This window comes from Mirounga angustirostris, unplaced genomic scaffold, assembly GCF_029215605.1.
Source record: "Mirounga angustirostris isolate CCGP_5_RB_7025 unplaced genomic scaffold, mMirAng1.0.hap1 SCAF_9, whole genome shotgun sequence".
In the NCBI taxonomy this organism is placed as follows: Eukaryota; Metazoa; Chordata; class Mammalia; order Carnivora; family Phocidae; genus Mirounga; species Mirounga angustirostris.
In genome coordinates this window covers 95,894,992-96,993,034 of record NW_026991717.1, presented here as the reverse complement: position 1 = coordinate 96,993,034, position 1,098,043 = coordinate 95,894,992, and the positions used below count along the sequence as shown (strand labels likewise).

General features: G+C 40.4%; 21 protein-coding genes, 4 long non-coding RNA genes, 1 other non-coding gene and 2 pseudogenes across 94 annotated transcripts; 17 read left to right on the top strand and 11 right to left on the bottom strand.

The window, feature by feature from the left end:
• Positions 1-3,332: 3,332 nt before the first annotated feature.
• Positions 3,333-73,021, top strand: PYGL (glycogen phosphorylase L). Of its 10 annotated transcripts, none has more exons than XM_064571041.1 (23): positions 3,358-3,703; positions 9,310-9,411; positions 11,913-11,991; positions 15,104-15,207; positions 22,170-22,301; positions 26,066-26,177; positions 26,646-26,728; positions 28,845-28,988; positions 29,218-29,310; positions 29,992-30,138; positions 30,474-30,637; positions 31,055-31,214; positions 31,726-31,827; positions 31,975-32,122; positions 32,221-32,279; positions 32,390-32,531; positions 33,975-34,182; positions 41,665-41,799; positions 42,492-42,558; positions 44,301-44,473; positions 66,612-66,708; positions 67,159-67,332; positions 68,108-73,020. In XM_064571041.1, exons 1-21 carry the CDS (start codon positions 3,461-3,463, stop codon positions 66,616-66,618), a joined length of 2,604 nt encoding a protein of 867 aa, XP_064427111.1. In that variant the 5' UTR covers positions 3,358-3,460; the 3' UTR covers positions 66,619-66,708; positions 67,159-67,332; positions 68,108-73,020. The 10 variants fall into 10 exon arrangements, with proteins under 10 accessions (XP_045756788.1, XP_064427113.1, XP_064427107.1 ...); XM_064571038.1 differs by having other exon boundaries at positions 66,609-66,708; XM_064571037.1 differs by lacking the exon at positions 66,612-66,708 and having other exon boundaries at positions 3,357-3,703; positions 68,108-73,019.
• On the bottom strand, positions 45,155-66,289 carry ABHD12B (abhydrolase domain containing 12B). The gene is made up of 13 exons (XM_064569709.1): positions 66,276-66,289; positions 66,038-66,165; positions 65,048-65,150; positions 63,176-63,295; positions 61,179-61,209; positions 58,410-58,455; positions 58,176-58,305; positions 57,707-57,744; positions 55,556-55,635; positions 47,241-47,323; positions 46,041-46,119; positions 45,304-45,422; positions 45,155-45,182 (listed from the first exon to the last, which is right to left on the bottom strand). The coding sequence occupies exons 1-13, from the start codon at positions 66,287-66,289 to the stop codon at positions 45,155-45,157; spliced, it is 999 nt and encodes a 332-aa protein (XP_064425779.1).
• Positions 73,022-104,043: 31,022 nt separating the features above from the next.
• On the top strand, positions 104,044-201,809 carry NIN (ninein). 7 transcript variants are annotated; one of them, XM_045900826.3, is made up of 31 exons: positions 104,044-104,202; positions 104,685-104,738; positions 113,277-113,480; positions 123,591-123,672; positions 135,230-135,390; positions 147,858-147,897; positions 149,225-149,415; positions 153,457-153,603; positions 154,071-154,238; positions 154,716-154,852; positions 155,163-155,303; positions 155,553-155,727; positions 158,203-158,313; positions 158,704-158,793; positions 162,200-162,338; positions 164,149-164,270; positions 165,809-166,314; positions 167,149-169,290; positions 170,585-170,710; positions 170,819-170,888; positions 172,412-172,627; positions 176,210-176,323; positions 179,053-179,175; positions 180,451-180,564; positions 181,338-181,484; positions 183,140-183,319; positions 185,240-185,389; positions 187,522-187,623; positions 191,687-191,887; positions 195,467-195,580; positions 197,797-201,809. In XM_045900826.3, the coding sequence occupies exons 3-31, from the start codon at positions 113,298-113,300 to the stop codon at positions 198,004-198,006; spliced, it is 6,402 nt and encodes a 2,133-aa protein (XP_045756782.1). In that variant the 5' UTR covers positions 104,044-104,202; positions 104,685-104,738; positions 113,277-113,297; the 3' UTR covers positions 198,007-201,809. The 7 variants fall into 7 exon arrangements, with proteins under 7 accessions (XP_045756782.1, XP_045756781.1, XP_045756785.1 ...); XM_045900825.3 differs by having other exon boundaries at positions 187,519-187,623; XM_045900829.3 differs by lacking the exons at positions 195,467-195,580; positions 197,797-201,809 and adding an exon at positions 193,690-195,382.
• On the top strand, positions 116,481-120,606 carry LOC135361613 (uncharacterized). Its single transcript, XR_010405169.1, has 2 exons — positions 116,481-117,262; positions 117,478-120,606. It is a non-coding gene; the product is annotated as an uncharacterized LOC135361613 (long non-coding RNA).
• A 29,428-nt stretch (positions 201,810-231,237) lies between the features above and the next one.
• SAV1 (salvador family WW domain containing protein 1) lies at positions 231,238-257,528 on the top strand. 2 transcript variants are annotated; one of them, XM_045900824.3, is made up of 5 exons: positions 231,323-231,809; positions 234,418-234,861; positions 245,572-245,842; positions 249,176-249,319; positions 256,137-257,528. In XM_045900824.3, exons 1-5 carry the CDS (start codon positions 231,716-231,718, stop codon positions 256,336-256,338), a joined length of 1,155 nt encoding a protein of 384 aa, XP_045756780.1. In that variant the 5' UTR covers positions 231,323-231,715; the 3' UTR covers positions 256,339-257,528. The 2 variants fall into 2 exon arrangements, with proteins under 2 accessions (XP_064427096.1, XP_045756780.1); XM_064571026.1 differs by lacking the exon at positions 249,176-249,319 and having other exon boundaries at positions 231,238-231,809.
• Positions 257,529-257,636: 108 nt separating this feature from the next.
• ATL1 (atlastin GTPase 1) lies at positions 257,637-339,685 on the bottom strand. 2 transcript variants are annotated; one of them, XM_054513701.2, is made up of 15 exons: positions 339,464-339,685; positions 324,929-325,100; positions 294,708-294,955; positions 292,419-292,553; positions 291,888-291,992; positions 289,645-289,695; positions 287,042-287,098; positions 272,017-272,109; positions 270,798-270,936; positions 266,049-266,176; positions 264,909-264,965; positions 263,969-264,040; positions 262,087-262,518; positions 260,823-260,837; positions 257,637-258,904 (listed from the first exon to the last, which is right to left on the bottom strand). In XM_054513701.2, the coding sequence occupies exons 2-15, from the start codon at positions 324,960-324,962 to the stop codon at positions 258,794-258,796; spliced, it is 1,677 nt and encodes a 558-aa protein (XP_054369676.2). In that variant the 5' UTR covers positions 324,963-325,100; positions 339,464-339,685; the 3' UTR covers positions 257,637-258,793. The 2 variants fall into 2 exon arrangements, with proteins under 2 accessions (XP_054369676.2, XP_045756779.2); XM_045900823.3 differs by lacking the exon at positions 260,823-260,837 and having other exon boundaries at positions 257,643-258,904.
• Positions 339,686-339,740: 55 nt separating this feature from the next.
• Positions 339,741-450,133, top strand: MAP4K5 (mitogen-activated protein kinase kinase kinase kinase 5). Of its 5 annotated transcripts, none has more exons than XM_054513698.2 (32): positions 339,741-339,878; positions 340,133-340,349; positions 364,255-364,312; positions 387,566-387,656; positions 388,092-388,156; positions 392,043-392,098; positions 398,187-398,234; positions 398,323-398,365; positions 399,355-399,427; positions 403,719-403,850; positions 405,932-405,994; positions 407,699-407,780; positions 408,702-408,818; positions 414,346-414,424; positions 419,738-419,796; positions 420,788-420,855; positions 422,097-422,139; positions 422,773-422,983; positions 423,867-423,964; positions 424,159-424,200; positions 425,058-425,142; positions 428,337-428,416; positions 428,715-428,775; positions 431,624-431,738; positions 432,106-432,164; positions 434,514-434,617; positions 435,205-435,382; positions 438,600-438,668; positions 441,660-441,752; positions 444,797-444,867; positions 447,074-447,129; positions 448,501-450,133. In XM_054513698.2, the coding sequence occupies exons 2-32, from the start codon at positions 340,242-340,244 to the stop codon at positions 448,586-448,588; spliced, it is 2,595 nt and encodes an 864-aa protein (XP_054369673.1). In that variant the 5' UTR covers positions 339,741-339,878; positions 340,133-340,241; the 3' UTR covers positions 448,589-450,133. The 5 variants fall into 5 exon arrangements, with proteins under 5 accessions (XP_054369673.1, XP_054369674.1, XP_045756776.1 ...); XM_054513699.2 differs by having other exon boundaries at positions 339,744-339,882; positions 422,773-422,926; XM_045900820.3 differs by having other exon boundaries at positions 339,744-339,882.
• A 9,541-nt stretch (positions 450,134-459,674) lies between these two features.
• LOC135361612 (small ribosomal subunit protein uS17-like) lies at positions 459,675-467,814 on the bottom strand (annotated as a pseudogene).
• On the top strand, positions 461,798-523,203 carry CDKL1 (cyclin dependent kinase like 1). 6 transcript variants are annotated; one of them, XM_064571028.1, is made up of 11 exons: positions 461,798-462,548; positions 464,587-464,695; positions 470,007-470,291; positions 497,467-497,588; positions 508,546-508,618; positions 511,022-511,112; positions 511,715-511,915; positions 514,560-514,642; positions 517,457-517,513; positions 518,895-519,050; positions 520,681-523,203. In XM_064571028.1, the coding sequence occupies exons 3-11, from the start codon at positions 470,121-470,123 to the stop codon at positions 520,786-520,788; spliced, it is 1,062 nt and encodes a 353-aa protein (XP_064427098.1). In that variant the 5' UTR covers positions 461,798-462,548; positions 464,587-464,695; positions 470,007-470,120; the 3' UTR covers positions 520,789-523,203. The 6 variants fall into 6 exon arrangements, with proteins under 6 accessions (XP_064427098.1, XP_064427097.1, XP_064427099.1 ...); XM_064571027.1 differs by lacking the exon at positions 461,798-462,548 and adding an exon at positions 463,033-463,966; XM_064571029.1 differs by lacking the exon at positions 461,798-462,548 and having other exon boundaries at positions 464,561-464,695.
• Positions 523,204-524,209: 1,006 nt separating this feature from the next.
• DMAC2L (distal membrane arm assembly component 2 like) lies at positions 524,210-534,744 on the bottom strand. 4 transcript variants are annotated; one of them, XM_045900813.3, is made up of 5 exons: positions 534,650-534,744; positions 527,901-528,012; positions 526,789-526,997; positions 526,032-526,203; positions 524,210-524,416 (listed from the first exon to the last, which is right to left on the bottom strand). In XM_045900813.3, exons 2-5 carry the CDS (start codon positions 528,005-528,007, stop codon positions 524,302-524,304), a joined length of 603 nt encoding a protein of 200 aa, XP_045756769.1. In that variant the 5' UTR covers positions 528,008-528,012; positions 534,650-534,744; the 3' UTR covers positions 524,210-524,301. The 4 variants fall into 4 exon arrangements, with proteins under 4 accessions (XP_045756769.1, XP_045756770.1, XP_045756771.1 ...); XM_045900814.3 differs by lacking the exon at positions 534,650-534,744 and adding an exon at positions 534,042-534,636; XM_045900815.3 differs by lacking the exon at positions 534,650-534,744 and adding an exon at positions 534,142-534,636.
• A 122-nt stretch (positions 534,745-534,866) lies between these two features.
• Positions 534,867-579,314, top strand: L2HGDH (L-2-hydroxyglutarate dehydrogenase). Of its 3 annotated transcripts, XM_064571024.1 has the most exons (11): positions 534,895-535,029; positions 537,308-537,434; positions 539,939-540,054; positions 540,761-540,912; positions 547,406-547,537; positions 554,980-555,142; positions 557,043-557,077; positions 563,886-564,053; positions 564,983-565,140; positions 566,460-566,591; positions 577,229-579,314. In XM_064571024.1, the coding sequence occupies exons 6-11, from the start codon at positions 554,986-554,988 to the stop codon at positions 577,422-577,424; spliced, it is 846 nt and encodes a 281-aa protein (XP_064427094.1). In that variant the 5' UTR covers positions 534,895-535,029; positions 537,308-537,434; positions 539,939-540,054; positions 540,761-540,912; positions 547,406-547,537; positions 554,980-554,985; the 3' UTR covers positions 577,425-579,314. The 3 variants fall into 3 exon arrangements, with proteins under 3 accessions (XP_045756767.1, XP_064427095.1, XP_064427094.1); XM_045900811.3 differs by lacking the exon at positions 537,308-537,434 and having other exon boundaries at positions 534,867-535,029; XM_064571025.1 differs by lacking the exons at positions 537,308-537,434; positions 539,939-540,054; positions 540,761-540,912 and having other exon boundaries at positions 534,891-535,029.
• Positions 579,315-584,684: 5,370 nt separating this feature from the next.
• Positions 584,685-673,723, top strand: SOS2 (SOS Ras/Rho guanine nucleotide exchange factor 2). Of its 6 annotated transcripts, none has more exons than XM_045900802.3 (23): positions 584,685-584,915; positions 606,662-606,787; positions 609,278-609,409; positions 610,689-610,853; positions 614,532-614,735; positions 617,551-617,694; positions 621,985-622,095; positions 628,386-628,484; positions 639,031-639,158; positions 639,661-640,316; positions 640,708-640,789; positions 643,414-643,536; positions 645,210-645,328; positions 647,683-647,905; positions 650,840-650,959; positions 651,329-651,491; positions 655,569-655,686; positions 656,694-656,866; positions 659,587-659,703; positions 661,179-661,440; positions 661,944-661,985; positions 671,036-671,148; positions 671,997-673,723. In XM_045900802.3, exons 1-23 carry the CDS (start codon positions 584,829-584,831, stop codon positions 672,504-672,506), a joined length of 4,017 nt encoding a protein of 1,338 aa, XP_045756758.1. In that variant the 5' UTR covers positions 584,685-584,828; the 3' UTR covers positions 672,507-673,723. The 6 variants fall into 6 exon arrangements, with proteins under 6 accessions (XP_045756758.1, XP_054369669.1, XP_045756760.1 ...); XM_045900803.3 differs by having other exon boundaries at positions 584,686-584,915; positions 645,210-645,313; XM_054513694.2 differs by lacking the exon at positions 609,278-609,409.
• Positions 673,724-673,875: 152 nt separating this feature from the next.
• On the top strand, positions 673,876-769,722 carry VCPKMT (valosin containing protein lysine methyltransferase). 14 transcript variants are annotated; one of them, XM_064571016.1, is made up of 8 exons: positions 673,876-674,625; positions 674,723-674,833; positions 675,002-675,074; positions 675,899-676,018; positions 677,076-677,180; positions 760,749-760,854; positions 763,861-763,901; positions 766,462-769,722. In XM_064571016.1, exons 1-6 carry the CDS (start codon positions 674,210-674,212, stop codon positions 760,773-760,775), a joined length of 852 nt encoding a protein of 283 aa, XP_064427086.1. In that variant the 5' UTR covers positions 673,876-674,209; the 3' UTR covers positions 760,776-760,854; positions 763,861-763,901; positions 766,462-769,722. The 14 variants fall into 14 exon arrangements, with proteins under 14 accessions (XP_064427086.1, XP_064427088.1, XP_064427089.1 ...); XM_064571018.1 differs by lacking the exons at positions 760,749-760,854; positions 763,861-763,901; positions 766,462-769,722 and adding exons at positions 704,253-704,629; positions 710,749-710,881; XM_064571019.1 differs by lacking the exons at positions 760,749-760,854; positions 763,861-763,901; positions 766,462-769,722 and adding exons at positions 679,578-679,630; positions 710,749-710,853.
• Positions 769,723-778,524: 8,802 nt separating this feature from the next.
• LOC123861570 (zinc finger FYVE domain-containing protein 1-like) lies at positions 778,525-780,885 on the top strand (annotated as a pseudogene). Its single transcript, XR_006795058.3, has one exon. The product of XR_006795058.3 is annotated as a zinc finger FYVE domain-containing protein 1-like (transcript).
• Positions 780,886-795,802: 14,917 nt separating this feature from the next.
• LOC123862433 (uncharacterized) lies at positions 795,803-821,632 on the bottom strand. 2 transcript variants are annotated; one of them, XR_010405167.1, is made up of 4 exons: positions 819,385-821,632; positions 816,024-816,290; positions 797,141-797,481; positions 795,803-796,083 (listed from the first exon to the last, which is right to left on the bottom strand). It is a non-coding gene; the product is annotated as an uncharacterized LOC123862433 (long non-coding RNA). The 2 variants fall into 2 exon arrangements; XR_010405166.1 differs by lacking the exon at positions 795,803-796,083 and having other exon boundaries at positions 796,373-797,481.
• Positions 808,000-817,837, top strand: LOC135361611 (uncharacterized). Its single transcript, XR_010405168.1, has 4 exons — positions 808,000-808,275; positions 816,277-816,403; positions 817,216-817,335; positions 817,485-817,837. It is a non-coding gene; the product is annotated as an uncharacterized LOC135361611 (long non-coding RNA).
• Positions 821,633-856,745: 35,113 nt separating the features above from the next.
• ARF6 (ADP ribosylation factor 6) lies at positions 856,746-858,995 on the bottom strand. Of its 2 annotated transcripts, none has more exons than XM_045870950.3 (2): positions 858,712-858,995; positions 856,746-858,257 (listed from the first exon to the last, which is right to left on the bottom strand). In XM_045870950.3, the coding sequence occupies exon 2, from the start codon at positions 857,770-857,772 to the stop codon at positions 857,245-857,247; it is 528 nt and encodes a 175-aa protein (XP_045726906.1). In that variant the 5' UTR covers positions 857,773-858,257; positions 858,712-858,995; the 3' UTR covers positions 856,746-857,244. The 2 variants fall into 2 exon arrangements, with proteins under 2 accessions (XP_045726906.1, XP_045726905.1); XM_045870949.3 differs by lacking the exon at positions 858,712-858,995 and adding an exon at positions 858,358-858,503.
• A 35,313-nt stretch (positions 858,996-894,308) lies between these two features.
• NEMF (nuclear export mediator factor) lies at positions 894,309-948,642 on the top strand. Of its 8 annotated transcripts, none has more exons than XM_045900797.3 (33): positions 894,309-894,468; positions 895,300-895,368; positions 895,510-895,612; positions 898,537-898,662; positions 904,244-904,392; positions 905,858-905,925; positions 906,441-906,527; positions 908,104-908,177; positions 909,315-909,385; positions 909,464-909,539; positions 909,923-909,985; positions 912,077-912,154; positions 912,298-912,506; positions 912,977-913,168; positions 913,469-913,532; positions 915,885-915,973; positions 922,957-923,060; positions 924,417-924,479; positions 929,190-929,302; positions 931,171-931,228; positions 931,693-931,751; positions 931,841-931,961; positions 933,088-933,367; positions 934,095-934,137; positions 934,286-934,335; positions 935,903-936,056; positions 937,656-937,733; positions 938,304-938,501; positions 939,789-939,824; positions 940,672-940,772; positions 940,867-940,910; positions 940,994-941,073; positions 941,271-941,395. In XM_045900797.3, the coding sequence occupies exons 1-33, from the start codon at positions 894,410-894,412 to the stop codon at positions 941,313-941,315; spliced, it is 3,204 nt and encodes a 1,067-aa protein (XP_045756753.1). In that variant the 5' UTR covers positions 894,309-894,409; the 3' UTR covers positions 941,316-941,395. The 8 variants fall into 8 exon arrangements, 7 of the variants coding, with proteins under 7 accessions (XP_045756753.1, XP_064427073.1, XP_064427075.1 ...); XM_064571003.1 differs by having other exon boundaries at positions 941,274-941,330; XM_064571005.1 differs by lacking the exon at positions 941,271-941,395 and adding an exon at positions 947,445-948,642 and having other exon boundaries at positions 894,310-894,468.
• KLHDC2 (kelch domain containing 2) lies at positions 942,617-953,263 on the bottom strand. 3 transcript variants are annotated; one of them, XM_045900801.2, is made up of 14 exons: positions 952,677-952,815; positions 951,391-951,442; positions 950,529-950,608; positions 948,695-948,812; positions 946,719-946,834; positions 946,322-946,403; positions 946,084-946,167; positions 945,471-945,551; positions 945,337-945,395; positions 944,819-944,928; positions 944,383-944,455; positions 943,306-943,393; positions 943,155-943,207; positions 942,617-942,926 (listed from the first exon to the last, which is right to left on the bottom strand). In XM_045900801.2, the coding sequence occupies exons 3-14, from the start codon at positions 950,543-950,545 to the stop codon at positions 942,803-942,805; spliced, it is 1,005 nt and encodes a 334-aa protein (XP_045756757.1). In that variant the 5' UTR covers positions 950,546-950,608; positions 951,391-951,442; positions 952,677-952,815; the 3' UTR covers positions 942,617-942,802. The 3 variants fall into 3 exon arrangements, 2 of the variants coding, with proteins under 2 accessions (XP_045756757.1, XP_045756755.1); XR_010405165.1 differs by lacking the exon at positions 951,391-951,442 and having other exon boundaries at positions 943,306-943,778; positions 952,677-953,263; XM_045900799.3 differs by lacking the exon at positions 951,391-951,442 and having other exon boundaries at positions 952,677-953,195.
• Positions 953,264-957,048: 3,785 nt separating this feature from the next.
• KLHDC1 (kelch domain containing 1) lies at positions 957,049-1,007,659 on the bottom strand. Of its 2 annotated transcripts, XM_045900793.3 has the most exons (13): positions 1,007,543-1,007,659; positions 993,839-993,909; positions 993,250-993,367; positions 992,700-992,818; positions 985,826-985,904; positions 984,239-984,322; positions 980,383-980,466; positions 979,848-979,906; positions 974,698-974,810; positions 973,003-973,075; positions 968,236-968,320; positions 966,517-966,569; positions 957,051-958,681 (listed from the first exon to the last, which is right to left on the bottom strand). In XM_045900793.3, exons 1-13 carry the CDS (start codon positions 1,007,636-1,007,638, stop codon positions 958,495-958,497), a joined length of 1,221 nt encoding a protein of 406 aa, XP_045756749.1. In that variant the 5' UTR covers positions 1,007,639-1,007,659; the 3' UTR covers positions 957,051-958,494. The 2 variants fall into 2 exon arrangements, with proteins under 2 accessions (XP_064427078.1, XP_045756749.1); XM_064571008.1 differs by lacking the exons at positions 966,517-966,569; positions 968,236-968,320 and having other exon boundaries at positions 957,049-958,681.
• Positions 1,007,660-1,014,633: 6,974 nt separating this feature from the next.
• Positions 1,014,634-1,042,856, top strand: POLE2 (DNA polymerase epsilon 2, accessory subunit). 4 transcript variants are annotated; one of them, XM_045900792.3, is made up of 19 exons: positions 1,014,634-1,014,756; positions 1,017,880-1,017,980; positions 1,019,345-1,019,420; positions 1,021,799-1,021,876; positions 1,022,011-1,022,104; positions 1,025,981-1,026,055; positions 1,027,905-1,027,988; positions 1,028,598-1,028,654; positions 1,029,536-1,029,584; positions 1,030,221-1,030,293; positions 1,031,047-1,031,219; positions 1,032,511-1,032,600; positions 1,032,776-1,032,830; positions 1,033,615-1,033,671; positions 1,033,758-1,033,835; positions 1,035,950-1,036,058; positions 1,037,103-1,037,279; positions 1,038,481-1,038,548; positions 1,042,669-1,042,856. In XM_045900792.3, exons 1-19 carry the CDS (start codon positions 1,014,689-1,014,691, stop codon positions 1,042,685-1,042,687), a joined length of 1,581 nt encoding a protein of 526 aa, XP_045756748.1. In that variant the 5' UTR covers positions 1,014,634-1,014,688; the 3' UTR covers positions 1,042,688-1,042,856. The 4 variants fall into 4 exon arrangements, with proteins under 4 accessions (XP_045756748.1, XP_045756747.1, XP_064427068.1 ...); XM_045900791.3 differs by having other exon boundaries at positions 1,033,612-1,033,671; XM_064570999.1 differs by lacking the exon at positions 1,014,634-1,014,756 and adding an exon at positions 1,018,453-1,018,496 and having other exon boundaries at positions 1,033,612-1,033,671.
• On the top strand, positions 1,039,067-1,039,231 carry LOC123862731 (U1 spliceosomal RNA). Its single transcript, XR_006795404.1, has one exon. It is a non-coding gene; the product is annotated as a U1 spliceosomal RNA (small nuclear RNA).
• A 4,313-nt stretch (positions 1,042,857-1,047,169) lies between the features above and the next one.
• On the bottom strand, positions 1,047,170-1,049,169 carry LOC135361610 (uncharacterized). The gene is made up of 2 exons (XR_010405164.1): positions 1,049,038-1,049,169; positions 1,047,170-1,048,723 (listed from the first exon to the last, which is right to left on the bottom strand). It is a non-coding gene; the product is annotated as an uncharacterized LOC135361610 (long non-coding RNA).
• On the top strand, positions 1,048,172-1,055,041 carry DNAAF2 (dynein axonemal assembly factor 2). The gene is made up of 3 exons (XM_045900789.3): positions 1,048,172-1,050,010; positions 1,053,037-1,053,180; positions 1,054,211-1,055,041. The coding sequence occupies exons 1-3, from the start codon at positions 1,048,172-1,048,174 to the stop codon at positions 1,054,715-1,054,717; spliced, it is 2,490 nt and encodes an 829-aa protein (XP_045756745.1). The 3' UTR covers positions 1,054,718-1,055,041.
• Positions 1,055,042-1,056,659: 1,618 nt separating this feature from the next.
• Positions 1,056,660-1,059,269, bottom strand: MGAT2 (alpha-1,6-mannosyl-glycoprotein 2-beta-N-acetylglucosaminyltransferase). Its single transcript, XM_045900790.3, has one exon. The coding sequence runs from the start codon at positions 1,058,732-1,058,734 to the stop codon at positions 1,057,394-1,057,396; it is 1,341 nt and encodes a 446-aa protein (XP_045756746.1). The 5' UTR covers positions 1,058,735-1,059,269; the 3' UTR covers positions 1,056,660-1,057,393.
• A 10-nt stretch (positions 1,059,270-1,059,279) lies between these two features.
• RPL36AL (ribosomal protein L36a like) lies at positions 1,059,280-1,060,594 on the top strand. The gene is made up of 2 exons (XM_045901979.3): positions 1,059,280-1,059,425; positions 1,060,160-1,060,594. Exon 2 carries the CDS (start codon positions 1,060,177-1,060,179, stop codon positions 1,060,495-1,060,497), a length of 321 nt encoding a protein of 106 aa, XP_045757935.1. The 5' UTR covers positions 1,059,280-1,059,425; positions 1,060,160-1,060,176; the 3' UTR covers positions 1,060,498-1,060,594.
• A 696-nt stretch (positions 1,060,595-1,061,290) lies between these two features.
• On the bottom strand, positions 1,061,291-1,074,127 carry LRR1 (leucine rich repeat protein 1). Of its 4 annotated transcripts, none has more exons than XM_064571002.1 (4): positions 1,073,751-1,074,127; positions 1,069,015-1,069,113; positions 1,067,038-1,067,759; positions 1,061,294-1,063,929 (listed from the first exon to the last, which is right to left on the bottom strand). In XM_064571002.1, the coding sequence occupies exons 2-4, from the start codon at positions 1,069,075-1,069,077 to the stop codon at positions 1,063,689-1,063,691; spliced, it is 1,026 nt and encodes a 341-aa protein (XP_064427072.1). In that variant the 5' UTR covers positions 1,069,078-1,069,113; positions 1,073,751-1,074,127; the 3' UTR covers positions 1,061,294-1,063,688. The 4 variants fall into 4 exon arrangements, with proteins under 4 accessions (XP_045756744.1, XP_064427072.1, XP_064427071.1 ...); XM_064571001.1 differs by having other exon boundaries at positions 1,061,295-1,063,235; positions 1,073,605-1,074,126; XM_045900787.3 differs by having other exon boundaries at positions 1,061,299-1,063,929; positions 1,073,605-1,074,124.
• Positions 1,074,128-1,080,585: 6,458 nt separating this feature from the next.
• RPS29 (ribosomal protein S29) lies at positions 1,080,586-1,082,394 on the top strand. The gene is made up of 3 exons (XM_045900786.3): positions 1,080,586-1,080,747; positions 1,080,980-1,081,079; positions 1,082,265-1,082,394. The coding sequence occupies exons 1-3, from the start codon at positions 1,080,686-1,080,688 to the stop codon at positions 1,082,271-1,082,273; spliced, it is 171 nt and encodes a 56-aa protein (XP_045756742.1). The 5' UTR covers positions 1,080,586-1,080,685; the 3' UTR covers positions 1,082,274-1,082,394.
• Positions 1,082,395-1,098,043: the final 15,649 nt, after the last annotated feature.

Sequence of the window (1,098,043 nt, the reverse complement as noted above, 5' to 3'; positions counted from 1 at the left end):
ACTCAGGCTACTTGGGGTTTCTGTAGCCTCCCCAGAATAGCAGGCTCCAGGCTCCTGGCTGCAAGACCAGCGACATCGCTATTCCCCCCACAACTGTTATGTCATCTTCTCACTCCTGCCCCAGTCTCCTCATCCCCTTGGCCCTTACTCTTCATGCTTCTCCCAAATGTCAGCAGTCCCAAACCAGGAAGGCTCACGTCTTAGAGATTCTAAGCACAAGTGCTAGAGCGGCTCCTCAAGGGAGATGGGGAAAAAGTAAACTCCCAGGAGAACATTAAAATATTGCCTAACATTTCAAAACCTAATCCCCAACCCAAGGTTCACATCTTAAGAATGTTTCTAACATATCCTAGTATCTCTCCAGGCATAACTTTTTTGAGCTTTGCCATCTTGTGGAGTGAATAGGACAGAGAGTTTCAGTCTTATTTTGCAGAACTCGAAATTGAGGCACTAATTCTCCAGTCTCAGCATATTCCACACCAGGCATATTAAAACCGTCAGTGATTTGATGGACAGGAAGAGATGGTTGTTAAATATTTCTGGCTTTTTGGGAACTCCCACTGGACCACACCTAATGAGTTAAACTACCGTATTAATGAGCAAATCAAATATGACAGGACCTGAAAGTCATCACTCACTTGCTTCAAGATAAGCCAAATATATTCAGGTACCAAGTGAATGGTCACAGTCATGGCCAATTACAGAGATGGCAATTCAGTCAGCCGTGCCATCTACAGATTCTAAGGGCACTCAATAGTATAATAAATCTAGGCTCTCAGTCATTTTACTAAATATTTAAAACAGCAGAGTCTAGGTAGTCACCTTGCTTGACAGACTCATACATTAAATATACTGAGTGGAATGTACTTAAATACGCTTATTGAACATAAATCTCAGCTCACTTTTCACACTGCCGATCTCCAGAGCACAAGTGACCCGATGCGGGGCCACTTTGGACATCTGACATTTCCCTGGATTTCAAAACTGATTAGAAGTAGGTCAAAAGGCCAGGGGATAGTACGGAACAAACCAAGCAGGTAGGGTAAATAGGTCAGCTGAGGTGTCAGAATTCAGGCTTTACAAAACAGATCCCAGATTCCCTCTTCTGTTTCAGAAGAGGGAAAACAACATGCAGAGATCTGAAAACCTCTTCAGCCCCTTCCTTACGTGATCTTGAGCAAGCTACGTACCCTTCTCTAAGCCTCGGTTTCCTCATCTGTCAAATGGGAAGAAGATTACAACTTGCCCACAGAGCTGGTGAGCAGATTGAATGAGGGAATGCATACGAAGCACCCAGCCAGAGCCCTCAGGAAATTCTCATTGTGGTTTTGATGAATCCGAAAATGGTATGCCAACACAAGAAGCTCTACCTTAAAACACAGTGACTGTTAACCTATGTTTAACCTATGTTTATCTATGTTTATCTTTGTTGACCTATGTTTATCTTTCTGTGGTGGCTACCAGAATGGGGCTCAGAGACCTCCAACTGCAGGGAGCATAAGTGACCAAGCGCCCCAGATATCCTTGCTGCCCGCGTGCGGAGGCCACGCCTCCAGGCTGTGCTCCCACCGATGACTCAGAGAGCGTGGGGTCACCTCTGACAGTTGCCTGGCTCCAGAACATCCCGCTGGGCTTGCTGGTTCTTCCTAGGACTGCAGGGCAGCCTGGGACGCCCCCTTCCCATTCGTCCCTCCCTCCCTTGCCTCACAGTCTGATGCTCTCCCAGGCTAACTTGGCTCCTTCTCTGTTTTCTCTCCCTCAGGAATTTGCCCTGATAAAAATCTTTGCACGTTTAATCATGTCTTAGCATCTGCTTCTCCGAAGACCTGGACTAACACACTTTCCCGAGGTTCTCTTCTGGCAATGGGCAACTTAGACTTGTCCTGGGAGGTCTGGACAGTATGTTCAGCTCTTCCTAAGCACCGTTTCATCACAGCGCCCACCGGGGAGCAGTAGTTGGGAACCGGGAATAACACAAGTCTTTGTTGGCTAGGCTGGCAATTCTGGCAACAGACTGTTTCTAATAGATTCTTTTTTTTTTTAATAGTATTTTTTTTTAAGATTTTATTTATTTGACAGACACAGCGAGAGCAGGAACACAAGCAGGGGGAGAGGGAGAGGGAGAAGCAGGCTTCCTGCTGAGCAGGGAGCCCGATGCGGGGCTCGATCCCAGGACCCTGAGATCATGACCTGAGCCGAAGGCAGACGCTTTAACAACTGAGCCGCCCAGGTGCCCCTCTAATACATTCTAGTAGATTAATACTCCCCTTTATTGAAGAAGAAAAAGCCTCTGACACCCTAAAATACCACGCGTTTGCCTTGGCCAAGGCTTAAACACACACACACACACCACCACCAAAGCTGAGGTGACCATGCAAAGATCAGTCTGTACTGCAGATTAACACAGACTGCTTTGTTTTCTGTAAACAAGGCAACTGGCTCCGTGAGTTATCCCTTCATTTCCCACACACATGCCTTCTCTTTTCTCCCTACTCCACCCCACCTTCCTTTAAAAAGGTAATGCAAACAAGAGGCCTAACAGGAGAGCTCCCGGCGCCTAATCAGCCCAAAGACCCAACTCAGGACTGGCTGATCCTCAGGCACCGGTCTGGACGTCTGAGCAGTAGGGTGCTTTTGACGGGGCAAACTGCGGATGGGTCGGAGGACTCGAGAAACCCGAATCTCTGAGTCTCTGAAAAATAACTGAAAGCAAGGGAGGCACCTGGGATCTCTTTCCGAGGCCTGGGGTCCCGGGCGGGGCAGTGCCAAGGACGGACGAGGAGGACGGGACAGCGGAAGTAAGAGCGTGCTGCTCCCTTCAGATGCTTATGTTGGAACGCGTTCCAGGTGAGAAGTAACAATAACGACAGAGCAAGCAAACGTCTTCCAAACAAAGTTTGCCCACACGTGCTTCCACACACAGGCAGCCTCCGAGTATCGGAGCATCTCGGTGGGCTGACAGGACAGTGCGGCGCCTGGGATTCGCAGATCCGGAAGCGGGCCGCCGAGCGCCTGCGTGACGGGCCGTCGGTGCCCCCTCGGGCGGCCCGGAAGGGGGCCTCGGGCCCCGCTCCGCCCCAGCCGGCCGCGGCGGGCGCGCAGACTCGGGCCGCCGAGCGCCTGCGTGACGGGCCGTCGGTGCCCCCTCGGGCGGCCCGGAAGGGGGCCTCGGGCCCCGCTCCGCCCCAGCCGGCCGCGGCGGGCGCGCAGACTCGGGCCGCCGGGGGTCCCGCGCGCGCCCCGCCCCCCGCCTCAGCGGCCGCCGAGCCCAGGGCGGGCCAGGCCCTCCCCCCACCCCCCGGCCGGCGAGCTGCAGCCCGGGCGGCGCCGCGCCCAGGGGCGGACCGCCAACTTTGCTCCGACTCAAAAGCAGCGGCGCGCGGGGCGGAGCCGCTCCGCCCCTGCCCTGCCTCCGGCGCCTGGGCCGCTAGTCCAGCTCGCCGCCGCCGCCGCCGCCGCCATGGCCAAGCCGCTGACGGACCAGGAGAAGCGGCGGCAGATCAGCATCCGCGGCATCGTGGGCGTGGAGAACGTGGCCGAGCTCAAGAAGGGCTTCAACCGGCACCTGCACTTCACGCTGATCAAGGACCGCAACGTGGCCACCCCCCGCGACTACTTCTTCGCGCTGGCGCACACGGTGCGCGACCACCTGGTGGGGCGCTGGATCCGCACGCAGCAGCACTACTACGAGAAGTGCCCCAAGGTACCGGCCGGGCGGGAGGTGGTGGCCCTCCGCCCCGCGTCCTTGCCCCCCGCGCTCCCCGCGGGGAAGTGGCCCCGAAGTTCGGGCTGGACGTGTCGGGGCGGGGGTGGGCCGCCCAGGGGACTGCACGGCACCACTCCGCCAACCCCAGCCCCACCCGAGCCGCCGAGCGCTGGGCTCCTGCGGCCGCCTGGGGAGCGGACGCCCGGGCCTCTCTTGTCTGTCCGCTTATTTCACAAACTCTGGAGCAGCTACATCGGCATTTCATAGGAGGTAGTGGGCGCCTCCTGTGTGTATGCCGGGCACAGTTCTAGGCCAGTCGGCCCCGAGCAAAACCGACGAAAGCCCTGCTTGGCTGAGTTTAATGTTTAGGGAAGGGAGACAAACACAGACGCCGTCAAATGGTAGTAAGAGCAGGGACTCGGGGGCGGGGGGTGGAGAGGAGGCAGAAAAGAAGAGTCTAAGGAAGGTGCCTCACTGCCCCTAGATCCTTTGGAGGGGTTGGCCTGGGGGATGCGTGGATGACCCCGGCTTCTCGTGGGGTCTGAGGTGAGGTGGAGAGAGAGGGGCAGAGGCCCCCCACCCCCCCCACAGTCAGAGCTCCGCCCGGTCACTCCCACCAGTTCCGATGAGTAGGGTGTGGAGCTGGGGCACTTCCTTGTTTCCTGCGGGAGGGAGGCCGAGGGCCAGGACAGGCTCTGACTCTAAGACCTACCCCAGAAGCTGCTGAGGAAGGCTGTGCACTGACCACCCCTCTCCACTACGCAGGGGCTGGAACTCAAGGTTCCTTAGGGAGCTTTGGGGCGCACAGAGGGACACTATTTCCACCTGGCCAATCTGGGGAGGTGGGGGTGGGGGGATTTGGAAAGGACCTGGCAGGGAGAAGTATTGCGTTGTGCAGAGCGAGGTGGGTGTGAGTATGTATTGAGAGAGGAAAGTGGAAAAACTGGCTGGGGGCATATTAGAAAAGGTGAAAGATATACCCAGGAGGCAGTGGGAAATGCATATAAACATCTATTAGGAATATTTTTAATATGTAAAAACATGGCGGGGGGAAGACTAGTCCAAACAACCCATGAGCAAAAGAAAGTAAATTCCTGTAGTAAGAAACTGCGGCTGTTACAAAGCTCTCAAATGCTTTTGCACCGCAGAGGCCTAGGCCTCTACCCAAAGGTAGCAACTGCTAAAATATAATCTTAGAAAACACTGGGTGTATACTTAAATTTACTGTATCTTTTTTATTTGCATAGAAGGGACTGCACCTCCCATTAATAATTTAAGTTTTTAAACTGGAGAGTGAGACGATGCGCCATATTTTAGAACGACACACACACACAGGAGAGTGGGACGATGCGCCATATTTTAGAACGACACACACACACACACACACACACACACCCCTCCATAGCCTTTAGCACCTTGTGTGTTTCTCCTCCCGTGGCTTATCTGGTATTTTATTGTTCTCCTGTGCTCTGGCAAGTTTCTCATTGGACACACACACACACACACACACCCCTCCATAGCCTTTAGCACCTTGTGTGTTTCCCCTCCCGTGGCTTATCTGGTATTTTATTGTTCTCCTGTGCTCTGGCAAGTTTCTCATTGGACAGCACTTTCCTACCTGAGTGCTGGTATAAACCAGGTATTCTGATGGTGATAGGATGGGGATACCACAGCGAACAAGATTCATTCCGAGTCTTAATTATTTCCGCTGTGACAGTTGTTCCCCTAAACAGAAGGTCCCTGCCCTCATTAGAACACAGAATGGAGCCAGTAAGTGTGTCCAAGCTCTCCTCCCGTCTCCTCTGCTGTCTGGTAACTGTACAGATGAATCCCAGATTTGGGATTCCTTTTCAGACTCCATTCCTACATGTCTGAGTGCTCAGTGAACATACCTAGATCTCTTCCTATTTCCTCAAACTCATATCATCATCCCTCTGAACCCTGGCTTACCTTCTGTTTGTAATTGTAATGGCATTGCCATCCTGACAGTCACCCAGACACAAAACTTGAGTCTCACCTTTGATTTCCTCCCGTATCCCCCATTCAGCAGCTTGCCAAATTCTGTTGATTCCTGTGGGTTCTCGTGAAATTACCCACTCTTCTGCATTCTCCGTTTTCTGCGCTGGAGGCCCAGGCTGCTGGTGTAGGAAGTAGACCTCTATGTGGTTACCTTGCTCCCCGCAAGTGATAAAGCTGGGAGCGTGCAGCTGAGTATGGCTAGCCATTGTGTTTCATTTGGCCAGCAAGACACCTTTAAGCAGTTAAATTTTCAGTGCCCTCAAGCAGGACACATACATCCCAGTTCTTGGCTCAGGACTCCTCATTGTTTCATGTGACTCCCATTACACATTTATTTTTCTCTGCCTGGCTCCTGAAGCCATTTGGGTATGGAATCCCATCTCATTCTGTGTGTTGTAGTCCAATTAAGCTTCCCAAAGCAACACATCTTGCCCTGTGTTCAGATATCATGGCACCCACTGCCTGTCACAGTCATGCATTTAAGGCCTTCTCAGCCAGGTGAACCTATGCCTCATATCTGTCCTATCTCCCATTACCCTCCTGGGCTCACCTTGCTCTCCCACCAAACTGATCTGCTGTCCCTGTCCAGGTCCATGTCCTGTCCCACTTCTGGGCCTCTGCCCACAATGCACCTGTCACTTGGGATGCCCTCCCCCACCTCCATGTGTCTCCATGCTCAACTCTTGCCTGTCCTGCACCTATCCATAGGTCTTCCCAGAAGTACGGGGCCTCTGATTGACACTGGGACTAAAAATAACATTATTTTTAAATACTGGTTATTGTTATGTCTTCTTTATCTTTATAGGCCTTTTGAAAATGTCCACTTTATGTAAAAGATACATAAAATATCAGTAATAGTAGTGCATGTACATAATTTATAAGATGTGTTGGAGATGTTCAAAAATTTTACTACCAGGAGTATGTTTTAAGTGTTTAGAGACCGCTGACTAAGAGGATGGGGTAGATCGGGCGCCTGGGTGGCTCAGTTGGTTAAGCAACTGCCTTCGGCTCAGGTCATGATCCTGGAGTCCCAGGATCGAGTCCCGCATCGGGCTCCCTGCTCAGTGAGAAGCCTGCTTCTCCCTGTGACCCTCCCCCCTCTCATATACTCTCTCTCATTCTCGCTCTCTCAAATAAATAAATAAATCTTTAAAAAAAAAAAAAAAAAGAGGATGGGGTAGATCAATTTTTCAAGGTCTTGTATATCCCCAAACATGAGGTAAGGTTTCCCCCCAAAAAATTATTTAAGTGAAAATAGGAAATCACCTTAAATTCATGTACTTGTAAAGTCTGTCATGTAATGAGGGGCTTTTTCAATTACTTTATTTTAAGCAACAACATTTTTTTAGGAAGATCTTGAAATGTCCTAAAATGTCTGAAGTCCATGCTAATTTGGAATCATTAGAAGGGAAGCAAAGAGGGGCGGGCAGCTGGGCGGCTCAGTCATTTAAGTGTCCCACTCTTGATTTCTGCTCAGGTTGTGATCTCAGAGTCCTGAGGTCGAGCCCCCCCCCCCTTGATGTGGGGCTCGGTGCTCGGCGGGGAGTCTGCTTGTCCCTCTCCCCATCCCAACCCTCCCCCCCTTGCTGGCTCTCTTTCTACCTCTCTAAAATAAATAAATAAATAAATAAATAAATAAATAAATAAATAAATAAATAAAATCTTTTTTAAAAAAGGAAAACAAATTTAACACATGTAGTCATCTGGGGTGTGAACTCACAATTGCAAGTGTTGCATATATATACTATATTTACAAACAAGCTTTTTATGGATCACTAAAACATAAAAAGCAATATATGGTGGTTTTATTATCGAGATCATGAATACACAGAGAAGAATGGAAAAAACTGCCCTGATGTTATGCAAGTGTGGCTTGTGGCTTTCCTGTATTGCAGTAGCCTTGTATACAAGGGTACATCCATTGAGGGGGAGGGGGGCCATGCACCTCTTTGGCTTGTTTCTGCCTCAGAAAAGATACCTTTTCCCTTTCTCAGACAGAGGCAGCTAATAAGCTGATGAGGGCCCTAATGACAGCATTATAGATATTCAAACACCTTGGATAAAAATAATGAGGATATGCTCTGGAAAACCATGTTATATGACCCACTAAGATATGGATGTTGACAATCCATGGGAACACTTAGAATTCAGTTGTTTCATAAGATGAAAGTGGGAAAAAGTGAAATTTCCAAGTTGACATTTTCATATAATATTTTAAATATATATGTGTAACTAATGAGTTAAATATTATAATAAGCATTTTTGATATTGAGCTATAGTCTTTTTATATTTTGGGTTTGACCAAATACTTTTCTTTTGGGTTCTCACTATTGGATAATGAAGGAATCCCTAAAATTTTTTTTTGTTTTTGCTTTTTATAACATTGACAATTTTTATTGTCCATAGCATTGTAATACTGGATAACATCTTTTTAAAAAATATATATATTTTTTTATGTTAATCACCATATATTACATCAGTTTTTGATGTAGTGTTCCATGATTCATTGTTTGCGTATATCACCCAGTGCTCCATTCAATATGTGCCCTCTTTAATACCCATCACCAGGCTAACCTATCCCCCCACAACCCTCCCCTCTTAAAACCCTCAGTTTGTTTCTCAGAGTCCATAGTCTCTCAGATTTTCCCTTCCTACTATCTTCTTTTTTTTTTTTTTTTTTTAACATATAATGTATTATTTGTTTCAGAGGTACAGGTCTGAAGTGACTTTATATTGATGCATTTATAGATATTTGTTTCATGTTTGGCGGAAAAGAAAAGGGGAAGCATTATGGAAAGTAAGGTATTGTAAAAGGGGATGATGAAGTTACTCACTGATCTTCCTTATTTTTTTTTTAAGTTAGTAAACTTAGCTTGTATTTTGAAAGGTTTTAGGCAACTCTGACCTTGGCACCTTTCATTTTCATCTCAAATAGTATTTACCTGGCTTTATGTCAAAGGCGAACAGTTGCTGAGTTGATAGAGAAATTTCCCATTTCATCAAGAACAAACACCAATAAACCTGAAGTAGTCTTTTGTTATTGCCAGACCACAGCGTTTCTAGAATCATTTTATTCTAAAATAATTAACTGTACTATTACTTGCAGTAATCAGACACACTGGCTATGTTCTGGCCACTGTGTGTGTCTTGAAGGAGTTAATCTTTACATTTTCTAGATGAATTGAGATGATCACAGTCAAACCCACCTGACTAATCATATAAATATGTTAAAATGAGTGATGAGCTATGGCAATCTGACTTCTGTTTGTCCAAACATATGCTTAATTCATGAGGCTCATGAACGAGAAGGAAAACACACACACAAAACATTGAATCTAATTAGTTGGATGAGTTTGCTTTTTTTCTCCCTGGGCATAAAAACTACTTTGCCAAAAAATAGGGTATAAAATGGTTTTTCTCAAAGCCATTTGTCAGTATTGCTTGTATTTATTTAGCCTTTCATCCATCTTTAGGAGTCTCTGTCTTAGTCTCGCCTGTTTGTTTCTTATTGGTGACCTTTTGTGTTTTTATGTTGACAAGGAACACTGGCCTTCCAGCATTAACATGACCTTTCTTTGTTTCAGAGGGTTTATTACCTCTCTTTGGAATTTTACATGGGCCGAACATTACAGAACACCATGATCAACCTTGGCCTGCAAAATGCCTGTGACGAGGCCATTTACCAGGTACGTTGTCTCCGTATTTCTTTCATTCTCTCCCCTTAAATTTCAAGTTCAATTCAGGAACCTTGGGAATGTAGCACCAAAAAAAAAAAAAAAAAAGTGAAAAATTGCTTCTCTAGCTATGGTCATTACAATTAGAAATATAAACTAGTGGAGATCTCTGGTTTAAGAGAGACAAAGTTAGAGAACTGGTTTTGCCTCATGAGAATTTTCTTCTGTAATCAGTTTTTGACAGCATTCCCCAGCAAATTACATGTTAGGAATTAGTATCTAAACAAACCTTTTAAAGGCACCTGAGCCCCTGCTCTCAGAGTCACAAGTTCTACTTTGAACTCCTACCTACTTTTTTTTTTTTTTTAAGAACTTATTTTTAAGTAATCTCTACACCCAACGTGAGGCTCGAACTCACAACCCCTAGATCAAGAGTCACACACTGCACCAACTGAGCCAGCCAAGCCCCCCTCCTCTCTAGTTTTAAAAATGATCCAAGTTTGACTATTATTCATGTGTCAAGGCAACATGCATAAATAATAAGTTTTTGAAATTACATTGACATACTTTATTTACTGCTTAATGAGATGTAAAATACACTTCCTCCTTAAATGAGGAACTCGAGGTCTTAAACTTAATATGCTAATTTGTTTTTACGGAATGGAACGTATTTAACTGTTTCTCCCCTGAGCTTCAGGATCTCCATGCCAAAAAACAAATAGTTCTTAATCCTTTTCATGTGACAGAAAGGGGGCATGTGTATTTGCAAAGATACATTCTAAATGAGAGACCATCCAAACTGCTCCTTTTCCTTGGCATCGGATTGTCCTGTGTGACCAGCTACTGTGGCCAACGGCTGGTTTCCTTCGTGGCGGTTAGGGTTTAGGTATTTTCTATGAAAGAATCATTGCAGCTCCCCTCTGTTTCCCTTTTCTTTGCCTCCCCTGATAGCAGGTGAAAATAATATACCTCCCCTGGCCTGGGGTGGGTGAAGTAACCTATGTCAACCTCCTCAAGGTTTACAGCCTACTTGAGACGTCCATGTTTAGAACTGAAAAAATCCTGAGTGTTAGCATTAGCACTGAAGGGTTTCCAAAGTGGCCTCTTCTTTACTTTACTGTTATTTGTTCACAGCTACTCGATTTACATATTGGTGTGCTATTACCTAAGTTGCTTCACCGTTGTGTTGTTGGCTTGCACAAGGACCCCGGTAAACTCTAGTTACCGGGGAGCACATTTGAAAGCCCCTCCAAAAATAAACAGAGGCGAAGCTATTTCTGAACTCTCAGGAGATTTAGTTGTCAAGACTTGTGTGAAAAAGCCACGTTTGGTGTAAGGGCAGGGAACCCAAGAAGGTGGCTCATGGAAACTGGGGCATCAACTTCAAGCGTGGTTCTAATTTACATATATGTTTGTAAATGTGTAAATTATCTTCCCATTTTAAATAATGTCTAATTTAATGGATTGCCTCACTTTCAGATAAGAATACCGTCCTTTTCACAACAAACCATTGTTAGCCATCCATGGGCTAGATTACTATCAAGTCAACATAGGAGAGGTCATTTAATTTATCTAGCCATCAGTTTTCTCATTGTAAGATGAGCAGCCCAAAGGGATCTCCAGGACCGCACAGCCCTGACATGAGTCCACGCTAGTGCTAACCAGCCTCTAGCTGTGGGAGCCAAACACTCGGGGGCAGAGAGCTGGCTGGCCATCAATTCCATCCATCACCAAGGTCACAGATGTTCATTGACCTCCCGTAGTCTCTTACCCACCTCAGAAAGAAGTAGAGGATTTTTGCCCTCGTCCAGCTAGCCCTCAGGGCTGTTTCCCCGGACTGCAGTCTGGTCCCAGGTCTCATGGGCAGTGACTCAGTAAGTGGTTTTGGGTTAACAGTTATTGACCCTAGTGAGTAAATATGTTGCGGTCATGAAAAGATGAACTTTAGTCTATCCCAGGAAGTCTGACCTCATACTTGTTGATAGTGTTCAAAATCCTTCAGCCCGGTTAGTGTCAGCGTGGTGCTGGACCATTCCTGAGGGTTTACCCCTACAGCACAAAAAATAATAATAATAATAATTTTAAGAAATAGTAATAGCTGACACTTATTGAGAAATATCTGTTCAGGGTAATTCTAAATGCTTTGTTTGTATAAGCTCGTTTAATTCATAACAGCCCTAAATCAGGCAGATACTATTATCCTCATTTTTTTAAATAAGAGAGGAGAAGCATAGAGAGATTTACGTTGCCCAGAGTCCGAGAGCTAAGAAGTAACAGAGCCAGTAATGGCCCTTTGGAGCCCACGCTCCTTCCCACGCTGCTGCTGGGCCATCTCGTATGGTTTGCATCTGCAGTCACCAGCATTTGCAGGGGGCTTCTGCTGTCAGAACACTCTGTGAAGGAGCTGACAGAGGACCCTGGATGCCTGACCGAGGGACTAAGGAAAGGACTGTGCTTCCTGAAATGGCCTGCATTTGTGCCTGCATCCAGTGTTGCTTTCCTTTCATCTCCAGCTTGGACTGGATATGGAAGAGCTGGAAGAAATGGAGGAGGATGCCGGGCTTGGCAATGGGGGTCTTGGCAGGCTGGCCGGTAAGTGACATCATGAGTGTGTTATGTGTTGTCTGGCCAGGTGACGGCTTCTCAGATGCCGTGCGTGACCATGCTTGGGAGAGCCAGACAGGCTCTCCAGGAGGAGTACAAGGTGTGACCTGGCTTACAGATGTCTTTGTCTTTGGGTTTGCACTGTGGTTTGGTCAGTTCTACACAAAGAGCAGAGAAGGGAACTTGAACCAAAGAGACGTTGCTTAAAACCCTGGGAGACATTGCTTAAAAACCCCAAAGTTAACCGGCTCCTTCCTGTGCACTTCAGGGTTTCCAAAGTGGCCCCTTTCCTTCACTGTTGTTTGTCTACAGCTGCTCATTTCACATACTTGTGAGGTGTGACCTGAGTTGTTTCACCATTGTGTTGTTGTCTTGTCTGCTTTCTTATTGACCGGTAGGCATTGATCCACTTATTATATTATTGGTATGATTTGGTTCATTAATATCTTTTTTTGTATGAATACAATTCCAGTGCTTTATCCAGTAAATGATTTTTCCAACAAATGTAAAGGAAAACATTAAAAAGATAATACCAACTTCATTAAATTAAAAATACGCTTCCCTGTGACCAAGCAATTCTACTTCCTGATATTTACCCTAAAGATACACTCAACATGTGCACAAGGAGGCATGTTAAAAAATTATTACAGTACTGTCTGTTAAGGCAAAATATTAGAAATAACCAAATGTCCCTTGATCTGAGAATAGGTAAATAAGTACTGGAACATGTATGCTGCAGAAAAATATGCAGTAAAAGAATAAAAACAATAAAATTGATCTATGTACTTTTATATAGACCTCTAAGGGGGAAGAAAAAAAAGGCAAGTGGCATTAAAAACAACACAGTGTGATACTATTTATGTTTTTTAAAAACTAAATATTTTCTGTAAGTATATGTGTAATTCCATAGGGGAAAAAGTCTGGAATTTGAAATACTAAAGTGCTCCCTCTGATCTTCCCTAGAGAGGAGTGCAGAGCTGGGGGTGCTCACCCTGTCTGTAATGTTGTAATGTTTTTTACAATGAGGATATATTACTTGTGAAAGTTATTTTTTATTTTAATTCCAGTATAATGAACATACAGTGTACTTGTGAAATTTACATTGAATAATAAAAATGTACCACCATGCATGTCTTCATTAGATTGCACTCTATGAAAAATAATCTCTTTCTTCTTTTTCAAAAATGATTCCAATATCTCTTAATTTTACACACACTTTCACGTTACTGGAAATCCGTTTGTGTGTGTTTCATGGTATTTACTCCTTACACTAGTGGCAGTGTGCATTAACATTGCTATCAGTATTAGAGATACTTACTACCTTGTAAAGTCAACCATTGGGCAATTTAGTAGGCTTTCCACGAGGCTGTAAGAAGACCAGCAGAACCAGTGGCATACACATCTAAGAATGACAACCAGCCTGCCTTTCATTTCTGTAAAGCCCCAGGCCTATTTGTTGGCTGGGTTAACCCCACTCTGTGCCTGATATTAATGACCTTGCTCCTTCAGTTGGCTGATAAGTGCAGAGAGTGAAGTGGTGAACGAGGCTGAGTGATTCTCATGAGATGGCCTCATCTCTGCCTGACTGAAAAGGCTGAGACCCCATTCTGGTCAGGCTCTAAGAATAATTTGATCAAGACCCAGGAAAGGACAAATGGCCACAGCTCTGAGAGAGCAGGAACTGGAGCAGTCAGGCCACATGAGCATCGGGACTGGAAGACCACTGTGAGATTCCAGTAACTTGAAGGCATTGGCCATTGGCCTTTGTGGATCCTCTGTTTTAGAGCCCCACTGTGAACCTAACTTAGCCCATTTCTGTTTGGTCTACAAATGTTCTTTTCAGTTTTAGATCCAATTTACATTTCCTCATTCTCTGTATATTTCTCAGTTCAGATTCCTGAGAGGGACAATCAGATTGGTGTAACCCTTCAGATAGCATCTGGTCACAACATAGATCCCTGCCCAGCTTTTTTTAATTTTTTTTTTTAAGATTTTATCTGTTTGAGAGAGAGAGATAATGAGTGAGAGAGAAAGAGAAGGAGCAGAGGGAGGGGCAGAGGGAGAGGGAGAAGCAGACTCCCCACTGATCAGGGAGCCTGATGTGGGGCTCAATCCCAGGACCCTGGGATCATGACCTGAGCCAAAGGCAGATGCACAACCATCTGAGCCACCCACGCACCCCTTCCCAGCCTTTTGATTGGCTGCTCTGGATCAGGGGCTCTGTCATTAATGCTCTTGGCTACAAGTAACAGAAAATCTAGCAAAAATTGGTTCAACCGACAAGGACGTGTGTTATCACTGACTAAACAAGGACTCCAGAATTTCAGCCATTCCAAGATTAGTTTATTCAACAGCATGACTCTGGGTCTGTGTGGTTCTTTGGGCTTTCCTCCCATGGAAAAAAAGATGGCGGGAGCAAGGAAATCTTTCACTGTACCTAGCAGACTTCCTAGTACCTCTCATTAGATCGTAGGTCATTGCGTGCTCATGCCGAAACCAATCACTGGTGAAGGAAATAGAATTACTATGATTGGCTTAGAAGCTTAGACCAAAGCAAGATTTGTTTCCTGGCCCAGCCTCCCTGAAGCATATGGCCCCCTGATATCTGAACAACATTGGAATTCCATTGGCCAGAAAGAGAGTCTGCCACAGGTGTCCAGCTAGTTGGTTAGGTGGTCACATGTAAATGTAAATTATCCTCTCCTGGGGCCATCTTTCAAGCAGGGGGCCATAGAGACAGCTTCCCTGAGAAAGGGCAATGTGAGTGATGGGCACAATAATGGATATATCTAAGGCAGGCCAGCTTCCTTATCTGTTCTCAAATGAAATGCCAACATGTACACAGTGTTACTCCTAGATGGCAAGATAGTAAATGCTGTTTATTTTCTTCTGTGTTCATTTTTGTATTTTCTGACTTTTCTATAATACTCATTTTATAATTTTAAAATGTTATTTTAAAATAATACCCACTGCACAGCTGTCTCTGCTTTAAAATACAAATGTGGTTTTTCAGAGAAAAAATGTTTTGTGGCTGCCATCTTTTTTAAAGAAGGATGAAATTTGGACTAACCTTGATGACTCTGCATTTACTTTAATTTAGCCTGCTTCTTGGATTCCATGGCAACCCTGGGACTTGCAGCCTATGGATATGGCATCCGATACGAATATGGAATCTTCAATCAGAAGATCCGAGATGGATGGCAGGTATGTGAGCCATCTTTCAAAATTTTGTTATTAAAATACTTCTCCTTCATAGTACGCTGGGTGATTTATAATTTACAGACATTTAACATAGAGCTTTTCTAATATCTCTGGCATTTAATTGCCATCACTGAAAACTCTCAGTCTTCCCCCTTTGGGAAGTGAGTTCCCTAAGAGCAGAGAGCCTGCCAGTATCATTCAGCACCAGATCCATAAGCACCTCACATAGTGCCTGACTCATGAGAATACTCTGAAAATATTCACCACTGACCCCTGACTGTGGACTACCTCCAATGTGTGACATCTGTTCTCTGCAGCACGCACAATGGAGGAGCACATCTTTTGACTGATGATCCTCACCTGTAACTCTTGACAGCAGGAAGCATGCTGCTATTTTATAGGCGGGAAAACTGAGACTCTTGAGAAGTGGAGTTACTTCAGATCACACTGCTCGCAAACATGGATCTATATCCCCAGATTTCCAGGCCCATGTTCAGTATTCTTGCCTCCACTCAGTCCTACCCTCCTTAATATCCTTATCTTATAAGACATGTAAATTCCCTGTTCTCATTTTTTTATAAGATGCAAGCAGGCAGTCTTGTAATGATTATGTCAAATAAATCTGGCACATATTTAATATGTATAATTATAGTGTTCCACAGAAATTTGCACAATAGTAATCAGACCACACAAATAACTCTCATGTGATTTTTATATAACCAAACTGGATTCTTAGGTATTCGTTTCTTTTTTTTTTTATTTTTTTTATTATTATGTTATGTTAATCACCATACATTACATCATTAGTTTTTGATGTAGTGTTCCAATTCATTATTTGCATATAACACCCAGTGCTCCATGCAGAACGTGCCCTCTTTAATACCCATCACCAGGCTAACCCTTCCTCCCACCCACCTCCCCTCTAGAACCCTCAGTGTGTTTTTCAGAGTCCATCATCTCTCATGGTTCATCTCCCCCTCCGATTTCCCCCCTTCATTCTTGTCTTTGGTCATTCTTTGAGCCTACAATCAGCCCTAGTGGGGATAGTCTTCCCTGATGCTAAGTGTGATTTAGACTTTCTCTCTCCCTATCTTTTTCCCCTACATACACATCATTGACAAAATGATACTGGATTCGATTTCCAAAAGGGCCACATTCTCTGAGCCCCTCCCACACTTCCATGAGTCAGTCTGAGAGGGCAGAGTGCTCAGGATTGGTTGAGGGGACCTAGACTGGAGCTAATTCCAAGGGAGAGGAAGGATGAGAATAAGTTTAGTGTCAACACCATTCTCCTTCCCCTCCAGTATTTTGACACTCTGAGCCACGGAAGAAGGAACTAAAAGGTTTGATGTGATAAGAGAATGTGCCAAGGAAAAAGTCTCAGAAGGAGAATACTGGGTGCATATTGAAAGACAAACTTCCAATTTTGTTAAGGACCAGTGGATCTTAGGTATCCCTAGATAAATTAGAAGGCAGCATTGTGTAGAAAAAAAACATGTAGGCCCTAATTGAGATCTGATTTCTAATTTGAGGCCTACTTGCAACTCGTTACCCCTATGAGGTGTGTTGTTTTGATTAGGTTACCTGACCTCTCTGAGCCTCAGTTTTCCCATCTGCTCAATGGAGATACCAGCTTCATGAAACCATTGTGAATATATGTAAAATGTCTGGCACACAGATAGGCACTCAGTAAAATGTTAATTTTGCCTAAGAAAAGAGGATAATCTAATAAATAGTGGTATTATTTAATATCGATATAGTTATTAATATATTTTTTATTAATTTTAGTAAAATGGGAACTTGTTTATGTTAGTTGAGAAAAGGAGATTATGGAATCATATGGATGGTGTGACCTATCCAAAAGAAGCCAAAAAGATAAAGTAGTAGGAAAAAAAATACATCAAAGCTTCAAAAGTCATTATCTCTGGGAGATACGATTACAGGTGACTTCTACTATCTTATATTTGCTCTTCCACATGACTCATATTCCATAAGAAATGTGTATGTTATAATCATGGAAGTTATAAAAACAAAATAATGGGTTCCCTTCCTCAATGAAGTAACCTAGAGTTTCACTGTTAGAAACCTAGGTTAGCAGGCATTTCCAGGACGACCAACATTTTGACACCATCTGACCAAGCAATACACGGTATCCATTCCCAGTCTTTGAAAGTATCCTGTGTGGTACTCATTATACCCCCAACTGTTTAAGGGTTTCCTTTCTTATCTCTTTACTGTTCTGTGAAAAATTTAAAAGAAATTCAGCAAATCCATCTCAAAAAATTTTTTTTCAAGTGCATTTTCCCCAGAATTTAATGAAAGTTCACTCTTTTAAAATCATACCTGCTCTCTTTGCTACTGTTCAGCAGCCTTTATTCCAGGAAACCGTCCCTTTCTCTCCTATCAGACCCAGGAAGTATATTTTTCTAGTGGTCGTAAAAAAGAGAAACTACATGACTTTCACTTGTCTCCAAAGCTGACCTCACTGGCCATCATCACTACTCTCACTATGACTTGAAACTGAGTCAGAAAAACTCATCATTTTCTTTACTATATCCATTGTTTACTGGGATGGGATTTTAACATCATACCATTAAAAAAGAAACTATTTCCATAAAAAACAAAGTATCTTCCAGGAAAGCAGCATGCCTCTTGGGGGAAGGGCATGCCCCACACACATCAGATACCTCATTGCTGAAGAAAATGGCACAAGCTGGGAAGATTTTTTTTTTTTTTTTAAGTAGACTCCACACCCAACGTGGGGCTTGAACTCATGACCCCAAGGTCAAGAGTTGCCCTTTTCACCAACTGAGCCAGCCAGGCACCCCCAAGCTGGGAAGATTTTTAAAGGTTAATGGACCTGTAGGTTTTGAAGTCTCTCTTCAAGAAAGATTTACAATAATAAAGTGTTCATTGTAAACCATTGAAAATAATTTTATTGCCAAAATTCTTGATTTAACAAAATTCTTGAACTCTAATGAGATTCGGTGAAACTTTATCAGTAGTAGTGTTCTATGAAAACAATTGGCCCCTGGGAAGAAGGACAGAAAGACAGTTGCGACAGCCCTGCATTAAAGTTTAATAGTCACATGTGTCTCAGAGTTGAATCAAACAGTATCTCCTCGAACGCTTCTCTCTCTTAGAACCTGTGCTAAGCCCGCTGTAATTAGTCATGCACAACTCGCGTTGCCCAGCAAGCTTCTCGTTACCGCTGTTGAATTCGTGGGACTCCCCAGATACGGTTTTCAGTTATTTGTACCATCAGAAGGCAATGTTGGTTTGCTCGCAAGTTTTTTGTGTCCTGTGTATCCCACAGTTGACGGCGAGAACATTTCTTAGAATTCAGTCACTAACAGAGCTCCCTGAGCTAATCTCTGCTCCGTGCTGGCTGGAGGACAGATGCCATTGAGTAATTCCTCTGGGGTGGTCCCCCCTCGCCTGACTGGCACCTGGCTCCTCACTCCACAGACCGACGCTTGCTTTGTCTCAGTTCTCTTTCATCTGGGACATTCAGATCCAGCAGCCCACTTGGACATAAATGAAAGCTCTTCTCCCATCTTGCCTCCACCCTTCACACAGCTCCACATGTTAGTGCCTTCAGGGATGACTGGCTACACGGAAATCTAAATTGACAGACCAGTTTGTTGAGTCATTGGACAAAAGCAAGGTAGAGAAGACGTTTATCACCATCCCGCAGCTTCTGTGGATTTAGTGAGGGTGGTGGGGGCAGTTCTCTTTACTCCTCTGATCTGCTCGGACCGGCTTGTGATGATGAAATGTTTTTCAATTTACCTGAAAATCAAGCTTTGTGAAATTGAGGGAATTATTGTCTGATTCCTTGCCAAATCAGGAAGAGACTCAAAATAAAGAACGGCAAGCTAGGAGTTCTGTCTTCCTACCGAACTTGTTACTCCAGTCAAGTCGAAATCAGCCATTATTTGGCAGGGAAAAATTAGAGCAACATTTAATAGCATTAGGAGTAATCTGCTGACTGGTGCCTTGTCACTTTGCATGTCCTCGAAAGAGCAAATGCAGCCTCTGACTTGCGTAGGTGTGGGCCGATGGTGGCAAGCCCAGAGTTAGCAGAAAAATACATATTTGTCAGCTCTCCTGTACACATGGTTTTTGAGAGGAAAGCTACTTCTGCCTCCATGTCCCATTTCGTGTCATATCTTCAGGTGTGTTTTACAATAGTCCCGAGTGCTGAAATGAGGTGTTTCCTATTACAGGAAGCAATGTTCACAACTGACCAGTATTTAAACCCCCACCTGCCCTTGCCTAAGAGCTGCAGAAAGTGTTTTGTAAGTCAGGATGTTTGGATCCTCTGTGGATATTCTCATTTATTTGTGTGGAGTTTCTAGTTATTAACACAAGCTAGTGGACTCTGACTTCGCTAAAGCTTAACAGCTAATGAAATTCAGCCTTTTCCGTGTTTAGTTTGTATTTTATTTTTTGTTCTCTTTCTGACTAGATTAGCAGAAGTCTAAATTTTGAGTTGCATTTACTGACTTCGTATCACCATGTATAGCCCCTGGGGACATGTTAAAAATGCAGAATTTCAGGGGTGCCTGGGTGGCTCAGTCGTTAAGCGTCTGCCTTCGGCTCAGGTCATGATCCCAGGGTCCTGGGATCGAGCCCCGCATCGGGCTCCCTGCTCCGCGGGAAGCCTCCTTCTCCCTCTCCCAGTCCCCCTGCTTGTGTTCCCTCTCTCACTGTGTGTGTCTCTCTGTCAAATAAATAAATAAAATCTTTAAAAAAAAAGGCAGAATTTCAGACCTCTCCCCAGACTGCCTGAGAATCTGCATTTTAACAAGGTTGGATCAGCTGACTAGCTCAAACTTGGCTCCAGCCTCCGCTAGGCTTTACCCTGCCTCTGATGCATCCTCTTGCCTCCGCATCTCTCTAACTCCTGGATCTACTATTTACAGGTGTTGTTGCTATGAGTCCCCTTTTCATTCACCACTATGCTGGTACTTGGTGTTAATGGGTAGCTCACTGGCTTTCTTGACATAAAGTCATGATCAGTGTTTGAATAAATAAATGCATGTGTATTTCCTTGTCTGTCTGTTGACATCAGTGTTTTGTCTGATATCTCAAAAGACAGTAGCTGTGTTTCCTTGTTTCCACACTATGCCTGGGGCCGGCACTGAATTCATATTTAGGTGGTGGTCATGAAACATCCAGCAGTGTGTCATAATTCATGAACAAATTCTTCTTAAACTAAAGCTAACTTTTCTCAGAGGGGAAGGTGAGAAATCAAATAAGTAAAATAACCAGATTTGGGGTAATTTCTTTGACAAGAGTACTTTGTCCTAAAAGCCCTTACCCCTCCTTTCTTGTCAAAACACAATTGCATTTTTTAATATAGGTGTAATATTTTAAAGCTTTCACTAATAATGTCCTTACTTTAAAAATACATCCCCCCTCTCCAATGTGTTTTTTGTTGGTTTTGTTTTGGCATGTTTGTTTATTGCAAACCAAAATCCATTTGATGTCCAGAATACCCTAAATACAAATTATGATCTTAAAATTTTTATAAGAAATATGTGGTTATAAATTAACGTAAATACCTGGGAAAATATTGAAATTGTCAATAAATAAATTCATTACATCTTAGTGCATATTATTTTCAACATGAACCATAATTAATAGTTCATTATCAGATCAAAATTATTAAAGGGATTAAATTAAACAAAGACTACAAAATGTAATAGTGTCTTGTATCTATACTGACATCAGCTTTATTAAGAGAGCTGTTGAGGCACTTGGGTGGCTCAGTCAGTTGAGCCAGGGTCCTGGGATGGAGCCCCATGTCAGGCTCCCTGCTAAGTGGGAAGCCTACTTCTCCCTCTCCAGCTCCCCCTGCTTGTGCTCTCAGTCTCTCTCTCTCTCTTTTTCTCTCTCTCTGTCAAATAAATGAATAAAATCTTTTTAAAAAGAGAGCTTTCTATGAGTGGTATTTCTTTTTTTTTTTAAACAGATCTCAATTTTATTTTTATTATTTTTTATTTTTTATATATTTTTTAAAGATATTATTTATTTATTTGACAGAGAGACACAGCGAGAGAGGGAACACAAGCAGGGGGAGTGGGAGAGGGAGAAGCAGGCTCCCCGCTGAGCAGGGAGCCCGATGCGGGGCTCGATCCTAGGACCCTGGGACCATGACCTGAGCCGAAGGCAGACGCTTAACGACTGAGCCACCCAGGCGCCCCTATGAGTGGTATTTCTTAACTGGTCTGTGTGTTCTAGGCAAAAGAATCTTGACAGAAACCATCATGTAGGAGCCTTCAGGTCCAGTTACCCAACTATAAACATCCCTGGATGGCCTCTCTCTGTCCCTCAAGCTGGACAATTGTATTCACAGATGTTAAGACACAGACACCCAGAACCCACCCATAGAACCCACACACCTAAGGTCAAAATTCAGCTGTGCCATTTACTATCTATGTGACTTTGAGCAAGTTACAATTTCCTCATCTTTAAAAAGGGAAAAATCATAGTTCCATCCTACAGGGTTATGCTATGAGAATTAAATGCAGTAATATGTATTGACAGGTATGATTGTTGTTGGTTTAGGTTGTAATACTCTAACAAAGGTGAACTAAGTTTGACAGAATCAATAATCTTTCTTACCAAAACAGTATTCTTGCATTGATTTAGTCAAAGATATTTTGATTCGAGGGGCGCCTGGGTGGCTCAGTCGTTAAGTGTCTGCCTTCGGCTCAGGTCGTGATGCCAGGGTCCTGGGATGGAGCCCCGCATCGGGCTCCCTGCTCGGCAGGGGGCCTGCTTCTCCCTCTTCCTCTCCCCCTGCTTGTGTCCCTGCTCTCACTATCTCTCTCTGTCAAATAAAGAAATAAAATCTTAAAAAAAAAAAGATATTTTGATTTGATATAATTTGATTTGAGATAATGGAAGGTCCACATCTCCTGAAAAATAAATTCTCAGCCGTGTCCTTTTCGTAGGTAGAGGAGGCAGATGATTGGCTCAGACATGGAAACCCCTGGGAGAAGGCCCGGCCTGAGTTCATGCTGCCCGTGCACTTCTATGGAAAAGTAGAGCACACCGACACTGGGACCAGATGGACCGACACCCAGGTATTCAGAGTGTCCTCATGCTGAGTACTTTGTATACTATAGCGCAGTGAATACATAGCATAGAGGATGATGTGTATATGACATTGAGGATAGTACATTATGTATTGAATAATAGAGTATGTTTTTATCAATAAATCTGTTCCTTCTCTTAGTGAACCCACTCTTTGGAGACAAGGGAGCTGAGACCAAGAGACAAGTGACTTCCCCAAGGTCAAGTGACTTATCAGTCATTTTGCAATCAGCTTTTTCAGAGATTAATCAGTTCTGTAATTCTAGTGTGCTTTGCTCTCCAGTTTTGTATAAAGTTTTTGATACCAAGATTAAATAAATTTAAATGTCCTTTCTTACTGCACTGCCATAGATACATTTACTTGGGACTTACCAGGGGTAAATGTATTAAAGCTAAAGTATTTATTGAAAGGATTGCCAAAAATTGTATTCGTTGCAAAGTCAAGAAAAATAATACAAAATATTACAAACCATATTTTTATTTTGTGCAAAATCACTTCTAGAGAAATCATGCTGGTGTCAATCCAAGTGGACTTAATTCATGACTAGGTATTTATCCTGCCACTAGATTTGAGCATTACCTTGTTGCTGACCAATTCATTTCTAAGCACCCCCAGTGATGCTTTGTGCTCTGCTGTCTTCTTACTTCCTGATTAATAACCCCTATTAATTACTAGACTGCATTGTCCAATCTTTGGAGGCTCTACTTGAGATATTTGCTTAATAAATATAATCTCAGGCTGGGAAGGATATGTCACCAGCCAGTCTTTAAAAGCTTAAAGGAAATGGTAAAGAGCAAGTTAATACTTTTAGTTGGCAAAATTGTGAGTGAAATTCAGTACTGTAATGCTAAATTCATTTGGTTTGTGGATTATTCCCCATGAATAAATGCTTTATTTTAGAAGAATCAAGACCCATTTTATAGTTGACTTTTTAAACTGATAATTTATTCTGCTAATCCATGTAGAGCTCTTCACAGTTCAGAAAAATACGACTATTTAAAAATGATTTTTCTATCTGAAGATGAATTTATTCAACATAGGAAATAGCAGATTAGAAGCTAAAATAGGTCATGATAGTATAATAGTATAAGGAATAAACTAATACTGTAATTTCAAGATAAGTTTCTCTTTCTGTTTTTCTAAATTTGGTTAAACAATAGAACACGATCTGACTTTTCCTTCAGACACCTGTTCCCTGCTAAGGTTTCTCTCCCAGTGCCTGCACCCAAGACCACACATCTAGTTCTTACTCTCCTGCTTGGCCAGACCCCTATCTGTGCTGCGTTTGTGTGGACACAATTCTCTTACTTGCATTCAGCAGAGTCCCGACCTTCTTCCACCTCTTGGATGAGCTTTTCTGCCAGGGTCTTGTCCTCTGATTCCACACACACTGTCAGCTTCTCGCAGGTACTCTAGGTAGTCGATCTCCCACTGTGCACGTTCGACCCTCAGGGCTAGGTTAGTCCGGTGCTCTTATATTCACTTGTGTAGGTCTGGCATCTTCCCAGCATAGCGGGTATGTTTTTTGAGAACTCTCGGAAGTCTTGAATGTATGCCCTCCTTGCTTGGGTATATTTTTCCAGTCCTTGCTTCAGTCAGAAAATAAATGCTCAAATTATTGCACGTTATTTAAATTAGCCAAGTAATATAAATACCTATCATTCACTGAAGAAGATTTTTAAAATACAAATCATCATAAGGGGGATAATAAAAATCACCTGTAATCCTTTAGTTCAAAGTACCACTGATTTGTTAGTGTATCAGTTTTTAAAATTTTTCCCATGCATTTCATCATACATATATAAATATATATTTTAAAATGTGATTTTACTATACTGTTTTGTAACATTTTCACTTGCTAACACACTGTGAACAATTTCAATACTAATTAATAGATAGCTATATGATAATTTTAATGATACAGAATTCCATTGCATTGATATCCTATTATTTATTCTATTAGACTCTTTTTGATGGACATTTATGGACTTTTCAACAATGCTGAAAAAAAATCTTTGTATTAAAAAAACACAATCTGAGTTGCAGTTGGTTACAAATACAGTTAGGAGAGCTGCAAACAAATCAATCATTAATATGCCCAAAGAATTCACATATGTATTTGGCATTAAACTAGTGAGTATTTGGTGTAGGTTTTAGTGTCTAAAACTTCCAGTGACTTCTGAGCTATTTAAATGTAGGCAGTTTACACAATCAATCCTGGAAATATTCTGTTTACACTAGGTCCAACTGTTGAGCTACCTTGTATTTACAGAGCACCCCTAAACATTTTCATAATATATCCAGAAATTCATTTAGAAACAGTATATTTTTCTGTGCCCACAAAGGCAATGTCACAGGGCAGATGGAATACAAGGTGAGCTGCCCCAAGCCGTGCAGCACTTTATGGATTTCTGGAAGCCATTGCCCAAGTCAGGCCCAGGTCTGTAGCTGGTGAGGTCAGAGAGCATGAGGACAGGCATGGTGTGCACATGCTGTGGGCAACTTCCAATAAACCGAGCAATCCATTTCACCCGTGTGTCAGCTCAGGTCCTCTGGAGAACAGACACCAGAGAGAATTAGAAGTGCAAGTGCCATAGTGGGGCAATGCCTGTGAATGACAGAAGGGAGTGGGGAGAGGAGGAGGCATGGCACCTATGAAGAGAAAGGGGGAAAGAAAGAGGATCCTCAGTAAGAGCCTCAGTGGGCCTTATAACTCAGAGCAAGCAGCCAGGCTGATGGGGCCCGAGGTTAAAGATTGCTCATGAGACAAGTCCTAGCTCTCAAGATCTCACCACAATGGAAGCATCCCTAAGAAAACAAACCTCAGCTCGGCTGGGCTCGATCTCCCAGGTGGTAAGTTGTGCCTGAAGTTCTCTAAAGAGACATCCGAGCTTTGTGCTTCCCCAGCTGCCTCAATTACACTTCAAGGGTCAGAAGGACAAATCATGTTTGAACCCAGACTCACCCCCACTCTGTAAACACCTTTTCCTGATGGATCACAACGTGCTTTAAAAATCTCCAGAGACTTCTATTTTCTAGTAAAGGTATTTAAAGAAGGGTGATTTATTACTTCGAGGTCGTGGTCTTCATGGAAGCGTGACTGAGTATATATGATTGACTGATACAGGCTATAATGCTTCGTTCATTCATAATTCAGCAGACCACATTAAAGAGATTTGTGTAGGTTTCAACCCTACCACTGACTGTGACTGTGGGTAAGTCACTTCTCTCTCAGCCTCATTCCTTTCATGTCCAAAATGAGTGGATTGCACGAAATGATCTCTAGCATCCTCCAGTACAATCAGTCTGTCATTCCCCTTCCTTAGAGCTTGACTGATGAGGCAGGGAATAGAAGTGAGTCTTTTCCCACATAAATTTTAAATTCACATGCAACGCAGTTATCTTCCTGTTCTCTGTTTCAGTGACTGTCACAGACTGAGTTAGATTTTCCAAAGCTCACCTCTTACACCCATCTCAGCTAATTATCAGCTGATTTGTAAGCCCACTAAAATAACTCTTCTTCATGCAACTTTGAAAAATCTTGCATAGCATTTTCAATATCATCCATAATCTATCTTCATATATTTCCATTCCATTAATTTTGATCCGTATTTGAAATCAGAATCACTGAATTACCTACACTAAACTTACGCTGATTATTATTTTGTAATCCCTTGCTGTGTCCCGGCCCACTGTTCAGCCCACGTCACCACACATGGGAAACTGAGCAGCTGCTTCGGTTTAATCCCACAGGTGGTCCTGGCCCTGCCATATGACACCCCAGTGCCTGGGTATATGAATAACACCGTCAACACCATGCGCCTCTGGTCCGCGCGGGCGCCGAATGACTTTAACCTCAGAGACTGTGAGTACAGCCTGGGCTCTCATGAATGTGCGTGTGTGTTTAATCTTTTTGATCTCAGAGGCAACCAGATCAGCACCAGCTCTAAAAGAGGGCACAAAACAAGGATCTTGGGGACTGGGACATGAATGGTTTCTGTGTGTGTCAGTGTGTGTGCATGTAATCTTTCTGATCGCTAGTTAGTATCGCTAGTTGAGAGAAAAGCTTTGAGTTTCTGATCAGAGCTCTCCAGTGAGCAGCCATTGTATGGAGCATGCGCGGAGGACATTTTAAAAGCAGTCCTGCAGTCTGGCCCTCTTAGACTCTCATGCGAATCACAGCATGGAGGGTTGTGGAAATCCTTTTGGATTTTCAGGAGTTGTAGGAATCCCTACATCCACGTGGTACACAGCAAGCATCAGGTGAGGTCAAGGGGCTTCGATAACAGTGGCTGGCTTATCTATTTATTCATTTTTCTAACCTTCCCCTCAGTTAACGTTGGAGACTACATTCAGGCTGTGCTGGACCGAAATCTGGCCGAGAACATCTCCCGGGTCCTCTATCCCAATGATAATGTGAGTGGTCGAGCTTGCTTTCTCAGTGGAAACAGAAGCAGTCTATTTCAGAAGCACTTTTCCATAGCCCATAAAGCACATCTCCAATATTGATTTTTTTTTCTTAAATGCACTATAATCTCCATATCTCTTCCTGAATTGTCTAGATTTCCCCTGCCACCCAAGTAAGGAAAACAAATTTGTACAATACATGAAGTCAGAATTGGTATTTTGCCCTTGACTAGTGACCTCACAACCAATTAGGAGGTTATGTCTGTACATTTCAAAACAAAACCTGGATATAAAAGATGAAGTGAAGCACTGGTAAAATACTACTTCCTTTCCAAATGGAAGTTTCTTCCACAGAGGCAGAAGACCCTGGAGGTTTCCTGCCTGGCCTCTTCCCCTCGCTGACAGGCTCTTCCCAGCCTTCTACGCTCAGGCTCAGTGGGGTCTGGACCTCAGAGCACACCCAGGAGCAAACGCTTGTTTCTTATGCCACTTATTCATCTCTTGAAATTTTTTCTCCTGGGTGATTATTCCCAATTTTACACTAAAAATAGCTTAGCTAAAATTAAAAAAAAAAAAATTTTTAACTTGGAACTGCATCACAGATGACCACTGTGGATTCTTAGTTGGTTTAAATATACTTAGCTCTATCTTATATGTGGGTAAAATTATTTTCTTGAAGCTGTAATGATTACTCTTTTAATAATAAGTCTCAGAAACAACCAGATTGGTACTCGGCTGTTTGCTACAGCATTTTCAGAAACTTAATGGTATATGTGATTTTTTTCCTTTGAGAGAGACATTGTGACTTCAGTACATGTCAGAAAAATCTCTGACCCAAAAGCAAAAAGTCGTTTTGTTTCGTGGTAAGTTAAAGTAAGAATCCCTCCAAGCACTGCCTAGCCAAACCCAGCCTGCAGAATTATTTAACTGGAAAGGGCTTGAAATTAATCCTCCCTATCTTCAGTAAGGACCAAACCTAACTTTACTTGGAAATAGCCATCTACGGCAATTCATAGGGGACACAGAGTTAGCATGGGGTGCAAAGTTAACTAAATTCATTGAGTAAAAGGTAGCTGTCAGGGTCATGCCTGTTTTTAAGTACGAGTTGATAAATCATTTTTGTACTGTAATTACAAAAGCAAACTCATTCACTGTCGCCAACTTGGCCATAGCCCTCCTCCAGACATGAGTCCCTCTTCCAGGAATCTTGCAACTGTCGTCCCTCTGCAGCTAGTTATTTTTTTTCTTTGCTTAAAGCTCTTTAAAGTCTTCTGATCATCTATAAGAAAAGTGCAGAATCTCAGATGTGCTCCTTAAGTTCCTCAGTGGTACGGTCTTGAGTTCTCAGATGCATCCTCCATGATCTTGCCTGCAGGACTGTTTGCTCTAATCTTTCTCACCTTCAAGGGAAGGCTCTTGCAGCTTCCTTCCTGGCAGAATTGATATCCACTGCCTGGGTTCTGAAATTTGGTTGGGAGAAGAAGGCCTAGAGTCTCAACAATTCAGCACATAAACTTTCACTTAAACCCCTTCCCCCCATTTTCAGTACAGAGTGGTACCCCTGCTTTCGACTCTCCATGCCTCTCTCCAGCCCAGAGGCCCCTGTGTTACCATCTCCAGAGAATACACATCGGGCTTCTGCCTGCGTTGGGGAAAGAGATTGCTCAGCTCGGGGGGGCTGGGGGTGAAGTCTGACGCCAGCTACTGCTTAGGCTCATGGCTGACCTTTTACCATATCTTCTCCCCTACTTCCAAGGGCACCAGTGCTGCCAAGTCCTGAGCCTTTAGGGGCTTTGGGGCATAAATTTAATTGCTTTTTGGCTCTTCTCTTCTATTCAGTTTTCCTGGGTCTTCTGGCCCAATTACCACTCACCCATCTATTTTTCAGCTTCAAAAAGGTTGTTGCTATTGTCTTGTCTCCCATTCCCTTTATCCTGTATGCCTTCTTTAAATCCCTTTACACTTCAGGAAGGAGCAAAGCCTGATGCTTGGCCTTCAACCTGCCCTCTTCCTCCAGATGTCCTATGAGCTTCCATCTTAAAGTTCTCTGGGCAGGAGATCTCTGGCATATTTTGGCCACGCCTCACAGTGTGAACCACTCTCACTCCGTCTCTCTGGCTTGAAGTTTTTTGAAGGGAAGGAGCTGAGATTGAAGCAGGAGTACTTTGTGGTGGCTGCTACCTTGCAAGATGTCATCCGACGTTTCAAAGCCTCCAAGTTCGGCTCCACGGATAGTGCCAAAACTGCGTTCGATGCCTTTCCAGACCAGGCAAGTGTTCTGTCTGCGAACACGGACAGAGACAATGAGGGATCAGGACTTCCTATCAGATTTACTCCCCTTTCTCAGTACTAAAAAAGTTGAGTAGGTGCGGTAGGCTTAAAGCGCCTCACCGAGGGTGGGCATTCTGTTCGGTGCTTTGTGCAGACGTACATGAGGGTAAGGAAGCCAGACTGCGGGCCATCCATCACCCGCCCGCTGATGCCTTTTCCCCGTACAGGTTGCCATCCAGCTGAATGACACACACCCCGCACTCGCCATCCCTGAGCTGATGAGGATTTTTGTGGATATTGAAAAACTGCCCTGGTCCAAGGTCTGGATAGTTTGGCTTCCTTTTCCTTTAATTAATAGTATATCTGTGGTTCAGAGATTTTGCCAAAAGCTCCTTTTACAGTTTTTCAAAATAAGTTACTGTTGCTCACTTCCAATGGTTAAAGGTGAAGTCTGCCTGGTGCTAACATTTCTCTGTCCTTACAGCTTTACAGGGAGGAAGACTAATAAGTAAATACATTCCTAATGGGACGCAGCTCAGTAGCTCAGACTTACACTGTGATTGCCATTTTTGTGTCGAAAAGGATTCTAAATTAAATTCTCCAACCTCAGAACACAGCTAATTATGTGTCTCCACCAGTCTGCAAATCAGTATTTTAAACGTACTGTGTACTTTTCTCAGAACATTACTTGTTTGTATTGCTCAGATTTTGCTTTTAATAAACGGCATGTTAGGATAGTAGAGAAGACTTATCAGTATGTTGTCTTCAGTTTTCTCAGACAGTTTTACAAATGGCTGCTTCCCCCCACCACCCCAGAAAAAAACCATATTCCCATTCTCTGGATGATTTGGACCCTGGTGGAATTGAGTGTGTCTAACTGTGTCTGACTATTGCAGACCGGCAGGAGCCGAGGGAATGTTTGGTCTTGTGGGATTGGGTGTGCACCCGCAGGGCAGCCTTCTTGCAGAGGGAAGCAGCTAACTCCTCTCCCCTTCCCTCAGGCCTGGGAGATCACCCAGAAGACCTTTGCATACACCAACCACACGGTGCTCCCAGAGGCTCTGGAGCGCTGGTCCGTAGAGCTGGTGGAAAATTTGCTTCCTCGACATTTGCAAATCATTTATGAGATAAATCAGAAGCATTTAGATGTAAGTCATTTTGAGAGATTCCCACCCCTTTTGAGAATGAGGTCTTGAGATGTTAAGGGTGGCTGCAGTGTTCCCTCCCACCAAACTGGAGGCCCAGACATCTTCCAGTCATAGATACATCAAAAGTATTCAAGACTGGGTGGGGCTCTGTTAAAGACGCTTTTTTGAAAACACTAAAATGGAGGATGGCATCTCCCCAGGGCGGACCCAGCCCCTCTGTGTGGCAGTGAAGTTCCATATTTGCTCCATTAGAGATTTTGCTGGGGAAGTGAATGACATTATCTTAACGCTTAAAACCTGAGTTGCCAGCAAGGCCTTTCTCTTCCCTTGGCTAGAGAATTGCGGCCTTGTTTCCTAAAGATGTCGACCGTCTGAGAAGAATGTCTCTGATTGAAGAGGAAGGAGGCAAAAGGATCAACATGGCCCATCTCTGCATTGTGGGCTCCCATGCTGTGAATGGCGTGGCTAAAATTCACTCTGACATTGTGAAGACCCAAGTGTGAGTCTCCATTCCTGTGGTGGTGGGTCCAACGTTGCTCTGTTAATGCACTGATGCTAGTAAATGCAGGGATGCATTTTGGGATGAAGAAGGGCCCTGTCAAAATGTGCAAAAGTATTTTCTTCTATACAAAGTAACCTTTTCAAAAAGAAAATGCCTTCCTCTCTGAACCATCCTACTTCTAGATGTAGGAGCCAAAAAAAAAAAAAAAAACCTATTCTACTGAAAATCTGGTATATATGTCAGTGCCAGGAAATCATATGGAGGTGACTTGATTTGGAATTTTTCTTATAATTATGTTGAATTGCAAATGGATCTCGATTTAGAATGACAGCAGTAGCGCTGCCAGCCCCCCCCCCACCACCACCACCACCTTTAATCTCTCTAAGCCTACACTTGGCTTCTGGAATGTAACAGGATCCTGCTCTTTCAAATTCAGCGATGTGTCTCTTCCGACTCCAGATTCAAGGACTTCAGTGAGCTAGAACCAGACAAATTTCAGAATAAAACCAATGGGATCACTCCAAGGCGCTGGCTCTTAGTCTGCAACCCAGGGCTGGCAGAGTTAATAGCGGAGGTAAGGGGGAAGTCAGGGGAGGCCTGACTGCAAGGCTAGAGGTGGACGAGTGCCCTTATAATCCGAGAATCCAGTCCAGCCCTCAGCGGGTGACGTGTGCTGTCCCACAAAGCTCCGTGCTTGATTGAATTCTTTGCTCTAGCCTGCTTGAAATTCTTAATTTTTTAAACAAGGGGTCCACAGATTCCATAGCTGGCTGCCAGTACTCCTGTGGCCCACAGATGGAAGATGGTGGCCCTATTTAGTAAGGGAAGGTGATAAAAATAACTAGTAGAACCTGGGTTCTGTGTTAACCCTTGTAGGTAGGTCTCCTGTTTTTAACACTTACTGCCACTGAAACTACAGCTAAGATACCAGCAGAGGGTTCTTCCCAGCCAGCATTTCCAGGCTCTTCTGTGAGGCGCGCTAGTCAGCTGTCCTGATGTAGGCACCCGCCACAGACTGACAGAAACTGCGCAGGTGGGCTGGATTGCCGTCCCTGACTAACATCACCTCTTCTTTAAACTGAAAGAAAATCGGGGAAGACTACGTGAAAAACTTGAGCCAGCTGACGAAGCTGCAGGGCTTCCTGGACGATGACGTCTTCCTCCGAGAAATCGCCAACGTGAAGCAGGTGCGGCTTCCCGGTGTGGACTCCTTCGGCGGCACTAGTTCTGAGGGTTTATGAAGCTCCCCCCCGCCCCCCACCATTTTTAAAAACAGACCAGCTGCTGATGCTTCCGAGTCAAAAGGGCTCCGGCACGGCGCACTGTCTCCACAGGAGAACAAGCTCAAGTTTTCCCAGTTCCTGGAGAAGGAGTACAAAGTGAAGATCAACCCCTCCTCCATGTTCGACGTGCACGTGAAGCGCATCCACGAGTACAAGCGGCAGCTCCTGAACTGCCTGCACGTGGTCACCATGTACAACCGTGAGTCACCGCGCGGCGGCCGCGCCCCTGGAGGCGGGAGCCTCGCCACCCCAGCCCGCACCCGCCCTCCATTCCACCCACTCCTAAATCTTTTTCAGGCATTAAGAAGGACCCCAGGAAGTTATTCGTGCCCAGAACAGTCATAATCGGTGGCAAAGTAAGCTCATTCTATTCACTGGGGATGCGGGGGTCCAGAAATGGCAAGAGTGCCATTTCTCCACTTCATCACGGCTGCCTGCCACCGTGTGTTTGCCGTTCTTCCCCAAGGCTGCCCCAGGATATCACATGGCCAAAATGATCATAAAGCTCATCACCTCAGTGGCAGATGTGGTGAACAATGACCCTGTGGTTGGAAGCAAGTTGAAAGTCATCTTCTTGGAGAACTACAGAGTGTCTCTTGCTGAAAAAGGTAGTATCCTCATCCCAAATCATGCACAGCCAGGGCAAATTCTCCGGAAAGTTTACATGGTAGGGAAAAATGAGGTAGCTAGGTTCTGGGGGGTCAGTAACTTAGAATAGAAAGTGTCACTCTTGGGCAAAATTAGGGCCTAGGCTGAGTCTTGGCGATGATCCAGATGACGATGAGATTGCTGTCCCGGGAGTCAGTATCACCGATTACCTTTGCAAGTGCATTTTCCTGCCAGCTAGCTAGCCAGAGTTGGGTGCTGCAGGAGGTGGCCCTGAAGTTTGGGCAAAGTGCAGACCGGGCTCTACAAAGGAAAGGAAAAGAAAGGGTCTTCCATTCCCAGCTCCAGTTTTGCAACAGAACACCAATTCCCCAGGCCCCGATATTCCTCTGGTCACTTCGTGGAATGAAGAAGGGCTGTCATTTGTTCATGTGGCAACAGGGAATGAGGACAGATGTCAGGCTGCCAAGCATGAGGCTTAGATGTGCTTAGACTGATCACGCATGGAGTTCCCACGTGGGGACAGTTAGACTGGCAAAAAGCCAACATCCCTTTCTCTACTGCTCTCTTTGCTTATTTGCATCATGTGCTTACAAAGCACCGTCCACATGCAGATGCCAACTGTGCATTCACCCCAGTCCCAAATTGAAAACAGACCTTTCTCTTTTTGAGGTATTTTTGGGTCCTCTGATGTTACTCTTTAAGACTGTATGCAGAAAGAGAAGAGCCAGGTTCCTACCGATGCAAATGAAGAGATACCTAATCCACAAATAAGCCTTCAAAGTAAAACAGAGAATTGGTTCTGACCTTTGAAGTCAAAGAGGGAGAAGGAGTGGCAGCACTAATTTGTGTGTAAATTAGGCTGAAAGGTCAGAGGCTTGGTGTCTAGCCCCAGGCACACCTCAGGTGCACCCGGTGCAATTCTCTGCCATATAAGCGGGAGGGAGGGAGGAGGTGGAAAGTGGAAGGAATGCAGAGGATCCAATTTCCTCAGATTATAAAGGAAGAGTCAGGAGAGACTGAATTTTAAAGATCAAGAAAGAGAAGTTTCAATCTATTTTATAAAGTTATCAAGCAAAAGAAATAAAAACAAAACCATAACAAAAATTGGAAGGAAGAGCAGGAAGAAGAGAAATATAGTGTCAGCTTTTATAGCAGAGCGTAACAGGTGCTCTCTGGAGTTTACAGACCAAGGAAGAGTAGTATGAGCATATACTTATTTAGCGCTGTGGCCATCACCACCCAGATAGCACATCAAAAATGGACAAAAGCAGTTGCCTGAGTCAAGGGGAAGAGTGAGATCCATCCTTCCATACCATATGAATGTTTACCTTGATGTACATGGACTACTTTAATGATCAGAACAGGCCCGCTAGATAAATACTCAGATACAATAGGAGATCTAGAGAGACGGAATCACTGATGTTAATGTACCTTCCTTGCAGTCATTCCAGCTACAGATCTGTCGGAGCAGATCTCCACTGCAGGCACTGAAGCCTCAGGGACAGGCAATATGAAATTCATGCTGAATGGGGCCCTGACCATCGGGACCATGGATGGAGCCAATGTGGAAATGGCAGAGGAAGCTGGGGAAGAGAACCTGTTCATCTTTGGCATGAGAGTAGATGATGTGGCCGCTTTGGACAAGAAAGGGTAAGGGAGCAGCTCCTCCTTATTGGGCAGGTGCTCCACCCCACCCCCAGAAGGGTGCCTGCCCACCCAGGTATCCCACTGAGTCGGGGTCATGTGAAATGCGGCCACACAACATCTCCCATGCGCCTGGGCAGCCTCCTCACAGCTTAGTTTTATTAAACCCAGCAAGTGAACGTGAAAGGGACTTGGGCACAGGTGCATGAGGTCCTTGCTATTTGTTATCTGCTGGTGTAGTTGGTTACATTAGTTTCAGGTGTACAATATAGTAATTCAACAATTCAGTACATCACCCGGTGCTCATCATGGCAAGTGCACGCCTTAATCCCCATCACCTGTTTAACCCATTCCCCCACCCTCAACCCATCTCCCCTCTGGTAACTGTAAGTTTGTTCCCTGGAGTTAAGAGTCTAATTTTTTGGCTTTTCTCTTTTTTTCTTCATTTATTTGTTTTGTTTCCTTAAGTTTTATACATAAGTGAAATCATATGGTATTTGTCTTTCTCTGACTCACTTATTTCACTTAGCATTATATTCTCTAGATCCATCCATGTTGCAAAGGGCAAGATTTCATTCTTTTTATGGCTGAGTAATATTCCATTATATGTGTATACCACTTCTTTATCCATTCAGCTATCAGCACTTGGGCTGCTTCCATAATTTGGCTATTGTAAATAATGCTGCAATAAACATAGGGGTGTATGTATCCCTTTGAGTTAGGGTTTTTGTATTCTTGGGTAAATACGCAGTGGTAGAATTATATGGTAGTTCTATTTTCAACTTTTGAGGAACCTCCATACTGTTTTCCATAGTGTCTGCACCAGTTTGCATTCCCTCCAGCAGTGCACGAGGGTTCCTTTTCTCTGCATCCTTGCCAACACTTGTTGTTTCTTACATTTTTTATTTTAGCCATTCTGACAGGTGTGAGGTGATATCTCATTGTGGTTTTAATTTGCATTTCCCTGATGATGAGTGATGTTGAGCATCTTTTCATGTTTCTATCAGCCATCTGGATGTCTTCTTTGGAGAAATGTCTCTTCATGTCTTCTTCCCATATTTAATTGGATTATTTGTCTTTTGGTGTTGAGTTATATAGGTCTTTATATATTTTCAATACTAACTTTCATTTTGCAGGTATCTTCTCCCATCCAGTAGGTTGTTTTTTAGTTTTGTTGATAGTTTCCTTTGCTTTGCAGAAGCTTTTTATTTTGATGTAGTCCCAAAAGTTTATTTTTGTTTTGTTGCTCCTGCCTCAGGAGACATAAACAGAAGAATGTTGCTATGGCACATGTCAGAGAAATGACTGCCTGTGCTCTCTTCTAGGACTTTTATTGTGTCAGGTTCACCTTTAGGTCTTTAATCTATTTTGAGTTTATTTTTGTGTATGGTGTAAGAAAGTGGGCCAGTTTCATTCTTTTGCTTGTAGCTGACCAGTTTTCCCAGTACCATTTGTTGAAGAGATTTTTTTTCCTGTTGACTATTCTTGCATCCTTTGTCTAAGATTAATTGACCAGATAATCGTGATCTATGTGTCCGTTTTGTGCCAGTACCATACTGTTTTTGCTTACTGCAGCTATATAGTATATCTTGAAATGTGATACCTCCAGGTTTTTCTTCTTTTTCAAGATTGCTTTGGCTATTCAGAGTCGTTTCTGGTTTCACACAAATTTTAGGATTATTGTTCTAGTTCTGTGAAAAATGCTGTTGATATTTTGATAGGGATTGCATTAAATGTGTAGGTTGCTTTGGATAGTATGGACATTTTAACAATATTTGTTCTTCAGATCCATATACATGGAATGTCTTTCCATTTCTTCGTGTCATCTTCAATTTCTTTAATCAGTGTTTTATAGTTTTTGGAGTACAGGTCTTTCACCTCCTTGGTTAAGTTTATTCCTAGGTATTTTATTATTTTTGATGCAACTGTAATTGGAATTCTTAATTTCTTGTTCTGCTGCTTCATTATTAGTATAAAATGCAAATTTATATATGTTTATTTTTGTATCCCATGATCTTAAGAGATTTGTCAGTTCTAGTAGTTTTTTGGTGGAGTCTTTAGCGTTTTCTATATGTAGTATGATGTCATCTGGAAATAGTGAGTTTTACTTCTTCCTTACCGATTTGGATGACTTTTATTTTTGTAGTTGTTGTTGTCTGCTTGCTGTGACTAGGACTTCCAGTACTATGTTGAATAAAAAGGGTGAGAGTGGACATTCTTATCTTGTTCCTGACCTTAGGGGAAGATCTCTCAGTTTTTTACCATTGAGTATGATGTAAGCTATTAGTTTTTCATATATGGCTTCCATTATGTAGAGGCATGTTCCCTCTAAACCTACTTTTTTGAGTGTTTTTATCATGAATGGTTGGTGTACTTTGTCAAATGCTTTTTCTACATCTATTGAAGTGACCATCTGGTTCTTATCCTTTCTCTTGTTGATGTGATGTATCACATTGATTGATTTATGAATATTCAGCCACCCTTGCCTCCCAGGAATAAATCCCACTTGATTTCGTGAATGATTTTTTTTAATGTAGTGTTGGACTCGTTTTGCTAATATTTTGTTGAGGATTTTTGCATCTATGTTCATTAGAGATATTGGCCTGTAGTTCTCTTTTTTTTTTGTAGTGTCTTCATCTGGTTTTGGTATCAGGGTAATGCTGGTCTCCTAGAATTAATTTGGAGGCTTTCCTTCCTCTTTTTTAAATGTTTGGCAGAATTTACCTGTGAAGGCATCTGGTCCTGAACTTTTGTTTGTTGGGAGTCTTTTGATTACTCATTGAATTTTATTACTGGTAATTGGTCTGTTCAAACTTTCTATTTCTTTCTGATTCAGTTTTAGGAGTTTCTAGGTTTCTAGGAATTTATCCATTTCTTCTAGGTTGTCCGATTTGTTGCTATATAATTTTTCATAATATTCTCATAATCCTTTGTATTTCTGTGGTGTCTATCGTTACTTCTCTTCTTTCATTCATTTCTGGTTTTGTTTGAGTCGTCTTTTTTTTTTTATGAGTCTGAATAAAGGTTTATCAATTTTGTTGATGTTTTCAAAGAACCAACTCCTGGTTTCATTGATCTGTTCTATTGGGGTTTTTTAGTTTCTATGTTGTTTATTTCTGCTCTAATCTTGATTATGTCCTTCCTTCTACAGGTTTTGGGTCTTGCTTGTGCTTCTTTTTCTAGCTTCTTTAGGTGTAAGGCTAGGTTGTTTATTTGAGATTTTTCTTGCTTCTTGAGATAGGCCTGTATTGATTTAAACTTCCTTCTTAGAACAGCTTTTGCTGCACCCCAAAGATTTTGGACCACTCTCTATTTTCATTTTCATTTGCCTCTATGTATTTTTTTATTTTCTCTTTGATTTCTTGGTTGACCCATTCATTGTTTAGTAGCATGTTATTTAACCTCCATGTATTGGTGCTCTTTCTAGATTTTTTTCTTGTGGTTGATTTCTAGTTTCAAAACATTGTGGTTGGAAAATATTCACGGTATGACTTTAACCTTTTTGAATTTATTGAGACTTATTTTGTGGCCTAACATGTGATCTAGAGAATGTTCCACATGCACTTGAACAAAATGTGTATTCTGCTGTTTTAGGAGGGAATGTTCTGAATATATCTGTTAGATCCATCTGATCCAATGTTTCACACAAAGCCACTATTTCCTTGTTGATTTTCTGTGTGGATGATCTATCGATTGATCTAAGTGGGGGGTTATAGTCCCCTACTATTATTGGATTACTACCGATTACTTCCTTTGTTTGTTAATAGCTGCTTTATGAATTTGGGTGCTCCCATGTTGAGTGTATAAATATTTAGAATTGTTATATCTTCTCTGGATTGTTCCGTTGATTATATAGCCTCTTTGTCTCTTTTTACAGACTTTGTTTTAAAGTCCATTTTGTCCAATATCAGTACTGCCACCTGCCTTTCTTTTTACTTCCATTTGCATGATAAATGCTTTTCCATCTCTTGACTTTCTTTTTTTTTTTTTAAGATTTTATTTCTTTCTTTGAAAAAGAGAGAGAACATGAGCCGGGGGGGTGGGGGGTGGAGAGAGAGAAGCAGGCTCCCCCCTGAGCAGGGAGCTGGACATGGGGCTTGATCCCAGGACCCTGAGACCATGACCTGAGCCCAAGGCAAACACTTAAGTGACTGAACCACCCAGACACCTCTCCATTTCACTTTCAATCTGCATATGTCTTTATGTCCAAAGTATGTCTCTTGTAGGTAGCATATAGATAAGTCTTACTTTTTTATCCATTCCATCACCCTGTGTCTTTTGATTTGAACATTTAGTCCATTTACATTCAAAATAATTATTGATAGGTATGTACATATTGCCATTTTGCTGCTTGTTTTATGGTTGTTTTTATAGTTCTTCTCTGTTCCTTGTTCTCTTCTCTCATGGTTTGCTGGCTTTCTTTAGTGATACATTGGATTCCTTTTTCTTTATTTTTGCATATCTATTACTGGTTTTTGATTCATGGTTATCATTAGGTTTGTATATAACATCTTAAGCATATAGCAGTCTCTATTAGGTTGATGGTCGCTTAAGTTTGAAACCATTCTTTACTCCACCCCCCACCCCACATTTTAGGCATATGATATCATACTTTATTTACATCCTTTCATTTTGTGGATCCCTTGACTGATTTTTTTTTTTTAAGATTTTATTTATTTGAGAGCGAGAGAGAGCATGAGCAGGGGAGAGGGGCAGAGGGAGAGGGAGAAACAGGCTCCCCACTGAGCAGAGAGCCCGACACGGAGCTCAATCCTAGGACCCCAGGATCATGATCTGAGCCAAAGGCAGATGCTTAACCAACTGAGCCACGCAGGTGGCCCCCCTTGACTAATTTTTATAGATATACTTATTTTCACTGCTTTTGCGCTTCCTACTTTTCTTACTCCTACTTATGATCTTTTCTTTCCACTTGAAGAATCCTTTTTAACATTTTTTTTAAGATTTTATTTATTTATTTATTTGAGAGAGAGAGAGAGAGAGAGAGAGAGAGAGAAACAGCATGAGAGAGGAGAGGGTCAGAGGGAGAAGCAGGCTCCCCGCTGAGCTGGGAGCCCGATGGGGGGCTCAATACCAGGACCCTGGGACCATGACCTGAGCTGAAGGCAGATGCTTAATGACTGAGCCACCCAGGCACCCCCTTTTTAACATTTCTTGTGGTCACGAATTTAGTGGTCACGAATTCCTTTAACTTTTGTTTGTCTGGAAAAACTCTCTCTCCTTCTATAATGAATAACAGAGTATTCTTGGCTGCATGTTTTTTCCTTCAGCACTTTGAATATATCATGCCACTCCCTTCTGGCCTGCAAAATCAGTGAAAAATCAGCTCACGGCCTTATGGGGTTTCCCTTGTATATAACTGTTTTCTTTTCTCTTGCTGCATTTAAAATTCTCTCTTTATCACTACTTTTTGCCATTTTAATTCCGTGTGTCTTGCAGTGGACCTCCTTATATTGATTTTGTTGGGGGCTCTCTGTGAATCCTAGATCTGGATTTCTATTTCCTTTACCAGATTTGGGAAGTTTTCAGCTATTATTTCTTCAAAAAAAATTTCTGCCTCCTTTTCTTACTCTTCTCCTTCTGGGATCCCTATAATATGAATGTTATTACACTTGGTGGTGGTGCTGAATTCCCTAAGTCTATTTTCATTTTTTATTACTATATTTTCTCTCTCCTGCTCAACACAATTACTTTACATTACTCCGTCCTCTAGGTAGCTAATCCTGTCTTCTGCTTCTTCTAGTCTATTATTTATTCTATCTAGTGTATTTTTAATTTCATTTATTAAGTTCTTCATCTCTGGTTCATTTTTATGTTTTCTCTCCATTTGTTAAGGATCTCATTGAAGTCCTGCACACTTTTCTCTTAATCACTCTTAAGACCATTACTGTAAAATCTCTATCAGGCATATTACTTATCTGCATTTTATTTAGGGCTCTTGCTGTGATTTTGTCCTGTCCTTTCATTTGGGACATTTCCTCTGTCCCTCATTTTGCCTAACTTTCTGTGTCTGTTTCTATGTGTTGGGAAAGTCGGCTAAGTCTCCCGCTCTTGAAAGTAGTGGCCTCATGAAGAAGAGTCCGGGAGTGCCCTGCAGTGCAGTGTGCCCTGTTCACCAGAACCTCGTGCTTCAGGGCTGTCCTCTATGCATATTGCACACACCCTGCTATTGTAGCTGAGCCCCTTTTTCCTTCAATCCAGTTGTCTGCAGTGGCTCTCTTTGCCTGTTGGAGGCACAGTTTGGTCCTTGTGTTGTTAGTGAGCCAGGCTGGGGCCACCTCGGGCTTGAGCAGAGTCGGACCAGGCATTGGCCAGAGCTGCAGTGACACCAGAGTGGGACTCTGTCCTCCCCTGAGAAGCTTTCATGGGCGGGCAGTGCTTGGAGGCAGACCAGCTGTCTGCGCTCAGCCCGCTGCTGGGGCTGCGGTCTGATTGTTGCGTGTGGTTGTCTTCTCCCCTCCCCAGGGCAGGAGTCACTTCGGAGTGGGGCTGGCCCGTGTGGGGGCTGCTTGCACACAGCTAGGCTCGCGGCCCCACTTCGGATGGGCTCCGGCCAAGAGCGCATTGTAGGGGGCAGGAGCCCAGGAGAACTCGGGGGCAGGGTGGGCAGTGCCAGCGAGGTTTGCCCAGGTCGCTGTGGGAGGGGGCCTGGAGCAGAGGCCTGACTGGCAGGGCAGATCTGCAGAGGAAGCTGGGGGCTGGGCGCACTGTTAGCAAGTCAGGCGGCCAGTGCTCCCACACCACTGTTCCCACAGGGGTCCGGGTGGCTAGGCTGGGGGGCAGGGAAGGGAAATAGTGCCCAGCAGCTCCTCTGTTCCTGGAGAAGTCGCCTGAAGATCCCGATCCCTGTCCCTCTAGCATATGCTCTGAGTTAGTAAACAAATCTCCCTCCAGTGTACCCCAGGTGTTTTTCTATACTGTATCTCGGGCTGCTTGCTGTGCTGTCCCTTTAAGGGCAGGGACTCGGCTTCCTGTAGCTGTCCCCACTCTCCCAGAGCCAAGCCTGCTGATTTTTAAAGTCCCAGGTGGTAAGCCCCACTGATGGTAAAAACTCACAAAATTCAGCCCCTCTGGCTTTCAAAGCCAAATGTTCTGGGGATTCATCTTCCCCATGTGGGCTCCCCAGTGTAAGAGTCTGTTTCTCTACCCTCTTCATGCCCACAGCATCCCTCCCTCCTGAGGACAGTCCCATGGGTCCATTTAACTCCCAACCACGTCTCCGTTCTTCCCACCCTCTTTGATGTGACTTCTTCTCCACATTTAGCTATGGAAAGTTTGTTCTGTCCGTCTTCAGGTTGTTGTCTCGGTTATTTACACCTCTGTGGGTGTTATCTAGCTGTATCTGTGGGACAAGGGGAGCTTAGGGTCCTCCTACTCTGCCATTTTCCCTGGAAGTCACCTGTCTAGTGTAATGTTAATCACACACACTAACGGAACCTTTTTCTTATCACCCCCACTCTCACCCCACAGGTATGAGGCAAAAGAATATTACGAGGCACTTCCAGAGCTGAAGCTGGCCATTGACCAAATTGACAATGGCTTCTTCTCTCCCAAGCAGCCCGACCTCTTCAAAGACTTAGTCAACATGCTATTTTATAACGACAGGTGAGTTCCCACAAGACGATCGTGCTATTTGGGCCATGAAAAGGGGACAAGAACATCTAAACCAACTACAACACATCTGTGTAATTAGCATAGATCTATGATCTGAAAAGCTAACCTACACTTGAAAAATTAGATATTCTCTACTAACTATGCAGGAAGGTTTAAGAATAAGACCCACAGATCTGGGATTCTTTTTCTCTTTCCACTGGTATACCCAAGTTTTCAGATAACATCCATATGCTGACATTCTTACATGTGGGAAGAACCAATATAAAGGTTGAGAGCTGGTTAAAATTCTTGTGAATAGAAATGTAAGTTTGGTAAACCAGCCATGCCTGGTGTTATGCTAAAGAGAATTTGTCAAGGGGGTGGTGCACCTGGGTGGCTCAGTCGGTTAAGCATCCAACTCTTGGTTTTGGTTCAGGTCATGGTCTCAGGGTCATGAAATTAAGCCTCACATCTGGCTCCCCCCTCAGCGTAGAGCCTGCTTGTATTCTCTCCCTTTCCCTCTCCCTTCCCCTCTGCCCCTCCCCCTGCTCATGTGTGTGTGCTCTCTCTCTCTCTCTCTCTCTCCCCCAAATAAATAAATCTTTAAAAAAAAAGCAAAAGATAATTTTAAGTGGAATCTTAGCACACATATTTTAATGAAGATTTTTCTTGTTTTGTTTTTCCCTTCCAATCACAAAAAACAGGTTTAAAGTCTTTGCAGACTATGAAGCCTATGTCAAGTGTCAAGAAAAAGCCAGCCAGCTGTACATGGTGAGTACACTGCCAAGACCTATAAAAGAAACCAGTTTACTATGGTTAATTAAAATTTTTATTTCTTTTTATTAAATCTAAATAACAGGGCCCCATTGATCAATCCAAAAAGAGAAATGAGGCAACTATCTAGGATATTCAGACCTTATCTTCTAATAGAAGCATATCCAGTCCCCCAAAAATGTATAGGCCAGAGTAAATTAAAGTTAATGGCCATTAGCAAGGAGGGGCAGTACTCAAATTAAGCTGAGTGGCTCACTACCTGCCTCCAAGAACTCAAAGTTCAAAGTTCAAAACTCAAAGACAAAAGAAAATGGTCAACGCTAGCTCTTTCCTCTTGATCTCCACTTGTATTTGTGTGTAGAATGGCTAAGAGGAAAAGAAATATAAATAGAGCAGGAAAGGAAAATATGACAAGGGCAAGGACAAATGTGAATGCCAGTTTTGCACAATGGGTCTCTTTTGCTAATGTTATGGCCCAAATCCAAAGATGCCCGTCTCAAAGCCCAGCATTTGGTTCAATCTTTCTTGTTCATTAGTGCTAATTGCAGTTTTTACTCATAACAATTATCGTATTTTTGGGCTTAGAAGCATGTTGGGAAGTCTATTCATTATCCATTTAAATAGTTAAAGAAAGTGAAGAAAAGGAAGCTTTTATTTTCCTCTTATTTAGCAAGTTTTCAACGTCCGAATAAACAAATTTTAGACTCTGTGTTGCAGTACCTTATGGAATAATCATAGTTTTGGCTTTTCTTTTAAGTGTTTATAATGCATTGCTGATGGCTTTGAGTAATGTTCTGGTCTTTTTCTTTTTTTTAAGATTTATTTAATTTTTTGAGTGAGAGAGAGCAGGGGCGGGGGGGTGGGGCAGAGGGAGAGGGGGAAGAGAAACTGAAGCAGACTCCAAGGAGCTGAGCGCAGAGCCAGATGCAGGGCTCGATCTCCCAACCCTGAGATCATGACTGAGCCAAAACCAAGAGTCAGACACTTAACCGACTATGCCATCCAGGTTCTCGTGTTCTGGTCATTTTTAATGAACTTTTAGAGTTCTTTATAAAATCATGAGGGTATAAAATAAATAGCTTCTTACATTATTTTACATAAAAATTATAAAGTTTGTACAGAATATATTTTATTAAGGATAAGGCCTTACTTGATCCTGTTTTGAAACCCCAATAGAGTATTTGGGATTCAGTGTAAATCAACTGGGGCATCTACCTTCAGAAAGAACAAGAAAGGAGAAGTAGGTCAATAAATTGTCCCATTACATTGTTGCCCTGCACAGCAGCTAACATTCTAGAGTAGTGTTTTTCAAACTATGATCTAAGCCACAGGTTAAATCTCTTCACACGGCATCTAGCAGACAATGAACGTTAGTCCCTTGCTTCCCCTCTAATTTAAAGGGCTGTGAAATAAAAAATAAAGCATGGGAAATATGGCTTGCATGCCAAAATATTGTAACCATAGCAACAATTACCAATTAGGGAATTTACATCCATGGTTTCTCTTAAAATGAAAAATACTCTTTTTTTTCGTTCTTAAGAGAAATATACTCTAAACAGGAGAAAAGCATCATCTGCCCTATCTAGCTCTCAGCTGTGAAACAAATGTATTTGATTCACTACAACTTACTCCTGTCATTTTTCCCCTTCAAATGTGCTTGGATATGCTTGGCCTAGCATTTGTCATAAAGCTCGATGGGCACTCAGGCCATGGGCCATATATATGTGTGTTCTTTACAGAATCCAAAGGCCTGGAACACAATGGTACTCAAAAATATAGCTGCTGCAGGGAAATTCTCTAGTGACCGAACAATTAAGGAATATGCCAGGGACATCTGGAACATGGAGCCTTCAGATCTCAAGATTTCCCTATCCAGTGAATCTAGCAATGGGGTGAACAAAGCCAATGGAAAGTAAGTTGTAAAATGTCTCTAGAAAAAAAAATAACTTCTTACTGGATTTAAAAACTTTCACAACATTCTGTGATTTTGTTTTGTTTTGTTAGCTAATAATCTAGTTAAGAATTCCTGGGAATTAGGAGGGAAAGGGTATGACTGTATTAGGGCTAAAAATAAAGTGCCAATTTACAAGGGCTACATGAGTGCCAAAACTTGTTATTTGATGGCCGATTGAGTAGCATGCTAGGACTTTCTCCAGGGCTATTCAAAAAGCTAGAAAATACTGGGAACTTTTTAATGCCATTTAAATTAACTAAACTAAAACACAAATTACTTAACTACATTAGAGTACCTTTCTTATACTGTTAAGTCCCAACCAAAGACCACCTTATTCACAGATATCCCCAGCATGTTTGGTAACCACACATTTTTAGATGGGATCCAAATTTTACCCAATTCTGAGACTCTACAATGAGGTTTCAGTTTGTTCCACAAAGTAGACTATGACAAGCTAAATGACAACTTTCAATAATGCCCAACATCCCTGCTTTCCCTTACTAAAATGGCAAGTGAATTGTAGAAATGTCAGTGACTTCAGCTCATCCCAGCAGCCCAGTACGATTTTACATGAAAAATATGCATCATGGGTGGTGTCTGGACCAAGTCTTCACTGCAGATTTCTGTTACTCTCAGACCTCATGCCCACTGCTCGCTCAGGAAATCTCTGCAAAAAAAAGGACCTAGGTCAGCTCACATGCTTTTTCCACTTCCCAGTCTAAGTAAGCCAGAGCAGCCCTAATTGCCTTTAAGAGAAGGATAATCACATTTAGCAAAGCAACTCTTACCTCACAGTGTTTATTAGTGTAGGGCTTCTACAGAGGAAGTTGTGTTGGAAACCAGGAGGAAAGGTCACCATCTTGACCCTCTCTTTGTTCCTATACGCATTGCGTGCAATTTCATAGAGCTGTGCGGGACAGAAAGACCGAGACTCAAAGGCTGACCATCAAAGGTGGTGTTTTTCTAGTTTAATTTTCCTAAACGGTACACAAACAGTCAACTTGGGGAGTGAGTCCCATTAAGTCAGAGATAAGGGACTCCCCACCACCCATTCCCAACCCCCCCGGTGTTGGCTGCCTCTACAACTAAGGAACTAAAAACTGCACAGCTAACACAGAACGCTGACAGAACCTCATCCTTCTCCTGCCAACACCCTCCCTGCAAGGGATGGATGGACCCACTGTATTTGTCTGAAAGAAAACCAACTGCATCCCATTTTTGGAGCTGCTCTGGGAGCGACTACATGGAGATTCCCCCAGCAGCCTGGGATCTTCTCTATACTTGCAGATCCACACGTACACTTGCCGACGAGGAACCAGGATCCACCACAAACACTCATTCGGGCTACACAGCATAGTACACTGATGCATACTGTGTACACCAGGCAGCATGGCTATTTGGGGACGTAGAGAACCCTTATAACGTCAGAGACCCTCCTGTAGGCTCTAATCTCAAAGTCTGGCTAGACGAGAAATTGGTGATGGAAGTATGGTATGTTTCAGTCAGCACTGAGCTCTTAGTTTACCTTTTTTCCAAACTCCAAAGGCACCGTGCTGTCGTCCTCACCGTGTATGATGAGAAGGGCAGAAGACAGGAATTTAACACTAGGGACAAGTAGAAGAAAAGCATTCAGTTCAAAAATTATATGTTGGGATTTCTCTTCTTCTAAGTTAAAGCTTTAGCAAAACATGAGATTTGCCTCAAAATACAAGATCTCTCTGCCCTTCCTTCCCAGGAATGACAACTTCATATGTAATAAACTTCATATAGTCACTGTTTTCCCTTCCAGGCAAGATTCTCTCTCTTCTGTTTACTCACACAATTTAATTAGGTATTTAATTAATTTATCTCTGTATGATTTTTTTTAAATAATTAAGAAAAAATACTGAATTTGTACAGTTAAAAGAACCTTATCTTTTCCCTTATTCTACCTTATTTCATAATATCTGGGATATTTTAACTAAAAGACTATATAAAAAAAAAACAACTCAAAATTCAAAAATAACAAGAACTACCACAGGACTAAAGAGAACTCTTTGTAGCAATGTATTTACTTTTCCCCATAAATGTATAGATGGACACACGATTAAGAGGTTTAATCAGCTTCCTGGTCAACCTCCTAGCTTGGTAATTCAGAGAGGCTACAGCATGAAGAAGACTTGTTCCTTATTCTAATAACTTTCTCAAACAATACTTCCTAAATTCTGATACCCATCCACCCCGTCACAATGACTCACTGTTGCTCCTGAGAAGGTTAGATCCCTCAAGTGTGTCGACATAAAGTACTGATAACATCCGCCCATTGGAGGAACTCTTAAATTCTCCAGCTGCGAGAGGCTAACTTGCCAAATTCTGATCATTGGACTTGCTGTTGGGTCAATAGGCTGAATGGTGGGTGGGTTTTGGTTACATGGGGAATAAGGCCTAGAAGTCAGGGATCCCCAAGGAGAACATTAGGCTAGACCTTCTCAGAGCACCTTTAAAAGATCCTGTAAACCCTAAGTCTACAACTCCCTTTATGACTTCAGAGAAAGTATTGAATTAGTGAAGTTTTCAAATTAGACATGAGGAAAATATCAAACAATAAAAATTTGTGGACACATTACCTCAAAGTTTGGTACCCATCTAAGAATTCTCATCTACCCGTTCAGCATGTCACATGATAGTTACCCTCCAGAATGGCATAGATAGAGTAATAATGGACATCTTTTCATCATTAGCTTACTTTTCATCATTAGGGAAGACTATTTTGTCTTTTCTCAGGGCATCCATAAGCGCACGTAAAAATGCTGGAAGTTTCCGGTAAATCTATTTTTTAAAAAAGAAAAAAAAAATTAAAACATGGCCTATATCTATGTCATTTGTTATGTTTTCCTACATGAACTATACTAATGTAGAGAGTAGCAACTTTCTACATATAATAAACTTTTTTAAGAACAAATCTCATGATTTTAAAAGTAAGTCATGTCATTGTAGGGAAATTGGAAAATACAAAAAGGAAGAAAGAAAAGGTGGTATATATATACAATGGAATATTACTCAGCCATACACACACACACACACACCACCTCTTCTTCATTCATTCATCAGTTGATGGACATCTGGGCTCTTTCCATATTTTGGCATCAAATTTTTGACTAATCAGAATATTCTGTTCAGTGACTAGACCAGTTAATTATGTTCACTGTAGAAGCAATTTTTAGATTATGCATATCACTGCTCCTTTACACAAGTGTGAAGAAAAAGAGTTTGGTGCTATTTGTATTTTAAAGAAAGATAGGAAGCAAAAACAACAAAATGTTAACAGTGATTATCTCTGGGTGGTGGGGATTATGTGTGATTTATTTCTTCTTTCATCCTTTTTGCACCACCTTGGCCTTTGAGGTCCCACAGAATCTGGCTGTTGCCTGTCTGTCCTCTCACTGAGCCCAGCCCTGTCCACCCTGCTGCCTTCTCCTGGAACACATCAGGCTCAAACCTACTTCGGAGCCCTCGCCTTTCTTTTCTCTCAGCTCAAGACCTCCAGATTTTCCCATGACAGCTTCTTGTCATGCAAGTCTCAGCTCAGATGATAGCTCTTCGAGGAAGCTTTCCCTACCGACCCCCCCAACACCCGACAGTCACTCCCTATCACACACAGCACTTCTCACTCCTGAAAATCAGCTTATCGTGTACTCATCTCCTGCCTGTCTTCCCAGGAAGTATATATACTTCACAGGAAGTCAGGCCACAACTTTTTTATTCCCTGTAGTATTCCTAGAACCTAGGAAAGTTCCCAGTACCTAACAGACACTTGAATAAAGACTTAACTAAAGATGGAATGGATCTCCTGTGCAAATATCCCTGACATACACTATTAGCTATTATCTGTCATGTTCATCTTAGTGTGACTTAAATTTCATTCGGATTTTATTCCTTGGAATAGATTTGCTAAGAGAAAAGACCAGGAAAGTATTATATGTATTCCTCCGTTGTGCCTGAGAGGGGAGTGGGGAGGAAAGTGCTACATAATAAATGGGACATTGCCAAAGGAAGGAATTGGGTACAGCACAGGTAGGCTGGGGCCAGTTTAGAAAGAAAAGAATTCTATTCGTTGTAGAAGCAGTTTTTAGGTTATACGTATCACTGCCCCTTTATGATATGGAGAAATTAGAGTCAGCTGCTACAATACTTCATTTGTTGTAGTCTTCCACTATGAACTGTAGTAATACAGAGAATAGTATCTTTCTAAATAGAATGAACTTAAAAATTTGTTTTCCTGCTTTCAAAAAGTAGTTCATGTCACTGTAGGGAAATTAGCACAGAATAGGGAGGCTGGGTCCAGGAAAGACAAATGTCCGCTTCACAATTTTGGCATAGGCCTACTGTTTCCAGGATGCTTTCATGTTTTCATGGGAGTTTGTCTGGCTTGCATTTTTTGCATGGTCTCATGGCAGATGATTTGCATTCAGGTGCAGTCTGGAGATCCTAATACTGCCTCTCCTGCCCCTTTTCCTTTTTCCTTCTCTTACCCATAACTAAGGGCAAGATTCCTTGTTTTGTTTTCTTTTGTCTTTGTCTCCTGATTCTGCCACCCCTGGAATCAGGGCTCCTCTGAAGAAAATTCAATAAGAGAAGCCCTTCAGCAATTCATCTCAAATTCCAAAGGAGTAAGAAGAAAGCAGGCCCAAGTCAATCTACCCCCATTATTCCTCATCAGCCAGAGGTGCCCCTTGAGACTCAGAGGTCATACCATCCCCTCCAGCCCAGACCACAGCGATGGGCTCCTAATTGGTCTTCCTGCCTCCTCTCTTCTGGAATGCCATCAAATAAGTACTCCTTAAAGACTAGTTATGTGAAATGTACTGTCACAAAGCTTCCATAGTACCACACAAGCTACTTAAAAACAAAGTAAGAAACTCCCATCCTGGCTGCAAGCCCATCCACATCTGGCCACAGTCTTTCATTCCAAAGGCTGCACACCTCCAATCCATCTGCCTAGAGTTAGAAGATGTAGGATTGAGTCCCATTTCCTCTTCTTATAGGGTGTGTGACAATTGGGCAAGCCTCTGAGCCGCCATTCCCCTCAGCTCTAAGTGGAGGCAATGATGCCAAACTCAGAGAGTTGTTACGAGGATTTAAAAGGATGATGAGTGTGCAAGATCTTTCATGGAAGCCTTGTATGACTCTCAGGTATTTTATAGCACATAGTTGCCCCACTCCAGCCATGTGCCTTGGCTCACACTGTGCCTCCTCTCTGTTTCCTAACTGCTCTCCCTTACCTTCAAGAAAGGAGCTTAGATCCTATCTCTGTAAGTCTTCACTGACCATACCTATGCACAAGACCTTTCTCTTCCCTGAATTCTTCCTACCCTGAAATTACTGTTCTGGGTCCTACCCTAGCACTTACCTTAGTCTGCTTAGCAATAGAAAAAGTGGGAAAAGGGAACATGTATTTGTTGAGTCCCCGCTAGCTGCTGGGTACTTTGCAATGATTATCTTAATCTAATCTTTTCAACAACCCTAGGCAGTAGGCAGTATCAACCCCATTATTTAAAAATGGGAAAACTCAGAGAAGGGAAATAGTATTCTAAGATCATAAGTGGTTAGTGGCAGAAGCCAAATTTGAACCCAAATCTGTCTGGCTCCATAGCCCATGCTCTTTTTTCCACTGTGTCATGCTACCTTCCTATTTTGAGTAATGAAATTGATTCCAAAGTGACTTAATGGAAATCCCTGCCATTACTTTATATCCACCATTAATTTCCTATCTCTTCAACTGGACAGGAAGCTTCTTGAGAGTAAGGACCCATGCCTTTCACTATATTTGTATGTCTCACACCACCTACACTTCCTTATTTAACAGGAACGTTCAGGGTTATGGCACTCCACTGGTAATAAAAAGAGTTAATGGCCATTCAGTGCTTACTCTGTCCCAGGCGCTATTATAGATGCTTTTCATATACTAATATATTTAGTTATCACAGTAATCTGGAATAGATTATTTATTACCCCCATTTTATAGATGAGGCGATTAGAGCATTAAAAGCAATTAATCTGAGGTTATACAGCTGATAAGTGACAGCCCTGGAAATCAAACCCAGGAAGTCTGACACCAGAGCTATGGTTCTTAAAGACAGGGTGATAATACAGGACTCCTCTACTTCTAAACCATAAAGGTACCTATTAAACTGAGATTTCATGACATTTTAAATTAAATTCCAAACTTAAAAATACTGGAAGATTCCCCACTTTTAATAATAGAAGAATCATTACAAACCAAACCTTTTGCCCAAGACAACTAGAAAAGCTGGAAAAAATATATATGTGTGTATATATATATATATGTATATATATATATATTTTTTTTTTTTTTGGAAAAAAATATTTTAAAAACCTTTCTATGAAGGTGTCAGAGACTTGCCAAGGCATCTTGAATGGTCTAGATCCCCGAGAGAAAGGAATGTCAGAGAGGTGAAAGTGACATTCGAGGCCACTTTCGCCTTGAGACACAACTTGCAAGTCAGGAGAAAGCAAAAAGTAGAAGCAAAGGAACACAAATAGAAACAGATGACACAAATAGAAAAAAAAAAAGAAAGTAGATTTAAACCTAAATATATCATAATTTCATTAAGTTAAATAGACTACTGCAATTAATAGAGAAAGCTTGTTGGAAACGAAAACAAAACCCTACTATATGCTGCTGACAAGAGATATGCATTAAATACAAGAATTCAGAAAAGTTTAGAGTCAAAGGATAGAAAATTATATATTATGCAAACACTATTCAAAACAAAGATATATTAATATCAGGCACAAAGCTGACTTTAAGTCAAGAAGCATTTTTAATCAAAAGATATTTCATAATGAAAAAAGGATCAATTTACATGGAAGATATAAAATTACATTATTATTCAATGTATGCTTTACACATGTATAACATATGCTCAAAAAAGCTAAAGCAAAAATTGACAGAACTAGGATAGAAATAAACAACTCCACAATCATGGCAAGGTATTTTAATACTCGTCCCTGCGTAACTGATAAAACAACCAGTCAAAAAATCAGTGCAAATATAGAAGAATTGAACAGCATGATTAACAATCTTTACCTAATTGATATATATAAGAACACTGCACCAAAAACAGAACATATTCATTCCAACATATGCCAAAATTGACCATATGTTGGGACATAAAGCAAGTCTGAACAAATTTAAAAAACTGAAATCATACAGAGAGAAATCTCAGATCATGGTAGAATTAAGCTAGAAGTCAATAGCAAACATAAATCCCCAAATGTATAGAAATTACAAAATACAATTTTAAATAACCCATAGGTCGAAGAAGTCATAATATTATAAAATATTTTGAACTAAATGATCATTAAAATGCATTTGAAAACTTGTGTGATCCATCTGAAGAGTGGCTTCTGTAGAGTATGCCTTTGTGCATAAATTAGAAAAGAGGAAATACTGAAAATAAATTACCCAAGTACCATCTCTAGAAATTTTTTAAATAATAAGTTGAATCTAAAGCAAATAGAAGAAAGGGAATAATAAAGGTAAGAACAGATAATAAAACAGAAAGCATTCAATATAGATAATCAACAAAGTCTGAGTTGGTTCTCTGAAGAGACTAATAAAATTAATTCTTGCTGTAAATGTTGGCTGTCCCCCTTCTCCTTAGCTTTGGACAACAGAAGCCATTGCCGTCAAAGTTATGTCACCCTCCCTCAAACTATTCTCTAACCCTGCAGATGGCAGAAACAACCACCACCCCCCTACAGTTGACTCAAAGCTTAGTCCCATGTGGATTAGGCCAAAGCTACACTTCACCAGAAGTCACATCTTGTTCTGCTCTTTCCCCATCCCTATCCTACAACCCTCCTTCAAATGACCTTGCAGGTTTTGCCTTTAGAGCACTCTCTCAGTAAATCACGCACATCAAGTCCTTGCCATGGGCTCTGCTTATAGGAGAACCTGACCTAGGGGCGCCTGGGTGGCTCAGTCGTTAGGCGTCTGCCTTCGGCTCGGGTCGTGGTCCCAGGGTCCTGGGATCGAGCCCCGCATCGGGCTCCCTGCTCGGCGGGAAGCCTGCTTCTCCCTCTCCCACTCCCCCTGCTTGTGTTCCCTCTCTCGCTGTGCCTCTCTCTCTGTCAAATAAATAAATAAAATCTTTAAAAAAAAAAAAAAGAGGGAACCTGACCTAAAACTAAAATTAAGAAAACCTTAATCAATCAATCAAAATAAACTTATAAATACCATGTTCATAAATTGGAAGATTCAATATTAAAAAGGTATCAATTTCCCCAAATTATACATAGACCTAATGCAATTCCAATCAAAATCCTGGGAAATTTTTTATAGAAATTGATGAGTATATACCAAAATATACATCAAAATACAAAAGATCAAGAATAGTCAAGACAAATCTTGAATAAGAAGAACAAAGCTGAAGAACTTACACAGACAGATATAAAAACATTATAAAGCTACAGTAATTAGGGGCGCCTGGGTGGCTCAGTCGGTTGAGCATCTGACTCTTGATTTCAGCTCAGGTTGTGATCTCTGGGTAGTGAGATGGAACCCCGCTTTGGGCTGCACACTAAGTGTGGAGCCTACTTGGGATTCTCTCTCTCTCTCTCTCTGGCTCCCTCTCCCTCTGCCCCTCCCTCCATTCAGCCTCAATGTCTCTTTTAAAAAAAAAAGCTATAGTAATTAGGAGATGCAGTATTCATATGAGAATGGACAGATAGATAAGGGAACGAAATGGGAATCTACTAACAGACCCATATACATTAAGCCCTGATATATTCAAATAGCACTGCAGAATTGGTAGGGAAGGTTTGTTTAGTAAATGGTACTAGACCAAAACTGCATATCCATATGGACTTCTACTTCCTACATACAAAAATCCATACCTGTAGGTTATAGCTCTAAATGTAAAAGATAAAACAATTTCTATAAGATAGCATAGAAGGGTATCTTCATAATCTTTGGTACCCAGAGTTTTATTAAACAGGACACTTTTCTTAAAAATATTAACCATGAAAAAATAATTGATAAACTGGCCCACATTAAATCTAGGACTATTTCTTCATCATAAGATATCATTAAGGGAGTAAAAGGCAAAATGAGAGAATATACTTGCAATACAAACAGTTTTCCAATGACTCATCCTATGAAAAACTACAAATAAAAAAGACAAAAGCATGAACAAGTATCTCACAAGAGATATCTAAATGACTAATAAACATGAAAAAAATGCCCAGCTTCATTAGTCATAAGGGAAATACAAATTGAAACCACAATGAGATCCATACGAGGGTAAGGATGTGAAGCAATTGGAACTCTCATACACAATAGGTGGGAGAGTAAAATGGTTAAATCACTTTGGAAAACTGTTAGGCACTCTAATCACTAAAGCTAAACATATGCATATCTTACTATGCAGCAGTTCCATTCCTAGGGTACACTCACTCCGGTGAAATATGTACCATGTTTGCAGGATACATGTTCAAGAGCATTCATAACAGCAGTGTTATTAATTACCCCAAATGGAAAGCAACTCAAATGTCCATAAACAATAGGTCAATAAATTGTTGTATATTTATACAATGAAATACTATATAGCAATGAAAATGATCAAACTACAACTATACCTCTTGTGTAAAATCCCACAAATACATGTTGGTTGAAAAACATAGAATATATCCTATATAATTCTACTAATTATATAAAGTTCAAAAACAAAATTATATTGCTTAGAGATGCACACATAGATGGTAACACTATAAAGGAAAGCATGGATATGATTACCATAAAACTCAGTCTAAGGATTACATCTAAGGTGAGGCTTATTGAATTGGGAAGTGACATGCAGGAGACTTCTAGGGGGCTAGTGATGCTAATTTCTGGACTTAAATGTTAGTTACATGGATGTGCAGTTCATAATTATTAAGTCATATATTTTCCTATTATGTTAAATTTCAAAATTAGAACAAAAGTACATGGATTGTACCTGATTTATTCCTACAAGTTAGTGAATTTATTAGTAATTAGAGTAATACAATAGATGCTCAATTAGTGGCTATCTTAAAATGAATACTTAATTGTCTAAAACCAATTGAAAGTGTTTCATTATCTCAAATTACTCAGCACTCAGTATTTTCTATTGTTGAGGGGATTTCTGTACTGAGATGGAGTTTATAGTATGGCATTATTCTAGATTATGTGGTTCTGTGAATTAGCTGTCCTGGGAAGTGATGAGCTACCTTCTCCTGAAATAGTTAAGCAAATTCAGAAAGTTTTGTGATGATTTGTTATTTAAAAAAAAAAAGATTCTCAAAGTAGGCAGTTGTATTAAAGTACCCTTAAAATACCTTCTAACGTTAATCAACAATTTAAAATTTTGGGTCGTGTATCCCCTCTGAGAATCCTATCTCTTTCTCTGGTTCACTGGCTAACATTTATATGATGGTATGTCTATAAGCAGTTGAGCATTAGGCATGGGATGAAATTATGATAATCTACACAACAGATAAAAAAAACTAGATCTTGTTGCCCAATTCTTTAAACTTTATCTTCTTGGAAAGATTGTGTTCTCTACTTGGGATACTGTGTAAAACCCTTTGGCAGCTTCCTTGAATTCTCTAAAGCCTTTTTTTTATCATAAAATAATGATAAATATATGGCTTATAATCATAGGGTTAAAAAGGATGTATGAGAGGCATGTTTTCACTTTAAAAGGGAAAAATAATAAACTAAATCAAGTCTATTTTTAAAAGTACATGATAAAAGTTACAGTTAAAGGAAGAGGGGGGAAAAAAGCTCTGGCTCTTAATAAGCCACTATCTCAACCTATTAGAAGAAATAAAAGAACTACAAAATCCAAAAGCCATCGTGCCCTTCTTCAATAGCAACTGGCTAATGACCTGTCTCAGGTTAGAATAACTTAGAAACATACAATACTGGTTAAGAAAAGGAAAACGGTTAATAAGCATAAGTGTGTGGAAACAGCCTACACTTTCACATCTTATGAAGATGATTCAGAGACTCACCTTTAACAAGGGATAATTAATACTTGCAACCCATATGTTGGTAAATGGAGACTCCAGGATAATAGCGTCAACTGGGAATCCTTGAAAATAATAAAAAAGAAATAACTCGGCTATCATATTTAAATACTACCTTTCCTAAATAAGGAGTCCTCAAGGTCCTGTACATGAACTACCTGAACCAAAGTTATTTGTGAAGCTTTTTAATAATGCAAATTCCTGGACTCCACACTAGACTTGAATCAGTCAGAATCTCAGGGGCGGGGGGGAGTGCATTTTTTTTTTTTTAAGATTTTATTTATTTATTTGAGAGAGAGAGAGCACATGAGAGAGGGGAGGGTCAGAGGGAGAAGCAGACCCCCTGCTGAGCAAGGAGCCCGATATGGGACTCGATCCCGGGACTCCAGGATCATGACCTGAGCCGAAGGCAGTTGCTTAACCAACTGAGCCACCCAGGCGCCCGGGGGAGTGCATTTTTAATGGGCACCCCCACCCCAAGAGATTTCTATGCACATGATTGGAAATAGATCAACAAAGATCTAGATATTGGCATTATTCTATATGGACTTTAAAATAACTTGTAAATAATCAATTGTACTATAGTAAAATACTTGTTAAAATTTTAATATTTAATAAAATTTGATATTATGTAGTGAACTGTGTAATATGTCAAAAGAAAATATTTAAACTAAAGCACAAGGAGAAAAATGTCTGGAAAACTCAGGAAACAACATTGGAGACATACAGGACATGGGAACAGACCTAAAAAAAATACATATAATTATAGTCCTGGGGGAGAGAAGATGAAAAATGGGGTAGGCACAATATTTGAAGATAAATGACCAATTTTCCAAGATGCATGAATATCAAGCTAGAGTTATTATGGTACTATGAACCCCAAGCAGGATAACTACTAAGAAAGCCACACCTAGGAAAATCACAGTAAAAATGCTGAAAAACAAAGACAAAAAGAAAATCTCAAAAATAGCCAGAAGAAAAAGTAATTATCTTCAAAGGAGCAGCAGGACGACTGGAAGCTGACTTCCCAATGGAACAGTGAAAGCCAGAACAAAATGAACAACGTCTTCAAAGTGTTGAAAGAAAATAACTACCAACCAAGAATTCTATGCCCAATGAAAATATCCTTCAAAAATGAAGGTAAAATAAAGATATTTTCAGGCCAAAACTGAGGGAATTCTTCACCACAGATAGGCAGAACAAATATCCCAAATGGAAGCACAGAAATGCAAGAAGTAATAAAAAGCAAAGAAAAGGGTAAATCTAGATATTGACTTTATAATACAAGAGCAATAATGTTTTATGGAGTATATAATATAGAGAAAATTAAAATACATGATAGCAAGAGTTCAAAGTCAGGGATGTAAATGGAATTAAAGTGTCCTAAGGTCAATGCATTATCCAAGAAGTGAAGTACTCATTTATGTGGGAATTTAGGTCAAATAATACTTGTCAACACTGTGCAGAAAGTGTGCAGAGAGAGCTGTGAGAGCTTAGAGGAGCAAGAAATAATGTCTGCTTTATTTCCATAATTAATTAAGACTGTGGATAGCATGTGACTTGCTTTAACATGTTCACATAACTCACCCTGACCAGTATTGACAAGCTTAAGATACAACTCAAGAGATGACAAGCTTTTCATGTACATCGCTATCACCTTGTCCTATTCACAGAGATGCTAATTCATGAAAACAGCTAGGATCCAGGAAACCTGTGTTTATAACAAGCACCTCTAGGGAACCTGAGACAGGCAACGCTCAGAACACTTTGGGAAACACGGACATAAATGTCATGGAAGACGGGCGGCTGAAAGCAAGTCCTGCTTGTTACTTCATAAAGGATGTTTTCCTCTGCCATAATCCAAATTACTCCGCAGGAACATTTACTTCACGAGAAGGGCTTTTTCAAGGGGAATTTTAACTCTTCCTGAGTATTTATTGTTAACTTCGTGGCCTTGAAAGGCAACTGTTGTTTTATATTAAATAGAAAAAAGAAAGTTTATTACACGATCAGAGGCTGTCTGAGGTCAGGGGGCCTTAGGTCTCTCTGTGTTCAGAGTGTGATCAACGGTCCGCAGGCTCTCTTTACTTCCCCACCGCGAGCCAAGACATGCCACACGGAGGCATTTTACAGTACCTTTCTCTTCTAGTGCTTTTGCAGCATTTGTTGCAACTCTGTAAAGCAATGAAAATTAGTACATATGTAAAGCAGGGACTTAACAGGTAAACAGTACAAAATGCAACATCTGATAGGAGCATCTAATGAAAGCGCTGGGGCCCTCTGGTAGGACCAGAAGTACAACTTTGCATAGGACTTCAAGGGGTTCCACTGGCCCCAAATCAAGAATCCTTTCCTTTAATACTCTCAAGGAGTATTGGAATGGGCTTCAGTGTCCTAGATAACCACAGAGCTACACCCTCACCCTCCCTTGCATTACGACCGGCTCGCTGAGATGGCACCGGCTCTAACCACGTGTGGGATGTGAGGGAAACCAGAGCTCCGCCTCCTAGCTCAGTGTTCCCTCCTCCGCGCATCACTGCCTCTGATGACACTAAAGCCCCAAGCGCTACCCTCCCCCAAGAAGCCATCTTCAGACTCCACTTACCCTGTACCCAGAGAGTGGCCCCAGAGACACACAGGCGTGGTGCCACTTCTCGCCTTGGTCCACTCATAGACACAAACAGCATCTGTGGTCAGCCCCTCCTCCGTGGGCTCACCCGTGGAGTCCCCGTACCCTGGTGGTAAGGAAAGGCGGGCACAGCATCACTATCTCCAAAATGAGGGCCATCAAGAGCCCTCCTGCTTACTGAAAAGTCTTTACCTACTGCTCTTAACATACCTCTGTAGTCCACAGACAGAACATGAAAGCCACCATCGCTCAGCACCTAGATGACAAAGGAGAGGTTATCTTCTTAATTGTAAACCGAAAAGGTGGTGTAACCTCCTCAACACTTGCATAATCCTCATTGTGATGGTTTCCTACGCAGGGAATAGATGGAATCTGCTGTTTGACCTCAAACACGAGAAGGTCAGACTCAAGGGGAAAGAAGGGAGGCAGGAGGCAGAGCAGGTCAGAGAGCCTGGCCACACCCGGGCTCTGCCCCTGGCTGTGTGACCTTGAGCCTCCCAACATCTGACTATGTAAACAGGATTCTGAAAAGTGAAAAACAATAGTAGCACCTTCAGGACTGTTGGAAGGTGACATGAGATGAAAGTACTGAAGTACCTTGGTACAAAGTCAATGTCCATTTTAAGAATTCCCTTGAGAACAGAAGGTCTACACAGAGTTGTAGTAGAGGTAGTCAAATAATGGGAAGATATTTATACTAAATGTGGACAATAAAGAGTTAATATCAATCAAAAAGAGATCACTCAATTATATGAAACCACTGCCACGCCCCATGTGGATAAATAAGGAAGGAATACGACAGCATCATTTCAAACCAAGTGAATTACAATGACAGACGAAGAGAGAAAAGGGGACAAAAATGCACTGTGCAGATACCTTTAAAACTTTATTTAATCCTCACAATAGTCCCTAAAGGTAGGTATTATCCCCGTTTTATAGATAAAGAAATTGAGTCCTGAGGGTTTAAGTAACTCATTCGTGGTCACCCAGATAGCTAGAGGGAGAACCAAGACTCACCCGTGGGTCTGTTCCTGTCTGAACACCGCACTCCCCCTGCCACAGCACGGACGTGGGGAGCTGAGTCTCACCAGAAATCTTTCGATACAAATTCAACTAATACTGAGGAACTAAAGGAAACTTTTTAATATCTATTTAAACGACACTGCCTCCAAAACAGTGATCCAGGACACAGAGTAGTTAAGCACCCCGGGAGGTGGGAATGTCTGTGCGTCGTTTGTGGTGCTGTGGACAGAAGGACCACTTGGTGAAACAACCCGAGAACAGATCTGACTCCTAAGAATTTATCTCTAGGGAAAAAGTCCAAAAAAAGAATAAACTCAATGCTTCAGGTTTTCTCTAGCAACATTATTGAAATTATTTTGGGGGTGGGGGGACTTGTATCTAGCAACAGTGGAATAGTTAAACAATTGTCTACAAATATAATGGAGAAGGATCACCTTTTAAATCTGTAACTATGGTAACTACGGAAAACCATGGAAGAATGTTTACAACATAGTATGTACATAACATAGCATTAAGTAAAAGAACAACAACATAAAATTACATATAGATATAATCATAATCACATAAAAACTTAAATAAAGACGACAAGGTGGGATTGCAAATTAATGAAAACAGCTGTATTGGACGACTGAAGTGATGAATAAATGGAATGAACGAGAAACAGAGAGGATGTGGAGGAAGAAAGGAAAGAAGAAGGGGAGGAAGGACAACGTAATAGCAAAGACTTAGTTTTTAAGGGAAATCACCCCTCCAAAGAAGAGAACAAAGGCCTGAGGAAGTCCGGTCAGGCTGGGAGATGATGACTATGGCACGACGTATCCAGAATCTGCCTGGAGGAAGAAGCCTTATCATACCTGCCCTTCCCATGCCAACTACCACAAGGATGACCTGGCTCCTTTTCACACCTACACCTATGATTCTTTTCCTTTCTGTGCACACAGGGGCTATAATTCAGCTTTGCCGAGGGTGGGAGAGGAAAAAAACAAAACAAAAACGCATGTTCTCATGGACATCAGCCTCACCACCATCCCACGTAGGAAGTGCAGAGAGTGAGGTGCAGGGTGGAAAGCAAACCTAAAAATTAATAGACATTATCATCCCAGGCAGAACAGCATCCAGCCCACCACCCACCAGAGTCGGCTCCGAGAAGGCCGTGAGGAAAGGGAGGAGCCGACTGGAGAGGGGCTTCCTGTCTGAACAAGGGAGGGAGGACGAAGGAGGTGCTGGCCCTCCTGGGCCTGGCAGGGTGCGGGGCCCCACTCAGGCTGTTACACCAGGGAAGGGCTCTGAGGTGGGAGCTGGTCTGTGGGAGGCGACAGCAGGTCCTGTGGTCAAAAATTGGACAAGCAGCCTGGTCACCTGAGGGAGAGATTACCAAGCTGGGGTGTGGGAGAAGACAGACAGCTGCCCTACCAGCTGTGAGTCAGCCGCGGCTGCATCTCCCGTCCACGCAGGGGCCGCCCCAACAAACTGCAGTCCTGTAGCAGGCTGGCGAGAGGGGAGTGTGGCCGCCATCCCACACGCAAAACCTTCTGTGGGGCTGAAGCCAGAGCCTGAAGGACTCTAACAGCAGGCGTTCTACGTATTTATCCTCTACCACAAGAAAAGGCTGTTTCTCACGGGAGTGACCTTCACATTTAATATACCCTCACAGCCTTTCCCCCCCAGCCCTCAGAAAAAGCGGATAAAGAGGGTCTTGAGCTCCACCTGGTGATGAAGGCGATGTATTTATGAAAATGTTTTGGGAGTCAGGCATGTTCGCTTCTGTTTTGAAGCCCTGTGGTCACTGCAGGAAGAGAAATCCACGTGTGAGACTTCGAGTCCCAGACGCCAAACCCACCCTTGGGAGCTCTCAGTAGATACCCATGCTGAGGGCTGAGGAAGATCTAGGGCTATAGCCCAGAAGAGAAAAAACAGAGACATAAAACTGGTACCTTGAGGCCCCTTCAGACATACCTTTACTAGCTCAAGTCTGTGAGGAGCTGCCCTGTGGAAGAGGTTAAAACAAAGAGCAAGAATTAGGAATGACAATGACAAATTCAATAAAAATCACTATCATGCTTCTAGCATCTGATCTCATGGCTTTGTTTTTCAGGTCAGAGAAATAAATAACTGGGAGAAAGGGAAATGGTTTTTGGTGTCATAGCCCGCTTGGATGTGTCAGGGGGAGTGCTGGATGGCTCCCCACTGCTCTTGCATTCCTCTGCATGAGCCCTGGATGCCCAGATGGTTAGTGCTTCTCAACAGAGGCATGTGATGAATTACTGATAATCCACCTCCTCTCACTGCTACACAGCAAAACTAATTTCTAAGAATACTTTTAGAAGCTAAAGGAAAATCAGCTCCAGAAAGTGGTTTTTCAGAACAAAGGATGATACAGTCATGTTCACTAAACCAAGACCTGCCTGTACCTGGTTCACTGTGCCATTAACTACAAGATGAAGTGAGGGAGACTCACAGCACTGGAGGTACAAGAAAGGCTTTTTCCCAAAATAACCATATCATCTACTCTCTATTAACCATGCTAATAAAGGAGAGACAAGGATGATTGAAAAGGCAGAGGATTCTTTTGAAAACCATTTGAATTTTGTCTTAGAGCCAAGTGTCTTAAGCTTTAGTGGGTCATGAAGCCCTTCGAACATATGATGAAAGCTATGGACCCATTTCCCAGATAAATGTATCCACACTTGACATTTTTAGTACAATTTTGGGAGGAGGTTCATGGACCCTCTGGGGTTTCTCTGGCTCCCAAGTCTGGAAGCATTGTCCTCAACAAGGCTCCTGTAACCTCCCATTTGGCCTCCTTTTGGCTCAATACTGCTGATAGCCAGCTAAGAGTTTTGGCAGGGGACAGGAGGAAGCTGGGGCTGACCCCAGAGCCAGTAAATCTGGGGTCATAGCAGATTCACAAAGGGGGACAGACATGAATGGGTGGGCCGAATGATCCTTTAAATACATACACTGTAACACCATGCCCAAGTTTGCACAATCAGAACAATGTTCAACAATGTTGAAAAAGGTTGAATTTCATGGGGAATCTCCATCATTGTCACTCTAAAATGGACACCTTCAGAAAGCCCCTAGTGCAAAGGCAAGCCTTGAGAAAGTCATCAACACAGAAAAAGACAGTGAGAAAAAGAGACATAGGCAAGGGAGCCAAGGGGCAGATTCCAGAGCTCGTCACTTAGTTTGCAACGTCCCTCCAGACACAGAGCTGGATCCGTGGGTCCCTGAGGCACAGCGCCCCTTCCCCAGCCCAAAACGCTGCAGTCTCAGCTGATGATCATCACCCACCCTAACGACAGGCCTGCTGGGAAGCCCTGGCAGCACATCAAAGGGGCTCAGGACTTCAGGGAGGCATTCTTTGTGGCAAAGCACGGTTGGACAACAGAGAGTGGGCTGAGGCATCCGGTTTCTAGAGTAGAATCACTCAGATGGTCCCCAGTAAGGACGGTCAGACTTCCAGATGATCTCTCATAGGGAGTCCATACATTTGATTAGTAGGACTCATGCTAAATCAAGGAATCCCCACGTACTTCTGTGAGAGGACCACCGATAAGGAAATTGCTCTTCCTTCTCCCCATATCTCAGGCCTGTCCCCTTTCCCGTCATCCATGGGCTCAGTTCAGCATTTCAGGCACTCTTTGGGAGTAAAGGAACCACTGACTTCTTGGAAATCAATAACCAAATTTTGGAAGTTAGTCTCCCTTTCAGTTAAAGATCGACATGAGTCTACATACAGAATATATAGATTTTTTTTTAAGAGAAGCCTATTGCCGGAACACCCTCAAATTTCAACAAAGGAAAAAAATATATATGTGAAGGCACACTTACAGAGTCGAAAACTCTGGAAAGCTCTGCCTTTCCTTCCCCCGCCCCCGCCCCCCACCCCAGGCTGAAAGGCTCCCTCTCTTTTTAAACAACAACAAAAAAATCCAAGCGAAGGCACTGACCTGTGTTCTGCGCTGCCGTGAAGATAAACAATAATTGGGTTGCCGTCATGAAGGGCTGCTTCATACCAGCCATGGTCCTTCTCCTTAGCATCTTCCCCCCGGCAGCTGGGAACCGTGTGCCTGAAGAGCAAGGAAACATTTTAACAAACGTACAGAGAGAATTCACTTTCCTTGCCAAAGTCTGAAACCCTCCTCAGGTCAAAGATGTATATTTATAGGTTTATATATGTATAAATATCCATTACATATTTATATGTATGTGTGTATATGTGTGTGTATATATATATATATAAATTTCTATCTGAGTAATATATGCACATGGTAAAAATTAAAGTATAATACCACAAACATCTTACAGTGACAAGCACTACTTCTCTACCCCCCTCCCCCATGCACAGAAACAATCCCTTTTAACCACTGACTGTTCTAGTCCTTCTGACTCCTACATCCACTAATCTTCCAGGACTGCAATTCTTAGGTGCAGTCCATTGAAATGCAGTCCGTTGGATGGAAACAAGTAAAAGGCAATAGGTATTTGCCACCTGCTATTGGTTTAGCTGAAGAAACAAATTGAAAGAATTTAAAGAGAGAGCAGTTTAGATGGGAGAAAAGAACTTAAATATGAAACTAAGCTATTCTACTCAAGAAACCAGTGACCTTGTGGAGTTAAACACCTGCCCAAGCTCCAGTCCCTCCACCTGTTAAACCAGTGAGTGAGCCCTGAAGATACAAACACTTCCATATGACATGTCACAAGGAGACTTGGAGAACTGGCCACGTAATAATAAATCTTCAGGCTTCTCAACGCTTTAGGGGCAGAAAGTCTGACATCAAAGCCCAGGGCCTCTGGACTGAGAGGACTGGCATCCTTGCCAGCTAGATAAGCCAGGGCAAGAGCAACGAATAAAAAGATTTTCAAATTCCAACACTGTTAGCTGAATTGTACTGTGCAGATTAGGAAGAAGTTATGTGAACTCATATTGGTTCCTAAACATTCTATGATCACATATTTAAAGTCAGGGAGAGGAAATATAAAACAGGACACTGGGAAATTGGCAGCCAAGAACAAGAAGTAGAACCAAACAGAAAAAAATGTTGACAGTAGCATAGCAAAAAAGACAATAGCTCACGATTTTGACAATTGACTGTCTTTTCTGTGCTGTACCAAGCACTGTGCTAAGCAATGAAAACCCACTAACGAACGAAAGAAAGGAAGGAAGGAAGCAAGAAAGGAAAGGAAAGAAAAGAAAAAAAAGGGGACGCCTGGGTGGCTCAGTCAGTTAAGCATCTGCCTCTGGCTCAGGTCATGATCTCTGGGTCCTGGGATCGAGTCCCATATCGGGCTCCCTGCTCAGCGAGGAGTCTGCTTCTCCTTCTGCCCCTCCCCCCCTCGTGTTCTCTCTCTCTCTCTCTCTCTCTCTCTCTCACTCTCTCTCTCTCTCAAATGAATGGATAAAATCTTTAAAAAAAATTTTTTTAAAGAATGCCCACCAACAAAGTCACCTACAAAAGTTATAGTCTTATAGAGAAGACAAACATTAACCAAATAATCGCACAAACATTGATTTAACTACAGTGGGGGAAATGCCATAAAGGACAAGCACAGGTTGCCACCTGTGCCTCAAATGGGAGCTGAGGAAGGGCTTCTCTGAAAATTACCGCGGTACCATTGGCAACTGAGACCCTAAAGACGAGCAGGCAGGTAGTTAGGCGAGAGGAAGGGGCAGAGACCAAGACCTACAAGTGTTGCAGACAGAGCCTGTCCTGCGAGAGCGTGACTTGCGGTGCCAGGAGGCTGGCCGTTCTGCAATAGTGCAGGAAGGCTGGTGTGCAACACGGCAGAAGAGTCCCAGTGTCCATCAGTGCACTCACCAGATTCCCAGAATCACCCCAGGTTCAACTCTGATATACAAGTTCACCGTGTGAGGGATCTTTAACTCCGGTTTCTTTAAATCCACAAGAAATGGTGCTTTGACTAGAAAGTAGAATTAATTATCAATGCCCAGAGTCAAATTCCATGTCTTTTAATCACAATCAAAAAAAGTAATTAGTCTCCTGGTTAACATGGTTTCTAAGTTGCAAGCTTCCACACTAAATTCCCAGCGAAGTATTTTATTTTATAAACAAGGACCAGCCCACAGGAAAGTTGCCAAAACAAAAACCCCTAAAGCTAGATTTTAAAATAGCACTGGTGTGACAGGTCATCATAGGGTTTTGTTCAGTCCTTATCCTTGTCTCAAGCTAAAAACAAAGGAGACCACTACCATAAAAAGGTAAGAGGGTCTAGAAGAAAGTAATGAGTATTCTGCTACCTACGTCAAGCATTACTTTTTCCACTAAATAAAACCTAGTAATTAGCCATAAACCATGAAGTGGTCAGAATCAACAAACCCCTGGGGACAAGCCAGTGAGAGCATGACCTGTGTGCTAGGACTGTGTGTTACATTGACTAACAGCACTCAGTAGAAAAAGCGTGGGAGAACAGATCCCTCACATCAGCCTCTCCCCAACCCCAGCTCCCCATTTTCTCTCTTTCAAGGGATATAGGTAAAAAGAAAAAGCAAAAGAGTAGAGAATACACCAAGCAATAAGCTACCCCTATTAACAGCTAATTCAAAGACTGAGCTCCTGAACTGAAACCCCACCCACAAGGCCATGTTTTTCTCTCCATCCCCCCAACAGTCTTTAGGGATTCGCACTAGACCGCAAAGCCTCTGTTAAATGGGTTTCAGACCATTGAAGTCTAGCCACAATTTTATAGCCGACGTGCCTTTTTCATTGTCACATGGGCAGCTTTAAGGGCAGTGAGTTCTTTCTTTGGGAAAATATATATTGGCAAATTCATGATAGATATATACTTACAAAAATTTAAAAATATTAGCATATTCATCAGAGGAGGAAAAATGTGTTCTTTTAATGGTTTACTAGTAAAGCTGTTGTACAGAGAGGCAATTTTTCTTCCGAGTGTTGAACAGGAATGTGGAAAAGATCTGCAAGATATAATGAAACAAGCAAGGCATTCAAAATCACTCCAAGTTTTGTCATTTGTTTTTTCTCTTAGCATCCAAATAAAATTTCAGAGACTAACACAGGGAATTACAGGTAACTTGGCATTTAAGCAAAATGCTTTCCAGAATTGTATGCCATTAGCACAGATCAGGACTGGGCACTAAGGGAGAAGAGGAGAGGAAAGCAATAAATCAGGCCCCCAACTAGCTGCTGAGAAAGCCCTGGTATGGCAGAACAGGAGTTGGGGGGACATGAATGCACCGGAGTCAAGCCTGTTTCCTCAAGTGCATCCCCACAGAAGACCAAGGCTGGACCCCAAAGTCATCAGGAAACAGGATTCAGACTATTTAACACTTGTCATGGTTTTTTTTTTTTATCACATCACAATTTAGTGCTGTATGTTTTAACTATTATTGGTCTAAAGCAGTGAATGAAAAACCATCAGATCCCCACTCTTCTGGCTGGGTGTTAGGAAGAAATGAGCCAATGAAAGAAAAATCCCCACTTCTGACGTGACATCCCTGGTAAGAGGGACTATGAGGAGCAGGGTGGGGAGCGAGGGGAGTACCTGGAGGTTGTTGCTATATCAGGGCTGGGGCCTGGTCAGGGACACAGCAACCAGGCACATCTTGTTTATTCTACTATTTGTTCCCTGTGACACAACAACCCGAACCAGGAGCCATCAGCAGATGAGTTACAACTTGCCCATGAGGGATCACTAATGCCACCTCTGTCTCTAGCCACATCTCTTATGAGAGTTGAATGTCTCCTACCTTGGAGAAACGAGGGACACAGGAAGTCAGTGTCACCACTTCCTGCTCCCGGTTTTTCTCTACCTCATCCATTAAATAAAATCCCTTCCCCTGTTTTGAGCTGTCCATGTGAAGACTGCTCAGTATAGTCGGATCATGAGTCTGGGGGACTGGAAAGCATGTTGGATGAACGGTCTCCCCCTGCCCTGATTTCTCTGCTAGACCAGAGCATTTTCGAAGATAGCTGTTATCACTGGTACTTCGCAAATGAGGAGACTGAAAGTTTAAGTAACCTGCCCCATGCCACAGAGTCAATGAATGACCAAGTCACGTGTACCCAGGTCTGTCTGACCCCAGAGTTCTATGAAGATCTCCAATGAGCTGTCAACGATCCTGGTGAGTGCAACTTGCCATCCATGCAGGCAAAAATGAACCCCAGGAACAAGACTGGCTTCTGGCAAGATTCAGCCCTTAGAGAAAGTTGTTTCAGGATCCCCCTTCTCCCCTTCTGCACCCTTGGCCCTTCTTAGGGTCCCTTCTTCCTCCCGTGTTCTTCTTCCTTCCTGCTCCTGTAGTCTCAGGAGCCTTCCGACTCTAAAAGTCATCAAAGAGAGACCTCTAAAAAATTCTCCCTCAAGTGTTAATACTAAAAAATCAGAGTGCTTATATGTTTGGAAGAGGCATGAAGGGAGAAGATAATGAGTCTCTGATGAATTCTGCAGGGAATGGAAAAGAGATGTGGGCTAAGGGTAATGGGTAGCTCTCCAATACATCAGACATAGGCAACTGCCTACACACAAAATTAGCAAGGAATAAATGAAAATGATTTTTTTCATAATAGTTTAAAATAGCCTGCATGAAGGTGGTAGGAAGGAGAGGACATTGTTGCTCTGATTTTAGAGATAAGAAATCAAAACCCAGAGAAGCCACTTTGAGACCCAGATCAAGCCCAGATGGGCAGAACTGAACACAGTCTGAATTCTTATGCTTCCTTCCAGTTGGCTGGCTCAGGCTTTCTTTCTCCTGACTCTGAACTCACGCTACCCCGCCTGTTAGCCTCCCGCTAAGTTATCTTTTGAAGGTAGCAGTGTGCTTGGGAAGCAGAGGTGGTAGAGGGAAATATGTTTCTGTTTTTAAAGAATAATTCATACAGGACCCTTCTCTCAAATAGCTCAAGGCACTTCTGTGAGAAGCACTGCGGGAAGAGAACAGAGTGACCAGATCCCTCGGAGCATCAATAATGCACAGCAGCTTCTTTTAACTAGGGGTTGTCAATTTGACTTCCCCTAGATCAGCAGAGGATCAAAAGTCACCAGTGGTTAATAGACCTTATTCGAGTGGAGGATGCAATTTCAGCCCAGTCCCTGCCAATGGCCAGCCACATCAAACAGCCACCTTGATGTCTTGGTGTTCTTTCACCTGCTCTTTGATCAGCCGCCGCTCTACCTGCACAGCATCCCGCAGGGGCCACAGAACTAACTGGAACATTCTTACCTTGGAACCTAAGTGGCTCCAGGGCCAATCATTCATGTTCATGCTCAGAGGCACCAGCTTTGGGAAGCCCAGCTCTAACCCATATGGCAAGACAGCTATTCCAAATACTAAGACACACCACACATCCATCCTAGGCGCCCATTCATTTGGCCAACATGTATTGATCACCGAGCACCTAAATTACATCTATGTTCTCCTCCCTTCTTTCCTCCCCACCAAATCCTCCCCTTCCTTCACATCCACTCAAGTGTTCCTTCTTTGTTAAAGCCTCTCTATACAGATCTTCCACAGTGACCTTTCCTGTCTTTTCACCCCTCCCACTCATTATAATCGGGCCTCGGTTTGACCCTTAATTGTTCTCTGGGGGTTTTCCCACTATTCGTCCTGGTTTCCCACTGAGAAGAACCACATGGCATCTAGTGCACTCTGTCTAGCACAGGACTGAGCACTGAAAGCAAAGTGCATTTGTTTCTTGAGGGAGAAGGAAGCAGTGCTTATTGGCAGCTTTGGGGAAGAGGGGAAGGGCTTCATATTCTCTTTTGAATTATAATTGAAAATTAATTGTGAGCTCCACAAGAGTAGGGCTTTGTGCCCAGGCCTAAACTAGTACCTGAAAGGTAGGCGATGACCAGTACTGTGGAAAGAATGAGTCAGTTTATCAGCCTGCTCATGGGGGTTTCCTTAACACTATCCAGAAATGTAAAGACTTGGGGTGAATGGGGAGCAATGAAGAGGTAAGAAGCCCACTGGCTTCCCCCAGCTGCTTTCCCGAGCACATTTTCCATGTTTCTAGTTCAAAGAAAACCAGTGGCGAGTGAAGATTGGCACTCCCAGGCCCATCTATCTTAAGTAGCAACGACAGCAGATGAAATTTTTGCAAAATAAACAAATAGATCCCCAGGCATTAAAAAATAATCACTGAAAACATGTTTTGATGAATTGTTCTCCTTGAGTCACACAACACATCACCATAGATCCCTGCTACAGCTCCAGACGCACAGGCAGCCCTCTGTGGATGTTTGCGGTTCGAAGCTAACTTGGTTCCAAGAAACAAAAGGATTCAGGATCCTGGATCTCGGTCTGTGCTTCCGCCTCAGCGTGTCTTAAATTAGAGCAGTAATTCTTGGTTCAGATGAAGAAATGTGCTTGTATTTTATTCTTTCAGGAAGCATCTCTTGAGACGTATTTTTTAGTAATTAGTAAGGCAAGTAAGAGAGGGTCCCCAACTCCCCACGTCCCACTCCATTATCAACAAAGCGGGTTGTTCTCTAAAAGCATGAAGTGCAGCTTTGTTTCTCTGCCAAATAAATGTTAAATATCAGCTATCAACTCTAGAGAGAGCACAAAAGATAAAGGCAGAACATGTCAGCTTCCCCAGAACAACCATATCCGAGGAGGTAAGGCCCAGGAATGTGCGGTTGAAAAGTGCGGTCAATCAGGATATTCTGACTCTCGTTCAGATCCAACACAGAAGGGGGGTGTGGGTCTACACTGCTGGGCCAGGCGAAAACTGCTCTCTGCTCTTTGCCCTGAGCTACAGAAGGAATAGAAGAGAGAAGACGGGGTTTTGTCTTCATCACTCCAACATTCCAAAGTGAAGTCTCCTGTGTCTGGCTGGGACTCTTGGATATTTTGTACTCAGCGAGAAACAAAACAAAGGAATATAAAGAAGAAAGGTGAACAAAAGTGCCAACACCTTCCCACCCCAACAAAACAAGATACCTGAGTCTTCTGAGTCCAGGGTCTCTAACCAATACCTGGCTTCAACGCAAATGAGACTGGCAATATATTGCTGGTCAGTTCAGGTAGTTTAACATTACCATTTAAGCCAAGGATTTAAAATAGGAGCCAGAGGGGTCCCTGGGTGGCTCAGTTGGTTAGGTGTCTGACTCTTGATTTCCACTCAGGTCTTGATCTCAGGGTCATGAGTTCAAGCCCAGGGTTGGGTGAGGAGTCTACTTTAAAAAGAAAAAAAAGAAGAAGAAGAAAATTTAAAAACCCTCTGATATAGACATTTCAGAGTTAAAGGATATAAAAACTTGGCACCCGTATGGTTTCAATGCACTATACATTTTTTAGCATTATGGAGGGATGTTCTTTAAATACATCCAAGAGAGTTTACCCTGGGGTAGCTGGCCTTGGGATCCTTTTCCACCTACACAGATAGGCCTTTGACCTAAGAGGATGCCATCTAATAAAGAGTACAAGGTAGATTAGTATTATTGGTCTTTAAAATCCATCCTGAATTTTAGTAAAATGGTGAAGGCAGGTAAGAGCTTGGTATAGGAACCTGAGACATCTTTCTGGAAATCTCTATTTTAGAAGCCCCAAGGGGATGCAAGTTCCTGAAAGATCAAACCCGAGAAGCAGAGGCTCGCTGGCCGGGGTAGGCGCCGAGGCTAAGGATAACGCGGTCCAAAGGGCTCGCAGAGCTTTGGGGGCCTCCGAAGTGCCCCGCCCGGACCACCGTGGGGCGCCTGATGCGCCCTGCCCTCCCCCGGGGTTCGGGGCGGGGTGGCGGGGGGAACGACAGGGCGCTGGGCCTCGGGCCACGAGCACTCACCGCAGGTTCCGCACCACCATGTCCCACCAGGATGCCACACAGTCCTGCGCGTCCATCTCCATCCCGCGCAGTGTGGCGAACAGCCACCGGGGAGCCGCGGCCGGGAGACCGAGCCGCCCCCGCGGACGCCCGGCCCGCCCTCCTCCCCCGCGCGGGGCCCTGCGGGCGGCGGGCTGCACCCGGGCTTCGGCGCCCCGCCACCAGCCCCCCACATCTGTGCGGGAGGAGCCAGTTTCCCACGCTTGTGGCTAGCTGCGCACGATTTTCCTTTCTACTTGATTCTATACCTGTGTGTTTGTGTGTGCGCGCCCCGCGTGATGAACTGAAATAGATTTCTCACTGTGCTAGAAATAAAACAGAAGTCTGGTATGACAGCCTCAGAAGATCTGCATGAGGAATATAAGCTTTCCTCTACTTTGACCGTCTTTTTTTTTCTTTGTCCTTTCTATTTTTCCCTTTTTCTGAAGCTTATCCATCTCCAGCACCCACCCTCCCTCCCCCTCTCTCTCTTTCTGCCCCCGCCCCCCGCCGTTGAGTAATGGTTTATCCGTCCACAGGGTTATGAACTACACAATTAACACCAAAATTAACACCTTTTTGGCATTTGGTTTATTTAGCAACATCTAACAGAAACCCCCCTTGTATCAAGAAGCTCACACCTTGAAAGGTTTGGCCTGGATACAGGCTTACATAATGCATCCTCACCCAGGGGAGCCACACAGCAGAGTATGAGGGCAGAGGCGGAAGGAAGGAATGAGGTCTCCGTCAGATACAATTTGATGCCAGCATCCAGACTTTATCTTGGAGGCAAGTGCAACCTCTCCAAGAGGGAATAATGTGGTTTTTTGTGGTGCGAGTGCTCTGGATCAATGGGGAGGAGGGAGGACAGCCAAGCCACAGAAAGTGCCTAGGGACCCACCTGCTTGGGGCTGGTAGGCCAGTCTGGAGAAGAGCACCCACACCTTTCAAGGAAGGGCAGTTCTCTTCAAGGACCAGGCCATTTCCCAAAACTAGTCAGACAAGGGTGAATCTCATTCACTGCCTCTTGTAATCATTCTGGGGATGTCAATTTTCTGATTCATATCAAGATAGAAGAGGAATCACATCTGAAGGACACAAGGGAACTGAGCCTGCCTGATGAGCCAGCAGCAGGTGGGTTTTCTCAGGGCCACACCCTGCATGATGAGGAAGGTTAAGGTACTCAAGCTGATACAAGATTCCACCCAGGAGGTGTTCACAAGATGGGTCTGGAATCCCATAGAACTTGTTTAGGGAAGCTCCGGAAGAGACCCTGGGCCATGCCCTGTGGAGATGAAGTGATCGGAGCTGGGGAGCAGTGGGGGAGGACTAAGCAGCAGCTGCATTTGGTCCCAGATTCTATCCCCACTTGTTTATTCAGGTGGGTAGAATCAAACATTCAAACGAAATGTTTGAAATGCTCAGCAAAATCTCTGAAGTTGGAAATCACGATGCCCCCCCCCTTTTTTTTTAAAGACTCTATATTCGGGCACCTGGGTGGCTCAGTTGGTTAAGCGTCTGCCTTCAGCTCAGGTCATGATCTCAGGGTCCTGGGATGAGCCCCGAATCAGGCTCCCTGCTCAGTGGGGAGTCTGTTTCTCCCTCTCCTTCTGCCTCTCCCACTGCTTGTGCTCTCTCTCAAATGAATAAATAAAATCTTAAAAAATAATAATAATAAAATAAAAGACTATAAATTAGGAACTCTCTGAGAAAGCTTTCCCCAACATTAATAGCCCTTTTTCAAATAGCACATCCTAGAAATCAGAGAGCAGTCTCTGATTTGATTTGGCAGAATCTAGAACACAAACGATTCATTCATTTACTCAGCATCTATTTACTGAGCAACTTTTAAGGTGCCAACTACCATGTTGGGTACAAAGCAGGATCCCAGGGTCCTGGGATCCAGCCCCGCATCGGGCTCCCTGCTCAGAGGGGAGTCTGCTTCTCCCTCTCCCACTCCCCCTGCCTGTGTTCCCTCTCTTGCTGCCTCTCTCTCTGTCAAATAAATAAATAAAATCTTTAAAAAAAAAAAAAAAAGAAATTCATCTCTTCTCCTCCTTCCCCCAAACCTGCCCTGTCTTGAAGAACAGCTCATCACACACCAGGTTTCCCAAGCCACAAATTTGGGATTCACCCTGGATTCTTCTGCTTCCCTTAAGCGTAGAATTCCCTCTAGATAGAATGAAGATTATTCCTTGTTATAATATTCATTCATTTAACAAATACTGAGCTCATTTTAGATAGTATCTGGCTTGGGAAGCTTACACTTTAATCGCAAAGACAGGACCCACACCAAAGAAAAGCTGAATAACAACCTGGAGCTCTATCACTAGGTAATAAATAAATATGCATCACAGATAATATTGTGGGGCAGGCTCAGGGAGCAACATCTTTGTGGGCTGAAGAGGTCAGGCAAGGAGTCTGGAAATGCTGTTCTGTTGCTTGGAAACAGCTTTCGTAATGGGAGGTAATTTAAAATGGCCATCCAAAAGGCCTCGGAGGATGTTAAAACTGGAAGAAATATAAACAGTCATTTGCCAATACTCTCATTTTACACAGAGGAAACTGAGACACCCCCCAGAGACCAAATGATAGATGTTAAGCTGCATTCATTCAGTATTTATTGAGTGCCCACTGCATGCAGAGGTGCAGGCCAGGCTGCTACAGTCATGCAAGACAGCAGGCTAGGGGAGAGTGATTCTCAAAGGACACATGGTATCTGGCGAGAAACTAAGCTGTGTCAAAGCAGGGACAGCAGCGTGGTGGGACCCACTGGTGGTTGTAAACTGGGTTACAAGTCCTTCCACTTACCCTGGAAAATACAAGAATTAAAATAGTTAATCACAGGTTGGTTATTTCTGCTTGGTTGAGTCATCAGGGTGGAAGAATCCACCACCACCCACAGTGCCCGGTCAACCCATCAGCCCGGTAGGAGATTCTGAAGCAATCTCTACAGTGTCCACTCAAGGGAAGGCGACGCGGCCTGAATTTTTGTGAAGTACAAACACCACGGCTTGGCATTCGGACAACACAGACAGCGTTGGGCGAGAGTCTCACCAGCAGGGATTTTTTTTTTTTTTTTAACTTCTACTTGAGTTATTTTTAAAATGTCCCTCTAACAGATTCAGAGGAGGGCACTTCCATAACCACAGCCCAACCTTAGGGAAACAATGACATGGGGTTTTCGCTCCCAAGGAAGCCTAACAGGAAAAGCTAAACGATGAGGTGAAACTGTATTCATCTTCCTGAAAATGAAGGCACACTCCTGGAGAAATTGTGGAAGACAGGAAAAAATGTCACAGCTGTAGATAGGATAAACAGGAACTGGCTTTGCAACCCCAGGAGAGCAGAGATTTCCAATTCTGGGCTTTCTGGATGCCTGACAGGAGTTTGAAGTCATCTATTTCTCATTGTTTGTACAATCTCCAAAGTCGGTCCTGAAAGGAGCCTCATTTCCTTAGTTCCCCTGTTCATGCCCCGAGCGTCCGTGTGCTCCCAGCGCAGCTTGAAATTAGAGTACTTTTTCATCTTTGCCTTTAGTTTTTAAACCACCTGGAGAGACCCCACGAGACCCGATGGGCCTGCGCGCTGGACTGCCCTGTGGAGGGATGTCAGGTAGCCTAAGGCGGGGCTTCATTATCCTCGCCCGCCCGGCCTTCGCATGCACGGAACAACCTGTCCCTAGAGAGGACTTTTGAAATAATAATATGTAGTATGAGATGAGATCATAGATATGAAAGCTCTTCTTTGAAGTTAAAAAAATTTTTCAGCCTGCAAATGCATAGTATTGAGATTATTTATTAATGAATGTATGCAATACTGTCTTTGTCCGGCTCCTCGGTGTATTTGCATGCATTCATTTAAAAATACAATCATCAGCATTATGGCTTACAGACTAACGTAGAAGTTTAATGACTGATAAATACTAATACATACACAGATGTACAGAGGAGCCATAGGGCCCATCTCTTCTATTTCGTTACCAACCAAAAGGAATTAAAAATTGACATCACAGGAGACTCTCTCCCTTTCCCATTGTGTGAGAGACAAAGGAATGCTGGGGGTGGGGGGGGCGCGCGGGGCAGGGGATGCTCTTCACTCCTCTGCCTGCTAAGTGTCAAAAAGGATAGCAACTCCCAAAGGAGCCCTCCCAACCCAGCAGTCCACAAATTACTTAGCAAACAGCAGCCCCGGAGAGGTGAGTGTTGAATAGCACTGTGAGGTGACCTGCTAAGGCATTTTTAAACAGAGGGGCTATGGGGCATTTTAAACAGAGGGGCTATAGGGTTTAGCATACGATCCTGTAGTCTTACAATATACGAATCAGGAATCCTCACCGTGTCAAGTTGGGAACAGCATGGGGATCCCCAGCACCTAGCGTAACGCCTGGCACAAAGCAGGTGCTCGGTAAGTCTTTTGCAAGATGAATCAATAACTGGAAAACTTGAATCTGTTCAGCAGCCAGTCCAGCACCACAAAATCCCAACGTCCCCATCACCATGCATTTTCTAGAGGCCCCTCTGGCATTCTCTGATTCACACCTGTAAAATTCTGAACTGCACAATGATGGGAAAATAGAACCCAAGACAGGCAAAAGTGCTAGAAGGCCTAGTGGCCTATTGTGGGTGCACTGCCTTATTCTTACTTTCCCCACCCAGCGCCACGTTGCAAGCTTAGTACGGCCGCCGTGCCCTCCATAAAGGTGGGGTCCCGCTCCACTCTGCCTTTGACCCATCTGAGGATTTGACACGCACCCCTTCTCCTGTGCAACCCCACTCAACAAGCATTTTTACAAATCCGACCGCACATGTTATGCCATGCCAGGCATTGTGGAGAAGAGCAGAAATTATACGGTATGGCTCCTGATCTCAAGAGCTAAGATGATGGTTAGGGAAACTCTGCATTATTCTTTATTTATTCTAAAAGCGTTTATTGAGCATATGCACTAAGTACTGTTCTGAGTGCTGGGGATTCAATGTTAACCAAAGCAAAGACCTTCCCTGCTCTAATGGTGCTGACATTCTAGAGGGCGCAGACAAATACTCATCATACAAATAAGCACATAATACAAATTCAGCTAAGTGCTATTAAAATGAAATCAGGTCATGGAGAGACTATTTTATCTGAGATCTTAATAACAAGACTTGAGAACAGAGTTCCAGCCAGAGAGAAGAACAAGTTCAACATCACCCAGGTGGGCATACAAACTTGATATGTTCGGTAATACAGGCTATCCGTTCCATGCCCTTCACAGCTTCCCTTTGGGAGCAGACATGGGTTTGGGTGTAAGAGAATTTACCTTCGGGAAGCTACAGCATCCTATGTGGGCACGAAATTTGACTAGATCTGTTTGATTACTTTGGAGGAGGTAAAGCCCACGTCTTCTCCCTCAGAGCTATTTTTGGATTGAGCAGCGAAAAATCGGTAAGACCCACAGACAAGCACTCGGGAACCACAGAAGGTTGCAGGTGGCAGGTGACTTTGGGAAGTGAGTGACACTAGGGCTGCCCCTGCAGTATAGAAAGAATCTGCGATGAGTGTTAGGATCAAGTGGCCATCTCCTCCAGGCAGGTGATGTTTCTGCGAGAGGGAGCAATCCGTTGATCTATTCAGGATGGAAGGCATTTTCCAAATTCCATCCAGGACAACATGATATTCTGTGTGGCTCCCAGTTTCTATGAAGCAAGAAGCAACTGGAATAGACTACACGGATGGGCAAGAAACAGGAAGAATTGGTGTTTAGTACAAACCCACAGAGGCAGACTGGTTCACATCAAGATGGGGATCCTGTCGGCTCACTAAAGACAAAGGTAGCAGGTGAGCACAAGGAGGTTGTACTTTGGTGTGTATTTGTTTGAGCCATTTTTCAGAAATTATCTCACATCAGAGACTTTTTGTGCAAACTTTCGATCATCCTGAATATAGGATTTTTATTGAACGGTCTAAAATATAATGTAATGCACATCAGTGAATAAGTCATGTGGTTTCTCTGCAAGGGGGTAGCATTAGTAAGACTTACATTGATAGTATAATCATAACCCCTCCCTCTAAGGATTAAATTTTAAATGTATCCACCCAGCAAAGGCAGGATGAATTGAAAAAAATAAAAAAGGTGATATAATGATGTCTTCTAAAACGAAAGACTTATTAAAATCTCACCTGGGTCATACAGCTCTCACTAACAAGCTTAAGCATTGCTTTAATTCTGTGTGATTTATTGTCATGGGAGTTAATGGACTGGTGGGGCAGGGGGGATCCACCATTTATTTGTGAAGCAGAAAACTGTGTTGTGATTTTCAGATCAGACACAGGGAGGCAGCAGTGAGCCAATGAGGAGCATAAACAATGGTAACCGCTTGGAGGCCGAAAGTTAGCCCGCTAGCTGTTTAAAATCATTTATAACCCGGGGCTCTTGGGTAGCTAAGTCATTGGGCGTCTGCCTTCGGCTGCGGTCGTGATCCCAATATCCTGGGATCGAGCCCCGCATCGGGCTCCCTGCTCGCTCGGCAGCAGAGCCTGCTTCTCCCTCTCTGTCAAATAAACAAGATCTTAAAAAATAAGTAAAAAATAAAATAAAATCATTTATAACCCCAACAGAAACTATTTAAAAGACTTTAAAATTAAACATTAGAAGAATTTTCTGTTCTAGCATGTTTTCTGCTCCCCGTTAGTGCTTACTTTCCTTACTTCCCGAATGTTTTTGCTTTTCCTACTGACGGTTTTCTTTTTCTTACGAATTTTTATTTTGGCACACCCAACGTGGGGCTCGAACTCACAACCTGAGACCAAAAGTTGCCTGCTGTACTTCTGAGCGAGCCAGCCAGGCGCTGCGATCCTTTTCTTTTCTAACCCACGTGGGAGTTGGAGCATTTTAAAGCTGACAACGGTCGCTCTGACTAGTCCAAGGTGAAGCCCGGGAGCGGGTCAAGGTGTTCCCACCCCACAGAAAGCCAGCCAGCTCCTCCTTGGCGGGCACGAGGTGACCAGGACCGCCTCTGGGGGGGGACCCTCTGTGGACTGCCCCGACAACACTGTTAGAGCAAATTGGTTTCCAAGGGCTCCTTTCCTTTAAACCCTCTTCCTCCCCAAAGAGGAAGATTGGTCTCAGCCCTGCCTGTCTGAAAACTGTGTGGCCACTGCAGGCTGGGCATTCCGGGAACAAAGGTACCACAGCCAATCCATCTTTCACCCGCAAGCGAGGGTGAGAGAGAGGGAGAGAGACGCCTGGAAGCAAAGGATGGGGTGCTGGCTGAGGGCAGGCTGGTCCACCCCGAGCGGGTGTTGGCAATGACGCCCCAGCCAGGGAGGGTCTGGGCCCGCCCCGCGGCCCCAGAAGCGCCCGCAAGGAGCACCCCGGGCCGCCCCGCTTGCTGCGCCTCGCAAGAGGCCATTGTTCAGCCGGCAGGCCGGGTTTTAGTTTAGACGCGGCCGGGGCTGCCCTCCCGGCTCCGGGCTTTCCGCTCGCCGAGCTGGGCTTCGGCCGGCCTCCGCCCCGGCGCTCGGGGCCTCCCCTCGCCCGCGCCTGCCCGCAGCGGGGGCACGAGGGACGGGGCTGTCAGGGAAGGTGGCACCGGGGCCGACGTCCCTCCTCCCGCGCGGCTGCCAGGTCCCCGCGCCCAGCCCAGCCCGGAAGCCGCGAGCCTTCCCTCGTGCCACCGCGGGCCTCCGACCCAGGCCTTTCGAACTTGAACCCTGGCGGCCCCGGCGTAGGCTGCCTGACCGCACAGGGCGGCCCGAAATGCGGGGCCTCCCGACCGCGCTCTGAGCGAGGGCCGTTGCTCCCGGGGTCACCGCGAGGGGGCGCGCAGCCGAAAGTCAGCACCGCAGACCACCTCTGATGGAAAGGGCTCCTGGTACGTGTCATATTTCAAATCGTTTCTTCCTTCCGCTATTAAAAAAAAAGAAAGTGTGGTAAGCATTTCCATCCATTTTGTCTCTCTGGACAAATCCAGGCGTAATTTTACATTTCTGATTTTTTGAGCATGGCTGTAGCCCTACTGAACACAACTGCAAGCCTCCCTGGGTGTGTTTTTAAATCTGCACAGAAGCAGAGATTGCCATGGGGAATAGGCCGTTTGGGGTTTTTGTTTGTTTTTACTTTCTACCCTTCTGCATTGTTTCACCTTTTCCCAAGAAACATGAATTATCTTGTCATGTTTGAAAAGGAAAGAATGAGGACAGCTCTGACTAAAGTCAGGGTCATCGCCACTCTGGATATGCCCTCCACCAGGGCTCACACAGCAGGTTTTTCTCTTCTGTTCTTAAAACTATGCTTCAATTCTTGCTCTCTCTGTTGTAGTCTCCTTTGCTAAAAGAGTATTAAGTGACTATCCTGTCTTTGGATGTCTATTTCCTGAGGAGCAGGCTGAGGGCTTCCTAGTCGCCCTGCGACCTGTGCACCCCCCTCCCCCCACACACTGCAGGTTTTTCCTCTTTTTCAGAAGCCTGATGCTATCAGGCCCAAGAATTGGCCAGGGAAGTGCTCACTACAGACAGGACCTCTCAGAAAAACGGTCAGGTAAGTCCACGCTGTATACGATACTTGGAAAAGCAAATTGTCAGGAGAGTAAGAGAGAACTGGCTCCTCTTTGTTTTAACACTTTGTCCTTTGATTTGCCTTCTCTCTTTAATCTGAACATTCAGCCTCTCAACACCCACCCTGTGCAGTTCCTGGGTTACAAAGGGAGGGAGCCACATCCCGCACCCAGAGGACCACACATTCTGTGCGGGATGCAGTTAAGTGATGAGTTGGTGGGGGCCACAGAGCCCAGAGCCTCGCCCAGCCCAGCCAGCCCAGGTCCCAGAAGGTTCTCAGGAGGAGGAGATGCCTGAGCCGAGTCTGAAAGGACGGTTGGCCAAGCAGAAAACGTGAGAAAGTCCATTCCTCATGAGGCAAACATTAAATAATAACAGGGTCCCTCTGTCGTTGAGCTTCTCTATACATCATGCCCCCCCCCCCCATTCTGAACACTTTGCGTGTGTTTCTCACAACCCTGTGGGGCAAGCGCTCTTATGGCTCCATTTTAAAGCTGAGGTCCCTAAGGCACGGAGGATGGAGTGATTTTTTTCAAGGTCACACACGTAATGAGCGGTGCAGCCAGGATTTGAACTGAGGCAGTCTGGCTCCAGAGCCCTTGCTCTAACCCCCAATTATCCTCCAGTTTGGGTGACTCCAGAAGTGAGAGGTGACTGGAACAGAGTTGCAGGAGCTGGGTGGAAAGGTGGGCAGAAGCCACAGGATGCTAAGGAACCCAAATTTTATACTGAAGATGGGGAGAGGATTGGAAACAATGGAGTGTTGTATCAGATTTGGGTTTTAGAGACATCTGTGCTTCTGGAAGGATGGGTGAGGCAAAGTTAGGGGAGGAGCGAGGTGGCTGTGAGCCATCTAATGGACAAGTGAGGTGGTCAAGCCAGGTGGAGAAGGTAGGTGAATCTGAGCTCTACTGAGGAGACAAGGCCTGATACTCGGCACCCAGTTTAGGGGATGGGATGGGGGGGTTCGGCTCAGGTATGCTGGGCAGAGGGCAATAATAAAATCAGGCTTCAAAGGGAGGGGGAAGCCAATCAGGGGCCTGTGGAGATTCCATGCAGACAGAGGACCCTAATTAGGTCAGTGGCAGCAGGAACAGAAAAGAGGAGGCAAGTGCCGGAGATCATTTTAAAGCAGGCATTCTTAACCTGGAAAGAACTCAAGGGGTTTGTAATCTTGTAGGGGAGAAACATTATATCTTTATTTTTACCTTTCTCTTACTAAAATGTATCATATTCTCTGATGATTAATATAAAAACCCTACTGTAGCAACATTAGCAATATTTATGGCTCTATTATCAATAGAAATCACAGATTTTTCACTTCACATTTCAGTGTATCTCTGAGTATCGTTTGTGTTCATCACTACTTTAAAATAATGGTAATTAGACCTGACATTGGATCTGAGTATTTAATACTATATTAGTGCATTATTACATGTATTACTATATCAAAACTTTTTATAATTTCATAAACCATATTTCCAAAAAATATTTCCTTTGTGATCCTTTGTATTGTATTTTATGCTCTAAAAAGCATTATTATTTCTTTTTTTTAGATTTTATTTATTTGACAGAGAGAACACAAGCAGGGGGAGTGGGAGAGGGAGAAGCAGGTTTCCCACTGAGCAGGGAGCCCAATGCGGGACTCAATTCCAGGACCCCAGGATCATGACCCAAGCTGAAGGCAGACGCTTAACAACTGAGCCACCCAGGCGCCCCTAAAAATCATTATTCTTGAAGCAATCCAAAGTCTTCACCATGCTGCCGAGAGGTTTAATGATTCAAAAAAAAAAAAAAATTAAGAACACCTGACTGAGGGATGCCTGGGTGGCTCAGTTGGTTAAGCGTCTGCCTTCGGCTCAGGTCGTGATCCTGGGGTCCTGGGATTAAGCCCCGCATCAGGCTCCCTGCTCAGCGGGGAGTCTGCTTCTCCCTCTCTCTCTGCTGATCCCCCTCCCCCGGCTTGTGCTCTCTCTTTCTCTCTGTCAAATAGATAAATAAAATATTTTTTTAAAAAAAGAACACCTGACTGAAAAGTAAGATAAGTCATGCTTGTTAATGGTTGGTGATGAGAAGCAAGAGAGAAGGAGGTAAGCAAGGAAGCTCCAAGAGTACCTGGGTGACTGATGGTGGCACCTTCCACCATGGAGAACACAGAGAGAGGAGAGGTTTGGGGAGGATGGGGAGGAGGATCTTCATTTGTGAAGATGGTAGGTATGAGAAGCAGTTAGAGCTTTCCCGTGGAAAGCTGGAAACGTGGCTACAAAGTTCAGGATCGACCGCAGGAATAGAAATCTCACTGCAGAGTCAAGCAGAGACTTGTCACAGAATCAACAGGCATATCCAGGAAGAGCGTGGGAGATGGGGAGACAAGCAGCCGGAGCCTGGGGGACACTGGTAGGTACTTAAGGGAACCTGGGAAGGAGAGGGAGTGGCAAAAGAAACCGAGATCAAGTGGTCAGAGGGGAAGGACGTGAACCAGGAAAACTGGCCGTGGGGGCCAGGACCGAAAGGATGCAGGGGAGAGTGGTGAAGACATTGGCAGAGGCAGCTGAGTGGCCCCCTGAGATGAGGACCAGTGGCCAGAGGCCAGCAGTGACAACTCTAGGGAACGGTTCCCAAAAGCTGCAAGAAACCAGATCTCAATGCAGTGAGGAATGAGGAAGCAGAGGCCCATATATAGGAGCTTCTCTTCAAAACATTTAATGGAGAGAGAGGGCAAGAGTCAGGAAGCTTCTAAAACAGAGGACGGCAGGGAGGTGGGTGGGCAGAGTCAGGGGATGACACTTTTGAGCGTGCTTGTGGTGTGACAGGGGAGAGCCAGTGGAGAGCCATCCAAAGGTGGGGACAGAGGGGCTGGAAGAGGTGGGTGAGTAGGGTCAGGGGCCAGAGGCCATCAGGGCACACGGGGAGGGAACGAGTAGGGCCATCTGGTCCTCTTCCAGGACAGAAAATGTTAAGCATAACAGAACACACAGCTCAGTGTGGACGAGGTGAGAAGGAAAAGCGAAGCATTCCCTCATTCCTGTTTCCTCCTGGTAGAAGTGGGTCCAGGGCTTGTGGGCCTGAAATGCATGCAGTTTGGGAGGAGGGCCTATTTAGGAAAAAACACACAATTTACAAAATCAAAATTAGGGACAAAATGGATATTATTTAGAATGAGAAAAGAAGTCACACAAATTACATCACAAACCCTGTAAAATTCAGAATATAATCTGATTTCTATTCGTTGACTGGCAGGTCTCTACAATACTTTATCTGCCCCTACATATATGGCTATAGACTCTGATGATCTCAAAATGAAAATAATTCTGTAATATATTCTAAAGAGAGAGTAGAAGAATTCAATATTTCCTCTCATGTGCTTGCTTGAAATTTATTTTTTAATATCGTTGGGTGGGATGCATAAAGCTTGCCACCTCACACACACGCTTGCTGTTCGTAGTACTGCTATGGGGTTCTGGTCTGCAAATGCAGGAATTACAATTTTCTCTAACGTGATTCCCATTCAAAAAGAAAAAAGAAGTATAATGTGTGTCTTAGCTTGGGCTGCTAAAACAAAATACCCTAGATGGGGGGCTTAAACAACAGACATTTACTTCTCCCAGATCTGGAGGCCGGGAAGTCTGAGACCAGGTGCCTGCCGGGTCGGGTTCTGGTGAGAGCCCTCCCTGGCTTGCAGAGGCTATGCTCACACAGCAAAGAGAAAAACAGCAAGCTCTCTGGTCTCTTCTTATAAGGCCGCTAACTCCGTCATAAGGACCCCATCCTCATGACCTCATCTAAACTGAATTACCTCCTGAAGGCCCCATCTCCAAATACCATCCCATTGGGTGTTAGGGCTTCAACGTCTAAATGGGGGCGGGGCATTCAATCCATCAAAATACATTAATAATTATTAATGTTGCATTATCTAGTATGTTCCTGATTTCTGTTCTGACTATGCCCTGAGAACCAAATCCTCTACTTGTAATTTTATACATCAGAGGATTATAAGAACTTTCCAGCTTTCCAGAAGACCAGCTTCTGGCTCTGTACCTTTCAAACCTTGTTTTCCCCTTAACCCCCATGCGTCTGCTGTCAGCCTGCATGGGACACATTCTCTTCACCATGTCCCACCCTGTACCCACGGCGCAGTGGGTGGTAGGAGGCCTGGGAGCTGCCTCCAGCCGGGATGGCCGGCAGCAACTGAAATTGATGTGGAAGTGACCCAAACACATAGATGTTCCCCACTAAACTCAAACTAAATGTGTCTCCAACTTTACTTCATTAGCTGACTCCCCAAATGCCCACAGCCACCTCAATGCCACCTAACACAGCGGCGTCTTAACCAGTGCAATTAAAATATCTTACTTTAAATATATATATATATGGTGAGCGCTGTGAAGTGTGCAAGACTGATGAATCACAGACCTGTACCTCCGAAGCAAATAATACATTATATGTTAAAAAAAAAAAAAAGAAGAAGAAGATAGGAGGAGGGGAAGAATGAAGGGGGGGAATCGGAGGGGGAGATGAACCATAAGAGACGATGGACTCTGAAAAACAAACCAAGGGTTCTAGAGGGGAGGGGGGTGGGAGGATGGGTTAGCCTGGTGATGGGTATTAAAGAGGGCGCATTCTGCATGGAGCACTGGGTGTTATACACAAACAATGAATCATGGAACACTACATCTAAAACTAATGATGTAATGTATGGGAATTAACATATAATAATATATATATATATCTTACTTTTACAAACTTGATAAAAGCTCCACATGAACACATTGCTAGGGCCTCTCTCAGGGCCTGGGAAGTGAGTGACTTCACCCAGCAAGGAGCTTTCCCTTCAAGGCGATTCTATGTCTGCCTAGAGGGCACGGGCTGTGAAGGGGAGGGTGGGAGCCAGGATGAGACAGCTATTTAAACTAGCTGACAATTGTGTAGTGCCTACCAGGGGAAATGTTACTTGTGTATTAAGTCATTTAATCCTCTTAACGACGCTGTGATGTTGGTACTGTGAAAATCTTCACTTTACAGATAGGGAAACTGAGTAATAAAGATATTAGTCAACTTGCCCGGGGTCACACATGTAGTAAGTGCCAGACCTGGGATTTGAACCCAGGCAGTCTGGCTCATACTTGTACCCAGTACAGGAAGCAGTCTCTCCATAGCACAGCTCACAACCTCCATGCCCTCTAGGACTCTGCAGTCCCGCCTATAACTTTCTGACAGTATATATTTTACTAATTTGCCTATTTGCTGTCCCTTGCTACTAAAATATAAACTCTCTGAGCGCAGAACTGTGTATTTTGCTTACTGCTGTCTCCCTGCACCTGGAATAGTGCTTAGCCCAGGGTAGGTGTATAGTAAATATTTTCTGTTTATCATAAATTCTTTAGCATTCTCCTAAACTTTTTTTTAAAGATTTTATTTATTTATCTGAGATAGAGAGAATATGGAGGGGGAGGGGTGGGACAGAGGGAGAGGGAGAAGCAGACTCCCTGCTGAGCAGGGAGCCTGCCATTGGGCTCATTCCCAGGACCCAGAGATCATGACCTGAGCTGAAGGCAGACGTGTGTACCAACTGAGTCACCCAGGCGCCCCTGTTCTTCTAAACTCTTTAAGAAGTAATCTATTTGAAAAAAAAAAAAAAAGAAGAAGAAGTAATCTATTTGGAAAACTGCAAAAGAAAGTGAAAATAAGAGGAAATACCCCCCAAAATGGGGAAATTTTGGCTCACATGAAATCGAGGGGAGAAAATGAACTTTATTATATATTTTGAATATATACATAATATATGCAATACGGTTCTGTCCTAAGTGTTTGTGATTCATGTTATCTAGTCCCATGTGTCTCAGATCAGGTTAGTTATACAGGGAACCAACTAGGAGTGATCAGATTGTCTTGAATTTCAGATGCTTTTGAGTGCCCAGTTGAGGTTTGAAATTCAAAATTTATATTAACACCTGACTGCATGATTATGTGTTACGTGATTTTCTCCAGTAATACTCAGGGGCCAAAGAAAACAGATGGATGGATCCAAAGTTGAGGATTTGTTGACTGGGTGTGCCATTAAGTCAAAAGAGTAAAGAGATTGTATCTGATGATAATAATGTCCTTAAAACCAAGAGGGCTGGGGGCTGTTAGTTGGGGAAACTGAAGGCCAGATGCCTTGAAGATGGGGGGCACCTGTTAAGCAGCTAACTCTATATTTTGGCTCAGGTGATGATCTCAGGGTCCTGGGGTTGAGCCCCATGTCGGGCTCCATGCTCAGTGGGGAATCTGCTTCAGGATTCTCTCTCTCCCTTTGCCCCTCTCCCTTCTCACTGGCTCTCTCAAATAAATAAATAAATCTTAAAAAAAAGACTGAAGATGGGAGGGATGGTGGCGTAGGGGAGGAAGGGTATAGGGTTGAGGTCTGACTAGAATTTCAAAGTTTAAGATGTCAGAGGTGAAACAGTTCTAGGTGAAGACAAGGTCTTGTAACAGGATAGGAGATATTGATGACAAGTGAATAGAGCTCTCAGATGACTCATAGGATATGAGAAAATTTGATATTATGTGGGTTAGACACTAATGTATAAGTTTATCAGCTTGAGCCATGATTTTGTAAACTGTAAAGCCAGCCTTAAATATCACCTTCTCCAATGCTCCACTTTTGATTGACAATACTTTATTTATAATAATTCTAAAATAATGATCCTCCCCAAATTAACAAACCAGGATACTAGCATCATCTCAATTCGGTAGGCTCATAAAATTGGAGCTGTTTTGCTTGTTTGGAGGATTAATTCTGTTCCTTTGCAGATAAACACACATGAAAGAAGTGTTATTTCATAGCTCCAGATTAAGTCCCTTTTAAGATGATACTGAAGAATCCATATTTTATTTGGTGTTACACACATTAAAAAAGATCTGTAGTCTCCAGAAGTCTTCACATTCCAAGGTTATGAGACCCTCAATAAATGCATAAATACAATGTTAAACAGTGGTAGGATGGATAAAAGCACTTATATCTCCCAGATACCCTGTCCACGAAGTGCTCCAGTTACCAATATAACCAGCTGATTTTCAGAGAAACAAAAAACTTTACTAGGTATTCGCCAGTGGCTTTTAACAAAGATAATAGAAGCTTGAAATTGGATGTAATATCCAGTGAGGAGTAAGATTTCCACTTCTTTCACTGTCAGGTGCAGCTGGGGATAGGCAAAGAAATGTTTTGTTTGTTTTTTCAGATTTTTTTCATCCAGTACTTAGCGTGAAACATTAAAGAACGATATCAGAAATCCCAGATCAACTGTAGCCAGTCAGGAAATTGATTTCACTTTAAGGGTATTCATAATAACAGAACCGACCTGTATGTTCATTAAATTCACCTAAAATGATAAGAAGTCTCACAGAAGTCTTTCAAAGTGGAGGTTTTGTAAAAAGCCTTTCCACTCTGCACACTTTCTAACCAGGGAGTAACTAGACAATTTCTCTTCTCCCTGCTCTGGAGGAAAGATCGACAGGCACCTGGGTCATGTAGAAGTTAGAAGTGAAGGAATCCATGTGCCAGATCTTGCATGTGAAGTAATTTTTAGATATTTTATGGAGCTAGGGAAACAATTTTGCCCTTTCCCTTTTTCCCCTACTGAGTTTTCCATATTCCAAGACAGATGGGGCACATGTAACAAAACCAACCAAATGCAGAGAATGCAATCTGGGATATTAAAAATAAAATCTTTTCCAAATCTTCACAGGCTCCTTTAAAAACACTTCTACCCAAGTGCTAAAGCAGCTAACAGAGGTGTCTAAAAATGGAAAGAAGAGGTGCCCCAAGGGTTCTTTCTTCAAAACCAGGCAGCATTAATATTTACTTCTCAGAAAGGGGCTCTATACACAATCAGCAAGTATGACCAAATTTAGTCATATGTGGATTGAAGATGATTATGTCCCAGAGAGCTCTCCACTAAGAATCTTTAAATATGAAATTGTTGAATCTAATCCAGAAATAAGGCAAACGGGCAAATGTCATCAATACCCAGGTATAATGTTAATATTTCAAAGGACTCCAAATAAACATTCAGTACCATTATATTATTCAAAGAAATCAGTAAAGAGAATATGGTTAGCTAGATTTTGACATTGCATTGTTTGCCCTTACTAACTATAAACTCTTTATTATAGACATGTTGTAGTTTATATTTTACATTTTCATAGTATTTAAATTTTATATTTTCATAGTATTTAAATGTAGGAACCTATCAATCATGGCTCCTGGGTTTTTAATTTTCTATGTAAAACTAATTTATTCTGAACCGCATGTAATTTCAGATTTTCTAGGAGTAGATTAACCTCACAAAATTATGTTCAAATATCACTATTCCATTGCCATCATCCAAAGAATACATCAATATTCAATTAAATTTAAATACAATTAATTTTTTCTCCTTTTTTCCACTGGGGCATATAAGTAAATTGTTTGAAATGTATTACTGATGGAAATTAAATGTAAATTACTTATTTCTTAGGTTCTGGAACCTCTGTGCACTGGGAACTTATCGAGGTATTGGGGATATAGCCATGAACAAAGCGAACAAGGCCCAGTCAGGCTAATGGGGGAAACTGGCAACAGCCCTGTAAATAAGCAAATGAATGAATAAGACCATTTTAGGTAGTGATGAGTACTGTGAAGGAAAGGAAATCTGCTAATGGTATAGAGGGTAATGAGACAGGGTGAGGGGCAGCGAACAGGGTGGTTGGCAAATTGGAGGCAGGGATGCTTAGGTCACTGGAGGGCAAGGAGTCAGCAAGGCAAAGAGCTGGGGACCCTGGGGTTGGGGGAGGGGAAGAGGGGCATTTTAGGCAAAGGGAACTAGCGAATGCAGGGAGGAGCTTGGTGTGTTCATATGACAGAAGTGTGGCCAGTGGGGCTGGACTTGGCAGGGAGAGTAGTGAGAGATGAGATCCAGGTGTTAGAGCCAACTTTCGTAGTAAAGCTTTGGAGTTTATTCTAAGAGTGAGAAGAAGCCATAGGAACTGACTGCATTCTTTTAAAGATCAATGTCTCCTGTGAGGCAAACGGATGGGACAGGGCAAGAATGGAAACAGGGAGACCAGCTGGACTGACGTGGGAGTCTAGGAGAGCCACATGGTGGCCCCAAGTAGGCTGCTGGCAGTGGCTTTAGTAGGGACAGTGAGATGTGTTCAAATTCGCAACGTATTTTAGAGACACAACCTAAAGGACTGGCTGGTAGTTAACTGCATTTTCCCAAACTAAGTTCTCTCTCTTGAGCAACATTTCCAAAGCTTTTCTGAAACAATTTTATGTCCAAGCTCCTTGCCCTCACCTCCCTACTCATATGCATATATATGTACACCTTTCAGGCCTCAGGAAAATGTCCCCCCAACCCTCTTAAGTCACAGTTGGAACTAATGGCTTATCTAGCCTTCCTTCCAATGCATCAAGTGCATTTGAGCTGCTTTCCTGTCTGCAGATCCCAGAAATGATGCTCCAGACAGCTCTCCTAGGTCCTGTCACCTTACCATCCATACCCTCCTACAGACTCCTAGAGAAATTTCCACACAGTCATTTCGTATTTGTGCATGACTTTTCATATGCCCGAGACTTCTGCCCTCTCCGGGGGTTGTCCTAGAAGCTACAGCAGCCTCGGTAACATTAGCAAGGCCCAGCTCAATGCTGGGTTCTTCACAAGCCTCAGTTACTTCACAGAGGACAGAACCCTAAGCAGTGCTGTCTAACAGTTAGGAAAACCAGGACGTAGACATGTTTGCAAATTGTCTACGTTGCAAACAAATTGTCTATTGTTGCAAACAATATCCAGCTGGGTTTTCAGTCAGGTGAAGCTGCACTGGGCTCTTAACCTCTTGCTTCTCCAAGAACTCGGTTAAGCATCACAGTTAGAACACAACTCTAAGGGCGCCTGGGTGGCTCAGTCGGCTGAGCATCCGACTCTTGGTTTGGGTTCAGGTCATGATCTCAGGGTCATGGGATCGAGCCCGGGTCAGGCTCTGCGCTCAGCAGGGAGTCTGCTTGTCACTCTCCCTCTGCTTGCTCACTCTCTGAATGAATGAATGAATGGATGAATGAATGAAATCTTAAAAAAAAAAAAAAAAAAAGACCACAACTCTGGAGCCAGATTGCCTGAAATCGAATCTGAGTGTCACCACATTTTAGTTGCCTGACTTTGGACGAGTCACTTAACCTCTCTCTGTGCCTCTGTTTGTTCATCTATAAAGAAGACATGATAATAGTTGCCTCAGAAGGTGGGGAGTAAGGGAGAGGGAGCTACTGTATATAAAGTGCTTAGGATGGCACCTGGCATAGAACAAGTGCTGTGTAAGTGTTAGCTATCACCCTCAGCATTCTCCTGTCCCACACACCGAGGCATCACCCTCATTTCTTATTTGTGCATCAAAAATTCAGCACTTTGATTATGAAGTCAGTACCCAGCCCCCTAGGAAGGTGTGTAGGTGGATGTGGTTAGGAGAGAGCACAGTGGGGTCATTACAGAAAAGCTCGGTGGGGCAAAGTGATGAGGTGAGCTCAGAGATACTAGAGAGACACTTAATAAGTTGTGATTAATTTACTCTGAATAATGCATCGATGTGAAGACATTTTTACAGCATTCTTCAGATTAAGTTACCTACCATCCTGAGGCTCCTCTCACTGAACAGGAAGTTTGTGGAGTGGGCAGGGGGAGTTTATCTTTTGCAGTAACTCAGAGTTGAGCTTCTGCATCTCAAGCTCTTGCCTTCACTTCATTGTTTCACTATAGCTTTTGGGATGTTTGGCAGTCAAAGTAAACCAGATTTATCTGTGGTCACAACACATTTCAGCAGCTTAGAATTATGAACTTTACTTCATGTTCATGCTAAAAGTCCCCCATGGGGGCGCCTGGGTGGCTCAGTCGTTAAGCATCTGCCTTCGGCTCAGGTCATGGTCTCAGGGTCCTGGAATCGAGCCCTGCATCGGGCTCCCTGCTCAGCGGGAAGCCTGCTTCTCCCTCTCCCACTCCCCCTGCTTGTGTTCCCTCTCTCACTGTGTCTCTCTCTGTCAAATAAATAAATAAAATCTTTAAAAAAAATAAAAAATAAAAATAAAAGTCCCCCATGGAAGGGACAAGAAGGTCTTACTGAGGAACCAGATTGGCAGAGGCCCCATCTGAACAGGCTTCCTTGATCATAGGGGCAGGGGAGAAGGAGCATGACAAACCACATGGGGCTCTTGAAGCTTAATATTGCTCACATTTCTGGAAATGACCCATCATATTGCTCATATTTCTTTTGTCAAAGCAAGCCATATGGCCATGTCTGGGCTTAAAAGGGAGAACATGTATAATTTTTCTACAGGGAAGTGCCCCCAAATACTTGGACAACTTACCACAAAGAGTTAACTGAAAGTTAACAGAAAACCCCTCTAAAAGCAGCTTAAACAATTAAGGGGTTATTTTCTTACACAACAAGAAGTTTGGAGGTAGATCAAGTCTCAAGTTGATAAATCCAGTAGCTCAAAGATGTCTTCAGGGACCCACTTTGTTGCCATCTTTCTACTTTACCATCCTTAGGATATCAGCAGTATCTCTCTTTGTGGTCACAAAACAGCTGTAGCAGTGTCGGCCGTCACATGCAGACAAGGAACACCCAGAGAAGAATGATAGTGTTTCCTTCCACTAGTCTCAGAGGATTGAGCAAATCTGTCCCAGAACCACCAGCTTACCTCGGGTCCTGTTGGCTAGAACTAAGCCACATGGCCATGACTCAGCCAGTCATGAGCAAAAGGAAAGACCACTTCCTGGGATACGAAAAGGCCTATTTTCCCTTTGCACAAACAACTCTGATTTCTATAAGAAATATGCCACTGAACATAAGAAATCAAGAAAACAGGTAACCCAGTTTTACCAATTATGGTAAGCTCCTTTATTCTGGGTTTAAATAAAGAGGGACAATTCTTTTATGAAAAGCCAGCATTTGTGCTTACATAATTATTCACAGTCAAATAACTATGGGCAAATAAAGCAAGCAAAACAGGCATCTAATAGGGAAGGATCATTTACCTAACGGGCAGGGAAATAAGAAACTACTTTGGACTGATATGACATTCATCTCAAAAGAGTTGACCAAAAGAATTCACCACTCCCTTCTTTGTGGCCACCCTGGACTACAGCTTTAATGTTCTTTCTTCATCATTCACCCACTACACTTTATTGCCTTTATCTGTATACCTGCCTCCAACTGCAAAACGGTGAGCTCTTTGAAAGATGTGGCCTGTTTCATCTGTTTATTCCTGTGCATGCTAAAAATAATAATGGGTAACATCATTTGATTGCCCACTGTGTACCAGAGCCCATTCTAAGTTCTAAATGAATTGATTCTTGTAATACAACTGTCCCATGAGGCATGTGCTGTTATCTATGCTTAATACCTAAAGAGTTGGGAGGGTCAAAAGGTTAAGTCATTTGACCAAATGTACACAACTATTAAATGATAGAGTTGAATTTCAAATGAAGGTGGCCTAGTTGGGTTATGCATGGTACATTTGCCCCCAAAACAGGTGAAGCTAATCTGCTTTAATATACAATATGAAGGTGTGAGAGAACAAGAGTGAAGGACAAGAGATATTATCTTTTATTTACATGTAGAATCTGAAGTCAAGTATGATAGACTTAAATTCTCTGAAGGTAGAGATCATGTATGTTTCCCTTGCTCAGTATGGAGTCTCTATCTCCTAGTATACTTCCTGGCACACAGTAGGTCCTCATGTGTTCCTGGAAGTGGGGGAGGGAGAACAGGAGGGACTGAGGGAGGAAAGAAAAGAGGGAAGGAGGAAGGAAGGGAGAATGAATTGAATAAACACAGTTAATGTCCTCTTTCTCTTGCTCCTTATATTTTCTACCTTCTTTTCCTGTATTATTTCTATGGGCAATTTCGTGTCTAAAATTTACAACATCTTACCTAAGATAGAAGGAAGTGTTAGTTTCTCTAAGTATCAAGGGTTTTCAAAAAGAGAAGAGTTTAAATGTAACGTTGTTGCAGAGTAGGGAGGATTCTCTGTGCCCTATAATTCATTTGGCTTTTGAAACAATGTGTCTTATATAAAGTTGATTTTTCCTCAAACAGAAACATTTTTTAAGAATTTGTGGACTTGTGCTTTTTCTTCTAATTGTGTGCCGCTTGAAATGTCAATACAGTACATGGACATATTGATTTTTTTTTTTAAATCAATGCAAGGCCATAAACAAATGAACAGTAATAATTAAGGAAATGGCCACTGTCAGTTGATGGAAATATTACTGTAGAAGTCCCTCCACCAGCAACATGTTTCAGTAGACAAGTAATAGGTTGAGAACACTAAAACACCATGTTTCTTCTTTATTTTAGCCCCAGCATCATCGGTGTCTGCTTCCATAGAATGCTCCAAACAGACACACAAAGTTAATACATTAGACTTAATCGTTAGACCATATAGACCGCCACTCTGGTTTTAATCAGCAAAGTAAAATCCTGGTGAAACTGAATCATTACACTGTGGTCACAAGTGAATTTTAAGTGTTCTTATTCTTAAAGAGTGTCCACATTTCTACTGTTGATTTTGTTGTTCTGATTCCTATCCAGAGAGCTAATTTTAAAAAGTGTTTCTGTGGTCTAACCTTGAACTAGAACTTCATGAGTCCCTGAATATCCCAATTTTCCCCAATATTCCATTTTTTCCTTTGTTCTTTATTCTCAGATGATTTTCAGATTTCATTCAAATTTCTTTGAGTTATTAGGGATTTTTTTTCAGATGTCTCATCCAATTTCAATATATCAAAAAATGAACTCACTGATTTCTCTCCCCCATCTGTCTTTCTCTCCTCCTAGGTTCTGTCTCTTGGTTGATGGCACCATCATTCACTCTTTGATCCAAACCAACATTTAGCCACTTTTGATGGCTCTTGTTTTTCCACTTACATACAGTTAGTTGATAAGTCCATTCACTCAACCTCTAGATCCATCCTTCCCTTTTCATTCCCATGCCCTAAGTCAGTCCCTCATCATCCTTGCCCAAAATATTGCAGTACCCCTCCCGCCCCCCAAAACTGGCTTCCATTGTGTATCTCTTATCCCACCAACCCATCTTCTATATTTCCATTCAATTATATTCTAAAAGAGAGATGTATCACGTTTCTTCCCTGCTCAGAAACCTACAATGGCTCATTATTGCCAATTTTTAAAAAGTCCAAACTCTTTAATAACATTCAAGACTTGGGGCACCTGGGTGGCTCAGTCCATTAAGTGTCTGCCTTCAGCTCAGGTCATGATCCAGAGTCCTGGGATTGAGCTCCACATTGGGCTCCTTGCTCAGTGGGAGCCTTCTCCTCCCTCTGCCTTCCACTTCCCCTGCTTGTGCTCTCTCTCTGTCAAATAAATAAATAAAATCTTTTAAAAAATAACATTCAAGACTCATCTTTAGTTACTCCCAGCCTACCTTAGCAGTCCCATTTCCTATCACTCCCCATCATTACCTTCCTTAGCGCTGCACATACATGTGTTCTCCTCAGACTTATTGTGACATTCCTCAGTTCTATCTACCTGGCAAAATCCAAATTACCCTTCAAGGCCTAGTTCAAATACCCTCCTTGGTATCCAGGTGGAGTTAGTCAATCCTTCTTTGCTCTCATACCATTTTGTTTCTATTCTTATTATGCCCCTGTCTTAGGTCAGGTTCCCAAATATAGACCCTGAGAGGAGGATTTGTAGGAAAGTGTTTTCTTTCTTTCTTTCTTTCTTTCTTTCTTTCTTTCTTTCTTTCTTTCTTTCTTTCTTTCTTTCTTTCTTCCTTCCTTCCTTCCTTCCTTTCTTTTTAAAAATATTTTATTTATTTATTTGTCAGAGGGAGAGAGAGAGTGTGAGCACAAGCAGGGTGAGCTGCAGGCAGAGGAAGATGCAGGCTCCCCACTGAGCAGGGAGCCCGATGTGGGGCTCGATCCCAGGATCCTGGGATCATGACTTGAGCTGAAGGCAGATGCTTAACTGACTGAGCCACCCAGGCGCCCCAGGGAAGTGTTTCCTTAAGGAAATATTCCCAGAAGAGATTGGCCAGTGAATGAAAGAAGGAGACAGGCAAGAGAAAGGGACTGAGCAAGGGTGGCTTTAGACAAAGTTGCAGAGGGAGTGGCTCAGCCTCATTCAGTAGAGAAAGCCTGGACATTAATTTATGCCCTGCTCTATGGCAAGGGGGCTGGGCCTTCCTACCCCTACACCGAGCAGTCACTAGCAAGGAGCTCAGCTCCCAAGCACTTGCTGCTCTCTGAATATGTTCGCAGTACTCAAGGGCAGCCGCTCAAGGAGTCATAGGTGCAAGCCATTGGAAGCAAAAGTATGTCAGAGTTGATGGAGGCCGGGAATGGTAAAAAGGGATCCCCAGGCATTTGGGAGGAGGCAGGTAGTGTCAGCTACACTCCTCAGTATACTCGGCCTTGTTTCCACCTAAACACCTCCAGCCCCCGGACGGTGAATTACTTGGGAGGAAAGGCCCCTTCTTAGTCATCCTTATGTCCCTACAGCAGGGAAGATATTACTTCACACCTGGAAAGTGCTTAAATAGCATTTACTGGTCTGAATTGAATACTCGTTTTGTAGGTCTTTTGCAACATTTTGCTGCTACTAATCATATTCCTGGGATTTTTTTTTCCCCCTAGCTGGTTTTAGCTCAATAATAAAAGATAGGGCTTCTGGAGTCTCAAAACTTAAGGTTCAACTTTTCACCTTGCACTTTTCTTCCCAGGGCAACAATTTGCTCAGCATATCTCTTCCTAAATTCCAAGACAGGCTGCTTGCTCTGTTCAGTCAAGACTGCCAACCCAAGAAACATTTTCAAAAGATCACAGTCAACGTCATTGCCAGAAGAAGAAGTTCTTGGCACATAAAGGACCTGGTTCAATATGAGATGCCAGATGGTGATTTCAACTTCAGCTAAATTCCTGCTGAAAAAAGTGTTTGAACTGCAGATGAGAAAAGCTTCTATGACAAATTTCCAAGTGTGAGAAGCTTCAGAGGGAAATGGCAAGTGTCGATGCACCCCTCCCCCCCAAACACATGCACACACCGTAGAACTACTACCTGCATCTGGTAATTAAGATTCTGACAAAGATGTCTCTGCTTTTTAAGAAGACTGAACCCTGATTTGATTTTTACCAATATTAAAGTGTATTAACTGAGTCCATTAAAATACTATTTGATTACATGTAGTGTTTTTCAAAGGATGTGTCCCCTTAGCATCTGCTGTAAGCTTTTTTAGTATCTGGAGGTAGTTCTCATTCCTCTCTACCAATAACTCCATTATTAAGCCAATTAATAATCAGCATGTCTCCCCTCCCTAACTTTCTTTCTTTTTTTTTTTTTCCTCCCTAACTACTTTCAAATTACAGGGAATATACATGAAGTATAAATTGATGGTGCTCTGCCTGGACACTCTTTTTTTTTTTTTTTAAGATTTTATTTATTTGGCAGAGAGAGACACAGCGAGAGAGGGAACACAAGCAGGGGGAGTGGGAGAGGGAGAAGCAGGCTTCCCGCCAAGCAGGGAGCCCGATGCGGGGCTCGATCCCAGGACCCTGGGATCATGACCTGAGCCGAAGGCAGACGCTTAACGACTGAGCCACCCAGGTGCCCCTAATTTTTTTTTTTAAGATTTTATTTATTTGACAGAGAGAGACACAGAGAGAGAGGGAACACAAGCAGGAGGAGTGGGAGAGGGAGAAGCAGGCTTCCTGCTGAGCACGGAGCCCAATGCAGGGCTCGATCCCAGGACCCCGGGATCATGACCCGAGCCGAAGGCAGACGCTTAACGACTGAGCCACCCAGGCGCCCCATGCCTGGACACTCTTGTGTCCCTGACTTCCTTTCTCCTTCCAGGAGACTGAAAGCCCAGCTCCCCTGATTCCAGTCAGAGCACATTCTGAGATGTGGTTTATGCTCCAGAGCTCCATTCAAGATTCAGCTGAGGTTGAGACTTTGCCTGAAAGTGTACTCTTGGCTGATTCCTTCTCTTCTGCTTTCCCTATCTTATTCCTCCCTCCCCATCCTTCTCCTCCACCACACACCCTTACAGAATTGAGGAGCATCTCTTTAACAACATTCTTGCACCCAAATCCTTATTTCAGGGTCTGCTTCTGGGGAAATGACTTAAAATTCTGTGCAATGGAAAAATTCAAGGCATTTCATGCTGATAGAGAGAAGGGCTATTGTTTCTGGGGCAAGAAATGTAGGCATACCTACTTTATCAATCAAGATTTAGAAGGAAATAGTGGATAAACTCAAATTAGGTATTTGGAGAATAGTTAATAAAAGGGCTGATTATAAAGGGGTGGGCTGGGTGCAGAGAAACAAGGAGAATACCTGCCTGGAAACTGATAACAGGGGGTGCCATTACCAACCCTAACGGGCTCCACTGGAAAGCAGAGAACTGGTGATAACGTTGCATGGAGAGGGCTGTGTGACAGAAGCTGTGATCTTGAGGGATGCAGCCAGCCTAGGGGACCCTACAGGGAGCAAGCTGGCCAAAAAAATACCGCAATCTCATGCTCCTTCATTCCTCCCATCTTTTACCAGTGATCCCATCAGCTGAACCTAATGGGAAGCCAGGTGCAAAAAAGCCCCTTCGTGTAGCACATCTAAGCTGGCCTCTAAGGGCATATAGGGCAGGTGGAGAAGGGCAGAGAGGGCACCCCGAGGGACAAACAGAAGCTATCTGGCATAACTACCTACCTTTTCTCTCTCTCTCTCTCTCTCTCTCTCTCTCTCTCACACACACACAGTTTGTCCTGTTCTTGATTTCGACCTGTGACAGACACATATAAATAGGCACTGATTTTTCTCCCTGCTGATCTTGTTTCTTTTTATCTTATTTATACTTCAGAGGACCCAGAGATAAGGCTGCATGATACATACAGACTATCAATCATCATACAGACTATCAATAATCAAGAATCAGACAAAATACATTTTTATTAAAGTCTGAGTATGGTATCTGGGCATCTCAACAGTAGCCCCCAAACCTCAGCCTCTAAGATGGCATTTTTTGTAGATTGAAATATGACTACAGAGCTCACTACCATAAAATTTATCATCTCTTTGACCCCAGTATTTTGATGTAAAGAGCTCTAATTTATATCCCTAGAGAACCATGCCCATTTTCTCCCAATTGAAAACAAAATACAAATCAAAGATTTATGTTGTTTTTTGTAATGATGTGCCTAATTGCTTTCTCATCAATCCAGGTGCAAAGATGCCCTCATTATTCGGTTTACTCCCAGATGTCCTCATTATTGGAAGCAACACTCTCTTTCTATTGGTCTCATTTTCTGTTTTTGAAATGGTCATTTTCCCCACAAGCAGCTTTGGCTTGGTTCAGAATATAAAGCACTGCAAAATGTGCAGATTGAAGACAAAGGGTCACTCAGTTATTTGAAGGTCTTTGAGATTAATCATAGAAAGCAACATCCTGGTCCTCGGGATGCTGGCAGGAGCTGATGTGGGTGAGATGAAAGACAAGATGGAGAAGTACCACTTCCACATATCCCTGGAGGACAGGCAATGCTCAGCAGTGCCTTCTGGGCCTCTAGCCCTCTCTCTCCTGGGTGCCCTGCAGGCTCAGATACAGCTGAGCAGAAAACAGGTAGGTCGTGGGGCACGCATTAGCAAATGGCCTACAAGGCTGCTCTTTCTAAGTACTAAAATAGTATAGGGGTGCCTGGGTGGCTCAGTCATCAAGCAGTCTGCCCGGGGTCCTGGGATCGAGCCCTGCATCGGGCTCCCTGCTCCGTGGGAAGCCTGCTTCTCCCCCTCCCCGCCCCCACTTGTGCTCCCTCTCTCTGTGAAATAAATAAAATCTTTAAATAAATAAATAGTATATATTGGGCTATTTTCTTCTGAAATTTTATTTTTAAGATATTTGTGGGGGGGTCCAAAGGTTTTAGAGGGTGGTGATTTTTTTTTTTTAAGATTTTATTTATTTGACAGAGAGAGACACAGAGAGAGAGGGAACACAAGCAGGCGGAGTGGGAAAGGGAGAAGCAGGCTCTCTGCCGAGCAGGGAGCCCGATGCGGGGCTCGATCCCAGGACCCTGGGATCATGACCTGAGCCGAAGGCGGACGCTTAACGACTGAGCCACCCAGGCACCCCTAGAGGGTGGTGATTTAAAAAATATATATATATATCTCTAAACACCATGCTTCATTTTGAGGCAGCTGTTTGCATCACCCATGCAAACACACCATGCAAGGGGAATGGGAGGGTGGCCGGGCTCTGTGTAGGCATCTGATGCAGTCAGTAGGAGATCCTGGTGAGCAAGGCACCCAACCCTCCCAAACCCAGGTTCCTTGTGACAACAAGGAATGAGGTTATGAAGCTAGAATCCTCTTCTTGTTCTAACATTGCTCTGTGAGCTATAGTAGCCACTGGCCGCATATGGCTAGTCTGAACTGAGATGAGCATCACCAGATTGCCAAGATTCGGGACAAACGCAATGTAAGTTATATCATTAAAAATTTTTATATTGATTGTGTGTTGAAATGATAATAATTTGAGGTATATTAGGTTAAATGAAATATAAAAATTTTACTAATTTACTATTTAAATTGTGGCTACTAGAAATTACGGAATTATACATGTGGCTTATATTACATTTCTATGGACAGAATGGGTTTTTTGATTGATTGAACTATTTAAAAATGTATGTTTCTGAGTTCCCATTTCTTCTGGATGCACATCAAATTCTAGAAAACTTAAAGAAGTCTTGCTTGGGAAAAAATATTACCGCATTTTCCATTCAAGGATCTTTTTTTAAAAAAAGGTAAAAATTGCATGTCATGTAAGTGTTGAAGAGAGTGTGAGGAGAAAGAACAGCAATGTTCCTTAAACTAGAATTTCATTTTCTTCTACTTTGAGTGAAGCTGGAGTGTCAGTCTTTAGTTTTTAGAGCAGTAGAACATTTCCAGATTGCAGACACATGAAAATAGATGCTTCCCAAAGTGAAGAGCAGCCCTCCTCCCCTGCCACGCACACACATGCAACATTTCTTCTCCATGTGAGTGCCAAGTATTTGGAAAGCACCTAAATGCTCAGTTCATGAGCTCCAGGAGGCACATGTTCAATAACCACTTCCTGCTGTGCATTAACTGCTGGGTCAAATAAAGAACAGTAGACAGAGACAGGGTATCAAAATATGCCCCAGGACTGATGATCTGGGCAGAAAGGGCAGCACAGGGAAGATTCAGAGCCACATGAGAGCAGAGTGGAAGGAGGGTATGTTGTTTGGGGACACTGAGCCAACATCTGTCTGCAGGGATCAAGTAAGGCCTTGCCTATCAGGAAGGAGATCTAGGACCTGACATGAAAGAAGATGGGCTGAGTGATCTAACGGAAGCCATGTTTTAGGGGACTCATCCTCTCTTCCCTGTCATGCTATATGTGTCCGGCAACTGGAGGACCTGATTAGAATCCAGTGCTACCCAGGGGCACCTGGGATCGAGCTCAGCAGGGAGTCTGCCTCTCCCTCTGCCCTTCCCCCTGCTTATGCTTTATCTCTCTCTCAGATAAATGAATAAAATCTTAAACAAACAAACAAAAAGAATCCAGTGCTACCTCACATCATTTCCTTACTGTCTCCGGTGCATGTTTTTTGCTTCCCCCAGGGAGAATGATACAGTCAAAGGCAAGAGCCAAGGTTGATGTTTCTTTTGAATATCTCATGATTTCCAGGACAGTTGTAGGCACAGAGTAGGTAACTCAATGCTTACTTTAAAAATAATAATAATGATGAATTAAATTGTGCTAAATCCCTGTGTCCTCTTCTTTCATATATTTCATGAGGGAAAATGGAGAATCCTAATTCCTAATTAGGGTTCTTCAGGGGCAAAAGTATAGATCAATTTGCCTTCTATTTCCTGTCCCCTTTCTGTGTTTATCTCCTTTCTTCCCAGCATCTTCCTGGGTTCTTACCACCATCATTTTGTCACTGAAACTTTCTCCTAGCCTTTGACTTACGCATCTGGACGGAACCCAAATTTCCCCCTTCCTCCTTTCATCACTCATTAGCTTAGGTTCTTGGGGAGAGTATGATGTCCCTTCTACCCAGACAGTCCCTGGCTTGGACTAGAAATGATGATCTGCTTTAACCATTTAGCCCTCCCTGATGCAGCTCTGTAACTTACCTGAAGATTGTTCTGATCAGTTCACATGGACAGAGAAATAAGAAAGTCATTTATTGAAGTGTAGAAGGAGCTGTGAGTTACTATAGAGTGACAAAAACATTTTTGTTTTGTTTTTGTTTTTTAAAGATTTTATTAATTTATTTGACAGTGAGAGAGAGCACAAACGGGGGAGCAGCAGAGGGAGAGGGAGAAGCAGGCTCCTTGCAGAGCAGGGAGCCCGACGCGGAACTCTATCCCAGGACCCTGGGACCATGACCTGAGCCAAAGGCAGGCGCGTAACTGACTGAGCCACCCAGGTGCCACTGTTTTGCTTTGTTTTTAACTGTATGGTGACTAAGAAATAATTTATACCCGACTGTGACTTTAGGAAAGGGTAGACTGAGTTTGGTTAGAACTATAGGCTTTCCTTGCCCAGAAAAGAAATATAACTCTGTAGATCCCAAGGAAATTAACAAAGCCTGAATTTTCTCTCTCCTTTTTTTAAAAAAAAAAATTCACTTTTGTTGTCCTGACTTTAAACTAATCATTACAAAGTTACTTCAAGAAGAAACAAAGAATAACTTTCTCTTCCCTGGATTATTCTTTGGTTAACTTTTTAGAGCTTTTAGCCACCTGAGAAAACCAATCCAATACTGAAAAATGTTGCCAAAAGCCACTCAAAGACCTCACCTACCCTAATACTTTAAGGATCCTGAGTCCCCGAACAAGGCTCTTTATAAATTGAGAGTTAATATCAGAGGCAGACAAACTGCAACAGATAAAAGGGAAATGTGGTTTGTAAAGGCTGGGTAAATGTCTACGTCTCTTTTCATTTTTTTCCATCTATTGCATAGGAGCCTGGCTACTTTTTTTTGCTATCTTCATTTTTGTTTAACAGAGAAAAGCTCAAGTGTTAGGTTCTAAGGTAAGTCCCTGCTTTTTTCCAGTGACTCTAGACTGGACTAAGATTAACCTTTCACCCCGTGTAACCTAAACTGCAGGCACATGGTATTAAATTATCTGCCTTGGTAAGACTGTCCTTGCAAGGCTACACCACAAAGTAGCCATGCTCCACACTCACCCCTCCTTTGTAGCAAGGCTGGGGGTTGGATGTCATTGCAGGTTTCTAGTCCCAGCATTAACTCCACCCCACTCACCCCTCTCAAGAAAGAGTATCTTGTGTTTCTCAAACCAAACAACCCCCACCAATTCTGACCTTTCTCCACAGGGAGTGAATGCCACCTCCAGCATCCCCTGACTCCCAAGAATCACCATTTTGAATTAATGAGCAATCCCAACCTTAAGGATTCTTGCAGGTAAAAGGGATGCTTGGAGAGAGAACCAGTAGGATGAGGCTCCCATGGCAGAGATTAAGTGAAACAAGGAAACATCCCTTCATTCTTACCTTCTAAGACTGTTGGCTATTTTCCTCCCCAGTGAACATTCTTCTCTATAAGATGACACCTATGTAAGTATTCTGGTCACAAGTTAGCTATTCACTTAACAGTTTGTCTGTGTGTTGTGTAATTACTACTGGGTGGAACCGTGCATAAAGTAGATGAATGTGTGTGTGTGCACAAGGGTATTAAAAAGGGGGGGGAGGGGGAGCATGTGTTGAAAGAAGAGAACTCGGGGGGCGCCTGGGTGGCTCAGTTGGTTAAGCGACTGCCTTCGGCTCAGGTCATGATCCTGGAGTTCCTGGATCGAGTCCCACATCGGGCTCCCTGCTCAGCAGAGGGTCTGCTTCTCCCTCTGACCCTCCCCCCTCTCATGTACTCTCTCTCATTCTCGCTCTCTCAAATAAATAAATAAAATCTTTAAAAAAAAAAAAAAGAAGAGAACTCGGTTCTAAAATAAGACTGATATGCTTTAAAAACAAACTTTTAATTTGGGGACAACTGTAGATGCACATTAAGTTTTAAGAAATAGTACAGAGAGATCCCTTATAGACCTTTTACCCCATGGTAATATTTTGAATAACTGTAGTATAATATCACAACCAGGAAACAGACATTAATACAGTCCTAGGGCCTTATTCACATGTCACCACTTTTGTGTGTACTCATCTGTGTACTTAGTTTGGTGCAATTTTGTCACGTATGTAATCTGCTTTTGAATCTCAGCTGTGCTAGGTACTAGCTGTGTGACCCTGAACAAGCTCCCTAGCTTCTCTGAGGCCCAGTTTCCTCATCTGCAAAATGGGTATAATGTCTGTCTCCTAAAGGTGGTGCGAGGATTAGGTAAAATCATTTCTGCTAATTTTGCAGCACACTGGATTCTCAATAGATGCTAGTTTCCTTCCTATCACTTGTTCTTTCAGTAGCGAGGGAATATGCTCCAGTTTCTTGCTGAAATAACCAGACTTGTGGGTTACAATAAATCAGGCAGCTCCTCTTCAAGGCCAACACATTTAACCCTGCAGTTCAAAGAAAACACAGTGGATGTCACCTGCCCACAGCTGCTGCCTGTAGGCCTGGACTTGGGATCCTGTTTGTATCCAGATCAGAAGTGTAGAGATGGGGGGGGGGGGCCGAGTGAAAAAGGAGAGACTCGGGGGAAGCTGTGGAGTAGGGGTAGGAGGTGGTAGAAGGTGGTAAATACTGAACAATCGTTGGCTGGAGAGCTACCAATTCCAAGGATTTTCCATCCGGTGTGCCTAGAGACCGCGGGTTGGATGTACCCGCGGAAAGCTGATAGCGGGTGGGAGCCTTTGAGGACATGGTGGGCAGGTGCGGAGGCCAGTCTAGACCTGGTAGGAGGATCACACTCCTTCCAGAGTTCAGTCTAGAGCTCTTTTGTCTACTGCAGCCCCCTTCCAATGACAGCCAAGGAGCGCTCAAGGGGGAAGAAATCCAGGATCGCCTGGGAGGCACCTGAATCCCCAGCTTAAGGTCCGCTGGCTGGAGGCAGAGGCCTTTCCTCCCGGGTGTCCTAGACGAAGCCGAGGGTGAGCGGGCGGGTTTGGAAGGAGAGGCTAGAGGACAGGGGGGTCGAGGGGTGAACGCACTAGCCCCTGCTTGGTGGCGACCTCGAGGCGCCGACCTCCTCTACCTGCGCCCCGCCAACCCTGGCGTTTCCAAGTTCAAATCTCCGAAGCGACCGCCCCAGCGTCGTGCAGCAGCCAAGCCGGGACCGCGCTCCGTGTTCCCGCGACCCGAGCAGTCCCCGGGAGCCGGGGCGCAGTCGGCGTCTGGGTGGGGGTCGGGGGGCGGACCCCGCGAGGGCCGGGACACCGCTCGGCGCTCCTCCCTCGGCTGCCCCCAGCGCCGCGGGCCGCGGAGGAGGAGCCGCGCCGGGGCCGGCGTCGCCCTGGCTCCTCCTCCCGCGCGGGCCAGGCCCTTCCTCCCCGGCGTCCAAAGCTCCGGGTGGCCGCGGCCGAGCCGGGAGCTGAGCGCGCTGGGCGCGGCCGTCCCGCTGCCGCCGCCTCCGAGCCCTGAGTGCGCCCGCGGCCATGGTCCCCGCGGCGGCGCCGGGCGCTTGAGCCCCGGAACGCGGTAAGCGAGGAGCCCGCTCCCGGGGACCCCCGCCCCGCGGCCTGGGGGTGCGCGGAGGCCTCGCGCCGCCCCCGCGCCGTCGGCAGGGCCCTGCGCGCCCAGGGCGGGCCCCGCACCGGGACCGGCTGGGGCTTCCCCTTCGGGGCCCGGGGCCAGGGCAGGAGCTGTCCCCGCGCGCGGGGCGCTCCCGGGGGACGAGGCGGGGAGGGGGCGGCCTCGCGGGCGGGAGGAGGGGCCGGCCGTGGCGGCGCGAGCTGCGCTGCCGGGGTGGGTGGGGGGCGGGCCGGCGGGCGGGGAGGATGCGCGCCGCAGCCCCGGAGAGCCGCGCTTTGTACGAGCTGGCTCCTTACATATGGAAATGACGCTCGCGCGGGTCCCCAGTCGCGTCCTTCTGAAGGACGCCCGCCCGGAACCGCGGCGCCGGCTGCGAAGTATTGTCCCGCTTCGTGAGCCCTAACAAAGCGTCCTCCTTCGCTTTGCAGGGCCCTGGAGGCAGGCGGCCGGCGGTGCGGGCGCAACGGAGAGGCCGCCAGAAGGTAGGCGAGGACGGCGGGGGCCGAGACGGCGTGCCGCCTGGTGACACAATGGGGTGTCTGAGGTTTCTGGCGGTGCGACGGGCAGGCGGGTCGGAGACGCACCTGCATCACAGGTTGCCGGGGACCGGGGCGGCGCGCCCGCCCTCCCGCCGCGCCTCCGCCTCCCCGCGCGGCCGCGCAGCGGGTCTGGGCGCCTCGGCCGCCCGTGCGGTCCCAGCCCGCGGCCGCCGGCTCAAAGCCGCTACTGTGTGCAGACCCAGGAGCGGACTTGAGTCCCGGAGGGAGCAGAAAGGGTGGTGGTTCTGTTGCCTTGTGCCACCCAGGCAGCCTTGTGATTGAGCAGCTGAGGAGAAACCTGTCTGGGGAAACCCGAGGTGATAAGCCTGGACTCTGAGCAGCGGAGAGCTGTTTGGGGCCCTGAAGGGGGGCGGGGGGCGGCATCTTAGAAGGCGTGTGGGAGAAGCGCATATAGAAAGACTTTGCCAGTGCAATGACTAAGAACTAAGGGGAAAAGGACCAAATGACATGCGGTTATTGCCTGAAAACCTTGATCGCCAGACCAGCGGAATGGGAGTGTGGAGTGCTGCGGGAGAAGCTTCCAGGGTTCCCAGGGCTGGGCTTCTGCGACTACCAAACCGGTCCCTGACAAAAGGACAAAGCTGATGGAAACACTTTACTGCGGAAAGCTCTGTCTGTGAAGTTGAGAGAGAGGGAAAGAAAGAGGCGTTTTCCTAACTCCAGCCCCGACAAACCCGGGTCGAGGTGCACGTACAATGGGGGGTGGAAAGATTGCCCTACCATGTACCTTGCTTCGACAACTTAGCTATTAAGAGATCCTGTGCCTTCTTAACAGGGACAGAGGAATTCCTGAGATGGACTTGCCATACAACTTAACTCTGAATTTATGAAATCAAAACAGATTGCCTAGTTGTCTTTTGTGACTGACATGGTAGCTAGAATCCCGATAAAGTCTATCCCAGCATATGGGCTGAGCTCCTGAGACCATGGAAGATTTCTCAGTGCGGCTCCCTTAAATACGTTGACAAAAATTTGTGCCTGCTTGTTTCCAGAGGCTTGACATTCTACAAGGAAATGTATTTTTCCTGTGTCAGCTTAATTTTATCTTGAATCTTCTGGTGGATGACCTGAAATATTGGCAGATCTTGCTCTGGAGTTGAGGGGCGGGTTGTGAAGATTTCCAGACTGTGTGTAAAAGTAACATCACAGGCTGGCTGAACAACCAGTTTGTTGTCTCTTCAGCTGTTGTCAGTGTTCTTAGGGAGGTGAAGTGAACTCCTGGGGAGTTCATTTGCAGGTTTATTTTCACCTGTTCTCTGGCGATTCCACAGGGGAAAGCATTCTGAACTGCAGTAGAGTTAAAGGGAAGGACTTACAGATGTTCCAAATGGGTTGGGCGTCAATAAAGATATTGCCAGGGCAGAAGGCTTTACGGGGCAAAGGAAAGGAAGCTATCAGAAGCACAGACTTCGCATTAAAATGTCAGGGATCAGTCATTTTAATAGGCATTTGCTCAGAATGACCTGGTGTCTGTCTTCGTCTTTTTTCATTTTCGGTATGTGATGACCCTTGATATCAAAAGATGTTAACTGTCACAGAGGGGGAGAATAGGGCCCCAGTGAATTCTGAACAGCCAACCTTAATTTAATAGGCAATATTCTTATCATAAGTCAGATGTTAAAATAAATTGTTTTAAATGTCACTGCAAATGACTTTCTAAACTAACATTACACCAATCTTGATGCTTCCATTTTATGTTGATAATGAAAATACATTTTATTAGTCTTACATTGATAAAGGGTTGACAAGTTAGCCGGATTCAAGCAGCCTAAAGCCTTTTCAGGAGGTTTATTTTTATAGATGCCAATTCATCTGTAAGCCAATAAATTAAGTGGTTTGAATTCTGGCTATTGAGCTTACATCTGTTGGGCAGGAGCTTGTGGAGAGACTGAGGCTTGCAAAAAGATGTTTTTATCTTATTTACAAATGGAATGGAATTTTATCAAGATTATGGGGAATATGCAAGTGAGCAACTTTTTTGAAATTTATATCAGCAGTTAATATTTGTTGCAGTTTATATCAGCAGTTAATCATTTATTCAAGTTTTGGATGGAACAGTTACAAAGTATTTATGTTCTAACGTTCACATAAAAAAGTTGGGAAAATATCGTTTATAGATGTGAGAAGAGAAGTTCTTCCCCAGGGGACTGTGCTCATAGATGCACGCATTCTGAATTAATTCCAGTAAATATGGCTCAAGAAGTGAAAGTTGTTATAAGCAGTCTCTTTTAAGAGAGTAACGAACATGTAGCTCTGTTTTCTGCTTCTGTCATTTTACTTAGCTGATTACAGGTTATTGAATCTATAATGTGCTAGGCTAATGATTTTGTTCCTCCAGCTACCTTGAGTTAACTACTTGATTGGTAATCCCCCTCACTGTTAGGTTTAACAAAAGCTTGGGTTTGGCACATCATTCAGGATAGAAAAACACTAAAACTGTTTTTAATGTTTTAGAATAAATGCTAGCAGGATGTCCTTAGTTAAATTCAGTTTATTTTATGTTTTTTTTTTAAAGATTTTATTTATTTGACAGAGACACAGCGAGAGAGAGAACACAAGCAGGGGGATTGGGAGAGGGAGAAGTAGGCTTCCTGCAGAGCAGGGAGCCCGATATGGGGCTCGATCCCAGGACCCTGGGATCATGACCTGAGCTGAAGGCAGACGCTTAACGACTGAGCCACCCAGGTGCCCCTTAAATTCCGTTTAATAGTGTAGTTAACAAAGGTTGTTATTTTCTTTCAAATTTATGTAATGTGACTTTTGTTTCTGTGCAGTGGCATTTAACTTTTGTGTTACATCTTTATGCCATGGTTTTATTCTTGGTGATACCCTGGTACTTATGGTATCCAGCTAGAAGTGAGGTCCTGTCTGAACCGAGAGGAGGCTACCTGATAGGAGTCATTTTGATGACCAGCAGTGGTTTCTGGCAGAAATATCCTATATAGATATGTAAATAGAGACAGTTGCTTTTTTTGTTAAGCTTTTGCTGAACTTGAATTTATTCTTGTCACTATTTCGTTTTATCTGGAAATGGATCCAAAATGTTAAGATGCGAAATCTTTGCAATTAGAGTGTCTGCAAAAAAAAAAAAAGAGAGAGCGAAGAAGAGGAAACATTTTAATTTGATCATTGGCATTATGAGGCTCTGACTTGCCAAACGGTGAAAGCTAAAGGCGTGAATGAAAAGCGTTCCCAGAGCAGGGTTTCTCCATGTTCACCGCTTTAGTTATAAAGTAACTAAATTAGTCACTTGGTGGTCACTGCCTGGTCTGTGGACCCCCAACAGCTATGTCTGAGCACAAACCTAAAAGCATCTATTATGATACCCAGGGAAAGCGGCTGAGCCGAGAGGGGCATCCAGACATTCCACATAGCTGTTCAGCTGCTGGACCATCTGGAGGGAAATAAAAGGCCTGGGCTAGGGGCTCCAGGCATTGTGCTCATTTATTATTTGGTTTTTCCCTTGCCAGACTTTGTCTCTTTTTCACTCCCTCTGGCCCAGAACAGACGTCCCCTTTGGCTGGGGTGCCATTCTTACAAGCTCCTTTCTGTACCTTGGCTGCCGGAAAGTTCAGAAGTTCACGCATCCGCTTCATGGTGGCCTGATGTTGGGGACTTCATTATTCCAGCTGTACCTCCAGTTACGTCTTTTCCAGTCCCAGTGGGCACCGATTTCATCAGCCGGGGTTGCCGAGCGGCACGCAGTAGCACAGATCTGTAATGGACATCCCCGTCGGGGTCTATGCATGTTGGCAGCCTTGTTTTGAGTTATTTGGAAGGAAAACGCTCCAGATAGTTCTCATTAGGGGCGCTTATTGGGTGGTAAATGTTTTGATAAATGGCTGTGTGCATTTGCCTCTTATTTAGCCATCCCTAGTTAGAACTCCAAAATATTGCCCACCCTGGCCCTTCTATTCCAAAGGAATTGGGAAGGCTTCTGTCCATGTGATTGGGAAGGTAGATGGCGAAGAGAGGCCCTGGCTTGTGGTAGGCTTCATAAAGCTGGAATTGTGCTTTGTGATTTGAAGGAGGGCTTGTCACTCAAAACCCAACTTTTCTTCATCTCTGAGGAAGATTTCTGTCACTGGTAGGTGTCCGTTAGGCTTTAACTCTGGGAAGCATTGATGGCACAGATTAGACATACTTAAATATTTTGAGGGAGTAATTTAACAGTGATCAATGTCTGGACTATGCCCACTGTTGAAGATACAGGACTCTTCCCGATCATTTTTATTTAAAAAAAATTATTTCTTCCTTGCCCTAAATCCCAACGCTGCTTTGGAAAAAAGAGAATGCTTATTCTATGTATCTCTAGTGCCTTATAGGCTCTAATTAGTCAGTAAATGGATTAGAGAGGTAGGGAGGAAGAAGCCCCCCCCTTACCCCCCCCCATCCAATTGGGAGGAGTTTGTGGCCATCAGGTTTTCGTGGTGGTTTCTGGTACTGTTTAGCTGATTAACACATGAAGGTGGAGATAAGGGATTTGTCTTGATGTTTCAGTGGTCCCATTCATGTGTTCTGTGTGCATGCATAGGACTGAGAGATAGTATCATTCAGAGTCAGACCAGAGTTCAGATCTCAGCTCCACCCCCATCTTAGCACTGTATCCTTGGACAAGTTGCTTAGTTTTACCAAGCCCCAGTTTCTTCATCTTAAATGGGAATATGATGGTCTACTTTAAAGAATTAGAGGGATTAAATGAGCTCATTTATGTAAAGTACTCAGCATAGGCCAGACTTCTAGTAGATGCTCAGAAGTTTAAAAAAAAAAAAAAATTCTTCTTAACTCCCAATTATATTTCAGCCTTTCTGCTTTTGTTTGATGTTAAATTTATCAGTAATCTGCCTTTAAAGATGGAGGTAGCACTGAACCTTACCCGCTGCTGTTAACCATTTAGTAATATAATATTGTTTATATACATAACCCCTGCCCTGTGCATTCTTGCTGTCTCTAAGGCATTCCACAGCTCCCGCTCTGCTTCTTTGAAGGCAGATTTCTGGCTGGTTGACGTGTGAGTTACCTTTCTTCAGTTTACCCCTCCTTGGTCAGTCACTCCTATTTTCCTGGTTGTTTTTTCAGTACCCCTCTTGTATCAACTTTCTCTGGGACTCTCCTGTCACTTGCTTGCCATCTTTAATCCCTAGGACAGCCCTTCCAGATGGGTATTATTATCCCCATTTTATAAACAAAGGGACTTGGGAAAGTGTTTTAGTACAGAATCCCCTCCTAAGTCACATCCTATAACCGCCCCCCCAAACAAAACAAAACAAAACAAAAACAAAAACCCAAATGCAGCTGAAGTTTATGAATCCATTGGCTTAGTTACTAACTCCTTAATCAAACTCCAGACAGTTCTGGATGCTACAGTTTGGGAGTGGGTTCTGGCTTTTAATTCTGTTAGTTACAGCTAAGACTGAAAATGCCTTTGAAAAAAGGGTTGGATGGGGGAAGGAGAGGTGTGCTTGTGGAAGAAATAGGCATTTCAAAGACTTCATGTGCTCATTATATCACTCTCATCCAGGGGAAGTTTCCACTCAAGGGATCTCCCTACACTAAGTCAGTCCACGGTGTTTACTCAGTCTCTGGTGTGAGGAACAGACTGTATGTACTATGCATTTGGGGGAGGATAGAAAAGAAATGAGTTGTGGACCTTGTCCTTAAGGAAATTTCTGCCAAGTGGGGGGAAAAATTCTTGCACATGAAATTACTCATGAACATTTGGGGGATAATATCAACCAGTAAAAATGCATTCTGTGCCAAACGAGGACTGACAACTTGTCACCATATGCAACATCATTTGGATGTTTCTGTATGCTCATTTGTTCCTCAGAGTTGGGGCTGTTTTTCCCTTCAGTCAAAAGAATGTTTCCCGAAGCACAGTGTCTTGGGAAAGAGGGAGATGAAATAAAGAGATTTAAAAAAGGAACGACCGCTGTGAAATGAAAGAGATTTGATTTAGCAAAAATCCAGTGACCTCCCAAAGAGCAGGGCATGATAGCTTATCAAATTCACAGCTGTGGATGAGATCAGGACTTCGCAGTACATTATGAGTTTTATGCCCCTCTTTCATTGGTCTAAATGCACCAATCCCCATGCCTTAAAAATAATTAAAAAAAGAGGAAATGTTAGAATTCTTTCACTGTTGAGTTTTTTTTTTTTAAATATGCAAAATCAAGTGAAAGCAGAATAGCCTGCCTTTTATGAAGTTGGTCAGATTATAGCCCCGGGTACTGCAGAGCTATGGCGGCCCCAGAAAATCCCAGAGCCCCTGGGCATTCTCAGCTCTTAGCCGACAGCAAACTGGCCGGCTCTAAGTGAATCTCATGAGCCAGCCATTGGCCTTGTCAAAATCCCTAACTTTTGTGGCTTTACTTAACACCTTGGTGTTTCTTTTCTGATGCTCTGGTGTTTATATAGCACTCTCAACTTATTTTGAAAACATTTGCATGGTGATTAGTTAACCCAACAGACCAACCCTGGGAAGGCAGCCAGAGCGGGCAACACCTTAGTAATAGAAAAGCTGATAATTAGGAGAAGGCCCCCCTGCCCCCCACACACCCAGACCAGGAGCCTGGACCTAAATGGTGCCACTTTGCTTTAATGAGTGACCCCAGTAAAAACTGATCAGTGGTCGAGCTGTTTGAATCCACCTTGAGTCCACCTAGTTCTGCTGAAACTCTTGGGATGGTCATGGCTCTGTTTGAGCTTGTGGTGTTTGGACAGTTGTCTGTAGGAAGAAAGCACCGCCTAGAGCAGCACTGATGGGTCACGGGAACCTCTCTCATTTTCAGTTCTGGCCACTTTCAACACCTGAACTTGGATGTTGCCCGTGTTTCCCATCTGCTCTATGAACATCACCTCTAAGAGAGTTCTCTTACTCAAGGCTTTTGTTAGTTAAAGGTGCTGCTTTTAAAACTAGACCGGTGATTGCCAGAGGCTGGGGGAGGGGGCAGTGCGAAATGGCTCCATGGTGGGTGTAGTTTCAGTCACACAAGATGAACAAATTCCAGAGATCTGCTGTACGACAATCCACATACAGTGAAGACGACTGTCCTGCACACTTAGAATTTTAATAAATTTTTGTTAGATTTCATGTTATGTCTTTTTTATTGTAGTAAAAAACGTATTGGCAAGATAAATATATTTTTGAAAGTGCTGCTTTTTATAGTCAAGGGGCTGGTTCTGAGAGCCTTGATTCACATGGGCTGAGGTCACCGTCTCGAGGGTGTATGTTGTGTTTGGCTTCCATTGCATCATGGTGAAGGTAGCTTTCGACGAGCACGTTTCAGGCTTTCATTGGAAGCCCCACCACATTAAAGATGAATTATTGTGCAAGCAACCCCCCTCCGATTTCACTCATAATATATGAGGTACCCAGAATTTCATGATGTATATTTGTAGCAGAAGTGATTCTGAGTTAATCGGGAGCCCACGTTTTTACTGATCCCATGGAAGGTGAAGAAACGGAAGGCCTGGGGTTGGAAGGGTGGAAGACAGATTAAGCAGGTGTACAGACGTGAGGTGGTCTGGATGAGGGAGGCTCCCTGAGACTCTGTACGATTCATGTGGTCTGCGGCTCCTCTGAACCTCACGGTCTGAAAGCTTGGAGTAGTGTTTTCCCCTTTCCCCTTTCTCTAGGTAACGAGGCATTACCTAGAACTCCTGGCGACTACAGCGGCGCTTCAGGGAATACTCTTCCCGCCACACCTCATGTAATTGCACCAATGAAGTTAATTGCACTGCTTTTTGAGGAACTTGTGCAAAAGGCATTGTGTCTCCTGTAAACAGGGAGGTGGTTTTGTATCAGACCCATTCATCCAGTGCCTCTTGCTGCAAGCCCCGGGCTGACTGCGATGGGGGGCATCTAGGCATCTAAATAGCCCAGGGGTGGAGTGCAACATCTGGGCAGGTGGTCCCGAGCCCGCCGACCTGTGTGGAAGCTCAGGCCCCGCAGCCTGCAGGTGCTACCAGTTAGTTTGAAAGGACTGTGTCCGAAGTGGCCTTTCACCTTCTGTAAGTCCAGGGCCAGATGAGCTGATAGAGAATTGCTTTCAGTCTTGAGTTTGAGACTGGCTGCCTGCCCGAGGACCAGGCAGGAGAGGAGACTCCCTCATTCTGGTAACAATACCCCCGCGTGACCCGACCTGTGGCTGTGGCCCTGGTGGGAGTGGCCATGGGAGCTGGCTGGCCCGGGCTGGCTCCTGGAGAACCCCACAGTCTTGCTGGGGGAGGGGAAGGGGGCGGGGTGCAGCATCTCTCCTGCGAACCCCGCAATCTTTCTGGGGGGAGGGATAGGAGGGAGCAGGGTGCAGCATCGCCTCTCCTGCCAGCCTCCACCGAGGTCCCGATGGGCCAGCACCAGGGGCCAGGGCACACAGAGCATTCCTGAGAGGTGGGCGAGGGCAGGGGTAGGACTCCTGGGGCTGCCACAACCCCCCCCCTTGTCTCTGTCCCACCCAGGTGAGCGCCGTGGGCTATGGGATGGATGAGGTGGAGCAGGACCAGCATGAGGCCCGACTCAAGGAGCTGTTTGACAGTTTTGACACCACGGGCACTGGGTCCCTGGGACAGGAGGAACTCACCGACCTTTGCCACATGCTGAGCTTGGAGGAGGTGGCCCCGGTGCTCCAGGAGACGCTGCTTCAGGATAACCTCTTGGGCAGGGTAAGGTCTGGGGAAGAAGCAGGGTGGCGGGAAGTGGGTGCGGCTTTGGTCAGAGGCTGGGGGGGGGGGCGGGTAGGGGCAGAGCATGCGTGTTGCAACTTGCTTCTCACATCCTGGCTGTGTGTGCCCCTAGCTATTAACCTGATGAACAGAAAGAGAAAATGTAATGGGTGGGACCCAACAGTGTGGTTTGCTTGGGTTGTAGAGGACCTGCTTGGGTTTGTGCTCTGGAATATAGATGTACCCGGAGCATCTTAGATGAAGGGAGAAAAAGAGGCAATAAGAGCATGTTTTCCAGCTCTTGTTCATGGTGGATCATTTTATGGACTCTGCATTCATCATTGGGGCAGAGGGAGGGGACCGAGATTTCCCTGGAAGAGAAGGAAAACACAGTAAGAAAATTGCCACTCACAGGACGAACAGATTGCTGTTATGACTTTTACTTCCAATAAAGCTATTTCTTGTGCAGATTGCTTCTCGGGTGAAGTTTTAATTAAACCTTTCACCTAGGAAATAAGACAGGAGGGTAAGTAAATACACTGCAGGTTCATTTAAAACCCAGCACGACTTCCTTCCAGCAGCGATATGCATGTGTGCTGATGGTAACTTCTGCATTTGACAACAAATAGTCATGTTGTCCCCACAAATCAAGTCACAGAAATGAGTACAGGGTGAGAAAGGGCCTTTTTAACTCCTGCTATTAGTGGGAAGGATGTTCGATCTGTCTCGACCACCTATTGCCTTCAGTCCTCATAATTCTAATTAAGAGCATAATTTGTATGGCTTTGAGTTGAGTCTTACTGTTGATTGTTAGAATGGATGAGAGGAAAAAATGGGCAGTGCTTTATGGGCTCTGTTGTCACTGATGACACTTTGTAGACATTTGTTCTTATCATGTAGCGCAAACTGAGGAAGGAGTTGTGAAATCCAACTTTATTCCAGTGACTGAATTTCCTTTTCTTCATTTCATTTTCACTGTCTCTTAGTTGATAAGTTGGGTAAGTGACCTCAGAGACAGTACGATGGATTGGCTGGCTGTGACACAAGACAGACGGGAGCAGCGATCATTCTGAAATTAATGTACAAAGGATGCTATTCTCAGGGGCTTGGCGCTATGAATGTCATGTCTAACAGGGCTCACACTTAAAAAAACAAATGTGAGGTGTTTTACAAAACTGGAACCATTCTTGGTCACTCTGAGAAGGGGGGATTAAGCTGCTTGTGAGGACATGGGGTCTCTAAAAAATGCTGAAAATCTTGCTTCGGAAGCCATAGAGATGGGAGGTTTGAGGATGAAATCATTTGCTCATCATGTAATGCACTCAAATGTGTGTTCATTCTGTCTCGGTCTCGGACACCTTGAGCAGTCAAGGGAGTCTTGAGTTTCCCACTGTGGTCCTGGGGGATCTCAGCCTTTTGGGATATAAGGGTAGTACCAAGAGTGGATCTGTTTCAGGGCTGATGAAAGCCTGAGAAGACCTGACACAAACTAAGGCTTCCCGTGAGACGTCTCCGAGTCAGCGTAAATACACAACCCTCTGCTGCTGACAGATTGCGCCTTGGCAGCGCATTCACCGTTCGCTCTCCAGATGTTGCCCATCTTTGCCCCCCGTTCGGCAAACTAAAGCAGGGGAACAGTTATCGATTGATTTGTTAACGACTTGACACCATCAGCCTGCTTTTTACGTTTGCTATTTGCCTATGAATAATGAATACCTAAGTGGTCTATAGCCTGATATTTACTTAGTGAGCCAGTGATAAAAGTTAAATAGATGTATGCATATTGATTTCATGTGGGACGTCCCTGGTGACTGTCTTGAGAGCAGGGTTGGCATGAATTAATGCACTACTGTTCGATTTGCATTTTTTATGAAACTGAGTTATTCTCCTCAGATGATCACATAAACTTGGCCATATGTTGTTAAGATACTCTACATGGTCTATAATTTTAAATTACAAGGAAAAAAATTCCTTAGAATTCACTGAAGAATTCTAAGTGCTAACACCTTCTTGATCGTGAGTTGTAAAATTATACGTTGTTTTCAATGCCAGTCATCTTTCTTCTCTTTAGAGGGTATTTATAGAAAAACTTATAAGGGTTGGCAGTTTGGTTTCATAAACAAGGAGAAAGAATAGTAGCATGACAGATCTCAATATATTCAACTATTCAGTAATTCAATAAATACGTATTGTAGGGATCCTGCGTGTCAGACTTTCTGCTAGTCTGTGGTATGGGTGCCACTTACATATGTTTATCATAGACTAAGGTTTTCCATTAAATTTGCTTTTGGGTACGGTAGTATCCAACAGCTTCCTGGATATTTAGGTTTAAATTTATCTTTAAATTTTAATGAGTATAGTTTCTAAATGAAACAAAACTTCCAAGTTTACCTTTATTGGAATTGGGCTGAATTAATCATTTTTTCTTGAAAAAGAAATAAGAAAAAAGCATTGCCCTCCTCAATAAGAATATGAATATTTTCTGTTTATTTTTTATTTCAAATCCATGTGTAATAACTTCCTGGTTTTTTTTTTTTTTAAAGCCTAATATTTCTTTTGACAGTTGTTAAAGAAAGTAACTGAAATTGACTTGCCATTTTCATGCATTTTACTCCTAGGCCATTTACCCCCAAATTATGTTTCAATTCATCTATCTGATCTTGCTTTATAACTTGAAGTTGTATTCCCCTGAGCGTGGTGCTATTTAAGTATTTGAAATGCCTGAGGATTGTGGATCACTGATTTGAAAGAAGCAAGACATTGCTGGTGGGTGTTTCTTGCTACATTATCAAAAGAGCTCCATGTATCAGTTAAGCATGTATCCATGTATCCATGTATCAGTTAAGCACCTGTCAGGTGGGTGGGAGCCCAAGGCTAGGGCCAGGGACTCCTGAAGACACAGAAGTACTTTTATTCTGGTCAGGTAATGTGCCTAGCAGCTGAACAGCCTTTTTTTTTTTTTTTTTTTTTTTTTTAAGATTTTACTTATTTATTTGAGAGAGAGAGCATAAGTGGGAGAGCATGAGCTGGGGAGGGGGTAGCAGAGGGAGAGGGAGAAGCAGATTCCCTGCTGAGCATGGAGCCCGACGCGGGGCTCAATCCCAGGACCCCGAGATCACAACCCCAGCTGAAGGCACACAACCGACTGAGGCACCCAGGTGCCCCCACAGTCCTGAGAGCAAATACTACAAACATATAAGAAAGTAGAACAGCATTAGCTCTTTTTTTGAACCAAGTTTTCATCCAAACAATTGATGCTGGTCATAGGTGCTTCCTGTTTTTTGTCTTTTATTTTTCATCTTTATTATTATTTTTTTAAATTCAAGTTAGTTAACATATAATGTATTATTAGCTTCAGGGTAGAGTTTAGGATTCGTCAGTTGCATATAACACCCAGTGCTCATTACATCAAGTGCCCTCCTTAATGCCCATCACCCAGTTACCCCATCCCCCCACCCACTTCCCCTCCTGCAACCCTCAGTTTGTTCCCTATAGTTAAGAGTCTCTTATGGTTTGCCTCTCTGTTATTTTATTTTTCCTTCCCTTCCCCTACGTTCATCTGCTTTGTTTCTTAAATGTGTCTTTTATTTTTCTATTTTTTATTTTTTAAAGAATTTATTTACTCATTTGAGAGAGACAGAGCATGAGCAGGGGAGAGAGGCAGAGGCAGAGGGAGAAGCAGACTCCCTGCTGAGCTGGGTGCCTGACGTGGGGCTCAATCCCAGGACCCTGGGATCACCACCTGAGCTGAAGTCAGACGCTTAACCATCTGAGCCACCCAGGTGCCCCTTAAATGTGCCTTTTAAATTATATGTTGTCATATGCTTCTGTCTTTTATTAGAAATCAGAACATAAATATGATGGTCTACCTTGGCTTTATTGAAGCTGTCATATCAGTTTTAAAAATGTGTTTTTCTTTACTTAAGGAATATAGCAACTTTGAGACCTAACAGCCCCCTGAGATTCTAAGGAGTTTCCTTGCTGTACTCTCTGGTAGGAATCTGGATGCTGAGGTACTCCATGTCCTTGGTACTCTTCAGAATCAGAACAAGCCCCCTGGTAGCAGAACCCACAGTTGGCTTCCGAAGAATCCCATAGGTGTGTGGACTTTGGTCATCAAAGGCACTTTGAAATTTTTAGTGTTAATATCTGATAGCTTTACAAATATAATTTAGCTCACTTTTTCCACCTTTCATTTCAAAGTGCTTGGGGGTTCTCTTATAAATATCATGATTAATTTCATATGATGGATTTGCTTATTTGTTTCCAGTTCATTAAAAGCTTTTAGGATTTCTTTCTCTTATATATATTTTAACCATTTGAAAGGTAAATCAGAAATACAGAAGTACCTTCTGGTCATGATTATCTGGACTTGTTCTCCGTGTGCAAAATTATGCATGATCATCAAGTAGTGTCTATTTATAACTACCCTGTGTTCATGCTCCTGTTTCATATTATTGATCTGAGGCTTTTTAAATGCATTGGAGGAAATGGTGGCAACATTTCTCATTGCATCTCTTATTAAATGTCTGGAAGCTGCCGTATCTCACTGTTTAACCACTATAGTTTAACCTGATATGGTGAGGTGTATTGTCTGATTCCCATTTGGTCCTGTGACTCTGTAAACCATCACACCCTTCCATTACAACAGTCTCCATTGGGGTTAACTTGAACTCCTAAGGGTCTTTGGTTCCCAATTATAGACAAGAAGACATTCTGATTAAGAGTCTGCAAGACTTGCTTCTACTCTGTATTAATGCTTCGTTGTCAAACTCATTGCAAAATTAACTTCGGTTTTGCATGCTGCGACCTCGAGCCTCTCGGAGCTATTGAGTCTTATGGGAAGCCAGGGCGAGGGGAGGGCTGTTGGGAAGATCAGGCAGCTCTCAATGAGAGGTGGGAACAGGTGCAGAAAGGCTGTTCTCTCCTACCTGCTTTATTTCAGTAATGACTGCCTCTTTCTCCGGAGAAAGTATGGTCCAGAATGCCGATTTGATTTCTGCAGTATTCTGCTGATACTCTTAAGAGTAGCTTCTTGGGACAGAGGGGACTTAAAGTTCTTTAGTGTCCATCACAGATTTTAGACTTCAGTGTTCATCTGTATGACAAAGAAACCTTGGAACCCAGAACTTGGGAAAGCACATTGGCCTGTCCAAGGTCAGGCAACTCATTTCAAGCAGCAGCCGGATAGGAACCCAGATTCTCCATCCCTGAATTTGAATGCATGTCTTCACAGCCTCCTCAGACTCCAGATGTAGGCAAGAAAGAATCTCATTCTCCACCCCCACCCCCATCACCACTACCACCACTTAAAGACAGTATAGGATTAGAGCAGAGTCATTGAAGTCAGCCCCGGATTCGAGTACTGGTTCTTGCGATTTTTAGCCCTATGGGCATGTTACCTTGTAATAGTCTGAGCCTCAAGTTCCTCATCTGTATAATGGGAAAAATAATACCCTCCTTACAAGATTGTGATGAGAGTTGAATTAGATTGTGTGTGTCAAAGACTTACTGTAGAGCCAGGCACGCAGTTAACTACCATGTTCTAGGTCTGCCTGTCCTCCCTCCGTCCCTTACATACCCAGAATGGGTCTTTGATAAATAGTGCCTTCCCAGTAATGATTTCCTGAGGAAGCTCCTAGGCGTGGAGAATGGATTTGCTAGAAATTCTCTTGTGTGACCGTGGTTTGCATCTGTTTCCATTTGTAGGCAGGGCCCCTTGGATCCTCTTGGAGTACGACTTCATACACTTGCTCTAGGCTTGGACTCCCCTTTTCAAATGAGCTTTGCCTCTCTTCACGTTGTCTGCAGTAGATGACTGCGGTAACCTGAATGTGTTACTTAGAATCAGACATTTCACAACGATGTCTTTCATTATGAAACTGTGTCTCTTTATCTGTATTCTTTCTCTTTTGCATAATGCTGTACACATCATTTTCCTGCACAGTGACCTTCTGAAGAGTCTCGATTTTCTCTCCCCATTGCAGCTAGCACTTCATGTTTGGAGTGTTCTTTCATCGATTTCCCTTTGTATTAGGAGATACGAACCTCCTTGGTGTGATGATAGTTACATGGGCCTTTGTCTCGTTTAATAAGATCACTTAGCTGAACACTTGGCTTGAGCCTCTCATCCTGGGGCTGTTTGAAGTGCTGCCTGCACACATGTGGAAACTGTATGTATTTGATCTCCATGATTGCACGAGACAATTTTATGCAACGTTAAGTTCCTTATTCTACTTCCTGTTACAGGGGGGTTTTTTGTGTGTGGTTTGAAGTAACGTTTGTTTCTTATGCGGTGCTTACTTTCTTTTTTTCGGAAAGGCAAATTGTGTTTCTAAAAAAGCATCCGAATGAAATTTGGAGAGGAAAAATGATGAGGTAAATTTCTATTAGATGGGGGTGACACATGACAAAAAAAATCAGACTTGACTGGTCTTCCCGTTAATTTAGCTCAAATGCCATGTGTGTTTTTAGTCAGGTAATTTTCCCGTTGCTGCAAACTGCCCTTTGCGGCATACAAGATAGAGGAATGCTTGTAAATGAATGGCAGCAATTATTATTCAAATGAGGGGGTACCAACCGGGAGAAGCACAGCTTGGAGGCTTGCTACCGCGTGAGATTTAATTGCTTTGTATATTTGTGAAGATTTCTAAATTTTAACATAATGCAATAGTAAAGCTCCTTTGGAGGAGAAAAATGGTACATCGAAATTCCAGTTACTGAACTTAGTGAGCCCACTGATGCACATTTCTTCACAATAGAGGGCATTTATTAACGTTTTGGTTCTGGGATGTGCCCTAAGGGGCTTTTCCACCACATCAGTATTCATGAGCATTGTTAGAAAGTAGCAGTTACCTGCCTCTATTAGAGAACCATCTTCTTGGAAGATGCGGAATTTACTGTTATTTAAAGTGGAGGGTCCAGTGTCTATATGCCCTTGCAGGAGGAAAAACAAAGATCAGTTTAAGACTTAGGACTGCTCCAGTTGTTTTGATCAGCTTGCCATGTTTTCATTTTTTGGATTTTTAGGTGTGTGTGTGTGTGTGTGAGTGTAAAAGACGTCCATCAGATAGACGTTGTTGGATTATGAAGAAGTTAATCATGTCTAGTCTTTTATAGACCCTTTTTCTTTTAAAAAAAAATGCAGCTGATTTAGTAGGTCCATTTTGGAAATGGTGCAGCCCTGTCTGTGAATATCTTAGCGAAGCCATATGTCCCGAAACTGTCCCACCCCCTTGTTTTTGTGTGTCTCAGAGCACTCACCAGATTCTACCTTACAGGTGCTAAGCAGCTTTCCTCTCTTCTTCCCCTTCTGCCCTCCCACAGTCAAGATTCTCTTCCTCATCTTGGAAATTGAATGGGATTAACATCCAGAGTATAGGTACCTTGGTCATTTTTCAGGGTGAGTGAGATTGAGGTACATAGACTCCTGGGCTACCTTCATGGCTAATACTTGCTGAATTGAACTATGTCAGGACTGGATTCAGAAGGGCTCTTTCTGATAACCTCTGTCAAAGCTTAGGCCTTTAGAAGACCCAGCAGAGACCCACCAGTGAAGTGTAGAGAATTTGAAGTTCTCAAGGCGAGTACCTCCCTTTTGAAATGCGAGCCTCCTTCTGTTCAACTCACAACTGGCAAGGAGAGACAAAGGTTTCATTCAGGTCACTCCATCAATATCCTACGGGAGGAGAACCCCCCCCCCCCCCCCCCCGAGCCGAGCTCCCTAAACACAGCATGCTGGACCCGTTTCTCTGATGTTGGGCAACTGTCCAGATCCCGGTGGGGAGGCAAGATCCTGGCTGTCACTCCCACCACCTGGCTGTCCTGGTTACTCTTGCTTTGCTTGAAAAATGTGTCCATTTCTCTGTAAAAGTTGAGGAAACAGTCATGCCATATACCTATTGGTAGTCACTAGCCTCTACCTATCGGTAATTAAGTATACCAAGTGGTATTAACTTCCACTTGCTGAGTACCTGATAAGTCCCTGGAAGTTCTAGACACCTTATGTAACTCTCGTTGTGATTTCCTGCTGCCGTTGTGTGGGAGGTGTTGTTATAAATAACATGAAATACATGCGGTGCGTTCACACAGTAGGTGCCTGGGCTCCCCGTGCTGTTTCTGGAATATGCACTCCGTGGCAGCCCGATCTCTATCACTCTTGTTCACTAGGGTAGTGCCTGGCCCATGGCAGCTGTCCGATAAATATTTGTTGAACGGATCATAAGAATTGTTAGAGGTCCCCATTTTTACACACGAGCAAACTGAAGCTCAGAGAGGAGAAGTTTAGTAGTTGAGCTACAGCAGGAAGTCAGTGGCTGAGGCAGGGCCGGAACCTGGACCCGGCTGGCTCCAGCGCAGAGTCTGTGCTCCTCACCCTCCTACTGCTCGCCCTCAGGGGAAGGAATGAGTCTAGTAGGCAGTGGTAAATGCCTGGCAAGTGTCCCGGGATGGGAGAGCCCTTGGATATGTGCTGTTTGTGGACTGGCTGCTTGGGAAGATGGCCTTGCCCCTGGAATCAGGAGCCAGGATGCCACAGTGCCTGAAGCCCACACTCAGACTTTGGGCCGGCAGCAGGGCCTGGCCCTCTTCCCTCCTGCAGGCTCCTCGGTCATTTGTCCCTTGCAGTCTCTCAACCTTTCATTGATTGTCGGGCCCTGGCTCTCTAGCAGATGCTCTGCCTCCCTTGACAGACTGATTTTTTTTTTAAGTGGGAGAGGAGGAGGGGAGGGACAGAGGGAGAAGGAGAAAGAGAATCCCAAGCAGACTACCTGCTGAGCGCAGAGCCCGACATGGGGCTCAATCTCAGGACCCTGAGATCATGACCTGAGCTGAAACCAAGAGTCAGACGCCCAACCCACTGAGCCACACCCAGGCGCCCCTGCCTTGACAGGTTTCTGCTCTGGATCCATAGAGTATACTGCTTTTTTTTGTCTATACTCTCTAAAGGAACATGCTTTTAGAAAGTAATTTTAAGTGATCAAAATGGATGTGGTAGAAAAAGCACATATACTTTGGGAGACTATGGTAAATTGCAAGCATATACAATTTTATGTCATAGGAACCTCAGTGTACTCCTCTCCTTTGCATCAGTTTGCATGGATGAGACAAATGCTTTCTTTTCTCCATTGCTTAGATAACGAATGAGGTTTGCTGCTTTTCCTAATATAATTTGGCAGTGGTTTTTATGTGTCACCTATATTCAAACTGCTAGGCAGTGTTTCGTAATGATGCCCAACGAGACCTGTAGTGGTGCAAATACCAAATTGACTGACATTGTATTTACATATGGGCTTCTGCATAAATAGGTGCCCTGTTATCAAACTAGAGTTTTGGCAAGAATACCATCTTTCCCTTCTGCCCCATGGTGAAGTCACACAAATTTAAGTTATAGGAGAATAAACTTGGCCATAAAGAAAACCATTTTACCCCTTCAACCAAAGCAATATCCCCATTCTGAGTTGTTACTTGAATAAAACTCATGTTCTTTCATCCTTCTATCAAGGTCATTGTGTGTTTAAGAATTCAAGAGAATGCTTCCCAAGGTTCTTTTATTCTTTGTGTTTATGATTGATTTCTTTTTTGTTTATAGAATCACAGGGGCCTTGGGAGATAAATATTAGGTACCTGCCTCAGGCAAGACTATATTCGAGTCATCCTCAAATGGTCGCACATTCTCTTCTAGAATGTCTTAAGAGATGAAAGCATCTTTGGGACATTGTTACAATGGATCATTTACTTGGGAAGTTTTTCCTAATATCTCACCTAACCTCTTTCTCTTGTGGTCTTGTTCAGAAGAATAAAAGGAGTTGAGTTCAAAACATCTCTTTTTTTCTGAATTTATAAAGAGTGTTTTGCTCTATAGCTTTCCCCCTCAGGGTTGAATAAATATTGATATTAATGTTAGTGTTTATGACACTGGGGTGTCAAAAATGATCAGTGCACTTTCCCTTCAGTGCTTTAGAGAAATGAAGAAAAGGGAACAAAAGCAGGTTATGACTCACTTCAAGGCTGCCAGGATGCTACCAAGTGGTTGTGGCACCTTGAAAATGGATTTACTTCATTACGGCTATGGAAACTATTTTGAATTTATTTTTCGTGGTTTATTTTTAGGTGCATTTTGACCAATTTAAAGAAGCATTAATACTTATCTTGTCTAGAACTCTGTCAAATGAAGAGCACTTTCAAGAACCAGGTAAGGGCACTCACTAACTTTTCTTCTCTACATTCCTCTTTAAAAATTGTCCAGGGAAGAATTCAGGGACCTTGAAGCATGTCTGTGAAAGCTTTGGGTGTCTGTCTGCCTTTTACAGATTGAACAGTTATTTTCAGTGACTTGTCTTTTGATATTATCCTAAAAGCCTTGCAGCTGTTGAACACTAAAATGAGTCTTCCCTGCCACAACAGTGTATTATGGAAGAAATAATTGGATTGTTCCTAGGCAATATGTCCGATCATGCACCAGTAACTCATTCCTGGAATGAGCAGAGTGAAGGTGGATGGTACTTCCTTCGTCCTACTTCCTGTGTATGGGGAAGGATCTGAGTCGGGGGTGGAGGGTGGGTATTTTGCCTGAAAGAAGAGTGGTCAGTCTAGAGATAATCTTACTTAGTCCTGGTAGGTGGATAAGACATTATCGCATTTTATTATAATTGATAATATATATCTCAAGGGATAGTTCTTGAGGACCATGTTGTTCATTTTTGTATTTTCAGTGTTGAGGGGAATGCTTCACACATCGTAAATATTCAACGAATGTTAAAAAACAAAGAATATTACACTTCACTGATTTTTTTTTAAAAGCACTGTAGATTATAAGACATCATTGTTTTATGTATCTCTGAAAAGAAAATTTTTTTTTGCCAGTTATAATAGTAAAATGCCATTGATCGTAAGACTTATCCTAATGTCAGAGTGTTCAAATCTTGGTGGGGGGGGGGGGTGTCTGCGTGTGTGTTTATGTGTTTGTGTGTGTGTCTGTCATCGGATCAATGAAATACGATAAATACTTAAAGGAGAGTCTAAACAGGGCTGAAATTTGTATTATAATACAGTCCCGTTTTATCAAATCATTGGTTCTCAGATTTGGGTTAGGGGTTGGCTATAAAGGAGCATGAGGGGATTTTTGGGGTGATGAAACTGTTTCATATCTTGATTGTGGTGGTAGTTACAAATATTGTTTTTCCAACCCATAGAATTGTGCACTAAAAGTGAAATTCTGTGTGAATTACACCTCAATAAACCTGATTTTTTAAAAAGATAACAAAAAATAGTCCAGTTTTTGAGATTGAGGAGAAATCATTAACATTTTGTCACTACAAAGACTCATTCAATGTGACCTATTTAGATAAAGCACAGATGGGAACTCATTTCTTCACTGGTGATCTAGTTCTTCATTGTACCTTCTGGAATGCTTAAGATTTGTGTCATGTGTATGAACATTGCGTTTAGCAGTATTTTGGATTCCAGATTGAGTCGCCCCTTTCTGCCTGTTGTCACCACCCCTAAGAAGGTTATCTTCAACTCTGAGGCTTGCCAGCGCTCTCTAGAAGCCCACAGTGAGCCTGTGGGGGAGGTTATTGCCTTCTGGAGACTTTCCAGACTCCTAATAGAATTACTACAGACGACCACTGCTGGAACATGGGCTTCTGTTCTTACGAGGTCTCACATTTTGTTGGTATTTTTATTTATTTAAGGTTGTCTTTCATCTTGATAACAATAGCCCGAGATCTAGGGACCCTGAGTAGAGCTATGGTGCCATCTCCACATTTTAGTTAATAAGAGCCTCCGTAACCTAAGAATTCAGTTTGTTGCTCTTCTATGTGTTGATCATGTGCTTTTATGTGGGTTTGGAATGGGCAGTCCTGCCACCACTCCACGTGATCTCTTTGCTGCCCTTTCTTCAAAACCTGTATGATCACTTGCCAGAAAAGGGTCATGCTAAATGCACCGATTTATGGTGACCACAGATGTGAAGGGTACCTCCTAGAGTTGCTCAGTGTTGGGATCTAAATAATAGGATGAGGAGGTAGACAAAGGCTGGCTGAGCTTTGTCATAGCCGATTTATGAATTTATGATTTACAGATCTAGCTCCGGATGGTGGGTTCAGAGTTCTCTGTGTGCCTCACTGCAGTGCAGGTTGAGACCATAATTTCGACAAGTCTTCCAGGACAACACACAGAAGGGATTTTATCATGGTGCTGTGTGCTCCGTCTTTTGGGTAGGCTGCTGCAGACCTTCGTGAGAGAGCTGCCCCAGATCAGGGGAATGAAGCAGCAGAGTACCTATCGACAGCATTTTACACAGCACTTGTGGGCCCTCCCTAATGTTTGGCCTGCAGGGTAAAAGCTAGGATTGAGCCAGCACCTTAAAGAGTGTTCTATCTCTTAGGAGCCAGTGAGTCAGCCCTGCCTCCCACAGTCCCTGCTTTGTTCCTGAGCATCTCTGCTTTTTCTGTCTCTGGCCCAACTCGCTCTGGCCCCTCCAGTTGTTCCTGGGGATCATGCAGTTCTTTCCACGGCAACATTCTCTCACCCACTCGAAAATGCGATTCATCCCCCACGGGCTGACTGGCTTGGCCTGGTAAGCAAGCAACAGAGAAAGAAGGTTCAGGACTCAAACGCGGTATCCAGAGTCCGCCTGAGGTCACTCCCTTCTTCCCCTTTATGAAGATGACTGTCCCCTAAATCCTAGACCATACCTTCGGAGGGCTGGAGAGAATGCTGGCGTTTTCCCCATGAGCACACCGAGGCCCGAAGAGACACGTGGCTTAATTGAAGTCTCACACGTGGTGGCAGAGGAGGATGCTGCCGCTGTGTCACTGGGGGGCTCCTCCTCTAGAGGAAGCTCTGGCTTAAGAATGTCAACCCCCAGGGGCACCTGGGTGGCTCAGTCGGTTAAGCGGCTGCCTTTGGCTCAGGTCATGATCCCAGGGTCCTGGGATCGAGTCCCGCATCGGGCTCCCTGCTCGACGGGAAGCCTGCTTCTCCCTCTCCCACTCCCCCTGCTTGTGTTCCCTCTCTCGCTGTCTCTCTCTGTCAAATAAATAAATAAAATCTTAAAAAAAAAAAAATTTGATAAAAAAAAAAGGAATGTCAACCCCCAGATGTATGAGCTGGGGGCACACACCCAGTCCTCAGTCAGTGCGGCCTGGCCACAGAGATTCTGACAGTTGGCCAGAGTCAGCAGGAAGGAGTGAAAAGAGCAAGTTTCACCTGATCATTAGTGACAGGAATGCCTATGTCTGCAGCCTTCTTTGGCTTTTCAGTACTTAGTTCATCCTGTACCATAAGGGCCAGACCTGTGGTATTTTTGTCTTGTCTTTTGAAATCAATGGACCAACTAGACTTTGAGAGGGAAGATTGCCCTTAAGCAATGGAAGGTGACGGAAAGAACAGGGCGACAGTGCACAGTCTTTGAAACAGAATGGGTCACAAATGGATATTTTATAACACCTAAGATTTTTATCGGTTAAAAATACCTGACGCTGTACCAGAGTATAATAGAGAAAGCCCAGCTTGATCTGGTGGGAAAGGCCCTCAAGCCAACAGGGATAAAATACTGGCTCTGCCTCTCTAATTGGGTGGCCTCCTACGTCACCTCCTCTGTGGTCTTCGGTCACCTCATATGTGAAAGAGGTTGTACTGGAAAATACTTAAAATCTGTTCAGCTCCAAGAGTCAGTCGTGTCATCTCTGAATATCTAAATGACCTCTAAATTCATGAAAAAGACTAGCTTTGTGTTTCTGTCAGACTCTCCCTAACCTAAATTGACACTGGGAAGTTCTGCTTGCTAAGGACAAATGCCTAGTGGACTTCATGCTTTCATATTCCTCTAATAAAAGACAGTTATATGTAAATAAACAAAAACAGGGCGCCTGGGTGGCTCAGTTGGTTAAGCGACTGCCTTCGGCTCAGGTCATGATCCTGGAGTCCCGGGATCGAGTCCCGCATCGGGCTCCCTGCTCGGCAGGGAGTCTGCTTCTCCCTCTGGCCCTCCCCCGTCTCATGTGCTCTCTCTCATTCTCTCTGTCTCAAATAAATAAATAAAATCTTTAAAAAAATAAAATAAAAAGATAAACAAAAACAAAGCTGTATTAGAATTTGGGACGAGGGGTGCCCGGTGGCTCAGTCGGTTAAGTGTCCCAGTCTTGGTTTCAGCTCAGGTCATGATCTCAGGGTGGTGAGATTGAGCCCCACATCAGGCTCTGGGCTGGGCATGGAGTCTGCTTAAGATTTTTTTCTCTCCCTCTCCCCGCCTCCTCTCTCTTTCTCTCCCTCTAAAAAAAAAAAGAAAGAAAAAAAAAATTTGAGAGGAGATGGAATTAAATCATTATTTCCATAGACTTGGGTTCTGCCGTTTATAATTTCTCTGAGGTAGTTTCTTTATTTTTAAAATTAATGTGATTTTCATACTAGATGATTTTCAACATCCATTCTACTCTGATAATTTATGATTCTAAGACTCTTAGGGAAGAGTTTCTCCCCTAAAAACAGCAACAACAACAAAATGAAAAATGCTGGTATTGAGATAGGGACAGGAAAATGGATTGGGGATGTAGGGAATTGTTTTTAAATTCCTAACTGATTGACATCAGTGACATAATTCCTTCATATCTACATGCACAATTTAATTTTTAAATTATTTTCCTAGAATAAGAGAGGGACAAAAAGTTAATTAGAGAGGGACAAAAAGTTAATTATTGCTTATTTATTCAATTTGCTCTGCTTTAGATTATAGGATTTTTGTAATGGAAATGCCACCATGGGCCTGAGCTATATGGTATCAACATACTGTCTGGATCTGTTCTCCAGAGATTTTGTCCTTGTTTGATGTATTTTGCATTCGATTTCTGTTCAGTAGTAGGTGTTAGCATAATACTGGAAGCCCTTTCTTTCCCTGATATGGTTAGTGTAAAAATCTTCCCTTTGTTTACCCGGTGAGGGAAAACGGAGATCTGCAAAAGCCAAATCATTAGGAAAATAAGACTATGGGTGGTTTTGGTACAGATGACTGTTTTTGGGGTTTTTTTTTTTTTTTTTTAAGATAATATTCCTAATTCCAAGAGCTACCCTAATTTAATTATTTTTCTTATATTTTGAAGAAGCTATAAATATAATAAACAGATATCTTTTCATTCACTCACCAGGTTTGCAGGGAAGCAGGTCTTATGAGCAGGTATCGGGCTAAAGATGGGTGTTTGCCACTAGATTCAGAGGCCTTGGGCCAGGCACCGAGGTCTGGCTGAGGGCCCTGTTTTTAGGAGATCTACACACAAATGGCCCAAGAGTTGTGTTCTGTTGTGCTCTCTCTGGTTGAGTCAAGTAAGTAAGAACTTGGTTCCCTGTTCCCTTGTTGTCTATGAGGACCAGAACAGTGAGGACCAGAACATCTTTCCAAAAGTGAAAAGCAAAATAAAACCACCACCACCACCATCAAAAAAGGAGTGGAGTCACTTCCTGAGGTCAGGGGGAATTGGAAACACTCACACCCACTGCGGGTCACATAAAATGATAGGACCGTCCTGGGATTATATGGAACAATGAACAAGCACCAGAAACTATAAAAATTCCTTTGGCTAATCAATGCAGCTCTCAGATTTTATGCTATGGAAATATTTATGGATGTGCACAAAGATGTGTGTATAAGGATAGTAGAAATTTGAAATAGTGGAAAAATATATATCAAGCATAAATATTTGATAATGTATAGTTAGGCAAATTGTGATGTATCTGTAATCAAAGAATAAATAGCGGTTCAAATGTGCTGTAGAAGAATGCTAATGATGATTTTACTAAGAATACTTAATGATGATTTTGCATGTGCTTCATTTTTACTAAAGGGCAGAAGGCATTCTTCTAAAAACTACATGTGCTGTGCAAAAAAACAAAATACTTGTGCAAAAGACCAAAATACTCCTGTGAACAAAACCGTTGGCCCAGGAGTTGTGCCAGTGTTGTAAGTTTATGTCAACTTCAGAGTCTGAGAAGGTTTCCAAAGCAGGGACGTGAAAAGGAGAGTTAGGGAGTCTTAGCGTCCCTCCCATATCAGGTAAAGGGGAAGGAGGTGACAATGAAGAGAAAATTTGGGTAAGAATGACACAGAGGTGGCTCCAGTTCCTGAGATGACAGACTGGATCACAACATTATGCGTTTGCCGCTGATCTTACCCATTACAAAAAAATGAGGTCAAGGAAGTTTGCTGCAGGTTTGGGAGCTGTGGAGTCTCTGACTTTGCTCCCCTGGCCCAGCCCACTGGCTCCAGGCCACTGTTGGCCCCACAGAAGTCTGGGGCGGCAGGGGGGGGAGCCCCATGGGGTGTGTCTCAAGCTTCTAGGCCAGGAGCTACCAGACAGAACAGCATCCTTGTCCCACTGAGCTCCTGTCGTTTTCCCTTCCAGAAAAGTAGGCTAAGCTTTCATGACATTAAGTACTCCTGATCTTGATGAGGACTGAGGGTTCCAGTCCAGGTCTGTTTGAATCAAAGCCCAGGCAGGCTCTTTCCATGAAGCTCTGCTGCCCTAGAAAGCATTACAGCCCAGCTGGGTTGGTAATTGTACATGTAAAATGCTTTTAGAAAAATAGGACCATGATCATTATGAAATCAGGAGCTATCAACAGTATGGGGGGCACTGAATTCATAGAAGAAAAGGTTCCATGAAAGTGGTACCAAGCCAGTTACTTGAGAGAAATACGTTTTGAGTTGAACCTGGAACTACGGGGAGGATTCACTTAAGTGAAATGTGAATTCTCTGCCTTCTTCCCCCAAAATGGCTCAGGATGCATGGCCTTCCAACAGGGATCAGCAGGCTGACACCCCTAGGAGGAGGCTGGGGAGACAGTCCTATCATCGTTAACAACTCAAAGCGTTTTTCTGTGGATCTTCAACGGCTTTAGGGCTCCACAGACCAGCTAGTCAGACCACTAGGTCCTGGGCTGGCCACACGCATCCACCATCCCAGGCACCCTGGTGGGGGGCAAACCTTCCCCTCCGAACTTTCCTCCCAGGCAAGGTTAGTCAGAGCCACCCCATTAGCTTTGTGCCCCGAAGCACCTGTGTGCTCCAGCAAGCACCATCAACTCAGATTGGTGAGAACTGGCTGTGGCGACCACTCCTGAAATTCTGCCACCGCATTCACTGAAAGCCCCGGATGAGCCCCCGTGTCTTGTGTGTGGATTCCAGGACAGAGGGGTAGCTGCGGAGCGGGGTGCTAGTGGCCAGGGCGCAGCCGCCCCAGCAAGGGCCGTGTGTGCACAGAGGTGTGGGGTGAGGACCCTGCTGGCTGATGACCTCCCCCGGAGGCACAGGGCACACGGGGAGGCGGAAGGAACGTCCGAAGGCTTCCCTGATGTCTTCATGTTGTTCATTCTCTCTTGGACCCTCTTCTCCCCTGCCCTCCTTGGGACATCCCCCTCCTCACCCCTTTCTTCTTTCTACCGCTCCAGCTCATCTCTGCCCTCTTCCTTGGACCCCCCACTACACTTTGCCCCCACTTCTGGTCCCCTCCCCCATCTGTTCCTCTTGCTCCCCACCCTCCATAAGCCTCTAGGTCCCTGCCCATCTTCTCCTTCCCACCCCCTCTCTCCCCACCTGTGTCTGTCCATGTCTGTCTCCCTCTTTCTCCCCCCTCCCCCACCTCTCTCTCTCTCGCTCGCTCGCTCTCTCTCTCGCGCTCTCGGTCTTCCTTTAATTCTTTCTCTTCCCTTTTCTCTTACTTAGTATCAGGTATGGGGTTGCACTCTGTGTCATGCCCGTGTAATGGTGTTATAGGAGGTGGGGAGGTGGGGATGCGCCACGGGGCTGGAGGGTGTTCATTTGCTGCCTGACTGCCCTTTCCCAGGGAAGCTTCTTGCGTCTGCTCGTCCCGAGGTTTGCAATGTGCTTCGTTTTTGACTCCTTATTTTTAAATGAGTTTCAGGAATCCCATGTGCTCAGCAGAAATGTAATACGGAGGGCCTCAGACCGGAGTTACCCTGTGCTGAGGGCCTTTGGCTTTGGAAGGGGCTGGTGTCCCTGGGAATGATTGTCCGGGCTAACTGAATGGGTCAGGAAGGGAAGGAGAAAGCAAGGGTCCATATAAGCAGTTTCAGAATAAGAATATCAGCACCAAAAAGACAGAGCTTTGTTCTTCATCCTGGAAATAGCCTCAGGTCAGTTTTGGGCATAGGGAGGTTTAAATCAAAAAGTGATAAAATATCCACAGACTATGTGCTCTGTACTGTTCAGCAAGAGTTGAGGCAGGGAGCGAGTCGAGAGTGGGATGGGTGGGTGAGTGTCTGTGGTTTTGCCTGCCTGCAGCTGGCTTATCCCCTGAGTGGTCATTCTCACTGACTCTGCATTTCAGTTTTATTTTTATTATAAGTACAAGACTCTGGTCACAAGACATGCATATGCATGGTGGTTCATCCTGATTCTGGAAGGTGGACATTATTACAGGTCTGGAGTTTCTCTCCTTGGGACAGATGGGATATGGAGTAAAGAATGTGGTGTCTGAGCATCCAGATTTTGTTTCATTTCTAAGACTGGGAGAAATAGTATTTCTTTTGTCTTTTGAACTCCCCGTGTAGATGCCCCCCACCTCCGCAGCTGCTCTGTAGAGACGATTAGTTGCTTCTGTATTTCTCTAGCATTCTTTAGGGGAGTGAATCAAGATATTTCTGTTGTCCCCTACTCACAACACCCAGATCATCTAGACTAAGTCACATAGGACTGCTTCAACGCCACTTTATTAGGATTGGTGCGTTTCACGATAAATTCTCCAAGGATGGTGCATTCAATACTCCTCTAGGCAGTCTGGGCTTGTCTTCTTTCCTTCAAAGCCCATTTTTATTTTTGTCAAATAGGAGAAATAAAAAATTGAAAGAAGCGAAAATGACTCCGAAGCTTGGCAGTCCAAGTAGAGTCGTAAATAAATTTTCAAGGAAACAAAACACGGAAAGTTTGGCAGTCCCTTATATATCGTTTGTGTCACTGGCATGTCATATCCCTTCTTGGAGCACTTGATTGGAGCAGTCGCTTAGGCTTAGGCTATAGGACATAAACAATTTCATTTCTGAATCAGGCAACACCGTATTATCTGGCATAGGTAAAACCATTCCATGATGAAACCCTGAGATGTGTAAGTTACCTCTGGATACACTCATAAAGGACATAAACTTTGCCCCTGGGCTGCAGTTTTGTGAGTCTCTGTTGGACGTGGTAAGGATGGGGTAGAGCATTCTTTAATTTAGGGGTGTAAGAGTGTCTTAAAATTTATTTGGTGGGCTGCTGCTGTGGCCTTTTAAAGGCCTGGTTGCGATTGGTAAAGAAAATCATAGTTTTCAAATGTTTAACACATTGATGACTGTGGACCACGGATGTTCTCTCTGGACGTCCTTCGCTTATCATGTAAGCACAGTGATGCTCATGCTCTAAATAGAGATGTGAGTATGTAGTCAAAGAAGTGACTGTTGATAATTGGTTCGATTAGTCTAATTCTTTATTGGTCACAGAGACGCTTTGGGAAATTCATTATGAGGTCACATTAATACCCCATTCTTCCTTTGTGTGTGCTAATATCTTATCCCCCCAAAAGAGTACACAGTATAACAGATTTCTCTAGAAATTGACTTTGTGATGTAGTTACATTCTATTAAAGATGCTAATAACTTAAAGTTTGCTCAAAATTACTTATAATAATAAACTATGAAATAAATATTTAAAACAATTGTTGGCAATGCAAAAATAAGTAAAATAAACCTAAACCTCGCAAGGTCCCTAATGGCTCACAATCTATTACCTTCCGTCCCTTATCCAAATCCAGGACTGCTCCCTGCTTGGCATGAGGCATTTAGTGGTAAATAACGGAGGAGTCATTTTCCCCACAGGTGGGTTCTGGAGTAACTCTCAGGAGTCGTTTTAAGCGGGTCACTCTGTCCCACCAGTCTTTTCCTCTGTAAAAGCGCAGGACGCGGTGAGAGCAACTTTGTCACTCCCATCCCCAGACCACGACCGATCTCACACCGGGGAAATGTCATGTTCCTTTTCTGACATCCTAAGTTTTTCTTTTCATCTTTTCCGCCCCTGCCCCCATTGTCATGAATGTTATATCTTGTTGTCTGCCAGTAAGATATAAGAATGTGTAATAAATTAAGGATGGTTCTGCATTGCCTCTTACCTGACCAGCATCTGGGGGTCTCAGCTGCCAAACATAGCTCGAGTGTCTGGGCTGCTCCTGAATACTCACAGGCTGACCCACTCTCTCCTGATGAAAGGTACCTTCAAACATGCATGTGATTTTCAATATAAATTGTGAATGCTTAAAGCCTCCCTGTAAGAGAATCGCTCAACCGAATAAGATGACTTGGCTGGGACTTTTAAGAAGCTGGATATAAATATCGCTAGAAATTATAGAGCAGGCATAAATACTTCACTCCGAGCTTTGCTGAGCATTTTCAGGATGCTTCTGACCACATCTGTGAAATCTGAGCTTATACGGGAGGAAGGGCGGGGGGGGGGGGGTGGCGCAGGGAAGGGCGGCGTTAGTCAGACGGCATCCCCCGTCCTCCCAGGGAAACGACAGCATGATGGCTAACCCCGAACGTGGTTTCCGTGGTGGTGGAGGAAGGGTTTCACTCTGCCAGTTCTTCTCTCATCAGCCACCCTCGTTTTGATGATGGGTGTCCACACCTCATCTGAAAATCTCCATGTCTGAGTTCAGACACATCTTGTGAAGACTGTCACGTTCAAACAGAACAAGCATTATGTTCTCTAGGGACGCTGTGCTTTTGTGGATGATAAGAACCGAAATCAAAGCATTGCCAATCTTTTGTATTTTAATAGAATATCTTACTCTCCTAATTCTGTGCAAGGTGCTAAAAAACCTATCTGTGTCTAAGATGACGTTGGTATGGAGTGAAGTATTTATTCTATTGCTTTCAAGCTACCCATTGTAGAGAAAGGTTAGTGTGCGGTGGCGGAGGCCGTGGCCCTTGTACCTGAGACGTGTTACACCAGAATGCTGAGGTCCTTCTTTAAGGTCAAGAAACGACTCTCGCCTTACGCACGTTCCTTTTTACTTTGTGCAACACCGAAGCTCATGAAGAGGAAAAAAAAACACACAACGTACCGTTTTCCTTTATGCAGTTTTGCATTTGCTGTTTTTTCCCCCAGCTTTTAATTTTATAATGAGAGCTTGATGCCAGGTTTCATGTAAGCGATGAGCTGTCCTTCATTTATTAGGATCCACTGTGTCAGTTTCTTTGTTCTGTCACCCTGCTTGTCTGACGGAGCAGAAGGTGGGATGGTTCACAAAGGAGTCACTGAGGTACAGGAGGGCTGTGTGAATGCTAACGGTGCGGGTGTGGTGTTCAGTTTAGCATTATTCTCCAAGACTTCCTCCAACGTGTCTCCCTGTCAGGACGATCTCCCCCTCTCCCTTTTCCCCTCTCTGCAAGACACCAGCTTCATAAACAGAAGACCAAATAGGACAGCTGGCTTTAGCCTGATCTTAGTTCTGTCCTCGTCTTGCCGCCATCGCATCTCTCGCGTGGGATGCAGGGATGTGCTCGGGGTGCTGTCAGTCATTCCGAATGAGAAGCTGTGCTCTGCGCCTGACCTGGCGGCTCAGATCCACCCACGTCCAGCACAACTGGCCAACGGTGGTGGTTTATTCTGGGGCTGGTATAAGAGGCTGCGTCTGACAGCTGTGAGTGTCAGCTAAAGGGCTGAGTCTGTCATGTAATGTGGCCTCAACTCTTGTCTCCTTGCCTAGACTGCTCGCTAGAAGCTCAGCCCAAATATGTTAAAGGTGGCAAGCGTTATGGACGAAGGTCCTTGCCTGAGTTTCAAGAATCCGTGGAAGAGTTTGCCGAGATTGAGCCCCTAGAGGAAGAAGCTCGGCCCTCACACAGCCCAGCCGGTGACCGCCACGAGGTAAGGAATGGAACAGGCAGCGCCCTCCCGGGCCAGAGGTGTGGAGACCCCCACACGCCCCCACGGTGGTGGCGTGGGGACAGGAGAACTGGGGGGGGGGGGTCATGGCTTCTCTCTCTTGCCAATCTTAGTACTTGCCCTTCGGGTGTATAGATATGGCCAGTTTGTCTATGGTTTGAATGTTTTCATCTCTGTTTCCGCTTCTGGAGAGCTGACATTTCTGTGCCAGCCTAATGTTTATATATTTTACAATTCAGTTACTTTCACGTCATCTGGGGTCTGCCACTTCCGGCACTTCCTGGGAATATGTCTCTCCTCATGGCACCGCCATTTTTAGTTGTGTAAAAAGCTGCCCCCTGCCCCCCCCCGGCGCCCCGAAATCCATAAACCAGCGTCCGTGGCAGGTGCAAGAGGAAGGTGGCACGCGTAGGCATCTTGAGAGCCGTGCCTTGTCTTTCGTGGCAGCATAAAGCAGCTTTCAGACTTGGTTCTTGTGGCCTCAGCAGTCGCCATGGCTCTCCTTTGTGGGTGCGTGGCACCCGGGCCTGCCTGGCCTCCAGCAGCCCGCTTCGCCTGCTTTGCTCATCTCCCTGCTTTTCCTTGTGCACGTCGCCGTAATCTACCAGCAAAGGAGAAGCAGTAACATTTTCTTTATTCTTCCCTCACGGCTCATTTACCAGCATGCCATTTATAGAACATGGTCGAGAATGCCGTGCTGAGCAAGCTCTAAATATTTCTTGCAAATCCCAGCTCAGACTGGGGGTGCACATATTTCAGATATTAACACCAGCTGGGAAAGAGACAAAGTGCCTCAGCTTTCTCAAAGTGGTCTGTCGATTGGGGGTTGATGGAGGTGTGTGTGCACGCGCATGTGTTCATTGCTAACACCCATGTTCAGCTCCTTAAAGCCCACAGGAAGCTTGCTCCAATAAGGTCCCCAGCAGTCAGACATCTAGCATCTTCAGCCTTGCAGAACGCCCACAAACCCAAAGGTAACTGAAAAGAGCGCAGGTGCTAAGCAGAAATGAAACCAGCCATAATACTGCAATCTAGAAGACATAGGACTGGTCTGCCGATCCCAAGAAGTTCCCATCGTTGTTTTAAAGATAAGGAGTCCCTGGGGGCACGTGGCTGGCTCAGTTGGTTCAACATCTGCCTTCAGCTCAGGTCATGATCTCAAGGTCCTGGGATCGAGCCCCACATGGGGCTCCCTGCTCTGCAGGAGAGTCTGCTTCTCCCTCTCCCTCTGCCCCTGCTAGTGCTTTCTCTCTTGCTCACTCTCTTTCTCTCAAATAAATAAAATCTTTACAGGAAAAAAAAAAAATAAGGACTACTTGTCCTCACACCAGAAGTGAAGGAACAGTGGCAGACATGTGAGCGAGAAGAGAGGAAGAAAAGCAGGCAGAGAAGAAAGATAGAAACCCCCCCAAAACAGTGTAAGAGTGTCGTGGGTGAGAGGTGACAGCTGAAGACAGAAAGACCATGAGAAGCAAAGAAGAGAAGTTACTGCCTGGGACGTCACAGCACAGGGCTGGTCAGTCTGGAAGCAGAGGCTACTTCTCTTCTTGGGTTCAGTCAGTTGCAGACCCTTTCTGGGGTCCCTGTGAAGATTTAGATCGGGCCCTTTCCCCAGGAAAACACATGTGCTTACGTGCACAAAAATTTTGCATATCCAATTTCAGAGATGCGAGTAATTTTCCTACTTTAGTTATTGCTGTGTCCATATTTACCTTGCTGTCAGGACGGGTCTCATTTTATCACATAAAGTCTGTTTTATAGCCCTGAGTAGTGTGGAATGTATCTGAGACACTTCTCTATGGGGGAAAAAATGGTTAAAATATTTCTCAACACTTCAGGGGGTAAGCTTTTGTTATGTGGGAAACACTTTTAAGTCTAGTATTTCCTTTCTCCAAGTACTTTCAGTACCCAGGGCATTATTATTTGGTGCTAAGAAATAAAGTGATTACTTACTTTTTGATAAGATAGTTTCTAGTTACTGCCTGGGGGGTACCCAGAAAGTTCTTGGGCAGAGCTGATTTTGTTGCTGGCAGCTTATTTCTTATATCCTTGTTTTATCTACTGACTTCCAGTGAGATTTACTGTTTAAAAGTGAGACTTTGGGCTCATGTATAGGTAAAGATAAGAGTTGAGGCCTGAGTTTGGGCAAAATCCTGCTGCTGTGTCTTAGTAAAAGGGTACGTTGGGAGACCCCATTTCACACACGCTCACCCCACCTTGTACTACCACTTCCCTTACTCCTCCAGAACCTCGTAGGTGAGACCTTCTGACACTGTATATAGAAGCTTTAGTGCTCAAGGGCCCCTCTCAATAGAACAGCAAATAGAGGCCCAGAAGGGCCCTTTCTCCCCATGTCTGTTCTCCAGGAGGACCCCTACTGACCCGACTTTGTGAGTCTGTATATCCTGCCCCCAAAAGCCTTACAGGGGCACTGGATCACCCCCTTTTACCCTTTTTAAAATTGCTGAAGGTAGACTCAAGCCGAAGGTCATCCAGATGCTTTCTTGCCTAAAAATGAAGTGTTTTGTGAGCTGAATTGAGCCAGTCAGTTCTCAAAGCGATTCATCACTTTAAAACATCAAGAGCTGCACGTGTGACGTGTTTGAAGTTCCTCTTGTCAACGAAGGGCCCATCCAGGCTTTGTGTCGCAGCCACGTCCGTACGTCACACTCACTGCCTTCACGGATACGTGCAGTCCAGTGCCATCGTTTCCCTGGGATGTCGCTCTTACGGCACACTGTTGTGTCAGGATAGCATTCCTGTTTCCTGGCCGCTTCCACAGGAGCCTCAGCAATTTAGGGCCTCGTGGGCCAGCAGAACTCATGCTCTGGGCAGCTCGAGCTTGCACCAGAAGTACCCTTGTCTCTTGGGAGTGCCCGCTAATCTTCCTTATTCTAGAGTGGCCCCCACTCGGGCACTGAGGGGAGGAGAATGTTCTTAATAACCTGTGGGGTTTATTTAGTCTTAACTTATAAGCATTTGAGAATCTGTCAGGAGTTCTTTACTCTTCCCTTGGCTCCCTTTTTTTCCCTTTAGATTGCCTGGGGTCCTTTTGTCTCCTGCCCTTGGCTGTTAAAAATTTATTTCTTGGGTGTATTTGTTACCAGTGGCTCATACTTCATGTCCGTGTCACTGGGCAATATTGAAGGAGGGAGCAGGGAGGGCTGTCTCCTGACGTGAATAATTCACAAGGAGTCATCAGCTGGGGAGCCGGGGATGGGCCTTCTTGGTTTTGACTGTGGGTTTCCTTCGACTCCTGGGTGCTGGCTCAGGGAAAGGTGAGAATCCTAGCTCGTCTTTAGACTGCAGTCTAGTCTCTGCTGCTCTCAGACACGCCTGATTTTCCCTCAAGTGACTTGCTGGTTTTTTGATGAAGGTGAAAGGACCTGAACTTGTGATCGAAAGTTACATGGAGTAGAGAAGCCCATCTGTTGCTACCCAGCAGGAGACCAATTTTTGCCCTAGGATGAATCTGTTATTTTATTTATCTGAGCATGTGGAGAGGGATGGGCAACGGAATGGAATGGTGTCACAAACACCCCTGAAAACTGTCCCCGGCGTGGCTTGCTTCCTTCTAAGAACTCCTCCTATAGGGATAAGTGAGCAGACAGTCATCGGAAGGGATAGAACAGGAACTCCCCCCACCTCCCTTCCTTCTAGGGTTGTTCCACAATAGGGAAGTTGCTATGGATTGACAGTTCATTCCTCAGCTCCTGGATTAGTGGCTCACAACATTTTTTCTGCATCCTTATTTGGGAGGCCTTCTCCCATATGTACGACCAGAATTATAGGTAATACTCTGTAGATGTACTTCTTTGTAACTCCAGCCCTGCCTCCCATCCAAGAAGACATAGACATGCAGACAGATGAGAGTGATGCCATTATAAAGGTTGCTTTCAAGCAACTAAATTTATTTTTAATGTAAGTCCCATGGGAAGCTTCCGGCTTGCTTCGTTACCTGGAATCCCTCTCGTGACCACTCCTGGTCCACCACCAGGATGTGGTGCCTTGGGTAAGAATGCACATGGTTGCTATGTGGTACCTAATGCTCTACCACCTTGGCCTCATCCTCTGAATGGAATATATGACTGTAAACCTTGTTAGGAGGGGCTTTTGATGTTTCAGTTCATATATGTTGAACTAATAAAAATTGTACACATTTTAATCTTCTCAGTTCAGCTTTATTCCAGCAATTTAATTCTTTCCTGTTTTATGCCAGTGATTTGATTCTTTCCTGCTGAAACAGAAAATCTCCAACCTAGCTATTAAGAATGCCTCCCCTACCATGTCTGGTTCACAAGGCCCTGAAAAGCCATCACATGGGGAAAGACCTATAATCCTAAATTTTCAGCACTAAAATGTGTATTTCAGAATTTCATCTGGAAACCCTGAAGCAGAATGTGCTAATTCACAAGTGACAAGTAGTTTCCACCATCAGGCTGATATATGCGTTCACCTTCCAATTTAGTGTGTTTATCTGGCAAATGGATTCTCTTGGGAGTCTGACCTCTCAGGTGGCATTGAAAGGAAAGTGGTTGATTTTTCTTTTTTTTATGGGATCATTATCACTCAAGGCGGTTCGGTTGGACATTCAATTCTGAAAATCCAGACCAACAAAGGGCACATTCTTGATTGCAGCATAAGGTGTGATTAATGCGACCGTTTTCATGGCTGTTTTTGCTTTACTTGGTTAAGAAACAGAAGTGAGATTTTAGGTTCCAAAGAGTACTTTTTTTTTTTTTTTCTTTTTATATGCACACCTGCAGCAGCTACTGAACTGACCTTGAATTTTAATTTTGTGCTTTCTTCTCAGGATAGGTGGAAGTAGGGAGAAACAAAACTAATGCCCAGTTCCAGTCTGTTCCTCAGACCTTGTGGGCGAGGTGGTTCCGTGACTATAAAGCAGGGCCACTTTGCTTTCTGCCCTCGTTGAAAACAGGGGACACCTTGTTAACTGTTTTCCTCCACAGGGAATAAAGCAGGTCTAGTAAGATTAGTATCGAGAGCAGGAGGCTTTAAACAATGATTTCTCCCACTATAGACAATCGTCGTGTAAGCCAAAACCAGGCAGTTTAAGTGAGGGCCTGAGAGAAAAGTGGAAGCCAGTTGCTTCATGTGCTCAACAATGGATGGGCAATCACGGCTTTGTGTCGGGACTGTGTGGGGAGGAAGGGGTGTGGGGGGGTGGGGTTTAAGAACTAAAAACGAACAAACCAACCCCCCAAACTGGCTTTACTACCCTACGGAAAATTAGACTTTGCCAAGCACTGGGAAACTGACTTCTGGTCCCCTTAACGTTCATTTTCATGTAGGCCTAACTTCACAGTTAACCTTCGTGAATTCCTCGTTTATACTGTATGGAGGAAATATTTGATGCTGGAGCAAGCTTCTTAATAATGGAGCGAAGTTCTGCCAAGACTTTTGTAGCTGAAATGTACCTATTCCTCCCATTAGATTTTCTTGTTCTAGTCTTTGGCAAAGTAAGTGGTCTCATTCCTGATGCCATTTACTTCCATCAAACGACGTGACATCATCAGGATAGCTTTTCTTATTAATGGAATTTCAGCATTTCCCTTTCTTTTTCTTAAATCTATTAGACCCTTTGGCCATTCCCAGAGATGAAACGCTCATTCAAGATATGATTATAGACCACTTGAAAGTGATGTAAAGAAGTCCCTTCAAAGCTAATACAGTATCTCTCATTCAAACGCAGACCGCAGCTTTCCAACTTTGAGGCTTTGCTGTCCTGGGTAAGCCTTCCTGACTTGATCCTGGAGGGAATGCCCTTGGCGTCCAGCCCGCCCCATCCCCCCCCCCCAAGTCCTTCCAGGTCAACAATTTCCAGTAATTATTCTCTAACTAGAAAATAAAAGAGACAACAAATAAAAACATTAACTAGTTAATTTTAATGATAAGAGTAACATTTTCCAACTATACCATTAGGTATATTTTCCAAATGGAAAAGCGGTATTCACTATCCACCAAGAGCAGCTCTGATGAGTAAGATCTGGTGAGCAGATATATTTTAAAAATCCCTTTCTTTAGGGACTTTAGAATCCAGTGAACCGAGAGCACTCCCCAGCCTTGGTATGAGAGGAGACTTTAAGGCTCAAACGCTTTTAAATTCAGCATTTCTTCACACTGGCAGTCCCAGAGGCGTTTTGGCAATGTAGCAGGACTCATCTAAATGCGTGTGCCGCTAAAAATCCTACATTAACTCCTGTTGTCCCCAGGACTTACTTGTAGCTTTTAATTGCTTTTATTTTTTAATTGCTTTTAAAGATAAAGGAACTGATGGGCTTTCTGGTCATGACAGACCTGCAGCGGAGCAGCTTGTCTCTGGGTTCGGAGCGGAGAGACCGGGAGCTGGGCGGTCAGGCCTTCATTGCCTGGCGTGCCTTCAAAGGCAGGGTGGTAGGAACGAACTGAAGTCCCAGGAGGTGTGTCCCTGCGGAAACAGGGGCCCTGCTGGGCGTACTGGGCTCCCGGTACCTGGCTCAGAGCAAGGGCTTTATAGATATTTAGGACTATTAGTTAAATATGCCATAGATGCCGTATTTTTAGAAGTCCTCAAGTTTTGGCTATAGGCACTCTTCTAAACTGATTTCTGTGTGTGTTTTTCCAGAGACTTCCTGGGCTTAGCTAAGTACACTGCTCTCATCAAATGGACACTACAACTCTGTTTGGGGAGCTTTGTTATCCCAGTAGATTTCCTTCCTCCTCCTCTGGGCTTGCAAAGCTCTCCCCTTTCAAAAGAAGAAGAAGAAGAAAACAAAACAAAACAAAACACGTGCTTAAGGCTGCTGAGATCAGTTCAGCCACCTCTGCTGGGAAAGAATAACCCCGTGTGTGCCCCCATAATCGTTTTAATTAGCCATACATTCTGCAGGGCGCGAGATCTGTGTTGGAGCAGATGACTGGTGGGGCCTGGGACTGGGCTATTGTGGGCGCGGGCCGCGCCGGGCCCAGGCTCGGGGCTGGAAGCCTGGGCTGCAAGAGGCTCAGGCCTATCTGCTCTGCAGGCCAGCAAAGCAGGAGGCCCTCCCGAGAAAGCGTTCTGAAAGCAGTTTCGCTGGTGTGGCCCACGTGTGCGGGGCACCCTGGCCCAGCCATAGGACAGCTAGAGCGCCAGCCACAGTTGCCAGTGTGACGTGGAGAGGCACAGCCCACGGAGTGGGTGCGGGGCTCCCTTTGTCTGCCCGAGGGGGGCTGGGGGCTGCCTTTGGTAGCAGCCATTTTGGGGCCAGGCAACCTCTGACCCTCTCCGCTCCGGCTGCTCTCAGTGGGGCTGTGGGCCAGCACGCTGGTCATGCTGATACGGAAGCACGGGCTGCCCCTGCCGGCTGCGGCCACCCACAGGGCACTGCCGCCCATGGGGAGGGTGCCCAGGGAGGCCCTGCCCCTAAGTTGAATCAGAAATTGATTGCTTCATCACAACAACCATGTTCAAAGCCGTAGCTTCTACAGAGTCTCTTTTGGGTTTGTTCCTAAAGCTGACGTTGGTCTATCTGCTGTTTCTTTTCTCTGCCCTTGTCCTAGTTTTGGACACCCAAATAATAGGAGCAGTAATAGTAATACCGATTTACTTAACAGACACTTAGCTCTTAATTTGTAGCAGGCACTATTTTAAGTGCGTTCCAAATATTAGCACACCTTTGTAGGCAGGCATTTTGAGATAATCGAGGCAGGCGGGGAGTTAAGCAACGAGTCCAAGGTTGAACAGCAAGGAAGTGGTGGAGCTGAAACTGAACTGGGGGGGGCGGGGTCCAGCTCTGGAGCCCAGATCCTTACCACATCATTGTTGTGGCTGAACTAATAACAGCAGCTAACACTTCTAAGTGCCAGGCATATGCCTGCACGTTCTTGGGCCTGTGGCCCAAGCCGGGTACCCCAGGGGTCACAGAGCGCCAGAGCCAGACTTAACCCCGTCTCTCCGCTCAGCCCTTGTGCTTACGCCCTCTGCCCTTTTGCCTCCAGGGGCGGAGTAATTGAAGTCCCACAGAATGATTTGAAAACATTTATTAATACCATTTCTCCAGTGCGAGGTGATGGAACCCTTTTTCGTGAATTAGTCTCGAGAACACATGCCAGCCATTGTCCCTCCTTTCTTCCCCGACTTTTCCAAAGGTTTTTGAGATTACCTCCCTTCTGATGCTCATGGCTGATCTGTGCTCAGAGACCACCTGCCTTGCCAGGCTTTCACTGCACTGGGTAAACCAACAGCAATGAAAAGACCTTGTTCCAGAATGATGCCTTCTTTTATTGGTGCTATTCTAGTAGGCCAATGATCTAATTCCCCCAGCCTTCCAACCTGACATCCCCCTCCTGCTGCCCCTGAGCTATGAATGAACTGAATCTCTCCCCTACCCACTCAACCCTCGAAATTGCAACTTAATAACAAACATTCAGCCACCCTGTGCTTACCTCCCCCTTATTAAAGGGACGGACCCTTGGTGGAGAGTGGGGAGGGGCGCAGCACATTTCTGGGCAGCAAACCCCATCTCCAACTGAAGCGGTCTTGGAATGAAACTACAGCCATTCAGCCTAAGTTTGCTGCTTCTAGAAGGCTGGTCCTAGCTGGATCTAGGTTTCTTACACAGGGCCACGGGAGAAATTGTGCGTGACTGTCACCCTAGCGATTTTTTAACAAGTTCTCCCTTACCCGCCACCGTGTGCCCAAAGTAGTTTGTGTGAGATTGTATAAGCTGCCTGAGCTGCCCGGGCTTCAGAAGGCGGGGCTGAACCTGATGCCACCCGGTTAAGCTACCTCCAGGGTGTCCTGGTCTCAGGCCCCCATTCGGGTCTCCGACCAGTGTCCCTGATCTTGCCGCACTCCGCTAAGCTCAGGAGGCACCAGCAGGAACCGTACCTGGGCCTCCTGCGAGGCCTCCTCTGTCCCAGGTCACAGGGCAGGACGAGGCCGCAGACATCACAGACATAGGAAATTCATTTGGTGAGGATTTGAGGGCAGGTGGGTAAAAGAAATAGCAAGGTCGGACCTGTTCCTATTGCATGAACGTCTAGAATAGCAAAGGAAATATAATCGTTTGCCACATTCCCTCAACCAAATGAACCAATTTTGATTATGTCTGTTTCCTTCCAGTCTTTGTCTTATTGTATAAATATTTTTGCCAGCGGCAGTCATAGTATAGAGAGCATTTTTGTTACGGTCTTTCATTTAACATTTCATATTTTTCCGTCTCCTACATGGTTTTATAATTATAGTTTTAATGACTACATTATGATGTATAATTGTAGTTTGTGCCCCATTGTTGAGGGTTTTAAATTGTTTTCTGTACTCTTACAAAGAGTGCTAAATGTACCTATCTATGCATATGCCTTTTTCCTTTGACTTTACTATCATTAGAAATCATATGAAATTACTGGGTCGAAGAGTATGAACGTTTTTATGGCTTTCAAACATGAAGCAATTTTCTTTACTAAAAGGGTAATGTCCATCCACATTGCTACCAGTAACATTTTAACAGGCCTATTTTAAATCATAACCTTGATGGTAATAGGACTCCTGTCTTAAATACTGCTAATTTAATGGGAACAAAGTGATTCCTTGGTTTTAATTTATACTTCTTTGCTGTTGAAATGAGTCTTTCCCCATATTTGTTTAATTGTGTTGCCTTTTATGTGAATTGTCTGTCTGTATTCTTTGCATATCTGCTGGACTTGGCATTTTTCTTACAAATTTATATGAATAACTGATACTTTCCCAGGGCCACCAATTTAACGCCTTAAGTTTAAACATGGTAATAAAAATAAAATCTAGCAAAATAAATTTAATAGGTACTACATAAACACATGAAATAAGGTTTTATAGTGCTTATTATGTGCTAAGCACAATTCTAAGCATTCTGCCCAACTCTGTGAAATATGTACTATTATATTCCCATTTTGTAGATGGAGAAACTGAGGCAAAAGCAATTCATAAATGTGTCCAGGCCAAATTCAGTAGATAAGGCAGTCTGGCTCCCATGTCCCCACACTCTTATTAATTAGGAGGAAGAATCAGGGAAGGAGGGCAGCAGGGAATACTGTCCTGAGAAGTGAAGCAGATACAAGCGTCCAGTCCCATAGACTCATAAAATATTTGAAACAGTATACTGGAGCCTCTTGCACCTCTGAACTAATTGCTCACTATTTTAAAGTGAATTGAGAGGTGAGCAAATGTAAGAAACAAACCTTTCTGTCACTGTACGCACCTCATTATGTTAGGAGTTGTTACCAAGGGTTTTTTGAAGGTGTGTGTTTGCATTTTTCCATCTGTTTATCCTAGTGGGGGCTCCCTTTCTTGTTTGGGTCCAGTGATGATGCATATTCTCCTGTTACTTTTCCTGTCCATTTGTGCTGTTAAAAAATTGTCCCCTTCTCATGATTTTAGTAGGTTTTATTTTGAACGGTGGTTCTTAGATCATAGAAACCCATTTTATTTGTTTTAGGTGGATTTAAGGGATTCCATTTTAGGGTGCTTCCAACTTATATGCTGAATAATAAATTTTCACAATGTGGGGTGCCAAAGTAGTATAAGAATTTAAATCTTCGCTCTGTGGGTGAGGAAATAGATATGCTGGGACAGACAGGCAGGCTGCTTTTATTAGTGGGGCTTTATTGATTTAAATCATTTCATATGACAACGGTTGAATTCTGCCCAGAACCAATAGTGTAAGAAAAACTGTACATTGGGCTGCTTACCCACTGCTCCTTCCGTACCCCCACCGTGCCTCATACATCCACCAGGTTGGCACTGTGTCTTTATGAGGAAATGTGGACTGCTAAAATTGTAATCACAGACAAGCAAAAATCACACTGTCCCCTAATTCTGTTTCCATAACTACCATGTGTATTAGCGACTTGCGGTTGCAATCTGAAGGAGTCGTAGTGAACTTCTGCATTTCAAGTCACGGCAAGAATGACCCATCTCAGCATCGTCAGTTTGGAGTTTCAGTATAGTGTGGCAGAACTGGGGAAACTCTCTGGTGCTAGCTTCAGTCTCTTTCTAAGTAAAATATGGAACTGTGAAACCCTGGGAGATCGCTGTCCTTTAGTTAATTGGAGAGGACCAGCATAGGTGAGTATGGGGAGGAAGGAAGTAGATGACTTCAACTCGTCTCGGCTTGAATGATATACCGAAAGTCAGCATTCAAGCTAAGGATTTTGGGTGGCGCACTGTTTGCCATGAGAGATCCAAGCTCTTGGAGACGAGTTCATCAGGTGTATTTTCCTGTTGTGTTTCTTTAGAATCCCAAGAAATCAGATCGTCTTGTGTAGTTCAGCCATCACAGAGAAAGGGCTGGGTATTTGTTATCAAAGGCAGCTTCATTCATCAGGTTGGATCTCTGCTGAGACAGCAGCCAGCTTTCAAAAGGGGGGCTACCCCGTTTCTCAACAGGGTTTCCTGCGATGGTTGTAGACCCTCCCAACAGGAGTGATTAGGCGGCTCGCTGGCCAGCCAAAGGCCACCGCGAACCTACTCGTTGCCACTGACCGGAAGTAGACCTGTGCTGTGCTTGGCCGGTGGAGCAAGGGCTGGAGTTGTTCTGATTTGTGCCCTTGGCTGGGTGCTCTTGTGCAGTACACGGATTACAAATGTGTACTGTGACTTGAAAAAGACCCAGTAGTAACAGCACAATGGGCAAGATGGTCCAGTTCAGGTAATTTTCACGGCTTCTAATGCAATTTACCGGTAACATATATTTTATTTAACTTGAGCTTTCTAGCCTACCTGTTTTGGGTTGTATCTCTGTCTCCTTCCTCACTGTGTCACAGACACACTAGGCTCATTCTTGCCTCTGTGCTTCGGCAAACAGTGGCTTCTCCTTCCTTTTCACATGGCTCTCTCCAGCTCACCCTTCAGGCCTCAGTTTAGATGTTGCTTCTTTCAGGAAGTCTACCCTGATCTCCCGAGTCTGGAGGGTCCCATTTAGGTACCCTCATTAACATTTTGAAAACTTGCCCATCGTAACACTTAATATGCTACAATATTGTACTTTCTGTGTTCTTGTGTGCATGTCTTCATTAGCATATAAACTTCTCAAGGCAAGAAATGTGTTCTGTTCATAGTCGTATTCTGAAGATGTACCATAATACCTCGCACCCACTACACATTGAAGAACAAATTCATAAATGCATGGTATGAATTTTTGTTGGTTGATGGATTCTGAATATTTGCTTTGGCTTTGTTTTATTGGCTGTGATAGGCTTTGCTGTTGAATGAGTCAATTTGCAAATGCAAAAGGCAAATCCCTAGTGAAATAGTGCAGCCGGCTCTGTGGTGTTTCTTGAGTCTCTTGATTGGCTGGTTGACTCAGGAGAGCCCACCTGGAGGGTTCTGAGTCATGTGACTCACCCAGGTGATGATTTCAGAGCCAGGGAGTGTTCTGATCTTGGAAAGACTTAATATGTACTAACATACACTAATCTTCTCTTGCCTTCCCTAGCACTGGAAGACACAACGCAGTGAGGAGTATGAAGCAGAAGGTAGGAACTGAGTGTGTGTCGGGCTCTGCTGGTCGCAGGGCACTCAGACTCCACACCCCCTTCCCTGCAGCTCTCAACCTTCTTCCCAACAGCCTCGCTTGCTGGAGGCCAGCTAAGAAGTAACCCTGAGAACAACAGCCATAAAAAATACTCATTCCCAGGGGAAAGTTCATAGTTTTAAAACCCTAGCATTTAACCTCATGCAAGGTATGGCAACTAAGATGTGGAATTTTACGTATGGGTCAGTTACTCTTAAACAAACTTTGAAATTAATCTATGAGCAGTCCTAAACTAAATAGAGACCTATTAAAATGCACCCATTGACAAGTTTCAGATGGATTGAAGAAGCCACAGAACATGTTGAACTTCTGGAGCCAGCAGATGGCACTGTGGTTCAGCTGCCAGAACCTTCTCCCACTTCAGGCTACCCTGGCGAAACTTCACTTAAGAGTAATTACTGTGTGTTCTCTAGGTCTCTAACCTGGAAAGACACAGCAGTAATGAGCTTAATTTCTTCAATAAATAGTAAGGGTAGCACTAAATGTACTTCTCAGCCTCCTAAGGTTCTTCCAGGCACAGAAAATTGTGCCAGTAATTATCTCATGATTGAGTAATGACTTTAGAAATGTCTAACATGTAAGTGAAAAATTTACCTTGAAGTGAGAACTTTGAATAGAGGCTAAATACATTTTGATTTTTAAATAAGTCTGATCCTTAAGCGTTCAAATAAAACCTATCCTTAATGTTAAATGATTAGTAACGTGCAATTTACAACCATTTATTCTTTCAAGTGGGTTTGTCTGTAGGGCAGAATATTTGAAGGTGTAAAGATTTGGAAACAGGATAATCCTGAGACTTTTATGATTATGTTATGATACTTATCATGAAATCATTTCCTTCTCAGTAAAAGCACTTCTACTGCTTCAACTAGAAAGAGCGGCAATAGTGACGTCTGGTAGCTATAGTTGGGGCAGGGCATAGAAATCTCTCTGGACTGGCTCTCAACTAGCTTTCTCCCCCAGTCACACCGAAGCCTTAAGCCTGTGCTTGCTTTCAGTTGGAATAAAACAAACCTAGAACCTTGGTATGCCTGCGCAGGAGGTGTTTCTTGCATGGTGTAGAAAAAAAGGTGCCTCTTCACTCTAGTTGCAGCCCAAGAACCTGTGGTTCTATTTCATGTGAACTGCAGACTCAAATCAAAATGGAATCTGCATTGATAGTCTCTTTCCTGTAATATTGACTTTCAAAAAGCATAATTTTCTTTGAGGATAGGCTCTCTCTCTTTGCAATTCCTTTGTGCATAGCACAATAGATGTTTTTATTTCAGGTCAGTTAAGATTTTGGAACCCAGACGACTTGAATGCCTCACAGAGTGGGTCTTCTGCTCCCCAAGACTGGATAGAAGAGAAACTGCAGGAGGTTTGTGAAGACTTGGGGATCACCCGTGATGGTCACCTGAACCGAAAGAAGCTGGTCTCCATCTGTGAGCAGTATGGTCTGCAGAATGTTGATGGAGAGGTAAGTCTTGCCTCATATTTTTATTCAGAAATAATCATGATAATGTCTAGACTGGCCACAGGCTAGGAAGAGCCATATTTTGGCTTCCTGCCGCATGTTACAGAGACTCCAGTCTCTTTTTTCTCTAGGAAGTAAGCCATGAAGATTCTTCCTGGAGAAGCTCATGTTGTGTTATGGAAAACAAACAAAAAACAAAAAAATCCCTGACAATAGCTGACGCCCACTGAGCCCCTTGCTGTGCTAAGCATGTTACCCCACGTCATTATCAGCCATGACCTCAGTGCAGCCACGATGGCAGATACATTTGTAGAAGTGGCTTCCACAGAGCAAATGTGGGAAAGACCCGGAGGACAGATTACGCAGGCAGCTGAGGAGATTGGAACTGGGCGAGTATTTCAAAGGCCAGGCTGATGAGTTTAGGTTTTTGGAGCAAAGATCTCATTATCAACCACAGAATGAGTAATATGTAGGACAGACTTCGATACTGAGGATGGTCTGAGCTGCTTTTGTGGGGTATATTGGTGTTGGGACAGCCTGTGGCTAGGGGCCCAGCCAGGAGCCATCACAATATTCTGGTCATGAGGAAATGAAAAAGGGGAGGTTGGTGGTTTTGAAGATATACAGAAGAATCTTGAAGGAGCCCCCAAAAGACTCCTGCTTGATAAGATTCTGAGCTTTGCCTTTTCTGAAGAATTAAGAGGGGAACTGGCAGGACTGGGTGCATGAATAGCCGTGAAACGTGAGAATATAAATAATTCTAAGATTTGTCTTTCAAAGAGCTGAAAATAAGGAGGGACTCAGAGGTTAGGGCTGCAGTTGTAGTTGGGGGAATCTTTGATTATAATGATATTTGAAACCATATTGTCTGCTTGCTCAGGGGCTATGGGGTATTATTTTCCTAAACCAGATATTTACCATCAAAAGCTACCAAGTAGCCGAATTTGCAGAAAAGCTTTTCCCCTCCTTCTCCCTAGAATATGTGACTGTTCTGTACCTTTTGACTGTCTTTTTAATGGCTCAGTGGTCATTTATTTTTCAGTGTTGCTTGTTGAGTCATGAAATTAAATTCATCCTAAATTATAAACCAGTGCAGTATGCAGAACCTTGGGTGGTTTTGCCGAGAAATACTGCACACACTTGGATTATTTATCTAAGAGCAATTCTTGGAATAAACTGTAGCCATTTGCGGAGTGTTGCATTTTCTTCTGTGGTGGAGTTTCGAAAGCCCAGGAAAAAAGTAGCACATTTAGTTATTTTCCTCGATCCAAGGATGAGTAAAAGATTGCTCATTGAATACAGCTTTTACTTAATGTTTCCCCCTGCCAAAAAAAATCATGAAATACTATAGTACTTCATACTGCTGGCTCTAGACCACAGAGGAGCTGAAAGTTCAAGATGATCTCATCACCCTGTAACTTGGGATCATAGGATTTCATGGCCGAAAGCAATTTTAGATTTTTAGACCCCTCATTTTATAGATAAAAAAGGGATGTCCCTGCTGCTTGTTGCCATTACCATGAAGGGGAACTAGATTCCCTGTCTCATGTACCCTGCTTTCCAGAAGCAAGGACAACTGTAGGGCGGGGATGGCAAACTATCGCCCTAGATGCCAAATATGGCCCAAAGTTTTGGGGGTTTTGGTTTTTTTCCTTTGGCCTGCCCAATGTTTAAAACTTGAACTTTTGCTACACTTTTTTTTTTTTTTTTTTAAATCAGGAGATTTTTCTAAGAACCAGAATATTTGACTCCATTGTGCGAGCAGTGAGAGGTGGCCGGCGAGCTCCTTTGGACAGGGCATGCACTCACGTGCTCAGTTCCCTGCTTTAAATGGCGCCACTCTGTGATGTCTCAAGACCACCCGGCCTTATTAATCTACGTTGCCTTCCTGGCTTCTCTGGGTATTTGGGTCTGTTAACCCTAGTCTGGTGCGTCATTTCCCAGCTAACACACTGGGAGATCAACCATCCGAGACCCGGCTGGTGTGTCATGAGGAGTAAGAATGTCCTCTGGGTTCTAGATTTGGCTCCTGCACAGGGCTCATTGCCCATTTGCCTTGCATTCTGTTCAGCCCAACCCTGCCTTCTGAATCCACAGCCGTCTCTTCGCCACTTGCCCGCTCCCCTGTGTACAATTACTGGCAGGACTCACTTGCTCCGCTACTTTGAACAGATGAGGTGATGGGTTTTTTTAGGCAGTCTGGAAGCTGTGCGTCGACTTGGCCAAGGTCACAAGTCCCCAAGCAGTGTGGAGCTAAGGTTAGAGCTGAAATAATGCTTGTTAACTTCGGTCAGTGCACCTGGATTTACTGTGACTTCTGGCTTGGTGGTCCTGAAAGCCTAGTCCTCCAAGAAAGTGGTCTTCTGGTTGGTAAGAGCGAGACAGAAATGCTAAGCGATCTTAGTAACCCCAGAATCTCACCCCAAACACCTTTCCATTGGTTTTACCATTTAATTCTCTATTAAGAACTGTTCTTCTTCCAAAGATTTCCACTCTTTAGAATGGTTTTTTAAAAAAAAAAAAAAAGAATGGTTTCTTGTTTCGGAGACCTCTCCAGAGGAAGTGGTATTTAAAAAAAGGATAGAGACAGATGTTCCCTATTGGATGTGAATTGGAAAGAAGCATTTGAAATAAATGCCTCAGGCACTTCCATGAAGAATAAAATAAACAGTTATGAGACGACAAACCCTAGCAATAGTCCAGACTTATGAAATGAATCGTCAAAATTTAAAGATGTGTCACAAAGAGGCCTTTGTTAGAATGGACCCAGTTGCAGACTCTACTGCCTCATGAGTAATTTTGCTGCTTAATCAGTTTCCTTGCCCCTCAACAACATGCACGTCACCTGAGAGCTTGTCAGAGATGCAGAATATCAGACCCCCTATATCAGAGTCTGCATTTTAACAAGATCCTCAGGTGATTTGTACAATGGAGGAGTTTCTGTATAGAAAAACCTTAGCCCCACCCCAGAGTAAAGAGGAATCCAACTGCCAGGAAAAAGGAGATCATTGCCTTTTCTCCCTGTTTTGTGGTGTCAGTGACTCATATGCTGCTTTATTCATCCCTTTATATTCCTCTGTTGAGCTAGGGGACAAACCACCTCCTAGGCAAGCCTCTGGAAGGGACTATAATCCAGTTTCTCCTTCCCCAGTTACGTGATGAGGACTACTTATTGTTAGAGGGTACAAAATAGCCAGGCAAAATTCCCTTCTCTTTACATCTCTGGGATCCTTCCATTGGACGCACACAAAATCTGTCTTATCTGATCTTCATTTCTCCTGTGCTGAAGCATTAAAACAAATAAAAACCCAAAACATACAATGTTGTTCCAAGTAGTGCTCTTAATCCCAAGTCCTGGGTTTCAGACCCAAACTCTTAGATAATTGCAATCTGTCCCAGACTAAATTCTGCTGTTCTAACATACCAATTTCAAAAAATCAGCATAAGCAAAATATCATGTAGTCACCACAATATAATGGCTTAATGTCTGTCCAGACTTTTTAAATTTTTTTTAAGAGAGGTAGGGGAGGGGCAGAGGGAGAGAGAGAATCTTAAGCAGGTTCCATGCCCAGTGTGGAGCCTGACACGGGGCTCCATCTCATGACCCTGTGAGATCATGACCGGAGCTGAAATCAGGAGTCGGACACTTAACCGACTCTGCCACTCAGGTGTCCCCAGTCCAAACTTATTTCCATTATTACAACACTGGGAAGCTATACCTTTATCTTTTTAAAGTAAATTTTTAGTCCATAGAATAATCTATAGCAATATTAAAGATTACCCATTTTAGGAGTATGAATAAGAGAAAAAACAGTTGATTGCTAAATTGCATAAGATTATGAAAATGGACGTTTACTTTGTGGAGGAGGAAGGACGTATTACTGAAAAGGAAAATAAATTCAGTGAAATGAGAATAAAGGGACATGTTCTATTTCTGGAGCCTTAGGGTCAACAGTGGTGCCAATTTCTACTGGCCACAGATGTACTTTGGGCCTTGTGTTATTTTGAGGGAAATACTGAAAGTAAGTGGTTACTATTTTCTAGATGCTTGAGGAAGTCTTCCATAATCTTGATCCTGACGGTACAATGAGTGTAGAAGATTTTTTCTATGGCTTGTTCAAAAATGGAAAATCCCTCACACCATCAGCATCTACTCCCTATAGACAGTTGAAAAGGCACCTCTCCATGCAGGTAAGAAATAAATCGGAAGTGATTTCTCCGTGAGTAGAAGTTAAAACCCATTTGAATAGTTTGTAATGAACTAACCTGTTGTCTGAGGAAGAAGAAGGAGAAAGAGAGAAGCAAAAAAAGAAGAAAGACTAAACCACTGGGAAGGAGAAGTTGGGTTTGAAAAATGACCATAAATTACAGAGTGGGAAGCCACTAATTATGCCCCTTAATGTTAGCTGTGGGTCAGAGAAACCTGGTGTTAAGTAGAGACACATCTATGTCAAGGGACTTGCTACCAGATCAACTGTTTTTGATAAGTTTTACATTCTTGACTCACTTGGGAAAGAAAGATCAAAGGGGCTGCATGACTTGTTTTTCTAGTAGCGTTAGAGAGCCATCTCTTCTGCTCATTGTGGTCAAGACTGTCCAGTTTGGGTCAACGTCTGGTTGAAATGCCTGACCTGGCTCAAGTCTCTTTCTTCTTTCAGTCCTTCGATGAGAGTGGCCGACGCACCACAACCCCATCAGTGATGACAAGTACCATTGGCTTTCGGGTCTTCTCCTGCCTGGATGACGGGATGGGCTACGCATCCGTGGAGAAAATACTTGACTCCTGGCAGGAAGAGGGCATTGAGAACAGCCAGGAGATCCTGAAGGTATGGCAGCTAACGTGGGAGAAAAAGGACAAATTGGGCAAGGGCTGAAAAATTCCAGTGCTTTTGAAACTGATTTGATTTCTCCTTAATGATTCTTCTTTTCACAAGATCTCAGGGATAAGAGGTAACTTTTCTTACCCCGTTTGACCAGGAGTCTGTTGCTAACTACTTTCCATGTTTTTAACTCCTAAACTATTGACAAGTGCAGTGCTCTTAACTGATCTCTGGTTGGTAAAGATTAGAGTCACATATTGTATTTATTTACAGTGGCAGATAGTATTTTTTTAAACATGCAAATAAGTACGTTGTTTCCTCAGAGAGATCTTAGATTGAATATTGTCCCTAAGCAGTCACTGAAGAAATGTAATCATCCGGCTTCTTGACTATACATCCACTTCTCTGAGTTTGTATACCCTTCACTGCTTCCACTTTAGAGGACAGAACTTATAATGGTCTTTAACTTGTTCTGATTTCTAGGCCTTGGATTTCAGCCTTGATGGAAATGTCAACCTGACAGAACTGACACTGGCTCTTGAAAATGAACTTCTGGTCACCAAAAATGGCATTCACCAGGCGGCTCTGGCCAGCTTTAAGGCTGAGATCCGACATTTGCTGTGAGTTGGGTAGAAGGTTCACCGGCCCTGTTCCCTTTCCCACTTGTGCGACAAGTCCTTTAGATGCCTGTGACGCATTCTGTAGGCAGATGTGGCTTGTCTCCTAGCATCTCACCTCTGTGAAAACGAGGTAACGCTTAGATTTGCATTAGGCTTTTGAAGGGAGCCATGGAAATGTCTTTCTGTTTTGGAGGGGTTCTGGTTGTCTTGGTTTGGGTTTTGTACTGAAGCAAGCCAGATGAGAGCTTTTCTGGGTCTCCTTGTTGCTTAGAGACAGTTTCCCTTGAACTCTGTCTATTTCTCATTCTAGGGAGCGGGTTGATCAAGTGATCAGAGAAAAAGAGAAGCTACGGTCAGATCTGGACAAGGCTGAGAAGCTCAAGTCTCTCATGGCTTCAGAGGTGGATGATCACCATGCGGCCATAGAGCGGCGGAATGAGTACAACCTCAGGTGTGACTGGTAGGGCCACGTCCCTCCCTCCCACCACCCTGGCCCCTCTCGGTGGGGGTCAGCCTGCCTGCCTGGTTGGCCACACCCGGCTGGAGGGCCGTAGGTGTGGTCAAGCCTAAAGGAAAGCGGGACATATTAGGTCCTTCAAGGAGCTTCCCATCTCTGTGACTTTCTGTTTCCATTTTTGATGGATCTGCATTGGACCTCTGAGGGACTTGATGGCAGCTCATTGGCCTTCCTTTCTCACAGGAAACTGGATGAAGAGTACAAGGAACGGATAGCGGCTTTAAAGAATGAACTCCGGAAGGAGAGAGAACAGATCCTGCAGCAGGTGGGCAAGCAGCGTTTGGAACTTGAGCAGGAAATCGAAAAGGCAAAAACAGAAGAGAACTACATCAGGGACCGCCTTGCTCTCTCTTTAAAGGTAATCCTCCTATTAGGTCTCTGGCCTGTGTCCCTGCTGGGGATACTGCCTGGAAAACTAGGGCTCCATTAAGAGGATGGTCTGCACAGGGCTCAGTCCCAGGATTCCTGGAAGTTTGCCTTGCTGAGTCATGACCCAGACATGGCCGAGCCCCTGCTGGGATCCAGATTTCAGGGGTAGCCAGGTTTCTGGTTTGCTGACAGTGCTGATTAGTGGATCTTGTTCTTCTTCCCCCCCAAGTTGCACTGAGTCCTTAGGGCTGTTGGACACCTGGTCGAGGCCCTCTCCGTTCCCTGTCTCCCACCCCAGGTCAGAGCAGGTGGCATTATCTCCTGCCACACAGAGCTCAGCAGCTTTGTTTCTTTGCTTCCAAATATGTCTTTTGCCTTACACATCCTCCTCTCCTTTCCTGTGTCTCAGGAGAGGAAGCGATCTTTCTCTTCATTGGACTGTGGTACAGTGTAGCAGGGTAGCCTAGAGATAAAGGGGGTCTGTTGTGGACTCAGTCTGCCTAGTTCCATTCTGGATACCATACTGGAACACCTTGATCACGTTATCCCAGCCTGTTTCCTTGTGTAGAAAGGAGCGTATTTAAATATGTGGATTAAATGAGATGCTGCATATGCAGTGTTTGGAAGGTAATAAATATACAAAGAATATTAACTGTTGTTCCGAAACTCCACACATGAAAAACTGAGCGAATTCTCCCACCCTCACCATCAAATTGCTTCCTTTTCGGAATTTTCTCCGTAATCTACATCATGACCATGTGCTGTCACAGAAGCTAAAATCCTCAGTCGTCCTCACTCATCGGTCTCTCAGACCTGCCGATGCGCTGAAAGGTCTCTCAGATTTATCCCCTTCATCTCCGTCTGCAACCTCTGCAGAGGTTCGGAATTCATCAGAATTTCTCAGCTGACCTGTGTGTATCTTTTCTTCCATCTCCCCACCGTCCCTATGACCCCCAGAGTTACCTTACTGAAGAACTGACTGAAGAACACGCTGTTACGCTTCGTTAAAGTGCAGCATGGTAGCACCGAAGGCCCCTGGAACGGAGCCTGGCCTCCTGCTTTTCCAACTGCAGGTCCCACCAGTAGCCTCCCGCCCCCCAGCCATGGCCCTGACCCGACCGCAACTGCCCTCAGCTCTCTTGGTTCCTCAGCGGGTCTTTAGGCTCCTTCACTGCTTTCTCCAACACGGCAGACCACAGGACTCTTTCATTCCCATGATGCTTGCTTTTTTCTTGCCAGAAGAGAAGGCATCACAGATGACCGTATCTACATCTGTCTCCCTCCCCACAGTCCAGATTGTGTTTTCCCTGTGGTCAGCAACAGAATCTGATTGGTTAGTTTCCACAGCACCAGCACAGGCCTGATACGCAGAGATTGCTCCTAACTGTTTTGACATCTAAATTTAGACATACTTTGAAAGATTAGAGTTTTAGAACTGGCATTTTGGGAGAAGGTGGGGTTTTTTTTTGTTGTTTTTTTTAAAGAAAAAAACTCTTCAAACACATTCTTTTTTTATTCCATATTGCTATGTGAGGGTGTGAACTAGAATGTATTAAAAATATACTGGCTTTATATTCTTTTGGCAAAATATACTTTGAAAATAATGTTCTTCCAATTAGCCTTTAACACTGGAACAGAACATACGTCTAAATGCACGTCTGTGAGGTTTAATTTATTTTTTTAAGCAAATGTGGGTAGAAATCTAACAAGTATTATATATACAGGAAAAAAACATCTTTTGTGGACTTCAGTTAATGTGTTATTTTATTATAATATAAACATACAAGTTATGAAAAACCTTTATGTGCAGCTTTTATAGTATCAATAAAATTGATTTTCATTATTCTACTTTTTATACTTTTCTGAGTTCTTTTGCTATCAGATGAACAAGGTTTCCTGCCACCAATTTTGACAATATATTGAGAATGTTTTTCATGTCATTAAATATTATATTGCAATGCTATCCAGTAGAAATACAGTGCAAGCCATATATGTAACTTCACATTTTCAAATGGCTGCATAAAGTGAAACAGGTGAATTTAATTCTGAATTTTATTTAATCCAGTATCTCTAAAACATTATTTTGACACATAATCAATATACAAAAATTATTATTGAGCCATTTTACATTTTTGCCTTCTCAAAATCTGGTGTTTTATATACTTAGAGTACATCTCAGTTTGTGCTATACACATATTTCAAGTGCTCACTACCCACATGTGACTGCTAGTTGCTGCCATATTAGCATCATTCTGTAGGATCAAAGAAAGAGGAGGCAGACTTTTGGGTTATAAGATAAATATCAATTTTTTTATATTTACTTTTGTCCTCTCTAATCTACTGAAACTTTGAAGATGAACAAATTCTCTCAATCTAGGGCACGAATTTATGCATCCTATAAAAAGATACAACAGTTTGCTTATTTTTAGTTCAGTGTCCATTTAATTTCCCCAAATTTCTTCAGGAAAACAGTCGTCTAGAAAATGAGCTTCTGGAAAATGCAGAGAAGTTGGCAGAGTATGAGAATCTGACAAACAAACTCCAGCGAAATTTGGAAAACGTGTTAGCAGAAAAGGTAAATCTGTTTAAATTTGATCTCCTGACACGCAGCCCAAAGTGTAGTTTACTCAAAAGAGTAGAAGCAATGCCACCAAGGAAATGTCTATGAGGGAAGTATTTAGATGGTTCAAGGAGGCCGTCGGTTTGGCAGGGATGTAATTTCAGAGCTTGGATACGAAGGAAACATTGCCTGGCACTGAGAAGTGATCCCTGCCTTAGTTGAACACATCACTCTAGTATGTTCTTCCCATCATCCAGTTGGTAATGTTCTGCTTAAATGTCACATTCCTTTCATACTCAAGAGACCATACTCTGCGTGAACACCAGAAAGTGGGGCCTTTGGTGGGTTAAAGGTCTAAGAGGGACACTTGGGGAAAATGAAAACTATGTCCTTTTCCTCTTCTAGTTTGGTGACCTTGATCCCAGCAGTGCTGAATTCTTTCTGCAAGAAGAGAGGCTGACGCAGATGAGAAATGAATATGAGCAGCAGTGCAGGGTGAGTGACTAAAGAGAACCTAATACGTGGAAGAGGGCCTGGGTTCAAATCCCACTTCACCATTTACTAGTGACCATAAGCAAGTCACTTAATAATCTGTGGGTGCCTCAGTTCCTCATCTGTAAGATTGGTAAACATAAGGGTACCCTCTCAGTAGGTTGTTGAGAAGAGTCAATGAGTGAATATTTGTAAAGTGCTTAGAACAGAGCCTGGAACATTAGTAAGCACTTAACCCAAATGTTAGGTGTTATTATCTAGTATCCCCAAAATATTAGGGAATCAGGCAAACTGCATTTAAGTCTGCCTTATCTAGGTCAGAAATTGCTAGTGCTTAGAGGAGAATATAGTTTTATTCCAAGTGGAGAAATATGTGGTCATGTTGATGCCTTAATCAAACACTGCAGACCTAATCTGATGTAATTTGCTTTTGTCCTGTGGTTTTTGGGGTTTTTTTCTGAATACATTCCTTATTTTATTCACAAAATGCAAATAAAGCAAAACCACTCAAGTCTTTAGCCAGTAAATCATCACAGATTCCTACCAGAACTGGCACAAAAACAGACATATAGACCAATGGGAACAGAATAGAGAGCCCAGATATGGACCCTCAACTTTATGGTCAAATAATCTTCAACAAAGCAGGAAAAAATATGCAATGGAAAAAGGACAGTCTCTTCAGTAAATGGTCCTGGGAAAATTGGACAGCCTCAGGCAGAAGAATGAAACCGGACCATTTCCTTATACCATACACAAAGATAAACTCAAAATGGATGAAAAACCTCAATGTGAGACAGGAATCCATCAAAATCCTAGAGAACATAGGGAATAACCTTTCGACATTGGCCAGAGCAACTTCTTTCATGACACGTCTCCAAAGGCAAGGGAAACAAAAGCGAAAATGAACTTTTGGAACTTCATCAAGATAAAAAGCTTCTGCACAGCAAAGGAAACAGTCAACAAAACAAAGAGGCAACCCACAGAATGGGAGAAGATCTTTGCAAATGACACTACAAAGGGCTGGTATCCAAGATCTATAAAGAACTTCTGAAACTCAACACCCAAAAAAAACAAATAATCAAGTCCAAAAAATGGGCAGAAGACGTGAACAGACACTTCTCCATAGAAGACATACAAATGGCTAACAGACACATGAAAAAAGTGTTCATCATCCTTAGCCATCAGGGAAATTCAAATCAAAACCACATTGAGATACCACCTTACACCAGTTAGAATGGCAAAAATTGACAAGGCAAGAAACAACAAATGTTGGAGAGGTTGTGGAGAAAGGGGAACCCTCTTACACTGTTGGTGGGAATGCAAGTTGGTACAGCCATTTTGGAAAACAGTAGAGGTTCCTCAAAAAATTAATAATAGAGCCACCCTATGACCCAGCAATTGCACTACTGGGTATTTACCCCAAAGACACAGATGTAGTGAAAAGAGGGGGCACCTGCACCCCAATGTTCATAGCAGCAACGTCCACATAGCCAAACAGTGGAAAGAGCCAAGATGCCCTTCAACAGATGAATGGATAAAGAAGATGTGGTCCATATAGACAATGGAATATCACTCAGTCATCAGAAAGGATGAATACCCAACTTTTGCATCAACATGGATGGGACTGGAGGAGATTATGCTAAGTGAAATAAGTCAAGCAGAGAAAGTCAATTATCATATGTTTGGAACATAAGGAATAACACAGAGAAGGAAGGGAAAAATGAAGGGGGCGGAAATCGGAGGGGGAGACAAACCATGAGAGACTATGGACTCTGAGAAACAAACTGAGGGTTTTAATGCGGGGAGGGGGGTGTGGGGATGGGTTAGCCCGGTGTTGGGTATTAAGGAGGGCATGTAGTGCACGGAGCACTGGGTATTTTACGTGAACAATGAATCATGGAACACTACATCAAAAATTAATGATGTACTATATGGTGACTAACATAACATTAAAAAAAAAAAAAAATCCCTACCAGAAAAGACAAAAACATCCTTATAAATAATAGCAATCTTTGATTTTTTTTTTTTAAAGTAACTCTCCTAAGTTTAGGAATTTGGGATTTTTTTTCCTTAAATCACAAACACTTACTGATTTTAACAAGGGAAAATATAACAGTTCTAACTACTTTAGATGAAAATTGTACTCGTCCAGAAATGAGGAAAATAATCACTTCCTTATGAGGTTGCTTATAGCCTGCCTTCCCAGGAAATACACGTGCACATTTTGAGAAAAGAAATGAAACAATGCCACTTTTACAATTAAGGTTTGGTTCTTGGCTCTAATCACGTAGAGGTGTTTTCCTTATAGATCTTTAAAGTTATGATTTCTTTAGTAAAATCTGTCCTCTCTCTCCCCAAATTCCCCAAATCCCCCAAATCCATTCAGTGTTCTTTTTAAAAATAGATTTATATACCATTCACCCATACAATTCACCCATTTAATGGGTATAGTTCAGTATCTTTTAGTATATTCACAGAATTGTACAATGATTACCATAATCGAGGTTAGAACATTTTCATCACCCCAAAAAGAAACTCCCGTTCCACTTAGCTGTAATCACTCCCTAGGCAACTAATAATATACTTTTTGTCTCTGTAGATTTGCCTATTCTTTACATTTCACATAAACAGAATCATACAACATGTGGTCCTTTGCCACTGGCCTCCTTCACTTACTGTAACGTTTTCATTGTTCATCCATGTTGTAGCATGTATCAGCACTTCTTTTAATTGCTGCGTTATATTCTCTTGTATGGTTATACCGCATTTATCCATTCACTAGTTGATGAACACTGGGCTTAGTCTGTTATGAATAATGCTGCTATGAACATCTGTGTGCAGGTTTTTGTGTGGATAGGTTTTCATTTCTCTTGGGTATATATCTAGGAGGGGAATTGCTGGGTTATAAGATTACTGCGTGTTTAACCTTTGGAGGAACCGCCAAACTTTTCCCAAGGGGTTTGTACCGTTTTACACTCCCGCCAATGTGAGAGTTCCAGTTTCTGCACATCCTTGCCAACAGTTCTTGCTGTGTCTTTTGGAGTCGAGCCATCCCTAGGGGTTATGAAGTGGTGGGTGTTTTATTTGCATTTCCCTGATGACGAAAGATTTTGAGTATCTCTTCAAGTGCTTTTCAGCATATCTCTTTTGGAGAAAGGTCTATTTGAAATCCTTTGCCTATTTTTAAATGGATTGTCTTTTTATTATTGAGTTGTAATAGTTCCTTATAGATTCTAGTTACAAGTCCCTTATCAGACCACATAATTTGCAAAAACTATTCTGCCACTCTGTGGGTTGTCTTCTTACCTTCATGATACTCTTCGAAACAAAAGTTTTTAGTTTGGTGATGTTGTTTACTTTTTCTTTTGCTGCTTGTGCTATAAGACTGGTGTTGGTTTTTAAATTCGAGGTATTACAAGACCAAGTGGATGAACTCCAGTCTGAGCTGGAAGAATTTCGCACACAAGGCAAAGTGTTGAGACTTCCCTTGAAGAACTCACTGTCAGAAGAACTTGATGTTAACACGGGTTGCATCGAGCCTGACCAGAGTAAGCCATTCCGACATCATCTTTTCAGAGGCTGTGCCTTTGGTTTTTACTGTTAGGGACATGTTTGAATGTAAAATTGCACAACTTTGGCAACCAACAAAAACTAAACAGAAAAACCCTGGCAATATTTTCTTGAGCTATTTCACTTGTGGTCTGTTTTTTCATTTGTCTTTAAAGTCTTTCTGAAAATATTTCTGATTTTTATGTGTACCAGCAAAGGAATGGAAAAATCAAACCACAAGGATATTTGCTTTGTTTAAAAAAAAAAACAAAAAAACTGTCCTCAAGTCTGAGAATCTAAGGCCTTGGGAGTGTAAGAATTCAGGCACTGAGCTCTTGAATCCTCCCTTTCTTAAGGAGTGCCTCACGGGGATGGTGATGGTTTGGGAGACCAGGGCAACCAGAAACCAGGATTCAGTTTTCTCACGCCGGCTTTGTTAAATATCAGCATTGTCTCTGTAAAACAACAAATAAATAAGTGTTGGTTGACTGCGCCTTTGAGGAGGATTTTGGGTGGCGAGGTGGAAAGGCAGAGTTGTCTGGCAGCCCTGCTCCATGCGTTATTAGCTCTTTTCCTCCCTCCTGCTATTCTGCCTCTTTCCTCCCTGTCCTGAGTTTGAATTTCAGAAGGGGCTCATAATAAATTCTTCTGTTATAGTCTTCTCCACTGCTACAGAAGTACAGTCCTTACAAGGTTTGTTTATTACTCTTCGTATCTATTCATTGTAGAATAAATAAGGGATTGGGGAGGGGACTGGGTGAAGACCTTTCCTGTGGTTCTAAGTACGCGGTCGGTAGCCTTACTGTAGTGTGAGGATGGAGCCCAACGGATCGTATGATGCATCTCAGAAGCTTTTCTGGAACTTTTTCTGTAGTGTTGGGCATCCTCCTCATAGGTGTGTGAAGCTGTGCCATCTTGGGTTTGCTTACACCCCAAGTATCTCTTCTCAGTTGGGGATATGCCAACTGAAAAGAAAGAATAGATGAAAAGAAACTCCAAGGCAAGACTGTCAATCCGAGATGCCAGACAGGCCCTTTCTCCCATCTGCCTATGGGCCCCCACAGGAAAAACGTTTTTGAGTCCCCTGCCTTCGGAGATTTCCACACAGTATTAGACATCATCACTTTGTCTGTGTACTGGCTCAGCCTCCAATTTATGCTTCACATTTCAGTGTTCTTCTCAGTTGCCATGATGGGCAGTTGTGGAAGTGAACCCATATGTATGAGTTGAGAATTTTTCTCCCAAACTGCCCATATCTAGGTTCCTAACCAATGCCCTATTTTTTAAAATTTTAGCTGATAATTTAAAATGGGGTTCCACTTGCACTATAGGAAATCAATATTATAATACTCAATCTTCTGTAACTGAGTGGTGGGTTTGAGATCTTGACCCATGAAGGTAATGCCTCCGGGCATCTTCTGCCACGCTGCCCTCTGCTAGTTTGTCTGATGGATAGAAGGCTGGTTGGTTTCACCAAGTTACCTCAGTCCACAGCATTTTCGTTTAGAAGGTCACCTTTGAACAGTTTCCACCCCTACCCCTACCCACCTACTCTTCAAAAAGATGGATTCTATTAAGGTTTGGCACAGAGTCTGCACATGAAACAGTCTTACCGTACTGCCTGTTCACCTTCATTTTTAATACTTGAAAACAAGAAACCTCTTGGCTTCTATGGTTTCCTAGTAGATCTCATTAGTGGTAATTTAGGCTGAAAATTTTTCCTTAGTTTAACTGGATGTCCCTCCTCAGATGCCAGTTGTGTTATTGAAAGAACCTGCCGCAGGGTCAACAGATCCCATGTGTTTTCAGGGCTTGGTTCTGAAGAATGCAATCCATTGAATATGAGCATCGAGGCGGAGCTGGTCATTGAACAGATGAAAGAACAACATCACAGGGACTTATGTCGCTTGAGACTGGAGCTTGAAGAAAAAGTAAGTCCTTCTTATCCTGTTCTCTCATTTCTTTGAGCTCTGACAAGCTTTTGCATGTAGGACATTCTTAATTCTTTTTACTCATAGATAATCACCTTCTATGCATTTCCTCTTGTGTCTGGAGGCTACCAAAAACCCCCTTCCTCATGATGGTTTCGTAGGCTGAGCATGAGGCCTTTTCCTCCTAGGAGAGAATTTCTCCAGAATGTATTCTCTTCAGCCCTAGCAAGCATGAAACTTGAAGGCCAATACATTATTTCCAACTGGTCCCAAAACATCTTAATAAAACCAAAAAAGCCCTTTGATATAGCTAGCATTAGGTACAAGTTCTGAATCTTCACCTCCAAAACCCTCCACGATGTTGCTTCGACTTATATTTTTAGTCTTTTCTTTTACCTTCTCTTGTCAAACCAGTAGTTGGCTGTTCTTCGTCAAACTGTCCTCTTTTGTTCGTGCTATTACATGCTATGTGATTTCTTTCTATCTCTTGAAACTCTCCTTCCCTTTCAGAGTTTATATCAAATGCTACCTCTTGCATGAACCCATTCCTGAACACCCTTGACCAAATGTGATATTTTTCCCTCTTTGGATCTCCAGGTTACATCATAGCTCTCTGTTTTCTATACCTTTTATATTTTTCAGTCTGCCTTGTGGTATACTTGTTTGTACTTGTCAAAACCACGTCTAGGGTGGTTTCTCCTGGATGGCAGGACTGTATCTTACCCAATATCGTGTCCCCACAAAGCCCACAGAATGCCTATGATAGGTGTTCAAGAAATATTTGAATTTAATTAGTTTAAGACCCTACATCTACAGTTGGACAGGATGCCTGGGAAGACAAATGGTACCTATGTGAAAGTCTACTCATTTTTATCGGAGTTGTTCAGAAACTAATAAAATTTGGGGCACCTGGGTGGCTCAGTTGGCTGAGCGTTGGACTCTTGATTTCGGCTCAGGTCATGATCCCAGGGTCATAGGATGGAGCCCTGCATTAGACTCCCCACTCAGTGCGGAGTCTGCTTGAGATTCTCTCCTTCTGCTCCCTGCCCCTCGCCCTGCTCGTGTGCATGTGTGCACTCTCGCTCTCAAATAAATAAATAAATAACATCTTTAAAAAATAATAAAATTCGGGGTGCCTGGGTGGCTCAGTTGGTTAAGCGACTGCCTTCGGCTCAGGTCATGATCCTGGAGTCCCTGGATCGAGTCCCGCATCGGGCTCCCTGCTCGGCAGGGAGTCTGCTTCTCCCTCTGACCCTCCTCCCTCTCATGCTCTCTGTCTCTCATTCTCTCTCTCGCAAATAAATAAAATCTTAAAAAAATATATATATATAAAAAATAATAAAATTCAACGGAGTTAAAAAGGAAAGCAAACTATGCTTGACTCAAATATATCTTATTTAACATGTTTTAAAGTTGTTAAAATGGGAAAACTGAAGAATGTCTCATGTCTCATAGGCAAAAAGTAGCTTACAGCCCTGATCACCTTTCCACGGCCTTGAGTTGAGTAACATTATGGTGGTTTTGCTTTCTGACCCTAGGTGCACCGTTATGAAAAGCAGCTAGATGAAACCAAGGTTGCCTGTGAAAAGGAGCAAGAGAACATGAAGCAAAAGTATGAGAATGAAGTACATGTCTTAGAAAAACAAATAAGTGACCTTAAAAATGAAATTACAGAACTTCAGGGCCAGACTGGGGTGCTCAAGGAGGCACAGCATACAACTATCTGCAGACACGAGGATGAGAAAAAAGAACTGCAAAAGAAGTGGGATGAGGAAAAGACTCACCTGCAGGAGAAGCTGAGGTTGGAACATGAGTTGGAACTCAAGGCTAGCCTAGAGCAGGCAGAGGAAAGCTTTAACCGAGAGAGAGAAGGACTCATTCAAAATGGTGCCTGGACAGAAGAGAAAGTGAGAGGCTTGACTCAGGAACTAGAACAGTTTCACCAGGAGCAGCTTAAAAGCCTGATGGAGAAGCACACTCTTGAGAAAGAGGAGTTGCGAAAAGAGCTCTTGGAAAAACACCAAAGGGAACTTCAAGAGGGAAGGTAAGAAAATAGGGGAAATGGAGAAACCCAGGGCACTATACCTTGGGGGCACCAGAAGTTCCAGTCAGTTAAGGAGACTTTGACTAGACTCTAGCTTCTCAGCCCATTTACCCACAGACATAAGCCTACCCTGGGGTTATTGGAACTGTTTTGTTTTTTTCAAAGACCGTATTTCTTGTATCAACAAGTATCCTTTCAGGTTCCAGATAAGAATAATTATTGTGTCCGAGAAACGCTATTTGTAAGCTAAATTCTGGGTAAAGTTCTATTCCTCCCCAAAGCGTGAAATGCCGCTTTGTGCTTACCTTCCTCACGTGAAATCTCAGGTACATTTGAGGGCTTTGATGCTTCATTTTATGATTAACTGGGTGCTGCTTTATTAAATAAGAAGGAAAAATGTAATGATTATGTTAATAGGTATGGTTTATAGGACTACTGTCCTTGCAATGTATACTTAATTAAAATGAAGGAATTTTATATATTTCCCAAGTTAGGGATTAGGTTAATATGCGTTTGATCATTGATGTAAAATCAGCTTACATTTTCCATAAACAAACACATCCCAGGAGTATGCCAAAGAAGTTGGTTTCCAAATTTTCCCTCTAAGTGCAGAGAGAGGTAAGTCTTATAAATTAATTATGGCTGCCAGTCCTAGCTCTCAGAAATGAGATCCTGTCTTTGTAGAAATCAATTACGTAGGAATAAGTGAGGGCCGTTTTTAGAAAGCGTTTAGATTGTGTGCCTGGCAACTTCTTCTGTGCATGGGGAACTGTTTTTTGTTTGCTTCTCGAATTGGTGGCAGTTTCAGTAATGCTGTATGTTGACTACATTTAGGGAAAAAATGGAAACTGAGTGTACTAGAAGAACCTGTCAGATAGAAGCCCAGTGTCAGGCTGATTGTCAGAAAGTCACTGAGAGGTGTGAAAATGCCCTGCGAAGCCTGGAGGGGCACTACCACCACGAGCTGAAGGAGCTCCTGGAACAGCAGCTTGAAGAGAGATCCCAGTGGGAGTTTGAGAAGGACGAGCTCACCCAGGAGTGTGCAGAAGCCCAGGAGCAGCTGAAAGAGACTCTCCAAAGAGAGAAAGCCACTTCTCTGGTCCTGACCCAGGAGAGAGAGATGCTGGAGAAAACCTACAAAGAACATTTGAATAGTATGGTTGTTGAAAGAGAGCAGCTACTCAAAGACCTGGAAGATCTAAGAAATGTGTCAGAAAGTCAGCAAAGCCTACTGTCCGACCAGATCCTTGAGCTGAAGAGCAGTCGTGAAAGGGAGCTGAGGGACGGCGAGCAGGTCCTGGGCCGGGCAGGTGCCTCGGGGCATCTGGCCGGCCAGCCGCTGGAGAAGCTAGCAATGGAACGGGACCGGGAGGAGCAGGAGATGGTGTCCGGGCTGCAGGCCATGGAGAGTGTCCACAGAGTGACCTGTGAGAAAGCAGACCAAGAGAGGGCTGAGATGAGCACAGACATCTCCAGGCTTCAGAACAAAATTAAGGAAATGCAGGAGGCATCTCCTCCGTCCAGGAGAGAGAATGGCTGCCAGACGGCAGGAGGGGAGGCGGTGGAAGGCAGTGGAGCCATGTCCCTGCTCCAGCAAGGAAAGCAGCTGTTGGAAGAGAATGGAGATGTCCTCTTAAGCCTGCAGAGAGCTCATGAGCGAGCAGTGAAGGAAAATGTGAAAATGGCCACGGAAATTTCGAGATTGCAACAGAAGCTGCAAAAATTAGAGCCGGGCTCGGTAATGTCTTCTTGTTTTGATGAGCCAGCTACTGGGCTATTTGGAAATTCTGTGGAACAAACAGAGCCCTTTTTGTTGCCACATCAAATGAAACAAGTAGAAGGTGTAAGCCCACCTTGCGTCCTCAGTGACCTACCGGACGATGAGGCCCCGGATTTGGGCAGTCCAGGGACGGGCTCTGCTCAGAGACGGGCGGTCAAAATGGAGGAGTCTGAAGCATCAATGGAGAGTTTTTCCGAGCTCGAAAATAGCGAAGAGACCAGGACTGAGACCTGGGACCTGAAGAATCAGATTTGTCAGCTTAAGGGACAGCTAACGATCCTGCGTGCAGACTGCAGTCGAGCTTCTGAAAAGAAACGGGACCTCCTTTTTGACGTCGCCGTGCTGAAAAAGAAACTGAAGATGCTTGAGAGAATCCCCGAGGCTTCCCCCAAGTATAAACTGCTGTATGAAGATGCCAGCAGGGAAAATGACTGTCTCCAGGAGGAGCTGCGAGTGATGGAGACGCGCTACGACGAAGCCCTCGAAAGTAACACAGAGCTCACTTCGGAAGTTTTCAAACTGCAGCACGAGCTAAAGAAAGCGGAAGAGGCGACGGAAACGTTCTTCAGCCTGGAAGAGAGTTACGGTGAAGTCAAGAGAGAAAACGAGGAGCTGCATGTTCTGGTTTTGAGACTTGAGGGTGAGCTGGAGAAGCTGCAGGCCAGAGCGGCGCTCCAGCGTGACTGCTGCTTATGGGAAGCCCGCTTGGCTAAGCTGGAAGTCCCGCCCGATGGGAAGGTGCCCGAACCCCACCAGACGCTGGAAGAGTGTGTGCCCGAGGTGAGGGACGTACACCGTATCCTAGAAGAACATTATCAAGACCACCAGTACCTCGAGCAGGAGAATACACAGCTTCTGGAAAGAGTACAGGCATGTGAGATTGCCTGGCTACACAGACGAGTCCGGACACATGGAGAACAGCCCCGAGTACAGAACCAGGTTTTACCGGAGGAAGAAGACACTGCCCTCCTAGGCCTTCAAGACAGACACCTTGCGCGTCAGGCCACGATAGCAGAGTTAGAACTGGAGAAAAAAAAGCTGCAAGAGCTGACCAGGAAGTTGAGGGAGAGAGTCGCCGCTTTAGTTAAGCAAAAAGGTGTACCTTGTCAAGGAGAGAACGAGGAGGAGCTGAAGGCAATGATGCACGACTTGCAAATCACGTGCAGTGAGATGCAACAGAAAGTTGAACTTCTGAGGTAACGTATATGCCTTCTGAGCTCCCTGGACTCCCAAGAGCACCTCACCACATCTAACTCCCACTGCTTGCTCTGCCTGGAGAAACTAACCTGTTAGCCTTCGAGAAGAGAGCGCTACTGTAGACTTCTTTCTGCTTCTGTGTCGCATTAACAAATAGAATAACCTGGCCTAGGAGGCATTCCCTTCCTCTATGGGAGATAAATGTCGTTCGTTGGGGGTGTCATAATGGAGAGAGTGTGCCATTTAACCATGTGCATCATCAGTGTATGTCAAGTCTTTAACTCTTTCTCTAGCGTTTCATTTGGATCGATAGTTGTTTTGGTTTTGGTTTTGGTTTTTGCTCAATGTTAGTTATTTTCTTCATGTGATGGAACGTGTTCTTTGAGAATGCCGTTTGTTTATTATTAACTCACTTGGTAGATGAGAACCCTTATCCTGTACTAATGTAGGAAAAATGTCATGCTTTGTGGCTTACAGTTTTTCCCTCATAGCACTTGAAGTACATGGCTCATACTCTCTGTAAACAATGGAAATTCATCTTAGAACATAGAATTTTATTGAAGAGCTATTAGAGTCTTATAAATGTGCTCGAAATAAAGATAAAAAATGAAACTAATTTGAACATTGCTCACTTGACTTTATATGAGTGCAATTGTCTTCTAGCAAATTTGGTTTAAAAAAAAACTTGTAAAATATTACATGTTTCTGAAATATCTTGATAGGAAACAAAGTAATTCTAGATGTAGTTTTTCCTCTTCAGACCATTTTTAGTTCTAAAAATCAGAATGTAATGAGCCGAAAAAAAATCACAAAGTAAACATGAATGTACATATTTCAGTGTGGTCCTTTGACTTATGTACTGAATTCTCTTTCTCTAGGAACCCTGAGGCCTGTAACTAAAGCTATACAGCTTAGTATTAGGCTTATGCTTATCCGGCGCCCAGAGCAAGTAGGACTTGAGACTGAGATAAATGAAGTTATTTGCTCAAAGCTGTATGGTTGCCGCTGAAAAAAATTAGCAACCATGGTGGGCAGAGTCTCAATTCCTGTCTCTGTGCTCAAGTGTTTTAGCCACACTTCCCTAACGTCTTTTTGTGAAATTCTTAACTTCCCAAAAGAAATGAGTCAATATGTCATAGCTTGACTTCCATTACTAAGAGTCTACTAATTTTGACTTCTCTTTTTAATGGGCATGGACTGCTTGTTTTATTGGAAGTTACTAGAAAGCATTTTCCAAAGATGCCAGATGACTGCCTTGTTATAACTTTTTTTTTTTTAATCTCTGTAATTCAGATATGAATCTGAGAAGCTTCAAGAAGAAAATTCTATTTTGAGAAATGAAATTACTACTTTAAATGAAGATGATAGCATTTCTAACCTGAAATTAGGGAAATTAAATGGGTCACAGGAAGAAATGTGGTAAGACATATACTTACATTTTCTTCAGGCATTTTTGCAAGGACTAAAACTGTTTTTCTTCAACTTTTAAAGCCTAACTCTTAGGTTATATTTTCACTGTCCCTTTAGGCAAAAAATAGAAACTGTAAAACAGGAAAAAGCTGCAGTTCAGAAGATGGTTGAAAATTTAAAGAAACAGGTAAGGAGATACTTAGTATTTCCCAGTGTTTCTTGATTCTGAAGTTTTCTTTGTTTGTAATTTATAGCATATGCTACTAGAGTAACATGTAGCTAATGACAGTAAAGTTGTAAATCTGGAGTTTCAGAATGGAAACTCACCCCATGCTGACTCTAAACTAGGTTTCTGTTTTTTGGTGAATATTATAATATATATACTACTTCTAGATTTTGAGGGCTTAATACAAGCTTTATAATCAGTGGGAATGGGGAGATGGTACCTCTGAAACGATCTGTGAAATACTAGCTCTATCCCTCACATTCTTTCAAGTAATCCTTCCTCTTTTATCACCGTGATTGAAACCAGAAAGTTAAGGACGCAGTTTCACAGATCTAGAGTAATGTTTCATCAGTCTATCTTTGCATAGAATTGCAGTGTATTCAGATAGCTTGTGCTGTGTGTAATCTCACAACATGCAATTGTGCAGGGAAAGTCCATTTAAGAATCTGTCTGAAATAGCCGAAAGACAAGGACATCCTGGGTAAAGAGCATTTTCAGGACTTAAAACAGACAAGGTCCTAACATCCAAAATATATTCTGTACTGTTACAAATAAATGGCAAAACACCAGTTGAAAAACAGATAATTGGTTTGAGTAGTCAAGGAAAGGAAAAAACAAATACAACGTATAAAAAGATAGCCTAATTAGGGAAGTGCAAATTAATTTTCCTTTTTTCATCTTTCAGATTAGCAAAAATTAAAGATACCATCTCTTCTTTAAAAAGGGGTGAAGAAATGAATGTACTCATACATTTTTGGTAGGAGTATAAGTTGGTAGCACTGTGAGGAAGATACTTTGGGGATATCTATCAAAACAGTGATGTGTATGCAGACCTCCTAACCCAGCAGCCCCACTTCTAAGAAAATGATCCTAAATATAAAATGCTGCCATGTATAAATGAATTTTTCAAAAGGTTGTTGTGTTTCTTCATAATGAAAAGAATGATAAACTTATATGTCTGTCAGTGTGAGAATGGATAAATACATTATGGAATGTCTTAACACATAGAATATGCTATAACCACTAAAAAATACAGCATGTGGTGGTTTCCGAATACACTGACTTAGAAAGATGATAAAAGTCTGTGAGATATAATTATAAGTGGGAAAAGCAGGCTGTCCAAACATCTGAAATGATTCAAATTTTTGTTTTAAAGAGGAGAAAAACCTCTATGTGCATATGAGTTTTGTATATACGTAGAAACCAATCTGGAGGGATACAGACCCAGCTGTGAACAGTGGCTGCCCCCGTGGAGTTAGACTGAACCAAGGGTCTGTCACTTCTCCATACATTTCCCAATTGATGGAGTTTGTAGTAATGAGTGCTGTATTAGTTCTATTAGTAAGGGGGTGTGTGTGTGTACATGTACATATCTATGTATAAAACCTTATCTACGGAGGGGGAAGAACCAGTTAGTCTCTGTTATCTGTTTTTTAGTAGAAGTAGGGTAACTTGTTTGTAAAACTTATTTCAATTTTAATTAGATTGCAGAATTAAAAACCAAAAACCAAGAGTTGGATTTGGAAAATACAGAACTTAGCCAAAAGAACTCTCAAAATGAGAAAGAACTGCAAGAACTTAATCAACGTCTAGCAGAAATGCTGGGCCAGAAGGAGGAAGAGCTGGGACCCAGTGCATTTGAGAAATGGAAACAAGGAGCGTCTCATCGGAAAGAAGAACTGGAACAATGTAGAGTGCAGGTATGGAGGAGAGCCACCCTACAGCCTTAGGGGAGGAAATCCCAAGAAATAAAGTAATGCTGGTATTAAATTTCTTACATACAAAGTTTTAATAATTAAAACAGTGTGGTACCGGCAAATGAATAGGCAAATAGATACATGGAATAGAAGATCTGGGATTAGAGGGCGCCTGGGTGGCTCAGTTGGTTAAGCAACTGCCTTTGGCTCAGGTCATGATCCTGGAGTCCCGGGATCGAGTCCCGCATCGGGCTCCCTGCTCGGCGGGGAGTCTGCTTCTCCCTCTGACCCTCCACCCTCTCATGCTCTCTCTCTATCATTCTCTCTCTCTCAATAAATAAATAAATAATCTTAAACCTTTAAAAAAAATTAAAAAAAAAAAGAAGGTCTAGGATTAGACTCCAGCACAGATGGAAACTTAGTGTATAACAAAGGTACCTTCTCAAATCACTGGGGTAAAGATGGATTTTTTTTGTTTTTTTAATAAATGGTTCCTGGACAACTCAGTAGACATTTGGGAACAGATAAAATGAGATGCATATCTTGTACTGTACATAAGGATAAACTCTAATTGGATTAGGAGTCTAAATATAAGAAACAAAACTACATAAGTACTAGAAGAAAACATGGATGAATTTGTCTTTAACCTTAGTGTAGAGAAAAGCTGTCCAACTGTGACTCATAAACCAGAAGCAAAAAATAAATTTTTTTCATGGCAAAAAAAATACCACAAAGCCAAAAGATAATTCACAAACTGGGAGAAAAATATTCACATCACATACCACAGAGAGTAGGGCTAATATCCCTATTATGTAAAGAGCTCTTAAAAGTCCATGGATTTGGGCGCCTGGGTGGCTCAGTTGGTTAAGCGACTGCCTTCGGCTCAGGTCATGATCCTGGAGTCCCTGGATCGAGTCCCGCATCGGGCTTCCTACTTGGCAGGGAGTCTGCTTCGTCCTCTGATCCTATCCCCTCTCAGGTGTTCTCTCTCTCTCATTCTCTCTCTCTCAAATAAATAAAATCTTAAAAAAAAAAAAAATCCATGGATTTGGGGCACCTGGGTGGCTCAGTCGGTTCAGTGCCTTCAGCTCAGGTTATGATCCCAGGGTTCTGGGATCAAGCCCCGCATCAGGCTCCCTGCTCAGCGGGGAGTCTGCTTCTCCCTCTGCTTCTGCCTCCTTTTCCCTGTCCCTCCTGCTCCCTCTGCTTATGCTCTCTCTCTCTCTCCCCCCAGTCAAATAAATAAATAAAATCTTAAAAAGAAAAAAGATGCAAAATTATTTTTTTTAAAAAATCCCTGGACTTAGGACCAAAATCTGATAGCAAACTGGGAAAAACACATGAATAAATAACTCACCAAAAAAAAAAAAAAAAAAAAAGCTAAAAATGTCCCTCAAGCCTGTGGGAAAAAATACCCCAAACTGGGGCACCTGGGTGGCTCAGTTGGTTAAAGCATCTGCCTTCAGCTCAGGTCATGATCTCAGGGTCCTGGGATCAAGCCCCATGTCGGGCTCCCTGCTCAGTGGGGAGTCTGCTTCTCCCTCTGCCCACCCCCTGCTCATGCATGTGCGCTCTTTCTCTCAATCAAATAACTAAATAAAATCTTTAAGAAAAATGCCCCAAATCACTCATAATTAGAAAACTGCAAATAAAAACAACACTGATACATCTTTTCTCAACTATGAGATTGGAAACAATTTAAAAATAGGACTTTCTGTTGGCAAGGCTTTGGGGAAGCAGGCACTTTTATACATTGCTGGTGGGGGTGTAAACTGAGGTTATCCTTCTGGAGGGAGATTTGCCAATTCTTCAACAGAATTACAGATGGGCTTACCATTTGTCCCAGCAATACCATTTCTAGGGATTTACCCTAAAAGTACACCTCCAACAATGTGAATATTCATAACACACAGAGCTTGGAAACAACCTAAATGTTCATATGTAGGAGAATGGTTGGATAAATGTGGTGGATACAGTCACACCGTATAGTAGTAGTATGCAGCTATAAAAGGAAAGAAGGAAAGGAGAGAAGGAAAGATAGAGAGACCTCTACCGATATGAAATTATTTCCAGGACATACTGTTAAGTAAAAAAGAAAAGCACAAAAGTGTATAGGATGCCTCTGTTCATGTAAGAGAGACAAGGACGTGAAAAAAATACACATATACTTGCGCATTTGTGTGAAAGAAACCCAAGAATGATGAACCAGAAACTAAAGATATGGTTACCTACAGTGGGTAGGTGGGAAAGGGATGGAAGAGAGGAATGGGAATGGTGTCAAAGGGAAGAAGGAAGGGAGTATATCTTTTCACATAGCTCTGACTTGTAGAATCATAGCAGTGTTTTCCATACTCTTCACATACCCCAAAATAAACACAATTATAATCGATCAAGATGGCAGGGTATACCAACATGGAATGCAAACACTAAGAATTGAACCTAACTATTATAAATGGATAACGTAATTACAGTGGGGAAGAAAAGAATTAAGTCATTTGGAAATTATTATCTGACTCCATACTGTAGGTCTAAAGATAGAAAGAAGTATATACAAATGCTGTAATAATCTAGTCCGTAAATGTGTTTCTCATGGGGCTAAGTTAGTAATTCTGAAACTCTGTATATTAGAATTGAATAAATAAGTAAATAGATTACAGGCAACAGAACTGAATCTCTCACTGCTGGAGAAGGAAGCTTCAAGTAGGAAAATGAGGAAACTAAAAGGAACCTTCTGGTGTTGGACTGGAATTTGAGGCATTAGTATAAACTCATGTTTCTTAATATATATACACATTGATAGAGGTAGAGATGTGTGTATATGGATGGAGTGCCCAAATCTTGGTTTCTAAACACCATTCTCCTATAGAAGAAACCAGGGCTCCTTGGAAAAATTATTGATTCCAGGCCTGGAGCAGGGAAAATTCAGGATGAGCCCAGATCACCTCATGGTGCCAGAAAGAAAAAAAGTGTTAAAAAAAGATGGGCACATGAAAAGGACACAGAGCCCCACCTGAAGGAGCTCCTAATGGCCAAAGCTGGAATGGTTTGACCAACAAAATAAATAATTCTAGTATAGCATAAGATAAATATAAAATGAAATAAATATGTATGGGCACATCCTGATATTAAAAATTGATTAAATAAATGGGGGAGAAATAACAGCTCTTCCTCACAGAATTCCAATTAATGAATGTAGAAAGAAAGAAGGAAATAGAAAGTCATCATCAGGCAAACACGAGGGTAATAACTGTCGTAGACAAAATCCACTGATAGAAACTAAAGTAAAAAGAAGTTTCAGGAGGAACACGATTTTCATGGTCTCAAACTATCTCCCCCAAGAGAAAGTAACTTTGCAATGGAGAAACCTGCAAAACCCACCTGAGAAATCATGTTCCTACCGTTTGGGTGCACAGTCTTTCAAAAGATAGCTTTGGTTCGTTTCACCGAGGATAATGGTCATAAAACAGCGTGTTACTGAATTGGGGCTAGGGTTTCCTGACTTACTGCTGCCTTTTGTGGATCTAGTAAGTTTCCCCAGGCTACGTGAAGATGTCTGTGACTTGACTTTCTAATTTTTCTACTTAGTCCTCTACTTTAGTGTCTTCTCTGGAGGCAGAACTATCTGAAGTTAAAATACAGACTCATATTGTGGAACAGGAAAACCTCCTTCTCAAAGATGAACTGGAGAAAATGAAACAGGTAAGACTGTGCTGCTTGGAGTGGGCGTCAGGGGGGAGGCTCATAGAACAATATGGTACCTGATGGTCTGGCTTTTCTAACCACCAAATGTCCTTTATACAGACTCCTGTCAACTAGCTTATTGCTCTTAAAACTGAGGGTTTGCAGGACAGGCCCACTTATAGGACTCCTATTGCTAATTCTCTAAATGCTGTTCTAGTTGTGTAACTTACATATGTTGTAGACTGAAATTCTATTACTATAAATCAGTCACAACCATTTCAGTTTAAGAAATTTGTTGTTCTGCTTTCTTCTGGCCAGGTGATAAATATGTGTCTAAAAAGAAAGTGACTTTCTTGCTTGTAACTTTAATAACTATTCATCTAGATTTGTGAGACACAATTCTTAGAACAAGTTTGAGGCTTCTACCCTGGCTAGAGAGTAAATTCTAGAACGTTATCAGGGATGCAGTCTCACTTATGAATTTGACTTTAAGAAGCCTATTTCAAAGTTTCAAACAAAGACTTAATTTTAAATATAAAAGAGGGTTCACCTTAAGGTTATATCCTGAACGTTGTCCTATTTTATTCTTTATTCTGAACTTTTCAGTGGGTACAGGATTTGAGCAATCCTGATTTATGAATAGAATTTAGTTCTGTTTTTTTTTAATTTGCTTCACCAAAGGTTTACTTTGGTATTATGACATCCTTAGATTATAAAATTCTCTCGCTTGTATCTGTTCAGCCTATGAGCATAAAGGTGTCCTCTGAATGCTGAAATATTGAGTCTCTACCACTGAGTTTTATGTTTGTGTTGGTCTGTAGTTGACTCCTATAAGTCTTGATTTCCTAATAGGATTGTAAGACTTCCGGGGAATTTGTGTCCCTTGTAATGCCTAGTGATTGGTACCTGATAGGAGCTTTATAAGAACCTTTTCAAGTCAGATGCTGCTTTGCAAAGTGTATCTCTTCTGCCATAACAGAAACTGTCTGCCGTTATCAACATTCCAGAAGTTAAAACTCATAGGGCCTTTCTGTTGGTGCATAAGTATTCCAAAGCTGTTATTACCAAGTTCATCCTAATTACCATGGGAATACTTTTCTCCTTTACCTTTTGAAAATCCGTTGTTCAGTCTTTAAGATGTTTAATGATGGAGTCCAGATCCACAGCATGAGAAGTGCGTGTTTTGTGACTTCACTAAGCTAAGCATCAGAAGGAAAGGAGTGCGTTGGGGAGTAAAATAGCATGAGGAGGACATCATTTGGTACATTTTTATTGTGTATTTTTTACAGAGGTGTTGTTTATAAATAGTGAAGTGGAAGAATGGTGAGCCCTGTCTGCTTTTGCTAGAAGTTGTATCATGGCACCTGGACTCTTTGGGATTACAACAGTGGGGTAGTATCAGCCCATTGTTGCTGCCCTACAGCTTGGACCTAGGAAGTATGTGCTGCTGTAGAACCCATACAAGTAAAAAGTACTTTGTGAATGAGAAATTCTCTGTTGCACAGAAAAGGAACACAAGTAGCATCAGCAGAAGTCTCATGCCAGTCTCTACACCCAAAATGGTACCAGGCTTTGTGAGGGTCTGGGGATGAGGAGCAAGGTAGTGAGCAAAGGAGACAGGTCCTTTAGTAAACCAAAGCCCAGCTACTTTAAAATATGTTTTCCTACGTTCTTCTGACTTTAGATTTGTAAGGTATGCTGGATTTGTTGTCAGTTGAAGATTCAACCCTTAGAATCTATTTTGTCGTATTACCCCTAAAGCTAAATGTGAAAGAACGTAAGGTATGAAGTAGAAAGATGGCCATAAAATCATAATGAATAATAATTGAATATGTGAAAGCCAAGTGAAACAGAGGGAAATTAAAAATGTAGGAACTATGGGAAGGGTAAAGAAGTATAAGAAACAATCAGTCTCTTTAGAGCAGTCGTTGGGGGAGGTGGGAATTACTCCCCCACCCTGGGACATTTAGCAATGTCTAGGGCCATTTTTGGTTTTCACAAGTGGTGTGTGGGAAGGGGAGTGCAACAGCCATCTAATAGGTAAAGCAGAGATGCTGCTAACCATCCTCCAGTGCGCAGGACAGCCCCCCAAAACGAAGAATTATCTGGCCCAGAATGTCAATCCTAGTTAGGCAGATGCTGAAACGGAACAGAAACTGTCTTTGGTTTGTCTTGATTCCAGTAGAGAGGAGGAAGCCTGTGTGTCCACATTTAACATTTTCCTAAGCAAGTCAGTTTTGGCCTCTTGCAAAGGGAAGGGCACATGGAACAAATTGAAAAACACTGATTGTTTTAGCTTGAAAACTTGCCCTTGTATTGATTCACAGTACTTGTTGGTTCATGCCAATTCTATAGTCTTGACTGAGATTTCTGAAAAAGATTTTTGTCTCGTTAAAAAAGCCTGAGGAAAATGTATTGTGCTGTATCGTACACAAGTTAAATTGATGACAGAATGGCAGTATGTTACTTATTTTACCCTGAAGGTAAAACAGAAAGCGAGGACCATTATGTAACGTGTCTGTCTACGTGAATCCCTCTGGGCAGACGTTTTGGCAGTCAATTGGAGAATGGAGAGAATGTAGCAGGGAACATTTTGTTAAATTTAATTTTAGTCCCCTAGAGTTTATATGTCCCCTGAAATATCTATGTAGATAAGGAAATAGCAGCAACCATGAAAATGCCCTGTTTATAAATACCTCTTTATAAATACAGCCATGAGATGTGATGGGATTGTTTATCTCTTACAGCTGCACAGATGTCCTGATCTCTCCGACTTCCAGCAAAAACTTTCTAGTGTTCTAAGCTACAATGAAAAACTGCTCAAAGAAAAGGAAGCTCTGAGTGAAGAATTAAATAGCTGTGTGGATAAGGTAGTAAACATAAGACTTTTTAACCATTATTGTATAGTGTATACCGTAATGAGCATTTCTCTGTACAGTGGCATCTGGGCCTCCCATTTTAGCCTAATTGTTCCAAGCCTACTGTCCTAGTAGAACAACATTTCAGCTGGCCTTATGTGATCTAAGCATTCCGGAGGTCATGATTTTGACAGGAGTGTACGTTGGTTAATAATTATTATATACAGTAATATGTAGTTTATCTCATTTTAATATATAACCATGTTACTTAATGTATATTATTTAAACATTTATTTATTATTGAGAGAGAGCACGAGCAGAGGCAGGGGACAGAGGGAAAGAGGGGGAGAGAGAGAACCTTAAGTAGGCTCCACACCCAACCTGGGGCTCGATCTCACAACCCTGAGATCATGACCTGAGCCAAAATCAAGAGTCAGACCCTTAACTGACTGAGTCACCCAGGCTCCCCTTAATGTATATCATTAAATATATCACTATTAACATATAATACAACTATGGTTGCTTTTAATAATCTGAGACCTATTACATAGGCACTTTTTTTCTGTTTTCCCTAGCAAAGCCCCAAACACTGCTTTTGTCCCACCTGCCTTGATAGGTATTCCGTATTTTCCTATTATGGTACTCTCTTGAGACTGGGGAAGGAGGAAGGTTACGGGGAGGGGAGAGGCAGAGAGAGAATCCCAAGCAGGCTCCATGCCCAGCGCAGAGCCCAACTCGGGGCTCAACCTCACAACCCTGAGATCATGACCTGAGCTGAAATCAAGAGTCAGACACCCAACCGGCTGAGGCACCAAGGGGCCCCTTGAGATTTCTAATTGCCTTCCAGCCTACCATTTCTCACCCACAGTGAGGCAATGAGAGAGAAAAATGGAAATTGCCAAAAAGAAGAGATTCCTCAAAATTAAAGGTAGAAAGGGAGTCCGGAAAACATCTTCCTTTTTTTTTTTTTCTTTTAAAGATTTTATTTATTTATTTGACAGAGACACAGGGAGAGAGGGAACACAAGCGGGGGAGTGGGAGAGGGAGAAGCAGGCTTGCCGTGGAGCAGGGGCTCGATCCCAGGACCCCAGGATCATGAGCTGAGCCGAAGGCAGATGCTTAACAACTGAGCCACCCCCCAGGAAAACACCTTTCTTTTACCTTGCCCTGCTCCCCCATGTAAACAGTTGGTGCTTGGTCTTTTCAGCATATATAGAGGTATAGAAATTTTGAGGCTAGATATGTGTTGAAAAATGCCCCATTCCCTCTTTTCTTTTCCTGAAACAGTTGGCAAAATCAAGTCTCTTAGAGCACAGAATTGCCACTATGAAGCAAGAACAGAAGTCTTGGGAACACCAGAGGGAAACCTTAAAGTCCCAACTCACGGCTTCACAGGACAAGGTATGTGGCCAATTCTTGTTTCATCTGCCTAGTTAATATTTTCCTGGATATTCCAACAGAACTCCCAGTAGAAAGAATATTCCGGGTGGAATTGGCTAAGAGGGCTCAGAATGATTCAACTTGACTAAGACCTGTCACATGCTTATAGTATGATGAAATAATTTGAACAGTTCCCTCAAAGCTCATTATTAGAATTATGAGATTATCTCATCATTATGAGATTACTTATGAAAGCTGGAGAATAATGTGTAGAAAGGACTGCTTGTTTCTCATTTAGAAAAAGGGTTCCTAAGGCAGATTCATGCCCTGTTAAAGATCTCTATCAACCTTACTTTTATACATTTAAATTATTTTTAATTAAAATATATACTAGATGTTAGCATGGAGTAGGGTTCTGACAGCTATATATATTCATTTTTAAGAAGTCCTTTACAAACCAACACCACTGGCTAAAACACAATTTCTACAAAATTCAGTAAAGCCATCTTCTGTCATGCCATTTGGTTCTCATTGGTTCTGTAAGACACCACTTGCTAATATACCAGATGACTGTATCAGCAAGACCCTGTTCCACGTCACTGACCTAAATACAATGTCCTGTAAATATACGTAATACCTGGGGTTTCCACTGAGCTACTCAAAAGAGCTGTATATAATTAAATAGAAACAGAAGAGACCTTGGAATTCTCTTATCTTAGCTCATTCACTCCTGGACAGGCTTTGGTGAGACTGTGAGGATCTGTGTCAAGTGTAAGATTGTTCTCATGATGCAGGTTCAGAGTTTAGAAGACACCCTGCAGAATGTAAACTTGCAAATGTCGCTGATTAAATCTGACCTACAAGTGACGCAGCAGGAAAAGGAGGCTTTAAAACAAGAAGTGATGTCTTTATATAAACAACTTCAGAATGCTGGTGACAAGGTAATTTCTTTTTTATTGAGGTATAAGATGCACAGATTTTAAGTCTATAGCTTACAGATGTATGTGTGTGTTTACATAAATGAGCAACCTAGGGGTTAGGAGCTCCGACCCCCTGCACAGTCAAAAATCCACATATAACTTCTGACTCCCCCAAAACTTACCTATTAATCATTAAGACTACTGTTGACTGGAAGCCTTACCAATAATATAAACAGTTAATTAACACACATTTTGTATATTGTGTTCTTATTGTATACTGTATTCTTACAATAAAGCTAAAATCATAAGAGAAAATACATTTACAATACTGTACTGTATTTATCAAAAAATTTGCATATGAGTGGACCTGTGCAGTTCAAACCTGTGTTGTTCAAAAGTCAGCAGTATATTTTACATACCTGTGTATGTATGTGCATATGTTTATATTTGTGTAAACACCTCCTAGCTCAAAATATAGACCACTTCCAGCACCCAGCAGACTCTCTGGTCTCCCCTCCAGTTGATAACCACAAGGGAACCACTTCTCTACTGTCTGCCACCGTAGGTTAGGGATGCTTGTTTCTGAACTTCATATAAATGGAACCACAGTGACAAGGTTATTTTTTGTATTGTGCAAGACAGAGGACCATGCTGAGTTAGCAAAACTAAAACATTTCGGTATTGTATAAAGTGTGTCTCATTTTAATATATCAAAGTGCTGCTTCACCTGTGTGCATAGAAATGAAAAATGGTATTAAAGATGTCAGCCTTGTGGAGATGTTAAGATTTTGTCCTACAGTAAAAGTAGGACAGTTATTTTAATCCAGTTATTTTATATCTTTTTATTTTTATTTATATATATATATATATATATTTTTTTTTTTTTTTTTAAAGTAGGCTCCACACCCAGTGTGGGGCTCGAACTCATGACCCTGAGACTAAGAGTCTCATGCTGTCCCCACTGAGCCATCCGGATGCCTCCTTTTTATTTATTTATTTTTTTAAAGGAAAACAGTTGTTTCCATTTTTTAAAATTACTTCTGGGCTGACATTTTCCTCAAAATGAGATTGTAACTTTTTTTTCTTTTTCATGTTTTGGCTTAAAAAGCAAAAGCCCTACCTACTTGTTACTTTTTTTTAAAGCATTTTCCAGGGTCCAAAAAATCACTTTGGTAACTAAAAGCATATTCTGAAGTTCAGGCCTCAATTATATGGACAGTATGTGCTTTGGATTCTAAAAAAGGATCTGATTGCAAATGTGAAAAGAGTTTAGCTTGTGAAAGCTTTCAAGTTAGCAGTGTATTTTGAAGTTCCCTTTGTGTCCTCTGTTAACCAAAAGAATAGTTATCTGGGGCCAAAGGGTTAACTTCACAAAGATTAAGCAATTTTTAAGGCCACCAATCTCTATGCACTTGGGTTCTATATAGAATCTGGACTTGCCCTACAGTCATCTTTGCTATTAGACTTGCTGGGGCTATTTTGCCAAAATAGATTTAGATTTTCATTCTAAACAGAATTTCCAAAATATTGTTTTTATATCTGTGTATACCACAGACATTCACTCCTCCATTAGAAGACATGAAGAATAAGAGGTGCTTACTAAGAATTATTGTCATTGAGTAAATACACTCAAATCAGCTTGTTTTTAAGGCTTAACTCTGCCCTTTGCTGTTAAGAACTGGGGCCCAGAAATAGCCACCCATCCATCAGGATTCCCTACGCAGCAGCACTGGCTGACTTGGGACAAGATGGATCATCTGATAAAGGAGGAACAGGAGCTACTTCGGCAGGAGAACGAGAGACTCCAAACCGTGGTGCGGAACACCAAAGCGGAACTCACGCACTCCCAGGAGAAGGTAAACTGAAAAGCTGCAGATGGTGGTGTAGGATTGAAAATACTTAGTTTGAGGGCGCCTGGGTGGCCCAGTCGGTTAAGCAACTGCCTTCAGCTCAGGTCATGATCCTGGAGTCCCGGGATCGAGTCCCGCATCGGGCTCCCTGCTCGGCGGGGAGCCTGCGTCTCCCTCTGACCCTCCCCCCGTCATGTACTCTCTCTCTCATTCTTGCTCTCTCAAATAAATAAATCTTAAAAAGAATTCTCTTTAAAAAAAAAAAAGAAAGAAAAGAAAATACTTAGTTTGATAGGAAGATGAGAGTTTGACATGATTGAAACTGTTCTAGGGTATGGATCTGAGTATTCTGCTATGGCAGACTTATTTTAGAATGTATAATTCATCATTTACTAGCAAGTAATTTTACCCTGGTATGTTTATATAATATTTTTCATTCTGTATAATCAGTTCAATATTAAAATCAGTGATTTTAATCCTCCTATCCAGAATAGCCTCATGGAAATTATGTTAACTATATATTCTCCACTCAAATGGACTAGCTGCCAAGACTGGTAGTACAAAAATGGCAAAATTAGACTCACATCTTGTTGGGCTAACTCCTTGTAAGAGAAAAGGTACCCCTTTTTATTTATTTATTTATTTATTTATTTAAAGATTTTGTTTATTTGAGAGAGAGAATGAGAGAGAGAGAGCATGAGAAGGGGGAGGGTCAGAGGGAGAAGCAGACTCCCTGCTGAGCAGGGAGCCCGATGTGGGACTCGATCCCGGGACTCCAGGATCATGACCTGAGCCGAAGGCAGTCGCTTAACCGACTGAGCCACCCAGGCGCCCAAAGGTACCCCTTTTTAAAGACTCAGCATTTCAAGGTGAGAATGGTCTCTAAAGAGGATCTTTTCCAACCACTAAATGGATGTTTATATTCTTTACTTCTGCTAAGTAGCTGACCAACTATGATGAACCTATGCTTAAACACTTCTTTTAAGGAAGAACTCTCTGAAGAGCCACAGATAGTCATTTAGAACAGCTGCTCTATGTCAGAAACTCTGCTCTCACTGAAGGTGCAGACTCGACCAAGACAGACATGGTAGCTGTACTCATGGAACTTGGTTGATATAAATGCATTGTTTCAGGTGTGAACAGTCCAGTACAAAGTGGATGGGACCATCACCTCATTGACTCCTAAGAGTTATGCTCCTATCAGAGAGAAAATGCCTAGGACTACATCTGTTTTCTTGACAGCCACGCCACACTGTTGACTCCCAGCTGATTGGTAGATCCAGAGGTCCCCTCTTCTCAGTCTGATCCTTACAGTCATTGGATTTTTAGACCCATACAGACTAAAAATAGATTTACCTCGAAGGATCTTTTGAAATCCAAAAAAGTAGAGTTCAAGAATTGGCAGACTTGGGGCACCTGGGTGGCTCAGTCGGTTAAGCGGCTGCCTTCGGCTCGGGTCATGATCTCGGGGTCCTGGGATCGAGCCCACATCGGGGCTCCCTGCTCAGCCAGGAGTCTGCTTCTTGCTCTCTCTCTCAAATAAATAGAATCTTAAAAAAAGTGTTTTTAATACAACAAAACCTGGGGTGCCTGGGTGGCTCAATCATTAAGCGTCTACCTTCGGCTCAGGTCATGATTCCAGGGTCCTCAGATCGAGCCCTGCATCGGGCTCCCTGCTCGGCAGGAAGCCTGCTTCTCCCTCTCTCTCTGCTTCTCCCTCTCCCATTCTCCCTGCTTGTGTTCCCTCTCTCGCTGTCTCTGTCAAAAAATAAATAAAATCTTAAAGAAAAAAAAAAGAATTAAAAAAAAAAATACAACAAAACCCAAGTGCTGAAAAAAAAAACAACTTTCCTTATGTTCATTTTTTTTCTTTCTTGCTAGATGACTATATTAACATTTCTTCCTCTCACGTCTGTTCTTGTTAAGGTCCGTCAGCTGGAATCCAACCTTCTTCCCCCCAAGCACCAAAAACATCTAAACCCATCAGGTACTATGAAGCCCACAGAGCAAGAGAAGATGAGCTTGAAGAGAGAGTGTGAACAGTTTCAAAAGGAACGATCTCCTACTAATAAGAAGGTGAGTTTTAAGAGTTTATACCATGTGTCTGTTTCTTTACTATGATGTGTCCCTATGTGTATGTTTTTTTCCCTGCATGCTTCCAACAAAATGATTGATTACAGTGGTATATTTTGGTTCTTCCATCTATCTATACTTTCGTAATCTTATCAAATAGTATCATAGTTCTTTTTGATTCAGGGATGGTTGAAAAGGAGCAGTTAACTTTAAGTATTCATAATGAAGATGCTTAATCTTCAGTAGTATTATAGCCCTTTTAAGTTAGTAAAATCTATTTTTAAATGTATATATCCTGAATATTAGAAACATCTTAATATGGTCTGTGTTAGCTACCTATTGCTGTGTAACAAAACAACAAACATTTGTTGTCTCACAGTTTCTGTGGGTGGGGCATTCAGAAGCAGCTTAGCTGAGTGCTTCTGGCTGAGGGGCTCATGAGGCTGCAGTCCACACATCAGCTGGGACTGCATTTATCTGAAGGTTTCACTGCTACTGAAGGATCCACTTCTAAGTTCAGGAATGCAACTGTTAGGAGGAGGCTTCTATTCCTTGCTGGCTGATTACAGAGACCTCAGCTCCTCACTGCCTGGGCCTTCTCTCAGATCATGGCAGTGAGTGATAGGAGAGAGATCCCAAAAGCTGTGGTGCCTTTTATAAGCTGTCCTGGAAGTGACACACCATCATTTCTGCTATCTTCTGTTGGTCACACAGACTAACCCTGGTACAGGAAAACTCCACAACACTGTAAACCCCAAGAGGTGGAGATCAGTAGGGACCATCTTGGAGACTGGCTACCACGTGGTTAAACCGTAGCATCACTCAGTTTGCTTTCTGTACTTTGTTCCATGAAGTAAGAGTTCTAAGACCAGTGTTACCCTGGGAGTTCTGGTTGTTAATTTGTTTTCTTTCTTTTTTCTTCTAAACTAAAACTCAGAGTTTTCACTGTTATCTTCCTCTTCTGAAAATTATGGTTTATGTAAAAATCTGGGAAGAATGATGAACAATCAATTACTTCTGTTATAAAAACTGTATGAAATGGGGCGCCTGGGTGGCTCAGTCGTTAAGCGTCTGCCTTCGGCTCAGGTCATGATCGTAGGGTTCTGTGATCGAGCCCCGCATCGGGCTCCCTGCTCGGCGGGAACCCTGCTTCTCCCTCTCCCACTCCCACTGCTTGTGTTCCCTCTCTCGCTGTGTCTCTCTCTGTCAAATAAATAAATAAAATCTTAAAATAAAAAAACTGTATGAAAATGTTAAGTTTGTGAAAGTTATCATGACCATAGGCAGTAAGAAGACTGGTTTGTGCTCTAACGGGGAAACACCATTCAGTTTTAGGTATATAAACTTTTCAGAAAGATAAAGGGTTTCATCCAGCTGCTAAGGGAAAAGTCTAATGATAGTTTTAACCTGAAAAGCTTACACTTCTCTTTAACAATTTTTGTTCCTCTCCTCAGCTCTTTTTGATAGAAACCAAAATCAGGATTCTACAAGTGTCATATATTTTCTACTTAGCAATATTCTGAATTCCAGGGTCATGTAGCTCATTACATTCCTCCTATAATAGAGAATTCTAAAAATGGATACTCACAAAATCTTCAAATTTCATCTTTAAAATTGAGAAAGTTCTCCAACTCAGGTTTTATTTACTCTCAGTTTTAAGCCTTTAAACTTTGCCTTAAGACAGTGTTTTTCCCACTGCAGATCCATAGTAGAGGATCATGAAATTGATTTAGTGAAATATCAGCCTTTTTTATTAATAAGATATGCTAGAAGATATCAGAGTCCATGGCTCATGGTAAGGATAAATTTCATTTCATGAAAGTTCTCTTTCAGTGATATGTACTTATAATTGGTTATGTGTGTGGACTATGTCCTGGATATATTTCTTAAGTGAGCAACACTGAAGTTTGAAAGCCAGGTGCCTTCTGGAATCTGTTCCACGGAAGCAATGGTGATTAAAAACTATCCTACTTAAATGTAATCAGTGCACTGAATTATATTGTTTTCCTTCAATGAGTGAACTCTGCTTTCTTCCAAGGGTTAAGATTTCTGACTAGCATAAATTTGTCAAAATAAAGCAGAGCAACTCAAGTGTGTTTCGTTTTTTTAAAGGGAATTTTTTTGTTTTTTAGCAGGTCAGTCAGATGAATTCCCTTGAAAGAGAATTAGAAACGATTCATTTGGAAAATGAAGGCCTGAAAAAGAAACAAGTAAAACTGGATGAGCAGCTAATGGAGGTAAGTTTTTAAGCAACTGGCCTTAGCTATGAAGAATATTTTAATCCATGAATGTGCCATTTGTTGGGAGAGACTAGCATAGCATTGAATTCCTATTATGAAGAAAAGTGAAAAAGTATGCTGCCAAGCTGAATTCTTTGGTCTGTCTTACCAAGTTTGATAGACGTTGTTGCTCATTACATAGTCACAGGAATTCATACTGCTTCAGAGAGGAAGGAATCATGTTGACTATTCTAAAATGCAAGGACCCATACCTCCACAAATTCAGGTGGCAGGGACTCTGTCTGATCTTGGCCAAGAGACCCAGAGCTCCCCCACCACCGCTGAGGTTGTAACAGTTTCCTGACACCTTCCCTATTGTAGTGTTTTACAGATGGGTTGCTAACAACCTCTTTAGTTAGGAAATCCGTGCAGGGAATTTGGGAGCATTAGCATTTAGAAGTTTAATCTTCCAGGGCTGTCACTGTTCATTACTACATTTGTAACTCAGCACTGCCTTGTGAGAGGTACATCTGTTAAATATAAAAATGGAGTTGTAAAACTTGTCAGCTTGGACACTGAGTTTCCAGTCTACTAGACTGCTTTCTGAATACTAAAGACAATGATAGGATATAAAACAACTTACGTACAAATCCTCCTTAACAATACAAATTTCACTGAGATACTTTGCTTGGGGTAGATGAAAATGTCACGTGGTGAACTGTAAAATTTATTTAAGGTAGAGAGGCATGGGTAGAAAACATCTTTTTGTGCTCTTAAAAAGTCGTGTGTAAACAAATATTTTAGAGCCAGAATTATAGGATGAGAGAGATTAAATAGATGGTTTTTAAATGTGAAATATGGGCAGATATGTCACACTGACATTTAAATGACCGCTGAGGTTTCTGCCAATTTTATGTTCTCTGATTTATCCACTAATAGGGAGATTAAACTATAAATAGTGAAATTCCAAACCCTTTTTTTCTTTCTCTGACAGCACATAATAAATGTGTTCCAAAGCTTGAGCTGCACGCTGTGTTTAGATGTAGAGATGCTTTCTGATGAAATAATTGTATACTGTGATGAATAAGATATCTGAAGCTAAGCTCCACATGTCTCATACCAAATTGAAAAGTAACAGGGTATACTTAGTCACTGGTAGATCTTCCCCAAATGTTCTGCCAGCAGGCCCATCCATCTCCCACCTGCTCTAGCCGGCCTCAGAAACCTCTCTCTCTTCCTAACCCCACTTCACATGTTTAACTATCATAAGCAATTTCCCTTCATTATTTTTCTCCTTGATCTAGTAGTAAATATTTGCTAATGGATGAAGTAAACGGATGTTCATGGTACTAGAGCTGAATAACTAAAGGAAAGACTTGAATTTTCCATCGGAACACTGAAAAGAACATCTCATACACTATTCTAATGAAACTTTCTTTAGGCAATAAGACAGCTATTAACTCTGTACAGACCGATACAAATTGGATTCTTCAGCAGCTTTATTAAAATGTAATTCATATACCATATAGCTCACCTATTTAAAGTATATACTTCGATGACTTTGTTATATTAATTTTTTAAATGGTGGTAAATATATGCAGAACAAAATTTGCCATTTTAAAATTCAGTGGCATTAATTACATTCACAGTGTTCTACAACCCTCACCGCTACTTCCAAAACATTTGCATCACCCCAAAGACTCTAACCATTAAACGATAACTCCCTATCCCACCAGCCCTACAAAGTGGGTTTTTATTTATGTTCTGACATCTATAGATGAGGCCACTTTGGGGCGCATACAGTGGTTTTCACACCATTTTTTGTGTGCACCTCACCTGAGGGATAGGTACATTCCTCTGACTTGGCAGGGATTCTCATTGGGTTTGGGTGAGGGGCAGGCGGCAGGGGGAGGAGATGTTCCAACATCAGAATCTTTGGGATCAAGGATTTTAAGAAAAGCTCTCTAGGCGATTCTAATCTGATGTATGTCCTCCCTTGTGGGAAGGAGTTTCTCCTCATCCTTCTATGTCAGTTTAAAAGTCACTGATCTAGGGGCCCCTGGCTGGCTCAGTTGTTGGAGCGTGTGACTCTTGATCTTAGTGTTATGAGTTTGAGCCCTGTGTTGAGTGTAGAGATTACTTAAAAATAAAATCTTCAAAGAAAAAAAAAAAAAAGTCACAGCTAATACAATATGTACCCATAGCCTAGGGCAATTAAATTCTTCCTTTTCCTAGTCTAGTGATTTGAGATCTTTAATTCCTACTCCAGGGCTTTTTCAACGACATGAGGCAATGTTCTCTAAATAACTGAATTTGAAGGTTCAAGAAAAGTGTTACAATCTGCATCAGCAGTTCTCAAGTCAGCCTAGCCAACAGTTCCAACACTTGAGCAACAAAATTGCCATTTGGAGATGCAGAATATAAACTATGAAAGTATTTAGTATCAGGTCCATCCAGACTAGACCTGGAATGTTCTAAATAATTCTGTTGGGACAGGTGGAGGTAAAGGTGGTAAGTTCACAAACTAGCCAAATCACAGTAGGTGAGGAAGCAGTTGCAGGATGAGAGCTATGAGACATTTTAAGGTCTGTAAAATTGGTATACAGAGAAATGTAAATGTTGTCCTTTATAAGTCCTTCCTGACTAGAGCACACATGTTCAGGTATATAATATACCCAGTTTTAACTGTTCTCTTTTTATAACTCATACTTTTCTTCCTCTTTTTATGACTCCTGTAATTTTCTTTTGTTTTTGTTTTGTCTGTGGCTAACCTGCACCTAGAACTCTGTGGTTGGAACTAGCAGAGAAGGGTGCAGTTCTCTGCCTGAGCTAGTGTGTGAAGGTAGAACATTCTCTTTCAATGCATTTCATAGCATGGAGATATCTCATTAGACTCCTTGTTCACGTAATCATTTTTACTGACTCTAACAGTTAGTAAATACGTAAGAGCCAATATTCATTTTACTTTAACTATGGAATATGTCTCTGTTTCCATGTACACCAGGATTTTCCTCAGTATTTAAAGACCTAGATGAAGAAAATCATCCTGCTGATATAAAATCATGGGATCATAATTCTCCCTATTTTTTAGTCCTGAAAATAAAATGGTGGGTTTCTGAATCTACAATTAGAAAATTTCAAAATGGGTAATCTCCCACCTCAGAAATTTAGATTTAAGGAAATGGATAGTGGCTCTGAAGTTTCATGACATTTAATTATAGTTGTGTCGTGGAGGGCCTTTTTCCCTTCTCACAAGCCTGGAGGAGCTGTTTCTTGAGTCTGGTACTTGAGTCTGGTCATGTTCATTGCATGCCTTCTGCGGGGTCCTCTGTCTGCTGAATGTGTCGACAGATGTGGAGTGGCATGCCTCACTGGCCAAATGCAGTGTGTTCTCCTTCTCCTTTTTCCTCTCCCCAGCTTTGGCATGTGATACACATATCATTTCCTCATTGCCTTGAACAACTATTTCTGTTCCATATACTTCAATTCCCGGGGATTCTAGGATATCACCCTTTGTCCCAGAATTGCTTATCTTATAGTGCTATTTAAGAGTTGAACATTGGTAAACTGAAATAGGGTAAAAGAATTTTAGATATGAGATTCTTTGTCTATCCTGGAAAATATATAGTCCTTGAACATTTGCTTTTAAGAATCTTTATGAATGGTAAGTAAAGTGGCAAAACCCTAAAGCATAACCACTTTCTCCCCTTTGCTTACTCCAACCCTGTCTGCATTTTGTTTGTTTAACGAGGCGTAATTAAATGTTCTAGTATAAGGAGACAATGAAGTAGAATTTAGACACATTATATATAGCGTGTACCTCATGCCCTTACAGTCACTCAAGAGTGAGGAAGTACAGTGTTTTAAGTCGAAAACTAATTATATTATCTCCTAAGGAAAATGACGCTTCCCAATGACTTACTTCTACTCAAGTCATGTACTGTCCTGTTTTCAAGTTATCAGGGGGTCTGAGAGGCCACTAATGAATCCATCGGCTTCATTCACTCTGCTTGACACTTTCAAGAGTAGCTCTGTGCTGCCAAGCACTGCAGCTGACCCGGGCTTTGCCTTTGTCGTCCAGAAGCAGCACCTGAGGTCCACTGTGATGCTTAGCCCATCCCCTCATGCTTGGGATCTCCAGCTGCGCCAGCAGCAAGCCTGCCCGATGGTGCCCAGGGAGCAGTTTCTGCAGCTTCAACACCAGCTGTTGCAGGCTGAGAGGACAAACCAGTGCCTGCAGGAGGAACTTGAAAACAGGACCTCCGAAACCAACACACCGCAGGTATGAGGCTCTTTCTTCCCTGCTGGTTAATTCAGCTCACCTCACCTCATTTGGCCTGTTTATGGGAAAGTTATACCCGTTCAAAGGTGGGGATAAAGAACCTAAATCTCTGTCAGAGAGCACCATCTTACCTGTATGACAAATCCACAGAACTGCAGTGTTACTTGGGGGTTTTGTTTGGGTTTTTTTGCAGTGATGCTCTTGCACTCTCAGCTTTGAAGCTGGGGAATGAAGTGTTCTGGGTCTCCTTTGCACATTCGTAGTTGATGAAGTCTCAGGATCGCTTGAGCGTAGTGTACAAGTGACCTAACGTTTTTTGACTTCACATTTGTCTGATGCCAAAAATATTACAGAATTCAAGTACAACTCTAGGATATGCATTACTAACAAAGCAACCTGGGTTTTCCTGTACTAGAGGGGTACAGTCTGCTGAGTTCCATAGAATTCACAAGTGGGGACTTTAAACAACTAATAGAGTGTGTAGTCAGTGACTTGAGTTGATGTATTTCATTTAACTTAATTTTTAAGAATGATCAAGTTTGAAAACCTCTTCTTAAGGAAATAAACATCTTTTCCCTTTTCCTTTGAATTAGCCTTATCCTAGCGCACTACAGACACAATCTGATACAAGCTGGGTTTCCAAATAGTTCTCTTGAGACTTCTGAAAAAGCTTGACTAGGAATGAAGCACTTCATGCTTTTTGCTTGCCCAATTTGTTTATTCAGAACTAGGAATAAAATAAAAATATTCCTTAGTTTGTATAATTCTAAATTCAATCTGGTTTGGATGCTTTTCTTCTGTTGTCTCTCAGTTGACTTTTCATAAGGAATTTCCCCACCTCCTTCTCTGTAATTGTCTCAAATTAGCACTATAATTATACCCTGGAGCAGTTCTGTCTTCCCCTTCTAGTAGTAGATATCTGTGCTTTGTCATGATATGCTTCTGTCAGCTAATCTTTTGAACAAAACCTTAAAATTATTTTGTCTTCTGTGCTTTAAAAATTCACGTTTTTGGAAGTTGCTGCTATTCCACTTCAGTTTCCAAATAGTAAAATTGTGTTGGTGGGGTGTTGAACAGATGCTCCAACAATTCATTACAGAACTGAATTATAAAACCTTGACCTCAGTTTTTGTTTTCTTAAGATTTTATTTCTCAACAGAGAGAGAGCCAGCGAGAGAGGGAACACAAGCAGGGGGAGTGGGAGAGGGAGAAGCAGGCTCCCCGCCAAGCAGGGAGCCCGATGTCGGGCTCATGACCTGAGCTGAAGGCAGACGCTTAACAACTGAGCCACCCAGGCGCCCTTGACCTCAGTTTTTAACAGACATTTTAAACCAAAGGATTAGGCGAAGATTTTATCTATTGCTTTCTCATACACACAGTTTTCAAAGCATGCTCTTCTACCCTACCTGCCAGTGTTTAAAAACAATATCCTTTTACTCCGATTACTTCAGGATTAGATAGACAAAAACTGTTAAGATTTTTGTACTAAAGAAAAAAAATTTCTCCAGTTGGATGGCAGAGTGGACTGCTTATTGCTGTCACTAGAATGCCACTGCAGACTCTCCTATTTCTGGTAACTGAGCTGCCATTAATTTTAAAACGACAGAATATTGTTAGAATCTGCATGTTGCCTCTGTGTGTGGAGTGATGTGATGTCTTCTGCCTGTGTGTTGCTTTGCTTGCATATGTAGTGTTCGTGTGCTTTTAAAAATTGTTTGCATTATAAATGTGTGAATTTAGACTCCTCCCAAAACATAATCTTGACATCAGGGTGAAGTGTACCACTTGCCTTCTTTCTCTAGGCCTTGCTACCGGAGCAGCGAGCAGTGCATGCAGATTCCTACAGAAGGATTGGGCACCTGTGAAAACTGGGCTGCTATTGATGGCATTTCTTACCATGGCAGATACTCAGATGCACACACCCATACACCCCGTGCACACACACACACAGAGACATAAGCTGAAAAATGTTTTGGAATCAAGTGCTCTTTTAAATCATTATTATTATTGCCTTTGCAGTATTATGTCTCTTATTTATTAATGTAGAAATGACAGATTTTGTGAATCAAATTCACAAATTTCAGCTTGTTTTGAATCGTTTTATTTATACCATTTAAAGAGTGTGGACTTGAGATTCTTAAAAGGATGTATTCTATATATTTTCTCATTCCATATGCTGTAACTATTTTTAACAAGAGGTACTACTTTTATATATGGAATTGGAAGAAAATTTGGGTTATTTATACTGTTTTGTATAAGATGTATAATGCTTTTTTGACAGGAAAAAGGAAAATTTTGACAATAAAATAAATTTTAAATATATGACTGCCTTTGTTTTTCCTCTTTTGCCATGTTCCATGTTCTTCGACTTATCTGTTATGGTTTTGTTTTGTTTTGTTTTGTTTTGCTTTTTTTCAGGCAAGTAGAAATCAGGCATTTTCCATTTACGTTTGAACTTTGAAAAAGCCATTATATCTTTTAAAATATAGTATTTTTTTTAAAGCTAGATGTTCTCAAGGCCTGATTTCTTGAGGTTTACTTTCTGCATTAGACTTATACATACTACAATTTTTGACTTCAAATTGGTCACATGGTTTAGTTGCTTATATTTGAATAAATGCTGTTATTTTATCCAAACAAATGTTGGCTTTCCACCCATGTTTGGTCATTCTGCATGCTTTTAAGAGGAGTTATATCATCAGCCACTAACACCTGAGTTTTGAAGAACCTTTTAAAATCTGAAATTCTGTATGTGAACATTTTAGTGGCCTGCCGAGAGAGGCCGTTGGTTGCACTCTAAGTCTCTGTGTCCTTGGGCTCTCCAGACCCCACGGAATTCCTTCATCCATCACTGTTGTGTGAGGAGAGGAGGGGCAGCCGGGGGTCTTCTTCTGCCCTATTATTTTATCTAGGAGTCGTGTGTGGAAAGAGAATTATTAATTTTAAATCTTTTATGATAAACCCATCCTCAATGCAGATGTTTGCTTCACACTGACAAGTCAAAATGGGAAACAGATGACTACAGTAACTGGCAGGAAGAGGCTGATTGTTATGAGGAAAGGAACACTAACAAACACCCTCACATCACAGTAACCAGCCATTTCACACAGGAGAAATGGACCTGCACATTGCAAGCTGATTGGAAATGTTAGGTGATCCTGAATAAACACAGTTTTGTTTTATTCTTGAGAGACCCACAGTATGGCAAAGGCCCCAGTCACAGATGGAAGGTTGATAACCATAGTTTAATTTACTTTGGATACCCATCTTACTAGAGGAGATGCACACAGGTACTAAATTATGGGTTTTAAGAATATGGCTTTATCTCAGGGGAAAATGGTAACACAGGTAAGATTTTTTTTTTTTAATCTTTGATTCCTTCTCTGATAGGATTTCTTTTCTAACGTGCAACCCATGCAATGTTCAGAACCCCCATTTCTCCAGAAATCCACCCTTCCAGTTACAAAGGCAAACATTTCCTGTCCTTTCTTTAGGCATCTTGTGGGGAAAAATAAATTACTAGTGTTTTTAGTATGGCATGATTTTCCAATGATAATACCCTTTTTTTCCTCCTTTCAGGGAAACCAGGAGCAACTAGTGACCGTCATGGAGGAACGAATGATGGAAGTTGAACAGAAATTGAAACTGGTGAAAAGGCTTCTTCAGGATAAAGTGAATCAGCTCAAAGAACAAGTGAGCCTCCCGGGTCACCTCTACCCACCCACCTCACATTCCACTTTTAACTCCAGTTTTCCATTCCTTTATCGCCATTAACTTGTTCACTTCTGTTGTCAAATAAAGGCAAATGCTACTACAGATGTACAGCAGAATTTAGGATTCACTCTCCCCCATACCACTCCAGAAGTATGAATTCTGTATTCTCTACATTATTTTCCCAAAGCTCTTTTAAGGCAGGTTGGTCCACAATTTCAAAAATGTACGTTTGCTAACAGAGACTGACACGGACCTAACGAATTAATTCCTAACAAAGTTCAGCAGCTCAAATTTAATGTTTGTAGATTTTTTTTATTTGCCCAAGACAGGAAATATTCTATGGAAATAAACAGAAAATTTATGTTGGTAAAAAACTGGAAGATAAATGGAACTTTAGCTTTCCTGTTTGCAACAGCTATGATGACCTCAAAAAGTACTTATGGCTATAACCAGACCCCAAAATGCTGTGCTCTGAATTAGAATAGGGACCCAGAATTCCAGGACCACTATGGAGACTGACCCTTTTCACCTGCTGGTGGCAGGTGTGGCCTGTGTTTAGAAAGTATTTGTGTAACCACTGATGACATGCAAAAAAGGACTACTTTATAGAACGTGTTGTAGTGCTTTGGAAACTGAGATGAAGAACTGAGGGGCGGGGGCAGAAACTGTCCAACCTGGTTTTCTAGATACATAAAAAGAAGAATCATCCCAAAAGAAGGTCTTAATGCAGCGGTAGACTGGAACTTTCCTTTGCCCAATGTCTTAATCACAAAATGGAAAGAAAGTCTTACACAATACACATTTATTCAATCCTTTAATCATTCCCTTATTCAAAACATAGCTACTGTGTGCCAAGTCCTGTTCTAAGCACTAGAGATACAGCAGCGAACAAAACAAAATCCTGCTCATGTGGACTGTAATTCACTTACAAGGTATCGATCATTTGGCAAGGTAGTAATTTCAAAAATAAAGAAAATGGAGTCCACTTCAGCAGAGGAGAACGTAGAGAAGAAATACTTGATCCAACTCAGGAGTTTAAAGCAAGTTTCCTGAAGGCCTCTTAAACCAAGTACTGATGCTGAGTAAGATTTGAACAGATGAAGAAATGTGAGAAGGACATTGTAGGCTATGGGAACATCATGTAGTTATGACAACATATGGGGTGTGGACATCTACAAACATTTTGGCATTAACAGTTCATACGGTCCTGAAAGAAGCGGAAGAAACTAGAGCAATAAGGAGGAGTGGGCAGTAGAGAGCCCTTAGTGCTGAGCTATGGAGTTTGAATTTCATTCTGTAGGTGATGAAGAGCCATCAAAGTGTTTTTTAAAAGTGAAGAAAGAAGGGGGAGAGAGAGAGATGAAAAGTTGTCTTAGGACAGTTTAATAGAGTAGGCGAGTATGTTACACCAGCCAGTCATCTAGGTCCTGGGCTTCAGTGTCACCATCTTTATCATTGCCTTTTGAAATGCTAATAAATTAGCTAAGCTTCAGTTCATTATTCCCTAAAAACTCTGTACTTTCAGATGCCCTGGTTAAAACTGGGTGTAAAATGAGGTGTAACGAGAAAAGGGGGATTGGAATACATTAATAGGAACTATAATAAAATTATCCCAGGGCTGCTGACCAATTTTCCCAGCCCAACCTAGACTATATCTTCTAATCCTAAAAATTAAAATATATCTTCTAGACAAGCTCTACTATGCAAAAGGGGAAGAGTTAAGGAAAAGTAACTGCCCAAATCTTACCTTTGTTGTATACAATACATGGACCAAATTTTAAAATAAACAGTAGGTTATAGCTATGAATGTTCTTAACAAGTGCTTGAGCTTCCCAGAGTTAAAGTTCATACTCTATACCTCAGAAACTATAAAAGTATTTTGATATATTTTTAGAGAATGAAAAAGTAATACCTAATTTATTTAGGTGGAAAAAGACTTGAATTTTTGAGCCTTCAAATATTAATATGTTCTTTTTGTTAGTGACTTCTACAAGCAGCATGCAAAGAAACAGCTTGGAATAAGTGGATTTGCTCTACTTGCATCCCTGATGCCAGGTCTGATGTTAAACCTGTGTTGTAAAATAGAAGAATATAATTGATAGACGTCATTTGCCTTTATGAACAACTGTCCTAATGTCACACCTTTAAACTTAATTACAGAAATGGAGTCAAGATGTTTCTGGTTCTGTTTCTAGCTCTACAAGAATACTAAAGCAGATGCAATGGTGAAGGATTTGTATGTTGAAAATGCCCAGTTGTTGAAAGCTCTGGAAATGACTGAACAGCGCCAAAAAACAGCGGAGAAGAAAAATTACCTCCTAGAAGAGAAGATTGCCAGCCTCAGTAACATAGTCAGGAATCTGGCACCAGCACCACTGACTTCTACACCTCCCTTGAGGTCATAGCCAAGCCAAAGGATACACTCATATTTGTGCACTTTACTGAAATGGATGGAACATTTCAGTAAGTTCTCTCAACCATTTGTTGTTTAAACCTTTAATGGTTTAAAGTTAAGCTCAACCTAAAACTGCCAGCAACAGAACTGGTCTCCATTCATTATAATTAGTTCTTCCAAAGAGACTAAATTATTCCCAAGCTTTGAATTTTTAAAAAATATCCTAATAGCCACCAAAAAGGTAGATATATGAACACGATGCAAGAGTCTTAAAACCCCAGTTTTGAATGAGTTTTTTTTAAATATTATATATAAAGCTATGTGTAAATGCCAGATATTTAAAGTTTGAGATCTGATTAGCCTACTGTTTTGACCTTTATTTAAAAAACAAATGTATGTCTTCTTACACCTTCAAATATGGAAAAGTCATTCTGTTTCTAATACTTTTGGTTCTTTGGTAACAGACCCTGGGCTCAATAACCACAGAGGTCAGAAAAGCCAGAGTCCATAGTACTCTACCTTTTAACAGCTATGACAGTATTACCACCCTTGATGTATTCTAGATGTACAACTGATTTATTCAACTGCACTGTTAACTAATGTTAAAACTGTACTTTAAACATTTTTTTTCCTCCTTAGAAGTTTCATTCGGGGAGCTTACCTTCTAAAAAATGGATAAAGCCACGTTCTTAAAAGCATTTGAACTATAGGGAAAGCATTGAACAAATCACTTTGGAGTAAACAGCTACTCTTAGAAGAGAGATAAGCAAACCATGGGGGTTTCTCTCTCAAGTCTTGGAGTTCATGAACTTACGTTTAGGGTTGCTTCAAGCACTCAGGGAACAATACTTTGAATGGTCTTCCTGAAACACTGTAGGGCCTCTTTAAGAATCTGAAATGCATAAACCATGTGACCTTATTTGTCTTATATTTAGAGCTGTTCTGTGATTTTTATTTCGATATTTTTGGTGAATTTACTCTTCTGAAAAGCCTTGATTTTAGAGCTAAAAACTTATGGAAGAGTTATTTGCTTAACATAGGTTAAAATTTCCATGCTTCCTATTCTTCTAACACTTCAAATCTGATCATAAGAATTTCTTACTCTGAGGGTACCTGGGTGGCTCAGCTGGTTAGGCGTCTGCCTTCTGCTTGGGTCATGATCCCAGGGTCCTGGAATCGAGTCCCGCATCGGGCTCCCTGCTCAGCAGGGAGTCTGCTTCTTCCTCTGACCCTCCCCCCTCTCGTGCTCTCTCTCTCTGAAATAAAATCTTTAATTTCTTACTCGGATGAGGACTGGCATGCCATCTGAGGTAAAAAAGTGCCAAGGAGCTCTTACAGGTCTAGCTGTCTTACAGGTATAGCTGTTTCCATTCAGTTCTCAAGACCAGAACTTTATAGAGCAGTCAACGTTTTTACGATGGGTAAATATTTTCCCCCAAATCAAAGCTTTGCTTCTCAGCCTACTTCAGCCAGCCAGCCAGCCATTGGTGGAGGACTTATGTTTAGGACACTGACAAAGCTCATTCTAGTGACCTACTTGTTTTTGTGGAACAGCAATTAGATAAGAAAAATTCACTCTGATGTATTCCTGGAAGGCCAAACCCATCGATTTACAAGACCGGTAACAGCAAAATCACGCACTGCTTTATGGGCAGGGACAAAAGATTCACGAAAACTGCCTAAGAAGTCATATGATGTTTAAAAATCTCAACAAAATAATTTGCATCAAGCAACTTTCAGGTTCCTCGTGGCCTAACCATCTGTTGGTCCCACCTGACAAGCTAGGGCCAACACAGAAATCCTTACTCCAAGAGCTCTGACAAGGTATGGCCGTTTGTGGTACTGGAATTCAAACTCATGAAACAAACCTTTTCAGGTCTGGATAGCTCTTACTATCAGAAAGTCCTGATTTCTCCCTGGAAAAATAATTAATTTTAATCCTTTCCTGTAATTACCCTTCAAAACATGTCACATCTGCTATCATGCCTTCCCTAATCTTTCATCCCAGTGCAAACATTACTAGTCAACCCAAGTACTTGTATGGCATTGGCTTTAACAGAGAATGTTTTTCACTTAAAACTGTGGATAGACCTAGGGGACTAAGGTCATAAATAAACTATGCATCTGTGGTGTATTTATGTGATATGCTTCAAGTTACTCAAGGTTATTACTATCAAAATTGAACACCAAGCAGATTTCTCAAATAACTGGCTTTAGCATGTGATCACATGTGTTGTAATTTTTGTTGTTTTTTACATTACGAAAAGTGTAGGTTAATTTCTCATAAATCTATATTTATGTGTATATAAAATGCTGTATAATGAATGTAAATATGACTTTCTGGAAAGTTTTAGACTACATTTAGAATCCCTTTATCCAAAATCAAAATGCTGCTCAAATGATTAATTGAATCAACATCTAGGTGCTTTATTTCTTGTTTTACTGCACTTATAAAAGGGAAAAAGATTAACATGAAGTTACCTTAAATTTATACATTTGTGCAGCAGTTTATTTTTGTAGCCTAGAGTGGGAATTTAACTGGCAATTTATAATAGCATTTACAGCTTTTAAAAAATCTTTTAAAGAGATTAAATTTGAACTTAAATGTTTAGGTTTTGCTTTCAGACTTTATAATAGCACTCTTAAAAATCACTAGTTATGTATTCTTTTATAGGCATTTAGCTACTTGTTTGTTAAAAGCACTGGTTAAACTTTCTTTGGCTTTCTTAAGAGTTATTTAAATTAGTCTGAGAAGATGGGATATTCATTTCAAGGAAAGAGTCAAGTTTGCCTTTGTGATAATATGTTACGCTAAGACAAAGAAAGTGTGGATCACAAAACCTGCGTTATTCTATTTTGCTTTCTTCTGCTCTTTAGAAGCCTGAACTCTTAAGCTCAAATTGTGAAGGGAGAAAAGTAGAGGGGGTGGGGTAGAACTGATCACAGTATTTTATTTATTTTTCTAAAACCTGGATTTTAAAACTATTTTAAATGTGAATCCTTCCCAGAGGCTTCAAATACATTGCTTATATATTTAATCTTGAGCATATTTTACATAAATAGATTACAAAATCATAAGCTTTCACAATATAGAAGGAGCTCTTACAGGTCTAGTGTTTCAATAATGTACAAATACCCAGGACAGGTATTATTATGAAGAACGTTTTTCTTTAAGAATGAATAAAAAGTCCACTTTATGGTGGACTTTAACATGTGGGAATGAATTTATTTTTTTCATTTCTTTTTTTTCCTGAGGGAAGGAAAAGAGAAATATGTTGCTATTGTCAGCATCTTAAAGGTATTCCCTATCAAGGCAAGGCTAAGTGCTTTGTCATAGTATTAAGCAAGTCTTGTTTTGAATGGATTACCTGTAATGGCTCATTGGAATGATATACAAGTAATGCCAAAAGCCAAGTCAAAGCCTAATAACCAAAGCATTCCATATTTAAAACTTATTTATCATATCATATTTGGACCTATTTGAACATCTCAACACTCTAAAAAAGAAAACTATTATGGCATATGGATAGCTGTTTATTAAAATTAGCCTTTTATTGCTCAGCTTTTTTGAATGATTTGAATTAACTTTATTCTTGTGGGAAGACATTTTCACACCATGATTTAAGGGAACACTAGTTTTGTGGGGAAAAAAAACCAAAACCCTGAGTTCATCAAAAGCCATCTATAAGATTCTTTTGAGATAAAAATTAATCTGTATGTGTTGATATCAACTTTGTATATTTCATCTTAGCCATTCTCTCTTAAAGGTTTTAATGTGAGCTTAAAATGTAAATAAAGAATTTTGTAAACATGGCTCTTGTTTTCTATATATCCTGAACTTTTATACAGTGTCAGTACGTTCATCATTGGTCTTTAGAGTAAAAGCATCAAAATACTGCACTAAACACATTCTACAAATGCAGAAGCTCTGCATCCACCCCAGACCTAATAAATCATATTCTTCATATTCTGCATTTTAAGAAAATTCCCAAGTGATTTGTATGTGATTTAGAGCACTGGGACTCCATTTCTGTCACAGAATTGAAGACTTTTACACCAGCAAGTTTGGGGTCCCTGTATCCTGTAGTGGTTCGTAATTTACCTCCAGAATCCTGACTCAACCTCAGGTGAGGCCCTACCTGGGATTTTGGGTGCTTTGGAGATGACTTTGTTTCACTTTCCCATCTTTATGGGTGACTCAGACTTAGTTGAGCTGTTTGTGAATGATGCGATATATACAAGTATAGACATAAATGTCAGCCTGAAAATACATTAAGTCACTATGCTGAATACTGAAATGTAGAATGGAAATGGTGGCCAAACTAGACCCATCTCACAAGCCTTGTTTAATTACTTTCAAAGCTTTTATATCAGCCTTACACTGCCTTTAGGAGGCAAGAGCTATAATTATCCCCATTTTACAGGTGAGTAAACTGAAACTTAGCAAAATTGTGACTTAAGTCCACACAGCCAGCTAAAAAGGGCACTCAGGATTTAAGACCCTGATTTGTCTGTATTAATATGTTGCAGCACTTTATCAGTTTCTACTTCCATCAACAACATATGTGTTGACTGAATACCTACCATGCATACTATAAAGAAAAATGTAAATCATTCCTGGTTTTCTGTTTATGATTGGGTTGGGGTAGAGTAGTAAGATTTATGCACAAAAAAATTAGAAAAAATATCCATACAGAAGATGATTAAGTTTTGTTGAAGGATTCAGTACTATGGGCATTAGGATAAGGAAGATTAGCATCTTCAGGTATTTTAATGTAGAATGAGGAAGGTTCTTCACCTACTATGTTAAATATAATTGTGTATGTACTTCATTGAGATTAGTGTAACCTGTTTTGTAGTCTCTTATTCATCTTGCATGCAAAAAGTCATATTTTCCCTCTGATACTAATTTGATGTCCATTTTCCCATAATAATGGTTAGGTTTTATCCAAAGGATCAGAATTTTGACCTAAAGTATATAAATTATCTATAATCTATTGATTAAAATGTTAATTTAATCTAGATAAAATATGTTGTAAGTCACAAAATTGGTTGTTACTCACTGTTGGTTTTGCCTCATTTGCAGATCAGGAAAAATGACTGATTTAAACGTCTTTTAAAAAAAATTAAAATTCCACAAAGGCGAACTGTAAAACTGAATCAGCAAAATGTCAGCTAAAGAGTAGGCAACCAGGATGCCTGGCTGGCTCAGTCAGTAGAGCATTGACTCTTCATCTCAGGGTCATGAGTTCAAGCCACACACTGGGTATAGAGCTTACTTAAGGAAAAAAAAAAAAGGCAACCATGTAAAATAAAGCTAGATACCCTTATGTTAAAATATTTAATTTTAGGGGCGCCTGGGTGGCTCAGTCATTAAGAGTCTGCCTTCAGCTCACGTCATGATCCCAGGGTCCTGGGATCGAGCCCCGCATTGGGCTCCAGCCCCGCATTGGGCTCCCTGCTCAGCGGGAAGCCTGCTTCTCCCTCTCCCACTCCCCCTGCTTGTGTTCCTTCTCTCACTCTGTCTCTCTCTGTCAAATAAAATCTTTTAAAAAAATATTTAATTTTAAACAATTGCATGAGATATGCTTTACTAGTTACAGCAAAGTAAAAATCTAACAGTCCTTAGAGCCAAAATGAGCATTCACTATTTTTCTTTCCTGTTAGGAATTTTATCTGTCTTCAAGATCTCAAGCAATACATAAGCACCAACCCAGTCCCAGGCACTAAGATGTTATCCACTGGAGTGGTGGGCGGTGGGAGGCATGGGGTGGCTGGGGGATAGATACTGGCGAGGGTATGTGCTATGGTGAGCGCTGTGAATTGTGTAAGACTGTTGAATCACAGACCTGTACCTCTGAAACAATACATTATATGTTAAAAAAAGAAGATTGTAGGAAGGGAAAAATGAAGGGGGGGAAACGAACCATGAGAGACTATGGACTCTGAGAAATAAACTGAGGGTTTTAGAGGGGAGGGGTGTGGGAGGATGGGTTAGCCTGATGATGGGTATTAAAGAGGGCACGTATTGAATGGAGCACTGGGTGTTATACGCAAACAATCATGGAACACTACATCAAAAACTGATGTATGGTGATCAACATAAAAAATATATAATTTTTTTAAAAGATGTTATCCAGTATTACAATGCTATGGACAATAAACATTGTCAATGTTATAAAAAGCAAAAAAAAAAAAAAAAAACCTGTGGAAATGTCCTAGATTAAAGGAGACTAAAGAGACTTGACAACTAAATGCAATTAACTACTCGTAGGTTGGAATTCTATATTGGAGAGGCCAACTGGATATGGATGGTACAGTAGAATATAGCCTTATATCAATTTTAAATTTAATGAAGTTGTTAATTAGTATGTTTATGTAAGGCTATATTCTAAGGAAATACACACTGAAGTTGTTTTTAGGGATAAAGAACCATAATGTATGCAACTTACAAATGATTCAGAAACACAAAATTATACACACAAGGACTCAGAGAGTAATGAAGTAATTGTGTGAAATATTTAAAATCTTGGGAGGGGCACCTGGGTGGCTCAGTTGAGCATCCAACTTTTGATTTTGGCTCAGGTTGTGATTTCAGGGTTGTGGGATTGAGCCCCATGTTGGGCTCTGCACTCAGTGCAGAGTCTGCTTGTCCCTCTCCCTCTGCTCCTCCCCCACTCCCTCTCAAGCTGTCTCTCTCTCTCACATAAATAAATGGATATATTTTTTTTAAATAGGGGAACGGTATGCAAGTATTTGTAATATTCTTTTAACCTTCTTTAAGTTTGCAATTATTTCCAAATAAAACATTTCTATCTACAACATATAGATAGAAATTTACTAAATGTGGTAGTAGGCACTTAACTTCAACTTTCCTTACCCTCATGGCAACTCTGAAGCGTAGATGGTATTCCAATGGGAGAGAAGAGGAAACTGACTAGAAACCACGTATGGCAGCCTATCCATATGCCTATGGTCTATTATGTAAATTTTGGTAGAATCAGATATTTTTCCTATTTCCCTGGAAATATAGAAAATGGGAAAACATGGGAGAGATGGAGGCATTTGGCAGAAGAAGTAAAAGCCAGAAGAAGCGACAAGGGGGTCCATAGGGTACAAGAGAAGCTGTTCAGGAAAATAATCCCCCCTCCAAACACAAAACGACAGTCCTTAAAGCAAGACATAAAGGTCAGTAGGAGCTCAGGATTAACAGTGCACCCTCTTCTATCTCTTCATTTGTTAGCATGCAAGTATTTATTTTTCCTGAGGTAGAAAACACACTTTATCCATGCCTACAAATGATTGTACTCTCCTACCCTCTGGAGAATGTGACTCAAAGAGGAACTTGTGGCAAGTTAAAGTAAAAGGGGATTTACTATAAGAAATCATATTTGTTTCACGGAACCGAAGGGCAGAAAATACAGACAGACTTCATGAGGTATCAAATCAAAGACCTTTGGTGCTCTCCCCTACCCCCCGGCCCCCCTCTCTATCCTTAGCTATCTCTCATCACGTGGTCTCTTGTTTTTTGTTCCTCCCTCTGCACCTGTTTGGGGGGGGGGGGCAGCAGCAGTGTTTTCCTATCCTCTCCGGTTCAAATGCTAGAGGTCAACAATTACTAAAAGCTGGTTGGATTATGGAAAGACCCTTGCCGGGTCAATCAACTATGGACAGCAAGGGTCAGGGTCTTGGGGTATGGTACAAGCTGCAGAGGTTACCACATGAGACAAAATACTCTCATAGATAAGGGGTTATGATGGATAGTGAGGGAAATTTGGGCTTAAGATGTGTAGACAGTGGATAAAAATGACTTCAAGGGTAGGATTTTTTTTTTTTAAGATTTTATTTATTTATTTGACAGAGAGAGACACAGCAAGAGAGGGAACATAAGCAGGGGGAGTGGGAGAGGGAGAAGCAGACTCCCCGCAGAGCAGGGAGCCCAATGCGGGACTCGATCCCAGGACCGCGGGATCATGACCTGAGCCGAAGGCAGTCGCTTAACCAACTGAGCCACCCAGGCGCCCCAAGGGTAGGATTTCAAAGAGATTTTTCTGTTTACTCACACTTTTATGGAAACCTATTCAAAGATAAGTGCCATTTTAAAATGCCACCTGGTGACAAAAGTAGTTGCTCACTATTGCTCGTGTTATTCCTATCTTCTGTCCTTGTTCCCTGCCCCCAGGTCTTTGTCCTGATTCCTACATTTTCTCCAGATACCACATTCAGAGCTTCGTCAGGGTGTCCATCCAAGTCACAGTGGGTATAATAAATACCACCTACCATAACCAACGTAAGCAGTGCAATCCGGTAGCAATGTATTAAAAATATTGACAGGGAAAGGCAAAAGTTAAAGGTCTTTTTAAAAATATAATTACAGAAGATTTAAATTTTGCATTAAGACCATGCATAAAAGAAATTCTATTGAAGTTTGTCAAGATATTATCCTTTACTCTCAAAATCTGGTGTAGGAGCCCCTCCTATGTGCTTGCATAAGCACCCTGTGTATTTTCAGGTGAAGCTGGTACCACTCTGTGTAATTGCCTACTGACTTGTCTCATCTCCATTAGACTTTTAAGATATTCCCAGTTCCCAACCCAATGAAAAAAAATTGGTGCCCAATTAACACTCATCACATGGATGGAAAAGCGTATACGTTTTTTAGTTTTTCATCCTGTAAAGGCACTGACCTCACAGGAGAGTATATATGCCAATTGTCTTATGTATATGATTTAATGGTGCTCTTCTCAGTCTTTAGTGTTTATTAAAGGGCCAAAATTTTAAGAATATATTAGTAAGAAGTTGCAGAAAATTTTCCAAATAATTTAAGGAAAAATAACCTTTTAGCAGGATAAAATCAAGTGCTATATTCCAGCAGTTGAAAGAATACATTTCCTTTCCAGGCCCATAAATCACAATCTAGTAACTGACAAAAAGTAGTAAAAGTTCATGACATTTACTTAGATTAATGGATTGTAAGACAGTATAACAAGATAAAGACCACTTTTTCTAAAGAAACAGGCAAAATTCTAGTGAATTCTTTTTGACAGAGATGCTGGGCTTAAATTATCTCACATAATGTTACATTGCTTAATCTTTGCTATTCAACAAATTGCAGCATTCTCATTTTTCTGGTAAAAGCAAAAACTGAAAAGTTGGTTCTGTTTGCATGCAATGGGGTCAGGCTTTGCCTCAAGGTTTGTGCCTGGATGTGATTTAAATGTCTTCCTGCAATTAACTGTCACCCACCTGATTGAACCTAACAATCCCATGATGCAAGAAAAGTGTCTTCCCACCCACTTCTTTATTTCTATTCTTCTGCTCATTAGTACTTTAAAATGAAGGTAGGCAAGGACCAGGGCCACTTCAGAACAATTCATTAAAATTGTCTCCCAAAATGAAAAATAACTGCATCTTCTTAAATTCAAAGATGATACATATTTTAAGAGAATATTCCAACACAAGATAGAATTTTTATTTTTTAATGGAACTCATTCTTACAATTAGCTTCCCTATAACCTCCACTCACCAGGCTTAATTCCACATTTTGAAGCTAAACAAAAATCAATCTAATTATACTCCTACACAGCAGTAGCTTCTCCCAATGATAACTATCACATCTCTACTATGTCTTCTCTCTATACATTTACAATTCCTTTTGGTGCTTCTAGTATGATTTGGTTTCTATTAATGTCTCCTTCCCATTTTACTCTTCTGCAGTTTGTCAATTAGCTCAATTCCTATAATTTAGTGATTTCCTTTCTTCTAAAAAATGTATTTAAAAAATTTTTTTTGTACTTAAAAAAAATAATATTCCAAAAAAAAATTTTTTTAGGGGCACCTGGGTAGCTCAGTTAAGCATCTGCCTTGGCTCAGGTCATGATCCCAGGGTCCTGGGATCAAGCCCTGCATCGGGATCCCTGCTCAGGGAGGAGTCTGCTCCTATGTCTCCTTCTGTGTGCGTGATCTCTCTCTCTCTCTCTCTCAAATAAATAAATCTTAAAAAACATTTTAAAGCACTATAAAGTAAAAATTACCCCAAATCTTAAAACCCAGTAGGAGCCACTGTTAATATTTTGGTGAAATCTCTTCCAGACACAATTTTATGCTTACATATGTACACATATGCACACATGCACAGTTACACAATTTTATGTAGAGGACAGCATATGCATACATGTGTATACACATATACACACACATATATATGGTGTGCTCCATAATTCTCCTATGTAACAAATGTCACATTATTTTCCTTAACTAGTGTAAGTCTAACTTCAAACTCCTCAGTCTGTCAGTGACTGGTCTTATATTGGATGGTCCTCCTCCTTTTTAAGATTGTACAGGAATCCCATCTACTAACCTTTAGGCTACTACCCTCCATTACCCCCCATTTATTACAGAATTTAACACCTGGATCATTACCTTGTTGATAACGATTCCTTTCATTATTCTTGGTGACTTCAATTTCCATACAAAGGACAAGAGTCTAAGGGAGGTAAAGAGTTTAGGCAGCAATTCTGTTGAGAAGTTGGCTGTGAAAGGAAGGAGAGAGAGTAGGAGGTAGATAAGGCCCACAGAGAAGCCCTGTTTTAAGATAGGAGCTACTTGGGGCACCTGGATGTCTGTCATTATGTGTCTGTCCTGGGATTGAGCCCTGTATCAGGCTCCCTGCTCGGCAGGAAGCCTGCTTCTCCCTCTCCCACTCCCCCTGCTCTCTCTCTCACTTGTGTGTGTGTGTGTGTGTGTCTCTCTCTGTCAAATAAATAAAATAAAAAGATAGGAGATACTTAAGTATCAAACTTGAGTCTAATGGAAATCAGACAAGTAAGTGAGAGTAGAAAAGGAGGGAATAACTTAAATTGGTCATGATAAAAGCACAAAAAGGAAAGGGGTTTGAAGGTATGTCCAGGGTAGAGGTTTAGGGAAGAAGCACAGAATGTAAGCTAGGTGAAGAGAGCAGTGGGGACAGGAGTTGGATGTGGGTAAATAGTTGACATATGTTGAAAAGTAGTAGAGTCAGTGTTTGGGGGTAAAGATTTTTTTGAAGGGAGGGTGCTAAAATAGATGAGTGGAAAGGTACAAAATGATGGTCAAGGAGTGGGATGTTAAAAGAATTTCTGAGGTAGCACACATAAGGGTCATAAAGTGGGGAGAAGAAAAGATCAAGAGAAATGAAGAGATCAAGGACCTGAAAGGCCAAGATTTGGGATTGCTTTCTGGTCAGATGTCTGTTCCCATCATTTCACGAAAACTGCACTTGCCAAGGTCACTAGGAACCTCTTCAAGTTGCCCCATTCCCACTGCACTTGACATAACCTCCAAACGTAGTCCTTCTAAAACAAAACTGTAGGCCACACTAAAACAAAATTAAACATCACACTCTTGTTTAAAGTCTTCCAGTGTCTCCCCATATCCTCAAGCTCAAGTCCCCATTCTTTAACATGGCTTACGTCCTTCACACTCAGAACCTAACTTCCCACCCTTGCTCACTGTCCCCCATGCCCCACAATTCAGCCATACTAAACTTTGGCCAACTTCCCAAAGGACAAGGCTGTCTCTTGCTGTGCTGTGTCTGTGTATTGAGTAGGGAGAGAAAGGCAGAACAAACAGTTGCCTCTAATTAACCATTCTTGCCTCTTCTTTAAAGTATGGATATTGAAATTAAACCATGCATGGAATTACCCAAATTTAAGACTACATTCCCTAGCCTCTTCTGTAGCTGGGTATGGCCATATGACAAGGTTTTGGTCACTGATACGTAAGAAGTCTGAGAAGATGTCTGAAAGGGATGAGATATACCTTTCTTTGTGCCTTCTTTGTTCCTACTATCTGGAGTAAAGACGATGACTAAAGATCTAGCAGCTATTTTGGACCACGAAAGTGAGGGCCTCATCCTACAGATTGAAGAGCAGATTGCTGGAAAGGGCTGATATTGCTAATAAAATCGTGTAGTTGTCATTCCATTCCAGCAATGGAATATTATTCAGCCACAAAAAAAGAAGGAAATCTTGCCATTTGTGACACTATGGATTGACCTTGAGGGCACTATGCTAGGTGAAATAAGTCAGAGAAAGACAAATGCCATAAGATTTCATTTATATGTGGAATCTAAAAACCAAAAAAACCAAGCTCATAGATACAAAGAACAGATTAGTGGTTTCCAGAGAAAGGGGGTGGGGAGGAGGACAAAATGGAAACAGGGGGTCAAAAGGTACAAACTTCCAGTGATAAAATATTTAACTCACGGGAATGCCATTACAGCATGGTGACTATAATTGATAATACAGCATTGCATATTTGAAATTTGCTAAGAGTAGATCTTAAAAGTTCTCATCACAAAAAAGCAAAATTTGTAACTATGTATGGTGACAGACATTAACTGGACTTATAATGAAGATCAATTCAAATGAATACAAATAATGAATTGTTATGTTGTACACCTAAAACTAATATGATGTTATGTCAATTTTACTTCAATAAAAAATAAACTATTGAAGATCCCAAAAAAGTTTTGTTTATGTGGGTTATATTAATTCATATTAAACATATTGGAAATTAAGACAGAAATTTATAAAAAATCCCTCTGGACATCTTTACATAAAAGGAATAAACTTTTAATTTGTTTAAACCATTGTTAATTTAGATTTTGTTGTCACATGCAGCCAAACCTAATCCCAGTGGAGACCAGGAAGTGGCTGGATATTGGGATGGCATGATGTGGTCTTGACCTTCTAACTTAAACCTAGAGAAGATGTAAGATGCATGCCAATCTGGTGTAGATGGAGAAGACCAAGAAGGGTAGACTTAAATTCCATAGTAGCTTTCCTAGAGAGAACAGGGCTAATTTTATTTTAAATTAAAGGTGATCTATCTACTAAGGAAGGATAAAAGTGGAATCCTGAGAAAGAAAAAAGCAGCAGGCTGCACTGTTGGAATCTCATTAAGTGCAGCAGTTTTATTTTTACATGGACATCCAATGTGACAGTCTCTAGATTCTACTTTTCAAGTAGTACTAACTTGGCTGTGCTTTGACCCTAAAATAAGATTGTCCTAGTTTCATTGAACAAAAGGCAGAACTAGATAATCACACATATGGTATTAGAGGGTTAGACTTCTGGCACTACTACTCTAACATTTGCAGTGAATACATGAAATTAGGGTCTTCAGAAGAGCAGCCATGAGGTCTTTGTCCACAGATAGCAGTATCGTCGGACATAGACACAAGGCAGTGTTTTACAGATTTTCTCACCTACATAGGGACAGTCACTCACAATGAGGATGTAAAATGAAGAGGAGTCCCAAATAGGTAGTAGAATAAATTGAAAGAGCATCTTTGAAGATTCCCTTTGAAAGATCACTTAAGCTTTTTCTTATTTTCTAAGAATACAAAGTCTATCAAAAATAACTAGTGGAAACACAATAGTCCAAAAATTGCAGGACGTAGCAAAAGCAGTTCTAAAAAGGAACTTTATAACAATACAGGTCTCCTTAGAGAAACAAGAAAAATCTCAAATAAACAATCTAACCAGGGGCCCCTGGGTGGCTCAGTCAATTAAGCATCTGCCTTTGGCTCAGGTCCTGATCTCTGGGTCCTGGGATCGAGCCCTACATAGGGCTTCCTGCTCAGTTGGGACTCTGCTTCTTTCTCTTTCTCTCTCTCCCTCTGCCCCTCCCCACCACTCATTCTCTCTCTCTCAAATAAAATCTTTAAAAAAAAATCTAACCTTATACTGAAAGGAACTAGAAAAGAAGAACAAAGTCCAAAGTTAGTAGAAAGAAGAAAATAATAAAGATCTCAGAGGAAATAAATGAGAATAAAGAAATAAAAACAATAGAAAACATTAATGAAACCAGGTGTGGGTTGTTTGAAAAAATAAACAAAACTGATAAACCTTTAGCCAGACTCAAGAAAAAGAGATGGAGGACCTAAATAAATAAAATCAGAAATAGGGGCGCCTGGGTGGCTCAGTTGGTTGGGCGACTGCCTTCGGCTCAGGTCATGATCCCAGGGTCCTGGGATCGAGTCCCGCATTGGGCTCCCTGCTCTGCGGGGAGCCTGCTTCTCCCTCTCCCACTCCCCCTGCTTGTGTTCCCTCTCTCGCTGTGTCTCTCTCTGTCAAATAAATAAATACAATCTTAAAATAAATAAATAAATAAATAAATAAATAAATAAATAAATAAAATAAAATCAGAAATACACAAGAAGGAACAACAAACACCACAGAAATACAAAGGATAAGAAACTACTACAGGGCGCCTGGGTGGCTCAGTCGTTAAGCGTCTGCCTTCGGCTCAGGTCATGATCCCAGGGTCCTGGGATCGAGTCCCACATCGGGCTCCCTGCTTGGTGGGAAGCCTGCTTCTCCCTCTCCCACTCCCCCTGCTTGTGTTCCTGCTCTCGCTATCTCTCTCTCTGTCAAATAAATAAATAAAAATCTTTAAAAATAAAAAATTAAAAAAATAAAATAAAATATAGCAATAAAAAAAAAAAAAAAGAAACTACTACAAAAAATTATAGGAAAACAAATTAGACAACCTAGAAGAAATGGATAAATCCCAGAAATATACAATCTTCCAAAACTGAATCAGGAAGAAATAGAAAATATGAATAAACCAGTTATTAGTAATGAAACTGAATTGATAATTGAAACTCTCCCATCAAACAAAAATCCAGGACCAGATGGATTTACAGGCAAATTCTACCACACATTTAAAGAAAATCAATTATCTATTCTTCTTAAACTATTACAAAAAATAGAAGAGGAAGAAAAACTTCCAAATACATTCTATGAGGCCAGCATTACCCTGATACCAAAATCAGACAAAGATAATCACTTCCCCCCAAAAAAACTACAGGGCAATATTCATGATGAACATAGATGCACAAATCCTCAAAAACATTAACAAACAGAATCCAACAATACATTAAAAGGATCATTCACCACGATCAAATGGGGTTTATTCCAGGGATACAGATATAATTCAGTATCAGCAAACCAATCAAAGTAGTACACCACATTAACAAAATGAAGGATAAAAAATTATGTATGATCAACTCAAATGATGCAGAAAAAGCATTTGACAAAATTCAACATCTGTTCATGATTAAAAAAAAAACCTCTCAACAAAGTGGGTTTAAAGAGAACATACCTCAACATGATAAAGGCCATATAAGACAAACTCACAGTAACATCATACTCAATGGTGAAAAATTGAGAGCTTTCCCTTCAAGGTCAAGAACAAGACAAGGATGTCCTCTCTCACCACTTTTATTCAACATAGTGCTGGAAGTCCTAGCCACAGCAATCAGACAAGAAAAAGAAATAAAAGGCATCCAAATTGGTGAAAAAGAAGTAAAACTTTCACTATTTACAGATGACATAATACTGTACACTAAAAACCCTAGAGACTCCACCAAAGAACTTTTAGAAGTAACAAATGAATTCAGTAAAATTTCAGGATACAAAATTAATATACAGGAGTCTGTTGCATTTCTATACACTAATAATGAAGTAGCAGAAAGAGAAGTTAAGAAAACAGTTTCACTGACAATTGTGCCAAAAATAATAAAATACCTAAAAATAAACTTAACCAAGGAGGTAAAAGACCTCTGAAGACTATAAAACCCTGATGAAAGAAATTGAAGATGACACAGACAAATGGAAAGATATTCCATGCTTATGGATGAAGAACAAATATTGTTAAAATGCCCATACTACTCAAAGCAATCTACAGATTCAATATAATCCCTATCAGAATACCAATAGCATTTTTCACAGAACTAGAACTAATAATCCTGAAATTTATACGGAACTACAAAAGACCCTCAATAGCCAAAGCAATCTTGAAAAAGAACAAAACTGGAGGTCTCACAATCCCAGATTTCAAGATACACTGAAAAAGCTATAATAATCAAAACAATATGGTATTGGCACAAAAAGAGATGCAGAAATAAATGGAACAGAGTAGAGAGTCCAGAAATAAACCCATGATTTTATGGTCAATTAATCTATGCCAAAGGAGACAAGAATATACAATGAGGAAAAGACAGTCTCTTCAATAAATAGTGCTGAGAAAACAGGACAGCCACATGCAAAAGAATGAAACGGGACCACTTTCATACACCATACACAAAAAGAAACTCAAGATGGATCAAAGACCTAAATGTAAGACTTAAATCATAAAAGTCCTAGAAGAAAACATATGCAGTAATCTCTTTGACATCGGCCTTCTCATTTTTCTAGATATATCTCCCGAGGCAAAGGAAACAAAAGTGAAAATAAACTACTGGGACTACACCAAAATTAAAAACTTTTGCACAGTGAAGGAAACTCTCAACAAAACTGAAGGGCAACCCACTGAATGGGAGAAGGTATTTGCAAATGATTTATCCTGTAAAGGGTTAATATCCAAACTATGTAAAGAACTTAAACAACTCAACACAAAAAAAAACCCCCAAATAATCCAATTAAAAATAGGCAGAGGACCTGAATAGACATATTTCCAAAGAAGACATACAGATGGCAAACAGACATACGAAAAGATGCTCAACATCACTAATCATCAGGGAAATGCAAACCAAAACCACAATGAGAGCGGTGCCTGGGTGGCATGTCAGTTAGGTGTCTGACTTGGTTTCAGCTCAGGTCATGATCTCATGGGTTGTGGGACACATCTGGCTCTGTGCTCACCAGGGAGTCTACTTGAAAGGCTCTCTCCCTCTGTCCCTCCTCCTGCTTGCTCTTTCTCTCTCTCAAAATAAATGAATCTTAAAAAAAAACAACAACAACAATGAAATATCACCTTATATCTGTCAGAATGGCTGGTATCAAAAAGACAAGAAATAACAAGTATTGGTGAAGATGTGGAGAAAAAGTAATCCTTGTGCACTGTTGTTGAGAATGTAAATTGATACAGCCACTGTGAAAAACAGTATGGAGTTTCCTCAAAAAATTAAAAACAGAAATACCATATGATCCAGTAATTCCACTACTGGCTTTTGCCTAAAGAAAACAAAAACACTAATTCAAAAAGATATATGCATCCCTATGTTTACTGCAGCATTATTTACAATAGCCAAGATACGGAAGCAACCCAAGTGCCCATCCATAGATGAATAAATATGTAGTATTATATACACAATAGAATAGTACTCAGCCATAAAAAAGAATGAGATCTTGTCATTTGCAAAAACATGCATGGACCTTGAGGGCATTATGTTAAGTGAAATAAGTCAGACAGAGAAAAATACCATATGATTTCACTTATATGTGGAATCTCAAAAATAAACCAAAAAAAGCAGAAATAGATCCATAAATACAGAGAACAAACTGGTGGTTTCCAAAGGGGAGGGGAGAGGACATGGGCAAAAGGGGGTGAAGGGGAGTGGGAAGTACAGGTTTCCAGTTAAAAAAAAAAAAGTGGATTTTCATTTCCTTCCTCTCCCCTGTTCAACATTTCCCACCTCCCCAGAGCCACTTTATTGGCTGAGAGATTGTCCACTGAAATCTATAAATGAGACAAGAATGCTCTGTTTTTCTTTAGGACACTTTCTCCCAGCTATGACACCACAGATCTCAGCTCATCACTACTAACTGACCAAGAGGCCAATCCCAAGTAGGAGACTTTAATTAAAACCAGACTAGTCACTCCTTGTTATAATAGTCATCTACTTAATTCCTGGCCATCCCCTTACTGACGTGGTCCATGGTCTTCCTCTCTCTACTTCTTCTATCGCCATTCTTAGCACTTTTTAAATCACATAGTTGGTATATCCAAGTCATGTGGCCTCATCTTTTCCTCTATCCCACCTTCTCATCACAAATAATTTCACCATATCTTAAATTTTTATTTCAAGTATCCAACTATTTGAATATCTATCTTTCCTCTTCTTTACTTTTAAAAGTCCTTTCCTCTATCCACTGGTCCTACCACTCTTTCAATTGACCATCACGAATCCCTACACCTACCTCATGTTCTCATTTATCTCTTTACCCAGCTTATATTCCATGATCCATCACCATAATCACTCCCTTGAAAACGCAGTTTGCTTGAACCTATCTACTTTCATTATACCCAGCTGGAACAACCCAAACCCTGGTTAAACCCAAGTCTCCCCCTATTCTGTTCTGGCAATTATACCAGAACAAGTGAAAGTGACTGGAGAAAAACAAATGGCTGCGCCACTTAGTCTCACTTTAAATTTACCAACACCAATATCAAGTGAGCCTTCAGCATTGCTTAGCAATTCCATTGCATTTCTTTAGAAATTTGATTTCCTATTATCTAAGAAAATGGTTTTCACATGTTCTCCCTATTCAAATCTCCAATACTCCCATTCATCTTTCTTACTCTCAACAAAAGCTTAATTCTCTGAGAAATTGAAAGGAATCTTAAGAAAACTACCTCATTTACCCATCACCAATTCTACCCAGCTCCCTGCATCTCTACCAGTAATTTTACAATGAATTAACTGTCCCTGTTCCCCAGGCCAACATCTTTGTGAACTGGATCTTGTCCCCTCTCACCTTCTCGAGGATGTTTTCCTGCAATTATTCTTTCTCTCTTATATACCCAGGTATCTTTTCTCTGTTGTTCCCATAAGTATCTCTCCCTTTCTCCATGATTCTTCTAAGGTCCCTGGGAAAAAAGTGAGCAATTTCATTCACAATTTCTCTTACTATTCAATTTATTTTGTCTTGGAAGGCCAGGAATAGCTATTAGATCTACATTTATTTTAGGATTCCACACAATTCTACCTTTTTTTTTTTTCCTCTAGTACAAAGATTTCTCTTCGTTGGCAGAGAAGAGAGAAGCAAAATAGGCATATGACACTATCATTTGCACATCTCCCCTTCAGGTGCCTGATTTCTCAGATCATAAATTTTTAAGGAATTCTCTGATTGTATTTAGCATATTTGCAAGTCCAAGTTCATTTTAAAAATTCTTGGTACTACTGGAGTGCCTGGGTGGCTCATTCGGTTGAGCATCTGACTCTTGATCTCAGTTCAGGTCTTGATCTTGGGGTCATTAATTTAAGTACCTCATTGGGCTCCCCACTGAGGGTGGAGCCTACTTTAAAAAATTCTTTATACATTATTAAGGCCTATGTGACATTTGTATATTCTTACTTGATTATAGTCCTATCTTTTCATCTTTTGTATAATTTTTTTGATTATGAGCTCAAGGAAAATCTCTCTCTTCTACCATTCAAAATTTAAATAGTTCTTCTCTTACCTTCTTTGAAAGTATTTGCATTTGTACTTTCAGATTTTGAGAGTTTGAGGCTCTTTTTTATTCCTCTTTCCCTCCAAGATTTCATGCCATATAACACTACTCTTTGGTGAAATAGACTTTTTACAGTCTTGGCAATATATTTGACCATGTCTAATTTTTCTCTCCTTAACTATTAGAATTCTCCAACATCAGTTTTCCTGTTCCGTCACTGGCTTTTGCCAACAATTCCTCTTTATTGCTTGGAATTAAGTACAGAGTAGCAATCCTCCTACTTGTTGTTTCTGTCTTCTTGGTAATTTTAACCATTGGTGAACATTTTTTTTGGTCATCTAACATGGACCAAATACTATCACTGTCATTACATTGTTTTTATTTTCAGAGGACATTGTGACATAAATATATATTTTTTTCAGATGAAGAAATGGAGATTCAAAGAAATAAAGTAACAAGTAATATTTTACTTATTTGATCTTGTATTATATACAATATATTATTCTAGAAGCTAGAAATACAAACAAAACACAAAATCCTTGGGATTTTTAATATTGTAGCAAAGAGAAAATCTGGCAGAAGACAGCTTCACAAAACCTGAATGTACTGAAAGTAGAAGGTGGGTGGTCCAGACAGTAATATTGGAATATATCAGAAGACTTCATGTTACCTGACAAAATGGATGTCTACTATAAATTTGATGACTGGACTTTATAAGGAACACAAACTAAGGGCACACTGGAGAGAGCAATATGGAGTTTAGAGTATCAGAAAATTTCACCACAGTAAGAACAAAGTTAGGAATTTCTCATCCAGCTTCTTACTATAAGAAGCTATATAGGTACAATTAGTTGTAGGAACGTGGTTTAGAGCATTAAGTCAGAAAATTCTAGGATGGAGAAAAATCTGAATTTAAATTCCTGGGATCGAGCCCCGCATCGGGCTCCCTGCTCCGCGGGAAGCCTGCTTCTCCCTCTCCCACTCCCCCTGCTTGTGTTCCCTCTCTCACTGTCTCTCTCTCTGTCAAATAAATAAAATCTTTAAAAAAAAAGAAAAAGAAAAAGACAGTCTCTTCAACAAATGGTGCTGGGAAACCTGGGCAGCCACATGCAAAAGAATGAAACGGGACCACTTTCTCACACCATAAACAAAAATAAACTTAAAATGGATCAAGGACCTAAACGTGAGACTTGAAACCACAAAAATCCTAGAAGAGAGCACAGGCAGTAATTTCTCTGACACTGGCTGGATCAACATCCTTCTAGATCAATCTCCTTAGGCAAGTCAAACAAAAGCAAAAGTATACTATTTAGACTACATCAAAGTGTGAAGCTTCTACACCGCAAAGGAAATAATCAACAAAAAAGACAACCTACTGAATGAGAGAAGATATTTGCAAATGCAGTATCCAATAAGGAGTTAGCATCCAAAATATAGAAATCAGTTATACAATTCAACACCAAAAAATAATCCAATTAAAACATGGGCAGAAGACATGTATAGACATTTCTCTAAAGACAACATACACACGGCCAAGACACATGGAAAGATGCTCAACATTACTCATCGTTGGGGAAATGCAAATCAAAAGGACAATGAGATATCACCTCACACCTGTCAGAATGGCTAAAATAAAAAATGTAAATAACAACAAGTATTGGCAAGGATGTGGAGAAAAAGGAACCTAGTTAGTGGGAATGCAAACTGGTATAGCCACTGTGGAAAGCAGTATGGAGGTTTCTCAAAAAATTAAAAATAGAATTACCATATGATCCAGTAATTCCACTACTGGGTATTTATTTACCCAAAGAATACAAAAAACACTAATTTGAGAAGATATATGCACACAGATGTTTACTGCTGTTTATTTACAATAAACAAAATATGGAAGCAACCAAAGTGTCCATCAATAGATGAATGGATAAAGATGTGCTACATACATATATATTATAATGGAATGGTCCTCAGCCATAATAAAGAACGAAATCTTCCCATTTGCAACAACAGGGATGGATCTAGAGGGTATAATACTTAGGCAAAAAAGTCAAAGACAAATACCATATGACCTCATTCATATGTGGAATTTAAGAAGCAAAACAAATTAAAAAAGAGAAAACCATAAAAACAGACTCTTAAATATAGAGAAAAAACTGGTGGTTACCAGCGGGGAGATGGGTGGGGGAATGGGCAAAATAGGTGAAGGTTAAGAATACACTTATCATGATGAGCACTGAGTAATGTACAGAATTGTTGAATCACTATATTGTACATATGAATCTTCTATAATACTATATGTTAATTACACTGTAATTAAAAATTTAAATGGAGACATTTAAAAAATTAAAACTGTAACTATCATATCTGGCCATTCCACTTCAAGGTATTTATCTGAAGAAAATGAAAACACTAGGTCAAAAAGATATCTGCACCCCCATGTTCCCTGCATAATAGCCAAGACATGAAGCAACCTAAAGTGTCCATCAAGGGATGAATGGATAAAGAAAATGTGTTGTGTGTATATGTATCATGGACTATTATTCAGCCAAAAAAACAGGAGAAAATCTTGCCATTTGTGACAACATGGATAGATGTTGAAGGCACTATGCTAAGTGAAATAAGTCAAATAAAGACATACCATATGGTCTCATTTTATGTGGAATCTAAAAAAAAAAAAAAGAACTACACTAAACTCATGGAAACAGAGTAGATTGGTGGTTGCCTGGGGTGTATGGTGGGGGTGGAGGAAATGGGTGAAGGTGGTCAAAGTGTACACATTTCCAGTTATAAGATGAACACATGGGGCGCCTGGGTGGCTCAGCCGTTAAGCGTCTGCCTTCGGCTCAGGTCATGATCCCAGGGTCCTGGGATCGAGCCCCACATCGGGCTCCCTGCTCTGCGGGAAGCCTGCTTCTCTCTCTCCCACTCCCCCTGCTTGTGTTCCCTCTCTCACTGTGTCTCTCTCTGTCAAATAAATAAATAAATAAAATCTTTAAAAAAAAAAAAAAAAAAATAATAAGATGAACACATTATGGGGATGTAATGCACACCATGGTGACTATAGTTAACAATACTGTGCTGTATATTTGAAAATCGCTAAATGAATAAGCCTTAAGAGTTCTCACCTTCCCTCCCCACACACACTGTAACTACATAAGGTGATGGATGTGTTAACTAAAATTATGTTAATCATTTCAAAATATACTCAAATATCAAATCATCAAGTTGTACACCTTAAACTTACAAAGTTACATGTCAAGTATCCCTCAATAAAGTCGGGGGGGGGGAGAATGATAGGCAGACAAACTATAGTTATTCAGACTTTGATATCTGGACAGTCTCTTGAAAATGAAGGAAGTGAGCCTACAATTTTAAGAACAATAACTGACTACATTTGTTGTCAATGGCCAAATTTAAGCTTTCAAGAGAAAGTTCTGAAAAAACTTGTACCTGCCATGGTGACTTTGATAGCTTCCCAATACTTAAAGACTTCTGGGTTAAATCAGTGGTGATCTTTATGAATATGATTTTAAGGTATTATATAATGATATGTATCAGAATGAGAAGACGTGCACAACTTGGTAACCAATATTTGACCAATGCATGAGGTTATAAAATCTTGCCAAGGAGTGCCTGGGTGGTTCAGTTAAGCATCTGACTCTTGATTTTGGCTCAGGTCATGATCTCAGGGTGGTGAGACTGAGTGTGGAGCCAGCTTAAGATTGTCTCTCTCCCTCTCTTCCTCTGCCCCCACACTGCCCACCCCCACTGCCGCCACCCAGCTCATGCAGTGTGCATTCACACTCTCTCTAAAAAAAAAAAAAAAAAAAAAATCTTGCCAAGATAAAAGATCCAAAGTTCAGGACAGACAGTATATATTAATGTAGGAGGGCCCAAAAAAGTTCATTGGTTTCTGATTCCACATTGCAACTTACTTTTGAGAAACTACTATTTGTTGAATGTGGTTTAATATCAGTGATTAATATCCACAATTATCTGAAAAAGATATTAAAATACTCCCTCCCTTTCCAACTACTTAATATGTGAGGCCAGGCGTTCTTCACATAACTTCAACCAAAACAATGCATACATACAACAGATTGAATGCAGAAATAGATGAGATAATTCAGCTATTGTGTATTAATCCAGACTTTAAAGAGATTTATTTTTTATTTTGTTTATTTTTTTAAGTAGGCTCCATGCCCAGTGTGGGGCTTGAACTCATGACCCTGAGATCAAGAGTTGCATGCTCTACTGACTGAGCCAGCCAGGCACCCTTAAAGAGATTTCTTTATAGCTCTTCTCACCGAATATTTTTGTTTTGGAAATATGGTCATTTTTTCACAAAAATATGTTATTTGTGTTAACATAAATGGCCTTATTATAAAATAATACTTTAAAATTTTTCTCAATTTCAATTCTAACATGGTCATTAATATTGATAAATATAATCCATATAAGCAAAATTTCTTTGAGGTCTTCAATAATTCTTAAGAGTTCAAAGTAGTCCTGATACCAAAAAGTTTGAGAACGATTACCATACTTTATTTATAGTTAGCCTGCAGACAAATGTAATTTTGTCAACCTTGGTGCTATTTGATCCCTTTCTCACCAATGAATACATATTTCTGATATCATAAACCATTGGTTTTAAATCCATATCTCACTCATTTTTCCAGAACCAGAGAAAAAGATCTATTACATAAAGAGGAACACAAGTAAAGATGACAACAATTTTTTTTTCATCAGAAAGAATGCAAGCAATCTATTGGAATAACATCTATATAGTACTAAAAGAAGAAAAAGGGGTGCCTGGGTGGCTCAGTCAGTTAAGCGTCTGCCTTCGGCTCAGGTCATGATCCCAGAGCCCAGAGTTGGGCTCTCTGCTCAGTGGGGAGCCTGCTTCACCCTATTCTCCTGGCCCGCTATCTCTGTTTCTCTCTCAAGTAAATAAATAAAATCTTAAAAAAAAAAAAAAAGAAAAAGAAAAGAATATAAAGAAGAATCTAGCCCAGAATTCCTTACCCAATGAAAAAACAAAAACAAAAAATTGTTTAAAAATGTCAAAAGGCCTTCTCAGACATAAACAAGCTGTAATGTTGTCTCAACAGTAGACCTACACTACTAGAGATATTAAAGGAAAACTTTTACATAGGTAAAGGAATTACACCAATTGGAAATCTGGATCTAAACAACAGCAACAAAAAGTGTAGAGTACTAGAAAGTCTAACTACATGGGCCAATGTATTATTTTTCTCTTGCTGCTGTAACAAATTACCACAAATTTAGGGGCTTAAACAATTTAGTTCTGAAAGTCAGAAGTATAACACAGGTCCTATTGGGCTGTGATTAAAATATTGTCAGCACTTCACTCCTTTCTGTATCCTCTAAGAAAATCCATTTCTTTACCCTCTCTAGCTTCTAGAGATCACCTATATTTTTTGGCTCATGGCCCTTGTCATCTTCAAAGCAAGTAATGTTGAATTTCTCTGACCCTTTTTCCATAGCTGCAGATCCCTCTGAATACAGCTGGGAAAAGTCTTCTGCTATTAAGGGCCCATATGATTAAATTGGATCCACCCAAACAATCCAGGGTACTCTCCCCATCTCAATACCCTTAACCTAATCATGTCTGCAGAGTCCTTTTTGCCATGTAAAGTAACATACTCACAAATTCTGGGGATTAGGATATGGACATCTTTGGGGTTCTCTTTGCCTACCACAAATGTAGAAGACGTAAGCACTATCAGCAAACTTGAACTGACATTCATAGAACATTCTACCCAACAGCAGCAGCATACACATATTTTTCAAGTGCACATGAGACATTTACCAATGTGTAATTTTTGGGGTGTAAAACAACTCTCAACACATTTAAACAGATTTAAGTCATATGAAGTAAATTCTATTTTAAAGGGCTTTTACTAAGTATGATAAACTTGCAAACTCAACAATAAATAAACCCACTCAAAATTGACAAAGATTTGAACAGGCACCAAATAAGATAAGAATGGCAAATAGGCATATGAAAAAAATGTCAACATCATTAGTTATTAGAGAAAGGCTAATTAAGATCACTGGGAGATATCACTACATACCTATGAGAATGGCTAACAAAAAATGAACAGAACAACTGTGTGTGAGGATGAGGAGTAGCTTGAACTTTCACAAACACTGATGGTGAGACTGTAAAATGCTACAACTACTCTGGAAAACAGTTTGGTAGTTTCTTACAAAGCTAAAAATGTATCTATCACATTACCCAGACACTGATTTCCTAGGTATTTAACCAAGAGAAATGAAAGCACATGTTCACATAAAGGCATGTACATGAATGTTCACAGCAGCTTTTTTTATAATGGCCCCAAACTGAAAACAACCCAAATGTCCATCAATAGATAAATGACTGAAGAAATTGTGGTTATGTTCAAACCAAAAACTACTAATCCAATGAAAAGGAATAAATTCATCTAATGACATGGATGAATCTCAAAATATTTGAATTAAAGAAACCAGAGAATAAAGAGTACATACTGTGTAACTTCATTTATACAAACTTCAAGCACCTGAAATCTCATCTATAGTAACATAAAACAGATTAGGTGGGAGGTTTTGGAAAGGAGCAGAAAGGGGAGATACAAAAGGGGACAAGGAGACTTTTTGGGGTGATGGATATCTTCATTATCTTAATTATGGTGATGGTTTCTCAGGTTTTATATGTGTCAAAACTTACCATACTTAAACACGTGCATTTTACTGTATGTCAATTTAGCTCAAAGCAATTAAGAAAAAAAATAAAGGGGTAATAATAGAAACGTGTTAGAACACAGGTGGCTAAAGAATGAGGAAGAATGTGTTAATCATTATCTACATCCAGGTGTCTGCATATTAATCTGTGTAATATGATGTTTCTATTTCTTTCCTTTAATTTTTTCCCATTGCTTCTCTCATTTGGTAACAAAATAGTATAATGGGTCTGCTAAGTTTGTCCTTTTAGCATGAGATATTAGGGATTCTTGATATATTTATTCCTACTACTGGCTTTCCTTTTTTTCTTAACTCCAAAACACATGATATGATACTTACCTAACTTCAGAGGGCTCAAAGTAAAACTTATACACTTCTTTAAAAAAAATTCAGGTCAAATTTTTCTTCAGTAACTTCTTACTCTATTGAAATTCATCAATATTGTTAATAAACACTTTTGTGGATCTATCGGGGTCTGGAGACTTTGTGAGATGAAAAGAGAGGCAGAGAATATATTCTGTACCCTAGAAAAGTTTATAGACCATTTATATCAAAAAGAACATGAACGTAAACAAGTGGAGATTAAAGAGACACTCTCACACAATGTGATAGGAAATTCAGTGATCAAAACCTTGAAACTATTTGCAAACTGTTTGCATTAGTTTCTTATTGACAAATTACCACAAATTTAGTGGCGGAAAACAAAATAAATTTATTACTCAGAAGTTCAAAATCCATCTCACTGGGCTAAAGTCCAAGTGTCTGCGCGGCTGGTTCCTTCTGGAAGCTCTGAGGGGGGAATTAATTTCCTTTGCTTTTTCAGCTTATGGACGACGCTAACCTACGTTCCTTAGCTCATAGCTCTTACATCACTCCAAGCTCTTGCTTCCATCGTTATATCGCCTTCTACTCTTATGAGGACCCTTGTGATTACATTGGGCCCACCTGGAAAATCCAAGCTACTTCCCCCATCTCAAGATCCTTAACTCAATCACAACTGCAAAGTCCCTTTTACCATGTTAATGTATTCACAGGTTCTAGGGATTAGGATGTGGACATCTTTGGGGTGCCATTATCTAGCCTACTACACTCTGACCCAGAGATTCTACTTCTAAAAGTTTAATCCAAAGAAATGTGTGCAGGGATTCAACTATAAGGATGTTCACCTGAGAAACCAATCAATGACTTGATGTAGAAGAATTTCTCCATATCTTTAACAAAAGCTATACTGCTTGTCCTTTATTTGGGCTGTCCAGCCATGGATCCTCATAGCATACTCAGTAGTGTCTGGAGTTCAAATATTAGTTATTAATACTACTATTAGAATCGAATAAGGTTTGGGATTTAGATGGGAGCAGTTTTTATGTGACGGATGATGTGTGTATGGGGTAAGAGAAATGAAGACAGTAAAGAAAGTAGCTTGAAATTCCTTCTTCCCCCCATTCTCAGCCATTGTAAACTCAAGTAAGAAATATCCTCAATGTTGTCACTGGAAAAATCATTGATACTATAATTAAGAAAATTCTCTTTGTTGCCAGATATGATCATTCAGTTCTATTAATTATCATGTATAAGATAATCAGTCCCTGGCATCAAGTCTATATGTGCTCTAAATTTGGAGGAGACTATTATGGAAATTCCAAGCATCAATTTGTTTAGAGGCCTAATAATACTGTGAATTTAACAATGCAATACATTAGAGAAACACAGTATTTGAATGTCACTACTGTGTGAACAGAACTTCTCAATAGAAGTTAATGGAATTCAGAGGCCTTTTTGTAATACATTAATTATAAGGAAGAAATGTAGTATTTTTATGCCCTTTATTTATACTACCCTTTCCTCTTCCTCTTCTACTGATTTCCGAGACATTCCCTTCACCCTTTTTCGATGGCTCATAGTTCATTCTTGCCAGATTCCATGTCTTCTAACATGCTGCCTTCACATTCCTTAACTTTCTCAATTCCATCTTTTCCACTTTACTCCAACTACTGGCTAATGTTTCCAACTGGTAACTTATCATTCAAAACTCATAAAATTCCCCTCTGACTACAACCTTCTGTTCATGCCCTCCTATTTCCTCACTCCACTGAATCTGCTCTTTGTCTACATTGTTATTTCTAGTGCCTCAATCCTGATCAGTATGAGGGAAACAGCATCACCAGCCAAAGGCAAAGGATCCTGATATTTATTTATTTATTTATTTATTTATTTATTTATTTATTTATTTAATTTTATTTATTTGACAGAGAGATAGAGAGCACAAGTAGGCAGAGAGGCAGGCAGAGGGAGAAGGGGAAGCAGACTCTCCACTGAGCAGGGAGCCCGATGCGGGGCTTGATCCCAGGACTCCGGGATCATGACCTGAGCCGAAGGCAGCCGCTTAACCGACTGAGCCACCCAGGTGCCCCAGGATCCTGATATTTAATGTCCTGTTTAGACCTGTCTTGACTAAATGAATCTGGATTAAGTTTTTAAAGATACTAAGCTCTTTAAAGTAAAAAATTTTAAAGATGTATTAATATAAGAAAATGCAAGACAAATTAAAAAATTAAAAAATTTGACAAATCTTGGTTTGTTGGATTTCATCCTCAAGTAGGTCCTTTTCAGAAGGGCCATGCTGCTGTATTCCCACAAGTTTTTCATATTTCATTGCCTTTCTTTTTCTTCTGAAACTTCAGCTTTTATCATCTTAATTTGTTCCAAATTGTACATGTTTCTTAAATTACATCTTTTCCTAGGTACTTCCTCCTAGAGTTCTCTTAATTCCAATTCCAATCTGGATTGAGTTCCAGTTGTCCAATTGTGATACATAGACTTAAATTTATTACTCTCCTGGGTTAGAGTCACTATTTCTTTAATCCTTGTTTTTCTCTTTTTGTTTTGCTTGTTCTTTGTGTGTGTGAGTTTATTCTCCCATTTTGTTAGAACACACTTTCTGGTAACTTAATAGAATAGGATATATGGGAAATACACTTTCTGAGTTCCTTCATGCCCCAACATGTCTTTACTCTCCTTTTGCTTTCTAGTGACTCTTTGGGTGGATATGGAATTGTAAACTAAAACTGATTTTCCTTCATTTATTTGAAGGCATTGTTCCATTGTTTTATAGCAATCTTTGTTGATGATGAAAAATCTGATGCTAGTTTGATTCTCATTCCTTTATAATTGAAGTTCCCACAAGACATGAAATAAAATAGAGCATTTGAGGCAGGAAGACTGAACAGGCCCCACAGTAGGCCCCAGGCTGGAGTAAGAGAAGGCAGTATTAAAAGACTAGTGAAATCCCCAATAGCTACTGAAGACAGATGAATATTTTGTTTCAATTTCTATTTGGGACTTCTGGACATCATCTTTATAGGAGGACTCTGTATCAGCATGGAGTAGCTACAGCAAAAGAGAAATAGTGGTATGGCTTATTTAGGCAGATGGAGTAGAGATGTATCCCTTGGCTCCCATGTAGTGAGGAAAGGATGAAGGTGTTTCCACATTAGGTACATGTCAATAGCCACCCTCCCCCCCCACCCCCCAATGACAGCCCTGGGCAAATTTGTAATGACTTCTCAAAAAAAAAACTTACTGCAGGCCAAGTAAAAGTTGTTAATTACAAAGAACAGTTAAAAAATAAAACTGAAAGTGGCTGAATATAAGACCCAATTTTGGAAGAAAATTTGCTAGGGCTAGAGAGGCAAAGATACAGAAAGGCCTAGAGGACATAAAACTGAAGTCAAAGGCTACCATTGTCAAGCTACGAAACTCATTTTGGCTACCTGGCAAGGTTTCAGAGGACCTCTAAATCTAGGCAATAACAGTATATAGGAAGAATAGCTAAACTTAGGGACAGAGCTTGACTCTTTTTGATCAGACTTACTATACTAAAACTCTACATTATTGGGGGGGGTACTCATCAGACACTAAGAATTTGGGAACCCAACTAGTTGCTAATATTAAGCATTTATATTTTCAGAACTGTGTAAACATCACATATCCTTATCCTTCATAGGGAATTCCTAAAGCTTCTGCCTCCAAAGGGTAAAAACAAAAGTTGGGAGGCTTGAAGAGCCCTAGATCCTTACAGTTATTACTTCCTCCTGATTCGGATTTCGCTTATCTTGTTATATGACCAAGAACAGTGGGTTAGAGAATAGATGCTCCTCTCCCTTTTCTTTTTTTTGAAGAAGCTCCGTATGTAGGTCTTACGTCCATTTGGTCCTTTCTTGAACAATCCTTTATCACATAGTTCACCCTTTCAAATTACACACTTCTTACAAGGGCAAGTAAAAATAGCATAAGAACCTTGGGTTTCTTTGAATGTAGTGAACAGTCATGCAATTTTATTTTTATGCTAATGATTTTATATAATGCTGACATTGTAACTTTTACTTTTTTAGTGAAAACAACAATATAAATATTTTTGAAGATGAGAAGTCACTTATATACCCACTGTCCTACTAGGGCAACTGTTTTAATTTTTGTATATTTCCTCCTGCCTATGTGGCACAAAACTATAGGGCTGAAAGACCCTTTGAAAATCAACTAGTCCAATTCCTTCATTTTCAGATGAGAAAACTAAGACTCACAGAGCTATGAGGTTAGCCCAGAATCACACCTTACCACCTTCTTTAAAAGAAATTTTAATCCTAAAGAAAAAAAAATTAATCCTAAATTAATAAAAAATAGTTGTTAAGACATGAGTAACTCCCTAATTTATCTTCTGCACGGAGAAAGCAACTGCAAGGGGGAAATATCTCTATTATGCAATATAGTATTAGTCTTATCAAAAGCATTATCTGGAGAATTATAGCTGCAAAGTCTGGATTCTTTAATAAAAGCTCCCAGAAGTCCAGGAACTTCTAGAAAACAGATGTGAATTCAAAGCCTCTGGATTTAAGGATTTGTATTCAAATTTACATAACGCTATGCATTTGGCTACTGCTGAGACTGTCTGCAGATTGTGGATTCTGGAATGTACCCTTCTTGATAAGATAGCAAATTATAACTCTTATAAAAGAGCACCTAATTGAGTCTTTCTCTGTGCTATAATTCAAAGAATTGAAATAGCATTGAAAAGGGGAGTACTTAGTAGGGAACGTGGACGGCTTTGCCCAAAACAACTGTGTTAGAAAGAGTCTGGACTCACATTAGTGGGATTTTTACTATGCCACAGCATAAAAAGGCGCAACATGGGAACAGAAAACTCCAGTTCTGAGACTAGTCTGACTCTACCACTAACCAGGAATATAATCTGAGGCAAAACACTTATTTTTTCCAGTTTTGTTCCCACATGCATAAAATGAGGTGAGCCTAGTTGGTTTCAGAATTCTTTTCTAGCTATAAGATTCTGATTCCTTCTCCCATGTATGTAAAAGCTAGCCTGTATTTCAGTCTTTGGGAAAACCCCAGGTGTTGAGAGCTGGCTTTATTAACAAAGTCCTAATAAACTTTCGTTCTCTTATCCTTCTGACGTAAGCCCTGGGCAGAAATCTGACACTTTGAGTGCCTCGTTCCCTCCTTCATCTCCTGCCTCCATACCATCTATAACAAAACCCCATTGTCTCCTCATTTGTTTCATCACTCCTTCTTCATCCACATGACCAATACTGCAGTCCCAGGCCTTCTTATCTGAGCCAGGAACAAGTCTCTGCTTCTCTCGTGTTCTTCTCAGTGTATAATTTGCTATTCTATTGAGCTCTCTGTTCTGTTCTATCATTAAGATTTACATACCTACAGGAGTGATCCTTGATTTCTCTCTTTCTCTCACACTTCATATTCAATCTGTCAGCAAATCCTGTTGGTTCTGTCTCTAAGATATGTCCAAAATATGAGCGCTTCTCATCCTCTCTACTGCTATTACCCTGGTCCAAGCCAGCAATAGCTTCTGATTGATCTTCCTACTTTCACCCCTGTTCTCTATCAATCTATTATCAACACAGCATCCAAAGCAATCTTATTACAACATTGTTAGATCACGTCACTCCCCTGCTCAAAGTGAAATTCTTTGCAATGACTTACAAGGCCCTCGATGCTCTAGCCATTGTTACCTAACTTATTTCCCACTATGCTCCTCCTCTGCTCCAGCTACATAGACTTTCTTCCCATTCCTCCAATTTGCCAAGTAACTCCAATATCTCCTTCTCAAGAGCCTTCTCCAGGGATTCCGTTACACTGCCTAAAATCGCAGACCCTCATTTTCTTGTTTTATTTTCACCTCCACAGTTATTACTATGTAACACAGTATGGTTTACTTATTTTCCTTCTTTATTGTTTCTCTTCCCCATGAGAGTAGGGATTCTTGTCCGTTTTGTTTATTGCTATATTCAATGCATCTAGAACAGTGCTAGCATAGTGGATGCTCAATAAGGATTTGTTGGTTATTGAATTGTGAGAAACTCTGTACCAAGGGAACATAACAGCATATAAAGATGGAGACAGACACTAAACGTCTTATTGGTTTGTTCATGGCAAAACAAAATTTGATCATCCTCCTAATCTTATGTAGTAAAAAAAGTTATTGCCTTTTAATTGTTTTACATCTCTTTTAAGATGTTTTCGATCTCAGGGAAAGCATTCTCCATTATCAAAGCCTTAATCTGTTCAGTACGGAATGGATCCCCTTATTTTCCAAATGTTATTGTGTACATTTGGCAGCTCCTCTAAGTTATACAGAAGAAACTAAGCTCTGTTTTAAATTTAAAATTTCAGGTCTTGACCTTTAATGCTCAAAATCCTAAAAAATTCTAAGATTGTAATATTAAATTCCAAGTATATTCAATGTAACAATGAGAGGGATGATGAGATATTATGCTAACATCAAATTTATCGAAGAGGTAGTATAAACTCCATTTTGCGTTTTCCCTCTGTTTTTCCTTTATCAGAGAGACACACCCTGGCATACAGAAGATGATTGATCAGTGATTTCTGGACAGATTAGTGTTTTCAAGAAAAAGAGGCATCTTGAATTTTTTGTCACCGCACTAGCCTGGGGGTTGTGGCCTTTCAACTCTATTCGCATTCTGCGTTATCAGGGACCTGAATTTACCAGCCCAAGAAACTCCGGCAGGGACGTCCTCACACAAGTATGACGACAAGAACGCTTCTCCGGGAGGCGTCGCCCGCTCCCTCAAGGTCCCGGGGAAACATCTGTGGGTAGAAGGGGCTCCACGGCAAGAGCGCGCGACGGCTTCCCGCGCTCAGTCGGGCGGACTTGGTCCTTGTCTCCCGACCGCAAGACCCGCTTCTCCTCCGAGGAGGCAGAGGGGCCCGCCCGTTAGCTGACAGCGCCGCCCGGCGTCCCGCAGCCCGAGCCGCGCCCCGGAGCTGGGGTGGGGGAAGGGCGGCGGCGCTGGCGCTGCGTCGAGTTTCCCAGAATTCCCAGCGGCCGCGGGGAAAGTTTACGGGACGTAGGCGGCGGCGGCGGTAGCGGTTACCAGGCGGCCCTCAACGGACCATGGCCCTGGCCGGGCGTTTCTGGCCTCTGCTCACGGAGTTCTCGGGCAGCATCGCGGAGCGAGCAGATTTCCAGGAAGGAACTGACAAGTGACTGAGTTGTGGCCGGCGCGCTTAGCGCCCCGAACATGCGGCAGTCCCTGCGGGCGACCCCGGGCTGCGGAGAGGCGGCGGCGGCGGCGGCGGCGGCTCGGGAGGGAAGGAGGCGGAGGCGCCGGCGGAGGTGGCGGCGGGGCCGGCCATCGCCCTTCGCGGAGCCCTAAGGAGGCTGCTTGACGCGGCCTGGGGCCTCGTCGACAAGGATGCTGTCCCGAAAGAAAACCAAGAACGAAGTGTCCAAGCCCGCCGAGGTGCAGGGGAAGTACGTGAAGAAAGAGACGTCGCCTCTGCTGCGGAGTGAGTGTCGGGCGGGGCGCACCCACACCTGGCCCGAGCGGCAGCCGGGAGCCTCGCGGGCGCCCGACGCGGCTCCCTGCGGCTTCTCTTTCCTGTTGGTCTCCGTGAAATACTATTTTCTAAAACTGTGTTGTGCCTGAAGTGGTGGTCATTGTTTGAAAGCCGATAAAGTGTAAGAAGTTTAGATTAGTCCTTCCCCCGTGGGCCTCCCTGAAAATAACAAACTTTCCCGTTCCCCTCCAGGGCGGAGTGTTGTTTCGTTTTGATTACTAGAAGAGGTTCTTTGGGAACGCTTAAATTGCTGATTCCCTGATGCTACAGGGGTGAAAGTGATTAGACTGGGGCACACTTTTTCCTCTTCTAGATACCTCGAGATAAGCCTTGTGTTTGCAAACATTTCGGGTGTCACTCGTCCGTGCAGGAAGTTGTGCGAACTCGGGCAGAATTCCTTAGCCCTTTTGCCTGTTGTAGACATGAGGAGGTGACAGTTAATCGTCGCTGTTGTAGCCGCTATCCAAAGCCTCATCATCAGTCTTAGATCTTAGAGAAGCCAAAATCATGTGTGTTTGGGTATTTAAGTGAGGATTGCTTCAAATACCACCTTCCCTCCCCGAGTCCAAAAAAAAGGCGAAGTACGCAAAAATTTCTATCGTACTTTAGGAGAAATTGCCAAAAAGTTTTTTTTTTTTGAACTTTAATAGTTTGTGTTTCTCTCTGCCTCCCCGCCACACTTTTCAGTTTAAGCATTTGACTCTGCTTTTTCAGCTGTATCTTTTGAATTTTAAATTCTTGCTTGTGTGTTCAAAACATCTGCGAGATAAGGAACTAATATTTTGATATTCATACTGCATGGTGGGCACTTCGTGTAAGTGTCCTTCTTGGAAGCTCCTACAAATCTTGTGACTTAAGCATTACCTCATTCTGTAATTGGGAAAGCTGTTCATAGAGGTTCCTAGTATTTACCCAGGATCACACAGAAAGGTGTGGAGAGCATGTTTTTTAAATAATAACCACATCATTAGCCTTAGAGATTTATCCTTGTATTTGCAGTGCTTTCTTATAGAACAACAAAATAGATGAATGGGTACATCAGTAACCAGAAAATTGATTTTTATTTATTTTTTTTAAAGTTCATTTATTTAAGTTATCTCGACACCCAGCATGGGGCTCTAACTCACAACCCTGAGATGAAGAGCAGCTCATTCCTCCCACTGATCCAACTTGGCACCCCTGAAAATTGATTTCTTTTTTTTTTTTTTAAGATTTATTTACTTATTCGAGAGAGAGAGAAACTGAAGGGGGGAGGGGCTAAGAGAGAGGGGGAGAGAGTGCAGCGGACTCTGCTGAGCTCAGACAGGGGACTTGATCTCACCACCCTGGGATCACGACCTGAGGCTGAACTCCAGTCAGAGGTTTAACTGACTGAGCCACCCAGGCACCCCATGTTAGCCATACTTTAAAGCAAGTTTATTTGGATATTAACTTCTGTCTAGAGTTAGCTTCTGAAGCTTATTAATATCAGTGCTGTCTAATATTGTTTACTTAATAAATGAATAAAACAGTTTCCAAATCTAGTTTTTTTTCATGTTATAAAGTCATTTGCTTTGTAACCTGACATGTCTAAGCCACTTAAGTTCTGTATTTAGAAGTACTATATCCTGAAGGCCATTGTTCTACTCTTATCTTCTGTTTTGAATTATAATTGTGTGTTCTTAAGGGAGCCATAGTTTCGGGCTTGGCATTTTTAAAAAAATATTTATTTATTTGACAGAGAGAGAGAGAGAACACAAGCAGGAGGAGGGGCAGAAAGAGAGGGAGAAGCAGACCTCCCGCTGAGCAGGGAGCCTGATGTGGTGCTGAATCCCAGGACCCTGGGATCATGACCTGAGCTGAAGGCAGATACTTAACCAACCGAGCCACCCAGGCGCCCCAGGCTTGGCATTTTTGAACTGATTGAACATTTGTATGCCTCTTTGAAATGAGATCTTTTTATTTTTTAGTTTTCATAGCTAAATTTTTTACTTTCCAACTTTTGATTACTGTACTAGTATTACGTAATTCTGAGAGGAAACCAGATTATTTTAAAGTCTTTTGAAAGGAATCCACTTTTACATGTTTGGGAATAGCATTATGTTCTGTTTTATTTTTGAAATTGTGTTTGCTTGTAAAAGGATTTTTGGGTATTTTGAAAATGAAGTGAAATCAACAAACAGAATAATCTTAAATTATGTTGGTGATGTGTATCTATTTGTTAGGTTGTTTCTTATTTTTACACATTTATTCATGAGTATTTCATTAACCGTAATTAAGCTTACTGACATTTCATCATGTTATGTATGGTGGTATGCAGAATACGTTTGATTCTGACTAAATGTACACATACCACATTCATACAAATTATAAATTCATTTGAGTGGGAAAATACTAATTAAATTAGCCTTAATTTTAAAATACCCAAGTACTATCTTAAATCAGAATTTTAAATTGTGTTTGCTTAAGTCCATTGAAATTTTGCATTTGGGGGTAATAGATGTAAATGAACAAATTTTGAAAAGTGTAATTATTACTAACTGAAGTAGTCATTTTACTCTGTTTTATTTTATTGTAGATCTCATGCCTTCATTTATTCGGCATGGTCCCACAATTCCAAGACGAACTGATATCTGTCTGCCAGACTCAAGTCCTAATGCCTTTTCAGCATCTGGAGATGGAATAGTTTCCAGAAACCAGAGTTTCCTAAGAACTCCAATTCAAAGAACACCTCATGAAATAATGAGAAGAGAAAGCAACAGATTATCTGCACCTTCTTATCTCGCCCGGAGTCTAGCAGATGTCCCTAGAGAGTATGGCTCTTCTCAGTCATTTTTAACAGAAGTTAATTTTGCTGTTGAAAATGGAGACTCTGGTTCCCGATATTATTATTCAGATAATTATTTTGATGGTCAGAGAAGGCGCCCACTTGGAGATCGTGCACATGAAGACTATAGATACTATGAATACAACCACGATCTCTTCCAAAGAATGCCACAGAATCAGGGGAGACATGCTTCAGGTAACTTAAAATTATAAATCCTACATTAGTTTAGATTTATTAACAATTAAAAAGATGCTCTTTTCTGGATTTTCTTGGGAACCCAACAGACACTACCAGAAAAATACTTTTCCATTTTGCCAGTTTTCTTAAGCCAGCTTGCAAATAATTCGTAATCTATGCTGAGTGAAAGAATTTTGTGCCCATTTATTTTATTAACTCATTTTATAAAAATTTAGTACTTACCTGAAGGCTATCTAGACTATTTTATTTTATTTTTTTTAAAGATTTTTTTTTTTAAATTTTTATTTATTTGAGACAGAGAGAATGAGAGACAGAGAGCATGAGAGGGAGGAGGGTCAGAGGGAGAAGCAGACTCCCTGCCAAGCAGGGAGCCTGATGTGGGACTCGATCTCAGGACTCCAGGATCATGACCTGAGCCGAAGGCAGTCGCTTAACCAACTGAGCCACCCAGGCGCCCGGCTATCTAGACTGTTAACACTATGAACCTTGAAAACCTAGAGAATTTAATGTCTACAGTTGGATTGAATCTAGGTTTAGGTTTGATAGAATGGGAAGGTTAGAGTTTCAAAGAACCTGGTCTTAAACCTGAGAAAGGAAAGGTGAATAGGAAGAATTGGGCACAGTAAAGGATACCTTGGGCAACTGCATCATTCCTTAGCTACAGCCTGCACTGTTTCTCCTAGCAAAACTGTTTTCCTAGGCCAATAATTATTTCCCAGGTTGGTCACAAAGACTTACTGTCAAATGGTTAATTGTGTGTTGTCTGTCCTTTTGTTCTTTTAGGAATAAAAATACTAGCCATATAATTTTTTAAAATTTGTTTTCCATATTTGCTAACTTGGGAATACTTGTACAAGGAGCAGAAGAGATAGGAAAAATGCACAGTTCTACTTTATTCCCAGAGTACTGGATTACACTAGATAAACTGAAGCAAGCTGAAAATTAAAGTTTTTTATCTAATTGTTTTTTTCCTGGTAAGTTGCAGGCTTTAAATCTTGGCAGGATAAAAATAAATCCATGAGACATTTACTTTTTAACCTATGAAACTTCAAACAAAGTAACTTGAAAACAGCGCATGGGTGGCTCAGTCTGTTAAAGTGTCTGACTCTTGATTTCGGCTCAGGTCATGATCTCAGGGTCATGAAATCGAGCCTGGCATCGGGCTCCATGCTGGGTGTGGAACCTGCTTAAGATTGTCTCTCTCTCTCTCCCTCCTGTCTCTCTCAAAACAACAACAAACAAACAGTTTGGAGCAGGAATGTAGAAAACATTCATTTAGTATTTTGGGGGGTGAGGGGCGGAGTAAGAGGGAGAGAGAGAATCTTATGCGGGCTCCATGCCTGTCGTGTCCCGATGTAGGGCTTGATCTTACAACCCTGAGATCATGACCTGAGCTGAAAACCAGAGCCAGATGCTTAACTGACTGAGCCACCCAGGCGCCCTTATTCATGTAGTATTAATCATTTATGTGTCTAGCATTTTCTCTGACCTTCTTGGTATCTGCTCTCTGATATCTTATTTGGGGAACAAAACCAGTATATGCACAGTAATCACAGAACAGTTGTTATACTCTGTGGTACTGACAGTAAGTGCAGTAGGGAGTTGGAAGAGAGAGAAGAATGATTATTAACACTTAAAGAACGATTCATGGAAGAGGTAGAACTTGAACTGTACTTTGAGCTTGGACTTTAGTTTAATGGGGCAGAAGAAAGGCATTTTAGACGAAAAATTTGGAATAGCCCTGCTGAAAACAGAGTGCACTTGTAAATCCAAGGAACTATGTAGTTCTACTAACTGGAAGAAAGAAGATGTGAGGTAGAAAGGAGATCTGTGGTCCAATAACAAGCTGAAGGATTTAAATTTTAATCAAACAAACAAATTTAAATCAAACAGAAGCCATTGCAGATTTCAAAGACAAGTCATTTTTATGAAAGCAGTGTTTAAAGATTACTAGTTGTACTCAGGATAGAGTGCTGGAGAAAAGATGACTGCAGGTACCAGGGGTATTGGAGAGGAAAGGCAAGTCTGTGATGCTTTTAAGGGAAAAATGAGACTTAATTATGGGTTTAGGAGAAGTAAATCCCTGGAGTTTTGAAAACTGAGGAATAATGGAGAATAGTTGGTAAAAGCTTATTTTGTGAAAGCTGACATTGGAATTTCATTGGGACATCGAAGAGGAGAGGTTTTCTAGGCATATAGAAATGAGCATGGATGAGTGTCTTTGTTTTTAAGATTTTGGTGGTTTTTTTTTTTTTTTTAAGTAATCTCCACCCAGCGTGGGGCTGGAACTCACAATGTGGGGATTAAGAGTCGCCTGCTCCACTGATTGAGCCAGCCAGGCACCCCAGTGCCTTTTTTTTTTTTTAAAAGATTTTATTTATTTATTTATTTGAGAGAGAGAGCGCACGCGCATGAGAAGGGGGAGGGTCAGAGGGAGAAGCAGACTCCCTGCCGAGCAGGGAGTCCGATGCGGGACTCGATCCCGCGACTCCAGGATCATGACCTGAGCCGAAGGCAGTGGCTTAACCAAGTGAGCCACCCAGGCGCCCCATGCCTTTTTGTTTTTAAAGAATGTATAGGTTAAAGGATTAGACAGTTGCATACTTTGGTGTTTATTTTGGCTGTTTCTAATATCATAAGTTTTAAACCTCAGAAATGATTTGTTACCCAAACAAAATAGTAAGTTTTAAAAAATAAATCATTTTTTAGAGTAATAGCTGCTTACTGTAGAAAATTTGCAAAAAGCAGAAAAGTTAAGGGAAAGTGCTCATCAGGCCAGAGATTCGTTGTATTTCAGTTATTTCCTTCATCTTTTCCTATGGTATTCTTTTTTTTTTTTTTTAACATTGTTGTGATTATATTCTGTACAGTTTTATATCCCTGCTTTTTACTTGAATAAATTTCTTAATGTTATATACTATTTATGGGTAGTTTCATTGACTTCATAATCTTCCATTTGGTGAATGTTTGGAGGTTATTATTTTAAATGTTAATGAGGACCTGACTTGGGCTGCAAACATTTAGAAAGGGGAGAAGTGGGACTCATCTGCATTGATGGGACTTGGCCACAAATGGGATATGAGAGATAGGGAAAAGAGAAGATTCAGATAGGATTAGCATAGATGGTTGACTAAGTGAATGAATCCAGAGATTTCAAGTCTGGAGTCTTAAGACAGTTTTGGTGGCTGAGAGGTAGCAGGAATAAAAGCTTAAAACAGTTTGTTTACCATAAATACAGATTGTTCTTCGCACTTACTTTTATCATGTGTATTTATATTGCAAACATCACTGAGAACTCATGACACTTTTCTTCCTAAATGAAAGTATGAAGAATTAATAATGCCATGTTAAAATATTGTTTTAAAATTCTGATTCACAGAGTGTCATTGAGGAAATACTGCAAGAACTAAATTTCTACTGATCCTCTCTTAGTGGCAGTCTGACATAGTTTTTATAAGTTTAATGACAGATTTCAAAATAACTTTCCAATCATGAACTAGGGATAAATAAAATACAAATTAATTGGATACTTTTTCAAACTGAGGAGTCATTTTTAAAAAAGATTTGCATTTATTAGAGTGATAATGTGCTTGAGAAATTTCACTTAATAGCATTAATTTATATCAGGGCAATAAGATTTAATGTTTTACCTTTTAGAGAAAAACAGTGCTTTTTTGAAGGAGTCTGTTAAGTGTCAGGGAAGGATTAATAACCAATTACTAACCAAGCAGAAAAGCCTAACAGCTGTCTTTTCCAGAAGGAAAAAATCTGAATATGAAACAATAGCTGGAAGTTTCTTGAATTCATCTTGAAAAGACTTGAAACCATGTTTTCGAGATTAATGCTGAAGAGAATTCAAGGAATTAGAGTGAATGGAAAGGAGAAAGTAAGTTTGTGGGAGGGTAAAGATGTGCTATAGACAGATTTATTTTCACAACCTTTAAATTTTGATTGTTGTTACTAAGTTGGTAAACATTAAGATAAGGAAGAAAATAGTTTGGTAATGACTTAATGCAAGTAGTATATCCTGCCAGTTACTTAGACCTTCAGTAAATACCTTATCTTAAGGGTTAACTTTATTTTATTGTATTTGGCAGAAGCCAAAAACAGGTTGTATAGTATCTCAGGGGGTTTCAGGGCTTAGCAAGTTCTAGGTTTAGCGGTGAAATCTGACCGTTAACATTTGGCCAGTGTACTGGGCAGGCACCTACCCTATGGGCCAAAGGAAGGAATTTAGCTGTTAACAGGAAGTCTTCAGTTGGAGTACTAAAGGCAGAATGAATTCCTTTGTTTTTCATTTAAATAATTTGGTTCTATACAGTTTTAAGTAACAGACTTTTAAAACTTATTTTTAAAGATGACTAAAGAAGTCAGGTTACCAAAATCAAACTGAAAAGTGTCAGCCTTTACAAAAAAACACTGAAATAATGTTTACTCCAAGAAATGCATAAATATTTAGTGAACCCAGAATCATCTTTGAGAAGTGGTTAATAATCTTTAGGGCCACAACTTTATTTGTAATTATTTTGCAGAGGAGGAGAAAAGGTAGATCTCTTTAGATCTCTTTATCAACATCTTAATTGTAACTTGGGCTATGGCATTTAGTGTTCATTACCCTGAAGCTTGTGGACCTTCATTAGAGTTCCAGATTCCATTTTATTCTCTGTAGCCACTACAAAATTAGTAAACCAGAATTTTCAAACTTTGTCTGTAAGGGCAGGTTTCACAGATATCTGCCGGGTTGTATGAGATTAAATTCTTTGGAGACATACCTAGTAAAGTCTTGGTGGAGAGACAAAATAATACTTTTATCCTTGTGTTTGGGTAATAATGTATTTAGTTTATGAATGTATTACTTTATATACATGGAAGGTGTTTGCACAATTCAATCCCTTCAAATTGAAGTTATTCTGAGGATTATGAGTGCCACTCATTCTTTTCTAAAATACACAAAAACTAAAATTTTTTCCTTGTATCTCCAGAAACAAGTTCTTATTTTTCCACTGATTGAATTCAAAATTGGTAGCTTGTTTTTTCTTTTATTATCAGCAGTCATACTTTTCTTTGAAGAATTACAGTTGATCTTTTGTTTGTTGATTACTTTGTTAGTAATAAATTTTTCATTTGTATACCATTCTCTGGCTTTGGAAATAACTTACTTGAACCTTTGTTTTCTCATCTGTAAATTGGTAGTGATTCTATTACCTATAGAGCTATTTTGAATATGAAATAATAAATTTGGAAAAGGGTCAGGGACAGAGGAGACACTCATAATTGTTAGTGTTCATGCCTTTTATAAGAGTGTTTTGTGCTCTTCTATGCTTTTTCCAGATTTGACATGTTTGGCTATTGAAGTTTCAACTTCCTGGCTGAACTTAGAGCAGAGGTCTCATGTGTTAGAGCTTAACATAGCTTTTTTTTCCTCCCTGTCTTCTGGACCTATTTTATTACTAGGAATGTTTTGTTTTAAATCTGATTTTTAGTCTTTTTGTATTGTACATTCTTCTCTCAATAGGTTTTATAAAATTATCCCAAATAGTTTGAAAAAAATTAGTGCACATGGCACTTTCAGAAAGTACAGGTGGAGTGTATCATGAAAAGGTTAGGAATCATGGTTTTAGATGGCACTGGTAAAGCTGATGAGCCTGTTTGGAACTTTGAGGACATCTTGGCCCCCTTATCAAATTGTTGAGGTTTAATTAAAAAAAAATATGAATTTTTACAGAGGGGTCTTTGTGTTTCCTCTAAATGTGAATTTCACATTTTATCATAGTTTAAATCTGGTGTTTGGTACCTAATGTTGTTTAAATGTAGAGGTGTATGTGTTTCTAGATTTAGGCAAGTTCAGTATATGGAAATTTGGATTTTCCAAGCAGATGAATAAAATTGTCACAACTTTGATCTCTAAGCTTATACAGTTTTTATTACTTTATTATTATTTTTTACTATAAGAGTTTTTGTTTTTAAAAATGTTTGTATTTAGAAATCTGTTTATGTATTTCCAGGGGGACCTCTGTTGGGCCAAAAAGTTTTCATTTTTATGAATAACTCAGTATGAGTACAGTGAATTGACTCTAATTTTTTTAAATTGCTATCCTTGGTTATGGCCAGTAATACAACATTTTTAATGATGGAAGTATGAGAAAATATAAAGCCATTGCATGCTTTAAAATGTGATTTTAAAGTCATTTGCTATGTGCATGTCTTTAGACATTGCCTTATTTCTTTTTTGTTTAAACATTTTTTCTTTAAGTACAGAAATTGCTTAAGCTACACTTATTAAATAAACCTTCAGTTGCAGTTTGACAGAAACCAAGGTCCATTTCACCAAAAGGCTTGTTAGCTTTGTTTTGTTCTGTAGTTCCCATATGTTTTAGAAATATATGCCTTTCTTCTCAAAGGATACTGTGACTGTGTTTATTTTCTTTCTTGCATTTCTCTTTTTGCCAAAATAGTTCATAGATGCTGTTGTATACATTCTGCTGCATCAGTTCCAGAGGCACATAATGACTAATTTCTCTTTTTGATCCTAAAATTAATGATGGGATCAGATGTCAGTACAGTTCATTCATCATGAAGTTCTCCATCGGCCTTTTCCCTGTTGATTTGACAGCCATTAATGATCATTGGCTAGATCCAGTATTTCATTAGGTTTTGCAAATGGCGATACCCTAATTCTGTCATTTCTTCTCGATTAGTTGGAATTCTATAATAACTGTCTCATCAATTATTTGGTTGCTATTCATATAAGAAAGGATAAATACTAAATCTTTCCCTTTATTTACTAGTTTTTAGAATAATGAATTGGCACCCTAGATACCTCCAAAGGTAAACTGAGTTTTTATTTTTAGTATCTGTGAACTCAAGAATTTTTTATTAACTCCCAAGTTTTATTTGGATTTTGCCAGTTTTTTCATTAATGTCAGTTTTCTGTTCCAGGATCCAATCAGAGTACCACACTGCACGCAGTTGTCATTTCTCCTTAGTGTCCTTTGTCTGTGACAGTTGCCTCGTCTTTTCTTGTTTTTCATGACCTTGATAGTTTTGAGGAATACTTGCTAGATATTTTGTGAACTGTCCTTCAATTTAGATTTTGTCTCATGTCTTTCTCATGATTAGATGGGGCTTTTGGTTTTTGGAAAGAATAAGCACAGAGGTGAAGTATCCTCATCATGTCAAATATAGGGAGATACTTGTATATGTATATGACATTATTGGTGATATTAACGATCATACTTGGTTAAGATTTGCCAGGTTTCTCCATTGTAACGAACACTGCATGTTTGTTCTTCCAGTTTTTGTCTTCATCTTTCTTTCTTTCCTGAGCACAGCTTTTATCTCTGTTGCCTTACCATCTTTTGGATTCTTGCTTTTCTTTGTGGTCTTTTAGAGAATTGATTGCTTCCTTTTTTCTCTTAATTAATGGGAGAATTTAGTTGCATTTTTTTTCTGCTTTGGGACATTTTTCCGAATGTTCTTTTTAATAAATTTGTACCTTTTTTTTTTTTTTTTGCAAAACTAATTTTTCTTATAGATTGATGTTGTGCTATTCTTATTATACATATTAAGCAAATTGAGTTTTCCTTTACCAGTTATTTGAAATCACCTCCTACATTGCTGGAGAGGGTGGAGGATTGTGGAGGGACAAGGAGAAATTACCAGGGTAGTGTTTTGGGCTAACTAGTTTTTCGCAGTGCTCTGTTCTTATCTCCACTTCTTTACTGTTCTTGCTCTGACATGCTTTTGGCAGTTCTCACATGTATATTGAATTAAATGAAGTTTTTATCAAGATGATTGTACATCAACAAGGAAAAACTCATGCAGAGCTCAATCTGTGTCATTAATCTATGAAAATAAACTAAATCTTGGAGTTTGGGGTGATTAGTTATACACAATTACTATTCTTCTGTGAGAATAAAACGATGCAGCCAGGGTATTCTTTCCTCCCCCCCCAATAACAAACAGTAAACTTAAGGTTTTTTTTTTTAAGGTACAGAGTTCTGTGAATTTTGATATAGATAGATAGATAACAAGCAGTAAACTTAGGGTTTTTTTTTAAGGTACAGAGTTCTGTGAATTTTGAGATAGATAGATAGATAGATAACAAACAGTAAAGTTAGGGTTTTTTTTTAAGGTACAGAGTTCTGTGAATTTTGATATAGATAGATCGATCGATCAATCGATCTATGTAATGCCAACACAATCAGTTTATAGAACATTTCAGTCACCCCTAAAAATTACCTCATTGCTGTTCCTTTGTGTAGTTAGTGTTCTTTGGTCTGTGACAGTTGCTTGGTCTTTTCACCGCACCCCTAATTCCTGGCAACCACAATTTTCTGTCCTAGTAGTTTTGCCTTTGCAATAATTTCATATGAATGGAATCATACAATGTACAGACATTTGAGGCTGGCTCCTTTCACTCTCTGTAATGCCTCTGAGATTTATCCATGTTGTTGCATGTATCAATAATTAGTTCCTTTTTACTGTAGATTCCGCTGTATGATTGTACTGGTTTACTCATTCTCTTGAAGGACATGTGGGTTGTTTCCATTTTCAACACTATAAACATCCCCATACAGGTTTTTGTGTGAAGAAGCATTTTCATTTGTTTAGGTTAAATATTTGGGAATAGAATTGCTGCATCATATGGAAAACATATTTAACTTGATAAGACCTTGCTGAAGTGTTTTCCAGAGTGGCTGAAGTATTTTGCATTTCCACCAGCAGTGTATGAGAGTTTCAGTTGCTTCACATCCTCATCACAACTTATGTTGTCAGATTTTTTTTTCCTTTTTTTTGGCCATTCTCAAAGATGTGTATTGTCCTTTCATTGTGGTTTTAATTTGTAGGGTTTTTTTAAATTAGCACTGTCCGTGATGGTTAATATGATTTGAGCATTTTTTATCTGCTCATTTACCATCTATATATCTTCTTTGAAGTGCCTGTTCAAATCTTTTGCCCATTTAAAATATTTTCCTAGTGTTTTGAGAGTTCTTTATGAATTCTAGATTAAAATCCTTTGTCTAGGGCGCCTGGGTGGCTCAGATGGTTAAGCATCTGCCTTCGGCTCAGGTCATGATCCTGGAGTCCCGGGATCGAGTCCCACATCGGGCTCCCTGCTCATCAGGGAGTCTGCTTCTCCCTCTGACCCTCCTCCCTCTCCTGCTCTCTCTCATTCTCTCTCTCTCAAATAAAATCTTTAAAAAAAAAAAAATCCTTTGTCTAATTTGTGACTTGTAAATATTTTCTCCCAGTCTGTAGCTTGATTTTCTTTCTATTAACAATGTCTTTCATAGAGCAAACATTTTTAATTATGATAAAGTCCAATTTACCAATATTTTTGTTTCATGGATTACACTTTCAGCATCATGATTAAGAACTCTATCTAATGAAAGGTCACGAAAATTTATCCTCCTTTTTCTTTTAAAAGATTTATAGTTTTTATGTTTTACATTTAGATATATGATCCATCTTAAGTTCATTTTTATAAAAGAAGGTAGAAGGTATAGATTGTGATTAATTTTCTTGCATATGGATTCCAGTTGTTCCAACGTCATTTGTTGAAAACTACCCTTTCTCAATCAAATTGCCTTTTTACCTTTGTTAAAAATCAATTGATTGTGTATGTGTAGGTATATTTTGGATTCTTTGTTCCATTGATCTGTCTGTCCTTTTGCCAATATCATACTGTCTTGATTACTCTATAGTAAGTCTTAAAAATCACATAGTATGAGGGGCACCTGGCTGGCTCAGTTGGTAGACCATGTGACTCTTGATCTTGGGGTCATGAGTTCATGCCCCACGTTTGGCATAGAGATTACTTAAGAAAAAAAGAAATCAGGTAGCATGAATCCTCCAACTTTATTCTTATTTTTAAAAATGTTTTTGGCTTCTCTAGTTCTTTTGCCTTTCCATATACATTTTAGAGCCTGTTTCTGTCTGTATCTACAAAACTCCTGCTGGAATTTTGATTGGAATTATCTTAAACTTAAAGGTCATTTCAGGAAGAGTTGTCATCTTAACTATGTTGAGTCTTCCAATCCATTAACATGGTAGGTTGTCTTTCAATTCTTTCATCAGTGTTTTGTAGTTTTCAGTGTACAGATTCTGCACATAATTTGTTGTCTGTATTCTGTTTTACTTATATGTAAGTATTTGATTTTTTGGAGCTATAATAAGTGGTATAATTTGTTTCCAGTTGTTGTTAATATACAGGTACTTAATTGACTTTTGTATGTTGACCTTACATGTTGCTACTTTGATACATTTATTTAATGGTTCTAGGGCACAGCTAGATTATATTTAAGATATTATAAACTGGACACAGTTTTACAAGTTTATTTTTGCTGTTTTAGTTGAAATGTCAAATCTTAAATCTTAAATGTGGTGAAATTTTATTTTCTTCACTTTTCTTTTAAGCAGTATACATGTTTAGTAGCTTTGCTAATAGTTAAATGTTTGTATAGCCTGGTGATAGATGCATCAACCAAAACTAATTCTGAAGAGGGAGTCTTGTTCCTCCTTCTTTTTGTAATTAAATTTTAGTTATACTGGCTAGTTTTATGAAAATTCTTATAATTATAAAATTATGAATTTTAACAGAAGAGTATAATTAGGATAGTTAATTTTGTGACTGTTTCTCCAGATGTCATATTTTTTAGCTTTGAATAATTGTTCTATTCCTTCTTTTTCTCTCTTCCTCCTCAGGTATTGGGAGAGTTGCTGCTACATCTTTAGGAAATTTAACTAACCATGGTTCTGAAGATTTACCTCTTCCTCCTGGCTGGTCTGTGGACTGGACAATGAGAGGGAGAAAATACTATATAGATCACAACACAAATACAACTCATTGGAGCCATCCTCTTGAGCGAGAAGGACTTCCTCCAGGATGGGAGCGAGTTGAGTCATCAGAATTTGGAACCTATTATGTAGATCACACAAATAAGAAGGCTCAATATAGGCATCCCTGTGCTCCTAGGTATAGTATCAATTTTATTTTCAACTTTTAGTTTTGAGATTGTCTAATGTTAGATTTTGAGCTCATATTTTCATCAAAGAGAAAGGCATCCTGAAGTTTGATATTTGAAAGCTTATGACATTTTTCTTTGGATTTATGTTTAGTAGTGATTTTAATAATTAAAAAAAAACTTTGGGGCACCTGGGGGGCTCAGTCATTAAGCATCTGCCTTCGGCTCAGGTCATGATCCCAGGGTCCTGGGATCGAGCCCCGCATCGGGCTCCGTGCTCAGCAGGAAGCCTGCTTCTCCCTTTCCCACTCCCCCTGCTTGTGTTCCCTCTCTCGCTGTGTCTCTCTCTGTCAAATAAATAAAATCTTAAAAAAAAAAAATTAGGGGCACCTGGATGGCTCAGTCGTTAAGCGTCTGCCTTCAGCTCAGGTCATGATCCCAGGGTCCTGGGATCGAGCCCCGCATCGGGCTCCCTGCTTGGCGGGAAGCCTGCTTCTCCCTCTCCCACTCCCCCTGCTTGTGTTCCCTCTCTCACTGTGTCTCTCTCTATCAAATAAATAAAATCTTTAAAAAAAAAAAAATTAAAAAAAACTTTGTAAAACAACCTCAAAAAACATAATCAGTATTCGTATGATCAGATTCTGCTTTAATATACCAAAATGTTTTTATTGTAGATACCCAGAAATTGAAATAATTAAAACATCTCTCTTTCCATTTAAAATTCTATAAATAATACAGACCTCCCTCCTAATATGTCATAATATACTTCTGAATTATAGCATCTTGCTGTTTTATTCAGTTTCTGACTATGTTCTGTTTCTTACTGTGAAAGAGAAAATTGGAACTGTACAAAACATCCCAGATCTGTTTAATAAATGTAGCCAGTGATCCTTTGGGCTTATCAGTAGGTCTCATGTGACCAAACTTTTAGCCCTGTGAATATTGTAGCCAGTTGTCATATGTAGCTATTGAGCACTTGAAAGGTGATTAATCCAAATTGCGGTGTGCTGTATATAAATGTAAAATTCACACACACTGTATTTCAAAGTACATTTAAAAAAAACTAGTACTAGCTTAGTCATGAAATAGCAAATAAATTCCTGTTAACTACCTCTGAGCCATAAAATTTAAAATGGGTAGAGTATCATCAGCACGTTGATAGGTGTTCCTTGTATCATCTAGCATAATACAATCTTTGGTTATAGCAGAGTTCTGCATTTTTTAGAACCATTAAAATTGTTATGAAAATATACTTTAATATTATACCCTAGAAAACTAAGCTTTATCATTATTTTATCATTTTACATATTTGGATTTATTAATTCAGTTTGGAAAAGTTTCTTTTCCCAGCGATTCCATTTAGTGGCCCTCAGTCAGTGTTTATTGAACAACTGAAATTGTCATCACTTCAAAAGAACCAAACCAACTGCTCTGCCTGTGTTGGGCTCTGGTCCCTTTGCCTACTCTCTAAACCATTTCAGGCAAGCTGCTGGCCTCCCTAGCCTCCATTTTCAGGCCCCCTCCTACCTGATCACGATTCCCACCAAGGGCAGGGATGAGTGGAACTCCCAGCACCCAACACACAGGCACATAGTGGGAATGCAGCCAGATGTTTGTTGACTAAGAATGATGGAAAATGCAAAAAGGAAAAAAAAGAACCAAACATGATGACAGATTGCTATCACCAGGTGGCAGAAGACTCCGTGGTCCACACAACCAGATTTGAGAGTATATTGAGCTGACTTTTCTGTTTATCATCAGTAACCTTACATTATTATAGAATTGTTATAGTTTACAAGGCATTTTCACAATTTGCTTCTCTTAGCAGCTCTGTAGACATTAAACCAGAGAGAACAAACACCTTTCTTAAGCTCGCATCGATAGTATTAATAACTATTTTTTATTGTCTCTATTATGCTAATCTTTATACAGAACACTTGACTTACTAGCTCATTTATTTACTGTTGAGAACAATCATCTTTGGTATGAATTTATTCCAATTTTACAAATAAGAAGGCTGAAGCTTAGAGAAGTAAAGCAGTTTTGCCCACATTCATATAACTCATGAGGTGGCCAAACTAAGGTTAACTCTCAGGCATATGAGACTTCAAAGCCTCAGTTCTTTCCCACCCCCCAATTGTGCTATCAAAGGATATTTCACTTTGTACCTACTTTGTACCTACTTATGAAAGAAGAGATAAATATAAAATTGCAGTGCCATTTGGACTTTGATCTTTAAATTGTTAATCACAGTCTAACAATTATCTTAATCCTAGGTTAGTATTGCAGTGACCTTTTCTGATGTACACATAAATATTGATGTGTGGAGCAGGCTCTTCCAGTTTTGTCTCCTATTCTGGAATAGATCACTTTGGCCTCCCAAATTTCAGTCTTTAGGCTTCAAGTGGTTCAGTGCTTTTTCCTTAGCATTTTCCCATATAACAACTGCCTCTCCACCTTGCTGTTCTCTCTGTCCCACCAGTTAGGCCATTAGAACTAATTAAAAGCATGGTCTGTTTTTTCTTTTTGTTTTAAGTCTCTGTGATTTAAAATGGTTCTAATCAACTCTAACTCCCATATGTTCTCATAATTTGGTAAAAGCAGAATGGTTATTGTGGAAATTGAAGCGCAGTTCTCATTCCCACTGTACTGCATATTCCAAATCCTCTTTTCAGCCTAACGGAGGAAGAAAGTATCCATTCTCATTTTGAGAGAAACTATCAGCCTTTCCAATATAAATTTACAGCTAATTACTAGTTATTACTGAAAATTATTACTTTTAGTTTTAAGCCTTGGTATAAAGGTTGTAATTTAGCTCCAAATTTTTTATAGCTTCCTTTCGGGTTCCTTGAAAAGAATAAATACCAGACAGAAGAAATCTCTTAAAAATATGTAAGGATTTTGGGCACCTGTGTGGCTCAATTGGTTAAGTGTCTGACTTCGGCTCAGGTCATGATCTCCGGGTCCTGGGATTGAACCCCACTTTGGGCTCCGTGCTCAGCGGGGAGTCTGCTTATCCTTCTCCCTCTGCCCCTCCTCCCACTTGTTCTCTCTCTCTCTCTCAAATAAATAAAAATCCTTAAAAAATTATATGTAAAGATTTAGCTTAGGTTTATATCCATCACTAATGACTACTAATTTCCAAGAGAAGGTGGATTTTACTTTACCTTATGGTGTGGTAAGGAAAAAAAAAAAAAGTCAGACTTCTGTTTTTTTAGGTGGTAGAAGGAATTCAGTTTGGGCAAGAGGCACATTGAAAAACATTTAAATATTATTTGTTCTTTACAATTTCTTATTTAGATTTAGAGCCTTTATCCTGATGAATGTTGATTCTTTTTTCTTAGCGTACCTCGGTATGACCAACCCCCTCCTGTCACATATCAGCCACAGCAAACCGAAAGAAATCAGTCCCTTCTGGTACCTGCAAATCCATATCATACTGCAGAAATTCCTGACTGGCTTCAGGTGTATGCTCGAGCCCCTGTGAAGTAAGTGAATTTATAGCATAGTTTTGTTGAGGGGTGAGTGGAACTGGAATGGAGTCTCTGGGCTACTTAACCCACACAGCGCTATGTTTTTTCTCTTAATAATATCGGGCTTCTAAATAATATTTTACTTGAGGAAGGGCTATCAACAGCTTATAAAGTTTAAAAATCATTGACTAGAAATGTGAGTTCTGCCAACATTTGTTGATTCTTCACTTTCTTTGTATGCAGACCTGTGTTATATTATACTAGGGATACAATAAGAAGCTTATGTTCTCCTAGGGGAGATTAACTTGTAAATAAGTGGTACATACTGTGTGATAAAAGTAAGGACCCAGGGAAGTCCTAGGTACGAGGATGAAGAAGCAGCAGGACAGAGGGGTGTTGAGGAAATAATACAGGTAATGGTTGCAAGTTCTGGGATGAGATGATTTGAGTTCACGGATACTTTTTAGCTGTGTAACCCCATGCAGAGTGCTTAACTTAGTTTTGTCTTCTGTAAATTGGGGATAGGAATAGTGCCTACTCTTAGGGTTAAGAATTCAATAAAATAGTGCATCTAAAGTATTTTTAATCACAATACCTTGTACATTAAGAGAGCTTAGTAAAGATGATGATGATGATGATGATTGGAGGCAGAGGTATAAAATAGTGGTCAAGATCCCTCAGGAAGAAACTGAGTCTCATTTCTGGCTCCACCATCTACATATTGAATGACCTTGAACAAGTCACTGAACTTAGATCTAAGTTTTTTTTCCCTCTACTGAGCTATGGGGGTAAGTGATCATGCATTTTAAAGGACATGGCACAGTGGCTGCCTTGCATAAGCACTTAATATAGCTTCTTATTATTTGAGTGGAGCAAGGAAAGCTGCTGAAGAAGAAAATACGTGGGCTAGTTTTTAAAGATGCCTGTGAATTTGCCAGGCTCATTGAGGATATTTATTGGGTGCCACAGTAGGCACTATTCTTGAAATAGAATCGTGAATAAATGAAATCTGTCTCAAAGAGCTTCTGTCTTCTGGAAAAACAGAAGTAGATATTCAGATCAATAACCCAACATGATAAGGATTAGTAACACTGGTATATTAAAAGTGCCATGATTTCCGAAAAGGGAGTTTTTTTTTTTTTTTTAAAGATTTTATTTATTTATTTGAGAGAGAGAATGAGATAGAGAGCGAGCATGAGACAGGGGAGGGTCAGAGGGAGAAGCAGACTCCCTGCCGAGCAGGGAGCCCGATGCGGGACTCGATCCTGGGACTCCAGGATCATGACCTGAGCCGAAGGCAGTCGCTTAACCAACTGAGCCACCCAGGCGCCCGGGAGTTTTGTTTTTTTTTTTAAGATTTTATTTATTTGACAGAGACAGCAAGAGAGGGAACACAAGCAAGGGGGGGTTGGAGAGGGAGAAGCAGGCTTCCTGCCGAGCAGGAAGCCCGATGCGGGGCTCAATCCCAGGACCCTGGGATCATGACCTGAGCCGAAGGCAGACTCTTAACAGCTGAACCACCCAGGCACCCCAGAAAAGGGAGTTTTTGAAAGCAAATAGTTATTGATTATCCATTGCTTCCTGTGTATCTTATGATGTGAAACTTTTACATATGTTATCTCATGTAATCTTTCCAAAAACCATTTTACAGGTTAAAAAAATGGAGACTTTATCTTTGCTAAGATCATACAACTATTAAGTGGTGGATTTCGAACCTTTATCTCTAGTTTCAAGGATCATGCTCTTAATTTTTGTCATTATTAACTTATTTAATAAGTACTATATATACTGAGCAGCTATTAAATTCTTGTTAAACTTTGCTAGGCATTTCATATATGAGTACATGTACTTTTAACAACAACTCTGTAAGGTAACATTTAGTTCCTGGTTTTTGTAGCCTTACTCTTTTGTATTTCAGAAACCAAAATTAACAGCATAAAATAGCCCAAAGAAGAGTTTTAGATAGTTTAAGATGATTGGACAGTGAATTTGGGAAAAAAATTAAATCTTTGATATTCAAATAAAAGGAATGTAAAACCTTTCATATATACTTTTTTGAAATAGTAACTCTTTTCCATAATTTTAAAGGATGATCATTGAAATAAAATTTGCAAGGAATTAAGCCAAATCTGATCTAAATTTTTACCATAATATGTATTTACCAACTGTGTTGGGTGGGGGCTCATGCATGCATGTATGTATGCCTTTAGCCTAGGGATTTTAGAAGTTATTTTTTTGGCTTAGAGCCATTTGTTTTTATTGGCTTCTTTTCGGGCTTTTAATTTGAATAGTTTGTTACCTCAAGGATAAGTCTCATAATTATTTATGATTCTGCTCATTTAGGCCAGATTAACATTCTTATAAAGTTATTGGTCATTTACTATGAAATATTAATTTTTGACCAGCATAAACATTCTTCTCAGTCTGCAGATTCACAGTTTTTAATCTATGGCCTGATGTGGAGACAAAACCATCTTCCAGGGTTCTAGTCCTAACGCATTGGTTCTTTTTTTCCAAGTCAAATGTAAACCTTGATAATGTGATTTTTAAAAAGATTTTAATTATAGATATTATTTTGCAAGATATAAACCTTGCTTTTCAAAAGTTTCATTTTAGTTTACTTGAAATTAGGTACACATTTATCCATAGATGTTTAGCTTGATTTGGTGTCTAACCTACTGCAGTTTCTTTATCTGATCCTACCCATACACTATAGGAATAGAGTAAGGAATGATGGCAGATGGACTTTTCTTCCCTTTTTCCCTCTCTTCTTTCACTCTTGTTACCACTTGACCAACCAGTATGTATAGCCTTTGTTCGTATGCTGATCTTATGCCATATATGTGTATTTATATTTTCCTTAAGTCTGGAAGAATATATGCCCAACTGTTAAATTTTCTTATTTCTGGGAGTTGATAAGATTGAGGAGGGTTATTCTTTCTACTTTATAGTCATTATTAGAGAGAAATAACATAAAAAGCTTCCCTTTTTTGGGAAAAAAGATCATACTGAAATGGAATTCCTTGCTGTTTATGAAAAGAAACAGACTCCCAAAGATTATAGCCCTTTCAACTCTGGTTCTGTGGGCTAGCTTTAAAACTTTAGGAAATGAGCAACTTAGTTATTTTTCCAAATAGGTCAGGACTCTCAGAATGAGCCATACTGAAACAAGAGAGCAGGTACTTTTTTACTGCTTAAAAACTTAAAATGAGAGTTCTTTACTGCTTAAAAACTTAAAATGAGAGGTTTAGGAACCTGTTGCTAAAATTTTTAGTTGGTCCAAAATTTTTGTCTCTACATAAGATGGAAATGGTTGATATGTAGTCAACAAAGGATGAGCTGTTATCTATGAAGTAGATAATGAAGAATCATTTAACAAAAGGAGAGGTTTTTTAGTCAAAAAACTAGCATGTTTTTCCTTTTGCTAAACAATTGCCCATCTTCTAACTTCCTGAAGTTTTAAAATTCTATCTCTAGCAGCAACTCACCAAAACAATTTTTGCATATACTTCCAAACTTGACTTAGTTTATATTCTAAATTTTTATTTATGAATTTAACTAAAGTTATGTTTCTGAAGCTGCTCACCAAAGTCTGTAATGCGTCCTACAACTGTAATCAAGCTGAACTACAGAATAAATGATAAGGTTAGTATAGAACAGGAAAAAGACCATCAGGAACATACGTACTTTCCATTATTCCTCACCACCCCCCCCCCCAACACCAGTGCCCAACAGTACCGTGGCATGGATCGTATTTTATTCCTCTGCCTTGGCAGTCCTGCAGTGTCACCGTCGCCCCAGCTCTGGGTGAAGGCAGAAAGGAAGAGTAGGCACACCCTAGGAGGGCAGGCCCAGGGAAGGGACTTAGGCTGCATTGTGATCCCTGGAGCTGGAAATAGCAGCACTTTTGGCTCCTTAAGCATCCACTGGAGTGTGAACACATTTTTTGCAGGATTACAGCAGTTGATGTTTGTATACATGGGTTACTTATAAGTAGAATACTGCCCCAGGAAAAACAGCTGAAGTGATACAATAAGCATAGGCTGCTGAAGTAGTTTACAGCCTATTTTCTGAATGATTTACTTGTGTGTGTATATATGTAATATATATATATATATGTGTGTGTGTGTGTGTATATATATATATATTTTAAAGATTTTATTTATTAGAGTGTGCACGTGAGCACACGCGTGGGGGATGGAGAGGGAGAAGCAGACTCGACTCCCTGCTGAGCAGGGATCTCAGGCAACCTTGAGATCATGAAGGCAGATGCTTGACCGAATGAGCCACCCAGGCGCCCCACCTGTATATATATATTTTTAAAGATTTCTTTATTTGAGAGAGTGAGCACATGGTGGGAGGAGCAGAGGGAGAGGGAGACCAGCAGACTCCCCACTGAGCGGGCAGCCCAATGTAGGGGCTCAACCCCGGGACCCCGAGATCATGACCTGAGCCCAAATCAAGAATCTGATGACGCTTAACCAACTGAGCCATCCAGGCACCCCTACCTGTATGTTTAAACCATTAAGTGACTAAAAATTAAACCTGGGGAATCAGATGATTTGTCTAGTTAAGAAGAAAAGAATGGGAATTTTATATTTTTTCCTAAGAAACAACAAAACAGTGTATTGGGAAGTATTACATGAGAAGGGAAGTAATTCCCATAGAAACAGCAGGGGGCAAGATTTTGGAATGCAAATGGGTGCCTTGCATACTTTTCTCATCTGTGCTTTTCTAGAGCACTTTTTCTTCTTCCCAAAGGATTTTCTGTAAGTATTCTGATTGTTGCTTCTACCCTTAATCCTATTTTTGATGCTAAATGCTGTGATTGGGAAGTCAGGAAATTGCCTGAAGCTTTTTTTCTTTTTCCTTTTTTTTTTTTTTTAAGATTTTATTTATTTATTTGATAGAGACATAGTGAGAGAGGGAACACAAGCAGAGGGAGTAGGAGAGGAAGAAGCAGGCTTCCCCGTGGAGCAGGGAGCCAGATGTGGGGCTTGATCCCAGGACCCTGGGATCACGACCTGAGCTGAAGGCAGACGCTTGACTGAGCCACCCAGGCGCCCCTTCTTTTTCCTTTTTTAAAAACTTGAATGCTTATACAGAATGATGTTCATATCTTAAAACAAGTATGATATTTACCAATTTAGTCTTCTCCCTTTTTACTTGCTAGAAAGTACACATGATAAATTAGCTTTAATGTTCTTATAATTCAACTGGCATTCAGAATTTAAGCATTTTGAATCAGTAGACATTGCTGAAATGCCCGTTAGCTATGGAATTCTGACTCTAGAGGGTTAAGATTTTTTGACAGAAATTATGAATTTGTTTCAAACAAATAAGATCCTAAGCTACATGAATAGCAGAGGTTCTAGGAAACACAACTGTTACTTCATAGAGGCTCATTGAGTATTTCTTATGGTATCTCTCTAATTTATGTTGGAGTTTCCCACTAAAGAGAATATAAAGCTTTCTACCAAGTATACCTATTAATAGATTTGCAGTACTCAAGTAATTAAGTAGGTAAATTTGGGATCCAACAAGATATGTTTCTCTTGTGGTTCTTCATATTGTACTCCTGGTATTCCTGGTTACACGTACCCAAGTTGTACAGAAATATAAGTCAATGTGCCAAGCACAGTCTGTGACTCATACTGACTGCTCATTATTTGTTTATTGTTTCTCGTTTTAAAAAACCTTTTAAAAATATATATTAGAGAATCCTTTTGGAATAAGATGTTAAATGAATTACCAAACAAAGGATCATTGGGTAGGAAATATTATAAATGACTATTAAAAATAAATTTACTAGAATTTACAAAGCTTCTGATTATATCTGTTCTGTAATATGATTTGAGAAGTGTAACTTCACTATCATACAGGTATATGACCTGCTGTAGTTCAAGTTCTTTGTCTAATCTCAACATTCAAAACTATTACTCTGAAGTAGTTTGGTCCATAACACCGCCTTTCTCATTTTTTGGTCACTAAACAGTTTTGCAAGAAATATATGGCCTCTTTAGGTTGTTTCTTGATCTGTAAGATGGGGAAATTGGATCAGAGTGATGTCTTCAGGTCTTTCAGTTCAGAGTGTAAATTAAATTACTGTTTTTGTTGCATACTTCCCTGTCAGTATGGGATCAACTTACCATTGCAGGAGTACTAAAAGGCCTTCTGAGATATATGTAAATACAAGCTAACATGAGTCCTTCTCCACATACTTCTACAGTATACTTACTCTCATTTTGAAAGTAACTTATTCTTCCCTTTCTGCCTGATTTTGTTTTGTTTTAATCAACCTCAGGAAAAGAGCCCACGAATGATGGTTCCTCTTCATTCCTCTTTTAGTTCCTTGTTTGCTGTAGTGAACAGCATTCCTCAGAAAGTTCTGTCAACACTAATAACACAAGTGACTTTGCCCATTTTTATGTATTGTCTTTGGGCATAATATGGTCTAAAGCATTCTTAAGTTCCTGACAATTAAACTTTAGGTGAACTTATGAATAGCGTAGAATATGTATTCTTCTGAAATTATAGAACCACAGTGGTTTGAAATCTGTGTTCATTGTTGTCTAATGTTAATAGTAGAATAATTGATAAAGAAATTGGTATTTTTTAACTTAAATTGAAATGAAGTAGCATCAGCAGTTTTCTCCTCCCCCTAAAAAAATAGTATATTTAAGTAAGTTAACAACTGAGTTATTTTTAATTAAAGCTTATGGTTTGTTTAGATGTAATAAAGTTGATCTTTATAAAAATAGATCAGTTTGTTGCTGTAAATACATATTTATGTATGTGTTGTGAACATATGCATGATTATGTTTTAAAACAGATATGACCACATTCTGAAGTGGGAACTCTTCCAGCTGGCTGACCTGGATACATACCAGGGAATGCTAAAGTTGCTTTTCATGAAAGAACTGGAACAGATTGTTAAAATGTATGAAGCCTACAGACAGGCTCTTCTCACAGAGTTGGAAAACCGCAAGCAGAGACAGCAGTGGTATGCTCAGCAACATGGCAAGAATTTTTAAGTTAATTTTTTAAAAATAAAATTTAAGTTTTGTAAGGGCTTTAAAGTATTTTCACAGATTAGAAAAACTGCAAACAAGTACTTTGGTTAATAAAGGCAGCTTTTTGGAAATTAAAAATTCTAATTTTACATGTATTTTGTTATTAAAAATATTTTGAGAAAAAAATGATTATTATTTTAAGAGCCGACACAGCAAACACTTCTAAATGCTATATATTAGAAACTGCTTTGAATATTCTCAGTGAAGACAAATGCAGCAAGAAATGTCTCATTATAACCAGATATTAAATAGGAATGATCACTTGGTAAACTTGGACAGTAGCAATATCTTTCTTTAAAAAACAGAACCTATGCAGTATTTAAAAAAAAAGATGTGTACTGCTTTAATATGGAATATTATCTGGAATCAGTTAGTTTAAATATTACCATTGTGCAGTTCAAAACACAGAATGGGATTTGGGACCTTAATTGTGATAAATGTATATATATATAATATATAGGGTTCCCTCCCAAAACGTAAAGAACCCTTTTGAAACATGTTGAGAACATATTTTTTGGTATGAAAGGGTAAAGGGCCTGTAATTTTTTAGGAATAAATGTAGGCATAAGGTCTTAGCCTGTATGGGAGAGGTGTATACAGCACTCAAAAGTTGCTATCACTTCCTTACTTTTGACCAGGGCTCTTAAAGCATTTAGTACCATGGCTCTGAGACAGTGGTGGGTCCCCGACAGTATGTAGCACACTGCCATCCCCACAGACTGGGTTGAGCTGCCAAAAATGACAATCAGGGATTCATTAAGAAATCTTGGTCATTAAATTGATTTTACACATTTTTATCTTCTAAGGATTTGTCATAGAACTTTAAAACCTACCATTTCCCTCCCAGATTTTTTCCTTTTAATAGTTAAGACATTGTTCATAATTAGTACAGTACATTTGATTACAGAAAAATTTATGGCATTTTTAGCCTATAGATCTCTAGAATTCTGTGAATTTCAATATTAATTGAAGTAGCTCTTCAGTTACATTTACATGTGTTGTAAATATGTAAATATATTTTTAGTTTAGGTAATCTTCCAAAATACAAAGCACTCCAAGTTAGTTATCCGTGAGTTTGAATTGATAAAATGTTGAAAATGTTAAATGTTTGATTTTATATAACAAGCTTATTAAATATATTTTTGTGGAAACTAAATGTGTCATGTTTGAATCCATGTTTTTTACATAGTGTTATAAATATTTGATTTTTCCATTCAGAAGGTCCAAAAAGCAAAGGAAGCAGTATATAATGAAAGGGATATTGAAAAAATGAAAATAAGCTGGTAGAATTTTATTAATTGGCAAAGTTATTTTTCAGAACATGTAATCAAACTTTTCTAAGATGTAGGCTTATATGTCTTAGGAACTCTCATATAGTCTTCTATCTTAATCATTCTTTCCTGTTACTCATTATTTTGTATTACTGTTTAATTTAAACATGGCTAAGCCATTTCTAAGGAAGTTAGAAATTACTATTTTAGAGCTCCCAGATTATAGAATCACTGATTTAAAAGAACTGAAAGGTACCTAAAAAAGGGATTAGCATACATTTCTTAAAGTGGAAACTCAGATTTGTAATGGTTGTCAGCACTGAAGAAAATGCATTTTTAATTTTAAAAAGAGAGATAAACCTTTATCATTCTGTATCAGTACCTCCCAAACATTTCCAAATTCAGTATTTGTTTTTAATATTAGGAACCAGAGTAAACTTTAATAATAGGTCACATGTTAAAAGAATAAACCTATGAAGAATACATTTCTTTGTGTACCAAATGAAAAAATATACAATGCAGTGAAACTCAAGTACATATACAAAGTGATTTTTTGTGCATTTTTGATCAAGAAGTTTATATTCTATATTAAATCATAATATAAAAGAAGCAGTATTTAGTTTTTGATAAAGCAACTGAAAAGCTCTCAAGTGTCTTTAAAAATAAAAGCTCATGGTATATATAAGATGATACAGATTGAATCAAGCCTGTTGAGTTGTTATGCTATGCTTAAATGGATGACTATGTGAAATAATTTAAAAATTCTGTAGAAATTAAATGAGCATATCCAAACAAGGAGTAATATTACTACATGGTTTAATTATAACCCAGTAGTAGAATTTAGTAAATTCAAGCAGAACATGTGTACTGTCATCATAAATAGACAAACACTTTAAATTATAACAGCATATTTGAAGACAAAACTAAGAAACTGTACATGTTAACAAAAATGATATAACCATGCATACATACATCTGCTTATTAAACACTGAAGTAAAAGAACTAAACCATTTTGAAATTTTCAGAGGAGCTTGGTATTTTACTTTGTCCTCACAGAAGCACTTTGAATGTTTGCATGGAGACATAAAACTGAATATTTAACTGACAATTAATTGGTCATGCACCTGTACTTCTAAAAATTTGGATTAAATTTTCTTCTTTTCTGATTGTTCAGTAGATTCTGACTTTGGCGCAGGAAAAGCTTGATGATACAGATGTCTGTGGGTTGCTGCTGCACTGTAAAGCTTGTATAAAGCCTAGAAAGACAAGAATCAAGATTATAATCACAGATGTAAAATTCTTCCTTTTTAGTGTAATTAGTTTATGTACTATATAATTAGCATGCTAAATGTGGAATCTTTATGTCATTAGTCTAAGATATAAATTAATAACTAATAATCTTAGAACTCAAAAATACTTTAGCTTGTCCACTGTATGTTTTTGCTTTTGTGGATTGATCTTTGTGGTGGTAAATGGTTTATTCTCAGACTGCATTTCCTTGGACTTTGCACACCTTTTGGAGCAGGGCTTCCTAAACACTGTGCCCCAGGGGTGTGCTGAGAACTCATATCGTGAATATTACCAGTTTTGGAGGAATTATAGGATCTCATAACTTCTGACTGCCAATAGCTGTTTTATTATACGCAGCTAGGCCACTTGCTGTCCGGGCTTCCTTACAGGTTTTTCAGAATGGAACCATTTTTTTCCCCATTATTTCTGGATGTGGTCATGCCAGTAAGTACATATGTTGCCCCTCCCCTTGCCACACTGGGATCCTTCATTTAAACATTCTCTTCCCTCCCTTGTTTCCATTATTTGATTTATATCTTATGAAACATTTTTCAGAAGCATTACCTCAGAAAGCCTTTTCTCATAAAGCTCTGGTTGTTCTTTGTGTCTACAGTGTTTGAATCATAGCAATTTTTACATACTGCTTTACATAAGTGTCCATGAATATTTTTGTCCTTTTTCCCCCCTCAGTAAATGTCTAAGGTTCATTCCCTCTTCTGATTTTCATATATTGAACCCTCAGTTAAAACCAACTTTTCTGATGTAATTCTGGAGTCTGTGAAGAGTCTGAATATTTTTAAAAGCTTAATATCCTTTAAATAGTAACCAATGCCCAGGAAATTCCATTAATTTTTATCTTTTTGAAGTCTCGATAGCTGTTTTCTTAAGTCTAAATAATGCCATCAGTTCTGTGAATGCACATTGGTGTAAATTGGTATTGTCCTAGATCTATCATAATCCTAACGTTCAACTTAGAAATTTACTTTTTTAATGAATTTGTTTTACTGAATTTTACATAAAATACTTCTCTATTGCTTGTATTAAATGTATCATTGGTATTGATTAGACTAGGACACACTCCAGTTATATGTAACAGCAGAAACTGAGGAAAGAATGATGTGCTATCTCAGTGGTTGTTCCAGATCAGTTTTGCTTCCTGAAGATAATGACCAGAATAACTCTACAGAGATAATTTTTCTTATGTAACAAAGGATTCTTTCCTGCAAGCCCCGGTTCTTACCTCAGAGTTTTGCCCATGTGCAATAGGAGAAATGAACACCAATTTACAGGTCGGTCTGAGGAATGCTAAGAAAGTTACACTTTATACTGGCCTGGAACCTGCTCAGAGTGGTAAAGGTAACTGTCACTCAAAAGCCCGCGTTAAAAAACATCTAAAGGTTGTAGCTCCATTTCAATACTCTCTAGTTGTTAGGTTTCCTCAAGATGCATAACTTTTTATTTCACTATGCAGTAGAGCAAAATGCACAATGTTGGAACTTAAGAATTTTAGAATTTTTTACACATTCAGGAAATAAAACAGGATACTCTTGATAATCAACTCTTATGTTTCATATGCAGATCAAATCACATAAAATGTCTGGAATAAATACAGTATTTTAAAACCATGTTAAAAATTCACAGTTAAAATTGTGAATCTTAGAAGAACACAGGAGCAGGTGTCACCAAAGATTTTTTTAAATTTAAATTCAATTGACATACAGTGTATTCGTAGTTTCAGAGGTAGAGTTTAGTGATTCATCCGTTGTATATAACACCCAGTGCTCAGTCCATCACCAAAGACTTTAATCCATGAATGCCTAGTTGGTTTATAAAATACCATAATTTTTATAAATATATAGCTCTCAATTAAAAATTTTAACTTACCTCATTTGTACTTCCCTGTGGCAAAGGCAGTTTAAAAGGGAAAAAAGAAAAGTATATATCCTGCTTCATTAATAGCATTATGATAATTCAACTTCGTTTATAGTATTTCTGAGCATTTAAGAACAAATACTCCTACAGGTTTTTTCAGTTCAGATTACACGTTTTATCTGAATCTTTCGAAGAACCCAATTGTATATTCCCCAGAGGCTTCAGCATCATATTCTAGGAAGGCTTTGGGATTTACCTCAAATAGCCCCTCTTTAGTCTTCTAAGGTTGAGGAGGTGTTTGAGACAGTGGCCCAGAGGATTCAGTTTTTAATTCATTTTTTACCCACAGTACTACCATTAGTTTATCTTAACTAGATTCTTTAAAGGCACATGGTAAATTCATTAGTTAAAATTCCATTTTAAAGAGTATATGTAAGTATAAATGCTGGGAGAATTGTAGCTATTACATGCTACCTGCAGAACATAAGTTCAAAAGTCTTAACTCTAAAAGTTTATGAAGAATCTCAATTTTAGCCTCACTAAATGCCCCTAAATTTTCATGAGGTAACTGAAGACACTTCCAGAATGACAGAGTGAGTTCATGATCGTTCTAGGTGTGTTTATAATTGTCTTCCCTACCCACCCATCATCAATTATTTGAACAGTGGACCACAGTGACCCTGACTCTAGGCTATGGTTAATTGAAACATAAAGGACAACTGACCCATGAGCAGCTGATCCAGAGGCTGACCTGGACTCATGCTGTGGCCCGGTACAAATGCCTAGTTCAGATAGAGACAATCTGAAGTAATCAGATCTTTCTTTTGCTTTTTAGGAGTTTATACTAAAAGAGATAGTGATACAACAACTTAGGATAGTGGTTCACATACACAGCCAACGCGAATCAAATGTTAGGTTGTAAGTACGAAATAATCTTCACACATAAACAAGTCACAATCCGCTCAATAAAAACTCAGCTGTGCTTTCTCACACTTCTTTTTAACAGCTTTAACTTTTAGGATAAATAAAAGTAAAAAAACAAAACTGCCTAATCCACGGATATTTGAAGACACTGAAATGTTAACTGGAAACCAGTTACATAGGACTTCACATATTGTATTACAGTTAGTTGTTTGTGTCTGGCCATCTTGACAGATTCTAAAGCTCTTGAAGACTAGGGCCCGAGTCAGGTTCACCTGTTTAGTTCTAACACCTAACATTGTGTCTGATACATAGTGTGCTACAATTAGCTGAAGAGGATTAAAAGTATTCTTACCTGGTCCCACAAGGCTGCAGCCACCTGGTCTATTACAGCTCCCAGCTCTCGGTATTCCCCAGAGTAGCGGATGTATGCCCAGGTGCACAAGGTGATAAGAGTCAGTCCCATTATCATATTGCATAGGCTAGCTATAATGTCCAAACCAATGAATCCAGTCACACCAGCAATCACGTAAGTGATAAAGATGACAACAAACAGTGTGGCTGGGGTACGAGCTGCATGGAAGATATTTTTGCTATCATTGTGCTTGATATACTGGATGTAAAGTTCATCTATTTCACTCTCCAACTGTTGCAGGTAACGCCGGCTAAATTCCTCCCCACCCATCTTCTTCACCCCTCGGAATAGCTTCACAGATTCTTCCTTAAGCGCCAGATGTTTGGCCTGTAGATCATTAGGTGCCAGAAATGGTTTGTCACCACCACAAATCTGTGTCAATAGAGAAGTGCTGTTTATGCAATGCAGAGTAAAATTAGCAACTGTATCACAATCTTCCACTTAGCTAGCTGAATTTGTTAGAACACAATAATCAAAAGGAATTTACATATATGTTTTGTCAGTCCACATCTTTGCACACTCCATATCACGCATGAGTGTAAGTGGGACCAGTATTTTATAGATGACTTATGTAAAGCCATTCTTAATTTTTTTTTTTTGACCTGGGAAAGAATATCCAAGACTTAATCCAAGTTCCTCAAGATGAAAAGGCATGATTCACAGAATGAACCCCAAATCAAATAAACTACTTGTATATATACAAGTTCCTCTGGGAAATTTATTCTAACTCCACTGGAGTCTTTTTGGCCAATGAGGTTTAACTTAATAGCAATGTTATAAAACTCGAAAGTAAAATTAGGAAAAACATGTTCTTTGGCAGTTTCACTGATTTTGTTTGAATGGAGCCCTTTCACAGTATTTCCTTCAATAGACTAAATGGGAGAATATTCAATGTTCTTGGACTACATTTTCAGTTTTTTCAAAAGTTACAAGGGAAATCTCAGTTACCCATATCTTTCACTTTTGTTATTTGATATTTAACTATATAAAGCATACTCTCATTCTAGTTACCCTTTACTTATGTTGTGAACCATTCCTTATACTGTATTTCCCTTGACTCTTGAAATTCCATCAATTTTGGATGTAATTTATATAACATGATTTTCAGGGGGAAAACCTATCATATTAGTAGATATGTACAATAATTATTAGATTAGCATCCTAATTCAGAACGTTAAAAAGAGGAAATGCAGTATATAGAAATACTGGCCCTTGAAGTTTAATTTCTTTTTTTCCCTAATGGGTTTTTTGGTTTTGTTTTCTGTTTTTCAGAGAGAGTGTGTGTGCTGGAGGGGGGAGCGGAGGGCCAGAGGGAGAAAGAGAGAATCCTAAGCAGATTCTAAAGCTCTTGACCTGAGCCCAAACCAAGAGTCGGATGCTTAATCAACTGAGCCACCCAGGCGCCCTAACGGGTTTTTAGAGTTAAGATAAAAATACTGAAATTGTTGCATGAAGGGAGGTGTAGTGGAGAGGGTAGCACATGTTATTTTAGTCACCAGAGCTTATAAATAGTGGGAAGATGTGGGGAAGGAAGGAAGGAGGGAGGGAGGGAAGGAAGGAAAAGAAAGAAAAAGAAAGGGAAAAGAAAAAATACATCTCTAATGTAAAGAGAACACATTTATGTTTTAAATTGTGCATACATAGTGTTCCTTTCCTAAAAAATATTTTAGGTATACAATAAATAGAAATGTGATATATAAAGGCTGAGAAAGAATAAGTCAAAGCCACTTCTTTGCATGTGTAGACAGTGTAACTTGGAAGAAAAAAAGAATGAGCTCATGGAAGAAATACTGATTTTATTTAAATATTATTTAATTCTTACCTCTTCCATCTTTTTGTTGTATGTATCCTTGGCAGTTGCCACGGCCGCTAAATTGTTAGCCTCTGCTGTGGCCTTTGGACAAAGTACAAAATGGAATTCATATTTATTAAACCTTCACAGGCAATTCTCATTTCTGAGTATCATGTGCAAGAAATGTACAAGAACACAAGGTCATGAAATAATTTGAAAGTATTCAAGTATTTCCACTACATTTTAAAAAATTCATAAAATTAAAATTTCAAAATACATGTAAGTTTATTCGGTAAGCCATAGTTATAAAAATGAATTTCCATTTGGAAGATTTTTTCCTCTTAAAAAATATTTTTAAGTCTCTCACCAAACGTGGGGGGAAAATCTATAAACCCAAACATATGGGAAATAATACACAGTACATTTTGTATGTATTAATATATATACAAACATGTCTTAAGTTTAAGGACTGATACTGATAGAACAATGTATCACTGGTAACAAAAAGGAATGATTAAGAATTTAATTTTTTTAGATAGGTAAGGAAAAAGCTAGTTTCTCCTGTCTTAAAATGTTTAGTTGTAGAGACCACTTGTTTTAAAACCTGAACCTGCTTTTCTACTTGTTACATGTGTGACCCTAAGCCACAGTATGAGTCTGTTTTCTAAACCAATTTTGTACAAAGAGAATGAAAGCTTTGGTATACAGTGCTTATATGTCAGCACAAGTGAAGCTCCTCTATGTGTACATGAACCTGGTTAGCTGAACACACAAACAGTAGTTAACAGAAAAATAATCTTCCAATAAATCATTCCAATATTTTTATTTGCTGATTTCTGACTGCCAGATTGGAGCATATCTCTAGCTTAGCATAGCATAAAGCTAAGGAAAGCTTAGCTTTAGTGACAAGTATGTTTTAAAACGTCATGCCTCCTGATTAGTAAATACCTGTAACATGAAAAAAAAATACCTGTAACATGGATTTGGGATGTGGTAATTCTTCACCTTGGTAGATCTTTATATAAGCCTTAAAAAAAAGGAAAGAAAAAGAGAGACTCAGGTTCAAGTAATTCCATTCCATATTTCTCCAATTCTGTTAAATTGTTTTCTAAGCTAAGGTCTTGACAGTTTGGGGAACCATTACCTTTCTCATTTTAATTCCCCCTTTCTTAGTTCTGTTCCTTTTTCGTGAAGTGCCCTTTTCACACAACTCCTCTTGCCAACCCTACCCTTCTTAAAGGCTTAACTCCCTGCCACCTCCTCTAAAACTTTCTCACATCCTTCTGCTAGGAGTAACCTTTCTTTTTCAGTTACTCACGGGCATTTGTACCTGCTGATGTCATAAGCCTTATGGAAGAGATTTCTGTAAGGGTCCTTAATCTCCTGCTAAATGCTAAGCTCTTCCATAGTGTTAGGCACAGTAAGAATTCAAATTTTAGGTAGATAAATAACATCTCATTTATTGCAAAGAGTGATGAAGATAATCACACAGGAGGTATGTGAGAGGATTTTAAGTAACAAAAATGTGAATTTTAAAAATTGGTATTTTAGTCCTTGGAGCATCAATCCACAAATGAGATTGGTAACTGAAATTCCCCCACTGTATGTGGTTGGTTTAAAAAAAAAAAGTGTAGTATTCGGTGCTACCTAAGGTAAACAAGTAAATGCAAATTTAAAATAATTCCACTTCAAATCGGCCCTCGGTGCAGAGACAGAAATTGCGGAAGAATTTTCTCCAATAGGAAGGCAAAGTATAGCCCCTTTGAGAACATCTTCAGAATGAAGGTAAAATTCTGTATACCTCATGACTGAAGACTACTACGTGTTATGGACCTCGAGCAACACCTTCTCCCCCAACAAACAAATAGACTTTACCAACTCTTAGATACATTCATACTTCAAAATATATTTCTCTCAAGATAGTTATCTCTTAAGAGTTTTCTTTAAAATTTTAATTTCAGAAAGCAAGCTCCTCTTGGGAGTCTAATGATTTTTTTATTTTTATAGATTCCTCATAACTTTGCTCCCATATTATAGAGTCTATAATTTTTTTGTTTGTTTCAAGTAGGAACTGCATTCTAAAACAATGCTCTAGAAATGAGAGTGATACCTTGAAGTACTCCACCAGACCTCGGCAGGTGATTTTGTTCCCATTGATCTCTTTAATATCTAGGCTCTCAGGACTAAGTAGCCAAGGAATGAGTATTTTCAAGTTTTTGATGAATTCATCATCTATTTCTACAAGTAAAACACATTCATCATTATTTTAAAAATCCAATCCAGTCCTCCATGCCATACAATAAAACATCCTTTGATTTCCTCCATTTCTTCCCCAGTGATAAAGCCTTCCCTCACTTTCCCATCATCTAAACAACTCCTGCAGCTGGCCCACTTTTCTCGGGTTGGTGATCCTCCTTGCCTAAACTTCTACTGCTAGTCTTTACTTCATTACATATTTACTTATCCTCCACCCATAAAATAGCTTTCTTGATGTTAAATGTTAAATATTTTATACCCTATTCACATAACCATTTAAGTATTCCGATGTACTTAAGTTTGTTGGTGGTTTTCTAAATGGGGAAAAGGCCAGATATTTACTGGTTTATAGGATATATTCCCTCCAGAAAATGTTATGCTAAAATTGCTGTTTTTAGTGTACCCACCTTATGAAAAGTATATAGAACTGGGTAAGGTGTGATAACTAGAACTCAAGTTCAGAAGGATAGTGCCGGTGATGCCACCTCTGCTGGTGAAACTCACCAGTACAAATTAACATGGCAAGAGGCGGCCATGGAGGCAAATCAGAGGATGCCTGAGTTGTTCACCTATCATGTTTAGGACATTTGATTACACATTCCCATGTTCTAGCATTAGGCTTAAGCTTAACCTTACATATTTAGCAAAGTAACACAGAAAATACATCTTCAGAGAAGTCTTTTGAACAGTGATAATTTCTGAAATCATTAGTTCAAAAGATACAGAAAAACACAACCTACATAAAAAGCAAGATATGTCCAGAGATTCGATATCTTAAGTAAATGTAGTAACTGCCTATAATTTTTTTCTTTTTTTCCTTTTTTTTGTTATGTTATGTTAATCACCATACATTACATCATTAGTTAACTGCCTATAATTTTTTAAAAATCTGAATTTCAGCAGAGTCACTGAGTTTTCAGGCTTCGGGACTGGTGATTTCTGAGGTCTTAAGAATAAAGATTCAAATTATGTGATTGTGTTTGCATTTTCCTTGTTTGCTATTACAACCCCACTATACACTGAAATACCAATTTACATAAGAATTCATGTTTCTCTTCTCTTGCTTGCTGCTTTTATGAGATGTACGAGCATAATGTTGGAAACCCTTCAGACTTATTTTACTTCATGTTTTGTACACCTCAGAAATTTTAGTGCCCATCTTTTATGAGTACTTGTAGAGGAGTTTATTTAAATGTATTTGCTGTTTGCATTGTACCAATTTTTACTGAAAATTTTTCTTTGTATTGTATTTTGATTTATTCAAAGTTATCTATTCAAATTTCTCATTGTGGTTTGTTTTCTAGTTAGCAATATGCACTAATACTACTGGTGTTTGTATTATGTTACCACATTCCGTGTTGTGTTTTGCTGCTTGCTGTGCATCTGTATTCACTGACACTAATAGGTTTCTTTTTTGCTATATGACTTTATGGGTTTTTTTTTAGCATTTGTAGAATATTATTATATATCTAGAATGTATGAATTCTTCCTGAATTTCTGTATAAAACAAAAACCTTTCTCATTATAAAACGACTTTAAAATCACTTCCAACACACGTATTTAAATTCCACCCTCCCATTCCCTTATTGGAATGGAACTGGAATGGAATAAGATACACCTGTGTATCTAACACACCAGCAAGTGTGGTAATTATCATTAACGTAACCAGCATATAACCACATATTTGGATTAAAATGTGTTCTGAAGGTGGCATGAGCCACAGTCTTTGTTCTCACTGAGACTGCCAATTTTGGATTCAGAAAGTACGAACCAAATATTCACAACATACACAGGTGGTGAACTCTTGCTAACAATATTAGTTCAGCACAGTAAACACATGACCCAGAACATCTGCGGACCAGATCAATTTACAGAGGTGCACTAACTAGCCCTGGCCCACTGCAAGAATTCAAATAAACGTGTGGGTAGATGATGATTCGGGATGATGTTGTGTTTCCATCATTTCTTCAAATAATTTTTGCCACAAGAGTAAAACTTTGCTAGGAATTCAGGGGCTGGGCCAAAGTGGTTAATCTGTCACAATCACTGGGGACATGATAACATTCTTTATAAGAACTCTGCAGGGCAGATGCACTGGTTTAGCACTGCTGTATAAAGCAACCAAGAAGATATTTTCTCAGGATTACCTTCATCAGAAACACCTTTTTAAAAATCATCACCTTGCAATGGTGTTTGGCTATGCTTCCCGAAGTCTAACTGAAGCTGCTAAGGAAGTATCTCCACAATTTATGATGTGGTTACTGGTCATTCTACATGTGGTACTATAACAGAGAGCAACCTCAAAAAGAAAGGTAACTCTTTGTTAGTTAAAAGATTCACTAAGCCAAAAGAGGTATTCACTGGGCACTTAGAAAGAACTGGTTGAATGTAGCATGAATGAACCTGATCCTTTTGATTTCCTATGTGGGATGTCATTAAATCAATAGTTGATTTGAATCATAGTATCATAAGTTTCATATAATATGAAACATGGTAAGACAATTTCAATAATGTGAAGGACCATGAACAATATAGTAATTATAACAATTATTACTATTGGTAGTGAGCTAGAAAGTTATTTCTACAAGTCTGTGAAAGAGTATGTGAGAATTATCATCAAAGAACAATTTTTGCACAACTGTTTATTCAGAGACATTTCTTCCCTAGAGGAAGAAAGTTATTCAGATGCCAACCCTCTGGAAAACAGGACAGCCAGTGGACAAGACATCCTGGATAGAAACCACATCAACTTATAAGATTCAAAATGGGATGGAAAAACAATGTGGACAGCTGACTTTCAAAACTGCCCAAGGAGAAACTGAGACTAAGTAGAACATTTTGGCAAACACAGAGATACAGCAGGAGTCCTATAAAGCCTCATCAAAATGCAACTTTGATGGGCACCTGAAGCTGCTTTTCATTTCTTTTTCTCTCAGGCTAACCACTTTGGTAAACTCATAATTTTGGGGTGCCTGTAAAGCAGTTGTGTGGGTTAATATATGTTTAGACATGTGAGTAAAATTTGATGGGAAACAAATCCATTAAAAAATGCAGTTATATATCTGTGTGATTTGTCTTAAATTCTCTCCCTGAGCTCTTCCACTGCACAATGTGTCAGTTAATTTAAGAACTGTAGCTGTATACTACAAGAACAGAACAGCCAGAGTACTCTTTTGTCCCAATAAAGGACTGTTGTTGAAGGCCTGCCCCTCCCCGGCCTGGTTACGACTCCCCAACTCCAGAGAAGAAAGAGGGGCCTTGTGGGAGCCCTCTCTTTATGTCATTTACTCAAAACACACCGAAGGCATTAGGTAAATACACAGTATCAAGAGGTCTGTGCTCATTGGTGGGCTGGAATTCATAAGTGATAGTGAAATGAAAGAATCCTGCCGTTCATGCATTAATATGTACCTACTGCTATCTGTTCTGTTTATATAAAGATCATTTAAAACATGGAAGAAATAATGCTGATGATTGAGATACTTGGGATTCTATTTATGATACTGTCATAGTTGAATAGAGGGCATCTGAGTATAAATGCCATGGATACAGGGGGAAAAATAGGTTTGCTTTTCAAAGCTGCCAGTTCCATAAAGGTGGATAGATGTTACGTTGTTCTTTTTTAAGAGGAATGTTAAGGCCCTTTGCGAAGAGCTGTGCTGGAAAGCTTGTTACGGCACCGCCTCATCAACCCTGGCACAATGCAGAATGACAACAGTAAGTTAAATGTGGGAGCTCAGTGGCGCGGGTACTCACTGCCAGGCTTATAAGTAAAAAAAGTCAGAAATGTCTTTGGACTACTTTGTATTAATTACAAAGCAAATATCTAAAGACCTGGTGATTATTTATGAGGAAATACTCACTTCTGTTTCTTCAGACCCCTACGTCCACCCCATCCCATCCCTTTTTCTAACAAGTTGGGTTGCTTTGGAATCTTAAAATGTGAGTAATGCCTCTGTTTGACAAGCAAACACTATTATTATACTATTAGTATACATTATTTCAAAAACACTCTAGTGCTTTTGGGTTTTTCAGAAACTGGTCCTCATTCAGAAGATTTCATTTTTAGTGAAGCTTTTAATAATTTATAATTAAATTCTTCAGTAGCTTTTTTAAAGAACTTGAGTTCAGAACTATGCAATGTTTCTTTCGATCTCTAGTTATATAACTTATAACAATAATTATATAACATAGCATTTGAATAATATAGACATCTGTTTTTCTCCTCTAATGTAAGTAAGGAAAATTTAACAGGAAGACATTAAGGAGCATTTCTCAATGCACAGAGGTGAGCAGGAACCTCTGTGAAAAGGGGAGAGTCACTGCCTCCCAGGTGAACACAGGATTTTGCCTATTTTCTCCGTGTATGTATTCAGTACCCATAGAATCCTACAGTTCATCAAGGGGTTGTGCTCCAGCACCAGCCCAGGACTCCCAGTTATCTTGACAATTTTTAACCATTAGCCTCACATAAGTGGATAACCTAAATTAGCAGCTGTAAGCTCAGTAGATAAAATGACAATTTTATAACCAGGATAAGTAATGTAAACATATTCATTAAAAGACAAAATAAATAAAATCTTAAAAAAAAAAAAAGACAAACCTTTCAGTTTTCCATCAAAGTTTGGATTGGTAGCTACTTTTAAGCCAGGATGAGGTAGCAGAAAACAGGAGATTTTGGTGAAACAGGAATGGATGTGTTTTCGAACATTCTGTAGTTCTTCGTGCTGGTTCCCTGAGACCTGCAGCAAATCATTCTAAAGTTTAAACTACTTTCATCATAAACTGAACTCCAAAAGAATTCTGTGACATCTTCTATTTGCTGTGTCTGTCTGGTCCCACAATGATAAAAATGACATGATAGGACTGGTACTAAAGAAAAAATAGTGTTGGGTGAACGGCCATATCTAAGTATAGCATACATATGGCATTATTTTTAGAATTAACAAATGTTTACTCTTATGCTAACTCAGATGGGCCTTCCCATTTTTTTAGTACAAATTAATGGGGTTTTATTCTAGCTAGTTCTTACAAATTCCACTTTTAATTCAAGTACTCATAGGAAACATGAATAGATCATAAGATATTCCTACCTTCTTTTCAGGAGATACTCGACAGCCTCTTGTCACCTGGTAGGTATACATTTAAATTCTAGAAAGGCATCTGAATAATTGGGTATTTATAAGCTAAATTGTCCCCATTTTTTCAAATGTATTTCACAGTTAGTTAATAGTACAACTACCCTAAAAGTAATTATAAACCTAAAAAGATAAGCTGGGATCCTGATTATCAAGAAACCTTACTTAATCTTGATTTAAAAATTTTTCTCAATATTTATTTGTTGTGATATCTGTCCATTGTAAACAATTCATCCAATATTAAACTATCCTGACATCGAAAATGGAGAATCCTCTAATTTCACTTCTGTGAACTATTAGCAAAATGTTCTAAGACTGACTTTGGGGATTTCAAAATGAGATATTTCTGTTAAATTGACTTTTAAACCTCTACTAAAACATGACTCCAGATTTTTGTACTGTCAGCCTTGAATGGACTTAATTATTCAAATTAACAGGTTTATCACCAGGAATAAATCACTGTTTTGTAAATACCTACAAAAGAATTATCTGTATCATAATTATTGATGATATTTAAAACTGTAACTCTGAAAGTATCGTATTAAATACCAGTCTTTGTGCGTAGAGACACTAGAAGGGTCACATAAGAATATATCTAATAAGTATCCATTCCGCAAGTCATTGCAACAAAAGTAATTCTATTCACTACTGGTGAAATTTCATGCACCTGAATATCTAACAAACCTTGAGGCGTTTCTCCAAGAATTTGGAGCCACCGTCAGCTCCGTATGAAAACTCGTATGGGAAACTCCAATCCCGAACAAGAAAGATCAGACTCTAAGAAACAGTAAGAAGAAAGGATTGATAAGGGGACTCTAAATGGCCTCCCTGGGCCTTATGTGGAAACCAATTAAACACTGTTATCATCATTTGGATGGAGTTCTACACCACACTGGAGAATTATAAAAGCAAACATGAAACCTTTGAAAGTTTCTGAGCAATCTCTTCCCTATGAGATCATCCTTCCTGTTCCCATAAGTGAAAAGAGAAAGCTGCCCCCAAACTCACTGTAGTCACACAGAGCCATTAAGCCTGTCTGAGGGCACCTCGTCTCTTATCTCTTGGTGGCGTGCATTCACCTTGGCAATTTGGGGACAACTTCTTATGAAGACTCAAGTTTTATCATCTCTTTAAATATTTTTCCTTTATTACATTTGTCCCATTCTCTTCTTCAGAGGCTCTCAGTATACATACACGGTATGCAGGCGGGTAGGAATCCAGGTTTTATGGGGCCCAAAGCTTATAAAATCTGTTGGGGGGAGGGCTCAATAGGAAAAAGAATACATAATTGGGCTTGAAAGTGAACATTTATTTAGAATGAGAAAGATAACAAATTACAAATTAATAAAAAGCTGACGAATATGCAAACACATAAATCCAGAAAAAAAAAAACTAACACATCTTTGTAATAATTTTTTTCCTACTGTTTTTGGCTGCAAATGATTTGATCACTTCATCGTATGATGATTTCAAAATACTCTGATAGAAAGCTAATTCAATCTGTCCTCTAACAAGGCCACATTCTTTATCATAAAAAATTATTATTATTTTTTAAAGATTTTATTTATTTGACAGAGACACAGCGAGAGAGGGAATATAAGCAGGGGGAGGGGTAGAGAGAGAGGGAGAAGCAGACCTTCCTCCGCTGAGCAGGGAGCCCAACGCGGGAGTCCATCCCAGGACCCTGGGATTATGACCTGAGCCAAAGGCAGACGCTGAATGACTGAGCCACCCAGGCGCCCATAAAAAATATTATTGATAGTTTAGAAATGTTTCCATTTCAAAACTTATTTGTAATACCATGTACATTTTTAGTTTCCTCATCTGTCAAGTACGGATATTAATGGAACCCACCTCACAGGACTACTAAGTGACATATGTATAAGGCATCTCTGGAAGGGTGCCTGCACATAGTGCTGTGTTAGCGATCTGATTTTTAATTTAATGGCCACATATTTTAGCAAATGGATAGACCATAGTTTATTTTGCCATTATCCTAGATGTTTTCCAGTTTTTCTATTATTCTAAGAAATGCATTGATAAACATCCTTGAAGCTGAATATTTGTTCACATGCAGAAGGACTGGATTTTATCAGGGACTGCGTTTCCAAAATTAGAACAATCATTAGAATTATTTGGGAAGCTTTTAAAAGTATAGAATTCTTGGGCCCCACCCCAGACCTCTTGAAACCAAAGTAATAGTAGTTTTCCTTTAAGTGCTTATTATATGCCAACCACAGTGCCAGGAATTATACACATGATATTTTATGCATTCCTGAAACAGCCAAGAGACAGGTTACAATTTATGATTCTTTTCAGAAGAGATCATCTAAAAAGCCCCGCCACCTGACATTAAGGACTTGGCCAAAGGCACAAAGAGATGGAACAGCTCTGGGCTGTTTAACCCCGGGCTACTTCAAAACCCCTGCAGCACTGGCTCAACAGGAGCATCAAACATGCACCGTAGTTTACAGTCTGATGTCTGCTAAAAGCATGCTTTTTAAAAAAAAACATTATTGGGGCGCCTGGGTGGCTCAGTTGGTTAAGCGACTGCCTTCGGCTCAGGTCATGATCCTGGAGTCCCGGGATCGAGTCCCGCATCGGGCTCCCTGCTCGGCGGGGAGTCTGCTTCTCCCTCTGACCCTCCTCCCTCTCATTCTCTCTCTCTCAAATAAATAAATAAAATCTTTAAAAAAATAAAAAAAATAAAAAATAAAATAAAAAAAACATTATTTATTTTAGAGAGAATGAAAGAGAGAGAGAAAGCACGAGTGGAAGGGCAGAGGAAGAGGGAGAAAGATTCCCAAGCAGACTCTGCTGAGCATGGAGCCAGATGTGGGGCTTGATCTCAGGACCCTGAGATCACGACCTGAGCTAAAACCAAGAGTTGAACACTTAACCGACTGCGCCACCCAGGCGCCCCTAAAAGCATGCTTGCATTTATTTATTTATTATTTATTTATTTATTTATCTATTTATTTATTTGATTTTATTTATTTGACAGAGACACAGCGAGAGAGGGAACACAAGCAGGGGGAGTGGGAGAGGGAGAAGCAGGCTTCCCGCCGAGCAGGGAGCCCGATGTGGGGCTCAATCCCAGAAACTTGGGATCATGACCTGAGCCGAAGGCAGATGCTTAATGACTGAGCCACACAGGCGCCCCTAAAAGCATGCTTTTATATAATTAAGAGATACTTCAAATTTTAGTTTCTGAAAAAATGTAGGAAATTGAGGAAAAAACCAGTAGTTTTTATGAAATTAGCTATCTTCAAATGATCTAAAAGTTTTATACCTTCTGAGCTTCTAACTGAATCTTTATTTTAGTCTTACTTATTAAAATGTGTTGATATGCCTTTTTAAAAAAGATTTTGTTTATTTATTTGAGAGAGAGAGCATGAGGTAGGAGAGCAGAAGGAGAGAAGCAGACTCAGCACTGAGTGGGCAGCCCAATGTGGGGCTCAAACCCGGGACTCTGAAATCATGACCTGAGCCAAAGTCAGACACCCAACTGATTGAACCACCCAGGCGCTTTTGTTGATATGTCTCTTAATTCTCTTTTAATCTCTAGGTTCTTCCTCCATTTCTTCTTTTCCCTTACAGTTTATCTATTAAAGAACCTAGGACTTTGACCTGTAAAGATTCCTATAACCCGGACCTTGCTGACTGCATATTCACAGGCAGTTCAACATGCTCTTCTGTCCTCTGGATTTTCTGCAAATTGGCAGCTGGGTACAGAACCTTGATTTCAGGTCATATTTTTTTGGTGGAGTGCTCTTCTATCAGGAGGCACACAGTTTATGATTCTCTCTCCTTTGGTGAAATTATGTCATCTTTGCTTATCTGAAGTTCATTTGTCAGTAGCTTTCTCATTAAAGGCTCATAAAAACAATATTCTTTGCATCCTTACATGTTGATAAGTTTGTGACCAGTTATAACAGTTGTGACTTTCTATTTGAAAGTCAGTTTTGCTGAATATAAAATCCTTGGCTCACGTCTTCTCTCCTGAAACCAGGGGCACTTCTGGGTTTGCACTACGGATTTTTAAAATTTATTTTATTTTATTTATTTATTTAGTGTGTGTGTGTGTGTGTGTGTATTTTCTGGGGAAAGGAGAGATTCTTTTGGAGAGGAGAGTTTAAAAATACCGCTGGGGCACGTGGCTGGCTCAGTCAGTACAGCATGTGACTCGATCTCGGGGGGCTGTGAGTTCGAGCCCCACTTCAGGTGTAGACATTACTTAAAAATAAAATCTTAAAAAAAAAAAATCCCTATCCACTATCTTAAACAGTCCACTGCCTTTAAAAGATGCCCATTTTTGTCAAAATGAAACATAATAATTTTATAATTCAGAACATTTCTAGCTAAAATATATTATTTTGAAAACAGAGATTAGCTAGGAAGCAATTTTTGAAAAATAGAGGTTCATGAACCAGGATAAATGAAACCAAGTACGTGGATTTGGCTATATTTTGCATTTTTCTTGGAGAATTTTAGTTTCATTTGGTGATTTTCACTGGGCATCTTCCGACTTAGGGAGATATAATAAGATATATTAAGGACCATGTGTAGCATAGGATCAAACATGAAATCTTATTTTCTGAAATCAGTAATCTATATTCTAGCTATCCATCTATCTACAGTATCAAATTCCCAAGTTCTCTGCTTAATGCTCCCATCCAGAGATGTGCTGGTAAACTTGCTCTCCCAGAACAACAAAATGCCCTGATTTTGTAGCATTTGACCATTTCTGTGGTGTAAATATGCCATCATGGCTGATTTCAAGCTACTAGCAATTTAATAGTTGGCTTATATAATTCCTGACCAGTTACTAATTAGTTCTCATGAACTGGTAGAAGCCAGCTATAGCACACCCACCGGCCCCATCCCCTCCCAAGATAATTTGCTTTATATTTAAAATGTATGGAATTCTATGAATCTCAGTCCTTATGTCAAAGTCATCAGTTTTTCCACAATGCTGAATCTTGATTTGTTCATACATTCGGGTAGAGATAAAAAAAGATATAAATTATCCTAATTTGTTCAGATAAAAATATTTGAAGTCATAAATACTTTTTTTTTTTTTTAAAGATTTTATTTATTTATTTGAGACAGAGAGAATGGGAGACAGAGAGCACATGAGAGGGGGTAGGGTCAGAGGCAGAAGCAGGCTCCCTGCCGAGCAGGGAGCCTGATGCGGGACTCGATCCAGGGACTCCAGGATCATGACCTGAGCCGAAGGCAGTCGCTTAACCGACTGAGCCACCCAGGCGCCCCATAAATACTTTTTTTAATGAATTAATTCCAGTCAGCAAATGGGGCAAATAATGGGACCTATGCTGTGCATATCCCACCAACGATCACATATATTTTTCTTAGTCATCAAAAACATTATAACCTTTGTTAACTTCCCTTTGGGGGCTATATCCTCCAGGAAATTATTCAAAAGGATGTTATAGCACTACGATGAGTGACAGTGAAAAACTGAGAAAAAATCCAAATGCTCAACAGCAGGAAAATGGTTACTCAATTTATGGCATATTAATATGATAACATATTAATAGCTATTAATATTACAAATACATGGAATATATAAATACATGTGTTGATTATGTCAGGATAAAAACTTATATGAAATAATGTTATTAGCAATATAATGCTAAATTTATGAGCACCTCCATTACAAATATGTGAAAAAAACTCCCAAACTCCCAGGAATAGACTAACTGTTCTAGAGCCTTAGAGCCAGTAAATGACTGAGCTGGTTTTTAACCACTTAATCAATCTATTTCAGTTCTAATTTCAGTTTCAGATAACAACTAAACACAGTTTAGAACTTGTTTTAAACCCATCTAACTAAGTACAACTCCAATCAACAGCCCACTGAACGTCAACCGATCAGTGACAGCCTCATACTTTAAAAGTCAGTTAAGTAGTGCAAGATTCACTCCAGAAAATTCACTAAGGCTGATGTCAACCCATTTCTCACCTCTATAGCCAGCAAAAAACATACTTCTGGGGGCGCCTGGGTGGCTCAGTTGGTTAAGCGACTGCCTTCGGCTCAGGTCATGATCCTGGAGACCCAGAATCGAGTCCCGCATCGGGCTCCCTGCTCGGCAGGGAGTCTGCTTCTCCCTCTGACCCTCCCCCCTCTCATGCTCTCTCTCTCAAATAAATAAATAAAATCTTAAAAAAAAAATACTTCTGTATTCAACAACAAAAATTTTAAAATCAACATCAACCCATTCCTGCCTCTGTAAACCACATAACTTCAAAACAAATTCCTAAACCTTATATATAATTGTTAGTTTGCTTTGCTCAGTGAGACTAAGCCTCACCAGCATATCTCTTGTACTTAATAAAGTAATAAATTCAGTTTTGGTTTTTGTATTAGATATTGAGTGATGGTCTCATCCTTTGACAGTTCTGGAAGTCCCTCACTTCGCAGCAGTCACCTCAGACTAAGGTGAATTCTCCTTGTCCCTTGTTCCAAAATCCCATTTGTCCTTCAAATTTATTTCCAGTTGAATGTGCCTCAACAATTATCTGATTTAAGTTCTGATTTGTTTCATTGAGCTTTTGTCACTGATTCATTTATCCTAGGATTTTTGTTATAAAGACCCAATAGGTCTTCCTATAAGGTCATCAGTTCTAAGTCTTTGTATAGGACAATTCATCCTTTAGTTTTGGAAGCGTACTCATTTGATAAGTAATTAGACCTAATTTTTGTATAAGGTTATTAGAACTTTTGGTTTGGAGGTATACCATTCAGTAAATATTTTTGCTATTAGCCTCTTTATGCTTTTGCTGCTTGCTTTGCCTTCTTTTGCTCGACAATTCATACAAAGTGTCGTCTCATGTATTTTTCCTTTGTCTTGAATTGTCTTGTGTTGCTGAAAGTATAGGGAAGTGGTCCAGAAAGAACAGATAAAGGCATAAATTTAGTAAGTCTCCAGACCAATCAAGATGCCCCAAAGACTAATGATTGGAGGCCTGTTAAACTGGCAACAAATTTACACAAAAGTAATTAGTCAAACTTAGCCTTGGAAGCCCTACAAAACTTTTAAGGGGACACTCAATCCTGTCAATTTGTGAGTCACTGTGCTTAGTCCATAACACAGGATCAATGACTATTAGATTATTGATTATACAGCACTGTCCTGAACTCTGCTCGCTTGAGGAACCAAGCTATTTTTCAGAGCACACACTTTTGACCAACTTGTTACAGGCTTGTATATATCAAAGCTGGACCCTCCTGCTGGAAAAATGTCTGCTTTCTATTTGTATTGCACTATAATCCTAATTATTGCACTTAGAAGAATAAATGACGTTTTCAAAAAAAATCAGAATAACAGTGGTCATTATGGTGATCTTTGTACATGTCAAAATAAATAACTAATACAGTTAAGGGGAGCTCTATAAAAATTAAGAGATATAATATCAAACACTCATTAGTTAGCTTCTTTAATTAGTAAACTGTGACCTCAAAACAAAAGGCTGAATCTAAGATCGCATCTCTCAATTTGACTCTCTTACCTTCTGAGATACCTTGTATCTCTTTCAGTTTTATCTTCACCACTCACTTCACCCCTTCAATCCCTTCTGCTCCTTCCCCTGACCCCCTAAATGATTTCCGCAGGACTTTTTGCAGAAAGGGACTGGCCACGTTGCCCCAAACAACATCAAATTGCTAAACCGGAAGGCTCTATAAAAGCTGAATTTAAACCCTGGTCTAGAGTTGAGTTTCAAGGAATTTCTTTAACCCAAGAACACAGAAATTCGCTGCATAATTTAGGATTTTGTTAGATACTTACTGACCTGAATTATCAGTCCTGTTCCAACTAGTTCACTTAATTGTTAGTCCCTCAGATGGGAAAAAAAATGGTTAAGAGCAGTAGGGTAAAAAAAGACCAGGAGAACATTTAAACAACCCAGCTCTTCAAAATAATAATAATAATAATAATAATAATAATAATAATAATAAATTAAAACATTTTAATAGTCTTTAGAAGGCAAGAAAAATAGACAAAACACCACATAAGGCCATTTCAGAAGACTTTCTCTTAGAGATTAATGAGCCAAAGATTCAAAGTTGTAGACAAAATAAAGATCAATTATAGGAAATGTTATAAATAGACTTTAGGAATTTTCAAACAATCTTCTGGGGATCTAGCTAAAGTAAATGGAACCTGTCTTCTCTTTTTTAAATGGGCTCAAACATAAAATACAGGAATCAGAAGAAAAAAGCTTGAATGAAAAATCGTCGATTTAAAAATCTCCAATATATAGGTGACTTTTCAGAGGGGCTTGAATACTCAGCAAAGTAGAAATCAAAACAAATCTGTGGCCCTCCAGGTAAAAAAAGACCAAAATATCCTCTATTCTCTAGGAATCAGGAACCTACCCATAGCGACACCTATAGACATAGCAAGCAAAAAATCCACTTGAAGAACCAATGTCCTTTATGGGCTAAAAATACCAACAATGTGTATGACTCTAAAGAGACTGAAGGGAGGACGCCTGGGTGGCTCAGTTGGTTAAGCATCTGCCTTCGCCTCAAGGTCATGATCCCAGGGTGTTGGAATCAAGTCCTTGCATCGGGCTCCTTGCTCAGGAGGGAGACTGCTTCTTCCTCTGCCTGCCGCTCCCCCTGCTTTGCTCTCTCTCTCTCTGACAAATAAATAAAATCTTTAAAAAAAGAGACTGAAGAATCTCTTTGAGCAAAAATCACCAAGGACATAAGCAGAAAAGTTGGAGAAGAATCTAAAGGAGTCCAGATTAATACCTTCCAAATTACATAAATCTTTTTTTACATATATTAAAAAATTAGGCCAGAGCAGGTATTAAATTACAACATGCACACATCAGTGACTCATCGCCTTTTGCAGCCTATCTCCTGAGCCAGTAGCCAAGGCTTATCCTCTTGCCTCAGAGCAGTTCAGTCTTGTCTAACTACTTGAAGCATCTTCAGACTCTGTACTAGGATCACCTTTAAATCTGATGGTACCATATACAATCTCTATTGCTAACCGAAAACATCTAACGTTTTTCCGTTAGTCTTAACTAACGAAATATGTTATTTTATTCTTTTTGTATCACCGCCCAGCAACTAATACTTTTTTTTTTAGATTTTTTTTATTTGACAGAGAGAGACACAGCGAGAGAGGGAACACAAGCAGGGGTAGTGGGAGAGGGAGAAGCAGGCTTCCCTTGGAGCAGGGAGCCTGATGTGGGGCTCGATCCCAGGACCCTGGGATCATGACCTGAGCCGAAGGCAGACGCCTAACAACTGAGCCACCCAGGTACCCCCCTCCTTTTTTTTTTAAGTAGCTCCACACCCAGCGGGGAGTGCAATGCCGGGCTTGAACTTACAACCCTGAGATCAAGACCTGAGCTGAGCTGAGTCAGATGCTTAACCACTGAGCCACCCAGGTGTCCCTAACAACTAATACTTCCAATTCAGAAACTACTATGCTTACCCACTGAAAGAGAATTTCATGATTGTGTTTTTGCAGTTCAAGAAGGGGCCATGCCCAGTACAAATATTTTGGACTCTCACACCAACTTATGACTTAATACTGTTTATGGATCTTATCTTAAAAATGTAAAGAGGTAATACTAGGATGGATATGTAATAGCTATACCAGATCTTGAATCCAGGTCTTTCAATTTCAAGTCCAATGGATTTACTTATATGCAAACTATATACAATCCCAAATAGGTATATGACAGCATAATTAGCAAACATTAATTGAACATCTGCTGTATAAACTTAGGTGTACTAGACTAAAAAAAGCAAACTACAAAGCTCCTGCTCTTAAGGTATTTATAATTTAGTGAGATGGGATGTGCACATTCAAATCTAAGACTACAAGATATAGCTGAGTAAGTGCCTAGGATTAGGGGGAGGAAGAGAAGCACTGAAGAGTGGTGGAGTGCCGGGGTGTTGAGCCTGTGGCCTACCTATGAACGTAGGTTGATGAGCAGCTCTGCAATTTAAAGAGATTACGTGACCAGGGACAAGTTTGTCAACTACTCTGTGCCTTAGTGTTTCCTCATCAGTTAAAAAAGAGAAAGAGTAAAGAAGGAACATTATTATTTATTTTTATATAACTATAGTGAGTGTCATTTGAATAATGTAAGAAACATACTTAGAACAGTGCCTGGCACAAATAATGTAAGAAACATACTTAGAACAGTGCCTGGCACAAATAAATGCTCAATAAATTATTCTTGTTATACAAGTCTTCTAGACATTTCAGGTACCTAAATGTGGACATTGGGAGAATCCTGCTGTATACCACTGATCTGCTTCTACGTGGCCAGATGAATATTTATTCTGATTCGTACAGCTTTCGGATCACCCAAATTACTCTCTGGACAGAACATGGGATAAGGTAGCTTTCTCAGACAGTTGTCCTTTTTCTCAGCCCCACCCATCGTATCTTTTCCTTTAATTTACAGCCCAACCAGGCAAACAACAGCCTTTCATTTTCTCAGTGAAGTCATGTATTTCTCTGGTATGACTTGGTAGTTACAGTCATCATAGATTTTTGACCAAGAATATTTTACTTTAAAGTGGTTGAAATCACTATCAAAGAATTTATTCTGTAGATGAACATTTTTAAATCATAGGAATAAAGGATCCTTAAATATAATTAAGTAAACCAGAGTAAAATAATTCCCAATTTTCCATATGTAGGCCCAATCTGAATGAGAAATTGTGAGAAACAGGAGGTTTATCCTAATACAACAATATATTATTATATGCCTCCTCTATTGTTATTTTCTACCAATCTTCAGTTTAACCATAACACTGGCGTGGACTGAGCTGCTCACTAATAATTACATCTCCACCAAAAGAAACATGAAAAGTTGAGTTTCATCTTATCTCACAAAGAGGATTCAAATCTTTTTCTCCCCCAGCTTCACTGAAATACAATTGACATACCACATTGTGTATGTTTAAGGTCTACACCATGATGATGACATACATATACATTGTGAAACGGTTACCACAATAAGGTTAGCTAACATATCCATCACCTCACATACTTATCATTTGTGTGTGTGGGTGTGGGTGTAGTGAGTCAAATCTGTTTCTAAGGCCTAGGGTGTTTGGAGGGCCTTTAAGCATATGAAAATGGTTCATAAAAATGCTATGGGAGAAAACTGGGATGAGTTAATTAATCCAGAAGGTGAAGTACTTAACACTAAGGAGGTGAAAGAGCAGAGAATAAATGTAAGTATACCTAAAATATGTGCTGAGGAATGAAATAAATCTTCTAAGAAAAGAGAATTAAAGTTTGTGTGCAGGAAGGTTTTTTTAGGGTTTAATCCTTCTTGTCTTCCTATTACAGGTAAAACTTGTTACTAAGCTCTTGTACATACAAATGTACATACAAATGCACATAGACACAGCATCCCATTTCTCTGTTACCAGAAGCTCCCCTCCCATAGATGCCCTCTGCCAGGGTGTGCCCAGCGGCTAATTCAGTCCTCAAATGTTACGTCTTGCTCTGGGTTCTACTTCCCGAGTGTGCTAAATACAGGCTCACAAGGAGCAGTTGTTAAAGTTTGAGGAATTTCACAAGTCAGTTGACATCACGGTTGCAGCTTGAAATCAGCCATGGTAAACGTATTTGTACCTCAGAAATCAGTAAATGCTTTCAAATCAGGACCACCTCCTCCCTCCTCGCCAGCCAGCTGTAAACATTTATCAGCACACCACTGGCTAAACTTTACACTTCAGTACTGCTTTTAAACTGAATTCACTTCCCTTTTAGTTCTCTTCTTAAAAAGTTTTTAGTAATACAACAGATACTTTGTTAGCTTGATATAAATTGGCTTTTGATACAAGAATCAAATTAATCTGTTAATTTAGCTATTCACTTCATTGACTAACTGCCCTCCCTTTTCCTGCCTGTGATAGATCTTGTTCATTATTTACAATTTCACCGCTTCAGAGGTAAGAATTCTTCTATTTTAAGTTTGTTAAATTTAGTTTTGAGTACAAATTATTATTTTTTAAATTTCATTACCTCTCATCTTAGTCTCTCAGGCAATGTTTAAAATTTCTTCTCCACACTTTATCCAAATAAATAAAGCTGTTGTCTTCTGAGATAGAGGAAGAGGTTAGAAGTGATGACCTCTCAAAACAGCTTGTGAATTAACTGAACTTTGATTTAAAAGTTATTTTATATTTGAACTTTTTCTCTTGAGACTTTTTCTAATTTAAATGTGAATTATTCTGTAGGCAGTAAGCTCATTAACATTGCTCTTAACGATGTTTTTAAAAAAAATGTGAATTAGGGCGCCTGAGTGGCTCAGTCGGTTAAGCGTCCTGGGATCGAGCCCTGCATCGGGCTCCCTGCTCAGTGGAGAGTCTGCTTCTCCCTCTGCACTCCATCCCATCCCGCCCCCTCCCCACTCCTGCACACTCGCTCGATATCTCTCTCACAAAAATAAACAAAATCTTAAAAAAAAAGGTAAAATAAAAAATGTGAATTATCTGCTGATATCTTAAACATTCTGAAATCTGAATACATTAGCATATTACCTTTTAATTTCATGATGTATAGAATTTGGTTGCATTTTAAATATTATTAAATATCTTTGGAAGCCACTTTTGTTATTTAATGACATTCTCATTTCAATTTCAGATACTTTGATTTACAGGTGCCAACTTGTTTAGGAGTCATTGACTCATTCAGTCAAAACTTTTTTTCAGGATGCCTGGGTGGCTCAGTCGGTTAGGTGGCTGCCTTCAGCTTAGGTCATGATCCCAGGGTCCTGGGATTGAGCCCCGCACCGGGCTCCTTGCTGGGATTGAGCCCCGCATCGGGCTCCTTGCTATGTGGGGAGCCTGCTTCTCCCTCTGCCTACTGTTCCTCCTGCTTGTGCTCTCTCTGACAAATAAATAAAAAACAAAACAAAACCAAAAACTTTTTCTCACTGACATTTCAAAATGCCACCAGTTTGCCAACAAGTGATAATCTCTTAAAGTTTTTTTCTATTGTTTGTTCTCAATTCATTATTATTATTATTATTTTACCAAAAGCAGTACCTCTCCCTGTGTCTCCCTCCCTTTTCTTTCTTTCTTTCTTTCTTTCTTTCTTTCTTTCTTTCTTTCTTTCTTTCTTTCTTTCTTTCTTTCTTTCTTTCTTTCTTTCTTTCTTTCTTTCTCTCTCTCTCTCTTTCTTTCTTTCATCTACCTATCTATCTACCTACCTACCTACCTACCTACCTACCTACCTAATCAAAGCATGGGTTAGTCTCTTTTCTTCTGGCAAAGTGTAAGAAGCAGTAACATTTGCTGGTAAGACTTAAAAATCCTTTCCAGAATTTACAATGGAGTTCCCAGTCAGCCAATGGATCTGGAGAGTAACAAGTTCAGAGAAGAGAAAAATCAAAGCTGACAGCCCAATTACTATATAATACTCCAACTATCAACCTAACAAATTATTATTTTTTAAAGGTAACAGTCTAGGGGTGCCTGGGTGGCTTAGTTGTTAAGCGTCTGCCTTCAGCTCAGGTCATAATCCCAGGGTCCTGGGATCGAGCCCCGCATCAGGCTCCCTGCTCAGTGGAGACCCTGCTTCTCCCTCTCCCTCTGCTGCTCCTCCTGCTTGTGCTCTCTCTCTCTGTGTCAAATAAATAAATAAAAGCTTTAAAAAAAAAAATAAAGGTAACAGAGTCTAGTAGGTAAGAAGATTGTAAGCAGGGACTGGTTTTATTCTACCTGGACTCCTCTGCCCACCCCCTTCCCTAGACCTCATGGAAAGATCCACACTCCTTCACTCAAAGCATACCATCGTCTCTCCCTGCAAAGGCCCCTTTCTTGCTTTATCCTATTTTTCCCAGATCCCCACTCCCATTCAACTGTCTGCTCTCAATCATACTCACTCTAATATGTATTATTTTTGTGTATATAGAGCATTTTAAGTAATCATAAATTACTGTGTTCTAAATCTCAAACTTTTTTCCTACTTAATTCAGTATGGATTTTAACACTCTATTCATGCTACTCTGTAGATTATGGGTTCATTGCCTTTGGATGTTGCAAAATATTCCAGAATGTGCTTCTCACCATATTTATGTACCCATTCTTCTAGTGATGGACACCTCTGCTGCCTCCCACTTCTTGCTACTACTACTCTATCAATGCTACAGTGAATATCCTTACACATTTTCCCTGCTTCACAGAATCACTGCTCCAATCCGCACTTTCACCAACAGGCTTGAGTGCTCCCCCTTACCCAAATCCTAGCTATCATTTGGTATTATACCCCTGTTCAACTTTTTGCCTATGAGTGTAAAATGGTATCTTGTTGTTTTAATTTTTATCTGATTATCAATGAGACTTGACATCCTTTCAAAAATGTGTTAGCCATTCAGGTTTCCTTTCTGTGAATTGTCTATATGTCCTTTGCCTATTTTTTCTTTATTCAGTTTAACATTTTTGAATGGTTTTGTTTTGTTTTTAAGACTTTATTTTCCTAGTGCAGTTTTAGATTTACAATAAAATTGAAAGGAAGGTACAGAAATCTGCCATGTATACCACCTGCCCCTACACATGCATAGCCTCCCCCATTCCAACATCACTTACCAGAATGGTTATAAGGCACAGCAAAAGCTAGATGAGTACCAGAGACAGGATATTGGGTGGGGGCAAGTTTTTTGGAGGTCTTTCTTTCTTTCCTTCCTTTTCCTCCCTCCCTTTCTTTCTTTCTTCTTTTTTTCTTTTTCATTCATTCATTCATTCTTGGTTTTATTTACTCTAAGACTTCGCTTCAGTCCCTCTGATAAGCCTAGGCTGAAGCTGTCATGCTTCAGGTAAGCAGTCATTGGTGTTTAAATCTGTACCTCCTCCAGGTTTTCAAGGCTCTTTGACTTAATTATAATCTCCTGGTTCTTGATATATAAAGAGGGCTGAGGCAGAGGGAGCATTAATGGGCCAAATAATCACTTATACCACTCAATACAAGCTCAGATATTGCCCTGACATTATCCTGCTGTTCCAAGCAGAGGCTGAGCTGGTTGCTATTCTGATACCTAGTGCAATGAAGCAAGTGATGGTTCACACAGGTCAATGTGTAAGAAAGAAAAAAGTGGGGTGCCTCGCTGGCTCAGTTGGAAGAGCATGGGATTCTTTTGGGGTCTTCAGTTTGGACCCCACATGGGTCCAAACTATTATTTATTTATTTAAATAAATAAAGCAAGAGAAAGAAAGAAAGAAAGAGGGAAAGAGAGAGAGAAAGAGAAAGAGAAAAAGAAAAAAAGCACCTCCAAAAAACTTGCTCCAACCCAATATCCTGTCTCTGGTACTCATTTAGCTTTTGCTGTGTCTTGTAACTCCCATTTTCCCAGGAATCTTGTTTGTTTTTAACTTTTATGTTTGACAAATTCATCAATTTTTTTTTTTTTTTTTTTTAGTTTTTGTGACATCTCTAGGGTTGGATTCAGGGGAGAAAAGATATTCTTGTAGGAACCAAAATATCTAATTCATCTTTTCATTTTCCCAGTTTGTTAAATTTTTATTTCCCTATTTTAATCTCCTACTTGCATCAAATAGCATTAACAAAGTTATCAAAGTACTTGTTGAATGAAATAAAAAAGGAAGAAATGTGACCCTCTCAATTAATTAATATACCTTGTTATACTCTTCAGAAAAATTTAATAAGAATTTACCATCATTTTACCCTCCACTCACCTGAAATGGTTTCAGGAATATTTCCTCCATTGCCAGTCTGCCATACTCAGTGAAAAGCTAGATGGAAAATCACACACACACACACACATACACACACACACACACACCACAGAGAAAACTTCAGTATCAGCAAAGTTCTACTTCTGTGCTTTCTTCCATTCTTTTTTTTCCTCGCCAAGACATAATACTATATTATTAAGGTTACAATAATCATTTTAAGGAACTAAGTATTAGATAAAGCAGAACTACAGTAATTTTTAAAATTTATTTTCTTATTTAAATTCAATTAATTAACATATAATGTATTATTGGTTTCAGAGGTAGAGGTCAGTGATTCATCAGTCTTACATAACACCCAGTGCTCATTACATCATGTGCTCTCCTTAATGTTGATCACCCAGTTACCCCATCCTCCCCAACCCCCTCCCCTCCAGCAGAACTACGGTAATTTTTAAATAAAAAATTAAGGACATAAAGTACATGTTAAAAATAAAGTTTCCACTTCAGGCTAATACCTTTATATCAAGAATGTAGGACAGTTTTTTGTAGGGAAGATGGGGGAGAAAGTAACATGGTAAATAACCTTTCAAAGCAGAACTCGCACATATAGACCAGAGAGCCATAAACTATGTTGGACATATTTACAAAAGTTGTTGCCTGAGGAAATTTAACAGCACAATGGACTGAATTACTAACAAAGGCATAAAGGCATCTGGCTTAAAAATACAATCAGATATACCACCTTCTCTTCTTTCTAATTGCTCCCAATTGAGAGGAACCATATCAGTTTTTGTGTTGCCAGAAATGTAAGGTTTTAGAGAACAAAGACCTGAGCGGGTGACTGTGATTAGGCCTCTGATGAGCGTTTCATCCAGCCCAGCCCAGTGGGTTTCCCCAGCTGTACACAGGAAATGCCACTTCATCCACAAGATTAATAAGCCACAGCAGCTTCTCAGAGCTGGGGCGGAACTGACACAGAGGATTCCCACCTCTTGCCCCTTTAGGATAGCTCCCATAGCACCACCCTGCCTCTCTTGCAGAACCATCTAGGAAGCCAAGGGTAATTCCCAATATCATGTCTAAAAGGCAGCTGGTCGAGGGATTAGACACTCACATTAGAATCATCTACTAACATAACTGGAATTCACAATCTCTTCTGAGGAGGCTGAGGTGTTGTCATTTACAGGAAAAATTTTAAATGGTCTCAGAAAAACATTACTTACTCAATCTCAAAGTCCAAAATCAGCCGTCTTAAGAAATCCCTAAGCTGGTATTGAACAGTGCCATACCATTAGCTTGGAAAATAACTGGCTAGGTTATGACACAGGCCTGAAGAAGTAAATCGTACTTATTATAAGAAACAATTATTCAGCGTATTGCCTATTTGTCATAAATGCCGTGTGATGTACTAGAAATATATTTGGGAATAATGCTGGATGTGAACTCCAAATGCTATTTCCAACATCACAGCTTACCCTGCTTTATTATCCTTTGTTGTCTGGTAAATTTGTACATGGCTCTTATTGCCAAGATAGATTATATATTTAAAGCAAAATTTTCTATAAAATATGCAGAAGGAAACTATCAGAGAAACAACAGGTTTTGCTATGTAGCCAAAATAACATGCACTGAAAGACAGCAGAGAGTGTTACAGAGATGTGAACTATCTTAAGGAAATATCTAATCTTTTACTTATTTGAGATTTAAGTGCTGCTTGGAGACTGGAAGGAGCACTGAGCCCTGGAGATACCCAGATTTCTAGTCCCACTTTACCACTAATTAGCCATATGAGTTTAGGCAAGTCATTTACTACTTTCAGCCAAATTTACCCCATCCGTAAAATATGAAGGATAAATTAGGTGTCACTCTTCCAGATCTAAAACAGAATTTTATGAATTATCATCAGGTAGCCCCTCCTAGTTTTTAGGTATAAAGTAGTCCATAGGAAAAAAAGTCTGGCATTCAACTGATATCATACCAACAATTATTAAATCTCTGACCATAAGACTTCAACTTCAGGTTTTTTTCTCTGCATTTTTGCTGTAATAATACTCTGAGGGCAGCATATAGAACAGAAAGGTTTTTAAAACGTATTATTAAAGTATAGCTGACATACAGTGTTATAATATTAGTTTCAGGTGTACAGCATAGTGACTTGATAACTCTATACATTATGCTATGCTCACCATGGTAAGTGTGATTACCATCTGTCACCATACAACATTATTACAGTATTAATGACTATATTCCCTATGGTGTACTTTTCACCTCCATGAGCTATTTATTTTATAACTAGATCAACTTTACATTTTGGGTCATTTTTAAACCAAAGATTCTTTTCTCTACTCTAATCTGCCATATATATTCACATATATAGGGCCGATAGCAAGTAGCTTTATAGTAACAAAGAAATTTGAAAACTGAATTAGAAAGAACATAACTATACAGGCTGAAACAAGAAACCTGGAAATAGGACAACCTCTATTTGATTATGTTTCTAAATCTTTCTGAATTAAGTTTTCCAAGTAGAAGAAGGCCCAACAAAACCCATACATCCTCAAAAGATGACCAGATATGTAAAAAAAGAGTATACATATTGTTACCTGGAGGTGCTGAAGATCATCCTCCTGGACATTCTGGGATAAGTTATATACCTTGATTAAGAAATGAAGTTAAAATGAGAAAATAATTAGCATCCGCTGAAGCACTTTTATTTTTGTAAATATCAATGTTCACAAAATCAAACTCTCTTAAGCGTATGCTTAAATAATGGTATTTCTAAGACCTTGAGAGAGTAGTAAAGAAAGCTTGAAAGACAACAGACAATGTACAATGATCACAAAATTGTTTCAGAAATACCACAGCCACCTGCTCTGGAGACAGAATATTAAAATTATTCATGAACCTAACTAAACAATTGGTCAATAAAGTAATCATTCTTACAAGCATACCAAAATAATAGCAATCTAGATCTGAATAACCCATATATAAAATTTTGTCTTAAAAATTATGTTGACCTTTTCACAACTGATTAATTTGTTAAGGCTATAGATAGTTCTATCACATTGAAGTTAGGTTCCAAATATCAGGCTCACATCTTTATACATACGCATTACTGCTCCATGAACAGATCACAGCACTAAGATGACATTCTTTTTTTTTTTTTTGAGGGGTAACTTCAAAAAAAAGTGAAGGATGCTTATATGTTTATGTATTGACACAAACAACATACTTTGTGTACTTATTTAAATAACAGATTGTTTCTCAGATAATAAAAAGTCATTACTAGGGACTTATATTTTTCAGTGAAAATATTCAATGTCTTCACATAAAATATAAATAATAAATATTAAAAGGCAAAGTCAATCTTGTTTTAATTGGCTTGCTTATACTGCTGATTTTGAAGAAATTAGATTTTAAGTCAGTATTTTAAAGGCTCATCCATCGAAGAAGTCTATTTTTAAAAGTTAGTCAAACACAGGTTATAATCCTTACTTTCATTTTAAAGCTTTTTGTAAAAAACATTCAGTCTTCCTTCTACCCACCCTCTCATTGTCCTAACCACACATGATGCCCTGGTTGCTGGTTCACTTGCTTCATTCTCTGCTCACCTATAATTCCAGCCTTGACTTATTTATCCCAACCACTTTGCCTTCCCTACCTTTTAAACTATCTTACCTCTCTTTAACCATCTGTTTCTTGGTCACTATTTCTTCTTGCTCTTTCTAATGAATAGAAAATATCTAAAAACTGTCTAAAATCTTTCATGGTATATGTTCTATGACTATAATAAAACTCTCCAAGGACTTGCAGGACAATTTGTAAAGCCTACGATAACTTCAAAAACAATACTTTAAAAAGACAAAGAAAGAAAAAAGGAAGGGAAGATAAAATTTTTAAAAAGATTTTTATTTATTTTTTATTTATCTATTTATTTATTTATTTAGAGAGCACAGGAGCAGGGGTTTGGGAAGAGGGAGAGAGAGAATACCAAGCAGACCCTGCACTAAGCACAGGGCCCAACGTGGGGCTTGATCTCAGGACTCTGAGATCATGACCTGAGCCATAATCAGGAGTAGGAGGCTCAACCGACTGAGCCACCCAGGCGCCACAAAGATAAAAATTTTTGTAAGACATTTACTTATCTAAATGTCTATTAAGTATTTTTAAAAGTTGGGAAAGCATCTTAAAAAAAAAAAAAAAAAAAGCCCGTCTGGGTGTCTTAGTTGGTTAAGCATCCGACTCTTGATTTTGGCTCAGGTCATGAGATTGAGCCTCGCATCAGGCTCCCTGCTCATGGAGCCTGCTTGGGATTCTCTCTCTCCCTCTTCCTTTGCCCCTCCCCTCCTAGACACCCCCCCACCCCACATCACACACCCTCTCACTCTCTCTCTCTCTCTCTCTAAAAAAGAAAAAAAAAGCTGGGAAAACATATGTTTTTATACTTAGAAATATTTCTACTGGCTATGTAAAAAAAAAAATCGCATTTATAAATCTTGTTTCAGTAAATGTAACTTATAATAGGTAGTTTCAATGTATCTATCTGCATACATCATAAGACAGTATTATTGAGTTTACTGTAGGCTTTAAACAGAAAATATTATCAATAAGATAATACAAATTTTTCTGACTATAGACAGTTTGAAAACTGAACAGAAATTAGGTAACAGTAACCAAAACAATTCTATTCTTACAGAAATCATAAGAACTTGTATGCTAATTGAGCCAAATAACATATTTACCGTTTCTGCTGTTTGTCTTACTACCACATGTATGTAGGGACACATATATTTATAAGTTTTAGTTAAAGAAACAGCCATCAAAATGGATTTATTTTATTCCATACCTGTATTGAGCTGATCATTGTGCTAAGCGCAAATACTGTAGCTGAATCTCTCAGAGTTGACTGACTATCGAATGTTCCCTGAGTATCCATCAATAGCACTGCAACCTACAGACAAGTAGAGTACATCATTGATACTTTATAGAACAGATGCAGTATTAGGGGTACTACAAATTGAACACCACAGCAAACCATTATCAGTGAATACTTAATAGGTATATTTTTATATGTTATGATTGCCGCAGAAACTAAAAATATTAGCTGAATACTACAGTGATCAATTTTCATTGGTAACCCAACATAACAGAAACAGTACTGAAACAAAGTGTAGATGTTAGTTTGCTGATCGATCTGCTGTTCTACTGTCCCTATGATTTTGCCACCTTGATCAACAGAAAGGGAAACAGGAATGTGCAATAGGATGCTACCCACTTCCCTTTTAAATTAGTTTTCAAAAGATTATTTTTGAGGATCCTGAAAAGTGGTAACTCTTGCAAGTGAAACTCAATTTTCTTTATGAAGTTTGCATCATACCTTCTTGCCATCAGGTTTATTGATAAGGAAGACTTCACTCCATATTTGGATTCCTGTGGTCTCTCGTTCAGACCCACCTCTCCATGAAAAACCAGTCAATGGTTCATTGTAATCTCCAACCCAGTCGACTGATTCCTATAAATTAAGAAAGTCTGTGATATGGGAACTGGCTATGTGGTATAGTTTTTTCCACACATCAATTCTGGTTTGTATCTCTCTCCAACTATAGTCAAAAGGAAACAACATATTCGTATCTACTGTATTGATACAATTACTTTATCTAAAATATTATTACAAAGGAGCACTATCTGCTACATTTTATTCTAGGTCCTGGGAATGCAAAGATATCACTCCAGGGCCGCCTGGTGGTTCAGTCGTTAAGCATCTGCCTTCTGCTAGGGTCACGATCCCAGGGTCCTGAGATCGAGCCCCGCATCGGGCTCCCTGCTCCACGGGAGGCCTTCTTCTCCCTCTCCCACCCCCCCCTGCTTATGTTCCCTCTTTGCTGTGTCTCTCTCTGTCAAATAAATAAAATCTTAAAAAAAAAAAAAAAAGATACCATTCTAGACCAGAGAAAACTCACAACCTAATAAAAAAAAAAGACAGACATGCTAACAAACCATTATGTTGCCATGTATAGTAGGCACAAACAGAAGCATCGGAAAAGAAATAACTCTTGGTCAGGTAAAACTTAATAGGAGAGGTGGTGTTTGTGCTAAAATGTGAAGGATGTTTGGGAATTCTCCAGGAGCGCAAACTTGGGGAGGGCATTCTAGAAGCAAAGAAATATAGATAAGAGAGAGGATATTATGTCAGGATATACACAATAATAACATATACAAACACTTTGGTATTGGGGGAGGAGGGAGTGAAAAGCAAGAGGAGAGGCACCTAGTAGTGTTGCAGAAAAACAAAAACATAAGAAATCTGTTACACTTTAATCTGGCAAGTGCTATTTAACACAAGCAACATGACAAGTGTTATTGAGCATTTAATTTTAATATTTATCACAGTTAAAACTATGAATATGCCTAAAACTGTATAATCTCAAAGAATGGAAACTAATTTTGTTCACTTAATTTTCCCACCCATGTTAAGTAGCATACTAATGGTGATATGCTAGGAACATAGAATGGCAAGAGCTCTGTTTGGTTTTAAAGCCTAAAGTATTTTGGTAGTTCTATTCTTTATTTGTTTGAACTGAAGCTAGAGATAGAAGATATTAAAGTTAAATTTACAAAACTATTCAAAAAAAACCTAACTATAAAAGATCAATCCCAAATGGATAATTATGGTATAAACATAACACAGTAGTGTGTCCATTTGGCCTCCACATCCATATTTGCAACAGAATTGCTATGGGTAAAAGGGTAGGAAAAAAAAAATACTGGTATGTTCTCCATTCCCAACCTTCTGTTCCTCGACTCTGTTATCCTTCTGCTCTTGGTTTATCCTAAGTCCCTTAAAGTTTCATGTCTGTGCCACACTGTTGTCTCAAATGTTATGACACTGTTGGTTGCTTCTGGGGGTGGGGTAAGATGAGAATCAAGTGGGAAAAGATAAGAGAGAACTTTCTGGGGTAACAGCAAGATATACTTGATAGAATTTGGGCCCATGTAGGCATATGCATTTTCAAAAAATAATAATAATAAGCAAATGTACACTTAAGATTTGTGCATGTAACTGTAATGTAAATTTTAAAACAAAACAACTAAGTACTGAAATATATGATAATGATATAGGTAGAAATATTTCTGAGGAAGTGTGCCAATGTCAGCAATTTACTTTGAAATGAATAAAAAAATCAGATGCAGTGATGGGTGTAAAGAGGGAAGAATAGCTGAAGACACATGTGATAATGCAAGAATATTAATGTTAATGGTAAAATCTAGGTAGTTAGGTCTTCACTGTAAAATTCTTTTAACTTTGCTTATGCTTGAAATTTGCCATAATAAATGTTGGGGAGAAAATTATTATAATAAAAAAGTTACAATAAAAGTTATTTGACACATTTTAAACACTCTAACATAAAGTTTATAATCATATCACTATGCTGTGTCTCTTTCTAAAAGAATTAAAAAAATAAGTTATATTCTAAGGGACATGTGGCAAAGTGGCCCCCCAAAAAAGTGGCCTATAGAGTTTGGTGCCCAAAGCACTGAAGTTGGAATGGCTCTATACCACAGTGTATGTAATAATGGAACTGGAAATACTGAGCACTACTAAATAAAAACACAAAGTGACAAAAGCACAGAAACAAGAAAACATTTTAAAGCACTTTTTACATACCTGGTTGTACATGAATCTCAACATGAAGTCCATCAGGAATGATTTTCCTTTTCTAAATGCTCCAGCAACAGATACAGCAACAACCTCCTTGTCCCTGACAGCCTCTGAGAGAAGGATCCGATTTAGTGCAGTTTCATCTAACTCAAAGGAATGGTCATCTTTGACAATGAGGACTTGGACTGGTCCTGCCTTTTTCACCGGCTCCTCCTCTTCTGAGCTCCATTCATATGTCTTTTCTGAAAATCCACCTGTTGAATAAAATAGCAATTTATTTAGCTAATCATCTCAAAATACCAAGAAATGTACAGGTACCTCTCAATTCTCAAATATCTGAAACAGGGGCATAATGGAATTATAAATGCTCATTTTAATGACATCTATTAGTATCATTAAATGTCTCCGAAACACTTATGTCTCAGAAAGACTCATATCTCGTCTTTCTGATTATGTGACCAAATCAAACAGAATTTTATTCTCAAGATAGCCCCAAGTCAGGGCAGAGATCTGTTTGCAGAGTGAGAAAGAAAATCAAAGCGAAGGATTCTACTTTTAGAGCACAGGAATAAAATGACTTTAGTTCATACTTTCTTCATCCCCTAGAAATAAGTTTAGTTATTCACATAAAGGATCCTTGCAACATTTTTTAAAACTGAACATACATGGGAGGAAATACATACAGGGACTCAGAATTACATATTTTTGAAATTGGAATAAATTTCTACAGCACCTAGTTCAGCTCCCTTCATTACATGCATGCCATCTACAAAATCCTAGGTTCTTAAATGTCTAAAATTATACCTCATAGCAATGGAATTTACAGATAATTAAATTGGATAGGGCCAGATTACAGACATCCTTCAAATCCATAACAAAGAGGTCTAGACATAATTCAATTTTAAAAAAGTTATTTGGTGGGAAGATCTTACACAAAAGCTATGGGACCCTGGGAAATTACCAAATCTCTCAACTCCTCATTTGTAAAATGTAAACTACTAATAGTACCTATTAATAGGGTTGTTGTAAAGATTAAGGGAGCTACTATATGTGAAGTGCTGAAATCAGTGCTTGGCACATAGTAAACTCATAAAAGATTAGCTATCATCACCATCATCACCATCACTACCTTGGGATTATAGACTGAGCTAAGTATTCCTAGAAGAAGTTTCTGCCTATTTTCCAGAAATGTGTGTGTGTGTGTGTATGTAAAGAATTATCATATAATGATAAAGGGTTAAAACCAAAATATAAAGAACTGACACAACTAAATAGCAAAAAAACCCAAACAATCTAATTAAAAATCTGAATTTTTAATTATCTGAATTAATTATCTGAATTATCTGAATGGACCTTTTTCTACAGAAAACATGCAAATGGCCAACAGACACATGAAAAGGTGCTCAATATCATTAATCATCAAAAAATGCAAATCAAAACCAAATAGATATCACCTCACACCTGTTAGAATGGCCATTATCAAAAAGAGAAGAAACAAGTGCTAGTTAGGACATAGAGAAAAAGGAATCCTTGTGCACTGTTGGTGAAAACGTAAATTGGTGAAACCACTGTGGAAAACAGTATGGAAAAAATGAAAAATAAAATTACTATGTGATCCAGCAATTCCACTTCTGGGTATTCATCTGAAGAAAATGAAAAGACTAACTCAAAAAGATATATGCACCCCTATGTTCATTATAGCATTATTTACAATAGCCAAGATATGGAAACAACCTAAGAACAATCTAAGCGTCCACTGATGAATGAAGGGATAGAGAAATTAGTGTGTGTGTGTGTACGTGCATATATGCATGCATGTACACAACCACACACACACACACACATCTACATACACAATGGACTATTACTCAGCCATAAAAAAATAATGAAATCTTGCCATTCGTGACAACCATAGATGGACCTCAAGTGCATTGTGCTAGAGAGAAAGACAAATACTGCCTGGTCTCTTATATGTGGAATTAAAAAAACAAAAACAAAACAAGTTTATAGGTACAGAGAACAGCTGCTGGTGCCAGAACTGGGGGGCTGAGGGTGGAGAAATAGGTAAAGAGGGTCAAAAGGTAAAAACAATAATATAGACAAAGAAATCTTGTTCTCTTGTTAAGTCATTTTGAAACTGATGCTTAGTTTCTTCATATGTAAGATGGAAAGAAGTTTTCCATTTAATTGTCAGAAATGTCAGTTTTGACAGAGGTCAACTTTTAGAATTAATCCTTAATATTTAAGAATTTTAGAACCCTAGACTGTGGCATTTGTGGTGTATTACAAAATAACTTTAGTGTGTCAAGTGGCACATTCTTATATCTACCGCCTTTGTAATGTCCTCCCACTTTGACTCTGGGGTCAGCCATGTGATTCGCTTTAGCAGACATGACACAGCAAAGGCTTCTTAGAAAAGCCCTTGTGTTTTTCCATTTTGCTCTTTCACTTCTGCCATTCACCATGTGAATATTCCCAAACTAGTCTGCTGCAGGATGAGAGACACTTGGAGCAAAGGCAAACAGCCCAGTCCCAAACAAGCCCCACAGCAAACCAACCCCAAGCCATGTGAGGGAGCTCAGCCAAGACCAACAGTTGCCTAACAACTATTTCAACATGTGTGATCACTAAATGCCTATTGTTCTATGCCCTTGAGGTTTGTGGTTATTATGCAGCAGAACAGACAATAAACTACTGGTACAGCCTACAACCCCTTCCTTTAGAAGAAAGCACTGTGTAGTGGTTAAAAATAGAAGGCTCTGGAACCAGACCGCTGAGATTTGAATAAAGGCTTTCCCATGTTTAAGCTGAGTAACCCTCAGCGGGTTGTTTAACCTCTCTGTGTCTACCTCGTAAGGTTGTTGTGAATTAGTATATTCAAGTAACACACTTAGAACAGTGGCTGGTACATCATAAATGCTGTTAGTATTATTATAGATTTAGGAAACAAAAGCCAAAGATGTAACCGACCTTGCCCAAGAAAAGGATATAGAATTTCTGTATCAGGCAATCTACCATGGATGCTTTCTTGTGTTACTATTTATTTATTCCTTTTAATATTCCAGCATGGTATTCGTTATTATCTGTATTTCTGACACATGAGGAAATTGAGAATTGGGTTAAGTAACTTTTCCAAGAGCAGGCCCACTAGTAAGCGATAGATCCGAGTTCACATAGTTAGTAACTGTCAACTTGAGGTTAGATCCCAGGTATCTAAACTTTCATCCCAGGCCTTTCTACTATAACATTCTCTCTCTTTAGGGAAATCAAATAACTCTTGGACACCACATAAATGGGCTCATTTGCTTTGTGTCAAAAGAACAGAAAGTCAAAACATACACCAATTAATTCTTCAGATCAGATATATGACCTAGCCTCAAATCAACCCTTAATAGTATTAATTTTGAACAAAGTGGGCTCTTAAATAACCTTTCATTTAAATCTTTGAAAATATATTTAAATAGACATTCTCTATTATGTTTGTAGGCATACCTTGGAGATACTGCGGATTCAGTTCCAGACCACCCCCATAAAGCAAGTCATGAGTTTTTTTGGTTTCCCAGGGCCTATAAAAGTTATATTTATATGACACCATAGTCTATTAAGTGTGCAATAGCATTATGTCCAAAAAACCCCCCCAAATATATATCTTAACTTAAAACTACTTTATTGCTAAAAAATGCTAATCATCGTCTGAGCTTTCAGCAAGTTGTAATCTTTTTGCTGGAGGGTATTGCCTCAATGCTGATGGCTGCTGACTATCAGGGTGATGGGTGCTAAAGTCTGGGGTGACTGTGGCAACTCCCTAAAATAAGACAGCAATGAAATTTTCTGCATTGATTGACTCTTCCTTTTGTGAATGGTTTCTCTGTAGCATGCTTGCTGTTTGACAGCATTTTACCCACATAGAACTTCTTTTAAAATTGGAGTCAATTCTCTCAAACCCTCCTGCTGCTTTACCAACTCAGTTTATGTCATGTTCTAAATCCTCTGTTGTCATTTCCACAGTCTTCACAGCATCTGCATCAGGGGTTGATTCCACCTTGAGAAGGCACTTTCTTTGCTCATCTGTAAGAAGCAACTCCTCACTCATTCAAGTTTTATCCTGAGGTTGCAGCAACTCAGTCCCATCTTCAGGCTCCACTTCTAAATTCTAGTTCTCTTGCTCTTTGCACCACATCAGCAGTTACTTCCTCCACTGAAGCCTTGAACCCCTCACAGTCATCAAACTCAGAAGTTTGAAATATTGCAACAATTACTAAAATGTGACACAGGCACAAAGGGAGCAAATGCTGTTGGAAAAAGTGTCTACAGACTTGCTTAACACAGGGTTGCCACAGACCTTCAATTTGTTAAAAATACAGTATCTGTGAAGTGCAATAAAACAAAGTGCAATAAAATGAGGTATGCCTGTACTTAATAAGAAGTTTTATAACTAGAGAAAAACAAGGCAATCATATTTCTTGGCATAATTTTAAATGGTCTTCAGATTAATTTATATATATATACATACATACACCTATATATAATTGTACCACATTGATAACTATGTCTCTCTCTATATATTGCTGTTCATCTTTAAGATAGTACTATTGTAGGGCGCCTGGGTGGCTCAGTCATTAAGCGTCTGCCTTCGGCTCAGGCCATGATCCTGCGGTCCTGGGATCGAGTCCCACATCAGGCTCCCTGCTCAGCAGGAAGCCTGCCTCTCCCTCTCCCACTCCCCCTGCTTGTGTTCCTGCTCTAGCTATCTCTCTCTCTGTCAAATAAATAAATAAAATCTTTAAAAAAAAAAAAAAAGATAGTACTATTGTAATATTGCAAATCTAACATACAATTTCAGTTTTTCGTTAGTGGAGACAGACATATACGAATACTTTCTGAACAACAGTACAAAGCATCTGGAGACAAGAGGACCATTGCCTATAGCCATGAATCAGAGTTGTTCTCTCAGCAAAGTTAAGAAAAATTGATTTTATATCCAAAGGATGACACCTTCCATATTGCCTTATCTCAATGCTGGAGTCAGAGAGTCTTTAAGTCCCAGCTTCACAACTTACACATATATGAAGTTGTGGAAATGATTTAACCTCCCAATGGCTCACTATTATCTATCTGAAAAATGAGCTTAAGGATGGTACCTATATCAGAGAGGCTTTGTGACAATTAAATAGTGTAAATGAAAACCAAAGAGCCTGACAATTAGTACATGCTTAATAATGACCTCCACTAATAGTATTACTTATAATACTATTATTATTAATAGTGACTTCTATTAATACTATCATTTATTATTATCCATTCATATTTGATTCCAGTACTACCTGCCAACCTAATTTTAGCCTCAGCACAAAGGCCCTTTGTTGAGGATGGCAAATATACATTTTCTTTGACAAAGCTCTTTGCCTGTCATGTAGTTAGGATCTGATTACACAACTGATGTGAATCAGAGACCTGGGTTAAACAATATTTTGGACAGAAAAACATCTTCAGAGCTGAAAACTATATCACAACTTTCTACAGACTGAAATAATTCTCTAAGATCATTTGCATCAAACTACATATATGTAACAGGCACTCTAAATGGAATTTCTGGGTTGTACTGTTTTTAAATATTCAACATTTCAGCATGATGCAATTTTGTTAAGTGGTTGTACCAATTTATCACTCCCTACCCACTCCTCTCAATTTCTTAGACATCCTATTGATTCACATCCTTTCAACACTTGGTTTTGTCTGACTTCTTAATTTTTGTCAGTTGCACAGGTATAAAATAAGTGAGTGGTATCTCATCATGGTTTTGATATACATTTCTCTAAATGCTAATGAGGTGAACATGCCTTTTGCTCATTTTCTGTTAAGTGTGTCTTTTTTTCACTGATTTACAGTGGTTCTTTATATATTTTGAATGCTAGTCCTTTGTTAGTTATATGTATGGCAAAAATCTCCTAGTTTAGAGATTACCTGTTCAATTTCCTTAAGCTATTATTGATGAACAGTCATTCTTATTTTCAATGTAATAGATTTTATTAATAATTTATTTTATGATTAGCACTTTATATATCATGTTTAAGAAATTATTCCTTATACAAGATATAAATACATTCATATACATTCCTCTAGTTTTTAAGTTTTGCTTTTGATATTTAAGTTCTTAATCCACAAGAAGTCGTTATTTGTGTAAGATGTGAGATAGGAATCCAATTTGATTTTTTCTATGAGTAATTAAGTTTTCAGAACTTATCAAAGCCTCCTTTCCTCAAGTAGTCTGCCATGTGATTTTTGTCATAAATAAGAGTTATACACATGCATACATAATATATGCATAAATATATATAAATATATACATTTATACACATATATGTACACACATATAATGACTTTGCTTCTGATCTCTCGATTCTGACCCATTCAATAATTTGTCTACATTAGCACTGATAGTATACTATCTTAATCAAAACAATTTTTTTCTGTAAGATTTTATTTTAGAGAGAGAAAGCACGGAGCAGCAGGAGAGGGAGAAAGAGTCTCAAACAGACTCCATGCGGAGCGCTGAGCCCAGCATGGAGCTTGATATCATAATCCTGAGATCACGACCCTGAGATCACAAACTCAGCCAAAACCAAGAATCGGACGCTTAACCAACTGTGCCACCCAGGTGCCCCTCAAACAGCTTTATAAAAAGTCATTTTATATAGTATGATCATATTCCTCTATTATCAGTCTTGGTGATTTTGACCCTTTCCATACAAATACTGGAATCAATATGTTAGTTGAATTTTTTGAAGTTACATTAAATTTATGGATCAATTTGGAGGGAATCAATTTTGTTAAATTGTCTTCCAACCCATAAACATGAGATATCTCTCTTAATCCCCTTCAAAAAAGTTTTTATAATTTGGGGTGCTGGGAAAATAGGTTTGTTACATTTATTGCTAGGTACATTAGATTTTATTGCTAATTATAACTGGTTTCATTGTTGTGTTTTTAATCATGTTTTATAGCTGTCGCTTGGTTAAAGAAATGTAACTGACTTTAATAGATTAGTCTCATATTGAAACATTTGTTAAACTACTATTCCCTACAAATTCTGAGTAGATACTTTTGGATTTTATTAATGTAGAAACAGAAATAATTTTTATAAATAATGAAGTTTTATTTCTACCTTTTTAATCCTTATGTATTTCTTTTCCCTTTCATGTATCATTGGACATTCAATACAATGTTGAATAGCAAAGGTAATACTGGACACAACTTCTGATTTTAGTGAGCATAACTTCCTGATTTTAATGGGACTGCTTCCAATATTTGAGTTCATATTTGTTATAGTTTGGTTTGCTTTGGTAGATAACTTTATCTTATTAAGGAACTTCTCTACTGGTTTACTATGAGTTTTCAAAAATCATAAATGGAAAATGAATTTTATCAAATGTCTTTTTTGTATCTGTTGAGATGATCACCTGGTTTTCCACCTCTACTCTGTTAATGTAGTGAGTAATATATCTTTACATTTTTGCATAAACCTAGTATTTTCAGGGTATAATATCTTATTTTTATACTATTGATGCAGTTTGGTAAAGTCTTGTTTAGGAATTGTGCATCTATATTCACCAATGAATTGAGTCTTCTCATTTTGTCTTTGGCTAGTTTAATATTCAGTTACATTACTTTATAAAAGTAATTAGCAGTGCTTTCCTTTCTATCTTCAAAAAGAGTTTGTAACAAAAAATTAGGGTGAACGGTTCTTTGAAATTTTGATAGATCTTGCCTACAAAACCATCTGGGCCTGCTGTTTTCTTTGTGAGATGATTTTTAACTGTTACCTCAATTTCATTAATACTTATGATGTAATAGTTACATTAGTACAAATAAAGTTTTGTATTTCTTCTTCAGAAATTTTTTGGTACATTTTATCTTTCAGAATTTTTCTCTATTGTCTAAAATTTCAGACAGAAAGTAAGTAAAGATGTATAACATTTAAACAGTATCATTAGCCAACCTGACCAAGTTGACATCTACTAACTGCAAAACCATACATTCTTTTAAAGTTCGTATGGGATATTCACCAAATAGACCATGTACTGGTTCATATATCAGATCTCAGCACATTTCAAATTTTTAAAATACTGCAAAAAATATGTTCTCTGACAATGGAGAAATTAACTAAAAATCAATAGCAAGTATATATTTAGACAATTCTTAGTATTTTGAATTTAAGCAGTAAATTTATAAATAACCAATGGATAAAAGAAAATATAATGGAAATTAGAAAATACTGTAAACTAAATAATCTAATGAATCTGATCCATTCATCAGCAACACTATACACTATCTTCATCAAAATAGCTTTTTGAAAAGTCATTACATATAGTAGGGGAAACCTGTATCCTATCTTCTAATTATTATCAGTTGTGGCTATTTTGACTCTTTCTGTATAAATGTTAGAATCAGTAGGTTGGAGTGTAGTATCTTATTTATACAGAAATAGTGAAAATATGACATAACAGAAACTTGCTTAGAGGAAATTTACACCTTGAAATGTATTTAGTAGAAAAGATGTCTGAAAATGCATAATCTAATATTCATCTTAAGTGAGAAAAAGAATAACATTAAATGCAAAGAAAAGAAAAAGTAGGAAGTAATAAAGATGTCAGAAACCAATGAACTGGAAATAGAGATCAACAAGAATGATTTAATAATCTAAGACTAATGAAAGAAAATAAGAGAAAAAAGTCACAAATCACCAGTTTCAGATATGAAAAAGGGGTATCACTACAGATCCTACAAATATTTAAAAGATAATATGAGGAGAATGACATCAACATCATGGTGACATGAGTCCTTTCTTTTTCCTCTCCTCTTTGATTTACAACTAATTGGACATCTATAACAAAAAAAAAAAAAAAGGAAAGAAAGAAAGGGCCTTTCCACAGCTTACTAGGACACCCAAGAGAACCACACATCTGTGCACCAAAAAGTGGGTGGACTGGACCACAAAGGAGGCTGCAGGGAGAGGGAAGAGGCAATGGTGTCTAGGGCTGTAGAGCCTCCAGCCTCAAGTAGAGTAGCTGGGGCCAGGCACAAGCCTTTAAAGAGGTGGAGGGTAAAGGCAGTGAGTGGGGGTCTGCCAAGCTGGTTCTGCATTCCACCACCAGAGGGACCTTTCCTCTCTCTGAGGTAAGACTGCAGTGAATGGGTGGAGGGAAAGGAAAGAGAAGTAGAACAAGGAAAATGTCTCCTGTTGTCTGTTTCAGGGTTCTGGCAAAAGAACCACCCAGGGACCTCTGGGACCCCACCTCCTCCGTTCAAGGAGTCCCTACTGGGCTGGCCTCCAGCTTATGGGCACACCCAAAATCCCAAGTGTTATGTACCTCCCCCAACTCTAACGCCACCCACTCTCCGCGCCCCACCCCCCAGCCAGCTTTACATATATGTAAATATAAAAAAGCTCCAGTAAGGGAAACCAAAAATTTGTGCTATAGTGCCACCTTCTGGAAAACAAAGGAAGACTCCTAATTACCAAACCTTTTGAAATCTAAGAATCCAAGCAAACAAAACCTTGCCTAAATAAGAGAGGTATTTGTAACTTCAAATGTGGTAGCAGAGGCAGTTTTCATCAAACAGCAGGAAAAAGTCATGGTAATATGGTATTATAGGAAGAAAATGACAATTTTTCCAGCAACCAAACCCAAAGATATGGAATACTGTGATCTGATAAAGAATTCAAAATTGCTGTTACAGAGGTGCCTACAGGAGGCTCAGTCGGTTAAGTGTCCAACTCTTGGTTTCAGCTCAGGTCATGATCTCATGGGTCGGATCAAGCCCTGAATCCAGCCCTGCAAAGGGGTCCATGCTCAGAGAGGAGCCGGCTTGAAGATTCTCTCCCTCTGCCCCTCCCCCATCTCGTGCTTGCTCTCTCTCTCTCAAATAAAATAAATAAATCTCTTTTAAAAATTGCTGTTATGGGGGCACCTGGGTGGCTCAGTCGTTAAGCGTCTGCCTTCGGCTCAGGTCATGATCCTAGGGTCCTGGGGTGGAGCCCCGCATCGGGCTCCCTGCTCGGCGGGAAGCCTGCTTCTCCCTCTCCCACTCCCCCTGCTTGTGTTGCCTCTCTCACTGTGTCTCTCTGTCAAATAAATAAATTAAAAAAAAAAAATCTAAAAAAAAATTGCTGTTATGAAGAAATTCAATGAGCTACAAGAAAACTCAGAAAGGCAATATAATGATCTCAGAAATAAAATTAATGAACAGGGGCACCTGGGTGGCTTAGTCGGTTAAAGCGTCTGCCTTCAGCTCAGGACATGATCTCAGGGTCCTGGGATAGAGGCCTGCTTTGGGCTCCCTGCTTGGCAAAGAGTCTGCTTCTCCCTCTCACTCTCTCTCTGTGTTCTCCCTCTCTCTCCAAAAAATAAATAAAATCTTTGAAAAAAAATTAATGAACAGAAGGAGTACTTTACCAAAGAGACTGAAATTCTTTTTTTTTTTAAAGATTTTTTCATTTATTCATTCGAGACACAGAGATACAGAAAGAGAGAGAGAGCATGAGCAGGGGGAGAAGCAGGCCCCCCCTCTGAGCAGGGAGCCCGATGCCGGGATCATGACCCCAGCCAAAGGCAGACGCTTAACCATCTGAGCCACCCAGGCGCCCCAAGAGACTGAAATTCTTAAAAAAAAAACAAAAAAAAAAAACAGCAATTCTGGAGCTGGTGAACTCAGTAAATGAAATGAAGAATGAGTTAGAATGCACTGGAAATAGAGATCAGATGGAAGAGAGAATTAACAAGCTAGAAGATAGGAATCTAGAAGTGACTCAGGTAGGGTGCCTGGCTGGCTCAGTTGGTAGAGCAGGAGACTCTTAATCTTGGGGGTCATGAGTTCAAGTCCCACATTGGGTGTAGAGCTTGGTAATGAAATCAGCATAAAAAATTTTTTGACATCGGGCGCCTGGGTGGCTCAGTTGGTTAAGCAACTGCCTTCGGCTCAGGTCATGATCCTGGAGTCCCGGGATCGAGTCCCGCATCAGGCTCCCTGCTCAGCGAGGAGCCTGCTCCTCCCTCTGACCCTCCCCCCTCTCATGTACTCTCTCTCATTCTCGCTCTCTCAAATAAATAAATAAATCTTAAAAAAAAAATTTTTTTTTACATCAAAAATAAGAGGAAGAGTAAAGGGATGGAACTTCTATAGGTGAATGAAGATAAATTGCTATGAGCTGAGAAAAGACTTCCTTATCTATGAAATGTTTTATGTAAACCTCATGGTAAGCACATAGCAAAATGTAAAGCAGTGATATGAAACATAAAAAAACAGGAGACTGAGTAGAGCACCATGGAAAACCACCAACTTATAAAGGTAGACAGAAACAGAAGGAAGAAGAAACAGTGGAGAGAAAAACAACCAGAAGGCAAAAGATAAAATAGCCATAGTAAATCCTTGTATATCTATAATGTAAATGAATTGAACTCACCAAATAAAAGGCACAAAATGGCTAGATGGATTAAAAAACAAAAACAACAACAAAATAAGACCCAACTATATGCTGCCTACAGGAGATTCCTTTCAGCTCTAAAGACACACCCCAGCTCAAAGTGAAAGAATAGTAGATGCTATTCCAAGCAAATGGAAACAAAAAGAAGGTGGGAATAGCCATGCTTACATCAGACAAAAAGACTTCAAGTCCAAAAAGGTTAACAAGAGACAAAGAAGGTCAGTATATAATGATAAAAAGGACAGTATATCAGATCATAAATATATATGTTCCCAAGAGCCAAGCACCAAAACATATTAAGCAAATAGTTACAGATCTTTTTTTTTTAAGTCTTTTTTTTTTTTTTAAGATTTTATTTATTTATTTATTTGAGACAGAGAGCATGAGAGGGAGGAGGGTCAGAGGGAGAAGCAGACTCCCTGCCGAGCAGGGAGCCCGATGTGGGACTCGATCCCAGGTCTCCAGGATCATGACCTGAGCCGAAGGCAGTCGCTTAACCAACTGAGCCACCCAGGCGCCCAATAGTTACAGATCTTAAGGAGAAATAGATAACAATAAGATCATTGTAGGGGACTTCAATATTCCACTATCAGCAATGGATAGATCATCCAGACAGAAAAACAAGAGCAGATATTGAAATAGAACACACTTTAGAACAAAAGGACTCAATAAACATATATAGAACATTTCATCCAACAGCAGCAGAATACACACTTTTTTTTTTTAATATTTTATTTATTTGAGAGAGAGAGAATGAGAGAGAGCAAGCACATGAGAGGGGGGAGGGTCAGAGGGAGAAGCAGACTCCCCGCCAAGCAGGGAGCCCGATGCAGGACTCGATCCAGGGACTCCAGGATCATGACCTGAGCCGAAGGCAGTCGCTTAACCAACTGAACCACCCAGGTGCCCGCAGAATACACACTCTTTTCAAATGCACACGGTACATTCTCCAAGACAACTCATATGATAGGTCACAAAACAAATCTTAGCAAGTTTAAGAACACTGAAATGATGACAACTATTTTCTCTGACCACAATGGTATGAAACTAGAAATCAACAAGAGGAAAATGAGAAGATTGACAAATATGTGGAAACTAAACAGCACACTTCTAAGTAAAACATTGGGTCAAAGAAGAAAACAAAAAGGAAATAAAGTAGGAGAATGTGTTTGGCATGTCTGAGGAACAGGAAGGAGTATGGTATGGATGGAACAGGTTGGGAAGGTGGTAAGGGGACAGACCAACAGACTAAGACAAGCACAGATCTGTAAGGATCTCTAAAAGAGTGAATATTGGGGGTGAGAGAAAGAAAAAAGACTTCAGTAGATGTTTGTATATGATTATCCTTTCCTAGTCTACCTTTGTGTACTAGGTGTGAATGAGACAGATAACTCCAAACTTTTAGTTTATATCCTTAAGACTTTGGAGAGCTACATATGGACTTAATGAAGAAAAGGGAAATTATAGGGGCGCCTGGGTGGCTCAGTGGGTTAAGCATCTGCCTCTGGCTCAGGTTATGGTCCCAGGGTCCTGGGATAGAGCAGGGAGCCTGCTTCTCCCTCTCCCTCTGCTGCTCCCCGCTCTCTCGCTCTCTCTCTGTCAAATAAATAAATAAAATCTTAAAAAAAAGGGGAGGGGGAAATTATATAATGTAATATAAGTATGCTCTAAAATAAAACAAATATCTGAATCATGACTATAAAATAATGAAATGGTTTATGGGAAGAAGTCTCACTACAGTGTAGGCAAAAAGGAATATTAGGTATTCCTTTTTGATAAGAAATCTTTTAAAAACACAGAAATAATTTTTTATTAAATGGAATGAATAAAAAATAGAATGAATCTGTTAAATGTTTATAAATATATAGACATTAGTTTGCATTTCATCTAAAGTTAAGAAAGGCTTCTTATCTGAAACCTATCATAACTATCAATCTAATATTTATGCTAATAAATACTGACATATAAAAATAGGCATTTAGATAAGCTACAACCCAGATATCTACCAACTGATAAATGGATAAACAAAATACGGTATATCCATACAATGAAATATTATTTAACAATAAAAAGAAATGCAGAATCAATATATGCTACAACATGGATGAATGTTGAAAACACAATGTTAAAGAAGCCAGTCAGAAAAGATCACATACTGTACGATTCCATTTATATGAAACTCCCCAAATAGGCAAATCTATAGAAACAGAAAGTAGATGAGTGGTTGACTAGGACCGGAGAGTGGGAGGGGTTTAGGAGGTGATGTCTAGGTGGTGCACGTTTTCTTTTGGGGGCTAATGAAATGTTCTAAAATTGGGTGATGAATGCATAACTATGAATACGCTAAAAGCCTCTGAGCTGTACACTTTAAATGGCTGAACTGTATAGTATATAATTATAGCTCAATAACACTGTTAAAAAACTATTTAGAAAAAGTTCAGTTTCTATAAAAAAGGTCAAAATTGAAAACACAGACTAAAAATATCTGGAGAACAGAGACTGTCTTACTCATGTTTATGCTTCTTGAAAATACTTATAAGAAGCTCACACAGTAGGTACCCAATAAATATTTACATTAATTTAATATAAAATAACTGAAAAAGTTTTGAGATGCGCAGTATTATTGAGAACAAATCTTACGTGCTTGATTCATTGTTCATAACTATATTTCACCTAAGCAATTAACAAAAATCCTTGGAATGCTTTCCAAGTTTTTTTAGCACCAGATTTCTACCCTCTTATATATGTTTTGCTAAATTAAACTTAGTTTCAATTCCCTGAGCACTATGCACATTTTTAAAAGGGGAAGAAGCAGAAAACAGGTTAGAAGCAAACTAGACAGGAATTAGCATTTTACTATGGATGATACAAATGTATGGCTCACAAGGATAGAACCAAAAAATAATATTGTTTCACCTTTTTACCTACTGGATCTTATATTCAGTAAAGAGACTTCTGGCACTTTTCCCTTCTTTGTGGTATTCTACATCACTGGAAGCTGGCCACCCAGCTATGAATTTATATATGTTGAAAAGGAATCTTCAAAAACTTTAAATATGGAGAAGAATCATTTTAACATACTAGAAATGCTATGGGCATGTATTTCTAATTTTCTTAATTGTAAACTTTGAAAAAAATTTATACTTCGTCTTTCCAGCAAAAATTAAACCTCACAGTAAATGCACACACATATATGGAATTTTTGGTAAAGTTAAGCTTTTTTCATTTTGCTTCCCTTATACAGTATTTTTTAAATAATCAATTTCCATTTAATTTTAATTTTACTATAAAGTCATTTTCTGTGTTTCAGCATAATAAATTATTTAATCAGTAAAAAAAAAATTAAACCTTACAAGAAAATGAACTATGAGTACATTTGAGCCATTATAGAGAGAAGACATGACACCTAGGAAACTGTTTCTTGGCAACTGAAATTAAAAGGATATATTATATTTTCTTAAACTATTGTATCTCTTTTGAACAAAAAAACTTGAAGAATGACTGAAAACATTTGTCTGAATGACTGAGAATGACATCCAACATCACAACAAAAGGGAGTTTATACAGAAAGGGACAAAATGAGTTGGGGAAACAAAACAAAATATTAACTCATTAAAATGAATATCTTAAGAGTGAGCAAGAACAGAGAGATATGAGCTACAATGAGATTAATATACACAGCAGACTTCAGAGCACTACTATGCAGACTCTCAGATTGTTCTGCTGTTAGTAATACCTTTGAGGAGAGGATTACAAGGAATAATGCAGGTCCTACAACTTCAGAGTCTTGGAAGGAATAAGTAAGTCATTTAACAGGCTGTTTATTTATATTAAATACAAAAGCATTCCATAAACTATTCAATGGATGACTCTAGAAGAACAATGCCATCATGATCAAGACACTGTGTGTGTGTGCATATATATATATACAGCAAAAATTAAACCCCATGTATGTAAATATATACACACACATATATATTTCATATATGTTCATATATATGTGAAAAGGCCTAAACAGAGAGATATGTAACTGATAAAAAGAAGAAATACTAATGGTTTATAGACATAGAGGGAAAAGTTCGGTCTTGCTAGTAACTGGAGAAATGCTAATTAAAGGAGATAAACTTTTTAGCTATCATAACTTACAAAGATTAAAAAATATATACACTTGACCCTTGAACAAAATGGGGGGTTGGGGGTGCCAAAAATCCACATATAACTTTTGACTCTCCAAAAAATTAACTACTAATAGCCTACTATTGGCCAGAAGCCTTACCAATAATAATAGCAGTTGATTAACACATATTTTGTATGCCATAGGTATTATATACTCTATTCTTCCAATAAAGTTAGAGAAAAGGTAACATAATTAAGAAAATCAGAAGGAAGAAAAAATACATTTACAGTACTATTATAAAAAAAAAACTTCAGGGCCCCTGGGTGGCTCAGTCGGTTAAGCACCTGACTCTTGATTTTGGCTCCAGTCATGATCTTAGGGTCATGGGACTGAGCCCTGCTTGAGTCTGCTTAAGATTCTCTCCCTCTCTCCCTACCCCTCCCCCCACTTGTACATGCACACACTCTGATAAATCTTAAAAAAAAAAAAAAATGCATATAAGTATTACCAGCACATTTCAAACCCATGTTGTTTGAAGGCAAACTGTATACTTAGAGTTGGAAACATTCAAAAACATTTAAAAATAAATATACCCTTTAATAAAACAATTCCATTTCCAAGAATTTATACTAAGGAAATTATTGGGACTGTGCATATGTATTTATCTGCAAAAGAGTTCATTATAACATTATTTATAGAGTGACAAACTGGACACAATCTAAATGCCTAACTGTAGGATACTGTAAATAAATTATGTCACAGCTACATTATGCAAAATATGGAGCCATTTGAAATCATGTTATAGAAAAACACCTAATCATAAGAATGTAAGAAAATATGTTGACATATTTTAAGAAAAAAGGCAGATGGGAAGTATCATTCCCATTAAGGAAAACAAATACACATGCATTTATAGTCACTGAAAAAAGTCAATTTCAGAAGTATTTGGTTTCTAAGCAATTGTCTGGTCCTTTAATCATCTTTGAGTCAGCTATTTGGAAACTGTTGGTTTCCCTTTCTGCTGAACATTGTCATGCTCAGGTCTATCTCTACTATTCTAAGCTCTTCTCCATACTGCAGGGACTGGAAGGGTGAGAACTATAGAACTACAATTCTTATAATCCCTTCTTAGCAGAGTTCTGATTTAGATTTTGTCCGTGAAAGGCACTCATGACTTCTGGAAGAGACAGGAAGTAAGAAACTTCTATTGTCTTCTAATAGAATGGATAGATAGGAGAGCAGATAGCACCCATGAGGCTTGCAGCACATGCCAAAGGTACGGAATTTTATGAATTCATGGACAGTGGCTAACATCTTGTCCAGATAGTCAGGTACTTCAAAGAAGTATGTGTCTGGACCTTTGGAATGGGCACAGAGTATAAGTATATTCAGTTCCATTTGAATATTCACTGCAGAGGAAGTGCTAAAAAATCAGATGGATAAGATGACTCATTTTGTGGATATCAGTTAGCCTCCTACTCCAGCCACTTCTGCTCAGTACACCCACAAACTAAATCAGCAAAAGAAATATGAAGCAACTAGGGGTGCCTGGGTGGCACAGTTGGCTAAGCATCTGCCTTTGGCTTAGGTCATGATCCTGGGGTCCTGGAATTGAGCCCCGTGTCAGGCACCCTGCTCAGCAGGGAGCCTGCTTCTCCCTCCCCCTGACCAGCGCTCTCACTCGCACTCTCTCGCTCTCTCAAATGAATAAATTAAAAAAAAAATCTTTAAAAAAAAGAAAGAAATATGAAGCATCTATATTAATGTCAAACAAAACAGACTTTGGAGCAAAAAACATTACTCAAGATAAAGAGGCTCACTACGCAGAAATAAAAGGCTCAGTTCATTGGGAAGATGTAACAAGTCCACATTTGTGTGCATCTAACAACATAGCTCAAAAGTTCATAAGAGCTTGACAGAAGACCAGGGGGAAATTGACAAATCCACCGACATCTTTTAAAATCTCTACCAGGGGGCACCTGGGTGGCTCAGTCGTTAAGCATCTGCCTTCCGCTGAGGCCATGATCCCAGGGTTCTGGGATCGAGCCCCGCATCGATTTTCCCTCTCCCACTCCCCCTGCTTGTGTTCCCTCTCTCGCTGTGTCTCTCTCTGTCAAATAAATAAATAAAATCTTTAAAAAAAAATAAAATAAAATCTCTACCAGAATTTTAAAGTATCTATCAGATATCAGTATCTGGTAGATCAAACAGTCCAGAAATCAGAGTATGGAAAACATGAACAGTGCATTTAGTAAGCTTGAGCTATAGAGAATTGCTGAATCACTACATTGTACACCTGAAACTAATATAACACTATATGTCAACAATAGTGGAATTAAAATTTAAAAAGTGATTTGACAGCAAGTGCAAACTTTAAGTACTTTATATTAATTTATTTGTCTTTAAAATAAACCCATTCATTATTCATTCTTTTTTTAAAAAAAAATAAGCTTGGGCCAGCAAATATATATAGCACACTGTATCAAAAATTAGAAAACAAAATGCTTTTCAGGCTTTTGTGGAATATTTATATTAATATATACTAGGACATAAAGCAAGTTTCAACAAAGTTCACAGCATGGGTATTCTATAAACATGAACCACCCAATACTGTAGCAACTAACTGCATGTGGCTGTTTAAATTAAATTAATTAAAATTAAATAAAAGTAAATACTTGGTCCTCATCCTCACTAGCCATACTTCAGCTGCTCAAAAGACATATATAGTTAGTGATTACCATATTGGACAGTATAGATATGGAACACTTTTATGACCATAGAAGGTGGTCTGCTATATAATATTGACTAGAGAAAGATAAAGTATGAAATCAGTAGCAAAAATTTAGAAAAATCCATACTTTCTTTTTTTTTTAAGATTTTATTTTTACATAATCTCTATACTGAATGTGGGGCTTGAACTCACAACCCTGATGTCAAGAGTTGCATGGTCCACTGACTAAGCCAGCCAGGCACCCTGAAAAATCCGTATTTTCTATATATTCATGAATAAAGGAACAAATCAGTGTAGACATTTAAATACTTGAAACTAAATGAGAAATAATCTACTACATATCAACATATATAGGATACAGCAAAATTGGCATTTATAGAAAACCTATAGCCCTAAATACATATATTAGAAAAAGAAGACAACCTGAAAATTAATGAGCTCAGTATCCAACTTTTTAAGTTAAAAAGAGAATACAGAATGAAACCAAAGAAAATACAAAAAGGAAATAATACTGATTAAATAAAATATAAAAGAAAGAAAAAAGGAGGGATTAAACAATTAAAAATATAACAAGGAAAACACAAATAAAATTAAGTAGAGAAAATAACAAAAAAATTAAGAACAACCTTATGCCAAGTTGATGAAATGGAGAGATTCCAAGAAAAATACAAATTACTAAAACTGACTCAAGAAGAAATAGAAATATTTAATTGTTCCAAAATCAATATTGAAGTTGAATCAATAGTTCAAAATCTTACTATAAAGAAAACAGCAGGTCCAGGTAGTTTAATAGACTCATTTTCCCAAACTGGATCAGTCTAATCTTATATATTCCTTACTGAGCTTATCCCAGGAAGGCAAGATTACTTCAACACAGAAGATATTTTATTTTACTTATTTTTTTTTAAAAGATTTTACTTATTTATTTGAGAGAGAGAAAGAAAAAGCAGAGGGGAGAGGGAGAAGCAGACTCCCCACTGAGCAGGGAGCCCAACACCCGGCTCAGTTCCAGGACCCCGGGATCATGACCTGAGCTGAAGGCAGACACCCAACCAACTGAGCCACCCAGGCACCCCAACACAGAAGATATTTTAATGTAATTAAACATATGAACAAATTAAAGAATAAGAACCAAATGATTATTTCAATAAATACAGAAAAAGCATTTATTATAATTCCACATCCAGTGATGACTTTTTTTTTTTTAAGATTTTATTTATTTATTTGACACAGAGAGAGATAGCGAGAGCAGGAACACAAGCAGGGGGAATGGGAGAGGGAGAAGCAGGCTTCTTGCCGAGCAGGGAGCCCGATGTGGGACTCGATCCCAGGACCCTGGGATTATGACCTGAGCCGAAGGCAGACGCTTAACGACTGAGACACCCAGGTGCCCTCCAGTGATGACTTTTAAAAAGACTTTTATTTAGGAATAAAGGAGAACATTCTTAATCTAACTAAGATAAGAAAAAGACTTAAAAGATAAAGATTAAAAAGGAATGAATAAAGCTGTCATTTTTGCAGGTGATATGCTTCCTTATGTAGAAAATTCTATAGAATCAAAAGGCAGTTTATTAGAATTAATAAGAGAGTTTTGTAAGGTTGCTAGATATAAGGTAAATATGTAAAATTCAACTGTATTTTTAGGTGCTATTAACAGCCAATAAAAAATATAACAGGGAAAAAAATCATAGCAACAAAAAAATATAAGGAACATAAGAATAAATCTAACAAAGGCCAGTCCTTCAAGGAAGGTCTTTAAACTATTGAAAGACATCAAGAAGCAAAATCTAAACAAATGAAAGAATATACCATGTACATGAATAGGGATATTCAGTACAGTAAAAATCTTGACTCTAATTAAATTAATCAATAAATACAATTTTTTAAAAGATTTTATTTATTTGAGAAACAGAGAAAGCACGAGTTGGGGGAGGGGCAGAGGAGAGGCAGAGAGAATCCCAAGCAGACTCCCTGCTGATTGTGGAGCCCAACACAGGGCCTGATCCCAAGACCCTAAGATCATGACCTGAGCCAAAGTCAGGCACTTAACTGACTGAGCCACACAAGCACTCCTTAACTGAATACAATTTTAATTAAAAAAAAAATCCCAACTGGGCTTTCCAAAGAACTTGAAAACCTCATTCTAAAATTTTATACAGAAGCATAAAGCCAAGAATAAAGAATAGTTCAAAACATCCTTAAATAAGATCACAATAACAATCTGTTGTACCATATATGAAGACACTATGAAACTACAATAACTAAAATAATGTGTTACTGACACAGGGATAGACAGATAAATAGCACTGCAACATAATAAGAAACCCAGAAACTGACCCACTCATATCCAGGAATAATATCTGACAATACAGTCTGGAGATCAATGGGAAAAAAGGTGGATTATTCAATAATGGGCCTGGGACCCTTGGTTATCCATATGGAAAAAAATTCAGAGATTCTACATCACACTATCCATAAAAATAAAATCTAAGTGGTTCTAGAGCTTAAAATGAAGTTGGGAAGACTGCAGAGTAGGAAACACCAGGAGAATAATTACACTGACAGAATCTATCTGATACAACTATTGGAACTCTGGAATTTATTGAAGGCTTACAACTTCCAGGGGAAGGCTTGAATGGTAAAAAATTGCAGTTAATTTAAGTCAATTCCAACTCTTAACTCAGCAGCAAGTACTGATCCTTCACCCCTCAGCCCTATGGCAGGCAATTACACACATGTTCCCACAGCAGCTTACATACATCTTGCAGAAGTCAGGGTAGGCAATGAGGAACCTGTCCTCCAAAAAGTGGGGATCTGTGTTCCTATCACTGATTACTGCTTCTTATCACAAAGGTGCAGACACAGAGGTGGACAGTTGTTGTATTCTCCCCCATTGTTGACTGCCCCTTCCTTCTAGGGAAGTGACTTCCAGGAGATTTAAAGGGCCAGTACCTTTTTTTTCCCCCTTCTTCAGTTTTCACCTTTTTCTCTTTTCGGAGTCAGACATTTAAGATTAGAGTATTCGAAAGCAACTACATATACAGGGAAAATCAGAAACTCGCCACACATGCCCAGGGAAAGGCCCAGGCTAAAAAAAGACCTGAGAAGACCTTAAGTTTACATCTTAGGCTGATCCTCGGCATAGACATCCTATAGCTATTAAAACAGAAACAAACCCAAAAATCCCCAAACCCAGAAAACACTGGGGAAGGAGGAGAATCTGACTTTCTTATTTCTTATTACATTATTAGATTCAAATGTCCAGTCTTCAATAACAAAAATCACAAGGCATACGAAGAAATAGGAAGATATGACCCATTCAAAGGAAAAAAATAAATCAACAGAAACTGTCCCAGAGAAAGACCAGATGGTGAACCTACTAAACAAACACCTTATTAAAATGACTGTCTTAAAGATGCTCAAAGAGCTAAAAGAAAATGCAGAGAAAGTCAAGAAAACAATGACTGAACAAAATGGAAATATTAATAAAGAAATAGGAGACCTAAAAGAAAGCAAAAAGAAATTCTAGAGCTGAAAAGTGCAGTAACTAAATTGAAAAGCTCACAATAGAGATTCATAGGGATATTTGAGCAGACAGAGGAAAGAATCAGCAGCTGAAGATAGGGCAATCGAAATCATTGGGGCTGCAGAAAAGAAAAAAGTTTGAAGAAAAGCGAACAGAGCCTAATGACCTGTGGGACACCATCAAGCGGACTAACATACGCATTGTAAGAGTACCAGAAGGAGAAGAGAGAGAAAGGGGTAAAGAGATTTTTTGAAGAAACAATGCCCTAAACTTCCCAAACTTGATAAAAGACATGAGTACAAACATTTAAGGCTCAACTAACTCCAAGCAGAATAAACTTAAAGAGACCCACACTGAGACACATTATAACCAAATTGTTGAAAGACAAAGACAGAAGTTTGAAAGCAACTGACATCACATGCAAAGAATCCTCAAGATTATCAGCAGATTTCTCATAAGAAACTTTGGAGGCCAGAATACAGTGAGAGGGCTGATATATTAAAAACGCTTTAAAAGAAAAAAAAACCTGTCAACAAAGAATCTTATGTTTGGCAAAACTGTCTTTCAAAAGTGAGAGAGAAATTAAGGCATTCTCAAATAAACAAAAGCTGAGGAAGTTGATTACCACTAGATTTGCCCTGTAAGAAATGCTAAAGAGAGTCCTGGAGATTGAAATGAAAGCACACTGGACAGTAATTCAAAACCATCTGAAGAAATAAAAATCTCAATAAAGGTAAATACATGGGCAATTATGAAAGCTAGTATTATTAGAACATTTTGTAACTCCTTTGTTTTCTACATGATTAAAAGACCAATATATTACCAAAAAAACCCCCAATTATTAGTCTAAAAACTAGTGTTATTATAACTTTTGTCTGTAGTTTCACATTTTGTTTTCTACATAATTTAAGGGACTAACGCATTTTTTATTAAAGTATAGTTGATACACAATGTTACATTAATTTCAGGTGTACAATATGATTCCACAAGTGTATACATTAGGCTATGCTCACCACGAGTGTAGCTACCATCAGTCACTATAGAACCTTATTACAATACCATCAATTATATTCCCTATACCGCACCTTTATCCCCATGACTTATTCATTCCATAACTAGAAGCCTGTATCACCCCCTCCCCTTTACCCATTTTGCTCATCTTCCCAACCCTCCTTTTCCCTCTGGCAACCATCAGTTTGTTCTTTGTATTTATAGGACTGTTTCAGCTACTTATTCATTTGTTTTGTTTCTTAGATTTCACATATAAGTGAAATCATATGGTATTTGTCTTTCTGTCCGACTTATTTCATTTAGCATAATATCTTCTAGGTCCATTCATGCTGTCCAAATGGCAAGATCGCAGCTTTTTATGGCTAAATAATATTTCAATGTGTGGAATATTATCACACACACATACACACACACATACATATGGAATTCGTGTTTTCATTTTCTTTGGGTAAATACCCAGTAGTGGAATGCCTGGATCATACTGTATTTCTATTTTTAATTTTTTGAGGAACCTCCATACTGTTTTCCATAGTGGCTGCACTAATTTACATTCCCACCAACTGTGTGTGAGGGTTCCTTTTTCTCCACATTTTTGCCAACACTTGCTATTTCTTGTCTTTTTTATTCTAATCCTTCTGAAAAGTGTAAGGTAAGATCTCATTGTGGTTTTGATTTGCATTTCCTAATGATTAGTGATTTAAGCATCTTTTCATGTGTCTGTGGCCATCTGTAGGTCTTATTTGGTATTTTTAAAATGTATTTTTTAAAAAAAACTATTAGTTTATGTTTTTGTACACATAGTGTATAAAGTTGTAACTGTGACATCAGTAACTAAAGGGGTACAAATGGAGCTATAAAGGAGCAGAGTTTTGTATGTTATTGAAGTTAAACTGATATAATTTCAAATTAGAATGCTATAACTTTAGGATATTAAATGTAATCCTTATGGTAGTTCTAGAATGTTTTAGTTCAGGCTGCTATAACAAAACACCATAGACTGGGTAGTTTATAAGTGTTTTTTTTTTTAAGATTTTATTTATTAGAGAGAGAGAGAATAAGTGGGGGGAGGAGCAGAGGGAGAGGGAGAAGCAGACTCCCTGCTGAGCTCAATCCCCAGACTCCAGGATCATGACCTGCGCCGAAGGCAGACGCTTAACCGACTGAGCCCCCCAGGCACCCCTGGACTGGGTAGTTTATAAACAGTGAAATTTAGTTCTTGGTTCTGGAAGCTAGAGGACCAAGATCAGGTTGCCAGCATGGTCAGGTGAGTACCTTCTTCCAAGTTGTAGACTCCTCATTGTATCCTGGCATGGTGGAAGGGGCTAGGGATCTCTGTGGGGCCTCTTTTAAGAAAGCATGATTAATCCCATTCATCTCATTCACAGGGTTCCACTCTCATGACCTAAGCCATCTTCCAATGACCCCACTTCCTAATACTATCACACTGGATATTAGGACTTTAACATATGAATTTTGGAGGGTACCAACATTCAGACCATAGCATATACTATACACAAGAAATAAATGACAAGGGAATTAAAATGTTACACTACAAAAAAAGTCAACTAAACACATAGGGACAGTAATCAGGAAATGAGGGACAAGAAAGCTAAAAGGCACATAGAAAAAACCACAATGAGATACCATTTTCACATCTATTATAATACCGAGTGTGAGCAAGGATGTGAAATGAACAAAATACTTTGTGGAAAAATGCATAATCTAGATTCCATTTTATATTAGGTTCTTAAAAATGTATATTTGATATACACATGTTAAAAATGATCAGGAAATGATAAACATCAAATTTATGAAAGTATTTATCTTTGGCGGGGAGTAAGGAAAGGATGCCATTAAGGAAGGACACATAAGTAGTGTCAAATACTGATAAAGTTTTATTTCTTCAGTTGGGAGGGGGCATACAGATTCTCATTATCATTCTCTTCAAAAGTGAACATCTGTGTTTTATATTGTTCATTTGTACACAGATATTTTTCTTTTCTTTTTTTTTTTTTTAAGATTTTATTTATTTATTTGACAGAGAGACAGCGAGAGAGGGAACACAAGCAGAGGCAGTGGAAGAGGGAGAAGCAGGCTTCCCCCAGAGCAGGGAGCCCGATGGGGGCTCAATCCCAGAACCCTGGGATCATGACCTTCGCGCTTAACGACTGAGCCAACAAGGCGCCCCCACACACAGATATTTTTCATAAAACTTTATAAAAAGAGGAAGAGCCTCTAAATTCAAAAACACTCCAACATTTTTTTATGACTAAAATGATCTCACAGTAGATCATTTTCCTGATGATCACAGGTTCTATTTAGAGTCTAGTCACTGGTTCTAAAGATAATAAAAGCTGCAGAGTTTGAAACTGAGCAAATATATAACCCAGGAGTCATCAAGACAAGGTGTAAGAAGATACAAAGTATAAAAAATATATAGGTACAGGAAAAATGTATCTGAAAAAAAGATGTAGGGAAGGCAAATTAAATTAGTGAAATGGGATGGGAGAGTCTGTAGGGAAGGTACATGTATGACTCAGTAGAAATTTTATTTTGTTTTAGGAGGAATAGATATATACAGAATGAGCCAAGTAAAAAGGGACAAATGGTCTCCTTTCAAGAAAAATAGAATACAGCCAATTGGCGAAGAAAGAGCAGGAAGTAACTATACTATACTCAAGATCGCTTTTAATCTTACCTCAAAAAACAAAAACAGAAACCTAAAAATTAATATTTGATCAATGCCTTTTCAACAAATAGACACTCCTTACACTTACCTAAGCTAAGATAGTTGTTTTTTTTTTAAATAAGGGCAGAAAAAGCTGACATACAAATATTATTTTTCAAAAGCAACATTGCACTGACAGTTTCTGTTACACTGTAGAAAACCCAAATTCCCATGTGGACTCCCAAGTTTTAAGCAATTGTAATTAAAAAAACAAATTAAAAAGGATGCACTTCTGTTTTGTTTCTGGTAGTACTTAAACTCTAAGCCCAATCTTGAAAGAATGCTTTCTGGGCTACTGTCTCTGATAGTCATCTGAATCCTTTATTTTTCACACTAGTACATTCTTTGCCCTTTTTTCTAGTCCAAAGCGACCAAGTTTATAGAGCATTGATTTCTTATACCAGCTTAAGCCTAAATAGGCTTGTTGCGGGACCTTTTTGGCATATTATTTTAGTTCCTTGTCTTCATCACATGGGCTGGGGAAGCAAACAACCCTAAATTTAAATCTTGGATCTATAACTTATATAAATTATGGGACCTCTGGCACATTTCCTCATGCTGAATCTCGGATTCCTTATATATTAAAATGCAAATAATAATGTCTGCCTCTGAAGAATGGACTTTTAAATGCTTAAATTTATTTAAACTTCTGGTTCAGGGGTGCCTGAGTGGCTCAGTTGGTTAAGTGGCTGCCTTCGGCTCAGGTCATGATCCCAGGGTCCTGGGATCAGAGCCCTGCAACGGCATGGGCTCCCTGCTCAGCAGGGAGTCTGTTTCTTCCTCTCCCTCTGCCCCTCCCCTCACTCATGCTCTCTCTCACTCACTTTCTCTCTCTCAAATAAATAAAATCTTCAAAAAAATAAAAAATAAACTTCTGGTTTGGTGCAGATTTAGGTACCGGTGTTGGAATTCTCAGTTCTACTCACAGACCTGCTTTTCAGTTGTATCTCCGGGTATGATCCTCAACCACCACCCCCAATTCTGGGTATTAGTAGAGATGCTTCTCTGCTTTGTAGTTTCCATGGCCCTATTAGAACCTAACAGGTCTCTGACTATTCAGATAAAAATATTAGCTGTGATATGGTCCTACAGAATTCTTATCCGAATTTTAGGTTTCCTGTACAGATTTTGCAAATCTCTCTTGCCCTTTTCTTGGAAATCACTGTATTTTCCAATTCTGGATAGTCTACCTTTGAACTCCACTCACTGCTTTCTAACTTGTCTGAAAAGTATTTAGCTAGATGACAAGGTTAGTTCACTGTCTTTTTTTTTACAAGCTATCACCTGAGTTTTTTCTCATCACAGACCTCTGGCTTCTACAAGAGCCTGTTTTCCTTCTACCTTCATACCATGCCCCATTATCATATAAAACATTCCACAGTATTGAGGTGCCTGGGTGGCTCAGTCAGTCAGAAGCCTCTGCCTTCGGCTCAGGTCATGATCTCAGGGTTCTGGGATAGAGCCCCATGTCAGGCTCCCTGCTCAGCGGGGAGTCTGCTTCTCCCTCTGCCCTTCCCACTGCTTGTGCGCGCACATGCTCTCTCTCTCAAATAAATAAAATCTTTTTAAAAAATTCCACAGTATTATGTTATAGAAAATAAATTAGAAGACAACCCTAGGTTCTAATTTCAGTCCTCTTACTAAATATATGATTTTTGCCAAATTATTTAACCTACCTGAGAGTCAGTTTTTTTTTTTTTTATTTACAAAAGACTATGTCCAGCCAACTAAAGAAGCTACAGATCAAATGCAATAATGCAGGTGACTGTGCCTTGAAAACTGTAGTTCTATACAATTTGCAGAAGGTATTATCAATTCAGTAAAGAGGCAGTATAGCATAGTGGTGAAGATAAAAGAATCTGAAGTCAAACTGCCAGAGTTGGAATCCTGTCTCTATCATTTACCTTGGATATATATAATGAGGATTATAATACCTACGTCATATGATAATAGCTCAATGACATTAGCTATTCTTGTTATTATTAAATGCCTACTATGTTAGGTATTACACTAGGTGCTAGTAATAAAATGGAATCAGGACAGACATGGCTAACATCTTCATCAAAAACCTCTATTTCCTACTCTATATGCTACGTTTTTCTAAGTCATTTACGTATTTATGTCATATATACTTTATAGCAAAGAAAAATCAGAGTAGTAAAGCATTTCCATAGAGCATCAAGACTCCACAATTCCAATATTTCTTTCCTGTGAAAATATCCAGTGAACACATAGTGACTTTAGTATTTCTTTTCCTAATTCATCACTTGAGTTGAAACTCTTGATGACTTCTGGGTAAACTGTCTGGGACATGTTCCCATCAAATATAAATAATCCAATGCTTGTCAATCACCTAAAATGCTAATTAAAAGGCAGATTCCTAGACCCCATTTCAGACCTACTGACTGAAAAGCTCTGAGTGATTTGCAGCAACATGGATGGAGCTAGAGTGTATTATGCTAAGTGAAATAAATCAGAGAAAGAGAAATACCAAATGATTTCACTTATATGTGGAATTTAAGAAACAAAACAAATGAGCAAAGGGAAAAAAGAGAGAGAGAGAGACAAAACAAGAAACAGACTCTTAACTATAGAGAAGAAACTGATGGTTACTAGAGGGGAGATGGGTGGGAGGATGGGTTAAATAGGTGATGGGGATTAAGGAGTGTACTTACCATGATGAGCACCCGGTGTTGTATGGAAGTGTTGAATCACTATATTGTACACCTGAAACTAATATTACACTAACTGGAATTAAAATAAAAACTTACAAAAAAATAAAAATAAATAAAATAAAAATAATTTTTAAAAAAGCCCCAGCTGGAAGATGTGGGAATGTGCATTTCTAATAAGTTCCCAATGTGATTTTTATGCAAATCCCATTTGAGAACCACATTCCCGAGACAAAAAAAACCCCAAAACCTCCACTATATAAGAAATCTGTACCCAAAGAAATACTGAAGAATAATGATCCAAAGCTTCACTAAAGAGAAAAATTTTAATCCTTAGAATAAATTTTCATATGCATGTCTTTTAACAGGGTTGAGTCAACAATGCACAGAGATCAAGACCAAAACTGACTTGAACATACACACCTTAACTGTGAGTATTCAAGAAATTCCTACTCTGGAGGCCAAGGAAAAGGGTGGTGGTAAGAGGACACTGAGAAAGCTTACTCATAATTTCATAAGAAGCAAAGAAAAAGGTGTTACTGCAATAGTCACACTTACTAAAACTGGGGTTTTGTAATCTCAGAAAATGCAACCACCTTCTCTTAAATTCAGACAACTAAAGACAGACCTCCTTGCGCCAACTCCCCCACTTACCACAAATCTTGGATAATGCCTCAAATGTAAACCTTGCCTAGTGGGAGTGAAGTTGGTCCTGTGACCAGAGAGGCAACGAGAAATACGGTTTTTTGATAAAAGTCAGCCAAAAACAACCAATTAAAATATAAATTTATACCTGTTGGTCTGAAGGACAGTTATAGAAGAGATCTCATTGAGACACATAAGACAATCAAGGAGCTCCAAACTCCTAGTGGATGTAAACTTTCCAAAATAACAAAATATTTACCCACCAAGGACCTAAGATCGGCTCTGGCTCAGATAATAAAACGCCCTGAAAGGCTTTCGTTCCTAAGATGGTAGTGGGGCTAGCACTGTGACTGGAAGAAAACGGGAGCCCAAGGCAGAAAAAGACGCCCAATCTGCCCACACTCTCCGTCCTGAACCAAGTCTGGAGCAGCAGAGCGGGCGGGGTTGCGATTTCTCCTGCATCACTGCGTTCTCTCTTCTCCGCCTGCGTGAGCGCCGCCCACCCACTCGCCGCGTGAACCCACTGGGCCTAGCCTCTCCTCCCCCCTCCCCTCGGCCTGGTGCTGAATCATGAGTCCAGTATCTCCAAAAGGTAAAACCAAAGAACAATGCCACCCTCAGGGCTGGCCTGAGTGGGGTACCAGGTTGGGGTGAAGCAGCGGCTGCAAACCACAACTTTGCTTCCCTTCTTCCCAAATTCCCCACCCAAGCCCCAAATTGAAACAAGTACTGTAGCGCTGGGGGACTCCCAAGCGGGCGCCCCTTCTCCTGGGTTGCTCAGGTCCGCAACGCTCCCACCGGGCCCGGCGTGCTCTGCCTCATTGTTCCAGCATGCCGCCCGCTCGGGAGCCCGCGCCCTGCCAGGCGGAAGGGCTCACAGCTCCCGCGGAAGGGGGTGGAGGTTAGGGATCCTCACCCCCTCGCCCCCCACCCCTCTCGGCCGGGTTAACAACAGCCCCTGCCTACTCTCATCGCCTTCCTGCCAACCGATCGCTAAAGCGGAACCAACGAGTCCCCGGGAGGCTACCGGCGGGTGCTGTCCAAATGCTGCGAGGAGGCGGACTGGGGGAGGAGGGCGGGGGAGAAGCAGGGGGCTTCGGCCTGCAAGAAGCTGGCAGCCCTCTCCCACAGCGCGATTCCGGCTACCCCGGTACCACTCGGCCATGCTTTCTCCCGCCCTACAGGGAGCAGCTCGGTTGTGGCCCGTCTCCCAGCCCTGGACTCCGCCACCGATAAGCCCTTGGCCCTCTTGTCCCCAGAAGCAGAAGGCTAGTCCCCATGCAGGCTGCAGAAGGCACCATATGCTACTCACCCCAACTGTTTCTGTCCCTGCGGTTCTTGGCCATGGTGGTCTGGGGACTGGTGGCGGTGAGGCGCTGTCACTGCGCTGGCTCTTCTCCCGGGCCGCAGGTTGCTGGCGGTGGGAGGCTCTGTGCCCGCCGCTGGGCGCAGTTCGCTCAGGCTCTGAGGATGTTGCTGTGGCGCTGGTGGGAAGAAGTGGGGAGGAGAAGGGAGGAGAAAGCGGATGAACCAAGCTCAGCATCACAAGCCTGAGTTCACACAAATACCAGCGTCACACCCTCTCTACCTCGGCCCACCCCCAGAGCATGAAGACAGGGACAGACGATGTACTGCAACATTTTCAATGGAAAACACACATACAAATAAATAGCACCCCCTCACACACACTCTCAAAGAATTTAACAGCATTAGCCAGTCACAGAAATACACAAACCAATATACTGCATTATTCTCGATGTTCAAATACCTGTTTCCTATAAGAGTTACACATTAGTACAAATATGCAGGCAACATTTATATAGCCAAAGAAATTAAAATAATCTGCATTTATCTACCAGGCACCATTTCCCCCCATTTTAAGAGCAAGGTCATGCTGGTAAAGAGGGTATCAATGCATTTTTGTACCTGTATACTGAACAGGCCTGCCTTTTAAAATTAGGACAGCAAAATTTAGATCAAGATAAATGAAAGCTGGAGATTCATCATAGTATGTCAGTAACTCAATATCTAGTGGGCAAAATTTCCCACTAGATTTGCAGAGAAAAACTCTGGAATTATATTGCCAAATATTTTAAGTAAAATCATACCACATGGTCTGGGGGAGCCTTGGCAGCCACAAAGGTTGCAGACCTTTTGAATTTTGAATAGAAAGCAAAAGGCAATAAACACTTAAAAAAATATTCTCAACCTCTCCCTTTCCACTGATTTCTTCCTCTCTGCCTGCAAACTCAGTTTTCAGTATTCTAGAAACAGTCCTTTCAGGCTACTTGACCCTCAGGATACCATTATCCCATTCCTCACACAGTTTTCTCCTGCGTTCAGTTGTTGCCCACACTCTACAGATCAGTTTTGCCTACAAGATTACTGCTATCCTCTTAATTACCAAATCTTTGGTCTCTGCTTATTCTTCATCATAAGCAACTCTTCACTCTATGTTTACTCAATGTAATTTGCTATCATGGCTTCAGACAAGACCTCCATCCTGATAATTCCCAAATCTATGCCTCTAGTCTTAAAATCTCTCAAAGAGAGAAAATCATCATACTAGAACCAAATTTATAACTGCCTGAGGTCATCTTCACTTTGTTTTTCTACTGACACTTCAAAATCAACATTTCAAAACCAAACTATCTCACCCACCACTGCCTAATCTTATGCATTCCATATTTCAGTTAATGGTTCTAGTGATCTCAGAGCTGTGAACACTGTAAACCAAGTTTACATTACAGTTTCAATAGAGTTGCATTCCCCAAACACTAATGAAACAACATAGGAAGACAGTTATTATCTCAACCCTATACCTACAAACTAAATTCATAGACTAAAAAGAAGTGTGTTCTGCTTTTCTTGTATATCTTAACTATAATTCTCAGCTCACATTCTAGCCCGATAATCCCTTTCAGTGAATCTCATTAAAAAGAATAGATTCCACACATACACACAGACACATGCACAGACAGACACACAAAGTTGTATAATTCAATATATTCTTTTTTTTCATATATGGGTCCTTACAATATATATTCTTAACTGAAAAATACATTAAAAAAAAACTCTTTTCTTTGTAATTAATAAGTAATCTGTGGGCTAATACTTGAGACTGTGACTATCTTGGCCAAGAACTTCACCCAATGGTTTTAGTATCCATTGATACCCTTGCCTGAATCAAGTTTATATTAATGATTTTTAAATGGTGATTTTTAAATAATTATATCATTTCTTTTACATTTCACAGTTAGCAGCTGACATTCCCTCTCCCATCTTTGTTGAGAACCACATAGATTCATGAAATCTAAAGCAAAAAAAAAAAAATTATTGCATTATTTATCATCATTATTCTTTCTAATCCTCAAATTGCCCTAAATTTGGCCAATGGGAACCCCTTCAAGTTAACACCTATGTGATCAGTTCCTTATTTTCTGGCATAAGAAAATGTTTCAAGTTTCCCTTGTATTTTCCCTGCCTCAGAACTAGAATTAGCCAATTTCTCCAAGAAGTTCTGGCTCCTTTCAGTGAAAAAAGAAACTTAGAAACCAAGATCTGGGTGCTAGTTGTGCTCATTGCTAGCAGAAGTTTCACTGTTTCTAGACTCTGACAGTAGACATTGTTAGAACATATTTATTTTGGGGGGCACCCGGGTGGCTCAGTCAGTTAATCATCTGACTCTTGTCTTAAACTCAGGTCATCTTGTCTTAAACTTAGGTCATGCTTTCAGGGTCATGTGAGCAAGCCCTGTGTTGGGCTCCATGCTGGGTGTGGAGAGTGCTCAAGATTCTCTCTCTCTCTCTGTCTCTCCCCTCAATTCTAAAAATATTTATTTATTTATTTTTAAAACCATAAGTTTAATCTACTCCAAATAAATACCTCCAACCATATGAAAATACATATATACAGGATTATTTATTACAACATTTTATGTAATTGCAAAAAACTGGAAACAATATATGAGAGTGGGTGAATATACTATATCTACACAATGAAATACTATGCTGCTGTAATAAAGAATAAAGAAGATCTCTATGAATGGATACAGACTGATTTCCAGAATACACTATTAAATGGAAGGGGGAAAAGTGAAAATGCTTTACCCATCCTGTAAGAAAGAAAAGGATATGAAAGAACAAAGGTATCTGCTCTTCTATGCAAAAGAAATACAAGAAAAATAAACCAGAAGCTAGTGAGATCAGTTACCTACAGGAGATGGATGGGAATAGGATGGAAGTAATGGGAGAATGGGAACAGGGTAGTAGGGGGTGAGGAAGATTGATCCTCCTTAAGTATAGCCTTTTTATATAGCTCTGTTTCTTAGAGCCATGGTAATGTTTCACATTCTCCAAAATAAATAAATAATTGAAATCAACCAGGTTATGGGTGTAGAGAGAGTTCTCAAAATGGAATTACAAACAAAAAAAAGTGAATCTAACTGAATTACAGGTGAGTAACATAACTACACTGAGGGTGTAGGAAGAACTAATCTGAAAAACTTCAGAAAACAGTATTTTGACTATATGCTATAAGACTAAAGACAAAAACTATACACAAGTATCATACTCTAGTTCACTTAAAAACATTTTTTGAGCATAGTTGATACACAATGTTAATTTCAGGTGTACAACATACTTCAGATTTTTTTTCTTCTAGGACATATGTGGGCTAACAATTCTGAAATTACTTAATATATGCACTAGGATTGGACAAATATATGGTACATAATCAGAGCCAGATTTCTTGCTTTTTAAGATAAAGTTATAACAAGGAAAGGAGGAAGGATAGAATGAACCCTGTGGTGTTGAGTCAATCTGAAGTATCAGTATGATAGAGTAAAAATACAAATAACTCAACTTTTAAAAATGGGCAAAGGATCTATTAGACATTTCTCCATAGAAGACATACAAATGGCCAATAAACACATGAAAAGATGATTAATATCTTTAGTCACTAGGAAAATGCAAATCAAAACCACAATGAGGGCCACATGGGTGGCACAGTCGGTTAAGCATCCAACTCTTTTGATATCAGCTCAGGTCTTGATCTCAGGGTCATGAGTTCAAGCCTCACATTGGGGTCCATGCTGGGAGTGGAGGCTACTTAAAAAAAAAAAAAACAAACCCACAATGAAATGCTACCTCTTACCTACTAGGATGAAAAAGACAATGAGTGTTGGTGAGGATGTGGATAAATTGGCATACCCATACACTGCTGGTGAGGATATAAAATGGTGTAGCCACTTTGGAAAGCAGTCTGGCAGCTTCTTGAAAAGTTAAACATTGAGTTATCATATGGCCAGCAATTCCACTCATATATACCCAAAAGCAATGAAAACATATGTTATATGAAAACATGTGTACAGGAATGTTCATAATAGCATGATTCAAAGGAGTCAAAAGGTGGAAATAACCTAAATGCCAAATAACTGATGAATGGATAAACAAAACTGTGTATCTACACAATGGAATATTTGGCCATAAAAAGGAATAAAGTACTGATATATGCTACACCACGGATCTTGAAAATATTATGCTAACTGAAAGAAGCCAATCACAAAGACCACATATTGTATGATTCCATTTATATTAAATGTACAGTATTGGCAAATCTATAAAGACAGAAAGTAGATCAAAGTTTGCCTAGGGCTAGGGAGGGTGGAAGGGAGGTTGAAGAGAAACCCTCAGTTTCTGCTTTTGAGTACAGGTTTCTTTTGGGGGCAATTAAAATTTTTTAAATGTTTGAAATCAATTCTGTACAACTCTGTGGATATATGAAAAATGACTGAATTATACAATTTAAATTGGTGAATTATATGGCATGATAATTACATAGCAATAGGCTACTTTTAAAAAGTCAAGGTCAAGTTTATTTTAAATCAGAAAAAAAGAAGGAAAGGTATTTGTACATTAGTACTCTAGATCTCCTCTCATCCTGACCCCACTGGAATGTTACTTCATAAATTGTTCCCTCCATATCCTCAATGCTTTTTTTCCCCCACTGGTTCCTTCACGCTCATTTCCCCCCATCCTAAAAAAAAGGCTCTCTCAATCTTGTCATTTACAACAACATGGATGGACTTAGAGGGTGCTAAGTGAAATAAGTCTGACAGAGAAAGACAAATACCGTATGATTTCACTCATATGTGGAATTTAAGAAAAAACAGATGAACAAACAAAGAAGACAAAACCAGAATCAAATACAGAGAACAACTGGTGGTTCCCAGAGGGGAGGTGAGTGGGGGATAGGTAAAATAAATAAAGGGAATTAAGAGCACACTTGACTTGTTGAGCACAGAGAAATGCACAGAACTGCTGAATCATTATATTGTACACCTGAAACTAATATAAAAGTATGTGTTATTACACTTCAGTAAAAAAAAAAGAAAGAATAAAATGTAACCTCCTTAAGAAAGAAAAGGGCTCTCTCAATCACAAGTTTCTCCATAGTTGATGCTACAACTCGTTCCTTCCCTATAATAGCTTAACGCAAAAGGGCAATTACTGTCATATAATTTTTTGAAGATGGGTTGGTTTTGTGGTGATTAATTCAGCAGCTCAATATCATCATTGACCATATTAGTCAGGACATAGATTTGGCTGCTGTAAAAAATTACAGTGGCTTAAGACAGATATTCATTTCTCTCTCATGACATAATCTGAACATAAACCCTCCAGGGCTAATAATGGTGGCTTTGAAATATCAAGGAACGTAAGCTTGGACTTCCATGGTATAATCCAAGATGGCTGCTTGGGCATTTGCATCCTCATTCCAGTCAAATAGAAGGGAAGAAAGGAAAGAAGGGCATATATCTATTCTAAGGGTACAACTCAGAAGTGGCACATTTCACCTCTACTCAAATTCTATTGACCAGTACATGTCCCACCTATTTGATATATTATGTGTATGTGTATCCAACTAAAATTTAAGAAATCTCATATTAAAGAAAGAAGGGAGGGCACCTGGCTGGCTCAGTTGGAAGAGCATGATCTTAATCTTGGGGTCGTTGAGCCCCATGTTGGATGTAGAGATTACTGAAAAAAAAATTTTTTTTTAAAAGAAGGGAAATGGATTTTAGAGAATACCAGCAGCCTTTGCCACAAGGACCAAGGTTGCATTTTACCATCCTTAGTGTGTGGACTTATTTTGTAATGTGGGCTCCTATCATGGTGCCAAAATGGCATCTGCCATTCCAGTCACCAGAAGCAGTTAGCCATGCCTAGAAACAAAAAAGGCATGTCTGTGCCTTGTGTACCTTGTTAAAAGCAAGGAAAACCTTCCAGAAGCACTCCCACGGACTTTACCTATGTGTTATTATCTAGAATTGTCTAGCCCTCTAGTAAGAGAAAAGAGGCTAGGCCAATCAAGATTTATCCCCTAGCATTGGGGAGAGTCTCAGTCTCATCTGATGGACACAGACACTCAGAAAAGGTCAACAAAATTGTGGTTCTGATAAGGAAAGAGAAGACAGTTTTTGAGCACAAGGCCCAGGTGATAATCACAGCTTTCATTTTCCCCTTATCCTCCACTGGTATCTCCTCTGATGGGGTGACCCAAAACTTACTTCCACGTGTCCAAGTCCTTAGTGGCCTTATCTTTACTGGGTTGCTGCAGTTTCGTATTGTTCAGTAATAATTAGACACGTGAATACCAAGAGGTATCTTAGTACATACTGGGGTCTCAGACATAGTCCTTCTTGTTTACTTTGTGGAGCAATAACCAATTCCCCTTGGTAATGAGGACCAATCACCCCAATCGGTACAATGTTCCCCTCTCTAACTGTTGCCTCAATGGTTCGAAGGCCTATATGGACCAGGTGACAGTTTCAGTTTCCTATTTAATGAAATTGTGACTGTGTTATCTGGGGATAGTATTTGTCCCTTAGGCCTTCAAATCCACCAATCCTATTTAATGAAATTGTGACTGTGTTATCTGGGGATAGTATTTGTCCCTTAGGCCTTCAAATCCACCAAGCCCAATGTTTTAAAGACAAAGTTGTAGAGACAAAAATTCTTCAAGTGAGTTGTTAGGAATAGAAGAGCCACCACTCCACCCCTTGGTTCCTAGGCCCACACATTCTGTATGTGGGGTAGATAGCAACATATATTGGCTATTGGGTTAAGTCCTATCTCATATCCTTACTGGGTTATCTCCCAGCCAGCATCATAACTGATCCTTCTGCAGGCCTTTCCTCCATTCCCTCAAACTAGCTGCTTCTGAGTGATGGGTTTGAGGTAAGATCAGTTAATTCCATGGTCATGATTTCATTGCTATATTTTCCTCAAAGTAAAATGAATTTCTTGCTTAAATTTAATGTTATAATACATGATGATGAAATAAGGCATTCTATAAATCCATGAATTGTGGTACTAGTAAAACAAAACAAAAAACAACTTTCCAGGCAGGGAACATAAACCCATACTGGAATATATACCTATTTTCTAAGGATGAATCCCTCTTCTCTCCATAACGGAAGGAATCTAGTATAATAAACTGCCACCAAGTGGTTGACTGGTCTGTATAGGAAATACTACCATACTGGGGCCCGGGCAATAGCCCTGTTATAAGCAGGTTAAACACTCCATAGTGGCAGTAACTATTATCCTTGGCGAGTAGAAGTCCATGCTGCTGAATCCATATTTGGCTTCTATTCCTTTTGTACATGAGCCCATTGAACTAGCATCAGGGTCATTAGGTAGAGGCTGACATCCGTAGGACAGACCATCTTGTAAACCTGATTATTGGAATGAATGCCCTCTTGTGGGCAGTTATGTGGTTCACAGATATTTTCACATTCTGGGTCCATTTTGAGAATCTATCTGTATTACCTCTCCCACTGACTTCCTTGTCTCAGATATTCTTCAAGTTACTGGTCCACCTGCTGGCCACTTTACATAAAGATAGATCTATACCTCAGGCCGTCTCTCCTTCCTAATGAAGAGGATAATCAGATGTTCTATTCAGTGTTATGCCCATGGGGAGAATTGCTCTTCATCTCTATTTTTCAAAACCACCTCATTACGGGTAGGGCCATAATTCAGAGGCTATATGCTTCCAGTTGGTGTTAGTATATCATGCAGACCATTAATAAACCAGGCGCAAGCTTTTCCTTCCTTTGCTAAATGAGCATGAGCCCATAGAAAAGGTTAAAAAAAAAAAAAAGGTGGCAAAGAAGTAGGGGCAGGTACAGAGGAAGTCTGTCCATGCAATTTATACATGCCTTCCATATCAGCTCAGGTCACCCCAGTATATGTCTTTCCATTTGACAATGAAATTCTGCTGCCCATGTTCAATTTATGATGCAGTAAATTAGATAACACCCAGTTCCTAAAGAGCAATTCACATCACACAGTCACTTAGTATCCCACAGTCAGGTGTTTAGTTTCTGCCAAGGCCTGGTAGCAAGCCAAGAGTTACCTTTCAAATGGAGAATAGTTGTCAGGAGATGAGGGCATATTCTTATTCCAAAACCCTATCAGTGCAGCTTGCGCCAATAACCTGGACCATCTGTAGGGCATTCTGTTTTTCCAAGTCATATGAAAAACTGGCAGTGATATAGTTTACATGGTAAATGGGTCAGAGAGCAGCACATGCAGTATATGGCTCCAAGATCCAAACAGGCCAACCAAGCATTGTGTATTGTTCTTTAAGGTGGGCAATGCAAGGTGGGGCACAGTAACTCCACTGATTGTTAGAAATTTCCCTATTGCACAGGTCTCTGAACTGGGTTTATTTCTCATCCTCTGATAGAAAGGTTTTTTTAAGGTGTCTAGGGCAGTTGCTACTTCCTGTCCACCTATCCGGTTTGCACCACGTCATCAAGGTAATAGAGTAACAGGATGTTCTATTGGATATCGAGAAAACAAAGGTCCCTCTGGAATGATACCATATTATAACTCAAGTGTTTACAAAGGCCTGAGGTAAGACTATGACCAGTCATGTGAAGGCTAACTGCTTCTGATTTTTTTTTTTTAAAGATTTTATTTTATTTATTTGAGAGAGAGAACACTAGCAGGGGCAGAGGGAGAGGGAGAAACTGAAATCTACGTTCTAGGTTTCAAGTCAATAGCTACATTCTAGGTGCCAAGGGCCATGATGATTTGCTCTAGTAAAGACTCCACTTGTAGAAATACAACTATGAGGCTTCTCCCTCAATTAAGGGGCTCCAGGTTTGTGAACTGGTTACAATTTAAGAATTGCGTGATATGTATTGAATCGCCATTACAGTGACTTGAGTTACATTTCTGCTCGTCAGACCTAGAACTTTTCTGCTTACATATGTCAAGTAGTACTTAAGTGGACTGTTGGTTTCTTTCATTCCTAGACATTGATGATCATACAGAACCAAAAAGATCCTTACAGTCAAACACCCTGATGATCACTTCCTCCTGAGGGTTATCATGGTAACTGCGCTGAACATGTCTTTGACAGTTAAGTCCCACCTGGCCTCTACCAGGATCTCAATATTCCCACTGAAATCATGGATCCTTATTTCACTGTGGCATCTCCATTATCATTTCCAACCAATTAGGACAGCCACCAAAGAATTTTTCAAGGATATCTGTGGCCCTTTACTCAATGCCTTGATAAAGGTAAATTTTATGGGCCGTTATAGGGATGGTATGGATAGAGCATTACTAAGCAGGATGTACATAATAGGGCAAGTCCACCATTCCCATCTCCCTGAATCTTCAGATTCCTTCCTCTACAGTATGCCCTGGAAGTTCTGGCATTTCAACATATAGTCTACCAGCTTCGAATAACCAATTCAGAAAGACCACCAGCCACTCAAGTCAACCTGAATCACAGGTAAGTATTTGGCAAGATCCTGTTAATTCCTTCAGTGCGTAAGTTTTCTCCTCAAGAACTGGTCTTGTCCTTCTCCATCAGGGCTATGCTGAAATCTCTCTCTTTTTAAAAGTTTTTATTTAAATTCCAGTTAGTTAACACACGGTGTAATATTAGTTTCAGGTGTACAATATAGTAATTCATCACTTCCATACAAACCTGGTGCTCATTACAAGTGTTGCATTCCTTAATGCCCATCACCTATTTGAAATGTAACTCTTACTCAAAGTTCTCAGCCTCATTTTTATCTACCCAAATGCCCCCATTCCCTGTTGCAGGGTCCCAATACTTCTCTACCAGGGATCTTACCTTAGCATAACAGATCTAGGTCTCACATTTAATTAATGTTGCAACTTGATAGCCTTTACTATTCGGCCATGGGCTTGATTATCAGCCATTATCTTCTCTGCAGCTATTGAGAAATGTTTCTTCAAAGCTGTCAAAGAAGCTTTTTGATTCTCTACTCATGCCTTAAGTTTGGAATTCAGGCCATTTGTCTTTTTTCCCATTTATTCTCTCAGAGGCAATCAGAGCAAATGACACCATGATTTTAGTAATCATCACTATCAAAGCAGCTAAGTGCAAGAGACTGGTCTTCCAGTGCTGCGCCCTCCATCACACTCCATCTCTTGCCACTACCGATGGTTATTTCAGTAATTGTGATGCCATTGTTTCATTTTCTGTGGCAAGAAGTTTATACAGGTAATCATCAGATTATGTGAGTAATACCATCCCACAAAGCAAGGGTTTCTTTTCTGAGGCTTCTTCCAATTCCTGTAACTATCAATCAGGGTTCTGATAAGAGAGATACAGCACAGAAAGAGAATCTAATGAAAGGACTATTTATAAAAATGAGGACAGGGTTAAAGGAACCAATAAGGGAGAGTGAAACACCGTGAGACCAGCAACAGCGGAATGCCGTTATCATACTCATCCTAAAGGGGCAAGGAAAAAGAGAGCTAGTTAGAATCCTCTAAGAGCAATACAGCTGTAGGACAGGGCCACAGCCAGGCAAGGTAGTCTCTTCTGTACATTAGGGCTTCTCAGAACACTAGTTTATATGAGGTGTGAGCAAACTTCAAGCAACCCTTCTGAATGTTATACTTATTATACTGTGAGGAAATCAACAAGAAACAACATATGATTATTTATAACTTACATTTTTTTCTTAGCTACTGAATTTGCAGACAGGACCAAATTGTGAACTGAATACAAGAACACTGCTACCAGTCCTCATTAAAACCTAAAATCCACCCTGGGAGTCAAGATTCATAAAAAAAGCATTTTAACATATCAGATGATCATTTCAAGCTGGATAAAAATGGAATGTGCATTGCCTTCCTCAAGTATTCTTTTTCTATTTTTTAAAATTTTATTTATTCATATATTTTTAAAGATTTTATTTTTAAGTAATTGCTACCCTCAAGTAGGGCTCAAGCCTACAACCCTGAGATCAAGTCACAAGTTCCACCAACAGAGCCAGTCAGGCACCCCTAATTCTTCTTTTTAAAATTCCCATCATAATGACCTGATACTGATTCTGAATGAGATACATGTTCTATTGCTGTCCAGGGCAAAACAGAATTTTTCTATACTTGGAAAATATGGTTCTTCAATATACAACTGACCCGAACTAATAACAAAGAATAGCTGAACTATTTGAAAACCTAAATCATAACTGTGGCAGATGTCTTCCAAAATTTAATTAATTTATATCTAACAAATCTATGGAGCAATAAACTCAATTACACAGAGTTACATTTCGCAACAAGTTTATGCTGGAAGGTTCATCAGGAGATTATATAGGTTAAGCCTATATGTTCCATACACAAAAATTATTGTCCTCATGCTCTGTTCTGTCACACTTGAGAGTTTTAATTAGGCTTTCTGTCTTGGATAGTAAGTTGTGAAGCTTACTAACTTCTACCTAGAAGTTAAAAAATGTTAAGTCCCCAATTTTTTTTTAATTCAACGTTGGCTAAAGTTGAAACCAGAAGCCACTGATCATAATTAGCATTTTACTAAAGAACTTTGATAGAACGGAAAACACTACAAAGCACAGAGCAAACCATTATAGGTTGTTATGTAGATAAGAGTAAAACCTGGAAGATGTTTACATGTCAGATATTATGAAGACACAATGAATATATGATATTGAGGCTGGGATGAAGGGCCTATCAAGCTATATCTATTCTTATTCCATACCTTGTTATAATATTGGGTAGTTTGTAAGAAACTCTCCTGTTAGCTACAATTTTTTAATTATTATTTTTATTATTATATTACTTTTACTTAGTAATATAATAATACAAAATTTTATTTATTTAGTAATATTTACTACTATTATTAAGATTTTTAAAAAAGATTTTATTTATTTATTTGAGAGAGAGAGTGAGAGCAAGCACAGAGGGAGAGCGAGCACAGAGGGAGAGGGAGAAGCAGACTCCCTACTGAGCAAAGAGGCCCTTTGGGGCTGATCCCAGGACCCTGAGATCTTGACCTGAGCCAAAGGCAGATGCTTAACCGAGTAAGCCACCCAGGTGCCCCACATTATTTTTTTTTTTAAGATTTTATTTATTTATTTGACAGAGAGAGACACAGCGAGAGAGGGAACACAAGCAGGGGGAGTGGAAGAGGAAGAAGCAGGCTTCCCATAGAGCAGGGAGCCAGATGCAGGGCTCGATCCCAGAGCCCTGGGATCATGACCCAAGCTGAAGGCAGACACTTAACGACTGAGCCATCCAAGTGCCCCACCACATTTTTTCTTTATTATTGAAACTATGTGCTTAATTGTTTACGATGTAAAACTAAATTTATGTACCATATGTTTATTTTATGGAAATTGAACTTGAATTTCTCTACCAACCGTATAATATTTAACCCACCAGCTATGAATTCACTGATCTTATTTAAATGAACTCAACCAGTATTTTGAAATCCTTAAGATTCGTTTGGAGTTGGGGGCGCCTGGGTGGCTCAGTTGGTTAAGCGACTGCCTTTGGCTCAGGTCATGATCCTGGAGTCCCTGCATCGAGTCCCTGCATCGAGTCCCTGCATCGAGTCCCTGCATCGGGCTCCCTGCTCGGCAGGGAGTCTGCTTCTCCCTCTGACCCTCCCCCCTCTCATGGGCTCTCTCTCAAATAAATAAATAAAATCTTTAAAAAAAAAAAAGATTCTTTTGGAGTTGGAATAAAGCAAATGTTTTCCTCTTTGCATCAATTGTGGTACAAGTAATGATTATAACAGACACATTTTTTAACCACCACATAGAATTTCAATTTTTTCCATGCTATTCACCTCTGGGTTGATGGTCAAAGCATATGGATCTGCCATTGCTGGCAACATAAAAGTATCTGCACTCCAGAGTCTTGTTGAAGCCTATGACCTCAAACTTTTTATTGCCCAATTCATATCAAACATTGTGTTTCAAGAATAACATGCTTGAAGGATTATCAGACATTTATCCTTGTTCCAAACTGGGAATTCAGAGTTTTCACTTTATGAAGGCTCATGAGGTAAACTTTTCTAAAGTCTTCAGATCAGGACAAGATGTGCCTCTCTTGATCAACTGCTTCATTGTGATCTCAAAAACACTATAAAACTCTCTGGCCAATTGGCTGTATTGTTTGGTATCCTATTTTCCCTCTCTTTAACAGCATACCTATTTCTTCGTTTACTTATTTCTATTTTGTGGTATAGTATGTATTTTCTGTATGCTGCCTCAAATTCTCTGGAATAATGCAAGTATAAATAAGTAAGAATAAATTTCAGACTAGAGAAAGGATCAATGCTTATAGGGTCAAAGGAAGAAAAAAAGAATCTATGACAGTAAACAAGTACTAGGATACCAATAGAACATTTGAAAAGATTTTGAGTCATTGAAGCCAAAAGTATGTGCCCACCAAAACAAGTGCCAAGAAGCTTTGAAAGAAGGAACTGTTCTTCAACAATTTTTTCATGCAGCAAACACATAGGCTTTGTCCATACAGCATGTAAGTCTGAGCTTACTTATGTTCCCTAAATAAGTGCCCTTTGTGCATGAAGCACAAGAAAATACATATATTCCTTGTCCTGTTAAGGTGTAAATTTAATTTCTACATTATACAATTAATTACAATGATCACCAACAAGGAGTGTATTGCCCAAGAACAGAACTGAATTGAATGTTCAAAACCACAAGCCAACATCTGCAACGTGCTCTTTTGTGATTTTTCAGTTACTAAATGCATTGGCTGAGTGTTATCTGGCTTTTCTGCTCAAAACCTCTACTGAACTCCAGAAATATCTTTGCCAGTATACATAAATCTGGCAACTTTATTTCTACCTTCAGAACAGGACTGGAACTGAAACTGCAAAATAGTTTGTGAAACATCAGCCAAATTACTTCCTCGAACTCCTGTTCTATATTCTGTGCACTGCGAATTATTTTACAACCTCTTCTGTTTGATAACCCTCTTCATAATCCTGTAAAGTGCCTTATCAACACTTTCCGAGGTGTCAGATGCAAAACCTTATTCTCTTCAAGCTGCAGATAACGATACTGAGATATTGCCAAATAATGGTGTCTTGCCCCAGACACATACTGAGAAGGTCCTAGATCCAGAATCACGTTGTGGTCTCTGCTCTTGTTTTAGCTTCTGCAGAACTCCGGATCTCATTCAAGGAGCAATCCCCGCGGTGACGCACCGCGTGTGCCCAACAGGGATAAAGGCCACTAAGACTTAGAAATGTGGAAAAACCCAGTGGAAGACAGGTCGTGCAGGTGTGTAGGGAAGCCTCAAACTGGTACCACTGGGAATGATTTGCAAAACAGGAAGGTGCAGTAGGGTGTGCCGCGCCTTCGTTGACCCGGCACTCCCCCACCTCCTTCCCTGGCGCCCCACGGCCAGGTTACTTCTGGCCCAGTGCCCTCAGCGTACCTTTTCCGTGTTGAACTGGAAAGGCTGCCCTCGTGCCCACCCTTCTCCCTCTACCCGTCACCCTCCAAATTTACCTGACGGAGCTGGGGGGCGGTTTACCGGAGGCCCGTCGGTTCACGAACGCCCAGGGGCGTCCGTAATCTCAGTGGGTAGCACAGCCTGGGCCCCGAAAGGACGCGCCCGGCCAGGGGGCGCGGTGGCCTGGCGGCCGGGAGGGTGTCGTGTCCCGACCAGGCCTCAGGGCGGCACTCTGGTCCCGCGGCCGGCGCGCTGGGGCGGGCCGCTGGGCGCCGACCCACGCTGGCCGGGAACGTTTCACCCGGTGACGCAGCCCCGGGTGGGGGACGTGGTGCGGCGGCGGCGGCGGCGGCGGCGACGGTACGCGCCTCCGCCGCCGCGAGAGGACGTGCGGTGCGGCGGGAGGCGGCGGCGCAAGACCTGGAGTGGCCGGCGGGTGCCGGGAAGCGGGACGCGGGCGCCGGCGCGGAAGTAGGTGCGGGACTCCGCGCTCAACAAAGAGCCGGGCCGCCCCCCTCGGGTACCGAGCCGGCCCCAGGCCCCCGGCGGCCGGGGAGACCGGCCGGGCTGTTCGCGGGCGGTCAGGAGGGGGAAGGGCCGCGCCCGGGACGGGACTGCGGGGCGCCGTGGACCCTCCCAGGCCCGCCTGTCCGCGGCTCCCGGCGGGGCGGAAGGGAAGGGGCTGGGCCGCTCCGGGTTGTAGCCTTTGCTCGTCCCTCGTGCAGGCGGAGCTGCGGGCAGAGGCTCCATGTTGGGAAGCGGCGCCGCTCGTCCTCGTTAGCGGGAATCGGGGCGCCGCGGGCAGAGCCAGCGGGGGCCGGGCCCTGAGCGAAGATGGAGGCCCCGCTGCGGCCTGCCGCGGACATCCTGAGGCGGAACCCGCAGCAGGACTACGAGCTCGTCCAGAGGGTCGGCAGCGGCACCTACGGGGACGTCTATAAGGTGAGGCAGGCCGGGCCCGGCCCCGAGCCGGGCTGCTTTCCTGCGGTCGGCTGGCTCCCGGGAATAGGGCCACTTTCTGGCCAAGTATGAGACGTGGGGAGGATGCCTTTATTGTTGCATCTTGGGGATGAAGCGGACGGCTTCTTTTTTTACTCAGCTCAGAGCACCCTGTCTGTATTCATTGCTTGCTCTGATCGCCACCAACACGTAAAACTAACCACACCGTTGCAAATCACTGTTGTACTTTTTTTGTGTGGCATAAAGGCTTTTCACGTTTATTTGTGGTATCCAGGGGATTTCGAATCCCCTAGCACATGAGGATGTGCTGGGCTTAGCGTGGAAAAATGCTTCATGAAAGACCGTAGATGAGAAAGAATATTGACGTTAGGCATTTGCATTTAGAGAAAAAAATTAAGTGGTTGAGCTTGATTTAAAAAGTCATATGAAACCAGGTCTGTCAATTTTAACTGTAATCAGTGTAATACTAATCAAAATGATGTGTGCACAAACATCCTATGTAGAATTCTGCTTTTCCTGGCAGATGTTTCATCATTTGTACTTGGTTGATTTTTTTTTCCCCTACTTTAGCAGTTCCTCTCTCAGGGATTTAGAACATTCCATGATCAAGAGGGGATAAGAGCTGTTGTGTTTTTAATTGTGTTCTTTCGCATTATTTGAGACAAACGGGAGGGTAAGGTACTGTTAATTTGGGATTAAAGAAGAGTTATAGAGAAGCAAACTGAATTCCCTAAATCCATTGAGTTCTTGAAGGATTAAAAGGAAAGAGATTGTTTCAGATTGCTTTATGCTTTTTGTTTTCTATTTCAAAAGGAGCGTTAATGGAATTCATATGGCTATATTAAGGGAAATTTCCTTTGATTTTTGCAACAGCTTTGTTTACTGGATTTAATCATGATATATATCCCATTATTCCAAACGTCCTGTATATAGCTGAAATGGTCGTCTGTCATATGGGTTATTTACTGTCGACTCCTCTGGGGTATGTCATTTATTGCACAGATGGCAAAATGGAAAGAAAACATCCCTTTTTTCTCTTTTTCTGCTTTTATTATTCCATTAATAATAATGATTCAAGGTGGTATATGACAACTCTAGCACTGTGTCATTTGACCGAAATGGGCTGTGATGGGTAGGCTTTTTATTCATTAAAAGGGCATTTGAATCTTCTATGTAGGCACTGTTCTAGGTATGGGATGTTGAACTATGAGGAAGGTCCCAGTTCTTGCCCTGTGAATACCTTTGAATTCAAAGTGGATAATAAAAACAGAATCCTCTTTATGTAGAATTAGAGGTAATTAACTCTTCATTGTTTAGCCATGAATTAGCCATTTTGTGGAAGGCGCTTTAAAAAGTTGAAATTCCTATTTTGCCTTCTCAGTCCTACTTTTTAGTCATTTTCATCTTATGATTCACTATGTATTAGATCAGTTCAATTCAGTTCATGTTAACAAAATAGTCTAAATTCCAGTTCTTGTATATTTTCTCTTCTCCCTACAAGAAAATTCAAAGTGTTTTCCCCACAAAAATCTCAAAATAATCCACCTTTTTTTTTTTAAATAAATATAATAACTAAAGCAACTCTCTGGAGCAGGATTTTATTCTTGCCAGGAAAAGCAAAGGGTTGTGTTAAAGGGAAGGCTAATGCTTGTCTTTGACCCTGGTGCCTCCCTGCCCTGTGTCTCTCTTCCACAGCTCCTAAACAGAGGGTCAATGACTGAATATTTATCATACATCATCTACCCCCTCCACCCTGCCCCATCTCCTTCCTCACCACATTCATGTTCTCTCACATTCACATGTATACTCATTCCATTCTTGGTCAGCCTCTGATTCCTAAACATCCTCAAAATCCTGGTTCTTGTTTTCCTTTGTTCTAATTACCTGGAATCACCTTCCACCCCCCCCCCCCCTTTTCAAATGTTGCTGTCTTACTTATCCATGAAAACCTTCCTCATAGGCTCCTCCAGGAAGCCCTAGCTGTTCCCCTTTACCTCTCCCCCCTCATCTATTACTTTCCCCTCTTCATTCTGTTCTAGCCACACTGACCTGTTTGCTCTTCCTTAAATATAATAAGCATCTTCCTACCTTTGGGTCTTTGTTCTTGCTATTTCCTCTGCTCAGAATGTTTTTCCTCTGACAGCCATGACTTCTCCCCTCTCTCCTTGCTAAACCCTCCATCTTTTTTTCCTGATTTATTTTTTTTTTCTTTGCACGTAATCACCATGTAACATAATCTTTCCTTTTTTCTTGTTTATTATCTTTTTCAATCCACTAACATACTCCATGAGGGCAGGAGTTTTATCTGTTTTCATTTCTCTATCACTAACAGTACCTGGAATTATGCCTGGTGCAGAGTAAGTGCTAAAAATTTGATGAATGAATGAATGAATGAATAATTCTCAGTAATTCTATCACTTAGTTGTCTGGACATATTCTTTTGACATCACAACATTAAGTTAGCACTTAATACTCTGTGTTAATATGTAATGCCTATTATATTCTATGTATTTTTTGTACAAATTTTAATTGAGTTCTCGAGGAAAATTGTTTCTGGAAAACTATTTCATAGCATACCCATTTTCAGCTGTCTAAATCCTACAGAATTGTGTCAGCTTGTATTTACTTTTATAAATCTGAAAACATGTAACATTCAGAATGTAGTGCTGAAGTTTTGAAGCTCAGAGCAGTTAGAGTAATTTTGCTGTTTATCACTGTGTTTCTGATGAGCTGAAAATCCTTGGAAGCTTTAGAAGTATTTTCAGTCGGTGATATAAACTAGTAAAATAATAACAGTGAAGAATAATGAAGGTAAGTTAGTTGCTCTTCTAGTCGGGTATTATCTACTTTTTTAAATAAATATTACAACTATAGCAACTGTGTCTGGAGCAGGATTTTATTCTTACCAGGAAAAGCAAGTATCTTATGAAGCAGGAGCTTTAAAAGGACTACAGCTTTGAGACTCTTTGTGAATTATATATATGCTCTTCAAAAACACAGGTCCCCTCTGAAGCTCCTGTCTTCGCTGAGAATCTCTAGTAGGGGAGAGTTCAATCTTGAACTGGCTATTCCCTGGTTGAAAAGATAAGAATTCTTTTAGATAAATAGAGCAAGAGCAGGAAATGGTAGAGGGGAAAGAAACAAAAAAAGAAATGAGGTGGAATATGGGTGAAGGATTAAATTTCAGCTGAGTAAATTTTATTTGTAATTAATGTTAATATTTAAATCTGCCAACAGGAAGAGGAAGTCTGGAGATTTAGTGTTTTCACTACCTTCTGTTCACAGAAGAATTAGACATGTCAAATGATCTAGACAATTATAGTATCATGATATAGTTTATAATTAACAATACAAGCCATTGAGGTGGTCTTTATCAAAATATTTGAATCAAAATTATTCCCAACCTCTATTCCAGAGAGGGTCTAAGAATCTTTTTTTTTTTTTTTTTTAACTTTTGTGGGCTATAAATTCAGAGTGGGCAAACCCATGTATTTTTTTTCTAACCTGCATGCTTTTTCTGATTGATTATACAAGTATGACATGTCTAGCTACAGGAGGGAAGGAATAGATGTCTCTGGTTCATCACTGTGTGAGAGATAGATACTCAATAAGTATTTGTTGAATGATATTAGTTATAGAAAATTGCCCAGAGATAACACAGTTAATAATTCAATATAGTTTATTTCAGGCTCTTTTCCTGTTTTTAAACCAGTATGTTTCTAAAAATGGCTTTTATAAAACAAGGATCACAATGTATATCTTTTTTTTCTACTTGAATAGGAATGGCTAGCATTTTCCCTGGTCATTAAATATTCTTCAAAAATACCATTTTTAAATGATCTATTGAACAAACACTCATTTGGTGACTCATTCTAAGGTTCATATTTGTTTTCAGTTAGAAAAATTTTTTTGCAATTATAAATAATGTATAATTTATATGGAAATCTTTGTCATGTAGTTTTAAAACTTTCATGAGTTCTTCTGGGTGCTGGATGAACTGGGTCCACTGGGACAAATCCCTCTTTTATATATATCCTCGTTTTCTCTCCCTTAAGCCAGAAGTCACAATTCTGGAATGACTTGAGGCATTTTGACGCATATTTCAGGATCCCATTGTACAGATTCATTTCTTCTTCTTTTTTTTTTATTAAGATTTTATTTATTTATTTGACAGAGAGAGACACAGCAAGAGAAGGAACACAAGCAGGGGGAGTGGGAGAGGGAGAAGTAGGCTTCCCACTGAGCAGGGAGCCCAATGCAGGGCTCAATCCCAGGACCCTGGGATTATGACCTGAGCCGAAGGCAGACGCTTAACAACTGAGCCACCCAGGTGCCCCAAGATTCATTTATTCTGGAAATATTTATTGGATGCCAATTGGATGTTAAGGTATGGGGAGGGAGACACAAGAAAGAAAAAGTACACTATCAACAAGGAACTTATAATTTAGTCAGGAAAACAGACATGTAAACAGTTATAATAGTGGAAGTGCCATAGTAGAAGTGAAGTCAAATACCTAATTCTGTTTTTCCTGGGAATAGGGGAAGGGAGGAGAGGAGAAAGAACTCTGATGTGAACTAGGGAGGGTTAACAAAGGAAGGGGCATTAACTGGATTGTAAAAGAATGCAGAGTGATTTTCAGGTGGACAAGATGGGAAAGATATTTCAGGCTATGGGAATAGTGGATGCAAACACCTGGCATCTTGAGAAACCATGGTGAATTTTGGGGGATCTGCATCTGCAGATTTGGTGTGACCAAATATAGCAGAGATGTCATAGATGGAGAACATGGGCTATTTTCTGGAAGAAAAGGGCCAGATAATGGACCTTATATGTCATGTCAAAGAATTTGGATTTTTTCCTATAAACTGAAGAGACACTGAAGAAGAGAATCTCTCATGTTGTAGTGGATGGATTAGGTACAGTTGCTGGAAGTATAAAGACCAGTTATTGAATACTCCAAATGAGAGTTCATGCAAGCCTAAATTTAGGTTCTGGAACTGGAGATAAAAGGAAGGGATGGATTTGAGTCATATTTAGAAGATGATCAGAATTACCTGATCAAGTAATCAGTGGCATTTAAAATTCTGACTTGGGTGATAATATTGCTGCCATCAACAAAATTAGAAAATACTAAATGTGTGGGTCTGGATCTTGTGTCTGGTTTTAGACATATGGCATTGCATTGGTGGGTATGTCTAATAGATGGTAGGAAATCTAGCTCTGGCCTTGAGAGATGAACTGGGGATACAGGTTTGGGAGTCATCATCACTTTATGGGCTGGTACCTATGAAATATAGGTGAGGTCACCCAAGAGAGTTTATAGGAGAGTAGAGGAAATGCTGTACTGTTAGAGTGGGGGCAGAAGAAAATGATATATTGAAGGTGTCTGAGAAGGAACAAAGAAGGATGAGGAAGTTCTTTACATAGAGCTCATCTCTATCATCTCCTGCATCCATTCTTTTTCCCTTCTGTTCTGACTGCAATAAGGAAAATATATTGATCTTCAGAAATTATAAATCTGAAGTTTTGTGTCATTCCTCCTTTATTCTTCTTATCCATGGAATAAAGCCTTAGAATAATATACACTTTAAGGCCCTGCCTATCCTGACGTTCTAACCATTCTGAACTTTATTCAGTTCCTTATATTCACTGTACGTTCTGTCCTTTACGTTTTTGCGGGTACTATTTCCTTTTCTTAGAATTCTCTTCCTCTTCTTTCTCCTCTATCTTTGGGTTTTTTTTCTTTAAGATCTGTTTATTTATTTGAGAGAAAGAGAGCACACAGCAGGGCAGTGGGCAAAGGGAGAGGGAGAGAGAGAATCTCAAGTAGATTCCCCACTGAGCATGGACCCTGAAGAGGGGTTAAATCTCACCACCCTGAGATCATGACTTGAGCCAAAAATCAAGAGTTGGTCACTTAACCGACTGAGCCACCCATGCACCCCTGGGCTTATTTTTAAGCATTGCATTTTCAGGGAGGCCTTTTCTGTCCCTTAGATAAGGTCATATCTGTTTGCTCTATGATTTCTTACCCTAATACTCATCATTTTTCACATGTCATTGTTGCTGTCAGTCTTCCTCCTCTATTCGAACTGCATGAGAACAGGGACCTTGTGTTTACCATTGGATCAGCTAGCCTAGCATGGTGCCTACCAGATAGCATGTGCTCAATAAATACATTTTGAAGGAGTGAGCAACGTAGTGGTCATACAAATAAAAGTCGAAAGGGTTCATTAAGAGCAAAAGATTCAACATCAGTAATCATCAGGGAAATGCAAATCAAAACTGCAATGAAGTATCACCTTACACCAGTCAGGATGTCTGGTATCAAAAAGACCAGAAATAACCAGTGTTGGCGAGGATGTGGAGGAAAAGGGATCCTCTCACCCTGTTGGTGAGAATGTAATTTGGTGCAGGCACTGTGGAAAACAGTATGGAGGTTCCTCAAAAAATTAAAAACAGAAATGCCATATGATCCAGTAATTCCACTACTGGGTATTTACCCAAAGAAAACAAAAACACTAATTCAAAAAAAATACATGCATCCCTGTGTTTATTGCAGCATTATTTACAGTAGCCAAGATATGGGAGCATCCCAAGTGTCCATCGATAGATGGATGGATAAAGAAGATGTGGTATAGCTATATACAGTGGAATATGACTCAGCCAAAAAAAGAATGAAATTTTGCCATTTGTGATGACATGGATGGACCTAGAGGGTATTATGCTAAGTAAAATAAATCAGAAAGACAAATACTGTGTGATTTCCCTTATATGTGGAATGTAGAAAACAAAACAAATGAACAAACAGAAAAAGCAGAAAGAGAGTCATAAGTACAGAGAACAACTGGTGGTTGCCAGCAGGGAGGGGGTAAGGGGTAGGGGGATGGGCAGAATGGGTAAAGGGAAGTGGGAGGTACAGGTGTCCAGTTATGGAATGAATAAGTCATAGGGATGAAAGGTACAGCATAGGGAATATAGTCAGTGGTATTGTAATAGTGTTGTATGGGGACAGACAGTAGCTATACTTGTGAGCATAGCATAACGAATAGGGTTGTTGAATCACTGTTGTGTACTTGAAACTAATGTAACGCTGTCAGCTATCCTTGAATTAAAAATAGAATAAATGTGTTAAAAAGCAAAATTGTTAAAGTATAAATGGTAAGTAAGGAAGTAGAGGGAATGTAGACCCCTCCTTGAAGCAGTGTAACTGAAAGGAAGAAGCAGTGAGACACACAGATGTTTCTTCCACTATTTCTGTTTTTTTTCCTTCCACTGAGGCTGATTACAGCTTTTCAGTTATTATTCTTCAGGATTGTTTTATTACCCAGTGACCAGGAGTGTTGCTGAATTTAGAGAAGGAATTCCACAGGGAATGAAAACAAGACAAAGAATTTGGGAGGAATTGAAAATTGAGAAAGACTAAAGACAAAAACTTAGGATGGGATTGTTAGGGACTTAGATAGGGAATACTTTTAAAGCTTACTTCCCTCCCTTTTTCTACCCTCCCTCCTTTTTTTCTCTCCCTCTTCCTCTCTCAAGTAGAGCCTCCATTGATTACCAGCCCCAGTTGTTTCCCTACTGTATGGTTAAGATGAGGCACACTGATGAATGGGGAGCTGGAATGGAGCAGGGTGATGACAGGGTGGAAAGGGGTATTTAACATTCAACCAATATTTAGAGGACTTCTTATGTGCCAGACACTGTACGGGGGCCTTGGGATACACAGGTGAACAAAGTAGACAAAGATTCTTGCTCTCATGGAACTTACATTCTAGTAGAGGGAGAGAGACGATAAACATAATAGATAAGTTGTGTATATGTTAGTAGGCGATTAAAGATATGAAAAGAAGGAAACGTTGAACAGGTTAAGGGGGATCAGGATCGCCAGGGTGGGATGGGGGGCAGTTGGGGAATTATATGAGGATCGTCAGGGTATGCCTCATTGAGGTTAGATTTGAGCCAAGACTTAAAGCAAATGAGGGACTTAGCTATGTGGATATCTGTGTAATCAGAAGTCTTAAATATCTATCTTACTGAATCACCTGACCTTATCACTACAGTTAAATTGTAAGCTTAAGGTGAGGAATTCGAACCAAGACATAGTCGTTGCCATCATCCCATCTTATTGGCTGGTGCAAGAGTACAGATCATTGTGATTTTAATTAAATTAAGTTCATCTGTTGGAGGTGTTACCCATTCCTATGTAATTTTTCAAAAGCATGATTTTGTAAACAAATACGTAGCTGCCTCTACTATGTCTCTCTCTACTAGTGATCTCTAATCTTTAAATGCTAATAAGTAGGCATGCCTAATGGCCCCAAATATGAAGGTGATAGAAAATGAATGTATGTGCTGTTTATTACCTCTCTCACATTTGATATCAAAACATCACCTACTTTCTCTCTTTTTGATAGTAATACCATTCGTTTGAATATACTGTCCTTTCTGTGCCCTGGTAGTATGGCATAAGAGATTATTGGGTTTTCATGGTAGTGTGAGAGAGTGAGTAATTTGCAAAAATAGGTTAACAGCAAAAAATAAGGACTGTGCTTCAAAAATCGTATTTAAAATTACATGTTTTATTAAGCTAGTGGATATCTTATTAAAAGTTAATTAGATGTTATGTTAAATACTGTGTAAGGTTACTGTGAAAATAAAGTGTGTAATTAGGATGAAGTGTACTATTACGGATGTTTACTATTTTATAAATCATCTGGTTAAATCTTTTTCTTTTTTAAAGATTTTCTTTATTTATTTGACAGAGAGCACCAGCAGGGAGAGTGGTAGGCAGAGGCAGAGGCAGAGGCAGAGGCAGAGGCAGAGGGAGAGGGAGAAGCAGGCTCCCCGCTGAGCAAGGAGCCCAAAGTGGGGCCTGAGCCGAAGACAGTTAACTGACTGAGGCAGCCAGGCGCCCCGGGTTAAATCTTAATTTGGTATTTCTAACTGTGCAGAAATAGGCTTATTTTATGACTGCCTAAAAAAACATGGTTCTGGTTGTAGATATGAAGCTCTGGACTATGACTGAAGGCAAATTATTTAAAAACTCTTTTCTACCTTCATAGAAATGTTGTGAAAACTATAAAAGAAGTCTTTAAAATACTTTCATCTTGGTGAAGGTAGACATAAAACAGTCTGGTGTTTTATTTATATGTCTACAAGTCACTGGTGCAGGTGTATAAATTATAGTTTCAGAATTAACTTGTGGATATAGCCTTCACCTTAGGCTTATAATACACTTTAGTGTTTTTGTTGTTTTTATTACTTAGGTTCAGCATTTTCACTTTAACCATCATTTCCAGTGTTTTTGATAAAGACAAATGGGATAGATTGCAGATTGATTTAGATTTCTTATTCTGCTTTTGCTTTCAAAATTTATAAAAGTTTCATTTCTCAGCTTTAAATTGTGGTTTCAGACCAAATATACAGGAAGAGAAACATGAAGGTTATTAACAAGTGATAACTTGTATTTTCAGGGCTTTGTTGTCAATTTGAGAACCTAGTCCGGGTTCATATTAATTGGAGCAGGCACTTTCACTTGGCTGCACTGGACTAATCGTACATTGGCTATTACTCTCCAGTTATGTGAAGTACTATTTAAGTTAGTGTAGATAACTCTCTGTAAAGGGCAAGATGAACTTAGGTCGAACGGATCTTTATTTCTGTTAAATGTAATCATCTTCCACTGAGATTTTGAGAAGATGAATTGGGAAGCCAGGCAGATAGCCTGATCTATCCTTGGAGGTGTTTGGGCCCATGAATCATATCGGCCCCCACCTTCCAACATTTTTACAAAAATGAAGTTGGGTTAAAGTGACTAAGAGTGACTAATGTTTGTTTAGCTCTTTCATAATCAGTATATTATTTGTTTCTTACAATAATCCAATGAAGTAGGGACAGGTATATTATCATCTCTGGTTTACCCAAGAAAAAACTTACTATTTGTCCTTGATCTTACTGTAAGTAAGTGGCACTATGAGGTTTTGAATCCAGATTTTCTGACTCTGTAATCTCTGTTATTTCCACTATTCTCAGCTGCCTGGCGACTGTATCTTTAAATTCACTGGGGCACACACAGCCCTTAACACATTGCTTACCACATAATAAGCTCTGAACAAATTACGGTCAGATGAAACTTGGTGGCCTCGCTCCTCGCTGAGAGATGAGGGATTTTTTTGGACAGATTTGAACGTGCATATAAACTTCAGTTTGCGGCACTAATTTTTAAGAGACTTTTTCCTGTTACCCCTTCTGGTCATTACTCTTACCCTCATATTTTCCAAATCAGAACCCAGGGTTGATTTGCCTTTACTATGGAGATGACTCAGCTCATAGTTACCCTACAATGTAAATAACTAAAAAGAGGATCTGTCCTTTTTCTTCGTTGTTGGGACACTCTTCTATTGTGCCTTCTCTTGCCCTCATTTTGTCTGGACTTTAAACTTACGGTTATTGTTATCTAGATTAACTGAGTCCCATAGACTGTATTGTGTAATGCTATTATAAATTAAAATAAAATACTGATTTTTTCAGGCAGTTATCATTAAGTAGTTACTTCTGTGTGCTTCTATCCAATTTAAGGTAAATAGGGCTGCCTGAGAAGGATGTGACTTTTAGCATTATCTTGTGAACCACTCTGTTACTTCTCACACACATGCACCTCCTTTTTTAGGTGAGCTGTGCCTTCTTCCCCTCTTTTTTTTTTTTTTTAAAGATTTATTTATTTTGGGGCACCTGGGTGGCTCAGTTGCTTAAGCGTCTGACTTCGGCTCAGGTCATGATCCCAGGGTCGTGGGATCAAGCCCTGCATCAGGCTCCTTGCTCAGCAGAGAGTCTGCTTCTGCCTCTCCCTCAGCTCATGCTCTCTCTGTCTCTCTCTCTCAAATAAATAAATAAAATCTTTTTTAAAAAAAGATTTATTTAATTTTTTTTCATTTTTTTTTTTTTTTAAAGATTTTATTTATTTGACAGAGAGAGACACAGCGAGAGAGGGAACACAAGCAGGGGGAGTGTGAGAGAGAGAAGCAGGCTCCCCGCAGAGCAGGGAGCCATGCGGGACTCGATCCCAGGACCCTGGGATCATGACCTGAGCTGAAGGCAGTAGCTTAACCAACTGAGCCACCCAGGCGCCCAAGATTTATTTAATTTTTTATTTGAGAAAAAAAGAGGGAGCATGCATGCAGTGGGGGAGGGGCAGAGGGGGAGAGGGACTCTCTAGCACTCCCAGCTAAGGGCGGAGCCGCTGTGGAGCTTGATCCCAGGGCCCTAAGATCATGACAGGAGCCAAAATCAAGAGTCAGCCACTGAACCAACTGAGCCACCCAGCTGTCCCACAACTTTTACAATTTAAGCTTTTTAGCTATTAATTGTATTAGATGATGAAGATGCTTGGTTCCCTACCAGTTTTTTTTTCCAGGAATAATTTCCTGTTATTATTTCGGCAGTAGCATAGATCCACGGGTAGGACTTGCCTTCCGGTTTTGCCTCTCTTCCTTGCCTAGGCATAAATAGCCTTCTTTCCTACCTTTTATTTTTAAAATACATTTTAAGTAATATGAGTTAATTTTAGAAAACTATGATATAGGAATAAATGAAAAATTACCTATATCTTCTTTACCAAAAGATAAACATTGCTAGGGGCGCCTGGGTGGCTCAGTTGGTTAAGCGACTGCCTTCGGCTCAGGTCATGATCCTGGAGTCCCAGGATCGAGTCCCGCATCGGGCTCCCTGCTCGGCAGGGAGTCTGCTTCTCCCTCTGACCCTCCTCCCTCTCGTGCTCTCTGTCTCTCATTCTCTCTCTCTCAAATAAATAAATAAAATCTTTAAAAAAAAAAAGATAAACATTGCTGTTTATATCTTTGTAGACTTTTAAAAGATAATATTGAGGGTATATACATAAATCATAATATATATAAACACATATATAATATACAATATATACTATATATATGATAATGAAGATTTTTTCATTAAACAGTATATCACAAACAACTTTTTATGTTAGTGAAAATATACATTTTATATTTGTATATTATTTCCTTGTATCATTTTACAATTAAAAAAAATTTTTTTTGACTTACATCTGTTTTGCTTAGATTTTTGGCCTCATTATACAATTTTTTTTTTTTTAAGATTTTATTTATTTATTTATTTGACAGAGAGAGAGAGACAGCGAGAGCAGGAACACAAGCAGGGCGAGTGGGAGAGGGAGAAGCAGGCTTCCTGCTGAGCAGGGAGCCCGATGTGGGGCTCGATCCCAGGACCCTGGGATCACTACCCGAGCCGAAGGCAGTCGCTTAACGACTGAGCCACCCAGGTGCCCCTCATTATACAATTTTTAATCCATTATTGTTGAACAAGTAGATTGTCTCCAGGATTTCCTTATTATAAGCAATGCTGTGATTAGTGTCCTTGAACAAATTCTTAACACAAAAGTAAAACTCTTGGGGCACCTGGGTGGCTCAGTCGTTAAGCGTCTGCCTTCGGCTCAGGTCATGATCCCTGCTCGGCAGGAAGCCTGTTTCTCCCTCTCCCACTCCCCCTGCTTGTGTTCCTGCTCTCGCTATCTCTCTCTCTGTCAAATAAATAAATAAAATCTTAAAAAAAAAAAAAAAAAAGTAAAACTCTTTAAGTAAATCTCTAGAATTCAATTTTCTAAGCTTTTTGAAATTTTAGTGAATTTTGACTAATTATTCCTCAGAAGTGTTGAACCCACCAACAGTGGTTCCCTATTTTAATCTTAAGCTCTTTCTTCCTTTTTCTTTGCCATTAGGACATCCAGATAATTCAATTTAAGTAATCTTTTGGATGGAACCCTCTTTTAATAAAATCAATCTTTTCTAAGAAAGGGTTAGGAAAATGCTTTTCACAGGCAAGTAAGTGTCCTAACAGGCTGAGGCTTTAGTGTGTCCTGAGAAACAAAGTCATGTGGACAGATGTAGAGTAACCTTAACAGGAAGGCTTCAGGCTCTGAATATGTCTGCCTGGGAATATGTCTGCAGGGGAACGCTGCACTGCAGTCTCCTGTGGCAGCAGGAGCACTTGTCTAGACTTGTACAACTGTGTGGAAGGCAGCTTGGAAATACTCCATAAAAATTAAGGAATTTGTGAGTTGGCAGGGACTTCTCACGCAGTGCAAAAATCCCAAACCCTATTCTTGACAAGTGGTCATTTAACTTATTTAAACAATATGGACATAGTATGTTCAGAAGTAATCAGTTCCTTTTTAGGTGCTATCTGTAATCTGTCCCATTGAAACTCAAACAGGGCAGGTACATCTTTGTAATTCTTTGCTCTTACTCCAGCAATACTACCCTCATATCTGACGTATCTGATGCATAGGTTGTGCTCAATGAAAAAAAATATTAAGTTGTGCTCAATGAAAAAAAATATTAAAACAATGAATGACTAATCTTTATTTTAAATTTTCATGTGGAGGTTATGCCATAAGTGACTCCACCCTTATTATATTTTGTTCCCATAAATTTAAGTCTTACTGGAAGTAGTTTCTTGAAATTCATATAACAGTTTACATATGTTAATATGTCTAGTGTTTATAACCTCCCTTTTTACTAAAAGGATTTATAAGAGAAATAAAATGAAGCACTTTGCTCTTGTCAGAGGATAAGGTATTCCATTCTGTTTTGAATATAACACTTTAGACATTTATTTTTAAATTTTAAAAGTATCATAACTTTATAGAAATTCAAAAAAAGAAGTCCCCTTTAGTGCCATGAGTCTAGTGTTATAACTGCTATCATTTTTGTTGGACATCAGACTTGGAGCACTTAGTCAAAGTACATAGTAACGAGAATGGTAGGAACGGTCTGGAAACTATATGTGGCATTTTGAAGGGATTGGATGTTTGTCTGTAGTTACAAAGAAGCTTCTATATATATATGTATATATATACACACATATATATATTTTATTTATTTGAGAGGGAGAACACAAGTGGGGGAAAGAACAGAGGGGGAGGGAGAGGGACAAGCAGACTCTGCACCAAGCAAAGAGTCCGACGTGGGGCTCTATCCCAGGACCCTGAGATCATGACCTGAGCCAAAACCAAGAATCCGATGCTTAACTGACTGAGCCACCCAGGCACCCCAGCTTTTATTTTTTTTTTATCTGAACAGGGTTAAAATTAGAACCTAGACCCTGACTGCCATAGGGACTCAATAAATACTTAATAAATAATAAATTTAGATATCTGAAATTGGTCACAGTAGGAGGAATATGCTAAATCAGTATTATCTCACAGTCCAAAACTAGGACCACTGAGGAGAAATTATAGGAAAGAAGATATTGCTTATCATAAAAAAAGCCTTTATACAACTAAAGTTATCCTAAAAATGAATGTATCAGATTGGCTAAATTACTGCTACAAAGTAGAAGAGAATTGTTTTTTTAGAACGAAGTTGAATTAGATGATTTCCAAGAATTTCTCCAAACTGGGCTTCTAATAGAACAGTATCTCTGGAGTGGTTTTGGTTTTGTCTATTTTCACTATTCCTTAAATGTGGGTGATTTTTTTTACATTCCATTCTTGACTTTCTTTTCTTATTCTCCATATTCTTCCTAAGTAATCTTAACTACCTGGCTTGGATTCAGGCATGTTGATGGTGCCCAAATCTGTCTCCAGTCCAGGTTAGCTCTTGAACTTCAGGAGCTATTAAATGGCTTATAGGGTATCACTAGTTGGTTTTCCATTGGAACCTAAAATTTAAATATGTTCAAGTCTGAGCCATTCATCTATGCCCCTTCACTATCTTCCTGTCTTGCCCCATAAGATGTGTTCATCTTCTTTGTTTGTCTTTGTAGTGAATGGGACCACACTGTCCACTCAGTTGTGCAGTCCAGAAACTAGGGGTTATGCTAGGCTTGCTGTTTCTTTGCATTTCACATTAATTAACTTACCAGTTTGTAATGGAGACAAGCTTGAACTAGAGTATAACAGAGGAGGTAAAGGGAAGTGAATGGATTTGATTTATATTTTTAAGCCATCAGGATTTGCTTATATATCAGATGTAAAGAATGTGAAAGGAAAGAAATGAAGAATGATCTTGGGTTTGGATTTAAGCAACTGAATGGATACAATTAATTTTATTTAGATTGGGAAGATACGGAAATGAATGGATTTATGGAGCAGGGATAATTTAGTGTTCTGTGTTAGACTTGTTAAAGTTGAGATGCCTGTCAGGTTTCCATGGATTTAGGAACCTGGAGCTGAGGAAGGAGAGATTTGTCCTGGAGATGGTTGTTAAAGCCATAGGACTACATAGGAGAATGTTAGATAAAGAAAAACTGAAATTCCATCATCACTCAGGATAGTTAAGAAAAGAGGGAGTAATAAAGAGGCTGAGGCATTATTGAAGGTTTGAAGAGAAGGGAGTAAAATAGTCCTTATGAAGAGTGGAAAATCACCGTCTCCTAGTGGAGAAGTTGGAGTTTGAAATTTGTGTTATGATTTCAAAATAAGACCAGTTAACATTATTTTAAATTCATTTCCAGCAGCATTTAGCTAGCTAGCTATTCAATACCAATATGGAATGAGTGGATGATTGGGTTTAATCAGATTAGGATCTTGCCAGGCAAGTGTGATACATGGGAAGATGGGAAAGAAGTAAGAGAGTGTAAGAGAGTGACTGTAAATGGAGTGATTGACCATGGAACCCTGAAAGTTAAGGGAATGTGAGGAATTGAGACGTAATTGGTAGCCATAGGGGAATACTTTCATAAGAATGGAAGGACTAGTGAACTGAAAGGATAGGTCATCAGCAGGAAGTAACAGTGTTTGAAATCAAGATTCAGATAGGAGGTCAAGGAATGAAAAGTTAGGAAATAGATCTGGAGGATGAAGTCTCTAAAGACTTCCTTTAGAGGCAAGAGAAGAGGTGGAGAAGATGACTGTGAACCGGAGGCTATAAAATCTTAATGAACAAGGAGGGGGTGACCAAGAAGTTAGTAGATGGTAGCTACAAGAGAACAGTGGGTGAGACAGTCTGTCTTGAGCTGCAGAGGAGTCTTATGTCTCACCATTCCCTTCTTTACACTCTTAAGTTCCCTTAACACGAGATAATTTTACTTCTTTGAGATGCCCGTGTTTTCTCCTATCTTTACACTGTTGCCTGGAATTCTGCCGTAATCACTTACCACCACCACCACTACCATGCTTCTCCCGCAACCCCAAGGTCTCTCATCAGGTCTCAGTTTAGATTTACTTTCTCTTGGAAGCTTTCTCCAGCCAACTTTGAATGGGGTCAGAACCCTCCTATGTTGTCTTTTATCACCTTTGAGGGCACTTGTCACAATGTATGGTATTTACTGTTTACTTCCCTCTCTCCAACTGTTAAAAGCCTTGGAAGACAGGAACTTTTTTGTTTAATTAAATCTCCAATATCAACAACAGTACCTGGTGCATAGTCAGTAATACTTGTTCAGTGAATGAACCAGTCAAAAACAGTGTTCCATAAAGATGCAGGTATAGAGGTTTTATAGCCTATGATATAATTGTTTACATTTTTTGTGGATGAACCAGTACTCTGCATTCTTCAAACCTTACAGATGCTGTGTTGCTACTTTTGTATTATAGTTCATATTCTTAAATCTCGGATGCATAATCCTGACTGAGAAATAGTCACTGGCCACTAGAGATAGCTTGTTAAATACAGAGAAGTCTCGATTTTCTGTTGTTATGTTAAAGAATATTTTTGGAGGAAGGGGCCATATTTAAAACTGGTGGCCCCAGTTGGCTTTACAGAAAAGTTTTGTGACCCTAAAAATATGATGGAAGGAAGTTAATTGGAGATAGGATGAGGGGCCTAATGTTAAGAACGTAAAGTTGTGTATAAAGGCTGAGCTCACTTACCTTCATGGTGACTGTCTTGGTTGCCATAGGTTTTAGATGACTGTCATTAGTTACCAGTTTCATTTTTTGACCTAATTTTAAAAAAATTCTCTTCTAAAAAATTCTAACTTCATCGTGACAGAGGTGTAATGTTCATTATTAAGTCTTATCTTCCTATTCTTTCTTGAAAACTTGTAGGTAAAATGTGAGACACAGGACTTTTCCTTTAATTATTTTTAGTCACCTTAAAAATTTTATAGCATGTGAGGAAGTTCATGGCTGAAAAAACTGGCAGCTGCATGGTATTGTTGAAATAGAAATGGCTTAATCAGGAAGATCAGCATCTTTACTTTTTTTTTTTTTTTTACCTTTGAGCAAGTGGAACTCTAAGAGTAACTTTTTAATATGAATTTAAAAATCCAAGACTGGACAGTTTGAGTTAAAATGCTTCTCTGATAGTAAATTGACTTGGAAATATTAAGAGTTAAGGGGAAATGCATTAGCAATGAGAATAGAAACTTAATTTAACTGGAAATTATTCTCTTCATGGATTTTATTGTGACATTGACCCATTTATTATTAGTTTATCTTTCCCCACCTAGTAATTTCAATTCCTAATTAATAAGAGTTAAATAAGAGAAAAGCAGGGTGCCTGGGTGCCTCAGTCAGTTAAGTGTCTGCCTTCAGCTCAGGTCATGATCTTGGGGTACTGAGATCGAGCCCCACATCGGGCTCCCTGCTCAGGGGAAGTCTTCTTCTCCCTCTCTTTCTGCCCCTCCCTGCTGCTTGTGCTCGTGTGCACACTCCTTCTGTCTGTCTGTCTCTCTCTCTCAAGTAAATAAAATCTTTTTAAAAAAATAAGAGATTAGCTATAGTAACATTTTATTAGAGTTCTGGGTGTTTAGTATACTTTTAAGTCTGAATAGTGAATATCAATAACCTACTAAAATACCTATGAATTAGAAATATATTTAGATCCTTTTTGTACAAGTGCTTTGGTACTTCCATTAGTTTCTTTTGCAGGATTTTCAAATTCTTGTGCGTTAAAAACAAAAATACTTGAGAATGTCGCATTAAACTTGGAGGAATAGTTGGGTTTCAAAATCAGTATTATGTATGACTCTTCTAGATTATAGTGTGAAATTACATAGTTAAATTTCTGAAAGATCTCTTTAGTAAATTGAATCTGTAAAGTCTCTGTTTAGATCTTTTTTTCTGAAAGCCTCTTTGCCTTTTATTATAAAAGAGCCTGGTACTGCTTTCTGTTTTAAAAATCCAGCTGGAAAATTACAGAGTACAAAAATTTGTCCATCGGTTCTTCATTTGGAGAGAACAGAAGTATGTCTTCAAAATGGAGACTGACCTTTAAGCGTTCTATCAGTGGGAGTTTTAGCTTCTATTATTTTTCTTTACTTTTTACTTCTGTTACTACATATATTTTGGCTTCTGCCTGGTACAGCTGAATGTTAAAATACCATCTTTATTTTATGTGGTTCTGTAATTGTTGTTCATATCCTCCAATGAGCTGTTTCTTTCTGAGCCCCTCAGAATCTCTAAAAAAACAAACAAACAAAAAAACACAGCAAGGTGTCCTTGGTCTTTGTGTCTTTATTTTGGTTCTATTAAATTGAAACAACATATTTGTGTTGATTGTAATCATGAAAATTGACTCCTAAATGTGTCTGAAAGTGTCCTATACTTAAAATAGTTTTCTGTGTAGTCTTTTAAAAATAATCAATAGACTTAATTTTTAGTACATTTTTAGATTACAGAATAAGCAAATAGTATGTAGAGCTACATTCATGTACCCCCCCCAGCCACCCACATACCCATGGTTTCCCCTTTTATTAACATCTTGCATCAGTGTGGTACATTTATTACAATTATTGAACCAGTATTGATATATTATTATAGTCCATACTTGAAGATTCACTTGTGTTGTACAGTTTTATGGGTTCTGACAGATACATAATGATGTGTATCCATCATTACAGTTTCACACAGAATAGTTCACCACCCTAAAAACCCCCTATGCTTTACGTATTCATCACTCTCCACCCAAACCCCTGGCAACCATTGTCCTTTTTGCTCTCTGTAGCTTTACCGTTTCCAGAATGTCACGTAGTTAGAATCATATGGTATTAGACTGACTTCTTTCACTTAGCAGTATACATTTAAGGTTCATATCTTTTCATGGCTTGATGGCTCATTTTTTTAAATCACTAGATAATATTCCACTGTGTGGATGTACCACAGTTTGTTTATCATTACCTATTGAAAGACATCTTGATTATTTCCAGTTTTGGTGATTATGAATAAAGCCTGCTATAAACATTCTTCTACAGGTTTTTGTGTGGACATAAGTTTTTAACTTAATTGGGTAAATGATAAGTGGGGATTGCTAGATCATATGGTAACACTATGTTTAGCTTTGTAAGAAACTGTCAAACTGTCAGTATATGTGTTCTTAAGAATCAACCAAATTGGGGCATGTGGGTGGCTCAGTCGGTTGAGCCACTGACTCTTGGTTTTGGGTCAGGTCATGATCTCAGGGTTGTGAGATCTGCTTGGGATTCTCTTTCCCTCTTCCTCTGCCCCTCCTCCCCGCTCGATCTCTTTCTCTCTCTCTCTAAAATAATTAATTAAAAAAAAAAGAATCAACCTAATTAAAAATCTGGAAGGATATACTCTAAACTATTAACAGTAGTTACCTCAGGGGATGAAATGGGGGGAGGTGGGGGGGGGACTGTCATCTTATTTTGTAATATCTGAATTTTTTAAAACAAAATACTATTTTGTAATTTTTTACAAATAAAATTTTTCTCTAAAATACTTTACTTAATGCATACTAATAAAAATTGAAAATGAGGGGTGCCTGGGTGGCTCAGTTGGTTAAAGTGTCCAACTCTTGGCTTCAGCTCAGGTCATGATCTCATGGGTCATGAGATTGAACCCCGAGTCAGGTTCCGCGCTCAGGGGGGAGTCGAAGATTCTCTCCTTCTGCCCCTCCCCCCCACTGGCTTATGCCCTCTCTCTCTCTCAAATAAGTAAATCTTTTTTAAAAAATTGAAAATGAGTTAACATAAATAAAAGAAGACCATTTAAGCAGTATATTATTAGTTTCATAGCACTTCCTAGATGTGGAGGATTTTAATATTTTTTAAGTAAAGAGGATAATTACCTTACTCCAGTCATAATTGTCCATTCAACAAATTTATAGAGCATCTACCTGCAGCATAGTTCTTTATAGAATCCTGCCCAGAGCTAAGAAGAGAACACACTTCATTCAGCCTTGGGATGTCAGGCAAGACTTCCTAGAGGAGGTGATATCTGAATTGCATTCTGAAGGAGAAATCTGAATTAACTAGGCTAATGTGGAGGGGAGAAGGGCAGGGGAAGGAGAATGTACCAGAATGAGGACAGTGTTTTCAAACTAGAGACCAAGTCATTTGCTTCTGGTTAATCTGATTAAAATCAGAATTAATTGTTTCATATTGTCGAGAAGCATATTAGATCTTTTCATGCTCTTGGCACTTGTTTGATAATCTGTATTTGGGAAGTGTGGGCTCATATTTTCTTTTGGTTTCTAGTGACTGGCAGGGTGTATTGCCCTAATGCCTGTTTTGCTTGGGAAACTGGAATAATGAATACCCTGAAGATATTTTGTTGCTGGAGATGTTTAAGCATCTGTCACTGTCACATGAGTTAAACATTGCACTCTTTATCTGAATTGTAGAGCATTGAATGGTTCAACTGTCACTGTTTGTGAGTGTACATACATGTTACTTTCTTGGGCCATCTATGTCTCTTATACTTAAATCTTGCTTCCCATATGTAAACTTCCATTATATATCCATAGATTTTTTTTTTCTGTTTTCTATAGGATTCCAGGGAAAAATTTAAAAATTATCACTTAGAGAAATGCAGAAAGAGGGAAAAACCAGGAAGTGTATTGACATGAAGGGATGAAAGTGGATTGTGTTTGCTAGATTATAATGCAGGAGCCTTAAAAAAAGAATTGTTGAGTCTTGTCAGTTGATATTTTTCTGAATCCTGTAAGTTGGATTTTAAACATTTTGGAAGGCTACTGACTGTTATTTGGTATCTTTTTCCAGATTATTTAAAATAATAACATTTTTCCTTGGATCAAATTCATCTCTCAAATTAAGACCTTAAATATGAAAGAATTCACAATTTCTTACATTGAAAATCATCATAGGAAATAATTTAATGTAAAATATGATTAGCACATTACCCTGTTTTCAATAAAAGTCACCCCTGAAGTCTATTAAATATTATGAAATTAAAACTTTTCTCTGGTAACTGTTGCATTTAAAAAAGGAAAACAGAATTCTCATCTATTGAAAGGAGCAGTGAAACCTTGACATCAGAATACAGTTACTGGGTTCTAACTCCCATCTGTTGCCCCCGGCCAGCAGAATAGCCTTGGGCATGTCCCCTAACTTGACCAGCTAAGTCTTCATGTTTAAATAAATAGAATTAAGTAATGAATATGAGAGTTCCTCCAAACTGTAAAGCAATTAAAATATAATTTGCATCATTATCATGGAATTTGTCTTCCAATACACATTTTATAACCCACTGAACAAGAGGTCAATTATTACTGCTTATTTTATAACTTTTGGCCATGTTTTCTGTACCAGAATCTCATTGGCATGTGAAATGTTGAGCAGTGGACAGCCTAAATCTATGTGGACATATTTTTCTATAGCCCACGGGAGGACTGAAATGCTGAAAGATCTTAGGAACTGGGGCAGGACCTAAGGCCAACAGATAATTCTTTTGTCCAAGGGCAAGAAAGAGGAGAGGGTAGTTGTGGTGTGAGGCTGTGACCTGTTCCATGTCTCTAAATGTGTTTGTGTTTGGGTGAGGGATAATTATATTGGGGAGGAGAGTTAAAATGTCTGTTCTCTTCCCCAGGCCCCTCCTTACACTAATTTACCATGATAGGTCAGGAAAATGTGAACTTCTTATCACAACTTCTGTAGAAGTGTGAGACTTCTGTAGAAAATCCTTTTTCTCTTCTTCCTGTTTGTGATTTTCCTTCTGTATCCCTCTCCCCCATTCTATTCTTTTTCTCACCTTCTTTATGTCATTTCTAAAAGTATTCCTTTGAAGGCTGTCTTCCCTACATTCTTGGTCATTATTCTGTTTTCCCTTTTTCCCTCTTTTAACATTACCTATTTAATCCAGCAAATTAGTATAATTTTACTTTGCTGTTTTATCATACACTCCTTATTTTTTATGCCAATTATGAAAGTTTACATTTGAATCTAATAGAGTAAATGAAAGACATTGTAAAGTATTAAATTGCATTTCTACATATGGTATGCCACTGGATATAGTGAAAATGAGCATTCATATTAGCAATGACAACATAATAGTACAATGCTTTTAGACTGTTTTGGTAGTATGTGTTGATGGCCTTAAATGCTCATATTCATACCCTTAGACCTAGTTAATTTCAAACCTTGGAATCCATTTGAAAGAAATAATCTTTTTTTTTTTTTTAAAGATTTTATTTATTTATTTGAGACAGAGAGAATGAGAGAGAGAGAGCACATGAGAGGGGGGAGGATCAGAGGGAGAAGCAGGCTCCCTGCCGAGCAGGGAGCCCGATGCGGGACTCGATCCAGGGACTCCAGGATCATGACCTGAGCCGAAGGCAGTCGCTTAACCAACTGAGCCACCCAGGCGCCCCTGAAAGAAATAATCTTAAATAATGAAAAGACTATGTGTAGCATTCTTTTTTTTTTTTTTTTTTTTATGTGTAGCATTCTTAATGTCTAACAGTAAGGGAGAATGATTTTGTGGACTATTATGTAGCCATTTAAAATTATGTATAACATGGAGAAAGTTCATAATTTTAAAAACAGAATTAAAATTTGGACCTACAAGAGAACTTAGCGAATATAGATTTCACATTCAAGGTTGGTGAGAATATAAATTCACACAGTTTTGTTAACGGGCACTATGGCAATATTTTCATTTAAAATCCACACACCTTTTGACCTAACAAATAGACTTGTAGGTTGACTTACTGATAAACTCTGGTATGTGCCAAAATATTTGCAGTTATAATCATTGCAGCACTAATTACAGTAAGTCTGTCCAGGGGCACCTGGGTGGTGCATTCGGTTAAGTGTCCGATTCTTGGTTTCTGCTCAGGTCCTGTACTCATGGGTCATGGGATCCAGCCCCATCTTGGGCTCCCTGCTCAGCCGGGAGTCTGCTTGAGGAGTCTCTCCCTCTGCCCCTTCCCCTACTTGGGTGTATGCGGCGCTCGTGCACACTCTCTCAAATAAATAAATCTTTTTAAAAAATCAGTCTGTCCATGATTTTTTGGTAAGTAATGAATAGTTTCTTTTCTAGGAATTTATCTGAAGGAAATAAGGCTGTGGATAGATATGAAGCTAAGATATATTTATCCCTGTATTTATAACTGCAGAATAATATTAAAACCCTCCATGTTCAACAATACCAGATTAGTGAAATACAGTCTATCTCCCATCAACAGAAAATTATGCAGCATTATAAATAACATTGTAGAAGACTATGTAGGATGGCATTATCTTCTACCGCACATACACATGTAAGCACTTACACATCTACACATGGAAAAAAAGAAACACATGCTCTATTTAACTTTTTTCCTCTGGGTAGTAAGATACAGATGACTTGTTTTTCTAAATTTTCCCTTAATGATCTATTATTATATTTATAAAATGTATAAAAACCATGAGTATTTTTTTAATCAATAAGAATATTAATTCTAGTATAAGAAAAGACTTAGCGGAAGTATAACAAAAATTGTAAATAATAGCTAGTTTTGAGTGGTGGGACGAAAGGTAACTGTGTGTGTGTGTCTTTTCTATATTTTTCTTTAATGAGAAAATGAATATATTCATTTTATTGGAAATATTCTGTTAAAAGCATGGTTGATAAGCAGCTAATTAACTTAGTGCCAAATAATTTTTATATAATTAACAAACTTAAAAACATTTTTATTTTCATTTTAGGCTAGAAATATTCATACAGGAGAGTTGGCTGCAGTAAAAATTATCAAATTGGAGCCTGGTATGTATTAAAACTCTCAAGATAATTTTTGAATACTTTTCTTGTGTAGTTCATAAATATAGGACTTAACAAGCATTTTCCATATTTTTTCCTTATTTCCCTTCTTCCAAAAAGAAATCTTTGTTGTCAGGGCAGTAAGATATCCAATATGGTTATAATTAAATTCCATTGGAGGTTGTTAGTTAAAGATGAGTTTGGTGTGATAGTTTTGTTGCTAAATAAAATTTGAAATGTGCACATTCAAAAATTGGAAGGCACATTGACGGTGTTAAAGTAATTTTCTTTTAAGGTTGTAGTGAAATATTTGAACTTCTTTTATGAGAATTTAATTAGGAAAGTATTCATTGATGGGGCGAGATATTTGGTAATATTTGGGATAATGGTATTTTATATGTCAGATGTAACCTGGCTGTTACGTTTAATAATTCTGGTCTTAGCCTAGTGCCTTTTTTTTTCTAAACACTTCTTTGTAACAGAAAGCTGTTTGTTTTAAAACAGACAGGGGTGCGTGGCTGGCTCAGTAGAGCATGCAAGTCTTGATCTTGGGGTGTGAGTTTGAGCCCCATGTTGGGTGTAGAGATTACTTAAAAAAAAAAAAAAATACTGAGAAATTTGCTTTGAAAACAAAACAACTGTGTAAAACCTGAAACGATTTTGTTAATTTTGATAACCTAAGAGTTTTCTAATGAGAGCAGTAGTAGCTTTTTCTCTCCAGTTTTTTATTGTGGTAAAATACATATAACAGAAAATTTACCAACGAAACCATTTTTTTTTTTTAAGATTTTATTTATTTGGCAGAGAGAGACACAGCGAGAGAGGGAACACAAGCAGGGGGAGTGGGAGAGGGAGAAGTAGGCTTCCTGCCGAGCAGAGAGCCCAATACAGGGCTCGATCCCAGGACCCTGGGATCATGACCTGAGCTGAAGGCAGACGCTTAACGACTGAGTTACCCAGGTGCCCCTGAAACCATTTTTAAGTATATAGTTCAGTGGAATAAAATACATTGATAATGTTGTGCTACCGTCACCACCATCCATCTTCAGGACTCTTCGTCTTGTAAAACTTAAACTCTGTACCCATTATATAGTAACTTCCCATTCTGGTCTTCCTCCTAGCCCCTGGCAACCACCATTTTACTTTTTGTCTCTGTGATTTTCACTACTCTGGGTACTTGATTTAAGTGGAATCATATAGTATTTGTCTTTTTGTGACTGGTTGGCTTATTTCACTTAGCATAATGTCTTCAAGTCTCATCCAGTTGTCACATATGTCTGAATTTCCTTCTTTTCAAGACCAAATGACATTCCATTGAATGAATAGATCACATTTTACTTATCCATTCATATGTTGATGGACACTTGGGTTGCTTCCACATTTTAGCTATCGTGAATAATACTGCTATATGAGGATGAGCATACAAATATTTCTTCGAGACCTGCTTTTATTCTTTTTATATACCCAGAAGTGGAATTGCTAGATCATATGGTAATTCTATTTTTAATTTTTTAGGGACCACCATACTGTTTTCTGCAGTGGCTATACAATTTTGCGTTCCTACCAGTAGTGTTCAAGTGTTCCAATTTCTTCACATCCTCATCAACACGTGTTATTTTTCTGTTTTGTTTTGTTATCGCAGCCATCCTAATGGATGTGAGGGGGTATCTCATTGTAGCTTTTGTTTGCATTTCTGTAGCGATTAGTGATGTTGAGCGTCTTTTCATGTGCTTATTTGTATATCATTTTTGGAGAATTGTCTGTTTAAGTCCTTTGCTCATTTTTTAATTGGGTTGTTTGTTTCTTTTTTGTTGAGTTTTTGGAGCTCTTTGTTATAATCTGGATATTAATCCCATATCAGATATATGATTTGCAAATATTTTCTCCCATTCCATGGGCTTTTTACTGTGTTGATATTGTCTTTTGGTGCATAAAATTTTTAAATTTTCATGAAGTCCAGCTGGCCTGTTTTTTCTTTCGTTGCTTGTGCCTTTGGTACCATACTTAAGAAATCATTGCCAAATCTAGTGTCAATGAGCTTTGCTTTATTGTAAGAGTTTTATAGTTTTACGTCTTACAAAGTCTGTGATCATCTTGAGTTAATTTTTGTATATGGTGTTGGGTTCGGGTCCGACTTTGTTTTTTTGCTAGTGGATATCCATTTTCCCAGCACCATTTGTTGAAAAGATGGTCCTTTCCCCATTGAATAATCTTAGCAGCCTTGTCAGAAATCTTTTTGGTTGAAGGCCAAAAAATCTTTGACCATATATGCAAGGGCTTACTTCTGGATTCTCTATTCTATTCTGCTGGTCCTTATGTCTGTCTGTATGCCAGTATCACGCTACTTTGAGTACCATAGCTTTGTAGTAAGTTTTGAAATCAGGAAGTGTGAATCATCCAATTTTAATCTTCTTTTTCAAGATTGTTTTGGGGGGCGCCTGGGTGGCTCAGTCGTTAAGCGTCTGCCTTCAGCTCAGGTCATGATCCCAGCGTCCTGGGATCGAGCCCCGCATCAGGCTCTCTGCTCGGCGGGAAGCCTGCTTCTCCCTTTCCCACTCCCCCTGCTTGTGTTCCCTCTTTCGCTGTGTTTCTCTCTGTCAAATAAATTAAAAAAAAAAAAAAAAAAAAGATTGTTTTGGCTATCCAAGGTCCCTTGAGATTTCATATAAATTTTAGGATAAATTTTTCTATTTCTGCAAAGTAATGTTGTTGAAAAAGGAGTGGTAATTTTTGACCAGGTAGGTGAATATTTGCTGATTGTTCATTTGCTGCTTCATAAACTTAGACATGTAGAATAATTGTGTGACTGTAATTATGCCAAACAATTTCTTAATTTGAGCATTAAAAATGTTTTTGCGGGGCGTCTGGGTGGCTCAGTTGGTTGAGCAACTGCCTTCGGCTCAGGTCATGATCCTGGAGTTCCGGGATCGAGTCCCGCATCGGGCTCCCTGCTCGGCGGGGAGTCTGCTTCTCCCTCTGACTCTCCCACCTCTCATGTTCTCTCTCTCTCTCTCATTCTCTCTCTCAAATAAATAAATAAAATCTTTAAAAAAAATGTTTTTGCATTTCAGATACAATATTTTCACCATTATGTATATGATTCATTAAAGAGAGATTACTGAGGGTAGCTTATGCTGCAACACTTTAAAAATAAGCTTTCATATACGACACGGTATCGTTTTTTTCCCTGGGTATTAGAAATTGTTATAATATTCTTAAGAGTTCTCCCCTTCTACACTGTTGGTGGGAATGCAAGCTGGTGCAGCCACTCTGGAAAACAGTATGGAGGGTCTTCAAAAAGTTGAAAATAGAGCTACCATACGACCCAGCAATTCCACTACTGGGTATTTACCCCAAAGATACAAATGTGATCTGAAGGGGTACGTGCACCCCGATGTTTATAGCAGCAATGTCCACAATAGCCAAACTGTGGAAAGAGCCAAGATGTCCATCGACAGATGAATGGATAAAGAAGATGTGGTATTTATATACAATGGAATATTATGCAGCCATCAAAAGGAATGAAATCTTGGCCATTTGCAACGATGTGGATGGAAATGGAGGATATTATGCTGAGCGAAATAAGTCAATCAGAGAAAGACATGTATCATATGATCTCACTAATATGAGGAATTCTTAATCTCAGGAAACAAACTGAGGGTTGCTGGAGTGGAGGGGGGTGGGAGGGATGGGGTGGCTGGGTGATGGACATTGGGGAGGGTATGTGCTATGGTGAGCGCTGTGAATTGTGTAAGACTGTTGAATCACAGACCTGTACCTCTGAAACAAATCATACATTATGTATGAAAAAAAGAAGAAGATAGTAGGAAGGGAAAGATGAAGGAGGGAAATTCAGAGGGGGAGACAAACCATGAGAGACTATGGACTCTGAGAAACAAACAGGGTTCTAGAGGGGAGAGGGGTGGGAGGATAGGTTAGCCTGGTGATGGGTATTAAAGAGGACACGTACTGAATGGAGCACTGAGTGTTATACGCAAACAATGAATCATGGAACACTACATCAAAAACTAATGATGTAATGTATGGTGATTAACATAACAACAACAAAAAAATGAAGGGGATTAAGAGTACACTTATTGTGATGAGCACTGAGAAATGTATAGAATTGCTGAATCATGTGCACCTGAAACTAATATTATACTGTTTGCCAATTATGCTTGAATAAAAAAAAATATGGATCACAAAAAAAAATACTCTTAAGAGTTCTCTTATTAAGTTCTATTTAGTAAGTATAGAGTGATCTCCAATGATGTCACTAACACAAATAGAAGAGAATATAACACAACTATGCAAGCATTTGCCTCTTCTGGAGGAGTCGTGAGCAGATATTCAAGTTATGTTCAAGGGATGGTTATAGTCCAAATAATGAATGGGCTGCGTTCTCAGAGGGAAGAAAGATATTTATCCCTTCTCTGCCCCCAGTGAGTGCACTGGGCTTGCTTTAGCATATTCACTTATTTGAGTTGAATGTATCTTTAAAAATCTTACTATACTGACTTCTTATTAAGTCATAAAAGAGAAACATATACCATCATATGATGTTATTATTTAATACATAAAGATTAATTTTGGGGACCATTAAGATTGAAAGGTTGGAATTTTTTTGTGCTTGTTGACCTTATGTCAGAGTCCCTTAATATGTAAGATTGACTAATGTTTAAATTCTCCTCCCAAAAAGAATAATATAGAAGTTCAATAAATGCTTGATAATGTGATTTTAGTATTTGATCATTTTTATGTTATTTGCCTATACTTATATTTTGCCCAATTCTACCAAATTGTCTTTTATTATTGATTTTTAGATGCCATTTGCACTTTGAGAATAGTGACTCTTCATATGTTTTTCAAGTTTTCCCCAGTTTGTCTTCTTTGTACTCTGCTTGTCATCCTTTTCTTTTCTGTGTGAAAGTGATTTCTTTCTTCTTAGATAAATTTTCGGTTTTCCTTTCACTATTCTCCTTTTCCTCAGTAGGCCTTTTCTACTAGACAATTCTAAAAGTATTTAACTGTAATTTTTTCTAGTTTTTTCCCTTCTTTTCTTCCAGTATTTATATATTCGCTCCATCAGGAACAATTTTGTTCTAAGGGGCGAAGGAGAGCTCTAGGTTTATTCTTTTTCAAGTTTCCCAGAGCTGTTTCCACAGAGCTGTTTCCCAGAGCTGTTTACACGGACTCTTGTCTTTTATTCTCAGGGTCAAAATGCCTTGACTGTTGTAAACTAAATTTCCATGTATCCATGGGTTTTGTTTTCTGTTCCAGTGATTGTTTTTCCCTCCTATTCCTTCTTCAGTACTATCCTGTTTTTGATGATTCTAACTTTTCAATGCATTTTATAATCTTCACTGCTTTTATTTTTCAGGAGAACTTTAAAATCATTTTTCAAAGAGAAAAAAGCTTGTGAGGTTAATTTAGAAGATACAGCATTTTGAGAGTAGAAATTCAGGTCTTCAGCCAAGTATTATAACTTGCCAAATAATTCATATTTATGATATTTCTTGCTGTTACGAATGTCATTTCCCCCCCCTTACACTTTCTAGTTGGTTACTGTTGATATTTATGTAAGTCATTGATTTATTGGACTTATTTTCTCTCTGGCAGGTGGCTTTTCATCGATAGCATTTCGTTAGATAGCTTTTCATGCCCTTTTGCCTTTAGTTTAACTTCGTCAAACACTGATCTTGCCAACTCTCCTTTTTGATTATATTTGTGTGGCATATTAACAAATGGATACAGCTGCTATACTTGGGCCTGTCATTTTACTTTAATCCTCTCTGGGTCATTGGTTTTTAGGTGTATGTGAGTTTTATTTTATAACCCAATCTGAATCTTTCTCCTTTTAATAGATGAGTCTATTACTGTATTGTTCAGTGAAATGTTTGATCCTTTGTTGTGGTTTTATTTTCTAATGTTTTTTGAAGCTTTTAAAAATTTAAAAAATTATGGCTCTTTTACTGCTGATAATTTGAAAGGTACACAGTCTAGTTTTAACAGAGGATAGGATGGCTTACAAGACTTTGATTAACATGTTTAAATGGATGTTTTTGATTTATTAACTTAAGCACTGAAAGTCATTGACTTCTAGGCTTAAAGATGTTGAATTTTACATGTTTATACCCCCCTGCCTCTTCATCTCCCAGTTTTCAGACATTGGTTAGTTTATTTGGAGGTTTTTGCCTGAGAATTTTTTTATTATACTGGGGCATTGAGTGTGTGTTAGTCTGCATATCTTTTAAGAATTATAATATACCAATTATTTGAACTTAGTTTTATATTTAAGTGGATTTGGTGCTCAGTATTGGTCTTTTCATGCCATGTCCCTGCCATTCTGACTGGCTTATTTTGTATCAGCTATTAATAGAATGAATCAAATAATCATATACATTTTCCTCTATGTATTAGCAGTAGTATAGTTTGAATCCACAAATTGATTGTTCACCCCAAACCTGCTCTTCCCTCAGTCTTCCCCATTTTTTTTTAAAAGATTTTATTTATTTATTTGAGAGAGAGAGAATGAGAGAGAGCACATGAGAGGGGGGAGGGTCAGAGGGAGAAGCAGACTCCCTGCCGAGCAGGGAGCCCGATGCGGGACTCGATCCAGGGACTCCAGGATCATGACCTGAGCCGAAGGCAGTCACTTAACCAACTGAGCCACCCAGGCGCCCAGTCTTCCCCATTTTGACAAGCAGTTAGCCAAGCCAAAAATCTAGGCGGTGTCCTTGGGATTTCTCTCTTTTATTTGTACTCCAGAGTCAGTCTGTTAGCAGGTTTCTTCAACTCTACCTCTAAAATATATCCTGCATCTGTCTACTTCTCTTTATTGTCTTCTCTACCCTTCTAGTCTCACTGTCCTATCCCCCACCTCCCATCTACTACCATCTGGTTGCCACCAAGCCACCAGACTGATCTTTTTAAAACACAAATCAGATCATAGTGCTCTCCTGCTTCAAACCTCTCAAGCTTTCGAATCCACTTAGAATAATATTCTCACTTTCAACGTTGCTTATAAAACCCTACATGATTTGCTCTGTCTCCTTCTCTGAACTCATCATGTAACTTTTTCCCTTCTCTAGTCTGCTTTCATTTCTTTTTATTTAAACAGTCCAAGATTAAACTAGCCCTTCATTCTACCTGAAGTACTATTTTTCATGATCTTTTGAACAGAAGGCTTCTGGTCATTTACATCTCAACATAAAAGTCATGTCCTCAGAGAGAGCCATTTCTGACTACCTAATTTGAAGTGGCTACTCAAGCTCTTGTTATTTTAGTTCTCTGAAATAAAATGTATATGTTTATGTATGTATATGTGTTTGTATAATAAATATAAATAAATATGTAGTGGTCTCTCTTGGCTGCTATATTTCAGCATCTGAAACAGTGTAATACGGTACAGTAGGCACTCAGTAAATAGTTTTTGTACAAATGAATATTATAAATGTCTTTCTTTTGCCTTTGAATAAGAATGACCAGTTGACTAAATATAGAACTATTTGTATCACACATTATTCCACCCTCAAAAATGTGTAGACATTTTCTCTGTGTGTAGTGTTGGGGGAAACTGTAAGGCTGTCTTGGCGTTTTTTCCTCTGCAGGTCTTGCTGCTTCTGCCTGATTATTTGTGGCACTAATACTGCTTATCTTCTATGAGCTGTGATGTTCAGAAGATAAGACCTTAATATTTATTATATCTTCAGATTTCAGTTCATGGTTAATAGTAATTGTAATTTTAGTAAATTTAGCAAATAACAACTATAAGTTTTTCTTATACTTTAAATATATATACTTTGCATTTTAGTAAATAGTTTCATTTATTTTCATCATCTGTGCTTTAGAATTTGAGGAATTGATCTTCTGGTTGTGACAGTAATTTTATTCATTTGGATGGTTTCATTACATCTTATTCGAGGATTTTTTTCTTTTGTATTTTGCCTCTTTTTATTTATTTTTTTTAGAAGATTTTATTTGAGAGAGAGAGAAAGAGAGAGAGCACATCAGAGGGGGGAGGGTCAGAGGGAGAAGCAGGCTCCCCATTGAGCAAGGCTCCCGATGCGGGACTCGATCCTGGAACTCCCAAGATCATGACCTGAGCTGAAGGCAGTAGTTTAACCAACTGAGCCACCCAGGCGCCCCATGTATTTTGCCTCTTTTTTTTTTTTAAAAGATTTTATTTATTTTTATTTGAGAGAGAGAGAGAATGAGAGAGAGAGAGCATGAGAGGGGGGAGGGTCAGAGGGAGAAGCAGACTCCCCACCGAGCAGGGAGCCCGATGCGGGACTTGATCCCGGGACTCCAGGATCATGACCTGAGCCGAAGGCAGTCGCTTAACCGACTGAGCCACCCAGGCGCCCCTATTTTGCCTCTTTTTAAAAAAATGTTTTTCCGTTGACCATAGATATTTATTTATTTATTCATTCATTCATTCATTTTAGCATTTTCACCAAAGTAGATGGTGTTTTTCACATTTTTGGAATGTGAAAATTAGGTAAAAAATATGATGGTATGCGGGTGCCTGGGTGGCTCAGTTGGTTAAGCGCCTGCCTTCGGCTCAGGTCATGATCCTGGAGTCCCGGGATCGAGTCCCGCATCAGGCTCCCTGCTCAGCAAGGAGTCTGCTTCTCCCTCTGACCCTCCCCCCTCTCATGTGCTCTCTCTCTCTCTCATTCTCTCTCTCAAATAAATAAATAAAATCTTTAAAAAAAATATGATGGTATGCTAATGAATTTTCCCAACATTCAGTTCAGATGCTTCAAATAATTCTGGAGACAGCTGTATTTCAGAAATGAATTTTTAACTGTACTCAACAGCTTTTAAAAAAATTTGTGCTAAAGCCAGTATAATACAAAAGTGCTTCCTTGTATCGATTTAACAGATGAGCTGGTTTAGAATTATATTTAGACATGAAAAGATAATTATTTGCCAGTATGACTTAGAAAAAGCCTTATGTCTGGTAAAACATAAACAAGACTTTTTTTTTTTTTTTTGAGTAAATGTTATCCCAGCTGTAAACTTAATAATACTTTTCACCCCAGGTAAAAATAGATTATTGAAGTTTATACTAATTGTCCAGTCCTGAATTTTATTACAGATTTACCTCACAATTTAATCTTAAAGATTATTATATTTATAATATATATTTATGTAATAATATATTTAAAATTTCACTGAGGGCGCCTGGGTGGCTCAGATGGTTAAGTGTCTGCCTTTGGCTCAGGTCATGATCCCAGGGTCCTGGGATTGAGTCCCGCATCGGGCTCCCTGCTCCGCGGGAAGCCTGCTTCTCCCTCTGCCTCTCTCTCTCTCTCTCTGTCTCTCACGAATAAATAAATAAATAAAATCTTAAAAAAAAATAAAAATAAAATAAAATTTCACTGAAACAGATTGCTTTTGCAACTCCAATACTCATAAAAATTCTAAGTGAAACTTAGAGTTAAAAATAAATTAGCGTAGAGAATTGGTTTTTTTAATTAGCCACAAAAATAAAAGAAAAAGAAAATGTCAGCATTCTTTCCTGTGTCTCTGTATTTTTGTTACCCTTCATATACACAGGCGAATGATTATTTTTAAGAATGATTAAATCGTCTCTATATCTTATTTTCATAGTAGATACTTATTAAATATGCGTACCTACATCTTACGAATGGTGACATTCGAATAAAGTTTGGCTTACTAGTAATTAGTATTGAAAATAAATGATACTGATGATACCATTGTGAATTTTAGTTTCATTTTCCATCTCTTTGGTCAGACATAAGGACTGCCCTAGAAAAGCAGGCAGATATTATGATGCATGTCACCATGTTTTCCTGTCTGTGTCTGAATTGCAGCCTTCCCTCTAACTCATTTTACAGATGCTCATTTTGCTCAACAAATCTGTAGCTAGTGGCAGCCGACAGCCAGAAGAGAAGCAAGATTCCTGAGAAAGCTGATCATCAGAATCCTACTCTCCCCTCCCTTCATTTTCTTCTCCTATTATTATCCCTCTTTTCTGGTGAAACTAAAGGGTAGTATTTTAAAGTTATGCACATGATAGTTTATTAAAAACTGTGAACAACTCAGTAGTGAAAAGAACCCCAGTCTGATTAAAAAATGGGCAAAGGCTCTGAGTAGACATTTTCCAAAAGCAGACATCTAAATGGCCAATAGAGGGCGCCTGGGTGGCTCAGATGGTTAAGCGTCTGCCTTCGGCTCAGGTCATGATCCCAGGGTCCTGGGATCGAGTCCCGCATCGGGCTCCCTGCTCGGCAGGGAGCCTGCTTCTCTCTCTCTCTCTCTCTGTCTCTCATGAATAAATAAATAAAATCTTTAAAAAATAAATAAATAAATAAATGGCCAATAGACACATGAAAAGATGCTCAGCATCACTCATCATCAGGGAAATGCAAATCAAAACTACAATAAGATATCACCTCACACTTGTTAGAATGGCTCTTATCAAAAAGACAAGAAGTAAGTGTTGGTGAGGACGTGAGGAAAATGGAACCCTTGTATACTGTTGGTGGAAATTAAACTGGTGCAGCCACTATGGAAGACAGTGTGGAGGTTCCTCAGAAAGTTAAAAATAGAAACTATGCTTTGATACAGCAGTTCCACTCTGGGTATTCATCTGAAGAAAATGAAAACACTAACTCAAAAAGATATATGCACCCCCATGCTCATTACAGCAATTTTTTTACAGTAGCCAAGATACAATAGCCAAGATATATATGGAATGTCTGTCCATGGATGAATGGATAAAGATGTGTGTATATGTAAAAAAAAGTGCAGTCCCGCCGTTTGTGACAACATGGATGAATTTAGAGGACATTATGCTAAGTGAAATAAGTCAGACAGAAAAAGCAAATGCCATATGATTTCACTTATATGTGGACTCTAAATAAAAACAAAAACCAAGCTCATAGATACAAAGAACAAATTGGTGGTTGCCAGAGGCAATTGGGTGGGGGTAGGTGAAATGGATGAAGGGAGTCAAAAGGTACAAAATTCCAGGTATAAAATAAGTCATGGGGATGTAATGTACAGCATGGTGACTGTAGTTAACAATACTGTATTGCATATGTGAAAGTTGCTAAGAAAATAAATCTTAAAAGTTCTCATCACAAGAAAAAAATTTTGTGATTACTGACAAACATTAATTAGACTTACTGTGGTGATCATTTTACAATATATACAAATATCAAATCATTGTGTCATACATCTGAAACTAATAAAATGTTGTATGTCAGTTATACCTCAATTAAAAACAAAACAAAACTGAGCTTTGCTTATAAGGATGTGATTTAATAAAATCATTATCCATGGTGATTAACGTGATATACTTTTGTTTGTTTTTTAAAATGCTGAATTGGAAACGTTCATGAAATAATTCAGCATTTTTAAATAAAATAACAAGTTAAATGTACTTCATTGGTTTAGACAGTTTTCAAAATGAATAGGAATCTGTATCTTTGGATGTTTAAAACTTTTCTCAGTTATTTCATTTTATTTTGTTTTATTTATTTGGGAGAGCATGTGAGTGAGCACCAGTTGGGGGGGGGGGCAGAGGGAGAGGGAGAAGCAGACTCCCCACTGAGCAGGAAGCAGGACGGATATGTGGGGCTCAATCCCAGGACCTGGAGATCATCGACATGAGCCAAAGGCAGATGCTTAACCGACTGAGCCACCCAGGTGCCCCTCAGTTTTGTTTTATAATACTTCATCTTGTTTGCTGGAAGTATAAGCAGAGAAAGTAAATTTTTAAAAAGTCAAAATGTATATAAAGATTTAAACAACCATTAGATTGCCTTGTTAATGTTCTTGAAAGAAATCCCAAAGTAGGAGCTTTGGCCAAATAGGACAGATGTCAGCTATTCTGGGTAAGTGGTATTTTCTTGCTTTTTTTATTTTTTTATTTTTTTATTTTATTTTTTTTATTTGAGAGAGAGAGAATGAGAGACAGAGAGCATGAGAGGGAGGAGGGTCAGAGGGAGAAGCAGACCCCCTGCTGAGCGGGGAGCCCGATGTGGGCCTCGATCCCGGGACTCCAGGATCATGACCTGAGCCAAAGGCAGTCGCTTAACCAACTGAGCCACCCAGGCGCCCCTATTTTCTTCCTTTTTTAGTATTTAACTTCTATTTTAAAATCTAACAATTTTGATTTTTCAAAATAATCTGTGAAATAAAGTATTAAGTTAATATTACTTAACTAAAATAAGTATCCTGTCTTCACTATTTGGAAAGTTCAAGTCTGAATTGGTGGAAAAGTTAAGTTGGGGTCACAAGTGCCCACCAGTGGGTTTTTTTTTTTTTTTTTTGAAGATTTTTATTTATTTGACAGAGAGAGACACAGAGAGAGAGGGAACACAAGCAGGGGGAGTGGGAGAGGGAGAAGCAGGCTCCCCGCTGAGCAGGGAGCCCGATGCGGGGCTCGATCCCAGGACCCTGGGATCATGACCTGAGCCGAAGGCAGACACTTAACAACTGAGCCACCCAGGTGCCCCGGTTTTTTTTTTTTTTTTAATTGCCTTTAAATAATAGATACAGAAAGCTTATAAAGGCTAAAGAGACATTTTCTGTCATTTTATAGGTAAAAATCACTTTGTTATGCAAGGGTACTCAGTTTCAGTTAGATCCCAGTTTGCTTTTTGAACAGAAGATAATACTGAAATGAAGATACTTTTTGTTTCCGTGTAATTTAAAAAGTGAGCTTCAGTGTCTGATTCTAAATTAGTGAATTTAAAACTGATAGGGATTTTCTCTGTAGATGAGTTTTCAGAATCTAAGATAGGCATCCCAAGGAAAATGTTTTGTTAGAAATGACTGTTCTATTCACAGTCTATCCTCATTTTGCTCAGTGGAAAAAACTCCTATTTCCTTATTACCAACAAAAACAATCAAATCAACAAGACATTTGAAAATTATCTGACAGAATATTTAGCATTGGATTAATTGGTTTTCTGGAAATGATACTGTTAATGTATTACCTGTATAGTAAAATCAGTTTTCCCTTTGATATGTCTTTAAGATTGATTTCATTTCATAAACTTCAGAAATATATTTAGTACTTATTAGTACAAAAAGCTTTTTCCATGCCTGGTTTAAAAAAAAAAAAAAGCTTTTTCCATTGCTAAGTGTTACAAATATTAATTAAAAGAGCTACTTTTTGGGGGCACCTGGGTGGCTCAGTTGTTAAGCGTCTGCTTTCGGCTCAGATCATGATCCCAGGGTCCTGGGATCGAGCCCCGCATCAGGCTCCCTGCTCCGTGGGAAGCCTGCTTCTCCCTCTCCCGCTCCCCCTGCTTGTGTTCCCTCTCTCGCTGTGTCTCTCTCTGTCAAATAAATAAATAAAATCTTTAAAAAAAAAAAAAGCTACTTTTTGCATTGTAATTTTACTGTAAATGATAACACAATTTTTAGATTACTGGATTTTTATTTATAAAACATATTTGAAAACAGTAAATTTTAAAACTTGAATATCCAACCATGGTGAAATGGTTAAATAAATTAGGCTATATTCACATAATTTTAAATTATTTTTATTATGTTATTTAAAAGTACCTATTATTAAGCTTTACCATCTTAACCATTTTTAAGCTTATAGTTTAGTGATGTTAAATATATTTACATTGTTGTGAAACATATCTCTGGAACTTTTTCATCTTGTAGAACTGAAAGTCCACATCTATTAAACAACAATTCCTTGCTCCCCTTCCCTCAGCCCTTGGTAACCATCTACTTTTTATATTTATAAACTTGATTGCTTTAGATACCTCCTATAATTTGTTCTTTTGTGAGTGGTTTATTTCACTCAGCCTAATATCCTCAAGGTTCATCCATGTTTTAGCATGTTACAGGATTTCCTTCCCTTTTTAATGGCTGCATACTATTCCACTGTATGTCTAAGCTACGTTTGGTTTATCCATTTACCCATCTGTTGATGGACATTTGGGTTGCTTCCATCTCTCCGCTATCATGAATAATGCTCCTATGAATATGGGCATGCAAATATCCCTGATACCTGCTTTCAAATTTTTTGGATATATACCTAGATATAGGATTATTAGATCATATGGTAGTAAATTTTTAATTTTTTGAGGAACTGCGGTAATGTTTTCCATAACGATTGTACCATTCTACAGTACCACCAATAATGCAGAAGGGTTTCAACTTCTCCATGTCTCTACTAACACTTGTTATTCTGTTTGGTTTTTGTTTTTGTTTTTTTATAATAGCTTTCCTAATGGGTGTGAGGTGATATCATGTGGTTTTTATTTGCATTTCTTGGATGGTTAGTGATGTGGAGCATCTTTTTATATGCTTGTTGACCATTTGCATATCCTCTTTGGAGCTATACCTATTCAAGTCTTTTGCCCATGTTTTAATTGGTTATTTTTTGTTGTTGAGTTGTAGGAATTCTTTATATTTTTTGGATATTAACCACTTATCAGATACATGGTTTGCACATATTTTCTCCCATTCCACAGGTTGTCGTTTCACTCTGTTGATTGTGTCCTTTGATGAAAAAAAATTTAAGTTTGACATAGTCCCATTTACCTATTTTTGCCTTCGTCGGCTTGTGCTTTTGGTGCTATATCTAAGAAATCACTGCCAAATCCAATGTTAGGAAGTTTTACTTTAAGAGTTTCATAATTTTGAATCTTACATTTAGATCTTTAATTCATTTTGAGTTAATTTTTGTATATATATAGTCTAAGATAAGGGTCATCTCCATTCTTTCGTATGAAGATACTCAGTTTTCCCAACACTATTTGTTGAAATGCCTGTCTTTTCCTTGTTTAATGGTCTTGGCACCCTTGTCAAAGATCATTTGGTCATAATTGTGTGGGTTTATTTTTGGGCTCTCTGCTCTGAACTATTGATCCGTGTGTTTTTACAGAAGTAGCATGCTGTTTTTATTACTGTGACTTTGTAAGGTGTTTTGAAATCTGGAAGTGTGAGTCTGCCATATCTGTTCTTTTTCAAAATTATTTGAGGCTCCTTGAGGTTCCAAATGAATTTTAGGATGATTTTTTTCTATTTCTCCTAAGAAGATGCTATTAGAATTTTGATGCAGATTATGTTGAATCTGTGGATTGCTTTGGGTATTTTACTGACATCTTAACAATAGTAAACCATCTTATCCTGAACATGGGATATCTTTCTGTTTATTTATGTCATCTTTAATTTCTTTGAGCAATGTTTTGTAGTTTTCAGTGTACTTTGACCACCTTTGTTAGGTTCATTCCTAAGTCTATTATTCTTTTTGATGCAATTGTAAATGGAATGGTTTTCTTAATTTCCTTTTCTTATTTTTCATTATTAGTGTATAGAAACACAACTTATTTTTTGTGTTGATTTTGTTTCTTAAAACTTTGCTGAATTTGTTTATTCTAAAAGTTTTCTTGTGGTATCTTTGGAGTTTTCTATAAATAAGATCATATCATCTGCAAACAAATATTTTACTTCTTCCTTTCCAATTTGGATACCTTTTAAATGATTCTTAATGACACAGAAAATGTTTACAGAATGGGTCGTGAACCTGTAGAGTAGGAGTCCAGTTTGTGTCTATGGTGGGAGAAACCTTAAATACTTACAGGACTGGAAGAAATGTGAGTGGTGGGTGTCTCTTGATAGTGGATTTGTGGGTGACTTTTATTTTGTTCTTTATATTTTTCTACATTGACTGACTGTTGTAGGATAAAAATATTAATGTGATACAATAATAAGAAATAAAACAGGTTTTATTTCGTTAAAAAAAGTAATTTCCATTATTGATGCCCATATAGAACTAGACATGTTTCTGATAGCTTTCTGTGAATATTTGTTTAAGAAGGATTAAAGTAGGAAATACGAACAATACTTGTACTAGAAATACTTGTAGTAGATAGGAAAAGCATGAACCCATTGATATTTGATGAAATAACAATTGGAAAATCTTGTTTCACTTTTTGTGGAAATATTAAAATATGCTAAACTCTCTGGAAGTTCAATATATATTAAAGAATATTTTGCTAGTATTAGTCAAAGTTATAGCCCTCTCCAAAACATTGTCACATGAAAGGAACAGCATTTTAGGGGTTTGAGAGATAGGATAGGTTTGGGGCTCTGGAGACAGATTGCTGGGGTTCTAAATATCATCTGCCACTTAATAACTGCATAACTTCAGGCAGGTTAGGAATTATGCTAGTGGTTCTATTGAGGGAAGGAGGATATATGAAAATCACCTGTGGAACTTTTTTTTTAATATATTTTTTAATATTTTATTTATTTGAGAGAGACAGAGATAGAGAGCACATGAGCAGAAAGGAGGGGGAGAAGCAGACTCCCGCTGAGTAAGGAGCCTGATGCAGGGCTCGATCCCAGAACCCTGGGATCATGACCGGAGCCGAAGGCAGACTTAACCAACTGAGCCACCCAGGAACCCCCAAAATCACCTGTGGAACTTTTAAAAAATAAACATTCCTACCTTCAAAAAGCTCCACCTTCAGAATATATCCAGACTCTTAATTTTGTCAACACTTTCTTTGCTGCCATCCTGGCTTAAACCACTTCCAACTCTAGCATGAGTTATCTCAATGATTGCTTTGCTTTAGGCCTTGAGCTATCACCGCCCCCCTCCAACTTCTTCTCTCCCCTGCCCCCCCATATGCTATGTTGAATCTGTTCTCAACACAGGAACCGGAGCAATCCTTCTGAAACCAAGATACTATATTATTCAAAAATCTCAAAGGCTTGCCATCTTGCTCGGATTAAAATCCAAGGTCCTTATGATGATGGCTGAAAAGGCCATTTCCCTTTTTTTTTTTAAGATTTTATTTATTTATGTATGTATGTATGTATGTATGTATGTATTTAAAAGATTTTATTTATTTGACAGAGAGAGACACAGCGAGAGAGGAAACACAAGCAGGGGGAGTGGGAGAAGGAGAAGCAGGCTTCCCGCCAAGCAGGGAGCCCAGTGCGGGGCTTGATCCCAGGAGCTGGGATCATGACCTGAGCTGGAGGCAGACGCTTAACAACTGAGCCACCCAGGCGCCCCAAGACTTTATTTTTTTGAGAGAGTGCGCATCATGGTGCATGGTGGTGGAGGGGCAGAAGGAGAGAGAGAATCTCAAGCAGACTCCTACCTGAGCATGGAGCCCAACTCAGGGCTTGATCTCACAACTCATGACTTGAGCCGAAATCAAGAGTCACATACTTAACTGACTGAGCCACCCAGGCGTTCCCCCCTTTTTATTTTAGGTAGACTTCAAGCCCAGCGTGGAACCCATGCAGGGCTTGAACTCATGACCCTGAGATTAAGACCTCAGCTGAAATTATCACACGCTCAACTGACTAGCCACCCAGACACTCCAGAAAAGGCCACTTCTGATCTGGCCTTCTAATTCCTGGCTCATCCCATCTTCTACCACTGTTCTGGTTCACTTTACAAACACTGGGGGTCTCTCTGTTTTCTAATGTGCCAGATACACTGCTGCTTTAAAGCTTTCATATTTGCTGTTCCTTGGGCCTAGAATGTTATTCCCTTAGGGATCCATTTGACCTACTCCCTCACTACGTTCATGTATTTGCTCAAACATCACCTATTGGAAAGGCCTTTCTGACCCTTCAGTCTATGTAAAACAGCACTTAGCTCCGTCATTCTCTGAACCCAAGCTCTGGTTAATTAACTTTTCTTCTTAGCACTTACAGTACCTGACATATATATTCACTTGTTTTACTTTCTGACACCCACCCAGAGAGCAAGTGTTTTGTCTATTTTTGTTTATTTGTTTCACTAATACATTCCCAGTACCTGACAGGGTCAGCACACAGTGAATGTGACTTGCCTGCCTCACTTCATAGTGCTAATATTACTTTCATACCAAAACCAAAGACGGTACAAAAAAAACTGCAGACCAGTGTCTCTCATAAACATAGATGCAAAAACTCTCCACAAGATACTAGAAAATCAGATTTTTTTTTTGTTTTTAAGATTTTATTTATTTGACAGAGAGAAAACACAAGCAGGGGGAGTGGTAGAGGGAGAAGCAGGCTCCCCACTGAGCAGGGAGCCTGATGCAGGGCTCGATCCCAGGACCCTGGGATCATGACCTGAGCTTAATGACTGAGCCACCCAGGCGCCCCTAGAAAATCAGATCTTAAGGACATTTTGAAGAGGATATCTAGGCACTTGCGAAGGCTTTAATAGTAGCAGGTACATTCTCTGTATGTTTGTTGGTCCAATTTAACTTCAGGACTTTGGCTTTCCTTTTCTTGAGTAGATGTTAACAATAGTAGTTTCTAAATTTACTAACCGTGTTTAGAGTTGTTTTCTGCTTTGTGCATAAAACAAAGAGAATAGAGAATGAGATTTTCCTGTAGTAAATGACCAGGAATTAGATGACAGAGAGAAATGAGTAAGATGATTAAGGAAAATAGATGTATTTATGAGAAAGATTGCCTGATATGGAATTAACTGTCAGGGCGTAACAAATTAATACATGCATGTTCATTGCCCTCTTTCCTTCCTGCCATCCAAAGGGGTAAAGGGAAGGAGTGTAAAAGAAATATATATATATATATATTTAAAAATCAAATAATTGTGTATATCAGTAGCCAAATGTTAAATCTTTCTTGACAGGTTTGTTCTCCAAAACAAACAATGAAGATGCATAATGTTGGAATGGAATGGTTGTGTCAGTATAAATAGCTGTTGTTACAAACTGTAAATCAGGTACTTATAACTCAGAAAATACTTATCCAAACAGAATTATTTAGAACAGTGTTTCTGAAACTTGCCTGATCTTAGGAATCCCTTGAAGATTCTGATTCAGAAAGCATAAAGTGAGCCTAGGAATCTCTAATTAATAAGTGATTTTATGATTAGTTAAGAATGAGAGACATTACTTTAAACATCCAGTTTAGAATTTTAATGGGATAAAACTAGCAAGTGTAATACATAGGCCTTTATGTAATAGTTGGATGATACTAATAAAAAAGTACCTTTTAGCTGTCCTAAGAAGTTTGTTTTCATGTTATTTATAAAATAAGCAACAACATATTGCTAAGAAGCAGGACTGATTCCAATGTCAGCCATCTCAGACACAGAGCTACCATCCCTTCCTGCTCCCTATGGATCACATTTCTGGCTGAAGACTGCCAGTCTTTTTTCCTAAGAGTATCAGGCTGAGTTCCTGAGAGAGAGAGACACACACACACACACTCACACACACATGCCTAAGGTCATGAGCTTCTGGTCTCAGGGATTTCCCAGCTGTCTCTGCCTATGCTTTGGTACACATTCAAGCTCTGGTGGATCTTTTCCTTCCTATATAAGAATATACTCATCAGCCAGGTTTTCAGTACATCTCTAGTAACCTTAGCCACAATCATTCATAGACTCTTATTCTAATATTCCACTTTTAATGTGATTCTCCTTGTTACTAACAACTTAGTCTCCATGGTTCAAATTTTCAAGACACCAAATGTGATTAGCTATCCCATTTTTTAGGTCATTTGTCCACCTCAGTGCCTTCAGCAAGTAAAAGATGACATGACACAGACTAGCTCTTGCTGCACCGAGGTCAGTTTTCTTAGGAGGGCTATGGAGAGGCTGCCAGAGGTTAGTCCTGTAGAAAAAAAAAGTGTCCTTAACACAAATAGAAAGTCCAAAGAGAAAATTATTTGGTCCTTAAGAGAAGATATTGGTACCTTGGAGCATATTCAAGGTGCTAGCAAGACATCTGGTTGGAAATAATAGGTACTTAGTCAAAACTGCAGATATGGGGTTCTGTATTTCTCAGCTAGTCTCAAATGAAACTTCTCTTTTTTGAGGAAATAATCTCCTCAAAACCCATTTTTACGTGAACAACAGAGCTGGAACCTATAAGCCTGAGGTGTCTGAACCTAGTAGATTTTATTTTTTATCTCAAAAGGAAACGGTAGTCTGTCATCACCCAATCAGAAGAATAAAGTGAACCCAAATTTAGATCATTTTGAAGAAGCTGATGTAAAACCCTTCAAAGAATAATTGCATCTGTAATGAATTATTGTATGTAGCTTATCTGCCTTTCAGGATAGACTACAAAAATATTATCTTTATATGTCTCTCCATGGTACAGTTTCAATTCAAAGAACATTCTACCCGCTTTGGGTTAAAGCTTAAGACAATGGTGAAACAGATATATGAAGAATATATTCAAAACGAGTTTATTCACAAAGTTAAGTATATCAAAGAAGGCACAGTCCCCAAACATCTGAGTTATTAATGACCTGTTCTTGTGAACTCTAGCTTCCAGCTACAGCTGTAGAAAACTGTTGCTCAGTCTCACCAAGACCCCACCTTTTCTGGCAGAAACCTCATGTAGCTTCTGCTGGAACCACAGTTGGGGGGTGGGGGAGGAACTCAGCTAAATTTCCCCAGGAAGTAGTGGTTTGTTATTAGTATTAATTCAGCCATATTGGCTTTTAAAGGTCAGTTTAAGAATTTAGACACCATTAAGAAGTTAGACATCATTAGTGAAGTTACTCCTGTGAGAAAATCTGTTCTAAATCCCAGACTTAACTGGAGCATTTTTTAGCACAGCTCAGATATGACTTCTGTGTACATTTAAAAGTGAGAGTAAGATGAAATCCAACGAGTAGCATATATTAACAAAGTTAGTTAATTCTTTACTCTTCTTTTCCTTTGTAATTCAGGGCTTCCTGGTAAAGTGAGGGATAGGCTAGAATCTAGCCTGCTTGTTGGAGATTAGCATGTATAAATCAGTTTTAATCTGTAATGGAAAAGGCTCAGGTAGAGGAGTAAGATATAAGGAGAAACCGTATTCTGGTGTCCAGGAGTGGACAAAGAAAGCCTCTACACCTAGGTGAGCAGGCTTTTTACTGTAACTTGCAGGAGTTATTCCCTACTTCTGCATAAACTGATAATGGGAAACATAGATCATCATCTGTTTTGGATTATCTCCGTTGAGCCCCCTCTACTAGCAGACAATTAAGAAATATTTTTTTTTTACAAGTGAAATCTTGCCTTTTACAGCAACATGGATGGATCTAGAGACTAATGCTAAGCAAAATACGTCAGAGAAAGATACCATATGATTTCACTCATATGTGGAATTTAAGAAACAAAACAAATGAACAAAGAAACAAAAAAACAGACTCTTTAAACTATAGAGGACAAACTGGTGGCCAGAGGGAAGGGGGGTGGGGGGAGGATGGGGAAAATAGGTGAAGGGGGATTGAGGACACTTATGATGAGCAATGAGTAATGAATAGAATTGTTGAATCACTGTTGTATTCCTAAAACTAATATAGATAAAGTATGTTAACTAACTGGAATTAAAAACTGAAAAAGGCCCCCCAAAAAAGACTACTATATAAAACGAAGTTTGATGGTGACAGTATCATTTTAGGTGGTATTCCCATAACAACCATGAAATTCCCATAACTACCCAATATTTCATTTTAATATAACTTTTCCTAGTTAAACAACTCAAACAGGTTTGTAATAAACAAATTGGAAAATACAAATAAAAAGAAGCAAAATTACTTTTAATTTTACCACCCAGACATAAACATTGTGTAAGTTTTTTGAGACATTTTTTCTGTATACATATGTACTTATGTATAAAACTTACGTTTTTTACTTAATATATCATGAACATATTTTCAAATCAAAACATGTTTTAACTGTATTATATGTATAACTGTACCATAAGTTATTTATTTATTTATATTTTAAAGATTTTATTTATTTATTTGAGAGAGAGAGAGAGAGATCAGGGGAAGTGGGGAGGGGCAGAGGGAGAGGGAGAAGCAGGCTTCCTGCTGAGCAGGGAGCCCAATGTGAGGCTCCATCCCAGGACCCTGAGATCATGACCTGAGCCGAAGGCAGATTGCCTAACTGAGCCACCCAGCCACCAAATCTTTTTTTTAAGATTTTATTTATTTATTTGAGAGAGAGTACAAGTGGTGGGGAGAGGCAGAGGGACCATAAGTTACTTAATCATTCTTTCATTATTAAGTCACATTGTAGAAACATTTATCTCTGTGCAGTCTCCTTCAGAAAAAAAATTTTTTTTTATAAACATTTAATGTATTATTTGTTTCAGGCGTACATTCATCAGTCTTACACAATTCACAACGCTCACCATAGCACACACCCTCCCCAATGTCCATCACCCAGCCACCCCATCCCTCCCACCCCCCTCCACTCCAGCAACCCTCAGTTTGTTTCCTGAGATTAAGAGTCTCTTATGGTTTGTCTCCCTCTCTGGTTTCGTCTTGTTTCAGTTTTCCTTCCCTTCCCCTATGATCCTCTGTCTTGTTTCTCAAATTCCTCAGATCAGTGAGATCATATGATACTTGTCTTTCTCTGATTAACTTATTTTGCTTAGCATAAAACCCTCTAGTTCCATCCACTTTCTTGCAAATGGTAAGATTTCATTTTTTTGATGGCTGCATAATATTCTATTGTATATATATATACACCACATCTTCTTTATCCATTCATCTGTTGATGGACATCTAGGCTCTTTCCATAGTTTGGCTATTGTGGACATTGCTGCTATGAATAGTGGGGTACATGTGCCCCTTCGGATCACTACATTTGTATCTTTGGGGTAAATACCCAGTAGTGCAATTGCTGGGTCGTACGGTAGCTCTATTTTCAACTTTTAGAGGAACCTCCATACTGTTTTCCAGAGTGGTTGCACCAGTTTGCGTTCCCACCAACAGTGTAGGAGGGTTTCCCTTTCTCTGCATCCCCGCCAACATGTCTTTTCCTGACTTGTTAATTTTAGCCATTCTGACTGGTGTGAGGTGGTATCTCATTGAGGTTTTGATTTGTACAGAAAAGAAATTTTTTTTTTAAGATTTTTTTATTTTATTTATTTATTTGAGAGAGAGAGAATGAGAGAGAACACATGAGAGGGGGTAGGGTCAGAGGGCAAAGCAGACTCCCCACCGAGCAGGGAGCCCGACGCGGGACTCGATCCCGGGACTCCAGGATCATGACCCGAGCCAAAGGCAGTCGCTTAACCAACTGAGCCACCCAGGTGCCCGAAAAGAAATTTTTTAAGTGACATTATGAGTTCAAAGATTTTGTATATTTTTAAGGCTTCTGTGTTTTAGAAAGAATGTATCAGTTTATATTCCCACCAAAGTATTAAGAGTATCTAATTCCTCATCTCTAACATTTATTGTAAAGTTTTCCTTTCTTTTTCCCATATATAAGACTCAAAATGTAACTTGGTGTCTAAGTTTTATCATTTTGTTTTTCAGGAGATGATTTTTCTTTGATTCAGCAAGAAATATTTATGGTTAAAGAATGTAAACATTGCAACATCGTTGCCTACTTTGGGAGCTATCTCAGGTAAAAAAAAAAAAAAAAAGCATATGCTCTCCTTGTATTTTATACTTCTTTACTACCACTCTCCCTCCTTTTCATGTAAATGCTGTTATATATAAATTTTTAAAGTTATATTGTCTAAAGTTTTCTCAGGTTTTCTTACTGTCTCCCCTGCTATATTAGTGACACCTCCATTTATGCAGTTACATCTTATCTGGCAATAAATATTACAAATGATTACAAATAAGTGTTTTAGCTTATAAAACTGATTATATTCTAAACCATTGAAGATGGTAAGTTACTATGCTTTTCTGTATCTGGAAGAGAGACTGCCAGGGCAATTTCCTGTACACCCTGTAATCCATTCTAAACCTTGGTGTACTGAAGAGAGAAAGCCTTCAGAGCTTTCAGTGATTAAGAATTCCTAGCTAATATAATTTTCTTTCTCTTTCATATTAGTCGAGAAAAACTGTGGATTTGTATGGAATACTGTGGTGGTGGATCACTTCAAGATATTTACCATGGTACTGTTAATTTGACTTTACATTTTAAAACTGACTTTGACTTTAATGATTGTTTTTATCATTTGTAGGTAACCAGGGATATTGGTAGGTAGATACACTGCTTTACATTCTTCCATTCTGCTCCTGTAGTATTAGTGCATACAAGAAATCGAAACTTTATTTTTGTTGGTTATCCAGTTAAATTTGCTGAAACCTGAACTGAGAAATCCAAGAGTTCTTGTACAACCCAAATTTTACTTTTTAGATGTAGTCTCTAGGAAATCTTACGTAGTCTGTAGGAAAATACGTTATCTACAATTGAAACTGCCTCAACTTCCTTGTAAGTAAGAATTGAAATACAAAGGTTAACTCTCAGATAAAAGAAATTATATATCTATTTTAAAAATCATTTAGCATAACTAAGAAAGCAGTTTAATTGTTGCTATATTTTTGTATTAAGAATGTATAATTTTCAAACATTTGAAGTATGTTTTATTGAGCATTCTGTTAGGTAATTAGGCCATTTTCTGAGTTGAATTAGATTTTACTATTTAGAAAGTGTCTTCATTTTGGCTCCATAATTTAGCTTCCAATTTGTTTTGTTGTTGACAGTTTCCTGATTTTCTAGAGTTTATGAGACTAAGCAGAGATCCTTATAAAACAATGTTTTTTCTTTATTTAACTGAATATGGAATAGTAAAACTCCCGTTGCAGCTTTGCATTGTATCATTTATTAAGAATTATGTGAAATACTTTCAAACATTTCTGGGCTGAAATCTTTATATTGACAGTCTTATCAAATTTCAGTCATCAAGTTTACAAATACAACCATAGTAGATGTAAAAATAAGTGCTCATCAAATTTAAATAATATTTGTAGCTTGTAGAGGTCAGATTTTTAAAATAATCAATAGAGCAATTGTTAAATAAACTATGCTGCTTCTATAATATGGAATACTATGCAGTGTTTAAAAAGATGAATTAGCTCCATTTATACTGACCTGGATATATCTCTCCAAGGCCTCTTTAAATGGAAAAATTGGATCAAGAAAAAATATGTATAGCATAATCAATCACACTTAAGACTTTTAAAAATAAAACTTTTTATATTCACATTATATATGAATTTTAATGCATAGCAAAATGAAAGGATATGTACCACATTGATAAGTCATTACTTCTAGGGGAGGATAAGGTGGGACTCATAAGTAAAATTTTGAATTCTAATAAAAATGTACTGATGTATTATTTAATTATAAATTAATAAATATAATAATAATCTAATTTTGTCACATAACCCATGACAAAAAAATAGTTGTGACTGATTTCTAAACTCTGGACACTGCCTCTTTTTATTTAAGTAATATTTAATACCACATAAATATTACAAATATACAAAATATTACAAAGAGTTTTTAAAACAAGAGTGAGGGGTACCTGGATGACTCCGTTGGTTAAGCGTCTGCCTTCTGCTCAAGTCATGATCCCAGAGTCCTGGGATCGAGCCCTGCATTGGGCGCCCTGCTCAGCAGGGAGTCTGCTTCTCCCTCTCCCTCTGCCCCTCTCCCCTGCTTGTGCTTGCATACACACGCTCTCTCAAATAAATAAAGTCTTAAAAAAATAAAACAAGAGTGAATCCCATTTTTTAAAAGTTTTGATTTCTTATACACTAGTCATTTTCTTATGTATTCTGTCATACTAGAATTAATGTTCTCTTTTGTTTTATCCTACTGCTAATTTTAAAGAATTATTGGTAAACAACTGTATGCCACTCAATTTAAAATTCTTTTCTTTGATTTTATGAAGAATTATGATCATTTATTTGAAAAGTTTTTTACAGTTATAATTTTTATTCACACTTTTACAGACTGAGAACTCAAGAATATGGATAAATAAAACTATATAGCTGGCATTTTTTAATTAAATTTTTAAAATTAATTAAAACAAAAAAATTGTTTTTTGGGTTTTTTTTTTTGAGACAGAACGAGAGAGAGAGCACATGAGAGGGGGGAGGGTCAGAGGGAGAAGCAGGTTCCTTGCTTAGCAGGGAGCCCGATGCGGGACTCAATCCAGGGACTCCAGGATCATGACCTGAGCCAAAGGCAGTCGCTTAACCAACTGAGCCACCCAGGCGCCCCAACAAAAAGATTGTTTTAAGACATTAATCTTATTTATGAAATTTCTACTTTCCATTATTAAACCTGATATTTGTTGAATTAAATTGAATCCAAGAAGTATCCATCCCTGTATATTGTATACTAGATAGCATAGTAATCAAGAATATCTACACTTACAATAAACTGTTAATAAGGCGGCTTCCCTTGTTTTATTAGTCTATCCAGTTGCTAAATATCAAAATTTTATGTTGCTGTGTAGCTGTAGAGAGCCAGTGATTAAAATATGCAGTTAAATATTTCTCTTAAGGGAAGGTTATGTATAAGTACCTGATTTGGTTTCACTGCCAGCAAACACCACCCCAGATTTCAAATATTTTCACGGTATTGGAATGCATTTTTTTTTTTTAAGAGAGAGAGAACGAGAAGGGGGGGGGCAGAGAGAGTTCCACGGAGCCCAGCATGGGGCTTGATCTCACACCCAGAGATCATTACCTAAGCCAAAACCAAGAGTCCCACACTTAACCAACTGAGCCACTCAGTCGCTCCTGGAAGGCCTATTTTTTAAGTGTCTGGTTAGGTACTTACAAAAGGATTTTATATTTCATAATAGAGATCTGGTTGTCACAAGTGACCCGGGGGGTGCCTTGGTGGTCAATTAATCATCTGACTCTTGATTTCCGCTCAAGTCATGATCTCATGGGTCATGGGATCGAGGCTGTCCCCCCATTCTCCGCCCCATAGGGCTCCACCCTCATGGAGTCTGCTTGAGATTCTCCCTCCCTGTCCTTCCTCCCAAGAGCACATGAGCTCACGCTCGCTCTCTCTCTCTCTCAAATAAATAAATCTTAAAAAGGAAGAAGGGGTGCCTGGGTGGTGCAGTCGGTTAAGCCACTGACTCTTGGTTTCAGCTCAGGTCATGATCTCAGGGTTATGAGATCGAGCCCCACATCAGGCTCCATGCTCAGCACAGAGTCTGCTTGAGATTCTCCCCTCTGCCCCTCCTGCTTATGCTCTCTCTCTCTCTAAAATAAATAAATCAATCATAAAAAAAAATTAAAGAAGTCGGGGCGCCTGGGTGGCTCATTTGGTTGAACAACCACCTCTTGGTTTCAGCTCAGGTCATGATCTGTCAGGGTCCTGAGATCAAGCCCCACCTTGGGCACTGTGTTCAGCGAGGAGTCTGCCAGAGATTCTCTCTCTCGCCCTCTCCCTCTACTCCTCCCCTGCTCACACAGTCTCTGTCTAAAATAAAAATAAATAAAATCTTAAAAAAAAAAAAAAGGTACCTGGTTACTTTTTAAATTCTTAGAGAAGGTGCTGGATCAAGCCTTCCTATTTTGAAAAATATAGTATATGTTGCCTTTCAATATATTTCAACAATTGATCTCTTACGGTTCTCTACTTCTTTATATAACTGTAATTAATTATATATGTTTATCTCATTTCTTGGCTTTACTTTAGAAAAATTGTTCAGAATTAAGATCATGTCTATTGTTTAGTTCTGTAGAACATCCTATGATGCCTAGTACTATGCTTTGCACATAATGGGTGCTTATATTTTCAGTGACCAGAGTTCTTATAGAGTAAATCTTCCATTTTTAAAGTACATTTTAAAGTTCTCAACTTAATTTTTTTTTTTGTTTCCTGATTACAAGAACAATGTGTGCTCATGTTGAGAAGTCACCCAATGATATGTACAGAAGTTTTATAATAGTTTGTCATTTTTACGGTAGACTGTTTTTAACCTGTTGTATTGAAATGTATAACAATGTGGTCTTTCTTTTTTCCTAGTTACTGGGCCATTATCAGAATTACAAATAGCCTATGTGTGCAGAGAAACTTTACAGGTAATACATTTGCTTATGTGGATAGAAAGGCAGTTCTAGTTTCACAATTGAAAACTGTAAAATGATGATCTGCCCTAAAGAAAAAGAGTAAACCAAATGATTTTTCTGTTAACCTCTCATATTGTAATTCTGTAAGCCTGGTTCTTTATTTCTGAATGAGTCACAAGAATTCCTTTAAGCTGATGCTGGTATAAACAGTGGTGATGTCTGGTGTTCCATTTTGTCAGGTTTGGCCCTCAGTTGCTGCAGAGTTAAGGAAAGCCACGGGTGTGAATTGTTTTTTGTGAATGAATCACCAGACCTCTCAATCCTAATAAGTTGTCTTTCCCCTTAAGTTTTATGACAAGAGAAGGAATCCTTTTGCATAAAACATGAAGCCTTTTACTGTTTCTCCCAAAATGAGAATAAATTAGCAAACCATAACCCAGAATGTTACCTGGAACTTCTAGCTCTATGTGATTATTAATAAGTATCATTGATAGCAGAACCTCATTTTATAGTTCTGGTCAATATTGTATTAAGCAGAAGTTTCTTTACTTCTTTATTTCAGAACTTGTGAGAGCTTTTAGTGTGTTAATAAACTAGATTGTGACCCTTTAATAAAGGTATAGAGTATGCAGCATTTCTCCCAATTTATTTTTTTAGTGCCTTGAAAAGCTAGCAAGTAATAATTTTGTTCATATCCTTTAAAGCATTTAAATTAGGAATTAATAGTAGTGATTACATTTTTTATTTTGGTAATTTACAACTGATAATTGTTAATTAATGTTTCTATCCCTACATTTCCTAGATTGTGTAGTTTGTTTAGAAGTGAAATTGATGTTCTATATGTTATTTTTCCATATTTTAGAAACTGGGAGATTGATTTGATTTAAGAGGAAACTCTAGTCATTTCTAAGAGTTGGTTTCCTCATGCTTTAGAATACATACCATGTCAAATCTGAATGTTAAATATACAAAAGTAAATTTGTCATATATATATATTTCTGTAATACTCTCATAACATAGATATCTACTTTTTCTTTTCACATGAAATACAAAACTAATCAGACACTCATAGCAGAGAATTGTTGACAGATTTTTTTTTATTTTAATTTCCAAAAGTCATTGCTTCAAGTAATGGATAGAGTACTAAATGGAAGTAAGAAACAAAACGAAAACTTGAATTTGCATTCTGACCCTGCTATATGACCACAATCTATTTTATGGTTCTAATTCCCTAAGTATAAAATGAGCATTGGTAAGGATGCCCTCCAAGATTAGTTCCAATTTTGAAATTCTGTTATGCTGACAAACTTCCACCTTTGGTGTCTGTTGACAGATGAATGGAGAAGGTATAGTGTATATATACAGTGGAATATTATTTAATCATAAAAAGAAGGAAATCCTGTCATTTGTGACAACATATTTGAACCTGTAGGACATTACAAAATGAAATAAGCCAGGCACTAGAGACAAAGACTGCATAAGTAACTTTTATATAGAATCTAAAACAGTTGAACTTATAGATGCAGAGAGTGGAATGAATGATGATTACCAGGAGCTTGAGGGTCAGGGGCGAGAAATGGAGAGATGTTGGTCAGACTATAAAGTTGAAGCCATGTAGATTTACTGATGACTAATGGACCTCATGACAACTATATTAGTTAATAATACTGTACTAAATACTGGAAATATGTTAAGAGAGTAAATTTCAGGTGCTTTTGTTAAAAAACCAAACCAGTAACTATGAAGAGATGATATGTTAACTAGCTTGACTCAAGTAATCATTTCACTATGTGTATATATATATCAAATCATCATGCTGTATATTTTATTACATATAATTTTTATTACATAAAATTTTTTTAAAAAATAAAAAGGGCAGAGATTGTCAGAATGGAAAAATGTAAGACCCAACTAGATGCTGCCTGTAAGAAATGTACTTTTATAAAAACACAAATAGTCAAAAGTAAAAGAAAAGATATATGATACTATTAAAAAGAAAGCTGGAGTGGCCATATTAATATCAGACAAAGTAGACTTCAGAGCAGACGACTACTTCTTTAGGGCCACTCTGTCAAAAGATGTAACAACCCTAAATTCTTGAGACCCCAATAACACAGCTTCAAAATAAATGAGCAAAAACTGATAAAATTATAAGGAAGATAGACAAACACACAGTTATAATCAGATATACCCCTCTCAGAATAATTCTGTGGACCAAGTAGTCAGAAAATCAATAAAACCAACCAGCTTGACCTAACTGACATTTTAGTCTAACAACAGTGTGATACATATGCTTTTCAAGTGCCCGTAGAGCATTTATCAAGATAGACCATATTTTGAGCTATAAAATATGTTTCAATACATTTTAAAGGATTAAATCATACAAAGTATATTCTCTGACCACATTGCATTAAATTAAAAATTAACAGAAATATTTCTGGACTATCCAAATATGTGGAGACTAAATAAAGCACTGTTAAGTAACCCATGGATCAAAGAAGAAATCAGAAGAGAAACTAAAAAGTATTTTGAACCAAATGAAATGAAAACTTAACACATGAAGGTGTGGGGTATTCCTAAAGCAATACATAGAGGGAAGTTTATAGTACTGAGCACTTCTATTAGAAAGGAAAAAAAGGTCTAAAATTAACATCTTCAAATTCCATCTTAAGAAACTGAAAAAAAAAAATCAGATTAAATCCAAAGTAAGCAGAGAAAGGAAATAATAAAGATCAGAGTAAGAAATCAATGAAATAGCAGAAAAATAAAACCAAATCTGGTTTGGTTTTATGGCAGAAAACCAAAATCTGATTCTTTGAGAAGATCAATAAAATTGATAATCCTCTAAGAGAAAATAAAAAATTATAAATATTAGGAATGAATATAAAGATATTACCACAGAATCTACAAATATTGAAAGAATAACAAGGTTGCTCAGTACCTAAGGAATATTATGAGTAGCTTTCTGCCTACAACTTGGAAAATATTAACAATCTCCTTGAGAGACACAAACTACCAAAGATCACTCAATCAGAAATCATCTGAATTCTTCTTTGTATATATTCCCACAAAGAAAACTCCCAAGTCAGATGATGTGGATAGGTAAATTCTACCAAACATTTAAGGAAAAAATAATGCCAATTCTACACAAACTCTTCTAGAAAATTGAAGAGTAAAGAATGAATACTTTCCAAATGATTTTATGGACCAGCATTTCTCCAAAACCAAAATCAAATAATATTGCAAGAGAACAAAACTATAGACTAATACTATCCTTCATAAGCACAGATGCAAAACTTTAAAAGGAAAATAAGAGGTTAACAAGGGTAATCCAGCAACATGTTTGAAAAGATAATACATCATCAATAAGTGGGGTTTATCCTAGAATGCAATTTTGATTTAACACTCAAAAATTACTTTAAGTAATTAACCATAGTAGCAAACAAAATGAGAAAACCACATGATCATCTTAAATAGACACAGAAAAAGCATTTAGCAAAATCCAACATTTATTCCTGATAAAGATTCTGAGCATACCGGGAATAGAAAGGAACTTGTTCAACCTGATAAAGAACACCTATGAAAAACCTACAATTAAATCATACTTAATGGTAAAATACTCTATGCTTTCCCACTGATCAAACAGCGCAAGAATGTCTGCTCTCATCACTTCTTTTCAACATTGTACTGGAGGTTTCAGCCAGTGCAATAAGAAAAAAAATAAAATGCATCCAGATTAGAAAGTAAGAAGTAAAACTGTATTCACAGATCACATAATCATTTATATAAAAAATGGAATAAAGTCTACAAAGTAGCTTCTAGAACTAATAATTGAGGCTAAAACGTTTGCAGGATTCAAGATCCATGTACAAGATCGATTGGATTTCCGTACCCTAGCAACAGACGATCAGAACTTTTATAATAACGGTAACAAAAGATACGACATTCTTAAGGGAATACAAAAGAAACATAAATCCCTGCATACTAAAAACTACAAAACTGCTGAGAAAAAATAAAGAAGAACTAAGTAAATGGAGAACTGTACTGTATTCATGGATCAGGAGACTCAACAATAGTTCAGATGTCAGTTCTCCCCAAGTTGACCTATAGATTCAGTGCAATCCCAAACAAAATCTATGGAAGCAATTTTTTCTGTAGAAATGGAGAAGCTCATTCTAAAATTACTGTGGATATACAAAGAACCTAGAATAGTCAAACAACTTTAAAAAGGAGCACAAAATTTGAGAGCCAGCAGCAATTTTAACTTATAAAACTGTATTAATCAAAACATAGTGGCATTGGCATAAGAGTAGAAAAGTAGCTCATTGGAACAGAATAGAAAGACCAGAAATAAATCTACACATAAATGGACTGCTGGTTTTTAACAAAGTTGAAAGGACAAATCAGTGAAGAAAGTACAGACTTTTCAATAAATGGTATTGGAATAATTGGACATCCATACGCTAACAAATGAACCTTAAGCTGTACTTCATATTATATGTAAAAACCTAAAAGTAATCATAGACCTAAATATTAAAACCTAAAACTAGAACTGCTAGAAGGAAACAAGAGAAAATTTTGCAGTCTTGAATTAAGCAAAGCATTTTCAGACATAACATGAAAAGCATGATCCATAAAAGAAAAACTTGGTAAATTAGACTTTATTAAAATTGAAAACTTCCATTCTTCTAGAGACACTGGTAAGAGAATGACGAGAAGCTGCAGACTAGAAGAAGATATTTGTAAAGTGTATATCTGATCAAGAACTTGTATCCAGAGTATATAAATAACTCTCAAAAGTCAGTAATAAACAAGAGCCCAATAAACAAACGGACAAAAGATTTGAACAGACATTTGATGCTGGTCGGGAAATCAGTGAGGAATCTGTCACGTGGGCCCTCTCCATCCCCCGACCTAATAAGACCCCTGCCCTTCCCCCTAAGGGAAGGTGACCCTGCCTGAAACAATCATTTTTATTAATAACTTCTTGTCCCACCCTCCTTCCTAGAAATTTTGTACAACTCCTTGGAACTCTACTTGGTAGATGGGATGCTGCTCAACTTGTGAATCGTGCTTAATAAAGTCACTTGGATCTTAAAAAAAAAACAGACACTTCACCAAAGAATGGCTAAAATTAAAAAGACTGACCTTAAGAAGGTTGGTGAGGATATGGATTAACTGAAATTCTCATACACTGCTGGTTTCAATATAAAATGGTACAGCTGCTTTGGAAAACAGTTTGGCATTTGCCTAAAAGTTTAAATTTATTACCACCATATAATTCAGTTACACTGCTAGGTATTACCTAAGGGGAAAAAATCATACTAGTACTTGTATATGAACCTTAATGGCAGCTTTATTTATAAAAGCCAAAAACTGTAAACAATCCAACAATCCAAATGTCTATCAACAGGTGGATGTGTAAACAAATTCGGTGTATCTGTACAATGGAATACTACTCAAAAATAAAGAAGAATGAACTATTGATATACACATTAACAAGGAATCTCAAATTAATTATTGTGAATGAAAGGGACCAGACAAAAAAGAATATACTATATAATTCAGTTTATGTAAAACTCTAGAAAATTTAAATCTGTAGTGATAGAAAGCAGATCCGTGTTTGTGTGTAAGGAGGACTTTTGAGGGTGATGGATACGTTCGTTATCTTGGTGATGATGTTACAGTAAAATATTTCTGATTTTTACCAGAAAATGAATTTGAAATCATAAAATACAGTAAACATTGGTTAGTAAAAAGAAACTCTTCTAGGTTCCCCCTCCCCCCCCAAAGACATTCTAGTTTTTCTTATTCAGTGAGAATTTAAGTAGAAAATACAGGTATTGGGGCACCTGGGTGGCTCAGTTGGTTACGCATCCTACTCTTGGTTTTGGCTCAGGTCATGATCTCATGGACTGTGGGATCAAGCCCCGTGGTGGGCTCTGCATTCAGCTGGGAGACTGCTTGAAGATTCTTTCCCTCTACCCCTAGTGCATGTGTTCTCTTGCTCTCTCTCTCAAATGAGAAATCTTAAAAAAAAGATAGTGTAGGTGTTAGGTTTGCACTTTGCTAATGCATACTTTTTTTTTTTTAACTTCAGGGTCTTGCCTATTTGCATACTAAAGGCAAAATGCATAGGGATATCAAAGTAAGTTCATTTAATGTGCTTAAATTGGTAATTTTATCAGAAGGAGTTTTATAATGGTAATTTAATAGTATTTATATTTTTGTTTTAGGGTGCAAATATTTTATTGACAGATCATGGTGATGTAAAATTAGGTATGTTATTTCAAGTTCCTCAAATTTTTTCCCAAAAAGATTTAATAAAATTTTAAATGAGAATTAACATTATATAAGCTTAATATTCATATCAAGAACCTCAACAATATTCATGTTTTGATCCAGTAATTATACTCCTGAGATAGTTTAAGGAAATTAATCCTAAAGAAAAAGATCTTTATTCATAGAACTATTAATTATACATTATAACAGAAAAAGTAAAAACAGAGCTAGCAATAAAAAAACTGTTAAACTGGGGGCACCTGGATGGCTCAGTTGGTTAAGGTCTAACTCTTGGTTTTGGCTCAGGTCATGATTTTAGGGTCCTGGGATGGAGCCCCACATTGGACTCTGTGCTCAGTGGGGAGCCTGCTTGTCCCTCTCCCTCTTTTCCTCCCTGTGCTCACTGGCCACCCCCTCTTTCATAAAGAAATAAAAAAATCTTAAAAAAAAAAACTGTTAAACTGTAATAAATCCACTTATGGAACATTATTCAGTCATCAAAATTAATAGTTAAGGAGAACAAGAGTAGATTCCCTGAGGTGTTAGTTAAATGACAAAAATGAACTATATGTATATTTACTTTTTTACAGTCATGTGTAACAACAGTAACGTTTATATAGAGAAAAAAAGACTCTCTTTAATAGCACCAAGATACTGCCCTACTTGTGTTAGAGTAAAAGGCATCCAGGTGGGAGGTTTATTTTTTTATGGTTTTTTTTCCTAATTAATTTCATCGTGCTTATAAGTTTTTTATTAACTTTGTTCTTTATAAAGTATGCTTCATTCTAGTAAAGTGCCAAAAAATGATTTTCCTTCAATGAATGTTATAAACTAAGCAAGAAAATATTTAGGTATTCATTTTATATACATTTCCTTAGCATTATTGTCTGAATTCTTAATAATGCCATGCCTAAGGGTGAAATTTAGAAATGTGGGTAACTTCACTGAAAGAACTAAAATTTTTATTCAATTTTTTTCCTTACTAGCTGACTTTGGCGTGGCTGCGAAAATAACAGCCACCATTGCAAAGAGAAAATCTTTCATTGGCACTCCCTACTGGTAAGATATTATTATGATTAGACTTTGTGCATTTTCATTTCTTCAGAGTTGGTGATCAGCATAGATACTTAGTGATACAATTGACAGTTGACTGAAAGTCTGGAAATTTGCATGCTCCTTGATACTATCCTACTTCTGATTGGGTTAGGGAACTTTGATACCCATTTTTATTGTCCATCTTTCCCTGTGTTAAAGAGCTAATAATTCCTGTTGTCCCTGGGATTTTGTATTAAGAGGACTCATAAGTATGAGATTTTTCAAAAGAAAGGCTCTTATTTATAATCTCTTGTCATTTTTATTAGCCTACTTTTGGTATTGATTCTATTTTAATCCAGGTCTTCACTTTCTGGTTGTTTAAAATTCATGCATGCACCAGCCACCTTCCTCAGTGCATCTTACCAAGTACTGACAAAATGATCTTTCTAAAACACTGCTTTCATTAATGAAGATAGATAATTGAAATATAACAGAATATCTAGTAATAAACCTTAATATGTAATATAATTTAATGAATATTATAAAAGGTGACAAAAATTTGTATGAAAGGTTGGATTTTTTAAAATCAGTGTTTGGGTAACTTACTATTTGGAAAGAAATTTAAAGTTGCTCCATACCTCATACCTAATGCCAAAATAAATTGTGTATGGAAATAGTTAAATATAAAAGTGAAACCAAATGAACTATCAGTGACTATCTGCTTTGAGTTGAGTAAGCCAGGGTGCCTGGGTGGCTCAGTCAGTTAAGCATCCAACTTTTGATTTTGGCTTAGGTCATGATCTCAGGGTCACGAGATCGAGCCCCTTATTGGGCTCCATGCTTAGCACAGAATCTGCTTCAGATTCTCTCCCTCTCCCTTTGCCACTATTCCTGCTCACTCGCTCACTCTCTCTAAAATAAAATAAATAAAATCTTAAAAAGAAAAAAAAGAGTTGAGTAAGCCTTTCTTGGCATAAAAGCAGAAAACGTTAAAGGGAAAAATTGATAGATTTAGCTACATGAAAATTTAAAGTTGAACACTAGAACAAAAGTGAAAGGCAAATAGCAAATCAGGAAATATCCACTAAAATATGGCAAAAATAGGTTTTAGTATCTTTAATATATAACTTCTTAATAGGTCAATAAAACTATTTCATTAGAAGCAGTTATTAAAATAATACATATAAGATGTCATGAAATATGAAAAATGTTTCCCCTAATGATGACCAAAAATGTAAATTAAATGAACAACACCATTCTTTTCTCCAAATTGGAAAATATTTGGAATCATGGGTAATACTTATCACTGTCACTAAATATTTGACAGTGAAAGTGGAAATTGGTAGAACAATTTTGAAGGATAATTTGGCAATAATGTTTTTCAAAAACCTTTAACAATGTTTGTTTTTTTAGTCTGAATTCTGCTTGTAGTAATTTATCAGAGAGACACATTATTATATGAAGAGCTTTATCACAGTACTTTAATAATGAAAGACTGAGAGAAGGTATGCACATGCAAGAAGAATTAGTTAAGGAAATTACATTTATTCAGATCAATGGAATAAATTGCTGGTATTAAAAATCCTGTTGTAATCAATCAATCAATCCTGTTGTAAAAGATGAATGGCCAGTCGTGGATAGGTTCATGATGAACTGTTATTCAAAAAAGCAAGATTAAAAATAGCATATTTGGGCGCCTGGGTGGCTCAGTTGGTTAAGCGACTGCCTTCAGCTCAGGTCATGATCCCAGGGTCCTGGGATCGAGTCCCACATCGGGCTCCCTGCTCTGCGGGAAGCCTGCTTCTCCCTCTCCCACTCCCCCTGCTTGTGTTCCCTCTCTCGCTGTGTCTCTCTGTCAAATAAATAAATAAAATCTTTAAAAAAAAATAGCATATTTAAGATTAAAAGTAGCATAATATAATGCCATGTTAAAGTAGATACATGCGTAAGTAAAATTTATGGATGTAAATATGTGAAACAGTGGCTGTCTTTGAGTGGGATAATGTTTGACTTGTTTTCTTCCATATACTCCAAATTCTCTTTGTCAACACATATCAATTATAACAACAGGAAAAATAAAGGCCCGATAAGTATCACTTAAATAAAAGTTAGAAGAAAACATAGCTAAGTTAGATTACCTATAGAATTTCCTTCATCATATGCCTATTTCCTTCCTCAGTCTCTTTCTGTGATTGTCCTCCCCTGTGAACATTCTTCTCTAGTCAAAATTTGTTTTTTGTACCCTGACTATATTAGGTATTATTACCTCCCTAGTATATCCATCTTCTCTGTTTATCTTAAGTCCTGCCTGGTCTTAAAACTGGCACACACTCTGCCTTTCTGCACTCATGGTAGACTGATAGATCACAGCTCTGCTTCCCACTGCGCCAGGAACTGCAACACTCCTGGTCAACTTGGTGCTCCACTTACCCACCACTGATTCTGGTGGGCAGAAGAGCTGAAACCCATATGCTTTCTCTAGGTTCCAGCTCAACTTCTGTGAACTTGCCTTTACTCATTTTGTTCCATAGTAGTGATTAGCTTCTTCTCCTTACTCCTATATCCATTTTTATGTACATAGTACTTGCATATAACAGGGTACATCTACATATCAGCATTTTTAGTATACATATTTTATATCCTTAACCACCTTTAAGTTGAGAGACATTGTGCTATGTAACTTTTTGTAATCTAAGTACATATAAAGGGAACTTCCAGGGGTGCCTGAGTGGCTCAGTCAGTTAAGCTTCTGCCTTCGACTCAGGTCATGATCTCCGGATCCTGGGATTGCGCCCTACATCAGGCTCCCGCCCAGCAGAAAGTCTGCTTCTCCCTTTCCCTCTGCTCCTCCCCTGCACTCATGCTCACTCTCTCTCTCAAATCAATAAATAAAATCTTTAAAAAATAAAAGCAACTTTTACCTTATGGATATTTAATATAAATTAATTTTAAAATAGTAAACATTAAAAAAAGAGTATTTCCCCCGAGTAATATTTATTTATTTTTTTTTTTTTTAAAGATTTTATTTATTTATTTGACAGAGACAGAGACAGTGAGAGCAGGAACACAAGCAGGGGGAGTGGGAGAGGGAGAAGCAGGCTTCCTGCTGAGCTGGGAGCCCGATGTGGGACTTGATCCCAGGACCCTGGGATCATGACCTGAGCCGAAGGCAGTCGCTTAACCAACTGAGCCACCCAGGCGCCCCCGAGTAATATTTATACTTTATAACTTCAAATGCCATTATTATATACTACTGAATCCCAAACAAATAACTCCAACTCAGTTATTAAATTGACCTTCAGTCTTAGATATATTCCACAGTTGTTTGATAATAGCTCTACTCTAATATCCACAAGCATTTTATACTCAAATCAGTCTCTTCAGTCAACCCCTTTCATTCAGTCTCCTCTGCCACTGCATTTGAAAAGTCCTTTATCTTTTTTCCCTTGTATTTTTGAAATAGTCATCCAGCTCATTTACCCCACTCTGTTTTTACCTCCTCTCATACTGTCCTTCACATTGCCATGAGTTTTAGATCAAGTTTACCCCTCAGAATTACCCCATTTTCACAATAAAGTCTAAACTTCCTTATATAATCAGTAGGCTATTCATTATCTAGCTCCTACTTCTGAAGTTCATTTTACAAATACTTTTTAGACCCTTTCAAACTACCTGTGGTGAACGACCAATTTTCTGAAATTTCCTGCTCATGACAGACTGATACTTTTATAAAATAAGTTAGAAATGAATTACTAAAAAATGATCATGTATTTGGACAAGAGTTAATACTCTCAATTCCTGTACTTATCATAGACTCATAACAAGCAATTTATGGCTCCATGGAAGGCTCTAGATCATACACTGAGGAGCACTGTCCTATCACCTTGCCAGGTGTTCCGTGCTCTCCTCCAGTCTCTCTGCATTTGCACTTGTGTCCTCTGAAATGTTGAGGCTCTTCACCCTGCCATAGCTCCCTGCTGATTCATTCTCACCTCCTTTGGGAACATTTCATGGGATTTAGGTATTCTTTTCTTTTCCCGTATTATATGACAAGATTCACAAAACAGAAACCTAAAGTAAGACAACACAGTTTTTCCTCAGAGCACGAGTCTTCAGAGAAGATCCATGATTTTGAAATAATGAATTTTGAAAGAGTATATCTGTATATATGTCGTCTTTACTAAGTCTTTCCCAGTAAACATCTGTCAGCCTCTTTCCCTCTAGTTTAGTGAATATAACAAAAATATAACAAAAAATAGCAGATTTCCTATCATTTTTAAAAACTAAAGATGTTATATTCACTGATTCCTCCTAGGATGGCCCCAGAAGTTGCAGCAGTAGAAAAGAATGGTGGCTACAACCAGCTCTGTGATATCTGGGCAGTGGGAATAACGGCGATTGAACTTGGAGAGCTTCAGCCGCCTATGTTTGATCTTCATCCAATGAGGTGTTCTCACTATCTACAATTATACAGTTATTAATAAAGTTTTCGAGGAGAATGAAATATTGATAACTTGGGTGTTCCCAGCTCATTTTCAAATATGTCAAAATAGTAAAGGTGTTGTAAGGGACCTAGGGGTAATCAATCACACCTAATACCTGCTCTCTTTTATTGCTGTTCCTAAGGCAGCATGGAGTGAATCATCAGTTCTATTTGAAGCTTTTCCATACAGCAAATCTTTAATCATCATACTAGGACATAGCAGTTATCATTTAAAAAGTTTTTTTAAGTCTTTACATTCATTCTTTCATCAGTTAAACTTGTTTCTTTTTCTGTTCTAAGCAGAATTATAAGCAAATGATAAAAGATATAGATGAGATTTTTTTTCTATTCTTTTTTGATTTTGTTTCTTTTTCTTTTGTCAAGGGATGATGAGGTAGCTATGCTTAGCATAATTACTATTTACATTTTAGGGCATATTGTCTCTCAGAAAAATATTTGAGAGTCTTTGAAAAGATTTTTAATATTTTGAAGGAAAATATAAATTGAGCTAAAATTTGAACTGTTAAATAGTAGAAAGTTGAAAAGAAAACAGAGTAGGGAAAGTGTCCTAACATGATAGTGGATTAGTGTATATTACATAAGGAATTCATTTAGAGACTCTATAGGCAAAAGATAGATTGTTTATGAGTAAGTACCAGATACAAAGAAACTTGGAAAGCTATTTGACCTCCTAAGTAACCAAAGATACACAAGTTAAAAGATATCTACTTTTAGCTGGAATGCCAGTAAAAGTAGAGACCTTCAGGAAAATAATTTGATGTTGCTTGTTATGGGCAATACAAATATTTCATTGATTCTACTACTTGGAAAATTATACTTAGGAGATAATCCAAGAAAAGGAAAAGCTAAGAATTACCCATTGTAGGTTAACAATGGAAAAAAATCTAAATGTGCAATAGCTGCTGAATTGTGTGTTTTTAAAAATTTTTTTTTCTTTTAGTTGGTAATTGTTAAGCAAATTTTTTTAGCAGTTAAGGGCAGCTGTTACATATGTATAAACCAAAGCAACATGGAAGATTGATTATTAGTGAAAAAACAATGTAGTATTACCTAATATAATAATTGGTTATATAAAGACTAAAGCGCAGAAGATTTGAAATAATGTCTCAGGGTAGTAGGAATATAAACTTTATATAGGAATCATTTCATTTTTAAAAAGATAAAATATCTTTGGTATTTAAAAAAAAGACTAAGGAGTTTGCTTAGAAACCTGTAAAGGGTTTTGTAGGAAATACTGAAATAGAGCATTTCAGAACTTCCTTCTTAAATCTTCTGTCCTTCTGCCCCACAGCCCTAGAAAATGTGTCAAAGGTGAATTCATAAAGTCCTCTTGCAGGTTGACTTCTACATCATTCATAATGAGAAAATGTGGAAAATTATTGTCCAAAAGAGGGGAAAAGACTAGGAAGTAGATATAATTTGCCTATATACCCAAAATAATTATAGAGACAAATCTTCCATTAAGCGTACAACCTGATGTTAGAATAACATATCATGTCTGTTACAGAATGATACATAATTACTATATATACTTGTGCCTAAGATACAATGCTAGTTATATATGTTAACAGTATTGTAATAAAACCCTTCTCTAACATTTGGTAGCTTTACCCTGTGAATAAGAGCTGGTTTGAAATTTCAGTATCCTCTCTATAGCTAGGAGAAGTTTTCTATAAAGTATCTAAAATATAAAAAATTTAATTTCCAGGGTGCCTGGCTGGGTCAGTTGGTAGAGTATGCAACTCTTAATCTCAGGGTTGCAAATTCAAGCCCCGTGTTGGGTATAGAGAGTACATTAATTAAGTAATTAATTAATTAATTTATTTATTTTAAAAACCACATTATTGGTGAGCTTTTAAAAAATAAAATCTTTTAAAAAAACTTAATTTCCATATTCCATACCGGTTTTTGTCAGTGCCTACATATTAATTTGTATAAATGCATTACAGAATATTCGTTCTGATTATTAGATGAAGTAATAAAAGTATTTCAGTATTGCTCCTTAACTGAAATTTTTATTCCAGGGCCCTCTTCTTAATGTCAAAAAGTAATTTTCAGCCTCCAAAACTAAAGGACAAAACAAAATGGTAAGTTAAAGAATACATAGTTTTATAGAATTTTACCGATGAAAAGGAGACAGGTTCAGGTCCCTTACATTATAGATGATGAAATTGAAGCCCAGAGCTATTAAACAGTTTACCTGAAATTATATATCTAATTTACTTGCAGAGCTGTGGCAAGGATATGGGTTATTTTCTTGACAATTCCAGTTCCTTAGGAACTTAGAGTAACAAGGAATAGGAACAAACCCATGTCAATCCAAAAGATTTTTATAATCTCCTCTGGTAAAACTCTGATCATTTTCTTAGTTTTTTAGAAGCTTGGGTAAGAGGTGTGGTCAGGAAACCATTGGCGATGAATAGATTAAAATTTTGGAGATTCATATCTTTGCCTTGGATTCTGTTACTTCTGTTAATGACATGTTTACTTTTATGGAAGGTAATATGAAAAGGTTTCCCAAGTACCATGACACTTTATCACTGTTGATTTTTTCTGCCTTCCTTACCTAATATTCAAAAAGGTTATATTTATTTTCATCCTAATCTCTTCTTTCTCTTACTAAGTAAAGCAGTTTGTCTCTTCTTAAAGTCCATTAGGACATCTTTAATTGGATGATAAAAATTCAGAATTATTTTTCTGGTAATGTTTTCCCATACATTTAATAAAAGAAACCATGCAAATAAAAGTTTCCAGGTTCTTAAATTCAGGAATTCTTCATCTAGATTTAATGGATCTCTTATTGGGGGAGGCCCATGGGCTCCCCAAATTCTCTGTGTATATTCATTCTTTAGGGAGACAGTCCATATCTTGTTTCAGATTTTAAGAGGCCTGTCCCCAAAACAGGTTCTAAACTACTGTTTTATGTTTTACTGGCTTGTCTGTGCAAAGTATTACTTAGGAGCCAGGCCATTCTGGGGATGATGCCAGGAGTGAAGGGAAAATCACACTGGAAATAAAGGAGTTTATATCCTACTGTGGCTATATTCTTTTGTGGTGATAGGGGTTTCTTCCTAATCCTTGTTACCCTAAGCTCCTAAGCAACTGGAACTGGAGGACTTTATGGCAGGAATGACGGGATATTCACATTCAGGAATGAATGACTACTAGCTGTTATGGCTAAATTCACAGTCAGATTCCAGAGCAGTTGTTGCCATTGGAGGACCTTTGCCAGTCTCAGGGTACTCTGACTCTGTTATCCGCACCACAAGTCACCAAATATAATGCAGTGATTTGAGTTCTCTGCAAGAGAACTGCTATGTGGTTGCCCTTATTCCTAAGAAATTCAGTGACCCTGTAAGGGTTTAGATAATCTTTTACATTACCCACCATACCTCCGTGCCATTCTTCTGGTATAGGAAAACATTTATATATTATATTAATTTAAGCAATGAGAAAAGGCCATTTTGATTCCTAACTGGCATCTAGAACACAAGATTATAAATCCTATAAATGACGCAGCTGCCCATTTCTGGTTTTTAGTGTATTTTTTAGAGGTTATATGTTACTGATTTGTCAACTAATTTCATCTTTCTTACAGATGAAACTGACACCTGTTTTCAAGGAATATACTGTGCTTTGGGTTTTGTTTTTTGGCTTATATGGAGCTAAGAGGCCTAAGAGAAAAATCATGTGTTTCAGACTTCCTAACTGCTTGTAAATTAGTTTTATTTAGTAACACCAATAACTAATATTAGTGAAATATTTTTGTACATGTCTCTTTTTATTTGAAGGTCATCAACATTCCATAATTTTGTCAAAATAGCACTAACCAAAAACCCCAAAAAAAGACCAACCGCTGAAAGACTTCTGACTGTAAGTCAATTTAAATTATAGGGGAATTTTCTGTAGTCATGCAGTAAGTAGGCATATCACTTGAACAGAAGTATTTAGGATTTTTAATATAAAAATTTAGTGATCTCTTACTGCAGGGGTCAGCAAACTTTCTGTGAAGAGCTTAGGTAGTAAATGTTTCAGGCTTTGGGGCCACACAGTCTCTGGTACAACTACTAAATTTTGCCACTGAAGCAGGAAAGCAACCATAGACAGTATACTCGAATGGGTATGGCTTTAATACGCAACACTTGATTTACAAAAAGAGGCAGTGCCCCAGATTTTGCCCATCAGCTTTAGTTTGCCAACCCCTGCCTTAGAGAAAACACTTGAAAATGTTGCTGTCATTTTTCTTGGTTTCTTATGTAAATTTATAGAATGCTCTGTGTGTATATGTATTTGTAGAATACCTTTATATTAGAAAGTCAATGATTACAGCAGTCTAAGGAAACTTTATTTAAATGTCAAAATTTAATTAGGTATCTCTGTACATTTATATAATGTTACTGAATTAAATGCATGCAAATTTGGAATACAAATGCTTTTTTCTTATTGTGATTTGGACTGTACCTCAGTATTCATTTGCATATATCACTATAGTGACATGAGTATTGAATGTCTAGTTGTTATAGCCAACGTTGTAATTTTACACCTAATGTAGATCAGATAACTTAGAAAAATAATTCATGTTATAAACTTATTCCACAAGGGTGCTTTAGTTTGATAATATATAATTATGGTTTCTCTGATTAATATTTTTACTAATACTTTCTCTAATTTATTTGTATTATGCTCCCATATGCTTGTCTCTGATAGTTACTGAATGAAAAAGTACAAATAACATTTTCTATAAATCACTGATGTAAAAGCATACTCATGAAACTTTGTTTTGTTTTGACTTAGCATACGTTTGTAGGGCAGCCAGGTCTCTCTAGGGCCCTAGCAGTTGAGCTGTTGGACAAAGTGAATAATCCAGACAACCATGCACATTACACTGAGGGAGATGACGATGACTTTGAGGTAAAGAGTGTTTGCAGTCTAATATTTGAAAATGTTTAATATGGTCTGAGAGTTCATTTTCTAATTTACTCTTTTAGTTATAATAGATTTAGCCACAAAGATTAATTAGCAATGTAAACTAAACTTATCCTGCATATAATTACCAGTTGATACTTTAAAAAAAAATTTGCGGTATAACATATGTAACGTAACTGGTTGACACTTTTTCTGGAAAGAACGAGGATTACTAGACTAATTAAAAGTACTTTTATCATTTTATTTTCCTAGCTGGTTTGCCCAAAGTTAGTAAGAGATAGCCAAAATTAGAATCAGATCTTTTTCCCCTCCCAGAAATCCATAAATGCTTTCCCTTCTCCCTATACCTGAAATTCTGTAGTGAGAGTCTGATCTTTCTCTAAAGAGAAAGGACATCTATTTCTAAGGAAATAAAAGATTTTAGGAACATTGCTTTGGACCAAGAGAACAAAAAGTTAGCCAGAGCACATGCACATATGATTTTGCACAAAAGAGGCTCTCTAGAAATCCAATTAGTCATTTTTTAGTTTCTCTATTACACAGGTTATTAACAGAATACAAATTATTTTTAAAAATTGAGGCTCCCATAGAAATTTTATCCTTTCCAATACTTGTTGAAGACTATTATATTTTATATTATTACATGTAGCACTAGTCCTGTGTTTTCCTTCTCTGAAAATATCGTAAAATCTTTTTGAATTATATTCTATTTAACAACAAAACTTGTAAATCCGAAATGAGGGACTTGCTGCCCGTTGTCAGGTACCTGCTTAAGCTTTTATAAAACACAGCTGTACTTTTTCACCAGTGTTTCTTCCTCTCCTTTTAGGATTTCTTTTTATTTCTGTGTTTCTCTGAATTTGTCTCTTCATTTCTCTTTATGCCTTTATTTCCTTTTATATCTCTACCTTCACTCTGGCAAGGCTATAGAACCAAACTTTGTTATTATTTATTGAAGGAATGTTCTACTTTATGTTCTTAAGTTTTGAATTATACCATATAAGTATCATGATAACTACTAACACTCTTTGGGTAGTCAGTGTGTATCAAGTGTTAGGCCAGATAATTTTCACGTTAACTCATCTAATACTCAAAACAACCCTTTGCAACAGATTCTATTACTATCCTCATTTTATAAATGAGGAAATAAAGGTGAAAGAATAGAAGTAATTTGCCCAAGATCATATGACTAGTAAGTAAAGAAACAGTATTTGGATCCAAGGCAAACTAACTCCAAAGCCTATCGTTTAATTAATATGATACCATTTCTATATATGTATTTAATAGTCATTAATCTTTGAAAATTAATCTTTAAAAACTAATCATTGCCTAGTGTATAGCATAGTCTTATCCTTGTATTAGGTACCTAGTGAATATTTTGTTGAGTGTTAAATGAACTTTAATTGAAAATATTGAATAAGCTAACCATTCATAGATTTTTTTTTTACTTTAACTATCATTTACAGACTTGTAATAATTAAGATTTTAATCCCTTAAAAATTAAAAAATTATTAAAATCGTTGTAGCTTAAATGTGGAATTGATATTACTTGATTCCCCAATTTGTCTTTCACTGGTTATATAAATAACCAGACTCTTTTTTTATTTTATTTTTTATTTTTATTTTTATTTTAAAGATTTTATTTATTTATTTGAAAGAGAGAGCGAGAGCAGGAACACAAGCAGGGAGAGTGGGAGAGGGAGAAGCAGGCTTCCTGCCGAGCAGGGAGCCCGATGCGGGACTCAACCCAGGACCCTGGGATCATGACCTGAGCCAAAGGTAGACACTTAACTGAGCCACCCAGGAGCCCTGCCAGACTCTTTTTTTATTCCCCACATTATTTTGCTGGGCTTCCCAGATCCACTCTACCTTCTGAGTTCTCCATTTCTGTTTAATGCTATCACTGTACTTTTCAGTTCTTGAAATCCTTATGCCAGGTAGTTGGGGGCACTATGGTGCATGAGATTCACACCATCCCTGCCTTCAAAGAACTTATGGTATGGTCTCAAAGGAAACTCAGAAATACCAACAAATAATTTACAAATGTGGTAACTTATGGAATGGGAAATACAGTGTGCTGTGGAGGCAAATTTTAGGGACAGGAAAGGACTTGCTGTAGAAGTGATAGGTAAGTTGAAAACCTGAAAGAGAAATCGGAATTATAAGAAGAGAGCAGGCAGAATTGTTCTGAGCAGAGGGAATAATAGCATGTTAGAAAGCCTGGTGATAGGGCCCTGGGTGGCTCAGTTGGTTAAGCGACTGCCTTCGGCTCAGGTCATGATCCTGGAGTCCCGGGATCGAGTCCCGCATCGGGCTCCCTGCTCAGCGGGGAGTCTGCTTCTCCCTCTCACCCTCCTCCCTCTCATGCTCTCTGTATCTCATTGTCTCTCTCGCAAATAAATAAAATCTTAAAAAAAAAAAAAAAAAGCCTTGCCTTGCTTTGCTTTAAAGATCTCTGTGACCTCAGAATGGTGGTTACATTTCTGAAAATCTTTTAGAGGCTGTTGAGGCCATCCAGGGTAGAGATGGGTGGTGTTTTAGACTAGGAATGTAGAGCAAGGATGAAGAATAGTGGACTAATTCAGGAATTCTCTGTGAGATTGGGGATTGGATGAAGACATGAGGGTGGGGGATGAATAAAGGTCACTGCTAGATTTTGATTTAAATGCCTGGGTGGATATAAAAGTGCCTCATTTATTGAGATGGAAACACTAGAGTAAAATCAGGTTTGGGAAGAAAGAGGAGTTCAATTTTATGTATAGTAATTTTGATGTTGCACGAGACTTCCAAATGGAGAGGTCTCATAAGGAATTAGATATGTGGTTGTAACTTGGGGAGAAAAGTTTGGACTACAGATATAAATTTGGAAGTCATTAAGTATAGAAGTAGTTAATACCTTAAGGCATAAATGTGATCACTCAAGGGAAGCATGTAGAATGAGAAAAAGAGAAGGGCCTAAGACAGCATCCTGAGATTTCTCCCAAAATTTAAGAATCAAGTAAGCTAGGGGGCACGTGGGTGGCACAGTCAGTTAAGTGTCTGACTCTTGGTTTCGATCAAGCCACATGTCAGGCTCTGCACTCAGCGCGGAGTCTGCTTAAGATTCTCATTCTCTCTCTCCCTCTGCCCCCCCCCCCGTGCGCACTCTCCCTCCCTCTAAAATAAATAAATAAATCTTTAAAAAAAGTAAGAATCAAGTAGGCTAAGAGGAATGGCAAAGGATTGATAAAGACCATTAAAAGAAGGAGGTAAAGTTTTAACAAGAATATTGCCTAAAAGGGGCGCCTGGGTGGCTCAGTTGTTAAAGCGTCTGCCTTCAGCTCAGATTATGGTCCCAGGGTCCTGGGATCGAGCCCCGCATCGGGCTCCCTGCTCAGCGGGAAGCCTGCTTCTCCCTCTCCCACTCCCCCTGCTTGTGTTCCCTCTCTTGCTGTGTCTCTCTCTGTCAAATAAATAAATAAAATCTTTTTTAAAAAAAAAGAATATTGCCTAGAAGATAATTTAAATCATTGGATTTAGGTGGAGGTGCTTGATTACTTTTTTAAAAGGATAATATTCAAATTATCAAGGTGAAGCTAGATTGGAGTGGTTTGGAAGATAAGTATAGCAATACATTTACGCAATTTAGTTGGAGGAAAATGAGTTGGTGGGGGACTTATTTAATTAGTTACTGCTTATATGGGGAAAGTAATTTTGAACAGGATTAAATGCTTATGAAAAGGATCCAATAGATAGAGATAAGAAAGATTTAAGAGAAACAAGATTAATAGACAAAGTCTCTGAGAAAGGAGGAGGGCTGGGATCTAGATTATGAGACACTTGATCTTAGGTAATGAAACACTTCTCTTGCATGAGAGAGGAGGTTATTTGAGATTGCTGCGAGAAGTTATCTTCTATTTGATGATTCTAGTTTTCTCTGTGAAGTAAATGGCAGGATCATCTCTTGAAAGTCTGAGGGAAAATGAGTGGGTTTGGAGAGTATGGAGAGAAGGTGTGAAATAGTAATTGAGGAGAATGGTTGGGTTAAATGATTAGACAAGGGTTTGTGGGCAAAGTTGAAGCCTCAGATGAGATGAATTTTTAGTGTGGTCTGCTGGGTGACTTTCCTCCAGTAGTGATTGGTATCCCCAATATAAACACAATGGTAGTTAGCTTAGTTCATCCAAAGGTGTCATTTTGGCATGCCAGAGTACTGAAGGAGAGTGGGGCAAAGGGAATTTAGGATATTGGCAAGAGATAGCTTGAAATTGTAGACCACCATATACAAACTGGATAGGAAGAAGAGTGAAGATGAGAGAATGGAGGGTAACAAGGTAATGGGTCGATGGACTTGAGATTCCAATGTGAACATGAAATAGTGTAAAGGGAGTAAATGAGAGATAGCTCAAAGGGTGAGAAGTTTGGAGCATAGCGTGAGTTTGAGCGTCAGAGCTGATGGCAAGGTCCAGGCAGTGATCTTAGGAATTGAGAGTGTATGGAATATTGAAGTCTGGGAGAGTGAGATGAGGTCAGAAAACAAGTCCCAAACAATGAGCTGTTAAGTCCCTTGGTATAATGGTGGGTCTTGAAGTAGAGGAGAAAACATATGAGCCACTGTCATTCATCAGTGAATGAGAGTGAATCATTAGAAATTTGATAGGTGGCAGTTGAGCTGAAGGCATAGTTTCAAAGAATCAGGAGCTTATGCAAAAGGGTGTAAAGTAGCAAGCTTCTTACTTGATTTACTACAGTATTCTTACTTAATCTCCCTGCATCCAGTGTTTCTCCCCTCCGTGCCTCCTTATACACTTATCCAATTACTCTTAAATCTGACTCTGAAATACCACTCCTTTTTTGTAAAATCTCCAAAAAATTTCTTGGCCGAGAAAATAAAATTGAGAGCCCTCGCTGACATTTGAAGCCTTTCATGATCTGGCTCTTCCCCAGTCTGTCTGTGCAGCTTTGTCATCTCTTCACTTAATCTTTACTGAAGCCAAATAATAACCAACTCCAGTTCCTCCGAATGCTCCAATTTCTTTCTCTTCTTGCATTACTTTGTTCATATTCTCTCTGCTGTCTAGAATGCTTCCCACACTGCTGCACATCCAATGCCTACTGTCCTTCAGGCCCAGATCAGATTACAGCTCTGTCATGAAGAACTTCTATACCCTTTCAGGTGGAAGTCATTTCTTTTTCATCTGGGCATTAATAGTAATTGTCTTAATGAATGGCATTGACCATTTTCTAATCGTATTATTTGTGCATCTTAACTGCCTACACTACAAACTCCTTAAAGATAAGATTTCTGTCTGACTTTCTTTGCATCTTCTCAGTACTTTATACAGTATAAACATGAAATAAGTGAATAACTTTTGAAGTATCTTAGTGTTCATTTAATTGTGTTTATCCTATAATTTGCTCTATTAGTAGGTAGTCATGTTTGTCAGTAAATGATCATTTAGTTAAAAAGTTTGACCTTTTAACTTTATCATTGAAATTTTTTAAAGTGTGTATATTATGCTTATATTCACAGCCCCATGCAATCATTCGTCATACCATTAGATCTACAAACAGGAATGCCAGAGCTGAACGGACAGCTTCAGAAATAAATTGTATGTGTTTGGTATACATTTTTAATTGGTGGTTTTGGAGGGTTGAGCTGGGTGTTTTTGTGGGTCTTTTTGGAATAATAAAATTTCAGACTAACTGAAGCTACATGCTTTAACATAATCAGAATACCTCTAAAATAGAGGTTGTTTCTCAGGTTTATAATGGAATTCTCTTGTTTTTTAATTAAATTGTTTTTATACACTAATTATAAAGGTAATGTATGTTCATTGTAGAAAATTTGTAAGAGGAAAAAAATAGAAAATTAACATTGCCCATAATCTCATCACCCAGTACCAACCCACAGATAATATTTTTGCTAAATTGCCTTCATGTTTTTCCATGACTGAATTTAGTTAACATAGAAGCATTTCAATATACTAGCCTAGCCTTTATAATCATTAAAGGTTGCATCCTTTTTCACTGAGGTGATATGTAGTTGAATAATGTCCTGTTGTTGGACATTTGGGTTGGTTTCAGTTTTTTTAGTCTAAGTTAACAGGAGAGATGAATCTTCTCTAAAATATATACTTAAGGGGATATTGACATTTATTCAATAAATTAATCATTGACAAATATTTTGTATCAAGGATATTTGTTACTTTAGCCAAATTAATTTAGAAGAACAGATTTGCAAAGAAATTTTAGGTGTGAGTATATGGACTTAAATGCATACTTGTTTCAAAAGAGATTTTTTAAAAGTTTACAGTAAAAGATAAAAAATTATAAACTATAATAAAGATAATTTATTAAGTATGTAAGCTAATTAGAATTATTGCAGATGAGCATCTTGTTGCAGTCTGAGTTTTCTTGAACCCAAATATTTCTAGCTTTCTGGATACAGCTTTGGAAATATCTAGGTCAGTGGAGAGTTAGAATGTCCTTCCCATATCCATCAATTCAGTCAGGGCTTTTCTTAGTTAAACCGGTAATTCAAGATTTCATCTCTTTGTTAGTCTCAGATTGCTGATATTTCTTATGCTATCTTCTTATATAATCCCAGGTGAACTCTCTGGACTTCAAATACCATACAGTGAAGTGGCAAAGTTGCTATTCCATTATAAAGCTATCTTTTTTATTTTTTGCAGGTGTATAAGTATTCAATTAATAGTCTAACTTGCCTATATTTTCTTCTGTAGCTTTTGAATTTTGTGTCATATTTAGGAAAGCCTTCCTGATTTTAAGATTACAAAAGAATTCTATTATTTTTCTTCTATTTTTACAGTTTCCCTTCTTTAATATTTAAATCTTTGATACAAGATATTAATTTATTTGGTAAGAGGAATGAAGTATGGATTCAACTTCAGTTCTTTTTAAGTGACTACCCATTTGTCTAAATGCTAATTATTAAAAACTTAATACTTTCACCAATGGATTTGTTATATCACCTTTATGATGTACCTAAATGGCCATATATATTTTTGGATTCTTTCCAGAAATTCTGTCATTGCATTAGTATGTCTAGTCATGTGCCAATAGCATAATTTGATTATTTTGTCTTTATTACGTCTTTTAAAATCTGTTAGGACTAACCTTCCTCCTACTCTCCTCACTCCTCCCTACCCCCCATACGTATCTTATTGCTGTTCTTTGTTATGATATTTTGCTAATGTATTTTTCCACATAAACTTAAGAATCAGCTTATCTAGTTAAAAAAAATTCTCAGTATTTTTACTGAGATTTCATAAAAGTTCATGTATTAGCTTGGGGAGAGTTGACCTCTTTATGATAGTCTGTCTTCTTAACTAAGATAGGCTTTTTCAGAGGTAAGTTCAAGACTTAGTTCTTTCCTGAATGGCCAGGGTACTAATATCTTCATGGTGTAAGCTCTTTATGCTTCAATACCAGAAAAAATTGGTAAAGTTGAAGGTCATTTTATTGGTGATTTATCTTTACATTTTCTCAAGTCTTCTTTTGTGTCTATCCAAGAGCATTTTATAGCTTTGTTTTTATGTGTTTGGCTTAATAGATTTTATATACACCTAGTTAGTTTTATTCTTAGTTTTTTGTTTCATTTTTAAAATTTGAGCTCTTAACTTACATACAATAAAATGCTTAGGTGTATTATATGATGAACTTTTAAAAATGTATACACTCATGAAACTGCCACCCAGATCAAAATAATCACCCAGTACCAGTATCTCTGAAGGCCCCTTCCCTAGTGCTCCTTCACAGTCAGCGCCCTTCTATCTTCCTATATCCCTCTGCCCTTTCCATTGCCCAGGCTAGTCATTGTTCCTTTCTTTTGTCACCATAGATTGGTTTTTACCTTGATCTGGATCTTCAGATAAATGGGGTTTACAGTTTGCACCCTTTTTGCTTGGTTTCTTTTGTTCAACATTATGTCTGTGAGAGTCATTCATGTCATGTATAGAAATAATTGTTTTCACAGTAATAGAATGTTTTACTGTATGATTATAACATAATTTATCCATTCCTTGGTTGATGGACACTTGATTTGTTACCAGTTTTTGGCTATTATGACTAGTATAAGCATTCTTCCTATGTGTTTTTAGTGGATGTAAGTAATTATTATGATCTTGGCCTAGTCTAAGAGCACCAAGGATGAATTTGTAGTCCAACAAAGTCAGGTGTGTTGACTCCATATAATGAGGGAGAACACACACTAGAGGGACGATGGAACATCTCATTAAACAAAGGAAAAGAAGAGTTAGAGGGTTTTGGAAAGAGTAGAGTTCAAGTGAAATATGACAACACAAAAAAAGAGATATATATGATAGGGTGACTTTCAGGTCCAGTACTGTGAAAATTGACCCAGAGGCCTGTTTTCTTGGAAACTTGGAATGCTGTGTTTGGAAACCCCTTTATTTGAAGTTCTGTGTCTCTTTTCTGCTGGTTATGGTTTCTATTCTCCTGCTTCTTCTCTGGTTATTTTTTATTATTACTATATCTTGGACATTGTGGTGCAACACTGAGTGTATGGTTGTGTCCTCTTTATTCTAAAGGGTGTTTAAAGAAGGAAGGAAGGGGGGGAAATTGGAGGGGGAGATGAACCATGAGGGACTATGGATTCTGAAAAACAAACTGAGGGATCTAGAGGGGAGGGTGGTGGGGGAATGGGTTAGCCTGGTGGTGGGTATTAAAGAGGGCACGTTCTGCGTGGAGCACTGGTGTTATATGCAAACAATGAATCATGGAACACTACATCAAAAACTAATGATGTAATGTATGGTGATTAACATAACATTAAAAAAAAAGTTAATTAACTGGTATGTCAGCTTGATCCTTTTAAAGCTAATGTCAGGTTTTACCAGAGTATTCAGCAAGCTCTTTCCTTTGGTTAGAAACTCAGCTATCTTTCCTGGCACTGTGATCACCAGAATCTACATTTAGCTCAGAGCACTCTATTAGCTTTTGGTGACACACTTTGTACAGTCTTGCTTTTTTTTTTTTGCTCATGGGCAGTTTAGTATTCATCCAAAGACAAAGAGATCTCTTGGCATATTTCTAGAGTTCCTTCGTGTAGCTTTCTTATTTCTGGCACTCTGCCCTTCAAATTCCCACCACCTAAGCAGCCCCAATCTCCAGCCTTTGTTTCCTGCACCCAGTAAGACTGTTACTCTCTCTTCGGATTACACTTTCTTGTGCCCTAGTTTGGAAAGTGCCTCCAGGTGGAAAGCTAGAGTGAATGTGGATCTTACCACTGTGTATTCCCTTCTCTCAAGGATGACAGCGTTGTGGGGTCTGTTAGCCACTACCCCAAAATAATTACTTCATATCGTTTGTGCACACATTGGTGTTACATGTATGTAGATGTTTAAAGCAGAAGGATAAGTCCAATTCCTATTACTTCATTATGGCTAGAACCTACATCATCTTACAGAAATAAAAGAATATGTATAATAGAAGACCTCCCCATCTTTGGATTTTCGTAGGCCAAAGATGCACCCGAAGGTACTGTCAGTATTTCCTTTAAAACAAAACAATTTGAGGTCCCATCTACCACATAAAAGAATGATATTGGAGGCTCTAGCATTTCTGTGCCATAAGTTATGGCTGCAATAATTTTAGAATGGTCATAAGGAATTTGATTTTTTTAAGGAGTACTTTTCTTATGTTTTAAAACATCTTAAGTGTTTATGAAACTCATTTTTTCTTGGAATTTCTTGTAAGTCTTGAAATTTGCTTGATCTATAATTCTTATTGTTAAAGATAATAATGACATTTTCTCTTTCTTTTCTACACCTCCTTGCCTGCCAGTATTTCTAGTTGTGACAAAAAAAAAACTTTAGTTCATCTCTGTCTCAAATGAGTTGAAGTAGTGAATTAGAGTAGTGGTTTTTGAGTTAAGGTATTTTTTAAATTATGTTAAGAAGTAATAAGTGAGAGCTTTTTATTTTAGGTTATTTTTGAAAAGTTAATACAATGCTTTATGAACTGTCTTTCAATCTTACTGAAAATTTTTATGACAATGTTTTTGTTTAATGAATTATATAAGAACTTCATTACTTTACAGATTTTGTTTTAGGGATAAGAACAACTGGATCCTTTTTGAAAATGATTTTTTTAATTTTTTTTTTTTTGCCAAGATTGTATTGGGTATCTTGCATCTTTATGATGCAAATATGAATTTTTTGGTTTGTTTGTTTTTTAATCACATTAAATTTTATGATCTTAAATTTCTGTGTACTTTATGGGACACCTGGGTGGCTCAGTCGGTTAAGTGTTCAACTGATCTCAGCTCAGATCTTGAACTCAGGGTCATGAGTTCAAGCCCCATGTTGGACTCCATCCTACTTAAAAAAAAAAAATCCCCCCAAAACAACTGTGAAGTAGATAATAAGCCATCCTTTTCTCTGTTTTAGAATATTTCACATAAGAGAAGTTTGAGCAGGCCAAGTAAAATACACATTGAACAAAATATATTAAATTTCCAAATACTATTACAACATTTAATTTAAATACTGTTTGTTCTTTTTAGATAATTACAGGTAATATGGGGAGGTTCATCCCCACCATAAAGTTATAGCCTTAGAACAGAGTGTGCAGCCTAGACAGAAAATCCTTAAAGTGTTTTTTCTTAGTCAAATGGATACTTTGATTAATTTTTTGAAATCTTTTATACACAAAAAGTGCTGCTTAATTTCCTGACTCCAATGGAGAATTAAGTAGAGTTATTAGGAAGATACCAAATTGTTACCTTCTTTTGGTAAATATTAAAAAAGGGGTACTCTTGCGTAAAAAATCTTTTCTTCTTCCTTCTCCCTTTCCCTCTCCCCAGTACATATGCTTCTTGTTACATTTCTGAGATTAACCCTTTAGATAGAGTTTGTGAATATCTGTTACATATTTTGCAGTTGACAAATTACAGTTCGAACCTCCTCTGAGAAAAGAAACAGAAGCACGGGATGAAATGGTAGGAATTATTACTTTTGAAGTACTTTACAAATTAAAATTTGAGAAAACTTAGGTATACTTTGACTAAGGAACAAAGTTATATACTCTTCTAAGCAATAATTTTGATACTGCATTTCACACATTAAAGTTTGAAAAAGCTTATAGTTACGTACATTTTGACTAGGGTATAATGTGTAATAGACCATTTTAACCATTCATTTTGACGCTTCTGAGTCTTTGGAAGGATTTACATGAAGTTATTAAATATATGAATTTGATGTTCAGCTTAAAGCTCTCAGGATATTTTTTCTTACCAACTCTTTAGGTTTAGAGTTTATGTTTGCATTACCTTGTTTTAATATTTATTTGTTAATACAGCTATTTTTTTAACGCATTGCTCTTATTTTGAGGTTACTATTTCATTAAACCTTTCCTTATCTAAAAGGAAATAAGTAATAGAGCAAGGTATTATTAGAGTTGCCTAGATATTATCTTAATATATTTATTTTTCAGCTTTGGCAAAGTATAATTTTTATAGGAATTGTCTTCTGTTAATGGATCTCTTCATTCTTAACATTTGGCAGTAATGCTCTTCTTACTGTATATATTGATATATAATTCTCAATTTCCATGCCATTGGGAAAAAATAGCACCAGTAAGTTCACGATAGCTTAATAATATGATGTTTAGCTTTCCACACTAATGGATTAGTGACGCAGATAATTCAGTTACGTTTTTCTGTTTTATTTGGAATATAATAGCAATGGTAAAGAGGGCTTGTCATTTGAAACTATATTTAGTATGTTTATGGAACTTCTTACGTATAAGTCAACTGATAATGAGTCACTGACCTAAATATGTCAAATGACAGCAAATCTAGCTGGAGATTTAAAAATTGATTGAAAGCCAAGATGATTAACAATCATGACACTGAATATTTTCTTGAATCAAATAAGATGATTAATATCTGTTATAAGGAAACATTTTAAACTATTTTTTCACCTTCACAGGGAGTGTCATCAGATCCAAACTTTGTGTTACAGTGGAATCCTTTTGTTGATGGTGCAAATACTGGCAAGTAAGTTGTTTTTTAACTTAATAACTATATTTTACTTGATTATATAAGAACAGTATTGGGAGGGAGTGGTTTATTCTAACAAGTTTTAATTTTCATTCTTAGAGAAGTTGTGCTATGCCTTTTATCAGAGTAAAGCTTCTGACTTTTTAATTACCAAAAGGCATCATGTGTTAATCGTTAAGTTTTCTTCAGTTTTCTTCTTTAAGTCAGAACTTAGTATGTGTAATGTTAATTTACTGAAGGATGAGTTACATAATGTCATGGGAAGAAATACTATAGGAGGAGTTGAAAAGCCCCAATTCCATCTCTCCAGTATAGTTTCTTCATCTTCTAGACCTGTCTTCCCTCATCAGTTAAGTTGCAGGGCCAGCCTAAATGTTTCAAGCCTGTTTGTGCATTGCAGTACTTCGAGTGGTCTTTGGAAGTACAGATTTCTGGATCCTCCACATTCAACTTATAGATCTGGGGTTGGCAAACTATGGCCTATAAGACACATCTGACCCACTGCATATTTTTTGTACAGTCCACAAACTAGAATGGTATTTAGATTTTTTTAATAGTTGAAAAAAAATCCAAAGAACAGTGATATTTTGTTACATATGAAAATTATATGAACATTTCAGTGTCCATGAACGTTTGTTGGAACACAGCCATACTTTCACATTATAACGTGAAAAAAGCTATGGCTTTTATTTTTTTTTAATGTGGCTTTTCTTTTTTTAATATGGCTTTTATAACATGAAAAAAGCTATGGCTGCTTTCACATTATAACAAAAGAGTTAAGTAGTTGTGGCCACTGTATAGACTAAAGTCTATAATATTTACTATCTGGTCCTTTACAGAAAGTAAAGGTGATGCAGATGTTACTGATCTGCGGATCCCACCTGGGGCAGCTAAAGGGTTTGATGATACAGCCACTTGGCTTCCAGCTCTATAATTCTGAATCTGTTTTTTACTACTATGTTTAATTCATTTTTATTACATACTAAATATGCAAAGCAAAACCGTAAAGTTAAAAAGACTTTGTATTTATTTTATAAAAATCTATTTTATAGTCTACTAATACAGTTTGACACAGTGAGGTCTTAAGTCTTCTATAGGTTGTAAAAATACTCTTCAACATGATCTAATTGTCTTTTATATCCCCTGAATATAAACAGATTTTAATGCACATTTAATGGAGTCTCTGTTTTATGTTATCATTTACCACCATCTGAATTGCATGTTTCTCTTTGTGTTAGATCAACCTCAAAACGCGCAATACCACCTCCCCTACCTCCTAAGGTGAGCTGCTTAAAATTTTTGAATAAATCCTTTTTTTTAAGTAATATAGTAATTAAATTTAAAAAATGATTTTATTGAATTTGTTCAAAATTCTCTTAAATATATTTAGATAAATATAGTTTTCTTTAAGAGGAGATTACAAAGATGTAAAATATATATTTAAAAAGACTTCATGAGAAATACAATATTTGGATAGCTATAAGAAAAAGGTAAAAATCAGTTATACTCATTTGAGAGAAAATTGCATGGAGAGGAAATAAGAGTTCATCATTTATAATCCTCATTTACTACTATAATTTGCTATTTCAGTGGAGTCATACTTCATTAAGTCTTTGCTTGTCTCTACTTATTAAATATTTTGTGAATTGTTTATATAATTTTATCAGTTAAAATTATATCAGTTTTGACTTAGGGATGATTAAAAAAAATCACATGGCAAGTTCTTAGTTGTGTTGGGACAGTAATTCAACTCTTGTTTACTTTGCTTACTTAGCGCAGTGATTGAATTATATAGAAGAAAGGAAGAAAAGACATATCCCCTTTCCCCTCAAGTCTTTGATGCATAATGATAATGGAGTGTTACTGTTTTATATCCAAATTTATTAAAGCACTTCTGTGTCTTATTATCACTAGCCAAGGATAAACAGCTACCCTGAAGACAACCTCCTAGATGAAGAAAAGTCATCAACTGTAAAACGTTGTCCTGATTCAGAGAACAGAGCTCCCCAGTTTCTCAGAAGACAGAGTAGCCCAAGTTGTGGTCCTGTAGCTGAGACTTCCTCTATTGGTATGGCTAGCAGTATCAGCAGTCCTCGAGTGCATACAGCTAGATACTGTGATCTGGGTAAATAAATCAGTGAAAACTGGAAAGAAAGCCATTTTCATATTTTAAAGGATGTCTTCAGTCAATCTTATAACTGTTTAAAGCTTTCTGAAGTTATTTTAAAATTCCACATGGATGGGCTATACATAGATTCAGTCCGGTTCAATCCTAATTTGATCCCTTACTAAATATGATAGGGTCTTAGAATGATGAATGGATGTTCCTACCCTCCAGAAGCTCAGGATTTATAGCAGAAGGTACACCCATGTACCCATAACATTAGACAAGACAGCTTGTTTAAGTGTCTCATACAATAATCATATGTAATAAAGATGAGAGGTGTTTAGGAAGATAAGGATAGGGAATAGAGGGAGTGGGCCCTTACAGAGTATTAAAGGACTTGGTTGAAAAAAAAAAAAAAAGGACTTGGTTGAGTTTTCATTAGGGGGAGCCAGTGCTGACAGGCATTCCTGATGAGCGAGAAGGAATAAACAAATGTATTGAACCATGAAAATCTGGATTGTATTGTAAGTATAGTCTAGTAGGAGAGAAGTGTGAGCTTTCGAAAGATATATAATGGGAGATAGGACTAGAAAGGTAGATTGAAGTCCACTTATGAAAGGCCTTGAATATCAGCATAGCATTCATAGAGCATTTCTTTTTCTCACAGTATGGAAAGACATTTGGTATTTTCATGAATTAAGACCACTGCTAACTATGCAGTGCTACCTCTGTAGAATCTAGAGAAAGACCAAAGATACTTTCACTTGTCTGCCAGTAGAAAATATTTCCCAGTAAAGGATCACCCAAATGGTATACAAGTACTGGGGGAAAGGGAAAATTATTTTTCATGGAAAGTACTTATTTGTATGTTCAGTCGGCTTTTAATCATGATTCTTTTTAGGAAATGGTGATGGTATTTCAAAACTGATTAGTGAAAATACAGAAGGATCAGCACAAGCACCACAGTTACCACGGAAAAAGGACAAGCGAGATTTCCCGGTAGGTATTAACAGGCGTTTGGTGATTAGTTGTAACTATTACCATGTTCATCGTATAAGAGGGTGTCTCTGTATTGGTGGGCAGGGGGGCATAGTCTGTTTAAGTCAGGAATTTGAATAACTGAAATTCCAAATGTATAGGGCTTTTTTAAGGCTTAAGAGATCTTAAAGCATTAAAAATTATTTTTCCCACAGAAACCAGCCATCAATGGCCTTCCACCCACCCCAAAAGTGCTGGTAAGGAATATTTCTATGTAAACCACTTGCCAATTTCCATCTCTTTAGACACATCAGTAGATTTTTTATTTGCTGTCAAGTATCTTGAGCTAATTCCCAAAATACAAAGTCATTAAAGGCATTTTGATATACCATGGATCAGATCATATACCCTAATTTGAGTGAGTTGGTTAGAATTTGGAGAGTTTCACTTTTTGTAAATATGGCAGTTGGATTCTCAGATTAGCCTTCAAAGGCCAATTTAACTTTAATGTGGTATCGGTAGTACTGTGTTCTCTTCATAATATGAATTAAATACCTTTCTACCCCTGAAGCCATTTTCATATTGAACTATACACAATGAAAAGGAACAGGGAAGCTTATGTTAATGCTTGTTCTGTGGCTCTTTAAGGTGGTTCAGCCAATCATATGAATGGGATGCTTTATAAATTATACCTTCTTATTCAGTAAAAGTCTAATATGTAACGTAACTATTAGTCTTTTTGTCTTTTTCACTATTACAGAGTTATACTGCAATTATAATCACTGTGATACTGCTCAGAAATATCATCCATTCTTTCACATTCCTAAATGTTAGTCCTAAAGATAAGTGGTGACTTAAAATTCCTAAAATGTATCACTGATATATGTAGATGTTTTGATAAATTTGATATTTTTGCCCTGAAATAGCGGATTACACAAGGGAAGAATAGGAGAAAGAGTTAAATGATATCAAAATAGGAATTTTGTTTTGTAATGAGACCATAAACATACGCAATAAGAGTCAGTTTAGCATTTTGTAATAATTTTAGCTATTTTCTAAGACTATATAAAATTATCTAGTCAAATAAGTCAATATTTCTTTCTTTATAAATAAGATGGGAGCATGTTTTTCCAAAGTTTTTGATGGCTGCCCTTTGAAAATTAATTGTGCAACATCCTGGATACATCCTGATACAAAAGGTAAAATTTCTGAACTTTTATGTACATCTCTAATAAAATACTTGTTCTGGGAAAGTATCTTTATGGTCAGTGAACTGAGGTTGTTTACTTTAAAAATATGACTTTAGAGACTAAATAGGGCAGGTACCTGCAACAACCTAAATAGAGTTTTGGTGTGAGGTATTAGAATTTAGAGTATACAGGAAATGTTCTGATTAGAGGAGACTGAATAGTCATCACAAGTGATTACAACCATGATCAGTGATTTTCTTTTCTATAAAAGGACACTACTGGGACAATTGATAATCTCAATCAGTAAAATCGTTAGATTAGATAATAGTATTGTTTCAGTGTTAATTTCCTGATTTTGATCATTGTACTATGGTTATGTAAGACCTTTCTTTTTCTTTCTTTTTTTTTTTAAGAGATGCACACTGAAATAGGAATAAAGGGACATTGTGTTTGTAACTTAAATAGTTCAGAAAACAAAAAAATGTGTATATGGAAGGTGAAAAAAGGATAAAGCAAAAGTAGTAAATGTTAATATTTGTGGAATCTGTGAAGGAGGATATTCAGGAATTCTTTGTACTCTTAAAACTTTTCTGTAAATCTGAAATGACAGCAAAATAACAAACTTTATTTTTAAAAATTTATACTGTATATTTTTAAAGTGAGAAAGCCTAATACATAGAGGTAAAATTTCGGCATCAAATAGATCTGGGTTTGAATTCCTGCTCTGTCATTATTATATGACTTTGGAAAGATACTTAAAACCTCTGGTTCTCAGTGTGATCATTATAACATAAGTACTCTTTTTTTTTTTTTTTTTTTAAGATTTATTTATTTATTTTAGAGAGAGAAAGCGAGTGGGGTGAGGGATAGGTGGAGAGGGAGAGAGAATCCTTAAGCAGACTTGGGCTGAGCACGGAGCCGGACGTGGGGCTCCATCCCAGGACCCTGAGATTGTGACTTGAATCGAAGGCAGACCCTTAACCGACTGAGCCATCCAGGTGCCCCTAACATAAGTACTATTAATACCCACCTTGTTGCAAGGAAGGAAAAAGCCTACCTACCTGAGTGTCTGGCAATTAGCAAAAAGAGGTTAGGCAGTAAAGGGGTTCAGGAAATGTTTGTTTCCACTTTAACACAGTAATAAAGACAAGTCATATAATTATCTGTTTTAAATGCTACATTAGGAAGTATAACAAAAAAATATTTTTATCAGTAAGGAAATGGGGTTTTTTGGTCTTTGTAACTTTTGATATAATTTCAGACTTACAGAAAAGTTAGAAAAATAATGCAAGAAACTCCTTTATACTCAGAATCATCAGTTGTTTCTATTATCTGCCTATATGTGCATTTTTTTCTGAATTACTTGAGAGTGCTTCCCTATACTTCATTTTGTATTTCCTATAGGAACAAGAATTGTCTCTTACATATCCATGGTACAATTGTGAAGATCAGGAAATTTATCATTGATGTAATCCACAGTCCATATTTATTTATTTTTTTAATTGAAGTATAACTGACATCACCATCCATATAGAAATTATTAATTGCTTCAGTAATATTCTTTATTGTCTCCCCCTTCCTTTTTTCCCCAACCCAACAATATCCAATTCAAAATCACATGTTTCATTTAGCTACCACATCTCTTTAATCTCCTCTGGTCTGGAACAGTTCCTCAACCTTTTTGTATCTCTCTAGATCTTGACATTTTTGAGGCTATTTATTTTGTAGAATGTCCCTTAATTTGGGTTTGTCTGATGAGTCCTCATGCTGAGATTAGGTAATGTGGTTTTGGTGGGAGTATGAAAGAAGTGTTACTGTGCTCTTCTCGGCGCATCCTATCAGAAGGCACGTTCTATGAGCTTGTCCAAGTACTAGTGATACTAACATTGATCAGCTGGTTAAGGTGGTATTCACTAGCTTTCTCCACTGTAAAGTTACTTTTTTTTGTTTGTAATTAATTAGTAATTACTTAATTTCCTAAGGTGATTAATAAGTAGTATGGAATACATTGAGACTATATAAATATCCTCTTGTTCATTAGACTTTCACCAACTGATTTTAGCATTTATTGATAGTCCATTGACAATCCATTGAAATCTACAGACAATTTCCCTTCTTTCCCATTTATTTATGTACATGTATTAGTTTAAGCTTATGAATTATTTTTTATTCAGTGAGATATGATCTATTATTAATTTTAGCACTTAAATTGTCCCAGAATTTTTGAGCAGTGCGAGTTCCTATGTTCTTTTATTTAACATTTGGTCACTTCGTTACTTTCTGGCACAGCAGGATTTCTAGGCACATCTTACGCTTTCCTTGCCCCAAAATTGGAATCCATCTTTTCCAAGCAGCCCTGGTTCTTTTTAGTGGAAGGTAGTATTTAGGAACCAAGATCTGGACACTATGTGTGCTTATCGCTTCTGGTGTGTCATGATTTATAATTTCTTTTTAATTTATAGTTTCCTTCTTCCAAGAGTATTTGAGATATCTGGCAAAAATATATAGCTATAATGAAAAATTTTAAGACATGATAGTTATGTTGAAAGGAAGGATTATATAAGTTAAGTAAGATAAAGCCAAGGGACGCCTGGGTGGCTCAGCCGGTTAAGTGGCTGCCTTAGGCTCAGGTCATGATCCCAGCCTCCTGGGATTGAGTCCAGCATTGGGCTCCTTGCTTAGTGGGGAGCCTGCTTCTCTCTCTGCCTGCTGCCCTCCCGCCCCACTTGTGCACACTGTCTCTCTGACAAATAAATAAAATCTTTAAAAAAAAAAGATAAAGCCAGAGTGAATGAGTAACAGAGAATATATCTGCTTTTAAAAAATGAGATCAGAATTGGAGAAAGAGGTATAGAAGATGGCATGAATTTTAGAAAATAATTTTTCTTTGGCTGTGGCTATCTAATTCTCAATACCATTAAAGGGATACCTGGGTGGATCAGTCTGTTAAGTGTCTGACTCTTGATTTTGGCTCAGGGCATGATCTCAGGGTCTTGGGATCGAGCCCATTGTTGGGCTCTGCGCTCAGTGTGAAGTCTGCTGGAGATTCTTTCTCTCCCTCTGCCCCTCTTCCCACTCGTGCACTCTCTAAATAAATAAATAAAATCTTTTTTTAAAAAAAACCCATTAAAGTATAAAGACATTTTATTGAATTATTTCAGAAAATTATAGTAAATTCTGGTGATTTATTTCAACTATTTTAGATCAGTACATCATTTTTGGAACTGAAGATGGTATTTACACATTGAATCTCAATGAGCTACATGAGGCAACAATGGAACAGGTAACTTAGGACTTTTAACTCAAGAAATTAGTTTGAGTATATTGAATAAAAGAAATCTTTCAATTTTAAATTTTTATGGGCCTCAGTTTTAATTATTATGATTTAAATATTTAAGGAGGTGAAATTGTACTCTTTTCATGTTCATGTTACAGGATTTTTTTTTCCCTGTAAAGTTTTGGTAATTTACTAAAAGATAGAAAATAGTTATTTTTATGCTATTTCAGACTGTTGGGATTTGGAAGTTAAAGCATAAGGGAATGAAAATTGGAGAATTTTAATTACCTTTTTTTCTTTATAGTTATTTCCACGGAAATGTACTTGGCTCTATGTTATCAATAATACTTTAATGTCATTATCAGGTATGTATGTAACAAAACTAATATGAAAAGTAAACCATAGACAAGGAGAGATACACAGTTTTTTAATCGAAGTATAGTTGACACAAGAGAAATGTAATTTTAATATACAGTATTTTTAAATGTTATTTGTTACTTTGGGTAACTATAGTATAGTTACTTTGAGACTTGTAGATGTTTTCTACCAACTTAGAATGGAAAGAAACCTTGAGAAAGGACCTGTGTTCGGTGAAGGTAGCACTTCCCAAACCTGCCCAGGACCTAAACACCTGAGGACTATCACAGTGATTGTCACCTGAGGCCGTCCACTTCTGCTCAGACTCCTTCCCCGTCAACTATCCCAGCACCATTGGCCTTCCTTGGAGAATTAACAGTTGAAGGGAAAGTATCAGAGGATATAGCTGCTTCCTTTCTCTGTGATCTTGAACAAGTCACCCTCTCTCAGCCTCAGTTTCCTTAACTGTAAAATGAGGATGATGGAAACAATACCAGCCTTATGAGGCTGCGGTGCGGATTAAATGAGATGATCTCGAGCACTTAGCTTACACAGTGAAGGCTTACACGGGTGTTTGCTGACAGCATTCGTGTTATTATGGATCAGATGGTATAACCATCTTAGACTGATGTTTTAAACTCTTACAAACAAGTTCATTCCAGAGCAGTCTCTTCTAATTGTGGTTTTGTGTTTTTCTTTTTGGTTGTTGTTGGGAGGCAGGGTAGGTGGTATTTTGGGTTTTTTTTTTCCCCCCGGATCTTACCTACCAAAACCTATTTTCTTACATTTTAGATGTAAGTGACTACCTAGAGGTTTGCTGCTTACTTTCATTCTGATAGTAGAGTAGAAGATAGTTAATTATCTCTCTCTGTCTCTTAATAATCCTAATGCTGTCAGCTATTAAAATAGCATTCACCCCTCTCTCTGCTTAAAATAATTAATTATTTTAGTATTTCTTAAATTTTTTTCATTTCTTCTCTGTATGTGAGTGTTATATCCCAGCTCTTATTTACTGTACTGTCAGGCTTTTTGGTACCTTTCCGCTACTTATGCTTTAAAGCATCAGTACTGATACACAGCCTTACTGATAGGTGGATCATTATGAATTGTGGCCTAATTTAAGAAATATCATTTTTATAATTTTAACTGGGTGTGTATAACTTGAACTCTTCCACTAAACATTGCCTAATAGAGATTCTTCAGAAATTTGTATATATGAGCTGATGACAGTGTTTACAAAGAACATATTATTTGATTGTGCATAAATGACTTCTAAAGAGCTGGGGTCCTTGAAAAAGTACTGAATCATTTTGATTTTAATTATGCTTCCCCCAATTTTTTTTTGTTTACCAAAATAATAATATATGCTATTATAAAAATAAATTTAAACCCAATTGTGTTTTAACAATTCTGATTTGCATACATGTAAAATCACTTTCCTCTTACTCTCTTACTGCTCATTCCTGCCTTTGGATATAAGCTTACAAACCACACAGAATACATTTTATATATTTATAAAATAACTATAGGAAAACAGGGAAAAGTTAGCCTATAAATTAGTTATTTCCATATTCTAGTTAATATGACCCATAAAACTGAATGCAGGTAAGTGGCAGAGCTCAATAGGCAAAAACATTATTCTGCCTGAGGGTCTGCGTTTGTGTGGACATGCACACATACATATACATGTGTATTTAGCTGCCTTGCTAGCTAATATAGGGGGGAATGGAGAGAGGTAGGGTGTGGTATGGTGTTAGGCAGAATGTTTTCATTCTAAGAAAATGCGGGAATTTTGTTGAGGATAAGACTCAATACTGTATCATAAGACTATTTCATATACAGTTGACCCTTGAATAATGCAGAGGTTAGGGTTACTGACTCCCAGAGCACTTGAAAATCCCTATAACTTACGACTCTCCAAAAACTTCAGTACTAATAGCCTACTGTTGACTGGAAGCCTTATCAATAACATAAACAGTTGATTACCACATTTTTATATGTTAAATGTTTTATATACTATATTCTTACAATAAAGTAAGCTAGAGAAAAGGATTTAAGAAAATCATAAAGAAAATACATTAACGGTACTGTACTGTACTTATTTTTTAGAAAGTTCACATATAAGCAGACCCACAGAGTTCAAACTCATGTTCAAGTGTATATTTATGTTTTCTAATAGTAAAATGATAAATACTTGTTCTGTGTTGTTATGGTACTATAGCGTGTATAATAAGGAGTCAGTAGATGTTTCCCTTATCTCCCCCTGCTTAACACACCTGTGGTTTTGATTATATGGAAATTGTAGCCCCATTATCCTGGTATTATGGCATATATTAATTTGCTTTGCTTTTCTTAGTATTTTAATCTGTTGTTATATTTAAGACTTCATTCACAATTTTAAACCAAGGTAATTTGATAAATTCTTGATAAATGGGTCTATCCCAGAGAGATAATATAATACAGTTTTACAGAATCTCCTGTGTTATACTAAAATATTCACATGTGCATCATTATAACTCAGTCCCCTGTACAACAGTGTTTAACCGTTTTTTCTTTTTGTGCTGGCTTCATTAAGGCTTATATATATTCTGCCCGGATCACCTGTTAATTAAAATATACCTAATTCCTATATTAGGAAACATAATTATCTACTTTCTTAAAACTCTTTTATCTTTCAAAATGTATTAACTGGTTTTTTGTTTTTTGTTTTTTCATATGTTTTTCTCTTTTACTTGGCTCTTTGCACATTTCTGGACTCCTTTATTTTAGAAGGTAATTATGTTTTCTTTTGCTTGAAAATTCTTGTTTTTCTGCTGTGAAAGATTCTAATAAAAATAACATGTTTTTCTTTTATAGGAAAAACCTTTCAACTCTACTCTCATAACCTTATAGCTTTGTTTGAACAAGCCAAAAAACCAGGATTAGCTGCCCATATTCAAACTCATAGATTTCCAGACCGCATACTGCCAAGGTACAAAATATTTTAATTCTTTTGGGAGTGAGGGGCATTAATATCTATTTTTAAAATAACCAGTTTTCCTTGCCCACTAAAAAACTTCCTTTGTTTTAATTCTGAAAGGTAGTTTACACTAAAGTGCACTTTATATAAAATTCAAAAGATCAGTGTTCCCTTAGCTTGACTGTCCAGGAGAACCACCTATAGAAGTTTTATAAATATAGATTCCCAGGCCCTGTCTCATTCCTAGAGAATCAGGTAGTTTGGGGGTCAGAGTTTACGACTGGTTTTGTAAAGCTCCTTGACTGGCTTCGGTGTAGCCAGGTCACAAATCATTGGGAGCCACTGCAGTAGAGAACGTTTACCTTGTCCTGTGTTTCAGAAAGTTCGCTTTAACAACAAAGATTCCTGACACAAAAGGCTGCCACAAATGTTGCATAGGTGAGTAAACACTGTTTCTCAAACTGGATGATTAGAAGTTTGAACATTCTTAAAATTCTTTAAAACTATGGAGAGTCTTATAGTATCAAATAGGAAGGAAGGTAGGCTTTATATTTGTTTTTAATAAGTAGTTAAGGGGCCACTGAAGTACAAGACTGTGTGGCAGGACATGGCATAAAAATGGTTGGAGATAACAGTCCTAATGCTTTCTCAGAGCATAGTGTCCCTAGAGTTTTTTAACCATACTCCCTGAGGCTGTATCTCTGCTAAGATCCTAGTTTACCGTTTATTTAACATTTGCATTTATATAGCCATTACAGCTTCGTGCTTTACGAACATTATCATAGGAGTTTAGCTAACTATGAAGTTAGAGGGAACAGTCCACACAAGACCACCCTCTTCTGACACCAACTGCAAGTTTGGGGGGTTTCCAAAACCACCCTCATGTTAAAAAATTCTCTAGAAGACTCAGAACTCACTGAAAGTGGTTATACTCATAGTTACGATTTATTACAGGGAAGGGATGGGATAGAAATTAAAATCAGCCAAGAGGAGACGGGCGTAGGGCAGAGTCTGGGAATAGCACCAAACATAGAGCTTCTGCTGTTCTCTCCCCGTGGAGTAATGGACAGTGTTACTTTTCTGGCAGTGGTGTGTGACAATACACATGGAGCATTGCCATCCAGGGAGCTTACTCCAACCTCAGTACTCAGAGTTTTTATTAGGGCTCCCCTCACAGAGGCTTGATTGTCCACATGGCTGCTCTCAGTATCCAATCCCTCTGAAGGTCATTTGATACTGCATGACCCAAAGCCTGTATCCTAAATCACACTGCTGGTTTTTTTGTCATGACTGTCCTTCCCCTAAGAATGTCCAGTGTTGCAAGCCCCCACTTGAAATCATATTGTTAGACTATTCAGTGACCCAAGGCCCCAGGCAAACAGAAGACACTCCTATCAAACATGACATTCCTGAGGCTTAGAGATTACCTCCCAAAAGGGGGGACAAAGGCCAGACTTCTTTTGGAGCAACGTTAAATTTTTTACTATATAATTATTTTACCTCATTTAACCCTCAATCAACCCCATGATATTTGTTATGTTGCTAGTAAGAAACAGAACCTGGGATCAGACCCAGTCCATGACTTCAGATCCTGGGCTCTTAACTTCCCGTTTAATTCTATTTGTTGGGGCGCCTGGGTGGCTCAGTCGTTAAGCATCTGCCTTCGGCTCAGGTCATGATCCTGGGGTCCTGGGATCGAGTCCCACATCGGGCTCCCTGCTCAGCGGGAAGCCTGCCTCTCCCACTCCCACTCCCCCTGCTTGTGTTCCCTCTCTTACTTTGTCTCTCTCTGTCAAATAAATAAATAAAATCTTTAAAAAAAAAAAATCTTTAATTCTATTTGTTGAAGCAATGAGCTTACTCATTGATCTTCATGCTACATGGTTTCTTAGTTATAAACAAATTTCATAAGCATTTTTCCAGGGAGAATCAGGTCCATATCTGTTATCAGATTCCCAAGATCTATGACTCAAGAAAGGTCTTAGAAGCTTACAGTCTTAAGATATAAACTCGTAAATATATTAAGATACAGCTTATTTGCAAATAACTACTCTTATAATCAATATATATAATTGTTGATGGGAGTCAAACTGGGGAGAAGGAAAGACCAATTAGGATTTTTTTATAGATTTGAGTCAAGAAAGTTACATCTTTAGTAAAATGTAAAATAGTTATTTTCATCTTGCCTTAAGTAAACCACTATACCAAAGATGAAATCATAGATTTCAGTTGCTTCCTAGACTTTCTGTTTCAGTTAGTTTACTTAAAAAACAGCTCTTTAGGTTTCATTCTAGGTGTTTTAGTGCTTAAAATACTGTCCCTTGTAGAAGGTTTTTAGGTGTTTTAGTGCTTAAAATATTGTCCCTTGTAGCAGGTTCCTATTCTATTGAAGATGTCTAACAGCCTAGTCTATTGAAGATGTTTAAAAGTAATTGTATGTAAGTCAAAATTGAGATAAGAAAGTGAAAAGGAAAGGGTAACAAAGCCAAAAGAAAAAACATCATTTTTCTTTACTTATTCTTATCATCCTCATGAATAGAAACAATCATTTTTCTTTATCAGCTAAATAATCACTTCAGATAGTTTCTTCCATCCATATTTTGGTATCAATGGCAAGCCACATTTCATTGTTTTTCCGATATATCAGCACTGCCTTTATAAAGAAAGTGAGTTAGCTCTTAAATGAGCATAACTCAGTTGTTGCTTTTAATGAACTAAACTAATTATGTTTTCGTATCAAGGTGTTCAGTGTTTTGGTTGTGTCTGTTTTGCTTTGTTTCTTTCCAGTCAGAAACCCTTACACAGGACATAAATACCTCTGTGGAGCTTTACAGTCTGGAATTGTTTTACTTCAGTGGTATGAGCCAATGCAGAAATTCATGTTGATAAAGGTATGTATTACTTTGTTTATAGTTTTCTTCTTTAGAAAACCCTAGTGTATTACTGAAGCTAAAATTATATGATCTCAGGGTGCCTGGGTGGCTCATTTGGTTGAGTATCAGACTCTTGATTTTGGCTCAGGTCATGATCTCAGGGTCTTGAGATGAAGCCCCATGTTGGGCACCGCGCTGAACATAGAGCCTGCATAAGATTCTCTCTCCCTCTCTGCCTGCCCCTCCCCCCCAAAATAAAAATAAAATGCTTAAAATTATATGATCTCAATGCTACTATGCTACTCTGCACATTTACAGTTATTTATGGGTGTTTACTTGGTTTAGGGCTTTTTGTATTCTTGTTAAGGTTTCCTCTGTAACTTATGTTAGTAAACTTACAGAAGCATCACAGCCGTAAAGATGTATCTGGCCAATTCTCTAAAACATTTTTATAGAGAACTCAACCTTATCATGATCATTTTAGAGGTAGTCATTTTTTAAAAGATCAATCAAGGAGAAAATGAAAGCCTTTCTTTTGGCTTTATTCAACAGTATGAATGGGGAGATTGTTTCTAAAGTATATTTCTGTTGTTTATTTTTTGCAGCACTTTGATTTTCCTTTGCCAAGTCCTTTGAATGTTTTTGAAATGCTGGTAATACCAGAACAGGAATATCCTATGGTCTGTGTAGCTATTAGCAAGGGCACTGAATCAAATCAGGTTGTTCAGTTTGAGACAATCAATTTGAACTCTGCATCTTCATGGTTTACAGAAATTGGCGCAGGTAAGTGTTTTTAACCTTATGTTAAAATATTGATGCTTTTGCGTATAAAAGAAGCAGAATAAGCTCAATTAGCATGGCCTGGTTCAAAGAGTCAATCAACATAGTTTCCCAAGTAAGTCCAGAGGAACAGGTACATATTGTTTATGATCTCTGTATGCCTGAGGCAATTGATACAAATTATTTTACCAAGAAAAATTTTAATGATTCCTGACATACAAAGGTCTTAGTTGTTACCAGTTAATTTTTGAACTTACTAAATAATTAAATTTTCTAAGACATTTTTCAAATTTATCAGCTTCTCAAGCAAAGAGATTTACCTCTTTCCTATAAGTTTTTACCCCCACACTTCCTAGAATCATTAGGTTCAAGTGCTTTTCAGACTTGACTAGAAGCTTCTCATGTGTGACCTCCAAGCTTTACCATTTACTGGGAAATAGCTCTTGGGCTTTTTAAGAATAGTTCATTAGCCTAGGATTTATCATATGTGTCTCATTGAAAGCTCTGAAAAGGTGGAAGTTTATTCTTAAACTTTAAAATTGGAACAAATGAACCACAAATTTTTAAAAATCTACATAATAAGTGAGATGAAGGGGATATTTTACTGTTTATTGTGCTAGTATATTATTTGATCATCTGTAACCCTATATTTATCAAGTCTTTTTTTTACATATGAGGTCAAGCAATCTTCAGTCAGAACTATTTCATTACTTACCACTGTTATATTTTCTTATTACCTTGTGAAGAAATTTGTTACAAGCATCAAGTTTGATGCTTGTTCTTATTAAATATCTTACTATATCTTTTGCTCATTTATAGGCTAAATTACAAGAACTCTATACAATCCAGCTATTGAAGTTAATGTAGAACCACACCAATGTCACTTTGAGAATAAGAATCAATATGAACCAGTGATGTTCTGATAAATGTTTAACAACAGGCACTTGGGGTACAGAGAAGCCTGACTTGTAGCGGTTGTCAGTTTCTGTGGTATAAATACTCCCAACCAAGGGAATATTTCAAACTACCAAACCTGATGTCATGTGGCTCACAAAATTCCTGAAAATTTAACAACCCAGTACAAGCCAGTTCCAGCATGCACTGGATTGTCTATGATCACTCTCTTTATGGACCAAGTCATAATTTCCAGTAAAATAAGATTGTATTCTGTACCCTCCCAACCCCACCTATACTCCACCTTTCTTCTTAATTTACTGTTTAAATGCTTTTAGTTGAGTTAGAAGCACCACCTTCTGTATAGCTAACAGAAAGATGCAAATGACTTTGTTTTATCATGAAATATAAACAGCCCAAACAGAAACATGTTTCTATTACGTAGTTACTGCTAAAAAGAAGAGTTATAGATCAGTTTTTTTAAAAACCAAGATCATTTTTGGCAGACAGCCCCAACTTTTATTTTTTTTTACTCGCTAGTATATAATAGTAGTATAGAGCAAGGTATTTCATACAGTTATCTGTATTTGCAACCGCTTTCTTCTGTATGATATATTAAGAGGTTGCATTGCTCAAGGGTAGACATTTAGTTAGTCCTCTTTTGAATTTGTGGGGGGGGTTTGTTGCTTTGTTTTTTTAATGCCTGAGGGTACTGTTCTACCCACTTTTAACATTGTCTAGGCTAAAATTAAGGCAGACCCGAAATTACTTTCTTTTTTTTTTTTTTTTTAAGATTTTGTTTATTTGAGAGAGAGAGAGAGAGAGAGATAGCAATAGAGATAGCGAGAGAGAGCACAAGTGGGGAGGAGAGGGAGAAGCAAGCTTCCTGTTGAACAACGAGTCTGATGTGGGGCTCGATCCCAGGACCCTGGTATCATGACCTGAGCTGAAGGCGGATGCTTAACCGACTGAGCCACTCAAAATTACTTTCTGAGGAAAGCCAGAACTCTGCTTAAGGGTAATCATTCAAATCACCCTCAAGCAGAGGTGGTCCTTATTAGGCTTCTCCATTTTTGCCTCCCATCTGTGTTCATTGTTGAGGTCAGGCCTTGAGTTGGTGACAGTTGTACCAGTTAAAATGAACTCCTATCCCAAGACTCTTTCAGTCTTAGTTTAACTTATTATTGCAATGTCTTTATCTCCAAGGGTGATGCCTAGCATATTATCAGCACTCAATAAATATTTGTTGAATAAAGGCATGTATATAGATTTACTGAGAAAAACTGTATGTTGGAATGTTGACTGAGGTCTCAGTTCTGTAGATCTAAATGCTTCACTTTGTATGGGCTTTTTGAAAGGTCCACAAACCCCAAAGTAATATATAAAATGTTGTGTTTATGTTGAAATGTGCAGTTTCTAAGGGAGAGGGCTTCCCAAAGAGATGTAATTAAAAATGACTGTTCTAGGGGTGCCTGAGTGGCTCAGTCGGTTAAGCAGCTGCCTTCTGCTTAGGTCATGATCTCAGGGTCCTGGGATCCAGCCCTATGTCGGGCTCCTTGCTCAGCGGGGAGTCTGCTTCTCCCTCTCCCTCTGCTCCTCCCCTCTGCTCAGTGCTTGCTAGACCATTCAGGCAAATTGAGTGCCTAAAATGAATTGTTTTACCAAAATGTTTTACAAAAATGTCATCACACCTGTTAGCAAAGCAGCCCCATGAATATCAGCAAAGTTATGAAAGTTGCTTCCTGGAAAGATGTTGTTGACAGTATTGTCCATTATGTTACCCTGTGGCCTCTTAATAAAGAAGTCCCACTTACACATATACACACATGTACCAACACCAGAAAGTTTTCTCTCTGATCATAATTTCATTAATCTTTTTGCTTTTTCTGAATTACTGGCTTATTTTTATTTCAGATGCTGTGATTCACCTAACTGATCTTGCTTCCCTCCTCCCACTGGCTACTATAAAATACACAGCAAAATCTAGTCGTTGCATAGCGTGCATTTACTTTCTTCCTCATATTTACCCTTGGCTTCATTTTAAGTTTGTAACCTTTCTATAACTAGTTGAGGTATTAATTAAATGCAAAGTTGAGTTTTTCTCAGCTCATTTAGTTATGCTTAGGACTTAGGTCTGTTCTAAGTTGACCTACATACATTTTTTGAAAGATAACATAATTACAAAATACAATTTCTGTGTTAAATTTCAAAGACTAGTTTTAAATGACAGAAAAAATTCAGTATTTGTGTTTCTTTTCTAAGCTCTGGTTTCTAAAGCATGTTGTATAACAATAACCCTGTTTTGTTTTTTTTTTCCCCTTCCAAGGCAGCCAACAGTTAGATTCCATTCACGTAACACAGTTGGAGAGAGATACTGTTTTAGTGTGTTTAGATAGTAAGTATGATTTTAAAGTTTATTTTGAGTATACTACTTGATATAATAACATCTTTTCGTGGAATTAATTCTGTTAAACTATAATTCAAGATTTTCCCTTTTCTACCTTAAAAGTAGCTTTTTTTATTGATGAAAAACCTAAATTGGCTACAGATATAGTAATTAATTGATCTGTTTGTTAATACTGTTCTCTGACTTTTTCTTTATTTTTTTTTTACCTACTTGGAAACATATTAGGACAGCTTGCCATAACCCTGGGGTAAAATTTTGTATAAAACTATTCTGTATAAAATTCTTATAAAACTGAAAGTTGTTTTGTTTTGTTTTTTTAAAGATTTTATTTATTTATTTGACAGAGAGAGACAGCGAGAGCAGGAACACAAGCAGGGGGAGTGGGAGAGGGAGAAGCAGGCTTCCTGCCGAGCAGGGAGCCTGATGCGGTGAGGACTCAATCCCAGGACCCTGGGATCATGACCTGAGCCGAAGGCAGACGCTTAACGACTGAGCCACCTAGGCACCCAAAACTGAAAGGTTTTTTCCTACCTTACTGTAATTAATGGAAAAAATAGAAGGTTATATTAGTATGGTCACTTTGTCATGTAACATGAACTTTTAGAACCATGTAGAAGTGAGAGTCTAATGTACAGACAGATTTGACACCTTCATCTGCTATTCATAATTCTTTTGATGCAGGGAGAGATGTTATTGATAGGAGTATGTTGTACTATAAGCAGTGGAGAAGCAGAAAAAACTCCAATGACAGGAATTATTTCAATTTTCAAAGAAGTCTGGTTCCTAAAACCCACCTTATTTTTATACAGTAAATCATGCAAGGTGAAATTCACCCAGACTTAAAATTATACTTGAAACTTGGCAACCATTGCTATGTTTGATCCATTCCAGTATTTTTAAATTACTGGACCTGCCTATAGGTGTTCAGGGTAATTTTAAAAATTGTTCTACTACAGAATTTGCCTGTATTTTTGTCCTAATTTCTATTCTCTAAAGAGTTCCCTAGTGGATTTGCCTCATAGAATCATAAAGCTAATAAGTAAACCAAAACCCAAATTGTTTCATTCACCCATCATCCTTTCTTTAAGTACTTTTGATTCTTTGAATACTGGTAAGATTGGAGTGTTATTCTGTTACCTTTTTTTTTTTTTTACAAGTAAGCAGAGAGGCAGGCAGATGGAGAGGGAGAAGCAGACGGAGAGGGAGAAGCAGACTCTCCACTGAGCAGGGAGCCTGATGTGGGACTCGATCCCAGGACCCTGGGAGCATGACCTGGGCCGAAGGCAGCCGCTTAACCGACTGAGCCACCCAGGCGCCCCTATTCTGTTACCTTTAAGTGAATTTAATAAATTCTTTTTTATCCAAACAAGTAGGAAGTTCAGTACTGATTAAGGAAATAATCAGAATTTAATATTAATAATGTTGAACCTTTGGGGCGCCTGGGTGGCTCAGTTGGTTAAGCGACTGCCTTCGGCTCAGGTCATGATCCTGGAGTCCCGGGATCGAGTCCCGCATCGGGCTCCCTGCTCGGCGGGGAGTCTGCTTCTCCCTCTGACCCTCCTCCCTCTCATGCTCTCTGTCTCTCATTCTCTCTGTCTCAAATAAATAAATAAAATCTTAAAAAAAAAAAAAAAAGAATTTAATATTAATAATGTTGAATCTTTGGGGCACCTGGGTGGCTCAGTCGTTAAGCGTCTGCCTTCGGCTCAGGTCATGATTCCAGGTCCTGGGATCGAGCCCCGCATCGGGCTCCCTGCTCAGCAGGAAGCCTGCTTCTCCCTCTCCCACTCCCCCTGCTTGTGTTCCCTCTCTCGCTGTGTCTCTCTCTGTCAAATAAATAAATAAAATCTTAATAATAATAATGATGTTGAACCTTTAATGCTGAAATCCCTAAAAACCTGACTCATCTAAGGAAAATGTGTTTAGTTTTCATTTTGTTGATTTATGTATTTTATCAAAAAATGTTAAAAACCTTTGATTAGCTAGGCCCTCCATTTTCCAGTTATTCAAGGTAAATGGAAAGGTGACTTTCTTGAGCTTTGGGGTTTTTTTTTTAAGGGAGCAGGATAAGACTTTAAAAATGACTTGTCAACTATACAGTATAAATCAGTTTTAGTAAGTGGCAGAAGAGATAGGCCTATAATCACAAATCATGGTAGACAGATAAGAAAGTAATGCAGAGAGGTGTCTTCCAAGTCAGAGCTAAAGATGGTTAAATTAAAAACAAATAGATAAAAATAGATTTGTGTATACTCACCATCCCCGAATTTACTTACAAGAAATTATGACCCTTGGGGTACCTGGGTGGCTCAGTCGTTGGGCGCCTGCCTTTGGCTCAGGTCATGACCCAGGGTCCTGGGATGGAGCCTCGCATCTGGGCACTCTGCTCAGCGGGAAGCCTGCTTCTCCCTCTCCCACTCCCCCTGTTTGGGTTCCCTCTCTCACTGTCTTTCTATCTCTGTCAAAATAAATAAATAAAATCTTAAAAAAAAAAAAAAGAAATTATGACCCTTCAGAAGTACTATTTGTTGCCCCTGTGTACCTCTATACAATATTATTCATATACTAAAGTTTTGGATTACTACAAATATTACTTATCTTATGTTATATAATTTGTAAGGGAAAAAATCAACTCCAATTGCTAAGTACTTGGCACTAAGGTCGCCACCTTGAAACACGCTTTTTAAAAAATGAGAATGTAGGTGTTCAATATATCCTAAAGAGAAAGAAAAAAGGAAAGCAAAAAATAGCAGTGGAATTGCCTTATTTACTAAAGAAGGCACTTTTATATCTAACAAAACAGATAGTTTTGCACATATTAATGACAGTTTTTCAGTGGGCACACCTGATTCATGACAATAAATAGTTGAACTTTATTAAGAATATTTGTTCTATGTCCATATAAAATCCACTTATCAAGTTCCATTTATTTTAGCAGATTTGCATTTCCAGTTTTGACTTGCTTTTTCTTTTTTTAAGAATTTGTAAAAATTGTAAATCTACAAGGAAAACTAAAATCAAGTAAGAAACTGGCCTCCGAGCTAAGTTTTGATTTTCGCATTGAATCTGTAGGTAAGTCTGCTTTTTTTTTTAATTTAATCATAATTGACATACAATATCCTGTTTGAGATACACGTCATAGTCATTTGATATTTTTATACATTATGAAATGATCCCCACAATAAGCCTAGTTACCATCTGTCACCATACAAAGTTACTACAGTGATGTTGACTATATTCCCTATATTGTACATTACATCCCTGTGACTTACTTGTTTTATAACTGGAAGTTTGTACCTCTTAATCCCCTTCACCTATTTTGCCTAAGCCTCTTTTTTTAATAATGTGTTTAGAATACTTGATTTTTTGTTTATTCCACACTTAGGGTTATCTAGACCAGCACTGTCTCATAGAAGTTTCAGTGATGTGGAAATGTTCTGTGTGCTCTTAAATATAGCAGTCATTAACCACACCTGTTAAGTGCTTGAAACATGGCTAGTGCTACATTTTAATTTTTTGAATTTTAAGGTAATTGTAATGTTAATAGCCACATGTGGCCAGTTGCTTTTATCATATTGGACAGTGCAGGTCTAGACCTTACTAAATCTTCTGTTGTTGTTTCCTGGGTAGTTAAAACTTGAAATCATTTTTAAAATTTCTGTTCATTGTTCCTTTTGCTGCATGAAGTGAATTATGTACTCCCAGTTTTTTTCCAAATCATGAAGGTATTTGTGTGATGTGTTTAATGGTGTTAGATATGCTTTAATTCTTTGCCATGTAAAGTTCTGGTTGGTGTGTTGATGGTTATTGCTTTTAGATTCATTTATATATAAATAACTAGTTCCCGGGGCGCCTGGATGGCTCAGTGGTTAAGCGTCTGCCTTTGGCTCAGTTCATAATCCCAGAGTCCTGGGATCAACCCCTGAATCAGGCTTCCTGCTCCGCGGGAAGACTGCCTCTCCCTCTCCCGCTCCCTCTGCATGTATTCTCTCTCTTGCTGTATCTCCCTCTGTCAAATAAATAAAAAAAATCTTTAAATAAATAAATATAGATAGATAAATAACTAGTTTCCCATAGGACTTGGAAACTAATATGCCATTTTAATTTGCTTCCTTGCCAATGATTATTTTACTCTGTGTAATACTCATTGGTTTTATGATAAAAATTATTATATTTTATTGTTGTTTGCGTCCTCAATGGTTATATGTCAGTAAATATTTTCCCAGGGATGATAGAACTTATGAAAAAAATACCATAACTGGAAACATTTTGAATAATACATGATATGACTCTACTATAAGTCAAAAATAGTTAAAAGCAACATTGGCAATTTTTATTTGGGCCGTAAAAAATACGTGTATTTCATAATTAAATGTATATTCTTTTAAAACTGTGTTTCCCATTTAGAAAGTTTCTGTTTTATCTATTAAATATTTTAATGGTTTCTCAACCGGAATTTTGCCCTTTCGCAAAGTACGTTCATCCCTCTGTGTAAACATTTTACATAAAAGTAATTTGCTTGCAATTGGAAAATTTAATTTATTGAAGCAGGAAACCTAAACGTTCTGTAGATGCCCAGACAGAAGGGATTTTGAAACTAGTTTCTTCTTTTACTCCTTTATGTGCTGGATATTGCATACCAGTTTCCAAGATTTAATATTTTCAATAGGGATTCTGACATATAGATCTTTAGTTCCTTTTCATTTTAACTGAAACATACTGGTACCTAAAGTTTTTCACATGTGTCACATTTTTTAGGGAATTTTAATTGTTACACAGAAGTTTGTTCCTCTTAAGCTACCATCTCTCCTTGCTAGTGAACTTGGAAATAATTACAAGGATCCTCCTGGGTAAAAAAAGAGTCCCTTTAAGTCACCTTTTAAAAATAAAACCAGTAACTGAGTCTTCTTATTTGTCACAGTTAGTGAAACATGTGATTTGTTACTGTAAAATACTTTTATTTTTTTGAGCTAACTTATATTCCCAGAACATTCTTACATTAACTTTTTACAGAGTCCGTATTCTAGTAAGAAACAAAATGCTTCAGTCACTTTCTCTCTTTACCTTTACTGTGTAGGGCATGTGGCTAACTCTCCAAAATCAAATGGGCTCTCTCCCTCACTGACTACACTTTAATACCTGCAGCCCCCTGCCAGGAAGGGCCTGCTCTCCTCCCCCATAATTGTGTGCCCTGCCTACTCTATTTCTAAACCTGAGTTACCCCATAAGGGTGCCTCAGTGAGCCCAGGCCTGTTGCTTGAAACCAAGGAGAAGATAAGAGATGGACAAGGCACAAGAACAGGTTTCCCTCCAAGACCTTCAGGTCACACCAGGGCAACAGGGGAGATGGGTAGGGAGCAGGAGAGGCTGTGGCATGTCATGTGGTGGCCACACTTTGGGGTTATGGTCACTCCTGAATCCAAAGCCATTAGGAAGGTGAGCAAGCTTGGTGGTGAACCATTGTGTGGACAGTGGGGCCTGCAAGTCCAGGGCAAAGGCCCAGGGGACTCCAGAGGCCTGAGGTGGGTGGGGGTGGGGGTGGGGGTGCTGAAGGCCGTAGCAGTGAGAACTGTAACTGGGAGCCCCTCCGAAGAAGAACTGGCTCACAGATCAAATATTCAGTGCGTGGGTACATTTTGGATTATAAGACAGGTTTACGTTTTAAAATAAAATTTGTAGTAGGGAAATGTAAATATAAATAAAAGATGCTTCCTTAATAGCTACTTGTAAATATATGACAGTATTTAAATAACCATGTTTTTGATCCAAAAAAACAATTACGTATGTTTTATTTTTTTATTCATCTAAGACAAAAGATAGCATATGAAAGAGAAATTAATATGTTGATATCCAGCTCAGTAGAAGTTAGCTCATGTTTAAATGAATGCCTGTTATATATATTTTTGAAAACTTGCATGACCCTGCCTCAATAAATTATTGGAGCTTAGGCATGGCTTAGCCACAAAAATGTTGGGAACTGATGGTCTAGACAGTGGAATTTTGCACCAAGCACTTGGAGAGATTTACATTAGAATTTATTTAAAACAGTGAAGGAAAATGTATAATGAATTACTCTGTGCTTTATTTTAGTTTCAGTTCTCTCTCATCTTTTTTAGTATGCCTTCAAGATAGTGTGTTGGCTTTCTGGAAACATGGAATGCAGGGTAAAAGCTTCAAATCAGATGAGGTAAGGCTTCTCACATTACCTCCTGTGATTCCCACAAAAGATTTTAAATGTTGAAACATCCATTTTATGCATTTTCTTTCTGAACCCACATTACTCTGTTTAGAGCCTTTAATGCTATTAACTGATAGAGCAAAATTGCCAGTATTTTCCCTTCAGATAATTTTATTTTGTATTCATTGTATGATTCTCAATGGCCATGAGGAATTGTCAAACATGAGTTTGTACAATTTCAGTTCTCTAATTTGTAATCTGTAAATGTGGTGCCAAGGTTGCTAAACTTCTCTAAATTTGATAAGTCTTTTCCATAATCTATAAACATATAGCTTCTTTTTAAATACTGTTTTTTAAATTCCAAGTTAATATGTATTAGATCACAGCACTAAGGAAAAATCTAAGAAAATTAACTCATTTAGTAAGTAATTATTGAGTACCAACAACATGTAAGACACTATTATAACAGTGTAAGGCATAATGAAGTATAATTATAAATATCAAACCTTTCAGCCCGTCTGTGTTCCAGGCACTTTACAAGTATTAGCTTATTTAAAGCTAATAATCCAGTGGGGTTAGGTACTATTCATAGTCCCTTTTTTTTTTTTTTTAAGATTTTTTATTTTTTATTTGACAGAATACAAGCAGGGAGACTGGCAGGCAGAGGGAGAGGGAGAAGCAGGCTCCCTGCTCACAGGGAGCCCGATGTGGGGCTAGATCCCAGGACCCCAGGATCATGACCTGAGCTAAAGACAGACGCCTAACCGTCTGAGCCACCCATGCGCCCCTCATAGTCCCATTTTTTATAAGCACAGAGTGGTTAAGTATCTTGCCCAGGTTAAGTGGCTAGGTAAATGGCAGAGTCTGGATTTGAAGGGAGGGTCTTCAAAAATCACTTCTAGTTGAGATAATCAGGCTACATTTTATGCAGGAGAGGGACCTGGAATCCCGCCTTGAGAGATGAATCCTAATAGTTAAGATGATACTAACATAGACATTTCCTACTCATATGAGTACCTGTGTAATTCTTCTACACAATTGTCTCACACATTTTTGGACTTATTTTAAAACTGAAAGTCTTCTATTTGAATTATCTTTAGTTTTATCCATGCTCATATTTATATGTGACTGATTATTTGTACCTCTTACATGAATATGGAGTCAGAATGCTTCTAAGAGAAAATAGCGTAAATCAGCTGTCTTTGGATATGTCATAGTTTATCTAGTTACTCATGTGACTAAATGTCACCAGCTCCCTGCAGTTAATGAAACCTGTAGTCCTACTTACTGCCATAAAATAATTGTCCTTAGATGCTTTTCTCAGTGTGTCACTCCTGTGGTTAGAAATCTACAGAAAATGCCTGTTGCTCACTATATCACGGACAAATTCTATTTCCTATTTTTAAGTCATCTTGCTTACCTCTTTCTTTTTGTGTTCTCATTCTTCATTTGGGCCTAGCTGTGATATTCATAAAGTACTACTCAACCATTCAACCACAAAAAAACAGTAAAGAGTATATTAATAAACTGGTTCCCACTATGGGCGCCAGGGCTTAACTGTAAAGGGACCACTGAGGAAGGATATAGAGCATACTTCAGGTGTGAAGGCTGGTGCATTTATACGCCAACTGCTGTCTCTTTTGATTAAGTGTTATTCCCAGCAGTATAAACTCCCCACACTTTGGAATAGTACCTGCACATGAGTTTGTGTACCTTCTACAGCTTTGGAGAAAACAGAGCAGAGGAATACCATAGATAACACTGAAGTAAGACACTAGTACTTGGGAGTGCCCAGCACAGCTCTATGGAACTCAGGTGGACTATGGGGTGCCATGTTAGGCATCTGCACTGAGGGAAAGGAAAAAAGAGTAGGGGCTCTGCAGTTCAGCAAACCTGTATTCAAATCCTGGGTCTACCAGTTATATAATCTTAAGCAAGTTACTCAACTTCTCTGAGCCTTAGTGGGTTTTTTCCCCAATAATATGGGAATTATATATCACAAAGAATTCTCCTAAGGAAAGTACCAATACCAGATGTTCCATAAATGTTCATTTATTTCTTAATAATAAGGCAGTCAAAAAAAAAAAAACTTACTAAAATTTATATCATTTGAGGAATTGAGCCTATCAAAAATTGCTCTGTCTAAATGGTTTTTAAATTATGATTTAAATAATATGGGGATGAAGGTATGACTATAGGTATTTTCTTTTCATAGGTTACCCAGGAGATTTCAGATGAAACAAGAGTTTTCCGCTTATTGGGATCAGACAGGTAATAGTTTGGTTGTTTTAATTTCATTACCAAAGGAGTTCAGTAGTTGTGTTCTTAATTATATTATCACCCTGTAACTGTTTCAAACAAGATTCTTAGAAGGCTCAGCAACGGAGAGAAATTTCTTTGTATCGTTATTGAGATAGAGAAGAAGAATTTAATTATTCGATTCAGCAATCTTTTCACCAGCATGAGGATCGTGATTCTAGAGATAGTTATAGTCAGCCAAAACAAAGTGTGTTCATGCCCCTAGTACCATGACATATTTCAGGTCCCTTCATTTTCATCATTTGTTCCTGGTTTGTTATCTTCTATTAACTATCACTACATAAACCCAAAAGAATATGCACCTCCTGACATTTTTGTATCAGAAAACATTTGACTCCGTTTCTGAAGTCAGTCTAAATTAGAAGGAATAATGTGGTCTCTGTGATCAAAATGAAAGACAAATTCCAAAACTGTGCTATCTTAGGAAAAAAATTTAGTAGCTTTTGTTCTCCAAAGTCTATATTGTCTACCTCTACAATTAATAAAATACCCCTCCCTTCCTATTTTCCCACCAAAAGTTGTTACTGCAGCAAAATTGGCTATGGTAGTAGGCATCAGTTGTGAGGCAAGGACGAAAAACCTCTGATCTTCCAGTTCAGGCTGGTCACAGAATCAGTATTTGGATGGGTGTCTCTTAGAATCCTGTTTTCTTCTCTACGCTCTTCTTTTACCCCCTTCTTGTTAGTGTATATCGTTGACCCTTGAACAACAGGTTTGACCTGCATGGGTCCACTTACATGCAGATTTTTTTTCAATAAATACAGTATAGTACCATAAATGTATTTTCTCTTAGGATTTCTTGAATAACTTTCTTCTCTAGCTTTACTGTAAGAATACAGTATGTAAATGCATAAAGCATACAGAATATGTGGTAGTCAGCTGTTCATGTTATCTGTAAGGCTTCTAGTCAGCAGTAGGCTATTCATAGTTAAGTTTGCAGGGAGTTAAAAGTTATACATGGATTTTCAACCGTGCAGGGAATCAGTGCCCCTAACCCTCATGTTGTTCTAGAATCAATTGTGTTCTAAAGCTTTATTATACCTTTTATTGGCATATACGAGTAAGCAAATTTGGTTTTAATTGGAGTAAGATAATGAGAATATCCTGAAATGTTTTCAGTATTTTATATTCATAAATTCATCAGTTGTTGATCAGTTTTGTTTTTAACCTACAAAGTGTAAAGCTGAATTTGACAGTGCACCTGTGATCTTTATGAGAATATGAACAATGATATTCTTTCCTGGTTTGATATTAGTATTTGAATGAAGCATGCAGTCTCTGTTTTTACTTTTAAACAAGCCTTTTGTTTTGGTTTATTTGCAGGGTTGTCGTTTTGGAAAGTAGGCCAACAGAAAATCCTACTGCACACAGCAATCTTTACATCTTGGCTGGACATGAAAATAGTTACTAAACAAAAACTGATCTCAAATGACAGGAAAATGACTATACTCCGTTGAAATCAGCAAAAATATCTTAAGTTCAGTACATACTACACTATGATTTACTTTAACTTTTATGGGTTATATCTCAAATAATCTGTACTTTAAGGTAGAATTCAGTATTTTCTGTAGCTGGAAACAGCTGTTCTATCTCTTGCCACTGTGTGGTGGTTATATCAAGTTTGCTTAATAAAAGCTATGAGACAAATAGTCCTCTAGTTCCAGGAAACACAGTCTTTTAAAAAAATAATGTTTGTAACAAGGGTGCCATGATATTTTTAGATAACAACTCGTGATTATCTTCAGAGGGATAAATTTAGTGACAGTTTTCTTATTTTATACCATGTTTTATTCCTTCTTAATGAACATAATTTGATAAAAAAAATATCAAATAAGCCTTTCACTTTGACATTGGCCATTCTGTATGTTTTTGTAAAATAGAATATTTAATCCTTATTTATTAATCTCTTGCTGGAGTGGTGTGATATATGTAACTTTTAGCAAAGGAGGGTTTCAGAGCAGTTTAAATTTTTTTATAATGTATAAAAATTTTGTTTAACTTTTAAGAGTAGTACTTTGAGGGGTTAAAGGCAGTGTGTTTGGATTTAGTACATACATGCAGTTTTGCTTAACACAAGTATTTTATAATACAGGATCATCCAGAATTGCCTTAAAAGGGAGTTTTGTGTTTTCAATTATAATAGTTGCAGGGGGTCATACAGAAGATACTGATAATGGTTGAAATATTGTTAGAGGGGTGTGTGTGTCTAGACGTGACTACCATGTGTATGTATTCTTGACAAGCAGTATAATATACCTGTGATTTTTTTTACATTAGGGATCATGCATAATAAATTAATATTCATATATTTGATCATCCCTGATGTAGGGGGGATGTATTTAACTGCCCGTGATATGTATTTTACTTATACTATACCAGAGGGGAAACTGTAAAGCAGCTACATGTGTAATCTTGGTTTTTTCACATATGTAGGTATTCATTTTGAGTAGGTTTAAGAAAAAAAAAATCTTTAAATAAAATTGAATTCCTGATGGGATAGTATAAATAAGTATTATAAAAACCAGCATTCTAAAAATAAGAAAGGATAGGGCCATTATTGAGTTTCTCTTTTGCTGTTGTTAGTATTCAAAATTAAAGTGTCACTTTTGGTACCTGTTGTCTTAACGCATTTACTGAGAACAGTTAGCATTGAGACGATGAACAAGGGGTTAGCAATAGCAAAGTATAGACTATATTCAGCAGTTACTTGAGAGGACAACAGTATAACAATCTCAGTCAGTCTTTAGCAGTTCTGTAAAATAGTATTATCATTTCCATTTTTCAGATGAGGAAATAAGGGTTTAGCCAGGTTAAGAGATTTACCCTGTTCACACAGCAAGTTGGTTGAGCCAGACCATGAGTCTTGTGACTCTGTTCTTTTCACTATGCAAACAAAAAAATGTTATGCAAATAAAATATAAAGTAAATTTTCTTTAAAAATGCACATATGATCTGATTTCAGTAAGTGTGTGCTTGTTTATTTCGGGTATGTTAAAGGGGGCCTCTGAACTGAAGGACACTGGAACACTAGTGGCAGGCGACCGTACTCAGAATATTTACATACTAGATACAAAGACCGGTGTCCTCCTTCTCTCACTGAATCCTGGCAGCCAGACCTTCCCATCCCAACAATATTCGAAGTCTTCTCTGTGCAGTCTAGCCAGTTCAAGTGGAAAGACCTAAATAGATCCCGACAAGAAAATCATAGTTAACATGCCCACCACCCCATGCATGCATCCAGAGCTCGCAGTTTGTCTTATAGTCCTATGCTATTAATAATGATAAAACAACCAAGACATAAAATCTCTGAGGAAAACCTATCACATAAGAGGGAGAAAACAGTTTTTGGGAAAAAAGCACTTAGAGGGAACAGACTATCCAAGATGATGTCAAAAGAAAAAAATATATTCTGAAAGATGTAGCTATGAATCAAGAGTAGGAAATGAAAAAAGGAGCTTTCCAAAAATAAAAAGCTCTTAGAAAATAATATGATAGCATAGCTGAATAATTCAATAGAAGGTTTAGAATATAAAGTTGAAGAAGTTTCTGTAATGAGCACTGGGTGTTATATGTAAGTGATGAATTACTAAATTCTACTCCTGAAACCAGTATTAAAGCAAATATTAACTAACTAGAATTTAAATAAAAACTTGAAACATTAAAAAAAAACTTGAAGTTTCTCAGAATATAAAACAAAAGGAAATGGAAACACTGGGGGCAAGTTAAGATTAATAACCCAGGAGGCCCATTATCCAGTCTCTCCAAAAAGAAACAACAAGGAAGAAATCAGTGGAGTATTTCAAGAAGTTTTTCCAGTACTAAAGAACTTTAGATTGTAGAATGAAAAGACAACAGTAGATTACAAAAACGTATACCAAAGCACATCATTGTGAAGTTTCAGAGACACTGGGGTCAAAGAGAAGATCTGTTTCCAAAGAAAAAGCGCAAGTTCTATACCAAGGAATAAGAATCAGGATCAAAGTTCAACAGAAGCATTGCCTTCAAAATTCAGAAAGAAATGTCTAACCTAAAATTCTGGACCCAAATAAACTATTAATCAAACCTAAGGGTAAAAATGAAGACATTTTTAGCAGTACAAGCTCTAAAAAACCTTACCTCCCAGATAGCCTTGCTCAGGAAGCTACTAGAGGATGTGCTTCATAAAAATCAGGGCATAAATGAAGACATAAGATGTAGAAAATGGGATTCCACACAGGAGGGAGATGAAGGGATGGGATATCCCATTGATGGTGATGGGATATCCAAGGATGACACCAGACCAGGCATAGAGAACATAACGGAAGCATATTAGAAGCTCCTGGAGAGACCATTTCAGAAAGAATAAACTGGTAAAATACCTAATGCATCTCAGTATCTTAAGAGTGAAACTACTAGCAAAGAGTAAGAAGTTTCTCCTAAGACAGACTGAGAAAAGAACAAAGGTAAGATCATTTACTTCAGAGACCCCAGAAAATAGGCCTGAGGGACTTTTGATATGGAGATGGAGAAGTGGGAAAGGTTGATAGAAGAGTTCATTACTGAAGTCACTGCCATGTAGACAATGGCAGCTGGATTCTACCAGGTCTTCTAAGAAGCTGTATGATAGCTCCCACAATTGTCTCCTGAAAGACAAGTGGCCGGAGCCTTTATCTGCAGATTCTCACTCCTCATGGTAGAGTTGCTGCCAGGGCATTATCTCCAAGTGTACCAAGTTGTACCTGGCACTTCGGCCAGGTAAGCTCCCTAAGTGTCAGAGAAGGCCCTGATGCAGAAAGCTGAAAGAGTTATGAGGTAAATCTGAGCCCATTTAGAACCATCCACTGCCTCAGTGCCTGAAATCAGAGGTGGGTGGAAGGGATTTTTCAAGGCCCCAGGGTTCAATCAGTGATGGTATTGTTTCTTATATAAAACTGAAATAAACAGGAAAGCAAAATAGTGTATAGAAAAGAAAAAGTCAACTACGACCAGGGGCTGAATGGCATCATATTGTTAACAGTAAATACTCATCTAATCAAAATTGCAGCATAGTTGAAGTGGGAGAGGACATGGTGTTGTAGAGATAAGGTAGAAAACTTACCTAGATCATCTTTCACAGTAGGAAATAAATGGATAATACCTAAAAGTTAAAAATCAAGAAATAGGGGCACCTGGGTGGCTCAGTTGTTAAGCGTCTGCCTTCGGCTCAGGTCATGATCCCAGGGTCCTGGGATCAAGCCCCAAGTCGGGCTCCCTGCTCAGCGGGGAGTCTGCTTCTCTGTCTCCCACTCCCCCTGCTTGTGTTCCCTCTCTCGCTGTGTCTCTGTCAAATAAATAAAATCCTAAAAATAAAAATAAATAGCTTATTTAGTGACAGAAGTAAAATAAAAGTTTTTGAGGTGAGGGGTGGGGAGGGGCATGTATTTTAAGGACTATTTGGTTATTTATGTGCATGCCTATTTTGGGATTTTTTGTTGTTTTTAATAAGATTTTTATTTGCTTGTTTGTCAGAGAGAGCAGGGGGAGGGGCAGAGGAAGAAGCAGGCTCCCCACTGACCCGCTGAGCAAGGCAAGGAGCCTGATGCGGAACTCAGTCCCAGGACCCCAGGGTCATGACCTGAGTGAGCCAAAGGTAGACGCTTAACTGAGCCACCCCGGCGTCCCGGTGTTTAATGTAAAAGAAAAGTTTAACTTTAAAAGTATGAACCACTGTTACATAACACAAACAGTATGAACAAATATATATAACAAGTTCAGCTTCTTACACTGTATCTTACACATAGTAGGCATTCGATAAATACTGATTATAGTTAATGTATGAATAATGTGGAAGGAGGCATAGTAATTGGGAAGGAAAAACTAGGGTAAGTAAACCCACAAGTTCTTGTGAGAGAAAGTATTTTCATCAAATTACTTTTTTTTTTTGTTAAGTCTTCTGTCTATCCTTCTTTCCCACAATTCCACCAAGCACCAAGAACCCTGGAACAATGGCACCTAGAGGCCATGATCATTCCAGTTTCATTGCTTGACTCATAAGCTCTCCCACCCTGAAATTTTGATTTGTCACCAAAAATGTAAACCTTTTACTTCACTCAGGTCACTCAGTTCAAGCTATAACTTTTGCACGACAGCTCTCACTGCTTAAGCCAGACTACTTTCTGGTTTTCAGAATTTCTACAGCACATAGAGATTATACATGTCGGTGTAACACTCAGTCATTACTAGCCAGCTGAACCATAGCACTTAACCACTTAGACAACTTACTCAAGCTGCCTGGGCCTCCATCTCCTTATCTGTTGATGGAAAATAATGGCCACTTCACGTGGCTATTAGGAGGATTAAGTGTGATCATGTTCAGAAAGTTTCTTGGTCAAGGTAAGAAAAAAAGTTGGTTCCTTTACTTTTCACCAAGAATCTCACTTAAGGTCATAAAGAGTGCATTTTCATTATTTAATTGTCCTTTCAGTATGTTTATCATACATTGGTAAACTTACCATGGGGCTTTTTTAATTCTGCTTTTTTCAAGTTCCTTATATGCTTTTTCATTATAGAAATAACCAGTATCTTGTACTGAAGGTCCAAGAAGCTCCCATACCAAACCTAGCAGAAGGGATCATGTTAGATTTTACTGAGAAATTGCAGACTATTCCTAAAGGATCTTAGGAGAAAGCAAGAAACATTTTTTTAATATCTACTACATTGACATCAGGAACGAAGTCAAATATTCTCACTTTCACCACTTGTTATTCATTGTACTAGAGATCCTAGTCACTTCAATGAACCTAGAAAACTAAGAAATTTAAAAATGAAAGATTAAAAGAATTGTAAAGGGGGCGCCAGGGTGGCTCGGTGGGTTAAGTGTCTGCCTTCAGCTCAGGTGGTGATCTCAGGGTCCTGGGATCCAGCCCTGCATTGGGCTCCCTGCTCAGCGGGGAGCCTGCTTGTCCCTCTCCCTCTACCTCTTCCCCCAGCTTGTGCTCTTTCTAGCTCACTCTCTCAAATAAATAATCTTAAAAAAAAAAAAAAAGGTTTGGGAAGGAATAAAAATACCATTATTTGCAAATAAACTGTTAGAAATCATAAGTGAATCTGGAAAAACAGCTAGATGCACTGTCAACATATCTGTAATAAAGAATGAAATTTTAGAAGGATTCCATTTACATTACAGAAAACTACCAGATAAGAAAAAATGAGATGTAAGATCTGTATACTTAAAACTAACAAAACATCACTGAAATTAGGGAAGACCTAAATAAATGGCAGAGGATGCCATGTTGATGAATTAGGTTTGATATTGTATTTCTATGTATTTGTGAGAACACAAGGCAGCAGGGATGATGAGCAGAGGCAGAGGGAGAAGCAGACTCCCCACTGAGCAGGGAACCTGACACAGGGCTCGATCTCAGGACCCTGGGATCATGACCTGAGCCGAAGGCAGACACTTAACCCGACTGAGCCACCCAGGTGCCGCAGAATTAGGTTTGATGTTGTAAGGCTGCCAGTTGATGTTAAGATTCTGTGTGATCCCAGCAGATACTTCTATAGAAATTGACAAATTGATTCTAAAATTACATAAAATGCGAAGTGTCAGGAACACTCCAGGCAATCTCGAAGAAGAAACACAAACCTGGGAGTCTTAGGCTACCAGATTTCAAGAGATGATAGAGCAACATTGGCATGAAGAGAGACAATGAGATACAGTCATGAGTCCAGAAACAAGGCACACTTAGCTTATTTTTGACAAATACACTGCCCTGGAGTGAAGCAAGAATAGCCTTTTCAATTATATTGCGAACAACAGAAAATCAAAGGAATCTTGACTCTACCTCACACAACAAAAGTACCAAATAGGGCGCCTGGGTGGCTCAGATGGTTAAGCATCTGCCTTCGGCTCAGGTCATGATCCCAGGGTTCTGGGATCGAGTCCCGCATCGGGCTCCCTGCTCCTTGGGAGCCTGCTTCTCCCTCTGCCTCTCTCTCTCTCTCTCTCTGTCTCTCATGAATAAAAAAAAAAAAAAAAAAAAGTACCAAATAGATTGTAAATGATCTAAGGTATATAAAACAATAATGCTTTTAAAATAAAACATAATATCTTCACAAACTTGGGGGAAGCAAAGATTTCCTAAACAGACCATTAAGGCTTTGACCATAAAAGAAAAAGTTTAGATAAAATGGACTTAATTAAAATTAAGATACTCTGTTATCTAAGGACAACCTTACAAGAAGGAAAGGACAAGCCACAACATGGGAGAAGAGGCTTGCATTACATATGTCCACATGTACCCAAAAGAACTTCCACAAATCATTAAGAAAAAAGACAGACGGGGGACTGACTGGCTGAGTCAGTAGAGCATGTGACTCTTGATCTCAGGTTTGAGAGTTTGAGCCCCACTTGGGGTGTAGAGATTACTTAAAAAAAGAATAAGATCTTTAAAAACAAAAAAGGCAGACAATAGAAAAATGGGCAAAAGATTTTTTTTAATTTAATTTTTTTAAAAGATTTATTTAACAGAGAGAGCACAAGTAGGCAGAGCGGCAGACAGAGGGAGAGGGAGAAGCAGGCTTCCCACTGAGCAGGGAGCCCGATGCAGGGCTCAATCCCAGGACCCTGGGATCATGACCTGAGCCAAAGGCAGCCCCTTAACCGATGGAGCCACCCAGGCGCCCCTGGGCAAAAGATTTTGAACAAGCACTCCACAAAAGGTAATATCCAGGTCGTCAATAAATATATGGAAATGTATTCCACCTCCTTGGTGATCAGAGGAATGCAAATTAAAACAACGCAGTACTTTTACACACCCACCAAAATGGCTAAAATAAAAAGGACAAACAAATATTGTGAGGTTGTGGGGAAGCCAGGGCACTTAATACGTTGCTAGTGGGAATGTAAAATGGCACAATACTTTGGAAGACAGTTTGGCAGTTTCTTAAAAATAGTAAACATAGATTTACCATATGACTCAGCAATTCCACTCCTAGGTATCTGCCCAAGAGAAAACATGTCCACATAAAGACTTGTATGCAAACGCCCAAAGGCGCATTATCCATACAAGTAGAAGCAACCCAAATATCCACCAGCTGGTAAATGGATAAACAGGATATGTTCTATCCATGCAATGGAATGCTTTTTTTTTTTTTTAAAGATTATTTATTTATTTGAAGAGAGAGACACAGCGAGAGAGGGAACACAAGCAGGGGGAATGGGAGAGGGAGAAGCAGGCTTCCCGCTGAGCAGGGAGCCCGATGCGGGGCTCGATCTCAGGACCCTGGAATCATGACCTGAGCCAAAGGCAGACGCCTAACGACTGAGCCACCCTGCTATTCAGCAATGAGAAGGAACAACACACTGATAAATGCTACAATGCAGATGAACCTCAAAAACATGTTAGGTCAAAGAAACTAGTCCTAAAAGATCACATATTATAATGATTATATGAAATGTCCAGAAAAGGTAATTCTGTGGAGACGGAGGGTAGACTAGGGGCAGGGGTTGAGAAGGGAGAGTGACTGTAAGTGAGCACGAGGTTTCTTTTTGAGATGATGAAAATGTTCTAAAATGAGACTGTGGGGGCAACTAGGTGGCTCAGTTGGTTGAGTGTCGGACTTGGTTTCGGCTCAGATCCTGAGATTGTGAGATCAAGCCCAGTCTCAGGCTCTGCACTTAGCAGGGAGTCTGCTGGAGATTCTCTCTCCCTCTTCTTCTGTCCCTCCCCCCAAAATAAATAAATAAATCTTAAAAAAAAAAAATGATGGGACACCTGGGTGGCTCAGGCGGTTAAGTGTTTGCCTTCGGCTCAGGTCATGATCTCAGGGTCCTGGGATCGAGTCCTACGTCGGGCTCCCTCCTCAGTGGGGAGCCTGCTTCTCCCTCTGCCCCTCCCCCTACTCATGCTCTCTCTCTCTCTCTCTCTCTGTCTCAAATAAATAAAATCTTAAAAAAGAATGAGATTGTGATGATAGCTGCACAACTGTAAACTTATTAAAAATCATCTATCTGCACACTTAAAGTGACTACATTTTACGGTATTTTAAGTATAACTGAATAAAGCTAAACAGAAAAAGAACATCCAAGGGGTCAATAAATACTTGTAAAGGTATTAAAATTCATTAGATACCAGAGAAACATAAACTGAAACAATAATCCCACTACAAAATAAGCCCACAGTGCAATACTATTACGCATCCCACCAGAGTGACTAAATGACAAAAGAGGACAGTAGGAAGTGTTGATGAGGATGTGGGACAGCTGGAACTCATGTACTGTCAGAAGGAGTGGAAACTGGTACAGTCACTTTGAAAAACAAGCGCAACAGACACATCTCAGCAGCCAGCATTTCCAATCCTAGGTGTACGCCTCAAAAACATCGTTACCAAAAGACCTAGAAGACTGTTCCTAACCGCATTATTCATAGTTTCCAAAAACTGGAAATAACCCAAATGTCCATTTACGGTTGAAAGGATAAGTTGTGAGATGCTCACATATCAAATACTGCAATGCAAGGAGAAGGAGCTATGACAACAACATGCCTTTCAACACCTCTCCCCCAAAATAAACAGAAGGCTCCAGGTAAGAGTCCAGACATTGAAAAACATTAAAAGTAGACTGTAGGATTTCACTTACATGGAGTTCCAAAACAGGCAGTGTGTAGTGTAGTGTTAGAAATCACTACAGGATAGTGGTTGCTTTTGGGAGGAGTGAGGGAATACTGGTTGAGATAGGGCCTGAGGCGATGCTTTTGAGGTGCTGGAAATGTTCCATTTGTCACTTCTCAGCAAGCTGTACACTGATGATCGATGCTTTTTTTTTTTTTTTTTTGCATGTACGTCAATAAAAAAGCATTTATTAGAGTCCATGCCAAGACCTGTACTGGGGAGAATATTCTCTAATTTTCAACATTAACTCAATGATATCAGAAGTGGGGCTCCTGTTTTATAAATGAGAAAACCAAAGGGGTTAGGCCTTGTCACAGACTGTTCCACAGAAGGGGGAATTACAAATGCAGGGGACTTACTTGGGGAACCAGCTGTGTGGAAAATAAGAGTGAGAAGGAGTAAGCTGGAAGGCTCCGGCAGATGTGACACACGTGAACTGAGACGGGGAGGAAGAATGATTTGCTAGAGCCTCAGACTGCAGTGCAGCTCTGTGAGCAGAGCATCTTGGCCAGTCAGTGGGCAGCCCCAGAGCAAAGACTGCCCACTAGAGGATTTTCGTGTTAGAAAAGATGAACTCAGCTTTCAAAACCATAGGCAACTCAGTCATTAGCTGGGAGCAGCCAAGTGAAAGCTTGGACAAAGCTGAGCTGGATTCTGAAGGTTCACTAATTTCTTACAGCAGGTTTTCTCTTGAAGGGAGATCTGATTGGCACCTACCTACCTAAAGCTGCCATGCTCACACACTAAGTTAACTGGAAAGTTGGGGTGAATCCCAGATCCATCTCTCTGAATCCAGACAGTCCCTTCACGACCATATAAATAGACACCTACAAGTATAGCTCAAATATCTATGAAAGCCATTAAACTAGTCCGTATCTCTGGAGGAAATACAGTATTTGGAAATGGAAAGATGGGAGTAAGAAGCATTCCAGGCAGAAGAAACTATCTGAAATAAATTAAGTGATAGTTAAGCTTCTGTGTCAGGGTTCTTTGGCTGTCCTTTGGTGGTTGTAGATTCAAGAAAAAGCTGCAGAACTGGGCTCAGAGAAGAGCTAGTTGCAGGAGCCAGGGCTTCTTGGGGTCTCAGGAGGAATCCACTTCTGCAAGATTCTGGTTCTGAGGGAAGAGAATCTGCTCAGCCTGGGGTTGGTCATCCCTTGGCCATGGACGGGAAGGTGCCTTAAAACAGCAGTCACAGTGAGACAGATCGCCAAAGCAGAAGGAAGGAAGGTTGGGCTTTTAACAGAAGGAGAAATGGATGCTGAGCTGGTAAAAGCAACAGATGTCCTGTGTAGCTATAAACCATCACTTGGTGAAGCTTAAAAAAAAACCAAAGCCACTCACCACGTGTGAGTGAAACAGTTGATTAAATCGTTATGATCTTCACCCACAAGTTCTTTCCTCAGCAATTTTGGTGAGTGTAAGATTTAGCACACTCTAAATATGACATTTAATTTTGGATATATGACCTCATCCTGGTCATGTTTGTCAAGTCTAAATCCTCCTGGATTAGTAACTTCGCTGTGGTTATTTGCGATTAACTATAGGACACAGAGAATCCAGTGATCTATGTTCGTCCTTGAGCATCTGCCAGAGCATCCCAACCCTTTGACGTGTAACTGCTCCATATAAAGCACTGACTGTATCAAGCTTTCAAGGATATACTTCTGTTTATGGTTTCTGAAAACCCACAGTGAACACCAGTGTCCACTTAAATTCCTTTAAGCCCACGGGCGCCTGGGTGGCTCAGTCAGTTAAGCATCTGCCTTCGGCTCAGGACATGATCCCAGGGTCCTGGGATCGAGCCCCACATCGGGCTCCCTGCTCAGCAGGGAGTCTGCTTCTCCCTCTCTCTCTGCTGTTCCCCCGTTTGTGCTCTCTTGCTCTCTCTGTCAAATAAATAAAATCTTTAAAAAAAACTTTCCTAAAGCCCAGTGTACAAAGTCTCCTTCTCCAGGATCCGACAACCTCTTGTGCATCCTTTATTAAAGCTCCTATTACCATACAACAGGTAGGAATTCCTTTCTCTCATAAGGATAAGGAACAATGACACTTATATCTGCATCCCCAGCACTGAACAGTTCCTGACACGTAGTAGGTAGTTAGTAAACATTTGTTGTATTAAACTACAATAGAATGAATAGCATGCAGTAACTTACTCGTGTATAACTAGTAAAAATTTTCTTTGACTCAAGTCTTGCTCCTGTAAAATGCAGATATATTGCAAATACCTTCCAGTTTTCTGAAAATGACGCAAGTATCGGGAGTAAATTAGTTAACACTATTGAGTCTAAGAATATCAGTCAGGCTCTAGGCAACAAAATAAGACACCACAGTAGGTATTTCACTAGAGAATTAATACGTGCAGTTGTTCCACAGATGTTAGCAGAAATAGGACATGAAGAGAACCCAGGAAAACAATAACTGCAGAAAGCAGTTACCACCAACGGGGTGGGAGGCACCAAAGGGTCCAGTGTGGGATTACTAGAAGCTGGTGACTCAGAGGAACAAAGCCGGTAAGATGGTGCTCTGACCACTGTGGACGGACTGCTGCCCAGCTGCCCCAAGCTCATCAGGAGCTCAGAGGAAGGAGCCCATGAAGTTGGGGCTCACAACTTGAGAAGAGAAGCTGCCTGGCTAATGCAGGTACCTCTGAAGGTAGGTCATAATTCAGGTTCTGGAAGGGTCAAAAGAAGCTGAAGCTGGGGAGAACTCCCACAGGTAAGGAATAGCAAGAAATGGAAAGAACGTTTTTTCTCCTTTTCTACTCTCCATTCTCCTCCTCGTGTCCCCAGCTGGTCCAACCTTACTGGAATGGACTCTGAAAATTTCTAAGTTGCCCTTGCTAAAACTTAGCGGTGTAGAAGAAGTACAGAGAATTAACAAATTTTAGTTAGGTACCTGCTGTGTACCAGAAAGTATATTTTTAAAGACTATTTCTTTTTTTTTTTTTTAAAGATTTTATTTATTTATTTGAGAGAGAGAGAGTGAGAGAGAGCACAAGAGAGGGGAGCGGGAGAGGGAGAAGCAGACTCCCTGCTGAGCAGGTAGCCCGATGCGGGACTCGATCCCGGGACCCCAGGATCATGACCTGAGCCGAAGGCAGTCGCTTAACCAACTGAGCCACCCAGGCGCCCCTTTAAAGACTATTTCTGTCACACTTGGGCACAATGAACCTGTGGCACTCACGGTAGATCAAAGATAAGAGTAATGTGGATCATAAAGGAATGGAAGATAGAACGGTTCAGTTAGCAGTGTGAGTCTATGTCTATCCCATCTATAAGGGCAGAATTTCAAGATACTTAAGTACTCCACAGAATCTTTTTGACTGGGAAAATTATTTTCTTCAGGGGTTTGAACAGATGTCTAGTCTCAGAACTTCTGGAATCGCTTCTTGGTGCCAGTGGCCTTCGGGACTTTGAGCACGTTGAAGTGCAGGGATGACGTTGGACGTCCCTGAAGCAGGGCAACAGGTGCATGGACGTGGTCCTGTGGTTGTACTTTCAGATGTAGTGGAGGTAGGCTCAGAGGATGACAGTGGTCCTGTGCATCTTCACCATCTTGGTCACCACACCAGACAGAATCCGCCCTCGGATGGAGACATTACCAGCAAAGGGACATTTCTTGTCAATATAGGTGCTCTCAATCGCCTCCTTGGGCACCATGAAGCCAGACCGATGTTTCTGTAGTATCACAGAAACTTCTCCTTGCCAGTTCTCCAAGCAGGACCCTCTCCTTATTTTGAAAGATGGTTGGCTGCTTTTGGTAGACATGCTTAGTCTGAATGCCTACCATCTTCCCGGCCACCTAAAGAAAGGGTAATCCACAAAATCTTAACTTTTCTGCCACTTATTGTGCTAACGTTTTTACTTATAGCACAATTTACTTATACCACCTTATAGCAGCCACGGTGACATTGGAAAGAACACACACACCCATCATTCCGAGGTCCTTTGGTGTCCTTTATCCCCCCAGGAGTTCAAGAGTCCTTCAAGGGCCCAGACATGTCTGCTCTCTCCTTTCTGCTCCACGTCAGAACTTGCTTTCCAGAGCCCCCACTTACAGCAGTATGGCACCAAAGAGCTAGACGGCGACTGGGTACCTCACCCTCCTTCTAGTACAGGAGAAAAGCTGAGAGGGTAACCAATTGCTCAGGATCACACAGTTAGTTATAAGGAGATGGGATTTGAGCTCAGACCTCTGAATGCCCAAGTGAGTGTTCTTTCCAACGTATGATGTGGCCTTGTATTGATACGTCATTTAGAGTCTACAATGGCCCTCCTTTTTCAGATATTTGCATTTCCTCAAGATCAGAACTTAAGTAAAATAATAACATGAAACTTTATATTAGATAGGATATTAAGGGAATCCTAGAGCTCTTTCGAAGTTCCTAAAACTGCATCCTATAGCTGCGATCGCTCAACAGACGGTCTCAGAGGAAGGGGACAGGACGTGAAGAGGGCCAATCAGACCAGAGTTCAGATCTGGGTTCTACCCTTTTTTGGCTGTGTGAAACCAGGAAAATTACTTCTTGTATTGGTCTGGGAATTTTTTTTCTCTCTCTCTTTTTTTTTAGGTAAATTGCAGATTCACATACAGTTGTAAAGATCCTGTAAACTGTCTGCCCAGTTTCCCCCGATGGTAACATCTTGGCAAACTACGGTCCAATATTCACATCAATGAAGTCAACCTACAGAACAGCTCTATCTATACCTTTGGAAAATTTACTTATTTTCTAGCATGTAAGGGTTCAAAATAATAAAGCACGGAAATGTATATAGATTGCCTTAAGATAAGTGTGGTAGGCAATCAAATGTCCAAGGTGGCAAAGAGATGTCCACTTTGAGGTTTTGAAACTTAATTTCCTGAAGAAGGATCATTGTATACAGTGACTCATCCACTGGTAGCCCAGGCCCAGCTACATAACTCTCCCAAGGTTTTAGTGTTAATATTGCTGAGCTCTTAAGGCATTTGGGTTCAAGGGTGAAAGTACTGGGTGTTTGCTTTAAAATCTGGAAATGCAAAAAAGGTGTTGAGGTTGTTAAGATTCAGAAACAAAGAAGGTTTTTTAGAAGAGGTTCTTTAAAAGGATAGCTTACCATATGTAAAATGCAATAAGTATTTATTTTATTTTTCTTTTAGAGAGAGAAAGTGAGTGCATGAGTGGGGGTGGGGAGGGGGAGAGGGAATGGGGAGAGAGAATCTCAAGCAGGCTCCACGCTCAGCACAGAGCCCAGACACAGCGCTCAATCTTATGATCTTGAGATCATGACCTGAGCCAAAATCAAGATTCGGACCCTTAATCCACTGAGCCACACAGGCGCCCCTGCAATAAGTATTTAAAGGGAAAAACACACACAAAATAACTAAGGTTATGTTAATTAGGGATGAAAATACTTTATTTCACCGTTGGCTAGGCTCACAGATAAAGTCAAGGATGATAGACCCTTATTTAATTTACAGTTATTTTCCCATATTTACATTAATTCACCAGTCTCCAGATAAGGGGAACAGTTACTTCCATGTTTAGCAGTGATCTGTCACTTTAGGTTGTTCACAGATGGTCCTCGTTGTCACCATTCCCTGTGGCACCTCCAAAGCACGGGCTTTGCAAATAGGTGCAGTTGGGTTTGAAACCTGGCTCTCCAGCCCTGGAGAGCTGGATGGCTTGTCTACTCTGATCAACCTCTCCGAGGCTCAGCTTCTTCTTTTATAAAATGGGGCTGTTAATAACTCCAACCAGTTAATATATCCAACCATGTAGGATTGTTATAAAGATTCAAGATAATGTGGTTATTGAGCCTGAAACATAAGTGTCCCTAAATGGTAGTTATTAACTATTCTCTGTGTGTGCCCATGGAATGATTTCCTTTCCAAACCCACTTAAAGCAGGGAAAGTGAATTCAAGTATTTCCTCAAGCAGCTGTATAGTGTCATTTTAAGATCACGGTGACTCAACTCCCTTTTCCATAAGGAAATAGAATTGGAAAAAAAAAAAGAAAAAGCTTCCAGCATTGCCCTGTGTTCAGCACTCAGAGGAGCTGTCAGTACTCTGCCCAACCTCGGGGACGTTAGTTCTCCAGAGTGTGAGAAGGAAGCTTAATGACAAGACTCATCTTCCTGGCAGCTCTAAAAAAAGGAGGGTGCTACATTGTGCACTGTAAGTACTTTGGGTCAACTCCCAGTGTCCTATACCTTCATTCAAAAATCCTGACAACTGGGGTGCTTGGGTGGCTCAGTTAGTTAGGTGTCTGCCTTCTGCGTGGGTCATGATCCTGGGGTCCCGGGATGGAGCTGCTCAGCGGGGAGTCTGCTCCTTCCTCTGCCCCTCCCCCTGCTTGTGTGCTCTTGCTCACTCTCTCTCAAAAAAAGAAAAACAACTTTATAAAAAAAAAAGTCCTGACAACCACCCCTACACATTAGGTAGGTTTAGCGAAACAGGAGCAAAGGTTCTGGACTCACTGCCTATGTCCCCATCCCCGCTTCACAACTCACTAGCTTTGTGTCCTTAGAGGACTTACCCATTCTAAAACTCACCGTCCTCATGTGAAACCTCTCGATAATGTTGATGCCCATCTCCCAGGACTGTTGTGAGGCTCACGTATAAAATATTCTGAGCATGACATCTGCCAGGAAGAAAACACTAGTTAAACAATTATTGCTTATGCAGTAGTAATTATCTTGCACAATATCAAACACCAGTAAGAAGGTAGAAATCCTAGTCTTCTGACTCCAAACCCCAGGCTCTTTCTCTTTCACCATGTGTTTGTTACCTTGCAGAATGTTTACTGCTTCCTTCAATGATTAAAATACCTCAGTACTGTCTGCATAATCCAGGGACACTGAAGGATTCTCTCTAATGATGCAGAGCTACAAATAAAAGATCACGGTAAGGAGAAAAAGATAATGTCTCACTGTTCTTTGCTCTTGCTTGAGAAGGAAGGCCCACATATCGGACCATGTCTCAGTTCCCAAGAACTCTACTTCCCAGGAGCTGTATTTCTCTGATATCAAGACGGATTTCAGTCCTGCCGACCAAAAGCACTCCCTGTGGTTTGACAGTAGAGAGGCCACATTATCCTCTCTGTTTGGTGCTAAATGGTGACATCAACTCTTTTTCTCCCTTTCAAAGTGATCCTCTAGTATTTTGCGCCAACTTCCTCCAAACAACACAACTGGTGCTGTTGCCAGTCACGCTGGCTTTCTGGTTCACTGCCCACGGAGGCGGAAATAAATGGTGCCCTTGCTCCCTACCTTAACTACCACTGGGCTGGGCACAGTTCCAGGCTCCTTGGGTACTGAACCTTGCAGGGTCCATAAAGTTAATTTTCCAGACTCACTGCAGCCTGGTATGAACTTCAGATAAGGCAGCCCTGGAGAAAGTCACACTGACTTTCCCATATCACTTAAAAATAATTTTTTTAACTTGTCAAAAAGAAACATTCACCAACATAGACCATAGGCTGGTCTTAATACATTGCAAAGAATTTAAATCATACAAAGAGAGTTCTCTGAAAAGAACGGAACTCTGATTCTAGAAATCAGGAATAAAAAGATATCTAGAAAGTCCCCAAGTAGTTGGAAATTAAACAACACACTTCAAAATAACCCATGGGTCAAAAAGGAAGTCACAAGATAAGTTGGAAAATACTTTGGGCTGAATGAAAATGAAAATACAACATATTAAGATTTCTGGGATACATTTAAAGTAGTGCTTAGAGAGTAAAATATATGGCATCAAAGGCTTATATTATAAACAAGAAATATCTAAAATTAATGGTCTAGGTTTCCATCTTTAAAAAAGCTAGAAAAAGCAGCTAAAAGCAAAGCAAACAGAAAGAAAAAATAATAAAGAGATGAAATCAATGAAAGTGAAAAACAGAAAAATCATAGACAAAATCAACTAAATCAAAAGCTGTTTCTTTTAAAAAACCAATAAAATTGATAAGACTTAGTCAACCTGATCAAGAAAAAGAAGGGGAAAAAAACAAATTATTAATATCAAGAATGACATAGGGAACACCACTATATATCCTATAAATATTAAAAGGGTAATAATGTCATAGTATTATACATTAACAACATTAAAAGGATGATAGTGTAATATTGTTATATATGAACAACTTTATACCCATAAACTCCAGTATCTAGATGAAATAGACAAATTCCTTGAAGATACAAGCTACCAAGACTCACTCAAGAAAAAATAGATATCCTGAATAGCCTTATATATTTTATTAAAGAAATAGAATTTGTAGTTTAAAACATTTCAACAGGGAAAACTCCATACTCAGATGGCTTTATTGGAAAAATTCTAGCAAACATTAAAGGAATAAATAATACCAAGTTAATGTAAACGTCTCCAGAAAACAGAAGAGAAGGAAACACTTCCCCACTCATTTTATGAGATCAGTATTACCCTGACACCAAAACTAGAGAAAGACATTACAAGAAAACTATAGATCAATGTCTCTCAGAAATATTAATTCAAGAATTCTTAATGTGACTGACTCCAGCAACGTAGCAAAATGACAGAATATCATAACTAAGTTGGGTTTATCCCAGGAATGCAAGTTTTGCATTCAACATTTTAATTTTTTATTTCTTTGTGTTCATTTATTTTTAAAGATTTTATTTATTTGACAGAGAGAGAGAGCACAAGAAGGTGGGGCGACAGGCTGAGGGAGAAGCAGGCTCCCCACTGAACAGGCAGCCGGACATGGGGCTCCATCCCAGGACCCTGGGATCATGACCTGAGCCGAAGGCAGACACTTAATGGACTGAGCCACCCAGGTGTCCCTCAGCATTTTTAAATCTATGAATGTAATTCACTGTATCAACAGACTAAGTAAGAAAAAACATACGCTCATCTCAATAGATGCAGAAAAGTATTTGGTAAATTCAACATCCATTCACTATTTAAAAAAAAATTCTCAGCAAATTGGATTACAGAAAACTTTCTCAATCTAATAAAGGGCTTCTATGTCAGTTCTATATTGAGGCAAAACAACCCCAAAATATAAATATTAAACACTTACTATCTCACAGTTCCTGCAGATTAGGAATCCAGATATGACCAGTTAAGTGCCTCTGACTCAAGGTCTCTCACAAGATTGAACTTTCGTCATCAGTTGTGGCTACCGTCTATTCTGGAAGCTCACTGGAGCAAGAGAGGCAGTGGGGAGATCCACTTCCAAGCTCATTCCCATGGTTGTTGGCAAGATTCAATTCCTCACAGAACATGGGACTGAGTGCCTAAATTCTTGGCTGTTGGCCTCCTCAGAACCTTGCCATAGGGCAGCTTGTAACATGGCATGTGAATTCCCTCAGGGGAAGTGAGAAAGAGAGTACCCAAGGCGGAAATCCGTCTCTTTGTAATCTAATCTTGGCAGTGATATTCCATTACCTTTGCCATATTTTATTCCTTAGAAGCAAGTTACGAGGTCAAGCCTACGCTGAAGGGAAGGAAAACACACAAGGGCATGAATACCAGGAGGCAGGGCTCTTTAAGGACCATTTTAGAGGCTGCCTACCACAGCATCTACTAAGAGATCTAACTGACATCATACCTAGTGGTACAAGACAATGCTTTCCTCCTAAGATCAGTAATAGAAATGTCTGCTCTCGGGGCGCCTGGGTGGCTCAGTCATTAAGCATCTGCCTTCAGCTCGGGTCATGATCCCAGGGTCCTGGGATTGAGCCCCGCATCCGGCTCCCTGCTCCTCGGGAAGCCTGCTTCTCCCTCTCCCATTCCCCCTGCTTGTGTTCCTGCTCTCACTGTCTCTCTCTCTCTCAAATAAATAAATAAATAAAATCTTTAAAAAAAAGAAATGTCTGCTCTTACTGTTCCTGTTTGACATCACACTGGAGGGCCTATCAAGTGCAGGACGGCAAGAAAAAGAAAGAAAAGGTATACCAGTTAGGAAGAACTAAACCTATCCCTATTTGCTGATGACATGACTGTCTATATAGAAAACCCCAAGGAATTTACAAAAAGCTAGAACTGGTGAGAAAACATCCAGAAGGTAAATAAGCATATGGAAAACTGCTCAACATTAGTTATTAGGGAAATGCAAATTAAAACCACAAGAGCCAATTACCTACCTATTAGAATGGCTAAAATCAAAAGACCTGAATACGAAGTGCTGGCAAAGATGCAGAGTAATTGGAACATTGCTGGCAGGAATGTAAAATGGCACAGTGACTTTAGAAAACATTTTGGCAATTACTTACAATAACATATACTTATCCTGTGACCCAGCAGTACTCCTTCTAAGTATTATTTTCCTAAGAGAAAGGAAAACATATGCTCACACAAAAGACCATGCATGAATGTTTATAGTGGCTTGATTTATAATCACCAAGACTAGAAACAACTCAAATGTTCTTCAACTGGAAATAGATAAACAAAGTCTGGTTTATCCATACAATGGAATACTACTGAGCAATGAAAAAGAATGAACTACTGAGAAATGCAACTACATGGGTGAATCTCAAATGCATTATGTTAAGTAAAAGAAATTTAGTTAGCCTCAAAAGGGTACATTTATATGATATCCTGGAAAAGGCAAAACTATAGAGACAGAAAACATATCAGTGGTGGCCATTTGCAAACAATTTCTAGGAGGTTCACAGCTCACCTGTAGCTCATCCCTGGACCCCCTCTATATGCGACTCCCTGGTCAAGGCAGCCACCAATTCCTCTCCTCCCAGCTTCAGCTCCTTCCTGAACCCTATTCAGATTTACCTTTAGTGGCATGCTGCTTGGTGCATAGACAGTATGACACTTTCCTCTCCTCGGGTGTCACTTCCAAGGCAAACACCCGTCTCAGCGCTGGGCATATGGAATGGGCTAGATGATAAAGTACTGTGGCAGTCTGCCTAGTAGCAAACTATTTCATGATTTCCTCAGGTCCATGAACTTCCCACCATTGTGCCCAGACTTGAGTGAGTAGGAACCAGTTGGGAGACGGACGGGAATAAAGAACCTAAGATGGGGCGCCTAGAGGGCTCAGTCGGTAGAGCTTAGGACTCTTCACCTCAGAGTCCTGAGTTTGAGTCCCCCGTTGGGCGTGGAGATGACTTAAGAAAAACAAAACAAAACAAAACAAAAACGCTAAACCAAGGTGGGTTCTGTAAAACTCCATCTCCCACATCAGAAAGCCCCGCTATCTAGGAAGTCGATGGTGATGGACCCGCAGGCTAATGGAGGGAAGTGCTGACCTTAAGCAGTTTCAGTCATCATACCTCCTCCTCCCTCTTTTCCTCTCTCTCCGCCATTCATTCACATTCGTTGACTGGATGCTGCAGCACTGATCAGGACAGACATAAAGGCGTTTGCAGTCTAGCCCAGGCTACGACGGAGTTACCGGTTCTCTGACCGTGCGGGGCCCGCCCTGCCCGAGGAGTTCAGAGCGCACGGGGGTTGGGGGCCGGGCTGCTCCCGGCCAGGCGTCTTCCCAGCCGACGCTGCCCGAGGCTGCAGGCCTGCAGGCCTCCTCTCCCCGCGGAGGGACGCGCGGCACCGGGCCCCGGGGCCGCCCACGGGGCCCATCCCCGCCGCGGGGGTGCGGCGGCCCCGCCCAGGCCAGCCCGGGGCGGGGGGCGGGGGCCCGTTCCCATAGGGATTGCGGCCGGGGCGGCGGCGAGCGCAGCCGCGAGAGAGGCGGCGAGGCGGGAGCAGGGCCGGCCGGGCAGCCGCGGCGCCGTGAGTCCGGGGCGGGGAAGGCGCGCGGGCCGGGACTGCGGGCCCGGGCGCCACGTGGCGCCGCTCGAGGCTGCGCGGCGCGGGCCGGGCGCGGGGCGCGGGGGGGACGGCGCGGCCCCGCTCCCCGCCGAGGCCCACCCGGGGGGCGCCCGGCTCCCGCGCCTCGGGCCCTCGCCTCGCCGCTCCCGCGGGGCCCCGGCAGGTGTCTCCTTGCCCAAGGGAAATGAGACCCGAACTGAGAACCGGGGAAGCCCTGAGCCTTCCCAGCCCTGCAGCCGGCTCGAGTGTCTTAGACCGGGTGAACTAGAACGTTAAACAAGATAGATTATCTTACAACTCGGTTCGTTTTAGGATGACGGGTCGCATTAGAATTGGGTTAGGGAAGGCAGCGAGCTCTAGGCTGTCATGCCGGATCTTGTTGCCATGGCCGAGGGGCGAGGTTTAAGGACACGGGTCGATTCCTAATTCTTTAACAAGTGCCCTTCTGTTCCAGGTGCTTGACAAAGACCCATCGTTGAGTGGGGCTCTAGTGCAGTCTGTTCGAGCCAGTATTCCATAAGCGACATTTTCAAACTATGTGAAGATCCGTTTTAAGATTTTTTCCTCTATGATGGAGAAGTATGAAAAAATTGGGAAAATTGGCGAAGGATCCTATGGAGTTGTTTTCAAATGCAGAAACAGGGACACGGGTCAGATTGTAGCCATCAAGAGATTTCTGGAATCAGAGGATGACCCTGTCATAAAGAAAATCGCACTTCGAGAAATCCGCATGCTCAAGGTAATGGATTCTTTAAAGTGAATTTTATAGGGACTAAAAAATTAAAGCGAGTCGTATTATGTCTAATAAATGTGTTAAGATGTGGTAACATCTCCTTCCCGCACGGACTTTTGTCCTCATTGACACAAATGGAACGTCTGTGTACAAGTCACCAATTACTTGGGGGGGGGGCGGGACTTGTGCAGGGAAAGGGGTTCACTTTTGGAGATGCTGTGGGGTGTTTCATTTTTCTTCCTTGAAACTTCTCTCCCGTGTGAGCTCTAGACCTGGTTCTTGAAGAGCCATCAACTTTGATAGTACAGGAATTTACCACAACTCCAGTTTGCTAGCATTCATGAGTTTTAAACTTCCAGGCCATCTTCTGTTGACATTCTCAGCCCATTAAGAGAATTAATCATTTACCTGTTTTCCAACTGCTAGAAAGCTGACAGGTTTTCTCTGCACCTCACACTAATCTGCTGCTGAACATTATAATGTCCTATCTCTAGAAAAAGGATTCTTCTTAAAGAAGTGAAATGATCACTTTTAAAATATTTGTTAACCCTAGAAGACCGTGAAATCAGAGTGGTGGAAAAAGTTTATTACAAGCTGAGAGCATTTTTTCCTGTAATAGGAAGAGGCTGCTTTTCTGAATGTCTGTGCGGAAACCTAAATCCCAACATAGAGTGTGACATGTAATGAACATAGTGGGATTAACTTGGTTTCAAACAGTTAGGGCCTCTGTGTTCGGACATGTATAACCAACTCTATGTCGAGGGAAGGAGCAGCCTAGTGGGAGGGAGAGGAACATCCAGGGGATTTTCTCTTATCCCTGCCTCTTTGTTTTCTCCAGGCCTCTCTCAGCGTCTCTCTTTCCCATGGCTTGAGTGTGGGGTTATCTCTGGATGAGGACCCTGAATGTGAATTAGCAGGCTTTGGGTAAATTGAAATGAGTGGATAATAGGAAACCTCTCTTTCGGTTTGGGATGTTCTTAACCAACAGATCTTATCTATTCTGAGAAGACACCTCCAAGGATCCTCCACCCACACCCCGAGAGGCCCTCCCCTAGGAAGGGGTGAGACCAGCGGTATTTGCCCATCCCATGGCCTGGGGACCCCCTGTCCATGGGGACAGGTTCTCACCCTTTCTTTTGGGCTGTTGGGTGTTTTTCACTTTCTCAGGCCCTCCATAGAGGAGAAGGTGATACTTGAATGTCAAAGGATTCTTTTACACCAAAGAAAAGACAATCTGTTTCTAGTGGGGAGATACTCTTTTTCTGATTCCGAAGATCACCTGTGAATGCCTCAACCCTCTCAGCGCTCTTTAGCAATACTGGGTTTGCAGGTGTAGCTCCCTGAATTAATTGAGCTCCTCCAGGATGGGGACCTCTGTGTCTCTGTATGGATTACTAAGCACTTAGTAGGCCTCCAATACACGTTACTGGAGATTGAAAAAAAAATGTTAACAAAACATGCTCTTAGGAAGAGTGGTTGTTGCCAGTACATTAGGAAGTCAGATATGTTCTTTAAATAACTGAATAATGGTGCTACGTAAAGGAAAGGGCTGTGTGCACGGGAGGCTGATTTTAAGCACAGAGCACCCATTCTTCAGAACCGAGTGCCCAGATGTAGACTCCCCCAATCTATGTGAGGTGATGGGACTAGATTACTGATAGAGTCTCTTCTTCGGAGCCCTAACTTCTCAGCCTTCTGTGATATCCCCAACACATAACAGGTACTTAAATATTTGCTGAAACAGTAAATTGAAAGTTTCTTGGATGAAGTCACATTTTCTCCATTTAATCATTCAGTAAATATGTATAGAGCCTCATTGTGCCTAAACCAGTGTTTTTTTTAGGGGCGCCTGGGTGGCTCAGTTGGTTATAACAGTGGTTTTTTTTGTTTTGTTTTTTGTTTTTTTTTAAATATTTGATTTATTTATTTGAGAGAAAAAGAATGAGACAGAGAGAGCATGAGAGGGGGGAGGGTCACAGGGAGAAGCAGGCTCCCCGCTTGGCGGGGAGTCCGATCCGGGATTCGATCCCGGGACTCCAGGATCATGACCTCAGCTGAAGGCAGTCGCCCAACCAACTGAGCCACCCAGGCGCCCTACAACAGTGTTTTTTAAAAAATTTTGTTTATTTGAGAGCAAGAGAGAGAGCGCACGCTCATGAGTGGGGGGAGGGGCAGAGGGAGAGAGAATCTGAAGCTGACTCCCCTGCTGAGCGCCAAGCCAGACACAGGACTCTCTCTCGACGCTGAGATCGTGACCTGAGCCAAAACCAAGAGTCGGACGCCCACCCGACTGAGCCACCCAGGTGCCCCTAAAACAAGGTTTATAGGAAGTTGTACACCCTGTGTTTCAGATGCTTAACTCATGGAAGGGAAATAAGAAAAATTTCCCCTTGGCTCTCAATCCTGATAAACTGGGTTCCTGATGAGCGGGGTCTGTGTCATTCACCTTGTGTCCCCAGGCTGGCAAGAACCCTCTATATAAAGTGTTTAGAGGCATGTTTGAACTAGACTTTGAAGTGTTTAGGGAGGCATGCAATGAGAAATAAGGCATTCAGGGCAGAGAGTCTCTCCAAGGAAAAGGTGCAAATTCGAAAACAGTATATTGAGGGAACATGGGTTATAACCCTAAAGTCTTAGCCAAGATTACCTGCTGGGTGCTAGCAGGCCAGGGAGAGAGGGAAAGGAAAGAAAGCCAGGGTTCAGTAGGAGGCAGTGTGAGGAATTTCTTGGAATAGAGGTCTGCTTTGCACCTTGGTCCCAGGTGGCCTTTGGGGTTTGGAGGTTGACTCCGGGGGACATACTGTAGTCACTGAGAACAGGAAAAAACTGGTGACATCTAGGCAAATGTTTTAGGGCCCCCATCTGAGCTGGAATTCAAGGGAGAGCTCCTGTGGCCCATGGGAAGAGGAATATTACACTGTGAGCCCAGCACAGCTCTGTGGGCCCAATGGAAGGTTGCAGCTCAGTGAGTTTGAGTTCCTAGTACTTTCCTTGCACACCTCTTGCAGAACTGTGCTTTTAATGACCCCTGCTAATGTCGGGAACTAGGAACTAGGAGGATTGAGGCTGAAGGTTACCTCAGTAACCTTAGCCAGAGCAGGTGAGGACCGGTAGGAGCTGACCCACTGACTGCTCCTATTACAATAAGGAAAGCAAGACAAGTAGATTAAGACCAGGTGTAGGGGGCTTTGAATGCCAGGCCAAGGAGTTTGGCTTTCTCTCGAAAAGAAAGAAGCCAGCAAGATTTTAATTAGAAAGTTGTCATTTGTAGACTTTCGGATTTTTTTTTCTTTCCCCCCAGATTTATTAAGAAATAATTGACATGTAACACTGTGTAAATTTAAGGCATATGATATTTGTTACACATATGTATTATGAAATGATTACCACAATAAGGTGGTTAACACCTCCATCACCTCACATAATTACCATTTTTTTGGTAGTTAGAACATTTAAGATTTACTCTCTTAGCAACTTTCGGGTATAGAATAGGTATTGTTAACTATAGTCACCACGTGTACATTAGATCACTTGGAACTTATTCATCTTGTAACTGGAAGTTTATATCCATTTCCCCCACCCTATAGCCCCTGCCAACCACCATTCTACCCTCTATTTTTATGAGTTCTGCTTTTTTAGATTCCATGCATAAGTGAAAACATCCAGTATTTGTCTTTCTCTGACTTATTTCATTTAGCATATTGCCCTCGAAGTCTATCCATGTCCTTGCAAATGGCAGGATTTTTTTCTTTTTATGGCTGAATAATATTTCATTATGCACACACACACATATATATGTTCCCCACGTAGACTTTTGGAGTTCATGGACCTGTAAAATTAAAGAAAAAACTTTTTTTACAGATAGGGATAGTGTTGTCAACATTTTTTTTTTCAAAGATTTTATTTATTCATTTGAGAGAGAGAGAGAGCATGAGCAGTGGGGAGAGGCAGAGGGAGAAGCAGACTCCCTGCTGAGCCAAAGAGCCCGATGTGGAACTCGATCCCAGAACCTGGAGATCATGACCTGAGCCAAAGGCAGACACTTAACCATCTGAGCCACCCAGGCGTCCCAAAAATCTTTATATTTATGTAAGTATCTTTTAAGAACACTTTTTATTTTTATTTTATTTTTAAAGATTTTATTTATTTGGCAGAGAGATAGAGCCAGAGAGCACAAGCAGGGGGAGTGGCAGAGGGAGAATCAGGCTCCCCAAGAGCAGGGAGCCCAATGTGGGGCTCGATCCCAGGACCCTGAGATCATGACCTGAGCCGAAGGCAGACGCTTAACCGACTGAGCCACCCAGACGCCCCTTGGCTGTCAGCATTTTAAAAAGCCAACTACCAAATACTGTGACCATTATTTCATAAAAGAAAGGACATTTTTTTTTAAAGATTTTATTTATTTATTTATTTGAGAGAGAGAGAATGAGAGAGAGCACATGAGAGGGGGAGGGTCAGAGCGAGAAGCAGACTCCCTGCCGAGCAGGGAGCCCGATGCGGGACTCGATCCAGGGACTCCAGGATCATGCCCTGAGCCGAAGGCAGTTGCTTAACCAGCTGAGCCACCCAGGCGCCCCAAGAAAGGACATTTTAATATTAAAAAAGAAAACCTTTAGGAAAGACACAATTTTAGAGAGTGGTTGACAACTATAAATAATGTCTATGTAGCTACCTTTCTGTGGTGTGTGAACAGTGTGTGTACTTATGTGCATGTGTGGGTATTCACTGTCCATTGATGAAAATGGTGACATCATTGGTTTTGTGCAGCCTGAATGTCGTGCACGTTAGCACTCTGTCTGGGAACGAGAAGATTCACCAGCTCAGCTGCCGCCCTGCGTATAGGGTATGGGTTCTGTAGCTGAGATGATGAAATACTTACACGACAGAAGAACTGGATGGTCCTCGGATTTTATAATAGAATTTGGCCTCTATCCATCCTCAGAGAATTCCTTGTGTGTGTGTTTTCAAAACTGTTTATTTTACAATTTAGAGCAACTCCCAGTAGTTGCTGGTGGACTCTTAAAAATTATGGTCGTTTCCTCTGAGGCAGATACGATCATGGGAGCAAATTGTCTAGCAGTCAGTTCATAATTTTCAAGGCCTCATACCTACAGTACTTCCCGTTCTCAGGGTGGGAGCATACATGAGGATGTAACTATCCATTGGTAAGTGCTTTTGAGGATGATAATTATTATCAAAAAACCAATTTTGCTAATAGTTTTAGAAAACACTTTTTTCTGAAAATTTGAAACTTTTCAAATAACAGTATTTTGTGCCATTTGAAAAAAAAAGTGACATTTTTATGAGACACATTTAGTGTTTGTACTAATAAACTGCATTTGATTTTAATCAATCATGAATAGAAATAACCTACTGGGTGGCTCAGTCAGTTAACCTACAGAACATTCGGAGCGTTCCCTTTTTTGTCCTATGGTCTCCTCACTTTCAGTAACCTTCCAGTGAGGCTGTGGGGCTTTATTTCTGCGTGGAGACAGGAGCCACAGTTAAGAATTGCAGTTCTGAGCTGGCTCAGAACTGTTGGGTGACCTTGGGCAACTCCAGGGCCGCTTGGAACCTGGCCCACCTCATCACCTTGACCTGTGTCTGTGTTCGGCATTGCCTCGCTGACTCTTTGCTGAGGGGAGCGAGAGTGCTGTGGGGCAAACAGCGAGCAGTGGTCAAGCAGCCTTAACGGACGCAAGGGCAGGAAAGCGGAGGGTCACAAAAAAGGCAGTAGTGTCGGAGAGAAGGACACACGGGTGGGAAGGCAGAAAGGTGGGCTTTAGTACCAAAGGGAGGCATCACAGGTGAAGCACTTCACACCGTCTGTCCCAAGAGGTTTGCTGCTGGAAATAGCAGACCAGAAATCCTGCTGGGCAAATTACCAGCCCAGGGACCATAAGGTGCTGTGGCAGGTACAACTGCCGAGGGTCCCTGTTACCCAAGCCCTTAGCAAGTGCTTGATTCCACGTGCCCTTGTGCCAGGGCCCCATTCCACCAGATGCTAACAGAGCACCATGTAAGGGCTCCCTAGGTTAGACTCTAAGTAGAGATTTCCTAATTTTTAAGGGCTTCTGCTCCCCTAATATTAAAGACTTCCCCAATATTCGTTGAATAATATTTCACAACTCTGTAGAAGTCTCACTGGGAAATTCTGTAACATCTTTAAGATTTAAGAAAAAAGTGCCATTTCTAGGTCAAGCCCGTTGTTTCATTGGCTTGTCCAAATGGATTTGTCTCAGCCATATTTGGCAACGCTTTGTTATGGTTTATGTGAGACCACAAACTCAGATGTGTGTGGGGATCACAGTGGAGACCTAAAGGAGTGAAGTGGGCTGAGTGTGAGACTAGATGGGGAGGTGGGCACGGGGCAGGCCGGAGACTCCGTGGCTCACAGGGTGGAAGGGGGGCCACCACTCCGCCCACATAGTGCAAGCCCAGGGAGCTAGATTTTCAGTCTTTTTTTAAACAGCCAGAAATCAGAATTTTATGTAAAACTTCCTGAGTTTTTCCCCACCAATCTTTGTTTTGGGGGAAAAAAAAAAACTTACAAAATAGATAGAAGTGGAAAGAATAATATAATGAATGCCTCTGTACCCTTCACTAGATTCATTAACCAGTTGTGAAAATTCTGCTTCATTTCCTTTCTGTGTCTCTGTCACACACACACACACACACACACACACACACACACACCCATACTTTTTCAGCTGAATCATTTCCTTAAGTATGCAGCATGAATCTGCTAGAATTCTTCTGTGTAACCACAATATGATTTCCACAATATGCTTTCTCATGGACTCAATACCATCATCTGACATACGGGCTGTGCTCAGGTTTCTCATAGGGTCCCAGTAATGGTTATGTAACTACAACTATAACCATAACCATAACTACAGCTGTATATTTAAATCCAGGTTCTAATCCATGACCACACATTGCAATTCATTGTCATGTCTCTTTAGTCTCTTTTAATATTGGCATTTTTGAAGCGTGCAGGCCTGTTGTTTCTCAGAATGTGCTTCCACATAGACTGTGGCTGTTTCCACTGCAGGCGTGAGGATGTGTCCTCTGGTTCTCAGCAGGAAGTACACCTTGTCAGTGTGGCCCCTAATTGCTGCCCTCAGCTTTGATCTCTTGATCGAGATGGGTCTTCCGGATTTCCCAATTGTAAAGAAACGTTTTCCCTTTTATAGTTAGTGTGTGATCTGTGAGGAGATATGCTGCGACTGTGTGACCACCTTGTGTCCCAACAACTTTCACCAAGTGATCTTTGCTTGAATCGATTATAAGAAGAGTTCTTATAAAATGATGATTTTCAGCAATTCTTTCTGCATTCATTACTTATGGTTTTTCTGTTAAAAAAAACAACACACAACCTTTCCTTCACATACCACCCACCCCACCTCATACACACACTCTTTAGTATCACAGAGAATTTGTGGATTTTTTTTTATTCAACTTGTTACAAACCATCACTGTGATTCTTTGATTCTCAAATGGTCACACATTTGATCCTGCTCCTTTGTCCTGACAGACGCCACTGTTCCTTGAGTACTTCCTTCCTGTGTGTCCCAGCAAAATGTACCAGGCTCATCCTGCCCCAGCTCTGGAATCAGCCATTTTTCCAAGGAGCCCTGGTTCCTTTTAGTGAGAATGAAAGCTGACCTTAAAATGTTGACAAATTTTTTTAAAATGTCCAACACCGTTCAGGCCAAACAGAGCCCATCTGCAGGTAATGTTTGGCCCACAGACTCAGTTTTGGGCCTTTGGATTGTATGGCTTTCACTCTATGCCGATGTTCTCATTAGAGACTGGCAGATCTGGCCCCTTGATGTTCGTCACTAATAGAGAGATGTTGGGAGTTTATGGGAACTGGTTGTCAATAGTGTGGAAGACAAAGCGGAGCATTCCCTTGCCCACAGTGATAGAAACCAAACAAATCCTCCTTATCATCATCTTTCCCTATTTGTTCAACAAGTGGAGACCTGTTTAATTTTATTTTTACAAGATAATGTACTAACTGCAAATAGTAACGGGCTGTTTTGTTTGTTTATTATAAGAATTTTGGGCTTAGCTCACAACTTGTTTATACAGAAAGATTATATTTCTGCTATGTAATGAACCCCTAAGTAATAAAGCTACCAGACAAATACTTGAACAACAAAAGCAGAAGTCAAAAGGCTAGTGGCTCATTACCTTCGTAGAGACACTGAGTTTGTAGGGAGATTAAGCACATACCAGTATGTGTCAGTGTCCTAAATGCTCCTACATACATCCTGTCTACAGCTTAGATTGTAGAAAATGAAATAGCGCAGAGCAGGAGGAGAAAATAAGTGATTTTATAGTGCACATTGATAAAAGATATAATTATGCTATTACTTTTTTGGCCACTTGAATTACTTGTATTTTCAGCAAATGAAATTTATAAGTAGACAAGCTGTGTTACAGATAGCCATTATAAAATAATGAAACTGTTAGGTAGTGCTTTTTATATTGAATGGAAAAGTTTTTAAATGAGCCAGGCTTGTATTTAATTTCCCTTTAAATTTTTTTACTGTTTTAATTCACCTTTTTATTTGGGAGGACTGATGTCTTAGGCACAAATTTGCTTTTACAGGCATATGTTCTTGCTAGTTATTAACCTTCTTTATTACTTATTAACTTTAAAAGCACTGTAGTAAAAATGCTTTTGTATAAAATTACCTGGTTGAAAACTTGGAGCTCAATTCCTCTTTTTGTTAAAATAATGAAAAGTGACTTCTACACCAGTGGAAGTTTATTTGTATAACCCAAACAAGTAATTTATTTCTGTCTGTACATTGCTGCATTAATTTTTGGCTATGCCATTGTTAATTTTCATTTTGACCACATTTGTACTATTGCTTCTTTTCTGGAAATGTTCATGTACTTTATTAGTCAACAAAGCAAATGGAGCATCCACAGTGCACATCCTTAGCCTGTGCTGGGTCTTGAGAAGAATCCAGAAGAGATCTCAGCCGAGGTCTGTGGCCAGAGGACCAGCCTGGTATACTCTGTTCATCCATGTTGTCGACAGGAAACCTACCATAAATAAATGTCATGCCCCTCTCCACCTCTCCACCCATGTACTCTCCCACTTCATATGTCACACCCTTCCCTTCTCTAGTCCCCAAAACAAAACGTTAGCCAGGGTGTCTACCATGGGATTCTTGGCATTTGGAGGAAATACGAGATGAAGACAGCTTTCCTTTACCAAAAGTGCTAAAGAAGGATTCCTCAGCAACACCATGAGGGGTGCAGAATATTTTCCTATAGGCTGGAGATGGTGGTGGTAATTCAGTAGCTTTTTAAATAATGAAAATAGCTCCCCCCGCCCCCGTGGTGATGTATTAACTAGTTCTCTGAAACTAACTTCAAAATATTTATTTTGGTTTTATAATATAGTGAAGACACATAAAGCTTTTTAAAACCATTTGTATGGGGGCGCCTGGGTGGCTCAGTCGTTAAGCGTCTGCCTTCGGCTCAGGTCATGATCCTGGAGTCCCGGGATCGAGTCCCGCATCGGGCTCCCTGCTCGGCAGGGAGTCTGCTTCTCCCTCTGACCCTCCTCCCTCTCATGCTCTCTGTCTCTCATTCTCTCTGTCTCAAATAAATAAATAAAATCTTTAAAAAAAAAAAAAAAACAGATACAAATGCTATCATATTGTATATACATTCTGTAGTTTCCGTTTTACACTTAACACTGTATCTTGGATATCTTTCCAAGTCAACACATATAGATATGCTTTATTCTTTCAACAGCTGCATACTATTTTCTCATTTGAATGTAATATAAAGTCCTACAGTTTATTTAACTAATCACCTATTAATAGACATTTGGTCATCAGGTACACATAAAGCTGTGCAAATTTTTTTTTTTTTTTTTTTTAAGATTTTACTTATTTGCGAGAGAGAGAATGAGAGACAGAGAGCATGAGAGGGAGGAGGGTCAGAGGGAGAAGCAGACTCCCTGCTGAGCAGGGAGCCCGATGTGGGACTCGATCCCGGAACTCCAGGATCATGACCTGAGCCGAAGGCAGTCGCTTAACTAACTGAGCCACCCAGGCGCCCAAGCTGTGCAAATTTGAGAGAATATTGTGAACAGGAAGCATGATTTCCATAAGTAGATAACCGGGAGTGATGAGGAGAGGTCCGATCCTATTTCTTTTTTTTTTTTAATTTTTAATTTATTTATTTGAAAGAGAGAGACACAGTGAGAGAGGGAACACAAGCAGGGGGAGTGGGAGAGGGAGAGGCAGGCTTCCCACAGAGCAGGGAGCCTGATGTGGGGCTCGATCCCAGGACCCTGGGATCATGACCTGAGCCGAAGGCAGACTCTTAACAACTGAGCCACCCAGGTGCCCCGGTCCGATCCTATTTCTGCTCCTGGTTCCCAGACCCATGGATTAGCCACAGAAGACACAGCACCATGTGGGTCAGTGCATATACCCCTAAAGAACTGAAGTACAGATTCCATCATTCTATTATTAGGTTGGCTAGTTGTAGGCGATGAGATATATAGTCGAACTAGTGGATCCCTTGGCCATGTGCTAATTGTCATGTCTCCTTTGCTGTAAAATGGGCCTCTTGGTCTGACGTTGTGTGGACTCCCGTGCCAGTAAAGCAGGCATTCTCTAAGCCCTTGGACTGTGGTGTAGGCAGGAAGGGCAAACCCATATCTAAAGTTAGTATCAATTCCAGTAAGGACTCATCACTACCCTCTTCCCATAGCAGCTGGTCTCCTTCAAGGACAGTGCATATCAGCACCCCAGTATCAGTTTTTGCTCCTGTCAGGTTGTCCTCAGTAGCAGCAGTAGTCAGATCAGCCTTGCAGAGAGGGGGCAGTGCTCCGGGGACATGCACGCCCACCATTCCTGCGGCCATGGCCACCGAGTTCATGGGTCAATCACACAGGCCGGGGTGGCCAAGGACAGAACAGGCTGACACCCACCAGAAAGACATCTCCCGCTGGCTTGCTCGGTGCTTTCTCTGTCATGGATGCTCTCTCTGGTGGGCATGAATATGAAGCCCAAAGACCCTCAAGCTCTGTACTCACTCCCACAAATGCAATGTATGCCTCTTCTCCAAATGATCTTCCAGTCTTGTCCCTTCCAGACTCTTCATCAACTAGACGAGCTATTTGCCACTACCTAGGGGTCCATGTATATCTCGGGTCCTTTCTACCTTTGTACAAAGTGAGCCATCAAGTGCACTGCTTGAAGCTATGCTCAGTGGGAGGATATCCTGTTACCGTTGTCCTTCAAGGCCCCTGCTGAGCAGGGCTACCGTATGGTGGCAGTCCATTTTCAGCTAGTGCCAACATAATGAGCTGATCCATCTGCAAGCTGGACTTGAGGTTTTTCTCCTCCATTACTTGGAAACTCCCATTAAACCATATGTATAAGTTGAAGGACAGGTGACAGAACAATAAAATAGATGACATGGAGAATAGGCCACCTCTTTTCGTTTCGCTTGTTCCCTGCAGACCTGCTTGAGCCTGATCACAAAAGTATAGTTTTCCCCCACACATAGTGGATTGCTGCGACCTCCATGCAGTCTTATGATGTGGATCTCTATTACCCAGTGCCCAAGAGGAAGCTCTTGGTCACATAATCCCTTGATGTCCCGTGATCAGTACTCAGTCTCTATGAGGGGCTCATGAGACAGCAGAAGCTGGACAGCACTAGCATGATTGGATATACTGAATCATACGGCCTGGGTGGTAGGGTAGCTCTGATGTGCTGTAAAGTTGTGCCTTGGGTCCTAACCAATATTGGCAGCCTTCCAAACCACCTGGTAAATTAGAACAGTATTCCCAAGAACTATTCCCTGGTGCACGTGTATAAGATATGCCGCCTCCAGAATCTGAAGAGACCCACCAAATGCAATGCCTTTTTTTAGTGGTGGGTGATACAAGGTGCAACAATTTGTCCTTGACTTTAGAGGGGATGTCCCAGCGTGCCCCAAGCCATTGGACCCCTAGAACGTTACCCATGACATGCCCCAGCGGATTTTCTCCCACTCTCTGGTATACATGTGTCTTAATGGGGCATTCAGAATATTTGTCATTTCCTACTCACCAGGAGGTCCAGTTAACTTGATGTCATCAATACAGTAGATCAGCATGATATTCTATGAAATGTCCAGATGATCAAGGTCCCTTTAGACCATACTGCAACAGAGAGCAAGAGAGTTAACCTAGGCCTTGGGTAAGATGGTGAATGTGAACTGCTGTCCATTCCACAAAAAGTGAACTGCTCTTGATCCTCCTTACTGATAGGGATTGGAAAGAATACATTCATCAGATCAATGATGAATGCATGATCTGACGAATTGCATGTCAGGTGCCAGAGACTGTAGATCTGTTCCAGAAAAGATACCACATCTGGCCCTGCAGTTGCAATTGGAGCTATGATTTGGTTGAGTTTATAGCAGTCTACCAGGAGAATTGAGTGGGGATATGATGTGGACTACCACCCCTGCATCTTTAAGTCTTCAATGGTGCTAATCCATCCTTTACTCTTGAGATGTGGTTTTGCTTCTGATTTGCTGTTTTGGCCAGGGCTGTGCTGGGGGGTGTGCAGTTTCAGAGGCTTCTCTTTGGTCCTTTCTGCCATATTGGCTCTTACTCCACAGGTCGTGGAACCAATGTGAAGATTTGCCAACTACTAAGTGCATCCATCCTAATTATGCACTTGAGAGTGGAGGAAATAACCTCAAGAGTGGATCTTGGGACCCCTTAGGCCCACAGTGAGGCATGACTCTAACCTGGGGCCATGATAGCATTTTGGGTCCTTAGACTTGGTAGCCAGCCACAGCCCTTGAAAAGTCTGAGACTCTCCCTTCCCCAGTCACCCTGATGAATAGCCACAGGTCCCTTTGGGAAAGAATGGAGGAGTAGTTGTGGTGGCGTTGCAGGATGCCTCAGCATGGTGAGTCAGTCAAAAGCACTTTGGTCTACACACTGCCTTAGATCTAGAAACTGGGTGAGAAACTGCAGCGTTCCATCCTGACAGGCGACATCAACCCTCTGCTTGCCATCTCTCCGTTTCTTCCGGTAACACAAGGACCACACCGGCCGGCTGCTCTTCTGTCCCACCTACGAGAACTCCGCAGTGAGTGAGTTCCTGTCTACGTCAGCACGGGTTTCTGGGAAATAAAGCATCTGGCCTCACTTCCCGTGATGGGAGTTACGTATACCTCGCCATGGTCAGCACCTGGTCTCAGCCACTTGGGAATCGCCTCACTCCAACGGGAACCAGAGAGCCGCGTTCCAGGTAGCATCTCCAGCCTACAGAGGACAGCCAGTACTGAGCTTCGCAAAGATGCCGGTGACCTCCTTCCCCGTGCCTTCCTTACTGCTTTCGTGGAGGAAGGAAAGACTGTGGCCAGGGGTCCTTGTCAGTCACAGGAGAGTACTCCCACGTCAATGCATTTCCCCCTCCCCAGCCTTACATGTCACCACTGCCATGGTCTAAGGCCCTCAAGCGTCCTGCTGGTACACATGAGCCAGGGCTTGTAAGCCAGGTGTTTCCTCCTGGGTGAGAGGCACATTGCCTGGCTTGAGCACACTGCCACGTCGTCCTAGTTATACAGGTCTCTGGACCCTGGGAGGAGGTGGGGATAGGATCTAAGGAGGACACGCATCGTCCTCCCCAGAAGACAGCTGCCTCAGTGATATTTCTGGTATTTCCAGGGTCTCTGTATGCGACGAAGTGTTTCACCTACGGCAGAAGCACAGAAGCTGCTCCTCCCAGCCCAGGGGGTTCGGGGAAATGTGGGAGTTTAGGATTCTCAGGCTCATTACCCTAGAGGTGTCTATTCCAGATCTCAGAGCCCCTCTCTTTTCTCACCCGGGCCCTGACTTTGGCAGAAGAGGCCTCTTGAAGCTACCCATTGTCTGCGTCGTGTCTCTGCTACTCTTAGGTCCTAGGCCTGATCTGAGCAGCCTATCCTGTGTCTGCAGGAGCTCAGCGCCTCCTTCAGTACTGCACAGGGGCCTCTCTTACAGCGTGCGGGTGGCTAACCCAAACCTGTCGTTTTCTCTTCTCTTTCTTCAACGACCTGGAGCTCACTCAATAACCCCTGTAATTACCGTTGGCCCCTTGGCCCGGCTACTCCCCTACGACTCACGTGCCCCTGCTACTGTGTGAGCCAACCGCACCGTGTTCAAAACCGCGACTGGCCGGCGACAGCCTTCCCAACTGCGTCCCTGCAGCGCCCCAGGGCTTCCGCTCACCTCACGTACCACCAGCAGTGGGGTCCTGGTTGCCATCTGCCTGGTGATGGATCCGGTTCCAGAATCCCATTCTGAAGATGCACTAGCTAAGACCACTTCTGGTACCAATTGTCTTAGGCTGTGCACCTCCTTTAAAGTAAAGTCTGAGACAAGGGATCACACACTAGTAGTTTATTTTGGGAAGTGATACCGGGGAGCTGGAGTAAGGGACAGGAGAGAAGGAAATAGGGAAGGAGGCAAAAGCAACGCAGGGGACAACAGGGACTCAACGTGCTAGGGCTCTTGAAGGAGCCTGAGGACAGAAGAGAGGAGCATTTACCCACCACTTCCTGCACGCCCCCCCCCCCCCACCGCCGTGCTTCAGGATTCCCCCCTGGAGCGCTAACTCCTGCAGGTTAGAATCCTCTACCAGCTCCCTGGACCTCAGCACCCAGAAGCCCCCTGGGGCAGAAGGCAAAAGACACACAGTGCAGCTGAGAGGAGGGGCTGTTGAGCATCCACCTGGAAGCTGCTTGCTAGGCAACGGTTAGATTAAAAGATGGGCTGACACTGACCTCCTTGCTGTTCACAAACATTCCAGGCAGGGTTCCACGTGAGACCCTTAGGACCCGTAGATCCTTCTGCCTGGGGTATTTTTCTGGCCGTCTCCATGGCTCTTACCTTCTTCAGATCTTTTTTCATTTGTCACCTTTGGTGTGAGGTCTTTCCTGATCACCCTGTTGTAAATTGCACCCCCTTCCACGCTACTGTGCCCCCCCTACCTTTCCATGAGACTTATCACCAGCCAGCGTGCTCAAACATAAGCTCCCTGAGAGCAGAGATTTCTGTTAGCCCTGTTAAATATTGTAATCCCAGAGCTTAGAATAATGTCTAGCACGACGTAGGGCTCAGCATATGTTTTTGAATAATAATATATTTAAAAATGAATCCATGAAAGGGACGCCTGGGTGGCTCAGTTGGTTAAGCGACTGCCTTCGGCTCAGGTCATGATCCTGGAGTCCCGGGATCGAGTCCCGCATCGGGCTCCCTGCTCGGCAGGGAGTCTGCTTCTCCCTCTGACCCTCCTCCCTCTCATGCTCTCTGTCTCTCATTCTCTCTGTCTCAAATAAATAAATAAAATCTTAAAAAAAAAAAAAATGAATCCATGAAAATAGAACTTTTTCATAGTTTTTCAAAAACTTTCTATTTTCATATATATTTTTAAAATTTTTATTGTCGAAATATAGTTGGCTTACAATGTTATATTAGTTTTCGGTGTGCAGCGTAGTGTGATTCATCAATTTCATACGTTACTCAGTGCTCCCCACAGTAAGTGTGGTCATCACACAGCGTTCTTACAATATTATTGACGAGGGGCGCCGGGGTGGCTCAGTCGGTTAAGTGTCCGACTCTTGATTTTGGCTCAGGTCATGATCTCAGGGTCATTGCACTCAGTGTAGAGTCTGCTTAAGATTCTTTCCCTCTCTCTGTGCCCCTCTCCAGCCCCTGACCTCCACTCCCTCGCTCGCCCTCTCTCTCTCAGTAAAAAATAAATTAAAAAAAATTTAAAATATTAACTATATTCCATATGCTGTACTTTTAATCTCTGTGACTCACTTATTTTATAACTGAAGTTTGTACCTCCTAATCCCCTTCACCTATTTCTCTCATCCCCCCCTTTTTAATATATTTTTAATAAAATTACTCAGTAGCTTCTATTTTCATGTTTTTATAACGTTACTCAGTAACTTACCTTCTTTTTTTGTATTTTTTATTAAAATTTAAATTCAATTAATTAATATGATGTATTATTTGTTTCAGGGGTACAGGTCTGTGATTCCTCAGTCTTATACCCAGTGCTCATTAAAACACATACCCTCCCCATAACTTACCTTCTTTGTTCAACAATACATTATTGTCATTGGGCCAATAGATAGATCTCTGTTAATTTTGTTCTTTTTAATAGTTGCATAGTATTCAATATTTCATGCTTTAAATGTACCACAATTTATTTTGCCATCCTCTTTATCAAAGGATGTTTGTGTTGTTTCTAATTTTTTGCTTTTACAAACAATGCTGCAATAAATATCTTTGTCCATATATCTTTATGCAGTGGTGCTTTTATTTATGTAGGGTATATTTCCGGAAGTGGTGTGCTGGGTAAGATGGGAGCTCTGTGTGTGTTTCAATGCACTTTATTTTTTAGAAGAGTTTTAGATTTACAGAAAAATTGAGAAGATTGTGCAGAGAGTTCCCATATACCCTGTGCTCAGTTCCACCTGTTATTAGCATCTTACATTAGTATGGTATGTTTGTTATAACTAATGAACCAGTATGACATGTTATCATTAATTAAAGTCTGTACTTCACTCACATTTCCTTAGTTTTTATATAATGTCCTTTTTCTGTGCCAGGATCCCATCTAGGATACCACATTATGTTGAGTTGTCGGTGTCCCTCGGCTCCTCTTGCCTGTGACCATTTTAGATTTTCTGTGTATTTAATGGCCATGATAGTTTTGAGAAGTACTGGTCAGGTATTTTATCGCATTCTGCTTTCTTTCTTTCTTTTTTTTTAAGATTTTATTTATTTATTTGACAGAGAGAGACACAGCGAGAGAGGGAACACAAGCAGGGTGAGTGGGAGAGGGAGAAGTAGGTTTCCCGCCGAGCAGGGAGCCCGATGCGGGGCTCGATCCTAGGACCCTGGGATCATGACCTGAACCCAAGGCAGACGCTTAATGACTGAGCCACCCAGGCGCCCCTCACATTCTGCTTTCTAACAGAGGATTCCCCAACCTCCTAAATGTTTTTTTTTTTTTAATTTGGATACATTAAGGTTCACTCTTTGTGCTGTAACGTTCTGTGGGTTTTGAGAAATGTATAATGTCACGTATTCTCCATTACAGTATCAGGCAGAATAATTTCACAGCCCTAAAAATCCTGTTTCACGTGTGCCTTTTCCCCCCCATGTCTCTGAACTCCTGGCAATCACTGACCTTTTTACTGTCCCCACAGTTTTGCTTTTTCCAGAGTGTCGTATAATTGAAATCATACAATATGTCATCTTTTCAGACTAGCTTCTTTCACTTAACAATATGCATTTAAATTTCATACATGTCTTCTCATGGCATTATAGCTCATTTCTTCTTATCACTGATTAATATTCCATTCTATGGATGGAGCATAATCTTTTATCCTTTTGCCTAAAGGAAGACAATCCGTTTGCTTGCAATTTTTGGTGATTATAAATAAAGCCGTTCTAAACGTTCATGAGCAGGTTTTTATGTGGATATAAGTTTTCAGATCATTTGGGTAAACACCTAAGAGTATGAATCATGGATCATATGGTACAACTATGTTTAGCTTTGTAAGAAACTCCCAAACTGTCCTCCAGAGTGGCTGTGCCATCTTGCATTCCCACCAGCAGTGAGTGCGTTCCTGTTGCTCAGTATCATCATCAGTGTTTGGTGTCATCAGCTGTTTTGGGTTTTAGCTTATTCTAATAGGTATGTAACGGTATCTCGTTGTTTCTATAATTTGCAGTTCCCTAGTGAAAAAATATGTTGATCATCTTTTCATATGTTTATTTCCCATCTGTTTTTTAATTTTTTTTATTATGTTCAGTTAACCTCTGTATAGTACATCATTAGTTTTTGACATAGTGTTCAATGATTCATTAGTTACGTATAACACCCAGTGCTCATCACAACACGTGCCCTCCTCAATGCCCATCACCCTGTATTTCCCATCTGTATCTCTTCTTTGGTGAGGTGTCTACTCAGATCTTTGGCCCATGTTTTTTGGGTGTGTTGTTTTAATAAATACTGCTAGTAACTTTCCCTAAAAGTCTAACCAGCCAAGTGTGAGAAGATCCATTTCTCTATATCCTTGGCAACACTGGATGTTACCAATTTGTGAAATGTCTGTCCATTAGGAAAAAGAGTCGCTTCACATTCTTGCTCTGATTTGTCCTTCTCTGACTACTAGTGAGATTGAATATCTTTTCATGTCTCTGGATCATTTATATTTCCTCTTCTGTGTACTACCTGCTTATTATATCTTTTGCCCATTTTCCCACTACGGTGTCTTTTTCTTCATAGTACATGAAGTGTCTTTGTAATAGTAGGGCTGTAGCCCTTTATTTGTTGTAACAAGTATTTCCCTGCCTATTATTTGTCTTTTGACATTGTTTCTAGTGTTTTTGTTTTTCGTTTTTTACCAAACCAACATTATTTTATTTTTTTTATTAAGGTAAAATACACATAACATAAATGTTACCATTTTAACTATCTTTAAGTGTATATATATATATATATATATACTTCAGTGACATTAAGGGCATTCACACTGGTGTGCAACCATCACCACCATGCAGCTCCAGAACTTTTTTTTAAAGATTATTTATTTACTTTAGAGAGAGAGCAAGAGTGCATGTGCACGATGGGGAAGGGACAGAGGGAGAGAATCTTCAAGCAGACTCCCTGCTGAGTGTGGAGCCAAGCATGGGGTTCAATCCCACCACCCATGAGATCATGACTTAAGCCAAAACCAAGAGCTGGCTACTTAACCAACTGAGCCACCCAGGCGCCCCTGTAGCTCCAGAACTTTTGTCATCTTCCCAACATTATTTTATTCTTCTGTGGCCAAACTTGCCTATCTTGTCTTTTTTCTTCTAGAGCTCTTGTTTTTTAGGATGCTTTCTTCCATCCTAAAGTCATAGAAAGTTTCTCCTAAAATTTTTTCTAGTATTTATAGTATTTTATACTAAAATTTTTTAACATATCTGAAAATTATTCTTATATATAAGGTGGTAAGATATGGTTCTCATTTTCCTAATGGGTAATCAGTTTTCCCAGAATCAATTTTAAATAAAGTACATTGTTTTCAATTGTATTGAAGTACTACTTTGGTCATATGTCAATTTCCCTTAAATACATGGATCTAGTTCTAGACTCTGTACTGCTTCTGTTTGTTCATTTCTTTGTCAATAGCCTGCTGGCCTGGTCATGATGATGCTGCTGATGATGATTATAGGCACTTTATTGAAAATTTTGCCATCTGGTAAAGCTAGTTGCCCCAACTGTTTTTTTCCTTGGCAGTTTTAAAACAGTTATAGTTCTGTATGAACATAAAAGGCATTTTATCTAGTTAAAAAAAAATATCCTTTTGGATTCTGATTGGAATTGCATTATATCTACATATTATTTTTAGAACTGACCTTTAAAAAATTTTTTAAAAGATTTTAATTATTTATTTATTGGAGGGAGAGAAAGTACGGGAGTGGGGTGAGGAGCGGAGGGAGAGGCAGACAGACTCCCCACTGAGCAGGGAGCCCGACGAGGGACTCGATCCCAGGAGTCTGGGATCACAACCTAAGCTGAAGGCAGATGGCCAACCGACTGAGCCACCCAGGTGCCCTTGAACTGACTTTTTATGATATGAATTCTTCAGTGGCATTATTTTATCAGGACCGTACCTATACTTTGAAAGTTCTTAAATGGGGTTAAGGTGAAATTTAGAGCTTCTTTCTGAGTCAAAAACAAATTGGGTACATCTGCTGTTAACTCTTACATTGAGTTTCATGATGTATTTGAGAGCATTCATCGCAGGGGAAGGGAAGAGTGATAGGAAATATGAAGAATTCGATTCTTTCTCTTCTTCTTAGTTTGGACGAGCTCCCAACCTTGCTGGATCTCACGTGCTTGACAGGGTCATAATATGCTGATCTGGGAATCCCTGGGAAGTATTAAGGGTTAATTATTATAAAGGGGGGGCATCAGTTTTTTCCATTCTGTGTGAATGTTAACTGATAAGAGATTTCTGCAAATGTGTCTAGGTAACTAAGACCTAGAGTCAAGTTCAAGAATTGTAATGGCCTATAAAAAACATCTTACTAAAACAGCTCCTGCTTTCTAAAATTTAATCCCTCTCCTTTTATTATTTATCACAGTTACGGGAGAAGAACGATTTTGAAAGGAAAACAGGATATGATCATGGAGAAAATAGTCTGTTGCTTTTGTCTGAAGCACAGACAGGGTAAATATCCCCCCAGTTGCCCTGCAAAGAATAAGAATCCTTGAAAACCAGGGCGCCTGGGTGGCTCAGTCGGTTAAGCGTCTGCCTTCGGCGCAGGTCATGACCTCAGGGTCCTGGGATCGAGCCCTGCATAGGGCTCTCTGCTCAGCAGGGAACCTGCTTCTCACTCTATCTCTGCCTGCCGCTCCCCCTGCTTGTGCTCTCTATCTAAATAAATAAATAAATAAATAAATAAATAAATAAATAAATAAAATATTTTTAAAAAAGAATGTTAAAGATCAACTTTATTAAAAAAAAAAAAGAATCCTTGAAAACTTGAAGGGTAGGAGAGACCATGGATATAACGGTCTGTATACTGGTTAATCCAGAAACATGTGACCACTGAGGACTAGGGTAGGGTAGAGGTCACAAACCCGCTACCTGCAAGGGCCAGACAGGTGCGGGAGAAATGCTTCACTTCTGCAAATACATATACTTTTTCTTATTTGCCTTGAAATAAGCAGTCATTTCATTTCTTCTTCTTCTTCTTTTTTTTTTTTTTTTTATATTTTATCCATTTATTTTTTTGAGAGAGAGCACGAGTGGGGGCTAAGGGGCAAGAGAGAGGGAGAAGCAGACCACCTGCAGAGCAGCTCTGGTGTGGTGTGGGGCTCGATCCCAGGACCCTGAGATCATGACCTGAGCCAAGGCAGACACTTAACTGACTGGGCCACCAGGTGCCCCTGCAGTCATTTCTATTGCGTGTACATTTTTCTACTTTTGATAGAAACACAGGTACTTTAAATATCTCACTTTTACCTCTCAGATAAGAAAACTAATCATGCAAGAGTGATGATAAAGGACAGCTTTCACTTGGCCTTAGTGTTGGGGAGTGGTAGGGAGTGGTGGGGACTGCAGTGAACTAAGCACATGGGCCTTATCTACAGGGAACAGATGTGTCTTGGCCCTAGCTCACTGATGCCACCGTGTGCAGGCCCCATGTTGCTAGATCTGCAGCGTTTTCAAGAGAATCCTGGTAACAGGGTTTTAAGGTAACATTTCCTGATCTGAAATGTTGGCAACTAGTACAAAATTCTTCAGAGTGCTGTGGCCAAGCATTTGACCTTGGAGGATGTAGAAGACTGTGCTTATCACAACAGATGGGTGGTCAGTGTAGACATAGGGCCAATGACGAGACGGAGGAAGCTGGCCAAGAAGGATACGTAGCATTCTCTGCTCTGTGGGGGAAACCAAGTAAAGGTCAGGTTAAATGCAGCTGACAAAAATGGAGTCCTTTTTTCAATGGCAGAGAAAATGCTTCTCTTCACAGCATATTATGAAACGCCAATGTTCAAAACAGAGAGAAAAATAAAAGGGAAGCCAAAATAAAATAGCATCAACAAAGGTGGCGACTTTATCCATGAGAAACTAGATCCGAGTCTGAGCAGGCCAGCCTTCTACATATGGAATAACTAAAGGCTGGTGTGGCCGGACTGCTAAGAACCACTGAAATCCTCAGGATTGGGCCAGCACAAATCATAATGCCGACAAATCAGACCAGGCCTGAGGCTTTGGCTTTCATCCACTCATAAACAGGAAGGAATTATAATTAAAAGAGCCCTGAACTATATCACTGTAGTAGATATGGCAATTTAACCTGTTTTATTAAAATTACTTGTATGTATAATAAACATGTCAGTGGACTGTCCATCCATCTCCTCATCTAATTCCTCTGTATGTCCCTAAAGAAGCCCATTCAGTATTGAAGTAGAAGTATCCAAATCCTTGTGAATACAAACTTTCACAATATTGGAGCTGTTATCAAACCCTCCAGGCTACCAATTGCAAACTGGTTTCAGGACTGACTAGAGATGTCTCTCTGAGTCCTGCCCCCGAGATACGGGGATGTCAACAGAGAGCGACGGAGAAGGTTGAGATGCTAGATACATAGGACCTGGCTCCTGGTCTCAGTCCTGCACTGACCCTGCTTCCAAAGTGCTCACACGGCCGCCTGGGGAAGCCCACAGGGTGCCCCTTAGGCCTCTCCCCGCTTGACCTTCCAGCAGCCTCCATCACCAGGGCCACTTCCTCCTTCCATGATATGCCCATCCCTCATGCTCTGCTGTCTTCTCTCTTATCTAGAGGGACTTTCTTCTTTCTCCTCTGGTTCCTCCTCACCATACCTCTGGTGCTGAGGTTCCATGGGCCTCTTCCTTTCTCGCTTGCTCTACTGGGAAATCACATCTCCCCATGGCTTTACTTACACCCATGCTGACTCCCCAGCTTTTATCTTCAGCTCCAACTCCAGCCAACCTGACAACTCTCCTTTGGCATCTCAGAGTGCCCACCAGCCCAATCTGCCCAAAACAGTAGTTTCGTCCCCCCAAAACCTGTTCCTCCCCTCAGTGATGGCACCACCATCTGCCCCATTATACAAACCTCTGGTCATTCTTAACACCTCCCTCTCCCTTATCCCTCACCTCTGGTCCATCACCACATCCTGAATATTCTAATAATAAAATACATCTCCCAACAGTGCCTTTCTCACCATCTCCCTGCCTCTGCCTGGTTCAAGCCACCATTGTCTCTCAGCTGTCCATGGGCTCTGCCCTGGTCTCCTCTCACCATATTGCCTCCTCCAAGCCATTCTGTATCCAGCCCCTGTAGTGAGCTTTAAAAAACCCAAATGGGGGACGCCCGGGTGGCTCAGTCGGTTAAGCATCTGCCTTCAGCTCAGGTTATGATCCCAGGGTCCTGGGATCGAGTCCCACATCGGGATCCCTGCTCAGTGGGGAGCCTGCTTCTCCCTCTGCCTGCCAATCCACCTGCTTGTGTGCTCATTCTCTCTGACAAATAAATAAAATATTTAAAATAAAAAAATAAATAACCTAATGGTATTATCATATCACATCTTGCTAAAATTCTTTCCAGTAGCTTCCCATTACACTTGGGATAAAGTGTAAATTTCTTAGCATGGCCCTCAAGGTCCCACAAGACTCAGCTTCTGACTGTCAAACTGGCCTCAGTTCCATGCACTTGACCCTCAAGCCACGCTGTCTTTCAGTTCCTTAAATAGCCTAAATCCCCTTCTGGCCAGGGCCAGTTCTCTGCCTGGAAATCCGCCTCTACCACCACTCCTGACCTTGGTCTATTCAGACCTTTCTCACCCTCCAGGACTCAGCTCAAGGCCACTTCCTCAGGGATGATTTCTCTGAGGTACCCTCATCTATATGCAGAGCTCTTCATGCCACTTCTTTGTGTAATGCCTGGGTCTTCTGTCCCATTTACCAATGTGCCTCGAGTGCCTAGAGCAGTGCCTGAAGCAGAGCAGGTGCTCTGTAGATCTTTGTTGAATAAATGAACATTAGCTGGGAATGACTTCCAGATATCTGCTGCTCTGGAATGTGTTCTAGTCACCCAGAATCCTGGCAACCTAGAGACAGTTAATAATTTAAAGTATTTATGATTTAATATTTATAAGTCCTAATTAGAATTTAGTCTTAGTGATCAATTTTTCTAAATTAAATTTGTCCTGAAAATAAGTGGAGAAGTAAGTTATCGGCCATTTTCAATGATATACAAGTTATCTGGTGGAGGGGGTTAGGAGAGACAAGTGTTTTGTTTTGTTTTGTTTTGTTAAGATTTTATTTATTTATTTGACAGAGAGAGACACAGCGAGAGAGGGAACACAAGCAGGGGGAGTGGGAGAGGGAGAAGCAGGCTTCCCGCGGAGCAGAGAGCCCGATGCGGGGCTCGATTCCAGGACCCTGGGATCATGACCTGAGCTGAAGGCAGCCGCGTAACCGACTGAGCCACCCAGGCACCCTGAGACAAGTGGTTTAAAAGTCATGTGACCCGTATTGCCGGAAGCAATTTGATGATCTACATCACCAACCTTAAATGTCTATATGAACCTCAGAGCTGGCTGTGGGATGGTAAAAAGTACTCTCCTGCTCCTGACAGAGCTGTAAATATGTATGATCCTTTTGAAAAGCAATTTAGCCATCTCTAGAGCCATAAAGTTGTATTTCTGGTGCTTCTGGATGGTGCCTACCTAACTTCCTCAAGGAGATCGTCCCTGGACCACCCACCATCCGCAAACTGGGCACCCTTTACCTTGTTTTTTGTGACATTTATCATATCTGTAATTATTTGTTCAATTATCTACTATCCCTCTTAGGTTCTAAACTCACGAGGGTAGGGGCAGGACTGGCTTTATTTGTTTCTATATCCTTCGGACTTTATCTTATGCATTAAAATAAATAAATATTTGTTGAATACACTGAATAGAGAAAATCATCCTGAATAAAAATAGCTCTAGCTCCCAATAATGATATTAGCAGTTATCCTTCACGGAGAGGTCACTACGTGCGCGACACTCTTGAGTACCCTCTATGTGGCACGCTCACCGCAGCCCTCCTCCTGCTCCCACAGATGGAAGTGGAGGCCCGACATGCTTCAAAGTTAAGGTCAACCGGCGAGGAAGTGGTTCATCAACACTTTTACTTACAACAGCCACACACTGGAAAGAATCTCACATGTTATTTGAATAGAATATTTTACAGTTCCTAGGGTTCAGGTTTTCCAAAGGTGCGTAGTCATAGAAAGAAGGGGTAGCGGGGCGCCTGGGTGGCTCAGTCGTTAAGCATCTGCCTTCCGCTCGGGTCATGATCCCGGGGTCCTGGGATCGAGCCCCGCATCGGGCTCCCTGCCCGGCGGGAAGCCTGCTTCTCCCTCTCCCACTCCCCCTGCTTGTGTTCCTGCTCTCGCTATCTCTCTCTCTCTGTCAAATAAATAAATAAAATCTTAAAAAAAAATTTTTTTTAAACGAATCTAAGATTTGACGTCTGGACCTATGGATAGCACTGTTTCAGAGCCTGAAAAGAAAACCTCTGCTTTCTGCTAAGTCTGTCTTCATGCTGCCACTTAGCCCCCTCAGACTGGTTGTTCGCTGTTTGAGACATCAAAGCCGACGCGATTCTTCGGTTTAAGACAGTGGTCAGATCTGTCCTACTATTCTGGAAAATGTTAGCTCAGGCTAAAAGTTTCCAGGTATGTTACCCTAAACGTGGCGTTTTGTAGCTGCAAGTGCCCTGTTCCGAGGCCCACACGTGACTAACAGCCTGTAGGGTATCGTGGCCGTTTTATATTTGTTTCATCCAGTGTAGTATGTAGAGGAGGAATTTCACAACTTGAAGACACAGAGGGCTATTACAAAGAAAATGAGAAAATAGCTGTCTTCTGTATTTCCCTTGCTGGCTGCTTCTCTTCTTGATGCCCCCACCAATGTGATCCAGCAGGCCGTTCATCTTCACTTTTTCTCCTAACTCCTCTTACCTCTTATGAAGTTATCTGCTTGTCTGTGATCAGTACCTCTGGCTACATATTGAATCGCCTGGAGAATTTTGAGGAAAAAACCCAGATGCCTGGCCCCTACTTAAGACCAATTCAGGGTCTCTGGAGATGGGGTGTAAGCATCTGTAGTTTCTAGAAGTCCCCCTGAGACCTAGGACAGGTTATCTATGGCTCTTTGGCTGCATAACCTCCCCCGCACTCAGTAGCTCTGAACAAGAGTGATGTTTTATTTCTCACAATTCCGTGGCTTGCTGGAGTGTTCCTTCAGCTGGCCTTGCCTGGGTTCACTCTTGCAGCTGAATGTAGCGGGGGGTCGGCTGGGGGCTGAGCTTAACCAGGACACCTGGGCCTCCCTCCCCTTGGGCTCCTTCATCCTGGGCTTTTTTTTTTTTTTTTTTAAAGATTTTATTTATTTATTTGAGAGAGAGAGAATGAGAGACAGAGAGCATGAGAGGGAGGAGGGTCAGAGGGAGAAGCAGACTCCCCGCCAAGCAGGGAGCCCGATGCGGGACTCGATCCAGGGACTCCAGGATCATGACCTGAACCGAAGACAGTCGCTTAACCCACTGAGCCACCCAGGCGCCCCATCCTGGGCTTCTTCAGGGTGGAATCTGGGGTGGGGGTGTCTCGTGCTTTGCTTTGACTGCTAGAATTGGGCAGCAGTGATGTCATCTGGTGTCCTCTTTTGTTTCTTAGACGGCTGTCGGAAGGCCTTCATGCCCTGAAGAAATTTAATCATTTTGACTCTTCGCAATAATTCGTTTGCCTAATTGTCGTGTTTCTGATAGGATTACGGACAGAAGGGTCCAGGAAGCTAAGTACAAGATTTAGCCTTGGCAACACAACATGGATTCTGACCTTTTTTCTTTTTCTCTAGATAACACACCTTCAGGCACATCAGCTTAGAGAGTCTTCCTCATTCTTCTGCTTTCAAATGTTTCGTCAACCTAGGAAACACAATTTACTCATTCATTCCCAAATAATTATCGAATGCTTATTATGTGCAAGGTCCTGTGCTGGGGGTACAGCCACATCCTTTTGAGGAAACAAGAGAATCCTGAGGTCATGATTCTTATTTTCAGTGGTTTATATCTCTTGTATCTATTGACAGCAGAGGACATTGAAGAGTCAAAAGAACGATTGCTGGGTAATTCCAGAGGATTGCCAAGGAGACCTATTTCAGGGGAGCTATGAGATGTACAGGGACATTGAACCAGCCTGGGGAGGAGATCCGGGGACCCCTCTTTAGGCAGGGACATTTGATCTGAGCCTTAAAGGATGAGTTTACATTAACTAGAAATTGCCCCGGATTTTTCATTCTCCTTTCTTTTCCAGAGTTCTCATCTCTCTCTTTGCCTTCACCAACCACCTGGGTGAGGCTGTAATCATTTACAAGCTGCTAACAAAGAGCTCCTTGAGAGAAGTAAGATCATACTGCTTGTGGTTTCCTTCAACCCAGGACAAGAAACTTCCTAAAGGACAAATTGCTCTCTTTTTCTTGAATCGGAATCAGAGAAAGCTATCCATCACAGCCCCAGCCTAGCAAACCTTGGTTTTTTTGTCTTTTCAGCAACTAAAGCACCCGAACCTCGTGAACCTTATCGAAGTCTTCAGAAGGAAGCGGAAGCTTCACCTGGTATTTGAGTACTGTGACCACACGGTTCTCCACGAGTTGGACAGACACCAAAGGGGGTGAGTGATCATTCCTTACGCACAAAACACAGGAGCGCACACCGGGATTTGCGAGGGAAGATGAGCAGTGGCCCTTTTGCAGACCCGGCAAGAGCGGGTCATGTTTGCACGGCTGGGCCCGACAGCGGAAGGGTTACTGAAAAGGTTGGGAAAGAGATCGTAACTCATCATGTTCACGAAGAAACAGCAGCATAATTAGGCTGAACTTGATTTCTTCGTTATGTTATCTGTGTCTCTGAGAAAGAAAAGGAAGGCTATTGGTTAGTGGCGCCTGATTAGGGAAGGGCAAGGACTTGGAGAGTGAAAGCAGGAGTCCAAAGACAGCAACCAAGAGGAGGTTTCAGGCTAGAACAAACGTGGCATTTCACCTGGAGCGATCTGGGCGTCTGGTCTGTTGTATCGGTCAGGAATTCCTTGGTGACAAGGGACAAGAGCCCACTGAGGCAAGCGTAGGTGAAGGACTGTGACGGTGGCCGTGACTGGGAAGGATGGGGAGATTCTGGAGGCTCTGATGATCTTGTCACACATCCCTCTGCAGTGCAGGCAGCTGCTTTGTGTGCATTACAAGAAGGCTTGGTGAGCAGGCAGAGCCTTTGTCTGCAAAAAAAAAAGGGGGTGTGTGCTCTTTCCTCTGGTTGAAGGTAGCCCCTTGCCAGAGTGAGCGGGGCGCAGGCTGGTTTCGGCGCCCACCCACTCCTCCTTGGCTGGATGTTTTAAAGGCAGAGCACCATCGGTGGTGGATTTTTTTCTCTCTCAACTCTGCTCTATGCTGGCTTCGTTCTGCCTTGCCGATGAGTCTTATAAGGTGGATGTGGGAGGGTATGTGTATGTGGCATGTGATGGAAGGGAAAAATCTGAACTAGGAAGCCTGGCCGCAGGCTTTCTTCAACCTATGTAGCCACTCGAGAGGAAAGTCCTAGAAGAAGGTAGCATCTGCTTATATAAAGTCCAGTGGAAAACTCTGCCTCAGGTCAGGTGATGCAGCTATCCCTGGGGCCAATCGCTGTGGCCAGATGGAGAGGCTAGAATGATGAGCAGGCCCTGGAAGATATAATGCAAAGTGGGTCAGTCAAAGATGACTTCCTGGAGGAAGTGGCCTTTGAGTTGAATGGCGAGGAGACTTAAAACAAGTGAGCAGTGAAGGATATCTCATCCTCTCCTTTTGCTGGGCTCCTGGGAGCCCCGCTTTGGCCGGGGACAATATGCAGAGTGGCGTTGGATATCAGAGTGGTGGCATGCCACCCCATTCCATCTCACATTCACACTCCGGTGGCTGGAGGCCCCGGCTCTTTCAACAATGCCTTCAAGCCCTGGCCGAGAGCTTGCTGTTTGCCATGCGGGGGTACTTACGTGATCAGCCGTGATATCCAGGCAAATGGGATTAAAGTGGCTTGTGGTTTGTAAGTGACCACGGCACAGGCTTTTGGTGTTAATTTACGCAGCCAGAGAGAGCCAAGAGAACAGACACCTCCCTTCAGAAAGTCACTGATACGGAGAAATTGTGTTCAAGGGAGAAAACATTTAGTATGTTGATATTTGCTATTTTGACAGCTTGCAACTGACACTTCAATTAAACCTATTAGTATGAATTAGTCCTGGCTATGTGGTACTAGGGAGATGTTGCAGGGCATTTGGTTAATCATGTAGATTGAGTCACTTGGAAACACGGATTAGTGGGGGGCTAAAAGCAAGTGGGAGTCAGTTCTTTTTTGGCACAGAGTTTGCGCAGAAGGAAAAAAGGACAGGATGAGGCGTGATTAGAGTTTTGAAAGCAGATTTTTTTTTAAACTCCACTGGCTAGAATATGTTATATATGTTCCAGGAAATAGAGAAAATAAGATTTAAATTCTAAGCCAGATGATATATATTTATTTTGAAGTTTAAAGACCTTTTTTGTTAGTTTGTGTTTTATTTTATTTAAGATTTTATTTATTTATTTGACAGAGAAAGGAACAGCGAAAGAGTGAACATAAGCAGGGGGGAGTGGGAGCCCCATTGATTCTAGGACCCTGGGATCATGACCTGAGCCAAAGGCAGATGCTTAACTACTGAGCCACCCAGGCGCCCCTGTTAGTTTGTTTCAAAAATAAAAGTCACTGGGGACGCTGGAGTGGCTGAGTATCTTAAGCGTCTGCCTTCGGCTCAGGTCGTGATTCCGGGGTCCTGGGATGGAGCCCCGAATCAGGCTCCCTGCTCAGTGGGAAGTCTGCTTCTCCCTCTGCCCCTCCCCCTGCTCGTACTTTCTCTCTCTTAAATAAATAAAAAAGCCAACAAAACAAAACAAAACAAAAAAAATAGAAGTTACTTTCCATTATGCTGAATATTTGGCAATACTCCAATCTATTTTAAATGCTATTTCAAATTTTTGCTTGTCATCCTTAAGGAATAAATGTCATTAAACTGTATCAACTAATGATTTTGAAATTCATAGGAACATCTTTTTCAGCTGAGAAATCTCATACTATAAAGTAACACTTTGTAAGCACATTCCCAATAAAAGTGGGTCGGCATCCCGTGTGTGACCTTTGGCAAGATGCTTCTAGGCATTCTCACCTGTGAAAATGAGAGTTTAGGACCGGGTAGAGTTGAAGGGGACTTGCAGGTCTGTGATGCTGTGGCTTGTTGATATAGCCTAGAGGTCAGAAGACTGCTGTTCTCCTTCAGTCTCATGTGTGGTCGGGGCAACAATGTCAACAAGGGCTCAGGTGGGGTCCTCCTTAGGGTGTGGTACGCCTGCCCGGAGAATGTCCTGTGATCGCTTTATTCTAAGTACAGATTTCTAAAATGCAAAGTGGATCATGCCAGTCCTCTACATAAAATCTTGTCATCGCTCCCCAAAACTTATGGATGTGGTCCTAGCAGGGGACATAAGATTGCAGTCTCTCTACAGCCCCATTTCTCATCAGTTTGCCGCATAAAACATGACACTGCCGCCACAGAATCCTTTGCGTTCTGAGCTTCACTCAGGACATGCCGTTTTCTCGTCTGCATTGCCTTTCCTTCTCTACTCTGCCTAGCAAACTCCTGCTTGTCCTTCAGTACAGCTCAAATATGACCCCCTGTGTGCGAACTATTTTAGCGGACACTGAAGAGAGTCAGGAGTTCCTTTCTGTAGCGTCCATCACGTCTTCTGGGATTGTTTCTATTACATACCCCATTTGCAAGGGAAACTATAAAACCTTCAAGGGCAAGGGCTGTGCCTTCCTCCCCTGTGTGTCCCCAGTATCTTCTAGCTTAATTCTTGGCGCTTCTTGGTACATCCCTAATACTTGTTGTTGAATGACCAAAGTTAGCAAACCAGTAAATTGATATTTACAAAATATCAATTTTGTATTTACCCTTCTACAAATGAAGAAGGGTAATGCTAACAGTGTTTTGATGATTTTTCATTTTAAGAGAGTTACTTTGATTAAAAATTCGAAAACCTGCTATTGTCAAAGGAAATTATCAGTACGCTGCTGGAGCAACCTGTCCAGAGGGCAGTTTGGCATTGTGTGTTAAAAGCCTTAGAGAGGGGCGCCTGGGTGGCTCAGTCCGGTAAGCATCTGCCTTCAGCTCAGGTCCTGATCTCTGGGTCCTGGGATGGAGCCCTGCGTCAGGCTCCCTGCTCAGCGGGAAGCCTGCTTCTCTCTCTCTCTCCCTCTGCCCCTCTGCTTCAAAGTTAAGGTCAACCAGCGAGGAAGTGATTCATCAACACTTTTACTTACAACAGCCACAAACTGGAAAGAATCTCACATGTTATTTGAATAGAATATTTTACAGTTCCTAGGGTTCAGGTTTTCTAAAGGTGCGTAGTCATAGAAAGAAGGGGTAGCGGGGCGCCTGGGTGGCTCAGTCGTTAAGCGTCTGCCTTCGGCTCAGGTCATGATCCCAGGGTCCTGGGATTGAGTCCTCACCGCATCGGGCTTCCTGCTCTGCGGGAAGCCTGCTTCTCTCTCTCCCACTCCTCCTGCTTGTGTTCCCTCTCTCGCTATGTCTCTCTCTGTCAAATAAATAAATAAATTAAAAAATCTAAAAATAAATAAATAAATAAATAAATAAATAAACAAACAATACATAAAAATGAAAATAAAAGCCTAAAGAGACATTATCTTAGACCAAGCAATTCTACTTCTAACAATTTACCATAAACGTAATTGAGTACATGCATAAAGGTTTAGTTATCAAAGTGTTTGTTAAAGGATTTATGTGTTTTTTTTAATTTAAAAAATTTTTTTAAGTAAGCTCTGCACCCAACATGGGGCTTGAACTCACGACCCTGAGATCGAGAGTTGCCTGCTCTACTGACTGAGTCGGCCAGGCACAGTGTTAAAGGATTTTTTATAGTGAAAACATTGGAAACACTGAAATGTCCAATAATAGAGGATGGTTAAGTAAATTATGGTATGTCTTTACAATGGAATACAATGGGGCCACTAAGAATCATGCTTATAGATAAAATGTACGTTGAAATAGAAAAATGTTCATGAGTGGTTGCAAAATGAAGAAAAATGCTATAAAAATACATATTAATTTTTATAGAATTTATATATAGATAGAAAAAAGGAAAATAATACCCTATTAATGTTTTAATAGTGATACTTTGAGGTATGATTGTTATATGTATATTTTTAAGATTTTATTTATTTGAGAGAGAGCAGGCGAGCAAGCGAAAGAGAGAGAGCACGAGCGGGGCGGGGGGCAGAGGGAGACGCAGACTCCCCATTGAGCAGGGAGCCTGATGCGGTACTCGATCCTAGGACCCTGGGATTGTGACCTGAGCCTAAGGCAGACGCTTAACCGACTGAGCCACCCAGGCACACTTTATTTATTTATTTTTTTATAGTATTTCCTCCATGTTCCATTTGTCACTATGGTAATTTTTAATCCTTAAAATCATAAAAATAATCCTTGCCAAATCAGACTCAAAGACCTGTCTCTACTTTGAATCTGAAATGGATGTTAATTCATCTCCTTATTATCACATTTGTAACTTCTTGGACTCCTTTAAAATACTTCTGGAGAAGATTCAAATTCCTGTTGCAATAAACAAGCAAGTATGTGCCACCAACTGTGTATCCTGCTGCAGTAGCATAAATACATACCCCTTACTATCCCCAGTGCTGTGCTCATCTTGTTTATATGCCCTCAAAACAAATGTATGACCATTCCTTACCTTCTGCAGAACTTAGTATACATTGTACTCATTACTCTTTCAACTGTTGGTCTCTCCTCTGTCAAGGTTTGGTAAATGGCTAGTTTCCGTACTCCCTTATTTTTCTACCCTTCTGTAAGTGCAACCAGACACAATACTTCACTGATTCTTTTCCGTTACCACTGGGTCCGCCTCTGACTCTCATATCGTTGGTGCAAAGAACATCTGGTGGGAAAAGGTTATTACTGCAAGTTTTTAGTTTCTGTCCGTGGAATTCCACAACTTTTATAAAACACTTAAAATCTCTCTTTTTTAGATTGGAAGTGATATATTGTTTGTTCCGATAATGTTTCGAGCAACACAGAAACATAGAAATAAATAAAATTAACAGGTTGAGAATTATTTTCTAATTATTTTTCTTTGCATTTGTCTGTATTTAAATAGATTGTATTCTACATCATATAGTTATGCATTTTTTAAAGTGTATTCAGGAGCTGTCTCCCGATTCAAACATACCTACTTTTATATTTTTAAAATGGCTGCATGGCAGTCCATGGTACAAATATACCACAGTTTCTTTATTCAGCCCCCCACTGATAAATATGTAGATTGTTTCTAGTTTTTCTTTATCACTAACAAGACTACAGTGAACAATCACTTGCATAAACATTTCCATAGGATAAATTCCCAAGAACATATTATTTCTCTGGGAGCTTGGCCAGTCCTTCCTTCCCCGTCTTTGTTGTAGCCTTGTGGAGAAATGAATGTTGTTTGTCTTCTTGGACTGTCTCAAGTATTAGAAGAGCAGTAGCGGGAAGGATGGCTGAAGTGCTGAGAATGCCAGAAAGAGACCTATATTCTCTCTTCATCATCTCTCCCATCTCTCATGTACCTGAAGATGTTTTTAAAAATCAGTTTGATCTCTTCATTATCACACAGCAGTTGTTTATGTTTCTCTCATTTCAATTTTATAATTAGGACATTAGGGTCACAGTATAAGCTTCCCCCAAAATCTTCTAAAGGAGAGACAGAAGATTGCTTTCAGGGAGTTATTTTGTGAAACCATCAGGGAAGAGGTAACCTTACATCAGGCAAAGCCACCTCAAAGAAATAAAATGGCTGCCGGGCTTGTCAGATTGGACTGATTGTATATGTTTTATCTAATGTCAAAACCCTCCTAATTTGGGGATGGATGTAAGTAAGCAAGCTCAGGCTAATGACAACAACCAGTCAGATTGCCTACTTTCCCTCATCTTGAGATTCTTGACTCACCAAGCAGCATTCTGATCGTAACTTGACTTTGTTTACGCAGTTGTCTACAAGGAAAGCATAAGCTGGTACTCAGAATTTGAACATGGATGCAGACTCTTCCAAAGCTTTTGTTGGTTAAATATTTTCATACTTATCTGAGACGGTATAAGGCAGAGGGCATGGTGATGACGACCGTCATCATAGCATCTCCCTTCCCGTCCTCCGGCCTCCGTCCTCCTGGAGATTCCCAGCGCTTCCCTCTTTTGTGGCAGGCATCCAGTGTTCACTGTTTCAAGTCATCTTCTTTTATAGTTACCTCTTTTTGGTGGGGTGCATCCTTCAGGGGCTTCCTCAGAATATGAGAGGTTTCAGGGCACCTGGGTGGCTCAGTTGGTTAAGCGACTACCTTCGGCTCAGGTCATGATCCTGGAGTCCTGGGATCGAGTCCCACATCCGGCTCCCGGCTCAGCGGGAAGCCTGCTTCTCCCTCTGACCCTATCCCCTCTCATGCTCTCTCTCTCTCTCATTCTCTCTCTCAAATAAATAAATATAATCTTAAAAAAAAAAAAGAATATGAGAGGTTTCAAAAAAGAAACAGAGATGTGAGACCTTGCCCTTGCATTTTTAAAAAGTCTTTATTGTCTCTTCCCATTTGATGGATATTTTGTTTGGGTAGAGGTTTGTATGTTTGTTTTTGGTAGAAAATAATATCCCTTCAGAATTTTGAAGGCATTTTTTTAAGTGCCTTCTATCTTCCAGGGTTAGGAAGTCTGTTGCCAATCTATTTTCTGCTCCTTTGTGAAGTCCTGTTTCTTTATTTCCAGAAGCTTGGGGAACCCTCTCTTTGTTCACAGAATTCTGAATTATGAAAACCATGCGCCTTACTTTACTTCCCTTGTGTTGACACCTGGTGAGCTCCTTCTGAGAAGAAATTTTGAATTGTTTTGTTACTGATTTCCTGTCCTTTGGTTTCTCTATTTTCTTGTTCTGGGCCTTCGATTATTTGGATTCTGGACTCTGACTGGTCCTCTAGTTTTGTTTTTTTGTTTTTTGGGGGGTTTTTTGGTGAGTAAAGCAACAGAAATTTATTAAGTGAAGATACAGAAAAAGCTCTCAAGAGTGATAGGGGTCCCGACAAGGTTGAGACAAGGTTGCCAATGAGGGCCTTTCGGGTTGGTCTTTTATAGAAAGCTAACCAGGGAACTTAAATCCTTTTAACATCTCTATTGATAACACCTTCAATGGCTTACTTCCTTTTTAGGGGCTGGTTATTCTTTGTTGGTCACAGGTGATTATCATAAAGTCCCTCACCCCCACAAGCCTAGGGCAGGGTGGGTCCCTCCCCCGCCCACCCCAGGTCCTCTTGCTTTTTTATAGTATCTTGTTCTTATTTCATGGATGCAACAGCTTTCCTTTTCTCCCTGAAGATATTAATGTTTTTCTTTTTTTAACGTTCTCTTCACTCTCTATGGTTTCACTTCCTTTTAAGTTGCTTTTTTCTGTTTGTTTTGGTTGCTGCCTTTCTCATTTGAGGCTTTTCTTGGGCCTCATATAGTCTCTGGTTGTGTGCCCATGGTTAAGAGTAGGGTGCTGTTGGAAGCTCTGGGCTTCACTGTGGGGTTATTTGGCTGGTTCATTTGCTGGGGAACCCCAGTGTCAGAATTTGCAGATCTTTCCTCCTGAGCTTCCCCCCGCAAAGTCTTCCAATATTTTCCTTGGACGGTGTAAAGTCTGGCTGCCTGCTTTGTCAGAAGCCAGTGAGGGAAGAAGGCTGGGGAGCCCCAGCATTCAGCAGTTAGTATGTACTTAATCATTTAATCCTCTGTTTTTGGAACAGTATCCACGATCTCAGCTGTACCAAATGTCCTCCATTTTACACTCTCCAAAAACAAAACTCCAGCCTTCTACTAGGTAGGGGGAAGAGTGCTCCCTGTTGGAATAGAATAGGGGAAGGGATCTAGGGACTTGATAGTTTCCAAAACAGATTTTCCACACCCCTTCCCTCCCACTGCCATAGAATCTTGGCTGCCAGTTTCTGCACCTTTGCAGAATTCTTTGGGATAAATTGGTTAGTCTTCCATTTTCCCCTCTTCGGGCTTAGATTTTAGCATTCCAGGATCTGTTGTCAGTTTTCATTCATCTACCTGTTTTCCAGATTCCAAAATGTGTCGCTATTATCTCTTCTCCTGTTTTCTCTGGCCATTTTTGTCTTAAAAAAAAAAAAAAAATCTCAGTGTAATTATCAGGTTTAGAGAGGGAGTGCAATTAGATGGGTTTGTTTAACCCACCATCTTAATCCAGAAGTCCTTTGAAACACTTTCTTCAGTTGGCTCTGGTGACACGGTTTTCCTGAGTGTTGCCCTGCTTTCCTCTCTGCTCAACCCCAGCCTCTTGCTAAATCCCTCTCTGCTTTCTGACTTCTACCTGTTGTAGGGCCTCAGGACGTTGACCTTCTCTTCTCTTTCTGTATTCACTCCTTAAGTGGCTTCATCCAGTCCCTTTGCTTCAAATGCCATCCATATGCTCATGCTTCCCAAATTTCTATTTCCAGTCTGACCTTCCTTGTGAATTCAGAACTGCCTACCCAGAATATCCTTTAGATGTCCAATAAGCAGCTCAATATATCCACCTTTCCCTCCTCAAAACCAGCTCTTCCCTCAGCATTCTCCTCAGGAAAGGGCCCCACCATGGACCAGCTTCTCAAGCTAAAACCTTGGTGTGATTCCTTGATTCCTCTCTGTCTCTCATATCCAATCTCAGAAAGTCCTGAAGACTGTCCTTTTAAAATATAGCCCAAACCTGGCCACTTCTCTCTGCCATAACCATACTTCGGATGTTGACTTAAGCAGAGAAGCTTCCTAGAGCATCCTACCTAAGAATGCACCCTTCCAGCCCAGCACCCTCTGTACATATGTGTATATCCAATTCCAACCCAACACCACTGAACAGATCCTATTTTTCTCCCTTCCCATATTTGTACTTCCTTCTTCGGCAATGAAAAACTTGGCTCCTATCATCATCCGCTAAAAAGGATCTTGGAGATAGAGTCTAAGGCCCTGGCATTTCAGAGAAGGAAAAGTAATAAAGAAGTGAAGTGAGTAGCTAACTCAGGATGACACGAGGGGGTTTTGATGTTTGAGGATTGTGTCATAATGTGCTCAGCTTTAGACGAGCATTACTAATATGCTATTACAATTTACTTTTAAATGCTCCTTTTGCATGATTTCTTTTGGGAAATGTTTTTAGAGACTAAAGTGGCTTGGCACTGATAACCTTAATATTTAAGTCATTAAATAATCAGAATACGTCCCATTTTTTTCTGGACAAAAAGTGGAGGCGGCGGCGGGGGAGCATTTTCCATAGAAGGTCCTCTTCTTAGTTGTATTTTTCTAGGCCTTCTTTCTAAACAGGTGAGTTTTCCTAGCATTGTACCTCTGTGGCACTAGGACAAGGGAGAGAATTTGGAGAGAAGCAACTTCAAGCCCAGGGACATGGTTCTGGTCCAGAAACGTCCCAGCTCTTCTTCCTGGCAGTGACCTCTTCATTTCCTCCACGTTGGCCCATCCTCTGATCTTCTTGAGAGGATTTCCTGAACATCTGGTCTGTGACAACAGTGGTCTCGGGGCCCCTCCCAGAGCCTAGAAGTGACTTGTTTTGGTCACCTTAACACAAGTACTCCAGAGTTTCCTCCCTGGTTTACTTATTAGTTCTGGCTGAGGACCATAACACCATTGTTTAATGTTTGATTCATAAAAACAGTAAGTCCTGCTGGTGGGTGCAGGGCCCTAAAAATAAACGTGCTCTCTCTGTAGTTATTTCACTCATTGCCCAGTATATTTTTTAAATGCTCCCAGAAGAGGCGCCTTTTTCTAATTCGCATGAAGGATCTGCTGGGGCTATTGGTTGCCCTGGCTGTCTAAGCTGAGCGTCAGGGGAAGAAGTGCTGGGAGCAATGGGACCACGTTTAGACTCTGTGGTAGAGGACAAGGCAGAAAGATGGGGAGCGGATGCAGCTAGCCACCCGAGAGAAGCAATGTGGGCAAAGAACCAAGATGCCTATGTGGGGTTTTAGTCATTATTCACTTTTGTTACGCAGTATGCAAGGTCAACCTCTTCCCTATCAGCAGTAAAATCTCCATTACCTAAAAAAAATGCTGCCTGGGGAGTGTTGAGAAACCATGTGCCCACGCATGAAAGATGAATTCGGTCTCAAGGCATCAGTTTGGGGCAACTTGAAGAAAAAAAAAAAAAGCAACACCTTTTATGCTGTATGTGAACTAACTTTTCATCAACGAAAAGCTCCTTGTAGAAATGGAGCTCAGGTTAGCAGGCAGGTTTCCAGTGGCATCACAGATGATTGAGGTAGGTGGTCATAAATACTTGCGGAAACCCCTGTGAGTCTTCACGGTCCCTTCCTGTAGAAGGAGATGACTTAGATGCTCTGTGACTTAGATGACTGGATGTGTCACTACTTAAGCCTGTCTTACTTTCTTTTTTTTTTTTCTTTTTTTGAGCTGAATTCCATGGCTACACTAAAGAATGTGTTTTTGTTGCTTCTTTATTTTTTATTAGGGTACCAGAACATCTTGTGAAGAGCATAACTTGGCAGACATTGCAAGCTGTAAATTTTTGCCATAAACACGATGTAAGTCTCATGATCATCCTTGAAAAATCAGAAGGCTGCCCTTAAACTGAGGTAGAGCCTTTGTACAAAATTTATATCCTACTTTTGTGGATATGCTTTTTCACCTAAGTCTTCTGAAGCCTGGTGGGGAGCCGTAGAGGCTAAAAACGCCAACCTAGCCATTCTTTCTTCTTCAGGTTACATTAAAGATGTGTTTTTGTGATTTTAAGAAAGTAGTTATAGATGTATATTGATGAGACGCTACTCAGATTTAAAGGAGAATCCCATTCACTTGGAGTCCGCTTTGGTCTGGCACCCTGACAATGCTCTGAAGTCTGGGGGGGACCCCAGGGGGCTCATGCCTGTTGAGTCACAGTAGGCGGAGTCCCAAGCGCCATGCACAAATGCAGGTGTCTGTTGGTGAGATATGAGTGCCAAGGCTGGAGCAGAGCAGCCCCGTGGACACCTCTGATACTCCTGGCCAGAGCCAGGGTGGGGGGCACGGTGGACTGCTGCCCAGGAGGTGAGTGGGAAGGTGCTGGGAAGGTGGATCCTCCCTCCAGAACAACAATGCCCACTCCCTGCACGCAGAGGCCAGATGCCAATATTAGACCTTCAGTTTGGCCACCGGGGCAACTTGCCTGCACTATGTCATCTCATCTACTGCCTGGGTCAGTTTAGCTGGTGGGGGCTGAAGCCCCTGCCGTGGGCTGTTCTAAGTGATGTCTTCCTGAAGCTGCCTTCCTAGAAGTAGAAAATATGCAAGTAGCCAGTCCTTCTCCTGAGTGAGCCTCCACCTAGCCTAAGGCTACAATCCTCATCAAAATGCATGGATCCCAGGGACCATGGACACCTTATCTTGCTATTTATAGCAAGTGAGGGTTAGCACTTTCCTGGAAGCAGGTTTTAGGATGGGGGGAGCAAGAGGGACCTCATAAAGGTCCCGGTGAGGAAAATCAGAGACACTGAAGACAAATACAATGCATACCACTGTTCCCTGGAGAGTTCCCAAAGCTCTGGTCGGGAAGATGTGGGGAGGGTGTAGGAACTTGTGAAGAGTTCCCAGAACAGAATAGGAACACATTCTTGCCTACGAGTCCTTCTGACCATCTGTCATCATGATATTCATGGGTGTACCCGTTCAGAGTAATATGCGAATATGCGAAGAGGAATGGTGATCTTGGGGCCATTAACTGCTGAGAACCAGATAGATAGTAATAGAATAATTCAGAAATTGTCCCTCCCCCAAATTTTCCAGAATAATAAAAACCCATGGGGAAACACTGACACTGATCTCTCACCCTGAACGTCCTTTGGAGGGAGAACCAGGCCAGGCCCAAGAAGAACCTCTGTCCTCTCTCCAAATTCTAGAAAGTCAGTAATACCCCAGGGTTTCAGCTGCAAGCCAAAGAGGGTCTCTCAGATTGCAGCGGGATCCAACATTCTTCTCCCGAGAGGCAAAGGCTTGGAAGAAGCGAGGATTATTAGGAACCCCGAACGGGATTTTGACTCAAACGTTGTTTTTATGTAATCTTTAATTAGGTTGTTGATTTGTGCTTTGCCAAGAGAATTGTTATTTAATAAGAAAATCATGTGAAGATTCATAAACTCTCTTCTAACATTAGCCTGTTAAACAATGTCAGCTGTGGTTTGGAAACCACAGGTGATTTGAGTCTGAATTAGGGCGTGGGGGCCACGTCCCGCGGGGGTGGATGGAGCTCTAAGAACTCTGGTGTGTGGGACGGAGCTGACATCTAGCGACTCTCCCCAGAGGTTAAGCGCTGCCTATCCTTGTTTATCTTGTCAGGACGAATGTCAAGAGCTGGAAGGGAGGTCTCTTGGCAAGCTCGCATTCCCGCCCTTCTCTTCCCTCGCTTATCTCAGCAGACCCAGGGCTTGTCCTGTTTACCAGGCGGACTGTGTTCTGTTCTCAAACAACTGAACTGTGAATTCTGCTTATACATCAACTTGCAGCTCCAGCAGGCATGATGCAGGCCTCACCCAGAGCCTTTTAACATTTTCCCTTTCCTCTAGGGTTGCCAGATTATGTGTAGGGCACCCAGTTAAATTTGAATTTCGGATAAACAGTCATAACTTTTTGGTATAAGTATGTCCCAAAGACTTCATGGGGGGTATACTTATACTAAAAACTTATTTGTTGTTTATCTGGCTACCCTCCCTTTCATTTTTCCTTTCTTCCTTTTTGGTCCTTTTGGGCCCTTTAGGAATTTGGGATGATACAGGCCATAATGAGTATGGTACTAGATTTATTTTAGGCTGCTATTTTGCAGCCTTTTATCCAAAAGGCCAGTCAGAGGTTTTAATGATTTCTCAAATGTTTGCTAAATATTCATGAGTTATATTTACCCCATATATTATAGTTGCTCCTTGATAATCTGTTTTTATTTTTATTTTTATGACTAGTGCATACATAGAGATGTGAAGCCAGAAAATATCCTCATCACAAAACATTCAGTGATTAAGCTCTGTGACTTTGGATTTGCTCGGCTTTTGAGTGAGTATTGATGTTTCCTTAAGTAATTGTAAAAGACAGAAAGATTCTTTATATGAGAAAGGCTCTAGATGCTATAGAAAGCTAGTTTTTATATATTTTGGGCTTGAGCTTGCCCTAAATTACAAATCTTTAATTACTGAAAACATGTAATACATATAGTGTTTTAAAAACGTATGCTGTATGTAAATTATACCACAGTAAAGTGGTTATTAAAAACTATGTTATTCTCCTGGTCTCTATCTTTTTTTTTTTGCTAAAATAGTACTTCTGAGAAATTCTATTTTAGAAGAGTGGTTTTCAACTTTGGCTGCAGATTAGAATCATCTGGGGAACTGTAAGTTGTAACTATAAAACTATACTGATCCCTCCCCAGGCTCTCCCCCAGAATTTCTGGTCTCATTGGACTGAGATGGGGCCCAAGCATTCGTAATTTAACAAATACTATATTCCGACTAACTTGAATATGCAACCAGTATTGAGAACCATTGATTCAGAAAAGCCGTAAGATGGGGCACAAGCTTGATTTTTTAGGTCTTCCCCCTGCCAGTTCGGATTCCAGTCTTCCGTTGTTGTCTCTCTTTCCCATGTACCATCGCTGGCAGCTGGACCGAGTGACTACTACACAGACTACGTGGCCACCAGGTGGTACCGCTCCCCAGAACTCTTGGTGGGGGACACGCAGTATGGCCCCCCAGTGGATGTTTGGGCAGTTGGCTGTGTCTTTGCTGAGCTGCTGTCAGGGGTCCCTCTGTGGCCAGGAAAGTCAGATGTGGATCAGCTCTATCTGATCAGGAGGACCTTGGGTAAGTGGTGTTTTTGTCACAACTTTTGGGAAACTCAATAGTTTTACCTATGTCAACGTTCCCAGTCTCATTCAGTGCCCTTTACAGTTATGAAGAAGGGGTCCTCTAGAAGCCTTATTTAAATAATTCCATTAAAGGTGTCCACATTTGGGGGCGCCTGGCTGGCTCAGTCAGTAGAACATGTGACTCTTGATCTCAGGGTCATGAGTTTGAGCCCCGAGTTGGGCATAGAGATACTTAAAAAAAAAAAAAAAAGTGTCCACCTTTGTTTTAATAAAAAGAATTAGTGGGGCGCCTAGGTGGCTCAGTCGTTAAGTGTCTGCCTTCGGCTCAGGTCATGATCCCAGGGTCCTGGGATCGAGCCCTGCATCTGGCTCCCTGCTCCACGGGGGGCCTGCTTCTCCCTCTCCCGCTCCCCCTGCTTGTGTTCCTGCTCTCGCTGTGTCTCTATCAAATAAATAAATAAAATCTTAAAAAAAAAAAAAAGAATTAGCGATTATGAGTACATACTAATCGTCCAAAAAGACACAAGGTTCTCTCTTCAGTATTGTTTGAATGAAGTTAAACTCTGAATAAGGATCATAGCAACAATATAAAAGCTTACATTTCTGTAAGGGCTTAGCAGTTTGCAGAATGCAGTTGTCTTTTATTTCGTTTGTTATGCTATGGTAGTTCATTCTTCGGAGATCCTTCACTCTAGCCTGCCAAGCTAGATTGGATCATTTAGATACTATAGAAGAAGATTCTAAACCTTCTATGTGTCAGGAAGAACAGCTGGATCTTCTGGTATCACTCTTTGTCTCTACTCTTGGGGTATGATGGGGGAGGGAAGGGGTGGAGAAGAGAGACTTGGAGCGGGATGGAGGAAAGCTGTATAAGCAGTGACTGCCCCCTTCAAAAGTCGGGCACTTTAGGATGCCTGGGTGGCTCAGTCAGTTAAGCGTCTGCCCTCAGCTCAGGTCATGATCCTGGGGTCCTGGGATCAGCCCCTCACATCAGACTCCCTGATCAGTGAGGAGTCTGCTTCTCCCCTCCCCCTCCCCTCTCCTGCCCTTCCTCCTCCTCCTGCCCTTCCCCCTCCACAGCCCTTCCCCCTGCCCTTCTCCCTCCCCTTGCTCTGTGTGCTTTTGTTCTCTCTTGCTCTCTCGCTATCTCTCTCAAATAAAAAAAAAAAGCCTAAAAAAAAAAAAATCAGGGAGTTTAGCTACTGCTCCCCAGTTTAAAGCAAACTTCCTCCTCTAAACTCTTGCAGTACCTGCCCTCACCTTGTCTTGTCTTGCGCTTTTACCTTCCCAAAGATACTGTCACCTACCTGAGGGTAAGATCCTGTCTTACATTTCAATATGTCCTCCACCACTGTCTGCACACAGTAGGCAGGAAGTATTTGCTGACAGGTCTTTTGAGTGACCGGTGAGGCGCCTTGGAGTGCTTCCACGTGCAATCAGCATTCCTTTGCTGTTTCCCCTGGTGATTTTAGGGCAGTCTCTTCACATCCATGCTTCCAGCGCTCTGATGGAAGACCGTTCTTAAGGTACAAGCAGGGTGCTCATGATGAAGCTCGCTGAGATCTGGGGCCAGGCAGTAGAGAGTATATTTTGGCCACTTGTACAAAATGGGACAAGACAGCAGCTTTTGGATTTGAGTGCAAGGTACAGTTCCAAAACAAATCCGCAAAATTAGGCAGTTTGATACCTTGGGGTAGCATTTCTGGGGCCCTGGTTGGGAGGTTTTTGTTGTCCACTCTGCTTTGGCGAGGGGGCCTGAGTGGGCCCCGGGGGTGCCCTGCTGCGTATCTCCTGATGTTCTCTGAACAAAATTCCTCTTCACGTGTAATATCCCTAGAATTTTACACGAGGGTGATTTTAACTGATTTGGCTAAAATGTGGACAGGGCGAGCCTCACATCATCCTCCAGAATGTAGAAATGCTTCTTTTTTTTTTCATTGAATCATATTGTAAGTGCTCTCCAAGCAGTAGATAAAATGGGATTTCCAAGTGATTACTATTTAATGAAACAAGAAAAGTGGTTCCAATTTGGAAACGTATTCCTTCTAGCTAGAAGATCTATGATTCCCTCCCTCCCTCCCTTTTTTCTTCCTCCCTCCTTCCATCCTCCCTCCCTCCTTCCATCCTCCCTCCCTCCCTTCCATCCTTCTTCCTTCTCTCCTTTCATCCCTCTTCCTTCCTCTCTTCCTCTTTCCCCACTTTCCTCAAATATTTATTGACAGGCACTATTCTAAGTGCTAGGCCAATACACTTTTATATTGACCCATCAGAATTCAATGAATAGGATTTTGCTTTGTACTTGTTGCACTTAGGCTATTTTTTAAAAAGGCATTATTTTATTTGTGTGTGTGTATGTGCTTCTGAGCTGTTTGGATTCCTCCAGTACACTGTGAGTCCTTGAGGGACCGTGACCTTGTAGCCTTCAGTGCCCATGCATGCCTCCTCTACACCTGACACTGCTTCAGCCCCTGAGGCCTCAGGACAAGCTGTGGAGGGTCGCCTCAATGCTTCCCTCCGACCGAAAGAGCAGACTACAGCCTTCCTTGGTAGTGGGCCCAGACACAGCCTGGAGGGAGAGAAACCACAGGTCAGCGCTTGCTAACTGATCTCATTTTACCCACCTTTCTTCTTGTCCAAAGGAGATCTTATTCCTAGGCACCAACAAGTGTTTAGCACGAATCAGTACTTCAGTGGGGTGAAAATTCCAGACCCTGAAGATATGGTGAGTGACCCGATTTGGAAAGCTCTCTGCACGTCAGGGCTAAGGTTACCAGGGTGTGTATGTGGCGATCATTCTCTTTACATGGGGAGTTGCAGGCTGACAGGATTTCGGTAGCTACTCAGCTGCCTGAGCCCCACCGCCCACTCTGCGCTGGAAGGTGAGTCTCAACGTGAAAAAGAAAAGTGGGGCCAATTGGCTAGCAGACCCCGGCCTTCGTGAGAATTCAGAAGTTGCTGAGAGCTAGCCAGCATGTTGGACAGGAATGCCGAACCACCTGCCCTGAGCTCACCTGTTCTTCATCATTTTCAGCAGCTGAAGCTGTAGGTATAGCTCACGCAGTGACTTAGCCAGGAAACTCCAGCATCGCCCAAGTCCCCTACTCTCCTCTACTCCTGCTGCCCAGACTGTGCCAGGAGCCAGTGAGGAACTTGCTTGGCCAGCCTCATTCTGGTATCCGTCCTCTATGGCCAGTGTGGAGAAAATACTCATTTTTTAAAACTAAAAAATTTGAAATGTGCATACTCTTAACCCACTTTCAAGAATTTTTTGCAGTGAAACCAGTATACAGGGGCGTAAATATGTAGCATTCTTTAATAGAAATTGTTTCCTTTAGTGTTCCATCAGTAGGGGATTCATTAAATAAGTTATGGTATATCCTTACAATAGAAATACCAGAGAGCCAGTAAAAGTAATTAGATTTATATGTATTCACCTGAGAAAAAGTCCATAATGTACTGCTAAATGAAAAAAGAGGTTATAAAACAGTATATGTAATTTGACAAAATTTTAATACATGTTTAATAAATACACAATTCACGTATACATATATTTACATATATAAATATAAAATAACATGACAACTTCTGGAAAATCATGCAAAGCTTCTTACATTTGTGAAATAAACGGTTGCAAGGATATATACCAAAATATTAACAGTGGGTATCTCTTTGTGGTGGTATGATTTCTTTCTTTATGTTTTTTAAATATTTTTTGAATGCCCTCTAATGAGCCTGCATTATAATTAAAAACATTTCAGAGCACAGTTAAGGCTTGTGAAATCATGAGTTTCTATTGTCTAAGGAAGGCACTTTCAAACTGAAACTAAGGCTCTGATTGTTCAGTTTCCAGATGGAAGTTCTGTCAAGTTTCATTTGAGCTCAACCTCTTGGCTTATCCCACAGTTGGAGGCTTTCCCCTTCCCCACTGCCTCCTGCCCTTGCACCGCTAGGAATAGGAAAAGTGGGTCATGCTGGGAGCATGCTGGGACAGAGAGGCAGGAATGACACCTGGCATATGGGAGGTGACCCAGCGGGCTCCCTTGTGACCTGGACATTCCCAATTCCACACTAAATATCACTTAGTGATTTCCTGCTCGCTTGTCTCCCAGTGAAGACTCCGGAAACAACCCAGGCTTCATAAATGTAAAAAGCTTCCCAAGGTTTCCCAGAGGCGGGCCTGCAGGGGATTTCCTGTTGACAGAAACACAGGAAGATACAGTGCGGGGGCTGCCCGAGCAGGGGGGCGGGTGGGGGGGGTCAGGGGGGTGGGAACACATCTTTGCCCGAGTCCCTCTGCTGGTCAGTCTCCTTGCGGGCTTCTGGCGCTGGGAACCCAGCTAAGAAAGCAGGATGGGCCCTCCTATCGCAGCCAACCGGCCGGCCTCAGCCCAGGCCTTGTTCCTGAGACAGCAGAGCTCAGTGTCAGCAATGTCCTGTCATTCCCCAGCAGTGCTCAGATTTAACACGCAGAAATAGCAAGAGAAATATTGAAGATAAGTGGGGGGTGGGGGGGTGGGGGGGAAACCTAGAACATTCAAGGTTCTAATACAAATCTGCTGTAGGATTTTTTTTTTCCCCTGGTGATCTTAGGGAACTCCACAACTGAGGCTCTAATCTCTTATCCTTATCAGTGATTAGTAAGTGCACACTGGGAATTTGGTGGTTTGGGGGCCGATTCCCTGTGCAAAATAACTCTGTGCACAGCACCCAGAGTCGTATTTCATTAGATGAGCCTGGCCAGTCACTCCAGCCTTGGGCTCACAACTGCCATCTCTAGATGTTCCCTGCTCTCAGCTGCCCTCCTTAATTAGCCTCTGTTAGTGGTCTGTCTCTTTAACTGGCCTGTCTGTCCGCCTGACATTCAGCATTCCTCCTGCTTTATAGCGCTTGTTATTCCTGATTGTCTCTAGCATGTGACCGCAGCGAAATAGCCTTATATGGCCAAAGGGAGATTGATGAATGTCTGCTCCGGACACTCTTTAAAACAGTAGGATGAACAGGGAAACAGCAGGCTCTTGTGGGAGGAGAAAACAATGTTTATTCCAGAAAAACCTAGAAGCATCTGTTCACCTAGGTAGGAAAAAAAAATCTATTTTGAAGCTTCCTTTATATAACTGTCAATAAATGCAAAAACTGGGGCCTCTTTTAAATGCCAAAAATTATTCTGAGGAAAGGCAAGTTATATAAATTGAGGCAGAAGAAAAGTAGTAAGTTGCTTCACAAGTGGTTTTTTTTTTTCCTCTCATTAATTAATGTTCCCTCATAATGTGCGACCTGCCCTGCGTCAGCTCTTTGGGAAGTGAGGGGGGTGGTGAGGAGGAAAATTTGGAAAAGAAGTTTGGAGGTGGAGAGAGAAGGAGCTTGTGAAACAGGCACAAGGAGGTTGTTTCAGCTGGGAGGTGGGTGGGCAGAGGTGGAGGAGGCGAGGAAGGTGCCAGGAAGATGCTTCTCTCACTCTGAAGACATTCCATCTGAGGTCACTTTATCTTTGAATACATACTGTAAATAAAACCCCCTTTTCTTCTTTTTAAAACAGGAACCACTGGAATTAAAATTTCCAAACATCTCTTATCCTGCCCTGGGGCTCTTAAAGGTAAAATCATAGTTTCTAACAGACTGGTGTCACCGGGGAGTCTGAGTGATTTATGTCCGTTCATGAATGAAAAAGTGTTCCTTTTAGAAGTCTCCTTCTCCTTTGAGAAGTATAAATACTTTCAATTTTTATTGACATTCAATTACAATGAAAACATCTGTAGGTGTTTTTCACTTGAAATAAACCCAATATTTTGTATTTGAAATCTAAGTTTACAGAAAATAGACATTTCAGAGGGATAGTACTTGTCTTACAAAGGGATCCTTTTCTTCAAAAAATGTTGGGTCATAGGATTGATTGATTGGTTGTTTGGTTGGTCGGTCGGTTGATTATATTGGGGCAGCAAAACAAGGTTTATTGAGCCATAGCAAAGTGATACTACAAAGCTCCCAAGGAGGGAAGGGACCCGAGGGGGTTGTACCATAGGATCCATTTAAATAGCCAGCCCCCCTAGTACATTTTTTGTTTGTTTTGTTTTGGTGCGAAAAGGTGGTTTTATTAAAGCACGGATATAGGATCTGTGGGCAGAAAGAGATGCCCGCCCCCCCAGTATATTTGAAGTAGGTTTTGATTTTAAAACTTCGACTTTCAGAAATATATAGCCCTTATGTAAAATCAGGTACCAAGTAAAACATTTGCAAGTTACAGTCCATGCCCCACCCATTTCAAAGTGTTTAATACATTTACCGATGCATTTATGATATAATAAAAAAAATTGAGACAGTTCCTTGGGGTATGTAATTGTGAGATTTAATCTATCCAAGTATGAGCCGGATGGCCTACTTAATGCAAATAGTTAAGAATGATGTAATACAAAGGCATGTATATTATGCCTCTCCTTCCGTGCGTGCATATGTATGCTATAATGCTTAGACTATTTCTGGAAAAATATACCAGAGAAAAAGGAGAAGCTGAATCTGGACGGGGGAATGGAAGAACTAGAGTGGTGAGGAGACTTTGCTATATTCTGTATGAATTTTATTTTTACCACTTGTAGGCATTTTTTAAATAAAAACCTTAATTTTTAAAAGTATATACATGGGACCAAACTGGTTAAGTGAATTATTCCAGTTGGATACTGAGGTGAACTCAAAAATCATATCCTACTCCCTCAGGGCAGAGCGCCAGCTGACTCCTCGACAGAATAAAGTGAAGACAATGATTTTTTTGTTACTATTTCTAGAGACTATTATTATGTGGTTATCCATTTAGGAATAATTGTGGAAGGAACTAAAATCACGATTGGTGCGTTTTTCCTACTTTTCCCCCTTCCTGTTCCCAGCTGAAGGGTTTGATCTGCCAAAGAAGAAAAAAAAAATGATCGTAGTAAGTTAACACAATTTTAAAGAAGTAAGAATGGGGACTTCTTCTGTTCTTGTAGGGCTGTCTCCACATGAATCCTGCTGAGAGACTGACATGTGAACAGCTGTTACAGCATCCATATTTTGACAGCATCAGAGAAATGGGGGCTTCAGCCAAAGAGCTTGACGGACCGATAAGGAAGACCCTAAGACAGAGCCGAAAGCACCTGCCTGGGGTAAACATGGCGCGCTCTTTTAGGGAAGCATCCAGGGTCGCACTTTCAAATGATCTCATGCCTGCCACCTGGTGCAGAGAATCTGCATCTCCGAATGGAGGTGGCAGCTGCGGCTTGCAGCTCCAGCACCCTCGTTCCAGCACGAGGAGAAAGGTCCTATGATCTCTCAGCCAGGGCATGCGTCCGAGGGCCCCTTCTCCCTGCATCCTGCAGGTGTCCTTCCCTGCAGTTCCTTCCCTGCTGCGGCAAAGCAGCCCGGGACAGCGCCGTGCGTGAGCACAGGGCTGAGCCCTGCGGAGCCTGCTTTTTGTGCTCTGGAGAATAAAATCCAGTTGATCCTAGGCAGCTCTCTGTCATCATGTTTACTCTCAGTATTGACTGACATTTCAGGTTTATCCAAAAATGGAACCGTTTCCCCCTCGCATCCTTTAATCATCAGAGTTGGCTGGGGTAGATTCGGTGGTGCGTGCTCTCAGTGGTATCCACCGAACAGCTTATTTTATCAGAGAACTGCGTCCCAGCTGCACACTGGGAGCCCGTGAAGAACATGACTGGATGAAGTAGGCATAGTAGCCTTACATTAAGCGACTTGTCGTAAGCCAAAAGCTCTAGTAATTTAGGATGGACTGTAGTTAGAACCACAACTAAGATGAGCTGGCTACTCCTGGTCCCTTCTGGATCTGCTTAGGGAGGCCTTAATCTGTAAATTATTATGCCCTAGTCTTTCCCCTGGCAGCCTCCACTGCCCAGTGTGTTGAATGGCATCTGGGTGGTATATGTGAGGTTTGGAGGAGAGAAGAGGATGGACAATCCATTAGGAACAGGTACAGCATAAACTGCAGGGTCCTGAGATAGACCAGAGTTGCAAAATTAAGAAAGCTTTATTTTGTTCTCTGTCATATATGACCCAGGTAACAAAACAGGCCGGAATAGACAACCGCCCCTGCCCCCAGAGTTACCACTTAGCTTGCTGTTCCTTTGTGTTCAAGAGTAAAGGGTCTTTGATGGGAATATTTCTACTTGAAAGAATAGGGGAACCCACTAATTGATGTATTGCATATAGGCTCTGAAGGATTCAACTGTTTGAAGTATTAAAAAGTAACCACTTTGCAAATACCTAAGGCCATGTAGTACAAAACACATATATTTTTTGTATGTTCTCCTTGCTTTCATTTGATATTAACAATAAATTCAAACATTTTCTGGGGGCATGAAGGGAGCCGTTTTGCCTTTTGAACTAAGATGTAAGGGGGCAAATCACCTAAGTGCTCCAGACGTCAGTTTTCTTTGCTGGCAAGACAAGCTTTGGCTTAAATGATCCCTGAGGCCCCAGCAAGCTCTTACCTCCTGTAAATCTATGGTTTTCTTCCCAATAATGTTAACATGTCAATTTTTCTTTTTCATATTCTCTAAATTTTCTTGAATGTGCATGTTTTGCTTTTTAATATAAAACAAATCTTTAAAAGGAAAAAGGGAACAAATTTAAACATGTTGTCCTCAGGTCCTGGATTCTGTGCAGAAAAAGTATTTCTGGGCTGAAAAATTGACTGACTTACCTCTTTTGGGATATGTACTCAATAACGAAAAGAGCACACGGCATTGAACCTCATCCTGTGTTTTGTATTTGCAGTTGCAGGGCCTACCTCAGCTGACCAGCAGCAGCTTCCTTCCAGCTTTGGATAATAAGAAGTACTACTGGAATATGAAGAAACTGAACTACCAATTTCCAAACATTTAAGGAGCTTGGAGATGGATGATGAAAAAGGAGTTAATAATTTGGAGAAAATAAAATGTATACGTTTGCTTGAAAACAATCATGATGTTGAAAGAACATTAGGAGAATACATAAGTAATAAACGTTGGGGGGGGTTAGGGGGAGGGGGGAGGCCACCTGGCAGAACAGAAAGGGAAATTCCAGAGGCAGCCTTCCAGGCTTCACGATGGTGATCAGAACGGAAAGGAAATACTTGTTTGGATTTTCACTTGCATTTTTGTTGTATCTAAGTAGCTGAGCTAAAGGACAGAAATAAAAACTGTACTTACTACCCCTATCTCTGGCAAAATTAGAAATGTAAGAAGGATTTATGCTTCTATTGTACCATATGCAACAAGTGAAAAATGGATTACAAAATACCCATATGTAATTCTTGCAGAGCTTTTGCCTTGAGTCCTAGCCCCTGCCTTTTCAGACTGTCTCAACATCATTTTTTTTTAGATTTTTATTTATTTATTCATGAGAGACAGAGAGAGAGAGAGGCAGAGGGAGAAGCAGGCTCCCAAGGAGCAGGGAGCCCGATGTGGGACTCGATCACAGGACCCTGGGATCATGACCTGAGCCGAAGGCGGATGCTTAACCATCTGAGCCACCCAGGCGCCCTCAACATCATATTTAAGAAGAGTTTTAGTTCCTGAAATCAAAATGCTTACAATTCTATTTCCTGCTTGCTCTATCTCTAGCTTTTCATATTTTAAAACATTTTTAGAATATTTGAGTTCAAAATACTTAAAATCATGGATTATCGTTAACAGCATGACTTGCTTGCATATTTAATTATGTTTATAGACATTTCTTACATATACTTTTGTCTTTACCTTTAGTAAAGGCTGCACCTTAGTCATTTTTGCAGGCAAGATGGGTTTACATAACCCCTCTCCAGGTGACCCAGTTCCCCTTGCAAACCATGGTGTGAAGCCTGGCAGCTGACCAAGGCTTGAATCAAGGAGTAGAGCAAGACCTACAGGCTTCACGGGAACCGAGCCTATCAGCCTGAAAGTAATTAGTTCTTCATTCTCTCCAGCTCCGCCTCAGACTTGGAGACAGATCTACAGGCAGGACTATCTATAATGATCTGGGTTTTGGAAGAAATTGCTTGTGGGTTTTTACTCGGACCATAAAAGACATTAGGTTGTAAACTGAGATTGTCCCTGAAATGCCTTTTAATACTGTATGTATGTGTGTGTGTATATATATACACACATACGTATAAATACCTACACGTGTGTGTGTGTATACATATACTATGCTAAGAACTGGTAACAACTCAGAAGAAAGGAGTCCAAAATGATACTGAGGATTCCTAGCTTTGTCTCGTGATACTTCAAAGGATGACATATAATCAGCTTGGACTTGGCCTGCCGCTCCTGTTCCAAACGCTTTCTCATCCTCGTCCCTGAACACGGGGCAAGGTGAAGCTCATGTCCACTGCCAGTTTCGGTTGATATGCTGCTGTGGCTTCCTCAGTGGTTCCCAGCCATGCTCTTTGAAATTGCATTTTACGGTCTCTTCAAAACCTTCCTTCTGTGCTCTGGTAACTTCCTTCATGACAGCATTTGACTTTATTCACTTACTCCTAAGTAACTCACCAAATTCGGGAGTCTGTTCAATAATTTTCGCTACTCCAGCCAGTTGAATGATACCCTGAGGCTCCCGGATGTATGTAGCTTCTGGCGAAGAGCTGACAGGGGTTAAATACTAGTCCCAGCAGTATCTAGTTCTTCTCACGTGGCTTTGATTCAAATGACAAGGAAGGACATCCCACTTCTGTTGACATTTTCTGTTTTCCTTTTTAACCCAAAACCATGCACTTGACAGGCAGATGACTGTAACTGCCTAATTCATTCAGTAGTTCTATAGAAAACCATTCAGAATACAAAAGTAGTTCTAGACTAAATTGTGGTAAATCCATTGCCTCACCACACAATAATCAAACAAATCTGAGATGGAAGCGTTTTTTCTAATGAGTTCTATTAAATGTGTACCAATGCTTAATTTAACCACATCTGTAGTCCTTCATTCAGCATGGATTCACCACTGTTTCACATGAGACTGTTCTATATCCTAGTCTTGTTTTTTTTTTTAATTTACTGTGTTCTGATTTTATAATTGACAGTGGCAATTCTATTTGTAAAGAGTATATCAATTATGGCATGTGCTATTTACATAAGCTGGCTTCTAAACACAACTAAAATTCATTTTTCTACCCAAATGCTGCATCATACAGTGTTTATTTTAAAATTATTTCTAGTCAAGGTTATAGTTAAGAGCATAATGTTCAAACCAAACATACAGAAATCTACAAACAAGTTGGCATATAATTAATAGTAATAGAACCAGGGGCATTTCAAGGTAAAAATAAAGATCTGTTTTTATCCATATATGATATTCTTTGTCACTGCTCTCTAGATATAAACTGAATTTTGCGCTTCTACCTTTTTTTTTTGCACTTCTTTTTGATGTCCCCTGAGCCCATAGGAAGCAGTATCCAAGATGTGTGGGGGAATAAAAATTAGTTTCTAATTGACATGTTAAAATTTTCTATTTAAAGCAATATTTTAATTTAAGCAAAAAGTAAGTATAATTGTGCTGGTCTTTGTGATCATTTCCTCTGTTTTATTGCAGTCAGCAAAACTATTTCAATTCAGCCAAATATTTATGTCTAGTTTTAATAAAACCCTCGACTAAGCTTACAAAATAGACAAATTAGCCAGAGAAAGGTGTATGTTATAAAGAACACAGGAATGTAGGATCATGAGAAATGCATACAAATCCTGGGAAGCAATATGAATGCCTCAACAACCACTGACCGCCTTTTATGATTGGCTCCACCAATGAATCTGAAATTTAGCTTTCAGTTTCTCATAATTGTACATTTATAGTAGCATGCTTCAGTAACTTTAAAAGGTAACAGTCCTATAAATTACTGATAAAGTACAATAAAGAATATCTGTTGCACATTTAAATAACTTTTTTAGTTTTTTAAAATATATATTTTTAAAGATTTTATTTATTTATTTGACAGAGAGAGAGCACAAGCATGGGGAGAGGCAGAGAGAGAAGCAGGCTCCCAGCTGAGCAGGGAGCCTAATGAGGGGCCCGATCCCAGGACCCTGGGATCATGACCCGAGCCGAAGGCAGATGCTTAACCAACTAAGCCACCCAGGGGCCCTAAATCACTTTAAAGAACTCTGTCTTTATCTACATAAGAGTTATCTACATAGATATATAAAATGAGGAATACATTAGAATTAAACTGCTACCTGGTTTCCATTTTTCTTAAAATGATTTAATGTGCATAGACTGAGTCAAGTCTGAATATTTATTCTCTACATGATGGACTCTCTGCTTCTGAAATGTCATGATATAACATCCTTAAGGTCTGTTGATGATTATATAATATTTATTGCTGTTTAGGGTCAACAATTTCAAATGATACTTTATATTGAAATAAGACACCTATCAAATATTATTATTTTACTTCAAGTCTAACTTTAGTTCCAGAGAAGGCAGTGCTGTCTTAAAGGTTCGGATAAGGTTTTCTTTTTCTCTTACTCCAGGAAGATCACTTAACAACAAGTACTTGAGGTTTCTGCAAAAAAAGAAGGAAAAAAAAATGTACTACAGTTGGCCTTTACTCTTACAGCATTAAAATTAAACTCCATTAAAGGCTTTTAGAAAAAATGACACACAGAATGTACTTATATCACACTATACTATACTTTCAAAATGACTTAGAACAGCAATTTTAAGAATGCGACTTTAAATGAAATTCATGCTAGGAACTAAGCCAAACCTTGGGAAGTTTAGTTGTTCTGAATTACATCAATAATTCTAGCTGAATCTTTCCAAATACTATACATGTATTATAGCATAGAAGTCCTTTGCATGTGAAATACGAAATATGAGTCTTAATCTAGAAAGGGAAAAAAATTGGGGAAGTTCTTAAAGGAACTTCATTAAAAGATGAAGCCTCAAAGCCTCAACTAATGTTAAGAAACAGTCTACTACTTTTGGTTCCAATGTTTAAAATTTCTCTACTAAAAAGAAAGAAACTTAAAAAAAGCAGGGGGAGAATGCCTGGCTGGCTTAGTCAGAAGAGCATGCAACTCTTGATCTTGAGGTCATGGGTTTGAACCCCACATTGGGTATAGAAATTACTAAAAAAAAATAAAATAAAATTTCTTAAACTTCCTGTGATACTTTTTTTTTTTTTTAAGATTTATTTATTCATTTGAGAGAGCGAGAATGAGAGAGAGGGAGGGTCAGAGGGAGAAGCAGACTCCCCGCCGAGCAGGGAGCCCGATGCGGGACTCGATCCAGGGACTCCAGGATCATGACCTGAGCCGAAGGCAGTCGCTTAACCAACTGAGCTACCCAGGCGCCCAAACTTCCTGTGATACTGAGGTTACTGTCAGAACATGGGAAAAAAATGCTTTAAAAGATGGAGAGGAAGCATAATAGCAAATGCCCACTGGCTGCTTACTGGAGCAGGCACCATGCTAGGTGCCTTAATTATTAATAAATAATTATTATTATAATTAATAAGGTGGTTGTAGTCCTTCTGCCACCTCTCCTGGCCATGGTAGCGCACCATGGCCCCACAGCGCAGCAGCCAAATATATTTATTAAGTAAATACTTTTTTAAAGAGATGTCCCCTAAGAAATGCAATATAACAATAACAATGTATTAAGGTTGATAATTTTAACTGTTTGAAAGTATTACAGATGAAAGTTAAGTCATTTTATGTATTTTTTCCAAATTAAAAAAAGGCGCCACCTCTCAACTGTTTTATTTATTTAGTTTTTGAAAAATTTTATTTATTTATTTGACAGAGAGAGACAGCAAGAGAGGGAACACAAGCTGGGGGAGCGGGAGAGGAAGAAGCAAGCTTCCCGCTGAGCAGGGAGCCCAATGCGGGGCTCGATGCGGGGCTTGATCCCAGGACCCTGGGACCACGACCTGAGCCAAAGGCAGACGCTTAACGACTGAGCCACCCAGGCGCCCCTCAACTGTTTTAAATTCTAATTATTCAGGGCACTGGGCTGGCGCAGTTGATAGAGCATGCAACTCTTCATCTCAGGGTTGAGAGTTCGAGCCCCACACTATGGATAGAGTTTACTTAAAAAAAATTCTTTTTAATTTAAATTCTAATTATTCATTTTAACCTCATTATCAAGTTTCCATTTTGGCGCTGACCACCTACCTTAAGTGATATAAAGCAATGATGCCTCTGTCTGTGATATTCCCACATGAAATTATCTCCATTTCCAATATGCTTTTTTGTAAATTTTCAAGTTTACCAAGTCTCTCCAAACAGTCATCCTCAATATAATGACACTTGCATAGTCTTATTTTTTCAACATGCTGTAGGCCCTCTGGGAGATAAAAGATACGTTTTAGGAACCTGCTTTACCATTAAGATAACCAACTGTCCTAGTTTGGCCAGGACTATTCTGGTTTTAGGATTGAAAATCCTATGTCCTGGGAAACCTCTTAGTCCCCGGAAGACTTGGATGATGAGTTACCCTAATAACCATACAAGGTATTCACTATACAGGTTGTGCTGATGGACAGGACCATTCTGTAATCAGATGCCCAAGTACTGGAGGAAAGAAATGCCCACGCAAGCAGAAAATGTATGGGTATGATCATTCTTACATTACTGAGAGTTTCTCAAATGATGGAAATTTGACCAAAATAGTTTGATAAACAAGGCCTTGAATTTTAAACCAATAAGCACAAAATAAAGGCATGCAGAGACAAGCTTAGTGAAGGGAGAAAGGAGAAGAAGGCGTTTGTAACCTCTATTTAATTTTAAAGAATCACACACAGAAATAAAGACTGGATGGTACTGGAAAGGCAAAAAGGAACACACCTATGACTATAATAGTGAGTCACCTGCAACAAAATGTCATTGCAAATCACCTACATTTCCCATAAGCAAATGACAGGGTAGTTACCCAGGTGATCAAATCCAATTCTCATGATACAAGAGTCGGTGGCATCAATCGCCTGAATCTTGTATTTGTCCAGAGGTCCGGTTGGGAGGTGGTTGTAGTCCTTCTGCCACCTCTCCTGGCCATGGTAGCGCACCGTGGCCCCACAGCGCAGCAGCCACTCAGATGCTGCCCTATCGGGTCCCACATCCTTGATGCGTTCATAATCCACTCTGTTGGCAAGAGAACAAAAGCGGTTCGTTTTTAGTATAATCACTAGCTGCTTAACTTTAGTCATCAGCATAAATACACTGCTTCAACAGCTTTTCCTTTCAAATGACTGAGGAGGGAGATAAGTATATTAGGAAGAGCCAGTAAAGAAAACATGCGATGGCTCCTCCTGCTCCCTTGTTTTTGTTTCCAAGTGAACTCAGTCAAGGCCTATTATTTTTATATGAGTTCATCAGGCAGGCATGAGTCTTCATTGATTCGTATGTAGCACTGTGCTTGACACCAGGAGGTACTCAGTAACCATGTATTGAGTGAGTGACTCTACTTGGTTATTGTTTTTATTAATGATAAAATATAAAAGGGAGTAATTTTGAATCTATGTTCAAATTAATCTCATTAAGTGATACTTATTAATTTCTACATATACTCTTCTAATTAGTCATGTTAATGCTGTATTAAGCAACGAGATTAGTTTCATTAGTTTCAAAATGGTATTTCTAAGTATGCCACCCACTTTTTGAAAAACTTGAGTCCCCCTGGTAGTATTCAAAAGGCTAACTATATCCCTTAAGCCATAGTATATTCTAAAATTACATTTGCTGAGCTTTTCTGGTTACAAAAATAATATATTTTCATTTCAGAAAACTTGAAAAGCATCAAAAGGACAAATAAGAAAAATCATTGAAATCCTACAACGTAGTCAGTTAATATTTTGTAATCTATTTTTCTGGTCTTTATTCAATGTCTGTGTGTATGTTTTATTTGTTTTTATATAAAATTAGGATCCTATTGCACACATTGTACAAAAAAGCATTTGAAATACAAGAAATAACCAAATTAGCTACTGGGAACTCATGTAGCTGTAATAATACCCACGTTTCTTCACTTCAGTTAGAGTAACTTACTTATTAAACACTGCATTCAACCAGCCCCAGAAGTTTCTGCAGTCACATGACCATGGGAGTTTCTTTAAGCCACATAACTGCTGGGAAATTTTTCCAAACAGCATCATTTGATCTAGACACACAAAACAGTATCCATATTAGATCATTAGCTGGCAATCTGAGTCCCATATATCCAGTAACTTACTTTACAATTTCAAAGTCAATGCTCTTGTGCCAATAAAGCTGATGAGTCATTTGCCACTCAAAGTTTTTGAGCAAGTCACTCCTGTCTCTGTTTCTTGGTTTCTTTGCTGCAGAAAAGAGGGGCTGGACTGGATGGTCTTCTAAGGTTCCTTCCAGCCTTGATGTTAAGTTTCACTCTTCACCCCTCAATTGGAGTCCGCCCACAGTGTTGCCAGCAGATGTCCATCCAGGCAGTGCACCCACATATTTGCTGAAACCAGCTCTGCTCCCAGTCTACATTTCCAGTAGCAAAAGGACAAACTGAAATCACCTAGGAGCAGTGTGTCAAAGTTAAGATGCTTATAGCCAGGGAGGGAGAGGAGACATGAAAACAGACCTCTCTATGCCAAGGCTGCAAGTACTATCACCAGAACAGTGCGAAGAACTATGCAAGGGCAGCTAGGAAAGACTGGGCAAGTAACTTCACCTCGCTGACCCTGGGTTTTCTCACCTGTAAAATAAGGTGATTTGCTCAGATGATTTCCAGCTGTAAAAATTTATAACCATGAGTTGAGAAAGTGATTTCTGAACTGAGTCTCAATCTGATTTATTTCAGTTCAAGTTTCTCTAGTAGTGTGCTACGTTGGGGGAAAACAAAGATAAATGAAATGTGGTTTCTGCCTTTGAGCTGCTGAAAACTGAATGCAGGGTGAGTGAGCTAAAACAAGTTACCAGGTAGTTGAAATAAATGATAGAACCTGAAAGATTCCTCAAAGAGTTAAAATAAGAACGGACCAGGATTTCAACGGGAGAAGGTATGTCAAGTGATTAGCTGAGGCAGAAACGTTTAAGGCATGTTGTAGTTCAGTTTGGTGAGTACATGGGGATCCTTAGAAGAGGACGCAGACAATTTGCACAGTCACATCAGGAAGGGTCTCACATGATCAGCAAGGGAATTTGGACTATCTGCTGCAGGCAGGTGGGTCACTGAAGTTTAAGCAAAGAGCACTGGCATTGTTAGAGCTATGCTTCAGAATATTACTTGGACAATAGCATCAAGATTGAGGGTCAATAAAACAGAACAGAGAGACAGCTAACAAGGGCTTCAACTACATGTGGCCATGGGAAAGGACCAAGTGGGGGAAGAATGGGAATGACATTACAGGGTGGTTTCCACATGGCTCAGTGAGATGCTGAGACAAGGGCCAGAATAGTTGAAGAGGACACTAAGTTTTGGTCCCAGGTCACTGGTTGATGCCACATGTCAATGTCAGGAGGACAGGTTGTAGGTTTCCCTCACCTCCATCCCCAGTTTTTCATATTCTAAATATGAAGTGTTAGCAGAACTTCTAAGTGGAGATAACCAACAAATCATTAGAATCAGAGTCACAAAATGGGAGAATTGGAATGAATTTAGACTACCTAGACCATCTACAGATGAGGAAACTGAAGCCCTGATATTAAGAAAATTACTGACGCCCTAAATCCCTTCTGGAACAAGGTGGGGTATTAATAAATGCATACATTTAAAAGGACTTGCTCAATGTTTCATGGCTAATTGGTGGCAGCACTGAAACTTAAACCTAGTTCTCCCTTCTTCCAGTCCAGGGCTTTTTCCTCAGTCCTGGATGGTACTAGAACTGGGGAAAAAGAAGACTAGAAAGAGGCCTTAAAGCCAAGAAGTGACTTAAGATGTTGAGGTTCTAGAACAGTGAGAGATGAGGTCTGAGGACAGACCCTGGGATCATCTCCCCTCTTCATCTCTTTTAAGATTTTATTTATTTGACAGAGAGAGAGAGCGCACAAACAGGCAGAGGGGCAGGCAGAGGGAGAAGCAGGCTCCCCGCTGAGCAGGGAGCCTGATGTGGGACTTGATCATAACCTGAGCGGAAGGTAGACGCTTAACCAACTGAACCACCCAGGCACTCCTCTTCATCTATTTTCTACCATCATCTGCCTTCATTCCTGCAACCTACCCCCTGCTATCACTCTCTTGTTTTCAGCCCTTCCTGGCTTTTTGTTAAAGCTCTCTCCACCTGTGCCCACCTTTGGTAACTCGACTGGCTGCCAATCTCATTTATCTGGGCTTTCCAGCTTCAACTCAGGCTGTCCTATTTACTGTCCCTCTCTGCCCCACATCCCCATCCTGTCTGTGGAAATCTTACCCAACCTCGAGACTTCATTCAAATGCCATCTCCATCCATCCATTCATTCATTCACTCAGTAAGTATTAATTGAATGTCTGCTATACCTAGTGCCAGAGATATAATGGTAAGATTACAAAAACAACAAAGGAGAGACAAAGACAAGGTTCCTTATCCTCACAGAATGTATAGTCTAATGAAGACAGACAACATAAGAACAAATAAATAATATGCAATATATCTTAATAGAGGTATGAACAAGTTCTGTGAGAGCCGAGAGGAGGGAGTGAAGAGAAGGCTTCACACTAGAGGTCTTTTGAGATGGGTCTTAAAGGATAATTAAGGGTTTTGAGTTAGGCCGAAAAAAAGGAAAGTATGCAGAGCAAAAAGGACAGCAAGGATCACATCTTATTCATTGCTATTTTTCTTAGCACTTAGCACATTCCCATCCCCCTAATGCAAGAGTTTAATAAATATTTGCTAATTAGTAATCTTCAATGGTTAGTATATTTCCATAGAGAAAGGTAAAACCAGAGAGACAGTTATTAAGCAGGTAAATTAGAGTGGTCTGTGAAAATTGAGTACTTTCACTTGATTCATTTTGGTTCACTTCATAATTCAGCTTAAAGGAAAGGCTAAATTTACACCCACTATGACCTCTAAAAATATTAGATGTTATATTTAAAATAATTTAAACATGACTATAAAAATTTTACTTGGCAATAAAGATAAAAAAATTGGTAGGTTTTTACATTTTCAACTGTGCCTGTGTAACTGATTTTAGAAATTGCAGATGAATTCAAGCAGCTACCTCGGGGAGTTTTCTATAAGGAAAGAGGAGACCTCTAGTGGTGAGTTGGTGAATTTAGCTCTAATGATTAAAAAAAAAGTTAACAGCAAGTTAAAAAAAACAGCCACTACTAAATTATTGCTGCAATAAATAATTCAGAAACTAAAACCACTTTAAAAAGCTCCTTCTTACTATCAGAATCTGGCTTAGAGCACATGTTTCTAAAAATTGCAATTGTGCTTGTAACTTCGAGAAGGCCAGATATCTAATGTTTTAATTCAAGATAAGATACACACAAAATGTTTCTGAGTAGGTTTGGTTGAGAGTTTCCGTTTGCATAAAATAAGTAAGTTTTTTTTTTTTTAAGTGGAAGTTCTGTTTTTACTTAGCTGGGCTATTCAAACTAAGTGGTTCAAAAGACTGAACTAAGGAACTAGTTCTTGAGGGTAAATAAAATTTGTAGGGATGGGGTGGTATTGGAATTGGGGAGCTCTTCCCCCAAATTACAGCCCCACCTCACTGCAAATCAGTGACGCCAATTCTTATTCCTGAGGTGTATAAAGTCTAACGAAATGGAACTGAAGAATTCATTAGGAATTGGAAGCGAAGTTCCCCAAAGCCATTCTTAGGCCAACATCACATGGGGCTCATTGAAGTAATACCTTATGGGTTCTGACACAGATGGAAGATTAACATGAATTCTCAACTGAGGGTGGTGTCATGAATATAGATGTCATACCAAAGACATTATGGGGTGTATGAATCAATGTAAGGTGGGCTCTTGATTTGAAATTACTTAATTGAAACAAATTAATGTACAAACCTAGGGGAGAGGATAAGAAGAAAAAAATTTTATGCAAAGAGCAGGTGTACTGTGAGTTCTTTCACCTTGCTAAACTAAGGAGCATGTACTCAAAATCACATGGTAAATAAGTCACTACTTTGGGTTCAAGTGGCCCATAAAAGTCTGACCACAGACCATAGAAATGTATAATTCTGTATTTAACCTAGTAACAAATCGACTACATCCTGTGCAAACTAAAAAACAACCATCCCCACTATATACTTATCAGCATGGCTAAAATAAAAAATAGTGACACCACCAATTGCTGGTGATGAGGAGACACCAGATCTCTCAAACATTGCTGGTGGGAATGTATAAAGGTACAGCCACTTTGGAAAACAGTTTGGCAATTTTTTACAAAACTAAACATGTGCTTATCATATGTATGACCCAGCAACTGGACTCTTAGGCATTTATCCCACAGAAACAAAAACAGGTTCACTGCAGTACGCTGATGTTCATAGCAGCTTTATTCCAAATAGCTAAAAACTAGAACAATAGAGATGTCGTCCTTCAATGGGTGAATGGTTAAACCTATTGTGGTACATCCATACCATGAAATACTACTCAGCCATAAGGAATAAATCTTTGATACATACAACCATTTGGATGTATTTCAAGGGATTATGCCGAGTGAAAAAAAGCTAATTCCAAAAAGTTACATACTTTATAATTCTGTTTATAGAACATTCTTGAAATGACAAAATTTTAGAAAGGGAGAACAGATTGGGGAGGGGGTGCCCTGCAGGAGTGAAGTATAGTTAAAAGGGCACCGGGAGGAATCCCTTGTGGTGATGTAGGGTGTTGTAGCTTGACTGTGGTGGCAACACAACAATGTACACATGTGATAAAAATTACATAGAACTGGGGTGCCTGGGTGGCTCAGTCAGTTAAGTGTCTGCCTTCGGCTCAGGTCATGATCCCGGGGTCCTGGGATCGAGCCCCCCCTGGGGCTTCCTGCTCAGTGGGGAGCCTGCTTCTCCCTCTCCCTCTGCCATTCCCCCTGCTTGTGCTGTCAAAAAAATAAAATCTTAAAAAAAAACCCTACATAGAACCAAATACACACACAAATGTAAAAATGAGGAAATCTGAATAAGATCAATGGAATGTATCGATGTCAATTTCCTGGTTATGATACTGTACTATATTTTTGCAAGATGTTAGCATTGGGGAAGAATGGGTAAAGGGTACATAGGATCTCTATTGTTCCTTAAAGTTGTATGAGACTCTACAATTATCTCAAAACAAAAAGTTGAATTTAACAAATAACCATCTTATTTTTTTTATTTGTGAAGGAAAAAGTAACATTCTACATTGTTTTCACAAATAGTCAACTGTCCAAGAAGTATAATCATGTAAACATAATAAAAGCAGTAATTTATCCAGTCAGTTGATTCTTGAGCAACCATTCCCCCAGATGTTGAAATCTGCCTAAGTTTTGACCCCTCAAATTTAATTGCCTGTTTGATTAGATAACACAGTTAACACATATTTTGCATGTTATATGTATTATATACTGAATTTTTTGGGTTTTTTTTTAAAGATTTTATTTATTTGAGAGAGAGAACGTTAGCATGAGCCAGAGGAAGAGGCAGAGGGAGAGAGAAAGGGAGAAGCAGACTCTTCCCTGAGCAAGGAGCCGGATGTGGGTCTCATCCCAGGCCCCTGGGATCATGACCTGAGCTGAAGGCAGATGCTTAACCAACTAAGCCACTCAGGCACCCCATATACTGTATTCTTGTAACAAAGTAAACTAGAGAAAAGAAAATTTTAAGAAAATGCACTTACAGTACTGTACTGTATTTATTGAAAAGTATCTGCCTCTAAGTGGACCAGAGCAGTTCAAACCCTTGCTCTTCAAGGGTCAACTGTATTCACTGTGCCAAACACCCACGAGCCTTATCTCATGTACTCCACGCAACAGCCCTATGCGAGGGACACGACTCTCACTCCTAGTTCACAGAGGAGCATGAGGCGAAGAGGCGAAATGACTTCCCCAAGCCACCAGACTAGTGGCTGGAACCAAATTCAAACAAAGTCCTCCCAGCAATAAAGTTTTTAACATTCTACTTTTGTTCTGTTCAGCTCTTCTGACCCTAAAAATTAAGAGTTGCCATCAGGCACAGAGTACAGGTGTTGAACTGCCGCGGTAACAGTGAATCACGGAACTTTTTAGGGATTACACAGCCCACCTCCCTCACCTTACAGATAAGGAAACGGGGTGAAGACACCTATACAGGTGAGTCGCTGAACCCAGCCCCGCACAGCATATTGAAAACCGTATCTCGACCCAGTATTTACGGTAAGGTAGCAGACTGCTAAATGATGGCAGAGACCGAGCCGTCCGGTTCTTCCCGGCGCTCCGGAACTACAGCACCGAGAAAGGACACGGCCAGGAGCCCCACAAAAACAAGTCCAGAAGACTGCAGGCTGCCAGGCGTTGCCGTGACAAAGAGCCTCCGTCTGGAGCCAGGGCTAGGGCTGGACAGGCAGCGCCCCTCAGTGGGCACTCGGCCGGGGGGGGGCGGGGGGAAGGGGCCCGCCCGTGGCCAGCAACCGGCCTCCAACTGGCCGGGGCCGGGCCGAGCGGGAGGCAGGCAGGCCGCTGGGCCCGCCCAAAGGAGAGTCTTCACCCCCCGCCACGCCCCGACCTTCTCCCAAAGCCCCGACGACGCTGGGCGGTGAAGACTGAGGATGCACAACTCGACAGGCCCGCTTTTCAGCCAGCCCAGCAGTGGGAGAAGGAAAAGGGCAGAGCGTAACCACCACCCTAACGCCGCCTCGCTCAGGGCCTAGCTCCTCTACTCACAGCGCCGGAGGGAGAGAGGGAGGGAGCGAGCACGCCCCGCGTCTACTGCGCCGCCCGCCTGGCCTTCGCCCTCCGCCGCGCGCGTCCATTGGCCACTGGCGCCACTCCCACGTGGGGCGTCGCACGCGCTGCATTGGCCCCTGAGTGGGAGGCGGGGCTAGACGGAGCCGGGAGCCGCGCAGCGTCCGGCTTGAGTGGCGAGTTCTGGGGGCTGAGGGAGGGCGGGGGAGGGTGCAGGCGATGGTGCCGGCGCTGCGTTACCTGAGCGGTGCCTGCGGGCGGGCCCGCGCGGGTGTCCCCGGGGGCTTCTCTGCGGCGTGCCGGCCGGCGCGGGGGAGGCCCTGGCCGCTGTGCCAGGGTGGCCGTAGAGCCAGCACCCGGTGAGTAGCCGCTGGCCCGCTCTCGTCGCCTGTGCTACTACTGCTTCTCTCCGAGGTGCCTCTTGCTGGACCTCTGCCCCTGCTCTACTTCCCGGTCCCGGGCGTGAGAGAAGGTCAGGATCCTGTGGAGCCTGGGCTCCAACCTCGGATCCCAGGAGTTACCTTGTAGGATTCATTCGTTGTTTGTGTGCGGGATGAAGAGAGTAAGGCAGTGTTGAGAGGTCTAGAGCAGTTCTGGTTTTGAATACCACCCCTCCACTTCCTATTCAGTTCTTAGGTGGGTTACTTAAGCTCCTTAAAGGCTCAGCTGTGAGTAGGATCCTAGTCTCTCCCGTACGTGGTCGTTTTAAGGCTTAAAAGGACCTACCACACTAAGCAATCAAATATACTGTTCATTTGCTGACATCCCTGGTGTTGCTTGGAAGACCTGAAACCGTTCTTAAATCAGTCGGTTCCTGGCAAGCATTGCATAGAGTTGCCCCTGTGAGAAGCAGCTCAGTTGCTAATCAAAGCCTGCACCAGTAAGTGTCCTGTGATTTGAAGTTCGGAGGTCACATTAGAAACCACCGTCTTTCTCTGCTCTGTGTGGAGGGAGTGGCTTATGCTAAGGCTTGAAGGCTGGAAAGCTCTTGGCTATTTCAAGAACTAGAAGGTGGACAAGATGAGTGTGACTGTTCTTAGTGGAACAGAGATGGTGTGGAATGACACTGGAGAGAGGCTGCATCACAGCAGGGATTTTATTTTCTTTTAACCACATTGAATTTTATTCTAAGAGCATTGGGAGGCTTTTTAAGAAGAGGGAGTGATTAAGTGTTGAGGTTTCAAAGTTGAATGGCTGCTGTGTGTTAGTGGTTTGGAGGGGCTTAGAGTGTGATAGGATTTGTGAGTCATAGTGGGGGTGTATAGACAATTATTTGGGGATTGCTTTTCTTAAGAACAGTAGGGCTAGTGAAGGTTTTGTTTATACTTTTTATTTTGAAATAATTGTAGGTCCACAGGAAGTTGGGAAAAAAAAAACAAAAAACAAACCAGATTTTATGTATCCTTCAGCCAATTTACCCCAGTGATAGCATCTTACCTAACTATAGTACAATATCAAAACTAGGAAATTGACATTATCACAATCCACAGACCTTGTTTAGATTTCATTAGTTTTTACATGCACTCATTTGTGTGTGTTTCTATGCAATTTAATCGTGTTAATTTGTGTAACTGCCACCACAAAATATAGAAATGTTTCATTACCACAAAGACATCTCTTGTGTTACAGTCCCTTTATATTCACATCCCATCTTTCCACCCTTCCTAACCCTTGGCAACCACTAATCTATTCTCTAGCTCTAAAATTTTGTCATTTTGAGAATGTTCTGTAAGTGGAGTCACACAGTATATAACCTTTTAGATTGGCTTTTTTCACACAGCATGATGTCTTTTTTTTTTTTTTTTTAAAGATTTTATTTATTTGACAGAGACACAGTGAGAGAGGGAACACAAGCAGGGGGACTGGGAGAGGGAGAAGCAGGCTTCCCGCCGAGCAGGGAGCCCAATGCGGGGCTTGATCCCAGGACCCTGGGATCATGACTGAGCCGAAGGCAGACGCTTAATGACTGAGCCACCCAGGTGCCCCAGCATGATGTCTTTGAGCTTCATGCACGGTGTTGCCGATAATGAGAGTGGGTTCCTTTTAATTGTTGAGTAGCATTTCATGGTATGGATGTAATACAGTTTCACCATTCACCAGTTGAAGGATATCTGGACTATTTATAATTTTGGGTTATTATGAACAAAGCTGCTGTGAGCATTTATGTACAGGTTTTTGTATGAACATAGGTTTTTATTTTTCTGAGATAAATGCCCAAGAGTGTAGTTGCTAAGACATACTTAGTTAGTACATGCTTAATTTTTTTTCATTGTAAGCATGGTTTATATTTATTTTATTTATTTTTAAAGATTTTATTTGTTTGAGAGAGAGAGAGTGCACGCACAAGCGGGGGAAGGGACAAAGGGAGAAGCAGACTCTCTGCTGAGCAGGGAGCCCGATCTGGGGCTCAATCCCAGGACCCCAGGATCATGACCTGAGCTGAAGGCAGGTGCCTAACCAACTGAGCCACCATGTGCCCCTGTAGGCGTGTTTTTTAATGTAGGGCCATACAAGGAATATCCATTGAGAAATATTCGTATTGATTTATAAAACTACACCAGAGCTTCCCAAGAGAGTATAAAACATGAAGTCATGCACCTGGGATCCAGGTTCTGAATATTAGAATTTCCCTTACAGAAAGACTTGAGATGAGTGGAGTCCATACTTGGGACTCAAAAAGAGACCATTATATCCTTTAACATCTTCAACAATCCAAAGAATGGCCTGAGGAAGAGTGGGAGACCAATGATGTGACCCAAATTGGGTAAGATATAAGCCCAAAGATCTGTTTTTCCTATGTACGAGTGAGACTAGAACAAAGGAATTTGTGCCACCATCAAGGCCTATAGCAATTATCTGACTGGAGTGGAGCGTGTTATACGGTGGCAAAGATTTATGTTTAGTTTTTTTTTTTTCAGGATGCCTTTTATTTTTATTTTTTTAATTTATTTATTTGACAGAGAGAGAGCATAAGTAGGCAGAGTGGTAGACAGAGAGAGAAGGAGAAGCAGGCTCCCCGCCGAGCCGAGCAGGGAGCCCGACGCGGGGCTCGATCCCAGCACCCTGGGATCACGACCTGAGCCGAAGGCAGATGCTTAACAGACTGAGCCATCCAGGCGCCCCGATTTATGTTTAGTTTTTTAAGAAACTGCTATACTCTTTCTCCAGGGTGGCTGTACTGTTTTACATTCCTACCAGGAGAGTGTGAGTGACCCAGTTCCCCCTCATTCTCACCAGCATTTGGTGTTACCATTTTTTAAAAATGTTAGCCATTCTAATAGGGGTGTAGAGATATCTCCTTGTAGTTTTAATCTGCATTTCCCTAATGACTAATGGTAGTGAACATCTTTTGATGTGCTTATTTGCCATCTATATATCTTTCCTCTTTGATGAAATGTTTTGTTCGTAGCTTTTGCCCATTTTCTAAATGGTTTATATGAGAGTTCTTTATTCTAGATAGGAGTCCTTTGTCAGATATGTGGTTTGCAAGTATATTCTCCCAGTCTGTTAGTTGTCTTCTTATCCTCTTTTTTTTTTTTTTAAAGATTTTATTTATTTATTTGACAGAGACAGAGAGCGAGAGCAGGAACACAAGCAGTGGGAGTGGGAGAGGGAGAGCAGGCTTCCCGCCGAGCAGGGAGCCCGATGTGGGACTCGATCCTAGGACCCTGGGATCATGACCTGAGCCGAAGGCAGACGCTTAACGACTGAGCCACTCAGGCGCCCTGTCTTCTTATCCTCTTTTTTTTTTTTTTTTTAAAGATTTTATTTATTTATTCATGAGAGACAGAGAGGGAGAGGCAGAGGGAGAAGCAGGCTCCAAGGAGCAGAGAGCCCGATGCGGGACTCGATCCCAGGACCCTGGGATCATGACCTGAGCCGAAGGCAGACGCTTAACCATCTGAGCCACCCAGGCGCCCTCTTCTTATCCTCTTAACAAGGTCTTTTGTAGAACAAAATTTTTAATTTTGATGAAGTCCAATTTATCAAATTTTTTTTTTTTAAATATTTTATTTATTTATTTGAGAGAGAATGAGATAGAGAGAACATGAGAGGGGGGAGGGTCAGAGGGAGAAGCAGACCCCCCGCTGAGCAGAGAGCCTGATGCGGGACTCGATCCTGGGACTCCAGGATCATGACCTGAGCCGAAGGCAGTCGCTTAACCAACTGAGCCACCCAGGTGCCCCCAATTTTTTTTATATGGATTGTGCTTTTGGTGTCTTCTACTTCACTTAGCTCTAGATCCCAAAGGTCTTCTCCTTTGTTTTCTTCTAAAAGTTTTATGGTGAATATTTGATGATATAAAATGTTTATTGCAGATTTTTAAAAAATTAGAATACTGGGGGTGCCTGGCTGGCTCAGTTGGTAGAGCATGTGACTCTTAATTTCAGGGTCGTAAGTTCAAGATCCACTTTGAGCATGGAGCCAGTTAAAATTAAAAAACAAGAACAACAAAAAACTAAAAAAATAATTTAAAAAATTAGAATACTGGTATTGTGGGGATGTTTTAAAGAGGCCTTTTAGAAATAACTTATTAAAATATTTACAGGTAATGTTTAGGATTTGCATGAAAATAATTTAATTCAGGAAGAGATGAAATAGGTGGGGTGTAGAAAAAGCAAGATTGGCCATGTTCCTATAAGACTAGATTTTTTTCACCATGAGGTAGGTGCTAAAGGTAGATTTTTCTTCTTCTCATTGCTGAATTAGATAGACTATACATGGCCTTCCTAATTTATTCTTTTAAAGATTTTATTAGAGAGACAGCCTGCGCGCACAAGCAGGGGGAGTAACAGAGGGGAAAGGAGAAAGAATGCTCAAGCAGGCTACCTACTGAGCACGGGGCTCAATCCCAGGACCCTGAGATCACGACCTGAGCCAAAACCAAAAGTCTGAGCCACCCAGGTGCCCCTGCCCTTGAATTTCAAACGAATAGATGGTAGAGAAGAGTGTGATGACTAACAGAGTAATCACAGATGCAGCCAGCCCCAACAGAGGGCTGTGGAGATTTAGAGATGGAGAGTAGTTTAGGCAACTAGTTACCCTGCCTGCAGGGTGTAGCTGTTTATACTACTGACCCGGCAGTGCCTCTAATTCTTAAAGGCTGTTTCTGTTAAGAAGCCAATAACATAAAGCCCAATAAATATTTGGTTTTCATGATTACAGATTAATAGTTTAACTGTTCATCAATGATGAAAATTATGCACACGGAGTTTTATGAGACCTACTGTAAACATGCATTACTTTAAAGGTGACTTTCTCTTAAAGTTCATTTGATGTAGTCATTATCGGTGGCGGAATTGTGGGCCTCGCCTCTGCCAGAGCACTCATCCTGCGACATCCAGCACTTTCCATTGGTGTTCTGGAAAAGGAGAAAGATTTAGGTATGTATAATATCAGTGTTGCTCTTTGGGCTTAACCTGAATACCTGCTCATTTCTTGAATCCTGCATCTTTCATGTTGAATGTTGATGTTAGTACCCTGGTTAGGTTTCTCCATAAAGCAGAGCCTAGGACTAGAACTTGAGCAGAGGTGATTTATTTGAAAGGTTGTTTAGGAGGCAGGAGCGAGGGGGTGTGGAGAGTAAACCAGGAAGGAGGAAAAGCCACAGGAGGGTACTTTATCATGGTTGCTGTTGTGAGCTTGATTCCTCTGGGACCTCTGAGGAGCTACATCAACATTTCTAAGTATTGTGCTCATTTATTCATCAGCTAGTGTTTCTACTGGCTGATGATTACCCCTGGGATATTGAGGCATAGTCTTCTCTCCCCTCACTCCCCCACTTGTTAGGAATGGGCATGCAGAATGCCCAGAGCTATAGTGGGCCCTTGAAGTGGTTTGCTGGTGGTGAGAGGTGGGTTTGTGCACCAGAGTTGTAACTGAAATCAAAGATGGGCTGGGGGGATGTGGCATGGACACCAGGGATGGCTAGTAGAGGAAGTTACCAGTGCCCTGCCTGTAAGAACGAACTCAGACAGAATGTTCAATAATGTGGTCTCTAATGGCTTCAACTATGTCTGTTCCTCCACTTTTGTCGAGGTTTTGTATGCATTGTGTATTTTTTCTTACCCTCTTTCTCTTGTCCGGTAGCTGTTCACCAGACTGGACATAACAGTGGTGTCATACATAGTGGAATTTATTATAAACCTGAATCTCTGAAAGCTAAATTGTGTGTACAAGGTGCAGCCCTCATCTATGAGTATTGTAACCAAAAGGGAATTTCCTACAAACAATGTGGCAAGGTAAGGCATTTTGCTAGGGCCTTGACTTACTTGTAACTAGCATTTTCTTAGTGATGTTTGATGTTGAGTTAAAAAAAAAACTGCTTTTCTTTCTTTATGTAATTTTCAAAATCTAATATTAGGAAATAACTAGAAAGTGGTACGACTCACTCCTTGTAATTTAAAAAATAACAGATTTATTGACATATAATTTATATACCATATAATTCATCCTTTTATTAAAGTGTTCAGTTCAATTTTTAGTATATTCATAAAATTGTGCAACTGTCACCACTGTCTAATTTTAGAACATATTCATCACCTAATAAAGAAACCCTCTGCCTATTAACAGTTATTCCCAATACCTCTCACTTCCTATTTCTACCTCTCCCCAGCTCTGACAACTCCTAATATACTTTCTCTCTCTGTGGATTTGCCTATTCCGGGCATTTCCTGTAAATAGAATCCTATAATATGTTGTCTTTTGTGACTGGCTTCTTAGCATAATGTTCTCAAGGTTCATTCATCTTGTGGCATGAATCAGTACTTTATTCCTTTTTATAGTCCAATGTGTAGGAATACCACATTTTGTTTACCTCTTTATCAGTTGAAAGACATCTGGGTTGTTTCCACATTTGACTATTATGCATCATGCAGCTATGGATGTTTATGTGCAAGTTTTTGTGTAGGCTTATGTTTTCATTTCTCTCAGATAGATACCTAGGAGTGAAATTCCTCGGTCATTTGTTAACACCAGTTTTAACATTTTGAGGAACTGCCAAACTGTTTTTCAAAGTTCTGCACTATTTTAAATTGGTATCAGCAACTAATGAGGATTCCAGTATCTCTACATCCTTGTCAACACTGTTATTGTCTGTCTCTTATTTTAGCCATCCTAGTGGATGTGAAGTGGTAGGTCAATGTGGTTTTGATTTGCATTTCCCTAGTAATTAATGGTGTTGAGCATCTTTTCATAGCTTATTGACTACTCATTTGTCTTTGGAAAAATGTCTATTCAATTCTTTTGCCCATTTAAAAATTGGATTACGGGGTGCCTGGGTGGCTCAGATGGTTAAGCGTCTGCCTTCGGCTCAGGTCATGATCCCAGGGTCCTGGGATCGAGTCCCACATCGGGCTCCCGGCTCCGCGGGGAGCCCTCCCTCTGACCCTCTCCCCTCTCATGCTGTTTCTCTCTCGCTCGCTCTCTAAAAAAAAAATAAATAAAAAAAAAATTTAAAAAAAAAAATAAAAATTGGATTACTTGTTGGGCGCCTGGGTGGCTCAGTTGGTTAAGCGACTGCCTTCGGCTCAGGTCATGATCCTGGAGTCCCGGGATCGAGTCCCGCATCGGGCTCCCTGCTCGGCAGGGAGTCTGCTTCTCCCTCTGACCCTCCCCCCTCTCATGTGCTCTTTCTCTCTCATTCTCTCTCTCTCTCAAATAAATAAATAAAATCTTTAAAAAAAAAAATTGGATTACTTGTCTCTATTCTTGAGTTGTATGTGTTCTTTATATATTCTGGGTATAGCCCCTTATCAGCTATATGATATTTACTAAAACACTACTAAAATATTAAAATGTTTTTATGTATAAAATAAAATAGTAATAATAGTAATACTAATATTTTAAATAATGCTAAATATTTTCTCCTATAAATTTTCTTTTTTACTTTCTTGATGATATATCTTGAAGCACAGAAGCTTTTAATTTTGATGAAGTCAGTTATCTTTTTTCCTTTTGTTGCTTATAGTTTTAGTGTCGTATCTCAGAAATCATTGCCTAACCTGAAAAATTACTCATACATTTTTTTCTTCTAAGAGTTTTATTATAACCTTAGCTCTGACATTTAGATCTATGATTACAGCCTCCCCCCTCCCCCCAATGAGTTGCTTTAATTCCAGTGGTACAGAATTGGGGTAGATCAAAGATTGATTAGTAGACTTTGGCAGGATTCTAGGCTGGGTTTGCTCTGACTCAGAGCTAGGGTAGAAATGGCTGAGTGAGAAGAACTAAGGAGAAGATGAGCCACTGTACAATACATTTTTTTTTTTTTTACAAAAATGTATTCCTAAATGTACAACAGCGTCCAAGAGGACACTTTATTCTAGCTGTAGGTGGCAACAGATATGACAGGTAATCTAGATATGTAAACAGGAATTTCGGAATTAAGGATCACCATTGCCACCAAGGCACAAGGAGCAGCTTATTTTTTGCCAGATTTCTTAATTCCAACTATGGCCGGAAGATCCTTTCCTATAGCTTTCACTTTTAGCCCCTTGAGTGTCTTCTCTGTTTATTTCTGCTTAAATGCCTTATCTTCCTAGTTCATTTCCTTGGCCTGCTTCTTTGGCTATTTCAGGGGCTTTCTACCTTCACTGGTCTACTGGTCTACTGTTGTTTCCCTAGACCCTGCCACCGGAAGCAGAGCCCCTCAACCCCACCCCCTGCGCCTATACTTCCAGTATATGATCAGTTTTAAATTGATTTTGGTATATAGTTTGAGGAAGGGGCTCAACTTCATTCTTTTGCATGTGGCTATGCAGTTGTCTCAACACCATTTATTGAAAAAACTGTTCTTTCTATATTGTTTTGGCACCTTTATCAAAAATTAGTTGAGGGTGTCTGGGTGGTGCAGTTGGTTAGGTGTCCGACTCTTGGTTTCAGTTCAGGAGGTGATCTCAGGTTGAGATCTCAGGCTCCGTGCTCAGTGAGGAGTCTAGTTGAGCCTCCCTTTCCCTCTGCTCCTCCCTGCATGCTCCCTCTCTCTCAAATAAATAAATAAATCTTTTAAAAAAAGTTATTTGAGCATAAATGTAAGAGGGTATGTTTAGGATTCTTGATTCCATTCCATTGATGTATGTCTATCCTCATGCCAATACCAAAGTATCTTGATTACTATGGCTGTTTATTGTATTTTGAAATCAGGAAGTGTGAGTCCTCCAACTTTGTCCTTTTTTCAGGATTATTTTGGCTATTCTGGGTCCCTTGCATTTCCATATGAATTTTAGGGTTGGTTAGTCAGTTTCTCAAAAAAAAAAAAAAAAAAAAACAGGTGGAAGTTTGATAGAGATTATGTTGAATCTATAGATCAATTTGGGGAGTATTGCCATCTTAAAAATATTAAATCTTGCAAACCATGAACATGGGAGTGTCTTCCCATTTTTTTAGATCTTCTTTCATTTCTTTCGACAGTGTTTTATATTTTTCAGTGTACAGGTCTTGCAATTTTTTGTTAAACTTATTCCTTGGTATTTTATTCTTTTTGATGCTTTTGTGAGGGGAATTTTTTCTTAATTTCATTTTGGATTATTCATTGCTAATGTATAGAATATGATTGATTTTTTTTTTTTAAAGATTTTATTTATTTATTTGACAGAGAGAGACACAGCGAGAGAGGGAACACAAGCGGGGGAGTGGGAGAGGGAGAAGCAGGCTCCCCACAGAGCAGGGAGCCCGATGCGGGACTCGATCCCAGGACCCTGGGATCATGACCTGAGCCGAAGGCAGTCGCTTAACCAACTGAGCCACCCAGGCGCCCTATGATTGATTTTTTATATATTCTTTTCTCTTGCACCCTTGCTAAATTCATTATAATAGTTTTTTGTGTGTGTGTGTGGATTCCTTAGGATTTTCTATATGCAGGATCATGTCATCTGCAAGCAAATAGTTGTACTGCTTTTTCAATTTGGATGTCTTTTAAAGATTTTATTTATTTATTTGACAGAGAGAGACACAGCGAGAGAGGGAACACAAGCTAGGGGAGTGGGAGAGGGAGAAGCAGGCTTCCTGTTGAGCAGGGAGCCCAATTCGGGGCTCAAACCCAGGATCCTGAGATCATGACCTGAGCCGAAGGCAGATGCTTAACGACTGAGCCACCCAGGCGCCCCTTGGATGCCTTTTATATATTTTTTTCTTGTGTAATTTCCCCAGGTAGAATCACAAATACAGTGTTTTTGTTTTTGTTTTTTTTAAAGATTTTATTTATTTATTTGACAGACAGTGAGAGAGGAAACACAAGCAGGGGGATTGGGAGAGGGAGAAGCAGGCTTCCTGCTGAGCAGGAGCCTGATGCAGGGCTCGACGAGGGGCTCGATCCCAGGACCCTGGGATCATGACCTGAGCCAAAGGCAGACGCTTAACGACTGAGCCACCCAGGCGCCCCACAAATACAGTGTTGAATAGAAGTAGTGAAAATGGACATCCTTGTATTGTTGCTTATCTTAGGGAGAAAGCATTCAATTTTTCACTATTAAGTATGATGCTAGCTATAGGTTTTTTATAGATGCCCTTTGTCAGATTGAGGAAGTTCCTTTCTATTGCTAGTTTGTTAAGGTTTTGTTTATTCCAAGATTTTTATTTTTTTATTTTTAAAAATTAATTAATTAATTTTTTGATGTAGTGTTCTGTGATTCATTGTTTACGTATAACACTCAGTGCTCCATGCAGTACGTGCCCTCTTTAATACCCATCACCAGGCTAACCCATCCCCCCACCCCCCTCCCCTCTAGAACCCTCAGTTTGTTTCTCAGAGTCCATAGTCTCACATGGTATGTCTCCCCCTCTGATTTCCCCCCCTTCGTTTCTCCCTTCCTACTATCTTTTTTTTTTAACATATAATGTATGATTTGTTTCAGAGGTACAGGTCTGTTATTCTTCAGTCTTACACAATTCACAGTGCTCACCATAGCACATACCCTCCCCAGTGTCTATCACCCAGCCACCCCATCCAAGATTTTTATTTTTAAGTAATCTCTACACCCAGCATGGGGCTTGAACCCACAACCCCATGATCAAGAGTCACATGTTCTACCAACTGAGCCATCCAGGCGCTCCCAAGTTTGTTACATGTTTTTTTTTTATCACAAAAGGGTATTGGGTTTTCTCAAATGCCTTTTCTGCTTCTACTGAGGCAATCATGTTTTTATATTCTATTAATATGGTGTATTATAATAATTGACCTTTGGTTGTTAAATTGATCTTGAATTCCTACAATAAATCCCACTTGGTCGCATCTTTTTTATATGTTCCTGTACTTAGTTTACTAGTATTGTGTTCAGGATTTTTGCATCAATATTCATATGGGATATTGGTCTGCAGTTTTATTTTCTTTTGTATCTGTGTTTGTTTTGGATATCATCAGGCTAATACTGGCCTCATAGATTTGGGTAAGAAGTATTCCCTCTTCTTCTGTTCTTTGAAAGAGTTTATGCAGAGTTGTAGCTAATTTTTCTTTAAACATATGGCAGCATTCATGTGTAAAGAAAGCTCTTGAGCCTGAGCTTTTCTTTGTGGGAAGTTTTAAAGTTACTCATCCAATCTCTTTACTTGTTATAGGCCTATTCAGATTTTCTTTTTCTTCTTGAGTCAGTTTCAGAAGTTTGTGTTTTTCTATGAGCTTTTCCATTTCATATAGATTATCTAATTTGTTGCTATACAGTTATTCATAATATTTCCTTGTAAGTCTTCTCCATGTAGTTTTTAAGAATAAAAGTTTCTTGTTGCCATTAAAGATGCTATGAAGACTTTTTAAAATAATGTGGAATAACGGTCCCAACATAGTGTTAAGTGAAAAAAGCAGGATATAAAATTGCATTGACACTTTTTATATTGAATTATAAGGGTTCTTTTATATATCCTGGATATTAGACATTATCAGCTATATGATTTGTGAATATTTTCACCCATTCCTTGGGTTGTCTTTTCACTTTCTAGATAGTGTTCCTTGATTCCACTTCTATTTTTAAGGTTAATTATTTGCAGATTTAAATAACCTTTACACCTTGATTAAAAGTATTATCTCATGAAATTCTGGTGACTTCTTGCTATGAAATAGCAATTTGTGAATTCTAATATACCTGTGAATATGCATCTGTGCTTTTCTTTGTCGGTAGCTGTTAAGAAACTACCTCAGACAGATAGTTTGCCCAGAAATAAATAGAAAAAGAATACTGAGTAAAGTTGACTAATTTACTGTTTTTTTCCCCTGTGCAATACAATGCATTAGTAGATAGTTTATAATATACTTTATTCCAGGAAATAAAATGGATAGTTTTCTGTTAGTGATATCCCATTATACTGAGTACCACTGTCTTTTTGATATATTGTTTTTTTTATATACTCTTATAGAAATAAAAAGGCTGTTCTGTTTGTTTGTTTTTTGTTTTTTATTCTTTTAATTGTAAAGACTGTGCCATCTGTGCTACTCTCCCCTTTGGAATTGAGGGAGTAATGATAACAGTTGCTGTGGGCAAGACTCATGGAGCAACTATGATGGCAGAAGTGGAAATTGAGGCTACATCTTACTTTGGGGGAAAATTTGTTTTAATGCAGTTTTCTTAAGACAACTTTTTTCAATGGAGGAGGAAACTGAGGTCATGAAGAAAGGGAGAAGTAGACAAAAATCAAACAAATTTGAATCATGTGATAATTTGTTATTTTTTATTGACTTTATCTTTTATAGCTGATCATATGTTTAACTCTCCATATTCTTTATCTTGTTTTTGTTTTTGTTTTAAGCTTATAGTAGCTGTTGAACAAGAAGAAATTCCCAGACTTCAAGCCCTATATGAGAGAGGCCTGCAGAACGGTGTCCAGGGCCTGAGGCTAATCCAACAGGAGGATATAAAGAAGAAGGAGCCATATTGTAGGGTAAATGATTCACTAACCCCACATACATGCTCACAAGGACATTTTCATTTAGGGCTCAGCCCTGTGACATGGAGGCTGAGGGTGAACTTACAGAAAGCAAGAATCACTCTTCTGGGACAGTGAGGTGACAGCCACAAGAGGGCATTGCCACAAACTCTGAACACCTGATTTCTTCTTTCCCTGTGAGAAAATACCAAATCTGAAGAACATAAGCAAAGACAAGAGGAGGTCTGAGACCATATGGCACGTTGGGAAAACATTGAGTGGTGAGGTGTGGTTGATTCCCAGGGTGTGTAGGGAGAGATAACAGATGAGACTGGAAAGGCAGGATTAGGCTTGTGTAAAGGACTTAATATCCCTGCTAATAACTTTGAAGTTAGTAGGCATGAGGAGCCACTGAAAATTTTTGAGGAGGGTGGCTATGTTATCCATGAGTGTAAAGGGTAGGTTGTAGAATATCTTGCTTAGAACATGCTATGGGGAGAACAGATCTTTTATTTATGAAAGAGACATGAATAATAATTTAATACTTACTCTGCATATTGACTTTCTTTGATAGTCTTTCAGAGGCTATCAGTCCTATCCCCAGTTCCACTAACTAGTTCAATGAGTGGCTATATCTCCTGTTCCTCACCACCATTATTTTTTGGGGGAAGAGGCAGAGGTATGTGCTAACATACCAGTTTCAGAAATTCAATATAAGCAAAATATCATGTAGAGTCACCACAATATAATGGCTTAATGACTGTCTAAACTTCTTTCTTTCTTTCTTTCTTTTTTTTTTTTAGCGAGGTAGGGGAGAAGGGGGAGGGAGAGAGAGAATCTTAAGCAGGTTCCACGCCCAGTGTGGAGCCCGATGTGGGGCTTCATCTCACGACCCTGAGATCATGACCTGAGCTGAAACCAAGAGTTGGACACTTAACTGACTGAGCCACCCAGGTGCCCCCCCCCCCCCATTTTATTGACAATATGCAATAGCTGGACTCCAGGTACCTATCCTAGAGAATGTGACTTTGAACTCACTGCCAGGCAATGCTTATCAAAACCTTGGTTTAATGGAAATAAAAATACTATTTATGAATGATATTCTGGAGGATATGTAGACCATTTATTCCTATACATCTATACCACCCAAGTGGCACACCTGCATTGCAGTGTTTTTCTCTCCCCATCCTACTCTTTGACCCCAAATTACTCCCTTTGAATTATTCTTTGGTTTTATGGCATCAGCCTATGGAGAAGGTCATTTTGACACTGGATGAGGATGAGGTTAGGATGAGGTTGAAAAGGTAGGTTGTTCACTGTGCTACACAACATCTGTCTTTGAGAACCTTCAGGAGAAATTTTTCTCAGACCTCAGTTCTCAGAATAATTATGTTCTTTCTGAGCACAATTGACTTGTTTTTATCTTATGAACACAGAATCATTTAATTGTTGTGTTGTTGTGTTTACCGTGGCTGCAAGGAAGCTCAGAGACACACTTGTGCCCCATTCCTACCAGATATCTAGGGTCTTAAGCATATATTTTTATTTTTATGTATTAATTTCCCCCTTCATTTCATTGTATCTTTCCACTCTCATCTTCTATCTGCCTTGATTTTTTGGACTTTTTTTAACTGAATGTAACATACAACAAGAATCATAAATGTATAGCTTGATGAATTTTCATAAAGTGTGACCAATACCTGGATCAACAGCAGAATGTTACCAGCCTCCCAATATTTCTCCTCAAGCCCCTTCCTATCACTACCTTTCCCTTAAGGATAATCACTATCCTGACTTCTTACATCATATGTTTTTGAATTGTATTTAAGTGGAATCATATAGTAGGTGCTCATTTTGTGTCTGAACTTATTTTATTCGGTATTATTTATGAAATTCATCCATATGTTGCATATAGTTGTAGTTTCATTGCCGTATAACTGTATGAAGGTAGAGGTCAAGGTACATTTTTTTTTCCAATCTGGATGCCCAGTTGACTCAGCACCATTTATCAAAAAGACCATTATTTCCCCACTGCACTGCACTGTTACCTTTGTGATACCAGGTGACCGTATGTATGGATTCTATGTCTGGACTCTATTCTGTTCCGTTGTCTCTTCTTTTACCACTACCATAATGTCTTAATTATCATAGCTTTTTAGTAGGTTTAAATATCTGGTCGGGAAATTCCTTTAACTTTGTTCTTCTTCAACATTATCTTGGCTGTTCTTAGGGATCTTTGTATTTCTGTATATATTTTAGAATTATTTTGCTAAACCCCACAAGGTAACCTTTTGTGATTTTGATTGAGTTTGCATTAAATTTATAGGTCCATTAGAGACAATTTGTATCTTCACAATATTGCATCTTCCAATCCATGAACACAGTAGATCCGTCCATTTATCTGTATCTTCTTTAATTCATTGCAAAAATGTGTTAGAATTTTTAGTGTAGAGGTCTTTCATATCTCTTAGATTCATTTCTAGGTATTTGACGGTTTTTGATACTCTCATAAATAGTATTGTTACTTAAAGTTCATTTTCTCCTTGTATGTTGCAAATATATGGAAATATAATTGATTTTTAACCTTTCATCCATCTTGGATGTTAAATTCACATATTGATTCTAATAGTTTGTCTATAATTTTGGGGGGATTTTCTATGTAGTTGTGTTGTGTGCAAATGGTAACTTTTGTTTTTTCTTTTCCAATTAATATACTTAGCTGGCTCAACGTCCAGTGCTGGTATATATTGTGTTGTGTTCCTTGTTTGTTTTTAGAAGCTGCTTCAAATCCTTTCTGCCAAAAAGACAAAGTAGAAATAGCTTTTCCCCCCCTGAAGTTATCTCTAGTTATACAGTAAAGTTGGGTCAAAATATATGATTTTCTTTTTCTTTTTCTCTCTTTTTTAAGATTTTTATTTATTTAAGAGCACAGACGGGCAGAGGGCCAGAGGGTGAGGGAGAGGGTGAGAGGCAGACTTCCTGCTAAGCATAGAGCCTGATGCAGGGCTCGACATGGGGATCGATTCGGGGATTGATCCAAGGAACCTGGGATCATGACCGGAACCGAAGTCAGATGCTTAACCGACTGAACCACCCAGGCACCCCAAAATATGTTTTCTTTTTTTTTTTTTTAAGATTTTATTTATTGGAGAGACAGAGACAGATAGTGACAGAGATAGCTAGAGAGAGCATAAGTGGGGAGGAGAGGGAGAAGCAGGCTCCTGCTGAGCAGGGAGCCTGATGTAGGGGCTCGATCCCAGGACCCTGGGATTATAACCTGAGCTGAAGGCAGACGCTTAACCGACTGAGCCACCCAGGTGCCCCTAGGTTTTCCTAATTAATATAAAGTTACTAAGAGGCTGATAATACCTAAGATTCCAAATAATGTTGAATGAGTTCTTCCTCCAGAGGTCATAGCATCTTCAGCTCCAGCATATCCCACCTTTCCTTTCCTTGGGTCTCAAAATAAAGTGTTTTGCTTGTGGGATACCTAGACCTTCTATTCCCTATTCCTTTCTCCAGGTATTTTGTCTCTCTGAGATGGTGAATGAATGACTGATTTTTTTCTTTAAAACAAGACACATTCATTGAATATCTTATTTTGGCTGTCTGTTTCTTTCAGGCTTTGGCCAAATGCTACATGGTCAAAGCCAGGGTTGGCAGTATGGTCTCTGGGCCAAATCCAGCCTGCCACCTGTTTTTTATGGCCTGTGAACTAAGAATAGTTTTTATATTTTTAAATGGTTGAAGAAAATTAAAAGAATCATATTTTGTGACACATGAAAATTATATGAAATTGAAATTTCAGTGTCCAAAAATATTTGTAGGAATACATGTATTTTTTGTATTGTCTATGGCTGCTTTTGTACCAAACAGCCAAACTGAGTAGTTGCAGCAGAGATCATAGGTCCCATGTAAAGAAAAATATTTAGTGGCTGGCTCTTTACGGAAAAGATTGCCAACCCCTGGTCTAAATAGTAGGGAGCCACTGAAGGATTTGAGCAGAAGAATGGCATGTAAATGTGCCAATTTAGGGGAGTTAATCAAGTTTCTGGTACATAGGATGGAATTGAACCGGACATGGGAAAGAGGGGAGCCTTGAATTAGAGGCCAGAGCCAGCTGGAACAACAATCATGGTCTGTGGTGGAACTTTGTGAGGGGATTTAGAGAGAGGAAGAAATGGGAAGAGGAGCCCATGCTTTATATCATGCTTGACTGTTAAAAAACAAACAAAGCAGCTTTTCACACAGCATAAGGTTGAGTCTGGATAGTGTTCTGTGTACCTCACCATGTGATCTTCACAGGTCTCAGAATGAGTAGATGAGCTATGTGTACACAGATAGTCAAATTATATGTCTACCTGTATTTTTTGTGTCTTATAAATGAGGAAAGCGATTCAGTTACTTTCCCAAGGTCACACAGCTCCTAAGAGTCCCTGCCCCCAGATTTGATTCAGAACTGGTATTTTTTCTGTTCAGTTCAGCCAACATTTTCTTCTTTACTATGTGCCAAACACTGTGTTAGGTACTACAGATATGAAGATGAGTAAGATATGGTGATCAGCCTAAAGAAAGGTATAGTGTAGCAGAAGATGTAACTCTAATACAGTGAAAAGTATTTTGATAGAGTTGATAAACTGTCTTGTATCTATCTTTGATAGAGCTGATACATTGTATCAATGTAAGGGAAAGCTTTTAGCTTAGTCTCGGTGTTTAGGAAAGCCTTCTTGAGGTGAACCTTCACTTGAAAGATGAGTAAGGAGTGTAACTTATAAAGGAAATACAATCTGCTTTTCTCTGAGGCCTTTGCAGAGCTGACCTACTTTATATAATGCCACATTAGCATTATCTGACACTTTATGTAATGCCACATTATAATTATCTATGCCTAGATGTATTTAGTGGTAGCAATGTGTAGTGGAAAATGTCTGGTTATTTCATAAAGGTCTCTGAGTGAACCCTTCCTGGTCTTTCAACCCTACTGCTATTACCAGGAGTAGGGGCAAAATTTCTATAGTATGGGTTCGTTTCTGTTTTCTCAAGCCTCTCCAGAAAGAAAAAGTTTATCAGGGCAGCTCTAAAGGGCTTTTTGGACCAGATGTCTTTAAGGAGCAGATTAAATAGCCCCAAGGGAAGCATCTTGGAAATTTTCATAAACTTTGTCTTTGGAGGATAGCTCTCGACAGTTCTCTCTCTGGGCAGATCCTGACTGTGCACTCTGACTTTAGCTTTCATGAACTTTTTGCCTTTTCTTTAACACTGTTGGTCAACCACACGTTCATCTGTTCCTCTCTCCTCCTGACTGACTTCCAACTCCCAGCCTCTTGTGTCCTGCTTGCCTAGTTCTTTTCCAGCCACCTGACCTGCAGTAGCCTCAGATTTCAAGCTCTGACCTGCTCACCTGTTCAGTGCATGCCCAGCCTCCTGGCTAAGAGCCCGCCTGTCTACCAGCCCCATCCTGGGCCCCGGGCGTTGAATTGCTTAGCCACAGTGACTCACTCCACCTTCCCCCAACCTATACGTATAGTGGGGCACACCAGCATCTCATGAGGAGGAACAAAACCAAGACTAGAAGGAGAAAGAAAGAAGGGAGACCTTTAAGGGAAGGCCTAGAGCGGAGAGAGATCTAGTGTGTTTAAAGACAGCCCTCAGAAGTTCATTCATTCAGGAGAAGTTTGAGTGCCTTCTGTGTGTCAGGAATTGTGCTGGGTAATAGGAAAAATAAGATGAATAAGGAAGATACTGGGATTCCAAAAAACTATTGATATGAAGCACTTTTATAGCCTGTTTTTATCCCTCTTTTATTTGCCATGTAGTTTTATGTGAGGTGAGAAGTTTTTGTGACTAAGCTCTTGGTATTATCCTGTTAGTTTCCAAGGTTATTGTACCCCAAATACTATTTATAGTTTGAAGTTGAATTATGACCACTGACTTGTGAATTTGGAGGTGGTCAGGCAATACAAGATCGAATGTAAAAATCTTAAATGTGTATCTACTACATCAAGACAGAAGGAATGATTTCTGTGTTTGGCAAATGATCTCATATTCTGGAAGCAAGAATCAAGTTTATCAAATGTTGCTTTCAATTTGTGACAAGAGACTATTGCGTGTTTTGTGAGCCTTTACCCCTAGTGTGATCTGGCCATTTGGAATTAGTGATCAGGGATGGGTGGCAAAGTCAAAAGCTTTTAGAAGTTAAGCAGGTAAATGTATTGGAGTAGGGGTGGGGCTGACTACAAGAATGAGATATTTAAAATAATACTATCAGATATTATTGTAAAACTGCAACAATACCAGTTCCATGCTGGTCAGACGAGAGGATGGCAGCATTTACCAGTTACACACAGCTTCTGGGCATTAGTTGTCCTGGGGACCCAGGCTACCACCCTCTTAGGGAAAACTGATTAGGAGAACTGATATACTCATATACATAGTAAGGGAACAGAAAATGTTGCTGTTTCCAAGGATTCACCAAAATCTAGGCAATACTTGGCGTGTGATATTCTTTTCTTAAGAATTAGAAAAGCCAATGCACATTCAACATTTATTCCAAAAAATTAAATAAGTATGATTATAGATCATTCATCTGTGGAGTTTGAGCATGTCTTGAGTGGCAAAACAAAAACAAAAAAACCCACAAAACAACAACAGCAACACAACAACAACAAAAAACTCAGGCTATTAATTTCTGTGTTACCTGAAGAGAAAGTTGGAGTTAACCACATAAAATCTCCATTCAATATTTGTAGTCCTGAAGCAAATCAAATCAACACTCTGCAAACATTGTAAATAGCTACAACAACTCTGAGTCCTCACTGAGTGTGCATGACATATGATACACTACTGGGAAAATCTCAGTGGAGTTTATTTAAAACAATCATTTGGAGCACGTGGGTGGTTCAGTCATTAAGTGTCTGCCTTCGGCTCAGGTCATGATCCCAGGGTCCTGGGATCAAGCCCCGCATCGGGCTCCCTGCTCAGTGGGAAGCCTGCTTCTCCCTCTCCCACTCCCCCTGCTTCTGTTCCTTCTCTCGCTGTGTCTCTTTCTGTCAAATAAATAAATAAAATCTTAAAAAAAAAAAAAAACAATCATTTGGTGATACAGAATTTGACTCAGAATCAGATTTGAATCAGAATCAGGTATGGTGAGGGATGAATAAAACTGAAAAACTCATTGTAGCAGCCAGAAGAACCCAGCAAAATTAACTCCCCTGCAGAGGAGAATTATTTCCTGAGTACAAGAGATTTTCTTATTTAGCTAGTATTATTTCTTTTATTTGTTAGACATATTATTCAACATCAGATTTAGGCACTGAATTTTTGCCAAGAAATGATAATGTATGAAATCCATCAAAATTAACAGTAAAAAAATTCAGCCCCAAATAAAATTTATTGAACAACCTATCCTCGATTATTTTTAGTTGTATGATCTTGACTGTTTCATAATCCTATCCCAGGGTCTAATGGCTATTGATTGCCCATACACCGGCATTGTGGACTATCGGCAGGTGGCTTTGTCATTTGCCCGGGATTTCCAAGAAGCAGGTGGCTTTGTCTTGACCAATTTTGAAGTAAAAGATCTTGAAATGGCTAAAGAAAGTCCGTCAGGAAGTAAAGATGGTAAGCCATCCTTGTCTTTTCTTTTGAATACTTGTATTGACTTCTTTTTTGTTTTTTGTTTTAGATTTTATTTATTTATTTGACAGAGAGAGAGAGCACAAGCAGAGGGTGCTGGAGGCAGAGGGAGAGGGAGAAGCAGGCTTCCCGTGGAGCAAGGAACCCAATGCGGGGCTCAATCCCAGGGCCCTGGGATCTGACCTGAGCCCAAAGCAGACACTCAACTGACTGAGCCACCTAGGCAGCCCACTGTATTGACTTCTAAACCAATTATTTTTGGGTGGGGTGGTACTGGCAGGAGGGCCACCAGGAGCTACGCTAAAGTAGGGTGCAGAGCTGGATGCAGGTGCAAAAGGGATGAATGTGAGATTGGATGTGGGAGAACTGGGGCTTCTGGTGAGTCTTGAGCTGATAGAACTTGGCACTGATTGGACATTACTGACTGGTGCTAAAACCTGACCTGCCAAGACTGTTAATGAAACACTAGCCTCCACACACTTACTTATTTTGTAGATATATAGTCAGAATCCCTTGGGAATGCTTATTAAAAATGCAGATTTCAGGGTGCCTGGCTGGCTTAGAAGAGCATGCGACTCTTGATCTCGGGGTTGTGGGTTTGAGCCCCATGTGGGGTGTAGAGATTACTTAAAAATAAAATCTTTAAAAAAAATGCAGATTTTAGCATCACCCAGTCTTAATGAATCAGACTGTCAGGAGACAGGGTATGACTCAGCCATTTTGAACTCTCCCTGCGCCCCACCATTGTAGACTACTTAGAGTTTGTTTTGTTTTGCTTCGTTTTGTGGATAATTTTTTTTTTTTAAATCAAATGAATTGGTTTGTAACCTTGAATTTTTTTGGCATTTTTGCTATTGGGAAATTTGAAGGAGAAAAAGTATAGTGTTCATTTCTTCCTTGAATGGTTTTTATTTTTTTTATTTATTTTAAGATTTTATTTATTTATTTGACACAGAGAGACACAGCCAGAGAGGGAACACAAGCAGGGGGAGTGGGAGAGGGAGAAGCAGGCTTCCCACCGAGCAGGGAGCCCGATGCGGGGCTTGATCCCAGGACCCTGGGATCATGACCTGAGCCGAAGGCACACGCTTAACGACTGAGCCACCCACGTGCCCCCCTTCACTGGTTTTTAAGGAGATTTGGGCCATTTGAATCATTCTCCCAGTGTCCTTCTAAATACTAATATGATGAGCAAAATTGTTAAGTAATTAAGATTGGTATAGGTAGGTAGCATAAAATCAAATTTATGATCCAAGCAGATCATATTCTTTACCTGATGTACATATGCTTTTTAAGACTTTGAGATCCCATGTGCCTGATTGGGAACTAATTTTATAAATAGTTTATTATTGGAACTTTTTGTATTGTGATAACTCTTGCTTCTCTATGCAGCCTAGGATCTGCAAAGACTCAGCCTACAGCACTTAGATGAAAAGCACTCATTAGTCCTTTGTGAAAATACATACTAATTAATGATGATTAGCGTTGCACAGTGGCAGTATTGTAGCCAATGAGGTTTATCTCAGGTGTGATTATTGCTAATTGATTAATGATGATCTGTCTATTTTACAGCTTGGTTTCTAGGGTTATAGTTCAGAGAAAAGCTGGGACTGCCTATTTTGGATCTGAGGTGGGGAGTGGCCTGTAAGCATAGACTAAATGAATTAAAACAAGTTTAAAAAGAGGCCAGAGTTTTATATATTATCAAATATGAACTAGTTTAATCTTGTTACTTCATAAAAAGCTTTAGAATGAAAAGTGGGAGGCACTCATGGTTACAAGATAAGAAAATTGTTTAAATTTGTTACTAGTATAATATTTCAAAAATGTAGGCCCTCTTTTACTAAAAATAAATCTTTCACTAATTCTTTCTTTTTTTTTTCAGGGATGAAATATCCAATCGTTATAAGGAATACAAAGGTAAAGATTCTTAACACTACTTGCATCTACTTTATCTACTTTCATTCCCTCTCCTCCCTTAAAAAGTTGAATTAATCACAGGGCTCTTTTCTGTGTCCTTGGATGAATTTTGCCTAATGTAGAAGTTACTCTGAGAGAAATTCTTTGAGAGCAGTTTAAAAGCTTGCTTTTTAAGAAGGGTTTCAACCGAAAATACCTTCACAAAGTGATTGTTCCAGCAAAGAATATGATTATAAGTGCTTGGTGTATTTAAGGCAAAACTGATAAATATTTTATTGCTCTGCCTACTTAGCTGCATTAACTTATTAACTCTCTCCCAGTTAGAGGACTTTGGTGGAGGGCAGATTGCTCAGAGGGAAATGAACTGCTTTCCTTCATCTCCGTGTAGTCTAAAACAAGAGCTATTGAATGGCACAGAAGCATTGCATTTGCTGTATATTCTCTGATCAGAGTTCAGTCACGTGAGTAGAGTCATTAATGAGGTTGTAGGATTTATTACAGGAATTAGGTCTTACACAATTGTGAAGGGATCTGGGGAAGCACAGGTTCAGAAGGGGCGTTGGTAGATCATAGGCATCTCCAGCCAGTCTGCGAAGCCAAGTGTGTCCAACTGCTAAAGTGGGACTGCAAATGGGAAGCTCATGAAACATTCTGGGGGACCTCTTGCCTCTCACGCAAATAGTGGGAGAGGGCAGCACTTGGTCAGTAGGATCAATAGTTGGGAAGCAGAGCTAGATATGGAGCTGTAATTCACTTAGCAGTGGGTTTTTGTCACCACCCTGGACTGGAATGACCTTCAGAGAATAATGGCTGCTGCTTTACTTTTGCCTGCCAGATCATATGCAATTCCTGTTTTGGTCAACTTTAAGTTGAAACCATTATAAGGAAGGGGATTCTATCTGTTATAGTTCCCAGCTTAACCAAATTGACAAGGTTAAACACCCGCAGTCCATCCCTTTTCAACTTGGCATCCATTTACTTATGACCACATTTAACTACCAAATACAGACAGTAGCAAAAATTATGATTCCACCTAACATGATGCAGCTATCTTTTATACAACTGAAGACATGCTAACTCTCCAAAAAAGATACGAAGTCCACTCAATCTATCTTTGGCTGATTTTCATTTCTTTTTAGCTGAGTCACATTCCCTCTTCGAGATCCTTTAACTTAAATACTGAGATGTAAGGTTACCCACTACTTAAATATATTAGATCAAAAGCTCTCAACTGGAGGTGATTTTGCCACCCAGGAGATATTCAGCAATGTCTGGAGACATTTTTGGTTGTCACAATTGATAGAGGGGGTCAGCGCTACTGTCATTTAGTGGGTAGAGGCCAGGGATGCTGGATGTGAGGGATAGGCCCCCACAACAAAGAGGTATCTGGCCCCAAATGTCAGTGGCACTGAGATGGAGAAGCCTCGTGTTAGATAATGGAGAAATGGTAGGGATGGGTGTATCAATCTTCTTGTTTACCATATACCACAGACTGGGTGGCTTAGAGAGCAGAAATTATTTTCTCACAGTTCTGGAAGCTCGAAGTCTTAAGAACAAGGTGCCATCAGACTTGGTTTCTGGTGAGATCTCTCTTCTTGACTTGTAGATGGCCGCCTTCTTGCTGTGTCCTCAAGTATTCTCTTCTCTGTGCGTTCACATATGCAGAGAGAGCAGTCTCTATTATCTTTTTTTTTTTTTTTAAGATTTTATTTATTTATTTGATAGAGACACAGCAAGAGAGGGAACACAAGCAGGGGAAGTGGGAGAGGGAGAAGCAGGCTTCCCATGGAGCAGGGAGCCCGATGCGGGGCTCGATCCCAGGACCCTGGGATCATGACCTGAGCCGAAGGCAGACGCTTAACGACTGAGCCACCCAGGCGCCCCAATTATCTTACTCTTATAAGCACACCAGTCATACCAGACAGATTAAGCGACCTCATATAATCTTAACTACCTCCCCAAAGGCTCTATCTCCAAATATGGTCACCTTAAGAGCGGGGACTTCAACATATGCACTTGTGGAATTACGGACACAATTCAATCCGTAACAATGAGGATAAAGAAAGAATTGGGTAATATATAGTCAAATATATTTATTTCAAAGTCAGGAAGAAATACTCATAACCACTACATTCTTCATTTCCCTCAATGATCACATGGTTATGGCTGATATTTATAATTTCCTCCTTCTACTACATATTTCATAGCTCCTTTGCCCTTGGCAAGCATCTCAGCCAGTCATGTTCCGGTTTGGTGGGGGAACTCAAACTTTCATTCCTGAAGTGTCTGTGCCTTTAGTAGCCCTGCCTATTTTGGGTTGTGGTGGTTTCCATTAACTTTTATATCAGTATGTAGAAATACTAAGAGAGACCCCCAGGAGATCTATATTCGGGACATATTTCTCTTTATCATCCCTAGCACTCTCTGTGTGGTAGCAACTCTAATTCTCCTTGAGACTCATTTCCAGTTTCCCCCTTCAGTACAGTAGTCCTTTCTGCCTGTTGATTCGCTGATACAAGGAACCCAAAGTGGTCCGGTATGGCAGTATCAACTTAGAGGATAATGGAACCATTTTTTATTCTCTAATAAAGCATTTCTCCCTTGGGAATCAAGACTTCTAAACATCAGAGCCCAAAATTGTGGGGATAAAAAGCAAAAATTTCACTAGTGAATTATTGTAGTAGTAAGGAGCTACTCCCATTTCTCCCATTTCTACCTCTTGATTTCTAAACCTGTGAATCCTGGCCCTGGGTGAAGCAACACCATATATTAATCATATAGAGCATCCTGAAAGACATTGCCCCAGCCCTGCAAGGTGTTGCCAGCCAGCTAGTTCTGTTTTGAATCTTCAAAAACCCGTTCTACTTTCTGTCACCTAGCAGCTTCAGGACGATGGAGAAAATGGTCAGATCAGTGAATTCCACAAGAATGAACTTATTGTTATACTTCATTTGTTGTAAAATAAGCTCACTGATCAGAAGTAATGCTTCTGGGCAAAATACCATAATGGTGAATAAGACATCCTGTAGGTTCACAGATGGTGGTTTCCTCAGAAGCATTGTAAGCAGGGAAGACAGATCTATATCCAGAGCAAGTATCTATTTCAGTGAGGACTAAATGCTGGTTTTTCTTTCTTTCTTTTTTCTTTTTTCTTTTTTTTGATTGAAGTGGGCCAGGGACCATATCAGTAGCTCTGTTGATTTCTGCTGTTGGCAGATTGAGCATTCAGCAGTGGCTATAGGCAGATCAGCCTTGGGGAGTAAGTCCATGTTGCTGAACGCATGCATTACCCCCATCCTTGTTGCTCTAACCATTTAGTTCAGGGAGCCATTGAGTAAGGACAGGGGTGCCTGGGGAAAGAGACTAATTAACATACATAGATCAGGTCATCCTGTCTACTGATTATCAAAATCTTCATCTGCCATGGTTACTCTGAGTGAGCATTCACATGGAACTCAAATATCTTTACTCACTGAGCCTGTTTGGAGAGGTCCATTTGCATACCTTTTTTCCAGAGCTCCTTTTCCTAACCAACCAGCCATAGCATTAGTTATTGCACATGAAGCAGTATAGATCTGTACTTCTATCCATGTTTCCTTCTAGGTGAGGTAAACAACAGGTATGGTGTTCAAAGTTCTGCCCACTAGGAAGATTTCCCTGTACCACAGTCCTTCAGGGTCACTCCTGAGTGGGGCTCTGGTTTGTAGCTGTTCAGTTTCAAGTGTGAGAATGTTATGTAGAACCATGTGTAAACCAGGCCTGTGTTTTTCCTTCCTTGGTCAACTGATCATGGAGACCTTCCCATAGGGCCACAAGGGCAACTTGAAAAGGAGGAGGTAATTTAGCAGGACTAGGGGCCATAGGAATTTGAGCCACCTGCCTCTGTAACTTATGTATGCCTGCAGGACCTGTACCTCCCTGATCTTGTATATTCTGCTACCCCTTGATGACAGAGTACTGCTGTACACACCCAATTTTGTGGCTTGGTGAGTCAGACAACATACAGTTAATAATGTATAGTTCACATGGTAACTTAGTGATCTGTGGTCAAGTGTTGAGTCAAAGCCAGAAGCACTTTCTCAAAAGGAAAACAGTTATCTGCAGATGGTATAACTTTCCTCCAAAATCCTAAAGTTCTGCGTTGTGATTTGCCTATAGGGACCTACCAAAGTCTCCATAAAACATCGCTGTCTGCCACAGACACCCTGATTACCATCAGATCTACTGGGTCATGTGGCCCAAGTGACTGACAGAGCATCCAGGATCTCCATTCAAAGAAGGATTAAAAGTCTATTTCTGCTCCCGCCCTCATCGGAAGGGCCATTTTCACTAGAGTATGGCATCATGTGAAAGAAGATATGCAGGGGCCTCTGGGATACCAGTGAATATGTATTTCACCCACAGTTGCTATAGCTGTTGCCTTTTATTTTGGCATTTACCTTTAGTATAAATATAATTAAACATTTTTATTTTTATTTACTTTTTAAAAAGATTTTATTTATTTGAGAGAGTGTGAGAGAGAGAGAGATCATGAACAGGGGGGAGTGACAAGCAGAGGGAGAAACAGACTCCCCACTGAGCAGGGAGCCCAATGTGGGACTTGATCCCAGGACCCTGGGATCATGACTTGAGCGGAAGGCAGACACTTATCTGAGCCACCCAGGCGCCCAAACATTTTTTTAATAATTAAAAATTTTGAGTCAGCTTATCAAGTTGAATGTCTGTGCTTTTATGAGAGGTTAAAAGAGGTTAAATTAAGAATAAATTTGGGGGGGCGCCTGGGTGGCTCAGTCGGTTAAATGTCCAACTTTTGATATTAGCTCAGGTCATGATCTCAAGGTTGTGAGATCGAGCCCTGTGTCAGGTTCCATGCTGGGCACGGAGCCTGCTTAAGATTCTCCCTCTTCATTTCCCTCTGCCCCTCCCCCTCCTCCCTCTCTTAAAAAATAAATAAATAAATAAATTTGGGGGGAGAGGATTTGCAAACTAAAGATTTATATGTTATATATGGGGGAAAAGTCTTTTTCACTTCTGAAATAGCAAGAGAGATGCATAGTTTATTTTTTTAAAGAAATTTTTGTTTGAACAAGTGCATCATTCAGTGTTTGCCTAAATTTTGATTTTGGATGTGAAATTAATGTATTACTGAATTTAATTATTATTTCATGTTTGGCATAAAATTATTTCAGGGATCTATGAAAGTTTTTAGTCATTTCTTTCTTTGGAACTGTTCCCTGAGTTTTTAAAAGAGAATTTCTAGGTTATTGCATGGTGGTACCATTCTACAAATTGTCTTATTTTTGCATTTATCATAAGTCTTATTTACATTTTATGTTCCAAGAACAAAAGAATAGCTGACCTTTCAAGTAGGAACTAGTAGATTTATTTCATGTAAAAATATTTCAAGTACTTTTGGTATACCTCTAGATGAACTGGAAAGCTATTAACCTATTTAGAAGAAGGCTTTTTTTTTGTTGTTGACATAGCTCTTTTACTTCAAGGATCTTAAAACTATCATGGTTTAGCTTAGCTGATTTGAATTCACTATGAAAAAGTTTAATCTGACTTTTGTCAGAAGTGTAAGTTGTATAACTTGAAAAGAGGCTTACCTTTGTAGCAAGGCAAAATAAGATATAGAGATAGAATAAGGCTGAATCAGTAAGGGCTGGAAAGAAAGAATGTCAAGACAGGTAGCTCTGAGGCTTCAGAAACAGGTTTTATGAGAAAGAAGTCTAGGGACAGGAAATTACCTGGAGCAAGGGGGGGGCGCTAGTTTTAATTTTTAATTAAATTTTTCTTATTTAATCTGTAGGAATTAAAGAGATGGGAATTAGAATGTGGTAGGGAATCGGGGTTAAATGAAATCATTTAGGAAATAGGGTGACAAATTGGCTAATGCTGGCAGGGTAGAGCAAAAAATATGCAGATGATCACAAAATAAAATTTATGGGAAAATATAGCAGCCTAAGATTAGTAGTCTGCTAATCATTAAAGCAAACCTTAACTATAGTGTGTGTTCTCAGTAAGTGTGGATTGAAAGGATGAGATTTCAGGGCACCTGGGTGGCTCAGTTGTTAAGCAACTGCCTTCGGCTCAGGTCATGGTCCCAGGGTCCTGGGATCAAAAGTCCCATATCGGTCTCTCTGCTCTGCGGGAAGCCTGCTTCTCCCTCTCCCACTCCCCCTTGCTTGTGTTCCCTCTCTCACTTTGTCTCTCTCTGTCAAATAAATAAATAAAATCTTTAAAAAAAAAAAAAAAAGAAAGGATGAGATTTCAAAAGTAGCCTCAATTTACAAAGTACATATTGATCAGGAAGGAGAAATTGGTTGGTGGGTTGGATTTGAGCAAGATTATTGAGTGGGAAGCAACCTGAGAGTAGCAGGGTAGTTACTCATAGATAGGACAGAAATTGTCTGAAATACAGAGGAGGCCATATTGGTGGGAGCCATCCATTTAAATGAAGTTTGCTTCTTAATACAGCGAATAGTTAAGTTTCATGGTAGTTCTTAGTAAAATAGGGGTGTGTGTTTGTCTAACTTAAGTATCCTTGAAACGTCAATGATTGTACCTCTAAAGTACAAAATTTAAGGTGACATCTTCTTGCATGCTAATACCGTAAGTTTCTAGCTGCTACCTAAATGCTGAAGAACTTATTTTGCTGATACTTGTACTTAATTTCTTCTTTTAAAAGAAATAAAAAGAAAAAAGTCCATTTCTGTACCCTTACTACCCTTTCTATCATCTCTTTTCCCCCCTTGACCTATTTTTCTCCTCTCTACTTGCTACTGTTTATTTTCTTTTGCACTAGGGAGAGGAAGTTCAGTGTCAGTATGTTGTGACATGTGCAGGACTTTACTCGGACCGTATTTCAGAGTTGAGTGGCTGTAATCCTGATCCTCAAATTGTACCATTCCGGGGAGATTACCTGCTCTTGAAGCCAGAAAAATGCTATCTTGTAAAAGGAAATATTTATCCGGTAGGTAATGATGCTTCTGCCTTCTCACCCTTCTCCAGATGGCTGTGGGCAAAAAGGGAACGAAACAAAAACTTTTACTTGGGTCAGAAGTTAAGAGCTATTTTGAAGTGTTTTTGGACAAGCATTTCACCTGTTTCACTTGTCATTAAATCCCTAAATCTTTATTCTGAAATCATGGTAATGAAATTGTAATTAAGTGCCTACAAGTGCATGTCTCTAGAAAGCAGAGGGTACCATGGGAGGGACTATGAAGAACCCAATTCCTCCCCCTCTCTGGTGGAAGGAGCACATAAGAGAACTTTCCCTTATAGCATGCCCAGATACCCAGCTGAGAAAGATCTCAGTTCAGGATCAATAGGTGCAGAAAAGGGGATGTGACCACTCTGTAGTTTCATGGTATAGACAGAGCCATTTACATGAAGAATTTAGTCTTCTTTCTGGAACTACTAGGTTGAACCAGATGAAATTGCCACTATTCAGCTATTTAATGTTTTTGATGGTGCCAAAACATACATTTTATCTGCTTCAACCTAATGCATTTCCACTTTCTAAAAGCCTATACTATAAATGAGTGTTTTTTCCTGGCAGTGCTGATTTTACTTGCCAGCCACAGACATTCCTAGTTTTGGGTGTGGGGCTGGGGAGTGGGGAATAACCTGAACTAGGACAGTTCTCTCTCTCTCTCTCTTTTTTTTAATCCAGAAAGAGGAACACATGGGACATATATATTAGTGTCAATAGCATCACTGTTTCCTGTGTGGCATTTCTAGGCAGAAGCATGTAAATATAGAAAGGAATATCTGCATAACAGATCAAAAGTAATGCAACCTAAATGCATTGGAAGAAAGTGTTTTATATTACTAGTTGAGTGTTTGCATGTATAATAGAATGCAATATGAAATGATAACTCTGCCATGTTAAATCCGTAGGTCCCAGATAGCCGGTTTCCTTTCCTAGGGGTTCACTTCACACCGAGGATGGATGGTAGTATTTGGCTAGGGCCTAATGCGGTTCTTGCCTTTAAACGAGAGGGCTACAAACCCTTTGACTTCAGTGCCAGAGATGTTATGGATGTAATTATCAAGAGGTAACTTTATTTATGTAAAAAAAAAAAAAAAAAGATTTTGTATGCTTATATTTTTAATGTGGGAAATTTTGTCTTTCTTGATATTCTATTTATTGGGTAAATCCTCATATTTGTAATTGGTACATTGATTTTTTTTTTTATTAATCCAGATTAGGAGCTTTGTGGAATAAACATAATGTTTTAACTACTTCAGGAAAATTCTAGGATGCCTAGGTTTCTCAGATGGTTTAACGTCTGCCTTTGGCTCAGGTCATGATCCCAGGGGCTGGGATCGAGCCTGCATTGGGTTCCCTGCTCACTGGGGAGGGTGCTTCTTCCTCTCCCTCTGCCATTCCCTCCGCTAGTGCTCTCTGGCTCTCTCTATCTCTCTGTCAAATAAATAAATTAAATCTTAAAAAAAAAAAAAGAAAGAAAAAAGAAAATTCTGATGAGCCGGGGTAGTGTCTTGGTCAAAAAGAACAAGACCAAGAGCCAAACACTTATCTGACAATCCAAATCTTGTTTGGCTAATCTAGTTGAGTTTGGGAAAAAAAAAGTTCTTTCAAAATTAGTAGATGCCTTACACTGATAAGATCATTTCAAGCCAGTCACCATTATTTTGAAAAGCACTGGAGAAATTGCTGATAAACAAAGTTGTTTCCTTTCGTGGAAAACTAACAATAAATTGTGTTAACCTAGATGGCAGATTATTTATTATTGTAAAGAATAACTCAGTGAGGTATTTTGTTTGGTCCTTTTAACAGTGTTGCGCTGTAGACGGTTTCACATCAAAATCAGTAGAAAGCTTGTCAAGCTGTACTCGAGTTTCACCCTTAACTGATTCTGAAACAGAAATTTTAGGATGGGGCTTCCTAGCATGTGTGCTTATAAAAGCATATATATGTACACACAGGCTCCGTAGAGTCTCACTTGAGGATCTGGAGTATCTTACCTCTGGCTGACTAAAGAAAAATGGAGTAGATACTCCCATTTGCTTAATGGCTCTGATTTAAAGGTCTGTTAATGCCTTTTAGGTATGGTTTTGAAAGCGTGTAACATTTGCATTAGAAAACCTTGCTTTTGGCAGGCTTTATAGAATTCCAATTTGAAACCAGCATTCCCTGGGAATTTAAGTTTGGAAGGTATTCATTCCTTTGATGAAGTTTCCTTCTTATATTGACCAAAAGTTGATTTTCTTTTAATATGTGGGGTTTTTTTTCTGATTTTGCCTATATTTCTGTGATGCCACCCCCCCCAAATCTCATAGTTGTAAAGATGTTTTGTAGTAATAAAGAATTGCTTTCTCTCATAAAGATTTTTTTTTTTTTTTTTGCTTTCAGTGGCTTGATTAAATTGGTGTTCCAGAATTTTTCCTACGGAGTTAATGAAATGTATAAAGCCTGTTTTCTCAGTGCAACAGTGAAGCACCTTCAAAAGTTTATCCCTGAAATTACTGTCAGTGATATACTGAGGTAAGGAAAAGCTATGAGGATTTCAAATATGGTCATGACCTAGGTGACCCTAGGAGGTGGTTCTGACTTGGTGATTTATAAGCACACTTGCAGAGTCTGAGTGCCCACTGAATCTTTGTGTGTCCTCTCTTTCCCAGCAAGCTGTTGAGTTCCCTTTGCAGTTCTGGCATCAGGCCTTGCTGCATTCTGGCCCTTAGTGCCCGAACTAGGTGCATTTATAATGTTCTAGGCTACCTTACAGCATTAAACTCAAATGTCCACTGCAGCTATATTGGGATGCCACCTTCACCTTCATGTCTAGCTGTCACTCATGATAAAAACATCTTGCCTGAAATTTTTTAATCTCCCTGGCTACTCACTATTGTCATTGCAAAGCCTTTTGATTTTAATTCTGTATAACATCATCGATCACCATGTTAACTAGGTAAGAAACACAGAAAACATTATGTTTTGATTGCATTTTACAACCTTTTAGACATACTTCTATACATGACATCTTCCTTTCTTCCTCTTTTGTTCTTTCTTGGGTCCTACTCCACTCAGGGATTGTAGCTGCAGGCCAGAAGTGGGAAGTAGTGTGATTAACAGTCAGTCTGAGTCCTGGTGCTCCAGGGATGTGAGGCCAAGGAAGGATAACTTAAAAAGGAAGGATAACTTTTCTCAAGGATAAAAGGCTCTCTGGACTTGAGCTGTACATTGTCCTAAATATCACCCAAGCCTATTTTCTTTTTCTCTTTGGTGATATTTTAGGGTGTTCACAATTTTCCCTGACCAAGCTATTGTTAGGCCTAATCAGCAATGTACTTTGAAGTATTCTCTGTCCGTGAATCCATCCCTCCATGAATCTCTAGGGTACTGAGTGTCTGTCTTCTCAGTAACAGCTGCTGAACTTGCCTGGAAAGAGAGCAATAATCATGTCAGCTGTCTCCCTTAGGGGAACTGAGTGTCATAGTCTAAATCTGACTGTAAGGTATCATTCTCAGCTCAGCCTCTTTGAATCCTTAGAAGAACTATTAAAACCCAGCTAATGTTTTTACTCTTATCTCTCTCAGTCCTTCTACTCACCTCCTGAAATGGAAGGGATAAAATTATCTAGGCTTTCTTTTCTTTCACTCACCTATAAATAAAGGCTTCTGTGTTTTCAGTGGTCTGCCTTAGCAGACTCCTTATGTTTTATATCTGAAAATAGATTGGTGAAATCTGGTATCTGTTATTGCTATTAATATTCCTTAAAAAACACAATAGGTGGGGGCATCTGGGTGGCTCAGTCAGTTAAGCATCTGTCTTTGGCTCAGATCATGATCCCAGAGTCCTGGGACTGAGCCCCACATCAGGCTCCCTGCCCAACAGGGAGTCTTCTTCTCCCACTGCCCCTCCTCCCACTCATTTTCTTAATCTCTCTCTGTCTCTCAAATAAACAGATAAATTTTTTAAAAAGATTTTATTTATTCATTTGAGACACAGAGATAGAGAGAATATGAGCAGGGAGAGAGGCAGAGGGAGAGGGAGAAGCAGGCTCCCCGCTGAGCCAGGAGCTCAATGTGGGGCTCGATCCCAGGACCCTGGGATCATGACCTGAGCCATAGGCAGACGCTTAACCATCTTAGGCACCCCTAAGTAAAATTTTTAAAAAAACAAAAAGCCCACAATAGGTGGACATAGTGAATTCTGTATATGAACAGTTGCAGTGAATTCACTACCCATATTCTATTACCACACTTTAATAGAAGTGAAAACTCCTTAAACCAGTGGATTCTATATGGTAGAACTGGGTTTTGGTGAGTATTCCTGTCTCTGGGTGTAAGGGTGTGAATTTAATTTTCCAGATTCATTAGCATGTAGCAGAAAAGGGCACACAGCACTGTAGACAGGTATATTTAGGGACAAATTCAACCTAATCAGAGGGTTTCTCTTTGGAGACAGAAGCTGAACACATTCAGCAATTTCATATACTCCTTCCCTTGATTCCTATAGCTATTAAAAGAAGGAAATTATCAGTAGCAAAAGGGAAGTTGTAGAAAATATGTTTGATACCATTTCATATATAGTTTGTGGATTGTATATGTCCTGTGAAAATAGTAACGAGCATGGGAGTAATAAGCACCTAATTCGGGAGAGTGGTCACCTCTGGGGAGAGAAGGGGATGGGGTCAGAGTTACATAGGTGGCTTCTGTCATATCTATGAGCTTTATTTCTTCAGCTGTTTAGTAAAAAAAAAAAAAAAAGGTGTTTATTATGTTATTCTCTGTACCTCTTTATATGCCTGCAATATTAAATAATAATAATAAAATAAGATCACTAGACTTTCCCACATTTTGAAGCTCAAGTCCTGCCTGTCTTGTCCCTCAGTGTAGTAAAACCATAAATGCTCTATCATTAATATTGAGGCAGAAGCATATTAAGCAGTTTTAGATAGTCAAAGAGAACTGAAGCTGCACTTTCAGTGGGATATTTAGCTTAAGATAGTGTCCTTAAATTGCCACCGAAGGGCATCCAGCTTGACTTCTTACTGCTTAGCCAGAGCATTTGGGGCAATAATTTACTGGCGAACATTGGATTGGAATGTAAAGTTATAATCTGTCAAATACGTGTACTAGGTATAATCTGTCAAATATATTTCTCATTGTTAAGTGATGATTTCTAAGGTTCTTAATTTTAACTCTGAAGTCCTTTCATTTGTTCTGTGATTAATTTTGACATGGTAATTTAACAGTTTTTATCTGTTAGTACTGTAAGAGTGGAAAAGATGAAGACACATGTGCCAGGATCCCCTCTTTTTCCCACATTTCATTTTAAAAAATGTCTTATTTGGGGAATTTTAGAGTAAGTTTTCAGGCAAGATGTTTTCATGGTGAGTAATAGCTAAAGACTATACTATGTCATTGTGAAAGGCAAAGGTGAAAGCCAAACATTCCTACAATTAAGGTGATCTAGATCAAGGTTTCCCAGTCTTGGCACTATTGAAATTTTGGTCTAAATAATACTTTGTTGTGGGAGACTGTCCAGTTCATTATGGAATGTTTAGCAGCATCTCTGGACTTTACCCACTACAATACGAGTTACAACCAAAAATGTCTCCAGACATTGCCAAATGTCCTCTAGGGGGTAAAATCTCCCTTGGTTGAGAACAATGAGTCTAGAGAATTTGGCAACCCTCGCACTACAAAATACTCAAGAGTCAGGAGAAAATATAAAAATCCCTTGAAATACATTATAGTTTTGAATGCAACAAAGTAAGGAGCATCCCAGGAGCAAAAACAAAGAGAAAATTGAAAACCTGTGTACTAAGAAGAATTGGTACTGATATTTCTGGGTAGGAGGGGGGTAGATTTGCTGATTTTCATGCAAATATAACTGATCTTTATTTTTATTTGATACATGATTTACACACAATAAAATATGCAGATCTTAAGTGCTCAGTAGATTTTGGTGGTTGTATAAGCTCATGTATCCACCACGTAAGGCAGGGTATAAAACATTAGGGACTTACATTTTAATTGCTGCTCAAATGCTGGGAAGGAGGCCTGTCTATAATAGGTAAAAACTTGGAACTGAGACCCCTGTGTAAAGCCAGGGGCTCTTGAAGGGCTATACCTTCAGTGAAGAGAAAATCTAGAAAAAAAAAATCCTCTTGGCACCAGGAAGTGTTAAGGAAAATTTTGTCTGTCCTGGTCTTGGGGGTAGGGGGAGTGTGTGTGTGTGGTGGGGCGGTGGGTGGAATCTCCTAAAAATCTAGAAGCTTGGGCCTGCCCTCACAAGTGCTTAGAGTTTGAATTTATACTACCATCTTGATCTAGGAACCTTAAGCTGAGAAATTAACTTAAAAAGTAGATCCAGGAGTGCCTGGCTGGTTCAGTTTATAGAACATGAGACTCTTGGTCGGGTCATGAGTTCCAACCTCACGTTGGGTGTAGAGATTACTTAAAAAAAAAAAAAGTAGGTCTAGACTTGTTTGGATCCTTCTTCAAACTAACCATTTCTCCCTTTCTCAGTTTAAACAAATTAGAGAGACAGGGTAATTTGACCACAGACTGAATATTGTTGATACAAAACAGTTACTAGTTTTGAATTATTATTTTTAAGAATCCTTTTAAAAGAAATGAAGTGAAATGATATGCTATCTGGTATTTCGTTTAAAATAATTCAGCTGAAAAAAGGTGGATAGTGAATGGAGATGTAGATGAAACAAGATTAGCTGTGTGTTGATTATTGTTGAAGTTAGGTAATATATAGATTGCAGTTCATTATGCCATTCATTTTACTTTTGTATGTGTTTAAAAATTTCCATTAAAAACAAAAGTTCTTTGAGGGTGGTAATACCCCTGGAGCACCAGATAGAAGCAAATGTAAAACCTTTATGGAGGGCCATAACTTCAACCCAACCCCTATAGAATTCTCCTAGATAAAATCCTGCTGTTCTCAACAGGACCTTGCCATCAAAAGTTATAAAGCACCGTAAGTGAGAAATAAGCAGATAGAATAAATACCAGAATTAGACCTCTAATAACTTTGGTTAATAGTAATGTTAGACCATAAAGTAACCCAGTGAATTTAAATGGATAATAGTAATATTAGAAACCATAAAATAACCCAGTAACTTGAAAACATGAAAAAGAATAAGACTCCCTCCCCCCAAAAATCTGGGCAAATTTGGAAACCAACTAATTAGAATTTCTATAAATGAAGAATATAGTTCTTAAATTTTAAAACTCAAATGACTAAGTTAGATAGTTGGTTAGACCTACCTTAAGAGAAAATAAATAAGTTGAAAGGTAAATCTGAATAATTAGAGAATGACATTGCAAGATAAAGGTGCATGATGTAGAAATTAAAAGACATGGAGAAGAAAATGAGAAGATTCCAGACTATATATTTCATAGGATTTCCAGAGAAATTGAGAAGAGGCAATACTTTGAAGAGGAGTATTTAAGAATTTCCTAGAATTGACAAAAAAGACATAAAATTCACAGGATGTACAGTGAATCCCATCTGAATAAATAAAACAAAATACAAGAATGGAAATAGATTATATAACTTCCAAATTAGTACAGGAGGAAAAAAGAATAAAAACTCATGGGGCGCCTGGGTAGTACAGTTGGTTAAGCATCTGACTCTTGGTTTGGGCTCAGGTCATGATCTGAGGGTGGTAAGATCAAACCCTGGGTCTGGCCCCATGCTCAGAGCAGAGTCTGCTTGGGATTCTCTCTACCCTGTCCCTCTGCCCCTCCCCACTGCTCACACTCACACTCGCTCTCTAAAATAAATGAATCTTAAAAAAAAAAAAAAAAGAAAAAATTAAGTCAAGAAAGGCGGTGAGAAAAACCCAGAAAAATCAGGTTAAATAGCATAAAATAATATGGTAGAAATCAAACATATCAGTGATTACAATAAATATAAGTGTGCTTAGTAGTTAAGACAGAAATTGTCATGTTGGATTAAAAAAATTCATCTGTGTGCTAGGCAAATTGCTTATTAGAAGAAAGATGAGGTAGGAGCACCTGGGTGGCTCAGTTGATTGAGTGTCCAGCTCTTGGTTTTGGCTCAAGTCATGATCTCAGGGCCATGAGACCCAGCCCCACGTTGGGGCTGAATTCACAAATATTAATATCCATGCTCAGTGTGGAGTCGGCTTGGGATTCTTTCTCTCCCTCTTCCTCTGCTCCCCCCACCCCCCACCGCTTATATTCTCTCTCTCTCTCCCTCTCAAATAAATAAATAAAATCTTTTTAAAAAAAGATTTATTTACTTGTCAGAGAGAGACAGTACAAGCAGGGGGAGCAGCGGGCAGAGGGAGAAGCAGGCTGTCCGCTGAGCAGGGAGCCAGATGAGGGTCGATCCCAGGACCCTGGGATCATGACCTGAGCCGAAGGCAGACGTTTAACCAACTGTGCCACCCAGGCGTCCCAATAAATAAAATCTTAAAAGAAGAAGAAGATGGAGAAGAATGAGTACTAGTCATTTTAGATAAAATACACTTTAAGGCAAAAATTACTAGCAATAAAGAAGGTCAGTATAAACTTGTTGCATATAATAACAGATACGAAATACAGAGAATAAAAATGGACATAACTGCAAGTAGAAATCAACAAATCTACAGTTGTGGGTGATTTTAAGACCTGTTGATAGAAGATAGATCAAGCAGGTAAAATATTAGAAGATTTGAATAACACAATTAAAACACTTGATTGAATATGTATAGGACTCCACAACTCCCATTACAGAATGCTTGTGTTATTCAAGCCCTCTGAAAATATATACATACAAAGGCTCAAAAAGTTCTAATCCCCAAATCAGGTTCTCAACAAAATTCAAAAACTGGGCATAAAAAAAACCATGTTCTTGGGCGCCTGGGTGGCTCAGTTGGTTAAGCAACTGCCTTCGGTTCAGGTCATGATCCTGGAGTCCCGGGATCGAGTCCCGCATCGGGCTCCCTGCTCAGCAGGGAGTCTGCTTCTCCCTCTGACCCTCCCCCCTCTCATGCTTTCTCTCTCTCATTCTCTCTCTCAAATAAATAAATAAAATCTTTAAAAAAAACCCAAAAAAACCCATGTTCTCTTATCAATCCTTTTAGGGTGAAGATTAGTAACAAAAATGCCCCTGCTTCATATTTGGAAATTAAGATGAACTAGTTTACTTTCCCTATACAATATGCTCATGTGAACTTCTATTTTTATTTTAGATTAACAGTAGATCCCATGGTGAGTTTTACAAATACTAAATTGTCCTATTTGGAACTGGTCAAAGATGTCAATTGTAGACTTTCATAGCTCTTTTCCAACTCGCAGGATAATGCCTGCCACAAAACAATAAAGCAATAAAGACAGCACTCTTCAGATGAAGGAATGCCATTAGTTACATAGTCACCTTTTGTTTCTAGACATATATAAGGGTTTAGAATTTACATTCCCATTCAATTTAGCTATAAATATATAGCTACAATAGCATTAAACAGGTCAATGTAGCTGAATTCACAAATATTAAATTTGCTAGCTTGTTCTTTCAGCTATTAAAAGAGATTTTTAAAGAATTAGAAGTTAAGGGGCACTTGGGTGGCTTATTTAAGCATCCGACTTTTGATCTCAGCTCAGGTCCTGGGTTTGGGACCCACATTGGGCTCCACGCTGGTTATAGTGCCTACTTAAAAAAAAAAAAAAAAAAGAATTAGAAGTCAAAAAATTAAGTTTCTAGACTTATTGAGTACTTACTATGATTAAGGCACAAATCTAGACATGAGGGTGAAGTGGGGGTGTTGTATAAGATGTTGGCCCTTGGGGCACCTGGGTGGCTCAGTTGGTTAAGCATCTATCTGCCTTTGGCTCAGGTCATGATCCCAAGGTCCTGGGATCGAGCCCCACGTCGGGCTCCCTGCTTGGCGGGGAGCCTGCTTCTCCCTCTCCCTCTGCCTACTGCTCTGCCTACTTGTGTTCTCTCTCTTTGCCAAGTAAATAAATAAAATCTTAAAAAAAAAAAAAAAGATGTTGGCCCTTAAGAAAGTTATGGTTCATCTTACCTGAAATTTCAAGTTATAATGCTCATGTCAAGATGAGGTATTCTGTGGGGGAATGCCTATATATATAATCATGCAAAGAAAAACCCTGAAGTTGCATTAAGTGCTAAAGAGGGAACACGAAGAATTTTGTAGTTTAAACATTTCATGTTAAGTAGTTAGCTTTACTTTGAGCTAAAGTGAGGTCCTTAGAAAAACAATATTGTATATTGTTTTTTACACTTTGGATTACACTTTGAACACTTGGGCGGGAGGGGACACTGGGAAGATAATTGGTGTTTGTAAGAAATAAATTAAGTATAGACGTATTTGTAATTGCTGTTAATCAGTATTAACTTACATTTGCTAAGAAGGGGAATGTACTAACTAAGCCTCTGTAAGAGAGGAAAGTTTTATTTTGATCACTCAACATCAATGGCTGCTCATGCCACTGTGTGTCCCCTACATGCTGGCCTTCTGCCAGATAAAATGTGCCAGACAAGCAAACTCCTAGAGATGCTCTTAAGAGCAACAGCAGCTTTGTTCAGGAAGAAGGGAGAAATGCTTCTTTGATGAGCTGAGATAAGCTCATCTCGTGAGAATGTATGAAATGGAGCCCATGCCAGCTGATAACATAGTGTACCAGCTGATCTGTATTCTCACCCGAAGAAATTTCAGCTTCAGTCTGGTTCTTTTCGTGTTCTAAGTGTTGTATCTGATTCTTCCTTGGAAATCATTACACCTCAAAAATCTCCTGCCCAGATTCCCTGCAGGCTTCTCTAGGGCAGATTACTTACCTTTATTGTTGTAATTCTTATTTACCTCTATACAAAGGAACAGTTAGAGCTGTGTAACTTCAGGCAAGTTATTTAATCTCTGTTTCTTTGCTGTTAAATATAAATGGTATCAGCCTCTTATAGTTGCTGTGAGAATTAGAGAGAATTCCTAGTACAGAGAAAGCACTTAGTAAATAATAGTTATTAGTTATCATTATCTTAATATCATTAGGGGGCATTGCTCTTACAGTGTTCTGTCTTCCTCAAGTACTTATCTTCATTGGCCCAGAATCACTAAAAATGTTTAATATTGTTGCCTGATTTCTTGAGTCTTCATGGTGTGTTTGGAGGCAGCTGTTTTCTTTTTTTTTTTTAATTATTATTTTAAGTAAGCTCTGTGCCCAACGTGGGGCTTGGACTCACAACCTCCAGATCAAGAGTTGCCTGCTTTACCAGCTGAGCCAGCCAGGCACCCGTAAGGCAGCTGTTTTCAAACTCGGTTTTCTGAACAGTTCCAAGGGAGGTAATTTTTTTTTTTTTTTTTTAAGGTTAAGCAGGATTTATTTTCATTTGTAAGAGAGCCCTGTTACAACAGCTTTATTCAATTCTCCTAAAAATGGTGGCATTCTTTTAAACTATTCTTTTAAAAGCAGCAGTTATATAAATAGAATATTGGATTCAACCTCAAAATGTGGGCCCTAGTTAGCTTTATTATTCTGCATGTGATCATGATAAAAGATTAGGATGTTCTTCACATTTCCAAGTTTTAAAAAGCTTGTTCTTACCAAACCTCTAAAAACAGCCATTTGAGAGTAAACCAGCAGAGCATTACATCATTCCAATGAAGTGTAGGTATCATTACATGCACCAACAAATGACATGGCTAGCTTCTGCATTCCACTTAAACAGAATTTATTTTACACCTATTATACCAAACAGCATTTTAAACACTGGCATATAAACTCCCTAAGAAGATAAAGCAAAGAGAAAAGTGTGTATCAGAAACAAAATACACTATCACTTAATAGTCTTCAAACATTATTGCACTTTAACTTCCATAATTTTGACAATGCATTCATGGAATAATCTGCAGACAACTAATTTTAACAGACAAAGAACAGTTTAAGCAGACATGACTGTCCTAACTGTATATTAGGTAAGAATTTTACAAATATTATAAGCAGTAATGGTGGAGCTGGAGAGTATCACATCTTCTCTGTGCCGCACAGAAGTGTGCTGGAACCTGGGACCCTTTCTAAGGCCACAGCTCTTGGCTCTTGAGGCCTGCAGGTGTCAGCCCTCACGTCTCCCTGTGCTTGTGGTTTGGTGATACATTGGGTGTCAGGATTTCTTCTGATAGCTTTATGGAATGGATCGATGAGGATAACCTCGAAGAATTTGTACATGGACTCTTCGCCAACCCAGTAAGAATTCAGGACTCTCAGAGCTGCACAGTGGCATCTAGCTCGCTCTTCTGCAACAGACGGAAGGCCTTGGGCAAACTTCAGCCAGTTAACGCCATGGTGGACAGGCTTGCCCTATGTCTCACCCTTAGGAACTGGGCGTTTGCGGCCACTGCATTGCACACAAATCCAATATATGACACAGCCTTGCTTGGTCTTGTATAAGGGAGGTACTTTTGGATTCAAAAATATTTTATTCAGATTTCATCTGTGAATTTTAACTATTATCTTAAAAAGAAATAATTTGTGAACTCAAGTGTTATAAAAGCCAGAACTTTCATTCGTAAAGGCTCTTACCGTATTAACATGCTGCCAAGTTAATTCATTTTTGTGCTTTTCCTATCATCTCTGTTTAATCGAAGGTTATCCTGATAAACTGTTGAAAATAAAAACAAACTGCAAAAAATAACTTGCTGCCATTTGCAGATATTGCTCTCCAATTTTAATTTACAATCAAAACAAAATGCAAAATAAGTAGAATTCTGTAGTGGATATTTAGGAATGCAACTGACATACATAACTTCTATTTTTATTGCTTTGTATTAGAAGAGACTTATTCCCATTGACTGATTTTATAATAAATTCATCTTATAAATCCCAATTAAGTCATCTGTTCTAATTGTGGATTTATCTGCTACTTTGGGAAAAAACAAATATTTATAAGTAAATATTTGTGTATTCTTTGGTAGCATTTATTGACACTGTTATGTGGCAGGCATTATGCTCTAGGCTAAGGATATATTTGACAGGCTACAAACTGATAGCCTTTGGCTAAACACAAACCTATTGGGTTTCTGCATAATTGTGCATTTAGAAGAATAAAGACTATTGATTTAAGAATACTTTGAAACCACTGATTTGTAAAGTGTCCTACCTCTTCCAGTCAGTTGACTTCCACTCTTGCTTTTGCAGAGGTCCAGCTGGAGTAAGAGCCCAAGCCCTGGATAGGGATGGAAATCTGGTAGAAGATTTTGTATTTGATGGAGGAGTTGGGGATATTGGAAATCGCATTCTTCATGTGAGAAATGCACCTTCCCCTGCTGCTACTTCTTCTCTTGCGATTTCTGGAATGATTGCAGATGAAGTACAACAAAGATTTAAATTGTAAATAATGTAAGGAGCTGGAATGCATTTTAATTTCCACATTAAGCAACAAGAATATACTAATAGCATCCTTTAAGGAAAATGATTTGAAAATCTCATTTTTAGGTATCTCGTTTGGGTAACAACTGAATTGTTAGAATGCTGTAACATAGAAATAATAATTTTTTAAAGTCCATGCTCTTTTACCTTGTGAATAAAGAAGCAAGGTACAGTTATATCTGTCCTGAATCCCTGACTTTGTTATTGACCTCTCCTCACCAACCATGATCTAGAGATTTGGCTCTTCTAGAATTTCTGGGAACGAATGCACAAAAAATTGACTATTCCCTTAACTGATGGCACAGAAAATTGATTATTCCCTTAACCTTTTGGCTTTATGATATCTCACCTTTTTTTTTCTCTCCCAAATAAGAAAATATAGTATATTGTAGGTTGTAAACCTCCTTTTAATTTTAATTAGTCATAGGAAAACTCACATTATTTGGAGCAACGGTATTTGTATTTGGGAATTTAAAATTCTTGATTTAAAAAAAATATATGAAATTTCACATTTTTAAGTAGTTTGAATAAGAGCCTATATTAGCTATAATATTTGTAAGAAATAACTTCGCAAAAGAAACATAAAGCCTTTATTATTCCCAGTCTTTTTATAACTGACTTAGTGTGGGGTTACCACTAAAGCAGTACACCATGAGTGGTTCTTGCCTACTCTTTATAGTCTTTTGTTGTTGAGAAACTAAAAAAACTTAGAACTGATAGGTTTTTTATGAGAGCAGTTTTAGAATCCTGACACTGGTATACAGAACTCTGTAATTTTAACAATTATTTACCTCCATATCTCTGTTTTTCAGTCACACCACGTTTCTCAAACGTTGGCCAAGATCACTAATTATTCATGCCTACTTGGTTTTCAGGGATCCTATGAACTTTTATGAGGATATTTCTTCATTTGGGGGAAATACCTAACTTTGAGGCATTCACTTTTGTAAACCGCAAAAGTGCCTTACATTCATGTGTACTTCATGAGTATTTTAAATTGTGGCCCAGTGCCAATACTGTATACTGTATATACGTGTGTGGTCTCTGTTGGAATGATTCTTGCAGTTCAGAAAGTTGGAAAATAGAAATATAAATGAATTTATGGCAGCCTACTCATTGCAGAAACTTTTATTACAGAACCATCATTTAGATGAGACATTTTCATTCATTCCTTCATATATATGCTCTCTCAGGATTAATCTTCCACTGTTCATTCTTTCCTCTTATCTCTCCAAATCTGTGTGATAGATGAGTAAGGATGTGCATTTTGACTGATAGGAAAAACTTCTGTTTTCTTCCTTTTCACTTCAAGCCTCGGTGATTACATTGTTTGAGCTACCTCAACCATTAATCTGAAAGGCTGTATCACCAGCTCGTGTTCAAGAAGTAGCACATCCCAGGTATAGACGAGGCAGTTATTTGACACTTGGGATGAGCATTTTGAAAGCATTCAGAAACCAGCCCTAATGGTACTTTGTAACAACTGATTCCTCCAAGAAATGTGACACACAGGATATTTTTCTATTCTATTACAAGACTATTAAGAGATGGAAAATTTTACAATTCTGTTTCATGAACAGCGAGATTGCATATATACTAAGCTGTGAAAGTTTGAAATTACAAAAATAACTATTCTAATTAAAGCAACCCTTATTCCATTTGGGTCTATATTATGCCCCCAAAAAATACAAGTGAAAAAAATTATTGAAAGTGTTTTGAATGTGGAGGTTATTCTATTTGTAAAACACTTTATATCAATTGGGTTTTGTTGTGTAATACTGATATGATATTTAAAAGTTTTGTGTACTTCTGAGAGAAGAAAAATGTAAATTAATATTAAAATATTTTAATGAGCCTTGGTGTTGTGAATATAATTTTTAGTTTCATAAAAACTCTGATTCAAGTAAATGTTTTGTATGTGAAACATGAACTATCATAGCTTTAAATAGAAGCCAATCTTTAAAAAAATGAAAAAACTATATTTGTGTATAATATAAAAATGAGGTTTATATTTTAGGTAAAAAGTGGAGCACTTTCCCACTTACAAAAATGGCTTTCAATTTGGTAATGGTGGCAATATCTGGCTGACCTCAGTGTCATCTTCATACCCCAGAGCACCAGGGAACATTGTTTCTGTTCCATAGCAGAATATATAATGTAACATATAAACACACAATGCTTTGCGTGAGGTGGGGGGGCAATAAATCAAATTGGAGTTTCATAAATAATTATAGTTTCTCTTAGGAAGACATTCTGGTATGCTATCTCTTAGAGGGCTTGGTTTCTGGGCATAAGCCTCCCATAAGGGTTATAGGGCAAATGATCTTAGAGCCTGCTCCAACTTCATTTCAGCAGGTGGACTGTAACAGGACCAGAGTTAGCTACAGCAACAAACCATGAAAGTGAGTGACAATGACATTTATTGCTTCCTGTGGCATTGCTTTGGTTTGCTTCTGACAGGCAGCACTTGTAGCTTTAAATAAATTGAGGAAGTAGGAGAGAGTAAATGGGAGAAATGTTGAGTAAGTCCTTCTTGAAAATGCTTTTCAGTGGGAGAATATTAGTGGTACAATTTTCTCTGCCTTTTAAAATTTGAGATGTGCTTAGATTATTCAAGTTATCTTTCAAAAGCCATTCTAAATTCTAAAAAGACAAAATTACTATTTATCAAATAAATATAGCATATTAATTTTAGCTGAAATTTATGATCGAGTATTGTATGTGTTTAATACCTCCATTTTTTTAATTTAAAAGATTTTATTTATTTATTTATTTATTTATTTATTTATTTATTTGAGAGAGAGAGAAAGAGCAGGGGGTGGGGCGGAGGGAGAGGGAAAGGGAAAAACAGGCTCCATGCTGAGCATAGAGCCCAATGCAGGGCTCTGTTCCAGGAGCCTGGGAATATGACCTGAGCCAGAGGCAGATGCTTAACCCGCTGAGCCACCCAGGCACCCACAATACTTCCCTTTTTTTTTTTTTTAAAGATTTTATTTATTTCACAGAGAGAGACAGTGAGAGAGGGAACACAAGCAGGGGGAGTGGGAGAGGGAGAAGCAGGCCTCCCGCCAAGCAGGGAGCCCGGTGTGGTGCTCTATCCCAGGACCCTGGGATCACGACCCGAGCCGAAGGCAGATGCTTAACAACTGAGCCACCCAGGCGCCCAATGCTTCCATTTTTTAAAAAGGATTTTATTTTTAAGTAATCTTTACACCCAATGTGGGGCTCAAACTCACAACCCTGAGATCAAGAGTTGCAGCCTCTACTGACAGCCCACTGTGCGCCCCTAATACTTATATTTTTTAATACTTGAAGCAAGTGTTTATAATGGGGTTGGAAAATTTTTTTTTTAAGATTTTATTTATTTATTTGACAGAGAGAGGGAGAGCACAAGCAAAGGGAGCAGCAGGCAAAGGGAAAGGGAGAAGGAGAAGCGGGCTCCCTGCTGCAGGACTCCCCTAGGATCATGACCTGAGCTAAAGACAGACGCCTAACCGACTGAGCCACCCAGGCTCCCCAGGGTTGGAAATTTTTTATTTACAAAATTTTTAAATTAATGTTTTGAGTAAGTACAACATTGTTATGGTTGAAAATTCAAAAGTCCCCAAAATGTACTCAATAAAAGAATCTCCTCGGGGCGCCAGGGTGGCTCAGTCGTTAAGCGTCTGCCTTTGGCTCAGGTCAGGATCCCAGGGTCCTGGGATCGAGCCCCGCATCGGGCTCCGTGCTCAGCAGGAAGCCTGCTTCTCCCTCTCCCACTCCCTCTGCTTGTGTTCCCTCTCTGGCTGTGTCTCTCTCTGTCAAATAAATAAAATCTTAAAAAAAAAAAATCTCCTCTCCTCCAAGCCATCCAGTTCTCATCCTGACGCAACAAAAATTATCAATATCTCTTGTACAGCCTAACAGAGATGATATATGTAACAAAATCCCGCCTCTATTTTTTTTTTTTTTTAAGATTTTATTTATTTATTTGACAAAGAGTGTGAGAGAGCACAAGCAGGGGGAGCTGCAGAGGGAGAGGGAGAAGCAGGCTTCCCGCTGAGCAGGGAGCCTGATGTGGGGCTCCATCCCAGAACCCTGAGATCATGACCTGAGCTGAAGGCAGATGCTTAACCGACTGAGCCACCCAGGCGCCCCCCGCCTCCATTTCTTTTACACAAGTGGTAGCACACTCTGCATACTATGTTATAGTCCCTGCTCTTTTCACTTTGCACTGTCTCTTTGATAATGTTCAAGTAGCCTGAACACAGTGGCCTGGTTCTTTTCGAATGATTTTATAGCTTCCATTCTGTGAATTTACTGTTATTTGTTGAACAAGGCCCTTATATCTACTGATGATTATTTAAATTGTTTATTTCTGGGGTACTTTTGTTTTTGCTGTAACAGTACTGCAGTGAATAACTTTGTGTTAAATCATTTTACATATAAGCAAGTATACCCATATTCTTAGAATTTGCTGGGTCAAAGGGTATTTGCCTTTGCAACTTTGATAGATAGTGTCAAGTTGCCCTTGGTAGAGGTTGAAGCAATTTAAGCTCTCATGAAAATTATACTAGAGTATTTATTTCCCCATATTCTCACCAACATAGTATATAATCAGACATTTTGATCTGTGTGGGTGGCTATTCTAGTAGGTAAAAAATTAATGGTATAATTTAAATTTTTGTAATATGAGTGAAGTTGAACATGCTTAATATATATATATTTTTAAGATTTTATTTATTTATTTGTCAGAAAGAGAGAGAGCACGAGCACAAGCAGGGGGAGTGGCAGGCAGAGGAAGAAGCAGGCTCCCGGCTGAGCAAGGAGTCCAATGCAGGACTCTATGATACCAGGACCTTAGGATCATGACCTGAGCCAAAGGCAGATGCTTAACTGACAGCCACCCAGGTGTCCCCATGTTTAATATACTTAAGAGACGTATTTCTTTTCTGTGAACCATTTTTTTCATATACTTTATCCTTTTTCCCCTTGAGTTTTGGTCTTATTAATTTGTAGGAACTATTTACTTATTTATTTGAAGTAGGCCCTATGTGGAGCCCCACATGGGGCTTGAACTCATGACCTGAGATTGAGACCTGAGCTGATTTCAAGAGTCAGATGCTTAACTTTCTGAGCGACCCAGGTGCCCCTGTAGGAACTCTTTTAGGTATTAGGGAAATGAACTATTTAGAAAATGAGCTGCAAATATTTTTTCCAGTTTGTCATCTGCCTTTTGGCTTACCTTGTGATTTTTTTTCCATTCATTTTTAAAAATAGGTTTATCAATCTTCTAGATTTTGTATCATAGTAGAAACATCTTTTGTATTCTGAAGTTGTAAACAAATTATTTTATGGTTTTAATTTTTTTACATTTAAGTCTTTGATACTTCTGCAATTTATCCTAGTGTAGAGTGTGGGGTATGGATCCAACATTTTATTTTGGGTGGCCCATTTGTCTGGTTGGGATTTTTATGGGTGTCCTTCTTGGGTTATCCCCCACATGCACGTGGATCACATTTCTGTTTGCCTAGCTCAGAGATCACAACTCAGATGCCTGTAGAGACTAGGCAGGTTACATAAAAGGGTGGAGAGTGCCAGGTAGGGAGCATAGCCAACTGGAAATGGGATGGCATACTTTTCTAAAGAGGGCAGCCACTACCCACTGCCTGTTGATTATTCTTTTGCAGGAATGCAGCAGGGCCCAATGTTGCTAGATTTTTGTCAAGAGAAGGGAAATCCATTTTTATATAAAATCTCTTGATTTTTAAAATGTTAACGATTTTAAAATTTAAATATAGATTTGGATAAACAGAATGTGTCTTCAGGCCAGATTTGGCTCAGAGAAGTCTTCCAATATCCTTGGCCAAGAATGAAACTTCCCACTAACAACTTTACTCTCCTATAATACAATCACAGTCTAGTAGTTTGACAGCCTGGTAGTATACAGCTGGAGTTCTGGAAGAGGAGAGAAAAGACAGTCTATATAACCCAGTCTTTGTCGTCACTGATTGAAAAAGTAATTGGAGAAATACAAGCATTTCACTATCTTTTTATCCCAAGTACATGGGAATGTGGATATGTCTTTATTAGAAGAAATTCGTGCTTCAGTGGGTATTTGGATTAGAAAAATGAGTTTTCCAGCTCTGTCATTTTGGTTTTGCCAAATGACAAATTGGTGTGTGTTTTGGGAAGGATAATTGTTGGGTTACTAATCCCAGAACTGAAGCGTGGCAGTTTTTTTTCACCCTGCTCTTCCTTTCCCTTCCTCACTGCTGGTGGCTGACCCCACTGTGTGCTGAGGGCTTTCCAAGTCTCACCTCCTTCAGTCCTGAAAACATCACTCGATGAAATAGTTAACTATCTCCAAATGCCGAATAGCCATGTAGAGCACACGTTAAACATCGTGTCCTGCGCAATGTCCCTTTCTCTCCCCATCCTGAACTGCTCCCCATGACTGCAATACTGGGGCTCAGAGTGACACCGAATCAGGGTTGTTTTGGGAAGGTCGAGAGAAGGGAGCGTTTGTGTAAAACACAGTCATTTGGGTGGTCTGTCTGGAACAGGCCCCCTGCCAATCCCCAGCACAGGCCGACTTCCACCGCCGGCCCCGGCGCCTCTGCAACCCCGCGACCGGCCGGCGCCTCTGCCAGCTCCGCGGCGCGCATGCTCCGTGCGGGGCTTCTCCGGCGACCCAGGGTAATGAGCGCCGGGCCCAGGGGGCGGGCCGAGCGGCGACTGCTAGAGCCGGGACCTCGGCGGCGGCCCCGGGGCGCTGTGCGCGGCTGCTACAGGGGCGGCGGCGGCCAGCACTGTGCGCGCCAGAGTGTGGCTCGCTCGCCCGATGCGCACGCCCGCTCGGTCCCCAGAGCCCTCTAGAGGTGACTCGGGCGGGCCGGGCGGCGTTGCCTGTTGGGAGGGCGGGGATGAGGCAATGAGGAGACAAGCTGCCGCCGCCGCTGCTCTCCGCCAGCCGCGGCCGTAGCGGGAGTTGGGGCGGGGGCGAGGTCAGCCGTACCCCGCGCCAGGTTGCGAACCCAGACAAAGGAGGAGGAGCCGCCCGAGAAGAGGGCCAGCGCCGCCGGGAAAGAAGGCCGCCGTCTCGGTCGCAGCTGGAGGTCACCCGGACTCTCGGCCGCCGCGCTTCCTCTGCGGACGCTGCGCGAGGCGAGGCCGCCTGGCCCGAGGAAACCGCCCCCGGAGCCCCCGCCCACCCGCCGGCGCCGCCCCCGAGCCGCCTCTGCCCTAGCTGCGGCCCGGGCGGGAGGCGGCGGCGGCGGCGGCGGCGGCCGGCGAGGCGAGGCGGCCCGCGCCCTGCCTGTCAGGCCACCCGCCCGGCCCGGCTCGGTCCGCTGGCCGCCCCTGATGCGGAGGCGCTGCCGCCGGGGCCATGCAGCAGGCGCCGCAGCCGTACGAGTTCTTCAGCGAAGAGAACAGTCCGAAATGGCGGGGACTACTGGTCTCGGCCCTGCGGAAGGTCAGTGCTGGTGCCCGGGCGGCCGCGGGGGCCGAGGGAGGTGCCGGGGCGGCCGCGGGCTGCGTCGGCTGAGCCCGGCGGCGGGCAGGCGGGCGGGGCGGGGGTTGCCCAGCGCGGGGCCCCGGCGAGCCTCTAACGGGGAGCTGCACGTCCTCCCATGCTCGGGTCCCGCGGGCCGAGCTGTTGCTCAGTGGCTGGCTGGGGGGGACAGGGGATTGCCTGTTGCATCCCAAAGGACGTGTTCTCAAGTTTTTGCCTGGCCCCGGAAGGAAGGTTTTGTTATGATCATAAAAATGGATTTCGTGTTGCAGTCATTTCGTCAGGCAACTTCCGCCGTTGGCCAATTTGTTGTCCTCAGGCTGGATTAGGGCAAGAGAAAGTCTCGCTGGTGTTTACATAGTTTCTAAAACAAAAGTTCATTTCCAGGCCCAGTAATTACTTTTAATCAGGTTCTTTGGGGGTGTTCCCCTAGGCAGTTTGCTTGTCAGGGGTGTCCATTCAGGAGGCAGTACTTTTTTGTAACATGGATGTGTTTTACGTGTGAAATGTCAGTGGGCCCTAATACTCCTTTTAACAATTCTTGAGGGAAATTTAAAGTGCTTCCTCACTTCCTGCAAAAGGTGTCCTACCCATTTACAAGAGATTTCCCCTAACATATTTGGTGTTTTTTCACTGGGTGCAGTGTAGAACTTGGAATCATTTTAAGGGGGCAAAAAAGGTGCAGCTCATAAAAATCAACCTTTCAAGTTTGGTTGTATCCTGGATGCATCTCTCCTGTAGATGATGTGAGTCTTCGTTTGTGAATTTAGATAATCATACTATCATTTCTATAATAAACCTTTTTGTAAGGTCAAGACATTTAAAGACTGCAAGGTTAGACATCATGCCTGCTGAACATGGGCTTCCATTGACATTGATGCAAGGGGTTAGTACCGTCTGCATTTTGTGCAGAGTAACCAAGAATAAATTTTTAAAATAATAAAGAAAAAATAAACATTAATTTAAAAGACTGCATTTGGAAAATAAATCTTCATATAACAAATTTCTGTAAATGAAAGGAAGAAGCATATTTTAAAGGTGAGAACATTTTCCTCATGCATTCAGAGTTTCAGATTTTCCATCGTTTTCATAATTCTTACAAGGAGATATTGCCTCCAAGCAAGGAGATATTGCCTCCCTTGGGCCAAACACCAAGTCATGTCTTTTTAGAGAACTTGGTGGTGGAGGTAACTAGGGATAGTTATCATTTCACTGGCCTACTAGGTGTTAAAGTTAATTGACTTGACTTCCATGGGCAGCCTGATTCTACAAGAAGAGGGAAAGAAAAGCAAGTGCTCTAAGTAGTGATAATGAACTCTGGCCCAAGTTGAAAAGTAAAGGGGGATATGATATGCTCAGCTAGTGGTACTTTCTGGTAGCAAATAGTATTTGAATGTGTGTTGCATAATTTATTCAGTAGGTAGCTTTGACCCTAATAATCCTGCATGAACAGAGACAAATTTACTTCTTCAGGTTAGGGTGGAAACAAAGCCATAACAAGTATCCTAGTCCATTGCTTTGAGACTGTTATTTTGCATTTATATGCTGTGCTTGTTTACCTGGAGCTCAGGTGTCTTGTAGATCTGTATTGTCTTGTATCACAGTTCTCATAGATCCTTTGCTTCTGGAATAAATACATCTAAGAAAATTTGGTCTTTTGCGGTGAACTGAATTCAAAAAGCAATTTCTATTTAATTAATTTACTGTTATTACAGAATTGAGATATATTCCTATGGAAGACATTTTTTATATTTTTGGAAAATTTTTGGTGTTAATAATAACTGGATTATGTCCAGTACTGTGGCATCTGGGTATTTGTGGTATTGCAACATCTAGGTTTATGGTGCCTGCTAAGAGTTATTGCTCATAAGGAGCTCAAGGTTCACTCTTCCTTTGTAGGATGTGTTACATTCTGGTATGTACCTGCCAGCCATACCTTTGTACAATGAGAAATCCTGCCATTTTGAGGGAGGCTCTGTCTTTACAGTCAAAGCATCTAGAACTTGGCTTGCTTCCTTCCTCCAGCTAACAGATAGTTATAAAGACTACTAGGATTAGTAGTAGTAGTAGTAGTAGTAGTAGTAGTAGTATTGGACTACTAGGATTTTTCTCCTCCAGTTGGCTTTTTCCTTCATTGAACATGTGGAATACTTCATTTAAGTTTTTTTCCCTTTATTTTTATCCGGGTATTTTTTAAATTGAAATATAATTGACATTAACATTTATTGAACACATTTTAGGTACTTGGCACCATGCTGGAACTAAGATGAAATAAAGATGAATAAAAGCCATGCTCTAAAGGTGTTTACCATCTACACTGAACATTCTAAACTTTTTGGTTTTGGTTTATATAGATGAGATAGCTAGCAATTAGGAGCTCAGAGTTATGTAAGGAATATCTATATGTGTGTGTGAAAAGAGCAATGTAGTTTAATTGGCTCTATCAGATTCTACTTGGGCATCTTGGGGGAATCTCTAAAACTTGAAGTGTAATTTTCTGAAAGGTAAAATCATGACTCATGCAAATATAAACGAACGTGTGTCAGTGATTTTGATTCAACTTATTACCTAATAGGGGAACTCATAAGTTAATGTTAAAACTACTTCATATGAAAATTTTAGGAGGTAGGTATTTAATAGACAACTTAATAAAGGAATATTAAGATAAGATTCTTGGGTTAGATACAAAATTAGTTAATACCCTATAGGAATAGAAACAGTAAGTTTTGGATTGTCTTTTCCACTGATACGAAATTATTTGCATCTGTACCAGACAAAAATCTCAATGTTAATCTTACAGGTTTGTAACATAGCCCAGTCAATAGAGAGTATTCAAAGGTTTGAGCACAGCATTGTACTGAAAGATACCTAGTAATCTCTTCTGTTTATTTTCAAGTTTTGGCTAATTTTTATGAAAATCAGATTATATGGTGAAGTCACCATTGTTGACCCTGAAAACACGGGGTTTTTTTAAACCAACATTAAATATTTATTTCACTACATAGAAACACAAACATTGAAAAACAGATTTATGGAGGGGCGCCTAGGTGTCTCAGTCGTTAAGTGTCTGCCTTCCACTCAGGTCATGATCCCAGGGTTCTGGGATCGAGCTCCGCATCGGGCTCCCTGCTCCACGGGAAGCCAGCTTCTCCCTCCTGCACTCCTCCAGCTTGTGTTCTCTTTCTTGCTGTGTCTCTGTCAAATAAATAAATAAAATCTTAAAAAATATATATATTTATGAAAAAATTTTGGAAATAGAAATGTGTTGTTCTTTAACTTTTTTTTTTTTTTAACTTTTAAAACAACTTCAGGTAGAGCATTTAAATACATAAAGAACTACAAAGGGTAAAGCAGAGGGAAATGACATTACTAATGGATAATACATGGATTGTTAACATTACTGCTAAATTATGTGTCTTCCCTAAAAGAGCCAGAAACATAAATGCCTTCACCACTACTCCCCAAGAAGACTGAAGCTATCATATTACTTGAGAGGAAAAAAGAGTGGGGGATATACTTGTAAATGCAGCTTATTACCTGTGTCTTTGAAATGCCTTTGGTGCTTTGTGTTTGTGCTATTGATTGTATGCTGAAAAAATCAGTGTAAGCAAAATTTACGTATGGGAAACATGCCTTGAAATCATTTTATCAAGTTTTTTAGTCTCTGTTGTTTCCCTCGTAGATGCATTTTCTGTGGGGTGTTCTTCACCAGGCTAAATGTGGAAAAGAAAATGTCTATCTGTAGTTTAAAATGTCATAAGAGAGTTAGAAAGAATTGGTTGAACTGTTCCTGACTCTAATTCAGGTTAAATATGACCCCCCCCCCCCCAAACATTACAGTTTGCTCTTAGATATCTGTTTAGAATGTAAGAGGTATGAGACAATGTCTATTAATTAAATAGCAGTCTATGGCAAGGAAGAAGAAGGCAGGAGGTTTTGGTTTAGAAATGCTTTTGTGAACTCTGGAAGATTCTAGTGTTTCTGCCTTTGTACTGTCTCTTGGAACGATTTTCGAAGACTGCTCTGAATCTTTCTGGGGCTCAGAAGAAAAGTATAGGGTCTTTGAGAAAATAAGATTTGTGTCACTGACACAAGAGGGTCAGGGAAGGCTTCTCTAGGGAAGTAACATTGTGCTGCGTTCTGGAGGATATATTCAAATATTTACGGAGTGCCTCATGGGTGCCCTGCACTACTCCTGATACTGAGGTTGTATTTAAGGCCCCTGCTCTCATAAAGCTTCCATTCTAAATGCCTGTGTGGGAGAGGCCTGGGAAGGACAGACAATAAAGAACAATTATCTGAAAGATCAATAGGAATTAACAAGACAAAGAAAAGGGAGCGAAAGGCTGAGGGAAAGGTAGGAACATGACTTGTTTTAAAGAACCAAGACCAAATGAAGAGGCTAGTTGGTAGACCAGGTTAAGGTTTCTACCTGAGAGTAGGAAGCCCTGTAGTGTTATTTATGTAACAAAATAATTAGATTAACTTGATCAAAATTGCTTTTTAAAAAGATCACTCCAGCTGAAAGCTAGGAATGAATAGGATATCCTATGATTTTTTTTTGTGATGTCAGGCCTGTTCTGGATTTCCTAAAGCCACTGACTATAACAGTAGAACTCCAGGGAGTCATTTGGAATTATTCCAAACTAATAATGACCCAAACTGACCCAAGGGGTTCAGCCAGAACTGGATGAGCATTAGGAATGCATTTTAACTTGCTGCATTTAGCTCCCTGTCAGCCATGATTTAGTAGCCATCCTCTATTTTCAGTTTAATTTTGGTATGGTATATTTGGAGCAATAATGTTCCATTAAAGTGTTTTATGCTGACTATCCAAAGCATTACCTGTGTTACCACTTGATATAAATCAAGTATATGTCTTTTATTTTAACCATGGCCTTTCTTTCAAGGGAACAGTAGTTTGATTACATTGTCTGTTTGAGTCAGGAAGGAATTTTAATGGAACTAATGGATTTAGCATTATCTCATGTAGTCACATTTATAAGAACATATGATAGCAGAAAATCTTTGAAAGGTGTAACGCATTATACTCTTCACATTTTTTTCTTTTTTAAGATTTTATTTATTTATTTGACAGAGACACAGCGAGAGAGGGAATGGGAGAGGGAGTGGGAGAGGGAGAAGCAGGCTTCCCACGGAGCAGGGAGCCCGATGCAGGGCTCGATCCCAGGACCCTGGGATCATGACCTGAGCCGAAGGCAGACGCTCAACGACAGAGCCACCCAGGCGCCCCTACTCTTCACATTTTAATGTGTAGAAATGAAGCAACACAAAATTACATCAAGATCTAGATACGAGCACTAGTATTGTCTCTTCCAAGTAAGATTTTCATTCTCCCTGTTTTCTTCATTAAATCATTTTGTAAACTCAAACATTAGCTCTTACTTACATAGCACTTTCTAATTCTTTCTTAATCTACCCATTAGCAGTATTTGGCAGTTGAACTCCTCCTTTTCTTATTTGGCTTCCAGGACACCAAGCTCTGCAGGTTTTCTCCCTCTGGCTATTACTTTTAGGTCCTCTCCCTTGTTGAGTCCTCTTCTCCCAAACTACATCATCCTGACCTTCCCAGAGCTTAGTTTTTGGACTTCTGTTTCTATTTACAGTCACTTGGAGATCCCATCCAGCCTCATGGCTTCACATGTCATCTGTATCTGATGATTTCCATATTTTTATCTCTGGCTCAGACCTCTCTCCTGAGCTTGGGTATCCAACTTCTTTCTTGATACTTCCACAGGGATGTGTGATAGGCATCTCAACCATTACTGAGCTCCTTCTCTCCCCACCAAAACCTGCTCCTTTTGTAGTGTTTCCTTTATCAGTAAATGGTTAGCTACTGCATCCTTCTAGTTGCTCCAAATAAAAATCTGGAGTTGTTCTTGAATCCTGTCTTTCTAATTTGTCTAATCTGTCAGCAGATCGTTCAGCTCTACTTTAAAAACTGTAGGTATACTCAACCACCATTTCTTACTCTTCCACTTCTACTACCTGGGACCAAGCCATCACCAATCTCCTGGAGTGCTAAAATAGCCTATAACTGGTCTCCTCTCTTCTGCCCTTGCCCCATTCAGTCTTTTCTCAACACAGCAGAGATAAGCGATATCTTGTCATTCCTTTGTTCAAAACTCTCATTGCTTCTCAGAATAAAAGTCTAAGTCCTCTCACTAGGTTACTATACTCTGATGCTGCCTGTTGCTTATACATCTCTGACTTCATACTTCTCTCCCTTTTTTGCTCTGCTCCTTCCCCACAGTGGCTTCCTTGTACCCACAGATACATTCTAATGTGTAGACATCAGGGCTTTTGTTCTTGCTGTTTCTTCTGCCTAGAACAGCCTTCCTGCAGATTAAAAACATGACTGGTCCTCGTACCTTCTTTAAGTCTTCAGACAAACATCATCTTGAAAAGGACTCCTCTTGCAGCCTATTTAAAACCACTACATCCCCTGCTTCCTGGACATTCCTATGTAGATGTTCACAACATAACCCAATCCAAGTTTATTATTGTCCCAACCTCCAGTATAAACGATATACTCAATATTCAAGCCAGAAACCTGGTCATCACCCTTCCCTTCCATCTCACATCAGGTTCAGATCTCATCAACATTGAGTCTTGATTCTTTCTCCTAATTAGAGGTTGTTTTTTTTTTTACCTTTTTTGCTATGTATCCCCAAAAGAATTTTTTAATTGCATGTTTTTATGTTGACATCTAAAAATGTTCATCTTCAAGTTCAGTTAGTTGCAGAAGATATAATTTTATGTGTTCTAAATACTGATATTTTAAAGTAAAACAGTTCCATTAGTCTTTTATTTTTTATTTTTTTAAGATTTTATTTATTTGAGGGGCACCTGGGTGGCTCAGTTGTTAAGCGTCTGCCTTTGGCTCAGGTCATGATCCACCGCTTGGTGGGAAGCCTGCTTCTCCCTCTCCCACTCCCCCTGCTTGTGTTCCCTCTCTCGCTGTGTCTCTCTCTGTCAAATAAATAAATAAAATAAAATAAAAGATTTTATTTATTTGAGAGAGAGTGAGAGAGAGCACAAGCAGGGGGAGGGTCAGAGGGAGAAGCAGACTCTCCTCTGAGCAGGGAGCCTGACTCAGGGCTCGATCCCTGGACTCTGGGATCATGACCTGAGCTGAAGGCAGACACTTAACCGACTGAGCCACCCAGGCACCCCCCCATCAGTCTTTTAAATACATCTGGTGAAATCTAAATACCATAGCATGTTGATATCCACCACTGATCCTTTTAAAATATACATGACAAAGTGCTTTTTTTTAAAACGTTTTTATTTTAATTCGAGGTAACATAACAGTGTTGTATTAGTTTCAGGTGTACAATATAGTGATTCAACAATTCCATACATCATCATGACAAGTGCACTCCTTAATCCCCATCACCTATTTCACCCATCCCCCCAATCTTCCTCCCCTCTGGTAACCATCAGTTCTCTATAATTAAGAATCTGTTTCTTGGGAAGCCTGAGTGGCTCAGTTGGTTAGGCGTCTGCCTTCAGCTCAGGTCATGATCCTGGGGACCTGAGATCAAGCCCTGCGTCTGGCTCCCTGCTCAGCAAGGGAAACGTCTTCTCCCTCTCCCTGTGCCTGCTGCTCTTCCTGCTTGTGCTCTTTCTGTCAAATAAATAAATAAAATCTTAAAAAAAAAAAAAATCTGTTTCTTGGTTTCTCTCTCTTTTCCCCTTTGCTCATTTGTTTTGTTTCTTAAATTCCACATATGAGTGAAATCATATGGTATTTGTCTTTCTCTGACTTATTTCACTTAGCATACTTTCTAGCTTCCTCCATATCGTTGCATATGGGACAAAGTGCTTTTTTTTTTTTTTTTTTAAGGTTTTATTTATTTTGCAGAGAGAGACACAGCGAGAGAGGGAACACAAGCAGGGGGAGTGGGAGAGGGAGAAGCAGGCTTCCGCCGAGCAGGGAGCTTGCTCGATGTGGGGCTCAATCCTAGGACCCTGGGATCATGACCTGAGCCGAAGGTGGACACTTAACAGCTGAGCCACCCAGGCGCCCCGACAAAGTGCTTTTTTTTTTTTTTTTAAAGATTTTATTTATTTATTCATGAGAGACAGAGAGAGAGAGAGAGAAGCAGAGGGAGAAGCAGGCTCCCAAGGAGCAGGGAGCCCGATGCGGGACTCGATCCCAGGACCCTGGGATCATGACCTGAGCCGAAGGCAGACGCTTAACCATCTGAGCCACCCAGGCGCCCCTAAAGTGCTTTTTTAACAGTTGGAAATTTTACGTTATTCTTTTTTCTCTGTGAACTTTTCATTCCACTTCCTCTGCATAATTATATTTTAATATATGTTTATGCTTAAAAGTCTTTGATCCCTCCTTTATATTTACACTTTCCTCAACAACAAAAATGCTGTATATTTAATTTTTAAAAATTTCTTCAATGACCATGAAGCATCAAATTCTTTCTTTTAGGGCGCCTGGGTGGCTCAGTCTGTTAAGTGTCTGCCCTCTGCTCAGGTTGTGATCCTGGGTTCCTGGGATGGAGCCCCACATCAGGCTCTCTGCTCAGCAGGGAGTCTCTCCCTCTCCCTCTGCCCCTTTGTCACCCACCCACTCATGCTCTCATGCCCTCACTCTCTTCTCTCTCCCAAATAAATTAATTAATTAATTAATTTAAAAAATCTTTTAGAGTGAATTGCTAGTAGGACATAGTTGATCAAAAGAACATACATGTCATGGATTTTGAAAAATTAGTAATTATAAAGCTTTGTTGAATATGCATTATTCAGTGACATGTATGTGGCTGTTTACATTGTTTTTAAATTAGTTCATGTTTCATGGGTGACTATTGCTAGAATGAGATAGGGTCTTGCAGGAGTGAATCACAGTTCAGCATCATTTCTATTCCTGTTTCCCATTTCTGTAGATATAAGCCCTGAGAACCCTTGTGAACATAAATAGAAGAAAGATTTAAAGCAATCAAGCTCATTTTTTAAACTTTTTTCAAATTATATGCCAAAAATTGTTATCTATCAAAAAGTTAGTCTTAATGATATATCAGCCAGTAACTTATTTAGGTTCTCCTGCAATTTTGTTTAAAGTAAAAAGTTGGAAACCACCTGACTTGCAGAATGATTTGTTGCCTGGTCTTCAGAGCTATTCACTTTTCCATTTTCTAGGTTTTCCAGGACATGCCAAAAGACTAATAATTATAACTGTTACTTTTTTGCTTAGAGATACTTTATAGTCCAATATATCCAAGAAAGATTGGGAAAATGAGAACAATATTAACTTTAGTACACTTTAGCTATGATGATATTTATTAATAACATGTATTTTACCTTATCATGTTCTTTAAACATATTTTCATTGAATCCTTGGAGCTGTATATCTAGTTCATTGTATTCATTTTCTGTTGCTGCTTAACAAATTATTATAAGCTTTAGGGGTTTAATACAACACGGGTTTATTGTCTCAGTTTTTGTAAATTAAAAGTCTAGGCACAGTTTAGCTGGGTTCTCTGCTTAGGGTCTCAATCAAGGTTTTGGCTGGTGCTGCAGTCTCATTTGAAAGCCTCTTCCAAGCTCATGTAGTTATTGGCAGAATTCATTTCCTTGCAGTTGTATGTCTGAGACCCTCAGCTCCTAGAGGCTGCTGCCATTCCTTGCCGCATGACCCTCCCTATAACATGTCAATTTGCTTCTTCAAGGCCAACAGGAATGCATCTGCTGCTGTTTCTTATCTCGTACTCTGCACCTGCTTTTAAAGGACTCACCTGATTTGGGTCAGGCCTATCCAGGATGATAATGTTTCAGTTAACTCGAAGACAACTGATTAGGGACCTTAGTCAGTTTTGCCTTATATGGTAACTTGATCATAAGAGTGCTATCCCATCATATTCCAAGTCCTGCTCACACTGAAGAGGCGTATACAGGGCGCCTGGGTGGCTCAGTCAGTTAAGTGACTGCCTTCGGCTCAGGTCATGATCCTGGAGTCCCGGGATCGAATCCCGCATCAGACTCCCTGCTCAGCGGGGAGTCTGCTTCTCCCTCTGACCCTCCTCCTTCTCGTGCTCTCTGTCTCTCATTCTCTCTCACAAATAAATAAATAAAATCTTTAAAAAAAAAAAAAGGCGTATACAGAGCATGTACATCAAGGGGTGGGAATCCTAGGGGCCACCTTAGAATTCTGCCTACCACACTCATTCATTTAATGTAAAATATTCACCATATAACCAAATCGGTAAGGTTAGTTTTAATTTTCAAGCCAATCAACCTCATCATATTTATCTTATTTGAGACAAGGTCTGACTTAATTTTCCAGGTCAAATGAATGTCTTAATACATGTCACATGCCAACCATCTCACTTCTGAATTCTAATTGTAAGATAAAAAAATAGTTAAGGTGTGAAAACTTGCTTTGAATTTTTTCTTTTGAGTGAAATAAAGTAATGTTGCCTTTTAGTATTTTTTTTTTTGTAATAATTTTATTTATTTGAGAGAGAGTAAGAGATCACGAGCAGGGTGGGAGGGGTAGAGGGAGAAGCAGACTCCCCGCTGAGCAGGGAGCCTGATGTGGGACTCATCCCAGGCCCCTGGGATCATGACCTGAGCTGAAGGCAGATGCTTAACTGACTGAGCCGCCCAGGCTCCCACCTTTTAGTTTTTCTTAAAGATGCTTTCTTTTCTTTGTTTTCGTTATGTTTTTCTTCTTAGTAAGGCTGTGTTTTTTGACAATAGGCTAGGGGATGGAAGAAGCAACGTACTTAAATGAAAAATATTTGTAGTTGTCTCTTTGTTTGGTGTCCTAGATTTATTATTTTTTTATTGCCCCCTGCCCAGAGCAGCACACCATAGTGAGATCAGAGTAAAGATCTGCCTTTCTTCAGTAAAGTGGGAGGGGGGCAGTTGGGAAGAAGAGGTGGGAAAGGAGAACCTGTTTTCTCCTTGAGTGCAGGTACCTTGTCAGGCAGATGATCTTTTTTTTTTTGTTTTTTAAACATTTCTTTATTTATTTGAGAGAGCGAGTGAGAGCACGTGTGTGTGAGTGGTGGGAGGGGCTGGGGGAGAGGGAGAAAGAATCTCAAGCAGACTCCCCACTGAGTGGGGAGCCCGACATGGGGCTCGGTCCCATGACCCTGAAATCACGACCTGAGCCAATAATCAAGAGTTGGACACTTAACCAATTGAGCCGCACAGGCACCCCTGTGGTAGATGTTCTTTAAGAAAGAGTACGTATGGGGCGCCTGGGTGGCTCAGTCGTTAAGCGTCTGCCTTCGGCTCGGGTCGTGATCCCAGGGTCCTGGGATCGAGCCCCGCATCGGGCTCCCTGCTCAGCGGGGACCCTGCTTCTCCCTCTTCCACTCCCCCTGCTTGTCTTCCCTCTCTCACTGTGTCTCTCTCTGTCAAAGAAATAAAATCTTAAAAAAAAAAAAAAAAGTATGTATGGTAGTTTTGATAGTATGCTGAAGGAAGTGGGTATTTGGCTCAGGGAGTCTTAAACTTTGAATAAAGCATATTTAGAATAGTGATCTTTTCCTAGTTCACAGGGGAAAAAAGCCAGTATTAATTTTTTTCAATTTCAATTTTATTTTTTGCTCACAAGTTTTTCTTAAGTCTATGGTATGGTGCCTACTGCTGTTTACTTGCTAGTGTGTAATGGAAGATTGTAAAACAAATGAACGAGAGAGGTTTTTTTTTTTAAGATTTTATTTATTTATTTGGCAGAGAGAGACACAGCGAGAGAGGGAACACAAGCAGGGGGAGTGGGAGAGGGAGAAGCAGGCTTCCCGCAAAGCAGGGACCCTGATGAGGGGCTTGATCCCAGGACCCTGGGATCATGACCTGAGCCCAAGGCAAACGCTTAATGACTGAGCCACCCAGGTGCCCCTAATTTTTTTTTTTAAGATTTTATTTATTTGACAGAGAGAGACACAGCGAGAGAGGGAACACAAGCAGGGGGAGTGGGAGAGGGAGAAGCAGGCTTCCTGCTGAGCACGGAGCCCGATGCGGGGCTCCATCCCAGGACCCTGGGATCATGACCTGAGCCGAAGGCAGACGCTTAATGACTGAGCCACCCAGGCGCCCCGAGAGAGAGAGAGGTTTTATAGGAAAAAGAGTTTATGATACTTTTTGTTTTTTCTTACAAATGTGTGCCTGTAGTTTCCAGTTTTATAGTCATTTTTACTAATAATACTCCTCTCTATGATGTAATATTAATCTCTTAGTAATTTCATATTCTGCTAAGAGCACTGTGACTTCCAAATGCTTTGCCACTGGAATAAGTTGGGAACCCATTGATTTAGCCTGCGCTTTCTTGGCTTTACAGGCTAATGGCCTGCCTCTTTGGGAATGTACTTACAGATCATATACCATTTCATTCCATTCAAGGAAAATTTTAATGACAAAAATTTTAGCCTCCACTAATAGTCTTCTCTACATGTTTTGATTATTTTATGGTAAACCCTCACCTAATATTAAGCTAAATAGAGTGAGATACTTGGCCTGTACTTACCTCCTTTTTAAATAAACTTACATTTAAAACCCCTCCAGAAAGTTCCTAATTAAGAGTGCTGAATCTAAGTGAGAAGCGAATATTAAAAGTCAGTGGGAATTGAGCATTGAGTGGGAATCTCCCCATGCTTAATGTTACATGGAATAACTGAGTCTCCTGGTACATATCCAGTGAAATTAAAGCAAATTTTATGGAGTTCTCAATTTTTCCCAGTCCCCAGATTTCAGTGAGGCCAAGAAATCTGTTTGATACCGTGAATTTATTTTTGAACAAGTATTTACTGAGTGCATTCATTATACAAAGCATGGCACTAGATTACCTGTGTGTTAGTAATAAAGGGGTGGGGAAATAGGAGGAAACCAAAAACATAAGAAATGGTTCTGACCTTGAAGAGTTGAGAGTGTGCAGCTGTGGTTTCATTATACATCCTAGTAAAAAAATTGCTACCTTAGAATATTATATGTTTATATTATTTTTTAAAACTTAATTGGGAGTATAATTGACACATAATAAACTGTACATATTTAAAGAATACAGTTTGATAAGTTTTTATGTATGTATATTTCAGTGAAGCCATCACAATAAAAATACTGAATATATCCTTCAGCCCCATGATTTCCTCTTGACTCTGACTCTCTTTTTTTTTTTTTTTTTAAGATTTTATTTATTTACTTGAGAGAGAGAGAAAGCATGAGGTGGGGAGGGTCAGAGGGAGAAGCAGACTCCTCGCTGAGCGAGGAGCCCGATGCGGGACTAGATCCCAGGACTCCAGGATCATGACCTGAGCCGAAGGCAGTCGCTTAACCAACTGAGCCACCCAGGCACCCGACTCTGACTCTCTTTAATTCTCCCTCCTTCCCCATTTCTTGTACCCAAGCAATTACTGATCTGCTTTCCATTATTGTAGATTGCATTTTCTAGAGTTTTGTAGTAATGGAATCATACAATATATACTCTTTTTTTTTTTTTCTGGCTTCTTTGACTCAGCGTAATTATTTTGCAATTCCTCCATTTTGTGTCATATATTAATAGTTCACTCCTTTTTATTGCTCAGTAGTATTCCATTGTGTGGATATACCACTGTTTATCTCTTTATTAATGTACCTTTGATTCTCAGATCTTGGCTATTACAAATGAAACTGCTGTGAATATTTAGGTACAAGTCTTTGTATGGACATATGTTTCCTTTTTTCTTGGATAATTACCAAAGAGTGGCTGGATCAGATAGGTGTATGTTTAATTTTTTAAGTAATTATCAAACTTTCCCATTCAAACTGTTGTACAGTTTTACATTCCCACCAGCAAAGTCTGAGAGTTCCAGTTCTTCCTGCCCACATTTGATACTTAATTTAATTTTAGCCATCGTAATACATGTCAGCAGTATTTTGTAGTTGATTGTGTATATTCTTAGAATGAAATTTGTTGCTTTTTTTTAAACTGAATTTTAACTCTTTTATAACAACAACAAAACTTCCAGTATTCTTAATTGATGTTTGAGACATTTGCATCCTTGCAAAAATTTTGGCAATAGAATGAACAGTTTGGCATAAATAAATGTCATACCATGTAGCCAGAGAGATTTATTTCTACATTATACCAAAACCTCAAATGTTAATTGATCAAACAAATGCACTGGCAAGATTTTTTATTTGATTGTGAATATGGAGAACTGGAAAATATAAATTAGGAAATAACACTTCTGAAACTTGTCAAATCTAGTGTTTATCTTGGTATAAGATAATTTAAAGTTTAATATTTTTATGTGTGTATACATGGATCTATATATAGTATCACGACTATTCTTTTTACAGTGTATGTATAAGGAAATACCTTCTGGCAATTTGAAAATATGGTGTAACTAAAATACAGGTCTGACTTGTTACTCTACTGTTAAAGACTGAAAATTATTTTAATTGCTCTTTTTCTGACTAGTCTTTCAGAAAAATAAGGTAGGTTAGTTCTGATGTAATTTTGTTTACTGTCTCTTAGGGTGCTGAGATAGTAAATACTGTACAAGTACAAAGTATGGTTATCTTCCATTGTTAGTATTTATATGTGGGATTTTAACACTATCTATTTGTTTTTATGACTTTTCATATTTGCAATTACTTTAAGAAGTGTGGCATAAGAAATTTTGATGCTCAGTGTTAAAGTTGCTTTGCAGGTTATTTACCAAAATCATAATCACAGGGAAAAAAATCCATTCGGGGCACCTGGGTGGCTCAGTTGTTAAGCATCTGCCTTCGGCTCAGGTCATGATCCCAGGGTCCTGGGATCGAGCCCCGCATCGGGCTCCCTGCTCGGCGGAAAGCCTGCTTCTCCCTCTCCCACTCCCCCTGCTTGTGTTCCCTCTCTCGCTGTGTCTCTCTCTGTCAAATAAATACATAAAATCTTAAAAAAAAAAATCCATCCCAGTTAGACATTATCTTAATTCTCATGCACAGTCACTTTCACTGAGTAGGGCACTTGGCTTTTGTGGAGGGATGTTATAAGAAACAGCCTTATGAATGCCATTGCTAAACTTCCAGTGTAAATGCTTTTCTTTTTATTAAAAAAGAAGAGTCTTTTAATTCTATTGATCTAATAGAAATATATGGTAAGAAGTAATTAACTTTCTTGTCATGTTAAAGAAGTGCAGGAGGTAAGAGAAAATATTTGTTTTCTCCAAAATCTATTTTGAATTTATAAAGAAATATTATAAAGCCTGGCTTTTTGGATGTTGGTCCTTTATAAACATAACTGCTTTACTTTAAACTCTTCTTTTACAAAGTCCTTAAAAAAGTAATATTTGTTATTTCTAGTTTTATGTATCCTCCTTTTTTCCCCACTTTCCCAGTTCATATTATGTTTCTTTATAAGTTAGTATATTTTATCAAAATTATTCCTGCAAATAGAAAGATAACTAACTTTATAAGGCTCATAAGAAAAATAGCAGTACCTCCTCCCATTCACAAAATTTTCTGCTTTCCAGAGACAGTCACTTTTAACTTTTCCAAGTGATTCACTTCAGTGTTCTGTATCTCTAAGGAAAAAAATTGCTATTTCTTGATTTTTCTGTTTTGGCCATTATCTGTTAACGTCCTACCATGGAAGGTAAAGATTTAATATTCTTTTTTTTTCTTAAGTTTTTATTTATTTTGGAGAGCGGGAGTGCATGAGCCGGGGGAGGGACAGTTGGAGAGGGAGAGAGAGAATCTCAAGCGGACTCTGCACTGAGCGTGGAGCCCAAGCGGGGCTCGATCTCACAACCCTGAGAATATGACCTAAGCGGAAATCAATAGTCAGTGCTTAACTGACTGAACCACCCAGGTGCCCCTAATATTCTTTTATACACATATATATTTCCTCCCTCCAATCATACACACCTTATATATACATACTTCCTGCTTCACTCCCCCCCCCCCCCCCCCGCCATGCCATGGTTATATCTTCGTTTTGTTTGGATCAGTATTCAAAGTTTACATTATTAGGACTGTGAATGCTGTTATAGGTAAACCACTTTTTCTTTCCTACCTAACCTTTTACTGGAGTTAGTAATTGTCTTGTTTTGTTTGTGTAGTTTTCTACTGGAAGTGACTAATTCAAGCTTAAACTCGCTACCAGTTGTCTAAATATCCTCTTAAGACTTTTAGATCCATCAGATGCTCTTATCAATTTAATCTTCTTTAAAGTTTTTATTTATTTATTTTAGTAATCTCTACACCCAATGTGGGGCTCAGACTCATGACCCTGATGAGATTGAGTCACATGCTTGGGGTACATGAGATCAAGGTTGTGAGATCAAGTGTCATGTGGGCTCCACTCTGTGCTCAGCGCAGAGTCTGCTTGAAATTCTCTCTCCCTCTTCCTCTGCCCCTCCTGCTCATGATGTCCTTCTCTCTCTAAAATAAATAAATAAATCTTAAAAAAAAAGTCTCAAGCTCTTCGACTGAACCAGCTAGGCACCCCTCAGTTTCATCTTCTTGAGACAGCTTCTCCCAAAATCTTCTGATCTTCTCTAGTCTGGACTGGTGACCTTATGTTTGTTGTACATGTCTCATAATTTCCCTTCACTTTATCCTGGGTACTCCTTTGGCCTTGATTCCTTTATTTCTTATATACTATATTTTTCTCTTGTTTTACTGTAGTACAGTTAAACTATAAAATCTTAATGAGAAAGGGTGCATGAAAGAGAAAAATTTTTGACCTGTTATGTCTAAGCATGTCTTCATTTTACCATGACATTTGATTGATAGTTTGTTAGGAACTTCTTCTAAGTTGGAAATCTGCCTTCTAGCTTCTAGTGTTACAGTTGAAGTCTGGATCTAGTCTAATGTCCACATTGTATATGACCCGCTTCTTCCCTTCACCCTAAGCTTGTAGGATATTCTGTTTGTCTCCAGGGTTCTAACATTTTAATTTCGTTTATTAGCTGGGGACTAGCGGGGCCCTTTTGACTTATTTTATTGGAATTTTATCCTTCCATTTTCTGTTTGCTAGATGATTCTCCAACTTTTTAAACTTATTTATGGTGAAGTAGTAAAACAATCAAAAATGCATAAAACATAAATATACAAAGATAACCATTTTTATGGTAATCACTGCCTTTTTCTTTTATAGTTTTACCATTTAAACATGTGTCTCTAAGTGTTACAGCTTAATTTTGTCTGATCTTGAAGTGGAATTCCATTGTATGTATTCTTCTTGTCTGGCAGCTTTCTGCCAACATTATTTCGAAGATATAGCCACATTTTAGTTAGCTATAGTTACTCAGTTTTTTTCCTGTATTCCATTGTATGAACATACTACAATTTATTCCACTTTTTTTTTTTTTAAGATTTTATTTATTTATTTGACAGAGAGACACAGCGAGAGAGGGAACACAAGCAGGGGGAGTGGGAGAGGAAGAAGCAGGCTTCCTGCGGAGCAGGGAGCCTGATGCGGGGCTCGATCCCAGGACTCCGGGATCATGACCTGAGCCGAAGGCAGACGCTTAATGACTGAGCCACCCAGGCGCCCCGATTTATTCCACTCTTAAGATATTTGAGTTTCTAGTTGGGAGGTATCACTAATAATGTTACTTAGGAGACTTCTTATACATGTCTTCTAGGAAATCTGTGTGCTTATTTATTTCTCTAGAACAGTGCTATCCAATAGAAATATAATGTAAATCACATATGTAATTTTAAATTTTCTCACAGCCATATTAAAAAAGTAAGAAACTCATGAAATTGATTTTAATAATATATTTTATTTAACTAATAAATCTGATCATTTTAGCATATAATCAATATAAACATTGAGATATTTGACATTCTTTTTTTTATACTAAATCTTTGCTATCTGGCATGTATTTTACACTTAAAGCCCATTTTATTCCAGTAGGGCTACATTTTAGGTGCTCAGTAGCCATATGTGGCTGGTGTTCGCTGTGTTGGACTGCATAGCTCTAAACAGACATATCTCCAGCAGTGGAATTGCTGGGTCATAGGGTATGCATATCTTTTTTTTAATTTTTGATTTTTTTTTTTTAAAGATTTTATTTATTTATTTGAGAGAGAGAATGAGATAGAGAGCATGAGAGGGGGGAGGGTCAGAGAGAGAGGCAGACTCCCTGCTGAGCAGGGAGCCCATCGTGGGACTCAATCCCGGGACTCCAGGATCATGACCTGAGCTGAAGGCAGTTGCTTAACCAACTGAGCCACCCAGGCGCCCTGATTTTTTTTTTTTTTTTAATATTTATTTATTTATTTGACAGAGAGAGACACAGTGAGAGAGGGAACACAAGCGGGGGAATGGGAGAGGGAGAAGCAGGCTTCCCGCGGAGCAGGGAGCCCGATGCGGGGCTTGATCCCAGGACCCTGGGATCATGACCTGAGCCGAAGGCAGACGCTTAATGACTGAGCCACCCAGGCGCCCCTAAATTTTTGATTTTTTAAATTGAAGTATGAATGACATACAGTATTGTCTTAGTTTTAGGTATATATACTTTATGAAGTGATCTCCACAATAGGTTAGTTGCCATCTGTTAACATACAAAGTTTTCACAATATTATTGATTATAGAGTATTGCATATCTTGCACTTTAGTAGATAATGGCAAAATTTTTAAGTGATTGAGCCAAAAAAATAAAAAATAAAAATAAAATGATTGAGCCATTTTGCACTCCAGTGGCAGTGTGTTGAGAGTTCCCATTGTTCTACATAATCACTAACGCTTAGTATTACCAGGCTTTTTAGTTTTGCTCTGTGATGGGTGGGTAATAGTTTTCATTGTGGTTTAATTTGCACTTCTCTCATTACCAAAGAGCTAGAGTTCTTATTGGTCGTTTGAATTTCTTTTGTGAAGTGCTGATTTGGTTTTTTTGCCCTTTTTTTTCTACTGGGATTTTTTTTTTTTTAAGTAGGCTTCATGCCCAACATGTGCATCGAACTCACAACCCCAAGATCAAGAGTTGCATACTCCCACCAATTGAGCCAGCCGGGTGCCCCTGTATTGGGATTTTTATCATTTTTTTTTCTAGTTCTTTATATGTTCTGGATATGAGCCATTTTGTTTTATGTGTCACATAAATCTTCTCCAGTGCTAACTTGTCTTTTCACTTCCTTAAAGGTCTTGTTGAACTTAAGTTTTCATTTTTAATTTAAAGTTATGTTTATCAGTCCTTTCCTTTCTGGATAGTAATTTTTGTGTCTTGTTTAGGAAATCCTTTCCTATCCTGAGTCATGAAGATAATATCTTGTTTCATATTACCAGTTTATTAGGTCTTTATGTAATAGTTCTAAAATATCCAGCTAGAATTGTTGTTTGTGTACAGTGTGAATTGGAGTTGAGTATAATTCTTCTCCATATGAGTATCCAGTTGTTCACTATTTATATGTTTCCTCGCCTTCCCATGACCACACCCTCATACCCTGTAGTACTAGCTTAGTTGTAAATCAAGGGTCTGTATATTTATGGGCTTGTTTCTGTATTCTCTCTTCTTTTCCATTGGTCTGTTTTTCTGTCATTATAACAATATCACATTCTTACTGTAGCTCTGTAATAAATCCCAGTAACGATTACAGCAAGTACTTCTACTTCTTTGAGTAAGTGCCTGATTTTCTTAGCCTTTTGCAATTCCATGTAAGTTTTGAAATTATCTTGTCAATTTCAGCAAACAGACTTTTTGGTTTTGACTGTGATTTTAAGTCTGTGGATCAGTTTGAGAATTGATATACTTACAATATTAAGTCTGATAATTCATGAACATGCTATTATATTTCATTTATTAGGATCTTTTATTCCTCTCAGAGTCTATAGTTTTCTCCCCCAAGGGTCTTATACTTCTTTTGTTAAGATGTATTTCAAGGTACATGATCTATTTTTTATTCCATTGTAAATGATATTATTTAAGATTTTTATTTTTCATCTTTGTTGTGTTCCACAGAAATAAAATTTTATTTTTTTATGAATTAAAATAATTTGGGGTGCCTGGGCATGTTGGTTAAGTGGCCAACTCTTGATTTCAGCTCAGGCCATGATCTCAGGGTTGTGGAATTAAGCCCTGCCTCAGGCTCCTCTCAGCGCAGAGTCTGCTTGAGATTCTCTCCCTCCCTCTCCCTCTGCCCTTCCCCCTGCTTGTGCACTCTCTCTCTCTCAAATAAATAAAATCTTTTAAAAAAATAATTTATCTGTACAATATTTTGATTTTGCTTCATGGGTATATTAGTCTGGTGTCTGCAAAGAAACAGAAACACACGCATACTCTCTCTCTCTCTTTTCCCTCTCTCTGTCTCTCTCTAATAAAGGTAGAGGAGTCCAAAATCTGCAGTCAGTAAGCTGGAGACCCAGGAGAGCTGGTGGTATAGTCCTAGACCAAGTCCTAGTTTAAGGCAGGAGACCAAAATCCTGGCTCAAAGACTGGCAGAGAGAAAGAATTCTTTCTTGCTCAGCCTTTTTTATTCAGGCAGGTCCACTCACATTGGGGAGGGCAGTCTGCTTTACTCAGTCTACCAATTCAAATGTTAATTTTACCCAGAAACCCTCATAGATACACTCAGAAATAATGTTTAACCAAATGTCTGGGCACCCTGTGGCCCAGGCTAATTGACACATAAAATTAACTATCATAGTAGGCAATCAAATCATCTGTAAATCTTTTCCTTTCTAATTCTTGCACTTTTACTTCTTTTTCTTGCTGGACTGCCCTATCCAGGACCTCCAGTACAATATGGAATAGAAATGATATAGCGAGTATCCTTGCCTTTTTCCTGATACCAAAAAGAAAGCTTTCAGTATTTCACCATTGACTATAATGTTTATTATAGGCTTTTTGTAGATATCCTTTTACTAAATTAAGTTCACTAGGAGATTTTATTATGAATGAATGTTGAGTTTTTTAGATGCTTTTTTTTACTAAATCATTGATATCATATTACTTTTCTTTTTTAATCTGTTAGCATGGTGAATTATTTTGTTTGATTTTCCAACATTAAATTAACTTTACATTCCTGAGATAAACCCACTTGGTTGGTCACATTTTTTTTTATATGTATTATGGAATTTAGTTGATATTTTACTGAGGCTTTTATTTCTAGGCTGATGAGTAAAAATGGCTTATAATTTTCATCTTTTTTTTGAGTTTTTATATCAAGGCTAGTCTCACAATAAGTTGGGAAATCTATTTTGTTGTTTTTCCAGTTTCTTTCTTAAATGTTTAAGTTTGTCAGTAAAGCCATCTAGTCCCATATAATGAGCTATAAAAGCAAGTCTCAACAAATTTTAAAAAGTTGAACTCTTAGAAAGTATGTTTTCTAACCACAGTGCAATTATTCTAGAAATCGGTAAAAAAGGGAACTTAAAATACCGTATGTTTAGAAATTAAGAAATATACTTCTAAATTCTAAAGGTCAAAGAAGAAATCATAATGGAAATTAGAAGCTATTTTGAACTGGATAATTAAAAAAATATTCTATATTAAAATCTATAGGTTTTTGTTCTGTTTTTTTTACAAAAGTAGATCTTAGACTAAAGTTTTCTATTACTTTCTGCTCTGTGGGTTAAGAAAAGTTTACAGACACCAACAATTAGAGGTGGGTTTTCCCCCCACTTCTTGTGTTTTATGTCTGTATTTGAATAACTATTCTAGTAAAATGTTAATAATTGTAAAATAAGATTTTCTGAGATTTGTCATAAATATTTTTGCCTGTTCTTTAACTGAGACTTTTTTTTAAAGGTTCAGGAGCAAGTACATCCCAATCTCTCCGCTAATGAAGAGTCTCTCTATTATATTGAAGAGCTGATTTTTCAGCTGCTTAATAAATTATGCATGGCTCAACCAAGGACTGTTCAAGATGTGGAGGTAAAAACTATTTTGATATTTCAAAAAGTCACTGAACCATTGTACAAATTAATTTTTTAATCTATATCATTCTAAATCATTATGGAAACTAAAACCATTGAAATCTTATGTGGAATATGTGCTGAGTTCATTTTCAACAAAGATAGCAAAGCAAATCAATGGGGAAAGGAAGGTGTTTAAGCAAAAAAAAAAAATGCTAAACTAACTGGGTAAATTTATGAGAGAAAAACCCTTGAAACCTATTTCACATAAAAATTAATTCAAGATGCATCATAGTCTTAAGCATAAAAGCTGAAACTATAAAGTTGTAGGAGAGAATGGAGAAGAATATCTTCTTAACCTGGGGTTAACCAAATATTTTTTTTTTACAGAGGACTCAAAACACAATAAGTATTAAAGAATAAAATTAATAAGAAAATGAAAAAGGTATAAGTCACAAACCAGGAGAAAATGTTTGTGATATATATTCCTTACAGAGGATTTGTATCCAGAATGTTAACTTCTACAAATCAGTAATAAAAAGACACCTTCCTCCCCCAAATGGGCAAAAGTCTTGAACAGACACTTCATAGAAAGAAGATGTGGTATTGACCAATAAGCACATGAAAAGTGCTCAAGCTCTTTTTTTTTTCCATTTTATTTTTAAGTAATCTCTACATCCAATATGGGGCTCAAACTCAACCCAGGATCAAGAGTTGCACGCTCCACTGACTGAGCCAGCCAGGTGCCCTTCAAGCTCTTAAGTCACGGGGAAATAGAAATTAAAACCATATTGAGATACCATTTCACACCCCTTTCAAGGGACAAAACTAAAGACTAATAACACCAAATGCATAATTAGAACTCTTACACATTGCCAGTGGGAGAGTAAAATGGTATAACCACTTTGGAAAATTGTTCGGCAGTTTCTTATAAAGTTAAACATATGGTATATCTAGCCTATGACCCAGCAGCTTTACTCCCAAGTATTTAACTAGAGAAATGAAAATATATGTTCACAAGAGACTTATGTATGTCCAAGCAGTTTTATTCATAATACCCAAAAATTGGAAACAACTCAAATTTCTATCAACAAGAAAATGAATAAACGGGTTGTGGTTCATTTATAAAATGGAATACTACTCAGCAATAAAATGAAAGAATGAACTACTGATATGTGTGATAACATGGCTATAATTCATGGACATCATATAGAACAAAAAAAGCCAGACCTCAGAGAGTACATATGATACGATACATTTCTGTGAAGTTCAGAAACAGCTAAAATTAATGGTGATAGAAATCAGAATGGTGGCTGCCTATGAGTGTGGAGATGGAGATGATAGAAATATTCTGTATCTTTATTAAAGTGATGGTTACACAGGTGTAAGCATTTTTCAAAACATTGAATTGTATACTTAAGATCTGTGCATTGTACTGCATATAAATACTGGTTCAGTAAAGGACTAGTAAAAATCTTAAGGCTATTTACTGTTTGATTAATATACAGACACACCTCTAAAAAATTGTGTGAATTAGTGCTAAAATAATTTGTTTTGGCTCAGTTTACATAGGAGTATTTTTAGGTTTTTAGAAATACCCATCAGTACAGCTTTCAAAAATTACTTTGGTACTATACTGTTTACATCACCTTTCTTTTGAAAATTGTTTCTGTAATAAAGCAACAACTTCTAGTCTGAAGGAAAATCTTAATTTGGAGTAATTGGGCTATTAAGACTTTTAGGAACTCTTGGAATTAAAGCATTTGTTTCCCTACTCTCAGCTCGACGACATTAAGTATAAAAAAAAGCATACTTCTCAATAGCTAAATATGCTAAAAGATGAGAACATAATTTTAAAAAACAGGAAGTCCCGCTAAAAATTGGAGTTTGATTCACCTATCATTAGTTCTCATTATTCATGCGAACCACTGGTTAAAATTTAGATTAGATGAGCCATAATAGTAACCTAAAAGGCTTAGATTGTTTTTGCCAGGGGATGTATTTCCTTAAGCTGTTCTGAGCTTTGTCACCTACTTGAACCTTTAAAAGGTACATGACATCTCTTCTTTTTAAAATTCTTCTCTATATTTGAAGCTCCAAGGTCAGCAAGGAGAGTGACTGCATAATAATTATTAATAATGAATTAACCGCTTCTGCTAGGTAAATAATTTTAACCCTAGGAACCTTATTATAAAATCACTGGTGAGTATTTCATGCTGGTTTTCATCTCTCCTAATGTTACTACTTTTTCCTAGTTCTCGTTCCATCCTAATTATGCTTATGCTTACAAGCTTTCTGTTTAAATTTCACCTTTTTCTTTACTCATGGGAATTACGTGGAAAAATCTTGAGAGTACTGTTGATCCTTTTTTTAAAAAAATTAGTTATTACAGGAATCAGAACATATGTCACTATTATCTGCTAGGGTTAAAGATGATAAAATTTAGTTTTGTATGAATTTTCTGTTACGAACACTTCTATTAACAATAGTACTGCTGTGATCTGAACAGGAACGTGTTCAAAAGACCTTTCCTCATCCAATTGATAAATGGGCTATTGCTGATGCACAATCTGCCATAGAAAAACGAAAACGAAGAAATCCTCTCTTACTCCCTGTGGACAAAATCCATCCTTCATTGAAGGTAGTAAAAAAAAAAAAAAAAAAAATTAAACATTGGGGAAGTTCTTTATCATGAATAATACCTTATAAGGTATTGGTGTATTTATATAGTATTTATATAGCATGGTTTATGTTAGTATATGCATGTACGTGTGTGTACTTGTACATACACATATATATTAATGTGTGTACAAGTAAAAATACTCTGATAAAATCAGATTTCCTTTCAAATAATATTAAAAGTTATTGATAAGCAATAATACATCTTTGTGGTATCTTCTGTTGAGTATTACCCCTGACTGATTCTCAACCTCTAATTAAGAAAATATATATTGTCGGGGCGCCTGGGTGGCTCAGTTGGTTAAGCATCTGCCTTCAGTTCAGGTCATGATCTCAGAGTCCTGGGATTGAGCCCGGCATCAGGCTCCCTGCTCAGTGGGGAGTCTGCTTCTCCCTCTCCCTCTGCCCTTCCCCCCACTTGTGCTTTCTCTCATTCTCTCTCCAGTTCTCTGTCAAATAAATAAATAAAATCTTTAAAAAGTAGGGGTGCCTGGGTGGCTCAGTTGGTTGAGCAGCTGCCTTCGGCTTGGGTCATGATTTCAGGTTCCTGGGATCGAGCCACGCATTGGGCTCCCTGCTCAGCGGGGAGCCTGCTTCTTCCTCTCCCTCTGCTGCTCCCCCCGCTTGTGCTCTTGCTCTCTCTTTCTCTCTCAAATAAATAAGATCTTTAAAAAAAAAATCTTTAGAAAATATATATGTATATATAGTCAAAGCTGTGGTGAGTTCAGAACTGTTTTTAATTTGTATTTATCACAGATATTTTTATATACATTGGAAAAATAGGCTAGGGAATATTATTTAGTCTATAGAAAATATTTGATGTATATGGATTTGAATGCCTCCTTGGTAGCAATTTCAAGACATCCCCTAACTCCCCCCTCATATTCACATATCCTCCCCTCAATACAAACCACTGTCATTTGGGGATATTGGTTACAGGTGCTTGAAGATAGCAGATACTTGTCAAATGGGTTTTGGGTAATGTATTAATTAAGAGGTTTTCAGTGAGGTCCTGGCCAAGATTTCTTGATACTTAAGGCAGATTTGTTAGATTAGATGTCTCTTTAAAAAGCCTCTGATACTGGGACCAATTGCTCATTCTGTATCCTATGATACCTGTAACGTTAGACATTTGGTTTATAGAAAGTTTGTAAGCAAGAGTGTTGGATAAAATTTTTCAGTGTTTAACTGATACTTGACAGTGCCATTTTTTGGAATTAAATTGTGTATTCTTTCCACAGGAAGTTTTAGGGTACAAAGTGGACTATCATGTATCCCTGTATATTGTGGCTGTACTAGAGTATATCTCAGCTGATATTTTGAAGTTGGCTGGTAATTATGTTTTTAATATCCGACATTATGAAATATCTCAGCAGGACATTAAAGTGTCAATGTGTGCAGATAAGGTAAGTGTTAAGTGGTATTTAAATTTAACTTGAGGGGGCGCCTGGGTGGCTCAGTTGTTAAGCGTCTGCCTTCGGCTCAGGTCCTGATCCCAGCGTTCTGGGATCGAGTCCCGCATTGGGCTTCCTGCTCAGTGAGAAGCCTGCTTCTCCCTCTCCCTCTCCCACTTCCCCTGCTTGTGTTCCCTCTCTCACTGTGTCTCTCTCTGTCAAATAAATAAAATCTTTAAAAATAAATAAATAAATAAATAAATAAATAAATAAATAAATAAATAAATTTAACTTGAATAATAGTGACTATATGTCACTTCTGCCTCTGTCTTTTTTATACACGTTTATATTAGTAATTTTTATAATTCCTGGTGTTGGAAGACAGAAAAATGCTGGTGTTTTAGACAAACCATGATACTTTCAGCATATGACAGGATGGGAATCTCCCCCCCGGCCCCTCAAGAATCTTTCGCCTACAAGAGAAAAACAGCCAAAGCCTCAAACCAATTTAAGAAAAACAGTTTTGAGTTTTATCTTTTTAGAAAGAAAATATATACAGAGCAGTCGGGTACTTTTAAGTATAAGTAATTTTGAAAAGCATACTTTGGTTTCACAGAATAGTGGGGCACAGCTAGAGAGCAGAAGACTGCAATGCCGGTGTTTCTTCCTTCTGATACTGTTTTTGTTAGTTACCTCATTGCTTCCTGGCTGTAAGCCTCTGGGGGAAGAAACTAAGTCTCTTTATTTTCCTTTCTTCTCCTTTTCTTTCCTTTCTACTTTTTTTTTTTTTTTTTACTTTTTAAATGAACATTTTTGGGTATCTGTCAATGTGCCAGTCACTGCCCTGAGCTTTAAGGATCCAGCATTGAACAAGACAGCAGTCCCTGTGTTAGAAGGAATTTATTTTAGTGGGGAAAAAAATACGGTAAAAAACATAATAATTGCAGCACAGTGTGATTAAAAACTATTATAAGCCAAAGTGCAGTGGAGAAAGTGGTCACCTCTGGCATGGGGGAGACCAGGAACACTTCATAGAGAAGATGCCTAAACTAGACCACTAAGGTTGAATGACCCCTAGAACTTGGCACATGCCAGTGGTTCTCTACTTTGACTGTACAACAGAACTACCAGAAAGAATAGTGATGCCTGCATCTTACTCCCAGAGGTTCTGATTTACTTGACCTGGGTTAGGACTCTAAGCCTCGATATATTTTGAAAGCATCCCAGGTGATTCTGATGTGCAGTTATTGTTGAGATCTGCTGTAGTCTGCCTTGATCTCAAAAATGATTTTTCACTTGAATTTCATAGTAGAAATTCCTAGATATTTCTATTTGACTTCTAAAATTATGATGACATGCTTTAAAAAAAAAAAGTTTCTATCTCAGACTTCAGAAAAGTTGTAGGTACAATAAAAGATACTCCCCTGTGCCCTGAACCACTTGAGAGTAAGTTGCCAACATAGTTTACAAACAAAAACATTCTTCCGCATACCATGGTATGACAATCAAAATCCAGGAAATTAACTTTGATACATTATACTATCTAATTTTCGGGCCCTATTCAAGTTTTGCCAGTTGTCCCAGTGATGTCCTTTATAGCAAAATGATCCAGTCCAGAATTAGTCATGTATCTTTCAGTCTGGGATAATTCCTCATAATCCTTTAACTTTTGTGGCCTTGATACTTTTGAGGATTACAACTGGTTGTAATTGTTTAAAATGTCCCTTACTGAGGCTTCTGGGTGGCTCAGTCAATTAAGCATCCGACTCTTGATTTTGGCTAAGGTCTTGATCTCAGGGTCGTGAGTTCAAGCCCCACATTGGGCTTCACAGTGGGTGTGGAGCCTACTTAAAAAAAGAAAAAGTCCCTTACTTTAGTTTTTTTCTGGTATTTTCTCTTCATTAAATTCAGGTTATGGATCTTTGGCCAGGAATATCATAGAAGTAGTGCTGTACTCTTTTCATTGCATTTCTCACATGGCACACAATTTTGATGTGTCCCATCACTGGTGATGTTCATTTTGATCACTTGATTAAGGGGTTGTTTTCCAGGCTTCTCTGCCTTGAAGTACTATTTTCCCTTTTGTAATTAATAAATATTTTGTGGAATATTTTAAGATCGTGAATATCTTGTTCCTCATTGCACTTGAAATTTATTCATTTGTTTATTTTAATATAGGCTCATGGATTCTCATTTAATATGCTTTCCATTATTTCATTACTTATTTTGATAATTCAAATTGTCCTAGATCTGGCCAGTGGGAGCTCCTTTAAGTTGGCTTCTCTGTCTGTATCATTCTTTGAACACTTCCTCTTGACAGAAGATGTTCCAGGTTCAGCTTTTCTTTACATGCTGCTCACGCCTGGGATTAGTCATTTTCTAAAAACTCCAGGTTCCTTTTAGTGGAGAATGGTATTTAGAAACCAAGATCTGGGTGCTAGGTAAACTGACTGCTATTACGGTGTACATGTTCTGGTCTCTAGATGCCAGATTTGGGGAGTGTGTGTGTGTATACATTATATGTATACAACACATCTATATTTATTTCTCATCTATGTTTTTGTTGTTATGGCAGCCCAAGAAAACTAATAAAGGCGTGTACTTTCACAAGTTGTTTATTTTCCAACATAGGTGATATGTTAGCACCAACCTACATTTAAGTGGGGGTGGACCTATAACGCAGGTGGTAATTCAGTTCTGCTTAGAAGATAGTATTGTATTTACCTACTTCTGAGTGGGTAGAACAATTTTGGGAAATCTGCTTTACCGTTCTCTCAGGCTTAAGCTTCTAACTCAAGAACTACCCTGTGTCTACCAAAAAAGAATTATCTATCTTTATATGAATTCACAGATCTCTCCAATCCAAACCAATACCACAGGGTTCATTTTAGCCTCCCCTTGTTCATATTTATAACTGTCTTGTCTGACAGAAATCTGGCTCCCATTTTTCTTAATATATTTTCCTATTTGGTCTGTTCTCCTGTATCTAACCAGTCTCCTAACAGTCCTCTCTTCCTGCGCTGGTACAGGCACCTTCTTTAACTGCTTAATAGCGGTTGCTGGTATGGTAACTATGCATGAGAAAAGCATCACAGTGTGCTCTGTCATGTGCTTCTACAGTAGTATCCTTTTCTTTTTTCCAAGTGCATATAGCTTTCTTTACAACAGGACAAGGAAGTACCACTATTTTGAATGCCTACTCTTTGCCAGACATAGTTGTATGCATTTTATGTATACCACCTCATTGAATTTTCTCATCAGTTACATTTTACATAGAAGGAATCTGCTTTCAAAAGAATAAATAACTTGTCTGTAATCACAGGTAAGTAAGTGATTGAACCAGGATTTTGGCTCAGATTGTTGTCCTTGAAAGGTATGCTCCTTTTTGCTATTATATGTGTGTATAGTTTATGTGTGTGTGTGTATATACACACATTTATATGTATACACACATATATTTCAGTGTTAGGCTTATCTTATTTCTATAAATATTTATTTTTGCATATCCAGTTTTGTTTGGACTTTTTTTCCCTTCAACTTTTCATATTTCTCTTATTTGAATTTTCTTATATAAATTAGCTTGTAATGCGCACAGCTCTCATTGTTTAATGTTTTAATTCTAAATACCTTGAGACCATTTTATAAAAGTATGGAAAATAAGTTTCTACATTATTGATTTATATTTGTCAGGTTTTGATGGACATGTTTGACCAGGATGACATAGGTTTGGTTTCTCTCTGTGAAGATGAACCCAGTTCTTCAGGTGAATTAAACTACTATGACCTTGTCAGAACTGAAATTGCAGAAGAAAGGCAGTATCTACGGGAACTAAATATGATCATAAAAGTGTTTCGAGAAGCCTTTCTTTCCGACAGAAAGCTGTTTAAACCTTCTGTAAGTACCTTTTTGGTTTGAAATTTTATGTACCCCAAAAGCAGCTTAAAATCACAAGTAGGAACTTTTTATACTTTATGAGTGTATAACAAAAATATTCTGTTATGTAGTATTTATGGTTTTTAAAATATGTGAATTGTTCTGTATTAAGGGCAGTGACAGTGGAAGTCAGACACAAGTGCACACAGCTGCCCTGATTGGAAAGGGGGACTGCACGGGAGTGGAATCTTCCTGCTGTGCAGGATTTGAGGTTTATAGTCATTCGTTTGAACGTAGTGAAAAAGATGTATGGTCTAGAAAAGAAAGACTTAATACTTTTTCATGTCTTTTGGTAAGTACTTTAAGGCAGTGGTTTAAAGTTTTAACAGTGGAACTTTTTAAGAAAAAAGTTCATGCCGAGTGCCACATAAACAAAGGCAGAGCGGGGCGCCTGGGTGGCTCAGTCGTTGGGCGTCTGCCTTCGGCTCAGGTCATGATCCCGGGGCCCTGGGATCGAGTCCCGCATCAGGCTCCCTGCTCCGCGGGAAGCCTGTTTCTCCCTCTCCCCCTGCTTGTGATCCTGCTCTCACTGTGTCTCTCTCTGTCAAATAAATAAATAAAATCTTTAAAACAAAACAAAACAAAACAAAACAACAAAGGCAGAGCTACTCCACTGGAATATGGGCTAGAAGTGCTGGCAGTAGGATGGGAGCCTTGTCCTTTTTCTTACCTCTGTAGCTTCTAAAGTCAACTTAAGGAATACAGCTAGACAAATACTGTCTTTTTTAAGAAGTTTTTTTTTCTTTCCTTTCTTTATCCCATGATTTATTTTTCCTTAGATGTCTGTGTGTCTGCCCTTCACTTTAAATACTCCGCCTTTTTTCTACCTCCTGATTTCCTCCCCCAAATAACTATTACATGAGTGAATGTGCAGACACAGCTGGCTGAGTGTTTAAGATTAGGAAGTGATTTAGCCTCTTTGATTCTTTTCCAAAAGCATGAGTTTCAGTGATAATGTAGGGTTTTTTAGTTGGCTTCTGTCCTTTTTTTTGGTACTTATGTTTAATGTTTTGTAGCAGCTCCCACTGGACACACTGCTTTAATTGCATTTTGTCATTTTCAAAGTACTGTCTATTTTATGTGACCCTTGTAACACTCCTCTGAGATAGATGAGACAGGTATTATCATCTCTGCCTTACTAAGATAAGGAAATTGACACAAAACGATTATGACTTGGTAAGTTACAGAAGTTGAACTTGAATTTGAGTTCTTTTATACCACAGTATAATTGGTTCTATCTAAGAATAAAAACCTAACAGATGCTAGTAGCTTATTTTATCTTCTTTGGCTTTTCTGTGTCCCATTAGTTTTCATTCCTCAGGAATTAATTTTTATGGGGTCTCTTCTCATTGATAGTGCTGATTTGATAGAAAATTTCAACTATGGTACTGAAGGGTCAAGAGAAAGAGGGAATTCCTTATCTTTTTAAACTTTTTTTAACATTTAGATATGGATTTGCTATATTTACTGTATTTTTTTCTACTGTATTTTTTAGTCTCAATAGACTGTAAACTTTTGAGGTAAAGACCATCTGAGATCAGAGCATAGTACTCAGCAAATATGTGATAAAGGAATGAGTGATTTAAAACTAATCTTAATTTACTCCTTTAGGCCCTATCCCTTTGTCTTCAAAAAGCTCACATTTGGGCGCCTGGGTGGCTCAGTTGGTTAAGCGACTGCCTTCGGCTCAGGTCATGATCCCAGAGTCCCGGGATCGAGTCCCACATTGGGCTCCCTGCTTGGCGGGGAGTCTGCTTCTCCCTCTAACCCTACCCCCTCTTGTGCTCACTCTCTCACTCTCTCTCTCTCTCAAATAAATAAATAAAATCTTTTAAAAAAAAAAAAAAGCTCACATTTGTGGAGGACCTAATATATGCCAGGAGCAGTTTGTGGAAATCATCTCATTTAATCCTACTAAGAACCTTATGAGGGTAGATAGATATTAATATACCAGCTGTGTGACCTTGAGCAATTTACTTAGCTGCTTTGAGCTGGTTTCCTCATTTGTAAAAATGAGGATGATGATAGTGCCTATATAATAAGGCTGTTATGAGATTACATGTCAAGTACTTGTAATAGTGCCTGAAACGTAGTAAGTGACCTAATCCAGAGTCATTTATCTAACAAGTGTGGGGTCAAGATCCATGCTCAGGTCTGTCAGGTTCCACAGCGTGTAGTGTTTCCATTACAACATGGAAGAGTGAATGATAGTTGGCCATAACCTGCATGATCAGTCATAACGGTCTGTTTAAGAAATTAACATTTCTTAATCCAGATGTAATTCACACATGGAAGCTTGAATGAAGTCTTAATTCCACCTCAAATTTAGGAGACAGGCCACAAGTTGTGAAACTGGATTGTATTTGGATTAGGAGTCATGTTTTCATTTTGAACCCAGCTTTTATTAACTAGCTCTATAAGACCTTGATCAAGATTTTTAGCCTCTTAGCCAATTTGAAAATACTCAAATGCCAGGATTCTCTATGTGAAGAGTTGCTTAGATTTATCCACAATAGGAGATTTTAGAATTATTGAACAAAACTACATATAATTTATATTTCCCAGTAAATTTACTGTATGTAATCCAGGAGGTTTTTTTAATTTCACATTTGTATTCATGATGGACTTTTGCTTTGTTATAGAATATATTACATGTCTTGGAGTATATTAGTATGTAATTGGATGAAAATACACCCTTAACACTTATATTACTTATATTTAGCAATTTTTAAACAATATTTCAACCTCACATGTCTTAACTTTTCTTTTTTTTCAGGATATTGACAGGATTTTCAGTAACATTTCAGATATACATGAATTAACTGTGAAACTTTTAGGTTTAATTGAAGACACAGTTGAAATGACTGATGAAAGCAGTCCTCATCCGTTAGCTGGCAGCTGTTTTGAAGATTTGGCAGAAGTAAGTTTATAAAAGTACTTTATAATTCTCATTAAAGTTCTAAATAGTGTATTAAAAAATTAGTAAGATATTCTCTGTGAAAATTAGAGGACATTGCTGACTGCTATAAAACAATACTTAAGATTGAACCAGTAGCAAACTAAAATTACATTGTCTATATTTTTAGTGACACTTATTTTATAGTGTATTTATGATAATATTTATAGTGAAAGTTGGTTGAGTAGTAACATTTAGGATTTTTTAAAAATTTTATTATGTTATGTTAGTCACCATACAATACATCATTGGTTTTTGATGTAGTGATCCACAATCCATTGTTTTCGTATAACACCCAGTGCTCCATGCAATACGTTCCCTCCTTAATACCCATCACCAGGTTTACCCATCCCCCCACCCCCCCTCCTCTCTAAAACCCTGTTTCTCAGAGTCCATAGCCTCCCGTGGTTCATCTCTCCCTCCGATTTCCCTCCCTTCATTTTTCCCTTCCTTCTCCTAATGTCCTCCATGCTGTTCCTTATGTTCCACAAATAAGTGAAACCATATGATAATTGACTTTCTCTGCTTGACTTATTTCACTTAGCATAATCTCCTCCAGTCCCATCCATGTTGGTGTAAAAGTTGGGTATTCATCTTTTCTGATGGCTGAGTAATATTACATTGTATATATGGACCACATCATCTTTATCCATTCATCTGTTGAAGGGCATCTCGGCTCTTTCCACAGTTTGGCTATTGCAGACATTGCTGCTATGAACATTGGAGTGCATATGGCTAGGATTTTTTTTTAATGGCATGTGTATTTAAGGTGAAAGAAAATAAATTCTGTTGACCATAGCTGTTTAGCTTTTATAGATTTTGGTTTTAGTTTCCAAAAATTGAAAAGGAGGTTTATATTTTAATTTTTTTCCCAACGTGAAAATCATTTTGTCTTTTAGGTGATGATTATAAAAATAATGTAGCTTATTGTAAAAATATTCAGAAAAATAGAGGCAAGTATAAAATGAAAATCACTCAATTTTGCCATACCCAGAGATAACTTATCCTTACAACATATATTATTTAATCCTTAAAAATATTTTTCTATAGGGCGCCTGGGTGGCTCAGTTGGTTAAGCGACTGCCTTCGGCTCAGGTCATGATCCTGGAGTCCCAGGATCGAGTCCTTCATCGGGCTACCTGCTCAGCAGGGAGTCTGCTTCTCCCTCTCCTGCTACCCCCTCTTGTGCTCTTTCTCTCTCTCTCTCTCAAATAAATAAATAAAATCTTTTAAAAAAAATTTTTTTTGGGTGCCTGGGTGGCTCAGTTGGTTAAGCGACTGCCTTCGGCTCAGGTCATGATCCTGGAGTCCCGGGATTGAGTCCCGCATCGGGCTCCCTGCTCGGCAGGGAGACTGCTTCTCCCTCTGACCCTCCTCCCTCTCATGCTCTCTGTCTCTCATTCTCTCTGTCTCAAATAAATAAATAAAATCTTTAAAAAAAAAAAAAAAACTTTAAAAAAAAAATTTTTTTCTATATAGATACAAACCCGTTTTATTTACGATAATAGACTGTTAACTATTTTCTCCTGTTCTCAATATATCATGAACATTTTCCATGTTAATAAATAGACTTCCACACAATTTTTTTAATATATTAGTTGAAGTTTAGTTGACATACAATGTTATATTAGTTTCAGGTGTGTAAGATAGAAATTCAACAATTCTTGTACATTACACGGTGTTCACGGCCATATGTGTGGTTACCATTTGTCACCATACAACATTATTACAATATTGTTGATTATATTACCTATGCTATACTTTTCATCCCTGTGATTTACTCACTAGAAGTTTGTGCCTCTAATCCCCTTCACCTATTTCACCCATCCCCTCACCCCTCCTTCAACACTGATTTTGAAGTCTGAATTAGCACCATGTTATATGGAGACACCATAACATATTTTAACTCCTTACTATTAATAAATATTTAGGTTGTTTCCATTTTTTGTTATTATAAACAATATTACAACAAATATATTTATACTGTCATCATAGTCTAATAATTATTTTAGGATGTATTCCTAGAAGTGGAATTGTAGTATTAAAGACGAGGAAATTTTTAGAACTTTAAAACATTTTACCAAATTTACTTCCACATAAGCTCTAATATATGCTGCTCTTTTTCCCACACCTTCACTAACTCTAGGTGTTATTCTATTTATTTTTCCCAGTCTAATGAGGGGGGAAAAGAGCTTTTATTCTTAAAACTAATCATGTTGAACATCTTTGTATACTCATTGGCCATTTTTATTGCTGTTGGAAAACAGGTTGTAAAAGTGCTTTCTTTAGTTTTCATGTAAAAGAATTTCTAATGTTACAATCTCTGCCTATATTTTTTGGAAAATATAGATCACTTTTATTATATCCATTTTAGAGACAATGAAACTGATAGTATAGAAGTATTCAATTACTGATACCTAAGCAAAATAATCAGCCTTGATTCTTACTAGCAAGTTTTTATATTGCAACATTTTAGCATATTAATCTGTAGCCTGGTTGCTTGCTGTTCTCTTAAATATATCATGGTTCAAAAACAATGTATTTTCTAATTTTTATTTTGTTATTGTGGTAAAATATACATTAAGATTTGCCATTTTAACCATTTTTAAGTGCATAATTCAGTGGCATTAATCAAATTCACAGTATTATACAACCATCACTGCTGTCTTTTTTAAAACCTTTTTATCACCCCAAACAGAAACTCTGTACTCACTAAGCAGTGACTCCCTATTCTTCCCTCCCTCCTAACCCCTGGTAACCTCTAATCTACTTTCTGTCAACATGAATTTGCTGATCCTAGATACTTGATATAAGTGGAATCATAGCAATATTCTTTTGTGTCTGCTTATTTCACTTAACATGTTTTCAGGGTTCATCCATCATAGCATGTATCAGAACCCCATCCCTTTCTATGGCTGAGTAATATTCCATTGTATATATGTATCATGTTTTGTTTATCCATTTATTTGATGATGGACACATGGTGTTTCCATCTTTTGGCTATTATGAATAATGCTGCAGTGAACATTGCCATACAAGTATCTGTTTGAGTCTCTTATTTTCAATTCTTTTGGGTATATATCCAGTAGTGGATTGCTGGGTCATGGGGTAATTCTTTGTTTCACTTTTTGAGGAACTGCCAAACTGTTTTCCACAGGGGCTACAGTATTTTATATTCCCACTCGCAATGGATGAGGATTTCAGTTTCTCTTATCCTCACCAATACTTGTTATTTTCTGAAAAACATACTGTATTTTTTTTTTTTTTTAAGATTTTACTTATTTGACAGAAAGAGACACAGCAAGAGAGGGAACACAATTAGGGGGAGTAGAAGAGGGAGAAGCAGGCTTCCCGCTGAGCAGGGAGCCCGATGTGGGGCTCAATCCCAGGACCCCCACCCTAACGGCTGAGCCACCCAGGCGCCCCAAAACATACTGTATTTTTAAAATACAAAAATGAAACAAGACTCTTAGTTGTAACTAAACATTGGGGATATTGATTATTGTCAAGTAATAGGAATTTATTGAAATACAAACATCGGGGGTGCCTGGGTGGCTCAGCCGTTAAGCATCTGCCTTCGGCTCGGGTCATGATCTCGGGGTCCTGGAATCGAGCCCCGCATCGGGCTCTCTGCTCCGCGGGAAGCCTGCTTCTCCCTCTCCCACTCCCCCTGCTTGTGTTCCCTCTCTCGCTGTGTCTCTCTCTGTCAAATAAATAAATAAAATCTTTAGAAAAAAAAAATTAAAAAAAAAAAAGAAATATAAACATCGTACAAAATATGGGCAATTTCTGCTTTGTTATTTTACTATATATTAGTCTTTCCTTTCTGTTTCTAATTTTGAAAAGTGTAGAGTGGATGAAACAGTGGTACCAGGTTTTGCTTCCTTGGAGAGTATCTTAGGTATAAACTCATTTTAACCTAGGTAAGCCTAACTGAAATTTCAAATCCCAAGCTTGTTTTACTAATAAATACTCTTCATTTACTGGGAATAAATGTGCATAAGCATTTTAATAGTTTGATAACTTATGACCACAAATTCAGTGACCTATTTTAAGACCTTGTCATGTATCACTCAAGATCATTACATACATTTAAAAAAATTTCCTAGTTATTGTTTGACCCCTAAAAGTGAGAGCAAAAAGTTCTGAAACGTAGTTGAGAACTTAAATAAAAATTTACTATTAAATAATCTGCCATATTAGTAGAAAAGATGTTCTTTTAAACCTAACACGTTCTCCTTTTTAAAAAAATAGGAGCAAGCATTTGATCCTTATGAAACGTTATCACAGGACATTCTTTCTCCAAAATTTAATGAACATTTCAGTAAGTTGATGGCCAGACCTGCGGTGGCTCTACACTTTCAGGTAAACTTAAATTGAATGTTTGTTTTTTTTGTTTTTTTGTTTTTTTTTTTTATAAAGCAACCAAAGAAATATTTCACCATCTTATTCTTCAAATATTTGTAAGTTCTGGAACCCTTTCATAAAGCACATTAAGGAACTAATTCACCAGTCCTTCAAAATCTGTTCATTGTAAGCTTGTTTTAGATTGTCTTCTCTTTTTTGTTTCAAGTTCTTTCAATCTGTCCTTAATGTAGAAATATTTTATAGAATATTATTACACAAACTGAGTGACTACAAGAATCTGGCACATTCTAGATCTGGGATATAGAAATAATATGCAGAGCTCTTTCAGGATCTTACTCCCTGCAGGAGCTGGAATAGGAATCATAAAGAGTGGAGAATATCCTCATGTGATACCCATACTGACTTCTCTACCAGGCCTGTAATTTAAAGGAGATATATTAATGGGGACTATGCAAATTAATTGGTTCAGTAATGCAGTTAGATAAAATGAAAGAAAGTGGAGAGACAGAATTACATTTTTACCCTTTCAACACTTAACAAAGGTTACCTTGGCATTGATCCTTGACTACTTACTGCTGTAGAGACATCCTGCATCTAGACCAGCTCTTCTCCCTTAGCATATGAATATGGCCTTTATTGTCCTAAAACAAGCAAATAAATAAACAAAACTTTCTTCACTCTAGCTGTTGTCCCCCTTTTCATTTTTAGCCAATTATCTTCATATTACTTTTTACCATTCTTTATCAAACTGCTACCATCTGTATTCTGATCAGGATATACACTAAAAACTGCCCTTGAAAATGAACTTAATTGCCAAGTCCAATGGATATTTTGATTTCATATTTATGCCTGTAGTATTTGTTCATCCCCTCCTTGTCCTTTTGGCTCCCATGATACTTCCTTCTAATTTTTATCTTCTTTAATTTCTCCTTAGTCTCCATAATTGTAGATGTTCTCCAGCTTCAATTATCAGCCCATTCTTTTCTGCCCCTCTGTACTCTCCATAAGTGACTTTATCTGTACATTCTGCTTTAGCTATTGCCTATATACTGGTGACTTCCTATTTGTATTTTCAAGCCATAACACTCTTATGAGCACTGTGTGTGTATATACACTTTCATATAACCAGCTGCCCTTTGAGCTAATTCACTTGGATATCACACAAGCATTTCAAATATAACGCATTCAAAACTGAACTTAAAATCTTCTCTCTGCCTTCTTTTTTTATTATTATTTTTTTTAATTTTTATTTTTTTAGGTTTTTTTTTATTCTTATGTTAATCCCCATACATTACATCATTAGTTTTAGATGAAGTGTTCCATGATTCATTGTTTGTGCATAACACCCAGTGCTCCATGCAGAATGTGCCCTCCTCAATACCCACCACCAGGCTAACCCATCCTCCCACCCCCCTCCCCTCTAGAACCCTCAGTTTGTTTTTCAGAGTCCATCGTCTCTCATGGTTTGTCCACCCCTCCGATTTCCCCCGCTTCATTCTTCCCCTCCTGCTACCTTCTTCTTTTTTTTTTCTTAACATATATTGCATTATTTGTTTCAGAGGTACAGATCTGAGATTCAACAGTCTTGCACAATTCACAGCGCTTACCAGAGCACATACCCTCCCCAGTGTCTATCACCCAGTCACCCCATCCCTCCCACCCCACCCCCCACTCCAGCAACCCTCAGTTTGTTTCCTGCGATTAAGAATTCCTCATATCAGTGAGGTCATATGATACATGTCTTTCTCTTTTTGACTTATTTCGCTCAACATAATACCCTCCAGTTCCATCCACGTCGTTGCAAATGGCAAGATCTCATTCCTTTTGATGGCTGCATAATATTCCATTGTATATATATACCACATCTTCTTTATCCATTCATCTGTTGATGGACATCTTGGCTCTTTCCACAGTTTGGCTATTGTGGACATTGCTGCTATAAACATCGGGGTGCACGTACCCCTTCGGATCCCTACTTTTGTATCTTTGGGGTAAATACCCAGTAGTGCAATTGCTGGATCATATGGTAGCTCTATTTTCAACTTTTTGAGGAACCTCCATACAGTTTTCCAGAGTGGCTGCACCAGCTTGCATTCCCACCAACAGTGTAGGAGGGTTCCCCTTTCTCCGCATCCCCGCCAACATCTGTCGTTTCCTGACTTGTTAATTTTAGCCATTCTGACGGGTGTGAGGTGGTATCTCATTGAGGTTTTGATTTGGATTTCTCTGATGCCGAGCGATATTGAGCACTTTTTCATGTGTCTGTTGGCCATTTGGATGTCTTCTTTGGAAAAATGTCTGTTCATGTCTTCTGCCCATTTCTTGATTGGATTCTTTGTTCTTTGGGTGTTGAGTTTGATGAGTTCTTTATAGATTTTGGATACTAGCCCTTTATCTGATATGTCATTTGCAAATATCTTCTCCCATTCTGTCGGTTGTCTTTTGGTTTTGTTGACTGTTTCCTTTGCTTTGCAAAAGCTTTTTATCTTGATGAAGTCCCAATAGTTCATTTTTGCCCTTGCTTCCCTTGCCTTTGGCGATGTTTCTAGGAAGAAGTTGCTTCGGCTGATGTCAAAGAGGTTGCTGCCTGTGTTCTCCTTTAGGATTTTGATGGACTCCTGTCTCACATTGAGGTCTTTCAACCATTTGGAGTCTATTTTTGTGTGTGGTGTAAGGAAATGGTCCAGTTTCATTCTTCTGCATGTGGCTATCCAATTTTCCCAACACCATTTGTTGAAGAGACTGTCTTTGTTCCATTGGACATTCTTTCCTGCTTTGTCAAAGATGAGTTGACCATAGAGTTGAGGGTCCATTTCTGGGCTCTCTATTCTGTTCCATTGATCTATGTGTCTGTTTTTGTGCCAGTACCATGCTGTCTTGATGATGACAGCTTTGTAATAGAGCTGGAAGTCCGGAATTGTGATGCCACCGGCTTTGCTTTTCTTTTTCAACGTTCCTCTGGCTATGCGGGGTCTTTTCTGGTTCCATATGAATTTTAGGATTATTTGTTCCATTTCTTTGAAAAAAGTGGATGGTATTTTGATGGGGATTGCATTGAATGTGTAGATTGCTCTAGGTAGCATTGACATCTTCACAATATTTGTTCTTCCAATCCATGAGCATGGAACGTTTCTCCATTTCTTTGTGTCTTCCTCAATTTCTTTCATGAGTATTTTATAGTTTTCTGAGTACAGATCCTTTGTCTCTTTGGTTAGATTTATTCCTAGGTATCTTATGGTTTTGGGTGCAATTGTAAATGGGATCGACTCCTTAATTTCTCCTTCTTCTGTCTTATTGTTGGTGTATAGGAATGCCACTGACTTCTGTGCATTGATTTTATATCCTGCCACTTTACTGAATTCCTGTATGAGTTCTAGCAGTTTTGGGGTGGAGTCTTTTGGGTTTTCCACATAAAGTATCATATCATCTGCGAAGAGTGAGAGTTTGACTTCTTCTTTGCCAAATTGGATGCCTTTGATTTCTTTTTGTTGTCTGATTGCTGTGGCTAGGACTTCCAATACTATGTTGAATAGCAGTGGTGATAGTGGACATCCCTGCTGTGTTCCTGACTTTAGGGGGAAAGCTCTCAGTTTTTCCCCATTGAGAATGATATTCGCTGTAGGTTTTTCATAGATGGCTTTTATGATATTGAGGTATGTACCCTCTATGCCTATGCTCTGAAGAGTTTTGATCAAGAAAGGATGCTGTACTTTGTCAAAAGCTTTTTCTGTATCTATTGAGAGGATCATATGATTCTTGTTCTTTCTTTTGTTAATGTATTGTATTACATTGATTGATTTGCGGATGTTGAACCAACCTTGCAGCCCAGGGATAAATCCCACTTGGTCGTGGTGAATAATCCTTTTAATGTACTGTTGGATCCTATTGGCTAGTATTTTGGTGAGAATTTTTGCATCCATGTTCATCAGGGATATTGGTCTGTAATTCTCCTTTTTGATGGGGTCTTTGTCTGGTTTTGGGTCTCTGCCTTCTTTACTGTGAATTCCCATTATTATCTTCTGCTGTATTCAATAACTTGTCAACTTGGAATAAAAATTACACCTAATTTTCAAAATTTACTTCAACAAAGGAATAATTTTCTTAAGCTAAATCCTATATATTCATATACCATAAAGTAAACATTAGTTAAATGGGACAGTGTACCTATAAGATCTTTGCATAATCATTAAAAGCATTCACAACGTTTGTTTCATTCCTGTTTTATTAGGAATTATTACTGTGGGATTTGAATGTTTAGGATCCAGTTATTTAACTATTGCTCCAGATATTTAGTGAAATTTAAAGAATTAAATAAAACACTTTTTCACGCCAAACTCACTTGTACTGTATTAACTTTAAAAAGATCCATTCAGTGAAAGGTGAAGAAGGTAATGCTTCATTAAAAAAAACATAAAACAAAAAACTTTTTTAGAAGATATATAGCACACTTTAAGAATATTAGCTTTGGAGTCAGAACTTCTGGCTTTGGGTCAATCAGTAATTGTGTTATCCTGAGCAAGTCACTTAACCTCTGAGGCTTAGTTTGCTCATTTGTGACATGATGATAATGTATATCTCTTATGGTTTTTGTGAAAATCAAATGGGAATACACTAAGCACATTTGGCGTATATTAAAATACTTGTTTTATTTATAGTTCTTACACTATAAATACACATTGCAATAGCACTTTAGGATACACTTTAGTAGCTGTTTCAGTGCCAATTAACAATATAGCTGATCTTTATAGACTTAATTTTAAAGTTTCATCTTGGTTCCAGTTAAAGCATTATATATAAAATATATAAAAATATATCTAGGGTGATTCACATCACTATCTTTCATTAATCAAATGATGAAAGAAATTAATCCTTAGGAAAATAAGTTGATTGAGCATATCATGGTAGCAAGTCCATTGAACAAATTATAATTTAACTTCAGTTAACAGTTTTATGAGAATTATGGGAGAGTTTGCCTGGGAGGATACTTTTAAGAAGCATCATATGAGATTCTTTCCACATATATTGCTGTTGTCTGTATTTATCTGATGAGGAGAAATACCAGTTTAAATAAGTCAACCTAGTGACATTTAAAATCAATATGAGTAACTTTTAAATCCCTTATAAATTTTAGAAAATCATTTATTCTACAGATGATTAGTTTTCAAAACTGGGATATACCTACCCCTAACTATACACTAAGATTTTTCAGGTGATATTAAGGGCACAGACAGCTTTAAGGGAATCAGTTTCTAGCCTGGCTGCGACCTTGTTTGTTTTTGTGTTCTCTTTTCCAATTTCTCTTACACATTACGCCTTGCCATATTGAATTTCCCATTATGCATTGATCCAAGGTATAAAATCCTGCAGGGTCCCAGCCAGTGGGAACAAAAAACTTGCTCTTGAAGGAGAGTTCATTGAATGCAAAGCAAAAGGGTTTTTAAAAGCAGGAGGTAGGGTAATTATGTTAAAAATAAAAACTCTTAGTAGCTAAAATGTCATGTGATATCTAACTATATCTTGCCATATCTAGGAATTAAGAAGTGAGATCATTTATAAGGGTGAATATTAATTTTTTTTAAAAAGGACCTTATCATTCATTGGACATTAGAATAAAGGAGAGAGGAGGCTTATGAAATTCTCATACTGGGGGATACATGTTAGAAACAGTTACAGATTCTTCCAGATGCTTCCTGTACTTCAGACTGTGACATTAACATGTATGTTTGACTTTAAGAATGAAGTTAGACTTTCTGAGGAATTGTCTGATCTAGTTCTTTATTTTGACAGTGAAGATTGGCTTTGTCAATGTAGTTATATGACAGATATTTTTCATAAAATAAATAAGCTAAATCTGAAGTTTATTTAATCATTGTTTGGTGAAACATATTTAAATCACATCTACGATACACAGTATCCCAAAAAGTACATCCTTCATAACTACTTAAAACATTTCAAATGATCATCTAAAAATATACAAGAGGGTACATAGCTTTCAAAATTCTTTTAGGGTACGGGGAAGCCAAAACTTTTCAAGAAAGGTTGTATAGGACTACTGTGAAAGTTATTTTCGCTGTATAAGAGATGAAGAAATGTATATATCTACTTAATAACTTACAAGAGGAAAAAATCCTTCATTTTACAGCACTTTAATTTCCATGTAGAACATGCTTTCTGTTATAGTTTTGATTAAGTCTGTATCTTGTATTTTTAAAAGTTATTTCTGTTAGGCATTGCTGTTATATATTCTTGATACCAGAGATATACAGTTGTATCTTTTTGCTTTGCAGTCCATTGCTGATGGTTTTAAAGAGGCAGTTCGTTATGTCCTTCCACGCCTTATGCTGGTGCCTGTTTATCATTGTTGGCACTATTTTGAATTATTAAAGGTAAGGTGAAGCCTTCCTGAGCCAAAAGTACTTGCATTTATGAGGCTTAAGAACTAGTTTTTTGGGTTTTTTTTGTTTTTTTAAAGATTTTATTTATTTATTTGACAGAGAGAGAGACACAGCGAGAGAGGGAACACAATAAGGGGGAGTGGGAGAGGGAGAAGTAGGCTTCCCGCCAAGCAGGGAGCCCGATGTGGGGCTCGATCCCAGGACCCTGGGATCATGACCTGAGCCGAAGGCAGACGATTAATGACTGAGCCACCCAGGCACCCTGTTTTTTGTTGTTGTTGTTGTTAAGATTTTATTTATTTGAGAGAGAGACTGAGCATGAGCAAGGGGCAGGGGGCAGAGGGAGCGGGAGAAGCCGAGGGAGCCCAATGCGGAGCTCGATCCCAGGACCCTGGGATCGTGACCTGAGGCAAAGGCAGACGTTACCTGACTGAGGCACCCAGGCGCCCCAAGAGCTAGTTTTTGATCTGGTCATATTATTTTTCATACTTTTTATTCATAAAAATGAAGTATTTTAAATGTCTACCTTCTTTTCCATGGAGAAAAGCCTATATTTTTTGTTTTCATATCATATCCAAGTGGTAGGTAGAGGAAAATATGTCTTTATCTGCCAGTAATAACATCAATTACTTTTTTCATTACTTTTTGGAGGCACACAGTAACAGTGATTTAACTCTTATGTAAGTAATTCATAACTTTTTTGTATAACATTGGTCTAAATTTCCGTCTTGTTTTAACTTATTAAGAAAAGTACTTTTAAAGTTGACTTCTTTTTTTTTTACCATGCAGTATAGTATTCTTCCTCTCTTAGCTAGGACCCAAGCAACATCTAACAAAAAATTATGGTAAAACTTGAACTCTTTTTATGTATGTATGTATTTATTTATTTATTAAAGATTTTATTTATTAGAGAGAGAGAGCAAGCACAAGGGTGGGGGAGGAGCAGAGGGAGAGGGAGAAGCAGACTCTGCTGAGTGTGGAGCGTGACGCAGGGCTCAATCCCATGACCCCGAGATCATGACCTTAGCCGAAATCAAGAGTCAGATGCTTAACCTACTGAGCCATCCAGGTGCCCCATAATTTCAAAATATCTTGCTCGGTAAAATTTTCTTCTGCAACTCTTTAAATTGCTTTTTAGAAGCTAGACATCTTTCTGCCTGAGTATTTTGTACCTCTCTTTTAGGATACCAAGTTGTTGGTTTAGATAAACTTTTTAGATTTTTTTCCATCTAACTCTTTAGTAATAATATTAAAGCCAGAATAATTCTGTATCCTGTAGACACCTAGGCAAGGAATTCATTTGGTGATTTCTAATGAATAGCTATCTCAAGAATTCTTTTTTATGAAGTCTTATTACCCATAATGTGTGATGCTGAAGCTCACTAGCTTTTGAGCACAAATAGATGAACAACTTGATTCTGAATATCTCTATGGAAACTAATGGATCCATAAAGAGCTCTTAAAAATGATTGCAGGCTTCATATAAATAATACATTGGCTGCCCCAGATGTATGTTTGGATTTCTAAAATTTTTTGGATAATATTCATGTCTAATTGGAAGTCCTATCATTAGTCTTATAACTTCCTTCAAATATTTGCCAACATTTAAAAATTCTGGTTTGACTTTATAATTGAAGCTTATTTTTTTCCCTGTCTGGATGAATGGTTTTTAAAATCTTCAGGGTTGATCTTACAGCTACTATGTCTGCATCTGAAATCAGGACATTAACCATGATGGCCTGACTCATCCTGAGGCCTTAGCTACTTTGCCACCAATTAATCACTAGGCTCCATGTCCTCTTAACCATTGTAATTAGGACTAGTAGAGTTGGGCAGCTAATTAAAATAAAGAATCAGGGTGCCTAGGTGCCTCAGTCATTTAAGCAGCCACTCTTGATTTCAGCTCAAGTCATGATCTTAGGGTCATGGGATCGAGCCCCATGTTGGGCTCTGCACTCAGCGGGGAGTCGGCTTGAGAATTCTCCCTCTCCCTCTGCCCCTTCTCCAACTCCGATGCACTCACACACTCTCTAAATAAATCTTAAAAAAATAATCATTAAAAATATTATATACATTTTATTTAAATAACCACAAAACCCCTATAGATGGAGATTTATATGTATTTATGTGTTAATCGGTTGACTTAGGGTAAAATCTTTTCTTTGAACATGAATCTTGCTTGCTTACATCACAAAAATTATCTTCTGTGATTTCTGTTTTCCATTTCTGTTTAGATGGTACATGAATTTGAAGATGTTTGTAAAACAGATGTTTCTTGAGTGTAGAAACCTAGGTTCTTAGAATTTTTCCAAATCTTTTATAGTATCTTCCTTATGCCTTTTTAATGGAGCTTGCCTTTAAAATTACTTGATTGAGTTTTCATATAAATATCTTCTTTTTTTTTAAAAAAATTTTTATTTTATTTATTTTAGAGAGAGCAGGAACAGGGTTTGAGGCAGAAGGAGGGAGGAAAGAGAATTTCAAGCAGATTCCACACTGAGGGCGGAGTCCAGCACTGGGCTCAATCTCATGACCCTGAGATCATGACTTGAGCCTAAATCCAGTCGGTTGCTTAACTGACTGAGCCACCCAGGTGTCCTTATAAATATCTTCTTTTATACTTCTATTTCTTTGACTCATATAATGAGTAATTAAATTACATAATTATAAGCACAACTTGCATAAATATATTTGGAAACATATATTACTGGTTCTCAGTAAGCATGCAACTCAATTAGTGGGATCAGAAGGGCCTAAATATTCTACACTGTGGTCCAGTTATTAGCATTTATTGTCCTTGGGAATCAGTCTTTATGTTATACAGTGGGAATAAGAAATGCATTTAACTTCATGACTGTGATACTCTTGGTTTTTTAAAACATTAATTTATATGTCCTTGGGAATCAGTCTTTATGTTATACAGTGGGAATAAGTAATGCATTTAACTTCATGACTGTGATACTCTTGGTTTTTTAAAACATTTATTTGTAATTGTAAAATACACATAACTTGAAACTTCACATCTTAGCGATTTTAAGTACACTGTTCAGTAGTGTTAAAAATATTGGTATGCAGCCAGTGTGAATGCACATTTGGATTGCTTTTACTTTCTGGCTATTGTAAATAATGCTGCTGTGGATATGCAGATATCTCCTCAAGAGCCTGCTTTCAGTTCTTTTGGATATAGACCCAGAAATGGAATTGCTGAATCAGATGGTAATTCTGTTTTTAATTTTTTTTTTTTAAAGATTTTATTTATTTATTTGAGACAGAGAGAATGAGAGACAGAGAGCATGAGAGGGAGGAGGGTCAGAGGGAGAAACAGACTCCCCGCCAAGCAGGGGGCCCGATGCGGGACTCGATCCCGGGACTCCAGGATCATGACCTGAGCTGAAGGCAGTCGCTTAACCAACTGAGCCACCCAGGCGCCCTCTGTTTTTAATTTTTTGAGGAAACACTGTACTTTATTCCATAGCACTATACCATTTGACATCTCCACCAATAATGCACAAGCATTCCAGTTTCTCTACATCCTCATCAACACTTGATATTTTCTGTATTTTTGGTTTTTGATAGTAGCCATCCAGCTAGATGTGAGGTGGTATTTCATTGTGGTTTTGATTTGCATTTCTCTTCATATGCTTGTTAATCATTTGTGTAAGTTCCTGGGGGAAAAAAACTTAAGTCCTTTGCTATTTGGTGGTGGGGGGGGTTATTTGTGTTTTGTTGTTGTGTTATAGGAGTTCTTTATATATTCTGGATATTAATACTTTATTATATGTATCAGTTGCAAATATTTTCTTCCATTTCTGTAGATTGCCTTTTGTGATATTCTTTGGCTCAAGTACTCATCCAAAAGAAATTTCATTTCATGTTAAGCTTACTTTGGATGAGAACCATAAGAAAGAAGGCTGGACCAGTGTAATTTAAGGCCGTCACATTCCTTAGGGAGTAGAAAGCACAATCCTGGAGCAGTTTTAAGCCTGTTTCAATCTGAAGTATTTGCTTCGGTCATATACCAAGGAAGATTTATTTGTGGACATAGCATTTAAATATTATTCAAGTTTTATTTCCCAGAACCAGAATTTATGATAAACAAGATAGAAAAATAACTACGTAATGAGAAATTATAGCATGTTACATGCTTGAAATTATCTTTTTTTTTAAAGACTTTATTTATTTGACAGAGAGAGACGCAGGGAGAGAGGGAACACAAGCAGGGGGAGTAGGAGAGGGAGAAGCAGGCTTCCCACTGAGCAGGGAGCCCGACGCAGGGCTCGATCCCAGGACCCTGGGACCATGACCTGAGCCGAAGGCAGACGCTTAAAGACTGAGCCACCCAGGCTCCCCGTTTACTTGAAATTATCTTAGAGTACATTGTTGGATTGTTGTTATTCATAGCAGTACTTTAAAGTTCATCTTATGGGTAATATATTTCTTTTTTGTTTTTTTCAAATGTAATTCTTTTTAAAAAGGACTTACTTACTTTAGAGAGAGAATGAGAGAGAGTATGGAGGGGTGAGGGGTAGGGGCAGAGGGAGAAAGAAGCTCAAGCCGACTCTGTGCTGAGTGCACAGAGCCTGACTAGGGGCTTGATCTCACTACCGTGAGATCACAACCTGAGCCGAAACCTAGAGGCAGGCGCTGAACATACTGTGCCACCTAGGCACCCCTCAGATTTAATCCTTCTGAGGTTGATCACAAAGTACTTTCATTTTTTTTTTTTTTTCTCGGATAAATTATAGATTTTTTTTCTTAAGGTATGTTTAATCCTTATGTAAGAGGAACAAGAAAATAATTTCATTTCCTGATTTATAAGTGACTGTATAATATACTTATTATATTCCAACATATTCTATATTTATCCTTCTGTTGGTAAGAACATATCTGGTCTCAGTTCAATATTGACGTATTCAGGGGCGCCTGGGTGGCTCAGACGGTTAAGTGTCTGCCTTCGGCTCCGGTCATGATCCCAGGGTCCTGGGATCGAGTCCCGCATCGGGCTCCCTGCTAGGCGGGGAGCCTGCTTCTCCCTCTTCCTCTGCCTCTCTGACTCTTATGAATAAATAAATAAAAAACGTTAAAAAAAAATATTGACGTATTCAGGGCCAAGTAACATTATTTTTTGTTTCTTTTTAAAATTTTTTTAAAAGAGTTTGTTTGTTTGTTTGTTTGTTTATTTATTTGAGAGACAGTGTGTGGTGGGAGGGACAGAAGGAAAGAATCTGAAGCAGACTCCCTACTGAGCGTGAGCCTGATCCCAGGACCCAGAGATTATGACCTGAGCTGAAACCAGGAGTCTGTTGCTTAACTTCCAAGCCATCCAGGTGCCCCTCAAGTAATATTTTTTAACTCTCTGGTCATTCCTTGGAAATTTAGTCATGGAAGGAATAAAAATTCTCCTCTCAAGAGAACTTAATCCTTCTTAATTTAAAGCTTAACAGGAATACCTATTAGTAATAATTCTAATGAGGTTCATTGGGAAATATAAGCCAATATTTCCATCTGAGATGATTGAGTTTCTTTAGGTAATGCTTTTACCTTTTACTTTGAAACACAGAAAAGTTACAAAAACAGTATAGTGTGCTGCCTTCACCTGGATTCGCTAATTGTTTAAGATTATGTAACATTTGCTTGTCATTGTCTTTGTGTTCTTGTGTGTGAGTATATTATAACATTAAGAGCTTGAGTCAGTTAAGCTCAGGTCTTGATCTCCTGGGTCATGGGATTGAGCCCCCCACATTGGGCTTTGTCCTCAGCAGGGAGTCTGGGATTCTCTCTCTCTGCCCCTCCCCCTGCTCGCTCTCTCTCTCTCTCTCTCTCAAATAAATAGATCTCTAAAAGAAAAGAGCTTGAGATAATCTCTATTGAAATTAATGTTCTGACTATTGAAAAAGACTACAAGAAATATCTTGCTACATAATAAATATTCTTTCAGTGCTGACCCATCATTCAAGGATGTCCTAAGGAATAATAATACATTTAATGAATTGAATTTCCCACCAAATTACTAAAACACTATTTTTATGAAAATGTAGAGAGTACTTTATTATTACAAAAAAAGAATTGATCACATGTATTATTTCACATCAAGACTGCACTCCCAGTATAATGAATTAGAAACAAATTTATAATTTATTATAATTTACCTTTAGGCACACAGACATCCACAGTAGATAGAGCATTTTATAGGAATTCAAGAGAAGCATATTAAGTATTTCAAGAAGTCTCATAAAGAAAAAAGTTACACGAAGTGTTAAATCTTGAGCAGGATATACTTATAGACAACTAAGGAGAGTAATGATTATCAGGTAAGCAAGGAATATAGTCTTCAGTCAAGTTCATAAGATACTGCACCTAATGAAAGATCACTTCCACTTTATTTCTTAATTTAGGTATTGAAAGGGCATTTATTCTCTTTGACCTCTTTTCTAAAGCACACCAAGTTCATTTTACTTCTTAAAATGTGTAATTATCCAGTTTGTTTTAATGTTGAAGGGTTCCCTTCAACTCATGGTCACCAGATTTAGGCATAGACCAATATTCTGCCTAGTTGTGTCTGGTGTCATTGTAGAGAGGCAGTGTAGGGTGTGGCAAAAAACATGGACCATGGAATCAGAATTTCTGGGTTTGAATACAGACTCCGCTCTTCATCTTGGGTGAATTACCTAACTTCTCTGTGCTTTGGTTTCTTCATCTGTAATATGTATAATAATAGTACCTATCTTACAGAGTTGTAACTAAGATTAAATAAGGTAATGCATAAAAGAACATGCACTGAGTAAAAACTCAATAAATGTTTGTTATTTGTCTAAACATTTAACAAATTATGAATATTTATAAACAGTTATTCATTCTAATTACCTTTGGGTACTATACTAAAAATGAATAAAACCCTGCCAGACTTTAAGGAGTTCATGGCTTAGTGAAGAAGATGAATATTAAATAATCGCAACAAATAAATGTAATAAGTGTTTAAGAAATAGTACTATGGAATCGCTGAGGCAGGAGTAACTAACCCTGTCTAGGGAAGTAAGAAAAAAATTAATATAGGTGTTGGGTATATAGGGATTTATCCTGCTATTCTGATGTGTGTATGTGTGTATATTATTTGCTTTTGGGAGCAATGAAAGACAAATGTTGAGGAACTATTGCAGATTAAAAGAGATAATAAATCACAGTATATGTAAATCAGATCATTATGCTCTGCCATGTAAACTTTGGTAGTACTGTATGTCAATTATATCTTAATAAAACTGGAAAAAAGAGAGAGCCAGTGAAATCATGACTGCATCCTCTGTTGGAGGGAAAATTACTCTAAAGGACATTATTGGGACATTTGACAAAATTGGATATGCACAAAATTAGATAATAGAATTTCATCAATGTTAAATCTCTTGAAGTTAATCACTATACCATAAAAGAGTTATCTTTGCTCTAAGATGCACTGCTAACACATTAAAGGAGTGAAGGGAAATGATACTATTTGAGGGTAATTTGTGTATCACTTGAGCTTTCCTCATATTCCAAAAACAATCTCAAAACTATTTAGCAGTGGTTCTCCTTCTTCAGCAACGAACCGAAAGGGGATAGCATCACAAACTACTCTCAAATAGCTCAGGGGAAAAAACAGTGCACATATACTCACACACGGACTAATGAAGCATACGTAGCAAAATGTTTAAAGTTGGTGACTCGTGGTATACAGGAATTATTTGTATTTTTGTAACTCTTGTATAAATTTGATATTATTTCAAAAGAAAAAAAATTAAAGCGGGGAGAAGGGGAAAAGTGTCATAGAGAAGGAGGCGTTTGAGCTGCCATAGAGGCTCATTCACCAGGTGGAGAAAGAGGGCCAGAGGCGGATATGTGGAAAGCCATAGGGATGTGAAGGAGCATGGCTTATTTGCAAGTAGTTCAGTATGGTAATTTCTATGTCAATATAAGATGTTTAGAATACATTATTTCAAATGTCTATAGACAGGTAGCTTGGATATTTATCTGATGTTTATTAAATCTCACTGATTATTAAAATTCAGGAAATGTTTAGCAAATTGGTAGACTAAGATTATGGCAGAGCCACTCCTTTAGCTACTTCGATCACTAGGAAATCCTATGCTTGAAGTATCCTGAAATGTCCTTTAAATATCTTTTTTTTCTCACTCCTTGACAGCCTTTAACTATAACATGGATATTTAGAAATGACATGGCCATTTATGTGTAAGAGTTTGAGCAGTCTTAAGATCCAATAGACTAGAAATTTAGTATCCTCATACACCGAAATAAAAAAGCAGCTCTCAGAGAGCCTGAGTGGCTCAGTTGGTTAAGTATCTGACTCTTGATATTGCCTCAGGGTTGTGAGATCAGGCCCCGTGTCAGGCTCCACACTGGGCAGTGGAGCCTGCTTAAGATTCTCTGTCTCCCTCTCCCCTCCACCCCTATTCTCATGCATGCTCACTCTCTCTCTCTCTCTCTCTCTAAAAAAACAACAAAAAAACCCAGTTCTCATTTTGGTAGAATCTTATTATTAGAAATAATTTGAAATTTGGATCAACAAAAGTAGTAAGAAAAAAACCTATAATTAAGCATTTTATATCAATATCCATATTTCCTAAGGAAATATTTTAGAGTAGAGCTGAGAAGAATTTTTGTAAGAGATCTTTAAAGCAGCAAAATAAGTGATTTTGCCAGTAATTTTCACCTTTTGAAGTCAGAATGACCAAGCACTGATACTTTTCCAAACATCTTTTGGTATTTTGCCTATTTTCCCTTCATCCTTTCAATTTTTTATTTCCTAATCTAGAGATTAGATTTTATTTTTAATGATAGTCGCTTAAATTATTAAATTGCTGATCTTGTGATAGCAAGACTTCTACATGTATCTCAAAAAGTATCAGATGGCTCTGTGCTCTAGGGAATAATTTCTAGGATATATACATGAAAAGTAATGGACCTAGGGGAGCCTGACTGGCTCAGTCAGAAGAACATGCAACTTTTAATCTCGGGGTGGTGAGATTGAGTTCCATGTTGGCTGTACAAATTACTAAAAAATAAACTAAAAAAAAAAAATAAATAATGGACCTAGAACTCAGACAGTTTTTATTACTCAGTTCCTTGCTGAGGAATGGGGATCATTGCTGAATGGTTTTCAGACTGTTCTTGGAATATTAGAAAACTTGATCACAAAATTTCTAGTAAGGTAGTTTAAAATCATAAAATAAACTTAAATTTTTAACAATTTTCAGAAGGAAAAAAATTTTCAGAAAGAAGTGATTATAAGTTTTCCATGTTCTTGCGTAAATGTATTTTTGTATCTGTATAATCTGTATATAATATCTATATAACTCTCCACTTTGACTTCTTCTGTCAAATTGAACATTGGAGCATCATCCAATCTGAATTATTTATCATAAGGTAAATTTTCTTCCACTTTGAGAGTGAGATAGAAGAAAAATTTTTGGATAAATCCAGTAGAGCCAGAGTTGTTAGAATTAATAATGTGAATTTATAAGCTTTTATTTCTAAGGGTTAATGAGATAGAATATTAACTTTTATGGTTTCTTGATACTTACTACAATGGTTGAATTTTATGTTGTAAAAAATATCAGTTGAGGGGCGCCTGGGTGGCTCAGTTGGTTAAGCGACTGCCTTCAGCTCAGGTCATGATCCTGGAGTCCCAGGATCGAGTCCCGCGTCGGGCTCCCTGCTCGGTGAGGAGCCTGCTCCTCCTTCTAAAACCCTCCCCCCTCTCGTGTACTCTCTCTCTCTCTCTCACACTCATTCTCGCTCTCTCAAATAAATAAATAAATCTTAAAAAAAATATAACAGTTGAATCTCACAGATGCTGTTTGCAGAAAAGTTTATGGTGGATTGGGGTGCCAAAGTTAGCATACTTGGTTATATTGTATAACAAAGATATACAAGCTTTTAGGCATTTCTGAAACTTAAGAACTTAATCATTAGAGAATATGAAATAATTTGTTTATCTCATTTGTAATTATTAACAAAAACAACTTATAAGCTTCATGTTTTGCATATTTTAAACTATTTTTATGTATCTGGAAAATGTCCACATGGTTTTCACAGTTGCTTTTTTCTCTGATTGCTATGGCAGTAGTGCTTAGTATCTGTATTATATTTACATATGTAGAAAGAGAGTTGGTGGGCGCCTGGGTGGCTCAGTTGGTTAAGCGACTGCCTTCGGCTCAGGTCATGATCCAGGGTCCTGGGATCGAGTCCCGCATTGGGCTCCCTGCTCTGCGGGGAGCCTGCTTCTCCCTCTCCCACTCCCCCTGCTTGTGTTCCCTCTCTCGCTGTGTCTCTCTCTGTCAAATAAATAAATAAAATCTTTAAAAAAAAAAAAAAAAGAGTTGGTTTTGAGAGATCAGGTATACATAAATAAAATTGTAACTGGTTTTATTAAGTATATTTAAAATTCATTTAGAGTTTATATAATAGTTGTTGCTGTTTCCTCTTTAACTACAAGAAAGGGAAAGAATTAAGCAATGCAGGTTTAATTTTTGTTTGTTTTTCTTAGCAATTGAAAGCATGTAGTGAAGAGCAGGAAGACAGAGAATGTTTGAACCAAGCTATTACTGCTCTTATGAATCTCCAAGGTAGTATGGACCGAATTTACAAGCAGTATTCACCTAGACGCCGACCTGGGTAATTCCAAACTGTTGAAAATATGAATGCTTCTGCATATTTCATTTATATCTGATGCCTCATTTTCTAAAGAAGTGTTATTTGTAGTGATATGTGCATTCTTGGAAGTTATACTTCTGTTTTACATTTTTCTTTTGGTCTTTTAGTTGTGGAAAATTGGCATTGTCTTACTGTTAAGATATATTTAATAAAATTTTAAAAACTAAATCTAATAATTATATGTTATACAAGAAATTTAGGTTTCTTTGTAATTTTAGTTCGTATGGCATTTGGAATGAAATACAGAGTTTCTCTAGTACTTCTCTTTCACAATAATGAAATTGAGGCATGTATCAGTTGTGGCAAAGTTAGTAGAAGAAAGTAAATGCTGTGTGCAAAATCTGGTGTTTGGTTATTTATAATATTGTTGTCACTTGATTTGAGGTAGTTCACAATTAAAGAAATTTGGGTTGCTTAGCCATTGAAAAAGCTAAATTTATCTTGATTTTTTTTTTTTTTTTAGGGATCCTGTTTGCCCTTTTTATAATCGTCAGTTAAGAAGCAAGCATCTGGCTATTAAAAAAATGAATGAAATTCAGAAAAACATAGATGGATGGGAAGGCAAAGATATTGGACAGTGTTGTAATGAATTCATAATGGAAGGTCCATTGACACGAATTGGTGCTAAACATGAACGACATATTTTTCTCTTTGATGGCTTAATGATCAGCTGTAAGCCCAATCATAGTCAGTCACGCCTTCCAGGTTATAGTAGTGCAGAATACAGATTAAAAGAAAAATTTGTCATGAGGAAAATACAAATATGTGATAAAGAAGATACTTGTGAGTGCAAACATGCTTTTGAGTTGGTATCCAAAGATGAAAATAGCATAATATTTGCTGCTAGGTCTGCTGAAGAGAAAAATAATTGGATGGCTGCACTTATTTCTCTTCACTATCGTAGTACACTAGATCGAATGCTAGATTCAGTGTTATTGAAAGAAGAAAATGAGCAACCATTGAGATTACCAAGTCCTGAAGTGTATCGTTTTGTGATAAAAGACTCTGAGGAAAACATTGTTTTTGAAGACAACCTGCAAAGTAGAAGTGGAATCCCCATTATTAAAGGAGGAACTGTAGTGAAATTAATTGAAAGGTTAACATATCATATGTATGCAGGTATGTGAAACTCATTGCAAATGCTTACCTACCTAGGGCTGAGAATCTAAAGCTTTTCAGGGATGTTAAAAAATGCTTGAGGCATGGAAAAAATAGATTGCCTCTGAAATATAAAAAGAATTCTACAGAATCAAAAGGAATAAATAACTAAATACCCCTAAGATATAATATTGTAAACTTCATTTATTATTAAATATTCATAAAAATTGTATGAATCTTGAATCGGGAAACAATCCTCATTTATCAAGAAATACCATGATTGACAGGAAGACCATGGTGGGAGGAACCAGAAAAAAGATAAAGGAAGGCAGGCCTCCCAAAATATGCTACTTTGAATTAATGAAACTGAATAAATTGAACATACAACCTGTTTTATACTCTGTCTTTTCAGATCCCAATTTTGTTCGTACTTTTCTTACTACATACCGTTCATTTTGTAAACCACAGGAATTGCTAAGCTTACTGATTGAACGGTAAGAAAATATTTATTTTACTTACATTAACATTTCATAAAAAGTTAACTGTTTTGTTCCTTGCAAAGTGGTGGGTATCTAGCATATACTCAAGTTGTTTTTGAACATGATTTATTTGGCATTAAATTAGTAGTATTACTGTTCTCTTCAGTGTGCTCATTAAAATTTCTGTTTATAACAGAGGTCTCTTCAGATCTTAGCAATATTTATAGTAGTAATAGAAAGACCCAATTTTGAATATGTATTTTAATGATTTTTTTGTGCAATAAAACAATACTTCCTTAAAAGAGACTTTTTTAAATTTTTTATTATTTTTTTAAAAATTTTATTTATTTGAGAGAGAGAGCACGAGCAGGGGGTGGGGTAGAGAGAGAGGGAGAAGCAGACTCCCCGCTGAGGAGAGAGCCTGATATGGAACTGGATCTCAGGACCCAGGATCATGACCTGAGCTGAAGGCAGACACTTAACCAAAACTTAGCCACCCAGGTGCCCTACTTGTCACTTTTTTTTTTTTTAAGATTTTTATTTATTTATTTGAGAGAGAGAATGAGATAGAGAGAGCATGAAGGGGGGAGGGTCAGAGGGAGAAGCAGACCCCCCGCCGAGCAGGGAGCCCGATGCGGGACTCGATTCCGGGACTCCAGTATCATGACCCGAGCCGAAGGCAGTCGCTTAACTGACTGAGCCACCCAGGCGCCCTCTACTTGTCACTTTTAAACAGACTTTTTATTAAGGAAAATTTCAAGACATATAAAAGAGTAAATAGAAGGGTATAGTAAGCCATCATCCAGCTTCTGTAATTATCAACCTATGTTTCATCTGTTTCCCTATTGACTTCAACACCCTAACCCCAGTATTATTTTGAAATAAATCCTAAACAACATATTTTATCTGTAAATATTTTCATTTGTATTTCAAAGGTAAGTATGCTTATTAAAAACATAATCACAGGGGCACCTGGGTGTGGATGTCGTTAAGCGTCTGCCTTCGGCTCAGGTCATGATCCCAGGGTCCTGGGATCGAGCCCCGCATCGGGCTCCCTGCTCAGCGGGAAGCCTGCTTCTCCCTCTCCCACTCCCCCTGCTTGTGTTCCTGCTCTTGCTGTGTCTCTGTCAAATAAATAAATAAAATCTTAAAAAAAAAAAAAAACCATAATCATAATCTCATTATTATACCTAAAAAATTTAACAGTTCCTTTATTATGATTAGTTTTTAAAAATTAAATTTTGGATTGAGTTTTTCTTTTTTAGATAGTATCTGGGCTCCAAAATAATTTTGTTTCACATTTAGGGGCGCCTGGGTGGCTCAGTCGTTAAGCGTCTGCTTTCGGCTCAGGTCATGATCCCAGGGTCCTGGGATTGAGACTCACATCGGGCTCCCTGCTCGGCGGGAAGCCTGCTTCTCCCTCTCCCACTCCCTCCGCCGTGTTCCCTCTCTCCCTGTGTCTCTCTCTGTCAAATAAATAAATAAAATCTTTAAAAAAATTTTTTTTTGTTTCACATTTAAAAAATTTAGTACCAGAATTTTATCTTGACCTGTGTCATTATGTTGTACTATGAAACTAAGTTTACCAGACTGAATCACTGTAATATGCTATGAAGATCTACTCAGTTGTACTTCAGTGTCCAAAATAAGGAAAGCATATTTCTAAGACTTATATTTTAGCTATTTTTCCTATGATTGGGCAAGATTTCTTTTTTTTTTGTTTTAGCTTTTTGATTGTTACCTTATCCACTTTATGTTCTTCAAATATTGTTTAAAATTCAGTTGGAGCCTTCTCTTGTATTTATACTCATTTAAGGAAGTTTATGTCTACTTTCATTTTAATAAAATAAATATTAAGGACAGATTATTAAATATGCTGTCTCTGTTATGTTAAGGAGGATATACTCCTTACAGATTTTGTTATTTTTTTTAATTTTAATTATTTTTTTTTAAAGATTTTATTTATTCATTTGAGAGAGAAAGAGCACAAGCGGGGGGAGTGGCAGAGGCAGAGGTAGAAGCAGACTCCCCGCTGAGCCTAGAGCCTGACGCGGGCCTCAATCCCAGGACCCTGTGATCACGACCCAAGCTGAAGGCAGATGCTTAACGGACTGAGCCACCCAGGCACCACCAGATTGTTTTTTTATGTAGATTGATCTTTTCCATTGACCTTTTCTATACTGATCAGTGCTAGTTATTACTTTTTTTTGATAAAAGTAAGAATATTAAACCTTCCTACTGTAAAGCTGGAGGGCAATTTCTTACAGTATGTAACACTTAAAAAAAATTTTTTTTTGAAGATTTTATTTGAGAGAGAGAGAGAATAAGAGAACAAGTGAGGAGGGGGCAGAGAGAGAGGGAGAAACAGGCTCCGCTCTGAGCAGGGAGCCCGACGTGGGGCTTGAGCCCAGGACCCTGGGATCATGACCCGAGCTGAAGGCAGACACTTAACCGACTAAGCCACCCAGGACCCAGTATGTAACACTTTAAAGGGAAGTTTATCAGTAATTGCACTTTTCACATAAATGGTAGGAAACAAGGTTGCTTAATTACAATAATTTTTCTGTTGTATTTGAAATCCTTTTCATTTGTGTATGAACAACAAAAAATTTCTCTCACTTTCCTTCTTTTCTTCTTAGATTTGAAATTCCAGAGCCAGAACCTACTGAAGCAGATAAATTGGCCGTAGAGAAAGGCGAACAGCCAATCAGTGCAGACCTTAAAAGGTTTCGCAAGGAATATGTCCAACCAGTACAACTTAGGTTTGGCCTTAATGTTATGTTTTTTATGTACCATTCAATTTTCATTATATAGTTAGCACATATAAGTTATCTAATTAAGATAGAGGTATTGTTGTTAGACTTCATAGTAGTTAAATTAAATTTCCAAAGTTCTATGTGAAGTTCCTCTTAAATGCCCTGAAGAAATATAATTATTAAAATATACTGTGTTATTTGCATCAGATACCTCTGGCATGTGATATATTGTGCTTACAGACCAGGATACCTATTAAGTAAAAATTGTAAAATTCATGTGAGTGTGCCTACTCGCAACCTTGCCCCTCCCTCTCCCTTTGTGATCATCTGGTAATGCTGGGGTTTTTCATAGTTTGTAATATTTATGGAATTTTTAGCTCTTACCCTACTATTCTCTCACAAAAAATATAGACATTTATTCATTCATCTAAAAAATCAGTAATTTCTTTTTTTTTTTAAAGATTTTATTTATTTATTTGAGAGAGAGAATGAGAGAAAGCACATGAGAGGGGGGAGGGTCAGAGGGAGAAGCAGACTCCCTGCCGAGCAGGGAGCCCAATGTGGGACTCGATCCAGGGACTCCAGGATCATGACCTGAGCCGAAGGCAGTCGCTTAACCAACTGAGCCATCCAGGTGCCCCAAAATCAGTAATTTCTAAAAATGTATTTGATAATAGCAGCTGCTAGTTGTTAGGTACTTACTTTATGCCTAAGTGTTTTATCATTTTTATTTCATCCTGACAGCCTTTACTACTTTATATCTGAGGAAACTGAAACCTAGCAAGATAGAGTAATTTGAGATTGGTCATACAAAGTGAACAGCAGGACAGGATTCAAACCCGTATCTGTTTGACTTCCTAAGTCAGTGTTGTTTTTTTTTCTTCTTGCCACTGAGCATTGAAAATTGGAGGCTCCTTTGATTAGTCTTCTTTACAGTCCCTAGTTGTACATGATCTAAATATTTTTTTCTTTGTAAATATGAAGGTGCCTTGAGTATTGTTAACTAATAAATTGCAACTTTGGAACTGAGTATGTTATTTATTTTCCAGGATAATTGCCACAAATAAATGCAGTTTTACTGGAATGATAGAGCTCCCAGCTATATGTTTCTCAGCCAAAACTTTTAACATGTCATTCTTTGTAAAAGAGGATGATACTTTAAAAAGTTTTTTTTATTAAAAAAAAAGATGATCTTATTTACCCCATCAGCAATAAAGGAGTAATTTTTTTGTACTAGCTATAGGGCATCTGTACTCCCCCATACTCAGATTAAACTTTTTTTGAAGATTTATTTATTTATTTGCGAGAGAGAGAGAGAGTGCATGCACATGTGGGGGAAGATGCAGAGGGAGATAAGCAGACTCTGCGCTGAGTGTGGAGCCCGACCTGGGGCTTGATCCCACGACCCTGAGATTATGACCTGAGCTGAAATCAAGAGTCCGACGCTTAACTGACTGAGCCACCCAGGCGCCCCTAAAGTATAATTTTAAAGCAATAAATTAATCTGAAGACCTGTTTCACATCATTAAAGTGCTTAGGTTTTAAATTAAATACAAATTAGAGACTCTGAGTGTTATATTGGCCCTTGCATAAAGTTGTTACCATGGTATTAGAGGAGTGAAAGAAGTATAACTGAATGCTTAGGTTTCACTAAAATGTGTTTCTTTACATTTTTTCAGGATTTTAAATGTGTTTCGGCACTGGGTTGAACACCATTTTTATGACTTTGAAAGAGATTTGGAGTTGCTTGAAAGACTAGAATCCTTCATTTCAAGTGTAAGAGGTATATTATTTAAAGGTTTGATTGACTCTTACATTGTGCATGAGTTTATTTTTAAATTTGTGTGACTTCTAAGAAGCTAAACTGTTGTTTATTTTTAAACAGCTAAAATAACATTTGGTATGGTTTATAGACTCGAAGGAGCTCACATATGTTAGAACAACCTGAAGTCTTGGAACCTTGCCTTTTCAAGTTTTTGTTGTTTTTTTTTTTTTAAAGATTTTATTTATCTGAGAGAGACTGAGAGACAGCACGAGAGGGTGGAGGGTCAGAGGGAGAAGCAGACTCCCTGCATCAGGGAGCCCGATGCGGGACTCGATCCCAGGACTCCGGGATCATGACCTGAGCCAAAGGCAGTCGCTTAAGCAACTGAGCCACCCAGGCGCCCGCCTTTTCAAGCTTTTTAGGAGAATCTTTTTTTAAAAGAAGTCATAAGTCTTCTTTAATAAACTTAATACATTTGAAATTTTATTTCATCTTAAGGTTGCCATTCTTTCAACTAATTAAATACATGTGCAGTAGTATCTGTTTTCTTATTCTCCTTAATCTTATTCTTTAGTTTAGAATGGTTAACAACTTTTAAAAATAATATTTACTTCAGGGCACCTGGGTGACTCTGTCGGTTAAGAATCCAACTCTTGATTTTGGCTCAGGTCATGATCTCAGGGTCATGAGATCTCACCGGCATCAGGCTCGGTGCTCAGCTCAGCAGAGAGTCTGTTTGAGATTCTCTCTCTCCCTCTCCCTCTCCCCCTTCCCCTGTTCATGCTCTCTCTCTCTCTCTAAAATAAATAAATAAAATCTTTAAAAATAATATTTGCTTCTCTTGCAAAAGTTTTTGGTGTATTTTTAGCACCTGAAAGATAGGAGTTTCCTACCTAAAATTTTAGCACACAGCCCATAAAATGAAAGTCTAGGCCATGAACATTTAAACAAATGTATATTATTGAATCAAGAACATTTATCTCACAGGATAAGGCATTAATTAAGAATACTTAAAGCCTAGCTTATCTCTCTCCTACTTGTTCTTACTTAAGGGGAATTTTACTTAAAATAGAGAATGTGATTCCTTTGCTTCAACTTTGAGATGTTTAAGATACATTTTTATCACGTTTGCCTTGAAATTGTTTATGGTACCAAAATAATTTTTCACATTATATTCTTAATGAAGATGCTAGACTATATATGATCTAAGAAACTTCTAAAATACACATATGTATTAGGATAAAGCAAGTAAATGGTTATATTAATGTCTGAAGGTCTTTCTTCAATAAGTTATACTGCAGCATAACCAAATAGTTGATGAAGCAAAGTAGTGTTTTTTTTAGACTTATTTATTTGAGAGAGAGAAAGAGCAAGTGGTGGGGTAAGGGCAGAGAGAGAGAGAAAATCCTGAAGCAGACTCCCCACTGAGTGCAGAACCCTATGTGGGGCTCCATCCCAGGACCCTGAGATCATGACGTGTGTGGAAATCAAGAGTTGGCTGCTTAACGGACTGAGCCACCCGGGGGCTCTGAGGGAAAGTTTCTTTTTATAAATGTATTTTAACTAATAAATGAAGGAATGATAGAATTAGAATATTACTATTTTTCAACCCCCTAGTAATATTACAAAGAAGTAACTGGACATTATATGCCTGCTGTTGGAAATATTCTTGCAAGTATTCATGTGAAAAATTGATCCTGAATTAGATCACGTCTGTATGTGTGTGATTTACAGAAGAAACGGGGACAGAGACACAATGCAAATGAAACCACAGGGACAGAATTGGAAAAATTCAGACTTGGGAAATACCACAAGGCAAATGATTCCATTTTAACAAGTAAATTGCAAGCAAAAATAAGAGAAAAGGAGAGCCTGTAGATTAAAGGAGACTCGAGACATTGACTGAGTGCAATTTGTAGAACTTGTTCAGACCCTATTTCAAACAGACCAACTGTTAGAAAACATTATGAGAATCAGGGAAAGAGCACTAATTAGATATTTGATGCTTTTAAGAAGTTATTGTCATTTTTACATATGATAATGGTATTGTCATTTTAAAAAGTCTTTAATTTTTATACTTAAATATGAATGAAATAATATGACATATTTGTTTCAGGTTTATTTAAGTATTCTGTACACCCAACATGGTGCTCAAACTCACAACTCCAAGATCAAGAGTCGCATGCTCTTCTGACTGAGCCAGCCAAGCACCCCTCTTATTTTTCTTTCAGAATAACATAGGGAGTGGAAGGAGGGCATGAGTGGGGTTAGGTGAAACAAAAATTGGCCATAAGTTGGTAATTGTTGAGGCTGGATAAAGATTAAAGATTATGTGAAGATTTGCAGTTATGTCTGTCAAGTAAAAGGTATTTTGTGTTCTTTTCTAGGGAAAGCTATGAAGAAATGGGTAGAGTCAATTGCTAAGATCATCAGGAGAAAGAAACAAGCTCAGGCAAATGGAATAAGCCATAATATTACCTTTGAAAGTCCACCTCCGCCAATTGAATGGCATATCAGCAGAGCGGGACAGTTTGAAACATTTGATCTCATGACACTTCATCCAATAGAAATTGCACGTCAGCTGACACTTTTGGAATCTGATCTCTACAGGTAGACAGTGTTTATTTGCTGCTCTGTTTTCAAGAATCTTAAACCATACCTCTATTTTCAGAACATTTTGCCAATTATTTATGAATGCTTAAAAGTGCCTCATTTATTCTCGTGGGCTTGGAGGGAAGCTCATAGCACAGTTTTTAACTACAATCTGTTCTACAGGTGAAAGTCTTTTATTGTTATTTAGGCCTAGATTAGGTACTAGCAGTCCTTCACATGACGAGTGGTAGACACTAATGCCACTTTTGAGGCAATCACCCACCTCCTCCTCCTAATACTTTCTCAGATTGTTTTAGTTTGAGTTGGATGGTAGGCTCTTGAAGGCAGCTGAGTAAATAGAATATTGAGTAAGACAAGCTTTCTTCTTTATTTTTTTTTTTCAGATTCTACATAATCAAAATTTAATTTGGAGCTTGACTGGGTTAGGTTTGCTAGGCAAAGGAATAACAAAATTCTTAGAAAAATGAAGATTTTTTTTTTTAAAGGAGTCTTAAATACTTTAGCTATTTGAAGTCAAGATAACTTTAAAGAAAAGTTATTTCTGAAGTAGTGTGATGATGAACCATACTTAAAACTTCTGAACCATTTTCTTTCATTTATGAGATTCATTAGAAATGTGCTTGGCTAGGGGCGCCTGGGTGGCTCAGTCAGTTGGGCATCTGCCTTTGGCTCAGATTGTGATCCCAGGGTCCTGGAATTGAGTCCCACGTCAGGCTCCCTGCTCAGTGGGGGGTCTGTTTCTCCCTTTCCCTCTGCCTCTGCCTCTGCGCGTGCTCTCTCTCACTGTCTCTGTCTCTCTCTTTCTCTCTCTCTCAAATAAAATCTTAAAAAAAGAAAAAAGAATTGTGCTTGGCTCTTTACTTTTATCTGTGTCCCATCATCTGTCTTTACGTGTAAAACGTGTCCTGCCATTACCCTATATCCATACAGATCACCCATTCCCAACCTAACCTTTATAGTTTCATGGTTTCATGACTTCCAATGTCATTCTCCACTCCAAATCAGACACCTCTCATGGTCATATTTTAAATCTTGTTATCACTCTAAATTGTTCTTATTTCAAAGTTACTAATTCAAGCATCTCGTTTCTTTCTAACTTCAGTCTTCTCTCCTTTCAGCTTGTTTTATCAGCTTTGTCCTCTGTCATCTTTTTTTAAACCACTGTCCTTTCCCAGTGCATTAGCTCCATTCTGTCTTCTCCTCCTTCCTAATTTAAGTTTTCTTTTTTCATTTACAACCCAGGCTCTTATGAAGAGTACAGGCCTTTCAGGTAACAGCCCCCTCTGTCAAAAAATGACCTCCCACCACTATCATTCCATCAAAAACTTCTCTGCATTCAGGAACCCCTTCTAAAATACAAATACCTTTAAGAAGTTATCTTGATTGGCAGCCAATTTTTTTTTAAGGGAAAAGCAAGAATATACAAAGTTGAGTGCTAATGGAGAATGTAGGAAGGAAGCAGAGATTAAAAAAGTTTGCCTTTCTTTAGAGTGAGGCCTCTGGTTTGCTTTGGCTGTGCCATTCAGAATTTAGCACACATGTCAGCAGTTGTAAACATCTAATTCAGAGTGTCACGTTGTATTTTAAATAATTTGGAAGTTCAGGTGGTTTTTGTTTATATTGTGGGATTTGTGAAAGGTAAGAATGAAGGGACTTGCTACTTGAGATAAAAAAACAAATAGTATTGAATCACGTTTTTCCTTATTGAGTGACTGTTCCAGGAGTGGACATCAGAAAAAATAACACTTAACTCAATGTGGACCTGCTTTCAGAACAGAAAATACCTTTGTTAAGTGATACGTGTATTATGGAAGAAGAGGAACATATGTAAAACATTGACACTGTTTGTAAACTAAATTTCTAGTGAAACTATAGAACCACTTAAGAAAACTTATTTTAAAAACTGTTTGCAAGTACCCATATATATTCAAATCTACTGATTAAAAACTTTTTTTTAATTAATAGCCAAGTCCATAGACACTGGTCAGTTTTTAAAATTACATAATCCTGGCTCGCTATATACAATAATTTAACCTGCTCTTCTGCGGTCTGATTTCTTACTGAATAATTAGGTATTTTAAAAAATGTAGAAAATTATATAATGAGGGCCCATGAACAGCAAAAGCCTTACAAATGCAATTGAAATCCTTCGACTAATTCTTCCCAATTCTGTTCTTCTTTCTCCCAATAACCACTATTCCTGTATTTAGTGTTTATTCTTATGTATATCTTTATAATTTATACACATATACATATTGATAAACAATATATGGCATTGTTTTGCAGATATTAAAACAGTTGATACTTTCGTATCATTCTGCAACACGTTTTTTGCACTTAAGTTGTTTCTGGCATTTGTTCAAGTTGATGAATACAGCTCTAGTTTGCTTATTTTAATTACTGTGATGTTCCATTATATGAATGCTCCATAATTTATCCAGCCTCTAGGTTGTTTGTGATTTTTCAGTCTTGGAAATAATGACTGCTTCACTGAGTATTCTTATAAATGTTTTCTTATAACCTGGTGTATCTAGAGTAGATATCTAGATAGATTTGTGGGGTGATTTAGTTGTATATCTTCAGTATTATGAGATATTGCTAAATTGCTTTACAAAGTGGTTGTTTCAGTTTTACTTGCATATCAGTGTTGGAGAGAGCCTGCACATCTTTACCCATTTGGTATTGTTAGACTTTTATTAGTCTGACAGGAGTAAAATGGGATTTCATTGTGGTTTAATGTTCTTCTCCCTGAATAAGAGACAAAATATTTTTTTGTGATTATTGGGTCCAGTCCTCTGTGATTTAAACCTGTTCGTGTGTTTCTCCATTTATCTTTTGGGTTGTCTTTATCTTACTAAGTGTTAGAAAATCTTTACGTAATTTTGATACTAATCCTTTGTAGGTTAAGTTACATGATTTTTTATTCCACAGGAAAGTCCAACCTTCTGAACTAGTAGGGAGTGTATGGACCAAAGAAGATAAAGAAATAAATTCTCCAAATTTATTAAAAATGATTCGCCATACCACAAATCTCACCCTATGGTTTGAAAAGTAAGTGTTTACTTTTCTGTCTTATTACTTCTTAATAATTATAATATTAAGTCAACTACAAGCTTAAATTCTCACTAAAAATATATTTATTCTTTTCTATGTGAGGTGAGGAAATTTCTTTTTTTTTTTTTAAAGATTTTATTTATTTATTTGAGAGAGAGAGAATGAGAGAGAGCACATGAGAGGGGGGAGGGTCAGAGGGAGAAGCAGACTCCCTGCCGAGCAGGGAGCCCGATGCGGGACTCGATCCCAGGACTCCAGGATCATGACCTGAGCCGAAGGCAGTCGCTTAAACAACTGAGCCACCCAGGCGCCCAGGAAATTGCTTTTTAAGCCATGAATTTTTTTGTTTTGTTTTGTTTTGTTTAGGTGCATTGTGGAAGCAGAAAATTTTGAGGAGCGGGTGGCAATACTAAGTAGAATTATAGAAATTCTGCAAGTTTTTCAAGATTTGAATAATTTCAGTGGTGTATTGGAGATAGTCAGTGCGGTAAATTCAGTGTCGGTATACAGACTAGACCATACTTTTGAGGTAAGTTTTAGGCTTAAATATTTCATCTTTTTGGGGGGAGATACAATTGATGGTAAAAGAAATTCCTTCTACCACCTATCTTTTTCAGTAAATCCTTTACAAATCATCTTATTCCCTTAAATCCCTCAGAATACACTAGTATGCCTTGGATTCATCAAAGAATATGGGACTTGTGACTCTGTTTAATATGTTTACCCAAAGTTATGAAGTTTCAGTTGGATTTTTCCAATGGCACACTGATTGATTGTTTCAAATAAATGACATTTTAAATATAAATATAGAAATTAATCACCATATAGTCAAAGAAGGAGTAACATGGAGAGAAGTCTTTCTAAAATTTAAAATTCTTTTTTTTAAATTATACAATAGTATATGTTAAGTGTTTGTTATAGAAAATTCAAAAGATACAGAAAGTATATGTTAAAATTAAAATACATATAGTCTTGGGCCCAGAAATAACAGTGCCAGACTATAAAGTTAATGTACAAAGACGTCGTTTCTGCAGTATTAATTGTAGTAGCAGAAAACTAGAAACAACCTGTATGTCCTTGAATAGAATGACTGAATATGCTGTTCTACACCTATAGTGTAGAATATTGTTCAGCTATAGAAAAAAAGTGAATAGGATCTATGTGTATTGTCTTAAAATAATATTTGTGATATTTTAGGGGAAAAAACTTGAGAATAATGAATATAATATGATTTCTTTTTTATGTAACATAAAAACAGAACAAACCCTCAACATGTTAGTGGAATTGCATGAGCATTGAGAAGAGTGTGAAAAGATACATACTCTTTTCTTAACATTGGTTCTTTTGGTGGGTTATGATTAGAAGGGAGTGGAGGGAAAACTGCTTTCATGTATGTATTTTTCTATTTGAGTGTTTGCATTTTATTGATTTGTATGAACTTTTTATATATGAAGGATATTAACAGTTGAATATTGCCAAATATTAATCTATTTAATAGATTAATAATTTTAATTTTGATTTTGAAAACTCTAAAGTAGTGTATTTATTTTGAGAGGTTAAGTTTTGGTTTCTTAAAATACTGGGTACAGAACAATATTTATAAAATATGTATAAGGCAAAAAGAATAAAAATACAAAGAACACCTGTATACCTGGTATCCAGTTTAAGAACTCCTCCCAATTCCATCTCCATCCTCACCCCTTCAACTACCTTGAATTTTGTGCTTATTACTCTACTTTTTTCTATAGTTTTACTTATTTGTATCTCTAAACAATGTACTATTTCATTTTGCACGTTTCTTAATTATATATGAATATAATTCTTCAGAGGCTTTCTTCACTCAACATTATCTTCCTAAAATTCATCCAGGTTGCTTCTTACTGCTATAGTTCATTTTTTTTCATAGCTATATCATAAGAATAAACTTACCAAAATTTATTTATTTATTTACTAGTTAGTGGCTGGCCATTTGGACTGTTTCCAGTGTGGGGCTATTATCAGTAACAGTACCATGAACATTTTCTACATATATCCTAGTGCACAAATTTCTCTAAGTTATTTTCCTAGAAGTAGAATTACTAGATAATAGGATATGGATATCTTCAGCTTTACTAGATAATGCCAGATTGTTTTCCCAAATAATTGTACCAGTTTATACTCCCACCAGAAATGTATGAGTTCTAGTTATTTTACATTCTTACCAGTACTTGATATTGTCAGTTCTTTTCATTTTCCAATCTTGTGGTTTTGGTTTATAAACCCCTGATTTCTGGGGCACCTGGGTGGCTCAGTAGGTTAAGTGTCTGCCTTCGACTCAGGTCATGATCCCAGGGTTCTGGGATCGGGCCCCATATCGGGCTCCCTGCTCAGTGGGGAGCCTGCATCTCCCTCTCCTGTTCCCCCTCATTGTGCTTGCTTGCTCTCTCTCTCTCTCTCTGTCAAATAAATAAAATCTTTAAAAAACAAAAACCCTGATTTCTAATGAGTTTGAACCTCTTTCTAAATGTTTATTGGCTCCTGGGGTGCCTGGGTGGCTCAGTCATTAAGTGTCTGCCTTCGGCTCAGGTCATGATCCCAGGGTCCTGGGATCAAGCCCCGCATCAGGCTCCCTGCACAGCCAGGAGCCTGCTTCTCCCTCTCCTACTCCCCCTGCTTGTGTTCCCTCTCTCACTGTCTCTCTCTGTCAAATAAATAAATAAAGTCTTTTAAAAAAGTAAAAATAAATGTTTATTGGTTCTTTGTATTTCTTCTTATAAAATTTTTTTGTCTTTTTAATTGTTGAGTTTTTCTTATGACTCTCTCTGGGTTATCTTACACTCTGGATTTTAATCCCTTGTCAGTTATGTGTGTTATAAATGTCTCTTCTCAGATTGAAGCTTCTCTTTTCACCTTTTTTTCTGTGTTTTATGGACAAAAGTTCTTAATGTAGTCAAACATATCTATTTTGTCTTGTTATTTGTGCTGTTTGGTGTCTTATTTAACCGATCTTTCTCTATTACCTTAATGTTTTGTCTTTCACGTTCAGTCCTTAATCCAGCTGGAAATAAGTTTGGAGTATGGAGTGAGGCTGGAGTCTAATTTCATGTTTTGTTCCACATGGCTAGGCAGTTGCTTCCATACATTTATTGAAAGTTTGATAGGAATTGCACTGGTTCTATAAATTGTATTGGTTCAGTTGGTAGAGAACTGACAGTTTTACAGTGAGTCTTCCAAACCATGAACAGGTATAGCTTTATTCATTTAATAAAGTTTAATGGTTTTCTTGATGATGATCTCATAACATCTTTTGTTAGATTTATATTAGAATATTGTTTTAAGATCTTATTTTCTTTATTGATGATACCTAGAAATGCAGTTCATCTTTGCCTACTGGTTTTATATCCAGCAACATTGCTAAATTCTCTCATTAACACTCCGTATTGTAGATTTATTGTTTTTTCCACAGACAGTTACATCCTCTGTGAATACTGATAATTTTTCTTTGATTTTATTTTTCTTGTTTGTGCTAGTTAGGACTTCTGTAGAGTACTGAATAAAAGTTAGGATGTAATCACCTTTGCTTTTTCCTTAAATTAAAGGAAATATATTGGACAGTTTTCCATCAAGTTCAGTGTGTGCTGTGTGTGTGTGTGTGTGTGTGTGTGTATACTTAACCAGGTTAAAAATAAAGTTATTAATTTATAACAAAAGATGTAATAATGAAATATGAAAGAAATGATTCTGCTTATTTGGTTTACTAAATTTTTGTTCAATTTTTCTCTCCCTCCCACAGCCTTCTCCTCCTTACCAAAACCTTACTCTTAGCCTCAAAAGACCTTTCAGTGGAAAAATATTCGAATGCTTTAGGATTATATTTCTCTCTTGTAGCTATAATTTGAAACTCTGGCTAATCAGAATTATAACTAATAAGATCCTGAGGAAGAATTTTTTATTGCTTAATCCTTTAGTTTATATTAGAAAAAAACTTAAGTTTTTAAGTTTTATATTTATAGATAAATCATTTCAGGCAAGTACAGAAAGGGATAGTACTCATCTTTAATTTAAAAAACTATTTTTCAGGGGCACCTGAGTGGCTCAGTCGGTTAAGTATCTGCCTTCGGCTCAGGTCATGATCCCAGGGTCCTGGGATCAAGCCCCGCATCGGGCTCCTTGCTCTGCAGGAAGCCTTCTTCTCCCTCTCCCACTCCCCCTGCTTGTGTTCCCTCTCTTGCTGTGTCTCTCTCTGTCAAAAAAATAAATAAAATCTTTAAAAAAATAATAATAATAAAATAAAATAAAAAACTATTTTTCAAATATTTGCAAAATTTTATAAAATTCCAAGCCCAGGGCGCCTGGGTGGCCCAGTGGTTAAGTGACTGCCTTCGGCTCAGGTCATGATCCCGGAGTCCTGGGATTGAGTCCCGCATCGGGCTCCCGGCTCGTCGGAGAGCCTGCTTCTCCCTCTGACCCTATCCCCTCTCATGCTGTTTCTCTCTCTCTCTCTCTCAAATAAATAAATTAAAAAATAAAAAATAAAAAAAAAATAAATAAAATTCCAAGCCCTGTGTTCATAAGATATGATTGAATTGTAAAAAGACAAGTTATACTCAATTTATATATTTTAAAGGCGTTGCAGGAAAGAAAAAGGAGAATTTTGGATGAAGCTGTGGAATTAAGTCAAGATCACTTTAAAAAATACCTAGTAAAACTTAAGTCAATCAATCCACCTTGTGTGCCTTTTTTTGGTAAGTTACTGAATATAGATTTATATTTATATTTTGAGGTAGTTTGTTGTAGCCAAAAGAGACCAGCCTTTAAAGGCAGGTTGTCCTGATTTTTATATCTGAGCATATCTACTTTTATTAGCTGTTTATATTGATAAATAAAACTTTAAAGTCTCTGTTTCCTTATCTTTAAAATAGAGGTTATAATTATCTCATAGAGTTGTTGTAAGGAGCTCTGTGGGGTCTTTCTATAAGAGTACTAATTCCATTCATGAGGGCTCCACCCTCGGGATTTAAGCACCTCCCAAGGGTCGCATCTCCTAATACTATCACATTGGGCATTAGGATTTCAACATAGGAATTTTGAACATTCAGTTATGCATGCCTGTGTACACACACACACACACACACACACCCCACTGGCTGTGTTAACCAAAAATGTTTCCAGACAATCCCAGATATTCCCTAAGGAACAAAATTGCCCCCAGTTGAGAGCCACTGATTTAAATGAATCCATAATTACATATGAAAAAGGAGCTAAAAACTTTCTTACCGTCCCAGAGTGAGGAATAATTCTTTTTCTATCTAAATTATGGGCTTTGGGAAAACAGAATTTATAAATCTATAGTCTCATCACCAGAATTGGCTTAAAATTAATTTATTGATCGTTATTTAAGATCATTGGCATAAATATTTATAATCAAATATTAAAATGGTTAGAACAGATTTAACACTTACAACTTAGACTTTATGAATGAATCCTCCCTTTTATTTTAGGCTGTTAGTCTAAGGAATAAATTAAGCCTTTCCTAAACCCTAATTTTCTTTTTATTTTAAATTTTTTAAATGTTAAAGAAAACTCCTAATGTAAAATTAATTAATAAGCCTATCAGAGACTTACCAACATTTTAGGGGTAGAATTGCTGGATTATAGGATATCTTTCAACTTCACTAGATCAGTTGTTTTTTCAAATGATTGATTTAGTAACAGATTTTATAACTTTTCTTCAAATACTCTTTTTTACTAGGAATATATTTAACAAATATTCTGAAAACTGAAGAAGGGAATAATGATTTTTTAAAAAAGAAAGGGAAAGATTTAATCAATTTCAGTAAGAGGAGGAAAGTAGCTGAAATTACGGGAGAAATTCAGCAGTATCAGAATCAACCTTACTGTTTACGGATAGAACCAGAAATGAGGGTAAATATTTTCTTTGCTTATCTTTAAAAGAGAACATGTTAAATCCTCTGCAATCTGTAAGAAATACCATAACCGCACGTTATGCTACTTACTTTACTATAAAAATAATATAGTTAATAACTAATCATTAGATAGAAGTGGTAAATATTAGATATTCTGTGCTAACAGTCTGCAGTTATGAATATTACTAGGTACTGGGGTACCTGGCTGGCTCAGTCGGGAGAGCATATGGCTCTTGTTCTCAGGGTTGTAAGCTTGAGCCCCATGTTGGGTGTAGAGATTACTTACAAATAAAATCTTAAAAAAATATATATTATTACGTACTTTTTTCTTGAGAGTATTGCTTCTTTGTACAACTGGTTCAAGTAATGCTTTCAAAAAATGAATGACAAAATGGAATGAAACTCTCTGATGTCCATGTAGTAAAAAGAAAATCCACTACTAGTACTGTCATTGGTTGTTAGCCATTTTAGATGTTTTACATGTGCCAGTGTAACATTAAGTACTTAATTTCTTCATAAGAACACTGGGTTTAAATAGGGGAAGAGGTTGGTTTTATATGTGTGTGTGTGTGTGTGTGTGTGTATATATATATGCTTAGCAAAAAATCATTTTTTTAACATTCTATCAATTGATATTTTATTTTGAGCAGTAGTTGATAACATTGATTCTGTGATACTGTAAAATGTGAGATACCTTCTAAATTATAGTAAATGATGATACTGTGCTTATGTTAAATGAATTTTATTGTGTTATACTTATTTGAAATTCAGAACATATAGTAGCTATCAGAATAAGTTCCCTGTCACATTAAAAATTGTGCTCAACTTTCAGGCTTAGTGTGCAGGTCAGGCATATTAAGTGAAAATGGCCACCATGACTCCCACCTCCTAAATTGTAAGATGGTAGCTATTCTTTGTTCCCAGCTCAAAACAAAATACCCTAAAGCCCTAAGAAAGAATGACCGAAACTACACCGTTACGAAAATGTAGACAGCTCTAAAGAAAATGGTGACAAGCTGCTAGTGGTCTCATATTTCATTTCTCTTCCCTCATCATGGGGCCAGCCCTCTGTGATATTGAACTTCATAGGTCTAAAGAAATACACTCTTGAAGCTCAAATTAAAGTTTATAATATATTTTCCCAAGAAATCATGTTAAATTATAGTTGGGTATATTTGAAATAGTACTTTTAACATTCATATCTCAGTAGGTTTTTGTGATCTATTCTAGACCTTCTACCATCATTTAAAGCATTAAATGATGCTTTATGGGGGTGTGAGGGCATTCACTTTCAAGCCATAGTTAACCAAGTTAATAAATATTAAAAAATAGAGTAAAGGATGAGAACATCAAGAATACTGCTATTATAACTACATAAGTCTTTAAATTACTGTTGGTTCATATGATTTAATTTGGCTAACCTGAGTATAAGAACAATCTGTTTCAATATTGTTAAAGGAGTAATACAATTTTCTTGACATTGGCAGAATGCCTGAAAAGTGGGAGAATTTTGTATCAGGAATTTTGAAGCTCATTTTGCCTCCTGTTAAAGCGAAAACCTAGTACTTATTTTTATATATGCTTCTTAAACCACTTCAAAATTAAATAAAGTTAAATCCAATAATTTGCTTCCAAGGAATTTTTCTGAGGAAATAATCATAAATGTACAGAAAAATTTATGCACAGAGAGTTAATAATAATTATTCTTATTGTAATACAAAGAATTAGAAATTAGAAAGCACTGCTGTGGAAAACTGCCAGTGTAGAGATTGGTGAAATAAATTCTGGAACATCCATATGATTAAAGACTGTAGAGCTAAAGTTTGTACTTATAAAATAAGTAAACCACATAGAAAAATACTGAGTTATAAATTAAAAAAAGGTTAAAAATAACGTATGGTCCCAATTTTACAAAATAAAAAAAAACCCCAAAATGAAGATACATATATATGCATATATTCACACAGTAAAAACACTGGAACAATATTCTAAGAGTAAAATGTTAACAGATCTCTGGTTGGTGAGATTACTGTTTATACTTGTTTTTACCCTTTGCTAAATCATCTAAATTTTCTATCTAAAAACTTAAATATAAGCTTAGAAAATTTTTTTTCCATAAAGACAGAAAGGTTATTTTACTAGAGGTTAGCACAGATAAGTTTATAATTGTTCTTGAAATTACTTTTGAATAGAACTTAATCCATCTTATCTCTGGTTTTTTTCTGATTATCAAAAGTGTCATTGTGGGATACCTGGCTGGTTCAGTTGATGGAGCATGTGACTCTCGATCTCGGGGTTGTAAGTTCAAGCCCCACATTGGGTGTAGAGATTACTTAAAAATAAAATCTTTAAAAAAAAAGTCTCACTGTGAATTATAACTGTAATTCTGTTCTAAACACTTTTGATAGCTTACTGGTGATAATCATCTTGTTATAATGAGTAGGAAAAATGTTAACTGAGGGATACTGAGCCATTAAGATGGTAATAAATGAAAATCTGTCCATCTTCTTTTAGATAATGAAGACTAGAATATACAACTCCTGTAGAAATTGTACAACTTTATTTGAAAGTAGAGAGATTAGAATCAGCAATTCTTTTGAACTCTCAGACATTATGATCCCTTAATTTATTGATAATTTTTCTGTTGTTCTAAATTGCTGAAATACATGTTCCAATAAGATCTAAAACATGTACTTATGGAGATTTGTCTGATTCCAGAGGTTCTTTGAAAACCTTAACCCCATGGGAAGTGCTTCTGAAAAGGAGTTTACAGATTATTTGTTCAACAAGTCACTAGAAATTGAACCCCGAAACTGCAAACAGCCACCTCGATTTGTAAGTTCATTACAATTTAGGAAAAATTGTTTTTTATTTTTATTATTTTTATTTTTATTTATTTATTTTTTTTAGGAAAAATTGTTTTTTAAAACAATATTATCTTCAGTGTTTAGTAACATATTACCATTAAAATTCTAATTTATTTGAATAGCTATTTTTCAGTCCTTTGTTTTGCAGTACTCTTCTATTTCTAAAGTGATACATACTGTGGGAGGCAATGTTATTAGCCTTTTGATAAAATCTGGTTTATCCTTTATTTTTGTAGGACTTCTTTATCTGTCAGCTTTTAAGCCTTCCTAGTATAAGGGGGAAAGTTGTGAGAAAGTGAGAGCTGTAAATGACCAGGAAATGAAAAGACCAGGAAAAAGGAATGAGCAGGTGTATCATGGTTCTTCTGGCCTGACCATGACTCTTGTCATTAGAGCACCATAGTCCATGGTTGCCACTGGAATGAACTTCACGCTAAAATTTGCTGCTGCATTTCCGAGTTATTCTTGGGTTTGCAGTGGCAACAGAAGTAGGGGAAGACCAATTCTAAGTGGTTGAACAGAAAGCAAGATGTGGGAGGAATTAAAAACACTTACAACACATCTACTTTGGGGAGCCTGGGTGGCTCAGTCATTAAGCGTCTACCTCCGGCTCAGGTCATGATCCCAGAGTCCTGGGATCGAGCCCCACATCGGGCTCCCTGCACAGCCAGGAGCCTGTTTCTCCCTCTCCCACTCCCCCTACTTGTGTTCCCTCTCTAGCTGTCTTTCTCTCTGTGTCAAATAAATAAAATCTTAAAAAAAAAAAACCTACTTTGAGCCAAGCAGCAAGATGTTATCTCATCTCCACAACAATTATATGATACAGATCTATTACTCTCATTTTACAAGCAAAAACTGAAGCCCAAAGTTGTTAAATAACTTTTCTAAGGCTGCAAAGCTAGATATCAGCACACTGGAGAGATTTTACCTCAAGTTATCTGAATCTGAGTTCCATGCTTTTTCATTAGGTTACCACTGTGAGAGTTTAAAAGGGGGTGTGGAGGTGGAGGGTGGGAGACAATAGCAGTTTTCTCCAAAAACTTGAAGTACCATTGTGGAGGTTGGTCATTTACTGTTAGGAAGAAAAAAAAAAAAAGTCTTTTGTTTTTCTTGATGCACCTAACATATGTTGTATATATTATGTCCACAGTAAATACATTAAAATTGATACCAATGATTTGAAGAAGTTTAGGTTCAAGTGTTTGGAGAGGAACAAGTTTTCACACAGATTTTCAAGAATTTTATTTCTGCAGTATGAAAAGAGGTTTACTTGTATTCAAGTCCATCTTAAAATTAAGCCAATCAAATCCCACAGTGTTCTACTAGAATGTTACAGGCTGTTTGCAGATTGGGATTTTATTGTACTCTCTTAACTATACGCATTAAGCGATAAAAATAAAGTCCATGCAAATTAGTAATGGTAGTTATGTTTGCTTTTCCTAGCCTAGGAAGTCAACTTTCTCTTTAAAATCTCCTGGAATACGGCCTAATACAGGCCGACATGGCTCTACCTCAGGCACTTTACGAGGTCATCCAACGCCATTAGAAAGAGAACCATGTAAAATGAGCTTTAGTCGGATTGCTGAAACTGATCTTGAATCAACTGTGTCAGCACCAACCTCTCCAAATACACCATCTACTCCACCAGTATCTGCTTCTTCAGACCTTAGTGTGTTTTTAGATGTGGATCTCAACAATTCCTGTGGTATGTATTTGATGTAAACCATTTAGTAAAAAAGGAATCTGATGTTTCAGATAATTCTTCTCATTTTAATTAGGGAACTATATTAGTGTGGAAAGTGGCATTTAAATGTGAAAATAATGGTTAACACAAGGGACTGAAGCATCATTTGTGCATTGTTTATGCATCTTATTTTCTAATTTATTCATTAAACGAAGATTTATTTAGTACCCTTTGGGCCTCATACTACTGCTCTTAAGGGAGCAACAGAGAGTAAGACAACAAGCCGATAAGTTTTGTGAAGGAGATTTAAAAAGTGACTGTGATAGGGAACTAAGAAAGGAATGACATTCCAGCTACAAAGCTAACTTTCCAGTTCATTTCTTTTAAAACTAACATGTCACTAGAGGACGATAAAATTCTGTACTCTCTGTGTTACTACACTTGTTGCTTTATGCAAAAGTATTTTTAAAATAAAACCATGCATACTACCTTTCTTTTCAAATTAATTTTTCTCATTCTAATAGGCAGCAATAGCATCTTTGCTCCAGTCCTCTTGCCACACTCAAGTAAGTAAGAATTTGAGTTGATTAATGATAATGAAATTAATCAAGTTGATTGAATTTGTATATGAGGGGTGCCTGGGTGGCTCAGTCTTTAAGCGTCTGCCTTAGGCTCAGGTCATGATCCCAGGGTCCTGGGATTGAACCCCTCATCAGGCTCCCTGCTCAGCAGGAGGCCTGCTTCTCCCTCTCCCACTCCCCCTGCTTGTGTTCCCTCTCTTGCTATGTCTCTGTCAAATAAATAAAATCTTTAAAAAAAAAAAATTTGTATATGAGTATTTGGGTTTTAGCAACATTAAAAAATTTTTAAAAAATGAAATTCTTATAAATAAATTTAGTTATTTGCTTACAACTGGGTACTATTTAAACTTTACTATAGTTTTCATCATTTTACAACTTACCTGTGGTCTAGGGGCTGTTCGACCTTGAACAAATTACTTAGCATCTCCAACCCTGTTAAGGATCAAATGAGATAACGATGTAGAGCACCAAGCATATTGGTTGGCACAGAATGAACAGTGATTTCATATCAGTTGCCTCTCCTCTTTCCCATCCCAACTCATTTTCCTATGTGGATTATATATTTAAATGTTTATCAGGTTCCCAGACTAGCCCTTGATCACTTGTTTCTTCACTTGATCTTATTTAGTTAAGGCAGTTATTTTAGTAAAACACTATTCTGCCATTCTCAGTTATTTCATAATGTAAATGCTGTCACCGTTCTTTCTATGGTCATTTGTTTAAAACAACCCAGGGGTGCCTGGCTCAGTCTGTTAAGCATCTGCCTTCTGCTCGGGTCATGATCTCAGGGTCCAGGGATCAAGCCCTGTGTGTCGGGCTCCCTGCTCAGCGGGGAGTCTGCTTCTCTCTCTGCCTTTTCCCCCCAACCCCCCGGCTTGTGCTCTCTCTTGCTCTCTCTCTCTCTCAAATAATTAAATAAAATCTTTAAAAACAACAACCACCACCACCACCCAAAAAGGTACAGAGTAGCTTCAGGAATAATTCCCCCAATCTGGAGGACTTCTGCTTCTATGATATTAAAATGTATATAATTTAGGTAGTAGCAAGAGAGTTCCTGTCTAATGAGAAAAGTAAGGTTAGTCTTTTAAATGTTTACAATTCTATATTTTAATATTTAAATTTTTATCAAAGTGATATATGCATACAGTTTAAAAGGCTAATAGTGCTAAACACTGAAAATGAAATTGCTAGCAGTTCCCTACCCCATGTCTCCCCATGTCTTTTCTTGTTCTCCAGTGACACGTTCACATTTTTAAATGGTGTTTTCATATTTTTCTCTTTTGAATCATTAGTTTTAGACACTGATTTCCTATTACAGTAGATGAGAATTTTGCCCTTTATTCTAATATACTTGTCACATTTTGGGAAAATATTATTCACTATTAGGTCAAGTAGTGTATACTGTGATTATGTTTCCTCTGTTTCATGAAGTTAATGATAAACTCATTAATGCTTAGGTGTTTTTGTTGGTTGGTTTTTCAAACATCTGTTGCTCACACCCTTTCTTAGCGCAGTTTTCCATAAGGTCAGACCACTAAGGACAGTTGTCAGGATTTTCGTTTTGCTGTTTAACCTGGAAACTTCCTTCCTGGTGCCCTTTTGTTCTGCTCCAGTTTGGACTGGTTGCTCTCTTGGCCTCTCACCCAGCTGTCATCCTAGAAATTCCTTCACCTCTCTCCTGTGTTGGATCCTTGTTTTTTTGGACTCCTTGTCTTCTTTCTTGATATGCTCCCTTATTTTGGTAGAGGCACATCCTCTAGTAGCTACCTGAGAAAGGATAAAAAGATAAAAAGTGTTTAAGTTTTTGTATTTCTGAAAATGTATTTAATATATTTAATTGTTAATAGTTTGTCTGGGTATAGAATTATAACTCCTTTTCACCAAGAATTTTGAAGGTATTTTCCTATGGTCTTCTTGCTTTCAAACTTGCTGTTTAGAAGTCCAGTGTCATTCACTCATAAATTGTTCATGCATAGTTTTTAAACACCTGATATGTGCAGGCACAATTCTAGGTGCAAGAGATGTGGCACTGAACAAAATAGAAATCTGTCAATGACCCTCTAGTTTCAATCCTTTTTTTAAAACTAGAGTATACTTGCTGTAGCAAAGGGACCCAAAAATACAGAACCTTAAATGAAATAGAACTCTATTTCTCACAATAGCCAAGGCAAGTAGATACCTCTGTTCCACAAGCTAGTAGGGCAATTCAGGAATCTCAAAATGGGGCTTCCATCTCTGAGTTTTGAGCAACTCCAGTTGTTACCATTTTCCAGCCAGCAGGAAGGTGAAGGTCAGTAGGTTTTGTTAGAAAAACATGATCTGCGGGGCGCCTGGGTGGCTCAGTTGGTTGGGTGCTGCCTTTGACTCAGGTCATGATCTCAGGGTCCTGGGATCGAGCCCCAGGTTGGGCTCCCTGCTCAGGGGGGGAGTCTGCTTCTCCCTCTCTCTCTCTGACCCTCCCCCTGCTCATGCTCTCTTTCTCTCTCTTTTTCTCTCAAATAAATTAAAATCTTTTTAAAAAAGAAAAGAAAAACATGATCTGGGAGTTGCTCGCATTACTCCTGCTCTCATTCCATTGGTCAAAACTTAGCTACAAGGGGGGCTGAGAAATCTTGTCTGTAGTTTAGGCAGCCTTTTGTCTTGCTAAAATACATGGGATCCTATTACTTAAAGGAAGAAAAAGAAAGGTACACTGGGGGACAGTTAGAAGTCTCTGCCACAGTATATTCAAGAAAGTTGTAGAATCTTCTCTTTATTCTTGATGATCTATACATTCACAATGATCTGCTTTAATATGAGTCATTTTTTCCTTTCATTTTGCTATCTACTTATTAAGCCCTTTAAATTTAGAGATTCATGTCTTTGATTTCTTGAAAATGTTCCTCATATGGTTTTGTTAATAATTTCCTCCCAAACATGTTCTCTGACTTGCTTTTTGAGTTCCTTTTCTATATCGTATATCCTAGATTGAGCCTCCAGTTTTCTTGTCTTTTATCTCTTATTGTCCATCGCTTTGTTTTCTTGTGGTTTTCTGCAAGATTTCACTTCATCTTCCAACTCTTTTTTTTAATCTATCATGATTTTGAATTCCCCAAAAATTCTTTCTAGTTTCCTCTGTTCATGCCAATTTTATGTCATCCTATTATTCTGGTTTCATGGATTCACTGTCTTATCTCCCATAGGATATTATAGTGATTATAGTGTTCTTGAAAAAATAAAAATTGTTTCTGGTTTTATTTCCTTTCTGAGTTGCATCTGTTAGTTTAGTCTATTGTCTTTCATGTTGGAGTCTTTCTGTCTTTCTTGTCTGGTCTCCTTAGCTTTCCATATTTTAGAGTGAGGCAGTATAAACTGATGGGAAATTCTGTATCCACGGGCAGAGCTCGTTGACGTGTAGGTTTCACTCTAGAGTAATAGAGTGATGAGAAGTTTTTTTATTTAGGAAATCCCCAAACATCAGAATCTATGAGGCCTCCTTTCTAGGACTGTTTAATTTTTCCAAAGAAAGATCTTTGAATATTCTGCCTGGGTGGTCTGAACATTTAGTATGAAAATCTGTGTTTTCAGCACGGTCTGCTGGCTCTAGTCTGATGTTTAGATTCACCAGAAAATAAAACCCCCAGTCTCCCACAGAGTTTTAATTCCTCCTTATTTAGATTTAATCAGGTCTTCTGTTTTTCATGCCCATGTCTTTCATTATACCAAGTGCCTTTAACTCCTGATCCCGCCTTTCATTCTGTGGGGGCACATTAAGTGCTGTTTGTCAGTATCATTAACTGTAGACATTTGGGTTTCATCTTCTCCATTTGTCTCTTCTTATACATTGTAGTCCACCTTCATGTATTGAAACTTCAGGGTTCAGATGTTTCCCGGCTTCACTGAAGTTTGTTTCGTATTGTCCTTGTTGTTCTGGGTGATGTTTTTACTACGTATATTAGTTTCTTCTAGTGCTGCTCCAACAAAGTACCACAGACTAAGTGGCTTAGAAGATCACAGTTCTGGAGGCTCTAAGTCCCCAAGTCAAGGGGTTGGCAGGGCCTTGCTCCTTCTGAAACATGGAAGAGAGAATCTTTCTTTGCCTCTTCTAGCTTCTGGTCTTTGCTGACAATCTTTGGCCTCCTTTGGTTTATGGGTGCATCATCTCAGTCTCTACCTCTGTTGTGAGATGGTCATCTTCTCCCTGCATGTTTCTTTGTCCCTTCTCCTCTCCTTCTAAAGATCTCAGTCATACTGGATTAAAGCCCACTTTCGTCCTAACTTGATTACATATCTGTAAAGACCCTATTTCTAAATAAGGTTGTGTTGACAGGTACTGGGGGTTAACACTTCAGCATATCTCTTGGGGGGACACAATTCAACCCATAACACCAAGTGATTTTAGAATCAGGAGTTCTAGACATTATTTTGGATGGCAGTAAAATACATTTTCCATATGATAAGGAAAATTTCATTTTGAAATTTAATGGAAAATGTTGAGAATAACTGCATAAAATTCTGACTCTCCTAAAACAAATCCTGAAAGAAAGAATATAGTATGTATGAAAAGTGCTCACATACAATGGGAAAAAACAGCAAGACTTCATTAACAATGGACATGAATAGACCGTTCACATCAAAGTCTGAGCAAGCCTGTGTTAAAAGTTACTCTCATACATTACTTATCCCTTGTAAATTGGTATATTAGTATGACCCTTTTGGAAAGAAATCTGTAAACAACATGTCAAACCATAAAAATATTCACACCCTTTGGTCTTAATTCAATAGGAAATTGAATACTTACTTTGTACCAGTTACCCTGCTAGGTACTGTAGATTCAGTGGCAAACAAAAAAGACCAAGTTTCTGTCTTCATTTATACAAAATATCATTTTTGGGCAGAAGTCACATACGTGAAGATCACATTGTTCATTCTGCTCTCTTAGCTTCTCTAACTATACTTTCAGCTCCCTAGTCTCTCTTGCTTGTTTCTCTTCATATCCCCAACCTGTAAAGATTGGAAGGCCACAAGATTCAGTCCCTGGACCTCTTCTCACTCACTTGGTTGGCCCATTCAGTCTTATATCATCTGTATAATGATAATTCCCCAATTTTTTCCTCTACCTAGAACCTCTCTCTTGACCTTTTGACCCATATACTCAGTAACCTATTTGACATCTCCATTTACATAGTTAATAGGAATCTCAAACTTCTCCAAAACTGAGCTTGTTTTCATCCCCTCCAAAGATGTTCTTCCCACTGCCTCCTTATCCCAGTTCTAAACTGCATCTAATTGCTTGGGCTAAAAATATGAGTTATCTTTTACTTCTCTCTTTTTCTCATACCCCAAATGTGATTCATCAACAAATCTTGTTTACCCTCAGAATATATCCAGAATCTATTTCTCACCATCTCTTCTGCTATCACCTTGATCCAAGCCACCATAATCTCTTACCTGGTTTATTATAGTGGCATCCTAACTTCCCGTCTTCCCCATAGTCTGTTTTCAATATAGCAGCCAGGTTGTTTTAGAATGTAGGTCAGACCAAAAAAAAGAATGTAGGTTAGACTTGTCTCACCTGTGCTTGAAGCCCTCCAGTGGCTATCTCAAAGTAAAAGCCAAAGTTCTTTTAAAGGGCCCAGAAGGTTCTATGCATTTTAGCCTCTTTTGATATGTCAGACTTCATCACCTAGTATTCACCCCCATCACTTACTCTACTCCAGCTACTCTGCCTCCTGCACACAATAGACACATTCCCACATCAAGACTTCTGTTTTTGCCATTCCCTCTGCTTAGAATGCTCTTCACCTATTTGGCCACTTTGCAGACTCTCATGCCTCCTTCAGGCTTTTGCCCATTATTACCTGAGTGAGGTCTTCCCTAGTGACCCCATTTAAAATTGCTCCCCTCCTATCTCTTCCTATCCACCTTCCCTACCTAATATTTCTTCTTCTAATTTATAGCCATAATACTTTTACTTAATTACCAAATCTGTTCTCTCTCCCCAACCTAGAATATAAGCTCCATAAGGACATGAATATTTGCCCGTTGTTGTTCACTACTCTAGCTATAGTGCCTAGAACAGCCCCTGACACTGTAGCAGTTATGCAGTGAGTATTTGTTGAAAAAATGGATGGATGGATGTCAAAAAATTGGAAGTGACTTACCTATCTAACATTACAGAAATCATTTAGTAATTTATTCTACATTCGTTAGTTTGGAACACTGAAACTATTAAAAATGCTTACAAAAACTGATCATATAGGGAAGTGCTCTTGATAGAAAATAAAACTGTGTTCACAGTTCATCAAGGGTTATTGAGTGCCCGCTATGAAGAAGTATAACATAGTGTTTAAGTGGTCTCCTGTAGAGTCAGACCTGTATTCAAAAACTCACAGCTTTTCCACCATCATTCAGATATTCTCTGCTTCCATGAGTGTGTATTTCTGTAAGGAAGAGAAGACTCACCTAAGTCTGACTTAAACAATAAAAAAGCATTCTGACTCACATAATTGGAAGTCTAGAGGAAGGCTGCTTTAAGACTTGTTGAATCAGTGGCTCAGTGATGTTATCAAAGACCAGGTTTCTTTTGCCTCTTCAATGTTGTGTCCAAATTATCAGTTTTACCTAAGGCTGTTTTCCCTCAAGGTCATAAGAGTGGTGGCAGGAACAATAATGGTTGTGTGCTTTTTTGTTCTGTCAGGTAAGAAGGAAAGAGAGAGGTACAGAGACAGACTGGCAGAGTGCTTTTCCAGAAGGGCAAGGAACTTTCTTTTTGGTAGCCGCTAGCAGATCTTTCACATTTCACTGGTCTGAACTAGGTCACATGCCTACAGCTACATCAGTCACTCTGGATGAAGGAATGGATTACACTGATTGACTTGGTCTAATCAGGCCCCATCTTTGGAGCTATGGGATAAGGTCAGCTCCCCGGAGCAAAACACAGGGCTGCATGCATGAAGGGGAAGAGATAAAAATCTGATCATGTTAAGAAGGTGAGAAGTGAGTCCCATGCCCGCCTCTTTTTTTTCTTTTTTACTTTTTAAAAAGTATTTATTACTGGGGTGCCTGGCTGGCTCAGTGAGTAGAGCATGCGACTCTTGATCTTAGGGTCATGAGTTCAAACCCCGTGTTGGGCATAGAGCTTACTTTTTAAAAAATAAAGTGTTTTTTTTTTAAGTATTTATTATTGAAGTATAGTTGACATACAATGATATATTAGTTTTAGATGTACAACATAGTGATTTGACAATTCTCTCCATTATTCAGTGTTCACCACAAGTGTAGTCACTCTGTGTCACCATATAGTATTACAATATTATTGACTATATTCCCTATGCTGTACTTTTTATTTCTCTGACTTATTTTATAACTAGAAGTTTGTGCCTCTTAATCCCCTTCACCTATTTCGCCCATCCCCTTATCCTCCTCCACTCTGGCAGCCACCAGTTTGTTGTCTGTATTTATGAGTCTGTTTCTTTTTGTTTTGTTTTGTTCTTCAGAATTCACATATAAGTGAAATCATATGGTATTTTTCTTTGTCTGATTTATACCACTTAGCCTAATACCCTCTAGGCCCATCCATATTGTTGCAAATGACAAGATCGCCTTCTTTTTTGTGGCTGAGCAGTATTCCTCTGTGTGTGTGCGCACGCTCACGTGCGAGCGCCATATTATCTTCTTTATCCATTCATCTGTTGGTGAATACTTGGGTTGCTTCCATCTCTCGACTATTGTAAATAATGCTCCACTGAACATAGGGGTGCATATATCTTTTTGAACTAGTGTTTTAGTTTTCTTTGGGTAAATAGTAGTGGAATTACAAGATCATATGGTATTTCTATTTTTCTCTTTTTTGAGGAGCCTTCATATTGTTTTCTACAGTGGGTGTGCCAGTTTACATTCCCACCAATAGTGCATGAGGGTTCCCTTCTCTCCACATCCTCACCAACACTTGTTATTTCTCTGATTGGAGTTGGGGTGCACTGGGCCAAACTGGCCAACTAAACCACATGGGATAGATTCACTATCACCAAGAGTAGTTTGCTCCCAAAGACAGGGCATAAGATGCTGGTCAGGCAAAAGGAATATATCTACAGCAGATAGTGCTCTGCCTGACCTCCCACACCATCCGCCAAACACCCCATAGGAATACTTTTTCTACTTTTGACACCCTGAGTCAACAGGACCCATGAAGTGACTGCAGAGTCACCAGATCAGGACAGCAGTTTTTTACATGGAGTAATGAGATTGACATCTTTACTTGGATATCACATAAGGAGTTCACACTCAGTGTGTTTAAAATTAAACTCATCAACTTTCCCAACTAGTTCCTGTGAGCCCAATCTTAGTATAATGATCAACAAGACATGGGCACTGCTTTTATAACAAGTCTTGGTCAACAAACAGAGTTGGTCCATAACTACAGGTATTTTTTTTATCATATGAAAAAAAAATAAATGAAATAGTTCTTATTCTATGTCTTTGGCATAGAATTTTCCCCTGAATGCTTTATTATTTTGTAAATTCTCTTTGATGTGGTTATATAACATGTCCTTTATCACTGAGAAATTTGCAAAGAGAAAGGGTTATTTGATACAACCCTACCTTTTGGTCTCCTATTTGGAGGTTTTATTACCTTTGTAGAAATAGATCTGATACTCGCTGCTTCAAAAACACAAGGTCTCTGATTATGTATGATCTTCCTCTGGAAGTTACCACAGTTTATACAAATATGTTTGTTTTGTGTGTTTTAGATGTAAAAAGGTTTTTCAGGGAGCAGAATCTCATTATTAATCTTACTTAAATTGTATATTTTCATGTAGCTGTAGTACCTCCCAGATGCCAAGCACTACCACTGTGCTAGTGCTTAGGGATACAAAAATGAATATGCCCTGCCCTCAAAAAGCTTGCAGTTAAGTGTAGAGTATAGGTCAACCAACAGTTGAGTACAGTACAATTTGACATTTACTACAGCAGAGGTGATCACAGATTGAGATAAAGTCTTGTCTTACGCTTGCACTGTGAATTGTGGTGAAACTAATCTTTCTTACCCCCAGAGTCCTTCTTCAGTTCATGTGGCAGTTTACACAAACTAAGTGAAGAGCAGCTGCTGATTCCTCCTCCGCTTCCTCCTCGAAAGAAGTTTGATCATGACGCTTCAAATTCCAAGGTAGCCAACAGCACTCAGGTTTGCCTTAGCTTATTCAATTTATTCAAAGTTGTGAACCTTCAAAATAATTCTCGTTCTTATAAAAAGTCTGTCAATTACAATTTGGCTACCCTGTATGGTATTTAAACATTTTGGTTGTTTTATTTGAAAAATACTTTAAATAATTGCTTAATTCTTGTTAATATTTTTTTCTAAAAAGAGGCTGGGCAGATTCACAGATACTCAGAAGTGTGTTTTCTTTCTGGTAGAAAGGGGAAGAACTTTAGTATTCAAAGCATTCTTCAAATTTAAACCAGTAATTCTCAAACTTCAGGCTGCATCAGAATCACCTGGGAGGCTTGTTAAAAGCAGATTGCCGAGTTTCTGATTCAGTAGGTCTAGGGTGGGACCCAGGAATTTGCATTTTTTAACAAGTTCCCTACTGGTACTGATGCTGCTGGTCCCTGGATCACACTTTGAGAACCACCACGGTAAGCCTTACTGGGGAAAGTAGATGACCAGAAGGCAGAAGCTGGACTTCGAGTTCCCTTGACATCATGTCCTTTAACGTCTACAAAGCTATGTATTCCTTTCACTCACTTGCCTATTACAATTAAAACTCATAAATTTTTGAAAGGTGAGGCTTTATATTCTAAGATTTCAATTAAAACATCTCATATATAAAAATATTAAACTAGGCCCTAAATTAAACTGGGAGTATTTTACTCATGAATCTGATCATTAAATCAGATTAACCTATTTTGAGCTTCTGGATTTAACTGAACACATAAGAATTTTTCAGTCTTTTAAAGCTTAACAGATTTTTCAGGAGAATGGAGGTATAATTTAATTTTTTTTTTTTTTTTGAGGGAAATACGAAATCTGATGATGACCCCCCTGCTATTCCACCAAGACAACCTCCTCCTCCAAAGGTAAAACCCAGAGTTCCTGCTCCTACTGGTGCATTTGATGGGCCTCTGCATAGTCCACCTCCACCACCGCCAAGAGATCCTCTTCCTGATACCCCTCCACCAGTTCCCCTCCGGCCTCCAGAACACTTTATAAACTGTCCATTTAATCTTCAGCCACCTCCACTAGGACATCTTCACAGAGATCCAGACTGGTTCAGAGACGTTAGTACCTGTCCAAATTCGCCAAATACTCCTCCTAGCACACCCTCTCCGAGAGTACCACGTCGATGCTACATGCTCAGTTCTAGTCACAACAACCTTGCTCATCCTCAAGCTCCCCCTGTTCCACCAAGGCAGAATTCAAGCCCTCACCTACCAAAACTGCCACCAAAGACTTACAAACGGGAGCTTTCGCACCCTCCGTCATACAGACTGCCTTTGCTAGAAAATGCGGAAACTCCTCAATGACCTTAGCCATATGTAGTCATTGACACTGGAATGGTATTTGTAAAGGGTTTTTTTTAATTTATTCAAAAAAAGGCATAGTATTTTAGTACTTTTTACAAATAATGCTCTTACAAAAATGCTACTGATCAAATAAGCTTTTAAAAATCGGAAAAATAAAAATACAGAAGTCCTTTATCATTATCCTCAGGTGATCAGTAGCATTGCCTTGTCTTGGATCCTCAGTGCTGCCAAAAGGCCAGTATAAAGAATTTATATTTGCACTGTAGACTCTGCTAAAGTATGGTTTAAAGTGACATTGATTGCACTGAAAGGGGATAGTGCATTTGTGGAATTTTTCAAATTTGGCAAATAGATGCCTTTTTAAGGCAATGAATTTACACAAATATAGGGCGTGTATGGTATTACTGATTTTTAAAACTCTTTGACCATCTTCTAGTTTTTACTTCTAATTTTTACACTTAAGAGAATTGTGAAAAACACCCACTGTTCTTAAACTCTTTAATGCCATGTCTTAAATGCCACAATTTGCTGCTGAAGACAAAAATGAAAAATAGAATGAAAATAATAGAATGCACTGTGTTCATTATTTTGTCAAAATGTATACAGAGACTACCTAACCCAATCATAGAGGGAAAAAGGGCATGTATCTCATTCAGATGTGCCTTTTGTTTTTGCAGACTATGGTGTCTTTAGCTAATGAGTTGCCTATTGGAAAACAAAGTTAATTAATATGCCATGTATGTACAGTTTTGTTTATATTGTATATTTAAAGATAATGCTAATAACCTATATAAATTTAAGTGACTCGAGGCCTATAATACAATCTGCTACTTTACTAATTGAGAGATTCAGAGAAAAATTTCTTATGGCACAGGAACCAACTGCCTTGCCCTCAAAACCTAGTAACTTTCTCTATAAATCTCATGTTAACTAAAATTTAAAAAAATTTTTTTTTAGATTGGTAACATCTAAACCAGCAAACATACTTAAAGCTTTATTAAACTTTTTATTCAGAGAAGTGAGTAAAAGTTTTATTTGCCATTTGGACTCCTGGGTTCAAAGTGATGAAAAAGCGTGTTTTGCTGATAGTGCTGTAGCAGCCGTTGTAAAGTAGCCAAAAGCCACGTTGTTTATTTACTGGTCTGTGGCCTTTTACTGTGCTTTGTATCAGAGTTCTTAACAAGATTAATAAATCACCCCAGTCTTAATTTTTAAAAGACTTTTAAATACGTGTTTTCATTATAAGGAACAAGGGGAGAGATTGTTGAGTTCTGTGGAAATACATACACCCACATTATTTTCAGTATTTTGTGCAACTTAAATTACATAATCCCAAGGAATTTAAGTGATGTAAATTTTAGAAGGATAACTTTGTCTTAACTGTTAAAACGCAATCAGCAAGCTTCCAGCAACCATTTTTATGCATTCAAATGAAAAATTAGGAGCATGCTAAGGAAACTCTTGATAAGGAGGATTATACCCTTCTTGGTACGATCTTGGAAGCTGCCTGGATTTAAGGCCAGTAACTACCGAGTGAATTAGTCCCCAGGTAAAAACACCCCAGGTAAAGAGCAGGTGACAATATTAGCTTGTCTGGAAGAGTAATTTAAGCTGCCTGCTTGTTAAGCCAGGCTTGTAATTTAGAGGAGGCCGACCTACAGGCCTGGGAAGCGTGTGGTCCGGTGCTCAAGCACGCGCCGGTAATGCTGCCTTCCCAGTTTTTGTGCTTCTGCGCACGCGCCTTGGCGCCAACTTCGCCACTAGGAGGCGCCGGGCCCTCTTCGGGCCGGCCTTGGGGCGGTGCGTGTGGGTGTGACGTCACTGCGCGCGCCGCATCTTGTTTCCGGGCAGCGATGGCGGCTACCCTGGAGTCCTCGGTGGAGGACCCACTGCGGAACTTCGTTCGAGTTTTGGAAAAGCGAGATGGCACGGTGTTACGACTGCAGCAGTATGGCTCCGGCGGCGTGGGCTGCGTTGTTTGGGATGCTGCCATTGTCCTTTCTAAGTACTTGGAAACGCCCGGGTTTTCCGGCGATGGGGCCCACGCTCTGAGCCGGCGATCGGTGCTGGAGCTGGGCTCCGGCACTGGGGCCGTGGGGCTCATGGCTGCTACCCTTGGGTAAGAGCTGGCAGGAGGGGGTGCCGCTTTGTTCGGGAAACCCGGATTAGTGGTTTAGCACGTTTGTGCCTACACTTCGATCGACGTTATTTTATAGGGCTGATGTTGTGGTCACAGATCTTGAGGAATTGCAAGACTTGCTGAAGATGAATATTAATATGAACAAGCATCTTGTCACTGGTTCTGTTCAAGCCAAGGTACTGAAATGGTTTGTATGGCCTTTCAGCTTGTTTTAAGATAACGATTTGTAGTTTGCTTTAAATTGCGTTTCACTAAAAGCATAGTTAATACGAAGGGAACTTTCCAGAACTTGTTTATAAAACAATATTTTAAATTATTAAAGCAACAGTTAAAATATCTGCTTGACATTTTTAAGGGGGGAAGAAATAGAAGACTTGACTTCTCCGCCAGACTACATACTGATGGCTGACTGCATATACTACGAAGAGGTAAGTATTCAGTGAGTGAAGTGTCCATCTTTAGAATTTGTACCATAATTTGTGGATTCCAAAGTGCACATTTCTTCACATTTTAACATTTCTGAATGCAGGATATTTGTCCTATAGTTGATGACACAGTAAAGAACATAAAGGTTACCAGAAACTATATACATATACTCGTGATAAACAAAAGACCTGTGAAACATGTTGACAAAAGTGTTATGTGCATTTTACTAGAGGCTTCTGTAATATTTTAAAGGTTTTGCTATTTGGATCGGTTTCTGAAAAGCTAAGGTTTTTTTTTTTTTTAAGCTCTTCCTAGGGAACATGTTAACCATGACATTGAGAATTAAGTTGCATTGTAAAGAATTCATTGTTCTATGGCAAGATTGATTCAGAATGATATTTTTAAAAATATCAGTTTGTTTCATATTGTGGGCATCACATTTTTTAAAATAACAAACATTGAACTAACTTACGTTCAAGTTAGGGTCAAACTTACTTTTGTGGGTAAAATCCCAAGTTAAAATAGATTAAATAAAATTAATTTTTTAAGAGTGAGGTCAGTTTCATTTGTTTTCCTATGGGAACTCCAAAATGCAGTCATTTGAGTTTTTTAGAAATTGAAATAAATTGATTAGGTTGATTAGTGAAGAGGAGTTTACCAATCATTAGTTACAGAGCTTTAACCCCATGTACTTTGTTGACTGATTCAAAGATGGATAAATTGGAGGGGAGTTATAGTTACTCTCCACTTCCCCCATCCCCCTTTTATAGTAAAAATAGAAATTTTTGAAAATCATAAAGTAAAAGTGATACTCCTTTTTGAACAGTCTTTGGAGCCATTGTTGAAAACTCTAAAAGATCTTAGTGGATTTGAGACTTGTATTATATGTTGTTACGAACAACGAACAATGGGAAAAAATCCAGAAATTGAGAAAAAATATTTTGAGGTAAGTACTAGATCTGTTTTTGTAGTGCTTTATGTGACTTCATTGATGCTTTCTGTGACCATGTGTTCAAGTATATTATGGTAATTTTGAGTGGGGAACACATTCTGCTTGTATGAATCCGTGGAGAGTATCCTTCATTGCCCACCATTCTACTAAGCTTCTCCCCTCCACCTTTTTCATCTTTTCTGGTCCTTTTTTTTTTTTCTTTTCTAATAAGTTGATCTAGTATCTACAGAACAACCTAAAATAATAATGGTGACACCCTTGTCTTTTCTGGGAAAGTTTTCCATGTTTCTTTATTAAATATGATGCTGGCTTTTGGGAACATATTGATGACATGTGTATTACTTTTGGAAAGTACGTCATAGAAACATATGTGATATGTTTTTACTTCTGTGCTTATCTCTACCATTTTTATGAAAGCTTCAACCAAGATATGCTGTCTACTTTCTGGGGTGTTTTTTGTTTTTTGGGTTTTTTTGACTTTTTATTTTTAAATAATTAAAGACTCACAGGAAGTTGCAAAAGTAGTACATAGAGCCCCATGTATCTTTCACCCATCTTCCCCCAGTGGTCATCCAAACCCTTTTGATGGGCAAAAATCCATCACATTGTAAGTGACTCCTCTTGAGGGTACACCTACACAGTCCTGCAGTTTAGCCACTGATGGGACTACTTCGCTTAAGTAAGAATGCAGATACATGACTCTGCCTCAGATAGGTGCTAAAATTGTTTTTATTTTCATGTTTTTCTTGAAAGTAAAGAATGTTAATAAACTCTTGAGACTATAATTGAAAATTCTGTATCGTTAAACAGTTTAAATAGAGTCAAAACACATGTAAAATGCACACATATCAAGTGCTCGGCTCAATTTTTCATATGTATACACCCAAGCAACCACCACCCTACATAAATAGAACATTTTCAGGACCTCAGAAGGCACCCATGTGCCCTTTTCCAGTCAGTACTTCTCCAAAGTTAACTGTCACTCTGACTTCTGTCACCACAGGAAACTTCATATTACTGAATTTGAAGTATCTCTCTCTTAAATTTATAGCTCCTCCAGCTAGACTTTGACTTTGAAAAAATTCCTTTGGAGAAACATGATGAAGAATATCGAAGCGAGGATATTCATATCTTATACATCAGAAAGAAGAAATCGGTAAATGCATTCCCAGCTCTTTATCCTCTGAGGAGATCTCGTTAGCTGGTCACTGTCTCTGGGCTAATGTGTGGTGTAGATGTTGATTTGATGTGGGGAAACAGTTCTGATGACTCACTGGACTCAGGCACTCTCAGTGTTTAGATCACTTAATCTACCTGGCCTTGGATTCTTCCTCTAAACAAACAAACAAAAAAACAACAGGCTTCTTTTGTTAAAGGTCCTTTCCATCTGTAAATAATAGAGCTTTATAATTGGGCATTACCTCAGGCAAATAACTTAGCTATTTGTATATTTCTGTTATCTCTCAGAGATTTAAAAATGCCAGTTCTGACTTCCGTGAACTTTCTCCAACCATTCAGATTTTTTTTAAATAGTCCAAAGTAAAGTATGACAAGGTAGATCGGCCCAGTAAATAAAAATGCGCTCAGTTAAGTAGAATTTATGTATGTTGCCCCCTTTTTTATTGCTCCTTTACGTGTTTTAATAATGACATTTTATACGGGTTGCCTCTGTATGCCTAGAATTTGCGCGTGTAGAGGAGAATTGTATTTCATCCATTTCGTATCACCTTTTGTATATGTGACTAGTATAAGGCAAGGACATGATCTAGTTTATGAATTAAGGATGCTAAATTTAGTAAGTCCCACTTGTTTCTGTTATCTTTGCTTTTATGGAATTTGTTCGTGATGAAGTTTTCTGATTATGATGAATTCTAGTCAAAAGCAAATAACTTATAATTTGGGGGGTCAAGGCTAGGTGTTAGAACTGTAAGGAAAGAGAGGTAGTGGGATTAGTAAATCAGATCTACTAACTTTCATTTGGCATAGTGCTGGCGATACGAAGATAAATTTTAAAAATGTTTTATGCCTTAAGGAATCTGGTTTTAGCTCAAGCTGTTGTGTAGTTTTAAAAGTAGAATTTCTTTTGAGGTATAAAGATTTTGTGTTTCCTAAGTGCAAAGCCCTTTTTTTTTTTTTTTTTGCCAAGAATCACTTTTTTTTTTTTTTTTTTTAATTTATTTGACAGAGACACAGTGAGAGAGGGAACACAAGCAGGGGAAGCGGGAGAGGGAGAAGCAGACTCCCCACAGAGCAGGGAGCCTGATGCGGGGCTCGATCCCAGGGCCCTGGGATCATGACCCGAGCCGAAGGCAGACGCCCAACAACTGAGCCACCCAGGCGCCCCAAGAATCACTTCTTTTTACAAAATTGATAAAATTCACCCTTTTAAAATGTAAAATTCAGTGGTTTTTAATATATTCACAGAGTTGCACAACCATCACTTTTTAATTCTAAACATTTTTTTTTATCACCCCAAAAAGAAACCCTGTACCCATTAGCAGTCACTTCCTGTTCCTGCCTCTCCCTAGCCCTTGGCAGCCACCAGTCTGTTCTCTGTGGAGTTGCCTGTTCTGAACATCAGAGAAGTGAAATCGCACACTATGTGGCTTCCTATATCTGGCTTCTTACAGTCAGCATTGTGTTTTTAAGGTTCATCCATGTTGTAGCATACATCATCAACACTTAACTCGTTTTTATAGTTTTAGAAGTAAAAAATAGTTTTAATATTTCTTTGATATACTACACCTTCATCCATCTATTCATCAGTCGTTGGGCATTTCAGTGGTTTTTCACTTTTAGGCAATAATAATACTGCTATGAATATTCATATAAGAATTTTTGTGTGACTTATGTTTTCAAATCTCTTGGGTATAAACCTAGAGTAGAATTGCTAGGTCGTATGAGACCTCCATGTTTAACTTTTTGGGGAATTTGCCAAACTGTATTCCAAAGCTGCTATACCATTTTACATTCCAACCAGCAGTAGCTGAGGGTTCTAATTTCTTCATATCTTCACCAGCGCTTGTCATTGTCCATCTTTTTTATTGTAGCCATCTCAGTAGGTGTGAAGTGGTACCTCATTTGTGGGTTTTATTTTCATTTCCTGAGTGACTAATGTGGAATGTCTTTTCATGTATTTATTGGCCATTTGTTTATCTTTACAGAAATACTTTTCCTGTTTTTAAATTGAGTTGTCTTCTTACTGTTGAGTTGTAACAGTTCTTTATATATTCTGGATACTAGATCCTTACCAGATACATGACTTTCAAATACTGTCTCCCATTCTGTGGTTTGTCTTTTTTTTTTTTTCCTAGATAGTATGTCCTTGGAAGCACAAAGCTTTTTAATTTTGATGATGTCCAGTGTATCTGATTTTTCTTTGGTTGCTTTGTTTTAGGTATCAGCAAAAAAGTCATCTTTTGAAATTATGTATGGTTGTTCATTTGAATTGCATTTAGCCATTATTAGGCATATTACTTAGTATAAAGTACCCAGTAAATACTCAATTTTTTATAAGAAATCAATCTTTAAAGTTTTCTTTTTTTTCTTATAGAAATTTCCATCATGAAATCTTTAGTCATCTTACCCAAACCTCTAACAACCTGGGTAAGCTAAAGATGTGAATGGTGAATGGAGCATGTGAATACAGCATGGGAAGATTGTGTTCATAGATTTTTCCAGCATGTCCATAGAGGTTCAATATATAACTGACAACCACCATGGGCTGCCTGCAATTTGAAAAATGATTACTGCCTGCCTGCCTGCCTGCCTGCCAATGGGCCTGAAATCCAACTTAGTTTACTTGTAGCTCAACATCAAGTTCTGCTTAAAAGAAAATTGTGTATCAGTCACTCCTCAAATGAAAATAGGTGTTGAGGTTTGCCTAAAGTCTGCAGGAAATAAACAGTGAAGTGGCATGGTTGACTTGGCGTTTTTGTCAGGAAACTAGAGATAAACTGATCCAGTTTCTAAAGAGAGACATCTATTACTATGTAATTCTGTTTAAGTTGCAACTAGTAAAATTTAGTTGTCTTTAAGATCAATAAATCTAAAAGTTGGTTATTTTAATATAATTATGCAGTGGTTTTTATCATATGTATCTTCCACTTCATTGCTATTTTTACGATAGCTTTAATATTTAAAAGTTCTTTTACTTAAAAAAAAAAACCCTGAAAATACTGTTTTGTATACTTCCATTAGCCAAAGTTTTATTCTTTTCCTCCACCATACATGTCTATGTCAGTTAGATAGTAAATTATACTCCAATGAGTTGGTAAGAATAAAAGTAAGAAATCAGGAGGGGGAAAAGGTATCTTTTTTTTTTTTTTTTTTAAGAGAGACACAGCGAGAGAGGGAACACAAGCAGGGGGAGTGGGAGAGGGAGAAGCAGGCTTCCCACTGAGCAGGGAGCCCGATGCAGGGCTCGATCCCAGAACCCCGGGATCATGACCTGAGCCGAAGGCAGATGCTTAACGACTGAGCCACCCAGGCGCCCGGGAAAAGGTGTCTTTACAAACTTTTTCATTTGAGAATGGAGCAAGAATAAAAAGTCCGGTTTCAGGCTTGTGCACTTACTTGGCTCTTGCACGTTTCTTCGCATATATCTTCCAGGAATATGGCTAAAATCACCAGTGTTTACATGAAACAGAGAAATGTTTTTAAATAACTACAAATGTGGTTCTATGTACATTTACCAAGTGATTTTGGTTCTGTGTATTCTCTGTTTTATGTTATTATGATAATCATCTGCTCACAGACTGATCTATCAAGGACTTCAGTTACACCAGTTGTGAAGAGTAATATTAACTGGATAGAATTCTGGTACTTGTAGGCATTGGTGCTAGGTGGCACATTTTATGTATTAAACATTATTTTAGAGATCCTGTGGTTTTGTGAATGTTTCAGAAATAGCTTTGAAGAAAATGAACATCTAAATCGGGCTTTCCAGAAAAAGCAAAAGCAGCCCTATTTAGAGAAATTAAAGATCCAAGTCAAAAGAACCATTCTTTCCTTCAGGCTTCCTTCGGTCTTTAAAGTTTGTCTTGCTGTTCTTTCTCAGAATACGTTGTTCACACTGCCCTTAGCATTTCATTAAGCAGTTTACTAAACAGTGTAAACTATATGATTCTTTGTTAGTTACAGATAGCACCAGTTATTATTAGTGAAGTCTTGGCACAGATGACTACTTTCTAGCCTATTCCATAACATTATGCAACTTAAAAAAATAATAAAAGTCTGACCAGCTATAGTAATCCACTCATATTCTCAGATCCCTGTTCACCCCTCTCCTCTTTTCACTCTACTTCTAATATTCAGTACCGCTGGGTCTTTGGCCTAAAGTGCCCCTTGGCATTCCTGTAGGAAAGCCCAGCTCCTTTCCCTTATATGAAGTGCACCTTATACTCCAAAATTTTCTGGAGGAGTTGGGTTGAGGTTAGCCTCTACAGCTTTACCAGAATCACCCCTTGTGTGTGCTTCCTTCCCTTCCTTGTTCTATTCCCAGTCCCGTACTTAATTTATCATCTCCTTAATACGTCACTTGCATACATTCATCTCCATCTGTTCTGGAGAACTGACCTAAGTTACTGACTGTAGATTTAAGTAGTTTGTAACATTAAATCATAGGATTTTTTTTTTTTCCTATTCTGGAATAAGGCCAAAGCAGAGATTAAAAGGTACCAAGTCAGGGCACCTGGGTTGCTCAGATGGCTAGGCATCTGCCTTCGGCCCAGGTCATGATCCCAGGGTCCTGGGATCGAGCCCCACCTCGGGCTCCTGGCTCCTGGCTCGGCAGGGAGCCTGCTTCTCCCTCTCCCTCTGCCTCTCTCCCTCTCCCTCTGCCTCTCTCCCTGCTCATGCTCTCTTTCTCTCTCTCTTACTCTCTGTATCTCTGTGTCTCAAATGAATAAATAAAATCTTAAAAAAAAAAAAAAAGGTACCAGGTCTCCACATTGTAAGATCAGAGAACCACTGGTAGGACCATCGAGCACTGCGGGGCTTACTGAGGGCTGCCAGTTCAAGTAACATGCCCTATCACGAACCACCATTCCCCAGACAGCCAGGGAGGCCTGGGAGGGGTCTCTCTTTGAGGAGTGCAGTGTTGGGGAATGGGATTTAGTCCTTTGGGCTCTCATGAGGGAGAGAACAGGGTGCATCTGTGCTCAGACACCACAGGAGGGAGGCGTGAGGGAACAATTCAAGATTCAGGATGCTTCTAAGAAGGGGTGCCCAGCATTTTCTCCACCTGGTTGGATTTACCCAGCAGAGCAGCACATCTGTGTTTTTATTTCAGAGCATGGGAATGAAATTGGAGAGGTGGGGACACCTCAGGCAGAGAGGTGTTAAAGATGGGTCCCGCCAGCCAGTGTTGATACAGGAGTTGGAAGCCAGAGGACTTGTGCAGCAACACGGAGAAGTTCAAAGGCAGGTGCAGTAGACGAGGTGTGCTGCCAAGGACAGGATCAACTAGAATACAGCCAACTCCAATCTCCAGGGACTGCCAGGGCTCGGGGCAGGTCGGGAGACAGCTCAGGAATGAACCTCTGGGCCTTGCCACTGTGCACCATGAAATCCATGGGCAGTTATAGCCGATTAGGGAGCCCCCGTTGTAAGGCAGTGCTTCTCAAACTAGGCTGCACATGGAATCACCTGGAAAATTAAAAGCAAACAAAAGCTATGTTCAGGTCCCAGTTCAATTAAGAGGCATGGGATTTTGTTAAAGGCTCCAGGTGGTTTGAATGTTTAGCCTAAATTGAGAACTGCTAATGTGTTAAGGAAACCTAGCATCTATTTCCCAAGGGAAAGAGCAAAGAGAGGAGAAATATAAAAATAAACCATCCATGATTAGAGTGGGCCTATACTGCACAGGGAGGGAAAGAGTTTTGAATCTGATGTAGAATCATCTACGAAATACGTTTTAAAATAAACAGGACTGAGCTTTAGAAATTGACTATATACCTGAAAATTTAGAGAACCTGGTCAAGAAGGCAAAGGTGATGCTACTCAACAGGAAAGGGGAGTCCAATAGCTGGAAAAATGAAATTGTTACAGGCTAGTCTCCAATGACTTGAGTCTCCCCTGTATACCAGTTATAACTAAGGTCTTTGAGATTGCAAAACTTGGAATTTCAGTCAGTAGAGATCATAACCAAGGATCTGTGAATCTTACGTGTCATGAACTTGGGAGTGAAGTTAGGTTATTTTTAGGTATTTTAAAACGTATTAATCCAGAATGATAGTGGGGTTTTTTACACAGCTACCTTTTTCTTGAAAGTTTCCTTGTTAAATGATGCCAAATGCAATATTAACTCAGACTATAACTACTGTATTAATTTTTTTGAAAGTGTGGGTTATAGAAATAGGACTGTTGTTCTAAAGTTTCCCTGTAGATGGCATTGCTTGACTTTGTCTTTAAACATTTTATAAAAAGGAAGTTAAAATAGATTTTGAAATGGAATCACACTAGCATTTTAAAGGTAAACTAAACCAGATTTTAAAGAATCAAACTACTTCTCAGGAATTGCTTTCAAGTATAGCAGGGTTGTCTTAGCGTGTTTGGGCTACTAGAACAAAATATAGACTGGGTGGCTTATAAACAACAGAAACTTACTTCTCACGGTTCTGGAGGCTGGGAAGTGCAAGCGAGATCAAGGCCCCAACTTCCTCAGAGGCCCCTGCCTTTTCATTGTAACCTCAAGCGGCAGAAGAGTGAAGGATCTCCCTGGGGTCTCTTTTACAGGGCACTGATCCCATTAATGAGAGCTTCACCCTCATGACCTACTCATCTCTCAGATGCCCACCTCCGAACACTACCACATGGGGGGAATAGGTTTCAGCATAAGATTTTGGGGCTGGGTTGTGGGTGGGACACACAAACATTCAGACCATAACAATAGTGTAGGTAAAGCTGAATTTGTTTCTTATAAAATTGTATTTGACTTATCTTTCTGTCCGTTGCATTCTGATACGCCTTTTGAATTTCTGAATATTATTGATAAAGCTACAGAAATTGTAATTCATAGACCATTTCTCTATTGTCTAATTCATAGACCATCTTCTGTGAGAGACATTTAAGAGGCTGAATTAGTTGGTCAGGTTTTGAAAATGAAATTGACCTTGAAAGTACCTTTTATATAATGCATGATTTTATGTTTGAGGTACTTCGAATTTCTAATTAATTTTAATTAGTTTTTCAAACCAGTGTAACTTCCTCACTAGAGTAATAAGTAGCTTTTACATCAAAAGACTGAAGCTGTTTTTCGCTATATATACCACAGTCCTGTAGGCTTAGGCCGTCGGTTTGACTTTTTGTCTTTTTCCTCAGGGAACATCAGGATTTTGAAGACCTTTTGCTTCATTGATTGTAGACATTGTAAAAGTAGAATAGTCAGTTGTTGTACCATGGAGAACCTTCAAGCTAATACAGAAAAAAACTGTGGCAACAAAATTTTACTGAAAATTAGTCAAATGATGGAAAAGCAAAGTTTTCACTTTACATAATTTTGAGTAAGAAAGCAGTGAATTCTCAAACCATGTATACCCATTAGGTTAAAACTGTTGCATACTTGAGGTCATTTAAGATATTGTCTTAGGTTCTGAAGTATTGGTTGGAGTTTTATGAAGATCTAGTGAGTCCATCAATTGTGAGGTAGATTTTATGTAATCCTCTGTTAATAACAAGATAATTTTCAAATATTAGAATTAAAAATGTGTTAGAGAAGATTATCTCCATGATAATGTTTCTTATGTGCATTCTGAAAACCATGTGTCAGGGCATAGGCCTAAAGACCAGACTATCTGGGCTTGAATTCCAGTTCTGCCATTTACTCGCTGTGTGACCTTGAGAAAGTTATTTAAACTTTGTGTGCCTGTTTTCTGATATGTAAAGTGAGGGTCATAATACTATCTACCTAATAGTTTGCCATGGGATTAAATCAGTTTAATACTTGAATTGTAGCTGCTTCCTCATCAGCCGGTGTAAAGAGGCATGTGGGCTTACCTGCATTTATTAAATTTTCAAGGCCTTTTTTATTTTCCATTGATGGAAAAGATCGTCATGAACACTAAATAGCTGGTTTTAATTTTTAGAAACATTTATTCCTTACCTGTAATACACTAACTTATCTTGATGAAGAATAAGTTCGCACTGTTTAATATTCATGAGGTTGAAAACTGGTATTTCTCCCTTGCAAAGCAAACTGAAGGCTTTTGGAAAAGAGCTATTCTAGATGTAGATTTTACAGGCTTAAATGTTTGAGTAGTTAGCAGATTTCTATTAGCTTTAATGAAGTAGTACTGACAGTCTGTTAAACCCTTGATGGATCAGTGCTTTTAAACACTAGTGGGTAATTTTTTTTTAAGTTAACGTTTATTCCAGTTTGGTAGTTTACTGAAACCCAGGCATTAGCAGTGTGAGCTCCAGGTCCACATGTTGGCTCATCATTGCTTTGATAAATCATTGCTGGAGTTAAGAGTGTACAATACAAACATCCATGTATCTACATGCAACACCTGACCTTGTTCTTTTAGGAATGTGTCCTGAAAACCCGCTTGTGGGCCGCCTGGGTGGTTCAGTCGGTTAAGTGTCTGACTCTTGATTTCAGCTCAGGTCATGATCTCAGGGTCGTGGGATTGAGCCCTGGCATGAGGCTCTGTATTTAGCGGGGAGTCTGCTTGAAATTCTCTCCCTCTGCTTGGGCACACGTGCACTCGCTCGCTCTCTCTAAAATAAATAATCTTTAAAAAAAACGAACCCTGCTTGTACTGCACGCACAGTACAGCTGCATATTGGAGAGCTCCAAATGTAAACAGCATATTTTATCCAAAACTTAGATGAGAAGCTCTAATTTGCATTCAGAATGAGTATAAAGAATAATCTTGTGGCATGTAATTCACATAGGCCTGGTTTCTGAAAACTTAAAAACAGGAAATACAAGTCTTACAGTCTCACAAATAATAAATGTTTAACCAGAGTATCTTTGGATTTCTGTTACAGAAATGTGCTTTTTTTTTTTTTTTTTTTGTATTTAATTTATTTATTAGAGGAGATGGGTAGGGAGGGACAAAGGGAGAGGAAGAGAATCTTAAGCAGGCTTCATGCCCAGTGCAGAGCCTGACTCGGGGCTTGACCTCATTACCCCGAGATCATGACCTGAAATCATGAGTAGGATGCTTAACTGACTGAGCCACCCAGGCGCCCCCAAAACTGTGCTTTTAAAATAGCTATCTTCTTTCTAAATCTTGTCACAAAGATTCTTTTTTCTTTTTAGTTTCATTGTTCCAAAACTCTGCGCTCTCAGACATATATATGACACCCACATTCAGTCTGTTACTCTCTGTCTGAAGTATCTGGTTGTTAACCTGAGATCCTAAGGAAGAGGAGAGCACAGGAGTGGCTTAGTATGGCCAGGAGGAACAGAATTCCCCATTAGCCCCAGGAGACAGCCCCAGCTCCGCTCTATGTCCAGTCACCTTCCCGTTATGCACCCAAGCTTGAACATTCTGTTTTTCTCTGGAGAAGATCGTTCACTTGATTACTACCTAATCCACCTGTATGTCCTTTGGCAACTTGACCTTTCTATGGAAAACTGTGATATTAATTTATCAGAACTAGAGACTTGACTGTCATCTACCAGAAAATTGTCATGTATATAAATTATACAAGTTTGGAGTTAAATTATAATTAAAATTTTTTTCTTTAACTTCAAAACAGTCTATAATGTGAATGGTGTCCCCTTTCATGGCCCTTTTTGAAGTACACAGCCTGAACAACCACATACTGCAACCCTGGTGAGATATAATGTAATAGGCAGCTAAATATATAGGTTTGGGGGCAGAGGAGAGGGTGGATAGTGAAAGGTGAGGTCTTATAGATCACTCCAGATGTATAGATTGAAAAAGACATCCAAGATAAGATCCTGGGAAATATCAGAATTCAAGGAATAATTAATTGGAAAGAAGAGAACTAATAAAAATCTTGGAAATGTCTTCTCCTGTGGCTTCAGGGACAAGCAATTCTTAATTTAAATATGTTGATGGTCATATAACTCCTATTTGTGTACTACAGACACCAAGATCTCCAGCCCACCTCTCATGGGCCAAGTTCAGATTTTGTACCTCTGTCCCCAAATCAACATAGTAATGCTGCTTGCCGGTCAACAGTTTTGTTGTCTGCAGCACAGCGGTGCTTGGATAATTATTTTACTATGGTGGTCCATATTCTATAAAAATGAGAGAAGACCCAAGAAGGAATATGTTATTCCTAAAGCTAGGAAGCTTAGGTCTCAAATTAATGAGCCAGCCTAGGGTGGAAATAAATACTGGTTCTCAGAAAGCTGGAAATCTTTAGCTTCCCTGGCTGTACACTGGACTTCGTTTGATTGTGAGTTTGCTTGTGAAAAGGAACAAGGAGAATGTAAAATAAAGAGGACAGAACCAATACTGGAAGTCTTAATGTTGAACAGCGAGGTCTAATTCATTTTCTCTCTGGGAATGGAACTCCCCTCCGGTCTGACTTCAGTAAATTCAACTTTCTCCTTCTGCCCGGTGTCTGGATGCTCCTTGTCAATCATCATCCTGTTCCTTCTCTCTTGCCTGCCTCACGATCCCCCAGACTTCTGTCTTTTGACAGCTCACCTTTATGCACTCTCCTTCATATGTGGTGCAGTTCTCATGATTCCCACTACAAGCTTATTGTAGATTCTTCCTCTCTTGGCCTTTGGCTGTGACCCCTCTCTGAAGTCCTGGCCTTGCCTCTTAGCTGCCTGCCTGATATCTCCCTCTGCTTGCTATCCATTTCAAGCAAAATTTCTACCACTTTGACTTGTCTGCCTTGCTGGCTAGTTTTACTAATGGTATCATTCTCTCACCATCTTTAATTCCTTCTGCCTCTGCATAAAACCAGCAGGTCATAGAATCCCCCATCAGAGGGCCTCACAGTCCTTCTCCCCTTTCTGTTTTTACTGCCATCCTCTCAGGTTCGGGCCTCATTACCTCTAATTTATGCTTCCGTCATAGTCTCCACACACATCTGTGCTAACAGTGGTGACAGAGCACTTTCCTAACTTGGAGTTCCGAACCGTTCATCATCCTGCTCAGAAACATCCCCAGAGCCTGCTGGACATTCAGTATCCTTTCCAGTACACTCCTGTCGCTTGCCTCTTGCTCTCTTGCCAAAGTGGATGTTTCTGGATGTACAGGTGTGTTTTACTGCTCCTGTCTTTACTCATGATCTTTTCATATAGTGGACAATTGTAGCAATAACTTCTGTCCTCCATCAGACTTTCTCCCAACTGTCCGATAAAGACCAAATTTCCCAGAACCCACTGCACTGACCCCTCTGCCTGCCCTGTAAACCCAGCCTAACTGCTTCATGTCCTCAGCTACAATTTAGGGGTGGGTGTCATGTGACCCAAGCTAACCCCACAGCGCCCTCCTGGATTAGAGACACTTCTTTTCTTTCTTTCTTTTTTTTTTTTTTTTAAGATTTTATTTATTTGACAGAGAGAGAGACAAAGCGAGAGAGGGAACACAAGCAAGGGAAGTGGGAGAGGGAGAAGCAGGCTTCCCGCCAAGCAGGGAGCCCGATGTGGGGCTTGATCCCAGGACCCTGAGATCATAACATGAGCTGAAGGCAGACGCCTAACGACTGAGCCACCCACGCACCCACATTTCTTCTTTTTTGGATAGCTAATGCTAATGATGAAATGAGCCCTGAGTTGCCAAGAATAAAGTCAACCCAGAGGAAAGCAGAGTCTAGAAGCAAGGAGAGAAACTGGTATTCACTTCGAGCCTCTGGACCCAACCATGCCTAAAGCCAGCTGCTCTCTCTGGACTCTCCAGTTATATTACCAAGTTAAAGAACTTTGGTTGGGGATTGGGTTTCTCTTCCCTGTAGTGGAGCAGGTCCTAACTGGTAGAGTGTTCGAGCTTTTCTGCTCTTCAAACCCTACCCCTATCTGAAGATCCTTTTCATCCACTACTTTTTGCAGGAAGTGATCTGCTTTTTAAGTCTTTATTTTGTCCATAATACCAGCCCAATCATCTTAGCAGTTGACTTACAAGCTTTCTAGCATAGTGTTGCTTGCTGATCATACTATGGAAATCCTAACCTACCAAACTACAAAAGTAAACATCATAAAACTAGTCAGAAAGCAAAAGTGAGGAAACAAAAACCCATTGTGTGAATAGTTTGATTTCATGTGTTAACTAAAGAGCAAATCCACCACCTTTGTACCCAGAAAATGTTCAAGCCTCCACCTCTCTATCCCCATCCTGGAATTCTTATTTACAGGGAGTAACTCAGGAGTCAAGAAGATGAATTGCTTAGGAGAGAGGGTAGATGCTGGGGCTGGACTAACCCCCAAGGTTAGGGGGTGCCTAAAAAGTGGAGGGAAAGTTACAACATGCATTAGGAGAGGTCCTTGGGCAGTGAGGTCTGTGATCCGGAGAGCAAGATTAGGAATGGAAAGTGTCATCTAAGAAAGGTTAAACTTCTTTGCTGCTTTTTTCCTGGATTATGGGAAAAGCCTACATTTCGTGTGGAGTTGTATCTCTTTTATTGTCATTCCCTTTAGTTACACAGCTTTCAGGAAGGTGACACTTGGGTGGTGGCAGAAAGTGAAGAGGCCAGTGTAAGAAACATACTTGCCCATGTTACCCTCTGGTGAGGCTCACAGGAAGGGAGCAGCATCCCCTCCATGGGGACAGGTCTGCAAAGGTCAGGCAGAGCTTACTGGGTGGACAGGACAGAGCTGGAAGAACCAGGGAAAGCCCCTACACTGGGTGGGCCACTCAGAGAGATGCAAGATAAAATCTCCCCTTTCCCAGTATATGTCAGAGGGGAGCCCTGCCATTGAGGCAGGGTTGACTCTTGGGGGTGCAGATGTTACAGATATAATACACATTCCACTGGACTTTAGATGTACTAGTCCAGAGCAAAGTATTTAAAAAGATTGCAATGAGCCAATTTTTTTTTTTTATATTACCAGGTTTGAAACTGTCAATACAATTTATACTCATATCATGTTATTCCAAATAAATTGGTAAGGTAGTTTTAAAAATTGTCATTTCTTTTATGGGATGTCTATAAAGTTTTTCTCTTGTGACTATACATTATCCTAAAACCAAATTGAGATTTAAAATATATATATCTAAAATAAAAGCATGCATTTCAAAAGCTTCCAGAATGATCCCTGAGTCTCACGAGGGCTAATTTATGAAAGACCTAAGACAACCATGCACTTTCTGTTCGCACAGTAGAGCCCTGGGTTGATTTTAAATACAGCTTTGATGCTTGACACATGATTGGCTGCTGTTATAGGAGAATTAAATTAGCAACCAGTAGGAAACCAGATTAAATGGTGGCTTGCATCTGGATGGGCTTAGGACTGTCAAAATTGATATAAGTGCTACTTTATGTGATCTTGCTTAATGTGATCAGGGCTAAGCTCACACTCAAGCTAATATTGCCACTTAGCAATTCAGAGTTTTGCATTTAGATAAAGATCTCTGCCCAGACCTGTGTAATGTGAGCAGAGAGAATGATGGTGTGTGTGTGTGTGTGTAAGGAAGGGTGAAGGCTGTAAGTAGGTTTGTAATTAAAGGCTGGAAGAATTCTACTGCTTTATTTTTCTTACTAGCGTCTCTAGAGTGCAGGCACACCTTGCCAGATAGCCTTGAAAATGTCATCGTTATTCTGGAGCAAAAAGAATGGAATTGTTTGCTGTCCTTCCTTGAGGACCTGGCAAGGAGAGTGGAATTCTGTAAAGAGAGAGCCCAGGACTCTGGCCTCCTCATCCTCCCGTGCTCAGGAGGAGGATGAAATGGCTCCAGCTTACGAATCTCCTCAGAAATGTTTCTCCAACCACAGGGGAGTTCGCACAACTCTGGCTGACCCATGAGGCCCCAGGGCATTCTGCTACCGAGCATTGACTGTGATGTGGAGAGTGGCCACTCAGAGTCTCCTCAGGTGGCCCTGTCCCTCTCCTGATTAAAGATTTGCCTCAGCATCTTTTGGTGGAAACTTTCTGGGCTAGATGAAGGCCCGATGGCAAAGGCTGAACTCCTATCCCCGCTGTTGACAGGCTGGGAGTCCTTGGGCGAGTCCCTCGGTCTGAGTTTGTTTCTTCATCTGTAAGATGGGGATGATGATGGTGGTGGTGACATTGGTTCTCTCCACCCACAGAGTTCTTAAGGTGCTCAAACAGGAAAATGGATGTGAGAGCCAGTGGTCCACTTGAAAGCTGAATGGAATGTGAGTTACTGTGTTTGGTGCTCACCATTGACAAAAGGCGGGATTCCTTCTCCCGCCTTACGCAGCCAGGCACACTCCATTCGGGGGTAAACAGGGTCGTTTCTCCAGGACTGCGAGCGCTCTCTGGTCACAGCGGCCGCCGTGCATCTGCTTCATGTGCAAACGGGCAGGTGTGCTGAGCTGAAGGTCTGCGGCAGGGCGTGGAGATAGTTCCCGTCAGTCTCGCAGGCTTTCTTCCCTTCAGACCCTCATTGGTCTTGAGCCACATCTTATCAATCTTCGCCCTCACTTTTTCTCTTCTCCTGAGATATGGAGAGACAGAGTCACCATGTCTCCTCACTTGTGTCTGGTGCGCCAGGCCTCGTGGCAGGTGCCGGGGATGCCAGCAAGTTGTGAGCTGCTGGCTGGCACAGGAAGGAGCCGGTTCCTGAAAGGAGTTAAGTGCTGTAGGACAGAGCCCAAGACATGCCAGTCATTTTATAGATACTTAACTCTTCTTCTACTTCTTCTTAACTACTACTACTACTACTACTACTAGTACTACTACTATGGAAGCATAGAGGATTGGCCTGGTTTTGCAAATGTGTTTCCTTTGACTTCTCCAACCTATTAAATGAAAGCACTCCTCAACTCCATACTGTGGCTTGTTTCATTGTCCCTGGAAGACTTTAGGGTTGCAGGTCTTCCAAAGCAGGTGATAAACACTGCTTTGGTTTGTGGGAGCTCCTAGCCCATCAGAGGCCCTGCTGTGGAGACCAGGGCATTAGACACTGGGCTTGCAGGGATGCCGAGGCCCTCAGGTCCTGGCTTATTGGACAGGGCTCTCCCCAGGGCTGAAAGTCACGGGAGGGCTCAGCTGCAGGAACCCACTGGTGTTTGCTCAGAGAGGGGAAGTTCTGCGGCTGCCTGGATGGCCGGGTCCCGAAGGTGGTGGTGGACGTTGTGCAAGGTGCAGAGAATCCTCCTGAGACAGCCTTGCATACTCCCGCCTTCAAAGCATCACCCCACCCCTTACAGCTGGAGAACTGGCATGCCACCAGAGAGAGCCAGGACCAGCTGGCTCCTGGTTCCAGCGTCAGGCCTCCAGACACCAGAGAGGTGCTGTGTACGCTGATTCATGCTCAGAGCCCATTTGTCCACTGGTGCCTTCCTCCTTCCAAGGACACCATCATCTTCAACAAAAGAGAACCCCAAATACTCATTACATTCATTTTATGTAAACCCCCAGTCGTGGCACAGTGGCTGAGGATCCCCTTTGGTCCTGGCACTTGACTCTGACTTTGTTGATTCGCATTTACGTAAGTGCTGGGTGGAAATCGGAAGGTGTTTGTCTAGCCCAGAGGCCTCTCCAGATGCCTCCATTTTAAAGATTCTGTTCTGTTTGTTCACAGTGGAGCTTCGGTGACATTTTTTCATGTTTCTTGTCTCATCTTGCTAACTCCACGGCCCCCGCCTTAAAGACAAGAACAGCATCTCACATCCTGCATGATCCTTGCACTTATTGCTGGAGGAAGATTCCATTATCTAGTGCAGTAATTAATCCAACCATACTTTCTTGAGCACCTATGATGTGTGACTAGGTCCTGAGGGAATACAAACATAAGCAGATGTCAGTGAAAAGTGAGGCAATAGAGTGGAGAAAGAGTAGTAACTTATTTCGTAGAGTTTGGTAGGAGCGAGAGCATTAGGGTTGAGAGAAGGCAGGTAGGAAAGGATCAAAGAGGAGAGATGGTGGCTGAAGACTAAGGGGGGTTTCTGGGGGCAGGGGCACGAAGTGAGATTAGGAGGATCCCAGATGGAAGGAATGCGATCCAGAGCACAGGCAGATTAATTGATTCTGGAAAGAAGAGGGTCACCCCTTCAGTAGACTAATGGAAGGATAGAAGGAAAGAAGATGGAGCTGCATTTGGACATGGATGTAGAGAGGAAAGGGGTTCACCACTAATGTCCTTGGGTTTTCACTGTTAAATGAATCAAAAAGGCGACTTGGGTCCAGACATGGAGCTTATGCTGCTAAGGATCCATGGCTGGGGCAACTTAGAAGTGGCATCTGTCACACACAAATGGCCGTGTGGCCTGATGGGGAGGAGATCTGGGAAAAGGGAAGCTAAAGAAAAACAAAGCTGGGAAACAGAGTTATCCTGAGGGTCGTCTTTCGTTCACTCCCCTGCCCTCACTCCACTTACCAGGATCCGGAAGCCCCCAGGGGTCACCCCACCGAACTGGCCTTCCTCAGGTTCCATAGTACCCTGGCCCAACCTCCCCTCTTCCCTCAGAAGGCCCCTTGCCGGTGACCTGTCACCTAAGTGCTGTTATTGTTTCGGCAGGTGCTCCTGGCTTTGGGCGCTTTTCTCTCTCAGATAATAGCATGATATTCTTGGGGGGTGGGGAGGTCCCAGTAGCTTTTGGTTCGCACAGACTTTACATCAGCTCTGGATCAATATTCCAAATGGTTAATTCTCAAGAGAGACCATTCAACAAAGTATCAATTTACCATATGGCCAACTTGTCAAATTTACCAAAATAACCAGTTTCCCAAAGCTTGTTTCAAGGCGTACTCCATATATGAATATATTCATGCATATATTTGCCTCAAATATAGTCAGTGAATATAAATATATGCCTCATGCATAGTCAATGATTCTGAAGATGTCCAACAAAGAGGAATATATTTTTCTTGTGAATATGGTTAATAAATATGTATTTATTATGGGCTGGATCGTGCCCCTCCAAAATTCATATGTTGAAGTCTTAATCCCCAATACCTCAGAAGGTGACTGTGTGGAGATGGGGTGTTTAAAGAGGTAATTAAGTTAAAATGAGGCCATTAAAGTAGAGCCTAACCCCGTCTAACTGGTGTCTTTATGAGCAGAGGAGATTAGGACACAGACGGGTGCAGAAGGAAGATGATGTGAAGACATAGGGATAAAGTAGCCATCTACAAGACAAGGACAGAGGCCTCAGCAGAAACCAAGCCTGCCAACACCTTTATCTTCGACGTCTAGCCTCCAGAACTGTGAGAATATATATTTCTGTTGTTTGAGCCACCCAGCCTGTGGTACTTTGTTATGGCAGCCCTAGCATGCTAACTCAATAATCTCATGGCTATATTTTAAAATATAAGATATTTTTTGGGCACCTGGGTGGCTCAGTCGGTTGGGCGTCTGCCTTCAGCTCGGGTCGTGGTCCCGGGGTCCTGGGATTGAGTCCCGTGATGGGCTCCCTGCTCAGCGGGGAGTCTGCTTCTCCCTCTGTCTGCCGCTCCCCCTGCTTGTGTGAGCCCTCTCTCTCTCCCTGGCAAATAAATAAAATCTAAAAAAAAAAAAAAATATATATATATATATATAAATAAGATATATTTCATCAGTATTTTAAGGAATGATTTGTTAAAAGATCTGAGTTTTAGAGCAGTTTAGTCTCCTCAGATATATTCAAGAAGAAGATATTCATTTAACATTTTAAAAGTCTTAACATAAATCTGTTCAAATTCATTGATTCTTTTCAGGAAGACTATTTCTTCAAACAGGATTTTGATAAGTGTGGCAGGTCGGTCATTGATTTACAGCCCATCAGGCTGCTTTCCTGATTCTCCACATGGTTAGAGGCTGTCCTCTGTGCAGAGGGGCTGGCAGTGTGGATGTGGGGGTCTATACATTCTCGTTGCACTCTGCGAGTGCACACCAGGCACAGTGCTAGCTGCCTTCCCAAATGGGATTCCCCGAATTCTCACCATAGGCTTAGGAGATAGACAGGTATCTCACCATAGGCTTAGGAGATAGACAGGTACATACAAGAATATCAGAACTCAAAGCAGTTAAATAACTCCCCATGGTCACAGAGCTAATCATTAGGGAGAACATTCCCTAGTTCTGATAGATCTAGACAGGTTAAGTCCCAGCTCCGCTGCGTCCCAGCTATGTGACCTAAGACAAGTGGATTAACTTCTCTGTACCTCAGTTTCTTCGTTTATAAAATGGGAACAATGCTACTACTCACCGGTTGGGGTTGTTGAATGGGTTAAATGAAATAAGGTGTGTGCTTGGCACAGAGCCTGGCATGTACAAAGTCCTCCAATGTTAGCTGTTGCTATCAACTTAGGAAATATGCTAAGTAAGTATAACATCAGACATTATACAGCAGTGTTTCAAAGTGCTTTCAGTTTTTGAGATGAGGAAATCAAGGCTGAAAGAAGTTGAGGGACTCAGTTGGGGCCCTCCAGTCTTCTGTTCTGATTGGTGAAGCCCACCCACATTAATGTTAACTTAATTAACATTAACATTAATTAATTTAAATGTTAATCTCCTCTGAAAACACCCTCCCAGAAACATCCAGAATGGTGTTTGACCAAATATCTGGGCAATGTGGCCCAGCCAAGTTGACAAATAACAGACTCACCATCACAGTATTTTTGCTCAGCTCCATCAAGAATTTTCTGAGAGCTTTCGCTTGTACTAAACTTCACCCCTAGGCCCCAGATGCCCTGGGAAAGGGAGGAAGGGCTGTGGGAGAGGGCTGAGTCTTGAGCCCTGCTCCCTCCCATCTTTTCTCCTTCAGAAGGAAAATGCTGGAATGAAACAATTTATTGTATCAGACTGGTAGGATTGTAGGTGAGCATTTTTTTTTCCTTTCGTCATTTCTTTTGATATGGTTGTAATGTCTTCATTATGTATTAACTGTAAGCTTACATGCAACTTAATGAACCAGAGGGAAAATGTGTTTATAATCTTCTCTTTAATTATGGTACTTGTTTAAGGTTTGCTTAAGCATTGTTCGTTTTAAGAAAATCAGTCTTATTGAGGTAGAACTGCTGACTCAAAACTAGATTTTTATAACACTCTATCTTTGTTGAAACTCAAAGCTATAGTCTGCATAAACTGAAGTCTCACCATCTTGTATGTCAGAGGAAGGACACATCTTGGAGACTGGTCTAAAGTGCAGGAGCAAAAATCAGCCTTTTAAGTGTTAAGACTATAAAACAGAAATCATAAGGCAATAGTTGTGTGGCAGTATTAAGATTATTATAATTATTAGGTAAGCTTGCTAAGGTCAGTAAGTAGAAATTCTCCTCCAAATAATACTACTGTAGGACTATGCAGCTGGCCAGATATCTAAAGTGTGCCAAAGGAAGGACTCTAATAAAAACTAAACCCTTATATTTCATCGCCCCATGTCACAGGAAGGCCAGATCTCATTCTTCTCATTCAGACTGAGAGAAGTTCCAGGTTATATGGCTGCCAAGTGGTAGGGAGCAGATGAGACCCACATGGTCTTTCTTTTACATTACAGTCAATCCAGCATCTTTGTTGGGTGCCTGGGACTCACAGCTCAGGTACTAGAGTACAGGGGTGAGTAGGGGAGAATGCTGGAGAAAAAGTAAATTAAGGCCATTGTTGCTAATCAGCCTCCTCAAAGGAAAATAGAGTCAGTTCAAAAATTGCATTGTCTATTTTGAGTTAGAGACTTCATTTCATATATATGTGCAGGGCTGCCCAGAACTGGTAAAGACAGAAAAAAAAAAGAGAGGATGAACACTTTAACACAATTTGCAGATTACTGTTTTTCTCACCAACAAAAAAATCTCCTAAACCTTGAGGAATGGAAGTGGGTTGGGGGGTGGAGAGGAAGGAGTGGCGCTGGTGACAGGTTTTCTCTCTGAGAGGGGGGAGTCACACCCTCAGGGCTGTGAAAATGAATCATGTCTCTTCTATCAAGGCTTCGCACAGATTTTCTGGGAAACCTGTCATTGAGGATACAATAGAGAGGACTGTCCTTTTTGGTAGCTTAGCGTTTTCCGGAGGAAACAAAGTAAACCAATTTGGGGACTAAATTGCAAATTAAAATAAAAATTAAGGTGTGTAATGTGGGCTACGTTTCCCTTTTCAGGGGGTCGGCAAAGCCAGCCTTGTTCAAGGAAAAAATGTTAGATTTGGTTTCAACAGTGTAAAGGGGTGATGGTTGTGGTTCCATCTTTCATGCCAGGAGTGGCTCTTTTCAGAAAAGCACAAAGAGCATCATCCATACGGCAGCTCTCTGGTTATGGGACAATCCCATGTGCATCATTATATTTAAGCTTCCCTAAAGCAGATTTTGGATCCCTGTCTTCTGGACGAGATAGTTTAAGGCCACAGCTAAGGGCACACATTCTAACTCAAAGCCCATGCTCTCTCTGCTTCAGCACAAGGTGGACGGACCCACTCAGTCTGTGGAGAGGGGCAGAGTGGCTGATGTGATTTCTTGTTGGCTCCTTGTTAAGAAGGAGACCAATTGGGGTGCCTGGGTGGCTTAGTCGGTTAAGTGTCTATCTTTAGCTCGGGCCAGGGTCCTGGGATTGAGCCCCAAGTCAAGTCGGGCTTCTGCTCAGTGGGGAGCCTGCTTCTCCCTCTAACTCTGCCTCTTCCCTACCCCCCACCACTCATACTCTCTCTTTCTCTCTCTCAAATAAATAGATAAAATCTTAAAAAAAAAAAAAAAAAGACCATTTTGCCTGGGACTAAAGGGTTTTCCAGGCCATGGGAGACGCCTGGCCAAATTGAGACAACTGGTCACCTTATTATGTTACCGGAGTCCTCATAGGAGATTCTTCAGCAGCCACATTGAGTGGTAAAATTTTTAGGACAACAGTTACATATGCATGGAATTTGCATATAATTTACTTCTACTCAAACAATATTTGCAAGCGTTTTAAAATTTAACATTTTGCTATTCTAAGATTGTCATTTTGACTGCTTTTTTCCCCCCGTTTCTTCTTCATTGTTGTCTCAAATCCCCAAGGGGTAGATGTGGAGGAAGGATAGAAACAGGAAAAAAATAAGACAGACATTTGCTCCCATATTTAAAATGTGGTCTTGGTTGCAGTATGTTGAGGGCTGATCTGTAGTAGTAATTCTCAAACTTGAATATTGTGGGGGTAGGCAGCCCCTAAGATGGCCCCCAGTGATTCCTGCCTCTTGGTATTCCTGCTCTTCTAAAATTCTCTTCCTTTGAGTGTAGTCTAGATTGGGATTTGTCTTGGGGAAGTCCCCCCACCCATGGAGATTTTATTCAGTAGATGTGCCCCAAAGTCTTTCCTTTCCATCAGCAATCCCGGGAGAATCAGAACTGAACAATTTTTTGCTTAAGAGCACATCTCTAGAATAAACACTCCCTGGAAAGGCCTAGAGGGAGGGAAGACTGCAAGGGAGGTACAGCTGCCAGATAAACTACAAGACACACAGTTATATTTGAATTTCAGATAAATAACAAAAGATGTTTTTGCATAAGTTAGCCCTGTGCAGTATTTGGGACATATTTATACCGAAACATTATTTGTTACCAGAAATTCAAATTTGACTGGGTATTCTCTATTTCTATGGCTCAGTGCTATCCAGAGGTAAGGCCCCCGCATAAGTGAAGGCCCAGTGGGAGGCAAAGTGGTGCCTTCCTTTGGCAAATGGCAGGATTTTCATCCCTGAGGGGCCAGTGAGAGGGCTGCAGGCTGCCTGGCTTGGTCCTGCTCCTCACCCGCCCCACGGGCAGGCCACATGCAGGCCACACGTAGTCTGGCGGCCCAGGGACTGTCCCATCGGAGGGTTTCAGGGAGCTACTCAGGAAGCCCTCCCTCACAGCCTGCCAGAGGAGGGCGCGGGGCTTGTAGCCGAGTGGTGCGGGCCAGGGGCCCCGTGCGCCCAGCCCCAGGGAGAGGCGGGCCCTGCCTGTGGGGATGCTGCTGCCTGGTTGGCGCCGCCCACAGTGCCACAGCTTGCTCCTTTGGGTGCTGTGCTATCAGCCTTTTCCAGAGCAGTGAGGGAATGCCAGGCTTCTCCCACATCCCTCCAGGAACTCAGCTGAATGCAGCTGCTCATAATGTGTGCATTTCTTATTCTGAGTATGTCTGAGTCTCTGATGAGCTCTGTTTATTGCAGCTCTCCACCCTGTAAAAGAGGAGGATGGTTCCAGAGACAGTCCTTAATGACTGAGGCCTCAAGAACTCTGGCTTTTAATTCTTTTGTATGGGCTTTCTTGTCACAGGGCACAGTCTTAATTTTGATGTGTTTATTTTCAGCTATGAAATGTCTTCAAAGAGATAGAGAATGAATGAGAATATGTGTGAGCGTGTGTGTATGTGAGAGAGAGAGAAAGAGAGAGAGATTGGCTGGCAGACTGAAGTGCTCAAGGCAGGGATGGAAGATACAGGCTCCGAACATGTGCAGCTACAGTAAAGTCAAAGACTCGACCATGTGCATTGAAACTGATTCCGGAAAGTGAGGTCTGGTCCCTGGTGCTCTGGCCCAGCCCTGGCCCGAGGTCTGAAGCAAGCCAGCCTAGAGCCCACAGGAGGGGAAGTCCGCTGCCTCTCTCACCTGAGTGCAACTGTGCAGGGCTCTGAGTTTTTGCGAGACAGGGAGGAGGTTTGGGATCCAATGTGCAGAATCTGTCTGCTGTGGGAGCTCTTGAGGGCTCGAGGAGAACTCCTCGGGCGCTGCTTCCTAACACCGGCGTGACTGAAACAAAACCAATTGGAAAAGTAGAAAACCCAAGGGTGATGCTGCCACTTCACACCTGGAACGTCAGGGGAATCGCACGGCTCAGTTCCAGGACCCTCGGAGCACATGTGGCTGCCTCAGAGGACCCGAGAGTCCCTTGGATCTAGATAGAATGGTATGGAGCTGGGAGGGGCCGGAATCCCCGGCTCCCACTGTGGCCTTCACCTTGGCCTCTCTGGGTAGCTGAAAAATGAATAGGTGCCCCGGAGGTCTGTCGTGAACATTAAGTGCAGTGATGTATGTGAAGCGCTTGGCCCTTAGCACTCAGGAAAGGGCTGTCAGTATTTCTGTGTGTGTGTTTAGGTGTGTGGGTAGCAATGCTGGGGTCACTGGGGAGCGTTTCAGTGTAGTTTAAACAAAAAACCCAGCTGAGACAGGGTTCATCTCTACGTAGAGTCCGTGGGACTGGAAAGAACCGTAGCCCGTTTAATGCAGCCCCTCTGTTTTAGAGATGATGAGACTCATGCAGACAGGTGAGGGTTTGCTCAGGATCTCACAGCCATCTCCCTCTCTAGAATCCCATACCCTGCCTGCACCATGAGGAAACAGCTGTGCTTGGAGCCCAGAACCTCCAGCGAGGTAGTTGCTAACACAGCAACCCCAGAGCTCTGCTGGGTCCGTTCAGAAACCACCACCACCACCACCACCACCACCACCACCGTGGGCACTTAAACTTGTAAATGAATTAAAGTGCTACACTCTCAACTCCTGAGAGAAGAAGAAGAATTAAGCACAAAGGCAAGTCTGGGTTTGAAGTTAATGACTACGGAATTCTGAAATGATTTTGAGATAAAACGAATAGTTTGCACTGATTTGCATTGTACTAGACAGCATTGCTTAGGAAAAACCACTCTGTTGAATGTAGGAGACAAAGATCATGTCTGTTATTGTAATTCATGGCCTCAGGGAGCTTGGAGAGGGGAGAGGCAGTGAGGAGTTTGAAGCTTTTAATGCTTACTGTGCAGAAACAGGACTTCCTCTTAAGGACGTAGCATTGATGGAGTACTTGGTATGTGTTTTACTGGTATTTACGTGTTTAATCTCCATGATAGGCTTGGGAGAAAGGTGCCAGAATTAGCCCATTTTACAGATGAGAAAACTAAGACCAAAGGGTAACTTATTCAAGATCAAATAGCTAATAAATGGCATCATCGGGACTGAATCTTGGAATCTGGCGACAGAGTCTTGCTTTTACCGATATGCTCTGCCACCTTGAGAGAGCCAAGGTACCAAACTTAAGAGACTAGGAACTATTGAGACATTCCTCATGAACATATACTTTTCATCGTATTACCATTCCAAGGTTAGGAGCGTGGGGCTGAATCTCATGGTCCCTAATGCCCTAGTCTAGCTTCCCCTACCATCCTGCCAGTCTGGAAATTCCCTGGAAACATAGGTGGGATCTTTTATAATCTCCAGTATTCACCCCTTACTTTATGCTGCTAGATGAAAATCAGGACCCATCTCTCTCTGCTCTTCAGCCCACAAATGGTGTAAGGAGCCAGCACCAGGCTCAGTATTCTAGATTTTTTAAAAAGATACTTCCATGAACCCGCCCCCAAGAACCCACCAACATCAGTTTAAAGGGAGCAGGTTGTTTCAGTGAAGAGAATAAGGAAGGGGTCCAGTGACAGCTAACCTATCCCAGTTTTTTCCCTGAGGCTATAAAGAGGCACCTCGTTTCTTAGTCCCATTTTTTTCCTTTCTGTTTTTGATTCAGAGATGAGGGTGTCATTGCTTCTTAGGACAAGTTAAATTATATGAGTCCTCAGAAATCTATAGTAAACTCAGTAGCAAGTGAGTAATACATGGAGAAGAGGCACTTACTGGTAATTTAGTTTAAATCAGTGAATAAATGCTCTGATGCCCTTTTTAAAAAAAGACTTATTTAGTTATTTGAGAGAGAGAGAGCGAGCAGGAGAGAGGGGCAGGAGAAGAGGGAAAGAGTGTTAAGCAGACTGCGCAGAGCCCAATGCAGGGCTTAATCCCACGACCTTAGATCACAACTTGAGCCAAAACCAAAGTCGGATACTTAACTGACTGTGCCACCCGGGGGCCCCTCTGTTACCCTTTTTATATGCAAGGGAGCATCTGCACACGTTGCATATGATGCACATAGTGTGCCTACTCCTCTGTTCCTTTATTTTTTCATTTAACATACCCTGTAGCATGTTCTGTAGTCAATATCATCGTGTAAAGATTTACCTCCTTCTCTCTCAGGACTTCATAGAGTTTCGTTGTCTGGATGTATCAGAATTTATTTAACTATCATCTATATTAAAGAACATTGTAACCACGTTTACTCTTGTCCTCTTACAAATAATGCTGAAATTATTATTTCCACACACGTATGTATTTTTGCTTTGCCTTGGTTTTGTTATTGTGGGGAAAAAATTCCTAGAAGTGGAATTGTTAGGTTAGAGGATATTTGTATTTTAAATTTTAATATTTCCAAATCACCCCACAAAGAGGTTGCACCAACTCGCTCTCAGTGAGAAGGAATTTGAAACGCTGAGTCTAGCACCCTTGTTACCTGACTAGATTCTCATATGAGGTGCAGTTTTGCCGTGTGGTATAGCAGATAAGTCAGATGATGAATATGTGAAATGGAATGGATGCACTTGTCAAGATATTTTGAGCTGGTGAGGGGGAGGGTGGCAGCCTGATAGACCCCTGGCGGTGACAATCTCATGGCAAAGGAGAAAAATGGGGTGTGGTTTTCATGTGTGGCAACTGGTCGATTTTGCGGGGTATTTGCCATATCTCACTGGGCCCTCCTAAGTCCGTAACTCTTCTGATCCGCACCCGGGTTGGTAAAGGGAATATCTGTGATTCGAACTTGTACACTTTACCGATTACCTCAGATAAGCCTGTGGAACTCCGCTCTGTAAAATCCACCTTTCCCTCTGAAATGTACATTTTAGCCTGCATTCCTGGGTCAGATTCATCCAGGTCTCCTGAGAATCCAGCAATTCCTCTGACGTGTGGCTTCCACAAACTCCCACTTAGTCTGCAGGGCTCTGTGTGTAGGTAAGGCTGCCTTGGGACTTTCTGTCCTCACCTGAAGTTGTACAGTGGTAGAGAAACAAGACTGGCTACAGACTTGTCAGCGAGAAGACAAAAGCTACCAGCCACGGTGAGCCTTGTAGATTAGCAGTGAACTTCTGTGAAAATACCACACTCATCCTTCATGACCGAGGATGGTGATAAGTCAACCCCATTACTAACCTAGATTGGATCTGGTATGATTTTTCTACAGCCTCTCAAGATACCAGTAGGTGACAGCCAGCCTAATCTAAAATCATACTTAGATGGTAGAAAATAAATTTCCTGCTGCGCCATGCCCATATTCTGTTAACAAAATGTGCTGAGTGTCTACCCCACGTCATTCGGGGCCAGGCACTATGGGAGATATGAAAGAAATAGGGGTACCTGGGTGGCTCAGTCAGTTGGGAGTCCGACTTGATTTCAGCTCAAGTCACGATCTCAGCGTCACAAGATGGAGCCCCATGTCAGGTCCCCTGCTGGCCGTGGAACCTGCTTACAATTCTCTCCCCCACCCCGCCCCCCTTCTAAAAAAAAAGAAAAGAGATATAAAGCAGTTGGACACAGGCAAATGAGAGCAGGAAAGGGTCAGTGCTGAGAAGAGCAGAGCTGGGCAGCTGGTGCAGCGAGTCAGGAAGGAGCGGGTGAAAGCTGGACGAGGGTAGCGCTAGCAAAGGCAGAAGAGAAGCAGCACATTCGGGAGTCACCAAAAGGGGAATAAATCAGGCTGAATATTGCAGTAGAGTGCAGAGAGCACAGGCCGGGTTCTGCTCTCTGCCTTACAGCCTTGTGGCCTCGGGGCCCTGAACCGATCTGAGCCTCTGTTTTTCACTTTAAAATTAGGACAGAAATACTGGCCCCACCTCACTGGGTTACTCAGATCAGTGAGTTAGCATACAACACACAGTCTGTCTCATCGTGGGGAGTGATCAAAACTGTTTGCTCCCTTCCTCATCTACCCATCTCCGTGCCCCCAGCTCCCGTCGTGTGGGAAGAGGAAAGGGGCGGAGAGGACTGAACGATGATGCGGTTTTCCAGGTGGTGCCGTTAAGCAGATGGAAAAAGTTCAGAAGGGGCAACTATTGAGAAGGGGAAGATAGGGTTGATTCTTGATATCTGGAGTTTGAAGTGAGGGCGGGCCAGTCCTGCTGGTGGCTGGGAACCCAAGGGCTGAGAGCTGGCACCAGCAGGGAGGCGGGAGTCCTGAGCAGGGAGGCCGAGGTCATTCAAGCCACACGGGTCTCTGGATGCCGAGAAGGGGCAAGAGCCGCCGTGGCTGAGGTGAGCAAGCAAACCCGAGGCTGGGGCTCAGCAATAAAGACCCTACAGAGGAAGCCGACATCCTATCACTGACCAGACCACACGGAGAATTAGGCACCCACCCCAGTGTCCTGGCTGCTTGGTTACAGGCTTTCATCCGTTTCTGAGTTGACAAGAGTAAGGAGACTGATGTCAGAACCCACTGCTTCCACTGTCAATACACGGCAAAGTGTGTCTGCGGGTCCCCCGGAGGAACTCCTGGGAAGAGGTGCATATTATTCAGCTGTGTATCTCAAATAGGTTTCCGGCTGAGCTAGGGCCAGAAACAAACAAAATCATTCTAGCCACATGTACTGAGTTCGTCCCAGAGGCCAAGTGCCTGGCATGAACAAGGCTCTCTCTGTTTGTCGAACTGAAGCTGAGAAAGGTCATGGGAAACTGAGAAACAAGTGACCGGACCACCTCCTCTGAACCGCCGGTGATAAGCTGGCTGGCGCAATGAGTCTCCATTAGACCACTGTCTCAGGTAAGAGATCCCCCTTGCCCCCCACTTTCTTGATGACAGTGGGGTTAAATCATGACTCCCGATAGTAGCTGGTGCCAACAGAAGGGACAGCACATTCAGATGGGAGGACTACCCCTTGTTGGCTCTGGGATCTTGGGTGAGTCACCCGGGCTCCCCGTGCCTCAGTTTCCTCCTATGCACTAGCACAAAAACATCCCAGCTTCATGGCAAGGCTTAAGTGAGCACACATGAAAGCACTTTGTATAATGTAGAACTCCGTGAACACAATGATTAGTGCTCTATGGCAGACCCATTGTGTTTGCCTTGAGTTACCTCAGGAAATTCCTCTGCTCAGAGTGAGCGTCAGGGAGGGCAGCTGTAAGGAAGCGAAATTTATTTCCCATCTGTCGTGGGTTGAATTGTGGCCCTCAAAAAGGTAACGTCCAAGTCCTAACACCACCACCCCTCCCCTCCGCCACCCTGCAACCTGTGAATGTGACCTTATTTGGAAATAGAATCTTTGCCCACGTGATTAAGTGAAGGTTCTTGAGATAGGATCACCCTAGATTTAGGGTGGGCCCCACATCGAGTGATTGTCCTTATGCAAGGAAGGAGAGAGACACTTGAGACACAGAGGGGAAGCCCTGGGAAACCCTGCGGAGATTTGGAGCAATGTGTCCACATGCTAAGGGACTCTATGGGTTGTTAGCAGCCACCAGAAGCCAGGAGAGAAGCATGGAACAGATTCTCGAGTATCAGACCTTCCAGAAAGAACCAACCCTGCTGATGTCTTGATTTTGGACTTTCGTCCTCCAGAACTGTGAAAGAATAGATTTCTGTTGTTTTTAGGTCATTAAGGTTGTGGTAATTTGTTATAGCAGCCCTGGGAAATTAATACACCATTCAAATTGAGAAGTGCAAGGACCTGCCAGCCTGCTGGTTCACCTCGGCTGCCCACCCCAAACCATCTGTCCTTGAGGACCGTATTCTCCCTGGGCTGTCTGCACTCCCTTTGGCAGCTTTTGGTATATTTTGATAATGCCGCTCCCTTTCTCAGAAGCTACAGTGAGTTCCAGATGCTTCCAAGTGACGTTTAAACACATTCTCCCATGTCTCAAAGTTTTGTTCTTGGGGAAATGGCCTGGACGGTCTCATTGCCTGGGCCCATCAAATTTATCCTACTTTGCAATAAACATAGCAGTTGTGTGGCAGTTGGTAAAGCCAACCACAGCGCGTGATGGTCTATCTCTAGCTTGTTGCTTAGAGCAGTGGTTCTCAACCGTTAGGGTGTGTTAGAAACGTGGAAGGCTAGTGAAAAAACAGATCATCGTCTCCTTCCCTTCACTCCTCCCTTCCCACAAGTTTCTGATTTAGTAGTTCTGGGGTGGGGCCCAAGATTTCTCATTTCTCACATGCTCGCAGGTGATGCCAATGGTCCTGGACCCGACTACACATGAAAACAGCAAGAGCTGAGCAGTGATTCTCAAACTTGGCCGCACATTAGGATTAGCTGGGAAGCTTCCCTAGACCCCATGTCTAGGCTGCAACCCATACCTTATTCAATCAGAATCTCTGGGGATAGGACCTGAGCATCAGCATTTCTGAAAGCTCCTCAGTGATTTTAATATGTAATCAGATTGAAAGCCAGTGGCTTAGAGGTACTCCCCTGTTCCCTGGCCAGATGGGGACGGGTTGGGAGGCTGGGAGATGACCTGGCTAGGCTTGGGGCCCATCTCTTGCAGCCAGGCCTGGTGCCCCTCTCTAGGGGTGCATGAGGGAAGGAGACAGAAACCAGAGTCCTAAAGGGGTGTTGTCTCCCTGTGGCCATGGCCTAAGGGCTCTGTCTGGGGACCCAGCAAGAGAGTGAGGCCATTGCTGATGCCAAAGGCTTGGGTGCAAAGCCCTATTTTCTGACACTACTTGCTTTATGAATTTGATCAAGTAGTTCAACTCCTCTTTGTTCCCCTATCCTTATCTACAAAATGGGGACAGTAAAAATACCTACTTGAGGGTGCCTGGGTGGCTCAGTTGGTTGGGCGACTGCCTTCGGCTCAGGTCATGATCCTGGAGTCCCAGGATCGAGTCCCGCATCGGGCTCCCTGCTCGGTGGGGAGCCTGCTTCTCCCTCTGACCCTTCCCCCTCTCACGTGCTCTCTGTCTCTCTCATTCTCTCTGTCTCAAATAAATAAATAAAAAATCTTTAAAAAAAAAAAAAAAACCTACCTGAAAGCGAGCCTGGGGAAGCTGTCTTTGAGGCACCTGGCCCAGGGGCTGTAGAGGGCAGACAGTAAACGCTCATGCCCCCTCTCCCCCACCATCTGTTCCCTCTTCACTCTCTAGTCTGAACCCGTGGGGAGAACAGGGGCCTGCACGCTTGTCCCTTTGTTTCTGGTTTCACTCCCAGAGTTTGGAACCTGACCTTTCAGTCACACTATCCGTACTATTAAAAGGAAATCTTTAGGGCTACCTCTTTTTTTTGTTTATTCTTCCAAGATTTCTTTTAAATATACATACCTATCCCCCCCTCAAAATGGTAGTATACTTCATACCTTTTTCCCCACTTTGCTTTTTTTACTTAATGATATATCTTGAAGATTACTCCACAGCAGTCTCTCTTTTTTTTTTTTTTTTTTAAGATTTTATTTATTTACTTGACAGAGAGAGACACAGCGAGAGAGGGAACACAGGCTGGGGGAGTGGGAGAGGGAGAAGCAGGCTTCCCACCGAGCAGGGAGCCCGATGCGGGGCTCGATCCCAGGACCCTGGGATCATGACCTGAGCCGAAGGCAGACGCTTAACGACTGAGCCACCCAGCGCCCCGGAAATGTTCTTTTTGTTCTTTCATAGAGCTGCAGAACATTCTGTGTGTGTGTGGCTCCAGCATGGCTGCACTAAGCAGTTCTCCACTGACGGCCGTTGGGGTGGTGGCCAGTCCCACACACTACAGCAGCCATACACATGCTTGGGCCTCTTCTCTGTGTCTTTGGGGAGGATTCCTGGGGCGCTCCCCTGCCGCCGCCGCTTCACCTGGGCCTGGCTCCACACTGGGCCGCGCCCTGCGGCCTCCTCGCTTCCTTTCCCTGTGATGGAGCAGGTCCCGACGGCACAAACAGCCACAGAGAGGCGGCCTTTGCTTCATTTCTGTCCCCCAGTCTCATCCCAGTGCATCTTACTGGAGCCACCCCAATTCTTCAGCAGAACTCTAGCTGTAAAGGGATGTGGGAAGGGTAGTTTTGGGGTTTCTTGTCTCTGCCACACGGGAAGGCTCCCAGAAGGGGGTTGGAGTACCAATCACCCCATCCGGCTCACCGACTCGAGTCCTTTGTTCTACAAATGAGGAAATCGAGGTGGGCCGGGGTCCATGCTTGCGGTGCGCGGTGCATGTGTGTGTGCGCGCGCGCATGTGCGGACGCTCACGTGGCTGACAGCCTGGCATTTGGCCCCTCGCTTCCATGCCAGTGCAAATGTTTGTGAGCTGGAGTCTCATTGAGTCAAACACCTTAGAAAGGCAGAAGCCACTCCATACAACAAGAACTTAGAGTTTTCTCTATAAAACAAAACCAAACCCCCTCACAGTCTCCTTTTGGATGTATATAATACGTTAGGGACTGTTACAGGCTGAATTGTGCCCGCCCCTGCAAATCCATATGTTGAAATCCTAACCCCCAGCACCTCACAGTGTGACCAATTTGGAGATAGGGTCTTTAAAGAGGTCATTAAGTTAAAATGAGGTCATGAGGGTGGGCTCGAATCCAGTATGAGTGGTGTGTCATAAGAAGAGGACATTTGGACACAGGCACGGGACGGGGTGATGTGAAGACAGAGAGAAGGTGGCCACCTCCTAAGCCAAGGACAGAGGCCTCAGAAGAAACCACACCTGGCAACACCTTCACCTCAGACTTCTAGCTTCCAGAACCGAAGGAAAGTACATGTCTGTTGTTTGACCCACCCAGTCTCTGGTACTTCGTTAGGGTCGCCCTAGCAAACTAATACTGAAACTAAGGTCCGGTAAGAAAAAACAAAAACACAAACCTGCGCTGGTAGGAGACTAATTTGGTCTCTGTAGTAAGGTGCTTCCCTCAGTGTTTTTTGCCATATACATTCGTCCTACTGCCTTGCCTCTGGATGCTTCTGCTGAGCCAGACTCTTCTTGGCATCTTTCTCTCTGGCGGGCTCTCACCCAGAAAGACACTTGTGCAGCGTGCACAGTTCGGAAGTCTCTGAGGTGGTGAATTGGCTGTAGCTCTAGATGGCGGCCGAGTGGCCAGCCCCCACGGGGAGACAGCCCGAGCCCTGAGAGCTCCCACCTCACTGGGCACTCGCTGAGGACTGTCAACCCGCTTTCCTAACCCATCCTCTTGGGGAGCTGTGGCAATCTTGCCCTAAATGTGTTTCGCCCCCATTTTCACAGGAGGTAAATGTGGCATGCAAAATGCATTTTTAATGACTGAGATCTGCATTTGAAAGTATTTTCCATCTTTGCTGGGTCATTACGTCTTTAAATTCTTCAATATTTTAACGATCTTTATAGTCCAGCTATGTGTAGATTTGTTCAAGTTTTCATTCTCTGTATGCGCCCTTGCCCATAAGATGCTCCAGCGAGAGCTCACCGAAGGGTTATTGAACACACGGCGCTGTTCCGAACGGGTCCTTTCTTGCAGCCTGTGCACTGGCAATCATTATAGCAGAGGCTCATCTTACCCAGGCTCAGGTTCTAAAGGCAGTAAGGATGGTCCAAATGGCCTTTGGAAATCCTCTTAGAAGTTGCCACGTTGGAGATCATGATACCATTTCTCAGTAAGTCCGGTAGGTCCAGCTTTCCCTCCGGTGTTGAAACAGAATATTGTCTTTTCAGTGGAGCCCCAGGTGAAGGCTTGGCCTGTGTCCGGGGCCTGTGGTAGAACTACACAAAGGGCTAATTCTTACACAAAGGAGAAGAAGGCAGGAACTAAGACCCACTGGGAAGAGCAGATTCATAGCCATTCACTGAGTGGAAATGCAGGCAGAATTGCCTGTATTATTTAAATAGTGCTCCCTCTTCTCTCTCTCTGTTAATTTTAGTTTTGCAGAACACATTTATTGCATGGCTCAGTACAATATGGCAGACAGAACACTGGACTGGTGTCCAGGATATCCAGGTTGCAAAGTTAGTTCAGCCACAAGCATTCTGGAGAATGCTAAGGCCAAGGCAGACTCTTAAAGCAAATAGAAGTCATTACTTTCTCTTGGGTTCAGTGTCCTCACCTGTAAGATGCATGTTTTCGGGTTGGATGATCCTGAGGCTCCCTTCTGGAGTTCCGGACATTGGCAAGTTCAAGCTCAGGCTCTAGGCTGAAGAAGACTGGCCCCTAGGACAGCCTTAGTAACCCAGTGTTCTAGAAAAGCACCAGCCCATTCCCCACGCTGCCTGGGAATGTCCTAAGACAGAGTTCAGTAAAAGTAAGAACAAAGCTGAGCAATGGGTTCTGTAGGAGAACACCTGCTAATCCACCCTGCTTGCCTCCAGTGCCTCTTCAGTTCAGCAAATCTTTTTGTTGTTGTTGTTGTTTAAGTTTTTATTTATTTATCTATTTGAGAGAGAGTGAGTGAGCCGGAGGGAGAGGGAGAGAGAATCTGAAGCAGAGTCCATGCTGAGTGCAGAGCCTGATGTGGGGCTCAATTTCACGACCCTAAGATCATACCTGAGCCAGGACCAAGAGTTGGACACTTAACCAACTGAGCCACGCAGGCACCCCTAGTTCAGCAAATCTTAATTTAGCACCTGGTAAAGACAAGACAGGGTGTTCTGTATTGGAAAGGTAAAGGCAGGTAAACTGTCCCTGATGCTGTGGAATGCCCAATCTTGGTATAATTTTGAGTGTTTTATCACAAGTGAGAAAGCTGAGCATTTTTTGTTTGGGGGATGAAATATACTGGGAGAAACAAGGGTATATATCAGAAAACTTTTTGCCTTTAATTAATTTCCAAATCACATCTCTTTGGGGCTGTGGAAGTCACTAGCGCTCTTCACCAAATATTTCTGTTCTCCTTTGACTGAACATGTAGTAGGATTATATTTTTCTGAGCCACTGAAGTTAAGTGTGGCTGAGTGACTTCCTTTGCCAATGAAATATGAACAGCGTGGTATGTTTTACTTCCAGGTAGAAGCCTTATCAACCATCACAAGGCTCTCCTGTTGTTCTTCCCCCTGCCGTGTAACCAGCAATGCTCCAGGTAGTGGAAGCTCCCTGGGCTGCGTCTCTCCACAAGGACAAAGTGGAAATACTGACCTGGCTGATGCAGGATGGACATGCAGTAGGAACAAGTTGTTTTAAGCCATGGAGATAGAAAAACTTTTATCATGGAAGTTTCCAAACATATGAAAGCAGAAGCAATAGCATATCCAACCCACTCTACCTATTACTTAGCTTCGGTCATTATCAAGACAGAAGCCTCTGAGATTTGGGGCTAGCTTGTTACTGCAGCACAACCTAGATTAGTCCTGCCTAAAACAGGGGAGGGGATATTGTTTTATAGAAATACTACATGACTAACAAACAAGTAAAGAGCCTAGACATGAAATACATGAGATTTGATTTTCATGCCATATTTTTCTTCCGGTTTTTTATGCTTCTTAGGAATTCAGGAGAGCTGAACATCTGTGTGAATTAGCTGACGTAAAAGTCGCCAGGCGCTCAGAAGGGAACTGCTTTGTAGAATCCTTGTCTTTTTTCTCAGCCTAGATCCACCTCCTTGGACTTATCCCCCAGCTCTTCTGGCAGTTGGAGCTCATCCTCTCACTTGCTAACGACGGTTTTCATGTAGGGAGCCAGGCACCCCGTGGCTTTGGGTGCCAACCCACCTCCGCATCCTATGCCTCAGCTTCTCACATCTTGTGCCGCAGGGATGCACTGCTGCTGCTGACTTCGGGAGAGAACTCCAGAAGGTTAGGCCTGTGGAGCATTGAATGCTCTTCTCGCCACAGATCCAGTTTTAGGTAGTTCATTTTGAGTCACACAGGGACCTCGGCGTACATATTTTGTTATTCCTCAGGTATGCTTGTTACAAGGATAGTGGTATAGCAGAATGTCTTATCAAAACCTTAACCGGTGGCCTAGCCCACAGAGAAGGTGTGTTTTTATGTACAGTTTCTGTACATACAGCACATGGGTGTGTCATGGAGCTTTCTGTTCTGTTCCACCGGTCTAGCAGGCTGTTCATGAGCCAGCACCATGCTGTCCTTATTATGGTTTGTAGTGGATTGGATGGAGTAAGTCTTCCTTCTCCTTTTTTTTTTCTTTTTAAGATTTTATTTATTTGTTTGAGAGAGAGAAAGCATAAGCAGGGAGAGCAGCAAAGGGAGAGGGAGAAGCCGACTTCCCGCCGAGCAGGGAGCCCAATAAGGGGCTCGACCCCAGGACCCTGAGATCATGACCTGAGCTGAAGGTAGACACCCAACAAACTGAGCCACCCAGGTGCCCCTTTACTCTCCTTTTTTTTTTTAAATTATTTATTTATTTACTGAGTTCCTCAAAAAGAAATCCAACTGGAATTTTGAGTGGAATTGCACTGACTTTGTAAGTTAATCATTAATTTAATTAAGTCTTTATAGAGTCATCCAAGATAGGTCATCCTATATTAGGTCATCCAGTCCAAAAGCATGGAATGTGCTCTATTTATTCAGATTATTTTCTGTTTCCTTGATTAGAATTTCAAAAATCTATATGGAAGTTTTGTGTATTTTTGGTTAATACCCAGATGTTTTGTAATTCTTATTGCTATTGCAAATAGTGCCTTTTCAGTAATATTTTCTAGTAGCTCTTGTGGGGCGAGAACAGACGCTGCTGATTTGGGCAGGTTGATCCTGTATCTGTAACCTTATTAGTCCCAATTTGAGTCTGTTTTTCTCCGCTGACACTCTGCTTCTCCTTTGCTATAGGAAGAAACACCCCCCATTTAACTTCTGTAGCAGGTAGTGGTGGTAATTTTCGAAGGGGATGACTCACTGGGGAGGAGTGGAAAATGTTTCCTCCTTCCCCCATAACAGGAGGGCCGGGGCCTCTGTGACACTGACAGCTTCAGAGTCTTGCCCCTCACCACTGGGGTGGCAGAAAGGTGGCCTAAAGTTCTCTGGTAACAGGGAAGGGGAGGGGAGGGAATGCCACCCAAAAGAGAGAGGGAGGGACTTAGAAAAGAGAACGAAGACAGGAAAGGAAAAGACTCTTTTGAGGGGGACTTTGACAGGATCGGGGGTCCATCTGGGGCCTCGGAAGTATCAGGGGCAATAGATGGTAAAAGAGTCTCTGGTTCCAGAAGAGATGCTGGACCAGAGACCCACCAGCCCGCAGTTTCACCAGAAAGCCCCGGGAGGTGTTGGTCACCTAATGTGGGTGTGAGGAGGTCAAGCAGCTAGAGACAGGCCTGGGCACCTCCAACCCCCTCCCGCCATGCTGATCAACAGATAGAGGCCCCGCCCCATGATTGCTGCCCCCATGCAGCTATGACTGAGTGCGCAAAGCCACAGGGCCTGGGAATGGGCCAGGCTCTGAACTCCCTATATCCCCAGAGCTCCCACAACTCCGAGCTGGGTCGACAAGCACAGCCACATTGAGGACCCCACAACTGGTCCTGAAAAGAAGTTTACTGAGGGAAGTCCAGGAGTGGAGAATGTTTTAACTGGGCAGCTTGTCTGCTTTGTTTAATGAGTAACCATAGCTGAATGTTAAGGTTGCTTTGGTTTGGAAACATCTCTGCATACCTGAGGGATAGTGTGGTGGGGCTGCTGTCTGCCCTGCACGGTATTGGATGAGGCTGCTGAGGCAGGATGGGGAGGCCTTGGTTAACAGCCATGACTGGTGACCCTGATTTCAGTCACTGACTGAGTGGCTGTAAAATCAGGAAGTGGGGAGGCCCTTCCCTCCCTGCTGCCCCTTCAAGGGCTTGCCCTGGATGGAATGCTGAACACATTAAATGCAGCTCTTCTTTGCTGACCAGTGCTCCCCTTTTTGCCCCTTTACTGACCTTCATGAACTCTCCACCCCTGGTTGCCAGAGCCCTGAGTGTAGGAATACTCTCCTCGGAGAATTTGCTTCCTTTAACAGATGGGGAGGAGCAGAGGCGTCCAGGCAGGTCTGCTCATGCCGGGAAGCAGACAGATGCCTTCAAATCCCGCTCAGATGCAGGACCCCTTGGGTCTCGGTGGGGAGACAGGCCTGGCTCTGCTTGTAAGCAAGCCATGAAGAAGGCAAACTTTGTTGGGGCGCCTGGGTGGCTCAGTTGTTGAGCGTCCCAGGGTCCTGGGATCGAGCCCCGCATTGGGCTCCCTGCTCAGCGGGAAGCCTGCTTCTCCCTCTCCCACTCCCCCTGCTTGTGTTCCCTCTCTCACTGTGTCTCTCTCTGTCAGATAAATAAAATCTTAAAAAAAAAAAGGCAAACTTTGGAAATGTATCACCTCAAAACAGAGGAAGCTATTCTGGAGCAAAGAAGCCAGGAAAAGTGTCAATGGGAAGAGGGATAGTAAGCTTGGTTCCGTGACAAATGCCCTGAGCCTGTCAAGGTGTTTCAGAGCGCTGAGGAGCCAGGCCGGCGGGACCCGGGGCGCCCCCCCGCCCCCCGAGAGCCTGGGTGAGGCGCTGTCTCTGGGTGTGCTCCTCATTTCCTGTGGCAGCCCGTCTCCACACGCCAAGTGGCTGCAGAACAATGGCTTGCAGTGATTCAGCTTTATAAATAGGACATTCACAGCCAAGATTATAGGAAATTCCCAGAGTCTTCTGCCTGGCCTTAGTTTAGGTGTGCAGCTCACACAAGTGAAGTCCCAGCCTCGCTCCTCGAGCCTCCCTCCCTACAGCCTCCTGGGGCGGTTGATTGCAGGCGCATCTCTGCTTGGAGACTGGAAATGTCCCCTGGAGGGATGGTGGTGCCCACCTCTGGCCTTGTTCAGACACTCCTGGGGGAGAAGGGCTAGCGCGTCCCACACTCCAAGCTCCTAAGCTGCATTGTCTCACTGACTCTCACCTACTCCCAGGAGGAAGGGGCATTATTATTTGCCTTTGGTAGATAAAGAAACTGGACTACAAACCCCTGTCTGACTAATTCTGGATCTCAAGGATGAACCACAGACTCAACCTCCCCTACACATAGAATAAGGAGGCAAAAGGATGATAGTCAAGAAAGGGGAGCCCTCTGTTTTCGGGAAAGAAAGCTAGAAGAAGGGTGTTACTGCTTTTTCCTTCTTTCCCCCGGTGACACCTTCCTTGGCAGGGGGCTGTTTCTGGAAAGCCAGACTTGAACTTTGAGTGGTTCCATGGCCGCTGCTGTAGCTGGGTTTGAAGAATCTGAGAGGGCGTCTACACGGAGGCAGGAGGCTCTGTAACTGGGGGGGTCAGGGTACTGCAGGTTTCGGACCTAAATGCTCTTCAAATATTTGCCCAACAACTCCCAGAGCTTTGGAACAAGAAGCAGGAGCGGTCCCGCTGAGTCATTGGATGCTGAGGCATTAAACAGAAATGTGATATGATGCCGTTTAATGACTTCCAGCCTCTTCTCCCTCATAATTAGCCAGGGTCCCTCTCGCCAACGGGGCTCCTTACAAGGAGAGGGCTCTGCTGCTAGGCTGCGGGGCAAGGCAGCACCTTCCACCTGCTGGTCCTGGCGCTGGCACCCCCTGCCTTCATCACGCTGCTGGGACTGCCAGCGCTCTTCTGAGCTACAGAACTGCATTTCCAACAATCTGTGAAATTTCTCCTCTTCCACGCCCCCAAAGCTTCTGAGTTCAAGTGCATAATAGAGCATTCCAAACTTCTCTCCTTGCATTCTCTCTTTCAGTTAATGGCCTCACCTTCCCCCAGTCACCGTAGTTAGCAAATGCTGAATCATCTTTATTTCCTCTGCTCCTCTCCTCTTCCCCTCCTCCCCGCCTCCCTGCTCTCCGTGTGTAACTGATCCCCGCTGCTTTCATGAAGGCCCCCAGTCTCAGAGTACACAGCAGGTACTGGGTCCTGGCCACCCTGCCCTTTCCTGACCGCGGTGGGTGCATGCCCCAAGCTGAGCCCAGCAGAGCCCTTCCCCAGGATTTTTCAAGCGGCTGCAGGGAGTTGGACCCCCCTTTCCTCTCTGGTTACCAGCTGGGAGGCCTGTGGGAGGCCTGTGGCCATGTGTCCTGCTGCCTGGGGAAAAAATCTGTCTGCAGCAGGACGGAAGACCATGCTGATGAATGATGGCAAGAGAATTCCTGAATGGATGGAGTTCCTAGTTCAGCCTCCCTGAGTCCGGCCGTGGCCTCCCTCCAACCCACCTTCCACAGGCTCACCAGGATTCTGTCCCGTTGTTTCCAACCTGTTGTTTTAAAAAAGATCGAACTACAGAGAAGTCTACAGAATAATTCAATGAACACCCATATGTTCTTCACCCCAGTTCACCAACTATTAGCAAATTAGCCACATTGGTGCTCTCTCCATCCGCATGCACACATTCTTTTCCTGAACCATTTGAAAGTAAATCGTTGATATCATGACCCTTCTCTCCTAAGTATTTCGATGTGTATCTCCTAAGAATTGGAGCACTTTCCTACATAATTACCACGATCACATTCAAGACCTTTCACAAGGACATATTATCTAATGTATAGCCACATTCAATTTTTCCAAGGGAAATGTGAATATGTATATATGTTGGATAATATTATTATAGTTGTTTTTTCCTTTTTCAATTCAAGATCCAATCAAGGTGACAAATTACATTTCATTGTTCTGTTTAGTTCCTTGCTGTTTAGAACATATAGTTCTCGGGGCGCCTGGGTGGCTCAGATGGTTAAGCGTCTGCCTTCGGCTCAGGTCATGATCCCAGGGTTCTGGGATCGAGTCCCGCATCGGGCTCCCTGCTAGGCGGGGAGCCTGCTTCTCCCTCTGCCTCTGCCTCTCTCTCTCTGACTTTCATGAATAAATAAATAAAACATTAAAAAAAAAAAGGTGACTAAAAAAGAACATATAGTTCTTTCCTTTTTTGTATTTCATGGTATTAATATTTTTATAGCATTTCTCTCAATTTGGAATCCTGTGCTTAGGGAACCCAAGCATTGTGTAATGGGCCGTAAGTCTCCTCTTATGCAGGGGAGACATGATCTGCAAAAGGAGCCATTATCTTTATTATACTGGACATTCAGCCTGCCTGCACTTTCCTCCAGGGGGAGATACTACCTCTGTCTTCCAAGACTACTTGCCATACAGACATCCTTGGAAAGATATTCCGGGAAAAGGGCAGCCAGTCCCACTGCTCGTGGGTCATTCAGATGTGAGAGACCCATGGAGAACTCTCTCTCAACAGGTCCGTGAACGTTATCTACAACACAATCCACTGATCATGCTCTTTCCCTGTTGTGGCTGATGGTTCCCCCATATCCATTCTCTACATCTTCAGTAATGGAACCCCACTTACCCACAATGGCTGTGCACGTGGTTTCTCAGAATTAAATCTGCATTTCCCATCTTTCCTTGCAGTAAGGTGTGGCTGTGGGATGAAGTTTTGAGGAACAGGCTTACAGTGTAGTGTGCAACTTCTGGAAAGTACTCTTAAAGGATAGATAACATGCCATTTTCTGTCTCTTTCCTCTTTCCTGCAACAAAAAAATAGCAACCTCCCTCCTGATGGCCTTTCTAATTCTCTCTGCCTTTTTTTTCTCCATAGCACATAACACCATGGACATACCATCTATTTTGCTTGTGTTGTGTATTGTCTGCCCTCCCCCTCGAATGTAAACTCCATGAACAGTGCTGGTACACCACGGTTGTTAAAATACTGACGTACTTCCGCACCAGTTAGTGTCTCCGTGTGCCTCCCATGGTACCTTTAGGTACCCAACAGTCTTAACTGGGGCTGCCATAACAAAGTGTCACGAACTGGGTGGCCTTAACAACAGAAATGTATTTCCTCACAGCTCTGGAGGCTGGTATTCCAATATCAAGGTGCTGGCCAATTCAATTCCTGGAGAGATTCCTGGTGAGGGCTCTCTTTCTGGCATGCAGATGGCTGCCTTCTTGTGTACACACACACTCATCTACACACATTCACAGAGAGAGAGAGAGAGAACTCTCTGGAGTCTTTTCTTCTAAGGGCACTAATCTCATTGGGCCAAGGTCCCAACCCCATGACCTCATCTAACCCTACTTACCTCCCAAAGACCCCATCTTTAATACCATCACACTGGGGATTAGGGCTTCAACATAGAGTTTGGGGTGAACACAAAGGTTCAATCCGTAACATCAACAACACAGGCACTGACTCACAGTAGAGGGCTTCTAGGATCCCGCTTCTACCTTAGGGCTGGTGACCTCCCAATGAATCAGTGCCCATCCTATGCCCCTCAGGCGCTCAGTGAAGACTTGATGGGTAAATGCATACTAGATTTTGACATGGCTCCACGCCTTTCCATCATCAATCTTGAACTCAAGAGGAGCTAGAGTTAGATTTTTCAATAAATAAAAATCAGGAAAAATGCCAGCGGCAATTCTCTACTACTATTTTTAAACAAAGGATTTTCTCAAGTCCTTCCTGTTCTCATCCCACCCCATGGAGAAGAGGAAGTGACTCTGAGCAGAAACATGTGGGGGGGGGAGGGGAGAGGGAATATCTTTTTTTTTTTTCCTGGAGATAAGTAATTACCAGGATCTTCCCCATATTGACGATGGGAATTAGGGAGGGAGGGAGAGACAACAGCAATGGTATGAAGCTGGAAAGGGAACCGAAGGTTGTCAGCCAGTGGGCTCAGAGCCACACACATCTCGCTTACCTTGCCTTCCAGGAGGTCCCTCTGTGCCAAGGAGACAAGTGGTTTAAGGGCCTGGATCTATTACATTAAACATGTGCAAGCCCTATGAACCAAGCAGTTCCCCATCCTGTCCTCCAACTCAGAGAAATGCTCACACATGTGCAGGAAGGCCTGGCTTATAAGAGTAAAAAAGCTGTTTAAATAGTCCAGTTGTCTAGGAACAGGGAAATGGCTAAATAAGGTGTGCCATTGCTAAGCACTCTGGAAAAGCATTTAACAATTTAAAAATGATGAATGGATCTATGTGGACTGATCTGGAAAGAGCCCCACAGATTTGTGGTTGAGAGGAAATTAGTGAGTTGAAAACAATACCTACAGGATTTGTATATGCACACCCCCCAGTACTTTCTGTTTTCTTTTAAAACTTCCTTAAAAGGTTATCATTTTAAGCATACAAGAAAGTTTGGAGAATAAAATCAACAAACGTTTACTTGTAGACCCACCATGCAGTTTTTGGCCACGTTCACCATGCGGCATCTTGAGTAATATATGTTGAGCATATACTCTGCCAGACATTGTACTAAAGATGGAACTAGGTGATGTTGATGTGATCGTGAACAAGACAGACAAGCAACCTGCCTTCATGGAGCTTACCATTTCCTGGGCAGACAGACAACAAGCAGCAGAGCAAATACATTATTATGGATCACGTTGAACGATATGAAGAAAACGAGCAGAGATAACAGGTGTGACCTCCTTCGGGGAGGAGGAGCAGGGCCAAGGGATCTAAGGAGGTGAGCTGTGAGCTGACACCTGAAGGATGAGAAAGAACCAACCGTGGGCAGAGCAGACTGGGCAGAGGCCCCAAGAATCTCAGAAGCAGGGCCTGGCTGTAATTAGCTACAGCCAGCACCAAGGAAAGCCAGGGATGGGAAAGTCAGTCTCCCCTTCCCCGGGGCTCACTGCTTCAACTCATGGCAGATGGCGGATCCCCAAGGGATTGCAACCTCTGTCCCAGCACATGCATGATGTCTGGATCCAGACTGGGTGAGAGATGACTCGGACCCTCCCTTCAGCCCTGTCCAGCCTGTCACCAGGGGTGAAGGGTGACAGCAGAATGCGGGCCTCCCCCTGCCAGTGTGCCTGGGTACTGCTTCAGGCAGAGGGTGGCAGTGGTCGTGGGGAGGAGAAGGAGAGTAAAAGGAAAGGGAGGCCCGGGAGGACCTGGGGCCCCAGGGAGTAGGAAGGTGGCAGGAGGTGTGGCCACAGATGAGCTGAGGCTCCAACCCTAGTGCAAATGGCCTGCTCCATAGACCCATCAGGCTTCACTTGCAAAACACAGATTCAAAGATAATTAGAAATTCAAGATGGCGACCACAGGGTATTAAAGCCCAACCAGAGTACCCATCTCCCCCTCTTCCCCCCAACACTTCTGAGTGTGAGGTCCGATGGGGCTGCACTGGTCTCAGGCCCATGAAGCTGACCCCGTTCAGAATGGAGAGGAAGCCAGCATCATGTCTGCTTACAGTGAGTGGTGGGAAGCACATGAGGGGTATGGGCCAGGTAATGCCGGGGATCTGTGGGCCCCTGCAAAGATGATATTCATTGCATTTTGTTCTTCATCCAGTGGGAAACCACCAAAGGGTTTCAAGCAGATGATAACATTTTAGGTCACACTGGCTATGGTGTGGAGAATGGATTGGGCCATGAAGGAGTGAAAATGTGGCTGACCAAGGCAGGCAAGAGGTGATAGTGACTTAAGGTCTGGATGAAGCCATGGGAGAGAAGCAGATGCGTGAGAGGCATTTTACCAGGATAGGGTAAAAGAAATGGTTGATAAAGGATCAAGGAGGGGAGAGCCCAGGGAGTGGGAAGGTTCAACCAGGCAGATGTTGAAGTGAGAAAGTAGGAAGACAAGTACAGCAGAGTGGAGGGGAAGACCACAGGACAAAGAGCAAGAGCCCAGGCAGGGTCCATCACAGACCCGCCTATAACCCAGCGTCTGGCAACCTCGGTTTTGCACAAGGCACTTGGTTGCATTGTCCTGTGTCTGGATAAGCCAGGTAGAAAGAGCTGAGCTCCTCTCTGTCATCCTAGCGAAGTGGACCTTACCCACCCAGTCTTTCCTCCAGATCCTAGCCCAGAGGGTTCAGTTTGTCACCTTGCAGGACAATTTATGAAGGCTGAGGGTGCCGGTCCTTCCCTGCCATGCCTGCCTGCATGGCTTGGCCTCTCAAAACACACTTATAAGAATGGGGACAAAGGCCAGACCACAGGAGGACCCGGGGAGGAACAGGAGAGAGAACAATGGCTGTATCTGTGAAATCAACCTGAAACTTGGTTACCTTGCATGCAAAGTGTGACCTTCCTGCCTGCCCAAATCCCTTTCCCCTTTTCAGTCTGTTCAGAGGACCTGCAGGGATCAGGGGCCTGGCTGTCCCCCTGAGCAGAGGACTACAGCTGGGATTCTATTTTCATTCAAATAGCAATGTCAAAGAAACCTCACGCTTTCCTTTTTGTAAACCGGTAAGAAAAGTCCAACAACAAGGGAGGAGGGGGAGGGAGGAGGTGGGAGGATTAGGGAGGAGGAGGGAAAGGGAGGGGTTTGCAGAGCTGAGAGCTTTGTGAGGGCAGCCTGCCTGCCATCCAGGCTTCTGGTGAGCGGTCGGCTTTGGAGAAGTGGCCACGGGAAGCTATGAGTCAGGAGAGCATTCTTACAGGCTTTGCTAATGCTGATGCACTTGCAGAACGGGAGGAAATGCAGTCCTGGTTTGACCTAACCAGCGCATCCTCTTTATCCTGATTAAAAGCCATCATTTTTTCCCTCCCTGGTGGCAAGGTTAGTGGACAGAAATTCAGTAATGAAATTTATTTCATCACAGAAAAGTAATGTCTTAAACCTATTAATTTCGAATGGCCAGAAAGAAAAGGAATCTGCAAAAAAAAAAAGAAACCTGCTTTTATTTCCTGTTAATTGAGCCAAAGAAAATTCTCCTTCAAATTCCTGAGCTGTTCTCATTGTTCTGTGTTTGCACAGAGCACTGTGAGGCTCCAGGGCTGTGCTGAGAACTCTCGGGACAGTCGTGTCACCGCGGGCAAGCGGCTTGGGGGGATATTGCTTTCCTCAGTGCGCCTGCTGGAAGTTAATAAGAACTCCAAGGAAAAATTAGTTTGGGAAGCAATGCGTTCAAAGAAGTAATATGGGTTTCTTTACTATGGAGAGCCTTCAATATACCAATGTACAATGTCAATCTTCAAGAAGCGTGCAGAAAACCCTGTGGATTTCCTCCTCAACACCATTCCCTGCCCCACTTCTTTGCTCAGATAACCTGGATTTTGTTTGATCATGATTCCTGTGTGTCTCGTGGGCTCCTCTCCTGCGCCGGGGAGGCATGATGGTTAGTCTGATCCACTGCCCTTGGCAGTGATTGCTGTAGGTGTGGGCACCAGACACAGCCCCGCCCATGGGAGGTCAGGCACAGCAGACTTGGGGACTTCTAGAAAGTTTCCCTCACTTTTAAAACAAACACAATGGGATGCCTGGGTGGCTCAGCTGTTAAGCATCTGCCTTCGGCTCACATCATAGTCCCAGGGTCTTGGGATCGAGTCCTGCATCGGGCTCCCTGCTCAACGGGGAGTCTGCTTCTCCCTCTGCCTGCAGCTCCCCCTGCTTGTGTTCCCTCTCTCGCTGTGTCTCTCTCTGTCAAATAAATAAATAAAATCTTAACAAAAAAAACCCCCACAATACGAGTACTTGCCTCTTCCTGTCTTTGGACATTCTCGTGTGAAGACATGAGCTCGGAGCTGCTGCAGTCATATTAGAAGCATGAAAAGCCAAGAACACCTCAGAGAAGCTGATCTCAGCCGCTGATGCTGTTAAGCTGTTGCATTAACTCTTGCGTTTGTTTCTTCATTGCTCAGGCCATGGGGCGTTCAGTGTCGTTCAGCTACTAGAATCCTGAAACCAAAAGGGACACAAGATGCAGACATTCCCAAATTTACTTGACCACAGAAGCTCCTTCCTGATGGCGCTTTTTTTTTTGGAAAAAGCCACACGGTGTTGGAAGTTGGAAGCTCCAAGTTCTGTTTTAGGTTCTAAAACTCACATGAGCTCCTGGGCCTCATTTCTAATGTTGTGAAAAGAGCCTGTAAACTAAGATACTGTAAGTCAAGTGCCTGATGCTATCTATGCATGGCACAGAGTAGATGTGTCGTAAGTCATTGTTGCTAACAAAATGGGGCCCGGGGTGGAAGAGAGAAATAGACCAGTTTCAAATCTCATTTCTGCCTAAGAGTTCTTTTTTTTTTTTTTAAGATTTTATTTCTTCATTTTGAGAGATAGAGTGCAAGCAGAGGGTAGGGTAGAGGCAGAGGGAGAGAGAGAATCTCAAGCAGACCCCACGCTGAGCACGGAACAGAGGAGAGGGGGCTCTATCTCACGACCTCACAATCATGACCTGAGCCAAAAATCAAGTCAGATGCTTAACCAACTGAGTCACCCAGGTGCCTCACTGCCTAAGAATTCTCACCATTCCCAAAGTAAAACCTGTCTTCTCTGGCCCTGTATCAGTTTATAGCATCCTCTAGCCCTCCACTCAGCCAGTAAAAGCTAAAATAAAGACACCATAGATGTCCTACGTGAGCGCTCTGGCTCCAGGGCCCATCGTCCCTTTCTCTTCTGCTGCAGCAAGCCTGGGGTCTTGCTGGGTCGGGCTCCCTGGGTGGCCAGTGCCCCTCTGTGCACACGGATGGCTCCCGGATGCTCCTCGGGGAGAATTCCACAGGTACCGGATGCCCAGCCGGCCCCAGGACAATCTCCAGGCTAGACACTCTTGTGAATGCCAAGGGATTGAGTTCCTCCTCGGCCAGAGCTCTGGCTGGGACTCAGCAGCCGGCAGACAGCTGACCCAGGACTTTGCGCTCTTTCTCTCTCAATCTCTCTTGTCCATTGAGACCTTTTATTTGTATGTATTACATCCCTAGAAAAAGAATCCCAGGATTTTCCCTTCTGTGCGTTTTCATCCATCATGCCAGCTGACATCATCAGTACCATAAAACCAAACCGAAGGGACAGGAGCAGCTTGTCCGGCCATGTTTCTGGATCATTGAGTTGCACAGCAGGTCTGGGGCTCCACACTTGTTTAACCTCCTGTGAGGCTCACAAATACTTTCCCAGCTGTGACCAACAAGGATTTCAAATTCACCAGTGTAACCATGCTTCATCATCCCAGTTTGAAAGTGGACCGTGGCTATGGAAAGTGACCTAATAAGACCTGGTGTTTGCCTCTCTTTTGGGTGGTGTTGGGGTTCTTGAGAGCATCTGCCAGGACCTGCGGGAGCACCAGTGTGGTGGCAAGGAAAGACGGGGGCTTTGCTCTGTTTTATGTGGTCTGATGAATAGCACAGAGAGCAAGTGGCTAAGAGTGTGAACATGTGTGTGTGTGAGTGCATGCGCACATCACACCCAGGTATAGTCACGGCTCTGTAGAAATACCTTATGGAAGGAGTGAGGTAGACCAGGCAAGTTTTATTCTTCGTTCTTTATAGACCAAGAATTCGAGGTTCAAAGAGGCAGAGGGGCCTGCCCAAGGGGACATTAGCCATCAGGGGCACAGCCACTTGTGAGAACAGGCCTCTGGCTCCCAGGCCATCGCTCTTCCTACCCTGTGAAGAACATGTTGGGTGTTCAGCAGTGAGCGGGACCCTGGCTGTTTGAGGATGGGGGAGGCAGGTGCACAAAGCAGCATTTCTACTGCAGCCCGGGGCCGCGTGATAGGAGTCCTAACTTGTGAAACGTTACGGTGAGGTGGTCGTGCTGCCCACTGTTAGTCCGGAAGAATACTTGATGGATCTGTGTCAGTCTGGGAAGGTTTCCTGGAAAATGTGTGCTTTTTTTTTTTTTTTTTGACAGACACAGTGAGAGAAGGAACACAAGCAGGGGGAGTGGGAGAGGGAGAAGCAGGCTTCCCACCGAGCAGGGCGCCCAATGAGGGGCTCAATGCAGGGCTCGATCCCAGGTCAAAGGGGAAAAAAGTACCCTGGAGAGCAGGGTGTGTGGGGTGAGGTGGATGAGGGTGGAGAGGTGGGTAGGACCTCTCCTAAGAGGACAAGGGACACGTGAGAAGGGCCTGGTGAGTGAATGAGAGCTTGGATTCGGTCCACGGCTTGCAGTGCTTCTCAGGTTGGACCCGTCTCAGCTCTATCAGAATCCTGTGGGGGCCCCACCCTGCAGATCCTGGATTAATTGGTTCTGGAGAAGGGCTAGGGAATCTGCAAAGTTAAGAAGCTCTCAAGGTGATTCAGACACAAACCGGTTTGACAACATGTGTTGGGCAATTTGAGGGTTTCAGACCAGAGAGACAAGATCAGATAGATCCCCTGGGAACTGGGAAGGCCAAGCTAGGAGCTGGGGCCCAATGTGGCAGTGCAGGCCAGAGAAGCTGAGCACTTGGGTCAGGATCCTGGCAATAGGAATGAAGAGGAGGGAGAACTCGAGAAACTCTTTGGTGACTCACTGGTGAGTTTCTGGTAGACTCCCAGCAAGAGGAACGATGAGTTCGATTTTAAAGGAGGGACATTGGGTAGGGAAGTCCATTGGGCAACCAGCTTTGAGAGTCTGAAGTTCAGTGCAAGGACCAGACCTGGGTATAGATTTGAAACTCAGCAGCTTATAGTGTTTTACCATTAAGCATCACAGTGAACTTCATGTTGGCAAGTAGGAGGCTTTCAGATTTTCCCAGAGACTCTGTCTGCAGGCAGAAGAGGCATTTCCATACTAATTCTCTAATACTCTTACTAGCAATGATGTTGATACTTTGTATGTGCAGAGACCCTTCCTGGAGAATCTTGAGCACAAAAACATAAGTTCTATCCCTTGGAGGCTTTTTGGTCTTTTTAAAGTAATGCATTTAGCTTGCCCAGAATCAGTCTGGGAGAAGGGAGGAACTTGATAAAGGGATCTAGCAAATCCATGTTCTGTGGTGATTGGACCTTGTAACGCACATTTTCAGATTCCAAGGACAAATCACAGTAAACACGATAGCATCTTAAATTTCTCACTTTCTCCCCTTACAAAGCACTGTGCTAGGTTCCAGTCCTTAAGCAACCCACAGTCAGTTGGAAGAGACAGACGAGCTGTTGGACATCTCTGGTGCTGTCTGTTGAGCCCATCTAAATAAAACTGGGGTTTCAGGAAAGGCTTTGTGAAAGAGGTGACACCTGTTAGGAGGAGGAAGAGAAGTTGGTGGATGATGGAGGCGGAGGAGGAACATTCTAGGAAGAAGAAACAGCACGTGCCAGGCATGGGCTCATGAACGCGGACCTTGTCAGGGAACACGGAACAGTGAAGATACGGCTGGAGCAAAGGGCAGGTGCGGAACAGTGTTCTGTTTCGGGAGGTAAATTAACGCTCAGAGACTGAGTTTGTCTTTGTTAACACAGGTTCACTGGGAGAAATTTCACAAGCCAGTGGCATATGGGATAATGTCTCTTAATAGGCCGGCAAAGAAATAACATACTCCAAACCGCTGGTAGCTTAATCACACCGTTGTGCCAAGCAAGGGGAGATGAAAGGAATAAGGTCCGAATCTAGCTGAGGTGCGTACGTTTGGTGCGGTTGCTGCTCTCGAGAGGCGCCTTAGCCGACCCAGAGCGGACTCCCGCCGGCCCCGCCGCAGTAAGAGTCCCCCGTTGCCAGGGCACGTTGCTAGGGAACGCGGGCACGGTTCGGAGGGGATCTGCTCTTCCGGGTTGCTGCACCGGTTTTTCGCTAGCTGCCCCGAGGTGTTCGGAGAGCTGCTTGCACCCGCAAAGAGTCTCCAGGCCCAGGTAGAACTCTCTCTGCAGTCCCCACAAACTCTTGGGATTTACCGTCAAACGCCCCCTCGCCTCGCCGGCGGCGGCTTCGTTCGGTTCTTACTGATAAGCCCCCAGCGGGGGGCCCGCCCGCAGCTGAGCTGCTGAGTTATCGACAACAGAGGAGAGGGTGACATCCTGTCACAGCTGACTTCACTCTTAACCAAAACAACTTTCCTCGTAAAAACAATGTCCATTTTTGTCATAAGCAAGTGGATTTGAAGCCGTAGCACACCAGCATTCGACAGACAGGGACTGGAAGTGAGCCCGAGGGCGGAGGGGAGCGGAGCTTCTCCCAGGAGCTGGCCACACCCGACGCAGAGAGGCGGGATCGCACACTCTGGGAAACCGCGGAGCCGGCTGAAGGCGGGGCGTTAACGGTGAGAGCTGGGGGCGGGGCAGCGCACTGGCGAGGACGCTGCGGGAGGCTTTTCCGAGGGACCAAGGGGACCTGAAGCAAGACAGAACCGGCCCGGTCCTCCGCGCGTCGCCGGGCCCAGCCCGCAAGCGTAGCTCCTGAAGCAGGGAGAACGGCCAGGCCGGGTAAGATCCCGGGATTGAGACGTGTGTGCCGTTCACAGACCACTTGGTTTATTGCATAACTTGATCACACAAGTTAGTCACGCAAGAAAGTCAGAAGGATGAACAAGCCACTCCAGAGAGGCCCTGGTCTGGTCTGAGGTAGCGGTGACAAGCGTTGGCCCGGGCTGCAGTCAGGTCACCTTCTGGTGCGCGGAGCCTCCCTGTGGAGCAGCTCCCGACGTGCGCGGTGCGGGGGGTCCGTGCGCCTTGGAGCTGCTGCTGCTTTTAAGGGTCTGCTAGTTGGGTCCAGTGGTTACCCCCAGTGGTCTTCGCCATATCAGCACAGTCTTGGTCTCACCCGTCTTTCCACAGATGTTTCCAGACAAGTCTTCTATGGGAGTTCATATTGGCCACTGTGACTCCATCTTGTCTTATCTGACTTAGCTTATTCTCTGGCTTCTATGACTCGGAGGCCCATACAAAGTAGCACACCATGACATCATTCCTCTCCCCACAGCCAGCTGCCAAACAAGCCACCATCTCCCCCGCCCTGGGCTCCCACAGGAGCCCCTCACTGGTCTTGCTGATTCCTGTTTGTACTTCACAGCCTGTTCCCCACAGGGATAGCCAGAGTGACCTTTTAATAATGGAATTTGTATGATGTCTTTTCTCTGCTAAAGCCCTCCAATGGCTTTCTGTTGACTGCTCTCAAAATACAAGCCAACCTCCTCACCCAGGTGTACTTGATCTGGCCAATCCACTTATCTGACCTTGCTTCCACTTGCACTCTCTGTCCCTGTCCACACTCCTAACACATGGTCCTTCTTTTTTTTTTTTTTTTAAAGATTTTATTTATTTATTCATGAGAGACAGAGAGAGAGAGGGAGAGGGAGAAGCAGGCTCCCAAGGAGCAGGGAGCCCGATGCGGGACTCGATCCCAGGACCCCGAGATCATGACCTGAGCCGAAGGCAGACACTTAACCATCTGAGCCACCCAGGCGCCCGGTCCTTCTTTTTTGCTGGCTCTTCCTCCTGCCTGGGTCCTCACACAGCTGGCGATTTTTGCCTTTCAAGCATAATTTAAATACCATTTTCTCAGAGAGACTTTCCCTGACAGTCCCCTCAATCTACAGGAGCCCACAGGGGTTCTCTAATGAGTCACTGTTTCAAATCTCTTAGCAGCTCTAATTATACTATGCAGTGTTTTCCTGTTTATTTGCCTATATAGATACTGTCTTCTTCCTCTGTAGTCCATAGTCTCAAAAAATGGCGGCTACCAATTCCTTCTCTCATTGTAAGCACATGCTACTCCACCCATCAAGAGGTGGGGTCTAAGTCTCTGTCTGTTGAATCTGGCTTTTGACTTCTTATGACTTGCTTTGACTGACAGAATGTGGCAGAAAGGATACAGTCTGCGTTCTGGACCTAACTTTTAAGAGGCTTGTCTGCTTCCCCTTTTACTCTCGGAAGCCAGCTGACATGTAATGAATTCGACTACCCTGCGACCGCCATGCCTTGAGGAAGCTCAGGCTTCCATGTGGCGGAGCGCTGACGTGACACACAGGTTGTGATGCCTGAATGCTGATGAGTGAGGGAGCCCAGCTGACACCCAGAGCAGCAGGAGTTGTCTAACCAAAACCTGACCCAACTCCTGGCCAGAGAACTGCGAGACATAATAAATCGTACTGTTTGAAGTCACTAAGTCTTGGATGTTTGTTATGCAGCACGGGGTAACTGAAACATCCTCCCACCAGAAGGAAGCTTCTCCAGCTTTGCTTGGCAATACCTGTAGACCCAGTAGATGCATGTTGGATGTGAGAATTTGGGGATAATGGAGTTGACCACTGACCAGAAGTCTCAATAAAGCAATGATGGCGATGTTTGACATTGTGAATGCTGGTAACCAAGGGATGGAAGTTAGAAAATGGGATATTGGAGGTTTTTTGTTTGTTTGTTTTAACAAGTTTAGGGATGTTGGAGTTTAACATTTCAGTTCTGAGTTTTGAGGACATGCGGGATATGGATGTGGCTGAAGTGGATAGAGGACAAATATCACTGGAATTGAGGAAGTAAGCAGACTTGAGGTAGGATTTTGACTGAGACACCCGTAAGAAAATTCACCTTTTCCAGGATGACGACAAGACCAGCAGGGGGAAGAGGCATTGGAAGTTTCCTCCTGAGAATTATGAGGGTGATATCCTTGGAAAAACCTAGTTTCAACCAAGGCAAAAAGGATTCAGTGAGGAATCTGCAGGGGTAGGATGGAGAGACAGTTTGCAGTGGAACAGAGGAGGGAGGGCAACTCAGAGGAAGGAGAGGGAGTTGTCTGGAAGGCTGCAGCTGGGGGAGACAAGCGTAGGGGCATCAGAGACCAATGCCGGGCTCTCTCAGAATCCAGCTGAGCACCGAGGAGGCTCTCACTGTGGGCAGAAGCGAAGGATGCCTTGGATGAGATCATGAGGGAAGGTTACTGGCCTTCAGATTTTGGCCAGCCGGGAGGTATAAAAATTTTGTTTTCCTGCCAACATATCCAAAGGATAGATCATGTTTGCTGTTGGCAAGAGGGTCAGCAATCCTGACCTTTGCTCAGGATTCCAAAAGAAATGTGAAAGGGTGTGGGTGGGGCATGGTTAGGCCCAAGCTGGTAGATATCCAGTAGGCCTGCTGGCCTGGCACAGCCCTTCTGAGCAGAGGGAAGGAACAGGCGGCTCGAGTCCTGGGCTGAGGGAGGGCAGGGCTCTCCTGGACTCTTGTGCTCCACAGCGCTTGGCTTTAGATGAAAGGTTGGCAGGGCAAGTCAGCATGAACTATATGGGACTGGTGCCCTACCAGGTTGTGGAAAGGTAAACTGGCTTGAATTACATCTTTTCAAATCCTTTATTTTTTTTAAGATTTTATTTATTTATTTGAGAGAGAGAGAGAGTGAATGAGAGAGAGCACAAGCCAGAGGGAGAGGCAGAGGGAGAAGGAGACTCCCTGCTGAGTAAGAAGCCCGAGGCAGGGCTCTTCCCCAGGACCCTGGGATCATGACATGAGCCAAAGGCAGACACTTAATCAACTGAGCCACCCAGGCACCCCTTTTCAAGTCCTTTGTTGTTGTTGTTGTTGTTGTTTTAAGATTTTATTTATTTATTTGACAGAGAGAGAGATAGTGAGAGCAGGAACACAAGCAGGGGGAGTGGGAGAGGGAGAAGCAGGCTTCCTGACTAAGCAGGGAGCCCGATGTGGGGCTTGATCCCAGGACCCTGGGATCATGACCTGAGCCGAAGGCAGACTCCCAACCGACTGAGCCATCCAGGCGCCCCTCAAGTCCTTTAAATAATAAACTACATTCTTTCATATTATAAAAGTAAAACATGTTAATGTAAAAAAACTTTGTTTTCAAAGCAAAAAAGCCTTCAAACCCATGCTCCTCATCGCTGTCTCCCTCTACACATAAAACAATGAGCACAGGTAAGTGGTAAGTCCTTAACATACTATTAAATTCTCATTTTAATAACACAGTTACAAACTCTCTGGACTATTCTGTTTCTTGTCCCAATTCTCAAGTCAAATGGAACCAAGCAAAGGACAAGTGAGAGAGGGAAACAATGGATTTCTTCAAGCCCTGCTGGTCTATTCAAAATGGAAGGTATTTATTAAGCTCCAACCCTTTAGGTCTGTTTTGATCATAAGTGACTGAAACGCAAGGCCAGTTAGCTTAAGCCAAGGAAATGTATTGGTTTGTACAGATTTAAAAAAAAAAGAAAAGTCCAGAGAGTGGGCTCAATCAGCTACTTAAATGATGCTGGCAAGAATCTCTCCCCTACCTGCTCCATCTTCTCAGCTCTGATTTTCAGTATCAGCTTCATGTCAGGCAGAATTTCCCCAGTGGGTGACTCCCAGGGGCTCTAGGCTTACTTCCTGCCAACTTAGTAGCACCAGCAAAAGGTACCTTTTTTCCTGCAGCAAAATGCTGAGCTATGGTTCTCATTGGTTGTCCTTGAGTCACATGCCCATCCCTGAGCCAATCGTGACCAGGGTGATGTGATGCTCTTGTTGGCCAGACCAGGATCACCCGCCCCTGGGGTAGCAGTGGTGGCATCAGTCCTATCCAAGCCATGTGGACCCTCACATCTATGGGAATGTGACCTCTGCAGCCACAGGGGACCCGGTACTTAGAAGGACCCTGTGCTGGGTTTCATGCTCTGCTGTCACCTGTTTGAAATTCTTAATGATTTTTTGAAGTAGGGTCTCCACAGAGACTATGACAAGGCATTTTCATTTTTCACTGGATCTGACAAATTTTGCAGCTGATCTTGCTGCTACACTGTTGTGTGTGCCGGGAAAGGTTCATGAGACACCGAAAACACAGTTCTCTCAGATACAAGGAAACGTAGCGCACATTTGGAAAAAAGCAGGTAGTCTGTGCTGGTTGAAACTTTAAGGAAAGAATGGAAACTTCATTCATTCACTTATTTATTTAAAACTTTATTAGAGGCAGCTGGGTGGCTCAGTCGGTTAGGGGTCTGACTCGTGATTTTGGCTCAGGCCATGATCTCAGGGTTGTGGGGTCAAGCCCCACATCTGGCTCCCCGCTTAGCGGGTAGTCTGCTTGGGATTTTCTCTCCTCTCCTTCTCCCTCTGCCCTTCCCCTCCCCCCAAATAAATAAATCTTAAAAAAAAAAAAAAGCAACAAATTTTATTAAGTGTGGGGGGATGGTCCTGCTACTTCCAGGGAACAGGAAGAGAAAAACAAATGATTGTCAAGACCATCAGGTAGCTCATAGTCTGTTGCAAAGAGACACGCAGACACACAGCAGAGTAATGACTGGGATACAAATAAGCACCGAAAGCTACTGGGGCAGAGAGAAGGTGCCACCACCCTGGCTGGAGGTGGGTACAGGTGCAGTGTTGTCCCAAGAGGGGAAGTGTGTGATTGACCAATGGAAGTGAGTAGGGACAGAGCACGTTAAGTCTCTTGGTGGGGAGTTGGTAGGGGAAGGTATGGAGATGGTTCCATGGAGCAGAAGCCATCATGTCACATCTTCCAGATAGTGGCTGGTGGATGAGCCATCGTGTGGAGTGCATGACACTCCCTGGCCCCACCATTGTCCCCCAAGCCCCCAACCTAGCCACTGAATATCCTTCAGGCCTCAGTATTCATGCAATCCAGCCCCAGACCTAAGTGGCAAGATTTTTGCAATTATCTCCTTAGCAGGTAAAATAGTTCTTACATCTTGGGCAGACTGTAGTAATTACTTGAATCACCCAATAAGGAGACAACACTGAAACAAATTGGAGACAACACTGAAACAATCTGAAACAATTGAAACCCTCCAACCCCTGGACTTTTCATTGATAGGAGCCATCTTCACCCTGTTTTAACAAAAGAATGATTTATCCCCATACGTTTTTTTCTTTTATTGACTTTGGGCACCAATCGACTGCTACTGGCAGTGTGACTTTTCGCCAGCACACTTTTGACCGCTTGTCCCTTTTGAGTATCATCATGGACTGAGGCTTTTCACAGACTCAACTGGTTCCAGTTGGCTGTGATCACTGTTTTCTCAAAAATTACAATTCGCTCAAAAAATAAAATGTAAACAGGGTCCCTGCCCTTAAGACACTTATAATCATTTTTGGAAAAATGAGACCTAACAGCCATGGAAAATACAGTGACCAGAACAAGGCAGCACACGATTTTAAGAGGCTGTTTTGTCACAGAGTTGGGCAAGACCCTTTCTCCCGAGCAATTCTTCAAATGCACTGATGTATACGGGAGCTAAGACATTTCCTCTGGGGAGGAAACTGGAATTGGCCCACAGTTGGCTTCAGACACCTACAAGCATGTCGGCAGGGGAGGGTACGCCTGACTGTCCGAAGCTGGGGCGGAAGAAGCCGCCTAATGGGCATCCAGCTGCCAAGGAGGACGGCCAGTGAGGGCCAGGATCACTGGGACCCGTGTGAGTCTTCCTTCAAGCAACAGGTAAAGGCTTCTGAGATCCATGGCTGAGTATCAAATCACCAGAACACTTAGTGACTTAAAACCACCACAGTCATTTTACTCTCACGGCTCGTGCTTCTGGGGTGACTAGGATTAGCAAGGCGGTTCTTGGCTCAGGGCTTCTGCCCTCCGATTCCCATGCTTACAGTCAGAAGGTGGCTGCAGCTGGTGTCCTCTTAAAAGCTTCTTTACTTTTATGCTGGCTGTTGGCTTCTCCGTCAGCTGGAGCTTCCTGCCAGAACGTGCCTCTCTGTGTGGCCAGACTCCTCACAGTATAGGATCTGGGTTCCAGGAGGGAGGCGGGCCAGGGAGGCTGCCAGGTTGTGAAGGCGTTGGGGCCCAAAATTGGTGTGGCCTCTCTTACCGATATTCTATTGGTCAGGCACTTTCAGAGACCAGATTCAAGGAGAGGTAACTTAAGGCACCACCTCTGGTCAGGAGGTGTGTCCAAGAATTTGGGGGCCACATTTAAAGACAGAAACACGACGTTTTTTGAGTGTGAAGTGCATTCCATGAATTCTCTCATTTAACTCTCACAACTCGTAAAGCGTTTTCAAACAAAGAACCAGGCACAGAGGAAATTAAAATTCAGAGAAAGCTAGTGACTTGCTCAAGATCACACAGCACTCTAGCTCCAATGCACCTATGTGCTTAACTACTTCTGTCTGTTGGGTTCCCAACACCTGAGGAAAAGAATCTTCAAGGGGCTGAGACCTTTGAAGTGGGAATCCCAAACTGGGCACTGATGTGGATCGGACCGCCCTGGGCCAGAAGGCATTCACACAGAGCCCACAGCACTCAGGCTATAATGCTCAAGACAGCCGGTTCACCAGAAAAGGATTTGAGATAAGAAAGGCATTGGTGAGGGTTAACTTGCCCACAGAGGCCTCTGTGAGCCTTCTCTTCAGCTGGGCCTCGAAGGGCAGGAAGAATCTGTGTCGTGGAGAGGAATGGAAAAGAAATGCTAAGGTTTTCTTGTAGGTGTTCTCAGGTCCTCAGGCTTGGCTCTTCATTTGCTCCAGGGGAAGCCCCTCTCCCGACGTAGTGCATCAAGATCTCATGTCAGAAGTCTTCCCTTCCTCACATGTCTGCATTTTGGGGACATATAATTTGCCAAAAAGCCATTAAGTTCAACTAAAATAGCTTGGTCTGACTACACACAAAACTTACGCATGGGTTGTGTTAATATATGGTCCCCTCACAGAACACAAAGAACCTTCCTCAACAGGAAACCTCAGTGGCTTATTCTCCCCATGTGAGGGTTGGCTGACAAGGGCAGGGAATAATTTGGCAGAAGGAAAAAAGTTGGAGTTATAACTTAATTCTGGCATGATCATGTGGTTGGAAGGTCAAAACGAAAACCTGCCACATTGCTGTTTGTTCAAAGTTCACTTGGAGAGATTGCATGAGACTCTGATCTTGTAGGTCAGGGCACCAAGGCTGCAGGGCTCTTGAATTTATTTTGTGGTGAGGCTGCTGGGTTTCTGACTGAAGACCTATAGTTAGAGTGTAATTTCCTGCCCTGCTCCCCACAGCATGGGCACAGTCTGCATCACCCAGCTTGTCTCGGGAGAGGGAGATCTGTGGCCACACTTTTCCCAAATCATCCCAACTGGGACCCAAAAAGAAGAGAGTTCGGAGGCCCATCAACTCTCTGAGGAAATATTAAAAAACCTCGGCATTCCCTTCCTTAAAGCCAGGGCATTTTGTCAGTTGGACTGAGCCAAGGGCTGTGCAAAGAGCCTGAGATCTGCTCCCACTGATGAAGATGAAACGGATGTTTAACCTCATGAGTGGTGGGGCTTCAGTCCCTGACCAGCCGAGCATCCAAGGAACCTGGATTCCCCTTGCACACAGTACACTTATACTCAGAGCAAGGCCAGCCTTCAAGGTTGAAGGAGATCTATCCATTTCCAGCAGGCTACTTAAAAAAACATTTTTTTTAAGTCAAGAAATATATGCTCATTGTAGAGCAAGGGCAAACGGCAAAAAAGAGGCAATAAAGAGACAATATTTTAAAAAAGCTGTCTGTGATCCTATTACCAGAGATGATCACGGTTATTGTGGTATATTTCCAGACTTTTTTCTATGCATATATGCGTGTATAGTTATAGGTGCATGCCTGCCATGTTTTTGTTACTTGCTCTTTCTCATGTACATATCATGAAAGTTTGTCATGTCAATAAATACATTTCAATGATATTAAGTGTCTAAAGTTTCTTGCAGAGTTGTATTATTATTTAATGAATCTCATTATTGGAAGTTAATGTTGTTTACCAGATTTTTTTGCTATTATAATCAATACTATAGTGACAATTCTTAATTATTTCCTTTGCTTTTTAAAAGATTTTATTTATTTATTTGAGGGGAGGGCAGAGGGAGAAGCAGCCTCCCCACTGAGCAGGGGGCCTGAAGGGGCTGGATCCCAGGACACCGGGATCATGACCTGAGCTGAGGGCAGATGCTTAATCGACTGAGCCACCCAGGTGCCCCTAATTATTTCCTTTGGCTATATTCCAAAGAATGTAGTTGCTAGGTCAAAGCTTTTGGACATTTTTAAGGATTTTGATATTACATCAGTCTGGATAGGCTAAATGTTGTAGCAGACACCCCCAAAGCTCATTGGCTTAACACAGTAAAGATTTATTTCTCTCTTATATTATAGTTCAATGTAGGTCATCTGGTTGCGGGGTGGAAGGAGCTCTACACAGTCAGCTGGAAATAGGATTTGTTCATATGATAGCTTTCCATTTGCCAGAGACTTGGAGTTCTTCAACGGATCCCCTGATTGCAGCTGATAGGCAAAAGGAGAGGAGAAAATGAGAAGTGGGGGGAAGGGGGAGGGAGGGAGAGAGAGAATGGAGAATTACACAGGTGGTTTTAGGGCCAGGCTTAAAATCGACTCACATCACTTCTGCCCAGTTTCCAATTGTCCGGAATTCGGTCACATGACTGCTCCTAACTGCAACCGTGGGTGGGAAATGCAGTTTTCCTGTGTGTCCTGGAAGCAAACAGAGTCTGGTGAATGCAAAGCATTGTCTCTGCCTCAAACATACATTACTAAGCTGCCAACCAACCAGATTTTTCCAGTTGATATTCCCACCAGCAGAGTATGAGAATTCCTATTTCCCTACACCCTCAGTAATTAAAAGGAAGACAATTTTTGTGTTCTGTTTTCTGTAGATCTGCATATGGCATTGTTGCTTCTCTGCACAACTAGACTCAGAATATCCGTTTCTCTCTTGGGAGATATCTCCCTGAGCTCAGGATTGTACTCTCTGAAAAGCCAGGATCTGCATTCCTGACTGCTTTCAGGAGCAGCCCTCATCCCTATCTCCTAGGCTGGCCTGAGTTTCTGGGCCTTTCTGGGCCTGTTCTTCCCTCTCCCCTTTCCTTCCCTGCTGTGGAGGAAGATGTAACATGCAGGAGCCTGCAACATGGGTGACCTTTACAGGGACTCTGCCCCAAGCCTCTGGCCCCACACATCCCTGAATGCATGACTCATTTAGAGGCATGGGGGAAAAGATTGGCACTCAGCATTTTCTGGGCCATCTCAGGTGGGTTCCAGCTTACAATACATTTTCACAGAAAAAAAGTTCAGAGTATGGAGTTGAGAAGCCAAACTAGCAGCCCATACTGACTTGGCACATTGACCCTGACCAAACCATCTAGTGCCTTGTCCTTAGAACTCAATGTTCCATCAAAATAATCCTTCCTGATGAAATCAGGATGAGTAAACTGCTTAGCAATCAAAAAGGGAAGGCAGTAGAATTGTGCAAAACCTATTCTTGAAGGTCTTCACGTGAACCCCGGTTACTGAACATCCACTCACGTGTGTGAGTTGTGGTTTCTTCCTTGTTTTGAAATTTAGTTTCTAGAAGATAATGTTTTCAAACGGCTTCTTGTTCATGTCTTCCTTAGGGGCTAACAGCTATTGCCTGATGATTGTCTGGCAGGCCAGGCCCCTTGGCAAAGCAAGGTTTCCAGTGAGGTCTTTGCAAAAAGTCTTCCCAAAGTGCCCTTGTTCAGTTCCTCCAAGGAGCTGAGGAGCTGGGCATCAGCAGAGCAGAGAAACGCAAACCAAGCAAGTCACAGGTTTTTCAAGCATGCCAACCTTCTGGTCCTAGGCAGGAAGTATTCCAAAAAACCTTGGAAAGTTCCTATGTTTTCCTAAGAATGAACCGATATCTTGTCTTTCCAAGTTGTATCCTCTGATCCCTCCCTGAGAGACAGCCATGGTCTCTGAGAGGGGATAGTAGCTGGGCCTCCTGGCTGAGTGAATCTGTAAGCTTGGTTTATGACCTAGAAATGGAAACAGGAAGTGGCTTATACATAAATATAAAGAGCACAGGCAAGGAAGGGCTGCAAGAGACTTCTCCTCAGATGATGAGGTGTTCGATAGGCAGAGATGAAAACTGGCATCTTTTCTTTCTTTTTTTGTTCCGGTGATGCCCTCTGGCAGGGCTGGGCCATCTGGGGTGGGATGTCTTCCTGGGGGTGGCAGAAGGGGGACCACTGTTGATCACTAGCTTCTCTCCAGAGTGAGCCCATCTGTGGGACGCCATGGCCCCTTTTCACCTCATCTTTGCAAGTGAATTTGGGTTCTTCGAATGAGTTTTGCCAGGCTTTATAAATGTAAACTCTCAAGAGGGGCTTCCAACAAGAAAAACCGACTTCTAGCAGCTTTTAATAGTTCCCAGAAGGTTCCCTGAGCCCATGGGGGAAGGACTTCCTTGCAATTATGCCGAGATACAAAAATCCACTGTCATCCCTAGATACCTAGCGGGGAGGCATCAGTCCTGCACTGCGCAGGGCCCTGGGGCATTGCAGCTGCACGTGGGGTGGGCAAGGAGGGGAGAGATGTTTGGAGGGCTGACCTCCCTATAGAGGAGGGGCACTGCCTAGAGCTTCCCCACACTCCCCTTTCTGCCTCTCCCAGGGCTGGAGAGCAGCTAGCGGCTGGGCTTGGAGGCTGAGGCCTGGCGTGTGGACTTTGACCAAATCATCCAGTGCTTTGGCCTTAGTACTCAGTGTTCCACCGGAATAATCCTTCCCCAATGAAATCAGGATGACTAAACTCCTCTTAGAGATTCCTACTTCTCTTAGAGGTCGCTGGTTCGGCCACAGCAACCCAGATGTTCGTCTCGGAGCCTCAGAACTACGTTTCCCAGGCTCCACCCCATCCCCCCCACCCTCCATCCCCAAACTCACAGTGGTGAGAACAGAAGGCTCTTTTGTGTTTTTATGCTGTTCCCATAATTCCCAGCACCGAGCTGAGCCCACATATGTCAGTGGATGAATCCTGAAGACCTGAGGCCGAGCAGGGCCTGAGCACTGAGGAGGGTCCCACCCAGGGATGAATCCACCATCAACATATGGCCCCCGAGGACCCTTTCTAGACCAGTTTCTCTGAGGGCAGGCCTGAGGACAACAGCAGCAGAACAATGGATGGGAGTGGAGCTCTTCAAAGGCTGATTCTGGGGGGCGCCTGGGTGGCAGTCAATTAAGCATCCGAACCTTGATTTCAGCTCAGGTCTTGATCTCAGGGTCCTGGGATTGAGCCCTGTGAGGGCTGAGTGAGGAGCCTGCTTGACATTCTCTCCCTCTTCCTCTCCCTCTGCCCCTCCCCCGGCTTGGGAATGCTTGCTGTCTCCTGCTCTCTCTCTCTGAAATAAATAAACCCTGAAAAAAGGTGGGGGTGGGCCCTATATTTGGTCTCCTCTCTAGACCTCCAGAGTCTAAATTTCTCAGAGAAAATCCTGGAAATCCGTTTCTGCAAGCACCCCTTCCCCAGGCTGGCCAGCACAGTAAAATCTAAGAACTTTCCCCTACACCAGTCCTGTCCTCATTTATTATCCTTCTTATGAACATAATTTGTTTTTCAATCTTTTGTGACTTCTGAAAATAGCATCTGAAACAGAGGGATCCACTTTCACGAGGAATGTCACCTGTGGCCCCCACTGACACCCTTGGCTCGCTGATTTGATCGGAGGATGTGAAGGAAGCCCACCCTTGCCCATCAGGCTGCCCATATCTGCTTTTCTGCTGACTTGTCGCCACTAAAGATTCCTCCCCAGCTTTTCCTTCTCTCCTCTGTCTGCAAGAAAATGGGCCTGCTGCTCTTGGAAGCTGGGCTCTCGGAGCCCTTTAGCAGAGGGGTGAGTGAAAGTAAACTTTCCCCGTTCCCCAGCGAAGCAGGAGTGGACTCCCTCGGTGTTTCCACAGAGAAAACACTGACCCAAGGAAATGCATGACGAGTGGAGACGAATGACGTCACAGAGATGTCAGGGAAAGCACCGAACACTCTCAGCACCGCTCACTCCATGGCCCTCTCCCACCACCTCCTCCAGCCCTCCCAGGACACCTCGGCCTCACAACTAAGGCAGCATGTGCCGCTAAAGCGGCTCCCTGAAAAAAAGCAACAAAACCCTCATTTGTAGTATCTGCCAATTTCCACAGTGTAAACACTCCCACCATGGCCAATTCAAGTTACCAATGGTTTACTGCAGGCTCACAACATTTTTGATCTTGCAAACCAGGAGGGGACGACTCCCGCACCCCATCATCAGTCCTACCCCAGAAAATCCCCGAATCACACCAAGGGTGAATATGACTTTCAGCTTCTCAGTCAGAAGGAGAAGTGGTTGAAGTATGATTGGATTGTTATGACTAATATCGCAGGGCTGCATGTGGAAGGACAGGATGCAGGGGGTGATGTTTTGTTTGGCAAATTGGAGATGAGTCTTCATTTCTCAATCTTGGTCTCATCTCTCCCTGGGCTGGGGAATGGGAGGGAGCCCTGTCCACAGAGCTTCTCACCGGCATCACCCGAGGCTCTCTCCCAGGGCTCCCACAGAAGTGCTCTCTCTTTTAAAACCCCATGATCCTAAGCCAGAACACAGAATTCTCCTTCTTTAATTGGATAAGTTTAAAATGGAGGGTTTGGGAGCCATTCTGGATTCTGGGTTCTGCCTTTTGGTTTGGGTGGTGCTGAAATGAACTCCTTCTTTAAAAGCTGGCTTCAGGAAGATTCTGTATCCAAGACCTAAAAGCCTGGACTGATCTTTTCTGCATTTTTAGGGAGTGTTGAGAATGACCAGGAGGTGGGGCAGGTAGTTCCCATAAAGCTGAGTGTGACCGAATTTGCCCGTAGCCTGTGACACCAGAGATAACACAGCCCTTCCTTCCCCTTTAGGGCCTGGGGATGCCATTGGACTGAGTGTAGGATGGTGACCTACTTTTCTTCCCAAAACATGGGGCGGCCAGCTGCATTTTCTGAACTAAAATCACCCACACTGCTCTAGTCTCTGTTCCCCTGCCCTCCTGGGCGTGCTTCTGGCTGGAGCTGGTTTTGTAAAGTGGGGTTTATCATGGGAATCCTCCTCAAAGAGGCTGGTCAGACACCCCCAACCCACATCCCTCCCAGACATCAGTGTGGGTACTCAGGCCACCCAAATCCTGGAAGGTGTACAGCACAGGAGAATCTGGGTTGGCCCTGTCTCAGCCAGGCTGAGTCAGTTAAAGAAAAGGCTCATTGGAAATGGCCTTGAATCTGGGGCTTCTCTAGTATTCTAATCACTCAAAGTCAGTCAGCTAATGAATATTTATTGAAGGTCTATGAAGGGGTTCAGAACAAGCCACCCCCAAATACACCACTTTTAGTGATTATTTTGAGCTGAAGTCACTTGAGAAACAGCAGATCGGGGAAGGGTTCGCTTTTTTACCTAAAAGCAGATCATAAAATTTCCCCCGAGAAAGGTGCCCTCCACCTGTCTCTCACCAGAGACTGGAAGAAGATGCCAAAAAGGCCCTGTGCAAACAAACCTAAGATAACACCTATCTTTAACTAGTTTCCCCCCATATATTTCCTAGTCATTGGCCCACAATTTACTGCCCCTAGTCCAAGCCTCTTTATCTTCTCCCCACAGTGAATTTGGGCTTAACAGCTTTTTCAGGCCCTCATTTTCCTTCTAAAAACTCCTGTGTACATGTAAAAATATGAAATAAAATGTGTATGCTTTTCTCCTGTTAATCTGTCTTACTATGTCAGTTTAATTCTTAGGTCCAGCGACAGAACCTAAAAGGGTAGAGGCAAGTTTTTCCTCTCCTACATCAACTATGGAGATAATGGTGAGCAAGGCAGAGTAAGAGGCTTACCGTCCAGTTTACAAGGAAAGCAGTCCTTACACAAATAACTTGAGATAATTCAATAATGATGTGGGTGCCAAGAGCTTTGAAGGAGAAGCACGAGGTGCAACGAGAGCGTAAGACAGGGGAGGCTATTCAGGCTCAGGGACCCAGAAGGTTCCTGGGGGAATGGAGGCTGAAGCTGAGGCCTGAGGGATGGTTCACATCCAGTGGGATATGAGATCCTCCAGGACAAAGAATTTATGCTTCAGAAACATTCTCTTTTCGAGGGTAAACTTGGGAATTTAGATAGTAACTGTATCCCCTTTATATATAGTGTGGTGGTGGAGACCACTGTTTGCCCCTCAACATTCTTTCTTCTTTTCCTAATAACCAATCCCCAGGTTTTGCTGGGTACATAGCTATCCAGAGAAGATTACATGGCCACTTGGCCAATGAGATGTAGGCAGAAGTAATGTATGGGGTCTCTAAGAAGCCTTTTTTCTGCTACCTGGTATCTGGATGTGATGGCTGGTGGCCTAGCAACCATCAGGAACCATGAGGAGACATGCTAAGGTTGGGGGAACAGTGTATTAAGTGGAGCCTTGTTCCCTGAAGACCATAAGACAGCCCTACCAGCCCTGGCTTGCCTATCTCCAGGTTTCTTTGATGTAAGGAAGAAATAAAGTTCAATTTTTATAAAGCCTTTATTATTTTCAGATTTTCTATTACACAAAGCCAAATACAATCCCAACGGCAACACACAACTTCTTTTCAGCCTAATGAAGAGAACATTTATTTGCACAACCACAAATTACCTAGTTTATAGAAAAGCCTGTAATAATAACAAATCTCTTTTCCTGGCCCCCTTCATCCCCTCCCTGGTCCCCTTGTCCTCCCCTCGCCCCTGTAACCCCTCTCTTTCCTAACTCCCACACCAGAGCTAGGCCTGACCTCAGTGTTTCCAGCTCCATGAATGACAAGCTCACAGCCCAAAGGTTCTTGAGCTCTAGCTACCTTCCCTTAGTGGCTGCCTGACAGGAGTCCTGTTGCAGAGAGTCACACAAAATCTAGGGAGGGAGCCAGCCTTCCAGGCTCCCTCCCATCCTTCTCAAAGGGGTTTAAAGAGTTAGGATAAGTGGGCAAAGCTGAGAACGTGCACCAATTTGGAAAAACCACAGAAATTATTAGAGGCGCTTGAGTGGAACCTCCCTACCCTGAGCTTTTCAAGCAGTGCGGGCTTTAATCAAGCTGTTTCCCCAGCCTCTGGCTAACTGAGTCCAAGAAGTCAAGACTCAAAGGGAGAAGGTCATTGTGACTGGTTATAAAACTCAAGGCTGGTGGGGTGAGTGCAGACCTCGCATGCTGGGTCAGATGAGGTGAGACCTGATGTAAGTTAAATGGTGAAACACACACACACACACACACACAAGGTGAGACCTGATGTAAGTTAAATGGTGAAACACACACACACACACACACACACACACGTTGAAGTCCTAAACCCCACTCTCTCAGAATGTGGCCTTATTTGGAGATAGGGTCTCTATAGAGGGAATCAAGTAAGAAAGAAGTCATTAAGGTAAGTCCTAAAAGGGGAAATTTGGAGACAGGCACACAGAGTGAACACCAAGTGAACGTGAAGGCAGAGACAGGGTGATGTTTCTACAAGCCAAGGATGCCAAAGATCACCAGCAAAGCACAGAGGCTAGGGGAGGGGCAAGGCGGAGATTATCCCTCCCAGCCCTCAGCAGGAACCAACCCCGCCGACAACCCTTTATCTGACTTGTAGCTTCCAGAACCATAAGATTAAAAAATTGCTGTTGTTTAAGCCACCCAGTCTGTGGTACTTTGTTAGGACAGCCCAAGAAAATGAATACAAGGTCCCTTAAGTGCCAGCCAACAGAAGAGTTTGGGGACAGCCACTGGTCTCAGATGATTTCCCTGCTGCCTCATGTCGGGATACGAAGACCTTGAGAACAGCTGAAGTCTCTCTAGGTCATTCCACTTAACAGAGAAACTCAGGTGGGCCTCTCTCTCCCTGCAGACAGCCAGTTGCATACTGAGCGGGGCCAAATCCTTCAGGAGAAGGGCCTTTTCTGCTCACCTGCTGGGAATCGTGAGAAACAAGGACTGATGTTTCCTGGAGAGGGCCGGCTGTGGGTCTGTCTCTCTCTCTTCTATTGTCTACCCATCTCTATCATCTGTTTTGCTTTTGTTTTTTTCCTTTTCTTGGCAGAAAATGTCTAGGGGCGCCTGGGTGGCTCAGTTGTTAAGCGTCTGCCTTCGGCTCAGGTCATGATCTCAGGGTCCTGGGATCAAGCCCCCGCATCGGGCTCCCTGCTCAGTGGGGAGTCTGTTTCTCCCTCTCCCACTCCCCCTGCTTGTGTTCCCTCTCTCCTCTCTCTCTCTCTCTCTCTCTCTCAAATGAATAAATAAAATCTTTAAAAAAAGAAAACCAATGTCTAGATGGGGGGGAAGTAGGGCACTGTCTTGTCAGACCCTAACGAAAGGCTTTCTGTGTTGAACAATTCTTGTGTGTGCACAAACACACCCATGAAAAAGCTGTATGTGGACTCTCCTGCCCCTGTTCCCCCAACCTTGCCTTCCCCTTGGGAGCTTGGAAAGCAGAAAGGACGGGGGACGAGGGACAAAAGCTATCCGAAGGTGCTGTGGAAGCAGGCCAGGGGCCCAAGTGGCCAGCAGCTGGCCCCCCCACATCCACTCTGTGCATCTCACCGGCTGATCTGAGCACATGGGGCATTTTGTTAAGCAGAGTGAGGACTTGCTGCAAGTAAGCGTCTGTCATGTCTTGTTCAGCTGATAGTTCTTCACTTTTATTATTTTCCTCTCACCATAACCAGATGTTAACCCCATTTTTAAGAGGCTGAATCTGAGACCCAGCAATTTACCCAGAGGGATGGCGCTGAATGAGGCCTGGAGACAGCCTGCAGCAGTTCTGAAACGTCCACACTGTGCCCATTGTCCATAGCACGTAAACTATGAAGGTTCCAGAAATTTGTGCTCAGGTGGCATAGAGACAGCTTCCTGGACAAGGAATGTATATTTCCTTTCTCATTTGTTCAGCAGTGATGCTTTCAGTTGATTTTCCAGAGTTGGCTACAAAGAAGATGATGATGATGATAATGAGGCAAAGGTATGTGGACATGGATGGCAAGCCATTCTAGAACGCGTATGGAAGCCTACACTGCATTATGGCAGGCTCCTGGAAGAGACACACGTGCACCTCGCTTTGGGGCCCTTAAGTCTAAATGGGCGGGTCAAACTAAACTCACGTGAAACATCAAGTTAATTGATGTTTCTCTAAACTCAAGATGGTTTTAATTAGGATTTGCTGTTAATAAAAACAGAGGCCCCTCAAATTGTCTCAAGAAAGGAGGGATTGATTGTAAGACCCCATGTGCTTGTCATTGGAAGTGAGAAGGCCAGAGGACTGGCCAGCCCCCCTGTCACCCTGAGGGAGGCCCTGCTTCCTCTGTGGTGTCCCTGCTCCTCTCTCTGACGCCACCTCCTCTGTTCCTGTAGCTTGTGCTCTCTCCTAACCTCAGCTTCCTCAACCAGAGCTTCCACCTGCTCTGACTCTACCTCTCGGCCTCCTTTCAGCCTTAACGACCATCCCAGCTGGTATAGTCCTTCCGTAGTTGGTGGCTGCTTGGTATTCTTTCTGTATTTGATTGGCCGAGCCCCTAGGCTTCTGTGAGCCTGTGTCTTGGCTATCCTTGGGTCACTTGTCGTCCCTGAAGATCCAGTGAACTGTGGCCAGGAGAGTGGATCACAAGACCACCTAGAGGGCCATGGGCAGGTAGGCACCCAAAACAACTCCAGTGTGGGGGGCTACTGATTATAAAGTCAACTAAAGGTCATGGCAAAGAGAAATCACGCTGAGCATGTCCTGTGGCCAACTGTAGCCCCAATCATTTTTTCCTTTTCCTGTGAAAGGCTTACCCATCCCTACCTAGCTAACATCAGACTTGTGCATGTGAGGCTTTTGTCAATGAAAGGTTCAAAGGGATCTATGCCATTTCTAGGCAAAAGTTTCGATGATTGTAGTGTGGTTCACCATGCTCTCTTTTCCCTTTGCATTGGGAACAACATGGCCCCAAACAGGGACTGTCCCATTCAGGTAGGTCCCAGAATGACAACAACTCGGAGCAGAGCCAGAGTGAATGCATGATGACTATATAATGTAAACAAGAAGTCAGCCTTTATTGTGTTAAGCTTGAGCTTTTGGAGTCATTTGTTATAGCAGCATAGCCTAGCCTAGTCTGACGGATAAGAAGATCACGTTGTGTTCAAATAAATGGGAGAGAGAGCACTGGAAGTAAAGAGTGATGAGAACTAGCTCCCTGCTAAGCAAGGAGCCTGATGTGGGACTCGATCCCAGAGCCCTGAGATAGGGACCTGAGCCAAAGGCAGATGCTTAGCTGACTGAGCCACCCAGGCATCCCCCCTTGGTTTATTTTTTTTTCTTTTTTTTTTTTTAAAGATTTTATTTATTTATTTGACAGAGAGACAGAAGAGCACAAGCAGAGGGAGTGGCAGAGGGAGAGGGAGAAGCAGGCTCTGCACTGAGCAGGGAACCCGATGCGGGACTCGATCCCAGGACCCTGAGATCATGACCTGAGCCAAAGGCAGACGCTTAACCATCTGAGCCACTCAGGCGCCCCGGTTTATTTTTTTTAATAAATAAATTTATCCCTTCTTTACTAGCTTATCATAGTTGGGAGTTGGAACCATTTTGAGAGAAGGATGTCCTTTTCAAAATGGAACTTAAGGTAGGGTGGACATCTAGCCAGTGATTTCTAGCAGGCACTTGGGAAGGGGGTCAGGGCTAGAGATAGACACTTGAGAGTCATCAGCAGAGGCGAGAGAGTTGGGTCAGTGAGTTTTTAGAAACTTGTCTTTTGATCTGGAAATGTAGCAGGTTGTGAGAAATGGAACACAGACACCGTGTTAAAGAGACAAAGCGATACCAGACAGAGGAAAGAGGAGGGACTAAAATGAAGACCTTCCAATAGCATCATTGCCCTGCCTTGGTTTTGAAGAAAGCACATATTCACATTTTCTCTTGCTTGGAGGTGTCACCCAAGAACTGACCACTCTCTGAGTTTCCTGTAGAATCTCTCTTCTACCAGAATGGTCTTCCCAGTACCCTAAGATTCCGGAAAAGTACATCCGGAAGTTCCCATGGTGGGATTATCATGATGGTAACAGCATGCGCATTCTTGCGTCTGATCGTCCTTGAGGTAGCAGCCGCTAAGTGAGAAACAATTGCACCCGTTGTTCCTGGTGGCGGAAACTGGCTTCTGGCCCCAACTTCTTCATTTTCTTCTACTTCCTGTCTCTTTAAGAGACTTAAGGAACAGCTGGAGAGATGAGCTTGTTGGCTCACAAACAATAGTTCTGAAAGGGCCTCCAGCCCTCCCCCAGCTGCACCGAATGAACTTGGCATTATTAAGTCCAGTGAGCCACCATGGCATTGTGGAGTGAGCCGAGGGAGCTCTCACTCCCTCCAACTGACCTGGGAGAGGCGGTCAGGCCCACCTCTCTGGCTTGTCTGCTTGAAATGCCTCCTGAAATGAAGGTGCAGCTGTATTCTTGTTGTTTCTTTAAAATAAGAAGCTAGGAAGTTTCCCAGAAGCTCTGAATCTACACTTCAAGGGCAAAAAAAAAAAAAAAGAAAGAAAAAAAAGACATTAACCTAGTTTAGCTGTATTTTAGGAAACAAATTCTGGGCACAGGAAAGCCCGTTATGCTTCCAGCTATAGGTTTTCTGGATAGAAAACAAGACCGAGCTCACTTCTGAGCATATAGGGTAGAGACTGTTGCCTAAGGCCCCTACAGTTTTGGACCCTCCAATAAGAAAGTCTGTCGGAAGGAGCTCTTGTGACAATATTCTCTGGCATGTATGCATTTGTGGGATGCTTTTTGCTCAGGCACCTTTCAAAGAGCTTCTCTTGGATGTGTCTACTGGGCAGGCAGGGCTGGGCTGGTCCGCAGTGGGAGTGACTAGGGGCGGGAAGGACGAGGCCTCTCAAAACACCACACCGAAACTCCATCCCAACCCCTTCCCCAAGAGGGGAAGCCGGAATCACAGGAAATCACCTTTCACTTAAGGGAGAACCCTTAAGTCGCAGAATAGCCACCAAAGAGTAACTCTGATTCTAAAGCTTCGTAAGGTTTGTACATTATGCATCTTCTGTAGTTAGCACTTGCACGCGCCACAGGCTCACAACTTCTATAAAGGGAGCTGGTGCATTCTAGCAGCCCAGCGACTGCAATTCTGTCACTTAGGCCTAGAAAGACAATCCTGCACTACCAAGGCTCTTGCCCCAGGCCTCCAGGGAAGCTTCCTTTTTTTCCTCTGATTTGCCACAGTTTCATCTCTTAAAATAGTGTAGGACAGGGTCTCGTTGACTGGTAAACTGGGATCTGCCTTCATCTCTCTCTCTAGTTCTCTCTCCTCTCTCCTTCCAAGGGGGGAAAAACAGCCAAGAAAAACCCCAGTGTTTTTAATCTACTCCATATAACAAATGACTCTTCAACCTAGCAGCTGAAAGCAGTAGACCTTGATCATCTCACAGGTTCTGTGGATTAGGAATCCATGCATGGCTCGGACGGTGTTTTCGATTCATGGCCTCTCGTGAGGTTGCAGTTAAGCTGTTGGCCAGGCTTCAGCCCCCTGAAAGCTCAGCTGGGGAAGGGTCTGCTTGGGAGCTCAGGCATGTGGTTGTCAGCAGGCCTGAGCTCCTCACTGGTTGTTGGCCAGAGACTTTAGTCCTCACCACGTGAGCCTGTCCTAGCCTGCCTGCCTGCCTGTGGCCGTTGGCTACCCCCAGAGTAGGTGATCTAAGAGAAAGAGGGGAAGAGAGAGCCCAAGGCAAAAGCCACAGATTTTAGAACCTATTCTCAGGAGTGACATCCATCCCATCTGCTCTATTTCATTGGTCATACAGACTACCCTGTGGGAGAAGGGCTACTTGAGGGCATGACTGCCATCTCAGAGGCTGGCCACCACACCGTGTTTGGGCAAGAGAGAAGTAGGGCAGAGGGTCATGTACTGAAAAGGTTAGTGGTATGAACTGGCTAATGAGCGACTCTTCTATTAACCAGTTGAGTGTCCTTCAAAAGTCAGTATCTCTGCATCTCATCTCTGGACCTTTCTTTCCTGTAAAGTCAGGTGCTCAAAATAGCATGATCTTTAAATGCACCATGGTCTGCGATTCTAGTGACTTGAGGTTGGTGAGGGGAAGAGTGGGGAAGGGAAGGAGTGGACAGAGAAAAGAACTTGGGTCTCATGAAACAGCCCCAACACCTGAGCTCTGAGCTGGCTTCAGGCCCCAGGCCCACAGGGGTCCCACAGTTCCACAATCAGGATGGATGCCCAGGTCCCGTCATTTGCTGAGTGAGGAAATGGGAATGGGAAGCTCTAATTTAATAGCTGATGCTCTGTTGCACTGAGGTTTTCAGACCTATTTCTGTGCAGAAGCAAAACAGATAATGGAGGGCACTCTGAGCCTGGGGAGAGGATTCCCCTGGTTTTTAGAGCTGGTACTGGTTTGTGTGTACTTTGATGATGGTTCCTTATTGTCCAAAGTCTTCTCAGAGTGTGTTCAGGGAAGTGGCTTTGGGGACCATCATTGCTTCCCCCCCATCATTGCTTCTTATTTCACAACCTGCCCAGCCATTCTAGACCCTTCTACACAAGGATGATGGACCCACTGGACTTTGGGGAGCATGTCACTCAGTGGAAACCTGGGAACCTTGATGTGAACGCATCTTTGAAAGTCTCTGATGGGGCTGGTCCCACTTGGGGGGAGTTGCCAGCTGAAGGAGCAGGTCCAGGCTTGGCTCGGTCAACTTGCCTCCTTTCTTTGGGTTTAGCACAGGGAAATAGTAGCTCCTCAAAATCAGAGATGCATGGACTTGTATAGTTTTTGAGCCGAAGAACTCACTCTCAGAGATGAGTTATCTACTTCAGTAACAATGTTGGGCATTCCCTGGAAGCTCCCAGGTTTTATGATTACCCATGTAATTTCTTGGCTTGGCTGGTGATGCCTGAGTCATCCCAGGAAACATCCCAGGTGTTTATTCCCAAATGGCGAGATTTAGTCCTCAAGTTTCGAGCTGTTTCTTTGGGAAAGCTTCCAGTTTTGTGGTTCTCATTATAAAATTAGAATCTTGAACAGCTTCAGGAAGCCCCCAGGGCTGAGAGGGAAGTGCCCAAGACTGCCAGACCCACAAGCAAAAGTGGGGGCCGGGCAGGGAGCCTGGGTGGCTCAGTCATTAAACATCTGCCTTCGGCTCAGGTCATGATCTCGGGGTCCTGGGATCGAGCCCCGCATTGGGCTCCCTGCTCCGCGGGAAGCCTGCTTCTCCCTCTCCCATTCTCCCTGCTTGTGTTCCCTCTCTCGCTGTGTCTCTGTCATATAAATAAATAAAATCTTTAAAAAGGGGGGGGGGCTGGGGACAGGAGCAATGGGTTCTGCTTGAGTCGGAGACTAAATGTTAACTCCTCAGCAAAAATTAAAGAAGCCCAGTTAGAGAGCAAGCATTATCTCCAGAGCCAGGCAATACCAATAGTTGCATTCTGCTGCCCTGAGAACATCCTTCCATTTCAGACTCAAAGTCTGGGGGCTGTCTCTGTCATTGGAGTTGGCTTGAATAAAATAAAAGTTGTGCTTCTGTGTTATGAGTCATATGGCTCATGTCTCTTCTGGCCAAGCTCTTCCCAGGATGTAACACTCACCTTCTCTTTCCCTTCCCTCCTCTTCTCTCCCCTTCCCTCATACTCTTTGGTCTCAATAGGACATTGAGTGATTCTAGATTGGGGAGTTCAGAACATTCTTACAATCAGAATCTAAGACTTAGATGGGGTCTTAGAGGCTCTCTAGTTCAACCTTCAACCTCTCCCCTGATTCGGAAATCTTCAAAGGTCTGGCTTCTGACAGACACTTTAGATAGGGACAACAACACTACGGCACCAAGCAACTCCTCTGTGATTGCAGATTCCATTTTCATACTGACCTTCTGACACTGAAATCTGTCTCTTTGAAATTTACTCACAGTGACTCTTATTTTGCCTTCTGAGGCAAACTAAACTATTGCTCCCCCTTCTCTATAGCAGCCCTTCAGCTGTTTGAAGAAAACTGCTGTGAGATAGGGCGATGTTCTAACCAAAGCATACGGGTTGGATCTGGGTTGGGTCCCGGATCTGCCACTTCTGGTTGTGTGTGATTTCGAGAAAGTCCCATCACCCCATCTGCAAACTGTATACGGTGGTGTGTTGGAACCAGCTGCCTCTCACCTCTGCCTTCAGGGATCTCCTGTTGGCCATTTGAAATGAGCCGTGGTGGGAGTATTTACACCAAGGAAAGCAAGTGACAGATGGCATAAATCAGAGCTTTTTATTGACGTATGTTTTGTTTTACCAGCATACCTCTTTCCATAATCTCAACGTAGTTGTAACGACCAAATAAGATAAGGCAAGAAAAAGTCCTTTGTAAACCATAAAGACAATAGAAAAACTAGACATTAGTTATTTTGAAAGACTGCTACAAAATAGCCCCCAGTGAATCACACTCCTGAATTCACACTTTTGTGTCATTATATCAGGACGGGTCTTATGACTTGCTGGGTCCAATAGAATGTGACAAAAATTCTAGTCTCGAGCATCAAGAGCCTTGTAGCATCCACTGTCATGGTCTTACTGTCCTGAGAAACCCTGAAGCCTGGGCTAGCTTCCTTGAGGATGAGAGCCATGTGGAGAAGCAGGTTGAAAGGGCCCAACGAGCAGAGAGGTGGAGCCAGTCTGCAGTCATCCCAGCCGCGGTGACAGTCACGCCAGGGAAGCAATCATGGCTCCTCCAGCCCCAGGCAACCTGCCAGCTGGTGGCAAACGTGTCACTGAGCCCAACCTGCACCATCGCACCACATGGGGCAGAGAAAATCTCTCCAGCCCAGACTGCAGAATCCTGAGCAAATGAATGGTTATTGTTGGGGTTAAGCCACTTAGTTTTAGGTGTGGCTTGTATACAGTGATAGATGGCTTATTATAGTTATTATCATTTCAGGCTCCTCCATGTCTTCTCTTGTCCAAGCTAAACTTTCCCAGATCCTGGATGGCATCCTGGTCTTTCTCTGGCTGGGCTCCCTTTGTCAGTCCTAGGAGAGGGCACAACGCTCACCCCCAGCACTCGGACCATGGAGACGCTGAGGGACATCTGCCCTCTGCGTTCTGGATCCTAGATAATTATCATAGAGGGTAAGCCAGAGCTTTTGGCACTCACAGCTCTCTCTGTGAACTCATTCAAAGCCTTTGCAGTCAACTCCAACCCTCAGGCTGTGAAATGAAGCTCTCCAATGCTGACATCTTTTTTTAAAAAAATCTAAGTACAAGAGTTTATAATCCTTGCCATTGAACTTATTTTTTCACTTTCAACTTATTTCAGCCTTTCAAACTCTGGACTCCAATTTGATTTTAAATTTTGCAAAGACTACAGCATTTCCTTATATACAAACACCCATCCCTATACCCAAACCATGTACATCTAGACTCAGGCTCATCCAAATACACACAGACACACATGAGCATAGCAAAAGGCAGACACTCATTTCAGTGTGTAAAGCAGCTGTGGGGCCTTCCTAACAGTCATGGCCCTTGACGGTCAGCCTTCTGCCCTCCTTCCCAGTCTCATCTCACTGTCACTCCCTGTTTCACTAGCAGAAACCATAGCTCTAACTGAGTTAGCCAAGTAGGGTTTATTTTTTTCAGACAACAAGAAGCTCAGAAGTAGGGAGTCCATGACCAGAGAAGGGGTTCCATGATGCCATTGGAGATCAGGCTTCTTCTATGTTTCTATTCATCCAGTCTTACGGTTTCAAAATGGCTGCTCCACCCCTAAGTGTTGCATATGGCGTCCAGTCAGGGATGGGAGAGGAAGGGAGCAGGGAAAAACACAAAAGACACGAGCCAGGGAGCTTGCTCCTTTTGATCAAGAAAACAACAGCTCTCCTGGAGACCCCACCCAGGAGACATCTAGTTACATTCATTGGCCAGAACTGGGTCACATGGGTCACTCCAGCTATTAGGAAATCTGGGAAGGTGATTATTTGTAACTGGGCACATGGCCACCCCGAAAAAAAGAACTGAGGTTCTGTAAATAAGAAAGAAGGGGAGAGGGCACCTGGGTGGCTCAGTTGGTTAAGCGACTGCCTTCGGCTCAGGTCATGATCCTGGAGTCCCAGGATCAAGTCCCGCATCGGGCTCCCTGCTCAGCGGGGGGTCTGCTTCTCCCTCTGACCCTCCTCCCTCTCATGCTCTCTGTCTCTCATTCCCTCTCTCTCAAATAAATAAATAAAATCTTAAAAAAAAAAAAAAAGAAAGAAGGGGAGAATGAATAATGAGAGGGTTTATATAATAGCAGGGTTTGCCACATTCACCCACATATAATACAAGTTGTCATCTTCGTATACCAGCTTATGTGCCAAGCTTATTGAAAGCTTACTGAAAGATTGCAGAAAATGAGATGTGGTAGCTTGCAAAAAAACAACCAGAAATGCCTCCCGTTCCTGTCCAAGCAACTCTTTTCAATGTGACTTTGACATTCCTCCCATCAAGAGTCTATTTCTCCACACCTTGACTTTGAATCTGAGCTGCTCTTGTGACTTGCTTTGACCAGTAGGATGTGGCAAAAGTGATATTATGGGACTTTCTACCTCATCCCTCTAGAGAACTTTCAGCTTCTAATCCTGTCCTCTTAGAATTCAGTGCTACATAGAGTCTCAGAGTAGCTCTCCTAGGACAGGAGCCCAGCAGGGAGCCAGCACCGACTGCCAGATGTGAGAGTGAGCCACCTGAGCCTGTCCAGCCCCCTTCACGCCTCCAGATGATGCAGCTGCAGAAGGCAGCCCCAGAGACCCCCGGCTGAGCTCAGCCCAAATGACAGGCCCACAGACTCAGGAATAAATAAAATCGTTGTTTTAAGACACTGAGTTTGGGGGTAGACAATGAAAGAGGTCATTCATTTGGGGAGTGCAAGTAGAGTGGATATTTGTGGCGTTCTTGGGTTCTTGGATTGACCCAGACCTGGTTTTCAAACTTTGTTCCTAGGAGCCCTGCATGGAGGCCAAAGTAACTGCTCCCCAAGCCTTCATTTTATCCAGGACAGCTTGCCTTTATCTATTCTGCAGATTTTGATTCTGGGCAAGATTTTATTTCTTAAAAAAGATTGAATAACCACTCAACTGGATCCTAAGTTTCCTTTAACTCCAAAATGTGGTGATCACAGAGTTTTACCTATTGCAAAGTTGCATCCCCCGCCCCCTTCCTGTTCCTTTCCCTTCTTGTATCACTAAGAGCTCTCACGATGAAATGTGGTGGCAATAAATACAAGTGGATATTTGTGGCTCTTAGTGTTCCTTCAGTCCCCTGTACCAAGTGCCCCTTGGCCCCCTCCCCACACCCTCAGTCCATATCCAGCACACGACTCTCTCACTGCCCTTTGCGAGGCTCCTTAACAGGGGGGTCTTGTGTTTGATCCGGAGAAACCGAGGCTAAATTAGGAGAGGTGCCAGAGTCTGCATAAATCTCAGAGGGACACATTAGATATGGTTGCAAGTGAGAGCAGAGAGTTCTGAATGACACTGACCCATGAGAGCCAGGGTGAGAATTAGGCCTTTAATGGCTGCCATTATCTAGAGACTTCCGTGTGCCATGAGCCGTGACTGCTTATCTCACCAAATTCTAAGAACCTGGATAGGTCTTATCTCCCATTTTACAGATGGAAAAACAGATTCAGGGGCACCTGGGTGGCTCAGTCATTAAGCGTCTGCCTTCAGCTCAGGTCATGATCCCAGGGTCCTGGGATCGAGCCCTGCATTGGGCTCCCTGCTCGGCGGGAAGTCTGCTTCTCCCTCTCCCTCTGCCTCCCCACCCCCACCAACTTGTGCTCTCTCTTTCTCTCTCTCTCTCAAATAAATAAATAAAATCCTAAAAAAAAAAAAAAGGAAAGAAAAAACTGAGATTCAGAAAGGTTAGGCAACTTGTGTGGGATCGCTCAATTAAAAAGTAGAATTATAAGAGGCTCAGAGCATGTGAACAGTGATTATGAGAGTTTTCTTTTAAGCCTTTTTTTTGTGTTGTTGACATTGAGCTTTTTTTTTTTTTTTTTTTGACATTGAGCTATTTCTGTTTGTCTTTTATTGTTTGGTTGATTAAATCTTTTCTTCTTTCTCTCTCTCTCTCTCTTTTTTTTTTAAGAAGAGACCATGGGCCAGAATACCCTTCCCAGAGGCTATTTCATGTCTAGACATATTAAGGGGGCAGGAAGATAGGCAGGGGCTGTAGCCATTGCTGACCCGGGATGCTCCTGAGTTAGTTACACCTCATCACGATCTGCCTGGGCTTCTTTTGCTGGGGTTCTGCTCCTTCCCCAGTAAATGTGGACCAGTGGGGCTGTCAGTCACCGTACCCACCCCCTGCACCCACTGGATCCGAGCCCCCATTGGTCTCCCATTCACCCTGACAGCCAGTGATTGTCCCTATCCTCTGTGTCGCCTGTGAGGTCATGCCCTGTTTTGGTCCAGTGTTTGCTCCCTGAGAGTTAGGCCATGCAAACCTGCACAACCACAGCGTGGGGGTGCAACCATCACATGGGGGTATAAATGGAGCCAGACTGCCAAGATTCAAATTCCAGTTCTGCCAAGTAATAGCTCCGTGGCCTTGGGAAGGCCACTTATCTGTGTCTCGGATTCTTCATTTGTAATAGAGATGGTAATTGGACTAACTCGTAGGCTTTTTTTAAAAAAAATAGGGATTAAATAAGTTAACATTTGTAACCTACTGAGAACAGTGACAAGCTACTTACATATCGGATTTAAAAAGAAACCATCCTGATGCTCTAAGGCATATGACCCCAGTGAGGCTGGTATCCTTTCCTGGGATTGATTTTCATAAGTGGAGAGAGGAAGCTCTTTTTTCTATGGGGATTTCTAAATCGGGGCTTCTAATGGCCACGAGCCTCACCACATGACCACGGTATCTCTGCTGAAAGAGAATGAGGGCAACATGCAAAGACAAGCCGAGACCAGCAGATGGGAGAGCAGGAGAGAGCATCCTGGCAGGGTTGCATGGACCTTTCCTGTGAGCCCCACACTCCCTCCCTCACCTCTGTAGCTGCCCAGGTACTCTTCCAGCCGCAGGAGCCAGCCACCTCCTCTCTTCTTTTTTGTTTATTTGGGTTTATTTTCTGTCCCTCCCAATCAGAACAGTCTTGGCTCTTCCAGGTGCCTGGGATCAGGGCTTGCAAATTCAAATGCCAATAGGAACCAGTAGGTCAAATGCGGAAAAATCACTTTTGATGGCTAAGCGTGTATCGAGAAATCTGTTCTACTGTAAGAAAAACAGCAGTGCAAGTGCAAGGTCAATGGCACCTGGCCCTGCGTGAGGGCTGTCACGGGGAGTTGGGGGTGTGGAGAACCGTTGGACCCGCACTCTGTCTAAATAGCGCGGTTCGTTTTGCCATGAGAGTCCAGGTGAGCAGTATCTTCTGATTATTTTGTCCTCCAAAAGAAGCCATAAATCTATAACTCTTCCAATCTGTAAATTCTGGATAGGATCGAATTTCTGACGATATTGTGCGACCTATCTGCAGATGAATGTGTCCCCAGGGTTCCAGTTTTCACCCTAGCAGCTCCGGTGCCAGGGTTTCCCTCAGGGTGGACGACCCAGGGAGTCTAAATAGAACCAGAGTCCTGGGACTCTGACCGAGGTCCTTCTGGATTCCCTTGCTCCACCCCGTATCAAAGCTGGCCTCTGTGCAAAGGGATTCCCCACTGTCTGGTGGACCAGTCCCCTCCTCACCAGTGTCCCCAAGCTTCTTTCTTCGGCTTCTTCCTTGCAGGCTGTATTTGTGTCTGTGTCTGAGGGGGAGAGGGACAGAGTGCTGGCAGAGGAAGTCTGCAGCCCCAAGCGAACCCACAGCGCTTGGATGTGCCTGGGGTTCCCAGGCCTACAGCGGGAACGTTAATGGCCACCCAGGCAAATAACAGAGTGGGAAGCTTTTTGGGGAGTCTCCGAGGGCAGAGCTGTGGTGGCAGCTGTCCCAGTCTATGCTTCTGTCTAGCTAAATCCCCAGCCCTGTCCTAGGGAAACCTCGGTGCCTAGAGAGGAAGGGGACTCAGCTACCTTCTTGTGGGAGCAGCAAGTAGGGATCTGGGGCTCTCCTTGGAAGGCTCTTTTCCCGTTCTCTTCTTCTGGGAAATAGGAGGAGAAGCTTCTTGTATGCTCTAGTTCTTGTTGGTGCACACGGAAACAGCCGAGAGAAAGGTCTCTGAGAAATGCTCCAGGAGTTTTGGAGATAAAGGTTGTTTCTATGTGAAAATGAAAAGAGATCCTCAGATCCCTTTCTGAATAAAATGAGATGAGAGATGAAGCAGAGGGGATCAGCAGGAAATGCCCGTTTCCCAATTTGGGGAACAGAAGACGGAGTCCAGGGGGCTCTCTTGGGGACAGCCTGCAGGGTCTTCCCTTGAGGACCCAGTACGGCTCTGTCCCAGGCACACACATTTGGACTCGATTCACCTGAAACAGGCCAAATATCCTCAGACGGTCTTTTACCAAGCTAAAGAGTTTCTGGGGTTCTAAAGGAAATCTGCGAATGCTGAGCCCGGAAGAGGGAGCTTAAGGCTTTGTCTGGAAGCCTCGAAGGTTTTGCCCTACTTTAGAATCAGCAGGTATAGTAGCACCTGGGTGGCAGGGCTGCTTCCCTGCTTCCTTTTCCCATCTTGATCTGTCGCAGGCCCTCACAGATAGCCTGACGCCAGTGGGTGCTCAACACCGCTGAACCCAAGTGGAATAAGACACACAGGAAACGAATGTATCCATCATCTGTTCATTCAACAAGTGCTTCAGTGCCTAGGCACCGTGCTATCAGAGTGGTTTTCTTGCGCAGGGCACTCCTCGAGTGATGCCACTCAGCACAGCACTGGATTTGTGGTCCTGTTTAACGGGGACAGGACTGCCGAACGCTGGCAAACCAGAAAATTGAAGAAAAGCCCAAGGGATAAAACCTCTTGTTGCTGCTGAGGACACAGCTTCACATGGGATGCAGGCACAAGTCAGGAAAGTTAAACCCATCTCCTGCCATGATTTCAGGGTGTTTGATGAGCCAGCCAACAATCTAGAATCTCAATTCCTTGACATTGGTTAACTCCAGCAATATTCCTCTGCTCTTTATCACAGTCATCCTTCCCCAGAGTCTCAGCCTGCTTTCTCCTTGAACTTCACCATCTTTTCCTCTAAGCACTGCCTTCTGCTCTCCCAGCTTTTTCTGCTTTTTGAGACTATACCAATCCCCATTCCTGGTCCTTTTGTTTCTCCCCCATAACTCCACCCAATATGAGTGCGAGGACAGCTGGATCATTGGGACTGTGCCCTCCAGCACGCTCAGTTCTATGCACTCCATCTCAGACCCCTACACATACCAGGGAAACCTCACTCACAGATCCCTGGTTGCCAATTTCAGCTGAGTCCTCAGATCCTTTAAGATGACTAGTGACACGTGGAAGGAGGGACCTGGATGGGGATGAAAAGATGAGAGGTGAAGTGGTGGGAGTCGGTGAGCTCAGCCACACATGGTGGCGGGGGGGAGGTGAGGGTGGCCAGCAATGCCAGGTGCTACAGAAGGGCCAGATAGAGTGACCACTGAGGAAAGGCTGTTGGATTAACCGTCAGGTCACTGATGACCTTTGGGGAGCTGAGAGCAGTGGAGAGCAGCTGGGAGATGAAGCAGTAGACACAAGAAGAGGCTCCTTTAAGGGAATTGGGCTGGAAAGGGAGGGCAGCGCTTAACACCCTGAATGCAAGTGCAGTTGAGAGTATTAGAGACAGACGTACCTGGACTGTGTGAGCTTGGGAATGTCACTGAACAACTCGAAGTCTCCCGTTTCCTCATCTCTAAATGGAGAAGACATCACCTGTTTCATTGGAGTGGCGTGAGGATTAGTCAGGGCACATAAATCTCTAGGCACCTGCCGCATAATAAGTACCTAAATCATTATCTTCCTCATAGTTGCAGGTTTGTGGGAAGAAGCCAGTAGAGAAGGGAAAATTAAAGATTCTGGAAGGGTGGTAATTGGCAGGGTGTGTCCTAGAGATGGGAGATAGGAGAGGGTGAGGGGAACCTCCTAAGGGAGGAGGGACCATTCTTCTGAGGCAAGAGGAAATGAAAGGACGGAGGAAGATGCAAATCAAACGTTGAGGTGTAAGGGGCTGGACGCTGTGGAGGTCCGTGTCAGAAGGTGTCTACCATGATCTGAGAATGACATAGCCCTTCTCAACCTTCAGTTCTCCAGGCTCCCTCTGCCATCTGACCAATTAACTGTTTGAAGAAAGTCATTATGTCCATAAATTGTTTTTATAGACTGAACGTCACTAGTTTTTCATGTGGTGTGGTTTCTGCATTCATACCATCCTCCTAAGGGATCCTGCCAGGATGTTAAAGTGTTAAAATGTGGACCCAGAGCTAAGCCTAAGCATTTCAGATATGGCCCGCCCTGTGACAAGCCCAGGGGGCTCCCAGCTCCCTCTCTAAACACTTGTGACTCTGCCAACACAGGAAAAGGTTGTTTGGGTTTCCAGCTGCTAATTCAGCTCTTGGTTCACACAGAGCTTGCAGTCAACGGAAATCTCTACGTCAGTTTCTCATACAAGACCATCAGAATGGGATTCCTTCGTCTTCCTTTTTTAAGTCTTTTTTCTTTCCTTTTAATCACAAAGTACAAAACTCTCCTTTTATTCCTTTAAGTTTTATCTTCATTTTGACCCATCCTTCTAGTCTTTCAGAGTCAGTCAGTTCCCCTGGCTCAGAGGAGGAAGTTACATTTCAGACCTGTCAGGTGACTTAGCCCCAGCTGCACAAAGAGTCTTTGTTGGTCACAGCCAGGCGCCTCTGACTACCCTGGAGACAGCCCAGGACTGCAAAGAGAGGCTCCTGGGTTTGAATGTCTGTGAGGATGTGCAGGAAGATGGGTGCTCCCCTGGGCCAAGGATGTATAAGACTTCTTTGGAGAAGTGGGCCCCACCCTGAGAACTTGAGACACAACTTTCAGAAAAGGTTCTGAGCAACATCTACTTTCAAGTCAAAACCACTCTGGGGAAATGAAACTAATTATACAGAAGGTCGATGCAAATACAGACCCTTCCTGATAGCAAACGGGGGTAGCTATTGGTGCTCAGTATACATTGAATGAATATAGAATGAATAAATGAGTCACCAAATGAATGTAACATAAAGGTGGATGATTTGGAAGCCCCCATTGATCTAGGCCATTGCAAACTTGGTGCAGCGGGGAGGAGGGTGGCCCCTGAGGTAGGGATAGTGGCTGCCCAAGGCACAGGGTGTCCAGAGGACATGGGTGTCCTGAGATCAAACAGCCACCCTCAAATCTTTGATCTTCTCCCAGGTCTTCTGCCATCTTGTTTTACTCTCCCTTGGGTATTTAATCCTTCCCTCTGTCCCCTCCTCCATCATTTTTCCTGGGAGGAGCTCGTGTAAAGATGAATTCGAAACAAAACAGCGAGTTTGAAAAGACAGCTCTTTCACAGCCTCCCATTCCCAAGAAAAATTAAATGTAAAACCAGTTCTCAGGAAGCTCCATGTGATTCAGATATCACTGCTTTCATCAGCTCAGAGTGCAAGGGAGAGGGGGAGCTGGGAAGAAACAAATGTGGTTGCTCTCACCTTGGAGAGGGGTAAACTGAGGCAGAGGCTCGGCTAGGACGTGGGAGGTGACGGGAACAAACAGAAGGCTGCCAGTATTCTGCCTGCAATTCCCCAAGCCCCAGCCCAGCTGAATCACACTGACTCCTTACCATCTTCCAGGAGCAGACGTGGGGATTTGGAAACCAGCCTCTTCAAAGACACAATGACAAGTGCAGGGAACAGGACCCCCAGCTTCGCTGGATTATGTTTTGCTAGTTCATGCGAAATAAACAGCCTTTTGAAACAATGTGTGTTAGAATTGTAAACTCCTTGGGGGCCAAGGATGGTGTCTTTTTCATCTCTGTGACCCTCCATGGCACTTAGATCAATTTCTTATACATAGTAGATGTGTAGTAAATATTTCATAAAATAATAATGATAATAAGTGCTTTTCTCACCTAGAATACTCAGGCCTATATTCCACTAATAGTTACTGAGCTCCTACAAAGTGCCAACCAGCATTCTAAGAGCTTTGCTAGTGTTACGCAGTGAGTGGGGGGCTGGGGTCCTTCCCTAAAGATAGTTTGTTCCAGGGTTGTGGATGACCTGCCAATGTGGTTCTAGTTCTCAGGAGCTGCAAAAAAGCTCTGGGATGGAACAACCTTGTACAGAATCCCACAGTTCACTCATTCATAAACGGGCCCTTCACATCAAATGGTAGTGAAATATATCAAGAAACACACCCTACTTTTATTTTTTCCCTAAGAAAGCTGCCACTGTCTAATCTCAGCTGAGACGGAGTCAGGTAGGAACAGGGCTCCTTTGCCTGCTCTCTGGCCTCCTGTGGTTCTAATGTCCTTGCTAGTCCAGGCGTCCTTGAGGAATTAAGATGGGACTGGAGGCCTTACTCCCTGCGGGCAGTGACCCCTGAATGTCAAAGACAGATAATGATGGGGAAGGTTTCCCCAGGTGGTCCCAGGTCATTCTCTTAGCTTTTATAACAGGAGGGTGTCTGTACCGATGTGTCTGGAGTAAATTATAAATTATTCTTTTCCCGTGGCCTCATCGGCACCACCAGCCGCGGGGCTGTTTCTGTGAGGGGTTTCACTGTGGCATGTCATAGGGTGACCCATACGGTAGAGACTCCTAACGTCCCCCAATCTCCATTTTACCATTCTTTTTTAGGAGCGGATCCCTCCAATATGGCGCTAGCATTCAGAGCAAAGGGCACCTTTCCAGCCTCCCTTGCTGGTTGCCTCTCCATGCCTGCTCCATGATGGAAGTGAAAGTGGTATGGGGGATGGGAGGGGAAGCTGGAGTGGGGGAGGGAGTAGCGGAATGCAGATGCCCCTGCTGGGGAAGGTGAGGAGGCAAGATAGGGAGATACTGGGTCCGAACAACTTCATGAAGCCTATGTCCAGATTTCATTCACATGAGAAAGAAACTATTCTATCTTGTTCAAACCATTTAGGGGTGGATGGTGGGGCTGTCAAAAGCTGAATCTCATTCTCTGGCACCTGGCTGGATAGGGCATGGGGCTGCTCGTCCCACTGATGGTTTGAAGGCTTCTGTAAGTGGAATGCTTACTCCAAGAATTATTTTCCAAGTCGTGGGCGGGGGATCCAGGTCACAGGGCTGATGCAGATCTGCTTGGGGTGGGCGTGGGGGTTCAGAACAGTCTCCGGAGGGATTCTCAAGGAAAGGGCCCTTGGGGAGAAAACCTCACTACGGTCTACAAATTCTGCAGGACCAGAGCAAGTCTCTCAGCCTCCTTTCCAAGGGTGTGTTTCAGGAAGCACAGTAGAGATGATTACATGGTTATGAGGGAGAGAGGCGAATGGTTTTAATAAGTAACGAGAAAACAGAAGGCAGCCTTTTCTAGACTCAAGCCTCTCCACCCAGCTTTCTCTGTTACTCTTTCCTCCTGCCTCTCTTTTCTCTCCTTTACCTGGAGAAACACATCTTTGGTGGCTAGAAATCAGTTTACACTTTGGCCAGCTAGCAGTCAAGTCTTTTTAAATTGAAAGCAATATAAATTCTGAATCAATGGACTTAAGGAAAAATGATTTATCAGTTCATAGAGCTGGGAAGTCCAGGGGCTTCACACGCAGTGGGGTTCGGGGGCCGGAACAGGGTCATTGGGTTTATCTCTCGGCTCCTCCCACCCAAGCAGTGGCAAGATGGCCACCAGGGGCCTTAGGACCACCTTGTTCGGGCTCAGCAAGCCCTGCAGAAAGCCAGAACTTCTTTCCCAATAGTCTCAGCAAAAATCCTGAAACTGACTCTTCTTTGATGGACTTAAGCCTGGGCCTGTCTCTGAATGCACTGCTGATGGGCAGGTGGATCGATGTGGCCTGGCCAGGACTAGGTCATGTGTCGGTCTTGAGCCTGAGGGCGGGAGGGGGGAATGGAGGGGGTGCTCACCAGAACCTCCTGCACAGTGAACAAGGGAGGGCCAGCGCTCCAAGAAAAATCAGGACAGTGCAGAGCAGCCAAAACAAAGCATTTAAATCTGTTACATCCAGGGGCACCTGGCTTTCATAAATCCTGCCTGGGAGGTGAACCTGGCTTACTAATTTCAGTGTTCTTCATTAGAGAGACCAACACATGGGAGAGACCCAGGAAGGGAGACTAGAAGGGGGAGGGAAAGATGGAGCCTGTACAGATAGGAGTTCGTTGTTCTCCAAGCTAAAAGCGAGAAGGGTTAAGCAAGGGAGATGCTAAGGAAGTGGCCATTAGCTGTACTGTGGGACAGGGGCTTCAGCACTAACTACGGAGAAGCATGTCTTCTGAAATCGTAATTGCTTGTTTGAAATCATGGCTCAGTCTCCCTGGACACAAGAGCTGGATGCAGAGAGCTAGGGTTGCGGATGAGGACCCTGCACTGTGTAGGCCCAAGGGGAACCCCAGCTCCCTGCAGATCCAGCCCAGTAAGATGTGCGGGTGGATCTCACGGCACTCAGCGGGGTGAGAAGCATGCTGTCAACCCCCTTGCCCCCCGAAAAAAGGACAGGAGGCCTCAAGGAAATGCCTAGATGACCCATGTCAAGGAAGATACCAGGCCTCACAGCCAGGCGTGTCCTGTCTGTGTCTGCAAGTTGCCCTAGCTCATATTTACAGATACGAGGACCAGAAAGGCAATTTCTGGCCCCTTCCCCGCAATTATCCCCATAGACATGACTAGTGAGCTCCGTGGGCTCTTTGCACGCCCCCCATTCTCCATCACTGTCACCTTATGGAGCAGGTGTTCTTGCCTGCACTGTGGGGGAGGAAGCTGAGACGTGGACCTGCAGTGTCGGGGGCCTCTTCATCCCTGGGACCACGCTTCCCCAAAGGAAAATGACCAAATCTGCCATCATGTCACCGGCACTGTGTTGGTCCTTGTGGGCGAGTGGGAAACGACCAGGGCAGCAGAACCCAGGCCTCTGCCAAGCTCTGCCGTCCAGGGAGCAGTGCTGCTGCCTCGGCTGGCTGCCTAGGGCTGGGGCAAGCCCCGGGTGCCCCTGCCCAGAAAGCGCACCTCCTTTTCCCTTCCCCCTGCCATCGTGGGTGCTTGGACACCCGTGGTTAGAAACTGGATTGGGAATTTTTTCTGCACTTTGGTGCTAAGAACTGAGGATCAGGACTCTGAGTTTATAGCACAGCCTCTTCTTACACCATTTCCTAAAATCCGTGAAGATTACAGTCCTCTCCCAGAAAAATCAGGACTGGGAACTTCTCCGGTCCAACCTGGAGCAGACATGATGCGTTCTCATGGAATAAACCAAAAACAATCCTTCTTTTTAAAATTCAAGACCAGGAGTCTCTCACCATTTAAACTGTACAGACTAATAGAATCTGGGCCACAGGGTTAAACATAACAAACAACATACAGTAACAAATGTTAAAATAGTATAATGCAAAAGCATCAGAAGCAGGACCAGAAATTTGCTGAGGCCTCCATTTAATTAATCCAAGTTGAACATATGGCTTTGGTTACACGTGGTTCCAGGCCAGAGGCATGAGAGCCAGCGTTCGTGGGAGAGCCAAGAGGATAAGCTGCCGATGCGATGTGGGCCATGGAGCAAGGGGGTGCCCCTCCCCACCCCCATCCTCTCACTTCACTCCTGCACTGGCCCCAGTCCCTTAACCCTGTCCTTGCAAGACTGTGGTCTTTTTCAAAGCGTGAATATTGTCTTATTCACTTTAGAATCAATGCTGTGCATGTGGAGAGAACGAATGAATGCTCAAACATAAATGAATGGAAGGAGGCAGAAGGGAAGGCCAGCTCTAACCAAGTAAACTTGCTCTTTCCTAGAAAATTCTTGACGTCCCTGGGCAGAGTTGGCTGAACAAAAGGTAATAAAGACTCTTGTGCTAATATTTACATTATTAGAAAAGGTGAGAAGATGAATCAAGGTCTTTTGACTGGAAGGAGCAGAGACTGACTAGGTTCCCTCCAGCATTGTGGGGTTTATTTTAAGGCCACACACAGATAAGAAGGTAAGGGCCACTGACCGAAGGACAGGTCTAATGGCAACCCAGGACAAGCCACACGGCTCACTTCCTGGGAGGAACAGGAGCAACAGAACCTATATGGAGCCTGACCGAGCCCTAGAGGTAGGTCAGGAACCAAGAGGTCTTTCAAGATCAAACACAGACACTTCAGCTCCTGGCCAGCCAAGCAGGCCTTGGCCTTCATGCTCCACCACTGCTCTTCTTGCTGCTTATTGAAGCTGCTGCTTCAGGACCCCAAATGTCTGCCTTCTCTGGGTCCTTTACCACCAAGGGTTCCCTCGAGGGTTTCCCTGTCCAGTTTGCCAAGAGAGAGGACCTCATGAGTGTAGTTGGGCTGAGCCCCACTGGCCGACCAATCAGCAAGTGGGCTGCTGCTTGGACCAGGACCACCAGCCCAGTGTGGTGAGGTCCCAGGCATGGCTCTGTGTGCGGGCAGAGGTTTTCTGTGGGGCTGAGAGCAGAGCAGGTGCCCTGCAGGCCAGAGCCCTCAGCCTCTGATCATAGACGTGTCGTGATTAAAATATGAGATGGGAGGGGAACAGATTACTTCGAGTTGTACACTTTTGACAGTCCTAGTGTGTTTCTGACAATCACAGAGATTTCTTGGACTCTGCAGAGTTAGTGAGCACATATCCCAGGTCCCCCTGATGTCATGTGTCTGCTCCACTTGGGTCAGAAAATCAACAATGGGTGTTGAGTGTGTATTCCAGCTGATGGTGGATTGGGCAGGACTACAGAGGAAGGGGAACATGAAGCCTTGACAAGAGATGATAAGTATGTGCCAATGATTTAATTACTCTATTAATGAGAGAATCTGCAGGGTAACAAAGCTGGTTTAAAATAGGATATGAGGGGCACCTGGGTGGCTCAGTCGTTAGGCCTTTCCTTTGGCTCGGGTTGTGATCCCAGGGTCCTGGGATGGAGCCTCGCATCGGGCTCCCTGCTCGGCGGGAAGCCTGCTTCTCCCTCTCCCACTCCCCCTGCTTGTGTTCCCTCTCTCGCTGTGTCTCTCTCTGTCAAATAAATAAATAAAATCTTTAAAAAATAAAAAAAAATAAAATAGGATATGAGAACAAAGATGTTGTGCACTCAAAAACCAAAAAGGAATGCTAAAGTCTGCAAAGTTTGATACAAAATTGGTTCATGTCCTACAGGGCAACAAAACCATAACCTTTGGGGTTATTTTTTTCTGTCAGATAGAAATCATTTGCATCTCTACTGAACAGAAAAGTCATTTACATTTTAACAGTTTCTACACAGTGTCATCTAATTTTACAGAGTTATGCATGCCTGGACTCCAATTAATAGTAAATATTAAGTCAAAGTTACCTTCCCTTAGAGAGCCAGAAGACCCCCCAGGGGAGCTTAAGACATCGCTTTAATATTGAAAGGCCTTTCTGCTCACCCTCCCTCCCCCTGCCGCCAAGTTTTAAAAATTCTTAACAGAAAAAAATCAACGACAGTTTGCTTCAATGGGTGTTTAAGAAGGGGAAACAACAGTGAGTGTGGGCAGCCTGACGCCCGGGGAGGCAGGGCACCGGGGTTCTCCACCGGGCTTGGCCGCTCACCAGCAGCGTGACTTCAGGTCTGATCTCACTGGACCTCAGTGTCCTCATCCATAAAATGGGGCTATTGGACCGCACACTTGGCAGGCCATTGGCCTAAAAGTCATTTTCCAAAATAAAAAACAGCACCCCCGCCCCGCCCCCCTTTGACCATACGAATCCTGAGCGAGGCAGCGGAAGGGGAAACAGCACAGCCGCAGTTCGCGCGCGAACCTTGGGGCGGGGAGAGGACCGTTTTGACCGCTCCCGGAAACCCCGCGCAGCCGCGTGGCCGTAGCCGCAGGCGGCTGCGGACAGACCCCGGCCGGCTGCCGCCCAGCGCGCGCCCCGCGGCTGACGGGCGGCGGTCGCACCCCCGGGTCGGCAGGCGGCGCTCGACGGCCCGCGGGTCCCGCCCCGCCCCCCGCGACCACCCGCCGCCTCGCGGGCGCCCGGCCCGAGTCCCGCGGGGCGACGCTCTCAGTGAGCCACCCCTGTTTGGGTAAACACACACTCTGCAGTTTCAGGCAACACTTGCCGGTTGCCATGGGCGTCTTCTGTTGTGACAGAAGCGGGGGCCCCGCGAATCCCCTGCTTGGGAGCTGCCGGCTGCGGATGTCGGTGTCTCCGCTGCTTCACCCCAGAAGGACGGGGGTGGGGTGGGGGGCTGTGCCCGCCGTTCCCACGGTCTTTCTCAGGCCCCCTGACCTTGGCTGAGCGCCAGGGGTTTTCACTCAGGCTTGAGCCCGGAGGCCTCCTTTCCCTGGCCAGGTGAGGTGAGAGGACTTTGGGGTGGGCCAGCGCCGTCCTCTTCGCCCCCCAGGGGCCACCTGAACACATCCTTCTGTCGTCTCCAGGGTAGATGGAACCGCCTGGTAGCCTCTGTCGGCGCCAGCTCAGACCAGACTCACTGACGACCAGGAAGGAACCGTGCAGGCATCGCAACAAGAGGAAGCAAGGAATCTGGAGAGGAAGAAGATGGCAAGGAGGTGTTTGGACCTGCGAGAGGGTTCTGAAGAAAATGCTAAGCGCTTGTCCAACCACTGCTCCTCAGTGGGGGAGAGGAGCGCTGTGGGTCTTTGGGGCGGGACAGTTCTTCCCGGCCTACTGAGGACAGGCGGGGCCGCACTGCAGGGGGGCTGGCATCCCTAGCTCCCCATGCACAAATGCCCAGAGCACCTCCCCATCTTTGGGACAACCCAAATGCCACCACTTCTGTCCAAATACTCCTGAGATTGAGGTGCCTCTTTAGGTTGAAAACCACTGCTGGATCATTTCTTAAAATATATTACAAAAAACATGAATTCGTTCCTTGAGATGTAGCCGCTGCGATATGAAGAGTTTCATGGTCAACATCATGCTGGGTTGGGGAAATGGTAGGTTAAAAACGGGGAACAGAATTTCTTTATGACAGGACTTCTCAGAACCTTTAGTATAGAAATGTGTGTTTTGAATGATCAAAATTCCCCAATCTAACTGACATTGGAATTCTTTCTCTTTGGGACTCACATTGGGGGGCCCACCTTGGATAACTCTTGGCTGTACTGTGTCCCCCAGAGCACCCCGTGGTGACTTCCACCATGTGCAGCAGAGGGGTGAGCCCTCAGAAGGCCCTTATATTTTGACTGAAGTGAACTGTGGCAAACCAGAATGTGTGAAACTCCCAGGAAGGAGGCCAGAGGACCCGGAAACCACTGCGAAGATGACCTCACAAAGAAACCAGTGTGGTGGGGCTCCTGGGGCGCTCACGGGGATGCGCCCTGCTTCTGAGAGGGAGCAGGCTGACAGGCGCCTTGGGCTTGCATGGTTCGGGGAAACTAAAATAGCCCCGGTGGTTGGAAGAGAAGTATGTGTGGATGAAATTATTCAAATGCTGACAGATGGATTTGAGGTCTCCTTCCTGCTGGCCTGGCAGCCTCTGTGTAGAAAGCCTTGCCTGGGAGATGGATCCTGGCAGCTCTGGTGAGATGCTGGAAATGTAAGCGCAGGCAGATAGAATGGCAGGGAGGCACAGTAAAGCCATAGCCACCAGGTGCTCAGGAGGGAAGTTGGAAGCCAGAACGTTCACGGAGCTGAGCTAGGAGCAGGACCGTTCTGTTGTGCAAAACACAGAGCAGTGTGTTCAGGTCGGAAGGATCGGGTTTCTCAAAATGGAAGCATGACCTGTGCATGCTGGAGCTTCAGGCTTTGCTCCAAGGTTGGGGGTGGGGGGCGCAGGGGGGACAGGGGGACAAAACCTGTTTATTTCCTTCCAGGAGGATGCCACCCAAACACACTCATTCCCCCCAGGGCAAGGGCAAGGGGCCAGGGCCAAGGGGATCTGCCGCTTCCTGTGGGAAACTGGGGGAGCTGCCCAGTGACTATCACTCCCAGCACCTCACCCACACTCTCCCTGGCTTGTAAATCAGTTTCTGCTTTCCAGGGGTGCTCTGGGCTAGTGAAACTTCTCTCTGAGCAGTTAGTTCTAAGCTGTTGGTTCTTAAAATTTTCCAGTTTCACTGGCCTGGTCGGTGACAAGATCACTTCTGCAAAGGAAGAAAAGAAAAGGAACGCGGTCCCCACTTCTGCAGGGCTGGTGGGCTCTGTGGATCCTGCCTCAGCCTGCAGGATGACCCAAAGTTGCTTTTTTTTTTTTTTTCCCCAGCCTGGCCAACTTTTTTGCTCACAGGTCACAGTCAAGCTTATTAAACTTGGATGACAGTAAACCAATGACTAACTGGATAATTTAAGCCACAAGTCAGGAGGCCTGGGTGGATCCCTCCTCTGGAATCTCCAGTGGCCTGTTCCATAGGCAAACACCGCTCGTTCTCCCCACAGCAGAAATGCTTCTGTGAATTTAAAACCCTCTGTGTGACCTCCACCTCTTCTTGAAATCACTTCTCCATTTGTCCATTGCTTCATGCCCCCACCGCACCGTCCCTGTTCACCCCAAGGAAGGAGGAAATCTAACCACACTCCCCCACACGGCTGCGTAGACAGGAACATGACAAAAGATTTCCAACTAAAACCAAAGTTACTCAGCAGAGCTTCCTGCCTGGCTGACGTGCTGGAGGACATAAGGTACCTCCCTCCCTCAGCTCTTTCTCTTTGCAACTTCTCTGCTTCAATCACTTGAGAGCCTCCCTACTTCGCTAGGAGGGTGGAGAACTTCAAAGCAGGCAAGCCCGCACCGAGAGGACCTGGGTTGCTTCAAAGTCGGCCTTCTCCAAGTCTGAAGCTCTTAGTGAATGCCTTGCCCCCGTTTCTGGAACATGAAGCGCTACGAAAGTTCCCAATGTCCCCAGAGCATTTCTGTGCTTCTCCCTCTAACCTCGGGCCCTCGGACCTCCACAGTGATACCTCCCCTGGACAGGGGCTTACACCTCTGTAGTGTCTCTGCCCTCCCCCCACCCCAGCCCCCAGCTCTGGCTGTCCCTGCTTCCTTCCACCTCTCAACCACTGTATCCTCCATCCCTGGTCCTGAGCCGCAGCGGCCTCCTATCCACTAGGAGACACGGGTGGAGGAGGGGCTGCAAGTGGGGGCTGGGGTGGGCGATCGGATTTTTGCATGCTATTCCACAGTAGGGGTTTGTGGTTATTTTAATTAAAAACATATTAATGTTCCCTCCAAGTCTCTGAGGACCTTTGATTCCAAGAAAGTATAGACCATGTGTAGCCCATAGCTCCATGCTGCTTGCCTTGTGTTGGCAGGCTGACTCTGACCCCTGCTTATAAGGACCCTAACAGGAGAAGAAGAGTGATTTGGATTTGTACTTGTTGGCAAGAATGTCTTTCACAAAACTATAAAACTTCTGAGGACAGATACTTTCTGACATTGAATTTCATGGTCTTGCCTGGAAAATAGTAAGTGTTCTTAGGCAATTTGTGTTTGTTGTATTACTATCATTACCTAAAAGAAGAAATTAGAAAAGAAAGAAACAACAGAGGGGCGCCTGGGTGGCTTAGTCGGTTTAGCATCTGACTCTTGATTTCGGCTCAGGTCGTGGTCTCAGGGTTGTGAGATCAAGCCCCTCGTCGGGCTCCATGCTGAGCAGGGAATCTGCTTGAGATTCTCCCTCTCCCTCTGCTCCCCCTGCCCCGCCCTCTCGCTCTCTCTAAAATAGATAAGCAAATCTTTTTTTTTTTTTTTTAAAAAGGAAACCACAGACCCAAAAGAGAGTCGCTTATGTTAAGCCCAACCCAAAATTTAGCACCTAAGCTTATTGAAGTTTCAGCCTTTCCCAGGAATGGATTTTAAACCAATCAGTCTGTAATTTCCGGATCAGCACCAGTGAGGGTGTCTGCCAAGCCCCCTGTCCTTAGCCCTAAGGGAAATTGACCTTGCCTGAATCAATCCTTTCTTTTCTTTCACTAATAATTCTTTGTCCCGCCCCTTTCCTGCCTATAAAAACCTTCCATGTCACACAGCTCCTCAGAGCACCCTCCTATTGGTTAGACGGGATGCTGCCTGACTCACAAATTGTGGAATAAAGCCAATTAGATCTTTAAATTTCCTTAGCTGAGCTTTGGTTCTTTAACAGGCTACATGCATGTTGGCAAATTGCATACATATCATCTACACCTCGAATCACCAGGAACTGATGCTACAAAACTCGTGTCTCATCTGTTACCTTATCATCTGGGTTTAGCAGACTAACACATAGCCCAAGCCAACCAGGAGACCTGCAGACTGATGAGGAAGGCATTGGAGACCAAGAAATCTGACAGAGTTCCAAACCACAATGCAAAGTAAAAAAGATGGGCATCCTGTGAAGCGGGCCCCAAGCCTCAGTCCTGCCCTGGATGTCACCATCTGCCTCAGGCCTCCCTGAGGGGCCTGGAAGATGCTCAGCCCGGAGCCTCTGCTGGGGCCGGGTTTATGGCCGGCCTGGCCCCAGGGCGGCTGAGGAAGTGCTGTGGGAGAGCTGAGGGAGGCAGACGGGCCACAAGGTGCTGGTGAGCACGGTGTGCACACCCATGGGGGACCGCAGGGAGCTGGCTGAGGACAGAGGAAGCCGCAGTGTGAACCACCCCTGCTGCAGAAGTGGCTTTTTCGTCCCCCTGATCCGTCAAACGCACTCCAACTAAAAAATACCTATTGTGCCTAAGTCTGAAGGCGGGCCCTCACCTGTGTGTAGGTCCTACCAGCGTTCTTTGTTCCTGGGGAGAAACAGAAGCTACAAACATCACATTCCTTTCAGGGTCGAATTACTGCTGTTTAAAACGTCAAAGGAAAAAAAGGAAAGTCGATCCTTCTATTAACAGAGAAATTTTCAACGAGAACAGTGTGATTTCTTGCCAGTTGCTGATGGCCGGTTTTCCAGAAGAGAATGATGTGCTCATGAGGCAGTTATTAAGTGTGACGACAACCACCAATTTAATGAAGGGTCAATGGCTTATTTGTTTATTTTTAAATGTTGAAACCCTCTGGGTTATACGTGGATCACTTACTTGAAATAATACCAAGTAGTGGCATTATGGTGACAGAGAATTCAACCACTTCCTGGCAAGTCAGGAGCATTACATTTTATATTACTCTTTCTGAGTTTAGAAGTTACTCCAAAGTAAACTCTAAGAGAACCTTCCCTGGTGTCCCTTGAGTTTGCTGATCCCAAGAAGAGGACCGTGGATGGGATCCCCTGGGATACATTCTGAGCAATGGGATTAAGTCCCTGTCCCCCAGGCCATCTGATGCCAACAAGCCAGGGCACCAGGCCTCAAGGCTGCATGTTGGTCATAATGAGCCATCTGGCTGCCTGGTGGGAGGATCCCATGGGAGCAGGTGTCTGGAACATTCTGACATTACCACTGACCTTTGCCAATGAACAGGTTTGGTTTTATCCAGAATGGCTCAGCCTGGTGGTGAGAATGCATCCTCTTCATCCAGGACACTTTCAGGAGCTAGGCGTAAAGTGTTCAACCTCCAAACTGAAAATTTTCTTGAGCCGTGGGGCTTATATTGCCCCTGGATTGTTCTGGGACCTTGTCCTGCCCATTTCCCTCCTTGTGTAGAAGCGGGGGCATGTCTCTACCTATCTTGTCGCCCTTGCATGTGTCCTGACCAATCACAGGGTTTCTGGGTTTTTTGTTTGTTTTTTTACATAAATGTGCCATTTAAGTAAAAAGAGAGTGCAATATACAATGTAGCTTTAGGAAAAGTCCTTCAGCTATTCCTTGCTCCCAAACAAAATGCCACCTCCAAGATTTTCCTATATAGAAATTCTAGGGCCACTGCTCAGCCTCTGTGACATGTTGTCCCGAGTAAATTGTTTTTGATTGAGTACCAAAGTGCACAAATGACTTACCTCTAAAAACATCAGTTGATGGCTCAAGGTCTTCCGTGTCATAAGGTACTCCTCTGTTCCTTGGGTCTGAATGTTTTCCAGCAAGGGAACAGAGACAGTGGTACAGCCTGTGTACTGTCCAGGGATTGGGCTCTCTGTTACTGGGGCTTACTGGGAGCAAGGGCAGACGGAGGGGAAGGGCAGGCAGGGACTATAGATCCATGGCCCTGCAGTGGGGTGTTACACTGCAGCAGACAAAGGGGATTTCTAGAAGTTCAGAAAGCCAGAGCCTTCTTTCCCTCTGACAGTGGAAATTGCCAAGGAGGAGGTGGGTGTAGCTCTGCAGACTTGAGAAGCTCCTTGGGGGGGGTCCCACTCATTTGGGAGCAGAATGGTAGAGCACACCTAGATCAGTCCCTGAGGCCAGGCTCTCTCCTCAGAGTCTCAGTCTGTGGCTAGATGGTGTGATTCGCTTGGTCTGAGGACTTTTCTAAACAAAATGTTTCAGCATGTTACAATTAGTAGAGTTCAGGTAAAATGGAGATCTCTGACTTTCTTCAAGAATCAGAAGTGTCAGCGACACTAGACTGTTGTTGGTGCATGGTGACAGTGTGCACGAGCAAGGGGTGGGCAGCCCCACTGGCCGAGGCGCACCCTCCCCCCAACCCTCCCCACCAACACACCCAGGCAGCCCCCCATCCTGTTTGGGTAACTTGGAGGCATGAGGGGCCACAGCGAAGCTCCCGCCATGGACCCCCGCTCCCCTATTCTCTCTGCCACCCAGAGGGTGTCTAGACACGCATTTCCTGGATCACATTCAGGCCTGAGAGCCACGATTTATTCCTGCCTCGGCCTCCCCCCCCCAAAAAAAACCTCCTGCCCATTTTCTAAAGCCAAAGAATGTCAGGATTAACCCATAATTGAAACTTTTGAAAGAGCTAAAGGCAGCTTTAGCTTTAGCATTCCACAGCTCCTCATGGAAACAGGGACTTTTGTGGCTTTAGGACAGCTGGGGCCACATGACCGAAGGGTGCCAGCCTCAGGGAGGCAGGGCAGGCTTGTTGGAGGCTTGACGTGTCTTTCGATCTCAGGACAGGTGTATTCGGCGCTCGAGACTGTAGCCCAAAGGCCCCAGGCCCTCAGGAACAAGGCAAGGAACGGTCACAGTCGGGGTCAAAGCGCTGCTGGCCCCTGGCAAGCCTGAGCTGCAGGTTCCAACACTAGCTGGCCCAGAAACAGGCAGAGACCTTGAGCCCCCACACACGCGGCCACCCTTCCCGACGCACCTCCCCAGCCAGACGCTCTGCCATGTTGGCTGTTCCCGGGGATTTCACACTGACTTTCTCCTGGGGTTTCATGGATCGGGGCTGCCATCTCTGGCCTAAACTGTGTGGAATTGTGTGGAACGTGCTCAAAGGGGCTTTGGAGTCAGACAACATTGGAGCTGGGGACACTTCAGAGGGCATCTGTCCGGAGTTCCCAATGGGGGCTGCTCTTTAGAATCACCGAGAACACTTGCAAAAAACAGATTTCCAGGCTTCAGATCTGCCCCCACCACCCCTCCCCTGACACGACAGTGCGCAGTCATGAGCTGTCAGGCTTGGGAAACACTGATGTCATCCAAACCCTTCACTTCCGTTTCTGATGTAAGACCTGAGGTAAAGTAACATTTCCAAGGTCATGCAGCTGGTTTGGGAGGACTCGGGTCAGAGTACAGGTCTCTTGAATATAATCCAGGGCTTTTTCTATGATACATCACCTCCTAGATGTACCCACAAAGGGGCCACCACACTCCCCCAGAGATTTTGGATGTGGAAGAGGGTAAGAAGAATAGCCTTTGTGCATGTAACCCCAGATAATTTCCCCAATATCGGCTTCCGTTGTGGTTGATAACCCAGATGCCTCAGTCTCAAGTTATTTGGGCCGGAGCTTCTGCTTCTAGCTCTATAATTACCACAGTTTCACTTGTCCTTTGAGAGGTGGGGGAAATAACTATACATGTGTACATGGACAGCTCTGTGCCTCAGTTTACCTCTATTTAAAATGGAGAGAATGACTGACCTGGCACCCTTACATCTGCTTCTTTGGAGCTCTGCAGAACAGTTGAATGGCACACAAAGGCATTTTGTGATCCCCACTAGGCAGAAAAACTTTCTGTACCCACACAGAGCTATTCTTAAGGTCAAGGCTGCTCTTGCCACATTTTTAATAATTCTGATGTCAAAATACCCCATTGTGGCTTCTCTGGCTACCCTCCATGCCCTCCAGGAAGGGCTGCCTGTCTTCTCTTGGTTTCTGGAGGGCTGGTGAAATACTTCCTGTGGGTAATCATGAGGAGCCCCAATTTTGAAGGACTGAACAAGATAAAAAATTCAATACTATGACTAGTAGCTAGCATGGAGCTCTTTTTAAGTGCTGGGCATTCTGCCAAACATTTCATATGCATTATCTCATTTAATCCTCAACTACATCCCTAGGAATGAAGTGTGATGCGTATTCCCATTTCACAGGTGTGCAAAATGAGGTTCAGAAAGGTTAAAGAGCTTGCCCAAGATCACCTATTTGCTGAATGAGGGAGCTGGGATTCAAACCCACATCCGACAGTCTCCAGGGGCGAAGCTCTGATAAAGGGGGCTTTATCACAGAGCACTGTCGTCATGAGGCTGACCATTCACGTCCTGCTGCCTGGTAGTTCCCAGTGGGATGTTACAGCCTGCCGCAGCTCAGGCCAAGGACAGCCTGGGCACTGCCACCCGGCTGTCTGCTGGGAGGCTCACGGCTCCCGTCGGATCGGGGACTGCCTGACCCAGCCTGACCAAATTAGAGCAGGTAATGGGTGTGACATAATTTGACATGTACATTGTTAATTGAACCCCATGGGAGATGATTTTAAATAGAGACAAATACCATACTGTGAACTATTTGGGTTATGAAGCCCTTATTCTCTGACTCTTGCAGGAAAAAAAAAAAAGAATTGTGTCATGATAAACTGAAAACACCCGAGCTGTTCCAGGGTCAGGACAGCAGCAAGCTAGATGGACCAGGAAAAATTCTTCCCAGGCGCTTCAGGGATTTATGCTCCTTTCCTAGCATTTTACCCCCCAGACACTCCCAAAGCCCACATTCGGGACCACTAAGTCTACCCATCCTCCCCCCGCCCCAGAGACTTTCTAGCCAGGGAGATCCAGAACCCTCATTGCAAAGCCAGCCCTGGTCAGACTGCAAAACAGGCATAGCGTGACATCCCCAGAGGCACCCCCACCCCACTCTCTCTTTCTCAGGTTCACGAACCCCAACCCACCCAGGGGCCTTGCCGAGGGCCCTACATTGGTGCGCTTTATCTGGGCATCACCCTATGCCCAATTGCTAGTCCCTTTCCCTTATCAGTAGAGAGACTTACCTGTCCTATTTCCCAGGACCTCATGCTTGCTTTCTGACTTTCCTAAAGAGTCTGGGTACCCTAAAGATCCTAATGGCTTAATGTGTGCTTATCCTCTCTGGTACCACCTGCCGGCTAGCACCCAAGAAATATCTACTATTGAATCAATGAATGAAAGTTAAGAGTAGTAAAGGTTGTCGGGAAATCCTATGCCTTCCCTCAAACCAATAAGCCTATTAACTGGCTTCCAGGCTAGTAGAAACGTCTTTGAGAGCAAGAAATCTTTGCCTTTTTATTTATTATTTATTTATTAAAAAAAATTTTTTTTAAATATTTTATTTATTTATTTGACAGAGAGAGAGAGATAGCGAGAGCAGGAACACAAGCAGGGGGAGTGGGAGAGGGAGAAGAAGGCTTCCCGCCGAGCAGGGAGCCCGATGCGGGGCTTGATCACAGGGCTCTGGGATCATGACCTGAGCCGAAGGCAGACACTTAACGACTGAGCCACCCAGGCGCCCCAAGAAACCTTTGCCTTTTAAAAAACTCCTTTAAATGACACTCCTTTAATAACACTTGCTGGTGAGGATGGCCAGGAGAGGTACAGGACACATGGTGGCCTCCCCACACACTTTCCCTTTTTTTTCTCCCTCCCAGTAAGGTCCCATACCTCCCCAACCATGCTGTTTGGAGGAAAAACCTTGTTACAAGTCTCTGAGTGGACCATCTGGTGGGTTCCTTTGTCATATATATCCTAGCCACAGTGATTGGTTTGGGGACCCGGTCCAGATACAAGAAGACTTTGCCAAGAGCTTCAGGGAACTTGTGGTCATTAGGTGAGACTGATGTCTTCACTGACATCCTTATCTGAAGCCTACGTGACCTCTGGACTTCTTAATTACATGAGAGAATAAAGCCTATTTTTATTTAAGCCAAATAAATACATAACACAATAATACATAACCCCTTCGTTACTTTTTATGACTGAACTCAGAGAGTCAGACTATTTTGTCATTTTAAATCACCTTTGTCTTACAGCCTACTTAACTTAAATATACCAAAAACCAAACAAATAAAAACCCTAATTTTTCACTCTTCAAAGGCTTCTCAAGATTGCTAGGCTTGTGATGTCCCAGGTGAATGAAGAGATAACAGTGGTTTCAACAAGATAGAAGCTTATTTCTCTCTCACGTAAAAGAAGGCTGAAATCTGGCTGGTATGGGAGCTATAGTGTCATCAAGGTTCCAGGTTCTCTCTGTCTTTTTGTTCTGCCATTCTTAGCATATGGCTTCCATCTTCACATTCACTTCATGGTCCATTGTAGCAGCCAGAGCACCAGCCATCACACTGATCTTCCTATTCCAGGAAGGCGCAGGGGGAAGGGAGAAGGGGGAAAAAATGAGTATGTCAGTAGAGTAGCACCTCTTAAAGAATCTTCACAGAAGACCCACACGACAGTTTAGGCTTATGCCTCAATGGCCATGGCAGCTGTAAATGTGGCAGATGAATGTATCATTCAGCAGGGCACATTGCCCCCGAGATTAAAATCTGCATTGCGTTACTAAGGAAAAAGGTGAGAGTAGATACTGGGTTGGCAACGAGCAGTTTCTGCCCCACCTCACTGAAACAAGCCCGGCTTTTGTGTTCAATCCTGCAGCTTGGTGCCCACTCCTCCAAGGAAGCCCTCTGGTTCAAGCTGCAATAAGTCTTTCCACAGGCCCTTAACAACTCCAGCTGGTTCCCCAGCCCACCCCCGCCCAGGACCCTCTGACCAGCATCTTCTGATTTATCCAGTTAAGAAGCATTCATGGAGCACCTACTGTCTACCACATTAGTCTTTCATCGGAATCTTGGCTTCAGTTGAACTCACAGCACACTTGGACTTCTCCGTTGTGCACCGGTCAGACCCCACTCACCCCTACCCTACTTCATTCACCAGTCTTGCCCTAGAGCTGTGTTCTCTCCAACACAAGCCTGCTCTCCAGTCATTGGTCTCTGACATCTGGCCAGCATTAGTGCGCTCAGTCCTGTGGCTGAGGGTGTTGTGGGCCCAGGGCAACGAGGGCTGTGGTCAGTAATAGCAACTCAGTCCAAGCTGGGGCTCTCTGAATCCTCATGGACGACAGGGTATGATTTTGCCTGGAGACAGGTGACTGAGTGAGGCCAGGGCAATGATTTTCAGTTCCCCCAAAGCCCTCTGGTTCCATATGGTACGTTTCAGGCCCCATCGGCAGCATTGTGGGCCTCTGTTCACAATGAAAGGCACAAACAAGGTGAAGGCAAGTAGTCATAATGAAGTGAATTACTGTCTTGCTAGACCAAAACATCTGCTCCTTCCTACCTCACCTGCACAAAAGTAGAAAAAAATCAGGAAAAAAAAAATCAATGTCTGATATTGCTAACAAAATGTGTTGCCTCGAGTCCTCATATAAAGAATACCTTTCAGAAGTATCTAGTGCTTTCACTTGAATTTTACCCTTTTGATTTTAATTATAAACTGAAAGCTATTGTAACTCAAAATCTTACATTCTATTATGCTTTTTCACATAGAAACATCATTAGGCAGATGTGAACAATTATCCCCCATTGGATTTTTTTTTTTTTTTTTTGAGTTAAAGTCTTCAGAGGAACAGCTAAATTGTGCTTTGAATCACTGGTTTAAAACTAAACCTAGGAGCGGATCCCAGCTGACAATAAGGGAGGAGGAGCCTGGGAGGCAGTGAAGGAGGAGGAGGGCAGAGACGGGGATGAGGATGGGTCCACCGGTGCCCCGAGGAACAGCCTCTGTCCCCACGGGTGACCCACTGTCGCCCAACCCCACCCTGCCCTCGCCAAGCTGCTCTGTGGTGCCCCTTGAAATATTGACTTGAAGTTGGATTATATTGAAAAGCTCCTGACCACTCTCTTTCATTAGCAAAAACTTGTGGTTGAGACCCAGCTGATAAGCCCGCCTCAGTGAACCCATCAGATCTCTCAAAGCCATAAAAGACCCTTTCAAGTTCATTTTGACCCACTATTTGCCTACCCCTTATGAAGGATGAAAGCATGAAACCAAATCAACATTGCTGCTGATACAGGTATCTTGGAGGCAGAAAATTTAAAATTTGAACATCTGTGAGTATTCTAATAGGACCACAAAGGGTTTTGTTTGTTTTGTTTTAAGGTGTTCAGAACCCTGTGGCAATTCCATTCAGCCTTCAGACCCAAAGCCTTTGTCGTCACTCCTGGGGAAAGCCCAGGCATGGTTGTATGGTGGGTGATTTTTCCTTACCGATCTGAGTATGAGTGCCCAGATTCCCCCAGCAGAGAAGGGCCTGAATTCGGGGCTGAGGTGCCAGGAAAGTTAGGCCTGCGGCGGGGCTGACCAAGCTGCCTTTGGTGTGGTGAGTGCTGCAGTCTGCAGTGTTTCCTCTGTGAGAAGGAGCATCATTGGCGGGAGAAGCCCTGGGACAATAGGACTCCAACCCGGCTGCACCCCTTAGCCGCCCCAGCAAGGGCCCCAGGGGGCATTCACCAGGGCCAGGTGCGAGGCAGAGGGCACCCAGGTATGAGGCAGAGGGTGCCAGAAGGGGCCAGACCTGTAAAATCAACTTGTGCCCGGGGTGCCAGAGAGGACTCACCTGGGGGGTAGCAAAGGGAGACAGCCCCTTGCTGTGTACCACATCACTAAGGTCCGGGGGTTGCTGAAGGAAGAAGAGCAGGATGAGACCAGGAGGAAGAAGATGACTGGGAAAGTTGTGAGTTTCCTCCAAGCGGAGAGAAAGGAAGACACATTCCAGTCGCCAGTGAAGGGGACTATTAGGAAATTGGACTGCAAACCCAGTCAGCCCTGGAAGGTGGTTTCCATTTTCGGAAATACTGCTGATGGAAAGTCTCACACCTCAACCACACTTTCTTTTATGGCCGGGAAGCCTTCAAAACCTCCCCTGCCCGGGAGCCCTGCACCGTGAGAGTATGGGCAGTGCACAACCTGGGCCACGGAGCAGGAGTAACAGATGTGGAGGGGCTCCCGGGGGCTACGGTGAGTCCCAGCCAGACAGCACAGCTGCTGCTGAAGGGCCTGGCCACCTCAGACCTCGCCATCCTTGGAACTCATGCAGATGGGCTGCATCATGACCCCTTCAAGTGCCCTGGGGACGCCTCTGAAGCGTATGTGAAGCCCTCTCCCAAGGAGCTCACGGCTGCCCTGCCCGCTGTGGCCTGGATGTCCCCTGGTCCACGCCGGGCACTGCTGTTGTCATTTTCCAGGACACTGAGCACACTCATCTGCTGGGCTCTGAGCAGCCCTCGAGGTGCCAGAAAAGCTCGTCCAGGACCTGTTCTGGAAGCGGGGTGGCTTCTCTGAAGCCTTCAGTTCCATTCACTACAAGGGAACGAGGACTTACCACTTCCCACGGAATCCCCCGGGCTTCGGCAGGCTTTGCGCCCTCGATCATTCTCCCCGGCACCCTGGACCCTCCTCCTGGGGCCTCGGCTGTGGGGCTGCGTGTAAGCGCTGCGTGAATCTTAGGAAAGGAGTACTTCATGAAGTCAAGGCCGCTGCAGGTACTCCCACCGGCAGGACTACTGAGTTTATACCCACAAGGCCTGTTGGGAGAAAGGCAAGGAAGCCAGCCGAGTGCCCAGGACATTGGCTTCCACCCACTCCCACTGGATGGGTCTCAAAAAAATGTGCCTGGGGTCTGGGTATGTGATTGAATGTCCTAACTGTGATGTGGCCTATCATAGCCAGCAATCCTGGTTTGGGAACCAAGATTCTGAGGATAGCTGGGTGCAGACAGAGACTGCGCCCACGTGGCCTGCAGTGATGGATTTCTGAAGGTCAACAACAGCACTGCCTAGCGCCTCTTGCACAGGATGAACTTCACGGCTCAGTTGGTGTCTGAGCTTAGCCATGGGCCCACCGGCGCTGTGACTTTCTGGCTGATGGACCAGCTCGCCTGTGCCTTCTGGAGCTGCACCAGGTAAGCTCCATCCTTCAGAGATAGTGACCTCCGGCACCACTGCCGGGCCCATGGGGAGGGCTTCTGTGACGGCTGTTCATTCAAGACCCAGTCGGTGCCTGAGCGGGTGTGTGACCACCTGCTCCGAAGCCAGTGAGAAGTTACTGAGGCACAGGTGGACAGTGAAGGCAGGACCCTTGGGAGATGGGCGAGGATGTGCAGAATGCAGGGCAGGGGGGGGCGGTGCACGGTGACAGCCACTGATGTACCAGTAGGTGTGGTGAAGGGTGCGGCCGGGCTGGCATGGCTGGGTGCTGATTAGGAGATTCCTGCTGGAAGGAGTTCAGCAACAAGCTTTCCTGTGGACAGGGCTTCTGTGATGAGCACTCTCACGACCTCCAGGCTGTCCCTTCTGGAGACTAAGACCAGACTGTCTGAGTCTGATTCCACTGCAGATAAAACCCAGTGACCTTAGGGTGCCTGGGTGGCTCAGTCAGTTAAGCGTCTGCCTTCAGCTCAGGTCATGATCCCAGGGTCCTGGCATAGAGCCCCGAGTTGGGCTCCCTGCTCAGCGGGGAGTCTGCTTCTCTCTCTGCCTGCCGCTCCCCCTGCTTGTGCTCTCTCTCCCACTCTGTCTCTCTCAAATAAATAAACAAAATCTTTAACAACAACAACAACAAAAAGCCCAGTGACCTTGAACCTCAGCTCCCTCTTTGAGTCCTTCACAATTCCTCAGGTTCTCAGAGTTCGTTAGAAATCTCGTCGAGGTAGGCCCTCCTTCCAGTCACCTCTCGTGCCGTGTGTCCTCTGCTCATCCTGGGGCCCCTTTCCCATGGTGAGGGGGAGGGGGGGCAGATGACAAGCCAGGGAGTGCCTGGTGGCAGGCTCGAAGGCATGAAGTTCTCAGGGCAGGGAAGGGGACAGTTCTAGCAAAGGGGAATGAACTTGAATCTGTTGCATTTATTTCAGTAAAAATAATATATATATGTATATCACGTACGGTATCACGTACGGAAGCTACCGGCTGTGAAGACTTCTCATGGTCTGTCCCCAGCACAAGGATAAGGTGGCAGCAGCGGCACGACTGACCCACAAAGCTGAGCCAGGTCCAGAGCCACTGGTTCTAGTCACGTCTGCCTTCTAAGCCTCTCCTCCCCTTGCCTTCTCCCTCATGCCTCACAGCTACTTGGGGAGGTGAGCGTCCCAGGCCCTTCCTGCTTGGAATAGCCTGAAGCAAATCTACCGGGGTGGCACAGAGTTAGATCCCAACTCCTGGCCTCAGCCCATTGCAGTCAGAGACCCCCCACTAGAGTGGATGGAGAGTGAGGGATAGGGTCCTCAGTCCTGAGAAGTCATCATGCGGGTGACGTGATGCCCCCGTACCTGGGGACAGCACGGAAGGAAACAGGCGCTCCCTGGCAGTGTGTCCTGCTTGTGGATGCTTCTGTCTGCGTGTCCACTCAGCTGTCCCAAAGGCCGCACCCTGCCCCCAAGCAGAGCACCTGCTCCGCTCCCCCCTCCGACCCTGGCAGGCGCACCATCTGCTTCTGAGTACGGCGCTAGAATTTTTATTGCTTCTTTTGAAGTGTGTTAATTCTTGGTTCCCAGATCATGAGAAATCCTCCAGGGAAACAGAGCACAGAATGGACTGTTAGTTGTCTTTTTTTTTTTAAGTATATACAAATATTTCAACAGACTGTTGTGCTGAAATCCTGTCACCATGGTGGATTTTATCTTCAATGAGCAAAAATGACAAATTAAAAGCAACATAGTTCTTGGCTGCACTAGCAGGTGGGTGGAGCTTCAGGGAGGTACGTGGCAGTCCTGCGGGGGTCAGTGTGACATGAGTCCTGGAATGTGTTGGTTCTCACTGCTCCCTTCCTGCCTGCTGTGGACCAGTGAGTGACTGAGGCTGTACTCTAGCCCTGTGTGTTATTAAATTCACCATTATAAAGGAATCTTCCTGTTGAAAAAAAAAAAGTCTATTATATTGTAGGTTTAACCAAGAAGGCTTGACTTTGGATTCAGAAAGTTTGTTAACTGGGCACCTGGGTGGCTCAGTCAGTTGACTGCCTCACTCTTGATTTCAGCTCAGGTCATGATCTCAGGGGCATGATCTCAGGGTCATGGGGTCCAGCCCCCCGGGTTGAGCCCCAGGTCAGTCTCCGCGCTCTGCAGGGAGTCTGCTTCTCTCCCTCTCCCTTTGCCTGCCTGTCCCCCTGCTCATGCACGCAAGCTCTCTCTCTCAAATAAATAAATCTTTAGTTAAGAAACTTTCTTATTTTTTTTAATCTAGTCATCCCTTTTATTGAAACTGTCTATATATTTTTAAACCCAATGATTGTGATAATGCATGCTTTAGGGCTAGAGGTGTTTGTCCTCTTGACGACCAAAGATAACGGTGAATGGTCTGAGGTCTCAGAGGCTCTGCTACTGTATTGAGAGACAGGTAAAGAAATCCCAGAGGCAGCTGTTGGCATATGTCCTCTCTGCTTTTTAATTTCCAACCACAGACGGTGACATCACAGTTACAGACATTTCCCCTATATTATTTGGATTAGACAGAGCTTTCCTCTTCAGGGAAAACAGGCAGCTTAATTTAAAAAGAGGTGCATTTTGCTGATAAGCCAGCCAGACCTGGGCGTCCCGCACTGTCAGTAAGGACAGGATCACTGCAGAAAAACGAAGAGTGGGAATGACTCTACCAGCCCCTCCCCCCACCCCCAGGAGCACTCAGTCTCCGGTACCCAAGCACATCAGGGGCACTGGTGGGCTGTCAGGGGACGTGTTTTTGGAGTCAGAGGAGATACGCTAAGGAGGGCAGACACGGAAACAGACAAGACTTACCTCAGGAAGGTCACTGGAAGGAGAGTTTACCCAGGAAAGACATTCTCCTCTGTCTTTGGGTAGAAGACCAGTGGGGCCTGGCAGCCCTACAGCCCGGGCTTCCTTCCAGGGCTGCAGCACTCCTACCTACAGGCAGTTGAGCAATGTGACCCTGGCCGCCGAGGAACCCTGGACAGGCCTCTGAGGCTGGGGAGCTTGACCCGTACTTCACTGAGGAGAAACTGCACTGTCCTCGGAGACACTGTGCTTGCCTTGACTTGAAGAGCCTCCCTCTGTTTTCCCCTCCAGCATATCCCCGCCTGATCGCCTCTCTCCTCCCCGCTGTAGCGTCTTGCTTAGAGGACCCTGAGCCCGGAAGCTGGGGGGTCTATAATTTTATAATGTGTGATGTTGGGTAAGTCACTTCTCTGTGCCTCGGCTGCCACAACTGTAGAATGGATATTATCCTCACATTGACCTGATAGGACTGTTAATGAGCAGTCAGCGAAATCCTCTCGAAGAACGTTCCCTGGCTCCTTGTCAGAGCTCCATGAAGGCTAGCTATTGCTACGAGAAATAGGGGAACTTCTTCCGTTACGTCTTCTCCCTGGATTTCCACTTCAATAAGGCACACGTTGGCCTTTCTCCAAACACAGAACAAAGACGGTCAGAAAGTGAAATGTCTCACCTGGCCTCGGAATCCCTTAGTTCTCAGTGTCCCTGAGGTATCAAAAGAGGTCTGCGTGCGTGCCTGCTCTGTGTGCGAGGCTTCTTTGAGTTACACAAAGTCACTGCTGACTTGGTGAAGTTTTAATGTCACGACGAAGGGCCAAATCGCGTTTGCTCAACTGGTAGTGCTCAGGCTTCGGGAACGTGTGGGTAAAATGTAACTAACGTTATCTTGGTTCAAATTCCTTTTTCGTGACTGACTGCTGTCTCAGTGAACCTTTGCAGGGTTTCTGTTTGTTTTCTTAGTTACAGCAGAGAGTAAAATAAGCGCATCCAGATCTTCTCACGTGGAGATAAACTGATGCCAAATTAGGTCTGTGGAGGCCTCATTTTGGCTTCTCTGGTCACCGTGCTGAACATATTTTCATGCACGTTGAAGACAGTCCATTAGTTCTTGGCAAAGAGAATTAAGTTTCAAAGCTGCTCTTTCTAACAAGCCTCCCCTTTCTCATGCACAAAACCTTGCTGAAGGGAGGGGCGGCCCCCTATTTATGGAGAAAAAGGGCAAACTCCCTCTGCGATTGTCCTCCCACAGCCCTGAGATCCATCACCTCCACGACACCCCTGGACTCTGATTTGGGCTCAATCTTTAAGGCCCCAGTGCACTGCCCCAGATTAAAACATGGCCCTCCCTTTCAGGGGAGAAGCATTTCTATTTCAAAACCATATAGTACGAGCTTTGAAAAGTAGTTTACAAACTTCTTTGCCTCTGGGGAAGACATGTCCATTCACATTCGAAATGTTCCCTCCATGCCTCCTGTGCGTTGACCGTTGACCGGGGGTTCTGAACTTGAACAATGCAGCTGAAGAGGAAACAAAGAAGTTTCGCCTCTATCTGTTACAGTGAAAATACAAGCCACAGTGATGTGGAGCAGACCTGGATTCTCCCTGGAATCCTTAGACTGGTTCCTGGGAGAAAAATCCAATAGATTTCTGTGATGGTACCTAACCACCACCAGGACTGTGGACTCCTTGACCCAAATGTGCTCTGAGCAAAGCCTCCTTCCCTAAGGGAGTGAGCACTGTCGTGAAAGGTGCTGAGGTGCTAAGGATCAATATTCACTGGCAACCAGCATTTTGGAGCATGGTTACCATGGTAACATTGTCAGCCCCAAATGACTGTCATGAGGTGAAAATATCCTCTTAAAATAAATGAAACCAGAAAAAGTATATTTATAAACCTCTTACCAAACACCTATCTGTTCACAAAGTAGAATGTGTTCTTTAAGCAAGAGACACTCAAAGATTGGGGGAAATTTCATGACATAACCATTTTCTTAAATTAAACAAACTTTTACTCTCACCCTCCACAAAATGGCTTGTCAAAATAAAAAAAATACAGATTTTTTTTTTTAATGGGAAGAATTCTAAGGAATTATGGGCTTGTACACTTAGATCTAATATTACACAATTGTGACATTAAAATTCTGCATTAAACTACCAATAGCTTATTTGAGATTTGTAAAATGGTGGTTGACTGGAAGTTTTCTTATGTCTTGGTTTTATAAATTATTTCTGGCAGGATCAGTAAATACAGTGTCATAAGATCTGTTAAGCAATGGGGAAAAGACATTGGCCAGGCAGATAAAAACACCTGGGCACAGTTTTTGCCTTGCTCTTGTGAAGCTCCATCCCTCGCCTGCCTTTTCTTACTAACAAAACCACAATTTTATTTAGAGCAGCAATGTGCCCAACCCCAAATACTCAATTTCATAGCCTCCCTTGCAGGTAGAGGTGGCCATATGATATAGTTCCAGCCAGTAATATACAGGCAGATGTCCCGAGGAGGGTATGGTTGGGAGACAATTCTCCATGGTCTCACATTTCTGCATATCTTTCAAGCAGTGGGCCCTGACTCTCTTTTGTTTCGGACTATCTTCTCAAGCATGTTTGAAAGGCATACAACCTTGGAAAATAGACATACTGTCTCTCCAGAGTAACGGGAAGGCTTGCTTGGAACCTGGGAAGACAGAAATAATGCTTCACTCCAGAGCAAAGGACAGGCCTGCCTCCTGTTATTATGTAAGATTTGGGGTCCCTAAGCACAGTGTTCCTCTTCTGTAAGGCAACCCATTGTGTGTGTAAATATTCCTGAGGGTCTATCTGGATTTCCAGATGAAGATAGGAAAAAGCTCTTGGCCCCTTTGCCCTTCTCCTTTTTTCCTGCCTTGAGGTGCAGCAACCATTTTGGGATCATATGGTCATGAAGCATGAAGACAAAGGTGTACATCTAAAGATGGCAGAGCAGATGGGGCACCTGGGTGGCTCAGTCAGTTAAGCGTCTACCTTCAGCTCAGGTCATTACCTCGGGGTCCTGGGATCAAGCCCTACATTGCCCTCCCCACTTGGCGGGGAGTCTTCTTCTCCCTCTTCCTCTGCCCCTGCTCGTGTTTGCGCTCTCTAAATAAATAAATAAAATCTAAAATAAATAAGTAAATAAACAAATAAGGCAGAGCAGAAAGACAAAGAAACTGGGTCCCTGATAGTTACTGTGCTAGCCCTGGGTTGCATAATTTCAGACTTTTTGTTAATATGAGATACATGAGCTCTACTTGTTCAAGTCAATGTTAATTTTCTTTCCCCATGCAAGCACATCCCTAGAACTTGTGTCGAACGTAGTAACATAGTAATTACATAATGGCAGTTGTGTCCAGCATGTGCACCTAAGGGCTCTAGCATGTTACTACCTTCCTTTTTTCTTGGTCTTGATTCTACCTCTTTGCATATTAACATTATTATATGTTATCTCTTAAAAGCTAACTCAAATCCTTTTAGGAAAGCCATGTATAAAATCAATCTAATAAGTACAGTTCGGTCCTGGGACAAATTTATCCCAAAACTTTTACAAGTTATCCCTTAAGTTATTAGTCAAGAAGGCAATAAAAACAATAGGACTCTTTCTTCAAGCTTCTATCACATGCCACAAGGTCTGTCTTGTCGCCTGTGTGTATCCAGCACCCGGTACCACAGCTGGCTCATATTAGGCCCTCAAGTATTTCTTGACCAAGTGTTCACGAATGCTCTCTTTGTCAAATGTGTTGGCCCAGGGAAAATTAAGATTTAACACGTATTTCAACGCATTGGATCAATCATGTGACTATAATAAGTGTTTTGAGAAAATACCACAGCTCAGCTTCAAAGAAACAACGTCTTATCTTTGTCCCTAATGACTACAAAATGCTGCATAACAATGGAATTAAAAGAATCAACTCAAGCTCAAAGGCTGGTTTAATAAGATACCAGAAATGATAATAATTGTCATCAGACATTAAAATGCCTGATGTCATCTACAAAAATTATTTTTGAAAGATTGGATAAAATTTGAAACTTGTACCAAGAATAAAAATTAACTAATATACAAGATGAAAATATAGGAGGGCAATTTAGAAATTTACCAAAATAGGATAAACAAAAAGAGACTGTGCCCAATAAGATGAATTACAAACAGTAATTATTTAGTATTATTTTTGATACATTTTATGATTCACAGTTTGCCTTTAAAACCTAAACTATGTGAAATTACCTATAATGCGTGTCTTTGGTACAATTTCTGTTTAAAAATTTGTCAAAACCACAATGAAATACCATTTTACACCCATTAGCATCTATTTTTGTTTGTTTGTTTGTTTTTAAGGAGAATAGCAAGTGTTGGTGAGGATGGAGAGAAACTGGCACCGTTGTGTGCTGCTGATGGGACAGGAAAATGGTGCAGCCATGATGGAAAACAGCTTGTGGATCCTCAGAAGTTAGACATAGAATCACCATAGGATTCAGCAACTCCACTCCCAGGCAGATACTCAAAGAATTGAAAAGAAGGGCTGAACCAGATGCCTGTACCCCCACTGTTCATAGCAGCATTATTCACAGTAGCCAAAGGTGGAAACAACCCAACTGCCCATCAGTATGTGAAGGGATAGGCCAAATGTTGTACATACACTAGAATACCATTCAGCCATAAAGAGGAAGGAAATTCGGATGCACCCTACAACATGAATGAACCTTGAAAACATGGTGCTAAGTGAAATACAACAAATATTGCATTATTTTTGTCTAAAGAAATAAATATTGTATTACTGCATTTATACAGGTCTTACCTAGAGCAGGCAAATTCATAGAGATGGAAAGTAGAATGACGGTTGCCATGGACTGGGAGGATGGGGGATGGAAAGTTACTGTTTATTGGGTACACAGTTTCTGTTTGGGATGATGAAAAAGTTCTGGAAATAGATAGTGGTGATGGTTGCACAACATTGTGAATGTAATTATAATTAATGCCACTGAATTGTACATTTAAACATGGTTATAATGGTAATTTTTTTTTTAAGATTTTATTTATTTATTTGAGACAGAGAGAATGAGAGAGAGAGCACATGAGAGGGGGGAGGGTCAGAGGCAGAAGCAGGCTCCCCACCGAGCAGGGAGCCCGATGTGGGACTCCATCCAGGGACTCCAGGATCATGACCTGAGCCGAAGGCAGTCGCTCAACCAACTGAGCCACCCAGGCACCCTAATGGTAATTTTTATGTTGTGTATCTTTTACCAAATGAAAAAAACCCGACGAAACAGATTAAATCAAAAAAGGTGGGGTTGGTTTGTTTTAGGAAGAGCAAATAGAACAGACTTTAAATTTTTGCGGGTTTTGTTTTGTTTGTCTTTGCCTTCTCTAAGCCCTGCCGGCCGATGCTACGAAGTAGACTGAGATGTCCCTACAACATTGCCAAAGCCTTTCAAGTTGTGGGCTTGAGCGGTCACGTGCCTCAGAAGGTCTTACGTCATTTGGAAAGATTTCCAGTTCTGCAATTTTATTCCAATTCTTTAACTCTCAGGAGTGCGTATCATCAGAGCTCCCTTACCCCCTACCCTCCAGGCAGATGCTGGGCCAGAATTTGTTTGTGAAAATATTATTTTAGGATTCCTTCCACTCCTATCATCTGCTTATTTTCCTTCCTGCATATTTCATAATATAGCACAGAGATTTCTGATTCAGCAGTTAAAATAGTCTGTGCATTCGTTATCACTTCCTTGTGACCCACTTTATACACAATTACTCATGCTGGCATTGAAAGTTCAGGTTTCAAAAAAACCTGACTGAAGTATGCATCTGTGGGAATAATTAAAAAAAAAATAAAAAATAAAAAAAGGAGGGGAAAAGATGTTGACTGAATATCTGTTGGTAGTCCTCAAAGGACCCCAAGAGTGGGCCTCCCAAATCAGCCCTGACATCTCCTATCTCTTCGACTCTCCTGCAGAAGTTCTCACAGTACGCCCTCTTCCTTTATTCCCCGCCCTTAATCCCACCTTTTCCACCTCCTTTATTCTCCTTTCCTTCCTAAGAAATTCACCGCTGCATCGAATTCACCACTTCCATCTGCTGTACATCCCCGCGCTAAAGCCACAGGGAACACAAGGGTGATGTGACAGAGCCCCTGCTCTGCAGGGACGTAAATGCCAGAGTAGTTCTTCTCTCACTTGAGCATGCTACCTGCACCGCTAAATGCTTGTGAGATGCAGAGTCCTGGGCACCCCCACCACCACCACTACCAGAGAATCTGATTTAATTGGTCTGCCTCACAGCTTCCCAGAGGATTCTGATTGGGATCGTAAGAACACATTTTTAGAACCACTGTGATGAGTTGGAAGGCAGTGGAAATCTCTTTTAGGCTATTCTGACGTAGAACAGAGAAAGGAGAAACAGAATTGGTCAGAGGAAGCAAGGGAAGTCTTCATCGGAAGAGGAGCTTTCAAAGAAGAGCTACAACTAGACAGGGGGGAGGCATAGCAGGCCCTGTCACCTGCGGCCCACCCCCACCAACTGTGAAGGTGAGTGCAAGACATGGGATCCTAGTCCTCCCACCACCCAGGGCCTTTGGAACATTTGGGGAGGATGGGAGACCCCGGGACAAGAGGATACACTCATCTCTGAGAGTATCCAGGTGGATGATGCCTTTTCCTGGGGTGCCCTCCCTGACACTGAGCCCTAGCTCCAAACCAGCTGGCTAGCAGAGAGCCCTGGACAAAGTCCTTCACCTCTCCAGCCTCAGGTAAGGGGTCGTGTTACCTACTTTGCAGGCTTGGTGCAGGACTTAAATGAACCAATGTGTGTAAAACTCCTGGTACACAATTAAAACTCAATACACCATAGCTAATGCTAGTCTTATTATTCTAGATTTTTCTTTAGGATAAATTCCTAGAAGTGGGTACCGGAACAAGGAGAGGGTTATTAAGAGGTAGACCTAGAAATCATGTATGTGAACTTCTGAGTTTCATAAAAGTGTCTCAATTTGACTGCTAGAGAGAGATAAGGATGTTCATTCACATTTACAACACTAGGTGCTTGGGAGGATACATACCAAGATAGTAGCAGTAGTCCTCTCTGGATGGGAGGGACAAAGGGTGTTCTCTACGTTCTTTTTGCTACATTGATAAATGGCATCCACTATCTTCCTCCTCCTCCTCCTCTTCCTCCTGCTCCCTTCCTCCCATAACACACACACACACACACACACACACACACACACACACACACACCCCAGTTTGTTCCAAAGCCTGGAAATCTCTTTAAATTAACACCCCCTACCAACCCCCTCCCAACTCCACCCAGGGGACTCCTATCAAAATGCAAATATGTTCCCTGGGAAAAGTACCACATTGAACCCACTAGCACACCCCTTCCCCAGGTTATTGATCCAATCAGCTGGCTGTTAACACCTGGCCTAGAATAAGGACAGATGGAAGGTCTGGGGCAGGCCTACCATCCCAAAAGGACAAGCCCAGGGGTGCCTGGGTGGCTCAGTTGGTTAAGCGACTGCCTTCGGCTCAGGTCATGATCCTGGAGTCCCGGGATCGAGTCCCGCATCGGGCTCCCTGCTCGGCGAGGAGTCTGCTTCTCCCTCTGACCCTCCTCCCTCTCATGCTCTCTGTCTCTCATTCTCTCTCTCTCAAATAAATAAATAAAATATTAAAAAAAAAAAAAAAAGAAAGAAAGGACAAGCCCAGAATAAGAGTGGTGGCAGTGAAGATCCCGAGAGCTGGAAGGCACATCAAAAATCATCAGATGCTCAAGATAAGGAAACCAAAATCCAAAGGAGTGGGCAGGTTTCCAGAAGATTCCTTTAAAGGGAGTGGCCACCCTGCTGTCTGAGGTGCTTCTAGTCAGTCTGGAGGCAGAGGAACGAGCTGAAAGACCTTTGGCTATCCCCTGCACAGTTCAATAAAAGACCAGTGATGGGGTGAAAACGAAGATCCTGAGAGTAGAGATTGCTTATTGCACATGCCTCCTCTTCTTGGCATATATTTTATATCAGAAGGTTACAGTTTGTACAGGTAAAAGCAATCCTAAGCAATCCTAAGCTCTCAGAGTAGATGCGCCGCAATGGTTTGGAATGATTCCTTTCTCAACTATCTTATTCTGTAGCTGGATCACTTTGACTATAGGGTTGGTTTTAGGAAACCAAAACCCTCTACCATTCCTACATATACATTGAAATCTACTTTTTTAGAGAAATGCTTTGAGAGACTAGTATTTCTGAAGGACAGCTTTGCTGTTTTGGCTTTTCCCCAATTCTCTTAATCCAATTTGGGGGCAGAAACACTTTTTTTTTTAAGATTTTATTTATTTATTTGACAGAAAGAGACACAGAGAGAGAGGGAGAACAAGCAGGCGAGCGGGAGAGGAAGAAGCAGGCTCCCCACGGAGCAGGGAGCCCGATGCAGGGCTTGATCCCAGGACCCTGGGAACATGACCTAAGCCGAAGGCAGATGCTTAACAGACTGAGCCACCCAGGGCCCCCAGAAACACTTTTTTCTAGAGCTTTGAGCCGTTCCCTGTCCAACCCAGAATGTAAACTTCACATCAGAAACCAAATTTAAAAAAAACAGATTTCCAAGGTCTGGGTGGAAGAGAGGATGCCCAGGTTGTCAACGAGGAGAGACAAAGGCTGACACTCACTGTCCTGCATTTATGATAACAAAAACTAAAGGGAAATGGGAGGCTGACAGGAAGGGGCCAGCCAGGCTATGAGTCCCTGTTATGTCCACGTCCCCTAAGCTTGCCATCAACCTGAACTGCTCTGACCAGCTTCCGCACGTTCCGTTACTGCCAACGAACCCACCAGGAAGGAAATGTTATATCCCTTCTTCGAAAGAGGAAGGGGTTGAGAGGAGAAACATCCCATCAAGTGTTGGCTACTCAGGCCTGTGAGGTTTCCACAGAGATCAGTGTTTAGAAATTCAAATCAAGGGCACCTGGGTGGCTCAGTTGGTTAAGCGTCTGCCTTCAGCTCAGGTCATGATCCCAGGGTCCTGGGATCGAGTCCCGCATCGGGCTCCCTGCTCTGCAGGGAGCCTGCTTCTCCCTCTCCCACTCCCCCTGCTTGTGTTCCCTCTCTCGCTGTGTCTCTCTCTGTCAAATAAATAAATAAAATCTTAAAAAAAAAAGAAAAAAGAAAAAAGAAAAAAGAAATTCAAATCAAAGGCTCCGTGGTGGCCGTATGAGAGGACTTCCTAAAGGCCTGTCTGGAGATTAGGGAAGGGGGAGGCCATCAGCTGGGAAAGGTCTGGCACACACAGAAGAGTGGGCACCCCCGGTGGCCAAGGAAGCTGACAGAAGCCAAGGTACCCCTGGGTCTCCGAGCTGTACTCCGCAGTCCTCCTCTTCTCATTTTCTGGCGTTCTCCACAGAACGGGCCCTCCAGGAGAAAGCTGCCGTCTGATCTGGGAGACTGAGGCCTGTACTTCAGAGGAGGCTCCCACAACTGGGGTCTTACCTGGCTCTGTGGGGTTGCTGGACCTTCTGTTCCCTGGATAAGGGCCTCATCTGGTTGTGGAGGGAAGCCTTCCTCTTGGGCCTTTTAATAATTCTGGAGAGGAAGGAAAGCAAGCCCCCAGGCAGGCAGGCAAATGTGGACAGAGAATAGAGACCGGACTAGGTGGGAGCAGGGAGGGACAGGCCATCACAGGGGGAGGCCAGAAGGGGGAACTCAGAGCGGGGGTGGGGGGGTGGTAGTGGGTGGTGGGTGGTGTTTCTTCTGCTTACCAGAAGAGATTGCAAGTGGGTGTCTACAGAGCCGTGGACAACTAGAGCTTCCCTTTCTGTGGCTACAGGGATGCTGCATCCAGTCTGTCCTGGGCCCTCTTTTCTGCTCTCCTAACTCACTTTCCCTCAGGGCATCTCACCTACTTCTACAGCTCCAATTTGCATCCTCAAATCCAGCCATAGTGATTTTCCTAACAAGCAAATCTGACTTATTTCAAGCCTCTTTCTAGATCCCCATTCCCATATACCATGTTCAAGACCTAAGCCTGGGATTAGGGGCTCACAATTCTATTCAGAAGTATAGCTTTTTACAAAGTTCCATTATGAACTATTTCAAGCCCACAAAAAGGAAGGAGGACTATAGCAGCACACATGTACGCATCCCCTCACTTTAGAGACAAGTCCTTACCAGAACAACCAAAGCTTCCTGTGGACTCCCACATCCCCCTCCTCTCCCACAGAAGTCACTGCTATCCTGCTTTTGTCATTATTCCTATTATTTATTTGCAACTTTACTTAACATGGCTTCTTTATTTCCTTATAACTTATTCTTCCTTGTGAGCCTCTTTTGCTGGGTAAATTTTGGGTTTTAGTACAGTCCAGGAAATGCCATGAAGGGCTCATTTAAATATGGAGTCCCTTCAGGCACATTCTCAGGTTCTCTGTTATCTTCTTCCCTTTGTTGCTCTCCAACATGGTGTCCGGGTAATTCACTGGTTGGGAGGGGTGCTGTCTTTTGTGACCTATGACTGGAGATTGAGAGGGTAGAAGACAAAGTGTTTAAAACCATAACATGTCTTCCAGATCCTCACTGGTTTCTGCTATAGGGTGGCTGGGAACTCCTCCTCTGGTCTCTTAGGTTAGCCAGGGCTCAGTCATCCTGCTCAGCTTCCCCTACCATTCTGACTCCAAGGGCTCTCTGCTAGTCTCCCCTCCAGCCTGTGGCCTATGCTGCCCACCCAGCCTTTGCTATGGGCTCGCCTGGTCCTTCACCATTGCAGACTCAAGTCAACTCTCTGACTCTCAACTCAACAATCTCCCATGACATGTGGGAACCTCTGAGTCCTGTCCATGCCACAGGGAAACTGAAGAGGGTTCAGAGAAGCCAAATGCCAACGCTTTCTTGGCCTAATCGCATTTCTTGGTCTGTTTTACTGTGATGGGTCAGGTCAGTCTGAGAGGCATTTTCCTTTCAGATCCCAAATATGAAGCAGGGCATATCCCCCAGGTCTTGGGGTTCGCATCAACCTACCTGACAAGCAGGCAAGTCTGTCCTGCATCTGCACCCTTCTTACTTTTGTGGTAGGTAGTCTCCACAGATGGTCACTGTTAATTCATCTCTCCCTGTATGGGCATGTTGCTCCTCCCGTTAAGAAGTAGAAGCTACTTCCTCTCCCTGACTCAGGATGGGCCTTGTGACTTGCCTTGATCAACCAAGTGCAGTAGAAGTGATGTTCTGGTACTTCTGAGCCTAGATCTTAAAGGCACGGCAGCTTCCTCTTCTTAATTGGAAGCCATTGAACCATGTAAGAGGTCCAACCACTCTGAGATTGTCATGCTATGAGGAAGTATTTAATATATCCCAGCAGAGGCACCAAACATGGGAGTTAGGAAGTTTTCTTGAATGTTCCAACCCCAATAAATATTCCATGAACAGAAGAACCACCCAGCTGAACTCAGCTCAAATTGTAGAATTATGAGAAAGGATAAAATATTATAGTTTTAGCCACTAAGACTTAGGGCTGGCCTCTTCAGCAGCACTAGCTAAATGAAACACCTCTCCTGCTGCAGGGCTCACCCCTGCCTGCCTTACACTCTATGCTCCAACAGCTCAGACCAGCCTGTGGCTCTCTGCACCGACTAGGCTGTGTCTCACTTCCATGCCTTTAAGCATGAGAGAACCCTTTGCCATTCCATCTAAATACACCCCCCATTTGGGTTCTTTTCCCACCTTTCTCCTCTGCCTGGCTAACTTTTATTCCACTTTTGTCTCATTTTCTTTTTTTCCTAACACCCATGATACCCTCGGCAAATCACTATCATTGCATTAATGACATTACATTGTAATTGTTTCTTTACGTATCTGCCTCCCAAACTAGGCTTGACCTATTTAAGGGTGGGTTCTACGTCTTATTCAGCTTTGAGGCATCACTTTATATGGAAATGCAAGTAAGTCCCTTAAACTGCTTTAGTTCAATTTCCCTGTGTCAGGGAGTACATTCAGTTGTCTGTAACAGAAACCCAACCTCACTGAGTTAACCAAATAATGGTTTGTTTGGGTTTTTTTTTCATATAACAAGTCTGAAAGTAGGCCTTCTGGGACAGAAACATTGGTTTTGCAATGTCAGAAAATTCTGGTTTCCTTCTATCTTCTTGCTCTACCACCCTCAGAATATGGCTGTCTTCCCCACAGTTCACGTAGAAGTCACAAACGGCTCTTCCACCACCTGCCTCATACCCATGGTCCAAGCAGGGAGAACAAAGGAACAAGCAGGAAGGGGCTCTGCCCAAATCAGGAAAGCAACACTTTTACAAAAATCCTCAGAAGACTTCGATTCAAAACTCACTGGCCAGAACCATATCACCTGGCTATCCAAAGTTGTGGGGCAGAAATGAAAAAAATGTTTGCAAAGTGATAAATATCTGCAGTAATTGCCCGGAGAGCCTGAACTTTAAACGAGAAGCAGTAACCGCTTGGATTCGTCTCTGTAGAAAACATGGAAAGAATGGACGTTGGGTAACCACTGATAATGTTGGCCTCGTTCTCCTAACCCAGCAAACCAGGGTTAGGACCTACCTTCAAGAGTGGATGAGATTAAGAGAGAATGTGGGCACAATATTGTTCTTAGTACCAAGGACATAGTAAGCACTCAATAAAAATCATTCTCTTTCTTGGATTTGCAGATGCGGCGCTTAACTCAAGCATCCAGCGGTTTTCCCTGAAGGAGCAGAAAATTAGTTGGCTCAAGGCAGTTGTCCTGCTCTCTGCAATTCTTCCACAGTGAATTTGCGTCTGATGATTAACGAGTCTTTTCTCAATAGTCTATTCAACTGTTCATAAATCCAAACAGCATCATTATGACTCTTCACTTACAACGTGTGACCCAGAAAAAACAAAGCTTGGAGAGATACAAAAGGCAGATGATCTGTTTTCATTCCTTTGTGGCAAGAGTGCTGCATATTTCGCTTCTGATTCATGGAAAAATATCCAGCACACAGGAGTCGGCTAGATTGGTGAGAAGCCTCAGACCAGGGGGTTTAAGAATACAGTTTCCAATGTCTTCATTACCGGAATCTAGGAAGCTGACCTGGAAAACGTTAGCAACAGAAAGATTTCTTTTTGCTGGAAACTTGCTCTGTGAATCCGCAATCCTCCTACCCCCACAGGTTGTGTTGGTTTGTTTAAGCAGCTTATTTAAAACTTATGAATTGGTGGAGCGTCTGGGTGGCTCAGTCCATTAAGCATCTGCCTCCGGCTCAGGTCATGATCCCAGGGTCCTGGGATCAAGTCCCACATCAGGCTCCCTGCTCGGCTGGGAGTCTGCTTCTCCCCCTACCCCTCCCCCCTTCTTCTGCGCTCTCGCGCTCTCTCTCTCTAACAAATAAAATATCTTTAAAAAAGAAAAATAATTCTGTAGTGGTTAGGACTTTTTCCGTTTGCAAGGGAAAAAAACACAAAATGGCTTATTACAAAGTGAATTTATTGGCTTGACTGACTAAAACCTCCAACAGCTGAGTTGCAGGCATGACTGGATCCAGGTGCTCAGGAATCTCTCCATCTCTCGGGTTCTCCTCTGTGGTAACAAAACAGGCCCCTTGCAGCTCCTAAATTACTACCTACCAGTGTGACAATCCCAGCAGAAAGATGATGCCTCTTGGGCAATGGTTCTAGAAAAAGCTCCAGAACTGGTCCAACTTGGGTCACACACCCACCCCCGAACCGATCACTGTGGTAGAGAGAATGTGGTTCTCTTATTGGCTAGGCTGGGTCACATGTCTAAGGGAGCGGGTGTAGGGGGCAGGATCAGCCCGATTCAAACCACTTGGGTTGAGAGTGCGAGAGAGAAAGTTGATCCTCCAAAGGATAGCTGGGGTATTCCTGCCAGTAGAACATCATGTGGAGGCCAAAAGCCTCCAAATGTCCTCAACAGATACAGATTCATTTAGCTATTATTGGACATGAATACCGTAATAATACTAGTGACACTCTACCGTCTGTCAAAATCCGACTAGTTTTTCAGGCTCATTTCAAATGTCACCACAAATAAATCTTCTCTAATAAGATTAATTTTCCATCAGCACACTGTTTATTTTTCTCTCATGGTCTGGATCATATCTTGCCCCGGATTATGTTGAGTTACACACCCGTTTGTCTCCTCTCTTGTTTGGAAGAAACTTAAGGCAGAGCCAGAGTGGGGCATGCCGCCCATTCATCCCCCAGAGCCTGAGGATGAAGGCTTCTGTCCTGATGTGACCAGGCCTCAGAATGAAAAGAATGCAGGATGGTGAGAAGGGGAGAAATCACATGACTCCCTCCAGGAAGAAAACGCATCCACGATGCAAAATTGGATCATAGAAGTCAGGCTGGCTTTTCTTTTTTAAGTCCTACTGGAATCGTCTTTCTTTCATACGTGTGGTGAAACCCAGAGTGAAGCTGAAAACAGATTCAACCCCTAAGATGGCAGTCAACTCGGAAATTTCCTGTCCTGAATGAATAGGAGAGAGAGAGAGAGAGAGTTGTGAAGTGCCTTTCTCCCTTCAATAAACAAAAATGCGAATACTCCAGATGCCTTTTACACTCTCCCCAGGGCTAGCAGATTATTAATAAGTTCAGAATTTTGCCACGCTGCTCTTATTTTTACAAGCCGTCTGTTTCCTCTCCTGCCGTTTGTGGCTTCATTCCAGAGACACTCCCCCTGGGGGAGAAGGAGCTGACATACCAAGATCTTTCTAGTGTCACCCTTGCTTGCAGGCACCTGCAGATTCCCCTTGAAGGTTTCCTGTTCCACTCAACAGGTTTTAATTATGTGAACTAATATTTGCTCACTATGTGAACCATGTTTACCCTCGTAAAAGGCCAACTCCAAAGGACTGGGGTTAGGCAAGCCCAGAAAAATCTCAACCCTTATGCAAACGTGCTATTATTTCCCGCCACCTACTACTTCCTTACTGGTGTCATTCCAGGCACTCTGCTTTTTGGACATCTATCTCCCGGTCTTATTTAGAGCAAAACCCTACAAGTTTTTTCTTTTCAATTTCCACCAATCCCGGGACTAAGTTCTCCTCCTACAGATGTCTGTTCTTTCTTTCTTTTTTTAAGATTTTATTTAATTATTTTTGAGAGAGATAGCATGAACGGGGCGGGGGGGCATTGGGCAGAGGGAGGAGCAGACTCCCCACTAATCAGGGAGCCCGATATGGGACTAGATCCTAGGACCCCGGGACCATGACCTGAGCTGAAGGCAGACGCTTAACCAACTGAGCCACCCAGGCGCCCTACAGATACCTGATCTTTCTGTGAAGAAATATCCTCTGCTGGCTCCTTAGGAAAGATTAATTGTTAATCACCTTAATAGGGCTGCAGTGGTGCTTCCCTTTCTGTGGTTTCTTGGTCATATTTCTGAACCAAAAATTAAAGACTGTCTCAGAAATTCTGAGATGTATTGTTTCTCAATTTTTGTCAAGCATATTGCATGGTTTCTTCCATTGCCAAGTTTCTCCCTAATAATTCTGACATGTTTGTCCCCATACACACTTATTTCCCATAACCAAAGAGCCTTGTGGTGTGTTGCTGGGCGGAGAGGGGAGGGGATCCTAGAACTCAAAAGATACAAAAATCGGGGCGCGCCTGGGTGGCTCAGTCGTTAAGCGTCTGCCTTCGGCTCAGGTCATGATCCCAGGGTCCTGGGATCGAGCCTCGCGTCGGGCTCCCAGCTCAGCGGGAAGCCTGCTTCTCCCTCTCCCACTCCCCCTGCTTGTGTTCCCTCTCTCGCTGTGTCTCTCTGTCAGATAAATAAATAAAATCTTTAAAAAATAAAAAAATAAAAGATATAAAAATAGAAGCTAGTTATGTGAGACTTCATGTATTATAATAACAAACACAAGAGTTCCTCATGTATTGTTTTATTGGCTGTTAGAGTCCAATGTCTTCATTCTGAGTTTAGAGGTGCAAACACACAAACCAGGCTGCTCACATCTTGGAAAAGGGGGCAGAAAACAAGTCACACATCTATCAACCAATCAGAAATGAGCCATTTTATCCACAAAGAAGGCTGAAGGAAGAGAGTGTGTAAGCACCTTTTGTCCACAGCAGAGCCTGGATACAAATGACCAGAACTCTGAACCACACCAGAAGCTCTTAGTGCAATAGATATTCAACAAGGCAAAATGCACGCCCTTCCTCTTCTCTAAACTAGTTCCGTGACAGGGGTGGAATGAAAGTCTTCGGCTTTCAATACACATCACTCTGATATAAATAACAGCCTCTAATGGCCTCAAACTTGACTTCCTCAAAGTTCAGGTCTTCACTTCCCCCAGTGTGGGGCCAAATACACCTGTGCCTCCGAAAACGGCACACTGAATTCTCTTAAGTAAATTATCCGTAGGTATTTCTGAGGCAAGGTCCTGTACCTAGTGGTTCAGTTGCACTTATATGCAAGATTCTCCGTGGCATGTCTTCAAAGACACATGACACATGATGCTTGAAATCCAAGAGAATCTGCCATACCCTGTGTTCTTTAATCATTGCCTGCCTGTCGGTGTAAACGGTTTAGCTACACAACATGCCTCTGCTGGCAATCCTGTGCTCTGTGCACGCACGCACACATCATGTGTTACAGACAGTAGAAAATTCCGTGCTCTTAGGACAGGCACCAGCCAACTCCTTAAATTGTGAAACTCAGAACGCAAGCAAAAAACCTTGTGATTTGAGGGCACTTTTGAGTACATTTCTGGAGCTTGGCCAGGAGAGCAATTTCCAAGCGAACCAGCTCAGACAGTTGACGGCTGCATGGTCTGCTCACCAGCCTAAAACCAAGTTCCTTGTCAAGCGAAGGGTGATGTCGCTTCTCTTTCCCCTAGCTCAAGCTCCAGGCCTACAGCATGTCTGCCAAGTCACAGGCAATTGGCCTTCCCAAAAATGTGTCAAGAAGAAGGAAAGAGGAGGGAGAAGCCAAACCCAGCTGCCTCCCACTGAGCCACCGCGGAGGCAGCCCACAACCAAACCATCCCATGCTGAGCAGTGAACCTGCTGGTCCACAGGCACGACAGGCTGGTGCTCATTTCAGACAAAGCGGGGAGGACTGACCGAGTTCAAACACCCTTCTCCCATGAAGTGGCCCCATACCAATCACCCAGCCAGCCAAGAAAGTAGTTTTTGTCAAGTGGGCAGCTTGGCCGGGGAAGTAATGTCTCTAACCAGAAGCTGCCTTGGAAGAGTGGCAATAAAGTTCGAGCTGGGCCTCTGTCTCTACTGGGCATGGGCTCAGAACACAGAATCCATTTGGGGGCATCTACTCAGATTCGGAGTCGGGGGGCCTTAGGAGGAAAAAAAAAGCAGCCATGGTTTTCCTGACCCAAGAATCTATATCCAGTGTGCAGTCAGGCTACCCTGAAGATGCCAGAATGGGGTCTTTCTTCCTCCTTATTGGAACATTAGTCCATGAGAACCCACTTTAAAGTTCCATAAACACATAGTAAGTGAATAAATAGTCATATGCCTGGTATTTGGGGTGGCAAACATCAATTTAGAACATTTGCTCCAGTTAAATCTAACTCAGGCTTAACTTAGAGGAGACTAGTCCAAAGTAAAATAAATAAGTAAATAAATTTATTTTTGACAGTTTCTTAGCTCTTTGGTATTATCACCTATTTTAAAAAATAAGCATTAAAAAGCCTAGACAGCAAATGGTATAACTTTATTCATCTCTCTGAGTGTTAGATAATGAATTAGCCTCTGTCTCTCACCCTCACAAAGGGTGATTTCAGACTGACTGAAGTTTCAGACTGATCTGGGCATCTAGGTGGCTCAGTTGGTTGAGCATCTGACTCGATCTCAGCTCAGGTCTTGATCTGAGGGTCATGAGTTCAAACCTCACGTTGGGTTCCACACTGGGTATGGAGCCTACTTAAGAAATAATAATAATAAATAAAATAAATTAAAATAAATTAAATTTCAGGTCCATTAAAAAGCCTACATAAAAATCAAAATAGAATGATTTTTAGAAGGAAACGTACGAGAATATTTATAATCTTGAGATAGAGAAGGACTTTCTAAGCGAGAAATAAAACCCAAAAACCACAAAAAGATTTATAGATTCGACTGCATAAGAATTTTAAACTTTGTGAAATAAAAAGCAATATAAATAAAAACCAAGAGAAAATATTTATAATAGAATAACACAGAATTAACATCCAAGATATATAGAACACATACAAATCAATAATAAAACACAAACCACACAATAATTAATGTGCAAGGAATATTCATAGGAAATTCACAGATATAATTGGCCAGGCTAATAGAACATGGCTTGTGACCCAAACTTTCATTCCTAGATAAATACCCAACAGAAATGTATGCACATGTATCCTAAAAGACATGCATAAGAATGTTCACAGCATTGTTATTTGCAAATGGCTAAAAGTTGGAAATAACCCAAATGTCTATTGATATACAAATTGTGGTATATACATATAATGGAATATAATAAGCAATGTAAATGAATATATTATAGCAATAAGCAAGTACATGAATGGCTCAGAAACATAATGTTGAATGAAGGACGCTAGGTGTAAGAGTGCATGTTTTATGATTCCATTTGTATGGAATCCAAAAACAGGCACAACTAATCAATAGGGGTTAGACATCAGGATAGTGATTACTTTTGGGGTCTTGCGAAAGAGTCTGATAACATTCGATTTCTTGACCTGGGGGGCAGATACAAGAAGAGTTCACCTTGTGTTAATTCATTCAGCAGTATACTTATGACTTGTGTACCTTTTCTTTAATTTTATACTTCAAGAAAAAAGTTCAAAAAAACCCAAATGGTCAATAGACATGTGAAATGATGCATAACCTAAGTGGTAAACTAGAGAAATGCAATTTTGCTTTTTCTGCATGTGATGCTAGCAATTATTTAAAAAATTGATTATGTCCAGTGTTGATGAGTGTCATGGTAGCTATATAAATTAGAACAGAATTTTCAGAGAGAACCTTTGTATTATTTACCAAAAACTGAAATGTGCATGCCCTTTGGTCCAGAAATTCCACTTCTAGAAATACATCCTTCAGAAATATTTATACATAAGCACACAAATTTTGCACAAGAATGTTTGTTGTCGTACTGTTTGTAACAGTGAAGAACAGCAAACCACCTACGTGTCCTATAGTAGGTTAAGAAACTAATACAGCTATACAGTCTGGAAGGAACGAAGCCATTGAAGAAAACGGGGAAACCTAAACGCACTAACACAGAAACATCTCCAGGGAACATTGTTAAGTAAAAAAAAGTAAGTCACAGAATAGAACATGTTATCTTGTGTATGTATAAATGCCTTGAATATAAACAAAAAGATTTAAACATGAATGCAAAACTAAAATCTGATGTGGTTCATTTATCTAAATAACTTACAAGTCCTACCACAAAAATGAACTCTCTTAAAAAAAAAAAAAGAACTTCTCTCTTGAGATAGAATGCACTGCATAGGAATTTTCTGGAACTGTCTCTGCATCCTGAGACAGACCCTAAAAGGACTGCACCACAACAGGAAAGAACTGTTTCTTGTCCCACAGCCTCCTAGAAGAGCCTCAGCTTCTCAGAAATGCCGGCTCCCACACAGGCCTGAGCGACAGCACGTGGAGTCTCTCCAGACCTTTGTGCTTCCCAAGCACTTTTTCAATAACTAACTAATCCGCCAAATGGCCGGGGCAGGCGGGGCTCCCCCAGACGGGGCACTCCCTGCTACCAGCTGCCCTTCTCCAGAAAGCAAAGACATCCTCTAGAAATGGGTGTTCCTCAGCCCCTGTCCTACCTCAGCCCCTAAACTCAGCAGGGTGAGGAGGGCCTTCAAGGCACCGCCCAGGACAGGACGACAACTTCTTCTGACAGTATGTTCTCCAGAAGAGTTAGATCATTCTCCACTCTCCTGGCCCCACCTCTACCTACCTCCTGCCTCATCTGAGGAAGAACAGTGCAACAGGCAGCCGGAGAAATAGCATCTTAATACTGTCAGTTTCAACGCGGCCATTTTTTGTTCAAGGATCCTATGAACAATAGGAGAATGCATGGATCCTTTCAATTTCTTATTGTACAAATAAGTTAATAGCAGGAACAGTCTCTGTTACAATATTCTCAAATGGTTGCCAAGGTTCCCAGACTTTGGAATTTAACGAGCCATTAAAATTTCAAAAAAATCTGAGAAGACTAACACAGGATTGCTCTTTCTTTGTCTTTTCTTTTTTAAGTACGCACCAGGCCAACCTCGGGCTTGAACTCAGGACCCGGAGCTCAAGAGTCTCATGCTTTACTGACTGAGCCAGCCAGGCACCCTGGGACTATTCATTTTTATTTTGCCGAGTATAGGCATTTAAAAAACAACCTGAGCTTTGTCACCGTCACTTCACAAATGAGTAGACACTTTAACACCAAAACAATGTGGTCATGGCAGTCTCAGATTCCAAAACGGCACTTTAAATTTAACGCACTTAGATTTACGAATAATACACATATTTCACATAGACTGGTGAACATTTCCTCACAGACTGGCACCGGTCCCCTCTGGAAAGAACAGGCAGATATTAAATCATAAATTTCGAAGCCTGGCTATGCCTGTGAAAGACAGGAAGGCATTAAAAAAAAACAAACTAGGGGCACCTGGGTGGCTCAGTTGGTTGGGCGACCGACTTAGTTTCAGCTCAGGTCATGATCTTCCTGTTATGGGATCGAACCCCACGTCAGGCTCTGCGCTCAGTGGGGAGTCTGCTTCAGATTCTCTCTTCCTCTCCCTCCCCCTCTCTCTTTCTCTCTCTCTCAAATAAATAAATAAAATCTTAAAAAAAAAATCCAGATTCCAGGTTCCCAACTCATATTTACTATATCAGCCTCTTAGCCTCTTTAATAGTAAGGCCCTGGTATGTGTATTAAAAAAATTTTTCTTACTGTGGTAAAATATACATAATATGAAATTTACGATTTTAACCATTTTGAAATGTACAATTTGGTAGTGTTAAGTACAATCACAATGTGGAGCCATCATCATTACTATGCATTTCTGGAACTCTTTCATCATTCCAAATAGAAGCTCTGTACCCATTAAACAGTAATTCCGCACACGCCTTCCCCCAGCTCCTGGTAACCTCTATGCTACTTTCTAAGTACCTCATAAAAATAGACTCACCAGGGGCGCCTGGGTGGCTCAGATGGTTAAGCGTCTGCCTTCGGCTCAGGTCATGATCTCAGGGTCCTGGGATCGAGTCCCGCATCGGGCTCCCTGCTCCTTGGGAGCCTGCTTCTCCCTCTGCCTCTCTCTCTCTGTCTCTCATGAATAAATAAATAAAATCTTAAAAAAAAAAAAATGTTTAAAAAAAAAAAAAAAAAAAAAAAAAAAAAAATAGACTCACCAATATTTGCCCTTTTGTGTTTGGCTTACTTCACTTAGCATGATGTTTTCAAGATTCATATATGTCACAACATGTATGGGATTTTATTCCTCTTATGGCTAAATAACATGCCATTGTATGTATATACCACATTTTGTTTATCCATTCATCTGTTGGTGGACAGATGGGTTTTTTCTACCTTTGGCTATTGTGAATAGGCTGCTATGAACACTGGTATACAAATATCAGTTTCAGTACCTGCTTTCAATTCTTTGGAGTGAAATTCATATGGTAATTCTATATTTAATCTTTGAGGAAACACCGTACTGTTTACCACCACAGCTGTACCATTTTACATTCCCACCAGCAGTTCACAAGAGTTCCAATTTCTCCACATCTTCATGAACACTTGTCATTTTCTGTCTGGCACAGGGTGAGGGGTTGTTTGGTTGGTTTTGGGTTTTTGGAATAACCATGCTAAGGGGTGTGAAGCGATATTTCATCATGATTTTGAATTGCACTTCCCTAACAACCAACAATGTTGAGCATCTTTTCATGTGCTTATGGGCTATACATATATCTTCTTTGGAGAAATGTCTATCCAAGTCCTTTGTCCACTTTTTAATTAGGTTGTTTTAGTTTTTGGTTGTTGAGATATAGGAGTTCTTAATGTATTCTGGATACTTATCCTTTAACAGGATAAGTATGATTTACAAATATTTTCTCCCACTCTGTGGATTGTCTTCTCACTCTCTTGATAGTCTTTCCATGCACTAAAGTTTTTAATTTTGTGGAAGTCCAGTTGTTTTATTTTTTCTTTTCTTTCCTGTACTTCTAATGTCATGTGTAAGAAATCATTATCAAATCCAATGTTGTGATTATTTTCTATGTTTTCTTCTTTGAGTTTTATAGTTTAGCTCTTAAGTCTTTGATCTATTTTTCGTTACTTTTTATAGATGGTATAAGGTAAGGGTTCCAATTTCATTCCTTTGCATGTGGATGTCCAGTTTCTCTAGCATCATTTGTCAAAAAGATTGTCCTTTCCCCCATTCAGTGGTCTTTGCACCCTTATCAAAAATCATTTGACCCTAGGGGCGCCTGGGTGGCTCAGCTGGTTAAGCGACTGCCTTCGGCTCAGGTCATGATCCTGGAGTCCCGGGATCGAGTCCCGCATCGGGCTCCCTGCTCGGCGGGGAGTCTGCTTCTCCCTCTGACCCTCCTCCCTGTGATGCTGTCTCTCATTCTCTCTCTCTCAAATAAATAAATAAAATCTTTAAAAAAAAAATCATTTGACCCTATATGCAAGGATTTGCTTCTAGGCTCTGTATTCTATTCCATCAGTCTGTATTGTCTGTCTTTAGGCCAATACTGTGCTACTTTGATTATTGTAGCTTCATAGTAAGCTTTGGAATCAGGAAGTCTGAGACCTCCAACTTTGTTCTTTTTTTACAAGATTGTTTTGACTATTGAGAATCCTTCAAGCTTCCATATGAATTTTAAAATGGGTTTTTCTATTCTTTAAAAAAAGTAGAATTTTGATAGAGATTGCCTTGACTACTTAGAACAATTTGGGTAGTATTCATCCTAACGTTAGGTCCTCCAATACATGAGCACAGGATCTCTTTTCATTTATTTATGTCTTCTTTAATTTATTTCAGCAATGATTTATAATTTTCAGTGTATGAGTCTTTAGCCTCCTGGGTTAGAAATTTATTCCTAAGTATTTTATTCTTTTTGACACCATGGTAAATGGAATTATTTTCTTAATTCCCACTCAGAGTTTTCTTTTCTTTCTTTTTTTAAGATTTTGTTTTTTAAATAATCTCTACATGCAAAGTGGGGCTCGAACTCACAACCCTGAGATCAAGAGTCTCGTGCTCTACCAACTGAGCCAGCCAGGCGCCCCAACTTCAGAGTTTGCTTTGCTACTGTACAGAAATGTAACTGATTTTTGGTGTGCCATTTTGTATCCTGCAACCGTTGAATTGTTTATTAGCTCGAGTTGTTTTTGTGTTTGTGTGTGTGCAATCCTTAGGGTTTTCTACGTATAAAATCACATCATCTGTGACCAGAGATCATTTTACTCCTTCCTTTCCAACTGGAATGCCTTTTAGTTCTTTCTATTGCCTCATTGCGCTCGCTAGAACTTCCAATGTTATGCTGAATAGAAGTGGACATCTTTGTTTTACTCCTATCTTAAGAGAAAAGCTTTCAGTCTTTCACCACTGGGTTAGCTGTGGGTTTTTATATATGGCCTTTATTATGTTGAGGAAGTTTCCTTCAATCCTGAGTTTACTGAGTGTTGAATTTTATCAAATGCTTTTTCTGCATCAGTTGAGATGACCATGTGGTTTTTTTCCCCCTTTCATTCTATTAGTGTGATGTATTACATTGATTTTCATATGCTGAACCACCTTTGCATTCTGGGAATAAATCTTATTTGGTAACTGTATATAATCCTTTTAATATGTAGCTGAATTTGATTTGCTAATATTTTTTGAGGATTTTGAATCTATACTCATAACAGAACTTGTGCTGTAGTTGTCTTTCCTCGTGGTGTCTTTTTATGGCGTTGGTATTAGGATAATGTTGGTCTATAGAACGAATTAGGAAATGTTCCCTCCTCTTCAATTTTGGGAAGAGTTTGAGAAGAATTCGTGTTAATTATCTTTAAATTTGGGGTAAAATGTACCACATTTTACCATCTAGGACCGAAAATCCATCCGGTCCTAGAACGTGTGTTTCTAAGCCAATTCCTTTCCCCTCTCCCCACTTCCCATGATATACAGTTGCATTTGGGACCAACCACCCAAAATACCTCATTTGAACACCTTGGGGTATTACTCTTGATAAACTAGCAGCATTAGGCTTTAAAAAGAGAGAAACATAGCCAGGAAACATCACCAAGCTCCCTGGCTCCAGAAGGTGCCTGCAGGACCTGGGGTAAGTGAGCCTCTGAGAATGAGGAGGGCATCCACAGCCTGGGGAGGAACTGGGGTGCCCTGGGGTGCCGCTGCCTACTTCTGGCCGCCGCTGCTTCCATCCAGCCCCTACTCCCCACAGTCACACCAGGCGTGTAGCCACTAGAGAGCTGGGCAAGTCCTTAGTCTAAAAGAGGGGAAAGGCGGAGGTGTTGTGTGCCAAATGTGACTCATGGGAGTCAGACAGCCAGGGGTCAGGTTCCTCTTGGAACTCTCATGGGCCCAGCAGATGGTGCCAACAGGAAAAAGGAAGCTTCTTGACCCAAGCTGATTCCTTTAGCTTACTCTCCCTGAAACATTTTCTTAGTCTCCTCGTGCACGAAGATCATGGACCATGGAAAAGTGTCATAAAACTTGTTATTAGACAGAAAAGCAATGTTCCGTAGGTTCCTCTGCCTTTTAAACTCTGTCTCCCCCCCTCCCCACAGCCCCCACTCCCCACTCCCCACCCCCATTGTTCCTCAGGCACTGGTCTCCATTTCCAGTAAAAACTGGCTTGGCCACTTGTGCAGAAAGAGGAATTAATTTAATATTTGAATACTCAACTGACTGGTTCTCCTTGGGAACAAGGAGCCAAGTAAATATCTGAGAGAGAACAAGGGAAGGAACAAAATGGCATGAAGCCCAAATGCGAAGTTCCTCCATCATCCTGCAGTTCCCTGGACGTGCAACCACGTCCTCTCTCCTGGTGAGTCACGACCTCCCACGCCCAGCACAGTGTAGAAATATTTGACTGAAACCCGAATAAGATCGGAAGAACAAGTTGAGCAGGTAAAACATTTCCCTGCTGTCAATTTCATAAACTGCTCAACCTGGCTTCAAGATGGAAGGAAGACAGAAGGAGGGTTTTTAGCAACACAAGGTTTTACATAATCCCACAGAAACTAAGGATCTGCAATAAGGCAGATATTTTGAAGATGGTGAGTCCCGCGAATATTTCCATCTATAAACGTGAGAGTGCATGCAAGCTCTGAAAAGAGATTTTGTTTGTTTTGTATTGAGGGGAGGGGCATCTCTGCGGAGCTCTAGACCTGAAATAGATGATAAGAGACACTTGGGAAGGTCTGAGTTTCCTCTTCAAAATCCAAGCTGTAGGTAAATAAACACTTATACTGTTCCTATGTCTACTCCCCCTGCCCACCCACCCCTTCCACCTGCGACCCCTGAAACGGAGAAGAGGAAGTGAGAATAGCATCCCAGAAAATCAGAACTGGCTCAGAGACTAAAGACCTAAAAGAGACTGTAACATTAGCAAGCTATGATTAAAAATCCAAATTGTAACGCCCAATGTTCAAATATTCTAAGCCACGGTTATAGCAGAAACATGATTTCTGAAGATAGAGAAGGGCTGGTGAAAACCCTTAGGGGTCTGCAAAGGTGTGAACTTACCCACAAAGCTGCTGCAGCCCAAGCTCTGCCCTTGATGAATGCAGGGGTTCCTCTCCCTCTTCATGTAAATAAAAAATGTCCCAAATAGGCTGGCGGTAGGTCATTGCTTCATTATCGTGATGGTTATTCTCAAAAAATACTTATTAGGCATCCACTTGGCCAGCACTGACCTGACCAGACCTTTTTCAACTTCCCTGAACCACCACTTGGGTGGTGAACATATTCAGGAGCTTTGCTTCATCACTGTTCTGGAATTACACCCCTTGAAATTTCTATATAGGTATGTGCTGCTTTTGACACAGGCTTTCGTGGTAAGTAGGCACGAAAATAGAGGCTTATAATTAGCTCTCTGGGGAGGCAATGTGTGGTAGAGCAGAACGCAGCAGGAGAAAAGTCAGGGCAGGTATTGGAGAAACACCGCATGGGAGGTGTTTCATATAAAAATGTTTGAAAGTGTGGGCAATCCCACCAAAGTGCGGGAAGCCAAGGGAGTCCTATTGCTGCAGACCTTTCTAGTTATAATTTCCATACGTATTAGTACAGGGTTTTGAAAGTGTACTTGCAATTTATCTCACACATTCAATCTTGGAAACTTGTTGTGGGCTCAAGTACGAGAGACACACGATCCTGGAGAGATCACAGCTCCATGCGGGCAGCATGAGGTCTAATCAAGTCTGTGTCTCCAGCCCTGAGGCCAGCCCCTGGCCCCAGGACGGGCTCTCGATTCATGCTCCTTGGATCGCATCCTTCCAGACCTCCCCACTTGTTACTTCTTCATCTTTTGACATCTCAATCTAAGATTAGCTGTCAATTTTAAGCCCTATGTCTTTAAATGTCAAGCACTCCGCCACTGTACATAGAACCAGCCTTAATTCTGGGGTAGATGCTTATTGACTTCTGCTGTGTCCTTGTCTGTGTGTGGCTTACCGCAGATGGAGTTCTGGCTGCCTTATTTTCCACCCCTTCCTGCCTTCCCTGACAACACAGAGAGGTGACAGGCAGTACCAGGACTTAGGCACTGGGCCCTGCCCCTGTTCACCCTTTACAAGACTTTTCCCTCACTTTCTATCAACTTTTTTTGTTACTCTCCTTCATATATTTGGAGACTGAATCTCACCAGCTTACTCTCACTCGGATGGACCTAATGGTCTATTTTCTCTTCTCAGCTTATGAAAACAGAAGTTACAGTGGAGTTGAGTCTTGGTTAAGCTTAAGCTTTTTGCCACCCCATGACAATCTAGAGTGGTCCAGGTGATGAATATAGATGTGCCCCCAGAGTAGCTAGCTAGAAAATAATATGCTCTCCAGGACTGTTTCTTCTTCCCCCCAAATACATGAGGTTGGGTTTTCACCAGGGTTGGAGCAGGGTTTTCAGGGTACAAATCTGATGGGGTGATGTTCAAAAAGCGGTCTTTTGAGCAAACTGACAATTCTAACCAGTGTCCCTTTCACCCCATTTCTTCAGAGTGAGACAAACCTTACACAAATTTCAATAGCTGCATGCTTCATACTGCATCTGATAATAATATGATTTTGGAGTTAGACTGAGTGCAGTATTTTATTCCCCGCAGAACTCAGGAGCATAAGGGAGCATCCATATGATTCCCAAATTTCAAGCAAGTGACAGTTTGCCTGGCTCTATTCTCTTTTGTAAAATGAGTAAATAAACTAGTAAGTATAGAATCCGCAAAAATAAAACTCAAGCGGAGCTAAAACCTGCTCAGAGGATTTTAATATGCAGACAAACAAATCAAAGTGATTTGTATATTTTTCAACCCAGCCCAGGACTAGATGGGCAGGAATGGGGTAGGAACCTTTGACTCAGGATACCTCTTTTTTATTTTTAGAGTTGGGAGGGCAGAGGGAGCGGGAGAGAGAGAATCTTAAGCAGGCTCCATGCCCAGTGCAAAGCCCGTGGCTGGGGCCCAATCTCACAACTCCAAGACCATGACCTGAACCAAAATTAAGAGTCAGACACTTAACCAACGGAGCCACCCAGGTGCCCTAGGAAACTTTGACAATGACATTGCTCCGCAGGAGGAGCCCTCCAGAAGTCACCTGCTATAAATGTTCCCTAGTGCGACTCATTTCCTTTGTCTTCAAGACTCCCAAAGGGTTTTATATAATGCACCCCGAAGCAGTCGCTGCATCCAGCATTGATCCCATCTTCTTAAAAAGCCACATTTCTAGTAGTTCAGGGGCAGGAGAGAAAATACCTGCCCCACCCCACCCCCCCGCCATCATCCTCAGAAGTAGTGCTGGAGAAAATACAACCAACCAGGCGTGACATTACTAAACTAAGATGGGTGCACCCACAGGTGAGGAGGATTTCCCAGCCGGGTGTGGGAGGTGATGAGCAGAGCTCCCAGTGTGTAGGGAAACATAGATCACTTAACTGTTGTACTTCAGAAACGCCCAGACTGTAACCAGAGCTGATAATTATGTCAATGAACATTCCACCTTCTTTTTATTACACTGATCTGTTCACTTACAAAACTAAAACTTCTAGGATTTCTTCCCAGAAGCCATAGGTTTCCAAAAAAATGTGGAGAGTTTCACCAGAAAGACAACACTGGGTTGAAGAAAGCATTTTATTTGCATAACGTTTTCATTTATATGTGTTCATTCATCATCTTTATGGGAGATAGGTTATTCAGTTCATTGTTTTCATAAAATTAAAATGCAACATATAAGAGGGAAATTAAAGCAAAACTACAAATTGTGGTCAAAGTAGCTGGTGATGATGGCAAATTTCAGCACACTAGAAAAGTCTCTTTTTTTTTCCCTTTAGCCAACCGTTATCAACCACCCTTATGTGCCAAACAGACACCAGGCTGGATGCTTTGGGGATACAAGATGGCAGCATAATAAATGGTCTATGCCCTCAAGACTTTTTTTAGTTTAATTGGAAAAAACAATGATATATAGACATAAATATAAATATCAACAATTCTAGAGGCACCTGGGTGGCTCAGTTGTTTAAGCATCTGACTCTTGATTTCAGCTCAGGTCATGGTCTCAGGATCATGGGATCGAGCCCCGCATCAGCCTCCACGCTGGACGTGAAGCCTGCTTAAGATTCTCTCTCTCCCTCTCCCTCTGCTCTTCCACCCCCCTTCTCTAAAAAAAAAAAAAAAATCAACAATTCTAGGACATGAGTAGCGTAATGGTCAAGATTACAGACCTGGAGCCAGATTGCCTTGGTTTGAGTCCCAGCTCTACCCCTCAAGGCCAGGATGAGAGTGAGGCACTCACCTGGGGCACAGAATTTAAGAGGATGCCAAAAGAAAAAAAAACTCTGTAATCAAGATGAATAATATTTTAACGCAATATTTTAAAAATTCATGATGCACAAAATAGCAGAAGTTTAAATACAGACAGGCTCCAAAAACGCTACGCCAGGTCATACTGGAGCCCGAAGCAAAAGAAAAAATGTGCAACCCCATATACATGTTTCGGTGTATTGTTTAACGGTTAATTTTGTCCCAGGACATTAACGTAGTTGAGAAAATATTGAAAATTGAAAAATAGGTGTATTAAAGCTCACCTTATTTTAAGCTTAAATATTTTATTTTTGCCCAGACAGAATTTGTTAAAATTTTTACTTTCCTGGCTTTCAAGGAAGCAAACTCATCACTTACTAGCTTTGAAACCCCAGGTGAGTTTCTTAACCTCTCTGTGTCTTAGTTCCCTCTCCTGTAAAAAGGGTAGAGGAAACAGTGGCCCCTCACAGGGGTGCTGTGAAGAGTAAATGAGTTACTATGTGGTGAGCAGGCAGAAGGATGCCCCGCCTGTAGCACATTTTCAAGGGAAGCCTTTGTTACTGCTGTATCTTCATTATGGAGGCAGTGTAAGTTCTCGAAGATCAGAGAGGGGAGATCGGCTCCAGCTGGGATGACTCCTCGCTCATATCTTACATCCCTCTCGGGCGCTCATGCTCTGTGGGGGCTAGGACTCCACAGCTTGTTCACCAATGTACACCCTGCCCTCTAGCAGCTCAGGTCCCCTAACAGGCACTTGACACATATTGTTATTGGATAAATGATAATCAGAAATGATAATCAGAAATGATAATCATCCTCCCCCCTGCCTTCCCTTTGGCAGCCATCAGTTTGTTTTCTGTATGTATAGGTCTGATTCTGCTTTTCGTTATCCATTTTGTTTTGTTTCTTTTTTTTAGATTCTACATATGAGTGAAATCAGATGGTATTTGTCTGTCTCAATATGACTTATTTCACTTAGCATAATACCCTCTAGGTCCATTGATGATGTTGCAAATGGCAAGATCTCATTCTTTTTATGGCTGAGTAATATTTCATCATACCACATTTTCCTTATCCATTCATCTATGGCTGGACACTTGGGTTGCTTCCATAACTTGGCTATTGTAAATAATGCTGCAGTAAACATGAGGGTGCACATATCTTTTCAAATTAGTGTTTTCATTTTCTTTGGGTAAATACCCAGTATAGAATTATTGGATCATAAGATATTTCTGTTATTAATTTTTATATATGCTCATTTTAAATGTATCATTGAATCACTAGGCTCTCATGCCAGCAGAGATACTTCCCTAAGCCACCTTACTACCCAAGATTGGAAAGCCTATCGTAAGTGGATTCTGTTCAAAGAAGCAGGAACAGGGACTCAATAAGAAACTCGATTATGGATTACACACTATTTCATTTGTAACACAAATATTTGCTTCCAGCTGGAGGGGAGGTCCCGTATTAATTAGAGCTCAAGTTGCTGACTTGGTTTACAGAATATAGACAAGAATCACTCCTCATTCCTGACGCTAAGAAGTTGGGGTGGGGAAAGAGGGAGTGACATTATTCATACCAGAATAGCTCAGAATGAGATTGCATCTCTTATGAAACTTTAAGAAATCACAGACGATAGTGACACCAAATACAAATCCAATTAACCCTTCTATTTGGCAGCTGATAGCATTCTAGCACTTCTATTTTATTTTTCCCCTTATTAATTTTAAATGTTATTGGCCAGACTTTTTTTTAATCTATGAATGTGTTTTTATTCCCCTCCCACACCTTGTAGTGACCCCTCTCACTTGTCCTATTTGAGTGAAGATTGGGTTCTGTACTTCCTTGTCTCAAAGGAGGTTTGTGGCAGGGCAGAAACACAAGTTGCCCATGAGATGGTCCCTTCTTGCCTTTTGTTTTCAAAAGCTTAAGCCATTGATTAATATACTGGGGTTGAGGGGTCTCGTAAGGGAAACCTGAAGAAAGTGGAATGTTCATCAGACATAAAACATTCTGGGAGATGAGACAGAGGGACAAAGGTCTCTGCATTCCTCAAGCATCAGGGACCAAAGCCAGCTCCATACTAGTGCCCCAAGGAGGCGACCAAATCTTCAATGGCTTAGCTTCGTGGCACACCTGAGGAGACAGAACCCTAGGCAGCAGCCTTGCCAAAGATCCCAATGCTTCAAGTGCCTCAGGGAAGAAAGCAACCAGCACGATTGAAGGGACTGCACTGGCCAGGACAACAGGTGTCTCAGCAGTCACAGGTACAATTCAGTGACTGATGGCCACAGGGCTTCCCCCCGTATCTGGTCTCTCTGAGACCCTGGGCTTCCAAATGACCCTTGGGGTGAAGGGGCTCTAGAGAAAGTCAGTTCTGCCTGGGAATACATGTCCTTCTTGCTGCTTAGGAAAATGTCAAGTTGAAATTCAGTTGATTTAAATCCATGAAAAAACTCAGTATCTCTTGCCACCTCGAATCGTGGCCTGGGAGTCACGCCTGCAAACGTTGAGTATTTAAAGCCAATACTTGATGAAATTTCTCTCTATATTCAGTTAGCTGTGTCCACTCTGGGAACGTACCCCAAACCCTTGACTCTAGGTTTGTCTTAAAATCTCTACATACAGGGGCTCTTATGTGAAAGAGTATAGCGGGCTTACTTCCAGACTATTCTTTTTTTTTTTTTTTTAAGATTTTTATTTATTTATTTGACAGAGATAGAGAGCACAAGTAGGCAGAGAGGCAGGCAGAGGGAGAGGGAGAAGCAGACTCTCCACTGAGCAGGGAGCCTGACGCGGGGCTTGATCCCAGGACCCTGGGATCATGACCTGAGCCGAAGGCAGCAGCTTAACCGACTGAGCCACCCAGGCGCCCCACTTCCAGACTATTCTTAACAGAGACCAACTAGGAGCAGAGGGAACATCTCTTCAGATTTGAAGACAGGAACATCAGATGGCCCAATCTAACTCTTGGTTGCAGGCAACAGAGGCAAGCCCTGCCTAACTTTATCTAAGCTGGGATGTAGTGAAAGGGTGTTGAATAGTTCACAGGATGGACGGGAGGGCTGGAGAACAAGGTTCAGGAAATGGGCTGGAGGTCAAGAGAGAATGAGCAATAAGGACCACAGCCAAGGTCATGCCTCAGGACAGTGTGCATGCCCACTGCTGTCCACAGCATAACACTGTCACCACGAGTGGCCTCTGGACTATCCTTGAATCTTTGCTTCACTCCCTTGATATTCAAAATCCCAGAGAGGAGGGGCTGACTGGCTGAGCCTAGGTCCTGCGCCATACCCTGGATGTCTGAGCTAGGGAGAGGGGGGATCACCCTTGACACAACGTAGACCACTGCACCTGTCCAATACTACATGCAACGGGGAACTCCCTCCAGAGCAGAAAATAATGTGGATGGGTGCCCACCACATTCCCAACCACGTAGGGAAAACGAAAAGGTGTTAGAGTTCTGAAAGCTCCAGCCTTAAATTAACTACCCTAGAAATGTATTCCCTTTATTTCCTGGAATCAAGCCCTGTGAAAGCTTTATGTAGGCTCATAATTTCACTCCCAGATCATTTTGTAACTCATGACCCTGATTCCTGCCATGCACTTGGCCCTGCTCATTGGCCCTGGCTTTCTTCTGTTGATTTTAGATTACCGTAGCAGTCCCCCAGGCCCAGGGACTGAAAAGCTTGGCAGACACCTAAGTTCAGAACAATCTTTTCACTTTACCTCTCACCTCTTACCTCCACCCTGAAGCACATGGGTCGTGTTGGCTTCCTGGTGAAGCTGAAGAGGGAAGATAAACTTAAGGACTACAGATTTAGAAAGTGTTTTTATCTCCTTACATATAGAAGAACTAAATTCTCAGAAAAAACAGAAGTATGGTCTGTTTTTTAAGCTCTCCAGAAGCAGGAAAACACTATCCTTGATACAGCCAATGATAAGACCCAAGCTGTGTTTGAAGATTCAGTAGAAAACAGGGAACAGTTGATAAAAACAGGAAAAAAGATGCTCACAAACTATCTCCAAATCCATTCACATGCCCAGGAGGAGGATGTCCAAGGGATCATGACAATGGCCGGGGACAGATCACTCCCATATCTCTGATGGCTCCTTGCTGCTTCTCCAGCTTTGGGCAACGGACATGATGAGCAGACAGAGCTGGCGTTATGGGTCGAGCCAGGAGAGGAGTCCTCTCTTTCATCTGACAGCATTGGAGGAAAAACCTCAGGATCTGTGTCTGACAAAAGAATCTCTTTTTTTTCCTAGAGGTTCGTCAGGATCTAGGACAGGACAGAAGAGACAAATGTTCTGAAAAGGGAAAAACTAGAGGAGGTCTAAGGGGACGTTCAAACCTACAGCTGTGCCACAATGAGTGTGTTATGCAGTCTAGAAGGTATGTATAAGCCACAAATGATTGATATGCAGTAAGTGCTTATTAACTGATTTTCTTTAAAAAAGAAAAAGTTTGGGGGCACCTGGGTGGCTCAGTCGGCTAAGCATCCGACTCTTGGTTTCAGCTCAGGCCATGATCTCAGGGTCATGAGATAGAGCCCTGAGGTAGGCTCCAAGCTGGGCGTGGAGCCTGCTCGAGATTCTCACTCCCTCTGCCCCTCCCCCCACCCACTCATGTTCTCGAACTCTCTCTCTCAATTAAATAAATAATTTTTCAAGAAATAAGGAAAGAAAAAAGAAAAAGTTTGGAAATGGTAATTAAAGACAAAATCTTTCCAATACTTCTTGTCTTAATTTTCTTTAACTTTGTCCCTTTGTTCACTCCGTATTCAAGGGTCTCGTGTTGTTGGCTTGGCCAAAGCAAGGGCAAAGTCCCCCCTAGGCTGTGCCTCCCTGCCCTGGCCCCAACCAGTGTGTGACTGACTGTGCCAGTGAGCAGGACCTCAGGAACCACAGCACCAGTGGCCTCGACCTTGGCCACTGGCCAGGAAGAAACAGGTTCTGGCGGCTGTACCTGAGGTTTTGAAAAGCTACTTTGTGCCCAACCCCGAGGTGCTGTGTGAAGCCTGGACAAGAACAGGCATGCTTCTGCTGAGCTGTGTGGATGCGTGGGGTGAGCCTGCTCTGGGCTGACTCCAGGTTAGGCTCTGAAATGGGAAACCTGAGGCAAAAGTAAGAAGTCCCAAAGAGAAAGGAGCAAATTTTAAAATTCTAAGGGCTCCCATAAGCCGCAGGACCCTATGTCTCCTCCAGGTCCCTTCCCTCATGGCTGATCACTCTGCTAAAGAAGAAGCTTCTGCCTCATGCAGCAGCAAGAATGTTAAACCAGAGGAAGAAAGTGAAACGACACAATTGTCTCATTTTTCATCAGAGGTGAAGCTTACATATATAGCATTTATAAGTATTATATAAAATATAAAATATTGAAGTTCTTCACATTTTCCTAAATATGATTGACAAGGGCTGAAGGTCACAGAATGAGGCTTTTGTATGACTCACATTTATTTCTTTCCGTTTCTTAGCTGTCACACTCATCTATAATAAAAGGCCTTCCAGTCTATTATTACTTCAGGAGCACTAACACTTCTCAGAGGACCTCCCTACCCCAAGGAGTTTTTACTCGATCTCCAAAGAAGATATAACATTCTCAAAGAGTGAGTCAATTTATCGGGTGAGTGAAGGCATAAATTACTCAGCCATCCATCTTTACATCTCAGATCTGCATAGTTCTGCAGAGATTTGCGTATTACACCAGGTTGCATCTCAAGGCAAGCCCTGGGCTCGACAGAAATTCTCAGGCTGAGGTTTACAAGCCATGGGAGTTTTGCATACTTCCATGGCTTTTGGTATAAGTTATTGACCCTTGATCATGATGTTTTAGCTCTCAGAAAAAGGTGAAACATGACTCAGGTTCCAAAATGGAAGTGTCATCTGTGTGTGGCAAAATCTGGTGTGTCATATTTTAATTTATAAAGATGCTCCCAGGGGTGCCTGGGTGGCTCAGTCGTTAAGCGTCTGCCTTCGGCTCAGGTCATGATCCCAGGGTCCTGGGATCGAGCCCCGCATCGGGCTCCCTGCTCTGCGGGAAGCCTGCTTCTCCCTCTCCCACTCCCCCTGCTTATGTTCCCTCTCTCGCTGTCTCGCTCTCTATCAAAAAATAAATAAAAATTTACTTTTTTTTTTTTAAGATTTTATTTATCTATTTGACAGAGATGGAGATAGCGACAGCAGGAACACAAGCAGGGGGAGCGGGAGAGGGAGAAGCAGGCTTCCCGCAGAGCAGGGAGCCCGATGCGGGGCTCGATCCCAGGACCCTGGGATCATGACCTGAGCCGAAGGCAGACGCTTAACGACTGAGCCACCCAGATGCCCCAAAAAATAAAAATTAAAAAAAAAAAAGATGTTCCCAAATGCCACCAGTGCTCCTTTCATGCTCAGCAGGTGCCCCTCCTACCTCACGGAGAAGGGGAAGGGCACCAAGACTGATCACTCTCTCAATTTCTCTACTTTCTGCTTCCTAACTCACAGTCTCACTCACGTCCAGCCTTCCAGCTGCAGGACTGCGGGCCCCCCCTCCAAGCCCCACCATCATCGTCCTGATACTGTCCCCACCATCCTGAAACCTCAAGCCATCAACAGGCCCCATTCTCTTCGTTCCTCAGTTTCTCCCTTGCCACTAGTTGCCCCATTCCTCTCCTCCCAAAGGAAATGATCAACACTCTCCATCCTGAAGAACCGCTCCGTTCCTTCCTCACCTTCTCACTGCCAGTCTCCTTGAAGGCACTGGCCTCTCTCTCTTCGCCATTCACACCTCCCCTGAGTACCCTTAACACCGGCCTTTTTTCCCTTTGGATGTTTACATCTATTCTCACGGTTTCCCATGTTACTTATAAACTAATTATTCCAAAGATCTATCTTTAGCCCTGAACTCTCTTCTGAATTCCAAACCGTGTCTAAGTGCATAATGGCTCTATGTGGCCAGGTGTACTGGAAGCCCCTAAATAAACATGTCTAAATCCAAACTCATCAACTCAAACTTACATCCCCAACCCCACCCCCAGCAAATGGCTGCATCTCATCAAGCTAAGAGTTATTTTCAATTACCAGAAATCTATAAGCAAGAAAAGACTACAGTTACCGTATATAACCACAAAAATGCAGAGTAATATGGGGGAAATCTTTGACACCCATAAAACAAACAAGCAAACACAATAGAGAATAACCTAAAGGATTATTGAATAGAGAAACCCCAAAGGAGTAGAAAAATATATTAAAATAGTGAATTGAAGTGATATCTTGGAGACAACTGGTGAAGACCAGACATGTCTAACAATGAAGAAGTCATTAGCTGATCGTACCTGCCTGGATTTAATTTGCTTAGGCCTACCATTTGCAATTGAAGAGATCAAAAGACATCGTTACCTGGACAGCGGTATTACTGCTGGCAAAGTGGATTTGCCTGTTGTGTCTGCCCAACACAGCAGGAAAGTTTGCTTCTAGAAGAAGAGTACATATGGTTTACAGCTTTCCATTCTCACTTCTGGTAAGAGCAGACATCACAATAAGCAAGGCCTTGAAGTACCAGGGGGAAAAGCCAGGAGAAGACACATGTCAAAAATCTGCACGGATTCCATGTGCTGAACAAAGTTACACATATCACAAATTACGCAGTCACTTGCCATAAGTGACTCCGAGATATAAGAGAACTGGATTCCAATCAATATTCATCAGTTCCCAGCTCTAATCTGTATATTATTCAGTGACCTTTGGCAAATGACTTACATTTTCTGAGATGATTTCCAGATCTAAAAAAGGAATGTCTCATGGTTAAAAATCACTTGACAAAAATCAAGCTCAAGCTCAAGAGTGATAGTTAAGTGCTCGAAATTCCCAGCCCTGCCAACTGACTTGTAGAATGTTCAAATAGAACTTTGTAGTTGCCAAAAAATGGAATAATGCTAGCTTATATTTCTAGGAAATGTCAGATGCGGCAATTTGGAAAATCCACCTGCTGTGCCTAAGCCTGAATCTAAAACAATAAACGGTCCATTTTTCTCTGGAAGTTGAGTCCTACTGAATTAATCTTGTTACAAGACGAACGCCTCAAAGTAAATATGATGAATCACTCCTCCTACCATGTTTTCCTCTCGTGGTTCTAGCAGCAGTTCCCTGCTCTCTCTCCAACAGCACTCTAGTAAGGAGCCAAACGCCTGAAAGCAAAGTGTGATCAACAGATGCTCGTTTCCATAATTGGCACTCTTCCAATAGCCAACCCCAAATTTAATTAGCCACTTATCTGAAGCAGAAAAGGCTTTCTAAAGCATTCTAGTAATCTGTGCTTGTTCTTGCCACTGGTGCATGCCCCAGCCCCATGTGCCTCCTCACCCAGAAGTCTTCTAAGCATCCACAGCAAGCACAGGATGGGTGCCGATTCCTACTGGAAATAAACAATTCTCTAAAAGTGTGCATGAGATTTCTCTACTAGGGAGAAAGAATAATATTCTGTTGCACTGAAGACCGCATACAGCACATGGGAAGGACACTGGAAATGAAGCTGTGCAAGTAGCTCAATATAGCAGGTCCGCATGTTAGCTGGGGTAAGTCACAGCTCTTCCTCTGTGACCTCCCCAGCATTAGACTCCATCCAACCTACAGCCAGATCCCAAATGTCCTGGTGGCTGCGTTCATTTAATACTGCCTGAGAAATACCGTCACTCCACTCTTCACTCCGCTGACCTTGGACTCGGTGAATTCTGTCATAGCTCCAAATCCCTTGGAACAAAGGAACTGTCTACATTCAGTCCTCTTGACAACTGACTGCTGTAAGATGGGGTTTCCAGGAACTCATGTGATCACATGACTCCACAATCACCTCAGGGGGTCCTGTTGGCTCAGGGGGCTGGTGTCAAGCTGAAACAGAAGGTATGGATGCCCATGAGGCGATGGCAGATGGTGTGGGAGGTGAGGCCCGGCGCTACCCACCGTGGCTGGCTGTGTTCCTGTTGCCTACCCCGCATCATTTGCCCTGTCTGCTGGGAGCAAAACTCCTCTTGGTGGTGGTGAACCCATCCATGTGGTTCAATCAGCTGACTTCCCCAGTGCACCCCAATTGCTCCGGGACCACAGCGACCGGGAGAGAGTTGGATCAGTGACCCATGTCAAGCCAGAGACCTCTTTGAAATCTGGGTTCTCAGAAAAGGCTTTCTCCTGAGTCACTGAGCTTAAATAATGTGAGTCCTGCTTACCACTTGGAGAGAATCTGTCTACCAGGTAGCAGTAGGGGCCCTCCCATTCCACACCATTTGAGCCCTGGATCCAGCCCTGCCTGGAGCCAAGCAAGATTAGCCTGGATTTCACTTCCGTGAGCTAATCTGATCAATTCCTACTTTTGCTTAAGCTACATAGGATGTGGTTCTTTCCCTGAAAGCTTCCCTGCTAATGAACACCTAACTTCATCCCCTTCTGCCTAACTTATTTAGATGATTATCTTCCTTCTTTTTGTGGTCTTTGTCTAAAATTTTCCATATTCTCCCCTCCAGCCCTCAGGTCAAAACCTAACTCTTAAAGGGACCCTTCCTATATTAACCCATACCTTCCAAAGACCTAGAGTCTTCGATGTATGCACATGTGGATACCTTTCATCCCATAATCACATCCTACTTGCTATTCCATAAGACCTATTCTTGCTGTAACACTGCTCTTTAACCAAGAAGTTTTAATTATTGGAAAAGAAAAAAAAGAGGATCTTCATTTTAAAATGTCCTACCTATTAAAAATGGGCTCCCACGGGGAAATGCAGTGAGGCTCCAAGGTGTATGTATGTGTTTTTAAATAAATGCTAATATTTGAAAGCTTATTATATGCCAGGCAGTATGCTAAACACCTTACATGCATTTTTCATTGATCCTTACAACAACCTTACATGCCAGGTACTTTTATCTCCCATTTTGAAGAAGTGGTATTAAGACTTCAAGAGGTTAAATCATCTGCTCAAGGGCACACAGCTGGTAAGCCGAAGCAGCTGCCTGGACTGAGTGCAAAGGCCCTTCTTACCATCCCTTAACCTCACCCACACCCTAGGGACCAGGCATGTGCCCTCTTGGAAATGCCCCCAGTGAGGCTCCCTTTGCCGTTCCTCTGCACAAGTAACTCAGAACTAGCAGCTCAGAGTTTGCCCTGGCTTAGCTCACAGCTCTGCTACTCTGACCTACCCAGCCCTGGACTCCCTCCAACCCTATAGCTAGATCCTGGGTGGTCCCAGGGACTGCCTTCATTTAATACTGCCTGGGCAGCCTTAAGTGTTTCATTTTATTAATAGTACTAATACCCATTTTTAGACTTAAATCAAATACCGATTGGTTCTTTTGCTTCCTGGTCCACAGCAATTCCAAAAAAGAATAAAAACTTAGAAGTGACTGTGAGGTGGAAGCTGACCCTAGGAAGTGGTGATCGATAACTGGTAGACTTAGAGGGAGTCCTCAGAGTAAGGATCTCTCCTTCTGAGGATTCTGTAGGCTGGTATCTTCCCATGAAGCGGGTCCTCCAGGGCACTGGAGGCAGCACAGGGACCCATAGAGTTGGCAAGTGTCAATCTACTAAAAGTTTATATGGGGACTAAGTAGGTATACTTTTAATGAATATGCAGTCATCAAACCGCCTTTACAGATATCTAAATTCCTCTTGGCTCTTCCGTAGGTGGTGGCCTTGAGGCCAGGAATCACATCTAATAAATCTAACTTCATAATATGTCACCTGAGGGGCGCCTGGGTGGCTCAGTTGTTGAGCGTCTGCCTTCGGCTTGGGTCATGATCCCAGGGTCCTGGGATCGAGCCCCGCATCGGGCTCCCTGCTCAGCGGGAAGCCTGCTTCTCCCTCTCCCACTCCCCCTGCTTGTGTTCCCTCTCTCACGGTGTCTCTCTCTGTCAAATAAATAAATAAAATCTTTAAAAAATATATGTCACCTGAGTGCTTGATACCCAATTGTCGTTATTACATAGATAATGAATTCTATTTCTTTCTGTGATGAACGAGTTGTACATCTTTATTTTAAGCACGAGTCCAAGTTGTACATGTTTTCGGTTAAATATCATTCCACAGAAATCATTCCCTGAAATTTAAATGTTTTATTCAGAGAAGGGCACCTCAGTCCCTTCATCAGCACTGCAGACTTTTATTTTTCTTTAAGATTTTATTTATTTATTTGAGAGAGAGAGAATGAGAGAGAGAGAGAGAGTGCACATGAGAAGGGAGAGGGTCAGAGAAAGAAGCAGACTCCCCAGTGAGCAGGGAGCCCGATGTGGGACTCGATCCTGCGACTCCAGGATCATGACCTGAGCCTAAGGCAGTTGCTTAACCAACTGAGCCACCCAAGCACCCCAGCCTGCAAATCCCAGTAGACTAGAATGTGAATGAGAAGAGTAGAGAGAGCATCTTAAAAATAGGTACACGGAGTGGGGCAGGCAGTGAAAAAAGTGAAGAGAGAGAAAATCTCTATCAAAAGTAAGCATACCAGGGGCACCTGGTATGGCTCAGTCATTAGGCGATTGCCTTCGGCTCAGCTCATGATCCCAGGGTCCTGGGATCAAGCCCCGCATCGGGCTCCCTGCTCAGCGGGAAGCCTGCTTCTCCCTCTCCCACTCCCCCTGCTTGTGTTCCCTCTCTCACTGTGTCGCTCTCTGTCAAATAAATAAATAAAATCTTAAAAAAAAAAAGAAAAGTAAGCATACCAAAGAAATCAGCTAAAAATTACAAATTATTATCTCAGGGGTGCCTGGGTGGCTCTGTTGGTTGAGCATCTGACTCTTGGTTTTGGGTCAGGTCATGATCTTAGGGTCATGGGAATGAGCCCCAAATTGGGCTCTGAGCCCCGTGTGGAGTCAGCTTGGGTTTCTTTCCTTCCCCCTCTGCCCCTCCCCCTGCTTGCTTGCACTCTCTCTATCTCTCTAAAATAAGTAAAAATAAATATTTTTTTAAAAAGTATTATCTCAGGAGAGAGAGAAATCTCCCCCCACCCAATACCCCCTCCATCAGCCCACCTCTACTCCACAGGTGCGAGAGATTTGTAAATGCATGTATCAAACTGCAGAACTCTGGGAGCCAGCCTCCAAGGTGACCCTTGGATCACGTTGAATATTCTGAATATTCTTGTCTGGTGTCGTCCCCTTCCACAGTGAATAGGTCTGACTTGTGTAATCAACAGACCATTGCATGAAATGTGACTTCTGGGGCTAGATCATAAAAGACTTTGCAGCTTCCACCCTGCTCAGTTGATCTGAGGGAGGCCAGTTGTCATGTGTAAAGATACGCAAGCAGCTCTATGGAGAAGTTCACATGGGGAGGAACTGAGCCTTCCTGCCAACATCCAGCACCAGCTCGCCAACCATGACAATGAGCCACTTTGGAAGTAGATCCTCCAGCCCCAGACAAGCCTTCAGATGTCTGCATCCATGGCCAACACCTTGACTACAACCTCGTGAAAGGCCCTGAGAGACTCCAGAACCACCAGAACTGAGCTTGTCCCAAATCCTTGGCCCACAGATAATGAGATAATAACAGTTTATCGTTGTCTTAAGCCATTGAATTTTTAGGGTCATTTGTTACGCAGCAATAGATAACCAAAAGATGATTAAACTTCATGCTATGTGCTCACATAACTTTGATTTTAAAAATCCTAATCTACTGTATGATAATATTTTCTGGAATCCTCAACCGACATCAAAATTTTAGATTATGGACAAAATGATGGGTTGTAAGCTCAGCTTGTATACAGAAGAACCAAACTGCTGTAGATCTGGCACATCAGTACTTAAATCTCAAGAGAACAATAAAGCAAGGACACTTTCATTCAGTCCTTAGTTCTATACTTAATGTTTGATTCAGCTGTAGCGTAGCCAAGAATGCAGCTGTAAAAGGGGGTATATGTATTGGGGTGGGGGGGTAGGGACACATCCATGATCTTATGTCCATGATTGGAGGGGAAAAAAATCAGGGTTTAAAACTGTAAAAGTAATATATTTGTTAAATCAAAACTTACTTGAAGTCCAGGTGCTAATAGAACCGCAGCTCACATTGTTTACTTCCTTCCCATCTCTTTGCCTATCCAGCTTTGCTGGTTTTGTACAGCACTAGGAGTTCTTGACAATGAGAAAGGATGAATCATTGTTCAAGCACAGCCTTAGCAATCCGTGCAAAATCTTTGCTTGACTATTTTTTTCTCATAAGATTCCTTCTCAAAGGTACAGAAAGGAGTTATAAAAATGTATGTGTGCATAAATATGTACAAAGTGAACTTTAATAAAATACTTAACAGGCATTTTTCAGCACTTCCTGTGTACCCCACACCAGAGCAGCTGTTTCCGGGAACCCTGAAGGAGATAGTTTCCGCCCACAAGACTCTAAATCTTACTTTATACCACTACTCGGCTAACATCAAAATTCATTTGTTTCATTGTGAGCAAGTGGCCATATTGCTAATCATTTGCTATAATGGATAATTTTCTAAAAATGTAGAACTTCCATTATTCTATAATGCATAGAGATCGTGAATAGAATCTCTATGTATATTAAAGAAAAAACAAAAACACAAACAAACATATTTCTAGTTTTCATCTCACTGCTGGGGACAGGAAATACCAAGATGGCTTAAATACGATCAGGTCAGATGCTTCTGTCTTCTGTTAATAATGAGAAAAACTACCATTAGTTGAGGGCCTACTTTGCACCTATCATTTTACAGAGATTGTCTTTCATCCTTACCATAGCCTCAGAGGATAATATTAACCCCATTTTACAGATGGGGAAAAGGTGATTCAAAAGGGTTAAGTAACTTGAGGGGCACCTGACTGGATCAGTCAGTAGAGCACGTGATTCTTGATCCCAGGGTGGTAAGTTTGAGCCCCACATTGGGCGTAGAACTTACTTAAAAATAAATAAATGAATAAAAAAAAATTTTTTTTAAGGGTTAAATAACTTGCCTGAAATCACCAGCTTAAGCGTAAATCCGGGAGCCTGGATTAGAAGCTCAGTCTGTAACTCCAAAACCTTTGTTCTTCTCATAGCACCACCTGACCTATTAAACAGGGCTCTTATTTTTCATCTGATCCCCAGGCCTCCTATTACTTGCACCAACATAGCTTTACAGGTCTTTGTCCTCCCACAAGAAAACTGAAATATCTCCTGAGGAGCCATGAGGTGAGGTCTGTGGAGGGGCTAGGGATATAGAGGAGACGGATAGTCATGACCACCACACCTCAGCCTTCTCCGCATAGATGGAAGCGGAAGCCAAACACCTTGTCCGCAACTTTAACTGTTAAAAATTCATAAGTTCTTGAAACTAAAAGGGAAAGGTTTTACTCACAAGAGTTAAAATATTCACAGAACAGAGCAGATAGAGTAACTTAACCTTATTACTTAATCTCTTTCATCTTATCTGGTTGCTTATTTCCTGGGCTAGCAATTCTTCTATGCTTTCAGAGTCAGGAGTTGATTTCTTCCCATTATTAACTATTTGTTCCTTGGTGTTCAGGACCTTACCCTTCTTTCTCTGGGGTCGGAATGAGGGGCTTAAACATTCCCACTCTGAAACAGGGTCATTAACTCTTCAGATTCCGCTGACAGCTACAAGGAACAGCTGTCATGGCACCCATGTAGCAGACACTGTTCTTGGAGATTCGGGGTGCTTTACCTCCTGAATGCAACTTCCTGTCTGGCAGATACTGAGGTGAGGGCTCAAGCTTGGTGTCTCTCCTTCACACACAACTCCTCCAGTCAGTGACTTGTTTCAACAGTGGTTTCTGAACACCTACTAATCACTAGGCTAGTGATAGTCAGTGTAGTTAGTCAGTAGCCGCTACTCTCCTGGTTCAGCTGTGGGTCCGGGGAGTAAATGAGACCATAATTAATGCTTGTCTCAATAGCTAGCATTCATACAGTGCTCAAGGTGGGCCAGGCACAGTGCAAAGCGCTTTACTTATGTTAACCCATGTAATCCAACACCAACCTTCATTTTACAGGTGAAGAAACTGAGGCACAGAAAGGTTAAGAAACTTTCCCAAGTTCACACAGCTTTTAGAGCCAAGATCTGAACACTGGCAGTGGGACTCCAAGTCTACATCCTTAAACACTGCGCTTAAACAATGGTTCTTATGTGATTGGGTTAATGGTAGGCCAGGAGTGCTGTTATTCAAAAAGCAAACTTTTTCCCCACCTGCCAACTCTGGTAAAAATCACTTGTGTAACTACACGATACCTCTCCTAGTCCGGAGCAGACAAATGGTTAAAATGAGCTGCTTTGTGTTCTATAATTCTGAGCAGTTCTGTATGACGAGTGCCTCCATTACTTAGCAGCATGTAACTGCTGACTCTGCCATTCAGAAGAATCACACGAAGCTGAAGTGGTAATAATTCAAAATTGACAAGCTTGGAGAGACTCGAAAAGTCAGGCCTGTTATTAGCATTTAATGGAATCAAGTATTTAGTAGACTTAGTAGAAACTATTACAAGAATAAATCTCAATAAATCAGCAGATTCCAGGAATATTTTGGAGCTAAGAATCTTTAAAGTATTCTATATGTAAGAAGTGAATGGCTATTCCTGGAAGTGAATCCCTTAAGTTGACAGAACAGTTTTAGATTTCTTAAAATGTTTATTTTTAGAAAGGTTCAACTGGAGTAAAAATAATTTAAACCTTAAAAAAAACTTTCAACACTATATAGTTCTAAAGATACAGTACTGACTTTTTACCCACTGAGAAAAATAAATATTAGCTTTCCAGTTAGCTATCATATAATTAAGGAAGTGTAACACTGTTATAGAAAAGTAAAAAATAATTACAATTGCATATCACTCAATATGATAATTATGAAATATTTTTAAGTCTTGACATAAGTAAATATTGTTAATTCCTATCTATGAGGCAATGTTGGTAGAATTGCCATGCTAGACTGAGACTAAAAGCCTATTTTGATGAAATGAGTACTAAAAATAGTGTACATTCCTTTCTTGTTCAATTCAATGTGTCGCTGACCCCTAAAGAATGAGGGACACCCAAGGCATTTCCAGTTTGAAGATGTCACATAAAATTGGCATTTCCGTCATCTCTCAGAAACCACCCAACAAAAAACAAAGGAAAGGAATAAAAATCCCATCTTTAATAAAAACTTTAGAACAGGTGAGGTTCTTAACCACAAAATAGAAGGAATATCAAAAGCAGTGGAATTTGAGCAAAGGCATTGAAGGGAGCTGAGAGAGGACACCCAAGGCTACATATCTCCGGAGATGCATATGCCGAGGTGAAAATCAATAGTTTCGTTTGTACAACAATGGGAGGTAGTATTATGAGAATTGTGTCCCCTCAAAAAATGTGTTGAAGTCTTAACCTCTGGTACTTCTGAGTGTGACCTTGTTTGGAAGTGGAGTTTGCGGATGGAATCGAGATAAAATGAGGTCATCCTGGATCAGGGTGAGGCCTAATCAGATGACTAGTGTCTTCATAAGAAGACAGAAATCTGGACACGGGAGATAGAGAGGAGAAGGCCCATGTGAAGCTGGAGACAGAGATCGCAGGGATGCATTTATTTACCGGACAAGAATACCAGGGTTGTCAGCAGCCACCAGGAGCTAGGATGGAGGCATGGAACAGATTCTCCCTCAGAGCCTCTAGAAGGAACCAACCCTACCAACACCTGGCCTCCAGAATGGTGAGAGAATATATTTCTGTTTGAAGTCACCCTGTCTGTGGTACTTTGTCATGGAGGCCCTAGCTATCTAATACAAATGGGAGCTAGGCTAGCTAGATAGGCTGGTAGCATGAGTTTCCCTGGACCAGGTTTGGTACTGAGTAGCAGAGGAGGTGGGACTGAAGTAGAATCCCACAAACAAGCCATATTCACAGCAAGTCCTATGTTCACGAGGAGAGAGAAGAGACTACACTGAAAAGCTCTGTAGCGGCTTCTCTTCATTGGCTAGGGAGAAGAAAAGGCTAAAATGTCTCACATGCCAAATCCTGGGTCAAAAGAAAAGTTTTCACTGATGTAGAAGGTGTCCTTGGCCCCTTCACAAACGTCCTGTAAATACAGTTAATCTAGGAAAAACTCTCCTCACTCTGAGATGAGAAATAAAAAAGGAACCAACAAAGGCATAAAGACAAAAACGAAAAACAAACAGAAAAACAAATGCAGATGAAGAGTCACCATGAAAATGTTACCTCAGAGCAGATGAAAATGTTGAAAACACATTTTGTCTCACATGTTTAAAAAATGTAACAAAGCCATTGTTTCCAGAGAAAAGACACAAAACAAAGAAACAACAATTTAGAGAAGTGGGGGTACGATGACTAAAGGAGATGAAACATAAGCTGACAGAGAAAAGAAGTGAAAGAAAAAGAAAAAAGAAAACCACGGTAGAGATGTATGCAGAACTGGCCACAGGACAAGGGTAAAAAGACACAGTATGGGGGCGCCCGGCCGACTCAGTCCATGGAGCGTGTGACGCTTGATCTCGGGGATGTGAGTTCAAGCCCCACATTGGGTGTAGAGATTACTTAAAAATAAAATCTTTACAAAAACAAAAAAGATACAGTATGGAACATAGGGCTCAGAAATGAGAAAAAGGTACAAAACGAAATGTAAATACAGACAAAAGTGTCCAGGGAGAAATTCATAAACACAAAAGCAAGAGTACCTGGAGAGAACAGCATGAATAATGGAAGAGAACAGACATTTAAAGATATACTTCAAAAAACTTTCCTGGAATAAAAGGCAACTTGAATCTACAGGTTGAAAGGGTATGGCACAAAAATCTCAACTCGCTATAGTTGTAGACAGTTCACTGGACTTTGAAGATAAAAGATTATTTTTATTTATTTATTTTTTAAGATTTTATTTAGTTATTTGATAGAGAGAGAGAGCAGGGGGAAAGGCAGAGGGACTGGGAGAAGCAGGCTCCCGCCGAGCAGTGAGCCCCATGTGGGGCTCGATCCCAGGACCCTGGGATCATGACCTGAGCCAAAAGCAGACGCTTAACCGACTGAGCCACCCAGGTGCCCCAAAAGATTACTTTAAAATAAAGATGCTTTGGGCAGCCATGGTGGAAGGGTGGGGGGAAGGAGGCATCAAGTCATTTATAAAGGTGAAAAATCAGATTAGCCTCAGATTTCTCTCTTTTTTTTTTAAGATTTTATTTATTTATTTGACAGAGAGAGACACAGCGAGAGAAGGAACACAAGCAGGGGGAGTGGGAGAGGGAGAAGCAGTCCCCCCCCCCCCCCCCCCCGTGGAGCAGGGAGCCCGATGCAGGACTCGATCCCAGGACCCTGGATCATGACCTGAGCCGAAAGGCAGACGCTTAATGACTGAGCCACCCAGGTGCTCCTAGCCTCAGATTTCTCCACGATGACATTCACTGTTAGAGAGTATAGCAGTATCTCCCAGAAAAAACCCACATACTCCAAACTGTCATTCACTTCTAAAGGCAATCAGCAATTTTGAACATGCAAACACTCAGGGAATATTGTTCCCATGAGCTCTTTCTGAAGAAACTATCAGAGGGCAAATTTCAGTCAACCAAGACAAATGGAAAACCTAACAGCAGAGAGCTGCCTATGAGCATTGAATCTATTTAATTGTTGGACTTGAGCTAAAACAAAAATGGGAATTGCAGTTCCAGAACCAAGTGCAAATGCTGTGAATTCTGACAAAGTAAAAAGAATTTGAATAAGAAAATTGAGAGAGGAATGAAGAAAAGGTAGGAAGTTAAAGAATACTGATTTCTCTTTTTATACCTGGGGCCAAAAGTTTTCTTTAAACTGAGAAATTAATTAATGAGAATATGAGCATAATTAAGTTACCAAAAAAAAAGACAACACAATTTTTTTATAATGATATGATATGGACAATAGATAATATCACTAAAATTATGTGGTACAAGAAAGGCAAGGGAGATAAAGAGGAAATAAAATAATCTCATCATTGTTCCTAGTAGAGAATTAATAAACATCAGCTAAAGAAATAGAGGATTCAGAATAATATCAACTATCCTTTTTAAAGCTTATTTAAGTAACCTCTATCCCCAACACAGGGCTCAAACTCGAGACCCCAGCAAGATCAAGAGTCGCACGCTCTTCTGACTAAACCAGCCAGGCACCCAGTATCAACCATCCTTAATAGACAACTCTTAGATCAAAAAATATCTGAGTTATAACAGCAATGAAACACTCCAAATCAGACCTTAGGGGTACAACTAAAACAGTGGTCCCAGTGAGGCTCATAGTCTTAGGTAATAGTTATGTCTACATAAAAAGGAAAGAAAAAATGCAAACTTCAAGCTCTGACAACTGAATATGTTAGGTTTATTTATCCTTGTTTGTTTCTTTTCTAAGGAAAACAAAATAAAGCAATAAAGATAAAAGTAGAAATTAATCAATTTAAAAACAGAGGAAAAAATAGAAATAAATCCCAAGAGCTGGTGCTTTTTTTTCTTTTCACGCAATTACATTTTATTTTCCGAAAGGCATCCGTCATTCCAGTTTGTTGAACAGATTACATGATCAAGGGGTTTTAAAAAAAACGTGATCGTGAAATCCCACCTTCATCTGCAAAAAGTCAAGCTATGCTGTTAGAGACAGCCAAGATGGTAAGAATACAAGTGTCCTTACGTCTATTGGATCTTGAGAATTACTCAGCAACACCCACAAGAAAAAGGCAAAACTCTACCCTCCTGAAAAGGTGTATCACTTTTTAGGAAACCGGGAGAGCTTCCAAAAGCCTCAACATCTGTGATTGTGTTAATAACCCTGACAAATGTCTCCTCCACAAACTGTGCTAAGTCAGCTAGGGGTCAACAGGCCGGTGTCGGCAGGTAAAACACACCCCCGTTGCTGTTTACGAGGGCATCTGGAGGTCCCAAGCTGCAGCCCCAGAGGCTCTTCCCTTTGTGTTCATACAAGACACAGACACAGAGGAAGAGACCTGCGACCAGTACTACTTAAAGCAGGCACACTTAATACTGCAAGTCATTTTTAACAAAGAATGTCCCAACATTCAGTCTTTAAATGTGTGTGACAAAGCCAAGATACCCCACCAATCCAAACACAAAACAAAACAAAACAAAAAGGCAACTAAAATCTTATCTAACAAATCAAGGGGGAAAAAAAAGAGAGAACTCTTAAACATACAAAATAAATGAAACATAAGGAAAAATAGTCACAGATACAGAAGAAATTAAAACGTTCACAAAAGTTGACTTTTCTCAATCTTTCAAAGAAATTTGAAAAATCTTAATGATACAAATACTTATCTAAGGAAGTATAATTTAACTAAACTTCCCAAGAGACAGAAAATCTAAGCAGATCGACTATAGAGAAGAAACAGAAAAAGTGGTCAAACAGCTCTCCCACTCAAAAAGCACACAACCCAGATGGTCTCACTGGGAGTTTTACCGAACCAGTGGCTCTCAATGGTGGCTGCACATTATAATCACCTGGGAAGCTTTTGAAACATCTGGGATTCTAGGCTGTCCCCCAACCAATTAAATTAGCATCTCTGGGGAGCGCCTGGGTGGTTCAGTGAATTAAGTGTCTGCCTTGGGCTCAGGTCATGATCCCAGGGTCCGGCTTGGGACCTGCTCCGCGGGGAGCCTGCCTCTCCCTCTCCCCCTGCTTGTGGTCTCTCTAGCTACCTCTTTCTCTCTCTCTCAAATAAATAAATAAAAGCTTAAAACATTTTTTTTAGAAATTAGCATCTCTGGGAGGTATCTGTAACTTTTAAGCTCCCCAGGTGATTCTAGCATGCAGTCAAGGTTGAAAACGACAATATCAAATTGTCAAAGACGTTTTTGATGCTATTTAAACTGCTCCTTTGTGTAGAAAATAAAGGAAATTATTAGCTGTTTATAATTTACAAAGTAGGGGCTCCTGGGTGGCTCAGATGGTTAAGCGTCTGCCTTCGGCTCAGGTCATGATCCCAGGGTCCTGGGATCAAGCCCCGCATCGGGCTCCCTGCTCAGCGGGAAGCCTGCTTCTCCCTCTCCCACTCCCCCTGCTTGTGTTCCCTCTCTCACTGTCTCTCTCTCTCTGTCAATTAAATAAATAAATAAAATCTTAAAAAAATAATAATAATTTACAAAGTAAATTCTTTGTAATATTACTATTAACAGTATTGCCTTGTATGTTAATTGATAATAATTATAATTAAGTATTTATATTAAATATAATTAATAATTAACTTATAATAATAGTAGTAGTAGTGTTGTTTTATAATAATATCAATGACTACAACACTGACACAAAAATATGATAAAGATAGCACCGAAAAAACCACTACAGACCAATAGCACTAATGATCATCAATGCCAAAAAGCCTATATTGACTGTCAGCAAACAGAATCCAACAGCACATTAAAATAATGATACACCATTAGGTTTTCTTCTAGGAATGTCGGTTTGTCTTAATGTTAGAAAATCTCTTTATGTGGGGCACCTGGGTGGCTTAGTCAGTTGGGCCCGACTCTTGATTTTGGCTCAGGTCATGATCTCAGGGTCATGAGAGTCTGCTTCTCACCCTCTCCTACCCTGCCCCCCCCACTCCTTCATGCTCGTGTGCACTCTCTCTCTCTCTCTCGCTCTCTCTCTCAAATAGATAAATCTTTATTTTCTTATTTTTTAGAAGATTTTATTTATCCATTTGACAGAGCACACACGAGTGGGGGAAGGGGCAGAGTGAGAGGGAGAAGGAGGCTCTCCACTGAGCAGGGAGCCTGACACAGGGCTCGATCCCAGGACCCCAGGGTCATGACCTGAGCCAAAGGCAGAGGCTTAACCTACTGAGCCACCCAGGCGTCCCTCAAATAGATAAATCTTTTTTTAAAAAAGGAAAATCTATTAATGTAACTTACCATAATAGATCTAGGGGGGAAAATCATATATATAGTCCTATCTATAGACTCTATGAAAGGATTTGATAAAAATACAATATCATCTTTGGATTAAAAACTCTCATTAGAATAGGAGTAGATGGATACTTCCTTAATGTAATAAAAATGACCTCTCACCCAATCCCAAAGCTGCATAATGGGGACACACTGGCTCTTCTCCCCACTCAGGATCTTTATTCTTGCTGTGTTCTCATTAAACACTTTGCTCCCAGATCTTCCCAAGACTGATTCCTCCTCCATGTTTGGGTCTCAGTTCCTCTGAAGGGCTTCCCATGACCATTCAATGGAAGCAGTTCACTCCTCCAAAATTTCCATTTGTTCATTTTCTTATTCACTGTCTTCCCTCATTAGATTATAAACTCTAGATAAGCAGGATTTGGCCTGTTCTAGCACTCAGTAGAGAATGGTGACAGAGAGAGAAAAAGAGAAACTATCCTTCTGGGATACTAACCCAGAGCATAGGCTATGGTGAGCAAAACAAAGGCCTATTTACGAAAAATAAAATACCTGTGGTTTGTGAGGTGTTTTTTTTTAATATTTAAAATCAGACAAGGCAGTATCTACAACTTAAAGGATTTCTTTATTATGTATTATGTCTCCATCACTCAAGGGTTCTTCTGTGGCTAAGTCTACCTGCTTTGAAGAATAGGATTTTCACCTGGAAGTAGACATAACAGGAGTTGAAATTTGATTGATTTAATTTTTTAAAGATTTTATTTCTTTTTTAGAGAGAGAGAGTTCATGGGGAGAGGGGAAGAGTGAGGAAGGGGGAGAGGGGGAGGGAGAGGGAGAGAATCTCAAGCAGACTCCACACTCAGCATGGAGCCTGACCTGGGGCTCAATCTCATGACCCCGAGATCATAACCTGAGCCCAAACCAAGAGTCCAACACTTACCCAACTGAGCCACCCAGACACAGCTTAAATTTAATTTAGGAAAGAGTCTGCCTGACTCACACCGTCATCAGCCTGGTTCTTTTCTCCACCCTCCATACCCTCCCAGACCCAGTCAGGGGGCACCTCAGCCATCCCAGCTGACTGATCTTTCTCTCTTTGCTGACTTTGGTGGTCGGTATGTGCTCAATCAAAACTAAACCTCGGAGAGGAAACAGACTGGAATGGTTCTGGCTTAGCTTGGCCTTTTCTGGGACAAAGATGTCCCACAACCCCCATTCTTGACCCATTAGGCTATTGAATTCCAAACTAGTGAAGTTAAAAGAGGGCATCTAGCTGGTGAAATGTGTATTGACACCACTATCATTGATGTACCAGGTCTTCTAGAAGCTAACATAACAGGAACTTGTCTCAATCTTTTAAAAAAGTCGCTAAGGCTGAGTTTACTTAGACATCATGAGAGAGATGGAAAATCTCGAATACCTGTGTAGGGCACACACTTGGCTCCATAGCCGGTACCCCTGGGAACTGGACTAGCTGGCTTCCATAGTTCCCTTTGACTCCTCTAAGTTCTGACTATATGAGCTATAGGGCTTTTGCCAAGCCCTAAAGGGCTTTTGATAACCTTTAAAAAGAAAAATATGCCTATCAAATTAGCCATAATAACATTCAATACTGGAAAAAATGCAGAGGTTAGCACTCACATACTACTCTTGGGATATACATTGGTTTAATACTCTTGGAAAGCAATTTGGTATTATGTCAGTGTTTTGTTTTTTTTTTAAGTTAATATTCTAACAGAAAATAATGACTTTGTAATCCTGAAAGTAGAATATATAGTACCATTACAAATTACATTTAAGAATTTTTGATGTGGGGAAGTACATTTTCATGCTAAGAGAAAATTGAAAAAGAATAGAAATATCTATGTTAGTAGTTTTCTTCAGGTGGTAGAATTACAAACTATTTTCTTCTCCTCTCCCATTAGTTTTTGCATCTTCCAAATTTTTCATACAGACTATGGCTCACTTTCATAATTTTAAAACCTTAATAAAAGCCTAGAGAAGGTAAAATTCTAAGAGGAAAATTTTAAAAGAATGAAGAAAATTGAGAAAAAAATTCAAGTGGGTGACTTTGGATAAGCTAAACAAGCCAGGATCTCTTGTGAATAGCTTGGAGCTTGGTCAAGAGTAGATGTTGGCAGTAAGATAGGCTATTGAAAGGAGAAGCAGTTTGGTGAGGCTATGACTTGGAAAATTGGATTAAGAAATAATCAAACATAATATTGCACAAACCCAAGAGGAATAGTTTAGAGAGTCCTAGGAGTCAAAGCCAATAGGAAGTAAAAAAAATGAAACAGAGAACAGAATATATGAACATAGTGATCACCTACAGAGGTGGGATGGGGAGACTAATGTAAATACTTAGTATAGGTGTTGTTATAGTATGCATATTTGGGACGATCAATAGACCACAAAATATATGCAGTGGAGTATAAGTGCTAGGTTATAAATAATTGGAAATCAATATTTAGAGCATAGTTGTTGTTAGTTTTGCCTCTAAGTAGATTTTATATGATAATGTCACTTCTGTAGTTGGTGAGCATAAGAAGGGATTGAACATTACGCTTGGTACTCACTTTCACTCTTTGGGAGCTGAGTGTAGTCAAGAGACCAATGGTGAGCATAGGCAATAACATTCCTAGAAAGTGTAGAATTTCAAAAATGTGACAAAGGGACTGTATCAACTTGACAAGTGTCTAGGAAGGAACTTACCCCTGGGATTTTTAGAGTCAGGCATTTTCCCTTGTATGCCTCCTCACCAAATTAAAATTAATTTGTACTTCAGTACAAAAACCTATAGGTTGAGTACCTTTAAGAAAATATGACAGTACTTTTAAGGGCTGTTCAGAAACTACAAATCAAAGTATCAGAGAAAAGTTTGGCTTTATTTATTTTTTTTTTAAAGATTTTTATTTATTTATTTGAGAGAGAGAGAATGAGAGAGAGCACATGAGAGGGGGGAGGGTCGGAGGGAGAAGCAGACTCCCTGCAGAGCAGGGAGCCCGATGCGGGACTCGATCCAGGGACTCCAGGATCATGACCTGAGCCGAAGGCAGTCGCTTAACCAACTGAGCCACCCAGGCGCCCAAAAAGTTTGGCTTTAGATATCTGGACTGGATGTAACTGGGAGACAAAGCTCACCCAAAACAAATACATCACTTACACCCAGTAGTGTATCCTATAACATGCTAAGTGAATGATTCTTGCCTAATCTCATTGATTGATCCTGTTGTTTTTTTTTTCTCCATCCTCTAATTATGAGCACCCCCTTGGATCAGTTTTGCCCCCTTGTCCCAGTCTTTCTTCTGGGGACAATTTATCCACATTCTGGCAATGCACTGAACAAATATGGCTTGAGCACCAACTCTAAGCCAGGACAAGACACCAGGACACTCCAAGACCACATTGTCCATGAGCCAGAGGAAAACACTTGAGTAAGGACAATACAATGTGATAAGCACTTAGTGCACATTACCATGGGAGAAAAAAGAAGGGTGTGACTGACGTCTGAGGAGTCTTTGCAGAAGGAGATAGTAGTAAAAGATGACCAAAATGTTGAAAGATGGACAACTTGGGGCTAAGGGAATAGTAAGTGCAAAGGCATGGAATTATGACACAGCACAGCACTTTTGGAAAAGGACAAGAAGTCTGGCATGGAGGAACTTAGGGGGATTCAAGTGGGTGTAAGGAAGTGAAGCTAGAGATAAAGTGAGTGTTGTGGAGGGTCCTTCTATGCCCTGGTAATAAATTCTGATTTTATTCATTGTGTATTGAAAGCCAGTAAAAAGGGGTAAGCAAGAAAGAGACAAGGTCATATTTGTATCTTAAAATGGTCCCTTGGGTAGCAGTTTGGATGTTCTCCTGCAAAGACCTAAGTGAATAAAGGCATTTTAATAATCCAGAAGAGAAGTCATGGCAGCCTGACTTCCATGGAGAGGAGATGGGAGGAAAGATGGGAGAGGAGATGGAGAGGAAGGATGGATTCAACAGGCAGAATTGATCAGGTCTATGAACAAAAGGATGGAGAGGGTAAAGAGAAGAACTGATCAAAGACAAATTCAAAGTTTTTAGCATAGTCAGCAAGTTGGATGTTGGTATCACTAAATGAAACAAAAAATATGAGGCAAATATGAAAGAGATGAAGCAAAGGGAAGGAAGAAAAATGATACCTATTTTGACATGATGAGTTGGAAGAGTCCATTGGAATATCTGAAGGCAGAGGTCCTGTGAGCAGTTGAATATAAGAGTGTGGAGCTTAGAAATAAATGTGGGGGTTAAAGCCATTAGCAAGTGATAGCTTCAGCCTTGAAAGGAAATGAAATCATCCAGGAAATATAGAATGGAAAGTACCTACTTTTATCTAGATACTCACATTTTTCTCTAATACTTTACTCTCAGAAAATCTGTGTCCTCCACCTTCATTTACTTACCAAACCTCTCCATTTGGACATCCTACCATCACCTCAAACGCAAATGAATCTAATGATGTTGTAGGTCAAAAGTGGTTGAATATTGGAATTACATGTGATTCAGTCTTAATAACTGGCATATCACAACTGCATCATCAAAGCAATTTCCTGGCTTCCTTACCTTCTAGTGCACCTTCTTGTAATTCATACTGACAAACACTTCTCATCCCCTTCTTCATATATTATTCCCCTGCTCAAAGCCCATCAGTGATGTCCTATTAATTATTACAGTCAATCTAAGCCCCACACTCAATTCTATCACTTCTCAACATTATTCTCCACCTAATAGGGCTGGGCTCCTCAATGAACTGTGAATCAACCCACAGTGTTCAATCAATTCTTGGTTCATGTTGTAGCCCTAATTTTCAAGTTCCTCCTCTAAACTTATCCAAATCCTGTTGAACATTTAGGGCAGCATTTGTCAACTTTTTGACTATGATTACCTTCAATAAAGCTAACTCAAAACCCATTCTCGACCCTTTTCATCCTTGTCCTCTTCTATGAGAGGCGTTGGAGAAGTTCAGTGCCCTTTTTCTGAGCCTCCTTTGAGAGGCCATGTGGTGCTGCTCTCTTTTTCTCCCTGTCTTAAAAATGGGTACAGTTGGGGCGCCTGGGTGGCTCAGTCAGTAAAGCGTCTCCCTTCTGCCTCAGGCTCAGGTCATGATCCCAGGATCCTGGGATCGAGCCCCGCGTTGGACTCCCTGCTCAGCGGGGAGTGTGCTTCTCCCTCTGCCCCTCCCCCTGCTCATGCTCTCCCACACACACTCTCTCTCTCTCAAATAAATGAAGAAAATCTTTAAAAAAAAAAAATAGGGCACAGGTATCTAGAGCTGCAGGAGCCATCATGGAATGATCAGTCAACAAGTCAGCCCACTAAAGATTGCAGGTGGTGAAACACAGATTCCTGGGTCCTTGATTCTATCCCTAGGCTATGCCAGGCCAGGACTGCCTACCTCTAGGCTTAAACTATGGGAGAAAATAAGCCCCGGATTGTTTAGGCTACAGTTGCCTGTCTTGTTTGTTTGTTGTTTGCTATTGCAGAAGATATTCCAAATTGATATATACAGCATGCTCACATTATATATTTTCAAACAGTAGCATATCTAATAGCCAATAAATTTGTGTGCGTCTTTATGCACAAAAATTAACATTCACCTGATAGTTCAAACAGGTATCTAATAAAAAGCCCTCAAAGATATGTAACTTCTATTCCACCAATGATGGCTTTTTGTAGCAGCTATTCTCTCTGAAGGTCCCAGAATCTAAGAGAGGCAACAATTAAACCCTTAATTTGTATTAGAGTTTCAGTTCTTCAATAGCAATATGTTGAAGTTATTCTATAAGCATTTAGTTCCCTTTTATTGCAACTGCAAAGGGAGTTCTAAATTTTCAGATTTTTATATTTTAACCTTCTGCATTCCCTCTAAAAAGACATGGGCAAACCCTCAGAACAGTATCCTGCTGAGTCCTCTGTCCTGATGTGGACAGATGGCCACTCCATGCCATGAGAGACTTCCTCCAAGATGGCCTCCTGTGTCCACATCTCTCCATATTTCCAGTGTTTGATCTGCTCCCCTAGAGCATGGGCTAGATTAGTTGCCAGGTCATTTGATAACTCGATGTTTATCATTTTTAGGAACTGTCAAGCTGTTTTTCTAAAGTGGCTGCAGGGGCACCTGGGTGACTCAGTCGATTAAGCATCTGCCTTCAGCTCAGGTCATGATCCTAGGGTCCTGGGATCAAGTCCCACGTCAGGCTCCTTGCTCAGCAGGGAGCCTGCTTCTCCCTCTGCTTGCCGCTCCCCCTGCTTGTGTTCTTTCTCTCTGACAAATAAATAAATAAAATCTTTAAAAATAAAATAAAGTGGTTGCAGAATTTTATAATCTAAACTACTTTTAATCTATGGAACACATGCAGATTATTTAACCTGAGTTTTCCATCACTGACAGAACAGGATAATTCCAAAAATAAAGACTAACATTTATTGAGCACTTACATGCACCAGCACTGTTCTAGGTAATTTCTAAGATTTCCTTAATTTAATCCTCCGTGATAAGGATGTCAGATAAAATAAAGGACACTCAGTTAAATTTGAATTTCAGATAAAAAAAGAATAATTATGTCCTATGCAATCTTTGCCCAAGGTCTCACGTACCAGGATGGGAAACTAGGCCATTTGATTCTGGAACAACTGCTCTTATTTTTAAGTAAAGTCAAGCAGTTTTTATAAGACAAAATAAGTATGTAAAAGGATTTTGTACCCACAGTAGTAAATTTTCAATAAATGTTAGTTCTCTTCCAGGTCTCTTCTTTCCCTGTCTTCCTTCTTCCCTCACTGCTCCTCAATCCTATTAGAATTAAATCAACCCTTCGGGTGCCCATACCTCCTTCATAGTAAGATTCTGTAGGTGAGTGTCATTGTTGAATGATCATAATTCCTGAATTGAGACTTTAATGAAAAGTTATTTAAATATTAATTTACTATGCCAAGTTATGGTAAGGACATCCTTGGGGAAAGCTTTAAGAAATAAACAATTACTCTATAAATGCAGATTGGGGAAGTGAAAGTTCCTGTTCTCTCTAAATTTGACACTTGACTTCTAATTTTGTTCTTTAAAAATAAGTGATTAATGATCAAGAACATCAAGTTTGATTGAAACACTGAGTACATTAATTACATTCCTATATTATGAGTGCCAATTGTTTAAATATATCAATGGCAATTCTTTGTTCCAGGAATGGTTTTCTCAAATGCATTAGTCTCTAGAATTCACCCCAACAAGATTTGCAGGGATTTTTTAAAAAGTAGATCTTTAGCTTTCTGCAGTTATCAAGGTGCCTTTAATCAATCATTAAACACAAGAAAATCATACTTTTTTTCCTTCTACATCTCAACGCTGTAGAGAACAGTCATATCCCTATGAGTAAGTAGTCCACACTTGTTTGCTTTCTGGAATTTATTCAATTATGTTTGTAACTCAGTATACATTCAGTCTTAGAAAATTAACATGGTTCAGAGGAAGAAATGCTGGTACATCTCCATTATCATCCTAAGATAACAGAGAAAATGTCAGTATATAAAGCTGGTTCCCATATCATAGTAGTCATTTTGGTTACTGCGTTTCTTGACCTAACTGCTCTCTTTCTCCAGCTGAAACTTATGTTGGCTGTGAGCCATGCCACAGCACCTCCACCCTGAGGAGTGACTCAGATAATTAGACAAAAAACATTTAAGCCTCTTCAGGATTTTTTCAGGCTTCCCTTTTGACATTCCTTCTTCTTAAAGAACTATTCATTTTGTGTAGTTGAGAGGGAAAAACTACCACCATTCATAAATCAGTCATGTCTGTTCTCGATCATCATCTTCAAAAAGGTATAATCAACAAATAGATGGTTCTTCATCACCTTGAGAAAGTCTTTGTTCATTGAATATTTTTTTATACACAGTGTAATTTTTAGAACTTTTTAAAAAAGATTTATTTATTTTGGAGAGGGAGAGAGAGCGAGAGCAGGGGGAGGGGCAGAAGGAGGGGGAGAGAGAATATCCTCAAGCAGACTCCCTGCTGAGCTTGGAGCCTGACACAGGACTCCATCTCAGAACCCTGAGACCATGACCTGAGCTGAAATCAAGAGTCAGTGGCTTAACCAACCGAGGCACCCAGCGCTCCTAAAGCTTTTTTTTTTTTTTAGCTTCTTATTATGGATAATTTCAAACATACAAATGATGAATGCCCATGTACCTATTCATGCGATTTGAACAATTGCAATTATATAGATTTTCATCTATAATCCCACTCCCAGATTATTTAATACAAATCCTAGTCATATAATTTCATCTTTAAATGTTTCAATGATACTAGCATAAATTTTGAATTTTATTTCTGCTTAGTTTTTTTTAATTATTAAACTAGAGGGGAAAAGGAGAATAGAACTAACTTCTATTGAGTGCTTAACATGCTAGAGACTTTCTCCTAAATTACTGCTTTTAGTGATCAAACACTACAGGGCGAACATTACCATTCCCATTTTTAGAAAAGAAAAAAGATAAAGAGGGGCGCCTTCGGCTCAGGTCATGATCCCAGGGTCCTGCTCATTGGGCTCCCTGCTCAGCAGGGGGTCTGCTTCTCCTTCTGCCTCCCCCCATTTGTGCTCATGCTTTCGCTCAAATAAATAAATAAATAAGAAAATAGATAAGAGATAAATTTTGCAATGTCATTTAGCTATTGAGTAGAGGGGCTGGGATCCAAACCTAAGTCTGTCTTACTGGAAACCCTATGCTCTTTCCCCAAATCAACCCTGTCAGGCAGGGAACTAAAATGTGGTGAAAAGATAAGAAGTGTCTTATATGATACTTTGAGGAAAGGGGGATCTCTTCTACCTTCAGTCTTCCCTCTGAGCTATGAATGGCATTCACAACATCATACACAGGATGTTTCCAGATCCTAATTTCTCTAGTATTACTAATACTGTAATTCAGAATCCAAAAGTCACACAGTTTCTTAACTCACTGTTTGGATGCTCAGCAAAACAACATGGACTCTGAGGTGTACCAGTAGGCAACATACTTTAGGTTTTATTAGGACGGGACAGGCAGCAAGAAAAAGAAAAGAAAGGGGAAAAAAGGAAAGGAAAGGAAAAGAAAGGAAAGGAAAGGAAAGGAAAGGGAAAGGAAAGGAAAGGAAAGGAAAGGAAAGGAAAGGAAAGGAAAGGAAAGGAAAGGAAAGGAAAGGAAAGGAAAGGAGAGAAAGCCTAGATATCACCAAAAGTATGAAAGGAGAAAAATTAACATGTCTAAGCATATGGAGACAATAGCCGTGCCAATTTACTAATTAGGAAGATTAGTTACCCAGGATGTAATTTAGAAGTTTTGTCGTGCTAGTCTAAAATCTCCATTCAGGGGCACCTGGGTGGCTCAGTCGTTAAGCGTCTGCCTTCAGCTCAGGTCATGATCCCGGGGTCCTGGGCTCAAGCCCCGCATCGGGCTCCCTGCTTAGCGGGAAGCCTGCTTCTCCCTCTCCCTCTGCCTGCCGCTCTGCCTACTTGTGCTCTCTCTCTGTCAAATAAATAAATAAAATCTTTAAAAAAATAAAATAAATAAAAAAAAATCTCCATTCAATGACATATCCCACAAATAATAAGAGTTCCTATTCACATTTATTTCAATATTTTCTCCAAGATGCCACTAGCATATTATTACACGAAGTAGAAAAAAAAAGAATAAAAATGTAGTGTTTTGTTCTAGATTTCAAGTTTGTCTTGATGACAAAAACAGGACTTAAGATTCCTAAAGTAGTTTTCTAAATACCAGGTTCTTATGTGAAATGCATTCACTACCTTAAATTAAGTATTATTCATGAATTGGAAATAATAGAAAATGCAATCCAATCATATAAAAAGTTTAACTCACAAAGATAAACAACCACAAAAAGCTGAAAGTTTTCATATAATAGCACTAGTGTTTACTTCGAGATACCTATCTGTCTTTACTCTCAAACCTGATAATTACACTTCAGATTTTTAAAGTTTCAAAAATGAGCCATAATGCAATGTGTTCCTTTGTTATGGGCTTAAGGTTCTTAAGAAACAATTCGTGGCTTAGGAAAAAACTCAAGTGTATCAAACAGAAATATGATTTATCAATAGCTACCCGCTTCCCAGGTTTGTCCTGTTAAATCTATAAGTGAGTCACCAGTTATTAACCTCGAAAATCTTGTTTTAAAAGCTGATTAAGAATCACTATTGGTTGGGGGCGCCTGGGTGGTTCAGTCAGTTAAGCGTCTGACTCTTGATTTCAGCTCAGGTCATAGTCTCAGGGTCCTGGTATCAAGCCCTCTGTCGAGCCCCCAGCCCCCTGTGGAGCTCAGGCTCTTTGCTCAGCGGGAAGTGTGCTTGAGATTCTCGCTCTCCCTTTCCCTCTGCCCTTCCCTCTGCCCCTCCCCCGCCCTCATGAATAAATAAATCTTAAAAAAAAAATCACTATTGGTTGCCTAGAGCCAAATATATAACTACTGCTTTTAATATCCCTGTATTTCTACTAAATATTTGTTGAAAGAATGAATGAATCCCAAATACTAATTAACTTTAAATTTCTAAAAAAAAATCTGTTTTCAATTTATGATAGCAAGCAAGATTTTTTAAACAATTCAACGTTAAGTTCTCAAAGTCAAAGCCTCAGAAAAAGGAAAGTTATGGTTCATAGCCACTGACTCATTTCCTTAGATGATTCAACCTCCTGGCTTTAACACCGCCTTGCTTTCCTCTCCCCCTTCAAATTTTAATTCAGTACTGGGGGGAAATAAACCACGGACACTATAAAGCTAGCTTTCCTGTACTACCACATCATAATCTTTTAAATAAACTCTTTTTCTATAAGCTTTCATACACTTTTGATATTGAAGTCCTACTACATAATTCAATTAACAGTGGATCAAACGTATACATGCTACATGGATTTTTCTAAATGTTATTGAAAACATTCAGGGATTTTTTTTCCCACCTCTTAAAAATGAATAGTTAACGTGTCACTGGCACAAAGAAGATTTCATTAAAATGTGTATTTTTCTGCTACCCTGCACAAACCTTTGAAAATAAGTCTGTGCTTCACCATGTTTTTCCATGTATTCTTTAAATATTTATATACCTCAAAGGTTGAGTTCTTTATGAATAAATTCATGAATTTACCTAATACAAAGTCCAGACCGACAAAGACAAATTAAGAGAATTAAACACAAATACACCAAAGGCATGTCTACACATGCCCACAATTCCTGGCCAAATGCATAACAGAAACGGAGTACATCTGGCTCCTCCTCTCCAAGTAAAAGCAACACAAGATCTAGCCAGCTAGCAAGGGTTCAGAAATCATTGTAAATTTGTAACCCTATATTTTAGTTAAATAGGGGCTAAGCTAATTGGCATGATGCTTATATATTAGAAATTCCTTTAAATTTCACTCCATGACTATGTGAGTGATAAATACAGGGAAATTTTGAGTCTCAAGTTATATCACTAACTTCTGTGATTTACTGGACAAGTCATAGCCACCCTGGCTTATCTTCTACATTTGTGAGATAGGGATGCCACCATCTACATCCGTAATTGCAGTAGGACTAGAATTACTTGCCCATGGTCGTTGTAGGCATTTCCAGGAGCAGAACCCTAACTATGCAAAAAGAGCAGCTCTAAGGAATTAAAATTCACATTTTTCAAATGGATTCTTTTCCCAATTTTTCTTTACCTCTAGGAAATTGGTGGTAGGGAGCACATGTCCCTCATTTCTTACTCCACCCTCAACAATCAATACCTACCACACTTACCTGAACAATGTTTTGAAAATTAAATGACCCTCCTGTAGTAAAGTATCTTTATAAACGTCTGCACACATCTTCCTCTGACAATCACATCCTTAACATCTATTATCATCCTTTCATCGCCAGCTTTTTGGAAGACTTCCATTCACAACTTCTCTACTACCTCCTGTCTCTTTCATTGCGAACTAGTTTCTGGCCACTTCACTCAAACTTATCTAAGGAAAGTCCTGATGATTTTCTAATGTCAGCTCAAAAGAATTCATGAACTTCAACCTTCTTGATCTCCTTGTAGGATATGACATCATTGATATTCTCTCCCATTTCTTCTTGGTCTTCTTTGTTAATACCCTCTTCTTCTAGCCACCCCTCAAATATTAGTGTTCCCCCGAGAGGTGGTGCATCCTCTGCCCTTTATTCTTCTCACTCCCAGGAAATCTCACTACCATCTGTGGTTTTAAAAACCATTTACAAGCTCTCTCATAAACCTCTATCTGTATACTAGATGTCTCCTGACCTCTCTACTGCATATCTCCATGTAGATTTCCCAACCATCGACACCTAAAATTTGCTGACAAAACTGGGTGTCCTCCCTTTAAACTTGCTCTTTTCCCTCTAATTTATGTCTTTGTAAATGTAACCCTCATTAGTAGTCACTCATGCAGACTCATTCAATTGGCCAAAACTTGCTGATTCTGCCTCTAAAATAGGGTTTCCTGAACTATAGTCCTTGGCATCCTTGTTCCATAGGATAGTTTTTTAAAAATGATTAGGGTTCTGTGATCAAATGAGTTTGGGGAATGCTGGGTGTTAAAGCAAGCCTTCTAAGAACCTTCAATATAATGCTAAGGTGACTTGTGACTCTCAAATGCAGATATAATATGAAGCATTTCCCAAATAGTCTGGAAGCCTTTTTCTGAAGGCGTATCTTTGGTGATCAGTGATCTACAGAACATACTTTGCAAAATGCCATTCAAGTATTTCTTAGATGTGTTCTCCACTCTACCACCATGACCATTGCTCTCTCACCTAGTCTACAATAGCTTTCCTGCATAGGACCTTTATTCACCCTTTACAGTAGTTGGTAAGCTCCCTAAAATGTAAGTCTCATGCAGTTTTCTTCTTAAAAGTCTCACAAGGTTTTGGGGCGCCTGGGTGGCACAGTCGATTAAGCATCCAACTCTTGATTTCATGATCTCAGGGTGGTGAGATTGAGCCCCATGTTGGGGTCTCTGCTTGAGATTCTCTCTCCCTCTCCCTCTGCCCTTCCTACTTGTGCTCTCACTCTCTCTCTCTAAAATAATAAAATAGATTTAAAAAAAAAATCCCATAAGGTTCTCCCAGTACCTAAATTATAAAATCCAAAGTTCCTTTAAAAAACAAAGGCACTTCATGATCCAGCCCCTGACCATCTTTCCATCTTCATCTCACACCAGTCCACATATGCTCCAGGCATAATAAGCTAGCTGTCAAATCCTTATGGTGCTATGCTAACCCCTTCTGACTTGCTTGTAACTAACTGTTCTGCTGCCTAAAATGTCATTCACCTCTTATCTGAATAGTTCTTATTCATCCTTTAAAATTCACCTTAGGGGCGCCTGGGTGGCTCAGTCAGCTGAGTGACAGACTCTTGATTTCAGCTCAGGTCATGATCTCAGGGTCCTAGGATCGAGCCTGGTGTCAGGCTCCGTGCTCAGCCAGGAATCTGCTTGAGGATTCTCTCCCTCTCCCTCTGCCCCTTCCCCTGCTCATGCACTCTCTCTAAAATAAATAAATAAATCTTAAAATAAAATAAAATTAAAAAGATAAAAAAATTTCACCTCAGATGGACCTCTTCTTCTAAAGCCTTCCATTCCTCTGACTACCTCCCATTCCCCAGATGGAGGAAGGTATCTCACTGGTGTGCACTCAATGCACCGTCTGTTATAGGCCATCTTTGTAATTATCTGTGTATACATCTCTATTTTCAACTAGACTGTGACCTTCTTGAAGATTTAGGACATTTATTTATTCCTGTGTCTGGGGCCAACTACAGTGCCTAGAACCCAGTATATAAATTCTTGGTGAATAAATGGATCAGTATATACATTACCTTTTAACTATTTCAATACTATTACTGAAAACTCATTTAAACGTATAAAGTACATGTTTCATCCCTGAAACTTTAGTTTGGGACCCAGAAAGGTGTTGGCAAATTTCTATAAAGGGCCAGATCGTAAATGTTCTATGATTTGTGGGCCATATGGTCTCTGTCATAACTACTCAACTCAGGTGCTGCTGTGAAAAAGCAGCCATAGACAACATACAAATAAATGACCATGGTATGCTCCAATAAAACTTTATTTACAAAAACTGGCAGTGGGCCAGATTTGGCTCATGGACCATAGTTTGGGCACCCCTGGTCTAAGAGTTTCATCATATTGCAATGACTTAACTAGATCAAAACCCTCTAGTGCAGTTTTTTGAAATTGTAGGCATGGTATTAGAAATAACCATCCTCTAAGAATGAACTGTTCAGTATGTTAGCCACCAGCCATATACGGCTATTGAGCACTGGAATGTGGCTAGTCTGAATTGGGATGTGCTTTGAGAATAAAATGTACACTTGGATCTTGAAGATTTTGCATGAATTAAGGAATGTATCTTATTAATAATTATTTTATACTGGTGATATTGAGATAAAATATATGATATATTGGGTTAAATAAAACATTATTAAAATTGATTTTACCTGGGGCGCCTGGGTGGCTCAGTTGGTTAAGCGACTGCCTTCGGCTCAGGTCATGATCCTGGAGTCCCGGGATCGAGTCCCGCATCGGGCTCCCTGCTCGGCGGGGAGTCTGCTTCTCCCTCTGCCCTTCCCCCCTCTCATGCTCTCTCTCTCTAATAAATAAAATAAAGAAATCTTTTAAAAAAATTGATTTTACCTGTTTCTTTTTACTGTTTAAAATGTGACTCCTAAAGCATTTAAAATTACATTGGTGGCTTGCATTACATTTATATTGGACAAAAATGCTCTAAGACAGAATAGTTATAAAATAGAGTATGCCTAATAGATTCAATCTCTTTTCAAGATTACAAATGGGGTACTTTATCCAATTATCAAAGTGTCTCTATTCAAATCTGCTGTATATCCTGGTTTCTTTCTATCAATGATGTGATTATCTTTTATATAAGAATTCAGGATCAAAATCTTTAACTCTTTTTTTTCTTCGGGGGGGAGGGGCTGAAGGAGAGAGAGAGAATCCCAAGCAGGCTGTACCCCCAGTGTGAAGCCCGATGTGGGGCTCAATCTCACGACCCTGAGATCACGACCTGAGCTGAAATCAAGAGTTGGAAGCCCAACCGACTGAGCCACCCAGACACCTCTCAAAATCTTTTTCCTTCCACAAGTAATGTATGTCCAATTTATTTTATCTCATTTGTTTTTCATTTTCTCTATGCTATACTTTGTCTTTCTCACCTGAATTATAAAGTCTCTTGAAAGGACTTCTAGCCTCTATCTATCCATGACCCTAATCCATGATTCTATACAAAACTACCAGATTAATATTTCTAAACTTCGTGACTCTCTCCTGCTATATGAATATTTAAAAAATTCAGTGGTTCCCATCACACATACACAAATATCCAAACTACTTGGTCTAGCTCCCGAGGCCTTCTAAAAACCTCATTTTCAACTTTTATTTTGAACCATATCTCCCCAACCAAACACTCAAGTCAAACATAGGATTGCAGATAAGATATAGGCTACTCAGTTAAATTCCAATTTCAGATAAACAATAATTTTTTAAAGATTTTATTTATTTTGACAGAGAGAGAGCACAAGCAGGGGGAGCAGCAGAGGGAGAGGGAGAAGCGGACTCCCTGCTGAGCAGGGAGCCTGACAGGGGGCTAGATCCCAGGACCCTAGGATCACCACCTGAGCTGAAAGCAGACGTCTAACTGAGTGATCCAGGCACTCCAACAATAATTTTTTATATATAATTTTAGGATATTGCATGAGATGTACTAAAAATTGTTCGTGAAATTGAAATTTCACTGGGTACCATGTAATTTTTATTGAATGTTACATTAGTTTTAGGTGTACAATATAGTGATTTGACAACTTCATATGTTATACTATGCTCACCATAAGTGTAGCTACCATCTGTCACCATACAACACTATTATAATATCATTAACTATATTCCCTACACTGCACTTTTCATCCCCATGATTTAGTCATTCCCTAACTGGAAGCCTGTACATCTCACTCTCCTTCACCCATGGCACCCTGTATTTTTATTTGCTAAATCTGGCAACCCCAGTCAGACAAATCTTTTTTTCTACCTCCCAAATACTATATGTAGATTACTACCCATGCACCTTTACTCATATTTTAAGTGAGATAATGCAAGTAATGCACTTAGAACAGTGCCTAGCACACAATGAGCATGCAATAAATACTGTAATTCCCCTGAATTTGTGGGTCCAACTCAATTCCTACTGGCCTTCTCTAGCCCACTCCAGCTCACAATGTAATACTTCTTTGCACTGTCTAGTATTTGATGGAACCCTTGATTACTCACTTTGAACATTTCATGTGTATGTCTTACCTAGCCTATATTTCCACTTCATTTAGAAATTACTGACAAAAATGGGATTTTTAAATAAGGCATTTTTGCATTTTACCAAAATTATCAACTTTTACTCTTACATCCTGGCTTAAACACCAAAGTACATGATTAAAGCACTCTACCTGACCTTAGACTCCAGGTTCTTGCTGACAGGAGGATATAGTGTTAATTAAGTAAACCTCACTTACAAAAAGTGAGCTATAATAGGATCTAAAAAGCAAGAAATTCACATATTTAACAATACCTGAAATGTCTAGTTATGAATTTATCAAGTAGAAACACAATATAAATTGTACACTCTAAATTTTCTAAAACTTTTTTCTTATAAATAAGCATGCAAATAATCAGTTTGGTGAAAACTAACTTTTCCTATTTTTTCATGATGATCTGTAAAATTCACAAGTAGTCACATGTGATTTTCACAGAAAAAACTAATTCTCAAACAGAGTCCAATACCATGTTCTGCATTATACAGAAGGCTCAAATCATACAGGGTCTCAAAATCGGGGGATGATCAAATGAGAAAATTATGGGATGTTACTCAAACTGACCAAATTTTTGTAAGCAATACAAACACAAAATATTAAGTACATGGGTTAGCCACCAGTTCACCTTACCCATACTCATAGTGTGTACAGACTACCCACGTCCAAAGTCTGGCTCTGCTACTTATTATTTTTTTTTAATATTTTTATTTATTTATTTGAGAGAGAGCATGAGAGGGGGGAGGGTCAGAGGGAGAAGCAGACTCCCTGCCAAGCAGGGAGCCCAATGTGGGACTCGATCCCAGGACTCCAGGATCATGACCTGAGCTGAAGGCAGTTGCTTAACCAACTGAGCCACCCAGGCGTCCCTGGCTCTGCTACTTATTAACATATACTTCTCTAAGCGTCAGTTTTCTCAACTATAAAATGGGGGCCTTTTCTCTCAAGTTTTTGTGAGGATGGAGAGAATTAATATGCATGAAATGCTGAGAACAATGCCTGGCACATGGCAAACAGTCAAAACATGCTCTTATATTCTCTTAGGCTTAGAATGTTTCCCAATTTGGTATCTGGAGACATAGCTCCAACCTAGGACTTATTCACAAAACTGTCTTAGAAACAGATATGGAGAGAAAGCACTTTGGTTTGCCAAATTAGAATAAACTCCTGCTGCTCTAGCTCCCTTAAATTTGTTTTTTGCTTGTTTGTTTTTTTCCTCTCTCACAATGCTATGACCTTCTCAGGCCAGTCTATTCGGCTATAATGGGAAACAGTTTTTATGGTCAGGAATATCCAGTTTCACATAGATCTTTCTATGAACTACAAGTGCTTTTATTTTTTAAAGCCCATTAGTAAATGTTCTCCATAAAACTTACTTCCATAATTCCTGTTAAATTATTAGTTTCTCTTTGGGGATATTTACAGATTCTCACATTCTACCATACAAATAGTACAGAACAACTCTCCGTGCAAGAAATAATTCATGTGTGAATTTCCTCATTTATATTGCTTGGAGGAATAACAGTACAAGAAACCAAATATCATGCAACACATTAGTTTCCAAGTCAACAAAACACTTCCTCTTATAGTTTCATAATATAAGATGCTTGACTCAGGACTTGATTACAGTAATACCAACAGAATAAAAGTCAGTTCAATGATGTTATCTGAACCTATTCCAAACTATCTAGGTTATCTGGAGGAAAGGGCACTTCAACAGAGAAACACATTTAACTTACATCCAAAAACCAGTAAAACTACCATAAAAATAAGGGAAATAATTTTAATGAAATGATTCATAAGATCTTAAAGAATGTTAAAATTGAACTTGAAAAACTACTGATTTCACATGATGTGATTTCACACATCTAAACGTATTTAGGGGAAAAAAATCCAGGTTAAACTACTCAATAACAAGTCTCAAGGATCACTAAATGTTCAAATGTGGTAAATTGTATGAGTCACTGTTTCCTAAAGTTTTGATAAGACTCATTCATTAACCATGGTCTTTTACTTTGGATTGTTGGATTTCCTATATATTTTGGTAAGATTTTAAAATCTGGGCCTTAGATCTGAGGTCAACAAAAGTTTTTCATAAAGGGCCAGATAGAAATATTTTAGGGTTTCCAGGCTAAATACTCTGTCGCATCGTCACATTTGTATTTTCATAGTCTTTTAAAATGTAAAAACCATTCTTAGCTCATTCCCTACAAAAACAGGTCATAGCCAGATTTGCCCTAGGCCAGTTTCCCCACCCCTGCTTTACACTGTACATATTATCATTTTGTTACTCTGTCAATTCCACTGATATTTTTTATTTGCTCAAATGTCACTTTCTCAGTAAGTCCTCTGAAGATATTCCTACCTGTCCCCCTATATATAGAACATAATATGTAATACACAGTACATCACCTAACATATCTTTATTCATTATCTGATCTTTGTCATTCCCCACACCCCCATCCCCACCAGCATAAATTCCATGAAGGCAGACTTTTTTTTTTTTTTCCAGATGGATCGCCTGTACCTAGAATAGTGCCAGGTGTATCTTTAGGCTCTCAATAAATAAATCTATTCTTCCAGTTATAAAACAAATACCATGGAGGAGATATATATCCAAATGAAATAATGTAACAAGTGGAAAAGTATTTAAGGACAAGATTGACAAATACTTTCCTTTTAAAATTGTTTCAAGTAGTCATAAAACATTTTAAAGAGAAAAAAAAAAAGGTTCAAAATTACAGCATTTTCTTACTGTCCCACAGAGCGGTTTTTCTTTTTTTTTTTTTTCTTTTTTTTTTTTTTAAGATTTTATTTATTTATTTGACAGAGAGAGACACAGCGAGAGAGGGAACACAAGCAGGGGGAGTGGGAGAGGGAGAAGCAGGCTCCCCGCAGAGCAGGGAGCCCGATGCGGGACTCGATCCAGGGACTCCAGGATCATGACCTGAGCTGAAGGCAGTCGCTTAACCAACTGAGCCACCCAGGCGCCCCAGAGCGGTTTTTCTTAGACTAATTCCCAGGAAGGTTACCATTACTATAGCTTATTTAATAACAAATTACATTTGCCATTCCTAAACCTCTCTACAGACTTGTTCTGCCTCTTTGATCTCACTTGTATGTATTCCCTGCCCATTAAACTCACTCATCTAGTTTGGCAACTTTAAAGTTTAGCAAATCAGGGAAAAGTTACTTTACCTCTTCTTCTGTGGCTCCATGTCCTACCATTCCCTTTTTTATAAACTTCCTAGTATTGTAATCTTTCCTACTTTGTCTTTACCATTCAATATAAACAAAACAAGAAGCTAGATTCTATCGAATGTTCTACTCCAAATACATTCTGCTCAGTGATTAGTCAGACTTAAAAGTTCTTTTTAATTGCTATATGTGGTTTCACAATTTTTACCTGTAAGAGACAAGATTTGCCTTACTGCACTCTGATATATACTTGGCAAGGTACTGGGGATTTAACTGGAAATTTAGGAAGCTCCACCACCATTCAGCTTATGGCTACTGTATTTCTAAACATATGAAAAATATAAAAACCCACTAAAGAGTAAAGTATCTTCTGCTGCTATCACTGATAAATTGATACTTAATAGCCATTAGTAAATCATAGTACTAAGTATATTAACATTAATGTGGGGGTTAAATCATACTAGAGAACACACTAAGACATTCTAAAATCAAGTTACAAAAATTGTTAATTCAAGGGAGAATGCTTACAAAAAATGAAATGTGTTTAAAAAACCCTTTTATCCAACGAGTTATTCTTCATCTACTATTTTACTTTCTAAATGGCTACAATTCTGCCATTCTTATGAGACAAGCAACTGGCTTTTGGAAGACAACTTTAAAATCTAAAAGTCAATTGTCAAGGGTTGAGACAACTCTGTAGGCCAATTCCTTAGAGACATATTCTCTACTCCTGAAAACGTTAAGGTTGTGATTTTGGAAAAATGGTAGAATACAAACTGCTTAGAACCTTAATTCTCAAAAATTATTTTCAACTGCTTTTGTGTCCTAAGTTATCACAAAATCAGATTAAGTTTGGTGGAGCTAAATCAGTACAAAACCTTGTACACCCAGCATTATAAGAACCAAAATGATTCTTTTTTGTTCTTATAAAAGCTAGGTGACTCCCAAATCGAGTCACTTTATACCATATATCCCTGGAGAATAACATGGCCCAACACACCACATGTCCCACTTAATCTAGTCCAAACGAGTAACATAACGTGAGAAACTGCACTGTGTAATTCCTTTATTTTCTGCATATTAGTGCTTTACCAACACTACAACCATAAAGAACACAATTCCAAGTACTGTACTTTTTAGTTTGGGGAGATCACAGTCTACAGACTCATTTACTTATATTAGACAAGATTAACCTCATTCAAAACTTACTGCAGTTTATAAATTCACATAAATACAGAAATTGATGCAATTGAACATAAACTTCAGGATCTTATTTTTTAAATTCCTAGATAATAACTTTTTCTGCAGGCTCCAATTACCTGCCCCATGATCACCAATGGTTATGGTTCAATTTAACTACATCAATTATCAACCTTTTATATCCTTAAAGAAAATGTAAATGAAAATTACAATTTCTTACCAAAAAGTTTAGGGTTTTCCAAATTTCAAATATTTGCTCCCCCCCTCCCCCCTTCAATTAGACATTTCAAATAAACTAAAAATAACCACATCTCACCTGCAACATTCAATAGCAATCACTTGATGTATAAAATTTTAACTATGCTCCCAGTTATTTTAAAACACACAAAAAATGGCTGCCTATCAATCTGTCTGTCACAAGTTAGAAATACTACATTTAGGAATTAAGATGAGGGTTTCAAGTTTCCTCCAGTTTAGGCATTTATACCTTTGTGCTTGTCTAAAGATGTTACTATAGCATCGATATTTGTATAACCCATGTTTATGTACCTTAAAATGCAATCATTTAAAACACTAAGAATTAAATTTATGGTGGAGCTTTGGGAATTTTAAAAGCAACTAAAATGTTCTCGGATGTGTCTGTCAGCTTCATTTCTAGAGATCCTTCTAAAGCAAAACAGAACTTTATACCTTAGTTGCATTTTGAATTCAAAAATCCCTCTGCACCATCAGGAGCCTACAACATAGCACCTTCTCTCATCTGCTTTAAGTAAAATGTGTCAAGAGTTTTACTTTCAATAGTTAACTTTTTATAGCCTTATGCTTCTCATACATCTTTGGTAAAAGCTCCATTACACAATATGGCCAAAGCACGAAGGACCAATACTGTCCAACTATGTACCATGATATCCCGCTCCATTTTAGTTTTCAGACACCCTCATGAATAAAACCCACTCCACCTTTTCCTGTATACTGCCTTTGCAGTCTACATTTCTTAAATTCCCTACATTTAATTCCTTGAGGATCTCTAAAATTAATCCTTAAGGCTATATGAGAACCAGATGCTGCTCACAATTCTGTATCAAGCATTAACATTTGGTTCAAAGTATCATCATAGTGGTCTCAATAATCTAGTTACCAGTCCCAACAAGCTAAGCAAGTAATCTTGCTAGGATCTGGATATCACCAGTGAGCACACTGCTTACCCTTGAAGAAAAATAAGTTTACATTCATTGTCATCTGTAGGTTCTTTTTCTTCATCCTACTTCCCCTTTGTCATTCCTCAAGTCTACACATCATTCATTCATCACATTTCCTTCCTTAAAGGAGATAGTGTATTAATGAACCAACAGAATATCTGACTATTTGTGAGTTAATCCTACAATCAAACAGAATTAAATATCTTTTTTATAAAACATCTTTTCCAGTGTTCTAATTAATGGAGATGTGGATCACTCATCTATAAAAAAGACTTCTATCTTCAGCTTAATCAGTTGCTCTAATGTGAAAACAGGAATGTGTATTTTTCCAAGTAGGTAGGTGTATATAATTTGAATTGTTAAATGCTTTATTAATGAACAAAGTAAACATTCTAGTAATTTTTAAATTATTGATCTTAGACATTTGAAATGTGGTAAAAGTATATGTTCCAGTTTTGCCCCAAAGTCACTTAAAATATCTACAGATATCTCATCTGTGTGTGGCATACACCATTATTGCTCCATTTTCTGGAAAGAGTCTACTTTTAAAGTTAAAAAAGAGGGAAAGCACAGCAAAGTTGCCAACTTTGCAGTGAAAAAAATCTGTGTTGATGGGTTACACTTTCATCTTTTTATGCAGTGTAAGTTAGCTATGTAATAAGGAACTTGAGTTTTATCCCTACTCATGCATGACGTATGTTTCAGAACTTAATAGCTGACATTTCAAAGAACTTCCTACATTACCTGTTTAACATACTGATGTGCAACTGGAACATATTACAATGATATTACTCATTATTTGCCACTGTAGGCTAAGTTTATTATACTGGTCTTAGATATAAAAGGTCACATTTGAACTTCCTAAGTTAAAGGTAAAACTCATTAGGGAGGGGTAAGGGCCTTAAATATAAAAGACAAACGGCAGTTTGATTAAGCAATAATTTTCAGTTTACTAGATGAAACAGACTTGCAACATAGTCTGCATGAATGCAAAATAAGCCATCTACAGCAAGTGATAAGGAAACTGGGCAAAAAGGAAAAAAGCATACATTGCAAAAAAGATTCTCTCGAAATAAAAAAATCAAACCATTATTATAAAGGACTTTACCAAAAACTGCTATATTTCCCCCATCCCATTTGCTGGAAGTCAATAAGAGCATCTAGCACTGTGTTCATGTCAACTGTCAGATCAGAGCATCCTAACGCAAAGCAAAAAGAAAAAGAGGGGAAAAAAAAAAAGAAAAAAACAAAGAAAAACAAAAAAAGGAAACCCCTAACCCCCCCTCCCCAACCGTAGAACAGTAACTCCAGAGTTCAAATTCAGAAGAAGAGAAAGTGGCAATTGAAAGAGGTGATGGTGGCGATAATCCTATGAATGGGTTTTTGATTTCTCTCCTTCCGGGGGGATAGGTGGAGAATGCTCATTAGGATTTGTAGTTAGAGGTTAACCATGTGAGCCCCTCATAGAGTCCATCCCCTGAGGTGGCACAGGAGGGCTGCACATACCAGTTCCTGTCCCGAATCCGGGTCAGGCCCAGTTTCTCCTGGATCTCGTGGGGTTTCATGGCATCAGGCAGGTCCTGTTTGTTGGCGAAGATGAGGATTATGGCGTCCCTCATCTCCCGGTCATTGATAATGCGATGCAGCTCCTGGCGGGCCTCGTCGATGCGGTCGCGGTCGGCGCAGTCCACCACGAAGATCAGACCCTGGGTCCCGGTGTAGTAATGCCGCCAGAGCGGCCGGATCTTGTCCTGGCCGCCCACATCCCATACGTTGAACTTGACGTTTTTGTAAGTCACCGTCTCCACGTTGAAACCCACTGTGGGAATGGTGGTCACCGACTGGCCCAGCTTCAACTTGTACAGGATTGTTGTCTTGCCGGCCGCGTCCAGGCCCAACATGAGGATCCGCATTTCCTTGTTCCCGAAGATCTTGGATAGCACCTTCCCCATCGCGTCGGAGGAGCCGGGGCCGGGGGCATTCAGGTGTCCCGGGTCCCCTCAGCCAACTACGCCGCAGCCGCCGCGAAACCGAAACGAAGCCTCCCAGCCGCGAGGGCGCCCGTGCGGCCTGCGTGGGAGTTGCCTCCTCGGGGCAGAGGCCCGGGCTAGCCACTCACTCGGGCATCACCGGCCGCACAACTTGATTCCTCCAGTCGCCGCTGCCGCCGGGGCCCTGAGTCTGCGCCGGGAGAGCCGCCGCCCTGCTGAGGCGCGGCCCGGCCCGGAACTGCCCTTCCCCCCGCAAGCGCCGCGCGAGCGCCGCCGCGGTTCCCGCTCCTCCGCCTCTCCTCGCTCCGCCGCGGGAGACCGAGGCCCTCCGGCCCGCCCGCCGCTCCACGAGCACCGGGCTCACCACCGACCCAGGCCACCCTAGAGTCAGCGCGGCTCCGGCGCCTCGTCAGGTCATTGATCCTCGCGGGAACTCGGTGCGCCGCCTGCAGAGACACAGAGAGGAAGAAGGGAGTTACTGGCGGAGTACCAGAGGGGAGCGGAGGCCGAAGTGGCCCGCCTTTCCAGCTCAGTCCAGGAGGTTACCTCCAGCCGCCGCCCTGAGCGCGGGCTCCCTCTGGCCTCCACCTCCTCCTCCCAGCACTGCCGCTGCCGCCGCCGCCGCCGCCGGAAAAGGCGCCGAAGAAACCGCCTCACTTCCCCTCCCGACCACGCAGGCGCAGCAAGGCCGACCGTTCGACGAGAGCGACCTCTGTAAGGAGCGCGGCCCACGCGCCTAGCGTCATGGGCGCCGCGCGCGAGGGGCGGGGCTACGGCGGCTCGGAGGCCTCGCGGCTGCGGCCAGACCCCAGACTCGCAAAACTCGGACTTTGACCCGCGCCCACCTGTCCCTACACTACCGGCTCGCGTACTTTCTGTAGTCCTCTTCCGCGCGCTCACCTCCTTCATCCCCGCTGGAACCGGAGGAGCAAATCCGCTGAGGAGCTCCACAGGGTGGGGCCGGCGGGAAGCGCGCTGCCACGATGAAAGCCTCCCCCGTGCTGCTTCTAGACTTGTTCTCAGACGACGGTGCCCGCCAGGTGCTCCGCTAGTTCCCTTCATCCCGCCCCAGCCCTCGCGCGTCCTCAGTCACCCGGGAAAGCCCAACATGCTGTTCCTACCTCTCCCAGCCCCTCCTTGGCCTCCTTAATCCCTCGTGTTCTGTGCATTTCCTGAAAGACGTGGGAGGCCCGTGTTTTGTGTGGAATCTGCAGGCAGTGCAGCGTTTTACTGGGCTTGGGTTTGCTATGAAACCCTTCTTTTAAATGTTTGAGCCCTATCTTTATACATCTCTTCAGGACAGTCCACGTTACTTAAAAATGACAGTGTTAATCAGAGTTCCCGTGCCTTGCCGCCTTTTCAACTGTGTAAGGTGGTAACTTTCCATATTTAAGTATTACGTCCCTTGAGTGTGATGAGCAGGAACTTCTCACCTACCCTTTCTTAACTTTAAGAAGCCTAGACGATAATAATCTTAGCATACGGTTTAGAATCGGACTAACTACTTTTGTGGCCTGGATCTAGGCATTTAACCTTGCTAAGTTTGTTATCTCATGTGTAAACAAAGTGTAATGCTGACCTTGCTCTCTGTACTCTGTTTCAGGGTAAATAACAAAATGTTTGTGGAAGACTTTAGGAAACCTTTTTGTAGCAAATGGTTAGCGATCAAGTTAGACTTAAAGTAAGGCGAAGCTTAAAATAAATGAACCAAGGGGAGGAAAAACAAGAAATAGTGTTTGTTATTTTTTAATGTAGATGCTATAACAGCATATGATAACATACTTATTTCATAATATAAGAATATTTGATAATGGTACATAGGTTAAGTGATAACCTTATAAGCTTCAGCTGAAATAAACTTACTAGAGTTAGTAATGTTCAGACAATGATCCAATTTACTTTCCATCTGCCTTAATGCACACTCGTAAAACTGGAAGAAGGATTTTGGAGAAGATTAGGGTTCAAAGTGTTGCCTGTTTTATAGCTGTGAATCCTTAGGCCTCAACTCTCCTAAACTTCATTTTCCTTATCTATAAAATCAGACGAAGAATAATATTGCTAATAAAAAATAGTCACCATTTATTGTTTGTTATGGCAAACACTTTACTATACTTTAAATATATTTTTTAATCCTCACAGCAATCATATGAAGTAATTTTGAGTATTAATATTTTACATATGAGGAAACTCAGAGACAAAGAATTTAAGTTGTTTTTTGAGGGTCACAGAACTGAGATTAAATCGTAAGTCTGCAACTCATCCTCTTAACCCCCTAATTATGCTATCTCCTTGGCTACCTCACACAATTGTTTGGAATCTCAGTTACAGTACCATAGTACTTATTTTATTTGAGGGAGGAATTTTTTTATATGTGGCAAGTAGAGGTATTTTGTTGCATTCCAACATAATAGTTTTCTCAGAGCAGATTCCAGTTTTTCCAAGTAGATGGGAGCTTGATCTGCTGGCTTGGATTTCTTTTTCAGTGGAAGGAGTAAGCAGAAGTAGTAGCTGGAAGCACTAGCCTCTACCTGGCACTGGCACTGTGTTAGGGCTATAAAGTTTATTTTTGAAAGCCGTCTTCTGTTTATATGCCACCAGAATGCAAGCTTCATAAAGGCAGAGACTTGTTTTGTCAACATAATGTCACTAGTGACATCATGTAAGTATCAGAAGTTACATCATTATTTGAATGAATGAATGCCATTTATACCACAAATAAGACCAAACGAAAAAGGAAAGGGACATACTATTTTTATCTGGGGTTAGAGTATTGGATATGTAGAGTGGCTCATCATTTTAAGTAATAATTATAAAACAATAATGGCCAGAAAATAAATACAGTGAAAATTTTTACTTTGTATATAATCATGGCAGTTGAGAAAATAAGTGAATTTCAGTAAAACCAAAATATCTGTAAAAAGTAACAATTTAGGGGGCACCTGGGTGGCTCAGTCATTAGGCGTCTGCTTTCAGCTCAGCTCATGATCCCAGGGTCCTGGGATCCGGCCCGCATTGGGCTCCTTGCTCAGCGGGGAGCCCGCTTCTCCCTCTCCCACTCCCCCTGCTTGTGTTCCTTCTCTCGCTTTGTCTCTCTGGGTCAAATAAATAAATAAAACTTTTTTTAAAAAGTAACAATTTAGGCAACTACTGAATCATACCACTGATGAAACATTTTCTTGATTTCTTCTTGAAACAGTTAACAATTCAAAAATAGTGAATTTACAAATATTTCTGTTCTGTGAAATATTTTACAGATAAACTAAAACTTGCATTTATGAAACAAAATATTACATTTCTCAGTGTGTACCCTGTTTCTCTGTTTTAAGTTTCAAACACAAATGAAAACTCCGACAAAACTATAGAAAAATTAGTCTCTGCTTTTTAATTTAAAGCCTATAAATGAAAAGGTTTCTTCAGCTTACTTAGAAACCTGGCTCCCCTTCTAGAAAACACCATAATTTCTAATCTGCTGAACAACCACATATATTATCTTGTGATATTCCTGACTAAAATACCATGTTATAAGAAAAATATTTACTTAAAAAAATGGCTTAACTTTTTGCCTTTAAAATGAAATGAACAAGTCTTTAAAATAGTATCCCATTCTGTTTACCCCTATTTCTGAGTTCCTAAAGCTCTTAATAATTTATTCTGTATGACTGTGTCATATATTTCTTTTTATCCCATGCAGCGCTAAGGACAATTCTGACCACACAGCAAGGGTGTTCAGACTACATACCTGTTTAAGGAAGATAACATCCCTGTTTATGGCTTCGTTTTTGAGCCCTTAGTCCACTTACCCAGCATTGGGTTCTATCTAGTTTAAAGAAGCCTAGAGCCCCAGAAAACCTAGTAGCAGTAGAAATAAAGAGCAAACAAGAAGCTATTTTAAAGTATATCTTTAGAAAAATTTCTAATCTTTTCCAACCAAAACATGGAGGCAGGAGAATTAGCCCTCCCTTCATATTATACCTATCAGTTTATAAGCTCTCTGAGAAAGGTTTCATGTCCTTTTCATTTTTGAATCCTTAGTCCCTAGCATTGATACGACAGTCCCTATCATTCCCTATTAAAAGTGGGAATGATAAAACTAAAAATGAATTATAGTTGGTATTTTAGCAAATTGTTTAATAGTTAGGGCTTTGGACCCTAAAAATAAACACTGAGGCAACATGGTCTAGTGGCACAAGTGAATAGAAAAAGCTAAATGACATCCTTAAATTACTCCCAACACTTCGTAATTAGCTTTGAGTAAGTTATTCATCCTCATTGATCATCATTTTTTTCTATTCCTGAAATGGAGAAATCTCTCTTAATTGACTAGGGCAGTATATAGTATTTCCCTTTACAATTGAAAGAGCTGAGCCACTGAGAGGATAAGCTACTTTCTTGAGATCAATAAGATGGTATAAAAGAGGTTCAAAATTAGATTTTTTTGATCCAAGTCTGGTGTTCTTTTCTCTGTTGTACCAAATAATTGTGTGAACTCAGTAAGCTGGACTAGAGCAATGGTTTTCAGCCCTGGCCGTACATTTAAATTATCTGGGGCATTTTAAAACAACATAAATGCTTGGGCCCCACCCCAGATCAATGAAGTCAAAATATCTAGGGTAGAAGTTCTACCCACCAGTACTTTTTTAAGGCCTCCCTGAGTGATTCTAATGTGTAGCTAAAACTGAGAACCACTGAACTCATTGCTAACTTCCCTTCACGTTAAAAATAAATTTTGGGGATGCCGGAGTGGCTCAGTCGATTAAGCATCTGCCTTCAGCTTAGGTCATGATCCCAGGATCCCGGGATCGAGTCCCGGCATGGGGCTCCCTGCTCAGCAGAAAGCCTGCTTCTCCCTCTGCCCCCTACCCCCCTACTTGTGCTCTCTCTGTCTCTTTGACAAATAAATAAAATCTTTTTTAAAAAGTCTATGAGTTCTGAACCCTACTTATTTTATTATTCCTCTTCCCCAAATACATACCTCCACACACAATTTTTTACATAGTATAGTGCAATAATACCTTAATCACTGGTATAACTTACCAAGACATTAGACCTGTCAGACAAAGGCGTAAATATTTCTGAGATTCTTGTAAAAAAATATTTTAAAAACATAGTATAACTATAGCTAAATTTATTGAATTATTAATAAAACCACTATCAACTAGTCAGCGCCATTCAATGAAAAGAAAATAAGATGGAATACTTGGCAACCATAGGATGATCAAACTCGTTAAGCTCTAGATTAAAACTTGTCTATGGATACTTGCCATTTGGCTGCCCAGTATGCAAATACCTCTCCTATTTGACTTAATCACAAAATAGGTAGAAAGAAAGATGAAGGTAGGCAAATAGGTATATTCCTTTTCTTATATCGCTGGTAGCTAGGATTTGGGTAAGTGAACTGGGCTCAACCAATCAATTAATGTCCTACTACAGACTTTGAATTTTGGGAGATTCAAAATCACAGAGTTGCTGGGACAAGTGCCCAGAGTGACTGAGTCTAACAGGATGGTGGCAGATATCTCGTGGCAGGAGTGCCATTGGCAACAAATGTTATAATAAAAGCACCAGCAAACTGTTCTGTTGCATAGGCCCAACAATACCTTTTCTCCCGTCTCTACAGCCTTCCTGACGATTCTGTGGGTCTTCTGATATACATCCAATGAAATTGTCTTCAGTTCAAATTAACCATGGTCAGTTTGATTATAAATAAGGATCCTGAATGGTACACATTTTAATTTAAAGAATGCAAAATAAAATCTTTAACCAATATTGTGCAAACTGAAGATCTGATTATGTTAGTAATTTTCCCATTAGGAGGTCATTCAGAAATGGGGTCAAAGATAATTCTAGAATCATTTCCAACCTGCTAAAATTATGTTCCTTCTCACGGAAGTACATGAATGTATCGTTTTTATATCAACCATTTGAATCACTATAATTGTTGGAGTGGGAAACATTTCATGTCTTAGAGATAACCATAACATTTGCTGTTAAAAAGAAGCATACAATATCAGAAATTGGTTTTTAATATCAGAAAAGTGTATTTATTTTTATTTTTTATTTTTTTTAAGATTTTATTTATTTATTCATGAGAGACAGAGAGAGAGAGGCAGAGGGAGAAGCAGGCTCCCAAGGAGCAGGGAGCCCGATGCGGGACTCGATCCCAGGACCCTGGGATCATGACCTGAGCCAAAGGCAGACGCTTAACCATCTGAGCCACCCAGGCGCCCCAGAAAAGTGTTTTTAGACTAAAACAAGATTATTACTTCTGTCTAAACTGACAGACTAAAATACTGATTTCCTGAAAAAGTTTAGTTTTTTAAGAACAGAGAAGCTAAATCATTCAGACTGCTTAATTAACTGAATCCTGCAAGCTTTGTAATTAAGTAATAAAACAACCATTTGTGTGTAGTGTTTACAGTAAGAGTTGTCGGGTTCTGTGCTATCAGTTACTCAGATGTGTTGTTATTATACAATAACATACTCTATAGCTGTGTGTTGGTGCCAATAGTTTACTCTTCAGGAAGATACTCAAGGAATACCAAACAGCTGAGGGCTAAAATTAATCTTGTTCTGTCTTCATTGTGGTTCCAGCTTAAATTTCTTTTCTTTTTTTTTTAAAGAGATTTTATTTATTTATTTGACAGAGACACAGCGAGAGAGGGAACACAAGCAAGGGAAGTGGGAGAGGGAGAAGCAGGCTTCCCGCCAAGCAGGGAGCCTGATGTGGGACTCGATCCCAGGACCCTGGGATCATGACCCGAGCCGAAGGCAGATGCTTAATGACTGAGCCACCCAGGCGCCCCACCCTACTTACTTTAGAGGAAGATTTATTCAGACTGAAAAAATAATTATGTTATAAAATAAATAAGTCAAAAGATGATAAGTAAAACATAGGGAATATAGTCAATTATATTGTAATAACACTGGATGGTGACAGCTGGTGACTACACTTATCATGGTGAGCACTGCATAGAATTGTTGAATCAGTATGTTGTATACATGAAACTAATATAACATTGTACGTCAATTATGCTTCAATAATAAATTTTTAAAAAAGAAAAAATTAAATTATTTAAGCTTGCTCAAAGATCTAGTAGAATACCAAATATATTGATCCATCTTCCTTCTATAAATTACATGATATTTATTTTGTTTTTAGAATGGATAATATGTATTACTAATATGCACAAAGAAATATAACTTGTCTATTACCCTGGTTCAAATTAGAATTTTCCAGTTTCTCCTTACATCTCTTGCTAGATGTGTGCTGATTTAGATAGTGTCAGTGTGGTGTGCAATCTCACCCTACAATTATGAGAACTCTGTACTATTATGCCAACATTTTTTTTTTAAGATTTTATTTATTTATTTGACAGAGAGAGGCACAGCGAGAGAGGGAACACAAGCAGGGGGAGTGGGAGAGGGAGAAGCAGGCCTCCCGTGGAGCAGGGAGCCTGATGCGGGGCTCGATCCCAGGACCCTGGGATCATGACCTGAGCCGAAGGCAGACGCTTAACGACTGAGCCACCCAGGCACCCCACCATCTTAAATTTCTTTTTTTTTCTTTTTCTTTTTTTTTTTAAAGATCTTATTTATTTATTCATGAGACAGAGAGAGGCAGAGAGAGAAGCAGGCTCCCAAGGAGCAGGGAGCCCGATGCGGGACTCGATCCCGGGACCCTGAGATCATGACCTGAGCTGAAGGCAGACGCCCAACCGTCTGAGCCACCCAGGTGCCCCTTAAATTTCTTAATTTACAGGTTCTGTTGTTTGCTTTATCTTGTTTTGTTTCTGTTTTGTTTGTTTCCTCCTATGGTTAGAGATATATGAAGGAAATGGTATGTAAGCAAAATACTGACCTCTGATTGATGAATGAGTCACAATTGTACTAAACAAATAGATTACTCATTTAAAACATTATGCAGTGGGCACCTGGGTGGCTCAGTTGGTTAAGCGACTGCCTTCGGCTCAGGTCATGATCCCGGAGTCCCGGGATCGAGTCCCGCATCGGGCTCCCTGCTTGGCGGGGAGTCTGCTTCTCCCTCTGACCCTCCTCCCTCTCATGCTCTCTGTCTCTCATTCTCTCTCTCTCAAATAAATAAATAAAAAATCTTTAAAAATAAAAAAAAAATAAAAAAATAAAACATTATGCAGTATTAGCTCTTTATATTACATTATTATTATTATTATTATTATTATTTTGCCTCTAGCATAGTATTCTGCATTTGATCTGCCTTACTTCCTGACTTGCTGGTAAGGGATTCAGCTTCTCAAGGAGATCCTTCTAATGGCCAAGTTGGTGGTAAAAGCAAGGTAGGAGAACTTTCTATGTTACAGAACCCAGAGAAGAGAATTAATCTTCCAAATCTCAAGAAAAGGTGGTAAGACAGTAAATTTAAAACTGTTTATGGATTAGAAACCAAATAAATAAAATGATTTTAAATGCCACACAGTGCTGCTTCACAGACAGAGAATAAATGAATAAATTTAAAAATGAGTGGGAAAGAAGAATCAAGACAGGAAGGAAGAAAAAAAGAAGGAAGGAATGAAGGAGAAAAGGAGATAATTGTATTCAAAAATAGAGTGTGGCAATCTTGTAAACTGTAACCTTGTAACCTAATCCAAAACCTAGCTTGGGGTTGGAAAGGAAAGATTCCTTAGAAAAGTATAACCAGGTAGATTTATGTGGGATTTCCTCCTCCATAACCTTTTTTAATTTTGCTTTATTCACACGTAGCATGTATACCAAGAACAAACAAGGGAATAGTTTTTGCTGTTGAATACCTTTGGACTATCAGTATACGACTCTCTGGAGTAGGTCCTACTCCAACATACAGTTTTGAGCACAGTGTCCAAGATTTGTAAGTGTGGCAATAGTTGTAAAATCCTAGATAAATGTTACACTATAACCGATTTAACAATGGCTTAGTTGGGCAAATTGATGGGTTTGTTTCCATTTCAAGTAAGAAAGATTTATGTTCCAATTGGCTTAGAAAGACACCTCCTAGATTATATGTCCACAGTAATAGATAACATAAACCTGCTGAGCCAAAATCTGGCTTCAGGGATAATACTACAATTTCACAAACTGGAGTCTATGGTGCTATGACCCTCTCTAGTGAACTAGGGCAACAGTTCCAGTGCTCTCTTCACTGTGGAAGGAAGGTCAGCTACCTGTGTGCTGACTTCCCAAACTAACTAGATGATTGCTGGAAAAGGAATGTTCTAGAGTCTTTAAAGTAGTTTCTGATGTTGGACTTCATTTTTAAATGTAAACGTGGATCTTTCTGCTTCTTATTATATCTTTTTGACATTATAACTCATGAATTCAATGTGCTTACCCAGTAGCAACCTTGGTTATATAAGAAGGTTAACCTGGGACTTTATAACAATTTTGATATAGACACATCCTGAACAGTATATCAAAGATTTTAGGGCACCTGGGTGGCTCAGTCAGTTGAGTGCCTGCCTTTGGCCCAGGTCACGATCTCAGGGTCCTGGGATGGAGTCCTGCCTAGGGCTCTCTGCTCAGCGGGGAACCTGCTTCTCCCTCTGCCTGCTGCTCCACACCCCCCCCACCCCCCGCTTGTGCTCTCTCTCTGTCAAATAAATAAAATCTTAAAAAAAGTTTTTTTTTTTTTAAAGATTTTATTTATTTATTTGACAGAGAAAGACACAGCGAGAGAGGGAACACAAACGGGGAGTGGGAGAGGGAGAAGCAGACTCCCTGCCGAGCAGGGAGCCCGATGCGGGACTCGATCCAGGGACTCCAGGATCATGACCTGAGCCGAAGGCAGTCGCTTAACCAACTGAGCCACCCAGGCGCCCTTAAAAAAGTTTTTTTAGCAGTAGAACAGTCGCCCGATGTATTTGACACTTTTAGGATGTCTTTGGAAACAGCTACCCCCCATCCATAGGAATACAGGAGTAAATTCCTGGTATCCATGTGACTCCTCAGTATATACATCTCTGATCATACCAGTTGGACCACAGGTACACTCATTCTAATTGGCTAATCAGATTCTCATTCCTGAGAATTTAAAATCAGATCTGAAGGAAGACCATGTTAGTCTGTCTTTTCCCAATGGATCTATATCCTACTAACCAGTGACTATGTCACAGCTGTACTCTGCTTTGAGTACTGGGTGGCAGACAGAAGTTAGTCTTCAGGGAGAAAGAAAAAAACAGATGTACAGAAAGGAGCAGAGACAAACAGATTATTTCCTAGGCTCCATTGCACAGTTCCAGGCCCTTCTTGGGGTCTGTCTGCATACCAGCCTTTGAGTTTCATGAGACATCGTGTATCTTTATATAAAATTACCTTTCTGGGGTGCCTGGGTGGCTCAGTTGGTTAAGCGACTGCCTTCGGCTTAGGTCATGATCCTGGAGTCCCAGGATCGAGTCCCACATTGGGCTCCCTGCTCATCGGGGAGTCTGCTTCTTCCTCTGACCCTCAACCTCCCATGTGCTCTCTCTCATTCTCTCTCTCTCAAATAAATAAATAAAATCTTAAAAATAAAACTACCTTTCTTTTTGCTAAATCAATCTCCAATGAGCTGCTGTTACTTACAAATAAAAGTGCTACCTTTACAAAATATGACAATGTAAAGTAGTGTGCAAACAAAACAAAATTTTAATAGTCAAATAAAGTAAATGTATCAAAGTCACAGACTTTAGTGCTTTATGAAGAATTACATATGATATACAAATACCTAATACATAATAATTATATACTTCCATCACTGTTACAAAATGAAACCACCATTAAAATTAGAGTGGGAAGGACTGAGTTATTGAGAAATCTAATTCATTATATAAAAAGCTCTATACAGGTCTGACCTATCCTTGAATTGCTTCATAGAGCTCTTAGAATAATTTAATGCATCCCCTTATATTATAGCAATAGTTATCTTAATGTGGGAGGAGAATTTTCAATTAGCATCATTTGCCCTAAACAGAAAGTAATTATAAAAATGAATACAATACACTTCTGTTTCTGGGAAGGTTGGATAACATACTTTTTCCAATTCCACTCTCTAAGTGCAACTGAAAACCCTGGATGTTACATATTAAACAAAAATAAGAAAACTTTAACAGATGGAGAGAAGAAAGCAGACTGGCTGCACGAGACCAAGGAGTGACATGGTGTTGAGTTCCCTGGGTTTTCTATTGCCTCATATATTCCAGACTTGGAGCTTAAGAAGTCGGAAATGCCAAAAAACAAAACAAAACAACAAACAAACAAACAAACCCACACAACAACAACAAAACAAACAAATCCTCTAACAAAAGAATGTTCTCTTTAGCCCAAAGGATTAGGAAAAGGACAACCTAGCAAGACAGAAAACCTTTAGAAAATAACCACTGTACTCCAGCCAAACAACAAAAAAAGTTGTGGCCCCACGTTCACCTATGGTGGCAAAGGCTGGATGGGTAGCTTAGATTTCCACCCTTGTGGGACTCTTTTTTTTTTTTTTTTTAAGATTTATTTATTTTATTTTATTATTTTTTTTTAAAGATTTTATTTATTTATTTGAGAGAGAGAGAATGAGAGAAAGCACATGAGAGTGGGGAGGGTCAGAGGGAGAAGCAGACTCCCTGCCGAGCAGGGAGCCTGATGCGGGACTCGATCCAGGGACTCCAGGATCATGACCTGAGCCAAAGGCAGTTGCTTAACCAACTGAGCCACCCAGGCGCCCCAAGATTTATTTATTTTAAAGAGAGAGAGAGCATGTGCAAGTGGGGGGAGAGGCAGACAGGGAGGGAGAGAGAATCCTCAAGCAGACTCCCTGCTGAGTGTGGAGCCTGATGCAGGGCTTGATCCCAGGACCCTGAGATCATGACCTGAGCTGAAATCAAGAGCCGGCTGCTTAACTGACTGAGCCACCCGGGTGCTCCTCCACCCTTACTGGACTCTTAATGGTGTTCTCTCTCACTAGGTGGAGTAGGAAATAGGGACTTTCATCCCTACTAGGTGGTAATGAGCCCTACCCAAACTCTTGGTGTCAGTGGAGACCACAGGAGAGCCTAGACTTTTACCTCCGTTGACAGTTAGGAGGTACCCCTTTCCCTCTCTGCTGGGGTATTATCAGAAGAGGCCTAGTGGAGAGTCAATATTTTCACTGTAAGTAGAGGCCCACCCCTTCTCCCACCATGACCTCCCTCATCCCTAACAATCTTCACCCCTTGTGGTGTGGTGTTAGTGAAAACCATGTGGGGAGCAGTAATAAATATTCCTACCCTTTCCAGCTGGAGACCTAGTGGGGATCCAGTACTCCTGCCCCCACCCAGCAGTAACAAGGAGCCTCCCCTTAGGGTGTCAACAAAGACTGAGTAAGGAACCTCGGGCTTCTGCTCCTACCTGGTAATAATTAGATGGTGCTCCACTTTTCCTGTTGAAGAGGTGTTGGAGGAAACCACCTAACACAGAAAGCTAAATAAGATCCAGAGCCCTATAATGACCAAAATATTCAGATCTCAACCAAAATTCACTCATCATACCAAGATCTCAGACTGAATGAGAAAAGACAATTAATAAATGTCAACACCACTATGACAAAGATGTTAGAATTGTCTGGCAAAGATTTTACAGCAGCCATTATAACATTGCTTCAGTGAGCAACTGTGAACATACTTGAAGCAACTGAGAAAATTGAGTCTCAGCAAAAAAATAGGAAGCCTCAGCAAATATAGAGAAGATATAAAGAAAAACAAAATGGAAATTTTAGAACTGAAAATATAATAAAAAGCTTAGGGGATGGGCTCAACAGCACAATGACAGGGATGGAGGAAAGAGTTAGTGGACTGGAAGATACAGCAATTGAAATTACCCAATCTGAACAACAGAAAATACAGTAAAGAAACAGAAGAGCCTCAGAGACCTGTGGGACTGTAACAAAACTTCTAACGTTCATATCATTGGAGTCCCAGGAGAGGAGAGAGAGGGTAGGGCTGAAAAAGTCCCCTAAGATGTAATGGCTAACCACTTCCCAAATTTGGCAAAAAACACAAAACTACATATTTAAAAAGCTGAATGAACTTCCAAATAGGATAAATCTGATCTGAGGAGACTCACATCGAAACACGTTATAGTCAAACTTCTAAAAACTGAAGACAAAAAAAAAAAAAAATCTTGAAAACAACCAGAGAAAAACAGCACCTTACCTACAAAGGGAAAAAACAATTTAAACAATAGTGGATTTCTGGGGCACCTGGGTGGCTCAGTCGGTTAAGTGTCTGCCTTCAGCTCAGGTCATGATCTCAGGGTCCTGGGATCAAGCCCTGTGTCAGGCTCCCTGTTTAGCAGGAAGTCTACTTCTCCCTCTCCTACTGCCCCTCACCCCAACTTGTGCTCTCTCTCTCTCGCTTGCTCTAGTCTCTTGTCTCTCAAATAAATAAATAAAATCTTAAAAAAAAAAAATAGTGGATTTCTTACCAGAAAACAAAGAGGCAAAGAGAAAATAACATTTTTTAAGTGCTGAAAGAAAAAAACTGTCAACCCAGAATCCTATATCCAGTAAAATATCCTTTGGGAAATCAAGACATTCTCAGATGAAGGAAAACTAAGAGAATCTCACCTCAGACCTAGCCCAAAAAATGTCCAACAGAAGTTGGAAGGTCTTTAAACAGAAAGGAAAGGATTTTTTTTTAAAGGAATCTTGAAACATCAGGAGAGAAGAAAGAACATAGTCAAGCAAAAATATAAAAAAGTGCAATAGATTTTCCTTCTTCAGTTTTCTAAATTACATTTGATGATTGAATCAAAAATTTAAAATACTGTCTGATGTGGTTCTAAATGTATATAGAGGGAATGTATTAAAGACAATTATAAACTGAATAACCAAGGAACATAAATATGTGAAGCAAAAACTGATAGAAATGGACGGGGAAATATCTAAACCTACAATTATAGTTGGAGATTTCAATACCTCTGTTTTAACAATTTATAGAACAAACTAGACAGAAAATCAGCAAGAACATAGAAAACTCAACAGTGACATCAACGAACAGGATGTAATCAACATTTATAGAATATTTCACCTAACAATACAGAATACACATTCTTACCAAGTCCCCACGGAGCATACACTAAAATAGATCATATCCTGGACCATAAAACAAATGCAGCAAAAATTTTAAAGTTTTTTTTAAATTTATTTCAGTAATCTCTACACCCCATGTGGGGCTAGAACTCATGGCCTTGAGATCAAGAGTCGCATGCTTTTCCAACTCAGCCAGCCAGGCATCCCAAATTTCAGCAGCCTTTTTTTTTTTTTAAAGATTTTTTATTAATTTTTTGAGAGAGAGACTGAGAGAGAGAGCATGAGAGGGGGGAGGGTCGGGAGGGTCAGAGGGAGAAGCAGACTCCCTGCCGAGCAGGGAGCCTGATGCGGGACTCGATCCTGGGACTCCAGGATCATGACCTGAGCCGAAGGCAGTCGCTTAACCAACTGAGCCACCCAGGCGCCCCTCAGCAGCTTTTAAAGAAGGAAATCATACTTAGTATGTTCTCCAACTACAATGGAATCAAACTGGAAATTTATAACAGAAAGGTAACAGGAAAATCTCTACATGCTTGGAAACTAAGTAACACACTTCCAAGTAATCTGTGGTCAAAGAGTAAGTCTCAAGGGAAAGAAAAATACATTGAAATGAATGAAAATGAAAATGCAACGTATCAAAATTTGGGGGACCAGCTAATGCAGTGCTGAGAAGGAAATTTATAACACTAAAATGCACACCTTAGAATAAGAGGGAAAGTCATAAATCAATAATCCAAGTTACCATCTCAAAAAGCTCAAAAAAGAAGAACAAAATAATCCAAAGCAACAAAAGGAGGAAATTTTAAAGAGCAGAAATTAATAAAACTGAGAACAGAAAAACAACAGAGAAGATCAATGAAACAAGGAAGCTGGTTCATTGGAAAGATCAATTAAAGTGACAACCTTGGGGCACCTGGGTGGCTCAGTTGGTTAAGTATCTGACTCTTGATCTCAGCTCAGGTTTTGGTCTCAGGGTCGTGAGTTCAAGCCCAGAGTGGAGCCTGCTTAAAAAAACAACAAAAAAAGTGACCTCTAGCAAGACTAACAAAAAAAGAAGACACAAATTACCAATAACAGAAATTTGAAACATGAGATATCACTATAGACCCTGCAGGTAACAAAATGATAATAATGGAATGCTACAAACAACTTTACACATATACATTTGACAACTTAAGTGAAAGACAAATTCTTAAAAACACAAACTACCTCAACTCATTCAATATGAAATAGATAATTTTAGTAGCCTTATAATTATTAAGGAAATTGAATGTGTAATTTTAAACTACAAAATAAATCCAGTGACTCAGATTGATTTCACTAGAGAATGCTACCAAACATTTAAAGAATTTTAGCAAATAGAAGAGGAAGGAACACTTCCCAATTTATTTCATAAAAGTAGAATAACCCTGATATGAAAACCAAATAATACAGTACAAATAGTGACAAAGAAGCCTACAGGCTAATATTCCTCATTTATAAAGATGCAAAAATTCTAAAAAATGTTAGATAAAATTCAACTATATATATATATATATATATTTTTTTTTTAATCATTCACCAATCATGCACCACACACCATGACCAGGTGGAGTTTATTTTAGAGATGCAAGGCCGTCTGAATATTTGAAAAATTAGTGTAATCCACCATATTAGCAGCCTAAAGAAGAAAGCACACAATCATATTTATCACTGCAGAAAGACAGTTGACAAAATTCAGCACCTATTTATGGTTAATGCTCTAAAAAAAAAGGAATCAACTTCCTCAAGTTGGTTTCTGTCTCTATGTTTTTGCTTTTTCTAGATATTTCATATAGAAGGAGTCATACAATATTTGTCCTTTTGTGTCTGGCTCATTTCACTTAGCAAAATGGGTTTTTCTGTGTTTTTTTTTAAGATTTAATTTAATTAATTAATTTATTTGAGAGAGAGAGAGAGAGCACACATGCACACAAGCAGGGGGAGGGGCCTAGGGAAAAGGAGAAGCAGACTCACCCCTGAACAGGGAGCCTGATGTGGGGCTTGATCCCTGGACTCAGAGATCATGACCTGAGCCAAAGGCAGATACTTAACCAACTGAGCCACCCAGGTGCCCCTAGCATAATGTTTTTAAGGCTCATTTGTGGTGTAGTCTGTATCAGATGTTCATTCCTTTTTATGGCTCAATAATATTCCATACCACATTTTCTCCACCCATTCTAATGTTGATGGACACCTGGGTTGTTTCCACCTTGTGGCTATTGTGAATAATGCTGTGACAAACATTGGTATATAAGTAACAGAGTCCCAGTTTTTTATTCTTTTGGACATTTTCCTAGGAGTGGAATTGTTGCACTATATAGTAGTTGTATGTTTAACTTTTTGAGGAATTGCCAACCTGTTTTTTACAGCAGCCGGACCATTTTATATTCCCACCACTGAGGTACAAGAGTTCCAATTTCCCCCACATTCTTGCCAATACTTATTATCTGTTTTTGTTTGGTTGGTTTTTTTTATAGCAATTCCTAGTAGGTATGAAGTGGTATCTCATTGTGGTTTTGATTTCATTTCCTTAATGATGTAGAATTAATGGGTAGAGTTCATGAATGAATGAATGAATAAATGCACAAAGGGACTTACTATTTTATTTTATTTTTTTAAATATTAAAGATTTTATTTATCTGAGAGAGAGAGAGAATAAGAGAGAGAGCACAAGCAGGGGGAGGGGCAGAGGGAGAGGGAGAAGCAGACTCCCTGCTGAGCAGGGAGCCCTATTTTTATTTTTTTTATTAAACATTTTATTTATTTGAGAGAGAGAGAGAGAAGGAGAGAGGGGGAGTAAGCACTAGTGGGGGGAGGGGAAAGAAGTAGAATCCACACTGAGCAGGGAGCTCAATGCAGGGCTCGATCCCAGGACCCTGGGTTCATTACCTGAGCTGAAGGCAGACACAACCAACTGAGCCACCCAGGGGGTCCCTGGGACTTACTATTTTAATAAAATGTATCATAAGAGGGTAAATCACTCTTCTAGTATATATTTGATTATGTTAATGCATAGGAGCACTAATATTAGTTTTGATAATGATAAATCATACCTCAATATTTGTATATATTTGCCTTGATTATACAAAATACCCTTTTATTAATCTGCAACATAGTTTATCCATACATCATGGTGACTATAGATTGCATTAAGAGAATATTGCAACTAATGTGTAATAGTTTTGTCTTTTTTTTATTTCTTGCCATGTGCCAGGCCGGGCCCTTCTTGGGAAATGAGCTATGCCATAAAATGAATTATAGCTCGGTCATTGTACAGTGACAGGGTTCATTTGAACAGGCACAGGCCACCTGTGCCTTCAGTATTCTCTGTAAAAACAGAGATACTTTCAGTCTACATTAGCCCTAAGAGCAGCCCCAGAGGAAACCATGAACCACTTTGATTGTAAATCATCATATACAGAAACCAGAGTGTAACACAATATATTTTTAAGTATCAGTGATGTGAATTGTGATAACAATGTATTTATAAAGTATTCTCTAGCAAACATGCCTGATGCTATATATTCAACCATTACATCATAAAATCTCAGTAAGTCATATTAAAAAGTTGTCTAAACCACACAGAGAAAAGCTTAAAATCTCCCCCTCCAAAATAAAGTGAAAGTAGTTTGCCATTTGAACATTAGAAGACCTCAATGTTCTTCCACCCATTCATGATAAGGGGAGAAGGTCTAGGGGAAGATATAACCCTCCTCACCACCTCCACATAGGAAAACCATAGAACTTTTATATTAGTCATACTTGGGGCCAGCAGTCATGCGAGATTAGACACTTTTCCAGTCCTTCCTCTTAGAAATTATGCCCTTTCCTCAGGGTCCAAGGTGAATAAACATAAACACATCTATTAGACTATTTGTTTCATGTCAAGCAGATTCGTTGTTTCCCTGTTTACACTTTCATTCTCAAAACTAACCTTTATCCCCAATATTAACTAATGGTTAACACTTCAGGACACCTAGCACATAGCAGGTGCTCAATAACTATTTGCTGGATGATAGTGATTTAAGCAAAGAATGTTATCTTGATCCTCTCTCACCTTAGTCAGGGAAAGCTATGCAATTTAAAGTATTTGTTTTGCTACCAAAAGCCAGGCTGTTTCAATATATTAACCTGGGCAAATAATTAGCCTTGAGAATAGAAAGTCACGAAAAAGTAAATCAATTTGCAAACTATTCTGGTCTGAGGTGACATTAACTTAAGTCTACGGAGTCCCCAAAGGGAGCACTCTTCTAAACGTTATCTGAAGAAAGTGAAACATTCTAATGCATTCTCATACTTTCAAGAGGAATAAATTAAATACAGCAAAAAGCTTTTGCCACACTGGTGTAAAGAGACAGAATCAATATTTGTGATAAAGTGTTAAATATCAGGATTTTAATGTATGAAGTTTTGGTTTGGGGATGTGATTTATTCCACGTCAGATCAGAATCAAGGTAATAAATAGCCATGCTCTGATGGAGTTCTACTAAGTTTTAAAACGTTAAAAATATTCCCGCAGAACTGTCGGATGAAAGTCAAACCGTATTCAAATTAAAGAAAATAGCCCCCCAAATTTAATTTCTATTTATAGGCCCAGCTGTGTGACACTGGGTAAGTAATTCTGATATTTTAAAACCTGCCACAAGAAATGAGTTTCTGGATGGATGAGATATTGTGTATTAACCATATTAAAGGCTCTTCCTCCATGTAGGGTGTGGCCAAGAAGTAAACGTTTACTATGTCAGTGTGCTAATTCTCGTTAATGAATTGTTCGATTATCAAATGTAATAGAATCAGGGTCAGCCCGCAGGGGCATGTCTCTGAAATGCAAATAACCTAGCGTGATGAAAATCCTGCTGGCAGCAACAAGTGATCCCCCTGCGGTGAGCGGCGGCGAACGGGCTGTGTGTGTGTCAAAGGGCGGGGACGGGGGCGCCTTCGTGGGAGGATGCAGCCCGGTACTGGACGGCGAGATCCGGGACCGAGGTCGTGGTGAGTACTTTGTCTGCCTCGCCCCCTAGCGGCCCTCCTCCTTTCCCCTTGCGAGCCCTGCCTCTCGGTCTTCTAGAGGCCCTGAGTGACCCGTCATTCCGGGAGCGACCCCGCCTCTCGCCTCCTTCTCCGCCCCTCGGCGTCCCACCCTTCTCAGGTGCCTCGCCCCGTGACAGCGCACCTTTCCTCCCCTGCCAGTCTCGCCTCTCTCTCCCGACTGGAGGCCCCGCCTTTCCGGGCGTGGCCCAGCCTCTCCCTCCCTGGTGGCCTACTTTCACTCTCCGAGGCCCCGCCTCTCCCCGCCCAGGTTCCTCTTCTGTTCAGCGGCCGCGGCGTGGACGGGCGGTCCTGGCAGGCAACAGTCCCCAGCACGCACTAGAGCCTACTCCTCGGGTGTTCTCTCTGGGGCTAGCAGTTGGGGCCTCTGCGCCCCGGTCAGCTCAGGCTTGTCCGGTGCTCTTGCCTGATGGCTGCTGAGGACGTAAGCTAGAACCCAGTTTGCCCTAAAGACTTTTCTCTCCGACCTGGGCAGAAAGCCTCTTCGTCTGACCCCATGCACTCCTTCGTTTAACGTTCCAGAAGGACTAATGTATAAACGTCTTGAGCTCCATGGAATGGATTTTTTCAGACAGATTTGAGACATAACCATTTAGGATGAGTGCATTATCTATTCTAACGTTTAAGCGCCTCAAAATTAACTGCCATTCAGGTTACGTTTTGAAGAAGCAAAACCTCATGTAGCCAGACGTGACTTAGTTTATTGAACTATTAAAAAGTAAACAATCTAAGGGCGCCTGACTGGCTCAGTCCGAAAATCATAGACTGGATCTAAGAGTGGTGAATTGGAGCCCCACTCTGGGTATAGGGATTACTTAAAGAAAAATAAACTTTTTAAAAATGCACACTTAGGTTAAAAAAAAACCTAGATAATTAATGGTGGCCATAATGTGGAGAAAAGGGAACCCATGTGCACTGCTGGTGAGAATGTAAACTGGCTCAGCCATTATGGAAAACAGTATGGAGGTTGCTCAAGAAATTCAAAATAGAACTACCATGTGATCCAGCAATCCCACTTCTGGGTGTATATCCAAAGGAAATGAAACCATTATCTGGAAGAGATACTTGTACTTCCACGTTCATTGCAGCATTATTTGCAATAGTGAAGGTATGGAAACAACCTAAGTATCTATCAACAGTTGAACAGACAAAGAAAAAATATATATATATGGATGGATGGATAGAATATGATGGAATATTATTCAGCCTTTAAAAAGAAGGAAATCTTTGTGACTAGATGAAACTGGAGGGCATATGCTAAGTGAATTAAGCTAGACAAAAAAATACTGCATGGTATCACTTATATGTCAGATCTTTTTAAAAAAAATTGTCAAACTCATAAAAACAGTAGAAAAGTAGTTGGCAAGGACTGGGGGCGTGGAGGAAATAGGGAGAGGTTGGTAAAAGGGTACAAACTTTCAGTTATAAGATGAAAAATGTCTGAGGATCTAATGTATAATACGATGACTATAGTTGATAAACACTGTATTGTACAATTGAAATTTACTAAAAGAGTAGAACTTCAATGTTCCTACCGAAGAGGGAAAAAAGTATGTGAGGTGATGGATGGAAGGAATCCTTTTACAATGTATACGTATATCAAATCATCATGCTGTACACTTTAGTTTACAATTTTATTTGTAAATTATACCTCAATAAAGCTGGAAGGAGGGGTGCCTGGGTGGCTCAGTCGTTAAGCGTCTGCCTTCGGCTCAGGTCATGATCCCAGAGTCCTGGGATCGAGCCCCGCATCGGGGTCCCAGCTCTGCGGGAGGCCTGCTTCTCCCTCTCCCATTCCCCATGCTTGTGTTCCCTCTCTTGCCATGTCTCTCTCTGTCACATAAATAAATAAAATCTTAAAAAAAGAAAAAAAGCTGGAAGGAAGTCACAGAACCTAAAAAAAAAAAAGCAAACACTGATTCAAGCTTGTTAACTGACTTAGCACTGGATATTATGCATATCACTAATTCATAAGACAATGCAGGTAAAATGTGTAGAATGATGAAGAGCTGGTTAGTGTAATTGACAGTAGTTGAATTTAAATCATCCTACGTTATGCATCAAATTGAGAGGCTTATACTACCACTAAAAGTATAGTGACAAATGAGAAAAACAGAACATAAAAGTTTTATTTACAACATAATTATGATAAAAATGGATATGAATATGAAGATTGAAGGAGGACACAGGACTCAAACTAGAAAATCAGACTTCTTACAGGAAGTTGAGTCTGATTCATCCAATTGGGGTGATGCCTGTAGCTTGTTTGGTTTCTGCCCTTTCTGAGTTCTGGTTAGTCAGGGTTTTCCTCTGTGAGCTTTCCTGTGTAGGTTAGAGTACTGAGTATGCTACAATAACAAGACTCCTCCCCCCCCGCCCCGCCCGCCAAGTACAGTAATTTAAATGAGATAGAAGCTTATTTCTCATGTAACAGTCCAGAGGTAGGAGTGGCCCAGGCTGGCAGGGTGGCTCAGCTCCATTAAGTCAATAATGGACTCTGGTTTCTTTCGTTTTGATGCTCTGCTATAGCCTAGGATATTTTCTTCATTTGCATAGTTAGAGGTGGGGACTGCTGTGGGTTTGCCTTAGCGCCATCTAGCTCTGGGGAAGGGCAAAAGAGCAGAAGTAGAGGACAAAGGATTTATTTTTAAGCAAGTGATGCAGAGGTTGCACCTATCACTTTCACTCATATTCCATTGGTGAGAACTTGAACACATTTGGTTGTAAGAGAAACTGGAAAATGTGGTCTCTGACTTGGAGAACAAGGTGAAAGGAAATGTAGATAAAATTAAATTTCCCTACAACTTGCAGCCCATTGATAAATACTTCAGACAGGCAGAGTATGACATTCCTCCAGGAACTCCCAAGCATCTTCATGTTAATGCTGTGCTGGTGGCAAAAAGCAACCTTAGCTTGACAGGAGCTAGGCCTCCAGGATCTGTAAGTCTTCTTAAACATATGAAAATCCTTTTGGAAACTTCCTTTTGTCTCTATCCGCCCCCCCAACTTAAAATTATATAACCAATCACGCCTTACAATCCCAGTGCAGCCCTTTCTGCACATGGGTCCTGTCCCCTGTGCTTTAATAAAACCACCATTTTTGCACCGAAAATGTCTCAAAAATTCTTTCTTACCATTTGCTCTTGGACCCCACATCAAATCACATCTGTCTCTAAGTGGGGCTTCATCTGCCCAACTAAAAATTTATTAGTGTAGGAAAAGGTGAGAACAGACAGGGACAAGTACCATTCTGCCACATTTGCCCCAATGCCTTCCAATGAGTTCTTGCTTAAGAGCAGTTCCTTTACTTCAGTTTACACATAGCCCTTATTGCTGGCAATTGAAGTACCCTAGCTAATGTCTCATTCTTCAGGCCCCAGTTCAAATGACACCTTCTCAAGGAGGTGTCCCTGACTACTTTCTCTTAAGTATGTCCCTCCCCCATTCCTGCCATCATTTTTCTCTCAGCACTTGGTTTCCTGCAAAGGCACTTAACAGAGCATATATATACTGCTGCGTTTTTGTCTCCCCCAAATGTCTCTTTTCATCGCTACCACATTTCTATCATCTAGCACAGAGCCTGTCATTGGATAAGCAAGAAAATAATATCTGGTGGTAAATGAATGAAACAGTGGTCAAGGATGACTGAGAGAGTTCTGAAATGACCAAATAAATAATTACGTTGGTAAAGAGTGAGAATATAGGAAATTGGGTGGGCAAGTTTAGAGGTAGGGATCAGAAGATGGTTAGGTTTGCTTGCACAAGTTGAATTTGAAGTTTTGAATGATTTCAAGATGATATCCAATAGGCTGCTAAAAATATGGATCTGGAGCTCTGGAAAGAGCATCAGATTGGAGTTATAGATTTGAGAGCCTTGAGAATTGATGAGCTCATTCATGAAAAGTATGGCAAGAAAATAAAGGCTTAGAGGGGAACTACAAGGAACAGCAACATGTATAGAGTTGGCAGACGAGAGACTGGCAAAGCTTGGGAGGACCTATCAGAGGCTATCAACAAGAACCAGGGAGAAGAAAACTTCAGGGAGGAGGTAGTGGTCACAAATGATACAGATGGGGGTGGTGATAAACTATGTCACATAAGTCTTAAAGAGTTCCTAGATCTGTCAGTTAGGAGCATAGGCATGGGAGCCTTAGTAGAATAGTTTCAGTGAGTCAGTGGGCTGTGGACTGAAGATAGAATGTTAGGAACTGAATGTAGTAATTGTAGAACAAGCTTTCAAAAAGTGCAGCCATGAAAACAACACACATTCCATTTGGAAAAAGAGGCAAAGTCAAAGGAGAGTTCTTAAGATGAAAGAAACTCAGCATCTCTTTAAACAAGTGAAAGAGAGGATGGGTATGGAAATGATGGAGAAATTTTTACCTACTAGATTTGAGATAGGAAGCCACAACAGCGTTGCCCTTTCTTGAAAATGCAAACACAAATTTAGAGGAGGGAGTAACCAGGACTTGATAGAGTTTTCTGATGGTCTCGGTTTATCTATGAGGGAGGGATTGAAGTTGTGTGATGCAACAGAGGAGGTGGTGGGGGAAGTTTGGACTATCTTCTAGGAGAAAAGAGGAATGGGAAAGATTGTGACGGGACAGATAGAAGGTCTGGTGGTTGCAGATCCACTACGGTTGGAAATCCTTCTTTCCTTCTTCCTCCTACCCCTTCCTAACCCACACTTCTTCCAAAAACGACGCCAGGCTGACAAATCCTAATCCTTGCGCCATCTACCCATATAGTAGATTTTTTTTCCTACAATAACCGGCAAAGAACATGCGGGGCCTACGAAAGCAGACCACTCCCTCAAACTTCCTTCATTTCAATAGTGAAAAGTGAGTTGCCTCAGACATTTTTGCAGACCCCCAACCCCCTTGCTACGACAAGTTATACTTCTTCGTACAGCTGTAGAGCAAAGGCACCTGCTTGCTGTGGACAATGAGACTTTTAGAGACAGATGGTTCCCTCGTAAGTAACTTCCCCCCAAAGTTGCAGTATGTACTAAAGCCTGGTTTAAGTACAAGAACACAGTGTTCGGGCAAAACACCCAGAGCCGAGGCCCGAACAGTTAAAGCGACTTCACCGGCTCAGAGCCCAGTAAAGCAGGACAGCAACCCATTCCCGATGACGTCACACGGTCTCAGCCTCCGGACCGCCTCCCACTGGGCGTTCCCATTCTCGCAACAGGCACAGCCCCGCCTTTGCTCCGCCTCCAGGTAACGTCATCACACCTTAGCCTCTAGTATCTGCTTTGCAGGCCTTCTGAGCGCCGGGCGCGGTGGCGCGCGCCTGTAGTCCCAGCTACTCGGGAGGCTGAGGCAGGAGGATCGCTTGAGCCCAGGAGTTCTGGGCTGTAGTGCGCTATGCCGATCGGGTGTCCGCACTAAGTTCGGCATCAATATGGTGACCTCCCGGGAGCGGGGGACCACCAGGTTGCCTAAGGAGGGGTGAACCGGCCCAGGTCGGAAACGGAGCAGGTCAAAACTCCCGTGCTGATCAGTAGTGGGATCGCGCCTGTGAATAGCCACTGCACTCCAGCCTGGGCAACATAGCGAGACCCCGTCTCTTTTGCCTCTCCCGGATTTAGAAGAGAGAATCCCGTCTCCTAAATAAACGGTAGAAGTTTGCCCTGTGTTTTTATGTATTCGGGAGTCTACTAATATGCACCTTAAAAATAAATGAGATGTAACTGGTCTCTATTACTGGTTCCCTCGCCTCACTATTTTACGTTTGTCTCCTATTTTGCGTCTCTAGGGTCCAAGCTGACGGGGTAACTTAGGATATTCCGTGTTTCGGAGCCGCCTCATCGCTGACCCCTACCGGACCGTCGCCAAAATTTCACTGCGAAGGGCTGTTATCACCCTCGCAGCCAACAGGGGCTGCTCGTTTACTCACCGCCTTTTGGAGAAGATGGCCGTGGAACACGAATACGAAAAACGCGCCAGCATGCCCAAGTTCGCCCGGCGGCGGTGCAGCTCGCTGCTCTGTTACCACTGTTTCCCCGGACCTTTCCTCCCCATCTCCAGCCACGGAATATTACTTTCTTTCACCGCTGCTAGCTCAAGGTTTTTGCTTGCAAATGTTGCAGACGAAAGATCTGGCAAATCAACAGTCTTTCACCCCAGTCCTTACACTCTACCTGTTCACCGGTAGGGCTGAGCTTCCCACGGGGTATCCTGCTACTCCCTCCTTGGAAGGGGAAAAAACCCCCACAAAACTTAAGAGGCGCCCGCACGCCTTTGTGAGAGCATATGTGAGGGGCCAGCGTGGCAGTCACCCGGTCTCCCCCTTGATTCTTGGATTGCCAACAGCCAACGTCAGGGATGGAATGAAGCGCAGGAAACTTAGAGCACCCTGTACGCGGCTGAGTCTTGAACCCAGTGTCGCAGAGAGCAAAACCTCAGCGCCCTGCACCGAGCCACAGAGAGCCGCACCGAGCAAGTCTTGTGTCCCTATCTAATTTTTAAAAGGAAATAAATGAACACAGTATGAAAGAATAGAATGTTTCAAATTGCCAGAAGTTCTTGGTTCTCTGTGATCGTAATTTCACCTTTACGAAAGAACTATCTCAGAGGATTCCCTTTTAAATTCAGACATTTTAGGGACAGCGGAAGTTGATCAAATGTTCACATCGATCTTAACATTAATCTGATCATCTCCTGGGAATTTCAAGACTCTAAGCACTAAACACAGACTTCACCACTTGTAAAATGGCCAGGAAAGGGGACAATGTAGTAAGCTTTTCATAAGGCTAATTGTATTCAATTTCTTTGAGGTGATTCATTCTGTTTGAAGAAAGATAGCTGTCAGAAAAGGCCCTCCTTGAATTGAACGGATATCTTCCTCTGATGCTCTGGGTCTGCGCTCTACAACTACATGGAATAAATCCTATTCCAATTCTTCAGGACAACATTTCAAGAATTTATAAGTCACCTCCAGATCAATACATTTCCACAAAATGGAAATATATGGAAATGCTTTTTTACTTTTTTAAACTTTACCCCGCTCCTCCCAGAAAACAGAAAAATACTTCAGGCATGTCTCTCTCTCTCTCTCTTTTTTTTTTCCCCGCTACATGGACCCCTGAATTTGGCCCAGAATGACTTAGCTGTGACTATAAGGACTGCGTTTCAGATACCACCTCTCCTAGCTTTGGGCTTTACAGTTTCTATTACCCTTCAGTCTTTTCTATCATTTCTAGAAGAACGTAGCTTTCTGGAACTAAGGTGGGGTAAGCAGAATAGTGACCCCTCCCCAAAGATGTGCACAACCTAATATGTGGAACCTATGATTTGTTACTTTACATGGTAAAAGGAATTTTACAGATATGAGTAAATTAAGGATCTTGAGATGGGGAGAATATCCCAGTGGTTCCAATGTAATTACAAGGATCCTTATAACAGGGAGGGAGGCAAGAGGGTCAGAGTCAGGGAAGGATATATAGCCTGAAAGCAGAGATTGGAGTCATGCAAAGCCACCAAGCAAGAAATGTGGGCAGCCTCTGGAAGCTGGAAAAAGCAAGGAAACCAATTCTCCCCTAGAGCCTCCAGAAAGAATGCAGCCCTGCTGACCCATGTGGGACTTCTGACCTTCAGAATTGTACGATAATAAATGTGTGTATTGCTTAAGCCACTGAATTTGTAGTAATTTGTTATGGTAGCAATAGAAAACAAGGTTAGTCTGTACCTAAAAAAGCTCGTGAGGTCAGAAAGGAAGTATATAGTAGATAAGCAGAAACAATATAGACTAGTTGTTGCCTTTGTAGAGCTTCTGGTCTAGTTGAGGGGGAGGAAGAGACCATCTTTTAAAAATGAGCCATGTAGGGGCGCCTGGGTGGTTCGGTCGTTAAGTGTCTGCCTTCAGCTCAGGTCATGATCCCAGGGTCCTGGGATCGAGCCGCACATCGGGCCCCCTGCTCTGTGGGAAGCCCGCTTCTCCCTCTCCCTGTCCCACTCCCCCTGCTTGTGTTCCCTCTCTCGCTATGTCTCTCTCTGTCAAATAAATAAAATCTTAAAAAAAAAAAAAATGAGCCATGTAAGTTGTGTTTTACTATTCTCATGATGCTCTTCCAATCATATTCAATTCATTAGCCTGCCTGTATGCCTGAAATCTCCAATACCAAAAACTCTCTCCTGGGTTAAGACACAGTTTTCAGTTACAAATGCACTTTGGCATTTACTCAACACCATTAGAGAACTTCTATTTCAACCACCCACCTGATACTTGGTTATACTTTACAATTTCCTACAATATCCATGAAAAAAGTTCAGTATATCATGAACTTGACCATACTTTTTTTAAGACTTTTTGTTAATGTAATATTCTTGACATACAATGACTTTAAAATTTTATGTATTCAAAACTGTTAGTCTTATCCTTTATGGTTTCTTTTTTTTAAAGATTATTTATTTATTTGAGAGAGAGAGAGCAAGAGAACACACGAGCAGGGGAAGGGGGAGAGGGGGAGGGAGGAAGAGACTCCCCGCTAAGCAGGCAGCTCAATGCAGGGCCTGATCCCAGGACCCCAAGATCTTGACCTGAGCCAAAGGCAGACACTCAACTGAGCCACCTAGGCTTCCTCCTTTATGGTTTCTGCTTTTAGTGTTTACTTTGAAGGGTCTCACCCATCGCAAGAGCATGTACATAGTCATATTAATGTTATAATAAAAAAAGTCATATGTACACATGTGACTGATTTTAAAATAACAGTGTTGGGGCACCTGGGTGGTTCAGTCAGTTAAGTGTCTGCCTTTGGCTCAGGTCATGATCCCAGGGTCCTGGGATTGAGCCCCACATCATCTGGCTCACTGCTCAGTGGGGAGTCTGCTTCTCCCTCTCTCTCTGCCCCTCCCTCCTTCTCATGCTCTCTCTCTCTTTCTCAAATAATTTTTAAAAATCTTAAAAAAATTAAAATAAAATAACACTGTCTCTCCAAAACAATGTTTTTTTATTCTTAACTCTACTTTGTTGTTGTTGTTGTTGTTGTTGTTGTTCACATTCCTGGTGCAAGGTGCTTGGCAGCAGCAGAAGCAGTACAGACATAATTCTCAAAAAATTGTAGTTGCATGTTTTGACCTGTCTGGCAGCTCCCTAAGGGATCAGTTTAAGAGTTTGCCTTTGTTTTGACTACATAGGGGCTTTTCCAGGGCTGGGAAGGCTTCATGGACCAAAGTTGTTGAAAGCATTTAAAGGCAAATGTATTAGCTCCTGCAGCTAGGGCAAGAGATAATAGGGCAAGAAATAGATTAAAAAGGCTTGGAAGAAAGAAGCTGAGGAAGGACATACTTGGAGGAATATAGACTGTGAAAGTTCTGGTATATTACAGGAAATCTAGAAGGTCACACACATACCTAGGGCAAGAATGCATGCTCAGAAGAGACCTCTCTCACCTCTGTTTGACCTTCAGGCTCAAAACAAGAAGGAAATGAAGGCTAAGGCAGAGTCATAAACTGCCATGCTAAATGTTGAAGTGCCCCAACATAGCACACTGCAAAATCAGAGAGAATTCTTTGTTTGGTTGTTTGGTTGATTGGTCGGACGGTCGGTCTGTTCAAGCATTTAAGGAAATCTGTCAAACCATTAATGGCACATTATTCTAATGGAATAGGGACTTCAGGGGCCACAAACAACAAAGAATAAAGACTTTACAAAATTAGTTCAGAAAGAGAGAATTCTGGAAAGATGGTAGAGTAGGAAGCACCAGGAATCTGTCTCTCCACCTGGACAGTAATTGCAGAATTGCAGACAACAACTGTCAGAACCTGTCTGGGTACCTGTTTTGGAACTCTGAGTCTACTGAATGTCTGCAACTTCTAGAAAAAGTCTTGCATGGTAAATTACGGTTAGCTTTTATCAATTTCCGCTCCGAGCCCCACAGCAAGCAGTTGTGTACATGCTCCTGGAGCAGCTTGCACCTAGCTTTTGGCAGCCAGGACAGGCAAAAGGACCCTGTTTTCCGAATATTGAGCGTCTATGCTCTGATTGATGATTGCAGCTTCTGGTCACAGAGGTGCAGACAGAGAGGCCTGTGGCCATTGTTGTTGCCCCTCCCATCATTGTTGGAGGCCACTGCTAACTTCCAGAGGATTAAAAGGGCTAGCCCCTTTTTTTCCTGTCTCTCTCATTCTCTCTCTCTCTCTCTTTTTTTTCCTTTTTCCCCTTTCGGGAGCCAGATATCAAAGACTAGGACATTCAAAAGCAATTGCATATATGGGGAAAATTAGAAATTTCTACTTCAAAGGACTTGAATAGACATTTATCCAAAGAAGGTATTCAAATGGCCACTAAGCACATACAATCTGCTCAACATCATTGATCATTAGGGAGATGGAAACTAATACTACAATAAGATATCACTTCACACCCATTGGAATGGCGAATATATATTGGAAAAAAAATCCAGAAAATAAGAAGCATTAGTGAGAATGTAGAGAAGTTGGTGGGAATGTAAGATGGTATCGCCATTGTTGAAAACAGTATGGTGGTTCTTCAAAAAATTAAAAATAGAACTACCATAGGATCCAGCAATTCTACTTCTGGGTGTATACTCAAAAGAATTTATAACAGGGTCTTGAAGAGATATTTGTACACCCATGTTTGTAGCATGTAGCACAACAGCTAAAATGTTGTAGCAACTCAAGTGTCCATTGATGGATGAATGGATAAGCAAAATGTGGTCTATACATACAGAGGAATATTATGCAGCCTTAAAAAGGAAGGAAATTCTAGCATGCTACAGCATGGATGAAACTTGAGGACACTATGCTAGGTGAAATAAACTCATCACAAAAAAGACAATTATTGTATGATTTCAGTTATATAAGGTACTTAAATTAGTCAAAATTGAAGAGACGGTAGATTGCAGGTTTCTAGGGGCTGGGGACAGTGGAAATTGTGAGTTATTGTTTAATGGGTATAGAGTTTCAGATTTACAAGACAAAAAGAGCTATAGCGTTGAATGGTGGTGATGGTTTACAACATTATGTACTTAATACAAAATGTATTTTATTTTTTTTATTTTTTTATTTTTTTTTAAAGATTTTATTTATTTATTTGACAGAGAGAAACACAGTGAGAGAGGGAACACAAGCAGGGGGAGTGGGAGAGGGAGAAGCAGGCTTCCCGCGGAGCAGGGAGCCCGATGTGGGGCTCGATCCCAGGACCCTTGGATCATGACCTGAGCTGAAGGCAGACGCTTAACGACTGAGCCACCCAGGCGCCTACAAAATGTATTTTAATACCACTGAACAGTACTCTTAAAAATAACTAAGATGGGGCGCCTGGGTGGCTCAGTCAGTTAAGTGTCTGCCTTCGGCTCAGGTCATGATCCCAGGGTCCTGGGATCAAGCCCTGCATCAGGCTCCCTGCTTCTCCCTCTCCCACTCCCCCTGCTTATGTTCCCTCTCTCGCTCTGTCTCTCTCTGTCAAATAAATAAATAAAATCTTTAAAAAAAATAATTAAGATGGTAGATTTTCTATAGAGCATATTTTACAACAATAAAAAAGTGGAAAAAAATTAGTTCAGAAAAAAAACTGTAGCGTTTAGTTCACTATACAAACAAACAACAACTACAAAATACAAATGTTTGACCAAATATCTAGGCACAGTGGCCCAGCTAGGTTGACACATAAAATTAACCACCACAAGTCCACCCGTGGTCAACTAGATACTCATATACATCTTCTTAAACTATATTTAACTTCTAAATAAAGGCAATAACTATCCTGTGTGCAGCTAAAAATGCACTAAGTCTTTCCCCAAAAAAGAATGTTGAGTCGTTGGGTGATGTTTGTTCTTCTCCTTGATATCACATAATTTGAATACTATAATGTAAAATTAACAACACTTAAATACTATGATATAAAGTCATTACATCTTATGTTACATGATAAAGGGACAAGAAAGGGAACAAAACAAAGATATTTCCTTCATATATACATATCAAAATACACACACAAATACACACACAAAATAAGGAAGAAATATTCATGACAATTACAGTTCTTGTTTCTGTAACTGGGTATGTGTTCATAGCTGGTATTTATAACTCTTCCTTCACCTCAGCTGGTGGTCATCATCCTTTAACTGGTAGAGTTACACAAACCTTCTTTCCTGAGGGGTCTAAGCCATTAGTAGTCTTGTCTGGATCAAGTTTTTGTAGTTCTCTCTTGACTTTAATCTCAGAGCATGGTAATGCTAAGAGATTCCCTAAGGAATCTACTATATTCCAGACATACTCTTCCTTACCTCCATTGTGGAGTAGCAAATTTCTCCTTGGTAGTCAGGACCAATCACCCCTATAAGCACAATAACTCCCTTCTGGCCTACTGATTCAGAGGTACGAGGAACCCAAAGTGACTCAGCAGCTGTCTAAACTTCCAGTTCAATGGAACCATTATTGTATCTCAAAACTAGCAGCTTTTTGAGTCTCTTGGTAAATGGACCTGAGTAGCACACACAAATGAGGAATATGCTGTCTCCAAAATCCACAGAGTCCACTATGCATTGTGGGCTCTTCTTTGTTGTCAGGGGGACATATGCAACAACTTATCTTTCACATTAAAAGGGATATCTGGCATATCCCTCATCACTGGTTCCCCTGGAAATTTCACTGAGGTAGGTCTCTGAATTTTTGTCAGATTTACTTCCTCCCTCTGACACAAATGTCTTACCAATGAGTCTACAGTTGTTTCTACTTCTAGTTTACTAGGCTCAGTCAGCATAATGTCATCAGCATAATGAACCTGTGATATCTTGTGGAAGGGAAAGGCGATCAAAATCCCCATGAACTAAATTATGATGCAGGGCTAGAGAGTTGATATCCCTGAAATAGGACAGTGAAAGTGTATTGCTGCCCTTTCCAACTGAAAGCAAACTGCTCTGGGTGGTCTTTATTAACAAAGATGGAGAAAAAGACATTGCTAGATCAATAGCTGCATATTAGGTATGAGGGGGTGTGTTGATTTGCTCAAGCAATAAAACTATGTCTGGTATAGCAGCTCCAATTGAAGTTACCATTTGGTTGAGTTTACAGTAATCCACTGTCATTCTCCAAGGTCCATCTGTCTTCTGCAGAGACCAAATAGGCAAGTTCAATGGAACATGGTGGGAATTACCACCACTGCCTCTTTCGAGTCCTTGATGGAAAAATTTAAATTTTTTTTTAAAGATTTATTTATTTATTTTAGAGAGACAGCAGGGCAGATGGAGGGACAGAGGAAGAGAATGTTTAAGCCGGCCCCGCCCTCAATGCAAAGCCCAGTGCAGGGCTCCATCTCACGACCCCTCAGACCATGACCTGAGGGGAAACCAAGAGTTGGTTGCCCAACCGACTGAGCCACCCAGGTGCCCCATGGCGACACTAATCTTTGCAACCCTTCCAGGAATGTGGTATTGTGTTTCATTTTAGGTAGAAGCAGTTTTACTGGCTTGACATTTCCCACCATGATAGCCTCACTCCACAGACCAGAGAATCTGTGTGGGGATTCTGAAACTGCTGAGTATGTCTATTCCAATCATACATTCCAGTATTGGGGAAATAACCACAAGATACGTTTGGAGGGGCAGCTGGGTGGCTCAGTCAGTTAAGCTTCCAGCTCTTGGTTTCAGCTTGGGTCAGGGTCTCTCGGGTCGTAGGATTGAGCCCTGTGTAGGGCTCCACACTCGGCGCAGAGTCTGCTTGTCCCTCTCCTTCCCCCTCTACTCCTCCTCCTCTCTCTCTCACTCTCTTAAATAAATAAGTAAAATCTTAAAAAAAAAAAAAGGAAAAAGAAAAAAGATGGGTTTAGAGATCCCCTGGGACCACCAAATCTGAGGCAGATTTGACCTAAAACTTCATTTATCACCTGACCTCCATAAGCCCTTACTTTGACAGTGGACCAAAGTGACATTTTGAGCTTCTTAGAATTACTGTCAGTGAAGTCAGTGTCCAGCAATCCCCAAAAGGGATTTTAAAAAAAATTTTATGATTTACTGACCATTTCCTTTTTCCCCAAAGCACAGTTGCCTTGGTAAAAGGCCATCAGTCCCTATGCGGAAGACTGAGAGAAAGATTAACAGTATAAATTTTTGGAAGTATGCTAGGGTTCTTCCTCAAGGGGGGGACCTGGTCTCCCTTTCATTCAAGGGGCTCTGGGTCTGTAAACTGGCTCAAGTCTGGAAATTGATTGAATATGACTCTGTTTTTATGATTTAAGTTAGATTTTTGTTCACTTGAGCTAGAACTCTTCTACTTATACAGATCAAGTGAGAATTTAGTAGGCTTCCCATATATTTTTCTTCTAGGAACACCGTGATCAAAAGCCAACCTCACGGGCGCCTGGGTGGCTCAGTTGGTTAAGCGACTGCCTTCGGCTCAGGTCATGATCCTGGAGTCCCGGGATCGAGTCCCGCATCGGGCTCCCTGCTCAGCAGGGAGTCTGCTTCTCCCTCTGACCCTCCCCCCCTCTCATGTGCTCTCTCTCTCTCAAATAAATAAATAAGATCTTTAAAAAAAAAAAAAAAGCCAACCTCACAGGTCTCCAGGAGTCAGACTATTTGATTGCTGTTTTGACTCTGCTGCCCACTATGGTAATAGTGGGCAGCAGAGTCGCCAATTTGCCTTTGGCGATGGAGTGCTGCCATTTGGGCCCTGCCACTTCACCATCCAATTATTTTCATTGCATTTAGGTTTCTCAATTCAGTGGCAGCAGTTCCAAATATAAGTCCTGGCCTACAGAGAAATGTGACTGTAGAACTCTTCAAGGATGCTGAGGCTTCCCTCACAAATTTATTTCTCACTGTTGCAGTGAAAGGTGTGTCCACTGGAAACTTGCAAGGTGAGTGAGTAGGTCTTGAATGACAAATGCATCCTGGGGCACCTGGGTGGCTCAGTCGTTATGCGTCTGCCTTTGGCTGAGGCCATGATCCCAGGGTCCTGGGATCGAGCCCCGCATCAGGCTCCGTACTCAGCGGGAAGCCTGCTTCTCCCTCTGCCACTCCCCCTGCTTGTGTTCCCTCTCTCGCTGTGTCTCTCTCTGTCAGAAAATGCATCCCAATTTTATGGAACTATACAGTGGAGATGGTTTCACAACATTGTAAATATTTTAAGAGTTACTGAAGTGTATATTTTAAAATGGTTAAGATGGTAAATTTTATATTATGTGAATTTACCTCAATTTTTAAAAAATCTTGAAGACTATGTATAAAATATGTCCATGAGTTGAGTAGAAAGTAAGATTAATTATATCTTATTTTATGTGAAACTACATTAGTTCCTAGTGATCACCACTTCATCTTCTAGAGATCAGTCAACTTTCAAGTATGGGCCAGAAGCCCCTTTCATCTTGGTAGTTAAAAATGCAGATATGTTGAGCCAAATAACTTTGGGTGTGGTGCCCAGGAATTTGCTTTAATTATGTCTACAGTAATTACTGAATATACACTAAAGTGTGAGAATCATAATTCTAGATGACCATAAGTCACCCATTAATAATTTTCTCTAAATTTTTGGTTGCACCACATGTTAATAGCACCTGTCTGTGGTTTCAAATAGTCACTTTTATCTTCTTTTTGAAAATCAGAAGATGATTTGCTCACCCTGGTTGCTTCTTATTTTTTCCACAAGTCCTCAAGTAACCCTGTCTCAGAATTTTCTCAAAGTAGAGAAATTACTTCAAAAACTAGAAATGATAGAATTCAGTAGTAAATGATGCAGTTCTCTGGTAATTTTTACACTTATCTTGATCTACCTCTTCCCTTAGGGATTTTCTTTCATTTTCTTTCTTTCCTTGACAGACAAAGCAGAAGCAACGTATGAGTTAGTTGATAGGCAGACGGACCCTGTATAACTTAAATCAGTGTTCCTGCTCCTATCTTATTGGTCCAGTGCCCTAAGGTGGGAGTTTTGTTTTGAGTACTTCAGTTTTTGTTTTTAAAGAAACACCTGAGTGTTGTCCCTTTCAATGTGGAGTTTTACTCGGCTGCTTTGATGCAAGATATTTAGGCAATCTTTTGGGAATGCCTTCAGAGCGAACATAATAACCTTAGTATTGTTTATGTACCCCGGGACCTCTCATTTTTGCAATTTGGACCACAGACTACTTGGCTCCCACTCTCTCCTGACTCTCCAAATGGTTTATTTTACATTTTGAGCTATTCTGCATGGTTTACTGTGTCCTAAGATGCAGTGGTGAATGCTGTGTGCCCTGTGTCCTATAGCAGTCCTCCTTAGCATCTACAATTCCCGCTTTCTTCTGAAATGGCAAGCGCATCCTTTCAACTTAGAGTCGCCTTCTGCTGGTGGGAATTGTGACGACTGGTCGCCGGCAGCCTGGAGAATCCTCCCAAGCTCAGGATCCTCGCCGGGCGCGGTGGCGCGCGCCTGTAGTCCCAGCTACTCGGGAGGCTGAGGCAGGAGGATCGCTTGAGCCCAGGAGTTCTGGGCTGTAGTGCGCTATGCCGATCGGGTGTCCGCACTAAGTTCGGCATCAATATGGTGACCTCCCGGGAGCGGGGGACCACCAGGTTGCCTAAGGAGGGGTGAACCGGCCCAGGTCGGAAACGGAGCAGGTCAAAACTCCCGTGCTGATCAGTAGTGGGATCGCGCCTGTGAATAGCCACTGCACTCCAGCCTGGGCAACATAGCGAGACCCCGTCTCTTTTGAGTTCTCACCTTAAAGTATCCTTTCTTCTCATGTATCTATCGAACACAACGAAAAGTGGCATACTTACATTCTTGCCCAACAGTTTTCCTACTACCCTGTGAATTTCCCCATGGTGAGGCAATCTTCTCTTGTTCTGTCTTACTTTTGATTATCTAGCGAAACACCTGAATATTCAGGTTGCCTAGCGTTTATGGAGTTCCTATTGTATACCAGGTACTACGCTGAGGCAAGGGGATGCCAAGACCGAGGTTAAATGAGAATCCCACAAGACATCTCAAAATACTCTTCTGAGAGCAGGGCGCATCAAAATAGGAACTCCTTTCTGAACGTTGCTTCACCTTTATCATTGAGGGTAATTGTAAGGCGAATGAAACAGTTCCGCTTCGTCGCATTTCAAAATTCTACTGGTCCAGGTAACCGAATGGAAAGGGGTTGTTGCTCTGGCATACCGAGCCCTACCGCCCTTCTAGGGGAAATCCTCCCAGTACGCGCCTCATAAATTTTTACCACCAGCAGGGGTCACTAGGGAGGCTTGCTTAAGTCCCGAAACACACGAGGGAAAGGTAACCGGACTAGTCCGTCAGCTCTCCAGGAAGAAATGCACTTTCAGAGAATAATTTGGATTTATTTCGAATTCTTTTGGCACACGAAAAGCCAGCTGACGGCGACTTGATAGTCCAAATCTTCAGAAAAGTGACGCAAACACCTTCGCTTCAAGGAATATTGGGTCTTCTGCGCGGCCGTAGATTTCGGCCAAGTGCGCCTGCGCATAAGAGTAGCGGCGTTGAGTCAGGCAGTCAGTGGAGAAAACTGCGGTAGCGACCCTCAGACCTCGCCATGAAGACTCGCTTTAGCACCATTGACCTCCGCGCGGTACTCGCGGAGCTGAATGCCAGGTACTGAGCGATACGTGACCAGGCTCGTGCGGGGAATGCAGAAGGCAGAGGCCAGTGCCCCAAAGCGGAAGAAAGACCAGCCTCATGTTTCCTTAGTCCCCAGTGCTTTTCTTCTGCGGACCTGGCTAGGCCTGGCTGGGCGAGCGCGTGACATCTTTCCCGTGGCCCTCAGGACACCTGGGGGACCCCAGCGTCCGCGGGCCCCACACCCCGCTCTCGCGGGTTGCCTGTCTCACCAGGTCTTGTGTCAGGCTTTGGCTGGGCCCTCGCCGAGCTCTCGCCTTGTTGGCCTGAGTTGCCTGGGTCTGGCAGCAAACGTTTAGTAAAACGCGGGACACCAGGTGGAAGCCGGGATGCCCCAGTAGGCTTTTGCCTCAGGGGTTTCCAGACTGGAGGCCTGATTTCTTTGACACTCCTCCTTACTCCTAAGAGCGGGAATATCGGCGTTTTAGCTGCAAGTAACAGATTCTAGTCAGGTTTCTATTCAGCTGTATGAGTTTTGTCATTTTTCCAGGGTTTCGTTTATCTTTTTTTTCTTTTGTAATAAAGTGGATTAGATTGTACTATATTTCCTTAAAAATATTGGGTCATTTCAAGGACGCAGGGCATTGCATGGTTTTCTTAGGTTTGGCATACCACTTTTGTTCATAAAAAGTTACAATTAAGTTTTGGGCTGAATGCCTGATGGCCTTCAGACTCTGCTCCCTGGTTGACTCCATATCCTTAAAGTTGGGGATCCCCTCTTTCGAAGGCTCTGCTTCCGCCTGCCGCTTTAATTTTTGTGAAGTTTTATATTTCAAATGTTGTTACAGGTTTCCTTTCTCTTTGCAGCTTAATAGGAATGAGAGTAAGCAATGTTTATGATGTGGATAATAAGACCTATCTTATTCGTCTTCAAAAGTAAGAGCATTTTACAGGCTTGTTTTACTTTGGTAATTAAATATGAGATTATTAATTTTTTTTACTTGCACTTTTAGTCTGTTTTACTGAGTTAGCATTGACAAGTGCCCTAAAGAAAAATTTAACTTTTTTCTTCTACAGACCAGACTTTAAAGCTACACTTTTACTTGAATCTGGCATACGAATTCACACAACAGAATTTGAGTGGCCTAAGAATATGATGCCATCTAGTTTTGCCATGAAGGTAAACTTTATACTTGAAGCTAAATTTTAAGGCCCTGAGATTGGTCACTAACGATTTAAGTTTTAAAACATTTGGTTTTCCTTTACTGTTATAAATAAAGTAGAGATAAAATAGAGTAGTTGATAGATACTGGGATGAATAAAGTAGCTGTTTATTGACTTCTCCCTGTTACTCTTCACACCCCATTGTGCTCCAGATCTTTCTGTTCCCACAGTCACTATTCTAGTTTGAGCTTTCATAACATTTCCTTAAAGTCCCTTAATTACAGTCTACTTCTTGCTATCAAAATAATTGTGTTAGACCAGTGTTAATTTTTCTAAAGCCTCATTTTCATCAGTTTTTCACCTTTTTATGATTCCCTAATTTCTGAATCCATATCCTATTATTCTTGGCTTTCTATGATATGTCCTCCTCCCCTTTCCTAGTTTTCTGCAGTTCACTTTTGAGCTACTAATCTGTATTTTGTTGGACTACTCAATGACATTAGTATGTTACCAATCATATCTTCTTACTTTTCACTTCTTTCTTTTGTTTTTTCTTTTAAAACTGAGATTCTGCATTTGTGGACGTGTTACCTATCCATTTGTTGACATAACAGATATACTGAAAGATTATGTGGTACAGAGGAAAGACATTAGAATCAAATATACCTAACTTTGAATTAATGATTTTGCCGCTAAATAATTTTATAACCCAGAAAAGTTACTTAACCTCTTGAAACTTAGTTTCTTTAAATGTAAAATGTGGATAATACCTCCCTCATGGGGTTACTGGTGAGGATTAATTGAAGTAACATGTAAAGCACCTAACACAATGCCTGACACATATTAGGGCTCCATATGTATTAATTTCCTTCTTCCTCTCCTCCTCACTTTCCTTCAGAAATTTATTTGTTTTGGCATTGTGTTATTTCATTAGAGGCTTTACAGAGAAGAATCTTATCCCCAGCAACTTAGAATCTGTTTTGGATTACAAGTTAGGTAAGTGTTTCCCAAATCACAAGGCCTGTCACAAAATTATCAAACTCTTAAAAGTTTAATATACTTAAAAGTAAGCCTACATGGTTCTTTTGGGAATTGTCCTTAATAATGGTGACACTTGGTATTTGTATAGCACTTTTCAAAATAAATGAATAGTGTATATTTTAAGTTGTTTAATATAACAGTGGATATGAAGAACAGTTATTTTAGTTTTACAGATGATGTAACAGATGATAAGATATATGATACTGGGATTGTGTAAAAATCCCCAAATCAGGCTATACTAATAGGAAGCCAAACACTCTAAAAAGAGAATTTTATGAGTTAGGTGTACATGTTAAACTAAACATATAGAGAGATACTCTCCATTGGAGCAGACAATGTTAAGCACGTTATAAATAATTTAAAATAAAGAGATGCTACTGTTGTATGGCATAGTCATGCTCAGTTTGTGGTAAATCACAGTGACTGTTCCTCATTCTCACATTTGGGGATGCCAGTTAATGCTTTGTGGCACTGACAGTCATTTTCACCAAGCTCCTAATAGGGAAATAAACAAAATAAGCACTACATATGTACTGTATGCCCATCTATACTCATGATAAATAATCTTCCCTTTTCTCCATTCCATGGTGTGGATTTCTGTTCCCTTCAAGGATGCCTTTTATCTCCATTTTAACTTTATTTTTCTTGAATAAAAATGCTACTGGGGGACTCTGGAAGGATTGTGATTTTCCCCTGGGGACTTAAAAATAGCCCTATACGTAGGCCACTGTTTAAATCAAAATCATCATAGACCACTCATAAATCAGAACTATTGAATATAGGAGGGGGAAATTGTTAGAAGTTTGAAAAGTCTTATTACATCTATCTGAATATACAAGTGCATAAAATAATTTTAGTCAATCTGAACTGTCAGGTCTGGGGAAGAAGTCTTGGTTATCAAAGAGTTGGCATTCTAAGAATGATTGTATATTTCTTTCTCTTTTTTTAAGGTGACTTTATATTAACTTCTCTGTAAAATTTGTCTTGAATTTGTCTTGAAAGCATTCTATTTTACTGGGCTTGACTAAGGGGTCATTCAAATTCAAGAATTAGAAACAATTGGAAGATTTTTTAGGCACTACAGAGTAATCTTGTTTCTGATCTATGTTATGCTTAAATATCTGTACTAAAGGATGGTATATATAATCTAAAGCAATAGGTATTTACCTATTTGTATTTGGGTTTAAAATGTTAATTTTATTTAGGGTGGTATATATAATCTAAAGCAATAGGTATTTACCTATTTGTATTTGGGTTTAAAATGTTAATTTTTATTTTAATTGCTAATAAGAAAAGAACATTGTGACTTAGGGATAGGAAGAATGGGATTTGATAAGGAATGAGAGTTAATACATTTGGATTTGAGCTAGGTTGATCAAAACCTTTGGAGACAGTACCAGAAAAATTGTCTGGGTTATATTAATAAATTTGTGGGACTAGAAGGTAATTGGATGTATGTAGAGGATTATACCAATAGAATACCAATAAGCTCATGGTTCAGAATTTGTATTTGAAGTGGAAGATTAGTGAAAACTAATTAATTTTGAACACAAAGGAAATTGGGGATACTTAAAAGATGGGACTAGAAAGAGGCTTAAAAAAAAGGTTATGGTTTTGAATGAGGTCATCAGGGTAAGAAAAAGGGATTTAGCAATGGTATAAACAACAAAATAAATTTCTCTATAGATCTGTCATTATCTTCTTTAAAAAGTATAAAATACTGTTTCAGAGTTAGAGTCGTCTGAAGTGTTTTTCCTTTATCATCTGCAAGCTTTTGTTTACTACTTTTTAAATATTATTCTTGATGATAATGAAAAGAGGAAACTTATTTACAAACCAGTATCAAACAATTAGGAATTGACTTCTACATAAATGACATTTTCTTCTGTTTTTCACTAGTGCCGAAAACATTTGAAGAGTCGGCGATTGGTCAGTGCAAAACAGCTTGGTGTGGATAGGATTGTAGATTTTCAATTTGGAAGTGATGAAGCTGCTTATCACTTAATCATTGAGCTCTATGATAGGGTAAGTTAAATTTGGGGAACGAGATAAAGGATAATTGATCATTATATTGTTAATTATTTGTGTAATACTATTGTACTGTAAAACATGGGCAGGGAACGTTCTGCCCCTTCCCCTGCAGGCAACTGCAACTGCAGCCCATCTGAAATTGATTTTTGTACGTGGTCTCAGGTAGTGGTCAGTTAAAATTTGCATGATACCTACTTTAAAAATTTTTTTTTAAAACTTTTGTTTTGAAATGATTATAGATTCACAGGAAGTTGCAAAGATAAGAGAGGTCAGTGTCCCTCAGTTGTTATATTTTACATAATTATAGTACAGTATCAAAATCAGGAAATTGATATTGGTACAATGTATGCATCTAGTTCTGTGCATTTTACCACCTTTGTAGATACATGTAACCACTATTGCAGTCAAGATCCAGAATTTTCCATTACCACAGAGATCTTCTTGGTGATACCTCTTTATGGTAATACCCACCCACCTCTCTTCCTCCCACCGTCCCAACCTCCTGACAACTACCAATGTATTCTGTCTCTATGATTTTGTCATTATATTGGGTCTTCAACAGAGAAGTCAGTTTCAGAACCTTGCTGGAAAGGATATATCAGATACTCTTAAACAGGAGTAGATAAATTACAGCTGGTGGCCCCTTGTTATAAAGCTTGTGAACTTAAGAATGTTTTTTATGTTTTAAAAGGGCTCTTAAAAAAAAAAAAAAGAAGATGCAACTGAGACCATATGTGGCCATAAATGCTAAAATGTTTACTATCTTGCCTTTTACAGAGTTAGCTTTGTAAAAAAGTTTGCTGACCCCTGCTCTTACATAATAGACTCACATCGTCTGAGCCAGTATTGCTTAGACAAATGCCAAAATGTATCAGGGGACCAAATTAGAATTTATGAGACTTACTTTAATCTAGAAGCAGGTGCTTTTATGAAAATAAGAGTGCCAACCTGTGATCTAGGATGATTAGAATTAATCAGACAGGACTAAATAAACTGGAGAGAATCTAATTGTGGTTAATTTTTTTCAGAATTTTGTTGGTGTTATTTTTATGCTGTTTTATGGTATATGATAAAGCCCTTTACCTTTCTCTTGATCTGTAGTAGTTTGTACTTCTGCAAATTGAAGTGATACATTCTTTAAATGGTAATTTGCTCTTATTGATCCCTTAGAATTTAGGAACAAATGTCTTTTATGGAGATTTTTTTTACTGCTAATGGCAATGTGTATATTTACATAGGTTTGATAAGAATTTGTCCTTCCTTTTACCAAGATATAAGTAGGCAAATTGATTGTGCAACTAAGGTCAAACCTGGGGTATCATAGTTGAGAATAAGTCTCATTTAAGTAGGATAACAAGCTCATCATTAAGGAACAAAGGTTATATTGTATATGCAGAAGCAGTGTCCACAAAGCCCTCCTGAGAAACTGGTTTTGTACCTATTCTGTGGCATGTAGGATCCTAGCCTATTGGTAGTAAGGAAGGGTAGGTTTGAGTAACTTTAAAGAGGAATTTACCTACATTTATAGGTATACCACAGACACAATGAGTAGTGGTGTTTTTGTTTGGTCTGGTTTCATAGCTTTGAATAAGAAGCAAATACTAATTGTTAAATCTCTGGGATAACAAACTTTTGAAAATAAAATCCCAGATTTCTTATGAATTCTCCAGGCAGCAGTAATTATTATGGCTTTAGTAATTGCTTCATACCTTATGGCTCTAGATTTGCTGACTATAAGGAGATTTGTATATGTTAATTAACATTTCTTGCTGTACTTATATAAATAAATCAGGCCAAGATGCAGTGAGAGTAGCTTATGTGTATGTATATTTGTCATCAATAATTTTAGATGTTATGATCATGAGAGGGGACTGTAAAAAAAAAAAAAAAAAGGTATCCAAAATTTGAAAAGAGACAAAAAGGACACAGTGTCATTTTAGTATCCTGCTGAGTGCTGTCTAGCAGGCACTCCTGGGAATTATTTTTTTCTTGAAGGATGTATATCTTTGATTTGCTATTTACTATTGATTAGGTTTTTAAAACAACTCTATAAAGGTAGATTTTAACTTGTAGGAAACTGATAGAAATACAAATAATTCTTGCCTCATAACAGTGAAAATAATTGCATCTAGTAGAGATTCAAATTATATCTGTCCAGAGAAAAGATATCCCCAAAGGTTGGTCTTATCTAACTGCCTTGAATTGGCAATCTTATACAGTCATTCTCTCAGTCACTCTAAATATTTCACTTATTTCATTTCTCTTACAACCAGTTTTACAATCTAGTTGGTTCTCTTATTAATTAAATAAACTTTTTACAGTTACCAAAATAGTATATTGTCTTGTGTCAACCATTGTTTCTAGTGAAATCATTGTTGGCTCTTTTGAAGGTAATCTGGCCTTTTAATCTGGATGCTTTAAAATTTTTTCTCTTCGTGTTCAGTTTTCAGTTTTGCTGTGGTGTGCCTAGTTGAGTTTTTATTTGTAATTATCTTTTGGGGGTTCATAGCACTTCTAGAACTGAGTTTATGTTTTTCATCAGTTTTGGGAAACTCAGCCATATTTTCTTTGACCTGTCTTCCAGGTCACTAATTTTATTGCTATCAGACAAGAATCATTTGGAGTCATTTGGAATTGCTTTGAGTGTCTGTTGTTTTGTTTTGTTTTTAAGATTTTAGTTATTTGACAGAGAGACAGCAAGAGAGGGAACACAAGCAGGGGGAGTGGGAGAGGGAGAAGCAGGCTTCCTTCAGAGCAGGGAGCCTGATTCGGGGCTCGATCCCAGGACCCTGGGATCATGACCTGAGCCGAAGGCAGACGCTTAACGACTGAGCCATCCAGGCGCCCCTTGAGTGTCTGTTTTTATTGTCTATTGTTTCTTTTGATTTTAATTACATTGTCTTGTCTCCTCACATGTCTGGTTATTGTATTGTGTGTCCGACATTGAGTAGGAAAAACAGTAGTTATATTGTGAGATCTGGAATGATGTTGTCTTCCTCTAGAGAAGATAATTGCTTTTGACAAGTGGCTAAAGGCACAGATAATCCCAGATTACCTCACTCCAGTCAAGAATTGAATTAATAGAAGCTGGGCCTGGAAAAGCTGGTATATTTCCAATTCATCTCATCCCCTGAGATGCAGCCTTTATGACCCTCTATTCAGAGCTGGACCTACAGGATATCCCTCCCTCCCCAACTCATCTTTCACTTGGACTCTGAACTCTGGTTTTATTCCCCTTAGTTGTCCCGTAAGTCTATCAGAATTTTTGCTCAGCTTCTCAGCCTATCATCAGCTGCTTCTTAACTGTTAGACAAATGATCCGAGGGGAAGATTAGCCCCAAGCGTGGGACTTATCTTTCTGAGTTTTCTTCTCCTAGGTTTCAGTCCTGTAAATGTTTACTGTCTTGCTTGCATTTTTTATTTCTTAAAAGACAGGCTTTGTGTATTTTGTCCATATAATGTGATGTGTATATCCCCTAGAGAAGGATTTGTTACTTAGAATTTTCAACTTACTTGATCACAGAGTTCTTTTTTTATGGAGGGGGGACCATCTTAAGGAAGAGTTTGGGAAACCTTGATTTAAGGAAAAAACACTTCCAGGGAAGTAACTGCCTTACTGGAATCTGCCAGATGTTCTCGGTAATTGCACATTTTGATTCAACAAACATTTATTAAGTACCTTCTGTGTGCCAGGCTCTATGACCAGGTGTTTTTCAAGTCACATATTCCTGAACCAGACACTATATAGACATTTTTCCGAGCTCCCAGCTTTCCTTCTCCAGTTAACTTTTATGTTAAATGTATGAATGCTTTGAAGTCAGAACTTTCAGGAGTAGGTATTACTCTTTGAACACCTAGTAACTTCTGGTTAATCAAGGTGAATGGTGGCCCCATCTACTAAAGCCACTTCCCCAACCTGAGATTGGGGCTACTCTTCCTATCTTCTCTGACCAACTTCTAAGTAGTTGCTAAGGCATTGTGATTATCTATTTTAATTCTGTAACAACTCCTGTCTTCCCTGTCTATAATAAATTTGGAAGGCTGTATTCTTTAGGCAGTTTTATTTTCATTAAGTTTTCCCCCTTCTTCGCCTGAGTGGCTGAGTCAGTTAATCGCTCGACTCTTTAGTTTTGGCTCGGGTCAGGATCTCGAGGTTGTGGAATTGAGCCCCGTGTCCAGCTCTGTGCTCAGTGCAGAGTCTGCTTCAGATTCTGTCTACCTCTCTCTCTCACACTCGCGTGCAGTCTCTCCTTCAAATAAATAAAGTCTTAAAAAAAAGTTTCCCTCCTCTTTTTTATTGAAAAGATTATGTAACAATATATTTAAGTCTTTTTAATATTTTCATTTTCCCATATATTTGCTTTCTACTTTCTAGAATACAGAATTTTTTTGTCTTGCTATTTTTTACTTAAGATTATAAACATTCTCCTACTTTTTCAAGACATAGTCTTAATAAGTTAACAGCTTTTAAATAGTTTGTTATGTTGATATATCATAATTCAGCAATTTCCCTAATTTTCACATTTAGACTGTTGCCATTTTTTTTCTATTGTAAATAAACTTCAGTGAATATCTTTAAGCATGTAGCTTTTGGTTTTATTGAGTTAGTACAGTAGGATATATTACAAGTGTGGAATTACTTGGATAGAGAGTATAATTGTCTTTATTCATTTTCCACGTAACTATTGCTATCAAAAGACAAATAGCTCTTCACTTAGCTCTAAAATGTCTGTTCTGAATTGTTCTTAATAAGCCACAGTATCTGTAGACCTGCCTCATGCAGGGGCAGCAGTTAGTTCAGCTGGTGGTCATCAGGGTGTTAATTGACTACAGGTTTCCCCTGCTATCCAAAAGTAGAGCCGTTCTTATGAAATCTTTTATAAGCTGAAATGGTGTAAAGCAAAGAAGCAGTTGCCATCAATTTATATGGAAAAATTTTTGAGCACTCCCAGACGCAAAAAATAACTTCTCTTAGGCTCTTCTGATACTTTAGGTCATATCTTACTAATAGGCGCACAAAATAAGTAGAGAGAAAGCACAGATGCTCACAGTTCAAAGCTATGATGGCTTGCTGCTGAGATGCTGAGTGTAGTTCCAGGGAATCGGCAGTGCCACCTTTTACTGCTTGGGGTATGTCCTGACTCTGTAACAGATCACTGCAAAACAGACTGAGTGCTTTTTTTCATAAAAGTGAAAATCCTTTAAAGATTTCTTTCAGTTAGTGAAAACAGTACTAATGTAGGTCTTTTATAAGAAAGCAGTTTTGAAAACTGGGGGATAACTGTATTGTGCTTCCATTAGTGACTTTTATAGAACCATCAGACAATGAGTTTAAAGTTGCTGTACATTCCTTATGTTTCAAACTTGGGGTCCTTTATTTGCTTATCTTATTTCACAGTCTGTGCTGTGCAAGTGCAAAGAGCAGTGTTTAGATGTGATTTAAATGTTTTTTGTTTGTAACTTCATTTCTGTAGATTGATTAAGTTTTCAAGAGACTGCAATATCTTCCTCACTTTTTAAGAAGTTTCAAGAATGATTTGGGAAAAGCAGTAAATTATATTTTATTCTATTACAGGGGAACATTGTCCTTACAGATTATGAGTACCTAATTTTGAATATCCTGAGATTTCGAACTGATGAGTCAGATGATGTTAAATTTGCTGTTCGTGAACGCTATCCAGTCGATCATGCTAGAGCTGCTGAGCCTTTGCTTACCTTGGAAAGGTAACATGTTTTGTTTATAAGCTCATTTCATAATGTATTAGGAGGTAAAATAGGTCAAAGGTCAGAATATGAACTGTCACATAAGAAAATATTTTGTTTACTTGCATACAGTAACTAAATTTGGATTGCTTAAACTACATAAATGTGCATATAAGCAATTAAGCCTCATTTGCAAGTAGCAAATATATGTCTTTTTTTAAAATTTTTAAACATTTTATTTATTTATTTGAGAGAGGGACAGAGAAAGTGAGACAGCACAAGTGGGGTGAGGGGCAGAGGGAGAAGCAGACTCCCCGCTGAGCAGGGAGCCCGATGCGGGGCTCGATTCCAGGACTCCGGGATCATGACCCGAGCTGAAGGCAGATGCTTAACGACTAAGCCACCCAGGCGCCCCGCAAATATATGTCTTTTTAATCTAAGTCTGGTGTTACTTCAGATGTTTATGATTTCTTGGTAAAGTGAGGGGACTTACTAGCTATTCTGTAAGAAGACAGATGTCTATCTTAGGCAGAGTGCAAATGGAAGTGGTTTAGCCAAGAAAAGGGAGTACTGTGGGATAAGGTGCTGATTATAATTATAAAATTATAATGATGAAATGTTTGCAAGAAAATGTAGTGCTCTTCTGGCTGAAAGGTTTTGCTGGCTAATAGCTATAGCAGAGGTTCTGAAAGTGTAACATGCATCCCATTCACCTGGAGGGCTTAATAAAACATAGATTGCTGCCCTTGCTTCCAGTGTCTGATTCAGTGGATCTGGGATCGGCCCAGGAATTTACATTTCTTTTTTTTTAAGATTTTATTTATTTATTTGACAGAGAGAGCCACAATGAGAGAAGGAACACAAGCAGGGGGAGTGGGAGAGGGAGAAGCAGGCTTCCCGCTGAGCAGGGAGTCCGATGTGGGGCTCGATCCCAGGACCCTGAATCGATCCCAGGACCCTGAGATCATGACCTGAGCCGAAGGCAGATGCTTAACGAAGGCAGATGCTTAACGACTGAGCCACCCAGGCAGCCCCAGGAATTTACATTTCTAACAAGTTCTCAGGTTATGTTGATGCTGCTGATCTGGGGACCAGAGGGGCCCACAGCATCGTTAAGAGTTCTTATTAAAGCCATTCCAGGTATTAAGATCTATCACCAGGTTCTACAAACATTTACCTGTTATATAAAAACATCACTTTCCTGTCATGTATGAGCACATTGACAATAAGCAATATGACTTAGTTGAGAAAGTATTGATTTTTCTTAGGAAATTTGGTTTCAGGTCCCAGTCTGCTGCTCAGGAACCTACTACCCTTGGATAAATTACTTTTACAACCCATTTTCTTACCTACAAAGTGAACTAATTCCTCTTGTACTTTAGAGTACCATGATGATCAGGCAATTTGATGTGTATGAAAGTATTGTGAATATGAATATTGCTATAAATATAAGATAGTAAGAGGTGTGTCAATTTTGTTTTCACAGATTGACTGAAATAATAGCCAGTGCACCTAAGGGTGAACTATTGAAGAGAGTTCTTAATCCATTACTTCGTGAGTAATCCTAAATAGAGCAGTGAAATGTTTGCAAGAAAATGTAGTTTTCAGGATTCTCTTATGAAATTAGGAGGCATTAAAAAGTTATCTCTGCAACTTTCCAACTGTTAGTATAGCACACATAAAACTTGTTAAGTTTGGATTTTTTATAAATTTACTCTGTTAACATGATGTATTGCATTAACTAGTTTTTGGATGTTAAAACAATCTTTCATTCCTGATTTATGTCCTTTATATGTGGCTCAATTCCATTAAATTTCTATAACTTATGCACTGACTTCTATAATTGTTTTATAGTCTCAAATATTTATAAGTACTTGAATTGTTATTTCTAATAACATTTCAAAAATAAGTAAAATAATAAAATCTTAAAAAGCAAAATAAGTAAATTGTTATTTTCACTGGCTACTGTTATTGAGTAGATATTTATATTGGGATATAAATTTTGGATTATATTTTGAATGTTAAATTTTATAGGAAAATACTAAAAATGATACCCTCTGCTTTTATAGCCTATGGACCAGCTCTCATTGAACACTGTCTTATAGAAAATGGATTATCTGGAACTGTCAAAGTGGATGAAAAATTTGAAAGTAAAGGTATGCCTGCATGCTACAAGATTTGTCCATTTTTATTTATTTCCTTTTTTAAAAACTATGAAAATTAATTCTGGGAAAATAATAAAAGTGAGCAGGTAGCCGTAACTTAAACTTAAAAGCATTTAACCCGTGAATGTTCTATCCATATGGTATTCCTGGCTTCCTACTCTAATGTGGCACTTTTACTTTTTTTTTTTTCTTTTTAAGATTTTATTTATTTGAGAGAGAGAGAAAGCACAGATAGGAAGAGGAGCAGAGGGAAAAGTAGGCTCCCCGCTGAGCAGGGAGCCCAATGCGGGGCTCAATCCCAGGGATCATGACCTGAGCCGAGGGCAGATGCTTAACTGACTGAGCCACCCAGGCTCCCTGCTTTTCTCCTTTTTAAAGATTTTATTTATTTGGGACAGAATGAGAGAGAGAGCACAAGCTGGGGGCGGGGGGTGCAGAGGGAAAGGGAGAAGCAGACTCCCCGCTGAGCAGGGAGCCTGAGGAGAGGCTTGATCCCAGGACCCCGGGACCATTACCTGAGCTGGAGGTGGATGCTTAATTGACTGAGCCACCCAGGCACCCCTCTAATGTGGCACTTTATCCCTAGTAACTCACAGTTCAGTCTCTGCCTTATTACCTTTCAACTTTAGAATATTCTCTCTTCCTCTCCCTAAATATTTGAAGTGGTTACCAAACTTGATAGTCTCTGTTACAGGCTTGAAGGAGTTGAATTACTCACCTTCTGACTAGGAAGTTGGAGTGCTCTTAGAAATAGCATTATTCATGCATTTTAATTCTGTAAGAACTGTAATGTAGCTATGAGATGAATTAGGCCTTTGTAATTACTTAAAGGAACCTAACTAAATTGCCAATTAGGATAATAAAAATTAGAGGAAATATAAGGGAAATGGAAGACTTGGTTTTTGACAGATTTATATGCAGATTCTCATGTAAAATTTTTAAAGTCATTCTTCACGTTTGTATTTTGGGGTTATATGTAATTTAAGCTTTAGGGATAGTAATTTTTATGCTGTAAATGTTTTTATGTTTAAAAATACAAGTTAAATGTTTTAGTGAATGATTTAGTATTTAAAATACTAATTCGTAGTGCAATCCTGATCAAAATGCCAACAGGTGGTATTGTTTTTGCAACTCTAGTGTTTTGTTTCAAATATGATATTCTTGTGGAATAAAAGCATGTGAAAATGTTCAGGAAAACTGGAAAATAATAGTAATGATGGAGAATAGCCCTTTCATAGATTAAAATATATTAAGAACCTAACAGTAAGTTTTTGAAGAAATACAAAATAAAGAATTCAGAAACAGGCCCAAATATATATGGAAATTTAGTATATGAACAAAATACCTTTACCATCATGAGGGGAAAAATGATTCAGTAAAAAGCTGTTGGGATCACAAGGTGGCCAAAACATATTCTTAATTACATCTACTGATTACAAACATGAAATAACTGTATCTACTTTTCTTGAACATTTTTTACTATTGCATCAGCACTTTTCTGTTTGCTACATGGTTGTTTAATAGTTGTTAATTGACACTTGATTTTTTTCCATTTTTATTCTGTTAGATATTGAAAAAGTACTTGTTTGTCTGCAGCAAGCAGAAGACTATATGAAAACAACATCCAACTTCAGTGGAAAGGTAGCACCACATATACTTATTGTATATTGTTGTGGTTTTATTTATTTAGATTTTCAGAATTTAAAGTTCATTAAGGATCACTACATGTAAGTTTTTTGTTGTAATTTGGAAATTCAACATCTATAATATGCTTATTCTAGGGTTTTTTGTTTTTTTAAATTGCTGTTGGGTTTATAATTTTTCTTCTGTTTCTTTTATAGGAAGTATTAGGTGAAGTCATTATTGTTATACCAGGAAAGTTGAGGGATTTGAAAATATATCCTCTTAGGTTGATTTTTAGATAGAGAAGCATGTTTTAATTTACCAGCACTTTTTAAAAAATTGGTGATTTACATCACTCAATTTTTTATATTAAAAAAATTTTTTTTAATTTAAATTCAATTAACCAGCATATAGAACATCATTAGTTTCAGATGTAGAGTTCAGTAATTCGTCAGTTGCATATAACACCCAGTGCTCATCATACCACGTGCCTTTCTTAAAGCCCGTGACCCAGTTACCCCATTCCCCCACCCACCTTCCCTCCAGCAACCCTCAGTTGCTTTCCCATAGTTAAGCTTCTCTCCTAGTTTGTCTCCCTCTCTGATTTCTACCCATTCCGTTACATCACTCTAATAGGTAAACATCCTCTGAATTATCTCATACCTTCTTTTTCTTCCCTATTGGAAGTATAACTTTATAACAGAAGTTCAGAAAAAGTTCTGAGTAATTATACCTAAATACAGTGCAAATATCCTGCCTAGTTTTTTAAATAAATTAAAATTTCCTACCAACAAAGTGAATCTAAGATTTTTTCTGCTGGAAGTAAAATGCTTTTGGTTGTTTTAAGTTGCAGAACATCTAAAAATGGAAAGAAAAAAGCATAGTGCACATGTATAATCCCACCACTTTATTAAATCACTAGTTTTCATTTTCTTCCTTATTTTTTCTTGTCCATATGAAAAAAAAACAGTATTATTTAATAATACTTAGCCTAGAAACATCATTTGAGAATTGATACACACAGTAGACAAATGCAGCAGATTATTTAAAACTGGAATAATTTTATAAGTTAAATTAATAAAATTTGTATCAGAAATGGAAAGTAAATCTTTGTTAACTATGAAGAGAGAGAGTTTTAATACTGGATTTTTGTAGGGGTACATCATTCAGAAAAGAGAAATAAAACCAAGCTTGGAAGTTGATAAACCGACTGAAGACATATTCACGTAAGCATGTAGGCGTGAGTCAGTTTGCTTTGGATGTTTATTCATGTTCTCGAATGATATAATAAATATGTTTTGCAGGTATGAGGAATTTCATCCTTTCTTGTTTTCTCAACATTCACAATGTCCATATATAGAATTTGAATCATTTGACAAGGTGGGTTTTCCAGCTCTTGTTTTTTTGACCGGTTAGCACGATATGAGTTATTAAATTAATACCAACTTACTTTGATTGATAAATTGAAAATATTTTTGGTTTACGATCACTGAATCTGGGCATTAAAGATCAATGCAGTCACAATAAAAACTATTGGAAATTTTTGTTGCCATTTTATTTCAAGATGAAGGACCAAAGATTTTAACTTAATTTGATTGTCTGTTTAGCTATATGATACATTTACTGGGAATCTGTTCAAGTTCTTTGAGTAGTGTTATAACACAAAATGGACTCTAAAATTCTATGTATATAAGTTGAAGTAGAGACCATGTTTTTTTTTTAAACTAGTTACTATCTTTTTTTTTTTTTTTTTTTTTACTAAGGCTGTGGATGAATTTTATTCCAAGATAGAAGGTCAGAAAATAGATTTAAAAGCTTTACAACAGGTATGGTATTGCTGAAAACATTTATATTAAACCAGCTAGCCTTAGTGTGGTTTTGTGTGGATGATGCTTTCATAATAGGAATGGGCAGCCTTTCAGAAGTAGTATGGGAATGCCCTGATCCCTTGGTTTATTGATAAAGGTACAGGGGAGGTCTCATTGTTGAAAAGCATTCCCTCATTTGTTCCATCAGTATGTCAGATATTCTCCAAAACGGAAAATACAGTGGGAACGTGAGGCCTGTTATTTATTCCCTAGTATAATTTGTGTTACTGCAGCAACCCAAAGCTTCCCAAACTTTGCTATGAAAGAAATACTCTTCTGAGGAGATTTTTATATAGGCCAAAAGAGAGGGAAATGTCCTTTCTTTACAAATAATCATATTTATCATTAAACTGTTTATTTCTAAGTGGGCTTTCTAACTCCACAGGAGAGTTTAATATGCTCTGTTTCCCTAGCACATTTGACCATGTTTTTGGAGCATTGCTGCAGAACAGCTTCAGAAATCAGCCACACTCTTGATTTGAAATTGATTTGATTTTTCAAAAATATTGATAAGTAAAGTCTTGAAATATGTGTGCAAAAATTTGGAATTATGTGAATCCCTATACCCTCCCCCTGTTATAAAAAATTAACAGCACAGGGGCACCTGGGTGGCTCAGTCGTTAAGCATCTGCCTTCAGCTCAGGTCATGATCCCAGGGTCCTACGATTGAGCCCCGCATCGGGCTCCCTGCTCGGCGGGAGGCCTGCTTCTCCCTCTCCCACTCCCCCTGCTGGTGTTCCCTCTCTTGCTGTGTATCTCTCTGTCAAATAAATAAAATCTTAAAAAAAAAAAAAAAATTAACAGCACAATGTCAAAGCATGTGGGTTGAATGAATTAAGTAGTGTGACTGCCACATGGTGGCAGCACATGAACTAGTAACCATATTTCGTGGGCACATTGAATGGCATGTTTTTATGTGCATCAGAATATCCATGAATTATTTTAGTGATCACTGTGTTCTTTTAATAGTCACTGTTCTTTTTTTTTTTTTTTAAAGATTTTATTTATTTGACAGACACAACGAGAGAGGGAACACAAGCAGGGGCAGTGGGAGAGGGAGAAGCAGGCTTCCCGCTGAGCAGGGAGCCCGATGCGGGGCTCGATCCCAGGACCCCGGGATCATAACCTGAGCCGAAGGCAGATGCTTAACAACTGAGCCACACAGGCGCCCCTGTTCTTTTTTTTTTTTTAATTTTAAGATTTTATTTATCAGAGAGAGCATGAGAGCATAAGCAGGGGGAGGGGCAGAGGGAGAGGGAGAAGCAAACTCCCTGCTGAGAAGAGGCCCAATGCGGAACTCGATCCCAGGACCCTGATATTATGACCTGAGCCGAAGGCAGATACTTAACCGACCAAGCCACCCAGGCGTCCCCTTTTATTAAAATTTTTTTTCTTAAGATTTTATTTATTTATAGCCACCATTCTTATAATTCAGATTTTTTAAACATTACATCCAGCATTCAAACATTCATTAATTAGTGATGCTATTACTAGTGTTAGAAAATTTGTTCCAAATCAATAACCTTGAAAGGTAAATGATACATGATAAAATGCTTTATAGAAGGTAAATTAACTACCATGAGCCTTTGTGGCATTAATTTAGGAAAAAGAGTACTCTGTAGAAATGATGATGAGAAAATTAAAAGCAGCAATAAAATAAAAAGAAGCTATTTTGGTAATTTATGTTCGTTAAGAATGCATTTCCCCAAAACATTACTTTTATGTGATAGGAAGACAGTGTCTTGAATTATGCCTTCTTGAATAATGCAAGGGCATTAGGGGCACATATTACATACAATATAACCTATAATCAAAATACCTTCCTATATAGGGAATGGGAGGTAGGTAGTTGGGAGAGGTAGTTTGAGAGCATGAAGCACTTTGGGGTAGGATAGACCTGAGAGGTGGAGTATGGGAATCTTAGCTAGCAAGGTGACAACATTGAGGGGGCTGAAGTGGAGGTGGGATAGTGAGTTTCAGGACGAAAGAGAAAAAGTGTAAGAGGCATGAGAAATCGAAGTTTTTAAAAATCCGTTTTGTCTACAAAAGGAAAAACAAGCATTGAAGAAATTAGATAACGTCCGAAAGGATCATGAAAACCGATTAGAAGCTCTTCAACAGGCTCAGGTATTATGTTTAGCTTTTTCAGATTTCAAAAATGGTAACTTTAAATGTAACACTGTGTGTTAACTAAGTGGAATTAAAATAAAAACTGAAAAGATGGTAACTTTAACTGGCATTATAGTAAACATTTTTGTTTATTTCTTAAGGAAATAGACAAACTTAAAGGAGAGCTCATAGAAATGAACCTACAAATAGTTGACAGAGCCATTCAGGTTGTTCGAAGTGCTTTAGCCAACCAGATAGATTGGACGGAAATCGGGTTAATTGTGAAAGAAGCCCAAGCTCAAGGAGACCCTGTTGCAAATGCAATTAAAGAATTAAAACTACAAACAAATCATGTTACAATGCTACTAAGGTAAGTTTGATTCTTAGTTAAGCAGTTCATGATTGTTTTTATTTTGCTGTTTAATTGTTCACTGTATTCATTTAAAATTTTTTCTCTTTTATTTGGAAATTTATCCTCAAAGATACAGGAAAAAACAATTTACATTAAGATAATGCAGCTATTTAATTTTTTTAAAAGATTTTATTTAGAGAGCGAGAGAGTACCAGCATGCGCATGAGTGCCCGTGGGGTGGGGGGAGAAGGAGAGAGACTCTGAAGCAGCCTCCACGCTGAGCTTGGAGCCCCTCATGGGGCTCGGTCTCATGACCCTGAGATTACAACCTGAGGCAAAACCAAGAGTTAGACACTTAACCGACTGTGCCACCCAGGTGCCCCCCAAAAATGCACCTATTTAAATATTGTAAACAGTCTATAATGTCATTGAGGAAAAAAAAGTGATGTCATTGACATTAGTGAAATACTATTGAATATTTTTAATAGAAATCCATACTTGTTATCAGAGGAGGAAGATGACGATGTTGATGGTGACATCAGTGTTGAAAAAAATGAAACCGAACCACCAAAAGGAAAAAAGAAAAAACAAAAGAATAAACAGCTGCAGAAGCCTCAGAAAAATAGGCCATTACTTGTTGATGTTGATCTCAGCTTGTCAGCATATGCCAATGCCAAAAAGTAAGTGTTAAATTTAAGTATGAATTGTAGGTAAAATATCTGCAATAAATCAGTTAGGATATTAAGGATAATATATGTATATATATATTATGTATGTTTGTGCTTTTGGGTGAAAACACTTTTTTAAATCTCATTTTGTGCATTATACAACTTTATTTTCATAGAGAACATATAAAACAAAGTTGCATAATGCACAAAACTTGTTCTGTATGATTTAAGAATCTAAAATTAGATAAAACATAAATAGAAAGCTAAAGAATAAAGATTTGACTTAAAATTAAGAGAAATATATTTTTCTAGATACTATGATCACAAGAGGTATGCTGCTAAGAAAACACAAAAGACCGTTGAAGCTGCTGAAAAGGTACTTAATATCTCTTAGAGTGAACATGAATTGTTTTTCTCTGCTTTAACTTAATGGCCTTAATTATTTCTTCTGTTTAAATGAGGTTTTCTAATTCACAGATATCTTTCAGGTTTAATTTTGCTTTAAATATGTGTATTTCTGGTATTTATTTTCTTCCCTGAACTTCCTTCCCAGTCTTCCCTGTCTTGGTAAATAGTGCCTTCTTTTTTCCCTTTAGTTAGGTTAAAAATGCTGGACTCATCCTAGACCCTTTGCTCATAAACCGTATCCATTCCCTCATCAGCATATCCTTGTAGCTTTTCCTATAGGGTGTAACCAGAATCTGACCACTACTCATTAGTCCAGGCCCTCATCATCTCTGTTCACATGGATTGTAACAGTAACCTCTTCCTGGGTCTCTCTTCTTCTACCCTTTTCCCCCTGCAGTCTGTTCTTCATTCAGCAGCCATAGTGATCTTTTAAAACAAAAGATGAAGTTATTTCTCTCTGTTCAAAATCCAGTTGCTTCCCATCTTAAGACAGATTAGGGGCTCCTGGGTGGTGCAGTCCATAAGCGTTGGACTCTTATTTTTGGTTCAGGTCATGCTCTCAGGGTCGTGAAATTGAACCCTGTGTTGGGCTCCATGCTCAGCCTGGAGTCTGCTTGGGTTTCTTTTCTCCCTCTCCTTCTGCTCCCCACCCCATCTCCCCCTAACCCTTGCCCGCTCTTTCTCTCTCAAATAAATTAAAACCAAGGGGCGCCTGGATGGCTCAGTTGTTAAGCATGTGCCTTCGGCTCAGGTCATGATCCCAGGGTCCTGGGAACGAGCCCCGTATCGGGCTCCCTGCTTGGTGGGAGGCCTGCTTCTCCCTCTTCCACCCCCTCTGCTTGTGTTCCCTCTCTTGCTGTGTCTCTCTCTATCAAATAAATAAAATCTTTAAAAACAAAAAAACAAAACAAAACCAAGACAGTTCAAAGCCCTTCTCTTGCCCTATAAGGCCCTACATGATCTGCTCCCCTCCCATCTAATCACCTACACTCCTCTTATTAACATTCTTTCTAGCTACACTGGGATCTTAGCTGTTCCTGCAACAGTGACTGATACTGCCTTCTCAGGGCATTTGTGCTTGCTGCTCTTTCTGTTGAGAATGTTCTTCCCTCAAAATTTCCATGGTTTGATCCCTCCATTCATTGGCATGTCTACTAAAATGAGGCTTTATCAGAGAGTCCTTTCTTGACCACTCTTACTAAAAATAGTACTACCCTCAATCACTCCCTCTTTGCTTTATTTTTTCCTTAAAAAACACCCTTCCCAATTAAAAAAAAAACACCCTTCCCAACATATGTTTATCTGTCTTCCCTCTAGAAAGTAGATTGTATGAAAGTAGGATCTTTGTTCATTACTTTGTCCCAGTCCCTAGAATATTGCCTAGAACATAGTAACATTAATATCTGTTAAATGAGTGGCCTTCATGACTTGGCCCTCTATCTGCCTCTTCAACCTCATTTCTTGACATTTTATCTTGTGATCACTACTTTGTGGTCAAGCTGGCCTTTTTTTTTTGCTTACAGTGATCTTCTTCATATTTTAGCCATGATAATTCTGTTAACCCTTCAGGCTTCAGCCCAAATGCCATTTCCTCAGAAATACCTTCTTTGACCATAAGCAGTTATAAATTAGGTTCCCTTGTTATACTCTCATAGCATCCCTAGAAGCACTTAACATATGTTTATTTGAATAATTATGTGTTTTATATTCGTATCTTCTCCTAGACCCCCTGGTGGGGTTGGGGTGAGAACTGTCTTGTTCACTTGTGTGTCTCAGCATCTAGTCCAGAACCTATTATATGGTATGTACTCAGTATCTGGTAAACAAATTGATACTTTTTGTTATTTGTGGGTCTTGAGCAAATATTTGTATGCGGCAAATCCTTGACTTAAATCATTTTAATATTTAAGGCAAAAATCTTTTCTTCATTTCTTTCATGTGGGTATGGGGTGTGTGTGTAAATGGTGCCATTTTGTGACATTTAAAAATAATTTCTTGCCCTGTCATTTACTTGGTGTTTATTTATATTTTATTATTATTATTTTTTTTTTTTGAGAGAGAGAAAGAAAGAATGCATATGCTCCTGTGCACGTGGGGGGTGGGAGGAAGAGGAGCAGAGAGAGAGGGAGAGAGAATCAAGCAGGCTCCACGCTCAGCGCCGAGCTCAATGCAGGACTTGATCTCATGACCTTGAGATCATGACCTGAGCTGAAATCAAGAGTTGGATGCTTCACCAGCTGAGCCACCCAGGCACCCCTTACTTGGTGTTACTAAAATGTGTTCTTAACAAATTATTTAAAAAGTCTCTTCTTATAAATAGGCATTTAAATCAGCAGAAAAGAAAACAAAGCAAACCTTAAAAGAAGTCCAAACAGTTACCTCTATTCAGAAAGCAAGAAAAGTATATTGGTAAGTGTTCTACCTTTTAAAAATAGTTTTTTGTTTTTATTAAAATTATACATGCACATTGTTTAGAAAATGAAGCAGTTCTACAAAGCTTGTTGCAAAAACTAGTACCCCTGCAATATTTTATCCCTCCTCTCCATAGAAACTGTTACCTCCTCTCCATAGAAACTATTTTTAGCTCTTTTAGCTGATTACTTTTGGTATATACCCCCTTTTCTCTTAGTAATATCCTTATATTGCTGCTGCTTAATTTTTCTGTTTTATACTCTATTAATGACTTCCCACTGTCTAAGATGAAGATTTTATTCTTTCCTCCTGTGCTCCATTACACACATATACACTCAGCCTCCCAGTAAAGGTATAGCATAATTTGCCACGGTTGATATTCAGCATTAATATTATACTAATATTTTAATTGTAGTCACAGCTGAGTCATATAACATTACGTTTCTTTTTCTTCCCTGCTCAGCTTTTTGTCTTCCCTGAAGGTAATAATTGTCGTTTCATTTACCTTCCTCTTCCAAGTGTGTTCAGACACATTGGAATTCTATCAGTATCATCTTGCAGAAGTCTCTCCTGAGCTTTTTGATTTGACCTACTTTGTTCTAGATCAGTTACTCTTAACATCTTAAGATCTTCTTTTATTTTTATCCTGAAAATTCTCTTTTCCCCTCTCTGTTGGATTCTCTGTCCTTCATTTCATACTTCCTTTTTCTTCGTTGATGGAATATATGCCCTAGAGGCTGCAGGAGAAGGGGTGTATAAAATGTAAAGTTTTTGAGGTCTTCAATATATTAAAAAATTATTTTTACCCTTATACCTAATTGTGTGACTGGCTATAGATTCTAGTTTGAAAATGTTTTCTTCAGACTTAAAAAGTCATTGTTCATTGTGTTAACTTTCAGATTTGATCTTTAAAAGTCTGATGTCATTTTGATAGTTACATTTTATTGAAAATTTGTTTTTGCCTTTCTGTAAACTTGTAGATCTTTCTTCTCTCAGTTTTCCAAAATTTCACAATGATGTAGGTTGGTGAAGATGTTTTAATCTATTATGCTGGATACTCTGTGAGTCTTTTTAATTTAGAAACTTTCAGTTCTGAGAAATTTTCTTGAAATATTTTGTAGCACTCTGTGGATTGCATTTTTCTTTTTGGTTTTCTTTCTTTTTTTTCTTTCCTTCTGGAAGTCTTATTTATTAAATATGGGACTCCTTGGATGGTCCTCCAATTTTCTTGCATTTTCTGTTTTTCAACTCTTTTTGTTCTATAATCTGAGAGATTTCTTTATCTTTCAATTCCCCCTGAATTTTTAAACGTTTTATTCCTTCCTGTCATGTTTTTATTTTAATCTGTTTTTGTTTTTTGTTACTTTTTAAAAACTTCCTGCTTCACTTTCTTTATACTGAGAATAATTTTGATGTATTAATTTTATTTAAGAGTACTCTTTTCTTGCAGGTCTTCTCTAAGATTTTTGGTTTTGGTTTTGGTTTTTTTTTAATTTGCTGGGTTTGTCTTCAGCTTTTGTTAAAGACTTTTGTTAATGTCTGGTAATCCTGAATTGTCTGTTCACATTATTGTCCGTTCACATTTTATAGTAGAGTATTAAAATGCTGACTGGAAGTTTTCTCTGGGTGTTTGGGCTTATGAGATGATGTATGTGGGCCATGTTGTGTGGAACTCTAAATGTCTTTAGCTTTTTGACTCTTAAGCTGGTCTCATTTCTCAGGAAAGACTTTTTTCCCCTGCTTGGAAAGTGAAAACCTGGCTGTCATAATTTTGGAAGTCCAATAGGAATAGATTGGGGAGGCTTAGTATCCAGTAATCCATACATTTACTTAATTGCTCTGTTTTACATATGTTACCTCTACTTAGAACTGTGCCACTTTTCCCCTAATTCAGAGATACTCTTTGTACACTTCCTAGAGAATTAACTTCTGGCCTTCTGTTAGGATGTGGAAGGGGCAGCTTACTACCATGTTCAGAGCTGGAAAGAAGATCTAGGGAAGTAACTGCTTCTTGAGCAGATTTTTGGCCAGTTCTCCCGTTTTTAACCCCATCTTAAACCCTATTTCTAGCAGTACTTTGTACTGCTATTTTAAGCTTTTTATGGGTTACACAGTGTATATTGATTTGATTCTTGGCTTTTTCCATTGTCAGCCTTGATTTCAGCTTTTTTTTTTTATTATGTTAGTCACCATACGTTACATCATTAATTTTTTTTTTTTTTTTTTTTAGATTTTATTTATTTATTTATTTGAGAGAGAGAGAGAAACAGCATGAGAGGGGATAGGGTCAGAGGGAGAAGCAGGCTCCCTGCTGAGCCGGGAGCCCGATGTGGGACTCGATCCCAGGACTCCAGGATCATGACCTGAGCTGAAGGCAGTCGCTTAACCAACTGAGCCACCCAGGCCCCCACATCATTAGTTTTTGATGTAGTGTTCCATGATTCATTGTTTGCGTATAATACCCAGTGCTCCATGTAATAGGTGCCCTCCTTAATACCCATCACCAGGCTAACCCATCCCCCCACGCCTGTCCCCTCTAAAACCCTCAGTTTGTTTCTCGGAGTCCATAGTCTCTCATGGTTCGTCTCCCCCTCCGATTTCCCCCCCTTCGTTTTTCCCTTCCTTCTCTTAATGTCCTCCATGCTATTCCTTATGTTCCACAAATAAGTGAAACCATATGATAATTGACTTTCTCTGCTTGACTAATTTCACTTATCGTAATCTCCTCCAGTCCCATCCATGTTGATGCAAATGTTGGGTATTCATCCTTTCTGATGGCTGAGTAATATTCCATTGTATATATGGACCACATCTTCTTTATCCACTCATCTGTTTAAGGGCATCTCGGCTCTTTCCACAGTTTGGCTGTTGTGGACATTGCTGCTATGAACATTGAGGTGCATAAGGCCCTTCTTTTCACTACATCTGTGTCTTTGGGGTAAATACCCAATAGTGTAATTGCTGGGTCATAGGGTAGCTCTATTTTTAATTTTTTGAGGAACCGCCACACCGTTAGATCTTGTTAGATCTTCTTGTTGGATAGACCCTTTAAGAATGATATAGTGTCCTTCTGTGTTTCTAACTACAGTCTTTAGCTTAAAGTCTAATTTGTCTGATATGAGAGCTGCTACCCCAGCTTTCTTTTGAGGTCTGTTGGCATGAATGATGGTTCTCCATCCCTTCGCTTTCAGTCTGGATGTATCTTTAGGTTCAAAATGAGTCTCTTGTAGACAGCAAACGGATGGATCCTATCTTTTTATCCATCTGCAGCCCTGTTCCATTTTATGGGAGCATTTAGGCCATTCACGTTGAGAGTGATTATTGAAAGATATGATTTTATTGTCATCATGTTGCCTGTGAAGTCCTTGTTTCTATAGATTGTCTCTGTAAATTTCTGTTCTGTATCACTCTTGGGGTCTTTCTCCTTTTATAGAACCCCCCTCCCTTAATATTTTCTTGCAGGGCTGGCTTAGTGGTCACATATTCTTTCAGTTTCTGCCAGTCCTGGAAGCTCTGTTAGATTTCAGTTTCTTGAGTCCAGTCACTTGATTGATTTTTCCATTTCTCAAAATGCTGTTGCATTTTTCTTCTCTCTTTCTCCTTTCTTTTCCTCACATCTCTGTTGATGAATAGGATAGACCTGTAATTTTCATTTCTTCATAATGTTCTTTTTAGGATTGGTCTCAAGGTAACATTATCTCATAAAACAGATTGGGAAGTATTCCTTTATTATTTTTTTAAAAGATTGTATTTATTTATTAGAGAGAGGGAGAGTACAAACGGGGGGAGTGGCAGAGAGAGAGGGAAAGAGAAGCAGACTTCCTGCTGAGCAGAGAGCCCGATGTGGGGCTCCATCCCAGGATCTGGAGATCATGACCTGAGCTGAAGGCAGACGCTTAACTAACTGAGCCACCCAGGCGCCCCTGGGAAGCATTCCTTTATCAGTTGTCCTTGGATGTTTGACAAAATTCCACCTTTGAAGCTGAGTAGTCTTGAAGTTTTCTTTATGGGAAACTTTTTCACTATAGATTCAGATTCTTTAGTACTACTCAGATTGTCTAATTCTGGTTGGTAGTATCTTCCTAAAACTGTCTATTTCTAAAGTTTGGAATGTACTGCCATAAAATTATAATATTCCACTTAACTTTTTAACATCCTTATGTTCTTTAATAGCCTTCCCTTTTTATTTATGATAGATGTTATTGTGCCTTCTCTTTTTCTTGATTAGTCTGACCAGAGGATTTTCAGTTGTATTAATCTTTCAGGAACCAGTTTTGACTGTTGATCTCCTCTATTATATATGTGGTGTATATTTTATTATTTTCCTCTTTCTACTTTTCTTGAAGATTCATTTGCATTTCCCTTTCTGATTTCTTGAGATGGAAACTTAGTTCACTGATTTTTTTTTTTTTCTCCCAGCCTCTTTTCTTTTCTAATATGTATTTCAGGCAGTAAATTTCCTTCTAAGCCTGGCTTTAACTTTATTTAAAAAGTTTTGTTATATTGTATTTTCATTATATTTCATGTGAAAATATGTTCTTGTGATTTCTTCACCCATGTGTTATTTAGAATTATGTTATTAATTGCCAAGCCTATGGAGCTTTTTTTTTTTAAATTATGTTAGTCACCATACATTACATCATTAGTTTTTGATGTAGTGTTCCATGATTCATTGTTTGCGTATAACACCCAGTGCTCCATGCAATATGTGCCCTCCTTAATGCCCATCACCGGGCTAACCCATCCCCCACCCCCCTCCCTTCTAAAACCCTCAGTTTGTTTCTCAGAGTCCATAGTCTCTCATGGTTTGTCTCCCCCTCCGATTTCCCTCCCTTCATTTTTCCCTTCCTACTATCTTTTTTTTTTTTTTTTTTAAACATATAATGTATTATTTGTTTCTGAAGTACAGGTCTTTGATTGATCAGTCTTACACAGTTCACAGCCTATGGAGCTTTTTTAGTTCTCTTTTTGCCATTGATTTCTAACTTAATTTGCATAATGTTCAGAGATGGTATTCTGAATTATCTCAACCTTTTGACATTTGTTACTGAAACTTGCTTTATGGTACAGCATATTTGTGGTCCACTTTATTTATAAATGTTTCATACGTAGTTGAAATGAGCGTTTTATAGTTGAGTGCATTTCTCTAAATATCAATTAGGTCGCATCCATTAATTACGTTCAAATTGTTGGCATCTTTACTAATTCTTTTTTTAATGATTGTTTTCTCAGTCACTGAGAGTTGTGTTAAGAATCACATAATTGTGCATTTGTTTGTTTCTCCTTTTACTTCTGCTAGTTTTTGCTTTATATATATGAGGTGATAAAAATATAGAGCTGTTATCTTTCCAGTGAATTGAGCCTTTTATTAACTGCAATCGAATGTTCTTTTAACTTGTAACTTCTTTTTCCCTTCTGTGTGAGATATTAAAACTAAATCAACTTTATTTTGGTTAGTGTTTGCATGATATATCTTGTTCAATCATTATATTTCAAACATTTTATATTCTTATATTTTAAAGGAATATACATATTATTTTCCAGTCTGACAGTCTGCATTTTATGTGGAGAATTGACTACATTTACATTTAATGCAATTTCTGATACATATGGGTTTAAATCTAACCATTTTACTATTTGCTTTCTATTTGTTCCATTTGTTCTTTACTCTTGTTTTTCTGCCTCCTTTTAATTTTTTTTCCTTTTACTTATATGCTCCTTTACTAAGATGATTACAGAATACATCCTTATGTTTCTCATTTTCTGTCTTTGTAAGTTTGTCGTTTTAGAAACCTCTTTATCATCAATAGGGCAGTTGTTAAATAAGTATAGTACATCCATTCAGCAGTGAAGACTTTTTTTTTAAAGATAGTATTTTTAAGTAATCTCTACACTCACCATGGGGCTCGAACCCACAACCCCAAGATCAAGAGTCACATGCTCCACCAACTGAGCCAGCCAGGTGCCCCAAGAAGACATTTTTAAGTGAAAAAAGAAAGCATTTTCAGAATAGTTTGTGTTGTGTCTAAAAGAAAAGGTTTACAATAGGCATTTTATTCTAGCTTTTGTATGTATAAAGAAACTCCAGAGAGGGAAACAGAAAGCTAATAACAATGGATTCCTGTTTGGTAGTGGTAATAGGACTGAAAGAGGATGCAGGATCTCTCACCATACCTTTTGTATAATTTTTAAAATTTCTGAACTGTGTATATGTATTAATAAAAAATCAGATTAGAAAACAGGGATAATTTTGGGAGATATAAAGGAGTTTAGTTTAATGCCTGTGCTTAATCTATCATTTTTAACCAGAAGGTTTTAAATTGTAGATTAAGTCATAAAGATTATCATCTTGGTAGTCAGGTGTAATATAGGAAATACTTCTATTCATCTCTGTGTCATTTTCTAAATGTCATACAAATACACTCTTTACTTTTTATCATGATGGTACATATTAATCATGAAAACCCAAATTATTTTGTCCCTTGAGAAAAGTTATAATTTTATACTTCTAAAGGTAATTTTTGCTCTATAAAAAAAGTATAAAGAATATCATATATGTAAACATTCAGTTGAAGACAGAATGGGAAAACTTTTCTTTCTTACCAGTAGCCCCAAAACCTAGCCAGTGCCCCACAGAGGGACCATGTGACGTTTTACGCTTTTGCTTTGTGTAATTCATTGTTGTGTTAACCTTGAGTTTAAGAAGGCTCTGTATGAGAGTGAGATAAGGAGAGAACATACTTTTTTTAAACGTAGAATTTAATTATTCTCTTCTAAAGACTATCCTAAGGCAATTTGCATTACAAAATTTTAGTAAAATTCAGTTTGATGCTTTAAGAAATTAAACCATCAATTTGCCTTAACATATGAAGGTAGGATAGCTTCATGGGTTTTTTTGGTTGGTTTGTTTGCAAAAAGGATGTGAATTCAGGTGACTGTAAAGGAAAAGAATGTTAACTTTTTTTCTTTCAATTTGATAGGTTTGAGAAATTTCTGTGGTTCATTAGCTCAGAGAACTATCTAATTATAGGTGGACGAGATCAGCAACAGAATGAAATAATTGTGAAAAGATACTTGACAACAGGTAAGTAAGATTAAAATTTAAAGATTAAAATCCTAAGTAATTGGATCAGTTATCTCAGTATGAGATATAGATTTTCATCTTACAGTCCTTTGCTTGACAGGTTTAATTGGTAGGAAGAGTTTCATCTTGGTGGCTTATGGTTTGTTGAATATGTGCTTTGACGCTTATTTCTCATTTTAAGTGAATAGTCCTAAAGTAGTAGTACTGACCTACTCTGTAGTATTGGAATTTTGATTCTCTGCTACATTGACAAAATAGCTTTCAGTCCTCCAAAGTCATGTACGTCAGAATTTTAAAGGCTTAATTTTTTAGTGCTGAAGGTTGTAACTTTTTTTCACATTTAGAAACAGGACTTAAGCCCTGTGGTGTAAGGCTTCTCATTTATTTTTGTTTGCTGATAACTACCACCTCACTGTGGTTGAACCCGCAGTGTGGGTATCTGAAATCAGTAATCAAAGATAATCTGATGTCCACTGAAGATCCCAAGCCAGGAAAGAAAGCAGCAGGGAACAGGTTATTATAATGGTGCTCAGGGTTTGGTCTCTTGTCTTCTGTAGCTCTGTTCATTGTGAGCTGAGCCTTTCTTGGAGCAGTATGGGTTTTTCTGTTCTTTGAGTTTCAAATCCCGGATGAACTGTCATGGCAAGCAGTGGCTGCTCATTTTACCTTTCAGGAACTATGCACTTCCCTTTTCCCTTAAAAAAAGAGGAAAGATCTCACTTCCGCATTTCTTTGTTCATTTGGTTATTCATTGGTATCACATACTTAGAATACAATCAAGGCCCTCATTGTTGGCTTACAAGCCTCCTGGCTTCTTCTCCAGCCTCATTTCTTACTACTCTTCCCTTAGTCTGGCCTTCTGACTGCTCTTTATACATGTCAAACATCCATGGTCCTCAGGACCTTTACATTTGCTAGGATGAGTCATCTGCTCCATGTGTCTCTCACCCTCCAGCAGGTTAGCCTAGATTGGTTTACATGGTAACTCAACAAGTTTGAGAGAAAAAGAGGAAGCGCACAAGGACTATTAAGGCCTAGGCTGAGAATTGGCACTTGGTCACAGCTGCCACATTCTGCCAGGGCAGGTCATAGGGCAGGCCCAGATACGAGGGATGTGACTCCACCTCTTGAGCAAAGAGGTGTAGATCGCAGGGGAGAGAGGATCTGACCATTTTTGTAATCTACCATATTAGCATTGCTTTCCTATAAGGAAGCTTGTGAGAGCCTCCCCAGGGGTGGGAAATGGACTTTTCCTTATATGCCTTCTTATACCCTTTGGATTTTGAACCCATTAAGCCCATTTAAAAAGAAAGAAAGAAACAGGACTTAAAGTATTATTTCTCATCTGTTTTTAAGGGGACATTTATGTACATGCTGATCTTCATGGAGCTACTAGCTGTGTAATTAAGAATCCAACAGGTAATATATTTCTTTTTATTATTCAGAACTTTAATTCCTTTCTTTAAAATATTTTTAGTATAACTAAGACAAAAATTGTTAATAGAGATAAAGGACACTTTATAATGATAAAAGGGTCAATTCATCAATAAGATATAACTATTCTATATATATATATTTTTTAAGATTTTATTTATTTATTTATTTGTCAGAGAGAGAGAGACAGAACACAAGCAGGGGGAATGGCAGGCAGAGGGAGAAGCAGGCTCCCCACTGAGCAAGGGGGCCAATGTGGGACTTGATCCCAGGACCTGGGGTCATTACCTGAGCCAAAGGCAGACACCGAACCGACTGAGCCACTCAGGCGTCCCCATCACTAAGATATAACTATTATAAACATATATGCACCCAACAGCTTCACTGGTGAATTCTACCAAACTTTTAAAGAAGATTGAACACAAATCCTTCACAAACTCATCCAAAAAATACAAGATATGGGAAAACTTCCTCACTCATTCTGTAAGGCCAGTATTACCCAATAACAAAACCAGACAAAGACATCACAAGAATTGAAAACTACAGACAATATTGCTTATGAATAGACACAAAAATCCTCAACAAAATATTAGAAAGCCAAATCCAGCAGCATATTAAAAGGATTATACACTATGACAAAGTGGGATTTTTTCCCAGGAATGCAATGTTGGTTTAATATATGAAAATTAATGAGTATAGTAAAGTGTATTAATAAAGGACAAAAACCACATGATCATCTCAATTGATGCAGAAAAAGCCTTTGGCAATAATCCAACACCCATTTATGATAGAAATACTCAACAAACTAAGAACAGAAGGGAGCTTCCTCAACTTGGTAAAGAACATTTATGAAGAACCCACAGCTCACATCAGACTTAATGGTAAAAGACTGAAAACTTTTCCCTTAAGATCAGGAACGAGATAAAAATGTCTGTTCTTGTCATTTCTATTCAACCTTGTATGGAGGTTCTTCTAAGTAGGTCATTAGGTAATAAAAAGAAATAAAAAATACCCACATTGGTAAAGAATAAGTAAAGCTATTTCCATTTGCAGATGGCATGATCTTATATATTTAAAACTTCAAGGAATCCACCAAAAATTATTAGTAAACAAGTTTAGAATGTTTGGGATACAAGGCCATTATATGTAAATCAGTTGTAGTTCTTTTTTTTTTTTTTAATTTATTTGAGAGAGAGTGTGCACACATGAATGGGGGAGGGGCATAGTGAGAAAATCTTCAAGCCAACTCCCCACTGAGCATGGAGCCCAACTCAGGGCTTGATCTCACAACCTATGAGATCATGACCTGAGCTGGAACCAAGAATCAGATGACTGATTTAACTGACTGAGCCATAAAGGCACCCCCAAGTCAGTTGTATTTCTATATACTCGCAGTGAACAGTACTAAAGTAAACTAATAAAACATTCATTTATAATAGCATTAAAAAGAATAAAATACTTAAGAATAAATTTACCAAAAAGAAATGCAAGACATACACCCCAAACTATAAAACATCATTGAAAGAAATTAAAGGAGACTTAACTAAATGGAAAGACTTGTAGTGTAAGGATTGGAAGTCTTAATGTTGTTCTGATGGCAGTAACTCTATAGATTTGATGTAATCCCTCAGAATTCCAGCTGCCTTTGTTTTGCAGAGATGGATAAGTTGATCCTAAAACTCACACAGAAATGCAAAGGACCCAGGTCAGCCAAGTCATTTCTAAAAATGAAGGACAAAATTGGAGGACTCACACTTCCTGATTTCAAAACCTCCTACAAAGCAACAGTAATAAAGACAGTGAGGTATTGGTACGAGAATGGACAAATAGATCACTGAAGAGAATTGAGATTCCTCATTTCTAGTCCATTGACTTTGAACAAGTGTATGAAAGCCATTCAGTGGGGATAGAATAATGTCAACAAATGGTGTTTGGAATACTAATATCCATTTACAGAAGAATAAAAGTTAGGCCCCTGCCTCACACCATTTATAAAAATTAACTCAAGTGCATCAAAAACCTAAACTTAAGAGCTAAAACTATAAAACTGTTAGAAGAAAATAAGGCATAAATCTCATAATGAATCAGGAAGTCATTTCTCAGACATCAAAACCATAAGACAAAGAAAAACAGGTAAATTGGACTTAAAAGCCTTAATTCAAGGGAAGCTATCAAAAAAGTGAAAAGACAACTCACAGAATGAGAGAAAATATTGGCAAATCATTTATCTGATAAAGAACCAGTATCCGAAGAACTCATAAGTCTCAACAATAGAAAGGAAAAAAACAAAAACAATTTAAAAATGAGAGTCCAAATAGATATTTCTCCAAAGATATAAGAGTGGCTAACAAGCACATAAGGTCACATAAGCACATCATTCATCATTAGGAAAATGCAAATAAAAACCACAATGAGATACCACTTCACACGCAGTAGAATAGTTATAAAGAAAAAATAGACAAAACAAATGTTGGTGGGGATGTAGAGATTGGAACCTTTATATGCTGCTGATGGGAATTGAAAATGATTCAGCTGCTATAGAATAGAGTTTGGCGGTTCCTCAAAAAGTTGAACATAGAATTTACCATGTGACCTAGCAATTCCGCTCCTAGTTCCATAGATAGACATGACCACACTAAATTTGTTTGCAGATATACTTAACAGCATTATTTATAATAGCTAAGAAATGGAAACAACCTACATGTTCATTAGCTGATGAATAAACAAGATGTGGTATGTTGATATAATGGAATAGTACTCATTCTTAAAGAGATGAGGTACTGGTAATTGCTCTAACAGGGATGAACCTTGAACATGTGATGCTAAGTGAAAGAAGCCAGACACATTTGATTCCATTGATATGAAATTCCAAAATAGGCAAATCCATAGAGTCAGAGTATATTTGTTACTGTCATGGGCTGGGAAAGTGGAGAATGACTATTGGATATAAGATTTCCTTGGGGGATGATGAAAATGTTCTGGAATTAGTGGTAATGGTTAATAGGTTTATGAGTATACTAAAAACCACTGGATTATGTACTTTAAAAGGGTGAATTTTATAGTATATAAATTATATCACAATTAAAATATATTTGAAATCTAACTGTAGGGTTATATTATTAATATGCTTTTTGTTTTGACGATTTGGGTGATCTGTAGTAATTCTGGGAGTCTTCAAACTTTGAATAGGCTTTTCTAAATCATTCTATCTGGAATGTAGTTAGAGTTATTAATATACGTGAGAGGGCATTTCTTCTCTGATTTATTTAGACCATTAAAAGCCTGCTTTGTAAATATATTTTTATTGTTGTTGTTTATTTTTTATCTCATTTTAATGCCAGTATAGTTAACATACAGTGTTATGTAAGTTTCAGGTGTACAACTAGTGATTCAACAATTCTGTGTATTACTCAGTGCTCATTAAGATAAGTGTATTCTTTTTTTTTGTAATTTTATTATGTTAATCACCATACATTACATCATTAGTTTTTGATGTAGTGTTCCATGATTCATTGTTTGCGTATAACACCTAGTGCTCCATGCAGTACGTGCCCTCTTTAATACCCGTCACCAGGCTAACCCATCCCCCCACCCCCCTCCCCTCTAAAACCCTCAGTTTATTTCTGAGTCCATAGTCTCTCATGGTTCATCTCCCCCTCCGATTTCGCCCCCTTCATTTTTCCCTTCCTACTATCTTCTTTTTTTTAACATATAATGTATTATTTGTTTCAGGGGTACAGATCTGTGATTCAACAGTCTTACGCAATTCACAGTGCTCACCATAGCACATAACCTCCCAATGTCTATCACCCAGCCACTCCATCCCTCCCACCCCCCACCACTTCAAGATAAGTGTATTCTTAATCCTCTTCACCTGTTTCACCCATCCCCCTACCCAACTCCCCTCTGGTAATCATGTGTGTTCTCTGTAGTTAAGAGTCTGTTTTTTGGTTTGTCTTTTTTTTTCCCTTTGTTTTGTTTCTTAAATTCCACATGAGTGAAATCATGGTATTTGGCTTTCTCTTGACTGGTTTATTTTGCTTAGCATTATACTTTCTAGATCCATCCATGTTGTTGCAAATGGCAAGATTTCATTCTTTTTTATGGCTGAATAATATTCTATTGTGTATATATACATGACGTCTTCTTTATCCATTCATCTATTGATGGACACTTGGGCTGCTTCTATAATTTGACTGTTGTAAATAATGCAGCAAGAAACATGGGGTGCATGTATCCTTCTGAATTAGTGTTTTCATATCCTTTGGGTAAATACCCAGTAGTGTGATTACTGGATCATAGAGTAGTCCTATTTTTAGTTTTTTGAGGGACCTCCATACTGTTTTCCACAGTGGCTGCACCAGTTTGCATTCCCACCAACAATGCCCCAGGGTTCCTTTTTCTCCACATCCTCACCAACACTTGTTGTTTCTTGTGTTTTTTATTTTAGCCATTCTGACAGGTGTGAGGTGATAATTCATTATGGTTTTGATTTGTATTTCCCTGATGGTGAGTGATGTTGTAAATACATTGTTAATAAAAAATAGTAACTTTATGTAATATTGAAATAAAAATGTGGTATCATTATTTAAGATGTAAGAAGATCAGATCTGTCATGCTGCATGTAATTTTCATATGTTGCTGTGTAGAAAGTCTGTACTTGGGTACTGAAGCATTGCAGTGTCGTTATTACAGGAGAACCCATTCCCCCTCGGACCTTGACTGAAGCGGGCACAATGGCACTTTGCTACAGTGCTGCTTGGGATGCACGAGTTATCACTAGTGCTTGGTGGGTGTACCATCATCAGGTAATAAGGGCTGTGGTCCTTTTTCTTAATTTATTAAGAGCTATTGTGTACCGGGACACCTGGGTGGCTTAGTAGGTTAAGCGTCCAACTCTTGATCTCAGCTCAGGTCTTGATCTCAGCGTCATGGGTTCAGGCCCCATGTTGGTCTCCCAAAAAATAAGAAATAGCTATTGTGTACCAAATTTTGAGGGTATAGACGTGAACAAGGCAAAGTGCCTACTTTGAGCTGACGTTTGGTGGTGGAGAAAAATACATACATAACGTCTGGTAACAAGTGCTGTAAAAATTTTTTTTGAGAGTGGAGTAGGCAGTAGAGAGTGATAAGGGCTACCATTTTGAATGAAGTGTCAGGGAAGGCCTTTCTAGGAAAGTAAGATATGAGCAGACACTAAATGAAGAGAGCAAATGATTCATGCAGTTACACAAGATGACAAATGTTCCACTTATGACTGGCATACTGACCTAAAAGATCTTTCTCCTGTTCATCTTTGTTGGAATTTTCTGATCTCTTTTTGGCCCTTCCTGAAAAATAGCTATATCTGGTGTTTTTTTATTCACTTGGGTTTAGTAATTGTCCTTCTTAAATGCTATTTTACTTGATGCTACTTCCAATATTAGCATATTTGACTTCCCATTGCTATTTCACATTTTCAGTAATTACAATTGATAACGATGTACTTTTACAAGGTCCTAAAGCTATGCAGCAAGGTAAAGAATTCAATACTATTGGGGCACCTGGGTGGCTCAGTTGGTTAAGCGACTGCCTTCAGCTCAGGTCATGATCCTGGAGTCCCGGGATCGAGTCCCGCGTCGGGCTCCCTGCTTGGCGGGGAGTCTGCTTTGCCCTCTGACCCTCCCCCTCTCATGTGCTTTCTCTCTCTCTCTCATTCTCTCTGTCTCAAATAAATAAATAAAATCTTTAAAAAAAAAAAATTCAATACTATTATCCTCCCTAGTTTAATTTTACATCTATTTATATTCATTATTTTCTGCTGTGCTGTGATACTGTTTTCAGGAAATTAATATCACTCTGAGATTATATTTTCTGCCTCAGTACTGTTATAAAAGTGGTTTTAATTCTTTTATTGAATTGGTTTTTTAAGGGTGAAATTAGTGTGCTTTAATCCCTCCAGTATCTATGATAAAGATACTTTCAGATTTGGGGGTTTCACAGATAAATTTTTATTTATTTTTAAAGCTTTTATTTATTTATTAGAGAGCGAGCACAAGCAGGGGGAGCGGCAGGCAGAGGCAGAGGGAGAAGGAGGCTCCCCACTGAGCAAGGAGTCCGATGCAGGGCTCGATCCCAGGACCCTGGGATCATGACCTGAGCCGAAGGCAGATGCTTAACCATCTGAGCCACCCAGGCGCCCCAATAATAGAAAACTTTAAAATATTGTGCAATTATCTTCTTATTTTGCCAAATTAGAATGCATTTTTAAAAATCTACTATCATCTTTTCCCTAAAATGAAAGGTTATTTTACTACCCCAAAAACAGTACTTCAGGAAAGGATTTTATTTAATAAATACAGTATTAGTAAATATAGCTTTATGATATAAGCGTATTAAACTGTCCTTATTTTTCTCATTATATCTCAAACCAGAGGAAACATGTGGACAAGTTCTGGCTCTAATCCATGGCATTTGAAAGTTATTGGTGTAGTGTATCCTTCATTATTTCTTTTCTTTTTTACTGCAAAGGTATATCTGTCTTTGAAGAGATATTTCAGCGTTGAGAATTTTTGCTAAATTATAAACTTTTTAGGAGACAGTGCTGTTTACTTGAATATGACTTGACTTTATGGAGTGAAAATTTTAAAAATGTATTTCTTAAGACAACAGTATAATGTGGTGTTGTGTTCCTCAGGTGTCTAAAACAGCACCAACTGGAGAATATTTGACAACAGGAAGCTTCATGATAAGAGGTAATGACTTGTCGGTAGGTTATGGAGATAGGTTTGAGGACCATTGCTAATAGTATTTTCAGAACAGAAACTATTCTGATTTCATGTATGAAATCTGTTACGAAATAAAGAATATCTTGTGCTGCTGTGGCAAATTTAGCATTTGTCATGTCATCTCCATATGTATTTTTCTTGATGAGAATGTGCTTTCACATAAAGTTATAAGGGTAAGAATGTATAGCATGACCTTTTTTCTAAAAACAGATTATTCAGGGCTTGACTAACTCAAAGATGAGAGCAAGTATTCGTATTTTTTCTTTCTTAATTCCTGTTCCTATACATAATGCCAAATTCTGTGAATGGGAAATGTTCCTTCATGACAGAAAAAAGACAAAATAAATGTCACCACCAGTGTCAGATAATTTACAAGCATGAAATGGAAAAAAAAGGGATTTTTTAACATTTATGCTTATTGTCTTTTATAGGAAAAAAGAATTTCCTTCCTCCCTCATATCTAATGATGGGGTTTAGTTTCCTCTTTAAGGTATTCTTCAGCTTCTTTGTTATTTTTTTTTTCTGATTTTCATGAATCTTACCTAAAGTTCTGTCAGTGAAAAAGAACTGTTTTCATAGGTAGAGGAGTCTTGTGCTTGGAGACATCAGGGTGAACGAAAAGTCAGAGTGCAGGATGAAGACATGGAAACACTGGCGAGTTGCACAAGTGAACTCATATCGGAAGAAATGGATCAACTAGGTAGTTTACAGATTTTAATAAAATAGCTTATAGTGTTCCCTATTGTCTAGTTTATCTTCTAGATTCTTAGAGGATCATATCTACTTTGGGATAATTGAAATTTCAAAACAACACTTGTTACTCAATTTTACTGAATTTCGTTTTTGGCAGTATTAAATATACTTGTTTTAGTGAATTAGAAAGTGTTTAATTGGATCTGTAACTAATATACTATATAAACATATATAGTAAAACTTTAGTATTTAATGGGTCAAACATAAATGTGTTTAGCAGAGATAGACTCAGGTATTTACAAATGAGCATTTACTTTTGGATTTAAGAATTAGAAGTGATACAAAGATGAGTTTATAACAAGTGTAATTTCTCACGTGAGAATTTGGCTTGATTTAATAATACACTTGCTTCAAGTGGATAGCAACTGTGGTTGCTGAAATAAATTTACCCACCTACCTAAAAGAACTAGGGAAAGTATGGCCTCTATATTATTTTTACAGTTATTCTCCTAGGGTCATTCCTTTTTAGGACTAATACTGCATTGTTTCATTTATGACTACTGTTGGCATTACAAGATTTTTTAAAATTTTCACCATGTTCCCAATACTGTACAGAATTCTGTATTTACATTATTTTTAATGGAATTCTCACAACCATCTTTGTCAGGTGTTGATGGCATCTCCTATTATAGGTGAGGCAACTAATATTATTACTACTAAGCAGTGTTTCTTTTGAGAAAGTGTGAATACCTTTTGTGTGCCAGTTATATTACTTGTCTCATTTCACTTCTCATGTGCAAGTTACAATAACAGCTGCAGAATTTATGGAATTACTTCTCTTGTCCTCCTTTCTAGAAATACCTAACCAAGACAAGTTAGAGTTTTCATTGTAGAAATGGTTGCAATTCCAAGAAATTTATATAGTATCTTGGAGAGCATTTATTCCAACCAGTTCATGATACAAGAGTATCCTTTTGTCTGAATACCCTTTGGGGATGATCGGGCTTTTTTTTTTTTTTTTTGGTGATCTTTTGGAGAAATGGAGTCAACAGAATGCTTTTTTGAAGTTTTCGAGGTAGTCATCTAGCTTTGTTATGGTGGTATCACTCTGACTTAGCTTATGATATCTACAGATGGAGGTGAGAGTAGCAGTGAAGAAGATAAAGAGGAATCACACGAAACTCCTGTGGAAATGGAACTCATGACTCAGGTTGACCAAGAGGATGTCACTATTCAGAGTGGTAGGGATGAGCTAACTGATGAACTACTTCAGGAAGAAAGCTCTGAAGATGAAGGAGAATCCGAAGATGTAGTAAAAGATCAGGAACCTGTTGGTGAAATGAAGGATGAAGGGGAAGAGACATTAAATTATCCTGATACTACCATTGACTTGTCCCACCTTCAGCCCCAGAGGTAATTAAAAACGATTGTTTTATAGCTGGCAATGATGGAAGAGTTAATCCTTCTAAAATAATACCAAGGTTGACTATAGTATGTTTACCCTCCATTGTCTACAACCTATTCACCATTTGGGGGGTAGATTTCTCTAAAGAAATTTCCAGGACCAAGGGTAGAAAAATACAGTAAACATAAAAGTGGCCAAAGTAGGTCAGAAAAGAAACAAGTATATGAGTATAAATGCTAATAATATAAGAGAGGCAATTCCATTAAAAAAATTTAAGTGTTTTAATCTTTATTTAAAGTCTTACCGGTAGATCACCAAGTAAACAGTATCATAGTTTTAAAAGCTTTATCACTAGAATAGTTAAGAATAGCTTAGGAGTCAAGCCAGAATTGAGTCTTAGGGTATGTCCTTGGGCAAGTCACTCTATGTCTGAGCTTCAGTTTATTTCCTCTGTGAAAATGGAGTATTACCAACCCCCATAGGGCTTTGGTGAAGATTATACGTATATAAAGCATCTGGCAGTGCCTGGCACATAGTAAGTGTTCAATACATGTCTGCTATTTAAGAATATATTTAAAAGTGTGAGATGAGCAATATGATTTTTAAAAATTTTATCAACATGTGAAAATTTGTAGATTGCCAGTAATTAAGGGTTTGATATGGGAATGTTTGCGGACTTTGTAAATGAATGCCTTTTACAGGCTAGTGGATGCCTCTTTCTGTTTATTTTCATAGGTCCCTCCAGAAATTGGCTTCAAAAGAGGAATCTTCTAATATGGTAAGCTATTTTCAAAGTTTTGTGAAGAACATCATGTCTTTCTCATTGAATCATTTTCTACTTTTAATTTTACTTTCTGGAAAATTAATAGTAGTGATGTTATTGTTTGTATTTGCTTGTGTTTTTTTTTTTGTTTTAATTTTAATAGAGTGACAGTAAATTACAGAGCCGGAGACATTTGTCAGCCAAGGAAAGAAGGTAAACATATTTGTGTTATTTAACTGGAAAGCATGTAAATTTTTTTTTGTTTACTGGTGATTCAGTTATGACAGATGACTTGGAGGTTCTAAAGACCTCCCTTATTAAAATTAACAAGATTTAGCATAAATCTTGTTTAGTTCTTAATATTGAGCTCTATACAGGTTTTTTTGTTTTAGGCCCGTAATCTGTCACTACAGTCAGTGAGATAGGTCAAGTAACATGAGACAGACCCTTTGTTACATAAATATGTGCATTAAATAGGCTGGTTCTAGGATAATATTGGCAGGAATAAATAGGAATACTTGAAAATGATTAGGAAAGTTTCATTTAATAGAGAAGATTTTTTTCTTTAACATAGAAGGTCTCAGGAGGCAAACAGAAAGGCAGAAGGAAAGGGACAACTGAGACAATCACTATAGGGTAAAAAAAAGGCTATAAAGCTAGTGTAAAGCAGTCCAGGAAGAGATTCTAGAGTGGAATAGATAATAAACCCTTTTGTTTGAGAAAGAGTCATTAAATAGTTTCAGCAAACTCTCTGAGGACACAGCATTATGCTAGATACTGAGTATACAAAGAGGTAAAATATAAGAAAGTTTGTGCCTTTAAGGAGTTTTTGAGTCCTGGATTCAGGAAAGAGCCATACAGTAGGGATACAGTAGTTCAGGAGTAGGAAATTGCTGTGAGGCCAGGTGTGTTGAGAATGCCATCAGAAGTATACCTTGAAAATCTATTAGGACTAGGTAAATGAAGATAAGAAGGTCAAAGATTCCAAGGAGAATTAGTATGAACAAAGCAAGGCAGGGATTTGGAAGTAATATGCATAGTGCTTTGGGGAAATGATAAGTAGACTGAGGTGAAAGGGGCAAAAGTTCACGTTTGTGAACTGGTAGATGGTAAGATTGGCAAAGTGAACTTGGATCAAAAGTGGAGAACTGACTAGAATGATAAGCTAAGTATTTTTGGACTTAATCCTGAAAGTGATGTGAGGAGCACTTTTGGAAGATTTTAAATGGGAATGTGAGATAGGTAAACAAGGAAGATTAATCTAGAAGTTCATGTAGAACAGTTTATGGGAGAAATGCTGGAGAAAGGTCTGGGTAGGAAGTGATGAGGACCTGCGGTGGGAATAGGAGAGATTGCACATCAAAAATACCACAGTAATAGGATTTCCCCTTTCTCCTTCTCTGTATATCTTTATCCATTTATTTATTTAGCTAACCTATCACCATATTTTATTGAATACCTGAGATCTGCCAAGGCCATGCTGATACATAGACTACAAATCCCGGTGCCTGGCCATCAAGATGTTGAGGCTACTGAGTAAGGATAAGTCAAGGGTGACAGTGGGTGAAGCCTGGATGACAGAAAGAATGATAAATCCATGAGAGAGAAGTTTTCAGTTTTTTCTTATATGCTGATGTGCATATGTATGCTTTTATACTGTAGCCTGGTGTTTATGAAGTTAAGCAGAAGCTGTGATCGTTTATATATTGTACATGTTCCCCGTCCCTTGTAGTATTTTAGGGCACTAAGAATTAGATGTTCCCATTTCATTTCTATTTAGGGAAATGAAGAAGAAAAAGCTTCCAAGTGACTCAGGGGATTTAGAAGTGATCGAGGTAAAGGACAAAGAAAAAGAAAATACTCTACATATTGAAACTCATGCAGACACAAGCAAACGTGCGCCAGCCGTGCAGCCGATGAAACGAGGCCAGAAGGTAATACAGCCTCGGGCCGAGCTGCTAGAGTGAGTCCTCTGTGGGCCATAAAGGAGTTGTGAGCTGCTGCTTACGTTTTTAAAGTTTAAGTGAAACAAAAGATGGAGGCAAAAAAAATAATCCTTTGCGACTTCCTTTTAATGAAAATTAAAAAGAGATAAGATTTAGGGAACATAGAGATCACTGTTCTATGTCCCTTTAAGATCATCTAGATAGAAGCTCTCATCTTATGTAGAAGAGGAATTAGAAGTATAGACTTTTAAGTGTCTGATTTATCAACCTTTTCTTTTATAGTTAGTTCTTTGTGCCCTGTTTAAAGAAATCTTCAAAAATTTATAAATTTGTTATTTGGGCCCCAGCTAAGATTAATAAGGACAGAAATCTCGGTGAGGCCTAGAGGTCTATAGTTTTAAAAATTACTAGGTAATTTGGATATGTAGCCCACATAAAACAATCACCAGTTAAGAAAATTCAGTCTTGGGGCGCCTGGTGGCTCAGTCGTTAAGCGTCTGCCTTCGGCTCAGGTCATGATCCCAGGGTCCTGCGATCGAGCCCTGCATCGGGCTCCGTGCTCAGCAGGAAGCCTGCTTCTCCCTCTCCCACTCCCCCTGCTTGTGTTCCCTCTCTCGCTGTGTCTCTCTCTGTCAAATAAATAAAATCTTAAAAAAAAAAAAAAATTCAGTCTTAAGAAAGCCTTTATCCAGCTTAGCTTTTGCTGCCTTGTTTCCTGTTCTTTCTCTATATGTAGATCCTGACTCCAACCAAATGCAAGGACTTGCTATTACTATACTATACTGTCCTGTCTTTTTCTTATGCTCCTGCTTTTCCTATAAAATTCACTTCTTTTAAGACCTTCAAGTTGTACTTTATTTCTTCCCCACATTTCTTGCTTAAGCTGAAAGAAATCTTTTTTTTTTTTTTAAGATTTTATTTATTTGACAGAGAGAGATACAGTGAGAGAGGGAACACAAGCAGGGGGAGTGGGAGAGGGAGAAGCAGGCTTCCCATAGAGCAGGGAGCCCGATGCGGGGCTCGATCCCAGGACCCTGGGATCATGACCTGAGCCGAAGGCAGACGCTTAACGACTGAGCCACCCAGGCGCCCTAAGCTGAAAGAAATCTGCCTCTGAATTACCTTAGAAATAATGTTTGCATTTAGAATATGTTGCATTAATTTCTCTTTACTCTTACATGTGTCTTCTTTTCCTACTAGATAGTAAATTCTTTGAGGCTGAGGACTGGTTTATCCATCATTTTAGCCTCCATATTGTTTATTATAATGGTACCTTCTCGGCATTTTTGACAGAATAAAAGCACCTTTTCTTCTTTTTTTTAAAGATTCTATTTATTTATTTGAGAGAGAGAGAATGAGAGAGAGCACATGAGAGGGGGGAGGGTCAGAGGGAGAAGCAGACTCCCCGTCGAGCAGGGAGCCCGATGCGGGACTCGATCCAGGGACTCCAGGATCATGACCTGAGCCGAAGGCAGTCGCTCAACCAACTGAGCCACCCAGGCGCCCAAAAGCACCTTTTCTTTACAAACATTTGTTCACATTTTTTAACTGCTGAATTTTTCCAACTAAAGTCTTTTGATTTTGTAGAGTAAAATGAAAAAAATGAAGGAAAAGTACAAAGACCAAGATGAGGAAGAACGTGAACTCATCATGAAATTGCTGGGGGTAAGTAACATCCAAAACCATTTTTTTTTTGTTTTTAGATTTTATTTATTTGACAGTGAGAGAGAGAGCGTGTGAGCATGTGTGTGCAAGCCAGGGGCGCAGCAAGCAGAGGGAGAGGGAGAGGCACAAGCAGACTTCCCGCTGAGCAGGGAGCCCGATGTGGGGCTCAATCCCAGGACCCTGGGATCATGACCTGAGCCGAAGGCAGACGCTTAACCGACTGAGCCACCCAGTCGCCCTCTTCTTTTGCTTTTTAAGGGGCATCCAGACCACTACCTATCCTATGCTAGGGTTCAATACATTTTGTTAAAATATTGACAATATTGAACATACATTATTTTTTTTAAGATTTTTTGTCAGCGTGCGCACACAAGCAGGGGGAACGGCAGGCAGAGGGAGAGGCAGGCTTCCCGCTGAGCAGGGAGCCCGATGCAGGACTTTATCCCAGACCCTGGGATCATGACCTGAGCTGAAGGCTTAACCGACTGAGCCACCCAGGTGCGGCCCCCCTTTTAAGATTTTTTTGTCAGAGATAGAGAGCTGACATTATTTTACCTCTATGAATTAAAGTCTGCAGGTTCAAACAAAGAAGAAAAAGGGAAGAAGGGGAAGAAAGGAAAAACAAAGGATGAACCTGTAAAGAAACAGCCCCAGAAACCTAGAGGTGGACCAAGGGCTTCAGACAGCATAAAGAAAGAAACTCCCTCCCTTGAGGTTGTAACTCATGAGTTACAAGACTTGGCCGTAGATGATCCACATGATGACAAGGTAGGGCTACCACGCATATGTATGTGGGCTTTCGCTTCATTTAAGGTCACTAACTTCCTCAGAGTTCCCAGGACACAAGGCTTACAGTAAGTGCTAAAACCAGGACAGGTGGTAAACTTATTCTTAATGGAAGGTCATCTTAGAAATACAACCTAAAAGACTAAATTTCCAGGATATGTGTAAAAATGGTCGTGTTCATGATAAAAAGTTTTTTTTACAAGCCTTTAGAAAATAATTTTATGGAGAGGCTTTATCTGATTCTAATGTGGGAACTTAGTTACAATAAGACAAATAATTCGGATTGTCTTGAAGATGAGTAGAAAGTAAATTTGCATTTCTCTAGATTTTTCTATAGGAATATATGCTGTTTATCTTACATAATGTTTACAGTGCTTGTGCAGCTCAAGTGCCAAGTGCCCTGGTTGAAAAACCAGCAAGAAGTGAACATAATTTATCCAGTTAAGATGGTTGCCTAATTATTCATCAGCTGAATACAAGCCCAGCTTTAAGTGTATCTTCTTGAAATCCTGAGCAAAGGATTTATTACTTTATAAAACTGGAAAAAATTTGGCTTCACTGGTATTTGTATTTAGGGCCTTAAAGCTTTGGTTAGAATCGTGAGCTCTGTTCAGTGTAGGTAATGCTTACAGGGATTCTCAATGTGTTACTGTTTTCTTTTTTCCCTGAACAATGTTACTGTTTTATAATGTGACAACCCATTTTGATCCTCAAATGTTTACACTGTTCTCATATCTGTAATTTATTCTATAAACCAGAGACTCATAAATATTGAGGTGTTATGAATTATACATAGAAAATCTATTTGGAGATAATCTAAGAAGAGCAAACAAAAGTAAGCTTACCTTAATATGTGAAAAATTTATCCTAGAACTATTGAACGGAGACTAAAAAATAAAAGTTCTGTTCACGAGGATTCTCCATTTTCCTTTGGCAAACATACCAAATTTGTCATTTTAAATTATTTTACATTGAAGATTGTCATTTTACATTTAATTTCACTGTTTTAGCATGCACTCCATGTGAAAGTTTTGTTTTTTTTTTTAACTTCAGAGAACAGTGCTTTTTCTCTTTGAATGGCATTGCTCTCTAAAATAGGAGATGCACAAATTAATTCAGAGTTTTGGGACACTGAAGAACACAGTCTTGGGGTCCATAACCTGTTGTTTAGATGTGAGTCTTATTACGTTGTTTTTTTTCTCCTCATAGTTTTTAATCATGTGAACTTTCAATTTAAGTTATAGCTGACTTTTAAAATTTTGTTTGGAGCAGGAAGAGCAAGATCTGGATCAACAGGGTAATGAGGTATGATTTTGTGTTGGGGTCCCTACTGTAACACTCTGACTACAGTCTAGTTCCCAAAATATTTGACATACAATGTCTAACTAATTAAAACTTCTAAGGCTAAGGCAAGATTGTAGGCTCTGGAGTCCAACATTCTGGGTTTGAATCCCAACTTTGCTACACGTAACTGCAACCTTGAAGCATTATTTTTTGTGCTTCTGTTTCCTCATCTGGAGAGTGGGGATGATTGGTCCCTACCAGGAGAGTGTTGTTTGGAGAATATACATAAAGCATTTTAGAAAAGTCCACGGCACATAGTAAACACTTCAGCACCAAGCATCTTGTCCAAGTTTTATTCATGTTGCTAAATAAATATGGCTTATCCTGTAGGCAGCCCACCAAAGGGCAACTCTGAGAAGCCCGTAAGATTTTTCCTTAAGAACAGGCAAAATGTCTGGGGTGGGCCAGGGTGGGGCCACTAGAAAATCCCCCTAGTCAAAAACTGCTAGTCCAGCTAAAGTATCAGTCCCATTTCCAGACAATGGATTTAAATCTGTTTGTGGTCATTATTATAAATCATTTTAATCCATAGTTTTCTGCAACAAATAACATCCAACAGGTTTTTTCTCCCTTAAATGTATTTACAAGTATTATTTTTGAAAATCATTGTTCTCATTTCTCATTATGCTATACAAAAATTTTAGTAGTAAAGAATATAAACACCATTGGTCTTAAACTCTTTGGAACTAGAAATAGAAAGCAAAGCTTAGGACTATAGGCCTATCAGAAAAAAATAAAAATATATTGAGATACTAGACTTTTTTTAGGACTGGTAAGAATTTTATAATTGTTTTTGTTTTCCTTTTAGGAAAATCTCTTTGACTCTTTGACTGGGCAGCCACATCCTGAAGATGTATTACTGTTTGCCATTCCAATATGTGCCCCTTACACCACCATGACAAACTATAAGTAAGTCATCTATAGTTAAAACTGCTGACACAATAGTGACTTATGAATGATTTTGTAATCTCTGTTCAGTAACACACGCAATTCCTTTTTAAAGATACAAAGTGAAACTTACTCCTGGAGTTCAGAAAAAGGGAAAAGGTATTTAAAAATTTTTTTTTGAATTATGATTTTGAACATTTCTTCATTGAACAGAAGTAGATTCTTCTATTTTCTATTTACAGCGGCAAAAACAGCCCTGAATAGTTTCATGCATTCCAAAGAAGCAACAGCAAGAGAAAAAGACTTGTTTCGCAGTGTAAAGGTAAAGTATTCCTCCTGAAGTCTGGAGATAGTGGTGTAGTTAAAAATGTTAGCAGTTACAATTTTTTACTGTCAGTTCTTTATTCAGTAGATGCAAGCTGCAGCTCTTGTTTTGGTAGAAAATGTCTTACTAGAAGCAGTGTAAAATAAGTAAAATCATTCCAGTTGAAAATTTTGGAAATGCCTTTCTTTTGACAGCAGAGGACACATAATTGTCATAAAAGAAACATGACCACCATATAGAATGTGAAGATATTCAGCAATTCTCTTTTTTTAGGACACGGATTTATCAAGAAACATTCCTGGCAAAGTCAAAGTGTCTGCACCCAATCTTCTGAATGTAAAAAGGAAATAGCTGAAATGAAATCCTAAAATATTTGAGAAGAGCCAATTTTATAGCCTTTTGGAAGTTCAGAGATGAAAACACCATGTAACCAGACTTCCGCATTTAAAAAATGAACTAAACATTGCCTTGCTATATTCGCCAAAAGGACTTGTTTTTTTTTTTTCCAGTTTTTTAGAGAGGAAACACTATGATAGGACTTCCTAAAATATTTGTGGACAGTTAAATGCTAATTGTATACATCTGTAGTTATTCTCCTACATTTTCTTAAAATTTGGGAGGTTAATACTAAGTTTTCATTTCATGTTGTAAAGAAGTCGAACAGTGAAGTGGCTCAGTTGCTTAGACTATTGACTTGGTAGTCTACCGTATATAACATCTAATATATCTATTACAGGTCAATCACAAGGGTTTTTTTTTGTTTTGTTTTTTTCTGTTGGCATGGTGAGGGTTGGGGGTGCTCAACATTTAGGTTTAAGTCTTGAAAACCTTCTGCCTTTACTTGTCAAAAAATATATTAGATCAGATTTAAAATACACATTATTCAGCCTAAGAAATAACACCTAGAAAAAATTGGTATTGATCATTTCCATGCATTTACACAACTTCACTTTTCATCCTGATTTCTTCCTTGTTTCTACCATTTTATTTTCTACCTCTAGTAATTATCAGCATGTTACAGAGTATCTTAAAGACCTATGATATCATAAGTGCACTTTTAGGCTTATCACTAGACTCCTGACCCAATTCATCCTCTTCTCTTAACAGAACGAGGAATTTTTTTTATGAGCTAAAACACTGTTACTTATTAAATGATTAGACGATAGCTACCTACAGTCAATAAGGCCACTTGCCCCGCCCCATACCAGAGCATTAATAAGGTCAAAGTACTGAATAGCTGTTGGTCCTTCCAAAATTTCTTTAACCAGCTTAGTCCTATTGAGAATATTTTTCCATTTGAAATTAATGTAAAAAAAAAAAAAACCTTTGTAATTATATGGCCTAGTGTTGTAAATACAACAGACTACTCTTGCCATTAAACCCTAAAATATTAATTTAAAAAAATAACCACCATTTTGATAGTAATAATAATTAGCATAATGTTTCTACATCTACAGCTATATATCCTGAAGTTACTAAAAAGGAAATATAATAACCATTCCTTGGGGTAAAAAGCCCAAGTATTAATGAAGACCGTTACTGGTGTTAAATACATTTATTGTAAACTTTAGACACAAAAATAGGTTCTCTAGGCCATTCACATGCACATTAAAACCAAAAAGCTGCAAACTACAACAATGCATATAATTATACAAATGACACCACTCTCTGATGTTTACAGAATTGCTGTCCATGCAAGGTGATCAGAGGCATTATCTATGAAGCCTTAAGATCCAGAAGTGTTGTTACTACCAAACCTCTGATTAATACTGTGAAGTAAGTGTTTCGGAAGGCAGTTCCACGAGTTGGCTAACATTTCTTTAAAGCAAATGACTGCTTCTAAGCTTAGCCTGAAAGTGGACAAGAGAAAAATAGTTTTGCTTTACTATTTGGAAGTACATTAATTTGAAGACTTATAAACACCGGCCCCCCCCCTCCCCAAAAAAACACTTTAAAGATTTTCATAGGAACTGGTTAGTTCTATCATTGAAGGCTTGTTATTGCCCTTAAGTTATCTATAAACCTGGTTTTTCAAGAGCATTAATTTAAAATGAAGTACCTAGTAAAAAGTTACTTACCTTACAAGAGATTTTGGTTGAACTGAAAATATAAGTATTTCATTACTGTGTGCCTGAAAAATAGATACAAAAAACACATTCAAAAGTAAGTATTCCACAGTAAGTTTCAGAAGTATTATGAAGTGTCCTTTAACTAGGGTAGTGTACTTACAGCTCTGTGATGGACAAGGAGGTTATTGGCGCACCCGCCAAACACAATGACTTCTCCTTCGTCGCTGGCACAAGCTGTATGCCATAATCTATATTTAAAACAGAAGCTTGAATTTGAAGCTACCCAAACACCAAACTGACAATTTATACTACAGAACAGAATGATGAAATAAAGAGATCTTTAGTACAGACCAGAAACATGTTGAGAAGGAATTTATCTTAAGTAGCAAACACTAGAAAAAAATCAATGTCTGTTTTATCTGGATGTTATCATTTTAGCTCTCTGGTCCAGTCCTAATTTATGCAGTGAGGGGTTTGAACTGAATGATCTGTTCTCTAGGTCTTTGTTAGCAATAAAAACCTTATGGGAGATGTGTGGTATATGCCCTCTTGATCTTCTTCTTTTCATGGCAGGGCCAGTCGACCTGGATGCTGAATCTGCCTGAGATACGCAAAGTATCAGGCCTGGTAATTCTATGGAAAGAATTTTTGTGCCATCAATGACGGCTTTGTGCATAAGTGTACTTAAGTTAGAGGCTTGGGGGGAAAATGCAGGCTGGCCTACTTAAATGTGATTTGAATACCAGTTGTGACTATATCATATCCTTTAGCAGTTTTTCTGACCGTTCTTTTTGGGGGGATTTGACTTAGTATTTGTTCTCTAGAGCTACTGCAAATCTGATAGAAAGTTCTTGATTTTTTTTTCCCTACATACATTCTTCTCTCCTTTCCAGTTACTTTTTTAAAATGGCAAACCTAGAAGCAGTTGAATTCACTTGAGAAAAGAGCTTGATTATAAATTTTAACTGCATCAATTTTATGATAAAAGCAGCAGCAAAAGTCAAAGTCCAGCTGTTTTTTTATGCACAGTGACAGAAAAGAAAGCATTTGATACTAGGATAACACTGGTTTTCTTTTCTTTCAAGAGGTACGATGTGAAACCTTAGTGAGTGCTAGGATTTTTATAGTAAAAATGAGGGATTTAATGCAGCCACAATTTACTCTCTCATTACCAGTCTTGTACATCTTTATGGACCTCAATTATTCAGTACAAGAATATTTTTTAAATAGTTCATACCTTGGTTTCTCAGTATAGGGATGATTAAACTGTATCCATTCATTTTTACTGATGCAGTAAGTCCAGGCATCACCTGATTGAAGCAAAGAAAAAATAGCCATGAAGTATATCATTTTGTCAATAGGACACTGATAAAGGGCAAAGCTTTAACAAGAAAGATAATAAATCAGATTGTGAGTACAAACAGGAAGTATATATCCTTTTTTTAGCCCTTCGTCTGTTAAAACCCTTCAGTGGGGCTTTTAAGTGTTTCACTGGACAGAATCGATGGATGTCCTAGTATAAAAACAATTACAGGTTTGTTATGGAATCAAAATAGCAAATCTTCCAGCCAACCCTATAGCCCTCTGATATACTAAAATAGACTGATTTTTTTCCCAGCTATTTATAGATCACATATGAATGATATGATTTCTTATATTTTTAAAAGACTTACTCAGCGGCTGTTTATCAGTGGTAAATCCTCCAAAAAGAAAGAGATGATCTGAAGAAACTGGTGTGAGTGAGTGCCAAGATCGGCCAACTGGGCATATGCCTTGTGGAATTCTGAAAACAGCAGCTAAGTTACAATATCTGTGTTTAAAAGCAGCTACTATTTAATACACAGAAATACTGAATAAGTTTTCTTTTAAAGTTTATATAGAATTATGAAAAAAAGAGACTTTAAATTTAAAAAACTTCTTGGTATTAATAGCTACATGCTTTAGAATTAACCATGTTCTTAGAAGGTAGAGCCAACCTCAGGCCTTTTCTTTTCAACAAACACTGGGCATACGCTGTTGTGCCAGGTACAGTTACGGAAACAGGAAATTTAAAAAAAAAATTCCTTTAAGGATCTAGTCATGTTTATTTAAATACTCAAGTTATAGAAAATTTAAGCAAGTACATTATATACTGATAACAGAATTTAAAAAATTAAATGTTTTAAAAATAATTATCTAAAGTGATACATACAATTCATTCCACTCCCATGTGTCCAGATTAAGATAGTGAAGATCATTCATTCTAGCATCCTGAAGAAGGACAATTAAGTAATTATCATTTTGAATGACTCAAAAGCAAGTCATTGAAACTCTTCCTACACTTACTCGGTATCTGCCTCCAAACACAAAGCCTTTGTTTCCAACAGTTGCACAGGCGTGGGCAGCACGAGGTGAAGGTGCTTTACCCTATAAAAGTCATAAAAGCAATTCTTTAAAACAAATACCAGAGTCTTCTCTGGGTATGTGATGAGGATATGCAAGACACCTGAGCTTTTAAGCGAAAGTGCAGATGTCTGTTCAACAGTAACACTAAAACTGCGGAGTGTAATTTTATATTTGAGATGTGTTACCGAATGCTCTAGTTAATAGAAACCTTGTCTTATTTTTATCTTTTGTAAAATAAAAGGTAGCACATTATAGGACACCTGTGTCAGACGAAAAGGAAATCTAATATTTGAGTAACTTAAACTATAATCTAGTGCTAGGTCATTTATTTAGTTACAAACAATACCACTTAACCTCTTAGATAATGGATGCTGGGTTAGTCTATATATTCACTAAACTTTTCTGAGGTATGGACTCCTTGGAGAAAAATGAAAGCAATGGACCTTCTCTCTCCAGAAAAAGAGGAATGAACTGTCCATTTTTACCACCTCCCAACTCCCTTTCTCCTCCAAGGAGCCTTGCTTTAATAATTCATTATTCTTCAGTAACTCACAGTAGTGATAGGCTGACTCCAGATAAATGTTTCAGTGTCTAAAATATGTACATGATCATTCCATCCTCTTGGGTGGCTTGAATTCTACAGAAAATGAATAAGAATCTGAGTTATTTTACAAATGTTTGCAAAATTATATAGCTTTGTCTGGTTTATGAATAAGGCAAAACAAGACTAGCAAATATGTATTATTTCAATATACCAAGAAGGCCACATACAAATACGAAACCTCACTTACCCAAAAAGATGTTTCATCAAATTCAAAAGTTCCCAATACTTTATCTTCAGGTAAATATCCATAACCTCCAAAAAATATTAACCTGTTTGATAAAAAACCAAAACACTAAAAATTCAAACATCCACTGGTTAGGAAGATACAAGAAGTTTTTCTTTTGTCATGCTACGAATTGAGAAGGCACACTTAAATATATAAAATACTTATTCACATAATAATGGCTACTATGGCTAATTATGCCTTCAGTGCTATGTTAAGCACTTTAATGTATGGATTCACTTAACCCTCATATGGGCCCTAGAAGGTACGTTCTAAGGTTAGAATGGTTATTGTCTAAAGATACTCGGATGGCAAACCACTTTGCACATAAACACTCAAACCTACGGGGCTGCTAACTCACTTGTTTTTATATACCCAGACACCAAGTTTGTCCTTTGATGATGGAGGAATTCCTTGGCAATCAATCCTTTCCCACTGTAATACTCTGTCAGTAGACCTTGAATCCAGCATGTAGAACTGTCAGAAGCAATGATTTCAGTTAGATTTGGTTATGTGCAAGGAATTCCACCTTGGCATTTAATTTGATTGTGATTTAACGATAATAGGAACGTCCTTTAATTCAGTTCTCCTAAAAGTGTGATTACAGACTGTTACTGGTCTGAATCTACATAAGGAACTTACGCCAGAATGTAAACTGCCTAAGTCACTAGGCACCCTGTTCAGCTCATTTTTTTCCCAATCGCCTCATTTTTTTGATGAAGGAATAGAAGTGTGTGGATTTTTATTCTGTGCCTTATTACAAAGGCACTTTGAGTCCTACTAATCTAATTTATGGGTAGAAAGATGGTATTACCAAAAAAATTCAACTCAGCAATTTCACCTTCAAATTGAATTTAACAAACACGTCTTAAGTGCCTACTTAGTTGTTTAAGATTTATCCTTAGCTGCTACAGTTAAGTACTGGTCTTTCTTTCGAAGGGTTCCCATCCAGGTACTTGAATAAATCTGATCATTTTATATATATCTTCTTACTTCTCTTAAGACTCCTAAGCTTCCTTCCGATCAAATTTAAAATACTCAACCCCCAGCCATTTGATACACTAACTACTCCCATTTTTCTGTCCAGCCCTAAAGCCACAGCTTCTTTCCCAAGCTGCGTCATGTTGTGTCGAAGTTCTCTTTCTCCGCCTAAGCCCCGAAAAACACATGGCTCTACTACACCCACAGCAGTGCCTTGCAAAATCTTTTAGGCACAGAACACTTTCTTCAAACAAAATCTTCAGCAAAGCCTAACTGAAGAGGAGCTACGCTTGTTAAGATGGGAGTCGGGACGGGTGGTCTGGAGCCTGCCCAACACCAGTATGCTCGTCCCCCAGGTGTCCCAAGGCCTGTGAAAGAAATCCCTAGAGCGCCTAGGAGTACAGTCTGAAACTCTGTCATCCACACTGAACCACTTGGCGTTCCCATAAATAAGACATACTTGTTTATACCTCTGCCTCTTGATATCTGTATCTTGGCTACCCCTTCCAATTATGATTCAATTCAACCCTCTTGGGTGAAGACTTTCCTTATTCTGTTCCTCCATCCTGCCAAACACAATGTCAAGGATTCTTTTTCAGATTTAACAATATTTAAATACTTAACAATATTTACTGAGCTATTATACTATGAGCTCTATGTATCTCCTTATATGCTACTGAAATCAGCTACTTCTTTTGTGTGTCCCTTTTAGAATGTGAGTTCCTAGGGGTGGGGACTGTATCTTTCATCTCTGTGTCTCCGGAGTCTAACCAAAGTGCTCACAAGGTGCTAAGTTGCTAAATAAATTTATGAGTCTCCCTAAATCATATGCACCTTTCTGACTGACATTTGTGTCTTACTGGCTTGAGACAACAACTGTTCTCTTGTTCCGATTTGGGAAAAAACACCGACAAAGTCTGAACAACCAGTATCTTATAGTGCCATATTATAGGAATGTTAGTATATAAAATGTTGTCAGTATTAATTTATCCTTATAGCTGAGTGGTGGTCTGCTAATTTTTACCCTGCCCCTCATGATTGCATCTTGTTTTCATTTGGCTTACTAATATTTATCTAACACCCCAGGGTTCTAAGAGACTAAGCAGCTGCAGAGAGCACAAAGCAAAACCACTTAGGAAATTACTGCACATAGGTTATCAACCAAAGTTGATTTTACCAAAGGCCTAGATGTAGACTGGTAGACAAAATACTAAAATAAAATGCACATTCATACCATTATCACATACGTGTATTTTTTAAATTGGGACAGGAGTAAGTATAGACTAACCTTAGAAATCTGAAGTTGTCTGAAAAAGAGTAAAATTGCTTTGAACCATAATCCTGAGAAACACTAACCTTATTTGTGTTGCCTCTTGAATGATGTCCCCCGAACAAGTAGAGCACCCTGTCTACACACACAGCACAGCTTCCTGACATGGAAGGAGGAACATCTCCTTCCGTGTTAATTTTTTTCCTGAGGGCAGAAAAAACAATGTAAATGTTTCACAAAAGGGAAGAAATGCAAAAGTTACTCACTTTTCTCCTATCCCCACAATAAAGGGAAAAAAATAAAATAGGCTGGCCAGCTAGATAACGCCTGGGGTCTCTTCTAGCTCTAAAATTAATCCAGGGAAGGAGTTCTTTGCTCCCCAGCCGCTCTCCAGGCAGTACTAGATGCTGCTGCACGGGCAGTGAGAATTCGGAAGCTTCCGTGTTGGGTAAGCCTAAGAGCACACCATTTTGTGTGGCTCAAACTAAACTGCTGCTCTTTATTGACATAACCAGTGGCTATTTCGTTTTTGGTTTCGAGTGAGCCAGGAACCCCAGAGGAAAACTTCATCCCTCTCCTGACAGATTAATTCAACAAGTGTGTTTTATTCAGTCACCTTTTAGCCATTCAAATGAATCTGATGATTCAGACCTTATGTAAAATTATAGGCAGTTAGTACTTACTGTAGGCCAAGCACTCCTGAGTGCTTTGCATGCCTTAAAACATTCTGATCTCAATCAAAAAGTCTAAGAAGTCCAAGATTCGGAATATTAATATGTTAAGGTCTTCTGCTCACTTTATCACTTTATGCTAAGCTTTAAGTTTTGGTAGGCTTATTTTTACAAATCCTGTATGGGGCTGAATGTTTTAAAAAATTTGTAGAATTCCCCTATTAAAAGGAATACTCTTAAAATTTCCAATTCCCAAAAAAAAAAAAAAAAGCAAACAGCTCAAATCAACACTGATTTGCTATGTACAGAAATAATGTTGACTTTTTAGTTGAAACCCTTAAATCAGGTGGGACCACTACTGTTCTAGTTCTGTGATCTAGAATGTGCAAAATACATAAAGGGCACAGACTTCTTACAAAGCAAACCATGGAGAAGACTACTTGATAAATCCCCAAACCTGGCTAACCCAGCATTTTCAGAACCATGTTAATTCTGCCAAGAACATACTCTTGAGTACCACTGTTAAGAGACTGGCAAAAGATCTTTTCAGAATATGCCCAGTTGTATGGAAGGCAAATTTAGGTTAGTGTTTTTTAACACTATTTTAAAGAGATCTGCATTGAAATTTTAATGTTAGAGCTCAGGAGAATACCATCTTTATTTCTAGCAGATACAATCTAGAAATCCTTTTCTCATTTACCATATAACAAGATAGAACATTTTGAAAAAATATATATAGAACTTTTACTATATTCCCATTCCAGGATCTGAAGCCTCTACTTCTTTAATATTACAAGGATACTTTATAGAGCCTTGAATAGAAGTGTCTTCAAAGGTCATCAAAGTACCAAATTACTGAACTACTGAAGAGTTGCTAAAATATCTAAGCTTAGCAGCTAAGCTGAACTAGCAGAACACTGTTTGTAGAACATAGTTTTGCATCTTCAATTAAAATATTTTTATTCTAATAGAATGAGCTTTACAGAGTTTTTTTCTTTTTTTAAGATTTTTATTTTAGAGAGAGAGTGGGGTGGGGGGTGGCAGGGAGAGGGAGAGAATCTTCAAGCAGATTCCATGCTGAACATGGAGCCCAACTTAGGGCCCGATCTCACGACCCTGAGATCATAACCTGAGCTGAAACCAAGAGTTGGACACTTAACTGACTGAGCCACCCAGACACCCCCAGGGTTTCTTTTTATTTGCAATCTTATTTGAGCTTTTTAGTCTCGCTCATAATATCCACAGTTACCATCTTCCAGTCTCCATGTTGTAGATCCATAGTTCTTCTCTAGGCAGATAAAAGTCATATAATCCTCTGACTTGGTTACTCTAAGAAGAATAAAAAAAATAGCAAATATAAAAAATAATTGGTATTCTAAAGAGGCAGTATTGTGTATTTTTTCATATCTACCTAGAGATACTAATGAGAGATGAGCAGTTAAAGAGGTCTTACAATTCAGTTCTAGCCACGGGCAATCCTCCCATGTGGACCCAGGATTCAAGGGAATTTGCAACTGCAATCGAGGCCCAACCTCCCCAACCTTTGAACCTCCCTGGCCACTTTTTGAACAATGTCAACAAACGGTGAACAATAGCAGTTCACGGAGAATGGGTGTCAGAGTTGAATCAGCTTGTATATTAAGTATTATACAGAAATAGAGGAGGTGGCCATGTAAATATTTTCTATTCCACCACTTATGAAGAGAAGGCTGGAAACAAGACAGCAGGCTGACCCGGAGTAGAGCAGCCTCGCCCGGAGAGAACGGACTACTGTGTAGGAAGCTAAGGTTTATTGCCTTCAAAACAATCTCCAAAGGCTTCTCGGGGTTCTAGCCAAAATACTGAGGACAGCCTGTCTTGGAACCACCCACTTACTCCACTGATCATGCCTCCCTCCTGCGAAGTCCTAGGCACCCAGGCCCTCAAAAACTCACCATCAAAAATCTCCCTGACAACCTTCCCCATCCCCACTCCCCAAAGTCAAGTCCCATTCCCTCAACGCTGCTGACTTTCACAAACAGAATTATGAATTAGTAGTTTAGACCAAAGTGTGACTAACAGGTTAACTTCTCCAATGGAATCATTTACATTTAATAAGCATCTCTACATACCTGCCCCTTCCTCCTACCAAGTACTCGCCTCTAAACATCTATTCATTGGACCCTGAGGAAAACGTTGCAGATTAATTAGGACTGGCGGAAAAAAAAAAAAAAAAAAAAAAAATGCTCTTGTGGTTAAACTAAATGAATTCATCGGGCAGCCACAGCAGTTTATTCCATCTGCCTTTTTGGACAGTCATCAGCTATAATCAGGTCAACTGTGCCAGAGGCCAAAATCTATTACCACAGTCAAAATAAGTCATCCCAAGACACAGGTGCAGTGGACCAGATTTCAAGCAAATGGGGGTGGGGAGATCAATTTTAAGACCAAAAGGGACTCAAAAGTATTTTTGGGAGGAATGGATCAGAGCCACCCCTGCAAATGCAATGAGCCAATTCTAGAATGTGGAGTGTTACTGGGAAGCTCTAATAAAAGGGCAGGAGAACTGGTGAACAAGGTTTCAGTAGGAAACTGGGGAGGATTCCGCAGCCAGAGGTAGCAAGAAATGCAACTGACTCTAAACTGGTAACGAATCACATTGCTTATGATTAGGGGTTAAAGAGCTGACTTGGTGGTTACAATTGTTGCTGTTGATTTTTCTGGTTACTGGTGGAGCCCTTTCCGTTAATTTTCTTAATAGGGGTTTCGTCTGAAAAACGTCAACCCTTTCTCAGCTGAAACCAAAAGGCAATCAGCCCTGCAATGTTCAAACAACAGGGTAACGGCCATCTGCACAGGTGTAGCTAGGACTCCTGAACGGGCGGGAAGGTTGAACAAGGCGATTCCTGCGGCCTCCGGCAATTCCAGGGAGTTTTCCTACACCTCGGTTACCCCGTAAGCGGGCAACGGATTCCGTGCGCCAAATGACCCCAGCTCCGGAGGGTCAAGTGCTCCCCTGCGGGCCCGATAAACGGTTAAGAGGGACATCACACGTCACCACTCTTACCCCCCCCCCTTTTAAAATAAAACACGTCTCGGAGTCTTGCGCCGCCCAACGCGCCCTCCCCCAAATAACGCTCCAACTTCCACCAGTGCCCAGGGCCGCCGGGGGCGCCGCGCGCGGGGGGACGGGGGGCGCGCGGGGTGGCGGGCTCTGCAAGCGGCGGGCTGGCGTGACAACAGCCCAGGCGCGTCCGGGCGGGTCGGGGGACTGGCGAGGAGCCCCCCGCTCGCGAGAAAATGCACCGACGGGCAGAGTAGCGTCGCGGGGGCGCCCCGGGGGCCGCTCTGGCCTGCCCGCCGACCCGCCCTCGGGGACCGGCCGAACGACGCCCGCCGCGGCCGGCCGCCCACTGACCTTGTAGCCGCCCCAGACGAACATGTGGCGCCCGTCGCCCACCGCTACGTGGCCGCTGCGCTCGGCCGGGCAGGCGAGCTCCATGGACTCGTAGCCCTCGTAGGCTGGCCCCGGCAAGTCGTCCGCCCGCAGATCCTCGTTGCCATCAGCCATCTTGAGGCTGCACTTCTGTTCACCAACAATCCTCACACCAGCGAGGGGGGAAGAGACAAAGGAAAAGGAAGAAATGCACGGCGGCGAGAGGCGAGCAGAAGGCGGCGGCGACAGGCACGGCGTGAAGGCCGCTCGCTGGCCGCCCGCTCGCCGCCCGCGCCCTCCCAGCCCTCCTCAGCGAGGACAGCCTCTCCGCCGCCTGGGCTGCGCCGCGGGGTCGCGGCCCGGGGGCGGCGGCGGAGGCGGCAGCACGGCCGAAAGGGGGTCCACTTGGGGCCAGGACTAGCTTCCAGCCTGCCCGCCCCGCCTCCAGCTCGCCTCTCGCCGCCGCCGGCTCTTGTTTACGCCGCGGCCAGAACCGCCTGTTCCGCTGACGCCGCCCGCCGGGCTCCGGAAGCGCGGCCGGGGCTCAGCGCCCCCAGCGCCGGGTCTTCCCGCCGCAGCCGCCGCCGCTCGCTGGCCCGCAGGCGGCCCGGGCCCCAAACTCGCTCCGAGCCTCCTTTCACTGCGGGCGCTGCAAGGATGCGAAGAATGGGAGCCACATTCTTGCAAAAAAAATTTTTTTTTTTTTTTTTTTTTTTTTTTTACCGAGAAGTCCTCCTCGTGCGATTGAGCAATGTTCTTAAAGGGTTCACAGCCCGAAAAGGGATAGTGACATTGCCCAATAAGTTTCTGGTCTCAGCCTCTCCAAGAGAGGAGTCCACGCGCTGTTTTCCTGTGGCCACGAGCCGTGGCGCCTGGCCCTCCCGCCTGCTGCCGGCCCGCCTGCTCGCGCGCGGGTGCGCTGGGGGCTCCCGGCTTCGCGCCACTCCGATGCCCGCAAAGCGGTTCCTGGCACCTCCGCTCGCTGAGCTCTTCTGGTTCAGCAGAGATCTTAGTGCAGAATCCTTCACCCAGTTTGGAAAATTGTACTGAAAAAGTACATCAGAAACCATCACCGCCCAGCCCTTAAGGGAGGATGGGAAATCCTGTTGACACACAGTTACTGTTTTGTCTTACGTTTTATATGATACATTTCAGTTAGGTCAAGAAAAGTCGGAATTACTGTAATCTAAACTTGAGTCCTCACCTGTAAAATAGGGTTGGACCAGAATACATCTTAAATCCCCAGTGTAATGGTGCCTCTTTACTTGGATGTGTTTGGTGAGAGGAGTCTGTTTTATTATCCTGTTTTTTTCCATCTTCACGCTGTGGCCACTACTTGGAAGGAATACTTTGAACAATAACAAAGGCTTTCCGGACTCAAATTTTCATAGCCTGAAACTCCTTCCCTAGTCACTGCCCGTATGTTTACAATTTATCAAAATCTGTAGGATGGGTGAAAGCAGTGCTTAGAGGGAAATTTATAGCAGTGACTGCATGTATTAGAAAAGCAAGACCTAGGAGCGCCTGGGTGGCTCAGTTATTAAGCGTCTGCCTTTGGCTCAGGTCATGATCCCAGGGTCCTGGGATTGAGCCTCGCATCGGGCTCCCTGCTCAGCGGGGAGCCTGCTTCTCTCCGTCTCTCACTGTGTCTCTGTCAAATAAATAAAATCTTAAAAAAAAAAAAAGATAGCAGAATATATTCCTAACTCATTCTGAGACCAGCATTTCCCTAATATTAAAAACAAAGACATCACAAGAAAAGAAAATGACAGGCCAATATTGGCCAATATTGAACATAGATGCAAAAATCCTCACCAAAATATTGGTAAATCAAATTCAAAAAATTAAAAAAGAACTATACACCATGATCAAGTAAGACTTACCCCAGTATGTAAGGCTGTTCAAAATTTAAAAAGCAGCTAATTTAATCCACCATATCAATAAGCTAATGAAAAATCAAATGATATCAATAGAAGCAGAAAAAATAACATCTATTCAGGATACAAACTCTTAGCAAGGGGTAGCTGAGTGGTTCAGTCGGTTGGGCGTCTGACTCTCGGTTTCAGCTCGGGTCATGGGTTCCGTGTTCTGTGTGGAGTCTGCTTGTCCCTCTCCCTCTACTCCACCCCCACTCATGCTCTCCTCTCTCTCTCAAATAAATAAAAGTAAAATCTTAAAAAAAATCTCAGCAAACTAGGAATAGAGAGGAACTTCCTCAACTTGATAAAGAACATCTACAAAAACCTACAGTTCACATCATACTTAGGGTGAGAAACTCAAAGCATTCCTACTAAGATCAGGAACAAGGAAAGGATGTCTCCTCTCACAACTACTTTCCAACATCATACTGGATTGTCCTCACTAGTAATTATCTACGTAGAAAATCCTAAAATAATTATTCTGGTACATCCAGACAATGGAATATTATTCAGTGCTGTTTTCAAGCCCTGAAAACATACAAACTTAAATGCTTATTGCTACTGAAATAAACCAACTTGGAAAGGCTACATACTGTATGATTCTAACTATATGACATATGGAAAAGGCAAAACTGTGGAGTAAAAAGATCAGTGGTTGCCAGGGGTTAGTGGGGAGGGAGAAATGAGTGAACAGAGCATAGCGGATTTTTAGGGCAGTGAAATGATTTTATATGCTACTATAATGGTAGATACATGTGTTACACATCTGTTTAAACCCGTTGAATATATACCACCACGAGTGAACCCTAATGTAAACTTTGGACTTCAGATGTGTCTTAGCTTGGCTGCTATAACAAAATACCACAGACTGGATGGTTTGAACAGCAGACATTGATTTCTCCCAGTTCTAGAGACTGGGAAGTCCAAGATCAAGGTGCTAGCAGATTTGATTCTGGGTGGGGGCTGGCTTGCTGATGGCTGCCTTCCCATTGCATCCTTACCTGGCAGGGAGCGAGCGAGTGAGCTCTGGTCTGTGCCTCTTCTTAGGACAATAATCCCATCATGGGCTCATCACCTCATGACCTCATCCAAACCTAATTACCTCCTGAAAACCCCACCTCCAAATACTACTACTTTGATTGAGCATCAGAGTTTCAATATATGAATTTGGGGGAACACAAACATTCAGTCTGTAACAGGGTGACAGAAAATGTTCTTGCTGTTCCACGTGCTGGACTGTGTGATAACCTCATCAAACCGGAAATTCCAATATAATCACATTAATCCGGGCACACACACACAAGGTGGGCAGGGAGCATTATATGTTTCTTAAAATTGCTTTTCTTTTGAAATGCTCTGATGTCAACAAATTTTAACTTGTCAGATAGTATATACTATCCTGAAAATTATTCTTAGTTTGTATTATTTCTCTCTCTCCCACACATACAATATAAATAAAGCATTACTTTGTGCCTAGACAGAAGGCACGAAGTTCTAAAGAATACTTTTACGCTTCTATTCAAAGGCTAATCATTTTTAAAGGTGTGTGTGCAAAGATACTATTTGGAAAAAAATGTATGTGTTATTGAGTATATCATACTAAAGATGATAATACGCAAAAGAATTCTTCCTGACAACAGGAAGAATATCCTAAGAATATCCATAATATATATGACTGGAAATCTTCTTCCTTGAGAACCAAATTGGAAACCTATTCTGTGAACCATCTGGACAAAAGACCATCAAGCCCTGTAGAGTCATTTTTCAAACAGGGAGCCTGTGAGGGGAGCTCAGAGCAGAAGCTGCGAGGTGTGGCTGTCTTGGGCTCCTCCACGCTGAGGAGATCAGCAGCACAAAAGGGATAGTAAACCATCAGCTGGTGAGAAGTGAGGAATTAAGACTGCTAAAGCGGGCTTTGCAGGCTCCCAGAATTTCTACAGCCACTACCAGCAGAGAAGCCAAGTCTGGTTTAAGCCAACTTTTGGAGCTTGAAGGTAAAGATCAGAATTTCCTGCCCCTCCTACTATGGGGCTCCTACCTCAGGACCGGTAAGTTCTCCAAGCAGCACAGTATATGAAGCCAAAAGTTTTGTGTGCCACAGATAAGAGATTTCTGTTGAAGCCTAAATGATACTGTATTTTGAGGGGGCTAATCCAACTTTTAACATTCTAAGTAAACCATTTCAAACCAGAAGTGCTTTTCTAAGAGGCTACAGAAGGCATCTGCAAAATCTAGAATTTAAATTCACATGATCCACATTTTAAACGATGTTCATTCCATTCACTGTCATCTATCACTGTCCAATAGGTTTTGATATTTTTCCCCTTAAAAATGCTGACAACAGAAGTTCATGTAATAATTACTTCTAAGATGTATATTACCTGTGAGATTCATTTTCTAAATCTGTTATTCAGCCTAAAAATAGTAAAAAAAAAAAAGAAAGAAAGAAAAAGAAAGAAAGAAAGAAAGAAAAGAAAACTTACACTGAAATATTGTTTGCACAATCAACTCTAATGAGTGGTTCACACTAACAAAACTAGGAAAATAGTAAATCTATATAGTTCGTATAATAAAATGTAAGCACAAAGTATTTCAATACATAAATAGAAGCTTTACACATCTAAAATACAGTATATATATATAAAATATATCTGTAAAATTTAATGAGCTACTATAATTATTATAAATTACATATCTATTTCAATATAGAAATATATTCTCTCTAACATTTTAAATTTTAGAGATAGCTTGAATGCTGATATTATGGAGAATAATTTCATATACTGAGCTTTTTAATAATTCATTGTTATTAGTAATTCAATGGAAGGGTATAAATGATAATATGAGTAATTTCTTAATTATGGTAAAAGTACCAGTTTAAGGAATATAAAGATAAATACAGTGTGCCGTTTCTGTAGGGCAGTTAATACTGACAATCAGTGGGAAGAGAACATATTTCCAATATCGTGGGTCTTGAGGACCAGCTCTGTAGAGTGGTGTGGGCCAAAGAGCAGGGTTTCTATACACATAAATTACTAGGTTACCATCCCATTTCATTACTTACAAAAACTACTTTAGGAGCATTCTTCCAAGGCAAAAATATATTTTAACGTGTCTGAAAAGTTAATACATCTACTGCTTCTCAATATTTCAAAGTCTGTATGGTTAAGTAAACCTCCACTTTAGACACTTTAAAATATGGTCTTTATATCTATACATTTGGACAAACTAACAACTTAGGGGTAATGGAAAGACAATTGAAGACATTTATTCCACTACTCAAATAAAGGTGAGGAAAAGTTATGATGATGCTTAACGAGAGACTTTGCTAGATAAGCACTGAAAGGCAGGAGGCCCATACTAAACACATACCAGTGTTTGCCCATTTTATCATTTGCCCAGCTGGATCAGTTATTCAAGGAGAAGGTTTTAAATAACTGGGTTATTTAATGAGAAGCTGTAGATAATTTCAAACTGGCTTGAGAAAATCCATTCTTTCCGAAAGCTGATGTATAGTGTTTTTATCTATTATTATGTTGGGGGATTTCTACAGTCCTTGAGTTAATCTCTCAGTCTCCTGAAATTCATATAAACTTCCCAGTAAAGAGTATACAGTGAGTTAAAAATATCTTACAATTGTACTTACTTTCAGAAAGTATATTTCTTCCTGCAGCTTACTAGGAAATTAGTTTACAATTATAAATACAAATTAATCTTCCATTAACATCTTATTCCCATATATTCCATGACATATAATCACTTTAACATAGCATTTTTGTTTCAAATTTTATCTTCTAAATAAAGCCTCCAATTTGGGGAGGGGGAATACACAGTCTGATTAAAATGTTTACACATATTAAATATATAGAGTATATAACAATTTAATTGCTAGTGATCCACTGATACTTATTTTCTGTTTCTTCTTTTTGGGCTCTTTGTTCTTCTCGGTGATTAGCTGCAGTCCAAAATGTTATTTTTTTGAGTACTTGCTGCAGAAGTTTAGGAGGTAATAAAGATATCTGACTTTCTAAAATTATGGCATTTTTGCCAATACAGTCAAGGCATGACCTGTAAATAAAACATAACAGAATTATCAGTTTTTGAACCTGAAGTTATAAAATATTTATACATAAGTATTCTTCATAAAAATCATTATAAAAATTTTACATGATAATGTATTTCCTCTGTAGTGTTTGGAACACGATAGGATACATGTTCTTCCCAGAGCACCACAGTAATTACACATTTTTATAGCATAGAGGCCATATCTGGCCAAAATCCAATGGAAACAGCAATTGCAACTTACCACGCACCACGCATAATGTTATTTAAGCAGAAAAGATTCAGACTTAATTTCAAAGCCGGTTAGTCTATAGCAGATCGTTTTTCATTTATCCTTCCGGTCCACTAACCACTTCATCTTCTCTGAGAACTATCTTTTTCTTCCATCACCCCAAGATGAAGTATCTGACATCCATGTTCATGCCACAGGACCCGGCCCCCCCCATGCCAGTGCTGTAACCCACCGCACTGGTACACCTGACTTGCCCCGACCCAGACAGCAGGTCTGGGCAGACGAATGAATGGAACAGCAATATAGAAAGAGCCCACGAGAGGCCACCTGAGCTCTTCCCCTTCCGGGGGCCCCGTGTTCACTTTGTCCCCTTTGATTCTCCTAGAGAGTGTGTCCTTCCAAATACAGTTCCCTTTTTATCTTAAGCTACGCTGAAGAGGATTTTGTATTTTAAAACCAAAAGAAACTTGACTGAGAACTATCAAGAAAGCATCTATTTCAACAAATAAACTTTAAATCAAAAGGTAAGTAAATCTTTTCAAAAAGTTTTAAAGATAGATTCATTTGATTCTGCTGTAGTTAACCTCAGTTGGCACTTTATAAGGACTTAACACTCTAGCCATTTATATCTTCTTCTATACTTTCATGAAGCCTTTTCTCTCTACTCTGTGAAAACTCTAAGTAAGGAGAGTGAAAATGTTCTACACAGATAGAGGAGAAGTACAAGCGAACAACATGAATCTTATGCCTGATGTAAACTTAACTCTGCTGCTCTGGTAACACAAGAGCTCCCGAAACCAGTCCGCATCCATGATGGGGGGAAGGGAAGAGTCAGATGAGGAGATGGACTCCGTCATTACTATTCATTCACTGATTCAACAAATATTTATTTGTGTACACTTAGGAGGAGGAAACCCAATTTTGAGAAAATCCCCATTTCAACTTTTAAAAAATAGATTTATTTGAAAGAGAGAGAGAGAGCACGAGGGGGAGAGGTAGGGGAAGGAGCAGAGAGAGGGAGAAGCAGGCTCCCTGCTGAGCAGGGAGCCCTGGGGGGGAGCAGGCTCGATCCCAGGACCCTGGAATCATGATCTGAGCAGAAGGCAGACGCTTAACCAACTGAGCCACCCAGGCGCCCCCCACTATTTCAACTTTCAAGGAGGTTACAATTTAGTGAAGATAAATAGTGCTGTGACTGGGAAAACAGAAAATTTCCATGATGGGTACAGGGTTCTAGGGGACTCAGAGAGGAAGAATAACCAAGACAACTGCAGCAAGGGAAACTTCCAGATGGGATGTCCAAGCTGAGACCTTGAGGGTTCAACAAATTAAATAAAAGTATTCCATGATAGAGGAACCACTCCTGCAAAGCCCTAGAAAGGAGAAATTAAGACTTATTACAGAAACTGCAATTGAGAGGCTTAAGTACAGCTCTGGCAGAATGTGGGGGGTGGGGGGACATGGTGAGGAATCTGCAGTTTGTCTAAGGGCAGTGGGAGCCACTGACTCATCATAGTATAAAATGTGCATATGCCCTGATCCACCAACATATCCCTTCTAGGAATTTCCCCCCGAGAAGATATGCAAGCTTTCCAAAAGCATATACAAGAATATTATACATGTAATTTTTTATAATGGCCCCAAATTGTAGATATCCTAAATATATATTAATAGACTAGTAAGTAAACTATACTTTCATGAAATAGAATACTGTATAGTCATTACAAACATAAATATAGATCTATAAATCACTGAATGATTAGATATCTACATGAAATATATCCACCATATGAGTTCCAAAAGCAGATTATAAACAGGATGCATAATCTGACCCTTTATACACACACACACACACACACACACACACACACACACACACCCCTATGTCTACTGCTCTCGCTAAGGGTCCAATGACCTCTTAGCATGGTTAAATCCACAACATTTTTCATTTTAAAGTGTGGGAGGATAAACATCAAACTCTTAACAATGATCATTATAGGTGACGGCTCATTTTTTTACCATATATTTTTCATATTGTATGAATTTTCTTGTTAAATGCATCTTATTTTTATCAGAATAATTGAGGTATTTCTTTTTAAAACTATGCATGCAACCAAATGTATGATGAGCGTGAGCCCACAAATACATCAGACCATGTAAGTTCTTTGAGCTGAGGAGCCCCATCCTATTCATCTTCTGTTTTTTCCCAGTGTCTCAACACCAGTGCTAATGTCTTCTAACTGAAAATTTAAAATAAAAAGATGGCTCTGGCTACACTGTGGACTGCGGGGTGTGGCCGATATGCTTCACACAGAAATACCACTAAATTCCTGCCATATTCAAGGTTTAGTTTTATATTCAGGGTTTTTTAAAAAAAAGATTTTTTTTTTTTTTTAAGATTTTATTGATTTATTTGACAGAGAGAGAAAGCACGAGCAGGGGGAGTGGGAGAGGGAGAAGCAGGCTCCCTGCCGAGGAGGGAGCCCGATGTGGGACTGGATCCCAGGACCCTGGGATCATGACCTGAGCCGAAGGCAGACGCTTAACCATCTGAGCCACCCAGGTGCCCTAAAAAAAAAGATTTTTTAAAGTGATCCCTACTCCCAAGGTGGGGCTCAAACTCACAACCCCGACCTGAAGGGTCGCACGCTCCACCGCCTGAGCCAGCCAGGCGCCCCTTTTATATTCAAGTTTCGATGCATCGGAATAGGCTCAGCATGAGAACGGTGTATACGCACTCAGGGAAGCACGGTACTAGGGGCCAAGGGTGCCACCAAGGAGCCTGACGGAGGGTCCGCCTCCGTCCCAACCTCCAACACAAGCCCATCCTCTCGGTCCTATCGGCTTCCCTCATTGCTCTGCTGGGGCATCTTCCCCATCGCTGTTCATGTGCCCACCCAAACTCCGTGCTTTCTGGAACCCCAGCCGTGTCTGCAAACACCTCCGCCCCCGCGGCTTCCCGTCCCCGCTCCAACCGCTCTCTCGGCACGCCGCTCTGTGCAGCCTTCTAGAGAGGCCTGCAGCCCGCCCGCGTCTCGGCGAGTCCGGACCCGGAGCCCCCGCCGCGGCTCTCGCGCCTCCCGCGGGCCCCGGGCTGCGTCACTGCGCCTCGGGGGTCGCCACTGTTACCCGCTCCTTCTCCCCCGTCCCTGCCGACTTCGGGCGGAAAACCCGTTGTAGGCTTTCCAGCCTGACTCGGGACCGCCTCTGGAATCTTCCCCTTCCACGCTCTGCACCTGCCCCACAGCCCTGGGTGCGGTTCATCCGCGCACTCCCTTGCTCCCCGCGCGCGCCCCGGTTCTCCGCACACCACCGCCCCTCCGGCTTTAGCGTCCTTTCCTACCCTGCCCGGTCCGTCCACACTTCACTCTCTTGCCAGCAACTTTAGTCCCCTTCCCCGCCGTGCCTCGGCGACCCCGTCCGGCTAATGTCAAGGGGGGGGGCGGCGGGGCGGGGAGGGACAGACACTCGGCACCGTGTCCTTCCCGCGCGGGCCTCCTGGCAGCTTCGCGCCGCTGGAGCAGAGCGCGCTTCGGCAGCCGGGCCGTCCCTGCGGGTTCTCTTCCCTCCTCCGCCTCAGCCGGGCCCTAGTCCCGACCTTCTCGAAGCCGCTGCGGCCGCGGTTCCCAGTCTTTCCCTCACCCTTCTTCTCCGCCCCCCTGCCCCGTAAGTTCATATCCTCACCTCTTCTCTTTCTTCCTCGACGACCTCACTCGCAACGAAAACTTTCTCAGCGCCCTGTCCCCCACCCTCCAGCCAACGAAGTCCTCTGCCTTCATAGTCCTACTTCCCTCATTATTTTACAGTAATCTCCTCAACAACTAATTCAATTACCTGCTGACTAAAATCCACCTTCTCAAGACCCTACTCTGACAATTTTTCCTTCATTTTCTTGCGTTTCCAACAACTGGCTGCCGCTTCTCAGCATATAAACAAATACAGTCACCTTTCAACAGCGAGAGGGTTAGGGGCACCCAGGCCCCAAGCAGTAGAAAATCCACACGTAACTTTTGACTGCCCCCAAACTTAATCGCTAATAGCCTACTGTTGACTGGAAACCTTATGGATAACACAGTTAATACACATTTTGTATGTTATATATTATATACTGTATTCTTACAATAAAGTAAACTGGAAAAAAGAAATGTTATTAAGAAAATCCTAGGGAAGGGACACCTGGCTGGCTCAGTCGGCTAAGCGTCTGCGGCTCAGGTCATGATCCCAGGGTCCTGGGATGGAGTCCCGCATCTGCTCCCTGCTCAGCGGGGAGTCTGCTTCTCCCTCTCTCCCTCTGGCCCTTCCCACCACTCATTCTCTCTCTCAAATAAATAAATATTAAAAGAAAGAAAGAAAGAAAATCCTAGGGAAGAGAAAATACATTTACAGTGCTGTGCGGATTTATTGGGGAAAAAACCTGTATATAAGTGAACCTGTGTGGCTCAGACCCCTGCTGCTCAACCCTTCCTGTGGACCTTGGAGAAATGATCCTTGTGATTACTGCCAAACACCACGGCACTTTTCAATCCAGATATTCTGGGACCTCTTTACAGTAAGTAATCTCTCCGTCTTCAGTTCTTTCTTCCCTCCATTTCGGATTCCCATTATCTCCTGGTTCACCTTTCACTTCCCTGTTCATTCTCCTGTGCCGCTTTTCCTCCAACTCCTCAGATGTTATGAGTTCTTAGTGCTCAGTTGTTGGCTTCATCCTTACTCTCAAAACTCTTCTTGGCAGAGCTAACACATGCCCATTTAGACTCCAATGATTCTTTTTTTTTTTTTTTAAAGATTTTATTTACTTATTTGACAGAGAGAGAGCGCGAGCGAGCAAGCACGTGCACAAGCAGGCAGAGCAGCAGGCAGAGGGAGAAGCAGACTCTCCACTGAGCAGGGAGCCCAGTGTGGGGTTCAATCCCAGGACTCTGGGATCATGACCTGAGCTGAAGGCAGACGCTTAACTGACTGAGCCACCCAGGCATCCCCATGATTTTTTTTTTTAAAGTAGGCTCCATGCCCCAACATGGGGCTTGAACTCATAACCCTGACACCAAGACCTGAGCTGACATCAAGAGTTGGACGCTTGGGGCGCCTGGGTGGCTCAGTTGGTTAAGCGACTGCCTTCGGCTCAGGTCATGATCCTGGAGTCCTGGGATCGAGTCCCGCATCGGGCTCCCTGCTCGGCAGGGGGTCTGCTTCTCCCTCTGACCCTCCTCCTCTCATGCTCTCTGTCTCTCATTCTCTCTCTCTCTCAAATAAATAAATAAAATCTTTAAAAAAAAAAAAAGAGTTGGACGCTTAATCAACTGAGCCACCCAGGAGCCCCTATCTTCCAATGATTCTTTATGTCTAGCCCAGACACCTCTCCATATATTTAACTAGTTAATGAATAGCTCCATTAAAGATACCATAAGTACTTCAAGCTCAAAAGACTCCAAACCAAATTCATCTTTCTACGCTATCCCACCTTCAAACGCGCTTCCTTCTTCATAGATTCTCTATTATTAATTCTTCCCTCTTCTTTTCCTACCAAGCCCATTCTACCTCCATCCCTTCTCCAGCTCCATGGCCACTTTCAAGGTCAGCCCCACACTTTGTGCTTGATCACTGCAAGACTCTATTACTTTCCTTACACAGTCACATATCCCTCCCGTCTCTTATCCACATTGTTCTCAAAGGAGCTTTCTAATTTGTAATATGATCATCTCATTCTTCTGCTCCAAATTTTTCAATGCTTCTTGATCTCCCACAAGATAATGTAAACTCATCTGCATGAAACAAAAAGGCTCTAGATGATATATGGTTTCTGATTTCTTGTCCAACTCCCCACCTCATGCTTACGTCTAGGAACACTCAAGAATTCAGTTTCCAAAACATACCATACTTGTATATCTTGTACTAACACCCTTGCACTGCTTTTTTGTAGCAAATTGTCTCAAACTCTTCTTCTTCTGCAAATACTCCTCTACCCTCACCATCTTAACCACATGGGTAGAGGGTCTTTTTTGCCAGTAGTCTCATTAACTTTGTATATGCTTCTCTTAAAGCAATTTTATTTTTCTTTTATAGTTGTTGAAAGTCTGCCTTCTATATTACTAGCAATTTAAGGGAAAGAGCATGACTTTTCACTTCATAGCATAGTGCCTTCTCATGGTAGGCACTTGAATACTATGTTTTTTGATTCCTGCATATAAGGAACTTGCAATCTACTTAAGTAAAGGAGTTATGTTCACAGCAAAAGTTAAGTAATGATATAAGACAGTTTAATCTTGACATCAGCAATTTCCAAACTCTGCCTGCACATTAGAATTATGTTGGGGTCTTTCAAAAATTCCTAAGTTCAGGCCACACCCCAGACCAATCAAGTCATAACATGTGGGAGTGGAACGCAGGCCTCAATACTTTTTGAAGTTCCCTATGAGATTCTAACATGAAGTAACAGAAGGAACCACTGTAATAACAGAAGGCGCAGTTAAGACATTAGGATGGTCCAGTGTGAGCTGGTCCAGTGGTTTTCAAATGGTTCAAGTTGTAGAATGTCTGGATGTTACAGACCACTCCTTGACATCTAGCATGTCAGCTTCTCTCTCACATGCCTTCACCCATGTTATTCCCCCTGCATAAAAAAACCACACTTGGGGGGCACCTGGGTGACTCAGTCAGTTAAGTGTCTGCCTTCTGCTCAGGTCATGATCTCGGGGTCCTGGGATCAAGTCCCCTCATCACATCGGGTTCCCTGCTCAGTGAGGAGTCTGCTTCTCCCTCTCCCTCTTCCTACTCGTGTGCGCGCTCTCTCTTTCTCTCTCACTCACTCTCTCTCTCAAATTAATAAATAAAATCTTAAAAAAATAAAAAAAAAACCACACTTGGTCATTGGGCAACTTCTACTTCACTCAGATCCTTCCTCCTGACCCTCACAGTTAGAAACAGGGATTTTTTTTCCACAATCTTCCAACTAAACCTTGTATATACTCCTTTAAAGCAAGAGTGTATGAGCTAAGACACTGTAAGTCATGCCACCAATTTAATAACAGCTTTGGTGTTAAAAAAAAAAAGAAATTCTACTAAATTAAATACATATATATGTGTGTCTATTATTGGACACACACTGATTTCAGAAAAATTAAAATATGAAATATTTCAGGCTTAGAATCAAGGAAATACAGTATGTTTAATGTTCCCATATGAACTAAATGCAATTTTATGCACAAAATAAAAATATGATTGTACTGTATATTTTAATTTTTAAAAATCACATTTGTGTATGGTTCACTATTACAAATATGATTATACTTTTAGGAAGATGTAAACATTTTCTTAAATTCAAATCATAAACTACTTGAAAAATTATCACACTTCCCAAAAAGGAAGATGAAAGAAATTATCATATCTTAATAGCATATACATATCATAGCTTCATAGCATATATATATGTATATAGCTATATATATATAATAGCATATATACGTATATAGCATGTAGCTATATACATATATGCAATATATGTATATGCTATTAAGATATGATAATTTCTTTCATCTTCCTTTGTATATATGTATATATATATGTATATATGTATATAGCATATATATATATATAAAATGAATTTACTTACCTGAGTAGTGAATAAGGCTGTGTTTGAAAGATCAATAAATCATTACAGTGGCCCTAATCAACATAAAAAAAGAATTATCAAGGTGTTTAAAAGAATAAAAATGCATTAATAATTTAATATTTTTATTTTGTAAATGTAAAAGAGGTTATGTACAGCAGCAAATAAATCTCTCTCCCTCTAGTTATTCTAACACACACACACACACACACACACACACCCCATACATATACAGACACACACCTGCTAGCCACACAAACTTTGGGTACATCGCTACCATTTCTCAGTGACCAGTTTTTACCTAACCACAACCTATACAATTGCAAATTTAAAACTCAGGTACATGTTTTTCTCTTAGAACAGTGAGTTCAAAATGAGAAAAGTAGTGATTTTCAAGCTTTTTTGTTTTTAAGCAGAACTTTACTCTTCCAAATGACTCTTACTTTAAAATCTCTTTATCTTGTCTCTCTTTTCCAAATGGTCCCAGGATTCCCTGGGAATTCTTCATTTGGAAATCTCAGATCCAGAAGATTTTTTGAATGATTCTCTCATCTAAAAGTTAATGTGGAAGAATCAGCAGAAAAATGTCCCTAATCCTTTCAAATAAGTCTTTAAAATTTCATACCTGATGATCATGATTTTAATCAGGATTCCTATTTTAATGATAAACTCTATCCTACCAACTTCTAGTGCCAAGAAAAAGAAGAGAAACCACAAAATTTGCTTTTTAATTAAATGCAAAGTCGTGGTTTTAATCTTTTGTTGAAGCACTGAATTCTCAGCCAAAGAAAGTTCTAAAATTTTCAATGTACGTAATGTTTAAATTGGAGGCTTCCAAACTATAAAGTAAACCAAATCCCCTGGAGAGAAGCCAGCTCATTTCAGGTTTCGCTGCTTGGCAGGCACAACTCCGGAGATAACTATGTCTGAAAAGATGTCAGGGATAGAACTGGCCCCAATGTGGCTGGATTCTGGCTGGTGCCTCCTGTCCCTGCCAGCTCAGCGTTCCGCTGTTCCCAAACGTCCTCCACAAACCAGAGCAACCAATCCTGAGCTCCTGTCCCATCACAACACAGTAGGAGCATGGCCACCTTGCTCTGAATTCCCCAAGGTGCAAGGAGTGAAAGAACAATACTCTCCAAGTGCTACTCATTTATTTCTTTGACCTTAGTTTTATCAAATTTTAAAACTGGAATGCTTTAATCTTAAATATAAAATGGGTAAAGGAGTGGCAAAAGACACATAAAGTAAAAAGAAACTACACTTTAAAATTTCAAGCTACTCTCCTCTTGATGGGAGAAGCTAGCATTGGTGTTCTAGTTATTAAGTGAGGTAGCAAACTTCATGAGTATTTATTACTATATTTAGTAGTTTACATATACATTATATATATTCTTATAAAATATCAATTATAACTTGCTAATATTTTAATTTAATACAATTATAAACACCCATACTATGGTGAGACTCAAAGAGAAAAGGAAGAGTTATCCTTTAAAAGCTTTTCTTAATAATTTGACTAATGAGGTTAATAGACCTATTTTGATTTGTAAACTCAAAATACCCTGAAATACTTCACAAAAGCCACTCATTCTGAAGATTAATCACACTACAGAGTAACATTTCATATTCTTCCATATTTTGCAGTGTGGGACTATCAACAATTTTAGTTTGAATAACAAAACTACTCAAAGGAAATATTTAGATATGAAATTTTCTTACTGTATCCAAGGAAAGTAAATCATCTTTGCTCCCACCAAATACCATTATTTCATTTTCTTTCCCCAAACAGGCTGTATGCCATAACCTATAATTGAAAATTATAAGCAGAGTAAAATACTATGAAAAAAGAAACTGTATGTGACATATAAGTCAATTTTAAACTGCACACTTCACATTTAATCTATTTCAAAATGGGCATGATTGAACTTGAACCTTTGGCATATCCTAAAAAAGATTCTGAAGATTCCTCTAGAATCACTAAAACATTAGCTTCTCATTAAATCACGTCAATGAAGGAGATGACCCCTAATAACTCTTTTTTACTATATCCCCCAACCTTTTTCTAGCCTTTTTATCTCATAGATATTATCACTGAAATAAAATTAATTAAAAAGGAACTAATCATCCTCTTGCTGAACTGGACCTTTTCCCCAATTTTCTTATTACTACCTGCCATGTTACTGTTTTCAACATTTTTGCCTTTTCTTTCCTGTTCTCTGTTCCCCATCATCTGACAAACCCAACTCGGCCATCCCTTCACATTTACACTGTCACACTACTTATCACCCTGGGCACAGAATATCCGACTTGTTCCTCGTTTTTCTGTCTCTAGTCTCTCTCAGCTACATTTAAGCTGATAACATTTTTCAAATGTTTTTAACCAAATGTTTCCTGGTCAGGAAGCAACTGTGCCATCTGTAGGCTTTTGTTCACCCTGTTTCTTATGCTTAAGATGATAAATCATTCTTTCAGGACTTTAAACACAGGTTCAAAATCCCCAGGAAGTATCCAAACACCCAAACAACCTGGCTCTGTTGCCCTCCCTGGTTAGTACCTTTGAACATTTATGTGCTCATTTTATAATCTTCTCACTTACATTTGAAGATAAACTGCTCTATATACTACTTTAATTATTTGCTATGTGGATCTTCTAAAGGTCCAAACGTGAGGTCCTTAGATCACAACTTGCCAGTGGTGTGCTGGAAGTGGCTTACCAGCTCAGGGAAACCAGTTCTGCCTGTCTCTATCCAAATCCATGTTCAGTGCCATCACGGAGGGAGCTTGAAATTGGCCATGGTGAAAACCAGCAAATGCTACAAATTTGGCTTTTCGTTTTGTTTTTCCTGGAAAGCAGTTGTTAACCCTTTCCCAGCACACCACTGCAACGTGGGAAATCTAATTTTATGCTTCTCCTTAAAAATGCCTAAATATGGTGTTCTGCATCCAGTGGGTGTTCAAAAACTCTAATTAACAAAAGCAAATACAAAAAAACACAATTTATTCAATTATTAAATAAATTATTTCATAAGAGTAGAGCATCTAATATTCTTTTGGAAATGGTCTGATAGCTCACAGTCATCTCCAATTTCACCTTATTTACAAAGCATAATATTATGTTTGATAAAATTCAATATTTCTGGGAGCTCTCTCAGGACAAAAACATACATGTAAAGTTCTCAATTTTAGAAGATAAATCAAGAATTTTACAAAGTCATTGTTTTTACTCTGAGAGAATTTTGATGACTTCCCTTAATAGACCAAATTGCTGAAGCAACAGACACCCCAATTACACATTATCACTTCTTTTATTACCACATAACTTGTTTTTAGTACATTTATCCTTTTCACTTAACTCCCACAACTGCAAACAGTAGGATTATGCACAATTGGTTACATCAAGTACTTTCCTCAAACAATCACTCACACATTCAATGACAGTTGCACTCGGGACCCAGGATAGAACTGAGTCATAAGAGATTTTGTTTAGGAACTACTCTGCCCAATTCTCCAACTTATATGTTAGAACATAAATTGATATAAGTCTTCATCGACACCCAGATTATGGTGTGGGCTTTGGGGAACTGGATAAAGGAAATGGAATACAAGGAACGTTTAATTTCCGGGAGAGAAGGCCATATGTAACCTCGGCAACAGTCATGGGATCCGTCAGGAAGTACCTGAGGCTCTGTAAGTCAACACTTTGTTGGACTTCTTTTATAGACCCATTAAAAAAAGGGTCCTTGCTGACAGCCACTTATACAGGCAATGAGATGTGGCTAGGTAGATGGCCTTTCAACCAAGCCTTGCTCTAACTCAGGTGAGACCTGGAAGAGAGAGCACCACCCTACAGAATAGTGGTTTTCAACCAGGGCTGATTTTTGCCCCCAAAGGACATTTGACAATATCTGAAATATTTTTGATTGCCACAACTCCAGGTGTGTGTGTGGGGGGAGGGGCAGTAGTACCGGCCTCTAGTGGGTGAAGGCCAAAGACGCTGCTAAACATCTTCCAGTGCACAGGACACCCCTAATGACAAAGAATAATTTGGTCCAAAATGTCAATAGTGCCGAGGTCGAGAAACCCTGCTGTAGGATTACAAGAGGAGAATTGGGCCATTTATATTTCAAATTATAACTTGAAACAGTTTGCACAAAATGTATTTAGATGTTAAATTCTCACTCATAAAAAATTAGTATACATACACATATATATATATGTTCTCCTTACACTAAACTGTATCCCACCTGTTCTCCTCCTCACCTCATACCTGAAGATAGATCTGCCTCTGTCTTATCTGCCTTAGGGAAACTCTGGCCTGGACTTCATCATCGAAGAACACTGGAAAGCCTTTCCTGCCTTGATTTTGGTGACATCTAGCTTGCAACCTGATGTTTTGTCTATAGACTGATAGTTTATGTCCTCTCACAGCTGCTCTAAACTTATCACCTAAACATTCTAATAAAGCATATTATTTACATGACACATCAGCTGAATTCAAAGAAATCTCTTTACATAGCTCAGTTCTAACTGATATTATTATTAATAATAGTTGTGTTGCTCTAATTACTTATTAAGGATTGAATTATAAAATAGGAGCAATTTAAAAATTAAACATATTCTTACTACCACTTTGGTCCAAAATTAATGCATTCATACAATTAAATAACTGGAAGAGAACTAAGAGCTTCTCCAGTCCAAGTCCCTCATTTCATGGGATGAAGAAATTAATGCTCAGTTTCTTTAAGTGACTTTCCCAAAGCCAAAAAGCTAAGTAGTAGCTGAGCAAGGACTAGAATGCTGGGCTCCCATATCTTAATATAAAACTCTTTAAATTAAAAAATGCATTTCAAAAGATCCAAATTGCTAAAATAATACATTCCAATGAATTTTTACACATGAAAATATGAGTCACATATGTAATTATGATAAACTCTAAATGTTTTATACATATTAATATAGATATAGACACTGAAATATATACACATTTTTTCAGGCCTTTTTCTCAGGTAAGTTACTTAATTGCCACTTATTAAACTTCTGAAATGCATACGAGTAAGTTGACTTCACACTTGTATACATAATCTATAGCAAAAAAAAATTCTGAAATACATGGCATGCAGAAGAGTAAACTCTATTACTAACTCTAATGATTATAATGTGTTGACTCTGAATTTCCTATGAATATATTTTTATTACACTACTCTCTCAAGTTAGAAAAAAAAGAATTACAATACTAATGTGGTTTTCTTTGTACAGTTGACCCTTGAACAACGCAGGGGTTGGGGTGCTGATACCCCCCAGCATTGAAAATCGACATACGATTTTTGGCTCCTCAAAACTTAAGTACTAATAGCCTACCGTTGACCAGAAGCCTTATCAATAGCATAAAGTCAATTAATACATATTTTGTATGTTATATGTATTATGTACTGTATTCTTACAATTAAAAGTAAACTAGAGAAAAGAAAATGTTATAAACAAAACAAAACAAATAAATAAATAAAAAGCAAAATCAGACCTATGAATACAGAGAACAAACTGATGACTGACAGAGGAAAAGGGAGTGGGGAGGATGGGCAAAACGGGGGAAGGGGATTGGGAGATACAGGCTTCCAGTTATGGATGAATAAGTCATGGGAATAAAAGGTACAGCATACGGAATACAGTCAATGACACTGTAGTAGCGTTGTATGGTGACAGACGGTGCCTACGATTATGGCGAGCATAGATTAACGTATAGAGTTGTTGAATCACCATGTTGTACACCTGAAACTAATGTAACATTGTGTGTCAACTACACTCACATTTTAAAAAAGAAAATGTTATTAAGAAACTCATATGGAAAATACATTTACAGTACTGTGTTTATTAAAAAAAAATCCATGTAATAAGTGGATCCATGCAGTTCAAACTGGTGTTGTTCAAGGATCAATTGTAGTCTAATAATATATTGTTTCTACAACTTTTACTCTATAATATATGACAAATAATTAACATATTTCTTTTTCAAAAAATTCATATTAATGAATACATCAGTTAATTAAAATAATAATCTGCCATCTATTTGATCAACATGAAAGTAATTTTCTCATTAAATTGCAAAAAACCTCTTTCAAAAATAAGTAACTACTAAAGCCATCCCCATTCTTGTCTACTTATCAAAAATATTAACATTATCTGATACTTCCAATTTCTTAGCCTTTTCATATTATCAGGCAAGATTATACATTTACCTACTTTACCTATAATTTACCTAAAAGAGTAACATTTTCAAATATGCAAATACGGATGAAAACAGAATAGGCCACTTCTAACAATCAGACATAATTAAAATGATAATTAAATTATTTAGTTAACATCAAGCTTATTTGAAAGATCTTTCTTGATGATTTACAATTTTAATGGCAAACACTACAAAATCAGTGCTATATTTTAATACTCCAGAAATTCTTAACTATTTTACTATTCATTAACTTCTAGACTTACCTGGGTCTTGTTTTAGGTAAGTGTGTAAGTTGTTTCCAACCATTTGTTATGACATTATAAATCCAACCATCACCTGCAATTATGACAGTTCAGAAATTAAGATTAGGTCTTTGGGATAAAATTTAATTTTTTTCCCAAATTTATCTGCTACATTTATGCAACTATCTTTTGTGTGTATGCATATTTTCTCACAAAAATTTTCAGAGATATACAAAAGTAGAGTGATCATGACAATGAACCTTCACATACCCCAGATTCAACAACTATCAAGATTTTGTCACAGGTGCTCCATTTAGCTCTTTTTTGTTATGCGTGGCTCAATTACTCTAAAGCAAATCCTAGATCTCCTGTCATTTTCCCCATATATACTTCAGTAAACATTGCTTTAAAAAATACATTGTTTACAGAACCACAATGCCATTATCATAGTCAACAAACTTAAAATAATTCTTTTTTTTTTTAAAGATTTTATTTATTTATTTGGGAGAGAGAACGAGTGGGGTGAGGGGCAGAGAGAGAAGGAGGCTCTCCACTGAGCAGGGAGCCCAATGTGGGGCTTGATCCCAGGACCCTGGGATCATGACCTGAGCCGAAGGCAGACGCTTAACCAACTGAGCCACCCAGGAGCCCCAAAATAATTCTTTTTTTTTTTTTTTTTCCCAAAATAATTCTTGATATCATATAATACCCAGAAGTTAAGCCCAGGAGGACACCAACTGAACTAAGAGTTAGGACATGGAATTCCCCACATGTCAATGGCCAAAAACACCAAATAGGAATTCAAAACATTACAGCTCAAAAAGACATGATATTAAACAACCCCTACTGAAATAAATAGATGTCAGTTTTTTATTAGACTCCAAATCTCTTTTCATTAAAAACCTTCAAATTGGAGAAGCATAATCATCTGCAATAACTAACATCCCCTACTAGAAACTCCTGTTTCTCTAACCAGCTTTTGGAGTTTGTTTGCTGCCTGATGCATAGCTGATGCTCAATAAATTGTTGTTGAAAAATAAAAAGTTGTTTCCAGATCCTATATGGAACTGCATAAATGAGGTTTCTTATGAAAACCCCTCTAGTCATGGAAAACTTCTGAGTTAAGAAAACACAAGACATCTAACCTATCAACCTAAGAAGTGGATACTCTTAGTCATTTGTCTATCCTGATGCCACAATTTTACTGCTGGGAAAAAAAAAACAAAAACAACAACAACCCTATTACAAAACCATAGCTATTGGAATCAGCAGTAACAGGAGTTTAAAGATTCTGGCTAAGCACTTTCCTTTAGAGTTCTGGAACAAAAAGAGAAGCAACTGGCCTTCCCACCTTATATTTCCAGAGCCTTCTGGGGAAGACTGTTCTTCTAATCCCCATTCCAGCCTACAGTGTAAGTATCTGGATCAAAAATCAGGAAGGCACAGAATCACAGAATATTATAGTTGAAAGGGGCTTTAATTCATCTAGGTTCAACCATCACCCTTTCTTTTCTATATACCTAGGAAACAGGAGAACATGGAGAGCCAAAGGTACTAAAGCAAAGGGGTCTTCTAATTCTTAATACAAGCATACAGCTGGGGATAAACGTAAACCAGAAAATTAAAAAAGAAAGAAAGAAAGACACCTCACATATCAAATACAATTAAGAAAAAAGAATGAGATAATAATTGTAGGCTAAACTTTAATTGACTTACTTAATGGAATATTGTCTGCACTTAGTCCACCAAATAGAAAAAGTTTATCATCAGCTATTGGTGTTAAAGTATGCCATGACCGATGTTTGGGGTTTTCTCCATTAACAGGAATCCTGTGGCAAGGGAAAAAAAAATAGAAAAATCTAGTTACTATGTTAGTCAAAATAAAAGGTTTCCGATCCTCTCAGATTAAAGTAGAAAACTGCCTTCATGGGACACCTGGGTGGCTCAGTCGTTAAGCGTCTGCGTTCAGCTCAAGTCATGATCTCAGGGTCCTGGGATTGAGCCCCACATTGGGCTCCCTGCTTGGTGGGAAGCCTGTTTCTCCCTCTCCCACTCCCCCTGCTTGTGTTCCCTCTCTCGCTGTGTCTCTCTCTGTCAAATAAGTAAATTAAAAAACTTAAAAAAAAAAATAATCCATTTAGCTCATTCCACCTGGTCACAGAACACAGACTGAAAATTATGAAGTCAATTCCCAGTCAATTCCCAGTGCATACTTTGTATCATTCTTGTTCTTTAATCCATATAACTTCTTCAATTTTTCAACATAATTATTTTCATGTCTGTAACTTTTTATTGTTGGCCCATGTTTAATTTTATATTTTCAGCTGATTTCTTCAAGGATATTATGGGGTTTGGGTGGTGTTGTTTTACTTTGGTTTACTTGCTGTACAACTTCCCAAAGCTTCTTTCCACCTGAAAATGTTAGCTACTCTAGCTTCAAAATAAAAGTATGCAGGGGCGCCTGGGTGGCTAAATCAGGTAAGGGGGCTGCCTTCAGCTCGGGCATGATCCCAGGGTCCTGGGATCGAGCCCCATGTCAGGCTCCCTGCTCAATGGGGAGTCTGCTTCTCCTTCTCCCTCTGTTCTGCACCCCTCTCATGCTCCCGGTCTCTCTCTCTCTCAAATAAATGAATAAAACCTTTAAAATAAATAAATAAATAAATAAATAAATAAATAAATAAATAAATAAATAAATAAATAAATAAAATAAAAATAAAATAAAAGTAGGTCTGGGTGGCACAGTCAGATAAGTGTCTGTGTTCGGCTCAGGTCATGATTCCAGGGTCCTGGGATTGAGTTCTGCATCGGGCTCCCTGCTCAGCAGGAGGCCTGCTTCTCCCTCTGTCTCTCCCCCCCAACCCTGGCTTGTGCTCTCTCTCTCTCTCCTCACTCTCTCTCTCAAATAAATAAAATCTAAAAAACGAAACAAAACAAAAAAACTAAGACACCCCAAGAGAAGAAAATGACAGGCCAATATTGCTCACGAACATAGATGCAAAAATCCTCACCAAAATATTAGTAAATCAAATCCAAAAAATTAAAAGAATTATACACCATGACCAAATAAGACTTATTCCCAGTATGCAAGGCTGTTCAACATTCAAAAAGCAGTTAATGGAATCCACCATATCAATAGGCTAAAGAAAAATCAAATGATCATTATCAATAGAGGCAGAAAAATAGAAGCACTGGGTTTCCTGCTTAGCAGGGAGTCTGCTCCTCTCTCTCTCTCTTTGTCCCTCCCCACTGCTCGTTCTCTCTCTCTCTCTCAAATAAATAAATAAAATCTTAAAAAAAAGTATGCAAACCACTCCAGTTCCAGAATAAACCTCTAAGATTCCAAAACAAATACTGTCCTATTTTTTTTTTAAGATTTTATTTATTTATTTGACAGAGAGAGACACAACGAGAGAGGGAACACAAGCAGGGGGAGTGGGAGAGGGAGAAGCAGGCTTCCCGCTGAGCAGGGAGTCCGATGTGGGGCTTGATCCCAGGACCCTGGGATCATGACCTGAACCGAAGGCAGACGCTTAACGACTGAGCCACCCGGGCGCCCCAAATATTGTCCTATTCTTAAAAAAATAAAAACCTAAGTACAAAAGTTTAATTTAGGGGGTGAGAAGATACCATTCTCCAGCATTCTGGAATGTCCCAGAATAATATGGGTCATTTGTGGAAGATATAATTATTTTTTCCAAAATGGAAATATTTTTATGGTTTGTGCTGACTATAAGAACCATTTTGGTGATTAACATAACAATAAAAATTTAAAAAAAAAGAATCATTTTGGTTACAAAATGTTCAACAACCACAAAAGTATTTCTTTTTCCACAAAAGTATTTTTAAAAAGGAGAGTTCTTTTATAATCCTGTCCTCCAGCAATAAGAAATCATAATAATTTGGTATCTATCTTTCTAGGTTTTAATGTACATATAAACATATTTATTAAAAAATATAAATGGGATCATATATTCTATTCTGCAACTTTTTTCATTCAATTAATATGTTGTAGAATATTTCTATAACTTCCTTTGGTAATGGAAGCATAGTAGCCCACTGGGCAAATTTACCATGATTTAAACAATCCCCACTTGTGAACATGAGGGTTGACTGCCAGTTCTTGGTTTTATAATAATGTTGTAAAACAAACGCACACGTGCACACATGTCCAGTTACTGTTTGGAGAAATTCTGGGTCAAAGTAGAAATTCCATTTTACGTTTTATTTTTTTTTTTAAGATTTTATTTATTCGACACAGAGGGAGAGAGAGCAAACACAAGCAGGGGGAGCAGCAGGGAGAGTGAGAAGCACGCTCCCCGCTGAGCAGGGGGCCCAACACCGCGGGGCTCGATCCCAGGATCCTGGGATCATGACCTGAGCTGAAGGCAGATGCTTACCCAACCAGGTGCCTCTGGCTTGCATACTTTTATTTTATTTTACATTTTAAACATGTTACCCCCCCATTTGACATTTTAAACATATTGCCAAACTACCTTCCCAAAAAAACTGTACCAATTTATACTCCCGCTAATTGTGTTGTTATAACCTAGCACACACTGGTTATTTGTGATTTTTTTTTTAAAGATTTTATTTATTTATTCAGGAGAGACAGAGAGAGAGAGTGAGAGAGGCAGAGGGAGAAGCAGGCTCCCAAGGAGCGGAGAGCCCGATGTGGGACTCGATCCCAGGACCCTGGGATCATGACCTGAGCCGAAGGCAGACACTTAACCATCTGAGCCACCCAGGTGCCCCTATTTGTGATTATTTTTATCTGATAAATGAAAACTATTATTTTTAGTTCCATTTCTTTGATTGTCTATAAGGTTGAACATCTTTTTTTTTTTTTTAAGATTTTATTTATTTGACAGAGAGAGACACAGCGAGAGAGGGAACACAAGCATGGGGAGTGGGAGAAGGAGAAGCAGGCTTTCTGTTGAGCAGGGAGCCCGATGCTGGGCTTGATCCCAGGACCCTGGGATCATGACCTGAGCCGAAGGCAGATGCTTAACGACTGAGCCACCCAGGTGCCCCTGAACATCTTTTTAAAATAATTTTGGGGGGCACCTGGGTGGCTCAGTTGGTTAAGCGTCTGCCTTTACCTCAGGTCATGGTCTCAGAGCCCTGGGATGGAGTCCTGTGTTGGGCCCCCTGCTCAGTGGGGAGTCTGCTTCTCCATCTCCCTTTGCTCCTCCCCCTACTCATGCTTTCTCTCTCTCTCTCTCTTTCTCTCTCTGTGTGTCTCTCTCAAATAAATAAAAGCTTTTAAAAAATAAAATAATTTTTGCCCATTTGTATTTCTCCTATGAGTTGCTCATTTATGTTCTTTCTTTGTCCACTTTTCTGTTGGATTATGTCTTTTTCTTACTGATTTTCTAAGTTCCTGTGGATTTAAGCCCTGTAAAAAATACTGCAAGTGCACCCAGGTGCCTCAGTCTGTTATGCGTCTGCCTTCAGCTCGGGTCATGATCTCAGGGTCCTCGGATCCAGCTACACATTGGGCTCCCTGCTCAGTGGGGAGCCTGTTTCTCCTTCTCTCTCTGCCCCTCTCCCTACTGGTGCTTTCTCTCTCAAATAAATAAAATCTTAAAAAAAAATGCTGCAAATATGACTTCTAATTTGTTTTTTGTTTGCATTTTCCAATTTGCTTTTTTTTTTTTTTTTAAAGATTTTACTTATTTGAGAGAGAGAATGAGAGAGAGAGCATGAGAGGGGTGAGGGTCAGAGGGAGAAGCAGACTCCCTGCCAAGCAGGGAGCCCGATGCGGGACTCAATCGAGGGACTCCAGGATCATGACCTGAGCCGAAGGCAGTCGCTTAACCAACTGAGCCACCCAGGCGCCCATCCAATTTGCCTTTTAACTTTGGTATAGTTTTCTATTTTTTTTTTTAAGATTTTATTTATTTATTTATTTATTTATTTATTTATTTATTTATTTATTTATTTGAGGGGCGCCTCAGTCAGTTAAGCATTTGCCTTCAGCTCAGGTTATGATCTTAGAGTCCTGGGATCAAGCCCCATGTCAGGCTCCCTGTTCAGTGGGGAGTCTGTTTCTCCCTCTTCCTCTCCCCCTCCCCATTGTTCATGCTCTCTCTTGCTCTCTCTCTCAAGTAAATAAAATCTTAAGAACAAAACAAAACAAATAAAGATTTTATTTATTTATCTGAGAGAGAGAGAGAGCACAAGCAGTAAGAGAGGAAGAAGCAGGCTCCCCGCTGAGCAGGGAGCCCACCGCAGGGCTTGATCCCAGGACCCCAAGATCAAGACTGGAAAGCAGACACTCAAATGACTGGGCCACCCAGGTGCCCTGGGGTTTATACCATCTTTAGAAAAACTTTCTCCATGCCAAGATTTTAAAGACAATCTGCTATAATTTTTTTTCTGGCAGTTTCACAGTTTCATTTTTAATAGCATTCTACTTTAGAATAATATATAGCTCTGATTCTATCTCATTACACGAACAGCTGAAGTGATAGCTAAATAGATTTATGCTATTGTTTAATATATATTTTGAACTACAATTAAAATCTGACTTTTACCTACTTCATTATCTGTTTAATTGTGATGGCCCCAATAAACTCTTCCTTCATTTCTTCTACTGACCAGTTCTCAAGAATATTTAGTACAAAACCAGTACTTTTACATAATCAATTTTAAACTGCTGGTATTCTCATGTTTTATTTAGTTTAGTTAAAGAACAAACTCTGCATTTAAATCTGTATATTCTTTGCTTAGACATATAATCTGAAGGAAAAAGATACTAATTCAGTTCTAGAGACTCAAATTTGGATTATGGTCCCAAAGAGACACACACACACACACACACACAAATGCCTTTTGATTAAAATATACTTAAATCTCAAACTTACCTTCCAGACCAAGTCCAGGTATCTAAGTTCAGATAGTGCAAATCATTCATCCTAGTTTGCTAAAATAAAAGTGTGTTAAGTTAGTCTGTATTTTACATTTTTCATGGGCTAAAATTTTGGTTTTAAAATTATTTCAGATTAAAAATAGACCATCTGCATTTTACTTAACATAAGAAGTTTATATATTGGGAAACAATGCTAAGTGTTAATCAAATTAATATAGAGCTACCCAATTAATTTGTCAAGGGGGAAAGGAAGAAATGGGTTTAAACTAACAGGATTTAGATGTTTAGAAATTAAACTTTTCTGGTTATGCACTGAAGTGAAGGATTCTTCTCATTAAAATATGATTTATAAATCATCTGTGATGATTCATGTATAGTCTGTTTAGGAGATGGAAAATAAATAAAAGTTATTACTGAACAGCATTTTAATATCTAGATAATTTGAATAGTCATTTGTTCCCCAAAATCAGAAAATAATTTTTGTAAGAAGAATCACACATAAAAATACCATTTCCATTAAAAACACTAACCAAAACACGTCCGCCAAAAATATAGCCCTTATTTCCAAGAACTGCACATGTGTGCGCGGCTCGTGGCTGTGGAGGAACTCCATCCTGCAAGCAGAGATGAGAAAACACAGTGCAAAGTCCTGAAACATATCTAAGGGAGTCCCACTCCTACGCTCAGTATGAGAAATACCTGGCCACCAAATCACCATTACCCCTGTAATTCAATAAAAATCCTAATGCAGGGGCACCTGGGTGGCTCAGTCGTTAAGCATCTGCCTTTGGCTCAGGTCATGATCCCAGGGTCCTGGGATCGAGCCCCGCATCTGGCTCCCTGCTCCGCGGGAAGCCTGCTTCTCCCTCTCCCACTCCCCCTGCTTGTGTTCCCTCTCTCACTGTGTCTCTCTCCGTCAAATAAATAGAATCTTAAAAAAAAAAAATCTCATGCAAAAGTTCATTCTAAATAGTAATGATTATAGACAAACACTGCTCTTCAAGAATGAAATTTAGGGGCGCCTATTTGGCCCAGTTGCTTGGCATCTGACTCTTGGTTTCAGCTCAGGTCATGATCTCAGGGTTGTGAGATCGAGCCCTGCCTTCCATGGGCGCTCAGCTGGGAGGCTGCTTGAGATTCTCTATCTTCCCCTCCTTCTGTCCCTCCCCCTGCTCCTGTGCACGCTCTCTTTCTCTCAATAAATAAATCTTAAAAAAAAAAGAATGAAATTTACTCACCCTGATCTTTACTTTTTAAAGTGTTTTTCTTAAATGCCTGACACTATTTAGCAAAAGAAAATTTCATGTAAATTTCAGCTTGAACTATAAAGATTTAGAAATCAAATTTAAAAGATTCTCTCTCTCCTTCCCACTCACTCTCTCTCCCCACACCCTACCCCCACAGAGTTCATATTATGAGTAAGCAGTACACAGTGTAATGATCTCAGAGACTCTAAAAAATCACATCTGCCCCCTCAAACTCTTGGTGTCTCAAATTCTACAATAAGAACTTCACTCTTGCCTTAAGCCAAACAGTGCTTTACCGCTTACTAAAACTCTTCCCATTAACTGATAACACTTTTCTATACTTTACTTTGAATAAATATATCAGATCTTTTCTCCAGAGAAGTTTTGGATTGGTGGGAAAAGAGAGAATGTAATGGGCAGATGAATGAATGAGATTTGAAAGAAAAATTTTCTGCATAATTTCCATGTGTTCATGGTGGGTGCCTTTGTGTATGCATTTCAGTCCAAGTTCGAAAAGAACTTTTTCAACATTTTCAGTGCATTGGCTCCTGAATGTGGGCACAGGACATTTAAGCTCTACCACCAATATCATAACTCTCTAGACTTTTCAGGCTTACTTGAATGACTGTCTTGAAGCCAACACAGTAAGAAATAATTCAGATATTACCAATTTAACACTTAAATAAGTGAGAGAGAAGAGAACCTTTTGAAAGTGGTTCCTAGCCATTCCAGCAAGACAAAATCTTTATTATTACCCCATTCCTGATCTGAAATTTTGGAAAAATTATTCTACTATATACACATTTATTATGAAATAAATACCAAACTTTTTTCAAATGCATTTATTAGCCACCTAAAGCTTCTGAATAAACTGAGTTCATGTAATTCCAAACAAAAACAAAGAAAGGGCACTTGCATTAATCCGTGTGTCTAACTGCCTAAATAATGTACAATGCTTCTTAAGTTGCTTGAAATACTGAAAATAACTCAAAGATCCCTACTACTAATATATTGCTAAGGGGTAAAAATCCCATGTAGGAAAAACACTTTCAACCTTCCATTTTATAGATGACACACTAAATGGCTTATCTCAAGTACAGAGCTCTTTTAGGACAGAATTAGAATGCAAATCCAATTTCTTTTAACTTTGACACCAGTAATTGGTACACTCTACCATGCTGCCTTGTCTTCTGGTGCTGATATTTGGGAATAATGTAGTACTTTAAGAATGTGTCTAAAAAAATGAAGAGATATCCAGCTACAGCATGTCAGAAGAACTTTCAGATAAAATATAAACAACATAAGAACTTATTTGAAGAAATCATCAGAGAAATTACAGTGAAAATCTTGGTAAATATGAACTAAAATAGGGTCAAAGTTATATAAGAATGTTGGAGGGGGGTTACAGACTGAGGTAAGAAGAGAAAGAAGGAGCCCAAGAACTAATTATAAGCTACCTCAGCTCCCTTATCCTCAGGAGCACATTCTACCTTTTTTTTTTTTTTTTTTTTAAAGTAGGCTCCAGCCCAATATGGAGCTTGAACTCAGTACCCTGAGAACAAGAGTCAAATGCTCCACTGACTGGGCCAGCCCGGTGCCCCGACAGAAGCGCATGCTACAAATATGCCTTCGAGAGCTGCAGACCCCTGCTCTTTCTCTAAAGAAGGAGAGGCTACAGATGCCTGAAAAAGATCCAGGATGAGTTTCAGTAGATCCAGTCTCAACACTATTTCTTGGCACCTGCTGGCTAACATAAAATTATCTGAACAGAGATAAAATGCTTTTATTTCATTAACAAAGACATAAATCTTAAAATTCAAATGGATGTATGTCATTTGTGCATATTAGTGGACAGTTTTGGTTTTGCCTGTTTAGCACTCCATTCTGCACAGTTCAGGTGACCTGTCACCCACAATCCTCTGCTCTCCTCGGGTAGGCCTAAGACGTGAGCCTAGCCTATCAACCCCTTGGCAACAGGGACTAATGTTAAGAGTGGGAACCTGCCCAAATACGGCCAGAGTCCTTTTCTAGGACTAATCTGTAGACCCTGAAAGAACACAGAACCAATGGAAAGGACTGCTTGGATAGCCAGGACCATATTCCCTCCTAAATGAGGTGGCTGGTCTGCAGTAGACAGAATGAAGCTAGCATACAAAGAGAATCAGAGAGAAGCTGACAAAGAGATGGAAAATGTTGTGATGGTGTTGAGTAACTTGCTCTAGCTCCTGAGGCCCTAATCCCTGCAGCCCTTCCACTGTGTGACACACTCCAAAATAAAACTTCCCTCTATGTAAAAATTCATTATGGCTTAAGCTAATTTGAATTTGGGTTTGCTCACCAGCACATGAAAAAGTATAATAATGTATTTTTATCATGCTTTAATTGCATGTAGATTTCAAGAGTTTATGAAATATGGGCTTTTCAAAATTGTGGACTTGATTATAAAAGGACATTAAAAAATATTTTATTTATTTTTACGAGAGAGAGAAAGAGAGAGCGAGCAAGCATGAGCAGGGTGGGGGGGCAGAGGGAGAAGCAGACTCCCCACTGAGCAGGGACTCTATTCCAAGACCCCAAGATCATGACCTGAGCCAAAGGCAGATGCTTAACGGACTGAGCCACCCAGGCGCCCTAAAAGGACATTTTAAAAGTGCCACCATTAAATCAGGACATCACACTTGTACGTGAAGAATGATGATGGTACCCACTTTGGAAGATTTTTCTAGAAAAACTTAGCTAGCCTGGAGAAAAATAGGTGATTAAAAAAAAAAGTATTAGTGATGGTACTCAAGGGATTATATGATTATAAACTCAATTATTAAAATCCAAATAATTTAGCAAAAAAATATTCTTTTAAAGTATCAATGAGTAGGAGTGCCTGGGTTCTCAGTTGGTTAAGCAGCTGCCTTCAGCTCAGGTCATGATCCCAGGGTCCTGGGATCGAACCCTGCATTGGGCTCCTTGCTCGGCAGAGAGCCTGCTTCTCCCTCTCCCTCTGCCTGCCTGCCGCTACCCGCCCCCGGCTTGTGCTCTCTCACTATCTCTCTCTCCATGTCAAATAAATAAATAAAATCTTTAGAAAAAAAAATAAAGTATCAATGAGTATATAAATACAAAGGTAACTTTTTACAATACTTACTTTAATTTCTGGTTGAAACCAATTCTGTGTCTTTGTATCAAATACATGAACATCATTATGCCATCCCCAGAAGATCTGTTCTTCCTAAAACAGGAATTTTTAAAATATTTCAAAGCTTATATTCTTTAGGTTATTGTAATAAATGTCATTGCATATTTAGTGGTGAAATAATAGACACCATTATAAAAATAGAGGTAAGTGTTACCATAGTCATAAAGCTAATGCACACGCCAGTGGCCCACAAAGTGTGGCCTCCATACCAGTAGCAACTTGTCTTCTCTTAGCACTGCCTGCAGTGAGTCATAAATTTACTTGTTGATAATCTTCCAATTCCCTCAAAGAATTGTCTCTGGAAATTGCAGAGGACAAAATGACATTTATATCTTGCAATCTGCGTTCCTAGAGTGCACGCTCAGAATTCCTAATCTTTGCAATTAGGAACCTTAGGGGACCATGGTTCCTTTTCCCAAAAAGCTCCAATCACTTCTACTTAACCAAGTAATTTGTTCTTACAGGTCAAACTTGGGCTTACTCTCTTATCTGCCTTCTAAGAGACAAAATTATCAGCAGGGCAGCCATTTAGCAATTATACTATATTTAGCATCTCTGGATTGTTGAAATTCTCTATTACTGCTTTAGCTTGCCTCTGTGTCAATTTTAGGTTCTATGCCAGAAATACATCATTCATTTTTGTCAGAACTTGTCAAACAAGTTAAACACACTAAACAATTTCCTTAATTTAAAATATAAATGAAAAGAAAGCTACTTGTACACCAGAAACTTCAGGACACGATTCTTAGCCTAACTGTACTAGGAGAGAAAAAAAAATGAGTAAAAATATGTAGATATAAGTAATGGGAATTTATATTTCTAAAAATTATCAGTAATACTATAAGTAACAAAACTTTAAAGGTATTTTATTTTAAAATTCAAAAACCATGTAAATACATAGAGATCTTTTTAAATACCCATACACGAAAAGATATACATGAAATGTACATATATATTTACATTACAATGTACAATAACAATATATGCTAGTAAAAGGTAAAACAGAAGAGCTACTATGTATCTTGGTGCTAGGATCAATGGTCTTTACAGTTATCTTTTAAAAGGTTTCATTTTTATGTCATGTCTTATTTCATTAGTTTATTCTCTAACTAGTAAGAATAAGTAGGAAAGGTAATATCATGACCAACTTACTCACTGTCATAGAGAGGTCAGCCTGAGCTATGAATAGTTCTGGTGGACATACCTAAAAGGAGGTGTATGTCAGCAACAGCCATTCTGGTAGTCTATGAACAGAGTTTTTCCAAGTTGTGCTAAAATCTCTACTTGTCTAACAGAAACAGGTGTAAGTGATTAATAAAGTAAGACATTATTCTGCCAGGAGCCATGAAGGCTAATACCACTAGGTGAGAGAAGGTGAGAGAACCTCCTCCAACTGAATCTGAATCCAAAAAAGAGAAAACATGGTTTTTTTTCATAGTGTCAATTATGGCAAGTTAAACTGAGAAAGACTGGAGTCATTATTTCTAAAGACATTAAAATGATGCTAAATTAGAGGAAAATGTAAACAGTGATTACCCAAGATGCATCATGAACATCAAAACAGTCTTGGAGTTCATTGTGTCTCCTACACCCATAGCCACCAAAATATATTAATCTGAAAAACAAATACAAAAGAACACACTTTAGAATTTCTATTTCCAATCTGCTCATTGAAATTTAAAAGAGATCATCTCTCTCACCCTAATAACCTAAACTAGCCAAATAACCTAAAACACCATAGTTTAAAAAAAATCAAAGAGAGAAGGGAAAAAAGAAATCTAAATGAACTAATTCCAGAAAGTGATGAACTCTCAATAGGAGGGAAGAGACCCATGCATGGCTGCTTTCATTCCTGGTATTACAGCAAGAGGAGGAAGAATCCAGGACAGAGAGGGTTTGTAAAAGAAATCACCCAAAATTTTAACAGCCACTTGTAGGCTGGCATGGCAAATTAGAATCTTAAGAAAATCAGCCACAGTGGGAATCTGAATCCACTCAACAAGTCTTTCACATAGTCTTCAGAAGGCTCACGCCAGTCATCAACAGGGTGAAAGCAGAAGAGAACTAAGCAAATCTCTTTGAGGCAGTCTGAGCTTTAAACTACTGAAGTTTGAGGCCAGGACAGGAGATCTGAAGGAAACAGCTCAGGGGCATATCAGGTCATTACAGCACACAGGATGGCTGCCCTCAAAAGTCCCAGGGAGGAGGTACAAGGCTGAAAAGATCTCCCAATGCACAGAAAGCAAAACGTGGGACTGGAGAGCAAAGAGAACTCCCTGGTGACCCAAAGACCTCCAAATGAGGCTATAAAACAGGGAGAGATCTTCCACAGTTCTGAGGGTGAGAACACTGTGGAGTACAGCTGAACATCTTCAGATAATCTGTATGCAGGGCTCAAACATGGGGTCCTAAGGAAGGAAAGTCATGATCTTGCCTCAAAACATTTGAAGCCAGTTGGACAACAGTTGCAATAATCCCAAACACAACTCAACTACAAATGAGACTGACTGAACTACCACTCTAACAGCCTGAGAAAAAACACAAAAGGACATGTCCTTTTCTGGAGATAAATATCCCTTTTTCTAATACTTACTATTCTTTCATACAGAATCTCTGGAATGTGGTGAAAAAATTACAAGATACATGAAGAGGCAAAAAAAAAAAAAAAAGTGACCTATGATCAAGAGAGGGTTAATATAAGCTGACACCAAGGTGGCCCAGATAGTGGAATTATCAGACATGGCATCTACAATAACTATGATAAAGATGCTAACAGACCTAGTTTGTAAAATGTGGACAACATGCAGGAAGAACAGAGCAATTTCAGCAGAGATATGGAACCACAGAAAAGAACTACTAAATGGAAATGCTAAAAATGAAAAAAAAAAAGATGTCAGATATAAAGAATTGATTAAATAGGTTTCGCAGGACACTGGACATAGCAATGGGAAAGACCAGTGAACTTGAGACAGGTAAAGAGATTAATAAAAAGTATCCAAGTTAAACTAAAGAGAAGAAAAAAGATGGGGGGGAACCCAGGGAGCCCAAGATCTGTGGAGGAATATGAAATGGTCTAATGTCATATACCAGGTATCCCAGAAGAAGAAGAGACAAATAAACGTGTAGAAGAAATATTTGATAATTACTAAGAGCTTCCTAAAACTGATGAAAGATGTAAACCCACCAACCCAAAAAGCTCAGCACACTCCAAGCAGGATAAATACAAAGGAAACTACAAGTAGGAACATTTTAATCAAATCAATAAGGAACAAATATAAAAAAATAAAGAAAAGCCAGGAGAAAAAAGACATATACAGGGGAACAAAAACACAAATGAGTGTGACTTTCTCACCAGAAAAATGGAGGCCAAAAGCAATGTAATAAAATCTTTAAAGTGCTGAAAGAAAAGAAAAAACAACTGTCAACCAATGGGTGGAGAAAAAATACACAAGGGAAATTAAAAATTACCTAGAAATGAATAAAAATGAAAATACAATAAAATAAACAAAAAAGAAAATACAATAAAACAAAACTTATGGTATGCAATGAAGGTGGTGCTCAGTGGGAATTTTATAGCTGTAAATACCTAAATATTTTTTTAAAAAACATCTCAAATAAATAACATAACTGTACACATTAAGGAACTGGAAAGAAGAGCAAACTAAACCCAAAGGTAACAGGAGGAAGGAAACAATGAAAAACAAAGGGGAACTAAACAAAACAGTGATTAAAAATAGAGAAAAACAACATACCAAAAGTTGGTTCTTTGAAAAGATCAACGAAATTGACAAATCTTTGGTTAGGTTGACAAAAAAGAAGAGAAAACTCAAAGCACTAACACTGGAAATGATAGAGGGGACATTACTATCAACATTACAGAAATTAAAAGGACTATAAGAGAATACTACAACAGATTGGATAAGTTAGATATAATAGAATAATTTCTGAAAAAACACTATCAAAAATGGCTTATGAAGAAATAGAAAAACTGAATAAACCTATATAACTGAGTCAGTAATCAAAAAACCTCCCAACAAAGACAAGCCCAGGACCAGATGGCTTCAGTGGCAAATTATACCAAACATTTACAGAATATTAATACCAACCTTCTCAAAGTCTTCCCCCCCAAAAATGAAAAGAACACTTCTTAACTCAATCTATGAGGCCAGCCAACCCAAAACATTAGAATAAAAAAACTCTACATATGTCTGATAAGAGATTAATATCCAGAATAAGTAAAGAACTCCTATAATTCAACAACAAAAAGACAACCCAATTTTTAAAAATGGGCAAAGGACTTGCATAGACATTTCTCCAAAGAAGATATACAAATAGCCAATAAGTATATGAAAAAGTGGTCAACATCATTAGTCCCTGGGGAAATACAAATCAAAACCACAATGAACACCACAGCATACCCACTAGGATAGCTGTTACTTTTGAAGAAGAAGAACAAGAAGAAGAAGGAGGAGGAGGAAGAGAAGAAAGGGAGGGAGGGAGGGAGGGAGGGAAGAAGGAAGGAAGGAAGGAAGGAAGGAAGGAAGGAAGGAAGGAAGGAAGGAAGGAAGGAAGGAAGGAAGGAAGGAAGGAAGAGAAAAGAGCAAGTGTTGGTAAGGATGTGGATAAATTAGAACCTGTGTACATTGCCGGTGGAAAGATGAAATGGCACAGTCATTGTGGAAAACAGTCTGGTGTTTCCTCAAAAAACTAAACATAGAATTACCATATGACCCAGAAATTCTACTCTTAGGCATATACCCAAAAGAATTGGAAACAGGGACACAAACAATACTTGTAAGCCAATGTTCATAGCAGCATTATTCACCACAGCCAAAAGGTGGAAAAAAGCAAGTGTTTATCAACAGACAAACAGATAAACAAATGCATACAATGCATATAATGAAATGTTATTCAGCTGTAAAAAGAAAGAAGTTCTGATACATACTACACATAGTGAACCCTGAAAATATTTTGTTAAGTGAAATAAGCCAGACACCAAAGAATAAATATTGAATGATTCCATTTTTATAAATATCTATAATAGGCAAATTCATGGAGATAGAAAGTAGATTAGAAGTTACCAGAGGCTGGGGAAAAAGGGGAGTTGGGAAGTATTGCTTAATGGGTATAGAGTCTCTGGAGTGATGATAAATTTGGGAACTAAATAATGGTGATGGTTGCACAAAGCTGTGAATGTAATGAATGGCACTGCATTAGACACTTAAATATGGTTAAAATGGCAAATTTTATATTATATGTATTTTATCATGACTTTAAGAAAAAGGTGTAGTAAAAATAAATCCCTCTCCTACTCTCAAACAATTTCCCTATCTAGGGCAACCACTGTTTCCTGTTTCTTATATACACGAATAAGAAAAACTTCAAAGGATCAAAAATACTTTGTAGAGTTGGGATCAATTAAGTCTAGGACACAAAAGCACTAATCATAAGGAAAAGATTGGTTAATTAGACTATATTGAAATCAGATTACACTGCTGAGAGAATGAAGAGATACATACCCAATAGAAATGTTTACCCTTATGTATCAAAGTACATAAAAGAATGTTCATAGCCATATTATTCCAAAGAGTCAAAAAGTGGAAATGTCCCAAATGTCTATCAATAGTAGAATGAATAAATATTTTGTAGTATTTCATTTAACAGAGTAATATAAAGGAAATAAAACCATAGGTATACACATCATGAATGACTCTCAAAAATATAAGTTCAGAAAAAAAAATATAAGTTCAGTAAAAGGATAAATTCTATAGGATACCATAGCTAGTATAAAAAATAAAACAATAACTAATTTAGGATACTAAAAGTCTGCATAATGGTTTCCTTTAGCAAGGAGGCTGAGCACAGTGATTATGAGTGAACATAATGAAGGATTTTAGAGAGTTGATGAGGTTCTGTTTTACTTGGTGGTAGTTACGTGTGTTCATTTTGTGATAATTATTTAAGGTATACACTTAATGATTTACAGTAGTCCTATAAGAATGTTCTGTAAAGCTTCAGTATCTATACTAGTGAAGTACTTGTTCATTAACAGATCAATGTAATAGAATAGAAAACTCAGACCCAAATACCAATGAAAATTAGGGGAATACATGATAAAGGTAAGGAAATAACTGAGTTACAGACAGGTAGCCATTCAAAAAAAGATAAACTTGGATCCATATCTCATAACCATTCACAGAATAAATTCCAAATGAATCTACGATTTAACTGTAAAAAATAAGGGGAGGGGGGTGGAGGGATGGGGTAACTGGATGATGGTCGACATCGGGGAGCTTATGTGTTATAATGAGCATTATATAAGACATAATGTAATGAGTATTATATAAGACTGATGAATCACAGAACTGTACCTGTGAAACAAATAATATATTGTATGTTAATTGAATTTAAATTAAAAAAAATAAATGTAAAAAATAAAATGACAAAGTACTAGAGGAAAATATATAGGTAAATTAATGTATAACCTTTTAATCAAGATTCAAGATCAGGAAGCCACAAAACATGCAGAATACATACTAAGCAAACTCAAAAGACAAATGACAAACTGGAAAAATATTTTCATATCATATCATAGTCAAACACTAATTTCCTTAATATATAAATAACTCCTAGAAATCAAGTTTATAAAACTCAAATAGAAAATAATTAGCACAGGACACAAACAAACAGTACAGAGAAAAAGAAATTAAAATTGCCCTTAAACATATGAAAATACATTCACACCCCACAAAAAATTTTTTTCAGTGAAAATGAAAATAAGACTGAGATATTTCTCATTTATCAGTCTGGCAAACAAACAAACAATCTGAGTTTGCCAGCAAACTCTTGGCAAGACTATGGAGAAACAAGCATTCCATTGTTGGAATGCAAAATGGCCCCACTTCCATGGAGGAAAAATTGACAGAATCTATTGCTATAGGTTTAATTGTGTTCTCCTTTCATATGTTGAAGTCCTAATCCCCAGTATCTCAGAATGTGACCTTATTTGGAGATAGGTTCTTTACAGAAGCAATCAATTTAAAATGAGGTCATTAGGGGAGGCTCTAATCCAGTGTGACTGGTGTCCTTATATGAGGGACAAATTCAGAGGCAGCCCCACACACACAGAGAGAACGCTGTGTGAACACGAGGCTGAGATCAGAGTGACGCCTCTACATATGCTCAAGAACAGCAGAGACTGCCAGCAAGTCCGCAGAAGTTAGGGGGGAGGCAGGAAACAGATTCCTCCTCAAAACCTAGAGAAGGAGCCAGTCATGCTGACATTTTGATCTCGGACCTCCAGTTTCTAGAAACACAAGAAAGCACATTTTTGTTGTTTAAGCCGCTTAGTTTATGGTACTTTGTTACAACAGCCTTAGCAAACTAAGTATTTGTCAAAATTATAAATGCAATCTCATTTTATCCGATGGATAGATCTGCAATCACACACACACACACACACACACACATTCATTAAAGCATAGTTTGTAATAGCAAAGGAATTGAAATAAGTATTATTTCATTTACAGGGGAAAGGTTAAATAAACTATGGTATATCCTCAAAGGGGAATACTATGCAGCTATTAAAAGAAAGAAAGGAAGAAAAGAAAGGAAGAGAAAGAGAAGGAAGGGAGGGAGGGAGGGAGGGAGGGAGGAAGGAAGGAAGGAAATCAGCTTTCTCACTCAGGATACAGAAAGATGAAAGATCTCCATGGTATACTGTTAACTAACAGAAGCAGCAGGATGCAGAAGAATGTACAGAGTACACTGCTATTTGTGTAAGGAAGAGAGAGAAAAAAGGAATATGTGCATACGCTCCTTTGTATTTACTTCTATTTGCATAAATTAACACTGATGGCAGTGGTTTCCAAACTTGTCTGCATCTTGGACACACATGAGGAGTTTCAAAACATCATAACCCCAGAGATGACCATTTAATTGGTATAAGGTATCACCTGGGCTTTGGAATTTTTAAAAAATCCCCAGGTGATTCCAATGGCAGACAAGTTTGAGAACCACTACTCTAAGAATACAAAAGATATTAGTAGAAGTAGCTATTTGTGCATGGTGGGAGGGAACAGAGTGGATGGGGATAGGAGTGGGAGCCAGACCTTTCACTATCAGCTTTTAAATATGGTTTTGATTTTTGAACCATGTGAATGTGTTAACTATTCAGAAAGTTTAATTAAATAGTAAGTTTATTTAAAAAAAACAAATAGTTGCTTCCACAATCCTTATTTTTATGACATGGCTCTTATCCAGGATGCAGAACTGCCATTATCCACAGAGTCAAAACAAGTTTGTAATTATACCTTGAAAAAAATATCCAGACTTTCAAGCTTTCTCTATTTTGGCCACAAGCTATAACCCTTACTTAAGTGTAGTTAAGGAGACGATTTTGCTGCATTACCTGTCTTTATATACCCAGCAAGAGAGTTTATCACGTGGTGTGGGTGGTTGTCCTTCAAAACTGGTGATTTTTTCCCAAACGTAGGTTCCATCTCTTGTTCGCAAATTAACAAAATAAAGCTTTTAAAAGAGGAGAACACCATTAGCAGACAGGGCATTTAAAAATTAAGTCTGTGTCTGAGGGAATATGTGATCCAAGAATTAATAATATTACTCTTTTCTCTTTAAAAGATAAAATTATTCATTGTAAAGTTAATAAAAATGAGATTGTGTTTTAGAAGCAAAAATGACATATAAGACATCCTGAAATGGATCCTGTCCCATCATGCTCTGCCCTATAGACACCAACTAAGCACGGAGCTAACTCCGAAGCAGAAAGACGTGGAAGAAGAGAAGAACAAAATGGCTGCATTTTCAATCTATTTTTAAAACCTTGTAAGCTCAAGATTTTCTATTTTTATCTTCTTTTTTAAATATTTGTAAACTTGTAAGATTAAGTGATACACTAAATATTACATTTTGCTGCATTCCTGAATGAAAGAAAGTATTACTCGATTGCTGTATCCTTTGTCATCATATCCTCCAAAAACGTACAGCTTTCCATTAATGCAAGCACCACAACTTCCTGACATGGAGGTAGGGAGTTCTCCTTCCATGAGGTGCATGGTCCTGCAGCAAGAATAACATGGAATTCCATGACTTTCCAGAAAGGCAAATTAAAATTCCCTTTGAACTCCATGAGTACTCTTTCAGTGAAGATTGTCAGTGACAATTACAATTGAAATGCCATGGTGGCCAATACTGTAAAAACTCTAAGATCCACGGTAAAGACTTTTCAACCTATGTGAAAAAAATTGCAGAATCTTCACGTATCACTAGAATTGGGAATTAATTGGTAGAACAAAGCAAAGTCTTCTGGGACAGGCTTTGCCTTGAAAGGAATGGCAAATGACAAAGAGAAAAGAGAGGAAGGGAGCAGGGAAAAGAGCCAGCCAGCGAGAATAAAGCATTCAAAGAAAAGGAAAGGGAGACAATAAATGTTACAGTATGTTCTAAGTTTGGTCTTAAATTCCCTGTAGTCAATGAAAATATTTAAAACAGATATTAAGGCTGGACATTTTGCAATTTAAAATTACTTACCACAACCCACTATCAATATCATAGGTCCAAATTTCATCATTAGGCAAATATACTTCATTGTCTTCAATAGACTAAAAACAGAATACATAAAATTATGTTTATCAATTACACAGTAACAATTAAATAGTTCCTCAGGATGGGAAAACTGCAGTTAAGATGCTGCAAAATATAAAATCATAAACAGGCTCCAAGATGGGTTTTTCAATTTAAATTAAGATAGATCAAAAAAGAAAGGAAAAAGACATCTTTTAAGAGAAAGTGGGCAAACAAGGAAGGTTTAGAATACAAAATAACAAGTATATGAGTCTCAAGAAAAAGACTCAGGGCAATTAAACCTTAAAAAAGGGATTCTGAGTAAGGGAATATAGCAAAATAACATTCTGAGCAGAATACTGAAGACTACAAAGTCAGGAAGAAAAGGAATATCAAAAAAGGGTTTTGGGTGAAAGGAAGGAATAAAGGAAGGAAATTTTTATAATGTAAATTAAGAGCACTGTATCAGATATCTTGATTTACTGAGCATATTTTTTGAGTGCCTACTATGTGCAAGGCATAGTGTTAGGTGTTCATTAAATATAGACTCTAAGGATCAAGATAAATTTAGCTAGTCAAAATGACAACTCAGAATCTGAATAATCTCTAAAGAAGCTGATAACATAAACAGAATAGTACATTCTGACATTTATGATGAAAAGAGAAATAAGAATAGAGAAAAGTCTTATTTATATTAAGCCTAAAAACTTAGGGATTAAAACAAATCACTACACAAATCCATCATAATTTATTAGAGTCTATAAAATAATTCAAAAATAGCTAGTTTTAAAAGATAGCAATTTAAGAATTTCTTAGACTATATGATGCATACATTATTTACATGCTAAATAGAGTTGGTTAATTTTCTCATTGGTTTGTTAAATTTTAAAAAATATATCTTGACTACCAAGTATCTGACCCCTACCACCATCTCTCTCTCTTCCTCTCTAACACACACACTTACACACATACACACACACACAAAGCAGAAAATCATTCTGTTAATTCCAAGGAAACTTCCACTCATGTCTGGTTGTGGAAGCCATATTAGATGGATAAGTAAACAAATTAATTGTAAGAAGGAGTGTGGTAACTGTATGATTCTAAGGTTTAACGGCATCAGTCTCCAGTAGCCTCACGAACACACTTTTACAAGAGAAATATTATGAAAATAGATTCTGTCACTCTTCTCCTTAAGTCCCTTCAATACTTCCCAACTGCTCCCAGGATAGTCTAAAATTCTTATGATTCTGTACTATATGGCACCTGCTATCCTTCCAAAGCTCATCTTGCTTTTCATTCACTGTGCTCTAGTCTTCTTTCAGTTCCTAAATTTCTGCCAGTTCCTTGCTGGCAACAGGACCTTCATCTGTGCTCTTCTCTCTTCTTGGCATGCTCTCCCAGAATTTGCCTGGTTAACTACTCATTCTTTGGAAATCAGTTTAAATGTTGCTTCTCTAATCTCCCAGAAAAAGGGTAAAGGATTTAAGGTCCCTTTTAAATGCTCTCCTACTATACTGTACTTTCCCTTCCAAGTCTTTGTCTGTGTCACATCCACCCACTACCACCAATCCATAAGCTTCGTGAGTGCATGGGTCATGTTTATCTTGTTAAAATTCTGTTCTCAGAGCCCAGGACAGTACCCGCACAAAAAAGACAAATGTACTATTTGTTGATTGATTGAGTGAATGGATACGTGACTAATACTTGTTAAATTGACAGTAGGCTCGGGCGCCTGGGTGGCTCAGTTGGTTAAGCCACTGCCTTCAGCTCAGGTCATGATCCTGGAGTCCCTGGATCGAGTCCTGCATCAGGCTCCCTGCTCAGCAGGGAGTCTGCTTCTCCCTCTGACCCTCCCCCATCTCATGTGCTCTCTCTCTCAAATAAATAAATAAAATCTTTAAAAAAAAAAAATTGACAGCAGGCTCATCTCAGCCTGATTTAAAAAAAAAAAATCTCTTTCACTAATCTTTATATGGGGTGGTACAAAAACACAAATGAATCAAAGAATTGAAAAATGTGGACTTGTTCCTTCTTGTTTTCTGAGAAATTTCATTCTTAAATTATCCCCTCTTTTCTACATCATGTTGTCCTTCTCTACTAGATCATTCCTATAGATATCCAAATGTGCCTTAATATCACTCACCTTTAAAACAAACAAACCCTCCCTTAATTCCTTCTCCTATTTCTTGGCTCCCTTCACAACAAAACTTCCATACTAACTAGAGTGAATGTCTCTACTGTTTCACCTGTCATTTTCTCATCATTCCAGATTAATCTGGCTTCTGAGCCCATCATTCCACTAAAACTGTTCTGTCAAGATGACCCTAAAAAAGAAAATTAGTTAACTGATTTATCTGGAAATATGGCCCAGAGAGATGGAATATATAAAAAAAGAAGTTAAGAGACATGGAGAAAGAGAAGAACTTAGTCTAATCAGGATTTCACCAGCATGTAATAGAGAGAATGAGGAAGAGGCAATATTTGAAGAGACAAAGGGTGAGAATTTTGCAAAACTGTTGAACATCATCAATCCTTGAGATCTAGGAAGTCCTAACAAGTTTCAAGCATAAATAAATAGAAATCCAAACCAAGACACATCACAGTAAAACAACAGAACATCAAAGAAAAATACATATTCTCAAAAACTACCAGATTAAAATCAAATCACCTTCGAACAAATGGCAACTAATGACTGAATTCCCACTAGCAACAATCAAGACTAAGTACTAGCCAATGTGTTGAATGAAACTGTCACCCTATAATTCTATTACCCAGTAAAAATATATATTTGAGGGGTGCCTGGGTGGCTCAGTCAGTTAAGCATCTGCCATCGGTTCAGGTCATGGTCCCAAGGGTCCCGTATCGGGCTCCCTGCTCAGTGGGGAGTCTGCTTCTCCCTCTCCCTCTGCTGCTCCCCCTGCTTGTGCTCTCTCGCTCTGTCAAATAATAAAATCTTAAAAAATATATAAAATATTTTAAGAACCAAGGTAAAATAAAGAACTTTTCAGACAAACAAAAGTTGAGACAGTTGGCCAATAATCAACTCTCACTTAAAGAAATTGTAATAGTTGTGCTATTTCAGACAAAAGAAAAATGATCTACAACTAAAGATCTGAAATGTGATAAGAAACAGTATGACAAGAAATTGGTAAATGTGTGGGTAAATTTAAACACATAAAAAGGGCTAAACTCTTTTTTTTTTTGATGCTTAATTTAAGGGGAGGGAAGCAGGATAGGACCACCTAGGGAAAGGGGTGACTGGACTTTAAACTTTCTAAAATACTTGAGCTCTCTGGGAAGAAGGAAAACTATTAACTTTGACCTTTGTGAAGTATTCATGTTGAAATAGAGTAGCTACTACATGGTTAGAAATAAATCATAATTTCTACACAAAGACAAAAAAAAATGGAAAGAGAACAAAAAACTCCTTAAACAATCCTTGAAATGAGAAAGTTAAGAAGGAGGAGGAAGAGAAACAGAGAGAGGTAAATATAAAACAGATTTGGGGATGCCTGGGTGGCTCAGTCGGTTAAGCCACTGACTCTTGACTTCAGCTCAGGTCAGTATCTCAGGGTGTTGAAATGGAGCCTCATATCAGGCTCCAGACTGGGCATGGAGCCTACTTAAGATTCTCTCTCTCCTTCTGCCCCTCCCCCCCACCCTTGCTCTCCCTCTCTCTCTCAAAACAAAACAAAACTACATCTGGTGAAAATAGTATATCAGAATCACATTAAGTATAAATAGGCTAAATAAACTCTTCAGATAAAATTTACAATGTCAGACTAGACAGAAACAAGATCCAGCTATTTTCAGGTTATAACACACACACCTAAAATATAGAGATATACAAAGTTTCCATCAGAAGATAGAAAAAGGTATACCACGCAAATATTAACCAAAAGAACACGGGTGTAGATGTATTGAGAAAATAGATTTTAAGGCAAGTTAATATTACTATAGAGAGGATCATTACAAAATAATAAAATATTCAATTATCCAGATAGAATAATTCTAAAATCATATACACATCAAAAGGTAGCCTAAAATACATTAAAGTAAAAACAGACAAGACCATGGGGAGAAACTAACAAATCTACAGTCAGAGTAGGAGTTTTTAATCCCTGTTGCCATAATTGATAGAATGAGAAATAAAATAATCAAAAAGGATATAGGAGATTTGAACAACACAATCAGCAAGACTGATAAAACAGACATATATAAAACACTTCACCTGATCATTAGAATATATATTCTTTATAAGAACTAAGGTATAGGGGCACCTGGGTGGCTTAGTCACTTAAGCATCTGCCTTCCGCTCAGGTCATAATCCTAGGATCCTGGGATGGAGTCTCATATCAGGCTCCTAAGCAGGGAGCCTGATTCTTCCTCTCCCTTTGCCTGTCCTCCTCCCTATGCTTGCACACGTGCTCTAACATTAAATAAATAAAATCTTTTTTTAAAAGAAGAACTAAAGTATATTTATGAAAACTGATCACAGGCTAGTCCTGAAAGCAAGCCTCAACATATTCCAAAGGACTGGCAACAGACAGACATAAACCACATTCTGAATATAACACAATTAAGTTAGAAATTAATAACAGACACCTAACTGTAAAAATATCATAGAAATTTAAAATATTTTCCCAAACAACATATGGGTCAAATAAGAAATAATAGTGGGAAGTATAAAATATTGGGATTGTAAAATAACAAAATACTGCTTATCAAAATGAGGAAGACAGTTAAAGAGGCATTTGGAAGAAAATGTATAACCTTACACACTTAAAGAATTTAAAAGTCTCAAAAAGAATGAGTTAAGCATCCAACTTCAGAAGTTCAAGAAATAACAACATAATAAACCCATAGAAAGTAGGACATAAAAAGCAGACATTAATGAAATAAAAAAACACAACAGAGAAGATCAAGTAAACCAAAAGTTGATTTTTCAGAAGGCTGATAAAGCTCTGGCAAAATTATTCAAAAAAGGAAAGAAAGGAAGTTGCCATTAAATGATTTTAGGAATGGAAGAAGGGACATACCTATTGCTACTCCAGAGATTAAACAGAGGGTTTTATGAACAACTTAGATTTATGCCAAGAAATTTTAAAACCTAAATGAAATGGATAGACTCCTGAAGCTGGTGGTGGGGAGAGGGAACCTTACCAAACTTGACTCAAGAAAAAAATGGAAAATCTGAACAATCCATAGAGTTAAATAGATTGAATCAGAGATTTAAAACCTCCCCTACGGGGCGCCTGGGTGGCTCAGTCGTTAAAGCGTCTGCCCTTCGGCTCAGGTCATGATCCCGGAGTCCTAGGATCGAGTCCCACATCGGGCTCCCGGCTCAGCGGGGAGCCTGCTTCTCCCTCTGACCCTCTCCCCTCTCATGCTGTTTCCCTCTCTCTCTCTCTCAAATAAATAAATAAAGTCTTTAAAACAAACAAACAAACAAACCAACCAACCTCCCCTACAAAGTAAGTACCAGATGGTACCTTTACAGCTGAGGTCTTCCAAACATTCAAAGAATAATTAATTCAATCTTACAAAAATCATTCCAGAAAATAAAAGAAGGAACAATACCTAATCTACTTACAAACAGATGTAAAAATCCTCCCTCAATAATTAGCAAACAGGATCCAGTAATGTATAAAAAAAAATTATACTAACTTACATTTAATCTAGAAAATGCAGTATCAGTTTAGCATTATAATACTATTACTATAAATTATAAATTATACTAACTTACATTTAATCTAGAAAATGCAATATCAGTTTAGCATTATAATACTATTACTATAAATTACTATAAATTAAGAGACTAAAGGAGAAAAAATATGATTATCTCAGTATGATGCAGAAAAATCACTCTCCAAAATTTAAAAGTCGTTCATCGGAAATCAGATGGAAGAAAACTTCATCAATTTGAAAAAGGTTATCTACAAACAAATAAACAAAACACTAACACAAACATCAAACTTAATGGTTAATAGTTGAAAACTATCCTTCTGAGATTAGGAACAAGAAAAAAAAACAGCTTCTATTTAACACTGTACTTTGTGTCCACCAGTGATGTAAAGAAAATTAAAGGAATAAAATTTGAATGGAAGAAACAAAACTGTCATCACTTGCAGATTGTCTGACTAACTACATAGAAAATAAAAAGAAAATTAACAGATGAATTATGAGAATTAATGTAAATTAAGAAAGCTTGCCAGAATCAAAAGTATTCAAAGTCAACTGTATTTTTTTTTTTAAGATTTTATTTATTTATTTGACAGAGAGAGACACAGCGAGAGAGGGAACACAAGCAGGGGGAGTGGGAGAGGAGAAGCAGGCTTCCCGCCGAGCAGGGAGCCCGATGCAGGGCTCGATCCCAGGACCCCGGGATCATGACCTGAGCCGAAGGGCAGACGCTTTAACGACTGAGCCACCCAGGCGCCCCTCAAAGTCAACTGTATTTCAAAATACCAGCAACAGTCAGAAAATTTAGTTTAAAAAATTAACAATAGAAATAAAAAATACAAAGAAATAAATACAATAAAAGGTGTACAAGATCCCTATGAAAACACCATAAAGCTTTTTAAAAAAATATTTTAAAAAATCCTGAAGAGAGAGATATACTATATAATTGGAGAAGACTCAATTTCATAACATGTCTGTCACCCTCATATGATCTAATGATTGAATACAGTAACATAAAATCTCATTAGGGTACTTTTTGACAATCTCCCTCTAAAGTTTATGCAAATGAGGAAGCACTGTGAAAACAATTATACAGTTCCTTTAAGAGTTAAATGTAGAATAACTATATGACCGAGCATTTCAACTCCTAGGTACTCAAAACAATTGAAAATAGGGGCTCAGATATTCGTATGCCAATTTCATAGCAGCATTACTCACAGTACACAAAAAATGGCAACAACCCAAGTATCCCATCAACAGATGAATGGATAAGCAAAATGCCTTATAGACATACAATGTATCTTATTCAGCCATAAAAAGGAATGAGGTTCTGATATATACTATAACACAGATGAACCTTGAAAACATTGTGGTAAGTAAAATAAACCAGACTCAGAAAGACAAATATTGTATTATTCCAATTATTTGGAATATCTAGGAAAAGGCAAATTCATAAAGACAAAAAGATTAGAAGTTACGAGGGACTGAGGAAAGGAGTATGAGTTATTGCATGATGGATATAGAGTTTGTTTGGAGAAATGAAGAGTTTTGGAACTAGACAGTGGTAACACTGTACAACATTGTGGAATGTAATTAATACAACCGAATTGTACACTAAGCTATGGCTAAAATGGCAAATTACAAGTTTTACATATATTACTACAAAATAAAAATAGTAAAGAAAATTACAAAAGCACAAAAGGCTCTAAAAAACCAAAATATTCCTGAAGAACAAGATAGAATGGGTATTTAAACTTATAATTTAACATTTAAACTTCTAATAAAGCTATTATAATTTACATACTGTGGTTCTGTCAAAAGAAAAAAGAGACCAATTGAACATAATAAAGAACCTAGAAAGAGAACACACATGCCTGAAAACTTGATGTGTGATAGAGTTTACATGTTAGCAGGGAAAGGGGGGGACTATTTAATATATGACACAAGGACAATTGGTTATCCATATAGAAAAAATAATGAAACTGGATCTCTATCTTAAACCAATTAAGCAAACAAAAAATTCAGATTTAAAAAAGGTTGAAAGAGGGACAGCAAAACTGACAATTGTTTAGAAGACAATATAGAAAATTTTATGATCTCCATATTGTGACAGATTAAACATGCAGAAAGCACAAAGAATTAAGGAAAAGACTGAAATTACATTAAAATGAAGAACTTGTGTTGAACAAAAGACAATCATCAAGAAAGCACAAAGACAAGCTACAAACTGAGAAGACATACTCAATTCGTACAACTATATACTTAAATAATTCCTATAAATTAGTTAGAAAAAAACAAATACCCAAAAGACAAATAAGCAAAAGATTATGAACCGGCATTTTTACAGAAGAGGAAATACAAATAGTTTATAATAGTTCATAGGAAAAGACACTTAACTTTATTAGTAATCATAGAAAAGCAAACAAAACCACAATGAAATATGTCACACTCACTGGACTGGCAAAATATTTCGGGCCAGATGGTACCAAATGCTGTCAAGGATGTGGAGTAAGGAGGCTGAGGGGAGTGTAAACTGATACACATATTTTGGGAACAGTGACATCTCCAAGTAAATTTGGAGATGTGGATACCAAGAGACCCAGCAGTCCATTCCTTGGTGTGTGCCCTAGAGAGTGTGCATGCTTGTGCACATGTAATAGGAGACATGTAATAAGAATGTTCAGTGTAGCACTTCTTTTTTTTTTTTTAATTTTATTTATTTATTCATGAGAGACAGAGAGAGAGAGAGGCAGAGGGAGAAGCAGGCTCCCAAGGAGCAGGGAGCCCGATGCGGGACTCGACCCCAGGACCCTGAGATCATGACCTGAGCCGAAGGCAGACGCTTAACCATCTGAGCCACCCAGGCGCCCTCAGTGTAGCACTTCTTAACAATACCAAAAAAACCAAAACAAAACAAATATTCAACAACAGTGGAATAAATTGCAGTAAATTCACACAACAGAATATTATACAGGACACACATCAGATGAGTGAATCCAGGGGTGATTTTCAAAATATTTAATAACCAGGCAGCACAGAAACTGACTAATCAGAATGGACATCAAGTCAAAACAGGTACAGCCATGCAAGGGCACATTAGCCGAATACAAGCAATGTGTGATTCTAAAACACATACATTTACTAAAAGAACTAAGTCACAAAAGAAAACGTATGCTAGGATTCCAAAACCAAATAATATACTGTTTAGAGATAGACACGTGTGTGGCAAAACTATAAAGAAAAGAGTGATTAACTAGAAATCAAGATACTGGTATCCTCTGGAGTGGGAGGAGCATTGTGATCAGTGAAAGACAAACAGAAAACTTCTAAGGTACTGGTTCTAGTCGAATTCTTAATCTGGAAGTTAAACATGTTTAACTTAAATGATACTTATTTTACCTATTCTTTTTGTACGTACGTTTCAAATTTTAAAATTAAGAAAATAAAATTTTCAGAAGTGAATATGAAGTCACTCACAAAATCGGCAAGGGAAGCTGGAGAACCAGCCTCTGATGTCCACGAGGAAGAGCAAAGTCTGAAATCATGCCAGAGAACAGGACCGGCGAGCTAACCGCTGCTGTCACTGGGGAGCAACATGCTACCGTTTGTAGCTCTGCCTTTTATATCAGGGACCTCAATCTTCCTATAGATTCTCTTGCTGGGTAAGAATCCTCTGCAGCTCCTCGTTTTTACATCTTTACTCCAAGTCCAAATCTAGCACAGATTCATCTAACCAAGTCCAAGCCACTTGCCCACAACCTAGCTGCAAAGGAGGCTGGAAAAATGAGTACGTGGCACTCAGGCTCTTTTTATAGGTCACCTCCTCTAAGCTCTACCCAATTCTAGATACTGGGGATACAACAGGGAACAAAACTTCTATCTTTATAGAATTTACATTCTAGGGAGGTAGGTAGGAGGTAGTCAGACAACTACAACAAATACCCCTACAAGACTCATCTGATGGTCGATACTACAATAGAGAAAGGAGGTTCAAATTTTGAGCATCTGAAAAGAATAAATGTCTTCCACATGACATGGATGGCCTATGTGACCGTCTAAGAATATGTAAAACAGAACGATTAGGTTAAAGAGAATACACACTTAAGGCTTTTGATACACATCACTAAACTTCTCCTTCAAAAACGTCATACAAATCTGTGCTCCCATTACCAGACTAATTCATTTCCCCATGCTCTTCTCAAAAATTCTTTTTAATACTTGCAAATTGAATAAGAAAAAATCTCATTTTCGGCTGGGTTTCTTTGATTCATACTACATTTCTTCTTGTGTACATTGCTTGTACATCTCCATTGGTCATTTTTCCATGGAGATACTTTTATTTGTACAGTTATTAATCTTTATTTTTGCCTATCATATATATTGCAAATATTTTCCCCAGTTTGTCATTTGCTTTCTTACTTTATGGTATTTAAAACCATATTTTTTTACTTTTTTTAAAGTTTTATCTACCAATCTTCCTTCATAGTTTTACCCAATTCATTTTTCTTTTCTCAACTTAAGATTTGAAAAGAGTCACATATTTTCTTCTGATATGATATAGCTTAATTTCCCTACATTAACTCTTCAATCCTAAGGCTCCACTATCATTTTCCTCTAGCTATACTCAGGCCATTTATTGAATGAGTAATTGTTTTTCCAGAATTAAAATGCTACCTTTTAAGTATAAAATAGGCTGGTGTGCTAGGCTGTTTATGTAGTTTCTTTTCCATTCCATCATGTTGTCTCATCTTGCATCAGGAGCACTGATTTAACTATTATAGTATTGTGATATGTTTTAATATCTGGCATTGTAAGCCTCTCATCTGGAATCTTTTCAAACACATTCTAAGTTGATCTTCCCTTTAAGTCCACATCCAAAACAGAAATATGTAGTTACGCATATTTATGCAGATATTTTCTATAAGGAAAAGTTCAGGGCAGAAAGGACTAACATCAATTGTGTTATGGAAATAAAATCCTAAGAGGAAAGCATACTACCTACAAACATGCTTTTCCTCCAAAATTTGGGGGAACTACTCAGGAACTTTTCATTGTTCCCTGTAGCAGTACTAAAGTTTGCATGAAGTTCAGTGATACTGAAAGGATATGGAAGAAGTAGGGGCAAAAGAATATTCTGGCACCAATTCAAATGTGCCACTTACTTTTTCAGCACTTCTGCTCTCACCTCTAGAGAGAGGTAGAGTTGTTTTCAGATGCCATGTCCTCTAGAGTATGTCCCAACAACAGAGTAATGAGTAATCTAGACAGTTATCTGTGGGCCATTCAAGCTTTAGATATATATTTGTGAATTTTAACACACATTGTTTTTTGTTAATAAGGAAGAAAACTGTGATTAGAACATACAATCTGGAATTATTTGATCATTATTCTTAACTACTGACTACTGGATTACCTCCAGATTCCAAGGCCTTTTAGCTATCTTCTGTTGAGAAGGATCTGAATAAAAAGGAAGGATTCAACTTTTTCTCATGATATGCTGTGTCTTCTTTTTTGCTTCCCATTTTCTTTCCTTCCACTCATGCCTTAGACATATTTTAGCTGCTGATAATCCCTGAAATTTAAAAAGTACAGGCATACCTCGTTTTATTGCACTCGTTTTACTGCGCTTCACAGATACTGCGTTTTTTTAAAAACTGAAGGTTCAAGACTTCAGTGGCGGAAGGAACTGCAGATGTGGTAGAAATAGCAAGAATACTAGAATTAGAAGTGAAGCCTAAAGAGGTGACTGAGTTGCTGCAATCTCAGGATAAAACTTGAGCGGATGAGAAGTTGTTTCTTATGCATGAACAAAAAAGTGGTTTCTTGTGATGGACTCTACTCCTGGTGAAGAGACTGTGAAGATGGTGGAAATGACAACGAAAGATTTAGAATATTACATTTCCTATTCTTAATAAGGCAGCAGGACGGTTTGAGTATTGACTCCAGTTTTGAAAGAAGTTCTACTGTGGGTAGATATGCTATCAAACAGCATCACATGCTACAAAGAAATCATTAATGAAAGCAAGAGTCAATCAATAATGCAAACTTCATCACTGTCTTACTTTAAGAAGTTGCCACAGCCACTCTACCTTCAGCAACCACCACCCTGATTAGTCAGCAACCACCAACATCAAGGCAAGACCCTCCACCAGCAAAAAGATTATGACCTGCTGAAAGCTCAGATGACGGTTAGCCTTTTTTAGCAATAAAGTATTTTTAAATTAGGGTATGTACATTTTTTAGACATCATGCCATTGCACATTTAATAGACTATAGTATAATGTAACTCTTATATGCACTGGGAAACCAAAAAATTCATCTGACCTCCTTTATCATGGTGGTCTGGAGCCAAACCTGCAATATCCAAGGTATGCCTGTAGCACTCTAGCTAAAGCCGTGCGCACTTTTCAGAGCAGTTCTTACAGCACTCTACTCATTGGATCAATAAATAGTCTATTCACTGACTGCCACCTGAACACCTGGAATCTTATCAATTACACGATTTTCAAGATTAAAATGAGATAAAAATATTCAGACATGTCATTTGTAGGCCCCAAAGAAATGTACACTGTCACCAGATCCGAGATAGTGCAGATTACTGTTTTAAATGAGATTTTTTCACTTAACTTTTACAATCTTAAGAATCAATATAGCAGAAGAAGTTTGACACCTCTACATCTTCAAGTAGCAGAGCTCAAAAACAATCAAAATATTTCTTCTGCATAAAACCATCATTATATCTAGGCTCTTTCTATAAAGAACAAATGGTGGAAATATTAGACATTAAGAAAGCAGTCATCTAATTTATGTTAGTTTATCATAGAAAAAAAATAGCCTTTGGAAATCCAATATACCTACGTTGGACTCTCCTGCCCTTGAGGTCAAATGGACATTATTCATTCTCATTGACTCATCATCCTTATTTTTAATGGGGATATTACTTACCTGACAGGGTATGGAAAAGATTATATAAGATTAGGGATATGAAAGTTCCTAGCACATGCCAGGTATAGTAGGCACTCAAAGGTTAGTTCTAATTTTCCCGTCCTGATACTGCACCAAATTAAAAATAAACACACAAACAAAACAACAACAAAAACCGACTTGGATCTGAGAATCATTTAACAGAGATAGTATGTACTTTATTTCAGTGAGTGATTCAATCATGTTACATCTGTCACATTATAGTATCGAGACAGTGAGAAAATGTAGGTTCTACTTCCAAGAGAACTTCCAGATGGCTTGCTTTAAAAAAAACAAAACAAAACAACAACAACAACAACAAACCCTGTAAACTGAAGGGGCTGGCATATATTCCTGTTTTCCGGCTTTAGAATCCTTGGTTCTATAATCCTATGATTATAGAAACTAAAACAAATACACACATTCAAACCTCCACTGTGATAAGCATTTAAGCAATTTTTAGTATATTGTTGCTAATATGCCTCTATTTTGAGACTCGAAAAAACTTCGTAATTACCCAATGATAAAGGAATGCCACTAAAAATCGCTTAGAAATATTCAAATGCTTCAGTGATTTCAATATTCCGAATCGCGCTGCAGCAATAGGAAATATTTACAAAATAACACAGCACGGCGTCTTCGTTGTGCCTTTAAGTCTGCGCAAGCGTTTAGAGAGAATTAATCGCGCAGAGACGGACTTAGTGTTGGCCAGACCGGGGGTTACTGGACAGCTGCGGGGGGTCGGGGGGCCGCAGAGTGGGAAGAGCCCCGGAGCGCGGGTTTGAAGGCTTTCAAAGTGGAAGCAACGGCGGGGCGGCGTCAAGCCCTGGCGCGGCTGGGAGAGCGGCCGACGGCGGAGGGGCGGGCGGGGCGCGGGGGGGGCGGCGCCGGACGCGCCGGGCCCGGGCCGCGGACCGGCCACCGCCTCGGGGCCGGGTGTGGGCGGGCGCTCGGCGTCCGCTCGGGCCGAGAGGCCGGGCGGGCTCCCGGCGCGAGTCCGCCCCGTCCCGCCCTTCCCCTTACCACGTAGCCCCCCCACACGTAGAGGAAGTTTCCGTCCACCACGGCGCAGTGGCCGCTGCGCTCCTCCGCCACGCAGAACGGCTGCGAGTCCGCCATCCGCGCCGTCGCCGGGTCCAGCCGCTGGGCGCGCCGCAGCCCCTGCCCACGGAGCGGCCTCTCCCCCCGCCGGGCTCCTCCACGCACGAACGGAACGCGCCGAGGGTCGAGATTGGTGGGAAGGCGGAACGAGTGCGTCTGCGCCGTCCCGCAGCCCGCCCGGGAAGCCCGGCCCAGGGTGGCGTTGCCCGTTAGGGATGCTCGGGTCTGAGCAGTGACGGAGGTGCCTTGGCTTCGGCACCCTGCCACCTGCTGATTTCTTTCCGCTTGGGATCGCGTCGTTTTGGCAGCACAACCTAACTCTGTATCTTATTCCCTCCATAAATAGACTTCTGGTCCATAGAGTTGATGCTGCCGTGACATATTAATTAATTAATGCTTTGTGTGGGCTTCCTTTTCCATTCAACCTCCAGCAAAGACGGTTATCCACAAGAATGGGGGGGGGGGTGTTTGTATGTATTTAATAGAAATATATATATATATATATATTTTTTTTTTTTTTCTTTTTTTCATTAGGGATTCTCTAAAACGTCTTCCAGCAAACTACGGCCTGGGGGCCAAAGTCAGTCTGCCGCCTGTTTTTGTACGGCCCACAAGCTAAGGACGGTTTTACATTTTTAAATGGTTGAAAAAAAATCTAAAGAAGAACGCTGTTTTGTGACTCGTGAAAATGAGAAGAATGCAAATTTCATCATCTGTCCATGAAGTTTTATTGGCAGTCAGCCACCCTAATTTGGTTAAGTGTTGACTACGGCTGCTTTAACCCCACAACCACAAGGCTGAGTGGTCTGAGTTGAGCAGTTGCAACAAAGACCATATAGGCCACACTGCTGGAAATATGGACTCTCTGGCCTTCCTACAGACAAAGCTGGCGAACCCTTGTCATTAAATGATGCTACCGAAGTAAAACTATGGTCAGGAAGGAAGATAATTCCGCCAGTGTCTGTAAATGTGCTTGTCCAGAGCCATTCTTTGAAGAGATTGTGGCTGCCCATGACTCAGAACAAGTTCGTTCATTAATTCATTTATTCCGTACATATTAAGTACCTGCTTAATCTGCTTAATGTAGATCCTTGGTTCTCAGGCTCTTTTAGACTGGAAACGCTGAAGGACTCAAGTATTATTGAGTCCCCAGAACCTAGTACCAAGTACATAATAAATATTTGTGGACTGAACGAAAAGACAAAGTGAATTTTTTTTTTATTTTTTTATTTTTATTTATTTGAGAGAGAATGAGAGACAGAGAGCACGAGAGGGAAGAGGGTCAGAGGGAGAAGCAGACCCCCTGCTGAGCAGGGAGCCCGATGCGGGACTCGATCCCGGGACTCCAGGATCATGACCTGAGCCGAAGGCAGTCGCTTAATCAACTGAGCCACCCAGGCACTCAAGACAAAGTGAATTTTAAGATAGTAAGACATAGTTCTATCACAAGGGCTTCAAAGTCCAGTCAGAGGGAAACATATATAAAGAAATACATGTGGTGTGGGATGAGTTGTATAGTTGAAATGTGGATAAAATACAGAAAAATGGGAAGGAAAGATGTGATCTATTGAGGAAGGGGGTGTACAAAAAGAGACACTTGAGGTTTCATACAGGTTGTATAAGGTTATTAATATATGTAACCCATATGCCCACAGGTAGGTCTTTGTCCCAGGAACCCCCTTTCCACCTGCAGTGGAATTCCAAAGCCCTGTCCAAGATTTCTGTAAATTCTTAGGATTATAATCTCATAGTCACTTCTGGCTTTAAACTCCTACTGCTACTGGAACAATCCCACTCACAGACGTACGGATCTTCTCGCTATGGAGCGTGCTATATCTCTTCTCCGATGCATCATTCCAGGCATGACACTCAGAAGCATACCATATTTTCTTTAAAAACCCACTCTTAAAAGTCATTTGTATTGCTACTAAATTTTACTGAAATGAAAGATAAAAGTAAAAAGACGATGGAGAAGGGTTTATATCATAGAAAATAATTCCAAACAGAACATTAGATACCCTTGTTCCTCAAACTCCATTAGCCACCCCATCATTGTGGCCTTTGTCAAAGATAAAGTCAGACGCTGGTTAAAGAGGTGAGGATGGATTTTTTTTTTTTTCAGCAGTAAACTACTGACAGAAGGAAGGGGTTCCAGTATGACCTGAAATCAACTTTATGGAAACAGAAGGCTGGAGACTTTCAAAAGGCAGGGAGGGGTGTGCTAAGGGAAGGCACTGAGGAGTGCTGAGGGCGGGGATGATCCATGTGACTAAGCCATCTGGGCTTGCTAATTGGAGCCTAACCAAGGGAAGAAACAAACTTCTATCTTTATGACCAGAGCTGGTTGTGCAAGTTAAACAAGGCACCCACCAAAGTTAGGCCTGTATCTTCCCACTCAGGAACTGGGATTGAGAGCCACAGTTCTCTCCCTGAATGTATGCATTTCAAAAAGACAGCTCTCCCATCTTCAGAGAAAGGGTTTGGGATGGTAGGTTTACATCTCAAAGGCAGAGAAAGTATAATTGCAAACTTTCTAAAGTAACTGCTGTAAGAGAGGGCTCAGGATCTATCTGTCTACCACCAGATTTGGGACTGGAACAAACAAAATTCTCCTGGCAGCCTTGAGCTTTTTCAGGAAGGGACTCTAAGGGGTCCTGGGGTCATTCTAGGGAATGTGGCCTTGAGCTGTTAGAAACAATGTTAGCGTTCAAGTCTCTAAGTGTGTGTACACAGGAGGTGTGGGGGATGAAATCATTTGTGCTGAGAGTATGCAGTTTTTATAGGCCAAGGTTGAGGCCTAGCTGAGAATAGTGCTCAGGTGAGCATGACTAGAATTTGGTCAAGGAGAGAGTCTTGGTCACGTTTTCACTGGCCTTCTCTCCTTAGTCCCCAGCCTCAGAACATTTGCTGACTCCTCTCTATATTCTTTCCCTCCAAGATTATCCCCAAGGAATATTAAATTCTTCTCTATTTTTCAGAAGAACTCAGGCTACCAAACTCCTTCCCAGATTCCCAAACTTGGGTCTAAGAGCATCTTTCCTTGTCTAACCCCACCAATGGTAGAAAACAAAAAAGGCATGAGCAAGACCCAATTCCCTTCAGAGCAGTTGTAATTTTTTTAATGGTTTGTATTTAATAATGAGGAAGGACAAACAATATTTTAAAGCAAAAAGAATAATGTCAAAACGAGCGCCTCTGTACTCACCACTCTCTTTAAAAAAAAAAAAAGGATAACCCCTTTGCCAGCCCTTCTCAGACTCTTGCCCCCCCATGCAGCAGTAATCACTAGACTGAATTTCACATTACTTATTCCCTAGCTCCTCTTTATAGTTTTACCACACAGATCATTTTTGAACTTTGTATAAATGGAATCATGCTGTATATATTCTTCTAAGATTTGCTTTTATTCACTCAACATATGCCTGAGGTTAACTCGCTTGTGTAGGGGTATAAATCTGTTTTTCCATTGCTAGCACATTTTATTGTATGAACATTTTGGAATATATTTATCCTTTGTACTGTTAAAGGTCACCTAGGTTCTTCCTAGTTTTTACTGTAACGACAAGGTTATTAGTAAATATTTTAGGGTTTATGGACCACAAAGTGTCTGTCAGAACTATTTAATTCTGCCTTTGCCACATGAAAATAGCTACAGACAATACATAAACAAACTTGGCTATATTCCAATAAAACTTTATTTATGGACACTGAAATTTGAACTTCATATAATTTATATATGTCACAAGAATTCCGGCCTCTCGTCATGGAGACAGAGAGAAGTGGACAGGGTTGAGAAATACTTAAAAACTAGAACCCAGAGCACCTGGCTGGCTCAGTCAGTGGAGTATGCAACTCTTGATCTTGAACTCTTGACCCACCACATTGGGTGTAGAGATTACTTTTTAAAAAACAAAAAGTACAACCCAAGGGACTTGGTGGCTGATTGATTTATGGGGGATGAAGGAGAGGGAGGTGTCAAGGATGCTGCCTAGTTTACTAGCCTGGTCAGTGGGTGAAGAGGTAATGAATTAGTGTAGTGAACATGAGAAGAGGAACATATTTGGGAGGGATGATGGTGAGTTCATTTGGGGGCATACTAAGTTGGATTTGAAGCAGAGAGGAATAGGGGCTAGAAATACGGATTTTGGAGTCATCAGCATAGAGTTGTTCACTGAAGTATTAGGGCTTTATGAGCCAGCCAGGTGAAGGAGATTTGGATGGCAAGGTGGTGCTGGCTGTTGGCAGGAGGCCTTTTTACATCTTAACACGTAGACCCTTCTATAAAGCTGCTGGAGGGCAGGGGTTTACCCAAGAACTAGTGACCCAAGAGAGAGCAAGACAGAAATAGCAATGTCTTTTATGACCTGTCCTATCTACAATATCCTACTGGTTATACAGGTTAGTCCTCTTCAGTGGGGGAGGGGAATACACAAGTTATGAACACCAGGAAGCAAAAATCATTGGGGGCTATCTTAGAGGCTGGCTACTACAATCTGGATGGTTGCTTCCATCTGTTTTCTCCCATGACACTAACTTTTTGAAGAGAACAGGCCAGTTGGCTTTTAGATTGTCCCACATTCTGGATTTGTCTGATTGTTTCATCCAGTTGTAATTTAACTTAGTTCTCTCTCCTCCATGTCTTCTTAAGCCAGAAGTTAGATCTACACTTGATTAAATTGAGCTTAGCATTTTTGGCAAGCATACTTCATAGGTGACATTGTATATGTCATATTGCATTACAACCTGTAACAAAGCTTCAAATTAGCCCCCTTTTAGTGATGCTAAGTTTGATACTTGGTTATCTCTGAATGATTCATTTTAAGAGTAAGTTCTCTCCTTTGTATTATTACTTTGTTGATCTGGAGGGTAATACTTTGGGACTGCACAAATATCTGTTCCCCAAAACTCTTATCTGATGTTTTCAACATTTTATATCCCTATTCCCTCCACTTTCCTGCCTATAGATAACCATTTGTTTTCTGTTTATCCTTCTAGTGGTTAAACAGATACAGTCAATGATCATTACTTATGCATTCCATATTTGTGAATTTACCTACTTGATAAAATTTATTTGTAACTCCCAAATCATACTGGGGGTCTTCACAGTCATTTGAAGACATGCACAGAGCAGTGAAAAATTTTAGTTGCCTATCACACACGTTCGTGGCTGAGATTGAACAAGATGACACTGTTTTCTTTCTTCATCTCTCATCCTATAAACAAGTGTCTATGCCACATTTTCTGCATTTTTATGATTTTTGTTGGTGATTTTGCTGTTTAAAATGGCCTCCAAGCATAGTGTGAAAGTGCTTTCTAGTGTTCCAAGGCACACGAAGCCTGTGATCTGCCTTAGGGAGAAAATACATATGTTAGATAAGCTTCCTTCAGGCATGAATAATAGTGCTATTGGTCTTGAGTTCAAAGTTAATGAATCAATTACATATTGAGGGTGCCTTGAAATAGAAACACCCATCAAACAAGGTTATATATTGGTTAGTTGATGAAAATGTTGTGACCAGATACTCACAAGAACCTAGCCCTCTATTTCCTCTAGAAGCAATGATTAAATATTTGCTAATGCAGTGTTGGTGGTGACATTATAGAACATTACCTCAAATGATGAGAATCAGACTGTATGTTTCTCTATTTTTATTTCTTCACCTTTCTTACATAAACGTTCAAATTTTCTTTGCAATGCTTTTGTCCTCAGAATATATTTCACTGAAAGTATACAGAGAACTCTGTTCAATAATCAGTTTTCTCTATGATGTTATAGTTCCAATTTAATGTACAGTTAGGTGTATTGATTTGGGTGTGCTTTCAATTTTAAGTTTACTTTTTTCTTTTCTATTTTTTGAGTATGTAAAACATATAAATGGGTCTATGGTTGAAAGTCTTACTAGGAAGAAAGTCTCACTTCCATCCTTATCCCATCCTGTCCTTTACAGTGAGCCATTTTGGGGCTCTTGGGTGGCTCTGTTGGTTAAGCCTCCGACTCTTGATCTCAGGGTCCTGAGTTCAAGCCCTGCATTGGGCTCCATGCTGGGCATGGAGCTTACTTTAAAAAAAAAAAAAAAAAGATACAGTTAGCCATTTTTTCAGTGTCTAGTGTAACATTCAGGTTTTTAAAAACACAAAATCAAGTAAATACATATACATGTATGTATTGTATTCTTATTTCCTCTCCTTTACCATATTTCAAAAAGTTAATCATGTATGCTGGAAGTCACTGTATATCAGTACTTAGAAATCGTCCTCATGTTTTATAAGGCTGCGTGTTCACTTATAAGCACTCGATGGTTTTGTTCAACTCATTGGAGCGTTTTTAAAGTGTGGCAGATTAACAGTGCACTTGCTGGAATCAGACTAAGTTCACATCACTTACCGAATGTTTCATCTTGAGGGAAGCATCTACCGTCTTTGCGTTGTTTTCTCACCTGTAAAATGAGGGTGTTGAAAAAATAGCACACGACCCCTTCAGTTTTATGAGCAATACAACAGTTAATACATTTCAAGCGCCGATGACTTTACGTGGAACAAAGGAAGCCCTCAACTTAAATACAAATCAGGGTGGGTGGGAATGGTGGTGATTTGCAGCAACTTCGAGTGAATGTCGGGGAAAACCTTGTGGCGACACAGAATATTTCCAGAGCCTGTGTGAAGTAGAGAACAGGAGTACATAGGGGCCCCCGGACCCAGGATGAGCCGGACGGGAGTCCCGGAAGATGACAGCAAGGAGGGCAGCGAGGTGACGGTAGGTCAATGATGAGCTTGGGATAGGGAAACACACTCCCAACCAGACACCAGGAAAGGACGCTTTAGCCCTTCAGTCTTCGGGCAACAAGAGTGCGGTGTCGTTTCCTCCTTTAGCCTACAGGATCGCGGGCTACAGCCCGCCAGGCACCCGGGGCCGCGAGCTCTCGTCTGGGGACTGGGTCGGAGGCGGAGCTTGAGGGTCCCGAGCCGGGGCTGGGACCCGGAGGGCGGGTGGGGCGGGGGCGGGGCGGGGCGGGGGCGGGGCAAACCCGGGAAGGGGCGGGGTCGCTGCCGTGGCGCCAAAAGGCGAACATGGCGCCGGAGCGGCTACGAAGCCGGGCGGTCTCTGCCTTTAAGCTGCGCGGCTTGCTGCTCCGGGGGTGAGTCTTCCCGGGGCAGTTAACGGGACGGGAAAGCCAGGGCCAGGCGACCGCGCCGGGCAGCCGTGCGCGCCGCGCGCCCGTCGGCGCTGGGCCTTAAATCACAGAGACCCTTAAAAAACTTGAAGAAGTGAAATTGATGTGGCAGGGTCTAAAGGCTGCGATTCCTTCTTAGGTTTCCCCGACGTTCGCGCGGAGTCGAGACGCTTCTCCCGGGTGGGATGTGGCTGTCCTTCGGCATGTGCCCCATTGAGCCGGAGAGGCGGCCGTTTATTGGCACTGTGACTTGGGCACTTAGCTCCCCTCCCCCAAGTCTGTGCCTTAGCAAAATGGGAATAATAGCAGAGCGACTTCACGTAGTTTGTGAATCATCAGTTGAGCGACCTGGGAAAGCCCATATGCGAGTCAGTAGTTGTCACCTTATTTTGTGAAAACTATGAGCCCTCCCCTTTCTCAATTTTGGGTTAGGTATTATTCCTGAGTGAGAATTCCCAGAGAGTTAAAAAGTGGGTAAGTTTGAAGCACGATCCTAGATCTCCCTCCTACCCCCTTAAGCATTCCCTTTAGAACTTATCTGATAGGTTTCCTGGCCATAATCATGTTTTCTTGTACTTACAGAATGCACTTTTCTAATATTTTTCTCACTAAGTCTGTTTTGTTTTTTAGAATACAGTATTTTTTTTTTTTTTTGGATACATATTTAAATACTTGCTGGATGGAATATACTTTTTTTGTATCAGGTTATGATTGCACTCGCTGTGTGTGGAGAGTTTTTGTTTTTGAAATAGTGAGTTTTATGAGCCTTTTAACTTTGCTTTTGGCTTAGTGGTGAACAAGGGCAAGAGTGGATATGCTCTGGGAGAAAATAACGAATTTTGTTCGATTGATCCCTGACATTTTACAAACATGAGCAGTTGATCAATTAACTTTTCTTTCTTTTCACTTAGAATTTGACCTAATATTCAGCTGTCATTCATTAATTAATTTAGTCAGAAATATGCTGAAATCCTGTCTACACAGATCTGAGCCAGATCACTATAGCTTTTACAGGCTTTGGTCTATCCTAAGATCACGGTGCTGGGGCAAGGAGTGCAAGAGAGAATAAGACACTGTGGAGCTTGGGGGACAGATAGCGTATTAGTTACTTATTGCCATGTAACAAATTACCCCAAAACTTAGAGGTTGAAAACAGCACACACTTAATATCTCATGTTTTCTGTGGGCCAGGAATTCAGATAGGCTTAGCTGGGTTCTCTTATTTCAGGGTCTCTCATAAAGCTGCAGTCAAGATAGGGTCATCTCAAATGTCAGTTGGACAGGATTTGCTTCCAAGCTCATTCAGTGGTTGGCAGGATTCAGTTCCACCAGGACTCTTGGACTTGGGGCCTCAGTCCTTGCTGGCTGTTGGCTGGAGGCCACCCTCAGTTCCTTGCCATGTGGTCCTCTCCAACATGGCAGCTTCCTTCATCAAAGCCAGCAAAAGAAAGAGTAAGACAGAAGTCACAGTCTTTTGTAACCTAATCAAGGAAGTGACATCTTGTTTTAAAAATTTTACTTTTAAAAATACAATACAAGAAAATGCTCCATTACTTTTACTATAGCCTATTGTTAGAAGCAAATTACTAGGTCCAGCCCATACTCAAGGCGAAGGGCTGCACATGGATGTTAGTACCAGGAGGCATGGGTTATTACGGGTTGTTTTAGGAGTCTGTCTACCATGGATATTAAGTAGTTCACAGTTATTTAGTTTCACTTGTGAAAAGGATCCCAAGAAAGAAGTGCTCTGATAATGTATAACAAGGTAACTGCTCTAGAGTTAAAGAAGGACTTCATTAAAGAAGTGGTTTGAACTGTGTTCAAGGATGAACAGGACTTGAGTAGGTGAAGAAAAGAGTGGGGAGAAATGACCATATAGAGGCCCTGAGGCAGGAGAGCACTGGAGGAGCCTAAGGAGATTTGGCAGGGGCCAGATCCTGTATCCTAAGAACTTTCCCACCATTCACCCAAAATGTGTGTGATTTTTAGGGACTTCTTACTCATCAAATATCTATGGAACACCTTCAGAATGCTTGGCACTCTGCCAGAGGATGGCACGGTTCTAGTTTTTAATTAGCATCATGATAAATTGGAGAGTCATGATACCCACACATAAAACAATCACTGAGCAACCCAAGTTAAGAACAATTAGTATGATGACTCTAACAATAACATTGACATTAAGTGTGAAGTTGTATTCTACAAACAGAATGGCATGCAATTAGCTAATTGTTTACACAGTCTTCATTCTGAGCCCAATTGGTATTTAAATCAGGGATTCGTATGGATTTTTTTTTTTTTTTTTAAGTTCAGCCTTATTGAGTTCTTTTGGAGCAGGGAGATTCTTGTGATTTCAATGAGTGTTGCTTCTATGACTATATTCATATGTCATAGTTTTTTCTAGTCTAATTTTCTAATTTTACAATTGAAAACAGTGATGAATTTACTGGAATTTACTTTAAGCAGATGCATTAGCAAATCAATAAATATATACTTAAGTGTCTGTTATGTTCAGGACATTGAAGCAAATGAAACCCTGACTTAAATGTAAGGTGATAACTGGTACAAAGCTATTGTGATGTGTCAGATCTGAGGTGTATAGGAATTTTAATAATTCAGAAGGGGGGGAGGTTGCAGCAGGTAGGGCTGGTCTAGGAAGGCTTCCTAAAAAAAGATGTGATTTGGGGCTTTAAGAATGGTTATGTTGGGGCGCCTGGGTGGCTCAGTGGTTGGGCAACTGCCTTCGGCTCAGGTCATGATCCCAGGGTCCTGGGATCGAGTCCCGCATCGGGCTCCCTGCTCCGCGGGAAGCCTGCTTCTCCCTCTCCCACTCCCCCTGCTTGTGTTCCTGCTCTCGCTGTCTCTGTCTCTGTCAAATAAATAAATAAAAATCTTTAAAAAAAAAAAAAAAAAAAAGAATGGTTATGTTGCAGGGGAGAAAAGGAAGAATTTGTTCAGAAAGGACAGGGAGAGGTGAGCACTGCTTGCAGCGAAGAGTGAATAGATTTTAATTTTAATGCCACATTGATGAGTGTTTGTCAGTTTTGGGCATAAAACTTTGAGCCTCATCTTTTCTTTCTGTCCCAGTGAAGCCATTAAGTACCTCACAGAAGCTCTTGAATCTATCAGTGAAGTAGAGCTTGAAGATGCACTGGAGAAGATCATCGATGCAGTTGAAAAGCAACCGTGTAAGTAATATTTTCTGATAGCTCTCACATTGTTAATATAGTTCTACATTCTCGATTAGATTTATAGATTTAAGAGGAAGTTGAGGATTCCATATTAAGATATTCCAGTGATATGAGACATACCCATGGTAGCACTTCTTCCCAAGGGGTAACCTCTGGTTCCGTTGCAACTTCAGGACGTTCCCCAGAGACCCTTACAGTTCTTTCCCCTCACAGAGCTCTCACTGCTAGCTGTCCTGCCCTTGACTTCTGATTCTGATCTGGTCCCTACGGTCACTCTTATCTCTCTGCATGCCTACTACTTTGCCTTACTGAGGTTCAGTACTCCTAAAAGTTTTTTGGGGAAAAAAGAATAAGTGAGCAGGGCTAATTCTTCCTTCTGGCTTCAGCCTTTCTCGAGGGATCTTTCTGTTAAATACTTAACCTTTTACCACAAGCCTGGGCCTACAAAGGAGAAATGCTTTTCTTCTAGGTACAGACGTCCAGTGTTTCTAGAACACTGAGGGACAGAAGCAGGTATGGCTTGCTCTCAGGTGTTGTATCGATGCTAGTTTCTTCAATTTTGTAGGAGGACATATGTTCCATGATACAGGAGAGATTACCATTATGTCTCATTTTCAATTCTAAAGGCAGAATTTTAAATATACCTTTGCTTTTAAAAACTGCTTTATAGTTGAAAATTTAGAAAATTATTAATTGTGAAAAAGTAGTATATATTCCTTTAAGATGGCGCATAGTATTTTGCCTGAGAACATAACAAAGTGTTCAAGGGTGCCCACTCTGGAATCAGGTGTGGGTTTGTGTTGCCATATATATTTTCTAGCTGGGCAATTTATTCAGTCTCTCAAAGTTGCACTTCCTCCCCCTTTTACATATTAGCATATGAACAACAATCTATCTATAAGGACAGCTAATCTAATGGCATAATGCTTGTGAAGTATTGAGCATAGTGTCACACATTTATTGAGGGCTTAATAAGTGGTAGCTATTATATCTGCTACTATCATGCCTATGGAAATGTAGCATTGGTGATAGAAAGTTCTACTAATGTAACCTTCTTGGACCTAGGAGTTTACAGAAGTGTTTGTATAACTGAATTTATATTATTAGACAGTATTTAGAAAAGTAAGTCATTTGGCTATGTATTAAGATATTATAAGCGTATTTGAGTGTAGGAGATGAAGGTTTTTTGAGATATGGCTTGTATTATTGTTCTGACCTAACCCTTTTTTTTGTCCTGAAAACTATGTAATGAGAATCTCAGTGTTAGTCTTTGCAGATTATTTTTAGGAAAAAAGCTATCTGTGGAAATAAGTAAATTTTATGCCTGTTTCTAAGATTGAACTTCAAGATTCTCTTTTCAGTGTCATCAAACATGATCGAACGGTCTGTGGTGGAAGCGGCGGTCCAGGAATGCAGTCAGTCTGTAGACGAAACTATGTATGTGGATAAAATGAACTTTTCCCCCTGCTGGCGATATGAAGTGTTTATTTATTTTTTTTTTTTTAAAGATTTTATTTATTTATTTGACAGAGAGACACAGCGAGAGAGGGAACACAAGCAGGGGGAGCGGGAAAAGGAGAAGCAGGCTTCCCGCAGAGCAGGGAGCCCGATGTGGGGCTCGATCCCAGGATCCTGGGATCATTACCTTAGCCGAAGGCAGACGCTTAACAAATGAGCCACCCAGGTGCCCCTGAAGTGCTTATTTTAAATGATTTTCTTGGGGAAAGAATTAGTGGTCAGTATTTTTACAGTGGTTATTTCTTAGTGTTTCTTCTTAAGTGATAGCTTGCATTATAAACCTCATTAAGTGACTCATCTTTACTACTTTTTCCTGGGGATTTGAGGTTACAGTGTTGTTTATACCATTACTAACTTTTGCCACTACCCATCGGATCTGACTTTATATTCTGTATGCTGCCAACAAATTGAATTGAATATTCAGAAGTATACTTTTGCTTTTGCTCTTAGGAAAGTGCAGTGTCCAGAGAAATTCAGCGACTTACGTTGGGTCACATGGTAAATGGCAGGGAGGGTATAACCTTAGTTTTATGATTCTTTCCACTAACTCATGTTATGAGAGCTTAGGAATTTATATGGCAATAATTTTTCTGGGTTTTATTTCTAAGTGTCCCTCTTTCCTTTCCTCTTTTGAATATGATACTTCTTTCCAAATTCACAGGATTTAACTGGGAGGAGAACAACTGGGAAAATGGATAGAGAGTATTAACTTTAATAGTTTTTTTTTTTTTAAAGATTTTTTATTTATTTATCTGACAGAGAGAGACACAGCGAGAGAGAGAACACAAGCAGGGGGAGTGGGAGAGGGAGAAGCAGGCTCTCCACTGAGCAGGGAGCCCGATGCGGGGCTCGATCCCAGGACCCTGGGATCATGACCTGAGCCGAAGGCAGATGCTTAACGACTGAGCCACCCAGGCGCCCTAACTTTAATAGTTTTTTCCTCTTTGGGGCAATGGGGATCATTGGCAGGAGTCATTACCGTAAGAAAACAGAGAAATTGAGGAATTTTATTTATTTATTTATTTATTTATTTATTTATTTAAAATATTTTATTTATTTGACAGAAAGAGAGAGAGAGAGTACAAGCAGGGGGAGGGGCAGGCAGAGGGGGAGGGCGAAGCAGACTCCTCTCTGAGCAGGGAGCCTGATGCAGGGCTCAGTCCCAGGACCCTGGGATCATGACCTGAGCTGAAGGCAGCCACTTAGACTGAGCCACCACCCAGATGCCCCAAGAAATTGAGCAATTTTAATTTTCACCTTGCAAACTCATTACTTAAGATACTAGGGTACAATGACATACCCCTAAAGCCATCAATAGAAATTCAAAATGACTGTATCGAAGGGGAAGGATTGTAATCATAAAGTAAGCATTAAAGTTAACTCTTGTTTCTTTCTAGCTCTTTATATGCCACAGTTAGCCAATGCAGAGGTCCAGTGGGACTGAATGGTAAACAGTCTTTGCAACTTCAGCTGTCAGAAAATTATTATATTATAGCATAAGAGAGGCTTTCATTTTTATAGATGAAGAAGTGGCATGAGAAGTCAAATAACCTGTCAAGATTGACCCATAAAAAATGGTGGAACAGTACCTGGAATCTAGGTTTTCTTCAAGTCCATAGGTTCTCTGCTACTCTATACTAGGTGTTACCACCAGGGTAGCAAGAATGTTTTTGACCATATTCAATCTGGGAGATAAACAGGTAAAATTTTAGGGAAGGTTTTTTAGGTTGGAATATTTATGCAGTAGTGCTGTGAATCTTTTTAAAACTTCGTTCAAACACAGTTATGTTATTAACAGTGTCTAAAAGTAAGTTGTTGAATTTCTGTAACACTATAAGCGTCAAGGATGTGGCCAGTATTTTGGGGGTTCTTTTTCTATTTTATACCTGGTTTCTGGGACACTTTTGCGTAGTATTTTGGATTAAAAAATTGTTGGAAGTGAATTATATTCTTTAATAATATTATAGCTCATAACAGTAGTACCCATGGGGAGAGATTTCTTTCAAGATATAACTATTTTATACATACATGTTCTTTTTCAACAGATGACATTCTTAATTAGAAGTTAACTTGATGATGATGACGATGATGATTATTTTTGCTTGAGAGTGTTGGCAATGCTTTCTTGTCTCTGAGAGGAAGATTTTGCCCCCATATTCTGACCCTCTAAGAAATTATGTATATGACCTGTGGAAAGTACATTCGTATACCTTAAGATTATAATAAAGTTTTTATGCTCACCTAAAATTCTTATATTTTAGTAAATCAGGTCTGTGTTTTTGTGGGCTGTTTTTCAGAGAACATATTTTCAATATCATAGGAGCATTTGATATTCCACGCTTTGTGTACAGTTCAGAAAGAAAAAAATTTCTTCCGTAAGTATACCATCTATTGATTTTAAGCTCATTTCAGATGTACATTTCTTTCAGAAGGCATATAGTCCATGATTCATTTTTGGCCTACCTTTGTGTATTGTGATAGGTATAAATAGGCATTTCTTTCTTTCTAGTCTATTAATGACCAACCACCCTGCACCAAATTTATTTGGAACAGCAAGAGATAAAGCAGAGCTGTTTCATGAACGATATACCATTTTGCATCAGGTAAGCTGAGGGGGGAGATGAGACTGTATAAGCTTAGGTAAGACTTAGTGTTAATTAAAGGATGGAATTTTGTAGTCCAATGTTTGTCATTCAATGGACTCTTTTTGGGCTTTCTATGTTTGAAACCATATGGGGGATACAGAAATAAAAACAATGGTTTTTGTGATGATAAAAATAGCAGCTAATATTTATTACCTACTTTTAATATGCCGAGCACTGTGTTTAGCATGTTATGGACATACTTACCTCATTTAATCATCACAACGTCAGTGTATGTATAAATGCTACTATCCTCATTTTTTCCATTATTTTTTAAAAATATTATTTATTTATTTGACAGAGAGCGAGCACAAGGGGTGGGGGGTGGGTGGGGGTGGGCAGAGGTAGAGGGAGAAGCGGGGCTGATCTGGATCATGACCTGAGCCAAAGGCAGACACTTAGCTGACTGAGCCACCGAGGTGCCCCACTATTATCCTTATTTTACAGATGAGGAACTGAGACCTAGATAAGTTTAGGAACTTGACCAAAGATCACATATAGTCGGTATAGACAGGATTTGAATCCAGTGTGTCTGACTCTGGAGCCCAACCTTGGCCTACTACACTATACTAGCTTCTAGCAGCTTACAGTCTGTAAAGTTAAAGACACAAATAAATATAAAGTAGAATTTTATATGTGCTGTAAAAGAGATACAAACAGAATGTATTCATTGGAAAAAGAAAGGAAGCCTTTGGGGAAATGATGGTATTTGACATGGGCCTTGCCTGCTTTGATCTCGTGGTGGATCACGAAATGGTGAAAAGGTGGTGGTAAGAGTGTGAACAAAGACACAGCAAAGGGAAATAGTGGACTCTGCAGGAAATGATGAGCAGTTGGTCCATTTTGTGTTTGGAGGAAGGCTCATGAAGAAGAGTAGCATAGGATAGGTTTGGAAAGGCAAGTGGGAGCCAGATTGTGGGAACGCCTTGGATGCCGCTCTCGGCAGTTGGAATCTGGTTTCTTGGTACAAGGAGCCTTGGAATATCAGAGAGAGACCCAATCACAGCTGGGTTTTGTGAGCACTTCTCTCCCAGAAGATTTTGAGATGAATTAAGAATGCGAGAGAAGACTTAGGGGAGTCTGTGGTATTAGTCCTGCCAGAAATGACAGCTGGGGTGGGGGGGCAGGAAATGGCAAGGGTTGTAGACGGGGGACCCCACCGGAGCAGTGGAAGCCATCATTCATGTTGACTGAGTGGATGTGAAGGAGAAGGGAGAGAGCAAAACTCAGAGATGATTAAGGTTGTGAGTCCGAGAGAGTAGGACAGTAGAATAATACATTAACAAATAAGAAAAAGGGAATGTTGGGTGCCTGGGTGGCTCAGTCGTTAAGCGTCTGCCTTCGGCTCAGGTCATGATCCCAGGGTCCCGGGATCGAGTCCCACATTGGGCTCCCTGCTCGGCAGGAAGCCTGCTTCTCCCTCTCCCACTCCCCCTGCTTGTGTTCCTGCTCTCGCTATCTCTCTGTCAAATAAATAAATAAAATCTTAAAAAAAAAAAAAAAGAAAAGGAAAGAAAAAGGGAATGTTGGGGAAGATGATGCAGATGATGCAGGTTCTGTTTTAAACATTTGAGTTAAGGTTGCCACTGGGATGTCAGGTGAAAAGTATACCTGGAGCTGAAGAAAGAGATCTGGGCAGAGAGAGATGTAGGGGCCATCTGCCCAGAGGAGTAGATAGAGCTGCAGGGATGGATGAGGCCCTTTGGGAAAGAGAGGCAGCTATGGGGAGGCGGCGGCAGAAGGGAAGAGGAGAGAATTGAGGGGGCCAGGCCAGGATGGTGTTAGATGGCAGAAGCGTAAGAAGGTTTCAAGGAGAGGATGGGCAGCAGGAGGAAGCCTGAAAAAGGATGAAGAGGGTGAGCACTGGGGATGCCTATTCTCTCCTGCTTCCATCACCTACATAATGTTGCCAGATCAGTCTTCCTGATGTAGAGCTCTGGTATTGTCGTGATTTTGCACAAAAGTCTTTCAAGAAGGAGGCTTACTGCCTATTGAATTAAATACAGATTATATTTAGTGTTTAAGATCTTCCACTGCATCTTTTTGGCCAGATCTCTACTTCTCCTCTAAAAGTTCCTCTGTGCTGAAACCAAAAATGAAATACAGAATTATTGTTCATTTCTTCTCCTTCTTCTGTAACTTTGCTTATACTATTCACTCTCTGGCCTGCTCTTCCCTCTTTTCTCTGCTACTGAAACCTTCCTAATTCTGGAAAGGCCTTAAATTCCTCCTCTTTTCTAAACCTCTTCTTGATCGGTTGGATGCAATCTCTTCCTGCTTTAAACCACTATGTCAGTATGTCTCCTACAGCATTTACTAGAGTTAGCCCTGCCTTGCGTTTGGGGTGTTTATCCCTGTTATCAGACACCCCTTGTTTATTTTCTCTGCCACATTTGGCACAGTGCTTTCCATAGAGAAGATGCTCAAGTAAATACCGCATTTCTTTTTTGTTTCTGTGCTCTATCTCATGACCCTGAGATCATGACCTGTGCTGAAATCAAGAGTCAGACGCTTAACTGACTGAGCCACCCAGGCACCCCTTAAAAATTACATTCTAAAGCCTATTATATTATTTTGGGTGTGTCACTTAACCCTTCTGAGCCTCATTTATTCTTATCTGTGAAATAAAAGGGTTGGATTTTAGTCCATTCACATTATTTATTGCAATTATCTCCCTGAGAGCAAATCTGATCGTATTATTATCCTACTTCAATATCTTTGTTTTCCATTGTCTATAAGATACACTTCCTGGCTTGGCATACAGTCTGTATTGTCAGGGCTCTTTTACTGGAGATTACAGAAACTCAGACCAACTAAAACAGAAAGAGGCATTTATTGGCTTTAGAGGTCCACCAGTTTCAAGCACGGCTGGATCCAGGATCTCACACGTCATGAAGCATCTATCTCTTTCCATCACCCAGCAATTTTTAAAAAATTGATTTTACTTTCAAACAAGTTCTCCCTATGAGATGACAGAGGCCCCTGTAGCCTCAGCAGCACTTGGAAAGGGAGCTCTTCTCTTCTCGTAGTTCTAGCAACAGTCTCCTAGCGGCTCTTAGCTTGAGGCGCTTGATCAACCCTGAACCATTCACTGGCTAAGGGGTGGAGGACTTTGATTGACTAGGCCTTAGTGGCCTGTTTACAGAAGGGGGAAGGGACACCAGTCCTGGCTAAACTCAGTGGACCACAGTGGGGCGGGGGGAATGGTTCCCCAAACAGAGGCTCCAGCTCATCTCTTACCTTGTCTGACACTCCACTTTGTGCACCTTGCGAGCCAACTATACTAAACTTTGTATCACTGCCCAAATACTCTTTTACTCTTGTAACTCTTTCTTGAGTTACAAGAAAGGGAACAAAGAGTATAGGAGTATAAAATCCCTTCCTCTGCCTGAAATGTCTTGTCTCTGGTTTCTTACTAGCAAAGTCTTATTTATCATTTAGGGTCTCGTTAAATGCCCCCTTTTGCCTGGGGTCCTTTGTTGTATGGTGGCCCTTGACTTTTCTCTCTCACAGACTCCTGTGCTCTGAGGCTGACACTTGGTTTTTGTCTTCATATCCTCAGCTGAGAGTGCACTGCTGCCAGCTACACAATAGAGCTTTTTCTTTTAAAAAAAAATTATTTTAAATACTTTTTTTATTTTCAAAATTGCATTGCTAAGTATTTGTATATTAAAATATGGGGGCTTTCAAATTTGTTGAGACTAGGGGGTAGTAACATTAGGTTAAGGACAGTGTTTTGTCAGAGTACTACTTTAATGAATTTTCAAATTTTATTTTAATGAATTTTAGTTTAAAATGTCTGATTCAGTAATTCATGTGAATCTTTCTTTTTTATAGAGGACCCACAGACATGAATTATTTACTCCTCCAGTGATAGGTTCTCACCCTGATGAAACCGGAAGCAAATTCCAGGTTAGAACATTACCCTAGTTGTTTAGGGGGTGTAAGTATACAAGTTAAATATTTGTTGCTTAATTTTAATTTATTAAAATTTAAATGTAAATGAATCACTGGTAACTGTTTAACCAACTAACTGACCTGGGCAGGCTCACTGTTAATCAAGTCCATGCTCTGGGTCCTGGGTCCTGCAAATCTCTAATAGAAGCTACCACTTCCTTCTTTGGGACAGGCCCTGAGACTGTGGTAGCCCCCAGATGGTCTCCGGCCACCAACACAGATCCCTAGTCCTCCTGGTCTATTTGCTGGATATGACATTGGCTTTCTGATCAACTATCAACATTACCCTTCCTCCCCTCACTCGAACTCCAAAATCCTGGTCTTGTTGCAGCCCATCCCTCTAGTGACCACCACACACTTACTCAGCTAAAACGTGCTCTATCCGTTGAAGTGAAAAGTTTACTTAAGGCAGTAAGGAAACAATATTTATAGGATAAATGAGATAGCCAGACAGGCCACAGGGGTGTTGGGGCCTGAGGAAGAGGTGAGAGGGAGAATTTTTTCTGTCACATGCACTCCTCCCACTTTTATACTCCTATACTCTTTGTTCCCTTTTGTTCCAGCAACACAGTCACTGTCAGGGTTGTGGGGTCGAGCCCCCTATCAGGCTCTGTGCTTAGCTCAGCATGGAGTCTGCTGGGACTCTCTCCCTCTCTCTCTGCCCCTCCCTACCCCCCCATCAAATAAATAAATAAATCTTAAAAAAAAAAAAAAGCATCAGAAAGTTTTTTTTTTTCTTTAGAGAGGGAGGGAGAGGGTGTGGGGGGAGGGGCAGAGGGAGAAGGAGAGAGAATTTTAAGCAGGCTCCTCACCCAGCATGGCTCTCACAACCCTGAGATCATGATCTGAGCTGAAATCAAGGGTCAGATATTTAACCAACTGAGCCACCCAGGCGCCCCAGAAAAGATTTTTAAAAATAGTGTCCTAATCATTACCACCTTTAACTTAATGAAAAAATATAATGGTCAGATTGAGAATGTAAATAATAATGACAACCTTCCAAAATACTAATATAACTTTTTAAATAGCCCACTAATTTGCAAGAGGTATTGACCAAATAAATAAAATTTATATTCTTTTCTATATTTTAAAGGTAAATGCACTTATCATTATTCAGAATACAGTAGTCCCTCTCTGTCCTTGGGGAATATGTTCCAAGACCCCCAGTGAATGCCTCAAGCCACAGATAGCACCAAAACCTGTATATACCATGTTTTTTCCTACACATACATACCTGTGATAAAGCTTAACTTATAAATTAGGGACAGTAAGAGATTCACAACAATAATTTATACTCAAATAGGACAATTATAACAATATACTGTAATAATTATTTGAATGTGGTCTCTCTCTCAAAATTTCTGATAGTATTGTAACTCACCTCCTTCTTGTGATGATGTGAGATGATAAAATGCCTACATGTTGAGATGAAGTGAGATAAATGATGTAAACATTATGACGTAACTTTAGACTACTACTGACCTTCTGACAATTCATCAGAAGGAGGACCATCTGCTTCTGGGCCATGGTTGACAGAGGGTAACTGAAATCACGAAAAGTGAAACTGTGGATAAGGGGGAACCTGCTGTAATATGGTATGAGACTTGAGTCATTGCTAAGAGCCTGAGTTGGTATTTTAGCTTTTTATAGGATAAATTCTATTTTCTGAGTTTTATTTGATTTTCTGCTGTACAGTGGTGTAAATACTGAAATGTGTACTCAAAATTTACCTATTTATAAAAATATTCGTTTCTTCAAAAAACTTATTTTCAGTCTTTAAGAATTTATTTTGTCTTATTTTAAGCTTAAAACAATAGAAACCCTCTTGGGCAGTACAACCAAAATTGGAGATGTGATTGTTCTTGGAATGATAACCCAATTAAAAGAGGTGAGTTAAACTTAATAAGCATCAGACTGGTTTTCAGCCTTGGGACTGGTGAAATGTCAGTTACTATAGCACTCCTGCGGAGTGTACAGGGCCGTGTTCTTCATGGAAGGCTCCTGCCTCAGTTAGCAAGTAGCCTTTGCCCCCGCATCCTGTTTCCTGACTAGACATCAGGAAGGAGAGTCTTATACAGGCCACTGATTTGCGTGGTCTGAAAGTAGTCCCCAGTGACCTCTGGTTGAACCAAGAGGACCGAGTTTCTGAACAAGCAAGGCTGCAGACCACATTCTGCTCCCTGGGAGAGGGACACTGTTGACTCTGTCAGGTGGAGGTATCTGGTGAGGCCCGCAGGGCAGTCCGCCAGCGTCCTGCTTGCCCTCTCTGGATTTGCAGCCGTCATTCTCCGTGTACCCTTGAGGAGGCTCAGTCTCAGTCAAGTGATGAATCTGAGGCGACCAGACTAGCAAAGGGAAACGCCTAGATGAGGAATTGCTCATTTTTAAAAAAGCTACTGTACTCTACTGTTTTCTGTTGTCAATGTTGTATTTTAATTATTTTCACCTAGTATTCATTTTTACATAAATACAGACATATTTCTTTTAACGTTTTTAGGGAAAATTTTTTCTGGAAGATCCTACAGGAACAGTACAACTGGATCTTAGTAAAGCTATATCCTTTTTATATATTTATTTATGGTTTTCTTTATTGAGATTTTTTTAAAAGATTTTATTTATTTATTTATTTATTTATTTATTTATTTATTTATTTATTTATTTATTTATTTATTTAAGGGACTGGCAACTTCTGAGGGAGAAGCAGGCTCCCCGGGAGCCCGATGTGGGACTCAATCCCAGGACCCTGGGATCATGACCTGAGCCGAAGGCAGTGGCTTAACCAACTAAGCCACCCAGGTGCCCTCTTTATTGAGATTGATGATAGTAGTTTTTTTTCATTTTTTAAAGATATTTATTTGAGAGAGAGAGATCATGAGCAGGGAGGAAGGACAGAGGGAGAGGGAGAAGCAGACTCCTCGCTGAGCAGGAAGCCCAGTGTGGGACCTGATCCCAGAACCCTGGGATCATGACCTGAGCCGAAAGCAGACACTTAACCGACTGAGCCACCCAGGTGCCCCTTTATTTTTATTTTTTTAAATCTATGTTACATGAATTGGAGATATTGATTCCATATCATCCTCAAGTTAGCCTATTTGGGTTCCCACTGTAACTTCCGTATAGCGATGATACAGCAATCCAGACCTAATCCTAGCCAGAGACAAAAAAAAACTTTAATTCTCCCTTATTTGGAGAATCCAAACAAATCACTGAGGAAGTTTAGAACATGTTAAGAATGCCATACTGTCACTTTTACCAAACTACATCTTAGAATCAGACATGGGACATTTAAACCTAAAATTTTTAAAGCTGTCATCTATTCACAGTTTCAAGTGTGAAGCCTTTGCATTTATTATTTAGAAGGCCTTTGGGCCCAGAATGTGTATTGACTTTATCATCACCTCAAGCACAGAAATATTTTCCTCAACTGTTGTGTACCAGTTCCACAGTGGCTTATACACAGAGTCATGCTTTGTCTTAGCAGAAGGTAAGTCAGTATACTTTTTTCCTGTCCTCCTCATCATATTACAATAAAAGCATTTCTACCTTGGTTAAAATATATTAACATAATTTGGGAGAACATTGCTTATAAGAGCATACTTTTGACAACATTAAATAACTCTCAGACTGGTAAATGGGCCTGAGGTTTCTTTTTGGGGTGATAAAAATATTCTGAAATCAGTGGTGATGGTTATACAACTTGTGAATATACTAAAAAAACCACTGAATTGTATACTTTAAAGGGTAAAGTGTAATGACATGTGAATTACATCTTAATAAAGTTGGAAAAAAACCCCCAGATTTTACATAGGGTCATAAAATGAAGCATTTCCTAAACTTTATACCTTATCTCTCTGTACTCTAACATGTATTGTGAAATTAAGAAGTGGCAAGTTTTACTTCTGAACCTATTTCTATTTCATGACCTTTTTTTTATATAGAACTGAGACTGTCTTTGGCTCTGAAGCTGTTATGTAGCTTGGGGGGACTGGCAACTTCTGTAGTTAGTTGACAGAGGGTGAGACAAAAGTTTAGCATTACTGCTTTGTGTTCCAGTTTCTTTCTTTCAAATGAGAAGGAGAATTGGACAAATGAAGGTGATTTGTTACTTATCTTTTTTCAGGTTGGTTTGAAGATCAGGTGTTTCATGTCAATGCCTTCGGATTTCCACCCACAGAACCCTCTAGTACTACGAGGTATAAGATGCTGGACTGCAGCTCTATGGGAATTTTGTAATATTGGCAGTAGTGAATGTAAGATAGGATATCGTATCTCAGTTATTATAAGGCCTCAGGCTTTGTGTCAGATGCAAAAAGTAATAGACAGTGAGAGTCAGAAGACTGGGCTGTGTATGTAACTGAAAACTAGCACATTGATTCCTGACAACTTTCAGTCTCATCTCCATACCTTGGCTTTTTATGGGAAAGATTTCTAGTCTTCCTGTCTCACTTATCTGTAAGGTTGATTAGAAGTTCAACTGAAATAAGAGATAGGAAAACACTTAGCGGAATATAACTTTCATGTTAACATAAAGACTTAATTTGTTTTCTACAAGTAGGCTCCCTGCCTGCTTATGATTTATTTTAATATTTGCTCTAGTCAGTTTTAAAAGACTCAGATACAACCTATTAAGTATTTATTTACTGTTTTTGTATTTCTTATTTTAGGACATTTAAATGTTTGTTTTTCAAGTGCTACAAATAGTATATTTTCATGGTACTATGTACACAGAGGGGAAAATAACCTCATTAGAGAGAAAGAAGCTAAATTTGTAAGATTATTAGAGAAACATCTCCAAAAAGGGGCACCTGGCTAGCTCGGTCAGTGGAGCATGCAACTCTCGATCTCTAGAGGTTACTTAAACATAAAATCTTAAAAAAGAACGAAAGAAAAAAAACCTCTCCAACAGAATATAGGGTAGAAGCTAATATTGTGTCATCATTACCTAGGGCATACTATGGAAATATTAATTTTTTTGGAGGGCCTTCTAATACGTCTGTGAAGACTTCTGCAAAACTTAAACAACTAGAAGAAGAGAATAAAGATGCCATGTTTGTGTTTATATCTGATGTTTGGTTAGACCAAGGAGAAGTGTTGGGCAAACTTCACACCATGTTTTCTGGTGGGTGCCATTCTTTTCTACTCTTTTGAACTCAGTACAAGGGGTCATATCTTAAAACTAAATTGTTAAAAAATGTATCTTTCTGAGTAGTCTATTTTCTTGTAAATGTTGATTCAGCAGTGAGGTATTTTATTTTTTATTTTTTTAGATTTTTTTTATTTATTTATTTGAGAGAGAGAATGAGAGAGAGCACATGAGAGGGGTTAGGGTCAGAGGAAGAAGCAGACTCCCTGCCAAACAGGGAGCCCGATGTGGGACTCGATCCAGGGACTCCAGGATCATGACCTGAGCCGAAGGCAGTCGCTTAACGAACTGAGCCACCCAGGCACCCCGTGAGGTATTTTAAATGAAACCATCTTAAACACTTAAATTTTTACATTTGAAAAATTACTCTGTGTGTTTGTGTGTGTATTCATGAGAAATAAGAATTAGTCCTAAGTATAGTATGACAATGGATAAGAGCTTGGGCTTTGGAGTCTGACAGGAGTGGGTTTAAATTGCAGCCTTAGACCTTGGGCAGGTTACTTAATCTCTCTCTTAGCTTATAGGGATGTTGTGAAAATCAAGCCATTGCAGATCCTGGCATATAGTAAGTGCTCAATAAATGGGCAGCATTGCTACTATTATTTAAAAATAATAGTTATTAAAATAAGTTATTATTAAACTAGTAAGTTTTTATTATTAAAAATTCAGGGGCGCCTGGGTGGCTCAGTTGGTTAAGCGACTGCCTTCGGCTCAGGTCATGATCCTGGAGTCCCGGGATCGAGTCCCACATCAGGCTCCCTGCTCAGCCGGGGGTCTGCTTCTCCCTCTGACCCTCTTCTCTCTCGTGCTCTCTGTCTCTCATTCTCTCTCTCTCAAATAAATAAATAAATAATTAAAAAAAAAATTCATGGTTAGGGGCACCTGGGTGGCTCATTTGGTTCAGCGTCTGCTTTCGGCTCAGGTCATGATTGTGGAGTCCCAGGATCGAGCCCTGCGTGGGTCTCCCTGCTCAGTGGGGAGTCTGCTTCTCCGTCTCCTGCTGTGCCCCCCACCCCAGCTCTTGTTCTCTCTCTCTCTCACTCACTTTCTCTCTAAAATAAATAAATAAAATCTTTAAAAAAAAATTCATGGTTCGTTTCAGTTGGTGGAGCATGAAACTCTTGATCTCAGGGTCATGAGTTCAAGCCCCATGTTGGACCTAGAGCTTACTTAAAAAAACAAAACAAAAAACCCCTTTAACTATGAGGGGTTTTAATCTGATTTCTAGACTCAAAAACTGATATTCATTTTATTCTCTTATTTTTAGGTTATTCACCAGCACCTCCAACCTGCTTTATTCTGTGTGGTAATTTTTTATCTGCACCATATGGAAAAAATCAAGTTCAAGCTTTGAAAGGTATTGAAGATCTACTGAATAAGTATTTCTACATTTATATAAACTAAACTGATAAGAAGTGATCTATAATGTTTTAATTTCATTTAAAAGCTGTAGGATTGTATCTAATCAAATATAATTTGATATTTGTGTGTATTATATTCAAATTAAATTTAATATCCCTTTAAAATTTTAGATTCCTTAAAAACTTTGGCAGACATAATATGTGAATATCCAAATATCCACCAGAGGTAATGATTTCTGCTATATTTTTTAAAGTTTTTTTTTTTTTTAAAGATTTTATTTATTTGACAGAGACACAGTGAGAGAGGGAACACAAGCAGGGGGAGTGGGAGAGGGAGAAGCAGGCTTCCCGCCGAGTAGGGAGCCCGATGTGGGGCTCCATCCCAGGACGCTGGGATCATGACCTGAGCCGAAGGCAGACGCTTAACGACTGAGCCACCCAGGCGCCCCTTAAAAGTTTTTTTTTTTAAAAAACAAAAAATGAATTCTGTTTGATATCCATGATTATTAAGAAAAAAATGAAAGAAAAATTTGAGAAAATTAGTATGCTAAGAGATAAAATTATCCTCATATCACGATAATGTATGTTACACTGTACTAGAGATTTATAGTGAAAAATATTAAAAGGAAGAGTGATACTTTCAACTATATTTTGAATTTCTTGGTGACATTAAATATCTAGAACCGCACTCTTTAGTATGATAGTCACTGGCCACATGTGTCTCTTTAAATTCAAATTATTTAAAGTTAAGTATAATTTACAATTCACTCACACTAGCCATAGTTCAAGCACTGGGTACTTGGACGGTGTATATACAGGCATCTCCATCACTACAGAAAGGTCTGCTGAACAGTGTTAGTCTGGAGACTTTTTTATTAAAATGCATGAAATTTAAAAAATATTAAAAATTCATTACTGAATTAAAGGCAATAACTTGTTTTTAGACTATTGGATAGTGTTGCAATAATTGGTTTTTTTTTAATGAATTATGTTAAATTTTGCTCTAGTAGTCGTTTTGTGTTTGTACCTGGTCCAGAGGATCCGGGATTTGGTTCCATCTTACCAAGGTAAGTTTTGTTTAGATTTTTCTAACAATAAAAAAAATTTGTACCATTCAAAGATATATTCTTTACCACATAAATTGTTTTTATAGGCCATCACTTGCTGAAAGCATCACTAATGAATTCAGACAAAGAGTGCCATTTTCAGTTTTTACTACTAATCCTTGCAGGTAAATATTACCGTTTTGTGTTACACTTTTTTTCCTTTCATTTTAAAATTAACTTGATTCTTTTTTTTTTTTTTAAAGATTTTATTTATTTATTTGACAGAGAGAGAGACAGCGAGAGAGGGAGTACAAGCAGGGGGAGCGGGAGAGGGAGAAGCAGGCTTCCCGCGGAGCAGGGAGCCCGATGCGGGACTCGATCCCAGGACCCTGGGATCATGACCTGAGCCGAAGGCAGACGCTTAACCATCTGAGCCACCCAGGCGCCCAAATTAACTTGATTCTTAAACCGTGTCTCCGAACTTTGAGTACTGTGAGATAGAGAAAATTTCTCTTTATTTTAGGTTTCTCCAAACTTTTTTTAAAAAATATTTTATTTATTTATTTGACAGAGAGACAGTGAGATAGAGAACACAAGCAGGGGGAGTGGGAGAGGGAGAAGCAAGTTCCCCGCCGAGCAGGGAGCCCGATGTGGGGCTCAATCCCAGGACCCTGGGATCATGACCTGAGCCAAAGGCAGATGCTTAACTGACTGAGCCACCCAGGCATCCCGGTTTCTCAAAATTTAAAAATATTTTAACATGATTTAATTGACTAATAATGAATTTAGAAGCTGAAAAACAGATGGAGATTTAAAAACTGATATACTCATTACACATCCTTTAAGAAAAGTTACAATGGATAAGTGAAAAGATTATGCATTTACTGCATGTGCCGCTCACTGTAATCATAGGCTGTTACCCCCAGTCCTTGGTTCTCCTCTCTTTTCTGCCTGCATTCACTCCTTTGGTGACCCTATCCACTCCCAAGGCTTTCAGTACCATCTACCTATCGCCCTGTCAGCTCCCGACCTGTTCTGTACCCTTCTTTATCAGAGTTTGTGGTACCTTTATCCTTCCAGTCACCCAGGCCAAAGACTTTTGGGTTTCTCTCACATGTAGTTTTTCAGGAAGTCCTTCAAAAATTTGAAGGAAGTCTTCAAAATATATGCAGAATCTGGCTGCCTCTCACCACCTCTGCCTCTATGACCCTCTACCATCTTCTCTCGCCTGGATTCCTGTGGTAGCCTCCTAGTTGGTCTCAAGCTTCTCCCCTTGCCCTCCTTCTACAGTCTGTTCTTAACGATGTGTCAGAGTGATCCTTTGACACACAGGCATATCACATCCTCCTTACTGATCCTGAAAGATGGGACCCCCTTGCGCCATTCAGTAACAGCCCGCATCCTGGCAGTGGTAGTCAGGGCCCTGCATGATCTAGCCTCCTGTGCCCTCTCCAAGTTCCTCCCTCCCTCATTTATTCCAGTCGCTACAGCCTCCTTTCTGTTCCTCAAACATGCCCGACATGCTCCATCTCGGGGCTCTGCTGTACCTGCTCCGTCTGCATGGTGTTCTTCCTTCACCTATCTGCTTGACTAAGTCTCTCGCCTCCTTCAAGTCTGTGCTCAAATCAGACTCCATTATCAGCCCTGCCTGTTTTGATCATCCCACTTAATAGTCCAGCCTTCTGGCCCTTTTCTCCTCACAGATGATCGATCCCTAATAGCCTGTTTTTCTTTTTCTGTTTTCTTTTTCCCATACAGTTACATACATACATCTCCCAATATCCTTATATAATTATCATGTTTATTGTTTATTTTCTCAGACTGTCCTGCCTCCATTAGAATATAAACTGCACGAGGACTGTGATCTTTTTGTTTTGTTCATTCATCCCTAGAATTGTGCCAGACACATATGAAGAGCTCAATAAATTACTGTTGAATGAGTGGATTAATAGATAGATTCTAGCTGAATTTTTGCTGTGGTAAACAATGGGAAGGGGGAATGGCTTTTATCATAAAACATTTTTTTTTTTTAAGATTTTATTTATTTATTTGAGACAGAGAGAATGAGAGAGAGAGAGCACATGAGAGGGGGGAGGGTCAGAGGGAGAAGCAGGCTCCCCGCCGAGCAGGGAGCCCGATGCGGGACTCGATCCAGGGACTCCAGGATCATGACCTGAGCCGAAGGCAGTCGCTTAACCAACTGAGCCACCCAGGCGCCCTATCATAAAACATTTTGCCTTTTAAACTATCTCCTATTTTTTCCTGAGGAAGTCAAATTCAACAACTATTTTCATTTCAGAATTCAATATTGTACACAAGAAATTATTGTCTTTCGTGAAGACTTAGTGAATAAAATGTGCAGAAACTGTGTCCGTTTTCCTAGTAGCAATTTGGATATTCCTAATCATGTAAGTTAAGAGTCTTCTTTATTAAACTGTCTTAAGTATTGCATTATATAAAATTTTTTTAAGCCACTTAATAATTTGCCCTTTTATGTTTGTTTATAGTTCAAAATAACTTGAACATACTTTTGTTAGTAAGTTAATTTTTGTTACTAAGTCAGTGTTTCTCAACTTTCTCACTGAAGTATCCCCTAATGGGCAGAGGAAAACCTTAGAACAAACAGGAAATTTTTTTGAAGCTTCCTATTTTGCTTTTAAAACTCATAAATCTTACGTTGTACTTCAAAATATATGTATATTTGTCTTAAAAAAAAATGCTTATGTTCCTCACATCCATTATATGGTATGTCCCCATCCCGGAGGATGTGTAGTGTTTTATCTTGTAACTTCAAGTTTCCCTGACATAAACTTGTCAATCCCCGGTTACATGTAACCCCTGTACCACTTTGGGAAATGTGGAAGTAGATCATACAGAGCATGTTTAGTATTTATTTTATAACATTAAAGTTTATGTAGGCTGCATATCTATTCTTGGCATTACTTAAGCTGTGGAATTATTTTTAGATGAACATAATTAGTAACTGAGTTTATTATACAGCTATAATTGTTCCAATATGACTATTTGGGGGAGTAGCTTTTATGATACATGGTATTAAATGAAAACTTACAGATTTTTCCTAAAATACAGGATAGTTAATTTCATTTCATTTTTTAAAAAAGATTTTATTTATTTGAGAGAGAGAGTGGTGGGGCGAGGGAGAGGGAGAAGCAGACTCCACACTGAACAGGGAGTCTCACCTGGGGCTTGATCCCAGGACCCTGAGATCATGACCTGAGCTGAAGGCAGACACTTAATGGACTGAGCCACCTGGGCACCCCTAGTATCATTTTGTATCAGTATTTCCTAAAGCTCTGTGATTCAAAGTCCTCCCAAGTGTTTCTCAAATTTTGTAAGTCATTTTGGTAATTGATATTTAATTTAAAATGATTTGTTAGCAGTTTTAACTTTTACAAATGAACTGACATTTGTTTTATATAATTCTTTTATAGTTTGTGAAGACTATCTTATCCCAAGGACACCTGACTCCTCTACCCCTTTATGTCTGCCCAGTGTACTGGGCGTATGACTATGCTTTAAGAGTGTACCCTGTGCCTGATCTCCTTGTCATTGCAGACAAATATGATCCTTTCACTCTGACCAATACAGAATGCCTCTGCATAAACCCTGTAAGAATATAGTTAATGTTATATAGTCCTAGTTTGTCAGGATTAGAGTGTTTTTTCTTTAAATTTAAAAAATATATATTTAGTAAAATTGTTGTATAAAAATGTACTATAAGTGAAACATTGAATTAATTTGGTATACACAAAGTTCTTCAATGTTCAGGAAAGCATGTGACTATAAAGTAATGTGACTTAAAAAAAAAAAAATACACCAAAGCTTATAAATCCAAATGAGTATTTTCCCCTTCAAAGTAACTGCCTTGGGATTCCTTTCTGGGAATTGCTTTCAGAGCCTATATCTCAGTCTCTTTAAATATATTAATGTCCTTTGTGGATGATTTTGATTTTTAGAAATTTGTGCAAGTCCCAGAAATGCGTAAGCCTGATGAATATGGAAATTCTTACTGGGATACAATTTCTACAGAAGTATGATTGCCTTTTCAAATTTTGGCAATGATTACTGCATAAATATTGTTGATGTGAAACAGTATCTTCACTAGTGACTTTTAATCTGTTTCCTTGATTCTTGTGAATTTTAGACTGTAATACTTTTTTTTGCTTCATCTAGGTCATTTCTAGAAACATCATGACTGTTGGTTACTGCTTTCCTCAAACACTCATTTATTTTGTCCAACTTCCTCCAAGACAGGGTTTCTCAACCATGGAACTATTGACATTTTGAACTAAATAATTTTTTGTTGTGGAGCACTGGCCTGTCCATTGTAGGGCGCTTTGCAGCATCCTTGGCCCCTCATCCCTAGATGCCAATGGCAGCCCCCAGTTGTAACAATCAAAAATGTCTTAGGATATTTGCCAGATGTCCCCTGGGGGACATTTTCAGTGGTTGGGAACTGCTCTAAAGATGAGCACAGTCAATGGATTTGGTTTCATGGTTTGAAATTTACGGCCTGATTTTCATAGAATCTTTATTCACTTTCCACTGTTCTTTCACAATAAGGCTATTTATTTAAATTTAACTCTTTGGGTGTTCTCATAGTTACTGCTTTATTTGATAGCACCTTATATCTGAATTTTTCCACTTTCTCTTCCTGTAGGCCAGTAAACCACCACCTCCTACACCATCATTATATACTTTTTTACTTTATTTATAACTTTAAAGTCATGACCAAGGAATTTAATCTTAAAAATAGGAATTCTTTTACAAAGTTGAGTATTCACTTACTGGCATTTTTTTTCTCCAAAGGGCTCTTTTCCAAGAAGTGGATTTTCATTCAAAGTTTTTTATCCGTCCAACAAGATAGTAGAAGATAGGTAAGTGTACCTCCAGAAACAGCAAGTAGGCGCTGTCTTTTGGCGTCGTATTGCTGAAAATCAGATGTCCTATAGGTGTGTTGAGGTTTTAAAAAATGTCTAGTGGTCCTTTGGAAATGTTTCAGGCTGAACTTCTGGTCATACTGTGGGACACAGAATTGTATATACTTGATAAAAGAGATTAAGAACTGTCTTCTGAGGGCTATGTCAGACCAGCCAGGGAGGTGGGCTAGTTCTTTTACAGGCTGACTCTTCATGATGTTTATTATTCTGAGAGGTCAGCCCCACCCTCCACGTGGTTGATTCTCAAAATCTAGGTAATCTGCCTTAAATTGACATTAAGGAAGTGTGTGTGGGGAACCCGGGGTGTTAGTGTGGTGATGGTGAGGGGTTGGGGTTGGGGGGTTGTCTTGGGAATAAAGAATAATCCACCCGGGGGGCGGGTAGTGGTTTTCATAGGGTGATCTATAGACTACCCTCATCAGAACCCTCTGTGATCCTTTTTAAAAATATTGTTCTCACTTAACCCTGGCAGGGGAGATACCATGATCATGAAAGTGGTTTTCCCAGGGTGAGTCTTATCCGTTGCACTCCCTATGTGCTGACCCCTGCGATTTCCCCAAAGTGGGAAATCTAGATGCATAATTTATGGTAGTGGGGGACTGTGTTCGTGCTCTCTCCTGGGGAAGGGGTGTTAAGTTCCAGGATCCCACTCCAGACTTACCAAATGACTCTCTAGTTGTAGGGCCCAGGAATAAGCATTATTGACACTATTTCTCTTGGACTCAGGCATCCCAACATGCTATTTCTCAGTTAATCATATTTTGAAAAAGCTCCCCACCTTAGATAAGAACAAGTGACCAAATAACTGCCTTGCAGGTTCTTGTCAGAGAATGTAATCTTGAACACACAGCCCAGTTGTCTTTATTTTTTGGTAATTAACATATTTATTTAAATAAAAATGAACACAAGTACATGATAAAAATTTCAAACAGTGCTTAAAGTATAAAATTGTAAAGGAAAAAATACATCTGCTTCCTAACCTTGAAACCATGATTAAGTTTCTTGTATATTTTAAAGATTTATTTATCTGAGAGATGCGCATGCACCTGAGTATGGTGGGGAAGGGCAGGAGAGAGAGAGAATCCTCAAGCACACTCCTGGCTGAGTGCAGAGCTTGACTCAGGGCTCAATCCCAGGACCCTGAGATCATGACCTGAGCAGGTATCAAGAGCCAGACACTTAACCAACTGAGTCACCCAGGTGCCCCTCTTATATATTTCTTGAAAAAACAATTATGCATTGTTCTTGCTGCTCAGTACTCATGGAAGATGTAAGTCCATTCACTTTATGAGATATTGTAAGTTTTCCTCTTTTACTCATTTGACATATATTTGATTCTTACTGTATTCCACACACTGCTTGGTTTTTGGAATGAATATAACCAGACAGATACGGTCATCAAGGTCACAGATACACTATTCTATAAGCCCCAAAAGTGTTTGACTTTACCTAGCCCATGTTGAATCCTGAAAAACCAAAATTGATTTGGAATGCCCTTAGGTAAGAGCAAGCACTTGCCTCCAGAGTCTTGGCTGCCTGTTGTCACCTGGATGCCCCTGAGGGCGTTTGATTTTGTGACCCCAGGATTTTACTGAGGGCTGTCTGGGGAGCATATTTTGTCCACCTTTAGAATGACTTTTACTGAACTGCAATTTGATGTGAAACTTACTCTGCTATTAAAACCAATACTGGGAACTTTCAGCAGGGCTTAGGACAAGAGGATTCTGTGTCTATCCCAAGCAACTGTTTATGTTTATCTTAGGGGAGACTGTGAATCTTCTAATAAACTCCCTTTGCTTTAGCTGTTGGGAAGCACAACCAAATGTGTAGCCTACTCCTCTACCTGCGGAGTAATTACTAGCGTAAATGTTGGGTGCAGCCCTGACTTCATCTTTTTTTTTTTTCTGAACTGTATTTTCCCATTACTTGAATTTCCTCATTTACTTTTATCTTTTTATTATATCTGTCTCTGCAAACCATTTCATATTCTTTTTTAAAAAATGAGCTGGGATATAAATAAGTAAACCACAATAGGAAATTAATTGATTTATTAATTAGGATAGTGCAAGACACTTCAGTTACATTTCTGGTTAATGTTTCCTGGCTGCCATGCAGAATTGTTTTGTGTTCTAAGCACTTTTTACAGAACTCTGTGATAGTTTCTACGTATTGTATTAGAAGTCACATACGTACCTGTCTTCCTTTTTTTTTTTTTTAAGATTTTATTTATTTATTTGAGACAGAGAGAATGAGAGACAGAGAGCATGAGAGGGAGGAGGGTCAGAGGGAGAAGCAGACTCCCCGCCGAGCAGGGAGCCCGATGCGGGACTCGATCCAGGGACTCCAGGATCATGACCTGAGCCGAAGGCAGTCGCTTAACCAACTGAGCCACCCAGGCGCCCTGTACCTGTCTTCCTTAAAAGCTTCTAATATAGCCCTTGACTTGAGTTGATGCTCACCATTCATGGAGTTGAAATAGCTGGTTCCTTTATCTTCTTTTTTTTTTTAAAGATTTTATATATTTATTTGACAGAGGCACAGCGAGAGAGAGAACACAAGCAGGGGGAGTGGGAGAGGGAGAAGCAGGCTTCCCACCAAGCAGGGAGCCTGATGTGGGACTCGATCCCAGGACCCTGAGATCATGACCTGAGCCAAAGGCAGATGCTTAACGACTGAGCCACCCAGGTGCCCCTCCTTTATCTTCTTTATAGACTCAGATACTGAAAAGCCTTGACATGATTTCCAAACTATAGTTTTTTAGTGCTTGATCAAACAGGTTGATGTACGTCTATTTTTGAGACAATAGAAAAAAATTTCAAGATATAGTGGAATCATTTGGTCTTCCTGCTACTTAGTTTCTCCAAAGAAGAAATCTTTTGGTACATTATTTGTGAAATCATATTATAGCGTTAATCACAGAAATGTAGTTAAAGTAGGTAAGGTTAACCCTATTTCAGCAAGGACTCTCATACGTTGTTTATTTAAAACATAGTATTGGTGATGTAGTGGAGAAATACCCATTTTCACATATAGTTGGTCGGAATAAAAAGTGGTAAAAACCCTTATGGAGGGCAATTTGACAGGATTTTTTAAGACCTAGACTGTATATACCAGCATGTACATTTCTAGGAATTTATCCTACAGGTATACTTGGGCTTATGCATAAAAGTAGATACAGGTGTTTTTATTGTAGTTTTTATAATAGCAAAACAAACAGTTTAAATGGTTACCCATATGGAGGCGCCTGGGTGGCGCAGTGGGCTGAGCATCTGACTCTTGGTTTTGGCTCAGGTTGTGATCTCAGGATCATGAGATCGAGCCCCGTGTCAGGCTCAGCGTAGAGTCAGCTTGGGACTCTCTCTCCTTCCCCTGCTGCCCCTCGGCCAGACTCTCTCTAAAATAAATAAATCTTTTTAAAAAAATAAATAAATGGGGCACCTGGGTGGCTCAGTTGGTTGGGTGACTGCCTTCGGCTCAGGTCATGATCCTGGAGTCCCGGGATCGAGTCCCGCATCGGGCTCCCTGCTCAGCGGGGGGTCTGCTTCTCCCTCTGCCCTCTTCCCTCTCGTGCTCTCTGTCTTTCATTCTCTCTCAAATAAATAAATAAAATCTTTAAAAAAATAATAATAAAATAAAAATAAATAAATAAATAAATAAATGGGTCCCCACTTAAATGTGTCTACTTCTTCAGAACTTTTCGAATGTATTTAAATTTCAAAGCCTTAAAGGAAGGGATTAATTTTAAAAGTTATAGGTAAATATATTACTGATTGAAAAAAGGTGTAGAAGTGTTCATTGTATTCTACTACTTATGTATATGTTTTTAAAGCATATACCCCCCCAATAGATGCTTATATATGATTAGACTGTCTTTATAAGGATAAATAATTGCTTCCAGGAACAGAAATAGAGTGTGAGACTGACTTATTTTTCACTCTGTCCCCTTTTGAATTTGGAACAATGTGCATATAATGACCTATTTTTAAAATTAAGTACTTAGAAATGTACAATAACTTAGGTTTCCAACATGTTTAATTTTATGAATTTCTATTTTCAGCAAACTTCAAGGTTTTTGAGATTCTTAAAGAACATCTGAAGAAAAAATTCATCAGTTTCTGCTTAATTTTATATTTATGTGATTTTGATAAGTTCCAGTAAAATTATGATAAACTCTAGAATGTTCTTAAATTTGTATTTTATGAAATTTTGGTATTAAGTTATAATAAACATGGTACACTCTACAAAGGTTTAGAGCAAAAATATTTTCTGTATAGTCTTAATATGAAAATATGCATGAAGATACAATCCGATTATACATTTATGCTTAAAAAGTGGTCTCATTATTTCTAGACTAGCCATATGTTAATATTCATTTTAAGAAAAATATTTAAAATTTTCTGAATCCTTATTTTGTCTAACTAAGATTTTTATCACCATAAGAGTTAAGAGTCCTAATGGTAGATTTAGCAATTTTCAAACTAAATTTCAAGTCACAGACTTTATTCTAATGATAGTGAAAACCTTTGTGTCAGGATATTACTAAGATAATCATTTCATAATTATCTTTTGGCACTGGAGAGTTTTTTTTAGGATTTTTTTTAAGGTTTGGCACTGGAGTGTTTTTTTTTAAGATAACTAAGAAACTTAAGATTCACAGAGAAAGGCAGTGAGAGAGGAACACAGGCAGGGGGAGTGGGACAGGGAGAGGGAGAAGCAGGCTTCCCGCGGGGCAGGGAGCCCGATGTGGGGCTCCATCTGAGGACCCCCGGATCATGACCTGAGCCAAAGGCAGACGCTTAACGACTGAGCCACCCAGGCGCCCTGGCACTGGAGATTTAAAAACACAGAGTTGCCATAGATTTTACATTTAGAAGCCACATTATTTTGAAGCAGCAGGTTTTGCTATTTGGATGTGATCACTTAACACCATCCCCTTACTTATCTTTTAGTTTACAGCACTGCAGTAATAGCCTAGAAATGAATCTGAAAGACAGGAAGTCAGGGGTACAAAGAATGTTTCAAATGTAGGAGTAATCTTAATATTACAAAAAGCCTAGAATGGAAGACACTTCTTTGAAAGAAAATTAGCTTTTTGGGGAAGAGAGACTGATAAAAAATAAAAATGACATATTGAAGGGAAAATTCCTCAATGAAATTTTATCTGAATGTAGTGGTAAGTGAATTAGTAGTTAAGGGTGAAGTGGCAGTTTGAGAAGTGGTTTGAAGATGGAAAATTTGGGGAGAAGGTTAGTAGAGGCCTGATGTTAGAAGAGCACGATTTAGCTTTAATTTCAAGAATAGCCTAGAAAAAGTTAAAGATGAAATTAAGGCATAAGTTCAAAAGCTATATTGCTTGGAAAATTTATAATCTGGGCTTTGAAAGTGGTAGTGAAATAAACACTGCAAGGCTGTGGGTCCAGTTATGAGAACCAGAGCTACATATGAATGACGACGAGTAGGAAGTTATAAATGGAAACTCATACAAAGTGTTCCCTCATTCATTTGCTTCAATAAGATGAGCTTTTTGAGATCTTTTTACATTTAGTGGCTAGAAAGACAGGGTGCATTTAGGACTTAGCAAGGTGAAGTGAAGCAAGGCAGTTAACTACGAGCAGGTACGTTGCCAGAACCAAACACGTGTTAGAACAAGACCGGAACTAGAACCGGGTGGCAGTCCTCATCGTCCAGAAATGCAAAGCAGAGGTCTGAAAGATGGGGCAGCAGGGGAGCAGCACTGAAAGGGTATCCTGCGCCTCTGTCTGGGGGAAAAGCAGAGAGGTGGTGTGCTCCCTGACTTGGGTGCTTAATCAGCTGGGGCGTGGCTGGCTCACTGCCAGAAGTCTGGGTCTGAGGCACTGTATGAACAGGGGCCACGTAGATCACACAAGAAGACAGGCGTGGGTAAGATTTCTCTGCTGTGAGAAAAGCAACATTTGGTCTCATGTGGGGAAACCACAGGAAGTGCGACTGGAACACACAGGTGCACCTAACGGCCGCACCTGCCGCCGTCCGCACCAGCCAGCTGTAGCCACGTGGGTGGCCGAGCCTAGCTGGCCATTCTGGGGAAATCTGAATTTTCAGGTAAAACATCCTGACTTTTCAATCACCAGTGATTTAAATTACAGTCTGCACTAAGGAAGACATGATTACAGACTGAATTGTGCCCATGAATTGCTTTCTCTGCCTGATAAGCACAGGAACTTAATCCGGTGTTCTGTAAAATATACCTATTAAGTAAGATGAGTTGAGTCCCAATCATTCCCCAAAAACGATTGTGGAATTTACTATGTCCTCTTATAGTGGTGGGGGCCGCTCAGAGCAGGCAGGGTAAAATTAAGACGGAATGTTTCAGTACTGACCCTGTGCACATTCGTGTGTTTTCTGTTCAATGGAGGCCCTCACACACCATGTTCAACCAGCAGCACAGGCTACCCAGGAGCAAGGGTGTTCTGCCATGGAGGCCGAGGTGTAATGATCCAGGGGCTGAGTATGGAGAGGGCTGCGGATCAAGGCATAATGGCCTTGTAGACGCAAGTAAGGAATCTGGACATGGGGCTCCTGAAAGGTATTCAGCAGATCTGGTTTTCAAGATCACTAAGGTTACTGTGTGGAGAAGAGATTGTAAGAAGGGAAGAGCTGAAGAGACCAGTCAGGAAGCTACTGCAGAAGTCTGCGATGGAGATGATGCAGTGGCTCAGACCAGAAATGGAAAGAAGTGGGTGTATTCGGGGTGTGTAAGAAGAGACCACAGGCCTTGGTAACTGAACAGTGGTGCAGAGTGGGGGTAAGAGGAATCAAAGATTACACTTAGGTTTCAGGCTTAAGCAGCTGGGTGGACAGTACTGTTTACTGAGACTGGGGAAATAACAGGTTTGAGAGGGAAAAAAAAATCAGGATTTCTGTTTGGATGGGTCACTGGCTGGCGTTCAGTCAGTGGAATGTGCAACTCTTGATCTTGGGGCTGTGAGTTTGAGCCCCACGTTGGGTGTAGAGATTACTTAAAAATAAAATCTTAAAAAATTTTTTTTTTTCTATTTGGAGATGCCTATCACACATCCAAGTGGAGGTATCTGGTAGGTAGTGGCATGAGCCTAGAGCTCAGAGGTTAGGTGTGACTGGAGATAAAATTTTGGAGTCACTAGTCTCAACCCACATGAGATCCATGAAGGCACGGATTTTTTTTTTTTTTACAAGTACATTAAAAAACTTTTCAATTCAAGTATAAGATAACATACATAAAGTCCTCTATCGTCAATGTACAGCTCAATGAATTTTCACAAACTGCACATCCTGTTAGCAATACCAAGATTAAGAATCAGAACACTACCCCTCACCCCAGAAGCTCACTCCTGCTCCCCTCCAATCACAACACCCCACTCCCCCTCGAAAGGACAATTACTAGCCTGGTTTCTAGCAGTGAGATTCATTTTGCCAAGCTTTGCCTATTGTAGAATGGAATCATATAGTTTGTATTATTTTGCATCTGGTTTCTTTCATACAACCTTGTTAGTAACATTTATCCACATTGTTCATTCATGTCCATTGTGTGGATATACTTTTTATTTGTCCATTCTACTATTGATGGAAACTTGAGTAGTTTCTACTGTTTATCTATTGCAAATACTGCTATTATAAATATGCAAATTCTAGTATATGTCTTTTGATAGGGATATGTGTTTCTATTGGATATATATCTAGGAGTAGAATTTCTTAGTTATGAGATATATATTACAGTCAACAAAAATTTTCCAAAGTAATTGACCCAATAGATACGTCCAGCATACGAGAGTGCCAGTTGCTTCACATCCTTGGAACACAATGATTTTGTTTTGTCCCATCCAGTGCCTGGAACAGTCCCTTACTTATGTAAGTAGTAGGTGCAGCAAGTGTGCAATAAACATCTGTTGAAAGAATGAATCTAAACTTAGATGGCATTTAAAGCTGTGAGCTTGATTAGGATCATCTGGGAAGGAATACGATTAGGTAAGTAGTCTGATGAACAGACTTTGGGTGACTCCTACATTTAGAGGACAGGCGGGAAAGGAATAAGCAAAGGAGGAGGAAAATGGGAGAGCATGGAGTTCTTCAAACCAAGAGTAAAGTATATTTCAAGAGGGGCAGTCAACTATTTTGAATACAGCCAAGAGATCATAAGATGAGGGCAGAGGTAAAGGAGTTAGATTTTTGGTCATTTCAAATCTGAAGGACATAAGCATTAAATCATTGAAATGGAGACCTCAAATGGGCAACTGGACATACAAGTTTGGAATTCAGAACCTGATATATGTCTGGTATTTGTGAGTGTAAAAATATTTGTGGAGAGAATGTAAATGGAGAAGAGACAGGATCCCAGCCTTGAGGCATTTCCACTTACAAGTGGAACAGAGGCAAACACTTGCAAAACAGACTATATAATGTTAAGTGTCTGATGAGGTAGGAGAGAAATCTGTGAAGTGTCTTGTCACTGAGGTAATGCCAACATCAACTGTGTTAAATGCTGATGAAAGTTTCAACAAAATGAGAACAGAAGAACAATCACTGGATTTAACAACTACAAATTAATAACTACCTTAGTCAATAAATATTATTCTATAACATTACTTTTGAATGCATAAAATCCCACTGTATGGCTATAGCAAAATCTGCTCGCCCCGTCCCACTGTTGAATTCTTGGATTCTTCCCAAACCTTTACAATCATGGGAAATGTTGCTTTGAGCACGCTCTTAGAATTGCTGGATGAAAAGAGTATGTACCTTCTAAAGGCTTTTATACAGCTACCAAACTACTCTCTAGAAAGGCTTTACTACCACCCCAAGGAAATACAGTAATTGTAAAAACAGCCTTTGCCATTTTGATAGGTAATATGTGGGATCTTACATTCGCATTTTTACTGTTAAAGTCCTGGGGGGCCTGGCTGGCTCAGTCAGAGGAGCATGCGACTCTTGATCTCGGGGTCCTGAGTTCAGCCCTAGGTTGAGTGTAGAGATTACTAAATAAAAAAAAAAAAAAAGAAAGAAACTAAAAATAAAAAGTCCTGTATGCTTATTGATCATTAGGTATTTATGAATAACCTGCCCATAGCTCTTGCCCCAAATGTGAGTTGTCATAGGGCAAACTTTATGGTGAAATGTCCAGAAAACTGAAATGTCGGTTTGGTAAAGTAAAAAGTGTACATAAACTTAAACTTGAATTACAGCTTGTGAATACGATAACGTACATAAAGGCTGGAAATTACAATTATTGTGACCGTTATTCTGCAGAAGCAATTGCCCCACGGCACAGGAATCTAAAAGGCAGTATGTGGCGTTGTGGGTTGATGTGAAGGAACTAAGAGGCCATCTGTGGCGCTTCCACCAGCCGGCTCCAAGTCCTGCCCCTCCTCCCGGCTGGTGGCGGTGTCACTATGGCAACGACCACGCGCTGCCTCGGGCTCAGTTCTCTGGCGGTTACCGAACTGGGCCGCCCCACTCTCCGCAGACCAGCGACTCCACGGCGCGGCCCACCCACCTGGTCTCGGGTCCATCTCCTCCCGCCCGAGGGCTAGGAGCCGCGGGGCAACATGGCCAAGGCGGCAGCCTCTTCGCCGCTGGAGGACTTGGACCTGAGCGGAGAGGAGGTCCAGCGGCTCACCTCGGCCTTCCAGGACCCGGAGTTCCGGCGAATGTTCACCGAGTACGCCGAGGAGCTCACGGACCCGGAGAACCGGCGGCGCTACGAGGCGGAGATCACCGCGCTGGAGCGTGAGCGCGGGGTGGACGTGCGGTTCGTGCACCCGCAGCCGGGTCACGTACTGCGCACTAGCCTCGACGGGGCGCGCCGCTGCTTCGTGAACGTGTGCAGCAACGCGCTGGTGGGCGCGCCCAGCGGCCGACCCGGCCCCAGGGGCGCGGCGGCCGGCAGCCAGTGGTCCCTGCCCTACAGCCTGGCTCCCGGCCGCGAGTACGCGGGGGGCCGAGGCACCCGCTACACGGTCTACGACGTGGTCTTCCACCCAGACGCGCTCGCGCTGGCCCGGCGCCACGAGCGCTTCCGCCAGATGCTGGACGCCACGGCACTGGAGGCCGTCGAGAAGCAGTTCGGCGTGAAGCTGGACCGCAGGAATGCCAAGACCCTGAAGATCAAGTACAAGGGGACTCAGGAGGCCGCCGTGCTGCGCACGCCCCTTCCCGGGGGCGTCCCGGCCCGGCCCGAGGAGGAGCCGGAGAGCCCTCTCCCCGATTTCCCCTACCCCTACCGGTGCCCTGCGGTGGCCGGAAACTCAGTGGTCCCCCCACCCCAGGCGCCCTCTCCTCCGGAGGCGGTCCTGCAGCCCGCCCCCACAGAGCCTCGCTACAGCGTGGTGCAGCGCCACCACGTGGACCTCCAGGATTACCGCTGCTCCCGGGACTCGGCCCCCAGCCCGGTGCCCCGGGAGCTGGTGGTCACCATCGAGCTGCCGTTGTTGCGCTCGGCCGAGCAGGCGGCGCTGGAGGTGTCGGGAAAGCGGCTGTGCCTCGACTCAAGGAAACCCGACTACCGGCTGCGGCTCTCGCTCCCGTACCCAGTGGACGACAGCCGCGGCAAAGCGCAGTTCAACAAGGCCCGGCGACAGCTGGTGGTCACGCTTCCCGTGGCGCTGCCCCCCGCGCGCCAGGAACCCGCCGTGGCGCCGGAAGAGTCCGTCTGCATGTCCGGAACTGACGGCGCGACCTGCGCTTCCGCTCGCAAGGGGGCGATGAGCCCGGCAGGGGGTTGTGCCGGTAACGGTGGCGCGGATCCCAGGCCACCCGGGGCTGCGGACGCCAGGATCACCACCCCAGCCGCCGCTGCGGAGGAGCTCGTCTCCGAGCCCGAGGAGCAGGACCTGGACGAGCAAGCGGTGTGGACAACGGACATCGAGGAGGAGCCGCCTACCGTAGCAGGGAACTCACCTGGGGACGGTGGAGGAGGCTCCCCTGGTACTTCATCTGGGGACCTTGACAGGGGTTCTTCTGCAGGAAGAGAGAGTGCTCGTGGAGACCTCGGCGTTGAGACGCGAGTGATCGGGGAAGGCGCGGGCCGGGAGCCCTCCGATCGAGCCATGGGTGGTCCCGGGACCGGCAGCAAGGAACCTTTGTGTCCTCCTTTGCATTGTAATCAGGATGAAGAATCCCTGACTCTGCTAATTCAAGTGCCTCGGATCCAACCGCAAAGTCTTCAAGGGGATGTGAGCCCCTTCCGGTACAAATTAGGCTTCTCCACCCAAGACTTAGTTTATTATTCCTTCTTTTTGCAATTTGCTCCGGAGAATAAATTGAGTACCAAAGAACCTGTGGCTAGTATTTCTTCAAACAATGCAGTGATAGAACTGGCTAAATCGCCAGAGTGCTATGGACATTGGAGAGAGTGGTATTATGGTTTAAACAAGGATTCTTTGGAGGTAACAGTTCTTTCTAGACTCTTATATTTGAAATACTCCATCCCGCTTTTATAATTGACCCTTGAACAACACAGGTTGGATCTGCCTGGATTCACTTATAAGCAGATCTTTTTTGATAAATACAGTATAATACTATAAATGTATTTTCTCTAATGATTTTCTTAAAAACATTTTTTTTCTCTAGTTTACATGGTAAGAATATAGTATATAATACAACATAAAATATTAGTTAATGGGCTGTTTATGTTATAGGTAAGGCTTCCAGTCAACAGTAGGCTACTAGTAGTTAAGCTTTGGAGGAGTCAAAAGTTGGAGGTTGATTTTTCAACGGGGGTGGGGGGGACGACAGGGTGGAGAGGAGGGAAGTGTCCCCTAACCCCCTGCTGTTGAAAGATCAACTATATAAATATTTGTTAGAGTGAACATCAAGATCAGCTACACCTCTTGTGGGCAGGTACTCTAGAACTTGGGGCTGAGCATTACCTAGTTTACTTAGGACATAATTTTCATGAATAGTGTGTTCGATTGTAGTTGCGACTATACTTCTTAGGTTATTGAGGTTCTTGAATTTCAGATTCAGTACTCCAGTATAACTGACAATTTTTTAAAAAGTATTTATTTATTTATTTATTGACTTAAGTAGGTGAGGGGCAGAAGGAGAGAGAGAGAGAGAAGCAGACTTCCCCGCTGAGCGGGAGCATACACTGGGCTCATCCCAGGACCGGAGACCATGACATGAGCTAAATCAAGAGTGGGTTCCTCAACTGGCTGAGCCACTCACACGCCTGCCCCTATTGATAATTTTTTTAAAAAACTTTGTAAAATTTTAAGTTCTAAGGAAAATTTTAAACTCATAAATTAGCAATTGGTGGTTTTCATTGAGGTATGTATCAGTTTTACATGTAATTTTTTTTTAGCTTTTAACAAATTCAAGGGTTAAATTCCCAGAAATAAAACTAGTTGCAGATTATATACTGAAAATTAAGTTTTTAGCCTTGGGTTTTAATTTGCCAGAAATTTTCGTTTCTTCCCTATGATTTTCCTAGATATTTGCTAATAAGTCGTATTTTAAGGGGGTATCTTCTGTGAGAAGTGGTTAATTTGAAACTCTCCCAAAATGGTAAAATAAATAGTCAGGGTGAGGTAAGATGCTTTGTGAGAATATAATATGAAACTGACTATCTGTTTATATCATCAGAAGGGGGAAATTTAGGAAAGGGCAGTCGTTCTCCTGTAATTGTTTTATTTATCTATTTGTTTTTAAAATTTATTTACTTAATCTCTACCCCTCTACCCGGTCCTGGGGCTCAAACTCACTTCCGGAGATAAAGAGTTGCATGCTCCTCCAACTGAGCCAGCCAGGTGCCCCTGTAATTGTTTTAATAAATATAAAAATAACAACTGGGAAGAAAGTTTTATGGATAAGCAGTTGAGAGAATACTAAAGACTATTATTTTAATCTGATTTTCTAGAAGGCTAACATTATTTTAGCAAAGAAACTAGACCAAAATGGGATTAGGGCAACTGTGTTTTATATCTTTGATGCTTGAAATAGATTTGTAATTATTTTGTTAAATCATCACATTTGCTAAAGCTGATGGAACCATTATATTCAGTTATTTTTCTTTACATTTCACTGGGCTAGGGTCTAAGTATTAAAGTAAAATTTTTTAAAATCACAAGAGTAATGTGTGGGTAGACATATATAATGATTATATTATATGCATCATATGAAAATAATTAGACTGCTTTGTGACTGTCAAGGTCGGAATTGTTACTTTACACATAAACAAGTATAAAATAGATTTATAAAAGCCTAAATATTCACTGGAAATTTTCCTAGAGCTTTAGGACCACTAAATTCAGTATCTTTTAGAGTAAAATCAGTCATTAGAATAAGGTGAGTTTATGCAAATACTTTGTTTTAATCATAACCATTTCCATTATAAATATTATTTTTCCTTGGGTTAACTAAAGACTAAAAGTATTTGGTGTATTTTTGTGCAATTAATGTGTCTTTCAGGGGCAGGAACCTTACAAATGCTTTTAATTGGGGGATGTTTCTATAATACAGTTATTCTGGAACTTTAAAATAATAGCAAGGAAATTACTCCAAATATAAGATTTTTCTGTACCCAACGTTCATGGTAGGTATTCATAAGTTTAAATACTACTTAATATAAGGGAACTTTACACTTGTCTCTTTCTGATTTTGCCCTCCTATTTGGACCAAATAATGAACTGTTTATTTGGAAATTTGTTTTTATGAAAGTACTTTATTTTGGGCAACATTAAACTGATTTTATGCATTTTAAATATGGTTATCCCTTCAGCACCCTAACTATATACCTGTATTCACTTGACATGAATATGCACAAGTTGCTTTGTGTTTGGGATTCTGGTAAAAGTGATTTATGCGCTTCCTAATTATAGTTTGGAAATCTTTCCATGTCAGCCTCTTGAAATCTACCTCATTCTTATACATAGCTATATGCTACTGTCACAATGGATTATCTCAATGTGCAAAAACAGAATATACTTCTCTTAAATATTATATTTGGCTCTTACCTGGCCAAGTACTAAAAGGCAAACTGGTCACACAAAATTTAAATAAATCCTGTCATATATATTTCTTAGCTGTCTCATTAGGAAGTATTCTAAAATTACATTTTATAGCAGCAACTGCATTTATAGCCCTAGAGGTGATGTTATTCTTATAAAATATTAAGAGAAAAAGGAAAGGAAAATACCATTTGTAAGTAAGATTATCTCAGACTGTTAACAGAGACTTAGAGAAGGAACTAAGACTTTTTTCTTTTAGGGTCTTTTCTGATCTATGTATATACTCTTGCTATTCTTACTGCTCCATACAATACTGTTTTCTTCTGCCAAAACAGCATAGGAGTAACATTAAACATTTTAGAAGTGTAATCCTGAAGTGTGTAAGCACTTGTATGAGCTGTTCTTAGATCAACTGTGTCAAAAATGACCTATAAGGCAGAATATGTTTTCTCATTTTATTTTAGGAAAGACTGTTTGTCAATGAAGAAAATGTTGATGAGGTTCTTGAAGAGGTCCTGAGCCCTCCATTTAATCAGACAATGTCCTTAACCCCACCATTAATTGAAGTTCTTCAGGTTACTGATTGTAAGATTCAAATTCATGCAAAGGTAAGGATTTGGTGGCCTCTGTAGTGATTTAGGACAAGGTTAAAGCCTGACAGATAACTTAATTTTTGATTTCTTGATGTCATAACTTTAAATTAAATGTACATAATGGCTGGGAAGACTTAAGAGGAGTAAAGACTTTTTTTGCATGTATTTTACTATGTGCCAAACACTTTGTGACATTCATTTTCACATATATCTCATTTAATGCCAAAATAACTGTCCACTGAGGAAGAGGGAAAAAACTAACATTTGGGAAGTTTGAGTACGAGTTCGGGGACAAACAAGTCTTTTTGACTCTCAAACCATGGGATGGAGCTATGTCATTCAGTTTGTTTATTCTTTCTAGTTGAACCTTAAGTGTGGTTATTTTTAGTCTTCAATATTGGACACAAATAATTTAGTAACTAGCACAATTGATTTACATATGAATTGGGGAGGAGAGTGGTTTGAAGAATCACAGAAATTCAAGAAAATTCAAGAAATTAAAGAATGTCCTTTTAAGAATTGACTACTGGGGCGCCTGGGTGGCTCAGTCGTTAAGCGTCTGCCTTCCTTCCGCTCGGATCATGATCCCAGGGTCCTGGGATCAAGCCCCGCATCAGGCTCCCTGCTCCGCGGGAAGCCTGCTTCTCCCTCTGCCTCTACCCCTGCTTGTGCTCCCTCTCTGGCTGTGTCTCTCTGTCAAATAAATAAAAATAAAATCTTTTAAGAAAAAAGAATGACTACTAAAGGGTTTTGTTGGCCAGGATTATTTTATTCTGAAGGAGATAAGGGGTCATTGAAAGCAATTAATCAAGAATTAATGCCAGGTTTGCACTGTCTGCATTGTTAAAAAATAACTGGCAGCATTTGGAAGATAACTTTGAGGGGGGAAGCCCAGAAGCCTATTTGCAGATCTGTAAGCATTATATATTAAAAAAAAAAACTTAAAAAAAGAAAAATTAAAAAAAAAAAACCCTATATCCAGAGAGTACAATTTAATTTTCTGTTTTTTTCAAAGATTCTTAATTTGTTGTTTCTCTTGACATAGTTGCAAGAATGTAGTAACTCTGAACAGCTTCATGAAAGGGAAGAAAAAGGCGCTGAAGGAAGTCATCTAACTGAAAAAGAAAATACAGAACATCCTACCACCTCAACAACTGATTCTGATTCATCTACAGCAGTTAAAGTACTAGAAACAGACAGTTGTGGTTCAGTTGTATGCTTGCAACAAGGGTCTCTTGATGTTTCTCACATGCTGTTTGGAAAGTCTCAGCAACCTGAGTCAAAAATGGAACCTGAATTTATAAAAGAAAAAAGTCCTGTTTACTCAAATGAGGAAAAAGATGACTTAAAAGAACCAATGATAACAGAAGAGAAAGAATTAGATGGAGATGACCTATCTTCATTACTAAACAAAACTACAGTTCACAATTTACCTGGTCTTAACAACATAAAAGAAACCAATATGCAGGACGGTAGTGTGCAGTTTATTAAAGATCATGTGACTCAATGCGCATTCAGTTTTCATAATTCTTTGCTATATGACTTGGACTAATTCTATATAATTTTAGGGTTTAAAAGTAAAAATTTTTTGGACTTAGATTATCTTTCTGTTAACTACGATCTTAAAGTATTCAAGAAAGTATAAAATTAAAATTTGCAATTTTGATTCTAATGGGGAAACTAGAGAGAATTTTTTTTTTTTTTGCATGTAGAGTTTATACAAAGTTTTCTTAATTATGGAGATTTTTGTGTATTTAGATGTATATTTTTTCTAATGGACAGTTAAACATTTAGTTTTAATACAACCTGTATATATTTGCTTGTTTGTTTTTGGCTTCTTTTGTTTACCATTACTTTAATAAAGTTTCAAAGTAAATATTCACTAAGTTGTGTCTGTTACAAAAAGTAATTTTCAAGAATGCAATTAACTAGAAATTAATCAGTATGTGTGTGTGGGTAGGGGTAGAATCTCCAAACTATGCCTTTAGGTTTCACTAAATAGGATGTATTTTGCTTGAAATAGAGATTCTTAGAACTTTACTAACCAATATTAACCATCCAATTATAATACAAATACACTGAATGAAATTTAGTATTTTTGCTTCAACTCTGTATTTTATGTGTGTCACACACACACACACACACACACTATATATATATAGAGAGAGAGTTATACAGGTTATTTAGTGATGCCTTTAAAATTCAACTTAAAAGATGTTTTTGGAAGTTACTGTTGTTAAAACATTTCTTGGTTTTATAGAATACATTTATCAAATTTTTTAAAAGCTTTTAAGTAATCTCTATACCCAAATGTGGGGCTCGAACTTACAACCCTGAGATCAATAGTCAGACACTCCACCAACTGGGCCAGCTAGGTACCCCTACATTTATGAATTTTAGAACAATTAAAAATCTGGGAATTTGCTCCCATAGGAAAATTGTCTTCACTATATTACATGAAAACAAACCAAAAAGCCAGTGTTTTCTAGTCAGTTTCTCTTGTAATAGCTAAAAAGGGCAACAGATAATTTATCTTAACAGTGGCTAAGTTATTAATATTTATATTGGAGGCCAGGAGAAAATCGAATAGGTTTTTTTCTCACAAAAATTTTTAGTACAGCATGAAAGAAAATGTAGAAAGGAAAATATTCATTGATCTAAGTGCAGACCCCAAAGCCATGAGCTAGTTTATCTGATCTATTTCTCATTCAAAATAGCTAATTCAAACCTCTGGCTTCCCTTAGTCCTGGAAATTAACTCATTTTTTTAATCCTTTGAACTGGTGAAAGTCAGATCAGAGCACCAAAAGCTAGTACAAAGCCTGGCAATTCATCCTGATTTACATTTAGAACCCCTATAAAATCTGGAACCAAACTGGGCTATGAGGGTAATAAAAATATAGCTCATAAAGCAAGAGATCTATTTTGTTCCACCTAGAACGACCACATGCATTTTGTCAACCATATGACTTAATTTGACGAAATAATTTCAAAATTGTCCATTTAATACACAATTTTCTTAGACTGAAATGATGTCCTATCTACACAGAAATTAGTGTCTGAGTAACTTCTGGTTGAATGCAATTATATACTATTAAGAGAAACTTCCACATTAAATATGGAATAAATTTTAAGCGTGTTTCCTACTATTTACTATGTCCTTTTAACAAGTATAATTTTAGTTACAGCTGGCACTAGAACATTTTCACTTTGGCATGACTGAACTTTCTATCATTTCTGGCTTTTGAAAACAATTTAGTCTGTATTTTACTTACACAGCAGCTTTTTATTGTTCATTACCTATGCTTGGCTAATTTGAAAGCCAGTCTCTTCTAAAGGGAATGCATTGTCCAGAGTGGGGTTTTCTTTATTTCAAACTCAGTGATATGATGTACAAATAGTACACATGAAGATGTAATGTAAACTTTAAAACTTCTAGAATGCCTTCACTGAATTTTGGTGTAAAGAGTAAACAAAATTTATTCTGCAAAATAATTAGGAACCTTTTTATGCAAAAATGAGTATTTTATTTTGGCAGCACTAAAAGAAAAAAAAAAAAACCCACTGTATTTCTACATTGAGGTGAAAACAGTGTTTAAACTTTCTTATCAAATACATTCCAAAATAAAGTGTGTTCCAAGAAGGTTCCAAAGCACAGGCAAATCTTAACACAATAATAGAGGAATCTGTAATACTGAAAATGTCTGTTCTGATAGGGTGTTTAACAAACATAACTTTTGAATTATAAAACCAGTGAAGCAATCCCTTCCTAGTAACCGTGTCAAGAGTGAAATTGGGCTTGTTCGATTAATACTAACAATTCCACTGTAATACTTTTTACTGCTATGACAGTTTTAAATAAAGTCTGCTGTACTTAAAATAAGTTTTGAAAGTGGAAAAGTGTACAAAGTTCCAGATAAAAAGATTAATAGATGCAATTTAAATAAAATTTCCCCTCTTTTCTTTTACCAATTAACAATGATTACCTTTAGCAGATACAGATTGAACTTTAAAACCCAACTCCCAAAATGAAAACTTGTGTTTAAATTTTAATCAGACATAGAAGGAAAAGATTACTATATTTGGACACCTTTTACAAGAATTTTTTTTTTTTTTTTCCGTATTAAAGCAGAAACCAGTTCCTAAACCCTTTTAGTCAACTGTATATTCTGTTTGGACAAATATCAAAAATAGAAGACTGTGACCTTTGCTTTTGTAATTGTGATTTTTCACTGCAGTCTTCTATAACTTTTACAGAGTTCATGGTCCCTAATATCTCCCCACCCTCCATTTTTCCTAGGTGGGGAAATGGCTGCCACAAACTTCTCACTGATAATTAGAGTTTCTGGAAACAAGTACTGTTTGTTATTATTTAAGAGTGACTCAATTTGGGCACTCTGAGTGGATGGTCTACAGGTTTTCTTGTGGTGCATACCACAGTCTCCAGCATGAAATATTCTAGGAACTTGAGGAACCAGCACTTTCCAGAATTTTGGAAGACAAGATACAGTTAAATACTGAAGAGTCCAATCCCAGTTATAATCATCATAAGTACAGAAAGTGTCTGTGCACTCAATCAGCTTCTGATATGCATCCCGGGTCAAGGCTAGACCCATATTGTGCTCTGTGGATTTCCAAGTTTTCACATCTACCTTGTCAGCAATGCCATGGAAACTGCGAATGGCCGTATAGGTCCCCAGGGAGAGAACATCACACTCAGGACACTCTTCCTGCTTTAACTTCCACATCTTTTTAAAGACATGGTAAAAGTCTGGGGCTAAGTAGTGATCCTCCTCTAGGAAAAGTATGAGGCCAGCATAGTCTCGAAGAACTTTGACTCTTTCCCATACAAAATGCAGCTTCCACCACCAATGGTGTTTGGTTTGGGAGAACTTGGCCTCTCTATAATGGCCAAAGGAGTCGGGATACTCAGCATTAATGCATCCCATCTTCAGCGCTGCAGTCTTCTCCAGGTCTCTGGGGCAATCTCTGGGGTCGCTGCCTGGAAACTCGCTGGGGTACAACTGAATGCTGAAAGGAAAGAACACCTGCAGAACCGGACAGAAATCCACCCCAGCGATCAGCTGATTGATCTCTGTCGACCAGAAGTCATGGCTAAAGATGACGAGGACGTTGTCAATGCCCTGGGCTTTTCGGAGTGAGTCCAGCAGCAGTCGGAGGTAATCCGGCCGGTTATGCACCTGGACCACCAGCACCAGCTCTCGGGGGGCCCAGGAGCCGGCCTTATCTACATTCCTCAGCGTCTGGTCAAAGTTCAGCTGGTACACCAGGGACCTGTACCGCAGCGTCAGGTTGTCCGCCTCGGGCTGCGGGGCCGCCGGGACCAGAGGAGCCGCCGACTCGTTGGAGACCCGGCGGATGCCCACGGACACAGCATAATGGTCCCCGCCCCGGCCGCCCGCTCCTCGCGCGAGCTCGGCGTCCAGCAGCGGCGGGGCGAGGGCCTCGTTCTTCCTTTGTCGCCCATTGCTGCTCCAGAGGACGAAGCCGCAGGCGGCCACCACGAGCGTCAGGATCAGCACCTTCCGCTTATAGATGCGGAACCTCATGGTCTCCAGGGCAGGGAGAGCGGGCGGGCGGGCGCGAAAAGGAGCTAGCGGCTTCTGCACAGAAGGGGCGGGCGGGTGGTGGCCGTCGCCTTGGCCTGTAGCAGTCAGAACTGGCCCCCGCGGCTGCCCCAGCTAACTCATCCCGGACCCCGGGAGTCCAGGGGCCCGAAGGGTCTCAGTTCCCCCGCGCCGCCCGGGCTCCACACATCCTCGCCTGGCAGCTGCAGCTCGGGCAGCGGCCCCGCCGCTAGGAGCCGCGGCTCGGCGCCGCCTCGGTCCTTTCCATTCAGCACGGGTCCCGGAAGAAGTCCCGCCGCGGCCCCACCGCACCCCCGCTTGGTTACCTGCGCCTCCAGCGGCCCTGCGTCCTCTGCGCTCTCATGCTTACGCGGGCCCCAGACCGCCAAGCCCGAGCGACGCAGCCTCGCCCCACTCCGGCGCCGACCGTTCTGACAACCCGCGACTGGCCCGCGGAGCTCCGCGGCCCTCGGGCCCACACCGCCCCGGCCCGCCCCTTGGGCCGCTGGTTGGAGCTTCCCGGACGCGCCCGGAGACGACAGGCCCCCACTGCCTGCTGCCTATTGGTCCGTAGCACTGTCGCTCACGCTCAGTTCCTACTTCCGCTTCTTCCTCCCTTTTCCTGTTAGGCGCGGGCAGAGCGAGGCGAGGAGCGCGGACGTCGAGTTTCCAGGTAAGCCAAGACGGGAGTGTAGCGGTCTCAGCAGGAGCCTCCAGTGCTCAGAATCTGGGGATGGACCAGGCCCTTGTAGGAACTGGAGGGCGAGACCCGCTGTCTTGGCAGAATTAACTGGCTTCTCCCCTCGGCAGGGGGCTCACGAATGGCGGCTAGTGGGCCGGGAGGCACTTACTAAGGACACGTCAGCCTTCAGGGCTGCTGACGGGTGCCGGTGCTTCGGAGGGGAAAAGTGAAAGCAGACTGCTGCGGTTCCCGGAGAAGGAACGGAGGCGGGCCGTAGCTGTAGCTATTGACTGAAATCCCGCACTGAACCGGGCTATACCCAGGAGCTAGAACATGGAGGAAGAGGGTGCGAGGAAGAGTCGGAGACTTTAGCTTTGGTCCTCTCTGAGAAAGAAAATTAGATAAACACCACTATGCTTTTCTTCTTGGGACAGCCACAGTAAATTGAGCTCCAAAGGAACCCACTTTGTACGGGGAACTGGCTGCTGGGCGCCCCTGTACTGCTTTTTGCTGATTTTTCGTCTCATTCCATAAACGCTGTAAGCATTCCAAAAAGGTGTGCGCTTCTAGGTGTATTGACTCATACGTAAAAGGAGTACTTGGTGGGTTTATACATTACTGATTAATGTAATTTTGTAATGTTTCCTATATTCTTAAAGCACTTTATTAAAAATGTTTGAAGTCTGTTACTGTAACTTAAAATATTTTACATTTTCATCGTGCAGACAGCGCTACTGCAGAGATGGTCAACGTTCCTAAAACTCGAAGGACTTTCTGTAAGAAGTGTGGAAAGCATCAGCCTCACAAAGTGACCCAGTATAAGAAGGGCAAGGATTCCCTTTATGCCCAGGGAAAGAGACGCTATGATCGGAAGCAGAGTGGCTATGGTGGGCAGACAAAGCCGATTTTCCGGAAGAAGGCTAAAACCACAAAGAAGATTGTGCTGAGGCTTGAATGTGTTGAACCTAACTGCAGGTCCAAGAGGATGCTGGCCATTAAGAGATGCAAGCATTTTGAATTGGGAGGAGATAAGAAGAGAAAGGGTCAAGTGATCCAGTTCTAAGCTTTGAGATTCTTCTTTTATTTTTGAGAAGAAAATGTTGACGCTGTAGGAAAATTAAACCTGTATGAAAATAAATAGAGTGATATTTTTACCCAAATATTTTGTGGTTTTTTTTAGAAATCTAAATAGAATGACATGCTTAATGTGATTCAAAATTAAGGAAATAGCAAATGTGTCAGTGAACTAAGGTTTATCCTCAAATTACTAAATTTAGTTCCACAAAATTGGAATTTTGTATTTATATATAAAGAAGACAGGAGTTCCACCTCCCAACTTTACAAACTAGGTTATGGATAGAAACCACATACCAGGGAAAGAACTGCTACTTTCTTTACTTTTTCTGGCCAATTTCAAATATATGTGTTAGGTTAATTCATAATCACAATTGATGAGCTGCTGGGAAAGGTCTCAATCAGATTTTGAAAAAAGTAAATGAGGATTAATTAGGCAGACTGAGTGGGGCAGAGTATCCAAGTTGGGGTATAAAAAGAGCTGACTTGGAAGTTAGTGTCCAGTAGGGAGGACTAGCCATATATAGATATTTAAATAAGAAATGCAGTTCCTCAGTTACACTAGCTACATTTAGTGCTCAACAGCCACATACGCTGACTGGCTAGCCTATTGGACAACACAGATACAGAATATTTCCATCAGTTTTTTTGGACAGCACTGTGTTAGACTGGTCCTGAATGTAAGGCAGCAGTTTAAAACTGACTTCTAACTGCAAGACATTCTGAAGCTAGTGAAAAAAAACTGAGTCCATGATGGCATAAACTTTTTTGATTCCTTTAGAAGTTACTCTGGGAGATACTCAAATGTTACAACTTCGTGGTTATTGGGAGGTTTGAGAAAGTACACAGTTACCACTGAAAATGGAATGGAAGGCTGAAACTCAAAGTGAGCCTTGTAACCCATGGAAGGCAAAACATGAGTATCAAAAGCAAAAAGTGACAAAGGGTATGGGTTGTGAGAAGAAAAATTCTGCATTTTGTATAAGAATTTTTAAGTTGGCCTAGATATTTACATGGGATGGCTGTAGATGAGTAATGCAAAGGGCTAGGGTGTAGGAGTAACAGCTGGTTAGCACTTAGTCCCAACATAGATACATCTGCATTTGTTGATGAAAAAAGTAACTTTTGGGGCACCTGAATGGCTGTCAGTAAGCGTCTGTCCTTGGCTCAGGTTATGATCCTAAGGTCCTGGGATCCAGCCAGTTTCTGGCTCCCTGTTCAGCGGGTAGTCTGTTTCTCCTTCCTCTGCCCCTCTGCCCCCTTGTGCACACTCTGTCTCTCAAATAAAATCTTAAAAAATAATAAAAACAACTTTTTCTACAAGAACATTTAAAAATCAGATACACACAAGTTAAATATGCCACAATACATTTTTTTTTTAAAGATTTTATTTATTTATTTGAGAGAGAGAATGAGAGAGAGCACATGAGAGGGGGGAGGGTCAGAGGGAGAGGCAGACTCCCTGCGAAGCAGGGAGCCTGATGCAGGACTCGATCCCGGGACTCCAGGATCATGACCTGAGCCGAAGGCAGTCGCTTAACCAACTGAGCCACCCAGGTGCCCTGCCACAATACATTTTTAAAAGAACCATGTTTTAATGTAGTTACATAATATTTATCGGTAATCCCTCACCATTTTGAGTTTAGAAAATTCTAAGATGTTTTACTTAATTATAGAATTCTTGGTTTTAAAGAGTAAAAGTGAATTAACTTTAGAAGGCGTATAAAGCCTGGGCTTAAAATCTCTGATCTGGGTTCATGGTACCTCCTAGGGTAATTTGTGAGGATTAAATAAAATACTGTATGTAAAACACCTGGAACAAAGATGCAGCTAAATGACAGCTCTTTTTATTTAAGTCATTTTTGCATTATATATGATTTTTTTAAATGAAAAACTAAAAATTACATAGAAATCTTTTGCGGGAAGAACTTAACTGACCACAAGAAATACAAATTTAAGGTCACCCAAGAATTACTCTGGACGAAAGAAACCACTCTGAGAAGAAAGTATGTTTTGGAAATCATATACATAAAGTTTTAATAAAAATCTTCTAACAGTTAAAACAGTATTTACTCAGGAATATTCGTAATTTCAGAAAAGAATAAAATGCTCCAAATAAATATTTTAGGATAGAGGAAGTAGTTAGTTACCCTAAACCATAAGAAATAGTCTTACACAGACTACCTGTAACTCCAGGCCCAAAACAGCAATGATATGCTAACACCTAAGAGGGTTTTCTCCAGTAACTTTTACTCTTTCACCTCCTTTGTTCCCAGAAACCAGTTATGAGGCTATTACAATGATCTAAAAAAGAGGCTGATCTGAAGGACCATGGGAATGAACAGAATGGAGCAGTTCTGATTCCATTTTCCACAATTCTTTCAAACAGCTTCATTTTCCATTCCTTCACCCTAATTCAAATCCTCATCATACTATAGCCGGTGTATTACCACTTTTTAAATTAAAAACATAAAAATATTAAGTGACTAAAATAATAAACAGAAAAAAGTACAACCTTCAAATACAGAATGTAGTCAGTAAAAAGTAGCAAATTTCTATACCTCCTACCCAACCCTAAAACCTTGTTCTAACTCTGAAAAGTTAAAAAACTTAGAAATCACAACAAAGATGTAACATTATAAAACTTATAAAAGCTGAAGTCTGTTTATCCCAAAGCAACTCCAACTTTATGCTTGAATATAGAATTCCATATGTAGAATAATATACCTGAAAAACACAAAAAGGGGTATGCTTATGTAGTTTCATACCAAAGTTTTCACTAAAATTTAGACTTAGTCCTCCAAGATATATTTTCTACATACAGGAATTCAATTTCTTTAACCAAAATTCAAGAAGAAAATTGATAAGAAAATTCTATGACTGGAGTGATAGGGATCAGTATCTGTTTAACATTAAAAGATAATCCCACAACCCATTCTGGAAACACTAGACTGAAATCAACACAAGTGCAATAAACTGATAGAAGTTTCCTCACAATAAAATTAAATAGATTTTAATGAAATTAAGGTTTTACAGTCAAATGATTGAATATGTTAGAGTAACACCTTCTTCCCCTCAAGTACACGAAAGGCTTCCCTTTCTCCAGTTTGACAGTTAAACCATAAATGAATCCCAAACTAATCTGTAACTAAATGGAATTTCTTTTTGTGGTATCACCTATTACTTTAACATATCACAGGAATTTACATAACAGGCTAGAGAACAGAAGTAAGAGATAACAGGTGCTTCAGTACCACCCATATTATCTACTAAGACCACAGTGTGAGCCACAGAGTGTAGATTCATGGTAGTAGTTCCCTGAATAAAAGAGTTTAGACAGATTCTTCCACAAACACAGGTTTTTGCAGTATCCAAATCTTGGCAAAGATGAAAAGGAATGATATGAGAGCCATATGGAATCCTATTGGAAAAAAAAGTTCAAAAAATATTTTTAAATACATTACTAGATTCAGGACTTCATGTATTAGGTCATGAATTACTGGACACTGAATTATAACCATGGAAAAATAAGATTACTCTATTAAGTGACTCAGTATATTGTTCTCTCTTCCAGTTAAGAATGGGGAAAATATACTAAAAACACCATATGACATATTGTAAACCAAAGAGGAGCTATACTACTCCATAAAGTATCTTTCAGCACTGTCACTTAATAGCAAAACGCATGGAATAGAATGAAAAGAGTCCTTTATGGATCTACACTGTATGACCAGTATAACATGATCGTTTAAAGGTACAGTTCTGTTATACAATTCTCATAATGGTAATGGGGAAATTACTGACTTCTGTGAAGAAACATTTATGTAAATAAACCCAAATACTCTCCTAGGCATCCACTGTTGCAAAAGGGACTTTTAAACTGTGAAACAGATTTAAAACACATATTGTTTGGGGTATTTGTTTTACTTTACTAGCTGAGCAAGTAAGGCTGATCTCACCTTGCTTAAATCACTCACCCTCCTACTTAAAACTTCCAACGGTGCCCAGTGCAATTAAAATCAAGTCAAACTCTTTACCCTCATCTATGAGCCACTATAAGATGGTCTCTTGAGGTTGCCTGCCCATTGTCCAACTCCTTCCCCCAAATTCAACCATGCCCCAAGTCACTTTGTCTCCCACAGAGTCTATTCTTTGTTCTCTAATCCCTAGCCTAGGCTGGCACATAATAGGTGTTCAGATCTTTTTCAACAAATAAATAAAACCTACTCATAATTTAAACCGGGGTTCAGCAGCCCTTCTAGAACAAGTCTGAAAAGATACATATCAAAAAATAGTTTCCTTTTCATAGGGATTAGGAACCAGCCTTGTCTGCAATTCATTTTTTTTCACATGTACTAATTTGTTGCTTGTATAAATAACAATCTTTTTAAAAAACTGTGCTAGGGAGATGCCTGCGTGGCTCAGTCAGTTAAGCTTCTGCCTTCGGCTCAGGTCATGATCCCGAGGTCCTGGAATGGAGTCCTGAATTGGGCTCCCTGCTCAGCAGGGAGCCTACTTCTCCCTCTCCCTCTGCCTGCCGCTCCCCCTGTTTGTGTGCTCTCTCTCTCTCTGACAAATAAATAAAGAAAATCTTAAAAAAAAAAACTGTGCTAGGAAGTGTCTACCACATGTTTATGTTAATCTTTCAGGCTGTTGGCTATAGCCTAAGGAAACAGGTTAACAGTTAAAAACTGTATTTTCTATCTTAACATAATTTAAATGCCCACATATTTTTCTAATAGACCATAACTTTGTTTGTAACCAGTAGTTAGGGCAATTTCTTATAGCTTTGGATCTGTATTCTTTTTATAACAAGTGGGCTGAAAACATGCAAAATTATACGTTAGTAAAAGTTAAGGTCACATTAAAAGAACCTATATCAGGAGAGGTCAAGTTTAAAAAACAATGTAAGTACTACAATGCTAAATCATTCAGCACTAACAAATTATTTTTCTACCTTCCCTATTATATCATATTTTGATCACCTATTTTTTCTTTCCACTTTTCTATGTTGGATGTCAGTCCTGAGCCAGCCACGTGCCCCTAATCATCAGAATTTTTAAAAGCTGCTCAGGTGACTCCAAATGTGAACTAAAGTTTGAGAATCACCACTTTAAACCAAGAGCTCTTAAATAAAAATGGTGAGGAGGGAGGATTGGATTGATTTCAGAATCTATGATCATTATAAAGCTGTATGCAAAATTCTGTGTATTTTTCTAGGCCCATAATGTCTGTTTTTTTTTTTTTAGACGTTTTCCCCAATAAAAAACCAAACCTGTCTTTGAAATGTAGTCTTCCTACTATTTTATAGGCACTTGATAATAATTTGGTCTACATCTTAGTCTCCTCTATGAAAGATGCATGAACCAAATGAATAACTAGAGTTTGGTGTCTCATGAAACCAAGTGCAGTTAGTGTTCAAAGACAAGGAGAAGAGAACCAATAGCTATTGAGGCCTACTGTATGCCAAATACTTTGGCATTACATTAGCTCCTTTATCTTCACAATTATGTTACGTGGGTATTATTGTTCCTATTTCACAGATGAGAAAATTGAATCAAAGAGTAACTTGCTAAAGCCATACTAAGGGGTGAAGCCAGGAATCAAACTCAAGTCTGATTCCAAAGACCACACTTGATGGCTATGCCAGACTGTAGTTCTCAAACTTTAGAGTGCCTGGAAGCACTGATTAAAACACAGAGGGCTGGACCCACCCTCAGAATTTCTGATTCAATAGGTCTGTAGTGGAGTTGAAAACCTTGCATCTCTATCAAGTTCCTAGGTGATTCTGATACTGTTGGTCAGGCTACCACACTTTGAGAAACAATTGCCATTCATTAAGTATTAATTAAATGCCTAATATATGGTAGGAACAGGGGAATATCACATTTTAGACCCTGGGGAAACAGTGGGTAATAAGACAAAGTCCATGCCCTCATGGATCTTACATTCTAGTGGGGAAAACTGACAGAAAAACAATTGTTAAAAAAGATGTAATGCCGGGTAATAAATCCTTTGACAAAAAAGTCAAGCAATGTAAGGGGGTGGGGGATCAAACTAAATAGAGTCAGGAAAGGCCTTTCTGGGTACCACTGGGGAAGAGAACTGGATGAAGTGAGAAAGTGAGCTATGGAACCTTCTGGAAGAAAAGCATTCCAGGGACGCCTGGGTGGCTCAGTTGGTTGAGCATCTGCCTTCGGCTCAGGTCATGATCCTAGGGTCCTGGGATCGAGTCCCGCATCAGGCTCCCCGCTCAGCGGGAGGCGGCTTCTCCCTCTGCCTCTGTCGCTCTCCCTGCTTGGGCTCTCTGTCTCTTTCTCTCTGACAAATAAATAAAATCTTTAAAAAAAAAAAAAAAAAAGAAAGCATTCCAAGCAGAGGTAAGGAGCATCAAGGTCACTGCAGCAAGGGGTCAGTTTGTGCACAGCATTGTAAACTACGTTAAAGACTGTGACTATTACAATGAGGATGATGAGAATACTAGAATGCTAACAAAGATACCACATTTCATGACTACTAAAAGTCTTACCTATTACATAATACGGCTTGTGCAGAGGATTCCAATAAAGTTAATGGCGTTTGAAGCATTATAAGTGGAAGGACTTTTGGTTGTTCAAAAGTATTTCCAAAAAGATCCAAGTACTCAAGGGATAAATTTTTAAATTCACTAGGCAAAAAGGGAAGCTTATTTCGAGCTGCTGACAAAAAACGCAGTTTTGTCAACTGTCCCATCTTGAAAGGAAATCGAATCAATTCATTATCATCAAGTTTCAAATCTGTAAGTTCTCGGAGATGGCAAAACTGCACAGGGAGTGCCTTGATTTTGTTCTTGCTGAGATCCAAACTCCGAAGTGACGTCTGGAGTGTAGACTGACACAAGGCTACACTAAATGACTCCAAGTGATTGTCATTCAGGTTAAGTTCTTGAAGATGGATGAGGTCTCCAACTGTAGCAGGAAGCTTTTTTATATGGTTGTGACTCAAGTCTAATTTCCTTAGGTTTCTTAAGCAAAGCATACGCATATCAATTCGGACAAGCCCACAATAAGAAGTCTGAAGATGTTCCAGAGAATATGGGAAGTTCTTGCTTAGAGGATAGTCCTTTTTGGATGTGATAACCATTTTAGTTTTCAATTTTTCAAATTCTGAAGTCTTCACTGGTGTGAAGGTTGAAAGTGGTACTTCAATATCACAACCTCTATGAGCCAGTCTCACAGCTGAAAGGAAACTCTTTAAACTACTGGAATTGGCCTGAATAAATAAAAATAAGTCGTACAATTATAAACTCCATTTTAGATAATACATGCATGCTAATGCATCCTATAACAAATTCTGTAAAGTTATACATGCAAAATGGTGCAATCATTTCTTGAAAATGGCTGTAAAAATAAATTTTTAGTATTTTATTTTGACTAAAATTCAATATAGATACAAAAACTGAAAATTTTTGAAAAAAGATTATGTTGAAAGACACACTCTAAATAAAACCATTCAAAGGGGAACCAAAAGGGCATAAAATAAGACGAGAAAGCATGAAAAGATTCCACTTAAGACTTGGGTTTGAGGCGCCTGGGTGGCTCAGTTCTTAAGCGGCTGCCTTCGGCTCAGGTGATGGTCCCAGGGTCCTGGGATCGAGCCCCGCATTGGGCTCCCTGCTCGGCGGGGAGCCTGCTTCTCCCTCTGCCTGCCGCTCCCCCTACTTGTGCTCTCTGTCAAATAGATAAATAAAATCTTAAAAAAAAAAAAAAAAAAAAAAAAAGATGGGTTTAAGATGAACTGAGACAGGGCACCTGGCTGGCTTATTTGGTGAAGCCTGCAGCTCTTGACCTTGGGGTTGTGGGTTCAAGCCCCACATTGGGTGTAGAGATTACTTAAAATCTTTAGGGGCGCCTGGGGCTTAAGCTTAAGTCCGTTAAGCATCTGACTCTTGGTTTTGGCTCAGGTTGTGATCTCAGGGTCACGAGATCAAGCCCCACATGGGCCTCCGAACTCAGCTTGGAGTCTGTTTGAGATTCTCTCTTCCTCTCTCTCTGCCCTTCCTGCTAGTGCTCTCTCTAAAATAAATAAGTAAATCTTTAAAAAAAAATTTATTTTAATGGTTTAAGTATTTTCTAAAATGATAATAAACAAAATAGCCCCCAAATTTTCCTAATTGCATTTTATCTTCTTTTTTTACACCAAATTTAGATTTGCAACCTGATTATGTTGGCAAAATGTAGACTTGTGCCACTGGCCTGATAGAGTTCCCCTCTAAGAACACTCTAAGGCTCTCTGGAGCACAGAAGTAAGTCATTCTCCTTCCTCCCCATCCTGCATAGCCTTACTAGGCTCTCTGCACCTTCAGAGCTGGGCCAGCATGCCAGAGAAGCTGCCATTGCTTCTTCAAACACATCTGCCAAGTGTCCATCCCTATTCAGCTAAGTGGGATATCAGGATGCTCAAACAGCCTCTTCTATAAAGAAAATACAGCCAACCAACCTAACCATTAATGTTTTTCATACCATACCTTACTTAGACAGATATCCACAGGAGGCTCCTTTAACCGAACAGTAGCTTTCCCCTCATCCATAAATTTGGTGAAGAATTGCTCAATGTTCTCCTTTAGCTGTTTAAAACCAATGAGAAAAAAAGGACAAAACCAGGTATTGTTATTCAATAATATTTATTACAACTAGAAAGTGCCAGTCACTTTGCCAGGCTTTTAATCAAGTCTGGGTGTTTTGTGGTTTTAAGTTTTAGTTTTAATTTCATTGTTTTTTCTTTTTCTAGCATTTGGGTAGCTACATTTCTTATCTACCTTCTGGTAGATATTACTGTTTTATCAGCCCAGTAACCCTTTCCTGTTAATCTCGTTTGGGAGAAGGCTCCTCTTCTCCCATTCCAACTATGTGACCGTAGTAGGAGCTGCCAATAGTAGTTACTTGCCTTCTTAACTTCAGTCCATTAGTCTCGAGTGGACACACCTCCCACAGGATTATAAACTCCATGAAAGCAGGAATCTTGTTTCCTTTGTTCACTACTGTATCCACGGAACCAAAACAGTGACCAACACATAACAGGTGCTCAAAAACTTTTTTTTTTTAAAGATTTTTATTTATTTTTTGACAGTGAGAGAGACAGCGAGAGAGGGAACATAAGCAGGGGGAGCCGGAGAGGAAGAAGCAGGCTTTCCGCCGAGCAGGGAGCCAGATGCGGGGCTCGACCCCAGGACCCTGGGATCATGACCTGAGCTGAAGGCAGACACTTAACGACTGAGCCACCCAGGCGCCCCATGTGCTCAAAAACTTTTAATGACAAATGTTGCTTTGGCTTTAGACTTCAACAGCTATTTGCTGAGAAGCCACTCTGTACCAGGTACTATGACAGGGGGCTTGAAACAATAGTAGTGAATAAAACCAACATGGTAATTACATTTATAAAGTTTATAAAGCTGTCAGTCTGATGAAAGACAATTATTAAATAAGTAATTACAAGCAACAAATATTAAGATAAGGGAAGTACAGATTGCTCTAAGACCTTATATAGCAAAGGAATCTTACCTGGTCTAGGGAAAAGAAGGTGACCTTAAAGGTGAGAACTGAAGGATCAGGAGATGTTGAGCAAGTGAAGATACTGGGGAAAGAGAGGGAATAGTACACCGATAAGGAAAAATGTATGCAAAGCCTTGAAGGCAAGAGAGTTCGGAAGCTGTGAGGAGCTGAAAGTTCAGTATGGCTAAAGGATTCAGTGAAGAGGCAAGTGAACCTGGACAGGTAGAGGCTGAATGGTGGAATATTTTGCAAACCATGTCAAGAATTTTGGGGCGCCTGTGTGGCTCAGTTGGTTGAGTGACTGCCTTTGGCTCAGGTCATGATCCTGGACTCCCTGGATTGAGTCCCACATTGGGCTCCCTGCTCAGTGGGGAGTCTGCTTCTCCCTCTGACCCTCCCCCTCCATGCTCTCTCTCTCAAATAAATAAATAAAATATAAAAAAAAAAAAAAGAATTTTGGATTTTATTCTGCAAATGATATCCACTGAATGACTTGAAGCTGGGAACATAGATCTTCATTTTACTAAGTTCCCTTTAACCACAGTGTAAGGGGCGCCTGGGTGGCTTAGTTGGTTGGGCGTCTGCCTTTGGCTTGGGTCATGATCTCAGGGTCCTGGATCAAGCCCTGTGTCAGGCTCCCTGCTCAGCGGGGAGCCTGCTTCCCTCCTTCTCTCTGTCAAATAAAATCTTAAAAACAACAACAACAGGGGCGCCTGGGTGGCTCAGTTGGTTAAGTGACTGCCTTCGGCTCAGGTCATGATCCTGGAGTCCCGGGATCGAGTCCCGCATCAGGCTCCCTGCTCAGCGGGGAGTCTGCTTCTCCCTCTCCCGCTCCCCCCTCTCATGTGCTCTCCCTCTCTCATTCTCTCTGTCTCAAATAAATAAATAAAATCTTTAAAAAAACAAAACAAAACAAAACAACAAAAAGCACAGTGTAAGAATGAACTTTGGGGGAGGGGAGATTGGGATGGGGCTGGGTAGAGATAGGAGTACCTTTTAAGAGACTAGCCAAGCAAGGGGTAATGGTGGCTTAGACTGCATGGGGATGGAAGGAGGTATGAAAATCTGAAAGATACCTAGGAGGTAGAATTGAAAGGATTCAATATTTTATTAGATACGGGAATGCAAAAGCTTTAAGGTTTCTGGATAGAACAGAGCACTATTTTTTTTTTAAGATTTTTATTTATCTAGGGGCGCCTGGGTGGCTCAGTTGTTAAGCGTCTGCCTTCGGCTCAGGTCATGATCACAGGGTCCTGGGATCGAGTCCCGCATCGGGCCCCCTGCTCAGCCAGGAGCCTGCTTCTCCCTCTCCCACGCCCCCTGCTTGTGTTCCCTCTCTCCCTGTCTTGCGCTCTCTCTGTCAAATAAATAAATAAGAATTAAAAAAAAAAAGATTTTATTCATCTATTTGAGAGAGAGAGAGACTGAGGTGGGGAGGGGCAGAGGGAGAGGGAGAAGCAGACTCCCCTCGGAGCCTGACTCAGGGCTTGATCCCAGGACTCCGGGATCATTACCTGAGCCAAAGGCATATGCTCAACCAACTGTGCCACCCAGGCACCCCAAGAGCAGAGCACTATTTAATGAGTTGCAGAACACCATCAGAAAAGCAAATTTAGGGGTGGCAAAGAAAATTAATTTTTGGATATCTTAGTTTGAAATGCTACAACACATCTAAGTGAAGATTTCCAATTGATGAGGTTCAAGTTGGAAATTAAGGGAGAGGACTAGCTAAAGATACAGATTTAGAAATCATAGTGAGATGGGCAGTAAGTGAACCATGGAATGGAAAAGTTGGTGTAAGAAAGATCCCCAAGGTTCTGCCACACTTAGCACTAATACCTAGTCTTCAGGACCCAGGACCAACACCACTTTAATTCATCCAACAAATGTTTACTGAGCACCTACTATGTCCCAAGCCCTGTGCCACCATCTCTTCTACAAAACCTTTCTCGGGGGCCTGGGTGGCTCAGTCGGTTAAGTGTCTGCCTTCAGCTCTGGTCATGATCTCAGGGTCCTGGGATCGAGTCCCGCATCGGGCTCCCTGCTCAGCAGGGAGACTGCTTGTCCCTCTCCGTCTGCCCTGCTCATGCTCTCTCTCTTAAATAAAAATAAGTAAAATCTTAAAAAAAAAAAACAAACCCAACTTTTTCAAGCCTCTGTAATCAAATCCATTTTGCTTTTTGATACTATACTATTCTACTTCTACCTTTATTATAGCATTTATCATAGCCCACCTTGTATTGTAAGCACTGGTTTCTATTTCTTCCTTTCTAGTCTTGGAAGGATAGTGACTAAATCAAGTTTATCTCCCACAGCATCTAGCACTGCATCTTGCACACAGTAAACCTTCAACTCGCAGTTCACAATAAACTTTTGATTAGGATTACCACCTACAATCATTAGTGCACCTTAAGTTTTAAGGAAGAGATCATTACAGCCTTTTTAAAAATAGACAATACTTGAGCTGGGCATGAAAGAGGTTTGGGGGAAGACGATGGTGAAGAGGAGACAATTCTTGTTATGAGTTGGCTTCTGTCACCTTACAGTTTTCTAACCTATAAAATGTTGAGTGATTGCTTAAGTCTTTTCAAAGTGAAAGATTATATGAGTTGATTCCATGAAGAGGGAGAAATTACTTACACTTTCAACTGTCTATATCAATTACTAAGTGTCTCTGAATGAGATGTAATAAACCCTTCCGTCAACTAAGAGTATTCACTGTGGAGTACAACACTATGAGGTCAATAATCCCAGAAACTGTATAAAATCCAGACAAGAGTCTGATGCAAGGGTGGGAGATGAGTTGCCCCCTCAACTTTATTTATAGTAGACACAAGGGTATTCCAGTCATTTTGACAAAATAACATAGTGCCCTGTAAAATGAGGAAAAAAGAATTTTATAAAACTTGTGTTTTGAAAATTCTATTTCAACTTTCAACTGTTTTTAGTTTACTACTGCTATGCAGATGAGAAAAAGCCCTGGCCCTAGAAAATCAAGTCTTAGGAAATTAAACATTTAAGGAGAAAAAAGAAAGAGAGAGAGATGCAGTAACCAGTAACATTAATAAAAATATCAAGATGCAACACAAAGCTTTACTGCTTTACTACTGTACTAATCTGGTCTAACGACCTTGGATACTATTCATCAGAACTTAAAGCCTTAAAAAAAAAAAAAGGCGAAAATACTGTGGGAGAAAAAAACTTATTGAACGAAAGTGCAATTATTTTACTGGTCCCCCAAACTGGAATGCTGTTTCATTTAAAGTTTAGTTTCACACAGGCCGAGTTTCCAGAGGCTTTAAAAGGGCAGGGTTACTATCTACTACTAAACAGAAAGGGTGTCAATTTAAAGCCAAAGAAATGGGAAAGAAAAACAAGAAGGGGCCCTCTCAAAAGCTTTCCTCTTTCGGGTCCACAGGCAGACGCCCAGAACTCGGGAGTGGTGGTGGGGCTCAGATATCCGCCCCCAGGACAGGCTCCAGCCTCTGGAACGGGCGAGCAAGCGAGACCCGAAGGGGAAGAGCTCATGGCCAACTCCCGAGGCAGGGCCGGTTCGGTCCACGCACCTCATAGCGGGTCCCGCGCTTGTCCTTCAGGGTGGAGATGAGCAGGCAGGGGGGGTGCGGGCCGCCTCGATCGCCCCGAGCCCCAGCCCGAGGCTGACTCCTGGGCGTCTGCTGACAGAGGCTCAACACCGCCCGGACACCCTTACCCCGGTTCCTCATTCCCAGAGCCGGCAAATGTCGACTGACTACCTCGACCTCGCAGTGCAGCTTCATTTCGCCCGAGCAGCGATAGCCAAGTCCACAACTCTGCTTTGAAACTGCCCCCTTCCCGCCGCGCCGCGCCGCCGCCGGGGTCCTGGAGCGCGCGGGCTGTCCCCGGATCTGCCTGCCTGCTCGGCGTGACAACAGCTCGGGTTTTCTCAGAACAGCGGCTCTATAGGTCTGCGGGGGCGACGGCCTTCCCTTTCACTTGCAGGGTCGAGTCCTCACTGTGGCTGCCGGTCGGCGGAGCGCGGATACCGGCCGCCTGAGAACTCGGTTCGCGCCTCCCGATGCCGGCGACTGTCGAAGGCGCAACGTCCTATCCCAGGAACGCTTGCGGCTGGCGGCGCAGGTGGTTATTGTTTGGGGCGGAGTTCTAGTTTCCGCTGTTGACACTTAACGGGTTTCCTGCACTTGTTGGGTCGTTGAGTTTCCCAAAGCGAAGCGGGTGCCCCTCTGTTAAAGGGAAAGTCTCTTTACCTACATAGCTTCGGAACTTGGGACTTTACGGGTTGCCCATTGCCAGCCAGGGCGCGGCATTTCCCGGAGCTGATGGATTGGTGTTTGTTTTGTTTTTGGTGGCTCCCCTCCGGAGGCAACACCTGTCACGTCAGAACTGAATTTGATAGGACAATATTTGACTTGGCAATTTCTGTCGAACAAATGCCCACTTTGTAACCGCTACTACGTTGGATGGAGTCACTGGCTTAACTGCATCTGACACTTGGAAAGACCGTCCAGACCCCATATGCCCTTCGGTCTCCTTATTACATTTATTAATGGAGGGCCAGGCCGTAGGTGGGGCGAGGGAGGCGCTCTCAAGGACCTAGTCTTGTCTCCTTAAATTTTGTGCCCTAGGCGCCTCTCTCACCTCACCCTAGTCCCGGCCTTTTATTAAACGTTCATTTCATTTGAGCTGTACTTTAGCAAATTTACAGAAATACCGATTTTCAATTCAATTGTGACAATATAATGATTTATCCTTAAGTGAGCATCCGTGTATACAGCATGTTGAACCTAAAGTGTTCTCTGTTGATTCTAATTCTGAAAAACGTAATTGGTTCTTAAAAATCAGTGATTAATGGGGCGCCTGGGTGGCTCAGTCGTTAAGCGTCTGCCTTCCGCTCGGGTCATGATCCCGGGGTCCTGGGATCGAGCCCCGCATCGGGCTCCCTGCTCCGCTGGAGGCCTGCTTCTCCCTCTCCCACTCCCCCTGCTTGTGTTCCCTCTCTCGCTGTGTCTCTTTCTGTCAAATAAATTAAAAAAAAAAATCAGTGATTAATAAAGCACTACTTTTTTTCCCCCTATTTACTCTTCTTGCATGTAGAGTAGGAAAACACGACTCCGCATTTAGCAACAGTTTGTCTCATGGCCAGAGGGAAACAAGACTAAACTAAAACGACACCTTAGAGTTTTCAAAGACAGACTTTATAGGGATTACCCACTTTTGTTCTTTGAGTTCTTTGAGTAAAACAAAATAATAAAACATCAGCCTAAATCATGACAGGTACATCAAATATACTCTGAACTTCCAGGGACAGTTGGGAGCTGGGAAAATCTTAAATGTGTAAACTGATGTAATTTTAATTAGAATAGAAATGTACAAAAACCAAGAATACAACAACAATAACAAAGCCTCAACCTTCTATTTGGTGTTACCTGGGTTACTGAAGCACAGATTCAGTGATCAGATGTTAAATAATCTAAATATATGAAAGTTACTTAACAGCTCCAAGGTGATTTTAGAGTAGAACAATGGTGTTGATTTAGTTTTTTTTTTTTTTTTTAAGATTTTATTTATTTATTTGAGAGAGAGAGAATGAGAGAGAGAAAGCACATGAGAGGGGGGAGGGTCAGAGGGAGAAACAGACTTCCCGCGGAGCAGGGAGCCCGATGTGGGACTCAATCCCAGGATTCCAGGATCATGACCTGAGCCGAAGGCAGTGGCTTAACCAACTGAGCAACCCAGGCGCCCTGATTTAGTTTTTGAATGTTGTTGGTGGTGATGGGATATGGAGTCCACCGCCAAGAAAGAATTCTTGAGAGGTCTTCCATGCAAAATGGTGGTTTTATTAAACCGTGGGGACAGGCCCCATGGGCAGAAAGAGCTGCCTCAGCAGCTACCTGCTGTTCCCCACTGCCCCAGGATTATGAGGAGCAAGTGATTATATACGTTGGGGTTAGGGGAAGTAAAGATAAGGAAGGTTCCAAAAGGACTTTCATATGTTAAAGAAGACTCAAGATCCCAGAAGAATGTTACAATCTGCCTATCTCAAGTATTTGTCAATGGGCTGTCGGTGATAAGGAGATTTAATTTTATCTACATTTCCTTTTGCCTTTGTTCCCCACATCGTGTGCACAGCCAAAAACTTATCTTCCTAATTGCCAGATTCTCAAAGATGTGTGCTTCCCAAAATATATAAATAAGATTATCTTATTAAGATCACATAAAATAATATTGGACTGAAAGTAAAATAAACATATATCAGTTTTTGAGATCTCATCTCTCTCCCTACCCCCCAGCTTCCCCTTAGATTCCCCATTTTTAATGACTGACATATTTGGATATGGCATTTATTTTGGTCTTTCTGGACTGTTTATGCAGCAAAAGATTCTTTAGGGGTGCCTGGCTGACTCAGTTGGTGGAGCATGGGACTCTTGATCTCAGGGTAGTAAGTTTGAGCCCCACATTGGGTGTAGAGATTATTAAAAAAAAATTCTTTGATTACCTATCCACACTTCTGTCTTTACGGCCATACAAATAAAGTCTGCCTGTTGATCTCCTCTACCCTTAATTACCTCAAGCTAGTTTGAATTGCAGACTGACTGAACATGGAAATACAAGGCATTTTAAAGTGGGCTACAGTTTTTAACAAAAGGAATCAAAGAAATGACATCTAGATTAGTTTTCCTTCTGTAAAATTGGTTCCTCTTCTTCCTGGCCTACATACTACACTTATTCCCTCCCCTCTGTTTTCTTCATACTAATTGATCCTGTTCATCTTTCAAAACCCAGTTCAGTTTCCACTAGCTATCTTTAACAACTTATTCTTCTTTTTTGGAGTTTGAAAATTCAATTGCACTTAAAATTACCTTTCATTTCCTTTATTTTCCCGGGTTTCTGGTGCATACCGGATCCAACAATTAATTCATTGAATCTCTGATTTCCCCCTTCATTTGTACTTGTAGTAAACTTTACTCACTTAGGTTTGTGGCTCACTTGGGTTCAAACTAGTAAATCATAGTCACATCATATTATGAAACAGTGAGGTCATAATCTATGGACAGTGTAGATTTGTCTTCCCTAGCACATTGGGACCAGATCTTAGATTTGGTTTTTTAAATCATAAACTTCATTAAATTAAAAAAAGCTAAATAGTTAACAAACATACACTTAAGCATTAGACCTATATAGTGCTACCTTGCCCCTGTTGATGCTCCTTAATTAGATCTTATAAGTTGTGTTTCCACAATGATTTCCTAATTAATATCCACCTTTCCCTTGTTAGTGCTACCATGTCAGTTGAGAGCTGCATTACTTCCCTCCAGAACTATTCCTAAACTTACCAGGTCTTACTTCAATACTTATTCATTCATTTAATATTTATAGTGTTCTTGATGTATGCCAGCACCTATTTTAGATGTTTAGAAGGCAGAGATGATTTTGCAGTGTTTAGGAGAGATGTTATACTACAATGGGATAAATGTCAGACATTAGAGGAATATAAAGTAGCCAGATGATGAAAAGAATTTGTTTGCTAAGCCAGGGCCTTTGAACTTTAGCCTGAAAGTACTGAGAAACATTGAAAAATTTCAACAGAGGATAAAATTCAGACCTATTTAGGAAAGGTTACTGTGGTCAGTAAAGAGATTACTTTGGAGGTAGAGCAAGTCTAGAGGCAGGGATCAGCTAAAAGTCTAATGCAATGATCCACCATCTACACTACTGCCACATTAAATCCTTTTAAAGAGTCTCCTGTCATAGAATCTGAACTTTGAGAGCTGAGACACAGTTTAAAGATATTCCAATTCGATTCTTTCATTTTTCACAAAGGGAATAGAGGCTGAAAAGAGTAAAGGGATTTGCTCATGACCTCTAGATAGTCAGTGTTACAACTAATAGTGCTAGAACTCAAGGTTGCAATCAACTTCTTCCAAACTCCTGATCATGTTGATACTTTGACCTCTCCCCATAAATCACAAATGTTCTTAATGGCATCTAGAATAGTGAATCCTTTCCAGGAGGTTTTCAATTTACTTTCCCCAGATCCAATGGAGGAATTGTTATATATGGCTGCCATAGCCTTACAAAATAGATTTCTTAAATAAAAAGGCTTGAAAGTTGAAATGATTCCTTTGATCCATGGGCTGCAGAATGAATGTTGTGTTAGCAGGCATGAAAATAACATTAATCTCATTGTACCTCTCCATCAGAGCTCTTGGGTGACCAGGGGTATTTTCAATGAACAGTCATATTTTGAAAGGAATCCTTTTTTTCTGAGTATATGTCTCAACAGTGGGCTTAAAATATTCAGTAAACCATGTTCTAAATGGATATGCTGTCATCTAGGCTTTGTTGTTCCATTTATAGAGCACAGGCAGAATAGATTTAGTGCAATTCTTTTTTTAAAGATTTTATTTATTTATTTGAGAGAGAATGAGAGAGCACATGACAGGGGGGAGGGTCAGAGGGAGAAGCAGACTCCCTGCCGAGCACGGAGCCCGATGTGGGACTCGATGCGGGACTCGATGCGGGACTCGATGCGGGACTCCAGGATCATGACCTGAGCTGAAGGCAGTTGCTTAACCAACTGAGCCACCCAGGCGCCCCAGATTTAGTGCAATTCTTAAAGGCTCTAGGATTTTTGGAATGGCCAGTGAGCATTGGTTTCAACATTAAGAACTACTTGAATATCAAGATAGGTTTAACAGATTATTCAAGTGTAATAATTGTTTCTTGTTTGTCCTTTTCCTTTTTGCTTTTAAATGAGTTCACATTTCTTTAGGCCCAAAGGATTCTATATCAAAGTGTTGAAATATTTATGGATTTGATCTCAGAACCATTGTAATCTTTTAAAAATTATGTACACAAGCTAGGAAAGGTCTGAGAAGCCTGTAGGTGGGGAAATGTTAGATTAACTTTTGAGAGGCACATGAATTTTGGAAACTACACATCAATGACTGATATAAATTCTAGGAAAACTGTGGAAGTTTGACATTGGACCCTCTACAATCAGGCTTTATGATAAAATACGTTTGTTTTATCTATCACTAAGGTTTTTGTGCATCCTCAACTCTAGTTATACAAGATTGTTCACCTTCCACAACTCCATTCTTTGGCTCAAACTCTTTTTGTCACCAGGCCTTCCATCTAGTGCTGCCTGTAGAAATCCCACTCTTCAAGGCTTACTTCAACGGCATCTTAAATATACATCAAGCTGGAATTAATTTCTCTCTTTTTTGCTCCTCTTGTACACCATGAGTACATCCATCATAAGACACAGAATCTTTGCTTACTTAGTCGCATACAGGTCATTAAGTCACACAAGTTGAAACTGGAAGGAAGGGCTCTTTAAGATAATCCTATTTTCTTCCTTATATCTGCAAGTTTTAAGAACAGGAATCAAGTCACATCTGTTTTTTTAATTTCTGACTTGCCTTCTTCCTTCATCATGCACCAAAATCCCTAATTTAATGATTGGGAAGGGCACCCCCTCCAGAATCCTGAAATAGCATACCTCAAGAAGTTTTAATATAAGAATTAATGTGTAAAATTTTATTGGATTATTTCACTCTGTGGTACATTTTGTAGATCTAGTTAAAGCTTTGATTTTGGAACCATGTACAGTTTTAGGTTTATCTAGAGACATCATAAACGTCCATATGGAATTTAGACATCTTTCAACGGATTATCAGATGGCATTTGTTTTTTAGTAGTTGTAACCAAATCATCCCGTCAAAGCAACATACATATGCAACTTGTTTCTCACTAATATTCAACTACATTTAAATATCAAATACACTGTCTCTCATTTTTCTTGATTATTGTAGGTGTATCTCTAGAGTGTGCCCCTCAATTAAAAAACGAGAAAACGGCTTTGAAAACGCATTCTGTTTAACAAAAGAGAAACTCCTACTGTTGACTCTTAATTATTACAGCTGACTCTAAGTTATTTTATTAATTTATCCCAGCAGGTGTCAGTGCTGAGTCGAGGCAAAATCCTTTTTCCAAGTGTAAAATTTTAATTTAAAAAATGTGAATGGGTCCGGCGATGAAAAAAGATACTTAGATCACCGATTTATCTATCTCTTAGGAGTCCAAAATTCATTCCTTGGGGCTTCAAAAGAGACGGGGTCTCGCTATGTTGCCCAGGCTGGAGTGCAGTGGCTATTCACAGGCGCGATCCCACTACTGATCAGCACGGGAGTTTTGACCTGCTCCGTTTCCGACCTGGGCCGGTTCACCCCTCCTTAGGCAACCTGGTGGTCCCCCGCTCCCGGGAGGTCACCATATTGATGCCGAACTTAGTGCGGACACCCGATCGGCATAGCGCACTACAGCCCAGAACTCCTGGGCTCAAGCGATCCTCCTGCCTCAGCCTCCCGAGTAGCTGGGACTACAGGCGCGCGCCACCGCGCCCGGCGCTCGGGAGTAGCGCAACTTGACACTAGAGGCTGAGCTGCGGTGACGTCATCAGCTGTGCCGGCCTAGAGTGTTTCCAAGACCGCTCGATTCACTCCCTCGAAACCGCGCAGTCCCACAGCGTTCGCGTCATTTGCCAGCACTGCATTCTGGGTAAACCGTGTCTCAAAAATTTTTTGAAGAGCGCATGCGTTCGCTAACTCCTTCCTTTTGCCTCGTTGCATCCGAGAGAGCAAGATGGGTCACCAGCAGCTGTACTGGAGCCATCCGAGGAAATTTGGCCAGGGTTCTCGTTCTTGGTGAGAAACAGAATGTGGTTTCAGGGAAGGGTTGTACTGGTTTGTGGCGCGGCCAGAACTCATGGAGAGGAGCCCGCGGCGGCGCGTGGGGGTAGACCGGTTCTGGAGCTGTGGCTGCCGCCATTACGGGCCTCTGACGGGTCGGGGAAGACCCGCGGTGAGGGTGGTAGCCCGCGAGTGCAGAATCCTTCCATTTCTGCGGCCTGCAGTAACGCCATCTCTCTTCTTACAGCCGCGTCTGCTCAAACCGGCACGGTCTGATCCGGAAATACGGCCTCAATATGTGCCGCCAGTGTTTCCGTCAGTACGCGAAGGACATAGGCTTCATTAAGGTACGCGGCCGCGATGCCTTCCCCGGGTTCTGTGTGTGCGCGGGGAAAGTTCAGATATTTCCTTATTTTGAGCTTTCGACCAACACCGTTTTCTTGTGTCTTAGTTGTTAGCAGGGCTTTTTGGGGTGTCGGACGCCACTGTTAAAGAGCTTTGGCAGGGTAATGGGATAGATTTACAGTCTAACCCCTTTTTACCAGTGTCCGTCAGTTTTAGAAAACACTGGAAATGAAGTTTTAGATCTCTTTAATCGTATCTAGACATTTTCCAGCAAAATACATGTGTTGGCTACTGCCCGAGTTGTGGGATAGCATCATATACTGGCATGAGCTTGAGGATGATTGGGGCCAGATAGACCTTCTTAGGATTCAGATAGAAATCTATTTAATAATAGTCCAGTGACTTTAGTCCAGTCACATGAAGTTCCGTTTCTGCCTGAGAAAAATAAATGGCAGGGTTGTTGCAAATCTCTGTATGTGGAGCTGTCTTGACTCCTAAAAATCAGTTAAGTGCTAGAGTGTTTTCTTCCCCCTATGGTGAAAACTACCGCTTTCTTGGTCCTTTGAGATACAGTTGCTGGCGATAAAGTATGATCTCTGGTAGACACAAAGTATCTTAAGCTTAGACTTTTAGTTTTGACCAGATACTTAGCAAGTATATGCTTGTTACAATGTGGAAGTTCATAAATCTCATTCAGTGGGATGGGAGGTGTTGATCAGTGTATCAGTGATGAGAATGGACTCAGGCTCTTGAGCTATTAACTTTGTGTCCCCAGGTTCTCAGAGGTTAGGATTAAATGAGTTAATTTATGAACGGTCCCTATAGTAGTGTCTGTCACATATTGAATACCAAAGTATTAGCTGTGTAGTTACCTACTTAACCAGCCTGAGGTTTTGGTAAAGATTATTTTATGTAGTAGTGTCTTTCTAGTGGGGAGTTCTTTGAGGGAAGAAGTGAATGCTAATGCTAAAGTTTACAGTCTTAAATTGTTGTGGTTTGTGGAATAGCTTGTTGTAAGCATTCAGTAAATATTTTAAGCTATTTAGAGCTTGGTAGCTGGTTTGGGTAGGTCAGATTTCCAGTTTAAACCTCATTCTTCCATAATAAGAACCAGTGTTTGTGAGAATAAAATGGGTATTTAAACATTTTGAATTAATACATTTCTTGTCGGGTTTTTTTCTTTTCAGTTGGATTAAGTGAACTTCCTTGAATTGGTCATCCAGGATAACCTACCTTAACTGCGGATACTCAAGATACCTACTTTAATGCTAACACACTGTACATAAAATAAAAATGCTTCAATTATGAGTGCTTTAATGTGAATGGAATGTTCAATTGATTATAGGAATCTCCTTTTTAAAATGTACTATTTTCTCAACAGTTCATCTTCAACATGTGGCTTAATTTCCTTCAGTTATATAAAAGTATTCATGCTGAACTCTGATAAAAATGCCAGTGTTGTTCTATATTTCAAAAAACCTTTATTACATAAAGTGACTTCTATATAGGAGCATCTATAGTATTTAACTTGAGACAACTGTCTCATAAGTAATTGACTTGCTACAGTGAGCTAGGCAATAGAAGTAAAATTGTTGAGATATGTTTTTTTGAAAAAAGATATCACTGAAACCTTGGCATTGCCCAGAGGCAGGAAGATAGCAGTCCTAGCTTTTGGGGTAATTCACAGATAAAATATTGTAAGTTTCTCAAATGTTTGTATGTGGAAGGGGGGACCAGTGATTAAAAGTTCATGGGTCTTGGGCACCTGGGTGGCTCAGGCGTTTAAGCATCTACCTTCAGCCCAGGTCATGATCCTGGGGTCCTGGGATGGGGCTCCTGGCTCAAGGGGGGTCTGCTGCTCCCTCTACCCGCACCCCCCCCCCCAATGATCTCTCTCAAATCTTTTTTTAAAAAAAGCTCTTGGGTCTTGTCAGCAAGATAAACTTAACGAGGTAAGGATGGAAGGAGGGAAACAAGTCTGTTGGAATAGTTTAGGCAAGTGATCTTGGACTAGGATAAAAGGGAGTGGTTGAGGCAGTCTGCAAACAAAGCATTTGAAGAGCAAGATGACAGGATTTGTTGAAGGCTTGGATGTGGGAGATAGAAAATAAAGGATTCTAAGGGTTGGGCTGAGCAATGGGAAGACTATAGTTCTTACTGAGCTAGGACTGAAAAAATGGTTTGGGGAAGAATTAAGTATGGGGCATAGTAAGTTGAAAGTGCTTCTAGACTTTCATGTGGAGCTCCCAAGTAGGCATTTGTGTACATTCCTCTGGAATCCTTGGGAGCTTGGGACTGCTTGTACAATTTTGGTTGTCCTCAGAATATGAATAACTGCTAATTTGGGATCTCATCATTGTGACTAGAGATCCAATTCCTAAAATCTAGGGGGTAAATAATACATTAACAGGACTGTTCTGGGTTACTCCAGGGACAGGTGGGAAGATGAACAGACTGAAGGAGGGCCAAGATAATGGTATACTAGAAGCCAAGCAGAGAGTGATGAGCTAACTGCTCCTGATACACTTGGGTTGATACCGTGTCCTCTCAGGAGGGGAAGTGTGGCTGGAAACAAGTGGAAAAAACAACTGGTTGTGGTTAAGCTATCTAAAGTTTTCAAAAACATGACAAATGTATTGTTATTCTAGGAGGTAATGGGAGTTGGGGACAACTGAAGCTTAAATTTCATGAGCTTTATAGTAAATCCACCTCTGCTCCTAACCTTGAGGCCCAAGAGTATGGGATAATAAGCTGCAGTTGCTGCTGGGGAAATGTCTGGGTAAGGAGACGTAAAGAATATTGGAAGAAAAGCTTGAAGATGTAGGAGTTTCTGGTAATGGAGCTGCTTTTGCAGATAGGGTGGGTAAGACCTGTGTTAGCTGAGCAAATGTGGAAATTTCAGATAAAGATCAGATAGGCTCACACACCTAGTGATTTAGGTAAAAGGTGGTGAGATGGGTGATTTGGTATGATACTCTTGGATGAGCTGAACTCTTGGGATGGCGCTGTGTAAATGTTCCCATATGTATTGTGCGTTGGCCGAGGGGACATGATCTAGCCAGTCCTGGCTCTGTGTATGTGGTGGGAGTGAGTGGGAAGGTTGGTGTGAAAGGTGGTCTGGCTTCTCTACTAGGAGTTGAATAACTTACGGCTTAAGACTTAAATGTCTGTGCTAGACCTGCCAAGTGTCTTAAGTGCATTATTTTTTTCAAGTCTTTTTTCAAGATTTTTGAGACTTTTTCATAGACATGCTCATTACACCACTGAGATAACAGGCTTAAAGATGCAGTAATTTCATTACCAAAGTCTACCCAAGTAAAGGGATCAGAACTGGTCTAGAGCTCGAGTCTGTCTGATATCAAAGCTAATGTTCTCAATGCCCACTACATGCTCTTCTCCAGAAACAATTAGATTAAGGCAGGAACTATTTCCATGTTTACCACAGCACATAGCAGGTGCCTTGTATATTAATAGTAGGTCCCTAATTATTGAATAGTTAAATTACCTACTAAAAGTTCAGTGATGTTGATGGCAAAATATGATAGATCCTATGAGAGAAATCTCATTGGAGCATAGAGAATACATTCTTAGGTTTTGGTCCCTTGACTTAATAAATTAGCTTTGTATGGGATCTGTCAAAGAACCTGTCAAGGGTTTTACTTAGCTTATTACTGAAACCAGTAAACTGTTTCAGCCCATTCAAACAATTCAGAACATCCCTAGTAGGTGAATCAAGGATATTGAAATGAGCTTAAAAATAAATGTAAAACTGACCTTTTCAACAGGAGAGGGAAGTAAATTATCCACCGGACAGAATTAGTAGTTGTCAATGGACAAGGATCATTTATGTACAACTTTCAGGGTTGTAGACTACCTCGAACACAAAGGCTTGGAGTCCCTCACCCCAAGATTGTGGTAGAAAAAATCTCTGCTTTCCTTGAAAGAAACCCAGCAAACTTTTGGTCCATTTCAAAATCTTCCACAATTTTTCTCCACAGACTTTCAGGCTTTTACCTATAATTGGTAAAATTTTCAAGTGCATGTTTTGTGCCAGGCACAGTTCTTAGTGCTTTATTGGAATTATACTCTTGTTGTGAGGTATAACTCCTATTTTGCAAATGAGGCAACTGAGGCAAAAAGAATAAGTAACTTTACCAAGGTAGTATTGTTAAGTGAGGTTCAAACCAGGTAGAATATCTCCAGAACTGCTCTTACCATTAAACTGTAAATGTCCAACAATTATGAAAAGCTTTGGTAAATTCTAGTAGTCTACAAAATAACTTAAAGAAATAAATTTCAATACAAAGTAGAAAATTGTATATGTGGTACAATTTCACAATGGTAGAAGAAAAAAAAGGCACAGAAGAAACAGAAGGAAACATACCAGTATATTAGCAGTGATTGCCTTTGGGTGATAGGTGATTGGATTTGAAGCAGTCAGATTTAAGATTTATTTTGGGGCGGGGTATCCAGTGAGCACTGCAGTATCTAGTGCCCCAGGTACCAATATTGCTAATGAAGCTTCCGCTCCTTCCCAAACAGCTCATTCCATTTTTAGACTGCTCTGGTAGCAAGTTGTTTCTTAGCCTTGCTGTGATTCTTTCCATTGATTTCTACCCATTGATATTAATTCTACGTGGTCTGGTACAAAACAAGTCTAATCTCTTTTCTGCAAAAAAAAAAGGTTAAATATTTAGGCATAGGGGCTCTCATGTTCTCCCAGAATCTTCTTATTTTAGGTTACTTTGTGATTATTTCAACGGTGCCTCAGAGGACATGATTTAAAGCTATCTCTAGTGTTCTCTGACTTAATTCCACTCCATCTAGATCCTGATAGTGCCTGACATGACACGTTTCACAGGGCAGGCATGCAGTAGAAATTTGTTGAATGAATGAATGAGCAGGTTTGATTGACTTTGATTTGGTTGGGCATCAGTGTGTCTTCATTTTTCATGGGCCCTCTATTACCATTACAGAAAGTCCAGAGACCATAGCCTTGGACAGCTATCTCCATGGCTAATGCCCCGACAGCTTTAAAGCAGTCTGCTTTGCATAACCTCTGCCTAGGATATAGTTCTTGTTGAAAACTATCCTTCACAATTGGTGCCTTAGAGATGGGGGCTTTTAGGTAGGCAAAACAAAGCTCTTCCAGGGGTATAATTAAGAAGGGTTTACCAAGGTGTTTGAATTTCGTTAATATCCACATAAGTTGAAAAAAAGGAAAAAGGAAGAGAAGGCTGAGCTACTAGATGTTTCTCAGGGTTAATTTAGAAAATTAAAGGCTCAATTTGTTGATATCACTGAGTATATGTGTCTACAGGAGTCAAAGCTATATTGGAGCCAAAGATTAGATTATTACCTGTGCTAGTTGCTGGTGTCCTTTGTCTTTCATAGCTTTAACAGAATTGAGATTGGAAGTGACAAGCTTAATCTAGATGGGCTAATTATCATTTAATGTCTCAATTTAAAGTAATTTGGTTAATTAGAAAATAATTTAAAGAAGCCAGGACTGACTTTTTTGTTTACTGAAAATCCTTTTGTTAAGTTTAGCCCATTATGTGTGTCAACGGTGACCACTCCCTTGAGCTGATTCCAGACTGGACCTTCTGATTCCTGTAAACAAATGCTGGATTCCCTGACCCATGTGTTGAAGGCCTGTAGAACCATAGTGCCTTCCTTTTCCCTTCATCGCTTCTGCCACCACCCCCCCACCCCAATTGCCCCCGTTGTTCTTCTTAGTCCCCTTAGCCTCTGGACACCTTTCCATCTGCTTAGAAAGAGATCCCTGCCTGCCTGTTGTTTGAGAACCACTGATCTTGGAGCAAGGACTAAAATGTCACTGGATCTGGAAGTGGCTGGTGTGGATCTCAAGTGGACTCCATCCCTGGAGTTCAAAGGACACATTTAAGGAAACTGTGCTCTGGGCTAAAACGACCAACATTGCCTTCTCTTTGGGATGTGTGCCATTGGTCATTCGCCTGGACTCCTTTCCTCAGACCTTCACCCTCCCATCTTGCTGTGGGTGACTCCCAGTGTCACCAGTGCTTTTTTTTTTTTTTTTAAGATTTTATTTATCTGACAGAGACACAGCGAGAGCAGGAACACAAGCAGGGGGAGTGGGAGAGGGAGAAGCAGGCTTCCTGCTGAGCAGGGAGTCCAATGTAGGACTTGATCCCAGGACCCTGGGACCATGACCTGAACCAAAGGCAGACGCTTAACGACTGAGCCACCCAGGTGCCCTCACCAGTGCTTTTGATATCCTTGGTCAGCTCCCTTTGTCAGACAACAGGGTGCCACTCAGCTGTTTTTATTGTAAGACTTTCGTTAATTCACATAATCCTAAAATATTCTCATAATAACATTTACCAATAAGAAAGGGAGGGGTGAATGTCCATTGACAGAGATTGACCAGAGTGGTTGGGGTCTGGAGGAAAGGGAGGAGTGAAGTGTCTAAAGAGGCGAGGATAGAGTGGGGCTAGTGCTAAGAGAAAAATCATGCCTTCTGGGGCGCATCGGTAGCTCAGTCATTTAAGCAGCCGACTCTTGATTTCAACTCAGGTCATGATTTTGGGGTCCTAGGATCGAGCCCCACTTCAGGCTCTACATTAAGCAGCGAGTCTGCTTCAGGATTCTCTTTCCCTCTGCCCCTCTCCCTGCTCACGTACACACACTCTCTCTAAAATCAATCAATCTTTTAAAAAATCATGTCTTCTTTCTGCTTGTATATTACCATGGTTCTGGGGCCAGTAATGCAGGATCTCATTGATTTCTCTGACCATAGTTTAGGACAGGTCCAAATTCAGGAGCTGAATTTGTAACCTCTTACTCTGTATAATCCAGGTTTCAGAATAGGATCTCTGTGGGTGTGTTTATGATTTTAGATGTTGCAGCAATGAAAGGAAAGAACAGTTCTGTTTAATAAAGTTGTAAGAGTGTAAGTACCAGTAGCCTCATGCACATTATACAACCCAATAATAATTACACTGATTGTGTAAACAGCTCCCCTGTGTAGACTAGCTGAGCCTCCATCACCAAACATCGAGCATTAACAGCAGGCGCTACAAAAATCAATAAGCCTTCACCCAGGGAACCAAAGATATGTAGGTTATTAAAACTCCTAACAGTTACCCATAAATAATAATATCTCATTATATTAATGCTAAAGGAGGTTTTGTTTTATTTCCTAAACAATATAGAGATTACACATTAAAGCAATAGTTGACAAAGTGATAAACATTCATGGCAGCAAAGACAAATCAATAAAAGCACAAAATAAGAAATGGAACCTGTTTCTTGGCAATCTCATTAGCTGAACTTCATAGACTGAGTCTGGTTTACCTTGTGTTCTCTTTTTATATACTCACAAATCCCATTTTATGATGACATTTATACATCTGTTCTTCCTTTGATGCTAATTAACTCCTATTACTATTCATGAAAATTAAGTGTGGACATCTAGGACTGATGATGTATTCAGCCAATCACCACAGGAAAAGGTTTGTGCAAATGAGTTCAAATATGGAACTTTTCTTGTAGGTAATCTCCTTAAACACAATTTCCTTTAAAGTTTTCTCCATAGTCAGGAGCCTTTGTTATCTGTTTCCTGAGTATTCTAGCTTCTTTATTACCAAGGGAGGAAATCATGACATTGAATGCTCCTCATTTGGGTCCTTCATTATAGGTTTTCTAAATAATCTTATCCTTTGTTACTGACTTTAATTTGTTCTTGAAAACCCTGCCACGAAGTTAAAAGCTGTTAAATTAAAAAAAATTTCATTAATTTTATTGGAAAAAAGTTATGATGTATTCCATTGCACCACCAGATTCTCAAATAGTTTTCACAAATAGAAAAATATACCAACTAAGCAATTAAAGAAAGCTTATAAAAGTTAGCAATTTAAAAAGATGCTGACACCAAATGGTGTACTGAAATTCAATTCTGGCTCAGATTCCTGAATTTAAAGAGCGTAATCTCAAAGCACTATGGAGTGAGTGTCTTGGCCATCCCAAGGGGTCACTTTTTCTGGAGACCAGTGTCCTATTTTCACTGATGCTTTCCCTGCTCCAGTGTTCTTGCACCATTCAGGCTCTTGACCCAAGAGTGTTAGGCCTGCAGATAGAGGTATGCAGCATTTCTTAGACTAAAACCCTGAGATGACTGACCATTCAATCTCAATAGCACACTGAGGAAAAACAAAAGTGAGTAACCAAATTGTCAAGGGGTCTGAGTTGAGAACATTCTTTACGGAGTGAACTGTCAGTAAGAATATCTTCTGTGTGTTTGTCACATTATCTTTTATTGACACTTATCCTTCCAATTCATTCTAAACTCTTAAAAACTGGTCTGTCTCTTTAAAAATTTTTTTAAAGAATTTGAGTACAGTTGACACACAGTGTTTCATTAGTTTCAAGTGTACAATATGGGGATTCAACTTCTCTAAACATTATGCTATGCTTACCACAAGGGTAGCTACCATCTGTTATCATACAACACTATTACACGACCATTGGCCATATTCCCTATGCTGTGCCTTTTATTATTGTGACTTACTCATTTTATAACTGGAAGCCTGTATCTCCCACTCCCCGTCACCTGTTTTGCCCATCCCCCACTACCCCCATTATTCTTTGGTAACCATAGATTTATTTTCTGTATTTATAGGTCTTATTCTGCTTTTTGTTTATTCATTTCTTTTGTTTTTTAGATTCCATATATAAGTGACATCATGTGGTATTTACCTCAGTCTGACTTATTTCACTTAGCATAATACCCTCTAGGTCCATCTAGATTGTTGCAAATGGCAAGATCTCATCCTTTTTTATGGCTGAGTAATATTCCAGTACATGCTTGCTTGTGTGCACGTGCATGTGTGTGTGTACACCAAATTTTCCCTATCCATTCATCTACCAATGGACACTTAGATTGCTTCCATATCTTGGCTATTGTAAATAAAGCTGCAATAAACATAGGGGTGCACATATCTTTTCAAATTAGTGTTTTTGTTTTCTTTGGGTATAAATACCCAGAAGTGGAATTATTGGATCATATGGTAGTTCTATTTTTAATACTTTGAGGAACCTTCATACTATTTTCCACAGTGGCTGCAACAATTTACATTCCCACCAACAGTGCATGAGAGTTCCTTTTTCTCCACGTCCTTGCCAACACTTGTTATTTCTTGTCTCTGATTTTAGCCATTCTCACAGGTGTAAGGTGATACCTCATTGTGGTTTTGGTTTTCATTTCCCTGATGATTAGTGATGTTGAAAATCTTTTCATGTGTGTCTTGGCCATCTGTATGTCTATTCAGGTCCTCTGCCTATTTTTAAGGTGGATTTTTTGTTTCTGGTGTTGTGTAAATTCTTTATATATTTTGGATATTAACCCCTTATCAGATATATCATTTGGAGATTTCTTCTCCCATTCACTAGGTTGCCTTTCCGTTTTATTGATGGTTTCCTTTGCTGTGCAAACACCTTTTATTTTGATGTAGTCCCTTTTATTTTGTTTCCCTAGCCTCAGGAGACATATCTAGAAAAACGTTGCTATAGCCAATGTCAGAGAAAGACTGCCTGTGCTCTCCTAGAATTTTTATGGTTTCAGGTCTTATATTTAGGTCTTTAATCTATTTGGAGTTTATTTTTGTATATGGTGTTAGAAAGCAGTCCAGTTTCATTCTTTTGCATATAGTCATCCAGTTTTCCCAGCACCATTTATTGAAGAGACTGTATTTTCCCCATTGTATATTCTTGCCTCCTTTGTCATGATTAATTGACCATATAGGTGTGGGTTTATTTTGGGGCTCTCTATTTTGTTTAATTGATCTGTGTGCTAAACTTTTTTAAAAAATTGAAATGTAATTGACAAATAATATTGTGTAAGCTTCAGGTGTACCACATGTTGATTGATGCATTACATATTGCATTATGATTACCATAGCATTAGCTAACATCTCCAACATTTCACATAACTATCATTTCACTCTGTGGTGAGAACATTTAAGATCTAGTTTCTTAGGAACTTTGAAGTATATAATACAGTATTGTTGTAATCACAATGCTGTGCATTAGATCCTCCAAACTTACTCATCTTCTGACTGCAAGTTTGTACCCTTTGAGCAACTTCTCCCTGATTCCCCTATCCCACAGCCTCTGGCAACCACCATTCTATTCTCTATTTCTACCAGTTTGGTTTTTTCAGTTTGCACATATAAATGATATCAAAAAGTATTTGTCTTTCTCGGTCTGACTTATCTCACTTAGCATAATACCCTCAAGGTTCCATCCATGTCACAAATGGCATAATTTCCTTCTTTCTCATGGCTGAATAATACTCATTATATATATATATATACCACATCTTTTTTTTTTTTAAGATTTTATTTATTTTTTCAACAGAGAGAGAGAGACAGCGAGAGAGGGAACACAAGCTGGGAGAGTGGGTGAGGGAGAAGCAGGCTTCCTGAGCAGGGAGCCCGATGTGGGACTTGATCCCAGAACCCTGGGATCATGACCTGAGCCGAAGGCAGAGGCTTAATGACTGAGCCACCCAGGTGCCCCACCACATCTCCTTTATCCATTCATCTCCTTGATAGATGCTTACATTATTTTCATATTTTGGCTATTGTGAATAATGCTACAAAACATTGGGATACAGATATCTCTTGATATCCTTTCATTTCCGTTGGATATATATCTAGAAGTGGGATATCTGGATCATATGATAGTTCTATTTTTAATTTTTTGAGGAAACTCCATGCTGTTTTCCATAGGGGCTGCACCAGTTTGCATTCCACTAACAGGCACAAGGGTTCTCTTTTTCTCCACAGCTTTGTCAACACTTGTCATCTCTTGTCTTTAATGATAGCCATTCTAACAGGTGTGAGGTGATGCATCATTGTGATTTTGATTTTCATTTCCCTGATGATTAGTGATGTTAAGCACCTTTTCATGTATTTGCTGGCCATTTGTATGTCTTTTTTTGAGAAATGTCTATTCAGTTCCTCCTCCCATTTTTAATTGGGTTGTTTGTTTTTTTGTTATTGAGTTGTATGATTTCTTTTTTTTTTTTTAAAGATTTTTCTTTATTTACTTGACACAGAGAGAGCGAGAGAGCAGGAGCAAGCACAAGAAGGGGGAGCGGCAGAGAGAGAGGGAGGAGGAGGCTCCCCACTGAGCAGGGAGCCTGATGCAGGGCTTGATCTCAGGACTCCGGGATCATGACCTGAGCCAAAGGCAGATGCTTAACCAACCGAGCCACTCAGGTGCCCCATATGAGTTCTTTTTAATTAATTAATTAATTAATTTTTAAAAGATTTTATTTATTTGACAGAGAGAGACACAGTGAGAGAGGGAACACAAGCAGGGGGAGTGGGAGAGGGAGAAGCAGATTCCCCGCTGAGAAGGGAGCCCGATGCGGGGCTCAATCCCAGGACTCTGGGACCATGACCTGAGCCAAAGGCAGACCCTTAACGACTGAGCCACCCAGGCGCCCCATGAGTTCTTTTTAAAAAAAGATTTATTTATTGGGGCGCCTGGGTGGCTCAGTCGTTAATCGTCTGCCTTCGGCTCAGGTCATGATCCCAGGGTCCTGGGATCGAGCCCCGCATCGGGCTCCCTGCTCGGCGGGAAGCCTGCTTCTCCCTCTCCCACTCCCCCTACTTGTGTTCCTGCTCTTGCTATCTCTCTCTCTGTCAAATAAATAAATAAAATCTTAAAAAAAAAGAGATTTAATTATTTTAGAGAATGAGAGAACGTGTGAGTGGTGGGGGAGGGGCAGAGGGAGGGAATCTCAAGCAAATTCCCTGCTGAGCGCAGAGACTGACTCAGGGCTCAATCTCAGGACCCATGAGATCATGACCTGAGCCAAAACCGAGAGTTAGATGCTTAACCCACCGAGCCACCCAGGCACCCCATGAGTTCTTTATATATTTTAGATATTACCCACTATCAAATATATGATTTGCAAGTATTTTCTCCCATTCTTTAGGTTGCCTTTTCATTTTGTTGATTGTTTCTTTTGCTGTGCTGAAGCTTTTTGATGTAGTCCCACTTGTAGATTTTTGCTTTTATTGATGGTGCTTTTTGTGTCATATCTGAAAAATCATTGCCAAGACCAATATCAAGGAGTTTTCTCCTGTGTTGTCTTACAGGAATTTTATGGTTTCAAATCTTATGCTTGTTTTTAATCCACTTTGAGTTAATTTTTGTGAGTGGTGTAAGACAGAGGTCCAATTTATTTTTTTTTTGCATGTAGTTAGCCAGTTTTCCCAGCACTGTTTATTTCATTTTTTTTTTTAAAAGATTTTATTTATTTATTTGACAGAGAGAGAGAGCACAAGCAGGGGGAGTAGCAGAGGGAGAGTGAGAAGCAGGTTCCCCGCTGAGCAGGGATCATGGCCTGAGCCGAAGGCAGACACTTAACTGACTGAGCCACCCAGGCGCCCCACCATTTATTTCAGAGTCTATCCTTTCCCCTTGAATATTCTTGGCTCCCCTGTCAAATATTAGTTGACTGCACCATACTGTTTTGATTCCTATAGCTTTTTAGCTTGAAATCAGGAAGTGCAATGTCTCCAGCTTTATTCTTTTTCAGGATTGCTTTGGCTATTTTGGGTCTTTTGTAGTTTCATACAAATTTTAGGATTGTTCTATTTCTGTGAAAAATGCCACTGGGGTTTTGATAGATATTGTGTTGATCTATAGATGACTTTGGATAGTATGGACATTTTAACAATATTAATTCTTTCAGTCCGTGTATATGGGATATCATTCCATTGATTTGTGTCTTCTTTAATTTCTTTCATTAATGTTTTATAGTTTTCGGTGTACAATCTTTTTCCTCCTTGGTTAGATTTATACGTAAGGGTTTTATCATATTGACACTATTGCAAATGGGATTGTTTACTTAAAATTGCTTTCAATTAGTTTGTTGTTAGTGCATAGAAATACAACTGATTTTTTTATGTTGATCTTGTATCCTGCAACTTTGCTGAATTCATTTATCAGTTCTAGCTCTAACAGGTTTATGTGTGTGTGTGTGTGTGAGTGTGTATGTAGTCTTTAGGGTTTCCTGTAGATAATATTCTGTCATCTGCAAACAGACAACTTTTTTTTTTTTCTGAGAGAATGAGAGAGGGAGAGCTCAGGTGTGCCAGTGGGATGGGGGGAGGGGCAAAGGGAGAGGGAGAGAGAGAATCTTAGCTGGCTCCACGCCCAGCAAGGAGACTGTCCTGCGGTTCTCACGACCCTGAGATCATGACCTGAGCCGAAACCAAGAGTTGGTTGCTCGACCAATTGAGCCACCCAGGTGCCCTGTTGAGTCACATTTTTCTTTGTGAGCTCCTGTGTGTAGGTATGTCATGAAATCTGTTTTTTTTCCTCTTGCTAATACATCTTTTTTTTTTTAAGATCTTATTTTTATTTATTTGACAGAGAGAGACAGCCAGAGAGGGAACACAAGCAGGGGGAGCAGGAGAGGGAGAAGCAGGCTTCCCGCAGAGTGGGGAGCCCGATGCGGGGCTCGATGCGGGGCTCGATCCCAGGACCCCGGGATCATGACCTGAGCTGAAGGCAGATGCTTAAGGACTGAGCCACCCAGGCGCCCCTTGTTAATATATCTTTTATCAGCTTGATCTGCAGGCCCCAGCCACTGAAACTTGGAAAGTAGGGGAAGAGTTGTTTTGTCCTCTCCTATAAACTCCAACAGCTCCTCTCTCTATTTATTCTCCTGAGAATGAGACTACTTCCTGCCTCAGAATAAGTTGCTTCTGCCCATCTCCCCACCCTCAGTTCAAAGCACCTCTCCATCTCCCCAATGGTTTCTCAAGATATTGTCTGTGTTTCGATGTTTTCCCTTTATAATTCCTCCAGAGTTGATCTGGGAATTGGGAGTCCTCATGAGTTCAGTGTCAGTGGGAAATGGAGCTGGAACACTGGTATTCTTAATTTGTTCTTTCTGTGGACACAATAAGGCTGCAATGCTCTTGGGAATATTGACAATAAGGAGTGATGCTTAGACTTTGGAGGAGACCTTAGGAATGGGGGAGAGGTGGGTCTCAAATGTAATAAAAGAATTTTCTTTTTATCTTTGATCAGAAAGTCTTTAGGCTCAATTCTTACTCTATTATTATGAGATATTATAGTTATATGTTTTATATAATGGGAGAATAATAATAATATCATCATCATTTTTTGAGGGTTTTGTAGCCATCTGTCTCTGCCAGAGACTTTTAAATCCTCACAAAAGCTCTGAGCGGGAAGAGCTTAATTTCTCATTTTACACATAAGTAAATTTGAGGCTCAGAGAAGTCAGGTCAATTGCCCAGAAGTTGAGCTGGGATTTGAATTCAGGCTGTCTGACTTCAAAGGGTAAGGTCTTAATTACACACTGCCCTGCAGACAAAGCACATGGGGATGTTAAGTAAATTGTGGTCCCCCCCGCCCCAATGATGTCTTAGTTTTAGGAAACTCTGGGTACCGTTTGGTTGTATGAGTTTCCACATCTATGCTATGCTATGTTTTTGGAATATCCTTATATAAGGAAAGGAGAAGTAACCACTGTGCTTAGCAATTTGTCTATAATATGGTATCTGAGGTTCCCGACCGTGCTGAAAAAAAGCATGATTCATCCAGGCTGGTTTAATCAGGTAATTGGAGGATCATAGGGTTCTCTGGGCCTATAGGTCACCCCTTCAATGACACTCAGGGTATGTGGCTCAGACATGAGGCTGAAACCCTGGCTGGATAGCTGTGTTGTCCTTTCTCTTGTAGACCGAGTCTGGGGACTTCGGTGAAATTCAAAGGGACTTATACCTCTTTTTCTTTCTGCTACCTGATTTCCACTCTTTTCCTAAATTGCCTGAAAAGAAAATAAGTTCTCTTAGAGGATTAAAAAACCCCATAATTCATAACTCTTTTACAGATAAAATGAATAAATTAATAAGAGAAAAAGTAAGATGTTACAGCCAGTTCAAAGGGGAAGTTCAAAGAGCAGAGGCAAAAATAAGCCATGAAATAAATTTACAAGTGGATGCATACTGGCTTTTTCTAAGGGTAGGAGGAAATCAACTGTGCCTCCAGTAGGTGGAATCCATTTGCATGTCTGTAGACAATAATTCTTTGCATTGCCTAGAGCTACCCTATGACCCAGCAATTGTACTACTGGGTATTTACCCCAAAGATACAAATGTAGTGATCCGAAAGGGTATGTGCACCCCAATGTTTATAGCAGCAATGTCCACAATAGCCAAACTATGGAAAGAGCCAAGATGTCCATCAACAGATGAATGGATAAAGAAGATGTGGTATATATATACAATAGAATATTACGCAGCCAACAAAAAACCAAAATCTTGCCATTTGCAACGATGTGGATGGAACTAGAGAGTATTATGCTAAGTGAAATAAGTCAATCAGAGAAAGACAAGTATCATATGATCTCACTGATATGAGGAATTTGAGAAACAAGACAGAGGACCATAGGGGAAGGGAGGAAAAAATTCAACAAGATGAAACCAGAGAGGGAGACAAACTATAAGAGACTCTTAATCTCAGGAAACAAACTGAGGGTTGCTGGAGTGGTGGGGGGTGGGAGGGATGGGGTGGCTGGGTGATACACACTGGGGAGGGTATGTGCTATGGTGAGCGCTGTGAATTGTGTAAGACTGATGAATCACAGACCTGTACCTCTGAAACAAATAATACATTACATGTTAAAAAAAAAAAAAAAGAAGATAGTAGGAAGGGAAAAACGAAGGGGGGGGGAATCGGAGGGGGAGACGAACCATGAGGGACTATGGACTCTGAGAAACAAACTGAGGGTTTCAGAGGGGAGGGGGTTGGGGAGATGGGTTAGCCCTGTGATGGGTATTAAGGAGGGCATGTATTGAATGGAGCACTGGGTGTTATGCACAATGAATCATGGAACACTACATCAAAAACTAATGATGTAATGTATGATGACTAACAAAACATAATAAAATAAAATTAAAAAAAAAAAAGAAAAGTATGGGGCGCCTGGGTGGCTCAGTCGTTAAGTGTCTGCCTTCGGCTCCGGTCACGATCCCAGAGTGCTGGGATCGAGCCCCACATCGGGCTCCCTGCTCAGCGGGAAGCCTGCTTCTCCCTCTCCCCCTGCTTGTGTTCCCTCTCTCGCTGTGTCTCTCTCTGTCAAATAAATAAATAAAATCTTTAAAAAAAAAGTAAAAAAACCCAAAAAACAAACAAAAAAATAATTCTTTTCATTGCTATCAGTTATTTACAGATTTATAAGCAGATCAAAGATAACAAACCCCATAGAACCAGATAACCCAGAACAGGAATGCTGTAAACAGCACATATTTGGAAGCACCCAGAAATCCTTTTGGTCCATTTCAAAGTTTTTCAATTTTTCCTGACAGGTCACATTGCATATCTGATCACTTTTGTACTTACCTATTTCTTGTAATTACACTTGATCATCGAAAGTGGATTATGGAATGAGAAGTGTACCTTTATTTTCCCCTCCACTCATTCTAAACTAAAAACATTTTAGAACTAGATGCCTTAGTTGAAAGAAATTTGTTTAAATGCGGGTGCACGTGCGTGTGTGCGTGGCAGGGCCACTCTGGCAAAACACAGTAGAACTTTAGGACCTTGATTGTAACGGAGCACAAATCCATTAATAACAAAGGACCAAACTCATAGGAATATACTCAGGTCCCATTCTGGGTGAGAATAGGCTTTTCTCTGCTCTGCCACTCGTGTGTTCACATTCTGCTGGCTACAGGGGCCTCTAGCCTGAAGGAAATGAGGACATGTGCTTCTTGAGGTTGGTGACTTTACTAAAGCACACTGTTTTAATGTGATTTCAAGCACAGGTTCAAGCCCAAGCAGATTTCTCTCATTTCCTGAGGGGCATGCCACCATTTTCTAGGAACAATAGTATTTCTACAATAAATACTATTCTTGCTAACTTAGGGGTAGC

Excerpts from the sequence above, each read along its gene's own strand:
- MAP4K5 (XM_054513698.2), top strand. The coding sequence starts at position 340,242 with ATGGAGGCCCCGCTGCGGCCTGCCGCGGACATCCTGAGGCGGAACCCG. Across the intron at positions 424,201-425,057 it reads CACCCACCCCAAAAGTGCTG|ATGGGAGCATGTTTTTCCAA; the intron begins GTAAGGAATATT and ends TTTATAAATAAG. Across the intron at positions 425,143-428,336 it reads GATACATCCTGATACAAAAG|ATCAGTACATCATTTTTGGA; the intron begins GTAAAATTTCTG and ends CAACTATTTTAG.
- L2HGDH (XM_045900811.3), top strand. The coding sequence starts at position 534,890 with ATGGTGCCGGCGCTGCGTTACCTGAGCGGTGCCTGCGGGCGGGCCCGC. Across the intron at positions 547,538-554,979 it reads AGAAGGAGCCATATTGTAGG|GGTCTAATGGCTATTGATTG; the intron begins GTAAATGATTCA and ends ATCCTATCCCAG. Across the intron at positions 555,143-557,042 it reads TCCGTCAGGAAGTAAAGATG|GGATGAAATATCCAATCGTT; the intron begins GTAAGCCATCCT and ends TTTTTTTTTCAG.
- NIN (XM_045900825.3), top strand. The coding sequence starts at position 113,298 with ATGGATGAGGTGGAGCAGGACCAGCATGAGGCCCGACTCAAGGAGCTG. Across the intron at positions 149,416-153,456 it reads TGCAGAATGTTGATGGAGAG|ATGCTTGAGGAAGTCTTCCA; the intron begins GTAAGTCTTGCC and ends ACTATTTTCTAG. Across the intron at positions 155,728-158,202 it reads GCCTTGCTCTCTCTTTAAAG|GAAAACAGTCGTCTAGAAAA; the intron begins GTAATCCTCCTA and ends AAATTTCTTCAG.
- NEMF (XM_045900795.3), top strand. The coding sequence starts at position 894,410 with ATGAAGACTCGCTTTAGCACCATTGACCTCCGCGCGGTACTCGCGGAG. Across the intron at positions 909,986-912,076 it reads ATTTAAAAGCTTTACAACAG|GAAAAACAAGCATTGAAGAA; the intron begins GTATGGTATTGC and ends TGTCTACAAAAG. Across the intron at positions 929,303-931,170 it reads GGTGGGTGTACCATCATCAG|GTGTCTAAAACAGCACCAAC; the intron begins GTAATAAGGGCT and ends TGTGTTCCTCAG.
- KLHDC1 (XM_045900793.3), bottom strand. The coding sequence starts at position 1,007,638 with ATGGCGGACTCGCAGCCGTTCTGCGTGGCGGAGGAGCGCAGCGGCCAC. Across the intron at positions 993,910-1,007,542 it reads ACGTGTGGGGGGGCTACGTG|TCTATTGAAGACAATGAAGT; the intron begins GTAAGGGGAAGG and ends TTCTGTTTTTAG. Across the intron at positions 992,819-993,249 it reads ACAAAGGATACAGCAATCGA|CTTTATTTTGTTAATTTGCG; the intron begins GTAATACTTTCT and ends CTCTTTTAAAAG.
- LRR1 (XM_045900787.3), bottom strand. The coding sequence starts at position 1,073,817 with ATGAAGCTGCACTGCGAGGTCGAGGTAGTCAGTCGACATTTGCCGGCT. Across the intron at positions 1,067,760-1,069,014 it reads TGGATATCTGTCTAAGTAAG|GCCAATTCCAGTAGTTTAAA; the intron begins GTATGGTATGAA and ends TTATTTATTCAG. Across the intron at positions 1,063,930-1,067,037 it reads CAAGCCGTATTATGTAATAG|GATTCCATATGGCTCTCATA; the intron begins GTAAGACTTTTA and ends TTTTTCCAATAG.
- SAV1 (XM_045900824.3), top strand. The coding sequence starts at position 231,716 with ATGCTGTCCCGAAAGAAAACCAAGAACGAAGTGTCCAAGCCCGCCGAG. Across the intron at positions 234,862-245,571 it reads TCAGGGGAGACATGCTTCAG|GTATTGGGAGAGTTGCTGCT; the intron begins GTAACTTAAAAT and ends CTTCCTCCTCAG. Across the intron at positions 245,843-249,175 it reads AGGCATCCCTGTGCTCCTAG|CGTACCTCGGTATGACCAAC; the intron begins GTATAGTATCAA and ends CTTTTTTCTTAG.
- KLHDC2 (XM_045900799.3), bottom strand. The coding sequence starts at position 952,829 with ATGGCTGATGGCAACGAGGATCTGCGGGCGGACGACTTGCCGGGGCCA. Across the intron at positions 946,168-946,321 it reads TTGATGAAACATCTTTTTGG|AATTCAAGCCACCCAAGAGG; the intron begins GTAAGTGAGGTT and ends CATTTTCTGTAG. Across the intron at positions 945,396-945,470 it reads TGTTTGGAGGCAGATACCGA|GATGCTAGAATGAATGATCT; the intron begins GTAAGTGTAGGA and ends GTCCTTCTTCAG.
- CDKL1 (XM_064571028.1), top strand. The coding sequence starts at position 470,121 with ATGATGGAGAAGTATGAAAAAATTGGGAAAATTGGCGAAGGATCCTAT. Across the intron at positions 511,916-514,559 it reads TCTGATCAGGAGGACCTTGG|GAGATCTTATTCCTAGGCAC; the intron begins GTAAGTGGTGTT and ends TCTTGTCCAAAG. Across the intron at positions 519,051-520,680 it reads GCCGAAAGCACCTGCCTGGG|TTGCAGGGCCTACCTCAGCT; the intron begins GTAAACATGGCG and ends TTGTATTTGCAG.
- ABHD12B (XM_064569709.1), bottom strand. Across the intron at positions 58,306-58,409 it reads TCTGTCTGTGGACTACAGAG|GGTACGGGGACTCCACGGGT; the intron begins GTATGTTAAGAG and ends CCTTACCACCAG. Across the intron at positions 57,745-58,175 it reads GGCCACTCTCTGGGTACAGG|AGTTGCAACAAATGCTGCAA; the intron begins GTAAGTGGAGTC and ends ATTGCTTTACAG.
- POLE2 (XM_045900791.3), top strand. The coding sequence starts at position 1,014,689 with ATGGCGCCGGAGCGGCTACGAAGCCGGGCGGTCTCTGCCTTTAAGCTG. Across the intron at positions 1,026,056-1,027,904 it reads AAACCGGAAGCAAATTCCAG|CTTAAAACAATAGAAACCCT; the intron begins GTTAGAACATTA and ends TCTTATTTTAAG. Across the intron at positions 1,029,585-1,030,220 it reads ATGCTTTGTCTTAGCAGAAG|GTTGGTTTGAAGATCAGGTG; the intron begins GTAAGTCAGTAT and ends ATCTTTTTTCAG.
- MGAT2 (XM_045900790.3), bottom strand. The coding sequence starts at position 1,058,734 with ATGAGGTTCCGCATCTATAAGCGGAAGGTGCTGATCCTGACGCTCGTG.
- ARF6 (XM_045870950.3), bottom strand. The coding sequence starts at position 857,772 with ATGGGGAAGGTGCTATCCAAGATCTTCGGGAACAAGGAAATGCGGATC.
- DNAAF2 (XM_045900789.3), top strand. The coding sequence starts at position 1,048,172 with ATGGCCAAGGCGGCAGCCTCTTCGCCGCTGGAGGACTTGGACCTGAGC. Across the intron at positions 1,050,011-1,053,036 it reads TAAACAAGGATTCTTTGGAG|GAAAGACTGTTTGTCAATGA; the intron begins GTAACAGTTCTT and ends ATTTTATTTTAG. Across the intron at positions 1,053,181-1,054,210 it reads AGATTCAAATTCATGCAAAG|TTGCAAGAATGTAGTAACTC; the intron begins GTAAGGATTTGG and ends CTCTTGACATAG.
- ATL1 (XM_054513701.2), bottom strand. The coding sequence starts at position 324,962 with ATGGCCAAGAACCGCAGGGACAGAAACAGTTGGG. Across the intron at positions 292,554-294,707 it reads TGAGATTCATGTACAACCAG|GAATCAGTCGACTGGGTTGG; the intron begins GTATGTAAAAAG and ends CTTAATTTATAG. Across the intron at positions 266,177-270,797 it reads CTTTGATGGAAAACTGAAAG|AAATAGATGATGAATTCATC; the intron begins GTTTGTCTTTTT and ends TTTTACTTGTAG.
- DMAC2L (XM_045900813.3), bottom strand. The coding sequence starts at position 528,007 with ATGATGCTGTTTGGAAAAATTTCCCAGCAGTTATGTGGCTTAAAGAAA. Across the intron at positions 526,998-527,900 it reads TTGAATGCAGTGTTTAATAA|AGTGGATTATGAACGCATCA; the intron begins GTAAGTTACTCT and ends TCTTGCCAACAG. Across the intron at positions 526,204-526,788 it reads AATTGGATTTGATCACCTGG|AGGGCCTACAGCATGTTGAA; the intron begins GTAACTACCCTG and ends TTTATCTCCCAG.
- SOS2 (XM_045900802.3), top strand. The coding sequence starts at position 584,829 with ATGCAGCAGGCGCCGCAGCCGTACGAGTTCTTCAGCGAAGAGAACAGT. Across the intron at positions 640,790-643,413 it reads CTAAGCTTACTGATTGAACG|ATTTGAAATTCCAGAGCCAG; the intron begins GTAAGAAAATAT and ends TTTTCTTCTTAG. Across the intron at positions 671,149-671,996 it reads ATGACGCTTCAAATTCCAAG|GGAAATACGAAATCTGATGA; the intron begins GTAGCCAACAGC and ends TTTTTTTTTGAG.
- RPL36AL (XM_045901979.3), top strand. The coding sequence starts at position 1,060,177 with ATGGTCAACGTTCCTAAAACTCGAAGGACTTTCTGTAAGAAGTGTGGA.
- RPS29 (XM_045900786.3), top strand. The coding sequence starts at position 1,080,686 with ATGGGTCACCAGCAGCTGTACTGGAGCCATCCGAGGAAATTTGGCCAG. Across the intron at positions 1,080,748-1,080,979 it reads GGCCAGGGTTCTCGTTCTTG|CCGCGTCTGCTCAAACCGGC; the intron begins GTGAGAAACAGA and ends CTCTTCTTACAG.
- VCPKMT (XM_064571011.1), top strand. The coding sequence starts at position 674,210 with ATGCTGCCTTCCCAGTTTTTGTGCTTCTGCGCACGCGCCTTGGCGCCA. Across the intron at positions 674,626-674,722 it reads CTCATGGCTGCTACCCTTGG|GGCTGATGTTGTGGTCACAG; the intron begins GTAAGAGCTGGC and ends GTTATTTTATAG. Across the intron at positions 677,181-710,748 it reads ACATCAGAAAGAAGAAATCG|GTAGAAGCCTTATCAACCAT; the intron begins GTAAATGCATTC and ends TTTTACTTCCAG.
- PYGL (XM_064571036.1), top strand. The coding sequence starts at position 3,461 with ATGGCCAAGCCGCTGACGGACCAGGAGAAGCGGCGGCAGATCAGCATC. Across the intron at positions 30,139-30,473 it reads TAAATCAGAAGCATTTAGAT|AGAATTGCGGCCTTGTTTCC; the intron begins GTAAGTCATTTT and ends TCCCTTGGCTAG. Across the intron at positions 31,828-31,974 it reads AAATCGCCAACGTGAAGCAG|GAGAACAAGCTCAAGTTTTC; the intron begins GTGCGGCTTCCC and ends CTGTCTCCACAG.